Consider the following 1135014-nt stretch of genomic DNA (forward strand, 5'->3'; position numbering starts at 1 on the left):
AAATAAAAACAAAAATAAGCAAATGGGATTTAATTAAATTTAAAAGCTTTTGTACAGCAAAGGAAACCATCAGCAATACAAAAAGACAACATACAGAATGGGAGAAAATATTTGCAAATGCCATGACCAATCAGGTATTAATATCTAACATATATAAACAGCTTGTAAAACTCAACATCAAAAAAATAAAAAAACCTGATTAAAAAATAGAAGAACTGACATTTTTTCCAAAGAGGAAATGCAGGTGACCAACAGGCATGGGGGGAAAAAAAGGATGCTCAACAGCACTAATCATCAGGGAGATGCAAATGAAAACCAAAATGAGATATCACCACACACCTGTAAGAATGGCTATCATCAAAAAGACCACAAATTACAAATATTTATAAGTATGTGAAGAGAAGGGAACCCTTGTACCCTATTGCAGGGAATGTAAATTGGTACAGCCATTGTGGAAAACAGTATGGAGGCTTCTCAAAAAACTAAAACTACACTTAAAAAAAATGATTTATTTATTTTGGCTGTGCAGGGTCTTCACTTCTACACGGGCTTTTCTTTAGTTGCAGCGAGCTGGCGCTGCTCTTCATTGCAGTGAGTGGGGTTCTCATTGTGGCGGCTTCTCTTGTTGTGGTGCACAGGTTCTAGAGTGTGGGCTTCAGTAGTTGCATCCTGTGGGCTCAGTAGTTGCAGTTTCTCGGCTCTAGGGCACAGGCTCAGTAGTTGTGGTGCTTGGGCTTTTGCTCCAAAGCATGTGGGATCTTCCTGGACCAAGGATCGAACCAGTGTCTCCTGCGTTGGCAGGGAGATTCTTTACCACTGAACCACCAGGGAAGCCCTAGAACTACTTTCAATCTACTTTGAATGAGGTTTTAAGTAGAATTGAATGTACAGTACTAGGTCAAAATATTATAATTCATATTTGGTCTCAAATTATTCATTGAAAAAACCTGATCCTCTATAGTTTTGGAATTTAAAAAGCCCATGAATTTGTCTAGATTATATTTATCCTTACTCCATAGATGTTTTTGACAATTTTTTTATAGATTTAAAAAATTTTTTTTCTATTTTTAATGTTTCTTTTATTTCCTATTTTTAAATTTCAATTTTTTTTCATATTTTAGAATCTTAGCAATTAAACAGTATCATTTTATAGATAGAGCTATAGAAATTACACAAAAAATAATTGTATTTTATGATTAGTCTGTGGGCTTAATTTCTATTATGCCATTATTTCTTCTGCAGATTACATGTTTATGTGTGGCAATTACTAAAAACTTACATTTTAATATCTTTTTCTTCAAAAATACTTTAAAAAGCATACATAATTGACATTAAGCTTGTGTATTGGCCATGTAACTGACTTTTAATAGTTTTCTGTATAGTATTGGTCCTATAATATTTTGGAAACTTTTTATTACTACATTTATTTTCATGCAGGTTTAGAAAATTAATTTTATTTATTTATTCTCAGCTGTGTGGGGTCCTTGCTGCTGCACAGGCTTTTCTCCAGTTGCAGAGAGTGGTGGCCACTCTCTAGTTGTGGTGCATAGACTTCTTATTACAGTGGCCTTCTCATTGCTGAGCATGGGCGCATGGGCTTCAGGGCGCATGGGCTTCAGCAGCTGTTGCATGTGGTCTCAGTACTTGCGGCTCTCAGGCTTTAGAGTGTGGGTTCAGTAATTGTGCCACATGGGCCCAGTTGCCCCAAGGTAAGTGGGATCTCCAGGATCAGGAATTGAACCCGGTGTCTCCTGTGTTGGCAGGTAGACTCATTACCACTGAGTCACCAGGGAAGCCCCTATTTCCATACAGTTTAATGGTATGATTTAATTAATTCCTCCTAAGTAAAATATAAAATAGTATTTCTAAGTTTTTCTGTTTTCAGAGTGTTTTAACAGTTTTGTCTTGAATTATACTTTGTTCCTTTCAGATCTATGCTGTTCTAACTTATACATTTTTCTTTTTAACGTAGTCTTTTAAGTTACATTGACCTTTGAACAATGTGGGAGTGAGGGTTTCAACCCTCTCTATTCAGTTTAAAAAATCCATGTATACCTTATAACTGACCCTCCATTTTGATGTTTTCTTTACATACTTGGTTCTTCCATATCAGCAGTCTGCATTCTCAGATTCAACCAGCCGTGGGTCGTGCAGCACCAGAATATTTAGTATTTTTAAAAATCAGTGCACAATCAGACCCACACCTGGGTCAGACTTGTATTGTTCAAGATCAACTGAATAGAGATAAAACACACTTTTTCAAAAAAAAGTTTCCTACCTTGTAAATCTTTAATTTTCTGACCTTTAATACTACTTTGTAGGATAAAATGTTCCCACATTCATTGCCAATAAAATATTTAGTGATTAATGATTTAGAGAATACATTTTGAAAGTCCTTAGCTTATTAATAAGTAGTGCTATGACTTCCCCATTATTTATAAAATGGATAAATTCAACAAATAATCTGACATAATTTTATAGATTTGTAAGAAATGTTAACTTTATTAGCTGAAATTATTTCCCCCATTATTTTCTTGATCTCCTGTTTTCTTAAAGTTTGTGAGATGCTATTAAGTATAGTTTGAAAAAATTTTAAACCCTGTAAAGCCAATTCAAAGATCATATTATCAAATCTGAAGAAGTAATAGACTAGTCCGAGGCTGTGGTCCTCAAAATTGTTCTGCTCATTGCATTTCTTAAGTCATTAGGATGGATTATCATTATTTGTGTTGAATATCTAGTCTTTTTAAAAAAAATATTTAAAAACTGTAACTTTGAGACATTTACTCCTAGCCATGAGGGACTAATAGGTACTGAATTTCCTGTATATACACAACTAGGGAAAAATATGAACAACTGGGGAAAATGTGAACATGCTATTTTAAGACACTAGATAATAGTGCCTGAGAAAAAAAGCTTGTCTTGAGAAAGAAGAAACACACTCGTTGGTGCCAGTGATTGAACCAGCTTTCTGCTGGAGACAGTTTATGAACTGCAGGGCAGGCAGAGAAGACCCTAGCGAAGCTCAGCAGTCCCACTGAACTGCAGGATAAATATCAGTTTGGGGAGGCAACTTGAATTTGCAAAGCACAGTACTGGCGAAGACTGATTTTGAGGTATAAGCCTCCAGGAATCTATTTGTGGATCCATTTTTATTTTTGACTGACTATCAAGTTTCTCCAGGAAATTTGAAATTCTATGAAACCACGTGAAGAATTACATGGAAGAATTCCAGATACGGAGGAACCGTGTATATAAATTTGAAGTTGAACGTACAAGATTGGAAGACTGTCAGTCTCCTGGCTGTAACTGTCATTTCTAGCCAGTTACAGTGGAGAGGTATTACAGTTGTATAATCCTGCATCTACCTTAGAGGAGTCATGCATTAATAGAAGAGCTAAACTAGAGCTAAAGTGAAGGCTACTGTATTTATATCCTTAAAAAAATCTTAACAACTAACATCAAAATGAAAGGATCATTTTGATCCACAAAACACTTAATCTTAGCCAAAAGGCCAAGAAGTGATTAATATACAAAACAAAAAACATAATATTTGAAATGAAGAAATCAAAGTCCAGACACTTAACAACATAAAATTTATAATACTTCATCATTTTAGCAATCAGTCAGTAATTAATGGACACACAAAGAAGTAGAAAAGATTATAGAAGAAATTGCTTAAATTTTCCAAAATTTTATGAAAACTCCAAGCTCACAGTTTCATAAAATTTTGGAAAATTTAAGCAACTTTCTTCTATAATCTTTTATGTCCTTCCCCACCATCCCCCCTGCCTGCCTCTACTTCTGAGGTCAATTCTCATTCTGTTCATTTTTTTTAAAATTATTTTTTCTCTTTGTGCTTCAGTTTGGTTACTGTCTATTGTTGTATCTATGTGTCTTTGTTTGGACTGCTATAACAAGTTATCATACATTTAGCGCCTTATAAACAACAGAAATTTATTTCTCAGAGTTCTAGAGGCTAGAAAGTCCAAGATCAAGAGCTTGGCAGATTCTGTGTAAGGTCAGAGTTGACTTCTTGGTTCATAGACCATATGACAGATGGGTAGTTGAGCTCTCAGGGGTCTCTCTTGTAAAAGCACTAATTTCACCCATGAGGTCTCTATTCTCATGACTTAGTCACCTCCCAAAGGCACCACCTCCAAATTCCATTACATTAGAAAAAAGGTTTTATCATATGATTTTTGGAAGGACATAAACATTTAGTCTATAGCACTATGCATTATCTTTTCTTTGTAGCATCTGTTTTCAAGCCCCTTTACAGTACCTTTTTTTATGTTTTATATTGCATTTGCATTTTTTTTAGTTAGATTCTGTAAATTTTAATTTTATGATTTCCTTTTCCTGTAAGCAGAATCTTACAGGATTTTGGTCATTTTATAACATACCCACAGATTTTTTATATTCTTCCTTCAGAAGGTGGAGGTTAATTCTTTATTCCTTGAGTGTGATCTATACTTACTTATCCTGTTTTTAATGATTAAAATTTGACAGAAGAGATGGTATGTAACTTCTGGAACTAGATAATAAATAGTATTGTAGATTCCTCCTTCCTTTCTCCCTTTCAGATCATGTGCTTGAGGGGAAGTAGATTACATCACATGAGGCAAGGAGCTAAAGCCTCCTGCCAAAAACCACTTTAGAAGTGGATCCTTCAGTCCCATTATAGCCTGCTGGTGACTATGCATGCATGCATGCTCAGTTGCTCAGTTGCAATTCCCTGGACTGTAGCCCTCCAGGTTCCTTTTGTCCATGGAATTTTCCCAACAAGAATACTGGAGCAAGTTGCCATTTTTTCCTCCAGGGGATCTTCCCAACCCAGGGATCAATCCCTGTCTCCTGCATTGGCAGAGGGATTCTTTACCACTGAGGCTATAGCCCTGACTAATGTCTTAACTGCAGTCAAGAGACCTACCCAAGTGAAGAAAACACCCAAATAATGGGTTCTGAATTCTTGATCCACAATAACTTTGAGATAATAAATGTTTATTTTTTATGCTTCTAAATGTGGGGGTAATTTGTTATGAAACAATAGATAACTAATTTAAGACTGGAAAAGTTAAATAGAAATACCATTAATTACAGTGGAGATTTAAATATTTATCTCATAGTAATGGATAAAACAAATAAACAACAAGTGAATATGCATTAAAAAAACCACTCGATCAACCAATTTGATTTAATTAACCTTTTCAGAACTCTCCAGCTCAGAACAGCAGAACACCATTTTCTTCAACTGAATATGGAACATTCACTTAGACTGTGTGCTACAATAAAGAACAAGTCTTAATAAATTTTTAAGTATTTAAATGTATTCTCTGACCATAAGAGCCTGAAGCTAGAAATTAATGACAATAAAATATCTAAAAAGACCTCAAAAAAATTGGATATTAACAACTGTCTTAATCCATTTCTAGCTGCTATAGCAAAATATCAGACTGGGTAGCTTATAAAGAACGGACATTTATCTCTCAGTTTTGGAGACTGAAAAGCACAAGATTAAGTAAGATGTCAGAAAATTTGGTACCTGTGTTGAAGTCTATTTGTTGTGTCCTCATATGGTGGAAGAGGACAAAGAAACTTTCAAGTCTATTTATAAGAGTACTAACACTATTCATGAATCACCATCCTCATGACCACATCATGTCCCAAGGGCCTCACCTCCTAATACCATCATTGTAGGCTTTAGAATGTCAACGTATAACACATATATGTATCTGTATCTTGGGGAGATACAGACATTGAGACCACAGCAACAACACACTTCAAAATAACACATGTCAAAGAAGAAATCAGAAGAAATTTTTAATAAGATTTTGAATTGAACTTTTCAATCAAAAAAACAGATTTGGAATTAAAAATTTTTTTAATTCCAAATTTGTTAGTTGTAGCTCAGGCTCTGCTTAGAAAATATGCTGAAGTTTAAAGTCTTTTAATAAATCTTAACATAAGGTTATAATAGTGATTCATTATATAAGAAGAGGAGGAGGGCATGGCAACCCACCCCAGTATTGTTGCCTGGAGAATCCCATGGACAGAGGAACCTGGCTGACTACAGTCCATAGGGTGGCAAAGAGTTGGACACACTGAAGTGACTTAGGACACGTGTATACATTTAAGAGGGCTTCCCAGGTGGTGCCAGTGGTAAAGAATCCACCTGCCAATGCAGGAGATGCAAGAGATGCAAGTTCAATCCCTGGGTCAGGAAGATCCCTTGGAGTAGGAAATAACAACCTACTCCAGTATTCTTGCTTGGAAAATTCCATGGACAGAGGATCCTAGTGGGCTACAGTCCCTGGGATTTCAGAGTCGGACATGATTGAGCATGCACACACACGTATAAGAAGAAATGTCTATAATCAGTGATCTAAGCTTCTACCAGAAGATGCTAAAAAGAACAGTGAAATAAACTAAAATAAGTAGAAGGAAGGAGAATTTAAAGATACAATGGGAAACCAATGAAACAGAAAATTGAAAATAAATAAACCAAAAGTTGGTTCTTTGAAAAAATAAATGAAACTAACAATGCTCTAAAAAAGGCTGATTTGTTAGAAAAATAGAGGAGACCCAAATTACCAATATTGGGGAAAAATATCATTTACTACAGATGCCATAGACATTAAAAGGATAATAAAAATATTAAGAATAACTTTATGCCAATAAGCTTGACAACTCAGCCAAAAAGATACTTTCCTTGAAAGATACAAATTATCAAAACTGATACAAGAAAGATATTTGAGTCATATAAGAAGATTTGAATCATTCTATATCTACTTAAAACATAAAATGTGTAACAAAAAAATTTCAAAAAAACCCCCAAACTGTGGGCCCAGATGATTTCACTAGTATGCTCAATAAAACACTAAGGGAAGAAATTGTATAAATTCTATACAAACACATGCAGGGAGGACCATATTCCAACTAATTATATAAGGCCAGCATTACTCCAATACCAAAACTAGATAAAAATTCTACAAGAAAATTACAATAAACTAATAGCCCTTATGAACATAGACATAAAAATACTTATTGAAATATTTAGTAAATCAAAATCAGCAACATATAATATGTATAATCTATAATTAGGGATAATGGGGATACTCTACCATGACAAATTGAGATTTTATGCCAGGACTGTGAGTTTGATTAACACTGAAAACTCAGTTACTGTAATTCACCAAATAGATAATAATCAAATAGAGAAAATGTATATTTATTTAAATAGATGAAGAAAAAGCATTGCCCCAATTTGATACACTTTTGTCACAAAAACTTCCAGCAGAAGAGTGGAACTTCCTCAACTTTAGAACAAGCACCTGTTGAAAACCAATAGAAAGTGAAAGTCACTTAGTCGTGTCCAACTCTTTGCAACCCCATGGACTATACAGTCCATGGAATTCTCCAGGCCAGAATACTGGAGTGGGTAGCCTTTCCCTTCTCCAGGGGATCTTCCCAACCCAGGGATCGAACCTAGGTCTCCCGCATTGCAGGTGGATTCTTTACCAGCTGAGCCACAAGGGAAGCCCTAAAAACCAATAACCATCACTTTAATGGTGAATGAGTGACTGATTTCCCCTCTGATCAGAAATAAGGTGAAAATGTCCACTCTCACTACTTTATTCAACTTTTTTATTGGAGGTCACATATTTCCTGGAATATGGCAAAGGAAAAATATGAAAGTCATATAAATTGAAAAGGAAGAAGTCAAATAGCTTTTATTTATAGATGGCATGATCTTGTACAGGAGATATACTAACACATCCTACATATAAGCTACTTGAAGACATTTTAATAATTTTGCTAGGTCCAATGTATATATAACCAAAATCACTTGTATTATACTATTAGTATGAAAATTAAATTTTAAAATACTGTTTATGATACTATCCAATATCATGAAACATTAAGAGGTAAATTTTACAAAGTATGTTAAAACATATAAATTGAAAACTACAAAGGACTCCTTATAATACTTATTATATTATATACTTAGAATGAAGATGTGAATAAATGGAAACATATTTTTGTGGATTGGAAGGCATGGTACTGCTAAACTATCAATTTCCTCCCATATTTATCTATATATTTATTCCAATTGCATTCAAACTCCCTACTACACTATTTTTGGGGGGTAGAAATTGAAAAGCTGACGTTAATATTAGGTTGGTGCAAAAGTAATTGTGGTTTTGCATTGTTGAACTTTGCCATTTGATATTGAAACAGATTAAATGGGCCTCCCTGCTAGCTCAGCTGGTAAAGAATCCGCCTGCAATGCCTGAGACCCCAGTTCTATTCCTGGGTCAGCAAGTTCCCCTTCAGAAGGAATAGGCTACCTACTCTAGTATTCTTGGGCTACCCTGGTGGCTCAGACGGTAAAGAATCCACCTGCAAAGTGGGAGACCTGGGTTTGATTCCTGGTTGGAAAGATCCCCTGGAGGAGGGCATGGCAACCTACTCCAGTATTCTTGCTTGGAGAATCCCCATGGACAGAGGAGTCTGGTGGGCTATAGTCCATGGGGCTGCAAATGGAGTTGCAAAGAGTCAGACATGACTGAGTGACTGAGCACAGCACAAACACAATGAGCATTTCTTGCTTAATGATTTTTTGCTAATGACTTATTACTTGCTGTGTATTTTATATTTATTGTAGACTATGGAAATGATGTTAGACAAAAAGAAAATTCAAGTGATTTTCTTATTAGAGCTCAAAATGGGTTGTAAAGCAGTGGAGACAACTTGCAACATCAACAACACATTTGGCCCAGGAACTGCTAACAAATGTACAGTGCAGTGGTGGTTGAAGAAGTTTTGCAAAGAAGAAAAGAGCCTTGAAAATGATGAACGTAGTGGCCAGCCAGCAGAAGGGGACAACAACCAATTGAGAGCAATCATCGAAGCTGATCCTCTTACAACTACATTAGAAGAAGTTGCCAAAGAACTGAACACCGACCATTCTGTGGGGGTTAGGTATTTGGAGAAAATTGGGAAAGTGAAAAAGCTCAGTAAGTGGGTGCCTTGTGAGCTGACCAAAAATCAAAAAAATTGTCATTTTGAAGTATTCTCTTATTCTATGCAACAACAATGAACCATTTCTTGATTGGACTCTGACATACTACGAAAAGTGGATTTTATACAACTACTGGCAATGACCAGTTCAGTGGTTGGACTGAGAAGAAGCTCCAAAGCACTTCTCAAACTTGTACCAAAAAAAGGTCATTATCACTGTTTGGTGGTCTGCTGCTGGTCTGATCCACTACGGCTTTCTGAATCCCAGCAAAATCATTACATCTGAGAAGTATGCTCAGCAAATTGATGAGCAGCACCAAAAGCTGCAACACCTCCAGCAAACATTGGTCAACAGAAAGGGCCCAATTCTTCTCCACAATGACCAACTGCACATTGTTGTACAACCAGTGTTTCAGAAGTTGGTTGAATTGGGCTACAAAATTATGCCTCATCCACCATATTCACCTGACCTCTCGCCAACCAACTGCCACTTCTTCAAGCATCTCAACAACTTTTTGCAGGGAAAATGCTTCCACAACCAGCAGGAGGCAGAAAATGCTTTCCATGAGACTGAATCCCAAGGCATGGATTTTTATGCTACAGAAATAAACTTATTTCTTGTTGGCAAAAATGTGTTGATTGTAATGGTTCCTACTTTGATTAATAAAGATGTGTTTCAGCCTAGTTATAGTGATTTAAAATTCAGAGTCCAAAGCCACAATTACATTTGCACCAACTCAATAATTGTATGGAAGTGCAAAGGACCTAGAATAGAAAAAAAGAGTTTTGTCTGTAAAACAAAATTTTAGGATTCACATTACTTAACTTTGAGGTTACTATAAATCTGTAGTAATACAGACTATGATATTGGCAAACTATCAAATTTATTTATATACATATGTGTGTGTATATATATATATATATATATTTGGATACATGAAAACAGAGTCTAAAAGTAGACCCACATATTTTCAACTGACTTCTGGAAAAAGGGCCAAGGTAATCAGATGAGAAGATAATAATTCTCTCAACAAATGGTACTAAAATGAATGGATATCTGCATTAAAGGAAAAAAAAGTCCTTACCTAAGGCCTTTACAGCAAACACCAGTAAATCATAAACCCAAGGTTATAAAGTTTCTAGGGAAAAACAGAAGAATATTCACAAATTTGGGGTAAGCGAAGAATTCTGAAATGGGATTAAAAAAAACAATTAAGCATAAAAGAAAAGGCTTAATAAATTCAATTTAGAGTTAAGAATTGCTCCTAAGTAGTTATAGCATCACAAACTTGTCTCAGTACATGGGGTAACACCCACTCAGTCACATGGGTGTTTACATTTTTAAACATACCAAGTGGATGTACTTATTTTGTGTAAATTGTATTTCAGTTAGGTTTATCTGAAAAATATATAGCTCTGATAATATTTTTTTATCTTAATTTTGGTTAAATCATCTTGTATTTCTTTTATCCCTGTGTTGACAAACAAGTTGAGAGATGAGATCAGTCTTATTCTCAAGGTTTGGGCCATTTTCCATTTTGCTTCTACAATAAAGAAAAAATGATTTTAAAGTTTCCTAGTACTAATATTAATAAAACTTGGAAACATGGGTAACATTGAAGGATATCCATTCACTTTAGCACCATTTGGCCAATGTGTGTGTAGTCGCTTCAGTCATGTCCGACTTTGTGCGACATGATGGACTGTAGCCTTCCAGGTTCCTCTTCCATGGGATTCTCCAGGCAGGAATACTAGAGTGGGCTGTCATGCCCTCCTTCAGAGGATCTTCCCAACTCAGGGATCAAACCCACGTCTCTGATGTCTCCTGCACTGGCAGGCTGGTTCTTTACCACTAGTGCCACCTGGGAAGCACATTTGGCCAAGGTGTCTCAATCAATCCTATTAGGAACAACACCTCCTTTATTTTATTGGCAGGAGATCCATAGATATTATCACTTAACTTCATAATATTTAAAAAATATATATAAAATCAAGTATAAAATAAAGAGGAAACATTTATCTGTATAAAAGAACATGTAGTTCAATGTGTAAATGCTTGGGTAAAACTAGCAGGCAAAATGAAACAGAAGCCTGAACCTACTTGGAGTCATCGTCAGTGTGACAGACGGGGTGTAGATATTGTACTGGTGTCAATACCACCAGCAGAGCTGTTTTCAGTTATGAGATTTTTCTGGAATAAACAAATCTTGATAAGTTTAAAAAATACAGATATATTCTTTCTTCAATTTATATAGTAGATACATCCAGGGGAAAAAAAAATTATGCAAAAACTTCTGCTTGTGTGCAAAATAGACTTAAATTAGGCTTCAAATATAATGTGAGGGTTTTTATCTAAATGAATGCCCAATGGCCCTTACAGACCTGCGTGAGGGGGCAATTTACGGTGTGGGACTGACCCACCCATAGCACTCTGACCTCACTGTGTACTGATGCCAGTAGTCCCCCTCCTCACTGGGTCCACCAAAAAGCACCCTGGATGTCTCATAAAAATCCAGTAAGGAGCTGCTCCAAATCTTATGAGAGCCAGAGACCATAAAAAACAAACACACTCACCAACAAAAGAACTAGTAAGGAACTGTCATCTGAACACGGGGTGGCAGAAAACCTTGCAGAAATTCTGCTGAGTTACAGGGAAGAAATGGGGACTGGAAGCAAGACGTTTTGAGTCTGAAGAGAAACGAAAAGACCCTTTATCCTCTGTGAATGCATGTTACCTGACTGAATGGAAAACCTTCATTGTTACCTTCACATTCGTCAGAAACACCGCAGTGGATAAAGGGGGCTTGTTTTATTTTGCGATCCCCTCTCCCCACCCCCTCCACCCCCTCCACCCCCCCGTTTCTGCTTAGCCAGCGGTGAGTCTCCTGGCCTGACTGCCTCATCCGGTTCACCCTCTGCCTCCTAGTAACCTGGCAGTCATCTGCACCTTTGGGACAGTCTTGTCCCCAGCGTGGATCACCTGGATACCCAGTGCTCTCGCACAGCTTTGCCAGGCCTTTCTCAGGAGGGCCATCTTCTGAGCTGCGCTAAAGATCCTAGCTGTGCTGATTTCCCACAAAATTGAATGCTTTCCACGTGGAGGGATTTTACAGATCACAAAGTGGTCTCTTATCAATGACTTCCTTTAACTTGAAGTTCAGCTAACAGATGAAGCCAACCTTTTCTCGCAGTGAAGGACCTAGGCTATAGGAAAAGGCCTCTTTCACCGAGGACCCTTTAAGGGCCTGGGCCGGGACGTCGGTGGGGCGAGGGCCAGGGAAAGGGGCGGGTGGGGGAGTGTCTTCTTTCTCCCCCCACCCTCCGGCGGCGACCGAGCCCGGGTGGGTGGGGGCTGGCTCCTTCCTTTAGCCAGCAGCTGCTGCACACTCAGCTTATTAGCCCGGGCCAGGAGACCGGGCGGCAGCGACTCCAATTCCCAAAAAGTGAATCCGCTCGGGGGGCTACCGCAATGCCCCGAGCCTTCGGGGTGCTCCTGGCCCTGCTGCTCAGCGGAGGCCTCGGGGGCGGCCAGGCGCAGCGCCCGGAGCAGCAGCAGCAGCAGCATCGGAGGCAGCCACCCGCGCATCAGCAAAGAGGTACAGTCGAGGCACGGGCTCTGGCTCACACGCTCTGCCGGGGCCCGCGGCCCTTCTCTAGTCCCTTCGTCCTACGCTTGCTGGAGAGGGACCGCTTTCTTGCTTTGCCTTTGGGGAAGCGCACTTTGGGGCGAGAGGGTCTAAGTTTGATGCAAGTTCACTTTTAGCTCCCCGAGTTCACCCACCGTCTGCCTACCTCCCCTCAAAGAAAACGGAGCGTTTTCCTCTTCCATGCGTTTCTGGGTCGACTTGCTATCACTGAACATCCTGCAAGTTAATTTCCTAAGTCTTTCTAAGAGGCAAACTTTCAACCAATTAAAAAACTTTAGAAAGTTTCCCCAAATCCGTTTCCATCCTCGCAGAGAAAGATTTCCCAAGCTGTGGTTCGTCTTGGAGCTTTATGGAGGACAGCTGATACATCTTTATTTTTAGAGACTTTGTTTCTAACTTTTTGAACAGGACGTGTAAAGGCGTTTTTTGTTGTTCAGTCGCTAAGTCGTTAAGTATGTGGATTTTCTTCTTTCTTGGTTGTGGTGCCCCCAGACTCAGCTTTTCTTTACCGACATCCTATTTTGGGTATGCTATTTTATTATAGTGAAATGCCTCCCCTTGCTTAAACACGGATGAAACCTCTATGTCATTTGTGGTTTAATTAAGACCACAGTGCTCAGATAATACTCTTCACCTGACTTTGGAAAACAGTTCTACTTAATATAACTCAAATTACTCTCCTCAGAGCGCCTAAATGTTTATATGCATATGATTTCTGAAACTCTGGGGAGACTTTGCAGGGTTAGTTTTGGTCATGAATTTTAAAAGAAGTGCACGTGCAGCATTTAACACAATAATTTATAATACAACATTTGAGCAGACTTTTCTGTAAGTTGGAAAACATGTATCAAAGTAAAAAAAAAGTTTAAGAAATATTTAAGGTTGGTTTCAAACATCAAAATGTTTACCCTAAGAGTACAAAATGTGGAGATTAGTAGCTTTTGAAAGTTTTGATGAGACCGAATCTGCCAGAATTTTTAAGAATACTTATCCCTCTTTTAGTTAACTGGAATAAGCTATGTCAACAGTTCTGATAGTTTTTCTGCTTGCAATCTAGCATTTCTAGCATTGCTACTTTATTTTAAAGGGAGAAAAAAAAATGTACTCTAAGCTCCTAGCTATAATAATAACCCCCTGATTAAAATTCCTAGAATAAAAATGACCTTACATTCACTATATAACATTTTTTTTCCTTCTATTTTGGCTTTTGCTTTTCTAAGAAGTCAAATGGGGTCAATGTGGCTTAATTAATAGAATTTATGAGAATGATTTTGAGAATATTTTTGGCAACTGATTTAAAAAAATACTACTTTTAAATATTAACTTTACTCAGTTATGTGATGTTTTAACAAAACATAGTACTCTAATACTATTAGGCAGCTGAGAGTGAAGACACCAAGATCACCAACCCTCTGTTCACCTGAAGCTCAAAGCATGCAGAGTAGGGATCAAGGGGGTTCCTGACAGGTTTCCATGGCATGCCCCCTCCTTTTTTTATTTGAGGTAAAATTAACTCTGATTTCTATGGTCCAGGCACAAGATGAAATGAATTCAGAACGGAGAATTTATACTGCCATTCTGTTGAGACATCATTTGAACATTATGCACAATAAGGAATTCTGTGCAAAATAACCATATCATAGAGTCCACTATACACTGCTATATTTTGCATTCTAGCATCAGTTATTGTGTATTTTATAGATTATTTGCAGTATATTTAGAGACTGGCTCATGGATAAGTGGTTAAAGCTTGTTAATATTTAAGTCTATGTAAAATATATTTCATAATGCCTTAAATTTGTATAGTGCTTTATATTTTTAAAATACCTTATGTATCTGAGATTATTTTTACCTTTAGTCATTATTTATTGTTGGATAAATTTAAAACCTGAGGCTTGGAGTAGCTGTGACTTAAGTTCATGCAACTGATAATAACTTAATTCTTAACAGCCAAGAGCACTTCTAGTATTGTTTTATGCTCAAGTTCCCATTTTATAGTACAAAAGTTTTTTTTCCATTTAATTTTTTGAGGCTGTTTCGTTTTCAGTGCTGCTCTGTCAAAGCAAGGTCTCAGTGAAAATTATTGGATATGAGTTTGATTGAAGAGGTGTTTTCTTGGCTATCATCAATTTTCTCTTTTCAATTATACTAGCACTGACCTTCCTGACCAAGAATTAATTGTTTAGAATGAGTTCTGTTTTCCCTTATAGTATGGTACCAGTTTACTAAGAATGTTGACATGAAGAAACATTTTTAGATATTGTAACTAAGTTAGAAACTTAATCAGTTTTTTTTTTTTGTTTTTTTTTTCTTTGAAATCTTGTGTAGTTTCTAGAACACAGTGAATTGTGGTATGAATAGTATTGACTCAGCAGGAAAGATATTCTCAGGAAATTCCTTAACTAAATTTAAGATTGACAGAATAGGAAAATGATGCAGAGTGGGTCTGTATTTCAGCAAGGCAGTAGATAAAATCTTATCCTGATATCTGTGTAAATAATGTGTGGAAATGGAAATGTAATAGTAGGTAAATTGCAACTGAGTGAAAATAATTTCCAAAGACTATTGCATAGTATATCAAGATCGATCCAGGAAAAAGTCTTTAGGGCTGTGACAGAGGTTTTCTTATGTTCATTTGTCTTGGTAGTGGCTTAATGGAAAATATAACATCCAAGTTTATGACAACTGCTGGTGTTCCAAAATTGATTCAGATGGCTAAGCTGGTGACTATCAGATTCAAGAATCTATAAAGGTCTCTATAGGCTGATCCATGAACAGAACCTGTGTGGACTTGGTTTTGTTATTTGTATCCAGATGTTAAGTAATTTCATGTTGCCCTCTTCTAGACATTTGTTGTGTATTTTATATGTACAAGAATGAGTACAAACACAGGAAGAGAAAGGCAGTCTGAACTGCAGCCCGTTCAATATGAACATACAGTGTGATATGGTGACAGAATAGTTAACTCATAAAAAACTTAGAAGCAGGGTGGTTGGTTGGTTTAGTACACATTTGAGTGCAGCATTGACAAATGGATGCAAATCCAGAGGAGGAAGAGCAGAAAGGTTAAAAGTCTGAAAAGATTTTTAAAGGAGTATTATTCCAAGTAAAGACTGTTAATTTGGAGAAAGAAAGACTTAGGAAATCATAAGAGATATCCTTGAATTTTTGGAAGGGTTGTTATTTGGAAGAGAGACTAAAATATTCTTTATAAAGACTGAATTTGAATGCATAGAAGAGTGTGACAAAGAGGAAGGTTTAAGTTAAATAAAATGGGAGGAAACCTATCTTCCCTCCTTTCCCTTCCCTGTTCTGAGCTGTTCAGAAATAACTGGATTGTGCTGGAACACCCAGCTTCTGGAAATGTCCATGCAGTGATCAAATGTGCAACATGTCAGAGATGATTTAGGATGGAATGCCTCTGCAGAAAGGAAGTTAAGACTCAAGTCTCCACTCCTTAACCAAGTCCAAGATTCTAGTATTACATTCTATTGTTTTGAGAATGCATACTTGTATTTGAACTTCTGAATTCTTAAAAAATGTCAAGAAAATATTCAATGAATATAAATGTTTTTAGATGTCTTCTGAGATTTAAAATCATGTTTGAGATGATTGTCACTCATGTTTGGCAAGAATACTTAAAAATTTAATATGTAATTTCCACATCACCATAAATTGCACAGTTCTAAAACATCCTGCACTATAAAATGTGAGAACACTTTATAAATTACCTGAGAACTTTTCAGGGGATTTATTGTGGCTGTAAAACTGTAATTGATTTTTTTTGTTGTTATTTCCTTTTGTTACATATGTAACTTGTTGGCTTGTTCACTACACATTGGCCTACTAGTTTGGTAAAAATGATTTATAACCTATCAAGTGTATGAGTGAGAATATGAACATATTCACCATTGACTGTTTTATTATGGATGTGTTAGAATTTATTTAAATAACATACTTTATATATTCGTAAAATCTCACATATCAGTGTATGCAAACTGCTGATATATCTTATTTCTAAAATTTTTTTTTATTCTAAGATTTCCTGCAAAGTAATGAACTGAATCTGTATCAAGAGTTGCTTGGGATTATGAAAACCTTGCACATGCTTTGCCAATTCTGTCTCTTTGTTTTTTATATTTAACATTTTATTGTGTAAACAAATAGGATCTTATTCTATGTACACTGTAATATGCACGAGAAAGATATAGGACCTTTATTGCAAAAGTTGGAATAAGTTTTGGTTATAATTCTAGTTAATATTTATTAATATGCGTCATACTCTTTTTATGATATATTAGCTGGGTCTCTTATTAATTTTAATTTTTTATTTGAAGTATTATTGCTTTACAATGTTGTGTCAATTTTTGCTGTACAGTGAAGTGAATCAGCTATATGTATACATACATCCCCTCTCCCTTGAACATCCCTCTCACCCCCTACATCTCACCCTTCTAGGTCATCTCAGAGCACCTAGCTAAGTCCCTGTGCTATATAGCAGCTTCCTGCTGCTGCTAAGTCGCTTCAGTCGTGTCCGACTCTGTGCGACCCCATAGACGGCAGACCAGAGGCTCTGCCATCCCTGGGATTCTCCAGGCAAGAACACTGGAGTGGGTTGCCATTTCCTTCTCCAATGCATGAAAGTGAAACGTGAAAGTGAAGTCACTCAGTTGTGTCCGACTCTTCACGACCACATGGACTGCAGCCTACCAGGCTCCTCTGTCCATGGGATTTTCCAGGCAAGAGTACTGGAGTGGGGTGCCATTGCCTTCTCCATAGCAGCTTCCTACTAGCTATCTATTTTACACATGGTAGTGTATGTATCTTAGTCATACTCTCCTTGTTCATCTCACCTTCTTCCCCTTCCCACCTGTGTCCACATATTTGTTCTCTATGTCTGTGTCTCTATTCTTGGCTTGCAAACAGGCTCATCTATACCATCTTTCTATATTCCATGCATATGAGTTAATATACAATGTTTGTTTTTCTCTTTTTGATTTATTTAACTCAGTTTTACAGACTCTAGGTCCATCCACATCACTATAAATGACCCAGTTTCTTTCCTTTTCATGGCTAAATAATATTTCATTGTATATATATTTCACATCTTCTTTATCTGTTCATCTGTTGATGGACATTTAGGTTGCTTTTATGTCCTTGCTTTTGTAAATAGTGCTGCAGTGAACATTAGTGCACGTGTGTCTTTTTGAATTATGGTTTTCTCAGAGTATATGCCCAGTAGTGGGGATTGCTGGCTCATATGGTAGTTTAATTTTTAGTGATTTAAGGAACCTCCATACTGTTCTCAATAGTACTTGTATCAATTTACATTCCCACTAACAGTGCAGGAGTGTTTCCCTTTTTCCACATCCTTTTCAGCATCTATAGTTGTAGATGTTTTGATGATGACCAATCTGGTTGATAGGAGGTGATACCTCATTGTAGTTTTGATTTACATTTCTCTAACAATTAGTGATGTTGAGCATTTTTTCATGGATTTGTTGGCCATCTGTATGTCGTCTTTGGAGAAATGTCTATTTAGGTCTTTCACTCATTTTTGGATTGAATTTTTTTTTTTTGGATATTTAGCTGCTTGTATATTTGGAGATTAATCCTTTGTCAGATACTTGGTTTGCAAATATTTTCTCCCATTCTGAGGGTTGTCTTTTTGTCTTGTTTATGGTTTCCCTTTGCTGTGTAAAAGCTTTTAACTTTAATTAAGTCGCATTTGTTTATTTTGTCTAATTGTTTCTTAATTCACTTCAGTTACTCTAGCTCCTGAAAGATGAGATGTCACCTCACTGTAATGACTACACTTTTCACCTTCTTTAGATGTAATTATTTAACAACTTAAATAGATACCCCAAGAGTTCTACCCAGATATGATTGCTGTAAGAAAAACATGGATTTTTTTTTTTTTCCCATGGGTGGGTTTTAGTAAATAAGAAGGATTTCTGAAGTAGTAGAATTTGGAATTTTTACACCTTTCAGTTATACTGTAATAGCTGCTACTCAAAAAAGTTTCCTTTTTTGGTAGATTTCCCAGTATTTTCTCCAGCCCCATTTATCTAAAGTAGATCATTGCCACTCTTTTTCTATTCATATATTTAATAAATACTGATTATTCATGGAAATGACTAATGTGCTAGACTTTGCAATGTGGACCTCTGAGAATGAATCATTGTTCTTTCTTCTAGTCCAAATAGATTTAGCAGTGACCTATAAAAAGAAATTCATTTAAGCTTTATACAGGGTCTGACATCTCCTTTCATAATCTACTTTAGAATTTTGGAACTACAATGGTGGGCCACAATGGAAAAGGAGGAATCGAGGCCTAGTGGATCCAGAACAGGGAATACTAATTTCAGTTTAGCCTGTGCATAACAAGATTAGTGGGGTGGTTATCTGTTCTTATAGAGTCTAAAGGATTTATAAAATGCACACCTGAGTCCAGCCAGCATTAGCTGTCAAGTAGGATTTTATCCTGTGGGTAGAACATGTCTAGAAGAGTTTCCAAGAGAATACTTAAATAAAATAGGTGACTCCAGGTCATCTGTCCAATTTGTTTTATGTCCTTATTTAGCACCTGGAGACCCTGTGGAAAAGATGAGGAAGAAAACGTTGTCAGTGGCCAAATTGTCTAGTTTCTAATCTGGAAGACTGGAGTTCAGGAGTCTTAGTCACAACTTTGAAATGGGTAGCTAAGCAGGAACTAAGGCAGAAGCCCACTGAGGTGAATGGGAAAAGAAGGTGGGGGTTAGAGAAGAACAGTGTTAGATAGGCACATGATTCTCCAAGACTCATGCCAGGCTCAGGGTATACCAGGTAGCCAGGAAGAAGATGGATTCTGGGCTGAACCCATGGGTAAAACTGAATTCCAAGGCCAGAATTTGTGCAAGAAATTGGTGGGTTGGGCCTATGTGTATTGGAATGTGGTTAAAGAATGATTGTATTCAGTGAGCATAAGAGAGCTCCCCCTCCCCAACAAAAAAAAACAAAATTCAACATATCCCTGCTCTTATGGAGTTTATATTCCAGTTGAGACAAATATGATGAATATATAATGAATAAGTAATATCATGAATACCTGTATTGTGTAGAATGTAGCCAGTGATGGATTTATGGACAAATATAACAAAGAGTAGTCAGGAGTTCTAAGAATGAAGGATGGTTTCTCTTTTTAAATAGTGATAAAGGTTGACCTCACTGAGAAGGTCACCCTTGAGTGAACACTTGCCGGGGTTGTGGGACTGATTAATACAGATATTAGCTGGAAGAGTACTCTGAACACAGGGAACAGGCTTACAAAGGTCTAAAGCACAATTTGAAGGGCTAGAGAAGTACTGGGGGCTTGATCAGTGTAAAGATTTTGCTTTTTAGTCTAACTCGGGTGGGTGGTACTGAAGAGTTTTGAGCAGAATAAAATTAATGAATTGAATAAATTAATATTTTTCACTTCAAGCAAGCGCTAATCCATTGGGCTAGACCCATAGGATTATTTTAAATTCATCTCCTGGCCCTAACCTTTCATTTGTAGGGCATGTTTAAGAGAATCCATTCCAGAGTATTCCACTTCAACAATCTTACCATCAGGAGGCTCAGAGGCATCTTTGTAAAACTTTTTTTTTGCTTTTGGTATCTCACTTCCATTCTACTCTTAAAGAATATGAATAGCTCAAAACTACTCAAGTTCAAGGAGCTTCTACATATCCTTTTATTTTGTCCCAGTGTTCCTCGAAATATGCCTTAGGTTTCTCGGAGCATTTTTAGCTAATGTACTTGTTAAAACAAAAATTATCTATAATCCCACATGGATATGTATGTACCTTGGAATTCTCTTTTTTTTATCATTCATTTAAGTATCAGAGCTAAATTTAGGTACTATTATTACAAATGACACAGTGATGTATTGATCTGATGACTTCTTTTATGAAAGGAACTTTGAAATGTTATCAACTTTTTTACAGTTAGAAGCACTCAATGCTCTGCTTCGATTTTTATAACTTCTTTAAGATCTCTGTAAGTCTTGCAGTAATCTTTGGAATAACATAACTCAGTTTTGGCCTGACCTAATTTTATCATTTAAAACAAACCATCTCTGTCTTCTTTCCTCCTCACTCCCTCCCCTTTCTCACTACCTCTGCTGCTTTCCTTCCCTCATTCCTTTCCTCCCTCCCTCCCTTTTTCCTTTAATATCCTGATTCTGAATACAATATGGTTTTCAAAGATGATTCTAACAAATTTAACTTTTTAGAAAGTTGAAAGGATAAATTTCACCTAAATATTTCTTCTTATTAAAAGTCACAGATAATTATCATCTAAAGATAGTTTTGAGACATAATCTAAAATTACATTGCAAGTTAAAGCTAGGGGATTGCCTGCCAAAGATGTTTAATATGAATAAAAAAATAGTATTTTTTCAGTCATGATGAATGTGGATTTTAATATTGGAGCTTTATCCTGTTTGGCACATGACATTTAGAAGAAGATTGTAGAGGCTAGTCTATTTGTGGTTTATTACTCATAATGCTGGATTTCTGTAGCAGGCCTAATCTAGTACAAATAGCAAGTTAATCTGTGTAAATTCTGAATGATGAACACCTGAGCAGCTATTTTGTGCCTGGCTCTTGGGAGAGGCACCTTGTGGGAAGTTAACGACATCTCTCCTCTTATGGTCCTCTCAATTGACTACTGGGCTGTGTGATTTCCCAAGGCTCTTTGTTCAACTAGGTCTGAGTGCCAGATGCTTTAGATTGGTTTAATAGTATCTAGTGCATTGTGAGTGTTAACACATTCATTTACACAGCAAAAGTTTCCAACAGGTTAATATAATTATCCTCATTTTAGAGAAGGAGAAATTTGTCAAGGACAAACACATGTTCCACTGTTAGTTTTAGAAATTAGACTATGTTCCTGTTGTTGGTTTTGTGGACCCTAAGTTGTCATCTCTTTTGGAGCTTTAGATCCTTCCTGATCTTTTATAAAATATCTTAAAAATCATATTATCATTTCTGAATTATGTTAGTAGTCTAGTCTTAAATTGAAGATTCACTAGGTCTTATGGAAGAACAAGAAAAATAGAACATATAGTCTTCAAAACTCATTTAAACACACACACTACTTAAAACTATGCAGAAATAAATACACGTGCATAATACTCAAAGCTATGCATAAATTTCAAAGTATCAATCAAATTTTAGTCTTTAAATTTTAGGATTTGTATTATTGGGTGCTTGACTATAACAAAATATTAACTGATTATTTCTGTAAGTCACCTTACAGAAATTACTTCAGTAGGCTAGAAGCAATTGTCTTTATAACAGATTCTTTAAAAAATAGTTACTGTATATGTCTGTGAATGAAAAGAGCAAGAGTCAAATGATATACGTAAGAGCAGAGTTAATCTCAAAATTCCTTCTGAAAAGTGCAGAACCCTGGCATCTTCATAAAAAGATTTAAAGAGTTCTGTTTGAAGGTGAACTTCTCAGTTAAGACAGAAAACTGTGCAAACATCCTAGATTTTGAGAGGATTTGTATGTTTATCCATGTACCCTTTACAGTTTAATGCTCTCACAGTACTTAATATATTTAATATATTATTTGATTGTTTAATCATTAGATTTTCAGTTTTATAAGCAAAAATATAGAATAAAGGAATCCAAAAATTTCCAGGATTCTGAATTTTCAAAAAAACCTAGTTGCCTTGATAAATGCTTCTAGACCACAGAATAAACTGTAAATGGGATCATTATAGTTTTCAGTCTTGTAGCTATACTATTAAAACTCTAAAGTATAATTCTTTTTAAGTTGCTTGTAACATATAAGGTCCTATTCTAAAGAGGAAATAAGGTTAGTCGAGTTTGCCACATCAAATATATTTTTTCAAAAGCCTGTAGTAGCTACCCCAATTTTCTGGCTTATTGCCTGCTATGCCTTTTTCAATTACCGAATGAGGCTGAGTGTGAAGACCACAAAGTAGTGCAATTGTCACTTCAGGTAGCGACTTCGTCTCATTGGTTTATTGTGAGGAGCATATAAAATAATGAATACAAAGCATGGTGCATCCATTAGGGGCTCAAAAAATGTGAATTTTCAAAGTGCCTCAAGAAAAATGAATGAAGTCTAAAAGTTGTCTTGGTGTCTCTGGCTTGAAGCAGCTTTTTTTTCCTCCAGCACTGTGGTGTACCAAATTCAGCTGAGGCTGTTTATGAAAGTATTTGCTCATATACTTGAAAACACAAATGTATGAATTCAATTTTAAGTGGAATTTATGTTGTAGTATTTTACTATTGTGAACTTCATAGTTTAACTTACAAAAAAAACTTATTAACATAGACTTCTTTTTTAAAGGTGTAGTTGATTTACAATGTTGGGTTAATTTCTGCTGTTCAGCAGTGGTTCAGTTATATACACATGTATACATTCTTTTTATAGTCTTTTCCATTACAGTTTATCACAGGCTGTTGAATATAGTTCCCTGTGTTACACACTAGGACCTTGTTGTTTATCCATTCTATATATACTAGTTTGCATCTGCTAATCCCAAACTGCCACTCCATCCCTCTCGAACCCTTCTGCCCCTTGGCAACCACAAGTCTGTTCTTTACAACATGTATTTCTTTATGTCTTCAATTTCCATATATATTCCTCTGCTTTGGAGATAACTTGGAATAGCAGAAAAAGTATAGACTTGGGAGATGGAAAGAATTGGATTCATAGCCATGTTGCCATTTTTCTTACTGAGACCAAAAACCTGAGTCAACAGAGTTTAAATTTTCCATTAGTAAAATAGAATTACGCTAGATAATATTTGTGAAAATTGTGTTGTTGTTCAGTCACTAATTCATGTCCACCTCTTTGTGATGCCATGGACTGCAGCATACCAGTCCTCCCTGTCCCTTACCATCTCCTGGAATTCACCCAAGTTTATGTCCATTGAATCGGTGATGCCATCCAACCATCTCATCCTCATTTGTGAGAATACTTGGTAGTTAATCAGTAAATGTTAGCCAGTTTCTTCTTTCTTTTATTATCTGATCACAAAGCTCAAAATGATATTTGCAGTGCATATAACACCCCTTTTGCTTTGTGAAAGTCACTCAGTCGTGTCCAACTCTTTGCAACCCTATGGACTGTAGCCTGCCAGGCTTCTCTGTCCATGGAATTCTCCAGGCAAGAATACTGGAGTGGGTAGCCATTCCTTCTCTAGGGGATCTTCCCAACCCAAGGATTGAACCTAGTTCTCCCACACTGCAGACGGATTCTTTACCGTCTGAATTCTTCACCATCTGAGCCACCAGGGAAGCCCCAAGAAACACACCTTCCCTAACCGGTGACTGGTGAAAGGATCAAATCATAGCCACTAGACCACCAGGACCTTTTGCTTTAGAAGAGCAAAATATTCTACAAGTAGATCCTAAGAGATTATAGATGACAGACCATGCAGAGCAATAGCAGACTATCACTGCAGAGCAATTGAAGAATTCTATCAAGGTCACCCAAGTCAGTAATAGAGATAGGAAGAAACACAAAGTCCTATGATTAGCTAATGATTACGCTAGTAGCCCAATATGAGAACTTATTTAAGCAGGCAACAGAATGGAAATTTTAGCAGTACTTTGTGGCTATTTATATTTCAATTATGATACAATAAACTTTTTGAGGAATTTCTCATTTTTGACATGAATTTATTAGGGATTGATAAACTACTTTTTAAAGAACTCAATGTATGGCACGTGATAAGTGCTTCATAAAGATTAGTTATTAGTTTCAACCTATAAAGCGTCTGTCTTCATTAACATCTTCTTGGGTAGAGGTGACAATTCAGGATGTTTGACACACAATGGGAATTAATTTTAGGATGGTCTTCAATGAAAAGTCTAGTTGGATTGTTGAAAAGCTCTCAATATAGACTCTCTTTATTTGGACTCTCTCTATTCACTAAGGTGAAAAAACAGTCTGAGTAGAGAGAAGCTTTAGTTTGTCTACCTGTGCAGTAAGTCTAATGGTAAATTTCTGAAACAAACAAAAACTACCTCAGGAAATCATGTAACCCAAACAGATCTCTAGGAAAACCTGCTTTTTTAAACTTGGGGACATCAGATTTTGAAGAAAGAAAAAAGTCAGACAAAACACTTCCTAGGGCTCGGCCGTAAAGAAACCGCCGGCAATGCAAGAGACCTGGGTTTGATCCCTGAGTCAGGAAGATCCCTTGGAGAAAGAAATGGTAACCCATTCTGGTATTTTTGCCTGGGAAATCCCACGTACAGAGGAGCCTGGCAGTCTATGATTCAGGGGGCCGTAAAGAGTCGGACACAATTTAGTGACTAAACAACAGACTTGCTATAGTATCCTTCCCTGTTTAAAAAGTTTCAATCATGTTTAACATGTAATGTACAACTAGTTAATTTTTCACTGTGGTAAATTGGAAAAAAATGATTGTATTTGTAATTGGAACTCCAGGATACAAGTTTTACCTCTAGTCCTTGCTAAAACTGTGACCTTAAACAATAGTTTAGATTCATTTAACTATTCTGAAATTCAATTGCCATGTATTAATAAAGAAAATTGAGAACATAATGCCCAAATCTATCTCATGGGGTTGTTGTAGGGGTTAAATAAAATATGTCATACAAATAGTATTGTTAATAATACTACTCTGTATTATGATAAATGATAGTTTTGGTCAAAGGCATTGTTGCCATATAAAGTTTTTCTTCACCCCTTTCCTTGATTTTTTTCCCCTAGTGACTCTTAATATACTTAGTTCTTCTGTATTGAAAACCTTGGCACATCCTCTTTTTATTTTTATTTACTTATTTATTTTTCGCCATGTACCTCCCAGTAACACAGAAAAAGTAAGTTGGTGTGGAAAGGAAATATTTAAAATGCATATCCTATCTTCATTGTTTTTGCAAATAGTTACAGATACACTTTGTATGTAGACATGATATGTTGTAAAATTCTTCAAAATACTTTTTATTTCTCTTTACTATCTTTCTCAAGTTTATCCAAAATATTTTCCAGTCAACTTTCAAGGGCAGATTTTATCCACAGGCTTCCTAGTATGTGCTACTTAAGATATTCTGAGAAAGCAAAACTGTCCTAAGTTTCCATATTCATCCAGGAGTCCATAGATTAAGGTCAAATTTGACTCATGTATATAATGAGTCTAACCTGTTGATGATTTTCATTTATGTAATAAGTTGAATGACGAATCCAATCTTGTACAAACTTCAAGAGCTATTGTTATTTCAGAAAGCTAGAAGGGCACATAATTAACTAGTTACTCTTTCAAGATCTTCAGTTGTGTAATGGTTAGAAATTAATATGGTAAGTTTCATAATAATAGGACTTTTAAAATTTACTGCTCTATTTCTTGTCCTGAGACTGGCATCTGGTAGGCACACAGAAAAAATTGTAAAATGAAGCTACTCTTTTCGGACAGACTAAAAGAATTGCCTTTAAAAATTGCTGTACATGTACTAGAGTTCCTAATGCTTTGATTGTTAGAATGAGTATTTTTATAAGATATGCATTTCAAGCAATACTGAAACACAGTATGTGCAATTATGAGGTGTTGTTATCAATGCCACTAATGTGATGCATAAAAAGCATTCAAAAATATTTTATTTTTTTGAGGCATACTTTCTTAGGATATTACAGTAAAAGCTGAGCAGTTTTTAAGCTTTGGATGAGGAATGTATATTTCTTTGCTTAGAACTTTTCTGTGTGTGAAGTCTTTTTTGGATGAGGATTATAATACATAAGATTAAAATGTTTACCAGCTATCATTTAAAATATATATTAGACACTAACATTTCAGGTTCTCCACCAGTTTTGTCCCTAACACTTCAACATTTTCTAAGCTCATCATTTGGAAAGGATTTTCTTTTTTACCTTTTCCAAATTAATCTGTTTTCACCCATTTTTTCCAAAACGGTAATCCTCACCCTTTATGCCTTTACTGAGCTCTTTGAGCCATCAAGAAATCTTTCCTTTTCTTCAGCACACCTTACTTTTGAACATGCTTCTTTCTCTTGTATTTTTAAAATGGAGTTAAAAGCTCATTTCCTCCAGGTCCTCAGGTATGAATACACCTCTCTCTGATCACTTCTGTAACTTTAGCCCCACTTATCATTATGTATAGTGTAAAAATATTCATCCTATTATATATGTAAATTTTTCTTAGGTTTCTTGATTGATTTCTGTGTTTATGAGCTGAGAGGGTGGGAGGGAGGAGTAGGAACTTCTGTTGCAATTAGGTATGTTTTCTTCCTTTTAATACCAGATGAAGCCCTAGTCTACAAGAACTCATTGGGCCATGGCAATATTTTCAATTGAGAATTTACTTAAAGGAAATAGAAAAGTGACATGCTACTCCAATCTTTATTCTCTTGGTGTGCATTATTCATAGATGAAGAAATAGTAAAGTAATTGAAATGACAATATAAATCAAATAATAAAAATACTCTGCACTCAACTATTTTTTTTCAACACTATAGAATAATTAGCATACTGGCAAATTTCTTTCAAGTTAAATATTGCACTATAACTGGGAATGAATATTAAACACTTTTAAAATTTCTGTTCAGCATTTAGTATAAATTTAACAGAGCAGATCCTAAAAACTAAATTTAAGTAAGCACATAACATGGTTATGATTTCTATAGAGAGTTACGGGTGAGTGTGGACTGCCACAGGGGCAGGGGCTCTGGGTGCCGCAGACCTGGGTATGGCATAAACCCTCTTAGAAGAGGTCACCATTAACCCCACCAAAGAGCTGCTAGAACTTACATAGGACTGGGAAACAAACTCTTGGCGGGCACAAACAGAACCTTGTGTGTACCAGGACCCAGGAGAAAGGAGCAGTGATCCCAGAAGAGACTGACCCAGACTTGCCCATGAGGGTCCAGGAGTCTCCGTCGGAGGCATGGGTCAGAGGTGGCCTGCTGCAGGGTTGGGGGCACTGAGTGCAGCAGTGCATACATGGGACCTTTTGAAGGAGGTTGCCATTATCTTCATTACCTCCACCATAGTTTTGCCCCAGGTAAATAACAGGGAGGGAACACAGCCCCACTCATCAACAGAAAATTGTATTAAAGATTTACTGAACAGAGCCCCACCAATCAGAACAAGACCCAATTTCCCCCTCAGTCTCTAAACCTCTTATCCTTCTCCATCAGAGGGCAGACAGACTGAAAACCACTATCACAGGAAACTAACCAATCTGATCACATGGACCACAGCCTTGTCTAACTCAATGAAACTATGAGCCATGCCCTATAGGGCCATCCAAGATGAACGGGTCATGGTGGAGAGTTCTGACAAAACGTGGACCACTGGAGAAGGGAATAGCAAACCACTTCAGTATTCTTTCCTTGAGAACCCCATGAACTGTATGAAAAGGCAAAAAGATAGGACACTGAAAGATGAATTCCCCAGGTCGGTAGGTGCCCAATATGCTACTGGAAATCAGTGGAGAAATAACTCCAGAAAGAATGAAGGGATGCAGCCAAAGCAAAAACAGCACCTAGTTGTGGATGTGACTGGTGATGGAAGTAAAGTCTGATGTTGTAAAGAACAATATTACATAGGAACCTGAAATGTTAGGTCCATGAATCAAGGCAAATTGGAAGTGGTCAAACAGGAAATGGCAAGAGTGAACATCGACATTTTAGGAATCAGCGAGCTAAAATGGACTGGAATGGGTGAATTTAACTCAGATGACATTATGTCTACTACTGTGGGCAAGAATCCCTTAGAAGAAATGGAGTAGCCATCATAGTCAACAGGAGTCCGAAAGGCAGTACTTGGATGCAATCTTAAAAATGATAGAATGACCTCTGTTCGTTTCCAAGGCAAACCATTCAATATCATAGTAATCTAAGTCTATACCCCGACCAGTAATGCTGAAGAAGCTGAAGTTGAAAGGTTCTATGAAGACCTACAAGACCTTCTAGAACTAACAGCCAAAAAAGATGTCCTTTTCATTATAGGGAACAGGAATGCAAAAGTAGGAAGTCAATAAACACCTGGAGTAACAGGCAAATTTGACCTTGGAGTACAGAATGAAGCAGGGCAAAGGCTAATAGAGTTCTGCCAAGAGAATGCACTGGTCACAGCAAACACCTTCTTCCAACAACACAAGAGAAGACTCTACACATGGACATCACCACAAGGTCGACACCAAAATCAGATTGATTATATTCTTTGCAGCCAAAGATGGAGAAGCTCTATACAGTCAGAAAAAACAAGGCCAGTAGCTGACTGTGGCTCAGATCATGAACTCCTTATTGCCAAATTCAGACTTATATTGAAGAAAGTAGGGAAAACCACTAGACCATTCAGGTATGACCTAAATCAAATCCCTTATGATTATACAGTGGAAGTGAGAAATGGATTCAAGGGATTAGATTTGATAGAGTGCCTGAACTATGGACAGAGGTTCCTGACATTGTACAGGAGGCAGCGTTCAAGCTCATCCCCAAGGAAAAGAAATGCAAAAATACAAAATGGTTTTCTGAGGAGAATTTACAAATAGCTGTGAATAGAAGAGAAGCAAAAGACAAAGGAAAAAAGGAAAGATATACCCATGTGAATGCAGAGTTCCAAAGAATAGCAAGGAGAGATAAGAAAGCCTTCCTCAGTGATCAGTGCAAAGAAATAGAGGACAACAATAAAATAGGAAAGTCTAGAGATCTCGTCAAGAAAATTAGAGATACAAAGGGAATATTTCATGCAGAGATGGGCACAGTCAAGGACAGAAATGGTATAGACCTAACAGAAGCAGAAGACATTAATAAGAGGTGGCAACAGTACACAGAAGAACTGTACAAAAAAGACCTTCATGACCCAGATAATCACGACGATGTGATTACCAACCTAGAGCCAGTCTTCCTGGAATGTGAAGTCAAGTGGGCCTTAGGAAGCATCACTATGAAGAAAGTAGTAGAGGTGATGGAACTCCAGTTGAGCTATTTCAAATCCTGAAAGATGATGCTATGAAAGTGCTGCACTCAATATGCCAGCAAATTTGGAAAACTCAGCAGTGGCCACAGGACTGGAAAAGGTCAGTTTTCATTCCAATCTCAAAAAAAGGTAATGCCAAACTACTGCCCAGTTGCACTCATCTCACATGCTAGTAAAGTAATGCTCAAAATTTTCTAAGCCAGGCTTCAACAGTATGTGAGCTGTGAACTTCCAGATGTTCAAGCTGGTTTTAGAAAAGGCAGAGGAACCAGAGAACAAATTGCCAACATCTGTTGGATTATCGAAAAAGCAAGAGAGTTCCAGAAAACATCTATTTCTGCTTTATTGACTATGCCAAAGCCTTTGATTGTGTGGACCACAACAAACTCTGGAAAATTCTGAAAGAGATAGGAATATCGGACCACCTGACCTGCATCCTGAGAAATCTGTATGAAGTTCAAGAAGCAACAGTTAGAATTTGACATGGAAAAACAGACTGGTTCCAAATAGGAAAAGGAGTACGTAAAGGCTGTATATTGTCACCCTGCTTATTTAACTTATATGCAGAGTACATCATGAGAAACACTGGGCTGGATGCAGCACAAGCTGGAATCAAGATTGCTGGGAGAAATATCAATAATTTCAGATATGCATATGACACCACCCTTATGGCAGAAAGTGAAGAAGAACTAAAGAGCCTCTTGATGAAAGTGAAAGAGAATGAAAAAGGTGGCTTAAAACTAAACATTCAGAAAACTGAGATCATGGCATTTGGTCCCATCACTTCATGGGAAATAGATGGGGAAACAGTGGAAACAGTGTCAGACTTTATTTTTTGGGGCTCCAAAATCACTGCAGATGGTGACTGCAGCCAGGAAATTGAAAGATGCCTGCTTCTTGGAAGAAAAGTTATGACCAACCTAGACAACATATTAAAAAGCCGAGACATTACTCTTCCAACAAAGGTCTGTCTAGTCAAGGCTGTGGTTTTCCAGTGGTCATGTATGGATGTGAGAGTTGGAATATAAAGAAATCTGAGTGCCAAAGAATTGATGCTTTTAAACTGTGGTGTTGGAGAAGACTCTTGAGAGTGCTGTAGACTGCAAGGAGATCCATCCAGTCCATCGTAAAGGAAATCAGTCCTGAATATTCATTGGAAGGACTGATGCTGAAGCTAAAACTCCAATACTTTGGCCACCTGATGTGAGAACTGACTCATTTTGCAAGACCCTGATGCTGGGAAAGATTGAAGGCAAGGGGAGAAGGGGACGACAGAGGATGATGAGATTGTTGGATGGCGTTACCGACTCGATGGACATGAGTTTGAGTAAACTTTGGAAGTTGGCGATGGACAGGGAGGCCATGGTGTGCTGCAGTCCATGGGGTCACAAAGAGTCGACACAACTGAGCAACTGAACTGAACTGACTGACAGAGAAAATTAAATTCTTTCTGATGAACTTAATTATAGCCTCCTGTTCCACTGTGGTGCTCTCATATGCTTTACATTTGTGTAGCATCTGGTATCTAGGATGTTTTATTTTTCCACCACCATTTCTGTGCCTCCACACAAAGCTTTTGAGTCTTTTATATAGCAGTGTACTCCTAGATTTGGAGTAACATGGGTGTCAGTACTTAAAATGAATGACTTAACTTGATAAAAGTAAGAATGAATAGAAATAGGATCCCAGACTTTGTAAATCCCAGACATGCATTTCAGTTTTGTATAAAGCTTCTCTCTAATATGGAAGGTAGCAGTTTTTAAATGGAGAAAGCTAATATAAAAACTGAAGCTTTATAACAGTTTAGGGAGGGTAGGGTTAAACAGCGACTCTATAGATAATCTGGAGAAGGCAATGGCAACCCACTGCAATACTCGTGCCTGGAAAATCCTGTGGATGGAGGAGCCTGGTAGGCTGCAGTACATGGGGTCGCTAAGAGTTGGACATGACTGAGCGACTTCACTTTCACTTTTCACTTTCAAGCATTGGAGGAGGAACTGGCAACCCACTCCAGTGTTCTTGCCTGGAGAATCCCAGGGACAGCAGAGCCTGGTGGGCTGCCGTCTATGGGGTCGCACAGAGTCGGAGAAGGCAATGGTACCCCACTCCAGTACTCTTGCCTGGAAAATCCCATGGACGGAGGAGCCTGGTAGGCTACAGTCCATGGGGTCGCTAAGAGTCGGACACGACTGAGCGACTTCACTTTCACTTTTCCCTTTCATGCACTGGAGAAAGAAATGGCAACCCACTGCAGTATTCTTGCCTGGAGAATCCTAGGGACGGCAGAGCCTGGTGAGCTGCTGTCTATGGGGTCGCACAGAGTCGGACACGACTGAAGCGACTTAGCATAGCATAGCATAGCATAGAGTCGGACACGACTGAAGCGACTTAGCAGCAGCAGTAGCAGCTATAGATAATCTATAAAAAGTTTTTTTGATTCAGTCAAAAAAATGATGCTTTCTTATGTTTTCCAGGGAGAAACATTCATCATTTTTTCTGTGTGTTTAATTTTTACTTCTTCTGTCACTTTATTGTTTAATTGATTTTTTTAACATTCTATTCATAAATATGATCAGATGCAGCTTAGGATATATATGCCAAATTGTTTCATATTAATATATATGCCTTTTTATCTTTCCAGTAGACTTGTGTATAGTTTCATATATTAAGGAATTATAAACTGAATTTATTATAATTCACTGAGTAAAATATTGATTTTAAAATCTAATGTTTTTTTGAATATCCCCTTTGAGAGACATTGGAGACTTATAGTGAAGTCATCATTTCACTAAGATTTCTTTCTAATAAGACATTCACATTACTGGAATTATATTTTATGCATTACATTCCATTGACATAATTTTAAATTTTCATTCTACTTCACTATAAATGGAATTTCATTATATGTGACTCCACAATAAGTGGGTTACAGTATCGTTGACATTTAGTAGGATTACAGATCTTAGTGTCTTTGTACACTCTGCATGAAAATGCATTATGTGTGTTTTCAATTCTGTTTCAAAAAAACTACTATTGATTTACATAGTTGTTGTATAGAAGAATTCTGTTAAACTCCATTGCTTAATTTCATGATGGTTTTACTTTTTTCCTTTCTAAAACTATTTGAAATATTTCTTAGTGTATTTTGCAGCTATTGGATAAAAATGAGATAAAACTTATGGCTTATAAATATATTTGTCGGAGTTTTCTCTAACAGTAGGTCTTTATAAAGTTTTTGTAGATCTTAAGCTGTAATTGTAGCTTTCTCTTGTTAACTGTCTTTTAGTCAATATTTTATTATGAAAGTTCTTGTAGAAAATGAAGTATTTTACATAGTGCTGAGAAAGCCTTTCTCTTCTAAAGAGTGAAATTAAAATATTTCTTTTGTTTCAAGCTCAGGGGAGAGATCTTAGTGAGAATAGACTCTTTTATCTGGAGATCTGTTTCAAGGATTTGAAAGCAGAGCTATTGCTGTGGAGGCAGAAGAATGGGTGGGCTAAGTTGAAGAAAGTGACAAAGACAATGGACTTTGGTTCTAAGAGGCCTGGTGTTGAGACCTCCTTATCTGTTACCATAGATAATAATCTTGGATGTAGGTATCCAGTTGCAGATAATCCTTTTTATTTTTTTGGTAAGGAGTGTTAGACTCAAAGGGGAAATTGCCCTAGAACAGTCTAAAAGCCATTCTAGAACCATTTCCTCAAGGATGTGGGACCCAGGGATGACCAAGGCCTGGGACACATCAACTCAGTTCACTTTGAGGGGAGGAACATTTTAAATTCAACCAGGTCAAACATTTTAAATTCAACCAAGACTTCCTCGGTAACTCAGCTAGTAAAGGATCAGCCTGCAATGCAGGAGAGACTAGTTCAATTCCTGGATTGGGAAGATCCACTGGAGAAGGGATAGGCTACCCACTCTAGTATTCTTGGGTTTCTCTGGTGGCTCAGACAGTAAAGAATCTGCCTGCAATGCAGGAGACCTGGGTTCGATCTCTGGGTTGGGAAGATCCTCTGGAGGAGGGCATGGAAACCCACTCCAGTATTCTTGCCTGGAGAATCCCCATGGAAGAGGAGCCTGGCAGGCTACCGTCTATGGGGTCATAGAGTTGGACACGACTGAACGACTAAGCACATAGGTCAAGATCACTTGCTACAGCTGCTTTTAAACTTTCCCACACCTCTTTATACTCTTTTTCTGGGGAGTGTTAGTAACCACCTTGAAAGAGAGCTTTGTATTTAATCATTATGCCACCCATGGTCTTAGTTTTCCAGCTTGGTTTGAATGTATCTGGTTTGTAACTTATGGTAACAAACCTTGTTGTTGTTCAGCCACTAAGTCATGTCTGACTCTTTGCTACCCCATGGACTGCAATACACCAGGCTTCCCTGTCCTTCATTACCTTCCAGAGTTTGCTCAAACTCATGTCCATTGAGTCAGAGATGCCATCCAACCATCTCATCCTCTGTACCCCCATCTCCTCATTCCCCTAATCTTTCCCAGAATCAGAGTTTTTTTCCAGTGGGTAGACTTCACATCAGGTGGTCAGATTATTGGAGCTTCAGCATCCATCCTTCAAAAGAATATTCAGGGTTGGTTTCCTTTAGGATTGACTGGTTTGAACTCCTTGCAGTCTGTTGAGACTCTCAAGTGTCTCCTCCAGCACCACAGTTCAAAAGCATCAGTTCTTTGGTACTCAGCCTTCTTTATGGTTCAGCTCTCACATCTGTACATGACTACTGGAAAAACCATATCTCTGACTATGCAGACCTTTGTCAACAAAGTGATGTTTCTGCTTTGAATACACCATCTATCTTTGTCATATCTTTCTTTCTAAGGAGCAAGTATCTTTCAATTTCATGGCTGCAGTCACTGTCTGCAGTGATTTTGGAGCTCAGGAAAATAAAATCTGTTCGCTTTTTCCCATTTTTCCCCACTGCTTCCATTTTTCCCCTTATATTTGCCACGAAGTCATGGGACCAGATGCCATGATCTTATTGTTTTGAATGTTGAGTTTTAAGCCAGCTTTTTCACTCTCGTCTTTCACCCTCATCAGGAGGCAAGATAGTTCCTCTTCACTTTCTCCCATTAGAGTGGTATCATCTGTATATCTGAGGTTGTTGATATTTCTCCTGGCAAACTTGATTCCAGCTTGTGATTCATCTAGCCTGGCATTTCACATGATGTACTCTTCATGGTGGTGGTGGTGGTTTTAGTCACTGAGTTGTGTCCAACTCTTGCGACCCCATGGACTGTAGCCTGCCAGGTTCCTCTGTCCATAGGATTCTCCAGGCAAGAATGGAGTGGGTTGCCATTTCCTTCTCCAGGGGATCTTCCCAACCCAGGAATTGAACCCAGGTCTCCTGCATTGCAGGCAGATTCTTTACCACCTGAATTAGGAGGGAAATCCCGTGTAAGTTAAATAAGCAGAGTGACAGTGTACAGCCTTGTCATACTCCTTTCCCAATTTTGAACCAGTCTGTTGTTCATGTCTGATTCTAACTGTTGTCTCTTGATCTGCATACAGGTCTTAAGAGACAGGAAAGGTAGTCTGGTATTCCCATCTCTTTAAGAATTTTCCACAGTTTGTGGTGATCCACACATTCAAAGCTTTAGCATAGTCAGTGAAACAGAAGTAGATGTTTTCTGTAATCCCCTTGCTTTCTCTGTGATCCAGCAAATGTTGACAATTTGATCTCTGGTTCCTCTGCCTTATCTAAACTCAGCTTGTACAACTGGAAGTTCGTAGTTCATGTACTGCTGAAACCTGGCTTGAAGGATTTGGGGCATATCCTTGCCAGCATGTGAAATGAGCGCAACTGTACAGTATTTTGAACATTCTTTGGCATTGCCCTTCTTTAGGAGTGGACTAAAAACTGTTTTCCAGTTCTGTGGTTACTGCTGAGTTTTCCAAATTTGCTGACATACTGAGTGCAACACTTTTAACAGCATCATCTTTTAGAATTTTAATAGCTCAGCTGGGATTCCACCACCTCCACTAGCTTTGTCCATATTAATGCTTCCTAAGGCCCACTTGACTTTACACTCCAGGATGTCTGGTTCTAGGTGAGTGACCACACCATCATGGTTATCTGGTTCATTAAGACCTTTTTGTACCGTTATTCTGTGTATTCTTGCCACCTTGTCTTAATTTCTTATGCTTTTGTTAGATCCTTCTGATTTCTGTCCTTTACCATGCCTGTCCTTGCATGAAATGTTCCCTTGATGTCTCCAACTTTCTTGAAGCAATTTCTAATCTTTCTCTTACCATTGTTTTCCTCTATTTATTTGCACAGAAAGAGATGCCCTTGACAACATTTTAATGAGCACTTAAAATTTCACCATAAAGTGATTCAGAGAATTGTATTCCTTTGTCTCTATCTCCCAAGATAAGAGTGTCTGGAGGCCAGAATTCCACCTGAGTTCCTTAGCATTATTGCCAGGTCAGAAACTAGGCCTGTTAACATGAAACATGTCGTTCTGCATCTGGAAGCCAGAATATAATAAGCATTGTTAATTTAGTTAGAAAAAGACAGCTGTGTAAGTTTAGCCTTTTGTGTGTGTGTGTAAGTTAACAGAATAACATCTCTTTCCCAAGATATGCATGCTTTTCTTTTGCTTGTATGCAGATTTAATTGATGAAGGTATTAATGAGCTAAATGAAATAATCAACTATTTTATAATGTTAATTGGAAATTGATTGACAGATACTCATCTGAATGATGTTATATAGTTTTAGAAACCATATCGCTTCCAGTGGTCATGTATTGTGGTCATGGCTTCCTACAATGCAACTATTAAGCCAGATAAAGAGGCTCTATTTCTAGAACCAACCTTCATCATAACCATTATTTAGAATCCTGGCCTCAATGACATCTGTCAGTTAAAACACTGCTGTTTTCTGGTGATGTATTTTGATAATTATCTACATTAAACACATTTATGTAGATGTGTGTAATGAGATTTCTTTGGAAAATATAGTTTGTATGTTGAGTTTAAACCTGTTTCCATTTAACTTTCATAAGCTTTAACTATTTTCCTGTTCTACAGAAGGGATAGTACCAATTATATATCAGACATTTTATTCTCTCTGTTTCTACTATTTCTGAGATCCCTGAGGACTGGTATTATGGTTACCATTCTAGAGAATGAGGCTGAGAAAATGAAGTTCATATGACTATAAAATATTTACAGTATGATATAAAGCCACAACCTCTTTTTTTAACAACTTTTTTTTTTTTTTGCAATATAATTTACATAGAAAATAAAATTCACACAAAACTATACCTTTTGGGTGACAACTGACAAACGTACACACCTGTGTAACTACCATCCTAGTCAAGAGATAGAACATTCCACTTTCCCAGAAAGGTCCTGCTTGCTCTTTTGCGTCTCCTCCCACTCCCCCAACCTCTTGTCTGCTTAGTTTCATCTGTTCTAGAATTTCCTTTATATGAATCACTAACTATGTTCTTTTTTGTGTCTGCCTTCCTTTGTTCAGCCCAATGTCTGTAAAAGTCATCCATATTTTGTGTTCATCAGTATTTGATCCTTTTAATTCCTGAGCATTTGCAGTGTATCAGTATATATCAGTTTAAGATTTAAAACCTGTTGACGACTTTTAGATTTCAGTTTTTAGCTATTATGAATAAATTTGCTATATACGCATGCATGCATGCTCAGTCGCTTCAGGTGTGTCCAACTCTTTGTGACCCTTTGGACTGTAGCCCACCAGGCTCCTCTGTCCATGGGATTCTCCAGGCAAGAATACTAGATTGGGTTGCCACGCCCTCCTCCAGGGGGATCTTCCCAACCCAGGGATCCAACTTGTATCTCTTATGTCTCCTGCATTGGCAGGCGAGTTCTTTACCACCAATACCACCTGGGAAGCCCCTGCTGTATATGAGTCATGTACAAGTCTTTCTACAGGCATATGTTTTCATTTTTCATATTTATCTAGGAGTAGAATTCCTGGGCTGCATGGTCAATATACATTTAATCTTATAAGACGTGGGAAAATTGTTTTCCAGAGTGATTGTATTGCTTTACTTTTCCAAAATAAAGACATGGTCTTCTAGTGATGTTTACTTACATAAAGCAACGTAAATGTTTGGTAAGCTAAATTTTGAGATAAGGAATGACATGACAATTGATCATTTTTCTCTCCTTTCTCTTTTTTAAAGAAAATTAAAAAAAAATAAGGATTAAAATCTTGCCTTATTTGGGGGGATCTTATTAAGTCTTTCTGATAAATTTAAGATTTAAAATTTTATAGGCAGAGAAAGCAGAATAAATATTCTTTGTTTGACTTTTAAAGTAGTTTATTGTTTGTCTTATCTATTTTGCATGTACTATGATCATGGGTAAAGCAATAATAATATTAATGGGAGAAGTAAAATCCCAATTTATTTATTGAACAAGAGTGTATTGAGCATGTACTATAAGTTTCCTCTACTGTAAGATGAGAGAGACATAATCTTTTCCTCTAAGAATTGTCTAAGTAGAGAAAAATAGTAAATGTATATATACAATGATATTAATACAGGCAGTATGTATGTGGAAAGGCAGTTACTAAAACTATTTAAAATGCTTAAAAATTCTTAGTGAAACAAAGATTTTCAGCTCGTAGGAGTAGAGACAGTTTCACAGAGGAGATGGAATTTGGCTGAGCCTAACAGAAGAGAAGAATTTTAATGGGCAGATCAGGAAAAGAACATTTCAGGAGAGGGAAGGGTAGGTCATGGGGTGTAACTGATCAGAGAGGCAAGTAAGTTACAGCATTGTGGAACTGAGAGAACAAAGGATGAAGTTTAGGCGTCATCTTCTAAGGAAAGAGGTTAGTTTGTGATGCGAGAAAGAGAAGCTCAAAGTGAAATTTTGAAAAGGTACTCACTTGGAGAGATTATAAAAATGAACAGTGAGGTCTCCTTCTGTGTTATTAAAATGAAATGCAGACATACCAGTTGTTGGCTTTGATAATATCTGGGAGGTGTGAGAAAGGTCATCACTATGTCAGCATTTCTAAGTGGCTGGAGACTTAAACTTTCAAGTTTCACATTTTGACTACCTTTTCAAATTTGATTACTCTAGCCAAAGAAAAAGGCATGCCATCATTGATTTAACCACTTGTTATAATGGTTTATTTTACTGGTGTACTTTTTCTTTACATGACACATTCTTATGAAGAAAAAAAATCAGTTTTACTCTATTCAGGCTTCTTTTCACACTGAATAAACAACCACAGGAACCTAAGCTATTTCTTTATCCCAGTTGTTTAGATGCCTTTAATAATATGGTTTTTCACTTACTGCTATTAACTAGAGGTATTTTAATAGAAAATTCCTTTAAAAATTGTGTACTTGTAGTTTATTGCAGCATACCTTGTATTTTAAAGCTGCAGTAATAAAGCAATCAGAGTTACGCTCTCATAGAAGATTAGACATGCTTATTAACAATAAAATATAGTCAGAATATACCAGGCATAAACATATTTTTATGTGGTGGAATTACCTCAGCACATAGTTAATCTAAATTAAATGAGTTTATAATTGAGATCTGTGTGCAGAAAAAGGGAAAATTTATCTGTTCTGTAGACTATATATGTTTTTAATATCACAGCCAAAGTTTTAGGTATCCTTTGAGAGTAAGTGTGGATGCTATTAAATGCAGCTGTGCTCTTTGGCTGTTGGTATGGATATATGGCAAACCTGGAACAAAACTAGAAAAATTAAAAAGGTATTGTGGGGAAATGGGAAACAAAATTAGCAGAGAAAAACTAGCTTCCTTATTCTTTTCTCAAGGTTGCTGGCCTAAATAATTTCCAACCTTAAGAGTTATGGAAAAAATAGAAAAAAATAGACCTATTTTTATTTAGAAAATGGGTCTATATAGCTCATATTTTTTCAGTTGTTTAACTGTCACAGTTCCCAAAAGCCACATGTTTTGGGCATGTTATATTAGATACTTCAAACCAATGGTTTATGCTCATTGCCTTCCTGGTGTAAATAGGGAGACAAATGCTGTTTAAGGAGCCTTTAGGTGCTTTTGATTTTACACTTTAGAAACTATGTGTGTGTTTATTCGAAAGGTAAATGTTGAACTTATCAAACATGTGAAGTGAGTGACAAAGAAGTACTACTGATGATAAGAGCTGACCTTTTAAATTTAGCTGTGTAATCCTCCATAACATAAGTATGTAATGCTTGCTTCAATTCACCATAGCTTCTGGGCCCTGTACATCCTAGTCTGGTCTCGAATGTGTCTAATTTTGAAATAGCTATGCTCACTTCAAAAGAAGAACTTGCTTTATTTTTATTTTATTTGTTTTAGTTTTAAAGATGTACCATCTACCTAGGTAACAAAGTCAGCTTTCATGGACACCTCTGTTTAGAAGCAACTAGTTGTTGTTCGGTTGCTAAGTCATGTCCAACTCTTCATGACTCCTTGGAGTCATGATTGCAACCCCAAGTGTGCCAAGCTTCCCTGTTCTTCACTATGTTCCTGAGTTTACTCAAACTCATGTCCATTGAATCGGTGATGCCATCCAACACTCTCATCCTCTGTTACCCGCTTCTCCTCTTGCCCTCAGTCTTTCCCAGAATCAGGGTTTTTTCCAATGAATTGGCTTTTTGCATCAGGTGGCCAAATATTGGAGCTTCAGCTTCAGCATCAGTCCTTCCAATGAATATTCAGGACTGATTTCGTTAAGGATGGACTGGTTGGATTTCCTTGCAGTCCAAGGGACTCTCAAGAGTCTTCTCCAACACCACAGTTCAAAAGTATCAATTCTTCTGTGCTAAGCCTTCTTTATGGTCCAACTCTTATAACCATACATGACTACTGGAAAATACCATAGCTTTGACTATACTGGCATTTTTCAGCAAAGTGATGTCTCTGCTTTTTAATATGCTATCTAAGTTAGTTACAGCTTTCCTTCCAAGGAGCAAGCATCTTTTAATTCCATGGTTATAGTCTCTGTCTGCAGTGATTTGGAGCCCAAGAAAACAAAATCTGTCGCTGTTTACACTTTTTTTCCTTCTATTAGCCATGAAGTGATGGGACTGGATGCCATAATCTTAGTATTTTGAATGTTGAGTTTTAAGCCAGCTTTTTCACTCTCCTCTTTCACCTTCATCAAGAGGCTGTTTAGTTCCTCTTTACTTTCTGCCATTAAAGTGGTATCATCTGCATATCTGAGGTTGTTGATATTTCTCCCAGCAGTCTTGATTCCAGCTTGTGATTCATCCAGAATGGCATTTTGCATGATGTACTCTGCATATAAGTTAAATAAGCAGGGTGACAATATACAGCCTTGACGTAGTCCTTTCCCAGTTTGGAACCAGTGTGTTGTTCCATGTCTGGTTCTGACTGTTGCTTCTTGACCTGCTTTGCATCTGACTTTTTGGAACCCCATGGACAGTAGCCCACCAGGATCCTCTGTCCATGAGAATTCTCCAGGCAAGAATACTGGAGTGGATAGCCATTCCCTTCTCCAGAGGATCTTCCTGACCCAGGGATTGAACCTGGGTCTCCTGCAATGCAGGCAGATTCTTTACCATCTGAGCCACCAGGGAAGCCACAAAAGAGTCTTAAGAGAATTCCTTTACCTGAGCCTTAGGGTTAAGATAGCATATTCTTTAAAACAGACTGATAATTGAACATGAGTTAGTCATTCTTGAGTCCATTACTATTGAATCTAAGTATGTTCTAATTTTTAGTATCTAAAATGTTTTCTTAAATTTGGTAGGATATTCTCATAGTTTAGTCTTTTACAAATTTCCAAATTCAACAGGATATTCATAATAGATGGTACTTGTGAATTAGTTTCTCTTCTACAAATAGTAATAAAAACATTAATGTTTTTATACTTCTATACATTATTGATTTTTTATAACAGTAAAAATACTTAAGGGATTCCCTTGTGGCTCAGTGGTAAAGAACTCACCTGCCAATGCAAGAGATGTGGGTTTGACCCTGGGTTGTGAAGATCCTCCAGAGAAGGAATTGGCAACACACTCCAGTATACTTGCCTGGGAAATCCCATGGACAGAGGAGCCTGGCGGGCTATGGTCCACAGAGTCACAGAGTTGGACGTGACTTAGCAACTGACCATGCATACAAGAACACTTAAAACAAATGGCTAGATCCATTTGTGAATAGTTTACTTGGAGTGGTTTGTTACTCAACCCTATTAGGTGATAGAGATAAGGTTGAAATGGGAAAAAGTTGATCTAATTCAAAATACTTTGCCACACATGGAACTTTGCCTTAGTGCCATTGCTATATATTCAATATTTGGGCAACAGCTGAAAATCAGCATATATTTTCCTCTGTCAAAACAGAAGCATTCTACTTAGACACTCACATGAAAATGAAAGAAAGGATAATGGAAAAGTGTAGTTATTTTCTTAGAAAAATGATTACAGATTCATACATACTCAGATAAATATTTTCCCCTTTTAATTGCTAATCTGTTTTTCAGAATAGTCTGTGGTTGACTTTGAAGAGTTGTGGGAGCACAGGGTAAGAGCTAAGGAAGACATTTTACCGAAACCCTTTCTGTTCCCCTTAGTACTTTGTGGAACAGCATGAGAGATCCTTTCCAATTGTGTAGGATAAGTACAGCCCACTGACTAGTTCTTAACAGCAGTTTACCACAAGCCAGTTATAATGTCAAAAACATCAGAACCTTTTCTTTTCTTCTGTATTTAAATAACGATAAATGCCTTCATGCTGTGTGAGAACTATTGAAGTGTGTTTCTCAGCAGGTAAACTTGGCAGTGTCTTATATAACTCCACTCAATGGGAGTATTACTTAAACAGTGTGAAATACAATGTCTGACTAGAATTGTCTCTCGATTTGGAGTGATGTTTATGCAAGTGGATAGTATGCCTATTATTTGTAGCTTCAAAAACAGACCTCTGAGGCCACAATATAAAACCTAAGTCTTTATTTGTAGTGAAAGCTATAATTGTTCCTTGTGGGTAAATATTGTAAACTCAATCATTTAGCCATAGTCCATCAAGTACGTGTGATGAGAGAGAACTTCCCTGTTCTTTACTTCTAAAATAAGGTGTATAATATAATTAATAAGTCACTGTTTTTTTTTTCAAGTGTCTAAATATAACTTTGATGAAGTTGAAGCATTTAATTGCATGTGTATCTAATACCTGGTTATCTACCTTTTGCTTGCTGTTATTTGTGATCTAACTGCTGTGCCATTTTTTGCTGCTGGTTTGTCACCATCCATCTCCCTGGGTGATGATAGTCCTGCTGCTTATGGCAAATTTCAATAGTGATTTCGTCACCCTAGCTGGGCAGAATAATAGTCAGGTAACTAAAAAGTGTGTTTGGCTAGTTGAGATATGAGAATGGAGGCCAAGATTCTCAAAGTCCTTGGCAAATTTTTTGAAAGACTTCAATTCTGTTAATTCATGTTCTATTCATTGAGTCTGTAGGCACTCCAGAATAAATGCAATGATCAGAAAGAATGCTGAGTGTTGATACCAACTTTAGCAACTGAAATAGTTGGTATTAGAATCACTGAGTTTCTGATATATGAATAACTCACTAGTTATATGACTACTTGTGAAATGGTGTGTGCAATGCTCTTATAACTGGGCATGGCAATCGAGCAATATAATCTGAAAAGTCTCATCACTATGATCATGCTTCAGTAAAATAACTGGCACTTTAATTCTTCTTTCCTTGTGATTACTTTGTCTTTATTCAATGACTGCTTTTTGTGTTAGAGTTTGGTTTGCATACAGCTCCAAGATCCATCCCTTATAGGGTGGGGTTACTCCAATAGTGTGAAGATTGAGAAGTTTAGGGGGCATCACACAACTCGGAGAAGCTGTTGTGTCCTGTCAACAGTGGCTGTGAGGCCAGCCCATGACTTAGGGCTGGAGGTGATGCAAAGTCTTCCCACCCAACTTCTTTCCCATCTGATCAATCAAGTAAAATTGGAAACACGTTGGTTCTCAAGCTGGATCTTTTCTCTGTTTCAAAAGAAATGATTTGAGTAAGTCACTTTGACTGTGATAAGTGGATCTGAAGGGGTGGAGATTTGGGAAGTAGAACGTTTAAGCATTAGGTTTAAGACAGGTGAGGAGTCTTGACCACTCTTCCCCTTATCCCATTATCTTTACATTTATGTCTATTATTTCCCCTTCTCTAGCTCAACCCCCTTCTTGTTCTCTTTCATTCCTGTGTTGGATTCTTTCCATTTCCTCTATATCTTGATATCTCATTGCCTCTCCTTGTCCTCCCCCTTCCACAATAGAACATGAAACTGAATCTCCCTCTTAAAAATAAAAAACCTGATAATAAAAGTAATGTATGGTTTTTTACTTACTCACTACAGTTAGAAACTATAAGCAAAAAGGAGAAAAATTTTCATCTTTCCAAACTAGAAATTAATCAAAAGCTTTGAAGCATGTAATTTTATATAGAGAAGTATAATTTACCTTGTTTTCTTAGCTATTTAAGGTTTTATTCTATGTTCACAATTTAAAACTTTATTTTGTCTTTAAATTTGTGTTCATCTTCCTCCTTTTCCATGCCGCAAAATCTAAATTAAATTTTGTTTGCTTTGTAAAAAGCCTGTCAACCTCAGTGGTAAAAAGAAGCTCCTCTTGCTTGCTTCAGGATTTATGATTTTGTATTTAGTTTTGGAGGTGAGGAAAATAAGAGGTTGACATCAGCACTAGTTCTTCCCCCTGGAATTTTAATTTCACTACAACCCATTTACTGAATGTGCACAATGGTGAATTGATTTCATTTTCTTACATCTATTTTTCTCTCTGTTTTAGACATCCTTAGATCTGTCTTCCTTTCATCTTAATATCCCTTATCTGTCCTCTTTATTCCCTTTCATTTAACCTCATTTTTATAGAGTGGTATGAGTCAACCTAGTGTGATAGAAAGGTGAGTTTTGTTATTTTCTTATGAATGAAAGGTTGGGAACAAAAGTAATTTCCCAAGATTGATGATGTTTACCAAACTAGTATCATTACTGTATTTTTCTAAACTTATAATTCAGTTTAGTGAAGTAGGAATTCTGTACTTGATTTTAGATATATTGGAAACATACATTTTAGGATCTAAATCAGCTTGCTAGAATGAAGGTACATATATTTGCATTCCAATCTGATTGTGTTTGAAACCATAAAAATCTACATAATGCTGAGTTATCTGAAGAGAGCTAGGAGTTAATGAAAAGAAATAGAAAAATGTTGGAAGTTGAATTTGCACATTGATCATCTTCTCTTCCAGCTGTCCACCAAGCACTAGAAAAGCACTATCAACCAAACTGTTGTCCAGCTGGAAACCTTATAGTCTTCCTAATGTTCACTTTCTTCATCCCCTCCGTTATACCCAGCTTTTCCTTGTAACAGGAATAATCTTCATAGTGTTGTGCAAAAAATGTATGAATACATTTCATGTTTCTAGTATAGAATTTATTTGTAACTCTGAGCTTTCAGGGTACTTAGGCTAAGCAATTTAATTTAGGTGTTTTCAGGTAATTTCAATCCAAGCTAATACTTTTGGGGGAGGGGTCACTTTTCAGTTTAAAACTGGGTCTTTACAAGAGTCAGCCTTTTGCTGTTTCTCCTGATATAAGATCTGGGTGACCATATATAGATAGCATCCATGGTGTCAGAAGAGGGAAGTGTGCATTTTGGATCCTGATTAAATGTATCAACATAGTATATTGTGATTGCCTTAGCTTGTGGAGATTGGGAATGCCTTCTCTCTCTCTTTTTTTTTCAAATTTATTTATTTTTTAATTGAAGGATAATTGCTTTACAGAATTTTGTTGTTTTCTGTCAAACCTCAACATGAATCAGTCATAGATATACATATGTCCCCTCCCTATTGAACCTCCTTCCCATCTCCCTCCCCATCCCATCCCTCTAGGTTGATACAGAGCCCCTGTTTGAGTTCCCTGAGACATACATCAAATTCTGATTGGGTATCTATTTTACATATGGTAATGTAAGTTTCCATGTTACTCTCCCCATGTCCATAAGTCTGTTCTCTATGTCTGTTTCTCCATTGCTGCTCTGCAAATTCCTCGGTACCATCTTTCTAGATTCCGTACATATGCTTTAGTGTGTGATATATATCTTTCTCTTTCTGACTTACTTCACTCTGTATAGTAGGCTCTAGGTTCATCCACCACATTAGAACTGATTCAAATGTGTTCCCTTTTATGGCTGAGGAATAAGGAATGCCTTCTCTTAAAGTAACTTCACTATTTGCTTCAGCTACACATCTCATCTGGCACATGGTTTTCTCCTGCACTGGTCACTTTGCACTGCACTCTGGTCATCTCTAGCAAATGAACTGACGCCCCTCTGTTTCCTCAGTGATTGGCCCATGAGAGTGTTGGGAGTTTTCTTCTCCCTCCTGCTTTGAGAACTGTGGAGCACTCAGGGGGATGGTCGTTTGGATTGGTTCCCTGCTTGTGCCTGCGTGTAGTATCAACTCTTCTCCCATTATCTGAGTGTTGTCGGTATTGTTGATCCTAATAATACTACTCATACTGCTACTATTACTATTGCAATCATCTAACAATTGAACAGTGATTAAAATTTGCCGCATACTATTGTAAGTGCTGAAAGTATATTAACTCATTTAATTCTCAAAACAGTGTAATAAAGTAGATAGTAGTATTCTTTTAATTTTGTAGAAGAGAAATTTGGGGCATAAGGTTAAATAACTTATTAAGTAACAGGAGGTAATCTGACACTAGGGTCTGCCCTTTTAATTCCTAACTTCGATGCAGAACACCCATATGTTTGACTTTTTTCCTCACCTCTGCCGGTTATTTTATCCTCAGTGGTTCAGGGGCTGATCGAGCCCAGGGGATGGTGGTGGTGGGTTGTGGAGGAACTTGTTCAGGGAAGAGAAAATGTCATTTGCTTTCAACACTACTCCACTAATTCTCACCTGAATTCTGACCTTTTCCATTCAGAAACCAGGTTGGAGATCTTTATTTGTTTTTTTCCTCCTCTTACTGCCAGTCTCTGACTCCTTCCAGTAAAAGGATGCCCTTACAGTCTAAGATTCAGCCAGTATTGGTCACATGGGAGGAAAACCAGAATGTATTAATGTTTCAAATTTTTAATTTGTCTAGCTCACACTCACCGGAGAAGTCCAATCTATCTGACTTCCTGCAAATCTATTAGTTGAAATGTATGGAACTGCCACTTTTGTACATTAAAAATGGTGAGTGGCAGCAATTTCATGTGCTTCAGCTTAATACTTCATCAATTTCCTTACAGGACTCACAGTTATTACAATGATTCAGGCCACCGTCACCTCATAACTAAATGTATCATGGCAATCTTTTAATGCATTTTCCTGCTTCTCATTTCACTCTCTCACATTTGTTTGTTATACTTCAGCTAGAGTAAGATTTATCAAATATATTGAATATTGAGCCACTTCTCTGTATAAAATTCTGTCATGTCATCTGATTGACCTTAGTATAAAATCCAAGCTCAGTTAATGTGGCTTATAAGTCATGTAGCCACACATCCCAGTTAGTCTCTGACAGCCCTGGTTCATCCTCCTGCCCCAACTCAATTATTAAAGGTGCCCCTTTTAGTCTCACACATGGTCTGGTTTGGATGATGAATTATATGATCATCTTATTTATAAGGTACCTTATGATCTGGCCTCTGCATCTCTTTCCAGCCTCATCTTTCACTACTTTTTAGATTATAATTTGAGCTGGAGCTGTTCTGAACTCCACTGGATTTATAGAACAAGTCACGCCCTCTCTCAGTTCTGAATGAAGGCCCATGATGGTATTGCTGCCTACAATACCCCTCTGTTAGCCTAATTCGTGCCAATTCATCGTCACAATTGCATTTACATACTTACCACTAGAAGCACGTCCTGATCTCTAGACCTGCTTGAATTCCCTGGTTTTCTGTACTCATATTTGCTCTGTACTCCCAAGTCAAATCTTCTTCCCATTTAACCAGGTTTGTATCTGATTTCTGTGCTTCATTTTAGAGTGTTAGTTCTGGCACGACAAAGCTCTCAGTTTATTCACTACTGTATCTCCCAGGTTTAATAAGCGCTTATTATTTCATGGCCGTGGTGTGGTGGTAGGTGGTAGATGCTACTAAAAATATGCTTATATGTGTTTAATGAATTTATGAGACAAAAACAATTTTAGGGAGCCTTTGTACTTTGACATTTGCTCCTGACTCTCTATGTTATGAGAGAGGTTTGAGAGACCATACACGATAACAAGGCAGAATAAGAGAAAGAGAGGCCAGGAGAGGGACCAAGTGTTGAATATCAAGAGAAAAACAAATGGAAAAAAACTGAAAGGCTTTGAACTGACAATTTGGAGGGACACCTACATTCCATTTCTGATCATCTGATCCTGTCTTTGCCCTGCTGCTCCCACTTATCTTAGCAGGGGCACTTAAAAAGCCTGAAACCCAGGATATTTTGCTTGCAGTGTGCAGACTTATTAGAGCATCATATATAGTAACATAATTTTCGGTAAGTGCAGAGAAGTAATTATGTTTGAATTTGAGGAAGTATGGAACTCTGATAATCTCTCCTTTTAAAAGTTGGTAACAGTTATGTCAAACAAAAACAAAACAATTTCTGAAATGGTGGCTACAAGTAAGAGCTGTTTAAATCCAATTTATAGCATTCACTTCCAGAAAATGAAAGTGGGAAGCTGTTTGTAAGCTATTGTTGAAAGCTATGGTTTGCAAGCTATTCTTGTGAGTTGAATTGTACCTTCCAAAAAGAAATGTTGAAGCTTTAACCCCTAGTCTCTGGGAATGTGACTGTATCTGGATTAGGGGCTTTGCAGATGTAATAAACTGAGATGGGATCATACTGGGTTAGGGTGAGCCCTAATCCAGTATGATTGGTGCCATTATCAGAGGAGGATGAGAGGCACCAAGATACCAGGAGAAGGCCATGTGAAGATGGAGATAGAGATGGGAATTAGGCACCTACGAGACAACCAATGCCAAAGATTGTTAGCCACCACCGGTAGCTAGGAAAGAGGCATGGAATAGATTCCTCTACCTCGATTTCAGATTTCTGGCCTCCAGAACTACCAGAGACACAATTTTTATTGTTTTAAGCCACTTAGTTTGTGGTAATTTGTTATGATAGTGCCAGGAAACTAATACAGCTATTTTAAAAAGAAAAGTATATCCAATATATTTGACATGGAAAAGATGGAGAGAGAAATAGTAGAATGATCAGAGAAATACTTACTTAGGACTTAAATTATGTACTGTGCTTTCTTATTGCTCTCAATCCCGCTCCTAATTCTTTAAATAACCAGTTTCAGCATAGTAGTCTGATTAAGGTCAGGACATGCTATAGGAACAACCCCAAAATTGTAATAGCTGAACATGACAGAGGTTTAGTTCTCAGTCATGCAGTGTCCGAGACAGATCCATCCAAAGACTCAGGGTCCCTGTGCTCCTCCTCTTGTGATGTGTCTAATTCAGCTAATGGTTCAGGGGAGAGGATGGGGAATGGGGGAACCAGAATTCCAGTTCTTCAGTGCTTCAGCTAAGAAGTCATACATATTTCTCTGATCCACATTTTATTATCAAGAAATAGTCATGTGCCCTTCCTAACTGCGAGGGGCTGGAAAGTGTAGGGGCTACAAGGAATATTTGGTGAGAAAAACTATCTCTGTTTAATCATAATGGCAAAGGAAAATAGTTTTCAACATATATGAATATCACACTGTCTTCTCAAAGATTCCAGTTACTCCCTAATTTTGGTTTATTTTTAGTAAGATTCTAGTAAGAATCTTTTAAAAGCGTTTCACATGCATACAACTATTACACATCCTTCCATTGCCATCAGTTTTATATTTGTCTATGCTAGGACTATTGACAACATTGATAAAAATTCTTTTCCATCTGAAATCATTCCTCATTTAATATTCATTAATGTTCAATTTTAATATGTCTGAAATGTTTATGATGGAGGAAGATGAGGAAGGGGGAGGAGGAGATGAGAAGTGAAAATAAAGAAGAAAAAGGAAAAGAAGTGAGGGTGAAGAGGAAGCATCCACTAAAAATGTTTAGGGTGAAAGAAACATCCTGATGTTTTACTTGTATTATTTTGTCTATCAATTGAATGATCAGTTATTGGAATTTCATGAAAAAATTCCCTTATATAACAAACTGAAACTTTACCCAGCACTCTTCTTATACTCATAAAAATTTTACACTCCACCGTTAGATTACTGTAAGAGTTCACACAAGTCTAGGGTTCCCTTAACTCCCCCCTAGATTTGTAGGTGCAGTGTATTCCAATGGGTTATTATCCAGCATGTAGATGCTTCATCTGACTCCACCACAAGCCAAACCACCCTTTCATATCAAGGTGGTTGCAATTACTCTTTACAGGATTACATCTATTTTAGGGAAAAAACTCATTTAATGAGTTAACATTAAAAAGCCTTTTACAGCATATATATGCTTATGTCTCTCAGCAAAATTAAGATATGTGCTTGCAAAAGTCAAATAGGAATATATTTTGCTTGTAAAAATTCAAATGTAACCTCACACACGGTAGAATGGCTATCTTAAAAAAAAGTGTTGGTGAGGATGTGGAGAAATTAGGACCTTTGTACACTGTTGATAGGACTATAAAATGGTGCAGCCAGTTTGGGAAAAAAGTATGGCAGTTTCTCAAAAAACTAAAAACAATGAGATATTCCATATCTAATCCTTTTTTGATTATAATATTGTCTTGATTAATAAACTATATTACTGATAATATTTTGAATATTTATGCTCCTTTTAAAAATTGGTAATCTTTTTCTAAGTTCAGGAAATTTGACCTTTCTTCTGAACCTCTCACTCCTTTTGAAGTAGATGGAGACTACTTTGGCAATTAGAAATATTTAGTATAGTAGGAAATTTCAGGGTCAATAAGGTGCTTTAGTATTCAACAGAAATAACGTAGTATTATTGGTAAGATTGTGAAACAAATCCCAGTACACTTAAGCTCTGCCAACAAAGATGAAATGGAGAATGAAGTATTTATATGCTGAATCCGATTAAGGTTGACATCCAGTTTGAATACGTTCATTCTCTAAGGTATAGTTTTGGGTATAAATCATCAACCAAGCGGAAAATGGTGAAGTTGAAAGCTGCAGAACACAAAGACCTGGTGGATTTTAAAAGACAGAATATTCTATGGCTGTTGAAGTGTTAGCCATAGGTGATATTTTCCTGTAACTAATGAGGTGACCAAAGCATTTCCTGATTAACATAGCAGTCTTTCTCCTTTGTCCTCACTCCAGCAGAGCAGTGGTTTTCAAACTCTTTTCTAGTGAAAAAACAAAAAACATTTCAATTATGACCAGTTCTCTCTAACAGATGCACACATACACACACATACACAATGAAAATGTCATAATGTGTCTTCAAGCAATACTTAGACTTATTGGATTCAGTGCACTCTAGTATTTTAACTCTATATTCTTATTTTAATACTGGTTTTGGCCTACTAACTTGATTTAAATAATCCCCTCACAGATCGTAAAGTCAATTTGAGAAATCTTCCCCAGAGTGTTTCATTGTATATATTTGACTTCACTATGAGAGTAATTGAATGTGTATTGACTGAGTAATAGATTGCTTCATATTTACCTGCACAGACAAGTAGAATATTGAGCTGGAAGCTGTGTTCAGGAAATTTGCTTGAAATTCTTTATAAAGGATTTACCTTGTTCCTTCTCTACTAAAAGTTTATGCCTGTACATGCTAAGGAAAAAGGAAAGGGAAGCCTAATTTTAAAAATTGCAAAACTGTTACAGTGCCATCCAGAGGATTATCTTAAATATGGGCTTATTAATTATCCCAGTGGAGATTAGCAGTCTTCATTTTTATTTGCATGATGACCTTCTAAGAATGCGATATAAAAGCTGTAAGATTATATTAAAGAAAGACTCCTGAAGGATTTGAAATTCATAACTCTTACCAATTTTATTACTTAAAATAGAAGTGTATCTTCCTCCAGAACACCTACAAATTTTTCCTGTCTGCATTATTTTTTTTTATCATTGGTAGTTTATTCTCTCTGGGACTATGAAGTCAGTAAAATAAAATCAACATTCTCCATTGGCTCAAGAATGTGGTAAGGTCAGTCTAACAAAGCAAAATTTATAGCCTCATCTGAGCCCATAGATTTAAACATTACACATTACTTCTATGTCATTGAATATAAAATCCTTATTTCCACATTTGAACTCTTCTTTTAACTTCCATTCCTAATTTTCAACTGTCCTTTGGATATCCTTATTTACATATCCCTGGCAGGGCTTATAACTTCATGGAGTCTGAACTTACTAACTAAACATTCTCTGTTTGAAGTTCCCCATCCTCTACACCACTCCCCACCCCTCAGATCAACTCTTCTTATTTCCTAATTTCTACTAAAGACACCATTAGTTTTCTAGGTTTTAAGCCCTTAGAGTCATTCTAGATCCCTTGTTTTCCCTCCTGTATCAGTTAGCAAGGCTTGATTCTAGTTCTAGAGTATTTGTTTTACTCTTCTACTTCTTTCGATTCCCACTGCCTACATCCTTATTACCTTTTATATGAATTGTTGCAGTCGCCTCTTGATACAGTCACTGGTACTGTTCATGGATATTTCCCGTTCTTCTCCTGGATTCATAGTAGGATTGTACTCGTCCATCCCCTGAAGGTAGGCATAGCTATATGCAATGTGAACCGAAGGGGCATGTGTTACTCCTAGACTGAGTCCTTTAAAATCCAGTGCACAGTTCACCATACTATAGAGACAAATGATCATACAAATGGATATGTGAGTGGAGAAGATATGAATGCTACCTACTCCCAACTCCATGGCCCCCCACATCACATGGAGCAGGAGAAAGGAATAAGTCTCTGTTAATTTAATCCACTGAAATTTGGGAATCTCTGTTTATACAATATCCTAACCTGTCCTGAGAGAGAGGATACCTTAACTGATTTTGCAGAATCTCTTCCCCTTCCACTTATTCTCTATCACTGTCAAATTAATCTTTCCAAAATATGTCTACTTATATAAATTCTTCCTAAAATCTTTCAGTATTTCTTGTTGTCTTCACATCACATATGTGTCTTAACTTCCTTTTAAACAACCCTGCTGCTTTTCTATATGCCACACACACTGAACACTTTCTACATCATTTGCTTTTCTGTTCCTCTGATCCAGGATGCCATTCCCATCTAGTGCTGTCCAAGTGCTACCGATTCTTAAGTAACAATGCAAATGCCATCACTGCTGTGAGGGCTTTTCTGGACTCTTGTACAAAAAGAACAAGAGATAATTCCCTCGTTTCCCAAAGGACTTTGAATTTCCATTATAGCTATGGCACTTTGTACTTAGTAGGTTTCTAGTTATTTTCAGGTTGGGAATGGTCTTCTATCACTTCCATATTATTGCAGATTCTCTTTCATGATACCAGTAAATATATTAAAATTTAATATATGAATAAATAGATTAAAGTTACATTTTAAAGCTTCTACTTTGCTCTAAAGAAACTTTGTGATATTGGCAAAAATGAGACAAGTGCTACAATGACTGTTTCTTAAGTTAGAAAAATATAAATCCCACTCTAGTCATTGCCTTTCCAATGATCTTTTTAAAAATTCTTCTTTCCTAAGATCTGCTTTGACATTTACTCTTTCACCTGACTTATTTAACTTTTAAGTATTTTTTTTATGACTCCAGTTTTTAAACAATTTGAGCATAACAATTATTTCAGAGGACTGTTATTTTCAAGCTGTTACTTTCTAAATAGTGCACTTGGATGGTTACTATAAAATCTGTTCTTATTCATTTTAGATCTATTACTTTGTTTTAAAAAAACAGAGTTTGCTTGTAATTTTTTTTTTCTCAAGCTGCTTTAAATGCACCAACATTTTTTTCTGAGTACTGTAACGACCTATGCCAATGAACAGTCTTCTATTGATACATTGTCCTAATTGTAATTATTAAAAGATAAAAATCTAAAAAATTTTATTCTGTAAAATCATCCTTAAATATGCCTCTATATTAGACTGTAAAAGTAATCTTCACAGTAATAGACAAAAGAACAAGATTAAGTCATTCTTCATCACAAATTACAAGAGCTTTGCCTCTTCTCTATGAATGCTTTGGCGATATTTTCACAAGTGGATCTCTGTGTCATTGACTGCATATTTGTTAATGTGAAATCTTTAGTATGAATGACCAGGCCTTATGCAAATCTCTCCAGTTGTTTCTTCCAGAAGTGATGCCTTGGAGCCTGACAATCGCTCTAACAAGTATTCACTGAGAGCTTACTGATATTCAGACCTTAAGCTATCAATAGAATACCAAGTATGGGATATAACCCCTGCCTTAAGGGCTTATGTTCAAGACAAGATTCACATATATTTCAGAGAAATGTAGAAGTAAATGGTTAAATTGTAAATTGTACTGTACAGCCTATAAGTGGGATGAACTAAGAAAAATGAGAACTCAGTATGGAGCATGAATCATATAGGAGAGAAATCCTTCTTAGAGGCCAGGTGTCTGTAGGTGAGCACTTGCAGAAAGCTTACGGGAACAAGCAAGAATCTGCTTAGAACCTTGTGGGAACTTTAGGATGTCTTGGAGTTAATATTTCTGACTCCAAAGTATGTTCAAATGATGGCTTCAGCATCTGCAAGCTGTGTAAGATTAATCCAGTCACTAGAACTCTGTGCCTCAATTCCTTTACCTGTTAAAATGGATGTGATTGTAATAATAATAGTAATATGAATACCTATCTCAGTGAGTTGTTATGGGAATCAAATGAACTAGTAGGAAGAAAGTAGTTGGAACAGCACACAATATATAGTGTTCATTATTATTCCTTAAAACTAATGCTTTATTAGTCCTTTACAGTGCTGGGCACTGTTTACATGGATTATTCACTTGATCTCCACCACATTTATCCGAAGAAAGTTTTATTGTCCCATGTTTGTGTTGCAGAAACACTTGGAAAGTTTAAGTCAGTTAGCATATGGAGGAGCTGGTATGCAAACCTCAGGTTTTTTAGTCTAGCACAGGAATCTGAGCACTTCACCACCTCATCTGCCTCCCCAGAGAAGTATGAGTTTAGTGCCTGAATTCCATGGAAATAAGAAAGGACTAAGGCACTGGGTATTAAAATTTACAACTCAAACTTGGCAGCATATGTCCTTTTCAGAAGTATTCCTCCTCCTATTTATTTGTGTTTTGTTTGTTTTTGTTTGTTTCTTTATTTGTAAACATCTGTTGGTGCTTTATAAGATACCACAAGGAAGTCCCTGGGAGTACCAACATTTGAGAGTAAGCAAGAGAAGAGCCAGCACAGAGACTCGAGTTCTGCTAGCTTGGCTCCCAAAGCTGTCCATGTCCAGTGGTCTTACTCTCAGTTAATGACCCCTGGTGCCTGATTCAGAAACCTCGGAATGACTTTCCTCTCTTCTCTCCATCTGCACAGCTTGTTACATCTTTACAGTCCAGACTTCAGTATTTTCTCCTTGTACTTTCACTACAGACTTTGAACTCATCTTCCTGCTGTTAGCCTTTTTTTTTTTTTTTTTTTTTTTAGCAATCCTCTACCCTCCCCTAGGTCCACAGTTATTTATTTATTTATTTGTTCTAAAAACCGAAGTTTCTGCAACTTTTAACTTCTCATTTCCCACTCAGATCTTTCACACGCTCATCTCCCGGTCTAGAAAGGCCTTACTCCCCAGTTAGCTTTGGGAAACGCTTTCCTCTTTTATGACTCAACAAAAGTGTTACTTTTTCATGAAAATGGACACTCCTCTATCCTTTTGATATTTAGCAGTTTTCTTTTTTGTTCCTGTCTCTATAACAGCCCTTATCACAATGTGTTACAATATACCTTCCTTATGGCAGGAAAGAAGTCATCAGGTACTGTCTCGTTTTCCTTCTGTATCCGTATGCTTGGTACATGGTAGCTATTCAATAAATGGGTGTTGAGTGAAAGCATGAATCTAATTATAATACCTTCTTCACTTGACTTTGAGTTTTTTTAAGATTTGCAACCGCTTCTAATTCATCTAATTAGAAGAGTACCTGAGACACAGTACAAAACTCAAACATATTGAATAAACAAAGGTTAAATCCCCAATTATTCTGGAGGGAGGCAGAAAAGAAGATTTCAGTATCCAGGAAGTCCACTCAGAGATGAAAGAGCAGATGGTTATCATGGTTACCGGTGGGAAAGCAGAGTCCAAAGGGTAGGGTCATAATCCAAAGGAGAGAGGAGCAGGAAGGTCAAAAGAAAGAAATGATCTGTCTGGTTGAGTAGACTAAAATATGCACCCCTCCCTTATCTTAGTGACCACCTCCTACTTCTCATAAGATCATTAACTCAAGCACACCTCATCTGAGAAACAAGTGTCTCTCCTATGCAGTTGCAGCTGCCCTTCCTGGTTTTCTCTAAAGGCTCTGAGCAAGCCCCCATCATTGCCTTCTATAAAAAGACCACCCATTCTTGCCCACTTCAGTCTGTTCTCTTCACAGTAGCCAGAGTTGTTTGCACCTTTACTGCTGTAAGACACATCAAAAAAGTCTCCACCGTTCTTGCCGTAGTGGGTTTTGCCATTATTTTTCAAGTAATGCTTGTTCATATTAGACTCTTTTGATCTCTTAATATGTTCTGTTCTCTCTGAGTTAAAAAGTCCTTATCTATGAGCCTTCTTACTGCTTCAGAAGATCACTCTCACCTAACTTACTTATTTTTCAGACTTCCTTGGAAAAGTCTCTTTAGATTGCCTCCTACCTCCCAACTGGGTTATATTCCCTTATTAGGGGTGCTGTTTTTTCCTATGATTTTCCTTCTGTGCACTTTTCATAGATTTTAATTATTGACTTTTTTCTTTTTAAATTTATTTTTAATTGGAGGATAATTGTTTTATAATGTTGTGTTGGTTTCTGCCATACATCAACATGAATCAGCCATGGGTATACATGTGTAATTTGTTCATCTTTTTGAATGAGTTTATCACTGTCCCTTCTTTCTCTATTATAAGTTTTAAGAGGGAAAGAACTATTTCTGTTTTCCTTATCATCTCTCTAGTGCTTAGCACATTGTTTGGCACTGGTAGTCACCCAACAAATATTTGTTGGAATGAATCAACATTGAATGAGGTAATAAACAGATAATGCATTCATGAATACATAAAGAATGTATCACAATTTTGTGCTAAATATTTTACCTCCATGGCTAAACCTAAAAGTTGCCTTATCCTGAAATATGACCTAGAATCCATGGAAAACACAGGGAGTATGTTAGATATGGAGAATGTTATTTTAAATCTTAATGAAAGCTGTGTAGTATTTACCAAGTTGCAGAACCATATATTCTATAGAGGAAGACGTCAAGAGCAATGGCATGGAATTAAGACTGGGGCTTGTAAGATAAGGTGCTAGAAAGAAGGTTTTCTTTGGGGATGGTGGAAAATAAGGCTTGAAGTATAAAGCACGTAAGTGGAAAAATTTCAGTCAGGAAGAGAAATATAGATGGAATGAATTTATCTTAAACTTTCCGTAAATACTGACTTAATGTCTACTCATTTCCAGTCATTTAATATTAGATGCTGGGGAAATTGAGAAAAATAGAATGATGTGGGAGAGATTTATTATAAGCTCTTGAAAAGTAAAGTACACAATCAAAATTTGTGTTAGGAGATTAATCTGAAAGCTTTTGAAAGACAGATCAGGAATAGGGAGGAAGTTTGTTGAATGAATGAATCAAATCAAATTAAGTAAATGAGTCATGCTTTTCATGAGTACTGTCTGCATGCTCATTTAGTTTGATTTTCTTTACTGTAAAATTAGGCTTCGTATTTCACTAATTCTTTGGGTTTCTTTGTTTTAAGCAATTTTCAAGATATGGTTTATAAGATCCAAAACAAGAACAAATAAATGACATTATGAACAAACAAATCAGCTCACAACTAAAAGAAAAGTAATTATATGATAAATATATAAGTGAGAAACACGATAATGAATTTCATTATCAAGATACACCATTAAATGCAAACATATTCTCATGTGGATAGTAGTCTTATGCTCCGTGCTCAGTATGCTGTAATCTACTGACGGTGATTTTTCAAATACACCATGTAGCTAGGGGTCATCACACAACCTATATATACCTCTGTCACTGAGCATTTTGGAGGTAGAAGATAAAGGGGGGCATTCTTGGCCTCTGTTAATCTTAGCTTGAAAAGAGCATCTCTAGAGAACACTGTCCAAACGTAGCTGTGTTGAAAGTTTTCCACCACAAAAGAGCAGGAAAAAACAATCTCATTAAAACAAGCTCAGAAAAGAACTCCAAGATGTATGGTTAAGAGCAAGCCAAACAACTGAAACACAAATAGTATGACCTTCCCTTGACTTCTACTTTCACAGCTCTACTTATTCAAGTTCTCTTTTGGACATTAAGCTTTGTTCATAGCCATAACTTTTGCAGTTATTCACCCATCCCATCTATGATGTTTCCCCTTTGATTTTTATAGAGTTCTTTGAGGAGAAACTTGAAAAAAAAATTTTATCAACAAAGGTTTTAACTCACGTGCTTTCAAAATAACATATGTCTACAGTATCATTTAAAAATGTCTATTCTATTGTCATTTAAGTTACTGTTTGAAACTTCTCTGAAGACTAAAGAAATCCTTTACTTTGAGCTCAGTTTAAAAGAAAAAAGTAATGAAAGATGAACAACAGCCAGAAACACTGAATAAATTATTCTCCTTTTTATTTAATTTTTAAAGCTATGCATTGACTCATTTAAATGGGTTATAAAAGTTTTTTTTTCTGTGTGTGTGTCTGAACACGGTTGTCATGGAGATTAAAATATTTATTTTTCAATTGTTTATACTGAGAATGGCATACTACTTCTTCTGTTTTTCCACCCATTGATGGCAGTTTTCTTCTAGTTGATGCCTCTGTGGAATAAAAAAAAAAATTGGTGTCTGTAGAATTCTGTAGATTAAACCATCTAGTTGATCATTTATAGAATTTTTAAAAAGCTTGAGCTTCCCAGGTGGTGCAGTGGTAAAGAATCCACCTGCCAATGCGGGAGACATGGATTTGATCCTGGGTTGGAAAGATCACCTGTAGTAGGAAATGGCTTGGAGAAGGCAATGGCTCCCCACTCCAGTACTCTTGCCTGGAAAATCCCATGGACAGAGGAGCCTGGTGGGCTGCAGTCCATGGGGTTGCTAAGAGTCAGACATGACTGTGCGACTTCACTTTCACTTTTCCCTTTCATGCATTGGAGAAGGAAATGGCAACCCACTCCAGTGTTCTTGCCTGGAGAATCCCAGGGACGGGGGAGCCTGGTGGGCTGCCGTCTATGGGGTCGCACAAAGTCGGACATGACTGAAGCGACTTAGCAGCAGCAGCAGCAGCAGGAAATGGCTACCTACTCCAGTATTCTTGCCTGGGGAATCCCATGGACAGAGGAGCCTGGTAGGCTACAGTTCATGGGGCCATCTTAGTTAATGGGGATATGTCAATGGAATTGTTAACATGTAGTCTTATTTGGTGGAGAAGGCAATGGCAACCCACTCCAGTACTCTTGCCTGGAAAACCCCATGGATGGAGGAGTCTGGCAGACTGCAGTCCATGGGGTCGCTAAGAGTCGGACACGACTGAGTGACTTCACTTTCACTTTTCACTTTCATTTTTCACTTTCATGCATTGGAGAAGGAAATGTTAACCCACTCCAGTGTTCTTGCCTGGAGAATCCCAGGGATAGGGGAGCCTGCTTCGTGGGCTGCCGTCTATGGGGTTGTACAGGGTTGGACACAACTGAAGCGACTTAGCAGCAACAGCAGCAGTATTATTTGGATAACTTTTTTTTTTTAAATCACATTTTTATACTGTGTATTATGGAACATATTGAACAGATACCAGTTCCATTGGTAACTGCTTTGGTTGCAATTAAGCCCAAATACTTTTCAGAGGGGACTCACTTGGGGTGGCAGGACTGACTGCAAGGTTGGCTGAAAGACTTATAGAGACCTGTGGCCAATGTCCTTACTGGCTGGATTCTACACTTGATTAGGAAGAGTGCCATATGTGCAAGCTCCTCAGTTGGGCTCTCGTTGTCCTGAATTTCTACATAGTATTTTTTTAAAACACAAACTATTTTTAAGACATCTAGTTTTCATTTCAGGGTAATCAGAGAATGTGTCTTGAGCAATTTCTACTTCCTGAAAGTAACTATGGTTTTCACTGTGGGCTTGTACATGATACATTTTCCATATGACTAGGGAACAATGAGAGTTTCATTAAGTTTTTGTTTACTCACTTGCTTATCAGAGAAAATTAGTGGAAATAACATTAAAAAGAAATCACCCAATACTTCTCATGAATAATGCAGAAAACAGTTCTATGGTATAGATAAAGAAGAGGAGGAGAAACATACTTGTGAGAGTACCATATGTCAAATGAGAGGCTCTTTGGGTAGGAGGCCCTTGTGAAGAAAGAGCCACAATTTAATAAAGATTTAGAGGGGCCACTTATAAAATATATTTATGTGACAAGTTCATTAGGTATATACATAATATGATGAAATCAAGATCTCAGAAAATCATCAAAGGTTAGAATGAGACATCTATTATAAGGCACTTCTGTAGTACTATGTCAAAGCCTTTGTGATTTGTCCCTCAAACTGATAGTTTCATATTGCCTGGTAACTCATATTTACAATCTTAGGGGATTTAGTGAACAGGAAGTTCATTAGGTGTCAGTCCATTAATAGGATTACACAGTAGCTAATGGAATCTTACATGATTTCAAGAGAGAAATTTTCTCAAATAGTGGCCTATGGCTCACCTGAGTTGAAATTGCCAGTGGTTCGAAGATGCACTTTCAAGGGACCCTACCCAGATTAAATAATCATCATCTCCAGTAATTTGCATGGGTACCAAAATCCTTACAGGTGCCCCCAAGTTTGGTTTAAAATAAAGAACATGATAGCTCTGATCTATCTTTTGTTTGCTGAGTTAAATCTGGAGGACATAAACTTCAGATAACATACCTCTGAGGAGGCATGTAGATGTGGAAACGAAGGGTTGTTTGAGTAATGCTGGGGAGATGGCCAGTATTTAGCATATATCAGACAAGGCTAAGGAAAGGTACACTAGTTGTCTTTAAACATTTGGGAGAATGTAGGGGTTTCCCCAGTGGATCAGATTGTAAAGAATCCACCTGCAGTGGTAAAGGATCCCCTAGAGGAGGACATGACAACCCACAAGAGTATTCTTGCCTGGAGAATCCCATGGACAGAGGAGCGTGGTGGGTTACAGTTCATGGGGTCTCAAAGAGTCAGACAGGACTGAGTGATTGACCACACATGCAGTAAGAAGTGTATTCATAATTCAGTTCAGTCTCTCAGTTGTATCCGACTCTTTGTGACCCCATGAACCCCAGCACGCCAGGCCTCCCTGTCCATCACCAACTCCCGGAGTCTACCCAAACCCATGTCCATTGAGTCGGTGATGCCATCCAACCATTTCATCCTCTGTCATCCCCTTCTCCTCCTGCCTTTACTCTTCCCCAATATCAGGTGCTTTTCAAATGTGTCAGCTCTTCGCATCAGGTGGCCAAAGGATTGGAGTTTCAGCTTCAACATCAGTCCTTCCAATAAACACCCAGGACTGATCTCCTTTAGGATGGACTGGTTGGATCTCCTTGCAGTCCAAGGGAGTCTCAAGATTCTTCCCCAACGCCACAGTTCAAAAGCATCAATTCTTTGGTGCTCAGCTTTCTTTATGGTCCAACTCTCACATCCATACATGACTACTGGAAAAATCATAGCCTTGACTAGATGGACCTTTGTTGACAAAGTAATGTCTCTGCTTTTTAATATGAGGTCTAGGTTGGTCATAACTTTCCTTCCAAGGAGTAAGTGTCTTTTACTTTCATGGTTGCAGTCCCCATCTGCAGTCATTTTGGAGCCCAGAAAAATAAAGTCAGCCAGTGTTTCCACTGTTTGCCCATCTATTTGCCATGAAGAGATGGGACTGGATGCCAGGATCTTAGTTTTCTGAATGTTGAGCTTTAAGACAACTTTTTCACTCTCCTCTTTCACTTTCATCAAGAGGCTCGTTAGTTCTTCTTCACTTTCTGCTATAAAGGTGTGTCATCTGCATATCTGAGATTATTGACATTTCTCCTGGTAACCTCAATTTCAGCTTGTGCTTCTTCCAGCCTGGTGTTTCTCATGATGTACTCTGCATATAAGTTAAATAAGCAGGGTGACAATATACAGTCTTGACGTACTCCTTTTCCTATTTGGAACCAGTCTGTTGTTCCATGTCCAGTTCTAACTGTTGCTTCCTGACCTGCATACAGGTTTCTCAAGAGGCAGGTCAGGTGGTCTGGTATTCCCATCTCTGTCAGAATTTTCGACAGTTTATTGTGATCCACATAGACAAAGGCTTTGACATAGTCAATAAAGCAGAAATAGATGTTTTTCTGAAACTCTCTTGCTTTTTCAATGATCCAGCAGATGTTGGTAATTTGATCTCTGGTTCCTCTGCCATTTCGAAAACCAGCTTGAACATCTGGAAGTTCACGGTTCACATATTGCTGAAGCCTGGCTTGGCGAATTTTGAGCATTACTTTACTTGCATGTGAGATGAGTGCAATTGTGAAGTAGTTTGAGCATTCTTTGGCATTGCCTTTCATTGTGATTGGAATGAAAATTGACCTTTTCCAGTCCTGTGGCCACTGCTGAGTTTTCCAAATTGCTGACATATTGAGTGTAGCACTTTCACAGCATCATCTTTGAGGATTTGAAATAGCTCAACTGGAATTCCATCACCTCCACTAGCTTTATTCGTAGTGATGCTTCCTAAGGCCCACTTGACTTCACATTCCAGAATGTCTGGCTCTAGGTGAGTGAACACACCATCATGATTATCTGGGTCGTGAAGGTCTTTTTTGTGCAGTTCTTTTGTGTATTCTTGCCACCTCTTCTTAATATCTTCTGCTTCTGTTAGGTCCATACCATTTCTGTCCTTTATCGAGCCCATCTTTGCATGAAATGTTCCCTTGATATCTCCAATTTTCTTGAAGAGATCTCTAGTCTTTCCCATTCTATTGTTTTCCTCTATTTCTTTGTGTTGATCACTGAGGAAGGCTTTCTTATCTCTCCTTGTTATTCTTTGGTTCTCTGCATTCACACGGGTATATCTTTCCTTTTCTCCTTTGCTTTTTGCTTTTCTTCTTTTCACAGCTATTTGTAGGGCCTCCTCAGACAGCTGTTTTGCTTTTTCGCATTTCTTTTTCTTGAGGATGGTCTTGATCCCTGTCTCCTGTACAATGTCAGAAACATCCATCCATAGTTCATCAGGCACTCTGTCTATCAGATCTTGTCCCTTAAATCTATTTCTCACTTCCACTGTATAGTCATAAGGGATTTGATTTAGGTCATACCTGAATGGTCTACTGGTTTTCCCCACTTTCTTCAATTTCTCAATAAGGAGTTCATGATCTGAGCCACAGTCAGCTACAGGTTTTGGTTTTGCTGACTGTATAGAGCTTCTCCATCTTTGGCTACAAAGAATATAATCAATCTGATTTCTGTGTTGGCCATCTGGTGATGTCCATGTGTAGTGTCTTCTCTGTGTTGTTGGAAGAGAGTGTTTGCTATGATCAGTGCATTCTCTTGGCAAAACTCTATTAGCCTTTGCCCTGCTTCATTCTGTACTCCAAGGCCAAATTTGCCTGTTACTCCAGGTGTTTCTTGACTTCCTACTTTTGTATTCCAGTCCCCTGTAATGAAAAGGACATCTTTTTTGGGTGTTCGTTCTAGAAGGTCTTGTAGGTCTTCATAGAACTGTTCAACTTCAGCTTCTTCAGCGTTACTGGTCGGGGCATAGACTTGGATTACTGTGGTATTGAATGGTTTGCCTTGGAAACAAACAGAGATCATTCTATTGTTTTTGAGATTGCATCCAAGTACTGCCTTTCGGACTCTTGTTGACCATGATGGCTACTCCATTTCTTCTAAGGGATTCTTGCCCACAGTAGTAGATATAATGGTCATCTGAGTTAAATTCACCCATTCCAGTCCATCTTAGTTCGCTGATTCCTAGAATGTCGACATTCACTCTTGCCATCTCCTGTTTGATCACTTCCAATTTGCCTTGATTCATGGACCTAACATTCCAGGTTCCTTTGACATATTGCTCTTTACAACATCAGACCTTGGTTCCATCACCAGTCCCATCCACAACTGGGTGTTGTTTTTGCTTTGTCTCTGTCTCCTCATTCTTTCTGGAGTTATTTCTCCACTGATCTCCATTAGCATATTGGGCACCTACTGACCTGGGGAGTTCCTCTTTCAGTGTCCTATCTTTTTGCCTTTTCATACTGTTCATAGGGTTCTCAAGGCAAGAATACTGAAGTGGTTTGCCATTCCCTTCTCCGGTGGACCACGTTCTTTCAGACCTCTCCACCATGACCTGGCCATCTTGGGTGGCCCCACTCGGCATAGCTTAGTTTCATTGAGTTAGACAAGGCTGTTGTCCATGTTATCAGATTGGCTAGTTTTCTGTGATTGTAGTTTCAGTATGTCTGCCCTCTTAATGCCCTCTCTTAGCACCTACCGTCTTACTTGGGTTTCTCTTAGCTTGGACATGGGGTATCTCTGCATGGCTGCTCCAGCAAAGCGCAGCTGCCGCTCCTTACCTTGGACGTAGGGTATCTCCTGTCGTCCACTGCTCCTGACCTTGGACTTGGGGTATTTCCTCTCCGCAGCTGCTCCTGACCTTAGACGTGGGGCATCTCCTCTCAGCCGCTTTGCTCCTGCGCCGTGCAGCCATGCACAGCCAGGTGTGCCTCATTTACTTACAAATTTTTATTAACTGTGAGATGACTCAGAGCCTTAAAAAATCCCTTTCAACCTGTATCTTTTCATTGAAAACTTTAGGGAGGTGGTATGACTTTATAATGTATTTGTGGTGATCTAGGAATGCTCTCAACAAACACTCATGGGATAAAAAACAATTATTAAAAGTGCTTTTTAGTAGATGTAATTGTGCCTTTTCCCTCTAATGACCACCTGCTTGAATTTTAAATGCCTCAACCTATGAAAAACTTGATGTCAGTAAGATGCGTTAGTTACAGCAAGCTTTTCACTTCTGAAAGTTTTAACCAGCATCACTACCATCAGACTGACCAACCAGCTTGCCTGCTAATCCATTTGATCCACGTCACACTAATTCAGCAGCAGGTAGAAAAGAGCTGCTGTTCTAATTTCGTTTCTCCTTCTATCTGTCATAGCATCCATGTGCCAATAACCAGCAATAGGCATGTTACCAAAAAGAGTTTTTACAATATCTGGAACTCAAATCCAGACTCATTTCCCACAGAAGAAAGGTAAAGGTAAAATGAAAGTGAAAGTCGCTCAGTCGTCTCTTTGCGACCCCATGGACTATACGGTCGATGGAATTCTCTAGACCAGAATACTGGAGTGGGTAGCCTTTCCCTTCTCCAGGGGATCTTCCCAACGCAGGGATAGAACCCAGTTCTCCCACAATTCAGGCAGATTCTTTACCAGCTGAGCCACAAGGGAAGCCCAAGAATACTGGAGTAGGTAACCTATCCCTTTTCCAGCAGATCTTCCCAACCCAGGAATTGAACCGGGATCTGCTGCATTGCAGGTGGATTCTTTACCAACTGAGCTATGAGGGAAGCCCCAAACTTGAGTGTCAGTTTCAATAGTGAAAAACAGATTTAATATTTGGAGTTGAAATTTAAATCTTTTAAATGACTGGTCTGGATGTCTGAGGATTCTGTTTGGGACAATTAGGTTATTTGGCATGATGAGCACCCAGCGGTTACATGTGCTATAAAATACTTCCTTTTGAGTGTGAGTGACACCTGCGAATATGATGAGATATCAATTTCATAATCAAGTCCCATCTTATGAAAAAGAAGAAAAGGCAATTTCAGACATGGTTCAGATCTCTAATTGCTGCTGCTGCTGCTGCTAAGTCGCTTCAGTCGTGTCCGACTCTGTGCGACCCCATAGACGGCAGCCCACCAGGCTCCGTCGTCCCTGGGATTCTCCAAGGCAAGAATACTGGAGTGGGTTGCCATTTCCTTCTCCAATGCATGAAAGGGAAAAGTGAAAGTGAAGTCGCTCAGTCGTGTCCGACTCTTCGCGACCCCATGGACTGTAGCCTACCAGGCTTCTCCGTCCATGGGATTTTCCAGGCAAGAGTACTGGAGTGGGGTGCCATTGCCTTCTCCGAGATCTCTAATTAGGTTATTTTAAATTAATCAAAGGAGGGATTATCCTTAAAAGGCTTGACTTGATCAAATGAATGCTTAAAAGAACATCTAGAGGTCAGAAAGATTCCTGTGCTGGCCTTGAAGAAGCAAATAGCCAGGTTGTAAGAGGGTCACATAATGGGGAAATTTGGAGGCCTGTGGGAGCTAAGAACAGCCCCTGAATGACACGCAGCAGGAAACCCCAGCTGAGTCAAGACCTGGATTGCCAGTTTGTGAGACATTGAGCAGAGGACCAAGTTAAGCAATGTCAAATTCTGTCCCACAGAAATCGTGTGATACTAGATGAATGTTGTTTTAAGTGATGAGGATTTTGGTAATTACTATAGAGTAATAGAAACCAAATATATCAAGATTAAGAAAACAATACTACAAATCAACAATCCAATACTCAAACACTGAATATTTTCTTTATAATATTGAATATATATAGGTTCTATTTATTTATTCTATGATTGTGAATTTTAGAGAATTCAGTGACAATAGAATGGAAAAGTTTGAATAATTATGTGTGTGTGTGTGTGTATATATTGTTTCTTTTGCTTTACAAGTTACCACATTTTGATATTGCCTAGTTTTAATTCTCAGGTTGTAAACTGCTGAAACTTTAGATTTTCCTATTGATAATTCTGTTAACATTTGATAAATATGTCTCATTGAGTACAAAAATTAAACTATTTGAGAAGAATGAGAGATTTGCGGTTTAACCAAGGAAAAGCAAAGTAGCTTAGTCATGTCCAACTCTTTGCGACCCTATAGACTGTAGCCTGCCAGGCTCCTCCGTCCAGGGGATTTTCCAGGCAAGAATATTGGAGTGGGTTGCCATTTCCTTCTCCAGCCAAGGAAAATAGAATTATAATTTGTATGACCCCTCTACTTCAAGAACATTAAATACTAATTTAATAGTCTTCACCTTCTATGGCTTGTTAAATTATTTGCTATTATATTGAGCTGGAAAATAAAACATTATACCACAGATAGCTTTTCCAAATGCAAACCCATCAACTTTGTTTATTCATTTGCTCATCAGCCTTTGATTAGGTATCTATCCTGTATTAGGGAGATGTTTATAGGTGTTGAATTTTATAATGCAAAACCAGGGCACATCCTTTGTGAAAAAATTACTTTATATTAATAGTAATAATAGTATTTAACATACTCAGATACCTTCAGTTTACTGTCTTAGATTATTCATTACTAGACTTATATAAGATTTATAATATAGGTAGTTTCTCTGATTAGTCTTCAGTTCCAGGTGACAGAAATCACAATTTGGCCTCTGTTGACAACTTGTGGTATTTTGTCCAGAGGAAGCAAAGGAGACCTGATTTAACCATGTGTTGACTAGGGTTTACAGTCACTTCACTGGGACTCTCCTCTCTCTCTTCTCAGCTTTCCTTTTTGTTGTTTTTAATTTCATTCAGGCTCTCTTCACAAGGTGCCTAAGTTACAGGATTAGGTGATCTTCAGCACTTTAAATCTTAGAAAGAGAAAGTCTTTCTGCTTCCGGGCTCTGATGGGCTTACGTAGATCCTGTGTCCAACCATCTGTTCACAAGGGCCAAGATACTTGGCCAGCTTAGGTCATATTTCCCTGAGCATCAGATAGGTGAAAGTGCCTGATATTATTCCACAGCTGGTCAATATTAACTGGGATTAGAATCAGTACTCCTTCCAAAAGATCACTCTGTCTGTTCTTTAATTTTGTGTGAAAACCTATTATTCTGAATTCTATGTAAAAGCAATAAAAAAAGCCCCATAATATTTTCTTCTGACAAAGAAACTAGCTTTTACATAGAGTGGATTTCACTAGTAGAGCTTATATTTAAGGAAGAAAAACATAGTTTTTATAAAATATGAGAACACCCTTTAATATTTAATGCCTCCTGGAGTCTAACATAATTGACAGCCTAATATGATCCATTTCCCAACCTCTAAATATGCCTCTTGTTAGGAAAAACACAACAGTTTGTCTGTAGTATATATACTCATGTGTATGAATGTGTATGCGTATGGATATGTGTGTGTGTCAGTATATGTGTATGCACTGTGTGTGTGAGGGTCAGGGAAAAGAAGGAAAGAGAGCATGATATTACCTTATTGAGCTACTTTGATCGTTTTGTTGAATATGTCTTTGTTCTCTTCCAAACTGAGAAAAAGACAATTTGGAGAGTGCTGTTTAAAGGAGCTAAATTTGTTCCCACCCTTTTCTGAGGGCAATTTTAAAAGAAGTTCATTTCCTAGATGTTTCTAGTCAAAATGACAAACCTACATTTTCATCATTCTGGGTATATTTTTTTGGCAATATCCTTTAAATGTTGAATCCCAGCTGATAATTCTTGATCTTTAAAAAGTTCAGGGACCAAATTATATCTTGCAGATTTTTTGTAATTGTTGTTCTAAATTCCATGTTTCATCTCTTCTGCTTTTGTTCTATGGAATGTTAGATCAAGATACTTTGAAGGTAGACTTGACTCCTGAAATTTGTCTCCTAGACAAGTGGATTATTTCCTAATTTCTAAAAATGTAGTCTGCATGTTAAAGAAGATGCTTATTTTGAGTATCAGTGTGTTGTCATTTTTAGGAGCAGAACACGTTTTTCAAAGAAGAAAATATGAACCTCATAATGATGACTTATAATATTACTCTTGAAGGTGGCTCTTATTTTAGCTGTTATAAACAGGAAGTAACATCATGGAACATTAAAATATAATATCTGTAGCCACAGTAGCATACCATTAAATAAAGTGAAGACATGAATATTTAAATTAGGCTGTGTTTTTTTATACTATATTATTTCAGGAAGAAATTGCAAGCTCTGGAAATTCTTTATGTTTGAGAGAGAGAAGATTCTGGTTTTTATATCTCTTTTAAAGGACTATCTGTATCAGCAAAAGATTACTAACAGACATCATATTTGATTTTATTTAATATTTCTTAAACACATACAGTTTTTTTTTTTTTTTATGAAAGGGGGGTTTGTTTTCATTTTACATTACCAGTTCCTTGATTTAATTTTTACTCTCAGTGCTGACCTGTCATATGAGATAAATCTACACAGCAAAGCTCTGTTGTTCTCAAGCACATTGCCAGATTTAATACATTTGAATGAAGAAAATTATAAAATCATAGAAGGGGATCTATTTAAGAGCTTTTTCAAACAATCCTTTGGTTTAAAGCAGAGAAGTATTCTACCATCAAACATTAGATTGCATGAGATGAGTCTGTGCATGTTCCAACTTAATTTTCTTTATCGTTCTAAGTACTCTCCACATTAATTTAAATTTCAGCAGTATTAATAAGCATTCTTCAGTGTGTCAGAAGAAGATTATGATTTATGAGCTAGATAAACCTGTAAGAAACAGATGGAAGCAAGGGAAGTACCAAAAGTAAGGATTTCTCTTCACAGGGAAATAATAAATGATAAAATTATTTAGTAAAACATAAATGAGGCACAATGCTAGTGGAAGGAAAATCCTAGTGGAAGTAGAGTTATGGCAAACTCTGACAGCATATTAAAAAGCGAAGATATCACTTTGCCAACAAAGGTCCCTATAGTCAAAGCTATGGTTTATCTGATAGTCATGTGTGAATGTGAGAGTTGGACCATATAAAAAGGCTGAGTGCCAAAGAATTGATGCTTTCAAATTGTGGTGCTGGAGAAGATTCTTGAGAGTCCCTTGGACAGCAAGGAGATCAAACAAGTCAATCCTAAAGAAAATCAACTCTGTATTCATTGGAAGGACTGATGCTTGGGCTGAAGCGCCAATACTTTGGCCACCTAATGAGAAGAGCCAACTCATTGGAAAAGACCCTGATGCTGGGAAAGATTGAAGGCAAAAGGAGAGAAGGATGACAGAGGAATGAGATGGTTATATAGCATCACCAACTCAATGGACATGAATCTGAGCAAACTTCGGTAGATAGTGGACAGGGAAGCCTGGTGTGCTGCAGTCCATGGGGTCCCAAAGAGTCGGACACAACTTAGTGACTGAACCTAATCCTAGTGGGCAAGATTGGTAAAAGAGAACACTGAATTGGAAACAGGATCCTGAGTGCTGCTGGAGATAAGCACAGATTGCTGAGAAAACGAAGTGGTGGGATGACCAAGTGGGCATGGAGTTCAGAGAAAAGTCATGGTGAAGACCTTGCACAAGGTCACGGATCTCATCATTGATGGGGTCCATATTCTAACTCAAGCTGTGCTAGCTTCAAGGCCTCTACTCCTAGTCACTAGCTGTGAATTTTAGATGGAAAAATCTTCATTCATATTATGAGATTGGAGGAGGAGCTTAATTTGGATGTATTTATACTTCAGTAATATGTGATTATTTCATAAAAGACCTTATGGAATCCCAATGCCTAAACTGCATTATGTTTCTAATATATATCTCAGTTCCTCTCCTGATAACAGTGCAGGAATATAGTGAGAATGTCTAAGTATATATTTCTTTCAATTTTTTAATAGAAAATTTTACTTGGACAATTGTAGATTCATATGTGATTCCTGGGTCAGGAAGGTCCCCTGGAGAAGGAATGGGCTACCCACTGTAGTATTCATGGGCTTCCTTGGTAAAGAATCTGCCTGCAGCGCGGGAGACCTGGGTTTAGACCCCGGGTTGGGAAGATCCCCTGGAGGAGGGCATGGCAACCTATTCCAGTATTCTTGCCTGGAGAATCCCCATGGACAGAGGAGCCTGAAAGGCTACAGTCCATGGGGTCACAAAAAGTGGACACAAATGAGCGACTAAGCACAGCACAGATTCATATGCAGTTGTAAGTAATAACACGTAGAGAGTCTACCTTAACCTGGTGTTCCACAAAGACCATTTTATAACACAAAGAATGGCACCCAACTCCAGTATTCTTGCCTGGAGAATTCTGTGGACAGAGGAGCCTGGCAGGCTCCAGTTCATGGGGTCACAGAGAGTTGTACACAACTGACCTATTAATACCCACAAGCACATATTATCAAAAATATCAAGTTGTAGGTTTTAAATATATGCTATTTTTATTTGTTGATTATACCTAATAGAGTTAAAAAATTCCAAATTGATAAAGTTGTTTGAGTGTATTTTGATGTTTTATTTATTCCAATGTTGCATTATAAAAGCAATATACAAAGAAAAATTATTGAAAAGCTTCATACAATGTTTTCCACGCTTATAGGAACTATACTGTTTTTAGAAAGATAAAAAGTTCAATCTGATTATTAATGCAATTATTCTAAGGTAGTGATAAATCTTGTGTTTACAGATGATTTATTAATTTTCTCACTAACTGTGATAAGAAATGTTGTTATTCCTGTTACAGATGAAGTCATAGAGATAGAGGTTAAATAACTTGAGTGAGTCCACACAGCTATTAAGTGGCACATCCAGGATTTGGGCACATATAAAAAGGTGGTGTAATCTCAGTTACTTAACCACTAGACTATTTGACCACAGTAACTGAGTTAGAGAGATGACAAGTTTTAGCTTTATCAGAACTCAAAAAAAAAGAAAGAAATATGTGAAAGCACTCAAAATTGGAAATACAATAACAATAGAATAAAATGCATAGAAAAAGCCACATTTAATAGTTTCATTCTTATGTTACTTTTGTTGTTCAATCGCTAAGGTGAGTTCAACTTTTTGTTACCCCGTGCACTGCAGCATGCCAGGCTTCTGTGTCCTCCATCATCTCCCAGAGTTTGCTCAAATTCATGTCCATTGAATGCTTCCTAACCATCTCATCCTCTGTTGCCCTCTTCTCCTTTTACCTTCAATCTTTCCCAGCATCAGGGTCTTTTCCAATGAGTTAGCTCTCTGCATCAGGTGGCCAAAATATTGGAGCTTCAGCTTCAGCATCAATCCTTCAAATGAATATTCAGGGTTGATTTTCTTTAAGACTGACTAGTTCGATCTCCTTGCTGTCCAAGGGACTCTCAAAAGTCTTCTCTAGCACTTCAACTCAAAAGCATTAATTCTTCGCCGCTCAGCCTACTTTACGGTCCAACTCTCACATCAGTACATGACTACTGGAGAAAGCATAGCTTTGACTAGACGGACCTTTGTTAGCAAAGTGATGTTTCCGCTTTTTAATATGCTGTCTAGGTTTGTCATAGCTTTCCTTCCAAGGAGCAAGTGTCTTAATTTCATGGCTGCAGTCACTGTTTGCAGTGATTTTGGAGCACAAGGGAATAAAACGTCACTACTTCCACTGTTTCTCCTTCTGTTTGCTATGAAGTGATGGGTCCAGATGCCATGATCGTAGTTTTTTGAATGTTGAGTTTTAAGCCAGCTTTTTCACTCTTCTTTTTCAACTTCATCAGGAGGCTCTTTAGTCCCTCTTCACTTTCTGCCATTAGTGTGGTATATTCTGCATATTTGAGGTTGTTGATATTTCTCCCTGCAATCTTGATTCCAGCTTATGATTCATCCATCTGGCATATATGACTTTTACCATTCCAATTATGAGCATTTTTATCCAGTTTGAATTTCTTTATTTGGTTTTTATTAAAATAAATAAATCTGTCATCTACCGATTTATCTCCTTTTGCAAGTTTTGTCTAAGGAGGGGCAAAAATAGAGCTACCCATACAAAGTTTTAACATTAGATAGAGCCATTGATTAATCATTTCAGAAACATTTAAAATGCTTCTATTTCTCATTTGAGAGTAGGTAGTGTGGTTGATTAGTATATCTAAATAAACTCTAGTGTGTAAAAAATTCAGTAAAAAATATTTGGGGCAAAAGGAAAAAATAAAAGCTCATCTGAATAAAATATATGAATTCATTTGAGTTAATAATTCTTATATTATCACAAATTTCACTATCACTTTTAGAGAAAAAAATTCACACAGTTTGCAATGTGGAGAGGAATAAAAGGTACCCATGACTCAGTGATATGCCTTGAGTTCATAAAGCCACAACAATAACGTGGCATATCTTTTTGGGCCATTGATTTTTTTCAAGGGCAGTTTTAAATAATATTTTTATTTAAAGAAAACACATTATATAAGAGTAGATCAGAGTTTATTGAATTTTTGCAAGATGCAGTCAGACTCTTCCAAAAAAATTTCAGAATTGTTGCTGTTAAATTGGGGCTAAGCCACCAGACCCCAGGGTATATCCAATTTATTTTTTACCTTGAGGGAAATTTTGAAAAAAAAAGTTTGAGATGTGCTCAGATAATGCAGCTTTCCATAGTTACTCTGTTTATGGATTGCTAATAAATTTTTGATACTTATTATGAAGCTGAGAATGAAGGTGAAACACAGTGCTGAAAATTTTTATGTACCTTGTATGTACTGATCTATGTTACTCAAATAGGATGGATAGATGAAAAGTTTATTTAGTGAAAGAAAATAAAGAGAAACTCATATATAATAAACACAGATTAAAGTTATGTGATATTTTTATTATATAGAATTGAAATGTATGTATTTCTGGTAATTTTTTTCACCTTATAATTATTGCCTTTTAAAATATCAGTGCATTTTTACTGTTTTTCTCTGTCTGTAAAGATATCATGGCCCATTCTGATACTATCATCTACTGCTTTCATTTTATTTGCCATGTCATACAAATTCATGTTCACTTCTCAAATACTACTATTTTGGAAGACCACAGATAGAACTTTTTTGAAAAGTAAGAGACACTGAAATTGAATGATGGTGTGAATGAATTTTATGTATGACTGAGTGTATGTGGAGTGAAGAGAAATTCAAACTAAAATGCTCTATAAGACACACTGCATGGAAAGAGCAAAACAGTGTAATTCTTCCATAAATTAAAGGTTATACTTTCATTCAGAAGGTAACATTTTGATGGCAGTGGCCTCTCTTCTGTTTAAGATTGTGACACCAAAAGACTTTGCAGGAAGAGAAATGATTTGCCTTCATAGTGTCTATCTCATCAAATTAGGAATGTTTTCCCAAACATTCATTCAAGTTATTAATTATTATTTTTTAATTTTATTTTTGGCTGCACTGGTCTTCATTGCTTCGTGGGCTTTCTCCAGCTGTGAAGATCAGGAGGCTGGTCTGTAGTTGTGGTGTGTGGGCTTCTAATTGTGGTGGTTTCTCTTGTTGTGGAGCACGGGTGCCAGATGTGCGGCTTTAGTATTTGCTGCACTTGGCTCAGTAGTTGTGGTGCCTGGGCTTAGATGTGGAATCTTCCTGGATGAGGGATAGAACCTGTGTCCCCTAAATTGCCAGGTGGATTCTTATCCACTGGACAACTGGGGAAATCCAGTAAGTGTCTGTTATGGACAATGCACCAGGCTAATTGCTGGTTAGATATAAAGGTATTTGGATTCCAGTACTATTATCGAGCATGTATTTTTTTTCTTTGTTAAGTCATAATATTTTTTTTTTCATTGAGGTATAATTGACAAGTAAAATTATGTCAGTTTCAGGTTTATGATATAAGGATTTGATATTTGTATACATTGTGAAATGATCACCACAAATTATATGTAGTTAACATCCTTCACATCACATAGTTATAAATTTTTTTTCTTGTGATAAAATCCTTAGATCTAGTCTCTTAGCAACTTTAAAATATTCCATACAGTATTGTCAACCGTAGTCACCATGCTGTACATTACATCCCTAAGACTTATTTATTTTATAATTGGAAGCTTGTACTTTTTGACCTCTTCACCCATTTTTTGGCTTCCCAAGTGGTGCTAGTGGTAAAGAACCTGCCTGCCAATGAAGGAGACATAAGAGACATGGGTTCGATCCCTGCGTCAGGAAAATTCCCCTGGAGAAGGAAATGGCAACCCACTCCAGTGTTCTTGCCTGGAAAATCCCATGGACAGAGGAGCATGGCAGGCTATAGTCCATGGGGTTGCAAAGAGTTGGACAAGACTGAAGTGATTTAGCCCTTAGCCCATCCATTTTTGTTACCCACTTCCCCCATTGGCAACCTTTTGAGGCGATTTTTAGTGTCAATTTATAAACCACCAAATCCTAGAGATTTATACTTGGAATTCCTTTTTTTTCTTTAGTTTACCTGCCCCACAGTTTAAGGGGTTATTTCAAGTACACCTTGGAGATATGGTGGGTTCAGTTCCAGACCACTTCACTAAAGCAAACATCACAATAAAGCAAGTCACACAGTTTTCTGTGTCTCAGTGCATATAAAAGTTATGTTTATACTGTAGTCTAAGTGTGCAATAGCATTATGCCTAGAAAACAAATCAGCATAATTTAAAATGCTTTGTTGCTAAAAAATTTTAGCCATCACCTGAGGCTTAAGTGAGTCGTTTTTTTACGCTAGTAGCATCAAGGATCCCTGATCACAATCTCCATAACACATAAAGTAAGTAGTAATGAAAAAGTTTGAAATATTACGAGAATTATGAAAATATGTCACAAACATCAGTGAGCAAATGCTGTTGGAAAAGTGGCGCCAATAGACTTACTCGAAGCAGAGTTGCCACAAACCTTCAATTTGTTAAAAAAAAAAAAAAAAAGCAAAACAACAAAAACCACTATCTACAAAGTGAAAAAAATTGAAGCATGCCTGTACGCAGCTGGAGTTTGATACACTGTGTCTTTTGTATTTACATCATTAATTGTCTTCTAAAATCTGTTCTATAGCAACTCCTGATAATTGCTTTTGTCTTTTTTCTGGACCTTCTGTTAGGTCAATGTCCTCTCAAATTTGTGGTTACTTACAGATATGTGAGGGGCACTTTTTGGGGCAACAAATGTAGAATAATAGTTTCCCTTTGGTTTGTAATATCCTTCTTGAGGATGCCTGGTGTTTCATTGATCCTATTGGCTGTCTCAGTGGCTTAGATGTGTTATCTTTGAGCAGCAGTTGACACTGTGTGCATGAGGTCCCTGAGAGCTCAGAGCTCAGTTTTTATTAAGTAGAGTTTGAAGTATTTTTCCTAGGGTGTACTATTTCATACCAATTTTCTGCCTATTTTATTGAGAGTTTTTCCTGAAATGTGTTTTTCTCTTTGTATTTGGCTATCAAGAAAAGCTGTGTCATCTGCAAATATAAGGTTTCACTTGAAAAGCCTCTTGGCTCATACAGATGATAATTCAGTTCATCTTGAGTTGGTTCTCTTTTTCCCTTTTCTGTTTCCTATTTCTAATCTATTTATTGCTTTTTAAAATTACCATGTTTTCCTTTTCCTAATGACAATATATTGCATATTTACATTAAAATTTGTATAATTCATAAAAGCAGAAATAAGTAATCTCAACAGTCAAAAATAATGTCTGCTAGCCTTTAGCATATGTTGTAATATTTCTTTTTGCAAATATACATTTTGCACATTTGTTATCACCTATACTTACCTTAAGGGCTTCCCTGGTATTTCAGCTGGTAAAGAATCCACCTGCAATGCAGGAGATCCCCTGGAGAAGGGATAGATTGCCCACTTTAGTATTCATAGGCTTCCCTGGGTGGCTCAGACGGTAAAGAATCCTCCTGCAACGCAGACCTGCGTTCGATCCCTGGGTTGGAAAGATCCCCTGGGGGAGGGCATGGCAACCCACTCTAGTATTCTTGACTGGAGAATCCCCATGGACAGAGGAGCCTGGAGGGCTACAGTCCATGGGGTCACAAAGAGTCGGACACGACTGAGTGCTAAGATGTATTCCTGAATATCTGGCAACATGTCTGGTGCATGTAGGAATGAAAAGGATATTTGTTGAATGAATGATTTTCTGGTTTTCCACGTTGAAGCTGAGGATTTGCCAATTTTCCCCATTCCATATTTGTGATCATATTTTTCCTTCTGTAAGTCTTAAGATTATTTATGGATCCCATTGTTCTGCAATTTGATGGTGATAGGTATGAATGTTTTGACACTGGAAACTCATACTTTTTATTCTCAGATTTTAATTTGTATTATGAATTATTTAATGATGTATTATCTATCTTATGGATCTCATAGGTGGATATTAGATTGGTCCTCTAAATTTCTATCTTTTCTCTAATATTTTTTATTTCTTTTTACTTTTTTTTTTTTTACTACTTGAGATACTTCCTCATCTTTCTCTTGCAAGATTATTGTAACTTTTATTTTTAATAAATCAATTGTACTTTACCCTTTTAAAAATTAATATATCATCCTGTTCTTGTTTCATGCACAAAATGTAGTTTCCTAGTGTTCTGATGGTATTGAAGAGTTTTTACAGTTTGTTTTTTTTTCTTTTGCTTTGTTTTCTGAGTTCCTTTCCTCTTCTCTGTTTTGTTTCTTGTCTTTGATAGATATAAAATGTCTGGGGAAGTATGACTGTCCAAAAATATTTGAGACACAAAATTGTTAGATCTGTGGGCATCAGAAAATCTTGTTAACTCACTAGAGTATGATCAAGATGTAATTTAATTGGGAGGCTCCAAAATTCCTTGGGCTTCCCAGGTGGCCAAGTGGGTAAGGAATCTGCCGGCAATGCAGGAAACACAGCTTTGATCCCTGGGTTGGGAGGGTCCCCTGGAGGAAGGCATGGCAACCCACTCCAATATTTTTGCCTGGAGAGTCCCATGGACAGAGGAGCCTGGTGGGCGACAGTCCATAGGGTCGCAAGGAGTTAGACAGGACTAAAGTAACTGAAGTGACTGAACACACATAAAATTCCTCATCTGAAGGCTCTTTTGTTTTGCACAAATATTTGTTTTTTCCACTTTTGTCTGCTAGCATTCCTGTTGGGAATAGAGTAAGGACTAAGGGTTAGGATGATCACAATCATACTATTCAGTGTGTTGATTCTTCCTTTTTTTTTTTTTTTTAATATACATCCTACCTTCATCCCTATCCTCCACTATGTGGGGAATTGAGACTTTCTATTTTAATTTCTCTGGGGACTAAATCCCCTATACCCTGCTGGGTCAGCAATGGGGTGGTAGCTAGACTTAATGGGGTTAGTGAGAGCACCTGGTGACCTAGCTTGTTTTTAAAGACAGATTTTGCAACCTCATTTCTTACTGTTGTCTTATAAATTATTTGATGCTTCACATTTCAGAGACTTTCGAGGGATCAAGCTATCCTTCTTTCTGTCTCCTTGTCCTGGCAGACACATCCTCACCCCAGCTGTCTCTGCTGTGAGTTAGGACCATTCACTCAATCCACTTACTTTCCATTCTCTATTAATTTCTCCTCTGCTGTTATCTTCTGTCTAGTTATCTTAAAGTGGCTGTATATCTTTTTTTTTATTTATTACTTTACCTCTTACTTTAGAAGGTCTTGTAGGATGTGTGTGTGTGTGTGTGTGTGTGTGTGTGTGTTAGTTGCTCAGTTGTGTCTCTGCGACCCCATGGACTGTAGCCCACCAGGCTCCTCTGTCCATGGGATTTTCCAGGCAAGAATACTGGAATGGATTGCTATCCCCTTCTCCAGGGGATCTTCCTGACCCTAGGATCAAACCTGGGTTTCCTGCATTGCAGACAGATTCCTTACTGTCTGAGCCACCAGGGAAGCCTCTTACTTTAGAAGGTTTTGTAGGTTATATAGGATTTGAATGTGTTTGTGTTTGTGTTCTTTAACCAAACTCCCAGGTATGGGTTTTTGATGTGAAGCACAGATAAAATACGTTTTTGTTTTTTTTTTCCCTGTCCTGTTACTTGTGAGAGTCTGTGATTCTGAACCCTATGTTTTCAATCAAGTTATGTACAGATAGTGTTACACTGCCTAATTCTGTGTGCATTTCATTAGTGCAGAGAATTCACAGATTTTTCAGTTGTGTGACTGTGGTGAGGAGGAAGTTGATGAGTTTTTCTTCATCTCCATGGAGACAAGGGCAATGAAAATTTAGTATAACTACATTAAAGTCTTCATTAGAAGTTAGGTAGTGGTTTAAATTATTAAACAACAAAGTAAAATTTCTTTTTAGCCCATGTTTGTAAAGACAAGGAGCCCTGAGTGATTTAGTTCAGGACTTCATCATCCATGTGATGTGGACCTCTTGGTCCTAAAGAGGCCTATAAATACAAACTATATCTAGATTTAACTTAAAGAATTCTGTATGTATGTGTTTAGCCAATGGCAGAGAGAATCAATTAACACTATTTCAAGTTTAATGGCTCTCTTTCTTTGACAACTGAATCTTCTGGAATGGCAAAGAGAAAGTTTGTCATCTACCTTCCTTATTAATGAAAGAGCAACAAATACCCATAGTTTTCTTCCTACCAAATAAAGCAAACTAATGATGAGAGATTATGCTAATTATTTTAGTGTCTATATATTTTTTTAAGAAAACATCATTCTGTTAGGGGAAGAATATTGGCCTGAGAAATAGCTGGCCATTTCAAGGATAGTTCTTTCACCAGCTGATGTATTTAGTCCCTGATGTGTGACCGCAGATAACTGTAGGACTAGATGACCTGTAAGGCCCCTTTCTTTCCATTTTCCCTCCCTTTCTGTGTTTTTGCCTCTCTTCTCTTTTTGATTTTATGATATGACTCTTGCTGTCAACTGGCTTGCATCCTAGGGATAAAATTGTTGGTACACATTATTGACAAATATGAAATAGATAATATCATATGACCACATTATTACTATAAAAATGTATGTAGAAAATTCTGCGGTGATAAGTACTATTTTTTTTTTAACAAAATCTTGTTTCTTACCCTGCTGCTGCTGCTGCTGCTAAGTCGCTTCAGTCGTGTCCGACTCTGTGCGACCCCATAGACGGCAGCCCACCAGGCTCTGCCATCCCTGGGATTCTCCAGGCAAGAATACTGGAGTGGGTTGCCATTTCCTTCTCCAGTGCATGAAAGGGAAAAGTGAAAGTGAAGTCGCTCAGTCGTGTCCGACTCTTCGCGACCCCATGGACTGTAGCCTACCAGGCTCCTCCATCCATGGGATTTTCCAGGCAAGAGTACTGGAGTGGGGTGCCATTGCCTTCTCCGTTTCTTACCCTAGAAGGCAGTTATTACTTCCAGTTATGAAAATGTAATTAAAATAGGGTCTCATATGACTGAGATCTTTCACATATGGCTATCTTTAGATCCTATGTTACGTAAAATTCACTGAGTATTTTTCACCAAGTGCTTTGTTTACTTTTAAAAGATCTTAAAATGTTACATCAAAGGAAAACTTTCATCAAAAGAACCTCAATGAAACCTGAAAACAACCAAACACTCTATTCATCTGTTTAAAGCTTTAGCAAAGACGACCCTATTATCCTAGCTTATAAGCTAACTAGACTCATCACTTTAGTCCTTTCATGTACGCTTTTCCCATGGCCAAAATTCTGCAAATTACTAATAAACACTGGCAAGGAAAGAGGTTAAAAACAGACAAACCATTTCATTTTAGCTGAGAAAATATTTATTGAAATGTTATCCATGTGAAGTACTGGGAAATTCATCATCTGAACAGTCTGAATCAAAGTCCCTGAAGAATGTAACCTACTTGATGAAAAATTTACCTTAACCATTCTCCTTCTAGGTTAATTTAAGCCAACATGTAGATGTTTTATATGCTGCCTGTGTGGTATCCCAGAAGGCTGTGGTTTTTCCCTTTGAGTTTTGAATATGGTAATCACCTCTTACTAACAGTGCCATTCAATGCACTTAAAAAAACAGTCTTTGTCTTTTGTTGTAAGTAGTGGGAAAGAACAGTCATTCAAGGCTGGAGTGTAGAATTGTTGTTGACTCAAAGTATATCAAGTGAGTTGAATGCCCTGTGTTTTTAAAATGGGAACGATCTCTCCTGTTATTCAGAGAATCTGCATTTACGTGATACCCAACATAGAAAAGGAATGCTTGATGAGTAGCCAATGATGTTGAACTTGCTGTATTTTCCAACTGACTTGTTTTTCCTACGAAGGCGGCATTTTGTGAAATTGTGTTTGTTTTTCTTTCTGATAGGTTCTAATTGAAGTTTGAAGGTTCATTACACAGTGCCTGGGAATATGTTGTCAAATACAATTCACCTCTCCCATAGTGAATGTTGGCATAATTTTATAGGACAGGGGACTGCAGAGTACTCTGCTGTCATCATATTTAGCTCCAATTTTCTTCATCATGGACAGAATTTCTAGTGTTTAGAGTATCTACTTTCAAATATCAGTACACTGAAGCAAATATTAAAGAACAGATTTGAATCTGAGTAGATGAACATTGGCATTCAAACAACACTTCGTAGGATAAATCTTATGTCTCTTTCAATTATGTTGAAAAAATACAACCTTGAGTCACAGATGTATCACCTGAAATTCAAAAAACATGCTACTTCATCAAAGTCATCTTCATTTAAGTTTAATAAGAAAAATAAAAATTAAGAAAAATGTTTGCTCTTACTACACACACTTCTCATGTAGCAGAACATTTCTGATCTTATTTGGGAAATTGAATATTTGTTGATTAGGCTTGGGTTGCTCGGTAAATGAGTCTGCTTTAGTGTGAGCACTATTTTTATCAACAGATTTTATAAACTGGCTTGGTAGTTTCCAGTTCTGTGGCAAGAACAATCTATCATAATAAACCTGTAACATAAATGTACAAGATACATTCTTGTTTCAAGAGTCTATAAGAGGAAGTCCCCTCATGAACAATTTATATGAGAGGATCATAAAGTGAGGTTCAGCAATAGCACAAGCAACTGCATTGACTAGTGTGTTGTTAAGGTCCTTTAAATCATGAAAAAATATATATATATACTTTCAAGGATTTATTAATCTTACTCCAAGTATGTGTATATATGTGTGTATATATATATATATATATATATACACATACATTTTGTAAATAACAGTTGGAAAAAAGAGTTTATATATTTTTTAGAAGTACTGAGTGGACCATATGTTAGAAAAAAAAAGCGGGCAGTGATCTCTTTTTTGAGTGAGATACTTTGCTGTGTTTGACATTTGGATGTCATATGGCTGTGCCAGTATCATTTTATTTTTCTCTTGTGCCAGTTTGATAAAATTAATTTATATTTTGGAAAACACAAACTCTGTTGTATTTCGAGGAACATTTGCCTCAAGATATGAATCAGATTTAATAATGTGGTCATCAACCAAACTATTCTAGTTATTTAATTATTTGAAATATTAATAGATAACGCTGTGAAAGAAAGTTGGGATATGCCAAATTTTATTTTACTCCTATCTTCATTCTTATTTTATTTGAATCATTCATTTATTCTTTCAGCTCAGAGGGACTGAGTTCTCTAAAGGAAATGAGAAGTAATTTAAAGTATATAGGTTTCTGATTGTATATGCTGCTGCTACTGCTGCTAAGTCGCTTCAGTCGTGTCTGGCTCTGTGCGACCCCATAGATGGCAGCCCACCAGGCTCCCCCGTCCCTGGGATTCTCCAGGCAAGAACACCGGAGTGGATTGCCATTTCCTTCTCCAGTGCATGAAAGTGCAAAGTGAAAGTGAAGTCGCTCAGTCCAGTTCGACTCTTCGTGAACCCATGGACTGCAGCCTACCAGGCTCCTCCATCCATGGGATTTTCCAGGCAAGAGTACTGGAGTGGGGTGCCATCACCTTCTCCACTGATTGTATATATTTGCATACAAACAAACAGTAGCAATGGCATTATTACTTGTGGCAAGGACTTCACATTGGGTTCAACCTGGTGTCTGAAATGCAAATGTTTTGATTTGCCTTTTTGCTAAATAATGATAAGAAATTGTTCATAGATTTTAGAATGTGACTGTCATTATGTTCTCTATTAGTACAGTTGACCCTTGAACAACATCGACTTGAACTGTATGGATTCACTTGTACATGGATTTTGTTTTCAATAACTATAGTACGTATATTTTCATTTTAACTATCTTTGCTGCTGCTGCTAAGTCACTTCAGTCGTGTCCGACTCTGTGTGACCCCATAGACAGCAGCCCACCAGGCTCCCCCGTCCCTGGGATTCTCCAGGCAAGAACACTGGAGTGGGTTGCCATTTCCTTCTCCAATGCATGAAAGTGAAAAGTGAAAGTGAAGTTGCACAGTCATGTCCGACTCTTCACGACCCCATGGACTGTAGCCTACCAGGCTCCTCTGTCCATGGGATTTTCCAGGCAAGAGTACTGGAGTGGGGTGCCATTGCCTTCTCCGTATCTTTAAGTGTAGTAAAATCTTTTCAATTAGAGATCACAATATGTAGATCCAAAGAACTAGAGTTTGAGTCATGATTCTATTCAAATTGTTTCAGCTTCCTGCCTCTGGGAGTCATTTATCAATTCTTTTGTTTCTGAGGCAAAGACAGCAGTAGGCAAATATTTTACTGTGTGGGGGGTCAGTGCCCCTTTGCTCTTTACCCCCGAATTATTCAAGGGTCAGTTGTATAAGTTTAGACATTAGACACTTGTTTAAGAGCAACTGAATATCTGAGTTAAATTCTTTTTAGAAAATACAGGTCTCCTCTGTTATTTTTACCTTCTGCGGACAACTTCTGGAGGTCTCTCCTGTTGTTCCTGATTAGCACACAGGCCATTCAATTCAGATAAATAAACTAAAACAATGCATGAGAACAAAGACTGAAAATAAAAGAAAACTAATTTGAACTCAAGGGATTTTCTTGGGCAAGGCCTCAGAGAATGTGCCAACTCTTATTAAGAAAGGCATTGTATTTAAAGGCCGCAGTTAGCTGAATAGATTGAAAAATCCTTATTATTTTGATTAATGGTTCAATTGTTGTCTCAATGCTAAATATTCATAAAAAGTATCTATTCACTCACATTTTAAAAAGGAGATAAATTAAGGAAAAAGTAGGTCAATGTGCTGAGAAATGAGCTTTTCTTTATCAAATGGTTAATTCTGTGCTCTTTCGAAAGAGCAAAGATCAGTTTGGCAAATAAGGTACTTGGAATAATGAAAGTACTGTACACAGGGAAACTGTCCTTTTGTTTTAAATCTAGAACTGATTAATTAAATTTCATTGTAGAAGCATTGCGTAAAACGCATTTCATGGGCAAAATTCTTCCTCATTACACAAGCTAGTGAAGATCCAAATTTCAATGACTAACTCAAGTGTAGGTGGGAAAATGTGCTCCCAAACTTTATGCGGATTGTTAGAGAAACTTACATAAGGTCACTGCAAATAGGGACCAGGGATGTAGCTAGGAGTCAGCAGTCTCCATTCACTCTTGATGCTGCAGAGCTTTGAGGGCTAGGCTCTTTGCACTGAGATAGACAGCAGCATGAGGAAAGCTTTCCTTACCATGTGTGCCCAGTGGGATTTTTGTGTCTGACTGTTAATGAGCATAGATTGAAGCTCTCTACCACTCCCCAGAACAAACATGATCAAACAGTAATAAAAAGAGAAATATTAATGAAATCAATTTTAAAAGGAAAAGAAAAGAATTGTTTTTAAAGTTACCAAAGAACAACACAAGCAACAGTCAATATCTGTTTTTTTATTCATTGATTGAGCCAGGTATCTGTATGGGCACTATTAGATTGACCTCCTGTGCTTTGCATGAATACCCACTTGCTATAAGTCAAACTTGGAGACATACTGCTGACTAGTTTTCATGGTACATGTGACTCCTGTCTGATACTGTACTGAGGAGACCGGAAGAATCTATACTGAACAATACCTGATGAATGTATTTGCCAGGCATTAAAAAACTCTCCCTCCTGCTCAAGAATGTAGAGTGACCCCTGCCAGTCAAGAGCACAAGGTTTGCAGAGGTTTCTAGCAAGAAGACTCGATTCTTTACCCAGGAAAGCAAACATATTACTGCTCAGTGGATGATGCAAATTTGAGTCTAAACTTTGCATCTCAGGTTGTTTCTAAGTTACTCAGTCTCCAAAGAGCATTAAGAGTCTCAGCCTCAGGTCTAGCATTGCTCAAGGATAAGATTGCAGAGCTTGTTTTCCTCCAGCCCAAATTATGAAGATCAGTTTTGCTACTTAAGGATTTACATTAAAGAAATCATTCATTTTATTTTCTTTCTCCAGATGAAATGAGTTTATGCAATCAAAAAAAAAAAAAAGAACTATGAAGGAAGGGCTTTTCCTTCAGTCTGGTGAGCAGCTGCCTTGCTGAGTGCCCTGGGAGGTCTTTACAATGACTGAAATGAAGTTATAGCAGCCCTAATATCCCGGGCTTACCTGTCTACTCTGGCTGAATATGTATGAATAAGCATATTGGAATATAAAGCATATTCATTCATTCACTAGCTCATTCATTAATTGTTCAGTAAATACTTTTGAGCTTATGTACCAGCCACTGTTCTAAGCAGTGGGAAAAGAGGAATGGACAAGTCTTTGGTCTTGTGACATTTTCATTTTTGAATGGATAGGGACCAGGGAACAAGTCAAAGAGCAAGGACACAAATAAATCCACAAAATAATTTTGTAGTGATAAGGAGTGGGAAGAAAAGAACACAGGTGTTGTGACAGTTCATGCGGTGGGAGTCAGTTTGGGTGGCCAAGAAAGGCTTTGCTGAAAGAGGCAATAGATTAGCTGAGGCTCAGTTAAAGGACTTTCCAGCTATGAGAAATCTAAAGTGTAGGTGGTTTTACATGAACAGAAGATTCAGAGATCCTAAGATGTGAAAGAATTTCTCATGTGGGAGGAACAGAAACAAAGCCATAAAAGCTATAATACTAAGAGTCAGGGCAAGGGTGGTTAAGAGGTAGAATCATAAGACATGCAGGGATCAGATAGATATTGTAGGATCTTTTAAATGGTGGGGCTTTGAGTCTTGTTATAAGTACATGGAAAACCAATAGAAGGTTTTGAAACTGTACTTGTTTAATACTGTGTCACTTTGCCTGCTCTCTGGAAATCATGTTATACAGAGACAAAAGAGTTAGAAGCAGACAATACTTGTAGTTAAAGACTCCATGGGAGACTTTGCCAAGTTCAGTTTCTGCTATTCCCACTCGGACGGAGACCACTAGGGCTTCTTCCTTCATTATCGTCATTTGTTACAGGCCAAGATAACTGAGCAGACAAAATTTGGGATCAACTACAACTGTTAGTTCTGGCTCACACCTTGGACAGTTGAACAGTGCTGTGTGTGCTTAGTCGGTCAGTCGTGTCCAACTCTTGCAACCCCATAGTCTGTAGCCTGCTAGGCTCCTTTGTCCATGGGATTCTCCAGGCAAGAATACTGGAGTGGGTTGCCATTTCCTTCTCCAGGGATCTTCCCGACCCAGGGATTGAACCCAGGTCTCCTGCATTGCAGTCAGACTCTTTCCTGACTGAGCTAGTTGAACAGGGTTAATGCAACTATAGGGAAAATGACAAAGGAAGATCTTTTATTTATTTTTAAAAAAACAACTTTGTCTTTTGTCTCTACAATATGCAATAACTTTTTAAAATAATTGCATTTGTGCAATTTAACAGAACTTTTGAAATCTTAGTTTATCATTGGTATTCCAATTTCTAAAATGAGTTCTTTGAGAATATATTTTAGTTATTATATTACAGCTTACTGTGTAGTTTTGAATACTTGGGTTACTATTTTTTATTTTAATGAAAATTAACATTTTACTAACAGAAGCCATTGCAACAATGTTATTATTTGTATAGATGAGGAAAATCACAAGTGCTCTGTAAGTGGAAGTTATCACGTTGGTGTTCCCACAGAGGTGGGCTCAGGTCTAAAGCTGGATGAAGATCAACACCAAATATGATTACAACTGGTATGCAGTTATTTTGAGGTCCAGAAAGAGATAATAAACAAGAATCTGGATAAAGAATTACTATAAATAATTTTTATTTCAGAATTGAATACCTTGAGTGAAATAAAGAATCTGGTTTTTTTGGGAAAAGTATGATGCCATTTTCTTTAAAATGTATAAGTTATAAGCTGCAAATCACTGGTATTATTATGGTTGAAAATTACCAAGTTTAATTCTTAGGAAAATTGAAATAATATTCTAGTCCCATATCATATTTTAGTCACAAGTATTTTTGTTTAATAATCAGTTCTTGAAAGAATGCAAACTTACGGTGACTTTCATTATGCTACAAGGTATTTTTAAAAATTTCCTTCTGGATAGAATATCATAGAGTTTGAATTCGGGAAGTAAAGGTGGAAATTCAAGTGTGAAGAGCCTTCAAATATACGGTCACTTTAAATAGTTCTCTTCTACATTGCATGACCTACCAGTCTTAAGAGTCTGTATGAGTTTTTGCAGCTGCATTTGATTTTACCAACCGCCTGTGGGTACAGTTAAGAAGATGGCTTATTTAGGGCTTATAACTGAAATTGGATAAGGTTCAAAGGTTCAACTGATGTAAACATACTTTAATTAAGAAAAATAGTATATTAAAAATTACTCAAACAGCTTTTCTCTAAAATTCATTCCTGAACATTAACAAAAAAACTTGCATTCATAATAGAAAATTCAGTTGTTAGAAATCATATTCTGATAATTTTTTTCTCTTTACTTGTTAGGATACTTGTTCTTAAAATATGATCGATGATGAATGATAATTGTCATCACTAAGTTGATCATTCCATGTGGTTTTATCTATACTAGCTAGCTATCTTTTGGTGAAATGAATTAAGTTGTAATTTAGAATGACTGTAGCCAGGTGGCTTAGTGGTAAAGAATTCACCTGCCAAAGCAGGAGACACGGGAGATTTGGATCTGATTCCTTGGTCAGAAAGATCCCCTGGGGGAGAAAATGGCAACCCACTCACGTATTCTTTCCTGGGAAGTTCCATGGACAGAGGAGCCTGGTAGACTACAGTCAGTGGGGTCACAAAGAGTCAGACGTGATCACATAACTATGAAATGTTATGATCAGCTATGAAACAGGTAGCTAAGTGTCTCTTGACTATGAAAACAGGTAGATAAAGTGTTTCTTGTGAGAGGTGCTAGCTTTCTTTTGCATGTCACTTGAAGCAGGATTCGTTTGCTGAAGGACTGGTTTTATTAATGACTGTGTGGGAAGGTCTGAATAGGAGTCCAAATTACTCCTGTCATTTCCTAGCAGTGGTATCCTCTCTTCTAGTCTTCCCATTGACTCAGGACAGTTTGGGTACCCAAGCCTTTTGCAATCAGGAGGAGCCCATCTCCTTTGCCCTCCTTCACCTGGTACTGGAAAGGCATAGTGAAGACTAAAAGAAAAAAATACTTAACTTTCTTGTATGGAGAAAGCATTTTACAGCATTTTGTTTCTTGTATGTAAGATTTAACATGATACTTCTATTGTTAACTTAAAATTCAACACGTTATATTTTAGCAGGCATTTATTAATATATTTTATGCACTTAGAGTTGTTGTAGGTATAAATGAAGTAGGTTACCTACCCTTAAGAAAGTGTACAGTTGACTCTTGAACGACATGGATATGAACTGTGTGGGTCCAGTTATACTCCCATTTTTTTTCAATAAGTACATGCTATTGTTGATCCTTGAACAATGAGTTGGTGGGGTTAGGGGTACAGATCTCCAAAACAGTTGAAAATCCACATATAACTTATAGTTAGCCCTCCTTATCTGAGGGTCCTCTGCATCATTGGATTCAGTCAACCCATGGACTGTGTAGTACTGTAGTATTTACTGCTGAAAAAGAAACTCCTCCTGTAAGTGGACCCTCACTGCTCACACACCTGTTTTCAAGGATCAGTCATATAGTAGTGCATGATCCTTGGCTGGTTGAATCCACAGGTGCAGCACTGAAGATAGCTAGGAACTGTGGCAATGGAGGGACAACTATAAAGTTATACATGGATTTTTGGTGCCCCTAACTGTGGTGTTCAAAGTTCAGCTGCATAATTATATTATGGGTAGGAAAATAAATGAGTGTTCACAGGACACTCAGCCTCAGCCTATCCCACGGTGTGGTCTGGAGAGAGAATTGCATCACAGAAAGGGTTTCCTTATTAAGGAATGGGATGTCAGGGTTTCATACTCCATATCAGTCAGCCACTGGCTGCAAGCCAGGGGATGGGGTTTATGCAAGTGATGTACCTCTCTGGGTGTCGCAGGCCAGGTGACTCTCGCCCACAGAGGGCAGGTCTCTGGAATGGGCACAGCCTCAAGCCACTGGCAGCCAACCCTGGCTGCAGCTAGGAGAGGAGTGCTTAGGCCTGGCTAAGTGTTCTGGGCATGGCATCAACGGAATTTCCTATGCTGGGGAAATTCATGTTGGGAACATAGAGTATTAGGTGTAAGAGATAAGTCCAGCCTGCTGGGCAGTATCCATTAATGCAGGTTTGTCAAGGCTTCTAGTTGATAATACTATAATACTATATTAAACATTAGTTACTGTTCCTTTATGCATTTTGAAGAAATGCGAGTTTAAAAAAATTTACTTTGTAAAAGATCTATATCATTCCCCTCCTTATAGGTCGGATGGCTTATTGATTAAGAACATTTTACTTAGACCCTGGCTTATCTCTTGCTGTATAAAGGACTTTATGTGAGCTACTGAACTATGCTGAACCTCAGATTCCATCTGTAATGTGTGGGTTATTATGTCTGCCTCCAGTTTGTTGTATTAAAGCAGTAATCCATGTGAAGTATTCAAGAGAGTGCCTGGTACATAGTAAATGTTCAATGAATGCCATTTATTACTTTAAGTGAACAAAAACTTCATTCTTTCAATACTGGGTATTTGGAGCCACTGTTGATTCTTTCTGGGGCTTTATTGGCAAAGACTGTGATGAAGGTGAGATGGATGAGATGCCTCAGGCATCTGCCTTCTTAAATTTTGTGTCATAGGGCACTTCCCTCACCTCATCATTGAAAAGTAAATCTTTATGCTGAATTAGAAAAGATTACATTGAAAAAGATGGTTTATTGATATGCTAAAGCATCCATAAAATTCATTGCAAAGGTAAAAATATTAATACTGAGATGATTTTAATGATACTTCAAGAATATCTGAAGTATCTGATACCAAATGATCTCCATGCCTCTTGTCTATGTCTCTGTGTCTTTTGTAATGGTCTCTTTAGTATTAATATACTTTCATTGTGGAGATACAAACTTTCAACTGAGTACAAGAGTTGAGAATACATAGAAAAATAATGGATACAATGTAATCAGCTAGCTTATTAGTTTAAAGGTAGTTACTAGTAAGTTACTATATTACAGTAGAAAAAAAATTAAGACTGGTGATTCAACAATTGCTGCCCTAATAGCTGAAGTCATTTTTATGTGCGGCAATCCTAAATCAAAGTCCTTATAAGACGTTACAGATCTCTTAATAGCTTGGCTCTTGTGCTAATGAGCCCAGGACATTAGAGCTCATTTGAGAGCAGAATTCATGATTTCTTTATTGTACAGTGCTCCTACCTCTGGCTTTGGCTCAAAGACATAACCGTACAGAGAAGGACACTGATAATAATAGAACTTGACATTTTTATAATTTTTCTTCTCTCAGCAGTACTTTATAATTCTTGAGTCAAAAATAACAATGAAGTTATTTAAAAAATAGAAGCTTAATTTGAAATACAGTATTTTGTGCCTTTTTCTTTCTTTCAGAACACCTTTAAAAACTATTCTGGTGACTACAAATATTGAAACCACAATAGTATTTATGGCATGATTTTAAAATCCTCCATCTCACTATATGCTTCTCTAGCTAAATGATTTAATATTTGCTTAATTGTCTCTAGATACTATTAATTATAAGAGTTTGCTGGATTGCTTCATGAAAATTAGAAGCTGAAGGAGGGAGAATGGAGAGTTGGATGGAGGAAGAATGGAAACCGCCTTTTTGACCCATGAAAGAAGTTTCAAATGACAAGAGTTAAAAGGGTCTCTGAGACAAAGGACCCTTTAAGTATATAGTTGGGGCTTCCCAGGTGGCACTAGTGGTAAAGAACCCTCCTGCCAATGCAGGAGACGTAAAAACTGAATTCTATCCCTGAGTGGGGAAGATCCCCTGGAGGAGGGCATGGCAACCCACTCCAGTATTCTTGCCTGGAGAATCCCATGGACAGAGGAGCCTGGAGGGCTATAGTCCATAAGGTTGCAAAGAGTCAGACATGACTGAAGCGAATTAGCATGCATGCATGGGGTAAGAAAAGTCAAAAATTTTTATATTAGGCTATGTTCAAACATATTATGGTATATAATTCTATTGCAATTTTCAGATAACTCTCCAACTTAATAAATTTTCTGAGGTACTAATTCAGACTCTTCTGCCTATAGTATTAATGCAGAAATGTTTGAGAAGCGTTGTGCTGGACATCATTGATTTTCAGAGAAATATTTGCAGAATAAGTCAATTGGAGCTACTAGAGATGAACCTATGGATTCACTGATGCATTTATTCATCCATTGATCCATTCCATCCATCTATCCATCTATTTATCCATTCATTCACACAGTATATATTTATCAAGTCACTCTTATGGGCTAAATCTTTTTTTTTATTAACTTAGAATATCAAAATTAATCAAATAGGAATTCTGTCTGCTCCATGATGCAATCTATTGAGAAACAATTTTTAAAGTAAACAGCATATGGTGAGCAAAGTACAGCCATAAATGAAACAAGATGTTGTAGAAACATATGACAGGAAAATAATACGTTTTTAGAAGAGTTAGAGAAGATTTCCCAGAGGAAGTACAACTAATCTGAGATTTTTAAGGATGAACAGGAGAATTCCAAGTAAGCAGAATTTGCAGTGGGCTTGGGGGTGGGAGGATGGGGCAGAATGTTTCAGGAAATCATTTAGCACTCTATCTTGTGAGGAGAGCCCTTGGTGAGAAAGTGTGTAACTTTTCCTAGAACAGAGAGTAGTTTGGAATGGTTGAAATTTAAGTGTGGGGCCAATGATGGGGAAGAAGGAGGAACAGGGATCAGAGGGGAAGAAGTAGAATTATATGGAAGAATCTGATCATGAGCTACTTTGTAAAACTCTTAATAAAGAGATTCAGGAAATCCCTCTGATGGTAGTGAGGAAAATGAGTCAGAGGAGTCAGGACGGGACAATCCATTAAGAGGTTATTGAGGTAATTGAGGGAATTTGGTGATAGTGACCTGAACTATGAAGGTGGTGATGGAGGAGATAGGCAGGCGTGGATGGACTGGCAGATTGTTTTTTAGTAGTTTGACTCAAAGAAACTTGGTAACTGATTAGATGTAGAGTATGAGGAAGAAGGGGTTAAGCATGACACTCAGATGTCTAAGTTGGTTAAAAGAAACACAGAAAGATTTCAAGAGGAAAAAAGAGTTTCCACTTGGGATTTTTTCTTTTTTATTTCCAGTGCCTGATAGATACTCACAGGCAAGTATTTAAGTGTTAGTTGAACAAAGTCAAAGCTCAGGGGAGAACTCTAACTGGTGATAATGATTTGGGAAATTTCAACATATAGTCATTGGAACCCAGGGGAATGGGAGATGTTGCCCAGGACAAATTTGTAGGGTGAAAGAAGGCATGATAGGAGCACTGTGAAAGATATCAACATGGAAGAGGAAGATGCTTTGCTTGAGGATATAATCTGCATCTTGATTTTTCTCTTTGAGAGAAGCATCATAACAAAAGAAATTATTTTGCTTCCATATTTCAGGCTATTTTACAGCAGTATCTCACTGATGAAGAATATATAATGTGAATGCTGTTAGCATTCATGAGAAATGTGTTGTGGGGCCTTCAAATCTGTAAGTCATTTTGGTATATATGAATCCCAAGAAATTCTAAGTTTTAGGTTCATGGTTGTATTACAAGATATTCTTCCAATATATAACTTATGAAACTAATCCATACAGTAGCCTGTGATCCAGTGCCAATATAAGGACATGTTATTATTTCTATAACCCCAAACTGGGATTCCCAGTATAATAGAGCAAAACTACTATGTGGTACCAAGTAGAAGACATAATTTGGTTATTTCTCCTCTTTGGATATGTTCAGAGATGTATTTTATTCTGGTGATATCTGTGATGAATGCCTTTTTTGGCCTATAACCTTTTCCTATATGATCACCTTTGGTTAGAAAAAAACTTCGCGAGTCTACATGATCACGTTTCAGCCTCTCTTCTTATTTTGTTTTTCTTTTTTTGAGAAAGAAAGATCCTCAAACTATGTGAACTAAATTTTATTAATACTTACAATAGGCAGTGGTTCATTGGCTTCAATATTACTTTCAGCTTCTGTTGCTTCAGAGGAATGATTGTGTATACTTTACATTTCACCTGATTTAGGTTTCCACTGAGACAACCATTTTCTGACTGTGTCCTCACTTCTCACAATTAATTTATTTTCAATCTCTCTCTAGTTTACCACTATTTAGATAAATAGTCTTATAGCAGAGGAAAACATGTTGAAACAATTTCAATACTTTAAAAAATTTTTCTTGTTTGCCTCAGAGAATATGTTTTATTTACTCCCTCTCCAGACTGGAAATACTATAAAATCAATGTTTTACTTTTACATAAATCCCAAATGTATCTATTCTAGTTAAGAACCTTTATCAGTTGACTTTCTTCTAAGGGGAACTTCTCTTTTAAAAAGAACCCATTAAAAATTATTTCCTGATTTACTCTGTGAGGGAAGATAAGTATGGAGTAGCAAGTCTGCAATAGAAAAAGTGTCCTGGGTACCAGCAGCTTTACTGACTAGCTAATAAACTCACACATTAACCAAACAATTTTGAGATTCAAAGTAGGGCCTGAGAGGAACTGCCAGTGAATATTTGTAATAGATTACTGGAATTGCTTGTAGATAGTTGAAACTTCAAATATCAAGTCTGTGTATGCCAAGAATACAAGTATTCTTTCAGCATTGACTTTTTGGAGCACCTACTCTGTGTCTTAAGCACAGACATTGAACTAAAACCAGACCTCTTCTTTCTTTAAAGACCTTTGCAGCCTATGGGAGAAACAGACTATATCCAAGTACTCAAGCTAACAGAAGTATAATTCAACATGAGATACGATGAGAACTGGGGTTCTCCAGAGTGTGTCACCAAAGAATATGATCTTCAGGACAGGCAACAGTCATGAGTCACTTCTCTGAGAAAGTGACTCTTGAGTGTGAGTAGAAACTAGGGAAGCAAATTGGGACAGTGGGTTGGGGAAGGGAGAGTGTTTAGAGAGAGACGTTTTAAAGATTATGTTAAGGATTTCATTCATTATCCTAATTAAATAATTGTTGACCATTTAGGTCAGGGTTGGCAACCCACTCCAGTACTCTTGCCTGGAAAACCCCATGGACGGAGGAGCCCTATGGGCTACAGTCCATGGGGTCTCGAAGAGTCGGACACGGCTGAGCGACTTTTACTTTTCACTTTCATGCATTGGAGAAGGAAATGGCAACCCACTCCAGTATTCTTGCCTGGAGAATCCCAGGGACAGAGGAGCCTGGTGGGCTGCCATCAATGGGGTTGCACAGAGTCGGACACGACTGAAGTGACTTAGCAGCAGCAGACAAGCTTACTTTGTGTAGAGTCAGATAATAGACATTGTTGCAGTTATTCAACTTTGTTCTTGTAAGGGAGAAGCAGCCATAGACAACAGGTGTGTGAGTCAGTGTGGCTGTGTTCCAATAAAACTTCAAGGGCAGTATCTTGCATACTCCCTAACTGGGTAAAGTTCCTGCCGTATTTCCAAGTTTCTCCACTGAAACTGGCCCAGGGATATTTGGGGGGACATTAATAGTGCATAGTCAGCAAGCATAAATGCACTTTAAATGTGGAAAATTGGGTTAAGAAAAAAAAGTTGGACTCCTTTGATTTTCCTTTGAACTCATCTCGCAAGAAGAAGTGGCAACCTGATTCATCTGTCAAGAGAAAGAGCATAAGAGACAAAGTGAAATGCCAGAAACTGGATTACTAGAGGGAATGAATACTAAGAAAATGTTAAAAAGTTTTCTTGAAAAGCAAAAATCACTTGGGAGGTGAACTTGTTCAAAGCATGCATTAACTTGCCTCTCACAAGAACAAACTATGTTACGAGGCTGTGCTCTAGCTTGTCTGTTATACAGCACCTGTGGTCTCCATAGATAGCAGACTTTGTACTTGAAAAGTATTGAGTTTAGTGCTCATGCTGTAGAGAATGATGTAGTGTTCAGATGAAATCTGGTAAAACTAAAAAGACTTTTAAGAAGTGAGTTTGAGTTGCCCTTATAATTATAGTACTAACTTTTTAGAGTAATTTCATAAAACTTTTTATGCTCAAGTGTCCAGTTCATAAAATGATTGTCAAAATCACATAGTATAATAAAGATATTTTGGAGTTATAACACTGGGTACAATGCAGAGAAGATATTTATTACTCAGGATGGCCTAGGTTATGCTGCAAAAACAAACAAACCTAAAATCTCAGTGGCTGTAAGCAACCAACTTTTTTTTTTTTTTTTGTCCCTCACAATATATGTTCACTGTAGTCAGCATGGGGCTCTATTAATCTTAGTCACTGGTGGAGCTGTCATCATCTCAGTGTTGCGGGTGGCCATGGTGAAAGACAGAGCTGGCTCTGGAGCAATTAAACGTTTAGCCAGGAAGTGACTCATATTGCTTCTCACAATGCATTGGCCAGAACTAGTTAAATGGCCCCTACTTACCCATAGTGAGCCAGGATATACAGCCTTACTATGCATATGCCCAGAAAGTTGAAAGCTGGGAATATTTGGCAAACAAGACTCTAGGCCATGACAGTTTTATAGTTGCCTGTACAACTGTTTTATTTATGCTTATCTCTTGAGCTTGATGGGGAATAACATAAGAGCAGGGGCTGTAGTTTATTTTGCTCAGTTTCCTCTATGTGGTGTATTAAAACAGTGCCTGGCACAATAAGGGGCTCAAAAATAGCCATTAAGTGGTTGAAACTATTTATCTAGTTTAGCCCTTTGATAATAGATCATGCAAGATAATGTGCCCTTTCTTGTCATCAAATTCTCCAGAAATGGGAGTTCTGTGTAATATTATTCTCAAACGAGATGTAAAGTGACTATTGAAAATTAAAGCCCTATAGTTTCTCTTCAAAACAGATGTTTTTTAGAAGGATTTGAGGTTAATTTTTTTAAATATCCACATTTTTCCCATGATAACAAGGGAAACAGTTGAGATGGTGGCACATTTGACCTTAGGGGGTTTGCTCTATTTGTTCATGCTAATCAAGGTTATTCTACTAAAATAAGCAATCCCTCAATTTTAGTTACTGAATACAGCAAGGGTTTTATCTCTGTCTCTCTTTCATTACTGGTACAACTTGGATTACTAGGGAGGTAGGAAGAGGAGTTCTGCCCAGTATGGCCACATTAGGCCTGAAACTAATGGGTGTTCCACTGAATGGACAACTGCTGGACACCTTGACTGATGTAGGGACACTTGGAGGGTCCCATGCATGTCCTCCTTTCTTGGCCAGGATGACAAGTATCACTTACACCTGTAGGTCACTGGCCAGAATCCCATCACATGGCCTCACCTAATTCAAGGTATCTGAGTGACATGGAAGAGCAGATGGGATGTTTGGAGAGCACCACTTTTTCTACCACATAGATAATCTCTACAGAGATAGTTGAAAGGTCTGAATATTTACATGTAGATATGTGGAGGATTCCCTTTGGAACTGTGAGGGTTTTATTTTGGATATGGAATGCCCTAGAAAGCAAACACATGTTCAGATCATAAGGGATAGAGTAGCTCAGTCATGGTTTGCAAAAACTATCAATATAGCTGATATGATAATAAAATGATAGGAAGAGTATCAAAGAGGAAATGAATTGGATTTTTAGAGTCATGGCTGGTCCTAATAAACACAGGCTGTCACTGCTGTTATAGAACAAAACAGTGAAAGGTCTATCTGCTATTAGGGAAAATGTTTTATGAATTGATATCAAATAGTCATTTTTGATATCATATATTAGAATAGTGCAAGGGAAAAATGGTTATTTTTCTTTCCTAGATTGGTGTCATACACAGTAACATTTGTTGTATGTTTTAAAATGTTTTGTTGTTTGACTTGTAGATCCACAGACTTCCTGTACGGTAGCCTGCTTGAAATGACAATACTTCACGTACGTGAATAATATGCCAGGTTCTAGACTTTCATATTGATTGAAGAGGTTCTCTTTAGTATTTCATTTTCTTTGTAACCAAAAAAGTCCATTCACTTTTTTGTTTGAGGGACATTTCTCATGGAATAATGGGTCATATTAGGTTAAGTTTAGGAAATTTGTGTTTATCAAGCTGTCCACATATCTGTTAAAAGAATTTCACATCTATAAATAAGTAAGCTTATTTTTCCATGGTGCCAGAGAGATAATGAAACTTTTATATAAAAATATTTCTACCAGCTGAAATATCATGATTGTTATTCTAATATTTCCTCTGCAAATAGTGAACTGTGTGTCTGTTTTAGAAAGTTGGAGTATATTTTTTTTTTCTTGCTTCTTGAGGACTTTCAACAACAACAAAAGCAGATTTAATTTTAATATGTATATCTTAAGATTTCTTTGGACCAGGACTAATAATGTGAAAAGAAATCTGGGATACCAATCATTGAACAAATGTAGGATTGGACAAAAGATAGTATTCAGATAGTCTTAGTTCTTATTCTTCCACTTTACAGTTGTGATCAACACTTTCCCCAAACCAAGCTACATACTCTTTCCCATATTCCATGTTTGGTGAAGGAAATCTCATTCATTCAGATGCCTAAGCCAGATCCTGGCGTCATCTTTTCTTTCTTTCTGCCCCATCCAGTCACGTGTAATTTAGTTCTGTAGTTTTCAGTTCCTAAATACTTCTTGATTCCCCTCCCTTTGCCCTGTTGTTTCTCTGCCAGTGCAGGTCATGTTCAGTCTCCCTGCAGTGGTCTTTCTATCATCTACACCTAGTGTTATCATTCCTCTGATTAAAAGGCTTTGGCTGCTCTCCATTTGTCAGGATAGAGTTCAGATTCCTGAGAGTTGGATATATTTCCTTTCAGGATCTCATGCTTGTTTGCTTTTCTAGCCTCAACTCTCTTTACCTGTCTACACACTGTCTGAACCTAAGCCATTAAAAATGACTTCTGGTTCCTCCGAAATATCCTGTTCTTTCTTGCATCCTTTCCTTTATAAGTGCTATTTGTACTGCCTTCGGTGCAGAAACACAATCCCCAGCTTCCAGTTCTTCAACTTCTATTCATCTTATCTTTAAATTTGTAGTGACTTGTCTGGAAGCTGTCCTGTAATTCTTGGTCAATTAGATAGCTACCTTCTCTGTTCTCTCAGCTCCGTCCAGCCCTCTAGCCTAGCATTAGTCACACTTTTTCAGAATTGTGCTTTTCCTTGCTTGTGTTCTTCACTGCCTTGCTCTTTAAGGATATTCACTGTGTTGTTTTTTTTTGTTTGTTTATTCATTTTTTATATGGAGAAAATTTAACAATACAGAAAAAAGAAATACATTCTTCTTATAAATAAGAACTCGTGACATGTCATGTTTCTTTTCTTCTTACAAAAGCATCAAAACACACCTAATCTCTATCTCTATCCTAAATCCAACTCCTTTTCTGCCTCCCTTACAGAAAAGCCCCATCATGAGTTTGTGGAGATTTCCCATTGCACTAAAGATACCTTTACATATGTCTTATGTAAACATAGTAAATATTGTACATTTATATTTTTACAGTTTTTAAAATGATTTTGTACATTCCACAAGATACCATTTACAATTTTATTTCAATATTATGCACATATGTTGTTGTTGTTCAGTCGCTCAGTCGTGTCCCACTCTTTGCGACCCTACAGACTGCAGCACTCCAGGCTTCCCTGGCCTTCACCATCTCCTGGAGCTTGCTCAGACTCATGGCCATTGAGTCAGTGATGCCATCCAGCCATCTCAACCTCTGTCACCCACTTCTCCTCCTGCCCTCAGTCTTTCCCAACATCAGAGTCATTTCCAGTGAGTCAGCTCTTTGCATCAGGTGGACAAAGTACTGAAGCTTCAGCTTCAGCATCAGTCCTTCCAATGAATATTCAGGGTTGATTTCTTTTAGGATTGATTGGATTGATCTTGCTGTCCATGGGACTCTCAAGAGTCTTCTCCAGCCATGAAGTGATGGGACTGAATGCTGTGATCTTAGTTTTTTGCATGTTGACTTTTAAGCCAGCTTTTTCACTCTCCTCTTTCAGTTTCATCAAGAGGCTCTTTAATTCCTCTTTGCTTTCTGCTATGAGGGTGGTGTCAATTGCATATCTGAGGTTATTGATATTTCTCCCAGAAATCTTATTTCCAGCTTGTGCTTCATCCAGTCCGGCATTCCCATGATACACTCTGCATATAAGTTAAACAAGCAGGGTGACAGTATACAGCCTTGATTACTCCTTTCTCAATTTTGAACTAGTCCATTGTTCCATGTCTGGTTCTAACTGTTGCTTCTTGACCTGCATGTAGGTTTCTCAGGAGGCAGGTAAAGTGGTTTGGTATTCCCATCTCTTTAAGAATTTTCCGCAGTTTATTGTGATCCACATGGTCAAAGGCTTTATAGTACTCAATAAAGCAGAATTAGATATTTTTCTGGAATTCCCTTGCTTTTTCTATGATCCAGTGGATGTTGGCAATTTGATCTCTGGTTCCTCTGCCTTTTCTAAATCCAGCTTGTACCTCTGGAAGTTCTTGGTTCGTATACTGTTGAAGCCTAACTTGAAGGATTTTGAGCATGACCTTGCTAGCTTGTGAAATGAGTGCAATTGCTCAGTAGCTTGATCATGCTTTGGCATTGTCCTTCTTTAGGACTGAAATGAATATTGGCCTTTTCCAGTCCTGTGGCCACTGCTGAGTTTTCCAAATATGCTGGCATATTGAATGTAGCACTTTCACTGAATCATCTTTTAGTATTTCAAATAGCTCACCCGGAATCTGTCACCCCACTAGCTTTGTCCATATTAATGCTTCCTAAGGCCCACTTGACTTCACATTTAGGATGTCTGGCTCTAGTTGAGTGATTACACCAATGTGGTTGTCCAGGTTGTGAAGACCTCTTTTGTACGTTCTGTGTGTTCTTGCCCCCTCTTCTTAATATCTTCTGCTTCTGTTATGTATCATTCTCAAAAATATAATATTGAGTGAACATGTCAAGAAGTAGAATGTTGCATACATTTTAATTTTTGTCAATTTTATCAGTGAAAATGTTATATCATTGTGGTCTTCATTTACCTTTTGGATTAGTAATGGATTGAGCATTTTCCCATTGATCTGTCAGTTGCTGCTGGCTCTGTGTTTCCTGCAAATTCATGTGCTTTTCCTAGAGAATGAAAAAGTGAATGTTTGCAGGTTTGAGGAGTGGGAGTATTCTAATATGCATAGGCAGGCAGTGTGGTCAGTAATCACTTTATTGTGAAAGAATGATAGAAGGAGAGGATGGTGAGGAGGATGGAAGAGCATGATGCTAAGAAGCTTGGATTTTATTATCTGGTGATGGAAATTTATTGATGGACTCTAACTTGGAGAGCAACAGCTTCAGAGCTGAGTTTTAAAAATGAGTTTTGAAGGATACTTTGAAGGTCAAGGCAATAGGGAAGCAAGAAAAGGGCTTAGGAAAACATTGTAGTGGACCAGACGAGAAATGATAATGGTCTGCAATGAGCAGAGGGAGTGGAGACAAATGGTTGCACTTGCCAATTATTTAAGAAATTGATTTTCAGGGATTTGGGTTTGGTCAAGTACACAGGTAAGTATTTTGTGCACATAATACAAATATTAATTGTGACATTTATTTAATATGTACCACTGACAGTTATTTTTCCTTCGTTAAACTGAAAATTAGGGTAATCAGACCATATTAAACATTGTCCTCTATTAATCATTTTATATCCAGTGCTAATATAGAAAAAGTATACAATGAATTAATATAATAGACACATGGCACAACTACCTGCATTTTGTAAATTGAGGTTATCCTTGCAATTTCCACCTTTTCCTTTCTTCTCAGTCCTTCTCATTTCCCCATGCTCCAGATATGGTTCAACAAACACATGGTTCTGTTTTGTTTTCTTTCTTTCCTGCTGTGATGCTGGGACAATTCAGAACTACTAGCAAATTCTCATATTTAGTCTGACATGATCTTTTCCTGTTCACCAGCTGCTCAGGCTCTTTCTGTGCTATAGTTATTATGTATCAGTATTAAAAACTTACCTCTCTTCTTAAGGACATATTCATATGTGTTTAAACATGAAGATCATTATAAACGGGTGTCGGGATGTGAACTCCCTCTTCTGCTTTCCTTTTCTCCAAGCTTCTCATTTTCTCTGTTCAAAACATGGCCATCTTTCAACTTTCTGGATACCTCTAAAGGAAAAATGCTGTGCCTTACAAATTCTGCAGGATCAAATTACAAATTTCTCATGGTGAAAAGCATTTTTCTGTGGAAGAAATAAAGTACCTTTGTAGAGATGAAAAAGTTAATGAAGTTTTTGCAATGAGAAAGACATTTCTCACGAATCTTGCTGGTTTCCCTCTGAATTTCATGGTAATTTAATTTTCATAGTCACTTTAGATGATCACAGACATGGCTTAGTTACATTTTATTCGATTCCTTAGTTTTCTAGGGAAGTGCCTGGGCTGTGTTTGTATTACAAAACAACATAAGTTGCCTATATACACCTTGGGCATCACTTGACTGCATTGGATCGGGATGGAGAATAAAGACTCATGAATATTTCAAAACTTTACTATAAACCATCATTTTCCTGCTCTTCTGTGTAGATCTTCTACAAATTAATTAGTAGGTCTGAAATTCATGATTTTTATTATGCATTCAAAGACTGTATCACTTTTTATTCATTTGATATAAATCATAATGTAGTGTCTTGTAAGTACAGCTTTTAAAAAACTCTTGTTCATAGCCTGATTCATTCCTTTTAGATTTATATCCATGACATGTATGGTCCTGAATGTGGAATGGGTCTCTCTGAAGAAAAGTGAGTCAGACGGTTGCTTGTGCAGATTGAGGAGAAACTGATAGCTTCCCAGGCTCTTTTGAAGGGTGCTGTTTTATAATATGGATTAGTCAAGGCTTATAGTGCAGTTACCAGCCTGAACACTTCAAACCACTAAGCAATTTTAAACTATTCCATGCTTATGGCAAAATTCTGACCTTTTGATGTTGGGAAAGGGGTAGACGTTGTATTGGAAAATGAGGCGAAAATAAAGACAAAAACATTGGATGGTTTTGAGGAAGGAGATTGATTTTAATAAGAAATTTTGACCCTTAAGATCTTGAAATGTCAACAAATGGCACACAAAAGCAAAGCAAAACCACTTTGGAGCCCACGGAAGAAGCTGATTTAATCCTCCAATATTTAAAAAATGTTTTATCATGGAAAATTTCAAACATTAAAAATAATGAATATATATACAGAACTCCCCAAGTATACATTGTGTTAGTCACTTAGTCATGCCTGACTGTTAGTGACTCCATAGACTGTATCCCACCAGGCTCTTCTATCTATGGAATTCTCCAGGCAAGAATACTGGAGTGGGTAGCCATTCCCTTCTCCGGGGAATCTTCCTGACCCAGGGATTGAACCCTGAGTCTCCTGCATTGTAGGTTGATTCATATTAGTAAACATCAGTCACTTAAATAAGTACTACTCATCACCTAGTTTTTTTTCAGTCTGAAACCTTACTGACTATCCTCTTTCCTTACTGGATTCTCTTGAAAGAAATCCCGAATAGCATATCATATATAGTCTATAATCTGCAAATATATAAGAATGTCTGTAATCTGTAAATACGTAAGAATCCTAAAAGACAAGGATTATTTTTAAAAATATAATCCAAATATCATTACAAACTAAAAAGTAAACAATAATTATTTTGTATCATCAAGTAGTCAGTGAAAATCTAATGTTCCTTTTTAATGTATTTTGCTGGAATACTGATATTAAAAAAAAAGCTTTTCATCAGTAACTATTTTTTTAAACCAGGTGGGGTTCACACAGGAAAACCATTTAAATACTTGACATTTTCTTTTTATTTTACAAATTTCTGGAAAAATCAGTTAGTTGGTTCATTAATAACCTTAAATGGTGGGCAGTTTGCTTTATGTATTTTTTGAAAATTTTTATTGGATCATAGTTGATTTACAATGTTGTGTTATTTATAGTTTTAGATGTACAGCAAAGTGAATCAGTTTTATATATATACATATATATTCTCTTTTTCTCATATAGACCATTAGAGAGTATTGAGTGGAGTTCCTTGTGCTGTACATAGGTCCTCGCATGCATGTGTGCTAAGTTGCTTCAATTGTGTCTGACTTTTCGCCACCCTATGGATGGTAACCCAATAGGCTCCTCTCTCCATGGGATTCTCTAAGCAAGAATACTGGAGTGGGTTGCCATGCCCTCCTCCAGGAGATCTTCTTGACCTAGGGATTGAACCTGTGTCTCTGATGTCTACCTGAGTTGGCATATGGGTTCTTTACTACTAGTGCCGCCGTTGCTGGTTATCTATTTTATGTACAGTACTGTATATATGTCAATCCCCTGGTAACCATAAGTTTGTTTTTTGCATCTGTAACTCCATTTCTGTCTTGTAAATATGTTCATTTGTACCTCTTTTTTAGATTCCAGATATCTTTTTGAACTCATGGATTTTGAACATATTTGATGTCTTTCAGTTTATTGTAATTATCCTTTTCAATGTTTAAGTTACGCCTTCCTTGTCTAGTGGGACTTCCCTAGTGGCTCAGACGGTAAAGAGTCTGCCTACAATGCAGGAGACTTGGGTTCAATCCCTGGGTCGAGAAGATCTCCTGGAGAAGGAAATGACAACCCACTCCAGTGTTCTTGCCTGAAAAATCCCATGGATGGAGGAGCCTGGTAGGCTACAGTGCAAGGGGTCGCAAAGAGTCGGACAAGACTGAGCGACTTGACTTTCACTTCCTGTCTAGTGGGAGTTTCTTTGGCTTAGCTTTTTAGTCTTTTCAGCTCAATTTCCTTTGCTATTTTCTGTGCTTTCTGGCATCTGAAGATGTTGCAGAATTGTCTTGCTGATTTCCTGCCCTACGCTTGGAAACAGGCATTTCACTGAAGAACTCTGGTCCTTAGGGAATGATGTTTAGAGGCCACATCAGGCCTATGGACCTCCCCACGTGATGCAGTGGTAAAGAATCCACCTGCCAGTGCAGGAGACACAAAAGATGTGGATTTGATCCCTGGGTCAGGAAGATCCCCTGGAGTAGGAAATGGCATCCACAACAGTGCATTCTTACCTGGAGAATTCCATGGACAGAAGAGCCTTGTGGGCTATAGTCTGAGGTGTTGCAAAGAGTTGGACACAACTGAGTGACTGGGCATGTGCACGCACACACTCTAGACCTGGAGGGCAATTCACTGTTAATAAGTTGGTAGATTTTAGGTCTTGTAGTGGACCATGTGAAGAAGGCAATGGTACCCCATTCCAGTACTCTTGCCTGGAAAATCCCATGGACTGAGGAGCCTGGTAGGCTCCTCAGTCCATGAGGTCTCTAAGAGTCGGACACGACTGAGCAACTTCACTTTCACTTTTCCCTTTCATGCACTGGAGAAGGAAATGGCAACCCACTCCAGTATTCTTGCTTGGAGAATGCCAGGGACGGGGGAGCCTGGTGGGCTGCCGTCTGTGGGGCCTCACAGAGTTGGACACGACTGAAGCGACTTAGCAGCAGCAGCAGTGGACCATGTGGGAAATATGTATTTTTTGATAGAGAAAATACATCATGAGTTCATGCTGGTTTGTCCATTTAGGATTATGAGGCTGTGTTTAGCCTTTTATATTTTATATTGTATTTGTTTTCTCATCTACTGAAAGTTTTCATTCCTAATAACTTATTTGCTCTGTCATGCTCTCTGTCTGTATATGTGGTTTCAGAATAATACTAATATTATCATATACAACATAGTTACTGAAATTATTTTTTAAAAATTCCTGGTCATTATTTTGTATTTTTTAAACATCTAACTAGGCATTTACAGTCAAAGTAAATTTTTTAAAAAAAAGATTCACTTGAAAAAATTCTTCTGTAGTTAAGCTACCAACTCTATAATCACAGCTTCATTTGTTTTATGTGATTTTTTTTTCTTTAAGGCATTACAATTTTTAAAGTTTTATTTCATAAACGTTTTAATGGTTCCAAAGTCAGAGAAATCTAGACTCCATCTCTCTCCATCCATCTTGTTTGTTCCCTCCCTGATGTGTAACCATTTTCTTTTAGATTATCTTTCCAGTTTGGGGGATTATCTCAAAATAGATATACAAAGAGTCCACTTAAGGGTATGTTTTCCAGTCTTGTGCTCCTACAAGTAGGCTGCAAGCAATTGTTTAGTGTATGTCTCTCTCATCTGTTTCTCAGTATCTCTTTAGGTAGATTCCTAAAAATGTGACTAGTCAAAGGATAAATGTGGATATAAATTAGATACTGTCAAATTCCTTTCTATGTGTGTAGAACCACTTTCCAAGGTCAAGATCAGCATGTGATAGTGAACTTTCTCCTGCAGATTATCTAACAAATCACGTGTCTAAACTCTAGTCCCAAAGGTTCTCAGAGTATGTCTGATGGTGAGGGAAGAGGAAAAAGGGAAAACTCAATTTGAAAGAAATGACTTCAAGTTAAAAGACCCAGGTTCAATTCCTGGCCAGTCAATGTTTTCGACCTTAGACAGATTAGTTATCTTTTTTCATTTGTCCCATTGATAATGTGGTGAAGATTGTGCTGACTGAAAAAAAAAAAAAAAGCACAATGTGAGAGTTGTGAGTTAAGCTTTATTTGGGACAAATGAGGACTGTAGCCCGGGGAAATAGCATTTCAGATAGCTCTGAGAAACTGCTCCAGAGAGGCAAGTGGGAAGGTCAGTATGTATGTGCTTTTGGTGAATGGGGAGCACATGCAATAAACACACATTTTGCAGAAGGTTGCTATTAGTCTCATGAAGACTACTGCTAGTCACAAGAAACAGACGTCACCATGAAGAATTTTAGTGCTTTTCTAGATAGGAGGAGATACAAGCAAGAATTGGGCTTATAAAATCTTCTCCTGAAGATATCTGACTATCTGAAGACTTGTTCTATCAGTTTTCCCCAGAGCTCAGAGGCCCTCCTTCCTGATATCCACCCTGAACTCCTTTCAGGGGGTGTTGAAGGTCAGTAGCTGCAGCAGCTCATAATTTAATTCTTATAGAGGTAAATGGCAAGTGCCAATTTGTATGTGACAATTGAATGGGGCAATAGTATCAAATATATGACAGAATACCTTATCATAGTAGGTACTCAGCATGCAGTTTTTAAAATGTAAAGCTATTGAGACTTTTTTTTTTTTAACTATCTGGAATTTTACAAAGTCTTTTGATGAGAACAGACAAGGTAATGTCTATTACTGATCAGTGATTTTAGGATCACCACTATCCTGGGTGTTATGTTAATCTCTAGTGCCACCTCAAAAGGCCAAAGTCCATGTTGAACAATAATTAAAGTAATTATTTTAAATAAATAAAGTTTAAATATTATTTGTGCATTTTAAAAGTAATACATGTTTGATTAAAATAATAATAAATATGTATTACTTGTAAAACTTACAGGCCAAACACTTTCCTGAATTAAAAATTATATAATTATAATTATCACAGAACTCTGTCATATAGAGGGTTTTATTAACCACATTTGACAGATAGGTAAACCAGGATAAGAAAGGCTTAGTAATTGCACAGATTCATATAACTACCATGGTTGAATCCATTTTTGAAATTGACAGTCTGCAAGTGTACATACATGAGTGAGTGTGTGTGTGTGTGTGTTTGGGTTTAAGGGAAGAAAAAAGTTCATTTCAACAAATCAAAACCAATTTAGTGCCTTATAAGTAGTATGACTGTTATGTCCTTGTTTGCCCAGGACCATGCTTGTAAAAGCTTGATAACCTGATACAACTGCTAGTAGCACCAGCTCTCATTCTTAGAAATGACCCTACTTATGAGCGAAAAGAGACTATAACCCTGTAGACAGTTTGTGAACTGGTTTAATGTTATAGTTGTTCAAAGTGTTTAGTCTTGTAAAGTAATTAGCCCCCAACTAAAATAAATAAATTAATTAAAAAAAAGAAAAAAAAAAGTGTTTAGTGGAAGAATCTTCTCTCCTAAATTAAAGGAAGACCTTTGAATACATCACCCTCCTGGTGGGTGGTCTGTTAACTTCTTTATAGTAGCTGGGGGTTAATTCAGCCTGCAACTGTGATAAACATCCCCTTAGAGTTTGGGTCCCTGGTGGGGCTCAGTCTGAAGTAGAGAAGAAACAAAGCACGCTGCTCTGCATACTGGTCAATGATTCCTCACGTTTTAACAGTTTATATATTCCCAGGGCTTGGATTAGTGCTTGGAGTGCTTGGCACAAACTGATCACTTAATGTTTTTTGAATGAATGAATGAGACTCTTAATTGGTCTCTTGCTGCTTTGATGAAGATAAAAATTTACTTAACCAGAGTGCACACTTAAGTTGAATACTCACCTAAATAGTTACATTCACATCAATTCACCCTCTTCTTTCAGAGAAAAATGTCACCATTTTTACATGTATATATCAGTTCAGTTCAGTTGTGTCCGACTCTTTGTGACCCCAGCACGCCAGGCCTCCCTGCCCATCAACAACTTCTGGAGCCTACTCAAACTCATGTCCATTGAGTTGGTGATGCCATCCAACCATCTCATCCTCTGTCGTCCCCTTCTCTTCCTGCCTTCAATCTTTCCCAGCATCAGGGTCTTTTCCAATGAGTCAGTTCTTCGCATCAGGTGGCCAAAGTATTGGAGTTTCAGCTTCAACATCAGTCCTTCCAATTAATATTCCAAGGAATATCTCCTTTAGGATGGACTGGTTGGATCTCCTTGCAGTCCAAGGGACTCTCAAAAGTCTTCTCCAACACCACAGTTTAAAAGCATCAATTTTTCAGTGCTCAGCTGTCTTTATAGTCCAACTCTCACATCCATACATGACTACTGGAAAAACCATAACCTTGACTAGACAGACCTTTGTTGGCAAAGTAATGTCTCTGCTTTTTAATATGCTGTCTATATATATAAATGTATATATACACACACACATACACACACACTGTTTTTCATATTCTTTTCCATTATGGTTTTTCATGGTCTATTGAAAACAGTTCCCTGTGTTGTGACAGTAGGACCTTGTTGTTTAGTCATAGCTTCATTTTATTTTCTTTGTTACTTTCAATTTGTGCAAGTTCTGCTGAACATTTGATCTGGTAATTAACACTTGAAATGTTAGTCTATTTAGAGAGTGCACCATGAAAGGACATGCGAAGGAGTTTTAAGAGGGTGCATGTCCAATGCAAATTTAGTGGGGAAAAAAATAAAATGTTCACTTTTGTAACACAATAGGCTTGCTAATGCCAGACCCATGCATAGGCTATGAAAATGTGATCCTGGGCAAGTAACATTTTATTTTCCCCATCAGATGCATTTTTCGATAAAAAATAAAACACATGAAGTAAAGATTACTCATGGCCATATGTTTTACTAGAGAAGTTTTAGTTATTAAACGAAATCTGCTAGGCCAGCCTAAGACTAAGGCACTAGAATAACATACATGACATCTGGTGCTGTGGGCCCAAGAAGGACTCGAGAGGCCTGAATACCTAAGGATTGAATACTGAGCAGAAGCCTGAATACTGCCTAAGCATTGCCTGGACAAGTAAGTAGGATTGGTATTTTCACAATTTATCAGAATTTAAACTCAATTAGAAATTTTTCTTTAAATCTCTGAAATCACAAGACTTTAAGAGAAATTTGCTTTTCCACGTTTGTTTTTGATATTGATGGAGAATAAATTTCATCTGAGATGAGCCAAATAGATGAAAACTGAAGCATTTGATTTAGAAAACTCAGATTTCTTTAGGCTAAGTTTGTCTAAATGATGTCTATTAGATTCAATTAAAATTAATAGGATATGGAATTAAAGTTATCCTTTCCTAGACAAAATTAAATGAAAAAAAGATAAAATTATTCTGTAAAGTAATACATATTTAGTTTCTAGAGCAGAAAGTATTGTCTTCACACAGAAAAAAAAGCATTTTATAAAGAATGGTGGTGGTAGTGACGTATGGATGTAGGCTGCTGAAGAATAATGATTATGTAGAAGACATTACGACTATGTTTGAGTCTGGCTTTTTGAATTCTGTAGTATTTAGTTAAACAGGTTTGTTGACACTTTATATGTATTTTTATTTATTTTAATGGCTGAAATAGGGTCCATCAAAATTCTAACAATTGAATTGTTCAGTTCAGTTGAGTTGCTCAGTCGTGTCCGACTCTGACACCATGGACTGCAGTACGCGAGGCTTCAGGTGGCCAAAGTATTGGAGTTTCGGCTTCAACATCAGTCCTTCCAATGAATATTCAGGACTGATTTCCTTTAGGGTGGACTGGTTGGATCTCCTTGCTGTGCAAGGGACTCTCAAAAGTCTTCTCCAACACCACAGTTCAAAAGCATCAATTCTTCAGTGCTCAGCTTTCTTTGTAATCCAACTCCCATATCCATACATGACTACTAGAAAACCAAAGCTTTGACTAGACGGATATTTGTTGGCAAAGTAATATCTCTGCTTTTTAATATGCTGTCTAGGTTGGTCATAACTTTTCTTCCAAGGAGCAAGTGTCTTTTAATTTCATGGCTGCAGTCACCATCTGTAGGGATTTTTTAGCTCCAGTACTCTTGCCTGGAAAATCCCATGGATGGAGGAGCGTCGTAGGCTGCATGCAGTCCATGGGGTCACAAAGAGTCAGACAAGACTGAGCGACTTCACTTTCACTTTTCACTTTCATGCTTTGGAGAAGGAAATAGCAACCCACTCCAGTGTTCTTGCCTGGAGAATCCCAGGGACAGCGGAGCCTGGTGGGCTGCTGTCTGTGGGGTCGCACAGAGTCAGACACAACTGAAGCAACTTAGTAGCAAAATAAAGTCTGTCAGTTTAAAGTCTGTCTGTTTCCACTGTTTCCCCACCGATTTGCCATGAAGTGATGGGGCGAGATGCCATGATCTTAGTTCTCTGAATGTTGAGTTTTAAGCCAATTTTTTCACTATCATCTTTCACTTTCATCAAGAGGCTCTTTAGTTTTTCTTCACTTTCTGCCATAAGGGTGATGTCATCTGCATATCTGAGGTTATTGATATTTCTCCCAGCAATATTGATTCCAGCTTGTGTTTCTTCCAGCCCAGCGTTTCTCATGATGTACTCTGCATATAAGTTAAATAAGCAGGGTGACAATATACAGCCTTGACATACTTCTTTCCCTATTCGGAACCAGTCTGTTATTCCATGTCCAGGTCTAACTGTTGCTTCCTGACCTACATACAGGTTTCTCAAGAGGCAGGTAAAGTTGTCTGGTATTCCCATCTCTTTCAGAATTTTCCACAGTTTATTGTGATGCACACAGTCAAAGGCTTTGACATAGTCAATAAAGCAGAAGTAGATGTTTTTCTGGCACTCTCTTGCTTTTTCGATGATCCAACAAGTGTTGGTAATTTGATCTCTGGCTCCTCTGCCTTTTCTAAATCCAGCTTGAACATCTGGAAGTTCACAGTTCATGTATTGTTGAAGCCTGGCTTGGAGAATTTTGAGCATTACTTTGTCATCTGAGTTAAATTCACCCATTCCAGTCCATTTTAGTTTAGTCCAAGTGAATTATAATTAAGAATATACATGTGAAACATTTGTTGTTAATTTAAGAATTATAAAAATCAAGTATAAATTATGCGAATGGAGTAATGCATAGAAGGATCATGTGAATTTTAGTTTTGTTTTTTTGAGTGAATGAAAATCATGTATGATGCTCATATATGCTCAGGTTATAAAATGTCAGTTTACAAAATAGCATTCAATTTGCCTGAATAGGCTATGTAGGCATAGACCTTTGAATTTGTGTTAAAATTTGTGGTGTATCTTTCTTAGCTGGGCTACTAGAAAGCAGTACACTTTCCTCTCATGCCTCAGGTTCTCTTTCTATGAAATCTCTGCCTCACAGTTCTGTCCCGAGGATTACAGATAATACATATAAGGACCTGGAACATAGTAAGGGCTTATACAGTATAACTTAACTATGTTTCACTTATTTCACTTGTTTCCCTTGTGGCTCAGCTGGTAAAGAATCCGCCTGCAATGCGGGAGGCCTGGGTTCGATCCCTGCATTGGGACGATCCCCTGGAGAAGGGAAAGGCTACCTATTCTAGTATTCTGGCCTGGAGAATTCCATGGACTGCAAAGAGTCAGACACGATTGAATGACTTTTATATTATGTATATATATGTTTCACCTCACATCAGCTTCATTGATATTTATAAAAGCCAGCTTTCTTTATAATTTGCTGAATAGAACTCAAAGTTCTTATAAATATTTATTATTTTAAAATGCTTTCTATTTATTATGGTTCCTGCTAAAATATTACTAAGCTCAAAGTTGTAGCACCAGTCAGGATATCTTATATAGCCATGTTTCTGAGGAGTTTTTATCACAGTGTAAAATATGTAGGTAGCTTTTTTTAGTTCTCAGCTCCTCCTCAGCCTGTGCTGTTTTGTAAAAAAAATATTCTCTTTTGTATTTCCTATTGGTTCCCTGAAGGGTGCAATTATTGATTATTTATGGTTTAATGGGGGAACATTTTATTGTAACTCATAGGAATGAAACAACAACAAAAGAGATGCATGTGAAACATCTCAGAAATGTGTATCTAACAATGAAAACATACATCTTCAAATATGAATATGCATTTAGAGCCTGGCTGGCTGCCCAAGCTCCTAACAAGTTGTTCTGTGCTTCAATTTCCTATTATAATAGATTCTGCTAATGGAAGATTTGGGTCTGCAGCTAGAGGTAATAACACTCGCTAGAGTTTTGTGTTTGGGAATAAGTGGACTTCTTTGTGGTGAGGTATTAAATATTTATCAGTTTGCCTTAAGCCAAGCACATGGTAAAAGACTAGTTTGTATTTGTGTTTTGTTTTCAAGCAGACCACTTTTATTTATCTTGCTTAATCAGAGAGTTCATTGTTGAAAACTTTAGTCTAAAATACTTTCATTGTGTTGTATGTTTGCTACCTAAAACAAATAGCTAAAAATAGTTTTTAATTGAGCTGTAAGTGAAGACTTGTCAGTACATAAATCACACAATATCATATACTCCTATATAAGCATAAAGATATTTTAATTAGCATGTGTTCCAATATTTAAAGATGGAAAGAATTACTCTACAGAGTTAAGAATGTAGGTGTTAAAAATGTTTTGCAATCATTATAAAATGAACAGTTTCAATGTTGTTTCTTTATTATTGGGTAGAAGGTTGTGATTCAATCAGTTTAAACAAGTATAAATATAGAGATGATCATTTAGGTTGAATTTTGATTCACAGAGTAAGTTCTTGACATTTGGGCTATTGTGCTATCTGTCCCATACAAGGGGAAAATCATTTTCTTGTGATTTTTTTTTTTTTTTTTTCATGAGAGCAGCATCCTGCTGGGAAGCTTATTTTTTATTCTCCTAGGTTTGCTTCCTTCTGCTTCCCCCCACCTAATAATGATTCCTGGTTTGCAAATAGAGATTTGTATTAATTGACACAGTCCTTTTTCCTTCTGCTGCCCTGAAATCTGAAACAGTATGCTATAGTACTCCCCAAAATGTAAATGGATGAAAATGCTACAATCTATTATGGAAGCAAAAACATCTTCATATTTGCTGTACAAATGTTTCTAAGTCAAATACAGTCATGTTTGTATCATCACATAAAATTCATTTTAGAATTTGTCACAATAAATTAAAGAAGATAAAGCAATCTGCTTCTTATATTAGTGAAGCAAAAGGCTTGATTTTAAAAAACTCTTCTTGTGTGGTTAGGTACAAAAGTCTGTGACAGTTGCTGACTTCTTTAAGAGGCCTTTCAGGAGAATCTTATGGTTGGCTATGAAATTTATTTTAGGACAAAATAAAATGATATTGGTATTACATTTCTAACTAAGTGGTGAAATATTTGAGCAAATTGACCATTTAAGTCTTAATTTTCATAAGTATCTCCTATGTGCTCTTGATATCTGTACATGTGCTTAATTTCCAATGAATGCAAAATCCTGGAATTAGGCTTATTTGAGTATTAACTTGAGAAATTCATTCATAGTCTGTAATATTCTTTTATGTCCATATTATTTTAATCACAGCATAAATTTGCCACTGTGTTTTATGTCCAGAGCACATTTATTTGTGAACTATTTAACCCTGTTTATGTTATAGCTTATAGTATAGAACAATCGACATAATCAACTTAAAAAGTTTTAATGCAGTGATAGAGCCTTGGCATTTATAGATTTATCCTTTACAGTTGTAAATCTTTTAGTTTCAGATATTTGTGAGAAATCTGCATGGTATGTAAAACAGTTTGAAATTTTCTAGGACTGTAATTTGTGCTCGGACTTCAGTCACTAAGAGCCTGTAAGTGAGACCAGCTGACTACCCAATATCAGTATTGCAGTGTGGTTATGAAGTAATTGGAACCTTACATTAACTTTTAAAAAGTAATAAAAACTTTGTTTTATAGCAGGAAGTGATACTGAAAAAGAAGTTCAACTACTAGTTATTTAATGTTTTATGTGTTATGAGATTTGTGATCTCAAGATATACCCCTCAAGAATGTTACGGTTTTACTAAAGTTAGTGGTGGTGGTTTAGTCGCTAAGTTGTGTCTAAATCTGTCCGTGGAATTCTCCAGGCAATAATACTGGAGTTAGTTGCCATTTCCTTCTCCAGGGTATCTTTCCCACCTAGGAATCGAACCCCAGTCTCCTGCATTGCAGGCAGATTCTTTACCCACTGAGCTACTGGAGTTTGAGACATTTCTTATTCTGTGATCAGATTATTTTAGTAGTTGGAATGTAGCTCTCCATTAAATTAGAAAAATTGTAAATTAGAAATTGTTTGCAACTACAAAGCATTGAAGTACTTATCATCTTTGATAAAAATTTTAGAGTATCTGTATATGAGGCCCAGGAAATGGCATTTAAGGAGAACCACACACATGCATGGGGTTTCCCTGGTAGCTCAGTAGTAAAGAATCCACCTGTAATGCAGGAGATGCAGGTTTATGCCCTGGGTTGGGAAGATCCCCTGGAGGATCAAATGGCAACATAATCCAGTATTCTTGCCTTGGAAATCCCACAGACAGTAGAGCCTGGCGGGCTACAGTCCAGGGAGTCACAGTCAGACACGACTGAGCAGCTACATGAAAACAACAATATATGCATATACACACACATCATGCTTTCACATTTAAATGTAAATAAAATGGCTATATTCTACAGTATCCAATTACATTTATGTTTTGTGAAGAGAATAATGAATATAATTCTTGCCTGGCAAGAATTAGAGGAAGAAACCAACTGTATATTTTTTGCAGTAACATTTCAGTGTTTCCTCATGGCCTTTGTCCTTTTTGTCTTCACTTTTTATTGATGGTTTTGTTGTAGGTACTTCATGTACATCACCTCATTGAATGTACTGCTGTGAAGAAAAAACTATAACTAAAGTTGAGACAATGTCATAGTAAGGTCCAGCTCTCAGTTATATATAGGGCTATCCAAAAGGAGAATGGATATTTCATTTAGGATAGCATAATGTTTTATCTTAAGTAAAGATAGTTTGGGTTTCATATGCCAGATATGTCACTGGTACTATTTAATTTCTCTACCTGTCAATGAGAACCATCCCTGAGATACATTGCAAAATCTTTCTGTGGATCAAATCACTTAACCCCAGCAGTGAGTGCCACAGATTATTTATTTTAAATGACAACAGCAACATTTTTATGCACATATATTGATCATGCCAAAAACATCTTGACTGGAAAGCTGCAAAGAAAATGAAAAAGCACTCTCTTTTCTATATGAAAACATTACTAGCAGCAGAAACTGAAAGACTATCCACCAAGAATTTAGATTTAATGTAAATAGGTCTTGACTTAACGATGAGTGAATAGTTCTCCCAAATACTTCTCACAAATTTCAGTAACATTATCTTGACAGTGGTTCTGGGTGCCTTCATGTTGCTAGGCAACTCAAAAGGGGATGAGAGATTTACACTCAAATTTACTTATATATGTTAGATTTTATATATTAATATATTACACTGAGAATGTATTACATCATTACAGGCTAGCTGTACATTTCTATTCTCTTTCCTGTGAGTTTCTCAGGACTTCCATCCTGAGATGTACTCTTATTTGCATCCTTGCTCCCCTCTCTTTGTTTTTGAAAATTAACATAGGCCTAATATACACATTGTTATGGTTGAGTCTCCTGGCTACATGAAAGAAAATATGTAGACTTTTTTGATGCAGAATAATTATTTAAAGAAAAACATAAACTTTACAATGTGTCTGTGTGTGTGTGTAATGTGTCTGTGTCTGTGCGTACATGAGACAGAGATTCTTAAGCAAGAAATCTATGAGAGAAAGCTGTCTCTTTATTCCAAGTGCTCTTTTCATTTAATTAATGTCATTTAGAGACTCAGAAGAAAAATTAATAGAATGTTTAAATCCAGTGAGATATTAAAGGTCCAAATTGTGGATATTTGAATTAAATCCAAAACTAATCAGCTTGGATTTTTTGAACCATATTCTTTGGCATTTAATAAACTGATAGCATAATTTCTAGCAGGAATATTATGCTTGAGAAATGCAGCAGTTTTGTGAATCAGATTTTAAGGGTTTATGCTATGTCAGTGCTATGAACCAGAGAATTAGATATTTATGACAGTACAGCTTTAAGGAATGGTGCATAATGGATTGTGATAGCTGAAACTGCTGCAAATTGATGGTCCCAATCAAAAAGATAGATATGGAATCTTTGTGGTATGACTACATACCTATAACTCTGTGAGAAATACAGGTGAGAAAAACAAGGAATATGAAAGATTTTTCTTTGAAGAACTCCCAGGATTTGGGATACTCGTTATTTTATTAGTTTAGTCAGTTTCCCACTAGTTGAATGGTCCAAATTTGTGAATGAAGATGTTTTTAGTGTATCACACCAAGGTTATGGAACCATTCCGGGACTGGAGGCCAGAGTTTGTAATATGAATGCTAAAGGAATACTAAAGGGATTGAATCTGAGCTATTTAGAGCCTGCTATACTTTGAGTTCCTTATGGTAGTTTGAATCAGTGTTTAGTTGAGTGCTTTTTGTTTATTGATTTGTATTATTCCCATTTGATTGAACCTACGTGGTTTTATCTTTGAAACTGAAGATTAAATTGAATGTAGGTTCTACTGTATATTTTGCCAAGGTTACTTTTATCAATAACACTTATACAAATACTGATCATGTATATAGTGTAATCTACTCTGTAGAAATTTAAAAATAGTTAAAAATTATCATTATAGGAATAGTTTTTTGGCAGAGGAAATAAAGAGCATGTAAATGTTTATCATACTGAATTATATATAGAGCAAGTAGGAATCATTTTATGAGTGAAAATTCTCATAGCTATTATATGTCAGATGATGTATGTATTTCACATACTTTTATTATACTTAGCATAATATTGTATTAACCTGGGTAGTTGAAGATTTCTGTAGGACAAGTTTGAGAGGTGTTGGTAAGGACCCAGTATTTAATAAAGAAATCCCATGATTCTTTAGATTTGTGACTCATAAATGATATGTTCAGTTACTTAGTATTTGTGAATCGCAGCACTTTATGGAAACATGATTTAGCATATCTTTGTTATTTAATAATTTAAATCTTATTCTCTTATAGGTGAATTTATGACTGCTATCTATATATTTTTCATACTACTTTGATTTCAGTTTTCAAAAATTAAATTTAGATATCGCTTCCTTATTATATGCTATGAAACAACACCCATTTGACTGATTTTTCTCTTTTCTATTAGTGAAATTTTATGTCCGTTATACCCAGTTTTTGCATAAAAATACATTTATATGGCTTAATTTCTTCTTTATAGCAATCAAAATAAAAGTGTAATTAGTAGACTTGGTGTGTATAGTAATTTTTTGAGAGTATTGTTGGGTAAATAAATATTGAAACCTTTTTAAACTATTTTTAGTTTTTCTTTCTAAATCAGTTTTTGTTCACTTATTTTTCTTCCAGTTATATTGAGATTTAATTGATATAAAGCACTGTATAAGTTTAACGTGTACAGCATAATAATTTGACTCACATACATCATGAAATGATTATAATAACAAGTTTAGTGGATATCCATGAGATAAAAAGTTAAATAAAAAAATTTGTGAAGAGAACTAACAACTTTTAAGTTTAATATACTGCCTTATTAATTATATTTTTCATGTTGTTACATTCCTAGTACTTAGCTTATCACTGGAAGTTTTTATTATGTTTTGGTTGCCTTTATCCAATTTCCTCCCCCCTCCCTTTTTTTCTTTTTTCTTTTTTACTAGTTTTAGATTTTTGAGAGGTATGTAATAAAACCTTACCCTCATCTTACTTCCCTTTTATTCATTCTGTTAATTGTATATGAATTTAATATCTGTTAATATGTAGTATTAAAGTGAACAAAATAAGGCCCTTGTCTTTATGGAATTTTTAAGTCAAGTACAGGAGATAGCCAGTAAATAATTAAACAATATAGCTATATATTCAGTATGTGCTATGAAGGAAATAAAGCAGTGTAATGGAAAGTCATTGTGTCAAGTTATTTTAGATGAAATGGTTGGAGAAGACTATGTGTAGCGGTGACATTGCAACCGACACAAAAAAGAATGAGAAAGAGGCTAGCAATTCAAGAGTTAGAGAGATAAGCTCATAAGGCAGAATGATGAAAAAGTGGATAGGCATAATAGTAAGAAAGGGTTTGATGGGTTCCAGAAATGGCCAGTGTGGCTAGAGTAAAGTATTAATAAGTGAGGGGAAGAATAATGATTGAAGCTGTAGACACAAGCTGGCTATTCGAGAGTCCATACCTATAATAAGATGTTGAGGATTTCCCATGAGTTTTACGTAAATGAATAAAGTAGATTTCTTAGAAGAGAAATAGAAGTGGGGAGGTTTGTAATGCAGTGATTTTAATGATGGATCTTGGAATCATTAAGCCACAGGAGGGAATGATAGCAGGAAGGAGGAGATGGAGAATAGAAAGGAATGACTTGTAATGGGGTACAAGAGTGAGTGAGCTGAAAGGATGAGGTGGTGTGGTGAATGCCAGGTCTAGGGAGGAGCCCTGAGAAATGGGTACCAGGGATGGATAATAGTAAAACAGTTCGAGGAAGTCAGGGACCTCAATACTGGGTGAGTCACATGTGTAGATTTTGTGGCAGAGGCGGGAAGGAAGGTGAACCAAAAGATGTATCTTTGAAATGCCTGAAAGGGTGGTTTTTTTGAAAGAAAATGGGGGATGTACTAGGTGGGAGAGTTTGATTATAGAAGATTCAAATAAAGTGAGATTTGTGGAGGGAAAGAGAACATTGATTTGGTAGTAGCAGTAAAGAGGAACAAGATGGACATGTAAACTACTGCTAGGTCTTGAAATATCTTTTAGAAAAATCAGTTTCCAAACCAGGCGTATGATGATGATGATCATTTTCAGTCAAATAAACTCATGTCTCAGTACTCACTGATTCACACCCATATGTATTTCTGAACAATTTAGCATGAAGCATTCTGTGAGAGCAGGGATCATGTTTGTTTTGTGGACTGTTGAATTCTTAGAACCTGACATACTGTCTTTTTAATAAATACAGTTTGACCTAAATTAATTAACTAAATTATAGGCTGAGTTTCTTATTTTTATTTTAATATGAAAATTAAGAACAATGTACTTTTCCTATTTTCTAGCTTTATTTCTAAATTTTTTATATCCTGTTACAGTATATGCTCATGTTTTGACACATTCTAATTATTGTCAAATTATAAATAATACTAATATCTTTGATGGTTCATAACCTATTATTTGAAATTTAACACATTTCCCACTAAATACATTTTGGGACATACTCAAATTAGTGCTTATTGACATAATTTCATCGTGATTTCAATTTATGTGATCCAAATTTTAAGTAAAACCTTAAGGGATTATCAAATTCCTCAATAACATTTAGAAACTTCTATAAAATATCTGCTGAATTTTCAGAAATTTATTTTGAAAAAAACAAATATAATGGAAATAAAATTCTATTTAATGTGTCTTATTTTGGATAAAAACTTCTGTAAGTTATGTATTTATTGTTCTTTTTGTGTAAAAACACTAAAGTTTCTTTCCCAGAGTTTATTCACAGTGTTAATGTTGGCCACTGTGTTTATGTTGATTAGATTTGTATAATGGAGTGAGTTTAAATTCTCCTTCATTTTCCTCTCCATCCATCCTTCTTTCTTTGTTTTCTTCCTTCTTCATTAATTTTTAAAGATATACATCTCACACATTTTTCTTGGAGGAGTGGATAGTGACTGCTTCATTCTTAGCCCACTCAGATAGCTCAGCCTTGAAATTTAAAACAATGATTTAGTAACATTATCTATTTTTTTTTTTTTTACATAATAACAATATACAGAAAACTTGCTTTTTTCATATTTTAATACTGGTGTTTTACCACATTTTGGGGTAATCAATACCTTGCTGATTTCTCATTACTTTAAAATATTTTCAGTAATAGTAACTATACAATTTTAATTCCAGCTCCTGTGCTAAATACACAGAGACTAATAAATTGTTCTTGAAGGAATAGTTGCAATAGTTTCATTCTGGATAAGATTTCCAGTCATTCTAAAGTTTTATAGATTGACCCAAAGATGCCTCAATGAAAGGAAAGAATATATGTAAACAAACATATGTATGCTCAGTCGCTCAGTTGTGTTCCGACTCTTTGCAACCCCATGGACTATAGCCCACCAGGCTCCTCTGTCCATGGAATTTTCCAGGCAAGAATACTTTAGCTTGTTGCCATTTCCTACTCTAGGGGATCTTCCCAACTCAGAAATCGAACTCATGTCTCTTGTCTCCTGCATTGGCAGGCAGATTCTTTACTACTGTGCCACCTAGGTATTGTGATCTCTTATTTCTTCTTCTGTATTCCTGATCTAGGTGAATGGCCCCGTTCACCCATTATGCACACCACAAGCCACACTATGGAGGTGGTTTATACAGCTGCCATCCACTCAGCTAAAAAATGCTGTGGGTATTGCCTTTAACGTCTTTCTAAAATCCATCTGCTTCAGATGGATTTTACCTTCATTCAGTACCTTCATTCAGAATCTATATTTCTTCCTTTGATTTCTGTACAGCCTCTTAAGTTAGTTATCTGCCACCCTCTCTTCCTTCTCCCATTATCATATCTCTCTTGCTTAGTATTCTGTGGATACCATGATCTTCAATATAAAATTTATATTTGGACTTTTAATAAGACATGCATCCCCTTTATAATCTGGTCCTTCGTTCATCAGCCCAAGCTAATCTTTGGCACGCCTCCCATTGACACATTGAGCTCTTGTCATGCTGAGCCCTTGGTAGTTATTGTACAATCAACTTGTGTGTTCTTTCTCAAAGGCTGCTCCTTCTGCCTCCCTTCTCCTAAATTTCCTCTTATTTTCATGGGTAATGTGTCCTCACCCTTTAAGAATTTCCTGAATTATCCCCTGACATCCTAATCCCTTACCAGTCATCACTCTGGGCTACAGTGGTCTTCATAATTATGTCATTTATCCCATGATATTGCCACTGAAAGTTTATGTCTGTTTCCCATCATGGGCTTAAGTGACTCTGCAGAGGGCTTAGGGGAAGTAATCTGGTAGAAGGGGGCCAAGGAGACTTGTCTCTAAGATACATTGGCAGAGCAGTGTTTTATTTAGATCATATTTATTTGAGATGGTTTTAAGGAAGCTCAGAGAGAATACTGGGGAAAGGTGAAGTATGAGGATCCTAAGCAACTCTTGGCACCACTGCTGATGTTTCCTCTATTGTAGATGATCTCCTGGAAAACAGAGACTGTGCCTGTCATCTCTTTGTCCCCTGAGCATCGCATAGTGTTGGGCAAATAGACTGGTACATAGTAGGTTCCTAACTGTTAAGTGAATTTGGGATTCTAGATGCTATACATGAAACTTACTCAGTTGCTTTCAGAATGTAATTTCCCTGTAGCATTGGAATCTATTGAAAATACATCCTTTTTTGCTAGTGAAATATCTGATCACCACTATTTGATTAAGGTATGTAGACTCAAACAGGATTATCAAAATGTTGCCATATGTATGTAAATCACACATGAAAACTAGTCTAACATTCTGTTTACTAATGGAGATTTAGTGAAAGGAATCTCTTTGGCCAATGCTTTTCTGGTGGAGGAATACATCAAAAACATTAACAGCCAGCTTTCTCCATTTTAGGCTGCCATTTTTTCCTAAGAGCTGCTACACATCAAGTATACCTAAATTGCCTTTCTGAAATACGGGAACACAAGAGTATTGTCAGTAAAATGGTCTGTGTTGATTAGTTTGTCTTTGGGGTGCAGTTGATTCATCAGATGATGGAGATACTGCTGGCGTTTCATGCAACCTGCCATGGTGCGCTGGCTTTATTGGCTTCCCAGCAGCATCGCTGACACAAATTGTCAGATTTTATGGGCAGTTTTAAACCTAATGAAATAGATCCTCAAGAAACTTCCCTTACTGTTTTAGTAGCTGTACTGTTTGAAAGAAAGGAACCAATTTATACAACACAGGATAGTTCAGGACTGAAATAATGGAAGATGGTGACAACATGCTTATTTTGTTCATGCACATACTGTCATTAACTGCGCGATGGGATGCTGATCTTGCCTTAGAGGCTGGTATAAATCTTTGTGGCAGAGCTTGCAGAAACCCTGCATGCCTTCACTGACATAAGTGTTGCTGTCCATCTTTTTGATCTTAAGATTACTCCTTTAGGATACAAGGTAATATAAGGCTGCCAACCTTTAAAAAAACATTCAAAGTTAGTAAAGGTAAAAGACGTTCGTTTTCTTCCAGTACTGAAAATTGACTACAAAGTCACATAAGAATTGACATCCATCATCCAATTTCATCAGAACTTTGGGAGAATGGAAATATTGTTAGTCCTATTATATCCATGAGAACTATAAGTTTTGCTTGTATTTGATCCTAGGTCTATAAGAATCCTAAGATGTTGCTTTAATTTGTACTGTATGGAATCTGCTAACAAAGCAGTTGTTTACTAAATTCTTGCTTTTTGTTGAACCTAGATACAAAAAAAAAAAAAAAAATTCTATTTCCACAAGTAAAGGAATGCTGACAAAAATCTACATTAAAAGATAGCTGATCTTTTCATTTTTTTTTTTCCTACCTTTAAAATGTTCCCTAAATAGTGATAGAGTCAAGGTCTGTATATTGCCAGAATCTTTGTAAGGGAATGATTACATTTTGGATAGAATCACTTGTAGGAATTTTCCAAATGATTCACACAGAATCAACTTAATCTTCTGGAAAACATTGTAGGTACTACAAATACACACTATACCCAGGATGTAGAGTGCTTACTGCAGTGTGGTCTGTGAGTTTTCTTCTGGCATGCATAACCTAAAGACCTAGATAAAAATCGCTGATTTTATCACTTCTAATGTAAAACAGTTTCCTATAGGAGAATAACTTCATTCTTATTAAACATACCAGTATCTGCTGCTGCTAAGTCGCTTCAGTCGTGTCCGACTCTGTGCGACCCCATAGACGGCAGCCCACCGGGCTCCACCATCCCTGGGATTCTCCAGGCAAGAATACTGGAGTGGGTTGCCATTTCCTTCTCCAGTGCATGAAAGGGAAAAGTGAAAGTGAAGTTACTCAGTCGTCTCCGACTCTTAGTGACCCCATGGGCTGTAGCCTACCAGGCTCCTCTGTCCATGGGATTTTCCAGGCAAGAGTACTGGAGTGGGGGTGCCATTGCCTTCTCCGATACCAGCATCTACCAACTACAATTAATTAAGAAAAACATGCCATTGAAATCTCACCTGGTGGTGTTGAGGAAACTATCTTCTCCCTTGGATGTCTTTGGAGAGTATAGATGTTAACTCTTTAGTAAAATAAAGACTCATTTACTATAAAAATTGCTTATAAAATACTTGAGTCAGTGTAGAAATAAGTTAACTATCTTCCTACCCAGACCAAAATCTCAGAAGTATTAGGAATTCTCTTTTTGCTTCCAAGCACTTTGGAGATAGTGAAAGTTTTTAAACACTAAAAATGGAATTTATTTTTAAAATTAGGGTATAAAAAGATTCTTCACTTGTCAGAAGGATTTATCTTGAGGGTTTTTTAAAATATTGACTTTTTCCCCCTAATATATTCAGAGCTTGTAATTTTATTTTTCAAATTTCAGTTCACACAAATTTTCAAGGGTACCACAATTGCAGAAGATAAAGCATGCTGTTGTTACTTCTGTGTCATAGATAGTAGAAACTGAGTCACCAAGTCTTGCTGAGAATCACAAAAACTCAATAATAGAGTCCCCAAATTTTGACTAATATTCCACAATTTCCTGTAATTGGGATAATTATTTTAAAAGTCACAATGTACTTATTCCAAAAACCCAGACTGGAGATAGACATTAAAATGAGTCTTCAGAAAAATGAAGAAATTTTTTGAAAAGCAGAGTCATTAATTAAATATTTGACCTTTTGTGGCTTCTCAAATGTCCATTTTCAAAAAGGCAGAAGCAGTTAGAAGGAAAAGATATGAATGTAGATTTGGGGCCAGAGGACAAAAATAGTTTAAATTGCCTTAATATATGTTCACAGATTACAAATGAGCACTTCTTAAAATTTAAACCCTTGAATATGATATCTCAGGCACTGAGTTTTATATATATACAATGTGATTCTTACTGCCTTCCAGCTGCGTTCCGATGTCAGAAAACGACCTTCCCTATAAGTTTTATATGTAACTCATAAAATGCATGGCTCTGGAGAACAATTATCAATGACAGGGAGTATGCTTTCTTGATTATACGGTGGGGTCCTGTTTCCCACCTCTGTTTTTGAAGGATATTAAGGTAAGATTAAAAATGCTCCAGTTGTTCTGCTTGCTTGATTGTAACAGTGAAGGAGACAAAATTTATTCTAGATTATGGCTCAGTGTTTCAATGTTACTCGGCTGCACCTGTTAGCCAGCAGCTGTTGGGGATTATTGCAAGTTTCTTTGTCAGGAACAATGTGGCAACAGTAATAAATCAGATTTAAACTGGTTACTGAATTGGTTTGTTTAAAAGGTTTAAACATTTTATAATCAAAGATGTTAATTCTAAATGGTGAACTCTAATGAACCTGCATATATCTTGGGGCCAAGTTATATTTTCTAAATCTGGGTAATGACAGACCATACATGTACTAAAGCCAGGACAATTTTCTCCCAGAAATATAGCAATATTGAAAGTATCCCTATCAAACACTCCTGAAAAGATGGAAAATGTACAATATTTCTTTAATTTTTTTTTTTTCTTTTTGGTTCAGGTGAAATGGAGGATACAGCTCTGATAATTAGAATTTTTATATGCCAAATGCTCACATACATAGTGGATTTGAGGAAATCAATTTTCACCAATCTAGAAAATTCTCTCAAGAGAGAAGAGATTTAAAAAACTTTCATGATCTATTTAAATTCAACATACCTTTCTCCTATTTCAAACAGGGAAAAGTGACTCTAAGGTCATAATGTGGAATTGACTTCTCCCTTCCTAGTATATTATGACATTTCACATTAAAGCAAAATAGGAAAAAACATTCATGGGTGAAGATGGAGGAGACAAATGTAGTTTCTTTATTTTTCATGGTGATAGATATTTTATGCAATCCATCATTCCTGGTTCTCTAAATGTGTTGTCCCTAAGGTAGAGTCTCAAAACTTTCAGATGTTTTAGTAGTTCTGCTAGGAAGGTGAATGGTCTAGAGCTAAAGCAAGTGTCATATGACTTTTTATTTAATGTATTTGTTTCCTAGTCTATGACTTTATCTCTGCATACATGTACATCCATATGCCAAAAATTCATGTTTTTTTTTTCATATTCAAATTTTATTCACGAGAAAAGCAGATTTATTCCTAATTTCATTTATCTGTGTGGACAATAGCCCACCTCGCTCATTTTACTTGATAAACCCACTTGCTTTTCTTCTTACCCCTCCTTCTCTTTCTTTTCATCCTTCACTAATAGACCCTTCAGCTTCTAAGGCCAGACATCCAGGACTACTTTCCTAGGAGTAACTGAAATTAAACACATACATCATTTTGGTGGCAAACTTGGCAGTCACCAGTCATTTATAAAATCAGGTCCCTGCTCTTTTGGTAACTGGTGTTAAGAAATGCTCCACCAGCTTCTCCTGTGGAGAAAAGAAATCTGCTGATTGTTCTGTTTGCAAGCCTTAGCCCACCCCTACATCTTTGTACATTTATGAAATTACTGTGAGTTGTCTTTTATGTCTTTTCAAGTATTTATGTAATTAGGTTAGGCTCCACCTAACAGAGACAAGTTGCTCTTATTCTGTGCCCAGGTGGTTCATCCATCTCTGTGTCTTCCCGAGCATCAAAGGTGGCACTAATGTGCCTGGTATCAAGACTGAGCAAAGAAAAGCCCTTCACGAAGATATACTTTTGAAATCTGTTCTGAGAACACCTGTTTTTCCTACCATTGTTTACTTCAGGACTTTCAGGGTCAGGAGGAAAGCTTTTCAACAAACCTGGTTCATTTACAAAACTATTTTTGGTAGTTTTGTTTTTTTTTTTAAACATGTGACTGGTAATTCATTTTAAATGGTAAAGGGAGGGAGATAATGAGTAGATAGAATTCTAAAGGCATGGAGGCTCTTTTATCATTCTGTTTTTTTTTTTTTTCCTGTAAATTTTATCTAACATGCAAAAGTTGTAAAAGTGAGTAGGTTTAATGTTGAATACAGAAAATTTATTGAATGAGGACAAGCCAGTACTAAGCTCCTAGACTGTGGCTTATGTTCTCCCTTTACTTCCTCTAACCCAGGATCCAACTGTAGACTTTCATGGTTAATTTTAGACATTTCATGCAATACCATACCGTACCTTGTCTTTCTGCAAGGCAAAGATAATATTGTAGCTCAAAACTCAGCCATCCACAACCCTTAGGTAATGTGTTTTTATTATTTCTTGGTAGGAGACATTTAAAATCTCTTTACCTACATTTTGCTCTTTGAAATTCTCAAACACAGAATGTAGATGATAAATCTACTGATTTTTGTAACTCATTTACTATTAGTATAGTTATAACTCTGATTTAAATACAATAACATCATGCACTGTTAATTTATTTAAAACTATCTCTATCAGCAAATAACTCCAGTCTCCAGTACTATTGTCCCCCTTAAATTGTTTCCTTAAAACTGCTGTAATTTGGAATTAAAATGATTAAAATTGTTATAATTATTTTTGAAGAAAAGAATTTATCCATTTTCCTATAGATAAAATGCATACTTATTTTAGATATTAATAATATTTTGTTCATTTTTGGAATACTTCCTTCTTCTTATATAATCACTGGAAATAGTTATCATTTTTACATGTCTCTCAAGATTACTTCAGTTTCATTAATGATAATGGGTTTTTGTCATAGTGAAAAGATACTGTGAAAATGATGCTTGCTCACTGAAGGACAAGAATAATACTGTATTTTTTTTTCCTGGTTCATCAAGGTGATGGTTCATAAAGATTAAATAATGTTCCATTGACAATGCTAGTTATGTATTTTAGTTTATTAAATAAATTAAAGCACAATGGAAATAAGATCATTTTCAAACCTGCTGTGCTTGGCTCAAAAACTAATTATGTTTTTGTCTGTGGGATATAGATTTAAAAGGCTTTACTTAGAGTCAGTGACAAATGTACCACTCATATGTGATAAAATATAAAATGTTTACCTTAAGTAGGAAGGAGCTGTAATGTCCCCTTCTCCTTCAACATAATCATATTACAAATTTCCATCTCTTCTTGAAGTATTATCTATAGCTATCAGACTATGGTATGAAACTCACTTTTAAAAATGAAGCCAAATATGTCCAAATATCACTAGTCTTTCAACCTTTTTGTATGTTCTTAGTTTTATTAAGTTTCTAAATATGTAGACTGATAGGATAACAAATGACCAAATAGTTTTTAAGGTGATCAGGGAAGACCTAGTAAAATAATCCCGAGTTGCAAGTTATAGGAAGCGGTAGAAAGCTGGTATGACTGGAGCGTTGAAGGTATGGGTTAGAGAAATAGGATGTTCCTATTCTAGAAAGAAATGTCCAGAGAAGTGAAGAGGCCTAGAGTACATAGGGCTTTGTAAGCCAGGAAAGACATTTGCATTTTATTCTAAATAGATTATAAGTAGAGATGTGTATTATTTCTGACATAGTTTAGAAATATTTCTGTTGCTGCCATATGGAGAACGTATTATTAGGATGCAAAAACTGAAGTAGGGAGACCAGCTAGGACTCTGAAGGAACCCAGATGTGAGGGTGGCTTATATAGGGTGGATTTCATGGAAATGAGAAAAAACAGATGTGTATGGGATACTTTAGCAGGCAGAATAAACAGTACTTACTACTGAATTGGATGTAGGTGATAAGAGGAAAAGGGTAAAGTTTAATTTAAGGTAGTTAGGGAAGGAAAATGAAGGATAGATCCTGATTTTCATCTTGAGCAATTACACAGGTAAGGATGCCATTGAAAGTGCTGGAATAGATTGGGAGGAGAGTAAGATTTTAGGGAGGAAAGGCTGGGGAATAAAGAGTTGAATTTGAGACATCTTTGAGACATCAAAATAGAGCTAGATTTCCTTGAGAAAATGGGAGAGGCTGTAATACAGACTTTACAGACCACACGTAGAGAGGTTGGTCTTTGATAAGAGTATTGTTTCCTCTGTAGCAACAGTGGTACGAACATGGGAGGACTGTCTCATTGCTTCTTATTTCTTGAAGGGATATGAGGCAAGGCCAACATTGGAAACTAAGTCAGAGGAGAATGGAGTCTGGCACACTTGAGGAGAAAGACGATATGGATCCCTCAGCTATGCCTTTTCTGGAGGCAAAAGAGGACGTTTCCAAAGTCCTCTTACTTTGTAACCAGTGCTTCCCTTGTGGCTCAGCTGGTGAAGAATCTACCTGGAATGCGGTAGACCTGGGTTTGATCCCTGGGTTGGGAAGATCCCCTGGAGAAGGGAAAGGCTATCCACCCAGTATTCTGGCCTGGAGAATTCCATGGACTGTATAGTCCTTGGGGTCGCAAAGAGTCAGACATGACTGAACGATTTTCAGCTTCACTTTACTTTGTATCCTATGTACTTTTCACATTTGTCTGAGCTACCTAGCAAAATCTGGAGCTAGATGTGTCCCCTTTGCACTTTTACTACTTCAATGGGCAGGTTTGATTTTAGATTCTACATCTTTTGGTTCATTATTCATTCATACACAAACATTTATTGTTTCAACTTATTGAGTACCAGACACCACATTTAATCATTCCAACTTCAAGTTTTTTCATCATTACATCATCTAGATTTCAGTTGCATCAGAAGAATTCATATAAAATCTGCCTTCAGATGGCTCGTGTTACTAAGATTCCCTGAAGTTTTCTGAGTACAAAGCAGAAGAAATACACCATTCATCCTGTGCACGCTTTCTAGATATTTGACTATGGCATAATTATTTAACTTCCCATATTTAAAACAAGCAATATAAAATCTAGCTAATAAGCAATAACATAAATATGAACGAGTAAGGACATAAGGATACTATGAAATAATGTGTGTGTGTGTGCGTGCTGAGACATGTCCGACTCTTTGCAACTCCGTGAACTGTAACCCACCATACTCCTTTGTCCATGGGATTCTCCAGGCAAGGATACTGGAGTGGGTTTCCCATTTCTTTCCCCAATATGAAATAATAAGCATTCAATATTGTCATTAGAGTCTAATCAATAATGAATATATCAGGTATTATATTCTGTCAGGAAGAATTATCAAGCCTTAATGCTTTGAAACATAACTAAGGAATCTCTTAAAAGGATAAATTAACTAGAATTTACTCCAAGGTAACTGATTAATGCTTTTCAAAATAGCTGAGAACACTCTTGTCTGAGATTGAACTCAGTATAGATCATTTATCATTAAAAATGTAAACATAGTAACTAAATGATACCAATTTAGAGGTTAAAAACTGAGTATAATCTTATTTGGAGACACAGGTCAAGTACAGATATTAAGGAGAAGTTATCTTAATTAAGCACATCACATCTCCGGAGTTTCCCCCCTTTCCCTTAAAAACACGTGTATAAGTTTAGGCTGATCAGGATTGTCATTGTCTTTACTATGAGACCATGAATGTCATGTGTAAATGTATGAAGCATTGGTGACAAATGAGAGGCAGAAAGGGGGAGGAGGCTTGTGAACCCCTAAAGAAAAGGAAACATACAGCGTCCCAGCCACTTTTGCTTCTCCCTACAGTTTTTCTTTATTATGGATTGTAAAGATACTTTCAAAAATGTATTTTGTTAAGTGTAATATTGTTCACAAGTATTTCACCATGAAAAGTACTAAATATTTTAAATGTATAATGTGAAACACACCATCTTTGATAATTATTTTTATTGACCATATTCTTGTCAACTCTGACTTTAATAAGAAATTTAATACCCTAACACTCAGAATTTTAAACTTGTTCTAGTTTTAAAAATTTTTGTATGACTATGAAAGGAAGGTATTTCTTTAAATAAATATACTTTTCCTCATTGTTCCTAATCAAAAGATCTTTTTTTATGTAGTCTGCACAAGAAAATGGAAATGATGCACAAAAATACAGCTTTTTATCTTGCAAGTTGTTTATGCATCTTGGGTTTGCTTATTTTTGCAATAGTATGCATTTTAAAAATCACCATTTGTATTTTGTATTCTAGCTTTTGACTGTAGTGGAAATTTGGATTGAAGACAATGGGAACTAGATGTACAATATATAAGCTTGCTTCCAACTGAGAAAAACCACCACTCTTGTCTGTACTTCAATCAGCAGGAGATTTTCTTTGTTTGTTTAGAAGAACCAGGTCCTGTCATCTGCATAGAATACAATATTTGACAGAAAAACTTTCTTTTACCCTTTCTGGCTTAAATGCTGAATGCCATAGAAGCTTCTGTCTAGCTGAAGAACAGTTTAAACTATCATCTATGATGATGGGTAACAATAAAACCAAGTAAAATTTTAAATTACTATGTATAATAGACCAAGAACTATTATCTGAATACCAAACAGAGCCAAAATTTCTCTAAGATTCAGATTAGACATAAAAACATTTAAAAAACAGGTAAGCAGGCATGTAGCATAAACCATTTTGGAAAACTCACTGACATTATTTATTGAAGGTAATAAATAATACTCTGTGAAGCTATAATTCAACCTGTAGGCAAGTAATCAAGAGAAATGTGTACTCCAAACATGCATTCCAAAATGCTTATAACAGTGCTATTAATAATGTCTAACGCTAGAACTAACCAATGATGTAAATATTAGTATGCATAAATATTTTTGGCGTAATTATGTAAGGAATGCATCCCTTGTGGCTCAGCTGGTAAAGAATCTGCCTGCAATGTGGAAGACCTGGGTTTGATTCCTGGGTCGGGAAGATCCCCTGGAAAAGGGAAAGGCCACCCACTCCAGTTATTCTGGCCTGGAGAATTCCATGGACTCTATAGTCCATGGGGCGGCAAAGAGTCAGACACAACTGAGCGACTTTCACTCACACACATGTAAGGAATACTATTCATGTCGGTTCAGTTGGTGAGGCACGTCTGACTCTTTGCGACCCCGTGGACTTCAGCACGCCAGGTCTCCCTGTCCATCACCAACTCCTGGAGTTTACTCAGACTCATGTCCATCGAGTCAGAGATACCATCCAACCATCTCACCCTCTGTCTTCCCCTTTTCTTCCTGCCTTCAATCTTTCCCAGCATCAGGGTCTTTTCAGATGAGTCAGTTCTTCGTACCAGGTGGCCAAAGTATTGGAGTTTCAACTTCAACATCAGTCCTTCCAATGAATATTCAGGACTGATTTCCTTTAGGATGGACTGGTTGGATCTCCTTGCTGTCCAAAGGACCCTCAAGAGTGTTCTCCAACACCACAGTTCAAAAGCATCAGTTCTTCAGTGCTCAGCTTTCTTTATAGTCCAACTCTCACATCCATACATGACTCCTGGAAAAACCATAGCTTTGACTAGACAAGTCAGGTGGTCTGGTATTCCCATCTCTTTCAGAATTTTCCATAGTTTATTGTGATCCACACAGTCGATAAAGCAGAAATAGATGTTTTTCTGGAACTCTCTTGCTTTTTCAATGATCCAGCAAATGTTGGCAATTTGATCTCGGGTTCCTTTGCCTTTTCTAAAACCAGCTTGAACATCTGAAAGTTCACAGTTCACATATTGCTGAAGCCTGGCTTCGAGTATTTTGAGCATTACTTTACTAGCGTGTGAGATGAGTGCAGTTGTGCAGTAGTTTGAGCATTCTTTGGCATTGACTTTCTTTGGGACTGGAATGAAAACTGACCTTTTCCAGTCCTGTGGCCACTGCTGAGTTTTCCAAATTTGCTGGCATATCGAGTGCGGCACTTTCACAGCATCACCTTTGAGGATTTGAAATAGCTCAACTGGAATTCCATCACCTCCACTAGCTTTGTTCATAGTGATGCTTCCTAAGGCCCACTTGACTTCACATTCCAGGATGTCTGGCTCTAAGTGAGTGATCACACAATCATGATTATCTGGGTTGTGGAGATCTTTTTTGTATAGTTCTTCTGTGTATTCTTGCCATCTCTTCTTAATATCTTCAGCTTCTGATAGGTCCCTACCATTTCTGTCCTTTATTGAGCCCATCTTTGCATGAAATGTTCCCTTGGTATCTTTAATTTCTTGAAGAGATCTCTAGTCTTTCCCATTCTATTGTTTTCCTCTATTTCTTTGCATTGATCGCTGAGGAAGGCTTTCTTATCTCTCCTTGCTATTCTTTGGAACTCTGCATTCAAATGGTTATATTTTTCCTTTTCTTCTTTGCTTTTCGCTTCTCTTCTTTTCACAGCTATTTGTAAGGCCTCCTCAGACAGCCATTTTGCTTTTTTGCATTTCTTTTTCTTGAGGATTATAATATATAATATGTTGGTATGTTGTTGTTGTTGTTCAGTCATTAAGTCATGTCTGACTCTTTACAACCCCATGTGTTGCAGCACACTAAAGTTCCCTGTCCTTCACTATCTCTGGAGATTACTCAAACTCATGTCCATTGAATTGATGATGCCATCCAGTCATCTCATCCTCTATCATTCCCTTTTCTTCCTGTCCTCGATCTTCCCAGCATCAGGGTCTTTTCCAATGAGTTGACTCTCAAAATGTTGGTTTGTAGCATATACCAATTTTAACAATGCTTTAAAAAGAAAAAAAAATGCAGGATATAGAAAAAGTACTTCGTTTTCTCTTTCATTGGAGATATTTCAATTATGTACAAGTTGTGTATATAGTAGGTATATATAGTAGGTGTATAGTAGGTGTATTTGTGTAAATAAGCAATTCAACAACCCAGTTTAGATTTTATGATGGATCACAAAATAGAACTTAGTTACATTTCTTTTAATCACTGAGAATTAAAGTGAAAACTGTTTTTTTCTTAACAGTTTTCAAGTATTTTAACTGTAAACAAATTTAACATGATTTAATGTTAGTTTAAAAATTTATAACTCAGAATCTGTTAAATTAATCTCAATTTTCATTAAGTTCAACAATTCACTTCAGTTTTAACTAAAACATTTTATTTTGTTCCTACTCTATGTGAGGCTCTATGGTTTTTATATAATAAATGTTCCTATTGTGGCATTCCAGTTGGAAAATTTTGTACATAAGAGTACTCTTGATTTCAGCTAGTGAGTATATATATGTGAATCGATCGATTTGTCACCTACTGTTCAAAAAGTACACTATGCAAAGTAGAAGATCTGTGTAAACATGCCTGGCATCTGGCAGCTGGACTTGGTAACATAAAGTATAAGAAAATTTTATTATTCAAATGTATAATGGATTACTAAAAATACATTCATAATCCCTTGGGGTGCATTATGTAAGAGGATGATAAAGGTGGTACTAAGCTGCTATTTTCTAGGCATATGTCATGTGCCAGGCACTTAGTGCTGTGGTTGATAATATACATGATACCTATATTCCCAGAGAGAATTAATTTAAGCAAGGATTTTTTTTTTTTTCTGTTTTCCAAATTTGTCAAGTGGTTTTCCTAAAACCATTATTTCATTTATCTTTGAAAGAGAAAATTGACCATTTTTAAAGAAGAATGCCATCCTTGGATAGTTATCATCCTGAATCTTTAAAAAATTATTTTAAAAAGTTAGCATTAAGGGAGGACAAAAGCAAATGCAGTTATCTTACTTTAGATCTTATAGATCTAATACATGTACAGAAATACCTAATATCCTGATACTAGCAGTTTTATTAACTGATAACATCTTTTTCCATTGCATGATTTGAAAAATTTAGAGGGATGTTCCTGTCTACTTTGAATGGAAAAAAAATAGATTGAGAATATTTCTTTGTCAAATCTATATGCCTTGAAACAGGAATGAATGAGTGTGTTGGACACTGTAAAGTGTTTTTGTTATTTCAAGTTAGAGTTGATTGTGAAATAATAGTGTCACACTGAAAGACAGATTTTCTTTTAAGAAACAATAAATATTTTGGAAAAGGACCTACTCAGAGAAAGCACGTGATGATCTTTTATGTAGCTTTAAGAAGCATATTTATTGTTATTATTGTTCAGTAGCTAAATCATGTCCTAATCTTTGTGGCAACCCCACGGACTGTAGCACGCCTGGCTTCCCTGTCCTTCATTGTCTCCTGGAGTTTGCTCAAACTCATGTCCATTGAGTCTTTGATGCTGTCTAACCATATTATCCTTTTATGCAGTATCTCTAAGAAGGTTGCAAGTGTCAGAAAATAAATCTGAATGCAAACCTACATACATGAGAAAATCAGGAATGATAACTAAGGTCTTAAGTTCGAAAGAAGAATTAATGGAATGTGTTAAAAGTGATATAAAATTCCAACGAAAATATTAATGAGATTTACTGTTATAAAATTTTTGAGTTTTTTTAAATAAAAATGTAAATACAAAGATGTTGAATAATATTAATGTTGAGAGTAAGCAAAGCACATTTACCAATCTCTCTCCAATTATATTTCTCTTAGGTGTCTAATGTTAAAAATTTGTATTATTTTGTCTAATATTTTTTTATAAACTTCTATTCATATTTTTCAGTTTGTCAACTTTATATCCTATCAATTGATATTCTGTTTTTATAAGTCACAACTTAGCTTTCTTACACACGATCTTTCTGGCCCATTTGTTGTTGTTTAGTCACTAAGTCGTTGCCGACTCTACGATCCCATGGACTGTAGCTAGCCAGACTTCCTGTCCTTCACTATCTCCCGGTGGTGGTTTAGTCATTGAATCATGTCCGACTCTTGCGACCCCACGGACTGTAGCCCTCCAGGCTCCTCTGTCCATGGGGTTCCCCAGGCAAGAATACTGGAGTAGGTTGTCATGTCCTTCTCCAGGGAATCTTTCCTACCCAGGGATCAAACTCGGGTCTCCTGCATTGCAGGCAGATTCTTTACCCACTGAGCTACAAGGGAAGCTAGTCTCTCCCGGAGTTGGCTCCAATTCATGTCCATTGAGTCAGTAATACTGTCTAACCATCTCATCCTCTGCTGCCCCCTTCTTTTGCATTCAGTCTTTCCCAGCATCAGAGTCTTTTCTACTGAGTCCTCTCTTCACATCAGGTGGCCAAAGTATTGGAGCTTCAGCTCCAGTCTTTCCAATGAATATTCACAGTTGATTTCCTTTAAGACTGACTGGTTTGATCTCCTTGCTCTCTGAGGGACTGTCAAGAGTCTTCCCCAGCACCACAATTCAAAAGCATCAATTCTTTGGCACTCAGCCTTCTTTATGGTCCAACTCTCCCATCCATACATAGCTTTGACTATACGAACCTTTGTTGGCAAAGTGATGACTCTCTTTTTAATACACTGTCTATGTTTGTCATAGCTTTTCTCCAAAGGAGCAAGCATCTTTTAATTTCATGGCTGCAGTTACCATCCACAGTTACCTCACTATTTTATTTAATATCTTTTTATGACATATCTTAAATAGCTTTTATGATGTAAATATGGTTCAGTTTTAAAATATCTATAATTCTGTTTACATGTCTGATCTTGGGAGTTATTTTGTATTTGTTTATGTTTCCTGGGTTTCTAATTCTTCTACTTCTTGTACTATTTGCAGTTATATTGTTCTATCTCTCAAAAATATGTAATACATTAATTGTTTCTAAATATTCCGACTTTTGTTTAGATCTCTTTGCCCAGAGTCCTCTGTATTTTGCCTGAACTTGAATTCATTACTCCCTAGTGTACTGTAATGTTTTCCTATATTGAATCCACTTTGTCTAGGAATTCACACCTTCCTCTTTCTTGGTTTATTTTCTCATTTTGCTGCAGTACATCTTCAAATAGTTTCTGAAGAAATGTTGCATGGACACTAAACTTTCTGAGTCCTTCTAATAAAGTTTAAATCATTGTATTATATAAAATTTCAAGTTTGGGTAATTTATCTATCTTTTCTTAATAGAATTTCTTCCATCTAGTTTCTTCATTGTATCTTTTTGAAGTTCCTTTTCTTCAAATTTTACCTTTTTGTATTGATTTTCTATTTCATCTTTCTCCTATTTTTAATCTATTTTTCTTTTTTCTTTTATAGGCAGTATATTCATATCTGTCTTCAAAAGTTGTATTGAAACTTTATTTTAGAAATAATTGTCATATTCCTTTTTTACCTTATTCTTTTTCTCCTCTCAAATTTCTCCAAGAATATTTAGATGTTTCTTTTTTTAAAAAAATAGTATTATCAGTCCTTTGTATAATCCACCTGCCTTCCAATTTTTTTCCTGCTTAATTTTGGTTCTTCTTTTCTATGAAGTACTCTTTACTAAAAATCTGCATGTCTTTATTCCTTATTAATATTTTGCTGTAAGATGATCTGCTTGAGGAGCTGATTGAGAGGGCTGAGGCCCCAGGCTCGGAGGGCAGGCCATCAGGGTGATTAAACAAGGTGTCAGTTCTTCTCCAGGGGGCGTGTCAAATGCAAGCATGTGCTTGTTTTCCTCTGGGATGGTATCATTTCCCCAGGAGGTGCCCTTCATTCTTTTTCCTGGGGGGAAAGTGCCTACAGTTATTTGGAGTCACAGCTGTTCTTGGCCGAAAGTAGAAGTGTTCACCTATAGAGAAATGCTTTCATTACTTTTGTCCCATTACACCTCTTAATAGAATCACATCTTTTGAATAACTTTTATTTCACATAACTGATTCATCGAAGAGCACTTCATAACTTGAATTCCCCAGTAACTCTTTGAAGTTTCTCCCTTTTGGATTCACACTTCAGTGTGTAGTAGGCTTAAATCTTAGTGTTTGCAAAAAATCCCAGTTTTTGAACTATCGTCCACTTAATGATGTGGTGCCCTGGTTGCTAAATTATAGTATCTCATGCACTGAAAAAATATTGAGTTGTTTAGCACATTATATCACTTATTCCAAAATATTTTATCTATAAGTTGACTGCTCTTTTATGTTGACTTTTCTTCATACAAAAATTGACAAAGGCAAATTATTCTGAAATTGCTGAAATTGCATTTTCATTGATTTCAAGTAAATTATAAACTGAGAATTAGATGCTTGCTATATGTAACATAGCTTATTTCTTAAAATTATAAAGTAAGTGCACATAATTCTGGAAATAAAAATGTTCAAGTGCTAGTTGGTATAAAGGGATGAAATGGGAGTCCCACTGGAATACCAGCAGCTTTTAACATGGGACCTGTGGTCCCCAGCCTTCCTGTCACTGTCAGTGCTTACCTTTTGGCTAGCTTTCTGTGGTGTTTTCTCTTTCTTTCTTGAGTTTATAAACTGGTTATTAAAGTTATTATTGCGTTATAATATGCTTTCAGAAAAACACATGTGTTGTAAGTGTATCTTTTGCAAACTGAAGACATCCATGGAGCTTGTACTTGCACAAAGAAATAGAATATACAGCAGGGCAGCATGCCCCTTGTATCCCCTCAGAATCAATGTTCAAGTGCTAAGATACTCTCTCCTGTTATTTTGTCATTTTTCTTCCATTTGCTACACACACAGACACACACATATATAGTATATTTAGTTCTGTAGCCATAAGAATTAGCAGCAGTTTGGGAGAGAAAAGGTAAGAGAAAGAGTGCCCTGAGCATCCTTTTGAATATCTCAGGCAAGAACAAGTGGTATTATCCCAGGAGGAAGCTGGGAGTGACTTTTTTGTAATTGCAAGTGTGTCCTGCCCTGATAAGAACTTGTGGATCTGGAAACAAGAGGCTGGTAAATAGCCAAAGGGAAGAAAGCCAGAAGAGCTTGCTGTGTTCCTCCACTTAAATATATGTCATTTCTTTAGAGACTGCAGGTTTTACAAAAAGATAGGGACTAATTTGGGATGCTACTTACCTCTGTTTCCAAAAGGAAAAGACTCTCTAAAATATGATTTTAAGTAGGCCATGGATCAAAAGTAGGCCATAAGGCTTGTCAGGCAGCTTTATGAACTTCAAGGTTCTAGGAAATTTCCTCCATTGGAGAGTTCCCTCAGTGTTTTAAGTAACATTAGAAAGAAAAGCAGCAGTGAGAAGTCAGCCATGCTAGTAAAAACCTCTCCAACAAGAAATTACGGGTGGTAGAACCAAAGCAGTCTCATGCTGCTTTGTTGTTGTTGAGGTGGTTAGATGGTTTGTTCCGGATATTTGCTTAATTCTTGGCTTGTTGATTTTCCATATTTAAATAAAACTTTGCAAGGCCAGGAAGCTTTAAGATACCATACATTTTTGAGGTTTTTGATGCTGAGATCCTACTGGTATTTTACTTTACCTAAAAGGAATGTTATACCGCTGCACATTTTCACTTATTCTATATTTTTGCTTATTCTTGAAACGCGAAAGAAATTCTGCCTATTGACAAACTCTCATTGTGTATTAATCAGGACAAGAAACCCTCATTTATTCCCAAGTGTTCAGTGCTGTGCATGTTATAAATTCACTCTCAGTGGCAAAATTTTCTTGGTGCTTAAGATATTGTATTATTATCACTTTTAGCCAAAACATTTAGCAAAAATAGTACTTTGACATCAATGTCAGCATGTTCTTAGATTTTGATAAATGCAGACAAAATTGATAGATATAAGAAGAGTGCCCATAAAGAAGCATCATACTTCAAAAACTTCCTAGGCTAACTCAACAGTTGTAGACTTTTCCCTTCAGTAATAAAAAAAAAAAGTGTTGATAACTAAAAAAACAAAAACCAAAAAAAAAAAAAAAAAAACTACAAACTACTCTTGTACTTAAAAGTATTGTGAGTTTTAAAATTGTTTAGAGTTTCCAGTAGATATTTAGAAACACTATTTGCATCTCTATGCCAACATTGAATAACACCTTGGATTTGAATATTCTCCATAATCTGATCCCATTCCTTTTTTTCTTCTCTCTTAGTTATACTTTTATAACTGTATTACCCTGCTATTTCTTTTCCTTCAGCATTTCATTTGCTTAAATGTTTCCCTTTTAAAAGATAAAAAAAATTATACACTGTCCCTTGCATCTGTCTCCACACTTGCTCTCTCATATCCATCCACTCTTTGACTGATGTAGTCTACATTCTTTCCATCTCTCTATAAAGCAGTTCTCATTAAACTTACCAGTAAGGGCATTAGTATCTGAAGAGTGAAGTTTTCTTATTTTCCCTGAATTCTTTGTGACATTTAACATGTCTAAGCACTCCCTCTTTCTTGGAGAACTCGCTTCCATTGACTTCAGAGATGACAGTTCTTTCACCTCTGTAGGGTCCTCTGTGTAATCCTTACATACAACTGTTTTTCTGAATTCCATGTTTGTTTTGTTTTTTCAGTTCCACAGAATTTCTCTGTGTATCTGCAAACATTTTCTTGGCTTCCATTACAAGTGTATATTGGAGATTCTCAGGTGTAGACCCTCAACCTTATCTGTCATTCTTTCATGGATGCCAGCAAAGAAACTTGGGGATCACCCTTGAGCCCCTTCTCAAGGGGAAGGAAAGGGAATCAGTTCTCTTATACCCCTAGTTAAGCAATTACCAACCTCATACATGTTACTTTCTTAACATCTCTTGAATTGTTGGTTTTTTTCTCAACATACTATTGTCAGTATCCTTCAGACATGATTATATTCCACCTGCATTGCTAGAATAGCATTCCAGTTTGCTGTCTTGTCCCCAGTCTTGCCAACCCCGTTCGGTCTATTGCTTTCATCTCTCTTTTAACATTTATCATATCACTTATCAATTTTTAGTATATATTTGATTTTACTTATTCACTTATAAGTCATGTTCTTTGTTAGCTTACTAGGTATCAATTTTATATCAATATTATTTTTGTCTTTGTCATCCATTCTATATCACAGTACTTGCTATGCTGCTGCTGCTGCTGCTGCTGCTAAGTCGCTTCAGTCGTGTCCGACTCTGTCCGACCCCATAGACGGCAGCCCACCAGGCTCCGCCGTCCCTAGGATTCTCCAGGCAAGAATACTGGAGTGGGTTGCCATTTCCTTCTCCAGTGCATGAAAGGGAAAAGTGAAAGTGAAGTCGCTTAGTCGTGTCCGACTCTTAGCGACCCCATGGACTGTAGCCTACCAGGCTCCTCCGTCCATGGGATTTTCCAGGCAAGAGTACTGGAGTGGAGTGCCATTGCCTTCTCCAGTACTTGCTATAAGTACTTAAAAATACATTTTTTGGTAAATAGTTAGGTGAATGGAGCTTCCCAGGTGACACAGTAGTAAAGAATCTGCTTGCCAATGCAGGAATGCAGGAGACACAAGAGATGCGAGTTCGATCCCTGGGTCATGAAGATTTCATGGAGTAGAGAATGACAACCTGCTCCAGTATTCTTCCCTGGAAAATCCCATGTACAGAGGAGCCTGGTGGGCTACAGTTCATGGGGTCAAAAGAGTTGGACACAACTGAGTGACCAAGCACACACACACACAGATGGTGAATAAATACAGTCTCACTGCCCCAAAGCTAGTTGATAATGAACATGTAAGTAGTGGGGCATGGATAAGAGCTAGTCACTGAAATTGGAAACATCATTCAGTAGCTGTTTTGCAACAATCTGGGAGAAGTTCTTTATCTCCTCCTTGCATCTGTGAAAGTTGACTGTGATAGAAGCAGGGTTATTCATACATTTAATATAGAACTTAAATATAATTCAATGCTAAATCTATGTAAGTATTTATTATATAGAGAGTATATAAATGAAATCATGTGAAAAAATTTAGGAAGTATGATTAACTTATTTTCTAATTTCTAAAATAGTATGCCCAAGGAATGGGTTCAATCCAATTATTGTATAGATATAAATTTATTTAACTAAATTCACATTATGTCATGATGTTAGTGGTATGTCCAAATGTCTTTCCATTTCTTGATTAGGCAAAAGTGTGCTTAAAGTCAGTCAAGATAAAAGGTTAAGTGCCACAAGAAATAATTTCTTTTAACTTTAGAAAATTTAAAAATTAATTTAGTACTAAATATTTTGGGGATCACAGTGTATAGAAAATAATTTTGCAGTGACAAAAATTACATGTAGTATGTCCATATCTGACAGAATCTATTAAATCTATTAGTTTGAGTCATTGGGAAAAGAGAGAATTGAGGTATTATAAAATGTAAAAAATTAGATGAATTGTATATATTTCCACTATTTTTGCATGAATTAGACTTTTCTGGTGCCAATTAGGAACACGCCCCCCAGTACCTTGTTATCTTTAGCAAGTAAATTTCTGAGAAAAGTGTAAATATTCATATGCATTGTCTTTACATTTAAAAGAACATGTAGTCAGACAATGCTGTCATTTAAAAACTTAAATGCTTAAATCATGAATTTTGTTTTATTAAAGTTTTTTTTTTTTAAAAAGTGATCTGACAATAGTTATTGCTCTTGTATAAAGGTAGAAATCTCACATTTAGCTTTAATATAGCCACAGTTACTCTTTTCATCAGTAGCTTTGTTAGTAGGTCAAGGAGAAATCATACTTAAGAAGAGGGGTCCATGGAGTAAAGAGATAAACCATATCAGAATTAAAATTAAATTGAAAAAATTTAAATCAAGGAAACCATTTTTGCTTCTTTCAATATGATGTGCAAATTCATGCATTTTAAATGGGAAATGGGAAATTTCATAGCCGCTGAGCAGCCGTGATGTTAGAATGTGAGCTCTGTGATCAGGGTGGAGACAGGGTACAGTGTACCTGTGGCAGCTTTTGCTCATTTAAGAAAATTACATTTGAAACGTTCTGACTACTTTATGGAGCCACAAGAAAATTTACAGTGATTTCTTTTTAGTGAAACAAAGTACTTGCTCTTTTCATCTCAGAATCATTTTCCAGTCTTGCTACTCCTAAAGGGGAGTGCAGATTCAGTCATAGATATATTTACTATACACATACCTGCACACACAGTCATGTGTCAAAGTTTACCAACTGTCTATATATTATTTGTGTGTGTCAAATTTAGCCATCAATTCAAACTTATGTTTTATTTTGAATATTAATTTATCTCATCAGCAAAATGCTCTTCACTTTCTTTCTAGGCTGTCTTATCTAAGATGTATTTGTGATTTTTATTTAATAAAATTTGGAATAGAATGGAAGGTTGTGGAAAATTAAAATCATGGTATCGATTATCTTTCTATCATGCAGAAGGAAATAAGTATTTTGACTAGATATAAAATGTACCTATGACAATTCAATACATTTACACTATAGCAACTGAGTTTGTAGAATATTGATTTCTCTGCTAAGTTATATAACTTTTAACTGGGCTATTTGCAACTTGATAGTGCAAGTAGGCCCAGTGGCAAAATTTGCATTAAGACAGTTGCATAAATGTGCACTAAAATTGAATCTAACAGCGAAGATGAGTACAGTGTTGACAAATTTAAAAAGAGATCCAAAAATAAAGCTGTTTAGAAGCAATTAGTATATATGTACTTTGTGAATAGGTATGTAGTAATTCTTTCAGATGTAAAAATTCTGTTTCCCAAGTAACTCCATTCATGTAAGCAATACGCTTCATGTGAGACAGGTTTCAGCTTCCAGCTGTTTTCTGATATTGGAAAGTAAAGCACTAGGACTTGAAATGGTTCTGGGGACACAGCCTTTCCTGTCAGGGATTCTGGCAGATGCTGATATAATTTAATATTCATGGAAGACAGAGCAAATATAGAATAGCATCAAATTGATTTTGCAGTTTTCAAGCCAGATGTCCCTTGGCATTTACATGGAAAAAGTCTACAGTGTACCAAGTTGCATATTTTTGTGTGCAAGTTCTCAGCCATGGTATGTAGTCACTGGTGTTTTGACAGCCATCTGCTCAGGCCCTACTTTTCTATTCAGCCATAGCTAAAATTGAACATTTTTCAAAGTGGAAAATTCCAGGTAGTTTTCATTATAAGACAACATAAACTATTATTCAATATGAAAAAAATAAAAACAATATATATCTTTTGCCTGGCACTAACCCTTATATTAAGGAGAATGTCATAATTAGCTGTGAAAAATAAACAAGCTCTTTAATAGAGCGGTTATCTTCTTATTGATTGAGTTTGTTTTAATTGTGAGTAAGGCTGTAGAGAGACACTAAGTTATAGAAATGAATAATTCCACAATGATTTAGGCCAAGGCCAACCTTGTCTTGCATACAAGACCTCCATAAATATTTGCTGAGTGAATGAATGAATGAACATGTTAGAAACCATATGTAGTAACCAGTTTATTTGTAGAAACTTTCACCCAGTAACTTACAGGTTTTAATATGTGGAGATGTGTGCCTGCACACTCATACACGTGTGTGTGTGTGTGTGTGATAAGTGTGTTTGTATACTGTAAGTGAATGAAGGAGAATTTAATAAGAACTTTTGAGCACTGTACCAATAAGCTAGGTGATTCTGGTGATTTAAAACAAGTATGTAAAATTTTTTGTCTAATTTTGAAGTATATTTCTGTAAAAAGTATAAAATAAAGAACATTTATTTAAAATGATAAATTGTATAATGATTTTTTTTTATTCTAAAAGATTGAGAAAGGATGGATATATTTTTTTATCAAGATTTTGAAGGAAATGTTAAATTTAGACCCATGGAGAATAAGTCAGAGAGGGAAATTAATACAACCTAGGCAAATGGGTAATGAGATAGTGTTTTCAGAGTAAGATACAGAAATTACTTGAACATGAAATTTTCATTGAGAATAATAGAAAATTTTAGAAAAATTAGGGAAGGTGGATTAGAGCAAGATGATGGAATACTTGAAATACCTAGATGAAACAATTATATTTAATCTTAGAGTCAAGTGAGAGTTATTAGAGGATCCGAAGTTGAGCAAGAACTTGAATAAAGTGGACTTCTGTGAAGGTTATTTTAACAATAATGCACAGGAATCTGACACATTATTATAGTCTCTGCTTTTAACAAAAATTGAATTTAGGTTGCATCAGTGCAGATGGAGGATAATGTAAATTTTGCTTATATTTTGAAAAATAAGTACAAGACCTGATGATTTAAAGATAAAAGAGAAGACTTTGTCTTAGATCACTCTAAAACAATGTGAATACAGACACACGGTTTAAATTGTAAGCTTAATCTCTCAGATGTAAGTTTATCTACTTCATATTGGAAACCAGCCTTTTAGGTTGAATTCATACATTACTTGATTTATTTATCGACTGTTTTACTGAATATTTTCTTGGGTGCTGCATTGCATTAAGGAAATGGCAACCCACTCCAGTATTCGTGCCTGGAGAATCCTGTGGACGGAGGAGCCTGGTGGGCTGCTGTCCATCGGGTCGCACAGAGTCGGGCATGACTGATCCGACTTAGCATGCGTGCATGCATTGGAGAAGGAAATGGCAAGCCACTCCAGCACTCTTGCCTGGAGAATCCCAGGGACGAGGAGCCTGGTGGGTTGCTGTGTGTGGGGTCACACAGAGCTGGACACGACTGAAGCGACTTAGCAGCAGCAGCAGCATTACATTAAGCACTTATGTTATTAAACAAGTTTTCAGTTTAGTTCAGAAGAATGGAGACAGTAAGCAACTATTGTTATAAATATCTAGCAATCCCTAAAATCCCTAAATCCATCTATCAGTTTCATGAACATGATTTACAAGCCTACTTCATTCCTCAAAAGGTTGACAAAGTATATATCTCTGAAGAATAACATTTTACAGACATTTTGTTATAGCCAAGCAAATATATAGTATTCTGAAAGTGTTGTTTAAATCTGTTGTTTCAATATGCTTGGGACCAGTTAATGTTTACAGTTTTGTGAGTGAATACATCTATATACTGAAATATTTCATTCAACAAGTTACTTCTTGAGGTTTTAATACATTTTGAAGCCTTAAGTTTAATTTTTTATATGTGTCTGCATTTAATCTCTTTGTATTGCTAACTCTTTATTATTAATATTTTAAGTAAAATAATTACCTTTTGGAATATTTTACTCTGACCAGTAACTTCTGGCCATAAGCCAGTCTGGTGGCAATGATGAGATTCAGTATGAACAAGAAAAAATAACCAAAAATGACCAACCCTTGGCTGTCTTGACATGACTGAATCCAGTGATACATATACATACATACATACATACATACATACATACATACATATATATGCTGCTGCTGCTAAGTCGCATCAGTCGTGTCCGACTCTATGCGACCCCATAGACGGCAGCCCACCAGGCTCCGCCGTCCCTGGGATTCTCCAGGCAAGAATACTGGAGTGGGTTGCCATTTCCTTCTCCAGTGCATGAAAGGGTAAAGTGAAAGTGAAGTCGCTCAGTCGTGTCCGACTCTTCGCGACCCCATGGACTGTAGCCCACTAGGCTCCTCCGTCCATGGGATTTTCCAGGCAAGAGGACTAGAGTGGGGTGCCATTGCCTTCTCCTGAGCTGTATGAGCTACCTGTATATGTCGGAAATTAACCCCTTGTTGGTTGCATTATTTACAAATATTTTCTCCCATTCTATAGCTTATCTTTTAATTTTGCTGATGGTTTACTTTGATGTGCAGAGTTTTTTGATTCCCTTTAGGTCCTATTTATTTTTGCTTTTATTTCTTTTGCCTTGGGATATTGCTACAACTTATGTCAGAGACTGTTTTGCCTATGTTCTCTTCTAGTAGTTTTATGGTGTCATGTCTTACATTTAAGTCTTTAAACCATTTTTAGTTTATTTTTGTATATAGTGTAAAGAGTATCCTAATTTCATTCATTTAAATGAGGCTGTCCAGCTTTCCCAAACCACTTATTGAAGAGACTGTCTTTTCTCCATTGCATATTCTTATGTATATATATATATGTATGTATGTATCACTTCTAAAATGTTTCAAGACATATTATCTAGATATGATTTTAGATGTAGTGTATTATTAATCAACAGTGCAAAAATAGATTAAAAATATTAAAGATATAAGGAGAGAAGTTAAAGAAATGGACAGACAGAAATCATAAGTTTCTTATATAAAACTGAAGAGCAGTTTACTTTGGAAGCAAAAATCTCATGACACTAAAACAAGATGAGGGAGAAATTACTGTGCGTGCAAGTGTGGAGAAAAAAAAAATAGCTTGTGATACCATAGTGATGTGAGAGCTCATTATATATCAGCAATGAAGAGCTCTAACTACCATGCAATTAAAATACTAGAGAGTATAAATAAGAGTGCATCATGTGTGGTGGCATATAAAAATTCAGAAGTGGATGGAACTTTAGTAGAATGATACTCTTGAAAAGCAAGACTGATTAGGAATATTTAATTAGAGAACAGTTACACAGACAGCTTCTGTAATATTTTTCAAGCAAGAATGTCTCATTTGGGATATCATACTTATAGTAAGAATGATACACCAAAGATGCATCATTCCTGGAATGCTGATAGCAATGTTCTTGTTCATGGCCAGTAGTGTATATCCTAGAATCCATTAACATCACTCGGTCACTTGACTGCCAAACAAGATTGAGAACTGAGTAAGTTTCAATGTGGATAACCAGTAACTACTGCAAATTATACAGAATCCTATTCCTCTCTTCTCTGTGACCCAAACTTATGGATTCTAGTGACAATAAAACACTTTTTAAAGATATTTGAAATACATATAATGGTATTTATTTGGGGGCAGGGGCAGACTCTAAAGAAAATTAAAACATTTAAAGGTGACTGAAATTATTAAAGAACATAAAGTTGGTGAGGGTGATGTCTTAATGTCTACTAATAATTGAAGAAAAAAGACGTGCTTCCACATAATTGTGAGAAAAACTGGGGAAAAGCCCCCACAAGACCAAAGGGAAGTTTTGAAAATGTTTATAACCTGCAAGACTAAGCTATTTTGTATCATATTTTGACAGTAGCTTTTCAGAAATTTTCGAATTTTGAAAAAGGTAAGTGGATTTTTAGGAATGGGATGGTTACTTTTTCCTCAGGTTTCTAGAGCAACTAATTATAGAGCTTTTTTGCCTTTACGCATTGCAAAGGCTCCCTCTAGAGCAAAAAATACAGTTTTTCTCTGGGCTTGTATCCACATTTACCTTGGGACACCCTCTAGGATTGACCTCTGGCCACACTTATTTTGAGTATCTCTGAAATTCTTTCCTTGCTACCAACTGTCACCCCCTCCTCCAGTCCTTCATTTATTGTTTCCAAGGTGAAGATTTTTCTAATATAACTTATATAAAAATTCTATTATATGATTCTCTTGTACTAGTCTGAAGCTCTGTGAAGGTGAGAGGGCTACCTTGTAGTTCATTCTTAAATTAGCTGCTTCGCTGAATGCCTGGACAGTTGGAGAAATTCAATGAATATGTTACATGTAGTCAAAGAGATGGAGAAGGCAATGGCACCCCACTCCAGTACTCTTGCCTGGAAAATCCCATGCATGGAGGAGCCTGGTAGGCTGCAGTCCATGGTGTCGCTAAGAGTTGGACACGAATGAGCGACTTCACTTTCACTTTTCACTCTCATGCATTGGGAAGGAAATGGGAACCCACTCCAGTGTTCTTGCCTGGAGAATCCCAGGGATTGGGGAGCCTGGTGGGCTGCTGTCTGTGGGGTCGCACAGAGTCGGACACGACTGAAGCGACTTAGCAGCAGCAGCAGCAGTCAAAGAGAAATCGGGATTGGATTTGAAAAATACAAGTTCCATATTTAGGAAATGGTCTATCATTACTGATGTTCTATTATTTTATCTATATATTCAAGCAAATAATACCTATGCTATCTATTTTATAGTTTTGTTGTGAGAGTTAAGAGATAAAATATTTTATAAAATTCAGTGCTACACTTTTAAAAAAATGTATTTATTTTTGTCTTTTGTGGGAATGTAAATTGATACAGCCACTATGGAGAAGAGTATGGAGATTCCTTAGAAACCTAAGACTAGAACTACCATATTACTCAACAATCCACTACTGGGTACATACCCTGAGAAAACCATAATTGGGAGAGACCCATGTACCCCAATGTCCATTGCTGTGCTACACTTTTATTATGATCAATGAATTGCATTACTCAAACATTAACAGTACATACTATGCAACAAAGGAAAGTTCATGGTTCTTAGTTTTGTTTTTGTTTTAGATCAAACTAGAACAAATATACTTCAAAATTTTAAAAAAGAAATTAGAACTGATACGATGAAATCAATTCAGAAATGTCATTCATTAATCAGATTCATTAATATGTGAATCTTAACTGAACATTTGTTTGAAGTCACTTTCACCAATCGTCTCTTACAATAAAAAGTTTTGTGAATTTTTGTCTCGGCCCTCAAGGAACTTGGAATTTAGTGGTTAAAGAATGCTGGTAAAAAGGCAAAAGCAAAATTGATAAAACCTCATTATATCTGAGTTTATATGTGCTTGGTAAATGGAAAGTATTATTAGCAACACTATGCTAAATGACTGCAAAATGCTGATTTTTTCGCTTCAAGTATTTACAAGAGCAAACAGAATATTTGTGAGTTTTCTTGCATATTTATGTGTGTGTTCAAACAGCTGCTGGAGAACAAAGTGTTTTGCTATAAACACTGTCAAATCTCACTTTGAAAAAAATTGTCTATAAAACAAGTATTTCCATAGATATACTGAAGCTGCATAGAATTTGCTTTTAAAGCATAAAACTGAATTAGATGCTTGAGTCAGCTGTGAAGTGTTTTTTCATGCAACTCTCATTCTAAATCTTCACCCTATGGATCAGGCTAAGAGCCTGTACAATTTGGAAGGGAGGAGACAGCATAGAGTTCCAGCAAAGAGCATAACTTTGTACTTATTAGAACATTTATATTCTTCTAAAGGGTTTATTTTTATAGGGAAACTTTTGGAGGAGGATGGACATGGACTGGGATATTTGCAAATACATCATTCAATAAATGCAACTTCTGATTTATCAACCAAACTGATCGAATCCCAGAGAGAATTCACAGTGGCTCACACAAAACACAAAAGATAGTTTGTTTATTTTCCAAGACAGAAAATAAGAACCTACCCAGAGCTTAGGGACGTGGATTTAAGAAGACAGTTAACTCAATGAACTTTAAGAAAATAATGGTTTTAGCCCTGGATGCTAACATTATTTATCTTGTGAAGTCACTAAAACAATAAAAGAGGGGTATCCATTTTTTGTATGTTGTTTTTGTTGTGTTTTGCTTTTTCCATGTTTTATACTTTTGTATTTTGACAAAAGGAAGTTTTCCACTTCTTCAGACTATGACTATACCCTAAGTTCTAAGATGAGTCTCCTTCGAGAATATTTTGAGCACCTTTGTGTGTCCAGCCAAGGCTGGGCTCAGAGAATACAGTGGCACAAAGTAAACCAATAAACAGGTTTCTTCCATCGTGGAGCTTCAGTTCCAGTAAGGGAGATAGACCTTGGGAAAATAATGATCATGTAAAATTACACATGGGAAAAATATGGCATAATTAGGAATTATAATGGGGAGTTGTTTAGAAACTGTTAGGAAAGATATCAGAAACTTTAAGATATAAGGAAGAAAGATTTGTGAAAGAGAGGAAGGTATGAAGAGTGGAGGAAAATTAAGGGACAGGGATTTCTAGGCAAAATCCTGAGGAAAGGAAAAGCGGAGCCTTGTTTTAGAAGCCGACTGAAGACAATAGTCTTTGAATATGATGAAAGAATATTATATAAAATAGGATAATTTAAAATTTTAACCTAAGTGCAATGGTATTCCCATGAAAGATTTTAAGAGGAGTGACTTGATCAGATTTGCATTGTAGGAAAATCCATCTCATTGAAAATGGATTGAAGAAAGGCAAAGGGTAATCAGGAGCTATTTAAGAAGCCATTGAAGAAGCTATTGCAAAGGTCTAGACATTAAAAATGCCTGTGGCTTGGTATTGGCACTAGGGAGAAACATATGGATCTGAGATTAATTTTGGAGTTAGAATGGTGTTTGGTGATGGAATGCATCAACAATGACTCCTAGCTTTCTGGATGAGACGCTGAGTGAGTAAAATAAAATGTGTTGAGCTAGAGAGAACTCAGGAGTAGCTAACTCAGGATGGCTGTTAGCGGGATGGTGGTGGTGCTTGGACCCTGGAAATCACAAGCTCTTCTTTGGGTGAATTAAGTTTGAGATGCTAGTGAGAGACATCTAAGTGGAGGTGCCAATATGGTATTTGGATAATTAAACCTGGACCTTCAAAAAGTATCTGGCCTAATGATATAACTTCGGTATTGTTGACTATGCAGATGGTATGTAAATATCTTAGAAGTAGATGAGATTACTGGGGATTATTTAGAGATTATTTGAGGATGAGAATGAAGTAAGAACAGGATTTAAGATCAAGCCCTAAGGAATTCTAATACCTACTGATAAAAACAAATGAAAAAAGAGCAAAGTAAATGAATGTGACTTTTTCTTTTGGCTAGATCTTCTAAGCCAAAGGAAGCACAGTGTAGAACAGGACTTTTTTTTTTAAACTATCTGTTTCATCATTAGAAATAAGAAATTGTGTAGCAGTTCTTAAGGAGCTGGACCCATGGGGAACAGCATCTTTCCTACTGTCATTATGTGCATCAAAGCATACATGAGTCCCTTCTGATATTTTTGTTTGAGGGCCATAAATACAAGCTCATGCTCTTTGCATAGCAATTAATTTAGAGATTTGTTATACTTTTATACTTTGGATTGTCAACAGCAGACACAGAGGTTTTTAAATTTGTTTTCTATATTATAAACACCTCTGTTTGGGGGTAGTTGGCAATTTAAGGCTCTAAATTTAATTTTCAGTGACTTAAAAGCGTTTTGCATTTCCTCTCCTTTACTTCTCATTTTGAATTTGCATACAGGCCTGCCAAAGAGACATCTAGTTTATAGGCTTGGTTTTGGAAGCCAGGCAGGAGAGAAGAGAGGAGATAATGAACATGTGCTCTGCTGATATTGATGAAGTGAGGTTGGAGGAAGCAGGGAAACAGTCTATTTTTCCCCAACTGCCACCCCCTCAGTGATTATTTTGGGCACCCTTATGTTAGTATATACTAAATAAATGCCCTAACTATAATAATTATTTTTATCATGTGATTTTGAAAACCTCTAGGATGATTCCAGATTTTTCTACAAGTGGAGCATAAAAAAAATTAAAGCAGCTTGTGGATACTAATTTTAAATGGATAATGGGTGATATTTCTATGCAGATTGAAAGGACTAGACATTCTGTGACCAGGGCAGTGTCCACCAGGTCCTCAAAAAATAATTGAAATGCCAATAGTGGGGACCTGTATTTTGGGGATATAAACTTAAAGTTAGATAAAGAATCTATTCATACTAGCCCTACAGATGATATTTTGCTGAACAAAGATCATCTAGTCAAAGCTATGGTTTTTCTAGTAGTCATGCCTGGATGTGAGAGTTGGACTATAAAGAAAGCTGAGCACTGAAGAGTTGATGCTTTTGAACTGTGGTGTTGGAGAGGACGCTTGAGAGTCCCTTGGACTGCAAGGAGATCCAACCAGTCCATCCTAAAGGAAATCAGTCCTGAATATTCATTGGAAGGACTGATGCTGAAGCTGAAAATCCAACATTTGGCCACCTGATGTGAAGAATGGACTCATTGGAAAAGACCCTGATGCTGGGAAAGATTAAAGGCAGGAGAAGAAGGGGACGACAGAGGATGAGATGGTTGGATGGCATCACTGACTCAATGGACATGTGTTTGGGTAAACTTTGGGAGTTGGTGATGGACAGGGAGGCCTGGCGTGCTGCGGTCCATGGGGTTGTAAAGAGTTGGACATGACTGAGCAACTGAACTGACTGAATGAATTTATCCATTTCAAGAAGTCTTTCTTGCTCAGATACAGTGTGGTCAACTTCAATTTACTGTGCATATAGTAGTTAGAGATTTGGTTTAAAAAATATATTTGGGGGCGTTTGAGAAACTTTGAATGCAAATGCCTTACTTTGAGTCATTGTGGTAGAAATGTCATGTCCTCCCTGATGTATCTGTTAGTGTCCTTAACAGAAATCCATGTCATAGTGGCAGTTATTTTCTTATGTATATTGTTTTAGATTATTGAGAATTGATGATGTAATCATACCTTAATAAGGTCAATGATTATCCTTTGTCTGAAATTCAATAAAATCCTATAGTGCTAAGATGGCACTTGTTCACTATGGCTCGTGGAGTCCTTATTTTAGCCAGAATATCTGCACACAGAGTTGATATTCTAAAAGCAAAACTTGCTAAAGACCCATTGGAGTATGTGCATTTGCTGCTAAGTCACCTCAGTCGTGTCCGACTCTGTGCGACCCCATAGATGGCAGCCCAGCAGGCTCTGCCGTCCCTGAGATTCTCCAGGCAAGAACACTGGAGTGGGTTGCCATTTCCTTCTCCAATGCATGACAGTGAAAAGTGAAAGTGAAGTCGCTCAGTCGTGTCCGACTCTTAGTGACCCCATGGACTGCAGCCGACCAGGCTCCTCCCTCCATGGGATTTTCCAGGCAAGAGTACTGGAGTGGGGTGCCATTGCCTTCTCCGATGTGCATTTGCATCTGGTTTATTCTGTTTCCTGTGATATTCAAAATACTTAAATGTTCATCTTAGTCTGTTTAGAATGAACAAAGTAAACAATTTTTAACATGAGCTAAGTAGAAAATGTACTTTTTCTGATTAAAAAAGTAGAAAGGAAACTAAACCAACCCTTAAGCCTCCAAAAATATCCATTTATTTTTGGAGAACCAAGCTGAAAAGAGGAAAACTAAGCAACAGTATAAGACACATTTGAAAAGCTGGGTAGGACTAGAATAAGTGCCCCCCCCCTTTTTTATTCTGAAAACTGGATTTAGCATTCTTTTTTCCCCCAGTTTACAAACATTGTTTTGTCTAGATGGCTATTAATTCAAATTGGACTGATTTTCTAGTTCTATAAAACTCTTCATCTGCATCATGGATCAAGAGCATTAAGTTGCTTCCTGCAGTGCACAGCTGGAAATCATTCTCTTCAGCAACAATTTGTTTTGTCCCATTTTTGTTTTATACCAATGTGTTCCTACACACCCACATAGCTCAGGATTTCCATCAAGTATCTTCCTTTCTTCCTTGACAAGTCTTAGAACATTTTAGATTGGCAGGTTCTCTTTTGTCTTTCAAATGCTGAATTACTTGCAAACGTCTCTGTTTGCCTGCATGAAATTTTAAAAAAATGCTCCACAGACCTAGAGACTGAAATGGAAAGTTAGAAACACTCAAACAGACAGTTTTCTCTTATTCTTTTGAGAAGAGAGAGATGCTTAGCATAAGCAAGCAAGAGAAATATTGTGAACCAAGACTAGGATGACAGAGAAGTAGAGAGAAGGAGAAATGTGTATGGTATTATTGTAAAAAATATGTGATGATTTTTAAAAGTTATTTATAAATTGAATATATTGGAGAGAATTCATTGATGGGATGATTTTCCCATAGCCAACTCTAGGTACTGTCTGTAATCAATTACATTAATGACGACTGTTGTGAGCTGGACTGTAGATGTTAACAAGAAACATTTGAGAATTCAAAATACATATATTAATATATAAATATGTTTATCAATATCTCTGAATGTTAGTTAAAAAAATATTGTAATATGCTAGGCACAGGCAGTGAAGACAGCTACTCGACAATATTCATTTAGTTTAAACTGATGAAACAAGAAAATGTATTTAGGATTTCTTTTAGCCAAACTACATTAGGAAGATTTTAAGATATGAATTAGATCACTGTCATTTTAAAATGCTGGTTTACCAAACTTCACACAAACGTAATCAAAATAAAGAGCATGTTGGAAACAAAACAACTTGGAAGGAAAGTTTCACCAGGAAACATTTAAAGTGACACTGTGGCCCCTTTTGGACATGACCATTAATCCTCCTTGGGTCTTTGGGTAAAAGTTGATTATTTTCACTACTATTGTTTTACAATTTATCCTAAAGATGTTTAGATGGAGTAACTATATATATGTATATATATATTTATCTATACTGTTACTTTTAATAAAGTTGTTTTCTCAATCTTCCTATCTTCACTGTATGTGTGTGTATGTGTATGTGGAGACATAATATATGATCTTTATATCCCTCTGACTTCTTGATCACAAGCAACAGAAATCACCAAAACTGTTTAACTTAAGCAGAAATATATTTGAAATCTATCACAGAACTGGCACAACTGCTGGAAAGATTTGAAAACCACGCTTAGAAGATGATGAACCTCAAGGTGATTCCTACGTTTCACTGCTTGAAGAGTCTAGTCAGGGTCCCTTTGTAGACATTCCTGTCATCACTTCCTTTCCTACTCATACTGGTTCTATCTTCTCTTGCACTATTATGATCTTATTTTCCTTTTCTCCCCAACTCTATGCGTCAGGTACTCCAGAGTTGGAGCCCAAGGCCAAAATCATGTGCACAAATTGCCCAAACTGCTAGAGGGAGGGGAAAAGAAAGATCTCCTTGACTTCCAGATCCTTGGCAAATGGTAGAGTACTTCATACCTTTTGAGTACAGTGCCGGTTAGCTAAGTATAATGAGAACATTGTACAATGTACTGAGTACAATGAGTACTGAGTACAATGCCAGTTAGCTAAGAACAGAAATGGAGGCTGGGTGTTGGACAAACAAGAGTGATAGAGGTCTACTGCATTTTTAAAATAGCTTGGGTTTCTTGAATTATTTTACTGAGCTAGGGTACCAAAACAGAGTTCTGTATTTTTACTAAATCAAGGATCTGATTAGTTTAATAGTTTGTTTTGTTTTTTTTTTTTTGCCAGATTTCTCTCCAGGAAGATTGTAAAAATGCATAAGCACATGAATTTATTCTCATTAAATAAATTTAAATTTGAGTGCTATTATATGCTAGGTAGCGCTATCCCTGTATTCAATAATGTTATAGACTAGAGATCCACTGTAAAAGATATTAAAAGTTTCAGTGTGATAAGGGTTATAATAAAATATAAACTAAGAACTATGTAGACACCGGGAAGGAAATAACAAATTCTGTGTTGCAAAGTCAGGAAACACTTTCACAGAAAAGTGGATATTTGTGGGGGGTCATGCAAGATGAGTAGATGACCATGTATGCAAAAAAGGGAAACATTCTATGCAGGATGGACAACATAATGTCATGACAAAGAATTTTCAAAACATCTGATATATCTGTAAACAGTAAGATGTCAGTACTCTGAACATGTAGGGAGATATTAAAGAGGATGGAAACAGTTGAATTTCCTAGAGCGGTAGATAGTGGCCTGATTACAAACATTCAGATTATCAAGAAATTTGGCTGCTTATCTTATTAGGCAACCAGCAACTCACAGAGGTTTAAACAAGAAAATGATGTGAGCAGACTTAATTTTAGGAACATAATTTCCCTAGAAGTTTGGTAGATGAATGGAGGTGGAGTCATGAAGGAAGGCTAGTGTGAGTGATGTTGCATTGGATGTATGGTGAGGTAGTATTAATATATGCTTATCTGAAAGTAAGGATAGATAACATTAAGCTGGAGACAAAATAATTCATTGGAAGCAGAAATCTTAGAATTAAGGTTAGAAGTAAGACATATTTATTCTTAACTACCATATTAATATTTTCTGGTTTCTATGCAATAACATTTTATTATTTTGTGTTCATTTATTTAGTAAGAATGACAGATTTGGAGGATAAAGATTATTGTGAATCAGTTATCAATGTTTTTGGTGATGGTCTTCATGAAGTCAGTTAATAGGGAGGAGCACTTGGAAAAGTTGGATGATTTGACTTTTTAAAAAGTTATGAGTGACGGTGAGAGGAGCCAATTTATAAGTAGCGTTTAGAAGCCAGAAGGAGGCTGTTTTTCCTCTCCCAGTGATTCTAGGGATCCACTGGGGAGATTTATGGAAGTGTGATTGTCAGAGGCAATCAAGACTTCAATTACAATAAGAAGGTTGAAGGAGTGCTTTCTTAAAATGGAAAATTTGAAGTAGATTATGGACTTGTAAAACTGTGATGGAAGTTGGCTTGTGGTGTGCATATAGAAGAGAAAAGGAGAACTAGATGATGCAAATCTCAGGAGTGACATAGGAGGAGAAAAGGATTTTCATTTAGATAAGGAAGGGGAATGAGACAGGGTGGATCTTTAATACTGAAATTAGTTCTAACTTATTTGGGTTTGCAATAATTGTGTTTGAAAACCACCTGTGCCACTTAGGTTCTGGGAATTATTTTCCTCATTGGTAAAATTCACATTTGAGATAGACTTCTTTTTCCTACTGGGTAACAGCATTCTAGATCATCACCTAAAGAAACATTGCCTAAATCCTAAGGAATGAGTCTGAGTTGTGCCACACCATAGATCACTTACTGATACATTAATTGCATTTCTCTCTGACTCACTTGTAGTTCTTCAAAAGACAACACTTACATATTAAACATGATGCTAAGTCAAAGTTCTTCATTTTTATGAAATAAAAACTGGAAGGACTGTAAAGCTGTATAAGGAAAATAAATTAACCTCCTAATTGCCAGCCAGTAAGTGTCTTGGAGAGACATTCTACTGTTTGGCTAATCCAGTGCTTGCTTTCGCTCAGTTTTTCTGATTCTGAACAAAACTGAAAAGACTATTTCCCTTTATACTATCTAATCAGATTTTCTGCATTTGATTTGAGAAATGTCAAATTGAAATTTTATTGTTACTGGTATTGATAACTTATAAAACCCAAATAATGACATAAATCATATATATAGAAATGTATATATATGTGTGTATGTGTATATATAGTTATCACAGATATAAACTTATATGTGTGTGTATATATAGTATTTTTATATATGGCCAAATTTTAAGAAAAATTTTCCCCACGTAGAAAAGTTGTAAGAATCATACAATAAACATCCATATACTTAGCCTCTAGATTCTAAAATTAGTATCTCTGTATATGCTTTATCATACTTTTGTTCATTCATATATAAGTATCCATCTTTATACTTTGATCTGTTGCACACTTTGTGCCAAGCACTTCATCATGAATATCATAAATTAAGTTTAATATTGGTTTACTTTTTTATGGTAGAATTTACACACAGTAAAATGCACAAGTGAGTGCAACACTTATTCATCGGTTTTAACACTGAGTTTTAAAATACATATATATATCTGTATAATACAAACTTAAGAATATTTCCATAAGCCCAGAGATTTCTTTTATGCCTCTTCCCAGCCTCTTCCCTTAAAGTCAGCCATTTTTAACATTCTGTTTTATTTTCACAATATGTTTGCCTGTTCTAAAAGATCACATAAATGAATAACAACATATGAACTGTTTTGTAAACTGTTTTGTCTTTTATTTGGCATAATGCTTTTGAGATTCATCTTGTTGTGGCATATATCAATAGTTTGATCCTTTTTAATGCTGAATAATATTCCATTGTATACCACAATGAATTTCTGTATGAATTCCATTGTATACCACAATGAATTTCAGTATGCATTCTCCCATGGATGGAAACCTGAGCTGTTTCTATATTTGGCTATTATGATGAAAGCTTTTATGGACATTCTTGTATAGGCCTTTTCATGGTCATATACCATTATTTCTCCTGAATATTTTCTTAGGAGTGGGATTTGAGGGTCATGAGGAAGATCTGGGTTTAGATTTACTTAAAAATGCCTGCTTTCTAAAGTGGTTGTACTAATTTATACTCCTAACAACAATGGAGTGGAATTCCAGTTGAACCCCAAAACATTTAAACATTTGGTACGGTCAGTCATTTAAATAATGTACTGCTTAATGTAAAGCATAAGAGCCTTTCTGATTTGTGTGTCCATTTGCTGTGATCCCTTCACCCACTATTGCTTTGCTCTAATTGTCATGTCTTACATTGTACCTCCCGTAGGGTCGCAAAGAGTCAGATACAACTGTACAACTGAGCATGCACACATGCAACATTACAATGTTTCTTAACATTAATATATATTTAAACTTGGGAAAAATCTGTTAAATTATATTCAAGTTTAGTTATTTGATTCTGACATTTTTTGCTAATCTCATGTAACGATTTTTTTTTTATTCTAGATATTGCATTTTTTGGTTTTAAAATGTATATTTGGTATTTTTGTAGTTTCTGTTGACTTCATTTTTTATTATAAGCATTTGTGTGTATATGTCTGTGATCATAGTTATGAAAGCTGCTTAAAGTTGTTTGTATACTAATTTCAACATCTGGTTGATACCAGTGTTGTTTTCCATTCACTGCCTTTCTGATAAGTATGGGTGGCATTTTGTTGTTTCATTGTATATCTGATATCTCTTTTACACAGTTGCATTCTGAATGTTATAAACAGTCCATGGTAGAAAACTCGGGATTCTGTTATGTTCTTTTGAAGAATAGTCATCAGTCTTTTAGTTTTGTGTTATATTAGTTACTTATCTCAGAGAAGGCAATGGCACCCCACTCCAGGACTCTTGCCTGGAAAATCCCATGGACGGAGGAGCCTGGTGGGCTACAGTCCATGGAGTCGCTAAGAGTCGGACACAACTGAACAACTTCACTTTCACTTTTCCCTTTCATGCACTGGAGAAGGAAATGGCAACCCACTCCAGTATTCTTGCCTGGAGAAGCCCAGGGACGGTGGAGCCTGGTGGGCTGCCGTCTATGGGGTCACACAGAGGTGGACATGACTGAAGCAACTTAGCAGCAGCAGCAGCAGTTACTTATCTGGACTCCAACTCCAAACTTTTGGCATGCCTATGGAATGCAGCAACTATGATCACTTGTTCTGATCATTTGTTCATTTATTCCCAACCAGTGAACTTGGAGCCTGCCTAGGGCATATATGTATATCTGGTACTGATAAGAGACTTGGGAAGAATTTATATGCATATTTTGAGGTTCCTGTGGCTTTCTATTTTCTAGTATTTCTTCCTCACTTTATAGCAGCTGTAATTGTTCTTAGTTCTGTTTCTGGTTCTTCAAGACAGTAAAGTTAAAAAGAAAGTGAAATGTGGGTTTGAGTTTTAGTCACCTTGCATGTGCAGTCTGAGACATCCATTATCTTCCTTCTAAGCATATACATCCCTCCTGGTTTACTTACCTGTTTTGGGTTGCTCTTCAATGTCTTCAAGTATGAAATTTTAAACCATGTTTTTTGTTTAGAATTCATAGCTGTTATCTGTGAACAGTTTAACAGTAGCTACTCCACGATTGGTCTTCCCTGGTGGCTCAGCAGTAAAGAATCCGCCTATAATACAGGAGACGCAGGTTTCATCCCTGGATCTGGAAGATCCCCTGGAGAAGGATATGGCAACCCACTCCAGAATTCATGCCTGGAAAATCCCATGGATGGAGAAGCCTGGCAGGCTACTGTCTGAGGGGTTGCAAAAGAGTCAGACAGTGAGTGACAAAACAACAACTCCACATTAATAAAGTAGAATCTCCATATGCAGGTTTTAAAGATGTCTCTGCCATTTGAAACCAACATGTGGGATTTTAAGTTAGATCATCAAGATCATGCAAAATTGCATGAATATAGCACAGTGTTTGAGCAAGCAAATATAGCCTAAAAACATTCAAATAAAAACAGTGAAAATTTGGCACATTTCTAAATGTTTACCATATGATAGCAGAATTTCTATTTTTCACATTACATAAACTTAGCCTTTTTCTAGATTATTTACTAAATGTATATATTACAGAACAGTATGTTTTTTATTCTCTAGTGTACATATTCTAATCTCTAATGAAATATACATTATAGTGAAAATAAATATTATTTGTTTTTTGTTTAGATTTGGTTTTTTAAGCTACAAATCCATCTACATTTACTTAGTCTAGATACTATTCAGAAGAAAAATGTCAGTCATAATTGTGTGCATAATGATGACTGGCTTTTATGTCATTAACATTACATGACCTCAATTTGAATTGAGGTTGTAAGTCAATACTCTATAAAGGTTCACCATTTACTTGTAGTTCATTTACACTTGCAATGTTTATATAATCTTTAAGTAACCCATATTGCATATAGCAATAAATATTACTCTGCTGCTTTTGAGTGGAAATAAATAGGTACAGTCTAACAGATTTAACTTATAATGAAGTGGGCTGCATTCTATAATACAACCTGTTGAAGATTCAATAAACGCTCAGATATCAACTGACTATTCAAATTGGTCATTAGCAACTAATTGGAGACTTTCCTTGACCAGTACACTTTACTGATTTTTAAAAATAAACAACAAAGTAGCTAATAAAATTTCAAAAGGCCACTGTTCCTTGACCACAAAGCAAGGCAAGTACATTATGAAGAGGTTAATTTCGAGCTCATGATCAATAAATGTAACAGAAACAAGTCAATGGAAAGAACTGAAAGATAGCAAATGTAAATTTTATTGATGTCTTTAGTTTATGATTGGAAAACTCTATGAAACAACAAAGGGGTGGAGGCTGGATAAGTTATTTCTTTTAACAAGTATGTAAATTGATAAGCTCTGCTGAGAACCAGGTTTTGGCTCTTATTTAAGCCCCAGTGAGAATTAGCCTTCTGAGTTAAAGAGCTAAGTTCAAAAATTAGTTATTGGTCTTGCTAATTCACAACTTGATGCATATTGTTTGTCTTCTTTGAGCTGCATTTTCTTCACTTATAAAGTGGGACTAATAAAAAGTACACAATGGGGTTAGTGTGGATTAAATCATATTATTTAATGAATATGAAATAGCTTCTTAATGTTACCTCTATACCCATAATCCTTTCATAACCATGTAATTTTGCTCACATTTTATATATTTCATATGTGAGAAATTTAGGATATAATTCAGTTCTATATTTTAGAACATAACAATGTATAGAAAAATAATTTTCACCAGTCACCATCTCCTTTTGGCTTCCTCCCATGATTCCTCAGATCTGAAAAACTCCAGGCCTAACCAACTCCAATTAAGTCTCACAGTTCAGTTCAGTGGCTCAGTCGTGTCTGACTCTTTGGGACCCCATGGACTGATGCACACCAGGCCTCCCTATCCATCACCAACTCCCGGAGTTTACTCACACTCATGTCGATTGAGTCGGTGATGCCATCCAACCATCTCATACTCTGTCATCCCCTTCTTCTTCTGCCTTCAATTTTTCCCAGCATCAGGGTCTTCTCAAATGAGTCAGTTCTTTGCATCAGGTGGCCAAAGTATTGGTTTCAGCTTCAGCATTATTCCCATAGGGCTGCACCAAAGCAGGGCATGGGGAGTCTCACCCATACCTTCAAAATGGAATCCAAAGTCAGGGTCAAGGTCAGGACTAGTCAGAGGTGAGGGAGACAAAAATCACAGAGTAAACCTGACAGTGTCCTGGGGCCATTTTAGAGTTATTGGCTCCTGCCTGAGATGAATTGTATATAAATAAAGTGGTTTTGTTTGTAGAAGCTTGTTGTTCAGTTGCTCAGTCATGTCCAACTCTTTGTGATCGCATGGACTGCAGCACACCAGGCTTCCCTGTTCTTCAGTATCTCCCGGAGTTTGCTCAAACTCATGTTCATTGAGTTGGTGATCCCATCCAACCATCTTGTCGTCTGTCCTCCCCTTCTCTTCCTGACTTCAATCTTTCCAGCATCAGGGTATTTTCCAATGAGTCGGTTCTTTGCATCTGGTGGCGAAAGTATTAGAGCTTCAGTCTCAGCATAAGTCCCACCAATGAATATTCAGGATTGATTTCCTTTAGGCTTGACTAGTCTGATCTCCTTACTGTCCAAGTTACTCTCAAGAGTCTCCTCAGCACCACAGTTTGAAAGCATCAGTTCTTTGGTGCTCAGCCTTCTTTATGGTCCAACTCTCATATCTATACACACGATTACTGGAAGAACCATAGCTTTGACTATACAGATGTCTCTGCTTTTTAATATGCTGTCTAGGTTTGTCATAACTTATATGTGTATCTGTGTCTATATATGATCACATAATCTAATAGATTAGAACAGTTACAAACTCAGTCCTCTGTCAGTCACTCAGCATCCACATAAACTTTCAGAATAAAGTCCATACTCATATAATATTCCCTCTGCCTGGCATGTTTGCTTTTTTCCCTTCATTTTCTATACCAAATACATTTCTATTTTTCCTCCAAGATACAGTTCAGGATCACTTCCCACAGTAAGCCCATCTTAATGGTATTTTCATTCTCAAATCTTTTATGGTATCTGATGTTGTGTGTGCTCAACATGTATTTTATAAAATAATAATTGTACAGCTAGACACAAAACTGGAGTAGGAAATGGCAACCCTCTCCAGTATTCTTGCCTGGGGGATCCCATGGACAGAGGAGCCTGGCTGGCTACAGTCCATGAGGTCGCAATTGAGTCTAAGCAAAATAAACAGATGCAAAATAGTGATGAAAAACAGAAGAGAAACCTTGTTTATTTAATCACATATCATTTACTAGCATAGAGAATTTAGTGTGTAAAGGTAGATAGAGTATGTTCTGGGATGAGCCAATTATTTTAAAAATTGTAACCTAACTAATTTCACAAAACAGCTGAAATGCAGGATGGAAATTTCAGTAAGACTTGTGCCAATAACATAAGCAGACTTTTAAAAAGTGTGTTTTAGAGACAGGACTTTGTGATTAAGTAGTAGAGGTTAAAAATTAAGAAGATAGCTTTAGAATTCATATTTAAGACCCAGAAAAAAAAAAAAGAAATGTTAGTTGGATAACACATGCTATTTATGTAGTATACTTAAGTCAGATATTTAATTATCACTGATTATTGTATTTTCATTTAATGCTCTGGAAAGCATCCTATCTTAGTTTCATTTTAAAATGCAGTAAAATCACACGCCTTCATTTGTTCGTCTTTTTCAGGTTTATTCCCTGCTGTCCTGAATCTTGCTTCCAATGCCCTCATCACCACAAATGCAACATGTGGAGAGAAAGGACCCGAAATGTATTGCAAATTGGTAGAGCATGTCCCTGGGCAGCCGGTGAGGAACCCTCAATGTCGAGTCTGCAATCAAAACAGCAGCAATCCATACCGTATGTATTTAGGATTAACTTGTATAGAATTGGGTGGAAGCTATCACTGAGAATGTTGAGGCCAAAGTGCATTAAAGTCAAAGGGCTTGTCTTCTCAATTTCTAGATCTTTTCTTCCACTGTGAGCTTTATAGCCCTTCTCTGTCACTTGACAAACATTAGAATTCCCTATGTGTAGCGGGTATGGTGCTTAAGGAGAGTTTTCTAGCTGAAGACCTGTGGCAGTCATTGACTTTACTGCCTGCAGAAAAGTATCTGAGGGTGTGGTTGTTAATAAAGGCTTTAGTAGATCAGTGGTCACTATGTCCAGGTACTGTGCTAGGAATACAGTAGGAATAAGATGTGGTCTCTGGCTCAGTTGAAGTGGCAAGAAGCAGATTATTACTGTAGAGTGTGGTAGGTATCAAGGAAAGAATGAGCATAGGGGCTTTAGGGAGAAGGAGGAGAGTCACGGATTCAGTCCTGGTATAGCTAGAGGCTTGCCAGAAGGGCATCTGAACTGAGATCCAAGGGCAAATATGAGCTGAGAATGTAAAGAGGAGACAGGGAAGAGAAGGAATGCCAGGAGGAGGGGCTCAGAATAAGATAGGAAACATACTTGGTGGGAGAACTACAAGTAGTTAGAAATGGCTGCAAATGAAAGTGTCAGAGGGCGGAACCAGTCTGTATGCTTAAATACCACAGGAATAGTGTTTTAAGGAGAAGTGTCATACAAAGCTCTCTAGAAACCACACTGATATCTCAGACTCATTCATGCATTTATTCAGCAAGCATTTGAAGACAGACTCCAGGTAATGCATTGTTCGAAACAGAGTGTTGAATCATACAAAGCCCTTGACTTAAAGACTTAGGAAGGGAAATAGGGGAGACAGAAAAGTAAATTGCGTGCTAAGGAAACACCTAGGGACTCCTGGGGAAAAAAAATGACCTATATGCTTAGAAAATAAGGGTTAGTAAGATGAAAAGGGGAAAATTAATGTGTATAAAAAAGCATACAGAAATTTGAAGACAAGAAATATCATGATATATCCAGAGAATTATAAGGAATTAGGTTCAGTCAGTAAAGTATTTATATGGATAAGGGGAAAATGGTGTGAGATAATTCTAGATATGGGAGTTGATTTGTAGACATACATTGAGAAATCATCAAATATTGGAGATATTAATGCAGTGAATACTTACTATCAGTGAGGTGAATTACAATAGAGATACAGTTTCACAATTATATTATTTTAAAAATTAGTTTTTCCTCTCTTTTGGTTTAAAGTTGAGGTGCTTATAAAGTGAAAAAGCTTTTTCTCAGAATTTATATTTTTTATGTTGAAAGAAAGCTGGGAGGTACCCTGCCTTCTTTCTTGGAGCTGGTTAAAGGGAAGATTGCATAGTCCTGTCTCTATTATACAGTTTAGAGATGCTGAAAACTTTAATATTGTTATGTTTGAAGAACTGGGACTTTTGTGAATACGATTGCTCGTCTTATATATCACAGAATGTTTTTAAGAAAAAATTAAGAAACCAAAGATGCCAAGCTTCAGAAACCTTTCTTATCTTTTAAATGACTCTCATTATTTTCTAAGATGTAGATTGTTATTTGTGTAGGAGGGGGGATATTAGAACACATCCTATCTATTTGCTATTCTTTTTATATAGAATAGTATGGGCAAAAGCTGAGGTCAGAGTAAGGGGAAACATCAGGACAAGAAAATTGAGGTAAAGGCTAGAAAATAAATGAAATGATGGATTATGAGCTGTAGGTTCATTAGGGAAGAAGATGAAGCTTCGTGGGAAGGAAATTGCCTTTGGTGCCAGAATCGGTGGCCTTGATTTCATTGAATGTGAGAAAGCCTGGAGACATGAAATGATTGGGAGGGGATTATAGGGGTGGTTGAGGGTGTTTTGAGGATGGGTTGAGCAGAGAGAGTTAGATAAAGTTCGTAAAATCATATATATGTGTATTTGTGTGTGCATATATACATGCATGTTTTGTATATATGTTGAGCTATCTAGATATGTATGTATATAAATATAAATATTTATAGTTCCTGTCTACAAGTACAATGTTAGGATAAACAGCACTTGGGTATAAAAGGCAATTGAACAAATATTCAAGGATCTATACCTTAGGGTAAACTCAGGTCTATACCTTAGGGTACATGTCATCGATGATGTAGAATTTTGAAGAAAGAAAACATCAGTGGAACCCGAGGTAACAAAAGAGTTCCAAGAAGGTTGTCAGACTCAGAAAGGCTTTAAAAACCTGAATTATCTGTGAGAAGAGGGAAAGACATTCCAGAAAAGGAGAAACTGAAGGAAATGTGTATACAGATACAGATGGAAGGAAGGTACAAAGATTCAGGTAGACAGTAATTGAGTAGACCTTTTGTTGGGAAAATGAGTGAGATGTATTCACCAAGTTAAGTCCTTGAGTGAATGTCACTCTGCTCTTCAGAGTTCCATATTTAGGGTCTCTTGTGTCCCAATGGAACACATCTATATTTCAGCAAGAAAAAAGTGAGTAATTGTTTTAGCAAAGCAAGGCAAATACGAGTTGCATTTCGCATTTCCCATTTTATTTACTTGTGGTAAGTTTTTAAAACTTATCACAGCCTAAATTTACTTCATGTGATTAATTTTGAATGAAATGTAATGCTTCATTACTTTTCAAAATAATGTTTTTGGAATCAGAAATTTAGAAAGAATAATACCCCACAAGAATAAAAAAAATTTAGCAGTAATCCACATGGATATAGTTTAGTAAAAGTTGGAGCAACAGATGATAAAATTCCACAAATTGACTGAACAGCTAGAATGAATCTGGAAGGTCTGTACTTAATTACCACACAAAGAAAGGGAAATTTGAACCTCCTGGCTATTAATGGACTGTGCTTTCCAATTAAAATAGCGGTTTGAAAGTTTTACTTCATCAACGATTCCCTTGCCAATTTTCAGTTGCAGTTAGCCTTTGGATTGACTTGAGCAACTATGAGAATGTTATAAGTTTCTGTCTCTTTTTAAATAAAGGGAATATGCCAACAGTTAATCAGTATTTGCAAATTAATTATGATTAAACTTTCATAATAGGGATTATGGTTAACTGTTGATTCATCTCCCAGTCTTCCTTTTCATGACTAATTTTCATATCAATTTAACCTGAGGTGGTAGATTTCAAAATTTCCAATTACATAGCTCCTCTCACAATTACCTACAAGCCACAGGTGTGATTTGGAAATGTGATTGTGTGTGTATTTTTCTATCACGTGTTAAACCCACAATCTGGAAAGAAGGTTCCGGAGGATGTTTAGGGAACATATGCTCTGATATTTATTTTTCTTCATAAGCAATGCAAGTTATATTTCATTTATGGTTCTGATTTCTAATGTGCCGATTTCAGCACCCACTCATACCACCAAGGGCATTTATTTGATATTTTGTTATCTTCAGGTATTTGTTGTTATTATAAAGACCTAACACTTTCCCTGTCTTCAGCAGAATGAGTTAACTAGTGCTAAATTATTAAATTTATTCAGCAATTTTGCTTTTCATTAATGAGATAAGGTCTCTCATCTCAGTGGACTGCTATTATAAGACGTGATAGAAAACAAAGTCCATCAAGCTGTTCATTTGAATTAAATAATTTACCAGCATAAATAAATTATTTTTGTCTTGTCCTGTAAACTCATATTACCATAAGTAAATCAAAGGTAAAAACCTTTGTATTTTCAGTTAAAGTTATAGCAGACTATGTTAATAAAATTAATAAGTAATAAAAATGTTCACAATCTGAAAATGGCAAATTTAATAAATATTCTGTTTTTATAAATTTTTTGAAAGATGATTTTATTTTACCCTCAGATTTCTTTTGCATTGAGGCCTGCTTGGTTTTTATTTAAAAAAAAATATATTAAATATAATTTATCCCCAGTAAAGATTCAGAATCCTGCATATTTTGAACAGATATATAATTCATTCTATGTATATGCTCCAGTATTCTTTCCTGAAGAATTCAATGGACAAAGGAGCCTGGTGGGCTACAGCCCTTCGGGTTGCAAAGAGTCAGATACTGCTAAATGACTTTCACTTTTCACATATACATAATAATGGTAAGAATATTAATGACTATAATGTTCTTCTGGTAGCTCTGTGAGTTGAGAGTTCCCATCCAAAATATTTTTACTGGTCCATGGCAAAATGAGAAAATGAGAACAAAATTCCAATTTTTTAATGAAGATAAAATGAATACCTGTTGAAGAATTTTCTTTCATTTTAATATTATGATTTTTTAAAACTGTTGTTTTTAAACATCCTCCATTTTATGAAACAAGTGATGATATCTTAAGTAGTAGTAGTAGCAAGACTAGACTGGACAGTACTATTACTTGAAGAAATAAAGAGCTGTAACTCTGATTTGAGTTATACCACAAATTGTGATATAATTCCACAGTTGGTATATATTTTGAAGTCATATCAATTCCACAAATCTCTTTCACATACATTTTTTTTTAACTTTTTCTGAAAGTTAAGATTTTGGGAACTTGTACCATGAATAGAGTTTTATTATCCTCACTTCAATAATGACACAGCATTTAAGTGACTTGTCCATGGGCAGTTAAATGCTAAATGGTGGATCCAGGTGGACTATCCAGCTTCTCATTCTCCAGAGCTTCATGGTTCAAATCTTATGTGCTTTCATCACCAGTATCTTTAAAACACCTGGCTATATTACTGCATTATGTCCACAGATTGAGAGTCCACGATTGTTCCTCATAGTGATATGGTTTGTTCATTATTTGAAATATTCCTTCAATTTGCAAAAAAGATTATGTTCTAATAAAAGAATATTCTTAAGCCATTCATTTGAGACAGCCTTCCAAAGGATTAGTGTTATAAAAGTTCTCAGGACTGACACTCCAAATAATTAATCTATATTTACCAGAGAGTAGCAGGGAAGCTAACCTCTTCCCTGTTTATATTTCTGCACGCAAATAGGCTGACTTCCAAGTAGGGTGGTAGGGAGTTAAGAACTCTTACTGCAGCCCTGGGAATAGAAATAGGAACATCCTCAATAGCCTTTCACTCCTGCCATCCTCACCCATTCCTGAGCTGGGCAAGATTAGGGGCAGAACTTGTATTACTTGGGAAATAAGAAGCATAGATACAAGAATGAATGACTGTAAACCAAAAAGGAACAAGAATTTTGGCATTCCAGAGGCAGTGGTTGCTGTTGCGAGATGCATGGAACTAAGTGGGAGAAGACAAGGAATCCGTGAGTTTTGAGGATTATAAGAAGAAAGGAACTGTAAGAAAGGACTGTCTAGGGAGGTAGCAACAATTATCCATACTTCTCTTTTCTGTCTCCAGACTTGCTTTAATTCTCACAATAGGTCCTGTTCTCATCTATTTGGAGTAAAGGCAAGGGAAGACCCATGCTTTATTGGTAGGATGGGGTTCATGTGCTGTCCTATCCTTGTCTTTATTGTCCGGAACCCCACTGTTAGTGATTATGGGGATGAGTGGGTATCATCCTGAATGGGAGATTTGGAGTATCTTTCATTTTATTTTTAAATAATGGTTTAAATACAAAGTTGGCAGATTGAGGACTGACTGCAAAAAGCTTCATAGGATGGATTTGACAGCATTTTATATTAAAACCAGATACATCTTGAATTGCTCAAGTCTTGGTAATAATGTATGTGTCAGAAGGGCAAATCTTCAAGTACCTTTCAACCACAATTCAGGATTTTATGTTTCTGTTCACAAAGTTGATGGCATACTACAGCCAGCTCAAACAGTAGAGTTTTTGCTTCTGTGAATGACTGACACATCAATTAGATTTCAATATTATTTTTTCACACTTAATTTCTGTAGTTATCTTTAAAGTTGCCCATTTTAGTTGATAGCCAGAGTGCTGAACAGCATCTTCTCATAGTTTAAGTATTTAACCATTTCATACTACCTTGCAGAGTGCTGTGAAAAAGTCTACATTAAACCAATTCTTTTAGAGATACAAATTGCTCTGTTTCTATTATTTTAATGTTTGACATTAAAACTTAGCAGAAAACTTAGTTTTGCTTTTTGCTTGTAAAAACAGCTATACATTCTTTATATGATCTTTTCTTCTTTCATATGTTGCTGCTGATTCAATAGAGAGGCACCCGATTACAAATGCTATTGATGGCAAGAACACTTGGTGGCAGAGTCCCAGTATTAAGAATGGAATTGAATACCATTATGTTACAATTACGCTGGATTTACAGCAGGTATAGTGCCTCTTTTTGTTTATTGATTTTATCATTTTCTTCTTTGAAATTGTATTTGCATTTACTAGTTGTATACTTACTAGTTCTTGGGTGAAAGGGTACTCTTTTATTACCTTCCATTATTTTCTTGACACAGTGACAAAAGGATTTATTCATTTAGTATATTGTTATTTAATAATATTTGGCATTTATTTCTAAAGCACAATTAAAATGAATTCACATGAGGAATGTAAAACTGAATTAGGAGCTGACTCTAACTAATGAGGGTTAATGATAAGAATATTGATCAACAAAATTTTACATAAAATATAATAGTACCATTTAAATTTTATTTTTGTTGGTCACCCACATGTCTTGCAGAATCTTAGTTCCCCAACCAGGGATGAAACCTGCGCCCTCAGCAATGGATGTGTGGAGTCCTAACCATTGGACCACCAGGGAATTCTCATGTTTTAATTTTTAAATTAGCAGAGTGCTGCTACTCTGTTCATGGTGTGTATACTAAAAGTTCTTGGATAACAAGGCTCTTGAGTAAATTGCCTCTCATTACTGAGAGTTAAACAAGCTGTGGCAGTTGATTCTTAACTTAAACTTGGGCCAGTAAATGAGGTAACAAGCGTTGTAGTTGTATAAAAGTTGATATTGGAGTCTGTTAGTGTTGGTGGCACACAGGTCTAGGTGCCTTCTATGCTTAATTTCTTTCTCCTTTCTGTTCACCATATTCAGCTCAGGTTGAAATGTTTAGTCAAGAATAACCATCACCCCAAATTATTTAGGGTTGCAAATAGGGTGGAATCTGGAAGAATGGTCCTATATTTAACTGTTTTTCCAAATACAAATTTTCTTTGACTGGCTGAAGGCTCAGACTGGAAATTTTGAGCCTAGATGACTTCTTTAACTCAGCCTATTCCATCCTCACTCTCTGCAGTCAGCATAGGAAAGACTCTAAGCCAGTCCCCCTGACACTGTGGACACAGAGCAGCAGAGGAGTTTGGGGTTAGTGGCGAAGATGTAGTTAAAATAGCTAATGACAGACACTGTAGAGGTTGTGTTTTCACGTGTGGTCACAGTGGGGAAAAGCACCAGCCAATGGGAGTTAGTTACGTTCTCAGGAGGCCAGATGGACTCCAGGCATCTCCCTAATGGATGCTGTTTGTCATCAACAGGAGTACAGACTGTCCCCCTTAGGTTCAGGGCCCATTTTGGTCAGGGTGCACAGATTCAGGAATTGCAAAGAGCTGGTTGGTGGGCCTCAAGGCAGACACTCTTTCCACCTATCTGGAACTCCTTTTGACCTGAGCAGCAGGGTAGTGGCAGGGACTCAGTACTGTAGCAATTGCCCACAGGTGTGGATTTATTTCTACTCATTGTGCTAAGTCGCTTCAGTTGTATCAGACTCTGCGACCCCATGGAGTGTAGCCCGCCAGACTTCTCTATCCTTGGGATTCTCCAGGCAATAATAAGGGAGTGGGTTACCATGCCCTCCTCGAGGGGATCTTCTTGCATTGCAGCTGGGTTCTTTATCTCTAGAGCCATCTGGGAAGCCCTTACTGATTTTCTACTCATATGGGCAACTGAATATCAGCTTCGAGTTAATAGTATTTGTCAGGAAGTCTCAGAGTACAATCTGGGAAGGCAGGCAAACTAATGCACTGATGAATTATGCTTTAGTGAAATCTTGTACATGAATTCCCTTAACATCCTAGCCTCAAAATGGACTTCATCCCTCTCTGGATAAAGACAGCTTCATCCTTTGCCAGTCACAGCAGTTGTCCCCTGTCATATGGTCACTAAAAGTTGCAGTCTAACTTTCCAGTCAGGAATGAGTCTGCTGTCTATTGTCTTGGGTCATCTCCTGGGATAGAGAAGTAATAAATAGTGATGTTTCATTGCTCAGGTTTACTCTCCACCTATGCTTTTAGATCACACACAGAGCAAGACACTCAACTATTAATATAATTTGCTCAAATAATGTATACTATTCTTTGCGCTCAACCACAGTAATGTTAACAGGCAGAGCTCGTTTGACTGTGATTCATTTTATTGTGTTTCGCAGGTACTGCATTTTTTTTTTTTTCTTTTTTTACAAATTGGAGGATTGTGACAACTCTGTGGCCAACAAGTCTCTTGGCACCATTTTTTCACTGTCTCTGATCACTTCATGTCTCTGTGTCATATTTTGGTAATTCTTACAGTATTTCAAACTATTTCATTATTATTATATTTGATATGTAATCTGTGATTGGTGAGCTTTTATGTTGCTATTACAACTTTTATTTTTTTGATGAGTAAAAAATGAGTAAGGGCTTCCAAGATGGCGCTAGTGGTAAAGAACCCACATGCAGTGAGCTTGTTTAGATGAGGCGTCCTGCACAGGGTGGTTAGGTGATGCCAGGTCTTGTATTCAAGTGGTTTCCTTTGTGTGAGTCCTCACTGTTTGATACTTCTTAGGGTTAGTTCTCTGGTAGTCTAGGGTCTTGGAGTCAGCGCTCCTACTCCAAAGGCTCAGGGCTTGATCTCACAAAGGATTTTTTCTCACTCTTGCAACGTGATTGTAAGAGTCAGCTGTGGCTTTCGTCTGCATCATCTTCATTCTGTGACCCAGGTGGAAGAAGCAATACCCTTGTGACCCTGGCTTGTGCCAAGTTAAGACTGCAGCCCAGATGATGAGACTTCTCATTCAGTGTCCTTTCCTCCATTCCATTTCCCCAAAGGTGGCTGCTTGTAAAGGTGCTTACGAGGTGGCTGGCACTCTGCCCAAGCCAGACGTGGAGGCCTGGGCTCTGGTACCCTAGGGCAGGGAATATGAAGGTGAAGGAAGCCGGCAGCCTTCCTTCCGTGGAACTCACCCTCAGAAATGTGGCAACAGCAGGGATGCTCGCTACCCCAGAGGCAGAGGGTACAGCAGAGCACACGACACAGTGGCAAGAGGTCTTGTGTTCCAGGTGCCAAAGCCACACTCCCCAAAGACGCCAACCTGGTGCTGCAAGTAGTGGGGAGAAACCTCTTCACCCAGACCTCACGAGATGAGCCAGGTCAGGTGGGAGGGGGCGGACCAGCAAGGTCTATTACAATTGTTTAGGGTCCATGAACCATGGACCTATGGACCTATATAAGAAGATGAACTTAGTAACTGTTGCACGTGTTCTGACTGCTCACAAATCAGTCATTTCCTCATCTCTCTTCCTCTCTTTGGGCCTTTCTATTGCCTGAGACTTGCAACATTGAAATTACTAACACTGCAGTTAACAACCTTGCAATAGCTTCTGAGTGTTCAAATGAAAGGAAGAGTTGCATATCTTTCACTTTATAATCAAAAGCTAGAATTAAATAAGCTTAGTGAGAAAGGCGTGTCAAAAGCCAAGATAGGCGGAAGGCTAGTCCTCTTGCAACAGTTAGTCAGGTTTTGAATGCAAAGGAAGAGTTCTTAAAGGAAACTAAAAGTGCCGCTGCAATGAATTAGGAACCAAGGTAGCGTTATTGCTGACCTGTGAACATTTTATTGGTCTTGAAAGGAGATCAAACTAGCTATAGCCTTCCCTTAAGCCAAAGCCTAATCCAGAGCTAGGCCCTAACTCTATTCGATTGTGCAGAGGCTGAGAGAGGTGAGGAAGCTGCAGAAGAAAACTGTGAAGCCAGTAGAGAATGATTTATGAGGTTTAAAGAAAGAAGCCATCTCCATAACATATAAGTGTCAGGTAAAGCAGCAAGTGCTGATGTAGATGAGATGCAAGCTGCAGCAAGTTATCCAGAGGATAATCATGAAAGTAGGGACAACAGATTTTCAATAGTCTTCTATTGGAAGAAGATGCCATCTAGGACTTCTATAGCTAGAGGCAAGAAGTCAATACATGGCTTTAAAATCTTTAAAGGACAGGCTGACTTTCTCTTTGCCTGTAAGGGCTAATGTAGCCAGTGACTTGAAGGTAAGGCCAATGCTCACTTACCATTCCAGAAATCCCAGGGCCCATGTGACTCATGCTTAATCTATTAATACTATACCTGTGCTCTATAAATGGAACAACAAAGCCTAGATGATTGCAAGCTGTTTTCAAGGTGGTTTACTGAATATTTTAAGCCTACTATTGAGAACTATTGCTCAAAAAAAAAAAAGATTCTTTCATAATATTACTGCTCATTGACAACACATCTCGTCACCTAAGAGCTCTGATAGAGATGTACAGTAAGATTTAAGTGGTTTTCATGCTTGCTAACACAAGATCCATTATATGCAATCCATGAATCAAGGAATAATTTCAACAGCTATGTATTATTATTTAAGAAACATATTTTGTAAGACTACAGCTGTCATAGATAGTAATTCTTCTGATGAGTCAGGGCAAAATAAATTGAAAATTTTTGGAAAGGATTCAACATGCTAGATGGCATTGAGAAATTAGTGATGCATAGGAAGAGCTCAAAATATCAACATTGATAGGAGTTTGGAAGAAGTTGATTTTTAACCCTAATGGATGACTTGGGAGCAGTTCAAGACTTTAGTAGAGAAAGTAACTACAGATGGGGTGGAAATAGCAAGAGAACTGGAATTAGAACCAGGGCTTGAGATATGACTGAATTCCTGCAACCTCACGATTAACAGATGGGGAGTTGCTTCTTATGGATGACCAAGGAAACTGGAGTCTACTCTTGGTGACAATGTTGTGTGGAGTATTGACATGACAAAAAAAGGAATTAGAATATTACATATGTTAGTTGACAAAGTAGCAGCAGTGTTTGAAAGGATTGACTCCAATTTTGAAAGCATTTGGGTGAAATGCTATCAAATAGCATTACATGCCACAGAGAAACTGTTCATGAAAGGAAGAGTAAATCAATGCAGCAATGTTGTCTTATTTTAAGAAATTGCCACAACCGCCCCAACCTTTAGCAACCACTACCTTGATATTCAGCAGCCATTAACTTCCAGTCGAGACTCAATACCAGCAAAAAGATGGTGACTCCTTGAAGGATCAGATATATTTAGCATTTTTTTTAGCAATAAAGTATTTTAAAGTTGAGATATGGTATTTTGTTTTTTTTAGACTCAGTATTGTTGCTCACTTAGTAGGCTTCAGTATAGTGTGAACTTTTAAATTCTCTGGGAAACCAAAAAAATTCATATGACTCACTTTATTGAGATATTCACCTTATTGCAGTGGTCTGGAATTGAACCTGCAGCATCTCCAAAGTATGCCTGTATTTGTTATTAAAAATAGCAGCATTTTTTCCTTCTAATTCATAACTGAATGATGCAATCACAAGTTTTTACTAAATCATTTTCATTCAACATACCAATCGTTATTAATTCCGCAGGTCAAAGTGTGCATCTGAAAACCCATTTTTCAATAAAGTTATTTATATTTTCCCATTTTCTTTACATCTCCCCTCATATATTCTCACATGGTATCTCAAGAGGTATTGTGGACTTGTTTTCCTGTTCTCTCATTTACCTCTTTTGTTTAATGGCCTTAAGATGAGTGAATACTCAGACATCTTTTATAGTTCAGTCTTCATAACAAGTGGCAGAAATATGTTTATAAGATCGATTTACCTGTCTCTAAAGTCTGAAATACGCCTAGTGGGAGTGGTATAGAGATGTGTCCTCATATGGTCTCATAACCCAAGATGGCGCCCACCCATGTTCTTATTCACTTCAGCCCTTCTTACCGCCTGTAAATCAACTTATCATGTGTTCAAGAGAAGGGGAAAGCAATCTACAAAATAAAACAAATCCTTATTTATGCTTGTCTCAAGATTTTAATTTAGTCAATGATTTAATGATCTAAAAAGCTAAACAGGTTTTGTTACCAGATTTTATACGGGAATTCCACAGACAGGAAAGGGCTTTAGACCTCTTGTTTGGCTTCAGGCTTTGGAGTAACAAACTGTGAATAGGTTCTTATAACCTATTCAATTAAGGAGCAAAGCTGAAGGAAGGCATATTATAATGCATTGACAACATAGAAAATGTGGACATCTTTATTACTTCATTTATTTCTCACAGTTAGCCTATAAGGTAGCTAGTATTATTATCCCTCTTAATAGTTGAAGAAGGCTGAGACTTTAAAAAGTTAAGTGACTTGGCCTTTTAATAAAGTCTGTTACAGGCAGGACTGGAATTTCGTCCTGAATTGTCTGAATTCAGACTCCAAACTATGCCAGTATTTACTAAACTGTTATCTGAAGACCTACTTTAGGGAAAATTTTTGGTATATGGTTTCAAGGGGTGCATACCTTGTTTGGATTCAAGAAATACCAGATTATCCTCTCACTTACATCGGAGAGTATAGCCAACATCTCTTTTGTCATAAAACAGATCTCATTTTCTACTACACTTGAGTATGTCTCCAAAACAGCATAACTTCAGTCTTTTTCACCTACAGCATGAAGGATTAAGAGGTTATTCATCATTATATGGCTATTATTCAGCTAGGAGACAAGGGCATCAGTTTTATAATGAATAGGTAAATATCACTAACTGTTTATTTGCCATTGATTTGGCAAGAGGTTTGACCATTTATTAGTTCTCCTTTTTATTTTGAAATGCATGAATTTCAACAAGTGCCAGTTGTTTTTTTTGTGTGTGTGTCATTGATATATAGTTGGCTTCTCTGTGGAATACTTTTGATAAATTACTATTTTAAATAGCAGTCACCATCACAATTCCTTGATTACATCATTACAGATTACACTGGGGAATTTCCCTGGTATTTTAACATTCAAGGTAAGTACTAGAAAAATATACTACTTACTGAGAAGAAAGTAGGTACTTATTTTACGAATTGTTTTAGGTTTTTACTACTACGGAATTATTAATTTTTCCCAATTCTACTATTTACTCATATCACATATTGAGCAAATAATTTAATCATGCTGGTACCCCGAGTTCTATATTAGCAAAATAAATATTATAACATCACGGCAATAAATTGAAATAAGGACAATAGCAATGTAACAACTAAATTCCATCTGACAATTACAGTTATTGTAAATGACCTAGTATCAGCATAAACTTGAAAAAAAAAAATCCCCAGTATAATGGCAAAGAAAAATATACATCAATTTAAATGATAGTAATAAGGAAGTGAAGATTAATAAGATGGCTATCCAACCAGATTTTCACTATATGTGTTATAATATCTGATCTCATTTTGTGACTTTTAAAAATCTGGCCAGTTTCTTAGACCTGCACTTTGGTTTGTTTAGGAAGAGAGTTGATTGGCAAGTAGGTTAAAACATAGAGGGGCAGATTTTTAAAAGACTTTTAAAAAACATATTTATATTCATTCCTGTATAATCCAGGTACGCCACAGAATCAGTTATGTGTGAATCTCCATTATTTCAATAAGTAATTCCCTTCTCTTCCTGGTTTATCCCCCAAAACTAAAATTACATTTGTCAAGAAAGATTGTCTTCCAACTGCAGAGGTCAACTCTATATCTCATTGACCTGAATATTTTATTCATTGACCTTATAGAATCATATCTAGTGAGACTGGTTAACAGTTTAAAAAGACAGCTATGTTTTAGAGGAGATTGAATTAGTATTTCTATATAAATATTACTATAGTTTTGAAATCTGTGTGAATAGTATGTTGTTGTTTAGTCAGTCATGTCTAACTCTGGCCTACCAGGCTTCACTGTCCTTGGGATTTCCCAGACAATAATACTGGAGTGGGTTGCCATTTCCTTCTCCAGGGGATCTTCCTGACTCAGGGATTGAACCCATGTCTCCTGCATTGGCATTCAGATTCTTTACCACAGAACCATCAGGGACTCTTGTGAATTACATAGAACCATTTTTTCTTGAACTGTTAATGTAATTAATCCCTTATGTAATAATAAAGCATGAAAAGCATAGGATAGGTATAGTTAAGAGGTAGAAAGGGGTTGTAAATGATATTCCTGCATTTAGTATCCCATTATATAAATAAAAGGGCTTCTTATATGGCTCAGTGGTGAAGAATCTTCTACCAATGCAGGAGATGGAGGAGAAGCGTGTTCAATCCCTGGGCTGAGAAGATCTCCTGAAGTAGGAAATGGCAACCCACTCCAGTTTTCTTGCCTGGGAAATTCCATGGACAGAGGAACCTGGCAGGCTACAGTCCATGGGATCTCAAAGAGGCAAGCGCAACTGAGCACACACACATCTATAAATAAGGAAGACACACATGTGATATATTAAAAAGTCAGGCAAGATTTACATAGTCCTGTTTGAATATGATTCTCTTCAACAAAGTCTATTTAATCTGTCTCTTGGAGACCTGCTGGATTGAACATTCTTGAAGACAGAGTTCACAGACTGTTTCTATACCTCACGGCACTCAGCATCTGTCAGAAACTCAGCAGATGTGATGAAAGTATGGTTCATGATTGCTCTTCAAATCACTGAATTTTTTTCTTGGTATTATTTGTGTCACTGCTAAATTGATGAATATAGAACTATAGTGGAGATTATAATCTACATATTCAAAATGTCCTATATGACATGTCTTGTTTAGTATAGCAGAATATAATTAAATTCGCAGTTCCTTTAGTTTAAGATCATTGATTCAGTGTCACAAGTAGGATATGTGGTTAATTAGAAAGCATATTCTCTCTCTAAATGAATTTGTGCTGACCTTTTAATCACTGCTTTCCTGTGTAGCTCAGTTGGCAAAGCATCTGACTGCAATGCGGGAGACCTGGGTTCAATTCCTGGGTTAGGAAATTCCCCTGGAGAGGAAATGGCAACCCACTCCAGTATTCTTGCCTGGAGAACCCCATGGACAGAGGAGCCTGGCAGGCTACAGTTCATGGGATCGCAGGAGTCAGACACGGCTTAGTGCTATATTTCTTTTCTTTCTTTTTAGTCACTAATAAAGGTGACTACCAGCTTTAGTGTCTGTATTGTGCAGAACATTAGTTCTGGTTGTCTCCCCTTCGCTTTACTTTCAGAACTGCACTCACATTGATCTTAGCACAAAATCAGATCAGATCTTACAAAATCAGATCAGATCACTCCTTCCATGAAAGCTTTAATGGCACTTGATGGAAAAAACACAATTACCCACAAGGATTTATAGGCTCTTTACCTCACCTGCTTTTATCTCAGATCTTAACCTCCCCTTTTCAGTTACTCCATTGGCTACTTTACTGGCTCTTGAAATCCTTTGCACTTGCTGTTTCTTCTGTCTGGAATCATTTTCCTCTATTTTCATATAGTCTGTTTCCCTATTTCCTTTGGATTTTTACACAAATATCCTATTTTTTGCATGAATTTCCTTGATAATCCTATTTAAACTTGCAAACCCCTCCCTACTTCCTAACCCATTTATTTCCCTGCTTTATTTTTCTGCATAATATTCATGGCTCTTGTTCATTTGCCCAGTCATGTCCAACTCTTTGTGACCCCATGGACTGCAGCACACCAGGCTTCCCTCTCCTTCACTATCTCCCAGAGCTTGCTCAAACTCATGTCCACTGAGTCGGTGATGCCATACAACCATCTCATCCTCTATTGCCCCCTTCTCCTCTTGCCCTCAATCTTTCCCAACATTAGGGTCTTTTCTAGTTGGTCAGTTCTTCACATCAAGTGGCCAAAGTATTGGAGCCTCAGCTTCCAATGACTATCCAGCATTGATTTCCTTTAGGATTGACTGATTTGATCTCCTTGCTGTCCAGGGAACTCTCAAGAGTCTTCTCCAGCACCACAGTTCATAAGCATCAATTCTTTGGCACTCGGCCTTCTTTGTGGTCTAAAGCTTACATCTGTACATGACTACTAGAAAAACCATAGCTTTGACTATATGGACCTTTGCTGGCAAAGTGCTGTCTCAGCTTTTTAATACACACTCTTGTTTTGTCATAGCTTTTCTTCCAAGGAGCAAGCATCTTTTAGTTTCATGGCTGCAGTCACCATCCCCAGTGATTTTGGAGCCCAGGAAAATAAAGTCTGTCACTGTTTCTACTTTTTCCCCGCCTATTTCCTATGGGATGATGGCTGTCTAAACTTGCTAACGTGGATGTCTAACTTACTGCCGTGGATGTCTAACTTACTGCATATATTTTTTTATAGCTCTTCCTCAACTTATGATGGGATCACATTCCAATAAACCAATAACAAATGGAAAATATTATAGACTGAAAATGCATTTAACACACCTAACTTACCAAACATCATAGCTCAGCTGAGCCTGCCTTAAACATGCTCAGAAAACACACTGGAAAAGTCACCTAACAGGCATTCCTTATAATAAAGTGTTAAATATTTCACCAGTAATTTATTGAATGCTGTATTGAAAATGAAAAAGAGAATGGTTGTGTGCGTACAGAGTGTGGTTATAAGTGTGTACCAGTTTCTTACTCTCCTGATCCCGTGACTGACTTGGGACTTGCTGCTCATGGCCCTGTTCAGCATCATAAGAGAGCATCATTCCACTTATATCAAGGCTGGAAAAGTTCCAAATTCAAACTCTGAAGTGAAGCATAGTAAGTCCAGGACCATCTGTATTTATGTTGAATGTTGTTTATATTGCCTTTTAAAATTTTCATGAGAGTGGAGATAATGTTTTGTTTTGTTTTTTTTAATTGCCACATGGAGAAGGCAATGGCACCCCACTCCAGTACTCTTGCCTGGAAAATCCCATGGACGGAGGAGCCTGGTAGGCTACAGTCCATGGGGTCGCTAAGAGTCGGACACAACTGAGCGACTTCACTTTCACTTTTCCCTTTCATGCACTGGAGAAGGAAATGGCAACCTACTCCAGTATTCTTGCCTGGAGAATCCTAGGAACAGTGGAGCCTGGTCGGCTGCTGTCTATGGGGTCGCACAGAATCAGACACGACTGAAGCGACTTAGCAGCAGCAACAGCAAACACTTGGAATAGTAGTCAACATATAAGAGATAGTCCATAGATTTATATTATATTTTTATAGGTTTATATTAAATGAATAAATGATTGAATGAATAAACAGTTAAAACATCAATTCATAGTGTAAGAATTTTATTAAAGCTGAAACTTAAAGGAAGAAATATTCTTACCATGTTTCTTATGATAAAACATGCTATGCATTTTTAAATATATGTTTTTTCCTTTAAGTCTCAGGTTAAACAGCATGAAGTAAGTTTTCTTACTAATCCTTTTACTAAACATGTTCTAAATTTCAGTCATATTTGTCATAATCTATGTGACTTTCCCACATTTATAGCTTTATTGGGGTAAAGCAGATTTTAATAAATTTGTCTTCCTTTGTAACAGAGAAGTCTAGAACTGTAATTTTGTAATTGACATTTTAAAATTTTCTAGTGGAAAAATGTATATAAGGGGGAAAATGCCATCAGAGTGCTGTTTAAGCAAGATTCTAGACAAAGGATATTTGTGTTTTGATGTAAATAGCTAATAAACTAAATTCTTGCAACATCATGAAAATGTAAATTTTTTGGAGATTCAGGCCCTCTTTCAAATAGTGTCAAGATGACTGCCCTAGGAAATGATTCTTGAAACCAGGAAGTAACTTAGAGAATTGTTTATTTAAAAATAGAGATAGTAATACATGATGAAAAGATCTGTTAAATATCTGTGGGAAAATATCTGTTAAAATTTTTAAATCATACTGATTCTGTTATGAAAAGTCTGAACAAGACTGCCTAAAATAGACTGAATGTGGGCAATATTTCACAACTGTCTGATGACTTCCATACATGAAATATAACTATTTCCTCATGTTGGTGGAATATTGTGTATTCTTCCACTATATTCTTAGAGTCTAAGTTTTCACTTACTATAATAATTATATATGGTTATACATTATATGCTGTGCTTAGTTGTTCAGTCGTGTCCAACTCTTTGCAATCCCATAGACTGTAGCCCACCAAGCTCCTCTGTCCATGGAATTCTCCAGGCAAGAATACTGGAGTCGGTTGTCATGCCCTTCTCCAGGGAATCTTCCCAACCAAGGGATTGAACCCAGGTCTCTGCATTGCAGGTGGATTCTTTGCTATCTGAGCCACCAGGGAAGCCCAGTTATACACCATATGCACATATAAATTAGAGGATTTTTTCTAGAAGTTGACTATATATTTAAGTTACCTGATGGCATGTGTGTTTTAATTTATAGATAATACCTGTTTTCAGTATGATCCTGAGTCTTAAAAACCCATGGTGGATTCATGTCAATGTATGGCAAAACCAATACAATATTGTAAAGTAAAAAAATAGATAAATAAATTTTAAAAAATACAAAAATGGCAAGAAGGATGAGTATGAGGCTAAGAAGAAGAAAGGAGTAGATATAATTTTGCCCACTTCCATTTCCTGATCTATCACTTGTCAGTTCATCTACGTTTGGTAAATTGTCCTACTTTTTTTACTCCTAAATTTGGTCATATGGAAAATAGAATTAATAGCACCACTTCTTTCCGAAGAAGACTGTTATAAGAATGAAGTGAAGTAATATAGGCAAGTAGCCAGTATGCTGCCACACAGTAGTTGATAGTAAGTAATACTTCCTGGCCTTCTACACTGGTAATAATGCTGAGCAGAGAACAAATGGGCTTCCCTGGTAACTCAGCTTGTAAAGAATCCACCTATAATGCAGGTGACCCTGGTTCAATTCCTGGGTCTGGAAGATCCTGTGGGAAAGGGATAGGCTATCCATTTCAGTAAACATGGGCTTCCCTGGTCGTTCAGATGGTAAAGAATTCTCCCACAATGGGGGAAACCTGGGTTCGATCCCTGGGTTGGGAAGATTCCCCTGGAGGCGGGAATGGCAACACACTCCAGTATTCTACCCTGGAGAATCCCCATGGACAGAGGAGCCTGGCGGATTACAGTCCATGGGGTCACAAATAGTTGGACACAGCTAAGTGACTATGAACAGCACAGAGAACAAATAGGCTAGAATTGTAATGAGCATGACTTAAAAAAGCAAAAGGAAAGCTGGCTTAACAGTTCAAAAACAGTTAATTGTTGGGATATTTGAAGGCTACCTATAAATTTCATGTGGCATGCAACTTGAAGAAGTTATTGATTCTCTATATATTTAGGATTATATGAAAATTAATATTTATATAGTTCAGTTCGGTCATTCAGTCATGTCCAACTCTTTCCGACCCCATGAACCGTAGCACACCAGGCCTCCCTGTCCATCACCAACTCCCAGAATCCACCCAAACCCATGTCCATAGAGTTGATGATGCCATCCAGCCATCTCATCCTCCATCGTCCCCTTCTTCTCCTGCCCTCAATCTCTCCCAGCATCAGGGTCTTTTCCAATGAGTCAGCTCTTCGCATCAGGTGGCCAAAGTATTGGAGTTTCAGCTTCAACATCAGTCCTTCCAATGAACACCCAGGACTGATCTTTAGGATGGACTGGTTGGATCTCCTTGTAGTCCAAGGGACTCTCAAGAGTCTTCTCCAACACCACAGTTCAAAAGCATCAATTCTTCGGCGCTCCGCTTTCTTCACCATCCAACTCTCATATCCATACATGACCACTGGAAAAAACATAGCCTTGACTATACAACCTTTGTTGGCAAAGTAATGTCTCTGCTTTTTAATATGCTGTCTAGGTTGGTCATAACTTTCCTTCCAAGGAGTAAGCGTCTTTTAATTTCATTGCTGTAATCACCATCAGCAGTGATTTTGGAGCCCAGAAAAATAAAGTCAGCCACTGTTTCCACTGTTTCACCATCTCTCTGCCATGAAGTGATGGGACCAGATGCCATGATCTTAGTTTTCTGAATGTTGAGCTTTAAGCCAACTTTTTCACTCTCCTCTTTCACTTTCATCAAGAGTCTCTTTAGTTCTTCTTCACTTTCTGCCATAAGGGTAGTGTCATCTGCATATCTGAGGTTATTGATATTTCTCCCAGCAATCTTGATTCCAGCTTGTGCTTCCTACAGCCCAGCATTCCTCATGATGTACTCTGCATATAAGTTAAATAAGCAGGATGACAATATACAGCCTTGACATACTCCTTTTCCTGTTTGGAACCAGTCTGTTGTTCCATGTCCAGTTCTAACTGTTGCTTCCTTACCTGTATACAGGTTTCTCAAGAGTCAGGTCAGGTGATCTGGTATTCCCATCTCTTTCAGAATTTTCCACAGTTTATTGTGATCCACACAGTCAAAGGCTTTGGTGTAGTCAATAAAGCAGAAATAGATGTTTTTCAGGAACTCTCTTGCTTTTTCGATGATCCAGCGGATGTTGGCAATTTGATCTCTGGTTCCTCAACCCCAAAAAGGTGTCATTTGAGTGTTGAAACTTTTATAAAACCTTCTGTACTATTTTGTTGTTATTATTATATCCTCCTGAATACTTGAATTTTTAATTGTTAAGAAGTAATCTTATTCATTACTAGTATGTCCTTTACTTAAAACCTTTTTCTGTCTGGTATTATTTCATTTGGGCTTCCCAGGTGGGCAGCAGTGGTTAAGAATCTGCCTGCCAGTGCAGGACACGCAGGAGATGCGAGTTTGATTCCTGGATTGTTAAGATCCCCTGGAGGAGGAAATGGCATCCCAGTCCAGTATTCTTATCTGGAAAATTTCGTGGACAGAGGAGCCTGGCAGGCTACAGTACATGAGATTGGAAAGAGAAGGACACAACTGAACACAATCTACATTATAATTTCCCATAATACGTGATTTATTTGGAAGCAACATACTCCATTCCCAAACTGTTAGGTGTTTTTCTCATCCCTTTGTTTTTGTTATTTTTTCTCATTTAACTTCATTGTGGTCACTATATTTTACATTCTTTGAAATTCTATTTTTAGAGACTTTTTTTTTTTATCATTTGGCCAGTGCAATTTTTGCACTTAAAAAGAATATGGATTCTGTAATCATTGGTTGCAGTTTTATAAATATATCAGTAAGTTTTTATTTATATATATTGAAACTATTTTAGGGTCATACAAATTTAGGATTTGAGTTGTATTAACCCTTTTCAGTACTATTGCTATTTATAATTCTGTCTTTAAGATTTACAGTTTTTAAAATTTATTTATTTTTTTGTGATAATGTAGACATGTGCCTGCTTTATTAGTGCAGTGACTATATCTCCAATCTTGTTAGGGTTATGGCATTTTATAGTTTTTATCATCCTTTTCCATATTAATGAATTAGCTTTTAAAATTTTACTACGTTTAAAATTTTGCTTTGTTCATCGTTTTTAATAGTCTTATACATTCTCTTTTATTTTTTTATTTTTTATTTTTTTAAATTTATCTATTTTTTTACTTTACAATATTGTATTAGTTTTGCCATACACTGACATGAATCCACCATGGGTGTACATGTGTTCCCCTTCCAGAACCCCCCTCCCACCTCCCTCCCTATCCCATCCCTCCGGGTCATCCTGGTGCACCAGCCTGGAGCACCCTGTATCATGCATCAAACCTGGACTGGCGATTCGTTTCACATATGATAATTTACATGCGTCAATGCCATTCTCCCATATCATCCTGCCCTCACCCTCTCCCATAGAGTCCAAGATACAGTTCTATACATCTGTGTCTCTTTTGCTGTCTCGCATACAGGGCTATCTTTACCGATTTACTGAATTCCATATATATGCATTAGTATACTGTATTGGTGTTTTTCTTTCTGGGTTACTTTACTCTGTATAATAGGCTCCAGTTTCATCCACCTTATTAGAATTGATTCGAATGTATTCTTTTTAATGGCTGGGTAACAGTCCATTGTGTATATGTACCACAGTTTCCTTATCCATTCGTCTGCTGATGGACATCTAGGCTGCTTCCATGTCCTGCCTATTATAAAGAGTGCTGCAATGAACATTGGGGTACACGTGTCTCTTTCAATTCTGGTTTCCTTGGTGTGTATGCCCAGCAGTGGGATTGCTGGGTCAAATGGCAGTTCTATTTCCAGTTTTTTGAGGAATCTCCATACTCTTCTCCATAGTGGCTGTACTAGTTTGCATTCCCACCAACAGTGTAAGAGGGTTCCCTTTTCTCTACACCCTCTCCAGCATTTATTGCTTGTAGACTTTCGGATAGCAGCCATTATGACTAGTGTGAAGTGGTACCTCATTGTGGTTTTGATTTGCATTTCTCTGATAATGAGTGATGTTGAGCATCTTTTCATGTGTTTGTTAGCCATCTGTATGTCTTCTTTGGAGAAATGTCTGTTTAGTTTTTTGGCCCACTTTTTGATTGGGTCGTTTGTTTTTCTGAAATTGAGCTGCAGGAGTTGCTTGTATATTTTTGAGATTAATTCTTTGTCCATTGCTTCGTTTGCTGTTATTTTCTCCCATTCTGAAGGCTGTCTTTTCACTTTGCTTATAGTTTCCTTTGTTGTGCAGAAGCTTTTAATTTTCATTAGGTCCCATTTGTTTATCTTTTAATTGCTTTATAACATTCTGTTGGCTTTTACCATACAACATCATGAGTGAGCCATAAGTATACATATGTCCCCTCCCTCTTGAACCTCCCCTTACCCGCACCCATTCCTGTCCCTCTAGGTTGTCGCAGTGCACTGGTTGGCCTCCCTGTGTTATACAGCAACTTCCCTGGATAAATAAACAATTCAACTATATACCACTCACAACATATACTCCTTCAGTATAAAGACCTCAGAATAAACCAAAAAAACTATATTATTTAAACACTAACAAAAAGGAAGCTAGTGAAGCTACGAAAGTAAATTTTCCATAGAGAGTGTAGGATTGAAACATATACATTACCATATGTAAGGCTTACTTTTGTAGCTTTGCTAGCTTCCTTTGTTAGTGTTTACACAATATAGATTTTTTGGTTTACTCTGGGGTCTTAATATTTAAGAAAAGTCTGTTGTGAGAAGTATGTAGTTGAATTGTTTATTTAACCAGTCTAGTGGTCACTGCCTTTAAACTGGATATTTAATTATTTGCATTCAATATCAATCACTATTAATATTTGGGTTCAAAATGCCATATTCCCATTTGTTTTCTATTTGTCTTATTTTTGTTATATTTTTCCATATGACTTTAGTTTTTTTGGATATTGAAGATTTTTTTCCCATTTACTCTATTTCTCCTTTCATTAATATGTGTCCTATGCAATCTTTTCCTAAAAGATTCTAAAATCCATCCTAAAAGAGATCAATCCTGGGTGATCATTGGAAGGTCTGATGTTGAAGCTGAAACTCCAATACTTTGGCCACCTCATGCGAAGGGTTGACTCATTGGAAAAGACCCTAATGCTGGGTAGGATTGGGGGCGGGAGGAGAAGGGGACGACAGAGGATGAGATGGTTGGGTGGCATCACCGACTCAATGGACATGGGTTTGGGTAGACTCCGGGAGTTGGTGATGGACAGAGAGGCCTGGCGTGCTACAGTTCATGGGGTCGCAAAGAGTCGGACACGACTGAGCGACTGAACTGAACTGAACTGAACTATGCAATCTTTTATTACTTGCATTAATTACCGTAAATCTTACAGCATGATTTTTGATTTCAGAACTTGCTGTAAATTGGTACTTTTACCACTTCCCAGACGAAGCAAAAGACCTTATGACATTTTAACTCTATATTCTCCGCTCTCTCCCCATTCTCCCTCACTCCAGTTAGATTTTGACCTATAGTTCTGGTGTGTTTAATCCTATCTGTATATTAAGCTCCCGAAGTAGTCATTATTTCTATCATAAACAGGCCATATTCATTTAATTTTAAACACATGTTTAACTTTTTCTGTTGCTCTTTGTTAATTCTTTTGTTAGTATACTTTGGTATAAGGTCATTTTCTTCTTTTTATTTTTTAATGATTATGGATTCTCTCAATTTTTCCCCAAAAGTGTTTATTTTCCCTTTAATTTTGATTTATATATTTCATTAGGAATAAAATTATAATTTAGAAGTTTTTCCCAACACTTTTACAATTTTGCATCATCGTTGCCTGACTTTGATAATTTATGTGGTGAAGTCAGTAAGCATTTTATTGCTTTTTCTTTGAAAGGAAGATGTCTTTTTTTGACTTTGAAGGTTTTATTTCTTTGTCTTTGATTTTCCAAGTTTTACTACAGTGTGTTTAGGAGTGATTTCATTTGTATAAATTAATTGGTTGGGATTCAAAACCTTCTAGATTCTATGGTTTATGTATGTCTCTGGTTTGGAAATCTCCCAGCCAGTATTTCTTCAAGTGGTGTTCCTGTCCACTTTTTCTCTTCTGTTTCTGGGACTTCAGATACACATATGTTAAATGTTTCCTAATTTTCATTATATATTTTATACTTGTCTCAATTTTCTTCTTTTCTCTCTCTCGGGCTTTCTTTATATATTTTCTGGTGCCCTATTTTTTCAGTATATTAATGTTTTCTTTTGTTTGATCTAGTCTTCTATTAAATGCATTTACTGAATTCTTAATTTCAATAAATCTATTCTCCCGTTCTAGAGTTTCCATTTGACACTTTAAGAATCGATTCCAGACTACTTTTTGATTTTGTCATCTGGAACACATTAATTATAGTTATTTTTCATTACATGTCTGATAACTAACATTTGAAACATCTGTGAGTGTGTTTCTGTTTTCTTTTTCTCCCTTGGTTTACTGATTCATGGAAAGCTTGGTAGTTTTTTTTTTTTTTAATTAAGTAATATATATTGTGTCTGAAAATTTCTAAAAATTCTCTTAAATGACTTTATTTTCATTCTGGCAAGAGTTAGAGTTGGATCAGATTGCCTTGCTTGAATCAGCTATTTAGATTTTTGTGGCTTGATCAGGAATTCTGATGGCTATTTCTGATTTTCCCTTATTTCTAGGGGTAGAACTTCAGGGCTCATAATTGAAAGGTTTTTCTTTTTTTATTGACAGACTCTGAGCTTTAACTTTTGTCTTCTCAGCACTGTGAAACTAACCAACGATCTGCTTAGCTTTTCACCTCTTGTGAGTTAATTTTTGCATGGTGTTTATCTTCTGGCTCCTTTACACTTAACTTGTCAAATCTCTTGAAGACAAAAGCTGAACAGAATGTGAGGTTTATTTCTCTGTGGCTCATGGCTCTTCACATTCTAGCCGACTTCATAACCTTGATCTTCGGTGTTCATCTTTTCATCCTGTGAGACTGAAGAAACTTCTAAGATGTAACTTTGTAGAGCTTTGTAGATGTAGAAGAAAATGCCCAGCTCATCTTGATTTGTGTCTCTTTAATCAAGTCTGGCTGCTCTGTTTGCGCTGTGATGCCTTAAAACAGCTGTTTTTATTTTTATTTTTTTAAATAAATTTATTTATTTTAGTTGGGGGCTAATTACTTTACAATATTGTAGTAGTTTTTGCCATACATTGACATGAATCAGCCATGGGTTTACATGTGTTCCCCATCCTGAACCCCTCTCCCACCTCCCTCCCCATCCCATCCCTCTGGATCATCCCATTGCCCCAGCCCTGAGCATTTGTCTCATGCATCGAACATGGAATGGTGTTCAAAACAGGTGTTTTTAGTATTTTATTCAGCTCTTACAGTTTTTCTATTAGAAAGAAAATATGTATTTGTTTTGTTTATAGTTAAAAACCAGAGAATATTATCTGATAATTTTTCAGGGTTTTTGGGTGAACTTAAGGGGCAGTTTCAATTATTGCTTCAATATTTAAATATACTGATTATTGGAATATTGTGATGGATTATGAAAAAAGTAAGAAAGCATATTTAAAACAGGGATCATCCTGAAAAATCTTAGAGGCATAAACTTATCATCTGAAGCAATCTTAATCAGAGTAGGGGTGTGATCCTCGGTAGGAAGCACCATGCCCCCCTATGGTATCTGCCCTAAATAATACTTAAAGAAAATAATTTAACAGTAATACACTTGAAAAATATTTATTGAGTACTACATGATGGGCACTTTCTAAGCCTGAAAGTCTGATTATGAAGGAGACAGAGATTCTTGTTTTCCAAGATTTTATATTCCAATTGTGGGGGTTGTTAGGAAGAGGGAAGAGACATGGAAAATTAAGTAAATAGTTTACAGTAGTGAAAATGGCATGGAAAAAACAAAACAGGACAGTATAATAGAAATACAAGTGGCTGATTTATTTGTATGGTCTATCTATGCATTATTTTAAAAAGTGATATTTGAGGTAAGAATTACATAACAGAAACTGTCAATCATGAAAAACGCCAAGTAAAGTTTATCCCATGCAGGAATAAACTTGATAGGCTGAGGAATGAAAAGAAAATCAGTGTGGCTAGAGCATGGTGATGAATAGCAGAAGTTATATGAGACGATGTCTGGGAAGTATCCAGGTCTACTTACAGTAGGAGGGAGTTGTCTATCACGATAAGGAGGTAGACTTAATTCTAAGTGTAATGAGAAAACCGCAGTGGGATTTAAGAAAGAGGTACTATGATTTCATTAGAAATATTATTATGCCTGCTAAATAGAGAATGTTTACAGTGAAATAGCAGTGAAAACTCGGTGACAGATAGGAAACCATTGAAATGTTCTAGCCAAGAGGTGATGATGACTTGGACTGTAGTGGTAGGATCACAAATGGACGGAAGTGGTGGGTTGGGATTTACTGTGGAGGATGATGTGACTAGATCTAATGGTGCAGTGGAGAAAGGAGTGGGGCAAAGATGTTAACTCCTAGGACATTAGCCTGAAGAAATATAACTTAATGAAACAATTATAGACTCAAAGAGTAACAGGATAGGGATGGTAGGTAGTAAAAAAGGGCTCTGTTTTAATGCGTTATGTTTGAAAAGCATATTAACCATCCAAGTGGAAACATTAAAGGCATGATTGAAATTAGGAACACTGTATTTAACACTAAGGCCCTATTTAAGATCACCTAGAAAGAAAGTACAGAGTTAAAAGGAGGAACTGGAAATGAATCCTAGGCACTTCAGATTCAGTGGTGAGTGGAGTAGGGAGGAGAGAAAGGTGAACTCAGAGAAGCTAAAATAAAGTCTATCAAGAAAGAGGCAATGGTCAACTGTGCCAATGTAGCTGCTAAGAGGGATGAGTTCAACCTCTCAGGTATTGGAAATATCAGAATATAGGGTGAAAAAAGCCCCATATTAAATTTCAGTGAGTGACAGCATTTCTTTATTAGATTGAATAGAAGTTGCATGGCTCCAAATACCAAGATTTAATTTGAAAACTTTCACCACAGCACCACCTATCAATGTTCAGTTTATTTAATCACACCTGTGTTGATTGTGTAATTTTCAAATTAAGGTGATAGCTGATAAGACAGTACAGAAAAAATAGATTACAGCATCTTTTACTTATTAGCCAGCTTGTGTCTAAATATTAAAAGTAATACATGTCCTGTCAAAATACTTCAGTTGTCTTTGTTTTTACAAATATTTTAATGTGATATTTCAGCCAAGTTTGCTGTTGGAAGGTCATGGTAGATTAATCTCAAATTAGCTGAAACAATGAACTCAACTAAAAGAAAAATCAGCACTGTAATGTAGTATAACCAAGGAAATCAGTCCCAAACCCTAATGAGCAGTTGCCTCTCTGCACTGGGTCATTATGATTATATTAATTTAACAAGCCAGGTGGGGAAGCACAGATGAATAATCTTCCAAATGCACAGTAAATACTTAATTTATAGCAATCTGCCCTCATAGTATTGACTGTTTCTGAAATAAAATCTTGCATTCAAGGGATGGAATATGTTATCTTCTCAGTAATAATATATAAACACAGTTTCCATGTTTGCTTCATCATCATCATCACTGCCACTTTCCTCAGTTAATTCATTTCAGATGATAAGCTTTTCCATCCATCAGTGCTAAGAATGATTTATTTAATGATTCTGGAAGTATTGCACTGTTTATAAAATAAATTAGGAAACGGAATAAGACATTAAAAAGATATTTTCCACAGCTTTTAGAATATACTCAGGAAACTTTGTACCCGTTAAATAGTAACACTGCCAGTTCCAGCCCTGGCAACCACTCTTCTACTTTCTGTCTGTATAAATTTAACTATTCATATAAATGGAATTATACAGTATTTGTCTTTGGGGCTAGTTTATTTCCTGGCAACCAATGTTCTACTTCCTGTTTCAATGACTATTCTAGGTACATTATATAAGTGGAAATATTCAATATTTGCCTTTTGGTTTATTTCATATAGCATAATGTCCTCCAGGGCTATCCATGTCAGAATGTTGTAGCATGTCAGAATTTTCATCCTTTTAAGGCTGGAAAAGGTCCATTGTACGTATAGACCACAATTTGCTTGTCTGTCCTTCTATCCGTTCATGAAGACTTTGGTTGCTTCCTTCTTTTGGCTATTGCTAATAAGGCTGATATAACATAGATGTACAAAAATCTTTTTGAATCCATGCTTTTGATTCTTTTTTGAGTATATACCCAGAAGTGCAATTACTAGATCATGTGCTAATTCTGTTTTTAACTTTGTGAGGAGCCATCCTCGTTTTCCATAGCAGCTACACCAATTTATATTCCCAACAGTGCGTGAAGTTTCTCATTTTGCATACCCTTGCCAACCCTTGTTATTTTCTGCGTTTTTCTTGAGAGTTGCCATCCCAGTGATGTGAAGTGATAATTGTTCAGATTTTCTTTCACAATTTTTAATCTTTCTTGTGATAATTCAGAGAGAGAGATAACTTTTAGACCATATGCTGTTGGAAAGAATAGCTGTAAAGAGTGCCCATGTAAAATTTGAGACTCTTGAAAATTGACAGATAAAAGAATTACATGAAATGAAGTTAATCCCGGACAATTTTGTTCATCTTGCTGAAATGTGTCATCAATAAGAGACCTATGATAAATCTGAGTCAGTTAGGAAATCAACTGTTTTGCTTATCATAATGTATTCGTATAAATTATGCTTTTTATAATATAAATAATTTGATAATATAATATGTAGAGTACCTGTGTTTAGAAATACAACAGAGGCATTTTTATCTAGGGAGTTACTACTGGTACTTTTTGCCAACCTGTTTTGTCTAAGACATGGGGCAAGATGTTTTACATGGGTCATCTTCAACTTTATAAGACACTATTACAGATGAGAGATTTAGTAGCTTGATCAAAATTTCACAATTGGCAAGAATAGAGCCAAAGTCCAAACACAGTTCTCTCTGCTTTCAGACCTGCCCTCTTTACTCCCAACAGACATTCATGTAACTTAATTTCTTACCTGAATCTTAGAGTAATTAAAAGCGTAGAACTTCTCTGTATACCATATACATTTGCATGTAAAATGGCATGTGTATGGCAGTTATTGCATTATTAAATGCTACTCATTGCTCAATTTAAATATGTTTCATTTAAGGAATCATGCGGAATTCATGGACCTCTCTATATATGTTCTTTGGGCAGTTAAAACTGTAATAGACTAAATCCTGTGCTAGAAGATTTGAAAAATATTATTGTTGATTCAGTTTGGTTAAAATGAGTTCCAGAAGTTTAAATCCTTATTTCTTCATTTTTAGTGTTCTTCATTGATTTTCCTAAGGAAGGGCTTTTAAACTTCTCTCCTATAATCACAATGAAAGCCTACCTGAATATTTGCCTATCAGCATAGTTTTTAAATTTCTTAGTGCTTCCCTGGTGGCTCAGACAGTAAAATAATCTGCCTGCAGTGCCTGGAGACCTGGGTTCAATCCCTAGGTTGCGAAGATCCCCTGGAGGAGGGCTTGGCAACCCAAGCCCAGTATTCTTGCCTGGAAAATCGTCATGGACAGAGGTGCCTGGTGGGCCTCAGTCCATGAGGTTGCAAAGAGTTGGACATGACTAAGTGACTAAACACATAGCACAGTACTTACATTAAATAGAATTCCATACTCTTGAATTTTATAGAAGTATCTCCGAAGGTACATAAAGTAAGTATAATTTTTTAAACAGAAAAAATGACTTGCTTTGTTGTATCATTGTTAAATATAGAAAATGAAGGTTAATGTGCTAAAACAACTTGCTAGGAAACAATGATCTATTATAAATATTTTTTAACCTGTATATAAAATAGCTGGGGGTTTTAAAAGTCACGCATATCAATCAAAATATTTCTAGAAACATAGTGATGCCTTTGACAAATCCCAACATCTATGGAAAATGCTTAAAGAGATGGTGCTTAATACCAGACCACCTTACCTGCCTCCTGTGGCACCTCTGTGCAGGTCAAGAAGCAACACTTAGAACCAGACATGGAACAACGGACGGGTTCCAAATTGGGAAAGGAGTACTTCAAGGTTGTATATTGTCGCTCTGCTTATTTACTTATGTGCAGAGTACATCATGAGAAACACTGGGCTGGATGAAGCACAAGCTGGAATCAAGGTTGCCAGGAGAAATATCAATAACTTCAGATATGCAGATGACACCGCCTTTATGGCAGAAAGTGAAGAGAAACTAAAGAGCCTCTCGATGAAAGTGAAAGAGGAGAGTGAAAAAGCTGGCTTAAAACTCAACATTCAAACAACAAAGATCATGGTATCTGTTTCCCATCACTTCATGGCAAATAGATGGGGAAACAATGGAAACAGTGAGAGACTTTATTTTCTTGGGCTCCAAAATCACTGCAGGTGGTGACCGCACCCATAAAATTAAAAGATGCTTGCTCCTTGGTAGAAACACTATGACAAACGTAGAGAGTGTATTAAAAAGCAAAGACATTACTTTGCCAACGGAGGTCCATCTAGTCAAAGCTATGGTTATTGCAGTAGTCATGTGTGGATGTGAGAGTTGGACCATAAAGAAGGTTGAGTACTGAAGAATTGATGCTTTTGAACTGTGGTGTTGGAGAAGACTCATGAGAGTCCCTTGGACTGCAGGAGATCCAACCAGTCAATCCTAAAGGAAATCAGTCCTGAATATTCATTGGAAGAACTGATGCTGAAGCTGCCATACTTTGGCCACCTGATGCGAAGAGCTGACTCATTGGAAAAGACCCTCATGCTGGGAAAGATTGAGGGCAGGAGAAGGGAGCAACAGAGGATGAGATGGTTGGATGGCATTACAGATTCAATAGCCATGAGTTTGAGCAAGCCCTGGGCATTGATGAAGGGCAGAGAAGCCTGGTGTACTGCAGTTCATGGGGTTGCAAAGAATCGGATATGACTGAGTGAACAACAACAACCTTTGACAAAATAATATTTTATACTTGAAATAAAATGTATACTGAATGATTGGGTTAAAAGTCATAATTGCATATGGCACTCTTTAAATATAGAAATATGTAAGAGTTTTTGGTAATTCCTTTACAAATTTTCATTACTCTCTAGGATCTGTGGATATTGGTGACTGACAATAATAGTTGCCTAATAAATAGCTGATGAGTAAACTGATGGCTTTGCTGAATCCTTCTGTTTCTCTGATAACTCAATTGCTAAAGAATCTGCCTGCAATGCAGGAGACTCCAGTTTGATTCCTGGGTTGAGAAGCTCTGCTGGAGAAGGGATAGGCTATCCACTCCAGTATTCTTGGGCTTCCCTCATGGTTCAGCTGGTAAAGAATCCACCTGAAGCGCAGGAGACCTGGGTTCGATTTCTGTGTTGGGAAGATCCCCTGGAGAAGGGAAAGGCTACCCACTCCAGTATTCTAGCCTGGAGAATCCCATGGACTATACAGTTCATGGGTTGCAAAGAGCTGAACACGACTGAGTGACTTTCACTTTCTGTCTCTGAGCTTTCTTCTTTGTGTTGCTATGTCATTACCTTCTATCACTCCTTTATAATAAGATTATATAAATTATTCCTTGCTCGGGATTAATATAAATTGCTAATCCAGCTTCTTAGACTTAACACTGGTTTTCAGTAGTCTAAGTCTCTTAAACACCCAATAAAGTTAGGATATCATGTGTGACATCTGTAGTAGGTACCTACTTTCAAGTTTCCAAAAGAAGTTCAATTTCAACAAGAAATACTTAAACATCCATATCTATTGATTATGTAATGTCAGAATTCTGTTTTAGGAACACAAAGGAGATGATATTTTAAATTGCAAAATATAGGATTCATATACAATCCTTTCTAAATGAGTCTATTTTTAGTTTCCTAGGAATAGCTTTTTTTATTCCCTATCTGAATACTGACTGTATTGACTGTCTTTAATTCTTTTGATTTTCATTAAAATTCTGCACTCCAGATTAATTCGTAAACTACATGACAACATAAAAGTATACTTCATCAAACATCTTTTTCTTTATCTCTTCAAAATCATTTCATTTTACTATTTCCAGTATGGTTTAAATGAACAATTTAAAATTTTATTTTTGAAACATTTTATTTTTTCCATCGCTACTTTCCTGTTGATTGTTTCTCTCTTGTACATATTAGGATTTTTTACCTAGCTTTCATAGCAAGCTTAGCTATACTTACAGATTTTTTTTTCTCATGAACTAACTTCTTGATATGTATATTCTACTTTATCAATAAGAAAAGTTAACAGCAATAACATTCAGTTTTATTTTCTTTCAGTTCTCTTCTACGCACATGTACATACTCACACATATACCAATACATGCATACACAAGTATATATATTTTTTAAATTGATAGCCTACTGTAGATAAGTTTTATCTTCTTTTCAACTATTTTTTTTTCAACTGGATATTATGAGCATCTTCCTCAATTATATATTCTTGGAAATCTAGTTATTTAAAAATTAAATAGTAAATATACAGTCTCATAGACTACCTTTTTCCAGACTTCTTAGAAGTTGTGGACTCAGTGAAGTACAGGGGTAATATTAGTGTCACAGAACCCCTAGCTAGATCACAGGAAAACCATAGACTTTATGGTACCTGCAGTATCATGGGAGCAAACAATATGACCTTTCAAAACAGGTAATAAATCTCAATAGTAAATCAGTTTAAAAGTGTTTTCTACCTTTGCATTATTTACAATCTCTTTTCTTCATTTTTTATTTCTTATAATAGTAATAACAAAAAAATAACAAAAAAGTGAAAATGTTAGTCACTCAGTTGTGTCTGACTCTTTGTGATCACATGGACTGTAGCCTGCCAGGCTCCTCTGTCCGGGTAAGAATAACTGAAGTGGATAGCCATTTCCTTCTCCAGGGGATCTTCCTGAGCCAAGGATCAAACCTGGGTCTCCTGCATTACAGGCAGATTCTTTACCATCTGAGCCACCAGGGAAGCCCCTGAATACATACATATTCTATGTATTGGCTAGGAAAAGGGTGAAAGTATGGCTACCTAATATTTAATGAGTTTGTACTATGGGCTGGACAGTGCTGTAAAACTTTATGTGTATTGGACTTTGTAATTTTCACATCTTTGTGATGGAAATGTACTATTATTTCCATTGTCCATATGAAAAAAATGAGGCCCAAGAAGGATATGAAATTTTCCAGGTGGCAGTAACCCGTTTAACACTACTCTGTCTTGGTCTCTCAACCAGTGACTCCACTTGAATCTCTAGTGGAACACCACATATCTTATAGTTCAAAACAGAGATCTTGATAATTTACTTTCTCCAAACATATACCTTCTCTGGAATAGCACCCATTTTAATCCTGTTTCTCAGGCAAATAAATAAATACAAACAAAAACCTTTGGGATTATTTTTGATTATCCCTTTTCCTTCATCCCCCTTATCCATGTTCTGGAAACTCAACCAGTATTATTCACAATAATCAATATATGGAAAATATTGCAAAATGTATCCTGAATTTGGCCACTTCTCTTCTGTACCACTTCCACCCTAACCTAAGCCACCATAATCTCTCACTTGGACTACTAGACCAGTCCCCTGACTAGTCTGCCTGCTTTCCCATTCCCTATTTATAACCTCCTCACCAAGCAGCAGTCACAGTAATCTTTTAAAAATGTATGTTGGATGTTATCGTCTCATTGCTCAAAATTCTACAATGATTTTCTGACATACAGAAAACAGAATCCACACTTCTTGCCACACCCTGTAGAACCTGCAAGACCAAGCTCTTGTGTGCTTCTCCAACATCATAGCTGACAAGAATCTGTTGCTGCTATTTTAGTCTAGCCGCACTGGCCTTCTTGAGATAAATCAAGTTCATTTCTGCATCAGGCTCTTTATATGTGCTTATTCCTTTGCCTTGTATTCTCTCTCTCCAGATCTTGACATGGCTTCATCTGTCATGTCCCTGGTTTCTGCTAAGTTCAAACTTCTTCTCTGATTATCATCTATTCTAGAAATCCCTACCTGAAATTGCATTATTGATTCATTTATCTTGTCTGTTGCATTGGAGTCCTGGCAGATGTTGAACAGGATTCTTGGGGGGTACAAAAAAGCCGTGATTTGTAGTGTTGGCCAATGTTCATGGTGTAAATATTCACATCGGGACTGATTTCAAGCTACCAACATGATTTCAGTACACAAGGAATTAGGAAGAGATAAACACAAATGGCTTTTTAAAAAAATGAAATATATTTGACAGACAACATTGTGTAAATTTGATATGTACATGTTAATTTCATACATGTATATATAAAGATATGAGTGCCATTATGGCAATAATTAATATCTCTATCATATTATATAACTATCACTTATTTTGATTGGTTGTAATAATTCTAGTTTCTTTGTAAGTTTGTTGATTATAATGCTTTATTGTCTGCATTCACCATACTGTACGTTAGATCTGTAGGACTTAATTTGCCACACAATGGAAGTTTGTACCTTAAACCACATCTGTCCTATTCCCTTACTCCCCATCCCCTAGTAACCACCATTTTACTTTCTGTTTTTACTAGATGGGCTCTTTTAGATTCTATATATAAGCAATATCATATAGTACTTGTCTTTTTCTGTATGACTTTTCTAACTTAGCATAATATATGTACTCAAGGTCATCCATGTTGTTGCAAATGGCAGGACGTCCTTCCTTCTCATGGAGAAATAATAGTCCATTGTGTGTTATGTGTATGTATGTATATGTATATATATAATCTCTTCTTTATATATTTATCCATCAATGGGCACTTAGGTTGTTTCCATATATCGATTACTGTGAATAATTCTGCAGTAAAGACAGGAGTGCATATATCTCTTCATTACTCTGTTTTCAGTTCCTTTGGGTATATACTCAGATATGGAATTGCTAGATCATATGCTAGATGTGTTTTTAATTTTTGAGGAATCTCCATGTTGTTTATCCAATTTATATTTCCACCACCAGAGCATAAGAGTTCCCTTTTCTCCACATCCTTACCAAAACTGACTTTTGAAAGTCAGTGCAGGCTGGCTCCAGCAGGCTACTGGTGTGTTGTCTGTTTTTCTGAGCCACCAGAGAATCCCCATATAATCCCCATGAGAGAACAATTTTGCTATCCTCATTGCTGTATTTCAACTCTCAGGTTAAGGGCTGGCGCAACAAATAATGTTTGTCTTAATGATATTTGTAGAATAAATGAATCAGTGAACTAATTTATATATCATTATGTGAGCTTTTAAAATATGTATGGAAGTATAGAATTTTAGAATCTATAATAGGAATCTTGGAACAAAAAGGTGAGAGTAACACTAGCACAAGTGAATTTGACTGTAGGTATAACTGTCTTTCCCATCCTTCTTAATCAAATCATCCCAGTTCCCATTTGAATATATTCTTTTAAGCCTCTCTAAATAGATTACTGAGAATGTGGACATTGAAATGTATTCTGTCTATATTTAAATAATTTCATGTATGTTTAGTCTGCAAAAATTTACCTGAAGTTATTCCAGTATGTTGTGTTCTTTAAGCACTTGATGTATTTTTAAAGTGTTGTCCATGTCAACAATATATACAATTCAAATCATGACCTTCTTTTGGTTTGTACTATTATTTTAAAGTGACCTAGACACCCAAAGGGTTAGACTAAAAATTGTTAGTAGTCATACAGCTATTCTTCATTTCTTTCACTTCTCGATACTTGGTAGTGTGCTATGCTGAAAAGGCAAACAATGGAAAAAGGCTCTCCTTCACACACAATATGGTAAAATCTGCTTTCAATAAGTAACTGTATCTACTACCTGCTGTTCATGGTCACTATTTGTAATACCATATTTATACTCACTGTAACATGAAGCCTAGAAAAGAAGTCTTCATACTTCTTATAATGCTTTGCTAATAGCTGCAGTTATTTTGCAATAATCCACAGTAGAGTGTGACAGTTGCTCAGTCATGTCTGACTCTGCGACCCCAAGGACTGTAGCCTGCCAGTCTCCTCTGTCCATGGAATTCTCCGGGAAGGAATACTGGAGTGAGTTGCCATTTCTCCAAATCCACAGTATGTTTAGGTTTAATGGAATCTTGGCTTAGTAATGAAGCACTTCATTAAAGTATTGTTTGTAGTGTTTCTATTCACAGTGTTTCTATTCCATTTATGCTTATGGTAGAATTGTATGGATGTTCTGCTGTCATCCATTCTCTGCTGTTTAATCAGATTCAGTTTATAGTGTCGGATTTTACTCTTGATGATTTTGCAGCTTTATCATTTGACGTTGAGTAATTGTAGTCAGTCAAACTGTGTAAGAAGCTGTATGGATTCTGTTTTATGCCTTGGGTATCATAAATGAGATAGAGTTTGATTCCGTATTGATGAAATACTACTTCTGTTTCTCCAAGATATATTGTTCTTTACAATTTGTTTCCAGACATTGTGATTAAATGTTCTATTGGATAGCAATTTCAGTATCAGAGTACAATGACATTTTGTCATGCTTTAAATGGAAATGTGTGTAGACTTTTTCTAGTGAAGGTTTTTATATAAATTAATCATGTTCAGGGCTGATAGAATGTTCACAGCAGGACATGTAGTATTACAGAAAATGTCCAAAGCCATTTGCTCTTTTTCAGGACAAGTATAACCATGACTTTTTGTGACATTCATAATCTGCTTAATTGGATGAATTTCAGTGTCAGAAAATTGTTCTATGTCACTTTTTAAACTTTTTCCCTCCCTCCTGTGCTGAGTCCTAATTTGATTAGACTTGATTTTCCTCTAGGGGGTGAGAGTTTAAAAAAAAATAAAAACTTTTTACTTTGGTGCAACCAGTTAATTAGTCCTGCATGGAGAGGTTTGGAAAAATCAATGAGCAGTCAAACTTGCTGACAGAGTAAAACACACGTTTGTGAAGGCAGCATAAAGGAGACAGTGGAATTCCTGAAGTGTTAACTGGGCCCCATAGATCCTTTCAGAGCTTTGGAAATCCAGCTCAGCACTTCATAAATCATTTTTGCCTTGACATCACCAAAGTTCTATGATGATTTGGTGCATATCTAACTCGTAAAATATCAAGGACTATCTAAGTAGGATAAAAAGAGCAAAGAATTTGCAGGGTGGGCTTTGTAAGAACTTTGTCTGGGTCCTCTTGGAATGGTACCCTTTCATACATATTTGTCATAACTGTTGGCATTCAGTCTTTAGAAAATGTCCATACTGTTAAATGAGTGGAATCTCCTATCCTTATTTTTAAATCTTAGGCAAAAGGATACCAGGCTCTGCAGATCTCTCATTTTTTATTTCATTTACACTCTTCATACTTCACTGCAAGTAGTCACCTGTTTAAAATCTGGGGTAAAGACCACTTGACAAACCTCAACAGAATTCTCTTTTTTGCAGATTTTCATTTCAGAGGGAAAATATGTGAGTTAGACATATATAAGATTGTTATCTTGGTAGCAGTTTCCAAGGAAATTGGGAATGATGAAGGATATGTCATCTGTACTTATTAATACTGAATGGTGCTAGATAAGTTCACTCTTTAGATGCTTGTAGAAATCACTCTTGAGTTTCCTTAAATTATTTCAGAGGTGGCATTCCATTTTTGATCACCTATTCTGTTGAACTTTAAAAATAATTGATAATCTACTATGTGTAAGGCATTAAAAGACATCTGTAGAATATTCTACAGTTTCTACTGTTAGCAGCCTATATCTTAGTTTTGATGTTAAAACAAGGGCAAAATTAATTTTTTACAAAGCAAAATTGTTATCAAAGATGTTCAGTTGTTTGAAATATAAAATGGGACATGAGAATGTGGTTAGATTAGAAATTGATATATGGGAAATATCTGTGTGAAGGAGTTACTCGAAATAGTCATAGACATGGAATGTATTATTGTACAAAAGCAAAATTTGACAAAACTAGATTTCTAAAATTCATCCATAATTTACTAGTCATGTGAAATGGAACAAGTTACCTAGTGTACTGGTTTTCCATTGCTGTTATAGCAGATTGCCGCACATTTAGTGGCTTAACACAAATTTATTATCTTACATTATAATAGGTTAGAAATCTTACATGAGCTTCACTGTCCTAAAGCCAGATGTGGGCAAGGTCATATTCCCTTTTGAAGGTCCTAGGAGGAAATTCATTTCCTTGATTTTTCCACCTTCTGAAGATCGCCTGTAGGCCTTGGCTTTTGTCCTCTACCTTCGTCTTCAAAACCAGAAATGGGTTGGAGGTTTATCATGTTCTATCACTCTGCCTACCTCTTTCACTTCCCTCATTTATTTTTAAGGATCCTTGTGATTATTTTGGGCTCACTCATATAATTAAGAATTATCATTACATCTCAAGGTCTTTAACTAAATCATATCTACAAAAGTTCCTTGACATATAGGATAATGTATACAAAGGTTCCAAGGATTAAGACATAGACATTGTTGAGGGGTCGTTATTCTTTGCCACACAAATTAGCGTTAACTCTCTCATTTCAATTTCTAGACAAACTTCTGCAGGCTGAAGTGCTTGGCAAAAACTAGGCACTAAATAAAATGCTACTTTCCCCAAGAAAAGATTATTAGGATATAGAATACTGGGATACAACTTAATGAAAGAAATTCAAACGGAAAGAACCCACAGCAGGCACCACCCCCCCGCCACAGTGTTCTCTTCTGAATATTCATTTGTCTTCTCTCTCTTCTCTCCTATTGTTTACTTTCCATTTTAGGAAAAATGTCATCTTAGGAAAACATGTTTTTCTTTAAAAAAAAATCCATGAATTACAAATAAATATCATTTTTCATAAGATAAAGGGAATTTCCAATGGGGGAGAGCAGGATAGTCAAAGGCTATTGAGATTTCAAAGAAGATGAGGATGGAGAAACAAATCATGTATTTTCTGACCAGGTAACTCTTTTGAAAATAATTCAAGTAGGGTGGTGAGTGGTGCATGCGTTGCAGAGGGTTAAATAGAGAAGAGGTGCTAAGGTGATAAACAATGGAGGTTTCAGACTACCGTTTAGAAAGTCCCTAGAGAAGGACAAGGAAGCTGGGCAGTAGATAAGCATGAATATAGCTGATGCTATTTCATTTGTAATAGCTAAAATTGAATAAGTGTTAAGTGACTCTGATCTGTTGAAAGAATTCATGAGCCAAGATCAGAAAGTTTCATCTGTCTTTGATTTGTTATTCTCTGCTGTTAACATTATATTTCCAACTCTTCTCATTACTACAAATCTTAGCTATTATTCCCTAAATGCTTTGAACTAGAGTGATTCATTCATGTCTGCAATACCATAAATTGAAGAAGGCTAGGTTCTTCTTACCCTGATAACTATAGAAGCGCAAAAACAAAGGCGATGCTGGGTATTTCTCCAGGGTGAATAATTTTTAGAAAGGAGGCTTTAAACTGTCACATTTCTGATTGTCTGTGATTCACACCAATATTGTGCTCTGTGATGGCTTCATTGAAAGGACTGTCATGTTCTATGGGGGACTCAGCCTACCTGCTCTTTTACCAGTGGCTGGTGTGAAAGCCATGCTGTGCCAATGGCTTGTTCACAGGAGGCAGGTCAATCTTTTGAAACCATGGATTGTTTCAGATGAGAGAGAAATATGTGAGGAGAGAATAGATGTCAAGGGCAGTGCTGAAGAGAAGGAAAATGCTTGTCTGAGTTTTACCTGCAGCTGACATTGTTAAAAATGATAGCAACTTAATGAAGCATGGAGCACTAAATGCATTAATAAGCTGAGGGAGGACCTTGCTCATTGCAATTTGGATTCTATTTATTGGTGTTCCTAGTTTTTTAAGACAGGACTAAAATTTGGGGCCAGCAATGCCCTTTAGAGTTGATAATTAATTTGAAAGAATTAAGATACATCTCTTAAGCTCTGAATGCAATGTAGTTGCAGTATGAATCAGAATTAATCATTTATCAAGACAGTAAACACATTAAATATTTGCTTTTTAAGAGCAAGCACTGAATTGCCAATGGTGTAAAATCATTATGTAAGACAGTCATTTGTTTATTAAAATGAAATGTATTAGTAATCTTTTTAAAAGCTCTGATTATGATAATTTCCCAACATACACAGAGGTATAGAGAAGAATACTCTAGGCCCACATAACCGATACCCACCTGAGAAAAATTAACTCATGGCCCTTCCTGTTTCAATTCTACATTTATCCACAGCCCATCCCACCCACCAGATTATTTGGAAGCAAATTCCATACGTATTATATCCTCTACATCCTCTATAATTCAGTATATATCACTGAACTTTACAGCTCTTTTGTAAACAAAATCATTGTCATACCTAAAAATACTATTATTCTTCTTTAATACTAACAAATATTTAGTCAGTATTAAAATACATCATATTTACCTCCAAGCTTTAAACAGTTGATTGAATCAGGATGTACCTAAAGTCACATACTGCGTTTATCTGATATATCTCTTAAGGTCTCTTAATCTATAACCTCATTATTTTTTATTGTATTGTAATTTATTTTTTGAAGAAGCCATACTGTTTGGGTAGTAAAGGTTCTCACATCCTGAGTTTTGCTAATTGTATCCCTGTGGTGCTGTTTTCATGGTCCTTAGATACCTTATTTCCTGTAAACTGATAGTTAAATGTAGAGACTCACTCTGATTTGGGTTCACATTTTTGGCAAATTACTTTATAGGTGGTGCTGTATCCTACCATTACATTGCAGAAAATATCCAAGTGTCTCTCTTTTGGGGATGTTAGTGGCCATTTTGACCGTTAGTGGTCACCACAGATTCATCATTTCAAAAAAGGTCCTCTTAGTAAACTGCGGCATCCTGTATAATCGAATTTTCTCCAGGTTGATTTTTTTTTCATTTAATAATGTATTCCTGGATCCATTGTTCTTTCTTCTGAAGTTCTCTTGGCTATTCTTGCTTGTTAATTTTTTCAAATCAGCTTTACAATAAACTTATCTAGTTCTAGGGACTAATAATAAAAATTATATTGATTTAGGTTTGTATATTAACTTAGAGCTGAAAAGTAACTCATGTTATTTTTCAGAACTAGAGGTTGAGATTTTCTTTATTACATAATGAAGTGGAACAGTCCTTCAAATACTTTCCCATGGATAGTTTAGGCATTGATTAAAACTCTTTTCAAAAAACAAATTCAGCAAATGAACATTTTATCTTCAGAAGATTATCTTTAGTCATCCAGTTAGATTATTATTTCTTAGAAATTAGAGAATGATAGAATAATTCATTTTCAAATGTATAAACTTTAAATGAGCTTAATGTGAGTATAAAAATCTGTTTTAATTGAGGGCAGACTATTTCTGTTTCTTTGAAAACAGAGGAGCCACATACCCTGAGGTGAAATGGCACATTCGCTTACCTGCAACTCATTAAATTCATGGTCAGCAATTGTAGTGTACACTGAGGGGAGAGGAATAAGTGCTCTATACATTATAACTGAGTGACAATTACAAATCATTTCAGTCTGTGAAATTATTGTCAGTAAACTTGTCTGAAAGGACAGGCAGACAAGGGGGTTGTCCATATGAACTCCCCACTAATTCTAGGTTTATTGAAGTAAGTGTAAATTTGCAAGGGATATAAAACTCACCCTGCTGCTGCTGCTGCGTCACTTCAGTCGTGTCTGACTCTGTGCGACCCCATGGACTGTAGCCTACCAAGCTCCTCCATCCATGGGATTTTCCAGGCAAGAGTACTGGAGTGGGGTGCCATTGCCTTCTCCGAAAACTCACCCAAAAACTAATAATTGAAGTCATTTGTAGGTTAATTGCTTTAAGTTTTAAATTTAAAGCATCATTTAAAAGCTTCTATTGTTCAGTTCAGTTCATTCGCTCAGTCGTGTCCAACTCTTTGCCACCCCGTGGACTGCAGCATGCCAGGCCTCCCTGTCCATTACCAACTCCCAGAGTTTACTCAAACTCATGTCCATCAAGTCAGTGATGCCATCCAACCATCTCATCCTCTGTTGTCCCCTTCTCCTCCTACTTTCGATCTTTCCCAGCATCAGGGTCTTTTCAAATGAGTCAATTCTTCTCATCAGGTGGCTAAAGTATTGGAGTTTCAGCTTCAGCATCAGTCCTTCCAATGAATATTCAGGACTATTTCCTTTAGGATGGAATGATTGGATCTCCTTGCAGTCCAAGGGACTCGCAAGATTCTTCTCCAACACCACAGTTCGAAAGCATCAGTTCTTCAGTGCTCAGCTTTCTTTATAGTCCAACTCTCACATCTATTGTTTAACCTTGATCCAATAGGTCCAGTAATAGTATTTTCAAAATCTGTATAGTGATCTCTTCAGGTAATTTTTAAGATTATAGTGAGTCACTTGTTTCCTGTGATTGCTTAGAAATTTTTGCTGGGAAGTAAAAATTTGGTTAAGCTTCCCAGGTGGCACAATCGTAAAGAATGTGCCTGCCAATGCAAAATACATAGGAGACAGAGGTTCGATCCGTGGGTTGGGAAGATCCCTTGGAGTAGGAAATAGCAACTCATTCCAATTTTCTTGCCTGGAAAATTCCATAGAAATAGGAGCCTGGTGGGGTCACAGAGAGTCAAACATGATTGAGCATGCACGTGTGCGCACATGTACACACACACACACACACACACACACAAACACACACACACACACAGAAGAATTTGGTTAGGGCTTCCCTGGTTGCTCTGCCAATGCAAGAGACACAGGTTCGATCCCTGGAGAAAGAAATGGCACCCCATTCCAGTATTCTTGCCTGGGAAACCCCATGGACAGAGGAGTCTGGCGGGCTACAGTCTATGGGGTTGCAAAGAGTTGGACAGGACTTAGCGGCTAAACAACAACAGAAGAATTTGGTTACATGTGTTTTGGTGTGGTGGGTCTTTGGATGAAGCCTCTATTAAACTCAGACTTTAGGTGAATTTCCTGCATTCAGTCCCACTTCTCACCCCTGCTTCTGGTCAGACCTGTTTCATGAGTTTCTGCTGGTCTTGACCCAGGGCAACAGCCACTCTGAGTACTTTAGGCCATGACCTCTGCTCTCGCTCTACAGCTGACTCTTACGGACCTTCTAGAAAAAATAGGGAACCCACCTCATCCTCTTTGTTGTTATTGGTTTTTGTTTTTTTTCTTTTTAGTTTATTTATCCTTCTTTTAGGTCTCAGGTGAAAGATCAGCTAATTATATGAACTATCAACTCAAACACAGAGAGGTGTGTGTGTTTCTATAAGGCTTTCCAGATTATTCTAGTGGGTACAAAGCTTGAAACTCTTGATTCCAAGGATCCTTTTTGGTTCTGATATTAAATAGTTCTCATTGCTTTCTGAAAGCCAGCATACCTGTATAAATGAATGAGTATCTGACATAACATATTGCTAGAACTAATAATACACAGAAGTGTCCAAAATATGTCAGAGATGGCATTGAAGTTTGTGGAAATGTTTAAATTCATGACATTGGCAAGAGCAGGCATTAGAATATTGCAAAGCCTCTTTCACAATTAAGTAGTTTTGTTATGTGGACAGCTATTTGCTATAGGGAGTTCACAGATAGCAATAGGGGGACAAAGGCAGAGCTTATCAGTGGCAGAAGTTAGATGGCCGTGTGTTTTTTCTCTTGACAAATTAGAAAACAGAAATGGAAGAGAGTAATTCAGGTTAAGTTCATTGAGAAAGATGAAGTACCATCTTCCACAGAGAGTGAAAGTGAAAAAGTCATTTAGTCGTGTCCGACTCTATGCGACCCCGTGGCCTACACAGTCAAGGGAATTCTCCAGGCCAGAATACTGGAGCTGGTAGCCTTTCCCTTCTCCAGGGAATCTTCCCAACCCAGGTGTCCCGCATTGCAGGTGGATTCTTTACCAGCTGAGCCACAAGGGAAGCCCTATTTATAATTAAACACACACACACGCACACGCACACGCACACGCACACGCACACGCACACACACACACACACACACACACCCCAGGAACAGAAAGCAGAACAAAGGGCAGGGAAGGAATGACATGAAGCTTGTTTTTCATGTTTGAAAAATGTGGCAATTTCATTTATCATGACAGACCATTTTAAAGTTTTCCCTCTCCACGGCTGGTGATAGAGGTTGCAAATAGTGCTGGCCATGTATGCCCAGTTTGTTTGATTGTTTTTAGTCTCAGAGATGTGACCGACTCTGCTGTCCCATGGACTGTAGCCCTCTAGGCTCCTCTGTCCTTGGGATTCTCCAGGCAAGAATACTGGAGTGGGTTGCCATTTCTTCTTCCAGGGAGTGATTTTCATTTCCTCGCAGAGTGTGGTTTTCATTAATAGTTTTATGGCTTTCATGGGGGTTCAGCCTATAGGAAACGGAGGCCCTCTGTCCTTTGTACATCTTTGAGGATTCCTCCTGTGGCCTAGCTCTCTTAACTGTGTTCCAGTGACACTCAGAAGTATCAGTAAAATCTCCAAAACACAATACTTTTTGGTAGCATTTTTCTAGATCCATGATTCTTCCGAGGACAAACAAACTGGGATAAAGTAGGTTCCTGAGAGTCATAACAGAGAGTATTTAAAAAAAATACATTTGAATCGGTTCTATTGAGATGGATGAAACTGGAGCCCATTATACAGAGTGAAGTAAGCCAGAAAGAAAAACACCAATACAGTACACTAATGCATATATATGGAATTTGAAAGATGGTAACGATAACCCTATATGCGAGACAGAATAAGAGACACAGATGCATAGAACAGTCTTATGGACTCTGAGGGAGAAGGTGAGGGTGGGACGTTCTGGGAGAATAGCATTGAAACATGTATATTATCATATGTGAAACACAACACCATTCCACGTTCGATGCATGAGACAAATGCTCAGGGCCGGGGCAGTGGGATGACCCAGAGGGATGGGATAGGGAGGGAGGTGGGTGGAGGGTCCAGGAAGGGGAACACATGTAAACCCATGGCTGATTCATGTCAATGTATGGCAAAAACTAGTACAATATTGTAAAGTAATTAGCCCCCAACTGAAATAAATAAATTTATTAAAAAAAAAAAAATTGCAGACCCAGCAATGCATGTGCTAGAAATTGATCCTGGAGATCAGACTTACACACATGGGTTATGAGTGAGTCAGTATATATTCTGCCCTAGGACAGTGTGAGAGTGGCCAAAGTTCCTAGGCTGTTCATTCCAGGCTGTGAGGTCTCCTCCGATGATGTGAAAAAGATGGGAAAACATCACCATATATGATGGTCATTGTAGTTGCTTGTTATTTTGGGACTGAAGGATTCTTCAGAAAGACTATTCTCCATTTCCACCTTAAATGAGTTCAAGTTCTTAAACACTCTAGGAACATCTAATTTAATGCTACATTAGTGACATATGATTGTGATTACATGATATTTTATTATGTGATGCACAAATGGAATATGAAATAGGAAGTTCCCTATGTTACTGTACAGTGTTAAACATTTGGCCTTATTATAAAAGTTATTTGGAATTTTTTAGCCACCAATTTGTAAAAAGTACCCTCCTACAACAAAAAATTGGATATAGTGTATTCAGATCTATGATTCATAGAAGCCTAGCCGTCTTAGTATTTTTATGCTAATCATAAGATATTTGCTTGCCTTGCTGCATCCCATACAGATTGTTTTTTTTTTTTCAATCTGGAAATAAGATTTTATAACTAGTGATTTTGAAGAGTCTTTATGCTGAAAACACAAGACAGAATTAATTAAAGTAACATAGGTACACTAGAGAGTTATTCTGTTGGAATCATTAAAAATGTGGCATACTTAGAAATTCAGTTAGAATTTTCACAATCTTTCTGACACCTTCAAAGAATACTTCTATTCATTGTGTTTTTCAATAATGCTGTCTACCACATTTTAAAAAGTTTATTCAAAATACTACATGCCAACTAATTTAATTAATTTTGCATGAAATGTGAAGGAATCCATAGAAAATAAATGAAAGAAGGATATTGTTTTGAAATGAGGTGACTTTAATATTCTTGAAGGCAATGACTGCTTTTCCATGTCACTTAATGCTGGCTGTTATATTGAATTATAGAAAGAGTCTGTGCTGTTTCTAGTACAACTTCTTTTTCAGAGCCAACACAGAAGCTCTGAAGTCATAAATCCATGCTGTAGCTCCAAGACAATTTGGCCTTTTCCTATCTTTGCTTGCTGAGTTGTTTCTAAACAAAGTTCTTTATCCATACATCTTTATTTTTCTTATTGGTACCTGCAATCTCTAACTATGCTTTGATATTTCTCTTTTGGTTTTCCAATTAAAAAAAAAAATCTCTGTAGCCTTTTTTTTCCTGGATGGAAATTTGCTAATTTAAAACATTTATAGAGATTCTTTTTTCCAAAGAGCACATAGTACTTTATTATCTCTTCTATGGTTCTTACTTTGAAAAAGATACACTATGAAACAGAGGATAAAAGAGTTTAAGAAATTTGCTCAACTCATAGAGATATTAATTGAATGAACATGCAAGAAATGTATGTCTTAGTTCCTGCAAGTGACAAAATATGCTGGTTGACTGGAATTCAAGTTCTAACAAACAGAAAGAATAGTATTAATCTAGTAAGAAGTCATATGGAAGTGTGTATGCTGGTTTTGTTTATTCAATTAAAACTAATAAATGTTAAATATACATTATTTCAAAAGAATTTTAATAAAGATTATAGCACCTCTGCCCTTTAGGAGCTCACAATTTAGTTATTTATATTCTTTACCAATTTACAGATTTTTGTCATGAATAATTTAGAATTATCAGAAATTAGGAGCAAAGTGTTTCAGATTTTCATAGAAACAAGTATCTTTCTGTGTTCTCTCATATTACTCAGTAGGGTTTGTCTTTTAGTGAATTCATTTTTTAAAGAGGTTCCATGTGTATGTATTGAATACAGAGTGTCTAAGAGAAATAATCCCTAATGAATAGCACCTAAAAATGCAGAAATAGAAAATACTCTAGATTATGTTTGGTTGGCTTCTGTGCATCTTTTTTTGCCCACATAACCTGCATTGGGGGCTTCCCAGGTGGTACAGTGGCAAAGAATCTGCCTTCAATGCAAGAGACGGGAGTTCCATCCCTGGGTCTGGGTTGGGAAGATTCCCTGGATGAGGAAATGACAACCTGCTTCAGTATTCTTGCCTGGGAAATCCCATGGACAGAGGAGCCTGGCGGGCTACAGTCCGTGGGGTTGCAAAGAGTCAGACATGGCTGAGTGACTGAGCATGCATGCAGGCACGTGATTGATAGAGTATGTGCCATCTTCCTCCCACTCTTGTCCTTTCTTTGATGCTTATTTTTAGAAATATTTCCTCACTTTAAAAATAATTTTATTAAAACATGAGACATTTATGTTAATGCAATTAGTATAGCAGGATAGTAGAAGAATTTAAAAGCTCTTTTTCTCTCCTTGACTCCTTATCCCCAAACCCCATAGGTCACATCTTAAATATGTCCATGTCTGCCCTTCCCCAAAATGTCTAAGTATATTCCAATAATTACAAATTCATACATATATATATATACATGTCTGTCTACACTTATCTGTATACCTTTGTAAATAAAAATTCATAATATTTCCCATATAGAGTGATAATACGTAAAATATAATGGTCAAAGCCCAGACTAATCAGAGTAGGTGTCTTAGCTGTTCCTTGCAATCCCTAGGTTACCCAGATGTTCTCTGGAAAAAGAATGCATTTGGGAGTCTTGGACAGCAGTGATTTACCAAATGCAGAGTGTTTCAGTATTTTAACTACCAGTATTTCCTTAACTGTGCCTAAGAGGCAAATGGTATCCCTACTTTTGTTCATTTAATGGCTCATGATTTTCCCTTCAGTGCACACAGATAGAAATGCTCACATTCCGGTAAGGATCTCAAAAGACCAGCATCTGAGTCACCTCTTTCATCTTAAATACCAACTTTTCATATTTTTAAATTCAGTCCCTTAGAGTTTATCATAGACAGTGTGCATGTATTCCTGAAAGTTTCATGTCAAAACTATGAAACAGATAAGGTATATTTTCAGAACATTACTTTCAAGCTCCCCTCTAAACAGACCCATTAATCATCTTTTAACAGGTTTGTCCTCCAATTGTATCTTTTCAGTGACCCCAGTCACCCAGAAGTTAGGGTTGGCAAATTCCTGGTGTCTCACTGAATGTCCTAAAAAGACCATATACTATTGCTTTCTTACTAGCATACTTTTAGTGTATCTCATTATTGCAATTTATTATCAACTCATAGGTGGTGGGACTATACCTTGAAAGAAAGTTGCTCAGTTGTGTCTGATTCTTTACAATCCCATGGAATGTAGCCTGCCAGGCTCCTCTGTCCTTGGAATTCTCCAGGCAAGAATACTGGAGTGGGTTGTCATTTCCTTCTCCAGGGGATCTTCCCGACCCAGGAAGGACATATACTATGCTTTATTACTAGTGTACTTTTCATATATCTCATTATTGCAATATATTATTAACTCATAGATGGTGGGACTATATAAACTAGCTTATATTTACCTTTCTACCCAGGACATGGCAAAAAATGTCACTCAGTAATGTTTATGCATTTTTCTTTTGGGCTTTTGGATTGTGTTGGTAAAGATGCACATATGGACGATCACAAAATATCTAGAATATTTATTTTGTATGTGTTCAGATATTATGTAGATTTAAAAGCCGAGGATTGCCATATTCCCCTCAGTGGTCACTCTGTTGACGTACAGTAACTTGATGCCTTTATTTTCCTTTTCTTTAACACATGTTTACCTCTTATACAGAAGATACGGAAACCTTCATTTACTATATTCCAATTTCAAACAGAAAAACATCTATTTCTGCTTTATTGACTATGCCAAAGCCTTTGACTGTGTGGATCACAGTAAACTGTGGAAAATTCTGAAAGAGATGGGAATACCAGACCATCTGACCTGTCTCTTGAGAAACCTGTATGCAGGTCAGGAAGCAACAGTTAGAATTGGACATGGAACAACAAACTGGTTCCAAATAGGAAAAGGAGTACATCAAGGCTGTATATTGTCACCCTGCTTATTTAACTTATATGCAGAGTACATCATGAGAAACGCTGGGCTGGAAGAAACACAAGCTGGAATCAAGATTGCCAGGAAAAATATCAATAACCTCAGATATGCAGATGATACCACCCTTATGGCAGAGAGTGAAGAAGAACTAAAGAGCCTCTTGATGAAGGTGAAGGAGGAGAGTGAAAAAGTTGGCTTAAAGCTCAAAGTTCAGAAAACTAAGATCATGGCATCTGGTCCCTTCACTCCATGGGAAATAGATGGGGAAACAGTGGAAACAGTGTCAGACTTTATTTTTTTGGGCTCCAGAATCACTGCTGATGGTGACTGCAGCCATGAAATTAAAAGACGCTTACTCCTTGGAAGGAAGGTTATGGCCAACCTAGACAGCATATTTAAAAGCAGAGACATTACTTTGCCAACAAAAGTCTGTCTAGTCAAGGCTATGGTTTTTCCAGTGGTCATGTATGGATGTGAGAGTTGGACGGTGAAGAAAGCTGAGTGCTGCAGAATTGATGCTTTTGAACTGTGGTGTTGGAGAAGACTTTTGAGAGTCCCTTGGACTGCAAGGAGATCCAATCAATCCACCCTAAAAGAGATCAATCCTGGGTGTTCATTGGAAGGTCTGATGTTGAAGCTGAAACTCCAATACTTTGGGCACCTCATGCGAAGGGTTGACTCATTGGAAAAGACCCTAATGCTGGGTAGGATTGGGGGCGGGAGGAGAAGGGGACAACAGAGGATGAGATGGTTGGATGGCATCACCAACTCGATGAACATGGGTTTGGGTAGACTCCGGGAGTTGGTGATGGACAGGGAGGCTTGGCGTGCTGCGATTCGTGGGGTCGCAGAGAGTCAGACACGGCTGAGCGACTGAACTGAACTGAACTGAACTGAATTTCAAACAGCTGCTGCGTGTACTAGAATTTCTTCTCCATTATTTTCTATTTGGGAGTGTGGAGGGATTGACACTTACTGAGTATTTGCAGCCAAGTCCTTTGCTAGGTACTTTGCATACATTATTTCATTTAGTCTAAACTGTCTCTCAGTTGTGTACTTGGTATTCTTATTATTGACACTAGTTAACAGAAATGGAATTGAGTGTTGACAAAGTAAAATAATCTGCCTAAGGTCACATAAATGCTGGGATCACAATTTAAATACAGAACTGTGCCTTCAAAGTGCTTTGTTTTGTTTTTTTTTTTTTTCTTGCACCACAGTAATGCCATCTAAATGGTACTTGTCTGAGGATTAGGTGATACAAGTAACTGTTTTCTAAACTATCAAGCACTGTTCACACATGGAATTTCTAACTCATAATCTCCAACAGAGTAATATGAGTAAATTGGTATGTACCAAATAATAAGTGATTGTGATTACAATGCAACTTCAAAAATTAGATAAAATGATGTTAATGAGTTGTTGTGGAACTAAAATCCAATTTTAACCCATTTCTTTTAAAGTCATGGGTGTCAAAATGGAACATATAATTTTAGTAAAAAGGTATTAAATATAGACATGTAACTGTAAAAATATTTTTAGAGAATACAATTTTGTGGTTGTTTAGTTGCTAAGTAGTTTCCAACTCTTTGCAGCCTATGGACTGCAGCATGCCAGGCTCCTCTGTCTATGGGAATTCCCAGGCAAGAATACTGGAGGGGGGTCCCATTTCCTTCTCCAGGAAATCTTCCTGACCCAGGAATCAAACTGTGTCTTCTGCATTGGCAGGTGGATTCTTTACCACTGAGCCACCTGGGAAGTCCAGAAAATATAATAAGGTTATGGAATAATATCCAAAGTAAAATTATTGTAGCCTTAGGCCTAATATTTGATATGCAGTAGTGAGAAACTTTGGAATTCAGAGTTACATATTTTTGTTGTCACACTTCTCCAGGTGTTCCAGATCGCATATGTGATTGTGAAAGCAGCTAACTCCCCTCGGCCTGGAAACTGGATTTTGGAACGCTCACTGGATGATGTTGATTACAAGCCCTGGCAGTATCATGCTGTGACGGACACAGAGTGCCTAGCCCTCTATAATATTTATCCCCGCACTGGACCACCGTCATATGCCAAAGATGATGAGGTCATCTGCACTTCGTTTTATTCCAAGATACACCCCTTAGAAAATGGAGAGGTAAGATGAGAAAATTCATCCTCAATACATTTAAGATGGCAAAATCGGCCTTTCAGAAAGACTTGAATATATCAGTCACTGATGTCAGGGAGATTTTAAAATAGGATTTAGCAGAAGTACATTTCAATAAGTTATTAAAGAAAAAGGAAAAACTGAAAGGTATTAGAATTTTCACTGCCTTCATCTAGTATGTATCTTGTGTGTCCAATAAAGATCAGAGAAGAGGAAATGGGCTTAAGTTGGAAAGTCAGTGATTAATTTTAAAGAAACTTTTCTGACAGTGAGGCTTGCTAATTATTGAAAGATTGAGACCTTAAAATAAACCTTAAATCTGTGTGTGTTCTAGTCTGAAGATAGGGACAAAAGAGAGAAATTCTGGAGGACATAATTCACATGAGGGGCCTAAAGAGAATGAAATTTTTTCAGTTTTTATGTGTTTTTCTACTGTTGCCACATAGGGCTGCAGTGGGCTTTAGTTCCTTTGTTCAAGCTTTGCTTATTATATGCTTAAATCAAATCTGTTCAACTTCTCCATAGCATCTTTTTTCCTGTGGTTAAGATTTTAAATTCATTCATTGTTTTTCAGCCACAGATCCAAACCATGACTTCACCTTTATCAACTGTGTGATCTTGAATCAGTGCCTTAAGTTGTCTGCGCCTCAGTTTCATCTCTCATAAACTAGAAACAATAACAGTAGTTCTTATTTCTTTTGATTGTCAGGATTAAATGAAAATGTTCAAAACATTATAATAGTACTGACAAATATATGTACTGTCGCTTTGTAAGCATTAACTATTTTTGTTGCTGTTATAATAACAATAACCATTGAGATTGGTGGTGGTGGTAGTGATTGTAGCCCCCTCTCAAATACCCAAACCTAAACCTAGTGACTCTTGGATATCTAGTTTTATTTCCCTAATCAGTCTCCCTTCAGTATACAAGGCCTAGCTCTTTTTGTCCTACTTTCTTATGTCCATTTCTGTTTATGCTCATGGCTAATAGTCTCTCCTCACCAGTTCACATGCTTGAAGCTAGTGTCATTTTTTACATTTATATTTTCAGAAAATCCATATTCATACACTATCATGCCCACCTCAACCAATCTGAGATTATTTCTTTAAACACTTCTGGGAGTAAGTTAGATTTTTGACATATATTGATCACACTCTCTTTTGGCGCTACTATTCTATGAATGTATCCCAGTGCCTCACTATATTTCAATTTCATGTTCAAAAATACCAGTTTTGGGTGAAGAAAATTCCAAATGGTGCTCTCAGCAGAGATCTCAATCTGCCAAACAATAGTCAAAAGCAGTGAGTCAAACAGCTATTCAACCTGCTTTGTGCCCAGAGGCATCCAAGTCCTGGCCAGACTGACCTGAGGGTATGGGACTAGGGAGGGAGGGCAAGGAGAATATGTTTGAGTTGAATTTGTATTATTTTTTTCTTGGATACAGTGTTTACCCAGAACTAATAATTATGTAATATTTATAAAGCTATTCTTTAAAAAATGAGCCAATTCAGAAATTTGTTTAACAATATAAAATGTTCCATATATGTAACACACAAGTTGCATGCATACTCCAAACCATGCTAACACTACATAGATGGTGGTTCTCCAGTCTTTAGACTTTGTCAACTTACCGACATGGAACAGATATTCTATTTGTTTGTGTTTAACTGGCTACGGTGTTTTAGACACTCACTATAAACTAATCATTACTGCTGACTTTTAAGAACAACTTATTCAACAGTCTCTGTGACATGCTTTTTAAAGTCTATTTCTCTCTCATTGGAAAGTGAATGAGGTGAGGAATGGAAAGTAATTCAAAGTATTTGAAGTAGATTGATAGTATTTAAAAATATGAATGAAATCCAGACCTCTCCTGGAATATCTGTTTTATTTTATATCTTACTCTGTGAAACATGGTACTTTTTGGAATGGACGGGTTCAGCAAAGGTAGGGGATGGTCTCCCAAGACTGTCAGATCAACTGGTGACAAAGTTGAGATAAGAATACAGATCCCCTGAGTCCTACATTAGTGTTTCTTTCATACTCTAGTAAAGACTGAAAGTTGATTTTTTTTAAATCTTGGTAATTGCTAAACTCAGAAATGATTTAGAAGAGATATTGACCTGCTGGATCCATTAAAATAGAAAGATTTCTAATCCTGAGATATGGTGATATAGAAGAATGGGATTAGAAGACTGGGTTCTGCTTCTGCTACTAGTTTTTATGGGACATTGAACAGGTCAGTTAATCTCTGAGTTTGAATTTCTTTAATATATGAATTAGTTTGATATATAAATTATCCTAAGGCATCTTTCAGTTCTAAAGTAGTACAGTTTCGGATATCACCTACAATATAACATTGGCAATATTTTACATTTTTTGTATGCTTGTCTCCAATATTTCCCAGACAAATGATTGTGAAATAAATCTTAGTATCATTAACTTTTAGTTTTAAAAGCATTCACATTTAAGAACCATCTGAAATCTAATTATTAGGTGCTTATATTCAAAACTTCCCAGAGAAGTGACATTCAAGTAAGAAAAACAAACATATAAACGAGTAAATGCAAAATGATAGTATAAATGCCACAACAGAATTGTTTACAGAAAGTGGTAAAGTTCCTCTGGATGAGTCAAAGGAACCATGCTGAGAAGATGAATTCTCAGAGTACAGAGAAACATACAAAATTTCTTAGTATCTCCAAAGTTTTGAAGACAATTGCAAATTTATTGCCAATATGCTTTAGACATATAACAGAATTCACTCCATTATTGAAGGATATTTTTATTTGGTTTGAATTATAGGCTTGTTATTATTTTAAATGTACATAAATATAAGAAGAGGACAGAGAATCCCTGTGTCCCTTTTACCCAGCTCCCACTAAGGATAATATCTTTCACAATCAACATTCATTTGTCAAACTAAGAAATTATTATTATTATTTATAAATTATAAATTACAATTATTATTGATACTCTATTACCTAAACCACAGATTTATTCAGATTTCATTCAGATTATTATTAACGATTTTTTTTTCTTCTGGGATCCGGTTTGGAATAGGACGTTGCATTTATTGCATCATTGTGTCTCTTAGTCTCCCCTAATCCATGACAGTCTTAATCTTCTTTTGTTTTCCTTGACCTTGATCACTTTTTAAAATTGCTCTTTGTTGTAATGTTTTTATTTATTTGACTGCACTATGTCTTTGCTGTAGCCTGTGGAATTTTTAGGTACGGCATGCGAACTCTAAATTGTAGTCTGTGGGGTCTAATTCCCTGACTAGGGATCAAAACCAGGTCCCCTGCATTGGGAGCATGGGGCCGTAGCCACTGGACCACCAGCGAGTCCCAAGCCTGATCAGTATTAAGAGTACTGGTCAGATATTTTGGTAGCATATTACTCATTTTGAGTTTGCCTGCTGTTTTTTAATGATTAGACTGGGCTTCTGGGTTTAGGGGAAAAATACCACAGAGGTGAAACAACTTTCTCATTTCATCATTCCTGTTTATTTTTATATCCGCATCTCCTGTCTATTTCCTTTTTATTGGTTTATTAGTCTTACTGTTTTCTAGATAGGATTTTATTTTAGACAACACTATCTAGATATTTACCATGATTTGAAATGTATGTTCTTAACTAAGCATCAAATGATCATTTGCTTCCAGATCTTCAAAATACTCTTGAAATATGAATTTAAGTCAGAGAGTAAGAAAAATAACAGCAGAGTATTTTTAAGACTTTGAAGACTTGAGTTGGGAAGATCTCCTGGAGAAGGGAAAGGCTACCCACTCTAGTATTCTGGCCTGGAGAATTCCATGAACTGTATATAGTCCTTGGGGTCACAAAGAGGCAGACCTGACTGAGCGACTTTCACTTCACTTCACTTCACTGTGAATAAGGCATTAAGAAATAAACATACGTCAATTATAACACACTAAGCAATAATGTTTGTGTTATAGGTACAGAAAATTAATAGAAAATAGTCTCCTGTGACTAATATCAGATCTGTTGAGTCTAAGGTTTATTACATTGTCACTTGTCTGCAGAATTTTGGAGACGTGCCAAAATGTTTAGAACATTCCAGTATATCATGTTTCAGGTGAAAAGGGCATCATTTAGAGCCGAACAATACTTTGGATGAGTTCCTCGTCAATATATTAAAGGATGTCATAGCCTTGACTTCAGCATCTGTATCCAAACTTCAATACTATCCTCTGTCCATATTATCATTGAAGGCTATTTAGCCTTTCCTTCTGGCCTCTTGAGTCTTAGCAGCAGCATCTCTGCTTATTTCTTCAGTATTGTTTGTTGCTCCAGCCACCCTGACTCTTCTGCCCCCACCCTCTAGCTTAGTCCATTCTCTGCCCTCTACCTCACATTGCCTGCAAGAGATCAACGAATGTTGATCATGTGGATTCACTGGAAAGGTAGGACAGGGCACATAGCCAGCCTTCTGGATGACTAGGTTCACCTGCATCCAAGAAAGAGCGTAGCCCTTCAGGTTCCATCCTGGGCTTGCACCCAAAGGGAGAAAAGGAATTTACTGAGCTGTGAGATCAGCACATCTCAGGGCTGGCAGAGAAAAAAATAATACAAGGCAATGAAGATAATGGTAGACCCAGTATGTTGTTATCCAGGCTGTAAACAGAAAGAGACTTTGAGCAAAAGCCTTCCAAGAGCTTCATTTGAGAAAGGCAGTTTGGTGTCTATCAGTACCAAGAGAGGGCTCAGCAGGAGCCCTGCTTGCCTTGCTTTGTAAGAATGGTCCTGAGCTCCAGAGTAGGAGTTGTGTGGTGTAAAGTAACAGATGGCAGTGGGCCTCCATCATGTTGAGGCCAGCCAGAGAGAAAAACTCTGGTTGGGACAGCTGCATGGACATGCATCACCAGCAGTGCCATCGGGTGTCAGCTCTGTCCAGAGCTGCTCTCTGCCTAAGTGCTGCCTCTGCTGAAAGCGCTTGCCCCTGGGTGCTATTAAGAACTGCTAACAAGGACCCCCATGTGAAGGTGCCACTGTGTGAAATATGATTGCACCCCTGCGTGGGTACTAAGTTGCTTCAGTCATGTATGTCTGTTTGCTACCCTTTGGACTGTAGCCCACCTGGCTTCTCTGTCCACGGAATTCTCCAGGCAAGAATGCTGCTGCGGCTGCTAAGTCACTTCAGTCGTGTCTGACACAGTGCAACCCCATAGATGGCAGCCCACCAGGCTCCTCTGTCCCTGGGATTCTCCAGGCAAGAATACTGGAGTGGGTTGCCATTTCCTTCTCCAATGCATGCATGCATGCTAAGTTGCTTCAGTCATGTCCAACTCTGTGCGACCCTGTGGACAGGAGCCCACCAGGCTCTTCTGTCCACAGGATTCTGTGGGCAAGAATACCGGAGTGGGTTGCCATTTCCTTCTCCACCAGGCAAGAATACTAGAGTGGATTACTATGCCCTCCTCTAGGGGATCTCCCCAACCCAGGGATAGAACCTGTGTTTCTGATGTGTCCTGAATCATTGGGGCCATTTGAAAGAGCTATTTCTGGGACCAGGGTTTTTAATTCAGTAGTTTGGGAAAGGCTCAGGAAGCTCTGTGTATATGTTAAATAAGTACTCATGAAGACTTTGATGCTCCTTGCCTTAGCTCATTGTTCAGATATTTCTAGCTTTTCCAAACCCTAGAGATAATAGATCGTTAATTATTTAGAGAAAGAGTATCAGACATGCTAACTCCTCCTAACTGAGGAAAGAAACTGATATTTTCCATCAAGAAACATCATTGCCTTTGGTGGACTGAATCTGTGGGTGGGTTCGAGTTGAGTAAATCAGCATTGAGCTGTCCCTAAGTTATAGATGATTGAGGGAACAGCTGGGAGAGGATAATCACATTGATAATATTGACAAGAATGGGGCTGAAGAAATGGCACTACTTTAGGGTTCCTAGAATTAAAATTGTAGTGAATCTGTTTCTGTTATATGAGGCTCCTCTTTTTGTGACTGGGATTATTACTTTTAATTTCTTTGGATTGCCACTAGACTGATAACTAAATATTCATGGTTACCATAGTAATTTTTGCTTCAGCTTCCTCATACAGACACCTTTAAGTTATTTACATATGATTTCCTCTCATTTTTACCACAATCCTTCCCAGCTCTTAGGATTGCAACTCAATTGGAACTTAGATTCGCTTTGATTCTGCTTTTGAAAGATGGCAGGCTTGTATAGAAATTCCCTAGAGAAACCATCATTAATTCTTGAAGATACCTTTTTTCCCTGTAAACTGTGTGTAGAGCTTTGATATTATTTTGATTTCCTATGTGACAGAGTTTTATATATACAGACAGAATATCTTCTCTCCTCTTTTCATCACCTGACATTATGGTGATCCTTAGAATTGCAAATACTGGAGAATGAAGAAACAAACCCAACACTGTGTAAAAAACTTTTTCTGAGACTCTTCTTTGATGTGATATTGTTCAGGGTATGGCATGATTGCATGGGTGAGTTTTTGTGGAACTGCAGGAATGGAAATGAGGAATCAACCTTTCTCAATTACCCTTGGAGTTGCTTCCTTACGGAGAAGCAGCAGGGTGTCACTAATTTATATTGGTTATGAATAGAGATTTGGGGAAATAATGATTGGGGGTTTCAGACTTCCTTCCTCTAAAAATAGTTCTTGCATTAACCAACATGGAGTCAATTAGTACCTGGAGCAGCAATGTGAAAGTGCCTCATTACAATGAGTTTACATGGCTTCCTTCAAAACCCCGCTGCGTATTTCAACTCCAGTTGAAATATACAAAGCACTTGAAATGTTTTGGAATTACAAACACAACTCATTTTAGGTAACTGTATTGCAAAAACATGCCTTTGACATTAAGATGAAATTAAAAGATTGTATTCCTCCTTTCTATTAGTCAGTTTATAGACTCTTGCCAACAATTTGGTGCCTAGAAAATATCAGTAAATCCTTGTTAAATTAATACAGTGTTGCTGAAAAATCAAAGCCCAGAGAAATCAAACAAGAATGGAATCTTGAGGAGATAACACCAATTTTTTAAAAAACTCTTTATTTTGTATTGGGGTATATAGCCTATTAGCAATGTTGTTAGTTTCAGGTGAACAGTGAAGGGACTCAACTATGCATATACATGTATCCATTTATCCCCCAAATCTTGAGGAGATAACACCAATTTTTAAGACCTGATTATCTCAGTGTTATAAAATAGGATCTTCCATGATCCACTACAATGGAACAGAATAGGCTCATGTTAGGCTGGGTAGGAAAGTTCAGGGTTGTGGTAGAAGACGCAGAGAAACTCTCAGATATAGCTCTGCCACTGATTGGCCAGAGGGCTTGGAGAGATAGGAGTCAGCAGTCCAGTGTGTGCCCCAGCTAGATCACATGACTATAAAGTGTTAGTTGCTTAGTTGTGTCTGACTCTTTGTGACTCCGTGGACTGTAGCCTGCCAGGCTACTCTGTCTATGGAATTCTCCAGGCAAGAATGCTGGAGTAGGTAACCATTCGCTTCTTTAGGGGATTTTCCTGACCCATAAGTCGAACCTAGGTCTCCTTCATTGCAGGCAGATACTGGAGTAGGTAGTCATTCCCTTCTCCAGGGGATCTTCCTGACTCAGGGATCTAACCTAGATCTCCTGCACTGCAGGCAAATTCTTTACTATGTGAGCTACCAGGGAAGCCTTCATTATGACTATAGTGAAGATCAAGTTAAGTCACTTATGGTAATGCCTCCTTGTTATCTATATAATAGGATAGTAAATACTCTTGCTTAGTAGCTAACATTGGCTTAAGCTGCTCCCCCCTCCCCCGCCACAATGGTGAGATGTCTGGTCAGTCAGTGCTAATATCACTGTCATATAAGGAAATCTGCAAAGGGCAAAATAAAATTTAATTCCCCGATGTGTCAGGGCTTCCCCGATGGCTCAGCAGGTAAAGAATACGCCTGCAGTGCAGGAGACACAAGTTTGATCCCTGGGTCAAGAAGATCCTATGGAGGAGGAAATGGCAACATGCTCCAGTATTCTTGCCTGGAAAACCCCAGGGGCAGAGAAGCCTGGCAGGCTACAGTCCAAACGGTTGCTAAGAGTTGGACACGACCAAGCACACTGACGTGTTGATGCAGCTTATACATTTAATAATTTTTTACCACATAAATATTGTAGACACATGTGCACAAGTTTTAAGTTTTGTGAGCACCTTGTAGAGGAATTTCAAGGAAGCTGGATAACCCAAATTCCACTTGTTGTACTCATTGCAACTTGTAATAGTGAAACCTATGTTAAAGTTCTCTATATTGGAAATTATATTGTTAGTATTTTGAATTCTAATTCTAAAGCACATTGAAATTATAAAATTATGAAACAGGAATTTGTTTTGTTGTGTACATAAGAGGAAAAAGAACTATTAAATGTACAGGACATTATAAGAAGCATCTGAAACCACTGAAACTTATCTTGGGGCTTTTAAAATCAAGTCCGAAGTCCTGAGCAAACATTCCATAATAGAATGGCAGATCATACTAGACTTAATGTTGTCATCATTTTTTTTCACATTACCAAGGTAGGGAGTCTTTCAGTTAAAATATAAACCCCATGGGAAAGAAGAGGATTTGTGGGTACTATTGTTATTGTTATCAATAATGTTGGCAATGACCATTTTGGGTATGGTGCTTCATTGATTACAAACTGCTTGTCATAAACTCTTCCATCTGAACTTTACCAAAACCTTGAAGACGCTTGAAATCAAAATATTTATCATTCTCATTTTATTGATGGAGGTTAAATAACTTGTGTGGTCACATGATGATAAAAGTTCAACATTAATCTCTGATCTAGGTCTGGTTCAAATTTTCTGATGGCAAATCTCATAATCTTTCTACTTCATAAACTGAACTGTTTGGTCCCAATCAGCCATCTTCTAAATGTGTGTTTATTTACCATTTGTCACCAGGGCTGTGTGACACTGTGTGGTATTTAAGTGCCACGTACCATCTCTACTGGGAAAAACCTGAAGACCTGAGTGGGTCAGTTAATTGGTTTCACATAGTAAAGATAATATACTGTTATCTTTATTGCGGAAGTATACTTGAAAATACAACAAAGGATCTTGAAACTATTAAAATAAACTTCTGATCCTTAGGGAGACTATTTCAATACTAGAGCTATCATCAAAAGTCCTTGAGACAAGTAACCCAGGAGTGGAATAGTTATGATAATACTTTATAAGCAAACTTAAAAAGATATCAGGAGCTGCTTTACCAGGTTCCCTGCTATGAAATGAAACTGGAGAAAAATCTACTGCAAAGCATTTTAGCCTGAGGATGTGTACTGTTTTGCACTGTGGTGGACTGATGGCAGTCAAATATTTTCATTGGAAATACCTAAATGAGTAACTGCTGAATTCTGCTACCTGTGAATCACATTAGACATACAATTTAAACTCTAATCATGGGTAGCAAAAATCTTATGATATTCATTTTGCAATGGAGAATGGCAACCCTGGCAAGATTACAAGTTAGAAAATTATATTCCTCTTGTATAAATTTGTTCTTCAGGTTCATTCAATAATAATTATTTATTCTCTTACTCAGCAGATAAGTGCCTTATAAAAGCAAGCTTACTTTTAGGTTGAGCCATATGAAATTGCCAATATTTGACTGGTTTTAGACAATAAATATGCAGTTTCATATGATTTTAGCTAATGTACACTAAAGCATGAATTGAAATATTTGCAGAGATTTAAATTGTCCTCAACATAACCTCAGTTGAACACATTATTTTAGCAAAGTATTAAAAGGAAATCAAGTCCCTTCACTGAAACAATAATTTATAGTAACTTATATTAGTTATTTTGTGACAGTTTTTTTTTTTAAATGTTATATGGTAAATAGTAAGTTAAAATGAACCATACTGCATTTATTTCTTGATTTTGAGTGTGGGGGAGAACAGCAAATAGCACTTTGATATGAATAATGAAGCATTACATCAGGTACCATGGGGAGCCATGTGGGAGTTGAAGATATATTGGTTACTAGGAATAGGTTTGGGAGCTGAGTAGTTTTGGCTCATAGAATGTAAAACATGGTTGTGTATATCTGTGTTTCTACACAAACACATTCCAATGCCCATATATGTGCAGCATAATCGTGCGAGTTGATGTTAGTTGTGTCAAGAGTGAGAGCTACCACCTTCTCAGAGGCATTTCAGATATTTTTAAACCTGGCATCTGTCTTATAGCAGTTATCCACTATTCTCTTCAGAGCTTCCATGATGGCTCAGTTGGTAAAGAATCTGTCTGCAATGCAGGAGATGAGAGTTCAATCCCTGGGTCGGAAGGATACCCGAAGAAGGAAATGACAGCCCACTCCAGTATTCTTGCCTGAGAAATCCCATGGACAGAGGAGCCTGGTGGGCTCACAGTCCATGGGGTCACAAGAGTCAGACATTACTTAGCACCTAAACCACCACTATTCTCTTCATATCATAAGATTATTGGTGACAATTCTTAAAGATTATGTTGTGGGGGGGGTGTCATAGCAGCGATTCCATTTTACTTTCTTATCTCTACATTTGTTCTTTTTGTCAGTGGATGAAAAAACATTTTGTTCTTCCTCCTTATGATTTCTTATGTTGCAACCATTTATCTCATAAAGATAGAATTTAGTATTGAATTAGCTGCAGTAGAGAAGGTTACACATAAATCACTACAAAGCCAATGCATTACCAAAAAAGATAGGGCATAAAAAATATGTCCAGGATACAGTTTCAACCACCAAATGATTTGATATTATGAATAAATGTTGCAGGTAAATATAGCCTGTGACTAGTCCTTAACCTTTAGCTTTTTTTTATTCGATTAACAAATACTGATCACCAAATATGTTATAAAAAGTCTCTTAGGTTCGAGGGATAAAAGACATATTTGAGAGGGAAAGATAAGAGATTCAGTAAATCAGGGTGGTAAAGGCATATGTAGCACAGAAAAAATCTTGGTTACAGAGGAAGTCGGGGGGAAAAGAATGAGAATGAATGGCAGTGACCTGTCACTCTAGGGAATGAATGGTGCCGCATAGAAAGTGTGGGAGGGGGTGATGGAGACAGGGTCATGCTCATAGCAGTTGCTTTGACTCACGATGATTACTTCAGCTACTGAATATCTGAATAAATTGAGTAGAGAGACTGTCTATATTGAACTGCAAAACAGTTTCAGAATGAGAAAATTCAATTTTAAAGTTATACCCAGAAAAAAAAAAACAAAACACCTGCCTTGCAGAAACATATCACAGAAACAGATTTTAGGGCAGCAGAATTCTTTCCTGTACAATAATTATGGCTAAGTGCTTGTTAAAAATAAAAAGAAAAGGATGTTTATCAGCCTAAGGAATGAGAGCATTTTACTTTTATGCTTTCATTTATAAAATGTATACTGTTTTGTAATTCTTTTCCAATAAGACTAATGTACTCTGGGGTTTACCCTTTAGCATGAGGGACCTTTTACTCCAGTTGTGATGTCTGAGTCCATTTTTTCTGTGTTCTGATCAGCCTTTTCATCAGGAGGTAACGTTTTAATAATTTCCCAAAATGAGTACAGAATAATTAACCTCTAAGTTACTGCCAGAAAAGAAGCAGTCCACTTGGTAAAATATCCATGTACTCTTTGTTAGCAAGCCTCTACACTAAGGAAAGCATCTACATTTTTCTTGAGGCAATAGCTAACTGAAAACATCAGAGAACTGAGAAAGATAGAACTAATACAACTGTAGGACGAAAAGCCACAATCAAAGTACTACGCTTGTTGTTCCATATACGTGGGCTCCGACTATCCTGTGTCATTGTATAAGGGACTTGAGTATCTGCTAAGATGCTAAGATCATGGCATCCTGTCCCCCCCATCACTCTATGGCAAATAGATGGAGAAACAATGGAAACAGTGACAGACTTTATTTTCTTGGGCTCCAGAATCACTGAAGATGGTGATTTGCAGCCATGAAATTAAAATACACTTGCTCTTTGGAAGAAAAGCTATGACCAGCCTAGACAACATATTAAAAAGCAGAGACATTACTTTGCCGACAAAGGTCTGTCTATTGAAAGTTATAGTTTTTCCAGTAGTCATGTATGGATGTGAGAGCTGGACTATAAAGAAAGCTGAACGCCAAAGAATTGATGCTTTTGAATTGTGGTGTTGGAGACGACTTTTGAGAGTCCCTTGGACTGCAAGGAGATCCAACCAGTCCATCCTAAAGGAAATCAGTCCTGAGTATTCAGTGGAAGGACTGATGCTGAAGCTGAAGCTCCAATACTTTGGCCACCTGATGCGAAGAACTGACTCATTGGGAAAAACTCTGATACTGGGAAAGATTGGAGGCGGGAGGAGAAGGGGACGACAGAGGATGAGATGGCTGGATGGCATCACCAACTCGATGGACATGAGGTTGAGCAAGCTCTGGGAGTTGATGATGGGCAGGGAGGCCTGGCGTGCTATAGTCCATGGGGTCACATAGTCCATGGGGTCACAAAGAGTCAGACACGACTGAGCAACTGAGCTGAGCTGACAGGACATCTGCAGATTTTTGTAGGTAGTCCTGGAACCAGTGCCTCGTAGATTTCAAGGACCATTGTAACCCATTTGTCAGCACTTATATTGTGTTGTCTAGGTGCTGTGACAAAGTCTCTTCTAGTTAGTTCCAGGCCTCTGATGTGTACTGAACTACTAACACAGATCATGTTAAATACAGGCAAACAGACAAATAAAAGCACCTCTCTGTGACCACCTAACGAATATCTAAATTTGGACTGAGGATCCTGAACAGTGTTCTCAGGAAGCCAGATCATTAGGGCAGTAGCAAAATAAAGGGAAATGGTATCCAGGGAATGCCCGCAGAGCCATTCTCTGAAACTGACCAAGGCTCACTGGTGTCTTCAAGGTCCTGAGGGGAGGGGAGCCCAGGATATCAGGCACCCTCAGCCTGGCCCTGATTAAGGCTCTGCATTAGTACTGCGAGGAGAGATGGTTCAGGGCATTTTATGTCTATCAGTGGAAAAACAGCACAGTTGGTGCCTCACTTTCATTTCTGAAAATAGCACAGGTGATTTTTCAGCCAAATGAATTTTTATCAAAAGAGGAAACAAAGGCAGAATGTGGAGAGATGCTGATATCAACTTAAAATATACTAAGAGTTTTTTTTAAATAATAAGAGAAACAGTATCCCCAAGCACTTTAGAGTCTAAAATTGGAGGTAGATCAAATAATGACATATAATAGGATATTCATCCTTTAAAAAGAGGAGATGCATAAAGCATAAGGTAAATGCAAATCAAAGTCAAAAAGATATAAAATAATTAGGGCAAGAGCAATCAGTAAAATGTATGCCAAATCAAACAATACTTTGATATTCTGGTCTGGAATGAGGATTTGGGGTTATTTTGAAAAATAACGTCACTACGACTCTGTCCAGAACTCAACAGCTGCAGAGACAGAAGTAAACAAGTCATCCTATTAGAAGACGGGAAGGTTAAAGAACAACCGAAGACTCAAAACTCAATGAAATTCTTCTTGGTGCTCAGTGATATCGTTACCACGTGTACAATTCCCTGTACGAAAACTACAAAAGGATGTTTCTAGAGATAGGAATGCAAATACCACTTGTTCATCTGTTTGTTTTTAAATCAGATAACAAGAATGAAGATGAGGTAAAAGATGTTTTCTGTATTTGCTTTTAAAAAGTATCTCCATATTTTATATTCCATCATTTAACATAAAATCTTTTCCCACTGTCATAGGTCATTAAGTAAATGACAGATACTGCTGTTGTCCAAGCATTGCTAAAAGCTATTGAATTCCATGAGGGAGGGAAATAGGAGTTACTCCTTTTTGCATTTTCCCACTCCATAGTTTATATCATGTAGACATATGTGTAAGGTCTTCCATGACAACAGCCAAATTGATTTATTTGTGCCTGGGAGTAGAATGTGGAACTTGACTTATCTAGTTTGACTGTCTTGAACAATAAACCCGATAACCTTCAAATGTGTAACAGGAAAGTAACACTTTAGAATTTTTTAGTATTTGCATGTGTCATTCATTTATGTGCTAAAGTGACACTGAATTCCCAGGAAAATCAAGAACAAATTCTTAATTTGAATTTAAACATTCACATGGGAATATTAATGTTGGTCACTCAATCATGTCCGACTCTTTGTAATCTCATGGACTGTAGCCTGCCAGGCTCCTCTGTCCATACAATTCTTCAGGCAAGAATTCTGAATTGGGTAGCCATTCCCTTCTCGAAGGGATCTTCCCAACCCAGGGATGGAACCCAGGTCTCCTGCATTGCAGGCGTATTCTTTACTGTCTAAGCCACCAGAATAGATAAAATATATTTGTATATTTGTATGATAGTATTTATTTTGTGTCTCATGTCTTTTGGGGGTACCTAAGAGACCTATACTTTTTCTATCTGAAAGAAACACATAAGCAAAATGCTACAGAGACCCCAGAATGTTATCTTGAAGACTGTGTATTAATTACTCATCAAGAAGCTTGATTTTGCAACCCAATTCTATCATTTAAGAGAATAATTTCTAAAAAGTAGAGAAATACCCAGTCTCCTGTAACTTAGAAAAAAGTAAAATTGGTATCTTCACTTTGATTTCTCTTTTGAAATTAATTTCCACTTTGGTTTTCTTTTGCCTCTAGTGCTCTGAATGATCATTTTGTAGCATCTGGATAATTTTATGTTAACATCTGGAATTGAGAGGGTTTTTTTTTTTTCACTTATCTGCCACATATAGAATACTTCTGTAAGAAATGTATTTTCCCAGCTGCTGTTTATTCATTTCAAAAAGACATGGTTAAGTGAGTGTAACAGCCTCTAAAATTCCTGAGGAAACACAAAGCATGTTTAATACAAAGTCCTGCCAGTTGACTGTCTCTCCTACCAGCTTTTCCCATGGCAGAAATGGTTGAGAACTGTATAGGAGGAGAGTTTTGAAAGGTAACAGGTGGTGTCCTTGAACACATGGGCTTTGAAATCAGGCTTGGTTTGAAATTTTGGTTTGGTGGCCAAGAGCTCTGTAACCTTGGGCAACTCTTTGAAGTTCAGTTGCCTTATCTCAAAATGGAGATGTATAAATACATGTCTTCTAATGTTGTTCATATTAAATGAGACAATTTATATAAATTATCTGGATCAAGGTGGGGACTTAAAAGGTGGCAACTGTTATTAATATTACCATTTAGTTGTGTGCATTATGGAGTGCACCTTAGAATTTCTTCTTTTTTGACCTCCTAGGGCTTTTATGTGTCTAATCAGCAGTTTGGCAATTTGTACAGGTTTTTGAGAACTGTGATGGAATCTTTTCTTTTAAAAAATTGCTCTTTGAGTGGAAAGAAAAGGAAGGAATCAAGCAAGGTAAAGGCATTATTGAGGAAATCAGAGAACATTTCTTTCTGAGCTTCTGTAGCACAGGCTATGTATGATGTGTGCTTGCAAAGGAACTTGAATTTTTAAGCAATTCTTTGGGATTCACATACCAAAATAAAATCTATTAATTTACTATCTAGTGTACTGTGAGGTAGAAAAGAGTTTTACATTCATAATCATGAGTGAAATGTTGTTTAAAATGTTTTAGAACTCTTATTGGAGTCTACTATTTTTATATTGACGACTTCATTATCCACTCTTCACTCTAAATGGTATTTCTTCATTCCCCTGCCCCTAAATATTCACTTTCAAAGATGAAATTTTGTAATCTTGAGTTAGTTAAAGGAATGTACTGATGGTTCTGAACATAGCCCTGAGGAGTTAAAAAGTCTCTTGAGTGCTATTGGGATATGTGTAGAACCAAGGCAATTAATGTAAAATCTTTTTCATTCATTTCGTTGTAAGATTTTTTGATCTCTTTGTTAAAAAATTAGCTTCATTTTTCATTCACAGAAAGCAGTTTTCAAAGGAGCATGAGTTAACAGAGGTTCAGAGAAATGATTTTAATAACATGGGTTTCACACATTGATCTGAAAAACCAATGCTTTTCTTCAACATTTCCTTCCTCATGCTCCTATGCTATGGGTTTACAGACTTAATTTTTCATTCTTTCCCAGATACTTAGCAGCGTTGGTGCTCAATAATACTAGGTAATAAAGATGAGCGAATGAATGAAGAAATGATGAAATAAATGAATATATAACCATTATTTTTAAAGCCATATCCCTTCTAATACCATCACTTATTTCCAAGAAAAGTTTGTTGTGTTATGGCATACATAACACAACACCACTTTAAACTGACAAAAAGAAAACTTAACTGAACAACAAAAATTTCAAGGGCATGTTTACTGTTCATCTGGAATGAGTTAGTTATTGCAGTTGACCTCTTAATTCAGAATTTTCAGATAATTAGGGCAAAAAAAGAGAAAAATGTTAAATTGTATAGTTTCCTTGTCTGACAAAGGACAGCTTCCAAATATTCAAGATGAACATTTTCTTGGCAATGAATTCTCAGAGAACATTTTAATGCAATCCTTATATAAAGACTTCAGATAGCAGAAAGTGCAAGATCGTCAAGCATAACGAGTACTATTACTTTCACATAAGAAAGGTAAGAATATAGTCTTAAATTTTTCACTCAATAATGATGTATGTGTCTCTGAAGAATTAATATGATTCAATTTCATAACTTTCTGACGTGTGTGCTTGTCCTCAGTTGTGTCCTACTATTTGTGACCCCATGGACTCTAACCTACCAGGCTTCTCTGTTCATGGGATTTCCCAGGAAATCCCATGGGTTGACATTTCCCTGGATTGGGTTGACATTTCCTTCTCCAGGGGATCTTCCCAACCCAGGAGTCAAGCCCACGTCTCCTGTGTCTCCTCCATTGCAGGCAGATTCTTTACCCGCTGAGCCACCTGTGAAGCGCTTATAACTTTCTGACAGTCTAACTTAACCCAGGAAGGAATTCTAGGGTTGGATGTGTGCTGTGTTCATCTTGATGTCACTCTCAGATGTCAAATGCACAAGCAAAGCTTCAGGGTTGAATTACTTGACAGAGACTTAAGCTTCCATGTTCTTAATGAATGTTGTTCTGGGCAGTCTTCTCAGTGGTTAACATAAAGAAGGAACTCCTAGCCAAATGGAGAGCCAGCCTCCTACTACCCAGAAGTGCATTGTCAGGTGGCCTGTGGTTAGAACCAATCTATTTCCCCAAGCGTTACATTTTGAGTGAGAGTTACTAATGTTTATTGATTACTTGGCAGATGCCAGATACCATTCTAAGTCCTTTGCATCTCTTGACTCATAAAGCTTCCATAGTAACCTCATGCCAATGCCATAGACGTTGTCATCATTCCCACTTTATGAATGAGGAAATTGATGGACAGCATCACCTTGCCAAGCTTATACTGCTAATAAAGGACAGAGCCAGGATTTGAACCCAGGATGATATGACAGCCTGGGTGCTTAACCATAGTCATGAACTTAACCTAACTATCTGTGAATTTGTATTAACATGTAGGCTGAACAAAAGAGAGACTTTAGACTCTCATAATATAGAGTATGGACATGAGCAGTGACTGATAAAGGAAGTAATAGCTAAACTTTTGTTGCCTGAATCATGAAAGAACATCACCGTGACTCCCTGGCTAGTATCTGGTTATGAAGAGAATTGTATTATTAGCAGGTTGAGATGAAGAAAGCAAGAAATGTATCCTGAAATAGCCAAATGAATGGATCAACTTATTGCATGGCCTCAGACTCAAAAAGAGTGCTCATCTTATGAAAATGGTTGTGGTCTAATTGACAGTGCATTGGATTTGAAGTAGAAGCTAAATATAAACACTGTTTAATTTCCAGTTCTACCACTCATGGTCTCTTTAATCTCCTAGTCTTTACTTTTTCTGGGGCCTTTGATGTACCTTCTTATAAGCTCCATTTTATTATCTGTAAATTGGATAAAAATACCTGCTCTTTCTACTCTCAAACTTTGTTGTGATACCAAGCAAAATACTGTATATGCATACCTTTGTGGATTCTAAATCAATCTACAAGTGCACAACATTCAAACATTCTTACAATAGGTGAAAGGCATGCATCCAAGTAATCTACAAGCTGTACTAGAATGGCAACCCATTCCAGTATTCTTGCTTGGAGAATTCATTGCCATGGACAGAGCAGCCTGACAAAGCTACAGTCCACAGGGTCACAAAGAGTCGGACACGACTGAGCAACTAACACACACAAAGCAATCTAAAGTGTACAACATTCAAAATACTTATCATAGGTGAAAGGCATGCATCTAAGTAATGTACAAGCTGTACCAAGATATTTTAGTTCAGTTAAAAAGACAAGTAGCCTATCGATAGGCCAATTTCATGGTATTTAAAGTTGGAATTTCATCATTGTAAATTTGTTCTTAACTACTCTGATTCTGTCTTTGAGGAAGGTTTAATAGACTGGAATATATGCTGAGAGAGTATAGAGTCAGAATCTCTCTAAGAATCGAAAGCTGATGAGAAACTTTGCAAAACTGTGGAAAGCATGTTATCATTTTGAACTACTTCCCCCAAGAATGGAAGAAGAGAAGCAGGACTAGTAGAGCCACTGATATGCTCCTTATGGGTAATGCTTAGGAGTGAGGGATCCAGTCTAAAAATTCCTTTAAAGAGGCAAAACTTTTTATAGCATGCATCAAGTTTTGTTTTAATGCTTTTTAAATGCCAATTTAAAAATAAACAGTACAAAATTATAGAACGTAATTATGTGAAGAGAACTGCACTATAATTAAGACGAGAGGGAGAGTCCTCACTGATCTGCCCCTGCTCTTTCCACTACTAACAACTGTTAACTGTTTGGTGTGTATCCTCCTAGATATCACTTGTAATGCATATATGAAAATGTGTAGAAAATGTATTGCTGTGTTTAGTCGCTCGGTCGTGTCCAACTCTTTGCGACCCCATGGATTGTAGTCCACCAGGCTCCTCTGTCCATGGGATTCCCCAGGCAAGAATACTGGAGTCGGTTGCCATGCCCTCCTCCAGGGGACCATCCCAACCCACGGATTGAACCCAGGTCTCCGACATGGCAGGCGGATTCTTTACTGTCTAAACCACACGTATTCTTTTTTTTTTTCCCCACAAATGTAATTATCCTCTACATATTGTTTATGATTTGCTTTTTCACTCATGATTCTATAGACAGGTTTTTTTTTTTTCCATTTCAGCATTGGTAAATTTACATTTTTTATTTTTATTGTGATGCAGTACTTCTTGGAAAATAGGAGCCCTGCAACTTATTTAATTATATCTTCATTAATGGTTCTTTATTTCCAACTTTTAATGAGTATAAACAATGCAGTAATAGACATATTGTACAAGTATGGTTATATTTGTCCATAAATATATCTGTAAATAAATCTGATAAGATAAATCACTAGACAAAGGATACACACACTTTTATTTTTATATGCACTGGCATATTGAGTGAATAATCAATAAAAAGATATTTCTAGGGGAAAAAAGTTATAAATTATTATAAATTATCACTTATATTAGTTCTAATTATGATGCGATCAACTTAAAAAACTTTATGACATTAGTATACAAGTACTGGAAATTGTATTTTAAAGGTATTCTATTTATAACCAGAAACTTCCAGATCCACAGGAAAATCAAATATGTCAAAAGCCTTTTTAAAGTTGTCAGAGCAGATTTCAGGATGTACTAGCCTGAGTCCTTCAGATACATATTTTTGTACATTCAAAATAGTCAAAAGAATTTATTTAAATACCCAAAATTTCATTCTCTTCCTTTTCTCTTTTCTTCTCAAGAGTCTTTGTAAGTGAGACATTATTGACATGGTAATGTAAAGCTCAAAATTAAGTTTTAATGTTTTGGAATTTCTGAACCTAATTAGTGAAAATCTGTAAATGGGCTAGCATTTTTTAAGTTTTAAAAGTTTATTTTCCAAAAAATGAAAAAAGAGTCAAACTCAAATAAAACCATAGGCTTTTTTCTGTGAAACAGCATCACACATAAAAATTGATATTAGACTAATAAAATTTTGAACTGACAAGATTTTATGAGAATCATACTGAGTAAAAATGTGTAATTATTTTGCAAATAATAATGTTAATGATATTTCAGATTAAATCAAGAAAAGTGAAAGAGTTTATTACAAGATAACGGTTACTATACCATGGATTTTAGATATGAGTTATGTGACATTACAAGTCAGACCTTTCTCCACAGATTACTTTTGTCTCCTAGTGTTGTTTTGTTTAAAGACTTATTTATCCTCCATCAAGTGGTCTTTCTAAGGCTTTTCAGCATGTCTTTTCCAATTGATTGAGAAATCTTCTTCAAGTAAATTAGTATCCTCAGCAGTCTCCATTGTCTTTGGCTATTGTATTTTCTGTGACTTAGAACAAAGGCAGAATATCATATACAGGGAAATGTGGAAGTGAACACTCTAGAAGAATCCAAATGTACCTAATGTCTTCTCATGCTGCTGCCTTATTGCCTTTAATAAAAAAAAATAGCTTTTGAACTGCAAGGATATTTTTAAGCCACGTGAATCAGTATGCTCCTTTAGGCTGGACTTTTCAAGGAGACTTTTTGAGTGCTGAAATGATTAACAGTATCTGAAGTGAAATTGCGCAAACTGTGTTGTAGTAATAGTGGGTGGGAATACATATGAGCCTAGAGGCCCTTGCTGAGCACAAGACGAAAACCTCCTTCCCCATTGTCCCTCACTGATGGTGGGCCTGGGATTTCAGAAATAATTACTTACAGAGCACTTATAAAAACAAATGACTCAGCCTCTTCACGGTGTGCTTGTTCTGTTTGGGGAAGTTTGTCAACTAGACTGTTAAATTGGGAGAATTACCAATTTAATAAAAATATTTGGTATCTTTTTGAAGACCTCAGAGTCTTCTGCAAATACAGTTTTAGTTTTTTATTACCAACCTCCTTGATACTGTTGTTTTCCATATATTTTTACTTACTCTGGATATTTTAATTTAGCGTGAGTCATTCCTGTAGTGACTTTTCATCCTAGCTCTGTCGAACATTATCTTCTATGTGTTTTCAGCAGTATGTCTGCTATTCCAAAATTCTTCCTCAACTTTTCACATTAGACTTGCAGAGCCTCATGACACCTGGAGTAAAAGCTGAAAACTCTGGAAGGAGGTGCTAACAAATAACCTCAATTCTGGAAATAGTATGCTTCAGAAAAATGAAATCATCTTGTTGGTGAAATTCTTGATTAAATCTTCTAAAAACCAATGTAAATCAATTTTAAGAAAATTGTATCCGGAGCCTCTAAAAACCATAGAAAAAGCTGTGGAGCAAAGAAATTAGAAGGCAGTAGCAAATTGTAAATAATATATTTTGAAATTATAATTAAAATTTACCAGGGTTAATTTTCTGAGGCATTGAGCTATTAAAGATTTATAAGTTACCTGAATTTCAAATCTCTCTGAGGTAATCGCTTCAGTTGAGATAAAGGGAAGTTAACTTATTTGCTGCTTCACTGCTTAAAGCAGTATGAAAAAAATCAAATTTATGATTATTACCAGCTACTATGTTTATTTGAAAATTATAGTTAACTGTTAACATGAAAAAAAAAGATTACTAAATGTTGTTTTAGTCTTCGTTAAAACTTATAAACAGAACTTAACAAGTTTCCTATAACAATTAATCTCTACTTGAATATCCTGCTCAATGTCCTATGAAAACTTTAGGTTTAACTCTATGTAATACTTTCATCATATCAGATGAAAATTTTAAATGGTTAACAGAATATTGAAGGAAATGTATTTTTTTCTCCTCATCACATTTATACAGTCACCATTTATAATGTGATATTGAAAAGAATCTTGTATCAGAATTGCTTCCCTGTTTGTCAAATATTCCTTCCTGAGATTGCACCGATACAGACAACAGAATTTCATTCTGGGGCACTTCACTGGGAAAATGTGCTCATTATTGGAAACACAGCCTTATTAATACTTGTGGCCCAAAGTGACAATTCAAAGAAATGGGACTCAGAATGCCTTCATGCTATTCTTTGCTTCATGCCTTTGGAAATCTTTGGGAGGCCTAATAGCACTAGACAGAACATGGGAAAGCAGGCTGATATATGAAGTTTACAACCTGAGTTTTGTAAATGGTGCTTATGTGAACGTTTTGCAACTTGTGTTTTTGTGGGGATTGAACAACGTCTGGGTTTGTGGAACAGGAGTTGTGCAGAGGAGTTGTCTGTGGCAGGTACATTCCACTTGGGTTGCCTGCCCCAGCTTACTTGCACAGCTCCACAACACATCCTCACAGTTGGACTGTGCTAATTCTGTCACTTCCAACTTGTTTACTCTTGGGCAGGTTATTTAACCACTCTGAGCCTGTTTCCTCATCAGCAAAGGTGAGGAACATAGTGAAAGTGAAAATGTTAGTTGATCAGTCGTGTCCAACTCTTTGTGACCCCATGGACTGTAGGCTCCTCAGTCCATAGAGTTCTCCGGGCAAGAAAACTGGAGTGGATTGTCATTTCCTTCTCTGGGGGATCTTCCTGACCCATGGATTGAACCTAGGTCTTCCTCCTCGCAGGCAGATTCTTTACTGTCTGAGCCACAAGGGAAGCCCTCTGAGGTAAAATTAAATGATAAAATTAGTATATCAATGCCCATTTAAAAATTATTACAACTTAAAACCACCTAATTCATGTGATGTTTTCTTGAAATAATAGTTGTGATTCGAAGCTTACACCTAAATTCAGATGACACACCTTGATAAAGTGGTTATAAATTTTGATACCAGAAGCATTGATCTTTCTTTGGGACTATCTTTTCAAGACCATGTATAGAGTGAACATTCCTAGAAAATAGTGATAGTGCCCCCCTGTGACGTCAAGGGCAGGTTTGCTTACAGCCTTGGAAGATGTAAGTGGTATCTCCCTCCAGAGTAAAAGATTGGGGTTCCTTCTGCTCAGAATTCTTCACCTGTAATAGAACCTGCTGGAGCGCCAGTATCAGCTGGTTCTCACTATATCTCTCTGTGTGGCAAAGTGAGGCTCAGGGACTGGCCTCAATTATGCTGATGCTCTTGATACCTCCTGTACTCAGAGTGATAAAAGACCCTTTTCCTGTTGTTGGAGTCTGATAGGTTCTGCCAACATCCAGAGAGCTGTGTCAGTCTAACTTGTTATCTGACAGGTAAGGTAAAACTGGAAAATCTTGACAGTTTATTTAGATATAATTCACATACCACAAAATTCAGAAATTGAAAGTGTACATGTTGGTTATATTTAGTATCTTCACCAAATTGTGCCACCGTCATCACAATCTATTTGTAGAACATTCTCAACACCTCAAAAAAGAAACCCAATACACTCTAACAGTCCTTCCCCTTTCCTGCGCTTCTCCCCCTCCCCCTGTCTGTCTTGGGTTGGTTAGCACATAGGTGGGGTAGAAGCAGGAGAGCAGTTAAGAGACATTTGCAGTACTTCAGGGGTTAATGGTAGGAATTTAGAGCATGGTGGCAGGAGCAAAAGGTGCTGAGAATTGTCTGAATGGAAGATGTATTTTTAAAGTAGTGCCAATAGGATTTCCTGACCAATTGCATCTGCCAGGAGGATTTGCAGATGAGTTTTCCATTAGGTGTGTGAGAATGAGATGAGTAAAGAATGAGTCTACAGTTTTTGGCTAGGGTGACTGGAAGGATTGAGTTGCATTAAGCTTCTTGGGGAGGACTGTGAGTATAGCAAGTTTTGATGGGCAAGAACAGGAGTTCAGTGTTGGACATGTTAAACTTGAAATGTCTATTAGACATTATGGTGAGGTTGAATAGGTGGCATATAGTATTCTAGAGTTCAGTTGATAAATACTGTTGAAATATATGAATTTGAGAATTTAAAGCTGTAAGACTGCATGAGATCACCCAGGAAGTACATGAAAACCAAGAAGAGAAACAGCCCTAGGACTGAGCCCTGAGGCATTTCCACCTTTAGAGGTCAAAGAGATGAGGTAGAACTAGCAAAACCAAAGAGCAAACACACAGTTTTGGACAGAAAAATTTCCCACAAGAACATTGCAAGCATTACATATTCTCTTTGTTGCAGGATGTGAAAATAATCTTTTGGGAAATGTGCACTCAGACCTTGGTGTGATTTATATAATAAGCAATGGACTATTTGATAATTCCCATTTGAGTCCTAAGAAAACGAAAATGTTATTTGTTATTAAAAAAAAAAATCAGGGGAAGGGGCTCCAACTTGATTAGGGTTTTCCAGAAAGGTGTAGAAACCCCAAATGTTGTTATATATTATACAAAAGCAAACTAGTATATACTGTTTTTATGTCCTTCAATCTCCACATTCCAAATTGTTATATCAAATCTTATATATCATATATTCAAAGGTGTATCACAGTGGTACATTCTTAAATTAAGATCTAAAAGATGAACTCTGAATTTAGAGACTTGCATGGAAAAACTGTTATGATATAAATAATTTAAGTAATTTTGATCTGGCTCTTGGCTGTATTGGTAAAACTTTGAAAGACATTTATTTCTAAGTGCAGTTTCATTTCTCTATCTTCAAAGCCTTTCCGGTCAAATTTTACACATTAAGAAAAAAATAAAGCACCCATCGCATCATTCATATTAGTTTCTCCTCCACCTTAAAGTGCCAGAATTAAAAAAAAAAAAAAATTGGTAAGACTAAGTTGATGTCTTCTGTATGCCAAACATCTGGGTGAAACAGAAAAATATAGTTAGTCATCAATGTTTATTACCACCTTGATATTTTGTGTCATGGAAATGATAAATCATAATTAGCATTTCCATTTGTCAAACAGATGTTCATTGAAATACAAACACAACCTATTCCACAAGCTGGAAGGACATTTTAGATGACCCATAATTGTTCCTCGGCTTCTCAAAGTTAAAGAGAAAAATATTAACATCATTCATCCAATGACGTGTAAAGATTATTTTATAAAATGAGAATATACACTAAAATGATAATGTGTTGAAATTAATTTAACTCATTGTGTTTTAATTACATTAATGACTGAAAACAGCAGACGGAATTATATATTATATTTAAGGTTCAAGCACAGTGTATATTTTTGTCAGCTTTTCTTCTTTTAACTCTGTCTGTTTTTAAATAAGTGACATTGACATAGTAAACCTCTTTCCATCAAAAATGATTATTTGTTTTCAATGGGCTAACAAGTATTTGATTTGACAAGTGAAAAGATTTCTCAAGTAAATTCTCTTTGCTTGCCAGTTTCTTTCTTAAATGTTTAATATTTCCCAAAGGCTTTCTGTTGTTGATTCTTTAAGAATACTAAAACTGTAAGGAGTTCTGTAATTCTGGGTAGTGGAGGGAAAATGTAGGCAGGCTTTGCTAGCTGTATCTTTCTCTATTTCCAATTTGAATTTTTTTATTTCTATCCTCACCTTTAATTTTTGTGACTCAGTTTTCTTTTCCCCAATAACCTTTGTTTTTGAAGTAGTTGTCCTCCTACCACTTAAAGAAAAGCTTCAGGAATAGAGAAAAATGCAAGGAGTGTTAAAATGATTAACGAAAAGACACTATTGTTATAAATAGAACAATGAAAATAATTATTTTGGAAGAGCAACATTCATTTGGGTGTATAAACTCTGTAATGCTTGGTTTTTTCACTAGTTTGTTGACCTATATACGTATTATATTTTTACTTAAAGGAGGAATGGCATTGCTGGTGGTATATGTGCACTTCTGTAGAGATTATAAACTGATGATTTATATAATTCATGATGGTGTTTATAAGAGAATGTTTTCTCTTTGTCAATGCCATTTTTCCTAAATGGACTACAGGAAGGGAATAGGGATTTACAATTGTGAAGGAAGAGATTCTGGTAAAAACAAGATGGTCATTTAAAATTGAGGGTAATTTTTATTTAAAATATGACATACTTTTGAGTCCCATTTAGAGGGACTTTAAAGAAGCTGGGGTATAGATGTGGCAGTTGAGAGAGAAGGCTATTTCTGCTACAGTGAATTACTGGAAGATGGAAAGGTCGTGAGATAAACCAGTGAAAGAGCTCAATTATGATAGAGAAGAAAAAGAAGGGGAAGAGAAGGTGGATTGTTAGGAAAGAAGGAATGAATATTGATCAGATTTTCAGAAAAATCTATAAATAAACAGCAGCCCATACTAATGCCACTCATAGGCCTGAGATTTTTGAAAACTAGCTCTATTTCATTGTGAATAAAGGTGTTCTTTGAAGCATGGCCTTTGTGGTTTCTGGGCCTGGGCTTTGGAGTGTGATGACTGGATAAGAGAAGTCTATATGTCTTCTTTCCACATAGGTAATCAGCCTAACAGGGATGCCTATAGATAAGATTTCAGAAATTCTTCTTTGTGTCTCTCAAAAGGCTGCCATAACTAGTCATGTAATAAGGAATCACATCTCCTATTAATGAGTCTATATTTTAATAAGCACCTCATCAGACTTAGAGATACTGAAGATGGCAGGGTTGCTGATAGTGGTGGGACACGGAAAACCTAGAGAAAAGATACAGAGAAGTCTGTGATGAGAGAGAAAAGGTAATTTTGGAATGGAGAGATTGGAAACATTGCATTCTGGTCTTGTGAATATTCACTAGACTTACAGTGTTCTTTTATTTCAAGGAACCAAGTTCACAGCTGTTAGAACTACAAAAGCAACATAATCATGACATATGCCTATTTTTAATATGTTAGACATCATTAGGTATCTTCAGTTCAGTTACTCAGTCGTGTCTGACTCTGCGACCCCATGAGCTGCAGCACGCCAGGCCTCCCTGTCCATCACCAACTCCCGGAGCCCACCCAAACTCATGTCCATTAAGTCAGTGATGCCATCCAACCATCTCATCCTCTCTCGTCCTCTTCTCCTCCTGCTCTCAATCTTTCCCAGCATCGGGGTCTTTTCAAATGAGTCAGTTCTCTTAGGTATCATTGTTATAAACTATCTCAAAAAAGAGATTTAATGTTAACTTTTTATTTTGGAAATATGCATAATAAGAGCAAAGAAGAAATGAAATAGTCTGGTTGCCATTTCTCATTGGAGCCAGTTTAGAAAGAAAACAAACCAAAAAAATTCTTAAGCCCAACAGCGACATTTATAACAATTTTCCTAATTTAACTCCTTTTCTCTTTTGCTAAGGAGGAACAGTTGTATTTTTGTCATTAATAGAAAAGGGAACAGTGCCTAAACAGCCTATTATAAATTCTTCTGGGAAAGCATATTACAAATAATTGAAAACAAACCTGATTCTGTGAACTTGGCAGCAAATGTGTAACAGAAAGCAATTCAGCCCTGGCCCTTAGATGATTGATTAAATGTTTTATTCCCTTTACCTTTCATTCATGCTGTGTTTGTCAGAGGAAAGAGAAAAGAGAGTGTTGCAAAACAAAATGCACTTTAAACAAATAACTTAGGATAATGATCAATGACCTCCAATCAGCCATTTATTTTTCTCAAGTTTTAATGTCTCTGAATATTTGTCATTATGTGTAGGTTCCTGCAGAAACTGAGTCCCTGAATTTTAGCATCCTTCCCTCCACACCCCGCCCCCCCCACCCTCGGCTAACCAACAGCACAAGCTGTATTTGAGCTTCTTTGAGGGCAAGGCCCTGCAGCTTCCTGTGGTCAGTTATTAGTGTTAGTCCAGGAAAGGAACAAGAACACTGTGTACTCGGTAAATCTGCAGAAAACCTCCTCTTCCGGTTGTGTAGGAGGAGAGGTCCCTTGGTGCATTCTGTTTCTTTGAAGGGACTAGAGATCTGTTGGTGCTATGCAGATGTCAGGGGTGCACAGAGCCAACATTTTACAAACCTAGTAAATAAATGATTATGATCCAGTTCTGTACAGAATAATGGTAAGAACCTAAACTTAGGCTACTGTTGACATGGATCATATTTGTTGTTCAATAAACAGTGTAAAATTAATACCAAACCTCTTCAATGAAACATTCCCTTAACACCTTGATATTTTCAAATGATATCTAGTCATCTATGTACATCACAGTACTGCGTTGCAAACCTGATGACTCCAACAAAATTTTAAGTATGATGGCACATTTATAGAGTCTCTTCCTATATCAAATCCTCTTCTTTTCATCCTTCTCTTCTCAAAAACTACTGCTCAGATGTTGGTAATTCTGCAGCCTCCTCTTCCCACAGCCATTGTGTTGGCACTTGGTTACCTGCTCTGTCCTCAGCCCCAAAAGCTGTCACATCAAGGGATGGGAATGTATGCCATCCCCAAAGCAGCAGTCCCAGCACTGAGCTGGAGGGGGTAGGAACTAGAAAGTCTTCTGATCATTCTTTCTCTTAATTGCTTATCTGAAATTGGTGATGAACTAGGAGGCAAAACACAGGCAGAGGTCCTGCTCTTTCTTCTTGATGCATAGTTTCCCACTGAAGTTCAATATTCTCAGCACTTCCAGAATCACCTCTCCATTGTGAGTGGGGACTTTGTCAATACTACCTCGTTTGTCTGAGATTATTCCCAGGTGGCGCTAGTGGTAAAGAAACCGCCTACCAATGCAGGAGACATAAGACATGCTGGTTTGATCCCTGAGTAGGGAAGATCCCCTGGAGGAGGGCATGGCAACCCACTCCAGTATTCTTGTTTGGAGAATCCCATAGACAGAGGAACCTTGTGGGCTACATATAGCCCATGGGATTGCAAAGTCAGACATGACTGAAGCGACTTAGCCCTCATGCAGATTGCTGATAGGTAATTACTGCAAAGGGGGCAGCACATCCTGCTTAGCAGAGACACAACCATTTGTGTTATTTTCCTTACTCTTTTGAAAGTAACAACAACTAACAATAGTTTTTCCTGTGTACCAGGCATTTGCCATTTAGGTTGCATGAATTATCTTCTTTAATCTAGCAAACAACATAATAAGTAGATATTATTATTATTATTATTATGTGCCTTTTACAGGGGAAACTGAGGCATAGAGCGATTAGGTCAATTGCCTAAATTGCATACACAAAAGTTAGGGATGTTAGACATAGGGCTAAACTAGGAGGCGTGCTCAATCTTGAAGACCTTGTGCTATGTTCGGTCTCATCTCTAAGTATTAGTATGTTTCTGTCCTTTAAAGTCTCTGACATCTTGTGGTTTGACATCAAAACTTTCTGAACATTAAGTTAGTTGAAATTGCCAGTGACCATCCCCACGTGCCGGAGAGGGCAATGGCACCCCACTCCAGTACTCTCGCCTGGAAAATCCCATGGACGGAGGAGCCTGGTAGGCTATTAGTCCATGGGGTCGCTGAGAGTCGGACATGACTGAGCAACTTCACTTTCACTTTTCCCTTTTATGCACTGGAGAAGGAAATGGCAACCCACTCCAGTATTCTTGCCTGGAGAATCCTAGGGACAGCGGAGCCTGGTGGGCTGCCGTCTATGGGGTCGCACAGAGTCGGACACAACTGAAGTGACTTAGCAGCAGCAGCATCCCCACGTGCTCTTCTATGTAAGCGGAAAAAGAAAATGAAATAATGTATCTTTACATACTTCATTTATATACTTGCAACACACACACACACTTCTCTGAGGAACCCTTGAGCCAGAGAAAGAATGAGAGGCTGCATTTCTTTTTCAAGTACATGTCTAGGTTTTGTTCCAATCTGATGACGCAGGATCTGGCTTTGTATCTAGACTTCTTGCTCCAAGATTTTATTTTAATTTTAAGCAAGTGTTCCCACACAGGGACTGAAAACAAAACAGGAAAATGTTGCTTAAGTTTTCCTTTGTGCTGTTATTATAAGTCTTTCAAGTGTACTGATTGTTCTGTCCCACTAATGTAGGTCATTGTACTCTCAGTTGCTTTTTTTTTTATTTGGAACTGTCTCTAACAGTCCTGCACAGTAAGGAAGAGCATGTTAGTTTCACAGATACTTAGTTTTGATATTAACACATTATTTTGCCCTTCTCTCTATAACTTGAAATTTTAGTACTCCCTCCTTAGTAGAAATTGCCATAAAGTATAAATTAATTTCTTTTGCATACCAATGTGTGGTTTTTATTTACAAAGATGCTTAAGTACTAAACCTGTCATAATATGTTAATAAGACCTTAAGTGTTGGTTCTTTGAAGAACAATTAATACTTTAGCCTTCAATTCTTGACAGGCTTTGCTTCCATTTACCAGAAGGTTCGTACTGCTGTGAATCAATGCCAGGAGACCTGATCTGGATCCCAGGTCTGGGACTGTCCCTCTGTTTAGTGATCCTCTGTGCTTTATTATACTTCATTCTTTCCCCTTTGCAGGAGCCTAGACATCATCTGACTTGGGGGTGGGTCCTGAGTGGTGACCTGGGGCATGATAAACCGTTTACCCAAAGAACTCTAGAATGGATAAAACTAGTAGGATAAACCTGGTGCAACTTCATGAAAAAAAAAATCAAGAGCTGGGGAAAGTGAACAAGCTAGATAATTCCAGAGGAGGAGGAGCAGGATAATAGAGAGAAAATGAAGTTAAAATACTGGTGTCAGTCACAGACAGGTTTAGAATGGAAGTGAGGCAAATAAATAATGGAGGGAGTGCATGGAGAAGATTGTGTTACCAGTGGTAAGCTTAATGTTGCTGCAAGTCTTCAAATAGTGCCTGGATAGCCAGCTGTTACTCATTCAACAAATGCTTATTAAAGCCCTCCTCTGTGAGATAGTGATATAGTGAGCTGAGGAGCTCAGCCAATGAGGTTGGACTAGAATCAGAACACATCTTGGCTATATGAGCTTAGCTGTGCTTGTTAACATTTCAATGTCAGTTTTCTCTTAAAAAAAAAAGAGATCATAATAACACCAATCTCATGAGCTTGTTGTAAGCATTAAGTGAGTTAATACTTTATGAGTTAGTACACACAGATGACCTGCAAGAGTCTCTGCATGTTAAATCACTTCAGTTGTATCCGACTCTTTGCAACCCCATGGACTATAGCCCGCCCAGCTCCTCTGTCCATGGGACTCTCAAGGCAAGAATACTGGAGTGGGTGGCAATGCCCTCCTCCAGTTTCTGACCCAGGGATTGAACCCCTGTCTCTTTTATCTCCTCCATTGGCAAGCGGGTTATTTACAGCTAGCACCATCTGGGAAACCCACTAGAGTGTCTGATATCCAGTAAATACACAATCTAACCACCATTGTTTTCATATGTAAGCTCCTGGATATTGCAGAGCAATTTCTTAAATAGCTATGAGGTGGGAATAGATGCCTAATGATTTATTCTCTCAGTCTATCTTTGGTTGAGGCACACCCAGAACAAAATTTGGAGCAATGCAAATGTTTGAGGAGAATCAAAGAATTTTTCTTCTTGTGGTTTTCCCCTCATGCTCTTCTGTGAAGCTACTTCTCTTAGACTCTTTCCATTTGTGAATTTCAGATGATGTCTCTATACCTGTATAGTCTTAGTTTGACAGCATAAGGATTTAGTAATGACATCTGCATTTGATACAATTTAAATGAGATGTTCCCAAAACAGACTGAGGAAACACATTTTGACAATTTTTCTCTTATCCATGCAAATATTGTATACTTTAACTGGAGGAAGAAAAACACAAATGATAAATGAAAAGTTCACAATTTGGAGTACTTATATAAGCTGTTATTTGAAAATATTTATTAATTTTAAAATAAATGTAAAATGAGCTCATGTGAGTCAGAGTTCTTTTAGAGGAAAAAAAAGGTGTTATTTACATTTAGTAATTATCTCCTTTTTTTTTTTTTTTTTGAATGCTTCAGGATCTTAATTGTCACTGTTTCTTTTATACATCATGACCAGTGGGGTATTTTATTCAATTATGATGGATTACATGTCACCCATCTGGACGTTTCAGATGTAACTAATCTAAGATCAAAGTACTTAGAATTAAATGCTTTACTGGATTGTTTTGACTTGAACAAAGCAAGAAGACCATCAGAAGCTTTTTGAAGGAAGGACCGTACCAATTTTGAAACTTTAAGAAAATTGAAATTCCTAAACTAACTAAGAATTTGCTTCTGTTTTTGATCTTTCCAAACCACTTAGCCCTTCTACATGTTAATCCCATGGGAGTAAGAAACTACTACCACATGAAATCTGGTATTGCTATAAAAACAAATAACTCTAAATAACTCTTGATACAGAGAGATAGAGATATATAGAGAGACAGAGAGAGGTGCTTTTCTTTGACCAACAGAGAAGCTCTACAACCTTTAGAGCACAATGTTTTAACTAGTTTCACTAGGGTAGGAAAAAAATAAAAACAAGATGACCAATACACTGAAGGAAACTGATTTTCTTAATCTACTGCCATTTGTTAACAACCGTTGCTTTGGCAGTGATGAATCTGAATAAATATTTCTTGGATGGAAAGGAAAAGCTTTCATCCAGAAATAACAATTTCAAGAGTTCTAATTCCAAAGAAGAGAAGGAAAGCAATTTAAGTTTAACTGAACTGGAACCAGTTCAGTTCAGTTGCTCAGTTGTGTCCAACTCTTTGCGACCTCATGGATTGCAACATGCCAGGCTTCCCTGTCCATCACCAACTCCCAGAGTTTACTCAAACTCATGTCCATTGAGTTGGTGATGCCAACCAACCATCTCATCCTCTGTTGTCCACTTCTCCTCCCACCTTCAATCTTGCCCAGCATCAGGGTCTTTTCAAATGAGTCAGTTCTTCGCATCAGATGGCCAAAATATTGGAGTTTCAGCTTCAGCATCAGTCCTTCCAATGAATACTCAGGACTGATCTCCTTTAGGATGGACTGGTTGGATCTCCTTGCAGTCCAACGCACTCTCAAGAGTCTTCCTTCACCAACACCACAGTTCAAAAGCATCAATTCTTCAGCACTCAGCTTTCTTTGTAGTCCAACTCTCACATCCATATATGACTACTGGAAAAAGCATAGCCTTGATTAGATGGACCTTTGTTGGCAAAGTAATGTCTCTACTTTTTAATATGCTGTCTAGGTTGGTCATAACTTTCCTTCCAAGGAGTAAGTGTCTTTTAATTTCATGGCTGCAGTCACCATCTGTAGTGATTTTGAAGCCCCCCCCCCCAAATAAATTCAGCCACTGTTTCCAATGTTTCTCCATCTATTTGCCATGAAGTGATGGGACTGGATGCCATGGTCTTAGTTTTCTGAATGTTGAGCTTTAAGCCAACTTTTTCACTCTCCTCTTTCACCTTCATCAAGAGGCTCTTTAGTTCTTCGCTTTCTGCCATAAGGGTGGTATCATCTGCATATCTGAGGTTATTGATATTTCTCCTGGCTTCCAGCACAAGCTGGAATTGGAACCAAGTAGGTGTCAAAAGGCAAATATCTTATGGGAGAGTGAAAGACTGTTAAGACTTAGCTCAGGGTACATTTGTCAGTGATTCAGTCATATTTCTTAAATATTTCATTAAGCTGACATTTCCTTAGATTTTTGGAATAAGTTAGTTAAGGGAGTTAATATCATGCACAGTCTTCAACATTTTATATATTAAACTATTACTTTCCAACAGCATAGTAGTCATCAACCATGGAAGTGTAGTTGTTTTTGTTGGGCTTATAAACTTCTAACGATATTGTGATTTTTATTAAGGACTTTTCAAAATAATTCAGTACATTGTACATAGAAAGAAAATCTTTCCAATTCTGATAAGTAGGAATATTGAGGCATCTAAGGATATACAGATATATTACATTATTATTATATTAGAAAATGTCTCTATTAGTGACTTAAATGATATTTTTGATGATTCATCCAAATGTTGGGACTACAGGAATCCCTATGTAATGTTTTTTAGGTACTTGAATTATTATACCTGTAGTGAGATTTATCGAAGTATGGCAAATAAAATACGTACTAAAATTCTTGATGTAAATCTAATAAATCCAATTAAAAAGATGTGTGAAGTATATACAAAGTCAAAATTTAAATAATATACACAATGCAACAGTTGTGAATGTTTGAAGAGTTAATTCATTGGAAATTCTATCACAATCTATAATATTTAGGCACTGATGATTACTCATTCAAATTATTGAATCTATTATGCACTATTCATTAGTTTAATCAGTAAAACTGTACTGTAAATAAGACAAAGTTCTTATTCTTGGCAGACAGAATAAAGTAAATGGGCAGTGATAATAGTGGAGCTTGGAAAATTCATAGGAAAAGTCCTAGATAGCCATGGAACTATGCATGGGAGAGAGAGAATTGACATCTTAGCTGAGACCAGAAGGATGTGTAAAGTACATCTGTGCTAATGGGAGCAGTAGGGAGACATAAAACATGTTTGAAAAAGGCTCAGAAATGAGATTTATGACACAGAAGGGAAAGTGAAAATAATTCAGTGACCTGGAATGTATTAATAGTAAGCATCTAATAAATATTTCTGAATGAATGAGAGACTGACTGACTAAATGAATGAGTGAGAAATATTGAAGTATGAAGTGTAGACCAGAGATAAAGTTTTGTAAGCATGTGTGTTCGGCCTTCAGAGAATTTCATTTTCTGGATATACAAATGAACAGTATTTGAGTGAATAAAAATAACCATTAAACAACAACCATTAGTTGGAGGAAATAAAATATGGGGGAAAAAAATGAAAAAAGACTTCAATAAGCTGTGCCTGATAGAACTGGAAATAATGGCCTGAAAAATGGTTACAATACCCATTTTCTCACTAAGATCTTAAAGATTCTTTCAAAATATTATTTATTTACTTTTGGCTGTCCTGGGTCTTTGTTGCTGCATGGGCTTTTTCTCTGGTTGTGGTGAACAGGCGGTACTCTCCAGCTGCAATGTGCAGACTTCTCACTGGGGTGGCTTCTCTTGTTGCAGAGTGTAGGCTTTAAGGCTCTTGGGCTTCAGTAGTTGCAGCACGTGGGTTCAGTAATTGTGGTTCCCAGGGTCTAGAGCACAGACTCAATAGTTGTGGTCCACAGGCTTAGTTGCTCCATAGCATGTAGGATCTTCCTAGATGAGGGATCGAACCCCTGTCACCAGCATTGGCAGGTGGATTCTTTACCAGTGAGCCACCAGGGAAGCCCCAAGAGCCTAAAGATTCTTGATAGAGAAATCTCTAGTCTGAAATGTTTAAATATTTTATTAACTGGTTTTATACATGACATTTTGTAAGTTGTATTATTTATCCAGTGTATTTTTATTACCCATGCATTAGTTAGTTAGTTCAGTTGCTCATTCATGTCCGACTCTTTGCAATCCCATGAACCGCAGCACGCCAGGCCTCCCTGTCCATCACCAGTTCCTGGAGTCTACCCAAACCCATGTCCATCGAGTCGGTGATGCCATCCAGCCATATCTTCCTCTGTCGTCCTTTTCTCCTCCTGCCCCCAATCCTTCCCAGCATTAGGGTCTTTTCCAATGAGTCAGCTCTTCGCATGAGGTGGCCAAAGTATTGGAGTTTCAGCTTCAACATCAGTCCTTCCAATGAACACCCAGGACTGATCTCCTTTAGGATGGACTGGTTGGATCTCCTTGCAGTCCAAGGGACTCTCAAGAGTCTTCTCCAACACCACAGTTCAAAAGCATCAGTTCTTCGGCGCTCAGCTTTCTTCACCATCCAGCTCTCACATCCATACATGACTACTGGAAGAAGCATAGCCTTGACTAGACAAACCTTTGCTGGCAAAGTAACGTCTCTGCTTTTAAATATGCTATCTAGGTTGGTCATAACCTTCCTTCCAAGGAGTAAGCGTCTTTTAATTTCATGGCTGCAATCACCATCAGCAGTGATTTTAGAGCCCCCCAAAATAAAGTCTGACACTGTTTTCACTGTTTCCCCATCTATTTGCCATGAAGTAATGGGACCAGATGCCATGATCTTAGTTTTTTGAATGTTGAGTTTTAAGCCAACTTTTTCAGTCTCCTCTTTCACTTTCATCAAGAGCCTCTTTAGTTCTTCTTCACTTTCTGCCATAAGGGTGGTGTCATCCCCATATCTGAGGTTATTGATATTTCTCCCGGCAATCTTGATTCCAGCTTGTGTTTCTTCCAGCCCAGCGTTTCTCATGATGTACTCTGCATAGAAGTTAAATAGGCAGGGTGACAATATACAGCCTTGATGTACTCCTTTTCCTATTTGGAACCAGTCTGTTGTTCCATGTCCAGTTCTAACTGTTGCTTCCTGACCTGCATACAGGTTTCTCAAGAGACAGGTCAGATGATCTGGTATTCCCATCTCTTGAAGAGTTTTCCACAGTTTATTGTGATCCACACAGTCAAAGGCTTTGGCATAGTCAATAAAGTAGAAATAGATGTTTTTCTGGAACTCTCTTGCTTTTCGGATGTTGGCAATTTGATCTCTGGTTCCTCTGCCTTTTCTAAAACCAGCTTGAACATCTGGAAGTTCACGGTTCACATATTGCTGAAGCCTGGCTTGGAGAATTTTGAGCATTACTTTACTAGAGTGTGAGATGAGTGCAATTTATATATTCATATATTTTCATATTTTTAAGACACTAAAAGTATTGCATTGATTTGAAAGAGTTTTAAAAACAAACCGCACTGAAACTTTTCTGGTGAGATAAGAAAGGTTATTTTTCAATAATTATTTAGTTGCATATAATAAAAATAATGATAAACTATAAAGATAATACATTTACTAATAAAATTTCCTTCTAGAGACAAGGTAGTATTTAACTGTTAATTAACTTTATTGATAGCTATTGCATGTTCATAGGGCTTAAAGAATCTGTAATTTATATATACTGTTGTATTTTCATTTTCGCTAGTGTAACTGACAGCACATCAGTTTATAGTTTGGACTATGAAATAGAATATCAATGAATAGATTTACTTTTCTTGTGTTAAAATTAAGTTGAAATACAATGTCTTATGACATTTGTGTGTCTTTCTCGGCTGAAAATAGCCTATTGAAATAAAACTTAAAGTTAACTAATTTTTAACTAACATTAGCAAATATAGTAGACCTTGATGTAAGTAAGTTGCGGATCAAAGCTGTTAATTCCTAATTATCTCTAAATCAACTTAAAATGCTTTGGCAGAAAATTATATAAAGGATTACTGACTTTAATTTCATACTATGGAAATACCATACTCAAAGATTTACTCATATAAAAATGGAAAAATTGATTAATTATGCTATGAAATTGATCTTCAAGTAGGAGGCTTGTTAAATATTTAGAATTTATGTTTCTTTATCCAAATATTTTTACTTAGCACTTATTTTTTTAAGGTGCTGCACTGTTTTCTGGGGATATATCAGTTAACAAAGTAGATTAAAAATCTCGAAATGCTTGGGACTTGTGCTCTAGAGAGTGGTGAAAAATAATCAACAAAGTAAAGAGGTAAATCATATTCATGGTATGTTAAGAGGAAACGTACTGCGGAGAAAAATGAAGCAGGTAGAGGAAAATAGTGAGTGCCAGGATGAAGTTTGCACTGTAATTAGATAATCTTGGAAGGACTTACTGAAAAGGCCTAATCTAAACAAGATTTGAAATGAGAAAGTGAGCATTCCAATATCTGGAAGAATAACATTCCAGGCAAGGGACCCAAGTTTAAAAGCCCTGAGGTAAGATCCTATCTGGCATGACTGAACAAAATTGGCAGCCTGGTGGGAGCAGTGTGGATGAGGGAGAAAGTAGGAAAAGAGCTCCAGAAAGTCATTGTTTTCTTCTTTGCCAGTTTTAGTGGGTAGGGATGGGGCACTGACATTGCAGACAGTATAGGATCTCTCAGTTCATTGTAAAAAGTTTGGCTTTTATTGACAGTAAAATAGAGAAGCACTGGAAAGTCTTACAGAAAAGCATGACATGACCAGAGTTATATTTTGTAATGAATATTTAGAGAGCTCCCTGAAACAGATGCTGACCTCAACACAGTTTGAAAGCCCATTTTTGAGGCACCAAATGATGAGGAGAGAATAAAAGCTTTTGCTCTCATTCAGGAAATAATGACTTTTGGGCAGTTTGATGGTGATGAATGTGGTTATGGCATGAGCCTTGAGATGAGAATGGACCTCTTTTGCTATGGTTTACACCATTTTCATAAAGTTGATGACCAGCTTTTAGCTCTTGCATGAACCTATTGAAGGGGAATTTCTTTGCAGAAGTTATTGAAGATCATCTGGCAAACAGAAGGAAAGAAATCATAGACCAACTTGCAGTGTGACTAAGAGCTGGCCTTGTTTGGACTACAGTATTTTAAATTATTAATGTTAAACTTGTGGTTTTTGTTTTTAAGAAATACAGAGAATAAATTGATGGAAACATTTACCAAAAACTTAGGGGAAGAAAAAAAAAAGCAAACAAAAAAATATCTGCTGTGTTGCCAAAAAACTCCTAAGGAGCTAAGAGCTGTAGCAGGGAGACCTGTTCATATCATTATTGTTGTACACAAGTTCAAGATGATGAAAGCCTGGACCAAGGTAGCTTTAGGGGAGGTGGTGAGAAGTGTTTAAATGCTGGATATGTTTTGAAGGTCAAGTCAACAAGATTTACAGAAAAACTGGTTGTAGGAAGAAGGAAAACAAAAGCAGGTGAGCATGACTCCAAGTTGTGAGTCCTGGGTAGTTGAAAGGATAAAATTATTGAATGAGATTGGAAACACTGGGAGATGAAGAATAGAACTCAATTTGCGATACAAGTTTGAGGTACCTATTAGACAGTCACATAAAGGGAGTAAGAAGGCAGCTGGAGTCTGCATTTGGACCTCAAGAGGAGAGAGCAAGCCTAGAGATAAGTGTGGGAGGCATCAGTCAGTATAGGTGACATTTAAATATGCAAGCTTTGATGAGATCACTGTGAGTAAGTGTGGATCGAACAGAAGACAAGGCCAAGGACTGGGCACTGTGGTATTCCAATTTTAGAAAGTTAGGGAGGAGAATATGTAGTAAGTTTTGAGTGGGATTGAGAAGAGGTAGCTGAAGACGTAAGAGGAGAAAAAGACAGTGTGGTGTCCTGGAAATCAGTGGAGCAATCAATTGTTTCAAATGCTGCTATTAGATCAAGTATGGTGGAGACTGAAAGTTGATCATTTGGGAGTTTCTGTTGACCACCTAGAGCCCAAGTCAGAACCTTTGTTTGCTTTGCGCTGGAAACACAGTGACACAGTGTCACCTTTTCTTAACCTTCATATCGCTCACTCCCTTTCTCCAGATATGCTTTCTTTCTTTTTTCCCTCCCACTGGATAAAATACAAGTGATTAAGTTCATTTTTCAGAGTTTTTATTGTGATCCTATTCTCCTTCTCTGAACTAATATATTAATTATGATTAGATCTAAGAGGTTCCTCACGTCTTAGCCACTCATTTACATACACATTCTTTGACCACACCTATAGATAGTTGATCTCATCCTACACATAGGAAAATTATTGTTACATCTCCTGATGTTATCTTACTCTCAAACTGTTGTACCAGTTTCTTTGGCACACCTAGAAATTGATGAATCAAAGGGGATTTCAAAATGTTCATCAAGTTGTCAGTTTCATCTACTTCCATTTCTCATTTCAAAGATTCTTATCGTTATTAATGATCCTTAAGTAGCCTTCATTCTTGCACCTATCCATTTACTCAACAAACTTGTATTATTGGGAGGGGTATTAGGAGTGTAGCTCTTCCAGTAATTTAAAGCAGATGTAATAATATAATAGAAAAACATAATAATAATAATATGAACATAATTACCTAGACTAAAAATTGGATTACTTGCTTCATAAATCATTTTTAGTTATATTCTAATAATTAAGGTAAAAATACCCATAGAAGCCCCCAAATCTTATCCATCTGCAGGTAAATGTGATTTATGTGGTATCCTTATACTAAAAAAAGATAATGGTTTCGATGGGTAGAGCATAATATTAATTTGATCATTAGGTCATAAAAAGAGATACCTCTTATAAGTTTTTTTTTCTCTTTATCTATAAAAACTAATTTCAGAGGAGAGTAATTTTTAAATCTAAAAACCAGTTGTTTAATCATGCTGATATTTGCAGTTGGAATGAATTCCGCTGACAGCTTGAACATATATCCACCGACATGTCTGTAATGGAAGTCATTTCAGAAGACGCTAGACTGACACAAACTTCCCACAGCCTCACAGCAAGACAGTGGTAGTCTTGAGGAATGATACTTTTCATCTTTTTGAAGATAGACACTCTCCAGTTGTCACCCCACAGGAAATCAGGAAGCATGCTAAACTCCAGTGGACTTGGAATTACACAGCCAAGTGCCAGTGGAAATAGCCTATCCAATATTATGATTTATTTTGAAGGAGAGTTTAAAAAAAAAAAAACGGAAAAGGGAAAAAATGGAAGTAAGCTGCACACAACATGGCCAAACAGCTGTCTGGTTTTCTGTCTCAGAAACAGCTTGGAACTAGCTATTCTCACAAGATCTCTTGGCAGAGTAGCTTGATGAAAATACCAAAGCTGTGAGGAGAAGTGTTCTTTTGCTGAATCCTTTCTGTAGCTATCATATGGTGTATTAACCTAAATTTGAACATGTGCACCATTTTTTTTAAAGTTCATTTATGTTTAGATGAGGCACTTATTAATTCCATGTACAGCGCAAGTGCAGTTCACTGTAGCATTAACACCAAATAAGCCTTAATAGTTTTTAGAAACATTAATCCTAGAATGTTCTGATTTCCTTTCTTCAAATGGCTTTATTAGAAGCAGTCGAGGAAGAGCTTGATAAGACAGAAATTTAAGTGTGAATTCAAAGACACTGGTGATTTTTTGGGTGCCAAAATTAATCTCTAAGGGGAACTCATTTTAGCTGCTGTTTACATCTATTTATTCATTCTTTAACATTTAATGGATACCGTCTTGATAAACACTACTTGATTTTACACACATTTCTGGCTCACCTGCTAGATGCCAGAACTGTGAAATATACAAGATCTATGTTACTCTTCAAATGTTCAGTGTCAGAGGGAGGACATTCAGCATTTCGAGATTCATTATTTTAGGAGACCTTGAATTTTATCATCCTCAGATGTTGATTAAGTGAATTTATTTTTTATTAAGTATTCAAGGTAGACTCAATTAGCTGGGACATTTCATATTTTTATCACAAGGCATTTTGAGTCTGTCCTTTGTGACATCAGAATTAGTTTCTCATCTCAGAGTTTGCTGTGTTTATTCCTCTAGTGACTCAGTAGTTTATTGGCAGTCAGTTTGTAAAATGCTCTCGGGGATTAGCTAAATGCAGAATGTTAGGAATGGAAACACATATTGCCTCTCCTGTCAAAAAAATGTAATTAACACACATGATATATCATCTTGCAAAAGTGGATGAAAATTCCAGTGGGTGACCTCAAGTCACAGATCCCAGTGCACTTATAGACTGTCATGTTTCTGAATAGCTCCCAGCACAGGACTCCCTTCTTCTTGTAATCCTGTCTCTTTAGCCTCCTGTGTGTGCAGACACCCAGTATGTGCACGTGTTCAGCCCAAAACCCACCACTCAATTTCAGTTTCTTTAACAAGTTTAATTTGATTTGGTTTATTGCATAGGTAAGAATGCATTTACAAAGTACAAAAAATTAAATGCACTTTTTCCTATCTTTATTTTGAGAGTTTCCTCATTCTTTTATGTGGTACACATAATTCACTGTATAGATATATAATTTATTTAACCTGTCTCTTATTGATGGATGTTAGGTTCTTACCAGTCTTTTGCTATTATCAAAAAATATAGAAATTGAGTGCATTTTTACATATTATTAATTACATGTTAATTGTATACACACACACACATATATATATATATATATTAATAAAACATCTGTGTAGTGTAATTTCCCAGAAGTGGAATTTCTAAGTAAAAAATTCTGTGCATTTGTAATTTTGACAGTTATTGCTAAATTCACCTTTATAAGGATTTATGCCATTTTACATTCAACCTGTAAATGTGTAACAATTGCTGTACCCCCTTTATTCTTGTCATCAAGGAGTATTATTAATATTTTAGGATTCGACAACTTGAAAATGGAGAAAGCTTTTAGAGTGGATTTAATTAACAGTTCTGTTATAAATGAGGTTCACTATCTTATCAGAAGTTTAATAGCCATTTATATTTCTGTTTCTTTAAATAGTTATATCTTTTATCTATTTTTGTGTTATGTCATTGGTATTTTTTCTTGTTGATTTATAGAAGTTCTTTAGGCATTAGAAAAAGAATTCCTTTATATGTGATAGAAGTACTTCTTATTTTATATAATGGTTTACCCCCCCACCCCCCACCCCCATTAGAATTCTCTGCTCTCGAAATCCCTGTGAGAGCATGGGCCTCAATGCACCTTTGAAGGATAATCATTTCTCTGATTTTTCATGGAAAATGGTATGGTTAGATTTGATTTCTTCTTGTGTCAATTTTGCAAAATTATTTTCCTAAAAAATATTCCATTCTACTCAAGTTTTAATATATTTTCATAGAGCATATTTTTCATAGAATGTGTTAAAGCCTTGGTAAATTTTGCCTTCTTAAGCTATCAATTACTAAAACAGAAATAACAAAAGCCCCCTTATTGAAATGTCTCACTGTGATTGGAGATTTGTGTAATTTTTCTGGTAATGTGTTGATTTTTACTCTCTTTATATATTTTAAGACAATATAATTAGATACTTTCAAGCTCAGAATAAAAAGAAATTTGAGTTCCTGATGGTTTCTTGTTTTGTCTGATATTTTGTTTTCTGGTTTCCCACCAGAAAATATATGGGAATATATGCCAGAATCTTAAATAATTTTTTGGCTGCAATAATTTTCAAAAAAAGAATGACTGATATAAGAATTTTTGGAAATCCTAGGAAGTTCAAGTAGATCCACTGACTTGGAACATAGAAATATAAGTAATTGCAGTATATAGAAAACACTGGAAATATAAACAAATAGATTGCAGGTACATGTACATTCATAATATTCCTCAATTACTTCACTACATCCTAGTAAATATTAACCTATATCTGCCTAACTGAGAGAAGGAGAACTTAACTATTTTTCTAAGAAAAGTTAAATAAAACCAGATATGTAAGTCTTGGTAACCTTAGTTGTTAAATTATTTCCCAAATTGTGTAGATTCATATCTCTTTGATCAATGGGAGACCGAGTGCTGATGATCCTTCTCCTGAACTGCTAGAATTTACCTCTGCTCGATATATTCGCCTGAGGTTTCAAAGGATCCGCACCTTGAATGCCGATTTGATGATGTTCGCTCACAAAGACCCAAGAGAAATTGACCCCATTGTCACACGAAGAGTAAGTTATGATGAATTATATTGGAATCTGTGAATAATATTGGGCCTATTGTTTTAATTGTCTGTGAAATAGTTTTATTTTTTTAATTTTTAAAAAATGATTTTATCTATTTACGGTTGTGCAGGGTCTTCATGCTGCTTGGGCTTTTCTCTATAGCGGCGCGCAGGGGCTACTCTCTAGTGGTGGGGCGTAGGCTTCTCACCGCTGTGGCTGCTCTTGTTCCAGAGCACGGGCTCTGGTGCCCACAGACCTCAGTAGTTGCGGCTCCCAGGCTCTAGAGCACTGGCCCAGTGGTTGTGATGCACGGGCTCAGCTACTCTGCCACATGGGGTCTTCCCAGACCGGGGATTCTTTACCACTGAGCCGCCAGGAAAGCCCTCAGGCATATTTTAGATTCTAGTTTTCCACGCTCGTATCTGGTGAGAGAGGCCTGGGAGCTGGGAGTCCTCAGCCACAGTCCTGGCTCTGCCACCAAAAGCTCTGGGGTCTCTGGGGAGCGTCTGCTCCTCCCTCAGTCGTGTCTGACTCTTTGCTACCCAGCGGACTGTAGCCCGCCAGGCTCCTCTGTCCATGGGATTTCCCAGTCAAGAATATTGGAGTGGGTTGCCATTTCCTTCTCCCTAATTTTCTGTTAAACAGTTTTAAAAAATAGTTTTCAGTGGAGGAATGGAAGACTTTAAAATTTCATGGACCTTCCTTTGTTTAAATCCAAGCTCTGGGCCACTTATTAGATGTGTAACAAATATGAAACTTTTTAATATTTCTAAGCTTTAGTTTCCTCTTGGTACAGTGGTGCTCATACTGCCTATTTTATTCTCTTGATTTTGAGGACAAAGTTAGTTTTTCCACACTTTGGGTGATCTGTTGCTGCTGCTACTAAGTCGCTTCAGTTGTGTCCGACTCTGTGCGACCCCATAGACGGCAGCCCACCAGGCTCCCCCATCCCTGGGATTCTCCAGGCAAGAATACTGGAGTGGCTTGCCAATTCCTTCTCCAATGCACGAAAGTGAAAAGTGAAAGTGAAGTTGCTCAGTCGTGTCCGACTCTTAGCGACCCCATGGACTGCAGCCTACCATGCTCCTCCGTCCATGGGATTTTCCAGGCAACAGTACTGTACTACTATCATAATTGGCCTTGTGGGCTTGTAACCCACACTAAGAAATGCATTTTATATCATGACTCAGTACACACACACACACACACACACACACACACACACACACACACACACACACACACACACACACACACACGCCGACGCTCACACCACATCACATCCTGATAAACTTTAATATGCATGGAGTCAACTGGTGATGTTGTGGAAATGCAGATTTGAATTCAGTAGATCTAGGACAGAACTGAGAAACTGCAATTCTAACAATTTTGCAGGTGATATGGATGCCGCTGGTCCATGGACCATTTTATCTAAATAAATAATTTAGTTTCATGCTTCTTTAATGAATCACAATGCACTTCTAGTTCAAAATAATACAGATATTAGGAAAAAAACTGATTCTATACACTTTTATTTTCCTTTATGAATTGAATATCAGGAAAAAAATGGTTATAGCATCCTTTAAACATATCAGTGGAAACAGAAGCTAGTGGAGGTGTTGTTTTCAGCAGGAATTTGAGAGATTATGGCATAGATGATCTGCCCAGGTTCAGTCGGTTCAGTTATGTCCGACTCTTTGCGACCTCATGGACTGCAGCACGCCAGGCCTCCCTGTCCATCGCCAACTCCTGGAGTTTACTCAAACTCATGTCCATTGAGTCGATGATGCCATCCAACCATCTAATCCTCTGCCATCCCCTTCTCCTCCTGCCTTCAATCTTTCCCAGCATCAGAATCTTTTCAAATAAGTCAGTTCTCATCAGGTGGCCAAAGTATTGGAGTTTCAGCTTCAACATCAATCCTTCCAATGAATATTCAGGACTGATTTCCTTTAGGATGAACTGGTTGGATCTCCTTGCAGTCCAAAGGACTCTCAAGAGTCTTCACCAACACCACAGTTCAAAAGCATCAATTTTTTGGTGCTCAGCTTTCTTTATAGCCCAGGTTGCTATGAGTCGTAACTATGCTTCCTCCTATCCATGTCCCGCCAGGTTCTCTGGTTTATGTCATCTCCCTTATATGCATGTATACAACCAAGACAGTATTACCTAGAGACTCAGTTCAGTAGTAAATCCATAAATCAAATACAGGCAAACAGAATATCTACTGTATGACTAGAAGCAAAGGAGAAAAGAGGATTGTAGGGAGAAACTGAGATTGTGAGACAAAACATTGTTCTACAATGACCCTACTGGGGTTCAACTGTTGCCACCAATTAGCAAAGTGCTGAGCCTACAGACTGAATATTGAAAGGCAGTACTTTTTGCAAATATGTGAGGACTCCTCATACATTTTCTCATTGCTTAACTTCCTCACACCTAACTTCTCCATCATTACAAAATAACTTTTAAAGTCTTATTGTCCTCATACAACACATGTTGGATATTTTAGTGCCCTTTCCAAACCTGAAATAATTTTGCCTTGTGTTATATTTCAGTCTATTGTAAATTGTCTTCTGCAAAAGTAATCATTATTTTACAGCAAAGTTTAGATTCTTCACTTATTAAAAAATCACTTTTAATTATAATTTTGGCATGACCTTAAAATACACACCAAGGAAGACTGAATAATTTTGAAGTGAAATTTAATCTTTCCTGACAGTATATCTATAAAAGAAAAAAATCAATGGAAGTAAACATGTTCCTTTTATCATCTTTTGCTGAAGGCAGAGAGGATGTTGGGGTGCACATCTATTATTTATAGCTTCATTGTATATGAACCTTTAAAATAGAGCAGTAAAATTCAGCATATAAATATGTTTTTGAAAGTACTCAAGTTCTGTAAACACTACATATAAATTTAAATATATAAAAATAGAATATTGAATTTTAACTCTTCTTCATGACTTAGAAATGAAGCATTACACATTTATATTTAAAGCAAATGTTGCAGTTTTAAAAATGTCTACAAAACTTCTGTATCAGCTTTCTGAGCAACTATGCTTTTTTGTATCTGTATTATTAGATGATGAAGTTAGTGAAAAGCAGAGTTTAACGTCTAAATTAAATCTAAACTTCCTTGCAAGTTACAATAGTGTGAGGTATAAGTATATCAAGTAAGTTAAATTAAGAAAAATATTATAAAAGATACTGTATATAAAACAGCAAAAACCAAAGGAAAAAATTTTTAAAAAGAAGTAAATTAGAAAAGAGAATTTGTAGTCAGGGAACTCAGATTTGTATCTATCTATTTATTCTCACTAAGTATGTGTATGTGTGTTTAGTGTAAATAATTGGAATAATAGAACTATCTACCACTGTGGTGGCTATTTGGATTCCACAAGATAATATGAAGTACTTTCACAACTGTAACTTGTGATATACAAATTAAATTTTTTAAATTGTCCAGTTGTGTAAATTATGAATAACCTTTCAAAAATAGCTAGGTAGATGAAAATAATTTGAGGCAGTCCTATGTTAACCCAAACAGGAAGGTAATTGCATGGACATTTTAGCATAATAATGAAGAAACAGTGTTCTGCACATCTAGTTTACTCCTTGCATTATATTAAACCAATCTTGTAGTTAATTACTTTTCATGTGCTTCTTGATATGCTTAAGAAATGTGTCATCATGAGCACCATTTCCCTTACATTTGTTGATTCTTTTCAAATTCAATAAGTAGAACAGTCTGCATCTGATTCGTGAACACTGGCATTCCTAAAATAATGATAAAAGAGGTTTTCTGTCTTTCAACTTTTATGAAGAATTATTGTCCTTGCTTCCCCCCACCCCATAACAATTTGCTTTCAGTAATAAATGCTCCAGCATGGAGTTTGTGTACTGTGCAGCACTTTGTACTGTTGTGGCAAATCAATTTCTAAAATGCCCACCTAACATAAACTATAGAGGCATTCTGCCCCCGGGCCATGATTTCAGTGTGAGGAGTTACTGAATACTCTTCAGTTGTTCTCTAGAGCTTCCAACTAAGGGTAGAAGCATAAAGCCAAGTTTTTAACTGAATGCTCCTTTCACCTCGAAGTAGTCTTAACAGGATTTCTCTCTGGATTGCTTTTTGCAGTATTACTACTCGGTCAAGGATATTTCTGTTGGAGGGATGTGCATCTGCTACGGTCATGCCAGGGCTTGTCCACTTGATCCAGTGACAAATGTATGTATATTTTTAGGCTGCTTAGGTAAAATGAAGCTCTGAACTGTAAAATGCTTCATGAGAAGCTTTGCTGACAGGGACGCTGTGAATGGGTGTCAGGTCCCCACTTAGACGGTGTAACAGAAAACCTTGCCAGGGTGAAATAGAGCTGGCAGTTAGGATGATAGACTTTGAAGGGAGCCATTACAGTATCAGAAGACAGATTAGTTTTTTCCCAAAAAGGCTCCAACCAGTCTATCTATTTTGAAACCTCTCTAGCTATGACAGCCTGCTGTATGATTTAGCTTTAGAGAATGCCTGTCATCAATCAACTTGTTTCTTTTATGAATTTTCATCAAAAAAAATTAATGCAAACAAATGAAAAATGTACCTGGAAGTAAATATAAATGACCATGGAAGCAGAGACCGAGGTAAGATGGGGCAGTAAGGAGTAGAGTGAAGGAGAGTATTCAAGAGAGCTTGAAATCGCCAGGTCAGAAAACGCTGGAGTGGTTTTGGGTTGCATTTTTCATTAATGACAATGTATTAAGTGAACATAACCTAAGCAAAGAAGATGAATGAGCGTCTGTTTTTCTCAGGCATAAACAATCTGGTGAAATACAGAATCATCTACTTTATGTATGGAAGAAATATTTTGGATAGTGAGATCAGTGAATGTAGCTACCTACGTAAACACTTTTTCCTACTACAACTGTAATACAAATGATATTTCTTTCAAAGCTAGTTTTCTGAGTAATGCATCATAGTATTACCTCCTAGGCAAGATTCAAATCCCTGGCATAGTTTTCTTCACAAGGTGTGGTCTTGCTCTCTGCAGGGTGTGGGCCCTGTCTATCAGATGTACTGATGAGCAGTATTTCCCGAGATTTGAGAACCTGCACAGAGCCTTGGAAGGACAGTTCCATGCAGTGAAAAAAGACTGTACTCAAAACACTTGCAGACAGGAGATTCAGGCTTGGAGTATTAGATTTCTGCTGTATCCCTGCCTCTCCATGCCTAGCCATCTACCCTCTCCCCTCTTCCTATGCTAAATGCTAATAGTTCACTTCAGTTGCTCACTCGTGCCTGACTCTTTGTAACACCATGGACGGCAGCACTCCAGGCTTCCCTGTCCATCAACAATTCCCAGAGATTGCTCAAACTCATGTCCGTCGAGTCAGTGATACCATCCAACCATCTCGTCCTCTGTCATACCCTTTCCTGCCTTCAGTCTTTCCCAGCATCGGGGTCTTTTCCAATGAGTTAACTCTTCGGATCAGGTGGCCAAAGGATCGGAGCTTCCACTTCAGCATCAGTCCTTCCAATGTTAATAGTACTTTGATGGAAACCTTAAAATGAATACATCCAACCCAGAAAACCTATGGATCTCAGGAATTAGAGAAGTGATTCTAGTCTTCAAGACCACTCCTGATTGGGTCTTCATTCTCTGCTCATCTGAGCCCAGGGATTCCAGTACCAGCCTGAGCCTCCCTCCCAAAGCTGGTGTTGATCAAATATATTCACTCCCGCTGCTGGCACCTCCTCCTTCCCAGACTTACAGGAGTTTTAGATTTTGGTACAGAGGCTCCATGTTTTCTCTTGTCTTCATTCTACCTTTCAGGAGAAACCCCTCATTTATGGTTCCAAAGAATGCTGAAAGTATGCTTCCCCTGCTCCCCGCTTTTTTTTTTTTTTTTTAATAGAAATCCCACTGTGAATGTGAGCATAACACATGTGGTGATAGCTGTGACCAGTGCTGTCCTGGATTCCATCAGAAGCCTTGGAGAGCAGGCACTTTTCTGACCAAAACTGAATGTGAAGGTATGTTCCAGACAGGCCAACACCATGTATAAGTCTTCCTTTCCTGGGGCACAGGTGATGTAAACACATGCTGATTTCAGGTGAACTCATATGTCAAATTCATATGCATTTTATCCAAGACAGTAGCAGTAAGCTCTTTTACTCTTCTGTTTTAGAGTTTTCAAGATTTTATTTTTTTGACAAATATTTACAAAACACTCATTTACCACTGTGTGAGAAGTATGAGAAGTAGATAAAAGCATAATATACACTTACTGTTATCAGGGATGACTCTGAAGCTTATAGCATAACATATATGAACTTCTGAAAGTGTTAGTCACTCAGTCCTGTCCAACTCTTTTGTGACCCCATGAACTGTAGCCCACCAGACTCCTATGTCCATGGGATTTCCCAGGCAAGAATATGGGAGTGGGGTGCCACTTGACTTTCCCGGTGATCTTTCTAACCCAGGGATTGAACCCCAGTCTCCTGAATTGCAGTCGGATTCTTTACTGTCTAAGCCACCATGGAAGCCCCCATATGAACTTCGGCTGAACTATAAATCCAAACTAGCCAGAAAGCCCAATTTAACTGAATTCAAATATTACCATTTTAGTGAATCACATTTGGTGAATCACCCAATCACATGTTTTTTCAGTTCAGGAGGTGTATGTGGCCTCCAACATAGGCTTGGCAGACATTTTAAACTAATAGTAATAAATATTACTATTTTAGTAATAGTACACACACACAACACATAGAAATGTAAATAAACATACAGTAAAACCTACTGGATATAGAGATTACCCTTCTAAATAGGTATGTTTATAAAATGGTTCTCAAACCAGTATAGCTGCAGATTCTCTGCCTGTTCCCCTTTTATATAGTTCCTCCCCTAGTAAATAGCTTTTGAATACCTGTTTATCTAATAAATGGAGAAAACCAGAGGGGAGAGATCATACCCTAAAGCTTAGACTCATTTCATTATCTAGGAAGAAGAAGACCCCTGATTCATTAGTTATACTTATTAAAGGGTAGTGTTTGGGGACAGTAGTTGTGAAGAATAGGAGAGAAGGTAACTGGGAGAGGGCGAGAAATCAAATGTGTGGAGAAAGAATATTTATTTTAGTAATATCCATTAATATTTTCAATGTGTGGTTTCACATTAATAATAATATAAAATTCTAATATTAGAAATGATATCAGTGACAATCATTAGCATAAACTATGCTATAGTAATTATTGGACAGTGGCAACCAAGAAAGAGCCAGTAATGAGAAATCATAAAAACAACTGGCTATGTAAATATGTGCCAACAAGCACTCATTTATACTTTAATATTGAATGCTATCATTTTTGAAAACAACCCATATGTCCAGTTTTTCCTGAAGGGAAATACCCAAGAAGCATAACAGATGACTTATATTGTCAACTGTAGCCTCCTATTGCCAACTGTCCCATAATGGTGACAGGGAAGCTAAAGAAACCTGTGTTTCTGGAGATCTATTCAGGCCAAGATGAGACCTAAAAACAAAAACTTCTGCTGAACTGTAAATCCCAACTAGCCAGAAATCCTGATTCAGTTGAATTCAAATGTTAGTATTTTAGCGAATGAGTCCCAGTCACATTTTTTCAATTCAAGAGGTGTCTATGGCCTCCTAAACAGGCCTGGTAGACATTTTAAACTAATGCCAACTTTATATATGAATTGAATAAAATATGTTTGTCGTGTATCATGTATCAGACATGATAGGTCCTTAAAATTATTGAATTATAACAGACTTTAATCATAAAATATTTCCTAACTATACATTATCTTTTCAGCCTAAGATTCTGCATATACTATCAATGTCTTGAGTCTCTTCATTTTCTGCCCTTACCTCTTTTGCTTTTTGATTTGTGTCTGTGTGTTTGTGAAGATATGTTGGGTTAGAAATCAGTCATTGTTCTGAGAGGTATCTGGAGGAATGAGGCCCCACTACACAGTGGTGGAAAGGGATAAACCTTAATAGCACTGGATGCCCAACCTTTGTTTTTTTTCCTCTACTCCCAACTCCATTCCTGATGATCCCTCAGGATCTCCACAACTTCTCCCAATTGAGAGCAGACTTTCATTCCTAAGGCTGAGTTTAAGTTGAATGACACCATGAATATCTCTTCTCAAATTTCCTTAAATTTAATAAATTTCTCTTCTGCTTGTGGAATATCAGCAGTTACAGGTGGGAGTATCATTTGAGGTTAGGGATTCCTCCTGTTGTCTCTGACCTTCTGTCACACAGTTATCATAATGCAATGTTAAGTGGATCTGCAAAGCCCTTTACCACTATCCACTAATATCTATCTGTTTAAACAAAGAAACGGAAAGGATAGATCAAACTTATTAGCCATAGGGATAGACAAGGCAACACAGAAGGAAATTTCCACTTGGCGCTCTATACATTTTTAAAAATACTGTTATTATAAAACAATTTTATCTTTCTTTGTGGGAGAGATGGGAAGTTCGATTCCCAAACTGAAAAAAAAAGTAATTTAAAAAAATCTACAAAATAAAGATAGGGTTTTTAACCATAAAACCTTGTATATATAGTGCTTTTGGTGATATATATATTCATAAGAGTTTATATGAAAATTTTAGCTTCCAAGCTGAGTGGTGTTCCAGTCACCTCTGACGATTTAGGAACATCTTTCTGAAACATGATAAATCCCTCTATAAAATGAATTGTTGTTGTTTAGTCACAACTTACAACGATTGTATTAAGTTATGTCTAACTCTATGTGACCCCATGGGCTGTAGCCCGCTAGGTTCTTCTGACCATGGGATTTTCCAGGCAAGAATACTGGAGTGGGTTGCCATTTCCTTCTCCAGGGGATCTTCCCAATCCAAGGATTGAACCTGTGTCTTCTGCATTTGGAGGCAAATTCTTTATGGCTGAGCCACCAGGGAAGCCCAACCTCCCATCTCTCCTGCAAAGAAAAATAAAATGAATAATTTCCTTCTAATTCACTTGAATTTAATTTGGATTTTATCAATCTAGCTTATTTGAGGCAGGGTGTATCTATAAAGTGCAAAGGATATGTATTCCATTGCTATGCCTGTACTAACAGACAGTTTCTATCATGTTTCATGAACATTCAATGAAATAACAAACTGCTGATGGCAGAGTGTAAAATGGTTGTTTGTGAGTAGGTACTCTCTGTGTCCTCTGAGGCTTTAGATGGAAGATGTGCAGGTCCAGGACCTTGAAACAGCAACCAGAGCTGTAGGCAGAGGGCCCTCATACATGGAGTGTATGCTTCTCAAGCATCAGTCTTTACCTGCTTTAGCTCATGGTTATAAGTACAGTCAGCAATACGAGTTCTAAATAGTGTGAGAATAAATTTGTATTCCTCTGTGTTTCTCTCTAGTTATACTGGTAGCAGAAATCTTGACGGTTTCTTGCAATATATTTTTACAATAAGATTTTTAAGAATTCTTGTGCATTGTCCTAAAGATATAAAACTGCATATCATGCCTAGTGATTTATATTTGTGATTATATACTTCCCTAGAATAAAGTTTGAAAACTCAGCAACAGTGCTATATCCTAAATCAAAAGCCAACAAATGGAAGAAGCTATTTGCAACAAACCGGACAAGGGGGAAAATATCTTTACTGTATTAAGAGATCTTCCATAACATTAAGAAAAATATTTTCAAAAACTTAGAAATGAGAAAAGATTGAAACAGGCATTTCTCAGGAAAAAACTATGACATAACCATATAAAGAAATTGTCACACTTATTTATGATTAAAGAAGTATCCATTAAAACGATAAAAGTACTTTTTAAAAACTTACCAAGATGTTCTTTTATTCACTCAACATATGTTTGAATGCTTACTATGTCTCAGTTCAATTCAGGCTTTCCAGGTGGCACTAGTGGTAAAGAATCCATCTGCCAATGAAGGGGACATTAAGAGTCACAGGTTCGCTCTCTGGGTCAGAAAGATCCCCTGGAGGAGGACACGGTAACCCACTCCAGTGTTCTTGCCTGAAGAATCCCATGGACCGAGGAGCCTGGTGGGCTATAGTACATAGAGTCACAAAGAGTTGGACACGAATGAAAAGAGGATACCCAAATCCAAGACTGGCACAAAATAGCATGATCTCATCACTGAACAAATCAGCTCTCCTCTTGTCCTGATTACTTTGCACTAATTGTACATCTTTTCTCTCTTATTAGATAACTTGAAGGGATTGTGGTAGAGATTGACCCTAAGACTCTGGAGCCTAACTTTAGAGTCTGGCTTACAGTTCTGATTTGGTGACTTTTTACAAGTTATGGTTTAGTTGGTAAGTCACGTCCGAGTCTTGAGACCCCATGGACTGTAGCCTGCCAGGCCTCTCTGTCCATGGGATTTTCCAGGCAAGAATACTGGAGAGGGTTGCCATTTCCTTCTCCAGGGGATCTTCCCGACACAGGGATTGAACCTGGGTCTCCTGCATTGCAGGCAGATTCTTTACTGACTGTACTATATCTAAGCCTGCTTTTCAAGTTATAGATGGGTTTTTTTTTTTTTTTTCGCTAAATGCAGACAACAGAGCTGCAGTACTACACAATCTTCAGTTGGTCAAATTGGGGGATGGGAAACCAAGGACAGGAAGGGCTAACTGCAAAGTTATATTCCAGTTTTAAATTGTGCAGAGGGTTGACACCCTTAATCCCTGTGATATTCAAAGATCAAATGTATACACATTAAACATCCTTCTTTACCCATAGAATCTAATACAGAGATTCACGTATAGTAATTATTCATCACAGATTACACAAATGTTAATTATTCAGTGTCATACTTCAGTAATAATCTGTTTGTTGTAATAGGAAGCTATAGGTTGAATTATGTGAAATATTAGTTTTGTAAGATAAAATCAGTCAAATATTGGCAATTTCATACTATTGAGTTTAATCTATATGTTTTAAGTTCCATTAATATATATTTACTAATCTAATAGATTCATGTACTTTCTAGGCATATTTGTATTGGCTTTGTATGTATATACATATAATGTAATATAATTTGCTATATGGTATAGAAATCTCTTATGTAACAAAAATTATTTTCATATATATCTGAAATCTGAAAGTTTATGAATTTATTTTTCCCTAATGCAGCCTGCAATTGTCATGGGAAAGCTGAAGAATGCTATTATGATGAAAATGTTGCCAGAAGAAATCTGAGTTTAAATATACATGGAAAGTACATTGGAGGGGGTGTGTGCATTAATTGTACTCGAAACACTGCTGGTATAAACTGTGAGACATGCATTGATGGTTTCTTCAGACCCAAAGGGGTAAAGTATGCTTTTTCTTTCATGAAATATTATTTTGGATTTTTCAGACTGAGATGTATTACAGGGAAAAATAATTTTGATCGCTTCTTTAAATAGTTGGACTTGAAATCTCAAAGGTGACTAGAAATATTTCATAATAGAAGCTGATATAAGTCATTGAGGATGTGATATAAAATATTTCCATCTCTCCAGAAAGTCCCATGGTGACTCATTCCAGTCAATCATTACCCCCAGGCAAACTTTGTTCTGATTTTTAGAGCATAAATTAGTTTTGCCTATTAGTGAATTTTCTAAAAACGAAATCGTAAGTTCACAAAATTTTTGGTCTTCCTTTCACTCAATGTAACAGGTTTAGATTTACCCATATTGTACACACTGATAGTTATTTATTTAAAAAAAAATGCTAAAGAGTAGTCCTCTGCATGAATGTATCTTAATTTTTAATCCATTCTCCTATATATTTGGGTCATTTCCCGTTTTTGGTTAGTTCCTGCAAATCAATTTTATATGAGTCTTTTTGTGGTCATGTGTTATTAACCTTGTGTAAATGTCTAGGAGTATAATAGTTGTTTCATAGAATAGATGTGTGTTTGACTTTATGAGATACTGCCAATGTTTCATCAAGTTAATGATACTGTTTTACATGTTCACCAAAAATATATGTGAGTTCTACTTCTTCCATCTCTCTCTAACATTTGGTCTTGACTATCTATTTGAAATAGTCATCCTAGTGGATGTGGGTGTAATGGATCTGGCAAGTCAGTACTAGGCAATCAGTAAGTCAGTCCTATCAATGCTTAGTGCTACAGCACGTCTTCTGTTATGAATTTACAGCAGTTTTTTTGGACTAAATTTCTTTTAAGTGCCTGCTAGCTATTCCTGTATCCTCTCTTGTGAAGTGTTTCTTCAAAATTTTTCTTTTTAATTCTAGAAGTGGTAATTTTAAGTTTTAGGGCTGTAGCCCATCTCAAGTAAATCTTTGTGTGGAGTTTGAAGTAATGATTGAGATCTACATGTTTCACCTGTTGTTCCAGCACCATTTTTTGAAAAATACTTTATTTCCCTTTCAAATTGTTTTGAGCCATTTTTTGAAAATAAATTGATCACTTGGGTTAATATCTGGAGCCCCAGTTCTGTTCCATGGATTTATTTTTCCTTCCTTGTGCTAACAGCACACTGTCTTCATGACTAGCTGTTTCCCATGACTTCAGACATACTTTATGTGCATCATTATAATTTATTTAAAAATTTTTTTAATCTACATTGTGATTTGTTCTCTATTGTTTAGTTTCTATGTATTTGGGCTTTATTAAGTAAGTCCAGTGGTTAGTGTTAGTCACTCAGTTGTGTCCAACTCTTTGTGAGCCCATGGACTATATCCCTCCAGGCTCCTCTGTCCATGGAATTCCCCAGGCAAGCATACTGGAGTGGGTTGCCATTCCCTTCTCCAGGGGATCTTCCTGACACAGGGATCAAAGCCAAGTCTCCCGAATTGCAGGCAGATTCTTTACCATCTGAACCACCACGAAAGTCCCATGTATTAATATTACTTATTATTACAATGGAAAATGCATATTTTGTTTTCATTTTTATAGAAGTCATCACTAAGAAACACAGTGCAGCTAAATAAGTAGAGAGAACTGGGAGGGAATTTGTTATAGCCCTGTACTCAATGTCAGTTCAGCTCAGTTCAGTCGCTCAGTTGTGTCCAGCTCTTTGCGACCCCGTGAATCGCAGCACGCCAGGTCTCCCTGTCCATCACCAACTCCTGGAGTCTACCCAAACCCATGTCAATCGAGTCGGTGATGCCATCCAGCCATCTCATCCTCTGTCGTCCCCTTTTCCTCCTGCCCCCAATCCTTCCCAGCATTAGGGTCTTTTCCAATGAGTCAACCCTTCGCATGAGGTGGCCAAAGTATTGGAGTTTCAGCTTCAACATCAGTCCTTCCAATGAACACCCAGGACTGATCTCCTTTAGGATGGACTGGTTGGATCTCCTTGCAGTCCAAGAGACTCTCAAGAATCTTCTCCAACACCACAGTTCAAAAGCATCAATTCTTTGGCACTCAGCTTTCATCACCGCCCAACTCTCACATCCATACTTGACTACTGGAAAAACCATAACCTTGACTAGACAGACCTTTGTTGGCAAAGAAATGCCTCTGCTTTTAAATATGCTATCTAGGTTGGTCCTAACTTTCCTTCCAAGGAGTAAGCGTCTTTTAATTTCATGGCTGCAATCACCATCTGCAGTGATTTTGGAGCCCAAAAAAATAAAGTCTGACACTGTTTCCACTGTTTCCCCGTCTATTTGCCATGAAGTGATGAGACCAGATGTCATGATCTTAGTTTTCTGAATGTTAAGCTTTAAGCCAACTTTTTCACTCTCCTCTTTCACTTTCATCAAGAGGCTCTTTAGTACTTCTTCGCTTTCTGCCATAAGGGTGGTGTCATCTGCATATCTGAGGTTATTGATATTTCTCCCGGCAATCTTGATTCCAGCTTGTGTTTCTTCCAGCCCAGTGTTTCTCATGATGTACTCTGCATATAAGTTAAATAAGCAGTGTGACAATATACAGCCTTGACGTACTCCTTTTCCTATTTGGAACCAGTCTGTTGTTCCATGTCCAGTTCTAACTGTTGCATCCTGACCTGCATAGGCGTTTCTCAAGAGACAGGTCAGATGATCTGGTATTCCCATCTCTTTCAGAATTTTCCACAGTTTATGGTGATGCACACAGTCAAAGGCTTTGGCATAGTCAATAAAGCAGAAACAGATGTTTTTCTGGAACTCTCTTGCTTTTTCGATGATGCAGCGGATGTTGGCAATTTGATCTCTGGTTCCTCTGCCTTTTCTAAAACCAGCTTGAACATCTGGAAGTTCACAGTTCACATATTGCTGAAGCCTGGCTTGGAGAATTTTGAGCATTACTTTGCTAGCGTGTGAGATGAGTGCAATTGTGCGGTAGTTTGAGCATTCTTTGGCATTGCCTTTCTTTGAGATTGGAATGCAAACTGACCTTTTCCAGTCCTGTGACCACTGCTGAGTTTTCCATATTTGCTGGCATACTGAGTGCAGCACCTTTCACAGCATCATCTTTTAGGATTTGAAATAGCTCAACTGGAATTCCATCACCTCCACTAGCTTTGTTCATAGTGATGCTTTCTAAGGCCCACTTGACTTCACATTCCAGGATGTCTGGCTCTAGGTGAGTGATCACACCGTCGTGATTATCTGGGTCGTGAAGATCTTTTTTGTACAGTTCTTCTGTGTATTCTTGCCACCTTTTTGGATTTCATTTATTCTTATGAGAAGGCAGCCATCATTTGTATTTTTGTTCTATATGTAAGATGTCTATCTTCTCTAACTGATTTCAAGATATACTCTTTATATTTATCTTTTAGCAACCAAACCATGTATTGGGAAACTATGGCCCCTAGATAACATTTGACCCATGGCCTATACTTGTATGCCCTGCAAAGAAAAAAAAATTTTTTTCGTTATATTTGTAAAAACTTATTTTAAAAAGAGGAGGAGGAGGAGGGAAGGAGGAAATGAAGGGAAAGGGAAAGGAGATGGAGGGAGAAGAAAAAGAACAACCCAATTAAGAAAACGAGCAAGAATAAGATGAAATAAAAGCTAGGAGGAAGAGGAGGAGGTGAGGAAAGGGAGAAAAAGAAGAAACAGACCTTAGGTGACTTACAAAACCTACAATGTTGCTACCTAATTTTACAGAAAAAGTTTTCCAGTCTTGGTTAGACCATGTTTGTCTAAATGTGGCTTTCTTTGTGCTTATATTCTTGGTTACTAAACTTCTTGTAATTATAAATTGAGATTGCTGCATTTTGGAAATTTTAGGCCATTATTTCTTTACATATTTTTTTTTGAACTGTGCTCTCATCCTTTTGTGACTCCAGCCAGATACAGGCCAGTGTTCTGGGCTGTGCCTATAGGTTACTGAGGCTGTGGTAATTTTTTTTTTTTTTCTTTTTGCTTCAGATTAGATAATTTCTATTTATCTGTAATTAGCTATACTACTTTTCTGCCTGCCATCAGTTATCTGTTGCTAAGCATATCCAGTTAGTTTTTCAACTTTATAGAGTGCTTATTTTTTTTATAGTTTCCTCCACTCTGCTGAAAAAAATCCAGGTATTCACTCATTATAAACCTTATTACCTTTATGCTCTTCAGCATATCTAGAGACCTATACAAGTCCTTGTCTGTTAATACTTGGGGCACGTCACTGTTTTTGTTGACCTGTTTTTTTCTTGAACAAGGACCATGCCTTAGTTTTTCTCCTCATGTCTAGTAATTCATGATTATCAACACAGGAAATTTTGGTTGATACATTGTAGTGACAAAAGATTCTGTTATAGATTTTTGGATTTTGTTTCAATTTGTGGTCAGCTTACTGACTAATAACTATGAAACTGGAGGCTTGCTTTTATACTTTTCTAGAGCAGATTAATAGAAAACTAAAGGTATGTATCTAACCTTTCTTGGCTGATAAACTCTAATTTCTCTTTAGGTTATATCATGTGGACTAGAAAGTCTATTCAGATCATTCATCTTTCCTGCTGTTGCTTTCCAGTGGCCCCTTGGAGTCCCCAGAATTAATGTGAAATTAAGGAATCAGTTAAGAATGGAGGGGTATTGATATGTAGATTTTGTTGTTACCCTTATACAAACATGAATCTCATCTAGCGTGTTTTTTCTTTCAAATCTCAAATGCTTCTAATTTTTGCATGCTTTTGATTATTCTCCCAAGCCCTCAAATATTTGACTTTTTATATTTGTCCAGAATTCATCATTGTCATTTTAGGATGTGTTGGACCAATTAAAGACACTCTGCCATTATTCAAACTGGAAGCTTGATCAAGTTTTTAGTACAACTTGTTAAGTGAATCTGAATCTAGAATTTGATAAAAAAAATATGTAAAAATATACATAAAAATATGTATGCTATATTTTGTGCTAAAAATTCAAGTATTTCAAGTGTTTAGTATTTGGGTGAAAATTTCGTATGTTTTTATGAAGATATAGAAATAAAATTTTTGTACACTGTAAATTTTATATCTTAAAAACATAATATATCTGCCTTTAAAAATTGTTACCCTAAAATATAATTTTAGGTATATCTACTAAGTACATATATTTAAAAATTAAAACATATATGTATATATATGCTTATGGCCATGTTTACTTTGAGAATTAATTAGTAATCTTATTATTTTTGTAAAATTAAAGATAAAATATAAAGTAGATATATTTATAGAATATCTTATGTTAGAAGGTTTCCTTTGTATCATTTCTTTTTAGATTCCACATATAAGGGATGTCGTACAATGTTTCTTGTTCTTCTGTCAGACTTACTTCATTCAGTATGACACTCTCAAGGTCCATCCATGTTGCTGCAAATGGCATTATTTCAATCTTTTTAATGATTGAGTAGTATTCCATTGTATATATATGTACCACATTTTCTTTATCCATCCCTCTGTTGATGGAAATTTAGGTTGCTTCCGTTGTCTTGGCTCTTGTTAGCGGTCCTGCAATAAATATCCAGGTACATGTATCCCTTCAGAGCACGTTTTTCTCTGGAAGTAGGCCCAGGAATGGAATTTCAGGGTCATATGGTAGCTCTAATTTTAGTTTTTTAAGGAACCTCCATACCGTTCTCCATAGTGGCTGTACCAATTTACATTCCCACCAACAGTGTAGGAGGGTTCGCTGGAAGTTCTCCTGATCAGCAGTCCGATTCAATCAGAATTTCCCAATTACTGTAAGGAAGGATAATAAATTAAGAGGCTTTGGTTTACTCAAGCTCATCATTGGAATCATAAATCACATTCATAAAAGCTAAGAATTTATCCTAAAGAAATTTATTGCTATATGCCCCCAAAGAGGTGTTTCTTGTTTGTTTTTTGGTGTTGCGGTTTTCTCTTGGTTAGAAGTCCTTCTCCCAGTTCTGCCCTGAAATTGCTACTCACGTCAAGTTCTAGTCTAAATGTCACTTTTTCTGTGAAACGTTGCTTGTCTTCATTGTGTTCTTACTCCCTCCTCTTTTGCTCCAGAACACTCTTCTCTGTGTCTATTTTATCACTTGGCACATTCTATTTAATCCATATCTTTCAAGTCTGCTTTTCCGGTAAGCTTCTTTAGCGCAGAAAGCAGGCCTTACCTATCTGGGCTTTGCACGATCCTTTCTTCACAATAGAAAGTAAATGAATGGGTCTTAAATAATGATTTTGAAACTGATCTATGGACTTAGAAGATTGAATTGTATCAGACATGTAAATGTTTTTCTGCTTATGACACTTTGACTTATTAACAATCAAGTTTTCATTATAAATTAAATCTATCTATCTATCTATATATATGTAAACTATATTTGGGGACTTCCATGGTGGTTCAGTGGTTAAGACTTTGCTGCCCGGCCCTGTAGAGGTTGCAAGTTCAATCCCTGATCAGGGAGCTAGGATTCCACATGGCTTCTGGCCAAAAAACCAAAACACGAAACAAAAGTAATACTATAACAAATTTTAAAAAGACTTTAAAGATGGTCTACATCAAAAAAGAAAAAAAAAAAAAGCCATATTTTATGGGAAATAGCTTATGTACTTAATTATATATATATTCAGCAGTATTTTAGTATTTCCTAGGCAAAGAATTTAGTTGCTTTTTTATTCTTATCCTGTTGCATCTAGAAAATAAATGTTTTATGTATGGTACATTGGCACAGTCTAGGTTTATTTAATTAAAATATTCTAATGTTAAAAGCTACTTGTTGTATTGAGTATTTGATATATGTGAGAAATCTTATGAGATGGTTTCTGTTATTCCTCTTAATTTTAATTTAATAACATCACTATGGTTGCTATTATTAACTCATATTACCAGAAAGTAAGGTGCAGGAGACTACATAGCCAGTAAGTGGCCACAATGGAATGTGAGCTCAAGGCTTCCTACTTACAGAACCTACATTCCTCATCCCACATTATGCTCCCTCCTGAGAAAATCAAAATTTTAACATAAATATTTAAGATTATCATTTCTCAACCACCAAATTTAATTAGTTGTATTGTGATCAATGTGAAAAAGGTCTTGAAAATTAAAAATTTGGGGGAAAATCACTAATTTTGAACTACATTGTAATAAAACAAAACAGTAAGGAAGATTTTATCATGGAATGTGTATTTCTCTTACATTTTCTATGTAAGCAAACATTGCTATTTTATTTCTTATGATGATAATTATGATTATAAAATAAAGAGGTACATTCTAAAATACATAGAGATTAAAAGACTATTTGGGATTTTCTTTAAAAACTTTAGCAAAGAATAAAGCATGATGAAAGTTATATGGTAAAATCCTGATAATCATTGAATCTAGGTAACAGTTACATAGGCACTTATTATTCTCTTTACTTCTGTATGTCCACTTAAAGAAATGGATTCTAGCAATTTTGAAAATTTAGTAAAGAAATTTTCTTTTTTTTATTTTAAATTAGTTTATTTATCTATTTTTTAACTTTACAATATTGTATTTGTTTTGCCATACATTGACATGAATCCACCATGGGTGTACATGTTTTTCTCCTTCCAGAAATTTTCTTATGTTATTATTTTCTCAATATAGTTTCTTATTGCATATCATCAAGTTGTGAAAATAAAGAATTTTCTTATATTATCATTTTCTCAATATAATGTCTTACTATATATCATTAAAATGATCTCTAAGGCTTACTGGATCAAAAAATATTAGTGTTTTTATTACAGTTGACCTAAAGCAATTTAATATTTTTGTTAGGTATCTCCAAATTATCCAAGACCATGCCAGCCATGCCATTGTGATCCAGTTGGTTCCTTAAATGAAGTCTGTGTCAAGGATGAAAAACATGCTCGACGAGGTGAGAATTTGGTAGAGGGCCATTGTTCTGATTAAAAGTGAAAAAGTGTTAGTTGCTCAGTCATATCCAACTCTTACATCTCAGTAATTACGTTTATGTTCAATTATTCTTTAAAAGCAAGAAGAGTTGAATTGTTTTACATTAGTTATACATGTATATGCATATATATTTACATATCTATGTGTATATATATACATATATACATACACCTTCTAGTCAATTATAGATCTGTGGTGTATATATCTTTTGATGTTTTGTTATTAGATTACTTTGTAGCTGGTATGGTTTCTGGGGTGAAATGCCAGTGCTCCTTGAGGGATGTGTGGACTACAAAGGAGGAACAAATAGATGAGATCACAGACTGAGCTGTAGTTAATAATACAGAAAGCAAGAAGTGTGCATAAAGGACTATAAAAGGCAGTAGGAATGAGTTAATGAAGGAAAAGAGGCTGACATTAATTTAAGCTAATACCTGCTTTGAGGATTGAAATTCATGGTGAACTCCAAACATTAAGGAATCAAATGCCAAAATAACTCCTGGATGTAAAAATGTTTACAAGCTACTTCCAGAAAAGTTGCTTGCCAAGGTTAAGTAAAAAATTCATAGAATGTATGTGGAACTGTTTCTTTATATTTCAAAGACTGGATTCTTCTCTCCTGTGCAAAGACTAGAATAAATCATGGTTATGATATAAGCTTTTCCCCCCAAAGATTTTTGAATTAAAAGGCCGGCAACATTTCTTTGGCAGTCTAACTTACCTGCTTTCTTTACAAAGCTATATGATTATGTATTTAGGCCTTAGAGTCTTACATCTTAAAAGATTAAAAAATTATTATTTAAAAACTTGAATGGTGAATTATTGGTATCATTTCTGATTTTATGGTTCCTTATCTTTTTATGATAATAACCAAATCACATTATTTTTAACGTAATTTAATTTTAATCCCTGAGGTTAAACAGTAAGTATTTTGCTGTTGAAAAAGTGATTTAAAAAAGTAGAAAAGTAGAAAAATGGATATTCAATGCAGTGGTAATTCAAATACTATTATTAACATTTGTGTGTTAACTTTAGATTGTGACTTTTTCCCCATATCTGTTCATATTTCTCTGAAATCTGGTTTTAGCTCCTAAATAACAGTCCTCAACTCTGAAAGATATCAAGATTGTTTCCAAATTTTGTATATTTTAACCAATCTATAATGAAGATCTTTGTATATAAAATATTTTTCAATTATTTTTTCCCTCTGAGATATAAATTCTTTTCTTTTCAAATTGAGGTATAGTTGATGTACAATATTATATATGTTACAGTTGTAGAATACAGTGATTTTTCAGTTACTAGGAAAACAACACATGGTCAACTAAAATTTTAACAGTATGAACGGAGTAAAATAGATAGCAAATACTGTCCTCTTTAACCTATTCAACCCTAGTCTCATTTCCAAATGTAATCACAATTTAAAAAATTTTATATACTAATGTACCAAAATTCAGAAAACTCACTTTCACTATAATAATGACATTATGTTAAAATCACTGTACATATTAATTTTTTATTGGATTTCTTATATGCCTTTATAATCTTCAAATTCTTATCTACTCCAAGATAAGCAAATTATTTATTTCTTTAGCTCTTATTTCTTTCTATTCTTCCAGTTTTATTGCAATATAATTGACATACAGCACTGTGTAAGCTTGGGCTTCCCTTATGGCTCAGCTGGTAAAGAATCCACCTGCAACGGGAGACCTTTGGGAAGCTCCCCTGGAGAAGGGAAAGGCTACCCACTCCAGTATTCTGGCCTGGAGAACTCCATGGACTGTATATTCCATGGAGTCGCAAAGAGTTGGACACAACTGAGTGACTTTCACTTTCACTGTGTGAGTTTAAAGTATTCAACATGATGATTTGACTCTCACGCTTCATGAAATTATTACCATGATAAGTTTAGTGAACATCCATCATCTCAAGGATTACTTGAACACAAGCACTGCAATACCTTGACAGTCAATCTGAGAAACAAGATGGCTTTCTAAGTGATCAGTGGGATGGGATCTACTGGAAAAAGCGATGACTCATGTCCTGGGCAAGACAGAGTGGGACGATGCAAGATTTCATCACTTACTCAGAATGCAAAGATAATGAATTGTTTATTTCTGGAATTTTCCATGTGATATTTTTCAACTGTGGTTGACCACAGGTTAACTGAAACCATGAAAAGCGAAACCACAGATAAGAGAGGAAAGATGTATGTTTATTTTATAATTTGTATATGTAAGTAGTACTTTCTGCTATCTATTTGATTCTGCAGTTTGATTTTTTTTGGTGTTTATCTGGGCCTTGTTTTCTTGTGTTTTTCCTAACTCTGTGTGTGTGTGTGTGTGTGTGTGTGTGTGTGTGTGTGTGTGTGTGTGCGCGCGCGCACATACTTGTGTATTTCCTAGTTTACTGTTTCAGGAGTCTTGAGTTTATCTGTAAAGTTCTCTGATATGTCATCCTACCTTGAGTAGTACCTAGAATTTGTCTTTTGTTCAATAAAAGTGCTCCACACTCTAGTAAATCAGAGTTAATCGACTTTAGGAAAGACACTGGTTTAAGAAATGGCTTACTAATCTAGAAAGTATGTATAGTTTCTGATCTCCAAGGGATTTCTCTGCTTCATAACAGCACACAGCAGCAGCAGTCTGCCAATTTCATCCTGCACAGTCAAGTGTTCTGAACAAGACATTTAGTTTGTAGTACTTTCAGAGACAAACATTGAAATAGACATTTTTTATTACATAGAGTATTTCTCTGTTTAGTCTTGAGGTCTAGAGATTTTAATATCAGAAATAAATATTAATTGAGGGGAGTGTTTCTGTGGTCTTTATTGAAGTGGACAGATTTCTTTTTCATTTAACTTCTACATATGATTAAGAAAATAAATTTATTAATGTTCAACAATGCAGACATAACTCAAAGATATTACAAGTTCAGTTCCAAACCACTGTAATAAAGCAAGTTCCACAAATTTTTGGCTGCCCAGTGCATATTAAAGTTATGTTTATTAAGTATGTAATAGCATTATGTCTAAAAATACAATAGCTTAATTCAAAAAGACTTCCTCGCTAAAAAGTGCTAAACATTATCTGACCCTGTAGTGAGTTGCAATTTTTTTTGCTGACGCAGGATTTTCCCTTTAGGTCGATGGCTACAGGGTGGTGGTTGCTGAAGGTTGGGATGGCTGTGGCAATTTCTTACTATAACTAAACAATGATGTTTGCTACATTGACTGACTCTTCCTTTCATGAACAGTTTCTCTGTAGCATGTAATGCTGTTTGATAGCATTTTATCCACAATAAGACATCTTTTAAAATTGGAATCAGTCTTCTCAAACTCTGCTGCTTTATCAACTCAGTTCAGTCAGCTCAGTCACTCAGTCATGCCCAACTCTTTGCAACCCCTTGGACTGCAGCACACCAGGCCTCCCTGTCCATCACCAAATCCCGGAGTTTACTCAAACTCATGTCCATTGAGTCAGTGATGCCATCCAACCATGTCATCCTCTGTCATCCCCTTCTCCTCCTGCCCTCAATCTTTCCCAACATCAGGGTCTTTTCTAATGAGTCAGCTCTTCGCATCAGGTGGCCAATGTATTGGAGTTTCAGCTTTAGCATCAGTCCTTCCAATGAACATTCAGGACTGATTTCCTTTAGGATGGATTGTTGGATCTCCTTGCAGTCCAAGGGACTCTCAAGAGTCTTCTCCAACACCACAGTTCAAAAGCATCAATTCTTCGGTGCTCCAATTTCTTTATAGTCCAACTCTCACATCCATCCATACATGACTACTGGAAAAAGCATAGCTTTGACTAGACGGACCTTTGTTGGCAAAGTCATGTCTCTGCTTTTTAATATCCTGTCTAGGTTGGTCATAAATTTTCTTCCAAGGAGTAAGCATCCTTTAATTTCATGGCTGCAATCACCATCTTCAGTGATTATTGAGCCCCCCAAAATAAAGTCTGCCACTGTTTCCACTGTTTCCCCATCTATTTGCCATGAAGTGATGGGACCAGATGCCGTGATCTTAGTTTTCTGAATGTTGAGCTTTAAGCCAACTTTTTCACTCTCCTCTTTCACTTTCATCAAGAGGCTCTTTAGTTCTTCACTTTCTGCCAAAAGGGTGGTGACATCTGCATATCTGAGGTTATTGATATTTCTCCCAGCAATCTTGATTCCAGCTTGTGCTTCCTCCAGCCCAGTGTTTCTCATGATGTACTCTGCATATAAGTTAAATAAGCAGTGTGACAATATACAGCCTTGACGTACTCCTTTTCCTTTTTGGAACCAGTCTGTTTTCCATGTCCAGTTCTAACTGTTGCTTCCTGACCTGCATACAGATTTCTCAGGAGGCAGGTCAGGTGGTCTGGTATTCCCATCTCTTTCAGAATTTTCCACAGTTTGTTGTGATCCACACAGTCAAAGGCTTTGGCATAGTCAATAAGGCAGAAATAGATGTTTTTCTGGAACTTTCTTGCTTTTTCGATGATCCAGCAGATGATGGCATTTGATCTCTGGTTCCTCTGCCTTTTCTAAAACCATCTTGAATATCTGGAAGTTCATGGTTCATGTATTGTTGAACCTTGGCTTGGAGAATTTTGAGCATTACTTTGCTAGCGTGTGAGATGAGTACAATTGTGCGGTAGTTTGAGCATTCTTTGGCATTGCCTTTCTTAGGGATTGGAGTGAAAACTGACCTTTTCCAGTCCTGTAGCCTCTGCTGCGTTTTCCAAATATGCTGGCATATTGAGTGCAGCACTTTCACAGCATCATCTTTTAGGATTTGAAATAGCTCAGCTGGAATTCCATCACCTCCACTAGCTGTGTTCATAGTGATGTTTCCTAAGGGCCTCTTGCTTCACATTTCAGGATGTCTGGCTCAAGGTGAGTGATCACACCATTGTGGTTATCTGTGTCATGAAGATCTTTTTTTGTACAGTTCTTCTGTGTATTCTTGCCACTTCTTCTTAATATCAACTAAGTTTATCAACTAAGTTTACATTATTTGTTTTCAGTTCAATAGTCTTCACAGCACCTTCACTGGGAGTAGAATCTATGCCAAGGAATCACTTTCTTTCTTTTTCCAGGAGAGGCAACTCTGCATTTGTTAAAATTTATCATCATATTGTGGCAATTAAGTCCCATTTTCAGGGTCTACTTAGTTTGCTATTTCCACCACATCTGCAGTGACTTTTGGCACAGAAGTTGAATCCTCCATAGTTATCCAGAAAGGCTGGAATCAACTTCTTCTCAACTTCTGTTAATGTTGATACTTTGACCTCTTCCCATTGTCGGGGGAGTTTGTAGTTTCCTCAGTTCTGTCTTGTTGCAATGAAAATTTGAAGCAACGGATGGACCAGCATTACAGCCCTTGGGCGGACCACTGTTACAGCTCTTGGATGGACCACTGTTACAGCTCCATGTTACAGCTCAGTTTTATTTAGAAAGTAAAGGAAAATACATCCCTGAGGTGTGAGGGCACGCTGACCCAAAAGACATGAAGAGAAGAGAGGCCCCCCCAGCCCAATTTTGGCTCCTCTTTTTATGTTTTTTCTCCTCCCCCTGGCTGGCCCTGCCCTATGTAAATTGGGCTAGCCAGGAGTGCTGTTTATTTTACTTGAGGTCCTCACTCCGGTGCTTGGACCTTCCTTTGTTCTAATTTTGCAGGGTTTTTTCTTACTTGTCTTTTAGCCACCAGCATTCTGGACTCCTTTTACCTAACACCATTAACCTCTAATGTCTTAATTGCATTTAGAATGGTGACTCCTTTCTAGAAGGTTTTCAATTGACTTTGCCCAGATCTATCAATGGAATCACTATCTAAGGCAGCTGTAGCCTTAGAATATATATATATATGTATTAATAATAGGACTTGAAAAATAGAAAATCAGAATTACTTCTTGATCCATGGGCTGCAGAATAGATGTGTTAACAGGCTTGGAAATCATGTGAATCTCACCGTACATCTCCATCGGAGCTCTTGGATGACCAGGTTCATCATCAAAATGTTCATTAATATTTTGAAAGTTTTTTTTTTTTTTTGAGCAGTAGATCTCAACACTGGGCTTAAAATATTCAGTAAACTGTGTTTTAAAGAGATGTACAATCATCCAGGCAGAGTTGATTTAGTAGAGAGTCCTGGGATTTCTGGAATGGTAAATGAGCATCAGCTTCAACTTCAAGTCATCAGCTGCATTAACTCCCAGTATGAGAGTCAGCCTGTCCTTTGAAGATTTGAGGCCAGGCCTCGACCTCCCCTCTCTAGCTATGAAAGTCCTACATGTCATCTTTTCCCAATAGAAGCCTATTAAATCTACACTGAAAATCTGTTGTTGAGTGTCCTCACCTTCATCTTAGTTACATCTTCTGGATAACTTGCTGCAGCTTGCATCTGATCTGCATCAGCATTTGTTGCCTCATCTGGCGCATTTATGTTATGGAAATGGCTTCTTTCCTTAAGCCTTGTGAACCAATTTCTGCTAGCTTCAGACTTTTCTTCTGTGACTTACTCATTTCTCTCAACCTTTATAGAATTGAAGAGAGTTAGGGCTACCTCTGGATTAGGTTTTGGCTTAAGTAAATGTTGAGACTGGTTTGCTCTTCTATCCAGACCAATAAAACTTTCTCCAAATCAGCCATAAGGCTATTTCACTTTCTTAACATTTATGTGTTCACTGGAGGAGCACTTCTAATTTCTTTCAAGAACTTTTCCTTTGCATTTACAACTTGGCTAACTGTTTAGTTAAAGAAGATGAGCTTTAGGCCTTATTTCAGCTTTCAAAATTCCTTTCTCTATCAATTTAATTACTTCTAGCTTTTGATTTAAAGGGCTTCCCTAGTGGCTCAGTGGTAAAGAATCCACATGCAGGAGACCTGAGTTTGATCCCTGGGTTGGGAAGATCCCCTGGAGTGGAAAATGGCAACTCACTGCAGTATACTTAACCTGGGAAATTCCATGGATAGAGGAGCTATAGTTCATGGGGTTGCAAAAGAGTCGGCCATGTTTATTTTGGGTTATCTCTGTTAGATTTTGATGTCATATATTCATGAGCTTCATAAACTGAATTACATACCTGTCTGTTTTTAGATATGTTCCATACAAGTTTCAAACATTGAGAATACTATAAAAATTAACCAATACTGAAATATTTTTGGGGAATTCTTTCATCATTTGTTTTCCTTTGATATCCTTAATTAGCCTTGTCTAAGGTTCCTTTTTATTTGCTTCCTTTTTGATTATTTTTGTTTATGTTTCAAATATCCCTTGCTTCCTATGGTATTCATTTTGTTTTACATTTTTTATAATTACATAAATTAAGTTTTAATTTGTTTACATTTTTTAATAATGGAAGTATTTAAGCCTAAAAGTTTGGCTTCAGTTTTTCTACATCCAATTGAATATAGCTCTCTGTGCTATACAATAGGACCTTGTTGTTTATCCATTCTCTATGTAAATAGTTTGCATCTGCTAATTCCAAACTCCCAATTCATCCTTCCCACAATCTTCTCTTCTTTGGCAATCACAAATCCGTTCTCTATATCTGTGAGTCTGTTTCTGCTTGGTAGATAAGTTCATTTGTGTCATATTTTAGAATCTACATGGAAGTGATACCATATGGTATCTGTCTCTTTCTGACTTATTACTTTACTTAGTATGATAATCTCTAGATCCATCCATGTTGCTGCAAATGGCATTATTTCATTCTTTGTTATGTCTGAATATTATTCCATTGTATATATGTACCATATCTTCTTTATCTATTCATTTGTTGATGGACATTTAGTTTGAATACCCTTAGTCTTTTTCTTTGTTTTACTTAGATGATTGTCATTAGGTTTTTATTTTAAAGTAGTATATTTTTATCCCCAAGCCACTTTTCCATCTTGTGATAGTCTCAGAAGGTTTATGAGTTAATTTGAAGATACTGATATGTGTTTCATCTTTTATTAGGTCTGGCACCTGGGTCCTGTCATTGTAAACCTGGCTTCAGAGGGGTGAGCTGTGATCGCTGTGCCAGAGGTTACACTGGCTACCCGGACTGCAAACCCTGTAACTGCAGTGGTGCAGGGAGCACAAATGAGGACCCTTGTTTTGGACCCTGTAACTGCAAGGTACCTTGTTTACTCAAACAATGTCCCATTGTTTAGAGCAAAGGTTATTTTCCTTAGTATCTCTCTTATGTTTGTGCACATCAAGCGATTGGAGCTTCTGTAAATATCCAGTCTCTATTCTATGGTAGCACTCCTATAAGTGTCTTTAGAATCAGGTTTGGTTCAGCAAGACACATGCCTTTTGTCTAAAAACTTAGAAATACAGAAGAGAAGTCATCTTAAGAATGTGTTATTTTATAACAGAAACACATTTGCCCCCTTACCAATCTAGTCTGTTAATTTTAAAATATACAACACTAAAGCTAGCAATCCTTTAAAATTACTATACACTCAAAACAACTTTAGCTTCATATCTTATCTAATTCTGAAAAGAATTCTCTCAAAGCTTTCATTCTAGATTTTTAAATAATCTTCTGAAATTTGAACCCAGATAGGTCTGAAAATATGTTCAAAATCTTCTATTTAATTACCAAAAAATGTGAGAAACCCTAGTGGAATTGGTTACATGCTCAGTAATTCCTCCCAAGAGTACTTTCAGAAATCCAACTTTATTTATTGTACACACTCAGATAATAGGACAGCATGCTATCACCAAGGGACACACTGTACCTGCAGCTTATACATAGAGGAAACATAGAAGCAAGTACATATTTGAAATTACAAAACTGGTTTGCATGCATGCATCGCTTCAGTCGTGTCTGACTCTGTGCAACCCCATGGACAGCAGCCCACCAGGCACCCCTGTCCACCGGATTCTCCAGGCAAGAATCCTGGAGTGGGTTGCCATTTCCTCCTCCATAAAACTGCTTTACTTTACAGCAATCAGTTCCAAAACATTCGGATCAGACCATGTTAGCTATATTAGCTGAGAGAATCAACACTCCATTGAAAAAGTTAGAATCCCATACAAACATAAAAATAAATGTTACTTTTTAAAAGAAAAAGCATAGATGAAATTTTGTTAAGAATATTTCCTTTATTAATTCATTAGTCTTATCTGTTGCTGCTGCTTAGTCACTTAACTTGTGTCTGACTCTTTGCGACCCCATAGACTCTAGCCCGCCAGGCTCCTCTGTCCATGGGGATTCTCCAGACAAGAATACTGGAGTGGGTTGCCATGCCCTCCTCCAGGCTCCAGGGGGATCTTCCCAACCCAGGGGTCGAACCCAAGTCTCCTGCATTGCAGGTGGATTCTTTACAATATGAGCCTCTAGTGAAGCAGTCTTATCTAGACAACTATAAATTATATACTGATAGTTTTTGTTTAAGTGTACATATGTATACAAACATTAAACCATTAAATAAGTAAACATTAGTATCCATGTTGAGCATACATTTGTTGGGACAAGAAGCTAAACATTGTAATCGTTATATAATTAAATATATGTTGTATAGGGCTATTTAGATACCTATCTTGGAACACTGAAACAATAAAACTCCTATCTACATAAACATGCAGAAAGTCTACAGTCCATGGTAAAGAGTTGCCATGTGTTGAAAAATAGTAAATTAACTACATCTAGTACCTTTTAGTCTAATATTATCTGAGATGAAGACTTACTTGTAGATCAATACCAGAGTGGTCTGTGAGTGATCACTTGCTAACGGACACCACTTCTCTTGTGATGTATATCTTTTGGAGTAATCTTAGAAGCATCTCTAATATTTATGAAATATATTTCCTGTATGTGCTTTATTCCTTGCCCCAAACTCCACAGAAATCTCTTAGCTTTATCACTTGTTCAAATAAAGGACAGGCACAGCTGAGCTTAAAATGAAAGAGAAACCTTCTGAGTCTCTAGAATAGAGGAAATAAAACTGGAGAAAAAGGGAATGTTGTCATACACATACTATTCATAGAGGGAAGATGCCTAGTATTTGCAAAGAAAGAGTAACAAATGAATGAATGAGGCAGGTCCCATTCATTTTCTTTGATAAATATATCAGAAAGGCTAGAACAGGAGAGTTGTCATCATTAGCAGAGCTCCAAGGGAGAATTGCTCAAGCCACTGGCTGATCTCTGCCTGCCTCAGAGAGTGATTCCAATCCTAATAAGAAAAATGCCTCTTACAAAGTCACTTGAAGCTCTACATAGACAAATAGAACACAACAATATACAGTAATTAAGAAATCATAAAAGAGAATGAAAATTTAAGTAAGTAGCATCATTCAAAGAGTTCCCTTCAACTATGTGATATTTTAAATAGATGACTATAAGCTCTTATAAACTAGAATGCTTTATAGGATATAAACTTGCAGAAAGCAAATCTCATTAGATATTTAAATAATTTTAGAAGTGTTGAATTTTATGCATGTTTCACAAAACATCATTTGACATAGGATTGTCAGCTGATTACTCAAAACAACATGGATCAGAATGCTGTTTAACAGATGAAATGTTATTTAGAAACTAAGTGGAGACTTAAATTCAAATAAGATGATACCTATAAAAGCATTCATCTCCAAAATGTGTATTAACCAGTAAACATTTGCACATTTATTCTTTTTCACTGTAATATATATCAGTTGTCCAAAATTTTCATTAAAAAATATCTTAAGTTTGTAAACATTTTAAGAAATCACCTTGTTGTAAAATCTTGGGCCTAAATTTATTTCTAGTGTAAATTGTAAATGACTAATGTTCTATTTAAATGCAGTACTGAGAAAAGTGGACACCTTATTCCCATTTCTTCCATTTCTCATACAAGTATTCTGGATAAAACAGAGCAAAGAAATTTGCAATCATGTAGATTCAGGAAAGAAAGGGAATTTCCTAGATATCAGACCAAAGAAGGAAGTCTGAGTTAAGCATGGTGCTGTTTAGTCGCTAAGTTGTGTTTGATTCTTTGTGACCCCGTGGACCGTAGCCCGTCAGCCTCCTCTGTCAGTGGGATTTCCCATGGCAAATACTGGAGTGGTTGTCATTTCCTTCACTTAAGCATGTGAAGTGAAGAGAAAGCATTAGTCACTCAGTGGTGTTTGACTCTTTGTGACTATAGCAGCCAAGCTCCTCTGTCCATGGGGAACTCTCCAGGCAAGAATACTGGAGTGGGTAGCCATTTCTTTATCCAGGGGATCTTCTTTACCCAGCCATTGCACTCAGGTTTCTTCATTTCAGACAGATTCTTTTCCATCTGAGCCACCAGGAAAGCCCAGTCACTCAGTGGTGTTTGACTCTTTGTGACTATAGCAGCCAAGCTCCTCTGTCCATGGGGAACTCTCCAGGCAAGAATACTGGAGTGGGTAGCCATTTCTTTATCCAGGGGATCTTCTTTACCCAGCCATTGCACCCAGGTTTCTTCATTTCAGACAGATTCTTTTCCATCTGAGCCACCAGGAAAGCCCATAACTTCAAACAAAACTATGCAACTAAGGTCATGGCATTGGATATAGGAGGCTCATCTTAATGCTAAGATAGGGGTTCAAGTTTAGAGTTTTAATGGCTTCTCTAAAGCTTGACACTAAGATTGGGACTCACCAAGGGAAACAGGAACTGAATTCATTCAAACTTGGACTCTATAAATGCTCCCTAGCAGTCAACAAGCAGGCACTAGAAAATTACACTCAGAGGCTAGGTATGTCAACCAGAAAACATTTTCTTTCCTTTGGGGCTCTAGGTAGGTAAAAATTAGTACACTGTCAAAACCCCAAATCTGTGTGCCACATGGGAATGGGGTCAGTTTTAATCTCCCTTTATGTGCTAGAATTCTTCAACATTTCAAGCAAATGGTATTTCCACAGGAAGAAAGTATAGCCTTAATTGACAGTGAACTCACCATAAAGTAATATATTGCACAATAGAAAAATAACTGCAAGAGGAAATTGGAAGTCAGAATATTCATAAACTAAAAACAAGAATCAGATAACCAGAAAAAAATTGTACACACAAAAATATTTAAACAACTTAACAATATAAATCACAGAAATAAAATACGTAGAAAATGAATAGTCATAAAAGTATGAGTAGAAAATAAAAGCACAAAGGAAAATAGGGGAAAAACAAAAAATAGAGTACTATGTTAAAAGAATAAGCAGGTTTGGAAAAAAGTTAATGTAATTTCTTTCTAGAAATGAACAAAAAAAATCAGATGTAGTCATTGAAATTTAAAATTCAGTGAATGGGTTGAACAAGAGGTTAGAAACTGTTGGATAGAGGATCAGAAATACAGAATGGAGTAAAATACTTATACATTGTCATAGGGAGGTAAAGAAATAAAAACATGAGATGCCAAGTGGCATGGTTGGTAGAATGATACAATTCAACTTAAGTTTAGTAGAAGTGGCCAAAGAAGATATTAGATGAAATTGGGGAGAAACAGTATTCAAAAATAATGGAGTAAAGAATTATGAAGAATTAAAGAAAATTATACATGCTCCATTTGAAGAAGATAAAAAAAGTCCACCACCAGGGTTTATAGTATAATCCCTGCCCACCAGTCAAGGAAAAATATTAAAACCAGAGACAAATATCAGTTTATTGTGAATGTTCACCACCAGCAGTTCAACTTCACTGAAAAAGCTTCTCAGTGACATATGTACTTTAGTCAAAGAATATTGAACCCAGAAGCGTTTCAGTGGGTTGAAGACTGTAAGAATCAGTCTATGGAAAGCAGTAGAATTTCTGTACACCAGCGACAACCAATTAGGAAATGTAATAATATTTAGAATGGCAACAAAACGATGTGGTACTTAGGAATAAATGTTCTTAAGTAGAGTATTTTTAAAAAGGTTATTGAAGATCATAAAGCAGTATTTAAAATGGGGAGATAGCTGCTAATTTTAAGTACTGGTAAAAATCTGGGGAAATGGAAGTGTTCACCATTGCTCTTATTAAAATGAATTAGGGACTTCCCTGGTAGTCCAGTGGCTAAGACTCCGCACTCCCAATGCAGGGGGCCCAGATTTATTCCATGAGAAGGGCATGGCAACCCACTCCGGTATTCTTGCCTGGACAATCCCTATGGGCAGAGGAGCTTTGCGGCCAGGAGTCCATGGGGTCGCAAAGAGTCGGACATCACTGAGCAACTAAGCATAGCACAGCAAGGAACTAGGTCCCCCATGCTGCAGTGAAGATGAGGAAAATCCCACATGGCACAACTTAGACCCAGTACAGCCAAATAAATAAATAAATATTTAAAAAAATTAGGATGAAGTAGTATCAAAACTTAGGCCAATATGGCACTATCTAGTATTATCATTAAAGGTACTTAAAACCTGTCAGCCAGCAACTCAGTATCTAGACATTTACCCTAAAGAACCTTATGCTACATGTACAAAGAAGTATATGAAAGATGTTCAGCACACTCCTGCTTGTTATTATGAAAATTAGGGAAAATCTAAATATCCATAGATAAGAAAAATAAATTGTGATATATTCATATAATCTGATACAAGAAACGAGTGAGTGAAATAGGTCTTACATGTAAAAACATTGATAAATTTCCGGATGAAGTGAAGGAAACAAATGCTGTTATCATTCATGTAAAGATGTAAAACATAAAAAAAAAATATGAATACACAAATAGAAATTTTAAAATTTAAATGCACTGATATGATTTGTACTAATTTCAGCAAGACAAGGCTCAAAGCTTTTCCTTCTGCCCTCTTACTGTATCCTCCTCCTCTCCTAGTGTCTTCCCCTCCCAAAATTTGCTTCATCTCTCATATCCTAGCCTGTCTCTTATTCTTTCAGAGTATATTACTTAACTTGGGCTCTTGTTGGATTTGATTTGATATTTTGTTGACTGTATTTGCATCCACATTCCTCAGAGAAAGTGGTCTGTAATTTTCTTTTTTTGTAGTATCTTTGTCTGGTTTTGGTCTCAGAGTGATGGTGGCTTCATAGAATAAATTTGGAAGTGTTTACTCCTCTTCAACTTTTTGGAACAGTTTGAGAAGGATACATTCTTTATTGTACATTTGGTAGGATTTCTCAATGAGGCTGTCCAATTCTGAACTCTTGTTTGGAGAGAGGTGTTTTGTTTTTGTTTTTTACAGATTCTATTCCACTTCTAGTGATGATCTGTTCAAGTTAACTATTTCTTCTTGATTCAGTTTTGACAAGCTGTGTGTTTCAAAAACTTGTCCATTTCTGCAATTTGTTAGCATAAAACTGTTCAAACTGGAGAAGGAAATGACAACCCACTCCAGTATTCTTGCCTGGAGAATTCCATAGACAGAGGAGCCTGCTGGGCTACAGTCCATGGAGCCGCAGTCAGTCATGACTGAGTGACTAACACTTTCACAGCTGTTCATAGTTATTCTCTTATGATTTTTTGTTGAGCACTTTTTGTGTCTATGTTCATCAGTAACATTTGCCTGTAACTTTCTTTTTGTGGTATCTTTACCTGGTTTTGGTATTGGGGTGATTGTGGGGCTGGGGTTTGGGAACTGTAACTGCAGGAAATGAGGTAGCTGTGCTGCTGCCTAGGTTCTGGGCTGCCTCTGTGATAGACTTCTTCTGGGATCTGTCTACTCCAGATCTAGTGCTAAACTGTGGTGTGGAGTGAGCAGAGCTCATGTATTCTTGCTGGAAAACCAGTCACGGAATACTCCTGCTCAGAGCCTCTCTGCCCATATTTAGCACTTGACCACTGTGTGTTCCTATGGCACTAGCTGGTGCATGCATTGACAATGGTCATCTCAGCTCTGCCCAGATCACACCCCAGGTGCCCTGGTCTGTCTCTGTATAAGTAGACTGAATCGTTGCCTTGTTCTTGCACCAGGCTATAGTGTGGAGTTGAGTGGAGCTGGGGTATTCAGCCCTTCAGATTGGAAAGTGCAGCAAAGTGGCAGCCGCCATTGCAAGGCTCTCTCTGCTCTAACTGTTAGCAAGCCAACACTCCTCACCAATAGAGTCAAGACTTCCACAGCCCATCTGTCTTAGCAGATTTTCCAGCAGGGAAGGGGGCTTGTATCCTGCATTCAGGAACCCAGGACTGAGATGCACAGAATGAATCAATCTGCTCTCTCCCCAAGGTGAGAGCCACCAGTGTGGCCCTTCTCTTTCTTCCAGATCTCTCCAAGAGGAGCAGGTTCTGACCTGATGCCTTTTTTTTCCCCACCGTAACATGATTATGTGTAGGTCTTTCTTACAGTTTTGGTTGTATAAGAGATCTTCTGCCAATTTCCCATTAGTTTTCTGTGAGAATTGTTCTGGACATAGGTATATTTTTGATGAGTTTGTAGTGAGCTGCATGTCCACCTGCTCTACCACTTTGATCCCATTTCAGATCTAGATATTTAAATTACTGGTTTTTGAGGGGTGGATGGGGCATTCATCTATACTTTTTTTTCTATTGTCTGGTTTTCTAGTTTTCAACTATTCTAGAGTTCCTAGAATAAACAGTAGGTGATCTTATGCTTGGAAAAAAAAAAACAAAAAACAAAAAAACTTGCTCTCTTTAACTACCAATAATAGTCATTAGCTTTTAGGGTTACATACAGTCTTGCCTGGAAAATCTCATGGACAGAGGAGCCTAGCAGGCTGCAGTCCATGGGGTCACAAAGAGTTGGACACAACTGAGCAACTACACTTTCACTTTTCCCTTTCATGCACTGGAGAAGGAAATGGCAACCCACTCCAGTATATTCTTGCCTGGAGAATCCCAGGGATGGGGGAGCCTGGTGGGCTGCCATCTATGGGGTCACACAGAGTCGGACACGACTGAAGCAACTTAGCAGCAGCAGCAGCAGAGCGACTGAACATAGCTGAAACACACATGGAAAAATATTCATATTTTTAACCTCTAGGTTGTGGGTAATGGATAGTTATCATATGTATTTTTCTAATGCTTTGAAGTAATTCTAGATTTAAAGTTTCTCTAATTGAAGGAACAAAAAGGATTTCCTAATTTAAAAAGATATAAAAGCAATTTTTAGCTTACTACAATATCAACTACTGTAATGTCTACACATAAGATTTTCTGTTATATCCTTGTTTAGACAATGATATTACTGAACACCATCCTAATTATATTTCAAAGTATGAAAGCAATACAACTCAAGACACAAAAATATTTACTAATTTTATGTATTATTAATATGTTTAAAATGTCTCTCCTGGTAAATTACAAGAGACAAGCTAATTTCAGATATATGACAAGTCAATTAAATTTAAATGCTCTTCTGATTCTTGGCATTTATTTTAAGTACTGCATGCTAAAATTTGGCTCTTTTGAAGTTTAGTATCATATTCTCTATTCAAAGGGAATTGAATTGCAGGCTCTGATAAATAATATAAATGAACCTTGATCTAGAAAGGTAGAAACGTGCTTTTATTTTTATCAAAGTCATAATAGACAAATAGTGAAGTAAAAGACTGAAAAGTCTATATTTTTATCTTGTTTTGCCCCCCCCCTTTTTTTGACTGCACTTTTTGTTAACTTCTTATTGGCACACAAAATGATGTGATCTGACCTTGGTTTACCTCTCCAGAATATTCTTGAGCTTCAGCTTCTGTCTTCTAGCCTTGCTTAAGTTTCTTGAGTCACCAAGCTCTTTTTAACTCTGGAATTTTACAGATTCTATTCAGACTGCTTGGAAAACCTCACTCTGACCTTTTCCCTTTGCTTACCTAGGCAGTTTTCAAGCCTCAGTTCTATTTCTCAGTAAACTATCCATTATCCCCCAGTGAAAATTATTCTTCTGCCATAGTCACTTGTCATCTTTTTCATTGATTATCTTTTCACAATTTGCAATCCATTTAACGTCTATTACACCTCTGTGATGACATCAATTCTATGTATTTTCTTCATCATTAAAAAATAAGATAACACAGTGGCTCACACATAAAAAAGAAGGAAAGGAGAAAACTAAAAAGAAGTGTGAAGCTTTGACAGTTGCTTAAATGATTCATATTTCTTAATCCATAAAATGATATTGAATCTTTCTTGCCTAATTTTCTATAGTTGCAACATTGAAACCCTGTACAAAATATAAAGTATAATCATAAATGCCTGCTGGTTTATCTCTTGTTTATATATTTTTATAAGTAGAGATACGTTTCCATTCTTTTCCCCAATGGGATTTTTAAAGTGTATGCTAATATTTTTATTGGTCTGGGTTTCCCACCTCTTTTCCATTTATGTATAGGAATGTTTATCTTACTTTCTTGTTAGGTTCAAACCCAGGGCATTTTTACAAACGGCATTCAATTTATATGTTTGATCCCAAATCGAAATAACAAATGTAAAATTTTTAGCATAAAAAGTCTATGCCATAATTTGTCTTCTGTGACAGTTACAGTTCAAAACTATTATGTTAATTGTTTTTTTTATATTGAAAGTTAAGCTTGTAAAAAGTTGAGAACTAATTTTCATTGATTTTCTTCTCTTTTTCTAACCCACCAAGTATTATTTAGCCTTAGAACAGTGTATTTAAAGAGTAAACACTCAACAAATACTGCTAATTATCTAATTATCCTTCTTTTGTTAACTTGTTTTAATACTAGGATGCGTTAAAATGAAGGCCATAACAGAGGGATAGCTTTAATTGAATACAGACACCCTAACAATCAGTCATGGCTGCAAATTTTTTGAAAAAAATGTTCACAAAAAAATAACTTAAATGTCACGGGAAATATTCCTAGTAACTTCGTCAGTAGAATTCCCAGTTGGCTAACAATCACAGATAAGCATGTACTGTTGAAGTTGTCCCTAATTTGTAAGAAGGTAACTTCATGAGAAAGAATACAAGGAAACTATTATGACTCTATTTCTCCAGAGAGAAACTGTGCTGAGGAAACTATAGCAAAAAGAAAACTGAGGTCAACCCAACAGTCTCTAACTTCAAGAAAAAAGGATCTAGTCATATTTTTCTAATTCAACTTTAGGAAAAAAAGAGTACTAATAAAAAAGGACAGTTATTACATAATTTTTGTAGGGTAGGTCACAAAATATCTAATTAGATACTCAGCTAAATATGTTCAACAGAAATATGTATGTAAAGCACATATTTCTCCCTAGGGAGATGAAAATTTGTTCTTGAGGGGCAAAAATATATCCATTTTATGTATAAGGCAAACATATTCATGCAGTGCATTAACACATACAGTATATCTGTAGAATTAAAATTTCATTGTGGTGATGATTAGAAAAAAATGACTAAGAGGTTCCTTAGGGACAAGATAATGAAAACTAGCTTGAGAATCATGGGTCTGAAGTGACACTTTTTATTATAAAAATATGTAAGAGAATAAAAATATATGCTATGTGGATTAATTTTTGACAGTGACAAAATAATTGACTATTATTAGTTCTTGTTTTATTTTTGTTAATATAACCAACTGGAATAATGCTTTAGAAATGAAAAAGCTAGAATATTTGCTTTTAGGAAAATAAGATGATATAAGGAAATGTTAATCTCTAGAGTGAAAATCTGGAGCACTCTGAAAATTAAGTGTGGAGCATTTTGGAAAATTCCTATTTCATGGGCCTATGTGTAAAAAAATTGCCATTAAGTTTCAAAATTAGAAAGAATACTATTGAACTCTAAATAAATAAAATATTAAAATTACTGGATTGATGAGAGCTGCACATTTGAAATGCCAAGAGACTAGATTTGACCCCATTTTGTTTAGATAAACAGTTAAAAAGACTTTTAACATTTTTATTAAATTATATGCTATAACTCGTTTTAAAGTTGATCAGTGTAGAGAGTTAAAAGAGAGAAATCTCATAATGACTAAATTAGTATTTGGGCTAAAAGTCATAGACTCTTACCATCATTATCAGGTATTTAGGATTAGTTATTTTCACATCCATGCTTTAGAGACTGAGTTGGATGGTGACACATGAGAAGATAAGGTATTTGTCCTTGAATATCTCAATAATATAAGTGGCAAAAAAAAGAACATAAATGATGGTTTTATTGTTTGGATTGATTGATTGACTTAAAAAAGAAAACCTACGTAGACATTCTTATATCTGTAAACATTCTAATTAAAGAGAACAGTGCTGAAGTGGCCCGTTTTAATTTGATGATGCAAACCTTAGGGTATATTACATTTTTTTCTTTCAAACTTGTGGCTTTTCTGTCTTATTTTGCCTTCAGTAGGTTGGAAAACTTTGGTCATAAATCCAGTGTCAGATCCAGAGCATGTACTCAATACCCCTCTTAAGACAGAAATTCCCTTGTGCTTTGTATTATACTTACTGGTCCACGTTCTTACTTCCTTTGCTGTAATTCTCTTGAGGACATTTTTTATATTCTCTTTGGCATTTCATATAATGCCTTGTATGTAGTATGTCAGCTATGATTTGATGAATGAGTGAGTAATAACAGAGAATAAAGGAACAGTGAGAAGTGATATACAGATCATTTATTAATAATTTAATATTGATAGCAAAGGAAATTAAAATGCTCAAAGAACCTACCCATAAAGCAGATAGTTCATTCTCAAGTTGAAAATGAATTAGGAATACACTCAGGGGTTGCTTCATGGATGATAGTTGTTGATGACTCCTAGAGAAATTTTGAAAAAGCAATTACGTACCTGGGAACCCATAAAAAGAATTGAGACCCAAGCTTCCAAGATCACCTGTATTAGAAAACTACTAAGAAGTGGAGAACCTCTGTCTCTGTGAGGTGTAATAAAAGTCCTGGAGCACCATGCTTCTATGTTTGAATTGTGCCACTTTAACATAGCAAACTGTAATGTTCTCTAGTAAGCACTGTTTTAAAACTAGTATCTTTTTAAAGAAAATTCTGGAGTCCTTAAATAAGAAATTACTTAGATATGCACTCTCTAAGGGAGATTAGAAAGCTAAAAAGGAAGTAGACTCTGATGTAATAATTAAGTCTATACATATCAGAAAGCAGAGTGCTAGTGAGGGTTAAAAAGATGTTCTCCCTGATTCATTATTTTCTTAGCAGCATCAAGAGGCTCTTTAACCAGTCCATAAGAACACACATATAAGAATTATATCCATCAATGGATCAAATTGCCAACATCCATTGGATCATAGAAAAAGAAGGAGATTTCCAGAAAAGCATTTACTTCTGCTTTATTGACTATGCCAAAGCCTTGACTGTGTGGATCACAACAAACTGAAAAATTCTTAAAGAGATGGGAATACCAGACACCTGACCTGCCTCCTAAGAAATCTGTATGCAGGTCAAGAAGCAACAGTTAGAACCAGACATGGAACAATGGACTGGTTCCAAATTGGGAAAGGAGTATGTCAAGGCTGTATATTGTCACCCTGTTTATTTAACTTATATGCATAGTACATCATGCAAAATGCTGGGCTGGATGAAGCACAAGCTGGGTTCAAGATTGCCAGGAGAAGTATCAATAACCTAAGATATGCAGATGACACCACCCTTATGGTAGAAAGCGAAGAAAAACTAAAGAGCTTCTTGATGAAAGTGAAAAAGGAGAGTTAAAAAGCCGTCTTAAAACTCAACATTCAGAAAACTAAGATCATGGCACCCGATCCTATCACGTCATGGCAAATAGATGGGGAAACAATGGAAACAGTGAAAGGTTTTATTTTCTTGGGCTCCAAAATCACTGCAGATGGTGACTGCAGCCATGAAATTAAAAGACGCTTCCTCCTTGGAAGAAAAGCTATGACCAGCCTAGACAGCAATATTAAAAAGCAGAGACATTACTTTGCTGCCAAAGTCCTTCTAGTCAAAGCTATAGTTTTTTCCAGTAGTCATGTATGGATGTGAGAGTTGGACCATAAAGAAAGCTGAGCTCTGAAGAATTGATGGTTTTGAACTGTGATGTTGGAGAAGACTCTTGAGAGTCCCTTGGACTGCAAGGATATCCAACCAGTCCATCCTAAAGGAAATCAGTCCTGAGTATTCAGTGGAAGGACTGATGCTGAAACTGAAACTCCAATACTTTGGCCATGTGATGTGGAGAACTGACTCACTGGAAAAGATCCTGATGCTGGGAAAGATTGAAGGCAGGAGGAGAAGGGGCCGACAGAGAATGAGATGGTTGGATGGCATCATGGTGTCAATGGACATGAGTTTGAACAAGCTCTGGGAGTTGGTGAAGGACAAAGAAGCCTGGCATGCTGCAGTCCATGGGGTTGCCAAGAGTCTGACATGACTGAGAGACTCAACTGAACTGATATTTACCATATTTAGTGTTGACTTAATATTCAACTGTAGTAGAGGTTGAGAAAAATCAGAACCAAGGACTATTCTGTTGAGTGATTCTAACTCAATCAATTAGGAACTACTCAATAAAGAAAAAGTATGGGATAGACTCAGGACTAAAAATGAAGGAGTCTAGAAACTTAAAGTTGTGGTTTCAAGCTGGGATACTATGCAATATTATATAAGGTACATGCAGACTTAGAGCTGATAATTGTTTTGAAATGAATTGAGTGTAGGATTCACTGAAGTGAATTAGTGTACAGATTTAGAAACTGTAGCAGGATCTAAAATATTTTGCCTCAAGATTTGTCACAATAATCAAAGTAAAGCTAACAGTTGATTAAACTGTTTTTATAGGTATTGATATCCTACTATCCTTACCATGTTGTGTTGGTAAAGACCACACTCATTTTGAATGATTCACTAGAAAGATTCATAACTTTGAAAAGCTGTTATACTCATGGTTTATTAAAGTATAAAAGGGGATTAGTGGTCCAGTGGTTAAGACTCCACACTTTCAATTCAGCAGGCACAGGTTCAATCCCTGGTTGGGAAACTAAGATCTCAGCTGTGCACAATGCAGACAAAAAAATATAAAAGATAAAGTAAGAAGGATCCAGTATCCTTTTGTATGCAACAAATTTTGTATGCAACAAAAGGTGCATAGGAGAGAATCAAGGAGAGACCAAGCACAAACTTCCAGTTATCCTCTCCCAGTAGAATCATATAGAGAGTGGTTAATTCTCCTAACAACACTGCTTTACAACACATATGAGTTATTATCAACCAGGAAAATTCGTTGAAGTCTTAGAGTTCAGGGTTTGTATTGGGGGTCAAATTAAGTAGATATGGAGTACTCATATGACTGACTTTGTCTCCTCAGTATAAACCACTCCCAGGTCAAACTGATACATAATAGCAAGGACCCCAGATAAACAAAACTAGGCATTTACCATAAATCATATCATTAGCATAAAATATCTCATATGACTCCTGGTTTCGGTTATACAGAAGCATTGTTATTAGGCAAGATATTCTAAGCGTTTAGTGGTTATGTCCCAGGAGCTGGTCAAAGAACAGTCTTTTCAATTTAGAATGTGCAGGGTTTGAATACTCTAAGGCCATTGAATAAATCCTTTACTGAATCTTATGATATTAAAAATATTCTTTGTTCTAGTGTCTCATGTTATGGATACTTTACTTACTATTGCCAGGTTAAACACCTCAAGTATAGTTGTGTTGATTTATCTCCTACTGAATAACTTTTAATGACTTTTCATCAATTCCTATGGGATAAGATCTGATCTCTTAAAGGTTTATTTGCATGAAGTTAGGAATCCTGGAACCCAAGCACCAAATTAAGATCCTAGCATAAGGGAAATATTCAATATAGTTTTTTAAAGAGTAAATACTGAATGAAACTTCTGAGCTTTGAATTATTTCTTATTCCTATTATCTTTGTTAACGAGGTCTCTCTTCTATCCCCTCCATCAGGATGAATTTTTAAACCATGCTCGAAGGCTTAGGTCAAATTCCACTCTTGTCATAAAGCCTCCTCAAGCCTTCATAGCAGAAACCAGCCCTTTATCCTCTGTGTTCTTATAATTTATTTCTGATATCTTCTTTTCATGTTCCACCTGCATTACGTTGATTGTAAATGTATCTTTTTACTCAACTCTAGATGTTGGCTTTTAAAGACAGAGATCTTGACTCACTCGTCTTTATCATACCTAGAATTTCTACCATAATGTGATGCTTTGGTTTATTAAATTGAATATTGCAATTATTTAATCATTAGTTTTCAAGGTCATATTGCCAGGCTAAAATGTAACTAACAAAAATGTAACTAATGTCTGAAAGTTTCTAACTGTAAGGCTCAGTATGAATCTCAGAAAACTGGTGTTACAAGCTTTCAAATTAGAGTAAATGAAAGTAAATTAGATCAAGCACATACCTCAGTGTACAGAACAGCTGTACTGTGTCCTTAACGGGATAAGCTAAATTATCATTATTGATATGTTTCATCTTTCCTGCCTGTGTCCTCTTCTGAAGATGCTCTCAGGTTCAGGATTTTGAGGTTCAGGATTTTGGGGATATATTTGCCTTCTTAGGTCTGAAATTAGTTTGATTAGTTTTGTTGGCCTATATCATCTCAAAATATCTGAAATTTACCTTAGAAATAGTGAGAATACTAGCAGGAATATCAGTGCAATAATTAAATTTGTGTGCATATTGGGAGGCTGAAGTTTGACATGTGAAACATGTCTAGAGACACTCTTTTGTTTAGGCTCCTGGCAATGTATAAATGGTTGAGGTGGAAAGTAACACATAGAAATCAAGCCCAAAACTTAGTTTCAAATATGTTATTCTCTTGGATATCAGGAGAATATCTTTATTTGTTTATTTTTATAAATTTCTCTATTTTTCATGCTGTTGTTCTTCTTTTACCTTTCCCCCTATATTCTCACATTTTTATTGCCCTATCTTCTGCCCAATCTTTATTCAAACATTTTTATGAAACATCTACTAGGTGCACAACACTTCACTGTGCATGAAAAATGTGACCACCAAGAGATTTATTTAAGCTTCATCAAGGCTATATATTGTCATCCTGCTTATTTAACTTATATGCAGAGTACATCATGAGAAATGCTGGGCTGGAAGAAGCACAAGCTGGAATCAAGATTGCCGGGAGAAATATCAATAACCTCAGATATGCAAATGACACCACCCTTGTGGCAGAAAGTGAAGAGGAACTAAAGAGCCTCTTGATGAAAGTGAAAGAGGAGAGTGAAAAAGTTGGCTTAAAGCTCAACATTCAGAAAACTAAGATCATGGCATCTGATCCCATCACTTCATGGCAAATAGATGGGGAAACAGTGGAAACAGTGTCAGACTTTATTTTTCTGGGCTCCAAAGTCACTGCAGATGGTGATTGCAGCCATGAAATTAAAAGACGCTTACTCCTTGGAAGTAAAGTTATGACCAACCTAGATAGCATATTAAAAGGCAGAGACATTACTTTACCAACAAAGGTCCATCTAGTCAAGGCTATGGTTTTTCCAGTAATCATGTATGGATGTGAGAGTTGGACTGTGAAGAAAGCTGAGTGCCGAAGAATTGATGCTTTTGAACTGTGGTGTTGGAGAAGACTCTTGAGAGTCCCTTGAACTGCAAGGAGATCCAACCAGTCCATCCTAAAAGAGATCAGTCTTGGGTGTTCATTGGAAGGACTGATGTTGAAGCTGAAACTCCAATACTTTGGCCACCTCATGCGAAGAGTTGACTCATTAGAAAAGACTCTAATGCTGGGAAAGATTGAGGGCAGGAGGAGAAGGGGACGACAGAGGATGAGATGGTTGGATGGCATCACCGACTCGATAGACATGAGTTTGGGTAAACTCCGGGAGTTGGTGATGGACAGGGAGGCCTGGTGTGCTGTGATTCATGGGGTCACAAAGAGTTGGACACAACTGAGCGACTGAACTGAACTGAATAAAGTTTTATTAAGCTAGTGTTCAATGTTGTACCAGAAACACTTCCATTTGGGGGTATAATAAAGGCAGGTAAGACAGGGTTCGACGTCTGAATAGATTATGGTATGGCTGGAGTGAATGATCTTAGATGTAGCAGTACTTTTCTGTGGTTATAACAGAAGAATGACAGAAGGCTATGGGTACACATTTGAGAAGGGAAGTTTTCTAAGGGAAAGGGAAATTTCAGAATTGAAGTAACAAGAGAATTCAAGGAAAAGGGAAAATGTGGGGCAAATTCATACATGGGGACTACTATGAATCTATCTCCTGAAAAGCAGGGAACTTTCATTTAGAAGACATTAGTCAAGATTAACCGTTCTTTAACTGAGAGATTATAGCCTTCCCAGTTTTTCATCATATAGTCAGCTTTGTCCGGCTCGATTCCCATCTATAAAGAAATAATTTTTCAGGATACTGGATCTAGGATTAATGAAGCCAATCTAGACGGCAGTCACCGAATGAGAATTGTTTTTTCCCCATATGTTACTCTATGATTAACTCTCTACCAGTGTGTTAAAGGAAACACTGTGAAAATTAACTAGGGAAAACTTTCTTTCTTTCCTACTGTATCTCATCAGGGAAATAGTGTGACTGTTTGCCCAGTTTCTTTACTGTCTCATTCTTACGCTTGCTTCAAGGATTTGTATTTTTCATATGTGGTGTGAAAAATATTTTACCATCTGTATAATATCAATGTTCTATTCTACATCCATGTATCAGCTTAATATCTTTTATTTTATCATGTATCATGTTCTAAGAGGAAGCAGTTCAACATCATAGAATGGTAAACACTGAACCAAATGTCTAAGTTATTACTGGATTTATCATGACAGTTACTCTACTCTGGACAAAGATGAAGATCAAATTGTTACTTGGTGCAGTAGATTAGAATCAAACATTATTTCCTATTAGTGTGGTTAGGACAACATATAGTTAATAAGAAGTTTTTGAGAAGATTTTAAAAAATATGATTATACATTAAATAAAGTTGAGAAGTAACATGAAGAATATACAAATTATATTTTTCTTAAACAGAAATAATGACAGTGTTCTATTTTGAAGGGCACCTGTGTTAATAACCTACTTCTTTGTTTATAGGAAAATGTTGAAGGAGGAGACTGTAGTCGCTGCAAATTTGGCTTCTTCAATTTGCACGAGGATAATCATAAAGGTTGTGATGAGTGCTTCTGTTCAGGAGTTTCAAACAGATGTCAAAGCTCCTACTGGACCTATGGCAATGTAAGCAATAGCCTTTGAATTCTGCATGCTGCTCCATTGGGCTTCTTGCTTCTTGTCCTTCTGTAAGAGATTAACTTTTTTTTCTTGTAGTGAGCTTCTACTTAAACTCCACTTCTACTTAAACTCATCGTGGAGAAGTGGTGGGATTTTCTTTCAAATACTGGCTGTGTCTCTTTGACCAAAGCCTTTAAGGTTTTGTACCAGTGTGTAAACTGGAACCTCTTATAATAAGTCAACACTAGCCTTTTCAGTGTCCATGATTAGTATGTGAAGCAATGATGGGAATTAATGCTGCTTTTGCCTCAAGGGCAGACAATTCAACAGAGAAGACATCTGACTGTGATAGGAAGGATTATGAATTGCATTCACCAGAAACTCCTTTAACAGCTATGTACATAATACCTATTACCCACCAGTCTTTAGTTGTGATTTGATGTTGCCATAGCTCTTTCTTTGTTAAAAGGAGAAACTAAATTTGAATAATATCTTCATTCTTAATTGATTTGAAAAAGTTCAAGTTATTACATGTTTAGTGGTGGTGATGGTGGTTTAGTCCAATTTTTGTTACTCCATGGACTGTAGCCTGCCAGGGTTCTCTGTCCATGGAAAGAATAGTGGAGTGGGTTGCCATTTCATTCTCCAGAGGATCTTCCCGACCAGGGATTAAACCTAGGTCTCCTGCATTGCAGGCAGATTCTTTACCACTGAGCCACCAGGGAAGCCCTGGAATATTCTTCCTCTACCATAAACATAAACATAAACATAAACATGTTTCTCTCCTACCTCCTTTGCCTGTCATACACTCATTGATTTTTCATCCCTTCACAGACAGCAGTTTGTCTCCTTATGAAAGAGGACCTTCAGGGAATTTCAAATAGTTTGTGTGGCAACACTTATGAGTACAGAATACCAGGAAACGGGCTGGAGAAAGGAGAAACCTGCAGAGGGAATGAGAAACTAGACATACTTTGTTGAGTTTACTAAGAAACTGAGCTCTTATCCTTGGAGAGTAACTGAAGGATTTTAGCAGGGGGGTGTTGTGATGAGAGTTGGATTTTCCAAAGATTACTATTTTAATAAAACTGAATTCCAAACACTACTGCCTTTCAGCTTTAATCAGATAACTTATCCTCAGTACAGCTATGAAAATTTTCTCTACTTGTGTTGCTTTTAAGTCTGAAATATTATGAGTAGTTTCTGATTGTACTCTTCATACCTAAATGAACCTGTGCATACTTTATCAAGTATTGCTTGTGGAACAGATTATGTAGAACCAACGGCAAATGAACAGCTAGTCTAACTTCACCCTCTAGACTGTTCCATTAATGTACAAAAGTTTTATGGTTAGCAGAGGAGCAGAAGTAGCATTCAGCTTTGTACTTCAGAAACTAGGTTCACTGATATTTGCATTTCAGGAGTTTTTCTGGAAAGAACTTTCTCTGAATCTCACTGGACTGTCCTTGGAGGTCTAATGAATGATGTTGGAAAGGGAAGAGTAGTAGTATGTATCTTGCTGCTTTTCTGTCCAATAAACTTTCACTGACTCTCTCTCTTTTGACAAGGGCAGTCCCAGCAGTTCCACAGCTTTAGGAGATACAGAATCAAATGACCTCTACGTGAAGAAATTTTAATAATATTTCATCCATATGTGATCACCATCATCATTCTGCTTCCCATTACCCACAACGCCAAGCAGCTCACACATGACTAGTGGGTCCCTGGTAGCCGCAAACCTTAGTATCCAGTGTTATGTCCTGACTAGGTAGGATGGTTTAAATTTAGAATTGTAGCCATGTGCCACACATAGCTGGAGAATAAACATATAAAACAAAGTCATCTTTCCCTAATTCCTCCTTAAATGTTCCTTCCTTTTCTGTGCCAGGAATCAACACTAGGAGTTCTTATAGCACTTCTGACCCCATGGGAAGGAATAGGAACAGCATTGTGAGTTGGTGTTTTCGACTATCCTGGAGCCTCAAGTTGAAATTTAAATATATGAAAAGGAAGGAACTAGTAAATGAAAATCTACCTTTCATATCTTATCTCTTTTCTTCCTCTGCTTTACAAATGCATAGATAATACCTTTTGAAATAATTGTTTCCATAAGAAACAGGAAAGCACTAGTGGAGTGAAAAATGCAAAATTCAAACTTCAACTATTTGATAATTTATACAAAATTATGTGTGATTTTAAATGACTTTTTAAGAAAGTAATATTTGAAATCATAATTTTTAAGAATCACACTGGATTAATAAAAACAGATTACACTATAATATCATCCAAACTCCTAGAAACATCAAGAAAAAAAAATAATGATGAGAACATATGAGACATTTAATGATATACACAACTTTAATATTTTCCTAAATGTTCATAGTTTTGTGTTTTTAATTTCCAAAATATGAACACTACAGAAATAGGAAAGAGAAGTGTCTGAGTTCTTTTCCTAAGTGACAATGATTGTGTGTTTTCTTTAAGATACAAGACATGAGTGGCTGGTATCTGACTGACATTTCTGGCCATATTCGAGTGACCCCCCAGCTGGATGACTTAGACCCACCTCAGCAGATCAGCATCAGCACCATGGAGGCCCGACGAGCCCTGCCCCAGAGCTACTACTGGAGTGCGCCAGCACCTTACCTGGGAAACAAGGTGAGTCCATACAGTGCTTGCTTCTTGCTACATTGCTTCAATTGATCAATAAGGAGAATGGGTTTTATATAGTCTTTCTTTAAAGGAAGATGAGATCAAATATATACTGATTGGATTGTTGGAACCAACTGAATCAGATTAAGTTGGACTTTTCCACCCTGCTCCGTGGGTGGTTGCATCCTCAGGTCACAGTTCTATATAGTTGCTATCCTGTGTCAACATTTTGAAAGAACAAATAATGCAATGACACCTTTAGATAATTTTTTTTTGCAAAACAGATTGTAGATATTGGAAGAAACTGTGTCATGTTTACTTGAAATAGCTGTTTTTCTAGAATTGTCTTTGGTGGAATACTTACTGAAGTCTTTCTCATCTGTTTCTATTTCATTTCAAAACTGGTATTCAAGAGAGCTGCTTTCTCTACCTTGTCAGAATGTTAATTAGAAATGAAATTTATTACATAACTAATTTAATACTTGCCATGAAGCTTATAACAAAAACCATATTTCCTGCAGCTCAGGAAGAGAACTACCATAAAAGAAGAGCCAGATTAAAGCACATGTTTATTTTCAAGCCCACTGACACACATATAAAAACACACACACAAATAAACAAATGTAGCACTTTCAGAGATGAAGGTGCTTCTTTCTTCCCCTCTGTTGTGAGTTAACTCTAACTAGATAGGTTCCTTGGCTTTTATCATTTTATTTTACTTTGCTTAACAATTCATTGGAAGCAAAATTTGATAGAGAAATTCTAACTAAGAATACTTGCTTGGTCTATGGAGCTTAATACCTTGTCAGCTCATAATTAAATGACCTGATTACACCAGAAATTGTGACAGTCCCAGAAAAATCCTTTAGCAAATTGATGCTATTTAAGACTAGTTTTCAACTATAAGAATATAGTTTACTTTGGAAAAAATCTTCATGATTAAATAAAACATTTTAATAATTAGTGGTGTGTGAGCATTAAGACAGAAAACCTTGCTAGTTCATATGAATAGAAACTAGTGGTTTTATCTGATTGAAAACATTATAACTTTTGGCCTGTTTCTTATTTTTACAGGCCTCTAAATACCATTAGGAAAAATGTGTAAATGAGTAAAACACATTTTTCAATGAATATGTATTTTTAAAGAGAGAATGTATGTTGCATAAAATTTTCTGGCTGTAATAAAAATCTAATTAAACTTTTACTTCAAAGCCCTTTCCAACAAAAGGTCATTCTATCCTGTTCTATTTAGGAATTTCCTGAATGCCCGACAAGAATAAAATAGCACATAGGACTCAAATGTCTATAGCTTAAAATTGCCAAAAAAAAACCCCAGAAACTGTCTTTTTTTCCAACTGCTCTGAGGAATATAGAGAAGAACCATGGATCAAAATTGGATGAGTTTCAGAAGTCTTACTTTTCTTACCACAGTGAAGTTTACTTATAGGTAGTTTTTTAAAATAGAATACTCTTTGCCATATTTTCCAGAATTTCTTCTTTGCTCATATGCTTTTTCTTTCTGTTGGCTGAAAATCAAACTGACAGAAGGAAGGCAAACAAATGAGACATGAAATAGCATCAGAGCAAAGCATTTGGACATCCTGTTCGTAGTGTTGGTTCCCAAAGATAACTTTCCTTATCCTGTCTGGACTGCTCCTTGTAACCACCCACAGTGAAGTACTTCATATCCCGCACAGATCATGTTCACATCAAAAAGCTGTGTTTGCCTGTGCTTCAGTTTGCATTCAGTGAACAAAGTACTGGTAACAGGGTGTGCAAATTGTTTGAATATGGAAGACATTTTTTAATGTAATGTGGAAGCCCTCGGTGGTTTACTGTCAGACATCTCGGTATGAATGAAACAATTTGCTTTAATAACTGAACCATATAAATTTTTGATACGACAGTAATACTGCAAGCTTTCACAAATTACCACAGTACATCTTAACTGTCATGTCACATCACGTAAATTACAGTCATGATGACATGCTTAGCTTGGTTGATATAATATCTTGCTAAGGAAATGGAAAATTGTAGGGCCTTGTTTGTAAATCTAGTAAAGTCACTTTTCTAAATAGTTGAGGCTAAATTCTTTCCCAGTAATTGCTGTTGGAATCAGAGCCATTGCCAGAATCTGACAGAAATAATATGTCAAGAAACTAGTATATCTGCTTAGATACTGAATTTGATTTACATCCATGACCAGGAAGCTCTGGATATATAATCCTTCCTTTGCCTTTTTGGTGTTAATTTCTAAGTTGAAAGAAGTATTTATAAGATGCTATTAGGTTTTCCTAAATATTTGTATAACCAATTTTCAAACATTTTCCAAGTTCCTTGGTGATAAATTCACTTATAACAGATGGGAGATGTGTTGTACATATTTTATTTTAATGAAGATGCCACATGCCAATCTTCCTGTGTTTTGGTAACCTAACCCCAAATAATAAAACTGCTCTCACTTGAGATACACTTTGCTAACATAGAAACCTTCCTGGTCATAATTAAACTCAAGAGCACTAGCCAATTTAGCAAAGGAATACTTTTCATATTAAGAAACATTTTTATTGACTACAGTCCCTCTTTGGAATAATGAGGAATACATAGGTGGATATAGTTGTGTATGTACATAGTAGATGAGGCCTGGAAAAGTTAGCGCATTTTTATACTACTCATTTAAAAAATTTCCATAATCTTGTTATCTATGGCAAGTTTGTGTGCTAAACCCGCAGTGAGGCCAAACAAACTGAAACATCGGAGTTTTGAGCTGAAAAGGGTTTATTGCAGGGCCAAGCAAAGAGAGTGAGGCAGCCCTTGATGCTCAAAGGACCCAAACTCCTCAAAGCATTTTTAGAGGCAAAGTGATGGGGGTTGGGGGGGGTATGTCACATGGTGTGTGATCAGCTTGTGCACAGTTCTCTGATTGGTTGATGGTGAGATAACAGGGCAGTGTTACAGGGTTTAACATTATCAGTCCTCAGGTTTCAGTAGGGGGCTATGTGCTCATGGTAATCAAGTAGCTAGCTTCTTCGATTTGATGGAGGTTTTAGTAACTGTAAAACAACTCAGGGAATGTGCATTAGTTTACTGTTATCTAGGTGCTTCAGGGAGGAACTAAATATTCTATGGCTGTCATATGTAAGATTTATTGTTTAAATTCTCACCAGTTCTGCTGGACCAACTGCTATTATTGTCACTACATGTTCAATTCCTTCAATCATTAATTTCTTTTTTGTTTTATTTCCTTTTTTTTGTTCTGGGCTCTATTATTAGTTCTTGAGCCAGGCTTTTATGACCCAGGAGGCCTGGGAGACTGCAGGTTTCCTAGAAATAAAAGACCAGCAGATGACATGGGGAAGGACTCTGTCCTGAGAAGGTCCCATGGAGTCCCGCTGGGTTACAATCTCAACTAAGAGTTAAACCCTCAACAGCAACCTCAAAAATGATTTTTTCCCATATATGTGTGAGCATTCAGCACAGTGGTCACAACTGAGTGTTAATTCCCTGCCCCTTCCATTGTAGACATTCAAAGAATATTAAGTCAGGCACCAACAGGGCTCTACTTGGTAGCATCTTATTTTCTCCAAATACTTGACAGAGGTTAATGCTTGGTTTTAGGGCATTCGTGTAAGCATGGAACCAGGCATGAATGTAAAGTGCTAGAGCACAGAGTCCTGCTGACTTGCTACAGGCCACAGCTATTGAGAAACATTTTGGATATTTCAGAGTTGAAATAATTTACTGCTTTAGTAAACTAAGTGCTATTGGAACACTGAAATAGCCATTTCTTTACGGTTACCCTAGTGGTCTGAAATAGATAGTGCAGCCTCCAAAACCAGTTCTCTTCCTGTTTGTCAAGAGCTCTGAGAATCTGACTTGGCCTATCAACTGTTCCCCCATTACCAGTAAGGTTTGCAAATCTGTCTCTGAGTGCTATTAAATTAACCTTGTGTGATTTGGTCTTTATAAAACAGTACTTATTTTCTACAACATATATACTGTCTTTTTCTGTGTCTAGCTTAGAGGAACTTTTAAATTGTTTCGTTGTAGTTGCCAAGAATACCTATAGTTTAGCATAAGCTGCATATTATGAGTCAGCTGACAAAATAGCATCTGGTTCTAAAAGTAATCTCTGGTATTTCTTTGCTGTGCTTGCTTGATTTACAGTTCTACCTCTAAGATCCCTAATTAAAGCTGTGGATTTGAAGGAGATTGATATTTGAGATTTATATGACATGGTAGTTCTTGTCACTTGAAACTTCACAAATATTTTGTGATCAATGCTACATTTTTAACAACAACAACAGAACGGTTTTGATTAGATTTCTCAGAAATGACTCTTGAGTTGAGATTTAAGTTAGAATTGAAAGATGATTTCCATCTTAGTTAAAAAATTAAAACCTCACTAATCAGCATGAGTTGCTCTCCTTTTAGCAACCTAATTTATATTTCTGAATTCTTTGCTCTATATTCCTCAGAATTATTCAAAGTAAAGGTCAGACTCTCTCCCTCATCCTTAATGTCCTCCAAATTAAGTCTCAGATTAAATGGATTAATTAAGGCTGTATTATATATGTGGAGAATGGCATGGCTGTAAAGGTAAATAAGATAAATCAACTGTGATTGAATTTTTATTCCATAAATCAGATCATATAAAAATGATTTGGTAATAAAATAATACCAGAAGAATATCTGTTGTCAAGAATAAACCAAATATATTGTTAGGGGCAAAGGTTTATGAAAAAACAAACAAAAATAATAAGAACTCATTTATTGCATGTAGTTCTGGTAATGTCTACTCTGCAAAGTTAGCCCAACTATGAGGACTCACAGTCAAATTTCTAGAATAATAAAAATTAATAAAACTGACTGAAGGGGAAAATGTTAAAAATCATATGAACATTAAAGCAAGTGAATCAGTAGCCAAAAAATTATTCCCATAAGGAAAACAATGGTTTTATTTATTTCTGTTTAATTTGTTAAATCAAATTTTGAACCTTAAAAACTTTTTTCAATCTTACACAGCTTTACAGAGAACAAAATAACAGGGACTGCTCCTCAAGTAATTTTATGTGGCTTAATATGCTTGATATCAGGGAGGCATGAAACAGGAAATTTCTGCCCAAACTCACTCATGAAAATCAATGGAAGTATCCTAATCAAAACATGAATAATCAGAATCCATAATCTATAAAAATGGTAAAATTAGCTTTTATCATAGGAGTTCAGTGTTGATTTAATATAAAAAAACAGTGTAATTGACAGTATTGATTATATAAAGGAGAGAAACTGTTTCAATAGATGCAGAAAAAATAGATAAAATTTAATGATGATTCATGATGTTTAAAAAATGTGTAAAGTAAGATTAGAAATGTGCTTCTTCATCTGATGAATAGCTACATAAAAATGAATAACATATCTACTTTATTATAAAATATGGAAAGAATTCTTTAAGATCACAAACAATTTTCACTCTGACCACTTTTATTTAACATGGTACTAGCAGATTGGGACAGTGCATTAAGATTTAAAAAAAGAAATTAAAAGATACAGAAGTTAAAATGGAAGAAATACAATTGCATTTATATATGATATGATTATTTGCTTGATATGATTATGAACTCCGAAGATAAATTATTAATAGGTGAATCAAGAAGGGAACTGTATACAAAGTTAATATGTAAAAGCCTTTTGACTAAAAAATTAGTCACAACCAAGAAGGTAGAGAGTTATTTTATTTGGTGGGAATGTTAACAACTCTGAGCCCTGGAGGCAGCATCTCAGTTGTTGTTGTTCAGTTGCTAAGTAATGTTCTACTCTTTGCAACACCATGAACTGCAGCACGCCGGGTTTCCCTGTTCACCATCTCTCTGAGTTAACTCAAACTCATGTCCACTGAGTCAGTGATACCATCCAATCATCTCATCCTCTGTTCCCCCTTTTTCCTCCTACCCTCAATATTTCCCAGCATCAGAGTCTTTTCCAATGAGTTGACTCGTTGTATCAGGTGGCAAAAGTATTGGAGCTTCAGCTTTAGCATCAGTCCTTCCAATGAATAATCAGGGTTGATTTCCTTTAGAATTGACTGGTTTGATTTCCTTGCAGTCCAAGGGACTCTTGAGTCTTCTCCAGAACCACAGTTCAAAAGCATCAATTCTTTGGCACTCAGCCTGATTTATGGTCCAACTCTCACATCCATGCATGACTACTGGGAAAACCATAGTTTTGACTCTACAGACTTTTGTTGGCAAAATGATGTCTCTGCTTTTCAACACACTGTCTAGGTTTGTCATAGCTTTTCTTCCAAGGGGCAAGCATCTTTTAATTTCATGGCTGTGGTCATCATCCGCAGTGATTTTGGAGCTCAAGAAAATAAAATCTGACACTGTTTCCACTTTTCCCCCAACTATTTGGCATGAAGTGATAGGACTAGATGCCATGATCTTCATTTTTTGAATGTTGAATTTTAAGCCAGCTTTTTCACTCTCCTCTTTCACCTTCATCAAGAGGCTCTTTAGTCTCTCTTCACTTTCTGTCATTAGAGTAGAATCATCTGATCATCTGAGGTTGTTGATAAGTCTCCCACAATCTTGATTCCAGCTTGTGATTCATCCAGCCTGGTATTTCTCATGATGTAATCTGCACATAAATTAAGTAAGCAGGGTGACAATATACAGCCTTGCCTTACTCCTTTTGCAATTTTGAACCAGTCCATTGTCCCATGTCCAATTCAAACTGTTGCTTCTTGACCTGCATACAGGTTTCTCAGGAGACAGGTCAGGTGGTCTGGTATTCTCATCTCTTGAAGAATTTTCCACAGTTTGTTGTGATCCACACAGTCAAAGGCTTTAGCATTGTCAATGAAGACAAAGTAGATATTTTTCTGGAATTCTCTTGCTTTTTCTATGATCCAATGGGTGTTTGCAATTTTATCTCTGGTTCCTCTGCCTTTTCTAAATACAGCTTGAACATCTGGAAGTTCTCAGTTCACGTACTGTTGAAACCTGGCTTGAAGGATTTTGAACATTACTTTGCTAGCATGTGAAATGAGCACAGTTGTGTGGTAGTTTGAACATTCTTTGCCATTGTCCTTCTTTGGGATGGGAATGAAAACGGATCTTTTCCAGTCCTTTGGCCACTGCTGAGTTTTCCAAATTTGCTGGCATATTGAGTGCTGTACTTTAACAGTATCATATTTTTTAGGATTTGAAATAGCTCAGCTGGAATTCCATGACCTCCACTAGCTTTGTTCATAGTAATGTTTCCTAAGGCCCACTTGACTTCATACTCCAGGATGTCTGGCTCTAGGTGAGTGACCACACCATTGTGGTTATCCAGGTCATTAAGACCTTTTTTTGTTTAGTTTTCCTGTGTATTCTTGCCACCTCTTCTTAAACTGCTGTAGGAGGCCAGAGAGAGGGAGTCAAGCTATATACAACTTTCCAACAAAGAGGGCAGGCAGTCTGCATGTCAAAGATTATTGTTAAGTAAGGAAACCAGATATCAAGCTAGGAATTTAGCATTCTTCTATGGGAATCTGCAAGCTTCTGAGCTCACTGAATTCTTTACTTTCATATGTACTGCAGCTATCTGGGACCACTTCCTGTTTCTTGAATGTTTACATCCTTAATTCCTCCTTCACCATGAGGAGTGGCAGAGGATAGTTGCTTCTTGCATTCCTCTGAGCTCCTTTGCAATCATTGCAGAGGTGGCAGCATTTGCTGGGTCACAGGTATTGTGTTCCCTTTTGGGAGCCCTCATTCACATTTGGAGGCCTAAAATCACTGATGTGCCCACTGTTATGGCAGGAAATATTTCATTTCACAAGTTAATTGTGTTTCTTTACATCAGCAAAAACCAATTAAAATAGCACTTTAAAAATAAGGCCTGGGCTTTCCTGGTAGTCCAGTGGTTAAGGATCCATCTCGCAATGTAGGGGACACTGGTTTCATGCCTAGTCCAGGAAGAGCCCACATTCCTCAGGGTAACTAAGCCCCTGAACCACGACTATCGAGTCCACGTGCAGCAACTACTAAAGCTGGTAACCCTAGAGCCCAGGGCTACACAGCAAGACAAGCCATAACAGTGAGAAGCCTGAGCACCACAACCAGAAAGAAGCCCCTGCTTTCTGCAAGTGAAGGAGGCCCGCTCACAGTAAGGAAGACCCAGCGCAGCCAAAGATAAAAAAAAAATAAAAATAAATAAATATTAAAAAATAAGTCCTTTACAATAGCAACAAGTAACAAAATACTAAGGATAGAATCTATATAGAAAAGCAAAGAGCTTTTCAAATAATAAAAGGAAATCCTAAAGAGAGAAAGAGATGGGGTTTTAATCAAAACTTACCTGATAAAAAGACTTAGGACTCATTTTAAAAAAAGAAATAATGATTGAGACAAAGTGCTATTGGTGTGAAAAAAGATTAGAAATGATCAATGGAGTTGAAAAAATAGCCCAGAAATATCCCATGCATATTTGGATACTTGATTATTAAGAAAATAGAAGTTGCAGATCAAAGACAATAGAATAGACCATATAATAAATGCTATCGGTACCATTGAGTATCTAAAAAGAAAAAAAATGACCATACCTGCATCCCATCTCATATTATACATAAAAATAAACTCTAGTTGAAACAAAGGCTACAGGTTTCAAAAAGCATACTATAAAGCATGGAATTTTTACTTCTGGCCATGATTGAACAAATCTTTCTTAGACAACAAGATAATTTCAGAAAAAAATGTGAAACAAGTTTTTAGACAATTTACAGCAGATGTTGTAGAACTTTGATCCCTAAGAGAAAAAAAAGAACCAGATGAATTGAGGCTTAACACCTGTCATGGTTGTTGCCTGGGTGTTTCCAAGGTAAAGTGCATTGAGGGAAAACTCCAAATACCATTGTTTGAAAGACTGAGAGATGGAGATGGGAGTTCAGGGAAGCCCAGGAAACTAGAATTTGTGGGACAGAATATTAAGGAAGAGGGAGCTGGAGAGAAAAGTAACGAGAGAGTGAGAAAGAGAATCAATCCAGGTATCTGTAAAGATGTAAAGGGAGCTTCCTCCCTGGCTGTGTTGAACCGGAAAACTTGCCTGTCTAAGGATGGTGGAAGAGTTACCAAAAAGTAGCACGAGTAACAATTCCTAGCTCATTTCCCACCACCTAATAATAGCACCATAATAGAGAGGACTTCAGGTAAAGTTTATTTAGTATTGTTAGCAAAGGGGCTAAATTAGCCCCAGATTACAGGCTGTTCTATGTTCACCTTTACAAATCTTAAAAGCAAATCTTAAAAAAATTATTCCAAAACTGCATGCCAGAACGAAATCCAATAATAGTTATAACAAAATTGAGCACCCAACAATGTGACATCCACCATGTCTGGCATCAAACACAAAATGAAAAGACATGTAAACCAGCAGGGGCATATGAACCATAACCAGGAGGAAAAGTAGTCAGTGGAAACAGACCAAAAATGACAAGGAAATAATGCAAAGTATGTCAGAATCAAATTATTATAAAAAACAAAACAGTGGTAGAGATAAAGAGAAAATCTTAAAAGCATCTAGAGGATAAAAGACACAACATGTAAAGAGGAATAAAGATAGAAGAGTCTTGTTAAACATCACAAGGACCAGAATACCGTACAGAGATATGTTAAAGTATTGGGGAGAAAAGAAACAACGACGGCAACAAACAAAAATACTTAATCTAGAATTTTTATAAGGCCAAAATATCTTTGAAAAAGGAAGGCAAGACAGAGACATTCCAGAAATAAAGGCTGAAATACTTTTTCACCAACACATCTGTACGAGAAAAAACTGTAGAAACTTCTTCTGATAAAAGGAATATAATAGCAGATGGAAATTTGTCCCTGTAAAAAGAAATTAAGAATAACAAGACAAGTAAATAATAAAGCTTTTTCCATGGATTACCACCTACCACAGGACCTCACGCTGGTCACCCTTGAGCTTTAAGGAGCATAATGGTTATTGAATAAACAATAAAACACAGTGAAAATAGAAATTTGGGTACTCTCTATAATTTTTTATTTGAAATCATAAAATGGAAGACCACGCAACCCCCATTCCTTATCACACAAGTAAAGAAAGCAAAACTACCATCATTTTAATAGAGTTTCAATCAAATCTTAGATTTTTGTGATATTCTTTTCAATAACACTTTTATACTCTTGTTTCTTGTGCAGCTCAGTGGAGAATTATAGGGAACCAGTGGAGTGCTGGTTCTGATGTACTAGCCCAAGTCCAAGTCCTTGTAAGACGAATCCCCAATGTGCTGGCCTCTGCCACTTGCAATAGATCAGACCCATCAACTGTTGTTATAGTTTAGTGGAACAGTGTTATACCCTTTCTGAGCCTATCATGGCCAGAGAATGTTTTATGTACTGAGTTTTCGTATTTAACCCAGTGTATATATAGTGTTTAATTGTTGATGGTAGTGGGAGAAGCACAAGATGGTGGGACTGGATGGGACACAGATATGTATAAAGGAAGAGGTCTTTCTACAAGCCAAGAAGAGAGGCCTGGGGCAGCTCCTTCTCTCATAGTCCTCAGAGAAGACCAGTCCTACTGATATCTTGATTATGGACTAGAAAAGGAATATATTGGGCACCTCAGGTGGTGCTAGTGGTAAAGAACCTGCCTGCCAATGCAGGAAACATAAGAGACTTGGGTTCAATCCCAGAGTTGGGACGATCACCTGGAGGAGGGCGTGGCAACCCACTCCAGTATTCTTGCCTGGAGAATCCCATGGACAGAGGAGCCTGGTGGGTTACAGTCCATAAAGTCACAAAGAGTTGGACATGACTGAAGCAACTTAGCATGCATGCAAAGGAATACTTTATTTCTTCCTTTAATTTTCTATGCATATCTGTGTCCCATCCTTCCCCATCATTCTACTCTTGACTCAAAGCTATTATTTATGCAAGGGAAACTCTGGTCAGTTATTTCAGTGTTTTGATCCCTATGCTTTTCACAGATCTGATTCAAATGCTGCATCTCTTCCTTATTATTTCTGTAGTCTTGGACACATCCCATTATTTAGTTGACACTTACTTTCAATATCTGCAAATTGAGAGTTCCAGCACCTCCTTAGAGTTATGCAAAACCCTCAAAAATGCCTTTAGCACACAAGCTGTTCAATAAATGCTAGTTGCTTTGAGAACTTCTGTAGTTGTATGGTGCAGCAGTTTATATCAGAGGTAGATCTTTATATCAATAAAGCACTCTTGTTAGAGAACACTTTGTCCCTTGCTTATTTTTTCTATCTGATTGAGCATCTGGTGGTGGTAAAGACAAGATAGTATTAAAAATAAAAACAGACAATCACAGAGAGTTAACTTTAGAAAGTAAGTCAATTATGTGACTTAAACAGCAGCTTGTGAAAATGTGAAAAAATTAAGTCAGTTATCTAGCTTTTGGAGAAACCTGCAGAGTGTTTTGTACTTTATCTTGAAGATACCAAAATAAAGACTTTAGAAAGTAAGTCAATTATGTGACTTAAACAGCAGCTTGTGAAAATGTGAAAAAATTAAGTCAGTTATCTAGCTTTTGGAGAAACCTGCAGAGTGTTTTGTACTTTATCTTGAAGATACCAAAATAAAGCAAACGAGCATTGTGTCACATCTTTCTAAGCAAATGATGTGATAAGTAACTATTTCTGCCTTACAGAAGTATTTAAAGGGATTTAAGATTTCTTCCCATCAATAACTGATTAGGGAAGTAAATTTTATTGGCATTATAAGCAGCATCAATACCTTGAGGTTATAATGGGGAGGTCAAGTTAAAACAAGGGCATTGAAGTAGACCCAAACTCAATATGACTGTTGTTTAGGTGCTAAGTTGTGTACTACTCTTTTGTGACCCCATGGACTGCAGCCCCCCAGGCTCCTCTGTCCATGGGATTTCCCATTGGAATGGGTTGCCATTTCCTTCTCCAGGGAATCTTCCTGACCCAGGGATCAAACCCATGTCCCCTGCATTGGCAGGAAGATTCTTTACCACTCAGCCACCAGGGAAGCCCCAATATAATTTATATCCTTATAAAAAGGGAAAACTTGGAGACAGATACTCATACAAGGAGAATGCCATGTGAACATGAAGACAGCCATCTGCAAGCCAAAGAGAGAGATCTGAAACAGATCCTTTTCTTACAGTCTTCAGGAGGAGCCAACTCTGCTCCTTTGGTTTTGGGCTTGTATCCTTTAGAGCTGTGACACAATGAATTTCTGTTTTTTGAGATATGTAAGTTATGGTTTTGTTGTGGCAGCCTTAGTAAACAAATCAAGTAAAATATCAGTTATTTAAAATATTCAAAGATTTTCATTTTGGTTTAATTTGTTGCAAACAAAAGCCTAATCTAATAGCTAAAGAAATTATAGAAATTGATAACAAAGACCAACAGTTCAACAAAATGGGCAACACATATGAATGAACAGTTCGTAGAAAAGGAATACAAATGGCTCTTAGGTATAAGAAACAATGTACAACCTGACTCATAATACAACTAGCCTGAGAAATTGTCATTTATCTTAGAAGAGACAACAAAGTGTTAAAATGGATAGCATGCTATTTAAAAATTTTTTTTTATTTTTGGCTGTGCTGGGTCCTCATTGCTGCACAGGCTTTCTCTAGTTGTGGCAAGCAGTGGCTACTCTCTAGTTGCAGTGTGCAGGCTTCTCATTGCCTTGGCTTCTTTTGTTGCAGCGAATAGAGTCTAGGGCATGGGGGTTCAGTAGTTGAAATTCCCAGGCTCTAGAGCACAGGCTTAACAATTGAGGTGTGTGGGCTTAGCTGCTTCGTGGCATCTTTCCCAACCAGGGAATGAACCCGTGTGTCTCCTGCACTGGCAGGCAGATGCTTTACTGTTGAGTCACCAGGAAAGCCTGGATAGCATGCTATTACTGAGATTTAAAAGAACAAAGATTCTTATAATATTGGTAGTGAGGATATGTATTAGTGCAATCTAAGAAAACTAACTTAGAAATTTTTACCAAAGTTACAAATGCACATGTGTTCATATATTTCTCTTCTGGAAATTTTTCCTATAGGGAGATATAAAGTGTGAAATACAAACTTATTCATTCACAAATGTTTGTGATAAATACCAAAATGTTACTGATAGAATGATTAAATGCATTTTGGTACATACACACAAACACTATAATAATGTGGAATGATCTGAGGTATATGGTTAAGTAGTTAAACCTAGAAATAGAACAGTGTATATGAGCACCATTTGTGTAAAAAAAAAAAAAAAAAAAATAGTGGAAAAAAAGAATTGGCATGTAATTATAAGGTAGCCTTAAAATAGCTGTTTAAAGTCATAGCCAGCATTTGATTGGAGGTGAAATTGCCTCAGAGACTGTCTGCTGCCCCACTCAAGAACATAATATTGTTAAAGTCATAAAATAAGGTATTTTAAGTATATGGCAAAAACCAACCCAACATTGTGAAGCAGTTATCCTCCACTTAAAATAAGTTTTATAAAGATATTTTATGTAGAACAATATTTTTGTTTTGCTCTGTTATAAGCTATTAATTTTCTAGTCTAGACTTCATTGTGAAGATTATTGTTTTGATGAGGATCACTTAAGATGTGCCTCAATTCTCTAAACTGAAAGTTGGTTGTCATGCTTAATTAATCACAGGGGTTCCAATAACACTCTTATCTTTCCAGATAATTTCAGCAAATTCTGTTAATATCAGCAGGGCCTGTTTGGGAAGCATAAAGCTTACATTTCTAGGACCGCGGTCTTCCCATGACTTCCAACAGTAGTAGTTGAGTAGACACCCTCCCACCTTACTTTTTTCTGAAGTTCTCCTTGTATTACTTGGGTCTGAGATTCCAAGTAGTTAAAATTCAACATTTGCCACATGGGAAAAGGAGCTATGTGATAAGACCCCGATCTGAAATGTGATGAATTATTAAACAGGTAGTTTGTTGGGTGATTGAAAATTACCTGTGAAAAAGTGCTTATCTCCTTGAAGCACGTCGAACACTGACGGAATGGAGCCAATTAGACTGACTGTCTCTTCAATGAGTTGTGACCTCTCGATGGTAATAGCTTATTATGATGATAAATGAACCCATCTCTTCAACTGAAGCCTGAGTACACACTTCAGCAGTTTCCCTGAATCATGAGACCATTACCTCTCAACTTCAGATCGACAGCAGTGACAGCCCCAGGAGCAGACGGCATGCATGGCTAGACACAGATGATTGTTTTACGCCTATGAATATATTTACAGCTATTTCCAAAGAAATGGAACCTCCTTGTGAATTGTGTGTTCACACCTGAAATATTTACCATATGACGTCTCCTTTAACAGGAAGAAGGCTGCATCATTTTGAGATAACTAGGTGTTTTTTTGTTTTTAGTTTTTGTTTGTTGTTTTCAGTGTTTAAATTGCCCAGTCTTGGTCTCCTGATGGAGTAAAATTTCAGAATAAAAAATATACTTTTTACAATAAATATGTTTGTAGTATACAGACAGGTTTCTTTTAATTAATTAATTTAATCTTATTAAATCTCACAATTTGTATTTGATGTGAATTAGGGAAACTACTCAGAGACTTCTTTTATTTGTAGAGAACTTTTGTAAAGATCTTTGTTTTTAAGAATCACACAAGCATAAATACTTTAGTTTTTCTATTCCCATATTAAGGAAATATCAGAAGTTCTTTTTTTAAGTAGTTACTGAAACTTCATAATCAGTTTCTTTATTCTGCTATAGTAATATCTCTGGATTGAGGAGAATTAGAGGCCAACAAGTTATTTGTTATGTTTATATCAAAATACAATCTTCTAATTCCTGTTAATTATTAGACAGATGTAAGTTGCCACTTCTCAAATATAGGCCTGAAAAAACCCTATTAACCAAGCAAAACTAAGTTTATGAAGTTACTGCAATAAGGGGAAACATCAACCACCTTGACAAAGTCTAGTAGTGTCTCAGAAGAAGAGGAAAGATCAGAGGAGGATTGTCGTTGTTCAGTCGCTAAGTCATGGCCAACTCTTTGTGACCCCATAAACTGCAGCAGGCCAGGCTCCTCTGTCCTCTACTATCTCCCAGAGTTTGCTCAAACTCATGTCCATTGAGTCAGTAATGCTATCCAACCATGTCATGCTCTGTCACCCCCTTCTCCTCCTGGTCTCAATCTTTCCCAGCATCAGGGTCTTATCCAATAAGTTGGCTCTTTGCATCAGGTGGCCAAAGTACTGGAGCTTCAGCTTCAGCATCAGTCTTTCCAATGAATATTCAAGGTTGGTTTCCTTTGGGACTGACTGGTTAGATCTATTCACAATTCAAGGGAGGATACTCATGGGTTTTAGGGGAAAGGTTGGATGATTTCAAAGCAAATCTTGCATTGCAGGTAATTGGGCAGAATTTGTACCATAGCTTTTGTTTGTTTTTTTCTTTTTCTTTTTCAAATTTATTTATTTATCTATCTTTTTACTTTACAATATTGTATTGGTTTTGCCATACATTGACGTGAATCTGCAATGGGTGTACATGTGTACCATAGCTTTTGATTTGTCACAAGAGTCTTGAAGTGGTGAAGAGCTTGTTGATAGTATATAAATAAGCTAGTTGAGACAGGTAAGGTTTTTTCAGAGCTTGTTTGCAGAATTTTTTAAAATAAGAATAGGAAATTATACTCGTTCCCAACCTTACCATAGGAATAGGGAATTATGCTGACTTAAGTTCTTACAGACAATAGCTGTGGGATCAGAGTAAAGTTACTTAGTTTTCTTATGCCACTGTTTCCTCATGTTTAAAGTGGAGATAATACTAGTGCCCATTTCAACAGAATCATTTTGAGGATTTAATACATACACAGCACTTAAGATACTGCTTATAAAAAATAAGCACTCAGTGTTAGCTATTATTTTTTAAATTTCTTTTTAATTGAAGGATGATTGCCTTACAATTTTGTGTTGGTTTCTGCCATACATCAACATGAATCAGCCATAACTATTATTTTTAATTCCATCTGGGCCTATTTTGAGGTCAGACATAATTCCATTGAAGAAAGGCTACCCATGAAGAAAGGGAAGGAAGGAAGGAAAGAAAGAAAGAAGAAAGGAAGGAACAGAGCAGAAAAGAAGAATCTGTTCATATATATTTCATTTTTAGGGTATTTTATAGGTTAGAAAATAACTATCTATTGGGACCTACTTCTTTTAGCCCAGCTCTATCAAGAAGTGGTTTGGTCTTTGAGTAAAACACTTTTTTGTTTTCCAGTTTTCTTCTGGGGCTGAGTTTGACATGATTATCAGCCTCAGTGTTCCTGAAATAAGTCCTTTATAATGAAATGGAACTGGAACTGAAAGAAGCTTTGGCAGGCCATTGAAGGTCTCCAAGACTGTTTACTGCATTAAGCTTATTTTTACTTACCATCACAGGAGAGAAAATGAGTAGAGGCATTGTTTTATAGCAAACAGTTTTAAATTAAGATGAGATTTTTAAAATAAGAGTCAAAATGCTTTATTTTGCTTTTTCTTTCAAAACAAGTATAGAGATAAAATTTGATTATGTTAATGTCTAATCTTAATTCTGCTCTTGAGAAACTTGAAACTTTACACAGGAAACAACACAGCCATTTAATGGATCTCACTGTGTAGCAAATTTTTGGAGGATGAAGGATAGAATAAGTGTTTGGAAAAATGAGTAACTTTCTGTTGTGCCAAACACATGAACTTTGTGCTTTGTGAAAGATATTTAGGCTAAGGAAAATATAAACTATGCTGGGAATGAACCCCATGACCACTTGATCATGTAAGATTTAGCAGGGATTGGGTTTGTTTGCGTGTCCCTGACTTATGTGGTGCAATAATTTTACTTAAAAGAGACAAGCCAGGTTAAGCAGTTCAGCAAAACCATTTAGATCAGCCCTTTCTTTAAAAATCTAGTTAGAGTTACAGCAGTCTCTCAAGTGTGGCACTCAGACCCACAGTAGAGTCATCTGGAGTCTTTATTGAAAATGGATATTTTTGGCCTCTATCTTGGATTCACTCAGTCAAGAGATCTGGGGGAAATATGTAGAAATCTACGTTTTTAAGCAATATCCCCCAAGTGATTGTTTACTCGTAAAATTTTGAGTAACTCTTGTGTGATTATTTTTTTAAAATTACCAATGATCAGATAAATAGATATCCTTAGATGGTTCCTGAGACTAAAACTTCCCAAAGCTTAAAAAAATTAAAAAGTCCCACAGCATGTTTTAATATGAATTTCAAAGTTAACTTTTTTACCTGATGGTAATAGTTTTGCCTTTGCCAGGGAACCCTCAAATAATATGTTGTTAGCTACCACTAAGTGTGTAAATCCAAATCTATATATCTATCTCATTACAGACAGATACACACACACACGCACACACACACACACACACACACATACACAATACACACAAAAACACATATTCACATGGGAAGAAAACGAATCTTAGAAAGAAGCTGTTTTTTTAATGGAAAGTCTAAAATGTACTGCCATTGCTATCTGGAATGAGGAAATTGAGCAAGACAAGAATAAGACTTGGGGATTAGAGACAGTTTCAGATTCTAGTAGAGTTTCCAACTCTTCCTGAATGTGTATGAACAGTTTTGCTACTTGAGCTCACCGACTCAATGGACATGAGTTTGGGTAAATTCCAGGAGTTGGCGATGGACAGGGAGGCCTGGCGTGCTGCAGTCCATGGGGTTGCAAAGAGTAGGACACGACTGAGCAACTGAACTGAAACACAAGCAAGATCCTCAACTTCACTGTGTTTAAAATTTATATTAGTGAAGTTAGGAGGTTATAATTTTAGTAACAGGACCTGTTTTACAAGCAAAATCTTTATCAGAACACACAAAATCAAGAAAAATCATTCAAGTGGGTGACAGGGCTGGTGCTGGTTACCTGGGGAGACAGGAATGGTGCCGGTTACGATGACTGGCAGGGTGGGCTCTGGTTCTACTGGGTGACAAGGACAGGAGCTCTGTGTGCATTTTTTTCCAGAACCTTTGTAGTTTCCCCAAGAAACACCAATGTTTTGGGGGAAAACCTAGCATGAATACAAACAGACCAAATGAATGAGGAAGTCTCTTACAGATTTAAAAATTTTATGATTTAACACCAAACAGAATCATACAATCAGCTGACTACTAACAGTGAAATAACAACTGTGAAAAGTATGGTAAAGAGGCTACTTGATAGCAATTGAAAAAATAAATGTTTCTCAGCCAAGCTATTGTCCATATCCAGATGCCTTGATGATACATACGCCCAGTCATAGAAAACGTGGGATGTTATCACAGCAAAGCAACTAAAATGATTTAAGACACTGAATAGTCAGTGTTGAGCCCACATCATTTCTTACCTAAATTACAGAAAAAGACATTTTTCTGCCTCCAGCCTCTGCATTCTAATGCTTTATTCACATACTTGATGAAAGAAGATCTTTATAAAACTCAAATTTTATTGCCTTGGCACCCCGTTGAAAAACCCTCTGTCTTAAGAATATGAGAGGTCTCTGAGACCATTCTGGACTTGTACTCAGGAAGGAACTCTGTGGACATTCAAATGTCCGTATGTATTCCATGTGCCCTCAGACTTTCACATTGCAGTTTCCTTTTGTCTGAGATTCTCTTGTACCAGTTTCCTGAGTGACTAACTTGTGTTCATCCTTCAAAATGCAGTTCAAGTATTGACTACTACAGGAAACTTTTCTGACCCCATCTCCCAGAACAGGCCGAGGTAGCCCTTCTCTGTGCACTTCCACTGAGACTTCCCACCACCCAGCATTCAGAAATCTTCCCCCTAAACTGTGAGTTCCTGGATGCAACTGGATTCTGTTCACCTTTGTACTTCTAGCACATTGCTTAAAGTTGTCTAGGAGCTTAATAATCCCCTGTCAAATAAATAAATAGATGTTCTGTGTGAATTGTTATTATTTCTTTTTCTATAGAAGATGAACAAGAAGAAATATATGTTGAATTGTCCTAAAAAAAATTTTTTTTTTGAAGCCATAGAAAAAAGAACTTGGTTGGAGCTTCTTTGGAAGTTCCTGTCTGGATTTTATAAATATTTTAAAAAATAATTCTGGGATCATTTAAGGCCGCATCCATTCAGAGCCAGGCAGATGACCTAAATCATCTGCCAAATTCTTTTCTAGCCCTCAGATTTTATGAGCCTGAGCAGCATTGTTTGAGTAAAAGTCTTGTTCTCTGTGGGTCAGAAGGAAGTTATGATGTTGTGAATGTTTACAGAGAAACAAAGAATTGCAGAATTGGGAATCATTTGAGCCATATTCTATCAAATGGTTTTTGCACTGTGTTCTGTGTGGTCTTCCTCTGCTGGGACAGGAGGCAGGATGGAGCGGGCAGGAAGCCCCCTTCCCTCTTTGACCAGGGTGTCTTCATCTGTTTTGGATGCTGAGAGTACGTGGAATGGGATGGGGAAAACAAGACTGTGCGAGTTTAAGTCACTTGAACAAAGATATACGGTTTCTCCAGAGACCAGGCTGACATTAGAGTTATGATTCCCTGACTTTCCCTGCAGGTCTCTTTCCATTTTTCTATGCAGTACATGGTTAAATGAGAGCAGATTATTTACTTTATGGTCAAAGGTGAGTTAAAATCATAACATTGTCTTGAAACATCAATTTAGAGTTCATGCCATCAAATTAAGTTTGTTAACTAAGTTTAATTTGCTTTCACTTACAAAGCAGCTGTCTTTCAAGATAAAAAAATTAACAGATACAATAATATTTGGTCAGCTGCAGTTTTTTAATTTAAATGTTTGACTAGGTACTGTTTAGTCTGCTGGATTCCAGAACTTGTGGAGAGAGGTGTATGCATTTAAAAGTATTTTAAATGTTTCTTATGATGTTCTAGGTCTGGCTGTCTTTCTGTTGCTCTTCTTCACTTAAGCAGACTTGGCATTGCTTTGGAAGCACATATTTTACAATATACATGTTATTTTCATAATCTATATATTTTTAGGAGATGTAGCAAATGGCACCCCACTCCAGTACTCTTGCCTGGAAAATCCCATGGATGAAGGAGCCTGGTAGGCTACAGTCCATGGGGTCGCTAAGAGTCGGACATGACTGAGCGACTTCACTTTCACTTTTCACTTTCATGCATTGGAGAAGGAAATGGCAACCCACTCCAGTGTTCTTGCCTGGAGAATCCCAGGGACGGGAGAGCCTGATGGGCTGCTGTCTATGGGGTCGCACAGAGTCAGACACGACTAAAGTGACTTAGCAGCAAATATGAAACAGGCCATTTTCTTCTTTACTGTCTCCATAGTTTTCTCTTTCACAGTGTTATGTAGTTGGATTCATAAGTATATAGTATTTCCTGGTGGGTTTATTTCAGTTAATAGAATGCATTTAAAGTTTATCCATGCCTTTTGATTAATTGGTGGTTCATTGCTTTTTAGCACTGAGAAATATTCCATTTGGCGAGTATACTGCAGTTTAGTTATCCATTCACCTGTATCTTTGTTGTTTCTATGCATGTTCAGTCACTCAGTTGCATCCAACTCTTTGCAACCCCATAGACTGTAGCTCAGCAGCCTCTGTTCATGGAGTTTTCCAGGCAAGAGTACTGGAGTGGGTTGCTATTTCCTACTCCATGGTTGTTCCGAGTTTAGGCAAAAATGAATAAAGCTTCTACAGACATTTATAGGTAGGTCTTCCTGTGGGCATAGAATGTTTTATGGGCTTAAGTTTTCAACCTCTTTAGGTTATGGTAAGAGAATGTTTAGTTATATAAGTAACTGCCAGTGTCTTTTCAACGCAGTTGTATCATTTTGCAGTACCACCAACAATGAATGAGTGTTCCTGTTACTCGACATCGTTGCCAGTATTTGGTGTTGTCAGGTTGTGAATATTAGGTGTCCTAACAGATGTGTTGTTGTTTAGTTACTAAGTTGTGTCCAGCTCTTTTGAAACCCCATGGAATGTGGCCCACCAGGCTCCACTGTCCATGGGATTTCTCAGGCAAGAACACTGGAGTGGTAATAGGTGTATAGTGGCATCTCATTTTTTAAATTCATAATTCTTTAATGATGTATGATGCTGAGCATCATTTTATGTTTCTTTGCTATCAGTATAAAATCTCTGGTGAGTAGTGTGTTTATTTTTGACCATTTTTTAAGCTGGATTGTTGATTTTTTATTGCTAAGGTTTAAATATTCTTTGTGTGTTTTGTAGATAAGTTCTCTATCGGATTCATCTTTTGAAAATATTTTGTCTCAAACTGTGACTGTCCTCTCATTCTCTTGACAGTGTCTTTTGCAGAGCAGATCATTTTTCATTTTAATAAGTCCAACTTATTAGTTTTTCTTCCATACTTTTGATACTATATCTAAAAACTCATTACCAAACTTCGGATTATCTAGATTTTCTCATATGTTATCTTCCAGGAATTAAAGACTGAATAGAGCCCCGAGGGATTATTCAAATTAGAGATTTTTATTCCCAATAGAGTCATAAAGAATTGTGTACAGTATACTAGTTGCAAATATAACCCAATATCAAAGCTTCTGATTTAGAACACTCCCCCATAACTATAAGTCTTTTTCTTCTCATCAGTAAGAAGCAACTAGAAATACTGCTTTGCCATTCCATGCCACAATGCTGTATTTCTGGAGAATGCTAGGATACCCACCTCGTATATACTTCTCAAGGCTATGTAGCATTGGATTGGCTAAAGAAGTTTGCTTGGGGTTTTTTCTGTAAGATGGTATGGGAAAACCTGAACAAACTTTTTGGCCAACCCAATATAAAATCAAAAACAATGGAGGCAAACAGACATGATTTTGTTTTTAAACATAAGATTTACTAGCTGTGAGATTTAAAAAAAATTCTTTCACTTCATGTGCTTCATTACTTCAGTTATAAAATGGAGATTGCAAATGCTACCTCATAGAATTAAGATGATTTCATTTAATAATACATAAAACATCTCGTATGTAATAGGAACTGGATTATTATTTACTCCTTTGGTTTTCCTTGTTAGTCCCATAAAAAATAACTTGATTCTTTATGCAAACTTATATGATAGATTCTAGTTGAGTAACTGAATCTGGGGAAAGAAGTTTACTACTTATTTTTCTCTTTGGGTTTTAAAAAGTATCTGTGGAAGAAATAGGATCAGTGACTACTAAAAAATTGCTGCCTACTGATTCAATATGAACAGGAACAGTACTGGTTGTCTGTGCCCTACTGTGCAGGCAAAAATGAACTCACTAAATGACAGAAATCATGAGTGAGAAAGCAAATTCTGTTTTACAAATGATGGATAGCTACAAATCATCTAGGAAATGCAGTCTCTGGTTATACAACTATGGTAACCTGCAGCTACAGTCTAGGAATAAACACAATTGTAGAGATGGAAACTTTATTGTTTATATTTTATGAAATGATTCTTCTTTGTTATCATGTGTATTTGAGGATAGGAAAATATCCTTTAGGGCAATACATGCCTTTCATATTTTAGGGCTACCTAGAGCACATTCTGGCACATTATATAAATATTAAGTAATTTCTATAATTAAAATGATGTTCCTTGAAATGAGGAGGAAGACACATGATTACCTAAATAGCCTTGAGGTAGCTCTGCAATAAGTAGTCTTTTGCTTTTCTAGAATGTGTAATGAATAATGCTATGTTACAAGTAGGTATTAATTGATGGTTGAAATACAAAAGACATTTACTTGGGATTATATAATTATATTACAACTACAGGTATTTATCATGATAAATGCCAGTTAGTATTGAATCGTGGAGAGATATAGGAGATCCATTTTCCTTCTTAATGGAAACTATTATTGTATTTTATTAATATAATATTAATAAAACTTAAAATTATTAAGCTTTATTGACTTAATAAATAATAAAAGAACATTAAAGTACCATTCTTAATATTATATTTATTATGCATGATTTTTGTTGCAAAATTATAAAAACTTTAAAGTTATTGAGAATACTTGAGATAAATTGTGATTATTGGAAACACATACCATATTTTAAACATGGGTTAAGGCCTTTGTTTTGAAATTAGATTTTGGATCAGGAAAATCAGCTGTATAATTATGCTTAAAATGCAGATAAATAAAAAGGGTGTGTTTTGAATACAAAATACATGTTTTTAGAATCTTAAATCAGTAAGTTACTTCTTTTCATATATAAGTCCCAGTATCTGGCTTTTATACTCAGTTTATGTCTATTAGGCTTGTAATGATGTTAGTTATGTGAATATCAATTCACTGGATCAGTTTTAGAAATCTTTTCAGCGATCTAATCTTGGAGTTGAATTCAGCCTTCCCTTTAAACTAGAGCAAAGAGTGTTAACAGACTACCTTCAATAAGACCACCGTAGTAATATGGAGAACTGTACCTTAGTTTACCTCAACAATTTTTCTCCTATAAATGTTTCCATTGGAATTTCCATGGAGTTCATCAGTTACAAATTTGTAAATAAATTCAGATATTTCCTCTTTTAAAATACTTTGTTCATATTAAAACATGAAATGTTTCTTACTTTGAAATAAGATTGTTAAAAGATCTGATTGATACCCTTTTGAATATTTTTCATAGAGAAAAAAATGAAGACAAGTTTAAACAAATGTCAGAGTTTCTGAAAACTCCAGTATGTAATCTATTCTAGACTGTCATTCACAAACAAAGACAGCTTCCTATTTATGGACTTGGGGCAGTTCAGCCTCTATAACTTGAAGAATTAGTTCCAAGCTCAGATATAAAGAAATCTTGTCAGATTTTGCAAAATGTTTCTAAAAGTCCCTTGAGAAAAATAAATTTGGGCCAGTAACCAGTAGTTTGTGTTCCAGAAAATTCTGTGTAAACCTAATAAAGTCAAGAAGTGTCTTTCTCTCTTTTTAGAAATGTACAGAGCAGAAGATAATTGTCACTTGTATGGCAACCACAATTCTAGTGCCAAAAGCTCTTGGGCACATCACCAAAATTCACCAGAATTCATAGTTTTTTTTTCCCCAAATATTAGAAACATCAATTTTTTTTTGCCATAGAATTCACAACATAGTTTCATGTAAGTGCAAAAACTATGAGTGATGAATCAAGGCTTAAACCGCTGAAGTGTACAGTGTAAACTACATTAAGACAGATAATATCCCCAAATTCATTACTGCAGATGACATTAAAAGCAGTCTTGCTATTACCACAGATGGCATGGCAATGAACCCTTAATATATCACAAATACAAGTGCACTCATATAATCGGTAGTATTATTATGACATTCCAATTGAAATGTCATATTGTATCATGAAAAAGTATCATTTGTATGATGTTTTCCCTCCTCTCAACTTTAAACTTCTTCAAGGGAGGAGCAGTATTTTATTCATCTTAAAGTAACTCTTTTCAGGCTGTCTTAAAGCTAAAGCTGTTCAACCCTAGTGTGTGTATGTGTGTGTGTGTGTTCAGTTGCTTCAGTTGTGCCCAATTCTTTCCGACCCCATTGACTGTAGCCTGCCAGGCTCCTCTGTCTATGGGATTCTCCAGGCAAGAATGCTGAAGTGGGATGCCATTTCCTACTCCAATTCAACACTGTTAACTGTATTCAATTGAATTGAATAAATCTCAGTTAAAGTTGCTTGATATACATTCAACCTACTAGTGCAAATTTTAAAGTGTTTCTTAGAAACTGGCTAAAGGATATTTAGTTGTCACAATTCTAGGGAAAAAAAAACTGATTAGATGTGAACTACCTTCACATTATAAAATAGCAATAGGCTATGAGTTAAAATAATGATTTTTCAATCTTTCAGTAACATTTATTAAATGCCTATTACAATTCTGTACTTTTTGAAAATTTATCATGAGGAAGAGATCCTGGCCATTATAAAATTGTCATCTAGCCACAGATAAAATAAATGAGAGAATTACAGTGATTCAACTACAGAACCATTTAAATTGAAGAAAAGATGAATTTTATACTTTTAAATATCTTAGTGTTCATTTTTGAATTTTATGTTGAATAAAATAATATGGAAATATGTTTTCATTTATAGGTGCTTAAATTTAGATACATATTTAAAATTAATCATTTTAATTAAACAGCAGTGTCATTTATTATTAAATATTTACATATAAGGCCTTAAACTGATACATACTTTAATGGTGGCATTGTCATTAAAGTACTTGTGTATAGTAGAGATTTGCCAGTTATTCCTTCAAGCATTTTTGGCAGTTTGCTAGTTTTCATGAGTTAGGTTAAGAAGAATGCCCTAAATGTAATGGCTTAAAGCTTGTCAAAATATATGGGTGAAAAAGTCACTCTAAATCAGTAGCCTTCAAGAACTTAGGAGGTGTTCGATCTATAGATGTGTATGTAGGAGGAACATTAGGACTTATATATTCATATTTTATTTAATAATTAAGAAAAAATAAAGGCTTTTCTAACGTTCAGTGTATGAATTGACACTAGCCCATGCACTTGGCTGGGTACCATGCTCAAGATATTCTGAGACAAAAATTAGCATTTAAGGTCAGAGGATTTAGAGTGGTAAAGCAACTTGTTCATTAACTGACATATTGTTGTGCTGTGCTTGGTCGCTCAATTGTGTCGACTCTGCATCCCCATGGACTGTAGCCCACCAGGCTCCCCTGTTCATGGGGATTCTCCAGGCAATAATACTGGAGTGAGTTGCCATGCCCTCCTCTAGGAGATTGGAGAAGGCACTGGCAACCCGCTCCAGTACTCTTGCCTGGAAAATCCCATGGACAGAGGAGCCTGGTAGGCTGCAGTCCCTGGGGTCGCTAAGAGTCGGACACAACTGAATGACTTCACTTTCACTTTTCACTTTCATGCATTGGAGAAGGAAATGGCAACCCAATCCAGTGTTCTTGCCTGGAGAATCCCAGGGACGGAGGTGCCTGATGGGCTGCTGTCTGTGGGGCTGCACAGAGTCAGTCACGACCGACGCAACTTAGCAGTAGCAGCCTCTAGGGGATCCTCCTAGCCCAGGGATCAAACCCATGTCTCACACAGTGCAGGAGGATTCTTTACCATCTGAGCCAGAAGGGAAGCTCAAGAATACTGGAGTGGGTAGCCTATTCCTTCTCCAGGGGATCTTCCTGACCCAGAAATTGAACCAGGGTCTGCTGCATTGCAGGCAGATTTTTTATCAGCTGAGCTACCAGGGAAGCCTAACTGATGTGAAATATTATACTTTAATTTTGTTCAGCTAAGCTGTTTTATGAGTTATATTACCTAGTTTTTTTAACTAATATAAACCCACCAAAAAAAAAAAATGCATGAGTGTACTATATCCCTTAAAAGGGTTACAGTGAAGATAGTATTGACAATGCACACAGAAGAGAATAAGAAAATATTAATATTTACTATTAGTTTATGTAAGAGCATTTCACAATCATTAAAGTGGAAGTAAAGACATCAAACATGAAAAATGTTGATCAATGTGTAAGAAATTTTTTTTCAAAACCAGCTGTTATTATAGAGAAATAATTTTGAAAACAACTGTCCAGAAATTTTGTCTTTTTGTGGCTCAAACTAATGATACCCTACAATGATAGCCTAAATATTTTAAAGTAGTATTTATTTTTTCTCATACTTTTAAATCCTTATCTTTGTTCTTATATAAATATACAATATGTCATAGCATATTATTTAAAATATAAATAAATATATGCAATGAGTGTATAGATATATGTGAGCCTGTATGTACACATGTCTCTCTGTATATTTGTTGTTGTTCAGTCACTAAGTCATGTCCGACTATTTGCGATCCCATGGACTGCAGCATGCCAGGCTTCCATGTCCTTCACTATCTCCCAGAGTTTACTCAAATTAATGTCCATTGAGTCAGTGATGCCATCCAACCACCTCATCCACTATCATCCTGTTCTCCTTTTGCCTTCAATCTTTCACAGCTGCTGCTGCTGCTGCTAAGTCGCTTCAGTCATGTCCAGGGTCTTTTCCAGTGAGTCAGCTCTTCACATCAGGTGGCCACAGAACTGGAGCTTCAGCTTCAGCTTCAGCATCAGTCCTTCCAATGAATATTCAGGGTTAATTTCCTTTAGGATTGACTGGTTCAGTAAACTGATGTCTCTTCTGTTTAATATACTGTCTAGGTTTGTCATAGCTTTTCTTCCTAGAAGCAAGTGTCTTTTAATTTCGTGATTGCAGTCACCATCAGCAGTGATTTTGGAGCCCATGAAAGTAAAATCTGTCACTGTTGACACTTTCCCCACAGCTATTTGCCATGAAGTGATGGGACTATATCACTTCTTGGTGATGATCACTTCTTGCCATGATCTTGGTTTTTTGAATGTTGAGTTTTAAGCCAGCTCTTTCATTCTCCTCTTTCACCTTCATCAAGCGGCTCTTTAGTTCCTCTTCGCTTTCTGCCATAAGGTGGTGTCATCTGCATATCTGAGGTTATTGATATTTCTCCCAACAATCTTGATTCCAACTTGTCCTTCATCCAGCCCAGCATTATGCATGATGTACTTTGCATATAAGTTCAATAAGCAGGGTGACATACAGCCTTGACATATTCCTTTCCCATTTTGGAACCAGTCCATTGTCCTATGTCTAGTTCTAACTGTTGCTTCTTGACCTGCATACAGATTTCCCAGGAGGCAGATAAGGTGGACTGGTATTGCCATCTCTTGAAGAATTTTCCACAGTTTGTTGTGATCCACACAAAGGCTTTAGTGTAGTCAGTGAAGCAGAAGTAGATATTTTTCTGGAATTCCTTGCTTTTTCTATGATCCAATGGATATTGACAATTTGATCTCTATTCCTCTTCCTTTTCTAAATCCAGCATTTACATCTCAAATTTCTTAGTTCATGTAATGTTGAAGCCTAGCTTGAAGGATTTTAGCATTAGCTTGCTAGCATGTGAAATGAGCTCAATTGTACAGTAGTTTGAATATTCTTTGGCATTGTCTTCCATTGGGACTGGAATGAAAACTAACTTTTTCTAGTCCCATAGCCATTGTTGAGTTTTCCAAATTTGCTGGCATTTTGAGTGCAGCACTTTAACAGCATTATCTTTTAGGATTTGAAATAGCTCAGCTGGAATTCCATCACCTCCACTAACTTTGTTTGTGTTAATGCTTCCTAAGGAAGGCCCACTTGACTTCACACTCGAGGATGTCTGGTTCTAGGTTAGTGACCACACCATTATCTGGGTCATTAAGACCTTTTTTGTATAGTTGTCCTATGTATACTTGCCACCTCTTCAATCTCTTCTGCTTCTGTTATGTCCTTGCCATTTCTGTCCTTTATTATGCTCATCTTCGCATGAAATGTTTTGTACATGTCTCCAATTTTCTTAAAGAGATCTCTAATCTTTTCCATTCTGTTGTTTTCCTCTATTTCTTTGCATTGTTCACTTAAGAAGGTTTTCTTATCTCTCCTTGATCTTCTCTGGAACTCTGAATTCAGTTGGATATATCGTTCCCTTTCTCCTTTACCTTTCACGTCTCTTATTTTCTCAACTATTTGTAAGGCCTCCTCAGACAACCATTTTGCCTTCTTGAATTTCTTTTTCTTAGTGAATGTGGTTTTTGTTCTGGAAGCTATGGACAAAAACCACAATCACAGAATGCTAACCAAAATGATCACATGGATCATAGCCTTGTGTAACTCAATGAAGCTATGAACCACATGTTGTCAGAACTCTCCACCATGACCTGTCCATCTTGGGTGTCCCTAAACATCAGAGCTGTATGTATATATGTACTCTCATATATAAATGTATATGTGATGTGCTCAGTTGTGTCCAACTCTTTGAGACCCTGTGGACTGTAGCCCACCAGGCTCCTCTGTCCATGGAATTTTCTAGGCAAGAATATTGGAATGAGTTGCCATTTCCTCTTCCAGGGAACTTTCCTGTTCAAGTCCTTGTCTCTTGAGTCTCCTGCATTGGCATGCAGATTCTTTACCACTATGCCTGGGAAGCCCATATATGTGTATATAAATGCTAAAAAAGCATTTTTGTTGATAAAATTGTAAAACCAGTTCTGGCCACCCGCTACTGTAGGTAACTGCATAGTGCCGTAAATCCAGCCCTAAGAAAAATCTATGGAATAGATGAAGCATATCTTCCATGTACAATTAATACCCTTCCATCTGTGGCCTTCATTCTCCAGATGATTATCTTGGATTCTTCTATTCATCTTTCTATTGATGGGTGGGGCTGTGTTGCCTCCCTTTTATTTGACCTGAGGCCAAACTATGGTGGAGGTAATGAAGATAATGGTGACCTCCTTCAAAAGGTCCCAGGTACGAACTTCTGCACTCAGTGCCCCCAACCCTGCAGCAGGCCACCACCAACTCACGAACAAGACCCAGTTTCCCCCTCAGTCAGTCTCTCCCATCAGGAAGCTTCCATAAGACTATTATCCTTCCCCATCAGAAGTGAAAGTGAAAGTGAAGTCACCCAGTCGTGTCTGACCCTGTGCGACCCCGTGGACTGTAACCTACCAGGCTCCTCTGTCCATGGGATTTTCCAGGCAAGAGAAGACAGACACAATGAAAACCACAATCACAGAAAACTAACCAATCTGATCACATGGACCACAGCCTTGTCTAACTCAATGAAACTATGAGCCATGCCGTGTAGGGCCACCCAAGATGAACAGGTCATGGTGGAGAGTTCTGACAAAATGTGGTCCACTGGAGAAGGGAATGGCAGATGACTTCAGTATTCTTGCCTTGAGAACCCCATGAACAGTATGAAAAGGCATAAAGATATGACACTGAAAGATGAACTCCTTAGGTCAGTAGGTGCCCAGTATGCTACTGGAGATCAGTGGAGAAATAACTCCAAAAGAATGAAGAGACGGAGCCAAAGCAAAAACAACATCCAGTTGTGGATGTGACTGGTGATGGAAGTAAACTCCAATGCTGTAAAGACTAGGGGAGGTGATGGAATTCCAGTTGAGCTATTTCAAATCCTGAAAGATGATGCTGTGAAAGTGCTACAATCAATATGCCAGCAAATTTGGAAAACTCAGCAGTGGCCACAGGACTAGAAAAGGTCAGTTTTCATTCCAATCCCAAAGAAAGGCAATGCCAACGAATGCTCAAACTGCCACACAATTGCACTCATCTCACATGCTCTCAAATGCTCAAAATACTCTACGCCAGACTTCAACAGTACATGAACCGTGAAACTCCAGAGGTTCAAGCTGGATTTAGAAAAGGCAAAGGAACCAGAGATCAAAATTGCCAACACCTGTTGGATCACCGAAAAGGCTAGAAAGTTCCAGGAAAACATCTGCTTTATTGACTATGCCGAAGCCTTTGACTGTGTGGATCACAACAAACTGTGGAAAATTCTTCAAGAGGTGAGAATACCAGACCACCTGACCTGCCTCTTGAGAAATCTGTTTGCAGGTCAAGAAGCAACAGTTAGAACTGGATGTGGAAAAACAGACTGATTCCAGATTGGGAAAGGAGAACATCAAGGCTGAATATTGTCACTCTGCTTATTTAACTTATGTGCAGGGTACATCATGAGATATGCTGGACTGGATGAAGCACAAGCTGGAATCAAGCCTGCCAGGAGAAATATCAATAACCTCAGATATACAGATGACACCACCCTTATGGCAGAAAGAGAAGAAGAACTAAAGAGTCTCTTGATGAAAGTGAAAGAGGAGAGTGTGAAAAAGTTGACTTAAAACTCAACATTCAGAAAACTAAGATCATGGCATCTGTTTCCTCACTTCATGGCAAATAGATGGGGAAACAGTGGAAACAGTGATAGACTTTATTTTGTGGAGCTCCAAAATCACTGCAGATTGTTACTGCAGCCATGAAATTCAAAGACAATTGCTCCTTGAAAGAAAAGTTATGACCAACCTATACAGCATATTAAAAAGCAGAGACATTATTTTGCCAACAAATGTCCATCTTGTCAAGGCTATGGTCTTTCCAGTAGTCATGCATGGATGTGAGAGTTGGACTATATAGAAATCTGAGCACCGAAGAATTGATGCTTTTGAACTGTGGTGTTGGAAAAGACTCTTGAGAGTCCCTTGGACAGCAAGGAAATCCAACCAGTCCATTCTAAACAAAATCAGTCCTGAATATTAATTGGAAGGACTGATACTGAGGCTGAAACTCCAATACTTTGACCACCTGATGCAAAGAGCTGACTCATTTGAAAAGACCCTGACGCTGGGAAAGATTGAAGGTGGGAGGATAAGGGGATGACAGTGGATGAGATGGTTGATTGGCATCACAGACTAAATGGACATGAGTTTTGTAAGCTCCAGAACTTGGTGATGGACAGGGAAACCTGGTGAGCTGTAGTCCATGGGGTTGCAAAGATAGGACACGACTGAGCAACTGAACTGAACTGATTCATCTTAATTATACTATTAAGTGTTCAAGATAATTCACTTAAGAGAATTATCATTGCAAATTACCATCTGATTACCAGTGCATTATTCATTTATCAGGAACTTTCTAATCTCTCAGCAGTGAATACAACAGTCAAAACTCTGCCATCCTATAGCTTGAAAGTGAAAATGAATGTGAAAGTCACTCAGTTGTGTCCAACTCTTTGCGACCCTGTGCACCATGCAGTCCATGGAATTGTTCAGGCCAGAATACTGAAGTGGGTAGCCTTTCCCTTCTCCAGGGGCTCTTCTGAACCCAGGGATGGAACCCAGGTCTCTCGCATTGCAGGCAGATTCTTTAGTAGAAAGCCCCACCCCCACCCCCGCAAAAAAAGACAAAATTAATAAAGTATGTAAGCAATATGTTAGGAAATTATAAATGCTTAGGAGAAAAATAGAGCAAGGAAATGGTAGGAAGACCAATGGTAGGTATAGACGGTGCTAAAATTTTAGATAGAATATTTAGTCAAAGAACTAAAGATGATACAGGAGCAAGCTATGTGGATACCTTGGGAAAGAGGGTCTTAGGAAAAGAGAAAAGCAATTGCAAATGCCCTAAAACATGACTAAGTCTGGAATGTTAAAACATATTCAGAATGGGATGAGTGAGAGTGAATATAAAAGTAGATGGGGATAAGGATACTATTGCAGGAATTTAGATCATTATAATGTCTTTGAATTTTTCTCACAATGAAGTGGGAAGCCTTCAGAGTGCTTTGAACACTAAAGTGTAATTATCTGATATATCTTTCATTGGGATTGTTGAAGGGTCAATGTGATTGTTACATTGAAAATGGAATGAAAAGGACAAGGACAGAAATAGAGAGACCAGAGGCTTTGCAATCAGTGTGTCAGTAGATATGATGGCCTGGACCAGAGTGGTAGCAATGGAGTTATGAAGAGTAATTTGATTCATTTGATTATGGATATCTTGTGAAGGTAAAGCCAAAAAGATATGCTGGCAGTTTATTTGTGGAACATTTTAGAAAAAGGGAATCGAGAATGACTTCAGTTATGTTATGAGTCTGAACAGCTGAAAGAATAAAGTTACCATTTACTTCAGTGAGGAAGATTAGTAGCTCAATCTAGCTGGTCCTTTTAAGTTAGAAAAACCTTTTGGATATCCAAGGAGAAATGTTAAGGTGATCATTGTCATACATGTCAAAAGTGCAGTGTGCGTGTTTGTATGTCTGTAGGGAAGGGAGGGCATCTGGACTTAATTTTTAAAATGTTTTAGTCTTCTGTATGGATGTTATTTAAGCCCCGAAACTAGATATGATAACCAAGAAGATGAGAAAAGAGATGTAAGAGAAAAGGGCTGAAGATTGAGCCTTGGGTACCCCAAAACTTAAATGTTAGTAAAGTGAAGTGTTATTCAGTCATGTCCGACCCTTTGTGACCCCATGGACTGGGGCTTGCCAGGTTCTTCTGTCCATGGGATTCTCCAAGAAAGAACACTGGAGCAGGTTGTCATTTCATTCTCCAGGAGATCGTCCCAACCCAGGGATTGAACCCAGGTCTCCTACATTGCAGGCAGACTACCACCTGAGCCACCAGGGAAGTTCTAGTAAAGTGAGGAGAAACCAAAAAAGATGACTAAGAAGGACTGGCCTTAAAGAAAACTAGGAGGGAGGAGTATTGAAAGCCAATAGAGTTAATCAAGAGTGCACACCTCTGTCAAATACTACTGGTGGGTCAAATAAGGTACAGAATGAGAATTAACCATTGGATTTAGCAATGGGTGCTACTGGTGACCTTGGAAATGAACTTTCTATAGAGTGATAGGTATGAAAAATTGACTGCGATGGATTTATGAGAGAATGAGGAGAAAGGATTTGGAGACAGCAAGCATAGACTTCTCTTTCTAGGGAGAAAATAAAGACATATTATATATGCTTGGATATGAATTGAAGTGGTTCTGGAAGGATTGAAGTTTTCTTCTATTGGCCTTCATATTCTTAGAAAAATAGAAAATAGTTGAGCATGAAGATATGGGAGGAGGAGTTCGGAGTTTTGAGAAGAAAGGAGAAAATATGAAATAGCAACCAAGGAAAATGGACCAGGCAGTACCAAAGAGTCATATGAGTTTAGTGATCATAAATTTGAGGCATGTTCAGTCAACAAGGTGGTATGTGTTTCTTCAGATAAGTCCTGCTCAACAGTTGCAGATACAAAGAAGATGGAGAGTTGGTTTTAACTAAGGTGGAATTAGCCAAGAGAATACAATGAAACTAGAGAGGGGCAAGGGAGTTGAGATTGTATGCAACAGAGAGATTAAAATTTTTGACCGTGGAGTTCAAGATGGTGATAAAAAAGTCTCAAGCCATACACTTTCTCATTTTCCCCTCCTTCTATAATATTATTGGTGTTTTAGTTAAGACAAAACCTAAAATAAATAAACCTTAGTTTTATGGGACTATATAAGGCAATATAAAATATTTAGTATCCTTGATCCCCCCAGACACTAAATATCAGTATCTCTTCACCCAAATAAAAGAAACAGTAAGTAATTGTGAACAGTTTTTTAACCTCATTCACTTTTCTTCTTTTTTGAAATGGATTTTTTTTTTTTCTACATTCTCCCTCAAAACAAAGCTACTTTGGAGTAAGTGAAAAGAAAGTGTCAGTCACTCAGTCGTGTCTGATTCTATGTGACCCCATGAACTGTAGCCCACCCAGGTTCCTCTATCCGTGGAATTCTCCAGGCAAGAATACTGGAGTGGGTAGCCATACAGGAACCAAGTCAATCATCTATTCGTTGTATCCAGGACAAAATATGGCATCAAGGAAAATACAGGTGACTGTTTTAAAATTATACACACAAGAATGTTTACCAAATATTTAAGCAATTGTCTTATTTGATAGATACACTAATAATAGTAATAACTAGAATTTATTAAGTAGTCATATCTGAAATTCATTGTGTTCACATGTGTATATTGCATAGTGCCAATTGTTTTACCTACATTTTCTTATTTTATCTTCACGTAATCCTCTGAAGTATGTATTATCATTATTCTTATTATATAGCAGATGATTTTAAAATGTGCTTATTACTTGGAGGATGGAGGAATGGTTTGCAAAGTTATGTACAGTTGCTCACTTTTCATTCATATATGTTGACACTGAATAATTTCAGGCTGATAAAGCAGTATTTATCCCGGGTAGACTCCGGGAGTTGGTGATGGACAGAGAGGCCTGGCGTGCTGCAATTCATGGGGTCGCAGAGAGTCGGACACGACTGAGCAACTGAACTGAACTGAACTGAAAGCAGTATTGGAGAGTACACTCTTTTTTCCAGGAATAGACACACTTTATCCTTTGTCTTTTTTTCCTCAAACTGCTCATGTACTTCCTTCCTCTTTCTTTTTTACATTGGTGATTAAAATGGAGAGCTTAAACTTTTTTAACAAAAAGCCAGCCAATGGGAACCTATGCCCTCCAGAGTGTTTAGAGCATCTTAAACATAAAATGATTTAACTACCTAAAGAAAATGTTCAGCTGCTGGAGTAGCATTCCATTAGATATTAGTGACATTTACTTGTAAATGAATACATGTGTTCTGCCTCACTATAATTGCCATCACTATATCAACAGTATATATATATATATATATATATATATAATATGTATGTATTATATATATATAGAGAGAGAGACTTCCAAATACATTGCAGAAAAATGATATAAAAATAATAGTGGTCACTAAGGTGCCCTTGATTGAACCTGCATTCTACAATGTTCTTTCTTTTTAAGCTCAATAATGTGAAAAATATAGCTGTCTATTTAAAAAAGGCATTTCCTCGTTTGGCAGAATATTGTCATCACACAGTTTATGTATAGTATGGTCCTAATTTGTGTCTATATGTGCTAGGCTTAGAAAAGTCACTTTAAGTTTTACTAAATTTATTTTGGAGTTGAAGTCTTACTTTTGACATGATTTATATTCGAAGGAGATCTCATCTTATTCCTGCTTGAAACTCAGCAAAATGTCATTAGATACACAGGGAAAGTATATGGTCTTATTATAGCTGTGTCTGCTATGGCTGTTGTCCTATGTGAGAAGCCTGTCAGAATTTTCAGTGTAAGCCTTCCTTTCCTGGGTGTTATGATTTAATCTGTTAGCTCCTATTGCTCCCTGAAAATTGTGCAGCCATTCTGTATCTTAGAATGAAATCTGTAATTGCAAGTTCCTTTTTCTTTCTCCACATCACCCTTCTCCCATGTTTTATTTTTATTATTTCAGTATTACAGTGCTTGATTCCAAATTGGAATTCTAAGTCTGTTTGCAGAGCTGGTGTGTAATAGGCCGAAAATGACCCCTTCAAATATGTCCTCATTCTAATCCCCAGAACCTATGAAATTTACTTCACATGGCAAAAGGTTCTTTGCAAATGTGATTAAATTTAAGGACTTTGGATGGGGAGATTATCCTGAATTATCTAGGTGGGCCCAGTCTAATCACATGAGGCCTTAGAAGTAGAAGAGGAAGGCAAAAAAGCAGGTCAGATTGATGTGACAATAGAGGAAGAGGAAGGAGATATTCTAAACATGAATGAGGTCCTGTCCCTTATTGCTGGCTTTGAAGAAGGATGGGTACATGGGCAAAGTAATGTAGATAACATCTAGAAACTGAAAATAGGTTTTGTTAACTTCTAGTAAAGAAATGGGGACCTTAGTTCTATAACCACAAGAACTGAATTCTGCCAATACTGATGAGTAAGGATGTAGATTTTCCCCTAGAACCTCCAGAAATGAATACAGTCTGGCTGACACCATGATTTAGCCATTTTAGCTCAGTGAGGCCCATATTGGAATTCTCACCTAGAGAACTGTGAGATGATAATTTTGTGTTGCTTCTAGCTGCTAAGTTTTTTATGACAGCAATTGGAAACTAACATAAGATATATGTTTGCTTGTATTTTTAGACAGGAGGGGGTGGAAGTAATTTTGTGCAAAAAACCAGGAAGAAATAATGGGATGAAAAAAAATCAATAGCAAAGATGTCACAGTTTTTGTCCCTTTTTCTCCTCTCACCTTCTTGGAGGGCCATGAGAAACTGGTGTTTGAATCCTCATTACAATAGAGAAGAAGGTAGAGGACCGAAAATAAGGAAGATACTTTCTTGTGAAAAATGTTGTGAGACAAATTGTGAAACAGAGCAGAGGAAAAGCCCATTTTCTCCAAATCTGACCAAGAGCAGGTTTGATATCCAGAGTTAACAGCAGCTTTGCATGAATCTTGGTTTCTGCTATGGGCATGAGCAGCCACATAAGGGATGTCATAATGAGGGTCTAGAACAGATTTCCTTTGAAAAGGAAAGAGGCCTAAGATTATCTTTATTGAACACCAATGTCAGTGAGACCTCATTACTATCCATAGGTTCGTGAGGCCTGGGAATATGAAGGTTATGTAAAAATGGCTATCTTTATCATTAGAAAAGCCTGAAGTAATTAATGTCCAAATATTCAGCCATTTTAGATGATGTTTACACACATATAGGGGAAAACCCAAAAGATGAATCTGCTGCTGCTGCTGCTGCTAAGTTGCTTCAGTTGTGTCCGACTCTGTTCGACCCCATAGATGGCAGCCTACCAGGCTCCCCCCGTCCCTGGGATTCTCCAGGCAAGAACACTGGAGTGGGTTGCCATTTCCTTCTCCAATGCATGAAAGTGAAAAGTGAAAGTGAAATCGCTCAGTCGTGTCCGACTCTTAGCGACCCCATGGACTGCAGCCTACCAGGCTCCTCTGTCCATGGGATTTTCCAGGCAAGAGTACTGGAGTGGGGTGCCATTTACCTTCTCCCAAAAGATGAATCATTCATCATCATAATCCTACCAATCTGTTTGTTTTAATGTAGAGGCTTCTCAGAGGGCACCTCTTGCTGACTTTTGTGTTTTCACTTATATCACAGAGTAAGGATATTCAAAGTGTAACAAAAATGGGAGATAAATTGAAAAAATAATTCAGTAATGGTATTTCTGCTCTTACACATGTTGTATTAGAGCTATTTTTGTGATTAGAAATCCATTAACATGAATATAGTTTGAATTGAATAATGTGTTTTATTAAAGCAGCAAAATGTTTTTTTTGGAGAGTACATTTAAGAACAGTTGAGAAATCAAAACTGCATTTTTTTAAATTAAACCATATTGATGTGAAGAAGTCAGTTGATCTGTTCACTATTAACTATGTATATACTTTCATGCTATATAGGAAATCAGTTACATGAAATGTGTTTTAAGCATTCAAGTGTTAAGTCACCTAGGCATTTACTAGGAGGCATAAAACTGATCATTGACTCTATGTCTTTATGAAATTATATAAATAAAAGAAAAACCAGTCAGTGTACTCAAGTGAGTTCATCTCTAAATTTACCTACTGCAAATTGTGTCCTGTGTGTTTGAGTGAATGAAATGCAGTAAATTAAATTAATCTTAACTTATTCTAGTTTATTTTAGATAAAATATATGACTTAAAAGCTGGAAGTAAAATTTTAAACACATCTCTGAAATGTTAAAAAAAAAATAATTTCATAATTCCAGGCTTTACAAGAACGTACTGACTCAGCTGAGTATGTTTTATATTCACAATTGAATGCTCACATTGACAAGCAAGAAAATTCCATTGTCTGGGAAACTTAGAACCAATTGAACTGGAAGAATATAAGCGTTAGGTTTCAATATACCTAATATAATGAACAGAGTTTGTAGACAAAAAAAAAAAAAAAGGATAATGGATTCTTCTGAATTATTATGCTCCTAGAGTATCCAGAGTTTGGGATTGTTTTGTTTTACTTTTATCAAGTCATGGTGAGGAACCAATGAGCTTTAAGAGGATGACTCAAAGACCCCCGGTGCTCTTCTGTTTTCCTTCATGTGCTGTGCACAATGAGCACCCCTCCAAATGAGCAAGCTTTGCTTCACTCTACCTTTTTCATCCTTGACAAAGCCATTAGGCTTTTCTATCCTCCTACCTTGATATTAAAAAAGATTCTCATTTTATAAATCACACCAAAATAGAAATACATGATTCTTTTTTGCTATATCCTTAGAGTTACACATACTTTTGCATAAGGCCAGGCCATACGTAAAAATAGATTTATTGAATTACCCAATAATAACTAAAGTTGTAATGTACTTTTATTTTTTCCAGAAAAATGATCAAATTTTCTTGAATGTCAGATGTATAAAATAAGATAGAAAAAGTTAATGAAATGATGAACGTGCTGTCCTGCCTGATGATTATGATACACATTAACATTTCTTCAGTTATCATTAACTAAATGTAAAGTAATTCTAAAAATGTCTATTATGGCATTAATTTGTTAAAAATATTATGTAAATCACTTTGCATAAAAAATATTTTGCCTGGATGTTCTTTTTCCTCTCATTTTTAAGCTTAATATGTTTAAAGTATACTGTCAGATTTGATAACATTTTTAGAAATAGTGAAATTTCTTGTTTTATGTTTAATTACTTGATTTTTAAATTTACAATTTTAAATAAATGGTTAGTGTATTTTCTTATAATTAGTTGATACTTAGAAATGCTCTAAATGTTGTCTTACAGATATGAAACCATACATACTATTAGTTTACCCCAGGCTTGCTTTGTTATAATTAAAACTATGCCAGTAGTTTTAGGAATTTCTTCTTGTGTTTGAAGAAGACTCACCATGTGCTCCTTGATACTTCTTAATTGATATGTAAGCAAACAATTGTAGTAATAATAGACTTTAATACATGACAATTCTTGAAAGGTAAGGAGAGAAAATGTAAACATTTAGCAAATAAATCTTATTAAAGATTTAAAAATAAATGATAGTATCTCTGAAACCTGTGGAGAAACAGAACTGAAACCAAAAGCCAGCATCACTGCCATTATTTACAGTTTGGTCTTGGGCAGATCACATATCTTCTCTGGCCCATTTTTATGACAAAATAAGTGTTTGAGGGCTAAAAGACATATCAAGTCTTTTTGTTGGTGAGGAATAAATGAGGTCAGTAAGATTTTCATCAAGTTCTTATGTGATTCAGTTCAGTTCAGTTCAGTTGCTCAGTCGTGTCCGACTCTTTGCGACCCCATGAATCGCAGCACGCCAGGCCTCCCTGTCCATCACCAACTCCCAGAGTCCACCCAAACCCATGTCCATTGAGTCAGTGATGCCATCCACCCATCTCATCCTCTGTCGTTCCCTTCTCCTCCTGCCCTCAATCCTTCCCAGCATCAGGGTCTTTTGAAATGAGTCAGCTCTTCGCATCAGGTAGCCAAAGTATTGCAGTTTCAGCTTCAGTATCAGTCCTTCCAATGAACACCCAGCACTGATCTCCTTTAGGGTGGACTGGTTGGATCTCCTTGCAGTCCAAGGGACTCTCAAGAGTCTTCTCCAACACAGTTCAAAAGCATCAATTCTTTGGCGCTCAGCTTTCTTTGTAGTCCAACTCTCCCATCCATACATGACCACTGGAAAAACCACAGCCTTGACTAGACGGACCTTTGTTGGCAAAGCATATGTGATTCCTTTCAGAAATACTGCTGTAGACTTAAGTGATGGGAGGTTCTTCATGTTATCAAACTTCTCCTTACTCATAATTGGATAAATGAGTGCTGGAGATCAGACAGTGATGCATATAGCTTTTCTTTTTACCTACTTTTAAGTGAATTTCTAAGAAACACATAATATGTTAAAATTCAGTCTGTCACTGTCAAGAATTACATAAGTGGCCTAAATGATCTGATTTTGGAGAGAAAGGTCCGCATTTTTATGTCTCAGCAGTTCAGGGATAGATTAATTCAAAGAGGTGTTTTTCTTCTTCTCCCTCAAGGGGAATAGAAGTTGCTGGTTAAATGGACCAGAAAGCTTATGAAGTTTTGCTGTTGCCATTTACAAAGTATATAGGGTACTATACGTTTAATTGGAAATGTTTTATATTAGTCATTAGTAGCTGGAGGTAGCCTTCTGTTTTAACTGATAATACAAGTCCCATGCTTTTCTGCATACTATGATATAAATGGTAGCTCACTGAGAAAAACTGATGAGGAGCCTAAAAATTAATGAGACATAAAAACTTTTGACTCTGACCTTGAGATGCAGTTTGGTATTTATGATGTTAAATCACTTGCCTTCTTCAGAGTAGAGAAACAGCTGGTCTGTGTGGGAGGGATGTTCAGTTATGATTGAGAAGAAAGAACAGAGATGTTGAAACCTTCAGAAATAGTATAAAAAAAGAAGTATTACAAAATTCAATGCAGTATGCTAAAGTTCAAAGACTGCATAAATGTTGCCCCTCACCCAAAAAAGTGTACATTTGCTGCGCTGATGTGAATTTGTGTGAGGAAAATGAGTGTCCAAAGCTGCATAAATATTTGTACCCCTGTGAGAGTGTGAGAAAGTGTGTGTTTCATGTTGTGATTGATGGGACTGCTTTTATGCCCCTCTTTGAACTCTGAGCAGAAATTTTGGAGTGTCCTGAGGGTCTGTCTGCCTTTGTATGGCAGGAACTCTGTTTTCTTAGAAAATAGTAAGGAACACTCTTTGTACTCCCTTTCTTATAAAAGGGTACCTACAGTTTATGGGAATTGGGGAACTTGTAGAAAAATCACAAACTTCTATATCTTACAAGGAATACTAAGCTTTATTTTGAAATTTTGGCTATTGTGTTTCTCTGTCTTTTGGAGTTTTTTTGGTTTTGTTTTGAGTTGAGGAGTCCATAGTTTGACATACTTTTGATATATGTGTGATGAAATTTGTGGATTCAGGTGGGGGTAGTTTAATGATTTATCTACTAAAACAAAAAGAAATAAGGGCAAGGCAGATCTAAATATTGTGTGATATATTTACTTGAATGCAATCATTTCTGCATATTAGAGGCTTTCACTACTGAAGCAAGAAGTCTGATATATCAGATTTGTGTGGTCATTTAAGTCAGAATTTTATAACTAAAAGTATCAAATAATAAAAGTGTTACATATATGTAGTCTCCAAAATATACTAATAACTATTACTTCATAGAAATCTCAAAATAATATGATAAAATAGGAAAACCATTAAAATTTGCACAGGAAAAATGATTCTAAAGCTCTTTCAGATAAATATTTGTGAAGTCATACTTCTGTGAAATACTCATGAGCTGACACATTGTGTCAGCTCTTCTTGCTTCCATATTCAGAGTGTAGTTTTGTTCCTCAGAAACAAATGTTTTTAAATTGTACATCTGGTTGGAGCAGGGCTAGCTAACACTCAAGTCTCCTGACGTCTTTCCTTTGTATTTTCTGTGTTATTCTTCCAGAAACCCCTCTAAATATATTTTCAAAGCAGTCTTAATAAAACACACTTTCTACTTGGTTACCACAGCCATTTTGCAGGTACTTAAATCACAAATATTTGACCTCTGTCAGATATTTCAGCTAGTGATGATGAGACTGTTAGTTATGTCATCTGATAAATTAAGAATAAATAGTATCAAAATAGTAATCGCCATGTATTTTGGGGTAACACCTACCTTCCCTATTTCTACATTTCTTTTTATGTATATATGTTATAAATGCATAGATACATAATTTTTCTCATTTTATACAAGTGGTAGTATGACATACCTATTATAAAAGCACATTATAGTTTTATTTAATATAATAAAGATAATTCTATGTTAATGAATAAAGATTTTTCTCCTCCATGTATAGAAATATATATATGTACATACTTATATGTAATTTTTAGTTAATTTTATTTTGTTGAACAGATGCATGCAAATTTGTTCAGCAATCATAAGAGGTTAAATTTTGACTCTAGTGCCAGATCGTGAGGTTCAAATCCTGGTTTACCACCTACCAACTTTATAACCTTGAGGAATTTATGTAATCACTCAGTGCTTCAGTGTTCTCATCTTTAAAGTAAATGTACCGATGATCACAATATGCCTATCTCATATGGCTGTATGAATATTATTTTGAGAATTAAATTAGTTAATATATGTAAAGCCACATTGCAGAGTATTTGCCATCTCCATTATTATCATTATTACTATGTCTATTAATGATCACTATTGATGGACATGAGTCCATTTTTGATATTTTTCTAGTATAAACATTGTTGCAATGAATAATCATATGCTTAGCTATATCTTACTTGTGCAAGTATAACTGTTGGATTAATTTCCAGAGGTAAAATTGCATATCAAATTGTATATGCATTTGTACTTTTGCTATTACAAATTGATCCCATAGATGGTAGACATACACCACCAATGCATGAAAATGCTTGTTTCCCTAAGCTCTTCACTACTAGAATATGTTATTAAACATTTGGATATTCAATGAGTGAAAATTCTATTTTAGAAAAAGTTTTGCTTTATTTTCTTCTCATTATTAATGAAGATAATATATGTTCATCTTTAAGTATAATAATATTTTCTTTCCTACACAAGCATTTAGACTCCAAGTAATAAACTTATTTTAAACTTCCTTAATTTCCAGAATAATTATTAGAGAAAATGAGACTCTGTTTGAATAAATTCAATATGCCCGATATAGAATACTAAGAATAGGATTTACATAGTTTCTGGCATGAATTCTTTATAAAAACCCTTCAAGGTAGGTAGTTTCATTCTCTTTGAGACTAACACTATGTATGCTACAGAATTAATCTGTCCAAAGTCACACAGTAAATGCATGGACTAAGATTGGAGAGTGGGTCAGTCTTATTCTGGAGCAAAAGATCTTTGTGTTATACATACCATGCACACTGAGTGTGTCTGTGTGTGTGTGTGTGAGAGTGAGAGAGAGAGACAGGTGGGAGAGGTAGAGTCTTGAATTGAAAAAGGTAAGCATAAATCAAGGCTGCATCTCAGTATCACTAAAGGATGACTTTGAATAGGTTAACCTCTTGGAGCCTTAATTTCCTGCTGTATATCATATACTAACAACAATACACAATATTTCTTTTTCTCTTTCTGACTTCACTCTGGGTGGGGGGAGGCGCGGATGGGGAGAGAGTAGGATGAATGGAGAAATAAATGCTACAATGTGTAAAATAGATAGCTGGTGAGTAGTTGCTATATAACATAGGGAGCCCAGCCTGGTGCTCTGTGATGATGTGAAGGGAGGGGTGAAGGAGGAGGGAGGTTCAAGCAGGAGGTTATATCTGTATAATTATGGTTGTATTGTTGTACGGCAGAAACCAATGCAATATTGTAAAGCAGCTTTCCTCCAATTAAAAAGTTATTTTACAATAAGATAAATAACAACAACAATAATACAAGATTTTTCAAGAGTAAACAAAATGATGCCAGAAGTGTTACTGAAATTCCAGAGATTCATATAAATATTTGTTTGATTATAATAGGCTTAGTAATTGAGTCCCTTAATTTTTGAGACCTACCATAATTTTATGTTCTATATACCTTGCTCAGAGCTCGCAGGGTAGCTGAGTGGTAAAGAATTTGCCTGCCAATACAGGAGACGTGGGTTTGATCCTTGGGTCAGGAAGATCCTATGGAGAAGGAAATGGCAGTCCACTCCTGTATTCTTGCCTGTGAAATCCCATGGACAGAGGAGCCTAGCAAGCTACAGTCCATGGGGTCCCAAAAGAGGAGTACATGCTATAGCGTTTAAACAGCAGTGTAGTATCTTGCTTAAAAATGTGGCAAATGTTTGATTTCAAACTTAAAAATATCAAGATCATACTGATTTGTTGTAGTGATGTTGTAGTCAGAGAATGTTCCTCTCAGTTCAGTTCAGTTCAGTCACCCAGTCCTGTCTGACTCTTTGCAATCCATGGACCACAGCACGCCAGGCCTCTCTGTCCATCACCAACTGCCAGAATCTACTCAAACTCATCTCCATTGAGTCAGTGATGCCATCCAACCATCTTATCCTCTGTCGTCCCCTTCTCCTCTTGCCCCCAATCCTTCCCAGCATTAGGGTCTTTTCCAATGAGTCAACTCTTCGCACGAGGTAGCCAAAGTATTGAAGTTTCAGCTTCAACATCAGTCCTTCCAATGAACACCCAGGACTGATCTCCTTTAGGGTGGACTGGTTGGATCTCCTTGCAGTCCAAGGGACTCTCAAGAGTCTTCTCCAACACCACAGTTCAAAAGCATCAATTCTGTGGCACTCAGCTTTCTTCAACATCCAACTCTCACATCCATACATGACCACTGGAAAAACCATAGCATTGACTAGACGGACCTTTGTTGGCAAGAAGGCAATAGCACCCCACTCCGGTACTCTTGCCTGGAAAATCCCATGGATGGAGGAGCGTGGTAGGCTACGGTCCATGGGGTCGCTAGGAGTCGGACACGGCTGAGCGACTTCACTTTCACTTTTAACTTTCATGCATTGGAGAAGGAAATGGCAACCCACTCCAGTATTCTTGCCTGGAGAATCCCAGGGACGAGGGAGCCTGGTGGGCTGCTGTCTATGGGGTCGCACAGATTCGGACACGACTGAAGCGACTTAGCAGAAGCAGCAGGTTGGTCATAACCTTCCTTGCAAGGAGTAAGCGTCTTTTAATTTCATGGCTGCAATCACCATCAGCAGCGATTTGGAGCCCCCAAAAATAAAGTCTGACACTTTTTCCACTGTTTCCCCATCTATTTCCCATGAAATGATGGGATCAGATGCCAGGATCTTAGTTTTCTGAACGTTGAGCTTTAAGCCAACCTTTTCACTGTCCTCTTTCACTTTCATCAAGAGTCTCTTTAGTTCTTCTTCACTTTCTGCCATAAGGGTGGTGTCATCTGCATATCTGAGGTTATTGATATTTCTCCCAGCAATCTTGATTCCAGCTTGTGTTTCTTCCTGCCCAGCGTTTCTCATGATGTACTCTGCATATAAGTTAAATAAGCAGGATGACAATAAAAAGCCTTGACATACTCCTTTTCCTATTTGGAACTAGTCTGTTGCTCCATGTCCAGTTCTAACTCTTGCTTCCTGACCTGCATACAGGTTTCTCAAGAGGCAGGTCAGATTGTCTGGTATTCCCATCTCTTTCAGAATGTTCCACAGTTTATTGTGATCCACACAGTCAAAGGCTTTGGCATAGTCAATAAAGCAGAAATAGATGTTTTTCTGGAACTCTCTTGCTTTTGTGATGATCCAGCAGATGTTGGCAATTTGATCTCTGGTTCCTCTGCCTTTTCTAAAACCAGCTTTAACATCTCGAAGTTCACAGTTCACATACTGCTGAAGCCTGGCTTGGAGAATTTTAAGCATTACTTTACTAGCGTGTGAGATGAGTACAATTGTGAAGTAGTTTGAGCAATCTTTGGCATTGCCTTTCTTTGGGATTGGAATGAAAACGGATCTTTTCCAGTCCTGTGGCCACTGTTGAGTTTTCCAGATTTGCTGTCATATTGAGTGCAGCACTTTCACAACATCATCTTTGAGAATTTGAAATGGCTCAACTGGAATTCCATCATCTCCACTAGCTTTGTTTGTAGTGATGCTTTCTAAGGCCCACCTGACTTCACATTCCAGGATGTCTGGCTCTAGGTGAGTGCTCACACCATCGTGATCATCTGGGTCGTGAAGATCTTTTTTGTACAGTTCCTCTGTGTATTCTTGCCACCTCTTCTTAATATCTTCTGCTTCTGTTAGGTCCATACCATTTGTGTCCTTTATCGAGCCCATCTTTGCATGAAATGTTCCCTTCGTATCTCTAACATATCTTCAGTGCTATGAATACCCTACAAGGTAGTTCTTCCCATTTTCAATAAGGTAGTTCATTTTCTAGATATTATAAGTTAATTTTTACACATAGCCAAGCAGTACTCCTTCCCCTCCCTCCCTTATATAGGCTCAAGTTCCATGCTACAAACAGAGCAAGTTTTCTATCTGTTGTACACACTAGACCTTCAGCCATTTGTGAAAACAATCATGTTTTCCCTAAGTATTCTAAACCTTTTGCTCAGCTTTTAGAGCCATCAACATCCCAGTCATTCCTCTTTGAATGAACTCTAAATTTGTCGACTACTGTCTTAAACGGTGATGTCAAGAATGTGCTCTGACTGGCTATGATCGCAGTTGGATCATTGCTTCCTTTAATCTGTATGCTAGGTATCTTCTTAACACGGAGAGTACATTGTTTGCCAATTTATCAGAGCATATTGAAAATGTGTTTGTGGCTTATAAAATATGTATTTGTGGGCACTGGAAATTGCACTATTATCCTAGCATATAGAAGCTAATGAGAAGTAATGTCATATAGTTGCTTCATGTGTGTAAATGTCTAAATGACTTAAATATTGATTTTTCCCTTCAACTGCAGATCAAACTTCTCATTGCTAAAGGTTCCTTATTTTAAAACAAATGCACGTATAGTTTGCCAGTCAGCAGTACAGTAAGTTCCTGTGGCATATCTACTTTGGTTTGTTTTTTAGGACTGATTGAGATAATAGACCACTAAAGACCTACTTTAATAACAACTGAAAGTTATCTCATGGGGTAGTACAAATTTTCCAAGTTTTTTTTATAACTTCTCCATCTATAAAACATTGAAATGATATATGACATAGAATTTGATTAAAATTCACAGATATTTATGTACCATCTACTGTCTGTGAGATACATATGCAGAATACCGGAGGGAAACATTAAAGTGTGAATAAGACCTGAATCCTGTCATCACTGTGACTCTTCCAAAAATCCTCAGATTTTAAAGTGCATGTAAAATCATGAAATAAATATTATTAGATTTTTTAGTGTGAAGTGTGTATGTATTTAATTTTGAAAAGATATTAAAACAGTATAACATATAACATTTATTAAAATATATTATGTGCTAAGTGCTAGATAAGAAATTTAATGTGAATTTTCTCATTTCATCCTCAGACAAAATTCTGAGGTAGGTGTAATTCAGCTCATTTAAGTGAAAATTAACTGAGACTCTGAAGGCATAAATAACTTTCCCAAAGGCCATACAGCAATTTAAAGGCAGAACCAGAATCTAAAATAAGATATGGAAAATCTCCAGGAATGGGTTTGATCTTTTGTGTGATTCAGAACTGACTCCTGTATTAATAGACATGTCAGATAACTAACACAGACCTTTATCTGTTCTTTATGGAAGAAGATACTTAAAGGTATTTTATTAGCCTGTTGATTCTTCTCTGGGGTGTGACTTAGTTTCCACTGCACATTTGGGAATTTTTTCTTCTAAAATTCATAATCAGCTTCTGCTGGTAATAAAGAATCACCTGCAGAGATCACGAATGAAAGAAGAAAGAAAAGGAGATAGTGGTAGATCAATTTAGCCTCAAATCAAAATAGTATTCCAAGATGTGTTCCGGCTTCTGCTTTTGGGGAAGTAAATTGACAACTATCTCAAAATAACCTCTTTTTAAATAATATAACCTAAAATTAATTGAACTTATTTAAACACACAGCACTTACAACCATAGTGTTGCTAAACATACAAACTGTTAGAATTGTCTATGAGCAAAAGGAAGGCTCTGTTTATTACAATTGTTTCTATTTTTGCAATAAGAAAGGAAAAGATTATACAATAGTAGTATACTATCCAAAGTAATGAATATACTTATAAGACAAAATACTTAAGCAGTAAGAGAAAGATGAACTAAAATTCTCATTCACATAGGAAATAGCAATGTTGATAACTCCTTTTTACAGTGTTTTCATAAATTTTCCACAAGGATTGTATGTTTTGTTTTCATTTATTTGTCATTTATATGCAAAGAGTAAGTCTGTTTCTCTTTAACTTAATGGAACTTGGATTAAAATGGGTTCTGTTATTTTAATCACATCAATGTTGTATATCGTGAGGAAACAGTTTTCTGTTTCCTTGGCAGAGAACTTTAAAGAAAAAAAATTAAGCCCTAGTCAATAAGAAACTTATGTTTATATAAAACCATAATTTATGGTTTATTTGTTTAGATCAATGTTTAATTATGTATTACATGTATTTTTTGTACTGAATATTTACTCATAAATTAATCCAACCCACAGCAGGAGTACTAATAGAAGCTTCTACCCAAACATAATAAGTAAACAGAAGACAAACAGCTGTTGCAAACATCCTATTTTTGAGTCTGGGCCTGATAACAAAAAATAGTTTGGAGAATTGGCTGCTACCATAGACTCACATCTGTTGAGACTGTACTATTTCAACTCAATACTTAATCACTGCATGTCACAAGGTAGCAAGTAGTTCTCTTAAGTCAGAGAATGCTAATTTATGTTTGGGATGTTGTACTTGTAAGCTCTTCATCTTCTATGTAATGTTTAGTGAATTTATTCATGAGATGTTTATATTTGTAAGTGTCCTCAAATGGATCTAGGTGTTTGTCAAAATATATTAAATAGAAAAGATTTAACCCATTTAATTGTAGTATTTAGAAATTTGACCTGGGGGGCTTCCCTGGTGATCCAGTAGTTAAGACTCTGCGCTTCCACTGCAGGCAGCACCGATTCTATCCCTGGTCAGAGGACTAAGATCCTGCATGCCACGCGGTGCAGCCAAAAATACATTTTTTTTTTTTTTGATCCTGGAACTTTTAGTGTTCTTCTTCTAGGAAAACCACTAAGTCTCTGCTTTTCTGTTACAACCAGAAATATTCTTACCTGATCAAACTCTTATAATTACTTTTGCTTTGAACTTTGAATCATAACTGAATATAGGGAAAATGTAATTGGGCCTTGTTTTGTTACACAGGAGACAGAAAGCTTATGCTAAAGATAGGTAGGCATTGTTCAAGCGAATAAATAATTAAACAAAAGTTCATATGGGAGTCTCATATTGACTTCTTAATTCCTCTGGATGTATCTCTCACAATTACTTTGTCTTTCCTCTGCCAATGAGAACACTGTAAAGAATATCTCTTGGCAGTATTAATGGGAAACATTGTATATGAATACTGGCTAGGAGGTAGGTTGTGAGAATTTGGAAAGCATGGTGAAAGTTTGGAAGAATAAATGAGTTTAGGTAGTTCCATACAGAGTTGAAGGACTGTGCTGCAGGGACACTGATTGGTCAATTAGTGAGTCTTACACTGAGGGATGGGCTTCCTTGGTGGCTCAGATGTCAAAGAATCTACCTGCAATGCGGGAGACCTGGGTTCGATTCCTGGGTCAAGAAGATCCTCTGGAGAAGGGATAGGCTACCCACTCCTGTATTCTTGCTTGTGAATCCTCTGGGCAGAGGAGGCTACAGTCCATGGGGTCATAAAGAGTTGGACATGACTGAGTGAATAAGCACGCACGCACACTGAGGGAGTGAGTCTTGTGGCTGCCACAAAACTCTGTCCTTGGCCCTGTCACATTCATGGTTTTTGTCACTGCTTTGGATACGTATGAACTTTATTTTATTTTTGAATTAATTTTTATTGGCATATAGTTGATTTATAATGCTGTGCTAGTTTCTGCTGTATAGCAAAGTGAATCCATCATACATATACATATATCCACTCTTTTTTAGATTCTATTCCCATGTAGGTCATTACAGAGTATTGAGTAGAGCAGGGATGGGGGAGCCTGGTGGGCTGCCGTCTCTGGGGTCGCACAGAGTCGGACACGACTGAAGCGACTTAGCAGCAGCAGCAGCTCTGTGCTTTATAGTAGGTTCTTATTGTCTATTTATATGTAATAGCATGTATATGTCAATCCCAATCTCACAATTTACACCCCCCCTTACACCCAGATAACCATAAGTTTGTTTCTACACCTGTGACCCTATTTCTGTTTTGTAAATAGTTCATTTGTACCATTTTTTCTTAGATTCCACATATAAGCAATATCACATGATGTTAATTTTTCTCTGTCTTACTTCATGGATGAACTTTAGATGATACCAAGTACAAAGGAATGCAAAATTATCTTATCAGGTTGGAAGTGACCAAGTCTAAAAGGAAAAAAATCAGAAGAAAGATGAGAGAGACATGGGTAGGGGAGATTATAAAATGAGGAAAGAGGGCAGGAAAAGCAAGCAGAGAGGGGAAAAAATAAAAAAAGAAAGGGAGAAATAAGGCAGGCAAAAAGTAAAATTCCTCGAGGTTGTTTTTTTTTTTTTTTTCCTATGTGTCTCCTGGAATACATAAAGAAGGTTCTTCCCTTCCAAAGCAACGTTTCTAGAATGCGTTATCTCCATCTGATGCCCACCACTCCAAGTCCACTTTCTATGCATTAAAGATGATGTAACTTTATGATCTCCCACGTAAATTCTGTTTTCTAATTTAGCATCCTCTTGCATCTGTTCTATTCTAATAATTATCATACTTTGAAAGGAGAGAATGCACTCTTATTGCAATGTTCTAAATGTATGGAAGAACAGAACAAGTCCTGAAGTGGGACACTTCTATTTTGAAAGAGATCTCCGTGAATGAATGAAGTAGTAAACACTTAAATGGGAGGTCCCTTTTCCGAGTTTAAAGCTCTGGGGCTTGGAATCTAGAAAGATAAATCACCTGCCCACTTTATGATACTAAATTGAAATTGACAGGTATGTTTCATTTATCTTGCTCAATATTGCAAAGCCTTTCCCTCCTTTGCTTTTAGTATATCCCTCCTGAAATATTTGCTCTGGTAAGAAAAGCAAATGTTGGGATTTACGCCCCACTTCGTGAAGTAAGAATGATGATATTCTAACATCAGAGAACCAGATATTCCAAGCTTTTTTTTCTGAGAAAAAAATTTTCTTGCAGATATATTGTTTTCCATTGATCATCCATTCTCCACCCCTCAATTCATTCATATTTCTTGAATTGGGGGAAAAAGAGAACACACAAAACTTAATACAAAATACTTTCATAAAGCTTAGCTTTATGAATTAACTTCAGCCTTTTCCACTCATGAGGGAAAACTTTCCTGCCTCATTAAGTTTTTAATGCAATGTGCTGCCTGCATACTACATTATTATGTGTGACATTAGGTTATATATTGCATAGTAACTGTAATGTTACTTGCAATCAAGATGTTTCTTTCCCCTGAAGGTAGAATTAAAACAGGTACTCGTGGGAAACAGCTACTTGTGTTGCTCTATTCTTAATGGGGTGAAATTGAGGATCAGGAGAGTGAAGGCTTAGCACTGAACCATCTCCAGGAAGGGATGGTTGCTACTCCTTTGTCTTGCAGTGCCTTTGCAACTTGATATCTGAATCTCCCCAAAGAGAATTTTACTTAGTAGATAAGTGAAAAAGTGAAAATGTTAGTTGCTCAGTCATGTCCGACACTCGGCGACCCCATGGGCTGTGGTCCACCAGGCTCCTCTGTCCACAGAATTTTCCAGGTAAGTATACTGAAGTGGGTAGCCATTCCCTTCTCCAGGGGATCTTCCCCACCTAGGGAGGGATTGAACTGGGGTCTCCTGCATTGCAGGCATATTCTTTACCCTCTAAGCCACCAGGAAAGCATAATTAAGGGGAAAAGTAAAAGGCTAGGTCTTTGGGGACTCCTATAGAATCAAATATCTTCATTAAATTCACTTCCTCTTTGTATTGAAAAGGGATACAGTTTTCATCTCTGGTAAATATAGTCTAATCCATTCAGTAAATATAACAATTGTCCTAAAGCAAACTGAAATTTCACTTATTTCTACCTTTGGAAAAGCAAATATTTCTAGCCAATAGATGATGACAACTTGGTTTCTAATAGCCAGAGAAAATGAAATCTTCTCTTCTCTTGTACATGGAGTGCTTCATAAAATTAGAGAAATCAACGTTGTCCCCAAGATGAACTAATGTGAAAATGTCAAATATAAAACTGATAATTAAGTCTACAAAGTCCAAAATTGTGGAAAGCTTAAGTTATACACAGTACACATAACTTAACAATGTCATGTGATGTATTGTTAGAGTTCTTCATTGCTGTGGGATGAGTTGGTTTACACAGAGTTCTGTTTTGTTTTTTTTTTAATCCTTTAGCTCTTTTACCAGTTGTGGTTGCTGCTGACTTCTCAGTAGATTTTAAGAACATCAGTAAAAGAGCTTTTTTTTCCTAGTCTTCTGTCCAGTGGGATAGCATCCAGGCAAAGAAAGAAAAGTAGCATTTCAATGGTCAGAGAGCTGTAAGAATGAGAATTTCAGCAGAAAAAGTACCTTAAGCAAATATAAGTAGCAGGATGGATACCAAAAAAAGACTAAATTTGGAATTTCAAAACTTTTTCAACTTGTGGTTCTCTTCAGTTCAGTCGTTCAGTTGTGTCTGACTCTTTGCAACCCCATGGACTGCAGCACGCCAGGCTTCCCTGTCCATCACCAACTCCCGGAGCTTACTCAAACACATGTCTATTGAGTCGGTGATGCCATCCAACCATCTCATTCTCTGTCATCCTCTTCTCCTCCCGCCTTCAATCTTTCCCAGCATCAGGGTCTTTTCCAGTGAGTCAGCTCTCTTAGCATCTCCATATTTTTTTCACATTGCCTTCTAGATCAACTGAAATGTGCCACAGTAGTTAGGGCTGAACAACAATAAATATTTGTAATCTAGCAACTCAGCAATCATTAAAAAATAATGCACATAAATTTAAACAATATAATAATTTCTTTTCTTCATAAATTACTACAGTTACTTACTAATGGGATCTTGCTTGAGGAGTAATATTCAAATTCTCAAAACTTAGAATCAGATAAGACCCTACTGCCCTTATTTTCTGTTACACATTAATTTTTGCACAACACTTGGTTTTTAATCACAACATTCACTGAAAACTTTCCTTAACAAAGTTATGACATGACTGAAAATGCAAGTAAACAAAAACATAGCTCAAAATTTTGAGAATATCCCCTAGAGGAATATGGTATTATCTGTTAAAATTGTGAACTACCCAGAACTAGTTGTTTGTGTGGTGTCCAATAGCTACACAGTATTTCTTTGTTTCCTTCAAACATTTACAGCATCCCACTCTGCCTTTGTGAGTTTACTGCAGTGCTCTGGGGCATCTGTGCACAGAGCTAGTGTACAGGGAGCTAAATATATCCTACAGAGTATTGAAACTGCACAGAAACTTTAATGATACTATAGATCTCAGGGCCACTGCAGGTTCTTCATTAAGGAAGTGCAACAGCAGAAGTAATTGTTGATAAAACTTTCCCCAACAAGAAGACTAAAGTCAGAGAATTGAATTCAAATGCTTGATGAGGACCTAGTGAGTATGATATAGCAATGGGAACAGAAAGTTAGACAAGAAACATCTCAAGGAATAGGATTGAGGCACTAATCTGATACAAGTAATAGAGTGAAAACAATATTATGTAGTATCTATAGTTTCCACTTTACAACAGAGAAATGAAGCAATGGCTTGACTCATGTAACTTATGGAACTTGGCAAAATAGTTGTTTGTTTCCTGGGAAGAGCCAGATAATAAATTTTGGATATTCTGAATGTTTGATATGTTATTAAACAGTCATTCAGTACAGAACTGTTATAGGCTGAACTGTCCCCCCAAAATTCACATGTTGAAGTCCTAACTCCCAGAATCTCAAAATGAGACTGAATTTGAAGAAAGGATCCTTTATTTTGATTAAGCTAAAATGGGGCAATTAATGTGGTCCCTAATACACTATGACTCTTCCTTATAAGAAGAGGAAATTAGGACACAGACAAACACAGAAGGAAGACCATGGGAGAACATAGGAAAAAGATGACCATCTACAAGCCAAGGTGAGGGGCCTAAGAAGAAACCAGTCTTGCTGACATCTTTTTTCTTTTTTTTGATAGGCAAGAAGTAGATTTGTTAATATAGAATGCTAGTGTTAGATGCAAGTGGGCAGGTAAGGGGGGTTCTCCCAGCTGACCCCTTGATCTCAGGTTTCTGTTGTTCACCCAGTTTCTGGACCTTTGTTATGGCACCATGACCAAATTCATACAGGAACATGGGACAGGATAGAAGATACAGATTGAGAAACCAGGACTGAACACAGTTCAATCCATGAGAGAGGAATGGAAAGTCAGTAAGAAAGGATAACCAAAAAAGGATAAGAATCATAGAAACATCCATATACTGAGTATAGAATGAAAGAAAAATGTATTTATAATGGAGACAGAGGTACCTCTGTCATACTCCAGAGAAAGAAGTATCAGAAATGTTTAATGCAGTAGAAAACCAAGGAGTCGAGAATCTCAAGAATTATTACACATCACATGGAACTGAACAAAAGCCCATTCGTGGTTGCTAGATAGAGCTGATAAATGACCTTTCAAGACATACTGTTAGTGAAGTTCTAAGTGTGGAAAGCAGGCTGCAGTAGATGAAATAAGTAAGGTTAGATGAGTAGAAGTAAAGAAAATGAAGTGGTAATACCCCATACCTCAGAGTTTGACAGCAAAACTAACAAATGCCCAGAGATAATAGCTAGTGGAGACAATAAAGTCAATTGATGACTTGCAGCTCTGTGCACATTTGATTTGATGGAGTGAAGACTGGGACATGGAAAGAATTATTGGAGAGTGGAGAAGCAAGCAGGTGAAGGAGCCATTTGGATTATGGAGCAGAATATAGATGGAGAAGAGACAGAAGCCTTCATCCAAAGCTATATATATAAAGACAACTTATATTTCAAGTATTTCCACAGCTTTTTCCCCAGAAAACAAATATTCCATAGAAAAGAAGTTTTTATAACTTTATTTTATTGAGCTTCAAAATCACTGCATTTGGTGACTGCAGCCATGAAATTAAAAGACACTTGCTCCTTGGAAGAAAAACTATGATGAGCATAGACAGCCTATTAAAAAGCAGAGACATTACTTTGCCAACAAAGATCCATCTTATCAAAGCTATGTTTTTTTTAGTAGTCATGTATGGATGTGAGAGTTGGACCATAAAGAAAGCTGAGTGCCAAAGAATGGATTCTTGTGAACTGTGGTGTTGGAGAAGACTCCTGAGAGTCCCAGGACTGCAAGGAGATCAAACCAATCAATCCTAAAGGAAATCAGGCCTGAATATTCATTTGAGGAACTGATGCTAAGCCTGAAGCTCCAATATTTTGGCCACCTGATGCAAAGAGCTGACTCATTGGAAAAGACCCTGATTCCGTGAAAGATTGAAGGCAGGAGGAGAAGGGGACGACCGAGGACAAGGTGGTTGGATGGCATCATGGACTCAATGGACATGAATTTGAGCAATACTCCAGGATATGGTGAGGGACAGGGAAGCATTGTGTGCTGCAGTCCACGGGGATGCAAAGAGACATGACTGAGTGACTGAACAACAAATAACTGACTTGTTACAAAGACTCTCTCCAGTGATATGTACCCTTTGGGGAAGACACATTAGCTGGAAACAATACCAATAAATGCTTGGTTTCATTTCTTATAAGGAGATTATTTGATGCAGTTGATGGATAAATAGAAGCAAAGGAGTTTTGTTGTTGTTCAGTCGCTTAGTCTTGGCCAACTGTTTGCAACTCCGTGGACTGCAGCACGCCAACCTTCCCTGTCCTTCACCATCTCCCAGAGCTTGCTCAAACTCGTGTCCATTGAGTCAGTGCTGCCATCCAACCATATCATCCTCTGTCATCCTCTTCTCCTCCTGCCTTCAATCTTTCCCAGCATCAGGGTCTTTTCTTTCTTTTCTTTTTTTTTTTTTTTAATAAATTTATTTATTTTAGTTGGGGGCTAATTACTTTACAGTATTGTAGTAGTTTTTGCCATACATTGACATGAATCAGCCATGGGTTTACGTGTGTTCCCCTTCCTGGACCCCCCTCCCACCTCCCTCCCCATCCCATCCCTCCAGGGCATCCCATTGCCCCAGCCCTGAGCATTTGTCTCATGCATCGAACATGGAATGGTGTTCTGTTTCACATATGATAATATACATGTTTCAAAGCTATTCTCCCAGAAGGTCTTTTCTAATGAGTTGGCTCTTCCCATCAGGTGGCCAAAGTATTGGAGCTTCAGCTTTAGCAGAGAATAAATAATTAACCCTGGGAGGTGTGCTTAGTCATTCAATGTGTCGGACTCTTTGCAACCCTGGTGGACTGTAGCCTGCCAGGCTTCTCTGTCCATGGGATTTTCCCAGCAAGAATACTGAAGTGGGTTGCCATTTCCTCCTGCAGGGTATCTTCCTGACCCAGTGATCGACACAAGTCTCCTGTATTGCAGTCAGGTTCTTTGCCACTAAGCTACCCAGGAAGCCCTGTTCCTAGGAGATGCAGTTTCTCAATTAAAGGATGATATTAAAACAACCTTTTTAAAAAATTACTTGAATAAGTACTCGACTAAGTAATTATATAGAGATATATCATCAGTATATACGTTAGGGTGAATGAAATAGACAATGATTTTAATATTATGGAAATGAACACTTGTAGCTTGGGGAAAAAACATCTGGTAACAGTATCATGCATCTATTTAAAATTGCCTATTATTTCACAACCTAGGTGGAAGCAAAAAGGATTCACTCATGAAAACCATTAAATGACCCAAAAACCAGTTCTAATGATACCTAAGCATGAATATCAGAGATGCATGAAAGAGTATAGAAAAAAGTTGTTTTATTAAATGTGAATGAGAAAGCAATTTCTCATTAGTATTACTACTATTACTATAAGCCCTCAGGAGAACAGGTTGAATGAATTCTGCTCCATTGTTTGTGTTATATATTATTGACCCATAAAAGGCCTCTCTCTTTTTCTATGTAGTTATTTGTTGTTTTCCCTCCATTTCCACCCTCATTACTCTCTCATATTATATTACTTCATATATTATATGACTTTATTATAAGTAGGTATGGAAAATACATTGACAAATCAAATATTGTAACAAATCAAACATTTTTCTTTTCATCTTGAGTCTCAACATCTGGGATATTCAAATTACATTTTGGCTCTTTTCTTTGGCAAAATGGGAGTTACCTTTAATTCTAAGTTTCTTAAATTGATTTAAGGAAATTAAGAATTAATTTACCTTGATCTTTTTCTTTTTTTTAGGAAACCTGTTTTAGAAGGATAATAGCATGTAATCTAAATTTTAATAATCAAAATACATTTAGAAGCTCAAAAGTTTGCGATATTATAGATCTATATCCCAATGTCCTTTCCAAACTCAGTCCCTACCTCCTATTAAATATTTGTATTAATTTAGGAAATTCTGAATAATTAAGTCCTTTGAAATATATGAAACATTCTTTGCTGCTGCCTTTCTGGACTCCCATCATTAAGAAAATGTCTGGTTGATTTTTGAAAAAGCATGTTTTGTGTAATTTTGAAAGCTTATCTTAATAGAACCAAAAACCTTTTACATAGATTCACCCCTCATTACTCACAATAATGCCGAGTGCTATAGTCCAGGCAGATATTTATTATTTTAGATATGAAATACATTAGAATAGGGCTATTTTTCAGTGGAGCAAGGGAATAAAAGTTTTCTGAATTTTAGTTCCTTATAGAGCTCCCTGTAATGAGCTCTTAGAAGACATTGAGAAGCTGTGATTTAAAAACCTTGTTTAATCAGCCATGGCGAGCTGTGTTCCATTCCCAATGGAACAACTCTGAAAGGAATCTGGGTTCCTCCTTCTCCACCCAGAGCATCACCAGGAGTTGCTTTGTGGTCAGGGTCTGCCATGAGAGGCCACAGAGAGCCCAGGGCTGCGAAGCTAGGTCTCTGCTTGTCAGTATGAAGGAAACGGCAGAATACAAATCATCAGCTTTGTTTTATGAGTGTCTATTTACAATGCTGGGGTGGAACTTTTAGAAGAGCACTGCAGCATTTGCATCATCTGTCATTCAAGTTCCAGTGTTGATTCCTGTCCTGTAAATGATCTCGCTTTCCTATTTTTTTTTTTATCCTTTGTACAAGGTTACCGTCAATTTCAGCAAATGTAAACCTCAAGCATACATTGTATGGGGTTCAGCATGCATGTTGGAAGAAAAGAATTTTGTTTAATGAAAAAGGATAACAGCATTCATTCACTCTAAGCATATTTGATTGCACAAGGGAAAGTGTATCTTCTTTGGAAATTTTGATTAAATTTTATCATGATATAAAATTTGCTGCTTTATTTCTTTTTCTTTGACCACCAAGATTGTCCAGCATTGCTTATAGTCTAGGTAAAGTGCCTGTGAAATGGAGTGATATCTTTGTTGAAAGCATTCAGACTCACAGAAAGTGAGTGACCCTCGGTGATGAGTAGAAATCTCCCAATTTGAACAAAGATCCTTCTCTGTTTGGGAATTGTAAAGCTCAAGCTACACACTAGGAAAAACTACAGGAGGGGCTGTGTTTGGTTCCCTGGAAGTTAACCTCTTTCAGCAAGCCTGCAATACCAGGAAAAAGAATTCATGAATTTATATGTGTGTCAGGCTTGCCATTGATAGGTAAGGTTCATATAAAGGTTACTCCTAAAGAAATGTCTGTCATTCTCAATCTGCACGCTCATGATTTCTGTTTCTTCCAAATCCTTCCCTCTAGAACAATAAAATAATTTAAAAATAATAAGCAAAGCAAAGATAATAGCCTATCTCCTGTCCTGTAATGATGATGCATCTTCTCTCTTGTAGCTCACAGCAGCTGGAGGACAGTTGATGTTTACCATATCATATGACCTTGAAGAAGCAAACGAAGATGCAGAACACACACTCCAGCTTATGGTTATCTTAGAGGTAGAGTATGGGAAGTGCTGTTTATGTTTAACTGCTTTACACTCATGTAATCTGAGGTTATCCTTACCTAACTAGTTTAACATTCATTTATATACTACTAGAGAAAAAGATTGTATCTTGGGTTTTTTTTTTTTTTTTTTTTTGCCATTCACTCTGAGACATATCTAGAAGACTGAACATAGGTCTTGGGTTCCAATGGTAAAGGGGATTTTTAGAGCAGACTTGAAATTTAAATTTGAAACCTAATGACCATGTTCCCCAAAATATAAGGATACTGAAAGTGTTTGAGCAAATGGCTGATTTATGTAGTTGTAGTTTTTCCATCTCTGCTTGCTTCCAGGTAGATTTTATTGTTTATTCCTTTGTTTATATTAGGTAGAAGTCAATGGAAAAGGGAAACTTATCTATTTAGATATAGCTGAATCTTGATTTCAAAACTCTCTTAATTTAACTAAGAAAAATATAGGAGAAACTGCTTTGAGCATTTGGAGGGACACAAGCGGTTCCCAAAGGCTAGAAGCCTAAAGTTATCACATAAAAGCCACCTTCCTTTCTCATATTCTTGCTTTCTTCTCCTCTGCTCACACAAAGGCACACATTTCATGCATATTTATAGGTCCAAAGGGATCTATGTTGATTTATCATGGGGCTCTGTTGTTGTTTTGGTCTGGAAATGTTCATGCATGAGAATCAATTTAAAAAAGTCTTCCCCCAAAATGAATGTTTCCAGTATTAGGTGAAGTGATCTGAGTGATATATATCATTACATATGTGTGTGTATATGAGAATAGAAGTATGTCATGGAATTCCTTTGAGATAAAAGGGGTTCTCTAAATGTAAAATGTTGAGATTATATATTATTAATATGAATGAACTAAGATAAAAGGTTAACCCAAATGATGATGATACCATTATCTGATTGTAATCATGAAACTGTAGGATTTTTTCTTGTTTCTTTTTTCCCCAGATTGAAGAGTCCTTTAAAACAATAGCTTCATACACTGTTTTAACTTTTCTTCCCCATTTTCCTATATAACCCACATTCACTATAAAATAGTATATCTGAAATATTCAGTTTTGTGCACTTCTGTAAAATTGATGTATTTGTAATCATATATATATAGACTTACTAAGTATTAATTATTTTAGTTAATAGAGGAAGCAGAGTCATGTATAACCAAGAAGCTTATACGTTGTGGTACATCGAGTTAAGACTAACATTTAAATTGTTTTCTCTGCCTTTTATACATACTAGAAATATGCTGACAGGGAAAGCTAACCTGAAATAACTGAGGATAACCTGCAAAGAGGAGAATCCCTTTTTTCACAGTTTTATCCTTTTATCCTCTCTTTCCCCCTTTAGGGAAATGACTTGAGAATCAGCTCAGCCCAAGATGAGGTGTATCTGCAACCATCTGAAGAACATATTAATGTGTTGTCACTTAAAGAAGAATCATTTACCACACATGGCACAAATTTCCCAGTCAGTAGAAAGGAGTTCATGACAGTGCTTGTGAATTTGCAGAGAGTCCTCATACAAATCACATACAGCCTTGGGATGGATGCCATCTTCAGGTAAACTCAGGAATTGCATCTCGCAGCTCTTAGACATTTGCCTTGGGGCGGACACACGTGCTAAGTGACTGAAGATCCCTAAGGTTTGCCATCTTCAAATAATAGTTAATGATGGAGCACTGGTTTTCTGAAAAGTGTTTCTATTGATCTTTAAAATTTTACCTACCCAGGATGAATTTGTCTTAGTTCTTTTTCAGTATTGATGATTCTCAGTTCTGCCAGAACATGCAATAAAAATGATCCCTATACTGAGAAATGCTGTACTGGAAAGCACAGTCTCCTTTATGATGACTCAAATAGTGGAAAAGTAAAGTGATATAATTCCAGAATACCCATATTCAGAAAGTGGTCTGTAAAGTATTTTCTTCCACTAATTCATTTTAGTAGATTCTGACTTAATAGTATATGGTTGATAATGAGAGATATAAGCACCTTAATTTGAATAACCACAAGTTTTTTTGTGAAACACTGTAATACTATAATGGCTGCATGATATCAAGGAAAGTAAGACTAAGGATTCAGTTAGTTCTATTGCTTATTATATGTGTGACCTTTGGCAGGTGGTTGGTCCTTATGGAAACTGGATTTCTTCAAATGTGAAGTGGAGATAATAGTGCCTACCTTTCAGGGTCATTGTGAAAATTATATGTGATAATTATGTAAAGTGCTCATTACCTCGAACACTTTCAAGGGATTATTCCTTTCTACTCTCTGTTTTGTTTCCTTAAAGAGAGAACTCCTCAACTTGAGCTAAACATGTCCACAAGAGGCATCCTAAAGGCTGCCTTCCATTTAAAAAAAAAAAAAAAAAAAGACTTACAAACTTCATGGCAGTTTTTTCCTACATGTGTGCATTCTAAGTTGCTTCAGTTGTGTCTGTCTCTTTGCAACCCTGTGGACTGTAGCCCGCCAGGCTTCTGTGTCCATGGGATTCTCAAGCAAGGATACTATAGTGGGTTGCCATGCCCTCCCCCAGGGGATCTTCCAGACCCAGGGATCAAACCCAGCATCTCTATGTTTCCTGCATTGGCAGGCAAGTTCTTTACTGCAAGTGCCACCTAGCAAGCCCAATTTTGTCCTAAAGCAGCTTAAATTAGATGATCAAATGTGACCCCAAACCGACAGCTTGGCATACCCATCAGCACAGCAATGTCTCCAATGCTGGTTTATCTACAAGAGGGTTTTTTAATTGCTGATGCTCCACCACCCCCCTTCATCTGCTTGTGCTGTCTAGTTTGTCTTTCACTTGTAGTATTTCAACTAAGTATAATCATCATTACCATCTCCCTAAGGAGAGAATCACAGATTCAGAAACAGAACCACTGCCAAACAATGTACCTCTTTTGCATAGTCAATGCTGCTAGAAGCTGGGTTAAAATGCCATGAGGATGAGAAGCAGCACTTCGGAATTAATTATGTTTTTTCACATTTAGTAAATAGAGACTGTCATGATGTTTAAAGAGTACAAAGAGATGAGTCCTCTGGATTTCAAAATAAATGACAAGCAAATTGACAAAAAGTGGCTGAGGAGTTTGTTTATTTTTGCCAGCCTTGCTTCTCAGACTAGTTAATCCAAAGCATTTCTCCCTGATTCATGTGAGATAATTTTAGTGTCTACTCACCTTAAAATCACTAGTTTCATCTGAGCCCTCTGAGCTTTTCCCATACATGAACAACGTGTTCACAGAGCATGGCTATGGGATCCAACACAGAAACTAATCCATGTAGGTGATGCTCTCTGCAGCCTACATTACATAAGGCATTGTAGTTCTAGAAGTTAAAGCCATGTTGTATGTGAAACTCCTACCCACTTCAGGTGAGCCACAAGCCAGCATGAATCTTGAGTCAGTAAGCTTGTTATATTTTATTTATCTCTGATCTATGAGTGGATTGAGTCCTATTTGTAAAACATCACTTGAATTGATTTCAACTTGTCTTGCACAGTAGGCTTCCAACTTGGTATTCGGCTTGTGTGTAAGCACAAGTAAATTGAAGCTATCACAACAGAAATTCATGTTTAGAATTATTTAAGGAGGATTTACTTCCATGGTAGTTCTCTCAGCAAGCGGGCTTATGTTCCACCCGATACAGAGGAACTAGAATCGGATAGTGGAAGGAGAATGGGGCAGCAGGTTAGAATTTTGACTTCTGTTTTCAAGTTAGCTGTTTAATAGTTGTGAACATAAGTATTGTTTTAGATCTCTTTGGGTTTCAGTCACCTCATCTGTAAAATGAGGAGGACAATTGCTTGTCAGTGTCAAAAAGTCACTATGAGAGTGGAATTAAAGCAAAAGTGCTTTGCTCATAGCCAGTCAGCACACAAATCTGAAGCGTTTCCATCTGACCTGCACATTCTAGGAAGTACCATTTTCTCCAACTACCATTAAGACTTGAAGATGTCTAGAATAAAGAATGGACTGGTATTTCCAAATTGAGACCATTTTTGCTGTCATTCTTTTCCACAGTGCTGAGGAGCCCATGTGATAAAATTAATTGATTTCCTTCTCATTTAACTCATTAATAAATGAAGATAAAAATGGAAAACTTTTCATTCTTCCTTTAAGAATGTAAGAGAAATCAACTTAAGTGTGAATCTTTCTCCTTTAAATTCTCCAAACCTTAGTTTCAGTAGCAATCCTTGATATTTAACTTGATATTTTTCTTATCACCTGTGAAAGTGAAAGTGTTAGTCGCTCAGTCGTGTCTGACTCTTTGTGACCCCATGGACTGTAAACTGCCTGGTTCCTCTGTCCACAAAATTCTCCAATCAAGAATACTGGGGTGGGTAGCCATTTCCTTCTCCAGGGGATCTTCCCGACCCAGGGATTGAACCGGATCTCTTGCATTGCAGGCAGATTCTTTATCATCTGAGCCACCAGGGAAGACCTTATACCCTATAGTAGACATTAGTACAGTTCATCAAATATTTAATCTCCTGCTTTTGAAATATTGCGTTTCATAGGTCTTGGTTTGGCCAATGAAATGTGAGCTGAAGTGATGTATTATTCCTGTTCTACTATCCCCACTCTCAAACCTAGAAAAGCATTGAATTACCTGTAGGAGACTCTATGGAGCTTACACAGTTACCAGAACATAAAAACAGTCTGAAATATTGACAGCATATGGAGGGCAGCTGCCCTGAAAGGTTACCCAGAACCGTAGAGGATTTTCCATGAGTAAACTTTTGTTTTCTGATAAGCCACTGAGAATTCAGTTGTTTGTTAGCCCAGCGTAACTGAGCCCATTGTGACTTTGTTGTGATACAACCCATATATCGTTATTGTTTGAAAATAAATTTCTCCAAGGCTAGACATTTTCACATGACTTTTAAAGTGGGTTTTTTTTTTTTTTGGTATCAAAAACATTACACAGAATTTATGTAATAAATTATCTAATAAATAATCTAGAAAAATCCATATAAACAAAGGAGTGTTTTGATGATTATAGAAATAGTGCTGATAGTATACTTCTACCTTTTGAAAGTAATAACCCAGGTAATCACATTTGAAGAAATTATTACAATGAGGGCTCTAACGATCTTAAAAAGATTTCTGTAACTTGCTCTTGGGAAGAGGTTCAGCCAGGTTTTATACCAACATGTGTTTTTTTCCCCATTGCCTTTCACTACCTCCCAAATCTATTCTGTAATATTGGATTTATTCAGTCTGCCAGCATTTACTGAGTGCCTTCCCTGTGTATTTGAATCTCAGCTTCCTGTTTTGTAAAATGGCAGAAACGTACCTAACTTTCAAGATTGAATGCTCAGTGAGAAAATGATGTATCTGAGACACCTGACCTTCTGTCTAGTGTACAGTGAGAGATAATGTCGGGTAACAAGCTAGCCGTTGGTTTTTGGTTTCAGTCTGTGCTGCACAATATTTGCAGACAGTATTATACAGACAAGGCACTTTACTTCTCTGAGCTTCAGGTTATTCCTTTGTAAATGTGGACAGAAACATGATTACTGCATTGGTTTCATTGATCTTTTAAAATATAATTTTATTTATTGATTTATTTTGGCTGTGCTGGGCCTTCGTTGCTGCGCTGGCTTTTCTCTAGTTGCAGAGAGCAGGGGCTACTCTCTAGTTGCAGTGCATGGGCTTCTCATTGCGGTGGCTACACTCGTTGTGGAGCACAGGCTAAGGGAGCACTGACTTCAGTAGTTGCAGCATGTGGGCTCGGTAGTGGTGGTTCTTGGGCTTTAGAGCACGGGCTCAATAGTTGTGTCACACGGACCTAGTTGCTCCACGGAATGTGGGATCTACCCAGACCAAGAGATCGTACCTGTGTCTCCTGTATTGGCAGGCATATTCTTCACCACTAAGCCGGCAGGGAAGCCCAGTTTCATTGAGGCTTAAGGGTGATATGTCTCAAGTTCCCATTACAATGCACAGAAGTTATAATTATTATAATGCACACTCAGTACGCAGTAATTATTATGATGTGGTAGTTCTAGGCTAAGGAAAGAGGATACAAAGACGGATAAATGATCAGTGAATTCAAACAAGGTATAGTCCATTATCAAAGTTAGACGTATGTTTGTGTTATATAATAAAGAGTGCAGTGGAAGTGAGCACAATGCATATTGGTAGGACTAAGGAGAAAGAAATATGAATTCTCATATTAGCATTTAGTACATTTTTGATGAATGGTTTGCAACAGTGGTAGATTCTGTTCGTTATTTCCCTTAGTTGGCATAGAACTGAAAATGTTTGGGGAAAATATCTAGCTCATACCAAGATAGCTCACTCAGACACTGACTGAGTTTGTAAATGATTCTGTTGCCTTTTTACGTATGAGATAAAAAATGATTAGACTTCATTAATTGAGTAGTACTTTGTAGAACTTTCACAAGACAGAGGCTAAAGGAAATTCTAAGTCATCATCTTATGTTGCATCAAAAATGAAATAGAACAAAGCCCCTGAACAATAATAAAATCCTTATCTATGGTAACAAACCCAAAGTAACATTTATTTAAGTAGAATTAAATGGAGGTCTTCTATATTTTTAAAAAAAGTGAATTTAAAAAATAATTATTTAAAAGAGTTTTAATATCAAATGTCCTGTTGTTTAAAGAATAACTTGGATTTTTTTCCCTTTTTTGTGAAGCATGATGTATCTAACTCCGGTTGAAAATATAGTAAAAAATATACAGAGCAGTCTTTAAGTCAGTACCAGGGCAATGTTTCTTATATGATTCCAATATTTTCAGTAATAGCTTATATAATTATGCCTTTGCTCTTCATCCATCATCTTATCTGTATTTCCCTTTCATAATAATTAGAAAGAATCAGCTAGAGCATTTGACAAATCTATGACAGTTCATGCATCTCCAACAATACTTTATTACTACCAGCATTATGTATTTTAATGAATACAGCCTGTATCAAGAAAATAAAATGGCCATATTGAAAAGGGAAAAATAATAAACTACAGACTTCTTCATGAGTAACGCTAAAAACTATTAAACACATTAAAATCCCATTTAACAAATATCAGAACCTAATGAACATTGGGACTGCTCGGCGAATACTAATGTGGAATATTGCTGGGAAAGATGTTTGAGTGTTGAAATTTCTCATAGCTCAAAATGGTTACATAGATTAAGGAGAGGAACATCTGTTGTTTCAAAGACAAATGAAAGTTGGTAGTTCATTGAAAATATTTTTGTTTTGTTCCATTTTAAATTGTTTTTTAATGTAGTCATTTACTTTCTTTCTATTTTAAAATGTTCCTATACTACAGTCCACGCTTAGTTGCTTCAGTCGTGTCCAACTCTGCAGCCCCATTTATTGTAGTCTGCCAGGCTTCTCTGTCCATGAGATTTCCTAGGCAAGAATACTGGTGTGTGTTGCCTTTTCATTCTCCTTGGATACTACAGTCCATAGGATCGCAAAGAGTCAGACATGACTGAAGCAACTTCAGTTCAGTTCAGTTCAGTCACTCAGTCATGACTGACTCTTTGCAACCCCGTGGACTGCAGCACTCCAGGCTTACCTGTCCATCACCAACTCCCAGAGCTTACTCAAACTCATGTCCATTGAGTCAGTGATGCCATCCAACCATCTCATCCTCTGTTGTATCCTTCTCCTCCCACCTTCAATCTTTCCCAGCATCAGGGTCTTTTCAAATGAGTCAGTTCTTCACATGAGGTGGTCAGAGTATCGGAGTTTCAGCTTCAGCATCAGTCCTTCCAATGAATATTCGGGACTGATTTCCTTTAGGATGGACTGGTTGTATCTCCTTGCTCTCCAAGGGACTCTCAAGAGTCTTTTCCAACACCACAGTTCAAAAGCACCAATTCTTTGGCACTCAGCTTTCTTTATAGTCCAACTCTCACATCCATACATGACCACTGGAAAAACCAATGCTTTGACCAGACGGTTGGCACCACTTTGTTAGCAAAGTGATATCTCTGCTTAATATGCTGCCTAGGTTGGTCATAACTTTTCTTCCAAGGAGCAAGCGTCTTTGAATTTCATGGCTGTAGTCACCATCCGCAGTGATTTTGGAGCCCCCCAAAATAAGGTCTGTCACTGTTTCCATTGTTTCCTCATCTGTTTGCCATGAAGTGATGGAACCAGATGCCATGATCTTAGTTTTCTGAATGCTGAGTTTTAAGCCAGCATTTCACTCTCCTCCTTCACTTTTATCAAAAGGCTCTTTAGTTCTTCTTCGCTTTCTGCCAAAAGTGTGGTGTCATCTGCATATCTGAGGTTGTTGATATTCCTCCCAGCAATCTTGATTCCAGCTTGTGCTTCATCTAGTCCAGCATTTCTCATTATGTACTCTGCAAATAAGTTAAATAAGCAGGGTGACAATATATAACCTTAACATACTCCTTTCCTGATTTGGAACCAGTCTGTTGTTACATGTCCAGTTCTAACTGCTGCTTCCTGACCTGCACACAGATTTCTCAGGAGACAGGTCAGGTGGTATGGTATTCCCATCTCTTGAAGAATTTGCACAGTTTGTTGTGATTCACACAGTCATAGGCTTTGGCATAGTCAATAAAGCAGAAATAGATGTTTTTCTGGAATTCTGTCGCTTTTTCGATGATCCAGTGGATGTTGACAATTTTGATCTCTGGTTCCTCTACCTTTTATAAATCCAGCTTGAACATATGGAAGTTCACGATTCATGTACTGTTGAAGCCTGGCTTGGAGAATTTTGAGCATTACTTTGCTAGTGTGTGAGATGAGTGCAACTGTGTGGTAGTTTGAGCATTCTTTGGCATTGCCTTTTTTGGGATTGGAATGAAAACTGACCTTTTCCAGTCCTGTGGCCACTGCTGAGTTTTCCAAATTTGCTGGCATATTGAGTGCAACACTTTCATAGCATCATTTTTTAGGATTCAAAATAGTTCAACTTAGCATGCATGAATACTCTTTCTTAATTTTTTGTTTATTAATCTTATATTGATTGTCCTGGGACTATATCTATAGACAGTTGACCAGGCTCCTGGTTAGTAAGCTATGCTAGTCTTTTATATGATAATAAACTAGTATGCATGCATGCTAAGTCTCTTCAGTTGTGTCCTCTTTGCAACCCCATGGACTGTAGCCCACCAGGCTCCTCTGTCCATGGGATTCTCCAGGCAGTAATACTGGAGTGCATTGGCAAGCCCTCCTCCAGGGGATCTTCTATTTGTCTCTGGCATTGGCAAGCGGGTTCTTTGCACCACCTGGAAAGCCCAATCAGCTAGTATTGTTGTTCAGCCACTAAGTCGTGTCTGACTCTGCGACTCCATGAACTGCGGCATGCCAGGCGTCCCTGTCCTTCACTATCAACTAGTATAGTAATCATGAAATCATCTAATTCTGAAATTAAAGTGATCAGAAATACAAGTTTGTCATGTCATTAGTTGCAGACAAATAGATGTCACAATAAATTCAGATGAGTTCTGGCCTTTGGCTTCAAGTCCTAATGCTAACAGTTTTCAATTTATCTTTTTTGTTAGATCAGATAAGTAATTTTTCTTTCATTTGTCTGATATTATTCATCTAAATGTGGACGTTAAACTTCAGTGTATTGTTTTGGAGTATGTTACTCACTACTCGTAATATAATTTCATTCCATTCCTGTATCCATTTATTCATTTATGGTGTGTTTTTAGTCTTGTATCCAGCCATTTATCCATCTGTCTCTTTGTCTACCCACTATTCATCTATCCTTCTATCCATCTATAGATCCATCCATCCAATAAAAATGTGTTGAATGTGTATTGGGGTGATCAGGCTAGGTTTAGAGATGACACATCAGAATCTCTTTTTTTAAGAACTAGCTTATAAACTTATGTTAACATAAACAAGTAGTATCTTTATTTTAGTAACTCTTGCAAACCTTATGTTGTATTAAGAATTGCCACATTTAGAAATTCCACTCTTGGTAATATACCCCTAAGAATTAAAAATGGATACTCAAAAAGACTTATACACAAATGTTTATAGCAGTATATTTACAATAGTCAAAGAGTAAAAATGCCAGACATCCATCAACAGATGAATGGATAAAGAAAACGTGGTATATTCATACCGCAGTAATAGAATATTGGGTTTCCCTGGTAGCTCAGACAGTAAAGTGTCTGCCTGCAATGCGGGAGACACAGGTTTGACCCCTAGGTTGGGAAGATCCCCTGGAGAAGGAAATGACAACCCACTCCAATACTCTTTCCTGGAAAATCGCATGGACAGAGGAGCCTGGTAGGCTACAGTCCATGGGGTCACAAAGAGTCAGACACGACTGAGCAACTTTAGAATATTACTACCATAAAAATAAATGAAATATTGATATGTGCTACAACCTTGAAAACACTATGCTAACAGAGAGAAGTCAGACACAAAAAGTTGTATATTATATATGTCCATTTGTATGAAATATCCAGAATAGGTAAATCCATGGAGACAGAAGCAGATTCATGGTTGACAGGAATTGAGGAAGTGGTGGAATAGAGTGTGACTGCTTGATAGACACAGGGTTTTATTGTGGAGGGGAGAAGTGGGGGCTAATGAAAATGTCTGGAACCAGAGATGGTGGTTGTACAACTCTGTGAATGTATTAAATGACACCTTAAAGTGATTATGTTATGTGAAATTCATCTCAATTAAAAAATAGTGCCAGTGACACTTTATATACAAGTTTATTTGGTGGGAGAAAAATGACTGTTGGAAAATTTGTTTAAACCCCTATGTAACCCGAATGCTGTAAAACAGTGATTTTTAATGCTTGCCAGTTTAGGACCTTATGCCAAGTTGTCTAAACTGTGCCCCCAGAGAAGAAAGCATCCAAAAAAATGGTGTCAAATGAGTCAATCTGTAGGTAAATATAATTCGCTTGTCTTTAGAGAATGCCAGCTAGCACCCAGCACCTACAGCATTCCCATCCAAATGTCTGTTTTCTACGATTTCAAGACGATTTTCCTTTTCTGCTTTTCAATTATATATGAACTTATACATGTTCCAAGGTATTGTCAAGTCTTGTTGTTGTTAGTGGTTCAGTTTTGTCCAACTCTTTATGACTTCATGGATTGTAGTCCACCGGGCTCCGCTGTCCATGGAATTCTCCAGGCAATAATACTGGAAGTGGATTGTCATTTCCTTTTCCAGGGGATCTTGCTGTTGATTATTCATGTAGTCATTTTGATTCGATTTCAACAGTCAATGTATGTTAATAAAATGCCTAGCATTTTATGACCACATACATGAGTTAGGTACTATATCAAGAATTTTGCATTCATTATTTTATTTAATCCTTTAATGAATTCATTATGTATGGACTCTTGTATTATCTCTGTTACATAGATGACAGTGTTGAGGCCTAGAGATATTAAGTCATTTCTTCCATGCTATGGGACTGGTAAGATCTCCAGAGGATCCCTTCCAGGGATCAAACCCGGGTCTCCCTCATTGCAGGCACATTCTTTACCACCTGAACCACCAGGGAAGCCCCTATCAAGCTTCTAGGGTTAGGAAAATCAGGATGAAAGCAGAGATTTTGGAAACTTGTTGCCAGAAAACTTATAGCTTAAAGATTGCCACTTTTGAAGATACATTTAATGAGCCTATTAACTTTGTTCTCTGGCCTGATTACAACATAGATTCACAAACTGGCAAGGTCTTCGATAATTGTGAATCACCAATCAATAAAAATCTACCACCACTCTTAAGGAAGCAACTAAAAATGCATGTCCTAGCAAGAGTCATTGTATCTTTTTTATAGTTAAATAATGGCATATTAGATGTTGTGGAGAGCCATCAATTATTTTATAAAGCAATACTTATCTATGAATCAAGAGCAGTCATTTAATTTGTGCTCTTAGAGTTTATTTAAAACTTATTTTAATACATTAAAATGACAAAAATCTAGTTTAGATCATAGAAATTTTATTTTTTTGTATTTTGATTCTATTTCAACAGTCAATATATATTAATAAAATCCCTAGCATTTTATAACCACATACATGAGTTAGGTACTACATCAAGAACTTTGCATTCATTCTTTCCTTTAATCCTTTAATCAATTCATTATGTATGGACTCTTGTATTATCTCTGATACATAGATGACAATTGAGACCTAGAGATGTTAAGTCATTTCTCCCAGACTATGGGACTGGTAAATGTCAGAGACAGCATGTGAATCTTGATCTCTCTGGCTCTTGAGCTTGTGTTCTTAACAATGAAGATTTTGTATTTTCTTTAAAAAAAAAAAAGTGAAAAGCCAATAAGACATCGATGACATTTATTTAAATTGTGAATGTATATCGGTTGCATATTTTGGAAGAAATACATACACACAACGTACATATATACCATTTTATGTAATGGCAGTTTCAATTTGGCCAAATCAGCTTTTTCTCAAAATAACAAGTGATACCAAATCTCTGCTAAAATCACCAGATCTGTACAGAAGTACCGATAAAATGAAACTCATAAATACAGGAAGCAGTGAATTTAATTTAGGCCTAAAACAATTTAGGAAAATAGATCTAACTAATATAACTGAACATTTGATTAAGTTTCACTTTTACCTATTAATATGCAGATTTATTTCTGAGAAAAGGCAACAAAAATAATTTCCTTCTTTCTTTTCCTTTGCTTCCATTTTTGTTTGAATTTAAAAGATTGGACTGAATATTGTGTCCCTCTGCTTTTCTAGTTTAATTATTAAAAATAAATCAGTCATATGAATATTTCCTGTTTTAAAAAATCCTTCAACTATAATTTTAAACTATCTCCAAAAAAAAAAAAAAATAAGAAAAACATATAGCCAAAAACCAAGAAATGAGCAAGAATGGTCTTATACCTTTTCAGCATTTGATTATGGTACTGGTTGTGAGCACTTTTAACTGGGCTGACTTTGCCTAATATGATGAATGACCAGAACTTCAAGTTATATTCATTTGCCTTCTTTCTCATCATAAGCATGTGCTTATGTTTACATCATTGTTCCTATACTATTCCTCAAGAGATGTAACACCTAGAAGCTTGTTTACTTATTTACCATCTCTTTTTCCTTCTGCTCAGGCTGAGCTCTGTTGACCTTGAATCTGCAGTCCCCTATCCTACTGACGGAAGCTTTGCAACAGCTGTAGAAGTTTGTCAATGTCCACCAGGGTATACTGGCTCCTCCTGTGAAGTAAGTTTACAAGAATATAGCTTCAGTGCGTTCTAAGTTCTTTCAGCATTAACTATTAAACTATTCTAAAATGAATTTAGTTTTTTCATCAAGGATTGCCCAAATGATAGTGTCTTATTACTTGAAGAACTTCAATGTCTGCCAAAAGTCATGACTCTCAAACAGAGTGTTACTCATATGATGTCATCCTGAAATCATAGTTCTCCTTATGACATAATAGCTAAAAATCTGATGTTTTTGTAAGTTTTTGTTTTCTCTTTAATCTGTTGATAAAATGGGATGAATGATGATGGAAACTGTTTCAATATATTTCTCCTTCAGTTCCACCTGAGTACTTGAGAGGAATTTAGCACTATTTCTTTTCTTTTTCACTTTCTCCATTTTTTAATCCTGTGTACTACATTCTTTCTCTACTTTATCCTAAGAATACAACCAATTCACAATCATCTGAAGGACTCAATCTTTAAAGTGTCAAGAACATAATATATGGAAGAAATGCCTTGATTCAGAAAATTTTGTACAGGTCTTTGATTTGTTTAGTGCCTAAAGTTTGAGATATTTATTGTTGTCTCAGTATTCTAGATTAATGTTCCTTACTTAATATTGCAATGTGTCCTTCTAAGATAATAATTTTTATTTACTTTTATATATGTTTTAGGTAGTTTGAAAATTGATTTTACTTGAAATCTGCTCAAAAAATATAAGTGCCATTTCCCTGATAGAGGGCATGACTTGTGTATAAATAGGAGCTTAAATTCTTTAAAAATGGTGCCTTTAAGGAAGAGAGAGATGTCACAGAAAATGTCCTGGGGTGGAAAAATCTGAACTTGGAAACTAAATAATGGTAACAATTAGGTAGGAAGAAAAAAGCAAGTGGGTGTGGAAGAGTCAGAACAAAGAAACAAAAGAAGGATAAGAAAAAAGCTTCCTGTGCTTCTCACACAATAATGGTTAGATAAAGTTACCTTGGAATCCATAAAAGAAATTAATCAAATCAGAAGACAAGGAACTCTGAAACTCTGGAGTTTCTCTCAGGCTTCTTCACTTCTTCTACTCTCTAATAATCCTTTCTTTTCTTTATTGAAGCTTCCTGTCCCTTAGCTCACTATTATCTATCCATATCTTTTCCTGATTTCATTTGCTTTTTTACTGAGTTTGCAAGGGCAGACCTTCTAGTTTTGTTACCATTGATATCCCCAGATCCTTTAAAAGCTGAGTAAACTCCAAACACCATTGTTGTTGTTCTTGTCCAGTCCCCAAGTTATGTCTGACTCTTTGCGACCCCATGGACTGCAGCACACCAGGCTTCCCTTCACTGTCTCCTGGAATTTGCTCAGATTCATGTCTATTGAGTCCGTGATACCATCCAACCATCTCAGCCTCTGTTGCCCCCTTCTCCTCTTGCCCTCAATTTTCCCCAGCCTCAGGGTCTTTTCCAGTGAGTTGGCTCTTCGCATCAGGTGGCCTAAGTATTAACATCTTAATTCTAGCTTGCCTAAAACAGATTATATGATTCCATGATAAATCATTCTTTTCTGTTTTCTTTGGGGCCATAAATGTTGATTCAGAATATTTTTAATCATTTCTACTTTTTATAAATCCCTACACATTTTATTTTTCAAATATTTTCATACTTTCCTAGAACTGTCATAGTTCATTTCACTTAACAAGTGGAGCAGATGAGGAAGTGAAAGCAAAGTTAGGTAGTAAAAAAAGTGTTTTAATTAAAATCTCAGTTTCCTCTTCTACATGATGGAAATATTAACTACTTCATGGAAGTATTCATATTTTCATTTTAGCTAACAGGTATTGATGACCATTCATTTTGATAAGATCAAAACTCTTGATATGGATGGTAATGTGATGAACAATACACATACAGTCTATGGCCTCAAGGACATTACATTTGATGATAGACTAGACAATATGCCAGAGAGAAAATGTAAATAAACGTGGTAGATTTCATGAAGACAACAAGCAGGGAGCCTTGATAGAGGTTCTGAGAACAGGTGTAGGAAGATTAGATGGAAGGGACTACATTATAGGTTGTTGGGAAGACTGTCTAAGGTAGTAGCATCTAAACTGAGCTCTAGGGTCTTCTTAGGTAAAGGGAACCAATGAGGAAGTGAAACAGAGTTTGGAATCTGCAAGGACCTGAAAGAAGGCACGTATGGCTGGAACTTAATAAGCAAGGGGAGCATAACACAAGACGTGCCTGGAGGAGCCAAACCATTCAGAGCTTTGCATGCATGATTAAATACTTATAGTAGTATTCTAAATGCAATGAAAAGAAAACTTTGCTGCTCCTGCTGCCCAGTCATGTCTGACTCTCTGCAACCCCTTGAGCTAGGCCAATAGGCTCCTCTGGCCATGAAGTTTTCCAAGCAAGAAGACTGGAGTGGGTTGCCATTTGATATGATACCATGATCTGAGTTAATTTTTTTGAAAAAAAGTCATAACTACAGTGTGTAGAACATACTGTACGTGGCAGGGATGGTGGGAAGTAAAATGGTCAATATGCTATTTTGTTAGAATGTAATGATGATACAGGTTTGTTAGGATAATGGCAGAGGATGTGAAAAGACATGTTGTTTATTTTAAATAGATTTTGGTAGTAGAACCAATCAGTCTTACTGATAGACATGCCACAGGAACATTGAAAGTAATAATGATTTTGAAAATGAGTCAGATGTCGAGTTTGAGCAGTAGAATGTGGTGCCATTTACTTAGCTGAGGAAAACTGAGGGAAGGAACACCTGTGGTGGGGATGATAAAATCAACAATCCATTTTGGAAAGATTAGGCTTGAAAGAGCTATGAAGTATGTTGTCAAAGTCCAGTTAGAATATGTAGGTCTTGACCTCAGAATATCTGTCTGGTCTAGAGATATGTATTTGGAAGAAATCATCAACTAGACGACTGAATAAAATTACCTGGGAGCAAGTGTGGGGAGAAAAAGAGAAAATGACTAAGCCCCCAAGAGCTCCTGACCATAAGTGAGTTGAAGCAGAGGAGACAGCAAAGAGATGGGCAGAAACCTGGGACTGTGGTATCATGAAAGCTGTGAGAAGAGGGCTTTTGAGGGAGATAGAAATCAGCTAAACCATAGGTTGATGAGAGATCAAATAAAATGTTAATTGTAGAATTGTTCATTTGATTTGGTTCCCTGGAATTTGGTGGCATGGACAAGAGCAGTTTTAATCCAGTGATTATGACACAAGACAGATTAGGATGGAGTGAACCATTGAAGGGAAGTGAGAAAGAAAAGATATTTTAGAGCAGTCTTACCTAAAAGAAAAAATAGGTAGGTAACTGAAAGTTATGGAATATTAAGAGAGCATTTTTGTCTTTTTTTCTGTTAGCTAATTTTTCACAGAGATACAAGTCATATTTTTGAGCTGATAGTAATGATCTAACAGAAAGGAAAGCTATTATTGATGCAGCACAGAGTGGGTATATTGGGAAAACAATTACAAGTGGTGTGATAATCCTTTGAGAGTATGAGGAATTCTGCATGCCTCATCCCCATTGTTCTAGAGGGAAATATGACTAATGGAAATATGGGCTTATGCTTGTGTACTTGGTAATAGAAAGATAGTTTCCACTGCCTTCAATATTCTTTGTGACTAATGAGATGAAATCACTGGCTAAGAGAGAGGTGTAAAGAGTGGGAAAGGCTAAGAGAGAGGTGTAAAGAGTGGGAAATTTAAAGAGGATGTAGGATAAGTAATATATTTGCAGATATATATGTGTGTGTGTGTATATATATGTGTGTGTATATATATATATACATCTTATATATTGTATATGCCTGTATATAAATATGTATATCTTATTAATGACAATTCTATGAATATTTTTCCTCAAAACAGTAAATCAGTTCTTTCCCTATTATCAACACCCTTAATTTCTACTCCCTTCTGAATATATAGCTTCACCAGTTTTTAGAAATATACATTACATTACAAAATCTATTCTATAATGAGTCTAGGGTGACAACATTTTTAATGAGGAAAAATTATTAGAAAGGGTTAGAAACTTGACACCTTCTTTTCTATACTGCCCAAATTAAGAAGAAAGTTGCTTTTGTTTTCCTTTAGGATATGAAGTATCAGATCATCCTTTTTTTATGTCTTTGCTATTGATGTTCAAATTTAAGAATCCTCATATCCTGAGGCAGAAGGAACATTTCCAGCAATACACAGCACAATTCTATATTCTTTATTACCTCAGTGGTTTCTCTCCTGTTTCCACTCTTAGCTAGGAAAAAAAGGCCTTTTCATGATATATTGTGTTATAGTTAACCATCCAGAAATATAGTAAATAACTCACAAAATGCAGTTTTAACTTGAGGGAGGTCATAAGCTCCTACAAGGCAGCAGTGTTTGCCCCCTTTATTTTGTACCCTGTCCAGTTGATAGTGACCCCCACAGAAGGGATACTTAACCATGACAATGAGCTGAAAGCCAGCACTGATACTCAGATGCTCTGTGACCCAAATATCCTTTTTCTAATCAGAATTCTTTTTTTGTATGAGAAAGTATTTTACACTTTAAAAAGGAGTGATGGATGTAACTAGAGTTCTAGTAGAATAAAACCAAAAAATAAAATATCTAAGGAATGTGTGGTAAATAAATCATAAACTATTTTGTGTAAATTTGAGAAAGTATAATAGGATGGAGGAAATTGAGAATGAGAACTATAGATTATATATGTGTAGAAGTCAGCCATGTAGATGATCAAATATAAGAGTGAGTGCTACCTTCTTTCCAGATGATTGCAAAGATTTTCTGAAAGTGACAGAGTTAAGAGCAGGTTGCATGTGAGAAAGGGAAAACTATTCCAGAGAATCTACAATCCTTGGACAGAACATTAAATACTCTAGTAGGCTAAGGTTCTGAAGAGTCCATTTATGTTGGCTGCTTTTTTTCAATACTTTTTCTTCCGTTTTCTTGTCTGTGCTTTTTACTTTGAGACTGTCATGGTTCAGTTCTTTATATCTCTGCTTTATTTTGCTATTTCAGAAGAGTCATCAAGTTAATGCTTCCTCTAATCTCATACCTGCCAATAACACTAAGGTCAGTACAAAGCCCCCATGTCAGGAGGAATAGCTCTACAGCCATATTTGCATAATGGCAACGCTTTGACATGTACATTTGCTGGGTTTGCTACCTGAATATGTTTCTTTATCTGCTAAAGACAAAACTAAGCTTTAAAAAAAATCCCTGAGACTAACTTGAGACCATATTTTCCTTTCAGTCTTGTTGGCCTAGGCACAGACGAGTTAATGGCACTATTTTTGGTGGCATCTGTGAACCCTGTCAGTGCTTTGGTCATGCGGAATCCTGTGATGATACCACCGGAGAATGCCTGGTAAGTGCTTTCTCCATTGGGGATGTTGATTGACAGGGCTGAAATCAGCTCAATAAGCCCTGCAACTCAATAACTACCTTTGGGACCTTAAACACTTTGAGTCAAGAAGGGATTTGATGGCCATCTTTATATTAAACTGAATTGGAAGCTGAGAAGGTTCTTTCATACGTGGTCTCCCTGACTAACAAGCATTAGGAAGTGTTTACTCACGTTAGTCTAAGGATTGAATTAAGATCAGATATATCATAATAAAACATAACTAATGACTGGGATACATATCTGCCACAAATATATATGGTTTCAATCCCTTATGTAATTCTACCCCAAAATTGACTGCATTTCTGTAACAGGAAATGATTTGTATCCCCATAATATGAAAAGTATAAAATATAACCTCTGTAATAAGCATAATTATACTTTTTTTTCACTTTGAAAATGAGGGCATACTACATTCTTTTTTATTGGAAAATTTCAGCATTGAACTAAATTCAAAACATTGTGTGTAGGTTAAAAATAATAAATATGTGCAATACATATTCACCAGAGCTGCTTACTCCTTCTACTATTAAGTCAATACTGTAACCAAAAAAAAAAGGCCTGCAGAGGGTGAAGCACTTTCCATTCTGCCAAGAAGCTTTTGGATTTGAGATTACGCTGAATAGACCATTCTGATTAACTCAAGGGCATGTTAGTCTTATATTGTCTGACATGACATGAAGCTTGAAACAACACTTCTCATTTCATTAATCTTGCAGAAACACAATTTGAAATGGTGCCAATTTAGGAGGATATCATATTCCTATTTCCCTGTAGAATTTAAGGCAGCCTCTGTTATCTGTATTTCTTAATGTTCTCTCTTTCTCTTGCTCATTCTCCCCCCTCCCCTACCCTTTTTCTTCCATTTAAAAGCTTCTGGGAAAAATCCAGAATGAAAATTCAGGGCTTTTGTTTCAATGTAATTTGGCATTTAGTTTTATTGATGCTCTTTCTGTTTTCTTTATAGAAGATTTTGTTTAATTGCATTGCAGGATAAAGCATGATAGCCTTAATTTGTGGATCAGTAGATTTTTCAAATGGCATTGTTATGAACAGAAAGACTAAGTGATTTTCATTATACAATAAGTCTTTTAAAATGTACCTTGGGAAAAATATTGAGGTACCTTTAAACTCTTTACTAAAGTGCAAGAGGAAATACTCAGCCCAAAACAGATATAGATTTGTTTTACTTAAACATAAAAAGACAAAAATTAATATTCCATGATAGCAGACTCATAATGCTTCCAATAGCAATATTTCATGCTGCATTCATTAAGATTAAGTCTAAAATCATGCTGTTAGTCCATTTGGTTATAGGATATTTCTAAAAATGAAAGCCCATTGTTTTAGAGTAAAATAGTTTTATCCAGCATAATTTTGGGGGGAAGAAGTGAGGGAAATCAATGATTATCTGAGGCCTTCTACTAATGAACTCTATTGACTTTGTTTCATGGACAAGGAGATAGGAGGCTACTTCAAATAAGCAAGGAATCTTAGGGAAGCAACAGAGACCTTAATGATTGACCTTAATGACTTTAATCTCCAGATATTTTCTGGAGACTTCCAAATACTCTTTATCTGAAATGGTACTGATAACTAAATGCTGCTGTCCCATTTTGAGCATATTAATTCTAACATGATCCACAAAGATAAAAATATATATAAGTGCTGCACATCAAAAGCAATCTTACAGTTCAGTTGCTCTGCATTTTAGCTTCTTTTTAAAAAATTATTTATGCTTTCCCTCCTAGCATTAAACAGAAAATTTTTGAAACTTTTCCAGATAAGCTACATTTTAGTTAGTTTGGCTTTGAAATCTAATTAGAAATAAATTGAAATATTTTTTGATATCAGACCAAAATCCAGACCTCTTTTATAGTGTGGACCTATATTGAAAGGTCAGTTTGACTCGCAGTACTTTTGAAGTGACCTAAGAAACAGTCAAGTCACATGGGAAGATTGCATACTTGCTCCTTGTCATTGTTCTTGTGATAAGTGATGTGAACAGACATTTGCAGAGCGCTTTGGAGCAGGATACCTGTAAAAATCACCAGCGAAACTTTCATCTTTTTTTCAGTTTGAGTTTCCATTGTATTGTTGTCTTATTACTGTTTTATGGTTTCAATTACAAAAACAGTTGAGTTTTAAGATTAATTTTATTATTTCCATTCAGTGACATATGACATTAGGAAATGCAAGAAATGTGTTATTTTTCTTCCAAATTAGTAAAGCAAAGCAGGGTCTCTGGGTTGTACAAGATTTTCAGTTGAGTTTTAGAAAAACCATTTTCAACATGGTTAAAACATAATCAGTTTTATGATCTTGTTTTTTATTTTTTTTATTTTTATTTTTTTTTAATAAATTTATTTATTTTAGTTGGGGGCTAATTACTTTACAATATTGTAATAGTTTTTGCCATACATTGACATGAATCAGCCATGAGTTTACATGTGTTCCCCTTCCTGGACCCCCCACCCACCTCCCTCCCCATCCCATCCCTCTGGGTCATCCCGTTGCCCCGGCCCTGAGCCTTTGTCTCATGCATCGAACATGGAATGGTGTTCTGTTTCACATATGATAATATACATGTTTCAATGCTATTCTCCCAGAACGTCCCACCCTCACCTTCTCCCTCAGAGTCCATAAAATTGTTCTATGCATCTGTGTCTCTTATTCTGTCTCGCATATAGGGTTATCGTTACCATCTTTCAAATTCCATATATATGCATTAGTATACTGTATTGTTGTTTTTCTTTCTGGCTTACTTCACTCTGTATAATGGGCTCCAGTTTCATCCATCTCAGTAGAACCGATTTGAATCGGTTCTACTGAGATGATCTTGTTTTTTAAAGCCCTAAATCTTTGAAGATATAATTTTGATTGTGTCAGTATAACAATATACAAAGAATATTGCAACAAACATACTATTTTTTTTTTAGTAAGAGCCAACTTTAGTTAAACTTGAAAACTGAAAGGAACTAATATGAAGATGAAATCAAAGAGGAAAGCCTTTCATCAGATTGATCCATGTCTGACAACTTCCAACCAGATGTGCTGTTACTTAGACAAGTGTTGATAATAAAGTTAACATCTTTGCTACTTTGATAGAAGGTTGATAGATAAATTTGAGAATTTTAAATACCTTAAGGAAAAACCTATTTTCAAGTATTAACAGATACTAAAAAATCACCTATTCACTTGTAGTTCAAACTGTCATAGGATTTCAGAACTTGAAAGCTTCATATATTATGGGCTTCAGCTCTCACATTTTACAGAATATAAGCAATTGATTCAGAGTTAAATTATTGGATTTTCATTTCATATCTTCTATTCAGTAAAGAATCTGTCCCTCTCCCCAAGGAATTTGACCAACTATTTTCTGAAATGTTATTTATATGGTTTTAAATTAAATATATTTATTAAATATAATTAAAATAGAACTTAAAATATACTGGAATAAATAATAACTCAGAACTTTCATTAAATCAAACTGGCTCTCCCATTGGTCATCAAGGTTAATAAATTTTTACTTTATGCTTAAAATGAATTTATATTTTGGCTGTTAGCTATTTCCTCTACATATTTGGTTGTTGATTATAAAATTAAAGGTTTTACACTCCCAACTCTGATGAACTCTTTTGAAATGAGAAAAAATAGAATTTTATATGCTTGTAAAATTAAAAATATATTTCAGTCACAATAAATCTATGTTGTGTGACACTTAATAGGCATTATATAGACTTTATTGTATTATAGGAGTTTGAAGAAGTTACATCTACACAATGCCAAAACATATAAATTGATCAAATTGTGCTATTGAAAACTTTATAGACAATTTCATTCATTAATTGATTGTTCACCCTTACCAGTCTTGATGAATTTTGTGAATACTAAGTTGATAAATCTACTTTAATTAATATGAAGAAATCAAATATAAATTACTTTATTTTAATTTTCTTTAGTTTTAAAAAGTACATGGTTCCAGAAAATGCTAATTGATGGAAAATGCTGTATTATTTTAAAAACCAATGTCTGAGGGAAATTGTCATATGCCTTGTGGTTTTATTATTTATTAGTATACATTTAAAAATTTCTCATTCCTCCCATCCTTTAATCATGAGTCAAGCAAGGCACTCACAACTGTAATACATTAGTGCATCCTCCACATCATCAGACCATACTGAGGTCCAAATTAATCTCGGATGTAAGAGGGCTATAGTCTCAGAGGACTTGTATGATTAGCCACAGTTCTCATTAAATCAGCAGTTTTAAGTTGAACAATTAATTTTTACCTAAACCAGGTACAATTTCCATTAAACATATGTCATTTAGACTGTGTAGAGTCTAAATGTATGTTACTACACATACACATATTTCTTTAAGAAAAAAATAAAAACCAAAAAAAAAGAAAATATGATTTACATAATGAAAAAACTTTATAGTGAATTTCAGTCATCTTTTTGTTAAGTATGCATATGCTGAAAATAGCATGTAGTTTTTAAGCTAGATATTAAATTAATTTTCAATGCTATTTCGCAGCTGTAAAATTGACCATTTTATGTGGGAAATTACTCTTCCTGGCGGGAACAGACTAATGATTCTGTAGACCTATTTTTGGTAATGCATTGATGCTAGAGACTGGAATAATAAACTCCGATGTGCACTTCTTCCTCAGAATTGTAAGGATCACACTGATGGCCCATATTGCAATAAATGTCTTCCTGGTTTCTATGGTGATGCTACTAAAGGAACCTCTGAGGACTGTCAGCCCTGTTCCTGTCCACTCAATAGCCCATCCAATAAGTGAGTAACAAACTTACCTCTTTCCAGAGTTGGGAATCTGGTTCTGCAAGTGTATTTTTGATATAGAATTTAACCTTTCTCTTGTCACACATAAATAAATAATAACGATGTGCATAAATTTCTCAGGAAGATAATATGAATTTTTCTAAATGTAAAATATTTAAAGTTATGGCTGTTTATTCCATGAATTTTTTTAATACTTTTAGCTCTAGTTTTGGGGATTTAGTATCTAAGATACAGAACTCAAATAGAATTTCTAAACCAACTACAAAGAACAGACATATATTATACAAACTTAGACACGTACTCACAGACACACACACACACACACACACACACACACACACACACACACACACACACACACACACACACACACACACCTACCTTCATACTGTATTAAAAAATACTACTAATAAAATACTGCATATTTGGGTCCCAGTCACACACTGTTTGTAAGTCTTAGGCAAGTCGTAAATCCCTCAAAAAGGTAAAATAAGAAATAAATCTAGTTGACCTTTAAGCAACAGTTTTATCCCTTAGTTATTGAATGGTTTATCATATTATCATGTAATATCATATTGTATATATATTTTTATCTTATTGAAATAGTTTAATGATATTATAAATTACAAAATATTGAAATATGGGTGATAGCACTTTAGTTTGCATAAACCACATCATGAAAAGTTTAATGCAAACTTCATACAATTTTTCTATTCATCCAGATATCTTTGTTTTTTAAAAAATTTTCTGCTTGTTCATCTGAAACAATAACTTTGTGTAGCAGACTTTTTAAAGTATATATTTTGTCTGATCTATCCTTTACCTTTTAGGGGAACACTTATTCCAGATGCTGTAATTCACTTTCCCCTCAGGGGCAACCATCTCATAAGCAAGACCCTGAAACCAAAAATCTCTTTTTATTTTAATTAAGCATATTAATTACAATAATAATCAACACCTTTTATTAGTAAAAATTGTAACTGTAGTTTTAAATCAAATTTTTAAAAATTTTCTTAAAGGTTAGCTTAGTGCTTAATAAAATTCATATTTTTGTATGTAATTTTCATCTATTTCTGAATGCTGTAGTAATCCTTGAAGTGCAAAAATTTTTCATGATTTTTAATAAAATCCATCAGTTACAACTTTTTAATGTGAAGGTGTTACCAAGTTGGTCATATTTTGCAGTCTTATCCAAGGTATTTCTAATGAAAATGGTCTTTTATTGCTAGAGTCCATGAATACTACAAGTTAAAGATTTTGAGATTAATTCTGTCACTGAATTTAAAAGTTATCTTAGGAACTACGCTTCCTGCACTTCAGCCCACATGAAATCCTTTTCCTCTTCCCTGACAATATCCCTCCATCAGAATTTCCATCTTAGTCATTGGAAAAGAAAAGAAGAACTAAGATTTAATGAAAGCAGACTACTACATTCTAGGCATTATACTTGGCATTATTTTACACTCACTTATTAAACTGTTTCTGAAGGTTAAATAATGCCAAATATAATACCTGACCCTATACCTAGAATGTAGTAGTCTGCTTTCATTAAATATTAAGACAGGAGTTTTCAAGTGGGAAAAGAGCATGATAGTGCCAATTTCTGGAACTGGAATTCCTTGATTTAAATGCTGAATTTCATTCTTTCTAGCCGTATTACTCTGGGAAAGTTACTTACACTCTCTGTGCCTCAATTCTGTCATCATAATTAGAACCCTCTCAGAGGGCTGTTGTGAGAATTGAAATGCACCAAGCACCTAAAACCATGATTGAACATGGTGAGCCTAATACAGAGACTGATCATTTATTAAGTAATTTGCTCAGTCATAAAATATTAAAGTATCAGAGTTGAAATTTTAAGTTTAAAGTCCATATGCTTTCCATCCCCCTACAGTCTTACATTAAGGGCTTCTTTAAAAAACACTGCATTTTAAGCGATAGCATTAAGAGACTTAAATTGGAAATGGGGTAATGTATATTAGTGATCAGAATATTTTCAGAATTAAGGGCATGTGCCTGGATGGTTACCAAACTGAAGATCTTTTTGCAACCAGGGATGTCAGAGAAGAGGAAGAAAGCTAAAAGGAAATCTGGAAAATAATGAGTACGTTGGACATCCATGACACAAATCTTGCTCTCTGGTGTACTTGTGAAGGGTTAGATCAAGCGATGGAGAACCTACTCACTCACTTCAGTGAAATTCTCCAGAACCATCCAATTTACAAAAAACATTGAGGAAAACAAAGGGATGGCATCTGGTTACTCATCTACATTGCACTCGTTCTCAACCAAAATATCAGTGGCATTAACATAGCTGTCAGTCCAGCAGAGCTGGCCATTCATAGTACCACATGAATCCTAGCCTAAAACATTTGCAGAATTATATAATCGAGTGAATATATAGAACTTATGAATTTATCCTCAAATTGGACTGGTATTATTATAAATATGGATGAGCCATTAGGGAGAGAACTTTGCTTGGGTAACTATAGACATTCATGACCCATCCTTCTCTGTTCACTGTGCTTCTACTTTAAAATGGATTCAAATTGTGCTCCTAAAAGAAGAAAGTCAGCAAGCATTAAAACACCATCCATCATCTGTCAATGATAAAAAGAATTGAGGTTCCAGTATCCAGTGATAAAATGTTCCTAAGTATGGTATTGCAGTTTGATACATTGTGCAGATCTTGATTCTTTAAGGAAAGCTCAATAATAACAGTAATGAAATATTTAAAGATCCTTTCATTTAAGGTGCTTTCATTTACATTAAATAATTGTTAAATTATTAGGTTACAATTTTATCCTTACAAGTAGAATTGGCAGTAGAGTGCAAAAACCTATTTTATGCCAGCTTTAAATGTAGCATTTTTAAAGGGAATTATACCCAATACTTGTAATAACTTAGAGTAGAATATAATCTGCAAAAAAACCTGAATCACTTTTCTGTACACCTGAAACTAACAACAATATTGAAAATCAACTACAATAGAAAGGTGGCATTTTTGTTTAAGTAAAAAGAAGCAACAGTGACAATTCACTTTGTTTAAAAATTTATGTTTAAAGGTATTAGGTTTTTAAGTTTGCCACAATTTTGAAAATTAACGTAATTCATAAAATGAACAACTGTGATGAGACAAAATTTTATTTTAATCTAATAACCTGAATTTGTATTCACTAAATAATGGGATATTTAATGACTTAGAGAAACTCTCCTTCTAAAAATGTTTTTGAAAAATCATTATTCTTATAATCTGAGTTAGAAACGCTGAGGAATAAATTGACTAGTCACATATTATCCAGGAGATGTGATTTGAATGTTCACAGACTATTTAGGAAAAAAAAAAATCAACTAAAGGTTGCTGCAACCTTCATCTAGAAGTGTGAGGCTTAGTGATAGTTTTGCCTTGTGATTTATCTATTTAATCCCTGGTCATAAATCTTATAGATCACAAGCATTTTGGCTCCAAATTTCTTAGATAATATTGCAAAATAAATCAAATGTGTAGGGAGATAGAGATAGATTGGTATAATTATTATGATGTATGAATACAGACAAGCATATAATATTTAAATTATACATATATATCACTTTATCAACTATTTACAGTGTCCACTGTTTGCTTACCCATCTCATCTTGGTGATGTATATATTCCAGCTATAGATTGTAACTAGGTAGTGAAATTTATCTCTAGAGAAGCAAATATTTGTAAACACTTCAAATGTTTATATTCTTTAAATGCTGAGATCACATAACTTATAGATTAAATATGATATGAAAGAGACACATGACTGTCCTTGAACACTTAGGATATGTGTGTTATATAATAAAATTAGAGATATTCTTGGCTCAAAGCTGAACAGAGAGTAGGCTCTTAGTAAGTTTTGTTAACTAATCATGAATACTACTTCTTTGTGTGCATCAGAAGTACTAAACTTTAAATTTTTGAAAGAATTGACCACTTTTAGAGTTGACTTTGGGGCTCATCCTAGAGGTCACATTGAATGATAGTTGTTAAGTTCAGTTCACTTCAGTCGCTCAGTTGTGTCCAACTCTTTGCGACCCCATGAACTGCAGCATGCCAGGCCTCCCTGGCCATCACCAACTCCCGGAGTTTACACAAACTCATGTCCAGTGAGTCGGTGATGCCATTCAACCATCTCATCCTCTGTCGTCCCCGTCTCCTCCTGCCCTCAATCTTTCCCAGCATCAGGGTCTTTTCCAATGAGTCAGCTCTTCACATCAGGTAGCCAAAGTGTTGGAGTGTCAGCTTCAACATCAGTCCTTCCAATGAACACCCAGGACTGATCTCCTTTAGGTTGGATCTCCTTGCAGTCCAGGGACTCTCAAGAGTCTTCTCCAACACCACAGTTCAAAAGCATCAATTCTTCAGTGCTCAGCTTTCTTTATAATCCAACTCTCACATCCATACATGACTACTGGAAAAACCATAACCTTGACTAGGTGGACATTTGTTGACAAAGTAATGTCTCTGCCTTTTAATATGCTGTCTAGGTTGGTCATAACTTTCATTCCAAGGAGTAAATGTCTTTTAATTTCATGGTTTCAATCACCATCTGCAGTGATTTTGGAGCCCAAAAAAATAAAGCCAGTCACTGTTTCCACTGTTTCCCCATCTATTTGCCATGAAGTGATGAGACCGGATGCCATGATGTTAGTTTTCTGAATGTTGAGCTTTAAGCCAACTTTTTCACTCTCCTCTTTCACTTTCATCAAGAGGCTCTTTAGTTCTTCTTCACTTTCTGCCATAAGCGTGGTGTCATCTGCATATCTGAGGTTATTGATATTTCTCCCGGCAATCTTGATTCCAGCTTGTGCTTCTTCCAGCCCAGCATTTCTCATGACATACCCTGCATATAAGTTAAATAAGCAGGGTGACAATATACAGCCTTGACGTACTCCTTTTCCTATTTGGAACCATTCTGTTGTTCATGTCCAGTTCTAACTGTTGCTTCCTGACCTGCATACAGGTTTCTCAAGAGGCAGGTCAGGTGGTCTGATATTCCCATCTCTTGAAGAATTTTCCACAGTTTATTGTGATCCACATAGTCAAAGGCTTTGGTGTAGTCAATAAAGCAGAAATAGATGTTTTTCTGGAACTCTGTTGCTTTTTCGATGATCCAGTGGATGTTAGCAATTTGATCTCTGGTTCCTCTGCCTTTTCTAAAACCAGCTTGAATATCTGGAAGTTCACAGTTCATGTATTGCTGAAGCCTGGCTTGGAGAATTTTGAGCATTACTTTACTAGAGTGTGAGATGAGTGCAATTGTGCAGTAGTTTGAGCATTCTTTGGCATCACCTTTCTTTGGGATTGGTATGAAAACTGACCTTTTCCAGTCCTGTGGCCACTGCTGAGTTTTCCAAATTTGCTGGCATATCGAGTGCAGCACTTTCACAACATCATCTTTTAGGATTTGAAATAGCTCAACTGGAATTCCATCACCTCCACTAGCTTTGTTCGTAGTGATGCTTCGTAAAGCCCACTTAACTTCACATTCCAGGATGTCGGGCTCTAGTTGAGTGATCACACTGTTGTGATTATTTGGATCATGGAGATCTTTTTTGTACAGTTCTGTGTATTCTTGCCACCTCTTCTTAATATCTTCTGCTTCTGTTAGGTCCATACCACATTCTATTGTTTTCCTCTATTTCTTTGCATTGATCCCTGAGGAAGGCTTTCTTATCTCTCCTTGCTATTCTTTGGAACTCTGCATTCAAATGGGTTTATCTTTCCTTTTTTCCTTTGTTTTTTGCTTCTCTTCTTTTCACAGCTATTTTTAAGGCCTCCTCAGACAGCCGTTTTGCTTTTTTGCATTCCTTTTTCTTCGGGATGGTCTTGATCCCTGTCTCCTGTACAATGTCACAAACCTCTGTCCATAGTTTATCAGGCACTCTATCAGATTAGTCCCTTAAATCTATTTCTCACTTCCACTGTATAATCAGAAGGGATTTGATTTAGGTCATACTTGAATGGTCTAGTGGTTTTCCCCAATAGTTGTTAAAGTTAGTACTTATTCCAAGATGAAAGGAAAGTTAAGGAAATGTTCAATTCAGCCACATTATTCAGAAATTTTAGAATGTTAGGCATTTTAGACAATTTGCCACACATTATTTTGTGTCCACATATGAGATTATCATGTATCTTACTAGTCCCATCTATCATAAGGAAAAAGTAAACTCCAGAGAAATTAAATGCCTTGATTGAATATATAGCTTGCTTGCTTATGGCAGAATAGATATTAGAACCCATATATTCTGATTCACCTCTCTGTGCTTCTTCCAGTGGGGCTATAGAAATAGAAACAATTATAGAGACATTGAAGAGAGGAAACAAATTTAATAGAACTTAATGTCAGAAAAACTGTGAATGTCCATTGTAAAAAATGACTGCTGTTTGGTGATAGCTATTCTAACTCAAACTTAAGAGACTGAAGCAGGATGAAAAACTGCAGATTTAATTATTAATACCTAATAAGTAACTAGGGCTTCCTTTATGGCTCAAACAGTAAAGAATCTGCCTACAATTCAGGAAACCTGGGTTCTACCCCTCATTTAGAAAGATCCCCTGGAGAAGGGAATGGCAACCCACTCCAGTATTCTTGTCTGGAGATTTCCAGACAAGAGGAGCCTGGCAGTGTCCATGGTGTCGCAAAGAGCTGGACACGACTGAGCAGCTAAGACTTCCCACTGAAATGGGTAACTAAATGCCTTCAGCATTGAACAAACCAACATATGTTGGCAAAATTTTTAAACTGTTCTTAAATTATAACTATAACTTATTGTGGTACTATGCGAAGTATTTGCTTTCATACTTTATCAGCGTGCAGACTTTACTCAGATCATGTTCCTCTTTTGCTGAATGGGAAGCTCATGTTTAGAGAGACACAGAAAGTATGCAATTCTAATTACAAAATCCAATTATGGATATTCCATCAGATTCCACACTATTTGGAGACAATTAAAGAAATATGCTTGCTTAATGAGTCTCATGAGAATAAGTGGAACAGAGGTCATTGAACTGAAATAAGGAAAAGCCTGTGGACAAATTTCAAAAATTCATGTGACCCAAACCATAGTCATGAAGTAAGATGAGTTTTCCCTTCATTTTTCTCCTCTTCCTCTCAGTCTTCCACTCCTTCAGCAGTTATGCATGGACCGTCTCACCATCTTAACCCTGGTTTCCTCACTCACTGACACACTGCAGCATCTTATCCCATTTTATCTTTCTTCCCCTGTGTAAGAATTCCAGGCAACAATTAGTTAATAGGAATACTGCTCCACTACTATACATGCAAACATAGAACATGTCCTGATTGTCTAACCCTCAATGCTGAAAACTTCATGCTAGTGATGAAAGAACTCATTATTTCCTATTACATCACAGGAACCAAGAGGTTTCTGGGTTCCCTTTTGCATTGGCTGTGAGAAAGTTCAAAGCCACATGTTGATCTGTCACTATCCAATGAACATATTGTATAGTATATACATATACCCATATAAATGCATTTTTATATGAATTCTGCACTCTAAATATACCCTTAATTTTTATGTTAATTTTTAGTTTTGTTCTCTTTTATTGCATCATTTTATCTTAATGTACATACTTTGATAGTTAGGATTAAAAACTTTCTGAAACAAAGTGGATTGTATCCATGTTTTTACCTTGACATATGTAAATACACACATGTGCTCACATACATATTCATTTATATGTACATATATACACTTACTTATAAATGGATCAATATAAATATAAAAATCTATATTCAGTCATTTAAAAAGACTGTTTCTTTGTGTAGATCCTTACTATTTATTCTGGCAATAGCTTCTCTTGCTCCCTTTTTGTGAAAAATGCCTGCTATTCTTGATCTCTTGTGTCTTCTGTGGAGTGACTAAGCCAGGAAGCAGAACAGTGCCTCTGCTGGCATGGAGCTGGCCAGTTAGAGTTAGATGACATAATCTTGGAATCTCTTGAAGTTAGCAAAGATCTTCCAGTTCCCTCTTTCTTTCATAGAACAGTTAGCTTCATGTATTTGCCAAAATCAGTGTCAAGTTGCTGCATTTGCCAATCCAATTCTGTAGTCATTTCTTGATGTACATGTTTATTTCTCATTCTAATTTTATGTTTGTGGCTGAATACCATCATCTCTATAGTTATAACTACAGTTACAGCAGTAAGGGAATGAACCCTGTTTACATTGTTTAAAGGGTATTGAAGCACAAATACAAACATATTTTATGAGGAGCTTTTATTTAGACTCATTGTGTCAAGTAGTTACACCACTAGAAGTTTGTGTGCTAAGTCACTTCAGTCAAAGTTTAAATTTACTTAATTCCGAATTAAGAAGGTGTGAAGGACATGACCTTGTCACTAAACAGCAACAAATAGGGAAAAGAGAATATCAAGTTAGAAACAAAGTTTTGGATTCCGTGCTAAATTCTCCTGGAAATTAGTATATGGCTTTGGACAGGAAAAATTATGTCCACCCCAACCAGCTCGTAGGACTATGTGAAAATTTGATAGAATTATTCGTAAGAGCTCACTAAAAATGTAAAGAGCTAGTCAAATCTGATATATTGTTATTGCTTAATTTTTTCTGAAAAAGCATCGTTTTTTTGTCAGAGTGCATTTTACTTTACTTCTGTCATTCTGGGGCTTCCCTGGTGACTCAGAGGTTAAAGCGTCTGCCTGCAATGCGGGAGACCTGGGTTCAATCCCTGGGTCAGGAAGATCCCCTGGAGAAGGAAATGGCAATCCACTCCAGTATTCTTGCCTGGAGAATCCCATGGACAGAGGAGCCTGGTGTGCTACAGTCTACGGGGTCGCAAAGAGTTGGACACGACTGAGTGACTTCACTTTCACTTTCTGTCATTCTAACTGAGGCAAGAGTATATTTAAGAATTTGAAATCTATTTTATGAATAGTTTTAAGTGTCAGAAGCCTTGTGGAGCTCCTTTGACATGAATTATAGTAAACTAATTTAGGATTAAAAAATAATCGATGTGGTTTCCTTTCTTTTTTATTTATTTTAATTAATTTATTTATTATAATTGGAGGCTAATTACTTTACAATATTGTGGGTTTTGACATACATTGACTTGAATCAGCCACGGGTGTACATGTGTCCCCCATCCCGAAGCCCCTCCCACCTCACTTCTCATCCCATCCCTCTGGATTGTCCTAGTGCACCAGCTTTGCGTGCCCTGTTTCATGCATTGAACTTGGACTGGTCACCTATTTCACATATAGTAATATACATGTTTCAATGCTATTCTCTCAAATCATCCCACCCTCAACTTCTCCCACAGAGTCCAAAATTCTGTTCTTTGTATCTGTGTCTCTTTTGCTGTCTCATATATAGGGTCGTCGTTTCCATCTTTCTAAATTCCATATATATGCCTTAATATACTGTAATGGCATTTTTCTTTCTGCCTTACTTGACTGTGTATAATAGGCTCCAGGTTCATCCACCTCATTAGAACTGATTCAAATATGTTCTTTTTAATAGCTGAGTAATATTCCATTGTGTGTATGTACTACAACTTTCTTACCCATTCATCTGCTGATGGACAGCTAGGTTGCTTCCATGTCCTAGCTATTGTAAACAGTACTGTGATGAACATTGGGATACACATGTCTCTTTCATTTCTGGTTTCCTCAGTGTGTATGCCCATCAGTGTGATTGCTGGGTTGTATGGCAGTTCTGTTTCCAGTTTTTTAAGGCGTCTCTACACCATTCACCGTACTGGCTATACTAGTTTGCGTTCCCGCCAACAGTGTAAGAGGGTTCCCTTTTCTCCACACTCTCTCCAGCATTTATTCTTTCTAGACTTTTTGATAGCAGCCATTCTGACACGTGTGAGATAGTACCTCATTGTGGTTTTGATTTGCATTTCTCTGATAATGAGTGATGCTGAGCGTCTTTTCATGTGTTTGTTAGCCATATATATGTCTTCTTTGGAGAAATGTCCGTTTAGTTCTTTGGCCCATTTTTTTGATTCGGTCATTTATTTTTCTGGTATTGAGCTGCAGGAGCTGCTTGTATATTTTTGAGATTAATTCTTTTAATTAAGCCCATTTGTTTATTTTTGCTTTTATTTCCATTACTCTGGGAGGTGGGTCATAGAGGATCATGCTGTGATTTATGTCAGAGAGTGTTCTGCCTATGTGTTCCTCTAGGAGTTTTATAGTTTCTGGTCTTATATTTAGCTTTTAAATCCATTTTGAGTTTTTTTGTGTGTGTATGGTGTTAGTGTTCTACTTTCATTCTTTTACAGGTGGTTGACCAGTTTCCCAGTGTCATTTGTTAAAGAGATTGTGTTTTCTCCATTGTATATTCTTGCCTCCTTTATCAAAGATAAGGTGTCCATAGGTGCATGGATTTATCTCTGGGCTTTCTATTTTGATCCATTGATCTGTATTTCTGTCTTTGTGCCAGTACCATACTGTCTTGATGACTGTAGCTTTGCAGTATACTCTGAGGTCAGGCAGGTTAATTCCTCTAGCTCCATTCTTCTTTCTCAAGATTGCTTGGCTGTTCGAGGTTTTTTGTAGTTCCATACAAATTGTGAAATTATCTGTTCTTGTTCTCTGAAAAATACCATTGGTAGCTTGATAGGGATTGTGTTGAATCTATAGATTGCTTTGGGTAGTATACTCATTTTCACTATATTGATTCTTCCAATCCATGAACATGGTGTACTTCTCCATCAATTTGTGTCATCTTTGATTTCTTTCATCAGTGTTTTATAGTTTTCTATATATAGGTCTTTTGTTTCTTTAGGTAAACTTATTCCTAAGTATTTTATTCTTTTCGTCGCAGTGGTGAATGGGATTGTTTCTTTCACTTCTCTTTGTGTTTTCTCATTCTTAGTGTATAGAAATGTATGGGATTTCTGTGTATTAATTATATATCCTGCAACTTTACTATATTCATTGATCAGCTCTAGTAATTTTCTGGTGTTGTCTTTAGGGTTTTCTATGTAGAGGATCATGTCATCTGCAAACAGTGAGAGTTTTACTTCTTCTTTTCCAACTTGGACTTCTTTTATTTCTTTATTTTCTCTGATTACTTTGGCTAAAAATTCCAAAACAATGTGAATAGTAGTAGTGAGAATGGGCACCCTTGTCTTGTTCCTGACTTTAGAGGAAATGCTTTCAATTTTTTGCCATTGAGAATAATGTTTGCTGTGCGTTTATCATATATGGCTTTTGTTATGTTGAGGTATGTTCCTTCTATGCCTGCTTTCTGGAGAGTTCTTATAATAATTTTGTCAAAGGCTTTCTCTGCATCTATTGAGATAATCATGTTTTTTCTCTTTCAATTTGTTAATGTGGTGTGTCACATTGATTAATTTGCAAATATTGAAGAATCTTTGCATCCCTGCGATAAAGCTCACTTGATCATGATGTATGAACTTTTTAATATGTTGTTGGATTCTGTTTGCTAGAATTTTGTTGAGGATTTTTGCATCAATGTTCATCAGTGATATTGGCCTGTAGTTTTCTTTTTTTGTGGCATCTTTGTCTGGTTTTGGAATTAGGGTGATGGTGGCCTCATAGTATGAATTTGGGAGTTTCCCTTCCTCTGCAATTTTCTGGAAGAGTTTGAGTAGGATAGGTGTTCACACTTCTCTAAATTTTTGGTAGAATTCACCTGTGAAGCCATCTGGTCCTGGGCTTTGTTGGAAGATTTTTGATTACAGTTTCGATTTCCATGCTTGTGATTGGTCTGTTAAAATTTTCAATTTCTTCCTGGTTCTGTTTTGGAAGACTATACTTTTCTAAGAATTTGTCCATTTCTTCCAAGTTGTCCATTGTATTGGCATATAGTTGCTGATAGTAGTCTCTTATGATCCTTTGTATTTCTGTGTTGTCTTTTGTGATTTATCCATTTTCATTTCTAATTTTGTTGATTTGATTCTTCTCCCTTTATTTCATGATGAGTCTAGCTAATGGTTTGTCTATTTTATTTATCTTCTCAAAGAACCAGCTTTTAGTTTTCTTGATTTTTGCTATAGTCTCCTTTCTTTCCTTTTCATTTATTTCTGCTCTAATTTTCATTATTTCTTTCCTTGTACTAACCCTGGGTTTCTTTATTTCTTCTTTCTCTGGTTGCTTTAGGTGTAAAGTTAGGTCATTTATTTTATTTTTCTCTTGTTTCTTGAGGTAAGCTTGTATTGTTATGAACCTTCATCTTAGCACTGCTTTTACTGAATCCCATAGGTTTTGGGTTGTCGTGTTTTCATTTTCTTTTATTTCTATGCATATTTTGATTTACTTTTTGATTTCTTCCATGATTTGTCAGTTATTCAGAAGCATATTGCTTAACCTCCATCTGTTTGTATTTTTAATAGTTTTTTTTCCTGTAGTTGACATCAATCTTACAGCATTGTGATCAGGAAAAATGCTTGAAATGATTTCAACCTTTTTGAATTTACCAAGGCTAGATTTATGGTCCAGGATGTGATCTATCCTGGAGAATGTTCCGTGCATACTTTAGAAAAAGGTAAAATTCGTTGTTTGGGGGTGAAATGTCCTATAGATATCAATTAGGTCTAACTGATCCATTGTATCATTTAAAGCTTGTGTACCCTTGCTAATTTTCTGTTTCGTTGATCTATTCATAGGTGTGAGTGGGGTATTAAAGTCTCCTACTATTACTGTGTTACTGTTAATTTCCCCTTTCATACTTTTTATCATTTGCCTTACATATTGAGGTGCTCCTATGTTGGGTGCATATATATTTATAATTGTTATATCTTCTTCTCGGATTGATCCTTTGAGCATTATGTAATGTCCTTCTTTGTCTCTTTTCATGGTGTTTATTTCAAAGTCTATTTTATCTTATATGAGTATTGCTACTCCTGCTTTCTTTTGGTCTCCATTTGCATGAAATATTTTTTTCCAGCACTTCACTTTCACTCTGTATATGTCCCTAGGTTTGATGTGGGTCTCCTGTAGACAGCATATATAGGGGTCTTTTTTTGTATCCATTCAGCCGGTCTTTGTCTTTTGGTTGGGGCATTCAACCCATTTACATTTAAGGTAAATATTGGTAAGTGTGGTCGCATTGCCATATGCTTTGTTGTTTTGGTTTCGAGTTTATAAACCTTTTCTGTGTTTCCTGTCTAGAGAAGATCTGTGTTGAAGAGCTGGTTTGGTGGTGCTGAATTCTCTCAGCTTTTGCTTGTCTATAAAGCTTTTGATTTCTTCTTCATATCTGAATGAGATCTTTTCTGGGTATAGTAATCTAGGTTGTAGGTTTTTCTCTTTTATCACTCTAAGTATGTCCTGCCATTCCCTTCTGGCCTGAAGAGTTTCTACTGAAAGATCAGCTGTTACCCTTATAGGGATCCCCTTGTGTATAATTTGTTGCTTTTCCCTTGCTGCTTTTGATATTTGCTCTTTGTGTTTGATCTTCGTTAGTTTGGTTAATATATGTCTTGGGGTGTTTCAACTTGGGTTTACCCTGTTTGGGACTCTCTGGGTTTCTTGGACTTGGGAGGCTATTTCCTTCCCCATTTTAGGGAAGTATTCAACTATTATCTCCTCAAGTATTTTCTCATGCCCTTTCTTTTTGTCTTCTTCTTCTGGGACTCCTATGATTTGAACGTTGGGGCATTTAACATTGTCCCAGAGGTCCCTGAGATTGTCCTCATTTCTTTTAATTCTTTTTTCCCCTCTGCTTCATTTGTTTCTACCATTCTATCTTCCACCTCACTTATTCTCTCTTCTGCCTCAGTTTTCCACTGTTTATTCCCTCCAGGGTGCTTTTGATCTCAGTTATTACATTATTCATTATTGATTGACTCTTCTTTATTTCTTCTAGGTCCTTGTTAAACATTTCTTGCATTTTCTCAATCCCTGTTTCTAGTCTATTTATCTGTAACTTCATTTTATTTTCAAGATTTTGGATCATCTGTACTATCATTATTTTGAATTCTTTTTCAGGTAGACTCCCTATCTCCTCCTCTTTTGTTTGGTTTACTGGGCATTTATCATGTTCCTTTATCTGCTGAATATTTGTCTGCCTTTTCCTTTTGTTTAGATTGCTCTGTTTGGGGTGCCCTCTCTGTAGGCTGAAAGTTCTTGGTTCCTCTTTATTGTGGAGCTTGCTCCCTGTGAGTGGGGTTGGACTAGTGGTTGTCAAGGTTTTCTGGTTAGGGGGGCTTGCGTTTGTGTTCTGGTGGGTGGAGCTGGATCTCTTCTTTCAGAAGTGTAATGAAGTGTCCAGTAGTGAGTTTTGGGCTGCCTAGGGGTTTGGCATGGCTTTAGAAAGCCTGTCTTTTAATGCTCAGGGCTGTGTTCCTGCTTTGCTGGAGATTTAGCATAGTATGTCTTGCTCTGGATCTTGTTGCTTCTTGGGTGATCTTGGTTTCAGTGTAGGTATAGAGGCCTTTGATTGAGCTCTTGTCTATTAATGTTACCTGGAATCAGAAGTTTTCTGATGTTCTCAAGTTCTGGAGTTAATTCTCCTGTCTGGCTTTCAGTCTTATTCTTATAGTAGCCTCAAGACTTCTCCATCCATACAGTGCAGATCATAAAACATCTAGGTTAATGGTGAAACAATTCTCCACAGCGAGGGACACCAGAGATGTCCACAGAGTTTCATGGAGAAGAGAAGAGGGAGGAGGGAGATAGATGTGACCAGGAAAAGAGGGGGAATCAAAAGGGAAGAGAGAGATCTAGCCGGTAATCAGTTTCCTAAGTGTTCCTCAGAACACTAAGTGTTCAGCCCAGAACGCCCAGAGAGATTCACAGAGTTAAGTAGAGAAGAGAAGGGGGAGGGAGGATATAGAGGTGACCTGGGAGAGAAAAGGGAGAGTCAAAAGGGGAGAGAGCAATCAAGCCAGTAATCACACCCCTAAGTGAAAATGGATACTGAAGATTAGATTCTTAAAGGTACAAAATTGATAACAAATACCAAAAACAAAGATTAAAAATCTAGAGTAGAGGTTAGACTCTCAAAAAAACAATATTAAAAATACAAAACAAAATCAATCACAAAAATTATGAAAAATACATATATGAAATTTGCTTTAAAATAGGGTATTTTTTTGCAAGGTAATAGTAGGTTATAAAAATAAAAATTAAAGGAGTAATAAAGAACTTAAAAGAAAAAATTTTAAGTGATAATAGTAAAAATATATCTATGGATTTCTCTGGAGCTGTTGTGGGCAGTGTGGGGTCAGTTCAGTTTCAGATAGTTCCTTGTTCCAGCTTGTACTTGTTCTCAAGGTCTGTAGGCCCCCTCCAATGCTTAGTCAGTGTTAACTACAGGGTTTTAATCTGTTGCACCTGTCACTTCCGGAGCAGTTCCCTCTTTGTTTATTTTGGCTTCCTCTGTTTGCATGTCTCTTCAGTGTCTAATTTTCACCCTTACACAAGGGATTGAAGGTGGTCACTTATTTAGGCTCACTTGTTCAGTTGTGTTGTGGCGAGGGAGGGACCCTGAAAATAAATATCGCTGGCGTGTGTGGGGAGTGCTCGCAGTATATGGACCACACTGGGTTTGCCCCAGATCACGGTGGTGTGTTCTTCCTGGGTCTACACTGCTCGGGCTCCAGGGTGCTCTGCAGGGGCACTGTCCAAAGCAAACCCTGCATTTCATGCACTACCCAGGTCTAAGCCGCACAGGTTCTCGGGTACTCCACAAGGGCACAGACTCAGCTGGGTGTGTGTTTTGTGCCCTTCCCAGATCCGAGCAGCTTAGGTGACCAGGTACTTGGCAAGTGCACTGTCCCAGGTGGGCTGTGCATATTAATCACCTCCCCTGTCCCGGCTACTCAGTTTCCTGGGTGCACCATGAGAGCACCATCTCTGGGAAGTTGATCTCAGGCTGCGACCTTCCTGGGAAATGTCAACTGTCCAGAATCCCAGGAAGACGTGGTTAGCAACTGGAAGCCTGCTCACAGTTTGGTGGAGGATGCCAGTCTCTGGCGCGAAGATTGCCCCTTGCCTTCTGTCTCTGGCTGTCGCACACCTACCTCTCTGCCTTTGGGAGAGGCCTGTACACAGCCGGCTAGCTCTCCTTTGGTATTCATGCACTCCTTTGTTCTGTGAGCAAGCCAGGCTACACCTTAGAGCCTTTTGTAGGAAAGTTTTCTTTTTTTTTTTCCTCTCTGGTGATCCCACGGTTTGGGTTGCTATCTCACATTAGTTCCCTTGGATTGTCCCCAGGGCATTCAGGCCCAGTCCTTACCCTAAGCATCAATTTTGCAGCCTGGCCCCTCCTTGTCCAGCCCCCACTTGCTGGTGGCGGACACGAGCGTCTGAGCTACTTCACTGGCAGTGTGGTTAGGTACATATTCTGTTTGTTTTTTTTTTTTCTCTTGGTTATGTTGCCCTCTGAGATTCTAAACCCCCCCCTCAGACTCACCTGTGAGAGGGTTTCCTACTGTTTGGAAACTTCTCTTCCTTCATGACTCCCTCCCCAGGACAGGTCTCCATCTGTAACTCTTGTCTCTCTTTTTGTCTTTATATTTTGTCCTACCTCCTTTCAAAGAGAATGGGCTTCCTTTCTGGTTGCCTGGTGTCCTCCACCAGCATTCAGGAGTTGTTTTGTGGAAGTTGCTTAGCATTCAAATGATCTTTTGATGAATTTGTTGGGGAGAAAGTGGTCTCCCCATCCTATTCCTTCACCATCTTTGGACAGGAGAGCATGGTTTCCTTTCAGTCATTGTAGTCCCACATGGGTGGGAAACCTAGGGGTTTTTTTTTAGTTAAGAATTACTTTCTCTGTAGATGATAAGGCAATTAAATAATGCCAATTTTAAAAGAAGGCAGACATGCATTCTAGAGGTTTGTCAAAATCCAGTCCTCCTTTTATGTCTGAAAACAATAGTAAATCACGGAGTGAGGAGTTAAAAAAAATGTTTCTTTCCATTTTTACATGCACCTCTTCTCTTCCAAGCAGTCATACTCTCACCAAGAAAATCCCCCTTGGTGTACTCTCTTTAGGTCACAAGCCACAGGCCACAGGCTGCACTCTGAAAGGTGAGTCTCTTCTCATAGATTGCAGGCTGAGGATGGCTTGTTCTTCTGCTTGTAGCAGCCACCTTAATGTGAAATCTTTAATTTGAGTAAAATTTGTATACTCAAGATGTATCAGACCAGATTTTTCCCCACTTACCTCAACAGATTCTTATAAAATGCTTCACTGAATTGAAAATAATAATATTAATTTTTGTTGGGATGTAGTTGATTTACACTGTTGTGTTAGTTTTAGGTGTACAGCAAAGTGAATCAGTTATGCATATTAATATATCCACTTTTTTTTTTTTTAAGATTTCTTTCCCATGTAGGCCTTTACAGAGTACTGAATAGAGTTCCCTGTGCTATACAGTAGGTTCCTATTCCCAGGTGGCTCTAGTGGTAAAGAATCCACCTGCTGATGCAAGGGATACAAGAAATATGGGTCTATCCCTGGTTCGGGAAGACCCTCTGGAGGTGGGCATGGCAATACATTCCAGTAGTCTTGCCTGGAAAATTCCATGGACAGAGGAGCCTGGCTGGCTCATGGGCCCACAAAGAGTTGGACACAACTGAGCACGCATAGATCCATGTTGTAGAATTTATATACAGTAGTGTGTATATGTAACCCTAATCTTCCAATTTATCCCTCCCACTTACACCCTGGTAAACAGAAGTTTATTTTCTACATCTGTGACTGTACTTCTGTGGGGTTTTTTTAATGTTAAAACTGTTTGGTTCTAATATCTTGCTACTATCAACAAATAAGAATTATTAAATCTTTAAAAATAACCCAATCAAAAAATGGGCAGGTCTAAATAGACATTTCTGTGAAGAAGATATACAGGTGACCAGTAAGCACCTGAAAAGATGTTCATTGCTAATTATTCGAGAAGTGAAAAGCAAAACCACAGTGAGTTATTGCTTCACACTGGTCGGAATAACTATCATCAAAAAGTCTACAAATAATAAATGCTGGAGAATGTATAGAGAAAAGGGGAAATCTTCTTACACTACTGGTGGGAATCTAAATTGGTGCATCCACTACAGAAAATAGTATGGAGGTTCCTTAAAAAACCGAAAATAGAGCTACCACGTGATCCAGCAATCCTACTCTTGGACATATATCCAGAAAAAACCAAAACCTCTTAATTTGAAAAGACACATGTACCCCAGTGCTATAGCAGCACTATTTGCAATAGCCAAGACATAGAAACAACCCAAGTGCACATCAACAGACAATTGCTTTAAGAAGATGTGGGGGCTTCCCAATGGTAAAGAATCTGCCTGCCAATGCAGGAGACATGGGTTCAATCTCTGGGTTGGGAAGATCCCCTGGAGTAGGAAACGGCAACCCTTTCCAGTATTCTTGCCTGGAAAATTCCATAAACAAAGAAGCCACATATGGTGTGTGTGTGTGTATATATATACACATGTATATATATTTCTCAGCTACAAAAAGAATGAAATACTGCCATTTTCAGCACCATAGATAGACCTAGAGAATATCATACTAAATGACGTAGGTCAGACAGAGAAAGACAAGTATTCGATCACTTATATGTGGAATCCAAAAAAATAATACAAGTGAATGTATATATAGAATAAAAATAGACTCACAGATGTAAAATCAAATTTATGGTTACCAAAAGGGAAAGTGAGTAGGGGAAGGATAAATTAGTAATATGGGATTAACAGACACAAACTACTATACATAAAATAGATAGGCAACAAGGACTTACTGTGTAACACAGGGAACTCTTCAATATCTTGTTATAACCTATAATAGAGAATAATCTGAAAGATATATACATATAACAGAATCATTTTGCTGTATACCCAAAATTAAAACAATATTTTAAATCAAGTATAGTTCAATTAAAAATAAAGAAATTATTAAATCTTTACAGGACTACCATGAGTTAAGCCACAGGGATAATATTCAACAATACTACCCGTGATCTGATCTGCACAAAAGTTAAGAAATTATTTCAAAGTCATGCAAGTGTCAAGAGTAAAATGAACTCAAGACTTGCAGTTAAATTTGTTGTTCTTTCTTTAATTAATTTAACCATCAAGCAAGATTCTACTGAATTGTCCTGTCATATATAATAGAAAATAAATCTACTTAAGGAAAGCATGATGGGAGAAAGATTAATTGGGGGCATATCCTTTTAAAATGGTTAAGTAGCAGAACTCACAGAATTCAAAACAGTTGATGGCTCTTCAGAGAACCATTGTGTCACTCTTGGGGTAAGGGTCTATGCATGAAAGGTGTCTCTCACAAGACAAAGAAGTATGGCCAGAGTTGAGCATGTTGGTGAAGGCTAAAGCTAGCACATAATCACTCTGCTGATTCCTGACTTGGTATTCAACTCTGTTATTTCAGACCCCAAATAGAAATACATGCAGAGAGGCAAACTTTGGAACATAGCAGAAATATGAAATGGCAACATGGTTTTGGTTTGTTTGGATTTGTTAGGAGTTTAGGCAGAATATGCTTGATCTTATCTGAAAGCTTTTCCTAGAGTTCCATCTGTGTAAACAGCTGACCCATGAGTACACATGGGCAGTGGCCTGAACACACACACACACACACACACGCACGCACGCACCCAGCCACCCATGACAGCAGTACTGGGCAGAGGAACCCCATCATCACCACCACCACTACCACTGCTTCCATGACCACATTCTGAGTTTTCCAAAATCTATAACAGGTTCCTTTGGGTTGCTTCTAATTCATCAGGATTTGGCTGGAGAGAAAACATGTAAGACTATGTTTTGCCAGGCCTGAGGAATCCCTCAAGAGCAGCTGTAGGATCCCATTTGTTCCTGATGTTTGGGGATGCAGAACAGTCAAATATCAATTACTAACATGTTACAGGGACACTTTTCCACTGGACTGTATTCACATCTGCAGAAATAGGTGTGTCATTTCATCCTTGACTTCCCAGACCCTAATCTCCATCTGTGAGATGAGAATGACTACCCTGTACCCTTTTGTCACAGCAATACTGAAAGAAGAGAAATGAAAATATTCTACTAATGACTTTGTGTATGTGTTTCTTCCTTGTCCCTGTTGTTCTCCAATGACATCAACATAGCTTTAGCCCAACATGCCATTTGGATCGAAGTCTTGGCTTGATCTGTGATGAATGCCCTGTTGGGTACTCAGGACAACGCTGTGAGAGGTAAGCACATACTCAACTGTCTTTCACTGTGATTTCCACCATGGGAGTTATAAAACCACAGGCATCATCATCTTTTGCACTGCCCCAGAAAAGCCACCACACTTGGTGAGTTGAAATAAAGTTTCTTACCACACTTGTCAAACAAATGCATTAAATTCTTATAGTTTATTTATTCTCTGGAAATTGCTCCATAAATCTCCATTCACTCAGAGTATGTTTGATTAATGTTTTAATCTTAAAGGTTAAGCATTAACCTGCAATCTTTCTGGAAAGTATTGCTCAAGTGGTAAGTCATGCACTTAAGATTTATCTTGCTGTCTACATTGACAACATTTATTTTTCATAATTAGCTTTTTGTCCTTAAAATGTAGCTTAAGTGTGTAGTTCATAGTTCAGCAAGTGGTCCATAATTCACTTTAAATATATTTGAAAATTGAAATCAAATGTAATTTATTATCATGATTTATATGCCCATCTAATTGTTTCTAAATCAGTATTTTAATTCCTGTTGATTTTACTAGGTTGTTTTGCATTGGAGCCAGGATATTATTTTATGTAACTTGTGTGATTATTTTTTCTTCTAAAATCTTTCTGAGGAAAAGGTTCTTCCATATTTCAGGCTCACTGAAAATGGTACAAAGTTCTCCCATGATATCATTGACCAACACAACTCTCTGATTGTAGCATTGAAAACAGTCCCTTTTGCTGCCATTACTAGAGAGTGGGCTAGGGTGGAAGTAGAGGGAGGGGCAGAGGAAATGACCTGCTTTCACCTAGCGTTACCAAGGTGAACACCACAGAAGGCTGCTTCTGCCTATCCTTTTCTGTCCTCTTGGCAGCCATCAGGCCTATTTCAACCAGACTGCATAAAGTTAATGAAGCAAGGGCCAATCACCCAGAGAGAATTTAGCCAGCAGCTAGCAGTCTGTGGACAAAGTGCCAATGACAGCTCTGAGCAGCAACAAGTACTGTTTGTGAGTATGGCAGCGTTTGTAAATTCGTAATGGAAGAACAGAGCTGAAATAAAGAAGATTCAGTTTTAATCGAGAAACTAGAAGTCTTTGATTGTGCTTATTTTTTTTTTAAAGGAGGGCACGTGCATATTACTTACTGTAATAGCAGAGCATACCGTTGCCTGGACAGATGTACATCAAATGCCTAACCCCTCTGGCTCACTACAGGCAACCTTTTTTTTTTTTTTTAGCAATTGGAAAATGACAGCTGTGCTGTCATATAAGGCCATTTAATCCACTAATCTAGGTGAGCTTAGTCTCTGATGTATTTGTACTGCTCTGCTCCATAATATGTATTTTCCACACATTAGACAGTAGTTTCTGCTGCTGCTGCTGCTGCTAAGACGCTTCAGTCGTGTCCGACTCTGTGCGACCCCATAGACGGCAGCCCTCCAGGCTCCACCATCCCTGGGGTTCTCCAGGCAAGGATACTGGAGTGGGTTGCCATTTCCTTCTCCAGTGCATGAAAGGGAAAAGTGAAAGTAAATTCACTCAGTCGTGTGCGACTCTTAGCGACCCCATGGACTGTAGCCTACCAGGCTCCTCCATCCATGGGATTTTCCAGGCAAGAGTACTGGAGTGGGGTGCCATTGCCTTCTCTGAGTAGTTTCTGAGCCACTTACAATTTAAACTCCTACATTTTATTTAATAAACATTTGTTTATCAGCTATTATGTGCTGAGCACAGAGCTAAACTAAACATAGGCTATACGCAGATGTATCCTATCATCCTTGCCCTCAAGCAGCTCACATTTTTAATGTGAGTGAGAATAGTTGAATGTATTCTGGAAAACGTTCTAGTCTGAATAATAAAATTAACCTAGGAAAGAGATACTTGAAAGAAAGGATGATTTCCTGTCTAAAGTCTTTATTAATTTGATTCAAAAGAAGGTAGAAACATGCATAGGCAGCTTATCATATGGCATATCTTGCCTCTAACTCAAGTTTTTCAAATATAATCTTAAACTATTATTATATGAAATATGTGCTATTGTATTTTTCTAGCCAAAATTTGGATTAGGGCTTTCCAGGAATATTTAGTCTATCATTTCTCTGTATGAGCCAAAAAGTACATTTGTGTGCATTGCATGCTCAGTCGTGTCCAACTCTTTGTGACCCATGGACTGTAGCCCACCAGGCTCCTCTGTCCTGGGATTTTTCTGGCAAGAATACTAGAGTTGGTTGCCAATTCCTCCTCCAGGGGCTCTTCCTGACCCAGGGGACTTAGGGATCAAACCTGTGTCTCCTGCTTCTCCTCTATTGACAGGCAGATTCTTTACCTCTGAGCCACCTAGGGGATCCAAAATATTAAGAGAAACATTTTTGCAGATGTGCCGGCTGAAGTAGATGTGAGAGAGAATAAGGGTCAGGGAAGGAAAGAGATGTGGGTTGTGCTGAAAATTTTGTAATCAAAACTATTCTGGGAGTGATTAAAGTAATCAGTTACGCACATCATTTACACGAAATCAGCATTGAAAAACTGAAGCTGTGTTTCACAAGCTATAGATGTTCTTGGAATAGAGTTCTATGATCATGTAAGTCTGGGAAGCATCTATTAGCTTGTCAAAAGCTCTGACCAGTCCTGAAGTGAAAAACATCTCTTCAGTTTGTTTAACTCAGCATTTTCTAATCTTACGTGACCATAAATCCCCTAGTTTTATTATATAGCTAGAATGCATCTCAGACTATAGCTCAGATAGATGGGAATTATAACTTTATATTTTTATCTCAGTTTAATTTCTACTTTGAGATCAAATTCTTTATATGTAAGAGCTGTGAGAACTTGGACTATAATTTTAGTCAAGATTCCTTTAAACTTAAACCCAATGCTACATGTCACTTATGTTCAAATTTTAAAAATTTGTTTTAACCTTTTTTTCTCTTCTCTCCTACTTTCCAGCTCTAGCTTTGGTTAGAACCAAAGTCTAACAAGCTTACTTAGTACAAAGAGGCTTGAAAGCTTGAGTGTGTGTGTGTGTGTGTGTGTGTGTGTGTGTGTGTGTGTGTGTGTGTGTATGTATGAGACTGGATTTTGGGCAATGGACATGCAGTGGAGTCGGTCTGTCCTGAGTAATTCATCTAAGCACATTTCTGCTGACCTCTTTCTGTTTACTGTCCACCTGATTACCTCTCCCCCCAGGTCCAGTAACTCTCTCCACTACTTTCCTATCAGCAGGACATATACTGCTGTTTACTTTCTACACTGGGACCCACCAACATTTCTGCTCTCATCATTTCTCCTCCATTTGCCTTTCTAACTCCATCCCTTTCCTGTTTGGGCATGCATTGCAGAAAGAGTTTCCACACTCATAGAAATGGTGATTTGTTAAAGCCAAAGTCCAAAAGATTCCGATATTTCTGCTTTCCTTCCCGTCAGATCCCTTTACTCAGTCATGCAGCCCAGGTGGCCTTGCTGCTTGAATTGAGGGAATGGAGAAAAATTGTGACCAAGAGGATGGCAAGCAAAATATGACAAAATATGACCTGATAGTCTGTCACATGTAAGGCACTAGTTACAGTTTTCAGAAACTTTTGCTTGGGGCCAGAGCACTCGTACTTTGAGTTATTACTGCCTTCCTCTGACTAGGGAATGTTTTAAACAAAATTAAAAGAAGAGAACCAAGGGTGAAGGAACTGGGTATTCATCATGACACTTTGCTGAGATTCTAGGCTTTTATTGTCTGGACAAGAGGAGAAATACAGAAAATCAAGGAGACAGTGTTTTGATGGTCAAAAAAGATGACTGTCAGAGCATCAAGAGGAGTTAAAAAGAACATGGAGGGGAAAAAAAAGTTAGCTAAATGCTGATGACACTGGCTCTACTTTTTAATTTATATTGAAACATTTCTGTAAATCTCTGAAGAATACTATTCTATGTATAAAAATGCACACACACACACATGCATAATAAAATCTGAATGCTCACTTTCAGTGAAGTGGCATATGAAATGAAGTATTGTGTATATTCAGTAAGTCTCCTTACATGTCCTACAACAAAAAGAAAAATGTTTCTTCAGTGATTCTATTTAATTGTAGTTATTTTCTTGTGGATTGAGTTGGTTTTATAAGTTATTGTTGTGGGAGAATTTCATACTGATTAATTGGTGTCTGTTTAAAAAAATTTCCAGATCTTGTTATATAATGCCATCTCTCCTGAGGCAGCAAGTCAGAAAAGTGAGCTGAAAATAATGGGGTTTTGTTGTCTGTGATAATGATCATTGTATATTGCTATTCTAGCAGAGCAAAGTCACTCTCTTAATGGTAAACAAAATGAGATGTGAATGAGATGTGATCATGAGCTCTGAATATCAAGTAACACAAGAAGAACTGGGTTAAAATTTAAAAGGATTTTCTTGTTATCTTTACTGAATACCACTTCTTAAGGGATTGGTGGGGGTGGGTGGATTTTATGCACTGAAATATTAGTTCATATTTTACAATAGAGAATTAATAAGCAATTGTATTTGGACGTGGCAGTATTCTTCCAAGCAATATTTATAACATGACTTTCACAATTCATAAAATATTTTGTTAAAACTAGTAATCTTATTAAAAATTATGATAAATGTTTAATTCTACAAGCTTATTATGGCACCTGTAAATTTTCTAGAAAACTTTGAATAATCAATATATCTTACTCACAAAATTAATAACTTTCCCCCACAATCATATTATTAAAGTGTCGTTATATGATGTACTGGACTTAAACCATTTTTGTTTCTATAGTAGAGAGCATTTTTCTCTACACAGTGACTTTTATATCTGTAAGTAAGTGAGCATAAACACATTGTATTATTGAAATATATTCTCCCATGTTGTTTTTATTCCCCTTCAATTTTGACCCTTGCTGTAAAGGACTTTCTGTTTTGCTAAGATGGCACAGATAACAGAGCTAGCTTGACCATAAAAGTTCAGATGCACTGTTTCATGTCTCCTCTGGCAAGTAAAACTTAATATGCAGCATGAGCAAATAAGTGCTTCCTATAAAGGTGTATCTGTGCATCTGTAACATTAAGTAATATTTTAAAACAGAACACATGGTTAAAAGGAAATCTGATACAAAATTTAAAACAATCTCTCCCATGCCTCCCAAATAAATGAATTTTTATCTTTCCAATAATATGTAAAGTAGTATTTAGTCCTTTTAAAAAAAAAAAAAAGAACTAGAGTTTGCTAATGAGAGATGTGGGCACAATTAAGCCTCACATTATGGCATTTTACCTTAATATGCAGCATGCCTGCTTCTCCTTAGTAAAGACTCTTCAATGGAAATCTGCTTCTGTATGGATATGCAAATATATAAAAGCCTATGCAGAGATACAGCCCCCACACAAATAATGAGACTCTTTCGATTTTCTACTTAATACATTCTGAATTCTCACTACTGTACTTCCTTGTGAGCCTGTTTGCTCATAACAAGCTCTTGCTGCAACAACAACAAAAAAATGTGAACCTTACATATTTGTACAGAAAACAACCAATTGGAGTAGATACATATGATGTATTGTACTACAAAGGCTTTCCAACGTGGACCTGGATCCCTCCGGAGTGCCAGCAGCAGATTTCTTATTACGCTTTGGTCTCGTCTTCAGTGCCAATGACAAGGTTTTTTTTTTTTTTCCCTCTGGCTGAAATCTAATTACTAGTGAAGCTGGCAGGATTTCATCTTGTATCTACACTGCAGTAACAGAGAAAACATTCTTTTAATCACCTTGCATTTGAGAAAAGGAGCACTTAAAGGGAAAACATATCCAGGGAGAGAAATAGAATAAAAAAAATACATAAACATTGCCCCCAGTGGGTTTCATGGGTTCCTCCCAAATACTCACTGATGAAATTTTTTGCCTTAGGTGTGCGGAAGGCTATTTTGGACAACCTTCTGTACCTGGAGGATCGTGTCAGCCATGCCAATGCAATGACAACCTTGACTTCTCCATTCCTGGCAGCTGCGACAGCTTGTCTGGCTCCTGTCTGATATGTAAGCCAGGTACAACAGGCCGGTACTGTGAGCTCTGTGCTGGTGGATATTTTGGAGACGCTGTTGATGCAAAGAACTGTCAGCGTAAGTCGTGAACTATTGATGCCCCTGACAGAATTGATGCATTGCTCCTCAAAGTAGCTGATGAGTTCCTGAGTGGGGATCGGAGAGTAGGAAATTACCTGTAATACATGTAAGATAAATATCCAGCCTATACACAGAGTCTGAATATTCTAATACATTTCCTTTGTACCAATAGATTAAATCCTCTCAAAATTGCTGCGCTTTTGAAGTATCATTGTTTTTCAAATGATACACATGTTTCTGTTTACACGTGGGGTAAAGACTTTTAAGTAAATTTTTGTCCATGACAGGAAAGAAGAATTTGAAAATTAGGCCCTATTTATGCTTATTGTTTATCTCAATTCTCATCATTTTCTTGAAATACATTGATCTGCCCATGTTATTTCATTAGTATCTGTCAGTAGGTTTTAATCTGTTATGCTTTCATATGTAAACTTTACTTCTTGTGTTTCACAATAGGTGAAATATTCTTTACATTATTCTTACACACCAGCATTTGTAATTGTTGAGTGATTAACCATCAGCTTAAGACGACTCATAGAATGCCATTTCTGTATGTTACGTCCACAAAATTAGCTATTGTAGGACTTTGTTAATATTAGTCAGTACATTCCTACCCTCATCTTGAATTTCTCAACTATGTTATTTGGTATTGCATAGAATATTAGTGGTAACATGCAAGAGAGATCTCATTGTGGAGAGTCAAATGGAAGGAGCATCCTTGTTAGACCACCTTAGTGCTGGACACTGCCAACTTCACCTATTTTGATAATCCTCAGGAAGAGCACGTTATGATACCAGCTTAACAATTCACTTCTGCTGACTTTATTATATAAGAAGGGATTTTTCTAGCCATTCAGTTGGGTCCCGGGACCTGCAACTTGACAGAAACCACTGGCAATGTTGTGCCTGTTAGCGTCTCTGCTATAAATACCAGTGACCTGCCAGGGTCCCCCACTTCAAGAAAAAATGTGTCTTTCTCCTCACAGGTTTGGAAGATGAGTGCCAACCTTTTGTCATTTAAACACGACAATTTGTTAAATCAAAAACAAACCACTCTCTGGAATAGTCAACAGCTATTAATATCAACTGTAAATTGTCAAGTTTTTTCAGCAAAATTTCCAACAGGCTCAGAATCACCTTTAAACACTGGGTTTATGGCATCTGTGTAAAATCATAAGGAGCTCAAGAAACTTTCCAGTTCAAGCATATCATCTAGGATCTATACTTTCTATCAATATGACTCTGGGCAAGACATTTGAGCTCACTGAGATTCAGTTTCCTCATTTACATAAAGCATTCTAATTTTCTATGGAAATTAAAGGATCTAACACATGAAACTGTCTAGTGAGCTGCCTGGGGTATTCTCACCTGTTGGCTCCTTTGTAGAGATGCTGACAGTAGTTGTCAATATTTATGGCTCACAAATTCTAGAGCTGTGTTATTCACTAAATGACCTCATTTTCTATCTTCCACTAACCCCTTCTATAAAGTTGAAGAGACAGTTCTACTCTTTATTGTGGTGAATTCAGAATCTGCAGCATGAAGTCTTAAGAACACATAGAAGAATATAGTGTAAAAGCATTTTTGAATCATCACCAATTTTTTTATCACTTGCCATGAAGTATAGACATGATTATGTTTTTAATGCTCTGTAGCATATAAAAATATCAGAAACTTATTTATTATCTATTTTATGGCTTTTCATAGAAACAATAACTCTTCTATGCATTATTAGTAAACCTTTACAAAAAGAAAATTCATAATAAACTGTTATTTTAGTTGCCTCTGGATCTGTTCATAAAAAGTACACCTCTACCAATTTACCCTTTAAATTTACGTATATTGTTTGTGTCATACATTTTATTTAAAAATTGCACTAAAATTCTTCATTGCTTTATTTTTTAAAATTATTTTGATTGGAGGATAATTACTTTACAGTATTGTGGTGGTTTTTGCCATTCATCAGCATGAATTGGCCATAGGTATACATGTGTCCCCCCATCCTGAATCCCCCTCCCCACTCTATCCCTCTAGGTTGTCCCAGAGCACCAGCTTTATTGCTTTATTTTTAAAATGACTTTATAGTAAATTTAATCATTAAGTGTTCCCCACTCTAATAAAAAAGTGACTTTTAAATTATAAGGTATTTGATTTTTAAAATTGATATATTATATATATATATATATGAAACATATAAAGAAATTAGAAGTATATGTAATAATTCTCGGGATTACCCTTGTAGCTCAGACAGTAAAGAATCTGCCTTCAATGCAGGAGACCCGAGTTTGATCCCTGGGTCAGGAAGATCCCCTGGAGGAGGGCATGGCAACCCACTCCAGTATTCTTGCCTGGAGAATCCCCATGGACAGAGGAGCCTGGGGGGCTACAGTCCATGGAGTTGCAGAGTTAGACACAACTGAGCAACTTCATCTTTCTTTCTTTCTATGATAATTCTAGTAGTCAAATGAAATGGATATTTAAAGAAAATATATTCTTCAGGCTCTTCTCACATGCTAGCTATACACTGTGCTGTGCTTAGTTACCCAGTCATGTCCAACTCTTTATGACCCATGGACTGTAACCCGCCTGGATCCTCTGTCCATGGGGATTCTCCAGGCAAGAAGACTGGAATGGGTTGCCATGCCCTCCTCTGGAGGATCTTCCAAGCCCAGAGATTGAACCGAGCTCTCCTGCATTTCAGGCCAATTCTGTACCATCTGAGCCAGCAGGGAAGCCCATAGACTATCCTTACGCTACTACCTGAGGAAGATAACTGGCTGGGGACAGTTTTTTAATGGCCACCCAGCTAGAATCAGGTTAGCAGACACTGAAGGCCAAGCTCTTGGAAGAATAATCAAGCAATTTTTAAGAAAGCACTAAAACTAAGTAGCACCTCCAGTCAGAGGAATAGGAAAATAGCATAGGCTGATGGAGTAGCTATTTATAATGTATTTATAAGTTGTACTCAAATTGAAGTATTCAGAGATAAGAAATACTGTACAAAATTTACCAAAACTATCTATGAATAATCTATATGCCTGTGACATCTCCCACTCACATTTTTATTCTGGTATCAGTGCAATTATATGTACTGTTAAAAATACACTTGCAGAGTACAGAGTGAACCATTAATTGCCATTCTATTTGTGAAAAAGCCTCTTAATTTTTAGACTGATTTATTATATGTTTCAGAATAACGTCAGACAACTTCATAACAGAAAATGATAAAAGATTACTGAAATCAAATACATTTTCTATTGTTGGGGATAGTATATAAGTTGTAAAACAAATGTGATTTTTAAAAATTATAATGCTATACTGCTAATACTTTTGAAAAAATTTTGTCTTATATACATTTTTTTTTTAATAAATTTATTTATTTTAGTTGGGGGCTAATTACTTTACAATATTGTAATAGTTTTTGCCATACATTGACATGAATCAGCCATGGGTTTACATGTGTTCCCCTTCCTGGACCCCCCACCCACCTCCCTCCAATATGTTTTTGTAAATTTATACATTGTAATGCGGTTGCCATTGTAGCAATATTTACCCTGTTATTATAGTACAATATTTTTTTCTATGTTCATTGCAGCTGTGCATTAGATCACTATATCTTATTTACTACTTGTTGCAAGTTTGTACCCTTAACATCAATTTTACCCCTCCACCCCCCCATCCAATGGTAACCATCATTTCACGCTGTTTTTTATGAGTCTGACTTATTTAGATTCCACATATAAGTGATATCATGTAATACTTATCTTTCTCTTTATGACTTATCTCACTTAGACTAATATGCTCAAGGCTTATCCAAATAGCAGGATAGCCTCCTTTTTTGTGGCTGAATAATATTCCTGTGTGTGTGTGTGTGTGTGAGTTGTGTGTGTGTGTGTACACATGAACACATGGATGTGCATGCACATGCTTTGTCATTTAGTCACATCTGACTCTTATGACTCTTTGAACTATAGCCCGCCAGGCTCCTCTGTCCATGAGATTTTTTCCAGGCTAGACCAATAAAGTGGATTGCCATTTCCTTCTCCAGGAGATCTTCCCGACTCAGGGGTTGTAGCTGTTCTCCTGAATTGGCTGGTGGATTCTTTACCACTGAGCCACCTGGGAATCCCTCCACTGTGTATACACCACATCTTTTTATCCACTTATCTATTGATGAGCATTTGGGTAGTTTTCATACCTTAGCTATTGTGAATAATGTTGCAATAAACATGAAAGTGCATGTGTCTGTTCAAAATACTGTTTACATTTCCTTTATGTATATATCCTGAAATAAGATCACTGGAATGTGTATAGTAGTTCTATTTTTAATTTTTAGAGGAACATCTGTATTGTTTTCCATAGTGGTTGGACCCATTTACGTTCCCACCAGTGGTGTATAAGGGCTGCCTTTTTCACCACATTCTCACCAACACTTACTGTTTCTTGTCTTCTTGATGGCAGCCATTTTAACAGATGTAAGGTAGTTCATTGTGGTTTTGATTTACAATTCCCTAATGATTAGTGATATTGAGCATCTTTTCATGGCCTGTTTGTCACTTTGATGTCCTCTTTGGAAACATGTCTACTTAGTTCTTCTGCCTTATATACTTTTCTAATCTTAAATACTTTTCAGATTATATTTATTTTATATTTCATCTTAAGCTAATTTTTTGAAATTAACACAAAAACTGGCATATAGTAAATAATCATTTGGAAATAACAATGTTGCTTCATTAATGGTAACATTAATATTATTCCATGGGTGCTATTAATTTTGATAATTTCTCAAAATTATTTCAGCTCTAGAGTCAGTATGATCTAGAGTCAGTATTACTTATATGGAGATTATAGTATTTTCTGTGTTACCCCAGTGCGTCTATGAAGAGGCAAAACAGCTGGAGGAGTGATGGAAAGAACATTTTACCTGAAATCTGCTAGATCACCTACTAATCATGTGCCCTTGTCCGACTTTGAATTTCAGTGTCCATTCTTACAACTGGAATAATAATGGTGACAATAATATTTTTACAACATATGGTGTGCCAGGAACTATGCTGTTGCTTTACGTAATTCCTCTCTACAGCTTATAGAGTTGTTGTAAAGATCAGATGATATAATGCCTAAGAGAACACTCAGCAATCAGAAAGCATTCTATTCTAAAACTTTGTGACCAGTGTTACATTATTTAATAAACCTATGAAGACTATTAGAATACATTTCCCAACCACAGATCTCTCCTCTCTTTGCAGCTTGTCACTGTAATGCCAACGGCTCCTTCTCTGAGGTTTGCCATGCTCAGACGGGACAGTGTGAATGCAAACCTAACGTGCAGGGGCGGCGGTGTGATGAATGTAAGGTAAGAAGTCGGAGCTGACCAGTGAATTACTTCTTCCTTCAAACTTTTCATTGACTTTCAGAAATGACCTATACCCGAGTATATTAAAAGACAAGTTCAAGAATATCTCATTCTACATGTAGAATTACTGTGACCATTGAAATTGAAAAGAAAATAGAACAACATTTGCCATACACTCACATTTGATCCTCAATCTATTGACATATTTCCTTGGTAGTGAATTTATGTAGTATTTACTCTAATTTAAATGTTTCTGAAACCACATACAAATTTAATCCCTGTCTATGGTGAGTCAGATACTCTTTCCTTTGCCTTTATGTTTTTTGCAGGAGAAAAAAATGTCATACCCTTTGCTTTTATCAGGCACTTTGTTCTAATTCCATCATTTAAAGTTCCAGTTAGCATTCTACTCAACAGAATTTTTCAGTGCAGAAGCAAATCAAAGGAGTTTTTGGATACCATTTTGCTAAAATGAAACAAAAATCAAAATACATTGCTCTCTTTTCCTGGAATCATTACCCTGCCTTCAGTATGCCGAGCGCCTTGCGATTCCTCCATGAGAGTACATGGATTTGCACTATTTCTTTCACATAAATAGGTGATTTCTCATGATAAACATTGTTAAGCAGAACCAAGCTTTCTCAGATGCCAAATTGGCCGTTCTGTAGGAGGTTTAAAAATACTATTTGCTTCTATCTCTTGAATAACGTGTATGCTCTCTTTTTTGTTTTTTATTTTTCCATTGGCTTTTAAAGCCCACTATGTGGTGGGACCCAAAGAAGCGATTCTGTGTGTCCTGTGGATGCAGTCCCGTGGGCTCTGTGACACCGCGGTGTGATGTTACAGGAAGATGTGTCTGTAAATCAGGCTTCGTAGGGAAACGATGCAACCTCAGCAGGCAGGTGCACCAACAGGAGGAACAGCCACAGAGAGCGCAGTGGGTGCTGGGGTCTCCCCAGAGGTGGGGCGCCAGCAGCTCCAGCGGATGCCCTCGGGGAGCCTATCGGCCTGCAGCTCCGGTAATTTGAGAGGTGCTGCATGGCTCTTGCCTCAGCATGCTGTGTTCCATGTGCTGCTGCTGACCTGTCCTGGTGCCATTTTACCAAATAATGGTTGCTAAGTGTGTGAATTGGAAATGCGAAAACTTGGCAATTCCTGATTGAAGTCTTGCATTTAAAAAATAGCTACTGATATGTTTTTTTAAAGCTTGTTCAAGTTCATAGGTTCATAAAAGTTTCAAGTGATCATTGATATGTAGAAAACAAAGAAAAAATTATCTGTAGCAAACTAACATCTTAAAAGAGGAAGGAACCCCAGGCATCATTTTAGAGCAAATGAAGGGAACAAACGAATGAATGAAAGGAAAGCTGGCAAAGAAAGTGACTTGCCTAAGAAAATCCAGCCCACTGATCTGACCTTTGACTGACCTCTCATCATAATTAGTGACTGTTACATTACCACATTATAATTTTGTCCATGTATACAACAAACACAAGACACACATTTTCACACATTGGAAATCTACAACATGCACAAAAGAAGGTAGCATGTCTTCTACTATAAAAGTTTGATCCCCCTTCTCACAGGGTAAGACAAAACAAATGGTGGAAGGAAGGAACTTGGGAAGGGAGAGAGAGGAAGAGAGGAGCAGGGAGAGAGGAATAGGACCGAGGCCAAGATGCTGAGTACCAGGAGACAGGACTTGTCAGTGGAGAATCAGAGTTTATGTGAGAATTAAGGGTAGGGAATAGAAGAAGGAGATGGAGAAGGAATAGGAAAAGAAGAGGTAAAAGAAGGAAGAAGGGGGATGGGAAAGGGAGGAAGAGGAGGGAGGAAGGCAGAAGAACAAATTTATAGTTTTATTTCTTGCCTCTTTATTGACATTTTAAAAGAACTAGCTTTGATATCAGACTGCCTGAGGACAAATCCCATCTCCAACACTTCTGGTCCACTGTAAAACTGTTTCTTAGATCTTTTTGTAATTCAGCTTCTTCATCTGTAGTAGGACCTACATCATAGAGTTTGTGTGTTGGCTCAGATCCTCCAAGGAACAAATGCCAAGAGATTTACCGGAGGAGGCTCCAGTGAAGGGTGATGGGGATGGAGCATCACGTGCAGGGAGACTTCTGCTGAAATGTGGGTCTGCCTATGTGGAAGGAGAGAGGGAAAAAATGGATAGAAAAGACTCACTGAATGCATTCTGCCCAAATCTCAAGTTCTTGGCCAGGTCAGTTGGGAGTGCCCAAGCAAAATTTACCCATTGGAGGAGTCTTGGATGGGGCAGGAAGATTCTAGTACTGCAGTGTACCAGTAATTGACTAGGAGAAGCGTAACTTGGTATGAGCTCCTCCACTAGATTCAAGAGAATGGAAGCTGGGGCTTGTCAATTAGTGACACTCCCACTGCAGGCTCTCTTGAAGGGAGGTCTGCCCAGGCACCTCTATGGCTGTCTCCAGGTTACTATGAGAAGAGTGTATAAAACAGACATCTGGAGAGTTTTTATTAATGATAGATAGTGTTACTGTTATTACTACTATTGTTATTAAATGGAGAAATCTTTAAAAGAGATTATGTTTTTCAGAAATAAATGCATACACTTAGAGTAAAAGAAAGGGACAATAACTGATCACTATGTCTCCAAAATAGGCTTTCCCACGTGGTTCAAGTGGTAAATAATCCTCCTGCCAATGCAGGAGACTCAAGAGATGTGGGTTCAATCCCTGGGTCAGGAAGATTCCCTGGAGGAGGAACTCGCAACCGACTCCAATATTGCCTGAAAATTTCCATGGACAGAGGAGCCTAATGGGCTGCAGTCCATGGGATTGTAAAGAGTCAGACATGACTGAGCATGGGCATGCAAAAATGTCTCCAAAACATAAATTTAGCAGCATTATTAGCCCTTATCCATGCCCTCTTCCTACACATCCTATAGCACTGATGTATGGAGTGGTGTTTTGTCCTGAGACCACTTTTCCTCTGAGACAGTATATGTGACAGCTAAGAGCACAGACTCTGAAGCCAGCCTGGCTGATTTGGAATCCTGACTCCATAACTGGCTAGCTGCTGACCAAATTACTTGACCCTTTGTGCTTCAGTTTTACCACTCTAAAAAGTTGATGATAATAGCTATCTTCCAGGATTGTCTTGAGAATTTAAATGAGTTCATATTTGTAAAGGGCTTTAGAAATGTTGCTTGGCACATGGCAAGAACAGTATGTAAGTGCTAGTTTCTATTATTATCCCAAATGAGAATAAATTATATGAGCTCATCAAACTTCCCACTGAGACTAGGCAGGCACTCGCTTCTCTATATGTTTTACCTCATTAATCTCAATTACTGACTAAGAATGTTCTTTAAAATTTGTTTACTACAGCATTTTCCCTGGACTGTGAAATAAATTTTTGAACAATTTATTAAAATTTTATTACTGAAATTTGGTAATATTTGTTTTGGTATAACTGTAGCTCAGCTGGTAAAGAATCCACCTTCAATGCAGGAGAACCCAGTTCGATTCCTGGGTTGGGAAGATTCACTGGAGAAGGGATAGGCCACCCACTCCAGTATTCTTGGGCTTCCCTAGTGGCTCAGCTGGTAAAGAATCCACCTGCAATGCAGAAGACCTGGATTCGATCCCTGGGTTGGGAAGATCCCCTGGAGAAGGGAACAGCTATCCTCTCCAGTATTCTGGCCTGGAAAATTCCATGGGCTGTATAGTCCATGGGGTCACAAAGAGTCGGACATGACTGAGCCACTTTGACTTTCAGGTTTTAAAACTGCACTAGGTAAATATTAGAAAAGTATAATAAAGACATTACTTCTCGTATATTTCTTTACATAATCAACTTTGGAATTTTTAAAATAAGTAATAATTTGAAAGTTTACTATTTTATTGGTCTTTCCATTAAAGATATTTGTATAGATATAGATAGATATGCAAACTTACAAGGTAAAGATGAAGGTTAAGTATTATCTCTACAATACACATTCTAAATCAATAAAATTTAGGAAATAAAAACAAATGCAAAATATTAATTTTTTTAAAAAGTTTTACTATGTAATGCTCTAGTCTTTTTTTCTATGTATATAAGTTTCTATTTGTTTGTGTCTGAGTGGTATGTGTGCCTTTGTGGGTATGTAATTAGAATCATAGTGTATATATAATTTTGTATTCTGCTTTTTGAAATTTTACTTAATGCTATATTCTACCCATATTCATATCATTATAACTGCTTCAAAACAGGATTTTAATGATGTTATATATTTCATAACATGAATGCCTCATAATTTATTCAGCTTTTTCCCTAACACTGAACATTTAAGTGCCTCTACAGTTGCTCATTATTATGATAAATAATACCATAATAAGCATGCATGCATTTTCTCAATTTCTGACTATTTCTCTAGGCTTGGTATTTAGAATTGTACACTGAATTGCTTTTTATAAATAAAAATATTATATGTTTTCTTTTTTTTCTTATAATTAATTTTAAAATCAAGTATTAGGTTACAAGTGTCACACAATTTCTTTAATTATGCAGTGAATCTGAATTAGAACTAAAAATAAAGTCAAGAACTAAAATAAAATAAAGAGCTATTTATTTTATTTATTTTATAAAAACAAATAACTAAAAATAAAGGCAAGAACAAATGTAAAGATTAAAATGATTATCAACTATAATCAACCCATTTTATATTTAAAAAGAAAACTATTCTTAGCAACAGTCATTTTAAGAGACTAACTTTCATATGATTTTGTTTTATAGGACTTATTTTTAATATTGTTAACAATAATGGCAAAATTACATAACGAGGCTTAATCATTTCTCTTTGGGTGGCTCAGATTAAATAGCAAGATTTATTTTTACCAAGAAGTAATTATTAAGTCTAATTTTCCAAAATAAGAATTAGTTTTACAAAGAAGTAATTACTGAGACTAATTTTCCAGATTAAAATATCATAATAATGTGACAAACTTCTGCTTACAAGACAGCCCTGGCATACTTTAAGTAGGATATGGGCTTTTCACTTTTCTGGTAGGAATGATTTTTAATCCATCAGCATTTTCTAAAGTAGTCATTCTAGGTCTGATAACATGCATTTCCAGAAAGTCAGCCAAAGCTAGTAATGCTGGACCATGGAAGGTCATTTGTTACAAATAGATAAGAGATATGCATATGAATAACTCATCAGAGATGAAAGTTTCCCTTCATCTACCTAATTTGGTGCTTTGATATGTGTTCTCACAAATCAACTTTGATTGTTAGGATGAAACCCAAGAAACTAGATGTTAGTTACACCAATTATTTTGTCAGTATAGACATAACCTAAGAGTTACATTTATAATGTGAGCCCCATAATGATGATTAGAAGTATTCATGGATATATGACAAAAATTAGACCCAATATAAGAGAAAAAAGATTTATTTTAACTTTAGGCTACTGCCTAATAATATTTAAAGCATTTTTACCAAGTAAAAGGACTTAAAATATCTGAAAATAATTAATTCCGATTATTAGAAATGAAACCAAAATTTTCTTTAAGTAGAATTGCCATCCTCAGTTATTTCCACATTGCCATTAGAATCTTGAGACATATAGAGAAGGGCTGGTGAAAATATCACAGACTGAATGATACCACCCTAATTCCACCAATAATCTTGATGAAATTTCAAAGTAATTGGACTTTTCTCTTGAACATTGTAGAAAAAGTCCACTAGATTAAGTGACAGTCCAATTGTCATAACATCACTGAAGAAACTTTATAACCCACAGGCTCCTCTTTTCCCACCTGATCTTACAGTGCATCTAGTGCCATTGTGAATTAATTGATTTAAATTGAATTTTTCTCATTCTGTTTCTATGCCAGCCTGAGACCTTTGGCCTCCAATCGGCAAGGGGGTGTGTCCCCTGCAACTGCAATTCCTTTGGGTCCAAATCATTTGACTGTGAAGAGAGTGGTCAATGTTGGTGCCAGCCAGGAGTAACAGGAAAGAAATGTGATCGCTGTGCTCATGGCTATTTCAACTTCCAAGAAGGCGGATGCACAGGTCTGTAAATGAGACTAAGCTCAATTCATTTATTACCTGGTTTTGATATTTAGGCGTCTGTAGCAGTTTGTTCTACAAGGTTCCCAGAGATTAAAGGAAATACACCTTGACAACAGGCAAACATATAATACTAAAAAATGCTTAACCTAATGCTTTACATATGTTTTTAATAAGTTAAAGGAAATACATTGTAATTTGAAACACTGCCTTATAAATAGCTGTGCCTATAATAAAAATCCATCAACAGATCCCAGTTCTGCTGTCTCCCTCCCTGTCTATGACCTCTTTACAGCCAGTCACTCAAAGACTACTGCAGCTTGAAAGTCAGATGTTCAATTTTTCTGGTGCCAATGTTACCTTAGTTTAAACTTTATTCCCAAGCTAATACTGTTCAACTTTCCCTTTTCCTGTTGCAAAATTGATATAATGATCAGGGAAGTTAATATCTTTTTCTGGTATGTTAAAAAAAAAAAGTTTTCATCCACTTTCAGGTGCCTTGAAAACTGTAATGTTCTGAGAGAGAAATAGATTGGCTGTAGATGTTTGTTAGTTCCAGAGAAAATGTAAGCCAGGGTTGTTAACCATGGCTCCCTCAAGCAGGGTTCTCATGTGTCCAGCCACAGCCTTCCTACAGATCCTGAATTAAGAAAATAGGAATTAACACTATGGATGAAAGTAAAATTTGAGCATTTGCCTTGATTTTATGCTACTAAGTTGTAATCAACCTCTATTCCAACAGTCACTTGGTTGAGTATTACTCTTGTTTACTAAACTCAGTGGTACAACATTGATGATACTTGTACGCTTTCAGAACATGATAAATACATGGCAAGATTTTAAGACATGATTATTGACCACTGAAGCAAATTGTGTTAGGGGTGGAAAGAATAATATTAAAAACCAATTTGAATATGTTAAAAAAGTGCTGCTGGCTTTTCTTAAGATGGGTGCTTGAACCTGTCAGTTTATTTTAAATAAATACAGTAGTTGAAAAAAATAAAAAATAAAAACCAATACCTTTAAGATATTCTCAACCACTTCTGATGAACAGTTTTTATCATAAATTAAGCCATTATAAGTTACTCTGAATATTATCATTGTAGATCTTCTAAGAATCTATGTACAATCTCTAAGACAATATCTGTATTGTCTGGGCAGAAGAGTCTGGTGGGCTATGGTCTATAGGGTCTCAAAGAGTCAGACATGACTGAAGCAACTTATCACTGCATACCACTAGCAATTAGTTATATGACCTAGACTGAGTGACCTCACCTCACTGTACTCTGAAAATTTCATCTATTAAATTAGGAAAATAATAGTATCTGCCTCACTTGGGTTTTGTAAGAATTGGGTGAGTTAATGGCCATCTACTACTATGGGCAAGAATCCCTTAGAAGTAATGGAGAAGCCCTCATAGTCAACAAGAGTCTGAAATGCCGTACTTTGGACACAATCTCAAAAATGACAGAATGATCTCTGTTCATTTCCAAGGCAAACCATTCAATATCACAGTAATCCAAGTCTATGCCCCAACTAGTAGTGCTGAAGAAGCTAAAGCTGAACAGTTCTATGAAGACCTACAAGACCTCCTAGAAATAACACCCCAAAAATGAAAAAATCCTTTTCATTATAGGGGACTGGAATGAAAAAGTACGAAGTCAAGAGATACCTGGAGTAACAGGCAAATTTGGCCTTGAAATACAAAATGAAGCAGGTCAAAGGCTAATGGAGTTATGCCAAGAGAACTCATTGGTCATAACAAACACCCTCTTCCGACAACACAAGAGAATAGTCTACACATAGACATCGCATGATGGTCAATACCGAAATCAGATAGATTATTATATACTTTGCAGCTGAAGATGGAGAAGCTCTAACTGGTCAGCAAAAACAAGACCGGGAGCTGACTGTGGCTCACATGATGAACACCTTATTGCCAAATTCAGACTGAAATTGAAGAAAGTAGGGAAAACCACTAGACCATACAGGTATGACTAAAATCAAATCCCTTACAACTATACAGTGGAAGTGACAAATAGATTCAAAGAATTAGATGTGATAGAGTGGCTGAAGAACTATGGATGGAGGTTGGTGACATTGTAGAGGAGGCAGTGATCAAAACCATGCCCAAGAAAAAGAAATGCAAAAAGACAAAATGGTTTTCTGAGGAGGCCTTACAAATAGCTGAGAAAAGAAGAGAAACTAAAGGCATTGGAGAAAAGGAAAGATATACCCATTTGAATGCAGAGTTCCAAAGAATAGCAAGGAGAGATAAGAAAGCCTTCCTTGGTGAGCAATGCAAAGAATAGAGGAAAACAATAGAATGGGAAAGACTAGAGATCTCTTCAAGAAAATTAGAGATACCAAGGGAACATTTCATGCAAAGATGGGCTCAATAAAGGACAGAAATGGTATGGACCTAACAGAAACAGAGCATATTAAGAAGAGGTGGCAAGAATACACAGAACAACAATACAAAAAAGATCTTCATGACCGAGATAACCATGATGATGTGATTACTCACCTAGAGCCAGACATCATGGAATGTGAAGCCAAGTGGGCCTTAGGAACAAAGCTAGTGGAGGTGATGGAATTCCAGTTGAGCTATTTCAAATCCTAAAAGATGATGCTGTGAAAATGCTGCACTCAATATGTCAGCAAATTTGGAAAACTCAGCAGTGGCCACAGGACTGGAAAAGGTCAGTTTTCATTCCAACCCCAAATAAAGGCAATACCAAGGAATGCTCAAACTACTGCACAATTGCACTTATCTCACACAATAGCAAAGTAATGCCTAAAATTGTCCAAGTCAGGTTTCAACAGTGCATGAACTGCAAATTTCCAGATGTTCAAGCTGGATCTAGAAAAGGCAGAGGAACCAGAGATCAAGTTGCCAACATCCGCTGGATCACTGAAAAAGCAAGAGAGTTCCAGGAAAACATCTACCTCTGCTTTATGACTACGTCAAAGCCTTTGACTGTGTGGATCACAACAAGCTGTGGAAAATTCTTAAAGAGATGGAAATACAGAACCACCTGACCTGCTTCCTAAGAAGTCTATATGCAGCTCAGGAAGCAACAGTTAGAACTGGACATGAAATAACAGACTGATTCCAAATTGGGCAGGGAGTATGTCAAGGCTGTATATTGTCACCCTGCTTATTTAACTTTTATACAGTGTGCATCATGTGAAATGCTGGACTGGATGAAGCACAAGCTGGAATCAAGATTGCCGGGAGAAATATCAATAACCTCAGATATGCAGATGACACCACCCTTATGGCAGAAAGTGAAGAAGAACTAAAGAGCCTCTTGATGAAAGTGAAAGAGGAGAGTGAAAAAGTTGGCTTAAAGCTCAACATTCAGAACACTAAGATCATGACATCCGGTTCCATCACTTCATGGCAAATAGATGGGGAGAGAATGGAAATAGACAGACTTTATTTTGGGGGCTCCCAAATCACTGCAGATGGTGACTGCAGCCATGAAATTTAAGACACTTGTTCTTTGGAAGAAAAACTATGTCCAACCTAGAGAGAGTATTAAAAAGCAGAGACATTACATTGCCAACAAGGTCTGTCTAGTCAAAGCCATGGATTTTTCAATAGTCATGTACGGATGTGAGAGTTGGACTATAACGAAAACTGAGCACTGAAGAACTGATGCTTTTGAATTGTCGTGTTGGAGAAAACTCTTGAGAGTCTCTTGGACTTTAAGGAGATCCAACCAGTCCATCCTAAAGGAAATCAGTCCTGAGTATTCATTGGAAGGACTGATGCTGAAGCTGAAACTCCAATACTTTGGCCACCTGATGGGAAGAAATGACTCATTGGAAAAGAACCTGATGCTGGGGAAGATTGAAGGTGGGAGGAGAAGGGGACGACAGAGGATGAGATGGTTGGATGGCATCACTGACTCAATGGACATGAGTCTGAGTAAGCTCTGGGAGTTGGTGACGGACAAGAAAGCTTGACTTGCTGCAGTCCATGGGGTCACAAAGAGTCAAACGTGACTGAGCAACTGAACTGAACTGAATGGCCATAAAGTATTGCTTTAAATATAGCAGTGTATACATGTCCATCTCAAACTCCCTAACTGAATGGTTAATTTCTATTTACAAGTAATGATTCAAACTGTCCCAAGACATTGTTTAGCACATAAATTTAAGCATATTGTGAAACATTTTTTTCTTAGTAAGTGGCACATATAAAGTAAGTCCTTTGGCTTAAAATCAGCTACAATAATAATAATAATAATAATAAAAACAATGGCTAACATTTATGGCAAGTGTTGTGCTAAACATTTTTCACAGCTGGGATAGAATCCTGTGAGCAATGATAAGTGTGATCCCTTGAAAAGTGAATTTAAATATCCTAAATGTATTTTAAAAGGATATAATCATCATGTAACTAACTAAAAGATTTCTTATAACATTAGTCTTCTATTTGAATCTGAGTATTTGATGGCATTTGTCTTTCTTTCACTTCTTTGGTTTGAAATGGTGCAGTAAAAAGTACTCAGCAACTGAGTCAACTATAGCTAATAAGTGGCATGCCTTCCTTGTCTTGGATGACTTTGAAGATCTTCTCAAATCTTTTTGTTTTTCTTCAGATCTTGTTTTTGCATTCTTTGAGAATGTGTAATGACAAGGATGTTTGCACTCTTCACAGGAAGGAAATATTAATCTATAGATCATGGAAAAATTAGTTATGAACTTGGTGGTTTAGTCGCTAAGTTGTATCTGACTCTTGCAACTCCATGGGCTCCTCTGTCCATGGAATTCTCCAGGCCAAAATACTAGAGTGAGTTGCCATGTCCTTCTCCAGGGGATCTTCCCGACTCAGAAATTGAACCCTGATCTCCTGCATTGCAGGCAAATTCTTTACCAACTGAACTATGAGGGAAGCCCATAGTTATGTTTAGTTATGAACTTAAATATAAAAAGTTTAACCTGGATAGTATTTAGATATAGAGGAATACAGTTAACAGGAAATCTGATACATCAGTCCTTTTTATCCTTAATCAAAAAGCTAAAAGTGTTTGATATTTTTAAATTAGTAGTGAAACTCAGTATATATTTACTGAACAACCACTCTGATGTATACTGTGCTTGTGTGCATGTGTGCTCAGTTGCTTCAGTCATGTCTGACTCCTTGCGACCCTGTAGACCATAGCCCAGGCTCCTCCGTCCATGGGATTTTCCAGGCCAAAATACTGGAGTGGGTTGCCATGCCCTCCTCCTGGGGAATTATACTGTACTATGATATGAAAAATGAATGAGGTGAGTTGTCATTTTCAAGGATCTTTAACTATAGTATGGAAAATAAAACAGCATAAATCACAAAGAAACCCACAAACATAAAACTCAACACTTTATATCAATTTTTTTTCTTTTTTAATGCTTTCACCTATGAAGCTTGTGACTGTTCCCATCTGGGTAACAACTGTGACTCAAAGACTGGTCGATGCATTTGCCCACCCAATACTATTGGAGAGAAATGTTCTAAATGTGCACCTCGTAGCTGGGGCCACAGCATCACCACTGGTTGTAAGGTGAGTTAATTGCTTTATTTCATCTCATAAGTCATTTAAGGATTTATCTTTTGGTAGAACTCTGTAGTTGGGCATTTCAAGAGTCAATATTACAAAAAGATACAGATCTATTGCTATAGCATGATTGCAGGAATCAATCACTATCTTACATCTTAGTTGTAGGAAATATGATTAAAGTAAGTACACATTTATACAGCTTCATCCATGATACTTTCAAAAAAGGAGGACAAAGAGCCAAAAATTCTAAAATAAAACTAGAAACATCTCTAACTTCATACCTACACACAATGAAATGTTAATGCATCTCCAAAGTACAAGGAAATTAAGAATGAACTTTTTAAAAATCCACAAGAATTCCCCCCAAATTTTACCTGAATATCAGTTTTCAAGAGCTAGTTGACAGGATTCTGAAGTCATTTAAACAACCTTTAGCTTACAAAATTCCCCATTTTTTTCCATGAGGGAACCGTAGAAAGTGATGTGACCAGACTCACATTTAGAGAAATCTATACAGCTTCAGGGTAGAGGGTTGCTTATAAGGCTGTTGCAAAAATGTTGATGAGAGTTGATAGAAGCGTGTGTGTGTGTTAAGTCATTTCAGTCATGTCCTACTCTTTGGGACCCCATGAACTGTAGCCTGTGAGGCCCCTCTGTCCATGTGATTCTCCAGACAAGAACATTGGAGTCGGTTGCCATGCCCTCCTCCGGGATATCTTCCCAACCCAGTAATCGAACCTGTATATCCTGTGGCTCCTGCATTGCAGGCAGATACTTTACCACTGAGCTACCAGGGAAGCCCCATAGCAGCTTGGCCTCAATTGTCCACTAGTGTTTCGAGGGCAGACTAAGTTACAACGCTTATGACTGAATAAGATATGGCTGAATTCATTTATTTAAGGAATAAGAAAGCGAAGGCTTAGGGATGACTGCCAGGTTTTGCTTTGCAACAGATGATGGACAAATGCAGACCAAGTAAGGTTTTCTCAATAATTTTATTTATTTATGTTATTTTAGCTATTTTTGGCTATGCTGGGTCTTCGTTGCTGTGGGCGGGCTTTCTCTAGTTGCAGCAAGTGAGGGCTGCTCACTCATTGCAGAATGCGGGTTTCTCATTGCAGTGGCTTCTCTTGTGGAACACAGTCTCTAGGGTGCACAGGCTTCAGCAGTTGCTGTACCTGAGCTCAGTAGTTGCCACTCAAGGGCTCTAGAGTGCAGGCTCAGTAGTTGTGGTGCACAGGCTTAGTCACTCCACAGCATGTGGGATCTTCCTGGACCAGGGAATCTAACCTACATCCCATGCATTGCAAAGCAAACTCTTAACCACTGGACTACCAGGGAAGACGCTAGGCCAAGTTTTTTTTTTCTTTAATATTTATGTTTTATATCATTACATTTACTGATCATTGAGTAAATACTATATTGACTGAAGTTGATTGAAATGTTTTAATTACTTTGAACCACTGTTACAAATCTAAATTTCTGAATAGCTAGACACTTCATCATTATGAACAATTACAAACAATTCCTAGAGCCCTCACAGTTATTTATGAGGATGTATTCTACTATTTAAAACCTTGTATGACTATAATCTAAATGAACAGTGATTTTTGAGATTTATAGCTTTCCTTTCTTTGTGTCATGGATAATTTCTCTGTGCTGAGGTGTGAGCACACACATCATTTGAGGCTTTACTGAAGTAGAATATAAAGCCTGCCATCTTTCACTAGCAGGGGAACAGTTCATAAATCCTCTATTGCTAAACAAACATTACAGCTAATTATGATTTAAGTTTCATGTTGGCTATAGTGTCATCTAAACATATGGTTAATGGTTATTTATTCTCTACTATAACTTCCTGAATAAACTTCCCAATTTGAAAAGGTCCCAGTTGTTTTGACTGGTTTTTAAGAATCAATGCTTTCATTTTATATAATAAATTGAGAAACAGACATTTCATATTTTAAAATCTAAAGACAGTTATTTTAGTTAATAAAGTCTAATACATTTATTTTAGTTAAATATATCATAAGACAATTTTAAAATTTATTACGTGATTATAGTTTCCATAACATATCATAGGTTTATATTTCTGATTATGGCCAATTTTATTTAAATAAGTAAGGAAAAATCACTTAAGTGGATAAGTCAATCATCCTTATTTTGAATTCTCATTCTACATCTGATGTTCTATGAGAACAAGTTACTTGGTGTGATTACAGTGCTTTGTTCTATGTTGAAACTATGGCAATGTTTGTAGTGTAATGAATAATCACTTTTAGTCTTTTGAGTTTAAAATAACTTTTAGCAGCATCCCATACTGCAGGCCTTTTTACTAGAGAACAGTGAAGACAGAAAAATACTGAGTCGTAAAGATACCAAAAATAAGGCCAGGTGATATTTTAACATCAGAATCTGAGAAGATATTTTACCAAACATTTGGACAGGAAAGAGATAATAGATGGGACGCTGGTGATTGTACGTCACATCCTGGAAAGAGGTGTCCCATAACTCAGTTGTTGGCAGGAGCAGAAGCAGGAATTGCTTTAGTAGCGGTGGATGTAAGAATTGAGCTGAGCAATGAAAGTATGAGAAATGCCAAGTGAGATCCAGCCAGACTTGGATCTGGAAATCTGGCAAGTTGCTATGTGATGAGTCTTCCATAGAGCTGTAGTTCTGCAGAGGAAGATTAATAGGAAAGCACCAAAAAGAGCCAGGTGATAGACTAAGTACAAACCCTGATGGCGGTAAACTCAGACATAGAGAGAGGTGATACCCTCTAGGGAGACAGAAACCACACCAAGGAAACTTAAACAGGGAAAGAAAGAAAGAAAGCGAAGTCGCTCAGTCGTGTCCGACTCTTTGCGACCCCATGGACCATAGCTTACCAGGCTCCTATGTCCATGGGATTTTCCAGGCAAGAGTACTGGAGTGGGTTGCCATTTTCTTCTCCAGGGAAATCTTCCCAACCCAGGGATCAAACCCAGGTCTCCTGCATTGCAGGCAGATGCTTTACCATCTGAGCCACCAGGGAAGTCCAATATAAACAGGGAAAGTAGAATATAAAGAATTGTTAACTGGTAAAAATTAGTCACAAAAAGGATAAAAAAGGGATATAAAAGGTCCTGAAGTGGTAGGTACAAAAGAATAGCTACTACTTCCAGAGTGAGGGGAAAGTGAGAGTGTTAGTCACTCAATTGTGTCCTACTCTTTGTGACCCCTTGGACCCGCCAGAATCCTCTGTCCGTGGGATTCTCCAGGCAAGAATACTGGAGTGAGTAGCCATTCCCTTCAGGGGAAACTTCCTGACCCAAGGATCAAACCCGAGTCTCCTGCATTGCGAGCAGGTTTACCTGAGCCATCAGGGAAGCCCCAAGGGTAAGGGAGGTGGACTGTAAAGGAAGCAAGGTCTTCCCCCATCCCCACTCCCAACAATGCTTGGGTTTGGACATCTTTGAAGAGAGTGTGGCAACCACAGGGATACACAGCCTGCTGGTGGTACAATGACAGCAACAACAACAACGATAATAAACAACTTGCTAGAGTTTGTGGGCAAGTGCTCGCCTATTGACGCTGCCCATCATTACTGGAGGATGCGGACTTGCTGGAGCTACTACTGAGAAGCAGCCTGTAATAGTCAATGCAGACCTAAACAGCAGCAGAGAGAGTGGCCTGATGGCACAGCTTGGAATTCTTTATGGGCCTCTGGGCTCCCATGCTGAATAAGTAAATAATAGTGATGACGATAGTAATGAAGAACCACAACCCAGAAGAGAAATGTCTTTCATCACCATGGCCTTATTTGGATCTCTCCTGGACCCTCTTATGACTAATTTTAACATTCTGTTACTGGCCAGGGGGAAATGTCCATAGGGGTCTAACTATAATGTCATAAAACAAGGCAAAGAGGAGTGAGTTTAGAGCTCAGAGACAGCAGAGAGATCCTTGGCACAGCTGATCTCTGAAAATGGTGTATTCCAAGATCTTAAATAACATTTTAGTAATTCACTTAAATTTTCATTTAAATTCAAGGAGCTTTGAGCTCTAAATCAGAAGCAGAAAGCCTTAAGGAATAGAAGATGAGACACGTGGATGAGCAGCAAATTGAAAATTGCTGCTGAGATGAAACAAAAAAATTATTGAAAAGAAGCTAAAAATGCAATGCTGTAATTAAAATAAGCATTGATTACATATACATACAACAAAATTTTCACTGTGTAGAATAGCAAGGACAAAAGGAGAACAAATTTGAGAGGCAAATAGGGAGGTGACTACAGAAGACATTAGTATATTATAGATTTGACAGACAGAAATTATGTACTTTAAGAATTATAGGTGATCCTGAAGAAGAAAATTGATAAATTAGAACAGAAGTAAAAATCAAAAACAAAGTTGAAGAAATAGTACTGAATTAAAAAAACAATTGTATTCTCAAACTGAAAGAGCTCACCATGTCCCAGTAAATTAATTTTTTAAAAGACTCAAACTTGTATACATTCTAGCAAGATATCATATTACATAAATTAAGGAAAAATCCTGTGTATATCTAGGAAGAAGAAAAAAGGGTTACCAGCAAGGCACCTCAAATCAGGCTTGTCTGCAAAACTTAACTCTAAAAAAAATCCTAGTATCATTTTTCCTCTAAATTCTCTCTGGCTTCCCTACATCTGGTTTGATGCTTTTTATATACTCTCATAGGATTTTGCACTTCACCTATTATATCATGCTTATTCCATTGTGTTATATTTATATATTCTCTCCCTTGATTAAACTGTAATATATGTCTCTAAACAATAAATGCTGTAAAATGAAATGATAAGGTAAAATGGCTTTGTCAGAAGTTCACTCTTTGAAACAAGAGGTGTTTGAAGAAACTCTATACCTAACTCCTTCTCACCACAAAGAGAGAAAATGCAGTTTCTTTCTTATTCAATAGCTTTATGGTTTCTGGACACTCATATATTTTAGTAAGTGCAGGAAGCAATTTTAGCATTATGTTCACCAATGTTTCCCAAGCGACTCAACTAGAACAGTACAAAGCATATAACAGACACATGATTAATATGTAGTTAATGGAAGCATAGAAGCATTAGAATTAAAATTTAAAGATATTGCCTGTGAAACGGTGTTAATTGTTGCTGTTTTTATCTCCTCCATAGGCTTGTAACTGCAGCTCAGTAGGCTCCTTGGATTTCCAGTGCGATATAAACACAGGCCAATGCAAGTGTCATCCAAAATTCTCTGGTGCAAAATGTACAGAGTGCACTCGAGGTCACTGGAACTACCCTCACTGCAGTCCCTGTGACTGCTTCCTGCCAGGGACTGATGACTCAACCTGCGATTTAGAGACTAAAAAATGCTCCTGCATCGATCAGACTGGGCAGTGTACTTGTAAGGTATGTGCTGCTGAAATTCAGGAAGGAAAACAAAAACACCTTACTCAGTTCTAGTTCCATTGCTGTTTTAACTTCAGTTATTTATTCCTGCATCATTAAGCCAAAAAGAATGACATACAAAAATTTGTTGCCAGACACAGACTTTTCCTGACATACAGATAAGTACTGCTTTTTAAGAACTTATTTTCAACCAGAACCCAATTTTTTTCCCTAGCTCAAATGAATGATGTATTTTCAAAAGTAAAGTTTAGTTTCTCTTTACATATTCACTTTTCTTAAACAAGAGTAACCTGGAAGGGAAAAGAAGTCAATTCTCTTAAGCATCACTAGAGAAAACCACAGCTAAATGGTAAAGTTTATTTTTTAAAAAAATTACTCTTCAAATTAATCGGCAATCACTGTACACTGAAAAATATATTTACTGCTGTGGAAGTTCAGTAAAATTTCATCAAGTATAAACACTGACATTACAAACAGTGACTATATGCAAATTTCAGCCCTCATTAATATTGTTAAATGATGTAGAAAAACAGTTGATTAAAAATGATAAGGATTTTTCCCCCTAAGATATTTCTGGAAAATCAATCCCAGGATAAATGCAGTAAAGTCTGGGTCAGAAATATTAGTGTATTTTCAAGAAAAGTCTATGCAAAGATGATCCAAGGAAACAGGAAGGTGAAATCTGGAGAGGTTGTGAAGAGTCTTGAGAATATAGGAAAATGGAAGCTTCTGCCATTAAAAGTCCTAGACAAAACAAAAAGTATGATGGTGCATTATTACATATTATGGTTATATATTATACTTAATACATGCTATATGTGTATATATTCAATATTCCAAAATAACTATATGAATCTATATTTTAACATCTTTCTTGCTTTTCACAACTTTGCATCACATCACTGTCTATGAATCAGTGGAATTTCATTTCACTTTCAAAATTCTAATAACTCTTTCATAATCCTCACAGTGGAATAGTAGAAAATGTGCTGCTTAAATTTAAAAGAAAATAATATATAATATTCTTAATAATGTATGTAGTTATATAGAAAGTGTTTTTTTAGACCAATGACTTGCTAACAAAGAGATTACCTACTCTGCTATTTGAGATGTGAATCTAATATTCAGTGCTCTTTTGTTTATTTTTTGTTTCATTTTCTTTAAAATATTCTCCTGTTATTTATTCTTGAGTTTATTTCTCTCACAACTTCCCCATACGGACTCTGAAGAACTCTCCTGTTTCTTCAGGTGAACGTGGAAGGGATCCACTGTGACAGGTGCCGGCCTGGCAAATTCGGACTTGAGGCCAAGAACCCACTTGGTTGCAGCAGCTGCTATTGCTTTGGCGCCACTACTCAGTGCTCTGAAGCAAAAGGACTGATCCGTACGTGGGTGAGTAAGGACCTGCTGAGCCATGTAATGGTACAACGTTAGCTCCTGCTGGTGTCTTTTAGGCAGGCACCAAGGGGCAGGAGGAAATGGCAAAACATTTAAGTAATCTTTTCCCCTGTGCACATTTAGAACTGGTAGAGGGGCCATGTGCCATTAGATGATTGGAGTAGATATCTTTTTTATTCTTTCTTTACCAGTGTTCATTTACTGTGGATAAGGAAATAGATGCCAAGTGAGCAAGGAAAACATTATAAGGGAAATGTTATGTCTGGGAATGGGAAGAAGCTGCCTTCTGCAGAGTGAGAGCATTAGAGCAAGAAAGTAGATGTGTGCTCATGTAGTAATGAAAATCTGAACTAGTTGCTCATTTATTCCAACCAGCCTTAGAAAATTGTCACTCTTTAGGGTGGAAAAATGTTCATTTTTAACCTTAGTCTTCGTTTAACCCTTCCTACTTTTCAACTCTAATTTTTGTTAGTGTGAAAGACCAGTTTCACAGATGTTGTAGATTTCACTAGGCAAACAAGTCCAAAGGGTTTATTGCCTCCCCTGTCTTCATTGCCCATGAGTTATGTTTCTCATGATAACACTGCATCATAAGGGGATGGGGCCACAGATAGACACGCAGTCCTTTTAGAGGAGGCCTCCAAAGACTTTCACTCAACCCCCTGGTGTGTTTTGATCCCACACAGGTGACACTGAAGGCTGAGCAGACCATCCTGCCGCTGGTGGATGAGGCCCTGCAGCACACAACTACAAAAGGCATCATTTTTCAACATCCAGAGATCGTCGCACACATGGATCTGGTGAGACAAGAGCTCCATTTAGAACCTTTTTATTGGAAACTTCCAGAACAATTTGAAGGAAAGAAGGTAAGGACAAGAATGTTGAAGTCACATGAGAGCAAAATAAAACATGTTTTTAGAATAATGCTATTCGGAGATTTATCTAACTCATCATTTCTCATTTTATTTTGTCAGTTGATGGCCTATGGCGGTAAACTCAAGTACGCCATCTATTTCGAGGCTAGGGAAGAGACAGGTTTCTCTACATATAACCCACAAATTATCATTCGAGGTGGAACTCCTGCTCATGCAAGGATTATCATCAGGCATATGCCTGCTCCTCTGATTGGCCAATTGACAAGGCATGAAATTGAAATGACAGAGGTAAGGTGGTTAGGTGTTGGGTGCCATGTTGCCAATGGATTTGCACAGAGTTTCTTCACAGTGGTTTCTTTTCTTGTTAACAGAAAGAATGGAAATATTATGGTGATGATCCTCGAATCAGCAGAACTGTGACCCGCGAAGACTTCTTGGATGTACTATATGATATCCATTATATTCTTATCAAGGCTACGTATGGAAATATCATGAGACAAAGCAGGTAAACTATAATAAATATCCAAGTTAGTTTCTTCTTCTCGAGTCTATAAGAAAGATCAGTGAGATATCAGACAAGAAAGATTTAGAAGTTGGGTTGCTAGTGTGATGATAGAAGACTAGTCAAGAATGACGTCCAGGTCACCTGGTGTGAGTTATCACCACCATTTCCCAAACAGGAGAAACAGAACCAGAAGCGAGATTAAGGGGGCAAATATTGAAGTGATCCTCGACATGGCGAATTTCAGATGCTAAGCAGAAATTCAAGAGAAGATGTCCTGCAAGCTAGAGAGAGTTTGCTGCTGGGCTATAAATACATTGCGAGATGGCTGAGAAAGTGTCCTCCTTCAACCCTCAGGGGAACTGGGCAGAGCCAAGTTGGTCCTTCTCTTCCAACCATATGCGTTCACACCTGTTCACTCCAGTGTGTCACACGATATAGCCATCTTCCCTCTGCCTTATGATGTGAAAAGATTAGCGATCACATTGAATAAGAAAGTACACAGAAGAAGAGCAAAAATGACTGTCATGAAAAACAAAGGATGAGAATACTATAAAGGTGTGGGTATGGTTTTTTAATGACCCAAAGAGGACAATTAAAATGAGGCTCTTTGAAAGTTAGAATCACCAGTAACAATTACAATACCAGTTTTAGTGAAGTTCTAGGGCAGAGAGAGCCTCAAAGTTTTGAGGAATGAATGGGAAACGATGAATCTAATATTATGAGTGTAAACTATTGTTGTCTGTGAATAAAATTGTAAAAGGGAAGAAAGAGGTCATGTCAAAGGTCAAGGGATGATTGTTTAATCTGAGAGACAAGTAAGCATGTTTATATATCATGAGACCAAGGAGGGGGAAGAATTAGCAACAAGATATACATAAAAATGATAGAATAAAGAGAAAATAAATAATGGGGAAGTTGAGGTACTTCAACATTGTGAGTACACGTGTTTACTTGAGGTCACGTGCCTCAAGTATAAGGGAAAACTTATCTAATGAGATACAATGAGGAACTGTACAGATGTAGCTAAATGTTTACTGTGGAGGCAGAAAGTTGAGTTTATACACATAGTCTCAGTTTCTCTGGCGTGTTAGTGTCTCTATTATATCTGTAAGAATATGAAATCAATAGATGTTTAAAAATAATCTTATGTAACAGGATAGTAGATCAGTGCAGGAAAGCAAAAGAAAACAAAATTATGAACCCTCTCAGTGACAAACCAATGAATCTAAAAATACCATGTTTCAAATGTTTCCGTTATGAAGCATGTGGCAGAAAATCCTTTCTTTATTGCAGAAGATCCATGTTGCTCTTCTGATTATACCAGGAGAGACCAAATCAAGGACCAAAATTCACTTTCAAGTCTGTATTGCTTTGATTTCTTTTTCATATTTCTTATTTATGACAGGAGATTCTTTTTTTAATCGTAGGTCCTTGTTGGTTACCTATTGATATTTTAAATATAAAAATGTGTATATGTCAATCCCAAGCAGGAGATTCTTTCCATGAAATAATTTTAAAAAGCATGAACCAAAATATTGTGTCAGTTATATTGTTAATTATTTTAGAATATCAAATATAAATTAGGTGACAGAAGCCAAACAGGTTTACATGTTGTAGAAGACAGCAGGTAACCTTGTGAGTGTGCAAATATGTTATTTTGAAAATTGTTCCCTGCTTTAGTAAAAATGTTTGCTAGCACACAGAACATTTTGTTAGTAGATCTGATAGAAACGATGTTGTCCTGCATTTTTCATCATGCTTTCTTCACCTCTCACATTGATCCCACCTTTCTGCACCATAAGGCTGCTTTTTCCCATAAGTCCCTTTCTCTTATCACTTTATTTCATATAACTCACTAAATAATATCCTTTGGCTTAGAATTTCCTTTTTAAAAACATTAAAATAAGTAAATAGTTCACCTTTTCTAGAGTCAATAAAAACTAGAGTGAACACCTAGTAACGATAAAAATAAATAAACCAGTGGATCAGCACTTGATTTTGTAAGACAGGGAATTTTGACAAAGATCAAAATATGTTTGAGTCTTCCCCTCAACATAGTTAAGACAGAACCCCACTTCTTTATTCAGTTACAAATTTAAACAGTCTCAGAAGCAAAGAGTTTTTTATACATGTGGTTTGAGATTCCAACTTCATACAAGTTAATGCTGAAATTTCCTTTTTTCTTTGCTTTTGTACTCTCTTACAAAAACTTATTTGAAGATCTTAACAACTTTGTTTTTTAGTATTCATTTGCATAGAAGTCTGAGCTTGGCTAAATCCCTGACTCAGGCAAAACAGTCAGTCTCTTATTCCCCAGGGGAAATAAAAAGATAATGTGTTGCAGAAATGTCTATTGCTAACACCATTCAGGTTCCATTTGATTTTTAAATACTCACTAGTCTGTTGTGTATGTGTATATGCCAGAGAAGGAGGTTATAGAATACCATGAAATACCAGCAGAGATGATTTCTCAACAAACACCAGGTTACCTTCTTACTCCTTCAGAGAACCTATAGTCCTCCTTAAAGAAGGAGAGTGGTTCATTTACATATCACAAATGCTGTGCATCTACAAGAAGAGGAGAATGAAATCTGAATTTTAACTGAACATGTGTTTCATAAAGACTGTCTGGTCTTCAGATTGCAGATTACAATAGGAGCCAAATCAGAATGTGCATTCGTAATTTAGTACCAATAAAACCTACCTATGCTTGTTATAAAGTTTATGATTCAGGCTCCTTAAGCTTTTAGAGGTGACTTTTATTGAAGAAAAACTATTCATTGTCTCATTTAAAAGTTTATTTGCAGAACATTTCATGTTACCAGTTAGTCAGTCATGAAATAGTCTGAGTTTATGGACTGCATATATTTTTAATGTATAATTTCAAATTACTGCACAAGGTATCAGTATTTTCACTGTGAATATTTTTTTTCAATTACAAGGACCTTTCCACCAATAGGAAAGATGGGTTAAGTTAGTTGAAGGAAAGACTAATTTGAGAGGTTCTTTATTTTCAGAAAGAGATCAGTATTGCTATATTATGCCCAAACATTGTTTCTAGGTGGTTTTCTAAAGTTCTTGAAAGAATGTTCAGAGATTCAAGAGCAAGAAATTGGGACCAGTTGCAAAGTAAAAGCAATTTCACTAGTAATGGCAGGAGATTTGCCAACAGAGAATGACCTTGGGTTGTCTCTTTGAAAGAATGAAAATGTCTAATTAATTGGCCATGTCTACCTGAAGCCACTCACATTTTTAGAAGTGGAGAGAAAACTCTTTATAATAACTTCTCAACAGGACATCAGACATCTAATTTCCTAAACACTTTATGATTTATGTGAATATTTTGCTAATGTGGAATCTCACCCTTTGAGGAAGCAAAAATGCAGAAGTAAGATGTGGAACATGGAGCCCCTAGAATTTAGCAGCTTCAAAACAATAGAATGAGTTTGTGGTTATTAACAAAACCTTGGGAAGACCCTTCTTGCAGGATTGAGTGTTCGCTAGGTGAGCTTAACTTACTGGTACTGCCATTTAAGTATTTGCTCGCTGTTTGCAGGATTTCTGAAATCTCAATGGAGGTAGCTGAACAAGGACGCATCACAGCAGTGAGTCCTCCAGCTCACTTGATAGAAAAATGTAATTGTCCCCCCGGCTATTCTGGCTTGTCCTGTGAGGTAAGCTGGCTCCAACTAACCTGCTTAAGCCCAATATACTTAACCAGCTGAATGGAAATACTCCCAGGACCACCTTTAGTGCAATCAGTTTTACTTTCAGGCATACCCTCAACCTGTTTTATTTGATCTTCCACTCACAGTATGTGATTGCAGTAAGAAGAAGATGATGTTATTGTTCCCTTGAAGTAAGAATCATAACTCAAGGGAAATATTTAATAAAAATTAAAAGATTTGTAAAAATGTGAAACAGGAAATAGTGTTTTCTTAAGGCCCATTTACTGCATCTGATCTGTTTTCTTGGCACTTTTTTATGAACAGTTAGAGACATTGAAACTTCAGTGATTATGAGATAAGATTATATTGGGATTTGAGAGAATTTGAGAGACTGTTTTTAAATACAGTATATCAGAACTTAGGCAATAAATGTCAGACTGTTCCCTTCGACATAGGCTTCCCGAAGGACATATATTGTTCCAGCAGTGCCACTCTCCTTCAGTCATTACATTTTTAAAACTGCATTTGTTACTTTCTGAGATATTCCTCTGACTATCTTTAGAACTGGTGAATTTTCTAGATCTTTACTTTGTGGGTGGTTTAGCTGCTAAGTTGTGTTCAACTCTGGCAATGGACTGTAGCCCACCAGGCTCCTCTGTCCATGGGATTTCCCAGGCAAGAATACTGGAGTGGGCTGCCATTTCCTCTCCAGGGGATCTTCCTGACTCAGAGGTGGAACCTGGTCTCCTGCATTACAGGCCAATTCTTTACCAACTGAACCAATTTAACTTTTACAAATATTAAATATTAATAGTGCTGTACTAAGTCACTTCCATGAAATTAAAAGACGTTTGCTCCTTGGAAAAAAAGCTGTGACCAACCTAGACAGCATATTAAAAATCAGAGACATTACTTTGCCGACAAAGGTCCATCTAGTCAAGGCTATGATTTTTCCAGTAGTCATGTATGGATGTGAGAGTTGGACTACAAAGAAAGCTGAGTGCTGAAGAATTGATGCTTTTGAACTGTGGTGCTGGAGAAGACTCTTGAAAGTTCCTTGGACTGCAAGGAGATGCAACCAGTCAATCCTAAAGGAAATCAGTCCTGAATATTCATTGGAAGGACTGATGCTAAAGCTGAAACTCCAGTACTTTGGCCACGTGATGCAAAGAACTGACTCCTTGGAAAAGACCCTGATGCTGGGAAAGATTGAAGGCAAGAGGAGAAGGGGATGACAGACGATGAGATGGTTGGATGGTACGGACATGAGGAAGCTCTTGGAGTTGGTGAAGGACAGGCAAGCCTGGCATACTGTGACTGAACTGAAGTCACTTCAGTCACGTCCAACTCTTTGCAACCCTATGGACTGTAGCCTGCCAGGCTCCTCTGCCCATGGAATTCTCCAGGCAAGAACACTGTAGTGGGTTGCCATCTCCTTCTACAGGAGGATCTTCCTGACCCAGGAATCGAACCCAGGTCTCCTGGGTACTCCTGCATTGCAGGCAGATTCAGGGTATGATCTAGGGAAAGCTGGAATTGCTGAAAACCTGGCCTGGGTTTGAATCTCTACTTCATTATATGCTAAGAATGAGACCTTGTGCAGCTTATAAACCTGCTTTGGCTTCAGCTGGTAAATTCCCAAGACCCTGAGTAACTGCCACCACACCCGGTCCCTCTCCTTCAGACCCCTCAGTGCAGCAACCGGCTGGCCTGGGAGGGGCCTCCAGGGCTTGCTCCAGCTCTACAGCACAAATTCTTTCCTCTTCGATTGGTTGGTGGCCGCCACATACACCAGTTAGATATTTTTAACGTCTCTCCCATCTACTGCCCAAGAATCACAGAAAGTCTAAATGAACTAGAACTTAAGCACTTATCACAGTGCCTGGTGGAGTCATTTAGTTAATGTGGTTAATAGTATTATTACTGGAATAAATAGTTATACATCTGTGTATTTATTTATAAATATAGTGGACCCTTGAACAACTTTGAACTGCCTGGATCTACTTATGTGTGAATTTTTTTCAGTAAATATACAATGGGCCCTCCACCAGTTTCCATTCCATGGATCCAGCCAACTGCAGTCAAAAATTCCATCCGTAGTTGTTTGAATCCACTAGTGCTGAATCCATGGATATGAGAGAACCGAGTCAGATTTAAGGATCGATGGAGACTCCTGGAACTAATCTCCTGGCAGATAATGAGGGAGGACTATAATTTTGTATAGCTTTTGTAAATAGGATTTGAGAAGTTCTATTAAGTATGGCTTGCAAGGCAGGTGAAATGCAACTTTAAAACAATGAATATGACTCTCCTGAGAGGTGGCATGGTATAATGAAAAGAGAAAGGCATTTGGTTTGGGTGAATTCTCCCTAACTCCTCCAGTTGAACAGAGCATTTGCTTTTTGTTACTGGACTTTGGGTTTTTTTTTCAATCTGTACAATCATCATGTGGATTAATGTAAATGAAAATATACATATAAAATCTCCACTGTAAATTGAAATGCCATTCAACTTAGCTATCATCATATGAATTTCACATAGTCAGAAAACCATTTTATAAGAATAACTGTAAATATCTGTGAAATATTTTTGGAATAGATTTATAGCTCTGTGACTGCTCTAAACAGCAATATTTATTTGAATGAACAAATAATCCATCTCCTTATTGTCATATCTGCTTCATACACATATATACTTTTGCACATACACCAGTAACTATCCCTGGAATAGGAAATGGCAACCTGCTCCGGTATTCTTGCCTGAAAAATTCCATGGACAGAGGAGCTTGCTGGGCTACAGACCATAGGGTCACAAATAGTTAGACGCAACTGAGTGACTGAGCACAATAAGTATGTATATTGTACTTAAAATCACAACCCCATATGTATGGAATATACATATGTGCACACAGTGGAGATGTGAAAAAATGAGAGAGTGAAAAAGGCACATACAGAATATGCTACCTTTCCAGTGAGCATGAAAAAAGATAAAAGATAGAAAGAATTTGAGATTTTTCTAGACAAAAGGTGGAATTTTATTTATCCCAAGGAATGTTGGCTGCACTGCTGTCTCACTGTGTGACCTTGGTCAATCCCTTAATTGCTATCAGCCTTAGTTATTATATAGTTATCCAATCTATAAAATTACAGGTTGGTTTTGCAGTTCCAACATTCTCTGGTTCTACAATATTATTTTTCTATACAAGATATTGAGTAAGTAATCAAGATTGACCTTTAGATATCTTGAAGAGAAACTTACTACAGCTATATTTTCTGCATTTATTTAAAAGAATACTCTTCCCTTTGAAGAAAAATATTAGCAAAGAAGCAAATGATTTTAATGCAATCTACTTTCACTCACACACACACACACCTTCCATTCCAGATTTTAAATGTTAAAACTCATCTTATTATAATCAACAGGCTTTTAAATAGTATATTCTAAAATGCACTTTTTCATTAATTTTAGTAACTTTCCATCATTATATGAAAATATAAATTAGCACAAATAAAGCAAATGTTATATGAAAAAAAATCAAGAAAAACTAGACATACATACAAACTATGGTCTGCATTGGTGGCTTCACCTATATCCTGTGAGTTTCACTTAAACTCCTATGGACAGACAATAATTTACAGTAATATCTTTAGTGGCAAGATTAGGGGATAAAAACCTATCTCTTATAATAAGGTACCTGAGGTTTTCTCCACAACCCATTGCCTCTAATCCATTATGCATCTCATTTATAATTCATCTTGATTCTAAAGTGTAATTACTCAGGCGTAAAATCTCATCATCAAAGCAAGAACTAAGGACAGGTTTAAAATAATACATCCCATTCTAGTAGCATATGCTTTGGGTCATGAATACACAAAGCAATTCCTTTACAATATTTTCACCAAATGTAAAGTATTCTAGAGACATCTGCATTTACAAGCTACTCATTTCATGTTTTTATACAGAAATGTGGTTGCAAATAAACAAAATTAAGTGTTAGTTACCATGGTAAATACAGCCAGTTGTGAGGACCTAGCATTGTCTATTACCTATAAGATTATAATACTATAGCAGTGTTCATTGAAAATGTCAGTTCTAAAAATGATTACTTTTTATAATTTATCATTAGAAGTAGAGACTGGGTTACCTTTAGATATCAAATAAAAAACACAATTTCCTTATCACATTTGCTGTTGTGGGAGCCATTTAGATTACCATACTTTACCTAAGCTGCTCCTCACTATTATCTCAGTTAACATTGTTTTCTCAACTGAGCTAATCTCAGGTTAGGGTGTATGCAGAGACTGAAACTATTCAACATTGAATATGTGGTTCTCTGCAATAAGATCATGGAAATCATATATTCACAGATGATCTATTGATGATGCTTTGTTCATTTTGTCTTCTTTCCCCTTCCATCGTGTTTTAATAATGCTTCTGACTCATGGTTGAATGGCTAGTATATACTGGATCACCTCTCACAAACTGTCAGGTGACTGCCAAAAATAATTTTTTAAATCCTCAATGTATACCTACTACCAGCTCATAAAATTCAAAAGACAAAATAGTAAGACCAGACTTCTTTTCTTGTACATACATACTTCTGGGGATGTCCTTTACCACTTTCATTGTACATGGAAGACCCAAAGACTCTTTTCATATTCATTAAATATTAAGGAACATGGTATGGGTAAGTGGCATACATTGTAAGTGTGTTTCCAATGCAGTAAAAAACAATCACCGTTGCCTTTTTTTTTTTAGTATATTCTCTATGACTATATCTAAAAAAGTTATCTGGAATAGAAACAACTCATATTGATTTATTAAATTTCAAGCACTGCACACACACATCATCTCATTTATTCCTCACAGCAAACCTGTTAAAAAACACACATACAACTGACCATTTATTGAGTGCTTACTGTATCCTTCACAATGTTAAGTGCGTTCCCTAATACACTTACACCAATACTGAGTGTATTCTCATTTTATGGGTGAGGAAATGAAAGCCCAGGCAGGTTAGGAAACCTGCCCTTTATCACACAGTTAGAAGACAGTGAACAGCTATTTGAACCTTGCTCAAAAAACCTAGATACATGAATGTGTGCATGCATGCTAAGTCACATCAGTCATGTCCAGCTTTCTGTGACCCTATGGACTATAGCCTGCCAGCCTTCTCTGTCCATTGGATTCTCCAGACAAGAATACTGAAGTGGGGTGTCATGTCCTCCTCCAGGGGATCTTCCCAACCCAAGGATCAAACCCACGTCTCTTAGGTCTCCTGCATTGGCAGGTGGGTTCTTTACCACTAGTGCCACCTGGGAAGCCCCAGATACATTAATATTCAGCCACTAAGTTCTGCAACATCCTTACATTCCAGGTGAGGAAACTTCAGTCCACAGTGTTTAAAATCTATACAAGTCATCTGTAATAAGTGGTAGAACAGGATGTAAACCCAGGATTGCCTGATTGTAAAACCCATGTAAAGATACAAGAGAGTGTTCTTACTAGCAACAGCACAAGTGTCTATTTTTATGATCAAACTCTGAGGAGGATAGAGGGGTGTTGTGTAACCTCACACCTGGAGCGTGTTGGCTTTCTACTCCCTTTGTCTCAATTCCCTTTTTTCCTCCCTCCCACATTTTTGTACAGTTCAGTTCTAACATTTTGATGGGATACCATATTATGAAGACAAACATGGAAGAAGAGCAGAAGAAAATTGAACTCTGAATAATTTCTGCACAAGAGAAGAAGAGAACTTGGGAAAAGTTTGAGTTAGGAAAAAAAGGGATAAGATTAGGACCATGTTTATTCACTTGCCTTTCAATAATTCTTTATTTTGTTCCCGAATGGATTTTTAAACAGGACTTTAAAAAGTAGCTATTATCTTTTCTCCTTTGTTCCCAACTCAAACATAATGAATTTTGCCCTAGTTGACTGAGAAGAAAAACATCTGATTTTAAAAAGCATCCTCAGCAATGTGAAAAACAGAAAAAATAAATACAAATAGGATCCACAAGAGTAGGAGATTAAAGAGGAATAAATGCATTTACATTGCCTTACAAAGTGTTTTAAATTTCTCCTGTATTGTGGAGTAGTTTTTTGTTTTTTGTGGGTTTTTTTGCTAACTCTTAGAAATTTGATCTATAAAGACACACAATTAATCTGGAGTGTTAGAACTGTAGAAACTTCAGAAATCAACTGAGTTAATACATATGCTCATTTGTGGGATGAGTAAACCACATCTCAATGACACCAAGTGATTTGCCTGTATCCCTCAGGCAAAACAAACTTGGAAAATCAAGGCTTCTATATTCATTGATGTCACAGTGCCAGAGTCTGTATGCCCTTCAAAGACACACATTTCCAGCAGAGTGAGAAGTGTGCCAGTGATTCTCAATCCTGGATGCTTATTAGACCCTCCTGTGAGTTTTACAACAAACTCTGGCCCATCTTTCCACCAATTATATGAGAATCTTTGGGGGTAGAGCCAGGTATCCGTATTTAAAGCTCCTCAGACAATTCTATGTGCAGCCAGGGTTGAGAATCACAGAGACAGGCCTAGAAGCTTTCACATAGAGCTTGAGTTGAAGCCCAGACTTGTACTCCCCCTGGGGTGCTTTGCTACTTTGTACTGCTCTTTCCAGAGAAGAGCCATAGCAATAAGAGAAATTGGGTGTATTACAGCAAATTTCACCTGCCAGGGCTCCTTTAGATTTCAGTCCATAACATTGAATTGCATATGATTCCTCAACGAAAATGACCATCTCTTAATGTTATTCTTCTTGTAAGACTTGTTTAAAACTTCTGTTTGATTTAAAAAATAGAGCTAGGAACTCTCAATTTGTGTGATTTTTAAACACACCCCCTCCCCAAGCAAATGTACCAGTAAAATAACAATAATTATATAGGTATCCAAGGATGAAATCTATACAAAGAAAATCCAATTTTATTCTACAGTCAGCATGCACCAGAGTTGGAACAACCTACACTGTGTAACATTTTTAAATTAGATTGTTGCCTCAATTATGTGTAAATGAATTCCTGAGCCATAATTTCCAGACCTTACTTGGTAACAATAGCAAAAATGAACCTTGATTTTGAATAATATGAATAAACTTATTCAAGTATCTGATTCTTCCACCATAAGATAAATAGGACTCCAAATATTTTGAATACTAATCCTGGTTTTATCAGCTTGCTCAAATCCAGGACATTATTATATCTCATTAGAATTTCCTACAGGCCAAGATAAAAGCAGAGAGAATCTTAAGTGCTTAATTGAAGTACTCGCACATTGTCCAAATCAAAACAAGCAAGAGAGTGCAGATTATTGATTGTTTCCTTTTTCTAAGGAACCTCTACCTACTCCACCCTGGTTTGGTTCTTTTGGTGCAGAACCAAAAGAATGCAAAGGCATTAAGAAGTTCTTAATTTAATATTTTCCCCTGCTTATTCAGCAGTCACTTATCTCATCAGTGGGAGCAAGATATCCTATGGAAAAAAGTTGACATGGATAACATCCCTTCATAATCTATAGTGGAATCTGAAAAACTAGCTCCTACCTCTTACTCATAAATCAACAATGGCTGATAAATCCAGCAGCTTTGCATACTAAGAGATCTGAGCCCAGAACATAGGACTGTTCTCATTTCCTCTTTAGAGCGATGGGCTTTCTTCCAAAGAGCCAGTGATATTTCTTGATAAATTTACATAATAAACCCGAATGAAGATGGAAGCCTTGATTTTGCGTATGTCAGCTTTGTTAGCAGTTTCCTGTTTGCTCTCAGATTTTTATTGCAAGATGAAAAAAACTACATCAAGAAAAGATACATTTTATTGGTTGCCTAATATTCCCAAGACATGTAAAGCTCTTATTATCTTGAATTTCTTACCTTTATAGTCTTTAAATTATACCTATATAAATAATGCAACTGCAATACTTTTTATTTAATTTTTTGCTGAATCTCATTGGACATTTGCTAGCTACCCATCAAGCACAGCGGAGACAGCTTTTAGGTCGTCAAGGATATTGGGATTCTCTCTTTAGTCCATATGACAATTTTATTTAAAAACAAACTTCTTCCTCAAGAAAAAAGACTATGTGAAGTTTGTTCAGGCTGAGTGGTATTTGCAAATGACAACTTTCCTTTGCTAACATCTGACAACACAGATGCTGCCTGTATACTTGATGGACCAAGCAGAAATACACATTAGGAATCAAAAGTGACATTCACTGTTTGTAAGTGGTGTTGCCTTTACCGCTGATGGGACAAAAAATATCTTTCTTTGTAACTACTGAAGAGCCCCAAGTTTTGCTAAAGAAAGCTTTCTAAGTTGGCTCTCCTAATTGGCTCCATTTTCTTTCAGACATGCATGCCAGGATTTTATCGACTGCGTTCTGAACCAGGTAGCCGTACCCCTGGACCAACCCTGGGAACCTGTGTTCCTTGTCAGTGTCATGGACATAGCAACCTGTGTGACCCTGAAACCTCCATATGCCAGGTATTTACCTGAGCCTTTCTTGAATAAAGCCCATGTTCTCGTTTCTCCTTACACATATTCATAAATTGAGTGCAGAGATCAGCTAACCTGTGGGGAACTTAATTGTATACATATGTGTGTGAATGTGTGTGTGTAAGAAACATTTGAAGAAAAGACATCATACTATGCATTTTTAAAAATAATTTAAAAATTATAACTGGAAAAATCATTGCTCATATCAAGAAATAGTATATTAATACCAACAGCATCTTAGACAAGTACCAGAATAACAAGGGTTTTTTTTCTGATTATAATTAAAAATAAACTCTTTGTAAGAAATTCAGAAATTATAGAAAAATATTAAGGAAAAAAGTCATCCAAAATTCAAGATAGACATTTATTTATGTGTTTCCCACCAATTTTATGTATTTGCTTATAAAGAAGATTTATATGATACCATAGGTATAGTTTTATGTCCTGCATTTTTAAAAAAGGTACATTTCACGAGGATATTATGTTGCTAGTCTTTACAATCTTTACACTCTTTGATTTGATATCCCATAATTTAACTATTTTTTAAGAATTTTTAACTGCTCTTTTTTTTTTTTTTTTAATTGTTGTGATATTCCTGCTAAAACCCCATTTTCTCATCCCTGGAACAATCAGGACTGTGGAGAAATTCAGGTTTTCCATAACACCACTTGGGGCCCTCCAAATCTAATCCCCACACAGCTCTGGGTGTCTCTGCTGAACTTCTTCACCACCTCTCCTAGTCTTCTGAAACCCCCATGGAGCCTTGTGGAACTCATGACCAGAAATCAGCAAAATCCCTACATACTCTCCCTCTTCCCTCGATTTCCTCTTCATTTGCTCAAAGTGAAATGTGGTTTCCCAACACACTGCTCCCCCAGCCGCGCTCTCAAGTGAAAGCCACTGTTTTTTCTCACACTCTTCCTTCCCCTGACCCTGAAGGTGGGCCACTTTCATATCACCCTTTTCTCCTCTGTAACAGCCCCCAGCTTTGAATCTCATGTCTCCATTCATTTGCCCACTATACCTGCTTGTTGAAACCATCTTCTAACCCTCAGGTCACCTACCACATTCCTGGAAGATTTTTCATTTGCATCATTGCCATTCATTGTAGCACCACTTCTGTTATAATTCCTGCTGATACTGATGCCCATAAAATGGACTCTTCCACACCCTTAACTTTAGTGTCTTGTCCTCACTCCACGAGCCTTTCTGAGAACTTGTTATCAGGAACTGAGAGCCTCTATAGCCTCAAGGTAAACCATCCTCTCTTTTGACTGGGAATGGCTACCCAGTCATTATTATTATACCAATTATTATACCATTATTCTGCCCTGGAGAATTCCATGGACTATATAGTCCATGGAGTCGCAAAGAGTTGAACATAACTGAACAACTTCACTTTTCATTTCTTAATACTTCAGTGTCAACATTTTTAGTCTCATCATTGACATTCGCATCTTTTATCATTACTTGTGTCTCCCATGCCCTCACTTTCTTAACCAGCTTAATATCCATGACCCTTCTTTATTATTGCTGCTTTGTAATGTTCATTTCTCTTATTACTACTCATTTACTAGCATTTACTCAGTGAATTCTAACTCTGGCTAAATCCTACTCGGATACCTGTGCCTTCTAAGCTGAATGTGGCTGTTGATAAACACATGATTATGCTGACTAGTCTCACCATACATTCACTATCACTTACTTCAAATGGAACCTCTCTGCTGCAATTCCATCATGCCACATCTCTCCAGTCCAGCATCTTGATCACTTTCCTGGATGATAATTTCATACCTTCTCTTCCCTCTTCAAGCCCTTCCCAGACTCATTTCCATCTTGACTTTCAGCTGATGGCCTTGCTTCTTCTTATTTCACTGGAAATTAGAAACAATCAGAAGAGAACTAACCCAAGCTCCCACTAACACATGCACCTGTTTTTCTGCATCTGTATGCAATTTCTCTCGTTCTTCCATAAGTTTGGATGAACTGTTCTTGTTTCTAGAAAAAACCAAGCGTGCCACTTATGCCCTCTCCCCCACTCAGGAGTGTCACTCTGCCCACCATTATTCTCCTCTCCCTTCTGAATCACATTTTGATTCTTCTATCTAGATAATAAATAAATAAGTAAATCTCTCTTGACTCCACTTTCCCTCTTGACTTCTACTACTTCATCCATCTCCTTTAATATAGAAAAGAGGTTATATTCCATCTACAATTTCTCTCCTACCATTCTCCCTTGAACTACTAAAATCAGGCTTTCCCTCTACCATTATACACATACCAACAATTAGTGTTCAGGTCTTCATTGTATTTGATTTATCAGCAGCATTTGCTACTCTGAATCACCCATTCCTCTTGAAGCTTTTGTTCAGTTTGATTTTCTGGACATAGTATTCTTGGGATTTTCTTGGTAAAGTCTGCTCTTTGATAGTTTTCTTTGCTGTTTTCTCCTCATTACCTGAAATCAATATATTGGTATTCTTAGGACCGAATCCTTGGAGAAATTTGCTTCTCTAACAATATTCATTCTTATGGTGATCTCCCCTAGGCAATGACTTTCAATATCTATACTGAGATTGCATAATATTTACCATTATTTCTATGACTGCATTTTAGATCCAACTTTTTAATCTTTCCAGAATTTATTATAATGTGGGGAGATAATTTTTATTCAAATATGTTACTTTAAAGAAACATTTACTTAATAATATTTCCTTTTCTCCTTGACACATCATGGTGTCTGAATATATACGTATTTCTTTTGCTCATGTTAAGATATGTTTTAAAGAGCATCTATTCTTTTCTCCTTACAATTTAGTTCCCATTATAATGCCCTGATTACCTTCATTTTATGGTAAATTATAAATTCTAGTAAAGCAAGGCCCTTTGCTACACTATTTTTTCTAATTTTCTTAGCTTGTTGTACTTATATTTTCTTTCAAATGACATTTTTTTTTTTTTTTTTTTTGTTATACTATATGTTGCAATTTTTTTTTTTTTTTTTATAAATTTATTTATTTACTTGGGGGCTAATTACTTTACAATATTGTAATAGTTTTTGCCATACATTGACAAGAATCAGCCATGGGTTTACATGTGTTCCCCTTCCCGAACCCCCCACCCACCTCCCTCCCCATCCCATCCTTCTGGATCATCCCATTGCCCCGGCCCTGAGCCCTTGTCACATGCATCGAACATGGAATGGTGCTCTGTTTCACATATGACAATACACATGTCTCAATGCCATTCTCCCAGAACGTCCCACCCTCACCTTCTCCCTCAGAGTCCATAAAATTGTTCCATGCATCTGTGTCTCTCATTCTGTCCCGCATATAGGGTTATCGTTACCATCTTTCAGATTCCATATATATGCATTAGTATACTGTATTGTTGTTTTTCTTTCTGGCTTACTTCACTCTGTATAATGGGCTCCAGTTTCATCCATCTCAGTAGAACCGGTTCAAATGTATTTTTTTTAATGGCTGAGTAATATTCCATTGTGTATATGTACCACAGCTTCCTTATCCATTCATCTGCTGATGGACATCTAGGTTGCTTCCATGTCCTGGCTATTGTAAACAGTGCTGCGATGAACATTGGGGTACACGCGTCTCTTTCAATTCTGGTTTCCTCGGTGTATATGCCCAGCAGTGGGATTGCTGGGTCATATGGCAGTTCTATTCCCAGTTTTTTAAGGAATCTCCACACTGTTCTCCATAGTGGCTGTACTAGTTTGCATTCCCACCAACAGTGTAAGAGGGTTCCCTTTTCTCCACACCCTCTCCAGCATTTATTGCTTGTAGACTTTTGGATAGCAGCCATTCTGACTGGTGTGAAATGATACCTCATTGTGGTTTTGATTTGCATTTCTCTAATAATGAGTGATGTTGAGCATCTTTTCATGTGTTTGTTAGCCATCTGTATGTCTTCTTTGGAGAAATGTCTGTTTAGTTCTTTGGCCCATTTTTTGATTGGGTCATTTATTTTTCGGGAATTCAGCTGCAGAAGTTGCTTGTATATTTTTGAGATTAATTGTTTGTCTGTTGCTTCATTTGCTATTATTTTCTCCCATTCTGAAGGCTGTCTTTTCACCTTGTTTATAGTTTCCTTTGTTGTGCAAAAGCTTTTAATTTTAATTAGGTCCCATTTGTTTATTTTTGCTTTTATTTCCAATATTCTGGGAGGTGGGTCATGGAGGATCCTGCTGTGATTTATGTCGGAGAGTGTTTTGCCTATGTTTTCCTCTAGGAGTTTTATTGTTTCTGGTCTTACGTTTAGATCTTTAATCCATTTTGAGTTTATTTTTGTGTACGGTGTTAGGAAGTGTTCTAGTTTCATTCTTTTACAAGTGGTTGACCAGTTTTCCCAGCACCACTTGTTAAAGAGGTTGTCTTTTCTCCATTGTATATTCTTGCCTCCTTTGTCGAAGATAAGGTGTCCATATGTGCGTGGGTTTATCTCTGGGCTTTCTATTTTGTTCCATTGATCTATATTTCTATCTTTGTGCCAGTACCATACTGTCTTGATGACTGTGGCTTTGTAGTAGAGTCTGAAGTCAGGCAGGTTGATTCCTCCAGTTCCATTCTTCTTCCTCAAGATTGCTTTGGCTATTCGAGGTTTCTTATATTTCCATACAAATTGTGAGATGATTTGTTCTAGTTCTGTGAAAAATACCATTGGTAGCTTGATAGGGATTGCATTGAATCTGTAGATTGCTTTGGGTAGAATACTCATTTTCACTATATTAATTCTTCCAATCCATGAACACGGTATATTTCTCCATCTGTTTGTGTCCTCTTTGATTTCTTTCATCAGTGTTTTATAGTTTTCTATATATAAGTCTTTTGTTTCTTTAGGTAGATATATTCCTAAGTATTTTATTCTTTTTGATGCAATGGTGAATGGTATTGTTTCCTTAATTTCTCTTTCTGTTTTCTCATTATTGGAGTATAGGAATGCAAGGGATTTCTGTGTGTTAATTTTATATCCTGCAACTTTACTATATTCATTGATCAACTCTAGTAATTTTCTAGTAGAGTCTTTAGGGTTTTCTACGTAGAGGATCATGTCATCTGCAAACAGTGAGAGTTTTACTTCTTCTTTTCCTATCTGTATTCCTTTTATTTCTTTTTCAGCTCTGATTGCTGTGGCCAAAACTTCCAAAACTATGTTGAATAGTAGTGGTGAAAGTGGGCATCCTTGCCTTGTTCCTGACTTTAGGGGAAATGCTTTCAATTTTTCACCATTGAGGATAATGTTTGCTGTGGGTTTGTCATATATAGCTTTTATTATGTTGAGATATCCCAGGAATGCAAGGTTTTTTTAACATCCGCAAATCAATCAATGTAATACACCACATTAACAAATTGAAAGAAAAAAACCATATGGTTATCTCAATAGATGCAGAAAAAGCCTTTGACAAAATTCAGCATCCATTTATGATTAAAACCCTCCAGAAAGCAGGAATAGAAGGAACATATCTCAAATGACATTTTGATTCACTATTTCCTCTCTTCCCCAAAAAATAGTACTAGAATTTTTATTTGAATTGTATTAAACTATTCATAAATAATCATTGTCTTTATACTATTGAATTATCCTCCCTAAACCTAAGAATATGATACTCTTCACTTTCAAACATTTTATGTCTCATAGGTTTTTTTTTAGTATTACCTATATGGGCTATGCATTTCTTATGTTAAAATTATTGCCACATATCTTACATTTTCTTCTTAATGGTAAGCATTATATTTTTTTGTTTCAATGTATTTATTAACTGGTCATTACTGGTAAATATTGACAAAATAGATTTTTTACATGTTTTTTAATATCCAACCACTTTCTTTCTAGGTCTAGACATTTCTTGTTGATTCAGTTATTTTTATATTTACAATATTTTAAAAAAACTGTACATGTGTCTTCCTTGCCAGAGCTATCTCTCATTTAATAATTTCATAGTTTTGCTTTGATTAAGTCTCAAAAAAATGTTATATAGGAGGGTGGTCAGCTTCCTATCTTATTAAAGATTTTAATAAGAATGACTCATATCTTTTATCACAAAGTAAAATTCTGGTGATTAAGGTAAATATTTTTCATCCTATTAAGACAACTTTTTATTCATGACTTCTTAAAGGTTATCTTCTTTCAATCAAGACAGAATATGAAAATTTATAATATGCTCATTTGTGAGGACTGGAGTGGATGTGAAGATACTAACCATCCTTGAATTCTTGAAATAATTGTCATTTGGTTTAAGGGTAATATTTTTTACCAACCTCTGGCTTGTAAAATTCAATAGATAATTTCAGAGAAGGTGGTTAACATACATTCTTAAGTGAGAATTAAATGCATTTTTCTTTCTTATGCTACCTTCACTGAAAATTATAATAATGTCCCTCCATATGATGCTGGGAAAGATTGAAGGCAGGAGGAGAAGGTGGGCGACAGAGGATGAGATAGTTGGCTAGCTTCACTGACTCAATGGACATGAGTTTGAGCAAACTCCAGAAGATAGTCAAGGACAGGGAAGCCTGGTGTCCTGCAGTTCATAGGGTCACAAAGAATCAGACACAACTTAGCGACTGAACAATGAATAATTTAGAAGTCCTCATAAAAGATACAGTTTAATTTCATTTTTATTTCAGATAAAAGTTGTTATATTTATACTGTCTGTACTCTTTTGACCAGCTGGTTATTACAACTAATTTTGTGCCAACAACTCTTACTATAGCTCTATTTTCTGAGATATCCCCATGTGAAATAAAAATAAATACATAGGTGCATCAGACATGCACAGCTAGTATAAATTGTTGTGCTTTGAATTTTTATATTTTCCTTCAGGGAGCTTACCACTTTTGAGTTTAGGCAACATTGTTCATCTTTGAAACAGCTTCATGAGGCAAATAGGAAATAACTATGATTGCTCCAATGCTATAACGGAAGCAACTGAAGCATACTGATTTCTTTACTATTTTTACTGTGTTTCTCAGTTAAATATCATATCCACTACACAGTGCAATGCCCTCTATGTTGACATGGTGGTTATAAACATAACTCTGTGGTCAGACTGCCTTGATTCAAATTCTGGCTTCATCCATTATGGGCTGTGTAAGCTTAGTCAACTTATTTAACCTCAATGGTGTTTTAATTTCCTCATTTCTAAAATGAAGATAATAGTACAGAATCATAGAGTTTTTCTATGGATTCAATGAAATGCTAGATAAAAGGCTTAGAACATTACTTGGCACATGATAAGCTCTATAGTAGAAGTGATAGCTAGGATGATTAATGACAATAAAGGTGATAATTACCATACATATTATCCACCATTTATAGTCTAAGAACCGATCAGAAGATAATTAATCAAAAATTATTGTAAAAAGCATTGCTATATGTAGTGCTATGCTAGATTTTCTCTTGTTTTTTCTTTTCCTTTATTCCTTTCTTCAAAAATAAAGACTAAAAAAAGCTATAGAAAATTTCACAAGCTAAGCATTTCCACTGTAAAATAAAACTCACATCACTTTGTAACTACTCTCATAATAATTCCTAATGACACTTAACAAGAGAGCTGTTGCTTCTTCGTAGATGCTAATAAATCCTACACATAGGCATGTTATTACCAATATCTAAGCTACCATTGCCTCTTAAGGAAAATTTTCTTCAAAATGAAGTAGTAAAACCTACAAGATATTGAACCTCATGCCAGAAGAGGAAGAAGAGGTAGGTGAATTAATACTAATCCATACACACACACACACACACACACACACAATCATAAAAATAGATAAGATAGAATTTTAAGAGTTTATATAATGCACATCTATAGCTTTGTCTCTTTATACACATATATATTCTCATTTAATTATCACTACACCTATAGTCAATATTGGGCTTCCAGGTGCCACTAGTGATAAAGAACCCACCTACCAGTGCAGGAAACATAAGAAACACTGATTTGATCCCTGGGTTGGAAAGATCCCCTGGAGGAGGAAATGGCAACCCACTCCAGTATTCTTGCCTGGGAAATCCCACAGACAGAGAGCCTGGCGGGCTACAGTCCATAGGGTCACAAAGAGTAGGACATGACTGAGTGACTTACATAGTCAATATTATTTCTCCTATATTTTACATGGGAATATTGAAATCAGCGAGCACAAATAACTTTCTCAAGCCTAAACAATTTGTTAAAATGTTATTTTTACTCTATCACAATTCTTATTTTAAAACGAAAGGATAAAATAAATCTCTATCATTTATCTGCTCTGTTGTCTATAACACTGTCAGCCTCCATGGTTAAGCAATTAGCTCCATCTTCAGTAAACTCATAACTAGAATCTACTATGTTTAAGGTCTTTTTAAAAATAAACCTTATCTTGTTTAATCTATCTTACTAAGATAGAAATTATTAGCATTTTATTAGAACTCTGAAAATTAATCCTAAAAAATATTAAGTAACTTACAGAGCCTTGGGTAAAAAGTATTAGAATCAGGTTTCAAATCCAGTAGAAAATGATACTTGCTGATTGTGGGTGAGAGTGATCATAATTTTAGCTGATGGAATGAGTGTGATTTTGAAGGTCCAGGTGAATTTTACCCCAGTGTATTAATAGAATCTGCAATGTCATTAAGAGCCGTATATGAAAAAAAAATTGCAAAATCATGAAAATGTGAGATTTGTCACAGGATGGAAAACAGTGAAGTGTCATACCAGGTTTTAAAAAGGAAAGTAGAATGTAAGAGATGAATTGAGTTTGATCTCCAGTGAAACATAAATAATGTTTATTAGCAATCAGAATAGATTCCCTTAAAATAAGATGTACCAGGCTAATTGCTTGAGTTACGATGTATAGAACATCTGAGACCATAGTTCCATGATTCTCAGTATAATTTAAAATTCATCAGAGAATGTGATAAATCATGTCAAATTTAGCAAAAAAGATTAACAGCTACCATGTGTCCAACCTTATGTATATACCAGAACCAGGGCTTGCTACTGTAGATAATCTTTTCTCATTTATTCTTACAATAAATTGATGAAAAAGGATTATTCCTTCTAATACAGCTGATAAAATGATGCTGAGATAAATTAAATAATTTGCATAAGTCATAAGCCTAAGAGTCAGATCTATGGTTCAAATTCTGGTTTGTTCAAATAGGCATTTGGTAGAACATTTCATTATATGCTCACAAACAGGGCTGAAAATATGGGCCAAATAGTAATCAGTTAACAGGTTCAGTGGGTGTAGAAGCTGCTAAACAGCATAACCTAGAATATGCTCTAGAGATGTCTCCATTGATTAGGCATAGGATTTGTGTTTGACCCTGTCATGTTCAAAATCTTTATTAGTGATTTGGATGAAATCTATCAAATATTCAGATGATGTAAAGCTGGAATTGTTACCTACAGTGTTGGATGGTGTCAGTAATCAGAAAGAGACTGGCAGGTAGAATTATGAGCCACAATGAACAAGGTTAAATTAATAGAGTAGGTTTTTAACTTAGGCTCACTTGTTCATTCTTGAGGCATTTGTTAATAAATATTCCCATGTTCAGGCATCGTGGTGGGTTCTGGGAATATAAAGATGAGGAATGTGTGGGCATTGCCCTCTAGAAGTTTATATACTAGTGTTTAAGGGAAAAAACAGAGGGAATGACACATAATAGCAATTTCTATGAAATAGGAGTTCTTACTTTACTACAGATTCACTTGTATAAGATCAAGATAAAGGATGGAAGTATGTTAAATGTATTTGTGAGATTTATAATCTCTATTTTAAGAGAAATTCTGAAAAATCAGGGTTGTTAACTGTTTAGCTTGAAAAAAAGATTTAGGAAGTAATAATGTTCCTAAGATATTTGAAGACTTTGCCTGGGAAATGGAAATTAGACTTAATCTGCATAGCTTCCAGAGAAGGCAGTGGCACCCCACTCCAGTACTCTTGCCTGGAAAATCCCATGGATGGAGGAGCCTGGTAGGCTGCAGTCCATGGGGTTGCGAAGAGTCGGACATGACTGAGCGACTTCACTTTCCTGCATTGGAGAAGGAAATGGCAACCCACTCCAGTGTTCTTGCCTGGAGAATCCCAGGGACAGAGGAGCCTGGTAGGCTGCCGTCTATGGGGTCGCACAGAGTCGGACATGACTGAAGCGACTTAGCAGCAGCAGCAGCAGCATAGCTTCAGTAGGCAGAGCTTGAGAAGCTAATTGAAATTAGAGTGAAACAAGTTTTCAATCAGTATAAGGAAAAGCTTTGTGAAAGTAAAAGTGTTAGTCCCTCAGCCGTGTCTGACTCTGTGATCCCATGGACTGTAGCCCATGAGTCTTCTCTGTCCATGAAATTCTCCAGGCAAGAGTACTGGAATGGGTAGCCATTCACTTCTCCAGGGAATCTTCCCAACCCAGGGATCCAACCCAGGTCTCTTGCACTGCAGGCAGAGTCTTTACCTTCTGAGCTACCAGAGAAGATTCAATCTGCTTTAATCTGCGTAGCTTCCAAGGGCAGAACTTGGGTTCAGTTCAGTTCAGTTCAGTCGCTCAGTCGTGTCCGACTCTTTGCAACCCCATGAATTGTAGCACGCCAGGCCTCCCTGTCCATCACCAACTCCCGGAGTTTACCCAAACCCATGTCCATCGAGTCAGTGACGCCATCCAACCATCTCATCTTCTGTTGTCCCCTTCTCCTCCTGCCCCCAATCTTTCCCAGCATTAGGGTCTTTTCCAACTCTTCACATGAGGTGGCCAAAGTATTGGATTTTCAGCTTCAACATCAGTCCTTCCAATGTATACCCAGGACTGATCTCCTTTAGGATGGATTGATTGGATCTCCTTGCAGTCCAAGGGACTCTCAAGAGTCTTCTCCAACACCACAGTTCAAAAGCACCAATTCTGTGGTACTCAGCTTTCTTCACCATCCAACTCTCACATCCATACATGACAACTGGAAAAACCATAGCCTTGACTAGATGGACTTTTGTTGGCAAAGTAATGTCTCTGCTTTTAAATATGCTATCTAAGTTGGCCATAACCTTCCTTCCAAGGAGTAAGCGTCTTTTGATTTCATGGCTGCAATCACCATCAGCAGTGATTTTGGAGCCCCAAAATATAAAGTCTGACACTGTTTCCACTGTTTCCCCATTTATTTCCCATGACGTGATGGGACCAGATGCCATGATCTTAGTTTTCTGAACGTTGAGCTTTAAGCCAACTTTTTCACTCTCCTCTTTCACTTTCATCAAGAGGCTCTTTAGTTCTTCACTTTCTGCCATAAGGGTGGTGTCATCTCATATCTGAGGTTATTGATATTTCTCCCAGCAATCTTGATTCCAGCTTGTGTTTCTTCCAGCCCAGCGTTTCTCATGATGTACTCTGCATATAAGTTAAATAAGCAGGGTGACAATATACAGCCTTGACGTACTCCTTTTCCTATTTGGAACCAGTCTGTTGTTCCATGTCCAGTTCTAACTATTGCTTCCTGACCTGCGTACAGGTTTCTCAAGAGACAGGTCAGATGGTCTGATATTCCCATCTCTTTCAGAATTTTCCACAGTTTATTGTGATGCACACAGTCAAAGGCTTTGGCATAGTCAATAAAGTAGAAGTAGATTTTTTCTGGAACTCTCTTGCTTTTTCAATGATCCAGTGGATATTGGCAATTTGATCTCTGGTTCCTCTGCCTTTTCTGAAACCAACTTGAACATCTGGAAGTTCACAGTTCACGTATTGCTAAAGCCTGGCTTGGAGAATTTTGAGCATTACTTTGTTAGAGTGTGAGATGAGGGCAATTGTGCAGTAGTTTGAGCATTCTTTGGCATTGCCTTTGGGTTACTAACTGAAAATTAAAGTGAAACAAGTTTTCATTCGGCATAAGGAAAAACTATGTAGCTTATGGTTATACAAGATGAAAAGGGCTGCCTTTTAAGAATCCATGCATTTAATAATATGTCAAGGAATGTGAAGAGGCATCCTTATAAAGAAAATAAGTAACTTCTCACCTTAGTTCAAAGATACCAAATATTAATAAAATATTCATTTGATTTAGTGAAAGAAATGTATACCACCAGTTTTCCCATGTACAAAAACAAAAACGATGCTATATATTGTAATCTACTATTGAAATGATACTGGCATATATTAATCTCCAGATCATTAAACTTCTCTTTAGGTATCTAACACATAAATTTTTTTCTAAAGATTAATTTCTGTACAAGAGAAATATTATGTCCTCTATTTCAAAGCAAACAGGAAAGTCATATGAAAGATTGATGTCAAAAGTTTCAAAACTAGCATCATGATTTGTGTGCTGTGTTTGTGGAGCTAAGTAGGACATTTGATTCAGTTAACCAAGTTGAGTATGTCAGCAACCCTGTGAAAGATTGACTGTCCAGAGGAAGTTCAAATATTTGCTTTCTCTGTGTAGAAATTATACAGAGTGTAGAATAAAAGAAGCAAACCATATTTTTTAATATATATTTTTAGTAATGATCAGCATTTTTTTGTGTGTTGACTCACTTATCAGTGTTATAGTAGGTTATATAAATAATTTATTACACAGGGGTTTTTTTTATTACAAAGACAAATGTTAACAATTATTGTTTAAGATCCCATGTACTTTGGGGCACCTGCTCATCTCTATAACTATAAGGTATGCTCTTAAAGCGCTCTCCAGTTAACACTCTTTCATCATTTGGCAACTTGCTGAATGATTTGAGACTGGAATTCACAGATAATTATTTTATCTTGGAACCATTATCTCTCACCATGCTACTGTTAAATATGAAATGGCTATTTTCTTGCTAAAATACAGTGGCTCCTTTGGATGATTGAATAAGAGAGGATTATGGTACTTAAATCAGTATCCAAATATGACAAATCCTCTTTCCCTGCTAGCCACATGACTGTAAATCCTTTAGACTTGAAACTTGACCTTTTTCATCTTAAGAAGCCTAACGAGTTTTCATCTATAATACCTAGAAAGTACATTCATTTATGCAGTCATTCAAAATAGTCATTGAATGTCAACACATTTCAGTCACTGTGTTGAGCGAGCAGGAGAATTTAGCCCAGACTTCAGGCATCAGGGAATGTTTATCAGAGAAAGTGACAGTGAAAATGAGAGCTGAATGAATATGTGTTAGCCAACTAAGAGGAGGAAAAACATCCCAGAACAAGATATTTGCATATGAAAACTCCCAGAGGTAAAAGGAAGCACTGCATAATTTGAGAATTTCAGATAGTCCCATATAGCTTTAGCATACAGTGTGAAGGTTATAGTGGCTACAGAAGACTGGAGGAGTAAGCAGAGGCTGAATTATAAAGATCTTTCTTGCTATGCCAGAGAGATGATAGTGACCCCAAATTAAATGGGAAATACAGGAGTATTAGGAGGTTTTGAAAGAGATGAGCTTAATTTTTGAGATTTCTCATTCAAATACTTTTATGTTATAAAAGGAGATCTATCTAAGAAGCAATTAGAAACTTAAGTATGGAACTCATTAGATATAGATATTAGGCAGAATATATAAAATTTAGAGTTTGGGACAGATAGATGATAGCTGCTATGCTATGCTACCTGCTGTCACATCAGTCGTGTCTGACTCTCTGTGACCCCATGGACTGTAGCCCACCAGGCTCCTCTGTCCATGGGATTCTCCAGGCAAGAGTACTGGAGCGGGTTGCCCTTTCCTCTTCCAGGGGATCTTCCCGACTCAGGGATTGAAATTACATCTCTATGTCTCCTGAATTGGCAGGCAGATTCTTTACCACTGGCACCATCTGGGAAGCCCTGATAGCTGATTCTAGTAATGGTCGAAATGACCAAGGTAGAAAATGTAGGAAAGAGAAAGAAAAGAAATGAGAGCCAAAGTTGGAAAGGACCAATCTTACTCAACAAAAGGGGGGAAAAATCCATGAAGGAAGATAAGAAAGAGTAACTATAGAGGGAGGAAATCAATCAGTACACTGTACTATTAGAGAAACCATTTTGTTATTCAATCACTAAGTCATGTCCAGATCTGTGACCTCATGCACTGAAGCACACCAGGCTTCCTATCCTTCACTATTTCCCAGAGTTTGCTCAAACTCATGTCCATTGAGTTGATGATGCCATCCAACCATCTCATCCTCTATCATCCTTTTTTCCTCTTGCCCTTAATCTTTCCCGGCATTAGGGCCTTTTGCAATGAGTGAGCTCTTTGCATCAAGTGGCCAAAGTATTGGAGCTTCACCATCAGTCCTTCCAATGAATATTCAGTATTGATTTCCTTTAGGATTGACTGGTTTGATCTCTTTGCAGTCCAAGGGACTCTCAAGAGTCTTCTCCAAAACCACAGTTCGAAAGCATCAATTCTTTGGCATTCAGCCTTCTTTATGGTTCACCTCTCACAGCTGTACATTACTACTGGAAAAACCATAGCTTTGACAACGTGGACCTTTGTCAGCAAAGTGATGTCTCTACTTTTTTAATATACTATCAAGATTTGTCATAGCTTTTTTCCCAGGAGCAAGCATCTTTTAATTTCATTGCTGCAGTCACCATTCACAGTGATTTTGGAGCCCAAGAAAATAAAGTCTGTCACTATTTTCACTTTTTCCCTCATCTATTTGCCATGAAGTGATGGGACTGGATGCCATGATCTTGGTTTTTTGAATGTTGAGTTTTAAGCCAGCTTTTTTGTTCTCCTCTTTCACCTTCATCAAGAGGCTCTTTAGTTCCTCTTCACTGGTTCCTCTGCCTCTTGTAAATCCAGCTTGTACATTCGGAAGTTCTTGGTTCATGTACTGTTGTAGAAAGAGAAAATTTCAACCTAAGGATGGCCAGGAATATCAGCTGCTGCAGATGGTTCACATATCATGAAGACAGATTATTGTCAGTAAATTTTGATTTAGCAAGAAAGATCATATTCATGAGCCTGTACGTATCTTTCAGTGGTGAAATCAGAAGCCTGTTTTTGGTCAGAGGGAAAGTAAATTAGGAATTTAGGGTTAATATATGCACACTACTATATATAAAATAAAATAAACAACATGGACGTACTATATAGCTTGTAATAGCCTATAATGGAAAAGAATCTGAAAAAGAATATATATATATATATATATATATATATATATATATATATATGTGCTTATATATATAAGTGTGTGAGTGTGTGTGTGTGTGTGTGTGTGTGTGTGTTTAAAGCCTGTTTAAAGAATGAAGAGGTGAAAAAGAGATGAGGAAGTATAGACTAGCAATGTGAATAGTGCTTTTTAATAAATCTATTAAAGATAAGATGGAAGTTGTCCAGAAACATGTGATGCCAGAGATTTTTTTTTTTTTAAGATATGAAAGGCTTAATCAACCTCAACTGTCAGTGGAAGTAAACCATCAAAGAAGGAGAAAATTCAGATGCTGGAGGTAATAGGAGACAAAGAAGGCCTTTTTTCTAAACGAAAGTTTAGGAGGAGAGCAGCTTTAGACAAAGAACAATGCACCACTTCTTGTGGACAGAACTAAACATTGAAAGGAAAGAAAGTGAGGCAGAAAAGATGGTCTGTTTGGCAGGAAGATGAGGGAACACCAAATGAGGACTTCCTTTTCCCTGAAAATAAGAAGCTAACATCTGCTAAGAGTGAGGTGGAGAATTAGAAGTTTTGATATTTGTATCCTGTTAGAAAAGTAGATCAATTTAACAGTGAATTATAAAATCTTATTTGTAACACAATGTATTTTCAACTGTAACACCAAAAAATGAAACAAAAGACAGGGTTCCAAAATTCATTGTGATAATGCCACGGTTTCACCCCAGAGAATAGCATAAACTCTCAAAAAGAGTCAGAGGAAGTGACTTAAGTTATTGTTTGTGGTGAAACAATATTCTAAAACTGTTCTTGTTTTCTTTTGGAAATGTCTTAAAGCATTTTACCAAAATACCTCTTATTATGCAAACATAAAAAGAAAATACTGACTTGAGATCCCTGGTTTCAGATTGGGTCCTCTCTGTCTATAGAGAACAATCAACACTTGGCAAGAATTAGATGAATAACATTCTTAATCTGGAAACAAGACTGACTTTTCTTTCTTTCTTTCTTTCTTTTGGATAATTGTTTTCTCTTAAGATATTTATGCTTTCCACCTTGGTTTGGTTTCAAAAAGCCCACTGATGGTCAGGCACCAAGACCTTAGGATTTTTAGCACTTTTTTAACACCTTGTAGAGAAGAAACATAAATAGCAAGATGATACAATAAATTTTAGAAATTTGTGAAGTCTATTCCCCAGATTAGAATAAGAGGAAAATTAATTCAGAGACTGATGTAAGGAAAAGAGAACAGAAACTCTTGCCATTATAGCTACAATAGCCCAGTATTAACTTCTCAAATGAAAGAGCTTCTTTAAAAAATATGTACATATACACAATGAAGTATTACTCAGCCATAAAAAGGAACACATTTGAGTCAGTTCTAATGAGGTGGATGAACCTAGAGCCTATTATACAGAGTGAAGTAAGTCAGGGAGAGAAAGATAAGTATCGTATACTAACACATATATGTGGAATCTAGAAAAATGGTTCTGATGAACTTGTTTGCAAGGCAGCAATGGGCAAACAGACATACAGAACAGACTTATGGACATAGGGAGAGGGGAAGAGAGGGTGAGACGTATAGAGAGAGTAACATGGAAACTTACATTACTATCTGTAAGATAGATAGCCAATGAGAATTTGCTGTATGTCTCAGGGAATGCAAACAGGGGCTCTGTAACAATCTAGAGGGGAAGGAGATGGGAGGGAGGTTCAAGAGGGAGAGGACATATGTACACCTATGACTGACTCATGTTGAGGTTTGACGGAAAACAACAGAATTCTGTAAAGCAATTATCCTTCAATTAAAAAATAAATAAATTTTCAAATATACGTAGGGTTAATAACTGAGTTCTGTCAATGGTGTGTGTGTGTGTGTGCATGTGTGTGTTCACAGGAGCACACAAACTCATAGGTGGGGAGCTCTATGATAAATTATATTCTTTCATTACTTTAAAAACAAACTCCTCTTCCTTTACAGAACTGTCAACATCACACTGCTGGTGACTTCTGTGAACGATGTGCTCTTGGTTATTATGGCATTGTCAAGGGATTGCCAAATGACTGTCAGCAATGTGCTTGCCCTCTAATTTCTTCCAGCAACAAGTAAGACTGAGAAATATTACCATATTTCCCAATCAGTAACACCATCTGTGTAGCACATGGACTTTTCTGTGATTTAGCTATTTTTTTCATGTAGACAAAAATCTCAATTTAAGATAGATTTTTTTTAACAATAGAAAAACATGACAAAAGTGAGCACTTAATACTCTATGGTTCCTTTTTCCTTTAAAACTCTGTCCCAAGTAAATAATGCTTAATAATTAAAATGTAAATACCAATGTTAACATATATTTATGAAATAAATGATTTATGTACAAATGTGTATAATCTTATAAGTTTTTAGAAAGACCTAGTGTATTCATATAATTCTTCAATAACTTCAGCTATGAGGGATTGTTTGATGCATATTATATAAATTTTATAGCTGTTTCCATTCATTTTCTTTGTTTAATTCATGACTGATAAAGAACTATCAGGTAGATAATTGAAAAATAATGTGGTTACAGCAAGATGACTTACTGTTATGCTCCAAAATAAGTCAGTATCTCCCAGAATCACAGCCCCCTTTCTGTTAGGATAATCCAAGCTTGGTACCATGGAAACACAGCCATAAGGGGAAATGATTGCAGGCATATGTTATTTCAGTGCTGTCAGAACGTTCTGCATTGGTTTATGTATTGATGAAACCACCTACCTTTTTGCTAAGACTATCTGCACTTGCTTCTAAATGATTTACAGAATTCAATCTCTACATGGTAGGGAAATTTTTTCTCTAAGAATTTGCTCTTGAAGGAATATAGGGCACTTTGTTCAGAATTAGAATCCTAGATGCCTTATCTTTAGTATATAAGAACCATAATGCAGCTCAGAGGAAGAGAGAGTTCTACCTAGTCCAAGTTTGTTTGTTTGTTTTCCATCTTTGGCTTTGTTTACATTTTGAAGACATTTTCATGTGATTATCTCCCTGTCTTCTACAAGCATCCCTTTTTGGTTGAACAGAACGTAAGTCTTGCATAGGATATCAAATGTGAATTTTTAGATAAATGGGATATTGATGAGGATAAAATACATGATCTTATCATTCATTGAGCAAAAGTGGTTGGTGTGTGAAAGATATTATTTTCATCCTCCTTTCCCTAATCTACCTCTGATGAACTGATCTGAACAAGAGAAAGGTATTTTTTTATGGTTTATTAAAATGAGAATTAATAATTAATTGATAATTTACTGTAGGGTGAACTATAACAAAAGCGACAGGATATATAAAAAAGAAGCAGAACATCTCTTGGAGAGGCTCACAGTTAAATGGGTGTTTTCAGAGAGGTCAACTTAGATTTAAAGAAAATCTGAAGGCACAAAGTACCACACTTGATTTTGGAAACTGAAAGACCATATTAAAAAATTAATAATATTAATAATAAATTTCTGGCTTCGTAGGTGGCACAGTGATAAAGAATCCACCTGCCAGTGAAGGAGCCATGGGAGGTGCAGGTTCGGTCCCTGGGTCAGGAAGATTCCCTGGAGGAGGAAATGGCAACCCACTCCAGTATTCTTGCCCAGAGAATCCCATGGACAGAGGAGCCTGGCAGGCTACAGTTCATGGGGTCACAAAAAGACACGACTGAGCACGCATAATAAATTTTAAATTTATTTAAATTATTAAATTTGCAATAGATTAAAGAGTTTTTACAGGCAGAGATTGTAGAAAATTTACAGAGTAAAAGCTTAGAAGCAGGAAACACAAATCACGTTTAAGTACCGGTAAGAGTTTGGAGCATGGGTTCAAATAGAATTTTATAATTACAGATGAATGAATAAGAGAATGGAGGCCATACTGTAGAAATCCTTGAATACAAGTCTAAGAAATTGCTATTTGATTTTCTATGTAATGAGGAAGCACTACAAATTTTTATTTAAAATAAAAGATTAATGTGATCAGAGCCACACTTTAGGAAGACTGTTATGATGGAATTGAGTATAATGAACTGAAACAGGAAAATAAGAAAAGCAAAGAGACTAATTAAAAAGCTATTGCACTAGCTTAAGCAAAAGATAATTAGAACCTGAAAATAGGTAATAGCAACAAAAATAGAGACAAGGGGATGGATGTGAGGAAAACACAAGGAGATAGATTGTTGAATGTGACCCTGTAGAACTGGTAACTAATTAGATATGACAGGTTTAGCCAAGGCAGGAGTTGAAGCCAGGGCTTTGTAGCCAAACTGACCTCCAAGGTAGTCATTAATGGAAATAGGGAAACCAGAGAGACCTGCTGTAAAAGAAAGACAATTTATGTTTCAAATAAGTTAAATTTATATGAAAGGTCTGTCTGAATGGAAATAGGCATATAGCCACAAGAAATGAAAATCTGAAAATTGGAAGGGCAGATGAAAAAGTGCATACATGCTCAGTTGTGTACAAGCCTTTGTGACCCTATGGTTTATAGCCCACCAGGCTCCTCTATCCATGGGATTTCCCAGGCAGGAATACTGGAGGGTGTTGTCACTTACTACTCTAGGGGATCTTTCCAACCCAGGGTTTGAACCCATGTCTCCTGTGTCTCCTGCATTGCAGGCAGATTCTTTATTGCTTGAAGCCATCAGAGAAGCCTAGATGAAGATAGAGAAATTTCCCAGGGTTGTGTTATTCAAAGGGAGCACATGAGAAGAAGATAGGAATTCATACCTTAGAGAAGTCAGAACAGAAAGAAAAGCCAAGAAAAGAGCTGTTAGGGAGGCTAGGAAACTGAGGCCAGGCCATTGCCAACATAGTGAGAGAAAAGAGCAGCAGAGGATGAACATGGATGCTGCTCTCCCAGGGGAGACTAAGTACATACCATGGCAATTAACCATGTGGGTCTGCAGTGTATTTGGGCAGTCAACAGTGGAAGCAGACATTAGGTTACAAGGGTGTGAGTAAACAGCTCCAAGAAATTTCAAGAAGGGAAGGAGGAGAGAGTACTACTTTGATGATCAGCAAGATCAATAAAAAATGTTTTCATATTTGTTTCATTTTTGCTTTATATGATTTATGCAATATATTTTTTGATGCAAAGGACACTGTTAAAATCAAATATGAAATCAAGGCAGCTAGTTTAATGGCTTTCCAACTTTACTGATTGCAACCACTCTAAGAAAACCTTTTTTTTTGCCTCATAAGCTAGGACACAAAAAAATGTGTGAATATCTATCTATCTATACATATGCACGTGTATGTGTGTGTGTTAGTCATGTCCAACTCTTTGCAACCCCACAGACTGTAGCCCAACAGGCTTCTCTATCAATGGGGATTCTCCAGGCAAGAGTACTGGAGTGGGTTGCCATGCTCTCCTCCAGGGGATCTTCCCAACCAGGGATGGAAACAAGGTCTCCCTCCTTGCAGGCAGATTCTTTACTGTTTGAGCCACCAGAGAAGCACAAGAATACTGGAGTAGGTAGTCTCTCCCTTCTCCAGGGGAACTTCCCGTCATAGGAATCATACGGGTGTCTCCTGCATTGCAGGTGGATTCTTTACCAGCTGAGCTACTCAGGAAGCCCATCTATATTATGTATCAAAATTTTTATTCAATTTTAGTTTCTTGCATTATTAGAAAAACTTTAGTCAAAACACATGAAATGATTTCATAACTCACTCAGGTCATCACATAAAGTTTGGAACATTAATTAACATAGCAAAGACTTTCATATGATGAGGAGAGGCACTTCTCCTTGAGATAAGAAAAACAGATTCTAAAATATAGATAGGCTGAGATACCTCTCTGCAGAGACTTTGGCAAGTGATTACCAACTCACCCACGTTATAAGTTCAAATATTCAATATCTCTTATCAGAACAAATAAACTTTTAACCATTGTGAGAGTATGACATTGCTCACATACCCTCAAGGGTTTCCCCTGCCTACCCACGGAAAAGTCAGATATTTTCACAGAGTATTAGAAACCCTCTGCATTCCAACCCCTTTATCCGGGCTCAATGCCATCTCCTCTCTCTAAAGTTAGGCCAAGTTTGAGTTTCTTGATATTCTCCAAACATGCTCAGCAATTTTTGCCAGAGAAAGAAAAAACTGCATGGTTTCACTTGGGGTGGAATCTAAAACAAACAAACTGGTAGAAACAGTGTACAACGATAGTTGCCACGGACTGGGGAATGGGAGAAATTGGGAGAAGGTGATTAAAGGGAGCAAATTTCAAGTTATGAAGTGAATAAGATCTAAGGATATAATATATAATGTAATGACCATAGTTGATAATACATTACTATATAATGGAAACTTACAAGGCTTCCCTGGTAGCCCAGATGGTAAAGAATGTGCTTGCAATGCAGGAGACCCAGGTTGAGTCACTGGGTCTCCAGTCATTCCCTGGAGAAGGGAATGGCTACCTACGCCAGTATTACTGCGTGGGAAATCCCATGGACAAAGGATCCTGTTGGGCTACAGTCCATGGGTTGCAAAGAGTCAGACACAACTGAGCAACTGAGCACTAGGAGAGTAGAACCTGTGTTCTCAGCCCCCCAAAAAGGTAAATATATGAAGTAATAGATGCGTTAATTATCTAGATGGTGGGAATCCTTTCACACCATACACATGTATCAAATCATCACATGTATACTTTAAATATAGTACAATTTTGTTTGCAGTTATATTTTAATAAACCTGAAAAAAAAAACACAAATTTATAATGTAATATCAGTTAGTGAAAGTGCCAGGAAAAAACTGAACAGCCTCAGTGAATTTGGAGAGAATAGGGTACCCTTCTCATTAGGGTGTTCGATGGAGATCTTCACAAACAGATGAGGCTTGTCCAGAGCCTTGAATAAGTCATGGAGAGAGTCACGTGACTATCTAAAGGAAGGGCCACCCAGCCAGAGGAAAAAGTAAGCACAATGGCCTGGAGATAGCCCACACTTGGCAGACAACAAGTGTCTATGGCAGCTAGAGCAGAGTGAATGGGGATGGGAAGGGTGACAGGAGGTGGAGGCAGGGGAGCTCCAGTGAGTTAGTAGATGTCATGAAGGCTAAACATCTTCCAATGGCAAGAGGTGGCTTAGAATAGGATAATGCAATGAATTAGTAATGGTAACACCAGAAGCATTTGCAGATAGAATACCTGTGGAATCTGAGAGAAAGAAGAAAAAGGTGATTCTGTGATATATGGCAGAGCAGATAGAAGCCACGTATGGCCATTGATTGAGATGGGAAAATGACAGAAAGGTCAGTGGTATTTGGGGGAGAACAGGAGCTCAGTTTTAGATCTGTTGGGATAGATTCAATATTTAGAGCCTTTAAAGACTGAGTGAGGTCATCTAGGGTAAAGAGGACAGGACAGGATAGGATAGAAAACACCTGAAGACTGAACCATGAAGCATATTTGGAAGTCAGGGACGTGACATAGATCCAGCAAAGGAGACTGGAAAGGAACAGTCAGTGAGCTGGGATAAGGGAGTGGAACCCAGGAAGCCACTTCATTTCAGTAGACTCCACAAGAGATGACACAGAATAGCAGGCTGTAAGTCCTAGAAGTTCTGTTGAGTAACTTAGGGATTAACATGCCTAAGGTAACATAAAATGGCCACAGAGAAGAAAAACTATAGGATTTCTAAGTGGCCCTGCAGACAATATGAAAATTGAGAGGAGATAAGGGATTTGGGACCATAAAGAATAAACACAAACCTCAAGTAAGATGTAATTCCTACATCCTCTTTCATAAGTCCATATATATGATGTAAGGAAAAGTTTCAGTCCACCATAATATCATAATTCAAAAAAGTTTACATCAACTATCCAAGGAAAGTTATGACATTCCGGAATCATAATTGAGACAGATACATTACTGTAAAGAAATATAATTTAATCATGTTGGCTCTATAGAATTTCACTTGAATGTGTCAAAATCTGTTTTCCAAGTGCCTATATATGTATATGACTTTGTATGTATGTGTGTTTGTGTGTGTGTATATGTACAGATGAACTCAGCATCAAGCTTTAAATTAAAGAGCTAGAAGCTTGACAGAATGTGTCACTTACATCTCGGTAGGTCTATTTTTGTGAAGGCAAAAAAGAAAAAACCATGGCCAGATAATGAGTTGTGAGTAGTAGATCCCATATTTTGCAAAGGTTAAAATTTATTACTCATTCATGTTCTACTTATTTAATGTATTAGTTGTTGTTCAGTCACTCAGTCGTGTCTTACTCTTTGTGACCCCATGGACTGCAGCATGCCAGGCTTCCCTGTCCTTCACCATTTCCCAGAGCTTGCTCAAGCTCATATCCTTTGAGTCTGTGATGCCATCCAACAATCTTGTCTTCTGTCGTCCCCTTCTCCTCCTGCCTTCAATCTTTACCAGCATCAGGGTCTTAGAATCTAATGTGTTGGCACTTCTAATCAGGTAGCCAAAGTATTGGACCTTCAGCTTCAGCATCAGTCCTTCCAGTGAATATGGAGGATTGATTTCCTTTAGGATTGACTGGTTTGATCTCCTTGCTGTCCAAGGGATGCTCAAGTATCTTCTCCAACACCACAGTTCAAAAGAATCAATCCTTCAGCCCTCAGCCTTCTTTATGGTCCAACTCTCACATCCATACGTGACTACTGGAAAAGCCATAGTTTTGACTAGAAGGACAATTGTCAGCAAAGTAATGTCTGTGCTTTTTAATAGGCTGTCTAGGATTGTCATAGCTTTTCTTCCAAAGAGCAAGCATCTTTTAATTTCATGGCTGCGGTCACCATCTGCAGTAATTTTGGAGCCCAAGAAAATAAAGTCTGTTACTGTTTCCATTGTTTCCCCATCTATTTGCTATGAAATGATGGGACCGGTTGCCATGATCTTAGTTTTTCTTAGTTTTTTGAATGTTGAGTTTTTAAGCTGGCTTTTTCACTCTCCTCTTTCACCTTCAAGAGACTCTTTAGTTCCTCTCCTCTTTCTGCCATAAGGGTGATGTAATCTGCATATCTGACTTTATTGATATTTCTCCCGGCAATCTTAATTCCAGCTCATGCTTCATCCAGTCCAGCATTTTGCATGATTTACTCTGCATATAAGTTAAATAAGCAGGATGACAATATACAGCCTGGACATACTCCTTTCCCAATTTGGAACTAGTTCATTGTTCCATGTCCAGTTCTAATTGTTGCTTTTTGACCTGCATGGAGGACAATTAAAATAGGGTCCTAATGGCACCTGAACAATAGGAGTTGCAACTCTGGTCTACATACTTTATTGCTTTTTCAGCATCAGCTGGCTTAGCAGACCAACAACAGGCAAAACGGTGTTTGCAGCATTGCTGTTTTGCAACATTACCATTGTTTTTCTTTCTAAATTTCCAGAGCACCATGCATTTTGTCCAGTGTAAATGAAGCACTGTTTGTATTTGAAAGAAGTTTGTTACAACCCAAAACTACGTTTTGGCATAGTTTTGTTTTCAAATCTTCTCCAGTCTTTCCTTTGTGGGGTAAGGTGATCAAGAATCCTGGAGCAAGGCTCACTGGCTACAGTCTATCAGTGTTGTCAAAACCAGGCATGTTATACCAGACTGACTTATTAGAAGGGCTTCCCTGGTGGCTCAGTGGTAAAGAATCTGCCAGTGCAGGAGATGTGGGTTTGATCCCTGGGTTTGGAAGATCCTCTGGATAAGGAAATGGCAACTCACTCGATTATTCTTGCCTGGGAAATCCCATAGACAGAGGAACCTGGTGGACTACAGTCCATGGAATCACAAAGTTGGACAGTACTTAGCAACTAAACAACAGCAACAACAACTTAGAAGAGATTATAAAATTGTTAGAAAATCTTACTAATTTTCATGCAGAAAGATTTCCCATCTTATTTCCTTACACTAGATCACATTATTTTGTATTTAAAGTAAAATGTAGTTTGAAATCTATATGTAAATTACAAAGACAGTCTTTATTTTAAGTGAAACATCTATTCACACTTAATGCATTGAAATGCCAGTGGCAATTTGAGCTAAGTTTTAAAAAAAATTAAATTGCTTTTATGTCCCCATTTTTTTTAACCTGAAAGATATTCAGTAATACTTATTCTACTGTCTGACAAATGTGCAAGAATTCTCAACATGGTTTTCTTTTAATTCATGAAAAATAGCACCCTTCCTCTGGATGTTTGATATTTTCATGACTGTCATATAATTATTAAAACTTCACAGTTTTAACATGGTCAGTGTCATACATTGTTAATTCATCAAAAAAACAACCATCTTTATTTGTTAACTATGATATCCTACCCTTGAATGTTGCTCAATCATTAAGTCATGTCTGACTCATTGCAACCCCATGGACTATAGCCTGCCAAGCCCCTCTGTTCAAGGGATTTTTCCAGACAAGGATACTGGAGTGAGTTGCCATTTCCTTCTCTAGGGGATCTTTCTGTCCCAGGGATCAAACTCACATCTTTTTACAGACAGAATCTTTACCACAGAGCCACCAGGGAAGCCCATTACCCTTGAATATGAACTTGTAATTACAAATATGACATTTGTAACCATCAAAAAACAGTTCCAATCATCTAGATATTAGATAGAAGAGATTAAAATTTATAAAAATAAATAAGTCAAATGATTATTTCAATCTTTATTTTTTTTTTTGATTCAGTTTCAGCCCATCTTGTGTCATGGAAGGCCTGGATGATTACCGCTGCACAGCTTGCCCACAGGGATATGAAGGACTGTACTGTGAAAGGTACGAATAGTCATGAGACATAGAGAGCAATGACGCATAGAGGTCATATAACAAAGGATCATAGTAGAAAAGTATTTGTTATTTTTACAATGTCATTTTCATGTTCTCTCATAGTTTATAAGCTTTCAAAAGTATTTTTCTATCTTTAGAGATTATCCAAAGAAAGTTTATATTTTAGCACATATGTGTATACATACACACCCTAATATAGATTAGAAGAGAGAGCATTTTACAAGAACAAATAAATCAATTTCCAAATGTTATGTGTACTTAACAATAACAAAAGCCTGGCAACATATAATTCTAATTTTAGTTCATTGGGAAATATTGGTGGGCACTTACTGCACACACGTTACTATTCTGAGAACTCTAGCACTACATCAGGAAGTGTATACATAATTCAGAATATAAATTGTATCAAGCATTTTTAACTAGCACAATCCAAACATTAAAGTGTTAATTGATTCTCCTTTTCAACATACATACAAAAAATTATTTAAAGGCTTCCTCTCACCATATTTTTTACAAATTCTAATAATGCATGTACGTAGTTATCAGTTGAGCCTAAAGATTGATGCTGTGAAAGTGCTGCAATCAGTATGCCAGCAAATTTGGAAAACTCAGCAGTGGCAACAAGACTGGAAAAGGTCAGTTTTCATTCCAATCCCAAAGAAAGGCAATGCCAAAGAATGCTCAAACTACCGCACTATTGCACTCATCTCACACTCTAGTAAAGTAATTCTCAAAATTCTCCAAGCCAGGCTTCAACAATACGTGAACCATGAACTTCCAGATGGCCAAGCTGATTTTAGAAAAGGCAGAGGAACCAGAGATCAAATTTCCAACATCTGCTGTATCATCAAAAATACAAGAGAGTCCCAGAAAAACATCTGTTTCTGCTTTATTGACTATGCCAAAGCCTTTGAGTGTGTGGATCACAATAAACTGTGGAAAATTCTGAAAGAGATGGGAATACCAGACCACCTGACCTGCCTCTTGAGGAATCTGTATGCAGGTCAGGAAGCAACAGTTAGAACTGGACATGGAACAACAGACTGGTTCCAAATAGGAAAAGGAGTACATCAAGGCTATATATTGTCACCCTGCTTATTTAACTTATATGAAGAGCACATCATGAGAAACGCTGAGCTGGATGAAGCACAAGCTGGAATCAAGATTGCTGGGAGAAATGTCAATAACCTCAGATATGCAGATGACACCACCGTTATGGCAGAAAGTGAAGAAGATCTAAAAAGCCTCTTGATGAACGTGAAAACTTTGCTTAAAGCTCAACATTCAGAAAACAAAGATCATGGCATCCAGTCCCATCATTTCATGGCAAATAGATGTGGAAACAGTGGCAGACTTTATATTTTTTTGGCTCTAAATCACTGCAAATGGTGATTGCAGCCATGAAATTAAAAGATGCTTCCTCCTTGGGAGAAAAGTTATCATCAACCTAGACAGCATACTAAAAAGCAGAAACATTATTTTGCCAACAAAGGTCCGTCTAGTCAAAGCTGTGGTTTTTCCAGTAGTCATGTATGGATGTGAGAGTTGGACTATAAAGAAATCTGAGCACCAAAGAATTGATTCTTTTGAACTGTGTTGTTGGAGTAGACCCTTGGGAGTCCCTTGGACTGCAAAGAGATCCAACCAGTCCATCCTAAAGGAGATCAGTCCTGAGTGTTCAATGGAAGGACTGATGTTGAAGCTGAAACTCCAATACTTGGCCACCTGATGCAAAGAGCTGACTTATTGGAAAAGACCCTGATGCTGGGAAAGATTGAAAGCAGGAGGAGAAGGGGATTACAGAGGATGAGATGGTTGGATGGCATTACTGACTCAATGGGCATGAGTTTGAGTAAATTCCAGGAGTTGGTGATGGACAGGGAGGCCTGGCTTGCTGCAGTCCATGGGGTCACAAAGAGTTGAACACAGCTGAGTGACTGAACTGCACTGAACTGTAGTTATTAAATGGAATGCTAACTGTAATAGAAATGTGAAGTTAAGAAAACAGTTCTACATCAAAGAACTGATTCCAGGGAACGTTAATAGAAAAGAGCTCCCCCAAAAATCTCTATACCTGCACTGAAACCAAGCTCTACGCAAGAGCTAACAAGTTCCAGTGCAAGCCATAACCACAATAATTCTCCAGCAAAGCGGGAACACAGCCCTCAGCATTTAAAGACAGGCTGCCCAAAGCCATGCCAAACCCATAGATACCCAACAACTCACTACTGGACACTTCATTGCACTCCAGAGAGAAGGGCTCCACCCACCAGAACAAAGACAGAAGATCCCATGACCAGGAAACCTTGATAAGCCCCTAGTCCAACCCCACCCACAGGGATCAGGCTCCACAATAAAGAGGAACCACAAACTTCCAGGCTACAAAAGGGCACCCCAAACACAGCAATCTAAACAAAATGAAAAGCAGAGAAATATTCAGCAGGTAAAGGAATGTGATAAATGCCCAGTAAACCAAACAAAAGAAGAGGAGATAGGGAGTCTACCTGAAAAAGAATTCAGAATAATGATAGTACAGATGATCCAAAATATTGAAAACAAAATGGAGTTACAGATAAATAGACTAGAGACAAGGATTGAGAAGCTGCAAGAAATGTTTAGTAAGGACCTAGAATAAATATAGAAGTGTCAATCAATAAAGAATAATGTAATAACTGAGATCAAAAGCACTCTGGAGGGAACCAACAGTAAAATAAATGAGGCAGAAGAGAGGATAAGTGAGGTGGAAGATAGAATGGTGGAAATAAATGAAGCAGAGAGAAAAAAAGAAAAACAAATTAAAAGAAATGAGGACAACCTCAGAGACCTCTGGGACAACGTTCAATGCCACCAACAAATGAATCATAGGTGTCCCAGAAGAAGAAGACGAAAAGAAAGAGCACGAGAAAATACTTGAGGAGATAATAGTTGAATACTTCCCTAACATGGGGAAGGAAATAGCCACCCAAGTCCAAGAAACCCAGAGAGTCCCAAACAGGGTAAACCCAAGTCGAAACACCCCAAGACGCATATTGATCAAACTAATGAAGATCAAACACAAAGAGCAAATATCAAAAGCAGCAAGGGAAAAGCAACAAATTATACACAAGGGGATCCCCATAAGGGTAACAGCTGATCTTTCAATAGAAACTCTTCAGGCCAGAAGGGAATGGCAGGACATACTTAAAGTGATAAAAGAGAAAGACCTACAACCCAGATTACTGTACTTAGTAAGGATCTCATTCAGAAATGAAGGATAAATCAAAAGCTTTATAGAAAAGCAAAAGCTGAGAGAATTCAGCACCACCAAACCAGCTCTTCAACACATGCTAAAGGATCTTCTTCAAGACAGGAAGCACAGTAAAGATTTATAAACTCGAACCTAAAACAACAATAATTACCTTAAATATAAATGGGTTGAATGCCCCAACTAAGAGACAAAGACTGGCTGAATGGATACAAAAACAAGGCCCCTGTACAACAGACCACCTCAAACCAAGGGACACGTACAGACTGAAATTGAAGGGCTGGAAAGTGATATTTCATGCAAATAGAGACCAAATGAAAGCAGGAGTAGAAATACTCATATCAAGTAAAATAGACTTTGAAATAAAGGCCATGAAAAGAGACAAAGAAGGTCACTACATAATAATCAAAGGGTCAATCCAAAAAGAAGATATAAAAATTATATATGAACCCAACATAGGAGTATCTCAATACATAAGGCAAATGTTAACAAATGTGAAAGGGGAAATTAACAGTAACACAATTATAGTGGCAAACTTTAATACCCCACTCACACCTATGGATAGATCAACCAAACAGAAAATTAGCAAAGAAACACAAGCTTTAAATGATACAATGGATCAGTTAAACCTAATTGATATCTATAGGACATTTCACCCCAAAACAATGAATTTCACCTTTTTCTCAAGCGCACACAGAACATTCTCCAGGATGGATCACATCCTGGGGCATAAATCTAGCCTTGGTAAATTCAAAAAAACTGAATCATTTCAAGTATCTTTTCTGATAACAATGCAGTAAGATTAGATGTCAACTACAAGAAAAAATACTGTTAACAATACAAACAGATGGAGGCTAAGCAATATGCTTCTGAATAACCCACAAATCATAGAAGAAATCAAAAAGTAAATCAAAATATGCATAGAAAGAAATAAAAATGAAAACATGACAACCCAAAACCTATGGGATTCAGTAAAAGCAGTGCTAAGGGGAAGTTTCATAGCAATACAAGCTTACCTCAAGAAGCAAGGGAAAAATCAAATAAATAACTTTACACCTAAAGCAACTAGAAAAAGAAGAAATGAAGAAACCCAAGGTTAATAGAAGGAAAGAAATCATAAAAATCAGAGCAGAAATAAATGAAAAAGAGACAAAAGAGACTATAGCAAGAATCAACAAAACTAAAAGCTGGTTCTTTGAGAAGATATATAAAATAGACAAACCATTAGCCAGATTCATCGAGAAAAAAAGTGTGAAGAATCAAATCAACAAAATTAGAAATGAAAATGAAGAAATTACAAAAGACAACACAGAAATACAAAGGATCTTGAGACTACTATCAGCAATGATGTGCCAATAAAATGGACAACTTGGAAGAAATGGACAAATTCTTAGAAAAGTATAACCTTCCAAAACGGAACCAGGAAGAAATAGAAAATCTTAACAGACCCATCACAAGCATGGAAATCGAAACTGTAATCAAAAACCTTCCAACAAACAAAAGCCCAGGACCAGATGACTTCACAGGTGAATTCTACCAAAAATTTAGAGAAGAGCTAACAACAATCCTACTGAAACTCTTCCAGAAAATTGCAGAGAAGGGTAAACTCCCAAACTCATTTTATGAGGCCACCATTACCCTAATACCAAAACCAGACGAAGATGCTACAGGAAAAGAAAACTACAGGCCAATATCAGTGATGAACATAGATGCAAAAATCCTTAACAAAAACGAGCAAACAGAATCCAACAACATATTAAAAAGCTCATACATCATGACCAAGTGGGCTTAATCCCAGGGATGCAAGGATTCTTCAATATTTGCAAATCAATCAATGTATACACCATGTCAACAAATTGAAAGATAAAAACTATATGATTATCTCAATAGATGCAGAGAAAGCCTTTGACAAAATTCAATGCCAATTTATGATAAAAATTCTCCAGAAAGCAGGCATAGAAGGAACATACCTCAACATAATAAAAGCCATACATGATAAATGCACAGCAAACATTATCCTTAATGGCAGAAAATTGAAAAAGTTTCCCCTAAAGTCAGGAACAAGACAAGAATGCCCACTCTCACCACTACTATTCAAATAGCTTTGGAAGTTTTAGCCACAGCAATCAAAGAAGAAAAAGAAATAAAAGTTATCCAGACTGGAAAAGAAGTAAAACTCTCACTGTTTGCAGATGACATGATCCTCTACATAGAAAACCCTAAATACACCACCAGAAAATTACTAGAGCTAGCTGATCAATGAATATAGTAAAGTTGCAGGATATAAAATGAATACATAGAAATCCCATACATTCCTATACACTAACAATGAGAAAGCAGAAAGAGAATTTAAGGAAACAATCTCATTCACCATTGCAATGAAAAGAATAAAATATTAGGAATAAATCTACCTAAAGAAACAAAAGATCTATATATAGAAAACTATAAAACACTAATGAAAGAAATCAAAAATGACACAAATAGATGGAGAAATATACCATGTTCATGGATCGGAAGAACCAAAATAGTGAAAATGAATATACTACCCAAAGCAATCTGTAGATTCAGTGGAATCCCTATCAAGCTACCAATGGTATTTTTCATAGAACTAGAACAAATAATTTCACAATTTGTATGGAAATACAAAAAGCCTCAAATCACCAAAGCAATCTTGAGAAAGAAGAATGGAATTGGAGGAATCAACCTGCCTGACTTCAGACTATACTACAAACCTGCAGTCCTCCAAAAGTATGGTACTGGCACAAAGACAGAAATATAGGCAAATGGAACAAAATAGAAAGCCCAGAGATATATCCACACACCTATGGACACCTTATCTTTGGAGGCAAAGGAGGCAAAAATATACAATGGCGAAAAGATAAACCCTTTAACAAGTGGTGCTGGTGAAACTGGTCAACCACCTGTAAACGAATGAAACTAGAACACTTTCTAACACTGCACACAAAAATAAACTCAAAATGGATTAGAAATCTAAATGTAAGACTAGAAACTATAAAACTCCTAGCGGAAAACATAGGCAGAACACTCTCTCACATAAATTACCTCAAGATCCTCTATGACCCACCTCCAGAGTAATGAAAATAAAAGCAAAAATAAACAAATGAGACCTTATTAAGCTTAAAAACTTTTGCACAATGAAGGAAACTATAAGCAAGGTGAAAAGACAGCTTTCAGAATGGGAGAAAATAATAGCAAATGAAGCAACTGACAAAGAATTAATCTCAAAAATATACAAACAGTTCATGCAGCTCAATACCAGAAAAATAAACAACCCAATCAAAAACTGGGCCAAAGGACTAAAGAGACATTTCTCCAAAGAAGACATACAGATGGCTAACAAACACATGAAAAGATGCTCAACATCACTCATTATCAGAGAAATGCAAAACAAAACCACAGTGAGGTACCATCCCACACCAGTCAGAATGGCTGCTGTCAAAAAGTCTACAAACAATAAATTCTGGAGAGGGTGTGGAGAAAAGGGAACCCTCTTACATTGTTGGTGGGATTGCAAACTAGGACAGCCAGTATGGAGAACAGCATGGAGATTCCTTAAAAAACTGGAAATAGAACTACCATACGACCCAGCAGTCCCACTGCTGGGCATACACACTGAGGAAACCAGAAATGAAAGAGACACATGTATCCCAGTGTTCATCACAGCACTGTTTACAATAGCCAGGACATGGAAGCAACCTAGATGTCCATCTGCAGACAAATTGATAAGAAAATTGTGGTACATATACACAATGTAATATTACTCAGCTATTAAAAAGAACTCATTTGAGTCAGTTCTAATTATGTGGATGAAACTGGAGCCTGTTATACAGAGTGAAGTAAATCATAAAGAAAAACACCAATACAGGATATTAACACATTTATATGGAATTTAGAAAGATGGTAACGACCACCCTATATATGAGACAGCAGAAAAGACACAGATAAGAGAACAGACTTTTGGACTCTGTGGGAGAAGGCATGGATGGGATGATTTGAGAGAATAGCACTGAAACATGTGTATTACCATATGTGAAATAGATCACCAGTCCAAGTCTGATGCATGAAATAGGGTGCTCAAAGCCAGTGAGCTGGGACAACCCAGAGGGATGTGATGGGGAGGGAGGTGAAAGGGAGGTTCGAGACTGGGGGATACATGTACACCTGTGGCTGATTCATGTCAATATATGGCAAAAACCACCACAATATTGTAAATTAATTAGCCTCCAATTAAAATAAATTAATTTTTAAAAAAGAAATAAAGGTTAAGTGGGGAAAAAAAGAAACAGTTTTAGACTGACTGTCTAGGAAGAGTGTAATTTATATTTTCTGAATCCGTTATTTTCTATAAGGTCAATACTATCTTGGATACTCAAACTTATCACCACCATTTTAGTAGGCCTTATTATTCATAAAGTAACAGAGAGCAACTAATATTAGCTATTAACTTTAAACACATGACAATTGTAGTATAATCGATAGCAATATAAAGTTTTATAAAGAATCGTGGACATAACTGAGCTCCACAGACTTTTCTGGGTCCCATTTTTCTTGTGTATAATATCAGAATAGTTCATGTTGTACCTACTTTACAATGACATTGTGACAATCAGGTATGTAGAGGATACCTTTTCTGAGCACCTACATAGTCTCCTCTCCCATAGGAGAGGCAAAAAGGCCTGAGATTTACCCCTAACCCCTTCCTCTAGTGGTCCAGTAACTCACTAGTGTGTGAGTACAAAAGTCCAGCTCCTTTCCCCCAAAGCTGAACAAATCTTGAGATGTTATTTATGTTCCAGAGCTTTCCCTGGATGAGGCTAAGACTGGAACTTACCTGGAATCACACCATTGCTTGAATCCTTTCTTCTCAATTTCTTGCTTTACCCACTCCTTTGCTGAATTCTTCTATGAGCTTTCTTAAATTATGAATCTCTTTGCAAATATAAACCAATATTAATTTTATCATCACCCATTTAAGAATCTTCTTTTAGTATAACCAGCAATGATATGTTAATAATGGAAGTAAATGCGCTTAGTATCTCAGTGGCGTCTGACTCTTTACCACCCCATGAACTGTAGCCTGCCAGCCTCCTCTGTCCATGGGAATTCTCCAGGCAAGAATACTGGAGAGGGTTGTTATGCCCTCCTTTAGGCGATCTTCCCAACCCGGGGATCAAATCCAGGTCTCCCACATTGCAGGTGGTTTCTTTACCATCGGAGCCACCAGGGAAGCCCAAGAATACTGGAGTGTGTAGCCTATCCCTTCTCTAGGGGAACTTTCCAACCCAGGAATCGAAGTGGGGTCTCCTGCATTGTAAGATAATTCTTTACCAACTGAGCTACCTGGGAAGCCCATGGAAATAAATAGATAACTAAATAGTTAAACGTTATGTTTATAAAGTCCAGTGCAGTTTCTATAAGTTTGCAAAATGTATTTCTCAATAATTCTGTATGTGGTAACTCTAAACACAGAAAATATTCACTACTTGCATATATATATATTGTATATGTATAAAACATTCACAATTTTCTTGCCAACAGAAATTAGTAACAATGAAATAACTAAAAGCAGGAAAAATCCAAAATATTGCTATTTGTTGTGGAGATATATACATCATTTGAATATATATATATATTTTTTCATGTCCACCAATGTGCTGTAGTATTCATGGTTAGCCTAATATCCATTTCATGCCCCTGTAAACACCAGTAGGATGACAACTAAAAGCATCCCTGGACACCAAGAGGATTATCTGGCATAATTTATGAAAAAAGTTTGATACTATAGCTACATTTATAAATTGGAGTTTTCACTATCTATAAAAGCACGTATATAGAAGAGATTGGAAGGGTACGCTGAAATGACAATTATTGTCCTAAGCTAGAGTGATTATAGAAAATTTATATTTTCATTATCCATAAATGTTTAATCAATAAGAGTTGACAGTTTGCATAGCATAGAGATGAGCGGGGTCATATGCTATCAAATGGGAATGGCTTGAATAGTTTTTGCAGTTCTCAAATGTTGTTATAGCTCCACATTCATCATCTCTAACATATAAATGATCAGGCTATATTTCCCTGAAAAATTACTTTTATTCAGCTAAATTAAACTAAAGGTCTTGCTTAAATTTTTATTGTAACCTTCCAAATAAATTTGTTTCACTTCTGAGAACATCTTAAATCATTTAAATCACCTTATGACCTGCCCAAAGTCATCAGGTCTAAAGCTGCTTAAATGTCTTGAGTGTCCCTATATCATAGAAACCGCTACCCATGCTTTATCTCTGCTACCCTTACAATAAACTCTTTGAACACTTAACCAATCTGAACCTGTTTGGAACTGAATTCTTTCACCAGCAAATGTTAAGAAACTATTTAAGTGGACTTATTTAATGATACTTTATTGAGCATTTTACGAGTACATTGGAAATAAAATATTAAAATGATAAATGTATAAAAACCTATGTTACAGATAATTTTCATCTCGCTTTGCTTTTTCTAACCAGCACAGGAAGAATTAACATTCACAGTCAGCTGTGCAAATTTCTACAGTCCTAGGCCACTAAAGATGGCCCAGGATTATTTGGCTAGTGTTTACAACTTTTGGATTAAATCTCCTACTGTCTCTCATCTTCCTTCTCTGTTTCCCTCTTCAAAAAACATCCTTCAGTTCAGTTCAGTTGCTCAGTTGTGTCCGACTCTTTGTAACCCCATGGACTGCAGCAAGCCAGTCCTCCCTGTCCAACACCAACTCCCAGAGTTTACACAAACTCATGCCCATTGAGTCGGTGATACCATCCAGCCATCTCATCCTCTGTCATCCCCTTCTCCTCCTGCCTTCAATCTTTCCCAGCATCAGGGTCTTTTCCGATGAGTCAGATCTTTGCATCAGGTGGCTCAAGTATTGGAGTTTCAGCTTCAGCATCAGTCCTTCCAGTGAGTATTCAGGACTGATTTCCTTTAGGATGAACTATTTGGATCTCCTTGCAGTCCAAGGGACTTTCAAGAGTCTTCTCCAACACCAAAGTTCAAAAGCATCAATTCTTCAGCACTCAGCTTTCTTTATAGTCCAACTCTCACGTCCATACATGACCACTGGAAAAACCATAGCTTTGACTAGATGGACCTTTGTTGGTTAAGTAATGTCTCTGCTTTTTAATATTCTGTCTAGGTTGGTCATAACTTTTCTTCCAAGGAGCAAGCGTCTTTTAATTTCATGGCTGCGGTCACCATCTGCAGTGATTTTGGAGCCAAAAAAATTAAAGTCTGTCACTGTTTCCACTGTTTCCCCATCTATTTGCCATGAAGTGATGGGACCAGATGCCATGATCTTAGCTTTCTGAATGTTGAGTTTTAAACCAACTGTTTCACTCTCCTCTTTCACTTTCACCAAGAGGCTCTTTAGTTCTTTGCTTTCGTCCATAAGGGTGGTGTCATCTGCATATCTGAGGTTATTGATATTTCTCCCAGCAATCCTGATTCCAGCTTGTGCTTCATTCAATCCAGCATTTCCCGTGATGTACTCTGCATATAAGTTAAATAAGCAGAGTAACAATATACAGCCTTGACATACTCCCTTCCCAATTTGGAACCAGTCTGTTGTTCCATGTCCAGTTCTAACTGTTGCTTCTTGACTAGCATACAGATTTCTCAGGAGGCAGGTCAGGTGGTCTGGTATTCCCATCTCTTTCAGAATTTTCCACAGTTTGTTGTGATCCACACAGTCAAAAGCCTTGGCATAGTCAATAAAGCAGAAGTAGATGTTTTTCTGGAACTTTCTTGCTTTTTCGATGAACCAGCAGATGTTGGCAATTTGATCTCTGGCTCCTCTGCCTTTTCTAAATCCAGCTTGAACATCTGGAAGTTCATGGTTCATGTACTGTTGAAGCCTGGCTTGGAGAATTTTGAGCATTACTTTGCTAGCTGTTGATTATATTTAGGCTGAACTACATGTATATCATTTATCGTGCTATCCAGGAAACTGAGATACTCTGTGTTTTTAACACTTGAGCCAGGACAACAGGCAATCTGGGACCATCCTGGGTAAATCAAAGCATATGCTCTTGGCAGCATCTCTTAAAAGTTACCCAACTTACTTGGGCTTCCCAGGTGGTGCTAGTGGTAAAGACCCTGCCTGCCAGTGCTGGAGCCTTAAGAGATGTGGGTTTGATCTCTGGGTCGGGAAGATCCCCTGGAGAAGGGCATGGCAACCCACTCCAGTATTCTTGCCTGGAGAATCCCATGGACCGAGGAATCTGGTGGGCTATAGTCCATGGGGTCGCAAACAGTCAGACACAACTGAAGCAACTTAGCACACAAACTTACAGTAACATAACCAGCATACACTTAAGTGAGTTGTTTCACTGAAGGGTAGAAGATCGGTGAACAGTTGGCATTTGGGGTTCATTCAGTTGGATTTCTTTTAGAATTTCTCAAGTTGGTGTTACATATTTTATTTACATCAAATAATCCACTTCCAGAGAGACACGATAAAAAAATCTATCTTGAAAAAGATGTGATTGAAAGGAAAGAATTAAATAGAAAATGTAGCCATTTATTGCCACTTGCTTCCTCTTTCTCATTAGTAAAATTAATAAGTTGAATTATTTGGTCATTTTTATCCCTAAAATGAATGCATCTAGGTAAGCCCAGGAGTCAATGTAAACTTTTATGCATTTCTAATTTAAAAATGAAGACTTCAAAAAAATTTTCTGTAATCTAGAGCAATAGTGGGCAAAATGGACCACACAGTTTGGCCCATTGCCTATTTCTGTATGGCACTCAAGCTGCAAATGCTTGTTACAGGCAGACTTAGCTAATAGAGAACACTAAATATTTATCCCCCGTTATGTAAATTTGTGGAGAAGGAAATGGCAACCCACTCCAGTATTCTTGCCTGAAGAATTCCATGGACAGAGGAGCCTGGTGGTCTACAGTCCATGGGGTCACACACAGTTGGACATGACTGAAGTGACTTGGCACCCATGCATGTAAATATGATACCTCAACAAGAGTCCCATTCATCTCATTATTATATTGGTTTTCCATTAGTAGATTATTATAAAACAATTTATACTAGATTAATATTCTGATTTGAATTCCTTCAGCCAAAAATGTTTGAAAATTTCTCTCTTTCACTGCGTGAGTTTGATTTTGCCTGTTGACCTACAAAGCCTGCAATGTTTACTATCTAGCTCTTTGCAGGAAAAATTTGTTAACCCCTGATCTATTGACTTTTGCTATCAATCTTGTTTCATTCAGAACAACACACACACAACAGCAACAATTTCGAGACATGACTTACTATTTATCTCCTTTGCATTGTCACTGTTTAAATTCAGGTGTGCCCCCGGCTATACCGGCAGCCCAAGCAGCCCTGGAGGCTCCTGCCAAGAATGTGAGTGTGACCCCCATGGCTCACTGCCTGTCCCCTGTGACCCTGTCATGGGGATCTGCACGTGCCGACCCGGAGCCACGGGGCCGAAGTGTGACGGCTGTGAACAGGGGCATGCGCGCGAGGGCATGGAATGTGTTTGTACGTATACTAACTTGATTATTGGTTCTGGGGGCTTGGTTCCATTTCTATCTTATTTCCAATGAGAAAGACTGACTTTTTTTTTTTTCTTATTTTTCGATAGCTAGTGTTTCCCTTGTTTTTAATAGCTACTGCTACTCTTCATTCTCCCTGTCACTGTCTGTCCACCTTCTGCTGTTTGCCTGCTGTTTTTGTCTCCATCCCACTGAGCCAATAACAGCTGAGAAAATCCTCAGCATGCTTTAGTCAGTTCATTGAAGACCTACAGCAAAGTTCCTGGAGGCAGATTCTATTTTGCCCATCTAAGAGTCTGCAGTTTTACCTAAAGCTGACATTGCCTTTGTGACAGATTAAAGGTCTGGGTTTGTTAAATTTTTTTAAAATCCTCTTGAATTTATAATCAACTGGACAGGCACCGTAAGCCTTGAAATACAACTGGCTTTTCTGAGTTTACAGAAATCCATGGGCATCCTTCTTCTTAACTTTCTCTTGCACTACAGAACCTGGAAGCAGTGACAATGAACTCAAGGGTTTCTACTCACATGTTTTCCTTTGTTTTAATAACTGCTCTGGATTCAGTAATGCCATCCTGAGTGTACATAGACCATCAGTATTAAATAGAATTATTAGATCTTATATAATCTAAAAAGGTTATTTATAAGTATAGGGAGGACTGTTATACTGTGGTATTCTTTTCCTTGAGGAAATTTACAATAGTGGTCTTAATTCTTTATAACAAATATAAGTAGAAATTATTTAAGTACTTTTTATTTCAGTATTTACATATTTTAGTATATTTACATATGCTTGTATTTCTGGTTTTAACATCTTGTGTGTGTCTAAAGCTTAATAACATTTTCACTAGAATTTTTGTTTGTGCTCAAAAGCTAAGCCTGGCTTTTTAGATCTGCCAAAAAGTAAAGACTGGGTTTATTTGGGAATATAATTTTTAAACTTCTTCTTTTCTGTGTATTTCAACAACCTTTGATGAAAATGTATTGCATTTAAAATAAAAATAAATGTCAAGTTTGATGGGAGGAGAGAGATGAAGTGTAATATGTAATATACATTTATATCATCATATTCAGTTATTGGTATATACATATTCACTCTTCTCAAGCACAATGGCATATTTTAATGGTAATTGCATGGACTTACAGTATAATACAACTAGTTTTAATATTGTTATTAAAGCTAAACTATTAACATGGAAATATTCAACTAGATAATATATATTCATAATCTAAATGCTAATCTAACAGACCTTGAATTTTAAATTAATTAATTTTCTAGGGGTGAGATCAGAAAAATCTGATCTCTTTTTCTATGAGTTCATGGTTTGTTTGCTTTCTATCTTGTTCCATTGATTTATATGTACGTTTATGTACCAGTACCATATTCTTTTGATAAATGTAGCTCTGAAGTATAGTCTAAAGTCAGGGAGCATGATCTCTCCAGCTCTGTTCTTTCACAAAATGGTATTAGCCCTTTGGAGTCTTTTGTTTTCCCATACAAATTTTAGAATTATTTGTTCTAATTCTGTGGAAAATACCGTTGTATTCTGATAGGGATTGCATTGAATCTGTAGATTGCCTTATGTAGTATGGTCATTTAAGCAATATTTATTCTTCCAATCCATAAGCACAGTATATCTTTCCATTTTTTGTGTGTTTTCTTCAATTTTTTTTAATCAATGTCTTATAGTTTTACAAATAGAATCCTTTTATCTCTTTAGATTTATTCTTTTTGGTGCATTTGTAAATGGGATTGTTTTCTTAATTTCTCTTCTCATAGTTTATCTTTAGTGTACAGAAACACAACAGATTTCTGTATATTAATTTTGCATCCTGCCACTTTACTGAATTCGTTGATGAGTTCAAATAGTTTTTTGGCACTGCCTTTAGGATTTTCTATATAAAGCATCATGTCATTTGCAAACAGTGACAGTTTTACTTCTTCCTTTCCTTTTTTCTAAATCCTTAAGCTAACTTAGAGCAAGAAACCAAAGAATGGATTCACCTAGTACATTGATCTGCTGGTCCTGTTTTGTCACATGTGACTATAGTAGAATCTTATAATGCCATGAGTGAGAGTGGATGAAGTAGCATGATTCTGGCAAGAGAATATTTATGTAGTAAGAAAAGTGTCCTCTGATACAAATAAAACCTTCTCAGAGCCTGGAGCCCATGCTATTTCAATGAAGAAAAGAGATAAAATAGTGCTGTTAATCTGTGCTGACTATAAAAATAAGATGTTTGTCACATTTCATAGAAATAAGTTAAAACTCAAATCATCAGTAGCATGTATCGTATCGTTAGTTCTTCTCTCTTTGGTGGATTCCTTAGAAAACACAGTTTAATTTGGCCCACATCATGGATGTGTATATTTAAAAACAAAAAATGCACCGGGGAATGATCATTGCAGTATCTCAGGTGAGCCACATATTCGTAGAAAGAATTTATGTACTCCCTGTAGAGTTTAGGCTCTTCAGTCAGTCAGTGAGTTCAATTGCTTAGTCGTGTCCAACTCTGTGTCCCCATGGACTGCAGCATGCCAGGATTCCCTGTCCTTCACCAACTCCAAGAGCTCCCTCAAACTCATGTCCATCGAGTCGGTGATGCCATCCAGCCACCTCATCCTCTGTCTTCCCCTTCTACCCCACCTTCAGTCTTTCCTAGCATCGGGGTCTTTTCCAATGAGTCAGATCTTCACATCAGGTGGCCAAAGTATTGGAGTTTCAGCTTCAACATCAGTCCTTCCAATGAGTATTCAGGACTGATTTCCTTTAGGATAGACTGATTGGATCTCCTTGCAGTCCAAGGGACTCTCAAGAGTCTTCTCCAACACCATATTTCAGAAGCATCAATTCTTCGGTGCTCAGCTTTCTTTATGATTCAACTCTCACATCCATACATGACTACTGGAAAAACCATGGCTTTGACTAGACAGACCTTTGTCGGCATAATAATGTCTCTGCTTTTTAATATTCTGTCTAGGTTTGTCATAGCTATGCTTCCAAGGAGCAAGCATCTTCTAATTTCATGGCTGCAATCACCATCTGCAATGATTTTTGAGCCCAAAAAAAGAAAGTCTGTCACTGTTTCCATTGTTTCCCCATCTATTTGCCATGAAGTGATGGGACCAGATGTCATAATCTTAGTTTTTTGATGTTGAGTTTTAAACCAACTTTTTCACTGTCCTGTTTCACTTTCATCAAGAGACTCTTTAGTTCTTCATCTCTTTCTGCCATAAGGGTGGTGCCATCTGCATATCTAAGGTTATTGACATTCCTCCCAGCAATCTTGATTCCATATTGTGCTTCATCCAGCCTGACATTTCACCTGATGTACTCTGCATGTAAGTTAAATTTAAGCAGGGTGACAACATGCAGCCTTGACATACTCCTTTCCCAATTTGGAATCAGTCTGTTGTTCCATGTCTGGTTCTAACTATTGCTTATGCTCTTAATTTATTTAACAAATAAATTACCTAGGCATGACCTATGCATGATCATTGTAGTATCTCAGGTGAGTCACATATTTTTGGAAAGAATTTATATATTCCCTGTATAGTTTATGCTCTTTATTTAGCAAATAATTTTAAATTGTGCTGTAAAGAACACAGAGAAAATGCAGAAATCGTGAAAGAGCTTTTCTTGACCACCTACTTTTCCAAAAAATCTAGCAGCTGGCACAGATCATTCCCAGTGAGCAAGCTAGGGTTTCAGAGTTTTCTGATGACTCAGTGGTAAAGAATCCACCTGCCAATGTAGAAGTCATAGGTTCGATCCCTGGGTCAGGAAGATTCCCTCGAGAGGGAAATGGCAACCCACTCCAGTATTCCTGCCTGGGAAATCCAACAAAGGAGCCTGGCAGGCTACAGTCCATGGGGTCACAAAAGAGTCAGATGTGACTTACCAACTAAACAACTACAAGAAAGCTAGGGTTTTATTGGATCCAAAATATAGTAGTGAATTTCTTGCAGGACACACATTTTTTATGTATAGACATTCCATTACTATCATGAAGAATTTACACAAATAATCTGTGCCCTTATTAGGAGATACCAGAATTTCTCATAATTATCCAGATTCAACCTACCAACATTATCAACCCCACCAAGCCAACTAATACTCAGGCATACCTAACCATTGTGTCTGTCTTCAATCTCAGGCATCCCCTAAAGACCCTTTCACCACACATGGTTCATTACAGTAGTAATTCTTTAGCAGTTCACCCATATTGAGAGACTACCATTTGTTAGAAATGACGCTAAGCACTTAATTCTTGCAACATCCCCACATGTTATTTTGTCCACAGTGTGATTTTTTAAAAAACCTGAATTTAGATGATTTAAGTCACCTTTCCAAGGTTCACCCTGACCTTTCAACAGAGCTGTGATTTGAACCTAGGTCTGTCTTGCAAATATTACTTTCTTAACCTCTCTGCTGACTGTTAATCCGAGACACAAAGAGCAAATGTGGTTTTCCCAATATAGTCAACATTAGTTAATTCAGTTCATTATTCATTACTTCTTCTGGGCTTAAAGCCCATGTTCCCTCAACAAAGAATAAAGATAAGATGGGCTAAAAAATCAAAATGAAAAAAAATTAATATATGCAAAGTCAATAGTTACATACATTTTTTTTTCCCTCTGCTAACCATTGAGACTCTAAGATTTAAAACATTGTGGTAGTTATGGTAGATTCTTATTCATCAGATTGCCAAGTGAAGTCCTTGCAGTCCCTCCATGCAGGTGAAAAGACACATTAACTGGCACTCAGATTTCTTCAAGGCCTTTGCATTTTTTTCCTAATGAGACTAATTGGAGACAGCTCTGCAATGTGTTCTTCCTTTTAGATGCTGATGAGTTCTGAGTAGATCTTATTGGACTTCCCAAATGAGAGCCTCTCCTTAGTGAGTTAGGTTAATACAAATCCAACCTCTTTCAGCCTCATTCATAATTTACATGTCATTTTATAAAATGAGACCAACCATCTGCCTTTCTGAAACTTGAGACTGAGCAAGAAAACTGTTGTTTGTTTATTTGATAGTAAAGTTTTATATTTGGAAACAGAAAATTTGGATCTGTTTATGTCCTATTTGGGGCTTCCCTGGTGGCTCAGGTAGTAAAGAGTCAGCAGTGCAGGAGACCCAGGTTCGATTCCTGGGGTGGGAAGATCCCCTGAAGAAGGGAATGACAACCCACTCCAGTATTCTTGCCTAGGAAATTCCATGGACAGAGGAGCCTGATGGACTACAGGCCATGGGGTCACAAGAATCTAGACAAGTAGTTAACACTGAACAACTCATGTGATGTTCAAAATAGATTATGAGTGGTGTAGTAAAATATATTACTCTCCTAAAGAACAGAAATTAAAATTAGTAGTTGACAAGATGTCATTCCATAAAGAGCACCTGAAATATTTTATAAATATCAAATTGATGCTTTCTATTTGTATTCAATATGTATGAAATATTAGGAATATATCAGCACTTATTTATAGTCACAAATTATCTAAAATATAAAATTTAAGATGATGCTTTGCTTGCTAACATTGCAAAAGCAATCATAAACTATGTTTTTACCCCATAAGGTAAGCCTAGATAAATATTATAATACACTAACTCTAAAATACGCACTTTCCAGACCCTTGGTAAAACCCAAGGTTTGAAGTTTTATCTTACCTTAGTCTTGTTGTTGTTGTTCAGTCATTCAGTAGTGTCAGACTCTTTGTGACCCCATGGACAGCAGCACACCAGACTTCCCTGTCCTTCACCGACTCTCAGAGCTTGCTCAACTCATCTCTGTTGAGTCAGTGATGCCATCCAACCGTCTGGTCCTCTGTCGTCCCCCTCTCCTCCTGCCTTCAATCTTGACTGATATCAGAGTCTTTTCCAATGAATCGGCTCTTCGCATCAGGTGGCCAAAGTATTGGAACTTCAGCTTCAGCATCAGTACTTCAAAGAATATTCAGGGTTGATTTCCTTTAGGACTGACTGGTTTGATCTCCTTGCAGTCCAAGGGACTCTCAAGAGTCTTCTCCAGCACCACAGTTTGAAAGCATCAATTCTTTGGCACTCAGTCTTCTTTATGGTCCAGCTCTCACATCCATACATGGCTACTGGAAAAACCATAGCTTTGACTAGACAGACCTTTGTTGGCAAAGTGATGTCTTTATATAGATTATTGTCTTTAATTTATTTATTTTATTGAAGTGTTGTTGATTTGCAATGTCAAGTTAGTTTCAGGTGTACAGCACAGTGCTTCAGTTTATTGTTGTTGTTTAGACACTAAGTCATGTCCAGCTCTTTTGAGACACCATGGACTGTAGTCCACCAAGCCTCTCTGTCCATAGGATTTCCCAGACAAGAATACTAGAGTGGGTTGCCATTTCCTTCTCCAGAGGATCTTCCCAACCCAGGGATTGAACCTGCATCTCCTGCTTTGCAGGAAGATTCTTTACTACTGAACCACCGTGGAAGCCCATGATTCAGTTTATATATATGTATAAAATACATATAAAATATGAATCTTGTTTATTCTTTTCCCTTACAGGTTATTGTTGAGTATAATTCCCTGTGGTATACAATAGGTCTTTGTGTCAGTTATTTTATTTAGACTATTACTTTTATTTTTTTTTTTTGAAGTTTTCTTTTTTTTTAATTAGTTTATTTATTTATTTTTTAACTTTACAATATTGTATTTGTTTTGCCATACATTGACATGAATCCACCGTGGGTGTACATGTGTTCCCCTTCAGAACCCCTCTCCCACCTCCCTCCCCATCCCATCCCTCCGGGTCATCCTGGTGCACCAGCCCCGAACACCCTGTATCATGCATCGAACCTGGGCTGGCGATTCGTTTCACATATGATAATTTACATGCTTCAGTGCCATTCTCCCATATCATCCCGCCCTCGCCCTCGTCCTCTCCCAGAGAGTCTATAATACTGTCGTATATATCTGTGTCTCTTTTGCTGTCTCACATACAGGGTTATCTTTACCGATTTACTAAATTCCATATATATGTGTTAGTATACTGTATTGGTGTTTTTCTTTCTGGCTTACTTCACTCGGTATAATAGGCTCCAGTTTCATCCACCTCATTAGAACTGATTCAAATGTATTCTTTTTAATGGCTGAGTAATATTCCATTGGGGCTTCCCTGGTAGCTCAGATGGTAAAGCATCTGCCTACAATGCAGGAGACCCGGGTTCGATCCCTGGGTTGGGAAGATCCCCTGGAGAAGGAAATGGCAACCCACTCCACTATTCTTGCCTGGAGAATTCCATGGACCGAGGAGCCTGGTGGGCTACAGTCCATGGGGTCGCAAAGAGTCGGACACGACTGTGCAACTTCACTTCACTTCAATATTCCATTGTGTATATGTACCACAGCTTCCTTATCCATTCATCTGCTGATGGGCATCTAGGCTGCTTCCATGTCCTAGCTATTATAAACAGTGCTGTGATGAACATTGGGGTACACGTGTCTCTTTCAATTCTGGTATCCTCAGTGTGTATGCCCAGCAGTGGGATTGCTGGGTCATATGGCAGTTCTATTTCCAGTTTTTTGAGGAATCTCCACACTGTTCTCCATAGTGGCTATACTAGTTTGCATTCCCACCAACAGTGTAAGAGGGTGCCCTTTTCTCCACACCCTCTCCAGCATTTATTGCTTGTAGACTTTTGGATAGCAGCCATTCTGATGGGCGTGAAATGGTACCTCATTGTGGTTTTGATTTGCATTTCTCTGATAATGAGTGATGTTGAGCATCTTTTCATGTGTTTGTTAGCCATCTGTATGTCTTCTTTGGAGAAATGTCTGTTTAGTTCTTTGGCCCACTTTTTGATTGGGTCGTTTATTTTTCTGAAATTGAGCTGCAGGAGTTGCTTGTATATTTTTGAGGTTAATTCTTTGCCCGTTGCTTCATTTGCTATTCTTTTCTCACATTCTGAAAGCTGTCTCTTCACCTTGCTTATAGTTTCCTTTGTTGTGCAAAAGCTTTTAATTTTAATTATGTCCTATTTGTTTATTTTTGTTTTTATTTCCAATATTCTGGGAGGTGGGTCATAGAGGATCCTGCTGTGGTTTATGTCAGAGACTGTTTATTGCCTATGCTTTCCTCTAGGAGTTTTATAGTTTCTGGTCTTACATTTAGATCTTTAATCCATTTTGAGTTTATTTTTGTGTATGGTGTTAGAAAGTGTTCTGGTTTCATTGTTTTACAAGTGGTTGACCAGTTTTCCCAGCACCACTTGTTAAAGACATTGTCTCTTCTCCATTGTATATTCTTGCCTCCTTTGTCAAAGATAAGGTGTCCGTAGGTGCGTGGATTTATCTCTGGGCTTTCTATTTTGTTCCATTGATCTGTATTTCTGTCCTTGTGCCAGTACCATACTGTATTTAGACTATTACTTTTAATAGCCAGTTGTTAGCAAGAATCTATCACAATAATGCAGAGGCCTTTATATATTATCACTAGAACACTGCAGTACTCTTATAATCAAAGATGATTACTAGTGCCAGTTAGTATATATGTTCCCTGACATATATATGAGAGCAGGAACAAAATAGTGGAAGTGGTTGATCACTGTAAAGAACATGTGACTTTCTGTAATGAAAGATGATGAAAAACCATCAGTTGACCTTCATTTGCTATTTAATGAATGAGGTGTTTTTTGTTTCTATAATGAAAGATGATGAAAAACCATCAGTTGACCTTCATTTGCTATTTAATGAATGAGGTTTTTTTTGTTAGACTTGTGGTCCCCCTCCATCCTAGCCTTTTAAATGCCATCCTCCCTCTATCTCTATTTAATCCCCAAGTCCTAGCTCCTATTCAAAGGCCAGTATGGCACAGTGGCAAAGAATCTGCCTGCCAATGCAGGAAACACAAGAGACATGGGTTTGATCCCTGGGTTGGGAAGGTCCCCTAGAGTAGGAAATGGCCACCCACTCTATTATTCTTGTCTGGGAAATTCCATGGACCGAGGAGCCTGGTGGATTACAGTCCATGGGGTTGCAAAGAGTGGAACATGACTGATCACACACATACATGTCTACTGTAGTTTTCTGTAATTCTAAACCAGGGCATGTTATTCAAATCCAGGCATCAGAGTAGCTATAAAAGTAATTTCTGTTCACCCTCCTTTCACCTTTTTCACACCCATTTTGTTTGAGAAACATGTTTTGAGTCTCTTGTTGCCAGTGTCCTTGACCTACGTTCAGTCTAAAAATGTAGAACAGCAACTATCACTGATTCCAGATGATTTTCTTACTGGCTGTCAAGTCTCAGTGGTTTGTGTATCACATTGAGAAAGCCATTTCATTAATAGATTAAGGAGTTGTTCCGTTGAACTGTCATATAGAAGAGGTGGATCACTATTTAATTTTCAGTCATGCTTTGTGAGTAAATGCTATTTGATTACAATTTTCACTCTGCAAGATCCAGGAAATTTATTAAACTTGAAGAAAAATTGATCACATTACCTTAAAGTTAGAAGTCTCATAAAGGAGAGTCTAGTCATCTTCTCCTATTTTATGGTCTCTGAAACAGACCATCTCCTAATGCAAGGAAGCATGCTATTATGAAGTGCTTATAGAAGCTTTGAATTCTGACTGGCCACATGAAAGTTGTGTGACATTCGATTTGTTAACTTTTCTAAGCCTCATTTCACTATCCATAAAATCCTTGTGCATTAGGTGACAAGTTTAAGCATAATAGATGTTCAGTAAATTCTAGCTATTCTTATCATCATGATTATCATTTGACCATTTTTTTCAAAAGCATGATGTTTTATGCAGCTCCTCCATTTCTGATGAGATATGCTAAATTCTGGGGTTTTAAATAATTAATTCTAGGCTCTTCAAGTCACAGAAAACCCCTTTTATAATCACCTTATATTTTATCTTCTCTTTAAGTCCTTCAAATACATTATTTATGGATTTGTAAACACTGTGACTGGAACTATTTTTCTCATCTTTAAAATTAGGGCATTAAGAGTCCTCACTTCATAGAATTTCTGTGAACACTGGATGAGATAATGAAGTCAAGACACAACATATTGTCTGCCAATATGTCTGTGTAGATAAAAGCTATTGTCCCATTATTACTTGTAGTAGTTTCAAAGCTTCCCTTTGTTTTTTGAAGAGCTGCACCATACTTGGACCATACTGAAAGTGAAAGTCGCTCAGTCATGTCTGACTCTTTGCGACCCCATGGACTATACAGACCGTGGAATTCTCCAGGCCAGAATACTGGAGTGGGTAGCTGTTCCCTTCTCCAGGGGATCTTCCCAACTCAGGGATCGAACCCAGGTCTCCTGCATTGCAGGTGGATTCTTTGCCAACTGAACTATCAGGGAAGCCCAAGAACCATATTGAACTTATTTTAAATATATATTTATGTACATAATTTTATTTAATATTTATATACATCACAACTTGTCACATGAATAAATTATCGGCCTCATCCAAAATCTACAGAAAATCTTTCCCTCTACGCAAAGAACTAACAGGCAAAAGAAAAGGCCTTTTTAATGGATCTGAAGCCACATTTTTCTTTTAGAAGATATTTATCTGTAAATAATATAGAATAACTGAATTCATTTAATAAGTCTCAAATAAATGCTAATCTAAAACTTTCTTCTTGAAGAGGAAAGAGAGAAACATAAAATCCAGAAACTTTCCTGGTGGTCCAGTGTCTAAGACTCTTTGCTCCCAAGTTAGGGGGCCTGAGTTCAGTCCCTGGTCAGGGAACGAGCCCCCACATGCACAAAGCTACATGCTGCAACTGAAAGATCCCACGTGCTGCAACTAAGACCCAGCACAGCCAAATAAATAAATTAAAAAAATTTTTTAACCCATATACAAGAAACAATCAATGGCCTTAATGTAGAAGAATTAAATTAAAACACCCATTAACACACAAATCTTTTCTTTTGTTAGAAATGTGTATTTACTCATTTTATCCCTATTTGCATAGAGTGGGCAATTTGTGTATCTTTACCTAAAATTGGTTAATAGGTTTGGCCTTTTTAAAAATATGCAGTGCTCTCATTTCAGCTTCAGATTATTTGGTTTGGATGTGGTGGGTGAATTTTTTGTGACAGTAAGCTGGTGCTTATTATGCGTGGAGGACTCTAGTAGAAATGCAATATTTTGTACTAATTGCTAACAGAACGATCTGTAATTTCAGCTGCATGATTTGCCCCTTACATGTGCCCAGCTATAACAATCTGAATTTAGTACTGCATTTGTTAATATTAGACACAAATTTATCCTGACACTTTCATAGGCAAAGCCTCAGAAACATTTAGTCATGTAAAATATAATCATAGTCTTAAAATATTTGCTTTTTGCTCCCATGCATTTCAGGCAGAATCTCATTTTATAACCTTTTCTCTGTTGCTGAATAGGAGAATGGTTTGGAGAGGTTCCTTGGGGATCTTGATTATATGATAGGTGTTATGAGTAGTTACTGCACCCTTATCAAGGAACAATGATTATGTAATGTGAATATCCCTTGTCTCCATACACACTTCAGATCTTCCCTATCACACTAAATTAAATGTGGCTTTAATTTGCATCCCATTTCCAGTGTTTGTTGCCAGACATTTCAGACTTTTTGAGGACAAATGAAAGTAGCTTGTGGTGTAAGTTAAATATTTTGTGTCAGGATAAAATTAGCAAACCATTATGTAAAGGGCACATTTCCTCATGTGTTGATCTTATAACTGCGTGAACTAGACTTGTACAGAAGCTTTGAAAAAACACCGTGGCTGTCATATTCATAAGTCTTTCTGACCCATTTGGATATGTGTTAGTATATTACTTGGAGCATACTATAAAACTTAGCCTTCACTTATGGAAATGTGCTTGTACTTTGTTCCCCCAAAAGCAAATACAGAGACCATAAGACATAGTATAATAATAGACCTTTGGACACAGAGACATAAAATGGAATTATGAGTCCTTGAAAGAGCAATTAAATACATTTTCATTTCAACAGCTGAAGATGAGGAACCAAAACAGATGGACAGGGGGTAGAATAAATGAGAGCAAAATCCGTATTCATCATGCCTCTTTGGCATTCTAGCTCACCAATTTACTCTGCAGTGTTTTACAGTAAATCAGATCTAGTTCTGCATTCCAGCCTCTGATTTATGCTTGTATGAAGTAGAAGCTGAAATTACTGAGAAAACTTCCCTGGAAGTCTCTGGAACCATCAGTGAGGAGCCTCAAGCCATACCATTATCAATGAGCTGACTCAATTCCTCTTAGAAATGGGTAGGTTATAAATTCTAAATAAGTTAGAGAAAGAACTAGCAATGTATTCTGAAGAACACCCAACCCTAAAAAGCATAGTGAGATGTCATATTATCAAGTATCTTTCAAGATCTTGAAAGTGAAAAAGAGCACACTGCTTGCTTCTATCCTGAGAACATCTGCCCAAAATACATGTTCGCTAGAGGTTGAATGGAACTTTTAAAATGGTGATAACTCTGTGATCTTTTCCAAAATACTTTTTGCTCTCCTTTCATAAATATAGTAATAAACAAATATTTGTTGATTGCTTGCTATGTGCAAGACATTTCTTAGGCACTGTGACCAAAGCTGATTAAGGTCCCTTCTCTGGTGATAGAGAAACAATATATAAATGCCTAAAATGAAAAGATAGCTTATATATGCATGAGTGTTAAGATAACAAGACAAAGGGACTACAATAGTGATGTGTGAGGACAGTAATTTCAGAGTCATCAGGGCCGACTCCTCCAAGGAAGTAACACTTGAGCCCTGGCCCTGATTCTCCAGGAGGCACATAGGTGAAGATGAAGAAAGAAGTGTTCTCAGCAGAGGAGACAGCTAGTAAAATGACCTCTTTCTTCCAAACCCTATCTCCCTTTAGGATAGAGAATCTGTAAAGTTTATCATCTGTCCCAGTGGTTCTAAACTCTGCTATATGATAGAATCATCTGGTAATCTTTTAAATGTACTGATGCCTGGGCCTTATCACAAACCCATCAAATCAGAGTCTCTGGAGGTGGCTAGGGGAAACACTAGACATCTGTATTTTTGTAAATGGCCATGATTTGAATATGCAGCAAGATGGAGAGCCGCTGACCCACAGCAGTGCATCTCAAACATTAACATGCAGAGATCACATGGGAATCTTTCCGAAATGCAGATTCTGATTCACTGGATCTAGGATGGGGCCCAAGATCCTAATAAACTCCCAGGTGATGTGATTGCTGCTGATATAGTAGCTATCCAAAGTGTGGTGCCCAGGACCAAAGAATTAATATTCACCTGGGAGCTTGTTAGAAAAGCACATGCTCAGTCAGAGAATCAGAAACCAGACCATTCAATCACCTCTCAAATCAGAAATGCTAGGGGTATGGCCCAGCCTTCTGTGATTTAAGAAAGCCCTTCAGATGACTCTGAAACCCATTCAAGTTTGAGGACTAAACTGGGTCTTGGTGTTTAGACAACGTCAATTTGGTACCTAATTATGTTCCAGGTTGTGTGTTCCATGATTGTTTCATGTTTACAGGTCTGTTGAAACTTCTCAAGCACTTAACTTTGAGCTGAGGGTTTGAGGCCACAGCCTTCTCTTCCTTTTACTTAGTTTCCATTTAAAACAAATCCTCTCTCATTTTGGACAGAAGAAAAAGAGACCCAGCTCTGGTTTGTCAGACCTCACTTCTTGGTTCCAAAGCCTCTTTGTTCACTCAGCTTGCAAAGCACCAGGAGCTTAGAGCACCCCTGCAGGTGGAGATCCACACTTACCTACCCGTGTCACCTGCAAGGAGCTGATACATTATAGCCCTACTAGGGCAGTTTAGTCCCTGTGAAGGGATATTGTAACTCATGTCTAACTGCCATCCTATCAAAAAATCACTCTCTGTCCTACTTCTTTGTTTACAAGCATCAGTTAATGGTTTTCTCTCCATTGGGCAGCTCAAGGGAGTTTAGTTTAGAGAACTAATTGAATCTTTGCCAGTTTGGGGCATGAGGCAAAGCTGCTCCAGATCTCAGTATTTTTCATGGTATGTATTTTCCTCTCTTTTAACATGTGTATAGTTTTGATACCTCCATATGAAGAATGTAAGCTAGAAATTATATCTATATGCTCATTGCTTATGGTGAACAGTGTCATATTCGTGATCTCCAAAGAAGATGTAACTTCATGACCAGGGACCAGGCTTGATCACTCAAGAAATTTTGTGTAGCAGAGTTTTATTAAAGTATAAAAAGGGACAGAGCAAGCTTCTGACATAGACATCAGAAGGGATATGGAGAATGCCCCACTCGCTAGTCTTAGCAAGAGAGCTATATACTTTTTTAGTTGGTTATTACAGTACATCAAAAGAATGTCTCAGGGTCGTAAGGGTCTTACCAGACCCACTCCAACAATATACATTTTAAAATAACAGGATTAGAACTAACAATAGAAAGATATTCCCAGACCCATTCCCACAATTTACATTTTAAGATGACAGCGTTAGTCAGAAGGTTCTCAAGAAGGAAAAACATGTTGTCAAGCAGGATACATTGTTGTTATAGAATCACTGGTACAAAGTTTAAGGAAAAACATATCCTTGAGCAAGATGAGTTGTTTTGTTGTATAATCATCAGCTCTGGGCTTAAAGAAAAAACATTTGTCATTTTCTCCTCCTCAAGATCCCCAGACTCCTTTCTCTTCAGGGACCCTGGACTTCTTATCAACCTACCTGAGAATTGACTCTCTCAATACATGGATTCCTATCATAATAAATATGGAGCACATGCTTCTTGGCATGGAGAAGCTACACCTCATTTCTCTGATGGGCAAAGAGTGAAAAAAAATTTTTGAACTAAAAATCCAAACTAAATAGGTATATTTTATAAAGTGTCCAAAAGAATCAACATATTTTAATTTTAGAAATTGTACTATTTATAAGATTAGTGTGATAGTGGTGAAGAAACCTTTTTTTTCTACTACCATCCAGACCCCTTCTACCACTGCCAACTTTGAATAGTCCCTCTTTCTAATCATTGAAAATATATATAGGTAGAACACTAGCACTCTTTGCTACTTCAAGAACAAAGTTTTCCTGACTTTTGGCAGTTATTTATCCACAAGACAGGGTTAGGTTAATCATCAAAGTAGAAGTCTGTGGGACTGCATCTAATCGTGAGTGATAATGCACCAAGTGACTAAAGAGGAAGAGTTGGCAAATACATAAGTAAGTAAGTGAATAAGTAAGTAAATAAATAAATTTCATCAGGAGGGGAAAAATAAAAACACAAATTATAAAGAGAAGAGTTCTTTTGACTTGTAAAAAAACTACTAAGGTAAGCTGAAGAGTCATACAGTTTTTGCATATTTAATACATAAAGCATGTGGAGACCCAATTGCTACAGACACTCCACAGCTCTATCTAAGGGACCAATGTATACATTTTTAGATTCCAAAGCATATTTTATTCCCAGTTGTGGATTTTCTATACACTGCTCAGGTGGCATTTCTGGGGTATTTATAAATGCTGTATTCCACGTCTTACGTCTCCTTTAATACTTAGGCAATGCACTCATTTCCTCTCAAAATCCATTGTCTCCTCTTCTCTGGTTCCTCAGTTTATATCATCATCCATATCTCAGGTTCTAGGCAACAGGCATGTCTGCTCTTTTGTTGTTCTTTTCATCTTTTTTGTACTGTCATCCATTCAGAAGTGTTAATTATCTGAGATGAGAAACATCATCTTTCTCAGAAGGATGCTTAGCCCATAAAATATTTCATAGCTAAAATCTTTGCACATCTGCCCGGGATGCTTAGCAGAAGTCAATGTTCTTTTCCATTTCCCTTTCACAGTTTGTGGAGATGAATGCACCGGCCTTCTTCTCGGTGACTTGGCTCGCCTGGAGCAGATGGCCACGAGCATCAACCTCACTGGCCCGCTGCCCGCTCCATATAAAATTCTGTATGGTCTTGAAAATATGACTCAGGAACTCAAGGTAGGTTGGAGCAGTAACAGCAAAAGTTGGATAAAAGATGACAGAAGCTTCCCCAGGGGGAATTGCCCTAATTGGTAAATGCGCTTTCCATTGTCCCAAATTAAGGCTGTTAGGGAAATTCAGAAGCTTTCTAAACCACTGTTTTTCAGACTTGAGAACTACAATTTACTGCTTGCTCTTAAGGGAAAAGAGGCTCATGTACCCCCAGTGTTTGGCCTAAATCAATTTTATTATGTTCGTGAAATATGTGCAAACATAAAATCAGATATGAACTCCTTATACTTAATAGCTCTATAAAGTCAAAACAAATTAATTCTTACAAAAGTCTTAAAAACCAATAAAATTCAAATTAAAAACATTAATATAAAGTAACATGATTTTTGCTGAATGCAAATTGCTACTTACAACAAGAGTATGATACCGACTACTTCCACACAGGTTCTTTCATCAGCATGTGACATGTGGTAGGTAACTCAATTCTACCTTTCCACAATTTGAACTAGAGAACTCCTTATGAGAGGACCTGAAATGACATTTGGCATCCTTTGACAAGTTTGCATGATTTATATGCTAAGTCTGCCCTGTGATGGAGAAGGAAATGGCAACCCACTCCAGTACTCTTGCCTGGGAAACCTCATGGACGGAGGAGCCTGGTAGGCTGCAGCCATGAGGTCGCGAAGAGTCAGACACGACTGAGCGACTTCACTTTCACTTTTCCCTTTCATGCACTGGAGAAGGAAATGGCAACCCACTCCAATATTCTTGCCTGAAGAATCCCAGGGACGAAGGAGCCTGGTGGGCTGCCGTCCATGGGGTCGCACAGAGTCGGACACGACTGAAGCGACTTAGCAGCAGCAGCAGCAGATGCCCTGTGATCAAACAGGCATGCAAATGTAGGCGCTGAGATCAGGTGGTTGTGTGAATCTCTCAGGTTCCCAGCCTGGGTTCCAGAAATGCTTGCATTAACATTTAAGTTTACTATCAAAATGAAAACACAAGGTGAAAATTTTGTACTGGAGAATGAGGAGACATTGGAAAGTACTTCAACAAGAACTATTTTTGTTGCGGGGGAAACCCCATTCTAAAACATTGTTACAGCTTTCAGTAGTTAAAGGGATAAGACAGAAATGTTAAGGAAATTGAGGTTGTTTCATCTGATTTAAAAAAAAAGATGAAAAGTGACAACTTATATACTATCAGTCAATTACCGAATATTTATTGAGAAAGTCTGGAATGCCCGGTATTGTACTTGGTTCTCTGAGGGTTTCACAACCCTTAATGCATGCTGTCACTATCTTTAGGAAGGTTAGGGTCTATATGGTTTAAAAAATAATTAAACAATTAGCAAAACTATATAATTACCACGAGCTTTATAGGCATTTGACGTACAGTAACGTTCAAGATCGGAGAAATAGATAAGATCCAGAGTAAGCAGGGAATACTTGAAATTAATGAATACTTGAATTAATGAAAGTGTAATTTGTGTTAGAACTTGAAAGATAGAAACAGTTTCAACACGCAGAAAATTATTGGTAAGACTGGAGGAGAAAGCCTGAGATTTATTTATTAGGCACTGGCAGACACTCTTCTAGGAAATACATTCTTTAATTCAGACCACAGCTTTTAAAGTAAGTATTATTATCCCTATTTACTAGAAGAAGAAACTGATCATAATGATAGCAGGAATAGGTAGCATGTATTGATGAGTATATCTGTGCTAGGCAATTGACTAAAGTCTTACATGAATTATCACACATAGACTGCCAAAAATCCAGGAAGTAGGAAAGGAGTATTGTATTATCTACATTTTTTCTCACATAGTCAGGCAGGGACACTGAGTCATAGGGAAGTTTCAAGTGCGACAAAAGGTCACATGGTTGCTAGGTACAGAGCTGAGATTTGAAAAGAGTCAGTGTAACTGTCGGGCCTGAGACAGTGACACCACCTTGACACAGCGCAGAAGGGAAACGGCTCAGTTCACCAGTGGTGAGATCTCTTTGACCCCCAGCCCATCCATACATACTCTTGCCACTGAATCTACGAGAGCCATGTGCGCAGAGGCAGAGGTGTGAATGAGCAAGTCCTGTCTTGGAGACATTAGAAGTCAGGTCTGCTAGTGAAAGATCAGACTGGAGGCTTCAGTGGGGCTGGGTGGTATGAAGGACAATCTTGAAAGCCAGGCAGAGGAATCTGAGTTTTTGTTAGAGGCCTAGCATTTAGGAATGCAAAGAGTTCTAACAAAGAAAATGCTGACCAGTTATTATACATGGAAAGAACACAAAGACAAAAAATTGAGCTAGAGAAGCAAATGCTTCAGTGGGACATAAAAAAATTTAAAGTAATAACTTACACAATGAATGAATTTCTGAAGGGCCCTCTGAAAGACATTCCAATCTGTGGACCTCAACCAAGCCAGAGGGTTCAATTACCTATTTCCTTATGGCTGGGTGTTGGTCAGAATGATTTGATTTTCCTTAAATTCCAATTCTTCTCGATTCCGTTTGTGTTCCTCTTCAATTGTTTAATATCTGGAATCCCATTTTAATATTATAAATCATTAAGCAAGTTAGATATGCCCGTTGTTCGGCTCCTTTAACTGTGTCAGTGCTCCCTGGTTCCAGGTCACAGATGACCTGGAACCTACATGTGATAGAACAAAGCTGGATTCATTAACTTGATGCCACAAAGGACACTGCACAGCATGTGGGGTTTGGGTGTGTCTCAGTAACAGGGCATTAAGAATCACTTAGAGTATTGGGCTTTATGCTAAGGAATTGGGGAGCAGTTTCAAGGAAGCAGAGGTTTGTATTGGATTGGGTGCTCTTAGGAAGTGGAAATAATTCTGTAATTAAGTATTCTAATGAATCTTATCTAGAAGGAGGGAAGAAAAAGAGAAGTTAAGGCTACAGTTAGTAAGGAGGCAGTGGTCACTCATATTAGACAGAAAATGGGATTCAGAGTATTTTTGTGACCTGCACAGAGACCATGATTTTATCTGCGTTTAGACAAGATTATGGAGTGGTCTCGTCTTTTGTTTCATTCATCACTGTCACAGAGTGATCCCATCTACTGTTAGTGTTGTGAGATTGCTAATGTTCAATAGGAGGGGAAAATGTACCGGCTGTGAGTACCAGGCCAGCTCCTACAACACTGACACCATGCAGTTAGTTAGCGCCCAGCCAGGTCCCTCTGTCAGGGCTCCTGTCCTCAAAGAAAGAAGTGATAAACCTATAAACTGTATCTCTGGTGACTAATGTAGGGGCCTTAAAGATTCAGACACAATTCATCTTGACTCTGCTTCTTACTGGCTATGCAATCTTGTATACGCTTTTAGGTCTCTTCAAGCCAGTTTTTTATCTACAAAATGAAGTAACATTTTTATCTCATAGAGCTATTGTAAGAACTAAATGAAACAAAGCAAAACTAAAAGACCTGGCACGTAGTAATGTCTTAATAAACTGCAGCAATTTGTGTTATTTGCCAGATTATTCTGCACGGTGTTTTGTGTGTAAGTTCCCAGTTGAAATAGTTCCTCTCTTCTTTGAAGGTGAGAAGGCTAAGTTCTTTGTATATAAAGGAAAAATGTGTTCTGTTAAATGTTCAACCTATGATCGCTGCAAGACCATTTACTCAAAGACATATGGAATGAAATCTCTTTCAGCATTTGCTCTCACCTCAGCGGGCTCCAGAGAGGCTCATTCAGTTGGCAGAAGGCAATCTGAACACGCTTGTGACAGAAATGAATGAACTTCTGACCAGGGTAAGTTGGCAAAATCACGCTTCTTCTTAAAGCAGACAGATTATATATAATTAAGGAAAATTACTTCAAATTTCTGAAATGCAAATCTTGTTCTTCCTAAATCCAAATTTGGTGCATGAAATCGATGTATTTTTGACTTGCTACTTCTGCCTCAGATAAAATCTGGGAACCCAGTACCACAAGAAAAGATTGGGATACAGACTTGGGAAGTATCAAGGCCAATAGTTAGAAATACAAGAATGACAATATATTTTGAGAACTCTATCCACTAGCTTCCATAGATTCTGGATTCCCAAACCCCTGTCTCTGACTATATAAGGAAAAAGATAAGCAAATAAAAATACTCGTAGTCTCTTTGATTTTATCATGGGATATTGCATTTGTGTATTAATAGAAATACAGTCTAAATCCGCATTGCCCCGCAAAAGAGGAAATCTTCTTTATCAAGAAAATGCAAGGCACTTAAGACACTTTTTAGAGTCAGAATGTAAATCCATGTTCTGTTTATCAGATTTTTTAAGATATTGGGAGTTTTAAATTTTCAAAACTACAGGAGGGTTAAGGTTCTTTTCCCTTGTAGAGAATGAAGAAAACAGCATAAAGTTCGCCATCTTGTGGCCAGAAAAATGCATGAACTGGAAAACTGGCCTGGAATTTAGGGGTCCAGTTTGATTCTCAAAGAACTTTAAATGACAAAAAATATTGGAGCTAGAGGGTTCTGGCAGATTATCTAGTCCATTTTTTAAAGAAGGAATCCCTCAGGCCATAATACCAAAATGACTTAGGAATGGCCTTGAATTCACCAAATTCAAGGACCTCAGGAGGACCTAGTTTATGGATTCCCACGGTTGCAATACCATTTCCACCTAACCTGCTGCTGGCCTATTAGAATTTCCACAGGGAAATCAAATGGAATTCTCAGCACATGATGCTGAACAATGGCCCTCAGGTTACAAATAGCCTATTAAACACTCTTTCAGGATTTCCTCCCAGTGATATGGAATGTACAAATATAGAATTTCTTGCCAAATGTAGTTAGATATTAGATTAGTGAGTCCATTTATCTCATATCAATTTAATATTTAGCAATTTTATGTTTGTTCTGTGAATACACTAAATAAGAACTTTTAAGTGGATCATGCGAAAGTAATCTCAGTTCAACAGGTACAAACGAATGTTCCCCACATACAAAGCCCAAGCTAAGTGTTGGCAGGTGACAGATAAAAACGAGGCCCAGTCTGTCTTCAAGGAGCTTGTAGTCTCGTGTGTGTGTGTATACATAAGCATTTAAGTGTGTGGAGACAAGTGCAAGTAAATATATAATACAGCATGAAATAAAAGAATGTAACTGAGAAGTACATATACATGGGTTAATTTAATCTTGTTAAGGGTTATTAGGAAAGAATTCCATGGAACAGTGGCATTCCATTCATTGATTCATTTAATTAATCCTTCCTAAGGATTGAACATGTTCTAGATACTATAACAGAATGACAGACACTGGGAAAAAAGATATAAGCAAAACTGACACTGTTGTTGCTGTCATTGAGCTGATTATAGCCAAATGATCTGAGCCTTTATGATTATCATTACTTTGTTATTTCTTAACCTACATCCTTTCATCTTCCCAGAAGGCTCTCCCATACTAAATTTCTTAAAATGGACTTAGTATTTTTGATTAGTGTAAACCCAAATAGACTGGAAAATACTGAGATTTCCCATATACTCCCCTAGCCCAAGACAGGAATAGCCTCCCCCATTATCAACTCCCCCCCCCTCCACTGAGTGATACGTTTGTTACAACAGATAAATCTACACTGACAAATCATTGTCACTCAAAATTATAGCTTACTTTAGGGTTCACTCTTGGTGTTGTACACTCTATAGATTTTGACAAATGTTTAATGACATGCTCCACCTTTATAGTATCATTTAGAGTACTTTTACAGCTCTAAAAGTCCTACCTGCTCTGCCTTTTCACCTCTCCCTCCTCCTTAACCCCCGGCAACCACTGATCTTTTTACTGTCTCTGTATATCATATAGTTAGAATTATACAGTATGTAACTTTTCCATGAAGAGATACCCCACGTCTAAGGTAAGAGAAACCCAAGTAAGACAGTAGGCACTGAGAGAGGGCATCAGAGGGCAGACAGACTGAAAGCTCAATCACAGACAACTAGCCGACGTGATCACATGGACCACAGCCTTGTCTAACTCAGTGAAACTAAGCCATGCCGAGTGGGGCCAGCCAAGACGACCGGGTCATGGTGGAGAGGCCTGACAGAACATGGTCCACGGGAGAAGGGAATGGCAAACCACTTCAGTATTCTTGCCTTGAGAACTCCATGAACAGTATGAATAGGCAAAAAGATAGGACACTGAAAGATGAACTCCCCAGGTCGGTAGGTGCCCAATATGCTACTGGAGATCAGTGGAGAAATAACTCCAGAAAGAATGAGGAGACAGAGACAAAGCAAAAACAACACCCAGTTGTGGATGTGACTGGTGATAGAAGCAAGGTCTTATGCTGAAAAAAGCAATATTGCATAGGAACCTGGAATGTTAGGTCCATGAATCAAGACAAATTGGAAGTGATCAAAAAGGAGATGGCAAGAGTGAACATTAACATTCTAGAATCAGCGAATTAAGATGGACTGGAATGGGTGAATTTAACTCAGATGACCATTATGTCTACTACTGTGGGCAGGAATCCCTTAGAAGAAATGGAGTAGCCATCATAGTCGCCAGAAGAGTCCGAAATGCAGTACTTGGATGCAATCTCAAAAACGACAGAATGATCTCTGTTCATTTCCAAGGCAAACCATTCAATATCACGGTAATCCAAGTCTATGCCCCAACCAGTAACACTGAAAAAGCTGAAGCTGAACGGTTCTATGAAGACCTACAAGACCTTCTAGTACTAACACCCAAAAAAGATGTCCTTTTCATTGTAGGGGACTGGAATGCAAAAGTAGGAAGTCAAAAAATACCTGGAGTAACAGGCAAATTTGGCCTTGGAGTTCAGAATGAAGCAGAGCAAAGGCTAATAGTTCTGCCAAGAGAACGCACTGGTCATAACAAACACCCTCTTCCAACAACACAAGAAAAGATTCTACACATGGACATCACCAGATGGTCAACAGTGAAATCAGATTGATATATTCTTTGCAGCCAAAGATGGAGAAGCTCTATAAGTCAGCAAAAACAAAACTGGGAGCTGATTGTGGCTCAGATCATGAACTCTTTATTGCCAAGTTCAGACTGAAATTGAAAGTGGAGAAAACCACTAGACCATTCAGGTATAACCTGAATCAAATCCCTTATGACTATACAGTGAAAGTGAGAAATAGATTAAAGGGACTAGATCTGATAGACAGAGTGCCTGATGAACTATGGACAGAGGTTTGTGACATTGTATAGGAGACAGGAATCAAGACCATCCCCAAGAAAAAGAAATGCAAAAAAGCAAAATGGCCATCTGAGGAGGCCTTACAAATAGCTGTGAAAAGAAGAGAAGCAAAAAGCAAAGGAGAAAAGGAAAGATATACCCATGTGAATGCAGAGTTCCAAAGAATAGCAAGGAGAGATAAGAAAGCCTTCCTCAGCGATCAATGCAAAGAAATAGAGGAAAACAATAGAATGGGAAAGACTAGAGATCTCTTCAAGAAAATTAGAGATACCAAGGGAACATTTCATGCAAAGATGGGCACAATGAAGGACAGAAATGGTATGGACCTAACAGAAGCAGAAGATATTAAGAAGAGGTGGCAAGAATACACAGAAGAACTGTATAAAAAAGATATTCACGATCCAGATAATCATGATGGTGTGATCACTCACCTAGAGCCAGACATCCTGGAATGTGAGGTCAAGTGGGCCTTAGGAAGCATCACTACGAACAAAGCTAGTGGAGGTGATAGAATTCCAGTTGAGCTATTTCAAATCCTACAAGATGATGCTGTGAAAGTGCTGCACTCAAAATGTCAGCAAATTCAGAAAACTCAGCAGTGGCGACAGGACTGGAAAAGGTCAGTTTTCATTCCAGTCGCAAAGAAAGGCAATGCCAAAGAATGCTCAAACTACCGCACAATCGCACTCATCTCACACTCTAGTAAAGTAACGCTCAAAATTCTCCAAGCCAGGCTTCAACAATATGTGAACTGTGAACTTCCAGATGTTCAAGCTGGTTTTAGAAAAGGCAGAGGAACCAGAGATCAAACTGCCAACATCTGCTGGTCATTGCAAAAGCAAGAGAGTTCCAGAAAAATATCTATTTCTGCTTTATTGACTATGCCAAAAACCTTTGACTGTGTGGATCACAATAAACTGGTAAATTCTGAAAGAGTTGGGAATATCATACCACCTGACTTGCCTCTTGAGAAACCTTTATGCAGGTCAGGAAGCAACTGTTAGAACTGGACATGGAACAACAGACTGGTTCCAAATAGGAAAGGGAGTACATCCAGGCTGTATATTGTCACCCTGCTTATTTAACTTATATGCAGAGTACATCATGAGAAATGCTGGGCTGAAAGAAGCACAGGCTGGAATCAAGATTACCAAGAGAAATATCAATAACCTCAGATATGCAGATGAGACCACCCTTATGGCAGAAAGTGAAGAAGAACTAAAGTGCCTCTTGATGAAAGTGAAAGAGGAGAGTGAAAAAGTTGGCTTAAAGCTCAACATTCAGAAAACAAAGATCATGGCATCCAGTCCCATCATTTCATGGCAAATTGATGGGGAAACAGTGGCTGAATTTATTTTTCTGGGCTCCATAATCACTGCAGATGGTGATTGCAGCCATGAAATTAAAAGATGCTTACTCCTTAGAAGGAAAGTTATGACCAACCTAGACAGCATATGAAAAAGCAGAAGCATTATTTTGTCAACAAAATCCTTCTAGTCAAAGCTATGGTTTTTCCAGTGGTCATGTGTGGATGTGAGAGTTGGACTATAAAGAAAGCTGAGCACTGAAGAATTGACGCTTTTGAACTGTGGTGTTGGAGAAACTCTTGAGAGTCCCTTGGACTGCAAGGTGATCCAACCAGTCCATCCTAAAGGAGATCAGTCCTGGTGTTCATTGGAAGGACTGATGTTGAAGCTGAAACTCCAAGAGTTTGGCCACCTGATGCGAAGAGCTGACTCATTGGAAAAGACCCTGATGCTGGGAAACATTGAGGGCAGGAGGAGAAGGGGATGACAGAGGATGAGATGATTGGATGGCTTCACCGACTCGATGGACATAGATTTGGGTGGACTCCAGGAGTTGGTGATGGACAGAGAGGCCTGGTGTGCTGCAGTTCATGGGGTGGCAAAGAGTCGATCACGACTGAGCAAATGAACTGAACTGAACCTTTCCGAATTGGCTTCTTTCACTTAGTAATATACATTGAAGTTTCATTGTTGTCTTTTGGTGTCTTGATAGCTCATTTCTTTTTAGTGGTGAGTAGTGTTCCATTTTCTGGGTGTACCAAGTTTATTTATCCGTTCACCTACTGAAGGACACCTTGGTTGCTTCTAAGCTTTGGCAATGTTTGAGTAAAGCTGCTATTAGCACCCAAATATATGTTTTCAATTTATTTGTGTAAAAACCAAAGAATGCAGTTGCTCTATCATATGGTAAGAGTATGTTTAGTTTTTTAAGAAATCACCAAACTGTCTTCCAGAGTGGCTGTATCAGTTTGCCTTTCCCAGCAGCGATGAGTAAGAGTTCCTATTGCTCTATATCCTCACCAGCATTCGGTGTTGTCAGTGTTTTGAATTTTGGCCATTCTAATAGGTGTATTCTGGGAAAGTCTGAGGGCAGGAGAGAAGGGGTTGACCAAGGATGGATGGTTGGATAGCATCACCAATGCAATGGACATGAGTTAGAGCGTATTCCGGGAAACAGTGAAAGACAGGGAAGCCTGGCGAGCCACAGTCCGCCAAAGAGTCAGATACTACTTCGCAACTAAACAACAACAACAGTAGGTGTATAGTAGTATCTCAGTCTTACATTAATTTACAATTCCCTAAGGACAGACGATGTTGAGCACTTTTATATGCTTACTTGCCGTCTGTATAGCTTCTTTGGTGTGATGTCTATTCAGGTCTTGCTGTGGATTGAATGCATGTATCTTCTCCAAAATTCCTATGTTGAAATCCTAACCCCCCCACACAAGGTAATGACATTAGGAAGTGAGACTTTTGGAAAGTACTTAGTTCATTAAGGCAGAGCCCTCATGAAGGGAATTAGTGCCAATATAAAAGGGGCCCCAAAGAGATCCTTTGCCCTTTCCTGACCATGTAAGCACAAAGTGAAAAGACACTACCTATGAACCAGGAAGCAGACCCTCACCAGACACCAAATTGGCCTGAGATGTTATTTTGTACTTCTTGATCTCTAGAACTGTGAGAAAAAACTGTCATTTACAAGCCACCTAATGTGAGGTATTTTGTTATAGCAGCAGACTCTACCATCTGGGCTTCCCTGGTCATTCAGATGGTAAACAGTCTGCTTGCAATGTGGGAGACCCAGGTTCGATTCTTGGATTGGGAGGATCCCCTAGAGAAGGGAATAGCTACCCACTCCAGTATTCCTGCCTGGAGAATTCCATGGACAGGGCAGCCTGGTGGGCTACAGTCCATGGAGTCACAAAGAGTTGGCCATGACTAAGCGACTAACATTTCACTGAAATGACAGACAAAATTTTTCTAATTTTTTAATCAAGGTTTGTTATCATTGTCAAGTGTTCTTTGTGTATTTTGGACAAGTCTTTTGGACAACAGGTCTGTGACTTGCCTTCTCATTCTCTAGACAATATCCATCACAGTGAAAAGTTTTTAATTTTAATGAAGCCCAGGTTATCAGTTATTTATTTGACTGATTGCTTTGGTATTATCTAAAATGTCATCACCATACCTAAAGTTATCCAAATTTTATACTGTGTTATCTTGGAGTTTTATAATTTGCATTTTATATTTAGATCTATTATCTAATTTGAGTTAATTCTTATACTATTTTAAAAGGAACTTTTTATTTTAAGATAGTTTTAGATTTACAGAAAAGTTATTGCAAAGATAGTACAGAGATTTCCCATATACTCCATACCCAGTTTCCTCTACTGTTAACATCTTAGTATGATGTATCTTTCACAACCAGTGAACTAATATTGATTGATTATTATTATTAACTAAAGACTCTACTTTATTCAGATTTCTTCACTTTTACCTAATGTCTTTGTATATTTCAGGATCCTATCCAGGATACTACATTACATTTAATCATCATGTCATCTTAGACTGTATCCTCTAGACTGTGACCTTTTCTTAGACTTTTCTGATTTGTTGATAATTTTGACAGTTTTGACAAGTTCATGTATTTTGTATGATGTCCCTCTGTTGGGGTTTGCCTTATGTTTTTCTCATGATTAGAATAGAGATATAGGTCTGTATGGGAAAGACCGCAGAGATAATGTGTCATTTTATCATGTCATATTAAGAACCCATGTAATCAGTATGTCTTACTACTATTGGTGTTTATCTTGATCACCTGGCTGAGGTCATGTTTGCCAGATTTCTCCACTGGAAAGTACTGTTTTCCCCATTTCCACACTTCAATACCATTTTTATCTGTCCATTTTTCAAATTTTGTAACTTGAAAAGCCTAGAAATAAGACTTCTGTAAGTAAATATCTCCATGATGAAGTTAGGATGGGGAAGAAATAAAAGGAAATCCTCACTTATTAATTAACCTTGTCCCCACCAGAAAATCATGGAGACCTTCAATATTCAAGTCAAAATGATCAATTCTTTCTTTTTCTGTGGTCAAGCTGCACGATAATTAAAAGTTGTATTGATACCCATGGAATCATAACTAGAGGACTAAATGATGCAAATGTCCAATGTGCATGCTGTGTTGTGCTTAACCGCTTAGTTGTGTCCAACTCTTTGTGACCCCATGGACTGTAGCCCACCAGGCTCCTCTGTCCATGGGGATTCTCCAGGCAAAAATACTGGAGGGGGTTGCCATGCCCTCCTCCAGGGGATCTTCCCAACAGCTGAATCCACCAATACCTTTATCTCACAGCCATGAATGATTCAGCAGTTGAGGTCAGCATGTGAGAAGTACAGGGGTCATGACTTCCTAGTATCTGTGGCTGTGTTAGAGGAGGCAGTGCCTTAAACTAGAACTGCATCTTGGAATTACCTGGTGCCAAGTCTAACCCCCAAATGTGATGTAATCAGTCTGATGCACAATATAAAGGTGGCTCAGCAGTAAAAGGATCCACCTGCAATGCAGGAGATGCATGTTCGATTCCTGGGTTGGGAAGATCCCCTGGAGAAGGAAAGGGCAGCCCATTCTAGTACTCTTGCCTGGGAAATCCCATAGACAGAGGAGCCTGGTGAGTTACTGTCCATGTGATTTCAAAGAGTTGAATACGACTTAGTGACTAAACAATAGTATGAACATCGGGACTTTCATGACCTTCCAGATGATTCTGATGCCAGTCAAGGTTGAAAACTGTTGTCAACCTAGAGTTATGTGGTGCTTACAGCTCCCTGTCCTATGGAAAGTGCTTTCATTGGTATAGCCAATCTTTTTGACAATACTTCTCTATGCTTTGTTAGCTGACCAGGCGCTTTATGATTGCACTTTAATTGTTAAAATATCTGGCAAGTCTGATCCTGCATAGCTGGTATGAGCTGCCCTCTCTCCCTCAGGTGCTTATATATTTTGTGCTTATCTTTTTCAGGATGCAATAAGTTCTCTAATGAGGGGTGGGGGGTTTAGTCACTTAAGTCATGTCCGACTCTTGCAACCTCCCATGGACTGTAGCCTGCCTGGCTCCTCTGTCCATGGGATTCTTCAGGCAAGAATACTGGAGTGGGTTGCCATTTCCTTCTCCAGGGGATCTTTCTAACCCAGGAATTGAACCTAGGTCTCCTGCTTTTCAGGCAGATTCTTTACCCACGGAGCTACGAGGGAAGCCATTGCTAAAGAAAATAATGTTCCTCCCCAGAATTAATATGTTAAACACTTATTGTATATAATGTGCAAATATTATATAAGCAAAATATTATATATCTTTTCAACGTATTTTAATTTATTATCATTTTATTTCCCACTTGGAATGTAAGTTGCTTGAATATGGGAATCATATGTAACATATTCATAACGTCAGACACTGTGATCAGTATGAAATATTGAGATGCTTTTTGATGATAACTCTGTATGTACCTCTATAGCTACTGTCCTGACCTCCATCTTTCATTTCATAGCCAAGTTTTTTGAAAGACTTGGAGATAGCTCTGCTTTATGTCCTCACTTCCTGTAGTCTAGAATTCCATTCCCAGCTTGCTCCCAAAACCGTTTTGACAAGATAATCAATGGCAAGCTGGTCACTAAATCCAGTGGAAGTTTTATTTTACTTGAACTTCCTACAGCAATTGCCACATTTGACCCTACATTCCTTCTTAACTCTCTCCTCTCTCTGCCTTTATTTTAATTCTCAGACATTTCATTCTACCAGAGAGCTTTTCTGCACGGGTTTTCTTTTGTTGTTTAGTGTTTAAGTCATGTCCAACTCTGAGACCCCATGGACTGTAGCCTGCCAGGCTCCTCTGTCCATGCGATTTCCCAGGCAAGAATACTTGGAGTGGGTTGCAATTTCCTTCTCCAGGGGATCTGCCCAACCCAGGGATCGAACCTGCTTCTCCTGCTTTGGCAGGCAGATTCTTTACCTCTAAGCCACCAGGGAAGCTATGTTTTCTTTAACCTTGAACTAAACCTCAGCTCATCAAAGTCTACAGTAAGCCTTCTGTGATATTCCAGGTGTGATGGGATTCCTCTTATAATTGTGTTATACCACTGTGCTTTTTCTTCAGTTTGTGATTATAAATTTATTTTCATGATCATTAAACAAATAACTCTCTACCCCACCAGCTCCAAAAGGTTTAAGTTGCCAACGTTTTTTTATTTCTACTATTATATTTAAAAGAGAGAGAGAGAGAACATATAACAAATCATACTTATTTGGAACTTTCAAAACTGACACCTGAAATATTTAAGGGGAAATTTCATGTAGAACTGACTTATTTTTCCCCAGAGTCAGTTGACTGTCTCTGTCCTTGGGCACTGTCTGTCCTAGTAGCTTGTCCTAGCACTTTACTGACCCTTGGATATACAGAACTAGTAGTATCTGAAGATGACCCTTGAGAATATCATGTGAATGATTAGATCTGAAATTTAATTTCAGCAGGAAACTGTGTAAGTCTGCAACTGCAAAGGAGGATGGCAACTAAGCAATGTTGTCTATTCAGTAGTTAGATTTGCTTCATTAGATTCTAGTTTTAACATAAAGAAGGCAGAAAATGAAAGGCGCTAGTAATATCCAACCAAGAAAATTATGTGCAGGTTTCAAGAGGCGCAGTGAGAACTGCTTGAGCTAAAGCAAGAAAGTAACAGCTACATTGTTCAGAAGTAAATGAATGTGTGTCTAATGGTAATGTGTGCTGCCTGGATATAAATACTCTTAAAAAAACACATGAAACAACCACAAAGAAAATAGAAGAAAAATAAAAGGAAAAAATACCTAGTTGAATAAACTTGAATGTAAAAAGATAATCAAAGGAAAGAGAAATACTTGCAAAGTAGTGTATAAGGCATCATTTACAAAGGAACACTGGAAAAATTGTAGAACAGAGGTAAGAGAATGTAAAAATAAGAAAGTCTAACGTAGAGAATGAAAGGAAGATTGTACATATTAGGTTAAATGAGAAGACATTTGTCAGATACTCAGGAACAAGATAATAGTGAGTAAGGAGGAAGCTGACTAAGGGATGGGGATGATAATTTAATAAAATGCAAGAAGACCCAAATGGAATCAGACAGATAGCCCCTATCATGTGGTAGTTAGCATTCATCTGTCACATTATCAATGGCCTGTCCTGGATGAAACTGATTTTTGTGAATTTCACTTTTACAGTCTAGCACCACTACCCATAGATGGTAATATATTTGTCATTGGCTTCCTTTACGGAGTCTCTCCTGGGTGGGTTTTGACAAGGTGACTCTTCAACTTAATTACTGGGTAATGAAACATGATTTTTAAAAGTGTATCTACATGGTGTTCTGATATGGATTTTCAAATATGTTAATTTACTAAAGCCTAAAGCTTCCTAGGTGGCACTAGTAGTAAGGAACACGCCAGCCAGCGCAGGAGACATAAGAGACACGGGTTCGATTCCTGAGTCGGGAAGATGCCCTGGAGTAGGAAATTGCAACCCACTCCAGTATTCTTGCCTAGAAAATCCCATGGGCAGAGGAGCCTGGTGGGCTAGTCTATGGGGTTGCAGAGTCGGACACAACTGAGTGACTAAACACACACAAAGCTTATGCACTGAAAGTACTGCGAAAGCTGGAGCCGTGTCCCTCCTCCCACCCAGAACACTTAACTGCTGCATCTGTCTTCTCTGTCCTCCTGGATGTTAGCCAAACAGAAGTTAACGTTTGATACTGACCCAATGCACGCCTATAAGACAGAAAATGCATGTCTCATCCCCAGTTCCCTGCGTATGTGTGAGTTCAGATAAGTCACTTAACCTCTTCATAACCTTCGTCCTCACCAGTGTGAAAATAAGGATCATGCCCTCTAATGGGAGGCTTCCCAGGTGGCACTAGTGGTAAAGAACCTGCCTGCCAATCCAGGAGACATAAGAGATGTGGGTTCAATCCCTGGGTCAGGAAGATCCCCTGAAGGAGGGCATGGCAACCCACTCCAGTATTCTTGCCTAGAGAACCCCAAGGACAGAGGAGCCTGGTGGGCTACAGTCCATAGAGTTGCACAGAGTCAGATATGACTAAAGCAACTTAGCATGTACCCCCTCTAAGGATCTCTAAAGGCAGGAAGAGTAAACGACATGCAAGAGAGTACTGTCAGTCCTTCTGAACATGCCTATCAACATGGGGTACAGCTGAGCCTGGCTGTGGAACCCACCTCTTAGATGCCATAAGTCAGTGCCTTTTGGTGCCAGGAATCTCAAATCCCCTCCTCTCCTGGAATACAGCCAAGAGGGAAGCCTGTCTTCTTCCTTATAAATACTGTGCTGGCCATAAAGATTTCTGCCCACCTCCAAGCTCTACCTTCACTAGCATGGTATTTGGTGTGCAGTCACCTAATTGCAGTAGTTTTGGATTACCAGGAGACCAGTGACTAGAACGTAGTGTCATTGCGACCACAGGCTCTCAGGCTTGGCTCTCCTCCTAAGCACTCAGCAGTAGCTCTTCAGCAGCGGCATCCTATGAAGCTCTGAAAAACATCCAGAAAAAAGCGCCCAGCCATCCATATTCACTGGCAAGCATGACACCAGGCACATGGCCAGTTTGAATGGTATCAGGAAGGCATATGGAAGGATTTTTTTTTTTTCCTCCAACAGGCTTTAGAACTTCAAAGGGATAGTTTGTTTCATTATCATTACATCAGTCAATCACCCAACATCTTTGACCCCCTACAATTTGCCAGGCATTGTGCCTGGCTCTCGGAGGAATAAAAGGAAATAAGACATAGTCCTCACCTCCAAGGATTGAAATTCAACAGATATGACAAAATACCTAACAGAATAATTACCCAATAGCAGTCATGCATAGTGGTAATGATGGCTGTTTTTGAAAATCTAAGAAAGGAGAGTATGGGTCAAAATCATCAAGGATGTCTTCACAAGGAAGATGAGGTTGGAACAGGATCATCTTGGGGTCTGGATTTATTTTGAGAAGGAAATTAGGGAGCAATTGTATGAACAAAGCTTTTTCTGGGAATATTCCTAGAAAAGTGGGCAATAAGAATGGCAATAAGATATATTTGACAGCATTCATTTATATTTGCTATCAGTGAGGCATCTGACTAGAAGCTGGATATCAAGCAATGAACAAACAGACCAGGTTTTTGTCCTCTTAGAGCTTACCCTTTAGAGAGGAAGCCAATGCATAGAGATGTCAACACATAAACAGTAATTCCAAAATGCATGGTGCTATGAAGGCAATATTCTTCTATAGGAATTTGAGGAACCTAACCTAGGTGCCCTGGGGATGACCACACCAAGAAGAGATACTTATTAAACTGAAAGCTGATGGATAACAAGGATGCAGCCACTAAAAGTGTTGAGTAGAAGCTCATTCCAAGCAAAGACAATAGGATACAAGAAGGCCAGAGGAAGGCAAGAGTATGGCATATTACACATAAAAGGAAACCAGTGAAGCTGATTGCATGGGGTCTTAGTGATAACATTTTTGACTTACTTCTTATCATGGGTTATGTAGAATTCTTGACATCTTAATATTGGAGTGTTCATGTAATTGGTAATTAGTTTGTGAATGATGATTCTTACATATTTTTATAAATTAATTTGATAAGAAGTCAAGACAATGAATACTGTCTTGATCATCCAGAATTTTAAAAAGTGTTATCAGTATACATTTATTTTCAAAAAATTAGATGCTTTGCACATAGAAGAGTTGGAAAACTTGATGATATCAATATTTATGGGAATTATTACCTTTGGGTAATATAAATAAGATATTGATGAAGCAAAAAATAAGTTTTAGTTCAAATTATAATATACACTTTCTGTGTAATAAGAGATACTAGTGCTAGTGATATATTAATTCTTAAGATATTGAAAGATGATCATAATATAGATGAAATCTGTTATTATAATAGTGTTCTGTGATATGTGGAAATAGTAGTGATATTGCACAATACAGTAAATTCCAGACTAGGCAAACATCTAAAGCGTTTAGATGGCCAACATCTTAAGCAGCTGACCTTAGGAATACAAAAGCAACATTTTAAAAATTGTGTGAGTGTACGTTTGTGTAGTGTGTATGTGTAAAGAGTTTCTTGACTCAACCTCAAATCTAAAAGTTAAAATAATGTCAATATTAATGTTTTGGAAGAATTAACCCAGAACATTCTAATTTATTAACACCCTCCAAATTATTTTGTATATATGCTAAAGCTATTAATATAAAGAGGAATTTTTTTAAACTTTCATTGGATTCTTACCCTTTCATTCTTTTATTTGTGATGATAATACTTGAAGGTTAAGAAATTAGATGATAATAGTTGGACTTTATACTCTATCTTTTATTTAAAATGTTGAAAACTTTCATGAATTAAACCTCTTACTGCCCCTGGGAAATCATAAAATGCACTCCAATTCCTGCAGCACCTCCTGCCACGTTCTATGCTGGCCAGACATTTAGTTCTATTTTAAGTCTTATTTAAAATCCATTTATGTATAAAACAATTTAGATTCTCTGGGCATGTCTAAAATGAAAGCACTCTGGTACAAGATTGTGGAGTATTAATACCCTGCCAGCTTGGGTCTTATTCAAATTATATTGAATCAGTTTGTGATTCTTTGATTCATTATCTATAGTTAGATTATCCCTATTTTTTTTTAAATAGGAAGTCACATTTATTAGCGTATGCATACACATAGAAAAATGAAGTGTAAACCTATGACAAGGTGCTCTAACAATTGTAGTATCTGAAACTTTTAATGTTATACTTGCCATTTTTATTTGACTCCATATGGTTTATCTTAACCATGAACACATTAAATGGATTCCATTGTGTCAAGTGGTATTTTCAGTGTGGATAAGGGTGGAACTGTATGAGGACATTCTTTGGGAGGTGGGGCTGTTGTAGGGTTCTGTTTTATTTTGTCGACAGTAATATATGGTCCTGTGATTACCAGAATCTTTTTTGGTGATGTCATATGGGAAAGTTAACATTTATTCTTCTTTAACATTTTACTAGATCTTTAGAGTGTTATAAAACAAGCATTTACTACTTAGTAGTTAAGCATTCTCTGTCTTTGTTTGGTTAATTAATGTATTGATTGGTACCAAATCTATAGGATCAAGCTTATTGAGACAGACTATCTGTGCCTCTTTCAAAAGATCGCTGCTACACTCCACACTTTTCAGTAAATAAAATATGGACAAAACGGCAACATGTGGAGACTGAAGCATCCATTAAAGACTTTTGGCAATAGTACCTTAAAGATATTTCAAAAATAATTCCGCTTTATTACTTCTTCTGTGCCATTGCATATAATGAGGGTTTTAAAAAGACCAAATACAGCTCTCTGATTTCCATTTAATGGAAGAAGTAATAAAGTTTAATTGTATACTTGAGCATGGGCGTCATTTCCAGTACATCTGATCAATAATTCATCGATTGCCTTTGGCTCAAAGTAATATTTGAAAGAAAATTCAGCCAGTGGGAGCTTATCTAGCTGTAGCTTCATCATCTCTATTAATTATGCTTTTCCCGAATTTGGATCATTAGGCTACCAAAGTGACAGCAGATGGAGAGCAAACTGGACAGGATGCTGAGAGGACCAACACGAGAGCCAACTCCTTAGGAGAATTCATTAAGGACCTGGCCCAGGATGCAGAAGGTATTAGAAAAGTCATAATTTAATCATTATTTCTCCCAATAGGAAAATAGAAAAAGAAGGATCAATGAAGACTGGAATTTCTCTAGTAAGAGCTGGCCTTTCTAAATTTGAGGGTTGGGTTTTTAAAAAGTATTTTAATCAAGATATTCTAGGGCATTATCAGTTGAGAATCTATGGCTTTCAGTGTTCAACTTGTAACAACAGTCAGTGAATTAGTAATTATGAGTACAAACCAGCAATACATTGAATGCATTCCTTTGGGAATGCTCTGATTCGTGAGGAATATTGTGATCAAATATGATTAAGTCAGTTAATGGGCAACTTCTCCTCTGCTATGGTGCTGTTTTTGTATTCAAAACTATTTAAAAATTCTTGATTTAAAAAAAAATAATTTAATCATTCTGCTCAGTACCTTACAGCAGTACTTTAATTTCTCAAAATGACTTTTAAATACTTGGTTCTGGTTTTTAATGAACATCTGTTGCTTGGGATTTGAATGTGCTGACTTACCAGAAGCTGTACTGCATTTAGTCCACAATTCTGTAGGAATTAGCCGTAGGCATCCACCAATTTGATTTGAGAATCAAAGTGGAAGCCATTTTGGGGCCAAAGCCCAAATTAAGAAACTCAAAGAAAAGAGATAATACCAAAAAAAAAAACGTCCTCAAAAAAACCCAAAACAACAGTAGTTCTTAAATATCTATTAATATATCATAAACATACATGCATGTTGAGAAAAATAGGAAAAAAATGTTTTTTTCTTTAAAAAAATAAAACAATTTAATTCCTCCACAATGTTATACATTTTAGACGTTTTGCTTTCTAAAGCCAAATAAATCAGGACATGAGAACCTTCAAGGCTTTCAATATCCTGACAAGTCATTCTTAGGAATCACAGGCTAAGAAGAGGCAGGAACTTCCAGTGATCCCCCACAGCAAGAAACTGCAGTTTTAATCTGAGGCGCCATCTCAGGGCAAACCTATCAGGATCTGGAACAGAAATTACTCCTACCAAAATGAGTTAACTCGTTCACGTGGTTTCTCCTCAGCTAGATGAAGTTGTTGGGATTTCCTTGATTTCATTTTCCATTAACGTTGTTTTTATTTGCATGTGTTCACCCCCACCCCCAGGGGAAAAAAAATAAAAATCGCATTGCAGACCGAGCGCATTCACTCTATCTGAATACCTGAAGATGTTAGTACTCCAGGAGCTTTCCTTTTGCTTCCATCTTATCTCAAACATTAAGCAGCCTATTCTGGGACCTCAATCTTCATTGTTTCAATCAAACATTACGTAAGAATAAATCCTAATAATACATGTTTTCAATAGACACCAGTATCAGCACTGCCTACCTCTCTAGGCTGCGCCCTCCATCTCCCAGTGTGTGCATACCCCAGATACACCAGCAGGGGGCAGAGTGGAGATAGTATTTAACCCCGGCTTGGCTCACCATCCAGTCTATCAAAGAAAAGGGTTCTATATCATGGAAGATGTCTCCCACTCCCTAAATTTGTGTATCAGTCAGGTGATCTTATTGTGTCTGTCCAAATGAGACACCTTTTCCTCATCCTGTAACGTGCCATGTGGATGGCTGTGATCCTGTACCTGAGGACAATGTGACCGTTCCTCTCTTCTTCCAGCAGGTCCTAATGAAGATAATAACAAAAATGATAATCACAGCTCTTTATAAAACAGAGTCCAGCTGTTAAAATTTCATGAAAATTCAAATTTGTATATGTCATAGTTAAGCTAAATCATTTCTGTTATATATATATATATATTTCTGTTACGTATATATATATATATATATATAAAACAGGCTTGGGCATTTAGGGGATTTAAAAAAGAAGAAAACTCACTAAAAGCTTTAAATGAGTTATATACAACATACCTATACCTTTTTTCCCTCTAGAAACCATAATAACAGTGGATAATCATCAGTGGTTTTAGTTTTTATTAGTGGTAATAAATTGCTATGGGAAAAGTGAATACTTCAGCCTGGCATTTGTCTATTTCAGTTTTCTTTTTAGATAGGTGAAATACTTTACTCATCCTATATTCCATTATAAGTCTATATAGAAATCAACTTCTATTAATCTAAGGCATTCTTATCTCACTACAGTTTTATAAAGTCTACTTTGTGCTGACTTCTGACTCAATCAATAAAATGAATAAACTACATTTTATTCCACACACTATTAGAATTAACGAGTGAAGTATATAAAACCATTAGCATATGTTCTGATATATAATAGGACTTAAGAAATGCTGGACAGCCTTCTTTCCTGTTCCTCAGGTCGCAATAGTATTAGCCATTCATGATAAATTTACCCATTACAGGTTATTTTTCTCAGGTTCAGCATGAAAAATAGCTTTGTTTCTCCTGAGGAATTATTTTATTTGGTTTGTATGTTACAGGTACTGTATACCTCTTAAATACTCCTTTTGATCCTGATGCTTTGGCTACTAAGATGCTTAACACTAGATTTAGGATCCACTGCAGTGGACATTACAGCATGCCTTTCTGTCTAGTCACTCTTTGCCTGACTTACATTAACATTTTTATCTTTGCCCCATCTCCTTTTATATTTATCTTGTTTTAAAGATATTTTAACCTAAATTCTCTTTGTAATAAGGTAGAAAAGATAATGAAATTTAAAATATGTGTTTATATTGCAAGCATTTTTAATACCGTTGAAAATATACTGAAGTGATAGTGAATATCTTGGAATAATAGACTACATAACACATTTATCTTAAACATAAAAGTACTTGTAAAAGTTCCAAATTCCATATATAGAAGTAATGGAGCAATGAGACATCTATAAAAATAATACTTGCTTTCTTAATATAACATCATTTTGCTAAAGCAGTATTTGTGTACCCTAATGATTTCTTCTGGTTGCTTGCACATTGCTTTAATTTAAAAGAAATTATATAATCCATATTTTCCTTTTCTCCATCATTCTTTTTGCACCACATTCTTCTCTGTAGAAATTTAGCTTTGAGATTAGACTAGAAGAGAAGTAGTGTGATTGTATCTCACATTCTGTGCTTGCTTGGTAACACCTAGGACCAGGATCTAAATTCAAATTTCCAAAAACATCTTTAAGCAAAACTCATTTATATGTTCATTTAATAATGAAAAAAATATACAGCCTTGTCAGGTTTAGAAATGGGGAATTTTCCATTTCACTTAAGGAAATAATGTGAATGCAAAGGATGTCAGTGGTTACTCACATGCTACAAGTGATTAAAATCAACTGTACATATAGGTGTGCACTCAGACCATACAGTGGGGCTGTATTATTGGTAGAGTGAAGTCTACTACCATCTTTCTTGAAATCTAAAAATAGGAACCTTCTTACATTTAATCATCCAATATTTTGGCTTGACTCCCACATAGTCTGCTGGACCAAGGTGCATTCTAATCAATAGTCCATGGTCATCATGATTCCTTAAAAATTACATGTTCAAGGTGATGTTCTACTAATCACAGTGGTAGAATCTTGAGAAGGTTCTCTGTCATACATCAAGGGATGACTATGAAGCAGCCAGCCAGAAAGAGGCCCCCTCATTAACTTCTAGGAACAACTCCTGAGCAATAATTTCTACCACAGGGCTAAGAATGGCCATATTTGCTCTTTAAAACACTTGATTCAGATTGTTCTGTAGATTTTAAACTATGACTATCGGAAATAACAGGTTGATTGCAGCAACTTTTTAACCAAGGACATTTATCATTGAAAAAGAATTAGAAAGATGCATTTTGGAAAGAGTAGAGACTGAAACTCAGTTTCTTCCACTAACCCAAGATACTCATACTCGAGATGCATCAAAAAATCCTGGAGGGCTTGTTAAAACACAAATTGTTGGACCACACCCTAGAATTTTGGACTCAATAGATCTGTGATGGGACCTGAGAATCTACGTTTCTAATGATCCCAGGTGATGGATCTGATGTTGTTCATTTGAGGACCCCATTTCAGAAGCACAGTACTAACCCACCATGTCACACTCCTGCTGCTGGTCTGCTTGGCCTAACTATGCGCACTTATTTCAGAAGGTCTGTTCATACTATCTTTGAACAACTCTGACCAGTGTTAATCAGAAAAGTTTCTCCAAGAATAGAGAAGAGATTTGAAAATTCTTTAGATCTTGAAGAGGTCTTAGGATACAGTCTTGAATGGTAGAAAATGGTCTCTTGGTCAGCGCATAGCCTTTATTCTGGGGATTGTCTTTGGGAATATTATAGAAATAAGGGCTCAGCAGACCAGAGTTAAAAAAAAAAAAAAAAACTGTCTTCAATTTGCTAAATTAATGCTCCATAGAACACACTTCAGGAAAAGTTGGTCTAAAACTAAGGTAGTACTGTGTACATGTTTCAATGCACCAATTTTTCAAACTTTTATTTGACAGAGAATTCTTTTTTCAAATGAGATCTTGCCCAGAACATCAACCTATAAAATAGATTCTTGGCAGAATAGACATCATTTGTAGAATGCCTGAAGTGCCTGGAGAATCCTAAGATTCCAAAGAGCACAGTTTGAAACCCCATTTAGTGCATAGTAAACACAGATTCACAGAATGGCTGTTATTGCTGAAAGGTATCTCTGAGCCCTAATGTATAATACCTGTCCCTAGGCTGGGGTTCCTTTCCTCATTCCTTTGCATGAATCAACACAGAGCTGTGTGGAAGTGCAAGGGCAGTTTCATTTTCAGAGATCTCATCACAGATGAGTATTTCTCTACTCAGGGTTTTAAAATTGCAATTGATCGTGTCTTATCAGCAATGCAGACTTTGTATTTTCAGCTTCCAAGTGTTAATGCTGCATGTCTCATTTTTTACTGTCTTACCTGAAGACAGTTTGAGCCACTTATTTTTTTCTTCCTTTTAAGTAGAAACACTGTGTTTTAATTACTGTGTCCCCTTAAAAGCAACATAATATGGAGAAATATGCCACATTTCCTTGTTTCTTATGGATTGGTGTAGCAACTGCCTCTCTTTCTCAGCAGGAACACCCATGACAAACAGCGTTTCTCTTGGAGATGGTTGAGAAGAGCAGATGTTGGCTGCCACTTTTACATGCAGCATTTTGTTTGCTAATTTGCAAAATTTGTTTTACCCCCTGCAGCTGTAAATGAAAAAGCTGTAAAACTAAATGAAACTCTAGGAGCTGAAGACAAGGCCTTTGACAGAAATTTGCAAGAGCTTCAGAATGAGATTGATCAGATGATGACAGAACTGAGGAGGAAAAATCTAGACACACAAAAGGAAGTTGCTGAAGATGAGTTGGTGTGAGTAGAAACTCTATTACTTTTTCATTTGATAAACTGAACTTTCCAAATTGTTGGTTAGAGTTTTCTAAATTTTCCATCACACATATCAGTAGGAGATACTTTTTATGCTCTTTATTTTTCATCTACTTAGTTATAATTTATCTTGCTCTAAAATGGATCAAAGGCATGTTTATTCCTATATATAAATAATCAAGTAAATTATCTTTTTTTTTGATGTTGTCCTTTCTGCAATTGGGCTTTCGAGGTGGCACTAATGGTAACGAACCCACCTGCCAATGCAGGAGACATAAGAAACGTGGGTTTGATCCCTATGTCAGAGGTCCACTGGAGAAGGGAATGGCAACACACTCCAGTATTTTACCTGGAGATCCCATGAACAGAGGAGCCTGGTGGGCTACAGTAGTCCATAGGGTCACAGAATCAGACACCACTGCAGTGACTTAGGACGCACACTTCTTCAATTAGGCTGGTGGGCTTGCTTTATTAATTTCCTGTATTAGGAGCTTTAAAGCTGTTGTTTTTGTTTTAATGAAAATATTTTTGGATAAATAAAGTTATGAATTTAGCAGGTCTTCCTGTACATTTTGTCATCTTGGGAAATATTGAATAGAAGAACTGTCGAATAATACATACTAATACTATGAAATAAAGGTTGGGGATTTGAGGTTATGAATAATGATAGTGATTTTACTAATGCCAATGAATACCAATGGTTGTATACTCAATAAAAAGTACAGCTTTACATTTACAATCAACTACAAAGTGATGGTTATTAATAATCAAATAATATCTACTAAACTAGCAACATTAGCAATACCTGAAAATTTGTCAGAAATGCAAATTATCCAACCCCATCCTAGTCCTACTCAATTAGAAACTTTTGGGATGGGGCCCAGCAATTTGTTTGACAAGTGCTTCAGGGGATTATCATGCCTGCTAGTTTGAGAACTACTGTTTTTCAAGTATTTAGCCTTTCTTAAAGGGCTCAAACAGTATCACTTTAGAAAAACCACTAAGTTGAATCCAGGAAACTTCTAGAACTCAGTTCAAAGGAAAAGAAAAGTAGATCAAAATTATACTAGTATGTCAACAGGATGGCATTATATTGTTTCTAACCAAACATATCAATATTCACATCTTGTATTCAAAGTAACAGAGAAAATATCTCACCATATTTTATTTTTGGTATATAATATACATGATAAAACTGATTTCATCAGCCAGATTTTGAGAATAGCATGAGTTCCTTTCCAAATGATAATGTTATGTTATTAATAAATGTACAATGTGTGATTTTTTTGTGCTTTAATTTTAAATGTTCTTGCCACTTTTCAGCTATTAGTTTTCAACTTGGTTTAGCACACAGTCTGCTTTAAATATTGTCATGTTTTTTCCATACTTCTAATGTTAGTATCTCTTTGTAACACTGTTTAATACCAATCAACTCTGAGTTAGTGACGGGGGTTTATTGTCTCTTATTGGGGTGGGGTGTTTATAGAGCTGCAGAAAGCCTTCTGAAGAAAGTGAAGAAGTTGTTTGGAGAGTCCCGGGGAAAAAACGAAGAGATGGAGAAGGATCTCCGGGAGAAATTGGCAGACTATAAAAGTAAGGTTGATGATGCTTGGGACCTACTGAGAGAAGCCACAGATAAAATCAGAGAAGCTAATCTCTTATCTGCAGAAAACCAGAAAAACATGACTGCTTTGGAGGTGAGTCCTAGAGTTCTTTCATCTGAATCTTAGAGTGTGGTGTAGGGATCTGACCATGGCCAGGTAAGTCAAGCGGATACGAGTTGATACATGTTTATGAGATCAAGTTTGACAACTCTGAAAGAGGACTTCTAAGAAGTAGGACAGAGAATGATCCGTCTTTTGTTTTTTAAATTAATCATCACTGCCCATATAATCAAGTAAAATTTAGATAACTTAAACTATTTAAAAATTTTAAGAACAGTGTGATACAGTAGAATGAGATTTTTGTTGGAAGTCAGGGGTCTTTGGTCTTAATGACAACTGTGCCACTAACTAAAATACAAGCCTGAGCAAGTCAAAGTCCCAAAGCACCAGTCTCTCAACCAGACAGTGAGTGCATTGTACTAGAGTATATCTAGGGTTTCTTCAAATTACTGCTACCTTGATTTTACAATCCACCCAACCTAATCCATGAGCCATGGTTTAGACATGGGCTGCCATAAGTCACAAAAGTGTCAAGAATTTTCTAATGGAAAGTGTAGTGAAAGTAAAAGTGTTAGTCACTCAGTTGTGTCTGACTCTTTGTGACCCCCATGGACTGTAGCCCACCAGGTTCCTCTGTCCAAGGAATTCTCCAGGCAAGAATACTGGAGTTGGTAGCCATTCCTTTCTCCAGGGGATTTTCCTGACCCAGATATCGAACCCAGGTCTCCTGCATTGCAGGAACATTCTTTATCATCTGAGCCACAAGGAAATCTGAGCATAAAAGAAACAGCTAAGAGACCAGAACTTGGGAACATGTAGGTTCTCTTCTTTGCAACATGTTCTATGAAAAAGATACTTTACAATCAGTTCAAGTCTGAGTTCTTTTCTCTCCTTTTCCTCAGCCAAGAGATAGTTCTCTCCTCATGTCGATATATGGCAAGAACCATCACAATATTGCCAAGTAATTATCCTCCAATTAAAATAAATTAATTAAAAAAAAAGAAATGATAGGCAGTTTCTGCCTTTTTTAGAGCACTAATGAAGCTGGAACTGAAACATCCCTCCAGTCATTCCTTCCTCTCTCCCTTCCTTCTTTCCTCCCTTCCTTCCTAGTTCCCTTCCTTTTTTAGCTCATTCCTCTCTCTCTTTCTCATTTATTTCTTAATAATTAACACAAACTGATCACTTCCCAGGAGTGAATTCAGTACTTATGCTGACACAACCTGTGTGTGTGTGTGTGTGTGTGTATGTGTGTGTGTGTGCTAAGTTACTTCAGTTGTGTCCTACTCTGTGCGATCCTATGGAGTGTAGCCTTCCAGACTCCTCTGTCCATGGGATTCCCCAAGTAAGAATACTGGAGTGGGTTGCCATTTCCTATTCCAGCAGATCTTCCTGAACCAGGGATCGAACCTGCATCTCTTATGTCTCCTGCATTGGCAGGAGGGTTCTTTACCACTAGCACCACCTGGGAAGCACAGACCTGTACTTGGCATTTAAAAAAATAACTTCCTCACCAGAAACAAACTTATCTTTGTTCTTTTCAAAATATTTGACCCCAATAGATCTGAAGACAGTGGCAGACCTTTTTCTCTTCTAACATAAACTTTTACCTTCAACTCGGAGTACTCTGTGGCATCTGTTATACTCTTAAAACTGTTTGTGGAATGACAGTTGAATAAAGAAAATAGTCCGCATTTTTTATCCATTTTTCTCCATTTTCCTTTGGATTAAGAAGTAACAGGATGAATTAATTTTTAAAAGAATTTTTTTTTCTGGGTCCCTCTCCTGGGACTTAGCCTTGTCATTTTGATGGAGGATTGAGAAGACTTACTGATGTATCTAATCTTAACCAATTTGGAGTCTACTGACATGCTGGCAGTATTAAAGAAAAAGCACCGTCTTGTTGGCAGGTTGCTGGGCCGCCTTTCTAACACAGGTTCCTGCATGATTCATCTTCCTCGGTGACATACCAGTGATGTAACTTACCCGGAGGTACACCGCTCCATTTTATGGAAACAGTTTAAGAAATTAAAATTACCTATGTGGAAAGTATAATAAGCATTTGGGAAGTATTTCAAGAAGAGTTATAGTGGCACAGTAAATGGTGCTTTTAGCTATTCCTTCATTTTAGTGATGTTTAAAACCAAGAGCCATCATTCTTGGGTACCTCTGGAGATGCCTGGAGCTTATGTAGTCAGTATTTAAGTGTAAGTGGTCCTTTTTGTATTTTCATTTTATATGCCATGCTTAACTAAAGGCTTGTTTAAAACTTACTAGAGTAAATAGATAAAGTGACTAAATTAATATGAGTAAGACAAAACTTATTTAAAACTGCTTGCCAAAGCTGATTAAGGTTGATTGCCAAGGTTGATACTAGACTGGCAATAAAGAATCACTTGGATATTTTACTAAAGAGATGGGTGCCCTGAGCATCCACCCAGAATCTGAGTTAGCTGGTCTGGGGTGTGGTCCAGAGTCCATATTCTAGAACATTCCCTGTGTTAATTCAATTTGCAATAGGTTTAAGAAGAGTTGATATGTTGTATCCATTTGATTGAGTAATTAGTTGTAATTTAAATAAATGACTTCATTGGGACTATGCCCACAAAAAGGTGATGCAATTAAGACCCAAGGCATTTTTTATTATAAGAAAGTAAGCATTTAATTTGTACTATGTAAAAACATTTGCCAAGCCCCTACTAAGTTCAAGGAATGTACTAAACAAAAACTGAGTGTATCAAACACTGATACGCTCATGGTGTGGTCCTTGGAACAGCTGCATTAGCATCACCTAGACACTTGTTAATAATATAGGTTCTCAGTCAGTTCAGTTCAGTCGCTCAGTCGTGTCCGACTCTTTGCAACCCCATGAATCGCAGCACGCCAGGCCTCCCTGTCCATCACCAACTCCTGGAGTTTACCCAAACTCTCTCAGGTCCCCACAAACCTATCAACTCAGAAACTGGGAGTTGGAGCCCAGCACCTGGGTTTTTTAAACCCTACCAATAATGCAGATGCAGCCTTAAGCTTGAAAGTCACTGATGTTTACATGAAGAATAAAACACCATCTCTGATGACTTCCAGTGACTTCTACTTAGCGCACAATCCACCCAATTAAACTAGTCTGTGCCCTGCAGAAGTTCTGTTGGAGGTTTGTGAAGGAAGAGCATCAAAATCACACCTGGGTTTAGGAAGGGCTTCATAGAGGACCTGACACATGTGCTAAGTCCTGAAGCATAAGCTCTAATTGGTCAAAGTAGAAGAGGAACATTCCAGATATAGGAAAATAAATGCAAACACACAGAGAGGAAAAAGGGGAGACACTTGGAGAAATGTCAGTGATGTGATAGGATTAGAAAGACTGCCTGTGAACTAGTGAGTGGATAGAAAGCTGACAAAGACAGAGGGTCCAGAGCTTGAGTTATAAGAGAACTGCATTCTGAGACTAAGCTAAGGAATTTGGTTTTGTTCTGAAAGCTATCAGAAGCAATTGAAATATTGGAGTCACGGGTTAAAATTTTATTTTGAGGACTTTCTGAGTAGTTCATGTAAACTCAAAGATTGGTTTTGTATTGAAAATATTGCGATATAAGACTAGGAAAGCAGGCAGGAATAATATACAACTGTCTGTTAGATGCCTATCATTATCAAGGTGCTGTTGGTAACCAGAGTGTTTGAGACTAAATAGAAATGATTCCTGGCCTCAGAGAACTTACAAATTCCTAAAATTCAGGCATTTTAACCTTTCATTGGGCTTCCCTGGTAGCTCAGGTGGTAAAGAATCTGCCCGCAATTCAAGAGACTCAGGTTCAATCCCTGAGTCGGGAAGATCTCCTGGAGAAGGGAATGGCAACCTACTCCCAGTATTCTTGCCTGGAGAATCCCATGGATAGTGGAGCCTGGGTTACAGTCCATGGGGTCTCAAAGAGTCAGACAGGACACACTGTGATTAGTATGAGCTGAAGGAATCAAACACTAAAATGAGGGCATCATAAAAGTTAATAGAAATGATGATACAGCATGAGCAGAAACACAGAGCTCCCAAAGTGTGATCTTAGGAAATGTCAAATAGAGCAATAACAGTCATTTGTAAACAATAACAGTCACTTGTAAGCTTCATAAAATCTGTAGCAGAAGATGGTTCTGAAAATGGCCCAGTTCATAGAAGACTTTGAATGCAGCCTTCTAGAAAAGCACAGGGTTAGAAGGCCATTTTCAGCAAAGGAAAAAGGGTGGAGGAGACTGTGGGCTGAGGGGCAAAGAGAAGATGAGCAATTCAGTTCAGCAAAGTAACATGTATTGAGCATTCTGTCCCCAAATGTACCATTATAACCTGGAACAGGAAGGATTTTGAGGGAAGTAAAGAATGAGTTGCTAGATAAAAATAGACAGGGAGATAGCTTTTGTAGCTTCTAATCCACCCCTCAAAAAACCCCAGCAAAACAAAAAAAGTTTTGAACTTAACAAAGCTCTGGACTGAATTAAGATCTAATTAGAAGTTAAAAGTAGAAATATAACAACTTTGTTGTCTAATGAGAGTCACTTAACAATTACACTTGTGGTATATCCTGGGAGAATGTTCTTGTGAAGTTGCTCTCCCGCGTCCAACTCTTTGCAACCCCGTAGACTGCAGACTGCCAGGCTCCTCCGTCCATGAGATTCTCTAAGCAAGAATTCTGGAGTGGGTTGCCATTTCCTTCTCCAGGGGATCTTTCCGACCCAGGGATCGAACCCAGGTCTCCCACACTGTAGGCAGACTCTACCATCTGAGCCACCAAGGAAGCCTGGGAGAATAATTCTCTCTAATCACAAGCCCTGTATTTGCTCCTCAAATGTTCAAAGCTTCCTATCTTAAGTATTTTATATCCTACATCCTTTTCTATCTATTCCCTTTCTTTATTTATTTATACAGCACTCATCATTAAAAATATATTATACATTAACTTATTCATCTTTTCCCTCCAGCCAAGCCATGAGGAACGTGTTTTCTGGCCTGCTGTATCTCCAGGGCTGAGAACAGTGTTGGGCACAAAGACAGAATAGAAATGTTCTCGCTCAATGAATAAAGTATCATAAAGCAAACAAATAAATGTTATATCAATACTTTTATCAATATTTAGGCGCTCCAGATAGATCCATCTTTCCTTGATGCAAAACTAGATTTCATTATTGTCTAATCTGAAATTAGCCACCACTGAAATTGCCTTAATCCCTAGATCATTCCTGCTTCAGTGTGGTTAAAAATACATTGTGATCTTTGCAGAACAATGGGTTCCCTAAAGTAACTCAAATAGAGCTTTTATAATGGATTCTTTACCAGCTAAGCTACCAGGGAAGCCCAGAAAGATTCTAATTCACTGCTTAATTGAAAACAAGATGAATGTAGCTCTTCACCTCACATATGGGTGGAAATATTCTCCCTTCTATCGATATAGCATTTTAAGTTACCTTGATTCGTAAATACAAACAAACCATGCTGAAGAAAGATTCCTGAGTGTCTGCCCATGGTCAACTTTAAATCGGTTTATATAAAAGCTAAGGGCTAGAATTGATAATTGTGGAAAAGAATGTCAGAACTTGAAAAATAAGATATGACTTATAACCAGGGGCATCAGCACTACCTCTCTATTTGTTGTTCATGAAGGGAAACTGAAATTTCTCTGATTTAGCCAGGGTGGGGTGTAGTTGAGTGAAATAGGAGTCACAAGTGCAAACAGAACTATTTATTGAGGAAACTCTTCTAGGTACTGGAGATAGAGTGATACAAAGACTGTTTAAAGAAATTTATATTATAGTGAGAAAGTCACTAAACCAATAAATAAGTATATAATATGATTATAAACTGGAGCATGGGCTAATATACATAGTAAGTGACATGTTCTCAGCATATTGCTTGATGAATTCAATGTTACCCTTCGTCCACTAGGTACAGCTTAAGAGACTATACATTTCATCCCATTCTTATGCATGCATGTTGTGATGAATTGGTATTAATGATTGTCATTAAATAATTTGTACTTTAAGCAGCTCTTAGAAGAAGCAATCAAGATGATTCAAGCTATATAAAAAATATGATTATTTATGTTTCTATCATTTATGGCCACTCTATAAATATAATTCAGATAAATGAGTGCTAGGAAAAAGAAAATAAGGTAATTATAATAGTTAACAATTCTGTAGTGTTTACTATGTGCTAGGCTGTATTCCGAGCCAATTTCTCTCAAATTTTATTGTGTATATCAATCACCTGCGGTTCTTGTTAAATACAGATTCCAAGTTGGTAGTTCCCAAAAAGGCACTAAGATTGTGCATTTCTAAGAAGCTTCCAGGTGATGCCAGTTCTGCTGGTCAGTGGGCCATTTTGAGTATTGAGGGAATATACATTTTACATGAGGCTAAATGAAGGCGGTTTCCTCCAAGGCAGGGAACTGAGGAAGGGCAAATGGTGAAGGAAACAGTGACTGTAAAGGCTCAGAGGCAGAAATAAGATGTGTGTACTGGCAGCAAATTGAAGTGATTAGTGAAGAGGTGGAGAAAGCAGGATGTGAAATTTGTACTGTCCCAGTACAAATAAATGTGGTTTCCACAATTGGAAAGTCAGTGCTGTCACAGCTGAAGACCCAGACTCTACCTTAGGTAGTTGTTGTTGTTGTTTAGTTGCTACATCCTGTCTGACTCTTTGGCAACCCCATGGACTATAGCCTGCCAGGTCCCTCTGTCCATGGGACTTCCCAGGCAAGAATACTGGAGTAAACCGTTTCCTACTCCAGGGCATCTTACCCCACCAGGAATCGAACCCATGTCTCCTGAGTTGGCAGGCAGATTCACCGGGGAAGCCCATCCTTAGGCAGACTGGGATTCACATCTTAACTATACTATGTGACCTTGGTAAATTGCTTCACTTGTAGAATTTTCTATTCAGTTAAAAGATGAGAAGCATAGGACCCGTAGAGCTAATGTAGAATTAAGTGAGAAAAGCTTATAAACTACCTGGCCCATATTGGGAAATTTAAATGAATATATAAATTAGCATTATGATTTATCTCAAAAGTCATAAATGGCAAAGGCTTAAATTTATAATTGATGCAGTTAAATCCACAGGTAGAAAAAGGTGATTGAAAAATGAGTCATAAACAGAAAGAAAAAGAAAGCAAAATTATACTCCAAATGGAGAAATAGCACCATTTCTTTCTCATTGATTTTACTCTTCTAGACTAGGAATGAGTTTCAGGTGGTTTCAAGACAAGCTATAAGTTTCAAAGAAAAATTACAGTCTGCTCTCTTTTTATAGAACAGTCCATTAAGTTTATTCTTCCATGTGAGAATTTCTCTTTTTTTTTTTTGAAAAGTACATCCCCTCAGTTCCTTTTAAAATCCCACTTCTTCCAGTTTTTACAGAACTCCCATAGAATAAATCTGCTCACATTTATGCTCACAAAATATTCATTTGGACACAGATTCTGGAATTTAATGTCTAGTTCCAATGTAGTTCAGCATACTTCCACATGCTTGGTAATGCATATTCAGCACTTACATTTCAGGTAAAATGGATGTCCATCTTGCTTTAAAAATCTTTTTTCATTGCTCAGCCACCATCACATCAGCCACCATTCTCTTGTATGACTTTCTCACAATAGGAGAAAGAAAGTACCTGTACAGATATTTAAAGTAACGCTCGAAGGGTTGGCTGGGTAGTTTTTATCATTCTCATGTAATCTCATAGTCAAGATGACATATCTTGATTGCAAAGCCTTGATCAGACAGCTCAGGAAAGCCAGGAATACAGAGCTAGATACGGTTTTCCCAAAAGGGCATTTTGATGTTTTGTTTATACTGTTTTGCAGAAAAAGAGGGAGGCTATAGAAAGTGGAAAACGACAAACTGAGAACACTTTAAAAGAAGGCAATGACATACTTGATGAAGCCAGTCGTCTTGTAGATGAAATCAACTCGGTCATAGTCGTGAGTATTTTATGAAACCCAGAGTTAAACAATGATAATGATGCAAGTCCTCTTGAATGGGAACCAGAAGTTCAGTAGTATAAGCAAATATTATTACTTTCTTTTGAGTGTAAAGTTGTTTTTGTCTCATTCTATTGTGACTATGGCCACCCATTGGTAACAATTAGAACTTCACATTATTCTCTCAGTAATGAGGGTACCTGCACACTCACACCAACCTGTGTTTTTTTTCACAGTGATGAAGGGCATTTGTCATTCCTAATACAGAACTTACAATCTGCTTCAATATTCATATAACATTAGTTCAACGAGAAATGTAAAGCTACAGACTTTCAACATGCTGTCTCATTCAGTAGATGCTGATGTATGATGACATATGGTAACAGAAGTGCAAATAGTCTAAAAGATCCTAATGACTATCATTTATGCATTTAGACCTATGAAGTAGCATTTTTTAAAAAAAGATTGTTAGGTTCTTCTTGGTATAAATTCCCTTCACATATTTTCTAATCTCTTTCTTTAAATAATAGCTTTTTTTCTCTATTATTTTTTTTTGGTAGGTTAGTAAATTTTAAGTGTTCTAAAAACCTAAGCATGTGTAATTACATCTCCAAGAGACACTAATAAATGAGAGGAAGCTGGATTCACTTATTTAAAATGCCTTCTTTTCTCTACATATCAGTACGTTGAAGACATTCAAACTAAATTGCCACCCATGTCCAAGGATCTGAACGATAAAATAGATGACCTCTCCCAAGAAATAAAGGACAGAAAGCTGGCTGAGAAGGTGTCCCAGGCTGAGAGCCATGCAGCTCAGTTAAATGATTCGTCTGCTGTCCTTGATGGGTATGTCATTTGTAGTTGGAAATGTCTATATATCTTGACACTTGTCCAAAAGTTTTGACTAGCAGAAATGGTTGAGAGTTTCTTTCAAATCTTGATTTTTGTAATTATTAACATACAAACTGCATGGCCTTTCTGTGGAAAAGCCTAATTAGAAGGGTCTGGACAAAGCTCTACTGGAGCAGCATCAAAAGTCTGAGTTAAAAGTGAATTCAAATATTGCATGGTGGGGAGCGAACATTGCCTTAGGCTACACTTAGAAAAAATATTTTGTTCTTTATTAGAAAGCACAGCAGTTGCCTTATTAGCATTTTAAATAGTAATGTATAAACACAACATTCTGCTCCAAATTTCAGTTTTATAATTTTAATGAAATCAAAACTATTTATTGTTAAAGGGCTAGCTTTTGAAAATGTGGTTCCATCGGTTCAGTTCATTTCAGTCGCTCAGTCGTGTCCGACTCTCTGCAACCCCATGGACTGCAACACACCAGGCCTCCCTGTCCATTACCAACTCCCAGAGTTTACTCAAATTCCTGTCCGTTGAATCAGTGATGCCATCCAACCATCTCATCCGCTGTTGTCCCCATCTCCTCCCGCCTTCAATCTTACCCAGAATCAGGGTCTTTTCAAATGAGTCAGTTCTTCACATCAGGTGGCCAAAGTATTGGAGTTTCAGCTTCAGCATCAGTCCTTCCAATAAATATTCAGGACTGATTTCCTTTAGGATGGACTGGTTGGATCTCTTTGCAATCCAAGGGACTCTCAAGAGTCTTCTCCAACACCACAGTTCAAAAGCATCAGTTCTTTGGTGCTCAGCTTTCTTTATAGTCCAACTCTCACATCCATCAGAGAAGGCAATGGCACCCCACTCTAGACTCTTGCCTGGAAAATCCCATGGATGGAGGAGCCTGGTAGGCTACAGTCCATGGGGTCGCTAAGAGTCGGACACGACTGAGAGACTTCACTTTCACTTTTCCCTTTCATGCACTGGAAAAGGAAATGGCAACCCACCCCAGTATTCTTGCCTGGAGAATCCTAGGGACGGCGGAGCCTGGTGAGCTGCCGTCTATGGGGTCGCACAGAGTCGGACACGACTGAAGCGACTTAGCAGCAGCAGCAGCAGCAGCTCACATCCATACATGACTACTGGAAAAACTATAGATGGACCTTTGTTGGCAAAGTAATGTCTCTGCTTTTTAATATGCTGTCTAAGTTGGTCATAGCTTTTTTTCCAAGGAGCAAGCGTCTTTGAATTTCATGGCTGCAGTCACCATCTACATTGATTTTGAAGCCCCCCAAAATAAAGTCTCTCACTGTTTCCACTGTTTCCCCATCTATTTTCCATGAAGTGATAGGACCAAATGCCATGATCTTAGTTTTCTGAATGTTGAGCTTTAAGCCAACTTTTTCACTCTCCTCTTTCTCTTTCATCAAGAGGCTCTTTAGTTCTTCTTCGCCTTCTGCCATAAGTGTGGTGTCATCTGCATATCTGAGGTTATTGATATTTCTCCCAGCAATCTTGATTCCAGCTTGTGCTTCTTCCAGCCTAGCATTTCTCATGATGTACCCTGCATATAAGTTAAATAAACAGGGTGACAATATACACCCTTGATGCTCTCCTTTACCGATTTGGAACCAGTCTGTTGTTCCATGTCCAGTTCTAACTGTTGCTTCTTGACCTGCATACAGATTTCTCAGAAGGCAGGTCAGGTGGTCTGCTATTCCCATCTCTTGCAGAATTTTCCACAGTTTGTTGTGATCCACACAGTTAAAGGCTTTGGCATAGTCAATAAAGCAGAAGTAGATTTTTTTTTCTGGAATTCTCTTGCTTTTTCAATGATCCAACGGATGTTGGCAATTTGATCTCTGGTTCCTCTGCCTTTTCTAAATCCAGCTTGAACATCTGGAAGTTCACAGTTCACATACTGTTGAAGCCTGGCTTGGAGAATTTTGAGCATTACTTTGCTAGTGTGTGAGATCAGTGCAGTTGTGCAGTAGTTTGAGCATTCTTTGGCATTGCCTTTCTTTCGGATTGGAATGAAAACTTGTGGTTCCATACATAGCCTTTAAGTCTTTTTTTTCCCCCCTTTCAAACTCCATGAAGACACTACTATTTCAGTACTGCCCTGTGAAACAATACCTCATTATAACTGGTATTCTTATATGAGTCAGTGGGGGAGGGGCCACTAGTGAGATGTGTTTGACTAGTAAACAGCCTTCTCAATATAACTGGTTTGCTTCCCCTATAATTTGGGGATTGTTGTAATAAAATAGGTGTATTAACCCCAAGAATAATTTTCATAAATAAATCTGGATTTAATATACTCCATGTGAAAGGTTCTGTTTCAAAACTTAATACTCTTGATACAAAGGAAAATATTAATGTTTGAAGACCCTGGGAAAAATTTGTATATAATTCATTTTATTATAACAGTTCTAGCTTGATTATTGAGGAATATGAGTTTAAACTGAAAGCTACAATATAATACAATTAGTAGATACCTCACTATGATTTGGGATTTTCATTATTATATTGGCCATGACCATTTGGAAACCATTTTTGTTATAAGTTCTTCAAATATTCTTCATTTGAGTACCAACTGCTCTGATACTCTTTTTTTGGGTAATCCCTACAGAATCCTTGATGAGGCTAAAAACATCTCCTTCAATGCCACTGCAGCCTTCAAAGCTTACAGCAATATTAAGGACTATATTGACGAAGCTGAGAAAATTGCCAAAGAAGCCAAAGTTCTTGCACATGAAGCCACAGAACTGGTAAGAAACAAATGGTGCTATGTGCTGAGGTCAACCTTTTCAAATAAGTATCTAAACTAAATTTCTCAGATTTAAATAAGCTCTGGAGAATCCTGGTAAATTAGAATATTAGTTTTAAACTATTTTCAAAGGCTCCTTTTAAATTTTATCCAAAGTTCTCAATGTGCTGTAATCATAGCAGAACTCTTCTCAGTTACATACTACTTTCCACCACTAATAAGAGTCATATTATTATCCCAGATGACAAATAGGTTTGTGCCACCAACTTATAAAGGAAAATGGCCAAACATAAGACTCTGAAGAGGGAAATTTATCACAATTGTTCCATATGTCTTCAATAAGAAAGTGCTTTGAATATTAACACAATTGCTTATAGTCCCATATAAGTTGATTCTATATAAAGTTTAATAATTAGGTGCACATTTTACAAAACATGCCAAAGCATATACTTCTAAACTATTATACTATTTTTATCAATTGAAATATTTACCTTCAAAGCTACTTTTGGCTTCTGTCATTGTTCAAAATAAATTTTCAATTAATATTTTAGAGTTTAGGGGGTTCTAGGTATAGCACATTATCTGAGTATCTTCAACAGTGACAAATTTTTTTCCTTTACATGTAGAGCAACATTTTGTAAACAGATTGTTTGGTAAACCTTGGCAATACTATTTTAGGTCAACTTTCATTTCATAGGAATCACACAGTGAGTTAAAATGTTCAGAACCATCACTTATTCCTTTGGCTTCACACAGAATCCTGCAAATACATCACAATTTCAGGAGAAAAAAAACTTGCCTGAACATTTGACTGAATGAAATATGCATGAATAGTGGGTGTTGAAGAAACAAATCAGTATTTGCATTGGTATTTAGTACAAATGTTTTCTTGGATTTCAGAGATAGTAGAGGTATTTGCCACATACTTAGATGGTTTATTTTATGGTCATAGTGAAAACATCAGATTCCATCAGCAATTACTACTGTTTGGTTTCTCTGGAATGAACTTTACTAATACCGTGTGTTCTGTTTATTTCTTATTCAAAGTCATGACACAGTTATTACAAAAACTTACCTATATTCAGTTATCCTTTCAAAATGAACCATTTTTCATATCTATTTGAAGATCCTAATCTTCAGTTTCACCATTTTCATCTGACCTAAGTCTTATTGGATGGCCATTTTCAGCATGTAGCACAGTGCCTGACAAATCATAGGCCTGCATGAGTGAATGCACGTCATCCTAATTGACATTTTTCATGTCTGTTCACAACATTTTGTACAAAAAAAAATCTCAATATTGTCATTGGTTCATTTTTATAAACTTCTTGCATTTTATGTTAAAGAGCTGTTTATTTTCACCAAAATTTAAGCTTATGGCGAAAGGTGTCAGATTCTTGATCTCTGAAGAAGATTTAGCTTCCAGGAACCAGGGACCAAGCTTGATCACTCAAGAGCTTTTGTGTAGCAGAGTTTTATTAAAGTATGAAAAGAGACAGAGAAAGCTTGTGACATAGACATCAGAAGGGGGACAGAGAGTGCCCCCCTCACTAGTGTTAGCAAGGGTGTTATATACTTTTTAAATTAGTTATTACAATAAATCAAAAGAATGTCTCAAGGTTGTAAAAATTTTACCAGACCCACTTCCACAATTTACATTTTAGGATAGCATGATTAGAACTTAACAATAGAAAGATCCTACCAGACCCGCTCCCATAATATACATTCTACAGATATCAGGATTAGTCAGAAGTTTTCAGGAAGGAGAAACTGTCCTCAAGGAGGATACATTGTTGTTATATAATCCTTAGTACAGAGTTTAAACTGAGTTGTTTGTTGTGTAATCATCAGTTCCAGGCTTAAAGAAATTTATGTGACTAAGGAATGTAGGGGGTTGGGGGGGGAGGATGTTTGTTCTTTCCTCCTCCCTGAGAATTCCAGACACCTATCTCTGTTTCAAGAGCCCCAGACCCCTTTCTCCTCATCAGGGACCCCGGACTTCTTATCAACCTGCCTAGGAATTGACTCTCTCATTCCCCCTTCTTGTTTTTATTTTTTAAATAAATTTATTTATTTTAGTTGGGGGCTAATTACTTTACAATATTGTAATAGTTTTTTGCCATACATTGACATGAATCAGCCATGGGTTTACATGTGTTCCCCTTCCTGGACCCCCCACCCACCTCCCTCCCCATCCGATCCCTCTGGGTCATCCCATTGCCCCGGCCCTGAGCATTTGTCTCATGCATCGAACATGGAATGGTGTTCTGTTTCACATATGATAATATACATGTTTCAATGCTATTCTCCCAGAACGTCCCACCCTCACCTTCTCCCTCAGAGTCCATAAGACTGTTCTATGCATCTGTGTCTCTTATTCTGTCTCGCATGTAGGGTTATCGTTACCATCTTTCAAATTCCATATATATGCATTAGTATACTGTATTGGTGTTTTTCTTTCTGGCTTACTTCACTCTGTATAATGGGCTCCAGTTTCATCCATCTCAATAGAACTGATTCAAATGTATTTTTTTTAATGGCTGAGTAATATTCCATTATGTATATGTACCACAGCTTCCTTATCCATTCGTCTGCTGATGGACATCTAGGTTGCTTCCATGTCCTGGCTATTGTAAACAGTGCTGCGATGAACATTGGGGTACATGCATCTCTTTCAATTCTGGTTTCCTTGGTGTGTATGCCCAGCAGTGGGATTGCTGGGTCATATGGCAGTTCTATTCCCAGTTTTTTAAGGAATCTCCACACTGTTCTCCATAGTGGCTGTACTAGTTTGCATTCCCGCTAACAGTGTAAGAGGGTTCCCTTTTCTCCACACCCTCTCCAGCATTTATTGCTTGTAGACTTTTGGATAGCAGCCATTCTGACTGGTGTGAAATGATACCTCATTGTGGTTTTGATTTGCATTTCTCTAATAATGAGTGATGTTGAGCATCTTTTCATGTGTTTGTTAGCCATCTGTATGTCTTCTTTGGAGAAATGTCTGTTTAGTTCTTTGGCCCATTTTTTGATTGGGTCGTTTATTTTTCTGGAATTCAGCTGCAGAAGTTGCTTGTATATTTTTGAGATTAATTGTTTGTCTGTTGCTTCGTTTGCTCTTATTTTCTCCCATTCTGAAGGCTGTCTTTTCACCTTGCTTATAGTTTCCTTTGTTGTGCAAAAGCTTTTAATTTTAATTAGGTCCCATTTGTTTATTTTTGCTTTTATTTCCAATATTCTGGGAGGTGGGTCATGGAGGATCCTGCTGTGATTTATGTCGGAGAGTGTTTTGCCTATGTTTTCCTCTAGGAGTTTTATAGTTTCTGGTCTTAAGTTTAGATCTTTAATCCATTTTGAGTTTATTTTTGTGTATGGTGTTAGGAAGTGTTCTAGTTTCATTCTTTTACAAGTGGTTGACCAGTTTTCCCAGCACCACTTGTTAAAGAGATTGTCTTTTCTCCATTGTATATTCTTGCCTCCTTTGTCGAAGATAAGGTGTCCATAGGTGCGTGGGTTTATCTCTGGGCTTTCTATTTTGTTCCATTGATCTATATTTCTATCTTTGTGCCAGTACCATACTGTCTTGATGACTGTGGCTTTGTAGTAGAGCCTGAAGTCAGGCAGGTTGATTCCTCCAGTTCCGTTCTTCTTCCTCAAGATTGCTTTGGCTATTCGAGGTTTCTTATATTTCCATACAAATTGTGAGATGATTTGTTCTAGTTCTGTGAAAAATACCATTGGTAGCTCGATAGGGATTGCATTGAATCTATAGATTGCTTTAGGTAGTATACTCATTTTCACTATATTAATTCTTCCAATCCATGAACACGGTATATTTCTCCATCTGTTTGTGTCCTCTTTGATTTCTTTCATCAGTGTTTTATAGTTTTCTATATATAAGTCTTTTGTTTCTCTAGGTAGATATATTCCTAAGTATTTTATTCTTTTTGTTGCAATGGTGAATGGTATTGTTTCCTTAATTTCTCTTTCTGTTTTCTCATTATTGGAGTATAGGAATGCAAGGGATTTCTGTGTGTTAATTTTATATCCTGCAACTTTACTATATTCATTGATTAGCTCTAGTAATTTTCTAGTAGAGTCTTTAGGGTTTTCTATGTAGAGGATCATGTCATCTGCAAACAGTGAGAGTTTTACTTCTTCTTTTCCTATCTGTATTCCTTTTTCAGCTCTGATTGCTGTGGCCAAAACTTCCAAAACTATGTTGAACAGTAGTGGTGAAAGTGGGCATCCTTGCCTTGTTCCTGACTTTAGGGGAAATGCTTTCAATTTTTCACCATTGAGGATAATGTTTGCTGTGGGTTTGTCATATATAGCTTTTATTATGTTGAGGTATGTTCCTTCTATTCCTGCTTTCTGGAGGGTTTTTATCATAAATGATAAAAACCCCTTTTGTTTTAGGAGAATTATGTTGCCAAGGGAAAGGGGCATCGCTTTCATTCCATAATTACTTCCTGCTGTTGAGGGGCATGGTCCCTAAATTGTTGAGGCAACGTATTCTCCTAATCCTCATATTGAGGGTCTCTGATCCAAGGGCCCCAAGTAGTAGTTGGAGGAGGTTGTGGTGCTGGTAGGAGCCTGGACAACCATATGTAACTTAAAAGCTTTCAAACGGTTAGAAATAAACCTAGTTACACAGTTACAGATGAAGGGAGCAAAGAGTAAAAACAGAACAATTAGAATTATTATGATTAAGATTTTCCACCATGGAGAGCTAGTTAACGTTTCCCAAAGTGAGGTGACTGAGGCTTCAGGGGAATCCATAGCCTGAATCACCTTGTTCATGTGTTTAGTAAAGTGAGTAATGTTAGTACTCATATCTGGTATATATGTACAACATAGGGTATGAATAATGGCACAAGTTCCTCCTTGTGCAGCTGTTAGAATATCGAAGGCCAATCTGTTTTGTAAAACCACCTTTCTAATTTGTATTTGTTCAGCATTAATGGCTGAAAGTTGGAGCATCAACTCATAGCTTAACATCTAATCTGTAGTTTCCAGAGAGGGAACGAATATTGTAGCCAGACAGTCACACCAGTGAAATACAGATCTTACCCAGTGAGTTTTAAGGTGTGGCAGATGAGGCTTCTCTGGAAGCTCTGAAAATATGAAGCCATGAGTAAAAGTTAGACCTAGGGTGCATCTTCCCATCCAGCCAGGGGGAAGCCACGCCCATAAGTATGAGCCATATATCTAGTAGATCCCATTTGGAACAGACCAGCATGACTGAGGGATCCAATCCCAATCAGTTCCTGGCCAGGCAAAAGGAGGACCTACACTGGGATTGGAAAACACAGGAATGATTGTATTGTATATTTCTTGAGGCAAAAATCCTCAACAATTGGTTGTTTCCAATCATTGTAACTAAGTTGTTGGCTAACTTCTGGGGATGGCTCTATTTTTTCCCCAGCATATGGAAGCATTAGATAGTAGGCATCCCTTTTTAGGAGTTAGCCATATGACCTCATCCTATATTTGATAAACATCAGGTACCTCAGGTGGTTTATCAGAAAACCACCAGATCTAGACCCATTTACCTTCTTATGTGCAGCAAAATAGTCATTACACCAAGTTAAAACATAATCAAAAAAGTTTCATTATGTCCATAGTTACATCACTCCATCTTTAGGATTGTTAGATGTCATCAGATCAAAAAGAGGTGTCACATATGATTGTTGTTGGTGAAAGTATTCTCAGAATTGAAGCAAGTCCCTTCCATGAAGTGGAGAAACTCACCATGGGATGTCTTCAATTGATGAGGAGGGGAGTGCTCTGCAGATCCAGCAATTAGACTGATTGTGGAATGCAGCGTAGGAATGAGTCCAGGACAGGAAGGTGCTGTCTTGAGGGTCAAACGGCAGACTCAGGACTTTTGGAGTCAGCAGAAGCAAGCCCATCTAGATTCTCAGTCCCATCTCGGTTCCTGGCTCAAACAGCAGCTAGTTTGACTCAAAGTCTGGGCCAGGAGTTAACCTCCTGGTAATGTCTGTTGAAAAGCTAAAAGCTGAGTCACATAGTTAATTTTAAGGCTCTATGGCAATATCTGTGTACAAAAACAGTCTGTCATAGAGACGGTCCCTTCTTCTTAGGGGCGGTTTGAGCCCTCATTAAAGCTATGGGTAGAACTTTAAGCCAACTGTCTTGTGTTTCCTGAGTTAGCTTACACAGGTGTCTTTTAATAATGTCATTAGCCTTTTTCTAAAGATTGGGGTCTCCAGGAGGAGTGAAAGTGATACTCTGATCCTAGAGCTTTCGACACCCCTTGAGTTATAGCAGCTTTAAAGATGGAGCACTGCTGCTCTGAACTTAAGAGTTTAAGATCCCACTCACATCATGAGAAATCAGTACAGTAAGATTTTGTCCATTCATGAACCTCTGGCTTTAGTTAATACTGCTTTTGATGTGAAAATAGGTGAGGGTCATTGAGCTTGATAACCACAGGTACAGCATTTTATGCTCGACCCATAGTTTTTCCATCAGCCCACACTGTAGGATTTACATTTTGTTCCATTAAAAAGAACTGGTTCCATATTCATGAAAAGAGAGGCCTGGACCTTGTTCAGTATATCCCTCCCCAGAAGGGATGAGGAAGACTCTGGCATGATTAGAAACTCGTGAGAAAACAGCATAGAGTCCCAGTTTCCACTTCAAGGATGACTGACATAATAATGTTTGGCTCATCCAGACAGTCCCATTATGGTAGTGGATTGGGAGCAAAGTGGGCCAGGGGCTTCAGTGAGCACAGAGAAAGTTGCTCTAGTGTCCAAAAGAAATCGACTGATTGGCCCTCCACAGTTATTAATACCCAGGGTTCCTCAGGTGTAACTAGAATGGGAGTTTGTGTGGGGACCCCCGGGCACCTTCAGTCCAGATTGTCTTGAGAGTCCGCCCCTGGGGCCTACACCTTGGAGGGCAGTCTCTTCTCCATTATGGTCCTTTGGAGACTGTACATGGAGCAGGGGACGGCTTAGAAGCCTGAGGGCAATCCCGCTTGAGATGCCCCTCCTTTCCACAGTAATAGCAAGCCCATCCCTTTTTACCTGGGTCCCTCTGGGCATTTTTCTCAGGCCGTTTCAGAGCAGGTCTAACAGCCATTGTTGGGGCGTCAGTCTTTCGCCTGGTTCTTTTTTTTGCCTCTTATTTTCCTCCTCATATTCTCTACCATAATATACCGTCTGAGCCAGCTGCAACAGTTTTTTAAAGACTGATTTGTTCCAAACGCCTGTTTTCATAACTTACAGCAGATATCTGGAGCTGACTGAGTGAGAAATCTATCTTTTAAGATCCTTTCTCCCTCTGTAATTTCAAGATCAACGTCAGTAAACTGGTGGAGAGCCTCCCATAATCTATCTAGGAATTTATCAGGAGTTTCCTTCTCTCCCTATTCTATGTCAGCCAGCTTAGCATAGTTTAAAGTCTTAGTTTGAGCTTGCTTAAGTCCTTCAAGAATACATCTGGCAAAGTGACTCTGTTATGGGAACCATTTGGCTCCCAGTAGGAAAGAGGGTTATTTCGTGTTCGCTCTTTCCCCTTGTCTCACGTTCACGCCATTCATCTCCAAAAGTAGTAGCTTCCCCCAAAACTCAAGCTCTCAAGTCAGGAGTTAGCGTCTGTCCCAAGACATCTCTCCAAGTAAGGTCATAAAGTAAAGTTAGTCCCGTAAAGGATTCTGTGTACCTTTTGGATCCTCTAGATAGTCTTAACTGCAGTTACTGCTTGAATTTCTACTGAAACTGAGGCAGCCCCTCCTGAAAGGGTGCCCTAACTCGCAGCCTGTTCAGTTGGGAGCCCCAGATAAAGGGATAAAGGGGCAAAGTAAGAGAACAAAAGGCAGCTGAAGCTTTCATACCCAAATCTGCACCCTTAGGACATAAGTCTGGCATGTCTCGCAGAGAGATAAAGAACAAGACATAAGGCACTTCTACCTATTTCCCTTATTTTCTATGGAACCAGTCTAGTTGTAAAAACTGTACCATAATTGAGAGACCCCTTAATAGGCCAGTGTTCCCCATCTTCAAAGGATACCGTGGCCATTCACTATCACAGAAAAAGATCAGGCATGTCTTTTTAAATTCTGGGGATCAAACTTGTCCCAACTTTTTTTAAAATACATTTTAAAGAAGTGGTTCTGGAACTGCTAGCTCTAACCTGTAAGAGAGAAAAAAGCAGCATCCACAGCCTTGGCTTTTTTCCACCAGAAACATCCTTCCCTGCTCTAGATGGGGGTGTAGCAGACTATCCACCAAAGCTTTCTTTCCCTGGTCAGACTTAGTCTGTCCCTTACCCACACAGGCATCTTAGTCGTCCCTCCCAGTTCTACCACCGAGGTAGGGTGGAGATGCACCAGGGGTAGACCTGATGGCATCCCAGATTGATTTAGTTCCATACCACCAAGACCTTTGTTTGATTTGCCAGAGTAATTTCCCAGAATGTTTCCCAAGCTAGGACTACTAGAGAAAGCATCCATCTTACGTGTGCCTGTACACATTCCTGAGTATAGTCCTGATCGCATTAGAAAGGGTGAGTCATAAAGAGACAAATAACAACCAAGCTGCCCCTCCTGAGTGTCACCACGCCAGTATATGTGATAGCAAAAGAGGTGATGGAGGGTTGGCCAGCAAGGAAAAAGTGATTTTTGTTTTCAAGCTATTAGGGTCAGTCCTTCCAGCTCATTTCTACAGATTCCACAAAAGGAATATCTAAGAAGTTGAGACAAAAGCCATCAGAGAGCCTCCTCTGGTCCACTAAGAGCTAGCGCTACCAAAGGAAGAAGCCCATTGCATTTCCAATCTGACCAGATTCCACAATTACCGATCTGTGTCCTCAAAAACCTCACGGTCACCAGCAGTGCTTCTGTCCATATAGATAGGAGGCACAGCATGACAAAGACTCACTTTCATGTTGCTGGCCCCTGAAATAGGCAGCCAAGAGAGTAACTTCTAGCCTGAGAGATGTTCCTGGAGCTAGAGTTCCACCTCACTCCATACGTGATTCTAGTAACTTTCGGCTCCTAGCAAGGCTAGGCGCTTCCGTTAGGAGCTTCCGTACTTGGGGTCTAAGTAAAAGTACATAGTAACAGCATAGATCACTAGTCCCTTGAAAGTCTATGATCCAAAAGATTAGGTTAGTAGTTCTAATTTCCCACACAATTATGAAATGGTCAAGGAGACTAGGAAAAGCTGACCAAGAGAGGAAAGCTCGGTCCACGCACTTTGCCCATTTCTGGTTGCTCCCCTCGCAGGGACTTTGGGTGTCTCTTGGCATTGGCAGAGACAAGGCTCCCCTTTGTGGAGCTGCCTTTAGTCATTATGAGGCACCGCAAAACCACAGAGCAGGGCTCAATGCTTGCTTCGCACAGGGCCTGTCATTCATTCACACAAGCACACAGTAGAGTTAGTAAAGTAAAGCAGAAAACGTGTGTACTGAGAAAGCAGAGTCTAGAGCTCTGAGTGTTCTTACCTTGTCCTGAAGATCCTGGACGAGCCCCCAGGATGATAGCTTACAGTGAACAGTGTCCGATTCACGGTCTCCGAAGAAGAAGATTTAGCTTCCAGGGACCAGGGACCAGGCTTGATCACTCAAGAGCTTTTGTGTAGCAGAGTTTTATTAAAGTATGAAAATGGACAGAGACAGCTTCTGACACAGACATCAGAAGGGGGACAGAGAGTGCCCCCCTCACTAGTGTTAGCAAGGGAGTTATATATTTTTTAAATTAGTTATTACAATAAATCAAAAGAATGTCTCAAGGTTGTAAAAATTTTACCAGACCCACTCCCACAATTTACATTTTAGGATAACAGGATTAGAACTTAACAATAGAAAGATCCTACCAGACCCATTCCCATAATATACATTCTACAGATATCAGGATTAGTCAGAAGGTTTTCAGGAAGGAGAAACTGTCCTCAAGGAGGATACATTGTTGTTATATAATCATTAGTACAGAGTTTAAACTGAGTTGTTTGTTGTGTAGTCATCAGTTCCAGGCTTAAAGAAAAAAACGTCTTATGTGACTAAGACTAAGGAATGTAGAGGGAAAAAAAAGTGTTTGTCCTTTCCTCCTCCTTGAGAATTCCAGACCTCTGATCTCTGATTTGAGAGCCCCAGACCCCTATTGCCGCCTCAGGGACCCCAGCCTTCCTACCAACCTGCCTAGGAATTGACTCTCTCACTTCACACTTAGGAAACTCATTTTCATGCCAACATGAAATATTCACTTTTCCTCAGCACTGATGCTTATACATGATAGGCTAGCCAAACGCAAACATAGAGCTAGGAGAAGTTTTAATGCATACAGCATGTCTACTTGTTATTGTTATTCCGGCCCTATAAGCCGTGTAAAAATAATTAAATGTCTGAAAAATTGCTAAGTAAAGGCTAAAGAGAATCATTGATTTATTAAACGGCTATCAGCAAACACACAGAAGACTGATTTGGTCAGAAAGATTGTTAGACTGTGTTTCGGGAACAGAATAAATAAATTTTTAATTTTAATAATTCATTATAATGTAGTTCTACTGTACTAGAAAAGAAATATATTTGCCATTAAATTGAAAAATTACCTAGACAGAACTAGCATTTCATAAATGTAAGAGCCAGTATTATTGCTACAGCTATAGATAAACATAGAAGAGTAAGATTATTATTTATGTATGAAAGAGTCATTTGAATCTAGGCCTACAAAGAAGGAAGAATGTCTTTAATGAATTAGAAACAAAGTACAAAGAAGCAAAGGAGGAATTTATACAAGGAGAGAAAAAGACCTGTTAGACAAGCAATAAAACAACCAATTATTACTGTGAAGAAAATGGATGTGAGATAATATGAGAAGGAAAAAAAGCATTGAAAATAACATAGGGAAAAAAATCCCCAAATAAATGATGGAATAATCTTAAAGCATAATTGACAACATTTTTAGAGCCACTTCACTTTTAAAAATCTGCTTAAGTCTACCTATTTGTAATGCACACATAATCAACAATGTAATTGAAAGGAAAATATGAGTGAGAAGAAAGTTGATACTTTAATTAAATAGTGAGCAGGTGGAGTCTATAAACAACTAAATATTGTAGTATAGTTGCTATGTAAACAGCAACAACCTCTTATCTTGCATATGTAATTTATTTAAATCTTGAAATATTATTTTAGGAACATGTTGTTGTTTTTCAGTCGCCCAGTCATGTCTGACTCTTTGCAACCCCTTGGACCGCAGGATGCCAGGCCTCCCTGTCCCTCACCATCTCCCGAATTTTGCCCAAGTTCATGTTCATTACATCGGTGTTGCCATCCAGCCATCTCATCCTCTGATGCCCTCTTCTTCTGCCTTCAATCTTTCCCAGCATCAGGAACTTTCCTAGTGGGTCAACTGTTCACATCAAGTGACCAAAATACTGGAACTTCAGCTTTAGCATCTATCCTTCCAATGAGTATTCAGGATTGATTTCCCTTAAGATTGACTGGTTGATCTCCTTGCTGTCCAGGGACCTCTCAGGAGTCTTCTCCAGCACCACAGTTCGAAGGCATCAATTCTTTGACACTCTGCCTTCTTTACAGTCCACCTCTCACAACCATACTGGGAAGACCATAACCTTGACTATACAGACCTTTTAGGCAGAGTGATGTCTCTGCTTTTCAACACACTGTCTAGCTTGGTCATAGGAACATAAACTTTATGAAAAGACAAACACTACTACTTTTCTAATGGGCTTCCCTTATGACTCAGATGGTAAAGAATCTGCCTACAGTCAAGAGACCCAGATCCATCCCTGGGACAGGAAGATCCCCTGGAGAAGGGAATGGCAACTCACAGTATCCTTGCCTGAAGAATCCCATGAACAGAGGAGCCTGATTGGCTACAGTCTATGGGATCACAGAGTCAGACACAACTGAGTGACTAACACTTTCACACTTCCAATTTTCTGTTACTGTTGGGTGGGAAAATTACTATTATTGTATTATTGGTATAAAATTATTGTTTTCCCTACTCACAGTCTCAGAGATAACATCTCATTTTGTACGTCTCATTGGTGGGCACAAGGAAAAAGAGAAGGGAAATATATCACTCTTTCAAAAATAGAATATGAAGATCCAGTAATTTCTTTCTAATCTCAATTGCTTTGATGCTATAAAAAGTCCTCAGACTCTAAAACAACAGAGAATTAAATCTTGAAAAAACATTTCCAGATCATAGGTGAACTTAAAACCTGTATTATCAACCAGATCTGATTTTAAAAGTAGATGAAGAATAGATTTTATATGCTGCTGGAGCCTTGGGATGACAATAGTCATGGTTTCAGTGGCACTGGGAGATGAGACCCTCTGCCCTTTTCCACTGGGAAGTTCTTAGATGATGTACACTTGAATCTGGTATATCCAAACAGCAAGCAACAACGACAAAACAGAAGCTAATGTAGAATGGATTCTATTGTTCTTTTCTTTAAGATCATGAAGAGTCATCACATAATAACCACACAATCTCCATCAACCCTGAAATGTTGTCCCCCTTCCTTTCTTAATTTCCTCCCTCCCTCCCTCTTTTTCTCAGAGGGAATGGAATGTGTTTTGTGATATACACTTCAGTGTAGAAAACGTAGGCAGTCCACACCTCCCCTAGGTATCTTACATAAAGAGAATCACTTTTTCATGTCCCATGGCAACTGAAGATTTCTCTTTTTTCTTCTGCACCCTCTTCTTTACACTACAATCACTGTTATCGTCTAAAGCTCTCTCCCTCTCTCTCTCACATACACACTCTCTATCCAGAATCCTCTTTCTCAGTTATTAATAGTCTCAGATTCAGTGTTTAGTCTGATCTTCTCTAAGAATCAGCATTAGAAATTGAGAAGTTATACTGGCTTTCAACTCCAGTGCACAATGCGGTCTTCCTCTTTATTCTCCAAATCCGTGTTCTGTCAGTTGATGCAATTATGCATCATTCCTGGGAGCCATGAGTCTAAATATCTGCAGCATGATCTTTCCCAAACGTATCTAGGAGAAAATAATGTAAAATACAGAAGAAGGTGAGGGTAATTTGTAAGTAATTCTTTTTCTCATAAAAAAATAATTGTGGGACAGTTAGTAAAGAACAGTGCTGTGTAAGTGTTATGTAGACTTTACAGGAACTAAAGGGGGGGAAGGGAATCTGGAAAAAGTATCCAAGAGAAAAAATATTCCTAAAATTAAGTAGGTTTAAAGCCTTGGACACCTGTTTCAAATAAATACGAGAACTGCTGTTGTGACTTCCCACTGTTAATTCCTTAATATAAGGAGAGTAAAAATCCATAGAAACTTCAAAAGGAGTTTTTTCTTGCTTTTGGGTCAAGAGTCTAGAGAATAAATTGAATTTTTGTAAATTTACTCTTATGTAGCAGGTCAATGGAGAGAAAAACCCTGTTAGAAAATAAGGATACTAGAAAGGAATGTCAGGGAGCTCTGATAACATAGCAGCCTAAGTTAATTCAGATTCCTCCTAATGTGAGAAATTCACAGAAATGTTAGATAAACGCTAACTCCCAAAACTTAACACACACTTTATTTTGGAAATAGGAGACAAAAGGGTAATCCAAAAATAAAAACAAGAGAAACATAATATCACATCCTAAAGCTGGCACCTTAGTGACTCAATGAATTTGGAACATAAGTATAGATCATATGTCTAGAGACTGGATTTTAAAAGCCCAAGCAGGGAGAGAAAACATCAGAAACATCATCCCAAACCTATAAACAAAGGAGTCTTTTTTGACTAATTGAAAGTATGCAAAATTGTGAGACTTCCAAACAATTTTCTCATCAGTGAGCACTCCCTCTAGACCCAAACATGCCAAGGAATCTTGTTTCTTTTCATGCCCCAGTTGTGAAAAATGTCTCTCATAAGCTGTTAAAACCACAAGCTTATGGATTGAAGTCCAAATTATACCATATATTTTTATATATGGATTGAAGTTCACATGGTACAAGACTTTCCAAGCTAAAATTTTAACGGAGGAGAGGAGAGGAATTGGTTCTTGCAACCCTTAGAATATCTAGAAGGACACAGAAAAGTAGTCTGTTTAGGTACACTGTAAATAATCAACTAGGAAAGAGGGTAAGCAGGCAAAGTATGTAACATGATCCTGAAGTTATTCAAACATCTGAAAGAGGATATACAATAAAAGTGTTTAAAATTATTGCACTGTTAAAAAAGAATAGAAAAGAGTGATAAAAAGAAAAACTACAGAAGATTATGGAAATGTATAATAGAAGCAAATAAAATTTCTAAAAATAAAAAATATATAGTAAGTATAACTAAAAATTGAATGGGAAAGCTAAACAAAGGAGAAAGAGAATGAATTAATTGAAAGAGTTGAATACATTACCCAGAATGCAACAAGCATGGTAAAATATAAAAGAAGTGTAAAAGACAAGGAATATACCTTGTAAAAATGCAATGTAAATCTATTAGGGGTTCAGAAGTTGATAAGAGTGAGAACAGGGAAGTAGTAATAGTAAAAGAAATACTGAAAATTTTCAAGGGCTGGTGAAAGATAATTTCTCAAAGAAAGCCCTTCACGATAAATGAGCTTTCCCGGTGGCTCAGACAGTAAAGAATCCACCTGCAATGCCGGAGACCTGGGTTTGATCCCCTGGAGGAGAGCATGGCAACCCACTCCAGTATTCTTGCCTGGAGAATCCCCGTGGACAAAGGATCCTGGTGGGCTACATACTACAGGGTCACAAAGAGTCAGACACAACTGTGTGACTAAGCACACGCACTTCACGATAAATAAAATTAAATCTATACCTGGAAAGATCATTGTTAGACTATGGAAGTCAAAGAGAAAGAGAAAACAATATCTTAAAATAATCTAGAGAAAAAAGACTTTGGGTCAGACACTGAGTGCAGAGCTACAGCGTCAGGAGCTTTAAAAGATACTGCATCTCTGCTTGCTTTCTGCTCTACGCTTTCAGTTCTTGGTGACCATGGCGTTCTGTTTAACTCCTACTTCCTTTTCCCAGAGAAGAATGTCTCCAGAATTAAAAGTTAAGCTAAAAATAACCCTCATGAGGACAGAAACGCTAATAACTCTGTGAGAATTTCACTTTCACTAGATTCTGTGATTTTCATATAGGTCATACTTGCTATTCAGTAGCTGATCACTAAATGTCAGTTGCTCCCTCCCATCTCCAAACACTGATGCTAAGAATCTAGAAAGGCTAGGATGCTCCAGATTTTCAGAATAGATGAGATATTTATACTGCCACAAGGGATAGGAAAGTTGAATAGAGAAGAAAATTTCATAGGAAATATAAAATTTCTTTCCCTACTTAGATTGAAATCATCTATGAATATTTATTTGAATGTAGTTGTAAGATTTTTTTTTTTAGTGATTAGAATTAAGTTCAAGGGTTATGCTGAAATTTCCTATTCAGGATGTGGGAAGAAGATAGAAGTTCAGAATTTGAAGATTAGAAGATCTGTCTCCTAGTTGGATGCATATTGTCCATGTACTGAGCTGTGTCAGCTGAAGTATAGCTTTTTAAGAAACTTCACATTCTCTTCTGATCTCTCTCTTGGTTTAATGCCAATAGTTAATAATCCCCAAAGCTTAAAATTTATTTTTTAACCTGGTTTAATATTCAGTCTCCAATTATCCTTCTTTGATGCAATTGTGGTGCTTGTAATAGGTAACTTCTGAACTGTTTATTAACATGAGGTATTAAGCGTGTCCACATTTTCGATTTTTTCTTTGTTTTTAAACCTTTTTTTAAGCCACATATTTATTGTACTTAATGTATAGAGGCATTATGAAACACATAGGAGTAAAGATAAATAGAATTCTGGCCTGTCCTCAAACCATAAATTATCATTTAAGTTTTTATTATTTGTCATGTTAGTAAAAACAATGCTTTCCAACTTTTACTACATTATTTATTCTTTTCCTTTATTATATTTTTTGATTTTCTTATTATTTTTATTATTCTTTCTTTTAATATTAGTAGTATTATTCCTAGTAATCTCTTCTTTTTTATTAGTTTTTGAATCCTTATGCAGGTAGATTCTTTTGATACCACTGCTACTGGTCAATAAATCATATAGTCAAATACTGTGAATTTTGCAATAGTATGATTAAACATGAAGGTATTTCTAATGAATATTTGTTTAGAAATGTGGTCATATCTTCTCTTCAGTCTGTTTTATTTAATATTTGCTTTGTGTAATTGGATGAACCAAAATACATAAAGAATACTTGCAAGGTCATTTTTGAGTTTTTATTTCCTACATAAAGAACTGAAAATATTAGCAGAATACACATTGCAATCAAAAGGCCCAATAAAATATAGTGTCAGTCAAGTTTTAAACTTTAACTCACATATACCTTGTATTTTATTCTGTCAGCCATTACTTAGAAGTTATTCAAACAGTGATTTTGACTTCTTATTAATATCTATAATCATTGGAATTTAAATTCTATACCAGTGTAGTGTTAATGGAAAAAATTGTGTAATACATAATAGGTTTGACAATTGAATCTGTCAGTAAAACTGGTGAGCATTTTTTCTTCATCAGCAATTCAGCAACTTATCTAAGAACTGACTGATTTGTGCAAGACCAAATATGAAAACGTCAGTGAGGGTCTAAGTTACACAGAAAAATATTGAATCTGTGTGTGAAAATGGTATTCCTTAAGCCAGCTAACATGATATACTCATTTGAGTAAATAACTTTAAAAATCTATTGGAAGCAGAGAAACAAGCTTCTGTTTTATTATCCAGAATTTGACATATTTAAAAATTCAGGGCATAAATTGTTAGAAATGAAATCAAAAAGTTTGATTAGTCAGCAACATAGAAACTCTTTGGGGTGATGCTATAATGCAATGTAAATTTAAACTAATTTTATTCAAGACAGCAGTGCTCTCAGATCTGCTACTTGAGATTTCCACCAACAGGAATAAATACAAGAATAAATATAGGACTAATCAAGAAGTGAAATTGCCATCTTGAGTTTGATTCTGGACATAAGCCCTCTCAAGATGTTCTCTAAATCAATAGACATTTCTCCATTGTCTTTACTCAGAATCAAGACTCCTTGTGGCACCCACCAATGCTACCCTCAATAGCTTGTCTAGTCCCTACCTCATGGCAACAAGTCAGTGGCACCGAGAGATGCTGGAGCAATGGTTCTCATGCTGTGATTGGTGAAAACCTGTTTTCACTTAGTTACTATACATGTTGTTGTTTTTCAGTCCTTAAGTCATGTTTGACTCTTGGCAACCCCATGAACTGCAGTATTCCAGACTTCCCTGTTCTTCACTATCCCCCAGAATTTGCCAAACTCATGTCCATTGAATTGGTGATGCCATCCAACCATCTCACCCTCTGTCGTCCCCTTCTCCTCCTGCCCTCAATCTTTCCCAGCATCAGGGTCTTTTCCAATGAGTTGGCTCTTTGCATCAGCTGGCAAAAGTATTGGAGCTTCAGCTTCAGCATTAGTCCTTCCAGTGAATATTCAAGGGTGAATTCCTTTAGGATTGACTGGTTTGAACTCCTTGCAGTCCAAGGGACTCTCAAGAGTCTTCTCCAACACCAAGGTTCAAAAGCATCAATTCTTCGGTGCTCAGCCTTCTTTATGGTAACTCTCACATCCATACATGACTACTGAAAAAACCATACCTTTGACTATATGGATCTTTGTAGGCAAACTCATGTGTCTGTCTTTTCATGCTCTGTCTAGGTTGGTCATAGCTTTTCTTCCAAGGAGTACACGTCTTTTAATTTCATTGCTGCAGTCACTGTCTGCAGTGATTTTGGAGCCCAGGAAAATAAAATCTGTCATTGTTTCCACTTTTTCCCCATTTATTTACCATGAAGTGATGAGACCGGATTTCATGATCTTAGTTTTTTGAATGCTGAGTTTTAAGCCAGGTTTACTCTATATACTATTTTTTTTTTAAGATCTATTTATTTAGTTTTGACTGTGCTGGGTCTTCATTGCTGCAGCCTTTCTCTAGTTGCTGAGAGCAGGGGGCTACTCTTCGCTGTTGCAGAGCAGGGGTTCTAGGCATGCTCTAGGCGTATGGGCTTCAGTAGTTGGGGCTCACAGGCTTAATTGCCCCCCTGCATGTGGGATCTTTCCAGACAAGGGATCCAGCTTGTGTCCCCTGCATTGGCAGGTGGATTCTTAACCACTGGATGATCAGAGAAGCCTGAATATACTTTTAAATCCTCTCTTGATTGTCTTCCTCGGTGTTATCAAACTGCAAATTCGCAGTCATGAATTCCAAATTCTTATGAGTAATTTTTGGAGATTTTCTATTCCATCATTTAATCTCCTTTCTCAGTTGCCTTCAGTCCTCCAGAGGCTCATCTAACCCCTGTCCCATCTTAGGATATTATGTGATGCCAGGATCTACAGCCTTTCACCAGATTTCTGACCAGAGTCATTCCTTTGGGTTGTTTCTGAACTCGTTTTTGATTTAGTGTTTCATTTTAGTATCCTTCAGATTTTTGAAATATAGGTTATTTTAAAATACATTTAAAATCAATACATGGTGATTTTCTTATTTCAGAATTGAAGGTGATCTTTTATGACAAAAGCAGTTCATATCCATTATACAAAAATAGGAAATACAATCAAAAGGAAGAAAGTCTAAAATGTGTATAATCTCACTAACTACAAATAATCACTTTTATAATATTGTTTATCTGTCCATATCGTTTCCTGTACAAATGGTTTTTGTACAAATGGATAACTTTTGCATAACTGTTTTTATAGCTTAATATATCTAATTAACATCACATACATTTTTTCAATATTCTCAAGTTATATCTTTTAAAATGTATACAGGACTAGACTCCACCATTTTTTCTAAGAACTTGTTTTATTATAGTACGAAATCTCTCCCCAATTTTTAACAACAGTCTAACATGCCCAAATATAAATTTCTTCTGACATATATTTTACATAAACACATTGCAGCTAATTACTGGTCCTTACATATACCTCTGAACATTTTGGACAGCTTTCTTTATCAAAAAGATTTTAAGTTTATAATCATCTAAGTCACATATTACCTTGACAAATTATCCCCTTTGGAAATGTGCAAGACTTGTCTTCTAAAATGAATTATTTCATAACAAAATAAGTTATAAACCATGCTGATAAATTTTCAGCTAGTACTTTCTTTAGAAAACATAAACAAACAACAATTATACATTTCTCCTCAGTGCCAACTTTTTCAATGAATTCAGTAAATATATCTCTAATAAAGAAGTTATTTGAAGGCCACTTAGAAAAATAATAAGAATATAGAAATAAATATAAACAATAACTTCTAAATTTGCTTATTTAAATAATAAATCAGTCACGTGTGGGTTTACCATCCTGATAAACTTAACTTCAGGTCTCACCTTCACATCTTCTTCCCCTAAGAGCGCCTCCTCTGACAACAAACACCTAGATATTTCCATGCTCCACTGTGGCAGTAATCATTTTCTGTATAAGGAATTTTTCTACTGCACTGCACCACTCCACTGCACTTCTGTTAGAGAAGGCAGAGTCATTCTGTCTTTGAATATCAGAGCTTACTCCAGTGCTTGAAAGAGCTGCTGCTGCTGCTGCTGCTGCTGCTGCTGCTGCTGCTGCTGCTGCTGCTAAGTCGCTTCAGTCGTGCCTGACTCTGTGCAAACCTATAGACGGCAGCTCACCAGGCTCCTCTGTCCCTGGGATTCTCCAGGCAAGAATACTGGAATGGGTTGCCACTTCCTTCTCCAATGTATGAAAGTGAAAAGTGAAAGTGAAGTCACTTAGTTGTGTCCGACTCTTCGCGACCCCATGGACTGTAGCCTACCAGGCTCCTCCGTCCATCGGATTTTCCAGGCGAGAGTACTGGAGTGGGTTGCCATTTCCTTCTCCTTAAACGAGCTATAAACTTTTATTGGGTAAATCAATCAATTCATTCATCTATTAATCAATGACATGGTGCCTTAACAAGTCACCATGAATATTTAATAAATAGTAGAAAGAAGAAAACTAACATATATTAAAAGCCAATTAAGTGCCAAGCCTCTGTTAAATCTTTGTAGACTTTATCGTTTTGTTTTTTCTTTTATTTTTCCTTCTCTAATGATTTAAATTATCTCACATTTTCCATAAATGATTTATTAGCTAACAAAACATGTAGCAACCTACATATACTACTAGATCCTATTTTGTGTGATATAATAAAAGATTTTAGATAATTTATATATACATATATTTATATATACACAGACAGAGAAGAACTTATTTATAAAAATACAATCTCTAAAAAGCAGGAAACAAAATATCTTGCAACTCTAAGAACCTCATTTATATTTCACATATGCCGTAGACAACGGCTCAGAAACTCAGATGTGGTGCTTATAAATATGTATGAAGTATAATTAGCTTGGAAAATGCTGCTTCATCAACAGTCCTGATATTGTTGATGTGCTTCAGTGACTTACTAAGTAGTGTTAGAAAAGGAACTCTCCAGATTCCAACAAATTGAAACAGTTCTCTTCATCCATACCATGTTAGTGTTTGCCATTCTGTCATCATATGAAAGATTTGTCTTTTAAACCTAGACTGTTGGTATGTTGCTGTATGCCATCAGCTCTTTACTGTTTTGGAGTTCTTTGCCCTGTACTTATTAAAGAATTAAATTTGTATTTTAAAACCCTTACATACATGTGCACATGCACGTGCGCACACACACACACACACACACACAAACACCACACACAATTCAGTTCCAAATGATTTCACTGGTGAATCTACGAAACATTTAAGAAAGAAGTAATAAATTCTTCAGAGAATTGAAGAGGAGGAAATATGTCCCAGTCATTCCATAATGCCAGTATTACTATGGTACAAACCAAAGACATTATGAAAAAAAAAGAAAATTATAGACCAATATCCCTCATAAACCTAGATGGAAAAATTCTGACAATGTTAAAACATAGAATCCAAGCATTTATTAAGATAATCTACAAATTAGAAGAATGTATTTGCAAATTACATGTCTGATGAAGGATTTGTATCCATATTATACGTAAATATCTCTCAAAACTCACTAAGAACAAATAACCCAATAAAAACTTGTACATAAAATTTTAACAGACACAGCCAAAGAAGATGGTGAAGAGCACATGAAAAGACACTCAGCATAATTAGTTGCAAGGAAAATGCAAATTAAAACCCAAATGTTGTACACACCATTAGAATGTTTAAAATCTTAAAAGACCGACTATATCAAGTAGTGACAAGGATATAGTTACATTTGTCACTCTCACCCACTGCTAGTGAGAATTTAAAACAGTACAAATAATTTGTAAAACATGTTGATTGTTTCTTAAAAGCTTAAACATATATCCACCAGATATAGTCTAGCCACGCCACTTAAAGGTCATTCCAAGAGAAATCATCATATGTTCATACAAAGATTTGTATACAAATGTTAATAGTGACTCTATTTAGAATAGCCAAAGCTGATATAATCCAAATGTCCATCAAGAAGTGAATGAATAAATAGATTGGGGCATATCCATGTGGGACTTCCCAGGTGGCACAGTGGTAAAGAATCCTTCTGCCAGTGTGGGAAATGCAAGACACGCCAGCTCGAACCCTGGGTCGGGAAGAACCCCTGGAGTGGGAGATGGCAACCTACTCCAGTATTCTTGCCTGGGAAAAATTCCACGAACAGAGGAGCCTGGCAGGCTACAGTCCATAGGGTCACAAAGAGTTGGACATGACTGAGCAACTGAACACACACACGTATCTGTGTAAATAAAAAAGAGATCACATCTTGATACACACGCAACATGGATAAATGTCAAAATAATTACACTGAATGAAAGAAGCCAAACAAGAAAAAAGAGTACTACATACTGGATGATTCTATTATATAAAAGTCCATAAAATACAAACTGAAAGTGTTGGAAACCAGAGCAGTGCTTATGTGGAGATAGGGAAGGATGAGGAGTGGAAGGGAGGGTATGAAAAGAAATGATGGTTATGTTCTCTACCTCAATTGATGGTTTCATGGGTGTATAAATATCAAAGCTTATCAAATTGTAAAATTAAAATATGATAAGTTTATTTATACCTCACTAAAACAGTTGAAAAGTGTTAAGAAAGTAGAAAAAATAAATATTGCCCATCACTCTTCCTAGTCCCTCCGAATTTCCACAGCTCAGACTTTAGCCTTTTTCCACGTTGTCTGGCCCTTCTTTTCTCTCTTGCCTCATTTCATTAACTTTCTTATGCACAGCAAGTCAACTCTCTCTCCCTCCTTTACCCCCTTGCCTCCTTTGCATATCCAAGATCAGCTGTAAAATGTTAGTTGTTAGATTCTTACCAGACCATGTTTCTGTAGAAAGGAATTCATACCTTAAGACTCTGGGGAAAGCTTGCTCCCTTGCTTGCTTGCTTTGTCAAGCTCCATCTAGTATTATGAATGAGCTGTGTTATCCTGATGGCTCAGGATCATCATTGTCAATATTGGCATCTACTGAAACCTGTTTCATCCTTATCCAAATAGATTTGGATTGCTGAGATTTAAAGTTTCTCCAAGTTGGTTTTCTTTCCTCATTGTCAGTTTGTCAGCTGTCACTTTGGCTGCTTTCATGTGCTTATTTAGAGAATCTTCATTTTTCTTTCTTTGTAATTTCCTTTCTCTAATCTGTTTTGATTCAGGAAACCTGTAACTAAGGGAGTAAGAATGGCATATAAATTTGGAACAAATATAGAAGCTGAGTGGGTAATGGAGGCTTATTTTTTTGAGTAAGGTACATTGGATTTGTGCCATTGATATTGACACTCTTACCTTCTTTTCAAAATAAATGACACTTACATGACGTTACTGTATCTAATTCCCCACAGACACCATAGGACCAAGAATTTCTGTATTCTCAATTGAAGAGAGTGTCCATTTCCCAAATTATAATTTGTCAGAGTTGTCAGGCAGCTCTTTTTGCAAAGGCTAGATATAAATGCACAGATTCTTTTTGTTTATGTAGATGTTTACAGTATGTCCTTTTGTAGATACCATAGTATTATTTAATCAATCTGTTTTATGAGCAATAGATTATTTAAGTGAAAGCTGTTGGAATAACACCTTAAAATAAATTTTACCACAACAGTAGCAATCTGTAATCTCTCCTAGTTTAATGTTCAAATAGTATGATAAAAAATGCTATTTAAGCACTGGAAATGTAGTTGAAGAATATTATGTCTGAACTAACCTGAGTTCAGATTTATAACTTCAACAGTAAGTATTTAGCATTCTCTAGCTTTTCTTACACCCTGAAATACTCTTCCAATTTAGAACTTACAAGATCTAAATTTGTAAGATTCTATTTGATTTATCTTTTGTTGTGTAATGATTCTTGAAGTGCAAAGATTATTAAAATGGATAACTAAACCTTTATTTTAAGCAATCCTTTTCCCATATCACTCTATGATCTTTGTTTCACCTCTCTTACTTCAAGCCTCAACCAATCCATCTTTGCTAGGAGATGATTGTGGCTCAGAGACTGTCATTTAGAAGGTTTTATTTTGCCCTAATACTTGGAGATGCCTTCAGAAAAGGAACACTGTTCTTCCTCATTTCAACACCTAGGGGACAGGAAATGCTTCCTCCACTTACCCCACAGCTTGAAAGACATGTGCTTAGGGATAAAGTCAAGGATGTGCTTAGTTCTTAATTTGCTTGACCATTTGACAGCACGTGATAGTACTGACCAGTTATGACCTTGCAACACTGCCAGTCATCACACTCTGAGCCACTTCCGAATCTCTTGATTTCCATGATATCATGCTCTCCTAGGTTCTCTTTGTCCTTTCTGGAATCTCAATCATCTTGCCAGCCCCACTTTCTGGACCTGCCTTTAAATAAATGTTGGGATTCCCAAGGGTTCTCTTCTAGACTTTCTTCTCATCTCCTCACTTTAATCACAAATACATGCTGATAATGTATTATTCTGCATACATAGTTCAGAATGCTTTCCTAAGGGTAAACGGTGTACCAACTGCCTGCAAGATAGCTCTACTCCTTCATTCTTTGGTTTTAGAAATGTGACACTTCTTTTTCTGCCCACAGGCAACAGGTCCTCAGGGTTCATTAAAGGAAGGTGCCAAAGGTTCTCTTCAGAAAAGCTTTGGGATTCTTAATGAAGCCAAGAAGTTAGCAAATGATGTAAAAGGTTAGTGTGATCTCTTTTTATTATTATTTTCAGTGTAATTGTAGTTGTAATTGGTAGGATATTTTATCAGATTATTGGAAAAATATAGTTGTTTTACCATGGTTGCTATGATTATTTTTGCTATCTAGATTTAGTGCAAGTAAACTATCTTATCAGTTTTACTGTATTTTGCCTTCACACGTCATTTTGTACTGGGCGTTACTTCAGAATTTTTAAACCTAATTTCTGTAACATCATTTCATCTGTATCTAAAGCATAGGAACTTTTAATTTTTAAAGTATGGTAAATTTTAAAGAGCATCAAATGCCACCTTTTTTGACTTTAGAAATTATAGTCACAAATGAATGAATAAGGCAGATGTAGTATAAATGCCTTTGTGCAGCTTTCGATTTAGTGGGGCACATGTCTCACAAAGCTTTTGCCTCTTAAATACACTTTTGTGTATTTTATTCCTAATTCAAAGATCAAAGTGCATAGAATATCTGCCTTGATATTGTATGGGTTTTGCATTAAAAATTCAATACAGCTCACATTCTAGATAAATTATTATATTTATTATTTCATTCAGATATCTCCTGTTCTCATGTAATTGCCTCCTGTTTCTGTCTTCGATCTCATTCCTTCCCCTTTTCTGGCTTGCATCCAGCTCCCCAGCCTTACTGAGATATTCATGTGCTCTGAAAACTTGCTGCCATTTCAAACCTGCACGTGTTGCAGTGTTCATTCTTCTCTTTGGAACTCCTCACCATCCCTTTTTTCCAACCAACTACCTTCTACTAGACCTTCAAGATTTAGCCCAAATGTTATCATCTCTGGAAGGCCTGGCACCCCATCTGAATTACATGCCTCCTCTCTGCGCACCCCTTTCTCATAGACTTGTCAAATCATCACAGCCATGGACTTAGCATCCATCTGCTAGAGGACAGTAGCAGGATCTTCTTTTTAGCTTTGTATTTTGGTGTATAGTATCACAGTGACTATCTCAATCCAGGAAATAAGCATATTTTTAAAATAAAGGAATAATGTTGGTCTTTACTAACCTTAGAAAGAAAAGAGATTTTTATCATTTATATTTGCCAATGCTCTCAATGAATAGTCTTTTATTTCCAATAGAGACTGGTATGGAATTACACGTTTTGTCTCCATTATAGATAGCACTCTGACAGTAAATGTTTTGGATTGTGTATCATAGGTAAAATATGACCCCTTATATGTATAATCCTATGCAGGAAATTGCATTTATTACAACCTGGAAAACAGCTGTAGAGTCAACCCTGTTTTCTAATTTGGCAAGTTGGGTTATCTCATTACTTGGTCATCACGCCTTTCTCTCCAGCGCGCTTGCCCAGAGCTGCGATCAGGGTGAGGTGAGAGAGGTTCAGCCACACAAGTGCAGAGTTAGATTCTGTTTCTATTTAAAATTTTTCATATTTTTCTCATATTGATCTTTTTTGAATTAAATGTGATTTTTAAAAAAGTACTGCATGAAAACGTTTTAACTTGAACACTGAGTTTTGGGGGGCCCCTTTGAATTTCACACCTGAGATGAATTGCCTGAGTCTCCTCGCCCTGCTCCCAGCCCTGTCCTTGACTCTATTTCCCCAGAAACACTGGTGTTATAAAAATGGAAAAAGAACTTTTTTTAGAGTTTTTTCTCCAAGAGAAAAAGAAATCTAAGGACAGGTATGGTAGCCAGGGTTAGGTGACAGAAAGGTTCATTAGTTTAAATGTCCTTTTTTGTACTTCAGGTAGTACATTATTTGAAGGAATGAAAACCCACAAACTACTCAGGTAATAATTCCTGAAATTATATTTATTATAAACCCAAGCCAAGGTTCTGACGGAGATGGGAATGTTTTCCTGCTACATTATGACATTCCCCTGATTTGTGGCCAATTACGCAAGTTATAAAATGGCTCTTAATCAGGGAAATGCCATATATTACCAACAGGAACTGCTGAAATAGGCCCTACAGAGCAAAATACTTGACAGCAGCTATTAAAATAGAGATTTAGTCATTTCTCTCTCTACGGGGCCTGGAGTTAGAAGGAATAAAAATGGTGAGGCAGTATACCCTCCATATTTCTAATGTGTTACTTGGTTCTAGTCAGTACAATCCAGTTAGTTCATGAGCTTTAGTCATGAATAACTTAGAGCTGCTCCCTGCCATCTTTATGCTGTCTTTGCCTTCAGAGAACCTGAACTTGCCAGGAGCAGTTTGTTTTGCCTTTTAAGTTTTGAGTATACATTTATTAAAAGTAAATTTGCCCTTGTGCACATTTGCCATTTGAGACCAGTCTGTATCAAATTGATTGAATGTCCATAGAGATAAAAAATTGTTTTGTTGATGGATATGGGGCTTGATACAAATTTATGACCAAAGAAGCTAGAAGATAAATCGATGTCACGGGGTTAACTAATACTACTTTGCAGATTGACAAAGGATTTTGTCAAAAAATAAAAATAAAAATAGCCAGGTGAGGCTCTCATGAAATGTGTACAGGGCAAGGATTGAAGTTGAGGATGATATATTAGAAGTCTGAAAATACTAAAATTCTATAATTATATACCTTATCTTATATAGAGTAACTTTTTAACTTTATTTACCTCTTAATTTAACCCTACGTTTCAACTTTGCTCACAATAAGTGAAATTATATTTTAATTACTTAGGAACAAATAGATAACATCTCTATAAAATGAATGACATGCACATTGAATAAAAAGATCTATTCTCAAGCCCAAGGATATGGAGTCAATGAACTGTATGACATATGATGTTGTCCAAAACACAGAACAGTGCCAGAATTACCCCAAACATTAATTTTAATCAAATTAATCCATATCTTCCTCTGTACCTCCAGACAGGAGCCTCCAGACACTGAGTCATTAAGACCAGACAAGTGTATCAAAATGGTTTTGCAATCATGAATATAACACACTTGCAATTACTAACCTGTTAAGAGTCTGTGTTATTATTTCAGATTAGATACAAACAGAATAAACAGGAATATTGTAGTGATAGTAAACTGAAGTATGATTTAGGAATTGAAATTTGCAGGACACTAATCTTCTCAGTCTGCTGGCTTTCTGAATAAAGTAGCTATTCCTCTCTCCCAATAATAAATAAATAAAAGTATTTTTATATTATTAAAAATAGACTTCTCTTGGGAATTCCCTGGCAGTCCAGTGGTGAGGACTCCATGCTTTCATTGCCAAGGGTGAGGGTTCAATCCCTGGTCAGGCAACCAAATCCCACAAGCCTCATAGGACAGCCAAAATATTATACATATACATACGTGTGTATATATATATATATATAGTGGTTTAGTCGCTAAGTCGTATATGACTCTTGCAACCCATGGACTACATATAGCCCGCCAGGCTCTTCTGACCATGAGATTCTCCAGGCAAGAATACTAGAGTGGACTGCCATTTCCTTCTCCAAGGGATTTTCCCAACCTAGGGATCAAACCGGGGTCTCCTGCACTGCAGACAGATTCTTTACCAACTGAGCTACCAGAGAAGTCCCAGTATGCATGTGTATGTATATGTGTGTATATATATATATATATATAAAATATATAATATATATTACAATATTTATATTATCTTGTATGTATATATATATATTTTAGTTTGCATACTACCATTTGCTAGAATCTGCCTTCCCAAAAGTATGCAAGTGAAAGACAAACAAACCATTCCATTGGCAAAAAAATAATTTTGGATTAAATGGATAAAGCCAACCCTGGATCCCCTAGCCTATTGTAGTCTGGAGAACAAGCTAATCTTTTCCTGTATAAATTACTGATTCCTCATGCAGAGTTTTAGTTCCTCCTTAGGTGTGTGAATAGAGAAAATTGAGAAATTAAAAGAGTTGGACTCGGTTTCAGAGTTTAAATGAGAAGTGGCAAAATAAGGGCCAAACATGGAAGGACAGAAACTATTAGAACCAGAGAGTACTTGTCTCACTTAAAGGTATTTAAATTACCTTTGTTTTAGAATACCTTGCTGGCCAAAACAAAAGGAGCTTGCAAACCCACACTCAGGCTTTGGAGCTTGTCCTAGAGGAACCACATGGAGTTTTTGATGTCTGGTTATTTTGGTTTCTCATTCAACTGGCTGAAGAGAGGACTGTCCTCCATCCTGATATCTTAAGACTTTGGAGATGATAGTGAAAGTGAAGTTGCTCAGTTGTGTCCGACTCTTTGCAACCGCATGGACTGTAGCCTACCAGGCTCCTCTGTCCATGGGATTTTCTAGGCAAGAGTACTGGAGTGAGTTGCCATTTCCTTCTGCAGGGGATCTTCCTGACCCAGAGATTGAACCCAGGTCTCCTGCATTGCAGGCAGATTCTTTACCATCTGAGCCACCAGGGAAGCCGCAACAGAATCATTTAAGTCAAAGAAATTGTTTGAATACACTGCATACATCTAGTAGAGCCAACACCTTAACTAGCCCAAGTTAATATGGTTCCAAAGATGATGCTTTTAAGCATTGCTGAATAAAAACACTGGCCTTTTGCCATGGTGTAGAGGTGACACATTAACATTCATGGCCCTAACAAAAGTTTGATAAATGAGTGAATGGATGAGCATTGCAGGAATCTCTCATTACCAGAAAGGTCAAAATCAAGGTTCACGTCACCTCATGCAGATCCCTTACCTCTTCCAAATTCTCTGCTTCAGAACTATGGATAAAAGCACTGCAGAAGTTAACCTGCTCTCTAATTCAGAAGGAATGCTGGGCTGGACGAATTACAAGCTAGAATCAAGATAGGCGAGAGAAATATCAACAACCTCAGATGTGCAGATTATACCACTCTAATGGTAGAAAGCAAAGAGGAACTAAAACGTCTCTTGATGAGGGTGAAGGAGGAGAGTGAAACAGCCAGCTAAAAACTAAATATTAAAAAAAATAAAGATCATGACATCTAGCCCCATTACTTCATGGAAAATAGAGGGGGAAAAGATGAAAGTAGTGACAAATTTCCTCTTCTTGGGCTCTAAAATCATTGTGGATGATGACTGCAACCATGAAATCAGAAGACATTTGCTTCTTGACAGGAAAGTTATGACAAACCTAGACAGTGTGTTGAAAAGTAGAGACATTACTCTGCCTACAAAGGTCCATATAGTCAAGGTTATGGTCTTCCTAGTGGTCACTTACTGTTGTGAGAGCTGTACTATAAAGAAGGCAGAGTGCCGAAGAACTGATGCCTTGGAATTGTGGTGCTGGAGGAGATTCCTGAGAGTCCCTTGTACAGCAAGGAGATCAAATCAGTCAATCTTAAGGGTAATTAACCTTGAATAATCATTGGAAGGACTGATCCTGAAGCTGAAAGTCCAGTATCTTGGTCATCTGATGTGAACCGCTGACTCATTGGAAAAGTCTCTGATGCTGGTAAAGATTGAAGACAGAGGAGAAGAGGCCATCAGAGGATGAGATGGCTGGATGGCATCACCAATGCAATGGACATGAATTTGGGCAAACTTCAGGAGATGGTAAGGGACAGAGAGGCCTAGTGTGCTGCAGTCGGTGGAGTTGCAAAGGGTCAGACACAACTGAGTTACTGCTGCTGCTGCTGCTAAGTCGCGTCAGTTGTGTCCGACTCTGTGCGACCCCATAGACGGCAGCCCACCAGGCTCCTCTGTCCCTGGGATTCTGCAGGCAAGAACACTGGAGTGGGCTGCCATTTCCTTCTCCAATGCATAAAAGTGAAAAGTGAAAGTGAAGTCACTCAGTCATGTTCGACTCTTTGCCACCCCATGGACTGTAACCTACCAGGCTCCTCCGTCCATGGGATTTCCCAGGCAAGAGTACTGGAGTGGGGTGCCATTGCCTTCTCCTAAATAGCAAAAATTCAGAAGGAGCCTCTACACCAAAAGATGAAATATGTTTGTTACTTTGTAAAATATTTGTATAAAAAAATCTTAAAAGAGAAGCCGTTCCTCCATTTTTTGATCAAGAAGCAAATCAAAAGTGATACTGAGTTTAAGTAGTAGCTCATAAGACAAATTTCATGATAATGAAAATTTCATTTGCAAATTGTTATCTATATGATAATTTGCAGTAGTTCAGTTTAACTAGACCCCTTCAATATTGAAAACAATTCTACAAACTTCACCCTTATGAATGAGAGATTCTCTCAAGGTATTTATTTGTGCTTTTTTATCCACTCCAGTATTCTCACCTGGAAAATTCCACGGACTGTATAGTCCATGGGGTCACAAAGAGTCAGACACAACTGAGCGACTTTCACTTTCATGTGAATAAAAAGTTAAAAATTGCATTTGAGGAACTTAATTAGATGTGTTTGAATAGTCAAAATAGAACATTCCCATTAAAATATATAAAATCATTTTATATTTAGTTGAAAATGGGGACTATATATTAAGAAAATATAAAAGGAAAATAAACAACTTTAGGTTCTAGATGATGCACTTTAAACACAGAAGAAAGTAAATCATAAATAACATTACTGAAAACTGGCAAAAATACCAAAGCAGTTCTCAACCCAATGTGAATTACCAAACTAATGTGAATTACCAAACCAATGTGAATTATTTTGTTACCTTTTAATAACTGCATAATAAATCCAATACTTTCTCATGCATCCTTCAACTGATTTCTTGTGTCAGTCATATGAAGTTATCTTCATTTTACACATGTAAAAATGGATAGAAATGACATTTGAACCCACATCTTCCAACTCTTAAGTCCTATAATTATTTCATTGCACTATACTACCTTCTCTAATGGCTAGAATATGTAAAAGAATGCATCATCAGTGATCAAAGAAATACTTGTAAAAGCTTTATTTTGAATTATTGCATAGTTCAGTATTACCAGTTCTAAGCAAGCTAAACGCTAATACATTTAGCACAGTAACAGGAACATGGTCAACATGAGTAAATTAGTATTATTATTAATGCAAGTAACTTGCAACTCTGTCTAGTGATTTTCATTCTGAATCCGTCTACCTCATTCAGTGTTATACAACAAAGGGAAATGATATTGTCAGGCGCGTTCACAGTCCAACCTGGCTGCTCTGCTTCTTTTCTCTCAGTTGATGAGCTCTGTCTCTGCCAAACTCATTCCTGGACATTTGTCTTCTAATGTGTAGGGAGTGGATGAGAAAGGGAGAGCCAAAATTAGAGCATGTGTATGTAGCCTTTAAGGTTCACTGGATGTTATCTGGAGAGAGCTTAGATGACTTAGCTATAGCTAATGGGTATGAAAAGTGAGGAAATAAGGAGAGGAAGGTGTGCAAGGTAGCACTGTGGATTATAATTTGGCTACTTTTCTTGTTCATCAAAAATTATGAGTTGGATTGGATTTATCTTAACTACCAATAATTCTCTCTTTGTCCATGTTACCATTCAAACTGCAACACACGCGTTCTTCCTTTCATTTTGATTATAGAAACCTCTGCCTCAGGTATCTTCATTTAAAGGCAGCCTTGGATCATTTATTTTCCTAGTTTTGCATGGCTGACATTTTGTAAGTTTTCCACTTTAAAATCTGCAATTATTTTCTGCACACAGCTTCTGTTTATCTGAAGAAATAGACTGACACAGTGATAAAGTGTTTAGACTTGGTTTGAGAAATTCCAAAAGGTACTTCAGAGAAAAATGATCAGGGTATAAGAAAGGATAAACTAAGAAGAAAATAGAGTCAAATCCTGAAAAAAAGAAATCAGAACAGGCTCAGAATATTCCCATTTTGACTTTCTAGTACAGAAAGCAGGGGAACAAAATTACTGCTTTGAAACTTGAGGAATGGCAGTAACAGTGTTCCTCAAATCAGTCTTTGTTCTGAATAATTGGCCTGATTGTTCAGCCAGTATTTGTTATCAGGATTCATAAAATAGTATAAACCAAGTGATGTCCTTTAAATTAATGGTTTTCTCAGTTGTACATGAATATCTTGCTTGCCAGCACATTTTAAATGTTTCATGGTTTAAAAAGTCAAATCCAATCAAGAAACTAAGAAATGAAATTTGTACTGTTCCATTTCCTTAATTGATGAAGACTCCTAAATTAATATCAAAAGAATAGCCTTTAACTATTCTCAGGGAATTTGTATAGATATCACAGTCATAGTGAGATTGTCTTTATTTCAAAAAATATTCTTTCCATAACCTATTTAAATATTTTATTTTAGTACAGTGACAATAACAGAAGTATTAAAAGAAAGATAAATTGTGATTGACAGAGGAGAAAATCTAATTACTTGGAAAGTATATTTTGAAGGACTAGCATTGAAAATAATATCTCAGTTACTGAAATGGACATATTGATGTTTTAGAACCATGTTTTTATGGAATATTTTATGCTTTATTTTTCTATGATGTTAGGTCTTTGACTTGGAACCTAAAAGCAGATGCCTCCAACAATATTATGTGCTTATATTACTGTGGTATAACAGTGGTGTAATTCATCTGCCTATAAAACCCTGATATGAAATGGAATGGATCATTAATTAATATGTTCAGTACTCTTTATCACATCCAGAACAGTGATAGTTAAGAATCTTCCATCTATCTTCCCTTCCCTTTGCTAGTCTTCATAGATGAAAGCCAATAAAAACAAAGATTGTTCCCTAAGCTGCCCGTGGCTTGTTTTGTTCCTCCAAGAAGCCAGATGCACTACCTTTACAAGGGGTGGACACACAATCCAATCAAAACTGCTCTGCTCTGCTCAGTGAGATGTAGTCTCTCCTGGTCTGCCCACTCTGGGTACCAGGAGAGTGATGAGAGCAACAATCAGTGTTGGTAGGTAATGGTCTTCAGCATTTCAAGTTACATTTTTTCTTTAACTTCTTTAAATGAAAAAACAAAAATATTTGCACAGAGAAAACAAATTAACCAGCACAACCAGGTATAAAATGCAAGTGCATTATTTAGTACATCATCCTTCACACCATCGTTATCTGTCTTTCTTGTGTCATTCCTGGTTTTTATCTGCTATAAAATACAATATTATATACAAACTAACTTAACATTTGAACATGTTAAAAAATTAGTGGAGAGAAGCTGGACAATTTATACTAGTAATATTACATTATCTGACTTCCCCTGTGGATGAGATGGTAAAGAATCTGCCTGCAATGCATGAGATCCAAGTTCGATCCCTGGGTCAGGAAGATCCCCTGGAGAAGGGAATGGCAACTCACTCCAGTATTCTTTCCTGGAGAATTCCATGGACAGAGAAGTCTGGCAGACTACAGTCCATCAGGTTGCAAAGAGTCAGACACAACTGAGCGATTGACACTTCCACTTTCACAGTAAATGATATATTTTAATGTTAAAGAAAACATGCTAAAGTAGCAAGAAAAAACCTATATAAAGTCTACTTAAAGTAATTTGTAAAATGTTATTTTCTCTATAAAAAAACCAAAAATGTGCCAGAGGCTGTTTTTTCATTCCTTTGATTTTTATTTTTTTCAAATATTACTAAGTGATGTTTAGTAAAGTTGGGAGATTCTACTTAACAGTCATATCTATTTGAGATTTTTAAAAGCTAATTCAGTGATCCATTTTGATGATAAAGTTTTAAAAATAATGACATTAATTTGAGTGATATCAAGAAGGTGTCATTATAAATGCAATAAAAGACCAAATCTTTCAAAATTTTTATCCATAGAAAACCATCAAATTAAGTCAAATAAATATAAGATACCAGAGAAAATATAATTGTTGAATATATTTGTGTGTCACATGATCATATAAATATATATTTTATAATCTGATCTGAAATATATTTGTATACAGATGCCAATAAGTTAAAATAAATTTTTGTATTATTAAATACTTTTATATTAAAGTAACCTGAAATTGTATAATATTGCTTTATGTGGAATCTAGAAAAATGATGCACTCATTTTTGATGAATGCATGAAATGAACTCATTTGCAAGGCTAAAATAGAGACACAGACAAGAATAACAGATGTATTGATACCAAGAGAGGAAGCAGGAGTGGGATGAATTGGGAGATTGGGATTGACGTATATACACTACTATTATAAAATAGATAACTAGTGAGAATCTGCCGTATAGCGCAATGAACTCTACCCAACACTCTGCAGTGACCTAAATGGGAAAGAAATCCAAAAAATAGGGGGTATATGTGAACATGTAACTGATTCACTTTGCTGTACTACAGAAACTAATACAACATTGTAAAGAAACTATGCTTCAATAAAAATTGATTTTATAAAATAAAATAACCTGAAATTGTATATCCATCTCTAAGTTCAGAGATGATTAAAATTGTTTCATCCCTTTTTGTTTTCTGTTCACAGAAAATGATGACCAATTGAACGGCTTGACAGCCAGATTAGACAATGCCAATATCAGAAACGGGGATCTCCTGAGAGCTTTGAATGACACTTTGGACAAGCTCGCAGCAATTCCAAATGGTAAGAATTCCAGACACTTCAAACTACCCTAATGGAAATGAACTTTTTAAAAATGTTCCAACTTCTGCCTGTATCTCCTAGCACTATATCTGTACCATTGTCAGGCTATCAGATAATGGTTTTCTTACTTATGAATTCTTTGTAAGAATGAGAAACTAAGAAACACTTTTCACCGTGACGTTTATCATTTGTTAACTGACATTTGTAGGAATAAATTACAAAAAAGAAATTAATAGACATCTTGTTATTGTATTGTTCTTCCACATCCCAGCCCAGGAAATTTTACATTGGTGGGAAAGAATAACATCATACAGACACTATCCTCTAAAATCTTGATTTACTACCACAAAATTACAGTTTATTATAGTACCTACAGGGCTTCCCAGGTGGCCTAGTGGTAAAGAACCCACCTGCTAATGCAGGAGACATAAAAGATTCATGTTTGATCCCTGGGTCAGGAAGATCCCCTGGAGAAGGGCATGGCAACCCACTCTAGTATTCTTGCCTGGAGAATCCCATGGACAGAGGAGCCTGACGGGCTATAGTCCATGGGGCCACAAAGAGTCGGGCACAACTGAAGCAATTTAGCACACACACAGTACCTACAGTAATAGGTGAGAACCAGCTGCCTTTCAACACATTTTTCTTGGCAAAAACGTTAAGATTGAACCATGTCTATAATATCTTTTTACGCATTACCTGTTATTTGGAGTTAATGTTTGTTACTAGTTACTGAAAGCACTATTGTTTGGGGGATACTATTTTTGTATTTTAATAGCATGATACAACAGTAGCAAGAGTTGCTAACATTTATTGAGCAAGGCTTATTCAGCATGCTTATGTTAAGTGTATGTTACCCTCTTACTAATCCTACAAGGTAAACAGCATTATTATCTCCACTTTACAACAGACAAACTTAGATGGGACACTGAGGGCCATTGTTAAAAGAGACATATAATATTCCAACCTCACAGTTTAACTTCAGGGGCTGTGATCCTAACCACTAATCTACAGCATATTAGTAGGCACATAAATATATGTACAATGTACATTTTTTATAAAAATTATGATGAAGGAAACACATCTATACCAAACAGGAACTATTAAAACCTTAATGATTTTTTTTACTTTTTTAACATTAAAAAGCCTAAGTAACTTTATTAATTTTTCATGTCACTTCTTCAGTAGTAAATATGTTCATAGAAAACATCCAATGCTGATAACAAATATAAATTATTTTCACAAACATATGGTCTAATATATCTGAAAAAGTCTCTCTCTACTAAAATTGAAATATATTCGTTCCCTCCCCCCAACCCTGGAAGTGCAGATTAAATGTTAAAACTACTTTCGATGAGGCTATATGATTCAGATGGATAAACTTCTCTCTTTAATATGTTCAGCAGCAAGTCACAATATCGCCTTCCACAATGAACTTTTAGAATAATCACGTTGCTATTTTTTAAGGGCTAATCAGGTATTCATAGCAAAGGTCCCTGAGAAAATTCAGTTTCACTGAAATGTACTTCATCTGCTATAGCTGAATGAGACAAAGTTCAGCCTTTCCCTCGTGCCTGAGTCCCTGAGGTCGGCCAGGCGCAGCCTCTCTTTGACAAGCATGGATTAAGCCACTAACTCCAGACCCTTTGTTTTGTTTCTCGTACCGTCTTCTGCTTACAGACACAGCCACTAAGCTGCAAGCCGTTAAAGACAAAGCAAGACAAGCCAACGACACAGCTAAAGATGTACTGGCGCAGATTAAAGATCTTCACCAGAACCTTGATGGCCTGAAGAAAAATTACAATCAACTAGCAGACAGCGTAGCCAAAACAAATGCTGTGGTAAAAGATCCTTCGAAGAACAGTAAGATCTCCTTTTTCACTTTGATTATTGCATTTATTTCTTCACACTCTGAAAGTATCCTAGACTCATAACTGCTAGAGCAGGAAGGGGCCCTCATAGTGATGCAGTCTGCCCTCCTCCCTTCGTAGACTGGCTTCAGGAATTGAATGCCTATGGCTCCAGAACTGGAATACAAGACGCCCAGCTCCTCACTCGAGCTTATCTTATTCAAATTTCATCCGTTAAGAGGAAATTAAGAATTCTCAAAGCCTGCATGGTATTTGGCATAGGCATGCCAAATACTTTTTATTCCTTCAGTGTAATTGAAAATGCAGTTATACTTGGGAAATTCCATGGAACCTAGAGGTCAAGGAGCACTCTAATGAGCAGGCCTGTTAGAAAAGAATACTAAACGGGATCAACTTGAATGCATTCAAATTTGGAAAATACTGGTCTTTTATTACTTAAGATTCTAGTTAGTTAACATTATCAGGAAATTAAAATATTTATCTAGTTTATCAGGAATATTTCTTCATGTCTTTTGTATGTTGCATTAAACTATATTGAGTTAAATATGGATTTACTGAGAAAATGTGGGAGAACTAAATATAGTAATTTAAATTATTAAGTAGTCATTATAATTTTTAATATTGTTTTATTCTTTCAAGTGATAAAATGCTATCTTCATATGTGCTTATACCAAAGGAGATGCTTGATTCTTTGTACTTTACAATCTCAAGAGATTAGCCTTCTTTATATAGAACCAGTGTATTTATTGGGAATTAAAACATTTGTAGAGTGTAATAACAAAAACACAGTTATTGACGTTATACACTGTATAATCCAGATTACAAATGCTGTTTGACTGGGGAGTGGAGCCTGATTTTTCAGCATCTTTGCCTCAGATCAAAGGCTAATGATACTTTGAAATAATAGATACTACTAACCTAACTCCTTCCTGGGCAAGGAGGAGTGCAAACATAGCTAAGTGCACTTCAGAGTTAGGGAAAAGGATTTCACTCCTCATTATTTCTTCAGGAAAGGAAAAGAGAAGACATAGAGTTTTTCAGTTTTTATTGTGTAAACCCAGAGTTAGGTTCCCCCGGTGGTTCGGATTCCATCTGAGTAACTGGTTCACAGGCATGCCAAATCACAATATCCAACCCCCCCAGAAAAAAGAATGAAGAGAAGTTTTAAAGTAAATATCACTCTTTTATGTTATCATTTCATTCATTTTCAGACTGATTCTCAAATGAGAGTGGCCTTATATAATATTTATCTCCCTTTTATGATTCTATCATCTATGAAAAGAAATAGTTAATATCTATAAATTCTAATTACATTGGGTCTGTTTCTATCTTATTAGAACATGATAATAAACCCCTTTTAATATGAACAGTGGCCTGCTAAGTGACATGTTTTGTGAATTTTTATTTGATAACTCTTGTTTGATTTAAAATGGAGTGAATTTGTAATTAGCATCTGTTGTGAAAAGTACTGTTTTTCTTGACAGTCACTACTTTATAATATCTATGAAAAATATTTTCTCATGAATTTTTCTGTTTTTTCTGTTTTACTTCCATATGAAATTACCTGCAGAAATCAGTATGTATATATTTACTTGCATACCTTTTAGTAACTTTTATGCTTGATTGCTTACTGCAAAAGGCTTCAGCTTTGCATGTTTCCATGTTTTAGTATGGCTTTAAACATTGGATAGCTCTTCTTTCCAGTGTCACGGTATGAATGCTAGATACAGAAAAGGAATTAGTGTGTGAATGTGTGTTTAAAAAATTAGTGAAATATGTTATCCATATAAAAGTAGAAAATTGAATTCTTCCGTAGATTTAACTGAATTATGATGCTTCTGATAATACAAATGCAGTCACTGAAGTCTAAATGACTTCTTTCTAGCAGAATTAAAGTAGATCAAATCTACATTGTTGTTGTTGCTTTTCCCCTGAAGCTTACTCCCCACTCCTTACAAGCAATTATTCTCAACTTCAAGAGAATTATACTTGGAGAAGCATAAAATAGAATTAATAAAATTAGATCTTACCAAATGAGCAATCACTGAGATATAAAAATTTTCTGTCTTAAATACCTCATAGTTTAAATTCTAAGTCAAAAATAAAACTACAGAGTAGAAAATAATAAAAATAAAACTGAACATATCTAAACCTGAGAAATATGACCAACTCTATCCTCAGTGGAAAATGAGTGCAATTATATTACTAAAAAGCTTTGCAATAAACAAGTTAGGCAGTCAACTCTAAGGGTCAGACAGAATAACTAACTAAAAGACAGAAAATGAAAAAGAGTTAATAAATTAGAAGACAGAAAATAATAGATGTGATAAATTCAAGAGATGTATCTTTAGAAATATAAAGATAAAATATTTTAGATGCTTGACCTGCTTAAATCAAGGAAAATGAAGAATAAATAGGCAAAGTTCTGCACAAGATATAACTAGATAAGGGAAGAAATTTAGCATATAAGAGAGGGCTTGGCAAAACTCCAGGCTAATAAATTTTAAACTCTAAAAGAGATAGTTTTCTAGTAAAACATTTTTGTAAAAATCTATCTTCAGAAGTAATTTTAAAATCTACACAAATAATCTTAGGAAAAAGTGAGAAGTTTCCAAATACCACAGCATAAGAGAACATCAGACTCAAAATCACAGGTGATTTATTTTTAAAAACTTTCAAGAAGATAATTTCTATATTACTTTGACTGTTCCAGAAGATAGAGGGGGAAAAATAGCAAGGGATAAGGGGACTTCCAGGTTCCATTCTGAAACATTTGGTAAAAACTTCTGGGAGCTTTAAAAGAAAGGGATCTATTACTTGTCTAAGCCTAAGTAGTCCCTGCATAACAATTTTTTTCATTTCCATGAATCTAAGTCTAAGTCACTTTTTCTCACTTTTAGAATGATTTGAAGAATATCAGAGTAATATTGGGGAATTAAAGGAAAGGAGAAAATGGACAAATGGTTTATTTAAAGTGTAAAATTTAAGGGGTAACTATCTTTATCCTGATTCCCTACACAATTAGGTAACAAGAGCTTTGAACTCAATAACCCTCATTTCAGGAGAAAATAGTTCTTGATCTAGCAACTCTATTAGTTAAGGTTAATAATAGATCTATGTTCTTTTTAAACATCACTAACAATATAACTCATATTTATGAGCATGAATTCAAAATACTTCAAAATATTACTTCCTTCCTTCCTTTTGTGCTCATTTGATTTATTCCTAAAGATTCAATCTCAGATCACTCCTAGTTCATCAGGGCCAATAACCTTGGACCTTAAGCAGTTTCACTTTTTCATCAGAGTCACAATGACAGAAAACAGAACAGTATATGCTCAGTCAGATAATAAATGACATAGTTTGGATAAGACTGCCAGCATCCTAGGGACAGAATAATTGATTTTCCATGTGTCATGTGCCCCACTATGAAAAGTACAAGCTGGAAATCTAAGGATCAGTAATAACCTTCAATTGTTTTAGGGTTAAGCACAATCGCAGTCATCTCACATGTAATGCTTAAAATTCTCCAAGCCAGGCTTCAGCAATATGTGAACCATGAACTTCCAGATGTTCAAGCTGGTTTTAGAAAAGGCATAGGAACCAGAAATCAAATGGCCAACATCCGCTGGATCATCGAAAAAGCAAGAGAGTTCCAGAAAAACATCTATTTCTGCTTTATTGACTATGCCAAAGCCTTTGACTGTGTGCATCACAATAAACTGTGGAAAATTCTGAAAGAGATGGGAATACCAGACCACCTGACCTGCCTCTTGAGAAACCTGTATGCAGGTCAAGAAGCAACAGTTAGAAATGGACATGGAACAACAGACTGGTTCCAAAGAGGAAAAGGAGTTCGTCAAGGCTGTATATTGTCACCCTGCTTATTTAATTTATATGCAGAGTACATCATGAGAAACACTGGGCTGGAGGAAGCACAAGCTGGAATCAAGATTGCTGGGAGAAATATCAATAACCTCAGATATGCAGATGACACCACCCTTATGGCAGAAAGTGAAGAACTAAAGAGCCTCTTGATGAAAGTGAAAGAGGAGAGTGAAAAAGTTGGCTTAAAGCTCAACATTCAGAAAACTAAGATCATGGCATCCAGTCCCTTCACTTCATGGCAGATAGATGGGGAAACAGTGGAAACAGTGGCTGACTTTATTTTTCTGGGCTCCAAAATCACTGCAGATGGTGATTGCAGCCATGAAATTAAAAGACATTTACTCCTTGGAAGGAAAGTTATGACCAACCTAGACAGCATATTAAAAAGCAGAGACATTACTTTGCCAACAAAGGTCCGTCTAGTCAAGGCTATGGTTTTTCCAGTGGTCATGTATGGATGTGAGAGTTGGACTAAAAAGAAAGCTGAGTGCTTAAAAATTGATTCTTTTGAGCTGTGGTGTTGGAGAAGACTCTTGAAAGTCCCTTGGACTGCAAGGAGATCCAACTAGTTCATCCTAAAGGAAATCAGTCCTGAATAGTCACTGGAAGGAGTGATGCTGAAGCTGAAACTCCAATACTTTGGCCACCTGATGCAAAGATCTGACTCACTGGAAAAGACCCTGATGCTGGGAAAGATTGAGGGCAGGAGGAGAAGGGGACGACAGAGGATGAGATGGCTGGATGGCATCACCGACTCAGTGGACATGGGTTTGGGTAGACTCAGGGAGTTGGTGATGGACAGGGAGGCCTGGCGTGCTGCGATTCTTGGGGTCGCAAAGAGTCGAACACAACTGAGCGACTGAATTAAACTAAACCCCTTTCTAATTTATCAATATTCAACATCCTTTAAATTTTAGCTACAAAAGTGACAGTTTAATGTGGTTCAACCTAATGTAGAGAGCAGGAGAATCAACTATTTTTCAAAATGAAAATAACCTGCAGCATGAAAGATTTAAAGTATAATGTAGGCCTTCAGTCTGAGGGTTGCTCAACATTGAAATGTTTTTCAAAAGATATTTTAATAGCTTTTCTCTTTAAGATATACAAAGAAAGTGAGAAAAAGAAAAAAAAAACTAATTTTGTGTGAAAACCCTGACTTAAGTACAGTTCTGGCTTAGTCAGACTCAGTGACATTTTAAAGATGCTTCCAATTCCTTGATTCTTTGACTAAATTTCTTTGCTATAAAGGTTAGTTTGGGGTCTGAAGCTAAAAATTAAGCATTGAATTAAGCTAATCATATTATCCATCTGTAATGCAGACTTGCACATTAATCCCAAAGCCAAAGTTGTCAGCCCTCTTTCTCTAACATCATCTCCTCTGGCTTGCTTGGGTCCCAACTAAAATATTTCCATTTGCTACCACAAAACTGCTTCAACTGCCATGACCTTGCCTTTGCCTTGTGGATAAGATGAAATCCTTTCAATTATTTAGTTAAGCATATTGCTATTTTCATTTCTGTGTGAGCGTGTCTGAGTGTGCAGCATGTGTGTGTGTATCTGTATGCATGTTTGTGCACATGTGTGTGTCTGGGTGTGTATAACGTGTGTGTATGTGTTTGTGCATGTGCGTGTGTCTGGGTATGTGTATATGTGTGTGTGCGCATATGTGTGTGCCTGGGTGTGTATATACATGTGTCTGTGCAGGTGTCTGGGTATGTGTATACGTGTGTGTGTGTGAGATATGCACTCATCTTGTTCTGTGCAGTTGCAGATGCAGATGCCACTGTGAAAAATCTAGAACAAGAAGCCGATCGACTGATAGACAAACTTAAACCCATTAAGGAGCTTGAGGATAACCTGAAGAAAAATATCTCTGAGATAAAAGAACTGATAAACCAAGCCCGAAAACAAGCTAATTCCGTAAGTTCCTTCTGTTTTCAGTATTAATAAATGATTGTAATGTTTGTATTATTCCCAGAAAGAATACTTTCCCCAGTGTGTCTTGTTGAATGAGCTTTGGTCCTTTTCCTTTAATTTGAAGCTATTTGTGGGGGAGGTGGGGAACGGAAGATTAGATTTTTTTCCCATATATTTCAAAAGACATTTCTTGAGAATAATCACCACTTACTGTTTTGGAAATGAAAGTTTTGATATATTTTATTATAATTTGAATAGAGTTAATACAGATTGCAAGAATGGAAGCCTTATTTTTGTATACTAAAAAGGCATGGATGAGAACTCCTTACTCTTGATGAAAGCAAAAAAGGCCAAGCAATGGGGTTGAAGAAAGAATGAACAGACAAGCTTATAAGGAATACTAGCAAAGATGAGCGCTTGTTTTCTATATATTTTTTGGTTTGAGTCCAAGCAACCAAAAATTAATTTGGTTACAATTTCTGCACTTTTTTGGAATAAAAATAGGAAGCACTTTACTTGTCTCAAAATTTTGCTCTTTATTAACCCAGTTATAAGACTATAAGGATTGAGGCAAAACTTTCGGGAAGATAACAGCTTAATGAGCCAGACAGAATTGTAAATGTCAATATGAAACTTTAGTCTAGTGAAGTCATCTTATGATTCTTCTAGAAATAGAATGAATATCAGTTTTCATGTTATCATGCTTAAACTGAAATCTGAAATCTTTGTAGATAACCAAACCTTCCATCTCCAAATTAAGCTTCCTCTAGGATTAGTTTGATCTTTCAGTCCAAGGTACTCTCAAGAGTCTTCTCCATCACTGCAGTTCAAAAGCATCAATTCTTCAGGTGCTGAGTCTTCTTTATGCAATTCTATGTCCATACGTGACTACTGGAAAAGCCATAGCTTTGACTATATGGATCTTTGTCGGCAAAGTGATGTCTCTGTTTTTTAATATGCTGTCTAGGTTTGTCATAGCTTTCCTTCCAAGGAGCAAGAGTCTTTTAATTTCATGGCTGCAGTCACTGTCCACAGTGATTTTGGAGCCCAAGAAAGTAAAATATGTCACTGTTTCCACTTTTTCCCCTTCTATTTGCCATGAAGTGATGGGACTGGATGCCATAATCTTATATGTTTGAATGTTGAGTTTTAAGCCAGCTTTTTAACTCTCCTCTTTCTCCCTTACCAGGAAGCTATTTAGTTTCTCTTCACTTTCTTCCATAAGAGTGGTATTATCTGCATATCTGAGGTTGTTGGTATTCCTCCAGACAATCTTGATTCCAGCTTGTGAATCACATTTTTAGCCACAGTTTTTTACTTAGTTACCAAGTGGAAAGATATGGACATTTTTATTATTTCTTCATTGTAAAGGAATTTAAAAATATGCCTATATATTCTTCAATTATATATGCTTCCTCATCCCATCCCCACCCACTGGGAAGAAAGATAAAATTCTGGCATATAAATGTATAAAACCTGTCCCAAAATACAAAATTACTTGCTTCACTTAGTATGTTATCTCCAGGTCCATCCATATTGCTGCAAATGACATTGTTTCATTCTTTTTAGTGGCTGAGTAATATTCCATTGTATATGTGTGCCGCTTCTTCTTTATCCATTCCTGTGTCAAATTTAGGTTGCTTCCATGTCTTGGCTGTTGTAAATAATGCTGCAGTGAACTTTGGGTGCCTGTGTCCTTTTGAACCATGTTTTTCTCAGAATATATGCCCAAGAGTGAGATTGCTGGATCATATGGTAGTTCTATTTTTAGGTTGTTTTTTTTTTTTTTTAATTGGAGGATAATTTCTTTACAATATTGCGTTGGTCTCTGCCATACATCTACATGAATCACTCATAGGCATACTTATGTCCTCTCCCTCTTGAACCTGTCTCTCGCCTTCCACCCCTTTAGGTAGTCCATCCCACCCCCCTAGGTAGTCACAGAGCACCAGGTTTGGGCTCCCTGCATCATTAATGGAATATCACTCAGCCATAAAAAGGACCACATTTGAGTTTGTTCTAATGAAGTGGATGAACCTATTTTTAGTTTTTTAAGGAACCTCTCTACAAAGTGGCAGTACCAATTTACATTCCCAACTGTGTAGGAGGATTCCCTTTCTCCATACCCTTTACTTCATTAAAAAAATGAAAGAAAGGTATAAAAGTAATGCTTGAAAAAAATCCATTTTCCATGCCTTTTAAGGAAACTTTCAACTACTTTTTGAAACTGAAGTTAACAACAAAGACCCTTATTTTTTTACAATGTTAGAAATTTGTAAGCAACCAAATTTTTTTCCAGTGGGTTTTGTACTCATTGAAGATTACATTTTCCTAGTTTAGAAATATATTTGTAATCTGACATGAGTGTCTGGATGTGGCCCTAACACATACTCAGTATGACCAAGAAATTAAAGATATTTATTTTTTAAGTGGAAATCCCATGGGTGGAGGAGCCTGGTAGGCTGCAGACCCACGGGGTCGCTAGGAGTCGGACATGACTGAGCGACTTCACTTTCACTTTTCCCTTTCATGCACTGGAGAAGGAAATGGCAACCCACTCCAGTATTCTTGCCTGGAGAATCCCAGGGATGGCGGAGCCTGGTGGGCTGCCGTCTATGGGGTCGCACAGAGTCGGACACGACTGAAGCGACTTAGCAGCAGCAGCATTTTTTAAGTAGATTTCTTTTGGTTTGTTGGCTCTGAAACTGAGCGGCTGACATTCTTTTTAAATGAATGGCCTAGTTAACTGGATGAAAGAATGGCCTAGTTAACTGGATGAAAGAATGCAGTGAAAATCCAATAGATATAATAATGAAATTCTCAATAATGTTTAATTGACTTCATGATGATGAATTGGTAAACACTGTTGTATGAGAAATGCCTTAGAGATACCTACTTCTTGCTGATTTTTGTTTAGAAGCCTTATTAAGGGTCAACTTTAGAAATAATAGTTGATACAGGACTTTCCTGGCAGTCCAGTGGTTAAGACTGCACTTCCAATACAGGGTACTTGGGTTCAATCCCTGGTCAGGAAACTAGGATCCTATATGCTCCCTGATGCAGCCAAAAAAAAAAAAAAAAATTAAGAAATAATAATTGATAGAAAAAAGTAACTGAGGATATTTGTGTTTCAAAAGTCTTTCCCCTCTTATGAGAGAGATTATATGTCAGAGATTTCTTCTAGAGAAATGTATAGATACTGCCGTTTGATTTGCTTGTTTTAAGATGGATAAAAGAAATTTATAATTAGAAAACAAAACATAAGGTATTTAAATGGGGAAATAAGTAGCTATCAATGGGTTACCAACATTTTTGAGCAGATACTGAGGATATATTAAAAATTGTAAGCCAGAGAACAGAAAGTCCAGAGAGTTTCTGTAAAACTGTGTAAGAGTTGAGCAATAAATAACTTTATAAGATTAATTCCTGGTGTATTGGGTATAACAACGCCATTTTGTTCAGAGAACCATATATTTTCGATAAGTAAAGTTGCCATAAAGCAGATGAATTGTAACTCCTTGAGACGTTAAACGCCCTTAGTTCTAAAATGGCTGCTCTCTCAGACGTTCAATCCTCAGATGAAGTTTCATCAGTTGGATTAGGCTTCTGTACTGGGCTCTGTCTAATACACTTTGAGAACCCCCTTTTCAACATTCCAGTCATGTAATACCCCTGTCGTTTTTACCAAGTATACCCAAGCAAGGACAGAAACTCATCGTAAGCAGTCATGCATTTCACCCATATCCAGTCATATCTTCTCTAAACAGTAACTGAGGAATACTACTATTAATATGTTGTGTTCTTTATAACACACATGCATGCATGCATGTGTGCCCAGTCCCTCAGTCGTGTCCAACTCTTCACAACCCTGTGGACTGCCAGGCTTCTCTGTCCATGGGATTTTTCAAGCAAGAATACTGGAGTGGCTTGCCATTTCCTCCTTCATGGGATCTTCCTGACCCAGGGATTGAACCTGCATCTATGTCTCCTCCATTGCAGGCAGATTCTCTACCTGCTGACCCACTGTTTGGGTGGGCTCCGGGAGTTGGTGTTGGACAGGGAGGCCTGGCGTGCTGCGGCTCATGGGGTCACAAAGAGTTGGACACAACTGAGCGACTGAACTGAATAACACATATTAGTTATTTGAAATAACAAAAGAAATAACCAAAATAACATACTATAGCTACTTTAATCCAAATGACAAAAGTGAGTTATTTGTGATTATACTAGACATAGTATACCTCTATAGTCATTGAGTAGTCACTAAGTCATATCCTCCTTAGTTTTTGTGACCCCCATGGACTGTAACCCACCAGGCTCCTCTGTCTATGGGATTTCTGAGGCAAGAATACTGGAGTGGGTTGCCATTTCCTTCTCCAGGGGATCTTCTCAACCCAGGGATCAAACCTGCCTGCATCTCCTGCATTGCAGGTGGATTGTTTATCATTGAACCACCAGGGAAGCCCTGTATAAGCTCTATGGCCAACCCTATAAGTCATTATGAAATAAAGATAAGACAAATTACACAAATAGTTACTTTTGATGCCTAATCCAGCCCCATCAGGAATTTGGATATGATTTCCTGCCAGAGATAGTTCAATCTGTTACTCAGTTTGACTCATGAGTTCCCATCAGACCTTGATTTCTTTCCTTTGATCTTTTTATGATGTCGCTGGCACTTAGAACCCACTTCAGATATATTAAATTTGCTCAGTGACAAGATCTTCTCTGCTGATGGTTTTGGTTCAGTTGCTGCAGATTCCTAAAAACTCACTGTATCCTATACCTCTTCCTGAACATCAAAAACATCTGAGAACTGCATTTTCCCTGCCTGCCCTTCACTCGATTACCTTTCTCTTGCTTCGCTTTATCCTGTTTTTAATCTCTAAGCCCCTGGATAACCCTTCGTGTAGCTGCTACTTATCATGTAACACCCTTTGCCAACCTCTACTGCACATCTGCTTTATAGTATTAACTTCAGAGTAAAAGTTATCCATTTTCTGGTTCTGTTTCTCTGTAACTTATTTTGATTCATGTGCTCTTAGCATTTTATGTAGAAGGGAAATCCTGTCATTTGTGAAACAAAGAACTAACCTCTTAACTGAAAACCATATAAGCAGGAAGACAAAATCTCCAGGACTTTAAGGCAAATACTCTGGTAACCAGAGTGGACCTCAGTACTGGGCTCCTCAGTTAGCAGTCTGGGTTCCATCCTTAGGGGAAAGGTAAGGGCAGGCAGAGCTGTCTAAGCAGCAGGCTTCCTAGATGCTTCCAGCCCAGGCCTCACACAGAGCTCCACTAGGGTGAGCCCCTGTTTCTTCTCAGCACACTCTTTCCTTTACTTGGGGGTACACTTTGGAAAGCAGATTAGGGGAAGAAACAGTACAAATATATGACTTACACTGGATCTGTAGGACATTCAAGAGATCTGCTATATCCCCAAGAGTTCGCGTATTTTTTGGAACCAAAAATCTCTGCTTAGCGTTCTCTCTTGAATCTAACCAATTTTGAATCCAGCGCATCCTCTGTGTGGTCTGCACCACCCTTGGGAGGTGTCCTGGTGCTGTCTTACACCATCCCTTCTTAGACTTTTCAGGACACCTCCTTGTCTCACCAGAAGGAGACTGGTTTGGTGTCCTAGGCTATTTATTTCCTTTGGAGTCTGCACAGCCCTTTTATGGAGGTAACAGTGATACATACCCCTTGGCTTTCTCCCAAGTGTGAAAAGTGCTGTAAGGAATGAAAAAATGAAAATTTACCCCCAGTGAGGACTAAGAGCCTTCTGGAAGCCAGGAATTTAAATCAGTGGTGTAGAGAGGTATTATATGTGTCTCTACCTCCTACTTTGAACACTGACACTAATAAAGTAACAGAATCTCTCTCTGAGTCCAAGCAACTACATTGCTGTCCTAAAAGTACCCTTTTGATGGTACACAGGAATGAAAGAAAATTAAATGGAATAATCAACTAGTGTTATTTGTGATTGAGGAAAGCTCCCTAAATGTAAGTAAAACTGGTATGAACAGTGTCAGCTCTATTCATATAGGAATTTCTTTCTTAGCAATTATAGTAATTTTTGAAGTACCAGTCAAAAAAAAAGGAGCTGTTAAATACATTAGTGATGATAGCCACTGGAAATTATTTCCATCCCATTTCCTGACAACTTAATAAAAAGGTATAATTTATTCTGAAATGTATGTTCAGAGTGGAATGATTAGATCCTTCTTATTGTTAGAACATCTAGAACAAAATCTAGTTGGCCTCTTTCAACTGTAACAATATGGGAAGGTCGGTTATTTCCTCTCAAAAATTAAAAGAAAAATGACTTCCTATTTTAAGTGATACCAAAATCACTGAAATTTGAATTGTAAAATTTCATTAAACAACCTGAATGAAGATTTATATCATTAGCTTCATGTAAAATCATCTTTTGAGAATGTTCTGCTATTCATAAATGAGTAAGGTATGAAGGTAAGAATTTGTTAGTTGTGTGCTTCCAAAAATAGTGATGGGCTAGCAAGCCATGGGACTGTGAACAGCTCATTGTCAAGATGCTGGTGGAAAGGTGCTTTTCTGGGCCCTCATTAATGAGTATAATGGTGTCTGCACATGGGCATTTAGTGATACTATTCGATGATGGAAAATAACTTCAAAAAAGAGATGATGACGGCTCTGTGGTTGTTTGGAGCTACTTCAAAGTTTCTGAGAGATTTAGTCTCGGTTCTTTGTACGTTGTTTTTCTTGAAGATCAAAGTATCTGTGTCTTCGGGAGGTGACTGCATTCGAACATACAAGCCAGAAATCAAGAAAGGAAGCTACAATAATATCATTGTCAATGTAAAGACAGCTGTTGCAGACAACCTCCTTTTTTATCTTGGAAGTGCCAAATTTGTAAGTCTAACATTCAACTTTTCTTTGGCCCACTGTGTATGTGTATAGTCAGGTTAATCCTGGTAATGTGGAAAATGTATAGAATCTAATGACATTGTCCCAAAATTGAATAAGGTAGCCTTTCAGATTTGAAAACCTCAGACTCTTACCTCACAAAATTCTGACGTGTCAAGTTAGAAAGCAATTGGAATGAAAACTTTTTACAGTGCTGAGGCACATCTGCTTTCATGTGTAATTACACCAACATTTATTTTTGAACTATATTTTAAGATCCAACTATTCAAGAATAAAGATTAATAGGGATAAGGCTTTAAAAAAAAAACAACTTTAAGAAATTACAATGAACGTTCATGTGAAATGAAATGGAAAATTGTATACTACTTTCTTATCAGTGAAAACTCTTCTGATTTGTGTTGAATTTATGACTCAAATTGAAATAACAGAAATTACATCTAGACAAGCTCACCCCAAACTTCTAGTTCCTTTCAATTGACCCATGTGACTTTATATGCATGGAGCCTTTCCAAAATGAATGACTTTTCAACAGAACACTTATCACATAAATCAATACTTGGAATTTAGGTGAGAAATTCTGGATTACCTTGGGTGAAAAATCATATCTGGCCCCTCAAAAACGTCAGCACCCTTGGTGAAAATGATGAATTCTGAACCCAAATATTTGCTTTTATCTCCAAGATCAGTGTGAGAAAAGGCATTTGTCTCAATGTTAGACCTAACTAGAATTGGTTGAATTAACACATTTGCCTCAGCACTGTATCATACATTTCTATGGACATTGCATTATTAAGATACAGTAATAAAGTTATTTATTGTTTAATAGTAAATCATATTATTTGGGGACTTTTATTGTGATGCTTCTAATTATTTCACCCATTGAAAAGACTGCTGGCCTCCTTTTTCATGGTGCCTTGTATCTGATACCTATTGTTTTGTTTCTGTGCACTAGATTGACTTTCTGGCTATAGAAATGCGTAAAGGCAAAGTAAGCTTCCTCTGGGATGTTGGATCTGGAGTTGGGCGTGTCGAATACCCAGATTTAACTATTGATGACTCATACTGGTACCGTATTGAGGCATCGAGGTAACTATCTCAATAGAGATTAAGATCATTGACAGAATTTTGAGGTAGTTTCCTAGATTATATGAAAATTTTTATTTGTTTCAAGAGGGTAGTTGTGTAGGTATGTAACAAATATTTTACACTGTATACAGATATCTTATACTGTATATGTGTGTTAAGTGTGTGCGATGGTATCTTTGTAGATACCAAACTTTCAAGATACTGAACAGAATGACCAGTCTTTTGTGGCCCCCTCATTTGACTGTCCCATAGAAACATTCAGGTTAGGTTGTTTTCTGTCACCTGAAGAAGTACGGAGACTTGCCCTCATCAATACAATCCACAGCATAAGAGCTGCCTTTTTTCATTTTGAGCTGTACGGGCTGTTGTGTACTTGGGAGAGTAATCCCTTGTCTGATGTTTTAACATATATACTCTACTATGTAAAAAATAGGTAATTAATGAGAACCTATTGGACAGCACAGGAAACTCTACTCAGTGCTGTGTGATGACCTAAATGGAAAGGAAATCTAAAAAAGAGGGGATATCTGTATATGCATAACTGATTAACTTTGCTGTACAGCAGAAACTAACACAACATTGCAAGCAACTGTACTCTAATAAAAAGTTTTTATAAAATAAAAAGAGGAGCTACCATTGGTGCCTATCTTTGGTGCAAAGCTCCTCTTCTAGTCTACATAGCAGCCTTGGCTTACTGTGTAGTTACCTAAATGCTGGCGTGAATATATAATATCAGGTCAACACTATTTAAAATGGAAGAAATAGGAAATTGATTAATTCTATCTTTGATGCTTTAATTAATTAACTTCTAACAGTGTGCAGATCACTTGTAGAATCCATTCTTGTCCTTGATACTTGCTCTTCATTTCTAATCTTCTTTTTCTAATTTTCAACTGCCTACTAAATACAAAGCAGCTGAGAGGTTTTGTTAAAGGCCAAGGGAAGTTGATCAGAGTTGGGTAAAGAGGACTTAAAGATCTGGTGATTGCTGAATCTAGGTTATGGATATTTCATTCTATGTGTGTATATGTTTAATTTTTCATAATTAAAACTTTCTTGAAGAAACTTAATAAGAAGAAATGTCTTTAATTCCTTTTAAGATCTTAAATAAAGCTGTATGAGAGAGAGAGAGAGAGAGACAAAAAAAGGGAGGAGAGAGCAATAGATAAAATGCTTGCATTTGTGATGGTAGGGAGGCTTAAGTACTTCACAGGACTTAAGAATGCTTATATTTGCAAAGTACAATTCTTCTATTAGAAGAGAAGTATTCTGTTAAACAAGAACCTTTTCTGATAAATTCATTCTATTTTTCCATGTATTTCAGTTAATGCTGCACCCTCAAAGATAAAAAGCTTACCAAACTAAGAAGGCAGGGAGAGAAAAATGACAAAGTTTTGTTATAACTGCTTGTCTCAGAAAAGAGTTCAGATTTTCATGTTTAACAACTCATGGGAACCAATCAGTTTAAAAAAAAGAATGAAATACAATAATAATAGCTTCTGAAATTCTGTTAATTGAATCTAAATGTGAAGTTCTTCTATGCAATTTTTATGCACAACTCTGAAGCCTGGATGTTACAGTGTACGCATTAAGATGGTTTGCCAAACAGTGAATGATGCACGATTCCAGGAACAACTACAGCAAATTTGAATCCAAGATACAGTCAGGGATTTTTTCGGAGAAATTATGCAGCTTGTAATGCAGAAGGGTGGCTTATTCAGAGTTCACTTGCTGAATTAAATTAGGCAAAATGCTAAATGAAGTGATATAGCATTATTTAAACAGTCCATGTATGTAAATAGCACAATGTTTTGTAAAGCAAAAGGGAAAAGACTCTGCATCTAACCATCAGCCATTCCATCAGCTAGTTGCTACATATCATTTCCTATCAATGGCTCAATCAGCATCAGACTATATTGCTCAGTGGTCCTGGTTGAATTTGATGGTAAATATACAGCAGAGATCAGACTCTGGGTTTTGATTTGCAGTTTATGAATCTGGAATATTTGAAGATAAATTCCAAAACAAGTCTCTACATTTTATATCTTTTAAATCTGAAATGATCAGAAATGTGATACATACTTCATTTTTCTCTATTTTCTTTCATTTCATTACAACACGTACCCTGGAAGAACTGGGAGAAATGGAACTATTTCCGTGAGAGCTCTGGATGGACCCAAAGCCAGCATTATGCCCAGTACATACCATTCAGCATCACCTCCTGGGTACACTATTCTAGATGTGGATGCAAATGCGATGCTGTTTGTTGGTGGCTTGACTGGGAAATTGAAGGTAATGTGTTTCTCCCCATCCATCTCTGTAGACAATTCCTGGCATGATGACTTTGGGCAAAGACATGACACAACACTGCAAAAACTTGACAGCTTTTTACTTAATTTGTTTTTATGAAAACATGGATATATTGTGAGTAAGAATTTTCTTCCTCAAATATCCAATCTTAAAACATAATCTTTTTAAACCTATGTGTATTTACTTACAGAGTTATTGTTTTGCCCTAATCTGTGGCATCAATTTTTTGATATTCTTATTTTAGTTACCTCAAGAGCAAAGTGTTTTTAATGATACCTCATTTTCTGAATCAATTTATGATTTATTGATATGAAGTGCCATAAAGTTCAAACTCACATCTAATTAAAAGATTTATGAATACCTTGGGAAATATCACAGGAGCCATAAGCCTTCAAATCATGATCTGATTTTTAAAGTTTTCAAGTTGCTCTTCTCATTCTTATCGAGTAATGCACTTAATATTCATAATTGCTTAGTGACAGGTCCTTGTGCATTTTAAATTGTAAAGTGCCTGCATTTTAAAGAAGCTCATGTTGATTAGATGGAATTAGGTGTTGGAAAACGACCTGTGGGTGAGATGTAAGAGCACAACCAAATATAATGGGTAGTCCTGGGCTTGTCAGAATCATCGTGGGATAAGATTAGTCAGAAAATGTGAAAAGCCAGGGTGACCCCAAATTTATGAGAAGTCAACCTTCATATAGAGTGAGGTTGTTTTGTTTGCTTTGTGGGTGAGATGTGATTCTAAAGTATTGGAATGGATTCCATAACTACACACTAAAATCACCCTCTTTTCTTAGAGCTGCATATAAATGTATATGGTACATAGTAATATACAGTCATATTGCCAATTTCTCTCCTCCTCAGAAAGATAAATACAGGGGTAGCACCGAGTTATATTCACCTGCAATGTAGGAGACACAGGAGATATGCATTCCATCCCTGGGTTGGAAAGATCCCCTGAAGGAGGAAATGGCAACCCACTCTAGTATTCTTGCCAGGAAAAGCCCACGGATAGAGGAGCCTGGTGGACTACAGTCCATGGGGTCACAAGGAGTCAGACACAACTGAGCAACTGAGCATGTACAAAAAAAAAAAAAACAGAAAAAAAGAAAGAAATTTTGAAATTAAATCCAGGCTGAATTCTATGCTCTATCACTTGCTAAAATATGACCTTAGGCAAGTCACTTAACCCCTTGGGCTTCAGTTTCCTCAACTAGAAAAGTAAGATAAAAATATCTACACTGCTTGCATACTGTAGGACAATATGCAGTAATAAACTCTTATAACATTTATATAATCCTTACTATGTGCTAAGTAATGTTCTAAGTAATTTACATGAATTAACATTTTCATAACAACCCCAAAATGTAGATAGAAGCCTCATTTTATACTTAAGAAATCTATGTAAGAAATAAATTAAATGATTCACCCAAGATCACATGGCAGTTAGTGGTGGAACTGGGATCTGAACGCTTGTTACCAGGCATAGGAATCTCTATTCTTAACCACCATCCCTTAGTACCACAATGAATAGTGAGATTATATGCATAAAATTTGTAACAAATGCCTAAGCTTTGGTGCTATGTGCTGTCACTTCAGTCATGTCTGACTCTTTGCAACCCTATGGGCTGTAGCACACCGGAATCTTCTGTCCATGGGATTCTCCAAGCAAGAATACTGTAGTGGGTTGCCATGCCCTCCTCCAGGGGATCTTCTCAACCCAGGGATCAAACCCAGGTGTCCTGCATTGTAAGAGGATTCTTTACCATCTGGTAGTCACACCTTAAATTGCACCTTAAATAATTCTTCTTATTCAAATGTCACTAGGCATAAAGAAACTGACTTATGCCAGTATGAGGGGCAAAAAGTAAAGCAAATGCAATCTATAGAAAATCTTAATCATTTTGACCAAGAGTTTCAAGGTTCTTACCATACCATTACATGAACCAAAAACTGAAACAAGTAACTAAATCAACATGTTACTGAAAATTCATAGGAGCAGGAAAATATCCCAGGTATGGTTTTTATAATGCAAGAGGAAACACAAAAAGCAAGTAAAATTCACAAGTAGGATAATCAGCCTTTGGAAAATTAAGGGAAGCTTCCACAGATAACAGAGAATCCCAAGGACTGTCCTTGACTCGTAAATGTCAGTGTCTGACCACTATTTCTATGCCATGGCAATGCCCCACTTGATCATAGCAGTAGCAAGATGTACATGTTCATGAGTTTAACCTAAATTATAACTACAAATGTTTAACTGCTCCATGACTATCTTCTTATATTTGTTCTAAAACCCAAACATATCAATTCACTTTTTCCTTCCAGGTTACTCAGATAAATGTGGATTCACTTTGGCAGAGTGTTGTAGAATTGTAACATTATCAATGCCAAAACGAGCAGTTGTTTAAATTACACCAAGTTTCTCTACAGAGAATTGGACCATTCTCCTCCTTCTTGACCGTTATATACCAAGAATTGACATGTACACACTGCTGTATTTAAAACAGATAACCAACAAGGACCTACTCTGTAGCACAGGGAGCTCAGCTGAATATTCTGCAATAACCTAAATGGGAAAAGAATTTGAAAAGGAATAGATGTATATGTATAACTGAATCACCTTGTTGTACATCTGAAACTAACACAATATTGTTCATCAACTATAGTGTATGTGCTCAGTCATGTCTGACTCTTCGTGATCCGAGGACTGTAGTCTGCCAGGCTCCTCTCTCCATGAAATTCTCCAGGCAATAATACTGGAGTGGGTTGCCATTCCCTTCTCCAGAGGATGTTCCCAACCCAGGAATCGAACCCACATCTCTTGCTTCTCCTGCATTGGCAGACGGGTACGCTCCAATATAAAATAAAAATTTTAAAAAGATCTTTCCCTGTAAGAATGACACTAAGGTTGTCATTCAACACATATTTATTGTGCCCTTATTAGCTGTCAGGCTCTCTGCTGTGTACGCCCCCAAGCAACAACCACAGGGTCCCTTCTCTTACAGATTGACTCTGTCCCTTCATTCGCCTGCACTAGAAACCTACTTGAATGTAAAAGGAAATGAAAAACTGGGAACAGCAGTATCATAGGGTAATCTATGTGCAAGCATTTTTTTCTCCTTTGTCAGTATCTACCATTTCTCACATGGAGAAGTAAGTGGCAACTCACTCCAGCAAGCTTGCCTGAGAAATCCCATGGACGAAAGAGTCAGACACAAGTTAGCAACTCAACAACAACAACTCTTTCTCATAATCTCTGGAGAGAAATCATCTTAGTGGTGTAGGAGCACTAGCATTTATTACACACCATCTCTGTGCTGGGCATTAAATGTGGAACCATAAATAAATTCTCTTATATAATTGTCCTAATAATCCTATGTTACAGACCAAGAAGAAAACAGAATCTCAAAGAGAATAAGCAGTTCATTTAAAGTCAGAAGCATGGAGTGTTTATTTACTAATGGTGATAAACTGGTATAGCACAGAATAACCAGGATCTGAGAATATATTATTATACAGTTAAAAAATGAATATGTACACAACCAAGATTTTTACAAAGAGTGGATAATAACTACTCAAGATTCTTCTGCTCAGATAACAACTCTCATGAATACTATAGGACTTCCCTGGTAGCTCAGTGGTAAAGAGTCCACCTGCCAACGCAGGAGATGCAGATTCGATCCCTGGGTTGGGAACTTCTGCTGGAGAAGAAAACGGCAACCCACTCCAGTATTCTTGCCTGGGAAATCTCATAGAGGAGCTTGGTGGGCTATAGTCCATGGGATCTCAAAGAGTTGCACACAACTAAATGACTAAACCCCGGGTTCAATCCTTGGGTCAGGAAGGTTCCCTGGAGAAGGGGATGGCAACCCACTCCAGTAGTCTTGCCTGGAGGATCCCATGAACAAAGGAGCCTGGCAGGCTACAGTCCATGGGGTCGCAAAGGGTCGGACACGACTGAGCGACTAACACTTACTTACTTACTTAAGCAACTAAACAACACCAGCATGGATTCTCTAAGACTTTTTTGTGAAATTCTAACAAATGTGTTTCTCTCTGCAGAAGGCTGATGCTGTACGTGTGATCACATTCACTGGCTGTATGGGAGAAGCATACTTTGACAGCAAACCTATAGGATTGTGGAATTTCCGAGAAATAGAAGGTGACTGCAAAGGATGTACCGTCAGGTTAGTTAAGAGGAGGACTCTCCTAACGTCTGTCTGGCCTATGCATCACAAAAGCTTTAATTTTATTGTGTAGTGTTCCATTATCATGTAGATGATAAGCAACAAGTTTGAAGTGATTGTGTTCAGAGGTGGATTTACCAGGAAGCGAAGTAACCTCAAGTCCTCTCCCCAGTTTGCGTAGGCGCTTTCCAAGGCCTTGGGAAGTACTCTAGTACTTTGACATGGTCATACGTTTTTATAAAATTTGCAAAGGTGAGATATTTCAGGGCTTCACAGGTGGCTTAGTGGTAAAGAATCCACCTGCCAAGCATGAGATGAGGATTCGATCCCTGAGTTGGGAAGATTCCCTGGAGAAGGAAATGGTAACCCACACCATTATTCTTGTCTGGGAAATCCCATGGACAGGGGAGCCTGGCAGGCTACAGTCCATGGGGTTGCAAAGAGTTGGACGTGACTTAGTGACTAAACAACAACAGCAAGGTATTTTAGCCTCAATCAGTTAAGACTACTGTCTCTTTCCACTCCAACTTACCTTTGTGTTCAGAAAGTGTTGGGTGTCTATGGCTCTTTTATAGGCATATTTCAGTTTTACTTAAAGAAAGCTCTCCCTAACTGATTAAACTGCAGACCCCTCAGAGCCTGGATTCACTCTGTTTATGTTTACAAGAAAATATAGAACTATACTGCAGGTTTTGTCTCCTACAGGATTTATGAAATGACACATAGCATCCTATAAGTGTTTCCAGTGGAAACCCATGGGACTTGAAGATTTTAAGTGGGAAAGGAAAAACAGAGGTCAAGATAGGCCAGGAGAAAGTTTCATAATAACCATCGTTAATTATAAGATAGATGTTAGAATGTTGAAATTCAAAAATATTTATCAACCATATAAAGCATATATAAATATTCTTATATAAACCTGAATAGAGTACATAAAACAATTAAGTAGAAGTAGAGGATTTCTCTGCATAAAAAACTTGAAGGCCACTGATCACCTGAGGCTACAACAATTTTAATTATATTTAGTTAAAGCTATAAAATGTAAAAAACCTGGAAGCTTAATCAGCACATATAGTAACTCTAAAATAATTAGGTACTAAGGAGTTTATATTTCTTATTTCTAGTATAAAGAGAACATGTACATTGCTAGTACCTAAATTCTCCATTAGCATAGCAGAGAGTACTTCACATTTTCTTCTCAATGTCTCTAGAGTTTTATAGAAGAAAGTAGCCTCAAAATAATCTCTCCCCAAAAGTTTTAACTTTCATCTTTCTATTTTTTTTGTCATCATGAACTTTTCAACTTGGCATTGAAGACAGTTTGAAAGTCTGATCCATTCATGGTTTATAGTGGTTTTGTTCATAATCTTCGATAAAATCTAATATAGAATGTTGTCTGTAAAATGATTTCAGTACAAGGACAATGAGGTCTACATTATTATTCTGCTACTCACAAATCAACACCAACTTTTCCCTAAACATTTCTTCAGTAAATTTATAAGTAGAATTTTCAAAAGTTTATTGTCAACCAAACGCCAAAAGCATTTAAATGTCCTTTCAGCCGTGCGTATTATGTAAGACTATAGCATCGCTAATTTATCAATTCTGCAAAGATCTCAGGCCTTCATGTCCTCCTTTCCCAATTTGGAACCAGTCTTGTTCTATGTCTAGTTCTAACTATTGCTTCTTGACCTGCATACAGGTTTCTCAAGAGGTAGGTAAGGTGGTCTGGTATTCCTATCTCTTTAAGAATTTTCTACAGTTTATTGTAATCCGCACAGTCAAAGGCTTTTTAGCATAGTCAATAAAGCAGAATGAGATGTTTTTCTGGAATTCTCTTGCTTTTTCTATGACCCAACAGATTTGATCTCTGGTTCATCTGCCCTTTCTAAATCTAGCTTGAATATCTGGAAGTTCTCAGTTCAAGTACTGATAAAGCCTAGCTTGAAGGATTTTGAGAATTACCTTGCCAGCATGTGAAATCAGTGCAACTGTGCGGTAGTTTGAACATTCTTTGGTGCTGCCTTTTTTAGGGTTTGAAGGAAAACTGACCTTTTCCAGTCCTATGGCCACTGCTGAGTTTTCCAATTTGCTGACATACTGAGTGCAGCACTTTAACAGCATCATTTTTTAGGATTTTAAGTGGCTCAGCTGGAATTCCATCACCTCTAGTAGCTTTGTTCATAGTAATTCTTCCTATGGCTTGACTTCACACTCCAGGATGTCTGGTTCTAGATGAGTGATCACACCATCATGGTTATCTGGTTCATGAAGATCTTTTTTGTATGGTTCTTCTGTGTATTCTAGCCACCTCTTCTTAATATCTTATGCTTCTGTTAGGTCCACACCATTTCTGTCCTCTATTGTGCCCATCTTTTTATGAAATGTTCCCTTGGTATCTCTTGAAGAGATCTAGTCTTTACCATTCTATTGTTTTCCTCTGTTTCTTTGCATTGCTCACTGAGGAAGGCTTTCTTATCTCTCCTTGCTATTCTTGGAACTCTGAATTCAAATGAGTATATCTTTCCTTTTCTCCTTTGCCTATAGCTTCTCTTCTTTTCTCAGCTATTTGTACGGCCTCCTCAGACAACAATTTCACCTTTTGCATTTCTTTTTCTTGGGCTTGGTCTTGATCCCTGCTTCCTATATAGTGTTACAAACCTCTGTCCATAGTTCTTCAGGCACGCTGTCTACCAGATCTAATCCCTTGAATCTATTGTCACTTCCATTGTATAATCATAAGGAATTTGATTTAGGTCATACCTGAATGACTTAATGGTTTTCTCTGTTTTCCTCAGTTTAAGCCTGAATTTTGCCATAAGGAGCTGATGATCTGAGCCCCAGTCAGCTCCAGGTCTTTTTACTGACTGTATAGAGCTTCTCCATCTTTGGCTGCAAAAAATATAATCACTCTGATTTTGGTATTGACTATCTGGGGGTGTCCATGTATAGAGTCATCTCTTGTGTTGTTGGAAGAGGGTACTTGCTATGACCAGTGTGTTCTTTTGGCAAAATTCTGTTAGCCTTTGTCCTGTGTCATTTTATAATCCAAGGCCAAACTTTCCTGTTACTCCAGGTATCTCTTGACTTCCTACTTTTGCATTCCAATCCCCTGTGATGAGTAGGACATTTTTATTTCTTTGGTGTTAGTTCTAGAAGGTCTTATAGGTCTTCATAGAACCATTCAACTTCAGCTTCTTTGACATTAGTGGTTGGGATTTAGACTTGGATTACTGTGATGTTGAATGGTTTTCCTTGGAAATGAACTGAGTTCATTCTGTCGTTTTTGATATTATACCTGAGTACTGTATTTCCAACTCTTTTGTTGACTATGAGGGCTACTCCATTACTTCTAAGGGATTCTTGCCAACAGTAGTAATCTGAAATAAATTCTCCCATTCCTGTCCATTTTAGTTCACTGATACCTAAAATGCCAGTGTTCACTCTTGCCATCTCCTGTTTGACCACTTCCAGTTTACCTTGATTCATGGACCTAACATTCCAGGTTCCTATGTAATATTGTTCTTTACAACACTGGACCCTAGTTTCACCACCAGATATGTCCACAACTGGACATTGTTTCTGCTTTGGCTCAGCCTCTTCATTCATCCTGAAGCTCTTTCTCTGCTCTTCCCCAGTAGCATATTGGATACCTACCAACCCAGGAGGCTCATCTTCCAGTTTCATATCTCTTTGCCTTTTCATACTGTTCATGGAGTTCTCAAGGCAAGAATACTGAAGTGATTTGCCATTCCCGTCTCAAGTAGACCATGTTTTTCAGAACTCTCCACCATGACCTGCCCATTTTGGGTGGCCCTGCACAGCTTGGCTCCTAGCTTCACTGAGTTGTACACAGCTGTGATCCATGTGACCATTTTGGTTAGCTTTCTGTGGTTGTGGTTTTCTTTCTGGAGGCTGTGAGATTATCATTTATTAATTATAAAAGAATAGTCACTCTTCCTAGTAAATATATTGAAAATGAATAGGAAAACTCTAGTATAATGTTAGCTGTTGAAATTTTATGGACTATGATTGGAAAGATTCATTTTTCCCCAACCTCAAAGTCACCAATTTGAAGCCAGGTTTACCTGGTTTTTGGTTAATGAATTAAACAAAATAGCCTGATCTACAACTGTATGTTTTGCTGCTCTTGTACAAAACCCCTGCTTGCAGATTTGCCTGTTGCTTGAACATAAGAATCTCTTACAGGGTTGAAATGGGAATAGGCTTTAGAAATGTCCACTGATCTAAACCTCTCATCTCAGAGTGGAAACACTGAGACCTGAGGTGTTACGTGACTTCTGAGATTCTACATCAGACTCCAGGTTACCTGCCATCTACTCTGCTGTTTTTTCCATTATGTGTTGAGGAAATTAATAGATTAAGGCCATAATAACATCAGGATACAAATGTGACATGTTTTTTATTCCAGTGCATATTCTGACATTATGCAATGAAGTTTTATGTTTTTTTCTTTTTGAGTTGTAACAATGCTTTGGGCCAAAGCATTTGGGAAATGGTCAGTGGTGATCCCCACACCCTTTCTGGGGTTGTTGTTGATAGCGTGGTGGTACATAATGCAAAATCCAAGTATTTGAGACCCTCACGGACCTTCTACTTAGTAGAGTCTAAATTACATTTTCTTATCTCTAACATCGTGATATTCCAGATTTTAATGGATTTTTAAGAATGATGAAAGAAGACCAAATTCATCATTTATTCACTGAATTTATTCACTATAAATTATATTGTTAATAGGCTGATTTAGTCCCTCTAACCTTTCAGTTAACAATTTTCATGAATATTGAAAAAGCATCTTTTAAGCTTTAAGCTACATTATACAAAAATATATCAATCTGATTTTATACCTATTTAGATATAACTTACAATTACATGATTGTGAAGAACACAGATAAGATTCTTCCCTTCCTTTTGTCTTCAGAGTTTTATTTCTCTCTTTTCCAGAAACAGAGAGGAAGCCAATTTGTCTAAAATGCAAAAACAGTTATTCCTCCACAAGCCCATTAATGTTTGTACACTATTATTTTTCTCATTAGCCAAGATTTCATACAAATAACAGTCTAAGTTATTGTTATTTTACATTACTGCATTTCTCAATAGCTCCTTTCTACTCTCAAGTTAATACAACAGTCCAGTTTCACAGATTCAAATATAAACTAAGATGCAGATATTTAAAGTTTAAAAATATCTCCACAGTCAAAACTTAATGCTGTTTGGAACAATTTTATGGACTCTGAGGGAGAAGGTGAGGGTGGGACGTTCTGGGAGGATAGCATTGAAACATGTATATTATCATATGTGAAACAGAACACCATTCCATGTTCGATGCATGAGACAAGGGCTCAGGGCCGGGGCAATGGGATGACCCAGAGGGATGGGATGGGGGGGGTGGGTGGGGGGTCCAGGAAGGGGAACACATGTAAACCCATGGCTGATTCATGTCAATGTATGGCAAAAACTATTACAATATTGTAAAGTAATTAGCCCCCAACTAAAATAAATAAATTTATAAAATTAAAAAAAAAACTTAATGCTGTTAACATCAGTTAGGTAAGATAGATAGACGATAACTTTTCTTTTGAAAAAGAAATCTTTTTAAACGTTATATTTACAAGACCTATCTTAGATATTCATTAATTATTCAACCAGTATTGATTGAACATGTATTCTCTGTGAGGCAATTTGATTCACTAATATCCCCCTCATTCCACAAATATTTACCAGCTTCTGCTGTGAGCCCAGTATTGCACTGGATGCTGGGCTTGTGCCTGACGTGGAGCCTGACTGGGGAAGAAGACAGATCAACAAACACACAGTTACAGGAACCCTTCATTGTCTGAATCTAATGTGTCCCAGAAAATCCAACTGGATAGCCAGAGTTCAGAGAATAGCAGTCTATATTCCATCATAGCTTTTCTTCTTACAACTGTTAAGTTAGCACCTTTTGACCACCTTCACCCTTTTCATTCAGCCCCTACTCCCTGCTATGTTATGTATTTGGTAAATGTAATAATGCATTCTCAGCATGTTCCAAAATCCCACTAGTTCACACCACTAAGATACACTTAAACACCAACATAACTATCCATTAGGCACCTCAGCAAAAGGATTTAAAACCTTGACCTAGTTATTGAGCACCTAATGAAGTCCAGGTGAGAGATGGTGGTTACCTGGGCCGATGGTGGCACTGGAGAGAAGGGGAAGGATGGAGGATGTATCTGGGATTGTTCCTGCCCTGCCACAGCCTACAACCCACACTCACAAGATAGAGTATGATGTGTTGAAAATGGATGGACCATGCAGACATGGTCTGATTCATGTGAAATGTCTCTCTTCAGTCCACAGGTGGAAGACAGTGAGGGGACCATTCAGTTTGATGGAGAAGGCTATGCGTTGGTCAGTCGCCCCATTCGTTGGTACCCCAACATCTCCACTGTCATGTTCAAGTTCAGGACATTTTCTTCAAGCGCTCTCCTAATGTATCTTGCGACACGAGACCTGGTAAAGATTTGCACAGTTGGTCTTTCACAATTGAAGATACGGTTTGCTTCTTTTTTTTCAGGGTTCCAATGCAGTTATCAGTTATTGTTGAATTATCAGTTATTGTTCAGAGGAGTCTGGGATGAGTGTGCATAGCCAAAAGTGGTGCATAGTAGTTATGTATTTCCATCAATAACTTTAATTACATATATAATTTAATTATCATTTATTTTCAGAATAACTGCCTTATAATTCTTTAAAAGAAACACACAGTAAAGAGTCCCTCTATATGGAAACATGCAGCAGAAAAACACACTTCCTTAGCCTTCTTCTAAAGACCTTAGTGAAAAGGTGGTTCTAAATATCCTTATTATTTTTTCCAGGTCAATGTTTCTTAGTAACTTCTTTCTGGGAACATCCTGTTTAGTTTGCTTAATACATTTTCAAAGGAACCCACTTTTTACTCCTGTCATAAAAGGTTACATCCTAGTAATTCATCTTTGACCATCTGCACCATAACATCACACCCACAAACATTCATAAAATACTAACGCCAATTCTATTTCCAAAAATGGATTTCACTTACGGATCAACACACTCAGTAATTTAACCATAAAGCCCTATTACAAACCCCACAAAGTGAATACCCAGATATTTCTCTGTGTATCTAATCACTGGTGTATTTTTCCTCTATTAATAGAAGGATTTCATGAGTGTAGAGCTCACTGATGGACACATAAAAGTCAGCTATGATCTGGGTTCAGGAATGGCTTCTGTTGTCAGCAATCAAAACCATAATGACGGGAAATGGAAATCATTCACCTTGTCAAGAATTCAAAAACAAGGTGAGTTTTTATAGTAATAATGCACTCTGAGCCTTAATCATGCTATCCAAAGCTCCCACGTATCTAATCATGAAGAAGACCCTGTCTGTCATTTTAGGTACTCACAAATTCTGTGAAAAATTGATGCAGTCATTTCTTTGGCTTAGATTACAGGTGGTTTGGGTTAGACATGACTGATTGAAGAGCCAAATGGTACTCTGTCATTTTCTTTTGAAAGTGAGAGCTTAATTTGAAAGCATAAAACTAGCTTACAACTTGTAAAATTATATCCTGTAGTAGATTTGAAAAGCTTGTATGCTTTCCTTGCCTTCCTGTTTTGCCAGGATGTTTCCTTTAGAATGACCCACAGGTAGAATTCGTACAAGCAATAGAGCACAGCTGCCAATTCTTAGCTTTTTGAAAGTGCCAAAAATGTGTATGTAGGCAAGCTAATAATTGATTAATAATAATGTAACATTTTTATGGTTCTAGGACATTTTCAAAACACTTCCCAAACATTGTTTCATTTGCTCATGTATTTTGTTCTGGTTTAGAGAAAAGAAAATGTAGACTCAAGCTTATATGTGTCCCAAACATTTATACATAAAATCTTACAACCAAGACAGAAATCCAAGACTATTAGCTGTCAGTGTGCTGCTATTGTTATCTTGGTATAATTCCCCTAATTCTGGATACTATGGCATTGCTCGTATCTGCAAATGAAGCTTTGATTCTTCTGTTTATATAATTAGACTTAATTCATTTTGAATATGCCAGTGTGACATTTCACAAAAATTTAGATATAACCTTGCACTGTCTTTCATTCCTATATTTAACACATATCTGCCAAACACCTAGTAAGTACTGTGCTGTGCTTACTAGATGTTTGGCAGATACAACTACAGTCGTGTCATGGACTGTAGCCTGTTAGGCTACTCTGTCCATAAAGATTCTCCAAGCAAGAAATACTGAAATGGGTAGCCATTCCCTTCTCCAGGGGATCTTCCCAACCCAGGTCTCCCTCATTGCAGGCAGATTCTTTATCATCTGGGCCACCAGGGAAGCCCAAGCATATTGGAGTGGGTAGCCTATCCCTTCTCCAGGGGAACTTCCCAACCCAGGAATTGAACCAGGGTCTCCTGCATTGCAGGGGGGATTCTTTACCAGCTGAGCTACTAGGGAAGCCCAGTAATTATTAGGCAAGAACAAAGTGAAGTCTGTGATAAGCTCGTGTCTTTAAGGAACTTACAGTCTAAAGGGGAAGACAGACAAGTCAATCAGCAGTTGGAGAGTAGAAAGCTAATTACCATATGGAGATATGTACAACAGGCTACAAATCTCAGAAGAGAGAAACACTCAAGTCAGATCCAGAGGCCAGCCCTCAGGGGAGTGCCCTGATGCACAGGCAGGAGCTGAGGAGTTCTGTGGGTGAAAAACTCCTTTGGACAATTCAGAAAATTGAATGTTCTGTGAAAGCCTTGAGGTGTCGGGGAGCATAATATTAATACAACATCATATATCATTCTCCAACTGCTTTTCCTTGGAACAGGAAACCCTGAAGAAACTCCTCAGTTTGGACAAAAACTGGTTTTGCATTTGTATAATTAATTGGAACAGCGTCTGTATACATTTTTCCCAAGCAAGAGAGGCACAGGGCACATTTATAGACCCTGGACAGTAGCTCAGAAAAATGTTTAACTCTAATCTGACGTTTCTGCAACTTCTCTGATCACCAGAATCCTTCCATACCATATCAGCATTTGGCTGAACACACTTTGGGAAATGCTGTGGGAACTATAAGTAAGTCCATAGGCTAAGAGGGTGAATGGTGGCAGAGAATGATCAGATAAGCCTGGAGATAACAAAGCCATTTATAAAAGGCCTTATGAGCTAAACTGGGCTTCCCAGGTGGCGCTAGTGGTAAAGAACCTGCCTGCCAATGCAGGAGACAAATTAAGACCCGTGGGTTCCATCCCTGGGTAGGCAAGATCCCCTGGAGGAGGGCATGGAAATTCACTCTAGCATTCTTTCTTTTTTTTTAATTTATTTTTGTATTGAAGGATAATTGCTTTACAGAATTTTGTTGTTTTCTGTCAAATCTCAGCATGAATCAGCCATAGGTATACATATATCCGCTCCCTTTTGAACCTCCCTCCCATCTCCCTCCCCATCCCACCCCTCTAGGTTGATACACAGCCCCTGTTTGAGTTTTCTGAGCCATACAGCAAATTCCCATTGGCTATCTATTTTATATATGGAAAGTTATGACCAAACTAGACAGTATATTAAAAAGCGGAGACATTACTTTGTCAACAAAGGTCCATCTAGTCAAGGCTATGGTTTTTTCAGTGGTAATGTATGGATGTGAGAGTTGGACTAAAAAGAAAGCTGAGCACCGAAGAATTGATGGTTTTGAACTGTGGTGTTGGAGAAGACTCTTGAGAGTTCCTTGGACTGTAAGGAGATCCAATCAGTCCATCCTAAAGATCGGTCCTGGGTGTTCATTGGAAGGACTAATGTTGAAGCTGAAACTCCAATACTTTGGCCACTTGATGCAAAGAGCTGACTCATTGGAAAAGACCCTGATTCTTGGAAAGATTGAGGTCAGGAGGAGAAGGGGACGACAGAGTATTAGATGGTTGGATGGCATCACCGACTCAATGGACATGGGTTTGAGTAAACTCCGGGAGTTGGTGATGGTCAGGGAAGCCTGGCGTGCTGCGGTTCATGGGGTCGCAAAGAGTCGGACATGACTGAGCGACTGAACTGAGCTGATTCTGACCGATGTAAGGTGATATCTCATTGTAGTTTTGATTTGCATTTCTCTAATAATGAGCAGTGTTGAGCATCTTTTCATGTGTTTGTTAGCCATCTGTATATCTTCTTTGGAGAAATGTCTGTTTATGTCTTTTTCCCACTTTTTGATTGTGTTGTTCGTTTTTCTGGCATTTAGTTGTATGAGCTGCTTGTATATTTTGGAAATGAATCCTTTGTCAGTTGTTTCACTTGCTATTATTTTCTCCCATTCTGAGGGCTGTCTTTTCATCTTGCTTATAGTTTCCTTTGCTGTGCAAAGCTTTTAAGTTTAATCAGGTCCCACTTGTTTACTTTTGTTTTTATTTCCATTACTCTAGGAGGTGGGTCATAGAGGATCTTGCTTTGGTTTATGTTATCGAGTGTTCTGCCTGTGTTTCCTCTAAGAGTTTTATAGTTTCTGGTCTTACATTTAGGTCTTTAATCCATTCTGAGTTTATCTTTGTGTGTGGTGTTAGGAACTGTTCTAATTTCATTCTTTTACATGTAGCTGTCCAGTTTTCCCAGCACCATTTATTGAATAGATTGTCTTTGCCCCATGTATATCCTTGCCTCCTTTGTCAAAAATAAGGTACCCATGGGTACTTGGGTTTATTTCTGGACTTTCTATCTTGTTCCACTGGTCTATATGTCTGTTTTTGTGCCAGTATCGTATTGTCTTGATGACCGTAGCTTTGTAGTATAATCTGAAGTCAGGAAGGTTGATTCCTCCAGCTCCATTCTTCTTTCTCAAGACTGCTTTGGCTATTTGGGGCCTTTTGTGTTTCCATATGAATTGTGAAATTTTTTGTTCTAGTTGTGTGAAAAATGCCGTTGGTAATTTGATAAGGGTCGCGTTGAATCTGTAGATTGCATTTGGTAGTATAGTCATTTTCACAATATTGATTCTTCCTACCCAGGAACATGGAATATCTCATCATCTTTTTATGTCATCTTTGATTTCTTTCATTAGTGTCTTGTAATTTTCTGTGTACAGTTCTTTTGTCTTCTTAGGTAATTTTATTCCTAGATATTTAATTCTTTTTGTTGCAGTGGTGAATGGTATTGATTCCTTAATTTCTCTTTCTGATTTTTCATTGTCAGTTTATAGAAATGCAAGTGATATCTGTGTATTGATATTGTATCCTGCAACTTTGCTAAATTCACTGATTAGCTCTAGTAATTATCTGATACTATCTTTAGGGTTTTCTATGTACAGTATCATGTCATCTGCAAACAGTGAGAGCTTTATTTCTTTTCTGATATGGATTCCTTTTACTTCTTTTTCTTCTTTGATTGCTGTAGCTAGGCTTTCCAAAACTAAGTTGAATAATAGTGGTGAAAGTGGACACCCTTGTCTTGTTCCTGATCTTAGGGGGAATGCTATCAGTTTTCACCACTGAAAATAATGTTTGCTGTAGGTTTATCATATATGGCCTTTACTATGTTAAGGTAGGTTCCTTCTGTGCCCATTTTTTGAAGAGTTTTACTCATAAATGCATGCTGAAGTTTTTCAAAGGCTTTTTCTGTATCTATTGAGGTGATCATATGATTTTTATCTTTCAATTTGTTAATATGATGTATCACATTGATTGATTTGTGTATATTGAAGAATCCTTGCATTCCTGGAATAAACCCAACTTGATCATGGTGTATGAGCTTTTTGATGTGTTGCTGAATTCTGTTTGCTAAAATCTTGTCGAGGATTTTTACATCTATGTTCATCAGTGATATTGGCCTCTAGTTTTCTTTTGTTTGTGTTCTCTTTGCTTGATTTTGGTATCAGGGTGATGGTGGCCTCATAGAATGAGTTTGGAAGTGTTCCTTCCTCTGCAGTTTTTTGAGGTATTAGCTCTTCTCTAAATGTTTGATAGAATTCTCCTATGAAGCCATCTGGTCCTGGGCTTTTGTTTTTTGGGAGATTTTTGATCATAGCTTCAATTTCAGTGCTTGTAATTGGGTTGTTCATAATTTCTATTTCTTCCTGGTTCAGTCTTGAAAGATTGAACTTTTCTAAGAATCTGTCCATTTCTTCCAGGTTATCCATTTTATTGCCATATAGTTGTTCAGAATAGTCTCTTATAATCCTTTGCATTTCTGCATTGTCTGTTGTAACCTCTCCTTTTTCATTTCTAATTTTGTTGATTTGATTCTTCTCTCTTTTTTTCTTGATGAGTCTGGCTAAAGGTTTGTCAATTTGTTTATCTTCTCAAAGAACCAGCTTTTAGTTTTATTAATCTTTACTGTTGTTTCCTTAATTTCTTTTTCATTTATTTCTACTCAGATCTTTATGATTTATTTCCTTCAAGTAATTTTGGGGTGTTTTTGTTCTCCTTTTTCCAGTTGTTTTAGGTGTGAAGTTAGGTTGTCTTTATGATGTTTTACTTGTTTCTTGAGGTAGGATTGTATTGCTATAAACTTCCCTCTTAGAACTGCTTTTGCTGCATTCCATAGGTTTTGAGTTGTCATGTTTTCATTGTCATTTGTTTCTAGAAGTTTTTTGATTTCCCTTTTGATTTCTTCAGTAACCTGTTGGTTATTTAGAAATGTGTTGTTTAATCTCCATATATTTGTGTTTTTTACAGTTTTTTTCTTGTAATTGATATCTAGTCTCATGGTGTTGTGGTTGGAGAATATGCTTGATATGATTTCAATTTTCATAAATTTACTGAGGTTTGATTTATGACCCAAGATGTGGTCTATCCTGGAGAATGTTCCATGTGCACTTGAGAAGAAGGTGTAGTCTTCTGCATTTGGATAGAATGTCCTGATGATATCAATGAGATCCATCTCATCTAATGTATCATTTAAGACGTGTTTCCTCATTAATTTTCTGTTTTGATGATCTGTCCATTGGTGTGAGTGGGGTGTTAAAGTCTCCTACCATTGTTGTGTTAATATCAGTTTCTCCTTTTATGTCTGTTAGTGTTTGTCTTATGTATTGAAATGCTCCTATGTTGGGTGCATGCTGCTGATGCTGCTAAGTCGCTTCAGTCGTGTCCAACTCTGTGCGACCCCAGAGACGGCAGCCCACCAGGCTCCTCTCTCCATGGGATTCTCCAGGCAAGAACACTGAAGTGGGTTGCCATTTCCTTCTCCAATGCAGGAAAGTGAAAAGTGAAAGTTAAGCCACTCAGTGGCCGACTCCTAGCGACCCCATGGACTGTAGCCTACCAGGCTCCTCCATCCATGGGATTCTCCAGGCGAGAGTACCGGAGCGGGTTGCCATTGGGTGCATAGATATTTACAATTTTTATGTCTTCCTCTTGGATTGATCCCTTGATCATTATGTAGTGTCCTTCCTTATCTCTTGTGATTACAAGAGATATTTTATTTTATTTTAAGGTCTATTTTGTCTGATATGAGGACTGCTACTCCAGCTTTCTTTTGCTTCCCATTTGCATGGAATATATTTCTCCATCCTCTCATTTTCAGTCCATATGTGTCTTTAGGTCTGAGGTGGGTTTCTTGTAGAGAGCATATATATGGGTCTTGTTTTTGTATCCACTCAGCCAGTCTGTGTCTTTTGGTTGGAGCATTTAATCCAGGTAATTATTGATATACATGTTTCTATTGCCATTTTCTTTATTGTTTTGGGTTGATTTTGTAGATCTTTTTTCTTCTCTTGTATATCTTGACTATATAAGTTCCTTTAACATTTGTTGTAAAGCTGGGTTGGTGGTACTGAATTATCTTGAATTTTGCTTTTCTGAATAGCTTTTTATTTCTCCATCAGTTATGAATGAAATCCTTGCTGGGTACAATAATGTTGGTTGTAGATTTTTCCCTTTCAGTACTTTAAATATATACTGCCATTCACTTCTTGCCTGCAGAGTTTCTGCTGAAAGATTAGCTGTTAAGCATATGGGGTTTCCTTTGTATATTACTTGTTGCTTCTCCCATGTTGCTTTTAATATTCTTTCCTTGTGTTTAGTCTTTGTTAGTTTGACTAGTATGTGTCTTATTGTATTTCTCCTTGGGTTTATCCTGTATGGGACTCTTTGTGCCTCTTGGACTTGATTGACTATTTCCTTTTCCATGTTGGGGAAATTTTCAACTATAATCTCTTCAAAAATTTTCTCATACCCTTTCTTTTTCTCTTCTTCTTCTGCGACCCCTATAATTCGAATGTTGGTGCATTTGATATTGTCCCAGAGACTATCCTTAGTTCTTTTCATTCTTTTTACTTTATTCTGCTCATCAGAAGTTATTTCCACCATTTTATCTTTCAGCTCACTGATTCATTCTTCTGCTTCAGATATTCTGCTATTGATTCCTTCTAGACTATTTTTAATTTCAGTAATTGTGTTGTTTGTCTCTGTATGTTCATTCTTTAATTCTTCTAGGTCTTTGTTAATTGATTCTTGCATTTTCTCCATTTTGTTTTCAAGGTTTTTGATCATCTTTACTATTATTATTCTGAATTCTTTTTCAGGTAGTTTGCCTATTTCCTCTTCATTTATTTGGACTTCCGTGTTTCTAGTTTGTTCCTTCATTTGTGTAGTGTTTCTCTGCCTTTTCATTACTTTTGTTTAAATTTATTGTATTTGAGGTCTCCTTTTCCCAGACTTCAAGGTTGAATTCTTTCTTCCTTTTGGTTTCTGCCCTCCTAAGATTGGTCCACTGGTTTGTGTAAGCTTTGTATAGGGTGAGATATGTGCTGAGTTTTTGTTTTTCCTCTGATGGGCAAGGCTGAGTGAGTTGGTAATCCTGTCTGCCGATGATTGGGTTTGTATTTTTGTTTTGCTTTTTGTTTAGATGAGGTGTCCTTCACAGGGTGCTCTTGGTGGTTGGATGATGCTGGGTCTTGTATTCAAGTGGTTTCCTTTGTGTGAGTTCTCAGGATTTGATACTCCCTAGGGTTAGTTCTCCGGTAGTCTAGGGTCTTGGAGTCAGTGCTCCCACTCCAAAGGCTCAGGGCTTGATCTCAAGTTTTGCATGGTTCAATATATTCTTTTCCCCTGGTCAGGTACTCTTGTCCACTTTCAGCTTCTTCATGCACTTTTGTGTCTGAAGTGTATTCCTGGTGTATCCTTGGAGAGAGATGTACTCCATGTCCACCTACTCCTCTGCCATCTTGTTCTCTCCACTCTAGTATTCTTGCCTGGGGAATCCCATGGACAGAGACAGCTGGCATATTATGGTCCATAGGGTCGCAAAGAGTAGGACATGACTGAAGCAACCAGGCACTGGCCTGAGCTGAACTATAGTAATTCTCCTACATACAAACAAGTTCTCTTCCAAGAGCGCATTTGTAAGTCCAATTTGTTTGTAAGTCCAAAAAAGTTAGCCTAGATACCCATCCAACACAATTGGCTATGTAGTGCTGTACTGTAATTAGTTTATGTTACTTTTCACACAAATAGTACATAAAACACACACACACACACACACACACAAATAAAATATTTTTAACCTTACAGTACAGAACCTTGAAAAGTACAGTGGTACAGTACAACAGCTGGCATACAGGGGCTGGCATCAAGTGAACAGGCAGGAAGATTTATTGACTGGAGGGAAAAGAGGTAGGAGATGGTAGAGCTGAAGTGTTGTCAACAATCAGAGACAGGGGAGAGGGCAAGCTGCAATTTCATTCACACCTGACGCTGATGGCACATGTTCAGAGCTTGAAATAAAGAAACTGTACTACTGTACTCTCTATACAGTACTGTACAGTAAAGTACACAAGACCACAACTACTTGCAGTGGATGCACACACATGACAATGTACACTATACACATGAATTAACTTACATGATTGGACACGCAAACACACATTTGCATCTTTGAAAGTTCACTACTTGAAGGTTTGTATGTATGGGACTTACTGTAAGGAGTTTCAATTCTTCCTGAAAGCTCTAGGGAAAGAACTACTGAGAGTTTTAATCAAGAGTGTGATACTACCAGATTTGTGTTTTAGTGAAGTTTCTTTAGCAGCAACTTGGAGGGTAGATTGGTGACAATTTCAGATCCTATTGCAGTCTGCAAGAAAACCAGGGGAAGAGCAAGGAGAATGAAACTGTGAGAATGAGTAGGAAAGAATGAAGTTGAAAGATATTAAGCATTTTTAAGTTGAGGAGCTTTATGAAATACTCAATGTGGAGAATAAGTTTTTTTTAATAATTCCTTTATTTTTCTTAAAATAACAAAAAAATATATCAGTGCCATTTACCAAGCAATTGGATGCAAGAAGAAACATAGTTTTTAGAAAAGAAGCTGAGCTTTATTTAGACATGTTGTATTAAAGGAACTCATAGTATCTTTAGCAACCTGAGGAAGCCCTGTAATTGACAGGCAATTCATTATGCGTATCTGAGGATTAACAGAGTTCTAGGGGAGAGATGGATGGCTGCAAAGCATTATGTTTTAAATAGTTGTAGCTTAGTAGAGATGAGAAAAACCAGTCATATCTAGAATAAGATTATCCAAAGCCCTGGAGCAAACAGCAATATCGAAGCAGTATAGTAAAGGAAGACCCCACAAAGGGAGCTCTAAGGAAATAATCAGAGAGAGGAGAAATAAGAAAAGTAAATTTTCAGAAGATTAAACTGGAGGCAGAGTGACCAATTAAGAACAATCATAGTTCAGACAGGAGATAAATGATGGCTTGAAATAAGAGTTGCAGTGGGATTTGACAGCAGAAAAATGCAAAATGAATCCACAGTGTGATACCACTATACAGTTACTAGAATGTCTATAATTAAAAAGACTGAACATACCCAGGGCTGGCAAGGATGTCAAGCAAGTGGAATTCTTATGCACTGCTGACAAGGATGTAAAAATGGTACAGCCACATTGGAAAACAGGTTGGCAGTTTCTTAAAAGGTTTAATATAGACATGTCATATGAAACAACCATTCCACTCCTAAATATTCACCCAAGAGTTGTGAAAGTATATATCCATAGAGAGACTTGTACCAGAAACTTTATAGCACCTTTATTTGTGATACTCAAAAAAACAAAAAACAGTGCAAACATTCATCTGCAGTTGAATGGATATACAAATGGAATATTGTTTAGTGGTAAAAGAAAATAATGAACTATTAATATACACACAAAATAGATTAATAGCAAAGTAACTCTTCTGAGTAAAAGAAGTCAGACAAAAAAGTACATTTATGTAAAAATTATATAGAAAACACAAACTAACATATAGTCACAGTAAGTAGCTAGAGGATATTTGTGGATAGGGTTTCATAGGGAGGGACAGTGGAAGGAAGGATGACAAAGAGACTTAAGGAAACTACTGGAGTGATTGACATGCTCAATTTTTTGACTGTGATCATTTCATGGATGTATAGAGATCTCAAAACTTGTCAAATTGTACATTTTAAACATGGACAAATTATACCATGTCAGTTTTACGTTTATAAAAGCATTTTAAAAAATAGGACAGAATGAGTTCCCTGGGGGCCTAATAGTTAGGATTCCTGGCTTTCACTGCTATGGCTGGGTTCAGTCCCAGGTCAGGGAACTGAGTTCCTAGAGGCATGCATGGGTGTGTGCTCAGTCACTCAGTCCTGTTTGACTCTTTGCCACCCCTGGACTATAGCCCCCAGGCTCCTCTGTCCTTGGGATTTTCCAGGCAAGAATAGTAGAGTGGGTTTCCATTTCTTTCTCCAGGGGATCTTCCTGACCCGGGGATCGAATCCCCATCTCCTGCTTCTCCTTCATTGGCAGATGGATTCTTTACTGCTGAGCCACCAGGGAAGCTCATAAAGCCATGCAACACATTGAAAAATAAAATAAATAATTGTTTAAAGAGGACAGATAATAGAGTTATTTAGGAGATGAAATTAGTAGGGCTGTTGATTGGTAAGATATAGAATGGTGAGGAGAAAAGATGACTGTCTATTTAGGAGATTGGGTAGGGGTCTTAGTGCTACCAGATAAAATAAATAATACAGATCTGGGAGTAAAAAGATAACCATTTTAATTCAGAATATCAGCTGGGGAGATATATAATGAATCACCTGCTGAATGTGGATTTTTAAGCAAAATCAGACCCAGGCATGTATATTTCTGAGTGGTCAACATATAGTAAGTAGATATAAACTTGAGGCTACCCAAATAGCTGCAACCTGACAAATAGCCAAATGAAAACACTCTGGTGACTGTCAACATTTCAGAAGTGTTCAGAAAAATAGGGTCCCAGGGAAGGAGACTGAGAATGAGGTGGGAAAGGCAAGAGAAGCTAGAGAAGTTGGTATTATGGAAGTCAAAGGAGGAAAATTCTAGAAAGATGGAAATTTTAACCTCACATACTGCACAGATTTGGATTAAGGTAAGGACCAAAGGACCCCATAGGGTTTGGATGTAGGGAGGACACTGTGGGTTTTATCAAGGTCAGAATCAATGGAGTAGTGAGATAGCAATTCAAGTAAGGCTATTGCTCCTTTTCAGATACCTGATTATTTGTTTTACACAAGTTATTCTCAGCTAGTTTGTAAAAGCACTGTCCCTTGAAGTTGAAACTGTCTTTTTCAGGAAGCACTCCCACCTTCTGAGTCAGTTAGTAGAACCACAGTCACTAATGGAGGTGCTCCATGTCCCCACAAGTGCATTGATATGGACGCAAAATTTATCATTTAGATTTTCAATGGACTAAGAGAAGAAAAGAACTGCCAAAGTGAAAACAACTCCTTTATAACAACTCAGTATTGATTATAAAATAGTTGTTAAGCTCCTACTCTGTGTCTAGTATTGAATAAAACCCTTAATTCCCTGTTTACCCATAAATGATGTCTGAACTCATCAACTCTAAAATTTTATGTTAATTGCTATTCTGTAAGGGAAAGAAATAGGGCAAGGAATAAAAGCAAGTGTCAGCATTCCATAGCAGAACCCACTCCATAGCTGTCACTCATGAAGGACAGAGTAGAACCCTTTCTTTAAATCAGTAAAAATATGCCATCCTACATCTCAATACCGAAGCTAATACTTCAGTGGGCCAGTGAATTTCACTTCAATTGTGTTTCTGCTTTTTAATCAGTTTTTCTTAGAATGATTTCTAAAAATGCATATATTCACTCAGGAAAAAGGAGGAAAACTAACTCCAGTCACTGGCTTGCCTATGATAGACAGACAACATCTCATTTTCACAGACTTTATTAAAATATATACCAGCTCTACAGAAAAAAGTCTATTTTCACATTCCAGTCAACAGCCCTATGTGAAAACTTCTTTGCTGATCTGGATGTTTTAAAAAAAAGAATATGTATGAAAAAGTTTTGAAAACATTTTTATAAATCTTTTTTATTTTAGCCACCAGTCTGGTCAAAAAGATATGTGAGTATGAAATTGATATGTGCTAGAAAGTAATAAACTTTTTAAATCTTAACTTGCGTAATAATTTTTAATTAGGCAGTTATTTTTGAAGTAATTTTTTTTGTTTATCTTTATCAAATTCGTCTTTGAGGATCTGAGGCATCAATAGGTTTGAGTATTTTATTTTGGATATTTTCTAAGGTAGTTATGTTTGGTTTTACTGAAGATACTTCCTTTTGAAATGGAAGAGCTATAGATTACAATGGAATTTTGGAGTTTGATATTTCTCTTTATTTTTCAAAGAACACTTTTAAAAAATGGTGAGTTGGGAGAAAATAATAATATTTCAAAGTCAAACAAACTTGAGAAATACTTCTTGTTCTGTGTCCCTTTTTTGGAGCATTGCTTTTCATATTAGTGTGTTGCAAGATCTGAGCAGCCATAAAATTAAGATCTATGTTTAAATTTGCTTAGTCTAGTGTTTGTCATATTTATTTGATCCAGCAATATCCAAGAAACTAATGCTCCAAAGAATAAACACTTTGAAATGCCATTAAGACCCATTGGTTTAAGTGGCCATTTTTAGACCCTTGCTAATTCAGATGTTATATCAGGCAAAGATTTAGAGGCCAAATTTGTCTTGTTAATGAACCGATGCCTCAATATGCATCAAGGATCCAAAATATATGAAGCGGTTAAAGGTTGGGCCTAGGCAAATATTATGGTGAGATAGCACTTAATTCAGAGAGAACCTAGCCTGACTCTTAAGAATGAAGAGAGTAAAAATCAGTGAGATAAAGTGTTCGCATCTGCTCTCTGAGCAAAGCAGTTTAAATAGAGTCTCTCTTTTTTCCTTTTTACTTTCTATTTCTAAATTCTTATCCTCATCATATTGGAAAAATTTAGAGACCTGAGAGAAAAGCAATAAGCAATGAAAACTGTACCTCTCTTGAAACACTCAGCAGCCTCCATCTAAAGTGTAATTTACAATGGATGTGGATCCTATCATCTTGGAAAATCAAACATTCCCATCTCTCCACTTCCAGGCACAACCACCTCATCCTCATTCCTCCAGGGATGAGCCTCAGCCCCAGCACTTCTGTGGATACTGAAATGTACAGACAGAATCACAAATTTTGTTTATTTCTAATTCATAGTCTGATTTCTAGTTAGATATTTATCTTATCATTAATTATTTTTATTTTCTAACTACTTGTATTATGGAAAACTATGTCAATGAGTTCTCTGTTGTCCATCTAAATTTTATCTTGACTGGTTTGTGTTCAGGCTACTATTTTCTTGCTTTCTTTGTGGATTGTATAACAATGTATTTTATTGATGTTGTATTGATGATGTATTAAATAGCTGTATATAGTTACAGTGTGAATTTGAGAATTAAAGTAAAAGTATCTTGAAGAAACAGGAATGATATAGATGTGGTTGGTATTGCTCAAATAAAACGTGAAACTTTCTCCTTCCTTTGCAGCCAACATATCAATTGTAGATATTGATACTAACCAGGAGGAGAACATAGCAACTTCATCTCCTGGAAACAACTTCGGTCTTGACTTGAAAGCAGATGACAAAATATATTTTGGTGGTCTGCCAACACTGAGAAACTTGAGGTAATTTGATGTATATTTAGGGCTAAGGATTAAGTTTTAATTAAATGGTCACTATGCTCACTAGAGTTCTGAAGTTTAATTATAACAGGAATATCATATAACCTTTAGTTGCAGAAAAGGCCAAATCTAAAAAATTGTGCTACATGTTAAAATAATACTAGGATTTAAAAACCAGAGATTAATTTGATATCTTTATCGAAGAGGTGGATGGCAATCACTGTTACCTTTACATTCAGTCACCAGATAAAAAGAATTATAAAAGTTGTTAAAGGTGGAAACTGGAGTTGAATCTAATTTCCTTTCTGCTGTACATTCACCAGAGATAAAGGTGCACTGACTTTGCTGAGTGTTCTGAAAATTAGTCAGTGTTCCAGGATACTGTGAGTGTAACCTACTTTATAGCTAAGCACGAGCATGATAATAGTGTAGTGGAACTTTCCCGTGTACTGGATGCTAAAGTAGTATTACTTATTCTTGCCCATGTCAATATTTTTCAAAACTTCACATATATTTTTTAGATAGCAGGATGGGGGAATGTATTTAGTTTAATAGTTTAATTAATTCCAAAATAAATGGAAGTAATTAAAAAATGTCAGAAAATATTTCATGTGATATTTTATTAATCTGCTTGTTACAAAACAGCCTATAAGAAATAAAAGTTATAGAGTACTTGGTACTCAGTAAAAGTTAATTGAATCTAATTTGGATGGGATGAATTGGTTTGTCTAAACCATAAGAGTTTACTATAAATATAGACCACCATATTTTTAAGTTTTATTTTTTTTTAGTTTGCTAGTTTTTCATGATTACAAAAGTCCTGCCTAGGTGTTTCTACACTAAAAAGACACATTACAATTGGAATAGTCTCAGAATAACTGAAAAGTATGATGGTCAGTTCTTTTCATATTTCTCAAATGAGCAGTTGAACTTCAGTCTCATTTATGATATTGAGCATGCAAACTGAGGTTTGTGTTTCTTTCTGTATCTAAATTCATAAACCAGACACCTGTTCAGTTTATCAAGTATATAATTTGATAAGCTTAATGCAGATAAACTGGCTCTGCGTTCATCCACATGATATTGTATTTGTGTTAGGAACATAGATTTTAAATGTCTGGTCAGAAAAATTATTGCAGATCAAATGTACTTGAATAGTGGCATAGTTACTATTCCAAAATCCGTTTATTCATTCAACAGGTGTTTGATAAGCATCTACTATGTTCCAGATACTATTTAAATACTGGGGATCTAGCAAACTGTTCAAGTCTAAGATTTACTTTGCTAGTTTTCTAACCAAATTTTCTATGAGTGAATTCAATGTAGCCAAAATCAGGCTATCCAAAGATGGCTTCCTCTATTCTGGTGATAATGTAGTTTTAATTACCATAAAGTGATTTTTAGGAATTATCTACAAAAGTATATATGTTAATTTAACTGAGATGGTTTTATGTATTATTAAATAGTTTGCAGACTACATACCTAGTGAGTCTTTATTGACACATTTTTTTTTACTTCCACAGTATAGTATTTCATAATTATAATATTTCTATGGTATGACATATTATTTCAAAACAATCTTTAGACATTTATCTGTGAGACATATATTTGTGACTATTCAAGGAGCCATGCATTCATAGCTGTAATTTGTCCACAGACAAGATCTTTATATGATAAAGTGCAAAAGATGTGATGGACATGAATTATTTTATATATATTAAGTTCAAGCTAAGTTCAAAGAGGCAATAAGCTCTCCTTATAAGCTACTCATGAATATTACAGCACAGGAACATTTGTTCATTTTCCATTCATAAAAATGATAAACATGAGTGCTTTAAGTTCAATTCCAAAATAAAAATTTTCTAAGAGAATAGTGTGGGAGATGGTCACCATTGGATTCTATTTTCGTTACCGTCAAGAGTATATGCCTGTTTTCCTTTCTTTTGGTATTTTACTTTCCTTTGTAGATCTCTGTGAAATGCTTTCTGTTTTAAAATATTTATGATTATAGTTTACTGTTTTACTAAATGAAAATGCAATTATAAGTAAATCATTTTTTTCTCTTCCCTTTGACCTAGTATGAAAGCAAGGTAAAATTTATATTTATGCATGCCTTCTTCAAGTGCATGGGTTGGGTCAATGTGGCTTCTTAGATAAAGCAGTGATGCAGAAGCAGAGTGACACCTATCCAGCTTTATTCATAGTACATTTCACCAGCAAGTAATGCATTCTGAGATGATTCTCATGCTGCCCTTTGCTTACAAAAATGCTGCTGCTTACCCACCATCACAGAGCTGCAGTTTGACTTGTTTCACCAGCTGTGATGATGAATTTGCTCTGCTTATTTGTTCAACAGCCCACGCACAGTGCCCTCTAGTGCACACTTGCAGCAGCACAGGCCAAGGGCAGCTGGTCAGGTTTATGGGCACAAATCTAGTTCTGGGAACAAAGGGATCTTCTGGGTTGAACCTCAGGCTCTGGTCTCCCAGGTACTGTACTATCTGCTGAACAAGCAACTGTGCTCCCAAATGCTTACTACTGCCTGATTGCTTTTTGCAAGCCTGCAAAGATGCACATGTTTACACAGCCCTTGCACCTCCTGGCAAAGCTGCTTCTTAATTGCCTTGTTTATTTAGAATTTAGGTATGGAGTCAGATAAAAGGAGCCTCTAGAAATACTGTATGTAAAACAAGTGTTTGCATTAACGATGAGAAAGTTTGCAGACAGTCATCCTAGCTTCTCAGGAGCATTTCAATTCCGATTTGCAGGCGGGCGGTATTAGCCTGGAAGTTTTAAGCATCAGGCCCTTGTAAGTGGCTGATCAAACCCCAAAGATGTGTGCAAGGCTGGCGCAGTCTAGCTAGAGTTACAGCTGAGTGTTTTGGTATTTCAAAACCTAACAGTGCCAAATTTCCCAAAAGAATATAATGAAGCTGAGCTGATCAAAGAAATTTTTAAAGCAAAAGCTAGATTCTTAATACCAGAAACTAGACTATATAGAACTGAAAGTGTGGAAAAAATAATCTAAGTTGTTTCATCACAGACCAGTCAAGTGCTGTTTGCTGAGATGGCTAAAAGGCAAAGGCTGGCTTTCAATGAAAGTATATGCTAATAAGGCTCTGGAATGACACTGGGTAGCTTTGTAATTTTGCCTCGGAGGCAAACAGAGGAAACAGAGGCCTGTGGTTACCATTAGGAGTCTGATCACCATATGTGATTACTTATCCCCTGTGATTTTCATAATGTCAAGCTTGCTGAATCATTGTGTTTTGAAATGGTTCTTTGTATTTCCCTGAAACAGTGAAGTTTGTAACTTGTAGGAGTGATTTATTTTATTGATAAGACCTCTGAGAAACTGATAAATCAGACCTCCTCTCAACAAACATGGAAGCAAATGAGTGCTGAGAATGAAGTTCACTGGCTTCCTTCACTTTATACAGGAAGAATATAAGCAAGATTCTCACTGTCCAGCTGGCATGTTTTTGTAATAACCAGCTGACTGAACAGAAGGGGAAGACCTTGGGAACAAGTGGAAATGATCAAAGGAAATAAAACAGTCCCAGAGAGAAAGAAACAGAACAAATCCCCGGCATGAGCTAAATTACCAGATACACACTGCCAGGAGTCTGATTTGCTGGCCTCCCTGTTAGTCCTCATGTCATGTGTTTTTCATTAAGGCAAAAAAAGGAATCCTGCCACCATGGGACAGTGAGGAGAGAGTTAATCATTATCCAACTAAGTATAATATCTTGGTTGATTGGACACTTTTTAGAGTTGCTTGCTTGCGTGCGTGCTAAGTCACTTCAGTTGTGTCCAACTCTTTGTGACCCTGTGGACTGTAGTCCACCAGGCTCCTTGTCCATGGGATTCTCCAGGCAAGAATACTGGAGTGGGTTGCCATGCCCTCCTCCAGAGGATCTTCCCCACCCAGGGATCAAACCTGCGTCTCCTGCAGCTTCTGCATTGCAGGTGGATTCTTTACCACTGAGCCACCGAGGAAGCCCTTTGAGTTGCTTATTAATATTAAAAATAAAAGTATTACTTTTTCTATTTCTGTTGATCTGCACCATTCAATATGGTAGCCACTAGCCACGGTGGCTATTTAGCTTTAAGTTAAGAAATTTTTTTTTAAAAAAATGGTATTTCCCTGGCTGTCCAGTGTGTAAGATTATGCCGTCCCACTTCAGGGGGCATGAGTTTGATCCCTAGTTGGGGAACTAAGATCCTATATGCCATGCAGTGTTACCAAAAAAAAGAAAAAGAAAGAAAATTAAATAGCAATAAAAATCCAGTTTCTCATTGGCACGAGCTACTTTTCAAGTGTCAGCAGCCATATATGGCTACTCATTACTGATTTGGACAGTGCAGGAAAGAATATTTCTATCATCACAGAAAGTTCTACTGGACAGTGCTGCCATGGATGAAAAAAGTGTCACTGTTAACATCCTGTTAGCTTGTGTTTATCAAGCACTTACTGCATGCTAGCATGTTTATCCTTTTTTAAGAAGTAGTAAGCAAAAAGTAAATATTCAAGTGTCTTTTGGGTGTTAAAGCCATTTTCAACTTTATTGGAAAAATTAAATGTTTTGTCCTTTGGTTGCTTTATTTTGTTACTGCTCCAATACAGAATAAGTACCTTAGGGTCAATTTGTAAACTTAAAGTATCTTTTTTGAAACTGTAATCCAAAAGAATGTTTCTCAGGTTTTATTTGACTTAAAATTTTTAAAGAGAAATATGACATTATCTTATTCTCAGCTAAACCCCCCCCAAAAAAGTCTCAATGGCAGAAATATTATCTTTTCAAAATAAATTTTTCCAGATTTTTAAATTTTGAGCAAGATTTTATTTAATGTTTTTTGTTATATAGTGTGATTATGCTGTCCTGTACAAGTATCTGCTCTTGGGTGGAAAAAAACAAACACATTTCATTATGTATATGAAGCACTTCAAAAGCAGTCAGTTAATTTCTATACCTTGTATTTAAATGCAACAGTTGAGATTATTTTTTAAAAGGAGAGAAAGAAGAGCTACATAAAGACTCCTTGTGCAAATTGGTGCTTATATCCACTTATCCAACCAGTAGCTAATGGAAGCATAGTTTTCTGGGTCCCTGTGTGCACCTGTGCACAATTTGAGAGACATACGCCTACCTGTGCATCAGTTTGCTCCATATGGCTTGCATCCAGTAGTCACAGACACTATACTGCCATTGTCCTAATGATATTGCTTTTGTTTTTCCATTTAACTTTTCAACAGGCCAGAAGTAAATGTGAAAAAATATTCTGGTTGCCTCAAAGATATTGAAATTTCAAGAACTCCGTATAATATACTTAGCAGCCCTGATTATGTTGGTGTTACCAAAGGATGTTCACTGGAGGTTGGTCTCTTCTACATGGTTTCCCAAATACCTTCATATCAGATTTCACTTTCTTAGTTTGGGTCTATTACAGGGACCAGTCCTTGTTAATCTGTTTTAAATTCCTACTGACCCTAGTCTTGTTCTTTAGTCGCTAAGTCGTGTCCAACTCTTTTGTGACCCCTTGAACTGTATCCCAGCAGGGTCCTCTGCCCATGGAATTTCCCAGGCAAGAATACTGGAGTGGACTGCTATTTCTTACTCCAGGGGATCTTCCTGACCCAAGAATTGAACCCATATCTCCTGCATCTCCTGCACTGGCAGGCAGATTCTTTTTTTTTTTTCAATTTATTTATTTTAATTGGAAGCTAATTACTTTACAATATCGTGGTGGTTTTTTGCCATACATTGACATGAATCAGCCATGGGTGTACATGTGTTCCCCCTCCTGAACCCCTCTCCCACTTCCCTCCCCATCCCATCCCTCAGGGTCATCCCAGTGCACCAGCCCTGAGCACCTTGTCTCATGCATCGAACCTGGACTGGCGATCTGTTTCACATATGATAATATACATGTTTCAATGCTATTCTCTCAAATCATCCCACCCTCGCCTTCTTCCACAGAGTCCAAAAGTCTGTTCTTTACATCTCTGTCTCTTTTGCTGTCTCGCATATAGAGTCATCGTTACCATCTTTCTAAATTCCATATATATGTGTTAATATACTGTATTGGTGTTTTTCTTTCTGACTTACTTCACTCTGTATACTAGGCTCCAGTTTCATCCACCTCATTCGAACTGATTCAAATGCATTCTTTTTAATAGCTGCATAATATTCCATTGTGTATATGTACCACAGCTTTCATATCCATTCGTCTGCTGATGGGCATCTAGGTGGCTTCCATGTCCTGGCTATTGTAAACAGTGCTAGCAGGCAGACTCTTTACCACTGAGCCACCAGGAAGCCCCAGCCCTAGCCTTAGCTCTGCATAAATGATCAAGCAAGATTTAAGTACTTCTAAAAATTATCATGATCAACTAAACTTAGGAAAACAGTATTATAAAAGATTCCAAACTACCTTTCCACATGTATAGCCCTTCATAGTATGTACTTTTTAATATTAATCTCTTGTCTAGTTCTTTCTTCTTTTCCAACATTACTTTTGTCTTTTCCTCATTATCATGTCATCTGTATTAGATTTAGTTTATCCTCCTGTCTTTTATATAGCTTTATTATCAACCTTAATTTTTTTCTGGAATGTGTTAGGAGTTTACTCAACTAACAAGTAATAGTTTATACCATGATCATTAATATTTAACATCTTGTCCACAGCTTAGAAGTCAGGCCTCCTTTTCTTTGAAAATGGCATGTAGTGAGAACCATCTGCAAAGACCTGGCTTTGATGGGACTGCAAAGTCCCCTGTTTTCAAGTATCTTTAGTATCTTTTCTTTATGGCTGCAGTAGCCTAGCAGCCCCTGATTCCACTTGACTATTCTGCACCGACTCTTCAAAGGCACTATACCCATAAGAGAGAGAAACGCAAGTCACAGCTCTTCTCTCTTATATTGGTTGGCCAGAAATTTTGTTTAGGTTTTTCCATCAGGTGTTACAAAAAAACCTGAGCAAACTTATTGATCAACCCAATAAAATCTGGTAATAATCATCATCAAATATTAGTAAATTTTTCACTTCAGTTCAGTCACTCAGTTATGTCCGACTCTTTGCAACCCCATGGACTGCAGCACACCAGGCTTCCCTGTCCATCACCAACTTCCAGAGCTTGCTCAAACTCATGTCCATCGAGTTGGTGATGCCATCCAACTATCTCATCCTCTGTCGTCCCCTTCTCCTCCTGCCTTCAATCTTCCCCAGCACCAGGGTCTTTTCAAATGAGTCAGTTCTTCGCATCAGGTGGCCAAAGTATTGGAGTTTCAGCTTCAGCATCAGTCCTTACAATGAATATTCAGGACTGATTTCCTTTAGGATGGACTGGTTCGATCTTCTCGCAGTCCAAGGGACTCTCAAGAGTCTTCCCCAGCACCACAGTTCAAAAGTATCAATTCTTCTGCGCTCAGCTTTCTTTATAGTCCAACTCTCACATTCATACATGACTACTGGAAAAACCATAGCTTTGACTAGACGGACCTTTGTTGGCAAAGTAACATCTCTGCTTCTTAATATGGTGTCTGGGTTGGTCATAGCTTTTCTTCCAAGGAGCAAGCATCTTTTAATTTCATGACTGCAATCACCATCTGGAATTCTAAAAGTATTGAATCTGTTTTTTAAAAAGAAAATGCCAGACTTCCATGGTGGTCCAGTGGTTAAGAATCTGCTGGCCAATGCAGGGGACACAGGTTCCATCCCTGGTCCAGGAAGGTCCCACATGCTTCAGAGCATAAGCCCATGCACCACAACTACTGAACCTGTACCGTAGAGTACATGTTCCACAACAAGAGAAGCCACTACAATGAGAAGCCCACACACAGCAACTCGAGAGTAGCCCCAGCTTACTGCAACTAGAGGAAGTGTGCACGCAGCAGCAAAGACCCAGAGCAGCCAAAAATAAATAAATAAGTAATTCTTTAAACATAAATAAAAATAAAATGGTATATATAGCATACTTACAAATTTTTAATTATCTTTGTATGACACAATTATTCATTTTAGCTGCTTCCTCCAGTTAAAATTATTTTAAAGCATTGTGATGGGAGATGAAGGGATTTGGGAAAAAAGAGAAAATCACCACTGAGCTATGAGGTTTAAAGACTGAAACAGAACTTGTGGGGTCTTCATTGTGCCTAGTTACAGTCTCTGACTTGCAAGTAGCCATAGACACCCACCCTGAGAAGCTTGGGAATAGGAAAAAGGAAAGTACATACAGAATTTAATCTCTAAGAATCCATATTGACCTCTTTTTGCTCAGAGTTTTAATCTTCCAAAGCCTGACTCTCATCCACATGCAAAAGATAAATATATGAGAATGGAAAACTGTCCAGGAAATGAATAGCCTATATACGTGGAAATGATGGTTCTGTAAAGGTACTTTTCAGTAACCAGGAATTATTTGCAACTAAAATATGAAGCAGAAATTGAAATATTTGATAAATATTAAAAAGTCTGCACAGTAGTTTTATTTGAACTGTCCAAGACTCTATGATTTGAAAATTGGAATCGAAAACAGATTATACATTTGACAACATTTATGTCACTTAACTTGGCCTGGAACACTGTGGGGGAAAAGAGCCTGTATTAAAAGATTCCTTGTTTTCACTCCAGCAAAATCCAGGACTTTTCAAATGGACATTTTAAGCACTATAAATGCCCAACTACAGGGGGTTGCTTAAATAAATCCTTGCACACTCCTACAATGGAATGACCTGCTACTAAAAGTGAGATTGAAATCTAAATTTACTGTTAGAGATATCCCCCTCATATAAAGTGAGAAAAAGAAGTTACAAATGAATGTACCTGTCATGATTCAGTATAAATATAGAGAGGAGTAGAGAGGAAAGGGGCAAGGTTGTAAAAGATAAAACAAGTGAATGACTTCATGGCTGCATGAATACATGAATGAATAGATTATATCAATAGAAAGTTATATGCTTCTACACAGCTTTGGGATGGGAGTGATTTTTATACTCTTACCTTTTGTACTTTGTTACTGTCTACAATGTTACTGTTTCAATTTTATCAGCAAAGACTGATACTGTTTTCATTTTAAGAAAATTAAACTATGAAATATTTGGTTTATTCTTAAAATTTAAATTGTATCTGATTTTTAAAAGGTTCCTCCAGAGTGTCTTTATACATTTAGTAGTAATGAACATCTTTACCCTCAACTGATAACTGAGAAAGAATGCAGACAGAGACCATGGTCAGACTCAGCTATAAAATGTAAGCAATTAGTTGGTAGAAGGATTCAAGGGATCAATGACAGTGTTTTCAAGGAAGGTTTAGCAAGATAGATTTAAATCAGAAGAGAATGTTACCTATTAGTGATAATCAGTAATAGTCTTTTATATTTCAAATCAAAAGTTCTAGAATAAAAGCAGAACCCCAAAGCTTTATTTTAACTTTAACTGTTCAGAAAATTCAAAGTTACAATTTGGAATAATATACCTTCAGTTGCTCTTAAGCATAACTGAGTTTTCATGCATTCTAAGTGACAATGTGTTTCATAGTAACTTTGAGTGTATTGAGGAGGGTGAGTGAAATGGAAAAACTAAGTGTTCATTCATTTCTAATTCTTTCTTCCCTTCTTTCCTTTTACCCGAAGAACGTTTACACAGTTAGCTTCCCCAAGCCTGGTTTTGTAGAGCTGTCTCCTGTGCCTATTGATGTAGGAACAGAAATCAATCTGTCCTTCAGCACCAAGAATGAGTCTGGGATCATTCTCTTGGGAAGTGGAGGGACACCCATTCCACCTAGGAGAAAACGACGGCAAACTGGACAGGTACCCTCACACCTAATTAATAATGCATTTTCCCTAATGCTTATATAAAACAATTATTTTACAAAGAGACTCAGGCATTTGGGATTTATAAATTGTCATTGTATTTTTTTAATTTGTATCATATATTTCTATTATCATCTTCTTAGGACAATTATCTCCCCAAGGATTTTTCTGTTGGTCAATTTTAGGTGCAGGAGCACTTGTATTTACATCCGTATATCATATGGGTTTGAACATATAAAGAGAGAAAGCTTAAAATATATTCAAATTGTATTAGTATTCTCTTCTAAGTCCAGTTTCCTACCAACTCTGTAGATATCCAGATGGGGGACCCTTAAATTTAAATTCCCTTTGGATCAGTTTCACTAGCTAACATAATGTAGTCTGTTGGTGCCTAACTGCTCCATCTTCTCTGGACACCAAGAAAACAAAGAATGGACCTGGATAGGAGAAGACAAAGAGAATGCAACCAACACAGGTGTGGACAATGGTGACATCAAAATAAAGCCTACACAGAGTCTGCTTTGTGAACTTCTGTTTTCATACCCCCTAGCCATTCAATTCTGTTAAAAGCTATCTCTTAGTTGTCCACATCTAGGCACCATAAATCTTTACTGCATGGATATTCCTCCAATACTTTCAATCATACTTTTACAGATAACACATTTTTTCCATTTAATCTAGTTTTTCTCAGTGAAAGGGTTCTTAGGAATTACCTAGTCTTCCATGGCCAAAGCATAGAGAACTTTACAAATATGTCCTTTATAAATATGCATGCATCCCTGTAAATCAGGTTGTATTGTTTGTGATTATAGGATTTTTAAAATCACTTTTAGCATTTAAAGTTTAATAATTTAAACTACTATTTAATAATAGTATGTAATAATATTATTTTCTCCCCACCACCAAAAAAAGAAAATAACAAAATACAGTTGACCCTTGAAAATATGAGTTTGATCACACAGGTCCACTTGTATGTGAATTTTTTCTTCAATAGTAAATACAACTGTATTACATGGTCCAAGGTTGATTGAAACTGAGGATGCAGAATATCTGATATGGAGGAACTGAGTAAAGGGAAGGCTGACTATAAGTTATGCTCTGATTTTTGACTGTGTGGAGAGTCAGTGCTCATGTCATTCACCTGGACTGACAAATAAAATCCAAAAATGTACAACCATGAGTAACTTGTATTATCTACAGAACACAAAGGTGTTTTGATATTAGAAAGTCTGAAAATCATATAGTCATCTTGATAGGTGTAGAGAACCCTTGTAGCTAAACAACCATTCCTGATCAAAAATAACAGTAACAAAACACTTAGTAAATTAAAAAGAGGATGATAGGAAAACATAAACATTTCCTATAAAATCAAGTCCAAGAAAAGATAAATATTACTGCTATACTGGTCTTCACTGATACAATAGGAAAAGGATAAGTAAATGTAGTACAAGAAAAAAATATATAATTTAACAAGAAATATAACAAAACAAACATAAGACCTATATAAAATTTATTGAAAATGTATAACAGACTACTTAATAAAGTCATTATGTTAATGGAAAGACTCTTTTAAAAATATTCAGTTCTCCATAAAATGAGATGTAGGTTTGCCTTCAATGAAAATACCACCTTATCTTTTTGTAAATCAGAACAAATTAACTCTAAAATTTATATCAAAAGTCCAAGAAAGTTATGAAATAGAATAAGTTGGAGGACTGTTCTAGTAGTTTTGAATCATGGTTGTGTAGCATTAATACATGGATAACTCTGTGTCAGTGGAACATAAGAGAGAGCCAAGTATAGATGGAAATGACATTTGGCAGTAGGTGGCATTGCACATCATCAGGGAAAAAAGTGAACCTTTCAGTGAATGATTCTGGGGCACTTCGTTATCCATTTAGAAAAAAAAAGGAAGTAATTTCTATTTCATGTTAAACAGAAAAATTAATTCCCAATGAATTAAAGTCTTAAATATGAAAGGAAAAAACTTTAAAATGTTCAGAAGAAAATGTAAAAGGATAACCTATGACCGTAAGGAAGAAAAGAATTTCTTTGGGAAGAAAAAAACAAAAAACTTTTTTTTTAAGATTAGAGGGAGAAGAAGTAGTGTTTTATCTCATTTTATATTGTGCATAACAAGTACAGAATAAGTATAATAAAAATAAATGTTCTCCTAAAGTCTTTGCCTTTTAATCCAAAAAACAAAAAATTTATTTTCTCACTGTTACAAATAATAAGCCAGTTATTATAATAAAAGGACCAGATCAAACATTCTTAGATTTTCACTAAAGGATATCTGTGCCCTGGGTCACAGTCAAGTACTTAAATACCACCTCTCAGTTTCAGATTTCTCCTCATCAGAACCAAATAAATGGGCTTGAATCATCAGTTGTCAGGATAGTTCTTAAAACATTTTCATTAAAACAATTAAAATGAGAAAATATTAAGTGCTATAGTACAAATTAGAAATAACGTGTTAATGCTTCAACATTTTAATGAATATCTGTTTTAAAATCTCACTGTTATTGCTGTCTGAAAGAGGAAACTATTAAATAATTCGTTTCTGTTGTAGAATCAAGCTGGTTAAATGACATACTTTATTTTTCAAAGCTACCGGTTTTGATACCCCCAGGGTCATTTGTGATTATGTTCTGCTAAAGGGGTTTGAGACCTCAATGAGCTAAAAAAAACTTTAATTGAGTGCTTAGATGGCAGTTGCCCCTTTCTGATGGATGGCGACACTAATCCAGGTCCTCTGGCCATTTTGCATTGGATACACAGCAGCACAGCTGATTTTGTAAACTGTTGCAGACATTGTGATGCTTGACTGAAACCATCTCCACCACCTTGTGGTGACTCGTGGAGGACCGTGTGTAGCAAGTGACCCCGTGCTCCACTAGAAAATGATCACACAGTGGTGTCAGCTTTGGGGATGAAGACTGCATTCAGGCTCCCTGGGGTTCATAAACTGATCTCAAAAACCACACTGTTGCTATGGGAACAGTGGCAAGAAGAAAGCAGTCATGTTTGTGGATGAAAAATTGTCTGCCTTCTTTCTAAATGTGGGAGACAAGTTACGTGTTGGTGATAGCAATCCAGTCCCCCAGCCTGGAGAAGGAATTGAAATCTAAACACTCAAAGTGCCCTGAGGTTGGGAGTGAGACCTGATTTCCAGAAGCTAGCTGTCCATCTGCGAATGCAAGGGCGAGGGGTTAACTCCCTTTGTTTCCTGATGGGTTTTGTGAATTAGAAGCCCAATGCGAGCACAGCTGTTGCTTTCAGCATCGCAAATCTGCTTTGCAGAGATGGCTCTCTTACTATCTCCCTTTCCACATCACCTAACAAGCACAAATGGTAAGTGATTGTTAAGCTATTTCCAGCTGCTTTAAATACTCTGGTAGAAAATATTGAGTCTTAACTTCTCAGGTAAGCTCTCAGAGCAGATGAATCTGCCGTTCTTTCAGGTAACTAAGCTAAGTCGTAGATGAGACTCCTTTCATCTTCAATAACCATTTGCTGTTGCAGGTCTATTATGCGATCTTCCTGAACAAGGGCCGTCTGGAAGTGCATCTCTCCACAGGGGTGCGCACAATGAGGAAAATTGTCGTCAAACCGGAACCGAGTCTGTTTCATGACGGGAGAGAGCATTCTGTTCATGTAGAGAGAACTAGAGGGTAACAATAGTTCTGGCGACTGACTGTACTGTCCTAACTAACACGAACTTTTTTGTTCGCCTTAGTCCTTAACTGGACCTTTGTGTGTGTGGACAGATGACACATTGCTGAAGTGTCAAGTAGCTTAATTTTATCTTCTTTATATTTCATACTTTGGGAACTTCATTTACCTTGACCCTTAGGAGTTTTATGCTTAACGTTTTTTCTGCTGAGCAGCTCTCCTCTCCACCTCTGGAAAACCAAATACATCTTCTGAAGCCATAGCTAAGAAAAATCTCTCCCTCTGCACCTCTCAAATACTCTCTTCTCAAATAAGGCATATGTGGGTGGTGAAACGCACAGAGCAGCTCAGCTGGGGCCCGCAGCCTTTGGCAGCTGCCATTTCATTCGGGTTCCAAAGCAGTTATGGCAGCTGCTCAGAAATCTGTCAGAAATACAGAGCAGGTCAGCAGCTGCAGGACCCACGGAGCGCTGTTCTGTGCGGGCCTCATGCCTGGCCCCTGCCAAGGTGTGCAGGGTCCCTGCACCACAGCTCTGTGAGGGACCAGAGTTGAGAGAGGGCAGAGGCTGCTGTCTTGCCATCAGTGCACAGCTCTGCTGATCCACCAGAGCACTTGCTTCCCAGCCCTGAGTCAGGGAGTTGGCTGTTAGTGTTATGAGCTGATATCTTATTTTTCAGAATGCTGAAGTACTTTATACTTATCTTATTGAGAAAGTCATTTGTCATTTGATTTTTTTTTTTTTCCGTCAAAGTGTATGACAGCTCAGGTAAGGGGCTTCCCTGATGGTTCAGCAGGTAAAGAATCCACCTGTAATGCAGGAGACACAGGAGATGCACATTCTATCACTGGGTGGGTAAGATCCCCTGGAGAAGGAAATGGCAACCCACCCCTATTCTTGCCTGAAAAATCCCATGGGCAGAGGAGCCTGGTGGGCTATAGTTCACCGGTCACAAAGAGTCAGACACGACTGAGCAACTAAACACACGAGCACAGTGAGTTTAGAAAGACAATTAGAGAAAAACAAAAGCCCAGAGACTTGAGACTTGAGACTTCCAAACCAACGATCCATTTATTAGACTGAAAACATAGAAGAAATCAAAGTTGATGAAACCTCAAAACATAGAGAATACTTTTAAATATAACAGTGTGAAGGTGTAGCAAAAGTTCAAGCAAGCAGAAAAGACCACCATTTTCTAATCATCTTCTTGTGTGGACAATAGTTTAAATAAGTAATAAGAATGTCTGTAAGTAAAGAAACTTTCCTTGCTTTGCATTTTTCTGTTATATAGAGCATTATCTCTTGGCTGAATAAATGCTCAGTCAATTACGGAGTATCTACTAATGAAATGTTTAGAAACCATGATTAAGACAAATGAGGGATCAATATTTGGACAAACTAACAACATTTACTAATCTAGGCACATATTGCAGTCAGGGTGTCTGAAGAGAAATGCAAACTGAATTTTCTCATTTGAACCTTAAGGAGTGCTCTAGAATACTGATTTTACAAGTCTTCTAGACTTCAGGTCCTCTGCCAAATGTTAGTCCTTCTCATTGTAGGAAAAACTTTTTAAGGTTTTTAAATAATTTCAAGAAGCAAATGCAGATCTGAGAAATATAATTGGCCAAAAAATCATCCAAAATATGTTATTTTGTAGAGGAAGGATTCTGACATTCCCAAGTGCATTTTGATGTTATGCTAAGCTGTCCTTTTAACAGGTGTCTCTTCAAGAAGGGTATTTTAGTATGCCAGCTTCACAGCTGTTGGCCATCAATCCAACCTTTATTTGATTAAGCTCGGTACAGTACATCCCTGAAAATTGGTCATTCAGTTAATTGGCCATATAAACAAACTGTTATGCCATTCGCTATTAATTAAAGGATAATGTATTGGACATATTAGTGTATTGTCACTACACTCTGTGGCAAAGCAAGAGCTCATTTGCCACCATAATGTCTCATTCAGCACTCTGAGGTCAAAAAACAATTATCACCTATCCTTTAAGCAGGTGCTTCAATTAACTGATTAACCAGAGACCACTAATGACCCTAAGAACATCACCTAGAAACATATTTTAATGCTTCATATAAATTTTATGGCATGCCCTGTGTCTTGTGTCCTTTAGTTATTCTAAATATATATGAGATACGTATTAATATCCTTTCATCACAGATGAGGAAATACTAACTAATTTGCCCCAAATCACATAGCTAGTAAATAACAGGCAGGATTTAAACCAAGATATACTTGACTTTAACACCTCCATCTGTGCTTGCTAGGTATTTATTCTTACCCTGTTTATGACCTCAGAGGTTTGTATTACTTGATGTTGATGATATACTCTTGTTAACTTGAAATACTTGCTTTCTTCCAACACTATTTAGACTGTAGATGTCAATTGTTTCCTTTCTTCAAACTTTAGATAAGACGGTAATTTTAATACCTTTAATACTGCCTCATAAAATTAGTAGATTTTTGCCAAATTGAGAGGCAAGCTTTTCAGTATTTACTCTCTTTACGCTTGCTTTCTCATTTTCTTTCCTTCTCTACTCCTTCCTCTGCAAAAATTTCACCTCCTTCACTTTGGTGTCTAATTCCCTAGTACCCCAGTGATCCTCTGCCTTTTATAACTGCTTGGCCCTCTGATTTTCCTCCTGGAGTCCACCTAAGTGGCCAGTAGTTCTAACTGGATGAAAGCAGTAAACCCTAAGAGCCTGGAGTAGAAGCTTAGGCACATAGGTATTCTCCATGAAAGCGTTCTTCACACAGATACAGAATTAGGCTAAAGAACACAAAGTTGGAGCAAATATTTCAGGAGTAATTTGAGGTTTCCAGAATGGGACCAAGATTTGAATACTGCAACCCAATTATCTCTTTCTAACCATCCAAAATATGTTCAATTTAAAAATTTCAGATTTTGTTTCTCACGTAAATTGTAAATTTCAGGGCATGTCTCTTAATATCTTTTACCATGTATGCAGTTCATTTGATGGTGATTTGAAAAAAAAAAATCTTAGATCAATATTTCATACAAATAAACTGAATATAAGTAATAAAATATTATAAAACTTCAAGATTCAACTATTGAAATTTTAAGGAAATACAGCTGACATATCACAATACTAATAGTATTATAATGATTCTTATAATGCTTTTTGGGCATAGTAGGTCCACATTAAAGAATTTTTGAATAAATACTTTTTAAAAAGAAAACACACCAGAAGCATAAAGGACATGTAATATCCCTCTTTACAAAGTGCTTAATAAATGACCTAGATTTGATGCTCCTAGGATGTAAAATACAAATTGGATTCAACTATAGTCTTTTAACAGTGTCCTTATTAAGTAATACAACCTCAGTGCAATGCCTTAGTTAATGTTTTCCATGGTTCAGAGTAGGGGTTCTTATCCTCATTTTATAAAAGAAACAAATGAGACTGAGCAAGATTAAATAACTCACCCAAGGTCACACAGCTAGTAAGCTTTCATGCATGCTAAGTCGCTTCAGTTGTGTCAGACTCTGTGACTCTATGCACTGTAGCCTGCCAGGCTCCTCTGTTCATGAGGATTCTCCAGGCAAGAATACTGGAGTGGGTTGCCATTTCCTCCTCCAGGAGATCTTCCTAGGGATGGAACCTGTGTCTCTGATGTCTCCTGCATTGGCAGGTAGTTCATACTAGTGCTTAAGTCCAGTCTGTTTCTTCTGAAAGTTCATGCTCACTCTACATCTCCACCCTGTGATCCAGTAAGAAAGGGCCATTGTTGTGGTCTTTAGGGGCAGAACCAGACTAGAGAGAGTCCACATGAGACAGAGGAGAGCCTCTGGATCTTTAAAACGTCTAATCAGAAGCAGAGATTTGCTCTCCTCGGACAGTATTTAATAGTGGCTTAAACCCTTCATTCAAACCCTGAGGAACACTGGCATGTAGGAGATTACTTTTAGCAAATGGAAAAAAAAAAAAAAAGAGGGAGTATGAGGGGTACTTCTCAATGAGTCACACATATCCAGAAGTGAGTGGTTTTCTAAAAGTCTCATAAAACCACCCACATTCTTAGCAATAAGTTTGAACTCTTGAATTTTGCCAACACAATCTTCCAGAGTCTGGCAAAACATCAATATATCGTTCCCCCTATTGTGCTTTTGAAACTAAATCCAATCTGCTCCCTCCATACCTCCTGAACAATGATATTTTAGGCCACAACAATATCTGTTCTTTGTCCTATTCTCTTACATTTGAATTGTCCCAACATGGGCCAGTTGTTCAGAGCCATTTCAGAGCATCTTTGCCCTGATTTATTGTTTCTAACTCTATGTGTGGTTTTTCTTCTTTATAAAATCAAGTAACATAACATTTTAGAACTGAGTTTGCTGCTCAAATATTTCAGATTTTCTCTCCAGATATGAATTAGTTTGTAGTAATCCCCATTCATGATCCTCGGGCTATTGACTGACACTTATGACTAAGAGCCCCATGCTGACTTTTGGGACTGAAGTTTAAAACCTGCTTCTAAAACAAAAGAGAAAATGCCTTTGGTCATTTTCATCAACAGAATTCTTTGCTTCCTGATTCTCTTCCCCAGGATCCACAGAGTGAATAAGTAGCATGAGGTTCTCAAATAGTAATGTGTAAGTTATCTCTCATAGGCAAATTAAGGACATTAATGAAACAGCCACTAAAGAAAATCATTGCAGAGAACAATTAGCATGGCGTTCTAGCCTGCCTCTTCCATTCAAAAGCCAGCAGCTACATTCTTTATAAAACATCCTGTAAGCGTATGCTGTTGATTCCTACAATCTAAGCTCTCAGGAGTACAGTTTGTCCCCTAGCAAGAAGATAATAGCTAGCACAAACCAAGAAATAAAGAGCCAAACAAAACGTGCCCCCATGCTGTGCTAAACCGACAGAGCTTCATATGATTAGACGATTAGACGTTACAACCCCATACAGAAGCCTCCACTCCACCGGCTCATGTGTAGGACCACTGGTTGTCAACACCACCAGAGGCTAATGCTGTAGCCACACCACTGCCTTGTTTCAAGAAACTCTCTAGGAGTGTTAACAAGGGAGGCGAAGGGACAAGATCCTGAGAAACAATATCATTTGCTAAGTGTCAAATTCCTAATCATCAAATTTGGCTCTCTTAAAAGCTACTGGAAGAAGGGGTGCAGGGTGGCGGGAGAGTTCGATTTCTGGTTGTACAGGACGTTGTGTGTTTTACACTTGTTTACTTTCAATATTTTCTCAGCATGTTTACTGTTCAAGTGGATGAAGACAGAAGGCATATGCAAAATCTGACAGTAGAACAGGCAATAGAAGTTAAAAAGCTTTTCATTGGGGGCGCCCCACCTGAATTTCAGCCTTCCCCACTCAGAAATATTCCTCCCTTTGAAGGCTGTATCTGGAATCTTGTTATAAACTCTGTGTAAGTGAGTCTCCTTGTTACTTTCTTTTTTTCATAGGAGGATCACTATTGCATCTACGTTATCCAAGACCATGGGGTGGGGGAGAGGGGAAACAATGAAGATCTTCAAGTTAATTTTTTTTTTATTGCACTGATGACCTTTAAAAGGGGAAAGGGGAAGTGTGATGTAACAGTAGGGAAGCAGGACAATGAAAAATAAGAGAAAGTATTGAATTTTTATTATGTTCCCTTAGCCCTATGGACTTTGCACAGCCTGTATCCTTCAAAAACGCGGACATTGGTCGCTGTGCCCATCAGAAACCCCCTGAGGAGGAAGATGGAGCAGTTACAGCTGAAACGGTTATCCAGCCAGAGCCAGTTCTCACCCCAGCTGTTCCTGCACCCACCCCATTTCTGACACACGTAAGTGTTTATGTCCCATTGCTTTCTCATTTTACCCCTGTGTTTGTAGTCACTTTCTGAAGGAAAGTTACTCAGGATGTCTAGTATACTCTACTGCTAGAATTAGGAGGAAGGGTCACCTATGAAAACCTACTCTCCTTACGTCTTCCTTGAATTACTTTCATTTATATTTCTGGTCTCCTTTAATCTTCTTGTTTACAAAGTGGCACGTGTTTTCAGTTGAAAAGTTAGCATAGAAATGTCTGCGGAATCAAGAATAAAATCCACCTATACTAGCACCACCCAGAGGTAATCATATCAATTTTCAGCCCCTTTTATTTGCATTTTACACAGTAGATCTCATATCACATATACAACTTGGTATTCTGCTTTTGAAAACCAGTTTTACATAGGTAAAACTGTTTCTAAACATCTTGAAAATGTGCATGTCTAATATGATGTATATGTATGTTTGTGTGAGAGAAACATAAAAAATACTTGATAGCATGGAAGGTAGTGAGTCTATCCTTGATTAGAGCATGCATCCAGAGTCAGAATGTCTGGGTTCAAATCCCAGCACATCTGTATCAATTAGGAAAGCTGCTTAGCCAATCTGTTCCCTTCAGTTAACTCATCTGTACAGCGAGTATAGAGGTTTTTAAAAGATGTTTATTAAACGCCTAGCATTATACTAAACATTTAATAAATGGCATAATTACCATATACTAATGATCATAGTGACGGCTTTTAAACAATTTCTATTCAATATTATAAGTAATTTTCCTAACAGCTGTCTAAAATATATACATATATATCATCACCCCATTTTTAGCTGAGTTAATTAAGAATTAGTTAGCCTGAGTAATAAACCCAGACACAGTCAGTAAATAGCAGGATAAGAATTTTAATCCAGTGGGTCTGACTATACAATCTGATTCCTTATCACGGCGACACTTTGCCTTTACAGTTTGTTCTATGTCTTCCTCATTGAGCAGTTACCATTTAGAGCATTTCCAGTTTTTCACTACTAGAAACTGTATTCTAATCAGTACTTCTGCACATCAGACTTTCTCATTGTTTCTAATGATGTTCTTAAAATAGATTTTTCAATGGGTAATTATGAGGCCAAGTGAAGAATATACCCAAGATTCTCAACACATATACAGGAATTGCTTTTTCCAAAGGTTATACTAATTTTCATTCTCACCACCAAAGATCTCACACTGCTCTTGACAGCGCGTGCACTGTACTTGTAATATTTGCCAGTTGACAGGAGGAACATGTTACCTTGAGTGCCAGTTTTGAAACTCTCCAACATTTTGTTCTTTTTGTTAGTTTCCATGATGAAACTAGTTGTTCCGTAGAGTGGTGTGCTCATTGTCACTAGAAATATTTATTAAATGAGAAGCCAGATAATCATGTTATAGGAAAACTGGCCATTTATTCCAAGCATCATTTCCTCCTCTGTAAAATGTGGGTATTATACCTACATTGCCTAATGATGGGATTATTATAAGAATCAAATGAGAAAATATATGTGGAAGTTCTTTGAAAAGTGGAAAAGGTATGCACGCATAGATACTGAAGGTAGGTTCTTTCTTGTGGGCTTTTCTCTAGCTGCAGCGAAAGGGGGCTACTCCCTAGTTGCAGTGCATGAGTTTCTTATTGCGGTGGCTTGTCTAGTTGTGGAGCATGGGCTCCAGAGCGTTTGGGCTTCAGTTGTTGCAGCACGTGGGCTCACTAGTTGTGACTCCTGGGCTCTAGAGCACAGGCTTAGTAGTTGTGACTCACGGGCTTAATTGTCCTGCAGCATATAGGATCTTACCAGACCAGGGATTGAGCCCTTGTCTCCTGCATTGACAGGTGGATTCTTTACCACTGAGCCACCAGGGAAGCCCCAGATACTATGAGAAATCTCTGCATTTACTAAGTAACTAGTATGTGTCCAGTACTCTCCAGGCATAGTATATCCATTATTTCATTTGATTTCCACAAGTTGTTAATCATTTCTTGTTTATTTATATTGTTGGAAGTATTATTAGCCCCATTTCACAGAAGAAAATACCTCTGATCACACAGCACAGCTAGAAAGTGAAAGGCTATCAGTCATTTGGGGATTAGTTCAAGGACTTGCTTTTCTCCTAAAACATGACTGAGGTCTGCCACATGGATTTTAGAATGTTTCCTTAGTGCTTCCATACTATGCCTTTATGCTAGACTTCTCCCAGCAAAGGGAAGGTGAATGATCCCTACCCCTTCTCCCTCATATACTGCTCTCTGAAATGTTATCCTTCATATCTGTTCCTTGGTCTCAAGTCAATTAAAGGGTTAAAAACACTGTGGGTAAAATAAGCTTTTTAGACATTGGATACAAATATCCATTTGGATTCTATAGGAAAGTGGATCCTAAATTCTGAACAACTAACTTAGAATTTTAATAAGCAGAAGCCCTAGAGACCAGCTGGTCCAATTGCCATCTTAATACATGAATCTTTTTATGTGATACTTTATGTGGACTTAGAGACTTTGCTTGAACATTCCACTGACAAGGCTCTTCCAGTGTTACAACAGGGAAGGCTCTAGTTGTTAGAAAGCCATTAGTTATGATGAAGTAAAACTGCATCCCTATAACCTCCATGTAATGATTGTGTTTCTGTAGCCAAACACATTAAGTTTTTATCTTCTCTAACATCCCTTCAAGCATTTGAAAACAGCTGTGCTCTCCTTTCCCAGACTAAATATTGCATTATCGCAAGCATTTTTCTTAATTTCTAATTTTGTTATTCCCACCGATGGTATTCTTATATTTGAAATATCTCTTTCAAAATATGGCACCTAGAATAGACCATACTACTCAAAATGGAGTACACAGTTCAGAGGATACCAGAGTTCCTCCTTCCACTGGTCTGTCATCATATTCTACTAATACACCTGAGAACGTTTTAATATTTTAAACGGATGTCTCATGCCATTAGTTCCTCATTAGGTACTATATTTGGTCAAGCAAAACCTTGAGGGCCTTTGAACTTCTCTTGAGTTGGGTCTCTCAGCCAGTACACATTGAATTGGTCTGGTTTATTCGTGAATAACCCTGCTGGACCTACCAGTCACCCTTCTTTTTCTCTTTTTAGTGATCACCTTTCTTAGTTGTGTTTCTAAAACATAACCTTTTAGGAGATCTCAAGCATATCCTTCTGTGGTTTCTAGAGATCACATTTTCCCCCTTTTTCTGGAAACAAAGATCCTTTCGCATCTGGACTAGAGGTTTTAACTCATTTAAGTTTTCTTATAACCTTCTGTTCTAATTCCAGTTTCCATTTTCTCTCAGCAGTGTATGTTTAACGTCTACAAAAAAGAGCAACCCACTTAATAGATAAGACAAAAGCAAAAGAGAGGTTGAGTAACAGTCCTGTGGGTTGGTGTAGAAAGACTCATAGAACATCAGACTTGCACGTTGTAATACTTATGACTATGTGGTCAAATTTGTGTATTTTAGAATCTTTCATCTCTGTTGGGTTGTACCAAATTTTCAGATCATGGAACCATACATATTTCCTCTTTTAATTTGATTTCTTTCATTTTCATTCGTTATTATTTTGTGTGTGGAGAGAAGTATCTACTTTTTAAAGGCTGTTTAAAGGTTTGACAATGTTTTATGATAAATATTTACTATGCTATGCTATGCTAAGTCGCTTCAGTCGCGTCCGACTCTGTGCGACCCCATAGACGGCAGCTCACCAGGCTCTGCCGTCCCTAAGATTCTCCAGGCAAGAATACTGGAGTGGGTTGCCATTTCTTTCTCCAGTGCATGAAAGGGAAAAGTGAAAGTGAAGTCGCTCAGTCGTGTCCGACTCTTAGCGACCCCGTGGACTGTAGCCTACCAGGCTCCTCCGTCCATGGGATTTTCCAGGCAAGAGTACTGGAGTGGGGTGCCATTGCCTTCTCCAAGCCTACAAAATGCAAAGATGAATAAGATATCATCATTTATTTTATGACATTTATTTCGACTATGTATTAAAAGCCTACTAGAGAAACAAGACTTCCCTGGTGGCTCAGACGGTAAAGCGTCTGCCTACAATGTGGGAGACCCGGGTTCGTAGGAGACCCGGGTTCAAACCCTGGGTCGAGAAGATCTCCTGGAGAAGGAAATGGCACCCCACTCCAGTACTCTCGCCTGGAAAATCCCATGGATGGAGGAGCCTGGTAGGCTACAGTCCATGGGGTCGCAAAGAGTCGGACATGACTGAGCGACTTCACTTCAGAGAAACTAAGAGACATATTTGAGAAACTACAGAAACTAAGAGACATATTTGAGAAAGTAGGCATTAACATAAATAGCACAGTAACCAAATATGCAAGGAGGTCAGTCAGGATACATGCCAAGTATGGACTGCAAACACAACTGGCTAGCTTCCAAGATGGAAAATGAGAAGCGTGGCAGGGGACACCATTAACCTCCATCCAGGTTAGTGGTCCTAGAAGTGTGAAAACAGATCCATGAAACACAAGTTTTAATATGTCACCATACTCTTGTACTTAAAATCTTTCAATTGAAACAATATAAAATGACATATTTATGACACTATGTTAAATGGGGAAAACAGGATATAAGACTCTGTATTCTGCATCATCATATCTATATCAGTTAGTTAGAAAAACACATAAGAAAAACCTTTTCAAAAGATGCATCAGATGCTAACAGCAGATGATGGATATGGTCCAGAGATGATTTCCATCCTTTCAAAAAATATTCTTAAATGTGTTTTGCTTTCATAAATGTTTTAAAAGATAAATTGGAAAGCAATGGTTTTTCAGCATTTATTTCTCCAGAACCACCAGTTGTACAGATGATTTCCTCACTGCAGAAGAGAAACATGCTGCGTGAGCCCCTCTCAGCTCAACCACATTGAGAGTCACTGAGGAAACAAGCTAAGTCTGTAATCCAAGTGATGCATGATAGAGGTCTGCCTGCCCATCTGCTGTAGCCCACCTACCTTTCCTCAGTGAACTCAGGGGGCTTACTGAATAACTGTCTTGCCCTCTCTAAATGGAGGAAACCCTACTGAAAAAGAGGATAATGTTTACTCTGAGGATTGTTGTTATTGTTGTTCAGTTGCCAAGTTGTGTCCAACTCTTCATGACCCCATGTACTGCAGCACACCAGCTTTCCCTATCTGTCACCATCTCCCGGGGTTTGCCCAAGTTCATGTCCATTGAATCGGTGATGCCATCCAACCATCTCATCCTCTGTTGCCTGCTTCTCCTTCTGCCTTCAGTCTTTCCCAGCATCAGGGCATTTTCCAATGAGTCTTTGCATCAAGTGGCCAAAGTATTGGAGCTTCAGCTTCAGCATCAGCCCCTCCAATGAGTATTCAGGGTTGATTTCCTTTAAGATTGACTGGTTTGATCTCCTTGCAGTCCAAGGGACTCTCAAGAGTCTTCTCCAACTCCACAGTTCAAAAGCATCAATCTTCAGTGCTCAGCTTTTCTTATGGTCCAACTCTCACATCCATACATGACTACTGGAAAAACCATAGCTTTGACTGGACAGACCTTTGTTGGTAATGTCTCTGCTGTTTAATATGCTGTCTAGGTCTGTCATAACTTTTCTTCCAAGGAGCAAATGTCTTTTGATTTCATGGCTGCAGTCACCATCTGCAGTGATTTTAGAGCCCAAGAAGAGGAAATCTGTCACTGTTTCCAACTTTCCCCCTTCTATTTGCCATGAAGTGATCTGACCGGATGCCATGATCTTAGTTTCTTTAATATTTAGTTTTAAGCCAGGTTTTTCACTCTCCTCCTTCACCTTCATCAAGAGGTTCTTTAGTTCCTCTTCACTTTCTGCCGTTAGAGTGATATCATACACATATCTGAGGTTTTTGATATTTCTCCAGGCAATCTTGATTCCAGCTTGTAACTCATCCAACCCTACATTTCTCATGACATGCTCTGCATATAAGTTAAATAAATCAGTGAGAATAAACAGCCATACAAGGTTCTAACCATTGCTTCTTGATCGGCATACAGGTTTCTTGGGAGACAGGTAAGATGGTCTGGTATTCCCATCTCTTTAAGAGTTCTCCACAGTTTGTTGATCCACAAGGTCAAAAGCTTTAGTGTAGTCAGTGAATCAGACGTAGATGTTTTCCTGGGATTCCCTTGCCTTCTCTATGATCAAGCGAATGTTGGCAATTTGATCTCTGGTTCCTCTGCCTTTTCTAAACACAGATTAGACATATGGAAGTTCTTGGTTCATGTAATACTGAAGCCTAGCATGCAGGATTTTGAGCATAACCTTGCTGGCATGGGAGATGAGTGCAATCATCCAGTGGTTTGAACATTCTTTAGTACTGCCTTTCTTGGGAACTGGGATAAGGATAGACCTTTTCCAGTCCTGTGGCCACTGCTGGATTTTTCAAATTTGCTGATATAATTGACATAAGTGCAGCACCTTGATAGCATCATCTTTTAAGATTTTAAATAGCTCTGCTGGAATTCCATCACCTCCACTAGCTTTATTGACAGAAGTGCTTCCTAAGGCCCACTTGACTTCACACTCCAGAATTCCTGGCTCAGGGTGAGTGACCACACTATCGTGGTTATCCAGGTCATTAAGATCTTTTTTGTACAGTTCTTCTGTGTATTCTTTCTATCTCTTCTACTTCTGTTAGGTTTTTTACCATTTCTGTCCTTTATTGTGCCCATCTTGGGATGAAAGTTTCCTTTGGTATTTCTAATTTTCTTGAAGAGATCTCTAATCTTTTCCCCTTCTGTTTTCCTCTATGTCTTTGCATTGTTCATAGAAGAAGGCCTTCTTGTCTTTCCTTGCTGTCCTCTGGAGCTCTGTGTTTAGTTGGGTGTACCTTTCCCTTTCTCCTTTGCTTTTTGCTTCTCTTCTTTCTTAAGCTACTTGTGAAACCTCCTCAGACAACCACTTTGCCTTCTTGCTTTTCTTTTTCTTTGGGATGGTTTTGTTTGCTGCCTCCTGTACAATATTACAGACCCCTGTCCATAGTTCTTCAGGCAATCTGTTTACTAGATCTAATCCCTTGAATCTATTTGTCACCTCTGCTGTGTATCCACGGGGATTTTAATCGTACCTGGCTGGCCTAGTGGTTTTTCCCCTTTCTTTAATGTAAGCCTGAATTTTCTATAAGAAGCAGATGGTCTGACCCACATTCAGCTCCTGGTCTTGTTTTTGCTGACTATATACAGCTTCTCCAGCTTCAGCTACAGAGAATATAATCAATCTGATTTCAGTATTGACCATTTGATGGTTGATGTCCAGGTGTACAGTTGTCTGTTGTGTTGTTGAAAAAGAGTGTTTTCTATGACCAGTGCATTCTCTTGGCATAACAAGGATTATTATGGCCTAAATTATACACTGTGTGCAAAGTACCTGCTCACAGTAACACTCCACCCATCTTCTAAGAGAACTAGTTACTTTAACCTTTCACACTTCTAAGGTGAGAGCAAGGGTTAGGGAAAGGGGGTGAGCATTCCGTTTTTAAACAAACTCCAGTATGATATGGTTATTATCTCTCAAGTCTCCTATCAGTTTCAATTCCCACCATTTTCTCTTTTTAAATCAAAATTCAGAAGTTTAGGAATTTATTTAAGAATTAAGACTTACGTGTTAATTCCAGAAGTGGCAACTACCTATCTACGTGTCCCTTATTTGTTCCAGCACAGTTGACAGCATCCTCTCCTTTTCTCAGTTTCCTTCATTTCCTGCTTTACGACGGCACACCTGTCCCCACCAGCAACAAACAGCACAAGAACAACGTTCACTCTCCTCCAGGGCAATTTAAGAGTATTTTGAGAAAGCCCTGCCCTGTGCAATGGATTATGTCAATCCTATTATTAATACATGCCAGAACATCATAGATCAGAGCGCATGTTTTCCGCATATTATCTCATTTGATAGTGTGGTAGCTATCTTCTCTTCATACTGCTCTCTTATTCTTTAGCCCATTTAGTGCTGGATAAAAAACCATTTCTGCATATTCTATTTGTGGCTGTTTCTCATGGAGGACAGCAGGGATAAGAGTAGATAAGGGTGTGGACTTCTAGTACTAAAGAAAATTGTCAAAATATGACAAGTTCTCTGCAGATATATATGCTGTTTACACCAAGTCTTTCCAACCAATGTGGCCTGTGTGGATTTTTATACAATGAGCTGGCTGCATGGTTATTCTTTTTTGTTTGTTTAAACTTGAAGTTTATTGGAATGTTGAACTTTGAATTTCAAAGTCTAAAATGCAAATACTAAGAGAGTGGATAAATAGCCATGAGGAGTCCCTGCAGTTCAGGGCTCTTGGGGGAGGTGTGAAAAAGAAGTAGAAAAGAATAGAGCAAAAGAAAGCTATTTCTCCTGCATATTTAATGCTATGACTTTAAAAGCTAAGTACAGTCTTGGCCAATAAATCGATTGGATACTGATATGTATTTAAAGGGGAAACATACATTTCCCATACCACAAAGAATTACTCTTCAGACATTAGTGTGTAAATGGAACTGCAAATGCCCACTGTTTACCAAAAGAGCTTATATTCAGAGAGTTAACATAACTCAGTTTTTCAGTAAACAACTTGAACAGGGGTTTTGTATTTCAGAATATTGAACTCTGTACCATAAAAATTATCTTCCGCTTAGTATTCCTGCCAAAAGAACATCACAAAGACACATCCGACTTTGAAGATGTCATTTTAAACCTCATTTGTTAAGAATTTTTGACTCATGAAAGAAGAAAATGATGCTACTTTTTGAATTAATTTTTATTAAAGTATAGTTGATTTACAATATTACATCATTTTCAGGTACACAGCATAGTGAATCAGTATTTTTGCAGATTATACTTCAGTTATGCAATTTTTAAATCATTTATCATTTGGTGCTTTGAAGAACAGAGATGCCAGTTTCGGTCAATACAATTAAAGTCTCTACTCTGCACCAATCTAAAGTCAAGCAACGCTTATCCACCACTCATATGAATCCAATAATTGGATTCATTCTGAATCCAATAACTCATTTCCAAATGTCACCTAACAGTCAGCAGTTGGAAGTGACCCCTGCTTTATTCTGATCTGAAATTAATTGAGTAACAGGATGAAGGTGAAAATGTTAAGCTCCATTGCCAATCCGAGGCTCTACCCACTCGCCTAAACGTGGCTACGTGAAGCACGGCTTCCTTCAGAGTCCTCTCCAGCCGCATCACTACCCCCCACCAACAGGTGCATGGCCGTGTTTAGACTCCCCACCCAAGTCCTGTCTGCCTACATTTTGTCACCTGCCAAGCAGAGACATCCATGGAGCAAGCACATCCTATCCCTTCATATGTTCCCCATATGTACTTTAAAGAGTCACCACAAGGTGGCAGGATTGTCACATGCTGAGATTGATGATCCCCTGATATTTGTATTATTGTTGTTTTAACACATTTCAGAGATCAGTGTTTCCAGAATAACACAAGTCACGTCCATAAAGATGATGCCTCCCCTCGAGTTCACACTTGCTTGAAGGAAGATAATTCATCTTGCAACAACTATTCTTTAAAGGTTACTTAAAATTATCTCACTAGAAGACCCTTAGCTTAAATTTCTTTGGGAAGCAGGGTTGAAAATGTCTTTAATGACAAAATCATTTTAGTCTTGTGCAAACCTCGGGGCACTTTCTATCCCATCTCACGTGGTCCCTCTTCAAAATGTGATTAGAAAGAAAAGAGCCTCTTGAGTGGCCAGGTGAGCACTCTACATTCCGAGGGGTTTGAGGGAAGAGGAAGAAGAGATACGACAGGTAACCTTCTGGGAATGTCAGGCCTGGGTTCAGATCTTCCCATAGGAAAGCAGTTTAGACACAGTCCATCCCATCTCCCTTTAACCAAGTGAGAGGAGGCGTTGAGGCTCGCAGCAGAAACATTACCAGACTAGAGACTGTTGGAGAATTGTCTTCTCGTTTAAATCCTAAAGCAGATACACAGAAAATTCTCTTACACTGGTACTTCTCTGTCTCTTTCAACTGCCAATTTTATAAAAGAAGATGATAGTTTATTTAAGCTGTTTCCATATCCATCCCATTGCAAATTGATGATAGTAAACAGCAACTGAGCTATCCTTAAAGAAAAATGAACTTACGTACTGGCTTTCTACTTTGAGTTTACCAGAGTGATGAACTTCCCTGGTGGCTCAGGGGTGAAGAGCCCACCTGCCAATGCAGAAATACAGGTTCAGTCCCTGGGCTGAGAAGATCCCCTGGAGAAGGAAATGGCAACCCACTCCAGTATTCTTGCCTAGGAAATCCCATGGACAGAGGAGCCTAGAGGGCTACAGTTCATGGGGTCGCAAAAGAGACAGACACAACTTAGCGACTAAACAACAGCAACAGTGGAGTAATGCATTTGCTATCAGTGTCTTCTATAAAACTTAACAGTCAAAGAACGCTTTTATTAGCCACTGTTTCCACCTGCTTCTCAGGATCCACCTGTTGCAAAAGTGAAGCAGGAGCCTCTTCAAGTAACACTGTTCTTCCTAATTTTCAAGTGGTTGTATCATGTAACCCTTCTTAACAGGACTCTTACAAAGTCAAAGGTTTTTCTAAAAATAATGTAAGCAAGAAAATCTAGAAAATCTGGTAACATGTAGCAGAGCTGTTCAGCTCAAGACCAGTGTCAAAATCACATCCAGTCTAGCAGTCAACAAGGTTACATTGTGTTCCAGCCATGGTGCTCAGAACATGTCAAGACAAAAGCTCTTGACCACACATAGCTGCACCAATAAAAGACCTAATCTTTACAGTTGCCACTTTGATCATTTAAAAAATTGCATTAGAAAAGTTATTTTATATTAACATATATATGTAGCCACTATGTTAACAATAACAGGGAAATAACCTACTGGTGGTTTCCTTTTAAGGCTACACATTGAAAGTTGAAAGTGAAAGTTGCTCAGTCCTGTCTGACTCTTTGCAACCCCATGGACTATATATTCACCAGGCCAATACTGGAGCAGGTAGCTGTTCCCTTCTCTAGGGGATCTTCCCTACCGAGGGATCAAACCCAGGTCTCCCACATTGCAGGCGGATTCTTTACCAGCTGAGCCACAAGGGGAGCCCAAGAGTACTAGAGTGGGTAGCCTATCCCTTCTCTAGGGGATCTTCCTGACCCAGGGATCGAACCGGGGTCTCCCACATTGCAGGCGGATTCTTTACCAACTGAGCTATGAGGGAAGCCCTTAGGGCTACACATTATAGTTCCCTAATTCCTCCACATAAAGTTTCGTTTTCAAGACCTCAGTTTTCAGAGCTGAGGGTTTAGAGGTGTTTTAGCTAAATTCTGCCCCTTGATGGACTCCCAGAAGGTTAGATTCTCTTCAAGATTTCTAAGGAGGGCTGCAGGCTACTTACGTGTGTTGTGATGGTCGTCTCTACAGAAAATATTGAGAGGCTGATAAATGATCCAGTTCTATTAAGAGCATCATTGAAGGCTGAGACATTAAGCTACCAAGATCTTTCCATGTGGGCTCTTTTTTGCAGGCAGTGTAATAAGAAAGGTGCCATGTGTTAATTCCAAGAGAGGCCCAGTCAGCTGCATGAATAGATAGCATTTTTCTGTTCTACCCGCTGAGTTTTTGCATATCTGTGTGAATTTGAGCCACAGTCTGTTCTTTGTAACTGACCATCTCCTGGGAAGCTAGGTAGGGGAAATACTTCCATAAAGGCCAATTTTACAGCATTTCAAAACACTTAAAGCCTTTTACCTGCTGTAGCAGAGTGCTCCATTTGACTAAGCTCAAGAGAAAAGAGGGCGACGCTTTTCCTCATCAAGGAAAACTTTTCTGTGCACTGATGAGTCATCTCCAAGGTACAGTCTCTGGGAAGAGGTTTCTGTATCCAGAGCCCACCTTGGGCTGTTTGAGAATCTCTGCTGACTCAGCACACCCTGGGGCAGTGGCCTGTCCAGTGCTATTAAGTGCAGATCTTTAAAAATGGATGTGCTGTTGAGAGCATGCGGGTTATTTATTTTCTCGTGTACTTTGTGTTCTAAAAGACTTCTTAAGCAGCTTGTACTTGGAATTATTTTGTGAAAATAGAGACCAGGGAAAGGTGGCTTTGGTAACTTGAGAAGCCTTGATTATCTATTGAGCTGAGGGTTACTGTAGCCAAGTAAGTCCACCCAGCCAGGTCCAGCTACATAATTGGCAGAGCCCAGAGTCAAGTGAAAATACTAGGCACCTTGTTCAAAAATTATTAAGAATTTCAAAATGGTGACAGCAGGGCATTAAGCTCAGTGACTGCACAGGTAGCCTGCCTCTGAAGCTAGCCCTGCAGCGAGATCTCCCTTGTAAGCACCCTAGGAAGCTGATCTTTGAACAGTGGCAGTTGAAATGGTATATGGTGGGTTACATTAAAAACTGTGCTGGGTTGCCTAGCAACAGGCTAAGGGCCTGAATGGCTGACTTGCAAGTTGAGAAACACCAACTTGAAAGTCTAAATTCACAGAAATCTTCTAGCACTGATAATTTTCAAGAAAAAGTAAGACAGTGGGAGACAGAAACAGGAAGGGGAAGAAAGAACATATTTTTCCACTCTTATAACTGGCAGCGGCTAGCTTGTCACTTTCCCTGTTCAATCTTCTAAGCAGATAACTCTTCATAAGTGAAGTAGAAGTGAGAAGGAAATTCCAGTTTTCTCAGAAGTATAAATAATAGTTTTCCTTAAGGGAGAAAGAAATGGCAACCCACTCCAATATTCTTGCCTAGATAATACCATGAATCCCATGGACAGATTAGCCTGGCAGGCTACAATCCATGGGGTCACAAAGAGTTGGACACGACTGAGCAACTAACACTTTAAAGGATGGTAGAAACATGAATTAATCAATGCATATTTTTGAGCACATTCCTTTGGCCGCTCAAGGGTACAGTATAAGAAAACGGATTCACATTTATGGAACATTTAATAGTAAGTACCTCCTATGCAGTAGATTACAGAGATGAATCAGAGACCGCTTTTATTTCTAAGAAACTTAAGCGAGATTATGTGAGAACATGAAACTGAAATATAAGAAACCATTAGACAGCAGCATTACATTTTAAAGAGTGGAGTCCATAATCTCTGCTTCTTCTCTCCTTGGTATTTTACAGGGTCCTTGTGCAGCAGAATCAGAACCAGCTCTCCTGATAGGGAGCAAACAGTTTGGGCTTTCGAGAAATAGTCACATTGCAATTGCATTCGATGACACCAAAGTTAAAAACCGGTATGATTTATTCTGAGATATTAGATGAGAACTGATAAATGGAAGTACTAAGCATTTGTTTATTCAAGTTTAACTAGATTTATTAATATATGAGGTGATATTTTTTAATTCACTGAGTACAGTAAATAATAGAAATATATTTATCTGAGCCCAAGAAGCCCAGTTTAGAAACTCAGCAGACCTGGAAAGTCCTCACCTCTGAAAAGGTTTTGCTATGTTTTATGAAATGGCTTCCCTGGTGGCTCAGCTGGTAAAGAATCTGCCTGCAATGCAGGAGACTTGGGTTTGATCCCTGAATTGGAAAAATCCCCTGGAGAAGGGAATGGCTACCCACTCCAGTATTCTTGTCTGGAGAATTCCATGGACGGAGGAGCCTGGTGGACTCCAGTCCATGGGGTTGCAGAGTTGGATACGACTGAGTGACTAAGCGTGTGTGCATCCTTTATGAAAAGGCACCATGATCCAGTGCCACCCAATGCTAGAGTAAGAACACTCTTCTGCCTGTTTTATTTTGCATACTTTTATTTCACAGTCTCACTATTGAATTCGAAGTACGAACGGAAGCTGAATCAGGCTTGCTCTTCTACATGGCTCGGATCAACCATGCTGATTTTGCTACAGTTCAGTTGAAAAATGGATTGCCCTACTTCAGTTATGACTTGGGAAGTGGTGACACCAGCACTATGATCCCCACCAAAATCAATGATGGCCAGTGGCACAAGGTAATAGTCCCAGGATGTCAGCAGTGCCCTACAACAGGGTTACTGGGGGGCAACCATCAGCATTCCCCTGGTCCCAGTACTGTTTTACCAGTGCAGACACTGACTCTGGTGCTACTGAAATGTGGCAGGGGCTAAAAATAAAGCAAGTGCCATATACAGCTGCCCAACCTAGGAAAATGGGGTCAGACCTGGATAGGTCTATAGTTGAACACTTACATGCCTCATCATGGTACCACAAGATTCCATCATTGCCATACAGCTGTGGTTCCCAAACATCTGTCCACAAACTAGGGCCAGGCAATTGAAGACATTTCCAATACGCTAAGTATTAGCACTTAGAGAAGGAAATGGCAACCCAATCCAGTATTCTTGCCTGGAAAATTCCATGGACAGAGGAGCCTGGCGGGATCTAGTCCATGGGGTCACAAAGAGTCAGACAGGACTGAGCAGGCATGCATGCAAGTATTATTATGGGACAATGGAATGTATTGATCATGAAGCTCTATGCATTCAATGTAAAGGAATAATATTTATTCTGAAATTCTATTTTCCCATTTTTAAGGGGCTAAAATGGCCTCTCTTTTATAAATAACTCAAAAGCTGGCAACACTAAAATGGGCCTTAAAGCTCCCTTCTCCCGCTCTCCCACCCCCTACAGGTCTGAGCACACGAAGAGTCTGAGAATCCGCTATACCGTGTTTAAAGTCCTCTAGGGTATCATTTCCACCAACAGTCATTTGGAACAACTTTTTAAATGTTGGCCTTACACCCAGAAGCTGGTACTGTTATGGGCACAGAAGGCTCATTTGCCAGCTTACTGTCCTCTTTGGCATGACTGCAAGTAGATAATATACTGCCTGATTAAAACAAAACTCACTCAGAATTTGTCTCTGCACCTGTTGTAGCCTATTAAGTAAAGCTTCCCTAGGTGGACCAATTAAATTTTTAGAGTAAGATATTATTAGCTATTGGATTTTACATATTAACATACGTGTCATATCATATAGAAAGCCAAGGAACCTGAAAAAAAAATGATATAAACTCAAAGTCAACTAATTTGTTATCTGGAAATAAGAAATTTTCTAGGGAGCTTATGACTAGCAAATATTTTATGCAGGAGCTCTATTACAGTTTACTCTAATCTTTGGCTAATAGAATAATAAATATGATACTTGAGAAAGAGACATATTGTCGGGCCACAATGAGGCTGGGATTAAGAAAGATAGTTTAAATAAGTAGCCAAATGAAGGAGGGGTTTTATCCTTGAGGGTTTTTTAAAAATCATTTCTGATGCCAGCATAGATAAGTGTAAAATAAGGTCTTCAATTACTGTAATCCTGATGTAGATTTGTTTTTAAACCATTGTTGTCCTCCAGCGTTTCACAGGGTTACATACTCCTTTTCCTAAATTCAGACTCAGGGATTTTATGCTCAAGCTAGTCTTCACACCATTTGCTTCACTCTGCCCCAGAAGATAAATCACTCCACTGCTATAATTTCAGCCCCAGTCAGCTTTCCATCTTTCTCCCGACTTTGCACTAATCAGCTGCTGCAGAAACATCAGTGCAACCTGGACACACTGCCCTTCCTCCAATTCTGCACAAGAAGTGCCTAGTAAGCAGAGGGATGTAGCATATCATCTGAAATTGTGCTGGGGAGACCAGGCTTTGCTCAATCAAACTAATGCACTTTTGAAATGGGACATGAATTTTGCAGCCCACTTAATTCTTGACAGGGCTCTCCACTGGCAAGTTTCCTTACAACAAGCATACCTCTTGATGCATATGCTCACCCAGCAGCTGTGGAAGAGTCTTCAATCTAAAACTCACCCAGAAAGACTGTGTACTCTTTTGGAGATGGTACTAATGGAAAACACAGTCTTTGAGATATTCTTTTTTTTTTTAATAAATTTATTTATTTTAGTTGGGGGCTAATTACCTTACAATATTGTAGTGGTCCTTATTATTATGGGTTTAGCACATATTAGGCACTCAGTAAATTACTTCATTTTTTTCCTAAGGAATATCCTGAAAGTTCTTATGTCTTATACTCTGCATATCTGAAATTATCTGGTTGAAATTAATGAATCCTCTTCTTTTGGTAGATTAAGATTATGCGAGTTAAGCAAGAAGGAACTATTTACGTAGATGATGCCTCCAACAGAACCATCAGTCCTAAGAAAGCTGATATTCTGGATGTTGTGGGAATGCTGTATGTTGGTGGGCTACCCATTAACTACACTACTCGAAGAATTGGTCCAGTAAGTGTCTAATTGGTTTCCTTTGTTGCCTAAATAGATGCCTGAGTCATGAATGTATTTTGAATTATTAGGTCACATTGACCCAATTATAGTTGAGTAGAAAGTCATCTTTCCTGAGAAGTGACAATTTTTCTAGATAGATCTATGAGAGACAATATTAAAAAACAGTGTGGACCCCGGAGCCAGACTCCCTCGGTTTGATTATGTGCTTAACTGTTAAGTAGCTGTGTGCTCTTGAGCAAGTTACTTAATTTTTCTTTGACAAAGTCCCCTTTTATGTAAAATAGTATAATAATAATACCAAACAAACAAGGTCGCTGGAAAGATTAAATGAGGTAGTATATTAAAAGTGCTTAGAAGAATACCAAGTGTCTAGAAGGTACTAAGACAACAAAAAAGATGATAATATTGATGGTACTCTTTCAGGGAATAGAGATTTAGCAAATACGGAGAGATGCTGTATCTATCTTGTTCAATACTGGGTTCAGGATTTAAAGTTCTCAATTTTGTAAATCAATATTCACAATAATTTTTTGTCAGACCACACATCCTGGTTTGCTTTGGAAAGCATTCTTTTCTTTAAAAAAGGGATTAGTGTTTTTTAAAAATGCACCACACACACATGTGGCTCATTTCTTTGCTCAGATTAGAACATGTGATGATGTGTGGTGGTTCTTCATCAAAGACAATTGTTCATGATGGTTACAATTCTCCATGTTTATTCCTTTCCTTTCATAGCTACTGGCTATGATACCCAGGCTAATCAAAATGAGATTTTCTGAACACTCTCTCCTGAATGAGAGTGGCAAGAGTGGTTAACTTGCCTCCCTTAACCCAGATAAACTATAATGAAGCAGAGTATGACTGATTTATTTCTAAAGTCCCTAAACTTTGAACGTTTCATGCAAGCTTTCAAGTTTCATGTATATGTGCATTTTCTTAGGAAAGTGTCCACTGCTTTCATTAGATTTTCATAAGGGAGAAGCACTGATCCAAACCTAATTATCTTTTCAAGTAGAATCTGAACACAGATTGTGAAAAAAAAATGTATATATAGTAAGGTTAATAAACTGTCACTCGAAACATGAAATAGAAACATACTAATTACAAGTTACACTATCCAGAGGGGGCCCAGAGCTTTATCAAACCAGGGGTCCCACTAGGGATATAGTGTGCAGTATTTTAGAATATCAAAACAGTCATATTCCCCAGCTAGATGCAGCCTAGTTGAGAAGGAGGACACGAGATTCTCTGCAGCCGTGCCCTGAAGCCTTGGGTGACAGGGCTGATCCAGGGAGTCTGGGGGATGCCTCAGGTCAATCAGCTGATGATTACTAACACAGAGCACCCTACCAGTGATTGCATTCCACATAAAGGCAAACTTCTGCTAAAACCTGGTATGTGTTCTTCTGACCTGAACATTTAGGTGACCTATAGCATCGATGGCTGCATTAGAAATTTTCACATGGCGGAAGCACCTGCTGATCTTGAACAGCCAACCTCCAGCTACCAAGTTGGGACGTGTTTCGCAAATGCTCAGAAAGGGACATACTTTGATGGAACAGGTTTTGCCAAAGCAGGTGAGGTGCTTCCATCTCCTTTCTGTTGAATATTAACTAGGTGCAAATATTGACTTCTGGTTTGCGTGGGAAGATAAAAGTCCCTGGGTTCCTAAACTAGCATCCTTTATTTAAACCAGAAATAAAAACTTGTAGGAGTAATTTTTAAAAATGCCTCTTAAAGATTAATGCATCTGATTCTAACAAAAACTAGCAGAAGAAGTAAAGTAAAAGGCTATTTGGAGAGTTTATTCTATCTCCTTCCCTGGAAATCAATAATAGCAAAAAAAGAAAAAAATGTAATTTTACAAGAAGGGTCATATGTCTCTATTGTATAATGTATTTACTTTCCAGTTTTCCCCACCTGCCTTTCTTTCTGGAGATGAGATAGTATTTTTCTTTCTTCCTCTCTTCAATTCCTTGCATGGCTCCATTTCATGTTCTCCCCTTACACACAGGAAAAGAAACCTTTTTCTTTCTTTTAGTATCTCCCTCTTTCCAGTGAGCATTTCCAGTCCAGATTTGGATCACTGACAGTGAATATACAATTTGGAAAGAAAAATATGAAATAACTTGTACATAATAACAAAAAAATCTGATATTAACATACTTTGAGATACATTCAGTCCTATAGTTACCATAGGAACATGCATTTGTTAGAAAAAAAATGCGTATGTAATATGTAGCAGTTAACATGGGAACAGAAGTAATTAAGATGTCATTTCTTTCAAGAATATACGATTAAGATTCTTCATGCTCAGAAATCACAAGAAAACAAGCAAAAAAAACCCAAAATAACTAGAAACTGTAGAAGACATACAAGCAAGGTTCTGGGGATATTTTAAAAAATGATTAAGTTGGGTTGGGAAAATCAGGAAAGGTTTTATGGAGGAATTGACATTTGAGGTTGGGTTTAAAAGGTGAGTTGAAGAGACATGCAAAGGTTGGAGATAGAAGAGCAGAGCTCTCCAGTAAGCGGGAAACTTCCCCTCTGCAAAGCAGAAAACAGAGAAACACAGGATGTGTTAAATATTGAAATGTTGGAGGTTACGTTAAACCCCAAGTTGCATGTTCTGTGAAAGCCCAAAGCTTTTCCCAAGTTTTCTGCAAATTCAGATATCTGGCATTAGCTCGGTCAGATTAGATTCAGCTTCAGCCTCTGCAGTTAACATCCACAGATTGACTTGCCATCTTGTGTGGGCTCTTTGGGTTCCAGATCAGACTGGACTGGAAATTTGCCACATCCCCAGTTTCTAATAACTCCTGCCATCACCTCAACACGTAGTGTAATACAAGTTGTATAAGACTTGGGTGGTCAGAGGAGGTTACGTCACTGGAAAACATACAAGTTCAATTTAAACCCTTGACATCTTTGTCCTTAAAAGCTCTCCAGTTGCCAGTATCTGGGGCTTTCACGGCTTCTTCACTCTCCCTGTCCTCTGCTGAATTGCTTCATGTCACTCTTCTCTTTTCCTTATTTCTTCTTTTCTAGAACAGAAACAAAATTGTTCTGTTTTTCAGAATAATTCAGCTTCTTCTACCTTTTATTCTCAAAATCTGCTCTGAATCCACTTTTATTCATCCAAATCTATCAAGTTTCTCAGTAGGCAAAAAAAGTATTTCATATAACAGGTGCCTCCCTTCATTGAAGATAGCTGTGGTTACACATAGCCTTTATTTTTCGCTTAATAAATATGAGACCTGAAAAAAATGTCATGAGTTTTTCCCTAATATTTCATGCAGGTGATATAGTCTAGCCTGATCTTAATAAATCACTTTGTTTCTAAGAAGCATGTCTTAAATACTTGCTAAAAGATGAAATAAACCAATGAATCAAATATGGAAAATCATAGAGAAAAGGCTTAACTTGATAAACTAGAAAAGCCTATTTATGTCCCAGAATCTTCTCCTTCAAAATTGCAATTGCTTTCTTTATAAATAAAATGTTTGGGGATATTTGAGCCTTTTCAGATCATTGTGGAACCATTTAGAGTGCTGTAGTAAAACTTTAGTGAAAAATCATTGAAATGCTTGATTTCATCCAATAGCACGACTTCCATCAGTCACACCTGGCTCTGAGATTTTCTGAGTCAATCTGAGTGTATATTCATTCACTGATTCAACAAATACATATTAAACCTCCACTCTGTGCCAGATACTTTAAGCATAGGAATAAAATGGTGAGCATTATAGACAAAGTCCTTGCCCTCACAGAATTTATAGTCTAGGAAGGAAGGCAGCCAAGAAAACAAGTATGAGGTGTCGGCCATGTGAAAGTCTAGAACTTATAATTGTCTAACACATGAATTGAAAGCTAGTAAAACCAATGAACGGTATGAATTTGAATTAGCAATTCCTAAACTCTAATACACAACATTTTTTTTAATCTTCATTTTACAGTTGATGGATTCAAAGTGGGAATGGACCTTCTTGTAGAATTTGAATTCCGCACAACTAGAACCACTGGAGTTCTTCTGGGAATCAGCAGCCAAGAAATGGATGGAATGGGTATTGAAATGATTGATGAGAAGGTGAGCATCATGTCGGCATATTTCTGCTTCTTCATGGTATTGTTTACAAGTAGAAAGCTCTGTTTTGAAGCATTGCTCTGTTCTTTGTTGAGAGAAGGTTAATTTTATTCTTCTCATCCTTCTGGATTATCTCAAGTGTTCTACATTTCAACATACTTATTCTGTGTTGTGGTTGTTCAGTCAAAAGTTGTGTCTTCACAACCCCATGGACTGCAACACACCAGGATTCCCTGTCCCTCACGCTCTCTCAGAGTTTGCTCAAGTTTATGTCCATTGCATTGGTGATGCTGTCACAACCATCTCATCCTCTGTCACCCTCCTCTCCTTCTGCCTGCAGTCTTTCCCAGCATCAGGGTCTTTTCCTGAGCTACTTGCATCAGGTGGCCAAAGTATTGGAGCTTCGGCGTCAGTCCTTCCAATGAATAGTCAGGGTTGATTTCCTGTAAGATTGACTGGTTTGATCTTCTTGCTGTCCAAGGGACTCTCAGGAGTCTTCTCCAACACCATAGTTCAAAAGCATCAGTTCTTTGGTGCTCCGCCTTCTTTATGGTCCAGCTCTCACATTCATACATGACTACTGGAAAGACCATAGCCTTGACTATACAGACCTTTGTCAGCAAAGTGATGTCTTGGCTTTTTAACACACTGTCTAGGTTTGTCATAGCTTTCCTGCCAAGAGGAGGAAATCTGTCACTGCTTCCACCTTTTCCCCTTCTATTCGCCATGAAGTGATGGGACCAGATGCCATGATCTTAGTTGGGTTTTTTTTTTTTAATACTTATTTTTAAGTCGGCTTTTCCACTCTTCTTCACCATCAAGAGGCTCTTGAATTCCTCTTCCCTTTCTGCCATTAGCATGGTATCATCTGCATATCTGGGGTTGTTGAAATTTCTCCTGGCAATCTTGATTCCAGCTTGTAACTCACCCAGCCTGGCATTTCTCATGATGCGTTCTGTGTATAAGTTAAATAGGGTGACAATAAACAGCCTTGTCATCCTTTCTCAATCTAGAACCAGTCAGTTGTTCCATACAAGTTTCTGATTCTTGACCCACATACAGGTTTCTCAGGAGACAGGTAAGATGGTCTGGTATTCCCATCTCTTTAAGAGTTTTCCACAATTTCTTATGATCCACATAGCCGAAGGTTTTAGCTTAGTCAGTGAAACACTCAGGAGGCAGGTAAGATGGTATGGTATTCCTGTCTTTTAGGAGTTTTCTACAGTTTGTGTCAGTTTGCTCACCATGGATAATCTAATTCTAAATACCTTTTCTTTCCTTGACTGCCTATGACCAGCAACCTGCAGTGAGATGACAAGTTTACATGTACTTGGTGCTGTAGTGCTTAGGTGAAAAGAGGAAGGCAAAGTGAGAAATTTCACAAGTTTCCTATTTGATTCCTCAGCAGGAATCAAACTTCATCTGTGTTCACATTTCCACTCGTAGGGTGCCATCACTTCCCAAAAAGAAAAATCACATATTTACCTGAAATACGCTTTTCTTTGCCTCTTCCCTCCTCCTCCTCAGTCTTCAAACCATCCTCAACGCAGTAAAGCAAAAAGATGCAGGAGCACAGAGACAAAAGGGGGGAAAAAATAAGCAACACGTAATAGTTTTGCCAGATTTTCAAAACACAGTTTCACTACATCTTGTTGGAGTAAGTCTCACTTCTTCACCTGCTTACCATAGAACCATGGTTCCCTTCAGCTCGTCAGGGTATCAGGTCCCATCACAATCCACATGGATTTCTCACCAAGCTCTCTTTGTATGCAGAATTCTATTATTACACATTCCACCGAATATAGTAAAATCTTAACTAATATCTACATCATTGTATAGTTGGCAAACTTTTTACCTATTTACTTGCACTTTTAATCTTGTTTTTAAAGCCCTTGTTTCTTTTCTTGTACCTTGTCAAATGTTTTGCCAAATTGGCTGTTTTTAATGTTTCAGTGTGTTTCTTTTCTACATCAGCTTCAAAAGAATTCTGCCCTCTCAAGTTTCAGGGACCATTCCATGTTACTAAAAACAGATTTTTCTCATTTAGACAAGAACTCCAGTCTAAGTTCTTAATTGTTAGGAATTTAACTGGCCTTCTGGCTCAAAGTCTTTGGTACCTACAACATGGATCTTGCCCCAAAATGTAATTTATGTAACTCTCAATCCTGTACATAAACTAGATTCTGTGAAGGAAAAAAATATACAATTAAAATATGAAAATCTTAAAAAAATCCTTTCAAATTAATTTATAAGTCATCTTCCTAAGAACTCCCACCCTCTAAAGAGATCTGCGGTAGGATTTACCCCTGTGTATACCGTGTCTTTTTTGTTACCTGGCCTCAAATTGTATTTCACATTTTCAGAAAGCTGAGTTATTATCTGCTTCACACATCTTGCCTATTGCTCCCAACAATATCCATAAGCAAACAGCGTAATTTGTGACTCCTGCTCATAAATTTGTATTTTAATTTCTGTCAAGTTTTTTTTTTAATTTAATATGCCATTGATGTCAAACTATTGCAGCTAATGACTTTCCTAGAGATCATTTTTACTTTGTGAATCACCATGATACCCTTCTAATGACGCCATCTGTGACTGTTCAATGTCCTACTTTCCAGCTCATGTTTCATGTGGACAATGGTGCCGGTCGATTCACAGCCATCTATGATGCTGGGATCCCAGGGCATTTGTGTGATGGACAGTGGCATAAAGTCACAGCCAACAAGATCAAACACAGCATCGAGCTGACAGTTGATGGGAACCAGGTGGAAGCCCAGAGCCCAAATCGAGCATCTACATCTGCTGATACAAATGACCCTGTCTTTGTTGGCGGGTTCCCTGGTAAGTGTTGCGTACCCTAGCAAGAATTTCTTTGCTCTATTTCGTTAGTAGTTTTGAACACATTTATATTCTAAAAGTATGTCCAAGAATGTGTGCTTAAGTCTACTTGCATCCAAACTTTAGAATCTGCTCCAATAAATAACACCTTATCTGACATTTCCAGCATGTAAAATGAGCATTTTCCTTACATAAACCACATGGGACTGGACTTCTCATGATAGCCTCCAAACTTTCATTTGTGGGAAGTCGAGGTTAGAGGAAATGAATTTGGTTTATGAACAATATGAGACATTTAACAGCGATCAGGGCCAGAAATGGTATTCTGATTTTTTAAAAATTAATATACCAGAGGAATCATAAAATGTTATGGAACTTATTTCCTTAAGTTCTGGAAATCATTGGGTTAAACATAGCTAATTTCCCCCTTAGGCTATTATAGAGTTTATATTACAAAGAAACCCAAGCAATAAATCTGCATTCAAAACTACCTCTCCAGCACATTAAATATAGCATTTGAACCAGAGTTACCTAAAGTGCCCATAAACAAGAGTGCTCAACTTGATGAGAAATAAGCCAAGAGCCTCTTAATAAAATACTGTAAAAACACAGACTCCTGGAATGGTCTTTCAGTATTTTGGCAAGAGGAAACTTTGTCCCCAGTTATATAGAGCTCCTCTCCTTAACAAACCAGCCAAAATGTATATTCAGCAGCAGTTGATGAAGGAATGATATAGAAGTCATGGGGACCAATACTGAGCTCCTCTTTCCAAAGTTTCTCCTGGCTTTTTGAAGATATCACCTTCTGGGACTTCTCTGGCAGTTTAGTTGTTAGGACTCCATACTTGCATTACAGAGGGCACAGGTTTGATCCCTGCCCAGTTGGGGATCTAAGATCCCATATGTCATATGGTACAGCCAAACAAAAATAAATTTTTTTTTTTTGGAGGGGAAGAAAGGAAATATCTCCTTCTGCTTCGGTAAGGATAAACTCCACAGTATTATGAAAGACATAATATACTTCTCCATTTACAGTCTACGAAATGGGATTTTAGTTAGCACCTAGAAGGCCTGCTAAAAGAAGGGACTGTCTCCTTAATAAGAGAAAGATTTTGTGTGCACTTACAACTAACTTAACCTTTGGGGATTTATTTTTATATTTTTATAATAGAAATAATAAAGTCACTATTAAAAGTCCATGTCCTAATTCAATATTTAAGCTATTTCATCAGTTACTTTAGTTCATTAAATAAAATTTAATAATTTTAAGTCACTCCTGTAAATTTGTTCCTTCAAAACCAAGTTTTTTGTTTGATGTCTTCAAATGCATCATTAATTGTAGATGTCCCCATATTTCAAGGGCTTCCCAGGTGGCGCTAGTGGTAAAGAACCCACTTGCCATGAGTTCTATCCCTAGATCGGGAATATTCCCTGGAGGAGGAAACAGCAACCCACTCTAGTGTTCTGGAAAAATTCCACAGACAGAGGAGCCTGACAGGCTACGGTCCATGGGGTCTCAAAGAGTCGGACAAGACTGAGCAAACACACTGTATTTCATAATACATAACTATAAAAAAGTTAATGTTTCTCTACCAGTTTAACTGTTAGTAAAGCTAAGAACAAAACCACATAACATTCTCATTGCACCTTAAGCTAAAAGCTGACTAATATATGCTCTTCATATGTGCTAAGTCGCTTTAGTTATGTCCTACTCTTTGCAAACCCATGGACTGTAGCCCACCAGGCTCCTCTGTCCATGGACTTCTCCAGGCAAGAATACTAGAGTGGGTTGCCATGCCCTCTTCCAGGGGATCTTCCTGACCCAGGGATTGAACCCAAGTCTTTTATGTCTCCTGCATTGGCAGGCAGGTTCTTTACCACCAGTGCCACCTGGGAAGCCCCACTCTTATCATAGTACCTGCATTTCAAAACTGAGCTCTCTATGCTTGGTTTTTCAGATGGCCTCAACCAGTTTGGCCTGACAACAAACATTCCTTTCCGAGGTTGCATCCGATCCCTGAAGCTTACCAAAGGCACAGGAAAGCCACTGGAGGTGAATTTTGCCAAGGCCCTGGAACTAAGGGGCGTTCAACCTGTATCATGCCCAGCCAACTAATACAGATAAGTTCAACTCCAACAAGGGTCCTCCAAAACAACCATTATCAAGTAAAACAAATACACTTTACTTATGTATGCTATCAAAACTAATTTGTGCATGCATGTTGAATGCTTTTTATATTCCAACGGTGCTGATTCAGATCCCAGACTGAATTTTAATTCAAGTTCTTTCTTAAGTCCATAAATATTAAACCATTTATTGCATTCTAAATAATTGCTTGTTTGTGTGATTTTGAGGATAAAAGGCAACTGATCATAACTTACTGTATTTGCAACATGCCCTGGAGTCATCTCAAGAAGAGTTCAGATGTAATTTGTGAAGGCAACAATTTTTTTTTTTAATTCTATTTTGAATTTCCCTGGTGGCTCAGTGGTAAAGAATCCACCTGCCAATGCAGGAGACCTGGGTTCAATCCTTGTGTTGGGAAGATCCCCTGGAGAAAGAAATGGCAACCCACTCCAGTATTCTTGCCTAGAAAATCCATGGACAGAGGAGCCTGGTGGCTACAGTTCATGGGGTTGCAAAGAGTTGGACACAACTTAGCAACTGAACAACAACAACAAATTAATACCTTTATCATCCTTTTCCCACATATGTAGCTTTAGCTTCTGTAGAAGCTACTAAAAACACCAGTGGATTTGGCGTGTGTGATTGGAGGGAATCAGCTCCCTACTACCTATGTTTGCAGAAGCATTAGCAAATAATTTCCCCGATCCAGGTTCATTATTAGAGTTTAACTAGCCATATGAATGAATACCTTTTTATGCTGAAGGTAGAGAGTATAGATCAGATACAGGCCAGAGAGCTTAATTACTTGATTTTCTTGTTTGATGGTGATTTATAGGCTTTGGGGAGACACTAGAACCAAGCTCCAGAATGAAAATTAAGCACACATTTGATCCTACAGTATTGAGGCTCTCAGCTCTTTAGGTTTCCAGTGATTATCACCATCTATACAATCACAGGAATAATGGGAAAATGCATTTTACTTATGAGGAAACAATATACCAGACACCTAAAAGGCATACATCATTGAGTCTTTTTTGAGTTGCAATTTAACCTCACAAATTCATTTCCTACAAAAAAATTCCATGTTCTTTTTTTTTTTTTTAACTATTTCAATCATCTTCAAAGGGATCTATGAGAAGACAGGCCTAGATTTTACTCCTCAACTTAAGGAAATGATTCATTTGCCATCCTCAATAGAAACAGAGATGAAATTGCTCAGTCGTGTCCGACTCTTTGAGACCCTATGGACTGTATGTAGCCTGCCAGGCTCCTCTCTCCATGGTATTTCCCAGGCAAGAATACCTGAGTGGGTTGCCATTTCCTTCTCCAGGGGATCTTCCCAACCCAGGGATCAAACTCAGGTCTCTGGCATTGAAGGCAGACTCTTTTTACCGTCTGAGCCACGAGGGAAAATAGTTGTAGTCTAATAATGCTGAACATTTAAAAGAATGGGTTTTCCGCACAGTGGGAATTTTAGCAAAGGAAGAATAATCCTCTCTGACAATGTTATCCACAGGGAAAAGGGGGGGGGGGTGCTGTTTCTAATCAAGGAGATGGCTAATACACTCTTAGCATTTCATCACTCGCTGGCTGCTTGACACAATTTGTCCACACAACTTCATTATAGAGCAATTCTCAGCCCTAGCTGTATTTTGGAATTACCAGTCAAGCTTCAAAGAATTGGTACCTGGTCCAGCGATTCTGATAGCCTTGAGCATGAGAATTTTTCAGAAGCTTCTCAGACAATTCTGAAGTGCCATCAGGATTGAAAGCCACTGTTTTAAAGAGAAAAGTTATCAACTATGCCAACTAAGAGTTGTGGAGTCATTTGATAAACCTGCTATTAACTTTGTGTTGGCCATTTTCACACACACATAAAAATATATAATATTGAATCTAGAGACTACTCTGGTGGTCCAGTGGTTGAGAATCCACCTGCCAATTCAGGGGAGATGGGTTTGATCCCTGGTTCAGAAACTAAGATCCCACATGCCCCAGGGCAACTAAGCCTGAGCATCTAGAGCCCATGCTCTGCAACAGGAAAAGCCACCACAATGAGAAGCCTGAGCACCACAACTAGAGAGTAGTCCCCACTGCTGCAAGTAGGGAAAGCCTGCACATGGCAACAAAGAACCTATACACCACACCAAAGACCCAGCACAGCCATGAATAAATAATTTTTAAAAACACCAACTCTCGTTAATGCCTTTGATCAACCTCTAAGCAATAAAATTATTTGAAAACCAATGTGTTTTGAAAGTGAAGATATTACTTCTGTACTGAACACTGACATGACTTTAGGCTGATTCTGGATTATCAGTGGATAAGCAGGAATAAAGATGCTAGGCTACTGTATTAACAGCTAATGCCTTTCTTGAATCTTGAAACAAAAGATAGATAAATTTGAAAGCAAAGGTACTTAATTGGCACTTCTACTGGAGTCAAGCCCTGCCAGAGTCAACTTGTAGGTAAGTGCCATAGAAATGGGAGTTGGAAGGACCCTTTGAGAGCAATAAATACAGTGATCCTTAACTCTAGCTATAAACATTAAAATTGCAATGGGTACTTGAAAAGAACTTCCTTGATGGTACAGTGGATAAGAATCTGCCTTCCAATGTAGGATACACGGGTTCTGTTCCTAGTCCTGGAAGATTCCACATGTCACGGAGCAACTAAGCTTGTGCACCACAACTATTGAGCCTGCATGCTGCAACTACTGAAACCCATGTGCTCTGCCACAAAAGAAGCCACTGCAATGAGAAGCCTGTGCATTGCAACAAAGAGTAGCTCCCACTCACTGCAACTAGAAAAAACCCACTCACAGCAATAAAGACCCAGTGCAACCAAAAAAAAAAATAAATGGGAAAAAAAAATCTGTTTAAAACAAAACTTACATCTGAGTATCACCTAGATCTTACATGATAATCTCTGGGTTAGACCCTAGTACTGCAGTTTTGAAACATCTCCACTTGTTTCTAATGTGATTCTAAGGCTGACAACTCCTGGGCTTCTACTGCCTCCATATTTTATGGGGAGGGACTGGAAGGAACCCTAGGAGACTTAATGGTGTGCTCAAAATCCCACATTAGTTAAGTTTCCCAAAGTAGTCCCAAGAAAATCCATCAGGACCCAAGGAGCTTACACTGAATCAAGTGAAAAAGTGAAAGTGTTAGTCACTCGGTTGTGTCCTACTCTTTGTAACCCCATGGACTGTAGGCCACCAGGCTCTTCTGTCCATGGAATTCTTCAGGCAAGAATACTGGAGTGGGTAGCCACTCCCTTCTCCAGGGAATCTTCCCCCACCCAGGGATAGAACCTGCAATGCTGGGGATCAGATATTAGATAAATTTGTCCACGCAAAATCCACATTCCAAAGCGGCTCATGAATTTGTATGTACAAATCTAGTCCAAATACTAAGATGAGAAACAAGGAAATGTTATGAAAGGGACAAGTGTCTCTACCATATTTTAAACTAATTTTCTACCTCAAAAACAATTTTTATTCCAAAACAAGGTAAAATATATTTTTCACCCAACTTTATACCCTTAAAAATTTTCTGCCACCTACAGCAATCATGAAGAAAGCAGAATCCTTTTCATTTGATTTCTTTTCCAAACACCCATTCCTACCGGGTTGTCAGCCTTCTTTAAAAAGGTGCTTTGCACTTTAGAAGAAAAACATTTGTGAGGGGAGTTTTATTGAAGTTGCCATGGTGAACACCACTGACAAAGGAAAGTAAAGAACAGAGCAGATTTCAACCCCAAATCACCAGAACACTGGAAGACACTTAAAGCTTCAATTAATGGTTTTAAAAATCATAACTATTTTCTTCTTTTTTGGTTTAGCCTATTGTCTCCAACTACAGAACTCTTCTAGATTTTCCACTTAACAACAGAGAAAAACACTACTTTCACAAATTGAAAAGGCCCTTGATTTTATGTGCATTTACTGAATTATTTTGTATAGCAAATTCGTATCTACAATTAATGTGAAAACAAAACACAATAGCCAGTCTTAGCGAGTACAGAGTGCTGTCTTCTTTTCCACTACCACTGACAAAGGACAGGACTTGTTACTGATGCAACTTGTTTATCTGTTTTTCAATCTTTTCATCTGTGTTGAGTCAAGAGAGAAAGATACAAACCTAGGTACTGTACTCATTTGCTGGACTAGCATTAGCAGATGCCTCAGACCGAAGGGCACATGCAGGTAAGGGGTGCCCCAGGCTGGGCCCTGAATTCCATTATTTTGGAATTTTTGACACACAAGTTGGTGACTCAGATCACTGTTTGGCACTCGTGCCTGTTTTCTAAGTGAACATGAAATTTGTGCCCATTACTGAAGTGAAAGTATGGCAAGAATGATCTCCTTCAAAATTCATGTGCTGAAGTTCTAACCCCCATTACCTCAGGATATGACTGTATTGGGAAATAGGTTCTTTTAAGAGGGAATTAAGGTAAAACGAAGTCAAATGGTGGCCCATGATCTAACATGACTGACATCCTTAAGAAGAAGAAGACAATAGGACGGAGATAGGAATAGAGGGAAGACCGTGTAAAGACAGAGAGAAGAGGGCCATCTACAAGCCAAGGGAAGAGACCTCTAGGGAGAAAACAGCACTGCTGACATCTTCAACTCAGGCTTCTAGGTTCTAGGATTGTGAGAAAATTAATATCTGTTGTTTAAACCAACCAGTCTGTGGTACTTTGCTATGGTAGTCCTAGCAAGCTATCACAGAGCCTTTCTATACACACACATACATACATACATGCATCAGGGCATTTCAGGGTCCCTGAAGAATGACATGTGCATCAGAAAAATCAATTATTTTGAACAGTGACTATTATCACTTATGTAAGTGAACAGAAAAAAATTAAGACTGAAAAAAATAAAGGAATATTCACAGATGTCTCTGGAGGTACGGTGGATAAGAATTTGCCTGCCAGTGCAGGGGACACAGGTTTGATCCCTGGTCCTGGAAGATTCCACATGACACGGAACAACTAAGCCCGTGCACCACAATTGCTGAAGCCTGCACACTCTAGGGCCCATGAGCTACAACTAATGGCCCCTGCACCACAACTACTGAAGCCCACGCACCTAGAGCCTCTGCTCCACAACAAAAGAAGCCATCGCAGTGAGAAGCCCTGTACCACAAGCAGAAAGTAGCCTCTGCTCGCCACAGCTAGAGAAAGCCCATGCACAGCAATGAAGACCCAACACAACCAAAAATAAAATAAATTTTGAGAACTTGTATCTAAAAGACAAAATATCCACAACATACTTCAATAGAGGAAGCTGGGTTATACACTCTTGGGGAATATTAGGATTAGCTACATAGTAATTATATAGCTATGTAGCTAATTTATAATTCTATAAATGAAAGAAATAATGTTCTACTCAATAAATTACTGAGCTTTTCAGGAGAATAGGTTTTCTGGAGAGCCAGTTTGTCTATTCAGATTTAGAGAACTATTCCATTACCCTCGAACAAATCAAAGCTCTGCTTTATTTGGGAAAGTTATCTGCCTGAAGCTCACTCCTTCTGCACTGACATAGCTAATGATGAAAGAGGTGGTGCCAGTGGAGATGATAAGAAGTAGATTCTGGTATATGGAAGTCATCAAAATGTTTATATAATTTATAACTGCAAGACTGACTAAAATCACTAAGGGAGTGAGTACAGAGAATTATGGACAGTACAACATTAAAAAATATTAATATATGTCAGAAAAATTATTCAGAATTTGAAAATAGGCAAAAGAAACTGTAAAGTGTTCTTTCAATGCAAAACTGGAGTTGGTTTTCTCTTGACTGGGCTATTTTACAGCTTTATCGGATCAAAGATTTCTTGTAGATTTTTGTCTAGTAGAGATGTAAATAATTTCTTTTGGTGGAAGAGACAACCCCAAAGGTAACAATTTTGTATCTAACTGAAAAATCTTATCCTTATATTGCTTTGTGCATGTGGGTGTTTGTAGATTCTCAAATGTTCTTTAGACCAGTTTTAGTATCTTACTGGTGTCCTCATTAATCAATGAGTTAAATGAAATCTTTGACATGGGTTCACATTATACTTGCCAGAGGGTGATAAACATCTAACCTTTTGAAAAGTATACTGTAGCAGGGGAGAATGAGGAACCAGCTAAACTGCTCAGCTTAATTAAAAAATAAAATCCAGGTTGCACAATTTGTTCATGTATGATTGAATTTTCTTAATTCTGTAGCCCTGTCTCCATTGCTACATTTCTTGTGAAGTAACAAATGATGGCAAGGATGTGGAGAAAAGGAAACCCTTGCACACTGTTGGTAGGAATAGTGCAGCCACTGTGGAACACAGCATCGAATTTTCTCAAAAAACCAAAAACAGAACTATCATATGACCCAGTAATTCCACTCCTGGGTCTATATGTGAAAAAAAAAAAAAAAACACTAATTCAAAAAGATACAAACACCCCAACACTCATAGCAGCTTTATTTACAGTTGCCAAGATGTGGAAGCAACCTAAATGTCCATCAATAGATGAATTGATAAAGAAGATGTAGTGTATGTGTGTCCACACACATACAGTGGAATACTGCTCAGCCACAAAAAAGAATGAAGTTTTGTCATTTGTAACAACATGGATGGACTTGGACGGTATTTTGCTAAGTGAAATAAGTCAGACAGAGACAAATACTATGTGATATATATGTAGAATCTAAAAAAATATAACCCAGTGAACAGACAATAAATATATAAGTAACAGAAAATCTGTTGATAAGTACCTTCTGTTTGGTCTCAGTATACAGAATGTACACTAATACTTTGAGATTTTAGTAATGTGTTTAGCACCAAAAATGGGTCAAAACTGTGATTTGATATCTGTAATTCTTATATTTTTGTGGTTTAAAATATCATTTGGTTCAGTTTGATATTTTTTATTGTTTCTCAGTGACAATCAAAAGAGGAATTTTTACACTACTACACGTAGGCACTTCTCAAAAATAACTCGTTGCTCCTGTGATTAGGTTAGTCCCAGTGAATAAAAAGTAAATGATATAATTTAACAATTTATTTTCACTTATAAATTGGTTTCTAGTGTATCAGAGATAGTTACGTATCATATAAAAATTTTTATCAGATGAATATAAATTATACAACTCATGATGCAGATTTGCAGAAATTAATTGCATAACAGTCAAAACATCAAGGTACCCAGAATTGCTCCGTTGGGTAGTAAACCAACTGAACAGCTGAATCATGATGATATTTATCTGGTTCTTATTTACTGTCACGTACTGTCACTTGATGTGCTCCAGTGGGCTTTCAACTATATAATTAAGAGAAATTAAGAGAAATGTTTTAATAATAATTTTATTTTGTATAATGTCCTTTTAAGTGGAAGCAGAAATATTTGCTATTTTGCTTTAGCGAAGACAAAACTCTTTTGAGTTCAATCATAAAACTGTGGGACTAAAAAACTCCTAGTGTGGAAGTACCACTTTAGCAATAATTTTCAAGTTATATTATTGAGACTCATCAGTGGATCATGAGGTCAAGTTACAGGATTATAAAGGAGCAACTTATATAATAAAGTTGAATAGAACAAAACAGAACTGACAACATCCAGTTGAATTGTACAGGTAAGTGTTGTTTTGTAAAACTTGTTTTACATACGTGTGTATGTATATATGCTGGGTAATAATGTAAAGTATATTGTGTCGTGCTTAGTCGCTCAGTCATGTCCAACTCTTTGTGACCCCATGAACTATATAGCCCACCAGGCTCCTCTGTCCATGGGGATTCTCCAGGCAAGAATACTGGAGTGGGTTGCCATGCCCTCCTCCAGGGGATCTTCCCGACTTAGGGATAGAACCCAGGTCTCGCGCTTTGCAGGCAGATTCTTTACCATCTGAGCCACAAGGGAAGCCTGTATATGGTATTAACATATGTAAAATGTAGCTATTTCTGTAGGTTACAAGCTTAAAAATTTTAAGTAGTGATTATCAGAAATAATAAAATGAGAGAATAAAATGGGGAAAGAAGAATGGGGATAATTAAGGAATTATTTTCAGGAAGATTAGAATAACAAATTTGTAAAAATTGCTAATCTAAAAATACTGGTTTAAGCCAACATAATGTACACCATTAAACTGAATTCTTAAACTGCATTAGAACATATTTAAAAGTGAGGCTTAATAAATAGCTTCCCAGATGTGATTCTCTGCTTCTACCAGATGCCAAGAGGTTCAATTGTATCCATAAGCTCATCTCTGAAAAGATGTGGTAACAAAAAGTAAGGGTCATGGGAGAACAAAGCTCTTGAAGGAGTAATTGAACAGGAAAATTTTACAGGAACCAAAGACATTAGGATCCATCACATTAAGATGAAGAGTTATTTTTTTTAATTAAAACATTGCAAAAGTCCCATTTCCTTAGAAGATCTGAAAAGTAAAAATCTATTGAAATTTTTTAAAAAGGCATAATAATAAGTTGTTCAGATCAACCTTTCAATTAAGAATATTTCTTAGTATCCCTTTCTAAAACACCACATTGAGGTACAAACTAATGAAAGTTATACAACTGTGAGAGCTCATATGTAATAAAATATTGGGGAAGATAGTATAGTCTATTGTATAGGCTTTTTAAATTCTTCTGAAGGTACATTTGCTGAATTCATTGGGTTGAAGAAGACATCTGTATCAAATCTATCCCCTTCACTTCTGGGGACCAATCCTTCCCACGATCCCTACTGAAGAAATGGGTGCTGGTTTGGGGCAATTCATCAGTTAATCCCATCCCATTCTCCTATGTTGACTGGGGTAATAAGGAAATCCAGTGAGAATGAACTGGCCCATTTGAAAACATACATCTCTCTCCTGAGCTGAGGCATAAGGCTGCGACAGCTGGGACCATTGCATCCAATTTGCCACCACGTAGGGAGAACCCAGATCTGCCGAGAGACCATAGGGCAGAATTTAAGGATGAGGCTGATATTGCAAAAAGCAGAATGGAGAAACCGTATCATCAATGAGTAAAACCTCATCTGAAGGCTGCCATAACTCTCGTCTTTTCAACTACATATAGCAGAATAGTTTTATGTTGTTTAGCCAACTATCAGAGTTTTCTCTCACTTGCAACAATCAGCGCTAACAGACATGCCAACTACATGCTGGGCCCAACACAGTCTCCAAATTAATTTTCTCAACAGCCCCTCATGGCAGTGCTGTCATCATCCCCATTTTAGGTATTAAAAAAAAAAAGAGGCTTAAAAAATAATTAAGTGACTTGTCCGAAGTCACCCAGCCAGGAAGTCTTGGAGCTATCAATTTTAAATTGAAAATATTCACATTAGGTTTAATACTTTTTGAAAGCCAAGTCCTAGATTATTATTTTTCTTATATTACTTTAAAAAAAATAGAACTTGCAGAATTAAATTTGAGTTCAAATGTAGTTATTGTGAGCCTGGGGGTGTTCTCACTGAGAAGAGAGATAAAAGCTATCATTCCTGATCTTTCCACAAATATTTTCATCTCCTAAAATATGCAGGCACTGTTGAGATGAGAAGCATATATCTTATCCAAGTTTCTTCAGTGTATAAGTATATCCATCAAACCAGCCAAATCAACACAAGGGTGTATGTTATCAGAATATAAGGGGGTTTTGTTGAGCCCAGGAAAGGAACAGAAACCTGCCAAGGACTGAAAACCCCCAGGTTCCTCATCAGCTCTTCTGCCCTCATCTCTACTCCCCACTATGTGGTGGCTTCATTCTTACCTCTCTCCAGATGGGATACCTTGCAGTGGCTGCCTGTAAACAGACAACTTCTGATGACAGATGTCATTTTCAAGGACCCCCACAGGAAGGACTAGCTGCTCTTGATCCAAATTTTAAATTTCCTCAACAGAAAGTGTGATTGGCTGAGCATGAATCCAGTGTTGAATACTTAGGATCAAATCAGTGTGGTTGTGGGAAGAATCAGAACAAATATACCTGTATAACCCTCCCCAGTGGCAGAGAGGTGGGGGTGGTCCCAGAGAAAAGGAATGTTGACTCATAGAAACTCAAAAGACTGGCTAGAGCATAGCAGCAAGACAAAACAAGTCAAAGCCAGTGCTAACTTTAGAGTACGTACAAATTCAGGTGCTGTGGGGCCACTATGAGAGGTTTTGAGCCCCTGGTGAAATTCTGACTCTGATGCAACTTCTGATCACTAACTCAGCACCCAATTCCAGGGTGTGGGGTTTTCCCCCATATCACCAGCTGGGTGACCTACAACTGAATCAATTCTAACACTATCTACCTGGACATAGTGTCAGATCCCACAGGTTAATGGCTCAGCCATACAAGACTACTCCTACCCCCTTAAAATGTCAGTCACAAGTCCAGGCCCTCACCTATGACTCAGAGGTTCCAACCACCTCCTCCTTGGATTCAATTAATTTGCTAGAGCAACTCACAGAACTCAGATAAATATTTTACTTACTAGATTATCAGTTTATTATAAGAGGATATAATTCAGGAACAGACAGATGGAAGAGATGCATAGGACAATGGATGGGATAAGAGTTATGAAGCCTCCATGCTCTCTGAACATGCCACACTCCCCAAATCTCCTAGGCTTCACCAACCTGGAAGCTCTGAATCCCCATGAACCCTATCATTTTACATTTTTAATGGAGGCTTCATTACATAGTCATGATTGATTAAATCGCTGGCCATTGGCTAGTGACTCAGTCTCAGGCAAGGATGGTGGATATGAGACTGAAGTTTCATCTACGGTCATACCACCCTGAACATGCCCTATCTCGTCTGATCTCGGAAGCTAAGCAGGGTTGGGTGGTTAGTACTTAGATGGGAGACTGGAGCTTCTCCAGGGAACCTGCTCCAGTCTCTATCCCAAACTGCTCCCCATCCTCAACCCCCTCCAAAGTCATCTCATTAACAAAAGACTTTTTTATTGCTCTCACAACTGAGACATTCCAAGGGTTTTAGGAGCTCTGTGCCAGAAATGGACAAAGACCAAATATGTATTATATTTCTTATCATAAATCACTGTATCCCAGACTTGAATTTGGCCTTAAGGGACTTCTGGAAAAGAAAAGGTAATCCAACAGGGAGATCTGAAACCTGGACTCCTATAGAAAGTGACCTGATGAATGACAGTATCATATTTTGATAAACTATGTAACAACAGACATTGGAAAAAAAAAAGAATTGGCATGTTGAAACTACAGCTTTTTTGATATTCCCAAAGAAAATTTTACAATGTCTCTTAGAATCCATCAAAAAGTCAGATGAGAAATGAATTTCTAAACCAAGTACTTGCTTTGAAAGTTTTATTACCACAACCAAAAACTATTTAGTCATCGATTAAATGTTTTTAAAATTCTTCTTTTTCTCCCTGCCTTTAAAGAACTTCACCTGCCTAATAAATCTAAATGACTCTGTAATTTAAAGGTTTACTCAAAATGTTCATGTTTATTGCAGTCTACATAGTGCAAATATGAAAAAAATCTAATTATCTTAATGAAGATCTATAATTGATTCAATCTAATGTATTTCTGAAAGATTAATAAAGTACTTTTCTCATGGCAATAAGTTCAGTGTCTGACTGTTTGTGACCCCATGGACAGCAACATGCCAGGCTTCCCTGTCCATCACCAACTCCTGGAGCATAAGACAGATATTAAAAACCTGTCTCAAGGGTGAATAGTAATCCCGTGACCTCTTTCTCATTTTGAGAAAATGCTTGATGAACACATACAAGTGGATATGGTCACTGGACCCACAGCCATCTCTACTGAATTAGCTTGTTTTCCCAGTCAAATGGAATAAAAATGGTCAGACTTGTATACTGACCTTCATTTATGATTTCTAGATCAAACGTTCTAAAAATGAGGTAGTTAGATTCATAGTGTGACGAATTATTAAATGGCTCTTCCACCCTTTCCCTTTTCTCTTACTCTGCTTGCTTTCCATTTCTCTGCCTTTCCACTATGTCACCCTTTCTTTTAAAAAGTCTCATCTTGATGAATGCCAGTTTAAGGTCAATAGACAAGACTATTAAAAATAAGAAAAAGAAAAGCTCATCACTCCTCTCATCCAGAACCTGTTACTGAGTGCCTTCTCTATGCAACACATTGGCTAAGCGCTGGAGACCCTATGTTGAATAAAATGGATGGAATCCCCCATCTCTTCCAATCTTTCTGTAAACCTGAAGTTGCTCTAAAAATTGTCCATTAAAACAAAATGTGGGTTCTGCCAGTAAGAAACATGAGACAGAGTTGTATAAGTGGCTAATAGTATCTTTAACTAGTGAGGGACATAACTATGTTCCTTTTTGAACATACTGAATTTAAGATACGAAGCAGCACATGAACATGTCACGTTGGCAGTTAGAGGTGTGAATCTGACACTTTAAAAAAAATAATAATAAAATCTCCTAAGGAGAGAGGAGAGAAAGAAAGAGAAACAGAGAGACTCAGGCCCAGGCTTGAACCACCACATTTATAGGTTGGACATGGAGGAGGTGATGTCAACAAAGCAGAATGAGAAGGAACAGAAAAAGAATTCAGGAAAATGTGATGTCAGAGGAAACTCCAGGGCAGTCCAGTGGTTAGGATACCGTGCTCTCACTGCCGAGGGCCTGGGTTCAACTCCTGGTTGGGGAACTAAAATCCCACAAGCTGCATAGAGCAGCCAAATTTTTTTTTTTTTTTTCAGTTAAAAAATGTGAGGTCAAAAAGACAAGAGAATATTTCAAGATGCAGCTACTGTTGAATGTGTTTTTTGAAAGACAGAAGATATCTTTAGGTAGACAACATGGGCTTCCCTGGTGGCTCAGACGGTAAAGAGTCTGCCTGCAGTGCGGGAGACCCGGGTTCAATCCCTGGGTCAGGAAGATCCCCTGGAGAAGGCAATGGCACCCCACTCCAGTACTCTTGCCTGGAAAATCCCATGGACGGAGGAGCCTGGTAGGCTACAGTCCATGGGGTCGCTAAGAGTCGGACACGACTGAGCGACTTCACTTTCACTTTTCCCTTTCATGCACTGGAGGAGGAAATGGCAACCCACTCCAGTATTCTTGCCTGGAGAATCCCAGGGACGGCGGAGCCTGGTGGGCTGCCGTCTATGCGGTCGCACAGAGTCGGACACGACTGAAGCGACTTAGCAGCAGCAGCAGCAGAAGGAAGAAGTAGTTTAAACAGTGAATGGAAAACAAGAATTAAAGAGAGCTTTTATGGACATTAAATATTTATTTTTCTGTAAAGTGATTATTTTGTGTCAGCCCAATTATTTGCATATAATTTTGTCTCACACCAAAGAAGTGAAAGAACATTAAACTATTTGAACACATGTGTGCCAACACAATTCTGATAAAAGATACCAGTTCATTAAACAAGCTTTTATGACTCCAAAAAAGGCACTGTATCTCAGAGAGATAGGCTTCCCAGGTGGCACAGTGGTAAAGAATCTGCCTGTCAATACAGAAGATTCAGATTTGATCCCTGGGTTGGGAAGATCCCCTGGAGAAGGAAATGGTAAACCCACTCCAGTGTTCTTGCTGGGAAAATGTTATGGACAGAGGAGCCTGGTGGGCTACAGTCCACAGTATTGCAGAGTCAGACACGACTCAGCACGCACGCACAGAATGCTTCCAAGATTCTAGAGCTTAAGTAATTCAGTTAAATCACTCTCCAGCCACTCTATTATATACGTAACAGAGTAGAATAAAAGCAAACAAGATAAAACATCAAAATACAAGATAAAACTCTAGGTAATGTAATAGAATCTAGCAGACACAAGGATCGAGTTGAATAAACTGCAAGCACAGCTAACCACAACCTCCTTGCCATCTCTCCCCTCTCCCCCACACACCACACACACAAAGTTCAACAGGACCATTTAAGATGAGGCTGCTGCAAAAAGCAGAAAGGCCACTGACACCATTTTGCAAGCTGAGCTTCTACTGGAAAGAACACTTGGTAGTTAACTTCTAAACTCTAATAGGACCACAAAATCTAACAAAAATTTCTTTGGATAAATCCAGAAACCATAAATAAAATGGACTTTATAAGCAAAGGCCTTACCTGACATCATTTCAATTCCTTCTTGTTTCACTTCAATAGTACGGTAATTTCCTAAGGTCAGGAGATGAGAGTGGATGCAGGGGGCAGGTTAGGGTCCAGGGACAATTGGCAAAGTTCCTGCTTCGTGGGCAGCATTCAGAAGGCTGTGTCAACCAAAACCAGCAAATGTGAGATGAGATGACAGAGTGGAAAGGAAATATTTGATGGCAACGTTTACTCTGAGGGCTATTTTGGAAGTATTCAAATATAACTAATATGTGTCAGATATTACAGACTCAGAAGCGAAGGAGAGACATTAAAACTTAGTAGAACCATAATCTACCTAAAAGGCAGAAGATGAGAGTTTGGTTCCTACCACTTAGGTGTCTGATTTTAGATAAATCACTTAAACAATCTGAGCCTCATTTGTCTCAATTGTAAATAAAAATAATAATACTTACCGGACCCTCAGGCTTTGGTTTTGTGTCTCTCCCTCCTTTTGTCCTGCATAATATTGAATAAATAATTCTCTTATTTCTTCCTGGTTATGCAGTTATACTTTTTAATTTATCTTCTTAATTTTCAAAAGTAAGGTTAATTCTTTAACCTTAAAATATTCAACTCAAACTCTAAAGTTGATTTAGAAAAAAGAATAGTCTGAAAGAACTTGGAATGTTCCATCTTCATCCTTTCCACTTTTCCAGTTACTTTTGTATAGTGTTTTATTTCCACCTTGCTTTTAAATTCACCAAAATAGGCTGCTACTGTTTTTCTGTTGTTGTTTTGGCTTGTTTTCTTAGATAGATACTTCAGTTTAAAAACTTTTCTTTGTTTACACTTCGTGGCTTTCACCTCTTCCTTCTGGATTCTTTTGTCTGGTTTTCTTACTAAGGAATATTATTTAATTACTTCAGTAAAAGTAGACTTCTTAATTTTTAAATATCTGGAAATTTTTTTGTTTCTTAATATTGAATGACAGTTTGGGGTATAGAATTCTATGTTAACATTTTCCCTCAGCACTTTGAGGATACAATTTCATTGTCCTTCATCAGTTATCACTGACGGGAAGTCCATTTTTATTCTTATTGACATCTCTCTAAGTTTTCTGTTTTCTCTAATAGTTTTTAAGATATTCTGTAGTTTCACTGTAATGTACTTAGGTGAAGATTTGGTTTCTTTATGCTGTTCAGAACTTAATGTACTTTTTAATATACAACTAGTTTTCTTGCAATTCAAGCAAATTCTCTAACATATCTCTTTAAATACCGCCTCTTCCAAATTCTATTCTCTCCATTTGAATCCTACTTAAATTGGAATTTCTCTTTTCATCTTCCACAGCTCAACCAGTCTTTCATACTTCCAGGTTTTGGGAACCTGCAATTTCCACAATCTGGGAGTCTTTAAGGAAAAAAAATACAAAGTATAAATAGAAAATTAAACACAAATTGAATATTTATGATGAAAAAAATAAATCACACTAATTATAAATCAAAACAGACAAATACTACAAACCCAATAAACTCTAGAAAAATATATTTGTATATGAACTTCTAGAATATCTCCATAATAATTATCCTTCATTTTTGGTTGCACATTCTTTTATGACAATAATTATGTAATATCTTTTTCAGGTGAAGGAATAGAAGGATATTTTGGCTTGTTGTTCTCTAGTTTGTTTATTTGTTTTTAAAAAGGTTCCTTTTAGGGCCACAACTCATCACTAGTAATATCTGGGTTTAGGATTGTTGTCACATATGGGGAAAACAGCTAGCACATTTCCTTCATATGTAAACTGGAAGACCACCTTCTGACTCTACATATAGCAAGTCTTGTTTCTTCTTCATTATCCTTACTGTTTTAGTGCCATGGGCTAGAGGATATTTTTTCTATCATAAAATCATCTCTGGTTCTGTTTTTCAGTGACATGATGCTAGGTATTTTGTCACATCAGTGGTAGAAGTAATCCTAGAATGAGAGATGCCTGCAGTAACTCAGCTATGAAGAGTGGTTACTGCCAACTACACAAATGTATCCTATCAAACAGAAACCAAATATTCCCAAGTCAGCTTTCCCCAAAATGTACGTAACTACCCAACATGAGGAAAGTGTGACAGAGGTCTGATTGGAATGGAAAGACATAGCAGTATTAACCAACTGCAGTTTAAAATCATACTTTTTCAGACTTCCCCAGTGATACAGTGGATAATAATCTGCCTGCCAATGCAAGGGACATGGGTTTGATCCCTGGTCCAGGACAATTCCACATGCTACGGAGCAACTAATTCTGTGCACCACATCTACTGAGCCACCATGCCTCAACTACAGAAGCCTGAGCCCCAAGAGCCTGTAACAAGACGATCCACCACAATGAGAAGCCCACACACTGCAACCGACAGCAGCCCCCACTCAACACAGCTAGAGAAAAACCCTGGGCAGCAACGAAGACCCAGCACAACCTAAATAAATTTTTTTTCAAATCTCACTTTTTCAAATTTTACTGAAGTATATAATAAAATGAACACATTACTGAGGAGAGGCATATTGCTGGAAGGGGCAAGAGAAGGGCCTAGACATAAGTATCATCATTTCATTTACAATGAATTTTCATTTCATTGTAAATCCAGTAAATCTGTCTCTATACCTTCTCCTTTTCTTTCTCTCTTTCCCACCGTATTCCGGTTCCTTCAGGTTCTATTTTGCATTTCACGAATTTCCTTTTCAATGAAGTTAGTCTACCATGTATCCCATCTGCTCATTTTTCATTTCAATGACTTATTTCTGAAATTTTTGTTGTTCATTTCACCTTCCTGTAATTAAAAATAATATCCAATTCTGGTCTTATGTATTCAACAACTTCTTCTCAATCTGTAAGCATGTTAAAGATACTTGTATTTTTATTCTAAATATATATAATTTCTTGAGAGGAACGCTCCCAATTTATGTTCCAGGGAGCATTGGGAATGCTCCCAATTTATGATTAATGCTCCCAATAATCTCAGGGTGGTAGAGTGCCTTGTGTGTTTTTTAGTTTCTGATTGATTGTTTATCATGATGAGAGTCTTAGGTGCCCTGGTTTAGGAAGTCATCCCTATGGGGCAGTTTCCCATTTACCTTTATGACTAGAGCCCAGGTCTGGTGCTCTGCCACGTAGGAGGCCTACAACCTCAACATCATATCTGCTACTGGTATTAAAACCCCATCCCATTGTTGCAAAAAGATGTGGGTCAATTTGCTCATCAGCAAATGGCAGATTTTGGAGGTAAATGCTATCTTCCTGTAGCTTGAAGTAGGTAGCAGCTGATACCACACAAACATACATATGCCACACAGGTATAACCTCAATAACAGACGATGTATCACAAAGCAAGCAAGTCATGAGCCAAATGCTGCTCACCAGGCTCCTGAAAAAGAGAAGGCACACATTTATCAGCACCAAGTACAAAAATAATTACATGCTGTGGTCTTTGCCTTACAGCACTTCGCATGAGAACCTTGCTCCAATACAAAAATAATCTTCTCATGGAAGAACTACCTAGACTTATAGTCAGTTCAGGTATGGATCCCCCCCTGAACTGGAGGAACATAGGGCCAGTGATGCTATAGACCTCAAGCACCACAGTAACTGTATAAGTCTTCTGAGATACCTGGACTTTTACACCTTCAATTTATACAATGTTTCTAACCAAACATCTATCTTGAACATGACTCATTTCACCAAGAAATGCTTCTAATGTCCCTTAAACTAAGAACAATCTCTCTGATGAAGATTTTGAGAATAACTGAAATGCTAAGCAACCAGTTTTAACAGTGTGGATTCCTGGTGAATGTACTTCAAAGACTAACCATATCTATCTCTGTATTTATCAGCTTCAGTCTTTCATGTTGCAGAAAAGTATCTTCATAAACTGGAAAGATAGCTACCAGCAGCTCCCAGTATCACATCCCAACAAATTTCTGACTGATTTCAGTTTGAGAATTCCAGTGTACAATGCCCCTCTTAAATATGATTTTCAGAACCAAATGACCTAATGTAAATCAAACATCATCAGGGAAAACATGACTCCAACCACTTTCCAGGTGGCATTAGTGGTAAAGAAGCGGCTTGCCAAAGCAGGAGAAGAAAGACGCAGGTTCAATCCCTGACTGGTTTGATCTCCTTTCAGTCCAAGGAATTCTCAAGAGTCATCTCCAGCACCACAATTCAAAAGCATCAATTCTTCAGCACTCAGTCTTTTTTATGGCCCAACTCTCACATCTGTACATTACTACTGGCAAAAACATAGCTTTGACTATATAGATCTTTGTTGGTGAAGTGACGTCTTTGCTTTTTAATATGCTTTGCAGGTTTTTCATAGCTTCCTTCCAAGGAGAATTTTCCAGGCAAGACTACTAGAGTGGGTAGCCATTCCCTTCTCTGTGGGATCTTCCTCACCCAGGAATCAAACCCAGGTCTCCTGCATTGTAGAGTGTGTGTGTGTGTGTGCATTGTAGGGTGTGTGTGTGTGCGCATTGTAGGGTGTGTGTGTGTGTGTGTGTGTGTGTGTGTGTGTATCCCTTTTTACATTTAATCTTACAACTTTCCCTCCACAATGTCCAATGTTTTTTTTAGACTATTTATTCTGCCATCTGGGTGAACAGATGGATGGATGGATAAAAGATCCAACATTACTCCACTCAGTAGACCGTATTTTACAGTCAGCAAACTATGCTGTCCTAAAACTATTTCAAGCTCTGGATCCTGCTTCTATTATTTCCCTATCATTGCCCCACTTTCTCTCTTTTTTTGGATACTGGAAGCAGTCACCACTAGCAGCCCCGGAAATTGCAACCAAAAGAAAAGCTTACCATGAAGAAATAGTAATTTATGAAGTAGTACCCTGGTGGCCTGGATTATACAGGTTCCCAATGAGTCTAACTCCCTTTGGGGGAGCAGTTTATGCAGTAGTGGAAGCTGATTCAACACATTTCTGATTCTGCCTCCTCTCCTGGTACTGAGCATGCTATAACCAACTCTGCTAAGTGATCAAGTTTCATGGCACATGTAATGATAGCACAGCAGGACTCTAGCAAAACAACAAAAATTAGAGGTAGCTAGGGAAAGCAAACAATTATGGAAAAGTTAAGGATCAGAGAGAGGCACTTCCTAAGGCAGAAAATTCTTCCTGTTTCAGGGTGGAGTCTAGGGGAACCAAATGGGATGGTCTATTGTACAAATGTCCGATTTTTTCTGTTTTTTTTTAAAGTTATTTTTTTAACTTTTTATTTTGTATTGCAGTATAGTCAACTAACAATGTTGTGATCAGTTGTCCAATAGCAATGGGCTTTGGTCAATACCAGCCTGGGAATGTGGTACCAGACAACTAATTAGTTATTCATCTTTAAGCAGTCCTATCATTCTCTGACAAATGATCATAGCGATAATAATTATTATAAAAGTCTTATAGCAATGAGATTTTAAATATCAGCACACTTTAATTCCTAGCAAAATAAGACATGATAAGAGATATAATAACAGATTACTTATCTCTCAAAAGTTCTTGAAGGATACTGTTATTCAGTTGGATATCTGAGATGATAGTATCTATTAAATGAATTATCTCCCTAGAGATGAGTTTAAGATGCTTAAGACTTGATTCTTCTATTCAACTTTTTTCTCCAAATGTTACACACAGGTTTCCTGTGTGTATATTTAAATACTAGAATTTGTTATATTCCCCTTTATATCAAAAATCAAATCAAATCAAAAATGGATATAAAACCTACCAGACTTCTCTTTTGATTGTCTTCACTCTTGTTTATGTCCCTTCAATGTCTCCAAAACCTCCGTCATTCCAAACTTTCATTTTATTTTCACTTTATATTCATTTATTCGTATAAGGAAGATCTGTTTCTTAGTTTCCTGGTGGTGTTTAATCCATAGTTTCTCTTAATAAAGTGAATATTTAGAATAAGAAATCATTGTAGAATAAAAAATGCTGACAAGACCACAAACATCAGAGTCCAGAAAAATTACCATTATGAACTGCCTGGAAATCATCATGATCCTTTTTTCTTTTTTTAGCTGCCTACATTTTGATCGCTTTCTTGGTAAAATATATATAACATCTAATTTACCATGTTGTTAGATGCAAAAGACTACCATTTGTCCAATGCCATGCGCTGATAATTTTGAACAGCTCTCTTATGGGTCCAATTTCATGTTTGAAAGGTGCTAGCCAAATGGCTCACTAAACAAAGAAGAAATTGCTTCTTCATCTCCAGCTCTGATCTCCAGCTCTGATTGCCTCCTTGTTATCCTTTCTGAGCACTGAACTATGCAGTCTGCTTGTGCAAATGTCTCATCGGGGTAGTTACTACTCGGGGCTTCCCTGATAGCTCAGTTGGAAAAGAATCTGTCTGCAATGCAGGAGATGCCAGTTCAATTCCTGGGTTGGGAAGACCCACTGGAGAAGGGATGGGCTTTAGCTGTACTGGCTCCAGCTGTAGTGCTTTGTGAGCACATGAGTATGTTGGAGCAGGGTGCATAGAGGGGGAACCTTTAGCTCAGAAAATAACAAACCAGCAAATCTACTCAAATCTGCTGAAGAAGTGATCTCTTCCCCAAGTAGGTGAAGAAGTATAGGTTCTGATTTGATTTCAATTGCTGAGAATCCTATTAAAAAGACTAGATTTCAGTTTTTCTGTGTTAAGACAAAGTGCCTTTTCTTTTGTGTTAAGAAATATACACAGAAAATAAATACAAAAACTATGTTGACCTAAATAACTTATTTGCCTTGTGGTCTATAGATGTGACTTGAAGGAGCTGATAAAGAAACTAGAGCTCCTTAGAGACTTCCATGTAATTACAAAGGAAACACTCTAGAAAACTAAAATGGCAAATATATTTAAGGTAATTCCCTGTAAATAGACTTTGGCTGCCACCGTCCATTTTATTATTGCTTTTCTAAATTGCTTTCTTGCTGCTCTCTACCAGAGCCTCAGATCAATCTCTAGGTATTGTTGTGAGGACTTGCCCAAAGTAATGACACTTGGCACAGAGCTGGAATTGTTTTATGTGCAAGGCATGTTATGCTGTGTACTAAGTCTTTTTCTTCATTGAGAGACTTTGAATCTCATACTATAGGCTTTAAGCACAAAAAAGAGCACCTTGCAGCAAATGTTTTAGTTTAAATAGAATTCCCCCAGAAGGCAAAGAGCACAGGGTCACCCTCATTCAGGGAATGGGAGGTGGTGGGGAGACATCTAGAGTGAGGTGTATTATCAATTTATTACCTCTTGGCTCCAGATTCACTTTTCTTTCCATTCTGCAATAGTGGAGCTGAATTCTATGCACCTCCCTCCACTGATAGTTGTCCCAGTGTTCAACGCTATGGGGGGGAGGGATGCTGGAGAAAGAAGAGGTTTCTCAGCTTGGTCCCCTATGTTCAGCTTTGTTAGGCTCCTGCAGAAAGAGTGATTTTTTTTCAGCAAGGCCTAGCAGCCAGCAGCATGTGGCCTCTATCTACAGCAGCTTCCCCAGCATACTCTGTCCAGGAGATATCACAGCCGAGGGTCCAAGATGGTGCATCTCAGCCATCATCTCAGAAACTGGCTTCTCAGCACACTAAGCCCTGACCTCCAGGAGTTTCCTAGGGGAGGGCCACTAACCAGCACCTTTCTGTGAACTGTTGATGGGCCTGGCATCTCCCTTTAACAGCATCCCCAGCCCCCTACAGCCTGCAGAGTTCTGAGGCCCTGCATCTCCTGAGGAGGCCCATCTCAGCACCTGGGCTGATGGCTTCTCCTATATTCGCTATTCTTGGATTTGTTAGCATTCTCGTGGCTTGAATTAGCAATGGCTCATTCTCGAAATGGCTCATTCCTGGTAATTCTTTATGTTAAGCTTCCTCAATTTTTTGGTGTGTTTTCTGTCTCCTGTTGGATGAATCCCTGACACGGCCTCTCAGTGGGAAGAAAGAGAGCATTTTGTCAGTGCTGCACATACAGAAGAGTTGCTTCATCCCTGACTTTTCTCCTGTCTTCCTAACAACATCCTCGCCCCCACTGGCTGCTCTCTGCATATGGTGATATTGGCTTAAATCTACCAAACGCTGGCCCTCTAAAGGCTCCCCTTCCCTCACTCCCAGAGTTTCCCCTAATCTCTGCCCATCTTAGACACCTCTAAGGGATGTGAATAAGAAGAATCACTTTAATTTCTACACAAATTGTACTGTGGTAATAGCCGTAACCTGACCTTTAAACAAAATTCACAAGTTGATATTTTGAAGCAAATACTTGAATAAAATTCTGACTTGATCAATACTGCAAACTGCCAAGTTAGGGAAAGTCTTGGAAAATCATGATGAGAAATAGCATGAATTTGTTCATGATGTGAAAGTCAGTCAGGAATTTCTGAATGCACTGGACAGTATCACAACCACAGTAGCTTGATTTTGACACTATAATCCATCTCCACTATGGCACACAGAAAATTAGTGTTCATTAAATAATTTCGCAGTGCATGACCACAGCAGTGACAAATTGACTTCCCATGATGACTGTAAATAAAGGAAATGCACTCTAAGACTCTAGTCTAGTGTACTGTAGTAGTCTATAGGTAAGTTAGACATTAAAGTTAGAGGATCTGAAATAAGCACTAGCTATTTTTTTGATCTGATTTTTCTACTGACCTTTAATCTCTTGGCCCCAATAGAAACAGGCTCCAAGTATTCCTCTAGTTGTAGGTTACTTTAATCTCAGCAAGTGATTCATCTGAAAAATAAAAATCTGAGCATAAAATATGAAAGAAATTATGGATTCATGGCCAGATTTTATTCCACAAGTACCCTGCAAAAGGTGCAACGTCACATTTTTCTATTTGAGACACTGTCACTTCATAAGAGTATGGCATAAAATCCAGTTCCTGAAGTCAGTACTGATATTATACTGAGGCTCAGTTTTGACAGTACACAGGCCCAAAGTACAGGGTCCAACCTGATATAATGGCAAAATACACCATTTACAGAGGACACACACAAGAGCCCATGGAGTTGCAGAAGGACTATGATAGTCTCACAGAGGGGATGATGGTAACTGAAGCAAAAGGCACAGGCTAGGACTGAGAGGGAGGAGGTGCTGTGGCCTGAAACAGGGGCACAGAACAGGAAGAAGCAGCTGCAGCTGAGAAAGGTAAGGATAGAGGAGGTTCTGCCGTGGTTCCTCATGTCAATTCACTGAAAAAATGAAGACTGGTTATTCCCCAATTTTTTGGCCCTCTGGATAATCTCATTCACGCTCAGATTTCCAGTGGACGGGTATATGGTCCTCCTCCCATGAATCATTCCATTTTCTCCACTCAAGACTTCATTTCCACAAGAGCCTCTGGACAGATTTGTTCAGTTAGCTTGTCTAACCCCACCCCCTTCCTGGGAGAGTTGCACAAAGCAGCCACTCGATGTCCTCTCAACAAATGACCTTTCTCCAGCATGGAGAATGGAATGTGGTAGGAACAGATATAGCAGCTCAACAGAATCACAGCCTCTGATCAAAGAGGCACTTCTTCCTGAGGTCTGGTTGATTCTTGCCCTGTCTTCTCAAAAATCTACTCTCTCTTATCACAACTTCCCTGTCTTTGGTTCAGCTGACCTAGTATCTGTTCTCATTAAATAATAATTCCCCATTTCCCCCTTTTCCCCAGCCCCTGGCAATCACCATTCTACTTTCTGATCACACTGTATTTCCCAGTCCATTCACTCTCTACTCCCCTGAATGACTTTTTCACACCTACTCACCTCTTAAACCTCTAATACATCCTCATTCTCAACTAATAATCTTGATTTCTACTTTCCATTGGGAAAATAGAAGCATCCAGGAAAGAACTTCTCAGTGTCCTACTGCCACCACTTACAGTTGCCAGTGTCAGCCCTCAACATCCTTTGAGGTCTCTCCTAGTACTACAAAGGAACCCCACGTGCACAGCCATATACCTCCCAAAAGCCAGTCCCTTGTTTTGTGAACTATATCCTTTTCCTTCTGCAAAAACAAAAGAAAAACAACCTTTCCTTGGCCCCACATCTCCTATCAGCCATTAACCCATGTCTCTGCTCTTCTTTATAAGCAAAACTCTCTGAATGTGTTTTCATATTTTTTTTTCCAATTCTCTTCCCCATCTCTCTTAAACCTTCTTCAACCCTACTCTTCCCCTGCCATTCTATCAAATCCACTTTCCCCGATCACCAAGGATAGCCATGTTGCTAAATTCAATGATCAACTCTCAGTTGTCCTCTTCCTTGTTAACATTTGCTAGGTTCCATCTGAAACCCAACATTCAAAAAACGAAGACCATGGCATCTGGTCCTATCACTCCATGGCAAATAGATGAGGAAAATGTGGAAACAGTGTCACATTTCATTTTCTTGGGTTCCAAAATCAATACAGATGGTGACTTCAGCCATGAAATTAAAAGACGCTTGCTCCTTGGAAGAATACCTATGACAAACCTAGATAGTGTATTAAAAAGCAGAGACATCACTTTGCTAGCAAAGGTTCATATAGTCAAAACTATGGTTTTTCCAGTAGTCGTGTATGGATGTGAGAGGTGGACCATAAAGAAGGCTGAGTGCTGTAGAATTGATGCTTTTAAACTGTGGTGCTGGAGAAGACTCTTGAGAATCCCTTGGACTGCAAGGATATCAAACCCGTCAATCCTAAAGGAAATCTACCCTGAATATTCATTGGAAGGGCTGGTGCCGAAGCTCCTATACTTTGGCCACCTATGCAAAGAGCTGACTCACTAGAAAAGATCCTGATGCTGGGAAAAATTGAGGGCAAGAGGAGGAGTGGGCAACAGATGACAAGATTGTTCGATGGCATCACTGACTCAATGGACATGAGTTTGAGCAACCTGAAGGAGATAGTGAAGGACAGGGAAGCCTGGTGCACTACAGTTCATGGGGTCACCAAGAGTCGGACATGACTTAGCAACTGAACAACAACAATAAAATCTGATACAGTGATATAACTGGTGATTCTCTCTTACCTGATACAATTTTTTCACTTAGCTGGTTTGTTTTTATTTTTTTTTTCACTTCGCTTTTGGATTCCACACTCTCTGGGTTTCCCTGCTATCTCTTGGCTCCATTTTCCTTGACTTCTTAAAAGCTGAAGTGCACTGGCTGTGTTTCTGGCTCTCATCTCTTTTAAATACAAATTTTATGCTGATACTTTCTATGATCACACACAGTCTCCTGCCTCTAAAGATGGTGATGACTCTCAAGTTTACCCTCCAACCCAGACCTCTCTCCTAAACTTCAGATGCACTTTTCTTAACTGTCTAACTAATATCTCCCCTTGGAAGCCAATAGATATCTCAAATGTAACACAACCCAGAGTAAAACATACGATATCTACTACTCTCTATTCCCAGCCTTCTCTTCCTGAAGTCTTCCCCATCTTAAATGATGGCAAACATATCCGTCTACATTCTCAAGCCAAAATCTTTGGAACCATTAGTGAATCTTGTAATTCCCTCATACTCCACAGCCAACCCATTAGAAAATCCTATTTGTTCTACCTTCAAAATAAACTCAGAGTTGCATTTTGTCTGTGAATTTCTGCTACTGTGTATGTGACAGCTGCGATGCTTGCCTAGAGCTTCCTCCTCACAGTTTCTCTCCTTCAACCTCGGTATTCTCAAAATAATAGAAAGAGAGAGAAAGCTAATGAATAAAAGGGCATGGTGTGGGTGTGAAACTGTAATTGCTTTTTAGAAAGTCTTTGTTTTCAAGGAAGTCGTGCTTAGAAACACAAACACTTAAGAAGAGAAATTAGAAACAAAGATCTCATATAAAGGTTTAACATTACGTTCTGAACATGATCTATCACGTTTCGTGGTTAATGAAGGCTCATTGACACAAATACTACTATCTTATAATACTAAAATAGTAATACTACTATTTACTCTTTACAGCAATCCTATCATTCAATCCATCTTGACACCCTTGTAGGCGGAGACTGCTCTGTATCCCCAAAAGCTAGCACATACTGCTTGCCAAGGAGATGTTTGTTGAACTGGTTGACTCACTGGCATAGGCTTATTATCCTCATTTTATAGATAACAAAGTAAGACTCAATGATTTGGTCAATATCATCAAATCAATAATTGGGAGTAGGCTGTTTTCTAATGTCTAAGTTAGTGTTCTCCCAAATATTACATCTAAGGCTTAAGATTAGGTTTCTTGTTTCTTTCAATAGAACAAATTTTTATGGAAATTTTGATTGCTACTGTTAGGTAGGTAGAATAGGAAACAAGAGTCCAGAATGGCAGTGGCTAAAAGACAAAGAAGGCAAAATCCCATGAAAATAGAGCAAAGGAAGGTCAAAGGAAGGTCCGAGGAGCGGAGTGAGGACTTCAGGTAGAACAAACAGCACTCCTGGCTAGCCCAGTTTACATAGGGCAGGCCCAAGAGGGAGGAAAAAACATGTAAAAACAGGAGCCAAAAGGCCGGACTCTCTCTTCTCTTCGCATCTTTGGGTTGGCATGCCCTCACGCCTCAAGGATGTATTTTCCTGCTATTTTCTAAATAAAACTGAGCTGTAACACGGAGCTGCAACACTGATCTGTCTAAGAGCTATAACATGGTCTGTTCAAGACCCAAGAGCTATAACACAGTCTGTCCAAGAGCTGTGACATGCCGAGGGCTTTAATGTCCGTTGCTTCAAATTTTTGTTGAGACAAGACAGAACCAAGGAGATTACACTTGCCTGACACTACCATTATCTTCTTCCACTGTCTTTCAACTTAACCTAAGAAACATTAGTTTTCTATTATTTTCAGTTGGAGACAAACCTAGGAAATACAGTAAAATAGGTGTGGACTTCTTGGTGACTGTAAGTGCCATGAAATGCCCACTTCATTATTTTAGGAATATTCTACTTTAAGTAGAATAAGTAGTAGCTTGCTACTGAGTCTTAGTTTCTTCTCTGTAACATGAAGCTCATATTATCAGCCTCATCTGGCTATTGCATTGAATCAATGAGAATACACATAAAGTACTGTGTTGAGCATATAAATTGTGCCGGCTACTGGCATTGTAACTCTGAATTGGATTTTAGCTATCCAGTGCTAACACAAGATTACAAAAATGCTTCTTAAAAGGAAATAAGGTTTTGATTACATCTAACACAAGGTGTTTAAAAACCAATAAAATGTTGACATAAACATTGACATAATCACACTGGGACAAGGACCTGGCCTCTGCACTGTCAGATTAGGTAAAGAAAACATGTCTGTAAATACCTTCTGGTAAAGGAAGTAAGAGATGACCATGAGCTCAGAGAGAACTTGGATCTCAGATTTCAATAATAGCGAAACAAGGAGAAACAAGACCACCACTGGGAATTTTGGCTGCCAAAGACAAAATATTTTGAAAATGAACAATGCTGTGGGTTCTCAGAAATGCTTTCTTTGTGTCACCAAGCAATGAGTTTTAATAGTATTGTGTATAGAAGCATAAACTTAGGCAAGACTAGTGGGTTCAAGTCCTGGCTCTGTCACTTACTAGGTTTACAATTGGGAAAGTTATTTTAACTCTGAGTCTAGGCTACTTTTTCTGAAAGTCGAGATAATTATAGAAATATCTCTCACATGAGTCTTAAGAATTTAATGAGAAAAGGTTTACAAAGTGCTAACACAGTGCATGGCACAAATTAAGTACCCAAATGTTTGTTGTTGTTATTATTAATTGTTATACCCTTTTTTTTTTCTTATATGTTTATCAGTCCAATATCTCTCAAGGAATTACAAATAGCATCCTGAAAGGTGAGGGAAACAGGAAAGAGGCCAGCAAGGAAACAGCACAGGGAATGTGAGGGTCAATACCAAGTCATCTTTACCAAAGACATATTCACCTATGACTCAAGCAAGGATTGACCTGGGTGAGCAATGAGCAGGCTAAGAGCAGGACAAGGAAGAAGTAGGCAGGAGCCAAGGGGAGAGAGAATGACAGTGTTGCTGCACCAGGAGAAGCTCATCTGGAACGCCAGGCTCACTATCAGCAGGAATAAATGAAAACACTACTCTCTGGGCTGCAGCTGCCCTCTAAGCAAAAACACAGGCACATTAACCCTTTTTACATGAAAGGTGGTAAAAAGCTGTTTGCAGCCTTCTCCAGAAGGCATTGTCAGAGTATGAAAAAGAAGCACTTAAAAATAACAAGACTGCTCTTGTCAATAAATACAACTCTGAAGACAATCTCAGATATTACCAAGACAGCCTATGTTGCTGAGCCCTCCCAGTGGATTTGGACGGCCAGAGTTTGTAAGTTGCATATGATCAAGAAAAAAAATAGAAAGATAATACAGTTTTCCAAAAGCCAAAGGGTAAGCTCAGATCCAGGATAGGCAAATGAAGAGGCTGGGGGTGGCACTGAAAGTCGCCAATCACTATTTACCATTGCTTCTCCTGGCAACCAGCCCTGTCCCTTGCTGAGTTTCAAATCACCTCATTAACATAACAAAAGATACCTTTATTGCTCTCATTTTTAGGGAATTCCAAGGTTTTTAGGGGCTCTGTGCCAGAAATGGAAATGAAGACAAGATTCATATTTTCTTACCATAAATCACAATATCACAACCATATTGCTGAATTAACAGTTGACAAAGCAATTAAGCCTCATACATATTGTCACAGAAAGGCAAGCAGTCATGAGCTACAGGGCCTGCAGGTACTAAGCATGACAGGCTTTGCATGGCCACCTGCTGACCCCACTCAGGGCCATCTCATGAGATCTCCGTTAAGACACCACCAACCAGAAGCACTTAGGAAAGGTCAAAGGGAGACACCATGTGTCTGACCACCTCCCAGGATCCTTCTTGCTGGCATCTATCTTGGCTGAGCAACGTGTGCACCACCAGAAAGGACCTCAAGTCAGAATGATTGGCCAGAGATAACCCGGAAACTATTCCCATCACCATAAAACCCACGACTGCGAGCCACAAGACAGAGTAGTTCTCCTGGTTTCCCTTTTCCCACTGCTCTCCACCCAGGCGCCCTTTCCAATAAAGTCTCTTGCTTTGCCAGCAAATGTCTCCTCGGACAATTCTTTTCCGAGTGTTAGACAAGAGCCCACTCTTGGGGCCCTGGAAGGGGTCCTCCTTCCTACAACTTTCTTGCCTGGAGAATCCCATGGACAGAGGAGCCTGGCAGGCTACAGTCCACAAGGTCACAAAGAGTTGGACATGACTGAAGCGACATGGCATGCACACACGCTAGGCCACCAGAAGGGGAGCTCTCACACTGAGGACAATAGCAGAGCCCACCAAGACGACTTCCTTTTCTTGCTGGCAAGAGCTCAGCTAATGAGAAACTGTCAAAACATAGCCAAAAAAAGCCACTGTACTTCCAAATCTCAGTTCCTCAATGGACTCTTTGCTGTAACCCTCTCAACTTATTCTTCCCTCTCTTTAAAAGAGTTCTCCTCTCCATTTTCATTGGGAACTCGTTTGGGGTTCACCAGGATTGAAAATCCTGAATTCCTTTTTTTTTTTTTAATATTAATTTATTTATCTGGCTATGACCGGTCTTGGATACCTTACGTGGAGTCTTTTTTATCTTTGTTGCAGCACACAGGAGCTTTAGTTGCAGCATATGGGATCTGAATTACAATGCTTTGTTGATCCCAAATAAAATCCATTTTTGCTGGAGAAACAACTGGCAGTCTTTTGGGTTTTTTTAGGTCAACAATAACCAACGTTCAATGGGTACCTACCATATGTGAATTACAATATTAAACACTGCAGATATCAGATGAAAAAAGACTCTATTCTCAATGTACAGACAATTTCATTCTTAGACACATTACCTACTGTAACAGTTTGATGCTCACTTCATGTTCAGATCTATGACTTATGATTTCAGCTCTCGGTCTTCACATTCACATTGAAGAATCATGATCTTTTCCAGCTGACAGCATCCCACAGGCCATCACGGCAAGTCTTACTCTGGACTTGCTCTGGTTCCATTAAAACAGCATTATCACCACTGCCATCATCATAACTAATGTTCATAAATTGATGGGTACACCTTGAAGAGTTTATTTACATAACTTACCTCATTTACTTGTATGCAAACTTCTCATGCGGATTTGTTTACCAAAGCTCTCCAGGGTGTTGTCTCTGTTGTTTTTCAGTATCTCTTTTGGTAAGTCTAAATGCTTAGTACCTTTTAGTCACAACAGGTCACAGGGTCTTTGTCTCCATGGAACAACCTACAAAATGTCTAACCAAGCTTCTAATATAGGTTCATCTTAGCAATATATTTTATGTCTTAAATTTGAATTTAATGCTTCCTTCAAGTCCTTGACTTTGTACTTATCATCCTTAAAAAGTACCTGCCACCTTTGCACCCATTCAGAGATTTGCAAGTTTGTCTTACAGTCTGAGATCAGATGCCAAAAGATCCTTCTAGGCTAAGTGTATGTTGTCCTGGGACTGAAAGGTGCTTTTTTCTTTAATTTTTATTCACCAACCACAAGATCTCTGGAATCTTAGTCATGGTATTTCTCTACCTATATAGGTTTATTTTTCTTACTCTTTATTATTGCCTTCACATGTAGTTTCCTAGCCAAATGACTAACAGTTACATCAAAATTACACTTACAAGAATCTTGTACTTACATACATTTGGTATAAAAGTTTGAGAAACCACTTTTACATCTCAAATACATATACAAGTTTACCTCTACCCAAATGCCTCTTCATCTCAACTTTGACAATACGTGCAAGGAAAGCTTTAAATATTCTTACACTCTTTGAGTCAGTAATAATTTTTCTGGCATACTTCTTAGAAACTGACAAAATGAATTACCAAAACAGTTGGGTGACAAATCCATATACAAGTCAGATTGTTTCAAATTGTTTGCTTTCAATAAATGTAAAGAAGGACCTATTAGTTGGTAGATCATTACAAATAATCTGTTAATAGACCATTATAATTTTTGGCATGTGATACCCCTGGGAAAGGGAGTGGCTACCCACTCCAGTATTCTTGCCTAGAGAATTCCATGGACAGAGGAACCTGCGGGGCTACAGTCCATAGTGTCGCAAAGAGTTGGACTAAGCGACTAACACTTTTCAACAAACTTTTAAAGGAGTTAAAAAACTATCACTATTATAACTAGTTTTTTAAATTCCAATTTATATTTGTATGTAAACAAGCTTCTCAGTGCATATATATATTTTTTTTTTGAAAAATAGAAGATGCTAAATTTATTAGGGATAAGCAATATCTACACATATATGATTAAGCTGAGAAAAAGTTAAATCTCCTTTTCTCATTAAGAGTCTCACTTTCAATAAAACAAATTTTGTATTTATTATCAAATTTTATGATATATTTTTGTTGTTGGATCAGCTATAACTTCAGTATATATAATTTTTTGTTGCAGAGAAATGGATTAATCTGTACCATTGACTAGATTACTTTAGGATAAATTTGTAAGGAGAAAGTACAATGGAAATAGAAGTTCAAAGGAAAAACAGAACACTTTAAAGTATCTTACCATTAATGTAGACTTTTTAAGCAGTTCTTAAAATAGGTAACAGGGTATCAAGTCACTATGGTATTAAAATTCCTCTTGAAACATTTTAAAGTATTATAATGTCTTTTGCAATTATTTACACTTATGAAAGATTTTGCATTTTAATTAAAAATATGCAAGATATTTTTAATTTCATAGTATTTCAAATAAATACACAGTTTGTAAAAGTTATTTTAGAGGTGTGCAAATAAAAAAATTTGGAGAATTACAAGCACTTCAGTACATGCTGTTTACTTCTCCATAATCAGAATTTGGAAACAAATCTTATAACATTTGTCCTAAGTCTTGTCTTACATAGCATTGTATTTTCTACTTTATCTAATATATATTCCTAAGCTTTTGCTAGATACATTATAGTGGGGAAAGCAATGACTCTTATTATACACAGCAATGCAGAAAGGCAGGAAGAGACTCTGAATCAAGGGTACTTTTGACAGAGCTGCTAATGTGGAACAAGCTTTACTGTATCAGTGTTATCAGCCCCTTTAACACGAGCTTCCACACACACTTACTTTAACAGCATTTGGTTTTCAACTTGGGAAAGAATCTTAAATTTAAGAATCACAAAATTAAACAAAATTAATAATCTCTCTCAAGGACTGGCAAAATCCTTGGGGAATTTTTCATCTTTCATTCAGTTTTCTTTTTATTTAACTTTTTAAACATATAGCGTTTTAAAGTTTTAAACTACTAATTCTATTCACCTGTATGTAGTATTTCCTTTTTAAAATTTTTTTATTGAAGGATAATTGCTTTACAGAATTTTGTTGTTTTCTGTCAAACCTCAACATGAATAGGTATACATGTATCCCTTCCCTTTTGAACCTCCCTTCCATCTCCTGCCCCATCCCACCCCGGTAGATTGATAGAACCCATCTGAGTTTCCTGAGCCATATAGCAAATTCCCGTTGGCTATCTATTTTACATATGGTAATGTAAGTTTCCATGTTACTCTTTCCATACATCTCACCCTCTCCTCCCCTCTCCCCATGTCCATAAGTCTATTCTCTACGTCTGTTTCTCCATTGCCGCCCTGTAAATAAGTTCTTCAGTACCATTCTTCTAGATTCCGTACATATGGGTTAGAAAACAATATTCATCTTTCTCTTTCTGACTCACTTCATTCTGTATAATAGGTTCTAGGTTCATCCACTTCATCAGAACTGACTCAAATGTGTTCCCTTTTATGGCTCCATATGGAATATTATGGAGTAATATTCCATTATGTATATGTACCACAATTTCATTATCCATTCATCTGTCGATGGACATCTAGGTTGCTTCCACGTTCTAGCTATTGTAAATAGTGCTGCAGTGAACAATGGGATACATGTTTCTTTTTCAATTTTGGTTTCCTCAGGGTATATGCCTAGGAGTGGGATTGCTGGGTCATATGGTGGTTTTATTCATAGTTTTTTAAGGAATCTCCATACCATCTTCCATAGTGGCTGTATCAATTTACATTCCCACCCAACAGTGCAAGAGTGTTCCCTTTTCTCCACACCCTCTCCAGCATTTATTGTCTGTAGACTTTTTGATGATGGCCATTCTGACTGGTGTGAGGTGATATATCTCATTGTAGTTTTGACTTGCATTTCTCTAATAATGAGCAATATTGAGCATCTTTTCATGTGTTTGTTAGCCATCTGTATATCTTTGGAGAAATGTCTGTTTAAGTCTTTTTCCCACTTTTTGATTGGGTTGTTTGTTTTTCTGGCATTGAGTTATATGAGCTGCTTGTATATTTTGGAAATGAATTGTTTCATTTGCTATTATTTTCTCCCATTCTGAGGGTTGTCTTTTCACCTTGCTTATAGTTTCCTTTGCTGTGCAAAAGCTTTTAAGTTTAATCAGGTCCCACTTGTTTACTTTTGTTTTTATTTCCATTACTCTAGGAGGTGGGTCATAGAGGATCTTGCTTTGGTTTATGTCATCAAATGTTCTGCCTACGTTTTCCTCTAAGAGTTTTATAGTTTCCGGTCCTACATTTAGGCCTTTAATCCATTTTGAGTTTATCTTTGTGTGTGGTGTTAGGAAGTGTTCTAACTTCATTCTTTTACATGTAGATGTCCCGTTTTTCCAGCACCATTTATTGAAGAGGCTGTCTTTGCCCCATTGTATATTTTTGCATCCTTGGTCAAAAATAAGGTAACCATAGGTGCATGAGTTTATTTCTGGACTTTCTACCTTGTTCCACTGGTCTATATTTCTGTTTTTGTGCCACTACCATACTGTCTTGATGACTGTAGCTTTGTAGTATAATCTGAAGTCAGGAAGGTTGATTCCTCCAGCTCCATTCTTCTTTCTCAAGACTGCTTTGGCTATTTGTGGCCTTTTGTGTTTCCGTATAAATTGTGAAAATTTTTGTTGTAGTTCTGTGAAAAATGCCACTGGTAATTTGATAAGGGTCGCATTGAATCTGTAGATTGCATTTGGTAGTATAGTCATTTTCACAATATTGATTCTTCCTACCCAGGAACATGTAATATCTCTCCATCTGTTTATGTCATCTTTGATTTCTTTCATTAGTGTCTTATAATTTTCTGTGTACAGTTCTTTAGTCTCGTTCAGTTTTCTTCAAAAGTCACTCAATTATTTTTGAGTAATATTTTAGATAACAAGGATCAAGAAGCTCTTGAACTAAGTATAGAAATATAGATAATATCAGATATTAGAAAATTATATGTGAAACTATTTTATGATCAAGTTTTCTCTGTAAAATATGAAAGAAAAAGAAAACTTTGATTAAATATCTTCCTTTTCCCCCTTGCCTCAACAGTCCCAACTAAATCCAGCAGCTTCCAAGAGCTGGTAGTAGTGGTGATTTATTTGTTAAGTCATGTCTAACTCTTGTGACCCCACAGACTGTAGCCCACCAGGCTCCTCTGTCCATGGGATTCCCCAGGCAAGAACACTGGAGTGGGTTGCCATTTCTTTCTCCAGGGGATCTTTCCTGACCCAGGGATCGAACTGGTGTCTCCTGCATTGCAGGTGGATTCTTTACTGACTGAGCCACCAGGGTAGCCAGCTTCCAAGTCCTATTTACATCCAATCTTGGTCTCAGGGCTTCCCTGGTGGCTCAGCAGTAAAGAATCTACCACCTGCAATGCAGGAGGTGCCAGTTCGATCCCTGGGTCAAGGAAGATACCCTGACAAGGAAATGGCACCCACTCCAGTATTCTTGCCTGGGAAATCCCATGGAGAAAGGAGCCTGGTGGGCTATAGTCCGTGGGGTCACAAAAGATTCAGACAGGACTTAGCAATTAAACAACAACAATTTGGTTTCTATGAATCCATCTGGTTTACTTCTCTCAATTATTTGACACAGTTGACCATTCCCTCCTTACGAGACCAGCTGCATTCCCTGATGTCAGTGACTTCCCCCTCTGACACTACTACTATGGTTTGAATGCTCTTCCCTTAAGATCCTTTAAGTGGGAGATATACTCCAAAGCAGCCTTCTCTTGTCCCTATACCCTCAGGGACTGTATATTCCTATGGTTTTACTATCACCTTCATAAACATTTTCTAAATATACACCTTTTAAATGTGTTTAGACTCTTCACACACCTCAGCATTTCCTCATTTTCTCTCCCTTCAACACCCATAATACACACCTCTCTCTTGTCCCAACCCCTTCATCCAAAATCAGTACTTACCTTGTTCTAGGACCCAATATAAAGTACCACCATCTCCTCCTAAGGATCTTTCAGAGACCTCTCTCCTCCCCATCCAATGGAATCAGCAAGTCCTCTTGACCCCAACTCTGCAACAACAATATAACCCATTCTCATCCACTGTCATTGCCATAGGGCTAACTCTGAATCTTATCCTTTCCAGCCTGGATCAATCCGTGGTATCCTAACAGAGCTTTCAGCTTAGATACCCTTTTCTCTACACCCCCCAGTATATTTTATCTACAAATAAAGTATTTAGTAACATCCATTTCTGCCTCCCTCAAATCAGAGTCATTTTCTGAGACTACCTCCCCTAACACCAGCCTGTATTAACGCTACCCACAAATCTAATCTCCTGTGGAAATGCATCATACTCTATGATTGGTTTTTACATCACCACAATAAAATCCATGCTGTGGTAAGAGCAAGCGCTAAAATGCTTGGAAAGCAAAGGAAAGAAGAAGAAAGAGTAACAAATAGTTACATTTCTTACTGAACCTTTAAAGTATTCCTTATCATAATAACATCTTCACTGAATTCATAGTATGCTTTAAGGCATTATCTACTAACATCTAATGATTTCTTAATGATGAAGGATGTGAATTCTTTCCCTCTCAACATGAAGAATGAAGATGAATGAAGCATGTTCATAGAATGTGTCTCAAGATGCCTGGACAAAAGTGATACACAATCTCTCAATAGTTAATTCTTCTCTTTCTCAGTAGAGTTCTTAGAAGAATTGCTGAATACAAACTGTGCGACACAAGCAATCAAAGGTAAGATGTGCCAAGACTTCTCCCACAGAAATGAGAATTTTAAAGCCACAAGTAATGATAAAATCACTTCCCTTAAAAAAAAAAAAAAAAAACTTGTAACAAGGCTAGCTGTCAGGTGAAAAAAAGAACACTTTAACTGATTGTTCAGAATTGTGCCATTCTTCATAACTCTCCTTACGAAATTCCCTTCCTGGGAAATTCCTTGTTCACTTTGGCCCTGGCTAGAGGCGATCATGACTTAGGCAGAGATGATATGAAAACTGTCATTTTGTAAAGGAGATGCAACAGAAGACAGAACTGAGCTGCCTCAGGGCAATGAGGGGTGAATAAGCACAGCAGAGTGGGACTGCTTTTTCTGAAAGCTTACCCGAGCTCCTTTGGTTGGGAAATCAAGACTTGAAATCTCAAGGTAAAAAGTCAGCTTGTGACAAAGCCAGAGTGTCTTGGCTTTAGTGGGAAAGCCCATAGGAGAAGCTTTTCTTGCAACCAACCTGGTTCTCTTACACAGTATGCAGGTATGTGTGAAAAAGCCAATGGAACCTCTCAAAGACGTCTTAAGTCTTAAGGAGTTTTAAAAAATAATTAAATGGAGGGAAGAGGGTTCTAGTGTTTCACATGAAACCCTTTCTAGCAGATCCAAGTTATCCCATGCAATACTTTAGGCCAGAAGTGGAGAAAAACAAACAAAAACCAAGCAACAACAAAACCACCCCCTCCCCCCCAAAAAACCTAAGTGCTAAATCCAGATTTTAAGATATGAGACTAACTGCAATGGAAGGAAAATTCTTATTGCTATATCTATTAAATATAAAATTTGGGAAATCACAGACTCCAAAAGTAAAGACAATGTAGTGGGACCTCTGTCTGCTAGACCAGTGACTGCCAACTGAAGATGCCCATGACCATCCCAGGAGTGAAAAAGGAGACAAGTATGGAAAATAAATTGAAAAAGTGTTGGCTTTCTTCCTGGGCCTGCTGGCCTGAGATGCAGGGAGAGAATTCTGTCCCTTATGTCAGTTTGTTTTTAAAGTTAAGCTGACCTTACTTGAAGTATGGAAAAGATGTTCTGGAATTATTTCTGTGCTCTTTACAGTGCTCCATATGCCCTGAGGAAGAGTTACTGCTACTGATTTTTTTTTTTTTGCCACACCACACCGCTTGCAAAGATCTTAGTTCCCAACCAGAGATTGAAAGCACTGAGTCCTGTGCTTAGTTGCTCAGCTGTGTCCGACTGTTTGTGCACCCGTGTATTGTAGCCTGCCAGGCTCCCCTCTCCATGGGGATTCTCCAGGCAAGAATACGGGAGTGGGTTGTCGTGCCCTCCTCCAGGGGATCTTCCCAACCCAGGAAGACCAACCACTAGGAATTCCCTAACCACTGAGAACCATCAGGGAATTCCCTCCTGCTATCTTTTCAGTTTTCAGTTCAGAGCTCAGTCATGTCCAACTCTTTGCAACCCCATGGACTGCAGCACGCCAGGCTTGCCTATCCATCATCAACTCCCAGAGCTTACTCAAATTCATGCCCATCGAGTCAGTGATGTCATCGAACCATCTCATTTTCTGTCATCCCCTTCTTCTCCCAGCTTCAATCTTTCCCAGCATCAGGGTCTTTTCAAATTAGTCCGTTCTTAACATCAGGTGGCCAAAGTACTGGAGTCTCAGCTTCAGCATCAGTCCTTCCAAAGAATATTCAGGACTGATTTCCTTTAGAATGGACTGGTTGGATTTCCTTGCAGTCCAAGGGATTCTCACGAGTCTTTTCCAACACCACAGTTCAAAAGCATAAATTCTTCAGTGCTCAGCTTTCTTTATAGTCCAACTCTCACATCCGTACATGACTATTGGAAAAACCATCACTTTGACTAGATGGACTTTGTTGGCAAAGTTGTCTCTGCTTTTTAATATCCTGCCTAGGTTGGTCATAACTTTTCTTCCAAGGAGCAAGTGTCTTTTAATTTCATGGCTGAAGTCACCATCTGCAGTGATTTTTGAGCCCAAGAAAATAAACTCTCTCACTGTTTTCATTGTTTCCCCATCTATTTACCATGAAATGATGGGACCAGATGCCATGATCTTAGTTTTCTGAATGTTGAGCTTTAAGTCAACTTTTTCACTCTCCTCTTGCATCAAGAGGCTCTTTAGTTCTTCTTCGCTTTCTGCCATAAGGGAGGTGTCATCTGCATATCTGAGGTTATTGATATTTCTCCCAGCAATCTTGATTCCAGCTTGTGCTTCATCCAGCCCAGCGTTTCTCATGATGTATTCTGCATATAAGTTAAATAAGCAGGGTAAAAATATACAACCTTGACATACTTCTTTCCTGATTTGAAACCAGTCTGTTGTTCCATGTCCAGTTCTAACTGTTGCTTCTTGACCTGCAAACAGATTTCTCAGGAGGCAGGTCAGGTGTTCTGGTATTCCCATGTCTTAAGGAATTTTCCATAATTTGTTGTGATCCACACAGTCAAAGACTTTGGCATAGTCAATAAAGCAGAAGTAGATGTTTTTTTGGAACTCTTGTGCTTTTTGGATGGTCCAACAGATGTTGGCAATTTGATCTCTGGTTCCTCTGCCTTTTCTAAATCCAGCTTGAACATCTGGAAGTTCACACTTCACGTACTGTTGAAGCCTGGCTTGGAGAATTTTGAGCATTACTCCACTAGTGTGTGAGTTGAGTGCAATTGTGTGGTAGTTTGAACATCCTTTGGCATTGCCTTTGGGATTGGAATGAAAACTGACCTTTTCCAGTCCTATGGCCACTGCTGGCATATTGAGTGCAGCACTTTCACAGCATCATCTTTTAGGATTTGAAATAGCTCAACTGGAATCCCATCACCTCCACTAGCTTTTGTCAATGTTCCCTCTTGCCATCTCCTGTTTGACCACTTCCAATTTGCCTTGATTCATGGACCGAACATTCCAGGTTCCTATGCAATATTGTTCTTTACAGCATCAGACTTTACTTCCATCATCAGTCACATCCACAACTAGGTGTTGTTTTTGCCTTGGCTCCTTCTCTTCATTCTTTCTAGAGTTATTTCTCCACTGATCTCCAGTAGCATATTGGGCACCTACCGACTTGGGGAGTTCATCTTTCAGTGTCCTATCTTTTTGCCTTTTCATACTGTTCATGGGGTTCTCAAGGCAAGAATACTGAAGTGGTTTTCCATTCCCTTCTCTAGTGGACCACATTTCGTTGGAACTCTCCACCATGATCCATTCATCTTGGGTGGCCCTACACAGCATGGCTCATAGTATCATTGAGTTAGACAAGGCTGTGGTCCATGTGATCAGGTACATCATAATCTCTTGAAAATTCAATGGTTCCTTCTTTTCAGTCTTTTTCCTGTTTCCTCCTTTTTCTCACCTCTAATGTTGGGTAGCTCCAAGGCTCACCTCTTGGTGATTTTGTCTACTACATGCACTCATTCCCTTGGCAATCTCATGCAAGTTCATGGTTCAATCCCATTTACAAGCCAGTAACTCCAACCCAGACCCTTCTCCTGAACTTCAGCAGATAACTGCCTACTTGACATTGCCACTTGGATGTCCAAAAGGCACCTCACATTCCATCCACAGTGGACTCCTGAATCCTTCCTCCTTCGAAATGCCTGACTTCATCTTCCCTATTGATGTTGTTGGAAACTGCATTCTTCCTACTGCTCACATTAAAAGTCTTGTGCTTATTCTTGATTGAAAATGCACTCTCTCATACTAGAAACCCTGTAGGCTCTACCTTCACAAATATATGCAGAATCTGATCACTTCTCCTCATTCCACAGCTACTGCCCTCACCAACAGTGCCCTGATTCACTCTCAAAAATGTTTTGATCTGAATGAATTATGGTCACCCTAATATAAGGCCCTCCAATTGTCCCCAGCCTACCCCAGTGTTCCCTCCATTACTTTCAGGGGCTCTCATTACATTCCAGCCATGATGGCATCCTTGCTAATCTTTGGTGAATTAGGCACATTTCTGCCTTTGGACCTTTGTCCTGGTTATTCCCTGTCTGGAATGCTTACTTCCAGATATCCATGTGGCAAGTTCCTCACATCTTTTAAGTCTTTGCTCAGTTTTCAAATGTTCAGTGACACCCCTTGTTTACTATTGGAATGAGCCTATTCCTCCATTAATTGTCATATTTACCCTATTGTACTTACAATCTTTCAACATACTATGTAATTTTATTTATAATCGTCCCTTTGATCAGCAGAGGGTAGGTTCCAGGACTCTGGAAGATAGCAAAATTCATAAATGCTCAAGTATTATACATTATATAAAACAGTATTTTCATATAACCTATGTATAGTCTCCCATATATCAAGTTGTCTCTACAACACATAATACCTTCTACAATGTAAATGCTATGTAAATATCAACAGCTGCCAGAGCATAGCAAATTTTCAAGTTTTGCTTTTTGAAACTTTCTGGATTCTTTTTTTCCCAAATATTTTTGACCCACAGAACCTCTGGATTTGGAGGGCTACTGCAGTTATTAATTCATTTGTCTCCTTTCATTAGAATGGAAGCACCTCGAGAGCAGAGCTCAGCTCCTCACTGACGCACCTCAAGGGTAGACCCTGCCTGGCACATATATGTAGGTACTCAGCAAATACCTGAGTGTTGTTGAATGAAGAAACAAACATGTATATGCTAAAGACAGAGGTCATTATGTCCCTCTTTATAATTTCCCGGTTCATTGTCTTCCTCTTATTATGATCCTTCCGCTTGAAACAGACATTGACAAAACATTTAACTGTGGCTCAGAAACCACCCCACCCCTCCACTCAACAAGGATAAAAGCAGACTAACAGACTGAACATAAAAACCCTGGCATTAATCACTATTTACAATTTTCACAGTGATCCGAGAGATCCATGCTGTTCTTACCTAATTGTCTTGCAGATACCTGGCACTGAGTCTTAACCTCTTACCGTGAACTCAGGTTCACTTTCAAAACTTCCCGTAGTTCAGCTGCAAAGGAATTCCTGACCAAGAGCGCCACCTACTGATCAATAGGTGAGAAATCAGGACAATGAGGTAAAAAGTACAATCCAGTCTAACTTGAAAAGTAGGAAAAGATAGGAATGAAAAATCCTATCAAGTCACTAAAATAAAATGCTTTTCCTAAAGAGTGCTAGCCAGGAGTTTACTCTGAATTCTACAGCAGGAGTAAGTAAATATTGTTCAATTGTAAAGAATCATAATAACCTCTTCAGAGAAAAGGAAACATCTACAGAATATTAACAGGGCAACTAGTTTTCTACAAATAACAGCAAATTTTCACCAGTAACTTAAGAGTAATGATATTTGAGATGCAAAACAAATACATCTGTTGCTTTAATTTCCCCTCACATACAAATAAAAGTTAATCTAAGGAATTTTCTGTGGTGCAGTAGTTAAGAGTCTGCCTTCCAATGCAGGGCGTGTGGGTTCAATCCCTGGTTGGGCAGCTAAGGTCCCACATGCCTTGGGGCCAAAGAACCAACACATAAAACAGAAGAAATATTGTAACAAATTCAAGAAAGACTTAAAAAAAAGAAAACCTAATTGAACTTGAGATTTAAAATTCACTAGAAAAAAATTATAGAAAAAGCATTTGAGATGATGCCACAGCAGTTATATTTGAGGCTATACACTACACTTATCTTTTGGAGGGGGGAGGTCTTAGTTCCCTGGCCCGAGATCGAAACTGTGACCTCTGCACTGGAAGTGCAAAGTCTTAATGACTAGACCACGGAGGGAAGTTCCTGAGGCTATACATTATAAAGTTTCTCCTCTTTAGAAGTGTAGATAGTTTCTTGGTTATTTAAATGCAATATTGTTCAGTGTCAGTGAACACGGGTCATGAATTCTAAGAAGGGCTCAAAAAATAAAATGGCATTTTCATGTTTATTTGCCAGTATCTGGTACTTCTTCAATATCAAAAGCCTCTTCTGTCTCCTAGTTTCCTGCCACGAGTAGTATTTGTGATGACAATTGGCTGACATACGCTTTAGGAAGCCATTTATTTAAATCCTTTATTCACTCCTAACTTACACTCTAAGCACCTGATTTTGCTTTTATATTGTCTTTATTAAACAAAAATGTTAATAAAACATTTCACTGAGAAATTAATATTTGTTCTTGTTGTTCAGTCGCTAAGTCGTATCTGACTCTTTTGCAACCCCACGGACTACATCATACCAGGCTCCGCTCCCCTGTCCTCCACCATCTCCTGGAGTCTGCTCAAATTCATGTCCACTGAGTCAGTGAAGCTATCTAACTATCTCATTCTCTGCCACTCACTTCTCCTTTTGCCTTCAATCTTTCCCAGCGTCAGGGTCTTTTCCAATGAATCAGCTCTTTGCACCAAGTAGCCAAACTGTTGGAGCTTCAGCTTCAGCGTCAGTCCTTCCAATGAATATTCAGGGTTGATTTCCTTTAGGACTGACTGGTTTGATCTTGCAGTCCAATGGACTCTCAAGAGTCTCCTTCAGCACCACAGTTCAAGAACATCAATTCTTTGACACTCAGTCTTCTTAGGGACCAACTCCCACATCCGTACGTGATTACTGGAAAAACCATAGCTTTGACTATAAGAACCTTTGTCAACAAAGTGATGTCTTTGCTTTTTAATACACTGTACAGGTTTACATTGTCAAAAACCAGAAAGAGAATAATACAATGTGTTTTGAAAAACCCTAAAGAATAGAAATTTCATAAGGAAAAATCTAAGGGAGGAAACAAGTTTATACCTCCCATATGTCTTCCCACTTTAAAAATTACACAGGAGCAGTAAATAGGAGAAATAAGAGAGTACAAGTGGCTTTTAACAAAAACAAAAATAGCCCATTATTATACTCATGAACAGATCAGGTTAAACATAATAAATTCCAAGAGAAGATAATTTAGAAAAATGCATTTAATTATAAAAATTTTTTTAAATAAAAAAGCAATGGCACAAATCATCACAAAGGTATTTAAGTGATCATATCCACAGGCTGCTCTTAATTAAGAATTTCTGACTGTTCTCATTAGCAGCATTTTCCCCTCCTAATTAGAGTGACATGAAGAGCTTCTGAGAATGCGCAATGTTTCCTAAAGTCCTACTAAAAAGTATCATAAACACAGTTTGTGCAACATTCATGTACATCACTTTTATTCACTACACTCTAAACTCATAAAATGTGGAACATTTCTCTCTCATTTCATTCCTCTTATTTACAGTATGGAGACTCATCTCTTATCATAATATGGTTTGTGCATTAAAATCTCTGGGAATGGTCTTTCCACAGCATTTTAATAAATTTGCTCTGATTAAAATAAGTACACAAACAAAAGCTTGTTCATATGATGGTGGTGTCATACTCAGAAGAATAATTCTTCCTGCCACTCATTTATGAGTTAAAAAAAAAAATCCTCTTTCAGCAGAATACATTCTCAACAATGATTGGATCACACTACTGCACGTATTTGTACTGCTAATACGACAATAGGTAAAGCCAGCTATGACTTTTTAAATTTCATTTAGGAGACTACAGCATACACGACGTGATCTTTCACTCTCTCATTATCCATAATCCAGTTATTCCACATGGATATATTTTATTTATTCTGAGTATGTAAGTCTTAAACAGTGCAGTAATAATTGGCAGTTTTCTGACAGTTCTATTTTCTTGATATTAGATACAGTTCTGAGCACATATGTCAGCTGAACTGAAAAAAAAATGCAAGTCTCTTCATGTGATACAGCAGTAAGAAGTGGGATGCCATTGTCTGAACAAATGACTCAAAGAGATGAATATTAATGTACGATAGAGACAGAAATATTGCTGAACTCAGTCTGTTTCCAGAGGTACTATCTTCACATCTTGCCATACCTGATCCTGGTTACCCTTCCGGTTGAAAAACAAACCCATCTTGGGGAAGGCAGGTGTCAGGAGGAGAGAAAAGTGAAAATGCACATTATTACTGTATACATCATTTTAGAACAGAAAAAGAGGGGGAAGAGAGTATATTTTCAAATGAAAAATGGCTGTCACATCTGGACACATTCCACGGAGTGGATGAAAATAGCCTACAAGCTAATTAAGCTCCTTTCTTCTCACTACAGAGATGTTTTCTAATATGAATAATAGTAATTAACATAATCTGGCAGCAGCACAAATCTAGAACTTTTTAAGGCTCAGTGTGTCACTATTCACGAGTAGGGTATATTTGGATAATAAGAGTCCCACCATTTATTTTATTTATACTCTTGACCCAGCAAGTATGACTAAGGGAGTCCTTATGGCTATCTTCAGCATAAATCTTCTATGACGGCTTTGACTTTATAACCCACTCAGCACTGGGGTTGAGTTGATACAAGTCCTTCATGTAAGTGTCGTCATCGAGGAAGCGTTCCCCTAGGAAAGCGATGTTACATCAGTTTAATACAGTGAGTGGGGAGAGAGAGAGGCAATTTTAAATTTAGGCCTCGTGGTTTAACTCTGGAGTCTTACACTTTGAAACAGTTATCATTTTTTCCCACCTCCTGTAATATTATAAGGCTTGGGCCAATAATGGAAAAATTAATTGAGTAGTCCTTCTCCAAATGCACAGGTTTCAAATGAACTTCGGAAGTTGAAAATACTGTCTGTGATGGGTTTTTAGATGGTTCCTTAAAAGTTTATTCACCTTTATTAAGTAAGAAACCATGCCTAATTCCTAATATCTAATAGCAAAATGCACAATTAAATATACTAATACTTGATTAACAGAGTTAATAATCCAGATTTCTAGTGGAATTGTAATTTATTTAAATTTTTGAAGGAAACTTTATATTCTTGTATTCAAGTTTCAGTATTTACTAAAATTTTTTAAGTCCTAGAAAAAAATTCTTCAAAACTTATCTTAAGGTATTTTCAATGACTATTTTGAATTTATTTGTTGACAATTTCACTGTTACTATTTTAAGGATCAAAAAGAGAAGGAAGGTTTATTTTAAATTTTAATAAGGAGATGAGCACAACCCATTGATAGTTATAAGTGGGCAAATAAAATATGAGACATGGTCAAAACTAACCCATTTATCCTATTTATATTTTATAAGGTACCAATGTATGTATGTATACATATGTGTATTATGTAGTAGGCAGTCAATAATGGCAAAATAACTTCTGCTTTCACTAAAAAATACCCAATACTATACCATAATAAAAGTATCATCTTGGTCTTAAATAAGCTCACTCCCTTTATTAAGATGTGCTATCAGCATATAAAAAAGAAAGAAGTTTTGAAAAAATTCATTAACCATTTTAGAAGTTATTCCTATTTTAGGGAACTTGCCTTTGGCTCAGGGTCCACACAGAAGGAGCTCTAAAAGAGCCAGAACAGAAAGGCCAGACCATAAAAAAAAAAAAAAATAAAACTCATCAACTATAATACTCATTAACTGTCTACAGAGTGTTATATTTTACTTCAAATTTCCTTTTCTTTCCCAAAGATATAAAAAATAACCACTGGCAATGTCAAATAAGCATATAGAATAAAAGATTTTTTTTAAAAATGTGCTTACCAATATTTCCTCCAATTTCATACAAAAAAACTTCCCCATTCTTGAGAGTCTGGGCAACTCCACTAGTAGGGACAAAACAAACTGATTAGTTGCATCATCAGACAGCTTGCAAGTAAATCACTTTAATGTGCTTGGGGAATTCTAGCTTGTATGGAAAATTCATAACTTAGACATACTGTAATTATCTACACGTTTGTATTTTCCCATCTGTTAAATGTGTTGAACAGTAATAAAAATGTCACACCTGTAAATTAAAATAAACAAATGGAATCGTACATCCAAAGGTGAAATAATAAATCAGTACCAAAGTTTGTAAAGTTAAAAAGAAAAGTAACATTTTAGCTGTCCATAAAATTATTAACATGGTCATCTATTTTGCATAGGGGCCAAAAAGGCCCTCATGAAACTCTAAGAAGAAATGTTTGCACATTGCATTTATTCAATAGTATTTCTCACAGGTTTGCTGTGCTGACCACTCTAATAGTGTACAAGATGAATATAAAGAATACAGCACAGTTCATAAGCCTCCCTGTGCTAACTGTCCCAATATGGGAGGTAAATGTTCTCAAAATAGAACCAAATACTCATTACGATGACTTTACAAGTAGAATGCATCTACAGGTTTACACTCTTCAAAGAATAAAGTCTCCAGAACAGTAGGTTTAAACAGTGGCAAAATTAAGCGCTTTACAAAAATCTCTATTATCTGGAAAACTTGCCAAAAATCAGATTCAGAGCTCCAGAAAATCTGATTTAATATGCCTAGATCAAGCCCTAGAATCTGGTTTTTAAACCCTCTCTGGTAGACTCTGATGCACAGAAGCGTTTGTGAACCACTGACAGACACACTGAGGACAAACTCCCTGGTACTGACAAGAGAAAACCAGGGCTGAGAAAGATGTGATCCAGTGGAAGCTTTCCTAACCAACCATTGAATGGCTCCTCTAGTTACCCAGCTCCATCTACTCTGCTGGCCACAGCACCCTGACCACTCAGGGCTATGGGAGTTCTCACGCTTACCATCCTCCCTGCTGAGTCATATCCTGACCAAAAGACAACTCACTTTGCTTCCAAACTGGTGTCTGCTTATTTTTGAAATTAAATAATAATTATATTTTCATTTTTAATATAGCATATAACCTGATAAACTATAAGAAGAGTCATTATTTTTATGAAAACCAAATGGAATGTTTTGGGAGACTAGGAAAAAAATCTAGTCAGGTTATTGTTCTCAGATTGCTTCTCCAATATTTATATTCTTATTTTACTTTAAAGAAACCTAAACTAGATTTCCTGGTATGCATTAGCTTTCACTTAATACTAATCAACAAATCCATAATTAAAGAAAAGGCAACAGCTATTACCAAAGACTGGTGAATGAATGTGTAATTTATTTCACATTTATTTTATGTCATTTGTGTGTTCTTGGCTTCAGTAAGAAAGCAGGCGAGGAGAAGGATGGAAGGAAGTGGGGTTTCCCATTGTCCCTACACAAGTGGAAGCCAAAGAAGGAGGGCAAAGTCATGGAAGAAAAGATACATGTAAGTATTTATTGAAAACATCACTTATTAGATGGCCCAGACAGATCATGCTATGTACTTCACGGTCATTTTCCTATTTAATTATCACACGGCTATAACGTAGGTCCACTTTTACAATGAGGAGCCTGAGACTTACAGAGATGATAAAAATTAGCCTAACATAAAACAGGAAAATCTGGTATTTGGATCCATATTATCTGGTTCCAGCATCCCCAAGCATAAAAGAAAGGGCTGAGGACTGGGAGGAGAAAAGGCAAATGGACCAAGAAGTTTGCTAGACTTCCCTTTGGGTGGAGCAGGATGGGGAGATGTGAGGGGGTAGAAAAAAGGATTCTGCTTTAGTGGGTAGCAAATGTTTGCTTAATAAAAGCACCACAAGCAATAAATCCAAATAGACAAAGGGCAATTGTCACAAAACTGGTACTTTCTTATAATAATATGTCTACCATTATCCTACTCTAACTATAAAAGTCACAGTGGAGTGTATCATACAACTTCAGAGTCACACCTTGTATTACCTACAAGTAGAGGAGCACAACTGCGGACTAAGTTGAGCATCTGGGTCCTGCAAGTAAACACTGCATAAATTGAACTAAGTCTAGCTTGGAAGAGTTGCTTATATCTGAAGTCTGGCCAGATCTTCAGGTACACACTTTGGGAGAGGATGGGAAGCCATTCCCGGTGGGAGGAATGGCATCTACTTGGTCAGCTCAGGGAATAGAGAGGAAGTGGATTGATTTCCTCGAGGCAGAGAGACCTTTTAGGGAGCAAAGACATCCAAGAAATTCCAGCTGCTCCCAGAACCTAATCCCCAGAAGTTTAAGCCCAGAATTACCAATAAGCCTCTCTTCTATTTCATCACCATCTGTTAACTACACAGGCTCATGTCTTCTTCCAATTTACAAATTGTAAGGGAAGACACTTTAAAATATTTTTTATACCCTTTACAACATCTAGCAGAGGGCCACAGACAGAGCAAAGACATATTAAATACATGCAGTTCTGTATTAAAACTGGAGAAGTTTTGACAGAAAACTTGAATGAAAGAATGAAGAGATTAAATTCTATGGGAGATGAAATCAGTATAAAGAAGCTAAACAGCTAATGCCTCTGAGGTCTCTTCTTTAAAAAAAAAAAAAGTTAGATTTGTTTATTTCAATAAGTGGAAATGACAAAGGAAAGCATTAAAATATAATTTTAGCTAAAAATAAGAATTTGAACACTGAAACATCCATACCCTGTTCGAACCTCCAAAATTCAAGAGAAGATATCTCAAGCATGTCTCAAAAAATGTGTATCGGGGAGGTGGGAGGCAGGTTCAAGAGGGAGGGGACATATGTATGCTTATGGCTGATTCACATGGTTTGTTGTATGGTAGAAACCAATACAACATTGTAAAGCAATTATCCTCCAGCTTAAAGAGGATGCCAATGGCTTTCAAAAGACTCCTCCTGCCTCATCAGCCCCACAACAGAGGGGAAGACTTAGTGGTCTTTACTGAGGATGGTGTGCCTTGTCCTGTGACTTCAGAACTCCATGGGCCAGTTGTCCCCTCTGAATTCTTTATACCTTCTGTCTTAAAATTTAAGCATTTCTTTGTATTCATTATATTTCATTGAAAAAGTTGTATCTTTTGTTTTAATCCCACTGTATCCTCATTAGTGATTTTCCTAACAGACTACACATAGTAATTAACCTCCAATCACCATATTCTAGAAAGAATACTAAGTAGTGTCATGTGCCAAGTCCATTGCAGACACAGTGAAGGAATGCTCAGACCTCCTGCCTGCAACAGGCTCAACTTGAACACAAACTACACGCAATGAACTCGACTCATTTCAAGTATTATTTTTAAGTCTCCTTTTCTCTTCTGCCAACATTTTAAGCCCTTCACACCAGCCATCATTTAAAAAAAAAAAAGGAAGAAAAAAGAGGGGAGGGAGAGAGAGCAAGTGAGTGATACCATGGAATAATTAAGACAAAACAGGCCTCTACCTTTCTTGGCTGAGAAACCTGGCAAGTACATCACTGGCTTTGAGTTCTTCAGTTAGCTGTATTGCCATGGAAACTTTCGAAAGATGGGGAGCTTGTACTCGAATCACTCCCTGAGGAACGTCAGCCTGCAAAGCAATAATGACACTGGAACAAAGCTGGCAGCAGCTGGAACGTGTAACTCTGTACAATGCATTATACGGTAAGTGTGCTTAACTACTATGCATTTTACTTCACTACATAAAAACCTTAACTACTGTATAATGTAATTTACTAAATTACATCAAACTTCAAATATCCTTTTAATGGTGATAGGGGAACTTTATAATGCCTGTGCAGTGATGCTTAATTATTTTTAAAGATGTAAAGAATGACAGCAATAACCATTACTGCCATATTAAGTGCTGATTTCTGAGTATTATCTACTGGAGGGTGCTTCTTCATGTAGCAATTTATGAAATTGAATCAGAATGAAGTTACTTTGTGGGCTATTGCAATGTATGCACTAAAAAAAAATCTTCCTGCACATTCACAAAACTTCAGAAAAATTTTGCCCCTGAGAATATTAAAATAAATGAAACATACTTTTCCAATACATTTGTATTGTGTCAGCTCCTCACTCGGTTGATAAGCACACACTGTGACTGCACACTTTGAACGTGAGATGACTCATTCTAAATCTTGCACCCACAGATGTTAAGAACATTTTATGTATTTGGGAGGCTATCAGAGAAAGATTTTGAGGATTATAATATTAAAACATCAACTATGGCATTCAAAATATTAGGCTTAATTAAGTCCTAATGGTTTTGCTAAAATAAATATTAACTTATTATTTATAACCGTATGTTCTTGAACAGACCTTAGACCAAACAGCATGCACAAATTATGTTTAAACCTAATGCTTTAAACACTACAAATACCTTGTTTAATTCAACCGGAATTTACTAAGCATCTACTGAGTACTGCATTGTGCTACTGATGTTTAGCAAATTTATTTAAATAAGACACAAGTCCTTTGGTGCACAATATAATTTTTGCACTCACAGCATCATTTTTTAATGTATATGGTCTTGAATTTTTTTTAACAAAGTATAAATATACCATACTTGGAATTAATGTGATGCTTTTCAACATGTAACAAAAATAAGATGATTTTTAGATCAGGTTGCATAAAAACATAGGTGTCCTCAAAAGATATAAGATTGCTTCTCAGTAACATCTGAGATGTAGTATGGGAATAACAAAGAAAAGTGATTCTGCACAGGACTATCAAAGGAGCAAAGGATTGTGTATGACAACAATGGTATTGTTCTCCCAAACGAATCCCAAACACCTGTTTCACCTATAGAGACAGCCTGCACCCTCATCTGACCACTCAGTGAAGCCCTAAAGGGTGCATGCCCCTCCAAGCCACGCAAAGACAAATCACGTGGGGCTGCCCACTGGCCATCCAGCTGGGGATGGACTGCATTCCCAGCACCCTGGCCTGAGTCCTCTCTCTGGGGATACTGTGCTCAATCCATCCCTGATCCCAGCCTGTGCCCTGACCGCTCAACTCTTGTTCCATTTCTCCCATCCAGCCTGGACCCTTGCCTTGGTTTGTTGACTTCCAGTTTCTGGGGCTGGTAGTTTAGCCTGATACCTTACCTAGTCTCTGACCTCCACCTCATCTCTAATTTACAAGGCTAATTTGCCGTTTTCCTTGATTCTAAGACACATTTTATTTTCATCTGTAATATTTTGGAAAATGAGCAGGTTGTTGCAATGACTGGGGCATTTCATGTGATACTGTTGTCATCCTTTTCCAAAGCAGTTATTCAGTCAATGAAGCATCTTATAACTCAAGGATTATGCTACATGTTCTTCTCCTTTGGGGTTCATCTCTAGCTTCTATCCTGCTATGGTGATTTTGCCTGCTGGCCTGGCCTCAACTGTTTCCTCATAGGAGGTGAAAAACAATAAGTTATGCCTGATCCAATAATTTTTTATCAGTTCAGTTCAGGCCTGATAACTTGAACGTTGGAGTGATAATTGTAATAGCAACAGTGGAAGTACTGAGTCTGTGTTCACAAAATCCAATCTACCTTGTCTACTCAGTGAAAAAAAATTATTGGTATTTTGGTTTCTGTTAGTTGATTATCAGCGACTTCACTTTCACTTTTCACTTTCATGCATTGGAGAAGGAAATGGCAACCCACTCCAGTGTTCTCGCCTGGAGAATCCCAGGGACGGTGGAGCCTGGTGGGCTGCCATCTATTGGGTCGCACAGAGTCGGACATGACTGAAGCGACTTAGCAGCAGCAGTCGATTATTACCGTACTATAGGAGGGTCCTAAATAGCAGGTTAAGGTTTATAGATCAGCACCTACTTTACACTGATTTAAAAGTTAGGAGATTCTGCTCAAGTCATAGTGCCAACTATCCTGACAAAGAGGGTTTCTTTGGTGAAAGTCACAGTCACAGAAATTATTTCCATAATTACATCTTCTACAACCTAGACTATCAAAAAGGCAAGAAAACCTATACTGACATTTAAAGTGAAGTAAGATGATATAAGTTTTTAAATATAGAAGGTCCTACAATAAATGAGTTATAAAATCAAAATGACCCAGAAAAATAATAAATTTGCCATAGAGAATTCAGGAATATAGCAACTTTCCTCTGCTCCCTGCCTCTCCCCACTATTCCTTGTGGCACATTCCATTCTTTGGATAAGAAAAATGACAGTCAAAATTTGCTGAAAATACCCACGCTTTCCTGTATTTATTTACATTCTCCTTCCCTTTTGAAATATCCCCTGGTATCCATCCATTTTTCAAGGCAAAGCTCACATACCTCAAACCCCATGGAACACTCCATAGATGGTTTTTGACTCCACAGAATCAAAAGGAATTTCCTCTTTCCATTGAAATTCCCACTGAATCTCTTATATAACGGAGATCCTAATTTATGACACTTGTATTCTAATTACATGCCACATATCTGAGTCACATCTGTAGCCATCTATCAATGTTTATTGATTAAATGAGTCACTCAAAAATATTTTTCACTAGGGACTTCCCTTGTGGGGCCAGTGGTTAAAACTCTATGTTCCCAATTCAGGGAGCATGGGTTTGATCCCACATCAGGGAATTAAGATCCTGTATGCATGTAGTGTAGAAAAAGTTTCACTCAAAATCATATGCTAATAAAAGTAACATTTCTCCAGTATAAAACTATAGCAATGAGCACTTTCCTTAATAACAAAAATAGTTTTAGAAATACTGTCTAAAAGAAAAAAGTTGCTTCTGTCTACCATATGATACTACTATTTCCCTCGCTACTGAGAAAAGACAGGGAGGGGAAGAGAACAGAGGAAAGGAGTTAAAGATGCTACAAGGGATAATTCAGTTATCTGGTCCTACAGACAGTAACCAACACTAGCATGAGCCTGCCTGGGGATGCAGTCACTTTCCCCCCAAGGCATCTCATGAACAGCTGAAGACCCCTAATAATAGGACCACAGCTACACCTCCCAAATGAGTTCAGGGATCATACTGTGGAGAGTATGGCCAAGCTTTCTTGCAAAACACAACAGTGAGATCAGGATGGTGTGAGGAGTTGTACCCGACAGACAGCACCACACCTCTCTCAGGCATCCAGACTCTCTCTGATTGTTAGTTTAGAAGGAAGAGGCCCAGGTACCAGCATCTGAAGGCACTTGAGAGTTCTCAAGTGTATGTGAAAAGTCAGGTAATTGCTGTATTTTGGCTTTTGCCAGTAAGTGGGGAGTAGCTTGTGTACAGGTTGCTTATGGATATGAAATTAAACAGTTCATACACTTTCCCTCAGTGTGTGTGTATGTGTATGTGTGGGTGTTCATGGGAGGGAGGGAGGGAGAGGGAATTCTCAAGAGTGCTTATTTCCATGGTAATATATCTCATCCAAATTCTCACTACACTACAATAAAGATTGTGAGCCACACTCAATTTGAATCTATTCTGCTCTTTACTGTTGGAAGAGAAATGAACTTAACTGATACATGTAATAGTTAAAGATGAAGCATTTAAAAGTTGTTTCTAGAAAGTTTTCCCTGGTATCTTGACAAGGATAGAAAAATGGTATTTACTAAAGATGACAAACAGTAAATGATGTCAAAGTTCTCATTTAAATAGTGTACGACAATTACTACCAAGCTCCAGCATCACGGTGTATCCAATACTAACGATGTTAGTATACTAATTACACTGAGCTGCCAAGCTTTGAATAGACACAACATGCCTGATCATTAAGCCGAACTGTTTTTGCTGCTGCTGCTGCTAAGTCGCTTCAGTCGTGGCCGACTCTGTGCGACCCCATAGATGGCAGCCCACCAGGCTCCCCCGTCCCTGGGATTCTCCAGGCAAGAACACTGGAGTGGGTTGCCATTTCCTCCTCCAATGTGTGAAAGTGACAAGTGAAAGTGAAGTCGCTCAGTTGCGTCCGACTCTCAGTGACCCCATGAACTACAGCCCACCAGGCTCCTCTGTCCATGGGATTTTCCAGGCAAGAGTACTGGAGTGGGTCACCATTGCCTTCTGCGTCTGTTCTTAGCTCAAGCCATGATAATAACTCAACCTGGGAGCAGTAGAATCTTTGTAACCTTCCTAGTTCACATTTTGTCTGTCTTAGCAGCTGACTCTGCCCCTTACTTCTTAGAATTCTTTTGGTGTGCTTGTGAGCTGAAGTTTTATAATGTACAGCAAGACTGGAAAAGAGAATTATTTGACTAACATGTGATTAAAAATTAGTCACAAAGGATTTTACAACTTACAAAATGTTAGTTAATTTCTTACGTATGCAAAGACTGTTAAAATAGAGAAAATAATCTCATATGGTCCTCACATGTTTCACATACTGAAGTCAAGTATATTTTTAAAAACAGGATTTTATTTCTTACTATTTGATAAAATAAACAATGATTTTAGCATTTTTTTCAAAAGGTGTAGACAAATACTGTGTTGCTCATATTTTTATACCCTAGAGATTAGAAATTTAATGTCAGACCCTTAGAAGAAACATTGATTTCCTTTTTTAAATTAAAAGATAATTTAAATGTAAAGCTGACATCTTTTAATACTACCCCCCACCAAAAAAAAAAAAAAACAACACCTCTGTCCTCAAAAGGGCAAATTGGAAATACAATCTTCTCAAAACAAGGCCAGATATAATAGGTATTTTGGAAAATTTAACAAGGACATTTTAGCAGGGTATCTTCAACTAAAATGGCATGTTCATCACTTTAGTCTGATTGGAGATGGAGATACAAAAATCATTCTCTGGTGTCTTGAACTGTCTAATTTTAATGGGCTTTTGTAACCCAAATACTTAAACTTTTATCCACCTTACAGACACAGAGAATTTTAAAGAAAGGTCTGAAATAAGTTCTATTATTAATAAGCACTTAATTGACAATGAAATAAATTTTGATATTTTTCACTTCTAATATGGTATTTTTTAGGCACTATGAAAAATCAGAGAACATCTGAATGAAATAAGATTTTATGCTTGATATTGTGATTTGATTTTCCATATGGGTCCCCAAGTAGAGGCAGACACTATTTCTAGACCCAGAGCGGATGCTTGAAACAATACCTGTGACAATGCTCTGGGTCTGAGCTGTTCCATGAAACCACAGATGGGATTCTACACAGAGTTGTGACTAGACACACAACCTCGGCCACAAATGACCCAGAGTCTACACCACACGGCTGCCTACTCCAGGATTCTTCTGAAATGGCAGAAGATGAGAGTAACAGATTTCTTTTTCAGGTCTCCAAAACCCCCCAAATGTCACAAGATCATTTTGGAACTTTTAGCAAGTCATGTAAACTCTCTAAAGCTCAAGTTCCTCAACTGTTAATTAAGGGTGTGACCAGCAGATCATCCTTAGTTAACACTGAAATTCAACCTCAGGGAAGAAAATTTTTTTTCCTCTATAATGACGGCAGATGGAATGAGCAGCTTGCCTTATTTCACAGAATCTCACAGAGCCCTGCTCTGTGCTCAGGCTCTCTCATAAGCACAGAGTTCCCTTTTACTTTTAGAGGTATACTTGACTGACAGAAGAAAAGTCACACAGATCTAAGTCCACAGTGGACTTGAAGTCTGTGCGATTCAGCAATTCATAACCAGATGAGCATCAAAGCTGCCCAAGATCCTTTTTAAACAGAGATGCAAAATGAGGTAATTATGGGTGAAATGATGAAAGGTCTATGATTTCCCTAAAAATACTAAAAGGAAAAACGGTGTGGAAGACAACATGGAACAAGATATAAAAATGTGTTTGATGGTTGGTGATAGATTTATGGAAGCTCACATACTATTCTATTTTTGTGTACGTTAGAAAAATCCCATAATAAAAATTAAATATATATGCACACAAACACATGTGCACCAAATGGGGGAAAATTACCCTGACAGTTTTTAATACAAGACACATGTGCATGTCCTGTGCTGAGAGATTTTGATTCACAGGGTCCAGGAAGTGGCCTAGTCATGATTTTTTGCTATTTACTTTTTAAAAAAAATAATCCTACAGAGGCCCCTACTGCATACTTCTGGCTAAGCATCATTAAGCTACTCTTAAATAGAAGAAACTGAGACCCAGAGAGAGAAGAAGTGATTTGCCATTAATGTCTCATTAGTGGCAAAGCTAGTGGCAAAGCTAGGGCTATATCAAGTCATATGACTTCTGGTGTTTGATGCAGTGTATTTATATATATATGTGTGTGTGTGTGTGTGTATGATATCAATCCTAACTCAAGTTGAAGGTAATCAGAAAACAGTTCTTTTCAAGTGGTCGATAATTATGTTATTTTTCACCAAGTGTCTCCTCTTGTTGTAATTAATAGATAAGTCTCATTAGTACTTGGAAATTCACATTTGTACCAAACAATTAATATGCTGCAGCCATTATCAACATTGGTCTTGCTAAGTAGATTGAGTGTTTCCCTTACAATCGGGTTCAAACTATTAATCCACCTAGTCCAGCATGTCTTAATAACAGGAATACCTTGTTATATACAGTTAGCATTAACAGCATACAGAGGGCTTTAAAAAAAAAAAATTACCTGATGAATTCTCATTGTCTACAATCTCTCATCTTTCACTTTCCAGTCCCTAGCAATCATGGATTCTTCTATCAATAGTCAATGAACTTCAATCAACTGACAATGCTTTGGGAAAAGTCACAACTAACCTTTCAAATGCAAAATCCAGAGGATCTGTTATCCAAGGCTAACCTTACTCAACCTCTCTGTAGCATCTGGTACTATGACCAAACTCCATCACTCTACTCTTCTCCCCAGGGCAGCTACAACACCACCTTCAACTTTCTCCTACTTCCTATTACTTCCTGGCCTCTTCTACCAGTTCCTTTTCCATGGCCCACTATTTAAATATTTGCATTTTTGCTTTTTTTTTTTCCTTTTTCATTTCTTACCCCATGTACCCACTTGCGTAATAAGAATCACTCTGTGGCTTCAAGTACAGTCTCTATGTTGGTCCCAAATGCATGTCTCCAGCTCTGTCCAACCCCTTGAGCTTCAGGCCCATGTAGACAACTTTTACATAGACATGTCAACCCCAAATGCTAAAAACTGACTACCCCAAAGTCTGTTCCTTTTGTTGGATGTTTTATCTTGATGACAAAGTCTCCCAAGGTAAAATCAGCAAGTCATTCTAGATTCCTTCTTCTTCCACATTCCTCATATCCAATCAGTTTTACCATCTCACTGATAAGGGTCTTACAGGCTACAGTCAACACTCTTTCCATTCCCATAGCTGGGACTTAGCTCAGCCCAAGCCTGTTTTTAAAGCTATATATTAAACATATGTAATAATGGCAGTAAAACATGTTAATTTTATTACTACACCTAAGCCCAGGATTTGGGATACATACATATATATATGTGTGTGTATATATATAAAAACCCTTTCAGAATTTTTCTGTGTTCTGTGGGTAAGAGAGGCTAACAGTAAAGAGACCTGGATTTAAAGTCCTATAGACTTGGTTTCAAATTCCAGCGCCACAACTTCCTATCTAGATAACCTTAAGTAAATTATTTACGATTGCTAAGCCTCACTTTCCTCATCTGTGAAAAAAAAAAAAACGAGACTATTTTAAGAGTAAACTCCAACTAAACAGCAGCAGCAAACTGCAAGGAATACTAAACAAAATGTGGGAAAAATGTTTAGCAGCATACCTAACCTCTGGTAAGCATTCAAAATAATGATAATTATCATCCCTTACAAATACAGCAATAAACGATTCACTGATTTGTAATTTCTTCCTTCAACATATTACAAATATCTTCCAATGTCATATACACACTTTTCCACTTTCATGGTATTTCATTAAGTAGATACATCATAACATATTTAACTGATCACCTCTCTCCTTTTGGATTATTTCTAATTTTGACCCATACAAAGAAAATGGCAATGAACTTAAACATAATTATTTGCATGATTTTGAGGATTTTGCCACATGCTCTCCAGAGAGACTTGACCAATTTATTTATATATACTCCAATTAACAATGAAATTAGCTGGCATCTCCTACCTAACCTTCTCTCACATTCTTACAACATATCCTTCACCTGCCAAGGATAACTGCTCTAAAATGCAAATACAATCATGTTACCTCCTGGGGGGGGTCACAACTTTCAGCAGTTCCCCATCATATACACAATAGAAGCCTGGCTCCCCCTGGAGCCCCATTTATACCTTATTTCTGTCCCTGCCCCTCCATGCACCTCACTGGCCAGGATGACTTAATTTTCCCTCCAAACACCCTCAGTCATCCTCACTTAGATATCTAACACACACCTTCCACTCAACAGGCCCTAAATTGAAATTGTGATCTTCCCTAAGTGCAATCCCATTCTTCCAATTTCTTAGGCCAGAAACTTCTGAATCATTCTTGACTTTTTTCTTTTATTTTTTTACAACTCATCATTTCAACATCAAAGGATCCCAATGGCAGAACTCCCTGGCAGGCAGAGTCTTAACTCTGTGCTTCTACGGCAAGGGGCACAGGTTTGACCTTTGGTTAGGGAACTAAGGTCCCGCATGATGTGTGGTGTGGCCAAAAAAAGAAAAAAAATAAATAAATAAGTAAAAATCCCAATGGTCTAACTTCAAAAAATATCCAGAATTTTACCACCTCTCAACCTCTTGGTCTGTGACTCAGATTATGACATGAACCTCTTAGACGGTCTCCCTATTCTATCTTCACTTGCCTAGAGTCTTGTTTTCAAAACAAGAGACCAATGGGATCATTTTAAAATATAGATTTTCAAGCCTTTCTTCAAAAGCCTGAAATGATCGTGCTTCACCCAGGGCAAATCCAGATTCCTAACAATGGCCTACAAGGCCCTGCATAATCTGGTCCCACTATCCCACTGACTTCATTTCATACGCTGTCCCCCTTGCTGGCTCCATTCCAATCACAATCACTTCTTTCCAGTCCTCAAGTGCCTTAAGGCTTTCGTACAGTCTATTCCCTCCACGTGTAAAGTGCTGCCTAAAATACAGACCCAGCTTAGTTCCCTGCCCTCCTGCACATCATCCCCGGAATGCACACTACCCAGACCACCCAACTTAACACTGCAAGACACACACCCTTCCCGATTCCTCTTTTTCTGCCCTACTATTTTTTTATTATTATTATTTTAGGTGCATTTACCCACATACTAACACACTACATAATTTATTTATTATATTTTAATTTTAAAATTCAAGCTGCATAAGAGCAGCGAGCTTTATCTGTTTTGTCCATATAATGTATTTTGAGTGCCTAGAACAGTGTCTGGCACATAACAGGCACACATCCAAGAAGTGTTTAACAAATAAAACACCCCAGGCAGCTTTATTCAGATGATTTGGGTGGAGAGTCAAGACACACAAACCAACAAGAAAAATCTGGGGTGGGCAAGGGGGGGATAGTTTATGGAAACATAGATGGCCCATGTTCCTGGTGTCTCAGATGGTAAAGAATCTGCCTGCAATGCATAAAACCCAGGTTTGGTTCCTGGGTTGGGAAGATCCCCTGGAGAAGAGAATGGCTACTCACTCCAGTATTCTTGCCTGCAGAATTCCATGGACAGAGGAGCCTGACAGGCCCTACCGTCATGGGGTTGTTAAGAGTCGGATATGACTGAGTCACCAACACACACATGTTCCACCCAAATGAGGAGCTGCTACTCAGATCCAGGCAATTGCTACTCTGCAGGAAACAGATTCCCCTACAGCAAGGAAACATGAGGATGCTCCCACTTCCACCATGTCCAGTTAAGATGGACGTTCAGCTTTTAAGGTTAAAATGTTTTAAAATGCTGGCAATTGATGGGACTTAGGTAGAAAACTGACTAATTGATGACTCACCACATAACCATAGTACTTGACATTATCTTGTACTTTGTTGTTGTTCTGTAATTGTTTCCCAATATTTTTTCTCCTTAATAAAATGATAGTAGCTTGAAAAAAAAATTCTTGCAATTGATGAAATTGTTTCAACCAAAATGACAAGCTAAATGACCTCCAATGTGGGTCATGATCACCTATGGACAACCACTCTGCCCCTCTGATGTCCACTTCCTGCTTGTAGCCCAGGGTCCTCTGGTCAGGCTCCATCACACATTTCTAGCATCTCTTGAGCTCCACCCTCCTGCATCCTTCTCTTGCTCTCTGTGAGAGAGCACCAGCCCCATCTCCCCCTGAAGACCTAACAGGGAATGGAGCTTGGCACCAAGGAGGCATTTACTAGTATTTTGTCAGAAGAATTGCTGAATTTCTCAGAAGACAAAATCAAAACTCAAAGATTAAGTGACAGCTAATGCATGATGAACCAGAGATCAAATTGCCAATATCCGCTGGATCATCGAAAAAGCAAGAGAGTTCCAGAAAAACATCTATTTCTGCTTTATTGACTATGCCAAAGCCTTTGACTGTGTGGATCACAATAAACTGTGGAAAATTCTGAAAGAGATGGGAATACCAGACCATCTGACCTGTCTCTTGAGAAACCTGTATGCAGGTCAGGAAGCAACAGTTAGAACTGGACATGGAACAACAGACTGGTTCCAAATAGGAAAAGGAGTACGTCAAGGCTGTATATTGTCACCCTGCTTATTTAACTTATATGCAGAGTACATCATGAGAAACGCTGGGCTGGAAGAAACACAAGCTGGAATCAAGATTGCCGGGAGAAATATCAATAACCTCAGATATGCAGATGACACCTCCTTATGGCAGAAAGTGAAGAACAACTAAAGAGCCTCTTGATGAAGGTGAAAGAGGAGAGTGAAAAAGTTGGCTTAAAGCTCAACGTTCAGAAAACTAAGATCATGGCATCTGGACCCATCACTTCATGGGAAATAGATGGGGAAACAGTGTCAGAGTTTATTTTTGGGGGCTCCAAAATCACTGCTGATGGTGATTGCAGCCATGAAATTAAAAGACGCTTACTCCTTGGAAGGAAGGTTATGGTCAACCTAGACAGCATATTTAAAAGTAGAGACATTAGTTTGCCAACAAAAGTCCGTCTAGTCAAGGCTATGGTTTTTCCAGTGGTCATGTATGGATGTGAGAGTTGGACGGTGAAGAAAGCTGAGCGCCGAAGAATTGATGCTTTTGAACTGTGGTGTTGGAGAAGACTCTTGAGAGTCCCTTGGACTGCAAGGAGATCCAATCAATCCATCCTAAAAGAGATTAATCCTGGGTGTTCATTGGAAGGTCTGATGTTGAAGCTGAAACTCCAATACTTTGGGCACCTCATGCGAAGGGTTGACTCATTGGAAAAGACCCTAATGCTGGGTAGGATTGGGGGCGGGAGAAGAAGGGGACGACAGAGGATGAGATGGTTGGATGGCATCACCGACTCGATGGACATGGGTTTGGGTAGACTCCGGGAGTTGATGATGGACAGAGAGGCCTGGCGTACTGCAATTCATGGGGTCGCAAAGAGTCGGACATGACTGAGCGACTGAACTGAACTGAATGCATGATGAAACTGAGAGTTAAATCCAGGCTTAAATCCCACGCCTTAAACTGACAATATAACTTTTAACTAGTACAGACATAATTCCCAGACCAGCTCTTATCTATTTAACCCAAAGGTGTCCCCTGGTGGCTCAGCCAGAAAAGAATCTGTCTACAATGCAGGAGACCCAGGTTCAATCCCTGGGTTGGGAAGATCTTCTGGAGAAGGGAATGGTTACCTACTCCAGTATTCTTGCCTGGAGAATTCCATGAATAGAGGATCCTGGCAGGCTATAATCCACGGGGTCTCAAAGAGTTGGACATGACTGAGTGACTAACACTTTCACACTTCACACAACTAAAAGAAATCCAAGTCAATGTTATTTTTCTATAAATGATGAAATAATTTAAACATTTTATCTCCAAAAAATTTTAATTTCTGTCTAAAAGACTTACTAAAAAGGTACAGCACCAAGTCTGTTTTCTTAAACTGCTCCTCAGAGTATGCCATTATAACTGTCTCATTAAATATTAGAAAGACAAGAGTATAAAGTCACCTAAATTAATGTGAATAAGCAGGACTACAAAAAAAAAAAAAGGTTCACGTATCATGACGTCCTTAGAAGTAACAAAACATTCTAAGTTAAATAAGAATGATATCTTAAAAATCCTTTCTAACCTGTATCATTTCTCAAAAAATACCACACTATGTACAATTCCCATTTATTAAATTTTACATTTTTAAGATACTACAAATTGACCAAAAAAAGTTTAACGTCAAGAAAATGCTATTTTTTAAGACTGAGAGCCATAAATCAATAAAGGAGAAAAAACATTTTTTTTGTGATTACTGGATCCCTAAGTAGGCCAAAGCAGGAAAATCAGACAAAGGGTGGTAAGTGCATTTCCGTATTATTCCACAAGATGTCAGCACGTAACTGAGGAACCTCAATGGTGGAGCTGGTGGTGGAAGGGTGTCTTCACCGTAAATAGAACAATACAAACCCTTGCATTTCATGTCCTTAAGTTAGAGCTTTCATAACTCATTTCTAAATGTGTCATCATGTACATTTCATTATTTTAGACCGGTTCTTAAGATATTCTTACAGAAGTTTATGATTACTAATATTTAGATATCCCTTTTAAAAATATTTTAATTTTCTGTGCTCCAACAAAACTCTTTCCAAATTTTTATGACCCCATTAAGACCCTTTGAAGACTTACCAAAGTCCAGGGAGGATCTTAGGCACAACACCAATACTGACCTATTTGTTTTTCAGGGTTAGTTATTTTTCCCCATTTTACAGATGAGAAAAATGAAGAGAAGGTCAGTGGTTCACACAAGGGACTCTTTAGCTACTAAACATTACAGCTGGTGGGCAACTGCTATCTCCACAGTGTCCTCTGTGTGTGTACACGTGGGTGGGTGAGGGTGAGTGTGTGATGAGACATTCCTTTCTTATCTTCCTTTGTTCTTTAACAAACTCACATGCTAAGTCACCAAGACCTGTGCAACTATTCCTACTTATTATTAGTACTAATGAGCATAGTTACCCTTATTAATGCCTTTAACTTATAAACAGTACCAGAGCTTAGCAAATATGTAGAAAGTCATCCTATAAAACATTTAAAACTCTTTGTTGTATATATGATATAAAAAACAGTACTGAAACCTGCATATATACATATATCTTCAAATTGTTTCTTACATCATTTGCACTCTTATCTTGCTTTTCATATTTTTCTCGATCATAAGCCATTTTCTTCAGCAATTTTTTCATGGCTTTTTTATCTTTTCTATGATTTTCAGTATTTTGCTTCCTCACTTGGTTGACAATAAACTTGGGAATCTATGGAGAAACGAAATTAAGTTTGGGGAGGAAAAAGAAGTAGCAACATTTTCAACTATTGAAATAATTATCTTTATTTCTTATATTTGGAGAGAAGTAAAGGTTTTATCTATTTGATAAGACTATGCAATTCATTAAATCTATGGGGGAAAAAGTGTATTGGATTACTCACCATGTGTTCAAAGCCTCCAGGTGATGCAAGTCACCACCCACTGTGTAAGGTTCAAAGAGAGGCCTGGTGAAGTTCAAGGACATAGTGGCCATTTCCAATGCCAAGACTGGAGACTGCCTGAGGTAACTGACCTCAACAGATGGCCCCTTCGTGTGTGGGCTTCCCTGGTGGCTCAGATGGTAAAGAATCTACCTGCAATGCAGGAGACCTGCGTTCGGTCCCTGGGTTGGGAAGACCCCCTGGAGAAGGGAATGCCTGAGGTAACTGGCATTAGGGGTCACCACCTCAATGGTTGGCCCCTTTAGGGGCTACCTATCTATAACCTTGCCTCTTTAACCTATAGACCTCTTCTAAAAGCTAACCAGCTAGCCTCTCCTGTCAGAAGAGAAAGAAAACTCACCAAGAGCTGATGGATGCTTAACAATAATCCAGGAAAAAATAATCCTCAGAAATTCCATTAGCAAAAATATTTTAGAAGTTACCAAATTGAAACAATAAAATCATGTTGGCAATTTAAGAAATGAGATTTAAAACATTGTTTGTTTTTTTTTAACTGCATTTGAAATCACCTATATTGGTTACTTTTTTGCAGAGACTATAACAATATAAAAATAATAAAGACTTCAAGATCTAGATATTATCACTCATTAACAGAGCTTGAAAATATATACTTACGGTCCACAGGAGTTTTTGATACTTAATCAGTAAGTGCATGATATTAGCTATCCCGGCTGCCATTACAAATTCTCGCTGTTCGCCGGACTTCAAACCCAATGTGTGATACATGAAGAGATTTGGGGCCATGACCATTGCTACATTCATGATTGTCATTTTATTTTTCTCTTTATTGTCTATGACTCTTTGGAGAAATTCAAGCAGGGCCTGAAACAGAAATGACTCTTTGAGATCTGTGTCATACATGAAGATAAGAGATTAAAGCACTGTAGCACATGAGATTTTTATTTACTTAAAAAAAAAAAAAAAAACTAAGTTGAACATAACCACAGTCAGCTGGCCACATCCAGCGGGCCTTGTCCTCAAACCTGCTCTGTTGGTTAACACACCCTGAGGTGGTGCTGTGTGTCTGCTAAGGACTATGGCCCTGGGGCACGATGCAAGAGACACACATCTGAGCTGCCGGTGGGGAGAGGAATGGAGAAGCATCAGTCTGCATGCCTACCAAGCCGTGGAGCACTGAAACATAGTTCAACTATCAAACAAATATTCACTTGCTGCAGGAAGTGCTGTACTTTATCTCTGGGAATTAAAATTTAAAAAAAGAAAAGAAAAACCTTAAAAGGATTCATTCAATCTCAGTTGCATTTGTTTTAAGGGATTCAGTAGCTGGCTGATATGAAATCCAAAAAGAATGGAGACTCTGATGGGGAGGAGGGGGAATAACTAGAGACAAAAAGAAGAGAATAAAAAAAAAAAAAAAGAATGAAAAGAAGCTTTTCACCAGACCAAGCTAGTTTATGCTCAGTTTGATGCCACCCACTCCCCACCTCTATCACCAACAGTGAAGTCTCTTCCGAGCCCCTCCTCCACAACAGCCACAGGCAGCTTAGACTACCCTTCTGCCAGGACAGAAAACTTCCAGTTCTTCTTCTGCAAATCAGTTTTGGTCTAAACCATTAACCACAATAATTGCACAGGTAGTCAATGATATCTATGAGCAAGGCATTGTTTTAAGAACTTCATAGACATCATTTCACTTAATCCGGGTTGGAAATCAAAGCTGTAATGATTCCCATCATATAGATGAGAAAATAGCATCTAAGAGAATGGATGTAACTTACCCGATGTCATAGAGTGAGCAAATGGTGGAGAAGTAACTTAACTGCCTAACTATCTGGCTTTGTTTCCGAACTCTTAACTATTAAAAGAAGCATGTTTTCATATTTAGCCTAAAATTCCTACCTAAAAAAGGTCAAATAAACTATGCCAAAATGGAAAAACAACAACAAAAAAAAAAAAACTGTTCTTCTCTCAAAAGATTTTTAGGGGAAAAAAATTCCTATAAGCTCTAAAAGCTTGATCTTGAATCCAGTTTAGTTGTTATATAGACTCTCAAAGTTTGAAACAAACTAAAGGCATAGCCTTACTATCTAACAATGAGATTCATGTATCTAATTTTTGATGCAGTGGTCAGAAAGTTAAACGGTAATCCAAGAATAAGGTTATGTAGAAACAATACCGTCTCAAATGAGGACAAAAGATTAATTGGTAAGGTTTGGAAAAAATATTTAGTTTTGTTCCAGAGACCAGAATAATTATTCAGTGACCAGTGTATTTCTTTCTTTACAAGCATAAATTACAGAGTTTAAGTAATTGACCACTTAAAGGTGGTGTGCATAATGCAATAAAGTTAATCAAAATACTACTATCAGGATATTAGAATGTTATGTGTGTAGATATAAAACTAATAAAATGTTAGCCTAGGCTTTGCTGAAAGAACTTCATCTTCGGATGTATTGTCTCTACATCTGATCTGTAAGAGCTGCCTTTTCTTAAAAGTATCTATGACCAGGACTTCTCTGGGTCCAGTGGTTAAGACTCCATGCTTCCAATGCAGGGGGTACAGGTGCAATTCCTAGTCAGAGAACTAAGATCCCACATGTGGCACAGTACAACCAAAAAAAAAGTATCTATCACCAGTCTGGTGTTATATAAATGTCACTGGACCCACTCTCTGAAAACTCAGTTTGAGTCTCAGTACAGTTGGTTACTAATTAGCTTTGTGCAATCTTAGGGTAAACCTTCTGGCATCCCGTTCCTTAAAATCTTCTCATTCATAAAACAGGAATGCTAATTTCCTAGCCTGCCAAGATTAAGCAACAAAATATATACAATGAATTTGCTGAAACTACAAAAAAGATAAATGCTTGTCAATAATAATATTAACATGGATTCCCCATTGTTAACATTAGTCTTTGTTATTCCTCCAAGTCAAAGGTAGGTTTGATCACTAGTCCAAATGCACATAATCCAAGGTTAAAAAAAAAATCCTGGTCAACAAGTTGCCTAAAGACATCTGTTGCCTTAAACTAGGACATAGGGTTTAATATGGTCCCTGCAAACCGTTAGATGTGCTGTAGAAACAGTCTATACAAGTCATGTACATGATCCTATCCCTCCAAATGACAATAGAAAGAGTGGCAAAATTGGAAAAATTGAGGAAGTTTGCATTAAGCTTCCTAAAATCATCTTGTGATGAAGTTTCCCTTCTCTTTTAGAGAACTAAATTTAAATGGTTTATTCTCTTGTATGCATGCTATACTTGTTTCAGCATTTCTGTTATTAGAAATGTTGTTGAAACCTTATCAGATCTGGCTAATTAAACTACTAAATCTTAAGTAAATTAGTAAAATTGTTTGGCAATTTCCAATTTTTTACCCCAAGAAAGTATTTTCCACTTACTTATACAATTGTGCTCCAGTAACTTTATGTCCTAAAAGTAAAACTAAAACTTAAAAACAAAAAAAATACACTCTCAAACAGATTTTGTCTTAAAAGAATGTGCCTAGGGTTTAAAGGCAAAATCCAAGAATGAGTTCTGGGCCAACCTTGCCCAATAGTAACCTTATTGGAATAAGTATTTCCTCCACTACTAGTTGAAGTCTTTTGAAAGTAGGCATATTTTAAGTAACTCATGTGTCTTTCGATTTCCATTTTATATTGGCCATTCACAGGGCCATCACACAGATAGGCACTTTTATGTGAATCAGAAAAAAGATGGACTAAATTCCTCTTTCTGGGTAGTTGATGTCCTGTGACAAGGGCATGGCTGACAAGCAGAGAACAGACTGAAAATCAGTCCCCACTTCGTCCTGGGCCCAATGTCCCTATTTTAGCCACAGTCTACCCACCCATACACAGCAGCCCTGGTCACATGATGCTTGAATACAACCCTTCCTGGAACTTGCCTCTGTCTCCAAAACCAAACCAAACCTAACCTAACCAGCCTTCTAAGCTACTCACAAAGTTAATCAGTGAAGTGAAAGATTATTTTCTGACTTAGTAAAGGGAATAACTCATTGGAAGTTCTCTTGCAGTGATGTAATGTTTTATTCCAGCAATCCTCATCAACTGTTTCAGCCGGAAAAGTTGCGTATTAACATTTATTCCAAGGGCATGGAATCTGCTCACCTGGTTTCAGTTCAAGGAGTCTTAATGAGGTACAGAAAAACATTTCCAAGGTTTACCAACTGGTGGTTTTGTTTTCTCGACAGGAAATTTTTTGACGTGATTCTTTTTCATTTTAAATATAAGGAACTATGGGGGCAAATGGGCAAAGGTTGTACCCTTACTTGTATAAAAAAACTTTTTTAAGGTAACAGTAAAACATAAGGTAGATGTGCTTTCTAAATTACATTAAAAATTTTTTTTTCTATGAGTTTATAATGAAACCTTTTCTAACTACTCTAAAATTTTTTGCCATTAAGGAAAACTAATCAATGTGGAACAATCCACTGATTATTATGAAAGCCTCTGATGATACATAATAAATGGTATTTAATCATATGACTATCAGACCAAATCACTGTGAAATGATGATATAGATCAGAAACTCAGGGTAGCCCCTTAGAGAAATGACTAGAACTTGAGTTGGTTTATCTTTTGGCTAATCAAACATTTCAAGTTCATCATTATGACTTATTTCAAACTCTACTGCTTGGAACTACAAACACATGTAACATCTTTAGGCAGCAATGGGCTATATTTGTTGAGCTTTAGGAGTTCCTTTTTAAACATTCAATTTTTACCTTACTAGTACATGCTAACTAAATAAAACTGGAAAATACAGGAATAACAGAAAGAAGAAAAAAATAAAATACATTCATGTTTTTATTAACAAATGAACTTTAATCACCTGTAGAAGAAATGTAATAGTTGAAAAAAAGACAAAAAAAATTTTTTTTTAAATACCCACCTATGAAACTATTAACATTAATAAAGAGTTAAAGACTTTCACCATCTCTGCTTAAAAATAGGTCTTCACACTTTATAGACAACTACTAACATTTCCACAATAACATTATTTTGTTCTGCCACAAATAATGAAAAATGACTCAGTTCTGAGGGATATTTAGCGTAAATGAAACCAGCTGACCTTGAGTGTGTCTCTGTTTGCATCAGGCAGGAGGATGACAAGAAGGTTCAAAGCCTGTAGTTGTTGCTTCCTGGTTGGAAGATCTGCAGACAGATTAAATACATCTGAATGCTTGTCTTTACCAAATACTTCTCTTTACTTTCTTTTTCTGTTTTGCAAGAAAAAAGTTATTTGGCATAAACATCACTGTGAAATGTGAGACACAATGAGTGAGCAGTAAGCCTGGTTTGAGCGTGTGTAGGGGGGATCGGGAGAAGCAGCTGTTAAAGTAGAGCTTTCTCTCTCTCGGAATGCTCACTTCCAACTGTGAGCGTATGACGGCGGCCTTATGTTTGCAGACACACAACAGTGCTTTGGAAATAATTTTAACTTCCGTGTGATAATTATTCCCCAATGAAAAGACAGAGGAGATTGGACCTTTTATAATACAGTGTCAGAGTGCACCTGTAACAGTGAAGCTTCTTCTCATGGTGCGTGAACAAATTACGTGGTGTAAATGGTTAAAAGCCTATCAATTCCAACAGTAATATGTAAAACAAAGCCTGGAACACAATAAATGTTCGAAAAATGTTTGTGGAATGAATAAGAAAACCAATCAGCAATGAGAGAGCTGAAGAGGTACATTATTATTATCGATATTTCCTATTTTCAGTACTCCCATCCCAATAAGTAATACTCGTGGATATCTGGAATCATTCTTGCCTTTACTTCTCAGGGATAAATTTGGTCCTTTAATCCATATCCAAGGACTATACATGCAAAATAGCAAAACTTAACCATTAAAAAAATATTTTAAATGACAATTTCAGTCATATTTCCCTAAAAATTCTGAATAAATGTTATGAGATAAGCCATGGGAAACATCTCAATATGACATGCTTTAAGAATAGCTTGGAACATAATGGAATATATTCAGTCATAAAAAAAGATCTGGCCATTTTCAACAACATGGATGAACCTTGAGTGCATTCTGCTAAGTGAAATAAGATGGAGAAAGACAAATATCTTATGATCTCACTTATATATAGAACCTAAAACAAAAACAAAACAGCTCACATATATACAGAGAACAGATTGGTGGAACAATCTGAACCACCATAGGTATCGGGAAAGGCAGATAAGAGGTACAAACTTCCAATTACAAAATAAGTAAGTCTCAGAGAAATAATCGGAGAAGGCAATGGCACCCCCCTCCAGTCCTCTTGCCTGGAAAACCCCATGGACGGAGGAGCCTAGTGGGCTACAGTCCATGGGGTCGCTAAGAGTCGGACATGACTGAGTGACTTCACTTTCACTTTACCCTTTCATGCACTGGAGAAGGAAATGGCAACCCACTCCAGTATTCTTGCAGTATTCTTCCAGAATCCCAGGGACGGCGGAGCCTGGTGGGCTGCCGTCTATGGGGTCGCACAGAGTCGGACACGACTGAAGCGACTTAGCAGCAGCAGCAGTAGCAGCAGGGAAATAATGCAAGCATGGCAACTACAGTTTTCCGGGTGGCTCAGTGATAAACAATTCACCTGCCAATGCAGGAGCTGCGGGAGACACGGGTTTGTTCCCTGGGTCAGGAAGAGCCCCTGGAGGAGGGCATGGCAATCCACTCCTTGTATTCTTGCCTGGAGAATCTCTTGGACAGAGGAGTCTGGTGGACCACAGTCCATAGCGTAGCAAAGAGTAAGACACACCTGAGTGACTATGCATCAGACTATGTGTGGCAACTCTAGTTAATAATACTATATTACATACTTTAAAGTTACTAAGAGTAGATCTTTAAAGTTCTCATTACAAGAAAACATTTTTCTATAATTATGAATGGTTACAGATGTTAAGTAGACATGATGATGATCACTTTGCAATGCATACAAATAACAAATATTGTACATGTGAAACTATTATGTCAATATACTTCAATTAAAAATAAGAATAGCCTGGAAAAGTTCTGGTTGACACAGCAGTTCAGCATAATCATTAATAGTGCTTCTTTTTCACTCTCAAAAAATGTGTCCCAATTTGGAACTTAAAGTATGGCTTGGTCACTAGAATGTGGTGACAGCATTTTTCCTTTTTTGATGGTCTCTGTGACTAAAAGGGATCATTATGCCAGTACGTGAACCTCATCAGATCTCTCTGTTCACTGGAAAGGAATCGAGAACTATTCAAGATGTTAATTTGGAGCCTGCCCAAGACCACAAAATGGAAAGACATAAGAAATCTGTTGCCCCCCAACCAATGAAGCAGTCAAATGATTTGTTCCATGTTTCTGCATGACAATTTCAGAAGTTAATTTTTCAGGAAATAATCACAGACTCTGTCACATCTCCTTGTGCTTTTATGATAACTGTTAATCTACAGCTTCTCCAGTAAGTGTTGCTTTTAACACTTGGCAAGAAAAATGTATCAGAGAGCTTACGTGATTCATTCTATTAAAAAAGAAATGTGAAGTTTCCAGCTTTTAATATGAAAATACGTACACTGTATTGCTTAAAGGCCATTAATCCACACCTGAAGAGATATGGATAGATCTGTTATCTATTTACTCCTAGATGTATATTTATAAAGGAAAAGAAAACATCGAGTGGCATTTCATTACTCACTGACATCAATGAATCAGAGTGTCTACCCAAATATATCTGGTTATATTCTTCACAAAGCAAAATGTCATTAAAGCAATTAATATGGATGGCACTGACACAAGCATTGCTTCAAAGAGGGGTGGCACTTACTCTGGACAGCCTGGAAAGCTTTGAGATATTCTACACTGAGCAGTGGCTGGGGCAGCTCCCGGATAAAGAGCTTCAGCAGGCTGGCGGCATCATGCTGCTTGACACTTTCCCAATTAAAAGTCCCTTCATAGAACTTTGCTTCTAGTTCTTGGCAAAGATTCTGAAAGGCAGAAGAGAGAAAGGGGGAAAAAAAAAAGCTACCAGTAAGTTGATTTTTTTTATCCTTGCTGAGACTGATATACTTCCCACTTCAGAAGAGATTCTACCTTTTGTGGCTTTTTATTATTTGCTTTTTTAATATTTATTTATTAATTAGGTTGCATCAGGTCTTTCGTTGGGGTGTGCAGGCTCTCTAGTTGTGGCCAGCAAGCTTAGTCGCCCACGACATGGGGGATCTTAGTTCCCCAACCTGTGTCATCTGCATTGCAAGGCTTTCTTAACCACCAGGCCACCAGAAGGGTCCCAAGATGTTACTTTTTTGAAAAGACATCTGAAACTACTAAAGGCCAACACTTCTCTATTACTCAAAAGAATATTCCTTCTCCTACCCCAAGTGTGATTCCATCAATGAAAATGATACCTAAGGTCAAGAATTCCAAAACTTTACACATTTTTCAGGATAGGCAACAAACCTTAAGCAGGAGAGGCTGAAATACAAGAACAGTTAAAACAGACTTTACACTTGGGGGCCTTAGATACTACAATTTTTCACCAACTTTAAAAAAATCATTTAAAGAAAAAGCCTGTGCTTTACTTAGAAGTACATCATATAACAAAATACATAATCAACCTATGGACCTGAAGCAAAAGGCCACCTCTGATTAGTCACCTCTGGGAAATGGAAAACCAAATTCCATAGCAAATGAGGTACGAAAAACACATCAGTATACCCTGTCTTAAATGCATAGGCTGTCAGTGACCTAGCCACTCTGCTGCCAGCTGCAAAAAACAGCTGGAGTCCTTGTGGAATTAGAAGTACCTAATTCATTTACCTCAAGGACTCCACAAAATGTGCCAGACAAATTATTAATAATAAATCAATTTTGTTTCATAATTACTATTTTCTATATGCTTTTTCACTGCGGCATGAATCGTATTATGTTAGAAACCTTTCCAAGTTTCTGGCACTCCCTTCTAATATTTGAAACTGTTCTCCCAAGAAACGTTCTTTGTTTTTCCTGTAAGGTGAACTTATTTTATTACACTTTCTCTTCCCAATACAATTCCATCCTCTACCCTAATTGTTTTTCGTAATTGGTGAAATACACAAAGGCAAACCTAGAAATGGGGGGAAAGAAAGGTGGAAGGAGAGAGGAATGAAAGAAGGGAGGTGGGAAGGAGATGGGGCGGGAGGGGGGAAGGAGATGGGGAGGAAGGGAGGGAAGGGAAAAAGGCCTGCAGAAGAGGGAGAAAGGGGGCAAGAGAACAAAGAAGACGGAAAAGAGAGGAAAGAGGAATGGAGGAGGAGGGAGAGTCCAAGAAATTTGTTGGGGAAGGGAGTAGAATGACAACCCTAAATTTTGCATGTCACCTTTACATTACGTACAAAACAGAGACTAGCCGCCGTATCATTCAGTCTGTGATAACAGGCTGTGTTGAGCCAGTTGAATCTACTTCACTGACCTTCTAAGAAGTTACATAGAGTTGAATTCACTCCTCTGCCAGCAATCTGGTCAAAATGTGAAATCCACATTACATCCATCCTTGTGTACTAAAGTAAACATGCTTATGACTCTCCTGAGTTTGCCATCACATTTTGCTAACGCAGGACATGAACTGTGACCTGGGAACCAGTGTTCTTGCTAAGATGGGTAGAATGGAGTCATGTAACTGGCTTCTGAGGGACAGTTTCTCTGCTAGAGAATGTGTTTCTCAACAGGACTCATCTCCCAATCACACACACTGTCCCTGATTGACTGGTGGTGAAACTGCTGCAGGTGTCAGCAAATGAAGTGAGACAGTGGCCACGTATCAAAATTACAAGAGCACCTGAACAATTTCGGGGACCTCTGTACATCAGACATCAGACCCAGGGGATGCAAGTTGAATGACATTTGTGAGCAGGGTATATATCAGTTCAGTTCAATCACTCAGTAGTATCTGACTCTTTGCAACCCCATGGACTGCAGATGCCAGGCCTCCCTGTCCATCACCAACTCCCAGAGTTTACCCAAACTCATGCCCACTGAGTCGGTGATGCCATCCAACCATCTCATCCTCTGTCGTCCCCTTCTTCTCCCACCTTCAATCTTTCCCAGCATCAGGGTCTTTTCAAATGAGTCAGCTCCTTGCATCAGGTAGCCAAAATATTGGAGTTTCAGCTTCACCATCAGTCCTTCCAGTGAACACTTAGGACTGATCTCCTTTAGGATGTACTGGTTGGATCTCCTTGCAGTCCAAAGGACTCTCAAGAGTCTTCTCCAACACCACAGTTCAAAAGCATCAATTCTTCGGTGCTCAGCTTTCTTTATAGTCCAACTCTCACATCCATACATGACTACTGGAAAAACCATAGCCTTGACTAGACGGACCTTTGTTGGCAAAGTAATGTCTGCTTTTTAATATGCTGTCTAGGTTGGTCATAACTTTCCTTCCAAGGAGTAAGCATCTTTTAATTTCATGGCTGCAGTCACCATCTGCAGTGATTTTGGAGCCCAAAAAAATAAAGTCTGACATTGTTTCCACTGTTTCCCCATCTACTTGCCATGAAGTGATGGGACCAGATGCCATGATCTTAGTTTTCTGAATGTTGAGCTTTAAGCCAACTTTTTCACTCTCCTCTTTCACCTTCATCAAGAGGCTCTTTAGTTCTTCTTCACTTTCTGCCATAAGGGTGGTGTCATCTGCATATCTGAGCTAGAGCTGAATTTTGAGGGTAAGGGTTAAGGAGGTTGTTAATGATTGATAATCAAAAAATTCCCTAGATGAGTTTTCCAGATAGAGCTACAATTCCAAGTATGAAGTCCCCATAAAATGCAAATCCCTGGAGATGCACATTCCATCCACATCATTTGCAGGGTAATTCTACTTAGACCAAGCATTCATTGGATACTGGATTCCCCAGAGCAGGAGTCAGGAACAGAGAAAGGAGGAGGACACACAGTATCCTAGGAAAGTGGGAAGGAAATGTCATCTTGAGAAAAAAGAAAGAAGGGGAGAAAGGGGGTTTCAACTGAAAGCTGGGAATCCCCTTGACTCTTTCATAAGCCAGACTCAGGCTACCCTTGGATCCTGTGAGCCAAGGAACTGGGACAGCCAGGAGTGGTTAAGACAATCTCATTTTGCCAGCTCACTAAGACTGATAATGTGCAGAGACTAATGTCAAGTCCCCTACTCTGCCCACCTGGTGGAGTTTACCATCCTGCCCTTTAAAAAAGAAAAAGAAGTAAATCTCACGCTGTTACTCATGCAGACTGTCAGCAGTCCCCTCTTAGAATTTTGACTCATCATGTTCTCTTTCCATCAGCAGGACAGAACTGTTCTTGTCTTCTGCTTGTTTACTTTTGTTCCTATTTTATATCTGCACAGTTGGAGAGTAAAATCATTTGCCTCTTGATTTATCACAGTATTGTTACTGGTAATAGAGTGATTTTGGAAAAAAAAAGTCAAAACTTACAATCAGAAGAGACTGTAGAAAAGCTAATATAAACTGAATGTTGAGATGTTTTTGTGTTTTTTCATCTTCTAAAATGGGAAGAAAGATTGGGGAGGACAACTGAGCTTTGCAGATGCAAAAAGTTTAATTAAACAAAGTTATTTACGTGAGTAGAACCAAGAAATCACCTTGATTCGAACAGCAGCTCCAGGGATTCTTAAGAGACCTTCAGTTTCCAAACCTCCCTCTTCAATGCGAGAAATCAGCTGTGTATAAACAGAAGGACATTCTGATTTTGGCATTCTTAATAGGTACAGTCTCAAATTTAACATCTCCTTCATACATAAATAAATAAAAACTGAATACAGTGACATGTTAACTGGATTTCACTAAGTTTTTAATGCTATGGCACAATCACTACTCATCTTTAAGCCAATATATCCTAAAACTTTAGTTGTAATTTGGAAAAAGTTGGGTCCTTTGGAACAAAAGTATATAACTTCACACAACACCTGCAATATCCCAGATAGAGACTGACCCATGTTCACTGTTTCAAAGCAACTAAGACGATCCATTTCTTCTGCTTTTTCAGAAACACACATTCTGCAATCAAATACATCTTATGAAATTATAGTATTTGCATATTTACACCTCCTTTTCAGTTTGTTCAAAGAAAAAATTGTTTATGATATGAAGAAAAAAAACTGCTTGTAAATATTCATTTTTAGGCTTTAAGCTTTGGGGGTAAACTTAAATACCTGATGAATACACACAGATCTCTAAGTTTTTGTTTTTTTTTTTTTTTTTAATAAGGCAGAAACCCACAAGAATAAGAAAATGGAGAAATTTCAATGATATAACACCGGAAGCTAGGAAGTGGTTAGTTTCTTGGCAGAGACTTTCAATTGGAATATGCATTCCCTGGGCAGTACACAAAGGCTTTTTAGGGGGTACTTGACTATTTTAGCTTCCCTTGTGGCTCAGCTGGTAAAGAATCCGCCTGCAATGTGGGAGACCTGGGTTCAATCCCTGGGTTGGGAAGATACCCTGGAGAAAGGAAAGGCTACCCACTCTAGTATTCTGGCCTGGAGAACTCCATGGACTGTATAGTCCATGGGGTCGCAAAGAGTCAGACACAACTGAGCAACTTTCACTTGACTATTTTAAAGGCTTCCCTGGTGGCTCAGACAGTAAAAAATCCACCTGCAATGTGGGAGACTTGGGTTTGATCCCTGGATTGGGAAGATTCCCCAGAAAAGGGAATGGCTACCTACTCCAGTATTCTTGCCTGGAAAATTCCATGGACCGAAGAGCCTGGTGGACTACAGTCCATGGGGTTGCATGATTGAGCAATTTTCACTTTTCACTGGCTATTTTAAAGAAATCAGTTTCCTTGTTCGCAATTTAAATATAAGGCAATTGCTAGCATCATATAGGTTTTCCTTACCATCCATTCCCCTCCTTTCACAATAGCCTTCTTCTAAAAGACAAACCTACTTTTCTCTCAGCCCCAAACTTACTATAATACCCTCTGCATACCCTGAGGCACAACATCTTCCATAGTGCCAAAACAGTATAAAATTTTAATTTTTTTTTTTTTCAGAGAAACCTCCTTAATGATTTACCAAGGCTTTATAAATAACATAAAGCTTACTATTTTCCCCATGCTTATAAAAATGTCTATTAGGAGCAAAGCATGGCATCATGAATGAAGTCTTTTGACTTTTATCTAGATGTTCTGAAGTAAGATTTATTGTAGCATATAGACACTGGAAGAGGGGACAACTGTTCCTCTATGACCCCACCTCTTGTATCCCTGGATTATGGCCAAAGTCTGTGCTAATTTTGAGATAGTCAGGTAAGAACAAAGCAAAGAGTAGTCTCCCAAGTATTTATTACTGACTGAAAATAGAAGCACTGAATTTCAAAAATTCAACCGGAATGATTTTCAAGACATTTTTCAAGTTACACTGGATAAAAACTCATGGGAAAAAAATCTTTAAATGAATTATTTTAGATTAGATGAACATTATTCAATAAAGTATTTAAAACTAAATATATCAAATAATACCCATGTGACATTTATTCAACCTACAAGCAATTTGTTTTATTTCATATTATAAAATGTTTAAAATATTCTATTAACAAAAAATAAAATTGCATGCCAGTAGCTGGATCAAATTAGTTTTTAGCAGTAAGACAAATTTTGCTTTTATTAAATACACAGGCAAAACTGATGATTTCTAAATAACTGAATGAGAATAATTTTTACATTTTAATGCTTTCTATTATTCTCTAATGCTTAATACTAGCGTTCAAAAGAGAATGTATATATACACTGTCATTTTTCTCATTATTTCTCACTTTGAAAATAACATATTTTAGCTACATTCTATTGTCATTGTTAAAATACAAACAATACTTTATTATGAAAATATGATTTACTAATTTGCCAGAATTTTGCCATAGATAAAAGTTAAGAATATTTCTATTTCTCCAGTGCTTTTGGGAATATGGTTTAAACAGTGTGTTTCTAAGGTGTGGGGTGGGGGGGTAGAGTGGCATGGGGAACCAGATACAATTTATAGATATTAGATAAGCTTTGTTAAAGCCTGTTTGAGGTATATTTCTCAATAACTGAGAAAATATAATCTGTTAAGGCTGATAATAAAATCTCTGCAAATCAGTGGTTTTCAATTCTTTCCTTTCAATAAAATTAAGGGAATACCTAATTGCATTGTCAGCTGATAAAATAAAAAAATACTTTTCAGGATAGATCACAGTGATTTTTTTTTTGCTTATCATTCAGCAGGGATACAAACAGATGAGTGTTATCTAATAGAAAGCTCTTTATATTCTCTTTTATTTTTTATATGAACCCAAAATCTTTAAGGCTCTTATCCAAAGACTTCAAACTGGTGGGTAGTCTGAGTCTCTAAAAAGTCTGAAGAGACCAAAAATGTACACTAACTAAATACGAAAACAATGTCAAGAGAAAATGATAGGGGACTGGATGCAATCCTGAGTCTGACCAGGAGGCAACACTGACTTCTTTTGGGACCAACCCTTGCTCTTTGCTGATGTGATAGTGAATCTCATGTGTCAACTGGGCTGGGCTACAGTACCCAGCTATTTAGTCAAACACCAGTCTAGATGTTGCTGTGAAGGTGTTTTTTAGATGCGATTAACATTTAACCTGTAGAATTTGAGTAAAGCAAACTACTTTCCATAATGTGGGTGGGCCTCATCCAGTCAGCTAAAGGCTGTAAGAACCCAGACTGAGGTTCCCCAAAGCAGCACAATTCTGCCTCAAGACTGCAACACAGAAACCCCACAGGAGTTTCCGCCTGCAGAGTTTGGACTCGACCCTGAAATGTTAACCCTTGCCTGTGTTTCCAGCTTGCTGTACATAATTCAGACTTGACAGGCCCCACAGTTGCAGAAGCCAATTCTTTAACATATAATAAATCTCTCTCTCTCCCCGCCCCTGATCCCGAGAGAGAGACAGATGCTCAATAAATACTATTAAATAAGTGAATGAAGGAAAGCACGTGTGTGTGTATATGTGGCTGCATGTGTCTCTTTCTCTCTCCCCCTCCCCAACACACACTCAGTCCTTCCTTCACTTAATAATATTTTTGAGCATCTCTCTCCGAGAGAGAGAGAGAAAGAGAAATCTCCTATTGGTGCTGTTTCTCTGAATAGCCCCAATACACTGGGAAAGGGTTCTGCTGAGATCCATGCTTTGTTCATCTGCATAAGTAACTCACACCACTTACTGCCATTAAAAGAACTTGAAACTATGGTCTCCATTTATAAGCATCTCTCTGGTTATCACAGACACCATGAACAACCATCCACACAGACAAAAGTTCTGCAGGCAATGACTAGAAGAAGCTGGTGAGTAGAACAAGCTGCCTACAACAAAGTCCATCAGGAGAAACACTGAGACACAGGTTTGGATGTAATGGTGACTATGAGGAATGAAGAAATCAGAGCTTAGTATTAATAGGTAAGATAGTAAATGACTGGCTTAGAATAATGGAAGAATCGGTGCCAAGTAGACTAAGCTTAACTATTAAGTGGCTTTGTTGAGACAAACAACTGAGAACATTACTACTGCCATTCTTGCTACCCATGAATTTTCAGAAACTGAGATGCCTGAGCTGTTGCAAAATCTGCATCTTGGGTAGCCCACAACTGATGCAACTAGCCTTCCTCAGGGGTATTCCCTGTCTTTTATCCAATGTAATCTGTGTTTCTGAACAATGATGGCTCAGAGGTTAGACAGAAATTTTTATATTGTCATAGATAATCCCCTTATGAATAATTGAGTGTTGACTACACAAGTGACTTTGTAGTTTAGCAATCATTTTCTAATTCTACTTTATGGTTTCTTTGCCTACTTTGGAAGAAGGCACGAGTAAATTAAATTGGACATCCTCACTATAAATAGGAAAGCTTGGAAAATACATACAGGCATAAAATATTCATGAGGATTCAATTCCCTAGAAATTTACCAGCAGTCCCCACTCCTAAGTATTATAGAATTGAAATCTCAATTATACAAAGCCAGCTAATATAAGACAGGAAAATGATGCCAGGTAATCACGGTTACATGAAATAACACTGAAAGCATCACCATGAAATAAAAATTATGAGCCCTTGAAACAAATCTGTTTCTTGAATAGAAAAACCAAAGCATAAAATAAAAGAGCATATCAATTGGAAAACTATATTATAATAGTATGAATGCAAAAACAAAACACCATTATCTCAAGTATGCTGTCTCTATGCTGACCCATTTGGGCCTACTTACTTTTTGAAATATCAAGGGTATTCGAGTTCCTGGTACTTTCTTCTGATCTTGTTCTAACAATACTGTCAATGGGACACAAAAAAGGCCAGAATCTGCAAAAACAACAACAAAATCTCTTCACTTTCATCAACCTATGAAATATTAATGCAAAAATGTTAAGGCACCAGATTCTTGATATTGTCATTCAATCAGACAACTATATCAAGCATCTAAGTGGGTAACACTGTCTACCAATTAGGTAAACACAACTTAATTGGAAAATTCTAGCTCCACCTTATAGAGCAATCTAGCAAACAAAGACAACTAAACTAATGACTATAAATCATCACCAAAATAATTAGAAAACTATAAACTGTTACAAAAGAGAAATAGAGTGCTGTGGGAATAGGCAAAATATGCAAGTAATTTACTAAATGTAATCAAGTTAAAAGTTCTCGCTTAAAGCAAATATCACTCATCTCTTCCATACTTAACTGACAGTCAACATTCTATAATATAGCAAAGTATAAATATTTGCTTTTTGGAAAATCAGCCAAGATTATGAGCTTGTTCTACAAATGTTCTTCTTTAGAGAACATAGTAGATACTTGCTCTTTGTGAATTTAAATTTGTTGTTTTATATATTTGGGAATAACTCCAGAAGACATGACAGGTAATAATTTATAATTTTTCTAAATTAAAATTATATGCTTTCAGTCTGATGTAAGAATAGCTTCTACACAGCACCTCCTACCCCACGCCCATCACTGAGTGAACAGTTACAACAAAAAAGTGTAACACACATCATTGGGGAGATATAAATCATTTGTGAACATTGGAAACTGTGACATTCAGAAGAATGTCAGTAACCTAGTAAATAACTTTTAGTTTAGGAATTAAAAAAAGCATATCTTTAAGCATGTCAAATTCTAGTTTATAACATAAATAACTTAGATAAGATACAAAAATATAAAAAAGGTGGAAAGAAAATCTATTACATTAATAGTGGTACTTTTAATGAGAATGGCTTAATACTTCTCTGTCTGGTAGGAGGCAATTCTGAGATAAAATTAAAAGGCCTCTCTAAGTCACTCGGAAAGTCTTGAACACTGAGTCACAACTATTTTTTTTTCCCACAATTATTTAAATTAAATTTTTATTTTGTATCTGGAGAAGACTTTGTGATGAGCTTTTGAAAAAGCATCTGAAGTCTTTTTCCATAATGGACTTGTGGAAAACCAGAACTGTTTGACTCAGAAATTCACCATCACAAGCCTTAAGCTAAAATACTCACTCAAAGGAACTAAACACAGAATGGGGTCTTCTGGGGCCCAGCATGACAGAGAGGACTTGAGGGAAGGTACACTTCAGTCCTACAGAGAAATTGCCTTTAAAACTTACATCAGGTGAATACTTGTCTTTGCTAACGTTACCATAGCAACTCAATAATCCCCATTCTTGGTTTTTCTTTAAGAGATATCTTTAAAGTTAAATGAGATGTCAGAGATTCCTAAATAGTAAAGCTTTATCAACAGAAAATTATCCAGATTTTCAGATGAATAAAATCTTGGAAAAAAACATGAACTGAGGAGGTGTTTGTTTTCTATCATATTATAAAAAAAACAGTCTATTTATATAATGGGGCGAGCAAGCTGATTACAAAGAAAAAAAACTATGTATACCCAAGAGATGCACAATTTAGGGATATTATATGCCAAAATCATGTTATTGTCTTCAAAGAGGGAAGAATATTTTTTGCAAAAGAGTTAAAAGTAGATTGTAAATGAACAAAGGGACATACTACTAACTGCCTGTGCATTTGCTATCAAATAAAGTAAAAATAATTGATCAGGATTAACCATATTAAAGTCAGTTGTCAAGACCCAGTCTTAGAAATAAGTATATGTACCAAATGCTGTTTTTAAATACAGCTTTCAAAGGAGAGAGCATTTAAGAATCCTTGATCAGAATTTCCCATTCTTTCCATGGTAATTAAATATTTGATTATGCCTTTATCTTCTATAATCTAGGTGACAGATTTATCAAATTACAAAAATTTTGGAGAGAATTGTTTTAGAATCTGAACTTCAGATGTATTCATGTGCGGATTATAGGCAATTTGTTATGTATGCATTTCCCACACTCCAAAAAGGATACTTCTAAAGAGCCAAGCTCATTCTTACTAGCTCAGGAATAAATCCAACTGCTTTTTGTTTCAAAATTACCTTTTGTTTTGATTTTCACAGCTTTCTGTTGTTTCATTTCAACACCCAAGACATCATAGAGGGCAGTCAGCTCAATCAGGGCTAAATGGCAAACTTTCTTCATGTCCTGGGGTGCTAGGTCACCAATCCTGGTGGTGCCTGTTTTGTCTTTTGGCACTCTGTAAGTCTAAAATAAACACCATTAATACAGTAAAGGTTTACAGGACCTAACCCCTTTTTAATGAAAGATGACAAAATTATAACTATGAATTCATTCTCAGAGTGGTGACAATGAAAGCTATGGAAGAATTTCTCCAGCCAGAATGAAGACCAATCCTGTCTTAATAATGATCCCAAACATGCAGGGAGTCAATATGTGAAGTATGACAGACAGCAGAACCAGACCAGGTACTAGGAGTGTGAATATCAGTGGCCAAGAGGACAAGAGAGACAGTAAAACCAAAGGAGAAAACAAACAAGTTAACTGACCTTTAAGAGTCAAGAAAAATTACAAGTCAAGATAAACTGTGAGGAGGAAGACACAGGAGGTGAGAGAAGAGTAGGAGTAACCACTAGTGCGTGCCAGGTACCGTTTATCTACACTGTTATTAGTTGTCATATATATATAGTATGGCACTGTATTGATATATATAATATCATATACTCAGATATATGATACCCAAATAAGGCAGGTACAAAAGGACTGTGCAGCACTGAGGAGAAGGGGAGAGCAGAGGGGAAACCAAAAGGAGGGACTTTACAGCCACCACCTATCAGTCATCTAACTGCCAACTCGCTGTGTGTGACTTCTGGCAATTCTTTAACTGCTCATTTTTGTAAAATGGACATGCAAAAGCCATATCCTGAAGTAGCAGTTCTCAAAGTGTGGTCCAAGGAACCATATAGGTACCCAATACTCTTTTCAAGGAATCTAAAGAGGTCAACTTCCACTTCCAGATGTTCAAGCTGGATTTAGAAAAGGCAGAGGAACCAGAGATCAAATTGCCAATATTCACTGGATCACCGAAAAAGCAAGAGAGTTCTAGAAAAACATCTACTTCTGCTTCATTGATTATGCCAAAGCCTTGACTGTGTAGATCACAACATACTGTGGAAAATTCTTCAAGAGATGGGAATACCAGACCATCTGACCTGCCTCCTGAGAAATCTGTACACAGGTCAAGAAACAACAGTTAGAACCGGACATGGAACAACAGACTGGTTCCAAATTGGGAAAGAAGTAGGTCAGGGCTGTATATTGTCACCCTGCTTATTTAACTGATATGCAGAGTACATCATGTTAAATGCAGGGCTGGATGAAGCACAAGCTGGAATCAAGATTGCTGGAAGAAATATCAATAACCTCAGATATGCAGATGACAGTACCCTTATGGCAGAAAGCAAAGGAGAACTAAAGAGCCTCATGATGAAAGTGGAAGAGGAGAGTGAAAAAGTTGACTTAAAACTCAACATTCAGAAAACGAAGATCATGGCATCCAGTCCCATCCCTTCATGGCAAATAAATGGGGAAACAATGGAAACAGTGACAGACTTTAATTTCTTGGGCTCCAAAATCACTGCAGATGGTGACTGCAGCCATGAAATTAAAAGATGCTTGCTCCTTGGAAGAAAAGCTATGACCAACCTAGAGAGCATATTAAGAAGCAGAGACATTACTTTGCCAACAAAGGTCCATCTAGTCAAAGTTATGGTTTTTCCAGTAGTCATGTATAGATGTGAGAGTTAGACTATAAAGAAAGCTTAGTGATGAAGAACTGATGCTTTTGAACTGTGGTGTTAGAGAAGACTCGAGAGTCCCTTGGACTGCAAGGAGACCGAATCAGTCAATCCTAAAGGAAATCAGCCCTGAATATTCATTGGAAGGACTGATGCTGAAGCTGAAACTCCAATACTTCAGCCACCTGATGTGAAGAACTGACTCATTGGAAAAGTCCCTGGGAAAGACTGAAGCCAGGAGGAGAAGGGGATGACAGAGATGAGATGGTTGGATGGCATCACCAACTCAATGGACATGTGTTTGAGTAAACTCCGGGCGTTGGTGATGGACAGGGAGGCCAGGTGTGCTGCAGTCCATGGGGTTGCAAAGAGTTGAACATGACTGAGCAACTGAACTGACTGACTGAAGAGGTCAACACTATTTTAATAACAGTAAGACATTATCTGCCTTTTTCATTCTTATTCTCTTATGGTGTACAGTGGAGTTTTTCAGAATTTTTACAAGAAATGTAGTATTGCCAACAGACTGAACACAGAAGCAAATATGAGAATCCAAACGACATCAACTCAAGCCAGACATTAGAAAATTGCTAAAATGTAAAACACCGATACAGTATATTAATGTATATATATATGGAATTTAGAAAGACGTTAACAATGACCCCTATATGTGAGACAGCAAAAGAGACACAGATATAAAGAACAGACTTTTGGACTCTGTGGGAGAAGCAAGGGTGGGATGATTTGAGAGAACATCATTGAAACATGTATATTACCATATGTGAAACAGATCACCAGTCCAAGTTTGATACATGAAACAGGGCACTCAAAGCCAGGGCACTGGGACAACTCTGAGGGATGGGATGGGGAGGGAGGTGGGAGGGGGGTTCAGGATGGGGGACACATGTACACACGTGACTGGTTCATGTCAATGTATGGCAAAAACCACCACAATATTGTAAAGTAATTAGCCTCCAATTAAAATAAATTAATTAATTAAAAACAAACAAAAATTTGTTTTGGAAAAATGACTATTTTTAATAAAGACATTATTTATGTTCCCCATAATATTATATTTTAAATGGATTAATAGTTTAAATTTTTTTCAATTTTCATTTATAATATGGGCTCCCTTGATGGCTCAGAGGGTAAAGAATCTGACTGCAGTTTGTTTTAGAAAATACGACTTTTTCATAAAAATGTTATTTATGTTTACCATAATAATAAATTTTAAATGGATAGTTTAAATTTTTTATTTTAATTTATATCATGGTAAATATCCGTAGATATAACTGACATAAAGAAAGGCACCCCCTGCTCCTCCCCACTACACAGACAGTATTTTTAATTATTCATCAAGAGAAACTATTCCTTAGACTACTTATTTATATTTCAGAGCTCAAGAGCACAGTCAGTGACCAACTTCCACAGAACTCAATCCAAAGAAATTCTTTACATTCCAAAATCACTTTGTACCAGCCTTCTTCATCTTCTCAGAGTCTTCCAAGGAATCATAGCTTCTGTAGAAATCTGTTTATGCCTTCTTTCTTAGGCCAGCCAGAGCAAACAGAGAGCTGAAACCTACAGGGAGACAGTGAATGCTCCAACAATAGGAAATCACAGATTCCTGGCCAGAGGGCCATGCATCTGAGGTTTCACCAAAGCACTGCAAGGTGTGGTAGTTATTCTCCTCAACACCAACATCTGTCCTGACTGATTAGACAAAAGCTTTTTGAGGTTCTCAATAATTTTTTTAAGAGTCTAAAGGGGTTATAGGACAAAAATGTTTGAGAGTTACCAACCTAGAACATTTCCTAAAACCGACAACTTTTGGCAATTAAGCAGCTAATTCCTTTCAAGCAAACTCAACTCCAAGAGAGAATCTTCTAGAGTTCATTGTAGAACCTTTGACAGAACCTTCTTTATAATCTGCTATATTCTCAAGAGAGTCCACTATGGGAGAAAAGAGATAATTCTTCTATTTTTGTGATACATTTCCCCCATAAAAACATTAAAAGAACAACAGTAGATATTATTCATATGCAGCCTTAGTGAATTTTCAGCATAATTTCCAAAGTCAATAGTACAATAGTACAGTGCATAGGAGTTGAGAACATGAAGACGGATATCACGGTTTTTCTTTTAACTATTACTGCAAGGTAAGACAAAAATGGTAATACTTATTCTGATAAATCGTTTTTCATTTATCCTGCAAAAGTTCCAAAAAGACAAGTATTATTACAGCATATTCTACGTGGGGAAACTGAGGCTCATTAAGAGACTCTAGAGTGAAGTGAAAGTGTTAGTGCTTAGTTGTTCCGATTCTGTGAAACCCCATGGACTGCAGCCCTCCAGGCTGCTCTGTCCATGGGATTTCCCAGGCAAGAATACTGCAGTGGGTTGCTATTCCCTTCTCCAGGAGACCTTCCTGAGCCAGGGATCAAACCAAGGTCCCCAGCATTGCAGGCAGATTTCTTTACTGTCTGAGCCAATGTCCACATAGCCAGTGACATAAGCAGGCAAATTCAGATCTTTTAAATCCTAAATTCAGTAGTCATTCTGTTCTGCTCCACTTTCCTCATGCCCCGCAATAGGCAGGGAGGAATCTAGGTTGATCAGTATTGATGTAGGACAGGAAACCCTCAAGGACAGGACCATGTCTTAATCACCTCCGTATGCCCACTATCCCACAGCCCTGACACACTGCAGGTGTTCTGTCTCCGTGTATACAGTGAATAAAGACACACACCCAACAGGCAGAGGAGCACAGAATCAAGCTCAGTGAGGGGTGGGGTCACTGGCTTGATGCTCCCCCAATTTCCTGTGATTTGTACCGAGCTTCATTTTCAAATTACACAAAACTCTCCCCATTTTCTTCTCTCCCGGTCCAGAGTTCTGCTAATTGCTTTGTTTTCTGAAGGACTGAACCAATACTATTTACCAACCATTTATTTTAAACAAGAAAAAAAAAGTCCTACATGCTTCATTAAAATCAGTTGTATCTGGTCTAATAAGCCAAATACATGTAATATAATTATTTAAAGCATTACCCAAGGTAAATGTTTAAAGAAACCTGAAATATAATTCGTTCAAACATTTGATTTACTTAGCAATATGTCATGAGCTTTATTTATTTATTTATTTAACAATGTACTTAATGAAAGGAGTTAGTTCTTTATCCCAATGTTTAATTCATAGCAGGAGTTTTAAATATTTATGAAGTTTCATGTCATTTTTGTTTAGTTAATAGACTGGATGGTTCAGTTCGTTGGCTAAGAGAAGGCAGTGCAATTTCAGCAAAAGGAAAGCTCTTTACCTTTTGAAAAATGTGCTTTTAAAAGGGGAGTAAAATAGAATTTTTCAAAACATATAAGGTCATCGGCTCCCATGTGTCACCATAAATTAATCAGGCAGCTCTCCCTGGGTGCACCCCTCTTCTGTAAGCTTTGAAATATGAGGGGCCCGTTAGAAACCTTACCAGTAATGACACACTTGACTTGTTCACTCATCAAGTCACTCTAGCCTCAACTCGGAAAGCAAGAGAATCTACTCTTACTTGGTCAATTTCCACAGATGACTTCTTATCACCTGCTAGGAAATGCATTTCTTACCTAAGATTTTTCCATGTGTAAAATGTGATTTTATTATAGTATTTCACTCACTGTTAACCTAGAGAACCTAGAACTGTTCTAGATAAATGAAATTTTAGGAAACTTTCAAATTTACAGTTTTTAAAAAAGAATTTTTAATGTCAAGGAATAATCATAATTTAAACTTTTCTTGACAATTCAGGATCATCATCCTACAGTTATCTCACACATGTGTGCACAAACATGTGTCTGTCTTAGGTTCTCATTCTCCTTACTCTATCCCCAACTAACATTTCTTTTACTGTCCTCCTTCTGCTTCTTCCAGAGATGTTTCATTTTCTAGCAAACTCCCAACTTATGCCTCTACACAAGCCTGCGGCCTTCAGTATGCATAGAGCTTTGTTACAAGACAAGCAAAGTTGCCATAAAACATGAATTTACTTGAATTAAACATAATTCAGTAAGAATCCAAAATACACTGAATAAAGACAAGAACTAATACAAGCTTCACCACAGTTATCATTTCAATACTATGATCTTAAAAATTCCTAAATAAACTCTTATTGTTTTTAGTCTGTCAAGATAGAATAAAAGAGTGCTATTAAATTTCTACCGTATAGATGTACTCGACATACCAGAATCTTATTCATGTAAGCTCTCAAGCTATCCTGAAGTTGTCAGTAGCACCGAAACAAGGACACTTAAACTCACATCTAAGTTAAATGAACATGTACCTTTAGGGCACGTGTCATCAGGATCTTCCAGAAAAAACTCCAGCTTCAAAAGATTAGGCAGTGAAGCCAAGACTTACCATGCACCTCCTAATCTCTCTAACTCGCTTCTTTGTATAAAAGGAGAATCATAATATCTATCTCACAGAGATCACTTGATAAATGAGGAAAGTAATTACACAGCATACTTTCTAAGATATTATGGGTACACGAAACACAATATGTAATAGCTAAATTTTCATCCTAACACACATGAAAGTTATAAAACCTGATCTCCAAATTTAAGAGGAGAAATTTGAATCTGCTGTGAGAGATCATAAAGAATTAACAAAGACTGCTCAATGCTGTAAAAAAGAGAAGCAAATACAAAATGAGGTCAACAAAGAACAATGTATTACATAAAACCCACTGCTTATTCACAGAAGCAGGAGACCATGGAGTAGAAATCAAAATTAAGGTTTTATCTGCTTAGACTCTCACCTCAGAGTGAGGAATATAAATATTTACCTCACCAACCATATTTATGACTTGTAGAAAGCTTACAGTATGCACATGCTTTTCAGAAGATATACAAATAAGTAAATGGTTGTATAGATAAACTGATGCATATATACATAAATAAATGCATGAATACATTGACAAATAATTATCAAAAGCATGGCATCTTAACAGTTTAAAAGACGATTTTATACATTTTATTAATGTAAGTTTGAAAATAGGAAAGTGCTAACAGTAAAGCTAGATATTGAGCTAGACCCCAACATAAACACAGAACAGAGGGGTAGAAATGGGAAGGTCACTTTAAGCTTGAGGCAAAACGTGAATAAAATCTAGAAAGTAGGTGAGCAAAAATCAGTTTGTTAGGCAGAGAATAAAGTGAGAGAGGAAGTTTTGTCTTTAAGTTTCTGAAGTAGAAATGAATTCCTTTTATATTCCACTGCTTGAATCAACAACTTAAAAGTCAACAGTGTCTTTATCTTGTTTAATTAGACTACTTTCACTTAAACTCCCTTCCATCTGTTGAGATATAGAAGACCATCACTGTCATTTATTTATCTATTACACAGTGTGGCATGTGGGATCTTAGTTCCCAGATCAGTGATCAAACCCACACTTCCTGCAGTGGAGAAGGCTATCACTTGTAAAAGATACTTTTGCTAAGGATAGTCTGGGAGCCTGATTTATCTCTTTAGGCCACATGACACATAGTCCTTTACTTTTCCCACTAGGCATGAAAATAGATCCGTAAAAATTTTTGATAAAGCCTGACAACAACCTAGGAGCCCATTGTCAGATGACTGGTTGAATAAATTGTGATAGAGCTTCATAACACGGTGCAACATATAAATAAAAGAGAATGAACGATAGTTCTCTATACTACTATGGAGTGATCTCCAAGACATACTGCTACATAAATAATCAAGAGTGTATCTATCTAAAAATGGAAGGATAAACCATTAAGTTAAAACAAAAAGAAACTGACCTGTAAGGTAAATTAACCTGTAAAGGGGAGGGAGAGAAGAGGGTGATGACTCAAGAATGGAAGTGAGACTTCTACACCTTGTTTTTAATTATGACCTTTGGATCACTTACATAATTCACATGTTTACAAAACACAATTAAGTTTCAACAAAGCAATCCCTAAACATTCAATATAAAATGAAATTAACCAACCCGGTATGCAGTGAGTGGCATAACCATATGGAGAATAACTATCCTAAACAATCTGAAGCAGACTAATTTGATTATTACAGTCCTTTTGGGATAAAACCCTAAGGATACAACCAACTGAGGAAAAGAAAACAAGTTTAAACTATTTTTGGTTATCATATTGTTGATAGCAGTGTTACTATTTCTATTCTGAGAATGCTGTGCAGTAATGAAGGATAAAACACATAAGTAATTATGTGATATTCTAATTATATTATCTGCTGTATCCTCAGAACCACTATTCTCAGAATGGAAGAAAGAAGATACAAATGTACTTCTGTCTTCTGTAAAGGCTTTAAGCAATAACCAACTCAGAGAAGGGAGCATTCCTAGTGTCCTGAACACAGTAACAAAAGTATATTTCTACTAAGTAGAATCAGGGTTTCTTGAGGAAATAGATAATTCTAGGTTTGGATCTATGAAGTGATGAGACGAGATGCCATGATCTTAGTTTTTTGAATGTTGAGTTTCAAGCAAGGTTTTTCTCTCTCCTCTTTTCACCCCCATCAAGAGGCTCATCAGTTCCTCTTCACTTTCTGCCATTAGAGTAGTATCATCTGCATATCTGAGGTTGTTGACCTTCCTCCCAGAAATCTTGATGCTACATTTTGATTCATCCAGCCTGGCATTTCGCATGTTGAACTCTGCATAGACGCTAAATAAGCAGGATGACAATATACAGCCTTGTCATCCTCTTTTCCCAATTTGGAACCAGTCAGTTGTTCTGTGTTCAATTCTAATTGCTGTTTCTTGACCTGCATACAGGTTTCTCAGGAGACAGGTAAGGTGTTCTGGTATTCCCATCTCTTAGTCAATGAAACAGAAGTAGATGCTTTTCTAGAATTTTCTTGCTTTTTCCATGATCCAACAAATGTTGGCAATTTGATCTCTGATTCCTCTGCCTGTTCAAAACCCAGCTGGTATATCTGGGAGTTCTCAGTTCACATGCTGCTGAAGCCAAGCTAGAAGGATTTTGAGCATTACTTTGCTAGCATGTGAAATGAGTGCAAGTGACAGAACATACTTTGGCATTGTCCTTCTTTGGGATTGGAATGAAAATTGACCTTTTCCAGTACTGTGTCTACTTGTGACACATTTGTTAACGTATTGAGTACAGCACTTTAACAGCATCATCTTTTAAAATTTTAAATAGCTCAGCTGGAATTCTGTCACCTCCACTAATTTTGTCCATAGTAATGCTTCCTAAGGCCCACCTGACTTCAACTGTAAGATGTCTGGCTCTAGGTAAGTGATGGCATCATCATGGTTATCGAGGTCAGTAAGACCTTCCTTATATAGTTCCTCTGTGTGTTCTTCTCTTCTGCTGGGTCCTTACCATTTCTGTTCTTTATCATGTCCATCCTTGCATGAAATGTTCCCTTTATATCTCCAATTTTCTTGAAGAGATCTCTAGTCATATCCATTCTACTGTTTTCCTCTATTTCTTTGCTTTGTTCATTTAAGAAGGCCTTCTTATTTCTCCTTGCTATTGTCTGGAACTCTGCATTCAGTTGGGTAGATCTTTCCCTTTTTCCCATGCCTTTCACTTGTCTTCTTTTCTCAGCTATTTGTAAAGCCTCCTCAGACAACCACATTAAAAACAAAACAAAACTAAGATCATGGCATCCAGTCCCATCACTTCATGGCAAAACAGATGGGGAGAAATGGAAGCAATAACAGATTTTCTTTTCTTGGCTCCATAATCACTGTGGACAGTGACTGCAGCCATGAAATTAAAAGGTACTTGCTCCTTGGAAGGAAAGCTAGGTCAAGCCCTATACAGCATATTAAAAAGCAGAGACAGCACTCTGCCAACAATGATCAATATAGTCAAAGCTATAGTTTTTCCAGTAGTCATGTACAGATGTGAGAGTTGAACCATAAAGAAGGCTGAGCACTGAAGAATTGGTGCTTTCGAGCTGTGGTGCTAGAGAAGATTCCTGAGTCCCTTGGACTGCAAAGAGATCAAACCAGTCAATCCTAAAAGAAATCAACCCTGAATATTCATTGGAAGGACTGATGCTGAAGCTTCAATACTTTGACCACCTGGTGCGAAGAGCTGACTCACTGGAAAAGACCCTGACATGCCAGTAAAGATTGGAGATGAAAGAAGAAGGGGCGGCAGAGGAGGAGATGGTTAGATGGTATCACCAACTCAGTGCACATGAATTTGAGCTAACAGTGGAGGACAGAGGAGCCTGGTGTGCCATAGTCCATGAGGTCACAAAGAGCTGGACACAATTTTGTGACTGAACAACAAGAACAACAACATGTCTGCAGCAAAAAATATGCTGAAACACATGAGAAATTATCTCTAGGGTCATGTCATATATGTATATCCATGAGTTAAGATACTATTTTTATAAGAAAATTAAAATAAAACAACACTAGTTGGTCATTAATGAAAGGTACTAGGGAATCTAAGAAAAGAAGAAAAAAAGAAAACTGGTAAATGAAAATAAGAAGTAACCTTTGAGAAAGTTAAGTTTTTCTTAAGAGAGATATTCAAATTAATAAATGAAAAGAAATTAGAACATGATTTTATAACCATTAATAAATGGATATAAGTAGTGACCAGCAGCAGCTGCTAATTTCACAAATGAGAAGGACAGATACTTTGTATCTCTTGCTACATGATCACAAGAAGTAATCTTGATCAAAAAAAAAAAAAAAGAGCATGAATCTGATAAATCTAGAGTCAACCAATCTAACAAGAAAGAGAAGGACATAGGAACAGAATTAGAAGCTTAATAAGCAGGTTTCTTCAACAAACAAATTCTGAGAGAAGGAGAATGGGAGGAAAGAAGTAGAAAAGGATAGAGGAAAAGATCTTAATGAAGAGAGAGAGGGAGGCAGAGACAGAGACACACAGACAGGAGGAGGAAGGAAGGGAGGGATTAAAAGCTTCTTGAAAGGCACTTTCAACCAACTCAACCAACTGCAATGCATGAACCTTATCTGGATTCTGATTCAAACAAACTGTAAAAAAAAAAAAAATATGAAATTTGCAATACAATATGAAATTTAATATTTAGATATTTGAAATTAAGAATTGTTAGCATTTTAAATATGTACAATAATAGTAATATGAATTAAAAAATAACCTTTTATCTTGTAGGGAACCGCTTGGGGGTGTGCATAGGACAGAACTAGTCATGGGTTAGTGAATGTTGGGGCTTGGTGGGGGGTTCATTATACTATGCTTATTAGCTTTTATGTGTGTGAAATCTTACAAAATAAGTAAGTCTATTTTTAAAAAATATAAGACATTCGGTATCAATGAGAAGACTCAGTACACAGAGGTTGGTTTCTAAATACAACATGCTTCGAAAAAACAAGGGTTCCTTGAAGAATTAGATTCTTCCTCATCTGAGGGGAGAAAAGTACAAGGGGAACTTATAACATCTTATACCAGAAAGCAAAGGAGTAAAATGAGGAGTACATGTTAAAACGGCATAGGAACCAGCTTGAAGGGTTGCCTTTTGTCAAACTTGGGTAAACTTAAATGTCAAAGAAAAATAGTAATGATTTATAAAACACTGAATGAAAAAAGGAAACTTCTACACAGTGACATTCAAAAACAGAGAAAAGGGAGGAAAAGCAACTATCACAGAAGATTGCCAGCCAGTCAATATAGAAGGAATAATAAAATGAGAAAAATCACCATTTCTCTAACACTAGACTATTTTTTCAGGTAAGGATTACAAATGCATGGTAAAGCCACTGGATGATAGGTTATTACCGGCAGATAGGCTATTCATTCGGTTTCAAGGGTCACAAATTAGTATTAGTTACCAATAGGAAAAGGTATTTTTATAATGAGGACAGAAGGCGATACTTCCATTCCCAATAAGGGGGCTATCGGACATCACACACCTCTTCTGATGATGCAATGAGAGGCATAAACAATCTAGGCATCTAGGTTTGCCAAAACTGTTCAACTTGAATTAAGTCATCAAAAACAGACAAAATCAGAAATTTGATTTGGACTCTTTAAAATATTACAGAAAAATCAGAGGATCTAATCTAAATTTAAGAAACCAAAAAAGATATGACATCAAACGCAACACATAACCCCTATATGAATCCCAGGTAGAGTGAGGGAGAAGCCATTAGGACAATATTGGGACAACTGGGAAATTTTTAATATGGTCAAATATAATTGTTTTAATGTTCAAGTTCTTAAGCATTACAACTGTTTTGTTTAGTATGGCCTTGTTAGGCTTAAAAAAAAAAAGTGAGTGTATATGGCACAACCTATACATAGATAGATACAGAAAGAGTAGTGAAAAGTGAAAGTGGTAGTTGCTCAGCTGTGTCTGACTCTTTGCAACCCCATGGACTGCAGCCAGCCAGGCTCCTCTGTCCATGGAATTCTCCAGACAAGAATACTGGAGTGGGTTGCCATGCCCATCTCCAGGGGATCTTTCCGACCCAGGGATCGAACCCAGGTCTCCCACATTGCAGGCTGATTCTTTACCGTTTGAGCTATCCGGGAAGCCCAAGAAAGAGTAAAAGTTGTACAATGTTATAATAACTGGTGAATGGGATCTACAGGGAGGCTGTAGGGGTGTATTCTATACTATTCTTTCAACTCTTCTAGGGACTTAAATTTTTCAAAATAAACAGCTGATGAAAAATGTACTCTGATAGTGACATCTGAATAGTGTACTACGTACCGGTAACGCTGCATCGTCACCTTTGATCCTCTGGATCTTCTCTCTGGAGCTCTCTTTCTGACTGACAGCTTGCTCTGCAAATGATACCTCCAGGTTGATGTCTGTTTCAGAGGCAGGTGCCTCCTCAGGCACCAGTGGGGTCAGCTCCTTTCCACCAACACCTAGATGAGATGCCTGGTCTGGGAACAAAATAAAAGACTTAATTCCTGTGCTTTGGTTACTTCTTTTAAAAAAAAAAAAAAAGCTTCTAACACATCAACTATATAAACCTTTAGTAAAAGTACTACTTACTATAAGCAATAATTAAGCCTTGTTTTCATAATAAAATATATACTAAAGGAATCCTAACAATGGCACATGGGGGACGGAGGAGGCAAGATGGTAACCAAAAAGCCAGAGCTGAATTGTGGAATCTGTCTCTGAGGCCACAGTTCCTAGATTGAGCCCAGTTCTAAAACATTCCTGGATGATCTCAAGCTCTGAATGAAAAACTCATAACAACTTACTAAACTTAATTGTTGTTTTATATTATACTGGGAGATTAAAATTTAGTAAACTTAATCATTGTTTTACTTTATACTCAGAAATGAGAAGAGAAGGAGGTTAGTTTTACTCTCTTAAAACCCTGGGGGCTCAGATGGTGAAGAATCCACCTGACAATGCAGGAGACCGAGGTTCAAGTCCTGGGTTGGGAAGATCCCCTGGAGAAGGGGATGGCAACCCATTCTTGCCTGGAGAATCCCATGGACAGAGGAGCCTGGCAGTGGAGAGTCCACAGGGTCACACAGAATTGGACAGAACTGAACAAAGGTTTTTAAAACTATGATATACCATTTAATTTCCTCACAGTGGAACAGATTCCTGAATAAGATTCCTTTCACGCCCTGCATGTCCTTTCTGGAATGCTATCTACCTATCATAGCAAAAATTCCAGCACCAAGAATGTTCACCGTGGGAGTCAGTTCTGGAGGTACCTGGTTCAGGAATCAGATTATTACAGGAATTATAACAGTTCTTACAACTATAAATCTAGTCAAATGAGTTCCAGGTATTTACATCAATAGTTTATAATAAATTATTTTTTTTCTTGCTTTATTTGCTGTTAATCCTCCAGGGGGAAAAAAAATTAACCCTTGAAAACTTCTTTGCTGAAAACATCAGGTTTAAGCTTGGAAGAAAATATTCCAAATTTGGCTATTAGATAAGTTTTTGGTTTTAACACAACTCACACTAGAAAAACACCTGGCATCAATGACAGGATTACTGTCATTTTCTCACTGTGACCTTTAATTCATGGTGAAGGGCTCTAGATTACATCAGTAAGCTTATGTGCTACATTCAAATGCTTATATACTAACACAACAAGGTGATGGAAGGTAAGTTAACTTTTAAATTTAATAAATATGTTATATATACACATTTACTATTAAAAGTCTGAAGCCTTCAGGAAACATATTTGTATTACCTTCTATATATTTTCTATATTTATAGTCATTTAAATAAAAAACAAACACAAAAATTATTTTATCAAAAGAAAATAAGAATAAATCTAAGTCTAGCCTTTTTCACTCCCACTCAATAAGCACGGCGCGCTTCATGGGCGTAGGACTTTCGAAGAGCTTGGTACGGGCCCCACGCTGGGTTTAATGCTCTGCTGTGTTGCCTTCTTGAAATTTGAATGAGAAGCTCTACATTTTCAGTTTGCACTGAGCCTCACAAATTATATAGCTGGCCCTGGTCACATCTCACAGTTAATAAAGTAAGAAAGAACTGACCTATGTCAAGTCCAAAAATAAGAATAAATTTGGAGCTCTGATTGCATTTATCTGTTCCTAACTATGCTACATTATGCTTTTTCAACAGCCTGTGACAATTTTGTTTAAAACTAAGGATAACTAGACTTCTCTCTGATTAATTTTTAAAGTATTAACTTACATGTCAAAGCACAATTTGAGTTGTATTTTCCTACTGGTTTACACTACTTTATGTTTTACTGTGAATACGTATGTTGGTTTCCTAGGAAACCATTCTGAGAGGAAAAAACTGATTAGCCATTTTCTTAAACTAGAAGCTACCTTTCCAAAACCTGAGTGTTTATGAACAAACATGTTAAATGGACTCCCTGTTCTTAACAGCCCCACATCAGAGCTACAATAAACACTACCTCCCCTACCACACACAAATAAATGTTCTGTGCTGAATTCAAAACTGAGGAGAAAAATTATAATTAAGTTAGAATATGTTTAAAACATATAAATTTCCCCCAAATATTAGCAAAAACAAAAAGCACAATATAAAGAAGGATTAAGGATTAAATGATAACTCCAGTTAAGGCAGATAGCAGGAAAAAGAGTTTCAGGATGATATAAGAAATGGATGGTTAATTCGCTAATAAAAGTATTTATGAATTAATCATTTACTCTCCCTGGTGGCTCAGAGGGTAAAGCATCTGCCTGTGATGTGGGAGACCTGGGTTCAATCCCTGGGTCAGGAAGATCCCCTGGAGAAGGAAATGGCAACCCAGTCCAGTATTCTTGCCTGGAGAATACCATGGATGGAGGAGCCTGGAAGGCTACAGTCCACAGGGTTGCAAAGAGTCGGACACGACTGAGCGACTTCACTTTCACTTTCTCAAGGAGAAACATTAATAGAGAATGCTGAGATAAACCTTTTGGCTCTTCAAGCCCTTAAGTGTAAATAATACAGTTTTAATCTATTTTCTCCTTTGGCTTTTAAAGTGGACAATAGCACCAAGTTACAAATATTTTAAAAAACTCAAAGTTTTTCAATTGTCCAAAATAATCCACGTCTTTATTCAAAAAAATAATTTCATTTCCTCCATGGAACTCAAAAAAAGAAAATATATATTACATGAAAGTTTTAAAAATTATTTGGGCATTATTAACACTTCTAAATGTATGTATTAAACACTGGTCTTTCAAATACATAATGCTGTACAATTTGGTAAGAAGATTGATACTTAGCAGTAGATTAATGAATTTGAAATGCAACAACCCTGGCAACAATAAAATGTTATAATTTTCATTTAGAATAAGTAACTTTCATAGAACACACATAGAAGCCCAAGTGTAGAGAAAACATTTAAAATAGACTATGTAGCTCAGGCTTTCATATTTCAAGTGGAAAGAGCTCCACTTTTGAACTCCAGACAATATTTTCCATGCATTTCATTCAAAATCTTTCAACGTTTGCATAACACTGGGGAATTCACTGGCTAGCAAAAGAGCACAGCATTGCCCAGAACAGGTGCAGTAGTAAATCCTCAATGACTTGGATGGCGTCATACACATTATCTTATTATTCTCACTGGAGGCTCTCTGCCCACTTCATAGTATTCCAGCAAAAGCAGATGTAAATCAGGCAGCAAGCTTGTCACATTCCACTTGGATGCCGCAAGCTAGGCTGGAAAAAGCTGCTACAATGAGCTTGTCTTCCAGAACTTCTGTTTATATAGGCTATATCACCATCTCTGGCAAAGGAGGAAAACACCAAGAAAAGACAATGTTTTCCTCAGCATTCATTTAGCAATTGCCAGTCGCTCTTCCCCAAAGCTCAAAACATATTGACACTGGCACAAAAGGTTCATCTGTCTCTCTTGCAACCCAGTTCTCTACCCAGCCAACAAGGGCTATTCCAGCCTGCCTGCCATTCCAGTGTCAGCAGGCACACAGGCCTGGGGAAACACCCAGTCATTTTAATCTGATATACTTATGTAACTGCAGAAATTTCCACAGAATAGTAAAAAGCAAGTGCTTTTATGAATACAAATATAAATATATAGACTCATGTGTCTATACACACACATGCACACACATATATACATATGCACATATATACACACACACACACACACACACACACACACATACATATATATATACACACATACCTATTATGTGTGTGTATCTATTTGAAGGCAGGGGTACAGGGGAGAAGTTCTGAGATAAAAGCATGGAAGGAAAGACAAAAATATTAGATGCTCCAAGACTCCAAAATGTTCCAAAGGGACAAATTTTCTTTTTGTGGCCTCCAAAGTCACTGCAAATGGTGACTTTGTAGCCATGAAATTAAAAGACGCTTGCTCTTTGGAAGGAGAGCTATGACAAAGCTAGACAGTGTATTAAAAAGCAGAGACATCACTTTGCCAACAAAGGTCCATCTAGTCAAAGCTATGGTTTTTCCAGTAGTCACGTACACATGTGACAGTTGGATCATATGGAAGGCTGCGTGCCAAAGAATTGATGCTTTTGAACTGTGGTGATGGAGAAGACTCTTGAGAGTCCCTTGGACTGCAAGGAGATCAAACCAGTCAATCCTAAAGAAAATCAACCCTGAATATTCTTTGTAAGGACTGATGCTGAAGTTCCAATACTTTGGCCACCTTATGTAAAGAGCCAACTTGTTGGAAAAGACCCTGATGCTGGGAAAGATTGAAGGCAGGAGGAGAAGGAGGCAACGGAAGACAAGATGATTAGATAGCATCACCGACTTAATGGGCAAAAATCTGAGCTAACTCTGGGAGATAATTAAGGACAGAGGAGCCTGGGGTGCTGCAGTCCGTGGGGTCACAAAGAGTTGACATGACTTACCAAATGAACAACAACAGTAATTTTGGACAAACCTCTGATTTTTATAGGAAGGTTGGGAACACTTCCCAGGCCTCCGCAGTCTACCTGACACTTTTCCTTCACTACTTCCAATCCAAACATGACACTGATAATGTGCCATGAACACCCCAGGTGCTGGGTATTGAGAACATAAACAAAAGCAAAGTCCCAATCGGGACTCAGGCAGCCACTGACCATCTTTGTTATATTATTTAAGTAGCAACACATTAAGGATTAACCTGTGACCTTAATTTAGAACATTTTTTCCTTTTTGTAAATCCATGAAATAGCTTTAAATTCTTTAACTACTAATAAATCCTTACTATTTATTTTCATCCATGCCTTGAATTTCTAATCCGTTTCTGAAATAACAGATACAGAAAAAGGAATGAAATGAAGAATTATAATCAACTTCCACCCCCCACCCCCAGATCTTAATTTAAATGTCTTTTTAAACTTTCTTAAAAGCAAGCCATTTATGAGCTAAGAATTTAAGATTTGAAAACGAAGTTTCAAATTCACTTGCTCCCCTTACTAGCCGTATGGCCTTGGGAAAGCGACTTTATATCTCAAAACCTTACTTCTCTCATCTGTCGAATGGGTTAAGAATAATATTTACTACAGAGCGTTCTTGAGTATATTAAATTAGGTAAATGTCTCTGCCTAGCACCTGGCACATGGTACGCATTCAAGAAAACTGACTATGTATAGAGATGTTAGAATAGATAAAGACAAGTATTTTTAAAAACTCAAAAGCCAACTATATATGCTCAGTCTTATGTAATTATCTACTTGGGTACTTGATATGAGTATTTTAATTGAATTTGCTTACTAGAATTGAAGACGAATGTTTTAAATGGTCTTATCTATTTGTTATACTAATAAATGAGAAAATACAAGAGAACAGGTCCAACTTACCATCTTTTCCTCTGTATTTGTTTTCATCTGTTCCGACTGATTGTGATTCTGTGCCATCTGGAGCCTAAAGATAGAAAATGGGCCATTTAGTCATTTCCCACTCACAACCAGAGAAATGGTATTGTAAATAACTCTATTACTAACCTGTAGAGCACAAGAAATGTATTCAGACTTATACCACAGAAATAAAAGGACTACGGTTATAATTAACAAGCAACCAGCCAACAAATACGTGATCACCCACAACATACAAGACATACTACTAAGCTTTGTGGAAATACAGGCCATGTCAAGTGTCCCTACCATCAGGAACACTATCAAGACAACATCTCAAAAGGTTAATATCCATTAACAAATGAGTAGATAAATAAAATGTGAGCCATCCACACAATGGAATGTTATTTGACAATAAAAAGAAACAAAGTAGAGAAAGTACAGATGCGTGGGACAACATGGTTGAACCTTCAAAACATGATATGAAGTGAAAGTCACAAGGACCACATCCTGAGTGATTCCACTTCTACGAAATCTTCAGAACAGGCAAGTCACAGAGACAAAGATTAGTGGTCACCTAGGGGTAAGGAGGGAAAAACAAGGAATGACTGCTATGGGTATGGGGTTTCTTTGGCAGATGATGAAAATGTGCTAAAATGACTGTGGTGATGGTTGCATATATATGACTACGCTAAAAACCTCTGCATTGTAAACTGTAAATGAGTGAACTGGATGGTATGTGAATTCCCTCTCAATGACATGGCTATAAAATAAAATTATAAACTGACATATAGGTAAAAAATAGAATACTTCACTCTTTTTAAAAAAAAAGCTAGTAATAAATGTGAGAGAAATTAAAACTAATTTGCCAAGCAGGTAATAAGAGCTTAGATAGTCAAAGGAACTTCTCTTTCAAGGGGTTGGACAGTGACATCCAAAGAAATGAAGGCCTCCAAGGGGTTATGGACACAGTGAAATGCAGCTGGCTCCTCTCACCAGCAAGCGTGTCCAGGCAATACCTCCTCCTTTCCAAGTAAGGCTCCAGGAGGAATCAGGAAGGGGAGCCTAGGTCAATCACACACAGAGGTCTATCTGAATGAATTGTTTTTAAAATACTCACTCCAGTGGATTTTCATTTCAATACAAAAGAAGAGAGCCTCTGCAGTCCCTCCCCACACATCGCGGCTCAAGTGTTAGCAGAGAAGGAGTCCCTTCTCCACCTGCAATCTAAGAAGAGCAGGACAAGCACCAGGGCAGGCACGTGGAGGTGCTCTCCTTAGATGATGCAGGATAGTACACAGTGACTACCAATCACAGAGGGATACTACTTCAATCCCACTCAGGCAGAGCAATACCACCTTCCTCCCTCCACCCATGAGCCTGCAGAAGGCTGGCCCTCCATGGCACAGTGAACACAGTGAGTAACGCTAATCTTACATATGAACACATATTTTGGAGCACGTGGTTGCAATTGTTTTCCTAAGCAATTGAAGAAGACAGTGCAGATGGTATTCATTTCTGTATTTTATTTCCTAGTGTCAGCAAGGGCTTTGTGAGGAAGCATTTAACATGGAAGAGCTGAACATGGACAGTGATCGCTCAGTATCTGTGGGAGATTGGTTAAAGGACAGCCCCACCCCCATGAATACCAACACTGGAGGATGCTCCAGTCCCTTATAAAGAATGGCAGAGCACAGTCAGCCCTCCCTATCCACAGGTGCAGCAGCCAGGGACATTAAGGACATACTGCATTTACTTGAGAATAGAAGAAATGCAAGTAAAGATGGCTGGCCCAGGTTTACTTGAGGGTTGGAGGACATATTTCTAACGGGTGGTCATATTTCAATTAAAGGCAGAAAGTGTAAGTTAACATTATTTTAATTCACTTGTGCTGTTTCTCGCTTCTTCACTCCATCAGCTGATACAGTCCACCAATTACCTTGAATTCAAACCACGTGATTCAGACATTAGCAAGGATTTGCTGAAAAATGTTGCTTCTAGCACTGACAAGCAACATCCTCTTCAAGACTGGCAGGAATCCCACAGAGTATGGTTTGCTGAGGCTCAGTTCTCTGTCCCCTCCCGCTTTTGGCTTCCTCTTAACTCCCTCAGGGAGGGCTCTATAATTGGGAAGGAAATGCCAATAATACTAGATTTCCTTATTATTCATTTTTTTACTGCTGTAAAAAAAGCAGTCTAGTCCTTCCAAATAACAAATGGGTGGCATGCAAGTGTGTAACTGCCTCACAGCAGCAACAGATCTATCTGGAGCAATCCTGTGACCCCAAAACTCCCATAAAATGGACTGGATTTGATCTACAATTGACCATACAAACAGAGTAGCAATCTGCAACTAAGCAGGCTTTCTTAGAAGAATGAAATGTTTACAAAAAGCCAAAAACCTCTATATGACAGAAAGATACCTTAAATATGTCTTATTTCCAAATTTTTAAAAAACATTTTTGTTACCCTTTATTTATAGTGTAAATACAATCTCGTGTATTTACTGGGATTACTTAATATCAGAATTATATATGTAAACCCAAATGTAGTAGGATGTACAGTGGTTAAAAGCACATATTTAGAGTCTGACAAATTTGGGTTTACTATCTATGGGACCATTGAGCAAGTTACTTAAAGTCTATGAGCCTCAGCGGTAGAATAGAAATGATGAAACCTCACTCATAGGACAGCTCTAAGGATGAAACGAAATAAGGCATGGAAAGTAGTTGGCACAGTAAGTGTTCAGTGGTGGTGGCTACTGCTATAACAATTGCTATTATCATCACTAAAATCCTCATTTAAGAGCCCTTTGGTTTGTTCTTGCTCCATCCAGCCAACTGGGTCTTCTAGACCAGAACTACACTGTCATCTGAGAACAGTTCAATGTGTAAACCAACTTTGACCCTAAGAACACCATTAAGTTCAGCTCACCTTTTTTTCTCTTTGTAGCATGACTGTTTCTCGCCGGAGCAGGTATTAATTTTCATTTTGGGCAAGCTCTTTAGGTCCTCATGGGCACTCCATGAACAACCTACCAAATGGCTATCCTGAGTAGCACTGTTCTAGGCTATTCAGGTCTCCGAGTGGTACCATGCTTTCTCAGATGGCCATCAGCCCCAGAGTTTCCACCAGACTCCAACAGCTTCCACTAATAAATTCATCATTGTGGCAAATATCTATTTCAACCCTCTACGTGCTAGGCACTAGACACAAAGGGGAAGTTATTTCATGTGCAGGGTTCCTGTTTTATCATTCAGCTGCAATTAGCTTCCTTGCATTCCACTTCCATTCATCCCCTTGTGAGTCTTAAAAAAAAGCGCAAATTTTCCTACAAGAGTAAATGTGGAAAAAAGAACCTCCTGCCTCTGACTTTTTCTCTAAGTAACAACTAGCAGTCACATGGTCCAGGGGGTTGGGGCACTCCCAAAGCTCCAAGGACACCGAATGCAGGGACTGTCAGAGAATTTTAACTTGTTTCATTTTCTGCCTCATCAGCAGGTAACTTCTAGAAGGACAGGGATTGAATCCCTCTTGATCACGACCAGCATGGAGCTTCGGTGCCTTATATATGAAAAGTGAAAGTGAAAGTCGCTCAGTCGTGTCCAACTCTGTGCGACCTCCATCGACTATACAGTCCATGGAATTCTCCAGGCCAGAATACTGGAGTGGGTAGCCTTTCCCTTCTCCAGGGAATCTTCCAAACCCAGGGATCAAACCCAGGTCTCCCGCATTGCAGGCAGATTCTTTACCAGCTGAGTCACCAGGGAAGTCCAAGAATACTGGAGTGGGTATCCTATCCTTTCTCCAGTGGATCTTCCTGACTCAGGAATTGAACCGGGGTCTCCTGCATTGCAGGAAGATTCTTTACCAACTGAACTATGGTGGCCTTACATACACATGCCCATTAAGTTTTTAATGATATGAATTTAACTGGATGGGTTCAACTGAGTCTAAGCCATTATTCATCTATGTTACTGAAAAAGAAAACCTACCTCCTTTTCTTTTGACCCTGTCTGTTGAGCAAATATGTCTCTGACGTCAGGAACCTGGTACTGTTTGTTTTTTTTCCTCAAGGTCTGGGAGACAGTCTCTACTCGTTTCTGCACAGCTGCCGCCTGCGTCCGGGTCAGTGTTGATAAAAACACCATGCTCTCTTGGGGATCTCCAGCAGCCTCTCCAAAGAGATTGGACAAACCAGCCTCCTTAAGCCACTCTTCTTCCAATTCTCCCTCTGAGACAGTAAAGAAAAAATGGTATTTAAATCACAAAATATGAGAACGTCTACATTTTTAAAAACTGTTTTAAAAACTCTTACTGAAACTCTTGTACCATAACCCAACCACAGTGCTAAGAATCATTATCTGAAACTTGGACCACTGCCATAAACTCCAGTCATAAAGATATCAAATTTTAGATCCATTTCATATATACTCAATTAAAATTTTTAAATGACTTCACATGTGATTAACCTCTATAACTTCCCTGCAGATTAACTAGGGGAAGATAATACTGTTCCCTTTCCAGAGATGAGCAAGCAATGAAAAGATAACTTACTTCCATCAAGTTATAGAAGGAAGTCGATGCTGGGGATGGCCATTAAAGCCCTGTTTCTTGGCTTACACTCAGCACTATCCCAGAGTCCGGCCCTAATTGATGGGAAAGCTTATTTTCTCTGCTCACTGTAGCTGACAGGGTGGCAAAGAAGTAAAAAGCATCTGGACATCAGGAACTAATCAATTTCAAATTAATTTTTTAACCCCCCAGTCAGCATACCAGAGTCCTGTTTTTCTTTACAAATTTTTTTAAAAAGCAAACTATTTTCAGAAAAAAAGTAGATTATAGGAAACTAATTTAAAAACTGAATCAATTCAAAACACTGAAAGGGAGTGAACAGTAAAGCAAATATTGTGTAAGATCTATTGACAATTCAAGACTTTCCCGATGGTCCAGTGGTTAAGACTCTATGCTCCTACTGCAGAGGGCAAGGGTTCAGTCCCTGGTCAGGGAACTAAGATCCCACTTGCTATGAGGCATGGCCAAAAAAAAATTTATTGATGATTGTAGAAAAACTGAATGACAACTAGAACAGATTTACTCCAAGCTCCACATTTATAGAGGTCATCAAAAAACCAAGGACTTGGGACACAAAAGATCTGTCCATACTCCATTCCTGCCCCTTGATGGCCACGTCACTTTGGTCAAGTCACTCAGCCTCAAGCTGACTCTGTTTTCTCATCTGTAAACTAAAGCACAACTGCCTTGGTTGCCTCATAACCAAATGTGAGCATGTCACATGGAAAGAACTTTGCAGAGCTCCATTATAGCCCGCAGCACAAGACGGAGCACTGAGCAGTGTGCCTGTCTATAGCTTCTCTGCTAACTAGACTCCATGAGGGCAGAAATAAAGTATCAATAACCTTGACTTCAAGAAACATAAAGCAGTGCAGGGCATTCTGCCTGCCAGGCAACAAAAACTGTTTACTGACATAAAAACTCACCATGATTATTAAAGATATTAAAGTAGAACTCAGTATAAATGGTCAGAAAAAGCTGATACCGCCATAAGGGAAGTAAACAAGATTACAATACAGAGTGGCTTGTTCCATTAAAAAGTAGAGGTAAAATTCAAACAATTTAAAGTCAAAGAAAAGGCACGGGTGTGTAGAAACACTCCCAACTCTTGATAATCATATCATGAACAACATTTTATGAATCCATTTTAGCCTTGGAGAGTTATGACATAGCTTAGGACACACGGCTATGTATCAGGCTTGAGTGCTTCTTTCCACAGAATGTTTTCTCCTTACTCAGCAGGCCACCGGTATGCTGCTGCCATCTTGAAACATTGATCAGAAAGGTTGAAAGATACTATTATTACAAATAAGCTCAACTGGATTGGTAAAGTGAGAAAGAATGAAAATAAAATGAAAGAGAATCCAAATAAAAGAATGAGCTGGCTATCATTTTCTTTTACAAATCAAGGTTAAATTAAGGAAAATCTCCAACTTTCCTCTTTCAAGTATTAATGTTTGCTTTTTTTTTTCTCAATCAATGTTATAGCAAAGGGGAAAAACCTATGTAGATTTCAGTACTAAACAACTTGATGCTAAGTCATTTAGCATCGGTAAGAAGTCTTCTGTTGAAAAACAGGTCACTGCTAGCAGTGGGTCCCAAGGTACTGACTGTGGCTCTTTTGTGGAATCTGTATCAGCCTATACACCAAAGATATGCTTACAAACTTATGGTCAGCACAAGGCATGGGAAGAAAGCTAACATAATAGATATCAGAGTTAGACATGAGAAACCTAGTGTCTACTTGAATTTAATGTTAATTTTTTTTAAAAAAGCATGAAATTTAAGAGGGGGAGAAAAAAGTAAATTTTTCCATGCTTCTTCCAGAATATCAAGTACAATAGTGGAGACTTGGAAACGCAGATAGAGATGACAGCAATTATGATGCAAATATGAGAAGTAAATAGGGAGGCTAAAAATGCTAATGCCATCTTTCACTTTCACTGTCAAAATCTCTACACTGAGGTTAGCTGGCTAAACTGTGGCACTGTTGCCAATCTAGAAGACAACAGTTTGAAAGATAAGATGACCAAGACTAGGATAGGTCTGCAATCCACCACCAAGGACTGATTTATGTGAATCTTTTTCCTTCTAGAAAAAAGTTATTTGTCTAGTAACAAGATAACTATCCTCAATCATTTGAAAAGCTGTCATGCAAACAACGAGCAGATTTGTTCTACTCTTCCAGAAGGTAGATTGACAATAAGTAAGTCAAAGGTAGTGTGGAACAGATTGTAAATCAATAAAATAAAGAACATCAAAACAGCTCAAGCTGACTGAACAATGGAAAAACATCAACATCATCAGCATCTATACTCACTTGGGGCCAAAAACCGTGGGGCTAGAATACCACAGATGGAATTTAAAGAGAGGTTAGATGATTTCAAAGATCAAGTCAAGCCCTAAGAGTCTATAATACACATAAGCTTAGCCAATCAGAGTCTAGCCATATCCAAAACTCAGTGAATTTACTTATATCATTTATATTTGGCAACTGCGTCTATAATCTGCCACAATTAAGTCATTTTTAAGTTGAAAGGCAACTACCATTTTTTTATGGTTTTCCTCATTTTAATTTCTTTCTTCCTATGTATTCATTTCTCATCAATACATACAAAATAAATTAAGAAAAAGTTGTATTAATTTCATCATTACCATCAGGCTCTTTGACAACCACCACCTCTTGATCATCTTGTCTGTTCTCATGAGATTTCTTGATATTTTCTAGTTCAGTCCAATAAGCTTCCATAGATAGTTCATCCAAAGAATCCTGGGAACTTGATCGATCAAATGGAGGTCTTTCTGTAACTTTGGTGACTTCCTGGTTCATAGTATACTGGCCATATCGTCTACTGTAAAGTCAAAAGAAAACATGGTTCATTTTAGTACATGAGGAAGTAGTACTATTTCTACAATATCATAATACTAAGCTGGAGAACTTGAAAACTCAAGTTCTCCTTAACAAAACCAAAGAGATGTTTGCTTTGAAACTGTTTACCTTGAGAGGCTATTGATTATAACATGCTTGTAGAATGAAAAGTTTTATCCTCTACAGAAAACTTTGGCAATGAACAAACAGCTATGTGATAAATATTTTTCCATTTCCATTTCAATTAAACTATTTTAAGGCTCCTTTAAACCTGAAAGTTTGTTCTTAGAAAGCAACAGGCTAAATCTTGATTAAAGGCTAATAAAATTGAGATTGAATTTTACACAGTATTTCATATTTATCATTGATAATTATAAATCAAACTCAGTCAACCCTTACACAGCAAATATCTGCAAACAATGAATGAGGTACTGCTTGAATTTTCCTTTTATTTTTTGGAACCAAAACATAAATAGACAGATAGTATATTAAGTTTACTGTTACACCCTATTTTAGAAAGCAACATTTAATCTTTACACTTATAAATGTACCTATTACTTACATATATTTTAAAATGTGGTAAAATGCATTTATTGGAAATTCTGAATAAGTTGAGAATTACCTCTTAAACATTTAGTTTATAAATATAATCTATGAAAAAAGGATATGTGAATAGGGTGGGTTTTTAAATAATTTCAACTATATTTTTCTTTATACATCATATCCTATGCTATGCTATGCTAAGTTGCTTCAGTCGTGTCCGACTCTGTGCAACCCCATAGATGGCAGCCCACCAGGCTCCGCCGTCCCTAGGATTCTCCAGGCAAGAATACTGGAGTGAGTTGCCATTTCTTTCTCCAGTGCATGAAAGGGAAAAGTGAAAGTGAAGTCGCTCAGTCGTGTCCGACCCTTAGCAACCCCATGGACTGTAGCCTACCAGGCTCCTCAGTCCATGGGATTTTCCAGGCAAGAGTACTGGAGTGGGGTGCCATTGCCCTCTCCGACATCATATCCTACCTACTACCAAAATTGAATTAAAAGGCCTAATAATAAAAACCCATATAGAAGAGAAATATTGAATTGCTTCATGATTGTTTATATTGAGATAGAAGAGGAAAAGCCTTATTACTTGAAGGAGGACATTTTTCAGCTATGTTTTTCCCCTTTATATTCAATAATTTTTTAGAAATATAATTTGAGTAGAGATAATAATTGGTGAACAAGTATTTTGTTATTCTAGTTTCAAATCACTTTTTTAATCTCTCAAAAGGAAATTAGGAAGCGATACACTCTTGCTAGGCTGGTTTTAATTACCGCACATAGAGAAAATAAAAAGAAATGCAATAAAACAAAATTCTTTAATAGTGTGTGAACATTTTCACATTGAAACTGGCCTCTCCCATAATTATTTAAAATAGTAGGATTTAATATGGCATAAGGAAGAAGGTCACTAAACTCTGGTGGAATATACCCCGTAGTTTAATTCCAATTGATTTCTCAGAAAAAGTCAAAGAAGTTAATTACCTATTGCTGCAAATAAATGCAATATGACTTAACTGTAACATGCTAATTGGCCAGTTTTATCCCTGTAAAAATGGTTCTGTCTTGATTACACATTTTATTAATGGAACAATTCCTATCATCTCGCTCCAGTAGCAGTCCTGGGGTGGTGATGGCAGGGTGGGGGGGCGAGGAGGGCAGTGTTAGATGAGGGCCAACAGGAGGAAGTCTAGATGTGTTTGTGTGAATCTCTTTCCTCTAGTCTCCATTGTGCATTGTTTGCCTCCCCATCCCTTAATTCAGAGACACTTCCTCCCTCCCTGCCCCAACTCCTGTTCACATCCTTATATCCCATTCTGGTCCCTTCTGTTCCCCAGTGGCCATGATACCATCAGTGTCCTCCATTTAGGGTTCACACTTCTGATTCTTAAATTAAAATGTAAATGAAAATGCTCTCTTTCTCTTAGAAATGAAAAGTAAACTATATTTTTTATTTCTGTGATCACCAGCTCAACTGATCTATGGTTCATAATCCTTAATCCTGCTTTATCAGGACTAGCTCAAACTAATTTTATAGAGTATCTGCCAAATTCACTTTTGATTTCATGTCAGATATATGGATGCCCTTCCTTGCTTTTGTTTTACCTCTCACTTTAAGATTGTCTACTATATTCCTATTTTCAACAACCTTAGCCCCACGATGAGAACTGCGGAATGTGTGAAGTATAATGACTAATGCCAAATAATGTGTTTTATCTGCTCACATGAAAGAGGTGCCGTTGAACGAAAAGTACATTACGCCTTTCGCTCCTGAAGGAACGTGTTTATTCTGGCAAGAATTTTCCAGTAAATTTCCATTAAGATAGCATGTGCATAAAAATGCAAGGGCATTGAGCAACAGCACTGTTACGTAAATAAACCCTCTATATCAAGGCCTGCTTTCCAAACATGCATAAAGCAAAAATCTAATCATTTATTGCTGGTGAACAGACTCAATATTTTGACTCTATTAAGATTCAAAAGCTGAAAAGGTTTGTTGTAATAACCTGAAGATACTGGGTCATGGGAAGGGAAGATTATTATTATTTTTTTTGGATCACTGGCAAATTTTGCAAGAAAACAATTTCTTTTTTTAAATATTAGGGGATGGGGTGTAGGAAGGAGGCAAACCATCCAGGGAGAGTTCCCTCCTTGATTAGCTGCTGAATATATTTTTTCTAAAAATGTGACTGAACATTCTTTATTTACAGTTTACATCAATAAACATGTCATGTCACTGGTTTTCTTCTTAGATTATTCTCACTTTTGTAGTTCAGACAGGCCACAGCTAAAAACCTGTCCCTTCTTAAAACTGTCCTGGTAACAGGCCAATTAACTGCTTTCCTCTCTTCTGTTTTTAGGAGTATGCTTTTACGACACCATGTTCATTCTGCAAATTGAACTCAAACACATAAAAGCAACATCTGCTAGACATAATGAAGTATGGAGCAAATATTCTGTATTTCCAAAAGATCCCAGCCAACACATGGTGCTCAGATTAGAGGAACACACAGTTTGCCCCACCACAGCAACTACCAATTACCTCCACCTGACTCACTGCCAATGCTGATTCTCTTTTAGTTCTTCCTCATTCCCACCCAGAATCCTATGTGCTAAATATCCCATGAACACTCTTCCCCAACTCCCCCACTTCTCACCTTTTTACAACTAGAACTACAGAACTAGACACTCCTCTAAAAGAAGCTGCTTCCTAGTCTGCTGGACAAGGCATTACATCACAGTATTATCACTTGGGCTCTTTTTCCCTGGGCACTAACATACTAGCAAATACTCAACTTTACAGGCCCCCATTGTCCCCTGGGCCTTCATGGTGTGTTATCCTTTTGCAGCATGTCCTCAGGCTGTATTGATAAAAATTGGGGCCCTGTTTCCTTGTATTTTCCCCAGGTGTATTTTCTCCCATTTTTCTATAATTTCTTTTTTTTTCTACTCGGTGAGTGAATTTCAAATGTACTGACATCATTCAGGATATTAGCGATACCTGTTATTTATTTTGTCGTAGAGAATCTTAAACTGATCTGACAGAAGTTGTCCTCCAGAAGGAGGCAGACTTTACCATGCACTTCGCTGTGATCCGCTGAAAGAACACTCATGATTCGTCCTAGTACCACTGCAGTGAGTGAAATGATGGGGAAACATACAGGACTGGGAGTCCTAAGCACCAAATGATTCCAGCTTTACTTAACTTTCTTTCATGATCCCTGGAGGAAATCACTCCTCTGATTCTAACTTGCCCCTATCTATAAAATGGAAAGAATGCCAATAGCCTTGATGATTTTGTTGTAAGTCATCAAATAAGAGTTTCCCTGGTGGCTCAGCAGTAAAGAATCCGCCTGCCAATGTAGGCGATGTGGGTTCGCTTCCTGGGTAGGAAAGATCCCCTGAAGAAGGAAATGGCAACCCACTCCAGCTTTCTTGCCTGGAAAGTCCCATGGACAGAGGAGCCTGGCAGGCTACAGTCCATGGGATCACAAATGCACTGGATATGACCTAGCAACTAAACAAAACAAAACAAAACAAAAAGAATTCCTACTGAGGAATGACCTTAGAGGTAACCAAGGAGAAGGCACTCAAGTTAATATCATTGCTAACATCTGTGTAACTGCTAACTACAGATAACTGCCTCTACCACAGTTTAATAAAGTCACCTTTGCCCTCTTCTAAGGCTCAGAGAAATTGCTTATCCTCTAAGGATGGTCATTCTTAAACCTTAGGTCTCAGGACTCCTTTATACATTTCCTAATTTTCAAGGGCTTCCAAAGAGTTTTTGAGATAGATTATATTCATTGATATGTACACTATTAGATCTTAAAACTGAAAAAAAACTTTAAATATTAATTCATTTAAGAAGAAGAAATAATCTTATATTTAAGATGTTATTTAAGAAAACATCTTAAATAACATTGGGGGGGAGAGGTGGGGAGAAGCCCTATATTTTCAAAAAATAATAGATAAGTAGCACTGTTTTACATTTTTGAAACTCTTTTTAATGTTTAGTTTAATAGAAGACATATGGATTCTCCCATCTCCCTCTGCATTTACTCTTGTGCGATATTCCTAAGTCATGCAGTTTCTGGGAAATGCCACTGTATTCTCAGGAGAGCATCAGAATGAACAAGGCCAGTTAACAGCTAGGGTTATTATGATAACAGTTCTGATCTCCGAGACCCTTTGAAGGGTCTCGAGAGCCTCAGGGGTTCCATGGCCACACTTTGAAAACCGCCGCTCCAGCATTTCTCAAAAACACCTAATGGATCTGAGGAAGCACTTTTCAATTCTGTGGGCAATGCTCCAGAAAGCGTTACTGAAAGAAATAGACATGCTTTCCTAGTGACTCTTGACCTTCTTCTTTGTTTATTTTAGTTTAGTTTTACGGCCTTTCATCAAAACTGGGACTTACTCCAATGATAAATCCACATTTAATTCATACTGCAATGACAAAGAATAAAAGCATATTTAAAAACCCCTGTCTCACCAATGTATTCCATCATCCACTTTTATCCATTATGCACAATGGGCAGAAACTCTAAGCTTCCTCTTTTGGCCAGTGTATTTGAAAATGGTTATTTTCTTTAATGCCCCTTTGCCATCTGTACCTCTTCCTATAATCATCTCAGGGCATTTATTTAGAACTAGGACACTTCTTTGAGCTCATGATCCAATCTCTACTTGGTGCGCTCCACCCCATCAACAGTCACACTGCTAAACTTCACATCCAGTCTGTCTCTCGGTCCTGCTCCTTCTAGAAGCATTTTTATGGCTCAAAGGCTGCTTTCTTGAAGTCCTTTGATGCTGCTGCTGCTGCTGCTGCTGCTGCTGCTGCTAAGTCACTTCAGTCGTGTCCGACTCTGTGCGACCCCATAGATGGCAGCCCACCAGGCTCCGCCATCCCTGGGATTCTCTAGGCAAGAATACTGGAGTGGGTTGCCATTTCCTTCTCCAGTGCATGAAAGGGAAAAGTGAAAGTGAAGTCGCTCAGTCGTGTCCGACTCTTAGCGACCCCATGGACTGTAGCCTACCAGGCTCCTCCGTCCATGGGATTTTCCAGGCAAGAGTACTGGAGTGGGGTGCCATTGCCTTCTCTGCCTTTGGTGCTAGGATTTTGTTTTATATTCTTACAAGATCCTTTCTAAAAGAAGTATACTCTCTTTCACGCTTCTTATTCTACTTTCACTTCTAACACAGGAAAAGAAGGGACTGAGTTGAGAGATATGAGGATAAGGCTATTTTTGTTTTGTTTTTTTTGTTCTGTTTTTAATGTGCCCCCCAAAAAAGTTCTTATTGAGATCACGACTTATCAACCATAATGACCAAGTATATTTTACATAAAGCCATATTTATTGAAGTGTAAGCTTTAGAATGTTATTGGACCTGAGAGATTTAAACCTATCCCATCATTTTCTAGATGAGGTAATGAGTTGCCAGGGCTAAATCTTCTTCAAAATCTCAGCAAAGTGATGGTGGAACTAAAATTGGTGTCCTCATTTCTTCTTCTGCAGTCATTATACCAAATAGACTGGGAAAGGGTACAATTTACTATTTTTCACATCCAACGTTCCAGTCTTTGTGAGTTTGTATTGCACACAGCAAGACCGTAAGTGATCTTGTTGACACAGCCTATAATTAATGTTTTAAAATGACCATTACACTTATCTGGAGAAAAATACATTTAACAATCATACCTCTTTAAAATGCATGAGAAACCTTTTCCAATGCATTTTCTAAAATGTGATTTGTGCCATGCTGGGGCACAACTTCAAATATACTTTGTTGTTTTTTTTTTAAAAAAAGCTTTGTTTCAAAGATGTTTAAATGTTTTAAACATTCACTCTGGATATACAATACCTCTAGGCTGGGGGAGACAAAGTGCTTCTGATGTGTAGATTTTTCTCTTTCATTTTATCAGTGATATTAAAGAAGTAATCACTGCCATCTGAGATGGTGAAGCTATTAATACTCCGTAATGGCCTTGTCCATCAGATTACATTGAATTTGAGTGACTACGAAGAACTGCAGCCTATGAATGACCCATGTCATTTCTTTTTCCCTGTGAACTGAATGCCTACTATTGTTTAGTTGAAAGCAGTAATTATTAGAAGTGGCTCTGACACCAGGAAGAAAGAACACTGACAATGCCTTAAGGCAGGAAGAAGTTGATTAGGAAGCAATCCCTCTCTGGCCTTTCTTTCCCCACTCCCAGGCAGCCTTCAGAGCCCAGGAGAAAAGTTCCTCACATCTTATTCCTGACCCAACTGCTACAGTTTTAGAAACACACTAATTTTCACAATCCAAATAAGCTTACTTTTATCCTTTGCACATTTTAACCCTTTGATTTGGGGCGGGGTGGCGGAAGCGGTAGTAGTTGTGTTAGTCCTAGTGTTAATCACTCAGTTGAGTCCAACTCTTTGCGATCCCATGGACTGTAGCACCCACTCTGTCCATGGGGTTCTCCAGGCAAGAATACTGGAGTGGGTTGCCATTCCCTTCTCCAGGGGATCTTCCTGACCCAGGGATTGAATCCAGGTCTTTTGCATTGCAGGCAGATTTTTAACCATCAGGGAAGCCCATGGGGTGGAGGGGTGGAGATGATAAAGCTTACTCATTATTTCTTTCAGCTTTTTCTTTAAAATAAAAATCACTTAACATCTGCATAGCACACTGCTATAGTCATCACAGAGCGTCCACCCAACTTTGACACACAGCAAAACAATGAACAAATGAGCTGATGATGCACCATTTACCCAACACTGCCCAAGTCAAGCTGGGAAGAGAAGCACATTAGTAAGGTTACTGAGAGAGAGCTTTGAAAACTTGGCTTTATCACTTTTACAAAAAATCTATGGTAGAACCAACCCATATGTGAATATCACTAACAGAACAAGGCTATAGGCAGCAGCCACAACCACCAGGTCTAGTAGAAAGGAAGGAGAAAAGGTACAAGACAGAAAGGCATGTGGAAGCATCATGAGGCAACCAGAGTAAGTTGGATAAATTCCCTTCCCTTTTAAGTAGAGACACAGTTTATGTAAAAGGGAAATCGTGGGATAACACTAACCACCAGACATAGGACTTTCCTATTTTCAAGGGCTTCTTCTCAGTAGATGTGAATCCTCTTTGTTCTGAGCTTCCCCAATCTCTCTCAAGAGGCAGTTTTTCCTTCCTCAACTGGAGACACGACTCAACAAGTAGCCAAATGGGAGCCAGGGATCTTAAGGTCAAAGTCATTTTCCAAGAGGAGGCTAAAGAGATCTGAAGTGGGACTTTAAGGTGAAATGTCAAGATCTTGGAAGACTGGTTCAAAGCACACGGGACTGAGTTTGCATATGCACTCCACTCAATCTCAATTTTCCATCACCAGGACGTGTATCTTACCTGACACTGGGATACACCTGACACAGCTCGGATCCAGAACCCTGGCCTTTCCTTGTTCTGGTTAGTTGTGAAACATCTGGAGGTACAACACCAGCAGCCACTCGGCATTTGCTGGCTCTCCAGTTGGATCTGTTTTCCAGCTGTCGTATCTTGGCACCTTTCTCCACAGGGGTTGGAATAAAGAAAGACATTTTCTTGCTCCTTCAGTCTCCCCACAGCCCTGACCACAACTGTGTTACCCACACTTGTATTTCTACCACTATGCTGTGTGTTCCTTGGGGCAAGTATCTACAAAGTTCTTTCTGGTTTGTTTGTTTGTTTGTTTGCTTGCTGCTGTTGTTTTTTCATCTGGGTGTCCCTGGGTTTAGCCATCCATTTACCATAGCAGATGCTTGGGATTTGTTTGATTATTAATTACTGAATTATCGTTGCCTCTGAAACAACATCCTCCTTTTAATTTCTAAGGTGTTTCTTATTTAATTGCACAAAACTACAAAGGAATAAAATAGGGACATGAAAAGTAGACAATAAAGAAATTAGTCATCAGGAAACCCTAAGGTAATTAATAGGTAATTATTCTAAGCCTCTGTAACTCTTGAGTATTTAATTTGAAAGTAGGCTTCCTTGTATGAAACATATAAAACAGCCAGTGTCCTATCAGACTGTACCTAATATTAAGTCACAATCAAGCACTGGCATACAGTTTTTTAAGCACACATTCCCTGGTTCCATCCTGTCAACTTAATCGCTAAAACAAATGGAAATATTTGTTGAATGCCTGCAGTGTGTTGGGCACCTTATCAGAGATGTCTGTTCAACCAACCTACTCAAGTCTGTGTTGTCAGAAAGATTAGAAATGATACTGACACTAGGCAAAGATGGAATTTTCCAGTTCCTCACCAAGCCAGCAGCCCAGACAACTCTCAAAAAGGGCCTCCGGTTCATGACCTCTGCTTTACCATTGTCCCTAACACGCTTCAGGCCCTGCTGTGGTTCACCTTTCCTTCCTCAGAATTTCACTTCCTCTCAAACTGCCACTATCCACTCACCTCCACTTCCACCTCTGCCCAAATAACCACTTCCGCAAATTCAGATCAATAGGTTACCTCCACAGCCCATCCTGGGACCCCTCCCTCACCCCGGCACTATTTGCCACAGTCCTCCTAGATTTGCCTGAAGCCCACTCACACGGGTCCCTAGGCTCCATAGGCTACTCTTTCCTGAGCCGGATTCTGGTTTTCTCACAACTGTCTAATGCCTGATTCTTTTTTCACAAAAGTTGTGAGGCTTCAAAGGTAGCTATTAGCACCCAAAACCGTCATCAAGCTTACACCTATTTATTTTTTATTGCTCTTGAAATATCAAATTTTTGCCTTTTGGGTTTCAAAGCTCTGCTTTTTTTCTTTCTGAAGAGTCTATCAAATTCTCAACATGTTTTCAGAGGTAAAAGACCAAAAGTCTTCCCATCTTCTCTAATATGCTTGAACTCCTCATTCAAAAGTCCCCTATCATGCCCTTCATTAGCTTAGAATCTCAACATTACACTTAACTACATGCTTTAAAAATACATTAATGCAGGGGGGACCAGGAAGGGGAACACATGTAAACCCATGGCTGATTCATGTCAATGTATGGCAAAAACTATTACAATATTGTAAAGTAATTAGCCCCCAACTAAAATAAATAAATTTATTAAAAAAAAAAAAATACATTAATGCAGGGTGGACCAGGAAGGGGAACACATGTAAACCCATGGCTGATTCATGTCAATGTATGGCAAAAACTATTACAATATTGTAAAGTAATTAGCCCCCAACTAAAATAAATAAATTTATTTTTAAAAAAAAAGAAAAAAGAAAAAAAAATACATTAATGCAAATGGATAAATTTTCACCAATGTGCAACTCTCTCACATACAAAACTTAACAATATACTTCAAGATCTAGGATCCAGGATAGATGTTTAACTGCTGGCCAGGACACTCATTCTGGGCATTGACTGACTACAGACTGACAAATTACAATTTTCTGATATCCCCCTCCAATTCATAAAGTAAGCTCCTATTGATTCATAAAGCCTACCATCATACATTGTTGCTGTTGTAGTCACCCAGTCATGTCTGACTCTTTTGTGACCCCATGGACTGTAGCAGGCCAGGCTCTTCTGCCCATGGTATTTTCGAAGAATACTGGAGTGGGTTGTTATTTCCTTCTCCAGGGGGTCTTCCTGACCCAGGGAGCAAACCTTCATCTCCTTCACTGGCAGGTGGACTCTTTACCATGAGCCACCTGGGAAGCCCACACCATCACATAGGTACTAACAAAATATTTGTTGATGTAACACAAAACTATGAACACTAATATTTTAGAATACTGTTGGATAATGGTTTCACTTATTTCTATGGGCCACTCTCTTGCCTTTCTATAAGACTTTATATACATATTAACATCAATTTTCCTATGCCAATAAAAACGTGGACACAAGGCAAGATTGGATTTAAAAAAAAAACCTTTTGATAATAACTGAAGCTAAATGCACGGGCATATACTATGGAAAAGATGGGGGCACTATTATTAAACTCTTTTCAGCCCTTTGTGATTGTTTGTTACAATAAGGTTGGGAAATCATTTATCTCAGTGGGGCCACAGTGGCATAAAACCAAGCTTCCACCAGTCAGCATAAGAACCACTATAGACAAAGACTGAAAAAAAGGTTCAAAGTGTAAGGATGTCTGTGTTTATGTTTCACAATAAAAAGGGAGAAGACACATACCCCTACATCATTGCAAAGTAATGCTGGTGAGTAGTGACAGCAGAACAATTTAAAACAGCAGTAACTGTGTGACCAACACCTGGGTAGGAAAAAGAAAGCTGCTTCACTTAGGCTGCAAAGTATAATTTTATGGATAGCTCCAAATAACCTTCAGAGACTATAATGTTCCACCGGTAAGTTCTGAAGGCCAGGAAGTATTCTCATAAGCCAGGTACTAAAAGTCAGCTGTACTGAGGAGATGGAAGGGGGTGGTGAAGAAATAATTTCCAGCTCTTGAAATAATTTAGCCAAGCTTAAAAATAATTCATCTGTAACATTTTCCACTAAATGTCTTCAGAAGTCAGTTACAAAGTAGACTATGTGAATATTAGAGGATATATTTTTCTTCCTTTTTCAATGAGATTATCTGAGACCACTTTTTTCTTAGTATCCTTTAGAATCTAAGCTGACTCGACATAAGACAGATATGAATGCAAGTAGCCTCAAAAGAGACATGAAATATAAAATACAACATGGAAACTAATGACAATTTCTAATAGTAAAATGCTGCCTGGGGGTGGGGGCTTTAAACCTAATTTTTGAAGGAAAAAACAGAACAAACCAAAAATCTCACAGAAACAAATGTTTTTAGTCAAAGTCGCTGAGCTCTGTTTAGAGGACAGGAACAGGGTCCAAAAGACAGAGAGACCTAAGGTGACCATGAGGAATGGGCAAGGGCTTTATGGGAAACATGATGGGAGCCTGGAGAAGGGAAGGAAAAAATACAAATAAGAAAAAGAAAACATAACTAGGACTTCCCTGGTGGTCCAGTGGTTAAGAATGCACCTGCCAATGCAGAGGGTGCAGATTTGATCCCTGATCAGGGAGATTCCACGTGGCGCTGGGTACCGAAGCCCGTGTACCACAACTATTGAGCCCACGCCCTGGAGCCTGGGTCTGCACATGAGAAACCACAGCATGAGAGGCCCACGCACCACAACTAGAGAGTAGCCCCTGCTCACTGCAACTAGGGAAAACCCACGCGCAGCAACAAAGACCCAGCAAAGCCAAAAATAAGTGAAGAAATTAAAGAGAGAAAAAGAAAACCTAACTAATGCGATTCCCACATCATCTAGCACAGTTATGGGCACACAGAGCTCTGGTAAATCTAATTCTGGGAAGACTAAATCAAATCAAATTCTGCCACATCAAATTCTGGGAGGATTAAATCCTCCACGCTGGACGATTATGCACCTGTCCTGGTTGAATTCCTCTCCTGGTCCTCTTAGGAAGTCTGAGAGTCGCTAGCTCATCATCAGGCTTATGCAAGCCTACCGTCAACCTGTTACTTACACGTGAAAGTTAAAGTGCAGTCGCTCAGCCGTGTCCGACTCTTCGCGACCCCATGGACTGTAGCCTACCACACTCCTCTGTCCATGGGATTTTCCAGGCAAGAGTACTGGAGTGGGTTGCCATTTCCTTCTCCAGAGGATCTTCCCAACCCAGGGATCAAACCTGGGTCTCCCGCATTGTAGGCAGATGCTTTACCATCTGAGCCACCAGGGAAGTCTATTCCAACTTCACCAAAAGTAATACCATCTGGTTCCAAAATGCCATTCCTTGTGGGAATTTGAAACAAGCCAAGAAATTCACAAGAGTTCCCTCCCTAGCTATGGCCAAAGCCGTTGGCATTCTATAAAATGCTGATGATAAATCAAGGTCCAGCTCAAGGACTCCAGTCTCCCATTGCCATTCCTCTTGCTCTCTACTGCTGACCCCACTACTCCATACATGGATTCTCCTTTCTGCCCAGTCCCTACAAAGAAACAATCCAGACTGAGTGATAGCTCTTTCCTAAAGGTCATCTGCTGAGTTGCCGTCTCGAATGATTCCCATATTCTGCACAGGTCAAGGCTCCCAGGAATTCACATCCTAGCCAGGTGTGCCACCCATGCCCCTTCTTGTCAGGAAAGAGAGGTGGAAGAAAGAACTATCATTTCAGGAAGCTAACACTGCAGAAGAGATTAGCAAGAGGGTCACTGACTAGAGAATGAGCCTCTTAAGACAGAACAGGATCTGAGTAACTTCTACAAGAAGAAGGAGCCCATTATACAGAGTGAAGTAAGCCAGAAAGAAAAACAACAATACAGTATACTAATGCATATATATGGAATTTGAAAGATGGTAACGATAACCCTATATGCGAGACAGAATAAGAGACACAGATGCATAGAACAATTTTATGGACTCTGAGGGAGAAGGTGAGGGTGGGACGTTCTGGGAGAATAGCATTGAAACATGTATATTATCATATGTGAAAGAGAACACCATTCCATGTTCGATGCACGAGACAAGGGCTCAGGGCCGGGGCAATGGGATGACCCAGAGGGATGGGATGGGGAGGGAGGTGGGTGGGGGGTCCAGGAAGGGGAACACATGTAAACCCATGGCTGATTCATGTCAATGTATGGCAAAAACTATTACAATATTGTAAAGTAATTAGCCGCCAACTAAAATAAATAAATTTATAAAAAATAAATAAATAAATAAATAAATAAAAGGATGCAGTGCCCCTAAGGCAGAAGGTGGTATTTATACAGGGCACCAAGGGCATGGCAGCCAGGGAGGATGATGGGATCAAAGATAAACTTCCTTTACTATCTTGTCGGAGTAAGTTAGAAAGATCTAGGCCACCAGACACTGCACAGTAAACATCAAGATTCAGAATTTTTCTAGTTCTTTTTCAACTTAGATGTTTGAGGGCCAACTATTAAGTGTCCTCACCTCATAAAGGACTTTAGTTATTTGCTGAAGATGGTTTTATAAAGTAAATACACAACTCTTAATAGAAATACTTGTGAAACTCTAAGCATATGCCAACCAATCTAACACAGGAATGTAAATTTCTTAATCCAATAGCTTTGTGAATAGAAAGTTTCACTGAAGAACCCACATTCAATCTCTGGTCTTCATTATGCTATTGCCTGCCTGCTAAGTTACTTTAGCTGGGTCTAACTCCGTGAAACCCCATGAACTGTAGCCTGCCAGGCTCCTCTATCCATGGAATTTTCCACGCAAGAATACTGGAGTGGGTTGCCATTTCCTCCTCCAGGGGATCTTCCCCACCCAGGGATCGAACCCGAGTCTCTTAATGTCTCCTGCACTGGCAAGTGGGTTCTTTAACACTGTGGCATCAGGGAAGGCTACTTAATCTACATAATTAACTATATTCTCTATTCAAGTAATGAAGTGGACACTGGAAAGAACAGCGGAATTGGAATTGGGTCAACACTTCAATGTTTTGGTGGAATGATGCTATAGAACTTGAGTTCTCACTTGATAATAAACAAATAACCAAGTTGTGATTCACACATTCATTCAACAAATACTGGCTCCTCATTAGCTGCAAGGTACTATACAAGTTGAGGGTTTCCCAGGTGGTGCTAGCGGTAAAGAACCCACCTACCAATGTAGGAGACATAAGAGACATGGGCTCAACCCCTGGGTCAGGAAGACCCCCTGGAGGAGGACATGGCAACCCACTCCAGTATTCTTGCATGGATAACCCCACGAGAACCCCTCCTTCACAGAGGAGCCTGGGGGGCTATAGTCCATAGGGTCACAAAGAGTTGGACACAACTGAAGCGATTTGGCATGCACATATACAAGTTGAAGTACAAAGCAGTACAGGGCCTCACCTCTGATCCCTAAGAGTTTACATGGTATTAGAATAGATAAAACACATAGGAAAATAATAGTCCAGGGAATACTGACTCCATGCAAATGAGCAGTGCAGACAGCAGGTGCTGCAGAGCTCAGTCCAGTTAGAGGCAGACACAGATGCAGGGAAGTATACACAATGCTTGTATCACAAGAGGCAATAAGAAGGGAGATTCCAGGCTCTTGCTCTACCTCATTCTAATTTTATAAAGCTCTCCCTAGAGCCAACAGTGTTTTCCTGTTATTTGATTCAACTTTACTTGCCTCCAATTTAAGCCCATTTCCTCCAAGCAAATAAAGAATTAATCAGTGTCCTCTTTATATTAACCCCTTTGCTGGGAATAGTTTTAAGTCAGTCTTTTACTATACCTTGAATTGTCCAATGAATAACATTCATTTACCTTTTCCTCCCATATTTTAAAAAGCAGTGTCTTAGAAATATACGCTATAGTACGCATTTTTAGTGGTATCTGAATCATGATACAGGTACCTGCATATAACCTTTCTATCTGCATATAACCTTTGGGCCTTTTCCCGATTGATTCTTGATCTGCAAGTGAAACCTCCAAGGTGTTGCTGATTTTAGAAGCAAGTACCAAAAAGGGCCCAGTAGGGTGGTCCTTGGCACAGATACCAAAGTAAGAAATGTAGTCATAAATGTTTCTCCTTCCTAACTGAGGACATAAACACTGCTTTGAATTGCTTTCCATGGATGGTTCTGCTTTCCTTCTTAAAAAGTCTTTGCTAACGATTTGCATTAATATTATGCTAATAAAAGTAAGGAGATGCTAACTAATTCAGTCTCTTCAGTGGTAACTAAAGATCAGAAAAAGATGTAATTTGCATATCTTCATGAATTGGCATTTAAATACTTGTCGCCATTTCTGAAGAAAAATAATAATGTTGGGCCGGCCTGGGCAGAAGTAATTCCTCCAGTAGAACCATCTCAAACCCAAGCATTTCAAGAGATGTTTGGCTTGAATCTCAGATGACATGGATGAGCATTCAAACACAGGGCAACCATCTGCATATAAATACATTTCAGTTCCTCTCTGCAGAAGGAACTCATTTACTGTTGAAGGCCATTCACTTCCACTTCTGAGTGCTTATTCCTCAAAAAGCTTCCAAGTGTTATGGGAACAATGATTAAAAGAGGATCTTTCCATCTGTGCATTAGGCTGCAAGACAGCTCCTGCTGCAGAAATAGCTTTTGCATAATTCATTGTGCCATTTTCAACTCTAATCAGTGAATTGCAAGAAGCTATGGAGTGAGTACAGAGAGAAGAGAGACTGGCATTTTACTGACTACCTCCTAAGCGGTCACCCCATCCCTACTTTGGGTTACTACTCTATGAGTCATGGTACAAATGCTCTCACTTTATCTCCAACAGCTTACTACCGCATCTTCCCATCTCAAGTGCTGTCATCATTGTTTGCCCATACTTATGTCCCAGGAAAGAGTATTTTTTAGGCTATTATTACAGGAAAGTGTATGGGAAGAAAGATTCTACTGGAAGGCAGAAGAAATCAGCCTTTCTCCAGCCCTATCGTTCACTGCGTAAGCAAGCATGACATAAAATTCACCCTACAACAAGAATACCTCAATTCTATCCTTCAGTTAACAATAAATAAATTTTAAAAAAATAAAAATAAAGAATACCTCAAGTCTTTCTAAATCTAAAAATTATGTAAGTCTAATCTGTTCACCTTGATGTTTTCATGTATAAAGTCTGAATTTAACCAGTCACTTTGCCTTAGAGTTGCTCCCCTTACCCCACAACCCACCTACACACACTGAGCAATTTGTGAGATCTCAATTCCCTGACCAGGGATTGAACCTAAGTGAAAGCACCAAATCCTAACCACTAGACCACCAGGGAACTTCCTGAGTTGCATTTTTTAAGGAAGGAGAAAATCAGGTGATGGAAACGAACCTGTGTTCCCCACTTATCCCTCCCCCTCAACTATAGAAACTTTGATAAATAAAGTTACCTGGCAATTCATTTAAGAATGTACTGGAAAAGGATTCTATGGTTATAGAAAATTAGAAAAACAAGTGCTTTAGACATCTCAAGTTAAAAAGAAAAAAAACACTTTCATAGAATCCTTAAGCTTTAAACACAATAATGAAGCATAAGATTTTTATGATGGTAAGGACTGTATGTGATTTTAAACCAGCAAAATTTTCAAGAAACCATGCCTGGTGATAGGGTTAAAGATGTGGATTTTATAGCACAAATTTTATAGTAAACTTTCTAATTTTCTAATTTCTCTATTTCTTACTACTCCATATATCATGGTAAATAAAGAAATATTCTGAGTTTTTATTGATAGCTGACGTATAGTAAAGTTACTGAGATTTAGTTTGGTAGTTCAGTAAGAGTTGAAAGAATCATCTCAAAAGACACTACAAATTGGAAAACTGAATTCAGTGGTAGTATTTTCATATAAATGTTTTATTTTTTTAAATCAACAACTCATAATTGACAACTTAACCCTAAACATTAAATACTTGACAGAATATTAAAAAGCATAATTAGAGGGAGGGAGTGGCAGGAAACTTTTCTGAGTTGTTCTGAATGTGACAATAAATTGTTATTTTATAGTAGTGCTGTCTAATTGAAATAAAAGGCAAGCCACAGTAGTAATTTAAAATTATCTAGTGGTCACATTAAAAAACAGAAAACAAACAGGTAAAATTAATTTTGATGGTTTACTTTAGCCCAATATACCCAAAGTATTATTGCAATGTGTAATTAACATAAAAATTGTTAAGGAAATATTTTACTTTTTTTTTTTTCCATTTTGAATCTTCAAAATCCTGTAACTTATGCCTGTGTCCCAGCACAGTTTGGACCAACTGCATTTCAAGTGCTCGGTCACCACAGATAGCTGGTGGCTATTGTATGGACAGCGCAGCTGCAGAAAGGATGAGGTTTTCCTCAAACACCTGAATATATACAAGTGAAATAATTCCTTCCTACTCCCAACACGCAAAATTTCATGTCTGTCTGACTACAGAACATTTGCTTTTTCAGTGACTCAGCAAACACTTAGGGAAAACCTACTTTTATTGCACACTATGCTAAATGATGGGATGTAGGTGCATTTCAGACAAGACAAGCCTAAAATTTGGTAGACAGCAAAGATCCATGCAATGAACTCCAAAACAATAGTGCAAGGGGTGACTGCCATGGGAGTAGAGATCAGAATAAGTCACAAGCTTTAAGGAAGAGACTTGGCCAAGGAGTTCAGAGAAGAGCGATATGAGCTGGAGTGTGCAGCTTGAGCAATATTCTTAGGCATTCAAGGCAGTGGCCACCATAAAAGCAAAGACACACTGTGAACTTGGGGGACTGGATTGATATAGACAGACTATACTGGCTTCCAGGGAAGTGAAACCAGTTGTGAGGCAAGGGGAAGGTGTTAGGCATTGGGGGGAAGAAAGGGCCACAGCCAAACTGTACTGAACCTTGACTGTCATACTTGGAATGTGACAGGGGAAGGTCTTTAAACAAGCAAATGTCACTCCAAATTAATGTTTAAGAAACATACTTTTAAGAAAAATAAATAGTGAGACAGCCTGGAGCTGTTACGCTCTGGAATAAGGGGATTTCCGAGAGATTAAGGATCTGAACCCAGAGGGCACTGCTAGAAACAAAAGTCAAAGGACAAATTCAGGAAGCTTTCTTCAGGTGGACTCAAATGACCTTGGTGACCAGTTAGATGAAGAGGATGGAGGACACAGAAGAAAGCAAAATGACTGCAGTGTGTTCTTGGCCCCGGGCAAACAGATAACATCATTAACTGGGAGCAAAAATGTAGAACACAGAACAGGGTGGACAGAGAATGTGATGGGTTCACTTTGGACCTGCTAAATTTGAGTTAGAGACCCTTGGGTGACATCATATACCTACTGCTCATACCCATCTTATGCAAGATCCATTTGTCTTTACCTCTGTGCCTTAATTAATGACCCTCTGGGTATGAAGTGTGTTTCCAGGACTAGCAGCACTAGCATCAAGTTTGTCAGAAAAGCACAAGCTCAAACCGTACCCCAGTGTGAATCCCAATGTGCATTTTACCAAGATTCCCAGGTGACTTTTACAGACATTCAAATTAGAAAAGAATTGCTGCAAGGATTTGAAAATCTAGATTAGGAGCTCCTAAAAGAGGTACTGACTGAAGGCAGGATAATTTTAGAAGTCATCAGCATATAGATGAGAGTTAAAACTACAGGAGTGCAAGAGAGCTTATTCACTGAAAACAAAGAACTTTAAACAGGGTAGACAAGTCTGTGTGCTGAGGAGGGCGCTGTATGTTTCTAATTAAAGAATCAGCTTGAAGGTACACAGTGGCTCTCTCTTGCTAAGTACATTAAATAAAAACTGAACAAGAGGAGGGAGAAAAGAAAAAGGAAACAAAACCTTTAAAACAGTGAAAGAACCACAAAGGTGAATCTGCATTAAGGCAGTAAAGAACTTCTATTTATGATTAAGATACACACACATTAATGTTCCTTAATGTTCAGGGATCTTTATGCTATGCTAAGTCGCTTCAGTCGTGTCCGACTCTGTGCGACCCCATAGATGGCAGCCCACCAGGCTCCGCCATCCCTGGGATTCTCCAGGCAAGAATACTGGAGTGGGTTGCCATTTCCTTCTCCAGTGCATGAAAGGGAAAAGTGAAAGTGAAGTCGCTCAGTCGTGTCCGACTCTTAGCGACCCCATGGACTGTAGCCTACCAGGCTCCTCCGTCCATGGGATTTTCCAGGCAAGAGTACTGGAGTGGGGTGCCATTGCCTTCTCCGATGTTTGTTGAGCAACAAATTGGTTGAAAAACAAATGTGATGTGAGTGGAGGCAGAATTCACTGGGACCTTTGGGGCCACTGCTTCCTGGAGAAGGACTGAGAGCCTGGGGCAGAATCAGAAGGCCTGGATGCTAGGTTGGCTTCACCTCAGGCTGGCATCTGCCCTCTACGCACCACTCGACTATGTAATGTGGGGGCTTGAGAACAAGATACTCTCTTTCAAGATTTCCAGCTGCGACTGGCTATGTGGGGAGGTGAGGTTCATCTGTCGCCTCCAGAGACTCCCTGACAACAGTATGAGGAATGTTCTGTTTCCCACCCTCGGCCCATCCCCACCACCTCATCCCATCAGCTCACCCAGTTAAACAACTTTGCTGACGTTTCGATCAAACAGCTGTTTAGAGCTGGTTTCATGTCCACCAAGCGGATCTTCTGTGTACTCTGTTTCCCAGGCAACGCTGACGTTGCTGCCCGCTGTTGCCACAGACAGGATCAGCACACCCAGGCCTGCAACCAGGAGAGTCCCTCTCAAGCCCCGTGCAGACTGCTGCTCCCTGAGGCAGAAGACGCTCTGAAGGCTTCTTGCTAGATGCCAAGCCATTGAAAATCAGTGTGCATAATCACCACTCCATGTAAAAGCCTTACCATATATACTTTCTAAATTTGGTTTTACTGCAGGTCACAGAAGCAAAGCTGGGAATACAAGCTGGGCTTTTATGTGGGGGACTGTGCATCTGAATACAAATATGGCAGAAGACGAAAGTGCAGAAGATAAGGACTGGATGCTCTTTCACTAGCCAATGCAGCCCAGTATGAAAAGCCATCATGGCATGATGCCTGCTTCTTGGCTCCTTGAACAAATACTCAGTGTGAACCCGCATTCTCCTTTTAAAGTGGAGGCAATTTGTCTATTGTCATCCTCCTGCCTTAATTAGACTCCAAGGGATCTGGAGAGACATCTTTGTTCTCCCAGTGCAGAGGCCCTTCACAGTAGCCCATGAAAGCTACCGAAACATCATCTGTAATAAACTCTTCCCTCCACTGCAAAGTGGCATCGGATGATATTTGAGTTGGATACCAAGTCCACATATGCAAGTGATCTTTCCGTTTCACTCTGCAAGGGGTTCCAGGCATGTCTACCCAGCCACATGTCCAAAAGTTAGCTCTTCTGTTAACATCAGGTCCTATAGCTCACACCCATCTCACACAAGATTCATCCGTCTTTACCTCTGTGCTGTAATCAGTTGGTACTAATCAAACACTGAGAGTTCACACCCACACTGTCCCTCACATCAAGGTTCAAATAACCTTGCCAGTTTTTAATTACAACACATCTCAGTTCCTACCAAGAAATTTAAAAGCCCTAAATCTGCTGGGAAAGGGGGGAAATTCACATGCTGTGTTTCAAATGTAAATGTTAACAAAATTTGATTTTCATTATCTATGCCACATGGTACATAGATATTTGTATACGACAAATATTCTTGCTACACGATTCTTGCTACACGACAAGAATAGAAGAAGAAAAAAAAAAGAATAGAAAGAGTATTTAATAATTTGCCAGAACAATGATCACAACAGCAAGACTATAAGACAGTGGCCATTATTATCCCCATTTTAAGGATGAGGAAACTGAGGATTGAAGAAATAAATCAAAATGAGAAGGAAAGCCAGCATGCAGTCTATGCCATGTGGCTCCAGAATCCATGCTCTACATGGCAGAAGCCTTTGAAACCTGTCCTCAGAAACAGTAATTCAAGTTACGATGGAGTCTGGAGCAGAAATGACCCTACAGATCGTTAAGCAAATCATTCTCAACCTGCCTCAGCTTCCCAGCTGGCACGTGAGAGGGACCACAGCAAATCCCCGGCTATTATCAACATGCTTAAAGACATAAGTGATAAATACAAACCATCCAAGTCTTCTCTGCCTCTCTTCTCTCTGACAACACTGTTTTTTTTGTCGTCATTGTTGGTTTGTTTTAGAGACAAAGATAAAGAGCTGGGTTTAAGTCCTGCATGAAATCCTCAGAATTCTTTGTTTCCCTAGGCCTTATAAATGCCAGTCCTTAATTATTCAAACATGAATACAGCAGAGTAGAAAACCAGGTGATTTGCCCAGTGACATAGAGGTACAGTAACTACAGGTACACAGTCCTGCCAAATCGCCAAGAAGATTTCCTGATTCTCAGTCAGTAAACAGCATAACCAAGTACTTTGCATAAGGACAGATGGTATTATGACAGAGAAAACACATTACTCTTTAACTTTATCAGCAGGATAATAAAGATGGGCAATAAATACTCCTTTTATTGATAATTATTTTCCCCCTGTGAACTTTGACAGCCCAACCCACTGATCCTTGGGCTAGTCTAAAGAACAATTAACCACAGTGACACCACTTTGCATATTCTCCTACACAGCCCCACTTACTGAAACTTACTCCTTTGGAAAGAAAAGAGCTATTAACACTAAAACTTCAGCAGTCACAAACTGGGAGCCTGCAGGCAAGATCTGGCTGACAGAAATGTTTCGTTTGGCCAGCAGGGTATTTCAAACATTTTTAGATTGGTTTACCACCTTTTTCTCTTGTAACATGTTTCTCTGGGCAGGCAGTTTGCCAGAGTTCCCACCGGCAGTTTGACTGTTATGCTATCTGCTGGTCCCTGTGGGCATCTGGTTTGCAGTCTCTGCTTTACTGCATTAATATTATGGCATTAAAATAACAGGACCCACTATTTCACACCCATCACCTATGACCGATACCTGAATGCTGCATCAAAATCGGGCTCACTTTATAAAGAAAAAAGTGAATGCAGAAGGGTACAGAGGGCTAGGACTGAACTGGGAGATTGGGTACCCTGATTCTGGTCCTTTCTCCATCAGTAAATAGTGGAATTACTTTGATCATGTCACCTATTCTCAATGGATCACAGTCATTTCCTCATTCGTAAAACAGGGAAGTTGGCTAGCTACTTAAGATTTTTTTGCTAACTAAAAAAACCTGTGCGCCGTCTCTTTCCTCAATCACGTACAAATACAGGAATCTTCCCAGATTAGCAAAGGTCTTTAGCAAAGGGGGGATTTTAGGAGTCACATAGACTAGAATTTATATGTGGTTCCATCAATTTCCATGAGATTTTAGGCCAGTTACATAAAACCCTGAGAGCCTCAGTGTGAGCACTTACTATGTACTTACACTCTCAAGCACCTTCTAAATTCTGAAGATCCATGAGTGAGCAAAACAAAGACCCTGTTCTCATGAAGCCTACATTCTAATGGTGAGGAAAGAGAAAACAAAAATTTGTATAATCTGTCAGGTGATAAGAAGGGCTATGAAAATAAACTAAGTGGGTTAGGAGGATGAGGGAAGAGAGGTCAAATGATTAGAGATGGGAGGAGAAGATATGACAAGACACTTAAACAGCGACCTGAAAGAAGTCGGGGATAGGGATGCTTTAGCCATGTAGACACCTGGGTATAGGTTGCTCCAGGCAGAATACCCAAGAGTCGTAAAAATTAAAAGATGTGACAAGCAGAACTCCTGACAGAATCTTTGTGATAAGCTGCTTTCCTCCCTACCCTCTCCCTCACCATGTCCCTCCTAAAAAACTTGTGTATGGTCTTCAGGATCTCCTGTCTGCCTTGATATCAGTCCCAAATGTCTCAAAGCAAAGCAGACCAGGGGTAAGAAAAACCTTACCTCTAACCAACATTCTAACCAGTGACAACCCATATCTGTCAAATCCTATTTTGGATACTCAGGTAAGACGGGCAAACCCTTCCTCAACTGTGCTTTGAGGGAAATCTTTTCATAACCAAGTACTCCAAAATATATTGTTTTTGTTCAGTCGCTAAGTTGTGTCTGACTCATGGTGACCCCATGGACTGCAGCACACCAGGCTTCCCTGTCCTTCACTAACTCCCGAAGTTTGCTCCAACTCATGTCCATTGAGTCGGTGATGCCATCCAACCATCTGTACAGGAAGTTAATGATAATGATCTGCATTCCTCAGAGGGTGGGAGACAGAGCACAGAAGTTAAAACCACAGTCTCTGTGTAGGAAAGCCTGGATCACACTCCAGCTCTCTGCTTATTGCCCGTGTGATCTTGGTCAAGTTACTTAGCCTCTCTGAATCTCAAGTTTTTCAGCTGTATTTGGGGACCAACATCATCTCCATCCTCAGTCGTGTGAGACCCAAATGTCCATAAAACACCTGAAATTCTCTTGGCACAAAGAAAGGTGCCCGATGATATGTGTATTTCTATCAGGGCTTCCAACAGCAAATTATAAGACATCAGCTCTGACTACACAGAAGAGAATGCTATTAAACGTCACCCAGTGGGTGGCTCCCAAAGTGTCTGACACCCAAGTGTTATGCCCCCAGTCGTGCGGCAGAGTGGCCCAGCGACACTGCGCAGGAGCACACCACACAGCTCACAGCACCGAGCCCTGCAGCACTAGGCACTGCCCTACTGTTCAGTGAGAGGAGGGCTGTGTCCCCCAGCAAAGCTCAGACAGTAAAGAGTTTCCCAAACCAGACAGAAGCTCAGATGCCAGCAGCCAAAAGAGTGACAGGTGTTTTACTACAGCACCACTATTACTACAGCAGGGGTTAGGGGTGCCGAGCCTCCGACCCTCTGTGCAACAAAAGATCTGCTTCTAACTTATAGTCAGCCCTCCACATCTGTGGTTCCTCTGTATCCATGGTTCTGTTTCTTCGGATTCAACCAACTGCAGACCGGGCAGTATTTACCATTGAAAAACATGTATAAATGGGCCCAATTCAAACCCATGTTGTTCAAGGGTTGCCTGTACAAATAGCCTTTGGAGCATCTACCAGTTTGCTCGTGCTTCTTCTTCCCTCCTGGAGGCTCCCTGCCCTGGGAAACCTTCTCCCCAACTCCAAAGCCTGCTTCCTCCTTTCTCCCGCTAATTCTCTTACAAGGCACCTCATTACAAATTGATTTACACACCCTAACTATACATACTCATATACAAACAGACACAAATCCTTTGGAGCATACACAGGGTAGAGATTAAAAACAAATACATATATGGTTATAAATAACCCTGCTTGGTTCACTAATCATTTTATGTGTGTATATCTCAACCCGCAAATGAGGTTATAATTCCTTCTTGACAGGGAGCACCATCCTTTTCTCTCCTGTTAAAGCCTGTTTCCTGTTCTATGCCAATGCTTAATACCTCTTCCTTTAAAGCTGGGATGATGCATAGTTTTTATATTGGGGGTCAAATATCTAATTCATCTACAAATATTTCTTTCTTAAGAAAAACAAATACAAACTCTCATATAAAATGGGGACAGTTACCAGTGTCAACAAATTTCACAAAATATTGAAACATGTACAAATTAATTATTTTATAAAATCATTTTTACTCATTTTCAGATTAAAAAAGAAACACTATCTTCCTACTTCAAAAATTGGGGAATCCCACACTGCCCCAATTTTACAAAAAAAAAAAAAAGTAGGTTTCCCCACCCCCCACCTTTGAATAACATCCCCATCTTAAGGGCACTATTGCTCAATGTTGTCAAAAACCATGGTGACATTTTCAGAACTGTGATATCTCTTAATACTGCTCAGGGATAGACAGACTTGAACTACAACTCCTATTTGGCCCATAAGCCAAAAGTCTTAATATGTCTTTAATAAATGCTTTCTATACACAGTATGTGTAAATTTAAAATAATTATAAACCTACAATATTGAGTCAGGAATCTACCAAATCTACAGAAAAAATATATATATATATATACACACACACATATATATATATACACATATATATATCTGGAGAAGGAAATGGCAACCCACTCTGGTATTCTTGCCCAAAGAATCCCATGGACAGATGAGCCTCGTGGGCTATAGTCCATGGGGTCGAAAAGAGTCAGACATGACTGAGAGACTTATATATGGCATATAATATATATATTAGATACCTAAAGAGGAAGTTCTCCCATGAAGAGTTCTCTTCTCCCAATGAGTAATGAACTCCTTCAGGAAACATTTACTGAGATCCAAAGTGTCTATGCTACGGGCTATTATCCCCTAGTCAGAATCTGCCAAGCCAGAAGGAAATACATATGTGAAGGGCAAAGAGAAACTGACAAGAACCTTAGTGGTTCCCAGCAGGCTCCTGGCGAAGCGGGGCAGCTGATAATGCTACCTGGGCTCTCGGCCAAGAGGAGGAAGGTTAACAGGCAGTCGGAAAAGTGCATGTGTGGAAGAGCTGGAAACAAGAAGGGAGAGGAGCGTGGTGAGACAATGGAACAACAGAAAAGTCAGAGGAGGAAACATTGGAGGTATCTTTTTCATCAAGAAGGAAGGGCAGGTACATCTATCAAAAAGAAGTAAAAAACAAAATATGAGAAAAGAGGCTCAGAATAGTGCCCATCTCTCTTCTCCAATGTGCTTCAAACACACCCTGGGCATTCAAGCAAGTCTGCAACTTGCAGATACCACAGATATTTAAAGTTCCCTCGTCACTACCTTCCTTCCTTATGGAATTGTCATCATGTGACAAGCTTATTTGGTCTTGCTTCTGTTCATTTTCCCACATTCAAAGTCTTTTCCTAGAAACAGAGAGAATCATGCTTCCCAAGCCAGGACATGATGTCAAGCCCACTGTTTTCAGTGCTCATTTATTTCAGAATCACCTCTTCTGTAGAAGGTTATCACTGCAATGCAGATCATGTGTGCAGTGTAAATGTAGTGTCATCTTTAACTGTTAGTTCCCAACCATCAGTTTATCCAAATACTCACCAATAAATATGCAAAAGGCTCTGTGAATCCAGCAGGTTTCATCATCTCCAAATTCTCTGTTACATCTCTTTGTAAACCATAAAGTCAGTCAGTACCGGAGTGGCCTGGTTCATTAGGTCCCCAGGACCTTCAGTCTGCCATTCAAGACACTTGGAGCTTGGCCCCAGCTACTTTCCCCATCAGGCCTCAGGTCCATTCCCCACTTCTGTCATCAAGGACCCATCCTACACAAACAGTACTGACTTGCCAAGCCCAGCTCTACCCAGGTCCCTTTCCTGACCCAAGAACTTCTTCTGCATAGTCCTCCCCAACTTTATGCCCTCCCGACCCTCTCCAATGCCCACCAGCAAATGAGGCAATTCTTGCTTCTGATGGGATCCCTGTCCTGAGAGTCCAGAGCTTCAGGGACAAAGGAAGGCTTTGGAGTCTAAACCCTGCCACTCACTGCACATGGAGCCTTAGCCAAACCACCTAACCTCTTTCAACATCCCTTTCCATATCTGTAAAATGAAATTAACACCACCTACCTTGCAGGACTATTATGAGGACTGGAAACAACTTACAGAAAGGGCCAAATATTATTAATACATAGTAGATACTCAAGAAAGGAGGATTATGAGTCCATCAAGAGCAACAAGAACAACACTGTGAATGTCTTAAGTCCAGAGAAATAAAGTACTCACACACAGGGCTGTAGTAACAGCTGTTGGCTCCTGGAGAGCAGGGCCCAGTCCTTCCCTCTCCAGAAACTCAGTGCTCCATCCACTCATCTTTATGTTTAACGGGCATTTTATAAATAGCAACAGGGGAAAAAAAACTAAAATAATTTGCACCTAATATTAACATAACTATCTTCAGGCACTGGTTTTATAGGAGATTTGAGGCTTTTTAATGTGTGCCTTTTGATATTAACTACCTTTTCCAGAGGGAACAGATATTATAAAAGTCTTGCCAAATGTCTTCAACATCTCATCAAAATTTTAGGGTCTCAATCCCCATTATGAACCCCAAATAGAAGTTACATTAACAACTTGATTTGCACTTGGTTTAACCTCTATCTTTCAAACTTGTCTAATTTTTCTCCTGAATCAATAATCAAGTGTGGAAGTCGCTCAGTCATGTCTGACTCTTTGCGACCCCATGAACTGCAGCCTGCCAGGAATTTTCCAAGCAAGAATACTGGAGTGGGTTTCCATTCCCTTCTCCAAGGGATCTTCCCGACCCAGGGATAGAACCCAGTTCTCCTGCATTGGCAGGCAGATTCTTTACCATCTGAACCACCAGGGAAGCTCAAGCAATAATACCTCCAGTAAAGCACCATTTTCTAGACTGAAACAAAGACAGCTTTTATGACAAGTCCCCTTTGATTTAACTCCAAAATATGCCCTCAGAATTTGACTTGTGATCATAGTGAGCATTAATATTGGAGGTCAAGTTCAAACTTTTTCTGGTCTAAAAACCAACTAAACAACAGCAAAACAGGAAGTAAGCCTAAAAATGGAGAAGGAAATGGCAACCACTCCAGTATTCTTGTCTGGGAAATTCCATGGACAGAGGAGCCTGGCAGGTTACATTCCATGGGGTCTCAAACAGTCAGACATGACTTAGCAACTACACTACCACCACCACCACCACATCTAACAAATCTCATATTCTATTTTAAAAGGATGTCTTATTATTTTGACATTCACACTTTTTCATACAGCAGGTGGCTGTAATCGCTTGTTTTCATATTTTCAATATGCTTTAATATATTAGATAAGCTAACAAGTAGAAGATAGAACTGCTTTCCAATTAGAAACTCAAGAGGCAACAGTGCGCCTATTGAAATAAAAAGAAAGGTCACATATCGTGGGTCACTTCTCTCTTGTACTCTGAGAGAGGACTTCCACGCAAATGATGGATGATGGCACTGAGTCATAATTTAAAAACAAAATAAGCTTCCAGAAGAGAGGGACACATTGGTGGGTAGCTAAATCGTTTGAAAAGCCTCTTCTACCACCTACTTTCCATCAAAAAGAGGATCACCTAGATGCAGCTTCAAAAAACGGTGGTAATTCCCCCTGCCCTCCTCACAGCTGCCCTCCTCTGTGGACTGCATGGACAGTGCGCCCTCCCATCTGCCTGCATCCACACTCCCCGGCAAGGACCCGTCATGGGCCTTTCCTTCAGGGAGATTTCAGCTTCTCAGGCTTTCACAAGAAGTGGCTGATTTCCACCGATTCCCAAGCTAATGCTGTCAGTTTTTAACACTTCCCAGTACAGAAAACCTGCCTCTTCAAGTGGAGCTGTAGTATTTTAGAGATGTTAGGAGTGAAAAACCTGGGGAATCATTTAGGGAAGCAGTTCTTGACCTTAACAGACTTGCTCTTAACATAATATTTTATCATCTCCACCGTTAACTATCCTGAAGTGAAATTCTGATCATTTATCTCTACACCATTTTAAGATATATGTGTCTGCCTAAGATCTTTATCATAATATTGAGGAACAAAGGAAAATAATTTTCAAAATTATGCATTTCAATAAGCGGATTAATGCTCAGACACTATAAGACACAAGGAAGTGGTCAACTGCTTACTTCTACTTATTACTTCTAATGAGTGACTTTAAACTTGGAGAAAAACAAGATCAGAAAACATGCCTCCTAAGAAAAACAGAAAACAAGAGAACAAAGGGACAGGTGGTACATGGAAGTAAAAGCTTGAGTTAAGATAAGCAGAGATGAGACGTTTATATGACATCCTTCAGGAATGCCCACTGGGTCATTCTAAAGACATGAAGGACACCACATAATTCTTTGTTTGGCACTACTGTCCTAAAACTGCAGGGTGTCTGATACAACTGGAACGTACCTGGCAAACAATGAAAAAGCATAAAACACTCCCATGAATTTCCAAAACGCCCTCTGGAGAGCAATACTGCCCCCACTGAGAAGTACTGACACAGTTCAACTGTTCCCCTCATTCTGGCTTTGAGAACACAGAGGCCCTGAGAGGTGAAGTGATTACACTCCCAGCAGGTTCCTGACAATGACACAGCTGGTTTCAGAATGAGACTTATAATCCACACACACACATCCCATCCCTACTCCTAAATCAGATTTTTCACTCCCGCCCTCTGCAATCATCATCACCCTTAAAATTGAAACACCTGTGTCACGCTGATCCCACACCTCCTGTATTCTTTCCTAATCATGTATGCTGACTTGTTCCCGTTGCACATCAAGTCCCATTAGCATGGTCACAGTCTGAGCCTTATTAACTCACATCACACAGAAACACGCTTTGTGTTCCCCTTCTTGAACCATAACCAACATCCTGACTGTCTTTGGGACCTTCCAGTTCCCAACCAGCCCATTATATCAGTCCCTCCCTCCCCACACCTCATTCTCTCAGCATCCAGAATGCTTCCCACACTGCTCCCTTGGCACTGCCCATCATACGTCTGCTAAATCTTGGTTTATTGCTACACTGTCAGCTTTTTCCTTAATCCTTGCTGCACAGAAGTGTAGGTGTGTTAAATTTCATATCTAAGCAGACCTGTGTTATTTCATATTCATCAGCTACAATATAATTCTATTCAACGTAGTTTCTTCCAGCTACTTAAGTTCTTTCAATGGCTGTTCCAAATCTGCTGAGTCAATCCCTGATTCAATCCACATATTCTGCTTTTATAATGATTGGGCAATAAATTATGAGGATGCCCCCTTCCAGTGACATCTCTGTTCATGCTGTAGGTCCAAGCAGACTGTCCTCGTTTTGAAAAAGTAATTTTTATCCTTCCTCCAAAATCTGGCTCCTGTTAAAATCCTCAACAAAGCTTTCAAGCTCCTGGCCCATATTGATCTCTGAATTCTCAAATTATTAAACAGAAATGAAAGTAATTTTTAGATGACCTAGCCAAATCATTTTACTTTACACATGAAGGAACTGAGATTCAGAGAAGCAAAGAAATAGTCTCTGGGCATATAACTGGCTACAAACAAGGCTACAACTCAGGTCTCCCCCTTCCTGCCCTGTGAGTTAATTTGCTAATATTTACAGATGTTTCCAAAATATCAGTTAAAAAAAAAGAAAAAAAAAAAACCTCCTCTTAAAAAACACACTTTTGTATATTTGTTAGGATAATTCTACTATTCTTCATATTGTCATTCACTCAGTACGTGAAAATGGAAATGTTTTATTTGCAATGTATTTTCACACTCAATGGAAATTTAATCCAAATATTCAGTTCCTATTTTGCTTGTTCATTTCAGGTTTATTTCAGTTAATAACCATCTCCAGTTTGCTTTCTAGGCAACACAACCTTGCCAAAAATTCCTAAATGGGGCCACAAAATAATCATCTCAAATGAAGCTTTTTAACTTTTATAGCCTATTTCCGTTTCAAACCAGGTTTACTTCACAAGTGGTTTTCGTTTTTATTTTATGACTATATAAAAGGACAAAGTAAAATTACAATATTTAGTCTGAAATCATTTCCTAAACTTCTAAAGAGTGCCTTGCATGCCTCAACTACCGTTAATTAGTCAGCAATGATTCACACACTCTTTAAGCTCATGCTGTCTTCTTGCAATTTCTCAGTCCTCAATCATTTAGGTGGTGAATCCACTGTGAGGTGACTAATGTATTAAATCACTAAATTAGATTATTTCTATTCTTTTCATAAACTTATTTTTACTACCGGCTTCTTTTACATTAATCTACCATCAGTTGACTCTTTTTAATGTTATCTCTCTTTTTAATGGTATCTGAAGAGACCAAAGTCAATATCCAAAAAACCAACTCCTTTCACACCTGCAGGTACACATTACTGTACTGAATGCACTTCACCAGGCTTGAAAATCTGATGTTTCTATCCTTTGAAGAAACTCTCTCCTTTGAAGTTATTTTATGCTCTATTTTAAACACAATCAAAATGTGGAAAAGAAAAGTGGATATTCTCCCAAAGCCACTCAACTGAATGACAAAATAGGGAAAGGTTTCAAAAATACTGGCTCATATTTCATTTTCTTAATCTCTAGACCCATAGAGTAACTTACACACACACACACACAGAGCTGCCTCTTTGAGAAAACTGTTAGTCACCAATCTGTTTTTAGCTAGTTCCCCACTCTGCCTCAAGCTTTTAATCTCTCCTTCATCATTAAGAAGATATACCTTAAGTATTTTATAAACTGTCTAAAAATTTCAATTAGCTATTTTTATCTCTATGAAAATTGTTCAGTAAAATTCTCATTAATACGACCATTCAACATTGAAGGAAACAAGTGTAAGATGTTAGCTAGGCAGCTGACACACAGAAGATCTGTAACATATGTCTGTAACTTAAAAGAGAGGGGGCAGAGACTGCCTGCCTGCCTGCATAATTAACTATCTAATCTTGAAGATGGCACTTCTATCTGTGGCCTACCTTCTTCCGTGTGAATCAGGGAGTAAAGAATGCAAATACAGTATCTGTTTAAGTTTTTACTATTTATGATCCTAGGAAATTACAAAAAATATACTGACATCTTTCTATAACATGATTAAATGAAGAAAATATGCTTCTTTAAACATATGTATTTATCCTGTTTATTTAACTTAGAAGCAGAGTACCTCATGTGAAATGCTGGGCTGGATGAAGCACAAGCTGGAATCAAGATAGTCCAGAGAAATAGCAACAACCTCAGATATGCAGATGATACCACCCTAAGGGCAGAGAGTGAAGAGGAACTAAAGGGCCTCTTGATAAGGGTGAAGGAGGACAGTGAAAAAGTTGGCTTAAAACTCAACATTCAAAAACAAAGATCATGGCATCAGGTCCCATCACATCATGGCAAGTGGAGGGGAAAAAGTGGAAGCAGGGATAGATTTTATTTTCTTGTGCTCCAAAATCACTGCAGGCAGTGACTCAGCCATGGAATTAAAAGACACCTGCTCCTTGGAGGGAAGGCTATGATAAACCTAGACAGAGTATTAAAAAGCAAGGACATCACTTTGCCAACAAAGGTCTGTATAGCTAAAGCCACGGTTTTTCCTGTGGTCATGTATGGGTGTGAGAGTTGGACCATAAAGAAGGCTTAATGCCAAAGAATTGATGCTTCTGAACTGTGGTGCTTGAAAAGGCTCTTGAGAGTCCCTTGGACAGCAAGGAGATCAAACCAGTCAATCCTAAAGGAAATCAACCCTAAATATTCATTGGAAGGACTGATGCTGAAGCTGCAATACTTGACCACCTGATGCAAATAGCTGACTCACTGGAAAAGACCCTGATGCTGGGAGAGACTGAAGGAAAAAAGAGAAGAGGGCAGCAGAGGATGAGATGGTTGGATGGCATCATCAATACCATGGACAAGAATTTGAGCAAACTCTGGGAGCTAGTGAAGGACAGAGCAGCCTGGTGAGCTGCAGTCCATGGGGTTGCAAAGAGTCAGACACGACTGAGCTACTTCACTTCACTAAGAGCCAAACTATGAATTCCTTTTGTTTATAACATCAGCTCACTATCACATATTGTTTGGCCAACTGAATCTATAAATAATTTATGTTTTATTTTCATAAGGTGTTGCTTCTACTTTTCATTTTTAAAATGTTGACAAAATGCTAGTAAGAGTAAAATAGCCAAGAAAGAATAACAATCACAATGATACCAGTAGCTTGTACTCACTGAGCCATCACCATCAGTCAGGAACTCATTTAAAACACTTGTACAGGTGCTTTTGCATTTACTCCTCATTACAACTTTATCTACTGATTTGTCAGTTGAGAAACAGAGGGACAGAGTGGTTAAGTAACTTGACAAGGTTACATCATAGGTTGGAGAGCTGGATCTGGATGCCGGACAAGGCAACTTCAGCTTAATTGGGTGGTTAACGCCTTCACTTTACTGCCTCTTGATAAGAGGCTGAGTGACAAGATGAAGGTTAGTTCAGTTCAACACTAACCAGATACATTCCGCTGGAACTCACTTTCCGTATCTATTAATACTATGAGAATACTATTCATAGTATGAGATTTGGCATTCCCATATCTGGTGCTAGGGCTTCCCTTGTGGCTCGGCTGGTAAAGAATCTGCCTGCAATGCGGGAGACCTGGGTTCGATCCCTGGGTTGGGAAGATCCCCTGGAGAAGGGAACGGCTACCCACTCCAGTGGGCCTGGGGAATTCCATGGGGTCGCAAAGAGTCGGACATGACTGAGGGGCTTTCACAATCTGGTGCTATAATCTAGAAAATCCATATAAATATTTACACAGACATCTAAAAAGATTGGTATTTCTCTCTGGAGCATCTCCTACAGCATAGCCACCTGCCTTCTGCCCTACTTCTCAGAAATGAATCTATGACCAAGCAAATAGCCTTGATTCCCAGCCATAAGAGATATGAGAAGGTATTTCAGAAAGAAAAGAAACAGAGGCTTAATTGCTCTTCCCCACCCCTTGCTCCTTGGACAAGGTGTGTCATCAAATCTCCTCCCTCTGTCCCTTGTCTACCTGTGCTGCCAATCAAACAGCCCTCAATTCCAGACCAACACCCACTCCAACTTTAATCAAGAGCCACCTCATCCCACCCTACTCCACCCCACTCTGACAACTGAAGGCGCAACTGTGTCCTCTGGAAGGACTGACTAATAAGTGGCCAGGGATCATTTTAAATGCCAGCTCTTATTTCTGCAGAAAGTGCAAAGCCGATGCACTGAAAAAACCCTGTTTAGAGTCACTGGATTTGGGCTCTTGACCTAGCACATCAAGTGCTTGACTCTGATTCTTGTCTGGCTATCTTCTAGAAGAGGCCGCAGATGGGTGAGAAAAGTGGGAGAGAATGGGGAGAGCAGGTGCGGCTAAGCTTCTTCACATCTGATGCAGTTGGTCAGTGTTCCGGGTTAGAAGGGAAAATAATAAATCTATGGCAAACACCGTCAATGTCTTCTTCCAAGTGAAAGTGGTAAGGACTGCTGCTTTTGTTTTCTGACCACTCCTAAAGGTTAAATGCCCCCCAGGAGCTGCAGAGGGGGCAACAGGTCAAATACCACCACTAGCACCTTCATCACTCAGTAATCCTTTAAATACAGCTAAAGGTATTAATCACTGAATCTTCACAGCTACCTGAAACCACCACACTCCAAAACCAACCACTCACTGTCTAAGAAAGGTGTGAGTGCCATGCACATGGTTTATGAGCTTCCATGTTCTTAGCATCACTACAGTTAGAACTCAGGCTAAAAACATCCCTTTTCCATTCTTGTTCATGAAGATGGAATGAAAACATTCTACTCAGCCATATACAAATACTACACTTTGTAGAACTTCAACATTAGATTGTTGCAGTATTACTCTTGTAGCAGGCACTTAACAAAGTTCATCAGGGATTACAGGCTCTGTTCTTCCCACCACCAGCTGGATATGAGAAACCTTCAACAGCCACTAAACACCCCTCAGTGACTCTGTTCTTGGTGCCATCACCAGCTAGCTGTGGGTTTACCTCTCCTAATTTCCATCTCCTCACATTGTAAAAGAAAGAGTTCAGACCAAATGACACTTGGATTCCCTTAACCACAAAAATCTGTGATTACAAGGTGCAAGTATTATCCTTGACAGTGACCTAAGAATCAGTGATTTAATCTGAAAAAAAATGAAGAGTTGCTTATCCATTTTGCGAAAAAAAAAAAAAAAAAAGAGGAAAAAAGGATATTTGGGGAGAATAACACCACTGAATTTTTATATCGTTGAACCTAAGTAAGCAAATCACAAGGCCTGATCTAAACCTGCAAATTAACAGTGTCAGGGACCTAGCGCCAAAGGTCAATTTAAATAAAAAATTACTTTTGTTGACATATAATCTTCACAGATTTTTTTTGTTGTTCATAAAAACATACTTGCTGATGATTATGAGTAGCTAGTTTTAAGCAGCTTGAGAACTCTTACTTTCACGAAGTATGAAAACTTAGAATTCTGGCTCTGAAAGAAATAAGGCACCGCATTCAAGCCAGTTAGACTCTACCTCTCGGTTAGATTAGACTTTGGTGTGCTGTTAAACTCCTGGAGCTGTCCTAAACCTGAACGTTGATACTTGGGGAATATTCAATGGCAGACATTAAATAACACTGATTAAAATATTTCTCAGAATTTTGTTACCACTGATTCCCTTGTTCTTGCAAAAACCTAGGCTCTCAAATTTTACCACTCTTACCATCAGCCAGAATTTAAACTTTCCACACAGTACTACTACTACCATCAAAGCTATTAAGTAATCTTAATATGTGAAAGGAAAGGGGGATGCAAGACAGAATAGCTGAAATGTCAAAAATATAACTTATGCAAATAGCACAATTTCATTCTTTTTTTTACAGCTGAGTAATATTCCATTGTTTATATTGTAGAAAAAACTTTTGACACAGTTAGGCATACAATCACAATTTTTTTTAATATTCAGCAAGAAATGAACTCCTAGAATCTGCCTGCAATGCATGAGACTCAGCTTTAGTCCCTAGGTCAGGAAAATCCCCTGGAGAAAGGAATGGCAACCCACTCCAGTATTCTTGCCTAAAGAATTCCATGGACAGAGGAGACTGGTGGACTACAGTCCACGGAGTCGCAAAGAGTTGGTCACAACTGAGTGACTAACACACACACACACACCAAAAAAATCTAGAAAATGTTATTTTTCATGGTGAAATATTAAAAAGTTTTTTCTGAGAAAAAATTAAAAATTAATAAATAAGTGAAACTTATGTATTGAATGCCATCCATGTTTTCTTTACTGTGTTTGCTTCAGGCTTTCACAAAGTATAATTAAACCCACTGGTACAAAAAAAAAAAAGGTGATTATGTGCCTATAGGAGTATGAACTCACCCTGAGGGCCGCCTTCAAACTGGGGTTTTTTCCAACTGTGTCCTGCTGAAGCCCAGGGACCCAGACAGGTAAACCTCTTTGGGTTTCTGAGCAATGTGTACACAAATCACATAATGAAACTTTACTTTACATCTTTGCACATATTTGAACCTAAATGTACCATTGATTAGGAAGGTGTAGTTCTCCATTAATCTTTTTCTAAATCCAGGGTGACACATTTTTGCTCAAGCAAAGACACCGGTCAATCATATCCAACACACCTGGCCCCACCAAACACAAGAGCCACGGATTAAGTTCATGCAACCTACAAATATTTCTCAATGACCTACTCAGCCTAGCCTCTCTAGACACTGGGGATACAGTGAGCAGAACAGGCAAAAATCCCTGTCCTTGCAGAGACATTACAATCAAATAAATACATAGTTTAGAAACAAAAACAGATATAAAAGGTAGCCAGGGAAACTCTGTGAAAACCTTAATATGGATCATATACTAGACTATAATTATCTTTGGTGTGATAATAGTATATTATAGTGGTTTTCAAACTTGTCTGCATACTGGAATTGCCTGAGAACTTAAAAAAAAAAAAAAAACACTGATGCCTATGACCCATCCAGGAATTAAGATTTAATTAGTCTGGTGTATAGTCTGAGCTTTGGAATTTTAAACTTTTTTTAAATTAAAACTTTGAATCCAGACATAAGATTTATGTGTATCCATTATCCATTTTAAAACAGTCCTAAGTATTTAACTTTTTTAGTAGTAAAAGCTGAGGAAACAAAATCAATCATCTAGTTCACTTGATTATCTTAGGATGTTGTCCTGAGTATGAAATTCAACAATTTACAAGCAGGAAACTACTTTCAGATGATGGGCAATGTTTCAGAATTCACCAAGTGAATTTTTAATTTCAGCTTGATATAATTGTTTTACTACAAACTTTTTGTTTCAATGTTTATTTCTCAATGTTTTAAAACCATTCTATCTTTAAAAGAGCAGTGCCTCACTGACAATGTTTTGAATATTCATTGCTTCTAAAGAATGCTGCAGGCATGGGATACGTTAGGGTTTTATCTATACTGATCCTAAAAACATGAAGTACATTTTAAAAATAAATCCTTAATATACACTTGATTTGTCCCAATTTGTCTCTCTTTCCTAAAGATGTAACAAAACGTTTCAATTAATATTATACAGTCTATTCCAATGCCATCTGTCATCTGGACAGTTATTATTCATAAGGGAAACCATAGTTACTATTCATTATTTGTATCTCCCCAGCTTGGGTTTTCTTTTCTTCTTTTTCGCCTAACAAGAATACACATACATACACAAACAGGGAGATAATATGAAAGAGAGAAGGCAGGAGGGGCGGAGGGGAGCGCAGCAGATATAGCTGGAAAAGAAGACTGGAGCCCTAATGAGAAAGATACTCATACTTAAGCATGTTCTCATCTAGAAAATATTTACTAAGAACCTACTATGTGGCAAGCAATGTGGAAACAATTATAAACAAGCCAAACAGAATTCCAAATTGATAGTCACGTTGGGAACATGGACAAGAAAACATGACACAATTAGAGCACTGCTTTCGCAAAGTTAATCTGATGAGGAGGATTAAAACCAACTAGACCAGGTTTGCATTCAAAGTGTATATTATACGTAAGTAATAAAAGGAGATTCTTTCTAAAAACTAAATCTGATGGTATAGTCCTGACCGAGCTGCTTTCCACTTGCATTTCTTCTCTTTCACGTGCTTGCTAATTACTACAAACTTGGTGGCTTAAAGTAACAGCAATTTACTCTCTCAGAATTCTGCAGACCAGACACTCAAAATCAAGACTGCTGGGGTCAAGGTGTCAATGGAGACAAACTCCCACCAGAGCCTCTAAGGGATCTATTCCTCGCTCTTCCAGCTTGGGACAAGCATCTTTTGCTCATGATCTCATTGACTCCAATCTCTGCCTCCATTTTCACTTGGGTGTGGGGGTGGGGGTGTGGAGCGGGGTGGGGTGTGATCTCCCTCTTTCATAAGGACCATTATGATTGCATTCGGGGCCCAACTTAATAAACTGGGATAAACTCCTACCCCAAGATCCTTCACTTAACTGCGTCTCCAAGACCCTTTTTCTAAATAGGATTCACATATTAAGATTCACAGATTCCAGAGATTAAGACTTAAACCTGAGGTAACAGAAGATGGCGGAGGAATAGGACGGGGAGACCACTCTCTCCTCCACAAATTTATCGAAAGAACATCTGAACGCTGACCAAACTTCACAAAACTACTTCTGAAGGCTGGCAGAGGACGTCAGGCTTCCACAAAGACAGCCCATTATCTTCAAAAGAGGTAGGAGAAATTATAAAAGATAAAAAGAGAGACAAAAGAGTTAGGGACGGAGACCGGTCCCGGGGAGGGAGTCGTAAAAGAGGAGGAATTTCCAAGCACCAGGAAACCCTCTCACCGGCGGGTGTGGGGGAAGATTTCTTATCTCGGAGGGCAACGTAACTGGGAGGAAAAAATAAATAAAATCCACAGATTACGTGCCTAAAGCAACTCCCAGCAAAGAACCCCAGACGCTCGCATCATCCGCCACCAGCAAGTGGGGGCTGAACGGAGAGGAGCGGGCGGCACTGCCTAGGGTAAGGACCGGGCCCGAGTGCCCCGAGGGCAATCTGAGGGAGCTAACGTGAGATAGTAACCTAAACTGTGGGACAGCCAGAGAGAGAGAACTATCCCGCGAAAAGCCCAACTCTAAGGCACTGCCGGCCCGCTCACAGAACAAAGGACTGAGCGATACCAGAGGAGAGCTAGCCGGCTGCGGACTGCCCCATCCCCCGCCGGACACAGCGGGCAGGCGGGGCCCGCCAGAGTAGGAAAGGGGCAAACTCGGCCCCAGAGAGGGCACCCCCTACCAAACTGCAAACAGGCTCCCAGTTTCTAAGCAAAGACTGCCTGAGATCCCGGAGGGTCGACAGCCGCCGGGAGGGTCGCAGCCAGAGACCAGCTCCCCAGAACCGACACAAAGCACACCGGAGCCGGGCGCGCCCCTAAACTGAGGCGGGGACCAGGGAGGTGATAAGCCGCACCGCCCCAACAGGGGGGAGCGCGCTCGCCAAACTCCTGGCCGCCTGAGCAGCTCCAACCGGGAACGGCACAAGCCGTGGGCGAAACCGAGTCTGCGCCTTTGTGGAGTAACCGAGAGCCTGAACCTGAGCGGCTTAGACCTGGGAAGTGCACGCATCTCAGGGCCCACTCCCCGGCCCACTCCCGGGTGGAGTAACCTGAAGCATGAGCAGGGTAGACGGGGAAAGCACACACGCCGTGAGCGGGGGCGAAACCAGTGCGGCCGAGGCACTGCGAGCTCACCACACACACGCCAGATTTGCAGTGTTCCTTCCTCCCCACAGCACGATTGAACAAGCGAACCTAAAGAGATCACCTCCACCGCTTTGTTGCAGGGCGGAAATTAGATACTGAAGAGATCTCCAAACAGAAGCCAAATAAACAGAGGAAAGCGCTTTGGAAGGGACAGGCCAACAGATTAAATTCCCTGTAGTTAATACCGACTGCATTGAAAAGGACCTATAGATCTTGAAAAGTATAAGCAGGAATAAGGATCTATCTGAAACTGAGCAGATCCCACACTGCTCACAACAGCTCCAGAGAAAGTCCGGGATATATATTTTTTTACTATTATTATTTTTTTTTTAATTTTTTTTTTAATTAAAAATTTTTTTTTCTCTTCTTTCCTTTTTCTTCAAGTCCTCTATTACACCTTTAACTTTCATTTTCATCACCCACTATTAACTTGCAAAAAAAAAAAACAACCCTATTTTTGAAGCAAACTACATACATATATCTTATACCTTTTGTGTTTTCTTTTTTTTAATGTTTTTTCCTGTTTTACTTTTTTTTACTGTTTTACTTTTTTTTTCTTTTTACACTGTTTCCTTTTTTCTTTTTTTTTATATTGTAAGTTTTATAAGAGTCTAACCTCTACTCTAGATTTTTAATCTTTGTTTTACATATTTGATATCAATTTTGTACATTTAAGAACCCAATCTTTAGGACCCATTTTTACTCAGGAGTGTGATCACTGGCCTGATTACTCTCTCCCCCTATTGATGCTCTTTCTTCTCCCCCAGGGAACCTCTATCTCCCACCCTCCTCCTTCTCTTCTCAACCCAATTCTGTGAATCTCTGAGGGTGATCTGGGTACCGGAGAACACTTCAGGAACAGGATACTGCCCAGATCTCTCTCTCCCCTCTTGATTCCTCCCTTTCTACTCATGCTCACCTCTATTACCTTCCTCCCCCCTCTCTATGTATCTCTGTGAACCACTCTGAGGGTTCCAAACTGTGGAAAGCACAGAGGGAAGTGCTTACTGGCTAGATTGCTCTCTCTACATTTGAATTCCCCTCTTCCCCTCCTGGTCACCTCAACCCCCCCCCATCTCTCCATGTAACTCAGTGAACCTTTCTGGGTATCCCTCACTGCGGAGAATCTTTTCACCATTAACCTAAAAGTTTTATTATTGAGGCTGTATGGAAGGAGAAGTCTTGAGGCTACTGCAAGAATAAGACTGAAAGCCAGGGGAAACATTAATTAATAAGAGACCATCCAATAGCCTCCATATATACACTGAAACCAAGCTCCACCCAAGAGCCAATAAGTTCCAGAGCAAGACATACCACGCAAATTCTCCAGCAACACAGGAACACAGACCTGAGCATCTGTATACAGGCTGCCCAGAGGCACACCAAATCCATAGACATCTCAAAAATTAATACTGGTCACTCCATTGCACTCTAGAGAGCAGAAATTCAGCTCCACCCACCAGAACACCGACACAAGCTCCCCCAACCAGGAAGCCTTGACAAGCCACCTGTCCAACCCCAACCACAGTGAGGAACCTCCACAATAAAGAGGAACTTCATACTACCAGAATACAGAAGGGCCACGCCTAACACAGCAATCTAAACAAGATGAAAAGGCAGAGAAATACTCAGCAAGTAAAGGAAAATGAGAAATGCCCACAAAACCAAACAAAAGAGGAGGAGATAGGGAATCTATCTGAAAAAGAATTTAGAATAATGATAATAAAAATGATCCAAAATCTTGAAAGCAAAATGGAGTTACAGATAAATAGCCTGGAGACAAAGATTGAGAACATGCAAGAAATGTTTATCAAGGACTTAGAAGAAATAAAAAGGAGTCAATATAGAATGAATAATGAAATAAAGGAGATAAAAGACACTCTGGAGGGAACCAACAGTAGAATAACGGAGGCAGAAGATAGGATAAGTGAGGTAGAAGATAGAATGATGGAAATAAACGAAGCAGAGAGGAAAAAAGAAAAAAGAATTAAAAGAAATGAGGAAAACCTCCGGGACCTCTGGGACAATATGAAACGCCCCAACATTCGAATCATAGGAGTCCCAGAAGAAGAAGATAAAAGGAAAGGCCATGAAAAAATACTCGAGGAGATAATAGTTGAAAATTTCCCTAAAATGAGGAAAGAAATAGTCACAGAAGTCCAAGAAACCCAGAGAGTTCCAAACAGGATAAACCCAAGGCGAAACACCCCAAGACACATATTAATCAAATTAACAAAGATCAAACACAAAGAACAAATATTAAAAGCAGCAAGGGAAAAACAACAAATAACACACAAGGGGATCCCCATAAGGATAACAGCTGATCTTTCAATAGAAACCCTTCAGGCTAGAAGGGAATGGCAGGACATACTTAAAGTAATGAAAGAGAATAATCTACAACCCAGATTACTGTACCCAGCAAGGATCTCATTCAGATATGAAGGAGAATTCAAAAGCTTTACAGACAAGCAAGAGCTGAGGGAATTCAGCACCACCAAACCAGCTCTCCAACAAATGCTAAAGGATCTTCTCTAAACAGGAAACACAGAAAGGATGTTTCAACACGAACTCAAAACAACAAAGTAAATGGCAACGGGATCATACTTATCAATAATTACCTTAAATGTAAATGGGTTGAATGCCCCAACCAAAAGACAAAGGCTTGCTGAATGGATACAAAAACAAGACCCCTATATATGCTGTCTACAAGAGACCCACCTCAAAACTAGGGACATACACAGGCTGAAAGTGAAGGGATGGAAAAACATATTTCATGCAAACGGAGACCAAAAGAAAGCAGGAGTCGCAATACTCATTTCAGATAAAATAGACTTTAAAATAAAGGATGTGAAAAGGGACAAAGAAGGACACTACATAAAGATCAAAGGATCAATCCAAGAAGAAGACGTAACAATCATAAATATATATGCACCCAACGTAGGAGCACTACAATATATAAGGCAAATACTAACAAGTATGAAAGGGGAAATTAACAATAACACAATAATAGTGGGAGACTTTAATACTCCACTCACGCATATGGATAGATCAACTAAACAGAAAATTAACAAGGAAACACAAACTTTAAATGATACAATAGACAAATTAGATTTAATTGATATTTACAGGACTTTCCACCCCAAAACAATCAATTTTACCTTTTTCTCAAGTGCACATGGAACTTTCTCCAGGACAGATCACATCCTGGGCCATAAATCTAGCCTTGGTAAATTCAAAAAAATTGAAATCATCCCAGCCATCTTCTCTGACCACAATGCAGTAAGATTAGACCTTAATTACAGGAAAAAAGCTATTAAAAATTCCAACATATGGAGGCTAAACAACACGCTTCTGAATAACCAACAAATCACAGAAGAAATCAAAAAAGAAATCAAATTATGCATAGAAACGAATGAAAATGAAAACACAACAACCCAAAACCTATGGGACAGTGTAAAAGCAATACTAAGGGGAAGGTTCATAGCAATACAGGCGCACCTCAAGAAACAAGAAAAAAATCAAATAAATCAACTAACTCTACACCTAAAGCAACTAGAGAAGGAAGAAATGAAGAACCCCAGGGTCAGTAGAAGGAAAGAAATCTTAAAAATTAGGGCAGAAATAAATGCAAAAGAAACAAAAGAGACCATAGCAAAAATCAACAAAACTAAAAGCTGGTTTTTCGAGAAGATAAACAAAATTGACAAGCCATTAGCCAGACTCATCAAGAAACAAAGGGAGAAGAATCAGATCAACAAAATTAGAAATGAAAATGGAGAGATCACAACAGACTCCACAGAAATACAAAGGATCATAAGAGACTACTACCAACAGCTATATGCCAATAAAATGGACAACTTGGAAGAAATGGACAAATTCTTAGAAAAGTATAACTTTCCAAAACTGAACCAGGAAGAAATAGAAGATCTTAACAGACCCATCACAAGCACGGAAATCGAAACTGTAATCAGAAATCTTCCAGCAAACAAAAGCCCAGGACCAGACGGCTTCACAGCGGAATTCTATCAAAAATTTAGAGAAGAGCTAACACCCATCCTACTCAAACTCTTCCAGAAAATTGCAGAAGATGGTAAACTTCCAAACTCATTCTATGAGGCCACCATCACCCTAATTCCAAAACCAGACAAAGATGTCACAAAAAAGGAAAACTACAGGCCAATATCACTGATGAACATAGATGCAAAAATCCTTAATAAAATTCTAGCAAACAGAATCCAACATCATATTAAAAAGATCATACATCATGACCAAGTGGGCTTTATCCCAGGAATGCAAGGTTTTTTTAACATCCGCAAATCAATCAATGTAATACACCACATTAACAAATTGAAAGAAAAAAACCATATGGTTATCTCAATAGATGCAGAAAAAGCCTTTGACAAAATTCAGCATCCATTTATGATAAAAACCCTCCAGAAAGCAGGAACAGAAGGAACATATCTCAACATAATAAAAGCTATATATGACAAACCCACAGCAAACATTATCCTCGTGAAAAATTGAAAGCATTTCCCCTAAAGTCAGGAACAAGGCAAGGATGCCCACTTTCACCACTACTATTCAACATAGTTTTGGAAGTTTTGGCCACAGCAATCAGAGCTGAAAAAGAAATGAATACAGATAGGAAAAGAAGAAGTAAAACTCTCACTGTTTGCAGATGACATGATCCTCTACATAGAAAACACTAAAGACTCTACTAGAAAATTACTCGAGTTAATCAATGAATATAGTAAAGTTGCAGGATATAAAATTAACACACAGAAATCCCTTGCATTCCTATACTCCAATAATGAGAAAACAGAAAGAGAAATTAAGAAACAATACCATTCACCATTGCAACAAAAAGAATAAAATACTTAGGAATATATCTACCTAAAGAAACAAAAGACTTATATATAGAAAACTATAAAACACTGATGAAAGAAATCAAAGAGGACACAAACAGATGGAGAAATATACCGTGTTCATGGATTGGAAGAATTAATATAGTGAAAATGAGTATACTACCCAAAGCAATCTATAGATTCAATGCAATCCCTATCAAGCTACCAATGGTATTTTTCACAGAACTACAACAAATCATCTCACAATTTGTATGGAAATATAAGAAACCTCGAATAGCCAAAGCAATCTTGAGGAAGAAGAATGGAACTGGAGGAATCAACCTGCCTGACTTCAGGCTCTACTACAAAGCCACAGTCATCAAGACAGTATGGTACTGGCACAAAGATAGAAACATAGATCAATGGAACAAAATAGAAAGCCCAGAGATAAACCCACGCACCTATGGACACCTTATCTTCGACAAAGGAGGCAAGAATATACAATGGAGAAAAGACAATCTCTTTAACAAGTGGTGCTGGGAAAACTGGTCAACCACTTGTAAAAGAATGAAACTAGAACACTTCCTAACACCATACACAAAAATAAACTCAAGATGGATTAAAGATCTAAACGTAAGACCAGAAACTATAAAACTCCTAGAGGAAAACATAGGCAAAACACTCTCCGACATAAATCACAGCAGGATCCTCCATGTCCCACCTCCCAGAATATTGGAAATAAAAGCAAAAATAAACAAATGGGACCTAATTAAAATTAAAAGCTTTTGCACAACAAAGGAAACTATAAGCAAGGTGAAAAGACAGCCTTCAGAATGGGAGAAAATAATAGCAAACGAAGCAACAGACAAACAATTAATCTCAAAAATATACAAGCAACTTCTGCAGCTGAATTCCAGAAAAATAAACGACCCAATCAAAAAATGGGCCAAAGAACTAAACAGACATTTCTCCAAAGAAGACATACAGATGGCTAACAAACACATGAAAAGATGCTCAACATCACTCATTATTAGAGAAATGCAAATCAAAACCACAATGAGATACCATTTCACACCAGTCAGAATGGCTGCTATCCAAAAGTCTACAAGCAATAAATGCTGGAGAGGGTGTGGAGAAAAGGGAACCCTCTTACACTGTTGGTGGGAATACAAACTAGTACAGCCACTATGGAGAACAGAGTGGAGATTCCTTAAAAAACTGGGAATAGAACTGCCATATGACCCAGCAATCCCACTGCTGGGCATATACACCGAGGAAACCAGAATTGAAAGAGACGTGTGTACCCCAATGTTCATTGCAGCACTGTTTACAATAGCCAGGACATGGAAGCAACCTAGATGTCCATCAGCAGACGGATGGATAAGGAAGCTGTGGTACATATACACAATGGAATATTACTCAGCCATTAAAAAAAATACATTTGAATCGGTTCTACTGAGATGGATGAAACTGGAGCCCATTATACAGAGTGAAGTAAGCCAGAAAGAAAAACAACAATACAGTATACTAATGCATATATATGGAATTTGAAAGATGGTAACGATAACCCTATATGCGAGACAGAATAAGAGACACAGATGCATAGAACAATTTTATGGACTCTGAGGGAGAAGGTGAGGGTGGGACGTCCTGGGAGAATAGCATTGAAACATGTATATTATCATATGTGAAACAGAACACCATTCCATGTTCGATGCATGAGACAAGGGCTCAGGGTCGGGGCAATGGGATGACCCAGAGGGATGGGATGCGGAGGGAGGTGGCTGGGGGGTCCGGGAAGGGGAACACATGTAAACCCATGGCTGATTCATGTCAATGTATGGCAAAAACTATTACAATATTGTAAAGTAATTAGTCCCCAACTAAAATAAATAAATTTATAAAAAAAAAAAAAAAGACTTAAACCTTTGGAAGCCATCACCAAAGTACCACACCTACCGAGAAACCCTAAGAGCAGCAACGCACAACAGGAAAACCTTGACTAAACCAGAGCATTTACAGATCTGCTCCAAACACATCTGTCTGACAAACTGACCTGCTTCTGTACAGACTCCTCAGTGCAAGGTGCTTTACTCCTCGGCTACATTTATGTGTTTATGGTGATAATTTAATTAAATGAGATTAGAAGGCACCATGCAGACTGAAAGTAATATTAGCTTTTTCCCTCTCTCTTCTGCTTCCTCAGCTATAACCTCAAACACCCTTACGAAACAACTTCTGTGATTTTCACTTACCCATTTTGGAACCCTGACTTGACTTCTCGATATATTGAATCTGCAAAGAAAGAGCTCAAAAAAGTTCAGTAAGCTAGGCCAACATGGCACCAGTTCTCAGGAGTCTTCAGGACCAGGGGCAAACCTGGGCAAAGCTAAAGCCTGGTCTGGTGGAACTCTGGAGCTGGAACCTCTCTGATCCCTAGAACAGGAAAAGGGACATGACATTTACCCTGGGGTCACTCCATGTGCGTGAGTACACGCACGCTCATTCAGTTGTGTTTGACTCTTCGTGACCCCACGGACTGTAGCCTGCCAGACTCCTCCGTCCATGGGATTTCCCAGGCAAGAACACTGCAGTGGGTTGCCCTTCCCTTCTCCAGGGGATCTTCCCAATCTGAGAATGAACCCCTGTCTCCTGCTTGGCAGGCAGATTCCTTACCACTCAGCCACCAGGGAAGCCCTGGGGTCACTCTACTCACTCATTTTTCCCTAATTACAAAAGTAATTAGATTAGAGATGCTAAGAAATCTAAGACCAAAACTGCATGAATAAGAAGGATGGTACAGAGAAACTGAAAATTTCCAGTCAAATCACTGAGGAGCCATTCTGCCTTCTGAGCGTCAGCGATTGCTATAACTGAGGCTAGGCCAAGTCACTGCTTTCCTGACCAAGCTCTGTGAGTAGAATCAGAATCCTGACTTGTCTCATTCTCTAGTGACCCTGATATGGAGAATGTCCACTTTTCCAGAATCCACTAAGAAGTGATCCCTAGCTGAAATTCTTACTCGGAAGTATTTTTTTTAATGTATTTTCTGTTTTGTTTTGTTTGGGTTGTTTTCTTCAGTATTTCTTAATACTGTTAATATATAGGGGTATCCTCTAAAAATGAAAACCTCCTAATGTAGAAAATTTAAGTAAACCAACAACTGCTTATATACAAGCTCCATCTACTTTCTTCTCACTCCAGACCTGAAACTAGTGTGTAAATACTATCCTTAGCCTCTCGAGGAAGAATGAAAATAGCACCTCATATGCTATGATGCCATTACAAATATATTTCCATTTTATTTGAGCTATTAACATTGTTTGCTTTTATAAACAGAATAAATAAAACAATTCAGGATTTCCCTGGCAGCTCAGTAGTAAAGAATCCCCCTGCCAATATAGGAGACACAGGTTCGATCCTTGATTCAAGAACATCCCACATACCACAGGGCAACTAAGCCTGTGCACCACAACTATTGAGCCTGTGCTCTAGAGCCTGGGGGCCACATCTATGGAGCCCATGTGCTGTAATTACTGAAGCCCTCTTCGCCTAGAGCTCATGCTCTGCAACAAGAGAAGCCACCACAATGAGAAGCCCCACACACTACAACCTCAGAGGGGCCCCCGCTCGACCCAACTAGAGAAAAGCCCACAAACCAATGAAGACCCAGCATAGCCAAATATAAATAAAATTATTTAAAAATATATAATAAATATATATATAATAAAACAATTCATTTCATTATTGCCTTGGCTTAAAATACAACATGAAGGCAAATGTCAAATGAATAACAAACTAAAATTCACAGGATATTAGTCAAAGGCTGTCTGATGAGGGCAAGCACTGTGGCACAATCCATAGACATAAAACACTGAATTTCACCTTCTTGTTTTCCAAGAGCATGGTAAGCAAGCCTACAGGAAGGCAGTCTATTATCTCCTCTTCCTCATTCATGGCTTGCCTTTGGTAGCAAATATTCCAGACAGCTACATAGTACACCTATTGTTTCTTCTCCACTGTCTTACCATTCAACCTCCTTCTACTATAGAGAAAAACCTGTATTCTCCTGCAGAAATGATTTTAACCTACACAATGTAAAATCCGACAATTGCACCAATGGACTGCATCATAATTATACAATCATAGAATATTTTAAAGATTCGGTATTTGAAAGCAGACACTGCCTCACTCCCATCATACTTTCTGAACAAAAGTCCTATCACCCCTCTCCTTCAGTTCAGTTCAGTCACTCACTCGCATCTGACTATTTGAGACCGCACGGACTGCAGCACACCAAGGTTCCCTGTCCATCTCCGGAAGCCTACACAAACTCATGTCCATCGAGTCAGTGATGCCATCCAACCATCTCAACCTCTGTCATCCCCTTCTCCTCCCACCTTTAATCTTTCCCAGCATCAGGGTCTTTTCCAATGAGTCAGCTCTTCACATCAGGTGGCCAAAGTATTGGAGTTTCAGTTTCAGCATCAGTCTTTCCAACGAATATTCAGGACTGATTTCCTTTAGGATGGGCTGCTTGGATCTCCTTGCAGTCCAAGGGACTCTCAAGAGTCTTCTCCAACACCACAGTTCAAAACCATCAATTCTTCAGCACTCAGCTTTCTTTATAGTCCAACCCTCACACCCATACATGACTACTGGTAAAACCATAGCCTTGACTAGACAGACCTTTGTTGGCAAAGTAACATTGCTGCTTTTTAATATGCTGTCTAGGTTGGTCATAACTTTTCTTCCAAGGAGCAAGCGTCTTTTAATTTCATGGCTGCAGTCACCATATGCAGTGATTTTGGAACCCCCCAAAATAGTCACTGTTTCTATTGTTTTCCATCTACTTGCCATGAAGTGATGGGACCAGATGCCATGATCTTACTTTTCTGAATGTTGAGTTTTAAGCCAACTTTTTCACTCTCTTTCACTTTCACCAAGAGGCTCTTTAGTTCTTCTTTGCTTTCTGCCATAAGGGAGGTGTCATCTGCATATCTGAGGTTATGGATGTTTCTCCTGGCAATCTTGATTCCAGCTTGTGCTTCATCCAGCCCAGCATTTCGCATGATGTACCCTGCATATAAGTTAAATAAGCAGGGTGACAATATACAGCCTTGATGTACTCCTTTCCTGATTTGGAACCAGTCTGTTGTTCCAAGTCCTGTTCTAACTGTTGCTTTTTAACATACATACAGATTTCTCAGGAGGCAGGTAAGGGGGTCTGGTATTCCTATCTCTTTAAGAATTTTCCACAGCTTGTAGTGATCCACACAGTTAAAGGCTTTGGCATAGTCAATAAAGCAGAAGTAGATGTTTTTCTGGAACTCGCTTGCTTTCTCGATGACCCAGCGGATGTTTGCAATTTGATCTCTGGTTCCTCTGCCTTTTCTAAAACCAGCTTGAACATATGGAAGTTCACGGTTCATATACTGTTGAAGCCTGGCTTGGAGAATTTTGAGCATTACTTTGCTAGTGTGTGAGATGAGTGCAATTGTGCGGTAGTTTGAACATTCTTTGGCGTTGCCTTTCTTTGAAACTAGAATGAAAACTGACCTTTTCCAGTCCTGTGGCCACTGCTGAGTTTTCTAAATTGGCTGGCATATTGAGTGTACCACTTGCACAGCATCAACTTTTAGGATGTGAAATAGCTCAACTGGAATTCCATCACCTCCACTAGCTTTGTTCATAGTGATGCTTTCTAAGGCCACTTGACTTTGCATTCCAGGATGTCTGGCTCTAGGTGAGTGATCACACCATCATGGTTATCTGGGTCACGAAGATCTTTTTTGTACAGTTCTTCTTTGTATCCTTGCCACCTCTTCTTAATATCTTCTGCTTCTGTTAGGTCCATATCATTCCTGTCCTTTATTGTGCCCATCTTTGCATGAAATGTCCCCTTGGTATCTCTAATTTTCTTGAAGGGATCTCTAGTCTCTCTACAACCCGTTTTGGCTGAAGCAAGGTAAGGACAAGATTAGTGTCTGTGAGTATGAAGTCATACTAGGACACAGAAGAGATACTTCCACCTTTAGAATATAAGGGCTTCCCTTGTGGCTCAATGGTAAAGAATCTGCCTGCAATGCAGGAGACCGGGTTTGATCTTCAGGTTGGGAAGATACCCTGGAGAAGCAAACCGCAACCCAACTCCACTATTCTTGCCTGGGAAATCAAATGGACAGAGAAGCCTAGAGGGCTACAGTCCATGGGGTCACAATGAGTTGGGCATGACTGAGCAACTAACACACACCTTGGAATATAAAACCACCCATGCAAGCTCTCTTTGCCAGGCCAACACATACTGACATGGTCACTGAAGCACATTTCATGTGGTCTCAGGCTAGCTCTCTTTTTTAGCTCAGTCCCCAAAGCAAAAGAAGAGGTCTTTAAAGCCAAGTATCAGCACGAGAGGAATCTACCCTGTGCTGTCATCAACATGGGTTGCAAATGAAATCTTGTGAACAACTGGATGCCATTTTCTATAGCTGTTGAAACATAGATTTCTGATACTGGTGTCAGAGAGTCAAATTCTTCATTCTGTTGGGTAAAAATAAACTAAAACCCTGGAAATGTAAAAAAGACCACCCTGTTCCTAAACACTGTCATATAATCAGCAATCATTTGTTGACTATGCACAGCATGCCAGGCACTAACTATATGTTGAGATTCAAGGATAAAGAAAATAACAGGCTCAATGCTTTCATGTTTATTATTCTAAGATGGATACAATACCATAGAATATTATTAATTTTCTTCTCATCTGTAGCTAACAAGAAGGGACTACACAATAAAACACAAATAGAAAGTATTTTTTCCCTAAATTAGCACACATTTTTATCAAAGAAAAACATACTCATAATAATGCACTCTTATCAAAGGACACAGCTTGCTGATATTACTATCTCTAACTGGCTATCCTATTCTTTCTCTCTCCCCTTCCTGCTACGTCTTCTCTTTTTCACTGCTACAGCTTTAAGTAGTTATTCCCAGACTTACATATTAGGGGAAAAATTTTTTTTTTAATTTGTGGTGGAGAGTATCAATACAGAGTTGCAAATTTTTATTAGCCAACTAAGAGCAATTGTTAAAAAAAAAAACAAACCTATATTTGCACTAACTTTATTTCATTAAAGACACTTGATCACATAAAACAATATGCGATCCTCTCAGATCCTTTCACATCTGACTGGAAATGTGAATTATAGAGCAAGAACTCCAAATGACAAATGGGAGGAAAGAAGAACCCTTGTGGTTAAAAAAACATAACGGAGGATAGAGGATGGAAATGGCAAAGACTTTGCTTACTTCACAATTTTCACTAGGGCCAGTCCAGTTTACCTTGAACAATGCAATAAAAAGGGACCAAGGTGTGTCTTTGCCTGGCATGAAGGGGATGAGGTGAAAGAGGATGTATGGAGAATCTGAAACCATTGTAGAGACAAACAGAAAGTAATAGAGGGGTGGTATCATCATGGGGGGAGTCTTGCTAAGATTAGGATGCTGAGAAAACACTTAAGAGAAAATTACTTTTTAAAGTGTGGATTGAACACAGAAGAAGCTCAAGGCCCAGAAACAGACACTGGACAACTGGACAGCAGGAGATGGCTGATGGGGGGGGGGGGCGGCAGGCAGCAGTTGAAAAAGTACAGATCTGAGAAATTTCAAGAAGAAAAATAACCAAGCTCAGTAACAGGCTCCGTGAGGAAGTCTGGGGACAGCGATGTCAGTGATGACTCAGATGTCACGGGTGGAGAGCAGACGGGCCAGTAGTAGCACTGCCAGTGACACCGAGGAAGTAAGGGAGGAAATGATGCATGAGATAGCGAAGAAACACTATAAATAGTTACATAGCTGTGGTTTCTCCAGCAAAAAATGCATGTGCAAAATATCCTGTGTTCCACACCTTGGTTAAATTTTAACTCAGAGAATCACCACACATTAATGACCCACACTATTGCTGTAAGAGAGCATGTCTAGGAATGTGTGTGTAAGGAAAAAAAAAAGTAGAGGGAAAGTAAATTTCAATGGCTCTGGAGGAGTAGTAGACGTGACCTTTATTTCCTTCTTTGCACTCTTAATTTATTTTTCCAAATTTCCTCTAAGGAGAATGCTATTTTGTTGATCAAATTTGGGGGATTTCATAATTGAGCATGTTAGCATGTTGTGTTAGTTTGTAGGTTTCATGAACCCACAGGCAACCCACACAAAACATGTACACCTACTTTAAGAATTATGGAAACTTTAGCACACCAAGGGGGACTCCAAATCAGGGTTCACATACCCATTGAAGTCAACATGAATCGTCCTGGTCTGCCATCTGGGGACTTTTCACATTTAACATGTATCAGAAGCACATAGATTGGTCTCACTTCAGCTAAAGTTAATCATGAAAGCCAAGAAATGTCAGCCCAGTATTCAACCTAAAGCCTCCCAATGCCAAGAACTACTATTGCAAGGAATTTTTCACTAAGGTCTGTAAAAAGTACTTCTTAGAAGTACAAAGTACACTTCTTAGAAGTGTAGAGGACATATGCATGAAGATTTTCTAGTATTAAATAAGGTACTTTATTAGAGAAGTAGAAATGGGTACTTTTTTTTTTTTTTTATAAATTTATTTATTTTAGTTGGGGGCTAATTACTTTACAATGTTGTAATAGTTTTTGCCATACATTGACATGAATCAGCCATGGCTTTACATGTGTTCCCCTTCCTGGACCCCCCACCCACCTCCCTCCGCATCCCATCCCTCTGGGTCATCCCATTGCCCCGGCCCTGAGCCCTTGTCTCATGCATCGAACATGGAATGGTGTTCTGTTTCACATATGATAATATACATGTTTCAATGCTATTCTCCCAGAACGTCCCACCCTCACCTTCTCCCTCAGAGTCCATAAAATTGTTCTATGCATCTGTGTCTCTTATTCTGTCTCGCATATAGGGTTATCGTTACCACCTTTCAAATTCCATATATATGCATTAGTATACTGTATTGTTGTTTTTCTTTCTGGCTTACTTCACTCTGTATAATGGGCTCCAGTTTCATCCATCTCAGTAGAACCGATTCAAATGTATTTTTTTTAATGGCTGAGTAATATTCCATTGTGTATATGTACCACAGCTTCCTTATCCATTCGTCTGCTGATGGACATCTAGGTTGCTTCCATGTCCTGGCTATTGTAAACAGTGCTGCAATGAACATTGGGGTACACGCGTCTCTTTCAATTCTGGTTTCCTCGGTGTATATGCCCAGCAGTGGGATTGCTGGGTCATATGGCAGTTCTATTCCCAGTTTTTTAAGGAATCTCCACACTGTTCTCCATAGTGGCTGTACTAGTTTGCATTAGTACCTGGGCAAATCCAATGTGCAAGGAACTAGAGAACAGTCACCATTCCTGCGTCTAACTCAGGCTGTGGACAGTGGACATGGTGCAGCCATTAAGAGAACAAACTCTGGAAACCAGGCTGCCAGGATTTTGAATACAGCTCTGTTCTAGTGCCTTCCTAGCATATCATTTTGAGCAAGTTTCTGAGCCTCAGTTTCTTCCATCATAAAATAGAGACAAAATTATACCCATCCTCACAGTATTGTGAAGTACAGAGGAGTTAAAATTCACATATAGAATACTGTAAAACAGTAGAACAGCACTAGGCAAATACAGGGTACTATTATTTTTTTATTTATAATAAATACTGTTGGAAAAGCTCAGACTTCTCAAACACCATACTTAAACGCAACCGTAAACTGTGCTAATCATGCTGGTGATCATTTGTAGTTCTGCCATATTCAAAAATACAAAGTTGCTTTTTTCCTTCCCACTTCCTCTTATTCCCTCCTGACCTACATTCAAAGATTAACAGAACAGATACTAGAGCTCCTCAAAAATAATAACATCCCAAAATTGAGAAGCCTGGATGTTTTCCTTCTGTGTCATGCTCTTCCCTGCTCAATACCTCTCCTAGGAAACCAAGGAAACATCTTTACTCAACAATCCAGTGTGTTGTCAACACTTTCAAAATCAAGAAACAAGTTGGCTCACTGTTAAAAAAAAGTCTGTGCTGAAGAAAAATTAAGTAAATCTATTTTTGCAAAAAGGTCTAATAACTAACTCTCCTGTGGAGCAATGCAGCCTCAGAGAATGCAACTCTTCAGTACTTCCTTAAGTCACCTCTCGAGATAATGAATCTTCCCCAGCAGGACCATCCATTTGTGTACCAAGTGCAAGCACAAACTGAAATACTAACTCCCACTAGAGCCAACCCCACTACTAGCGGTTGGCTCTGTCATTTATACTTGCCCTCTGCAGGCTGGCCTGTTCATCTCCTAGTGAGCTTATCTCTTCTCAGCCACTCACATGAGGCTCCCTGAGCACTCCATGTGTGATTATTAGGGAGCCCTAGAAAGCCCACCCCATCCCCAAATCCGGCCAATGACAGTAGCTTCTCTGCCAATAAGACGCCAGGCCAAAGGTTCCCTGTTAGGTAAGTTGACAAGTGCCAAAGGCTTACCCAGAGTTCCCTTGGCTCCTCACAGGGAGCTAAGTGTGTTCCAAGCTGAGTCTCTTTCCTGGGATATTAAGAAAACCAAACACCTGGAAACGGGCTGAGAGTTTCCACAATCCTCAGAATTGCAACCACAGAAGTATTTTTACAGACTTGTGGTTTTCTCCAAATTTACGTTTCTCTCAGAAGTCAAGGCAGTAACCATGTCCACTTTCACCAAATTGTCTCCCTAAAACACTATTCTTTATAAGCACAGAGACTCATCACTTCAGGACTATCAGCTGCAGGTGCCGGGCAGGTATTCCCTGCTCTTGTCAGAGCGTGGTTTCTACATATCGTATCTTTAGGACTTGTGATTCTGGTTCAGAAACTGTAAACAACCACAGTTTCCAACTGTCCAAGTTACTGCAAACAATAGACAATTCAAATGTTAGTTCTGGAAATACTAGGGTTCTGAAGACCTACTGACAGAGCTTGTTGCTGTTGTTTAGTCACGTGACTTAATGTTGTTAAGTCATGTCCGACTCTTTGTGACCCCATGGACTGTAGTCCACCAGGTTCCTCTCACCATGGGATTTCCCAGGCAAGAATACTAGACTGGGTAGCCATTTCCAACTCCAAAAGATCTTTCGCACCCAAGGATCAAACCTGTGTCTCCTGCACTATAGGCCAATTCTTTACCGCTGAAGGATCAAACCTGTGTCTCCTGCACTATAGGTCAATTCTTTACCGCTGAGCCAGCGGGGAAGATAATTAGCTGAACGTTATCCCACAAAGTGTTTTTTGACTGCCTGGGGCTGACAAGCCGTTACTTCTTTCCTCTCCTCTGGGACCAAGTAGGACTTATGGGGACACTCAAGCTCAGGCTCAAAGCCCACCAAAGCAGCTAGAGCCTGAGACTATTTCTTTCCTTCTCTTTTCTGAATATGGGAAACAGATGGGCAAGAACCTTTGTTCAAGGAAGTCAGACTTAACGATAGGAAATAAACCTACAGGTAATTATTCACGCAAAAGGCCATACTTTCTTCTTCCCTACACCTTACCTCTGTTGACCATCTCCTCATCGCACTTTGTCTATCTCTGGATTCATTCACGGGCCTCTCTGGTGGCCCAAATGGTAAAGAATCCGCCTGCAATGTGGGACCTGGGTTCAATCCCTGGGTTGGGAAGATCCCCTGCAGGAGGGCACGGCAACCCACTCCAGTGTTCTTGCCTAGAGAATCCCATGGACAGAGGAGCCTGGCGGGCTACACTCCATGGGGTCACAAAGAGTCGGAGCTAAGCTCCTAATGGGACAGAAAGAGGAGGAGACTGTCTAAGATGGCATAACAAGTTCAGTAGCAAGCAAACTTTTTTTTTTCCAGTTATTTTCAATGCTCCTGTGTGCTTTATGTGGTTTACCACATTTAATCCTCATACCACCACTGAAACACAGAAAGGTTTAGTAACTTATCCAAGGTCACATAACTAGTGAGCCTTGGGTCCAACATATGAAACCATGCTGTCTCCTAAGCCAGAGCTCCCTCTTTTCCCCACAGCACTATTCCATCACTCCAGTTGCAGTTCAGGGGACCTACGGGTCTATGACACAGCTGTCAGCTATTCTGAAAAGGGGGCAGATCACACGCAGCTGAAAGAACTCCCAACTCTTCAGTCAAGGCTGACCTTTAAAGCTTGCCACGAAGTGACCTCAACCTCCCCTTCTTGCCTTGCCTTCCGCATCTCCTCAAGCGTCCTGTCCTCTAATGAAATGAGAATCCTCATAGAATGAACCCCCATCTGAACCTGCCTCTCCTCAAAATGCATCTGCCTTCTTCCCCTAAAGCCGAATCCTACCCAATCACTCCAACAAGATGAAACCTTGTTAGGGAAGTTGACAAGTGCCAGAGGCTTACCCAGAGTTCCCCTGACTCCTCGCAGGGAGTGAGGAGTGCTCTCCTCACTAAGCACTTTGACTAAGAAGTGCTCTCCCATTCTTAGTCAAAAAGAGGATGTCCTTCCTCTACAGACATTCGGAGCAGGGTTATTGGTTCGTTTGTTTGTTTTAACCTCTGTTAAAGTGATTGTAACTTTCTCTAGTGATTACAACACATGACACAGCTCAGCGTCCTCAGAAGAAACTTGAAAACCCCTCACAGGGGTTTATCTCGGAATAGCACAGTGCACCCAGCAGAGGAGAGAACACAGTTTCTGTTCAACAAACTTCACAGCAGAGTTAACATAGTACAGCTTTTTGGTGTTTGTTTTTAAAGACGTCTCAACACTGGCAGCTGCTACACTGGGTAATGAAAACAAATAGAGCTGCTACTAGTGACAATAATTCCATCTTCTGGAGATTCAGTAAACTGATTCTACGTGTGCTCCATCTGAGTACTGTCTAACATAAAAATCTGTATTTTCTTATCTCCTTGAGGATCTCAATGTCACAAGGTCAAGAAGAGGAAGATTCTAAGTTAATTCTTCAACCTCCAAAAATGTTTTTGCTGTTACTCTTCTTTGTCTGGAATTTATTAAACAAACACAACCAAGGGGGCTAATTTTAAATTTCTAGAGGAACTAATAGTGTGTTATCACTAATGATGGCTCCCCAGTCAGGCCTCTGAGGCCTCATCAGCAGCTTAAGAACAAATTTATCAATCTCTAGCACAAAAGACTAGGAGAAACCTGACAGTGAAAGGCAATAATTCTCCTCTCAGATGTAGAAGGGAACTCCCCACCCCATCCCACCTCTGGCCCCCTTCTCCCCACCCCACCCAGGAAGGACAAAGGTGCAGCTATTATTTTTGCATTTGAAAATGTCACCAGAGTACTTTCCATGAAAGATATAGGAATAACAATCCACTTACATATTATTTTGCATTAAGATGTCCTTTTGGATTAACTTCAAAAATCATTGCAAGTGTGAAGGCAAAATACATGCACATAAATCTTTTTCTATTTCTCTTTCTCATCGCTTGGAAAAAGTATACATTTTTCCATTTGCTTTTCATGAGGACCTGAGAAAACAGCATCACTGGAAAAACAAGTATTTCTCGACCTTCCTCACTCCTGTCATCCCAGCCTTCAAATTTTCATTCTGAATTCTGAAACTACACAGGTTTGACCATTTAAGTCAACTTGCCATTCAATTTTAAAAGGGAGCTAGTTAATTTGTTTTTAAAAGAATTACATAAATTTAAATTATTACTCTAATGCTAATAACAAGCAAACACATCAGATTGCTTTGGCTAAAAAGTTAAATTAATAACATTTTATTAATCACAAAAGCAATACAAAACTTCCTCCCCATGTAAACCCATATGTGTATATGGAATTATTTATGTGGACATTATACGTAAAAATTGACCAAATGGCTAATTCTTAAAGTACTAATATTACCTTCCTATACATGCAATGTAAAAATGCATAAAATCACAGCTGAACTGAATACATGCTTATCAGATATATTGCTATAAATGCTATACTTAAAATGGAAAACTCTTAAATATATGACATAGATTTAGCAAAAGTGTTAGATTTTAACTCATCTCAAATCATCAGCTCAAATCATCTGTCATTACATACAACATATAAAATTGTCTGGGTATAAAAATATTTATGTTCTAAATATAATAAGATGACAATTTAGATAGTAAAGAAATAGTTGATTGTTTATGTTACTCACAAGTATAATTCTGGAATCTAGATCATCATTTATGCAATACAAACTACTTGAGTGATTAAAAAAGATGCTAGTGGTACATGAAAACAGTGTAACAGTGCATTATATCTTCATTTATAGATGGGGACTCAATTTAAGCTGTTCTTCGATGAACAACATAAGGCATGTTATAGCAGTGCATAAAATCCTCGCAATTTAACAGGTTGTTCGATTCTTAATTTAGTTCATTAATAACAATGAGATGGGGGAAGAAGCAGCAGGTCTGTGAGGCAGGGAGGAAGGAGTGACTAACCCAGAAATGGTCACCTGCAACACACATACACCAAAACTTTCCCTAACTCGGTCCTCAATAAAGGATGACACAGGCTTCCACCACATCTCTTTTCAACATGGTGCCCTTAGAACCCTGAGGAACTCCTCTTAAAGAGCAAGATGACAAGGATGGGGAGAGGGAGGAGAAGACACTGAATCAGACAGACCCTTTGCTTCAGCCATCTCCATGGGAAGATCGATCTAACCTGCAATGAATTTTGTGTACTTGCACATTTTGCTTAGGAAGCTACTTCTTCCTAATGAAATTCACTCTTTTGAACATGTCTTCAAAATACTTGGATTATCAGCATTTCAGGTGGAAATCTAAAGGCCAATTCTCCCCCAAGCTTTAAAATTCACTGGCCAAGTTTTCACAGAACACAATTTTATTAGGGATATTTTTAAATTTCAGTACTATTAGTTAAAAAATAAAAGGTATGCCTGACGAGGCGCTTCCCTGGCCACCTCCCCAGGAAGCATAATTGAGGGCATGTGAACTACCCCATCACAACGGTGCAAAGAAATGGTCTCTGGTTCCCAAAAGGCTGCTGAGAGGCTGCATTCACACCTCCCCACGTCCAAGAGCTCTAGTGACCATGCTCCACTCCTGGTCAGCCCACAGCGCCTTCGGGGCTCTTGACTCCTTGGAAAAGACCCCGATGCTGGGGAAAATTGAGGGCAAGAGGAAAAGGGGGTGACAGTGGAAGAGATGGTTGAATGGCATCACTGACTCAATAGACATGAGTTTGAGCAAACTCCGGGAGATGGAGAAGGATAGGGAAGCCTGGCGTGCTGCAGTTCATGGGGTCACAAAGAGTCAGACCTGATTTAGCAACTGAACAATAGGCTACCTTGCTATGGGTGCTCCCCAGGCTGCCTCCGTACTGACACTGCCAACACCTCTGTAAGGTGACTGCAGCAATCATCCAATTGTCCCTTACTTCCATCACTGCTCTTCTCCTCCTCCAGGCCTAGGCCCATTTTTCTGTTCTTGATCCTGAAGCCCAGGGACCACATCGTTCCCTTGACTGAGACCTCTGGAACCACTGGCCTGAGACAACGATTGGGCAGCCTGGGCCTTCTTTGTTAAATGTTTACATTGTGAAGCGTTTAATTTTTTGCAAAACATGTCCTCCCATCCTTCCTTCTCCCCAAAGAGGCAGACTGTCCATGGAGCTAAGCCTGCCTGAGCAGGCTCCTTTATCAAGACCATCCCATTACCCGTGGGTAACCCGACAGCACAGGGTTCATATTTTCCTTCTCCACTCCTTGTCCTTCCTGCACTGGGACTGCAGACTTGGCTGCTTGGGAAGATAGCTCCATGCAAACCATGTGCTTGGGTCCAGAGAAAGGATATCAAGTCAAACAGCTTAAAAAGGCAGAGAATCTTGGGAGACAAGTAGATTTCTCTGGGTGATGTCTGTACGCCTTCCTGTGTGGCAAAGCAGCACAGGGATGGCATCCTAGGAAAGCAGGACAGCTCTGGGCGGACAGAGAATTCTATTTTGGCCAAGATTAGCAGTTTGTGGCAGCAGGACATTTACGGGAACATGTCATACAGGGACAGCTTGGCCTGCAATACAACTATTTATAAGACAGGTCTAGGTCTAGGACCAAGAATAAGGTAATCCCCAACCTCTGGCTTTTGGACCAGTTTCAAATTACTTTGCCTAAAAGCAAGGAAGCTCCAGAAAGAGCTATGGTGGAGAAGATCACTTGGTAAATAGAAAGTAAGAAAATCTATTGATATTTTCTGTGAAAAATCTCCATGGCTAGAAGATAATTCTAAGTATATGCTGTCCAGTCAGCCCGTCCTCACTCACCACCTTCTTAAATATTTTCAGTAATTTAATCAAAAGCGCTTTTGACACACCAAATAAGTCATTTTATTTTGAGACTTTTGGGTCTGTGGTAGGCCAAGATTTTAATGGCCCTGCCTCCCCGTGAAGTGTTTGGATGACTTTAATAAGTGAAACAGAGATGTTCAGTAGTGACTGCGACATGCCCACACTTTCACAGCTGAAGAGAACAGCTCATTTGGATTTCAGAGGAAAGTTCTCAGGCGACAGAAAGGGTATTGAGACCACCTAGATGGCTGGGGAAGACAGAGACGATATGGCTTCACAGTTGTCTTACTGTCCTATTTTTCTAGGACTAAGGAAAATCTGATTATCGAGGCTTTATTGAAAAATACAACCACCTAATGGCAAAGACAGTGGTGATGATGGCAGTATTTTAAATACACATCTTACTAGTGTGTCATGCTGGTTAGGGGAGACAGTTTCCAGTTTACAAAGACCTACTGATGGAGAGAGAAGAGAGGCCCCAGCCTGGGGCTTTCTCCTGTACTTTACCTACAGGAACCTCTACTTCACCACGGCTCCCACAGCCTCCACCACAGCATGGTAAGCTCGACCACTGTTCTGAACAACCCAGATCTGGGGCTGCCACAGAAGACATCTTGCCCTTTGAACTGAGTCTCCAGTGTCATTTAGACACATGTGCTTGGAAGAGAGAAAAACAATAATGGCCCTTATTCTACATCAGTTAGTAGAATGAAAATGACCAAGGTTCCAATCAGAACTGATCTATATACAAGGTGTACGATCTCAGACCAGTTATTTCATGTATTTATGTGAACTTTCTCTGTCTTAGGATGTGTATGGTTATTCTCACTTTATGAAGATTAAACAAAGTCCGTTTTAAAGGGCTCTGAACACAGAGTGTACTCAATAAATATTTGTTTTTCTTTTCCTCTGTGATACAATTTGCCCCAGTTACGTGAAGAGCTGACCACAAGAGGCCAGGAGACACCTCAAGGAAGGCCACACAAAATTACTTGCTTAAATGGTAGAATTTACTAAAGCTATTTACTACTTCATTGCAGTAAATGGTATCACAGGGTTTTGAAAGCAGCTAAGGTTATCTTCCAAAGTGCCTATTTTACTACCAAGTGAATTGCTGAGAATTCAGATTCACATAAGCTTCTCTCAATACCAAAGAGAACAAGAGTTTTATTATAAACACACAAACCACCAGACAACCAAACGTTCTGTTGTAATTTAACTTGCTTTGCATATACTTCCAGAAACCATATTCGGTTTACAAAAGTTGGAAACTAATCATTTCTATGAACAGCACAGCGATGAAGACCCTGACGGCAGATTACTTGGGTTCAAATCCTAGTCCTGCCAAACTTAGCTCTAGGTCCGCAAGTGAGGTTTGTCGCTCCCTGCCTCTATTTCTCCTTGTGTAAATTAGGAGTGATATCACCTGCGTGCTTGGGTTGTTAACCTCTCTAAAGTAGTGGCAGCAATCCTTACCTTAAAAAAAAAAAAAAAAACTGACATTGTCCTCTTCTTTCTAATAGAGAAAACGTGTAACACATCTACCCCAGACCCTCAACCCGTTTGCAAAAACAAAACACACAGCAAAACTCCCATATGTAACTAACAACTATCATGTTGAATGTAAAATGCTGAAAGTGCGGTTTACTGAAGACCAAAGCATCAGTAAGACTAAGTGCTGTTTCTAGTTGGTGACGTGACCTCTTGGCTGACAATGAATGTGGTTTTCAAGATGTCCATGTCATACTAAAAATGTAAGTAACTCGAGCTATTTCCCCCACATTTGGGTTTAATATGTCATTATTGGGTTTGGAGGCACACATATAAATTTTCCCTATAAAAACATGAGCTAAAAATACTGTATTAAAAGATGTGCATGCTATAAAGCTTGGGTATTAAAAAAGCAATAAACATTCTTACTGTGGAAATATGTTCACCAAGAGGAGCTTTAAAAGGGCATACTTTTATTGATAAAACAGTGCCTACAGAAGGGTAATTTTTAAAAATCCATTATACTACTACCAATACCAGTACTACCACCACAATAAATAAAGCCCAAAATATGTTCCTAACTCCAAACTATACAATTTTTCAACATGTTTCCACTTATAAAGAAACAATAATATTTGGGGATTTTACAAACTGTGTTCCCTGGAACACCGGTAACAGTGGCTTTTTTTTTTTTTTGAAGTCTCCTTGGTGCAATAAATTTAGAATATGATTCTTGCTACCAGGTTTTTTTTTCTAGAAATTCACAATACTAACTAAAATATATGCTATAAGGCATCTTGCATAAACTTGACTTACAGGTGTATTAGACCTAAGTATTAGACCACACAATGCTTTCTTCTTTCTTAACGGAACACCTAGTAATAATATTCCACAAAATTTGGGAAACAGAAATCTATCACTTTGACTTATTTATTGAAGGAATTTTGTTTTAAGCAAATTAACCAAGTATTGGTTTTTCCTGAAATGTGTAAAAAACCTATTAGAATAAGCCTTTCATTTTAAGGACACATAGCCTGGCCTTGGCTTCCAAGATTCAGGCTACCAACTAAGCTCAAAAGGGGTTAGTCTCTTTTCTTTGCCTGCAAAACAGAGATGATATGATTCCAATCTATAGTATGCACACGTGCTCAGCCACTAAGTCGTGTCTGATTCTTCGCAACCCCATCGACTGTAGCCTGCCAGGCTCCTCTGTCTATGGGATTTCCCAGGCAAGATTACTGGAGTGGGTTGCCATTTCCATCTCCAGGTATTGGAACAGGAAAAATGATGTATTTCTCCAATGACCCTAAAATCTTAAGAACTAAGTGAGCTGATAAAACATTACCATCATTGCTATAGACAAATAACTAAAATTTATGCAGCAAGTTCTCACAAAACAGTGGCAGCTCTAAGCTAGGGATGCAAAGTATTTTAAAGAAATGCTTCCTTGGTGGCTCAGACGGTAAAGAATCTGCCTGCAATGCAGAGACTCAGGTTCAATCCCTGGAGAAGGATCCCACTCCAGTATTCTTGCCTAGAGAATTTCATGGACAGAGGAGCCTGGTGGGCTGTAATCCATGGGATCACAAAGAGTCGGACATGACTGAGCAAACGTTTCAGTTCAGTTTCATACATATTCTAATCTTCAAGCACTGTTTTAAAAAACTTCCCCTATATAAGGGAAAAACACCCTCTGCCCTCCAGATTTCAGAGGGTGTTCTAGCCACTAATTTTCCTCTTTGCTTTGAAGGACACCTTGGAGAAGGAAGTGGCAACCCACTCCAGTATTCTTGCCTGGAAAATCCCATGGACAGAGGAGCCCAGAGGGCTACAGTCTGTGGGATCAGAGTCTGACATGACTGAGCAACTAACACTCTGAAGGAAGTGTGGTGAGAGGCAAACACGGTGTAATAATTGGTATAGTAAAGCAACGTTTCTGAACAAGAAAGGAAATTCTACAGTGATGCTATTTAGGTATGCTGACAAGCAGTGATAAGAATTACTGGACGACTGCTAAATTTAACTAATGTTCTGGGAGGAGAAAAAGCAAGCAACTCAAATACTGGCAATTAATTTTTATACAGCCTCTGGGATATTTTCCATATGTACTATGTGATCTCAAAAATATTATGTACTCCAAAATACTACATCTGTATCCAATAGTCCCTTAGAGTAAATATCACTGGATATAAACAAACAAGGGCCTTTGGCAACTCTGCTGCTATCAAATAGAGGGAACATGTTCTTCACAAGGAAGAAGATCTCATTTCTTAGGACTCTTCTTTCCAAATTCAAATCCACTTGTGCCTAAAATCAAATTTAGAACCTTCTGTGAAAAACGTTTTTGAGAATCAATTTTTTTTTTTTTGGTGGAAAGGAGAAAAGTCTCTATATTAAATTTTTTGCAAACATAAAACTCAGCCTTTCCAAAATATAAAATATCAACCAATGCACAAATACAGTTGAATTCCTAGGATATACAGGGTACAGAATCCATCTAGCACTTAGGATAAAGAAAAATTAGGCCTAAGGTTAAGGCATTTATGCTCTTGATGAGTAGGAAAATTTTTCCAACATAAATTTACCTAATAAAGCAAGGCAGAACGATAAATGTACATAGGATGTGCATGTACTAGTGGAAAATTTTAAAATCAAGCTCCGGGGAACAGAGGTTTCTGTCTACAAAAGCAGTTGGCCTAAGGCCAGAAAAGGCAGGTAGGAGATGCAGAGAGACTGGAATGATAACTGAGTAGCTTATTGCCAAAGATGACCTTGTTACCCAGCTAAGTAAGCCTCTCCTTCACTGAGAGGAGGTGAAGTCTGTTCCTCCATGCTCTTAAATTTGAGATGGGCTATAATTCATTGGCCCACAGAATATGAGCAAGTGGCATTGAGTAACTTCTGAGGCTAGGCCCTAAGAAGCCTGGCAGGTTCCACCTAAGACGTCTTAGAATGCTCACTCTGGGGTAAGCCAACAAGAGTGTAGGAAGTCTGACTCCTCTGATTCTGCCATGCTATGAGGAAGCCCAAGCCAGTCATTCAGGGAAGCTGCAAAAGGAGAAAGAAGACCCAGCAGCGCAGGTGTCAAAGCTGTGCACAAAGAAGCCTCTGATGACCCCCATGCCTCAGCCCACCTTGCTTGATGGATCCCAAGAACGAACTTGACTGTGATCCTCCAGAATCAAGAGAGAAAACTGATAAGTCACTAAGTTTTGGGTAATATGTTACACAGCAACAGACAACTGAAACAACCACCTTGATCATCAGGATAGGGGTCACATACAGTGGTACCTGGGTCAGATCCAAACTGTAGATCAGATTTTGAGGGGGCCTTACTCAGTATTTTTAAAATTCTAGCTAACATTTTCTACTAAAACCTATATTTTTCTGCCTGCATTTTCCAATCATCTGCTTCACTTATTATTTAATCTTCCAGGCCACTATTGATTCTTAAGTATATAAACCTTTTTCTAAAAACTGGGGAGCAAAGGATTAATAGGGCTTCCCTGATGGTTCAGACAGTAAAGAATCTGCCTGCAATGCAGGAGTCCCAGGTTCAATCCCTGGGTCAGGAAGATCCCCTGGATAAGGGGATGGCTGGCTACCCACTCCAGTATTCTTGCCTGGAAAATTCCATGGATAGAGGAGTCTGTCAGGCTATAGTCTATGGGGTCGCAAAGAGTCAGACATGACTGAGCAACTAACAATGAAGGATTAATACACTTATGCTGCTGCTGCTGCTGCTGCTAAGTCGCTTCAGTCGTGTCCGACTCTGTGCGACCCCATAGACGGCAGCCCACCAGGCTCCGCCATCCCTGGGATTCTCCAGGCAAGAATACTGGAGTGGGTTGCCATTTCCTTCTCCAGTGCATGAAAGGGAAAAGTGAAAGTGAAGTCGCTCAGTCGTGTCCGACTCTTAGCGACCCCATGGACTGTAGCCTACCAGGCTCCTCCATCCATGGGATTTTCCAGGCAAGAGTACTGGAGTGGGGTGCCATTGCCTTCTCCATTTACCTAAATATATCCAGTCTGATGACATTATATAATTACACTATATTCCAGAATGATTCAAAAATGCTATAATTAAAAACATTTTAGCTTGGAGATATTAAAGCATATATATCCCCATTTTAACAATCAATGATTTACTAACAAAAAAAAAAAGACATCATACAAACTTACTTCTACTTTGACCTAAATAACTTCTATCAGATGATGGACCATAGCTTTGACAGCATTATTTAGACCAGAAAGAAATGAAAAGACACACACTTAGTAACTCTAGTCTAAACATTAATTATAGAATAAGTTGATCGAGTTACATGTTTCTATACCACCTATAAATAGACAAAGTTCCTTTCAACTTTCAGCTCCCAACTCACCTTTTCTTACTCAAACCAACTCTTAATTATTCAATAACAATTTTTGTAAAGTTTTATACCTCAAAAGAGAGAACCACACCATGGCTTCCTAAATATGATACTGAAAACGTTGTTTCAGAATCCATCTGAACTATATTGCAAGCTCCCTCAGAGTAGGAATTCTTACATTCATTTTATTCTAGGCTTATCACATATACTCAGTAAAGATCTTCACAGTTGTTTATTAACATACATATTAAGATTTTTTGAATAATGTAAATTTTAAGACATTCTACCTTTACATATTTTTAATGTCTCTCTGAATTACCCAAATCTTGTTCTAGGTAGGATTTCAATTTTATGCTGTTCATCAACAATAAATAATTCTTGCTATTTTTTTCAAAATATATAGATGATATCTGAGACACATTAGCATTCAGAGATAAACCAGATCTCTACAGCCAAACCATCCAAACTTCAAAAATTCTTGTTAGTGTGGACTCCATTAATTTTCTACACAGCTTCACTTTTACAGCAGCATGCTATTAAAGCATTTCCCATTTTAAGTTAATTACATTTTACAGTTCTAATCTGATTCAACTAGAGACACAACAACATATATCAATTTCCACATTTCTAAATCTTCCAAAGAAATGACAAATTTTGGCTAGTGCCTGTTCCCTAATGTAGGACAGGCACATGTTCAGGACCTGTGGAAAGACACATCAGGGTATGCAGCGCTGCCGTGTACCTTGAGAAGTGCACTGTACTAGAGAAAGACAAAACTAAAGGCAGCAGAAAAAACCTCACGTCTCAGCTAACAGAGATCCTAAAAAAGCAGCAAAGATCATCATCCCCAACTTACTCGAAGATTTTACTTAGGTTTGAAACATGTTATTGGGAACTCAGGACACATTCTCCCATAGCAACAATACCACAAATATACGGTGTTTTGAGTTTTCCAACTGGCGAAAAGAACTCTATCAATCCAGAAAATGGCGCAACTGGAGCTCTATGGGATTTGATTACCATGTATGATGCTACTTTTCTGCCTATGGAAAATGGCTTCTGCATAACTCAGTAGATTACACCTCCCTCCTGTCTCCAGCTCATCTCTTTCCTTCCTCCAGGTTCTGCTACCCAACCACTAAAGTCCCCAGTCTGTTGGAGGTGGAAGCAGAACAGCCTACTCTGTGAGCCACTCATAAGCAGGAGCTATCAAGTTTATAGCAACTTGGAAGGCAGGTATGAGAGGGATTTGAGAAGAACTGGCTAAGGGGGCAGAGTTTCCTAGGCTAGGCCCAGTGCACAGTAAGCATTTAAAGTAATGTATTATGTATGATACCGAGGAAGAGAAAAATCAACAGATAGTCTTTAAATGTGTGCACTAAATGGGAAACTAGATGCAGCTCAGGGGTAACTGGGTGAGGATCTGGGCTGCGGATATCACACCCTCAGTTTAGCTCTGCTCCATGAAATATCACTGCTTGGTTATAAGATCAAGAGTTGTTCAGAAAGTACACAGGTACATTTTAAGGGGGAAAAGTGTAAACGTTATCCTATCTTCAAATATTTTAGCTACGGTGATATATTGGGGCTTTTACCTACAAGTATTCAAATAACCTAAAGTCAATCTGGTCTTTGAGGAACATGAGCAAGTAACTGTTCCTTGCTCTGCATGAGATGATTTTCCACATTATTAAGAGTGACAAATGATTTAGAAATTTATATCCACCCAAACTACAAAAAGTTGTTTGAAACAGTCACCTGGGCCTAACAAGGGTTCAGTGCCCTTTAAGCCCTTTTTTAAGATAGGTATTCTTAGTATTTCTTAAAATTAATATAATCTGAGATATCTTTATAAATATCTTAAACTTATTCCAAAATACTATTTCTCAAATTAAGAAATTATACTGCATATGAATTAAAGCAAACATTCTTTTCCCAAACCACTTACAACTCAGCTTCAAAGACGCTTTCTAGCAGTATTTCCAGATTAATTCACCAACATCTGCGACTGAAAGTAAAAATGTTATTCCCTCAGTCATGTCGGACTCTTTGTGACCCCATGGACTGTAGCCGCCAGGCTCCTCTGTCCCCTGCATCATCATAGTCGGTCACTGTGCTTTAGAACAAACACTCTTAAGAATGTTACATATACTAACACAGTCAACCCTCATAACTCTTGAATTAAGTATTAATATGCCCAGTTTGCAGAAGGAAAAGAAAAAACTGAGGCTCTATGACATTAAATAACTTGCCCAAGATCACACAGCTATTAAATGACAGAACCAGGATTCTGACCAAAACAGTCTAGTTCCAAAGTCTATGCATGTAATCACTACACCCTACTCCCTCTTACACTCATTCAAATTTTTATTACCTTCCTACAGTAGGTCAAGCTCTTTTGCTAAACCCAAGTAAAGAGACAAAATGAGGCAAGACCTCCATAATCAAGGAACTTACATTTTAATTTAATACACAGCAAAAAAGGAAAGTGCAAATTAAAGCAAAAAGTTCAGTATGACAATTCTGGTTAAGTGAACTGTCCTGGGAAAAGTTAGAGTATTGAAAATGATTCAGCAATAATATTCCTGATGTGTACATTTTTTTGAATGCTTTCAAAAGCTACACAGTTGGTCTTTATAATTACCCTTGTGAAGCAGAACATTATCACACTCATTTCATAGATGAGAAATAAAATCAAGTGCTAAACAGCTTAGCAAAGATGCCAAGTTACCTTTGGAGGGAAGCTGCCCCATTGACAGAATCTGCTTCTCTAAAAAGACCCCCGATGGTCAAATCATAGGCTTCCCGGGACAGCTCAAAAAAATCAACTGGGCAAAACTGATCCCCATTCAAAAATTTGAAATTAGCTCGTATGCTATGACATGTAAGATCTTAGAGGGCTACACAAGTGGGGCATCCATTAAGAGACAAACTCAAGCTCGAAATGCGATTATAAAGCCAGTGGACAGAAAAGAATAGAGTCCCAAAAAGAGAGCAACTTATCATGTGACCAGTCCTGAGGGAAGAAGACATGGTCTTTTCCTTATGACCCAGATGCCTGCAATAAACCTCATTTTCCCTAGAGACACAAGTGTTCTTTGCAAAAGTGACTACCGAAAGAGCATGTGTCAAAGGGATGATGTGTCACATTTTTTTTCCAACACAAAAATTCAGATGTTTGGTGGACTTGAGTAAGGACTCCAGATGCAATAACTGACCATGCAGATCTCTATGGTTTCTGTTTACTTCTTCAAAAAAGGCAATAAACTTGGCCAGTTCCCAGCAACAAACACAGAAGTCAAAAGAATGTGTCTTCAGAATTATCCACACATCATCCCATCTGCTCCCTCTGCCCTAATCCACCCAACACCTTGACTTGTCCCTATCTGTGCTTTGTGCTCAGTCACCTCAGACTCTCTTGTGACCCCATGGACTATAGCCCACTAGGCTCCTCTACTTATGGGATTTTTCAAGCAAGAAGACAGTGAGTTGCCATTTCCTCCTCCAGGGCATCTTCCCCACCCAGGGATTTAACTATCGCCTCCTGCATCTCCTGCATTGAATGTAGGTTCTTCACTGAAGACACTGGGAAAGCCCAGTCTCCTCCTGTAAGAAAACATCCTACTTTCTGTCTCCTCTTATCAAAAGTAAACCAAAGTCATTAAATATCAGCACTGACTAAAACTTTGACAACAAGCCATTTTATCTCAGAGTATTTGCATGAAATGAAAGGTTTAGGTCAGGAAAGAAGTTACCCAGAGGGGAGAGTTCAGGAAGGGACTGGCATCACACCTGGTCTAGGACACCTTCCTCCCCAAACCAAGATTGGAGGCTATGCTGCTAACCCTTCCTATGCCCACCCTCCACTGCACCACCACCGAAGCAACAGCCTGGAGGCCTCAAGTTTCTGCTGTTGCAAGCTTTCTCACAGGGCCACCACTGGGTAACAAGTAGAGAGGTTTCTCCGGACTTCTGGGTAGTATTCAAATAACATGTAGGAGAGCAGAGGCTGCCAAAGAGAGAGACCTTACAGATACACAACCGTGGGACACAGGGAACTTCGCCTGGCACAAGTGTAGCCTTGGCCTCTAGGATGCCAGGTCCTTTTTCTAACCTGTAAACGATACCCAGGTGTACAGATAGTGAGGAATTTTAAAACACGAGAGAGAAGTAATGCATTTTGGTGGGCCAATTATTAAAAACTCTTTAGGTCTAATTGCCAGGTGATCCGGAAGCCATCACGAGCACTGTTAAATGCATCCATCTTTGTGAGTTCGTTTTGCTGCAACACTCTCAAAAACATGACAAAGATTAAGAACGTAAAAGAGCAACCGTAAACCTTAAAAAGCACTAGCCTCACTCAGAAAAGAGAGATGAGGGTAAACAGTGAAAAACCTAAGTGTGCCATGGAAGTCGAGGAAAGTTTTCAGCAGGTTCCTTTCATTTCGCATTTTTTTTTTTTAAAGGTGGGGTTCTGGAGATTTAGAAATCCTTATACTTGAAAGGCATACACCTAATATAAGTCCCATGAAGACACTTGGAAGAGGCCCACAAAAATCAGAGACCTCACAGATGAGGGTGGTTAGAAGGCAAACACCACACAATTCTAAACGAAGGTTAAGACCTACCTAGTTAGAATACTGGGTGTGTCTTTTAACAACTCAAGAGAAAATTACGAGTAGGACTTTTAAATGACACAGTAAAGAAAATCAGTTTTTAGAAAGCACTCTTACGCCAGGAAATGGAGGACTAGATTGATCTAGAAAACAATTATCCATATGGGCAGGTTAAAAATGCATTTGGTCACTAACTCCTGCAAAATCAGAATGACAAATCACCCTTAAACACCAAGGTCGAGGAAAATAGTCCACATATTACATAATTTCATTATAAAAACTCTTCACCATTCCTTCTGTCACCAAAAATATATAATTTCAAATAATACATAAATTCAAAAGGAAAGAACTCTATTTGTGGTATCAGATTTTTTTGAGTGTGTTATAAATTCAACTTGAAAGACATAAGAAGGTGGCAGCCCTCTTTAATTTGGCACACTGGAAGCAGTAATTCTTAAAGAAGGAGGACAGAAGCATGGAGGCAGCAATTAGTCCAGCTGCCAAAAGAGGACCCACCCACATTCCAGCCTGCCATAAAAGTCAATGTTTGCAGACCTCAGCGTGGCCCATCAATGCCCCAAGGCAGGCCTGCTATAAGTGGCTGTCACTAGTTCAAATTGTAAACGTTGCTTTGGATCAAAAGGACGTCTCCAAGGTCTTTTAAACTTCCAAGGCCTGAACTTTTACATCATGGTTAATTGCTGGTTATGTCATCTTTAGTTAGGCATATGGATCATGCCCACCCATGTTTCTTAACATGTGACAAAATATTATTTGTAAAAATATTTCTGAAATGAAAAAGAATATATTATATGCACAAAGCTCAATAAGTTCTTTTTCTATATCTTCTGTGAAAGAAAGCAGAGGCTAGCCATAAAGTCTTCCCTGTTCTATGGGCTTTACAGGGATCTTCCCACTTTAATCCTCCCTGTGAAGTGAGTACTAACATGAAGTTCAAGTTACAAGAGAGTTAAATAATCTTTCTAAGGACACGCTGCTAATGACTGGCAGAATTGGGATTCGACCCCATGCAGCCTGGCCCCCACACCCAGAGTTTCAGGATTTATGTCACTGTGAACTAGTGCCTCTTGGTTCGGCCTGCCCAACTCCAATGGCAAACGGCTTCAACAAAACAAAATCTTTCATGACAAACACCATACATGCACTCATGGAAGACATAAAAATATCTCATATGATAACTAGAGTCAGAGGTTCAGTAAGAAGAAAAATACTATTGACATTAATATTTATCAAATATCGGCAAAAACTGATAGGAAGCAAGCAGAACAAACAGCTCTTCTTAAAATGACAGGAAAGTCAAGGGAGAATAGATAGCCAAAATGCAGTATTTTTTGAAAAACTGCTTTGCAAAAGTAAACATAAAAAAATCTACTTGCAAATTAACAAGTAAATAAAGTCTTATAAATATAGCTACTCATAAAAAGTGGTTTCCTCTGGACATATTTGACTATGTACAGCTCAGTAGAACAACTAGCATTAGCATATTTCTTCAAATTCTAATTTTTTCAAGAAGAAACATAAAAAAAAAAAATTGAAAGCAGGATTCTGTAACTATTTGAGACTCTAACCAGGACTGGGCTTCCCAGGTGGTGCAGTGGTAAAGAATCACCCGCCAATGCAGGAGACACAAGAGATATGGGTTTGATCCCTGCGTCGGGAAGATCCTCTGGAGTAGGAAATGGCAACCCACTCCAGTATTCTTGTCTGGAAAATTCCATGGACAGAGGAGCCTAGCGGACTACAGCCCATGAGGTTGCAAAGAGTCGGACTGAGCACACACACACAGCAAAAACAAGAGTAGCAAGAATTCCTTAATCAAATAAACAATGACTATGTCCTGATAAAGAGGGATAATGGAATGGAATGGAGGGAATTTTAGACTAACAGATAACTTACAAAATAAAATTAGCTCCTTACTATCTCAGCTTTCCCCAAGACCAAAAGAATTAACAACAACAACAAAAAAGATTTGGTAACAAAGGTCTAAAACTCACTTTCTATAAATATCCTAAATCATATACATAATCCTTTATACTTATAAATGGCATATAATGAGTTCATCTGATTTAACTTTTGAATAAGTAGTTCATCAAAGTGCATACTATTTAGAAGAGACAACGTGTTACAAAAAGCCAAATTAGACTTCTGTGCTGCCTTCAACAACTGTTAAATAGGTGGCTGGGAACAGAGTCTAACTTCTGCCTCTTTTTCAGAGGTGTTTGTTTTATTTTGGTATGGCTTGATTTTTGAAGTGCTTTTTAAAATAGGCATCTACCTTGCACCTTGGGGCAGCTTGCCACAGCTTAAAGTACAAGGTGAGCACCCTAGCCAGAGCCAAAGCCCTGTATACTGCCTCTCCCTCACCCTCATCTTTAATGGATCACTCCTGATGTCATTCCTCCCTCAAATCCCTCCTCCCACCCCCTACCCCAACTGCAATATCTCAACCCTTCCAAACTAAAGAAGGTGCCTCCCAAAGAAACACTGAGCTTATCTGATAAATTAGTTCATGTGCTTAAGGGTAAAAGCAAAAAAAGGACTGTCCCTTTTCTCGCCTTTCCTCCCAGCCCTAAAACAAAGGCTCCCATCTTCTCCAGCAGAGAACTCTGATTCAGTGGTGGGAACTGGCGCCAGTATGGGCAAGCAATATGGCAGCAGTGGGGTGGGAGGGGGGACCTGAAAAACAGATCAGGTGCTGCCACCCCATAGAGAGCACTCACTCTGAGCTGCTCACCCTGCAGCCTCTTGACTTTGCTTTAACCTAAGCTGAAAATCACTGCTGATGGTGATTGCAGCCATGAAATTAAAAGACGCTTACTCCTTGGAAGGAAGGTTATGACCAACCTAGATAGCATATTTAAAAGCAGAGACATTACTTTGCCAACAAAGGTCCGTCTAGTCAAGGCTATGGTTTTTCCAGTGGTCGTGTATGGATGTGAGAGTTGGATGGTGAAGAAAGCTGAGCGCCGAAGAATTGATGCTTTTGAACTGTGGTGTTGGAGAAAACTCTTGAGAGTCCCTTGGACTGCAAGGAGATCCAACCAGTCCATCCTAAAGGAGATCAGTCCTGGGTGTTCATTGGAAGGACTGATGCTGAAGCTGAAACTCCAATACATTGGCCACCTCATGTGAAGAGTTGACTCATTGGAAAAGACCCTGATGCTGGGAAGGATTGGGGGCAGGAGGAGAAGGGGACGACAGAGGATGAGATGGTTGGATGGCATCACTGACTCAATGGACATGGGTTTGGGTAAACTCCAAGAGTTGGTGATGGAATGGGAGGCCTGGAGTGCTGTGATTCATGGGGTCGTAAAGAGTTGGACACGACTGAGCGACTGAACTGAACTGAAGCTGAAAATGGGGGTTTCCCTAGTGGCTGAGTGGTAAAGAATCCACCTGTCAAAGCAGGAGCTGCAGGTTCCATCCTTGGGTCGGGAAGATGCCCTGGAGAAGGAAATGGCAACCCACTCCAGTAGTCTTGCCTGGAGAATCCCATGGACAGAGGAGCCTGGCAGGCTACGGTCCATGGGGTCTCAGAATTCGGACACAACTGAGTGACAACAAGGCTGAGAATGACCCATCCGTTCGTCTCTTTTGTCCCCTCAACCCACTCAAGTATAGGTCACTCGAGTATAGGTCACCCACAACAGGCAGCTAAGCTCCAAACACAGGATAAAGTCTCCGTATCTCAATACATAAGTCCTAGAAAAGACCTTGCAAAAGCCTAATTCCTAGGGTTTGAGTCAAGGTAAAAATGAGAGGTCAGGCCTCAATGTCCCTAAGGTTCTTTTCACTCAAGATCCAAAATTCAGTTCACATCCTCAGGCCATCCCAGAGTAAAGTCTCTAGAGAATGTGCTAAGTCTGCACAATTCTGGCAATTTGAACTGTCAAGCAGAGTCCAAGTTACGGACAATAAGGGGTTGGCATTGCTGTCTGCTTACTGCTGAAAGGTTACTATCCCCTTAGTGTACTACAAAAAAAAAACAAAGGTTGAAAACACGTTATGAGCTCTCAGACAAAATACTTTAAAAGACAGAAAATAAGATAACACACCCAAAGCAAAAGCAGCAAATCCCTTTTATCTCTGGAAATGAATTAATTCAACAGAATACATATGGTGGTTGCTATGTAAGGAAAAATTCTGGTCAGCCTGGGAATCTAAGGCAGAGTATTACAGCCATTCCTTTGATTTTTATTCCCCTCCCCCGTATCTGGGGATTTTAAAACAAATAAAAGAAGGCATTATTCCAGCTTAAGGCCTAAGCATAAGTCACAAAAGAACAAAGGTTTTATTATCACGTTAAATATCAAGGAGGAAATGTGCTTACTGATAATTAGTGTCCTACACTATTAGGTTAGCATTTGCTGTTTGCAAGCTTCTGGGCCAATATTTACAATTTATATCTAAAACGGAGGTAAAAATGTTCAGCTAGTGAGAAGGTCATTAAGGAAAGGTAAGGGGAAAAAAAAAACCTTGAAAAAACAGAACAAAGTACACAGAGAGAAAGGTAGTCTTTGCACCTCAGTGGTCTATAGAATATTCGCCCCCTCTACCTGTGAAGTGAGTTAACATTAACCACAGGTCACTCTGGTAGCAGAGCACTACTTCCCGACAAAACCTTTCTGAAAGCTCCCCCCAATAACAACAACAAAAAATCTACATACACCAAAGAATGTGAAACATACTGCCACAGGCCAGTGTCTTGGGCTTTCTGCCTAAGAAGTTTGCTTTCAGCCAGAAGAGAGGGGGGAAAAAAAACATACTGTAACAACAACAGATTGTACAGTGAACAGCCCTCCTGGTTGTTGGCACTGTTCCCAAGCAGCAGTTTCAGTGTCTGGGCTTGGGCCCATTCAAGAATTCCACCTCACAGGAAGTGTTTCAAATATAGTTATTTGATCTTTCAGCATTTGCAAATGCACCTGCTGAGCGAGGAGCCTGACAGCCGTCGCCCCAGTTCCTTCCTATCCGTCTTCACCAGTCATGGTAGAGGCGGTTTCGGACTAGAAGTAGGTGAGATGTAAAGTACAGAAAGCCCCAAACATTTCTTCTGCTGCACGAGGTTAGGCGCGACCTGCGGCTGTCGCTTACTTTCTACCCACACCAACTTCCCTGTCACTTTCTTCCCAGAGGAGCAGGTAAGAGCGTTTTGTTTTGTTCTCTGGCTTACCTCGAGGCGGCTTCCTCCCCGCCCTTGCCATGGCTCCCCCCCAGGGCCTGGTCCTTGCCGCTGGGGTGGTAGGCAGTGAGCACAACTGCCTGGGAATTGGAGAGCCAGCTCATGGTGAGAGAAGGGGCATAATTTCTGCGATCCTGACACAGAGGAGGGAATGAAGTTCTTGGCTCGCCGGGCAACTCGGCTCATTAGCATCCGCCGGCCCCGCCCACCGAGGCCGGCAATTCACACTGGAGGGGCGGGGCCTCTCGGCGCGGGGCCGCGCCTCTCGGAGGCCGGTGACTCAGAACCTTGTCCCAGCCCGGGACCAACCCAATCCGAGAGGCCGCAAGTTAAAGGGTGGGCATGTAGGGGTTACTTGTTGCCCCCTCCCCCAAGTTATTCTGACCTGATTAAACTGCCAGGTTGTAGTCGCCTCTCATTCTTGTAAGCACAAGTCGTCTTGGTTAGGAAACAATGAATTGTCGCAGAGCCTTTTTTTTTTTTTTCTTTCTTAATTCCTGTTTCCATCTGATAATTTCTGCTACTTTATGTAACACGAGTAAGGGCGTTTCTTAACCCCTTCACATCAGCGTTAAAATGAACCCTAGCAAAACCCAATGAACCTGCCCAGCAAAACAATGCCATACACGTGACATGAGAGGCTACCTCTTGTGTCCGGTTAAAAATGTCCTCATTAAAAAGATGTGTACCCGGAATGTCACCTTCTTTCACATAAAAGCCAATGCCAAGTTTACCTTTTGCTTTTAATAAAATACCCTTCAGTACCAAAAAGAGATGCATCTACCAAAAGTGTTAAATGGCATTGTTGAGAATTAAAAAAAAAAAAAAAGTACTATTTGTTGAGTACCTACTATATGCAAGGCTCTCTCTGTGACAGGTGTTGTACATGTACCATCTCATTCAATTCAGTTAAATTCTCTCTCTTCCTCCTCCCCCTCTTTCTCTCACACACATCTTATAACACTGGTATCATCTGCAGGAAAGTGAGTCTGAAGGGCTGATTAAGTACCTTGTCTCTCCACCAGTTGGCCCCTGCTTCCCTGGTGGCTCAGTGGTAAAGAATCTGCCTGCCAATGCAGGAGACACAAGTAGAATCACTGGGTCAGGAAGATCCCCCAGAGAAGGAAATGGCACCCACTTCAGTATTCTTGCCTGGGAAATCCCATGGACAGAGAGGAGCCTGGGGTCCATGGGGCCGCAAAGAGGTGGACACGACTGAGCGAGTATACAACAACTAAGGTAACAATTATTCTACGCCAGAGCTAGATCTGCACAGAATTCTAGGCTAAAATCCATTCTTTTTAACCACTATCCAGTTCTTTGTCCTGTAGATAAGAAAACAAATGCAAAAGTTATGAAAATTGTAAGATTTTTTTTGTCCTTTATCCTCTAAAAAAATATATATATTCTCTTCTATATATCTAGTAGTCTGAATTGAAGTGGGTTTTGTTGTTGTTCATTTTCATGTCTATTAGTATTTGTATTCAAATTTTCTTATAAATAAGTTGTCAGCTTCATCATTCCATAAAAATACTGTTTATACTTTTTATTATTTAAAATGATCATGAGAAATAAGTACTTTATTCATACTTACACATCTTAAAGCACCAAAAATTTTTTATTATTTTTTTAAATCCTCTTTGGTAACTACTGTGAACTCCCATTTATAAGTCTTCCTAAAAAAGTTTATTATAGCTTCCTCCCTCCCTTCTCTCCATAACTAGTTGGTCAATCTTTGCACCAATGCCTCCATCAGGCTCTACCTATTGTCTTGCTTCCTCCTCGAAATTATTTAGCACATTATTATCACACCCAAGCACAAGCCCTAATGATGTTGCTCCACACTTAAACACTTCCACTGGTTCCCCTTGTTAACAGAACCAGTTCCAAACTTTTGAGAAGAGTACTGTATGTTCTTGCTCCCTTACTCACACAAGTTTTGCCATGGCTTCTGCCAGACACCACTTCTCTCTGGTCCCACTGTCATTCCTTTCTGTCCCTTCTATATCTAACTTAATCCTTCCACATAGTGGTTCTTCAGTGACTGCTGACTGGTAAAGAACTGAATGAATTTAGTATGTCCTTAGAAAGTACACTAGTTTTTTGTTGTTGTTGTTAAAATTGTTAAATTAGACAAACGATCCTCATGCTTAGAGCGGTATGAACCTATGATGCCATGTTTACTAGTTCAGGCAAGAAAAATACAGGAAGGCAGAAGGGAAATTGATTGTATGAGTTCCTTTTAATTCTTTACGTGGAAAAATGAGTAATGTTCCCACATTCACCCTTCTTTCTTATGTAGCTGCTCTGAGATGCAAGAAAAATCCAGAAATCCCTACCTTCTGCATTATTGGTAGGCCATACATTCTAGAGGGCTTCCCAGATGGTGCTAGTGGTAAAGAACCCTCCTGCCAATGCAGGAGACATAAGAGATGTGGGTTCAATCCCTGGGTCTAGAAGATCCCCTCGAGGAGGACACAGCAACCCACTCTAGTATTCCTGCCTGGAGAATCCCATGGATAGAGGAGCCTGGTGGGCTACAGTCCATGGGGTCTCAAAGAGTTGGACGTGACTGAAGAGACTTGGCCCACAAGCATTGTTGTTGTTGTTCTTCGGTCTCTCAGTCATGTTCGACTCTTTGTGACCCCAGCGTGGACTGAGGCACACTAGGCTTGCCTGTCCTTCGCTATCTCCCAGAGTTTGCTCAAACTCATGTCCATTGAGTCAGTGATGCCATCCAACCATTTCATCTTCTGTTACCCACTACTCCTCCCACCTTCAATCTTTCCCAGCATCGGGGTCTTTTCCAATGAGTTGGCTCTTGCCAGCAGGTATTAGAGCTTCAGCATCAGTCCTTCTGATGAATATTCACAGTTGATTTCCTTTAGGATTGACTGGTTTGATTCCTTGCTGTTCAAGGGTCTCTCAAGAGTCTTCTCCAGTACCATAGTTTGAAAGTTTGCTTCTCTATTTTTCTCTCCATCACTCCATCCTTTCTTTCCCTTCCTTCCCTGGACTTTTTTTTTTTTTAACATATGTTTCTATTTTTCCTTCTTCTTTCACTGTCTCCTCAGTCTGTCAGTGTAACACATGCCCATTGAGAGCCCTGAACACTACCAACTCTCACGAGACCATTTATGATAAAGGGACCTTTCGTCTGGTTTTAACCAAAATGATGATTAAGTTACATCTTTACCTAATTATAGGCTCTCCATTTGTTTAATAACAAGTAAATCACAATGTGTAAATCAGAACATAACTACTAGCTCAAAATAATACTTGGGTTCATAGGGTATGTGTGTGCTCAGTCATCCAGTCCAGTCTGACTCTTTGTGACCCCATGGACTATATAGACCACCAGCCTCCTCTGTCCATGGGATTTTCCAGGCAAGAATGCTGGAGTGGATTGCCATTTCCTCATCCAGGCAATCTTTCCAACTCAGGGATCGAACTCTCACCTCCTGTATCTCCTGCTTGGAGACAGATTTTTTGCCACTGAGCAAGCCAAAATAACATTTGGGTTCACAGTAGCCAAGTTTCTTAACTTTTGTGAGGCATAAAATAAAATGTGGTACAAACTGATTTACATAGTTTGGGTACATAAAATCTGAATCCTCTTAACTTTCAGGTACATGGAAATCTTCTGGACTCCTGCTTTCCTCCTAATAAGTCCTGTTGTTACTGATCTGAGAATGTTTCCTGTAACAGGGAGACAGTTTGTGCCCTGGTGTACTTAACTTCAAATATAGGCTCAAGTAGATGAAGAACAGTTTTCAGAATTTTCTTATGACCATCACAGAAGCAAATTTTACTACCAAGATGCTCTCTTGAAAGGCTTTTTGTTTTATACCTAAAGCCTACCAAGAATTAGCTAGTCTATCCCTTATACCCTTCCTCATAGAGGAAAAAAAATAAAAGTTTATTTTGTTCTCTTCTTTAACCACTTTTAAATAAACGCTAAGAACCTAACATCCTTGAAGACGTTACTATTCCAAGCTATTGATTGCATGCCAAAGTCTTTCCTGTTATGAAACATCTCACAAAGTAATTAACAACATCAAGATGGTTGAAACATTCATTTCATTCATTCCCTTCAAATGGGATGTACTAGATGACTTAGGGAGGAAAAAGAAAGCTGTAATTTATGTACCCTAATCGGTTGTGAAAAATAGGGTGGAGATAGTACTGCAGCCTGAGATAATTTGACAGTCATGTTCAAAAATAATGAAAAAAAATACTTAGCTTCAATGCTAGTAGTATCAAGGAATTTATTAACAGGTTTTCATATTCTGATTTAGGAGCCTCGTTAGCAGTATGGAGTTATATTTGCAGGGTACCAAAACTGCAACAGATCAACATATTTATATAATTTTTCCTTAATTGGTTTCTGTCATTTTAAATGGAATTAACTAAGGAGAATGTTTATATTCAAACAAACACTGTAAGATAATTGGAAGCCTTCTTTATGGTCCAATTCTCATATCCGTACATGATTATCAGAAAAACCATTGCTTTGACTATACAGACCTTTGTTAGCAAAGTGATATCTCTGCTTTTTAATACGCTGTCTAGGTTTGTCATGGCTCTTCTTCCAAGGAGCAAGCGTCTTTCAATTTCATGGCTGCAGTCACCATCTGCAGTGATTTTGAAGCCCCCCAAAACAAAGAGTTTACTACCAATAAATAACAAAAAATAACACAGGGTGATATGAAAACTGACCTCTCAATAGGTAAAGCTAAACTCAATTTCCAATAATATAACAAGAACTTGGATAACTTAATCATCAACTGAAGTTAAAGTTTTACATAGGTGATAAAACCTAGATTCCTACAACAGAATTAACTAATGAAGAGGGAGTGTTCGAATACCTCCCGCCTTATGTCTTATCAAGCTTTTGTATGAATAACTCTGTGAGCTTGCAAGTGAGCCAGTTCTTACTGAGGAGCTGTGACTGAAAATTATTCCATACAGAGAATCAAAACCTACTCTCTTGAAAACTGCCTTCATTATTACTAATTCTGTTGCTGGAGTAACAAGGAAAAAGCCTTTTCTCTCTTTCTGGACAGTTCTAAAAAGTTCTCATTATTCTCAAAGGTATTTTCTTAAGGATCCCTCCAGGGAAAAAATACTAGTCATGCCTGGGATGATTTCTAACTGCTTTTGCCAGAGGCTACTTTAGGTTTCCTGGCAAACACCTGGAAAAAAATCCTACAGCTAAAAGCTTACTACCAATAAATGATGTTGTGGTTCAGTCACTAAGTCATGGATTTGCGACCCCATGGACTGCAGCATGCCAGGCCTCCCTGTCCATCACCAACTCCCAGAGCTTACCCAAAACTCATGTCCATTGAGTCAGTGATGTCATCCAACCATCTTATTCTCTGTCGTCCCCTTCTCCTCCTGCCTTCAATCTTTCCAGCATCAGGGTCTTTTCAAATGAGTCAGTTCTTTGCATCAGGTGGCCAAAGTACTGGAGTTTCAGCTTCAGCATGAGTCCTTCCAATGAATATCTAGGACTGATTTCCTTTAGGGTGGACTGGTTGGATCGCCTTGCAGTCCAAGGGACTCTAAAGCATATAGAATTTCTTAAATATGGGGCTTTGGAAGGAGCTTGGCAAGAGCAAGACTGGAGAGTTAACTTCATTCAGCTTCATGGTAAATCCACCTCCAGGGCTTCCCAGATGGCTCAATGGTAAAGAATCCTCCTGCCAGTGTAGGAGATGTGGGTTCAATCCCTGATTTGGGAAGTGTCCCTGAAGAAGGAAATGGTAACCCACTCTAGTATCCATGCCTGGGAAATTGCATGGACAGAGGAGCCTGGCAGGCTACAGTCCATGGGGTGCAAAGAGTTGGACACAATTTAGCAACAAAGAAGCTCCACCTCCTGCCAAAACTAGTCTAAATTGGAAATTACCTGCATTAAGTAAAAGCACTGATCTTAAACTTTCCTTTGGTTTTCTCTTCATTGCTAAATACATTTGAGACCTGTGTTGCAAAACACTTGCATTTAAAAGCACCAAGTCAGGGAGACTGAAGTGTATTTTGGAGGTAGGTACATTCTGGAAAGGTGGTATTTTGCTTATGAACCAAGATTCAACTTGAAATATCTAAAAGTATAGCAGTACTTAGGTTTGCCCTAGTGCAAAAGCCTCGTTCTGAAGTAGACTGCAAAGAATGCTTATCTCCTTGTCGAGTAAAAGAAGCCATGATGATTGGGAAAGATTTGGGAAGCTGAATATTGAAGGAAAGCACTATAGTTCTATTAAAGTTCAGTTTTTATTTTAAGTAAAATAACTAAGTTTTCATTTTATTTATCAAAGTTTTAGAGAGATCCTGGAGTAGTGATACTATTTTTATTGACCAAAATACTTGCTAAAACTGTGCAGATACTATCAAAGAAGAATTTCTATTTTATAAGCACTTTGGGAAATATCTAAGGTTAGAAATGTCTCCAAAGAGAAGGGAGCCTCCTGCAGTGTTGGTGGGAATGTAAACTGGTGCAACCACTATGGAGAACAGTATAGAGGTTCCTTAAAAAACTAAAAACAGAGCTACCGTATGACCCTGCAATCCCACTCCTGGGTATATATCTGAAGAAAAACATGATCCAAAAGGATACAGACACCCCAATGTTCATTGAAGCACTGTTTACAGGAGCCAAGACATGGGAACAACCTAAATGTCCATCAACAGACGAATGGATAAAGAAGATGCGGTACATTTATACAATGGAATATTACGCAGCTATTCAAAAGACTGAAATCAGGCCATCTGTAGTAATGTGGAAAGATCTATAGATTGTCACACTGAGTGAAGTAAATCAGACAGACAAGGAGAAATATTGTATGGCATCCCTTTTATGTGGAATCTAAAAAGAAATGACAGAAATGAACTTACAAAATAGAAAGAGACTCATAGACTTAGAAACTGAACTAAGTGGGGAAGGGATAGTTAGGGAATTTGGGATGGTCATGTACACACTGCTATATTGAAAATGGATAACCAACAAGGACATATTGCATACCACATGGAACTCTGCTCCATGTTATGTGGCAGCCTGGATGGGAGGAGGGTTTGGGGATAGTGGATATGTATATGTATGACTGAGTCCCTTCAATGTTCACCTGAAACTGTAACAACATTGTTAACTGGCTATACCGCAGTACAAAATAAAAAGTTCAAAAAAAAAAAAAAAAAAAGAAAGAAAGAAATGTCTCCAAAATGGTATAAAATAATTTTACTGGTGGAAAATAAGTCTTATTAATCAGCTTATAGAAGGAGCACCTAGAATGTAGGGCAATAGCTCTGGTTTTGCTTTCTGGTATGAAGAAATTAGACTCGTATGTAATCATGGATCAGGGCTCTCTACACATGCACACACTGGCAGCAAGAATTATTCTAGAACCATGCAAATTGTCAACATCATCAGACCATGGACTCTGACCACTAACTTTTCCAAAGGGGAGTGTCAATAAATAATAGAAAAATATTAGCTTTCCTTTGATACACAGGACTTCACTAGTTTTCTAAAGAATGTCTAGCTATGTTTCGACTATTTCATGGAGAAGATTTTGTTTTGTTTTGTTTTTGTTTTCTATTTTTAAAGAGAAAAGGGAAATCTTCAAGATAATCTCACAGAGGAATTTAATCAGGGAGTTTGGCTCATTTAAAAGTAATTATTTCTGGTCAGCTGAATGAGTAAATCTTTTCATTTTCAAGTTGTAGAACAAGCAGAGTTGCTTTGGCCCAGCAGCCATCATGTTCACAGAGGTCAGAAACTGAAATACTAGATACATTTCTGAATGCCATAATTGAATGCTAATATAGAGAAAGACAACTACCTCTCAATTTCTCGGCAAGCAAACATCTCAGGAGAACTCTTTTTCAAGTTTGCTTCTACTCAGATGAATGAGAGAGTAATAGTTCTTGACTTTCTAACAGGACTTCAACTCAGGGTCTCCTAGGATTCTTGATGGGCCTGTCTTGCCATAGCCTGTGTCTAGCAGAGCAAGTCATATGAATTTAGATTTTCTACACTTCTACTCGGAGAAGGCAATGGCACCCCACTCCAGTACTCTTGCCTGGAAAATCCCATGGACGGAGGAGCCTGGGGGGCTGCAGTCCATGGGGACGCTATCGGTCGGACACGACTGAGCAACTTCACTTTCACTTTTCCGTTTCATGCACTGGAGAAGGAAATGGCAACCCGCTCCAGTACTCTTGCCTGGAGAATCCCAAGGACAGCGGAGCCTGGTGGGCTGCTGCCTGCGGGGTCGCACAGAGTCGGACACGACTGAAGCGACTTAGCAGCAGCAGCAGCACCCTTCTACTACACGGCTTTGAGAAATAGTGTTTTCAGGAATTGTTATCAAAATAAAATCAAAGGAATTATATATAAAAAATATATGTTCATTACTTGGTAGAAAAGCAGTCTTTGTATTAAAATTTATTTGGGAAAGAATTTGCTTTGTTTCTTGATTGACCAGTTAGGATTTTGTTTTTGCTTTTAAGAAATAATTTTTTTTTTTCAAATAAGTGAGCCATAGTTCTTGGTTTAAAAAAAGTTTATACCATATTCTCTCAATTTTAAGAAACAGATTTTAACATTTTTAAAGCTACCTTAAATAAGATTTTTACGGTGACAATACTTTTATTTAAAAAAAAAAACTAACTTGATTTGTTTGACATTTAATATAATCTATAATCATTGAAATATTCTGTCTTTGCAAAATTATGGTATAATATACAGACTTCATTGGATATTATGAATTTTCTTCATTGGCTATAATTTACTTATTTCATTGGAAATTTATTTCACTGTGAAAGAATATATCTCCAATGAAATAAGAAATTATTTTAAAAAATTTCAGCATAATTGTTTATAATAATTTTGTTTTGAACCAGCACCCATATGCTTTTAGGATTCTCAATAAGCTTCCAAAAAGGATGAAGAACCATTGCTCTACACATGACTAACAAGGATTTCCACCCAAATGTTAATTGAGAAAGTTTTCCTCACATAATATCCTAGCCCTAAAATTGTCTGTGCTCCTGAAATATTGCTCTGAAAAGATCTTAAAAAGCTATTTGTCTTCATTCTATTTAATAATTTGGCTAGCTGGCTTGTTACAAAGGCTCAAAGAACATAGCTATAATCATGAGGATTTTGGCTTTCCGAAATTTTAAAGCAGACTCAAAATGAGTCTGTTTTGAGGTTAGCCAGAGGTTAACTATATCTACTCCAAACTACTTCCGTTACAGAAGCAGCTACTAAGGAATAAAAGGTTAGACAAAAGCTGGCAGGCAGATGGTTACAGACTCAGGACTCTTAACAGTTGAGGAAAACACCATATCCTGCCTCCAGAATATGTACTTCCTTACAGTGTAAGCTGCTCAGGTTCAAGGATTGATTGCCTCAACACGCAGTTCCTGGATCAATCAAAAGGTCGATTATAAGAATGGACATCTGGTTCTTGTGAATCACTCCTAAACAATGTCTTTAAAATTTCTATTCCCCCTCCACACCCTCCCTGAAATCCAAATCTCTACAATTCAAAGGGTGAAAGAATTTGAATTATACTACATAAAGGAAAAAAATACATTATTTTCCATTATCAACCTATCTTCCTGCTAACTATATTTCAGTTTTGCATTTTTCTGTAAAAGTCTGTAAGATACATATTTTTTCTTTCCCAATAATGAAATTATGTGTTTAATATTAAATATGTCACATTCCTGCAGGTAAAGATTAATAAGTAACAATAAATATAATAAAATTTCTTCTAGTCATCATTCTTCCAAGCATGTCACAATTCATTTTACATATACATCCAATATCCACAAACACTGTAAAGTAGATATATTCATAAAGAACAGCTTTTATCACAAAGTGGCATGACAAAAGAAAAGCAGGAATGACAGAAGAAAAGCAGGAAGAGAGTATGACAAAGGTAGATTGTTCTTTCGGTTTCCAAACACACTTTATATCACATTGCCTCTTCCTCTTAAGTAATTTTTAAAAAATTTTTTCCAGAAAGTGAATATAACCTTCAAAGTCTTGAATTTAAATCACACTCTGTGATGTTCTGGGAAATTTATACCACTGTAGTTATCAAGTATTCAAATCAAGGCAGCAGAGCCACAATTTTTTATAACATTTTTTATTTTTTATAACAAAACTGAGACATGTATCAGAATTCTCCTTCCTGCCAGTCTGCCCCTCTCAAAAGTAATACTTGCAACGGTCATCAAAATAAAGCTGTGATGAACATGTAAATGTATCACTTAGAGAAAACAAAGTGAAGTTGTTAGAGTCCTCTAGGGCCACACAGTCTATTATAAGCATTCATATATTAGAAGGCAATCAAAAGAAACCAGCAGAGGCGTCATCAAACACGTCAAAAGACTTTTTCAAAGGTGTCAGTCCAGAGCAGATGTTCTACCACCTCCATGTGAACTAGAGGCACAAAACAAGCCCAACAGAGACTCCTCAAATGTTCCAAAAACAGTTACTAGACACCAGCAATAGCCTGCTGGAGCACGCTGAGAAAGACTAGCAGGACTGCCTCTAAAAGAAATATAGTTCTCCAACAGCCCATGGTTTCACCACTGAAGTCACATGCAGGGTTATATTGCATAGCCACTGGCCCCCTTCAGATAGATAAGCTAAGGGAGTCAGACACAACCCAGTTCCAGTTCACTTTTAGGTAGGGCGGACAAATGTGTATGTATTTACAATATCAAGCATTGTACAGTAAATAAAAAAATAAACAAAAGCATACCCAAATGCTAAGAGAACAACTCACAGGAGGTAAATAATTCCAAGATCTATTCAGGTTGTGAGGAAGAAGGCACCATTACTGTGCACGTGTACTTTTTCCCCAAGCTTTCTGCCTTAAACATTGATTATTTTACAATCAAAGAAAATGCTATTAACATACATCAAGTCATAACAGCCCATTAGGGCTCCAAGTAGGGTGGGCAAAGCATGGCTTTTTACAAGGAAAGAGAACAAAAGAGGCAAAGGTTCTGGATGACTGCTTATACAAAGTCAAGGCGTGTTCACAGCCAAATCACTTTAAAGAATGCAAACGGGAAAAGGGAGACAGGAGAGGAAGACTAAACATAAAAGTATATAAATGCCTACCAGATATTTAGGGACTTCCAGTACCTTGCAAATAGTCCACATTCCATAGGCAATGGGGAATAATCAAAGGTTATTGAAAGAATGACATAATCACCTGTGCTAGAAGGAAGGCCATTATGATAGCTGTAAATAGCATGGATGAGAGGAAAAAGATGGAAAGAGATCCAGTGGGTCATTACAGTAGAGCTTATCAGTTAGGAGAGTGCAGTAGTATTACAACAGGGGCAGACCTGTCTGTTCTTCTTGTTGGTTCTCAATCCATGCCACCTACAGCAGTGGCAATGCACAGACTGCAGCAGTTGACTCTTTTAGGAACCGGTAGATATGTGGAAATGGGAAGAGAAGAGAAAGGGGTTCTAACCTAGATGAATGGAGATCAGATTTTAGACACAAACGGTTAAAAACAAAGTTGTTTTAGAGGACAGCTGACATTTCCCCACAGCAGGAAGGCCTCAGGCAACACACGGTTATGAAACACCTGGTGACAGCTAGTAGGTGAGGAAAAGCTTTGGGTCTCAATCCAGCTCTCCCACAAGAGAACTGGTCACCCAAAGGGTTTATCCTTGTGCCTGCCTCATTGGTGAGGAGGAGCATTTACCCATTTCTTAAAGATGCTTCATTTCTACACTGGAAGTCCACTTAGATCCATTAAACTTCAAAACTATTTCAGACAATGAGAGTTTTTTATTTTTATTTGTTTAATTTTAGGCTGCACCAGGTCTTTGTTGCTGCATGCAGGCTTTCTCGTTGTGGTGGCTTCTCTCGTGGCAGAGTATGGGCTCTGGGTGAGCAGACTTCAGTAGTTGTGGTGCACAGGCTTTGCCCCACAGCATGCGGAATCTTCCTGGAACAGGGATCAAACCAGTGTTCCCTGCATTGGCAGGCAGATTCTTATCCACTAGGCCACCAGAGAGGTCCCCAGACAATGAAACTTTTCAATCAAGAGTGAGGGATTAAAAAGGAAGAGAATAGGACTTCCCGGGCTGTCCAGGGGTTAAGACTCCCAGCTTCCGAAACAGAAGACTCAGGTTTGATCCCTAGTCAGGGAACTAAGATCCCACATGCCCTGCAGTGCAGCATAAAAATAAAATGAATTTTTTTAAAAAAGAGTCTTGCTTGCATTGCAGCCTAACTTAAAAAGAAAAAGAAGAAAGATGGGAAAGGTGAATTTTCTGACAACTACCAAGTTTCAGGTACTTGCTAGGCCCTTTCAAATATTTTTTCTCTTAATCTGCCATCTACAGGGGCACTAAAGCTTTAACATGCATCAGTGCTGTGTCCCTAATCATAGAGCTAGCCCTTGCTGAAGCGGGTTAGGCTCACTCAGAAACCTGATTGCCATTTCAAATGAAAAGCACATCATTTTCATTTAATTTTGGTAAAGTTTTATTATTAAACCAAGTCAATTTCCTTGTTATTTGATTCATTTGCAGCTTAATTTAAAAAATGTGATTACCAAATAGAAAAAAAATGCTGAGACTAAATTTAAAAAAAAAACCTTATAATTGAAAATTTTCAGGCCGAACTGAGAAAACATAAAAGCAATTTCCACAGCATCTACCAGTGATTCCACCCTGGATCTTTAAGGCCTGAAGGTCTAATATCCACTGGCTATTAGTCTATTGGTCTATCACAGTAGAATCCTGGTAACTTGTTTTGGGTTTTGCACTAAGCCCCAAGGTCCTAGTGCTGATCTTTAATTTTAGTCTAACCTCATAGGTTTGCTCTATCCAAATAAAAGAATAGTGTGAATTGATTTATGAATCACAGTGTTTTTGAACATGTGGTTTATACCATCTTGAACTAATTTTCTGGTGAACAATGAGATGAGGAAAACATCTGGCTCAAAAATTGCTAGGCCAGGTGATACAATATCCTTCTCCCTCTTCCTTTTCCTCCTCTTTAAATAAAGGCCCATCCTTGTTTACAGGATGAGGGCAAGAGCTAAAATCCTTTCCAGAAAGGATATAGTGTGTGATATTGTTATTAAGGTATTGTGTAAAACTGTTACACAGGCTGCCTAAGGAAATTTATCAACAAAAAACTAGCTAAGCTCTCACCAAAGTCGACAGTTACCTGTGAGAAGTTGAATGGAGCACCGGGGGATGGAAAATCAAAAACTCCAGGGAGGTCTCTCTCTTAACTCACCTGTGCTGCTAAGCCTGTCTCTCTGAACCAGTAAAATGGAAGTTACATGTTCTTACCTGACAGGGCTGGTCTAAAGCACACGTAAGCTGGTGAAGGAGGCTGAGAGAAAAAAGGAGGAATTCGCTGAATTTGCTCACTAAATTATTAATTTATTATTAATAAATTTAAAAATGAGCAAAATAAATTTTTATTTTGCTCATTAAATTATCTATTTAGCACAGATCCCTAATATGAATGCTTTATTCCCATCGCATAGGTGAGAGCACTGTGGCTCAAAGACTAACGACAGGGCAAGCTCTTTGCTCAGATTTTCAAAAAAAGGCAGAACCAGGATTCACAATAAAATTCCTTTGATATAAAATCCATGCTCTTTCCATTATTCCATTATTCTATCCTATACACATGGCAGCACATGCATTATCAAGGTGAGCTTGTATATTATTTTTATAGCTTACTGAACCTAAGAAACATATCTCTTTTTAGACTTGCCATTCATTATTTGCAAACCAATAGTAAAGAAAAATACTGCTGATATTATGAAAAGCACCAACTCTAAGCTGCATCAGAGTTTCAGTGATATTCAAATGTGAATGAAACAAATACGCATCTTAGAGAAAATACAGAAATAGAATGACCAAGTAGAACCAATTTTTTAATTTCACCAAAAAGTCAGAAATTTGATTTTTTTTTATTAAATAAATTTATTTATTTTAGTTGGGGGCTAATTACTTTACAATATTGTAGTAGTTTTTGCCATACATTGACATGAATCAGCCATGGGTTTACATGTGTTTCCCCTCCTGGACCCCCCTCCCACCTCCCTCCCCATCCCATCCCTCTGGGTCATCCCATTGCCCCAGTCCTGAGCATTTGTCTCATGCATCGAACATGGAATGGTGTTCTGTTTCACATATAATATACATGTTTCAATGCTATTCTCCCAGAACGTCCCACCCTCACCTTCTCCCTCAGAGTCCATAAGACTGTTCTATGCATCTGTGTCTCTTATTCTGTCTCGCATATAGGGTTATCGTTACCATCTTTCAAATTCCATATATATGCATTAGTATACTGTATTGGTGTTTTTCTTTGTGGCTTACGTCACTCTGTATAATGGGCACCAGTTTCATCCATCTCAATAGAACCTATCCAAATGTATTTTTTTAATGGCTGAGTAATATTCCATTGTGTATATGTACCACAGCTTCCTTATCCATTCGTCTGCTGATGGACATCTAGGTTGCTTCCATGTCCTGGCTATTGTAAACAGTGCTGCGATGAACATTGGGGTACATGCGTCTCTTTCAATTCTGGTTTCCTCGGTGTGTATGCCCAGCAATGGGATTGCTGGGTCATATGGCAGTTCTATTCCCAGTCTTTTAAGGAATCTCCACACTGTTCTCCATAGTGGCTGTACGAGTTTGCATTCCCACCAACAGTGTAAGAGGGTTCCCTTTTCTCCACACCCTCTCTAGCATTTATTGCTTGTAGACTTTTGGATAGCAGCCATTCTGACTGGTGTGAAATGGTACCTCATTGTGGTTTTGATTTGCATTTCTCTAATAATGAGTGATGTTGAGCATCTTTTCATGTGTTTGTTAGCCATCTGTATGTCTTCTTTGGAGAAATTTCTGTTTAGTTCTTTGGCCCATTTTTTGATTGGGTCGTTTATTTTTCTGGAATTCAGCTGCAGGAGTTGCTTGTATATTTTTGAGATTAATTGTTTGTCTGTTGCTTCGTTTGCTATTATTGCTCCCATTCTGAAGGCTGTCTTTTCACCTTGCTTATAGTTTCCTTTGTTGTGCAAAAGCTTTTAATTTTAATTAGATCCCATTTGTTTATTTTTGCTTTTATTTCCAATATTCTGGGAGGTGGGTCATGGAGGATCCTGCTGTGATTTATGTCGGAGAGTGTTTTGCCTATGTTTTCCTCTAGGAGTTTTATAGTTTCTGGTCTTACGTTTAGATCTTTAATCCATTTTGAGTTTATTTTTGTGTATGGTGTTAGGAAGTGTTCTAGTTTCATTCTTTTACAAGTGGTTGACCAGTTTTCCCAGCACCACTTGTTAAAGAGATTGTCTTTTCTCCATTGTATATTCTTGCCTCCTTTGTCGAAGAAAAGGTGTCCATAGGTGCGTGGGTTTATCTCTGGGCTTTCTATTTTGTTCTATTGATCTATATGTCTATCTTTGTGCCAGTACCATACTGTCTTGATGACTGTGGCTTTGTAGTAGAGCCTGAAGTCAGGCAGGTTGATTCCTCCAGTTCCATTCTTCTTTCTCAAGATTGCTTTGGCTATTCGAGGTTTCTTATATTTCCATCCAAATTGTGAAATGATTTGTTCTAGTTCTGTGAAAAATACCATTGGTAGCTTGATAGGGATTGCATTGAATCTGTAGATTGCTTTGGGTAGTATACTCATTTTCACTATATTAATTCTTCCAATCCATGAACACGGTATATTTCTCCATCTGTTTGTGTCCTCTTTGATTTCTTTCATCAGTAGAAATTTGATTCTTGTAAGAGGCCTGGTGTGCTGCAGCTCATGGGGTCGCAAAGAGTCAGACATGACTGAGCGACTGAACTGAACTGAAGATGTGCCAAGTATTTCAAAACTTCAATACATGATTGCTGTTTAATCACTAAGTCATGTCCGATTCCATCTGTGACCCCATGGACTATATAGCCCTTCAGGCTCCTCTGTCCATGGGATTTCCCAGGCAAGAATACTGAGGTGGGCTGCCATTTCCTTCTCCAGGGGATCTTCCTGATCCTGGGATTGAACCCTCGTCTCCTGCAGTGGCAGGTGGATTCTTTACCACTGAGCCACCAGGGTAGCCCTCAATACATGATACTGATACATTTATTCAGTCAATAAATTACACATTCATTTAACTACTGTGTACTTAGCACTGCCTCATCCCTCAAGTGGAGAAGGCAATGACACCCCATTCCAGTACTCTTGCCTGGAAAATCCCATGGACGGAGGAGCCTGGTAGACTGCAGTCCATGGGGTCGCTAAGAGTCGGACACAACTGAGCAACTTCACTTTCAGTTTTCCCTTTTGTGCATTGGAGAAGGAAATGGCAACCCACTCCAGTGTTCTTGCCTGGTGAATCCCAGGGATGGTGGAGCCTGGTGGGCTGCCGTCTATGGGGTCGTACAGAGTCGGACACGACTGAAGTGACTTAGCAGCAGCAGCAACCCTCAAGACCATGTTATCAAAAAAACAAGAATCAAGTTGCCAAACATGTTACTAGAAAACAACAATGTTAACAACAACAATATCAATCAAGTAAGTGCTCTGGGCATGACGGAAGACTGCAAAGAGGGCACAAAAAGCACTACTAGTCAGTTCTTCCCCTAATTACCTCTCTGTCTCTCTTAGAAATGACTGGCTTCAAATGCAAAGCTCCCATCTTTAAGATGAAAATATCTATTCCAGATTTCTTCATTTGGTTATCTGTTTATCCTTCTTCATCTTTAAAAAGAAGGCTGTGGCCTTTCAGAGTAGCACAAAAGTCCTTACAAGAGGGCACAGTTTAACTGGAACCTGTCCCCGCCTGGCCTAGAGTTGTCCAGATTTTGCATGTCACCTCCTGGTGTCAGGTGACCCGTCACATTCCCGGCCTGGTTTTTGGGCTCCTGGAATCATCTCTTGGTTGACCCACACACCCCAGCATTGTCATGAACCAGTCCTGTTGGAATGAGATTCCATGTTCTCTAGGAGTACATATGAGTATACACTTCCCACCCAGGGAAGTCCTAGAAACCATCTGATGTGCCCTGGGTAACTTGGCAAAGACATAGACTTACTCATTTTTTTTTTTTTTTGGCCACATCATGCAGCTTGCAAATCTTAGTTCCCAGACCAATGATTGCACCTGGGCCACCAAAGTAAAAGCACTGAGTCCTAACCACTGGACCACCTGTGAACTCCTGGACACGGCTTACTTCCTTTCAGATTTCTGTTCTTTGCACCAACCAGTGAACAATGACAGATTTCAGGTAGAAATACAGCCATTCCTTTTTAACATCAAAGCAAATTACCCGTTCTATTGATATAGCAAGCTTTAAATTAATTAATACAAGAAAATTCCTAGCTACCTTTTTTTAACTGAAGTATAGCTGACTTACAACATTATATTAGTTTCAGGTATACAACATAGTGATCCAACATTTTGATAAATTACACAAAGTTATGATAAAATATTGGCTATATTTCCTATGCTCTACATTAGTCTTGTGATTCACTTATTTTATAACTAGCAGTTTTTTCCTCTTAATCCCCTTCACCTATTTTACTCTTCCCTCTACCCCCACTATCCTCTGGCCCCACTATTTCATTCTCTGCATCCGTAGCCTATTTCTGTTTCACTGTATTTAGTTTTTTTTAGATTTCACATATAAATGATAACACACAGTATTTGTCTTTTTCTGTCTGACTTATTTCACTAAGCATAATACTTTACAGGTCCATCCATGCTGCTGCAAATGGAAAGGTTTGTTTTCCTTTTAATCTAACTAAATACCTTTTGATAGTCGTGGAATTCTTAACTATCCATTTCCTGAATTAATGTGAAGGTCACTAGATTGGCCTGAAAATATCATTCACGGCATAATTATTGTGAGTTCATTGGTTTCTTTTTCTATGAGAATACGTTCCTTGGCCATTCATCAATTTATTCATTTGGCAAATACTTGTGCCTTGCACTTACTAGTGCCAGGCACTATATTAGCTGATGGTAATAAATTGATATATAAGAATGAAATAAAGAACTTACTAAAAGCTATTGGGCCCAAATTCTTCGATTCCCCCCATTAAAAATAAGTGAATTTAGTAGACGCCAATTACATGCTACTCTGTGCTATTTTACTTCTTCTCAATCAATCCTCATTTCTTTGTCTCTGACAAATGAGGGAACTGAAAGATTAGTTAGAAAGAGTAAGCAATTTACAAGAAAGAGGACCACCGGGGCTCACATTTGAACTCACATCCCCTGACTTTAAATCAATCATACGTCTTTTTACTAAGGCATATTGCTTATGCCATTTGCCAAAAGGAATACTATGGTGCAGTTAGAAGTTCCAATCTCAAGCAGATTTGTGTTCAGTTTGAGCTCTGTTGTGTCCTTAATGGAAACTTGGAGCAAAAATTACTAGCAGCTGAGCACAGTACCAGAGCTTTAGTCCTCTGAACACTATTATGTTTTATGATTAAATATACAATTTCACTTTTATTTTCAATTGACAGAGAAATACCATGTTCCCATAAATTAACCATACAAATGCTCTACACACTTCCTCTGTAGTGAGCATGTCTTATTTTTTCAAGGGAAAAGGTAAGCTACTAATATTTCTCAGCCCTTGTATGTGTTCAAGTTAACTCACTGGAATCTCATTATAACAAATTCTAGGTTCATAAAGGATTGTTCCAAAGGTGACTTCATCTTCCACCAAGATAATACTTGTTGCCAACAAGTAAATCCCCCTTGGCCAGAGTCAGCTGTGTAGCAAAGCATATGCCATACTTGCTCACTTTCCTTCTCTCTCTGTATCCTGCGCCATGATAAGAGGGATTTGAGGCTGTTTTTTTCTACCTCCCACACATTTTAGTTAAAAGTATACTTCTAAGACATGTACTTTGCCTAGCATTTTAAAGAGTGAGAGCCTTCATGTCTCTCAGTGAAATTCTAGGCATACACTTAGATCTCCCTTGGACATTCATTCTAAAGAAAGGCTGAATTACTGAAGTATGAACAACACGCCAATGTGTGATCACTCCACCAACAACATGTTCCCATAGTATATGAAAAAGTGAAACGTGAAAGTGTTAGTTGCTCAGTTGTATCCGACTCTTTGCGACCCCATGGACTGTAGCCCACCAGGCTTCTCTGTCCATGGGGATTCTCCAGGCAAGCATACTGGATTGGGTTGCCATGGCCTCCTCCAGGGGATCTTCCCAACCCAGGGATTGAACCCAGGTCTACCGCATTGCAGGCATATTCTTTACCATCTGAGCCATCGGGAAAGCCCAGGCCTGGTCCTCTATTCTACCTCTCAACTTATTACATTGAAGTTATTTCTGGTAACTCAACCCCCAACCCCCAACACACATACACACACGAAGACTCTGTAGGATTATATAGTCCTTAAGGTCTCTATACTCTGAATATAATGTCTGGACATAGTCACTCTTCAGTATTTATTGACTGAATATGCCGAAGTATCCATGTTAAAGCCACTGGGTCTGGCCAAGGACACAAGCGAAAGCCTCAAGATTCCTTCCCCACAGGTGAGGGTAGGTAGGTCAGTGAACACCCTAAGAATAGCATAATCAAAAAAGGCAGATTTGAATCCCTGCTAGAATAGTTTCTTGGCTGATAAGATAAACGTTGTGGTAAGAATAAGCTACTCCACTGAATCAATCATTGTTAATACAGCCCTATATCACCTGAGAAGCAATGTCAGCTATGCATTCTGAAATAGGAAGGAAAAAATATCGTTTTCACTCTATTCTTTTACCTCCCCTTTCCTAAAGAAACCAGAATCACTATCACACTAGAATTGACCAATTTTTCAACCTGCCTTTATTTTATGGAGCATCAGGATATGCATGAGAAAAATGCACCAAGAGAAGAGCACAAAGTCTGTAATTCTCCCCACAGCACAGCATTAAACTACCACTGGCATCACTAATCAACAACTATAATTAAGCCTAATTATAAATTACAAGTATCTAATTTTAGAAGACCTTTGCTTTATAAAGCCTAGACATTGGAGATGTTATTAACTTAGCTACTTCAAATTATTCCAGAGCCAGAAACATCCTTTATTCATTGGTGCCTCATGAATCCGGCCTGAAAACATTCCAATGGTCAGAATCCTTTCCTCAGGTCTATAAGGACCAGGGGCAGCAGTCCACTTGCTATTGTTAAGTTGAGCATTTCTGAGAAGGCAGCTGCATGGTACCCACTCAAATCTCTCTTCTACTTACACCTGTAACATCCCTGCAGGTTTCCGATTTTCTTTTACTTGCTCCCCTGTGGTCTTGTTGTGACTTTTGATGTGAATAGTCTCAGGACAATTTAACAAAGACTTGAGTGAGGGAGAGCCCTGAATGGGAAAAGTGTCTGAAAAGGAAGAAATAAGTCTAGCATAGCATACATAAAGATCCAGGTGTTGCTAGTGGTAAAGAACCTGCCTGCCAATGCAGGAGACATAAGAGAATGTGGGTTCGATCCCTGGGTTGGGAAGATCCCCTGGAGGAAGAAATGGCAATCTACTCCGGTATTCTTTTTTTGTTGTTTTTTCTTTTGTACTGGGGTATAGTCAATTTACAACGTTGTGATAGTTTCAGGTGAACAGCGAAGGGATTCAGCCATACATATACATGTACCTACTTCAGTATTCTTGCCTGGAAAATTCCATGGACAGGGGAGCCTAGTGGGCTACAGTCCATAGGGTTGCAAAGAGTTGGATGCGACTGAGTAACACTTTCACTTTTCATAGAATACATACTAGCTCATGGCAAAGTACTTAAGCCCCTTGCGGCCAGCCTTAAAGCACTATCAGTTAAATTTTGGTTGGGCTTTGAACATTTCCAAGTATAATTAAGATGACCAAAGTATTATCTTTGCTAGGTATAAGGACCGGCACAAAAGAAAGCCATTGAAGTCATGAGGGATGCCAGGCCCAATGAAGTTCTGCTGGGTTTTCTGATTTGTAAAATGATGGGCTGCACAGCACATGGGAACTTGTGCTCCCTCTAGCCACAACGTGGTCTATGGCACATCATGTTGTAAACGTCCCTGACAGTGTGATGGACCAGACTTCCCACATTGGCAGGTTATATGGATAGGATGGTAACAGCTCCCACCTGATTCAAGGCCCAGTGTCCCCAAATCCCTGACCTCTCGAGATATTAGATGGCTAAGAGTGGCAAGCAGCAAGCCAAATAACGGCGGGGGAAGTTTGCCCCTCTGTCTAGCACTTCAAAGGCCTTTCCTAGGAAACTGAAGACCATTAAGGGGAGCCACAGATCAGCAGCTTTAGCCATGAGGGTTGCGAATTCTTTCTCTTAGAACACAGCTGGCAGTGGTGACACTGAGCCATTCCTGACAATCCCAGGATGCTGAACATGGATCAAGGACAATGGCCAGTAGGTCTGGTCTTCCTGTTGAGAGAAAGGAGACACAGCAGGAACTTGCTTTGGAAAAGGAAGCTGGTAGTAGGGGGTTATCTTACTGTTTAGACTTTATCTCAAAGGATATCAGAGGCATGTATCATGTGACAGTGCTTTGATCTTGACCTGCCTCTTAAAGACAGTTCTCAGACCATCTGCTACACCCACTACCCTGCCCACAGTCCTGAGAAAAAGAATAGCTGTCCCTTAACATGGACAGCCGTGCTCTACAGCATCCACGTCGGGGTGGAGTGAGCTAATGACTCACCCCAGTATCGGTGTTAGAAAAGAACCATGGCTTCGGGAGATCTGGTTTCCAGAACAGATGTTGATGCTTAATTAACGGTGCTTTTGTGAACAGTACCTTTTCTATAGCTCAGTTTCCTCACCGTATAAAGAAATGCAGGAGACCTGGGTTCAATCCCGGGGTCTGGAAGATCCCTTAGAGAAGGAAATGACAACCCACTTCAGTATTCTTTCCTGAAAAATTCCATGGACAGAGGAGCCTGGCGGACTACAGTCCATGGGGTCACAAAGAATCTGACACAACTGAGTGACTAAATCACAACCAACACCAAAGGAAAGGTTAATTAGATCACAGGGACCCTCAGATCTCCTCTAGTGATTCTATGATAATGATATAAATCATCTACATATTATAATTTTTTTTTTTTGGCCATGTGCCTTGCAGGATCTTAGTTCCCTGACCAGGAATCAAACCAGGGCCCCTAAGTCCTAACCAGTGAACTGCCAAGGAATTCCTGATAGTAGGGTGCACGGCATAATAAATGGTACTAAGTGTTTTTCCTACATCCTCTACCTTAATTCTTCCAATAATATGTGATGACAATTTTACTCACGCTTTATAGGTAAAATACAACAAAACAAACTAAGGTGCAAAGATAGGATTTGCCAACGGTTCTATCCTGCTTATACCTTTTTATGTATTTTTAGTCAAAAGTTGTGCTTTGTTTAAAAAAATATATATCACACAAATTCGCAGTGGGCAAATCTTCCAAAATTCACATAAAACCAGATTAAAAATAAAATGAAATAGAATTTTTACAGCTGTTCTATTTTATAATTGATGACTTTGCTTTATACTCTTGTTTCTTAAAATGCCAAATCAAGTGAATAGATTCATTATTTTCAACACAATATTGCATAAATCTGAATGATTTCTCTGACGAGTCTCTGGGAAGATGGATGACCATCATCCTCTGGTACTCAAATCAAAAGCAGCTTTAAGAAAACGGTTCTTCTAGGTCTGGGGCCTCGTGTTAAAAATGCCTTCACCAGGAGTGACTCCAGAGCCAAATGTTTTCCATCCACAAGTCACTTCCATCAGGCATTAATACAGAGAGGCAATATTCTTACCAGTTGTCAAAATGAGGTGAACTTTTAGCTTTAATTTGGTTGCCACCTGCTGGCTAAAAAGACAAAAATCTTCTCTCTGCAGCAAAGGCAGCCTGGGAACCCAGGACAAATGGAAACAAATGAATTCTCTATTATGAGTAAAGCAAGTTTGGGTGATATCAGATTATCTTCTAAACCAGAAGGGAGTGAGTATTTAATATCTCTATTATTTTCCAGGTACTGTGTTAGGTCTTCAGATACATTGCTGCTGCTGCTAAGTCACTTCAGTCGTGGCCAACTCTGTGCAACCCCATAGACGGCAGCCCACCAGGCTTCGCCATCCCTGGGATTCTCCAGGCAAGAACACTGGAGTGGGTTGCCATTTCCTTCTCCAGTGCATGAAAGTGAAAAGTGAAAGTGAAGTCACTCAGTCGTGTCTGAATCTTAGTGACCCCATGGACTGCAGCTTACCAGGCTCCTCCGTCCACAGGATTTGCCAGGCAAGAGTACTGGTGTGGGGTGCCACTGCCTTCTCCGTCAGATACACTATTACATGTAATCAGCTCCAAGTGATTGACTGGCATAAGTATCAGTAACACCATTTTAAGTGGCTTCAGGCTTCACAACCAAAAAGCAGCCATGAATTCAAAACCAGTTCTCACCCAGACATCAGCTTTCCTTCATTAATATATACTCTTCATTAACCATGATTCTTCTCACCCGTGTCTGAATAATCTTTATTTGTGCTAAGTTGCTTCAGTAGTGTCCGACTCATTAAAATAAGAAAATAAGTATCTTAATTTAACAGCTCTCCTATTTTGTTTCATCCTCCTGTTGCTGTTCAGTCACTCAGTTGTATCCGACTCTGAGACCCCATGGACTGTAGCCCGCCAGGCTCCATTATGGGATTCTCCAGACAAGAATACTGGAGTGGGTTGCCATTTCCTTCTCCAGGGGATCTTCCCGATCCAAGAATTGAGCTCCCTCTCTTATGTCTCCTGTATTGGCAGGTGGGTTCTTTACCACTAACACCATCTGGGAAGCTCTCAATCTTTATTATTTATTTATTTTTGGTTACTCTGGGTCTCCACTGCTGCGCACAGGCTTTCTCTAATTGCGGCAAGTGGGGGCTACTCTTCATCGTGGTGCCCAGGCTTCTCACTGTGGCGGCTTCTCTCATTGCAGAGCACAGGCTCAGTAGCTGTGGTGCACAGGCTTAGTTGCTCTGCAGCGTGTGGAGTCTTCCCTGACCAGGGATTACCCGTGTCCCCTGCATTTGCAGGTAGAGTCTTATCCACTGTTCTACCAGGGAAGTCCTTTCCAAGTAATCTTACACTGCAGAGAAGAGGCTTAGGAACAGAGCTACAACTCACCACGGGGAGTCACAAAGCTTTCGTGACAGTTCATAAGTTAAGCAGAGACAAGTCAGATAAATACTTCATAAATTTGGCAGGAAGGGCACCAATGATTAGCAAGAAGGAGAATACTCGGCGAGTCATCAATAAAAGCAATTTCAGGTGCTCAGAAAAAATAATGCATTTTACAGTAAAATTCAGGGCTTCTCTGGTGGCTCAGTGGCAAAGAATCCACCTGCCAATGTAGGAGACATGGGTTCAATCCCTGATCTCGGAAGATCCCACATGCCACAGAGCAACTAAGCCAGTACGCCACAACCACTGAGCCTGTGCTCTAGAGCCGCAACTACTAAAGCCCATGCTCCCTGGGGTCCATGCTCTGCAACAAGAGAAGCCACCACGAGAAGCCTATGCACCACAATGAAGAGTAGCCCCTGCTCACAGCAACTAGAGAAAGCCCGCTCGCAACAACCAAGATCCAGCACAACTGAATCTCAAACCTTTAGGAAACACTCACCAGCACACCATCCCTTCATGGTGTACTGCATGCCCACGTGGTACTGCATGCCCACGTGGCACAGACACAGCCCAGATCCTGGTATCAAGAAGCTCACAATCTAGTTGGCCAGACACCAATATAAAAGCAAGCTTCAATACTCAGAGCCCCTTTCTCTTGTCTCTAAGAGGCACTACCATTGAAAAGAACAATGGCTGGTGTTTGAGTTATAACTGTGTACTAGACACTGTTCTAAGTTAATTAATATACGTAAAGTGCTTAATCTTCATATAATGGTATGAGATAACTAGGATACTTAAATCTCCCTATTATCCATCACACAAGGGTAAACAAGTTGCCTAAAACCACACTGATCTCTTAAGTGACTGAACTGGTGGTGTTCAAACCCACACACTTGGCTCCACAGCTCAGATACATAAAGACCAGGCTATGCAGCCTGTAAGAGAAGAAGCATCACTGACACAATGGACATGATTATGAGCAAACTCTAGGAGATAGTAAAGGCCAGGAAAGCTTCGCAGGCTACAGTCCACTGGATTGCAAAGAGTCAGACGTGACTGAGTGACAACAACAAGAGAAGTATGAGTGCCCTGGTGTCAAAGAAGAGGAACTGAAAGGTCAGGTAACTTATCAGATGTTGCACAGTCAAGTAGCCAGAAGTGGAACCTGTTCTCTAACCATTAGTCCAATTCTCAACTACTACCATTATGTTGCTTCTGAAAATAACAAAAATGATACAAGAAGCATGAAAAATACTCATCTATATCACTTAAGGAAGTTGAAGTTCAGATTATCAGCAACAGAACCTTTAGCAGTGATGACTACAGAGTAGGCTTATTCCAAGTGAGGCTGCTTGGAGGCTCTGAGTTACTTCCAGACCCATCCACCTGTGAACTAACTCCTCTTTTACCTTGGATGCTCAGCTTCCAAAAGAGGCCTGGCATAAAACACCAATTCTGCAGGTGAGGAGAGTGACTAACTCAACATCTCAGCCCCTATACCCTGAGGGGCCATGTGAACTTCCATCTATAGGATGCACACGGTTGATGAAGTTAGAATGATCATCAGTTTCTGAGGCAAATTCAAAGGGCAGTTTTACATTCTGTAGCCAATCGGAAAGAAATGAGAATTAGAATCCACTCTGTACACCCTGTGGAATTAACACCGACACAAAATCATTATCCCCAGATGAAGTTTTACCTAGAAGTTTTAGGAGGAATCACCATTATTATTTAATAACCACATCTCACATTCATCTAAAACAGTTATAATTGGAAGATACAACTACTATTTACCACAAATCAAACAAAATATTGACACTAAATAGTGTGTGAATAATGAGATAAACAGACCTGGAAATCAGCCTGTCAAAAATGAGAAAGACACAAAATCATAGCTAATAGTCACCCATGAGTAGATGTAAAAATTTGACAGAATTTTTTTTCTTTGATTCTTTTTATTCCATTTAATAGGACATTAATGCCTATATAGCTCAATGCTTTTCTTTTTTTTTCACCATAGAATGATGTGACTGTTTTCCTTTATGAGGGCTCCGAAAAGAAGAAAAAGAAAAATGTAAGTGGAGAAAGGAAAAGCACACACTGTGAAATGTAGGTGAATCCACAGAGAACTTTACAAGTGAGTTATAATTTTCATTGTCCTAAAATACTTTATAATCATTGCTAGTAGCTTAAAGATAGATACATCATGCTGTGTCCCTGAGCTAAATAAACTATTTGTTTTAAGCTCTAATATCACATTTCAAGAAAAATGTGCATCTAGAGAGATTCAGGATGGTATGAAACTCCCAAAATATATCATATGAGAAAAAAATAGAAGGAAATAGGGATGCTTGTCTTCAGAAGGACAAAAACATTCAGAAATAATAAAAGCAATCATTGTGCTGTAACCTTAAGTTTACACAATGCTATATGTCAATTTTGTCCCAATAAAACTAAAAAATGATAATGGCATTTACTGAATCTGTATTACACACCAGGCATTGTGCTAAATAATTTATGTGCATTATCTCATTTAATCTTTACCTACCACCATATGAGGTAAGTAATATCTTTTATAGACAAAGAAACAAAGATTGGAAATACTCCCCGAAGATCATTAGTTGACAAATGGGGTAGGTAAAACCATTCTGAAGGTATGCCTTGCATCCAAAGCCTAACATCTTAATCTGCTACAGTGGCCTCCACGTAAGAGACAGCAAGCAGCCCAGCCTCTACTGTGGAGGCTAGGGTTCTGATACCAACTGCTGCCACCATCTGGGAATATGACTTTAGGTAAAATGTCATCTCAGTGCCTCATTCTTCAATCACGTACAAAACCACTTAATATGCTTATAGCTCAAATTACATAATTTCAAATATTTGAAAGTTTATTTAACAGAGAAATCTTTCATTGCTCTAGATGACAGAACTAGAATGAATATGATTACTCAGAGACTGATTGTCTATAATACATGGATTATTTTGGCACTGCTCAAGAATAAGGCGGAGATTTGAAGAAAAAGAGAATATGTGAATGAAAATATGGATCTCAAAATTATGGTCTATAATACATGAATTTTTCTGGCATTGCTCAAGAATAAAATGGAGATTTGCAGAGGAAAAGAATATATGAATGAAAATATCGATCTCAAACTCACTCATTCAATGTTGAATACATATACATTTTAGCAGTATTTTGATATAATCCTAATGGTGGAATGGAGCCAAAAGTAGACTCAGAATTTAACTTTTATAATAAAATTCTAAAATTATACTCTGTGTACCTTTGGTCATTTTCCCACCTATATTCAGGGCTGCTACTGCTACTGCTGCTAAGTCGCTTCAGTCATGTCTGACTCTGTGTGACCCCATAGACGGCAGCCCACCAGGCTCCCCTGTCCCTGGGATTCTCCAGGCAAGAACACTGGAGTGGGTTGCCATTTCCTTCTCCAATGCATGAAAGTGAAAAGTGAAAGTGAAGTCGCTCAGTTGTGTCCAACTCTTCGCGACCCCATGGACTGCAGCCTACCAGGCTCCTCCGTCCATGGGATCTTCCAGGCAAGGGTACTGGAGTGGGTTGCCATTGCCTTCTCCATATTCAGGGCAGTGTCTTTCAAAAGAAAACTAGTCAAATTCTGAGTCCTCTAAACACTAAAATAATTTTAGTGACGTCAAATGGTTTAGACTATAACTTGACAGTGCTAATGAACAGCGTTTTGAAACATCTGCAGCCAACAAAAATTTTCATGGTAACATTGTCAGAACAAGTTTTAGATGGCAAATTTAATTATTTTTCTACAAAACTAAGATTGTGATTTTACAAAGTTATAGACATTGATAGAAAACTTATGTTGCAGCCATTCTACTCTAAAAACTAAATCATCACACTTATAGAGATGACGTGCATGCAGTCTTGATTTTTAGTCTCAGTTTCTCTCCAGTTTTAATATGCCAGCCTTGCATTTCTGGCTACCTGTTGGATATCTATCTTTATTGGGCATTCCTTCAACATCTTAACTCCATGTGCCCATGCTGCTAGTCTGTAGAGATTATAGAAAAGTGCCTCAAAGGACTTTTAAAAATGACAGCAACAAGCAGTCTTCAGTCTACTGATCCACAAGAACCGAAAGGACAGATCAGCTCTCAAGACAGCAGGACCCTGCCAGTGGGACAAGTTTACAATCCTATTAACATATCTAAAGAATTATCAAAGGAGTGAGGGAAGAGAGGCTGGAGCAGAGCAGGTGGAGCAGACAGATGCATAGGAAATGGCAGTTTCTATCCAAATGATATTCAGGAGGCCAAGAGCGAGCCTTATCATGTGGGGTCACGGAGGTTGGCTAGTCCTTTTCCATGCAACAGACATCCCAAACCTAATGCATCTTCCAACACCTCTTGTTTTTGTTGACAAGCATTTTGGCCTAGCTTGCATGTTGGCCTGCCCAGGAGATATTGTGTTAATCAGACAAATTTTTAAGAACTTCCTATTTCTGTGTCACTGGTCCCTAAAAATGTGCCAGTAAAACAGTTTCAGTTGACTTTACAGAGTATGAATTGATCATATCTACTAAATACTCAAGTTCCTGTGACAAGTCAAATACAACACACACAAAGAAAAATATACAAAACAAAACTCCATACCTCTATGATTTAGGGCTTCCCAGGGTCCTGGGTAACTCAGCTGGTAAAGAATCTGCCTGCAAGGCAAGAGACCCCGGGGTTGATCCCTGGGTTGGGAAGATCCCTTGGAGGAGGGCAGGGCAACCCACTCCAGTATTCCTGCCTGGAGAATCCCCACAGACAGAAGAGCCTGGTGGGCTACAGTCCATAGGGTCGCAAAGAGTCAGATGTGACCGATCGACTAAGCACGGCACAGGTGGCACTAGCGATAAGGAACCCACCTGCCAATGCAGGAGACATGAGGGACTCAGGTTCGATCCCTGGGTTAGGAAGATCCCCTGGAGAAGGAAATGGCAACCCACTCCAATATTGTTGCCTGGGGAATCCTACGGACAGAGAAGCCTGGCAGGCTACAGTTCATGAGGTCACAAAGAATCAGACACAACTGAAGTTACTTAGCATGCACGTGATTTATCACAATGCAAACATTCAAGTAAACAGTTAAGAAACAGGATGCTGCTAGCCCTCAGAAATCTTGCACCCTTTCCTTCTCAATCACCAATCTCTACTTCTTGAATCTATATGATGACCAGTTCATTGGTTTTTTGGGTAGAATGACCACCTAAATACACATTCTTAAAACCGTGGCTCAGCTTTACCTTATTTCTGAATTTTATGTGAACATAAATTCACATAATACATATATTCTCTACTGCCTGGCATTCTTTCCTTATAATTTATGCTCACAAGTTTCATCCACATTGTTCAGATAAGTGTAATTTATTCATTTTCATTGATGGGTAGTGTTCCATTTTATGGAGAAACATAATTTATCCACTCTACTATAAATAAAAGTTAGGGCTGTTTTCAATTTTTATCCACACAAAAAAGGCCTACAAATATTCTTGTATGTCTCCTGTCTCACTTGTGAACACATTTTGACTGAGTATATACCCAACAGTGGAAGGCTAGCTGGGACTTAAACTTTGTGCCCTTGTACCTCTTTGTCACTCTGGTAAAATCTCTGAACACTGTATTAGGATAACATTTTTAAATACACATAAAATAAACAGGATAATAAAGGAAATCAATCTCCTCAAAATACAGTTATCAGAATGTTACAAACAATTGTGATGTTTTAACAATTGTTTCTTTACCAGTACATTCAATAGCAATATCTAATGATGGTTCCTACAACCTCCATAATTTAAAAGCAATGATAAGCACAAAGAGCTTTCCAAAGTATTTTCAACAATGGTTATATGATATGAAAATATCTTCCATATCTATTGGTGACAAAGTAACAGGTTCTTCTAACACTACTGTAATTTATTGCCTACATTCTTAATTATAATCATTCATTTCAGCGAGACCTTAATGAAAATAAGTTTGTCATTTTTTTTCTGCCCAAGTTCAAAGACACAGTCAACTCCACCCATTAAAGTATTCATGTTTCTGGACCATATACTAAGAACCTCTGCTTCAGAGTGCCAAATCAGAGATCAACCTGAATTTCAGAAAGTGCTAGGGTGGTGTTCTCACCTCCAGCTATCTCCTGTTCACTTCTCATGGTTTCTTCTCCCCTTCTGGTTACTTTTGCTCTTTCTCATCCGGTTGTTACTGTTTAGTCACTAAGTTGTGTCCAACTCTTTGTGACCCCATGGACTGTAGCCCACCAGGCTCATAGGATTTCACAGGCAAGAACACTGGAGTGCGTTGCCATTTTCTCCTCCATGGAATCTTCCAACCCAGGGATTCAACCTACACTTCTTGCGCTGGCAGGCAGATTTTTTATCACTGAGTCATGAAGGAAGCCCCTTTCTCACTCTCTTTCGTAACAAATTAATAATCATCTTGCTATTCCCCAAGCACTTTGTCACCGAACTTTACTATCTTAGTAAATGATATAACCATTTTGTTAAGAAATATGACTGTTTCCTTCTCTAAATCCTTAATGGCATATGTTTCTCTTATGGCATTTATCATGCCTTTTACATTATGGATGTTTGGTATACTAGCCTTATCTACATTACTAGACATAAATTTGTATAAAGCTTTCATGCAGTATGAAAACACTTTCTCAAAAACTATTTGTTGAGATTATATAATTCCCTTTGTATCTGAAAAACTTTATCCTCTAAAATTATATTCGTCCTTGAGAAATCAGCAGAGTGAATGAAAAAAGGTTTGCCTCTCATAGTTTCTTTTTATTATCTTACTCTGTCTTGAATAATCTAAACTTAGGTGAGACCCTTCATTTTATTTATATCAGCCAAAACCTGGAAACCATCAAATGCCCATTTACAGAAAAATGGACAAAGTGTGCTGTTTCCATAATCAACAGCAAAAAAAGAAAAATTAGCTTTTGATACATGAACCAATACAGGTGAATCTCAAAAGAAACACATTATGAAAAAAGTCACATACAAAAACTCAGCCAGACACAAAAGCACACATGTATTTCATTTTAAACAGACAAAAATAATGTATGGTGATATAAGTCAGAATAGTGGGACTATGGGAGCAGGATCTAAAAAAAGCGCAGGAGAACTTTCCGGGATGATGGGTATATAGTTTATCTTGATCCAGATTGATGGGTACACAGGTGTATACATGAGTATACATTCAAACTGTGAACTTAACAAGTTTACATTTTGCCATAGGTCAATTATGCCTCAAAAAGTTAAAGGAAAAAAAGCAGCATTTTAGTTAAATAGTCTACTGCCATGTACTGAAGATAAAACAGTAAATGAAACACTGAGATAAAGAGCTAAGTGAATAACATATTGCAACTGCAATCTTCTTTTGACTAGAGTAAAATATATGGCTAAGTGACATAATTTGAATGGCAACCTTACAGAAACACTACTTGTTGACTTTCAGTTTTTATTACCCAGTTTCATGTCTGGTGGTGCTAGTGGTAAAGAGCCCGCTTGCCAATGCAGGAGACTAAGAGACACGGGTTTGATCCCTGAGATAGGAAGATCCACTGGAGTAGGAAATGGCAAACCACCCCAGTATTCTTGCCTGGGAAATCCCATGGACAGAAGAACCTGGCGAGTTCCATCAGACACGACTGAAGTGACTTAGCAGATGTCTTTATTAATACACATGCAGTAAGCGTTCATTGTAGAAGATAGAAACTCCAATAAGCACACAAAAAAAATTATCTATAATCCAATCACAGAGAATATTTTCTTTTCATATTGGCCAAATAAATTATTTGTTCTATTACTGAGCTGTGTCCAAGTTTTAACAAGGAGTTTCTAAACATAAATTCCAGGATCCCTTTAACATTGAAAATATTCCATTCTAATCAATTCATCTTTCATTCGAAAAACAAAATGAACAACAAAACAAGAAACTCAACTGAGATATGTTTTATTGATGATTCAAGAAATAAAAGGAATATGGATCTATGCAATAATTACAAACTACACTTCAATCACATTAAAAATATAACTAAGTTTTATGGGGCTCTTTAGCCTTGAGGATCCCTTATTCTGTTACTCATTCAGTCTTGTCTGACTCTTTGTGACCCCATGAACTGCAGCACACCAGGCTTCTCTGTCCTTTACTATCTCCCAGAGTTTGCTCAAACTCATGTCCACTGAGTCAGTGATGCCATCCAACCATCTCATCCTCTGTCGCAACCTTCTTCTCCTGCCCTCAATCTCTCCCAGCATCAGGGTTTTTTCCAATGAGTCAGCTCTTCATATCATATGGCCAAAGTATTGAAGCTTCAGCTTCAGCACCAGTCCCTGATTTTAGTCTGGTTTTGGAAATGGACATACATAAAGGATCCATAGACTTATAGGGAAAGTGAGGTGGAAACAGATTCAGTCTAAATAACAAAGTATTCTAATGGGTTCCTAAGGATTATAGCAACATCTCCCACTGAAGGGTGGGGGAGAGGCCAGTTGTTCTACGATCAGTATATGTAGGAAACAGGCCATGTCATTTCTCACCCTAGGAAAATCAGAATTTGCACAGTAAAGTAATGATCTCAGAAGTCCTACCACAGAAAACACAAAACCTTGTTTTTTTACTGGACAATTCCCTTTCCTCCCACTCTCTGCTCAAGGAACAACTAAGAAAAACTCAAACTAAGACCAGTCTTTGGAAACATCAGCAGATAGCTGATGAGGGCCCTTCAGGAGGGTCTCCATCAGCCCCATAACCCCACCTCTACGTTCTTCCACAGACACACTTGTCTGCCACCACAGCAAGCGCACCGCCATCCCCATAGACACCTGGTGGCTCACACGCTCCACATCTTGGCACACGCTGTCTCCTTAGCATAAACACCCTGCTGTCCTTTGGCCTCCCTACTTATCCTTTACGTGGTCTGCTGCTGCTGCTGCTGCTGCTGCTGCTGCTAAGTCGCTTCAGTCGTGTCCAACTCTGTGCGACCCCATAGACGGCAGCCCACCAGGCTCTGCCGTCCCTGGGGTTCTCCAGGCAAGAATACTGGAGTGGGTTGCCATTTCCTTCTCCAGTGCATGAAAGGGAAAAGTGAAAGTGAAGTTGCTCAGTCATGTCCTACTCTTAGCGACCCCATGGACTGCAGCCCACCAGGCTCCTCCGTCCATGGGATTTTCCAGGCAAGAATACTGGAGTGGGGTGCATGGTCAGTGCCTACTTATCCTTTACGTTGAGTAAAACACGCTCTGCTGGAGAAACTTGAGCAAACCTGCCTCCAGGGCTTCAATTTACATTCCAATCTTCTTCATTCTAGACATTTCCTCAATATATTATAATTGTCTTCTTCTGTGGCTCCCTACACACGGGTCTAAGTGAGATCCCCAGAGGGTTTTTCCTTTGGGTCTTTTACAAAGGTAGACTGGCAGATGGGAGAGTCTTAACAAATAATGATTAAATGAATGAATAAGGTGGCTCAGTGATAAAGAAACCGCCTGCAACGTGGGAGACCTAGGTTCAGTCCCTTGGTGGGCAAGATCCCCTGGAGAAGGGAATGGCACCCCATCCAGTATTCTTACCTGGGAAACCCCATGGACAGAGGAGCCTGGTGGGCTACAGTTCATGGGGTCACAAAGAGTGGAATGCTACTGAGCGACTAAACAACAACAGGAAGATGAACCAAAACAGAAGAGCCGTTAAATTAAGATACCCATTTTCTTATTTTATCCATAAATTTGTGGTGTTAGAATTCTTACTAAAAGTGTATTTCTGAATGACTCCAGATTTCTCCATTTGTTACCAGGTGAAAAAGCAAACGGACTTAATGTCCCTGAATTGTATACTTAAAAATGACTAAAATTGATAAATTTTACAGTCCATGGGGTCGCAAAGAGTCGGACATGACTAAGCGACTGAACTGAACTGATGTATATTTTGCCACAATTTAAAAAAGCAAATGGAAACAAATATTTAGAAGGTTTTTTCTTTCTTTTCTGGGGGGGTTGGGGGACATAGTAGAATAATATAATACCTATAATCTTTTTTAACCAATTTTCTTGAATAAACCAGCAATTTTAAAATATGCTGAGCTGAAACTGAAAACAAAACTGACGATAAAAAAAAGTAAACAAGTGAAAAAAGTTATAAAAGACACGTTTTTATTATGAAATTAAAACACAAAGAGGCCTTTAATTAGAGAAAATAGAGAAGCATTGCTACAAATGACATCCCCATTATTACCACTTAAATTGCAAGGGACAGCTTACAGCTCACAAGTGACTATAAAGTTAGTTAACTGGTTTTACAATAAAACACATTTAAATACCACATAAGAACTGTCTGTGAGAGAGCTTTTTATGTGGCTCATAAGCCTATTCCAAAAGATATCCCAGTAGAGGGGTTCCTGGAGGACTTTGATCCATGAGAGATGCTTGTAATTACAGATCCCTAAGGCGTTTACTCTCCATAAATTTTCTTCAAAGGGGATAACATCTCTGGTTTGTTTTAGAATAATCTGTAGTTGTAACTTTATAGGCAAGCTGCTTCTTTTTTCTAGATACTCAATCAAAAGCTCTAGTATTTATAAGATAGGAAGAAAAATCAACTACATTTAAACTTGATCCATCATTCACATGACTTACAAATACATAGACCAGTACATTTTGGTACTTTTATTTTGTTACCCTATTAAAAAAAAGAATTTTTTAAATGAACTTAACTAAGGTTTTCCAGGTTTCCTTTATAAGTAAAGCAACATGTAACTAGGATGAAAAATAATCAATGAAGAAGATATTGATATCTAAAACAGAAAAGGGCTTCCCTGGTGGTTCAAACAGTAAAGAATCTGCCTGCAATGTGGGAGACCCCGGGTTGATTCCTGGGTATGGACGATCCTCTGGAGAAGGGAATGGCAACCCACTCCAATATTCTTGCCTGGAGAATTCCATGGACAGAGGAGCCTGGCAGGCTACAGTCCACGGAGTTGCAAAGAGTTGGACATGATTGAGCAACTAAGACTTTCACTTAAAATAGAAAAGACACTTTTCTAGAAATAGTTACAGCATAGCAGGTAAACAGCATTAATAACTTTCTAAAACAAACACAAAACATTATCCTATATTTTTTCTCTGTTCATATCTTATAGCTGCTGTTTCTGTTAATAAAATGTGAAAATATAAAGAAAAAACTATTATCCATTTACTTGCAAGAGTATGATTTGGCAAGTCAATAAATTTAGTACTTCCTATCACTTTGCTCTTATTGAAACTAAGGCCAGGAATTTTTGTACTTTTAATCTTTACACCACAATCTGTTATAGGCTGCATCGAGTCAATGGATCTTTTTTTTTTTTCTGTACTTTTTGTAGACAGTTAATCCAGGATCATAAATTTGAAGAAGCCAGTTCATCTAAGAGTGAGTGAGTAGAGCCAAGTAGCCATCAGCTGCTGCTTCTTCACCCCACTGAGCAATTACTAAACAGCTGAGCTGCACAGACATTAACTGAACATCAATACACCTCTCACTTCCGTTTCTTGCTTCCTACTCCTTTAAAGATTTGAACCAAATAGATAAATTTTGCTGGTAACTAAATGACTAAGGAGAGGAGTACAAAGTAAAATCTATTTAAACAATTCTGCATGACTTGCCATGCCCTGTCATCGATTATGAAGGCATAATTTCCCCCAAATGAATAAAGCACAAAATGTCATTCTTTCACTGCAACCTGATCTACTGCTAAGGTGGAGTGTTTAAATTCTGATGCATGGACTCATTAAAATGATCTTCCAGCCTTCTCACTGGGCAGTTTTCTCTGCTTGGGCCCATGACTACCCTCTACAGGATACTAAACTTGAATTTCTGACTCACTGATCTGTTGATTTCTTGGAGTTGACAGTGTCCCAGCTTCTCCCCAGCCCAATTCCTCCAAACTTGACTTCTGACATGCCAGATTTAGACACCAACCAGTCTACCTTCTGCTGCTGCTGCTGCTAAGTCACTTCAGTCGTGTCCGACTCTGTGCGACCCCATAGACGGCAGCCCACCAGGCTCCGCCGTCCCTGGGATTCTCCAGGCAAGAATACTGGAGTGGGTTGCCATTTCCTTCTCCACTGCATGAAAGGCAAAAGTGAAAGTGAAGTCGCTCAGTCGTGTCTGACTCTTAGCAACCCCATGGACTGCAGCCTACCAGGCTCCTCTGTCCATGGGATTTTCCAGGCAAGAGTACTGGAGTGGGGTGCCATTGCCTCCTCCAAGTCCACCTTCTAGCTGACCTAAATTTGGACATTGACACCCCAAGCCTGCCACTCTGATTGTAATTTCTAGACTGGATAATCCACAAAATATGAAGTTACTCTACAGTAATGCTTCAAGGTAATTTGGGAGGTAGGAGAAGAGATCCATTTGCCACATCCAAAGACAAAGACTAGATCATGAGGACTCTGATTCAGAAAGTGACATACACCAAGGGAACGATTGGATCTTGTTAGCAAATCATGAAACATGCAAGAGATTAAACAGAACTATAATATATGCTCCACTGAGTAAGGTTTATCATCGAAACATAAGTGAGGAGAAATTGGTTCCTGGTATCAGATTATTATATGTTATTTAAAGAACACTGTATATTAATTAAAGTATGCAAAGTAAGTGTGTTTGGTTGTTCTCAACAAACCTTGCTCATATAATCACAAATTTAAAACAATCTCTGGATAATATCACAGGGGTGAGGGTGATGGAGGAAGACACAACAGCATGAATGGTCTCTATAATTTCAGCAAAAATCAAACTTGCTGAGAGAATAGTTCTCCCAGCCCTGCATATAATCCACTGGTAAAAACAGTGTTTGAAACCTGCAGGCTTCTGTCTGGACAATGGGAGCTCTTCTCTCACCATTTGAATTATATATGTTTACTAAGAATTAGGAAGCTATTCAGACTAATTGGTCCTATTATCTTCATTAAGTAATTTAATTACATATCATTCAAACTAATAAAATACAAGTTCAGAAAGAATTGTGTCTATGAAAACTAAATGGAATGCCCTGGGAATATTTTATAAATGCAACCTGCCAAGAAAAATGCTGTTGAACTGGGTTCAAGTAGGAAATGTATAAAAATCTAGCTTTTTATGCTCATCTCCAAAGAGGTTTCTAGCTCTAGGATTATAAGATTTTTAGATTTTTATCTTTTATAAAAGAATACACCTCAAAATACTTTATGCCCATATGTTTTTATATGATTATATAAGCACAAAGACAGACATGGAAAGGTACACACAAGGTGATAAATATGGGTTTCCTGTTTTCGTATCATTTTGTTTCGAAAGCAGTTATGGCCTGGGGGAGAAGTGAGGGAAGAAATGACTGTACATGAGAAAAAAAGTTACACAGCGAATAACATCGTGGATAAAGAGAATCATGAAAGGATCTCACTGAAACAACAGTGGTGGTTATTTTGAAGCAATTTTAGTTTTCATACACTTCTTTCATATATGAATATTTTACAGTGAGCAGGATTTTACATAACCACAAGAAAAATGCAACTTTTTTTTTCATTTTGGATTTTTTTTTTTTTTACTATTAAAGAGAGACCATGGGGCTAATTTTAAGGAAAAATCAATGACTAGACATTGTAGGAAAATGACTTCTGATCCTTGATGATCTGGTCTTAACCAGAGAGGAGAGACTGTAATGAACCACCCATGTCCCACCCAATTTCTATAATCAAAAGTTTTATTCTTCAGGGAGCCAAATGATCTGCTGATTTCAAACCTCTTAAACTCTCACTTGGCAATACTTGACCTTAACTCTACATTTTCTTCTCCATATTTGTTTGCATTATTTTAATAGAAAGTTAGAATTACTTTTTATATATCTACACCCCATAGGCCTACTTATAATTCCAAGTCAGTCTGCCTACTGGAGGATTTTCAGTACTTATCTCTGGGCCAGTGCTTCATTCAAGCAGTGTTTGTCACAGGTTATAGTTTATTTGTATGTGCGATGAATTAGCCTTTGGCTTCGCAATAGATAGGGAGCATCAGATCAGAAAGTGTTAATTGCAAGGGTTAGCAGACTTTAAATTCCAATGATATAGTCTCAACTGTACAAGGGAAAAAATCCTAAAGAAATATTGATTTTTTTTTAAAGTCTGCTTAACAGGAAGAACTTCATGGGGAACAAATTCTTTAAAAAGAAATAATTACCCTGCTATAACGCAAACTAATAATTCAACAAGATCTGGAACCTGAGACTTCCCTGATGGCTCAGTAGGTAAGGATATCTGCCTGCAATGCAGGAGACACAGGAGACTCAGGTTCAATCCCTGAGTCGGCATGAGCCCTGGAGGAGGAAATGGCAACTCACTCCAGTATTCCTGCTGGAAAATACCATGGACAGAGGAGCCTGGCAGGTTGCAGTCCATGGGGTCCCAAAGAGTCAGACACAACTGAGTGACTAAGCATGAAACCAGAGAACAAACTGCCACCATACACTGGATCACAAAAAAAGCAAGAGAATACCAGACAAACATCTACTTCTGCTTCGTTGACTACACTAAAGCCTTTGACCGTGTGGAAAATTCTTCAAGAGGACTACCTTACCTGCCTCCTGAGAAATCTGTATGCAGGTCAAGAAGCAACAGTTAGAACTAGACATGGAACAACAGACTGGTTTCAAATTGGGAAAGGAGTATGTCAAGGCAGTATACTGTCAGTTCAGTTTGGTCGCTCAGTCGTGTCCAACTCTTTGGGGCCCCATGGACTGCAGCACGTCAGGCCTCCCTATCTATCACCAACTCCCAGAGTTTACTCAAACTCATGTCCATTGAGTTGGTGATGCCACCTAACCATCTTATCCCTCTGAGTCCCCTTTCTCCTCCAACCTTCAATCTTTCCAGCATCAGGGGCTTTTCAAATGAGTCAGTTCTTCGAATCAGGTGTCCAAAGTATTGGAGTTTCAGCTTCAGCATTCGTCCTTCCAATGAATATTCAGCATTGATTTCCTTTAGGATAGACTGGTTGGATCTCCCTGCAGTCCAAGGGACTCTCAAGCATCTTCTCCAACACCACAGTTCAAAAGCATCAATTCTTCAGTGCTCAGCTTTCTTTTTAGTCCAACTCTCACATCCATACATGACTACTGGAAAAACCATAGCTTTGACTAGACAGACCTCTGTTGGCAAAGTTATGTCTCTGCTTTTTAGTATGCTGTCTAGGTTGGTCGTAGCTTTTCCTCAAAGGAGCAAGTATCTTTTAATTTCATGGCTGCACTCACCATCTGCAGGGATTTTGGAGCCCCCAAAATAAAGTCTGTCACTGTTTCCACTGTTTCCGCATCTATTTGTCATGAAGTGATGGGACCAGATGCCATGATCTTAGTTTTCTGAATGTTGAGTTTTAAGCCAACTTTTTCACTCTCCTCTTTCATTTTCATCAAGAGGCTCTTTAGTTCTTCTTCACTTTCTGCCATAAGGGTGGTGTCATCTGCATATCTGAGGTTATTGATATTTCTCCCAACAGTCTTGATTCCAGCTTGTGCGTCTTCCAGCTCAGCGTTTCTCATGATGTACTCTGCATATAAGTTAAAAAAGCAGGGTTACAATATATAGCCTTGACGTACTCCTTTCCTGATTTGGAACTAGTCTGTTGTTCCATGTCCAGTTCTAACTGTTGCTTCTTGACCTACATACAGATTTCTCAGGAGACAGGTAAGGTGGTCTGGTATTCCTGTCTCTTTAAGAATTTTCCACAGTTTGTTGTGATCCACACAAAGGTTTTGGCATAGTCAATAAAACAGAAGTATATGTTTTTCTGGAACTCTCTTGCTTTTTCGATGATCCAGTGGATGTTTGCAATTTGATCTCTGGTTCCTCTGCCTTTTCTAAATCCACCTTGAACATCTGGAATTTCACGGTTCATGTACTGTTGAAGCCTGGCTTGAAGAATTTGGGAGATTACTTTGCTAGCATGGGAGGTGAGTGCAATTGTGCTGTACTTTGAACATTCTTTGGCATTGCCTTTCTTTGGGATTGGAACGAAAACTGACCTTCTCCAGTCCTGTGGACACTGCTGAGTTTTCCAAATTTGCTGACATATTGAGTGCAGCACTTTCACAGCATCATCTTTTAGGATCTGAAATAGCTCAACTGGAATTCCATCACTGCCACTAGCTTTGTTCATAGTGATGCTTCCTAAGGCCCACTTGACTTTGCATTCCAGGACATCTGGCTCTAGGTGAGTGATCACACCATGGTGATTATCTGGGTCATGAAGATCTTTTTTGTATAGTTTTCTGTGTATTCTTGCCAGATATTCTTAATATCTTCTGCTTCTGTTAGGTCCATACCATTTCTGTCCTTTATTGAGCCCATCTTTGTATGAAATGTTCCCTTGGTATCTCTAATTTTCTTGAAGAGATATCTAGTCTTTCCCATTCTATTTTTGCCTCTATTTCTTTGGATTGATCACTAAGGAAAGCTTTCTTATCTCTACTTGCTATTCTTTGGAACTCTGCATTCAAATGGGTATATCTTTCCTTTTCTCCTTTGCTTTTCACTTCTCTTTTCACAGCTATTTGTAAGGCCTCCTCAGACAGCCAATTTGCCTTTTTGCATTTCTGTTTCTTGGGGATGGTCTTGATCCCTACCTCCTGTACAATGTCACGAACCTCTGTCCATAGTTCTTCGGGCACTCTACCAGATCTAATCCCTTAAATCTATTTGTCACTTCTACTGTATACTCATAAGGGAGTTGATCTAGGTCATACCCGAATGGTCTAGTGGTTTTTCCTACTTTCTTCAATTTAAGTCTGAATTTGGCAATAAGAAGTTCATGGTCTGTACCAGTCAGCTCCCAGTCTTGTTTTTGCTGACTGTATAGAGCTTCTCCATCTTTGGCTGCAAAGAATATAATCAACCTGATTTCAGTGTTGACCATCTGGTGATGTCCATGTGTAGAGTCTTCTCTTGTGTTGTTGGAAGAGGGTGTTTGCTATGACCAGTGCGTTCTCTTGGCAAAACTCTATCAGCCTTTGCCCTGGTTCATTCTGTACTCCAAGGCCAAATTTGCCTGTTACTCCAGGTACTTCCTGACTTCCTACTTTTCCATTCCAGTCCCCTATAATGAAAAGGACATCTTTTTGGGGTGTTAGTTCTAGAAGGTCTTGTAGGTCTTCATAGAACCATTCAACTTCAGCTTCTTCAGCATTACTGGTCATAGACTTGAATTACTGTGCTATTGAATGGTTTGCCTTGGAAACAAACAGATCATTCTGTCATTTTTGAGATTGCATCTAAGTACTGCATTTCAGACTCTTTTGTTGACTCTGAGGACTACTCTATTTCTTCTAAGGGATTCTTGCCCACAGTAGTAGATATAATGGTCATCTGAGTTAAATTCACCCATTCCAGTCCATTTTAGTTCACTGACGCCTAAAATATGGACGTTCACTCTTGCCATCTCCTGCTTGACCACGTTCAATTTGCCTTGATTCATGGACCTAACATTCCAGGTTCGTATGCAATATTGCTCTTTACAGCATCAGACTTTACTTCCATCACCAGTCACATCCACAACTGAGTGTTGTTGTTGCTTTGGCTCCGTCTCTTCATTCTTTCTGGAGCTATTTCTCCACTGATCTCCAGTAGCATATTGGGCACCTACTGACCTGGGGAGTTCATCTTTCAGTGTCCTATCTTTTTGCCTTTTCATACTATTCATGAGGCTCTCAAGGCAAGAATACTGAAGTGGTTTGCCATTTCCTTCTCTAGTGTATATTGTCACTGGCTTATTTAACTTCTATGTAGAGTACATCATGCAAAACCGGGCTGGATCGAAGCACAAGCTGGAATGAAGACTGTTGAGAGAAATACCAATAACCTTAGATATGCAGATGATACCACCCTTATGGCAGAAAGTGAAGAGCCTCTTGATGAAGGTGAAGATGAGAGTGAAAAAACTGGCTTAAAACTCAACATTCAAAAAATGAAGATTATGGCATCTGGTCCAATCACTTCATGGCAAACAGATGGGGAAACAATGGAAACAGTGACAGACTATTTTCTTGGGCTCCAAAATCCCTGCAGATGGTGACTGCAGCCATGAAATTAAAAGATGCCTGCTCTTTGGAAGAAAAGCTATGACCAACCTAGACAGCATATTAAAAAGCAGAGATGTTACTTTGCATCTAGTCAAAGGTATGGTTTTTCTAGTAGTCATGTATGGATGTGAGAGTTGGACCATAAAGAAAGCTGAGCACTGAAGAATTGATGCTTTTGAACTGTGGTGTTGGAGAAGACGCTTGAGAGTCCCTTGGACTGCAGGGAGATCCAACCAGTCCATCCTAAAGGAAATCAACTCTGAATATTCATTGAAAGAGCTGGTGCTGAGCTCCAATAATTTGGCCACCTGATGCGAAGAGATGACTCATGGGAAATGGCCCTGATGTTGGGAAATATTGAACGCGGGAGGAGGGGGGAACGACAGAGGATGAGATGGTTGGATGGCATCACCGACTCAATGTCCTCAGCAAGCTCTGGGAGATGGTGAAGGACAGAGAAGCCTGGTGTGCTGCAATCTTTGGGGTCACAAAGTGTTGGACAAGACTGAACGACTGAAGAACAAGTGAAGAACCCAGCTCTTCTTACTATGTTCCAGCAAATTCTCTGAAGATCCTGAGAAGTGAACACTCACATATTCTTGAACACTTTCTTCTAGTATTTTACCTTTTCCAATAAATCTCATTCCTTAGACTCCAATACTGCTAAAAAAAAAAAAAAAAAATGGCTGCTCTCTACACAGTCTATTCTTTCTTCTCCACTAATCCAATTATTTATTAGATGCGTTTACATTTATGGTGTGCCTCAACTACTTTACCTAATATCTAACTCGTGTGTGTGTGTGTTAGTCGCTCAGTCATGTCTGACTCTTTGCCACTCCATGGACTGTAGCCCACCAGGCTCCCCTGTCCATGAAATTCTCCAGGCAAGAATGTTGGAGTGGGTTGTAAGTTCCTGGCAATTCAGGCCTACAGAAGTTACTGAACTTGTCTGTGTTTCTATATGGAGAGTAAGTGGTAAAACTGGAATTCAGACACATCTAAAGCCCCCTGGATTCCAGGTGAGAGCAGGTACAACATGTCCAAGACAACGACATGAATTTTCCAACCCTCCATTTTTGCTAATAGCTCAGTTAATGAAAATCTACCTTTAGAGTAGATTCCATACAATTAGGTGTACCTCGCAGTGGTTCCATCACCTTGGTTGGGATCTAGAAATGTCTGTCTATAAATGTCCCCGGATGATTTGAGAAATAAAAATAGAGCATTCTTATGCTATTGCAGACTGACACCAACTTACAGGTCCACTGCAAAAACTCATTCCATCTACTCAAGTTAAAAGAATGGTGACCAAGAAGAAACGTTCCTCATGAAGTCTTATAGTTCATACCAGACTATAATGAAGCCACTTTCCATTTTATTAAAAGTCACTTGGAGTTAGAAATCAGGAGTGCCTCTCAGTGCTGCTGCCTTTGGCTTGTGCAAGAGTCCTGATACTGATCTGGCCTGTCTCACTTCATGACTGTCCTCATCCTGTCTTAATTATTCACTTGGTTTTACTTTCACTTATACACAAACACACATATACCACACAAATACATCACTGGAAGTTATTACTATATTTAATATTAATGTTAATATCAATTATTCTAAATCTAACCAAAAACACAATTATGTTTCACGAGGAAGAAAATACGGTTAATTCCATACATCTTTTTTCTTAAAAGCAATAATTAGATTATTCAGATGATATACACACCGTAATGCACAAAACCAGATTTGTAAATATCATGGTTTTGAAAGCAGTAATCAAACATGGTATCATCTAGTTTGCACATGATCTGCTTTCCAGTTCTCTTCTCTATATCTAGTTGCTGCAAAGACAGACAACATGGTGTGGAAGTGGACTTATCAACTCGTGTGTCAGGAACCCCAGGTTCTTGTTCTGGCTCTAACACTAACCCGTCCTGTGACCAGAAACAAATGCCTAACTTCTCTGGTCTTAGTCTCCTTATACGTAAAAAGAAATAAAGATGAACAAATAACTTCTAAGACCCCTTCCAATCTAACCCCTCTCATTCTAGTCTCCACTTTGGACCCACTGACCCAGCCTATGACAATGCCTCTCTAAACTTTTACTAGCACTAAGAAGTTGGTCATTGTCCAGCACCATTCCATTAGAAAGAGAAGATCACATTGTTATAAGACTGAGCAAACATCTGCGCTAATTCTTCCCCAATTTTATTGAGATGGAACTGACATGTGTTGTATTAGAGGAACACAACAAAGTTATGTGATATATATATACACACACACACACACATAATAAATGATCACCACAATTAGTTAACAATAGCATCCACTGCCTCACATCATTATAGTTTTTTTATTTTTTCTTAAGATGAGAACCTTTAAGACCTACTCTGTTGGCAACTTTAAGATATACAATACAATATTAAGTATCAGGCTGCACACTACAGCTCTAGGACTTTTTAATCTTATACCCGGAAATGTGTACCTTTTGACCCCCTTCACCCATTTCCCTCGCCTCCAGCAACCACCAATATGGTCTGTTTCTATGAGTTCCATCTTTTTCAGATTCCACATAAAAGTGAGATCATACAGACGCAATAAATAAAGAACTGAGGAAGTAGGAGAGATGGAGTACTACCAAATTCTCTGTGAAATGAAATTTGTGGTTATTTGACACTGTTGACAAAGGATGTTATTAGACTGTTCAGAATTACAAATGAGGTTAGAAGGACTGTTAGATATTAAGCAGATTCTATTTCACAATAATTAACAAGGATAGAAGACTACGCAAGCTAAATTACATCAGAAATTTCCTTTGGCTCTTTTCGGCATGCCAGGAAGAATTTGAGTCACTTTTATTGCTTATCCTATTCCTGTGCCCCTGAAGGGCGAAGAAGAGCGTTAGTCATCTGCAATTAATTACTCATTGAATTTGTTAAGCCATGATCGTCTTTCCTTTTTAGCTTTCATCTAAGGATCTCTAAGAACTTTTGAATATTAATTATAACAACACTGTCCTGAAATAATTTTTGGCTTTGATTAAAATTGCATGCCCTACTTTTGATTACTCTCTTCAGGTGTGGAGCCTAAAAAAAAATCCTAGACAGTTAAAGCTTAGCAAGATATTAAGCACATCAAACCCCCCACCTCACCTGTTACAGATGAGGTTCTGAGACTACAGAGGTTGAGAGACTTGCTCGATTTCACCAAGCTCATCACAAAGCAGATTTAGCATACAATGAACCACATCCTATTCTCCAAGGCTCTTTTGAGCTTGTGCCAAAATAACATATTTCATTATAATCTTCCACTCATTCAGCCCCTAAATTACTAAAAAACTTTAATTTTATGGATAACTTTCTTAGACACAAGTCTAGCATGTTGGTGGGCATGCCTCTGCTGCCATATCATGGGTGATCTGGGAGCCTAAACAAAATATATTTTCCTTCCTGAGATTTTTTATATTTCTGTCATCCTCTCAAAATTAATCAAGATTAGTTAATCGCCAATACATGAGAGTTGCATACAACTGTGGAGCTGAATAAAATGAACTGTGTTCAAATCTAAGAAAGCAGCCCCTAAATATAAAAAAACAAATTTGTTTTTCACACTATCTGGCTTAGTAACAGTAGAATCTGAATTCAAGCATCATGTTACCTGCAAGGGATCACAATCACTGGTGAAACAGCTTTTTTTTTTTTTGTAAGTAACCTATGGCTTCCCTAGTGGCTCAGACGGTAAAGAATCTGCCTGCAATTCTGGAGACCTGGGTTCAATTCCTGGGTCAGGAAGATTCCCTGGAGAGGGGAATAGCAACCCACTCCACTATTCTTGCCTGGAAAATTCCATGGACAGAGGAGCTTGGGAGGCTACAGTCCATGGGATGGCAAAGAGTCAGACACCACTGAGTGACTTACACTTTCACTTCACTTTCATGGTAACTTACCAGGTGGCGCGAGTGGTAAAGACCCTGCTGGCCAATGCAGGAGACATAAGAGACGCAGGTTTGATCCCTAGGTCAGAAAGATTCACTGAATGAGGGCATGGCAACCCACTCCAGTATTCTTGCTGGGAAAATCCCATGGACAGAAGAACCTGGTGGGCTGCAGCCCATAGGGTTGCAAAGAGTTGAACATGACCGAAGCGACTTAGCACACACACAGGCAGGCATGGTGCTTCAACCTCTCTGGGAAAGAGGTGGGAAGTGAGGAAGAGCAGCAAGCAGGTGAGGACCCTGGAGTATGACTGAGAGAGAAGAGAACATTGAGAAGATATCTAAAGAATATTTCAATTAATTCACCATATGGCATAGGTCTGCCTTTCATGCCACACTTTTCTCAAGGGAAGACCATACTAACACAGTTCAAAGAATTAGACCAGGCTCCTCCCATCAGTAGTTACAAGACCCTAAGCTTATTACTTTACTCCCTTAAGTCTCAGTTTTTCCATCCATAAAATGAGGGTAATAAATGAACCCCTTCCCTGACAAAACTGTTGGGAAAATTAAAAGAGATAACAAACAAGCGAATGTTGAGCACACAGTAAGCACACAATAAACTAACTCTTTGACTTGTTTCAAAACAAGTGACCTGTCTCTACATCAACTGGTTAGCTCCTAATAGTTTATATAGTTGTGAAGAGCAAAGACACTCATGAGGCATTTCCTTAAGAATGCTATTTTTCTTCTCTCCTGAAAAGCTGTTTTTAAAAATTAACATAGGCTAGTGTGGCCCTTTTACTTTTGGTTTTAATTTGAAAGTACAGGGCTTAAAACTAATCTACCCACCATTATTTTTTATTTTTCAGAAACATTCAGAAAATTATATTAAATTACATGGCCCTGGGTTGCATTAGAGCTTCTCATCTGAATACATCATCCTTTATCTCCACCCTTGTAATTTCTTTCCTTTGTTTTCTACCTTTTGCTTTACTCTGTCTCACTAGGCTCTGTAATTCCTCAAAACACAGATGATCAAAAAAGAAATGAAAAAAAAAAAATTGAAGTGATAGTTGAAGATACAAACAGAGTTAATAGAGCCCAAAACTATGGAAGTTTCATGACCTAAAGACAAATACTTCTAGAGAATAACTGTGCACCCTTTTGGGCTATTTTTTTTGTGCATTGAATAATGTCACAAACACACATTCCTGATAACACATACTGCAATGTCCAAGAAAGCACAGAAATTCATTTTATATAGCTCCTAGGAATATCCCATGGCTATATCATCTCTTTCAGATACTCAGTTTAATTTTGCCGTGGTAGGGCCAGAATTACTTTATAGAAATGATGCCAGGACATCTGTTTGGTTAATGTTCTGCTGAAAATAAAGAATTGGCTTTGGGTTTAGATTTATCCTGGTTCTACTCCAAATTGGAGACAAGGTAGAGTTTTATATCAGCAGAATATCAAGTCCAGTGTTCCTTAGGTTAGTTATCGGTTGCCTGAAATCAATGATTCACTTCAGAAAATAAATTCTATTCTAATTCAAAATAAGGGTTGCATGCATCCTATAAATGGCTCCCAACTCTTTTGTTCTCATGCGCCATCTAGTGTTACTTCAGGGAATATTTAGCTAAATTCACATCCTGGCTGGAAAGATGAAAGGCTTATTCTGGAAAGAGATCATCCAGTCCAAAGGCCTGGCCTCATTTTTCATATGAAGCAGAATTACTGCTTTCTGGAGGTAAAGCACAGATAATTAATGTATTTCCTTATATATGGGATTATATATTATTCTGGAATGGGGGGGGTACATTCTCCATAACACCCTGTTGACACTATTTACTGCTCGTGTGTGTGTGTGTGAAAGTCCCTCAGTCATGTCCGACTCTTTGCCAACCCCATGGACTATACTGCTCATGAAATTCTCCAGGCCAGAATACTGGAGTGGGTGGCCTTTCCCTTCTCCAGAGGATCTTCCCAACCCAGGGATCGAATCCAGGTCTCCCACATTGCAGGTGGATTCTTTACCAGCTGAGCCACAAGGGAAGCCCCTTACTGCTCATAATCATCATCATTTACTAACAGTATTAAGGGCATAGAACTAAGGTATGCACAATATTCATTACAGAAACTTAAGTATTCAGTGGCTTTGGAGTCAGACAAATAGCTGTAATTTGGAAAAAGTTACATACTTCATTCAGACTGTTTCATCATCTATAAAATGGGCATCATAATATGTATCATCATCACTGTATCTCAGAGGGATGTTATGTTTTTTAAGAAAAGAAATACGTAAGGTCCCTATTATTAGAGTTTATGATCCATGTAAGCAGTCAATTAATGGCAGCTAGTTTTAATACTGCTGCCAGGAGAAATATCGATAACCTCAGATATGCATATGACACCACCCTTATGGCAGAAAGCGAAGAAGAACTAAAGAGCCTCTTGATGAAAGTGAAAGAGGAGAGTGAAAAAGTTGGCTTAAAGCTCAACATTCAGAAAACTAAGATTATGGCATCTGGTCCAATCACTTCATGGGAAATAGATGGGGAAACAGTGGAAACAGTGTCAGACTTTATTTTGGGGGGCTCCAGAATCACTGCAGATGGTGAATGCAGCCATGAAATTAAAAGACGCTTACTCCTTGGAAGGAAGGTTATGACCAACCTAGATAGCATGTTAAAAAGCAGAGACACTATTCTGCCAACAAAGGTCCGTCTAGTCAAGGCTATGGTTTTTCCAGTAGTCATGTATGGATGTGAGAGTTGGACAGTGAAGAGAGCTGAGCGCCGAAGAATTGATGCTTTTGAACTATGGTGTTGGAGAAGACTCTTGAGAGTCCCTTGGACTGCAAGGAGATCCAACCAGTCCATCCTAAAGGAGATCAGTCCTGGGTGTTCATTGGAAGGACTAATGTTGAAGCTGAAACTCCAATACTTGGGCCACCTCATACGAAGAGTTGACTCATTGGAAAAGACCCTAATGCTGGGAAGGATTGGGGGCAGGAGGAGAAGGGGACGACAGAGGATGAGATGGCTGGATGGCATCACCGACTCGATGGACATGGGTTTGGGTAGACTCCGGGAGTTGGTGATGGACAGGGAGGCCTGGCGTGCTGCGATTCATGGGGTCGCAAAGAGTCAGACACGACTGAGCGACTGAACTGAACTGAAACATTCCTATACAATGGAATTCTCAGGAGTCAATACTTGGTTGACTGAAAGGAGATCCAACCAGTCCATCCTAAAGGAAATCAGTCCTGACTATTCATTGGAAGGACTGATACTGAAACTGAAGCTCCAATACTTTGGCCACCTGATGCAAAGGGCTGACTCATTGGAAGAGACCCTGATGCTAGATTTACCAACAAGATTCATGAAGTGAAAATATTTGTTTTAAGTTATAGAGTTTTCAGTATTTTAGACCACCTGCTCTGATCACTCTCATTTTTTTAAAACTTTTAATTTTGTATTGGAGTATAGCCAGTCAACAATGTTATGGTAGTTTCAGGTAGACAAAAAGAGACTCAGCCATACACATCATTGGAAAAGATCCTGATGCTGGGAAAGACTGAAGGCAGGAGGAGAAGGGGGAAACAGAGGATGAGATGATTGGATGGCATCACCGACTCGATGCACGTGAATTTGAGCAAACTCCAGGAAATGGTGAAGGACAGGGAAGCCTGGCATGCGGCAGTCCATGGTATAAAATAGAGTCAGACACAACTTAGCTACTGAATGACAACAATTCTTGGTTGGATCAGCACCTATTTGTGCCAAACAAATACAGATTTGTACAGTAACTGGAGTACCCTTGCTTTCTACTTACTAGCAACTCTCCTGTGATGCGCGTACCATGTGAAGGCTGAGAGTAGTGACTCCAGTCCCAGTAGGTGGGGCTCAAACCCCAGCTTCTCCACACAGACCCCAGGGACCTCAGACTTCCCACTCGATTTCTCTGTGGTGAAGTTTCAACATCTGTCATACAGGGATCATGATAATATCTATCTCACTGGGGTTTTTCTTTTATGGGGATTAAATGCATTGATATATGTACTTGGCACAAAGCAAATACTATATAATTTATCTGTTTAAGTATTAGCTGTAGTTTAAAGCAAAATAAAAGTCATCTATTTGGTCTAAGTACTCATAACACTTATAGAACTACTAATTGATATTTAAATAAACCTAAATTTTCAAGAAAGATTGCTACAATATAACAGTTGATTTTCGTAATCAGAAAGAACTAGGAAAGCATCTATGTGTTAAGTGCTTCTAATATATATTGTCTAAAAATGCCAACTTTTGGAAAGATCCTTTTTCATAGAAGTATTTGTTTTAGTTTAGACAATAAGAACAATTCCACCTGATTTCTTTCCCTATGTTCCATACATTATAAAACTCACATGTTTAATTCTACACATCCTTCTCTTAGCTTATTATAATGAAATATTTAACATTAAAAATGTCATCACTTTAACCATTTACTCATTAGCCAGTCTTGATTTCTGTATTTCAGTAAATATAAAATAAGGGGGAAAACTGCCAAAAGTCAACCTAAATATTAGCAGACAAAGAACATCACCTGCTTAGCATTTTGTTTTTATCTTTCTCAAGCCAGCCAGACATATTTATTAGGAAAACGAAGACAATAATGTTAGTTTAACCTCTCACAGTTAGCATTCAATTAACACATCTAACAACTGGAAAGGAGCTACTTGCTATTATAGTACTGACAGAATAGCACTAAAGTCAGTCTAAACCCTCCAAAACCATCCTGTACAACCAAACTGTTCAATGGCCTGGCCAAGAAGGCGAATTCCACCTTGGCTTCTAAGGCTAAGAGAACTGAGTTCTTGACAAGTTAACACATTAGTGTAGCATCTACATTTGGTATGCAAAGAAGAGAAGTAAACATCCCTCACCCACTGTGAGGTCCATAACCTTTCACACACTATCACATTCTCTTCACAACACTCATAACTCTGACATGTTTTGTAAAGGTCTCTCTTACCTCATCAGAATTCAGTTTCCATGACATAAAGAATTAACCCTTTTTGTCACCTCTGTAGCCTAGTGCCTGACATAGTATCTGACACACAATAGATGCTGGGAAAATATATTTACTAAGTAATAAGATCAATGCAAAGAAATAGAGGAAAACAATAGAATGGGAAAGACTAGAGATCTCTTCAAGAAAATTAGAGATACCAAGGGAATATTTCATGCAAAGATGGGCTCAATCAAGGACAGAAATGGTATGGACCTGACAGAAGCAGAAGATATTAAGAAGAGGTGGCAAGAATACACAGAAGAACTGTACAAAAAAGATCTTCACGACCCAGTTAATCATGATGGTGTGATCACTCACCTAGAGCCAGACAACCTGGAATGTGAGGTCAAGTGGGCCTTAGGAAGCACCACTATGAACAAAGCTAGTGGAGGTGATGGAATTCCAGTTGAGCTATTTCAAATCCTCAAAGGTGATGCTGTGAAAGTGCTGCACTCAGTATGTCAGCAAATTTGGAAAACTCAGCAGTGGCCACAGGACTGGAAAAGGTCAGTTTTCATTCCAGTTTCAATGAAAGGCAATGCCAAAGAATGCTCAAACTACCACACAATTGCACTCATCTCACACGCTAGTAAAGGAATGCTCCAAATTCTCCAAGCCAGGCTTCAGCAATACGTGAACCGTGAACTTCCAGATATTCAAGCTGGTTTTAGAAAAGGCAGAGGAACCAGAGATCAAATTGCCAACATCTGTTGGATCATCAAAAATGCAAGAGAGTTCCAGAAAAACATCTACTTCTGCTTTATTGACTATGCCCAAGACTTTGACTGTGTGGATCACAATAAACTGGAAAATTCTGAAAGAGATGGGAATACCAGACCATCTGACCTGCCTCTTGAGAAACCTGTATGCAGGTCAGGAAGCAACAGTTAGTACTGGAATGGAACAACAGACTGGTTCCAAATAGGCAAAGGAGTACATCAAGGGTGTATATTGTCACCCTGCTTATTTAACTTATATGCAGAGTACATCATGAGAAACACTGGGCTGGATGAAGCACAAGCTGGAATCAAGATTGCCGGGAGAAATATCAATAACCTCAGATATGCAGATGACACCACCCTTATGGCAGAAACTGAAGAACTAAAGAGCCTCTTGATGAAAGTAAAAGAAGAGAGTGAAAAAGTTGGCTTAAAGCTCAACATTCAGAAAACTAAGATCATGGCATCCGGTCCCATCACTTCATGGCAAATAGATGGGGAAACAGTGGCTGACTTTATTTTTGGGGGCTCCAATATTACTACAGATGGTGATTGCAGCCATGAAATTAAAAGACGCTCACTCCTTGGAAGGAAAGTTATAATCAACCTAGACAGCATATTAAAAAGCAGAGACATTACTTTGCCATCAAAGGTCCGTCTAGTCAAAGCTATGGTTTTTCCAGTAGTCACGTATGGATGTGAGAGTTGGACTATAAAGAAAGCTGAGTGCCAAAGAATTGATGCTTTTGAACTGTGGTGTTGGAGAAGACTCTTGAGAGTCCCTTGGACTGCAAGGAGATCCATCCATTCCATCCTAAAGGAGATCAGTCCTGGGTGTTCATTGGAAGGACTGATGTTGAAGCTGAAACTCCAATCCTTTGGCCACCTGATGCGAACAGCTGACTCATCTGAAAAGACCCTGATGCTGAGAAAGATTGAAGGCAGGAGGAGAAGGATGACAGAGGATGAGATGTTTGGATGGCATCACTGACTCAATGGACATGAGTTTGGCTAGGCTCCAGGAGTTGGTGATGGACAGGGAGGCCTGGCATGCTCCAATTCATGGGGTTGCAAAGTCGGACATGACTGAGTGAGTGAACTGAACTGACATAATAAAAATAAATCATGCAGGTAGTTGAAAAGTTACTTTCTATTTCTGGATAATTTTTATCCCTTACTGTTAGTTGTTGTCTCATCTACCTTCCGCCCACTACTTAGAAGTAAATCTCAACTTCCCAGCAGGCTGTAGCAGGTTGGTCCTTTATGCTACAGCATGGTTTGTAATGCCAACCTTCACCTCATGCTTTGGGAGCATAAACTTCATAGACTCTTATACTCCTTCCAACAGGTGTAGAAGTGATGGGACAAATGGTAGCCCCATAGCTAGCACACAGGATCATCTTGGGCTTGGGAGTGTTGTGCTAATTCTTAGCCTGGTTATACCCCACTGTCCTCTAAATTATACTTGATGTCCTTGAAACAGGCTTTTTTCTTGACAGCCTTGACAAGCCAGAAACCCACATCCACAGACCTACAGGCCTTGCACAGCTCAAGAGAAGATCGTAGTCCTTGCCATGTATGAGAGGACCTGAGGAGTTTTTTTTAAAGGCACAGATTCCTGGTCTTTATTCTCAGGGAATTTTGATACAGGAAGATGAAGAGAATCTGTGTTCATTAAAAGTTTAAAGAATTTTATTCACTGCCACTTCTACCCACCACTCAACCATCCACCTCACCATATCTGTAGTAGATTCACTTTGGGAACCCATTCATCTAAACCATATTCCTCTCAGCAATGCAGAAAGCAACAAAAACTACTTTGTTTTGTTCTCTGAATAAAGGGGGCACTCATTCATTCATTTACTCATCTGTGCATCCAGCACAATGCTGAAAATTTGCAGGGAAACAAAAGATGATTAAGATACTGTTCCTGTTGCCAGGACTGACTGTGTTCGTTATGGGATCTAGTGCAAAATAAAAACATGGGGCCCCTTGTTCAGAAAGTATTTATTAAGCGCTTCAAGACAGCGACAGCAGAGCATTAAACCAGCACAAGGCCCATCTGAGCGTGGGCAAAGCATGTTCATTTTGGGAACCCACTGACCTAAACAACATTCCTATGAGCAAGACAAAAAGCAACAAGAAGTACTTTGTTTTGCTCTCAAAACAAGGAGAGCCCTCAGCAATGCTCACAACACTGGCCCTGCTTATGTACAAAAGAGAAATCTAGAATGCTCCCACTTGAGAAATGAAATTCAAAAAAATTAAGAAAGAGTCTCTATTTCAATCAATTTTTCTAGTTGAATAACTAGTCCTGACTCTTCCAATGATCATGCTCAAATAAGAACAACATAGAGTAATGAACTATCATCCTCTATTACTTTGGGTTTTTCCTGGGGTAACTCACAATAGCTCCTAAGTACTTCCTCATCTCCTCATGAAATGCAAAAAAAAAAAAAAAAAAGTGAGAATTTTCACTCAAGACAGCTGACTTCAAACTTGAATTAATTCAAATTCCTTTAACAAATGAGTTCTTCCATACATTAGTACATGATTTTTATAAAGCTATTTGTCAAACTCATATTCTGACACTTCATGTTAGTAATCATCATGGTTCCATATGCAGAATTATGTAGTTGAAGTTGATGGCTATTTTGTTGTATGGATTTGGGGATCCATAAACTCAAATCTTTGTATTTATTCCTACCTTTTTAAGGTCAAAAAAAATTTTTTTTAACTGCAGACCAAAAACATGACTGCAATGCTTACCCTTCCTAAATACAGGGCTTAGAAGTTCTTTGTGTGGCTCCCAATTGTTGAGGCAACTACATTAGCAGCCAAAGTGCCAAAGAATTGTTTCTTAGACATTTATTATTTCACGATTGTTTTGCTTTATTTGTATTCTGACATAGTACTCAGCTTCAGAACATTACAAATAGCAATCAACGAAATTAAAATGAATTCAGCGATACAGTATGCAGAAATGGCAGAAGAGGGGAAACAAAGTCTCTAAACAAAGCATGTACAGAGCAACAGGATTTTGTCTAAAAAAAATACCTACCCAGATGGTAAGGGATGCTTTCCCTCTGAAAATAGAGGAGGAAAAGCCGGAAAGAAGACCTCTTGGGCTATTTCTAGCCATTTCTAGAAGGCACTTGAACATTTAAACCCGCTACAGTGAAACCACGGAACGATGGCATCATGTGAGCTGTTCATGACTCCCCCACCCAGTATTGAAGTATAGCTAGTTTACAACGTTGTGTTACTTTCAGGTGTACAGCAAAGTGATTCAGATAAACAGACAGATAGCAGCTATACAGATATACTCTTTCAGAATCTGTTCCCTCATAGGTTATTATAAAATATTGAGAATAGTTCCCTGTGCTACATAGTGGGTCCTTGTTGGTTATCCTCACTCACTTTAAGGGAAATTATCAAGTATAGAATCACAACTACTTTTACACAGTGAAAAAACAAAATTTACAAACAAAGTTAGTAAGAAAAAAGGAACTCTGCTGAATTGAGTGCACTTTTTAGACTATAATTTTTCTGCAGTCCACTGACAAATGCAATATACATACAATATTCCAGTTTAGTTTTACTTAAAACTAAGAAAGGAATGATATTTGGATGTAATTTTTTAGAACTTACTGTAAACAGAGTTTGTTTTCATCAAAACAGCTCATGTACACCTTAGCCAGAAAAGTCCACATGACAGTTCTAAAAGCAAGATGATTCTTCTTCAGAATTACTCTTTTTAAAATACAAACTCTGGGGATTGATTTGTAAGTTTGGGATGAGGCAGAGTATGTTTTATTTTTAAAATGAAAAATTTTAAACTCCCTAGATGGTTCTGAGATGCAACTGAGGCTCAGAATCATAGCTCTGAACTAATGATTCTCAAAGTGTGGTCCCCAGACCAGCAGCATCAGCAACATCCAGGAACCTGTCTCAATGCAGCTTCTGGAGCATCACCCAAGGCTATTGAATTAGGAGTTCACTTAGGGGAGGGAAAACATTCTGCAGTTGAACAAGCCCTTCAGGTGATTCTGATTAATGTTAAAGTTTTAAAATTGGCTTGGGTCAAAAGCATCTGTCTTGTGATTAGTAAAACAAAGCTACCAGATCTTTCACCAGATTTGTTTTTATAGTTTCTACCTGCAACACTAATCAAAATAAATCTCAGAAACGTATTACTCCATATAAGGATCTAACATGGTCCCATCACTTCATGGCAAATAAATGGAGGAACAGTGGCAGACTTTATATTTTTGGGCTCCAAAATCACTGCAGATGGTGACTGCAGCAATGAAATTAAAAGATGCTTACTCCTTGGAAGGAAAGTTATGACCAATCTAGACAGCGTATTAAAAAGCAGAGATGTTACTTTGCCAACAAAGGTCCGTCTAGTCAAAGCTGTGGTTTTTCCAGTAGTCATGTATGTATGTGAGAGTTGGACTATAAAGAAAGCTGAGCACCGAAGAATTGATGCTTTTGAACTGTGGTGCTGGAGAAGACTCTTGAGAGTCCCTTGGACTGCAAGGAGATCCAACCAGTCCATCCTAAAGGAAATCAGTCCTGAATATTCATTGGAAGGACTGATGTTGAAGCTGAAACTCCAATACTTTGGCCACCTCATGGGAAGAGCTGACTCATTGGAAAAGACCCTGATGCTGGGAAAGATTCAGGGCAGGAGGAGAAGGGGATGACAGAGGATGAGATAGTTGGATGGCATCACCAACTCAATGGACATGAGTTTGAGTAAACTCCGGGAGTTGGTGATGGACAGGGAGGCCTGGTATGCTGCAGTCCACGGGGTTGCAAAGAGTCGGACACGACTGAGTGACTGAACTGAACTGAAGGATCTAACAGCTGATACTTTGGAAAAGTCCCTTTAAGCACTCATTTCTCTCACCCTGATCTCAGACTCTAGCTTCTTCCCCATTTAGAGCAGGGGTCAGAAATCTTTTGCTGTAAAGGCCAAACGAATATTTAGCACAATAGGTCATATGGTCTCTCTCTTAGTCACTCAAGTCTGCCAGTCACATTACACAAATGAATGGGCATGGTTGTGTACCATTAAAACTTTATTTATGAAAATGAGTATCAGGGGAGATTTGGCTCAAGAGCTGTACTTTACTGACCACTGGGTTTAAGAAATGATGGCAGGCTAATAGAGAAAAAGGAAAATAAAATGCACACTCTTCCATAAGCACTAACTTATCCAGTCTGGAAGCTGCTTCCAGATGAAGGACAGACTACAAGAAAAATTATGTATCTCATATATTCACCTATGACTTATTCACACAACAACCATTAATTAGGTGCATACTATAATATGTGCCTGGAACCAAACAAAGCCTTGACCCCCTAAAGACCCAAGTCCAACAGAAGAAGAAAACACAAATAATTAGAAAGAATGCACTGTGGTATAGCCAAAGACAATGCAATATTATTCATCACTAAAAAGAATGAGCTAGTAGGTTACGAAAAGACAATGGGAAAATAAATGCATATTACTAAATGAAAGCCAATCTGAATAGACTACATACTGCGTGATTCCAACTATATGACATTCTGCAAGAGGCAAAACTCTGCAAACAATAAAAACATCAGTGGTTCCCAGGGGTTGAGGGTAGGGAAGGGAAGAAAGGGATGAATAAGCAGAACACAGAGTGCTTTTAGGGCAGTGAAAATACTCTGTATGATATGAACGATAGATACACGTCATCATGTGTTTTGTGTGCTCAGCCGCTAAGTCACGTCCAACTCTGCGAGCCCATGGATTGTAGCCCCCCAGGCTCCTCTGTCCATGGAATTCTCCAGGCAAGAATACTTTAGTGGGTTGTCATTTCCTTCTCCAGGGGAGCTTCTCGACTCAGGGGTCGAACCATGTCTCCTGAATTGACAGGCAGATTCTTTACCAACGAGCCACCTGGGAAGCCTGTGTGTTATCATACATTTATCCAAACCCATAGAAAGCATAATACCAAGAGTGAACCTTGTTGTAAAGTATGAACTCTGGGTGATTATGAGGTGTCACTGTAGGTTCATCAGTTGTAACAAATGTTATCATTCTGGTGGGAGATGTTGATAATGGGGAAGGCTAGGTATGTAATAAATGGCTGTATCATCATCTCAATTTTGCTATGAACCTAACAGTACTCTAAAAGAAGGTCTATCTAAAACAAATAAAATAAAAACAATATATGCAGGGAATGAGAAAAGAGATCTGTTAGGACTATTGGTTGAAAAAACTTAAAAAGTAAAAATGCCAGTTAGACATCTGATACTATATTTTTGTTCCAATCATGATGGTTCTATTCCAATAAGTCACACTCTCTGGCCCTTTAATTCAGTTTCAGGATTAAGTAGACTAGTTGCCTAAGTGAACCCACAGGGCTGAAGAAAGAAGCCTAGTCTAAAGAAGGACCAAACTCTGTAATAACAATAGTAATAATGACATCAAACAGCATCCTGCTTTGACCCTGTCGAGTCTCTCACTTTGGAGGTGTCCTGCCACTAGACATTCATGGAGAGAGCAAGACCGCATATTTTCATTCCTGTATCTTCAGGAACTAAACGCAGTATCTGGCAAGCAAAAGGCACATAATCAATATTAAGTATTAACATGAAGTGAATAAACTACCAATAATTTTAGTGACTACAGAAAAAAAGAAAAATTGAAAATGTTAGTCGCTCAGTCGTGTCTGATTCTTTGCAACCCCATGGACTATAGGCCACCAGGGAAGCAACTGCTTTAATATTAATTAGGTTGTTTCAGGAGAAGCTAATAAACAGATCAATTAGGTCTGGATCTCCAGGAAATGAATAAAATACACCATTTGGAGAAGATGGAGAAAGATATTACAGTAGAAGACACAGGAGATACAGGCGCAAGATTAATACATTGAAGAAACAAAAGATCAACACAGCTAGATTATGGGGTAAAACAGTGAGAAAAGGAAGGAGATCAATTTAGAAAGTGAAGGCAAATTGAGATGTACCTTGTACATCTGAGAAATTCATAGATGATCTGGATGTGTGGCATTTTATCATGTAATCTGGAAACCATCATGGTCAGGCACCTAAATTTTTTGAAAGCCCAAATAGACCTCTCTGGCTGTAGCACAAACAGAAGACCAAAGAGCGGAGTATTACAGGATGCTCAACAGAGCTGGTGAAAGATGGAAGGAGCTGACTCAACCAAAATAGTAGCCAGCAGAATGGATGGGAGGAAAAGATTGGGTAGGCTTTTCCAAACTTGAGTAGACATTATTTCCTATCAGATGGAGAAGAAAGAGCTCAAAGAGATTCTCCCCTTTCCTACCTGGGAGCCTTTAAAACAGATAGTGTCAGGAGTGACAGCCAGAGAAGCAAGCTTGGAACACAAAGATAAACCTCAGTCTCTTGGGTCTATGTTGAATTTCAGGCATTTGGGGAAAGATAGGGAAGTGTAGGTCTCAAATGTTTATTTAATGGAGTAACCTACATGAAAACACTCAGTGTAAAAATACAACGCAAACAAGTACTAATATTTTTAATAAGTTTATGACGTGCTTGAGGAAGTGATTATGATTGTGCATTTTCCTTCTCAGCATGCCCTGCCATTATCACTGCCCATTTGTGTGATAAATGTTAGTAGAAGCAGAGAATGAGCATTTAGTTTGGACTCTTTTTGAATGCTTTTACCAGGTGACTTAGAATTGAAGGTTTCTAAGAGATTCATCAGTTTAACTCTGCAATGACTTACAACTCTTTTAAAATTGATATAAGATATTCAAACATAATAAGCAACTTAAAGATGTAGAAAGAGGTGGGCTTCCCTGGTGGTCCAATGGTTAAGAATCTGCCTTGCAGTGCAAGGGACACCAGTTCAGTCCCTGGTCCAGGAAGATTCCACATGCAGAGCAACTAAGCTTCACACTACAACTACTGAAGCCCACATGCCCTGAAGCCACTGCAATGAGAAGCCCGTGCACAACTAGACAAAGCCTGCACACAACAAGAAAGACTCAGCACAGCCAAAAATAAGTAAATTTTTAAAATAGTTTTTAAAAAAGGATGTAGATCAACACTGTTATTTTTATTTTCCCTTGTGAGTGGAATGCTTTTATCTTTTATTCTAAAGTAATGTTGAATTACTTTGTATTTCTGGTTTTTTAAAATCAAAACAAGGAGATTAGATTACATAAAACAAATGATTTTCCAGAAAAAAAAAAAAAAAAAAAAAGGATGTAGAAGGAGGGAATGAAAAATTGATGATTTGTTCCAAGAAATGCAGACTAGGCTTGCATCTTCAAAAAGACATCAGCATGACCTCCACTTCCCCATTCCCTACTCCCCACCTCCCCCACCCACATTGCTGAACTATTCCACAGAAAAGAATGTCACAGAGAAACAATACTATCCTAAAACCTTAGGATGTATCTATATTCCCAGGTTGAATTTCTAGAAATGACAACGTGAAAACTGCTGGCTGGGCTAAAAACTAACTATGCCCTTGATGATGACAGACTCCCTGGGTTTTTTGGACACAAATATATCAACCCTAGAACTAGTTTGATATTGCTGGCTTCTTGCCCAGACTCCAGTTAATGTTTGAGTATTTCTAGTTCTGTATAGGTACAATGTTCCTTTCCTCAAGTTGCTAAAACCAAAGCTAGGAGTCAGCCTAATTAATGGAAAATTCATTTATTAATCAAAAGTAACCAGGGACAAGGATGAACATCTTTCAGGCTACACAAGATAGTTGATTAGCTCTTTTCAGACTACTACAAAAAAAAAAATCTGATGAAGGATAGATGAAAATGTTATATATTATTAAAATACATATAGTCCCTCTATAAAAAAAATACTTGGGGGTATATACTGATCTAGGTTTTGAGAATGAACAAAACAATAGCTGTGTGCATGCTCAGTCGTGTCTGACTGAGACCCCACTGACCATAGCCTGCCAGAGTCCTCTGTCCGTGGGATTTCCCCAGGTGAGAATAACTGGAGTGGGTTGTCATTTCCTCCAGTGCATCTTCCTAACCCAGGGATCAAAATCCCATCTCCTGTGGCTCCTGCATTGGCACCATTCTTTACTACTGAGCCACTTGGGAAACACAAACTACAGCTGAGCCTTATTCGAATCCTAAACAATAGTTGCTGCTGCTGCTATTTAGTCACGGAGTTGTGTCTGACATTTTGCGACCCTATGGACTGTAGCCCACCAGGCTCCTCTGTCCATTGGATTTTCCAGGCAAGAATACTGGAGTGGGGCCATTTCTTTCTCTGGGGGATCTTCCTGACCCAGGGATTGAACCCAAGGTCTCCTGCTTGGCAGGCAGATTCTTTACCACTGAGCTACCTGGGAAGCCCCAAACACTAGTTGAGTCTACCTCAAAATTTGTGGTAGAAATAAAGGGGCAGATATAAGTTCTTCCTCAATAAAGGAAGAGACAAGGAAAACATACACATTCGGACTGAAGTTCTAGTACTGCTGCTGCTGCTGCTAAGTCGCTTCAGTCGTGTCTGACTCTCTGCGACCCCATAGATGGCAGCCCACCAGGCTCCCCCGTGCCTGGGATTCTCCAGGCAAGAATACTGGAGTGGGTTGCCATTGCCTTCTCCGGTTCTAGTACTATTCACTGTTAGAAGGGAAAATTAAATTTCAAGCATTGGCTTCAACCACTGTAAGGCAGTCCAAAAATTACATTTTCTTTTTTCTGTCTCACATGGAAGAGACACCAGCAGCGGACAGTGGGGCTGGGGAAGGACACTGACAGAGGTCGCAGCACCGTCCCCACTTTGCACCTGAAGAGTTTTACTCCTTCGTCATTGGACAAGAGGAGAAAGAAGCAGTGAAACAAACAGAACTGTCTCTCTCTCAAAACCCAAATGATGGAACGACTTTTTTCTCCTGTTTTCTTCAGATTGATCAATCGTTAAGGTATAATTCTAGGCAACTGCTGATTGGAGTTCTTAGCATTAGAACAAACTTAATACCTAACTAGAACCAGAATGATCATTGCTGATAATGGGGGGAGGGGGGAACCTCCCAGAAACTGATAGAGACCAAGAACAGTGGCAGGCCTTAGAGACAGTTTTTCCTCAGTAAAACCATAGGTCCTTGGGAGCTATAAAAATGATGCTTAAGTTAATTCCACTGAGGGCCTCCTGGGTTGGGGATCTGAAAACTCAGCTGACATGAATAGCTAAAGAGATCAGACTATTCCCATCAGCGTTCCCAGGTAGCTTTTGTCTTGGTACAGGTCAGCTGAAAACACAAAACTTGGGGTGCTAAAATGCATGGAGTTGGGATATTTACACCAAAACAGGAGGAAGGAATGGATTTCTCTCAGCTCCCAGACTAATAATGAGACTTTAAAGAACTTTGTTCCTTCTGTAGAACCAAGTCTTGAGTGAATGGAGCTGGCTTCCAATACCTCCAGAATAAGATAGAAATAAACATTTAGGGCTTCCCAGGTGGAGCTGGGGTAATGAATCCGCCTTTCAAAGCAGGAGACGCAAGAGATGAGGGCTTGATCCCTGGGTCAGGAGTACCTGGAGTAGGAAGTGGCAACCCACTCCAGTACGCTTGCCTGGAAAATTCCACGGACAAAGGAGCCTGGTGGGAGTCCATGGGGGCAGCAAAGAGTTAGACATGACTGAGCACAACAACATTTTAGCTCTGCACAAGCTTGAATCCTCACCCTTTCTTCCTAGAATCTGTTTACTTGTTCATAGTTCAATGGGTCCACAAGAGAATGTATCACAAACACTGAACTATATTAAAAAAGACTTTATAAGCAACAATCTATTCAGAGACTAACTTGATTTTTCAGTGAAGCACTTACCACACAATATCAAGTATTTACTTGTCTTTTCTTCTTTTATCACTGCAAGATTTGTAATTTGAAGGTTTTAGTTTTGATAAGAAAAAGACATCAAAGGATATCTCAGAAAAAACAGCACACAGTTACTGTTTTAAATGATTATTAAAAAGGATAAGATTAGGCCAGAAACAAACAAATTAATACTAGACTATAAAGAAAACATTTTTCTAACCCATTTGATTATAATTGCTAAGTGTTAAGCAACACTTGTGGACCTACTACTAACTTGTTAATTTAGGATTTACCTGGAAAAGTGATGCTTTCTCGCAAAACCTCCAGCCAAATTAATAGTAACTGAAACTGTAGTTAATATTACATGGCATATTGGGTTTTTTTCACTAGCACAGAGTTAAATAGTTATTTGAATGCTCTTGGTTTATATTGGAAAACCTCCTCTATTTTTTTCTTTTCATGAAGAGTCAGCTAAAGATGTTGACTCCACAGTTTTCATCAACAATGTTAATTTGCAACCACAAAGCTACACTTTGACAGTGTTTCTTTACTTTTGAACTGACAATGCTGTGGAGACTCTCTCTTGATCAACACCCAAAGGACAAAAGGAATGCTAATTTTTTGTTTTTCTTTAAATTTGTGGGCTCCTATTTCTCAAGAGTAAACCCCCACCACTTGTTTTTGTTTTCACAAATAACCAGGTAACTGCATACAGTATGCACATGTCCTCTAGGCAACTTAAGTTCAATGCTGCTCAAAACTGATGTTCAACTTTAATATTATTAATTATCCTCTCAGCTGTAATTGAAATCATAACCATCCCGAAAAGACTACCAATTAAAATACTGTTTGCCTATATGGAAAGTAGCTCCCCTAGAATAACCCAGAAATCTTAAAAAAAAAAAAAAAAAGTACCTTAACCTCATCTTGCAAACAGAGGCTGAAATTTTACCAAGCAGGTCAGGGACAGGGTCAAGAATAACAGAGATCAAGAAAGAACACTAAAGCTTACTTTTAACCTCAACCCGAAAGGATTTTTTAAATCACACAAAAATTCTTTTTTCTCAGTCTTCGTTAAAAAACAAACTTTAGCAGTTAAAATACCTTTCCCAGTGTGGGTTTCGGAGCTAACAAATGCACAGAACAGAGAAAAGCACGCAAAGCCGCTCTCCTTACCTGAGATGAAAGCAGTGCACCAGCTTTGTTACTATTATAACCATCTTTCCCAGGTCAAGAGCGCGGAACGCCCGGGTGACAAGAAGTGAAGAAACAGCGACGAGGTTGAGCCGCCGCGGCGAGAACCTTCTCAGGACGCTGCTTCCCCAACACACCTCCTCTCTCTAGCTCGGAAGAGCAGTGGCTCGCACTCTCCTTTCACCGGGAACCGCGGCTTGTCATTTCCGCTGGATCACCCAGCAGCTGCTACGAGCCTCGGGTTGAAGCGCGGGCGCGAGGACCAGGAGCACGAGACTGCGCTGCGGGGCCGGGAGAGCGGCTGCAGCTGAGGCTCCGGCAGCCTCACGTTACTGGGCAGGGAAGGTCAGCTTTCCAGGAACCAGGTTCAGCTGCCGCACGAGCCCCTCGCCTCCCCGAGCTCCGTGTGAGCCAAAGACGGCTGCGAGGGGGGAGCGGCCCCAGCTATGGAGCGTGCTCGGCTCCGACGAGGGTCTTGCACGCGGTGACTTTTTGCCTGATCTGAGAACCAAGAGGTAGGCCAAAGGTGAGATTTAGTGGAGGTAATTTCTCCAGTAGGGAGATGAACTCCTCATCCTCCTTTGAAAGAAAGAAAGAAGGGAGGAAGGGAGGGAGGCCTCCTAAGATGTTCTTGGCCAAGATGAGCCAAATCAAGGGTGGGAGGGAGAGAGGGAGGGAATGGGGGTGGGTGGGAGGGAGGGAGTGGGGGTGGGTGGGTGGGAGGGAGTGGGGACTCTCCTAAGATGTTCTTTGCCAAAATGAGCCAAATCCAGAGTGAGGGGGGTGGGGGGAAGGGAGGTAGGTTGGGGGTATGGAAGTAGGAGGGAGGGGGGTGGGGAGATGAACGCACTGCACTGCACTTAGCACGTATTTTTGATTAGTAGGTTGATGGAGATGTTTGGATGCTATCAGTGATGTTTAGTCTTTAATGCTCTTCCTGCACCATTAGGTTGCCTCTGGGGTCAAGTACGTGGTCTAGGGAGTGAAGGGGTTTTAATCCTAGCAAATCACTGATTATCTCAAGGATTAGGTGTGGAATTGCCTATGTTTGAAAATCTAGACAGCTGTGCTATGAATTAATTGATCTCTACACAAGTGAAATCTGCCTACAGATAATTACTTTAAAAACAAGCGTTTTATAAATGTGCAATTTTAAAATTTAAATGTTAACCCGTATTATAATAACATTTTGAAATTTCAGTCTTTCAGATGGCAAGCTCAGTGAAAGCAGGGAATGTTGCTTATTCGTGAATCCTTTTACCTGGGCTTGGTGAATGGCAAACGCTCATAACTGCATGTGTGTGACAATGAACTGTGGGTTTGTTAGTTAATTTACAGATTAACTTTCAGGAAGCCTGAAGTTCTTGAATTTGGTGTGAATTTTATTCTAACGCAACCTCAACTTTGCGTTTTTAGTCCAATGACACTAATTTTTGTCATAAGTGTCCAAATGCATAAGCAAATTGGCTTTTAACTAGGATTTTCCTTTTGTGTTGCTGGGTGTTCTGTTTTCCTCTCTTTCAGGCCAAGAGGAGTCAAATCCAGAGCATATTCTCTCGGCTACTATTGATATCAGGGACATTGACTCTCTATGTTTGCAAATCACACCATTATTTAATTTTGAAAAACTACTAGCCAGTCAGTTCTGGCTAATAGACTAGCCAGTGGAGGGTGGAGGGTGAATCCAAAAGGATTTCATGGCTCAAGTGGAGCTATAACGTGAAAGCTGGGCCTGTGAGAGTCTGGACAGGAAATAGGGCTGAGCTGGGAGTCAGATGTTTCTTGAATCCTTGGTGCAGCCTTGACCTATTGATCCAATCCCTTAGGTCAGGAAAATTCTTTCTCCCCCTCTTCATCTCCCCCATATCTGTCTCTCTTCTCCATCTCTCTCTCTCCTTCTCTTCCTCTCTTTTCCCAGTCCTCCATTTTCTGACTACTTCCCACACTCCCTTTAAGACTCAGGTGCTGTTGGACTCTAGAGCCCGACCCCCTCACCCCTTCGATCCCCTCACCCCTCCAACCCCCTCACCCCACCCTCAGCCCCCTCATGCCCCATCCCCGACTTCCCCCACCCCCACCTCTCCAAAGCATATTTTTATCTCACACTTTCTGGATTGTCTTTAACTAAATCAGGCCCTACCTACCACCAGCTGTGAATTCCTAAAGATTAGGGACAACACTGGCAGTTCCCATCTATACAATTATATACAATTACTGGTCTTCACTTGTTTTCCGTTTAGATTAAGGCACAGGTGGGAGTCCTAATTGTGGTGACCAATTAGAAAACTGGTGGAGTTAATTTAGGGACATTTTCTAGTAGAAGTGATTCTAGTTGGATAAATTAAAATTTCAGTGTAACCAAATCAAATATTTCATAACTGGGAGGGAAGACACAGAACTTTTTGTGCAGACCTGATACATACAAATAATCAGGGTAGGGATGTTAATTTAATCCCTGCTTTGGCCACCTGATGCAAAGAGTCAACTCACTGGAAAAGACCCTGGTGCTGGGAAAGACTGAGGGCAGGAGGAGAAGGAGGCAACAGAGGATGAGATAGTTGGATGGCATCACTGACTCAATGGACATGAGTTTGAGCAAACTCCAGGAGATGGTGAAGGACAGGGAAGCCTGGTGTGCTGCAGTCCATGGGGTTGCAAAGAGTCAGACACAACTGAGCGACTGAACAGCAACAAATCCCTGCTTCTTGTTCCCAAATAGAAACAGAAGGGGAAGCAATTCTTCTCTTATCATGGGCCCTCTGGACCCACTCATTTTATTTCATAGCAAAGATTCCTTATACCGCCATCCTCATTCATCTCCTACAAATTTTTGCTATTCATTAATTTCAGTAAAGCTGATTCTCAAAGGTTACCTGGAGTATCCAAATCACCTGAGCCATGAATTTGTTTTGATGACAAAATCATAGCCATTGTTTCTTTGGCACTTTATGCTCTTCCAGGCACAGCTAAACTCTTTACAAAGATCGCATCGCATTGTCACACGAAGCATCTTTTAACGGTGCTTACCACAATCTCATATTTTGAACTTACAGTGTATAATAATATGTTTGCTGAGGAACAAAAGAAAACAGGCACAAACAAAAATTGGTCGTGGATATGGATAGAATATTATCACCTCTGATGATGAGACCAAGGCTTTGAGAGCTCAAGAAATAGAGTTATAGGTGGAACCAGATTTGAAGTCCATGTTGTCAAGTGTCAGAGTCCATCAGAGCTTCACCAGTGGAGACTGCAACCAGTCTTCCAGAACCCTGGGCCTTGCCATGATAGAGGAACCCAAAAGGAAGCAGAAAAGATTCCACCTTGAGAAGCTCAGAGTTGTAAAGAAGCCGAAACTGTACAAAGTGAAGAGTGGGGATGGAAAACGTGGGTCTTTAGTGAGTATCATTGAACTGACCTATTTACCCAATGCCTACCTTTACCTCACCTATTGGAATGTGAGCTAGTGAAATATGTTTGAAGTCACTTTATTGTTTTTGATTATTTAAAGGATACTGGAGTGGGTTGCCATTTCCTTCTCCACCACCAGGCCACCAGGGAAGCCCATGTCATATACAAAAGTCTCTTCCTTACTGAATGATAAACTCCTTAAAGGCAGGAATTGGGTTCATCTTTGTGTTTCACCGTATGTTTCTTGTTGTAGGATCTAAGTGGAGATTTGTCATGTTACTGAGCTGAATTCTACAATGTGCGACCTCAAACTTTTGTATTAGTAACTCCTTACCCAGGTAGCTCAGGCTTCCCCAGTGTCTCAATGGTAAAGGATCCATCTGCCAATGCAGGAGATGCGGGTTTGATCCCTGGGTTGGGGTTGGGAAGATCCCCTGGATATGGAAATGGCAACCCACTCCAGTATTCTTGCCTGGGAAATCCCATGGACAGAGGAACCTGATGGGCTACAGTCCATGTGGTCACAAAAGAGACACAACTTAGTGACTAAACAACAACAAACTCCTTATAAAATAATAAGGATAATGCCCTCCTCAATTCCATGAGAACTTGCTCTTGGAAGATGTAAAATGCTATTCCATGATTCATATTTTTTTAATTTTTAATAATTTTAAAAAGAATTAACTTAACCTCACTCCTGTGGGCCTATGTGTTTCCACACAGAGGTTCTATTCCATAACTTCAGAGTCCAGTGTCAGGCAATAAAGTTGAACATTGGCTGTTTAACACTCCCATTTTCCTCAAACTTAAGCGCCACAGACAATGAATTATCAAACTTTTGAGTTAAATTTTATAATATACTTCAATTCTTGACTGGGAAAATAATTTTCTCTTGCATGATATATGATTTCCTCAACATTCATTTTTAGGAGAGATGTGTTGACCTAAAACAAACAGACTGCCAGATATTTCTCCAGGAAAGATGGAATTTATTCAGTATCAGCAAGAATTGTTATGTATCATTGTTAATTTAGAGTCAATAATTATGGATAAGATCTAATAATAGCATTTATAAATTAGAGCCCGGCAAGGAGACGGAAAACCCAGAGTAATTTGAAAAGGGAAAGCTTAATATGAAGGATTATTCACTGTTTTCAGAGAAAACTGGTGAAAAGGGATCAAAAGAGTTCTAAAGAATACCCCACAGCTGAAGAAGTATCCAAGGAAGGAGACTCTTTCCAAGACTGTGACTCATTTCTCTGTGAGGTAGTTGCTGCCCAATGGATAATGGAGAGGTTTCCTGAGTGCTCAGGCCAGAACTGGTCCATCCTCAGCAAGCTGAGGTCATGAACAGTGGGGGCTGGGACTCCCGAGCTAGAAAGCTTCTGCAGTGATGCTAGTAGGCTGAGGCTACCTCGTAGGACACTGCCTGCTGGGGTACCCTGCTGGGAGGCTACCTGGGGAAGCTGCTGTTGAACTGGCTGGGCAGCTAGTTGAATACCGGCTGGACTTCCCAGAAAATTGCCAGGAAGTCACCTGTGAGAGGTATTGAACTCTCTGGGCACCCACAGAACCCCGCTGAATCCAGCCGTGAGGATGTGCCAATGAACTTGCAGATGTGTAGGTAGCCGGAGAGACTATAGAACACTCCAGAAGTTGCTTCCTGGAGACGGTAAGATGCCAGTTAACTCAGCTAGGATGACTCCAGAACTCACCTACAAATGGCTTTGGGAGGTACTGCTGCAGTTACTGCTGGAAATGCTATTGGGCCGAAAAGACTTCTACAGGAGTGCTGCTGAAACTCACTGAAGGTGAGTTCCACTGGATGTCCTGCATGTTAGCCCAACATTGCAGGAGAAAGAAGGCTGGAATGCACACAGGAACCAGGAAGAGGCAGCCCCACCTCCTGCAGTGTCCCTCTAGCGCCCTCTATTGACCAACTTTAATAGCATACCATCTGGAAAGAAATACTTCAGTGTCACAAGCAGGCAAAGAAGGATGGATTTGGAGTTGAGAATCAATAAATTAATAACTGGCACTGTGCTTTTGTCAAAATCACTACTTTATATTAAAATTATCTCTTTACTCATTTGTCTCTTCCACTAGCCGATGATATGCAAGGGTTTCAAAGGTAAGGAAAATCTTTATATTTGATGCATGGCATAGACTTCGGCACATATTATGTATTTAGTAAACATTTATCAAAATGTGGTACTACATTACATAAATATTGCATCCTGCACTGAAAGGCTCACTTGGTCTGACAAGCCCCAGGTATGCCCAAGTTTAGTTGGCATGAAGGGAGTTATTTCTGTTATTGTCATCATTTACACAAAGAAGGAAAATTGCCTTAGTGGCAGTTGACACATTGGATATCTGTAAAGTCACTATTTTCTAAAAATGAACTTATTTTAGTTCCTTGAAATTTTGCTTGAGGTTGACTGACAAAATCCTCCATGAATCACTAGGATTAAAAAAAAATCCCCCTTTTTTGAGAGGAAGAATATTCTACTCAGAAATATATTGAGGGAAAAAAAGCAAATGTACTAGTAAGCTGAAAGATGCCCGTTTCACAGATTTTAGTAAAATAGAAAAAATAGGAACGACTCATATATAACAGAAGTTGTGTGCTTCAGTATGCGTCAACAAGATGCATTTCTGTGACATTCTGACTTAAAGACTGAATTTCATCTCATGTCGAAGATATCTGCACTGAATGAGTTTGGAAGTTGAATAAAGAGATGGATTTATTTAGTTGATAATCAAGTATCAAGTCAATGCTTTGTATAGGATAGAAATCAAAGTATAGTTAAAATATAGACCTAGCTACTACAACAATGAGACCCCAAAAAAGATAGAAATCAATTTCTTTCTCATGCTACACCTGTGAGGTGGGCTCTGCTTCATAAAGTCTTTTGGGAAGGAACTCAGGTTTCTGCTTTTTTGTTGCTCGGCCATTACTTGAGATGTCATCTTGCCCCATAGTAGAAGACAGCTCACTGGCAAAAATTTAGCCCAAATTCTCCTGTAGCATTGGTTAGGGACAAGAGGAAGAAACAGCAGTTTTGGCCGTGGGTTTGTCCAAAGGTATGAATCATCTGTCCAAAGTGACTGTTTTTATCAAATCCAGTGGCAAAGCAAGGACATCTTTATTTTCCTGGAGCAGCCATCGTTTAAAATTTCGGTAAAGACACTCTATGCTAGTTTTGCCTTGAGCAGCACCTCTCAGTTCCAGCCCATAGAGAAGAGAGTGAAGGCAGAGGGTAATTCCTTCTGAAGGAAATGATGTTGAGGTTGTGCTTGCACTGAGACCCACTGACTGGAACATAGTCATGTAGTCACAACTTTCTGCAAGGTAAAGTGGGAAATATAGCCGCTAACTAGAAGGGGTTTTTGCTATCAAAAACAAGGAAGAATAGATACTGAAAGTTAGCAGTCTACTACACTAAGATACTCTATTCTGAGACAATTAAAATGTTTACTCAGTTTTAAGTACCTTTTATTTAGGACTATGTTGAATGTTCTGTAATAACATTGATTAATATTAGCTATAAAATAGTGTTAACTATCCTGAATATATTAAGTGCTTAGATAGAGGATCAATGTCAGCTCTCAGTTACCTTGCTTTATTAAATTTATATATAGGCTGCTAAAAAGATGATCATTCACCTTTAATAAATTGGTAGCTAATGTGCCAAGAAACAAGCAAACGCATGAAAAAATGGGGAGAGGAAAATGAAGTAAAGGAAATTTCTGGAGAAATATAGCAGAGTAGGAGCAGAGGTACAAAACTTAATTGAAAAGGCAAAAATTATTAAACAACAGCAAAAAGAATACCGATAGCCTTGGAGGAAGGACAGTAACATCATTAATGTTTGAAAATGTCATCTGGGATAAACCAGAGATATGAAGAGCAGGAGCAGAGATGCAAGTTGAAATCACACCGTGATGCACTCACTGAAGAGTGAAGTAATGACAGGAATAACCACAATTGAGAAGAAAGCATAAGATACTATATGACAATATTTTACAATACAGTACATATCGTGGGTTTGATCCCTGGATCAGGAAGATTCTCTCGAGGAGGAAATGGCAACCCACTCCAGTATTGTTGCCTAGAAAATTCTGTGGATATAGGATCATGGTGGGTGACAAGTCCATGGTGTTGCAAAGAGCCGGACACAACTGAGCACATGGGTATGTACGTTTTACAGTACTATGCAAACAAATTTGAAAAACTGAGTAAAATAGATGATCTTACAGAAATTTAAAAATAATTGACCCCAGAAGAGATATAAAACCTAAACAGATGAGCAACCTCATAAGAAACACAGGAAGTAATCAGAGAAACCTCAAATAAAAAGTTGTTTTGTGGATGACTTTTTTCAAATTTTCCTAGTATAGGGAATGTCAATGTAAATTGTTTCAGAGAGAAGAAGGAAGGTATCTGTATCAGTCAAGGTTCTCCAGAGAAACAGAACCAATAGTATGTGTACATTAGTCAGCTCAAGCTGCCATACCAGAATATCATAGACAGAACGGCCTAACCAATGGGAGGCTGGAAGGCAGAGACCAGGCTGCCAACAGGATCAGGTCTCGGTGAGGGCTCTCTTCTTAGTTTGCAGACAGCCCCCTTCTCACTGTGTTCTCACACCATAAAGAGAGCGAGTTCTCTGGTGTCTCTTCTTATAAGGGCACTAATCTCATCATGAGGGCTCCACCATCATGACCTCATCTAAACCTAATTACTTTCCAAAGGCCTCATCTTCAAATACCATCATATTGAGAGTTGGTGCTTAAACATACGAATTTGGGGGCTGCAATTTCAATCCACAGCGATTTGTGTGTGCATATTGAGAGAGAAAATATTAATCAAAAAATCCTAAAGAAAATATTAACATGTTGAATTTAACAGAGGTCAATATTAGGAAATAAGTTTAATTCCAAGAGTAGATTGAAGGACAAAAAAATAAACGTGCTTATTATGGTAGAGCCTAGTAGAACCATCTTTTCTGGTGAAAGGAACTGAGAGAAGAGGACCTTAGCCTGAGAACATGGGAGAAATCCCTGAACTAAGGGATCTGGAGAAGAGGACTCCTTAATTATATGTGTGACCAGACGCAAATCAAGATTACACCTGACCTGTGCATGTACAGAACAGACAAAAAGAAGTACAGCAGAGGCTTCGGGAACTGTATTATGATATAAAACAGTACCCAGTTCCCAGACTGGCACACAAAGGGTGCATGTGCAGGGCAGACACACATGGCATAGCAAAGCTTTGAAAACTGAACTGACAATGGAACCACAGCCCACAGATTGCAAGATAGAACTTTCAGTTTGAATGTTGACTGATTGCTAACATCAGTCAACATTATCCACGGGATTTTAACAGGATCCAGAGTCTCTAAACACAATATTCAAATGCCCATGGTACATTTGAATTTACAAAAATTTACCAGAAAAATATGACCACAACTTAAAGGAAAAGCTAATCAACAGATGCCAACCCTGAATCAACCAGATGTTGGAGTTATCAAAACTACTACTCAAGAGTCAAAGACTGGAATAGTGATGTATGCAACAAAGTGGATGAATCTCAGTTTTATATGTTACATATAAAATAGGGTATGTTTTCTGCGATTCCATTTATATGGCAGTCTAGAAGAGGCAAGACTACAGAGATGGTGAACAGAGCAGTGGTTGGCAGTGGTCAGGAGTATGGGAAAGGACGGACTGTAAAGGAGGGGCAGGATGGAATTTTTTGAGTGATGGAACTCTTCTGTTCCACCTTGATGGCAGTTTGACTCCACGTGTTTGTCAGTAACTAGAATGAACTTCTTGTGTAAATTAAAAGTAAATATTAAAAATACTCTAAAAACTTATTGAAAGAATAAGATTCTGAAGAATGATCTAACTACAACAATCCACCTATCTTACATAATAATATTGCCCAGTATTTTCATATCACCTTGGTTTTATAGCTATGAATTGGTCATCATATTTCTTATTCTTTTTTATATTCAACTTTTTTAAGATTTACCAATATGTAAAACGGTTTTTTTCCTTCTTGGCTTTCCTTCCTTTCTGCAATTACTCTTCTCCCTGAAATAGCGATACTTCCCTTAGTAGTTCATTCAGCAACATTTAACTAAATTTACTCGTTATTATCCTAATAACCCTTTAAATTGGCCTCATATTTGAATGATAGCTTATCTGGATATAATATCTAGATTCTCAGTTATTTTCTTATGAATATTATAACTACATTATTTCATTGTCTTCTTGCAGCTATTGATGCTATTTATGGTGAGAGTTGGACCATAAAGAAGGCTGAGCACTGAAGAATTGATGCTTTTGAACTGTGGTGATGGAGAAGACTCTCGAAAGTCCCTTGGACAGCAAAGAGATCAAACCAATCAATCCTAAAGGAAATCAACCCTGAATATTCATTGGAAGGACTGATACTGAAACTGAAGCTCCAATACTTTGGCCACCTGATGTGAAGAGCCAACTCACTGGAAAAGACCCTGATGCTAGGAGAAACTGAGGGCAGGAGGAGACGGGGGCGACAGAGGATGAGATGCTTGGATGGCATCACCAACTCAATGGACATGAATTTGAGCAAACTCCCGGAGATGGTGAAGTACAGGGAAACCTGGCATGCTGCAGTCCATGGGGTCTCAAAGAGTCAGACATAACTGAGCAACTGAACAACAGCAACAAATGCTACTTATAAGTCTGTATTTTTTTGTGCCTCATTGCTTAATATCTCCTTTTTATTTCTGAGATTCAGTAGTTTAAGCATGTATCTTTGCTATCTTCCAGACTTACTTGTTTTGACTTTGAATCTTAGATTCCTAACTTAATTAAGTTCTGGAGAGTTCTTTGTTTATGCATGCGTGCTCAGTTGCTTCAGTCATGCCTGACTCTTTGCAACCCTATGGACTGTAGCTCACCAGGATCTTCTGTCCATGGGATTTTCCAGGCAAGAATACTGAAGTTACCATTTCCTTCTCCAGAGGATCTTCCTGACCTAGAGATCGAACCCATGTCTTATGTGTCTCTTGTATTGGAAAGCAGGTTTTTAACCACTAGCGCCACCTGGGAAGCCCTCTTCTATGTTCATATCATTTACAAAATTTGCCTCTCTTCTATTCTCGCTAATGTCTACTCATGGTGTACCAGTTACACATATGTTGAACCTTCTCATTCTATCCTGCATGTCTGTTCATTTCTTTTTCACATTGTTTTTTTTTTTTTTTATCATATTGCCCATAGTTTTCTCAGTAAAATCTACCAATTCACTAACACTCTTTCTATATTCATATAATCTTAAGTTTAACATATTCAATAATTGTTAAATTATAGTGACTTTATTTCTTTTGGAGAAAGAAATGGCAGCCTACTCCAGTATTCTTGCCTGGAGAATCCCCATGGATAGAAGAGTCTGGCAGGCTACAGTCCACGGGGTCGCCAAGAGTCAGACACAACTTAGCAACTAAACCGCCAACCACCATATTCAATAACTGTTAAATTCTAGTGGCTGTATTTCTGTTCTACAAATTTCTTTTTTTCTTTTTAAAATTTGCTTGGCAATTTTCATAGTAACATATCTTTCTCATGTTCTTGTTTGTTTAGTTTATAGACTTTAATTATTTAACATGTTTATTTCATTGTGTCTGATAATCTTGTTCTTGGAGGTGGGGTCTGATCATACTTTTTTTCTCTGCTGATCTTTTTCATGGTAGATTTTTTTCCATGTATGTCTTAAAACTTTAGAATCTGAGCTTATCTTCCCAGGATTTATGTGTGGTAATCCTATGTGGTTTGATATAAGGTATCCTAGGATTGTAACTAGTCTAGGTCCATATTTATGTTAATTTATTGGTATGTAGTTTGCAGACTTACAGTGATGATGTCAATTCAAACCTCAAAATTGTGTGATCAGGTCTATGATCATAAATTTACAACAAATTACTAACTTTTTTTAACAAAAGCCTTGGCTGAGACCAAAAGTTTTCCTTGTCACTTCCTATGTTAGGGACAGATAACTTTTAGTTTACCTTTTCCATATGTGTAAATAATTTCTGACTGCCTATCTTTTTGTAGGCTCAGTTCCCTACATGCCATTTCAGCATGGATTTATGCTCAGTTAATTTCCAAGCTTCTGGTTCATCAGGATTCACAAACCCCTCTTTGAAAGACATTCTTTTTTTATTCAGTTTCCTTTCTTTTCTTTTTGTCCCCTGGAGACTTCCCCCACTTTCTTGTGAGTGTAGCTGTGTATGTTAAAATGATGTTTGCTTTCATTTATAATTTCTGTAATTTTGCATTGAAAAGCTTTTAGTTACTGTCCTATTTTCAGAAAACCTTTTCTTTTTTAAGATGATATTAAACCACATTAATTTGTCCACAGCTTTACAAACTCTTTAAAATATTTTGGTATTAATTTTGAAGGTATTTTAATAACTTCAAATCAGGACAAAATTATACAACATGGCCAATAAATGGTTCATGTGAAAAGACCAAAACCCTCGATTAATAAACAATGTAGCAATCTAGGATTTTTGCAACCAGTTTCTTTTAAAGAAAACTGAATATGGAAATAGAGTGATATGATTGTGTAAATAACTTGAATTCTTCTCAGGCGAAATCCTCTATTATGAGATCTTAGTTCTAACAAGGTAACTGGCATAGAAATTCGAAGGTCTAGTGTGCAAATTAATGGTTCTGGATGTTTGCTGTTCATCAGTTCTTAGAGACATAAAAATGATTTAGCTCAGTGTTGGCAGGGCTGCAAGGAAAAGGGTAAATGCGTTTATGGCTGATGGTAATATAAATGGGTGCCATTTTTCTAACGATCAAGAATGTAATATGTAACAAGATCTTAAAAATACATTTATATTATGTGGCAAAAGAATGCTACTCCTGACTATATGTCTTTCTCCTATTTTCTTAGAAGTGTTCAGTGGTGTCTATGTGTAAAAATCAGAAATCTATATGCATTAAAAACATAAAATTCAGTAGAACCTAATTACTTTTATTAATAAAATTGATGTAATTTTTAAATGAGTAAAACTTATTATATCAATTTTATTAATAAAAATAATTAGGTTCTACTGAATTTCATAGAAATTCTACTGAATTTTTTAGTGCATTTATTATACATTGCTGATTTGTCCACACAGATACCACTGAACACTTCTATGAAAATAGAAGAAAGATATATAATTCAGGAGTAGGATTCTTTGGTCAGATGATATAAATGTATTTTTAAGATCTTGTTACATGTTACCTTATTGATGGTTAGAAAAATGGCACCCATTTATATTACCATCAGTCATAAAAGCATTTATTAATAAAATTGATGTAACTTTTAAATGAGTAGAACTTAAAAACATGACAATTGCAGATAAAGTAAAAAAGGGAGATAGTTTACTGGCCCTCATTATCATGACCTGGCCTTTTCCCTTTCTTAAAAAAATATGTAATCTGATTTCTATGATTTTTGTTTGACTGAAATGATAAGTATTATAGCTCATTTACTGAACACTTACAAGATTAGCACATATCTCTAATTATTCATTAACAGATGTTAAAATAAACTCTAAAGTAGGTGAAATGAGATAACCATTTATTAAGGCATCATGTGCTAAACAGTAAACAAGGCAAGATAGTCATGATAAAGTAATAGATTATAACAGCAACTGATATTTTATTGTTATGATTCCAAAGACAAATTGTCCTCAAACTGAGGTGACCTGTGGTCCTATGTCAAGAATTGCCCTGCACCTACAGGTGAGAGTTTTCTGGTACCTCCGAGTGTCCTTCAAGTTACAATTTCTTTCCATCTAAATTCATGTGTAACAACAGGGAAAGAGAATGAGTTTCACAAAGATATTTAGGGCACATTTCCTTCAGGCTCTTGAGAACTAGTACCTAGAATATAACTTGCAAATAAAGCACAGAAACACTGACTTGAGATGACTCAGAGTTTCTTGTAGTAATTAAGAGAATTCCCATCCAAAAGAAAACACAGTTGTAGCACTTTCTTTTCCCGTACACATTGTATCGATGCTACCTTTTTAGGTGTGAATCCTTGTATGGAGCAGTAGGGTACATATTATGATTACTATTAACACAACTGAACACACACACACACACGTGATTACTATCACTATTACTACTACTATGTGCTGCGCCGTGCTGTCGCTTCAGTTGTGTCCAACTGTGTGCGATCCCATGAACTGCAGCCCGCCAGGCTCCTCTGTCCATGGGATTCTCCAGGCAAGAATACTGGAGTGGGTTGCCATGCCCTTCTCCAGGGGATCTTCCCGACCCTGGGATCCAACCCACGTCTCTTACCTCTCCTGCATTGGCAGGCAAGTTCTTTGCCACTAGTGCCACCTGGAAAGCCCTACTATACTACAACAACAACTACTATTATTACTGTTATTGTTATAGTTATTGAGGTGTGCACTGAAATCCAAACTAGGCTTTCCCTGTCTGGAGTTTGGATCTGCAGTGGCGCTATAACACATAGGAAAGGAAGCCCTATGAGTCATTTCAGATACAGATGTCCCTGAATTCCCACTAAAATGCATTATTAGTATCTGTTTCCAGGAGCACATATCTTCCTTCATAAATACTTTCCAGATGTGTTCCTCTTATTTGTAATATAAAAATACACTCATTTCCAAAAAAAAAAAACTATAAATAGTGTAACATTTTAACTAAAAATGATCTAGTACTACAATTTATTAAAAACTCAAAATGTAAAACCAGCTATAGACACAATCTGTAACTATCACACACCCCTCCAAATTAGATGTATGACCCTTTTTGCAACGGAATGCAAATACTTAACCCATTCTGCAACTTGAGTCTCAGCACATTCTCTCTCCCCATCTAACAAGCTTGCCATACATCCTGTAACTTTGTCCCTGTGTTTCTCAATCAGTTTCATCTCTCCTGACTCAGAACTTTGGCACACCTTTATATTTTTGTGTCATAACCTTGTATTGATTTATTATGTTCTCCTTAGAGTTACTCCTCCAAGTTCAGGCTAGCCCTCTACTATACTTTTCCTAACCACAAGTGGCATTTGTCATTCAGTAAACTGAAGGACTAATCTAATATCTACATAAGAAGCCATCAAATGCACTGCTACGTTCCACATAGCTGGGCAACTGTTTCTTACCCACACAGGAAAAGACAGCAGGCTTGCTTCCATACCCAGGTGTGGAAGTCTGGAAGAAGGTGTGACCTCTGAAAAATGGGCCAGTTAGAAGATGTAGGTGGACTGGGTACTGAAGCCTGAAGATTTTATTCTCCACTCCTAGGATTCTGAAAGCCATTTTTCAAAACCAATGAAGATCATTTATTATAAAACCTTGGAACTTTCCTTATAAGGTAGAATGTGCAATCACTTAACAGGACAGAATAAGAACAGGTGCCTCCACCCCTATCCTCATCTTTCATGGCACAAGCAAAACTGGATGGAGCCTTAGCCTCCCAACCTCCAGCACTCCTGTAAGCCATGCCAGCCCCATCTTGGGTTTGCCCAGAGCAGTCATCTGGATCAGGGATTCTGACCCGCCCCAGCCTTGAATGGAGTGCCTCCAGGCCCACGCGGAATTTAGCGGTGGTCCAGTCCCAGCTCTGGCTTGACTTCTTGATTTCCTTTCTTCCTAAAGCAGGAAAGTGGAATGGTTTTCTTTAGGAAATTTCTGAGGCCCGGGGAAAATCCTAGAAATACCAACATCAGAGGTCCAACAATTAAGTGGCCTAGTCAGATCACCTGGTGATGAATCTCACAGTTAACACACTTCACTCATGGACCCAGAGCTTCCAATCACCCCTCCCTCTTCAGTACACACAGAAAAGCAGGTATTAACAGGCATCTCAGAAGGCCCTCTAATATGAAAGATATAGACCCTAAAAAAGTAAGAAAGAAAGAAAAACAGAAAGAAGCCACTTAGGAGAGAAATATATTAAATAGGAAGAAAGAAAAAAAAGTCTGCCATTAATATCTTCAACTGTGAATAGTTTTATATAGTTTTAATAATGTATAACATTGAATGCCAATCCAACATATCAAGCCAAAATTATGATACAACTATATTGGGAAAAGGGTGGTACACACACACACACACACACACACACACACACACACACACACACAGAAGGAAAGGGAGTTAGGTCCTCACCCTTTCCAGTGGAAAGTCAATAGAAAATGCTTAACATTGAAAAAATATAATAATACAGCTTATTATTTAGTAGCTAAATACCTAGGCTTCCCTGGTGGTTCAGTGGTAAAGAATCTGCCTGCCAGTGCAGGTGATACAGGTTCAATCCCTGGGTCAGGAAGACCCCCTGGAGACAGAAATGGCAACCCACTCCAGTATTGGAGAATCCCCATGGAGAGAAAGCCTCACGGGCTACAGTCCATGGGGTTCCAAAAAGTCAGACACACTTAGCGTCTGAGCACAAGCACCTAAATTATCAGCTAAAATTGCTGATGATTGCTCCCTCTAGGGAAATGAAGGAAGGATCAGTAGGAGACTAGTGTTGTTTTTCTTAACAAATTTTGTGAAATCTTTTGCTATTTTATGTAGATGTATAACCTCAACATTTTTTTTTTAATTTAAAAAGGGAAAGAGATAAAAAGGAGCCCAAAATGGGCATATCATTTAGAAAACTTTTTTGAAGTCTATGCAAAAATGATGATGTCTTGAATTAGGATCATGGTAGAGGAAATTAAAAGACCTGGACAGATGAACTATTTAATTGATTTCTGGCATTGTGGTCAGAAAAGATGCTTTGATATGCTTTCAACAGATAAACTGTGAAGTCACTGGATCTGAAAATAACTTAGAAGTGGATATCTAGTTGGAGAAGGCAATGGCACCCCACTCCAGTACTCTTGCCTGGAAAATCCCATGGACGGAGGAGCCTGGTAGGCTACAGTCCATGGGGTCGCTAAGAGTCGGACACGACTGAGCGACTTCACTTTCACTTTTCCCTTTCATGCACTGGAGAAGGAACTGGCAACCCACTCCAGTATTCTCGCCTGGAGAATCCCAGGGACGGCGGAGCCTGGTGGGCTGCCGTCTATGGGGTCGCACAGAGTCAGACACGACTGAAGCGACTTAGCAACAGCAGCAGCAGCAGAATATCTAGTTGGAGAGCATGAGGCATCCAGGATAACCACTAGGTATCTAGCTCGAGCTAGTGGCTAGATGGTGGTGCCATTTGCTGAAGGAGAGAATCAAGGGGGCGGAGCAAGTTTTAGGGGAGAAAATACTGAGTTCATTTTATTTATTTATTGGTCATGCCATGTGGCATATGGGATCTTAGTTCCCCAACCGGTTATCCAACCCATGCCCCTATACTGGAAGCATGAAGTCTTAACCACTGTCCCAAGGGAGTCCTGAGTTCACTTTTAGGACTGTTTCATTTAATTTGCTTATGTGCGTGCTTAGTCACTCAGTCGTGTCCAACTCTTTGTGACCCTTTGGGCTGTAACTCACCAGCCTCCTCTGTCCATGGGATCCTCTAGGCAGGAATACTGAAGTGGGTTACTATTCCCTTCTCCAGGGGATCTTCCCGACCCAGGGATCAAACCTGGGTCTCCTGTATTGCAGGTGGATTCTTTACTGTCTAAGCCACCAGGGAAGCCCCTATACATTTCTCCAAAAGAGGTAGGGCTGAAAAGTTATTTATATGATCTTCTAGAGCTCAAGACACATAGTTAAGTTAGAAATTATAGACAAAAAATTGACAAAAAGCGATAAAGAAGGCCATGGATATGTATTCTGGTTCCTTGCCCAGTAACTCTTTCCCCTCCGCAGAGTTCTTGTGAAGACACGCGTGTGTGTTGGCTGGCACTCACTCTGCTCTACTCCTACTGCAAGCCTAGGACCCAGACTGGCCCTCTAAGTAGCCTTTCACTATGGCCACAGTGCTTTGGTTCAGGAAGAGCATGTAAACGGAGGTGAGTTTATCAGAACCCTTTTAGAAAAAGTGGAAATGGATATGAATAAATGGATATTAATGAATATTAATTTCTTTCCTTCTAGAATTCTGAGCCAGGAAAGTCTGGAGCTGCCTGTGGCTCTCCTTGTCTATTCAGGGAGTCTGGCTGTGGATGAAGACAACATTGTGTAAATCAGGACAGATTCTTACTATGATTAGTCACCTTCTTGGACCGAGCCAAGTTTCATTCTCTGAATTCTCCACTTATGTGAGCCAGTAGTTTCCCTTCCTAAGATGGTCTGGGTTGCCCTGACAGTGTCCTGTCTTGTGAGTGGACGTGGATAAAGTTGTCATGTGAGAGTGTGAGGGGTAAATAGAGAAAGTATCTGGATCTTACAAGCCTTACAAGCCTATGAGGAGATGAGGAGCTGGCAGGAGAGACAAAGAAGAAACTGTTGAGTAGATAGAGGGGGGGAAAAAAAAAGGAAAGGAAAAGCCATGGCAGTCATGAGAAGACAGTTTTCCAGAGCAAAAAGGAGTCAACAATATTAACGTTGCCCAAGGTCAATCAACACCTTGAAAAACTGGCTGATCTTGAAGATGTTGGTGAGAGCAGTTTTGGGAAGTGAAACTTGGTGGAAATGGCTTGGGGGAATGTGTGGGAGTTGAAGAGATTGAGATAATAAATGCGGACAACTCATTCAAAAGTAGACTTTGTTGAAGAAGAAAGATCACGTAGAAATTACCAGGGGACAGCTCTAGGGAACATTTCTTTTTTCTTTTTCAGGTTTTTTGTTTTAAGAAAAGAGAGGCATGAGTATAATTAAATCCTGATGAAAAGGACCTAGTGAAAAGAGAGAAACTGAAGTAGCAAAGTCTAATAATTTATCATGGGGAATCTATAAGACATTGGGGGAAACGTAGTCAGGAGCAAAGTAGGAGGATAAACTTAGGTAGAGAGAAGGTGGTGATGTTGATGGGTAAGATGAAATTGACTTTATAAGCTTGGTTGAGAGAATTCCTATCATATGAATTTATTTTCGCTGTGAAATAAGAAGCACAGTTATCTGCTAAGAATGAGGAGATGTGGAAGATTTGACTGAGGCAGGTAAGACCTGGAATAGTCACTGGGCCAACACGTGAGATAATACTGGACTGTTGGGTAGAGTTGAGGGCCTACATAGATTGTGTCCAGAAATTTAAAGAGGCACAACCTGCAGAACTGAAGGAGTTTGTCAACCAGTGAGGGGGTGGTGTGGGTGTAATCGGGGAGGGAAAGCTGGGTTTGTCTAGGATTTACATAGAATGGCAGTTCAGTCACTGTTTCCTATAGAGTTTGGGAGAAACAGTGATTTTGGCGGGGAGGGCATAAAATTTCTGTCTTTACAGAACAACCCATCTATTTTTCTTACCTGAGGGTGTTTCAGGGAGAGTTGATGGAGCCTATTAATTTAACAGTGGGGTGGAGAGTGGAGGGATTCATTTTATATCAGGAATAATAAAAATAGACATTTATCAGGCAGGCTCAGTGGTAAAGAACCCACCTGCCAATGCAGGAAATGCAGGAGATGAGGGTTCAATCCCTGGGTTGGGAAGATCCCTGGAGTAGGAAATGGCAACCCAGTCCAGTATTCTTGCCTAGGAAATGCCATGGACAGAGGAGCCTGGTAGGCTATAGTCCATGTGGCTGCAAACCACTTAGTGACTGAACAACAGCAAAAAAAATTAGGCAACGAGTAATTAATTATTCATCAACTAATCGAATCTTCATAAAACTCTAGGATGTAGTTTTACTGAACCCATTTTATAGCTGAAGAAGCCAAGACTTGGAGGATTACTAACCTGTCTGAGGTGTCTCAGCAGGAAATGGCAGACAGACTGCTATTGTAATAGAAAAAGCAAGATTTCTGGTGTGTCAGAGACATACAAAAACCCAGTCAAGCTAGCTACACATGTCATCATCTCTGGTCCTAAATACTCTGTGTGATGAGTGGTATATCTCTGGGGACAGCAGCCCTCAGGGCAGTGATGGCAGGGTCCAGACATTCCCCTAGGACTTGGGCCAGAAAAGCCCCTGTCCTGGGCCTGGCACTTCAGAGGGCCACGAGTATCACAAACTTCTGTGACCGAGTGTGTGGGTACTTCTCTCAACTTGCCATCTATGTGGTGCTTGGTGCTGACATGGCAGAACCCACGATCCTAAACATCTGCTCTCGGAAGTAACACTTTTCATCCTCAGAGAAACACTGCACATTTCTCTTCCTGTCTCCTCCAGACAAATGCTGGCCGCTGCTGAATGCTGTCAGGATTTGGGGGTTGTGTCGCTGACAGTGCTTCTGAGTGCAGGGAGGATTCTTGATGTGGAAGCAGGTAGAAAACAGAAAAAGCAAATTAACCTATTGTCAAATCGTTCCTCTCAAATAAGATTATTGCATTAGACTCTGGCAGAATAAAATTGCCCTTCCCAGTGGCATCAAGCACCCGTGTTCTTACTCTCCTCGTCTTCTACATTCACTATTGCATGTGGCACCCAGAGAGCATTTTGTAGTATTAAACAGTATCACCCTCATATTTTTTTGTTTACATATCTATATCTCCATATACATAAAGCTAGACAGAATATGAGTAAAGCATAATCTAAATTTTGTAATGACTAGATGAACATTAAAATCTGCAATTGCAAATAGTTTAGTTTTTGTGAAAGTATTTAATGAGATTTTATTAACTTGCCCCCAGATAAATAATTTCAGGCTCATTTAAATAATTTTATGTTAAAATTTTAATTAATCATTATAATTTTTTATTGTATTTTACTTTATATACCATTTTGAATATTTTAGAACAGAACATTTTTGAAAACATGTAGATAAAATTTTAATTTCCACTTTTGATGAAAAAGGTCAAACTGAGTTTAATCTGAATATAATGACATTTTATTTCTTAGTCCTTTAGGTTAGTGAGAATGAATTCATATTTCTAGTATGCTAGAAATAGAAAATACAAAAGTAGAGCTTAGGGAGAAAAAGGTGAAAAGCATCAAGAAATAGGAAAGGTTCAAAGAGGCAACTTGCTTAAGTTTTTAAAAACTCAAAACAATAAAAGTGAGATTTTATTGGCCATAACCCACATAAAATTTACAAACAGGATATTATAAATACTTTATTAAATAAGGATTTAATTACTGACCAAAACACTGAAAATGAAATGAAATTATTTTATTAGATTCACTTTAAACAAATCAAATCCCAGCAATAAATTAAGATTTAATGAAAACATTACTATAAGAGATGGTGAATATCATTGCATAAGTAACATGATGAAAATAAAATATTTCATATATTTTCTTTAATAATGTTTAAATTTTGTAATATTTTTGTTTCATTCCCAAGAATGTGTATTGCAAATTTTAATTGTTTTTCTGTTTTTCAGCTGGGTAGTTTCTCCAAATTTACATTAATTAAATGTAGTTTAGGACCTACAGTGACGCAGTTAGACATTACTGTTAATAGAACACAAATTATAAGAAAATCCTGATTTTAACAACCTAATTGGCATTTTGCTTCCTGAAATAAAGGCATGAAAAATAAATTGTATGGAATAATTATACAGTGATGTATAATTATGGAGCATTTCCATTTTATTACTTACTCAAACATCATCACCTCAATCAACAAATCACCCGAACTTGTACAATAATAATAAAATCACATTTTCTTGAAATCTTGTTCTCTTCATGTACATCAAAGCTTGTTTTACACAATCTATACAAATTTTATTGTTATTAAGATATCTTTGTCAAGATGGGGTAAACATTTTATTTACCAGTTTGATAGGTTTTACTATTTAAATATTGACATGTGGTATGTGGGTCTCCATTTGTATTCTTCCCACAGACCATTTAGTAATTAACCATGGACTAGAGACTGGTCAACACTTGTTAAATCAGAACCGATTAACTTAACCACCTGTAGATTTAATTTAACCAAGGGATTCCAGAGAACTACCTGACAACCACCCTTAAAACCCCACTGGGATGGTTTGGAAAGCAACAATGCAACCAAATTAACCTAAGAGATTCAGCTGTGGTAGAAGAAATCAGAAAGGAAGGGCACATGTAAGTAAAATGATCTCTAAGTCACTGGCTCACACCAGAACCTTCATGAAACATTGTATAGAATGGGAAGAGATAGTTAAAAATTTCACCTAGAAAAGGTTTCAGCAAATTATTTTTGATTGTATGAAAATCTAGTTTTTATTATTATTTTCCCTAAAAAATGATAATGGTGCTAGTGTGTAGAAGCAATTGAATAAAGGATGCTCTATGTGACTTAGCAGCAACATCTTCTCATTGAAAAATACCCCAGACTTATTCTATCTGTAATGGAAATAGACTATTTCTTTAGTGCATATAATGGAAAAAAATTACAGCTGTCAGAAATGATAGCCTAGACTACTCTTATAAAGCATTTCCTTAAAGCTGTAAATCACCAGTGTTAGTACAATCTTAAATTTTCTTCTCATTCTTTTCTGTTCTTCCTGTTTACATTTCTCCCCTCATTTATTTCTTTATATTATCCTTCTCATAAGTGTTTATCCATGCTGTCATTCTGAGTAATGCTTCTCATTAAAAATTTTCACTTATTTTTCACATTTTGAACATATTAAGCCTCAAAAATCTGGGTCTTTGTGATACAGTGACTTCTGTTTAGATGTTCAACTTGTTAGAGAAAAGGATACTTTTAAGTTTTGACATTTGAGAAAGTTCTTACTTGTATTAAAACATATATGATAATACTTCATAGGATTTTTATTTTAACACAAACATATATAAGCAGGAAAGCGAAAACAGCGACAACAGTTGTGAGCACTGGTTTAGGTCACATAGACCTCAATTAAGTCTGAAATCTCCCTTTACTAGCTATGTGACATTGAACAATTTTCTTAATCTGCATTAGCCTGAATTTCCTCATCTGCCAAGTGGGTATAATAATAGTTTCTATCTCATAGAGGTGTGAGAATAAAATGATCTATGTACTGTGCTTATAACTGTGTGAAGTAAATAGGCAAGTTTGTCAACATTATTACTGATTCCACTGTTATACTCATTTATCGTTATTAACTGCCTCTGACCTTCTTTTATTGGAGAAGGAAATGGCAATCCACTCCAGTACTCTTGCCTGGAGAATCCCATACACAGGGAGGCTGGTGGGCTACAGTCTGTGGGGTCCCAAAGAGTCAGACACAACTGAGCACGCAGAGGGCCTTCTTTTATAAAATAAAGTAAGACTTACCCACAGTAGAAAATTTAGATGGTGGAGAAGCATAAATTGAAGAGCCTTCTTTTCTTGTGTCTGTTATTCCCCACCCCCGCCTCTATTAATGATTTTTCTTGTGTTCTGCCCCAAAATTAGGTCGGAAGCCAGCATACATACAGTCCTTTCTGAAACTACACAGGCAGATCAGACTTTGCACCCCATTTTGCTCTCTTGTCATTTAATTTATCTTGTGTGTCTTTCTCTATGCACACCTATCTATCACCCTCAGTCTTCATAATAACTGTGTCATGTCTCATCATATAAATGTACTATGAGTCATAAAACTAATCTTTTGCAGTTTTTTATCTTTACTATTATGTCTGTAATAGTAAGTAGAATAACAGTAGAATTTCTCAATCGAAGCATGCAGGTGTTTTCTACTTTGATACATTTTGCCAAAATTACCCTCCCAAAAGTTTACACTAATTTACTTTAGTGGTATGGATGCATTTGGATATGGTCCTAAAAACATATATATAAATAAGTTATATGAAATAGATTTTTTAAATTAACTAGAGATGTGACTTATGTTATAGCAGGGCCCATGACTTTCTTTGATCATTTTTGAAAGATGTAGACTTTCATATTTCTAACAATGTACAATCCAGAAGATGCATGTGTGCATATCCATTTAGAGGAAGTCCACCTATGATAGACTGGACAATGCCCGCCCCCCAAAGATGTCCGGTGAGACTCATCTCAGACTTCTCACCTCCAGAACCAAGATACTGAATTTGTGTTGTTTTAAACAACTAAGTGTGTGGTAATTTGTTACAGCAGTTAAGAGGAAACTAATACATCAACCATATATCCCAAGTGAGGATTCAGCAATTTGGGCAGATACCCTGTGTTGGAATATATGAGAGCACAGCTTTAGAAAGCCAAAAATCCTTTGGTACACAAAGCAGTAAAGAGTGGAGCTGGCCAGTCCACCTGCCCTGTCTTCCCACTGTCATAGTCCTGAAAGCATCTTTGTGGAACCTTCAGTGTTCCAAGAAGTAAACTGAAAACTACTCCTTTAGAAAATTAAATAAGCTTTCCTCTGTGATTTGGGAATGTGTTCATAAATTGGATCTTTTAAAAATGTACTTTCAATTAGTAAGTAATTATCGGTATCTATTTAAAGTCGCTACTGTACTAGACTCCAAGATACAGCTATAAACTAGGCAGACTTATTCCTATCCTCACAGGCTACAGTATAGTAAAGAAAATAGCCAATTCCAATAGAATGTGACAAATGCTTTGATGGGAAAAGACCAGGGAGATGTGTGGATGCACAGAAGGGATACTGTCAGTGATCTGATAAAGGCATAATAGAAATCTTCCTGAGGGAACATCCAAGCTGAGATTAAGCAGATTAAGAATGAGCCTGTGCAGCTGCCTAAGAAGAGGTGGGGTAAAGATAAGGGGTGTGGCATGCTGAGAGTCACTCTGGTAGAAAGAACATGATTTTTAAAGACCTAGTAGAGATAGATGAGGGTACATTTGGGAAGCTAGCATGGATAAAGCACAAAATACAATGGAAAAAATGGAAGGAAATGAGGCTGAAGTTCTTAAGGGATCTTGGTATTCCTCCAAGGCATTTCCTCTTTATTCTCCTGTCCAAGCAGAGACAGCCCAGTAGGTCTGGAATGGAGCCCCATTCACATTTAGAACAATTGCTCTGTACACAAAGTGGAAGACTAATGAGAAGAAGTTACGCTGGAGGCTATTGCAGAAATCAAAGCTAGAGCCGTAACATTATGGAATGGCCTAACAAGATCTTTAGGTCTCATGCTTGACAGGGCTGGTGATGAGTGGATCTGTGGAGTGGGGGCTGGCAAGAAGAGACAGGAATCCAGAATGACACCTGGATTCCTGCCTTGATGAGGAATACAGGAGGCTTTCATCCTGCAAGTGTTGAGTTTGAGCACTTGTAGGGCATTCTTTTGTGTGCTTAGTCACTCAGTTGTTTCCAACTCTGTGACCCCGTGGATGGTAGTCTGCCAGACTCCTCTGTCTATGGGAATTTTTCCAGGCAAGTATATTGGAGTTGGTTGCCATTTCTTCTTCCAGGGGATCTTCCCAACCCAGGGATTGAATCTGTATGTCCTGCATCTCCTGCTAAGTAGGTGGATTCTTTATTACTGAGCCACCTGGGAAGCCCATGGAGAGGTCTGAAAAATAGGTGCATAGTTATGGAGCCCCAGAAAGTAATTTGTAATAGAGATGGAGATTTATGAGCTATTAGCTTATCAGTCAGTTCAGTCACTTACTCGTGTCCAACTCTTTGTGACCCCATGGACTGCAGCACATCAGGCTTCCCTGTCCATCACCAGCTCCCAGAGCTTATTCAAACTCATGTCCATCAAGTTGGTGATGCCATCCAGCCATCTTATCCTCTGTTGTCCCCTTCTCCTTCTCCCTTCAATCCTTCCCAGCATCAGGGTCTTTTCCAATGAGTCAGTTCTTTGCATCAGGTGGCCAAAGTATTGGAGTTTCAGCTTCAGCCTCAGTCCTTGCAATGAATATTCAGGACTCATTTCCTTTAGGATTGACTGGTTTGATCTCCTTGCAGTCCAAGGGACTCTTCAAGAGTCTTCTCCAACACCACAGTTCCACAGCATCAATTCTTCGGCGCTCAGCTTTCTTTATAGTCCAACACTTACATCCCTACATGACTACTGGAAAAACCATAGCTTTGCCTATATGCACATTTGCTGGCAAAGTAACGTCTCTGGTTTTTAATATGCTGTCTAGGTTGGTCGTAGCTTTTCTTCCAAGGAGCAAGCATCTTTTAATTTCATGGCTGCAGTCACCATCTGCAGAGATTTTGGAGCCCAAGAAAATAAAGTCAGCCACTGTTTCCATTGTTTCCCCATCTATTTGCCATGAAGTGATGGGTCCAGATGCCATGATCTTAGTTTTCTGAACGTTGAGCTTTAAGCCAGCTTTTTCACTCTCCTCTTTCACTTTCATCGAAAGGCTCTTTAGTTCTTCTTTGCTTTTTGCCATAAGGGTGGTGTCATCTGCATATCTGAGGTTATTGATATTTCTCCGGGCAGTCTTGATTCCAGCTTATGCTTCATCCAGCCCAGCGTTTCACATGATGTACTCTGCATGTAAGTTAAATAAGCAGGGTGACAATACACAGCCTTGACGTACTCCTTTCCCAATTTGGAACCACTCTGTTGTTCCATGTCCAGTTCTAACTGTTGCTTCTTGACCTGCACACAGATTTCTCAAGAGACAGGTCAGGTGGTCTAGTATTCCCATCTCTTTCAGAATTTTCCACAGTTTGTTGTGATCCACACAGTCAAAGGTTTTGGCATAGTCAATAAAGCAGAAGTAGATGTTTTTCTGGAACTCTCTTGCTTTTTTGATGATCCAACAGATGTTGGCGATTTGATCTCTGGTTCCTCTGCCTTTTCTAAATCCAGCTTAAACGTCTGGAAGTTCACGGTTCATGTACTGTTGAAGCCTGGCTAGGAGAATTTTGAGCATTACTTTGCTAGTGTGTGAGATGAGTGAAATTGTGTGGTAGTCTGAAGATTCTTTGGCATTGTCTTTCTTTGGGATTGGAATGAAAACTGACCTTTTCCAGTCCTGTGGCCACTGCTGAGTTTTCCAAATTTGCTGGCATATTGGTTGTAGCATTTGCACAGCATGATCTTTTAGGATTTAAAACAGCTCAACTGGAATTCCATCACTTCCATGAGCTTTGTTCATAGTGATGCTTCCTAAGGCCCACTTGACTTCACATTCCAGGATGTCTGGCTCTAGGTGGGTGATCACACCATCATGGTTATTAGCTTATACTTGGGTATAAAGCAGTGACGTGTGTGAATAAAATCCCCCAGGCAGAGAATGTAGAGTGGGATAAGCATTTAGGACGGGACCACAAGAAAGTCAGTACTTATTCAAGGAATAACAGAAGAGGTGCCCACCATGACACTGATGAGGAACTGTTGGGGAAGGAACAGGCAAGGCTGCCAAGTATAAGGAATTTGTTGGTAGGGCCCCTGCCAGGCCAGGCCCCATGGAGGGCTGAAATAAAATCATTGCTAAAAATGTCTCTTGAGTATTCCACTGGAGGGCTCAAGTTTCTCTAGAATAGTTTCAAGAGTGTGATGGGGGCAGAAGCGTGACCTGAATAGGCTGGAAAGTAACTGGGAACTGAGTCTCAGTGAGAGGGAATGAAATTCAGAGCATAAGTGAAAGAATGAACTGCAGAGGTGGGAAAGAAAATTTGCTCCATTGCAGTAGAAGGAAAGGAGAAAGAATGAGTGCACTTAAGTTTTCATAAAGAAAAATTAGTCTCATCTTCAGCTATTAGAGAATGATTTTCTGATATCTAAATTATAAGAAAAAGCAATTAGAAATCTTGAGTTGTCTCAAAGGTCAGAAACAGGACCAATGAGGAAACTAGAAAAAGATCAAGTTTGGCTTGACTTCAGGAAGAATTTGTTAATGATGACAGTTCCCCAGAATGGAATGCTCTTGTTAGTAAACTGTGAGTTCCCTGTCATGGGTATGATTGAAATGAACACAGTCACTATTGCAAGGAAGAGTAAAAAATGTAATGGGAGAGGGGATGGAGGAGAGAAGGATTGACTACATGTTTTTGAAAATCCCCTCCTGTTTTTCACATTCAGTTCTATAAACCACAGCAAGCAAGCCTCTTATGTATTGAGTACTGTCTCTCAATTCCTGTTTCTTGGACTCTGCCCAATTACTGGTGGTAAAAATTTCAGCCTTTAGACATTCAGCTTCCAGATTCAGAGACAGTTACAAGTATATCAGACCCAGAAACTGCATCACCTCCAGAATGGGGACTGGAATTAGTCTTCTGACCTATGTCTACTTTCCAGGGTGTCTGAGTTGAGATCCATAGGTCCCTAAAGGCCCGTGACGCTAATCACCACAACTGTTCATTATAACTGAACATCTTATTTATTACTAAACACTTACTATGTTCCAGGCACTAGTCTAGGTGATGAATAGGTGAGGTTGAAAGTACATTTAATAAGGATGCAGATATTTGTCTGAAAACAGTTCACTGATGTATTATTCCCACACCTAAAGCAATGCCTGGCACAGTGCAGGTCTCAATAAATTTTTGTCCAGTGAATGACACAAACTCTGCCTGTAAGTTGCTTGAATCTAGTGTACATGACAAGCAGCTTCATTGCCTCCTGTGATGCAATGTGACAAGTACAGCTATGAGAAGTGACACAGAAAGCACAGAAGGGAGACACCTTCCCCAGCCCAGGGTTCTTGATTTGTATTCCAGTTCCCAAATAGCACGGGGGCCTAGTCTGAACTGCTTGCCAACATGTCAGTCTTTGCTATTCCTCCAGACCTAAAGATGAACCATGTCATTCTACCCCAAACCATTTCTGGTACTCCTCTTTAATCAAGCCAGAGACATTATGATGAGCATGAGTGGATATTGCTCCTGATCAGAGGTGGGAACTTACATCTAGCAGATGAGTTCTTGGTGGGAAGCCTGACAGTCCTAACTGTTCCTTGTTAGTCAGTCAGTCATGTCTGACTCTTTGCAATTCCGTGGACTGTAGCCCACCATGCTCCTCTGTTCACAGAATTCTCCAGGCAAGAATACTGGAGTGGGTAGCTATTCCTTTCTCCAGGAGGTCTTCTGGACCCAGGGATTGAACCCCGGTCTCCTACACTGTCGGCAGATTCTTTACCATCTGAGCCACCAGGGAAGCCCATTGTTCCTTACTAGACATCATACCTTGGACAGCTATACAAGTTCTTAGAGGCCAAGGCATGCTGCAAACAGTGTCTCTAGTGCAGGCCACTCTACTGGCTCCTGTGCTGGTTACCTTAGAATCCCAGTATGACTCATACAAGTGTTCAAGCAAATTCTCTAGGAATCTTTGCCTCTGCTAACGTACTACTACAATGCAAAATGTAGTCACAGGGAGAAGGAGGTGTGGTGAAAACAGCAGGAGTTTGAGCCCTTGACAGCTGCTTCGCCTCTTTCGTATGACTTTGGAAAAGTTGCATAAATCCTCTGATTCTCCATCTCTCTCTCTCTCTATTTTTAAATAACTTTTCTCTATTTTGACATATCAGACATAGAAAAATGGCTGGTTGTGGGTCTCTATTGTTCCAGAACTGGTACCCACTCACAGTTGGGTGAGGCTGGGTTCTGGGCCTAGTATCAGCCTACAGGTGAGGGGATCTGAGTCCTGGGGTCTCTGGTTGTAAGCCCTGGAATTCCAGGAGCTGGCTTCAGCCTGATGGTGGCTAGGGTTGGATCCCAAATGCTGGCAGCAGGATCCCAGGGCTAATGCCAGCCCACAAGTAGGTGGGACTGATTCCTGGGCCCTATGGTGGGTGGGGCCATGTCCTAGGATGGTTGGGGGCTTAGGAAATAATAGGGCAGCTGGTCTGCTAATAAGTGGGCTGTGTCCCCATCCAGCTGGCTGCTTGGCCTGGCACATTCCCAAACTGTTGCTGACTGGCTGGTGGGCAGAGCCAGAACCTGGTGCTAATAAGCTAGAAGGAGGATTCCGAAATTACATTTACCAGCCTCAGTGTTCTTGTGGCAGAACAAGCTCCCCCAAATGGCTGCCACCATTGTTTCTGTCCCCAGAGTGAGCTCCAGTTGCCTCCTGCCTCTTCAAGTGGGTCTCCAATATCAACAAGTGGGTCTAACCCAGCCTCCTTCTAAATTATCGCATCTGCCCTAGGTCTTAGAATGTGTGAGATTATTGTGTGAGTCCTTTAAAAGTAGAGTCTCCATTTCTTACACCCCTCTGGTTCTCCTGAAAGTAGGCCCCACTGGCCTTCAAAGCCAAATGCTCTGGGGGTTCATCTTTCCAGTGCAGGACTCCCAGGGTGGGGAACTTGATGTGAGGCTCTGACTCCTTGTTCCTTGGGGAGAAACTCTACAATTGTAATTATTTTGGGTCAGCCATCTGGGGATATGGGTCTTGACTTGATATACATCTCTGCCCCTCATACCTATGTCATTGTAGTTTCTTCTTTATATCTTTAGCTGTAGAAGACATTTTCTGCTAGTCTTCAGGTTGTTCTCATCAATAGTTGCTCTGTACATAGTTGTAGTTTTGGTGTGCCTGGGAGGAGGAGATGAGCTCAGTGTCTCCCTACTCGGCTATCACGGCCACTCCTTTATCTTCTTTGCTGTTAATGCAAATGGGGTTTTCTATACATCGTGTTCTCTGTTATCATTTTGTAAGTAACTGCCATTGATTTCTATGTTAGTTTTATGGCCTGCTACAATAGTAACTTCTCCGATTGTTTGAGTCTTATCGTTGATTCTCTAGGGTTTTCCAGGTATAAGATCATAACATCTGCACATAGAGATAATTCTATTTATTCTTTTCCACTGATTATGCCTCTAGTTTCTTCTGTTTAATTGCTTGGTTGACATTGCCAGTACAATGTTGATGGTAATGGAAATGATGGTCGACTTTGCTGTAGTGTCTTGCCATTAAGTAAGATATTAGCTTTAGAACGAAGGAATGTATATTTGTCATGTTAAGAAAGTACCAGTTATTATAATCTTAAGTATTTTTATTAGGAAGGGGTGTTGATCTTTTTCAAGGACATTTTCCAGCATTTATGGAGATAATCATGTATACAGTTTTTCTTCTTACCGTTTTTAACATGACATAATATAGTAATGAGGGCTTCCCAGGCAGCACAGTGGTAATGAATCTGCCTGCCAATGCAGGAGATAAAAGAGACATGTGTTTGGTCCTTGGGTCAGGAAGATCCCCTGGAGTAGGAAATGGCAACCCACTTCAGTATTCTTGCCTGGGATATCCTATAGGCAGAGGAGCCTGGGCTACAGTCGATGGGGTGGCAAAGGAGCTGAATTTTTCTACTTTTGAAATAACCTTGCATTCTGGAAATAAATCTTACTCGGTCATGCTGTATTTTATAAAAAATGGAATAGATTGCTCTTGCTAATATTTACAACTTTGTATCAGTACTCATAAGTGACATTGAGTTGCAGTTTTCTCTTTTTGTACTGTCTTTATCAGGACTATTGTTATGCTTGCTTCATAAACTATTACAATGTTTTCCTTCATTTTCAGTGCTCTATAACATGTTAACTGTGGAGCACTGGGGACATGTGATATCTGGAGCTTAGATAGTAATTTTCAGCTCTCTAGCATAAAATGGAATAGTTATAATATGTCCTTCCCAGGAAGTTTTGCAATCAATTGAGTAGATGTATTTGAAAATGCTTTACAAACGGCACATCACTAGTTATATGTTAATTATTATAATTTAGATATAAACAAGGGCTTCCCTGGTAGCTCAGCTGGTAAAGAATCTGCCTGCAATGCAGGAGACCCTGGTTTGGTTCCTTGGTCAGGAAGATCCCCTGGAGAAGGGATAGGCTACTCATTCCAGTATTCTTGGGCTTCCCTGGTGGCTCGGACAGTAATGAATCCACCTGCAACGGGGGAGACCTGGGTTCAATCCCTGGATTGGGAAGATCCCCTGGAGAAGGGCATGGCAACCTACTCCCAGTATTCTTGCCTGGAGAAACCCCATGGACAGAGGAGCCTAGCGGGCTGCAGATCATGGGATCACAAAGACTTGGACAGGACTGAGTGACTAAGCACAGCACACAGGTAAGAACAAAATGTGGGGCAGAATGGGCAAATAAATCATCCTGTATTGGGAAAAGGATAGATACATAAGAAGGTTTCATAGAAATTATCGTTTAGTTTCAAATAAGGAATAGGATTTTACTGAAAATGTACTGAAGTAAATATTTCAGATAAAGAAAAGAGCATAAGTTAAGATTTAAAGCTTATGATTTTAAAATTTACTAATTTTGTGATATACATTCATGACACACAGTTGACACTTTTAGTTGTTAATCTGATTTTTTGGAGAATATAGATGGGTGTTATTTGTATCTTAAGGTCAGGGAGGGTAGTGACGTCATAAGAAGTGACAGAGCCCAGCATAGGACCTGGAACAGTTGCAAAATAATAGGGGCATTTTCTGATGATATAAAGCCACAATAAATTTTTGTTTCTTTTGCACTTTCTCTGTTCTTATATTATTTTTGTGTATTATATAATTAAACAATTATTACCACTGTATAGTGTTGCTTTGTATACCATATTGTCCATTCACTATTTCATTTATGTTTTCTTTATCTGTACAAACAAATAGTAGCTCCTTTTAATGTGTAGAGGACACATTTGCAGTCTTGACTTCTTCCTGACAGAATTTCACTCTTATGTTCTGCTTCCTTCAAGAAGCTCATGAGTTTCAAGAGAAGCTGGCACTCTCTTCCCGCCCTCCTACCCTCTAGACAGGAAGTGCTCAGATTTCCTTAAGCAAATCAGTGCATCCCATTGCCCTGACCACAGGGACTGGCTCAGGACTCAGAGTGAGCTAATAAGATTGGAGGCTTCTGGGAAAGAAACATCCTTGCTCTTTCCCACTGGATCTAACAAGGAATATGAGCAATCAAACAAGAAACACCAAAGGTGAAACCTGCCAAGAATGAACCTATACAAGGGGACAGATTGGAAAATAGAAACAAACAAAATCTTCAGCTGTCATTTCATACCTCACTTGAAGTCACATTATCTTGGATTTTTCAAACACATAAATCAATAAATGTCTTTATTTTTAAGATCAGTTTCTATCATTTTCAATCAAAGGTTCTCACTGATATAATTTATATAGTGCTTTATATATCTGATGTTCTTCATTGGTAGTAAAGAGGTAGGCTACAAATCATTAACTGAACTTTTGTGAAAACTATAATCATATTACAGTGTATCCATTCATTTATTCATTAGGTACTCATTGAGCATCTACAATGCCACTGATACTCAGTTATTCATACAGAAATATTATAGAATTGGATTACCATTAATATGGTCTTGGATTTATTTTTCTAGTAGTTTTCTACAAGTGACAATTCATTCACTCATTCACTCAACTGAAAAAATTCCTTTTGAGCATCCATTATGTGTTAGTCCAGTATTTCTCAGAGACCATTTCCCTGTGATTAGCAGGATTCATTTGTAGGAAACACACCAGTTAATAAAGGTAAAACTACGGCTGATTCATGTTGATGTTTGGTAGAAAACAACACAATACTGTAGAACAATTATCCTTCAATTAAAAGTAAATAATTTAAAAAAAACAACTACAAAATGAATTCACTTTACCAGTCCAAATGACAAAATCAAAACTTGGCACCACTTTCTCAGTCTTTTTCCCTATATAAATAAAAGCACAAAAAAGAAAAATGAACATAATGAGTTCAGCTTTCATATAATTACCAAATCAGATTGTTTGGATTTTATAAGCAGTGTGAAAAACAGCGGAGTCTAAAAATTATTACAACTCCTTATTATACAAAAATGTTGTATAAAAATTGGAAGTGTGTTTGAAACTGACTTCATAGAAAAAAAGTACATTGGTCAACAGCTCATTAATCTTCACAGCAATAAAGAATTGTGTGATGATGATCACATTTCAGAAAATAAATCTCAGCTATGTTTATTTTAAACTATATTATATATAATTTATCTTATTTATACGACGATATTTTCTACATTTAGAACTGAAAAACCTAAGAATTATAATCTTCAATGACTTGATAACTTTTGTAAGTTTTCACATTATGATAGACATCTGCAAATTGTCTTTTTATTATAATAGTTTGATCAGTCATTAACTTTAGGTTCACAAACATGTTAGCCGATTTCCAAAGGGATATTTCCACTTGAAAATCCTGCCTTTAGCTCAAAATCAACATGCTGAACACTTAAACTGATTTTCCTCTTTGTATTTCACTCCTAGACACCATAACCATATGTCCAGGCAATTGGTATCAAGAATTTAATATGAATCACAGCACCATTCCTGCCATATATATATGCACCCATACATAATATGCAGCAATATTTGTGTGCATGTTAAAAATCTACACAAGAGAATCAACATGTACTTTTATTATTTCCACAAACATTTTTGAGATCTATCATGTTCACTTATCAAATTCCTATTAGTTTTTTTAAAGTGCTACACAGTATTTCACCTAATAACAATTTTAAAAAAATCAATGGTCATTGATGGACATTGATGTTTCTTCAATTTACCTTACTATAAACAATGTTGCAGTTCACATTTTGTCCTTGGGCAGGAGTTTCTCTAGGGTACCCATGTGCAAGCTGACGTGTGGGGCTCCTGTATCTTCCACAGGCATACGTCATAGATCCTGCTTTCCAAAGAGGTTGTACCTACTTAATTCCTATCAGCAGTGTTTGAACAATCTCTTTTCCCTTCATCCTTGACAACATTTAGTATTGTCATATGCACTTTCAATTGGAAATTTTCTAATCTCAAAGCACCTTTGACAAGTCCCCAAAATATAGTATCTGCAATATAATCATCTGTCTTGCCACTAGTTGCCTCAGTGTTCCTCTATTAGCTCATTTGTTATTTGTTAGTCGCTCAGTCGTGTCTGACTCGTTGTGATACCACTGTCTGTAGCACACCAGTCTCCTCTGTCCATGGGATTTCCTAGGCAAGAATACTGGAGTGGGTTGCATTCCCTTCTCCAGACACCAACACATTGTACAAGTGAAAGTGAAAGTTGCTCAGTTGTGTCCGACTCTTCGTGACCCCATGGATTATCCAGTCCATGGAATTCTCCAGGCCAGAATAATGGAGTGGTTAGCCTTTTCCTTCTCCAGGGGATCTTCCTAACCCAGGGATGGAACCCAGGTCTCCCGCATTGCAGGTGGATTCTTTACCCGCTGAGCCACAAGGGAAGCCCCACATTGTACATTACTAGACAATGTACACACGGTCTTTATGTATCATAGCTGGCATGAGAATCTCTGGGTTTTCTATGCACTTTTTCCTTTCCTTAAGTAACTCAGCCTGATGGGTTGAGTTAAAATACCTGCAGGTGAAACCATTTTTTCCTTCGTAAATGAGGAGATGCTCCCATCTTGTCTAATACAGTAGCCACTAGTTTTAAATTTAAACTAATTAAATTAAATTAAAACTCAGTTCCTCAGTCATGGTATCTACCTTCCAAGAGTACAGTAGGCATATGTAGCTAGTGGCTACTGTACAGGGCAGTACAGATAAATGGAACACTTCCGCCACTGCAGAAAGTTCTATTGGATAGAGATAATCCAGAACACACAAAAAAGTATTTCCATTTCAGAAGCAAAATTTGGCCCTGAGAAGAGACTAGATTTCTTTTGGTGGAGTAAATATTTTGGAAAATCATTTGGGATAGGTTAAGGTGATACCCTGAAGTGACATAATTGGAAAACAAAGAATGGTTTTTCTTCAGGCAATGATAACTATTTTTACATAGTTTTTTAAAAGATTTTTTTGATATGGACCAGTTTTAAAGACTGTATTGAATTTGCTACAATACTGGTTCTATTTTATGTTTTGCTATTTTGGCCCTGAGGCATGTGGGATCTCAGCTTTCCGAACAGGGATCAAACCTGCACCCCCTCCATTGGAAGGCAAAGTCTTAACCACTTCAAATCATCAGGGAAGTCCCAGTGATGAGAATTTTATTTATATTACTAGTATATATTAGTTGCAGTCAGAATCTGATTTGTTGGGAACATACAGTGTTTTTAGAGGTTGTGTAGAGACAAAGTGAGGAAGGGAACAGAGACTTGGCCATTGACAGCAGCTAAAGAAGGAAGCCAGGGTGTCTAGTGAGGAGACAAGTAAATGTGCTTTAGTGAGTGTAATGCAACCCTCTTCTCATCTCCTCCAAAAATCTTGTATAAAATATGCATTACTCACAGTGCTTTAAGAGGTGAAAATGTTTTTCTTTTTTTTTTTCCTCTGAGTCCACTCTCAACATGAGTACAATGAAGGCACAGTGTGTCCACTTATATTCAGTTTAACATTTTACTCCCTTGTTATTGGGTAGCTTCTTTATTCAGAGAGCAATCTACGCTTCTCTTTTCCTTTTGACTGGATCAGTAAAACAATCGATACCTTCCCAGATGTGCCAGGGGAGTTTTCCAATGTGCAACTAATTTGAAGGATTGTTAGCCAACTGCTCTGAAGCAAGAAAAAAATGTATTTGCTTTTCCTCCCCATTTAATTGTGCCTCTGATATGTATGATACAACCCAGACACTGTTCTAAGAGCTAGTTATATAGCATTGAACAAAACCATATCCCTGCCTTCAAATAGCTTAAAGTTCTCCTTTAATACCCTACCATCTACCCAACAATAGCTGGTTAAAGATCAAAAGCTACTAGGTATGAACATCCCTAGTGCCTAGGAGTTGATATGCATCATAAAATTATCATTTTATTAGGTGCATGTTAATAGTGTAAAAACGACAGTTCCTAATGTGAGAGGGGTATGGTAAAATTGGTACTCATACTTTTGTTGGGTGAACACATTGGTTCAAACATTGTAAACAGCAATTTGGAAATATTTTTCAATAATTAAAAGATATTCATGCCATATGGTCTAATAATTTCACTTCTGGTGATCCATTTTATCTGAGAATTCGAGGAGCTGTCTAATGTCTATCTACTTAATGTGAGAAAAAATTATACAAAACTTAAGCATCAGTAAAAAGGAAATGGCTAAATAAGTTGCACTGTATTTATATTATAGAGATATATACAGCCATTAAGAACACAGTTAAATATATTATTGTGATGATCAAATATGATACCAGCTCCATGAATACGGGCTAGGTTAATAAGCTGATACTTTTTGCAGTTGTCATTTGAGATAGTTATTGGATAATATTTTCAGTTCCTTCCTGTTTGAAGTATTGAGCATATGCGGCAGGGTGAATATTCTTCACCAAGAAGAAAGTCGGATGGTAATTAACTCTGTTTTTAAAGATGATTTGGTTAGAGACCATTTTACTAAACCATCGGGAAAATTTAGATAGAATAAAGGCACATTGAAAATGAAGAGCTAAGGTAAGTGAGGCATAATACTTGGAAATACTTTATTGTCCTCTATTCAAAATCTGGGAATACTCCCAGATTTTTACATATTTTATGAGACCTTTTCTGCAGTAGAAATCTATAGAACATATTATCTTCATGTGAACCAAGTTGCATTTCCTCCTTTTCCTGACAATTTTTACTAAAAGGATCTATGTATGCTTTTGTTATATATTATTTTACCTGGCAATTGAGGTATACAAAGTTTATAAAGCAACAACTTTAGGAAGTGCCTTTATTTTTCCTTGAGATTTGCTATAAAATCCTCTGTCACAAAGTATATGTCTTCTCACTTCTATAGGATGATCTCTGCAGCTTTAGAGGGATACCAAACAACTTTTGAATTTATCAATTCAGCTAGTAAAGTAAATCAGTTGAGCAAAACCCATAACATTTTGGATAGAAGTTTAATCTTTAGACTACAAATGTGAAAATAGTCCTCTTATATATTTCAGGATCACAATCAACATAAGTAGAGACAGGTTCATTCACTTAAGAAATAATTCTTTTAAGTAAAATGTTATTTTAAAATGTGAGAATTAATTTATAAGATAACCCTGTGGGGTATAATAACTTCAAAGCATATTTAGGAAATCGTTATACATAATACAAAAATATTATAATTCTTTAAACTATGAAAATAGTATCAATCTTGCCTTAAAAATATACATCAAAATATAAGATAGGATTCTACCAACTTATGATTCTATATGGAATACTGGAAAAGTAAATTAAATGGGCATGACTCTTGACCTTTGATAAATTTATATATATATATATAATTAAGTTATATATATATATACAGCAGTAAAAACCAAAGTGAATATATAGTTGATATGTCAGATGTATAGTATTTTTAAACTAAAATATGCATCCCAATGGTGTTTTAAATTTTTGTATATTAAGTGGTGTCATCTAATAGACAATAATAATTATTTTAATGAGTAAAAGAAGAAAACCAAAAAAAGAAGAAACTTGTGATCAGGAGGAAAAAAAAGAGAAAGATTAACGTAATGGTAATTACCTGAGCAGATGGATTCCTAATCCTAGAAATAAACATGCTAATTAAGCTATACTACAGAATGACAAGATTTTAAGGTCCTCTGAGTCTAGAGAGATTCTTATTCTAATTTACTAGTGTAACTTAATTCTCATTATATTAAAAAGTACTTAATCAACCAAATGTTTTTTAATTGTCAAATTTACTTAGGCAGTTTTAATGTTTCTGTAAATTTCTTCCAAGAGTGAGTTAACATAGGGGCAGTCTTTTTCATCAGTGTATTTATGGTTTGTTTGATATTTGCATTTTTCACAGAGCAAGATTCAGTTTTATGTGTCACTGACAATACACTTTTCTTTGTGCTGTCAATGGGGTTTTAACCAAGGAATCAAAGATCATAATGCTTACCCTTTCCTAGCTACTGTATCCTACCTTCCTTTAAGGATGAAATTTACAGCCCTTTGACTGATTTAAATGAGTTACAGATTTTGATACTTTTATAACCAAACATTTTGAAGGAAATTAACAGGAAGAATGGGAATAATGGATGCAAAACAAAAATTTGTGTGAGTCAGTAAATGTGAGACAGAAGAAAGGGAGACAGTATCATTATTTTCATACTTACATGAGTACAAGAAGTTTAAATTATTTAACAAGTAACTGATCAACACAATCATGAGAAATGCAGGCTGGATAAAGCACAAGCTGGAATCAAGATTGCTGGGAGAAATATCAATAACCTCAGATATGCAGATGATACCACCCTTATGGCAGAAAGTGAAGAAGAACTAAAGAGCCTCTTCATGAAAGTGAAAGTGGAGAGTGAAAAAGTTGACTTAAAGCTCAACATTCAGAAAACTAAGATCATGGCATCCGGTCCCATCACTTCATGGCAGATAGATGGGGAAACGGTGGAAACAGTGGCTGACTTTATATTTCTGGGCTCCAAAATCACTGCAGATGGTGATTGCAGCCATGAAATTAAAAGACACTTACTCCTTGGAAGGAAAGTTATGATCAACCTAGATAGCATATTAAAAAGCAGAGACATTACTTTGCCAACAAAGGTCTGTCTAGTCAAGGCTATGGTTTTTCCAGTGGTCATGTATGGATGTGGGAGTTGGACTATAAAGAAAGCTGAGCGCCGCAGAATTGATGCTTTTGAACTGTGGTGTTGGAGAAGACTCTTGAGAGTCCCTTGGACTGCAAGGAGATCCATCCATTCCATCCTAAAGGAGATCAGTCCTGGGTGTTCATTGGAAGGACTGATGTTGAAGCTGAAACTCCAATCCTTTGGCCACCTGATGCGAAGAGCTGACTCATTGGAAAAGACCCTGATGCTGAGAAAGAGTGAAGGCAGGAGGAGAAGGGGATGACAGAGGATGAGATGTTTGGATGGCATCACCGACTCAATGGACATGAGTTTGGCTAGGCTCCAGGAGTTGGTGATGGACAGGGAGGCCTGGCGTGCTGCGGTTCATGGGGTCGCAAAGAGTTGGACATGACTGAGCGACTGAACTGAACTAAACTGATCAACACAAAGTAGTTTTTGTAAGTTTTGTACCTGGAATATATACAATTAGCATGACGTTTCTAGAGGTTGAATTCATGTCTTTAAGGAAGAAACAGACTTTTAGGATAAAAAGATCCACTTTGGAAAAAATTCTAGAGATAGCTTCTAATTGTTTCCCAAGATGTTTTTGTGGGGGTGTGTGTGTGTTGGGTGTGGGGGTTAGGGGACAAGGAGAATTGTCACTTTCCTATCATTTTTCCTATGCTTACATTTTAGTTGTAACCATGCTATGCATTTCTTTTGTATATGGACATCTTTAGCTGTACTAAAAAGTGGGAAATATTTGACATATAAATGTCTTAAATATATAAATTTTAGATACATAAATTTAACTCAGCTCAGTTTTAATACAATTCAACAAGCATTTATTGAATAGCCGTGATATAAAAACCATAGGATGACAGTACAGAGCTAGACAACCTTAAAAAATACATCGTTCAAACCACTGAGACCTTACTTCTTAAAGTGAGGTCTGTGGACCGGCAGCACAGGCATTTCCCAGTAATTGTTAGGAATACAGAATTTCATGCTCCACTCCAGCCATTCTAAACCAAAATCCACACTGTAACAAGATCTCCAGGTGATTCAGATACACATTAAATTTTGAGAAGTATTATGTTAAAACACCATAATCTAAAGAAAGATGTTGGCACTAACATTTTTTAAAAGGCAATACTCTCATAAGAACTGCTCTAACAGATACTGTGGGACAATAATAAAAATCTAATTCTGGTTACAGGGATTTGCAGTAATTTCAAATCTGCCTTTTTCTATGTTATAGTTTCCACATGACATATCAGCATTTTCTAAACTGTGTCTCTGGTCAAATATGTTTGAGAAACAGCACATGAGGTTATCAACTACTACTTAGTGATGCTGTGTTCACAATAGCATATTAAAGATTCTAAGAGGTCCAAAATAAATAAGTCTGTTTTACTAAAATACTTAAACATGCAACTTTTCTTTACAAGGCATTATTAACATTGTTTGGAACTACAGTTCTATGGAATATACTTTGGGAAACACTGTATTTATGACTTTGCATATTTTGCTCATGAATTCTTTACTAGGATTCTTTTGCTCTCCATTAATTTCTCTTGTTTCTTTTTACAGTTAAAAAGCATCTAGTCTTTTTACAGTTAAAAAGTATCTAGAATAAATTCAACCTTGAATACAGGTATGAATAAAAAATACAATCTAGCTTGGATACCATGTATGTAATAACACAGAATTGGCTGTTCTGTTAGAAATCATCCAGATCTGGATAGATAAAATTATCTTTAAACAAACAGTATGCTAAAGTCTGGCCTCCACATATCATTGAAATTAAGCCGAATCCTGCAAGTAATGAAAGGGAAGTTTTGGTTAACTACTAATAATGAATAATTCATTGGTGAGATTATGAATAAGAACAATCATCATGACTAAAATAATGTTCCTGAAACTGACACAGCATTAGCAATAGAGGAGTTTATAGATTCAGCTAAAAGAGAGTAGGTATGTATTCTGTGCTGGTAAATTATTGAAATTCAAAACTTCCTTCAGGGAATAGGTGCGTGGTTCTGTCAAATTAATGGTAAGGAGCTCTTAAAACTCAGAAATTCAAAGGCAACAGAGTCAAAGCACATGCCAAGGAATTTACAATTCTCAATTCTTTTAGCTCATGTGACCTGCAATTTGTTTGTGTTGTTGCTATTTTAAAATATTCTTTATAAGGTATTTTTCCCCTCTAATTATAAAAGAAAAATGTGCTTACTAATGTGGAAACTATTTTTGAGTATAGAAAAGATTTTGAATACAAGAATTCCACCTACCTGAGCTATTTGGTTTTATGAAAATGCCTTTAGCTCTGATTTCACTGGCCTGATGATTCTTGTTTGTTTTAAAATATTAATCTAGCCTTACAGGGCTTCCATAAATCTGTTGTTCCTTGCAAGGCAGTAACTCCATAACTCCCATGAAAAGTGAAAGTCCCTGAGGTAAGAGCCCTTTGTGAATCAGAGGCCTGGCAGGACCACACAACTTCCCCACACAAAGACGCACATCCAGTGTGAGACCACGAGATAGAATTTCCAAGATGTTTAGCCACTATTCTCTTACTTTTAAATTGTTAATGCAAAGATAAACCGAAGAAGGTTGCCTTGGACATCATTGGGCAACTGTCCTCTGAGGAATCCAAACTTGATTATTGAAACTGAAATCATTACCCAATTATTTTAGCAAATTCTATTAGTTCTTTCATTATGCCAAAGTTGACTTTTCTTGTCATCGGGGTTGCATTTAATATGTGACTAAGTTGGCTAGGCCTCAATAAATTTTGTAGTATTGTAAATAAAATCCCAAGAGAGAAGTTCTTGTTTTCCATAGAGACAAGACGATTTCCGCTTGGGCTCATTAAAGTATTTCTTTCAGTATCATATTTTCTGATTTATTAAAAATTGACATCTTGGGAAGGTTTATGCAAAATAAAACATCCACTTTCTACAAGTGTTTTCTGTATGCAGTAAACAATATTGGGGAATTATGGATATGCAAGGTAAGTAGAGAATTAAACTTGAGGGAAGGGGGTTAGTAAATAATATAAATAATATTGGTGCTAAAAGTAGATAAGTTTAGGAGAAAGAATGTGGTAAAGTGCTGCATTTCCATTTCTCATTTATAAACATGACAATAATTAGATAACAACTACTGCAAAGCTTACTGAAAAGAGAAAATCTAAAAATATTTTGAGGCCAGTGTCTGGCTTAATCTAAAGAAAAAGCTTTAGAGAAGTCTACTTTTACTTGGCTAATTTTCTTACTACATATGTGACTGATGAATTCAGTTGTTCAATTGGTGGATAAAAAAATTAATGAGATAAAATAGTTTCCCTTCTTCTGTACTACTATAAAGACTATATTATCATTCATGGAGAAAGATAACTAAAAGAATATGTCACAAATATATATCTAATGTTTTATCCTCTATAATTTTAGAATGATAAAACCATTGAGTAATCTTCTGGTCCAATTATCTGACCCTCATAAAAATATTTTTATGCCACTAGTTTATTTATAAATATATATTTATATTAAATAAGTACCATATATATGTATATAATATATATATCTATAGCTAATCTCTATGTATATACCTAAAGCAGCCCACCAATGTGATGTCAAGGGGAATTCCAACATAACTGCAATAGAAAAGAAAAAGGCCTTGTTCATTTCTGAAATACACATTATTGTTTTACTCATGAAGAAATACTTGTTTGGTCAAATCATATCTCCATAACAAACAGAAATCTTGTCTATATTCATGAAATCAAGTAGCACCAAAGTGGTACTTAAGTCATTGTCTAAAAAGGTCATTTGTTAAGTCAAGTATTTGAAACTCCCCTCCTAGGAATGATGTCATGATCTGTCAGATTCTCAGGTCAAATTCACACAGTCGACTTGAAGTAATATGCAACAGAAATGATCCTAAAACTGTTCTGAATCCTCAGTACCTGGCTCTCTGGAGTTCTGGGTGACTTTCTTTCTGAAAGATCTATTGAGCAATATTTTTAAAGTGTTTTCTATGTGCCATGTGTTGGATAATTAACTTGTAACTTTTCTGGATCCAGAAAACCTATTGTCTGAAGGCTGAGACCCTGAAGACTGAGCCACCGTATGCTCCAAAATCTTTTTTGCAAATATGCTATGACGGTCTTCCAGGAATACTTATGCCCTAGAGTAAAATAGAGAATTTGAGATGGGCTTCACTGGTCCTCCAAGTTACTAAAAGAGTTTGTGTCTGAGGAAACTGATGCTAGCAGATTGATGTACTGGCATTTTCTAATAGCACTGAGGCTGAGACATAGCAATTCATTTTGAAATTGTGTGTTCTTAAGTCAGAGACTGATTATACCCATCGATAGATCAGAGCACTGAAAATATGAGTGATATTTAAGTAGTTACATAGTAGTTAAACCGAATCTCCTGTAGCAAGAGGACAGCCTATGGATTCCAGAGAAAACAAGAGCTGACTCCTAAGTCCTATTGGGACCTGTGGGAATTCCAGTGCTCTCTTCCTTCAACATGAAGGCCTGTTGAATCAGGAGCATGGAGTCAAGCATCCTTCAGTGCATCTTTTCTTCTGGATTTAGGCAACAGTTTGAGGGATTTCAGTGAGGATAACTTCACATCAAAACTGGTTATTCTCATGTAATTAGAGTTGGGAATGACTTCCCTGGTGTCTCAGATGGTAAAGCATCTGCCTACAATGCGGCAGACCTGGGTTCGATCCCTGGGTTGGGAAGATCCTCTGGAGAAGGAAATGGCAACCCACTCCAGTACTCTTGCCTGGAAAATCTCGTGGATGGAGGAGCATGGTAGCTTACATACAGTCCATGGGGTAGCAAAGAGTCGGACAAGACTGAGCGACTTCACTTTTTTTTCTTTTTATGTGGCTCAGTGGTAAAAATAATCCACCTTCAGTGAAGGATGCATGGGTTTGATCCCTGGGCCAGGAAGATAACTTGGAGAAAGAAATGGCAACCCACTCCGGTATTCTTGCCTGAGAAATTCCATGGACAGAGGAGCCTGGTGGACTACAGTTGATGGGATCACAAAGAGTCAGTCATGAGTAAGCAACTAAACATAAGTAGTTAATAAATAATGATAACATTGAATTATAACTTGTGGTTGATTACCACTCATGTTTTCACTAATGTGTTTCTCTTTAATAATAGAAGGCAGTAAGAAATAAAAAGTTACAATGGAAGAGTAAACCTTGAATAAATGGATGAAAGAAAGGATAAAATTACCTTTACTCAGTAATTATAGGCCAAACACCATGTCAGACAACTTCTCTCACACAAGCTTCACAAGGTATCACCCATTTTGTAGATGAGGCAATTATGTCTAACAATATAAGTGATGTTATATCTTGCCTCAGACAAACATCTGACAGAAAGTTAGAACTGGAATTTGAATCTGTTTTATTCAAACTCCAAAGCTCACAAGTAGAAATGAAAACGCTTTAGTTTTAGAACCTGATGGTGGTAGTGGTTTAGTCACTAAGTTGTGTTTGACTCTTGAGACCCGGTGGACTGTAGCCCACCAGGCTCCTTTGCCCTTGGGATTTCCAAGGCAAGAATACTGGAGCAGGTTGCCATTTCCTTCTCCAGGAGATCTTCCCTGCCTAGGGACTGAACCTGCGTCTCCTGCATTGACAAGCAGATTCTATACTATTGAGCCACAAGGAAAGCCATATTTTTGTTAAAATAATTATTAGGAAGTTTGCAAGCCTTCAAGCACAGATTTCCTCAGGCCGAAGCTCCCAGTCTTTGGCCAATATCTGCTTCAAGAAAGGATTTGGAGGGAAAGAATTCTAACAGAGGCAAACCCTTTACAACTGATAACAAGTTGAATGGGAGCAACTGATAAAAAGTAGAATGGAAGAGAATAGGAAACTGCTGCATTTCAATACCGTTTTGAATTGGACAATGTAGCTAATCAAAACCTCTCTGAGGAAATGGTAGAGGAACTTGATGGGGGAAAAGGTGTGAGGAGGTGATGAAGAACTTTTATCATCAGTTTTTATTATTTCTCCATCAAAGGACACTATGCATACAACAAAGTTTTACTCTTATGTATCGATTTAGGTACACTATCCAGATTGAATACATTTTGATTCCTTTATTTTAGTTTGCTTACCAGTTGAAGTGATGGCAACATGAAGAATAGTTACTGAAATACCATAATCCCAAACCCACTCTTCCACTACCAGAACAAAAAGTAATCCGCAAACAAGGTAGGTGACCTCTGTTGAGACTAAAACAACTGCAAATAAAAGGAAGAATAGAATTATTGGGGATTAGCGCAATTAATAATTCTAAAACACAATTAGTAACAGGACCACCACAACTTATTCTGCAAAAATTTTTGTAAACTTTTAACGTTTCATCTCTTAACATTCCTCAATTTGAATAAGAACTTTAAAAATATTCCATCTCTTAATAATTGTTGGACTTATAGAGAAATAACAGTACATAATTTCTGTTTTATATTCTTTATATTTAGCATTTTAGAAGGTAAAATACAATAAAGAAAAGTTACAATGTAACCGATGCATGCTGATCTGTAACTAGATTTCAAATCTCATTTGAAGATATATTAAAAACTAATGAAAAATTCAGCTCTGGGTTCTCAGGAAAAAAAATGTTAATAGTTTATTGAACAATAATGTTTCTTTAGTACCAGTTATTGCCTAACTTGGAAATGAGTTCCTTTGTGTCTTTGTAATAAAAGGGTATGTTCAGATAGTCATCTGGGAAACATAATGGATAACCATGGATGAAAGAACGTCTCATAAATGACTCGTGTGGACGGAGGTACTTTTCTAAATCCAGAATGCTTTTTCAGAGTGCTTTCTCTGAACATATACAAAGAGCTAGTTATTCCTAGGTCAGTACCATAAATCTCTAAAAGCCTTGAACATGTGAAGAGTCAACCTTTGCCTTTTTCCTTGATATAGATCTTAAGAGTGTGGTGGTTCCAAAGATGAGATTCATCAAACTTTAAAATGAAAATACATGTGACATACCACCCAGGTTGCTTCATAATGATATCAATTTCCATAAAAGTTACGTTTCTTTTAAAACACAGAAATGATAGGTATGCTCATAAAAATAATTAACGAATTGATCAGTCTAGGCAGGCAAATTGTGTATTTTTCAAAGCTAAAAGTAGAATAGTCACATGATCTGTTATTGTGCAGAAATAATTTATTAACAGACATGCCAGCCATTGCTTAGTGGGTTAGCAAGACATGAAATAAGTAAGCAAGTCTCAGGTGCCAGCCTTTTAAAAGACCTCACACTTATTCCTCTTCAATTCTACTTCATTCAACTCAACAGATTTCTAAAATTGAATGGAGAACTCCTACTAGCTCCTTTTCTATTGTATGGAATTACAATTATAGCATGTCCTGACCTCTAAACTCAAGGCTGTGGAGGGAGCTATACGGTGGTATCGTATTGCCATTAGCTCTTCCCATCACATCTCCAATTCTGCCTTCACCAGTGGCTCATGGAGCCTCCATGTTACTATAAGGAAATAGAAACGCCTCTTTTATCAGTATTTACAGATTTTACAAGTTAACTTGCAGTTGCTTAGAGACAGTGATTTCAGTCTTGAACAAACTGTATTTACATATATTGATAGAGGAGGATTGTGCTTTGTCTATGATATGAGACAGCATGATTTAAAGGAAGTCATACAAAATTTGAAGTCAGGATACTAGTGTTCTAGTCTCACCTTATAGCTTAAGATTGCTATGACCTTGAGTAGGATTATAACCTCTAGGTCAGTCTAATTATTCCTTGATAAATTGGGAAATGGGTTACTATCATATCTACCTCAAAAACTGTTGAGAGGATTTTATTTTAAAACAAAAACAGTTTGTAATCCAGTCTCTGTGATGCAAGGGAAAGATGTTAGTAGTCAAAATATCTCAATTGGACTCACACTTTTCAGTGTCCTTGCTAAGCCTGATCTCCTAGGTAACAAAACTGTTGAAACAGACAAGAGCCTGACCCTCAATACATGCTCAAGGCTCTGAGATTACTCTTACATTTTATCTCCAAGATTAAACAAGTCTGGATTCTCAAAGCAATAACTTTGAAGAGTTATGACACTTATCTCTCCAAGCCCAAAACTAAAGATCTAATAGGCTAAGGGTTTATTGATATCTTTGTACAAATGTTAGTTGTTTTTTGAGAGAGGAAAGAACAATGTTGACTCTGAGTGGCATTCTTAGGATTTTCACTAATCTCTGCTATGTCAAAACACAGCTTTCTCCAATAAGTCTGTGTCATTGTCCTATCTATCACTAACCATCTCAAATGCAAGAATTAAATAACAGTTGGATTTTAAATCTCTCTCTCTACCCCAAACACACAACCCATATGTAACTCTTTCTTGTGACTATTTCTTTATCATTTGTGGATCAGCTTGGAAGAAAAAGTTAATTCAATCTTCAACAGGGAAATGTGTGAAGTGGAAGTTAAGATAGAACGTTAGAACTCGTATCTCATTAGAATGAAAGTTTCTTGTCCTAAGATATCTTTGTCTATCCCAAATTGAATCAATAATGGCATGAAAAAAGGTTACTCATTTGAAGAGGCTGTTCTGAAACTTTTAGTTCAAATTCAGTAGTTCTAGCTGGCCAAGTTTCCTATATAAGTCACATTTGGCTTCAGGCAATTTTTGTATATTTGCATATTTGTTCCAAAAAAAGATGTCCAGTGGTTTTCTAAAGAACTGCACTGTTTGAAGAATCCACAATTCATTTTTTTTTAAATGTGGGAAGAAATTTAACAGAATGGTAAGAATAATTATTTCTTCAACAAAAATAGCAAGTTTAAAAGAGATAAAAAATTTTCCTACTATATTCTTTCTTATCATTTTTCCTTTGCAACAAGTTTTACACTATTTTGGGGAAGGAAAAAAATCAAACTAAGCAGAAATGTACAAAGCAGAAAATGAAAGTCCTCTGTCATTCCAGCTGGGAGATAACAGTTTGTTGCATAATTCTCCAGATTTCTTACCACTGACATGATGTATTTTACTCTATTCTACAAAAATGAATAATTATACTATACAAATTCTTTTGTAGTCTTTATTTTCCATTTCATATGTCATAAATATTTTTCTACATCATTCCATTAAGCCATTTTTCTGCCTTTTCTTTGAAAAATATTTAATGCACAAAAAATTTATCCATAATATCACTAAAATAAAAATTCATTTAGGAAAACTTTCTTCTTATTTCATCCTATTCCATCTTTCAGCAATAGTCATTTAAAAAAAATTTGATGGCACTTTTCCACATTTTCAGAGTCAGATATAGGATACAGATGGCTGAGAAGAAGGCTTGATATTTTTAAAATTTTTCTAAAACAAAAACTATTTTGATTTTTGGAGGCATTTAGTTCACTAATTAACAAAGATTGGAAACTAAAACCAGTTACCTTTATAATTTGTGTTGAGCCATGAAGGATTTGTTTTGAAATCAAACGGTGCCAGTACATCCAACTCATACACCCTGAGAACGTTACAAATGAAAATAGTTTACTCTGGAGGAGGTAGTTCATAAGGTTTCACATTAACATTTTGCACCTCAAGTGTTCCTATACAAGGACAAGTCAGCTTTGTGGCACATTTAAAAACTAGCTGACTTGAATGGAAGCCAAATATCTTCTTTATCCACACTGTCTTCTTTGTCCAATGAAGTCTGTTTTCCAAGTGGACTTCATTGTATTTGAGGTCTCAGCTGTAATCTTGGAGGTCCCTTCCATCAAATGTGGGTGCAAAACCTAATACTGTGATGAGGGCATATACTGGGAAGCAAAAGAGCCCAGCTCTAATTCTGATGATGCTGTTAACTGTGAACTTGGGCAGTTGCTTAACCTCTCTGAGCTTTCATTTCCTACCTGTACTGCTACTGCTGCTACTACTAAGTCACCTCAGTCGTGTCCGACTCTGTGTGACCCCATAGATGGCAGCCCAGCAGGCTCCGCCGTCCCTGGGATTCTCCAGGCAAGAACACTGGTGTGGGTTGCCATTTCCTTCTCCAATGCTTGAAAGTGAAAAGTGAAAGTGAATTCGCTCAGTCGTGTCCGACTCTTAGTGACCCCATGGACTGCAGCCTACCAGGCTCCTCCATCCATGGGATTTTCCAGGTAAGAGTACTGGAGTGATTGAAGCAATTAATCTCTGAGGTCCCTTCGTGTTCTAAAATCTGAGTCTACACTCATATTAGACATAATATGAGTCTACATTTTCATAGTAGACATAGAAAACAAAGTTACAGTTACTGAAGGGGAAAGGGTTGGAGAAAGATAAATTAGGAGCTTGGGATTAACAGATACATGCTACTACATATAAAATAAACAACAAGGACCTACTGTTTAGCACAGGGAACTATATTCAATATCTTGTAATTATCTATATGGGAAAAAAATCTGAATCACTTTGTTATATACCAGAAATTAAACAACATTGTAAACCAACTATATATCAATACAAAAGTAAAACGATTTAAAATGAAAAAAAAAAAAAAAAGAAAATTAAATCTGACTATAAACTCTGCATCTCCTACCATGCCCAAGTTTGTAGTTGTGTGTAGCTGGTCAATCAGTTATCTGCCTCCTGGGGCTTTAAGGCCTGATTACTTCAAATTCCTCACCTCTGATTCACATTACCTACAAACCCTTGGAATCTCATGCTCAGAGAACTCTGACTATTCTGAGACCTTCACTGCTCTAGGCACTGCCTCACCATCTCCAGTCCCAGGCAATAGCTGAAACTGTGTGTGAAAACACCAGACGCCTCCTCAGTGGGCTTGACTGCAAGCAAGCTATATAGCATCATTCCCACTGCAAAAGTCAATATAATCATTTCTGGGCATTGATTTGCACACTGAAATTGAAAAGTCCCAATTCCCTGCTTACACAATAAAATTCAATTGTATAAACAATCAATTTCTAGGAAATTCTTTGTAGCTATACATAATGTATTTCGAGGAAATCAATGCATTGACAAGCTAAATCTATAAAGATAAAATTCAACCCTAGCAAGACAAAGAAAAATTACCCAAAAAAATGCCTCACACTTAAAAATATCTTTAAAAATACATGTATTACTTGGTCCTCATGATAACTCTCTTTTGGATTATTACCTTCACTTGACAAATGAAGATAATTGAAGTAAGAGAAGTTCTCTAGCTTAGTCAGGATGATTCAGGAAGTTAGTAAGAACCTGGGCTGGAATGCAGATCTCCTGACTCTAGTCTAAAGCTATTTCCAGTATGTAACAGAAAATATTTAAATTGGATGTAGATTATATCTAAATTCCCTTCTAGTTCAAATGCCCTCTGATCTCTGATACAACACCAGCCCAGGGAGTAATAGCTTCACTTTCTTTCTATGATCATCCTCATAAGAGGAACAATCCTGCCTGGTTCTATTCATTTCATGATTGCTACTTGTATCATTTTCAAAGGTGACACATTTGCTAATTTTCACTTTTAAAAAAAATGAAGAAAGTATACCATGGGAAAAAATCTGCACCCTTTATTCCATGAAGATACGTTGAGTATTCTATGTGAGCTTCTTTCATGTTGGATCTGAACTTTTGAATTGTTTGAAGGTGATGTTATACTTACTTGAGCATCACACAGCACATGCCCAGAACCACGTAGTACACAGTGTAGAAAAGGATGACACATATGAGAAGGTTCTGCCAAACGACCTGCGGAGAACACAGAGGTGAGCTCTAAGAGCCTGGGCTTTTTCACATGGTTGTTGGTAAGGAGTCTGACAAACAAAAGACAATGAATGACTGCTAGATCATGTTGGCCAGCCTTGTTTTGCCTGGAGACCTATGGGGTGGGAAGGACTTCAAAGTACACAATAAAAGTGTTGCCGACTAGAGAAGTTGGCATAGTATATGTCTGCAGCAAGGATTAATGCAGTACATAAATCCATACTACCTATCCATCATCTACCACAACAATATTTATGTTTTTACATAATTACATAAATTTTACAAAATTTATGTTTTACAATATTGTGTCAATATTTATGTTTTTACCTGATGAAATGATTCTAAATCTCAGCTGCCATGATAGTAAAATACGAGAAAGGCTAAGAAATTTTGAAAAGTATAAACAAAAAATTTATACAACACTAGTTAAATTCCTGTGCTAGAATTTACAGAGCAATTGGCTAAAACACAGTAGATGGTCCTGAGAAGGATTTTACCACCTGTGAGACTTAAGAAGGAAGCACTGCAGATGAATGAGGAACAGATGTATTATTCAACAAATAGTGTTGTGAAAATTGTCTAACTTCTAGATTAAAAAAAAAAAATCTCATTAGATTGCAGTCTTGTATGAAACACCAAAATAAACTTCAGATGGATTTAAGGTTTAAATGTCAAGAACTAGAACAGGAGAAAACATTTGCAACATATATCACAGGTAAAGGATTGATATCTGCAATATTTAAACACATTTGGATATAAAAGAGACAGACCAATGAAAAAGGGACAAGGTATATAAATAGGCAGCTCATATGAATAAACATTTGAAAAGCCAATGAGCAATTGAAAATGTTTAGAAGACCTCATTATTGATCTTTTAAAATATATTCTTGTGAATATAGTAAAAATGTTAGCATTTCATGTGGGATTTTTTTGGTTTGTTCTTTTCCTTTGGAATCTTTTAAGAAGTCATCTTGTTTAGTCAACACTTTAACACTTTAGGATGGCTCTTTTCTCTGAATAACCGATCCACCAGCTTGACCAAGTCTTTTAATTGGCCTGGGTACAGAAGGAGCCCTCCTCTGTAGAGGCAAGAAGAGAAGACGGTAGCACAGAGCTCATCACAACCAACTGGCTCAATGGATTAAATTTATAGATTTACTAACAACTCACTTCTTTCATGGGCTAGGAGGGCCGTAAGAAACCCAGACTCCAGGGTTTTGAGACCTTTAGAACCCTACCTCTCTCTCTCCCCACCCCATGTCATTCTTGGCCTCTCATACCCTTTGCATGTAGACTTCCCTTTGCTCATCAAATCCCTTCTATTTCTGCCCATTGTTCTCAACCTCCCTTTGCTCTTCAATATTTCCCATGCTTTGTCTCCTGTTCTTTTTTCCTTCATGACCCTTCTTTTGTGTGTATTCAATCACTAATTCGTGTCTGACTCTTTGTGACTCCATGGACTGCAGCAGGCCAGGCTTCCCTGTCCTTCACTCTCTCCTTGAGTTTGCTCAAACTCATGTCCATTGAGTCAGTGATGCCATCCAACCATTTCATCCTCTGTTGCCCCCTTCTCTTCCTGCCCTCAATCTTTCCCAGCATCAGGGTCTTTTCCAATGAGTGAGCTTTTTGGATTAGGTGGCTAAAGTATTGAAGCTTCAGCATCAGTCCTTCCAGTGAATATTCAGGTTGATTCCTGGGTTGATCTTCTTGCAGACCAAGGAACTCTCAAGAGTATTCTTCAGCATCACTGTTCAAAAGCATCAATTCTTTAGTGCTCAGCCTTCTTTATGGTCCAGCTCTCACATTGGTACATGATTAATGGAAAAACCATATCTCTGATTATATGGACCCTTGTTGGCAAAGTGATGAGTGTCTCTGCTTTTTCTCATTTGTAGAGAAGATGACTTAGAGGTCAAGAGAAAATATGAAAGCTTCACCTGAGTTGAAGGTCCAGATACTGTTCCCATATTTAAGTTGGATCAATTTCTGCCCAGGTGTTGGGATGAGAATCTGCTGATGAAATATGAGTATTAGGATAGGGAGAAACTTTGGGGCTTCTGCAGTCTTAAAATCTTATGGAAGGTCATACATCTTTGGATTTGCTTTGCTCTTTATTCTATACATTAATATAAATTTGCTTTTCTTTTAATTTGAACATTAATAACCTCTATTTGAAATATTTCCAGATGATTGTTTACTCAATTTCCATCCAAAAAAGATAAATAATATGTAGTCTCTATACTAATATGTAGTCAAACATGAAACTTCTCTTATTTCTATGTTAATACTGAAATTTAAGTAACATTTTAATTTTTAAATATACTCATTTGCTATAGAATTTTGCTTTCATAATCCAAACAGAGGATTGTGCTTCACACTTTGAAAACCCACAAATGCTAAAAATGTGTAAGCTATCTGGAACTACTTTTTAATGAAATCATAATTTGTGAGAGAACACATTTATTGACAAATTTATAACATATAGGTATACCTACTTTCCCCAACAAATTTATAAAACACTACTTATCAATAGAATGGTATAATACACATTTTAAAACTGTTTTGAATGGAATATATTGGAAAAACAAGGCACTCTTTTTGTAAATAACTATTTTTCCTGCCTGCATAATAAATCTAGATTTTCAAATCATAATTTTCCTATAAGCAAATTCAGTTGCCTCTAGCAATTTCTGCCTGAAATCTTTTCTCTATACAGCCTACAAAAGTAACTTTCTAAAAGGCAATCAGACCATGACATTCCCCTACTGACTATCCTTCAACAGCCCCACACTGTCATCAGGATTCATTCATTCATTTTTTTCATTTGACAAATAGTCACTGGGCTGGGTGGCATTGCAAGATGAATTGGATGTGGTCCCAGGCATAAATACCCAGTGTAGCAGTGTTCATCAAATGTATAAATATCAGAACTCATACTGAGGCCCTGTTAAAACAGATTTCTGGGCCCTAGCCCCAGAGTTTTTTATTCAGTAGTTCTAGGGTGGGCTCCAGGAATTTGCATTTCTAACAAGTTTCCAGGGGATGCTAGCACTGTTGCTTCTGAGACCAAGCTTTGAAGACTACTGATCTAAAGGCAAGACCGGTGGACGGCTATAATACGGACAAAAAAGCTGGGATTGAGGAGGGTACAGAGTGCTATGGGGCTTCCCTTGTGGCTCAGCGGTAAGGAAGCCACATGAATGCCGGAAATGTGGTTCAGCCCCTGGGTCAGGAGGATCCCCTGGAGGAGGGCATGCCAACTCATTCCAGAATTCTTGCCTAGAGAATCCCATGGACAGAGGCGGCTGACAGGCTACAGTCTACAGTGTTGCAAAGAGTCCAACACAACTGAAGCGACTCAGCACGCATACACACACAGAGTGCTATGGAAACCCGAGTGAGAGACAGGGGTTTGTGGAGGGTGGGGTGACAAGGAACATTTTTCCAGGGGGAAACATTCAACACTAACATTTATTGTAGGTTAACTGTGTACTTCCCTCATAGCTCAGTTACTAAAAAATCCGCCTGTAATGCAGGAGACCCCGGTTCGATTCCTGGGTCGGGAAGATCTCTTGGAGAAGGGAAAGGCTACCCACTCCAGTATTCTGGCCTGGAGAATTCCATGAACTATGCAGTCCATGGGGGTCGCAAAGAGTCGGACATGACTAAGGGACTTTAAAAAAAAAAACAAAAAAACTGTGTACTTGGCACCATCTATGCATTATCTCAGGCTTCCCAGGTGGCACTAGTGGTAAAGAACCCACCTGCCCAATGCAGGAGATGCAAGAGACATGGGATTTGATTCCTGGGTTGGGAAGATTCCCTGGAGGAGGGCATGGCAACCCACTCCAGTATTCTTGCCTGGAGAATCGCACAGACAGAGGTGTGGGGCCAGCTACAGTCCATTAGGTTGCAAAGAGTTGGACATGACTGAGCAACTGAGCAGCACACATGCATTATCTCATTTAATCCTCATAAAAATTCTGAAAGATAAGTCTATTCATTTAGTCCAAGTCTATATTATTATTTTTTTTTTTTAGAGAGAAGAATAATGAGGCTCAGAGAGGTTTAGTTAGTTTTTCAAAGCTTGTCAGTAAATTGCAGAGCTGGGATTCAAATTCTGCTAACTCTTAACCATTACGCTAGGGTGGAGGTCAGGGTTCGGCTCAAGGCAAAAGAAGTACCTGCAAAGATGTGCTGGGTGCTGGGGGGCAGAGGTAGTAAGAGAGTTTAAAGAGGATGGGGAACACAGGTACACCCATGGCTGATTCACGTCAATGTATGGCAAAAACCACTACAATATTGTGAAGTAATTAGCCTCCAATTAAAATAAATAAATTTAAAAAAAGATCATGAAGGGAATTTTATGCTTTGATAAAATTTCCAATGTCTCTGAAGGGAAGACTGTGAAAGATTTAAGAATAGTAGACTGGAAATGGCAACCCACTCCAGTATTCTTGCCTGGGAAATCCCATGGACAGAGGTGCCTGGTGGGCTACACAGTCCATGGGGTCACAAAGAGTCAGACATGACTTAGCAACTGAGCACAGTGTAGACTGGAGAGGGGCTATTAAGTAAGGAAAGCATTGAAAGAAATGCTAACTTTGTGACATGATAGAGGTGTTAGCTAATGTGCTAGTTGTAATCATACTGCAGTATATAAATATATCAAATCAACTTTCTGTGCACCTTAAACTAACACAATGTTATATGCCAATTATATCTTGATTAAAAATGCAAAGAATAAAATAAAGGGGTTTTTAATACTCTTGACCAGCAGTGGAGATGGAGAAGAGAAATGTAAGGGCCAGTGAAGAAATAGAATCTATAAGTTGTGGGAGCTTAAAGGAGAGGGTCATTTGATTCAACCCAATTCTGTCCAATAAATTTCTATAAATAAGTAATATATAGTCTATAAATAGATATTTATAATGCAAGCCACATGTATGTCATCTAAATTTCTTTATGAATCACTTTCATAAAAGTAAAGAAAGAAAAACTAATTTTGATAATATTTTATTTAACTCAATATATCCAACATAATTTCAACATATAGTAAATATTAGAAGTTATTACTGTGGTATTTCTTGCTTGTTCACAGTACATCTTAGAATCACAGGGTGAATTTTACTAATAACACATCTCAACTTGGCCTACTCACATTTCAAGTGCTCATAGCCTTGTGTAGCCAGCGGGTACTGTATTAGACAATACAGCTCTAACCACTCCCTTTCCTTCCAGCCTCATCCTCTCAACCCTGCCCCAAACGCTTGAGAGTCTAACTACACTCACTATTTATTGTGGGATTACTATGTGCCAGGCACTGTACCTGTATATTCTCATGTTATCCACCCTCCCCATATCACTCCATCATGCATCTGGGTAACTATCAACTGTACTTCACAGATTTAGAAACTGAGGCAGAGAGAGGTTAAACTTATCCCAGCTTACACAGCCTGTATGTGGCAGGGCTCCAGTCCAGATCTGCTGGATGTCTGAACTCTCTTCACCCTGGGCTATCCTGCTTTCCACCTGGTAGGCTTGGAAGAAAAGCATGCTGAATAATCAATCCTAGTTCAACAGTTTCTTTTTAAAATTATAGAAACTGAGATTTGGATAGGTTAAGTGAATGGCCCAAGGTCAAACCTTTATTTAGTGGCAGAGGTGAGTTAGAAACAAAAAAAATGGTATAGAATTACCAAAGGAAAGGCACTTAAAAATGCTGTCCGAATGACTGAACACCAAATTTCATTCTGATACAAATATTATTACTGTACTTTAGGAAAATTCAATATATAAGAGTCAGAATTTGTAGCAGTCTCAGTACATAGCTAGCACCAAAATGTTAATTTATTCTTAAAAATATATATTTGGATCCTGAATCAAACTATGAAATATGAGATATTTATGAGAGTTTTGGCTATTTGAACTTGACTGGATATTTGATAATGCTAAAGAATTCTTGTTAATATTTTAAGGTATTGTGGTGGTATGATGACTATTTTTTTATTTTTAAAGATACATATGGAAATACTTGCAGATGAAATAATAAGATTTCTGAGTTAGCCTCAAAGTAAAAATGTGGGAGAATAAGTATCGATATATATGTAACAAGATTGAACTGAGTTGATAATTGCGAAGTTAGGTCATGGATAAATGAAATTCATTCTATTTTTCTATTTGCATTACTATATGCTTATTTTTCCATAATAATTTTGTAAAAAGTTCTCAATAAGTTTATGTAATCAGTGAACATCTTTACAAACTGTAAAAATATAATTTTATTAATAAAAATTTGAGAAACATCCCTGTTTCCTAGGGGTGGGGAACCCTTGTTTAATACCTACATGTTCCAGGGCTGAGCTAGCAACTTTGCGAACACCTCATTTTCTTTAATCCTCACAACACTGCCCAATGGGATGTCTTATCCATATTTTATAAGAAAACAAATGCTGCCACTTTGCCTTGTGTGTCCCTCTGGGATCAAGGATACCACGGTTTCAGGGAGGTTATGAACATGTAATATGGACCATTGAGATGGAGGAAGAGGGTCACTGGGCAGTTCCATAGACTCAGCAAAGCCTCAGGGACTGGAGGGTAAATTGTTCTGCTGGACTCTCCAAGGCAATGAGGAGGCATTTAGCTAAAAACATTGTTATGTTCCTTTGGGGTGCATTCCTGGGGCAGCAAGCCTACTTCTTCAGGTTTTCTCTCTCTCTCTCACACACACACATGTTTCTCAATATTACCTTGTACCTATGCAAAGGACACCCTTTTAGATTCTGCTATTTCCTTGGTGTTTGCCTCCTCTTTGGCACTCTAGCCATCCTTAAGTACTTTCTATTCCTAGGAACGTTCAGTGATATCCCCTAATATAAAATTAACTCCTTCTCTCTTTGGAAAGCTAACTCTCACTCATTTTGTCAGGTAGCATCTGAGACCTCACTTCCTCCAAGAAGTTTTCCCTGGCTTATTATCCTTTGTTGGGTGCTCTCTAACACTCTCTTTTGTCCCTAACATAACCGTCATTAGTGTGAATGTGGGTAGTAATTGACTGTAACTGGAGATTAATCATGTTCACATACAGGTTAATAATGCAATTTTTTCATTAAAAAACATCTCCCCTTTTGTGTTTGTGAAAAATTGCAAAATTATTTTGAGAGTGGAATATAAGTTCACAAGTCTTTAAAGTGTGAAAATGTAGGATATGATAAATATATTTTTTTAAAAAAAACTGTCTGCTACAACTAGTCTTTATCATCTTAATGGCACCCCACTCCAGTACTCTTGCCTGGAAAATCCCATGGATGGAGGAGCCTGGTAGGCTACAGTCCATGGGGTCGCTAAGAGTCGGACGACTGAGCGACTTCACTTTCACTTTTCCCTTTCATGCACTGGAGAAGGAAACGGCAACCCACTCCAGTATTCTTGCCTGGAGAATTCCAGGGACAGCAGAGCCTGGTGGGCTGCCGTCTATAGGATCGCACAGAGTCGGACACGACTGAAGCGACTTAGCAGCAGCAGCAGCATGATTAAGATATTTGGATGCCAGACTTCCTTCCTCTGTCCTAAACAATAAAACATTTTTTTAATGAGTTGAAATTAAGGAATAACTGTGCTCACTATAAAAGAATAGAGGAAAGTTCTAGTCATTCGAGGTTTCTGCATCTGGCCAAACCAGGACCATTTCCTTTGTAAAGACTAGACTGGATCTAAGACAGAGTATGAGTTTGCGCAGGTGGCTCCCTGAGGCCTCAGAGCTTCAGTGGAGCCTGAGAGCTTCAACTGCATAACTCACTCTACTGTCTTGCCAGATCCTATCCTGGTTTGACTAGGCATAATTTAAAAAGGAAAAGCTCCTACTAATTCTATCCTTCTGGAATTGATAGCTACATTTCACTCTTTTTGTCTGTTGAATTTCTCTTATTGTCTGATAACAGTCTGATGGGATGTCTTCCACATGTATGGAATTTCTTCAAGGAATTGCTAAAAGATATCATGTATAATTGCTCTATGATACCCATTTCATCTAGAAGGGACTGAGAGGGAAGGGATTTGCCCATTGTGCTCACTAATGTACTTTTAGTGTCTGCTGTGGTTCCTGGCACATAGTAGGTACTCAGTGAAATGAACTGAATGACTCATTACAGTCTTAGGGTTAATCAAAGTATGGCTGACTTTCAGTCTGCACAGGGATTGTTTAAGGAGTATCCATTATGATTAGTCAGAACCCAGACCACAATGAACACTACCTCATATTAAAGCAGTCTTTGATGTACCTCGAGATGGTAATCAATCAGTAGATAATATCGACTGTTGATACTGTGCCCAAAGCTGTTTCAGACTTCCTGGCATTACAGAGGAAGTGATGCAGCCAAAATTACCATACGATAAACTATTAGAACAAGAAAATATACCCAACATTTATATGACCATTTACAGTATACTTGTGTAGATTAGCTCACACTTCAAAATAAACACATGAGCTAGGATTATAATCACCTCTTTATAGATAAAGAGAAGTTCATAGAAATTAAGGATATTTACAAAGCTGGTCACTGGTAGATCTGTACTTTTATACCAAGTTTATTAACCCTGAGGTAGAAATTAAACTTCATAAAGGCAAAATTACCTCACAGAAGAGAGATAACCTGGGTTTCATAAAGATAGAGACTTTCAGTAAGATGTATAATGGTACACACACTTTATATTTAATATCAGCCTACTTGTCCTTTAAGTAGTCCTCAAATTGTATTATTCTTAAGAAATTTGGAGTATTTGCATGTATGAATTTCCCACACCCCATGCCTAGATATTTGGATTCTGTAGACAGTGGGTAGGACCCAGGTATTTACATTTTAACAAACCTCTCAGACGATTGCAAAGCAAAGATCTACTGAGAATGTAAGAACAAATCCAGGAGATAAACAGAAGCTCCTATAGTTTTCTCCTGAGGTAGGATTTCTTAACAGGATTGGATAGACAGCTAAGAAAACTGGGTTCTTGATGTAAATGGACAAGACAGACAAGAGACATATTTCCAACAGAAATAAAAAAATAAATAAAATCTTTTACTTCACTAATAATATACACAAACTATGAGACACTATTGAACTCTTATCAAGTTAGTCAAAATCTTTTCTTTTTTTAAAAAAGAATAACTTGTTCTGGTGATAAAATATTCACTATTCTAGATTGCTGATGTGGGTGGAATTTAGTGCAAGTCTATTAGAAAGCAATATATCAATATGTACTTTCAAAGGTGTTATTCTGAACCCAAACATATACTACTGGTAAGAAATAAAAAATTCTTAATGGTGTTTGTCCTTACATGTTAAAAGCATTTCTTCTTTTTCTTTTTTACTGTATTTTATAAATTTTTAATGAAAGAATGAAAGAAACCTAGTCTCTAGTAGTTACAGATTGCTAGATACTTCTATCTGTAAAATTAGGCAGTGAGGTTTTTACTCCTTTTGTACTTAACTGTCTTGTGGAATAGCTAATGTAAACTATCGACTAGGCGGAAAAATAGATAGGCTCAAGTATACACATACCAAAAAATGTGTGAAAATTCAGTATTGTCCAGAATCTCAGAAGCCCACTGTGGATCCCAGATCAAGAATTCCTAATCTTGAAGGATAATTCCAACTCTACCAGTCAATCCTAAAGGAAATCAACCCTGAATATTCACTGGAAGGTCTGAGGCTCCAGTACTTTGGCCATCTGGTGCAAAGAGCTGATTTACTGGAAAAGACTGATCCTGGGAAAGATTGAGGGCAGGAGGAGAAGGGGGAGACAGAGGACGAGATGGTTGGATGGCATCACAGACTCAATGCACATGAATTTGAGCAAGCTCTGGGAATGGTAATGAACAAGGGAAGCTCAGCGTGCTGCAGTCTGTGGGGTCAAAAAGAGTCAACACGACTTAGAGACTGAATGATAACAATTATACTGGTGACATGTAAGAGCATTTAAAATTCTGTAGATAAGTGATTATCTCCATCCCCACTAGAAGAGCTAAAAAAAGCATCAACCTACTCATCTTGTCAACAACTATAGCAGATACTACAAGCTGTATAAATATTATTTGTAGGACTAGTATTGGAGAAGGCAATGGCACCCCACTCCAGTCCTCTTGCCTGGAAAATCCCGTGGACGGAGGAGCCTGGTAGGCTACAGTCCACGGGGTCGCATAGAGTCGAACACGACTGAAGTGACTTAGCAGTAGCAGGACTAGTATTTTAAATTATATTTCAAATTTCAATATGTTCATTAGGCTCTTTTCCTAGTTGTAGGGAACAGAACTATCATGGTGATAACTGAAAAAATTTCAGAATCAAAAAAACCACTGTAATAGTTGCTTGACTATACTTTGTTACCATTTAGGACCAGCAGCAACTCAGAAGATAAGCACACAATGACACTGCAAACCCACTCTATGTTTAGGACTAAACTTTTCTGGTCTCTGTTTCTCTCTGTTCCTTCTTTTAACTCTTCTCTCAACTAATCAACTCCTTTCCATGCAAGAAAAAAAAAAAAGAGAGAGAGACAGAGTGAAAGTGAGAATCTGATTAGATAAGCCAATCACTATCTGGTATATGGCACTCTGGTTGGATAGAGTATTATCAGCAGGTGCTGATGAACAGCTGGCTGGGCTGTGAATGGCTGTCTTTGCAGAAAATGAACTTCTCTAAATCAAATAGGGGTGTCCAGTTACAGAGTTCACCTCATATGATGCATGGCAACCTATGTAAAAGGTACTCCACAAATAGGGACCAGTGCATTTTCTTGGCAAAATTCTATTAGTCTTTGCCCTGCTTCATTCTGTACTCCAAGGCCAAACTTGCCTGTTACTCCAGGTGTTTCTTGACTTCCTATTTCTGCATTCCAGTCCCCTACAGTGAAAAGGAAATCTTTTTTGGGTGTTAGTTCCAAATGGTCTTGTAGGTCTTCATAGAACCATTCAACTTCAGCTTCTTCAGCATTACTGGTCAGGGCATAGATTTGTATTACCGTGATATTGAATGGCAAGCCTTGGAAATGAACAGAGATCATTCTGTTGTTTTTAAGACTGCATCCAAGTACTGCATTCTGGACTCTTTTGTTGACTATGATGGTTACTCCATTTCTTCTAAGGGATTCCTGCCCACAGTAGTAGATATAATGGTCATCTGAGTTGAATTCACCCATTCCAGTCCATTTGAGTTTGCTGATTCCTAAAATGTCAATGTTCAGTCTTGCCATCTCCTGTTTGACCACTTCCAATTTGCCTTGATTCATGGGCCTAACATTCCAGGTTCCTATGCAACATTGCTCTTTACAGCATTGGACCTTGCTTCTATCACCAGTCATACCCACAAATGGGTGTTGTTTTTGCTTTGGCTCTGCCTCTTCATTCTTTCTGGAGTTATTTCTCCACTGATCTCCAGTAATACGTGAACCGTGAACTTCCAGATGTTCAAGCTGGATTTAGAAAAGGCAGAGGAACTAGAGATCAAATTGCCAGAATCTGTTGGATCATTGAAAAAAGCAAGAGAGTTCCAGAAAAACATCTACTTCTGCTTTATTGACTATGTCAAAGCTTTTGACAGGGGGATCATAATAAACTGCAGAAAATTCTGAAAGAGATGGGGATACCAGACCACCTGACCTGCCTCTTGAGAAACCTGTATGTAGGTCAGGAAGTAACAGTTAGAACTGGACATGGAACAACAGACTCGTTCAAAATCAGGAAAGGAGTATGTCAAGGCTGTATTTAACTTATATGCAGAGTACATATGCACCCTGCTTATTTAACTTATATGCAGAGTACATCATGAGAAGTGCTGTGCTGTATGAAGCACAAATTGGAATCAAGATTACCGAGAGAAACACTAATAACCTCAGATATGCAGATGACACCACCCTATGGCAGAAAGTGAAGAAGAACTAAAGAGCCTCTTGATGAAAGTGAAGAGGAGAGTGAAAAAGTTGGCTTAAAACTCAACATTCAGAAAAGTAAGATCATGGCATCTGATCCCATCACTTCATGGCAAATAGATGGGGAAACAGTGACTGACTTTAATTTTTGGGGCTCCAAAATCACTGCAGATGGTGACTGCAGCCATGAAATTAAAAGACACTTACTCCTTGGAAGGAAAGTTATGACCAACCTAGACAGCATATTAAAAAGCAGAGACATTACTTTCCCAACAAAGGTCCATCTAGTCAAGGCTATGGTTTTTCCAGTGGTCATGTACGGATGTGAGAGTTGGACTATAAAGAAAGCTGAGCGCCGAAGAATTGATGCTTTTGAACTGTGGTGTTGGAGAAGTCTCTTGAGAGTCCCTTGGACTGCAAGGAGATCCAACCAGCCCATCCTAAAGGAGATCAGTCCTGAGTGTTCACTGGCAGGACAGATGTTGAAGCTGAAACTCCAATACTTTGGCCACCTGATACGAAGAAGTGACTCACTGGAAAAGACCCTGATGCTGGGAAGAATTGAAGGCAGGAGGAGAAGGGGAGGACAGTGGATGAGATGGTTGGATGGTATCACCGACTCAATGGAGATGAGTTTGAGTAAACTCCAGGATTTGGTGATGGACAGGGAGGCCTGGTGTGCTGCAGTCCATGGGGTCGCAAAGAGTCAGACATGACTGAGCCACTGAACTGAACTGAACTGAATAGGGACAGTACCTAGAATACTTACCAGAAAGTGGCAGAATAACCAGCAGGTCTGTGTGTTTGTATTTAACAGCAAATAGAGATTTGTTTTTGTACTTAACAGCAAATAACAGACCTGTATTTAATAGGAGGTCTGCTGTTAAACTATTAGTAAGACAAACATCTGGAAAACAGGGCTGTATATAGACTTTTAAAAAACACTATGATAGTGGGGGGCTTCCCTGGTAGCTCAGGTGGTAAAGCATCTGCCTACAATGCGGGAGACCTAGGCTCGATCCCTGGGTCAGGAAGATCCCCTGGAGAAGGAAATGGCAACCCACTCCAGTATTCTTGCCTGGAAAACCCCATGGACTGAGGATCCTGGTAAGCTATAGTCCATGGGGCCCGCAAAGAGTGGGACACAACTGAGTGACTTCACTTTCACTTTCACTTTCATGACAGTGTTGGTTATAAGATTGAGGTAGTTCCAGGGGGTAGGGGAAGACAAAATAAATTCTCTTGTTTTCCTGTACTGGTTAGTAGTTTTCAGTCAATTCAGGTCTTCTCAATTTCTTTCCTAGCTTCTAAAGTTCAAAAATTTCTAATGTGCTAAAGAGGCCCCAGTTGACTCTTTGATTTTCTAAATTCTAGAGATTTAAATAATATGCATTCATTAATTCAGTCCCCAACATACTTACTTAGTACAAAAGATAAAACTGTAAACAAATCTGACTGTCAACCTAATGGTCATTGTGGAAACCTTGGAAAACAAAAGCATGAAGCAAAAAAATGAAAATCACCCATAATTCATAAATCAAACAAACCTAAGTTAAACTGCTATTCAACAACAATTTAATTGCTATCAATTCCTTTAGTCAACATCTGTAGCTTACAGAGATTGGAAGTCAGTGGGGGCTTTAGGTCTCTATATTATATCCTCAATTCAGTACCTACAAATTATAAATCTGATAGAAAACATGAATGTCTTAATGGTGTTTGTCTATAGATATGGAAATCATGGGTATTCTGTTCTCCCTTTTCTGTATTTCATAAATTTCTAATGAAGGAAACAGGCCAGATTTCTGTATGTTACAATAATAGCAACTCAATAGCAAATCCTACTGTGCCAAATATACTGACATTTATTAGCAAACAAAAAAATATTTATACAACCTGTTTCGAAAACTTGGAGAAGTTCCACTCTCTCTTAGCACTTTAAACAAACACTTTGAGTTTGTCGTGTTGACTCTGAGGCAGTCACAGTGACATCCTGAAGCCAGATTACCCCCCACCCCGGACAGATTTGTCAACAATTGTCAAATTCCTCCAGGAAGTGGGGGTACAACACAAGAACATGGAGTTCTAGATCTTGGGTGCTTCTCTGATGGTATTAGGTTACTGAGCTTCCCAGATTCTGATAAGGCAAGGATTTTGAGGCCTGCTCAATCTTGCATATTTTGACAACACTCATCAGTAGAAAAAATATCTTGTACTTACATTCATTAACAAAGTCTTTGGTATTGGTTTCAATAGCAATTTTTGAGCTGCATGACAACCTCTTCAAGTGAGGATTCCTCATAGGGATATTTCACATACTAAACAACATCGACTGGGATGTAGAGTAACATTGATTTATGCATACAGATCTCAAACTGTATTATACCAAAGTATTTTGTGTTTCACACAAAACATATTTTTTAAAACAAATTTTTTTATATTAATATTCACATTTTCCCCCTTTAAATGACTTAAAACTTAACTATAAAAAACTTTGCAAAAAAGATGACTAGGTTTAATATGCAAGGTTAAATGAAATTGTAACATTTATTTCTCAATGGAAGAAAGTGGAAATAACATTTTCAAAGAATTTAAGTGTTTTTCCCCCAAACTCTCACAAGAGCAAGGACACTTTCTAATAATATATAAACACAAAACTATTATCATACACTGACACTGTGGAAACAGTGTCAGACTTTATTTTTTGAGGCTCCAAAATCACTGCAGATGGTGACTGCAGCCATGAAATTAAAAGACACTTACCCTTGGAAGGAAAGTTATGACCAACCTAGATAGCATGTCAAAAAGCAGAGACATTACTTTGCCAACAAAGGTCCGTCTAGTCAAGGCTATGGTTTTTCCAGTGGTCATGTATGGATGTGAGAGTTGGACTGTGAAGAAAGCTGAGTGCTGAAGAATTGATGCTTTTGAAGTGTGGTGTTGGAAAGACTCTTGAGAGTCCCTTGGACTGCAAGGAGATCCAACCAGTCCATCCTAAAGGAGATCAGTCCTGGGTGTTCTTTGGAAGGACTGATGTTGAAGCTGAAACTCCAATACTTTGGCCACCTCATGTGAACAGTTGACTCACTGGAAAAGACCTTGATGCTGGGAAGGATTGGGGGCAGGAGGAGAAGTGGACGACAGAGGATGAGATGGTTGGATGACATCACCGACTCAATGGACATGAGTTTGGGTAGACTCCGGGAGTTGGTGATGGACAGGGAGGCCTGGCGTGCTGCGATTCATGGGGTCACAAAGAGTCAGACACTACTGAGCAACTGAACTGAACTGAGCTGATTATCATACACAAGAAATTTTACACAGATATAAAGTATTATTCATATAGAGTCCACACTGAAACTTTTCCAATTGTCCTTAAAATCTTCAGAAACTAGAATCAATTAAATTTACACATTACAGTTGGTTGTCATATCTCTTTAGTGTCATATTCTAAATTTGCCTGATAGTTTCCTCATGATTAGAGTTTGGGGGAAGAATTCTACACAGGTAACATTGTGCATTTCCCTGAGTATCTCATGAGGAGATATATAATATCTTGTTTCATTATCAGCAGTGGTCAATTTAATCACTTGGTAAAGGTAATGTCTACCAGATCTCCTTATTTTAACTGCACTGTTTATCTTTTGTAGTTGATAAGTAATCTGTGAGGTGGTACTTAAGATTATGTGAATGTCCTGTTCCCTCAAAACTTTTTACCCACTAGCTTTTCACAACCACTGATGCGCCTTGTCTGAATCAATTATTGACACTGGTGTTACAAAAAGGTGATTTTCTCATCTTATTTTTTCTTCTACATATTAGTATGTGCTCATCTATAAAGAGGTTTCCCTTCTTACCACTGAACTTCTGTATATATTATTTATTTGTCCATTGTTGATAACATGTTCTTTTTTATATTCAATATGCGAAAATACATTAATACCATGATTTTTTGTTGATGCTAAAATTGTCCCAAATATGAGCACCTACAAGATATCTCCTATGTTCATCTTATGTATCCCCATCATTTTCTTTGTACTGCTTTGCTTTCCCTCACAATCTGACATTCTAATGAGATATTATCTTTTTCATTACTATATTTTCATATGATTTTTCATCTACTTGTGAGCTTTCTATTCTCTCCCACTATTTTCTCTTTCTATCTATTCAAGAATCAATATCACACTGTTTTAATTACAGAAGTCTTACAATATGTTTTAAAAGTTGTCCTTCATTGCTCATTTTTTAGAAGTCTCATGGCTATTTTTATGTTTCTTTTTCCATATAAACTTCAAAAATCTACTTGAACAGCTCCATAAAGTAAATTTGTGTTATTCTTATTATAATCATGCTAAATTTATTAGTAAGATGGGAATAATGTTCACTCATACTATTTAAAAACAAGAAAAATCTCCAAATTAATTCAGATTTTCCTTTCAAAATTCTTTAATTTTTCCTCACATCAGATTTTATACATTTCCTGTTTAGGTATTTTTAAATGAATTCTTTTTTTGCTAATAATGTAACTGAAGTTTTATCTTCTGTTACATTGTGTCATCAGCTATTGTTTGTGTATAAAAAGTCTTATGATTTGTTTTCAGCTTAATATTCTATTACTTAACTGAATTTTAAAAATGATATTAGTGTTTTCATTAGCTGTCTAGTGTTTTCATTAGCTGTCTTGGATTTTTCCAAATATACTACAATACCACCTGTAAACAGAGATAGTTTCACTTCTATTCCAATTCTTGGAGCTCTGTTGTTTATTCTGGATTGACTAGTGTCTCCACTATATTTTTATTTTTTATTATTATTTATTTATTTACTGATAGAAAATTTTAATGAGTACAAAAAATAGTAATTATATTGGAGTGGGTGTGTTAGTTGCTCAGTTGTGCCAGACTCTCTGCATCCTCATGGACTGCAGCCCACCAGGCTCCTCTGTCCATGGGATTCTCCAGGCAAGGATACTGGAGTGGGTTACCATTTCCTTTTTCGGGGAATCATCCCAATCCAGGGATCTAACCTGAGTTTCCTGCATCACACTCAGATTCTTACCGTCTGAGCCACCAGGAAATACTGGGGGTTTCCCAGGTGGTGTTAATGGTAAAGAACACACCTGTCAATGCAGGAGAGGTAAGAGACAGGGGGTTTGATTCCTGGGTCCGGAAGATCCCCTGGAGTAGCAAATGGCAATCCACTCCAGTATTCTTGCCTCGAGAATCCTGTGGACAGAGGAGCCTGGCGGGCTACAAACCATAGGGTTGCAAAGAGTGGACAGGACTGAAGCGACTTAGCACACAGGTATGAAAAATAGATACCCAGCGGAAAGCTACAGTATAACATAGGGAACCCAGCTCAGTGCTCCGTGATGACCTAGAGGGGTGAAATGGGGGAATGGGAGAGACTCATGAGGGAGGGGACATACGCATACATATGGTTGATTCATGTTGTTGTACAGCAAGAATACAGCATTGTTAAGCAACTATATTTCAATTATTAATAAAAAACATAACTTCCCTAGTTCATTGCCACATCCAAGCATGTGTACATGCTAGTTCTTGGGCCTGGAAACCCTTCCTTACCTCACCCTACTAGGTTCCAGAAATTAGAAGTGCTCCAAACAATCCCTGGTCTGGATGACGGACGATGCTCCAAGAATGACTCACCTCTGGGCACCCCGAACTCTAGGGCAGAGAGAGCAAAAGGATAAAAGCCCCAGGGCGACAGCATCCTGTACACCCAGCCCTGAGGCTAATTGGACTACCGTCCCAGTGGCTGGCTGCCTGAAGCCCACCCACTCACTGGTGTCCAGCTCCCTATAGCCCAATGACCCTGTGAACTGGGCGGGACCAGGGCGGGGCCTTCAAGCTTTTTGGACTCCTCCTTCTTTCAGGCGTGACCTCGGCTGACCCGTGTTCCAGAGACTCAGTTTCCCGCGTGTAAGACAGGCTCAGGGCGCCGCCTCCAGGCACCCGGAGGAAGGAGGGTTGGTGCCGAGCAGAAAGAGCAGGCAATCAAGCAGGGGTCGCAGCTTGCTTAAAGGCGCAGAGGTAGGTACTATTTTCTTCTCCCTGCTTGCTTGCCTGAAGAGACGCAGAAAGCAGTCCCGGCCCAGGGCTCGGGTCACTAGCAACACAGTGCACTGACCCCTCCGCCTTCGCCCCCCCCTGCCCGCCATTCCCGCTTCCTCAGACACCGTTAATATATTTTTAAATAATAGTGAAGTTAGTGGGTATCCCTGTCTTGTTCTTGACCTTAATACGAATGCCTCTAGTATTCTCCTAACATACTGGGTCTGCATTTTGCGTGTGTGTATGTCTAGTTATAATCCTATATGAACATCAAAGAAGAATTAGTTCAGTTCCTATATTATTCAGTGTTTTGATAATTATAAATGGTTGTTAACTTTTGTCAAAGGCCACTTTAACATCTGTGAAGATGATCGTATGATATTCCTCTTAGATTTTGGGAATAAGTATCACTTGGACATGCTGTTTAACTTTTATGATGAGTTCTTGGATTCTGTTTGCTCGTATGTTATTTAGATTTTTACTTCCATATTTGTAAGTGAGATTGATCTATAGTTTATTTTTTTGCTATCTTTATAAGGTTTGGGCTTCCCAGGTGGCTCAGATGGTAAAGTGTCTGCCTGCTTTGCACGAGACCCGGGTTTGATCCCTGGGTCGGGAAGATCCCCTGGAGAAGGAAATGGCAACCCACTGGAAAATTCCATGGATGGAGGAGCCTTGTAGGACTGTCCATGGGGTCGCAAAGAGTCAGACACGACTGAGCAACTTCACTTTCACTTTCTTTATAAGGTTTAGATGACAATATAATTCTTGTTTCATAAAAATATCTTGCGGCTTTTCATCATTTTCTATACTCAGAAATAATTTAAGTAAATTGAAAGTATTATTATTTCTGCAGATTTAGGAGGGTTCCTTTGTGAAAACTGGGCCTAGTCCTTTTATAATAATCTTCTCCATTTATTCTATGGAAACTGGAAGACATTATATGATTCTACAAAGCGGAATATTCCAAGCAACTAACAGCTTTTCAGAGCGAGTATCTATATGTTCTTCCAGTCTCACTCACATATTATATTCACACTTCACCCTCCACTCAAGGACAGAATTGATCCCTCCTTATTTCTTTACATCCACAGTATTATGCATATGTCTTACAGACTTGATCACATCTGTTGTAGCATACTTATTTATGGAGGTGACGGTTTTCTCTAGACTCTCAAAGACAGAGACACTAATTTAACCACATTTGATTCTTCAGCCACAAAATATTGCTTAGCCCTTGGTAAGTGTTCAAGAAATATATTTTGAATAATAATGAATGAAGAGAAGGGAAAAAAACACCAATGAATGCCCAGTTCAGTGGGAAGTGTCTATTTCTTAAAAATGTGGACTCTAGGATCAAATATGCCAGGTTCTTTTCTGGTTTCTCACTGGCAAGTACGTAACCTTGGTCAGTTGCTGTCTGTGTTTTGTCCTACTCATATGTAAAAGGTGACATCTCGTGGGGGGTTTGTATTCCAAACACAAGTAAGATTCCTAGCATTAGGTTCTATATATGCTCACAAGGTAACCTGTTGTTCCCATGTGAAAGCCTGTTGTTTGGTTCTTTGGAAAATTCCTAGAGAAGTCATGAAATTTCTCTCTTGCCTGTGGTATTATTACAAAGGAACCAGACCCTTCTGATGCTGGTTCCCTCTGAAAATGTCTGTAGGGATGAAATTCTCCAGTTGAGGTCAACAGCCATAATGAAATGCAGAGATGTGTTGTGCCTCTGAGATTTTTACATGCAGTATTTGTTTTAGAATGGTAATTTTACATTAGTTGAATATAGTTTTGAAATGAGTCTTCCACTGGAGTTCTAAAAAACAATGCACTGTATCCTGAACAACAACTTAGCAGTTTTCATACCTGGGCTTTCTTCCCAGTTCCTGTGCTGTTTCCCCAGACAGCAAATTAATTAAATGGCCTTTGGCCATAACTCTTTCCCTTGAGTCAGCTTTTCTCTCATTTAAAGTGTAGAGATAGGGGGGATTTAATTAGCCCAATGCCTGGCACATTACATGCACTCCATAAATGTCTGTTGAGTTTTGGAATTCTCTTTAGAAAGAAGGTCACTTTTGCTATTACTATTAATTTATGAGCATATCAATAATTCCTGTGCTGATAATATTGACAATGAGCAAGGACTTAAGAAAAGTTAACTTATAATTTATAGGAATGTATCATGAGAATTCAGATTTTCAACAACTCTCCCTTGAACATATTCACTACTGGTTTAATGTTCTAAGACGGTATTCTACATATAAAGCTCTGGGATTCTATAAAGCTCCTCCTCCTGGCAGGAGTTACCTAGATATTTCCACTGGAAAGAGTGTGTGTGTGTGTGTGTGTAAGACCAGACTAAATATAGAGTCTTCATTCTTTAAGCTACTTAAGGGAAGGATATTGTCTTTTAATTTTCATTTCTCAAGTGAAGTTGTAACTGCTAGTTCAAACCCAAAACTATACACAAATTATGAACAGTTTAAAATCTTCTTTAAAATGTTTTTTAAAAATATTTCGCCTAAAATACTGTTTTTACTGACCTAGAAAATTTTTCTTAGTTGCCATGCTTAACATTTCTTACTGATGATCTATGTTGTGATGATGGCAGTAAGCAGAAAAAACTTAAGGAAGTACATACAGCACTGATATTTTACTAAAATGAATGTAGCACTAATTCATAATCATAATTTAAATTTTAAGTAAAAATCAGACTTTCCAGAGTGTCATTCCTGTAAGGCTGAATGTTTATAGCCCTGAAGCCTACGTGAATTTACACAGCTGTTTTGAGGCTTTGCATATTTCCTTGTTTTAGGTACTTTGATTTTTTAAAAAGGGATATTTTTATACTGAAATAAAACACAGCTATTAACACCAGCCTCAAGGGAAAAAGAAACTAACAAACCTACAGCTTAAAAATGTTTCAGTACTTTGCCTTTAAAATCTTGTACATCCTTTAGAAGTTGGAAAAATAAAAACCACTCCCGGCCAAAAAAAGACTGAGGACAAACTGTCATGATTTCAGAAGATGATAACAGAAGTGCAGGTGTTAATACTAGAAAGTCTGCCTGTGAGTAAAATGATCCCTCTGAAACAACCACTATTTAGAGGTTTTTTTGGAATCTTGTCTTGGGCCCTGGTGCCTCTGTATTGCCACCATTAGCACACAATGCGAGGAGTACTGCAGAATGTTTTCTGCATGGTACCCAGCCAAAAGTGAAACAAGTTGCCTACAGACAGAGAGGCCATTTATAGAACATATTTGCTTATCCCCGGGCTAGGCAGTAACTCAGAGGCAATGCAAAGAAGTCATTTCTCTTTACCTTGCTGGGTGCCACTCTGACCTGGAGAGCCATGTACACATCGTATGGCAAAGCAGTGGTGAAAGCCACCCTCCTTACGTCCTTGACATCTGGAAGAAGAGACAATTGTCACAGCGAGCTTTGCAAATTACTCCTGAAGATGTGAGACGCAGTAGTGCAGGATGATTGGATTACACAGAACGAGACAGAAGCCATCTGTGAGCCATGCATAAGCTGCTGAGAGCCAAAATGAACATCCTTATTAGGCGACCGAGTTCTTATACCATTTGTAGTTTGGTCAAGTTTGGAAGATGAGCCGATTGTTTTTAGACAGGGCTACAAATAGGCAGGAACTTAACATTCTCCCTGGCTGGAAGAGTAATTACTGTCTCCTACTTAAATTAGAGACTTGGCTTTTCAGTTAGGATGTCCTGAGGTTGTCTCTAAAGGAGGCTGCTCCATTCATGTTAAAGCATGACCTCCTCTCTGTTTCATTTGCAGAGATCAGAGACAAATGGAGAAAGAAATCATTAGTCCCTTTCATCATAACAAAGCAGTGTAAAAATTCTGACTTTCTGTTTGGAGTGGAAGGAGTCTCATGTCCTAAAATAATGGCTTTTATACAATGAAATGTTTTCAAGAACTGCCAAGATGCCATCAGGATGGGAACTCTGTGTCTCTCTAGAACCAATGCTGCATTTATCATATTTCTTCCCCCCATCTTTTGATTGGAGCTCACTTGTAGATGGCAATTCAACTGTGTTCTGTAATTTTTTTTCCCATTACAACATCTTCTCAGCTTCTATATAGATCACATTATGCAATACATATCCCCGGGACTTCCCTAGTGGTCCAGTGGCTAAGATTTCGAGCTCCCAAAAGAGGGGACCCAAGTTCAATCCCTCGTCAGGGAATTAGATCCCAAATGCTGCAACTAAAGATCCTGCAACTAAGATATATATATATATATATGTATATATATATATCCCCATACGTTAAAGTATGTCTCTAGTAAAGGTGAAAAGAGTGTTTTTAGCAATCCCAGCACTTGATATTTTTCTTCTCAAAATGTTTTAAGCTTGATTTTCATAATGGGTTTTAATGACACTATCAATGCTCTTTTATTAATATGCCTTAGATAATTCCTTTAATATGTGTTTGCCCTGCATCTCTAATTATATTGTGAGTTCTTCTGAAAAAAGCTCTTTTGCTGGCTGGTAATTTTGCAACAGCTCCCAGTGTCTGCTTCAGATTTTGACACGTGGTGGACCTTCAGTAAATGTTGATTCACTGTTTGAATCCTGAGCTTTGCCTTGTTTGTAATAGTAACTGGCCAGCCTTTCTCCCTAAAGAGGGCAGGAAGTCATAGCCCAGTGAAGAACAAAGTGCTCACTTGCTGTACTCCCAACACATTCAGTGTTTTGTGTACAACTCAGACTCCATTGGAATTATTTAGTTCAATAGTATCTACCCCAAATCCTCAGGAAGTTGGCACTATACATTGGGAGCCAATTCTAATTTTATTACAACCATCCCACTGGATAAAACATTGAAAAGTACTAACTTTGTATAATTATGCTAGAAAAATTAAGTGGCCCATAGAGTACATTGAATGGAGTGTGTGTATGTGTGTGTGTGGTTGGTTGCATTTACAACAATAGGTATCTTTTATTTGAACTGCTAATGTGATCTATTGTAAGAATTTAACATTACGTACACATTCAATAGCTCTAATTCTGTTTTTCATGTTTGCCTCTAGATTGGTAAAATATATGCATGTGTACCTATTATATGTGTGTGTGTGTGTGTGTTTATTGTCATTGTTGTTTAGTTGCTAAGTCACGTCTGATTCTTTTGCAACTTCATGGACTACAGTCTGCCAGACTCCTCTGTCCATGGGATTTCCCAGTCAAGAATACTAGAGTGGGTTGCCATTTCCTTCTCCAGGGACTCTTCCCAAATCAGGGATCGAACCCACATCTCCTGTATTGCAGGCAGAAGTTTTAGCACTGAGCCACCTGGGAAGCCCCGTGTATATATGTACACATATAGTTATTTCTTTTTATTCAGCACCCACATATGGAAGTTAAGACATAAAATATGAAAAACCTCACACTCTTGGATTCTAAAATTATGCCGCTTGACATGCAATCATATTTTTAAAATTTATTTATTTTTAATTGGATGATAATTGCTTTACAGAATTTTGTTGTTTTCTGCCAAATATCAACATGAATCAGCCGTAGTATACATGTGTCTCCTCACTCTTGAACTTTCCTTGCAATCATATTTTAAAATGTTCTAAGTCCTTTTGTATAACTTGAGTCCAACATTCTTCTTTGTTAAAACCTAATTTAGCTACTTCCTTCATAGTGGAGACATTAAAAAAACAAGGTATTAAAGAGATATTCTCAAGATAATAGTAAATAATTTCCAACCTCTTCCTGAGAAAACCAGAAGAGAAAATCAGAAGAGAAAATGAGTTCAGGTCCACAATCACCAATCCTAAATCTCTGGAGCCAGATTGTTTCCAAATTTAGAAAATTTGAATTTTAGACAGATAATAGGATCCATATAATATATTACATCACACTCCCAAGAGGACTGGAACTTCATTCTGTATTCAGATGCATTGTTTGAGCAGCAAAATGTATGAATATTCACTGCAAGGAAGATACATAAAAATGGTAAATAATTTTATGTCAGTTCCGGTAAGGTTTTGCCACCAAATTAATTTAGGTCAGGTGGCTCAGGCAGTCAAGAATCTGCCTGCAATTCAGGAGATCTGGGCTCAATCCCTGAGTTGGGAAGATCCCCTGGAGAAGGAAAAGACAATCCACTCCAATAATTTTGCCTGGAGAATTCCATGGACAGAGGAGCTTGGCAGTCTACAGTCCATGGGGTCACAAAGAGTTGGACTGAGTGACTAACACACACATAAGAGTTAGAAAAATAATTAACCTTCAGAACATTTTAGATTTTGGGATTCATAGCTGACAAATTGTGGGCATGTACAAATGGAATCATAAGAATCTGAAGATTGGTATTGATGATAGAACTCAATAAAATTTAAAATGATGTGATGAAGATAAAGATGCTTCTTTTACAAAGTCAAATTATCTGTAAGAAGTAAAAAAGTAAAATTCTTTGCCTCCTGTGCCAGGACTGAATGAAACTAGTTCCCACTAGTGCTTTCTATTCCTCTTTTACAGTTGGCTTTGCTTTGGGAGCTCAATGCTGTATATTTTTAGTTTTAACTGATTTTTTTAAACCCATTTCTCCTTTTCATGGCCTTCTACCACATCTGTTGTTCACTGCCTTTTTGAAATTAAAATAAAGTACTCTACAGGATATCACTAAACCATAAAATATATTAAGAACAAGCAGGCTCTATTTTATTTCAGGGAGCCATGGAAATACCAATCAAAATTGAGGTGAATTTTTTTCTGTTTATAGCCTTAATGGAGTTTTCTTTAGGTTTGGGTCCATATTAAAGAGAAGATATATGTCTACACTTATACGTACACACTGATTTCACTGTTTCAGATTTATGAAGTAATAAATTGTGTCTTGAAAGATAAAATCACAATAAGGGACAGTATGTCTAAATAGTAATGGCACAGAATCAGAAACAGTTGGCTTAAGTGAGTAGTTATGTATATTTAAACCCTTATTAGATGGCAACTTTCTTATTCCTTCCCATGAGCTTAAGCCACAGCTACTAATAACTGCAAATGTGGACACTTGAGTTTTAGTATATCACTTTAGTTCTCCCTGGTGGCTCAGATTGTAAAGAATCTTCCTGCAGTGGGGGAAGACCCAGGTTTGATCCCTGGGTTGGGAAGATCCTCTGGAGAAGGGAATGGCTACCCACTCTAGTATTCTTGCCTGGAGAATTCCATAGACAGAGGAGCCTGGTGGGCTATAGTCCCTGGGGTTGCAAAGAGTTGGACATGACTGAGCAACTCTTTCGCTTTAACTACCTACTTGTAAGTCAGTTGACCACAGTTCTGGGGCTGAAATGGGCCTTACAGAGTGGAAGAAGTTGAAGAGGTTATAGGAAAGAATGGAGAGTATATCCATTGTATCAGCTTGAAATAGTACCTGGAAAAGAAATGTACAAGTTAGGGCAAATTTAATACAATGATCACAGGGTGAAAATGAATACTGAATGATTAAGTTGGAGTCCTGATTCAAAGAATGCAAATTGGATTTCCAATAGGAAGAGAACACGGAGTGGAAAGAGAGGAGAGGCATTCCAGGTAAGAGAAATGTAAAATACAAGGCAGTGAGAACAAGCCAGTGAGATCTGCTTTGCTAGAAACTAATGAATGAGACTAAGGCAATGGAAGGCCACTTATTGGTGGATGCCTGAAAAGACAGATAAAATAACATTGTTCTTGAGTAGTGGTTTAACAGATGAAATCATCATGTAAGGAAAATCATTTTAAGAGCAGGATAGAATAAAAGACCACAGAGAGGGTATCGGTTGGCTTGTTAGAGAAGGCTTGGGATTTGATTTTTATGGGCTTAGAATAAGTGAGAGGAATAGATTTTTAAAAATATCTTGGGTACAAAATGGGCTGTTTTCACGATAAAGGACTGAAAAAGAAGGCAAAATGAAAAAGTAAAAATGACTTCCAAGATGTTGATGGCAGCAAATGAAGGTGATTGTGATGCTATTAGTAAAAATGGTGAGGTTAAGAAAACAGGAAATGAGAAGCAAACTGTTGGGTTTAACACATTAAGTTTCAGGGCCAGTTCAAACTTCAGTAAGCATCAGAACCATCTGGCAGTCTTGCTAACAGAACACAAATTGCTGGGACCCAGTCTCAGAGTTTCTGATTCCACAGGTTGCGGATGAGTCCAGGGGTTTCTGGGTACTAAACTTTGAGAACCATTTATGTAAGTCATGTCCCTGAATGACAATTAATGATGATGGAGTAAGGGGGTCTGAGGCCAACAACATAAGTGTGGGAATTATCCATACCTAGGTCATGGTTGAAATTGTGTTGTGGAAATTTCTGATTTATAACACTTTCCATCATTTTTATACTCTCTATCACCTGTTTCCTTAATTATATTGCTGACATTAAAGCGAAATAAATGTTCAGTCTCTGGCAGCTGGGGAAAAGGGACTGATAGTTTAAGAAATAAAAACACTGATTCTGAAAATAGATGGGTGTATAAGGGAAGATCAGGCATAGCTTTCGATGGATGCAGCAGAAAGAGATGTAGGAACAAGTTGCATGTGGTAGTAGGAATAAAGGACCTCTAGGTACTTGGCAGTCTACCCTAGAAACTTCCTTTCGCTCTCCATGAAGAAGCAAAAGGTAGAAAGGTAAAAGGAAAACTTAATAAGTCTACTCTGTATTTTAATTATTGTCAAGTACCCAGGTGCTTCAGTGAAGAGTTTCATGTACATATAAATTACTTCTGTGCCCTTGCATATTTGCAGAAATCTAAATGAGATGTTGTTCCATTTAAAATTTAAATAACTCTCTTGAGAAAATGCCAACCAGATTGCTTCAACAAGAAGCCAATGCATAAACATGTGTTTGTTATTTACTTGTTAATGTGTTTGTCATCTTGACATATTTTGATATTTTTCATATGAAACCTGAAGTCCTCTATAATGTGACTTGATGCCCCTACAATGGTGTGTAAAGAAGTAAACAAACAATACTGTGGTAGACACAGAGTACATGATTCACAGAAAGACTTTTTCCTTTTCTACTTCCAGAGATAATGGTTACCAAGTGTGATGCTCCATTGTTCCCAAAGGGTTCAGATGTGCCTAAACTCACACTTTTTACAAAATGGCAGGTTCAGACCCACAAGTGCAGCTCTTTAAGGGGTGACTCAGCAGAGGGAAGTTTGCCTGAGACTTAAGGGGTGAACTTGGCTTTGTTCAGCAGGCTCTGGCTGATTGAGTCAGCCTCAGTTCTGGCAAGGAAGCTGCTGGCAGAAATGTGCACTCATTTCACATTCTCTGTATTCTGATTGGAACTTACCTCCTATAAGAATAATTTGAAGTTAACATAGGGGTGGGGGCAAGTTCAAGTTCAATGCCTAATACTTGAAAATGCACAACTTCCATGCTCCAACAGGGGAAAAATTTGACCAAAAACAGATTATTAAAAAAAAAAAAAAATGCCCCTAGGGTTTCTTGGACATGAAATTGTTTTTTGAAAACAACGTTATGATGAGTTAAGAGTGAATGAATCAGAAACATACGGATTAAATTTTCCCTGAAATTTACATGGATTTGGAAGTCATGGAGAAAAGGGCACTTGGCAAGATACCTTTGAGATTTTATCCAACCAAAAACATTTGAGAAATAATCTGAGGTGCTTTGGTGGACACAAAACAGTGCCAAATTCTTTCACTTTTATAAACTGCACTACAATAAAAATGAAAAAGAAAATGACCTAATTGTAATTTAATGAAGACATGAAATACTGCTTATACAGCAGCTAGCAAGTTCTGCAGATAAGCACCAGCTTTTTAAGAGATCAAGATATGGGTGGTGGTGGTTTAGTCGCTAAGTCGTGTCCAACTCTTGGGTGTTTGAGAACAAATTTCAATCAAGCGGGAGCAATAGTTTTGCAAGCTACAAACGCTATAGGCCTACAGATACAGCCTGAACACAAGCTGAGGCTAGGAGGGAACATTTTATTTGCCGGCCATTTTTCTTCCTCACCTAAAGGAAATTAAGATCAACAACAACAATAACTAAAATATAATTTTAAGAAGAACACATAGTGGTGCCTATTTATATTACATTTCTAGCTTTTGGTTTGTTTCTTTGTTTGTTTTGGTATTTTTCTTACACAGCATGTCAGTAAGATGAAAGTCTGGGGCTGAGACTACTGTAAGTGCCTCTGGAGCTTCTAGATAGTATCAGATAAGACAGAGCCAGATCTGTACAGACATTGGCCCTTTAACAAGTCAAAACAAGCTTTGAGTTACTTTATAAGCATTTACAAAGTCATTAACAAAATGTTTATGAGGAAAATACATAAAAAATCTCAGTTTTATGGTTTTCATTGTGCTAAGTATTTTTTCAGCCTCAGAAAAGTTCTTCATGTCACATTTTTTTCCCCATGCCTTTTTCTGGAGGATCAAATATTAACGTCCCATTCATACAGGACTCATATGAGATCCTATTCAATAACTACATTCGTGTAATAGCTTAGAAAGTAACTACTATATGAAGATGGACATTTTCTAAATGTTCACTGTTTGGTTGTAAAGAGAGGTAAAGAAGGGGAAGCATTTATGGATGTGGAGATCAGAAAGGATGTAGCATTTGATCCATGGACTTAAAATTTTAACTTACCCTATTGAAATAAGCAAGGACATTAGAAACCTTGACTTTCTTCAGACTTGCTCTTGACCCCAGGTAAGTAAACTCACTTTTTCTTACCTTGCAGATAGGTGCTAGCTCCTCAGAAGAAAGGCTCCTGTGAGCATAATAAGATCTATCATAAGCACTTCACTTTCTGACTAATGAGCTAGTAATAAGGGCAGTTTTCAAGTGGAAACCAAGGTGAACTGGGGAGTCATTTACAGAGCAGATCCTGCTAAGTGTGTGCATTATTACTTAGGCAGACTAAACTAGTTGTATAAATAACACTTGAAATACTTGAAACTTAGTTCCTCTGGCTTTTTAACTCCAGTAATATCATGTCATATGTAGGAAAGGAGAACTTGGAAAAGACACACAATGCAAAAGTTAGCTCAGAAGATGGTAACAGAGACCCAAGATACAAATTCTGGGTTTCTGTAAGTCTTTCTTTAGAGAAAATATTGTATCCAGCTGAAGGGGATAAAGCCCTTTTGTTCCCAAAGAGGAAGGCCTGAGCCCTTCATGAATGTCAAAATATGCAAAGTTCATCATAATATACTGTTCATATTTTCTCACAAAACAAAAGCAAAACCACAAATGGACATCAGTGTACCTCTTCAGACACACAGTGTCTCTCTCACCTAATAAGTACATTTTACTACTTCTGGCACTTGCTGAGTCTGTTTTACAGTCAGCTTTTGTGTGTTTCCATGTAGAACTCAACAGGGGAGCTCAGCTGCCTTATAGAGTAGAACCTTTGTGAACCCCAACATGCCACTTTTCAATACATCAGAGATTTCTATGTCTTGGCTAAAAGCCTTGGATATTTTATACCAGTTTGCTTCATCTGCACCTCCATCTTTGGCCTTGACAACTGACTTTCTTTTCAGGGCCTGTTTTTAAAAATGAATACAATTTTTGTCTCTTTATCGTGTTAGAACATTTCTGGCATGTTCCACATTTGGAGAAGAAAAGATGCTACATTGAGGTGTGACTGCTGAATGAATGACCGGGCTCATTCTTAGGAAATTGACCAGTTCTTACCAAAAAGTTTCATAGCATATGCAACTCAAACTGGGGTTTCAGCCTGGAAGTCACCTCCTCTAGCGAGATTTTCCAATACTATCTCTCACCCCAAGTTGCCCACCTTCTTATTAGTTTGTGCTTATACCTGTGTGTTCCTATGGCAACCTGAACATTGCCCATCACAGTTCTTGTCACTTTCCATTGAGATTGTCTGTTTACTTATGTTTATATCATATAGATTGTAAGCTTCATGAAGGCAAGTACTATATTTGACCTAGTTTATTCATTTCTGTAACTGAAGCACATAGAAAGGTGTCTGGGACAAGGCAAAAACTCAATATGTTTTAATATTTGAATAAATGTATCTGGGTGACAGTATATATAATGTGATAGTAAATAAGATGTGATATTTATTAAAAAGCTGTATACATTTAAAAGTATGGAAACATGACTGGTATCAAAGTGAAGTGAAGCCGCTCAGTCGTTTCCGACTCTTTGTGACCCCATGGACTGTAGCCTACCAGGCTCCTCCATCCATGGGATTCTCCAGACAAGAATACTGGAGTGGTTGCCATTTCCTTCTCCAGGGGGTTTTCCTGACCCAGAGATCAAACCTGTGCCTCTGGCATCTCCTACAGGTGGATTACCACCGAGCCACCTGGGAAGCTGTGTACCTTTTCTTTTAGAAGCAATATTCAACAATACATTAACCCATTTTCTTCAATCTTTAATTTTCTTGTATTCCTCAGTGTTGAATACACCATTGACTGCTTTAGAGTTCATTGAGAAACCACTGAGGCTAAAGCTTATTGCTTTCAGCATGCCAAATGATATCCATCTCTGTCTCAAGATGTCACGTTAAAGAGATCCATGCCTTTTATCACTAACACCAACATTTTTCATTTTTTCCAATTTTTATTTTATAAGATAATAAGGTAAAGGTTAGTGAAGATTTAAATGATTGTACAAGCAGTGCTGTACGGGCCAGAAAGGTGACTGTGCCAGAACAGCTAAGGTTTGGCAGGCAGCAGTAGACCCCCACATGCAATCCATCAGCAAGTTCCCGTGATCTTCTTCCAAAGCATGCCTTGTATATATCCACTTCTTTTCCACTCTGTTACAGCCTCCATAGTCAAGGCACCATCACCCCTCCCTATCCTGCTGTATTAGTCTTCTAACAACCCTTGCTTTGAGTTATGCCCCCACAGAGTATCCCATATACCACAGAGCGGCCAGAAGGATCCTTTAGACATATGTCATTGGCTTAAAATCCTCATGGGCTTTTCATTGTTTTTTAGAAAAAAAGACTGATTTCTTACTCTGTTGCACAAAGGCCTCACTGATTGGGCCAGTCTGCCTCCCTGACCTCATCCTGCACCATCTTTGTGTACTTTTCTCCTGGTCTTCATTTTGTCCCCAAAATGCCAAGGGGACACCTTAATGCTCTGCTCCTGCTACCTGTAATGTTTTCCTTTTCTCTTCACCACCCCCTCCTTTTTATTTTTCAGATCTCAGGCTATCTGTCCTCTAAAGCAGCCATCTCTTTTATTTTGCATCTTGCGTGGAAGTCATTGCTCTGTACTAATTTTCCTTTTGGTTGTTGATTGTTAAGTTTCTCATAAGCATGAAGCTCTTTGAGAGCAGGAACCTGTCTATGTCTCTTTGGGAAGTGGAAGCCATTGGTTAATGGGTAGTTCTCAGATTTTCTTTCTGCAAACCAAAAGCTGATTACATCCTTAAAAAGTAAATCATGTCAAAGAGATTCTAAATGCTGACAAACTCCCTTTGTTCATGATTGTCCCTCCCCCCCACCCCCAAATACGTTGGATTGTTCGAAAGGTAAATTCAGTTCAGTCGCTCAGTCGTGTCCGACTCTTTGCGACCCCGTGAATCGCAGCACGCCAGGCCTCCCTGTCCATCACCAACTGCCGGAGTCTACCCAAACCCATGTCCATCAAATCAGTGATGCCATCCAACCATCTCATCCTCTGTCATCTCCTTCTCCTCCTGTCCCCAGTCCTTCCCAGCATTAGGGTCTTTTCCAATGAGTCAACTCTTCACATCAGGTGGCCAAAGTATTGGAGTTTCAGCTTCAACATCAGTCCTTCCAATGAACAACCAGGACTGATCTCGTTTAGGATGGACTGGTTGGATCTCCTTGCAGTCCAAGGGACTCTCAAGAGTCTTCTCCAACACCACACTTCAAAAGCATCAATTCTTCGGTGCTCAGCTTTCTTCACCATCCAACTCTCACATCCATACATGACTACTGGAAAAACCATAGCCTTGACTAGACAGACCTTTATTGTTAGAAAGGTAAAGTGTGTGTGAAATACTATGAAAAGGACTGCACATATACAAAGGGGTAATGAGAGTGGAAACCTGGAACGTAATATGTGAAACATTTAACACAGTGCCTGACACGTATTAGGAACCAAAATCTGCTCATAGGTTTGCATATTCATCACACGTTATTCACTAATAGCTTTATACATTCACTCAGTAGATGTTGTCCACCAAACCCAGGGACACCAGTAGATATTGATAGTAAAAGGGGCAGGTCTTCAAAGAGGAATATGATGTAAATCCAACAAGCAGTTAAAGGCCAGAAAAGCCAGCCCAGAATTTCAGTGGTCCAGAATTGAATATACTTAATATACAAACTTTTCTAAGATGAGAAATTTGATAGAAGATTATTGAAAGATTTAAATATGTGCTTGATCTTAGAATTTCTATTGATTTTCTATACTCTTAAAAGTGAGAACTAAATCTGCAAAGTTGCTGCATATTTAAATATTATTCCAGTTACTACAACAGTATAACAGGTAACCACAAAATTTAATGGCATAAAATAATGAGTTATTATGCTCACAAATTCTAGGTCAGTAATTCAAGAAAGGCACAGTTGGTTAGTTCTCACTTAGGACTCTTTTGTAATGGGAATCAGATTAGGGTGACAGTCATCTGAAAGTTTGACTATGGCTTGAGGACCTACTTCTAAAGTGGCTCCCTCACAGGTGTGACAAGTTGATCAGGTCCTTCAGTTCTCTCTATATGGGCCTCTTCAAAGTACGGCTTTGGTGTCCTCATAATATGTGCCTAGCTTCCCCCAGAGTGAGTGATTCAAGAGATCAGACAACCTTGAGAGTCATACGCTGTTGCTCCTATACTCTGTTGGTGACACACAACCAGTCTGAATTCATAAGTGAAAATGACACAAGGATGTGGATAACAGGGGATGTGGATCGTTGTGGGCCATTTGGGAGGCTTGCTAATGCAAATTTCATTAAATATTTGCTTTTGGGGTAGATAATATGCTTAGAGGGTGCCCAGGGACCATAAAAGAATTTTCCTGTAACTAAAGTTAGGGAAAATGAATCACTTATAGCCATCAGTATTGTAATTTTAAAAATATTTCATATATTTTTATATTTTTTAAATAAAATCTGATTTTTAAAATGAAAGTACATAATTATACAAAAGAATACAAAATTGTACGAATCATAAAAATTCCAGATATCTTTTAGAGAGCATCTTTAATTCATTCATTTAGCCAAACATTCATTTTACTAAAATTTCTTGAATAACTGCTCTATACATAGTCCTGTGAAAGCAGCTGTGAAAATATGATTTTTATCATCCTCTTTTCTAAAAGAACTTAGGCCAATAAACGTATTGATGCTTTGACCAAGAAATTACAGAAAGGAATGACTCTGCATAGATTGCTGCCTTAAAAAAAATTAGTTCCAAAAAAAGTTTTGGAACATTTAGATCTATTTCCTGACAGTTTTCCACTGTTCCTTCCAGTGCAAACCCACAGTTAGGGAGGAGGGGTAGGAGCCTTAAAACTTGATTTGAATAATCACTAGTTTTAATGTATAGTGTAATTTTGATCTAAAGGCACATACTAGCATACACACACAAACATGCATGCACACACATGCCCCACATGCATACACACAACTTATAAAGCGTTGGGTTGACAAAAGTTGTGCAGCTGCATTTTGATCTCCAGGTTCTTCTCTGAAAATCAAGTCCAGATGACTGTGAACCAAGCTGACTGTAGGAAGGAGAGAACAGGTTTGAGCAAATGTAGACCCACTCTGAAACTTCATGGAATCTGTTTGGAATAAACCAAATTTTCCAGATCTCTCCAGATTTTTCTTTGCCTAACACCAGGGAGATCATCTTTCCAATAATTTGAAAGAAGAATAGGAGGAGAAACAGCAGCAGCAGTTTGAGAAATAACTTCTGCAGCTTCTCAAAACTTAAGCAGTGAAGATAAAGCAACACTCGGATAACTCGCTTAAAATCTTAGCATCTGTAGAAGGATTTCATTACCCTTCAAGGTATGAATAGCTCCAGATGGGTGAGAGTAAGGGGATGTTTGGTGAAGTTTTTTTTAATTTTACCAAACCGGAAGCAGTTGAAAACTACCTGGAAATAAATGAGCCCAAACTACTACTGGATTTATAATAGATACTATGTTACAGAATTGAGCATATTCAAAATTTATGAAAAGAACCATTCAATAATAATAGCATTGGAGACTGCCACATTGCAGACAGGTGTTCCATAAATAAGTCCATAAGCTCTGTATTTGCATTTCCAGCATGGTGTTCTTGTGAAATTCAATCAGAATGGCTTTTGAGCACAGTTAAATATATACAAACTTACATCGAAAGTTTTGTGCCTACACAAGATATTTATGTTTGCACATAGCAATGACATTCCTGGATGATCTGAAGTTATTTTTAACCCAATTATTAATTAAAGTCGGCTAGCTTGAACAAATTGCTATGATATAAACTGACATAGCTTCTTCATCATGGGTTAAAAAAAAAGCAATCTATTACAGGAAGTGAAACCTGACTGCATGAAACTGAACACACACAAAACTTAAGCTGTTCAGATAAACAGTTTCCTCCAGGAAAGCTCTCCTATACCCTTCTATAGACATTGAATGTTTAGTACAAATGTGAGACAAACTTTTCAGTCGGAAACTTTACAAATAGAATATTTGTCTTATAAGAAAATTTTGTTTCTTATTCTTTCAACTACAAGGTCACATTTTTTTCTTTGTGCCTGCTTACTTTGGAGACACATTTATTATGTAAGAAAGAGAATTTGGAGAATTTCATCATATTATACACACCATTCTGTTTGTCAGTGTTTATATAAATATTCATTCACAGGCCTGATCATCCTTGTGACATAATGTACTCTGACATACATAACATTAGTAAAATTGATTTGAGAAAGATTTCTCCTCTTTTCTGTTACACCAGAGTTTTGCTTTGAATAAATTATTAATCATTTAACTCACAGCAGTGAATAAGATGCTCAAAAATGACTGAAAGGAAAAAGGTTTACTCCTATCAGGCCTTCCCCTTGACCTTACCAAGAGAACATTGACAAAACAATGGCAACAAAAACCAACCCCCAAAAAACAGGCCAAACTGAGACCAGGAAATAGTGATGGGTCACCATTACCTATGACAGATGTCATGGCAACAGCACCTGGCCAGGATGGGAATGTAGACAAGAAATGAATCAAATTTAGTGGTAACTCAAGAGTTAATACTTAGAGATGAGACTGGGGGAATATGTCAAATTCATTTAGGAAAATTAAGGGAATATGAAAATTCACAAAGAAGAAAGTAAAATCTACCAGTAATTGCACCTCTCAACTATAATCTTTATTAAATTTCAGAGTATTAATATAACATTTAAAAAAATAGAGATCATATTTTGTGAACTCTTTATTGCCATTTTCACGTACCAACAGTTATTCTGTGTTTAGAATGGCTATAAAATATTTCATGGCATGAAAATATTTTACTTAACAAATCCTTTATTGCTAGACTTTTACCATATACAGATTTGGTTGTACTGTATATAATTTGGAATTGTTGCTTTTTCACTATTTTAAGTGATGCTGTGATTTGAATTCTTTTATGATTGTGAATAAATCTTTGTATATGGTGAATTGTTGTGTTGTTATTGTTGTTTAGTCACTGAGTCATGTCCAACTCTTTTGCAGCCCCATGGATTGTAGCCCACCACGCTCCTCTGTCTATAGGATTTCCCAGGCAAGAATACTGGAGTAGGTCTCCATTTCCTTCTTCAGGGGATCTTCCTGACCTGGTGATCGAACCCCTGTCTCCTCTGGATTCTTTACCACTGAGACACCAGGGTGAGTTGCTAAAAGTGCAATTGCTAGGCTTGTGGGTTTGCACATTATTTTTTGTGCATCTGTAGAGTATTGAAAGTGTTCTTCTAGGAAGATTATATAACTGATAACCAGCAGTGTAGTCATGTGGGTCTCTTTCCAAGGCCTCAGCCCCATTCCTTGTAACTGTGCCTCAGTGGTTCTTACAGGGATAGTACCCAAGGCTTAGCATTTAGGAAAGAAAGGGGAAAGCCCAGCCAGACTTGAATGCAATCACACCTCCTCAGATTTCTCTGCTTATCGCATATCATCTGATAAGATACAGATAGGAGAACTACTGGACAGTGTTAAGTGGCAGAAAGCAGGATGAAATTAACCTTCATAATTTTTATCTTAAGTCTGGGAGAAATTTATTGACTTTCTGAAGGTTATGTAAGCAACCCAAGCCTTGATCTGAGAATAAAATGCAAGCTGGTGACTATTCAGATAATTACCAAACCAATTTTTCTTTCTAATGAAAGTAACTCCCTTTAATTTCTAGGTTAATTTAAAATTAATAAAAGATGTTAGGTGAGTAGCTCAGAAGGCTCCTACCTTCTTAATCTGTGATCCAAACAGTAGCAAGCTTCTAATAAAACAATGCATGAGTGAGCTAGAACTGTGTCTTCTTCATGGCCATAACTCAGGATGGCAGAATTTCACATGTCTAAGAAATTCAGTCAGATCACTATCTTGCAACTTTTTAAAACGCCCTGATGAATAGAAAACTGGAGGGTGGGAGTGGGGTTAGGAGGAAGCACCTAGACAGGCTCTGTAAATTGAAACGATTGAATCACTTTGATGATGTTTAATTATTCTGTGGTCATCTTACCACAGATTATCTTTCTAAATTTACTTTCTGGCTTTCTTCACATATTATATAACTGGGAGGCAGCACACTTTTGAGAAACACACTCAATAGGGAAACCAGGATTCTTGGCTTTGCTACCAGCTAACCCAAAGACTTGGGATAATTCCCTTAACCTTTCTAGTCCACTGTTACTTAGCTTGTCATGTAGTAACTTATGTTTATAACAAGCAAATACCACTAATTAATATAGATAGGAGCCAGGTTAGCCTATATGGTGATTACGATATTTGACAATGATGCCTAATTATAGGTTCAAATCCTGGCTGTATACCACTTAATAACCATGTAACTTTGGGAAATTTGCTTAACCTCTCTGTATGTCAGTCTCCTCACTTATAAAACACAATTATAATAGAATCTACCTCTAAGAGTTCATGTGAGAATTCAATGAGATTGTTCTAGTGTGTCATCTGACAAGCACCCACTAACTGTTAGCTGTCGATACTGTATACTCATCATAGTGTGGTAGAAATTTATTACATAAGACCCTTTAATTCATCTAGTGTAGAAATTATTTGGACAAATGTTCTTATTGCATCTATTTGAGCACTATTTAGTCTAGCTAGGTATCTTTACTAGCAGTAATGATTTGTTTATGTCATTAAATTTGCTTCATTTTCTGAATAACTTTTTCTACTTAGAGCATCATTTTGTCTTTGTCTTCTTGTTTCAAAGCTGCTCTCAGAAAAACACTGAAAAAACTGCTTATATTAACAATATAACTATTCAATTAGCTTTTAAAATATGCTTCAAATTTCACGAGAGCCTAAAATTTGTAACTTAGTCTTGAAAAATTACTTTGATTCATATTATTTTGTTAATAATAGTTTAGATTACACACTCTACTACAGTGAAATTTATCTTTATGTGACTACATTTGGTTTAGCCTCTAAGGGAGATTAGTTATCAGAAAAGAAGAGAAGCCTCATTACAGCATGATTCGCCCCAAAAGGGTCCTTCAGTTGTTCTCAGAGGGCACTTAGACCAAGAAGCAAGGCTTTTCACAAATGTAAAAAGAATATGAATTAGTATTCAAAAGTTAATGCTATATCTTACATTGTTTCAGTTTTCATGTGATAAAAGTCAAATTAAATAATAATCTCCCAAGATAAATTCAGATAGGGCCCTGCAAAGTTTTTAGTATTTTGATAGTGGAATAGCCTTCCACGTCAAGAAGAAATATGTTAAAACAATACAAGTTACTAATGAACCTAATAAGAGTTTACTAGGTATAGTACATTGCTGTAACTTTCTTTCTTAATCTTAGAAGCAGATTAAAGACCAATTGGGAAAAAAGAAAACCGTAGTATAAGCCGTTAAAAAACTCCATTATTTGAGTTGATGAAAGAGTGGCAACTAATAAAATAGACACAAAAGAAATCTGTTTTCTTTCTTTCCTTCTTTTTATCTATCTACCTATCTTCTATCATTATCTATCTATACAAGCAATTAAAAAGATAAATCTGTCACTCTCCCACATTTGTGATCTTTTAGTTTTTCTTCGATTTATATCAACAAGGTAAAGAAACAAAACCATTTCTGGAAAAAAAACCCATCCTCCTTACCCCAACTTGGTTAGTTAGGAATAGATTTTTCTTCAGAATACAGTAATGTTCATTTTTTAAGTGAGTTACTGAAATAGTTGTAATTTATGATTATTTGCTTCAAACTGCATGTAAAATGGGATGATTTTGTGTATTTTTATCTCTCTTTTTATCATACCTAAGTAAACTTGGGGATTATTTTAAATTTCATATTTAAAACACACAATGCAGGGAAATCAGAGCAATAACTAAATTTGAACATCAAGCATTCTGATGAGGATAGCACCTCATCAATTTGAAGTGTTTTCTAAATATGCAAAGTGATTAAAACATATAAGTTAAAGGAGCATTTCAATCCCATTTTTAAATTTTTTTTGCCAAGAAATATTTTATTGAGAATCAGGGACACAGCCATAAGAGAGGGAAGCACACAGGACTGCAAACTAAAAGCCAATAGCCAGCAAGGGCCCTTTGGGCCAGGAATACTGCTTCCTGGGGTCCTCACAGTCTCCCACCAACAGACACACAAGACTGGGCATCCAAGGGAGGGGGCAGTGGCTCTGGTGTCCCACAGAGTGAGAGGGTATATGATGCCTCATTATAAGTGACAGGGCAAGGAGGTAAAATGGAGCAGGGCCCATCACTGCCGAAGACCACCCCATCCTCTCAGAGCCAGTACCAGATGGAGGACTGAACCATTTGATATCTTGTAATCCGCTGATGTCTTCTCAACGTTCATCTGTTTACCACTGTAGGTGAGCCACTGCTGCTCTGGGGGATTCCCTCTTCCTCCTCCACACGCTGCTTGATTGGTTCCACTTTGTCTGCGGGTTCAGTGTCAATCTCAGTCTCCTTTCTGGTCAGCGTCTTCACTTTAATTAGCATCTTCCTCTCAGTTTGGGGCTGCACATAGATAAATTGCTGCTTCTACCGCTGCGGTCACCAATGCTTCTCTCAGTCCCAATTTTTGATAGTAAAACATTTCTGAATTTCATACAATAAAAGGACCTTACTTGTAACATTTTCTCATAAAACTTTATGTGATTCAAACCACCAAATTGATTTTATCCAAAGTAAATTTAAAAGTAAGTTGTGTTTGAGATTCATATATCAACAGCTAAAGGTGAAATGTGAATGTGAAGTCGCTCAGTCGTGTCCGACTCTTTGCGACCCCATGGACTGTAGCCTACCAGGCTTCTCTGTCCATGGGATTTTCCAGGCAAGAGTACTGGAGTGGGTTGCCATTTAAAGGAATGTATATATGACGTTGGGTCAAAGCAGTTAGTGAGTTATAAATGCCAAGTGTATTAGGTGTGGTGTAACAAAACAAAAGTAGAAAACATAATTTAGTTCCCAAGATAATTCATACACGTATAAAATCTATGGTTCAAGCCAATATCTCAACAAAAGAAAGATGCACACAATATGGTGAAAGTGTTGCAAAATGCTCATTACGTGGGTTTCTTTGAAGGACAAGCAATGTCTCCATGTCACTATGTAGTCTAATTCTAATCATTTCTGACTTTCCAAAAACCATGTTTTGGGACCATGCTATTTTACTGACTTGCACAATTGTCTTGTTGTTCAGCCCCTAAGTCATGTCTGATTCTTTTGCCACCCCACGGACTGTAGCCCACCAGACTCCTCTGTCCATGGAATTTCCCAAGCAAGATTGCTGGAGTGGCCATTTTCTCCTCCAGGGGATGTTCCTGACCCAACAATCAAACCCACATCTCCTGCATTGGAGGCAGATTCTTTACCGCTGAGCCATCGGATAAGTCCCCAAATTGTCTTAACTGAGTTTTATTGTTACCTTACTTCTCACTGAGAGACATTTCAAGAAATACTAGTATGAGCTGACATTTCTGAAAATATTGCCTTCTTTATCTCCTACTGCCTCTTCAACTAGAAAAGTTCCCTGGGGAACTTTTTTCTTCTCTAAAGGAAATGAGATCTTTTTTTTTTCCCTTCCTTTTTTTGCTTTGTCTTCCTGGAAGCTCAGAGCCAAAGTTGTTCTCAAAATATAACAGCTCTGTTGGATCTTAGGACCTACTTACATGTATTTTCCATTGTGTTCTCTTTTTTCCTCCCCTGGACCTGTTTTCACTTTAGAATGTAATGAATTCTTTGTAGAAAGGTCGTGGCTGGAGAGCTAGCTAGCTAGCTAGATGTGATTGATAGATCTGAGGAACATGGTAGGAATCAGAGTTAGTTGAGGTTAATAAACAAAGTCTACTGGGAGAGAACAGGTTATTAAAAGTAATATTTTATGTCAATGGTAAAAGTATATGTTTGTTCGTTAATGAAAATGCAGACAAATGAGAAAAATATAGAATTTCCACAATCCTACCAGCCAGGTGGATCAGATGGTAAAGAATCTGCTGCAATGTGGGAGACCCAGGTTTGATCCCTGAGTTGGGAAGATCCCCTGGAGGAAGAAATGGCAAGCCACTCCAGTATTCTTGCCCGGGGAATTCCATGGACAGAGGAGCCTGGTGGGCTACAGTCCATAGGGTTGCAAAGAGTCAGACACAACTGAATGACTAACACTTTCATTTTTCACCAGCCAGAGATATCTGCTGTTAATTTTTTGGTGTCATTCTCCTTAATATCTTGTCTCCATGAAAAATATGCATCAGATAGACCTCTTGGCCTCCCCTGTTGCCATCTTCAGAGCTGTCCTTTACTCAACACTCCTGAGGTACAGGCCCTGCCCTGGGCAGTTCCCATACACTATCATATCATTCTCACACCTAGGCGGGGAGTACTACCCTCTGCCCACCAACCATGAGTGAGGAAACTGAGACACAGAGAGACTATATAATTGGCCTAGAGCTAATAATACTTAAACTCTGGTTTCAGTCTAGGCAGACTGACTTGAAAGTATATGCCTTGCCCTGAGCTACCATTGAGAACAAGTATTACATTTATTGAAAATACTTCTAAGTTCAATGAACTTAAACTTCTTTCAATGTACCTGACTAATTGGAAGCTCAATCTTTTCCTGAGATGAATCTTGTGACACTACCCTTCTGGAAACTTCTGGGAGGGTTGGGCATGATGCCTTGCTGCACATATTCAGAGCCCCTGCCTTTGACTCTGCACTTTCACATGCTAGGGGACACCATGACTTATTCATTGTGTCATTCACTACTGCACATCTTGATACCGTGTTGCTGGAAGTGTCCAGGGTACTGATTCCACAATGTTCACTTAGCTGACACTGATTTCCTCCAACCTGGGGAAATACATATGTATTACATATGACAGAAAAAGGCTAACATCTTTCAAAAACAAAAAGCACTTGATAATCAATAAGAAAAAACCTCACTGGAGAAACCACAAAGGATAAAATGCATAAAAGGCAGTTCATAGAAGGAAAAATATTATCTGTTCAATAAATGTATAAAAATGTGTCCAACCTCATTTTTAATTTTTAAGATGCAGGTACAAATAGAAACCAGTCTCAGCTTCCTCCCTTCCCTGTTGATAAATTGGCACGCCAGAGCATCTGGGTGTGAAGAAAATAAGCATTCTCATAAACTGTTAATAAGAGAAAGGTTGATAGCAAGTTTTTCTGAGATAATTTGGCATTATTTATCAAATGTTTAAAGAATTGGCCTTTTGATTTTGCAACATCACTGCCAAGCATTTATCCTGAGGCTATCTTGCATGTTTATACAGAGATAGATGATAAATACAATTTTTTGTAACTTTTTTATAATATAAAACTGAAAACAACCAAAGTACTTATAAATAGTAGATTAGATTTATAGATTTATTGGATCATGGTTTTTCATGAAGTGAAATATCACTCAGTTATTAAGAAAGATGATGTCTATGTATACACTGGTGGTGGTTTAGTGGACTGCTAAGTCGTGTCCAACTCTTGCGACCCCATGAACTGCAGCCCGCCAGGCTCCTCTGTCCATAGGATTTTCTAGGCAAGAATACTGGAGTGAGTTGCCATTTCCTTCTCCAGGGAATCTTCCCGACCCAGGGATCAAACCTGGGTCTCCTGCACTGCAGGCAGATTCTTTACTGACTGAGCTACCAGGGAAGCCCATGTATGTACTAAGATTTATATATACTGTCTGTACATACCAAACAGAGGCTCAGCTTAGTGATTAGAAGTAGATTTTGAAACCTCAGTGCAGACTCTGGAGCCATACCTTCATTCAAAACCTGACCCCACCGCTATAACATGTATTATAATCTCTGTGTGCCTCACTTTACTTGTCTGTGAGGTGGACACAAGAACAGTACCCATCTCATAGGTTTTTATGAGGATTAAAGGATTCAGTGTTTGCAAAGTGCTAGATGATGGCTTGACACATAGAAAGCAGTACATAAAATTTTATGAAATAAAAGAAATACTGATACGAAAAGTTAAAGTACATGGAGTATAAGGTAAAATGATGCAGAAGACTAATTCCATGTATCTAAAAAAACGGTAAGGGTGAGATCCATACTTGCATGAGAATACATTTCTGGAAGCCACCACAAGAAATGTTGCATTTACCCCCGGGATATGGGAAGGAGATAGATGGTCTCAGAACCCTTTCATCTTCACCCTTCTTACCGTTTGGAGTTCTTTTGTTTCTATTTCATCAGCAACAGCTCCTGGTTTTGACAGATTTTATGACAGACAGAAGACTGGTTTGCCCCAAACTCACAGAGGACTTTTGCCAGGTTGTGGTGGATTGAATGCCGCAGGCCAAGCTCACATAATCTCATCTCTGACTCAGCCAAAATATCAGTACTGACACACACACACACACACACACACACACACACACATTCACATACACTCACATGCATACTCACATATATGCATACATATACACATATGATACAAAATTACAATCATGTAGTCAACACAATTTTTTGTCACTGTTTTTTTCAGTTAATGATTCTTTAGGAGTATTCTACCATTTCATTAAATTTTCTTTGAAAATATAATTTTCACAATTGCACGATATTCTACCATGTACTTGTACATGTACAAAACAGCCCTAGTTGAACAGAGAATCAAGTCAGGGTGTTGTGTGAGGAAGCCCTGCACAGTGTTTCCACAGCCTCCCTTTTCCTTTTTTACTGGCCTGTGACATTCCTTGCTTGTCACTATAAAAATGCAGCCAAGCTAATTCACTTTAAGGCACAGATTACTGATATGGTGGGGGAAAAAATAGATACTAATAGATACTGATATGGAAAAATATGTCTGTATTTTAACAGAGAGCTAACCATTCATCTAAAGTGTAATTCCAGTGGTAGATTTCCAGTCATTGGGAAAAAGAGTAAGGGAGCATTGAGTAGAATGGACGAAACAATGAGAGTTAACATTTGCCATTTAGGCTCAGGAAATGCTGGTTGAATTGAAACATTTAGAGGTTGGCACAGATAGGCCTTCAATTTATCTTGCTTGGATTGTTGCAAATCGCTGCAGCATACAAACCATAGGAAGTAAACGAGTCACAACAATAACAGGAAGTCACAGAGAGTTCTGGAATATAAAGCACTAGCTTTCCAGTTTTGTCCACTCATGCTTTCTAGCTTTGTTATAACCTTGGGCAAGATTACTTGATTTCTCTGTGCTCACTTTTATCATCTACACAATATGATCTACCCTCAAAGATACTGTGAGACATCAAGGCTCAAAGTGCTTCTTGATTTCAGGCTTTCCTCGCAGGGAAGGCTGAATGTCAGAGCAGACAACACAGAAAACCCTTGACAATAAATATGAATTCAACACAGACCATCTAAGTGGGCAACTGATCTTAGCTTCACTTCAGTAATCAGTATGTAAATTCATGGTTTAACTTAATTGAATGTCAATGACTAATTCCTGACACTTTTTAAAACTTGGAGTCACCCTTTTCTAAAATTTTTATTTATTTATTTATTTTGGCCATGCCACAAGACATATGGGATCTTAGTTCCCCAACCAGGGATCAAATCTGTGCCCCCTGCATTGGAAGTGCAGAGTCTTAACACCTTGACCACCAGGGAAGTCACCCACTCCCTTACACTTCTATTGTCATTGAGAGGAGAAGCAGAAGGATGGAAGTATTTCTAACATTTGGGAGCAAAATATGGTTTTTTGTTTGATTACCTCCTTTAATCCTCAAAGTGGCTGTTTTAAGGTAGATTCTTTACACAGAGAGAGATGAAAGCTTAGCACTTTCCCAAATGCACATACTTCAGAAGGAGTATAGCTGGAATTAAAATTTGAAAGCCTCTATTTGCGGCTCCACACTGCCTAGGTGATTTTCAGAGGTCTGTAGAGGCACATACAAATTAAGCATTACTATTATCATATTACTCAAAAGGTTATAAAACCAAAGTAGCATGAGTCACCAAAATGAGAGTGACTCACCAACATCTCTATTGTGAGAACTTTTTGTTCTCACTTTTTGTTCAGGAAATCTTCCCTCAACATGGAAGGGACTAATTTATGATGAAGTGTTTCATAAAATAAAACCACGATATGTCAGTGACTATAACTGTATATACCAGCAAGGGCTGGATTTTTCTATACAGATAACTAAGCTTCTTAGGGGCCTATAAAGTATATTTGATATAGATATTTATATATAGTTATTACATTTGTAAGATAAAATTGTATATGTATTTTGTATGTGTAGACATGTACAAATATGTCTGTTGTTGTTGTTTAGTTGCTAAGTTATGTCTAACTTTTGTGTGACCCTATAGACTGTAGCCTGTCAGGCTTCTCTGTCCATGGAATTTCCCAGGCAAGAATACTGGAGTGGATTGCTATTCCCTTTTCCAGGGGATCTTCCCAACCCAAGGATCGAACCTGGGTCTCCTGCATTGCAGGCAGATTCTTTACCATTTGAGCCACCAGGGAAGCCCACATATATGTATATGTGTGTGTATATATATATAAAGGGTATATGGTTGCACTTTTACTTTATACCTGATCTATTGATAGTTAACATTGAGTAAAACATTTGAAAGTAGAAAATTCTAATTATTTTTCTTCCTCTTTGTAAAGTGAGCTGCGCATGTTCCAGCTCCTTTCCTGGAGAATCATCTTAGCATTATGTCCATTCATATCATTTTGCCTTTCCCACTCATGTCATTCCCATGGAAACCAAGGAAGTGCATCTTATACACCTGTCTCCTCTTCCCTGTTGAATGTGGCCAGTTGTCTTCCCATCCATTCAACAATCATTTCTGAGTCCCTGCCTTTGTGCCCCTTGCTGTGCCAGGCCAAGCAGGGTGAAGCAATAAACTCATGTGCAGATGTAGGTCACTCTTTATCCTCTCCAGAAACTCTCAGTTTAATGACATGAAGACGTGCTGGGGTATACTGAGGGTGCAGCTGAGAGAGCTCCATGAGATGGGAAGCTGAAGAAGGGAAGTCCTTCCTGAAGGTAGAGGGCCAGTGACTATTTTTTGAGGAAGTGTGAGAAGCTGGTCAGGAAATGTAGAGAAGACCCCAGAAGGATGTGTGCTTAAAGAGTTTCAAGCCACATGGTTTTATAACATTGTTCAGCTGATTTTGAAAGGAAAGAGATGAGAAAACAACCTCTATATTCAGGAAAATAAGCCTTGAGGCATTTTTTTCCCACCTTGATATTGACACCCCCGCCCCCATCACCTGTGCCATCAAAAACGTCACCAAGCATAAATGGCTGGTCCTGAGCCATGGCGCCAACACCCCCCTCCTCACCCCCCCACCAAGTAAGAACAGTCACAGCCTTTCTCCCTTAGTACATGCTGACTTGTGAAGTGATGACTGGGGTCCTGCCTCATTCAAGTCAGAAGGACGGGGAGTCAACTCAGCCTGTCATTTAGTAGCATTGTGACCTTCACCAACTTGCTTGAATTTTTGAATTCTCAGTTTCCTTCCAGGTATGATGGAGGTATTAAAACCTGTCTCACACAATTTTGAGAGAGGAGTGCTGAAGATTGAAGAAAAATATATATCTAAAGCACCCAGCCTAGTACCTAGTATATTGCAAATATTTTAAACTATATTTAATGTTGTTTTGATTCTATACATATATCATTTTCCTCCCTACTCTAATCTTAATATCCATGGTTTCTCAGTTTACAGCCTTTTTTTACAGCATTATCCCCCCTCCACTGCCTCCTGTTTAAAAGTGCCTCTTGACTTCCTCACTCTGTCCAGAGCCAATGTTCCTTGGCCTGATGCAGCCTTCACTGGGTCCCTCCCTTAAAGGACTATCTGTGTCCTTTGGGTTTGTCCCCTTCCTCCATCCTGGTACTAAAACCTGCCCTTGGTCACTGACATTCCTATTCTGGAATATTCTGTGGTTGTTAAAAAAGCACAGTATATGTGATGTGAATATACTGAAAAAGATCTACTAATGAAAAAGGGAAATACAGCTCTGGATGTATGGTATGATCTCATTTTTGAGACAAAATCTACTTCTCTTGTTGTTTAAAATTTTTCAAGAAGCATGTACTTTTACCATTGTGTGTGTGTATATTTTTAAGGGAACTGGTATAAGTTATAGGCATTGCAAAGATAGGTGAAGTGGAAAATATAGGTTAAAATGAAGGGATGATGGTAGGCAGTTCACTAAAGCTGGTGTTTTCCCAAGCGGCTGTGAAAGGCATGCTTGGCAGATATTAATGGCTTTCTTTGTAGAAACAGAGGTGGCTTAATCAAGTAAGTCTGCGAAGAACCAAGTTAGGTGAAGTCAACAAGTGTATTTGCTTAACATGGGTTGTCTCTATAGCTTTAAGGTGCTCCCGTTCCCTGGGAATCTGCAAAGTGAAGGAAAAGGTGGTCTGATTGCTTCCCAGGTGGTGCTAGTGGTTAACAACCTGCCCGCCAATGCAGGAGACATAAGAGATGTGGGTTCGATCCCTGGGTTGGGAAGATCCCATGGAGGAGGGTATGGCAACCCACTCCAGTACTCTTGCCTGGAGAATTCCATGAACAGAGGAGCCTGGAGGACTGTGGTTCCTAGGGTCACACAGGTTTGGACATGACTGAAGCAACTAAGCACACAGCACACAAGCCCAGCATTGTTTTCCCACTTGAGATAGGACTCTCAGATTTTGAGAAATGCTGACCACAACTGTTTCTCCCCTTAAATATCTCTATTTTTATCTTGTTCCCTTTTATCCACTTCCCATCTATATTCCACCAAGTGTTTGTATCAGACTGTTACCTTTAAGCTCAAAACTTTGTCCATTTAATAACTATATAAAAAAAACTCACATAACATCCCTACAGTGATTCCAATTGGCTGAACTATTTCTCTGTTACTGGATGTTTACCTGGCTTTCATTTTTTTTCTCTGTAATAAATAAGAGTGTAGTAAGCAAAATAAATAAATAAATAAAATAAAAAAATAAAAAAAACTCAATGACCACTTAACATATAAATAACTTCTACAATTAGCCCCAAATAAAAATCATCCAGCTAAAAAAATTGTCTCTTCTATTTGAGAGAAAATTTCCTTTGCTTAGGAAAGAAAATTTTGTTTTTAAAACAACTGCTTTTTAATTTGATCTTAAATTTGACACAACCATCATTATTTTGACCTCATGTTCAGAAACTGAGTTGATCTTCATCATCACTGGGTCTCAGTTTAAGGCCCATTATCACCATGGATCCCTGTGAGGTCCTTTCATATTAGCCGAGTTATTCATCCGTTCACTCGTTCCTTTTTATATCCATTTCCCAATTCCATGTCCTTTTCCCAGTTATTCTAATCTGTTTAAATAGATTAAATATATGTGCTGTACAGTAGGATCTTGTTTGTCTGTTTTATATATAGTAGTCTGTATCTACTAATCCCAAACTCCTAATTTATTCCTCCTCCACCCCCTTTCCCCTTTGGTAACCATAAATTTGTTTTTCATGTCTATGAGTCTGTTTCTGTTTTGCAAATAAGTTCACTTGTATCATATTCTAGATTCTACATTTAAGTGGTATCATATGATATTTATTTGTCTTTTTCTATCTAACTGACTTTACTTAGTATTATAATGTCTAGGTCCCTCCATGTTGCTGCAAATAACATTATTTCATTCTTTTTTATTGCTAAGTAGTATTTCATTGTATATATATGCTACATCTTCTTTATCCATTCATCTGTCAGTGGACATTTAGGTTGCTTCCATATCTTGACTATTGTAAATAGTGCTGCTATCAACATTGGGGCATATGTATCATTTTGAATTAGAGTTTTCTCCAGATATATGCCCAGGAGTTGTATTGCTGGATCACATGGTAACTCAATTTTTAGGTTTTTAAGGAACTTCCATGGTGGCTCAGTGGTAAAGAATTCCACCAGCAATGTAGGAGATGCAGGAGATACTGGTTTGATTCCTGGGTCAGGAAGATCCCCTGGAGGAGGACATGGAAACTCATTCCAGTATTCTTGCTGGGAAAATCCCATGGACAGAAGAGCCTAGTGGGCTACAGTCCACAGGGTCATAAAGAGTTGGACACTACTGAAGCTACTGAGCGCACACACATACACAGCAAAAGGAACCTCCATACTCTTTTTCATAATGTGTGCTAAGTCCTTTCATTCCTGTCTGAGTCTATGTGACCCTATAGACTGTAGCCCACCATGTTTCTCTGACCATGGGATTCTCCAGGCAAGAATACTGAGTGGATTGCCATGCCCTCTCCCAGGGGATCTTCCTGACCCAGAGATCGAACCCTTGTTTCTATGTCTCTTGCATTGGCAAGCGGGTTCTTTACCACCATCACCACTTGGGAAGCCCTTTTTTCACAGTGGCTTCATCAATTTACATGTCCACCAACAGTGTAGAAGGGTTCCCTTTTCTCCACATCCTGTCCACCATTTATTGTTTGCAAACTTTTTAATAATGGTCATTTTGACCAGTATGAGGTGATGCTTCATTGTCATTTTGATTTGCAGTTCTGTGATAATAAGTAACATTGAGCATCTTTTCATGTGCTTATTGGCCATTTGGATGTCTTCTTTGGAGAAATGTCTATTTAGGTCTTCTGCCCATTTTTTGAGTGAGTTGTTTTCTCTTTGTTATTGAGTGGTATGTGCTGTTTGTATATTTTGGAAATCCCTTGTCAGTCATATCATTTACAAATATTTTATCCCAGTCTGTAGGTTTTCTTTTCATTTTGTTTATAATTTCCTTTGCTGTGCAAAAGCTAGAATAAGCATATACTTAAGTGTTGTCATATTGCTGGCTTACATGGCGGCACTGACCTATATTTCTACCAGCATTGCACAAATTTTTCACCAGCCAGATTATAATTTTTGCTAGTCTGATTGATATGAATTACTATCTTATTTTTATTTGCAATACTTAAGAATTTTCTTCTAACTTTGCTGCCTAGTATTTTATATTTTGACTCCATAATAACTTTTAATAAGATATTAAAAGTATAAACATGACCACCAGGAACAGTGCCTAAATCCTCAGAGTCACATAGGCCAAACAAAAAGTGCTTGTGATAAATCAGTGAGTTTTGCAACTCTGTATGTGTATTTTGCTAGGCAATATTGAAAGCAAAACAGAAAACCACCACATCCAAAGAACATCTTAGTATTATTTACTAAAAATTAAAATGTTCATTTTATCATTCTCTACATTCTTCTTGCAACAGGAAATGACTTCTGAATACACTGCCTCATCTGTCATTGTCAAGGATTAAATATAAACCAAATTTGCAAGGTATTTTTTTTAAAGATTGCTAGAGCAGAATAATGTCATTGTCAACATTTTTAAGCGTTTTATGACTTTGGGATCTTTCCTTAAAAAAACTAATTAAAATTGGTCATGAATATTAATGTTTGAATTGAAAACAACTGCCACTAGGTGGCAAACAATCTACACACAGAATTATACAAAAGAGAAAATTATAAGTAAACTGTATCATGTATGCATATATGACAATGCAAAATATATGTTTAATACAATATCATCTGTGTATTAAGGAAATGTAAGCCTAATGATACAAAGAGTGACAAATGGACTCGGTGAGAAATTGAGCTTTATTTTGTCTTAAATGAAATCTTTATTTTTTTAAAAAACAATGCAGATAGCAGATATTTGGCCTTAAAATCAAACATTTGTCATTATCTGGAACTGGAATATGGACATATATTGTTATGTTTGATCTCATCTGTGCTTTACAAGTAAGGTATCTCTCTATGATTGGAGATACATCGATGATAAAATACTGTAGCCCTGAGTGACCTTGAATTTGTCCTAGGGCTTCTTGTCTGGTTTCATGTATTCTATATGGTTATCAATTTTTATACCATGTTGAATATAGGAGAAAAGTGCCGCTGGGATTTTATTTCTCCATTTGATTCATCCCTCTGGAAAAAAGAAATATGATGTTATGCTGAAGAATGCACACTCTGGTGCTAGACTGCCAGATTTGGATATTAACACAGTTACCTACAAGTTGTATAATTGTGATAGACTGCATTATTCTTCCCAAATAATAATTTCCCCTTCTTGTAAGAGGATAATACATTCCTCACACTATTGATCTTGGGCTTGATCATGTATGTGCCCTGGCCAGTGGTATGTGAAGAAACATGATGTATACTATATCTAGCAAGCAGCTTTAAGAGCTGTTGTATGTTTCCACCATTTCTCTTTATCTTTCCCTCTACCAAGAAAATGATGTGTCCTCAGTTGGAACTGGCTACTCTTTCAACCTGGGGTCTGCATTGAGAAGACCCATAAAAAGAGCTGAGGAAAGTGGCAGGCAGCTACCAGAATATAACTTCAGTGAGAAGTAAGTGTGTACTATTTAAGCTACTGAAAATTTGGGGTTATTTGTTGTTACAACAAAACCTAGTGAAAACTGATAATTACAATGACCTTGGGCCTCAGTCTCTTTACCTATAAAATGAAGCTGATAATTTTACCCTTCTCATAGGGCTTGGGGGATAAGTTAATATAAAGAATATAGAACAGTATATTGCATCACATTGGTTAGATATCATTATTAAAATAGTCTATATGTATGTACAAAAAGAGATTTCATCTATTGAATGACTACTATAGTCTAGGGTGATTTTACTTATGATTTTATTTAGTCACACAATAAATTTCTAAAGTTTTGAGGTTCTTATTTCATACAGAGGAGACTGAGACTCAGAAAAATCTCTTACTTCAGTGATTCTCAAATCATTTGTGGCTAAGGACCTTTTTATTCCCCCTAATAAGTCATGGGCTAATACTTTGAGGAAATACAGTAAAAATGAGTGATAAAACTCAGTAACAAAAACCAAACAACCCAATCTAAAATGGGCAGAAGACCTAAATAGACATTTCTACAAATAGGCTTTTAGTATATTTTTAATTTCCATTTCCCTTAAATACTGATATGTGTGAGGTCTTATCTGCATTACCACTAAGAGTAATTTAAAGTGTGGACATATTTGTAGTATTAAATGTTTTCAGCCTAGAATAATAGAGTAGATTTAAAGAATGTATTGACCATCTTTTTGTTTCTGAGTCACAGAAATAAACACATACTGTAAACTGTATTTGAGTTCAACGTTGTTGAAAAAGCAATTCCCTCGACCTTCCTGTCTGTTTCCTCCAGTAGCTGATACTCAATATAAAGACAAGCAGAAGCACTTTATCTTATTCATGAAAGAGTCTTCAGATGTTAAAAAGGTGAGAACTGTATATAGCATCTAGGTTCAGTACCTGGAAAGCTTAACTTTTTCCAGGTGAAGCAGGGACCATGTCAGGAGGCATCCTTTAGTCCAGGAAATTCAGTTTTTGCTCATGGACTTTCTTAACCAATTTTGAAAATATTTCTATCCTTTCAAATATATATATTTATTTAGCCAGTAAGTTTTTGTTTAGTTTTCTTTTTAGCATCTTTTATGGAGATACAATTGAATACAATAAACTGCATGTGCTTAAATTATCCATTTTGATAAGTTTCCCCATGTGCATATCCTGCTAAAAAACCGTAAACAGTATCAGAAGAGTGAATGTTTCCATCACTCCCAGACATTTTCTCCTTCCTCTCTTTTTTTTCAATTTTTCTTCTGCTTTATTTTTATTTTCATTTTTTGTTGAGATAAAAATGACATCCAGCATTATAGTTTCGGGTGTACAACATAATGATTCAATATTTGCATATATGGTGATATGATCATCACAGCAAGTCTAGTTAATATCTATTAACACACATTGTTATAATTTTTTTTTCTTGTGACAAGAACTTTTGAGATCTACTGTCTTAGCTACTTTCAAATATACAAGACAGTATTATTAACTATAATCACCATGCTGTACCTTACCTTTTCAAATATTTTTAAATTATTGCATTATATTGAACATCAAAAGTTTTTAAAAAGTTCAGAAGATAAGAGAACATTGGCCTTTTAAAATATAACAGAACATTGGGAACACTGGCCTTTTAAACTAAAAGCTATGTTGCTCTTTTAATTGGAATATTTTTTACCAAAGCACTTTTATCTACCCATATACCTTTTAAATATGTAAACAAATTGTTCCTTAAATGTAAGAGATCTAATTTTTTTCCTTTTTATCTTCCAAAACATATTTGTAATTTACTCATGAGAACTGTAATATATATATATTTATGATGGATATTTATACTTAGGATCTTCTATTAGTCTATAACACTTTATGTGTATCATTTGCATTTAAAAATTTAGTGAACAGAGACTCTAAGTATTAAAAATTCCATCTGGATTGAGTTATTGTTCTGATTATTAATGTTCAAATGATCAAAACAATATTTATTATAAATATTGATAAAGATCCATTAAACACTACACATTTCTCAGAAATACATCTTTTAGTGAGATAAATGAGGTTATGTCTATATATGAATATTGAAAAAAAATGAAAGTGTTAGTTGCTCAGTCGTGTCCAACTCTTTGTGACCCCATGGACTGTAGCTTGCCAGGTTCCCCTGTCCATGGGATTCTCCAGGCAAGAATACTGCAGTGGGTAGCCATTCACTTCTCCAGGGGATCTTCCTGACCCAGGGATTGAACCCGGGTCTCCCACATTGCAGGCAGATTCTTTACCATCTGAACCACCAGGGAAGCCCCATATATGAATATTACTTATTATTAAAATGGAAAACTTACATTTTGTCTTCATTTTTGTAGACATAAGCACTAAGAAACACAGTGCAGCTAAATAAGTAGGCAGAACTGGGAGGGAATTTGTTATAGCCCTGTTACTCAATTCTTTGAACTCCTGAGTTACATAACAAATACTGTATCCATAGTGATCTATTACAAAAACTGCTTTTTAGTGATCTATTGATTAAGAACTTGTTAGATTCTCATTTAATTTTGATGAAAAAAAATTTGAAGGAAACTCCTACCTAGAAGGATTTGTTAACCAATCATCTGAATTACTCACTTTTTCACCACTATTTGAAATTGTCCTCTCCTTTTCTGCTGGTGAAATTTTTCAACCAAGAGAAATACAATAGAGCAAAATTCAATTCAGGAAAGGTGAAATCCTTTACTTTTCTTTCATAGAGTGTGAGAAGGAATTATAAAAGGAGGCATGGAAAATAGGAAAGTACAAAAGACAGTTTTAACAGAGTTTTGGGACAGCATACATGTGGAAGTTGAAGATCTGGAAACTGATTTCCTTAAAATCGCAGTTCTATTCCTGGGCCTTGAAAAGCTTCCAGATACTCCCAGGTGTACACAAACTCTAATTTGAAGATCAGTCCTCTGTTGTCAGCAGAGTAATTCTTTTTTGAGATAGATAGAGGAGACTTTGGTTTACAAGTTTATCAAAGTCCACTCTCCAGTCAATAGACCTAATAATATCATTATTTTACAAGTTGCTCTGTTGAGACAGGATGGACAACTCATTAGTTATTGTGTGTAAAAAAGAAAGCTCTTGGCTAAATTAAGTAATATAAATGATTATGTTCTTGCCAAAGGACAAAACCATCTTTAGTTCTAAAATTACCTTTCCTGCTGTCCAATGTAGTCAGAACAAACTCTTCTCTAAACTTCAGGGATATTGAACTGCACCAGACTTGGTGGATAGCTACTGAGAAAGTCTTCTCTGAAATCCCAAGCTTGGCTGATTTCCCCTCCCCTGATCATCCATATCTGTAGACCTTTATCGAACAGAAAGGTATTAAAATTATTTTCTTATCATCTGTCTTTCCCAGCAAACTTTGAAGTCCTGGAAGTGAAAGAATCATTTTGTATTCATCTTTAAACACCCTGTTCCCTGTGTGATACTTGTTATGTAGAGTTCTCAATAAATATATATCAAAATGAACTGTCCTGAATGAGGTAGAAACAATTACATTTGCATGGTATGATGTGAGAGAAAAACTTTTCTGATGTAAAACATTAGCTCTACCAATTATTCTTAATTTCTTTAATAAAAGCTTTTGCTTGTCCTGGAATCCTAATATTAAAAAAAAAGAAATATGATTAAGATTTAGCTGCAAAAATAAGAATAACAACAGAAATTGTTCCCTACCATGGGATCAGCCTCTGCAGTCTCACTGCAGACAATACAGGAGCACAGACCAGAGCAGAGCTTGCCAGGGAGAGGCTATTCCAGGAGGACAAGGAAGAGCTTGATCCCTCCGTGATCACCAGGGTCTGCTGTGGAATTTGGGGTTTGATCATAAACCTCATAAGCAGCCATTAGAGATTATTAAGCAGAATGGTGACATGATCTGGTTTGGTTATTAAAAGATCACTCTGACAGACTTCTCTTCCATAATTACACCTACTCTCCCACTAAAAACAGTCAAAACATCTACAAAAGAATATATTTTAAGATCTCTGTAAAGCACTGAAAGGACAATAACTGAATCAGAAATTTTCAGACCAAAATCAAATTAGAAAAATGGGAACCCTGAGAAGTCATTCAATAAATTCCAAGTAGGAGAAATCAAAAGGAACCCACAGTTAGATACAGCACAGTGAAGCTGCAGAACACCAAAGACAAAGAAAAATTATTCTTAAAGCAATCATAAAAACAATATTTGTTTCCTTGGGGCAACCATAATGCATTGCCACAAACTGGGTGGGTTAAAACAACAAAAATTTATTCCATCATAGTTCCAAAAGTTCTGGAGACCAGAATCTGAAATCAAGGTGTTGGTAGGGTTGATTCTCTTCTGAAGTACCAAGTGAGAATCTGTTTTGTGCCTCTCTGCTAGCTCCTGCAGGTAACTAACGATTTGTGGCATCCCTTGGCTTGTAGCTGCACCACTCCAGCCTTTATCTCCTGCTTTACATGGCATCTGCCTCTCTGTCTCTGTGTGTCCTCTCCTCTTCTTCTCAGGGCAAAAGTATTAGATTTAGGGCCAACACTAAATACAGGATGATTTTGTCATGAGATTCTAAGCTTATTAGTGCTACAAAGACCATCTTTCAACGTAAGGTCACATTCTGAGGTTCTGAACATCAACCTTAAAAGAACACCATTCACCACAATATGATTAGGTTATTTTAAAAAGAGAATAGTAGACTAATTTTCAATACTGTTAACAGAAGCTGAAAAATAGTGAGATGATAATTTAATATTTAAGAAATATTAAATATATTTAATAATTCTGCTTTATTGACTACACCAAAGCCTCTCACTGTGTTGATCACAACAAACTGGAAAATTCTTAAAGAGATGGGATTACCAGACCACCTTACCTGCCTCCTGAGAAATCCGTGTGCAGGTCAAGAAGCAACAGTTAGAACTGGACATGGAACAACAGACTGGTTCCAAATCGGGAAAGGAGTGCATCAAGGCTGTATATTGTCACTCTGCTTATATAACTTGTTGGAGAAGACTCTTGAGAGTCCCTTGGACTACAAGGAGATCCAATCAGTCCATCCTAAAGGCATTCAGTCCTGAGTATTCATTGGAAGGACTGATGCTGAAGCTGAAACTCCAATACTTTGGCCACCTAATGTGAAGAACTGACTAATTTAAAAAGAGCCTGATGCCAGGAAAGATTGAAGGTAGGAGGAGAAGGGTATGACAGAGGATGAGATGGCTGGATGGCATCACCAATTTGATGGAGATGGGTTTGGGTAGACTCCAGGAGTTGGTAATGGACAGGGAAGCCTGGCATGCTGCAGGCGGTGGAGTTGCAAAGAGTCGGACACGACTAAGTGACTGAACTGAACTGATTTTTAATATACTGAAAGTGACTTCCAAGTTAAATCCAGTGAGAATAGATTTTAAGAGCAAAGACAGAATAAATTTGTTTTCAGACAAATGCAGTGCAAGCTTGCTACAAGTAGAAATTTGTTAAAGAAAATCCTAAAGAATTTATTTTACCTTTGCTGTTAAAATCTATTTTCATTGGACTTAAGTTGGAAGTCACTTTCTTTCATTATATTAGAAATATAATTTCACTAGTTTTCAGCTAAAGGATATACTTCAGCATAAGGATAGTAGTCCTAGGTACTGAAAAGAATAAAGAATATAGATAATGGTAAGTATGTGAGTAAATCTACAGGAGCATTGAAAGTATAACTTGTAATGATAATGATAGTAGTGGAATTTTTTCAAGGTAAATGTAAAGAAAATGACAACAAAAATATGTGAATCAAGATAGAGTAAACTGAGTTCAAAATGTTCTAGGAATCTTATATTTTCTGTAAGGAAGGTAAAAGTAGTGATTAATTTTTTGCTGATTTTTGTTGTTCAGTCACTCTGTTGTGTCGGACTCTTTGCGACCCCATGGACTGCAGTACACAAGACTTCCCTGCCCTTCACCATCTCCTGGAGCTTGCTCAAACTCATGTCCAGTGAGTCAGTGATGCCATCCAACCATCTCATCCTCTCCCACCTCCTTCTCCTGCCCTCAGTCTTTCCCAGCATCGGGGTCTTTTCCAGTGAGTCAGCTCTTCAGATCAGGTGGCCAAAGTATTAGAGCTTCAGCTTCAGAATCAGTCCTTCCAGTGAATGTTCAGGACTGATTGCCTTTAGGATGGACTGGTTGGATCTCCTTGTAGTCCAAGGGACTCTCAAGAGTCTTCTCCAACACCACAGTTCAAAAGCATCAATTCTTCAGTGGTCAGCCTCCTTTATAGTCCAACTCTCACATCCATACATAACTAATGGAAAAAACATAGCTTTGACTATATGGACCTTTGTTGACAAAGTAATGTCTCTGCTTTTTAATACACTGTCTAGGTTGGCCATAGCTTTTCTTCCAAAGAGCAAGCATCTTTTAATTTCATGGCTGCAGTTAAAGTTTCTGGGATAAGCACTAAACAAAAGGAAAAGAGTGAATAAATCTCAAGTTACAAAAAAGAGTACAAAGTGATTTAAATACATACTCACATGCAATCAATTCAAGAAAACAGAGAAAAAGAAAACAGAATATGTAAGACAAATAGAAAGTACAAATAAAGTTGCTAAATTTGTACCATGTATATCTACAGTAATTATATTAAATGTAAGTAGACTAAATGGGCTGTTTAAATGACAGAGTTTGTCAGAAAGAAAAAAAACGCAACTGTTTGATGTTTGTGGAAAAAAATATATGTATACAAAAGATTGAAAATGAACAGATGCAAAAAGAAATACCATGGAAGCACACTTATAATATACATTTTACAGCAAAATATATATTAGAAAAAAGATCATTATTTCATATTTATTAAGAACATCACTTACCAGGATGATATAATAATTTTATATTTGTCTTCACTAATAATAGTGCTTCAAATTCTACTATTCAAAAACAGTAATTAAATGAAACAAAAAGAGAAATCAACAATTATACCCTATGATTTTAACACACTTCTCTCAGCAACTGATAAAAAATACAAACATGATTATATAAGATTTGAAAAATAAGACCTTAGGTCTTATTTTCAATCAAAACACTGACCTAAGGAACAAATTCTACCATTGTTTAATACATTCTTTTTAAGAACAGATGAAATATTTTAAAAATTGGCCATATATATTGGCCATAAATGAATTTCAGTGCATTTCAAAGAACTGAAATAATTGAAAGTACATTTTTCTAATCACATACAATTAAACTAAGAATAATTTTTTTTAAAGTATCTGAAATATTTCCATGCTTATAAATTAAGAACTATGCTTCAGACAAACCCATGGGTCGCTTCTAATTAATTCTTACAGAATATGAAATAGTTCTTAGAAGAAAAGTACAGCATTAAATGTGTATACTAGAAAAATAGGGGCTGAAATTTAATGGATTAAGAATCTATTACAAGAAGATAGACAAAATTCAGAAAAATAAATTTAAAAGCAGCAGAAGAAAATAATAAAGATAAGATCAGAAATTAGTTAAATAGAAAACACAATAAAAAGGACAAACTCCGCCAAAAGTGCGGTTTTCAGAAAGTTTGAACTATCAAAATTCTGTTATTATTGAATGTGAGTGCATGTGTGTATGTAAGAAAAAGAGAGAGAGGAAACTAAATTATTACTGTTAGGAATGAAGAGGGAGATATTACTAGATGCATTAAAAAGTTAATAAGAAAATATGAACAATGTTGTGCTGACAAATGTGAAATTTTAGAACAATTCAAAGCAAAAAATGCATCTTATTAAATTGACTAGAGAAGAAGTAGAAAACTAAAATAGTTCTCTTGTATAGTTCTTCTAATGAATTTGAATCACTAAAAACTTCCATACAAGAAAATCCCTGGGTTTGTATGTCTCCAAATGTGAGTTCTGTCAAATATTTGAAAATGTCTCTATCTTCTTAAACTTAATTTTACCTATAAGAAGATTCCCCAAATCATTTCAGTAGGCTAACATAACCTTCATAGTAAAACCATACCAGCTTACTATCAGAAAGGAAAATTAAAGGTCAATTCCTCTCACAAACATAATTACAAAATCTTTAAAAGTTAAGTAAGTTAGGATTTCAGCATCCTTTATATATATATATTTTAAATGTCCTGAAAAACTAATAATAAAAGTGAAAATCACTAATCCAATAGAGGATATCTACCAAACCTACAGCAAAAATTTCTAATCATGGAGGATTAATATCTTTCTCTTTCATATTGAGAATTTGATGAGAACGCCTGGTAGCACTTCTATTCAACATTTTATTAGAGATCTTAACTAGTATAAGTTAAGGTTTTCCCTGGTAGCTCAGCTGGTAAAGAATCCATCTGCAATGCAGGAGACCCCTGTTCAATCCTCGGGTCAGGAAGATCCCCTAGAGAAGGGATAGGCTATCCACTCCAGTTTTCTTGGGCTTCCCTGGTGGGTCAGTTGGTAAAGAATCTGCCTGCAATGCAGGAGAGGTGGGTTCTATCCCTGGGTTGGGAAGATCCCCTGGAGGAGGGTATGGCAACCTACACCAGTATTCTTGCCTGGAGAATTCCATGAACAAGGGAGCCTGGCAGGCTACAGTGCATGTGGTCACAAAGAGTTGGACATAACTAAGAGATTTTAACTTTCAACATCACTGTCATTTTCAGACAGTATGGTGGGGAAAACAGAAAGTCCAAAATAATCTGGATGCAGATGTTTCCCTGGTGGTCCAACGGTTAAGAATCCACCTTGTAATACAAGGAACACTGGTTCAATCTTTGGTCTGGGAAGATCCCACATGCCACAGTGCAGCTAAGCCCATGCGCCACAACTACGGAGCCTATGTACTGCATCTGCTGAAGCCCATGGGCCTAGAGCCTGTGCTCTGCAACAGGAAAAGCCACTATGATGAGAAACCCACAAACCACAATGAAGAGTAGCCCCTGCTCATGGCAACCAGAGAAAGCCCGCATATAGCAGCAAAGACCCACCACAGCCAAAATAATAAAATAAAATAAAATTCTTTTAAAATAATCTTAAATGCAAATTATTAAAATTAACAGTTGAATGTAGAATTATTGATGAATATATATACAAAATCATGTGCTATATAACTATATATCTGCAATAACCATGAAAGTGAAAGTTGTTCAGTTGTGTTCGACTCTTTGTGAACCAAAGGACTAAACAGTCCATGGAATTCTCCAGGCCACAATACTGGAGTGTGTAGACTTTTGCTTCTCCTGGAGATCTTCCCAACCCAGGAATCCAATAGGGGTCTCCTGCATTGCAGGCGGATTCTTTACCAATTGAGCTATAGGGAAGCCCGCAATAACCATACTGAAGTGAAATTTTAATTTCACTTTTGCAATAACCATACTGAAGTGAAATTAAAAGATACCACTTACATAATACAAAAATGGAAGTATTTAGAATTAAATATATTAAAAGATGTATACACTTTCTCCAAGAAATTTATAGAACATTATTGAACATAATTGCTTACTTGAAGGAACAATTAACTGGTTAAATTTTTTATAATTTGAGCACAAAATGAAAAATGACATAATGGACTACAATGGATGGCATTTTAAAAAAAGGATCCATGAGTTCATTCTAATAGCAAAAACATTAAAAGGGAAGATGGGGAGAATGGAAGGGTCTTCTTCACAAAAGAATGCCACTTAATAAAAAATGAATGATGGAATTTCAAATCACCATTTTGCAACCTTCATACTAATAACTGATCATCAATGGATGCTAAACTGATGAGATGAAAGATTACTAGGGAACCAGATGTGCATCCAACATTAAAATCTCATTTAGTAGGTTATGTATTAATTTCAAAGGAAAAAAGTACCTTTCAAAGGAAAAAAGGTGAAATCTGGCAGAGGTCAGTTTTGTGAAGAGATCAAACTTAAGATCAGTAATAATGAGACATCAGATCAAGTGTGTTCTGAGGTGAGCATGGAGCAGGGAATACTGCCTCTCATCCAGAACATCTTCCAAAATCTTTAACCAAAATCTAATCATGAGGAAAGAATAATCTATCCAAGTTAAAGATTTACAAAACAGTTGGCCCAGGTTCTTTAAAAATGTCAATGTCATGAAAGACCCCCCCAACACACACACACAAAGAGAGAGCTGGAGGACTGCTACTTTAGACAAATGGGACTAGAGATACATGTCAATGAAATACTTTGAATGATTGTTTCTGAATGTCTTTTTAATTCCCAAATGTATAGATATTTGTTTCTGGGCTTGATCAGCGAAGCAGAGCCACTTTGAATGATTTGTTATAGCAATTAGATCTTATGCAATTATGGAAGCTAGTGGAGCAGTCTATGCTGGCCATTGCCTCTGGTTCTAGTATTAAGCCCCCAAATTGCTTTAGGTTAGCTAGTCCAGAAATCAGGAAAGAAAGATATATATGGTAGCAAGCCAAAACCCAAGTCTGTTTCTCACTACCTCCAATCTCAGTATGATGGGGGACCAGCAATAGAAGCTAGCCCTTCCACCATGGAGCTGTGCATGCATTTGGCTAGGACTTGGAGATGATGAAGAAGGAGAGCTAGCAGGAGATGAAAGAGCATCCAGCCCAAGTGTTGTCACATACCAACAAGGTGAGCTAAGTGACAAGATATGGGAATTGCCACAAAATCTGGTACCCAGCCCCACTGACATTACATATAGCTGCAACTTCACATCTTCCTTCCATATCTCATGCAAGCTTCTCTTATGGCCAATGCTAAATCAGAACCAGACAGAAAAAGAAAATCTGAGAAACAGTTTAAAACGTGTACAAAGCCACCACAATTTACCCTTTACCAAAATGGCATCTGTAGCTACCTCATTTGATCATACTTATCTTACAAACAGGGCTTCCCTGGTGGCTCAGACAGTAAAGAATCTTCCTGCAGTGCAGGAGACCTGGGTTCACTCCCTGGGCTGGAAGATCCTCTGGAGAAGGGGATGGCAACCCACTCCAGTATTCTTGTCTGAGAAATTCCATGGACAAGAGGAGCCTGGCAGGCTACAGTCCATGGGGGTCACAAAGAGGAGGACATGACTGAGTGACTAACTTTCACTTTCATCTTACAAAAAAGGCAATAGCAAACCATGCTTCTGCCTAACTTGATGCAAATATTCTCCACGCAACAAAAAGACACGTGGGTGCTTTCTCCCAAAAGTTGATGTAAATCCCTTTCTCCCTCTTTCAGTGATATTCACACCTCTTCTAGCTGAACCACAATCTCCTGTCAAAATTCTATAATTTAATACTGAGATGTAAGGTTAATTACTATCAACACATCTTATTTTAGATGATAAGGGAATGCTGGAGGGAAAGAAAAATTAAAGTAAGGAAAACTTAAAACTACTCTAGTCCTTTTCTGCAACTGATCACATGGTCATGGCAGTCATGTTTAACTATCTTCTTCAGATATACTCTCTCTTCCTTTTGTCCTCAGGGAGCACCTCAGATGGGCATGGTTCCTTGCCTGGTGGGATGACTCAAATCTTCATTCCTAAAGGGTCTAGGCCAACAGTAGCCTGTATTGGGTCAGTGTAGCTTTCCGTTGACTTAATCACAGGATACAGGAGTACTAAGAGGCACCCCTAGAGGATCTCCTGCATTCTAGATCTACTCTTTCTATGCCTGTGATGTAGTAAAACAACCCTTGATAGCTGGGATCAGTCACCACTGTCAAACTGTAACCTCAAACCCTAAGATTAATGGGTGTCCTTGGCATTTATGACACAAAGATGTTAGCAAGAACAGTATTGACCAGTTTTATGGGTGGAAGCAGTAAAGAATGAGTGGTGGCAAAGGAAATGGAAACTGTGGATAAAGAATGTGTTTTTTGGAAGTTTGATGGGGAGGGGCAAAAAGAGACAGCCATAGCCGGAGAGAGGTGTGAAGCCCAGGGAAATGGGAGTGTGTGTTTATGTGACTGTGGAAACACTCCCTTCACTTCTAACGGTGCAGTGTTGCTAGTTGCTGGGTGCTCTAACATCTCTTATGTCTTTTAACTTTGCTGAAGTCTCTGTAAGTGGTCTCGTTAAGAGTCTTTTCATTAGAACCATATGAAACATGCTAGTTATCTTCTGCTTGTCCTTCGAGATCAACTCTCCACCTGTTTTGCTTCCCAGAAACATGCAAATAACATCAGGAAATCAAGGGTAGGAGACAAGGGAAATCATGGTATTTATTCCCTGTCTCTAGCTACCAGGTTGTCTCAAAGAAGTGCTTTTATTCCCCCAGAGGACTTAGGTCCTGTGAGGAAGTTCATGCTTACATCCAGAGTACTCGCTCCCCTTGTCCTTTTAGATCTGGACTGTAGAAGGCTCCTGATTTCTACAAGTTCCAGGGTGTTGTTCCGCCCCTTCCTGTTTTCTCTAAACCTTGTCCACATCTTTGCCTAGAGTCCCTTTATTAGCCCTCTGTGAATTACTCAGTTTGATTGTGCCATCTGTTACATGCCAGGGGACCCTGACGTAAACAATATGGTGGTGCTAGTGGTAAAGAACCCGTCTGCCAATGCAGAAGACACAAGAGATGCGGATTCAGTCCCTTGGTCAGGAAGAGCCCCTGGAGGAGAATGGCAACCCACACCAGTATTCTTGTCTGGAGAATTCCATGGACAGAAGAGTCCATGACACCCCAAATGACCTGAGGCTCCCCCATTACATCAGATGGTGCCTCTCCAGTTGAGCTGTCTGTGCAGGTTAATTTATTTCCGTGCAACAGATTGTGCTTGTTATTCTCATTCTTTCCTCTCTCACTAAAGAATAGTGACTGATCAAACTCAGAGAAGACACACCTGTGAGATGAAGGGGGATGGGGCAGCTCTGCCCTGTGAGATGTCTCCTAATGCAGGTTCTGGTCCTTTACTAACCACTCTGTGTGACCCCTTGATGTTCTGTCTGCTCTGCTGTGCTGAAGGGAGGGTATTCTGGGTCTCAGGTGTGTGTTGGATGGCCAGTTCCTGTTGCTGTGCTGACAGTTCTTCATCTCTTATCTACTACTGCTTAAGATTCACTCTTAGCCTAGTCAGCAGTTGAGGCTGAAGCCATGGTGTGTAGTGGTGACAGCATGAGAGTCAGATACACCTGGGAGTGAGTTCTAACTCACCATACAATTGCTCACAACCACCTCACACTCACACTAATGCTAACTCTGCTGAAACAGAAGGACGTCCCTCTGTGACTAATGGGTCACAGTTTTTTTATACTCAGGAATGACTCCTTTCTTTGGGGCTTTTCTTGTGCTGTCTCTCTTCTGTTACAGTGAGGGGAGGAGTTTTATAGACTAGTCTGAATTTGTAGGGGAAGGAGACAGCTTCCTGGCTTCCCTGGTGACTCAGTTGGTAAAGAATCCGCCTGCAGTGCAGGAGATGCGGATTCTATCCCTAGGTTGGGAAGATCCCCTGGAAAAGGGCGTGGCAACCCACTGCAGTATGCTTGCCTGGAGAATCCCATGGACTGAGGCGCCTGGTGGGCTATAGTACATAGGATCGCAAAGAGTCGGACACGACTGAAGTGACTGAGCACACACGCACGCACACAAGACTGCTTCCAGGTGGGATACTCCTTGAAAGTGTGTTATCCTGCTGGCAGAAATCACTGATCCTGTGAAACACCATTTTTTGCCTGAAGCAACCCAAGTAGTGCCTTATTAGCCTTCATACACACAATCCAAGGGCTGCAAGAGACCAAGACTCGGGGTGTTGAAGAGTGTCAACATATGGGTATTTCTAATGTATACTTTTCTACATTAAAAAAAGGTCACAAATATCGTGGGTCCTAGATGACATTGCAGAAACACAGCCCATACATATCTGAAAGACTGCATGGTGAAAAAAATATAGTCAGTGTTGCCTGTTTCAAGTCTCTTTTAAATTCTAAATTCTGACTCTGTCGTAAGTCACAGTTCAAAAGGGAGTGTCTTTCTCTCTGATCCATTTTAGGCATGGTTGGAAGTTCATGTGTAATAGTTAGGATTTGTTTGCTACAAAAAGCATGATATTTTCACAGTAGCTTTCACATTCAGGAACTCAGTTTTCTCTCCTAACGAGAAGACTTGTCCAGGAAGGTACAACTACTTGATGAGCCTGGCTGGGACCCAAACTTAAAACTTTTGGTCCTACCATACTCAGTTAGTAACTTTAATAAGCACATTAATAAGTAACTTTAATAAGCACAATGGCAAATGATGGCTGTGACCAGGCAACACATCTGTGTAGCTAGCAGGAAGGAGGAGGAAGGGACGCAAAGCCACAAGAGCAGGCCCACTAAGTCTCTCCAGTGATTCCTGATTATACTTCATTGTATAAGGTGGGTCCCATGGTCACCCATTGCTACAAGGGGATCCAGGAAAGTTTTTTTAACAGAGTACATTGCCATCGTGACAAACTTGGGGTTCTATCACTAAAGAAGAGAAGAGGTTAGTGAGGCAACTGGCAGTATCTGACACATAGTAATTTTTTTTTTCTTTTCTTTCTTCCTACTATATATTCCTTTGCATCTTCTGATACAGTAACTCTTTCCCCCTAGAAGTTTGTTTTATATACCCAAACCTAGAGAGTTTACTCTCAGTTGCAGTAGTATATGCAGGATATTTGTTTGGGGGATAGAGTGGGGATGGACACTCAATTATTAATATTACCTGAATTAAGGTATTGGATCGGCCAATTCAGGTTTTTCCAACTGAACTTTTTGGCTAATAGTATGTCTTTTCTGACAATTTATTATATTTATTTCTGCCCCCACAAAGTTTCTTATGTTTATTGTCACTATAGAGTTACAAAAGTATTAAAAAAAAAAAATTTAGGAAACAGAGAAAATAAAAGGGTAATTGTTAATAATTTTACTACCCCAATACTTATAACTGTTAATATGCTTGTATATCTCTTGATATTATTTTACTAGAGATTTTTAAAATCATCAGTTCAGTTCAGTCTCTCAGTTGTGTCCGACTCTGTGACCCCATGGACTGCAGCACGCCAGACTTCCCTGTCCACTCCTGGAGCTTACCCAAACTCATGTCCATCAAGTCGGTGATGCCATCCAACTATCTCGTCCTCTCTCATCCCCTGCTCCTCCTGCCTTCCATCTTTGCCAGCATCAGGGTCTTTTCGAACGAGTCAGTCTTCACATCAGGTGGCCAAAGTATTGGAGTTTCAGCTTCAGCATCAGTCCTTCCAATGAATATTCAGGACTGATTGCCTTTAGGATTGACTGGTTGGATCTCCTTGCAGTCCAAGGGACTCTCAAGAGTCTTCTCCAACACCACAGTTCAAAAGCATCAATTCTTCAGCGCTCAGCTTTCTTTATAGTCCAACTCTCACATCCATACATGACTACTGGAAAAACCATAGCTTTGACTAGACGTACCTTTGTTGTCTCTGCTTTTTAATATACTGTCTAGTTTGGTCATAGATTTTCTGCCAAAGAGCAAGCATCTTTTAATTTCATGGCTGCAGTCACTATCTGCAGTGATCTTGGAGCCCAAGAAAATAAAGTCTGTCACTGTTTCCACTGTTTCCCCATCTCTTTGCCATGAAGTGATGGGACTGGATGCCATGCTCTTTGTTTTCTGAATGTTGAGTTTTAAGCCAGCTTTTTCACTCTCATCTTCACCTTCAATAAGGGTCTCTTCACTTTCTGCCATAAGTGTGGTGTCATCTGCATATCTGAGGTTATTTCTCCCAACCATCTTGATTCCAGCTTGTGCTTCACCCAGCCCGGCACTTCACATGATGTACTCTGCATATAAGTTAAATAAGCAGGGTGACAATATACAGCCTTGATGTACTCCTTTCCCAATTTAGAGCCAGTCTGTGGTTCCATGTCTGGTTCTAACTGTTGCTTCTTGACCTGCATACAGATTTCTCAGGAGGCAGGTGAGGTGGGCTGCTATTCCCGTCTCTTTAGGAATTTTCCACAGTCTGTTGTGATCCACACAGTCAAAGGCTTTGGCGTAGTCAATAAAGCAGAAGTAGATGTTTTTCTGGAATTCTCTTGCTTTTTCTATGATCCAACAGATGTTGGCAATTTGATCTCTGATTCCTCTGCCTTTTCTAAAACCAGCTTGAACATCTGGAAGTTCATGGTTCACGAACTGTTGAAGCTTGGCTTGCAGACTTTTTAGCATTCCTTTGCTAGCATGTGAGATGAGTGCAATTGTGCGATAATTCGAACATTCTTTGGCATTGTCCTTCTTTGGGATTGAAATGAAAACTGACCTTTTCCAGTCCTGTGGCCACTGCTGAGTTTTCCAAATTTGCTGGCATACTGAGTGCGATACTTTCACAGCATCATCTTTTAGGATTTGAGATAGCTCAACTGTAATTCCATCACCTCCGCTAGCTTTGTTTGTAGTGATGCTTTCTAAGACCCACTTGACTTTGCATTCCAGGATGTCTGGCTCGAGGTGAGTGATCACACCATCATGGTTATCTGGGTCATTAAGATCTTTTTTATATAGTCTTCTGTGTATTCTTGCCACCTCTTCTTAATATCTTCTACTTCCGTTAGGTCCATACAATTTCTGTCCTTTATTGTGCCCATCTTTGCATGAAATGTTCCCTTGGTATCTCTAATTTTCTTGAAGAGATCTCTAGTCTTTCCCATTCTGTTGTTTTCCTCTATTTCTTTGCACTGATCACTGAGGAAGGCTTTCTTATCTCTCTGTGCTATTCTTTGGAACGCTGCATTCAAATGGGTATTCTACCCTTTTCTCCTTTGCCTTTGGCTTCTCTTCTTTTCTCAGCAATTTTAAGGCCTCCTCAGACAACCTTTTGGCCTTTTTGCCTTTCTTTTTCTTGGGGATGGTCTTAATCCCTGCCTCCTGTACAATGTCACGAACCTCTATCTATAGTTCTTCAGGCACTCTGTCTATCAAATCTAATCCCTTGAATCTATTTGTCACTTCCACTGTATAATCGTTAAGGATTTGATTTAGATCATACTTGAATGGTCTAGTAGTTTTCCCTACTTTCTTCCATTTATGTCTGAATTTTGCAATAAGGAGTTCATGATCTTAGCCACAGTCAGCTCCAAGTCTTCTTTTTGCTGATTGTATAGAGCTTCTCCATCTTCAGCTGCAAAGAATATAATCAGTCTTATTTTGGTATCGACCATCTGGTGGTGTAGAGTCGTCTCTTGTGTTGTTGGAAGAGGGTGTTTGCTATGACCAGTGCGTTCTCTTGGCAAAACTCTATTAGCCTTTGTCCTGCTTCATTCTGTACTCCAAGGCCAAATTTCCCTCTGACTCCAGGTATTCTTAACTTTCTACTTTTGCATTCCAGTTCCCTGTAATGAAAAGGACATCTTTTTTGGGTGTTAGTTCTAGAAGGTCTTATAGGTCTTCATAGAACTATTCAACTTTAGCTTTTTCAGCATTACTGGTCAGGGCATAGACTTGGATTACTGTGATATTGAATGATTTGCCTTGGGAATGAACAGAGCTCATTCTGTAATTTTTGAGATTGCATCCAAGTACTGCATTTCAGACTCTTTTGTTGACTATGATGACTACTCCATTTCTTCTAAGGGATTCTTGCCCACAGTAGTAGATATAATGGTCATCTGAGTTAAATTCACCCATCCCAGTCCATTTTAGTTCACTGATTCCTAAAATGTCAATGTTCACTTTTGCCATCTCCTGTTTGACCACTTCCAATTTGTCTTGTTCATCGACCTAACATTCCAAGTTCCTGTGCAGTATTGCTCTTTACAGCATCGGACTTCACTTCCATCACCAGTCACATCCACAACTGGGTGTTGTTTTTACTGGCTCCATCTCTTCATTCTTTCTGGAGTTATTTCTCCACTGATCTCCAGTAGCATATTGGGCACCTACTGACCTGGGGAATTCATCTTTTAGTGTCCTATCTTTCCGCCTTTTCATACTGTTCATGGGATTCTCAAGGCAAGAATCCTGAAGTGGTTTGCCATTCCCTTCTCCAGTGGACCACATTTTGTCAGAACTCTCCACCATGACCTGTCTGATTTGGGTGGCCCTACATGGCATGGCTCATAGTTTCATTGAGTTAGACAAGGCTGTGGTCCATATGATCAGTTTGATTAGTTTTCTGTGATTGTGGTTTTCATTATTTCTGCCCCCTGATGGATAAGGATAAGAGGCTTATGGAAGCTTCCTGATTGGAGAGACTGAGGGGGAAACTGGGTCTTATTCTGATGGGCGGGGCCATGCTCAGTAAATCTTTAATCCAATTTTCTATTAATGGGCAGGGCTGTGTTCCCTCCCTGTTGTTTGACCAGAGGTCAAACTGTGGTGGAGGTAATGGAGATAATGGCAACCTCTTTCAAAAAGTCCCGTGCATGCACTTTTAAATCATAGTATTCATTAAATTTCCTATTCTAGTTTTACAATTAGCAAATCATAAGCATTTTCTGTGTTATTATAACAGTAATGTCATGTCATAAATTATATATACATATATGTTTAGTTATACTGGAGTGGGTAGCCATTCCTTTCTCCAGGGTATCTTCCCAACCCAGGGATAGAACCTGGGTCTCCTGCATTGCAGGCAGATTCTTTACCATCTGAGCCACTAGGGAAGCCCCTCTTAGTTATGCATATATGTGACTAAATGGTAAAAACCAATACATGCCATGTTATAAGATTGTTGACATTCAAATAAGATCAAAACAATAGCCACCACTGAGTGAGCACTTACTGTATGCCAGACATGGTTTGAGCACAACTTCAAATACATTATTTCATTTATTCCTTACAACAACCCTATGAAAAGGCATTACTATCATCTTGTGAACAAATGAGGAAACTGAGGTTCAGAAATGGTTAAGTCACCTTCGTAAAATCACACAGCTAGTGTTCATTTCTTTTTTAAATTGGAATATAGTTGATTTACAATATTGTGTTACTTTCTGCTCTACAGCAAAGTGAATCAGTTATACATATATCTATATCCTCTTTTTAAGATTCTTTTCCCATATAGGTCACTCCATTTCATTTTTTAAAATAATAATAATATGATAATATATACTTCTGAAAGGATAAAATTAATACTATCTCTAGTTTTCATGTCTTGCTTCAATTTTATTATAGAAATCTTGCTTTGAAGCAGGACTCATAATTCTATTAGAAAGATCTTACCATGAGAGCTAAACATGTCAATGTGGTCACATGTAAGATGACAATTTGAAATTATCTTGTCAAGTTAATGAATTATGTCTGTTTTATCCAATTGAGCCATCCATTGTATTCAAATTGCTAATACTTTGATGCATAAATAAGCTTTAAAAAAACAAATTCTTATATATTTGACAATTCTCTGCCTCTCAGCTTAATCATGTTACAGTTTCCTGCTTATTTTGTGGCACTTATAAAAAAACAATTATCCATATCAAAGCTTAAATAATTTTTCCATCTCTTTTTGAGACAACATAGATGTATTTGGAGTAGGGAAGTTCATATGACCTATCACCCTTTTCAGAAAAGACTGGGTCAGAAAAGTGGAAAAGTCAGAGTTGCTTAGGATTTTCTTAGATTCTTAATGCCACAAAGTGGGAAACTAATAAATGATATTCATAGTAATTTATCAATACATTGATTTAATATTTTTTTTAACCTTTTTTCTTATACCAAGAAAGCTCATCTAAGATGTCTCAGTGTTCTAATTCAAAGTGATTAAACCAGAAAAAAGAATTAGAAGACTCTCATGATCTTGTAGTGAACTAAAACAATGAAACAAAAGATTTATTTATTTTTTGTTTTTAATAGGTAATACATTCAAATGAGCTTTTAAAAACTAAGAAAGAAGCATTTAACAAAGTACACATTGAGATTTTTTTTTACCACTTTCTAATCATCATCTACCTCACACTCTACTTCTTAAAGTCCATACCCCTCATAGTTAACTTAATTGCTGATATTGATTCTTCCATTTCCTATATAAAATGTGGCCCTCTTCTGCACCTTGACTTTTACCCTTAATAGTATCTCCTTGAGATCCTTCTCTACCAGTGCGTCTCATGCTTCCTCACCATTTTTTACAGATGCCTAATATTCCATTTGGAGAAGGAAATGGCAACCCACTCCAGTGTTCTTGCCTGGAGAATCCCAGGGACGGGGGAGCCTGGTGGGCTGCCGTCTATGGGGTCGCACAGAGTCGGACACGACTGAAGCGACTTAGCAGCAGCAATATTCCATTATGGTTATGTACCATAGTTTAATTAACCACTCCTCTGCTGATAGATAACTTGGGTTGTTGCCAATCTTTTGCTTTTACAAACAAAGCAATATTGAATAACCTTGGACATAAATCATTTTGATGTGTGCAGATATGTCAGTAAGATACATTCCCAGAAGTAAGATTTCTGGGTCAAAGAGTAAATACATTTGTAACTATTAAAAATATTGCCAAAATGTCCTTTATGGTGGTTGTATTTTGTGTGCTTCAGCTAGCAATGTATGAGAGTACCTATTACCCCATAGCCTTAGAAGCAGAATGTTGTTCAACTTTTTGATTATTGCGAAGCTGATAATGGAAAAATGATGTTGGTTAGCATACTTGGTTTTAATTCACAGAGATAATGTACTATTGTGAAGCACACAAAAGGGCTTTGGTGGTTTTTAATGTAATCTATGTCTTTGCCACACACAGTTGTCAGGTTTCATGTCACACAAGTGTTGTAAGAGGAACTGTGTTAATGAGGGCTTCCAGGATTTATATTGTTAGCTCCGTAGTATATAGAGGTATTGGTGTGGTAACAAGAGCCCTTGAACATAAGCCAGGAGAAAGATGCAGAGCAAGGAGTCAATCCCTGCATCTTCCAGGAACAGATCATGTGCTTTGATACAGTCATTGAATCACTAGAGGTTCAGTAGCCTCAGGTGATGGGAGTATCAGTAAGCAGAAGAATGGGAAGGAGAGACACAAAGTTTTGATGATTATGGCTGGGCACTGTTGGAGAAGACACCAATTTGAAACAGCAGAAACATGCCGGACTGAAGCCATCAATTGAAAACACAGACAAGTGATGGTCTGGAGGAGGAATAGACATATTCTATTGGAACTCCATTTCAGTTCCAGCATGGCGAGATGCTCATATGGACCCTGTGATACCAAATTCTGGTTACACTGAGACCAAGCCAGTGTTGAAGTTTAAAAGGGACTGGTGTTTATAAACACTTAACTTTACAACCTATGGTTAGATGCAAATAAAATTTATTTTATTTTGGAGATCATGCACATCTTCTGACAATATTTTGAGTTAAATTTCAGTTCCAAGATAGTCTGCTTAAAATTGCATGCTAGATTCCTGGACATTGATTCTTCAGTTCAGTTCAGTTGCTCAATCGTGTCTGACTCTTTGTGACCCCATAGACTGCAGCACGCCAGGCCTCTCTGTCCATCGCCAACTCCCAGAGTTGACTTAAACCCATGTCCATCGAGTCTGTGATGCCATCCAACCATCTCATCCTCTGTCATCCCCTTCTCCTCCTGCCCTCAGTCTTTCCCAGCATCAGGGTCTTTTCTAAGGAGTCAGCACTTTGCATCAGGTAGCCAAAGTATTGGAGCTTCAGCTTCAGCATTAGTCCTTCCAATGAATATTGAGGACTAATTTCCTTTAGGATTGACTGGTTTGATCTCCTTGCAGACTCTCAAGAGTCTTCTCCAACACCACAGTTCAAAAGCATCAAATATTTAAGTAATAATACATAAAGAGACTCAGTTCTGAAACATCTACTTGAATGTAGAGTATGCTGTTACTGCTAAGTCGCTTCAGTTGTGTCCAACTCTGTTCGACCCCATAGACGGCAGCCCACCAGGCTCTTCCATCCATGGGATTTTCCAGGCAAGAGTACTGGAGTGGGTTGCCATTTCCTTCCCCAGAATATAGAGTATAATCCTATTTTATTTGAACCTTGTTTGCTTATTTGTATATATTTATATGGAATAATGTTGACAAGACTATATGGAAAAAGCATATAAACTTCCAAACCCATTCTATCTAGGCTGTAAAGTTACAAGTAATTTTATTTTTTGCTTGCTTCTATGTATTTCTATAATTTTTCTACATCAAACATATGAATATTTGTTATCTTTGAAAATAATTTTATAAAGTCAAGGAAAAATACTTCTGAGGTTAAAAAATGGAGGCAGGTGAGAATCTCATTGTTGAAAGTTCAGAAAGTTCTCATATCTAGTCAATGCTCTTAAACTAACTAGAGGCATTTTGGATGAAGTAGGGTAACAATTGCTAAGTGCTTTTTCCCTTTATTAGGGGTCTATCTGAACACTTTCTGAAGTATAATTCTTTCTTTGTTTTACATTTTTTATTTGAAGTAAAAATAAAGAAAGTCATAGAGCTTGAAGGTGAAAAAGCCTTTCAGCATGCCTATTTGGCACATAAACATAGTATTTCAACCACTTTGTTTTATTCCTCTCATGATTTCCAACAGATATAATAAGTCTTAGTTCCATTTTCTATTGTATTGTAATATTAGGTTATTTTCACAGGACGCTGTTCATAGTATCTTTTTAACTGGTCTCTGGGCAATCCATCTGACATAGAACCAGATTAATATATTCCAAAAATACCATTTTTATTATGTAACTTTCCTGCTCAAAAATCCTCAACAATTTCTGTAATTTATAGTCAGGATTTTCAAGTCTTTAAATAGTAGAACACTTTTTTCCCAAAGGAAACCTTATGTGGAATCTCCATGTTTAAAAATGATGAAGATAGTATTTTATGAGAACTTATAATAAAGTCATTCAATAAAAACCATGAGACTATTTTGATGGGCACAAAAAGAAAGGCTAAGTGTTATGGTTGACCCTGAAAGTCTTCAGCTTTCAAAATATTCCTGAATTTTATTTTGGTTGCATTGATCCAAGAAAATTTTCAATTTATTTAAAATATGTAGATGCTGTTAATAAAAGGCCTTTTTAATAACAATGAATCACAAATTATGTAAAAAATTTGCTCCAAGCTTTACAGTGAAAACTATTGTGTTTAGAAGTTACTGGGTCAAAATGTGATATCACAACGTTTCAGTGTGGGTACTGTTTTGCTTGTCTGTTTCTTTGTGTCTTTCAACTATGGAATTTGAAATTCAGAAATTCTATTTTAAAAATATTTAATATCAGATTTGTTCTAAAAGGCATCTTAGTTCATGGAAGGATTTTCAACAAATTAGAGCCAGTTTGTTCTTTGTAGCCTGAAAGTAGCATTCTTTTTTCTTTCTTTACCGCATGCCTGCGAACAGAGAGCTTAATAAAGAAGAAAAAGAAAAAATCAGTCTTGAGTACCTTGGAAGTCTGCTTAAGTGGGAAATAGTTGATCTCTGCAAATGCTGATCTCTGAAAATGTAGGGAATTGTTTTTATGATGTTTACACCTTTTCTCACTTTGATACTGTGCATATTTCAGTAGAAATTTGCACCTATGGAAATATATCTTTCATCAAAAGTTTCAAGACCTTTTATTGTGGTTAGTTGGCCTTCAAATTTGCAAACTCTGAACGTCATCTCCAGAATACATGTTATATAGAAGGCTTTGAGATTGCCCGTTTAGTCTCACCTGTGGATTCTCATTGTGCCATTTTTACATTTTGTCTGTTGATTACTCCCAATCACAGAGCAAAGCACTTTTCATGTGTCTCAATATTTATTCTTAACTCTTCAGAAGACACCCTTCTAATGATTTGTCCCATATGCATAATAGCAAATACATTTTCATATCACTTTTCCTTTTAAAATTATTTTTATTTTTTTGTCATAAACATGTCACTTTTGTTACTTACAGTTTTAGCACACTTAACTGCTTATTTGCACTCATTGCTCATGATTGGGTAAATGCTGATTGAAAACACTTTAAACACACATTTGGCAAACACACAGTAACCTCCCAAGGATAGTACTCAAGACTGAAGGAAACAGCACAATGGTTGACTCCATCTGTTGGTGACAGACAAAACTGACTTATTACTGCTCCAAATAGTCACTATATGTGCACCTCAGGCAGTGTGAAAGTTGCAAGTTTGTCAGTTGGCCTTTCCTAAGGAGTTTTGTAGTTAACAAGTACATTTTAAAAAACAATTCAGGACTTCCTGGCATTGGGAAGGTTAAGAGTCCATGCAGGAGGCATGGGCTCAGTTCCTGGTTAGGGAACTAAGATCCCTTATGCCACACAGTGCTACCTAAAAAAAAAAAAAAAAAAATTCAAATCACACATTAGTAGTTAGCATATTTATCCTATGAAGGCCCAGATAGTAAATATCTCTGATTGTGAAGTTTCAGGGTCTTGATTTTGACTACTCAACTCTGTGGTTGTAGCACAAATACAGCCATGGGTAATATGGAAACAAGTGAGTGTGACTGTGTTCCAATAAAACTTTATTTATAAAAATAAGCAATGGTCCAGATTCGGCCCACAGGCTATAGTTTGTCAAACCCTATGTAGGAATATAAGCAGTTCTCATTTGTATTACTGAGTGTACATTAATACATAAATAATCACTGTGGTGGATTAAAGATGATGTAAAATTCTTTGCTACTTCTTCCTACGAGAAGTAGTCTAATTGCCCTTCCCTGGAATTGGAGTTGTCCTTAATGACTTGTTTGACAAACAGAATGAGCTTAAGTGTCATTCTGGGAATCCTGAGGCTAGGTCATAAGAAGCCTTCCTCCTGGGCCTCTTGGAATGCTTGTTTTAAGGAAGCCAACCACCATATAACAAGTAGCTCAGTCACTCAGTTCTGTTCAACTCTTTGAAACCCCATTGACTATAGCCCACCAGGCTCCTCTGTTCTTGGGATTTCCTAGTCAAGAACACCAGAGTGGGGCTGCCCTTTTTTCCTCCAGGGATTCTTCCCAACCCAGAGATCGAACCTGCATCTCTTGCATCTCCTGCACTGGCAGGTGGATTCTTTGGGTTCAATCCTTGGGTCGGGAAGATCCCCTGGAGGAAGAAATGGCAACCTGCTCCAATATTCTTGCTTGGAAAATTCAGCAGACAGAGGAACCTGGTGGGCTACAGTCCATGGGGTCACAAAGAGTCAGACATGACTGAGCGACTGAGCACAAACGTGGCAAAGCCCTAGAGATGAACTACAATATGGAGAGAAAGAGAAAGAAAGGAACAGAATCATATGAATTAAGAATCATCTTGAAAGGGGACCTATGGTTTCAGTCGCCAGTTGATGCCAAGTGTATCAGTGATAAGCCACCCATACTACACTCTATCCAAATTGCAAATAATTGAGTCAAATAAATGTTGTTCTTTTAAACCATTGTATTTTGAGGTAGTATAGTTAGTTCGAGAATTTCAGGGCTCGTCAAGAAAAAAACAAGACCATGTGGTGGCAGTAGCACATACCAGCTTTATCAGGGGGGAGGGGAGTGCTTTGACAAACTTAGGTGTAAGTCCCTCGGGGCAGGAGACCTTCCAGTGGCAGCTGGTAGGAAGCCACCACTTAGAAAGGGGAGAGGACACAGGAAATTCCACAGGACATGGAAATCAGAGAGCAAGCTTACACATTAAGTGATGTGAGCTGCTCAAAAGGGCAGTGACACCTTGGGATCTTTTATAGCCCCTTGCCTTAATATGTGACTATCAGATATTGGGTGCAGTTTATGGATTTTATGCCAAGCAGGCAGGCTCTCAATGGCTAAAAATAATGCTCTTTTGGGCTATATATTTTTAAAATTGGATGCGTAAAATTTGAGTTTAGTGCCAGCAGGCTTTGTGCTAACAGTCAGCCTACTGTGAAGATGTAAACAACATGGGGTCAATATACAAGGGTCATCTTTGGCTTATTCATGTGACAGGTGGCTTATTATGCAGTAATAGATAAATAGAACAATCATAGCTATGCTATAATGCAGTCTTTTCAGGTACCTATATTTAGTTTCCCCAATTAGACTCCACATTTCTTCAGCACACAGCAGATATCGTGAATGTTTTGTATTCTGCAGATGATCTAACCCAATTCTTTGTAAACAGTTGCTAGGTAATACATATTTTTTAAATGATGCAAATTTACATGTATTTCTGTGGCCAAGAAGTCAATATTCTGATTGGTGAGCACAAAAGAAAGGGGTCTGTTGTCACACAAAAGGCAAATATTCTGGAGTCAGTGAAAGAGCATTTTCTGCAAAGGTTTGAGAAGAGATGTGGAATTAATCTTTAGCTCTGTTGATCAGATCTTATTCTTTGAAATTTACTATATTCTTATTATCCGACTGTTACACATGCTTTGAAGAATATGATTAAATTTCAGTGGTAAGCCATATAATTTTTTTCTGTACTATTTGAAGTCTTGTCTATACTTCAGTTCAGTTCAGTTCAGTCGCTCAGTCGTGTCCGACTCTTTGCGACCCCATGAATTGCAGCACGCCAGGCCTCTCTGTCCATCACCAACTCCCGGAGTCTACCCAAACCCATGACCATCGAGTCTGTGATGCCGTCCAACCATCTCATCCTCTGTCGTCCCCTTCTCCTCCCGACCCCAATCCTACCCAGCATTAGGGTCTTTTCCAATGAGTCAACCCTTCGCATGAGGTGGCCAAAGTATTGGAGTTTCAGCTTCAACATCTTCAACACCTTCCAATGAACACCCAGGATTGATCTCCTTTAGGATGGACTGGTTGGATCTCCTTGCAGTCCAAGGGACTCTCAAGAGCCTTCTTCAACACCACAGTTCAAAAGCATCAATTCTTCGGCGCTCAGCTTTCTTCACCGTCCAACTCTCACATCCATACATGACCACTGGAAAAACCATAGCCTTGACTAGACGGACTTTTGTTGGCAAAGTAATGTCTCTGCTTTTAAATATGCTATCTAGGTTGGCCATAACCTTCCTTCCAAGAAGTAAGCGTCTTTTAATTTCATGGCTGCAGTCACCATCAGCGGTGATTCTGGAGCCCAAGAAAATAAAGTCTGACACTGTTTCCACTGTTTCCCCATCTATTTCCCATGGAGTGATGGGACCAGATGCCATGATCTTAGTTTTCTGAACGTTGAGCTTTAAGCCAACTTTTTCACTCTCCTCTTTCACCTTCATCAAGAGGCTCTTTAGTTCTTCTTCACTTTCTGCCATAAGGGTGGTGTCATCCACATATCTGAGGTTATTGATATTTCTCCCAGCAATCTTGATTCCAGCTTGTGTTTCTTCCAGCCCAGCGTTTCTCATGATGTACTCTGCATATAAGTTAAATAAGCAGGGTGACAATATACAGCCTTGACGTACTCCTTTTCCTATAAATCCCTTATGAGTATACAGTGGAAGTGACAAATAGGTTTAAGGGACTAGACCTGATAGACAGAGTGCCTGATGAACTATGGACAGAGGTTCGTGACATTGTACAGGATACAGGGATCAAGAAAATCCCCATGGAAAAGAAATGCGAAAAAGCAAAATGGCTGTCTGAGGAGGCCTTACAGGTAGCTCAGAAAAGAAGAGAAGCGAAAAGCAAAGGAGAAAAGGAAAGATATTCCCATCTGAATGCAGAGTTCCAAATAGCAAGGAGTGATAAGAAAGCCTTCCTCAGTGATCAGTGCGAAGAAATAGAGGCAAACAGCACATTGGGAAAGACTAGAGATCTCTTCAAGAAAATTAGAGATACCAAAGGAACATTTCATGCAAAGGTAGGCTCGATAAAGGACAGAAATGGTATGGACTTAACAGAAAGTGAAAGTGAAGTCGCTCAGTCGTGTCCGACTCTTTGCGACCCCATGGACGGTAGCCTACCAGGCTCTGCTGTCCATGGGATTTTCCAGGCAAGAATGCTGGAGTGGGCTGCCATTTCCTTCTCCAGGGGATCTTCCCAACCCAGGGATCGAACCTGGGTCTCCTGCATTGCAGACAGACGCTTTACCGTCTGAGCCACCAGGGAAGGTCGGACTTAACAGAAGCAGAAGATATCAAGAAGAGGTGGCAAGAATACACAGAAGAACTGTACAAAAAGGATCTTCACGACCCAGATAATCACAATGGTGTGATCACTCACCTAGAGCCAGACATCCTGGAATGTGAAGTCAAGTGGGCCTTAGAAAGCACCACTATGAACAAAGCTAGTGGAGGTGATGGAATTCCAGCTGAGCTATTTCAAATCCTCAAAGGTGATGCTGTGAAAGTGCTGCACTCGATATGCCAGCAAATTTGGAAAACTCAGCAGTGGCCACAGGACTGGAAAAGGTCAGTTTTCATTACAATCCCTAAGAAAGGCAATGCCAAAGAATGCTCAAACTACCGCACAATTGCACTCATCTCACATGCTACTAAAGTAATGCTCAAAATTCTCTAAGCCAGGCTTCAGCAATACGTGAACCGTGAACTTCCAGATGTTCAAGCTGCTTTTAGAAAATGCAGAGGAACCAGAGATCAAATTGCCAATATCTGCTGGATCATCGAAAAAGCAAAAGAGTTCCAGAAAAACATCTATTTCTGCTTTATTGACTATGTCTATACTTAGCACTGTGCTATAACTGACATTAGTTGGTGCATTTATTCTGTTAAGTAGTAGATTTTAATCACTAGAGATGTAGATATGTCAGCTTTGTTAACAATATATCCCTCAGACTCATATTTATTTGATCAATGTGAGTTTTAAAAAATTAAATCATTTATTGAGCTACTATTTTGGACAAAAACTATGTTAGGTACTTCAGGGACCATCAATATATGAATTAAACAAAAGGCCTGTCTTCAAAGAGATTACAGTCCAAGAAGAGAGCTAGAATGAGTGTGAAAATAAGCATATGGTAAGGAGGAATAAAAGTCATAAGAGATGAAGAAACATTGGGAAATAGAGAAATACAAGCTAATTTCATGAATTGGGAAAATCAAAGAAAAGGCAGATTTTAGGATGGATTTTACTGACAGATAACTTTCCGATAGCTAATCTATAAAAACTTGTATTATTTTCTAACCTAGTGTTATGCAAAGATTTTGGTCACTTCTCTTTAAGAGCAATGTCTTAGACAAAAGATCTATAAATATTTTTATGCTATTTGAAATCATGAAATACATCACTGTTCTCTTGAAAAACAGAGGATAATATGAGAAACTTCTGTAGGCCATGGAACACAATGAACATGTGTATCCTACCAAGCGGACCAGACCCACAGTAGTGTACTATGACATTTGTCCAGACACCTAAAGCAAATAAACAAATGAGGTCAGGAGAGAGTATTAACAACTAGTGGAAGATAAAACTGCAGATGAGATAGCAACGACAGTATTTTGTCCTTCATTGGCTAGATAGTGGGGAGTTGTAGATGGTTTCTGACCAAGAGAGTGATGGGTTTTTTGAAGATCAACCTCATGGGTTGGAAACAGGAAAATGAATGCAAGAAGTTTTGTAATACTTCTGGTGAAACGAAAGATCATGATGTCTTAAACTAGAGTGATAGCCATTCTAGGAAGTGTTGGGATGGCTGTGAAAGAAGCTTTCAATTAGGACTCTTTGGATTGCAGGAAGAAGAGAGCCACTTAAGCTAGCCAAAATGAAGGTGGGTGGGAGTATTTGAAGGCATATGAATCTTTGGTGAGTATTCAAGAAGAAAATTGTAATTAATTAAGACAATTCTTTTAGAAATTGGAGTTGGAAAGCCAACCTTGTCCCAAGGCTGCTCTGTGTCTGAAGAGATGTCTCATTGCTTGCTTCTGCATCTCTCTGTGGATCTGCCTCCTTCTCCAGTCCGTTTGATCATCTTCTTGTACTTGCCCAGAATTTTCTGGTTCATAACTTAAACTCGCCTCAGAATTTTAATGTATGCCTCAGAATTTTATAGCCCCGACATTGCCATGTGAGCCCTCAGCTGCCACTTCTCTAGCTAATTGGCAACAGTTTGTTGGCTTTCTAAAGTTCCTGCAAGTGACGGCTATTGGCTGAGATGATCTTTTCTCCCCAGATCACTGGTCATTCTATAGATGGGCTGTCCTTGGTAAGGGTGGACCACGTCTCTCTAAACAGCTGAGATCAGTGCTAGAGTGGACTCAGTGATCAGTAACAGGTACAGGAAATGGATCATGGTAGATGTGATGGATGGGTGGGGTGGGGGGGAGTCAGAGGCCTCAAAATATGTCTTATCAATTGTGGTTTATTGTCAACTTGACAGCTGACTATGTAGAAGTTCAGAGTTAAAGCCTGGACATCTGGGGAAGAAAGTGGTACCATTATCCAAAATAAGGAAAGTACATGGGAGAGTCAGTTTTATGAGATGATGAGTCTGGTTATTGATCTTTAGAGAATAATGTGGAGATATTCTGTCTGGATTTTCTTATAAATGGATAAAGATCATTGCTGAAGCATGACTAAATTATAAATGTATATTTTCAGGACATTCTACCTTTGTTACTGTAGCTAAACAGTGAATGAAAGATTATCAGACAATTTTCAAATGGGAATAAATTAAAAAAAAAATTATTGCTAATAACTAGGTAAATGATGCCCTGTCTTCTAAGCCTATTAACCTCAGGAAGTTTGGTCACAGCACAAAAATGACAAATAGTGCTGACCGCACCTTTGAACTTCTAGGGTGTCAATAATAGCATTATCCAGGCATTTTTTAGGTCAAAGGAGTAAATTAAAATTTACAAGAGATAGGCATTTGCTTCATTGCTGAACTGTCATAATTCTGGATACCTTGACTTGAAAGATGAAGCAATAGAATAAAAAACACCAGGCAGGGAGTGGACTTCTTTAAAAGGCTTGCTCAAAGACACAGTCGTATTGTGGACTGATGACACTGATAAAGAGCATTGGATTTCTTGCTATAATGCCGTCTGATTGAGCATTTCTAGCGAGGGAACACTCAAGTAACAATAAAAGAGCCCAGTAAGTTTTCAAAATGTTCTCATCACTGGAAATATCTTTCTTACAGTAAGTCAAATTCTGCTTCCTATAACTACTCTCACTGATCCCAGTTCTTTCCTCTGAAGCAGTACAGAAAAAAAAAAAGCCATTTTCTTCAATCATTTCTCATCTGACATGATTTTTAGATGCCCCACCAACTTCTTAACTTTCTGAGTCTACTGATGACTGGCTTTGCTGATGTCTTAATGTGGTCTGAGGAGTAAAATTCAATTAGTACTTACAAACACAGTGGCCTAGTATCAGGTAACTCAAGAGTTCAGAAAACATGGGAACAGATTTTCTTTTTTAAAGTTACAAAATAAAAGGTTAGTCGCTCAATGTCCGACTCTTTGTGACCTTGTGGACTGTAGGTTACCAGGCTCCTCTGTCCATGGAATTCTCCAGGCAAGAACATTGGAGTGGTTTGCCATTCCCTTCTACAGGGGATCATCATTACCCAGGAATTGAACCTGGATCTCCTGCACTGCAGGCAGATTCTTTGCCATCTGAGCCACCAGGGAAGCCCTACATATTCAGTTCAGTTCAGTCGCTCAGTCGTGTCCGACTCTTTGCGACCCCATGAACCGCAACGTGCCAGACCTCCCTGTCCATCACCAACTGCTGGAGTCTACCCAAACCCATGTCCATTGAGTCGGTGATGCCATCCAACCATCTCATCCTCTGTCATCCCCTTCTCCTCCTTCCCCCAATCTTTCTCAGCATCAGGGTCTTTTCAAATGAGTCAGCTCTTCACATCAGGTGGCCAAAGGATTGTAGTTTCAGCTTCAACATCAGTCCTTCCAATGAACACCCAGGACTGATCTCCTTTAGGATGGACTGGTTGGATCTCCTTGCAGTCCAGGGGACTCTCAAGAGTCTTCTCCAACACCACAGTTCAGAATCATCAATTCTTCAGCACTCAGCTTTCTTTATGGTCCAACTCTCACATCCATACATGACTACTGGAAAAACCATAGCCTTGACTAGACAGACCTTTGTTGACAAAGTAATGTCTCTGCTTTTTACTATGCTGTGTAGTTTGATCATAACTTTCCTTCCAAGGAGTAAGTGTCTTTTAATTTCATGGCTGCAGTCACCATCTGCAGTGATTTTGGAGCCCCCAGAAATAAAGTCAGCCACTGTTTCCACTGTTTCCCCATCTATTCACCATGAAGTGATGGGACTGAATGCCATGATCTTAGTTTTCTGAATGTTGAGCTTCATCAAGTATTTTATCAAAGAAGGCTAATGGTGATAATGACAGCTAACAATGTGTGGATCTCCAGAATTTCCGAAGTCCTTTCCTAGTTGACATTACTCCCTAGTTCCTATTTGTACTACAATTCTAGTCTTATTCCTCATACTAAGTCCTCAGGATCCAAATAAAGTAGGAAGTAACCATGCATGCTTTGATATAAAGAGAACAGAAAAAAACCCTGCTACTTATCGATACTAATCCTATCTGGTCTTGAAGATGTTGGAAACTCTACTGTTAATTTTTGAATATGTAATTCATACACATAGTACAGAACTCAAAAGGTAGCAAACTATATATAAAAGATAATAATTCTCCATCTGACAGAAACTCCCAGCCTCTCCAAATCCCCCCAAAGGCTATGACTGATACCAGTTCCTTTTGAAGACTTCCGTAGAGTCTAGGAATATGTAAACACATAACGCATTTTTTTACATATATGACTTAAACTGGGTTTGAACACAAATTGTACCAATATGTTTTGTGGACCATTTCATAACAGAGCACAGAGTCACCTCATTCTGTTAAAATATCCATTGTACTCTGGTATCACAATTTATTGAACAGACTATCTATGTTAGACATTTTGGCTGTTCCCAGACTTTTGCTGGTAAAAACCATGCTGCTGCGGTGAATATCTTTGTCCACATTTCATTGTCCCCATGTACAAGTATACCTGTAAAAATAATTATTGGAAATGAAAATGATGTACAGAGGAGCACGGACATTTTTTATTTTAATGGATACTATGGCATCCAGAGAGTCTGTGCAAGTGTATGGGCTTCTCCACACCCTCATCACAACTGTGTGTTATCAAGTTTGTTGATCTTGCACAGACAAAGGGTGAAGAAATATGGTGAGCTGCATCTGACTTTTATTTCAACTGGCAAGTTTCCTATAGTGATATTGAACTCCTTTTCAAATTTTAATAGTTGGAAGTAGTTTTCTTTGGGTTTCCCAGGTGGCTTTAGTGGTAAAGAACCTGCCTGCCAATGCAGAAGATGTAAGAGATGCAGGTTCAATCCCTGGGTTGGGAAGATCCCCTGGAGAAAGAAATGACAACCCACTTCAGTATTCTTTCCTGGAGAATCCCATGGACAGAAGAGCCTGGCAGGCTATGGTCCATGGGGTCGCACAGAATCAGACATGATTGAAATGACTTAGCACACAGCACATTTTTCATTATTGGACTGTTTCTGTTTTCTAATGTGTTTTACAGTCTTTAAAAGACTCATTTGTAGGAACTTTAAAAATGCGAAGCTATTAACATTTTGTCTGTAACATGACACAGTATTTTGTATGTATTTTTGTTTTTTGGCTAGAGAAATTTTGAGATGCAGATTTTTCTCTTTTCTGAGTTTACATGAAAGGTCTCCAATTTTCTTATAATAATGTTACTGTTTTATTGTAAGTTATGAATTTTTGACCCATCTGCAATTTATTTTGAGGTAAGAGGTGGGGTAAAAATTCAGCTTCATTTTTTTCAAACATCAATTATCCCAGAATTATTTATTGAACATTCTAATTTTCCCTAATGATGTGAAATCTGACCTTTATCACTTACTGAATCTTATTTGGAGATTCTATTAATAGATCCACTCTTCTATTTCATTGGTCTATTTGTGTGTACGTGTAGCAGTAAAACACTATTTCAATTACTATAATTGGTGAGTAATCTTGCCCCGTGGCTGAATTTTTTTTTCACAGAATTTTCCTAACTATTCTCATATACTTATCTTCACATATGATGTTTACAAGCTTGTTTAGTTAAGAAGATCTATTGAAATATTATTGAGATCATGAAAAAAATGATACATTACTTTAGATACAATAGATAAAATGTACCTTTCTCTGTAAAACTAGAGTACACCTTGTACATCTTTCTTTTTGGTCTTTTAGTAGCATTTTAAACTTGGCTTTACAGAATTTTACACGTTTTTTATTAAGTCTATTCTCAAGTATGCTTTTTGTTGTTATTGCATTTTATCTTTTACATTTTTAAACTAGTTATTGTTTGTATATAGAAAGGATATGCCCCAGGGACTTTGCTGAATTATCATATTATCAAGTAAAAAAATTAATGTATCTTGTTGTTGTTTAAGTAAATGTTAACATTTTATCATTTTTTCAGCATCTGTGAAGATGAGTATATTATTTTTCTCATTTAATTAATCAATATAGTGAAATATATTATTAGATTTGCTAATACTAAAACATTCTTATGTTTCTGATATGATTCTTATTTAGTCAAAATCTATTACTGTTTTTTAAAATGATCAATTTTTCTGACTATTAATTTTTAGAATTAAAAAAAATCACTTCTCATCAGTGAAATGGATCTGTTGCTTTCTGTTTGTATCTGTCAGATTTTGGTCATAATATTATTCTAGCTTCTTGTAAAGAATTTGGAAGTTTTCCCAATTTGTCTATATTCTGAAACAGTTTAGTTAGATTGGAGTTCTCTGTTCTTTAAAGTTTCAGAAAAATACTCTGATGAGATAGCTGGACCTTGTACATTTTGGGAGGAGGAGAGTGAGAACAAGATAGTTCTTCTTGCGATTTTTTTCTGTTTTTATTTACATTTTCTACCTCTTCTGTGGTTAGTTTTGATAATTTATATTTTCCCATAGATTTCTCTATCTCTCAGAGATTTTCAAGTTATTTTTCGTACAGCTGAGCAAAATAACTCCTTATAATTGAATTAGTTTCCCATTTTCTTTCCTAATGGTGTATTTCTCCCCTTATCTTAGTTGCATTAGCTAAATCTCTGTTTTATTGTTTTCTTGTTTCCAAATAATCAACTTTTAGATTTACTCAATATTTCTATTATTTTTTTCTATTTCTTAATGCATGTATTTCTAAAACTTTTTATCTTAAAGCTATGATTCATTTAAAGTGAAAAATATCTTGGGAAGAATCATCTTTAAAAATTAACAAGAACTATAAGAAGAAATAAAAAATAATAAAAATAGAACTACCACATAACCTGGCAATTCCAGTCCTGAGTATATATCTGAAAATACTAAAAAAAAAAATAATTAAAAAAGATACATACACCCCAGTGTTCATTGCAGCATTATTTACAGTTTTCAAGACATGGAAGCAACCTAATTGTTCATCAACAAATGAATGAATAAAGGAAATATATATAGTGGAATACTACTCAGGCATAAAAAGGAAAGAAATTTTTTCATTTGCAGCAACATGGATGGACTTGGAGGGCATTATGCTGAGTGAAATATGTCAGATAGAAAAAGACAAATACTATGTGATATCATGTATGTGTGGAATCTAAAAAATGGAACGAAGTAGTGAATATAACATAAAAGAAGCAGACTCACAGAGCGCAAGCTAGTGTTTCCCAGTGGTTGGGGGGACAGTATAAGGGTAGGGGAGTGGGAGGTACAAAGTGTTGGGCGTAAGATAGGCTCAGGGACATATTGTACAATACAGGGAAGACATCAGTATTTTTTAATATGGCTCAGCTGGTAAAGAATCTGCCTGCAATGTGGTAGACCTGGGTTCAATCCCTGGTTTGGGAAGATCCCCTGGAGAAGGGAAAGGCTACCCACTCCAGTTTCTGGCCTGGAGAATTCCACGGACTGTATAGTCCATGGCGTCGCAAAGAGTCGGACACAATTGAGTGATTTTCACTTTCACATATACTTTCACATAAATGGAAAAGTAACCTTCAAAATTGTATAAAAATGAATATTAGAAATTAAAAAATACATGAATATATTCCTCATTTTTTACTTCTTTTTAATTTATTGAATCATGGTATAGTTTTGCTTATTTGAAAGTTGATTTTACATCTTTTTACAACAAGCAGGTATTTAGCTTAATTAATTGGCTTTAAAATTCTGATGCTGAAGCCGAAGCTCCAATACTTTGTTCACCTGATGCAAAGAGCAGATTCACTGAAAAAGATCCTGATGCTGGGAAAGACTGAGGGCAGGAGGAGAAGGGGGTGACAGACGATGAGATGATTGGATGACATCACCGACCCAATGGGCATGAGTTTGAGCAAACTTTGGGAGATAGTGGAGGACAGGGAAGCCTGGCATTCACAGGGTCACAGAGAGTCAGTCACAACTTGGAGATTGAACAACAACAACAACAACAAAATTCTGATAGCAGGATCTCACTCAAATTGCTAAAGTTTATGTTTAAATCATTAAAGTTATAGTCCCTACCTCCTTCTGAGAGCAAGTTGAAAGTCTGTAGTTTTACTTAGGGATTCCTCCCTTGGGCCTGGGGCTTGCCAACCAGTACCATTTTTTAAGGAAACTTTCCTCTTTTGGTTACTCATTTACTCTAAATTAATTGAAGCCTTAGGCCTTGGGTATAAAACATCTGATGCAACTTCATTATAGTATTAAATGTTGAGTGCCAGTGCCGCCTTTGAAATGAAGCGATGAGTGGTGCCTCTTGTTTTTATTTTCATGTTTAATCTTTTTTTAAAAATTCTGTGCTTCTGAACCTTTTGAAGTTTCTTTGATGGTAATACACAGGTAAGATTCAAGATTCAAAACACAAATGGAAATATTGAAAAAAAAAAAATCCATCTCTCCTGTCTGTCTCCAAGCCTCAGCTCCAAGTAGTAGAGACACCAGTGTTACCAAAATGTTGATTACCAGAGAGGTGTTCTTTACCCACCCCCAACCCCCATAACTCTATCCCAGGCACTATTCTGTATCAGTGTATACAGCTGTTCCTCATTCTTTTCATCTTCTGTGTAATATCCTTTGTTTAGATGAATCATTTTTTTTTCTAACCAGCCTCTTCTGCAAGTTGTTTGGCTTGTTCCTAGGCATTTGCTATCACAGTGAGGCCAATGTGTTTCTCCTTGTGTACTCTTCCAAGAGTAAGTAAAGAGGACATTTCTAAAATGAATAAGCTAGCTCAAATGGTATATTGTCCAACTCCCTGTGACCCTGTGGACTGCAGCATGCCAGGCTATCCTGTCTACTATCTGCTGGAGTTTGTACGAGTTCATATCCATTGAGCTGGTAATGCTATCTAACCATCTCATCCTTTGCCACCCCCTTCTCCTTTACCTTCTGTCTTTCCCAGCATCAGGGTCTCTTCTAATGCGTTGGCTCTTCGCATCAGGTGGCCAAAGTGTTGGAGCTTCAGCTTCAGCATCAATCCTTCCAGTGAATATTCATGGTTGATATTCTTTAGGATTGACTTGTTTGATCTCCTTGTATGCACTTAATTTTGCTAAATATCACCAAATTGTCTCATAGATAGAAGTTCTACAAATGTATTCTCCCAACAACTCCTGAAAGTACTAGTGCCCTTGTACCCTTCCCAGAGCAATTTATTATCAAAATGCTTTTCTTTATTGTGATAAGTTTCTCACTGTCATCTTAATAAGTACTCTTTTTATGAGGGAGTTGAGTATCTTCTTAAAAATAATATAAAATAATATTAATAAGTAGTAGGAAAATTATTACTAAAATACTTATACACATAAGAAATGCAAATATAATGATAACAATAAAAAATAAGCACATCCCATTTGGCTTTAAAAAAAATATATCATCAATCAGATGAAGAACACTGGGTGCCTTTCTGTAGTTGAATTTCCTCATTTCTTCTTTTCAGAAGCATTTCCAGCCCTGAATTTAGTACTTTTTTTATGCCTTATAACTCACATATGTGCTCCCTAACTACATGTATGTCTATATAATTATTTTGCATGTTTTTAAATTTCATACAGTGTTACCTGCATGTATTATTCAGTGATGGTTTTTAATCCTCAACGTTATTTTATAAGAATGCATTCATGATATCTATATAGCTCAGATTTATTCATTTGTCTTAATGCTCAATATTCCATTGAATAAATACATCACAATTTATTTATTCTACTGTTGATGTTCATTTAGTTTTTTTCTCCAGTTGTTGTTCTTTCAGACAGTGCTGCTATGACCATTCTTGTAAATGTCTCTGCATCTTATAAATGTCTCTGTAATGGAATACTCAGGCCTGGGAGTGGATCTGCCATGGAATTTGGCATCTTCAACTTTACTGCATGTTGCCAAATTGCTTTGGAAGTAATTGCCCCAATTTATACTCCCATCAGCAGGGAAGAAGAGTTCCCATTGTTTTTCATCCTTGCCAGAATGTGGCATTAGGATGTATTAATTTTTTGCCAATATGATGAATTTGAAATGGAATTTTATTGTGGTTTTCATTTGCATTTCCCTGATTACAGATGGGAATAAGCATATTTACGTAAAAGCATTTGTATTTTTCTTTTATGTAAATAGCCTTCTTGTGGTTTTAGCTATTAGGTTATTAACTTTACTATTAGGCCATTGTTGTTTTATTTTTTGTTGCTTTCTAGGAGGTTTTTTTATGTTATTTTTAGGATATTAACTATCTTAGCTTAACTATTTTTATCACAAATAGTTTTTCTAAATTTTCATTTTTTTTGGTCCTTATTTAAAGTAATCTTTATTCTAAAGCAAAATGTTTGAATGTATACATTTATACATATTTTCACATAAATATAACTTTATATAAATGCATAAATGTGACCATATGTAGGAATTTTGTGCATAATTTTTTTCCTGTTTTTGTTTGGCTTTCTCTCCATTTTCTTCTACCTTCTCCTCACATGAATCTCCTTTCCCTGCAAAGATAGTTCATATTAAAGAATTTCTGTAACATCCATATTTTTCACTATATTCAGATAATTTTATATGACATAATTTACAGACATGTACATTTATATACATACCATATGAGGTATTTTAATTTTATCATTATTTGGTTTATAAAAGTAGGATTTGATCCTCAGGTCGGGAAGATCCCTAGAGAAAGGAATGGCAACACTGGAACACCGCAGTATTCTTGCCTGGGGAATTCCATGGACAGAGAAGCCTGGGCAAGTTACAGTCCACAGGGTCACAGAGAGTCGGACTCAACTGAGCAACTAACACTAAGCTAATATGATTTTTTAATTTTTCTATATTTTCACTTGATAACACTTTTTGAAAATCACTCCAAGTCAGTTTGTATAGTTCTAATTCATTCTTTTAGTGGCTCCTAAATTGCCTTGAATTAGTAAAATCTTTGCTAAGAAAAAGCCAGAGTGTAGAACCCTCCAGAAAGCTAAAGAAGGATAATGATACTTAGTCAAGATTTTAGTTAATATATTTTGGACATGTGTTTACATGCGTAAACTTTAGAGTGACATTAAGAAGTACATTTTGCCCACAAAATGTATAGATGGCACAGAACCAAGTAATGCAAAGTACATTCTATTCTATTCCCAACTCAGCAGTAGATGGCTGTGTAAACTTGGGGGGATAATTTACCTTTCTGGACTCCAGTTATCTCATTTATAAAATGAAGAACAGAATTAGATTATAGGCTGTGTTCCTGATGTAGTCATGTTATGAGAAACTCGGTTCAAGACGATTTCAGGGTTTGCCAAGGCTTTACACCAGCTGATGTGGCGCCACCATGTGGTAGTAGTGTGAACACAATTTAAAATGCATTCGATTCATCAACTTTCCAATTATGATTCTTCATCAATTTCTAATTTGAGGAATTGGCATCATTTCAAGTTTTGCACACGAATTGAGACCTCCTTAACATGCTTACTTTTCACTATTTCAAGCTTCTATAAAATGTGACCGCACTCGAAAATTAATTTTTATTGGAGTATAGTTGTTTTACAATGTTGTATTGGTTTATACTGTACAGCAAAATGAATCAGCCATACATAAACAAATGCCCCCTTCCTTCCAGATTTCCTTCCATACTTGATAGTCAGAGCAGTTTTGACCTCTAACGTTCTTTCAACACTGCAGCGTAGTAGTTAATCACGTGAGAAGACACGGAAAAAATATAATAATCAGAGAAAGTTATTCATACTATGAAAGTGAATTTTAGATAAAAGTATTCAATAGCTTTAGCAATTATGTGGCTAAAAAACTTATCAAAATGTCTGAAGTCCCTTAAATTGGGAAGTAAGGGGAACCATAAAAATTGGGGTCAGACTTAGATATAAAGACGCAAGTGACGGTATTAGAATTCTATATTATCAATTAGTTTTCAAAGTATTTGAGACATATGCTAAATTGAAGCACATTACACAATCCAGGAATGAGATGGTAAATAAAGGATAATGTCAGTTTTTATAATTTGTTCCACCACTTATGGATCTGTTACTGTTTCTTGAAAATCATTGTGTCAACTCTTTACTGACATTATATATTTGATTTTTGTTTATTTTAAAGTAAATATTAAATTTTAGAATAGTTTCAGATTCATATAAAAGCTTCAAAGATAAGACAGAGAGTTCCCACGTACCCTGTACTCAGCTTCCTCTTTTAATGTCTTGCTTCACTCTGGTACATTAGTCAGAACCTGAAAGCAAATGTTTGCTGTTGTTGTTCAGTCGCTCAGTCACGTCTGACTTTTTGTGACCCCATGGACTGCAGCACCCCAGGCTTGTCCATCACCCCTGCCCATCACCATCTTCCGGAGCTTGCTCAAATTCATGTCCATTGAGTCTTTGATGCCATCCAACAATCTCATGCTCTGTCATCCCTTTCTCCTCTTGCCTTCAATCTTTCCCAGCATCAGGGTCTTTTCAAATGAGTCAGCTCTTCACATCAGGTGGCCAAAGTATTGGAGCTTCAGCTTCAGCATCAGCCCTTCTAATGAATATTCATTTAGTAACTCATTAACCCCACTATAGAGCCACCAGACAGACGACCCACAAACTGCAGAACAATTATACTGAAGAAAGCAAGCCTTGGAACCTTATTATTACCTAAAGTTCATACTCTGTTCAGATTTCCTTAGTTTTCACCTAATGTCCTTTTGCTGTTCCAGGATCCCATACAGCTTTCCGTGTTACATTGAGGCATCGTGTCCGTTTGTGCTCCTCTTGGCTGCGACAGTTTCTCAGATTTCCCTTGTTTTTGAATATGTTGATGGTTTTGAAGAATACTGGTCAGGTGTTTTGTTAACTGTTCCTCAATTTGGGTTTGTCTGATGTTTTTCTCATGATTAAAATGAGGTTATGGTTTTTTTGTGAGGAAGACCACAAAGGGAAAGTACCATCCTCATAACTTCCGAACAAGGGTACATACTGTTCACATGGCTTATCACTGTTGACATGAATCTGCATCACAAGGCTAGTATTTGCTGGATTCCTGACCAAAATGGTGTTTGCCAGATTTTTCCACTGTAAAGTTGTATTTTCCCCCTCTTTCCATACAGTATTCTTTGGAAGGAAGTCACCATGCAAAGCCCACACTTAACAAGGTAAGGAGTTACACTTAGGCCATTTAAGTGGGAAGTATGCACACAAATTATTTGAAGTTCTTCTATATGAGATGTTTGTCTCTTTTCCTCCCTTTATTTACTTATTTCATAGGGACTTGTAGGTATTTACTTTGTACTTTGGGTTATAGCCCAGGACTTTGTTATCTATTCTGATACTCAAGTTGTTCCGGTTTTGGCCATTGCCAGTGCCTTCGAGTTAGCCTCTGTGTCCCTTTGACATGCTCCATCGTTTTGTTTTTGGAACACTTCCTTACTTTCTGTCACTGCAGTCTGCTCCAAGCTCATCTTGTGTGTTTCTAGCCCCAGAGTTCGAATCAGCCATCTCTCCAAAGAGCTCTGATTCTTCTTATTGGAGAATGTTATTAGAAACTAAGATCTGGGCACAAGATGTGATTTTTGTTAACTTTGAATCTTTCTTCTGTATGTTTTTACATATATAGTTCCCTCTCCATGCCTTAATCGTCTTAAAACTGAGATGAATTTTTAAAAGCTTTGGGACGATTTTGGTTAATCAGATTTGTTTCACTCTGGCTAACTGTTGTTTTGGATGATTTCTACAGTTATCACTACTCCATCACTATTTGTAGAGTTTGTTACTCACAGATATGAATTCAGGATGGAAGCTTTCTGGAGAAAAATTATAAATTATGTATGCAGTTTTTCTTGCTGCGTTACTTTTGACTAAATCAACAGCTGACAAATATGTTTCTGTAGTGAATAAACAGAACTACGTGTATATATGCATACAGGTGTTTCCCTTTAGGCTTCTTATTGGATCACATTTCGGGAAGAAAAGTGCCAAAATTATTTAGCCTGTGATTCGCTTGAAAGTACCACCTGTGTGTTCTCTCCCTCATCTTTATGTTTCCAGGGCTTAGCTTGTACTTGACACAATCCAGGGGTTTCCTAAATGTTGGCTGAATAAATTACAGAGACTCCTAGAACATGGTGAGGCCTACCATCAATAATACAAGTGTGTCTAAGGGTTTTTTGTTTTGTTTTTATTTTTGTTGTTTTTTTATTGGCCTGCTTTGTTTTGTGGGCTTCAGTGCCACTAACTAAAAGAATGGTGGTCACTATCTTTTTCAGGGAAAACTGTTTTCATCCCTCAGATTATGTTTCATCATGAGCCATGGTAAATTAATCAGTTTTAGGCTTCTTTTCCAGTGAGGAAATAAGTCTCAAACTGTTCATTTAAGAGAAAATGCTTGCCCATAGAAAGCCGATAAACCAGAGTGTGTTTTCCCTTGATTCACAGTAAAACATGAACCCTTGATTTGAGCTCTCTATTACAAGGAAAAGCATTTTGATGTATCGTGTTGAATAAGCTCTTCTTCTACTGGATGGTATTGAATTTAATTAGAAGAAAATATCTTCATGAAAATAAGGCTTAAATGATATACTGTTTCGTTTTAAGACCATAAGTCATCATATCCTCTAAATGGTAGGATAATGATACTGAAATAAAACCCTATAGCAGAAAAAGTATTCATTTGGTGCTCAGTCTTTCTGGGGAAAACATGTGCGTTTTTATTCTTTATCTCCCTTATATTCTTATTTCCAGTTTCCCATTTGAAAGAAGGTTCTCTTGTATGTTTCATTTTAATTCTATTCTAGATTCAGTGTAATCTTCATAAGATGAAATTCATTTAAATATACTTGAGGAACTGAGCAGTCTTGGATGAAAGTATTGGAGGCAGCACTCACATCTTCAGTATAAACACTAGCACCACCATCCGTCCGTCTATTTGTTCATCCACTTATCAACACTGCTGTGTTTCCATTGCTGTTGTGGTGCTGGGGAAACATGAATGGGAAAGATAGATTGTGCTTTCAGTGATTAGCAGGGGCGGTGTTAAAAGAAACTGGAAAATGTAGCAGGATGTTCTGGTTGAGCAGAGGAAAACATAAAACCTGGATCTGGCCTATTGTCTCATTACATAAGGTAGCCTTTAAGGACCATGTGTTGTGTGTAGCTGCACAATAACTGGGATAGAGGAGAACTGGGGTGGCCTGGCGTCTTGTCCCTGGCCATTAGCTTTTCTTTTTTTTTTCCTTTTTAAATAATAAGTCACATTTACTAAGTGTTAGCCCATGTCTAGACACTGCTCTAGGAACTCTGTGTGGTCTTAATTGGTTCATTTTTCACAAGAGCCCATCCCAACAACTAGCTTACTGAGATGACTCTGTGGTCTGGAATAGGCACTGTAACTCCTATTTCCATTTTGCAGATGAGGAAACAGAAGCGCTGAGAGTTTAATGAAGTTAACTAAGACCATGCAGCTCCCAGTGTCATAGTCAGGAAGTAAGCCCAGGCAGTGTGCTCCAGAGCCAATCTCTAACTGTAATGATTATCTGCACTCTTTCTGAAGTCTAAGGAAAAAGCAACAACAGTCAGAAGCTAAAGAAGCTGTTTTTCTAAAGGGCTCCATGAGTCAAGTAGAAGTAGTGAAGAGGGAAGGAGTGGGGAACACACACAGTGATTCCTTTGAGTGGCCAACAGTGACCTAGAGTCTGGGAGAGGGAACTCAGCACTGCCCCTTGAGACTGATGGAGTTGGGAGACCTGAAAGCTAGCATCTCAACATGGACACCATTGTTCTCACCTGGGGCACCAGCCACCCTGAGGTGAAACATCCTCTGTTAACTTCAGAAGCCAAGGACAATGACAGAGGGCAGAGGAATAGGGGAGTGGGCAGAGTGAAGCAAGAGAAGAGCCCAGAATCTTCAAGGGGACTGTTCGTGAAGCTGGATCTATTGATACAGCTTAAGTTGCTTTGATGTGGTGCACATTTTGGCTGACCCCATGAGAGCAGTGAAATCATGGTTTTGCTGTTTTGTTGTTTGTTTTCCCAGGCAGTGCATATAACATCCCTAAACCTTACTCTGCTCTGAGGCTCACTGAGATTATAAGAGATTTACGTTTTCCACTTCATTAAATATAATTTGAATGTTTATGGATTTGTATTACTTGTATAAATGAAAAAAAATTTTTCCCTATAATTTGATAGAATTGTGTTAACTTCTAAGGAAATTATAGTACAAATTTATTATTCAAAATAAATTTTTATAATAGCAATCATGCTTTATTAGTATTACTGAGAGAAATGTCAGAAATTTAATTGAGCATTATTGTGCCGTCCAGTGCTAAGAATGAGGATCAAATACGTGGACCAAATAGTCTCCTCCCTGCTGTCTTTAACTTTAAGGGAGAGATGTGAACATTTTATGCAGCTCATTCAAGATGCAAGGGAATTCTCAGAGATGAGCAGATGCAATGCTTAGAATGATTGATGGTCTTTTCTGAGATGAGCAGTACAGGAAAAAAGACTGTGAAACCATGTTTCTGCCAAGGGTTGCAGGCCAGTTCTCCTTTCATCTCTGGCCTCCCTCCATCATAGACTACCCCCTGTCATACAGGAGAACAATGGGATGAGTTTTCCCAAGGATAGGGTGAAGTGGTTTATTTTTATCATCACCTAGTAATACAAACTGTTAAACAGAAAAAACTGAGATAAGGTTTCATCCAAACATCTCATCAAAATGTCCCTGCTTTGGAACACGTTGCACCCGAGGGACTGTTTTAAAGACTCTGAAGTCAAAACAGCTGCATCTGAGTGACTGCCTCAAAATGAAAAACAGCCCCTTCGAAAGGTCAGGTACCCAGAGCCCATGGGAGATGCTCTCTTGACACTTCCAGGCATAACAGGACCAAGATCTTATAGTGTGTTCCCCCATGCCCACAGTCCCTTGGGGCTTTGAAATGTCTGTATTAAAAGTATCGCATGACCAAAGTGTCAGGGAAAAGTTAAGCTCAGTGTTTTAGAGGAGAGAACCTTGAAAAGGAGATTTCCTGGAGGGTAAAGAAGTGATCTAGGGGACTGGAGAAATGAGAGTAACTGGGAGGAGGGACAGGGGGAAGGAGAAGGTATTTCAGACTGAAGGGACACCGTGAACATAGACACAGGCAAAAGAAACTGAATGAATGGTCACCACAACCTATAGGCATTTCAGGTTGCTCACCATCCATCCTTTATTGAGCACCTACTGTGTGCTCACTACACTGTCCCCATCGTTTTAGAGAGGACATGACACATGGTTGACCTAGCACACGGTTCAGTCTTTTTTTCCTTCCTCTCAAAGGCAACAACAAAATATACTTGATCCCTAAACCGATTTCAAAAAAACAATTTGATTTTAACCATATATGGTTTCTCCTCAAATATGTTCTACTTAATTTTTAACCACATTAATATGAATTAAATAATTCAGAAAACATTATTTTTTTCTATTTATTTTTGAAATCACCTTAATCTGAATTAAACACAGATAAACTACTTGGTTTATTTTGAAAAATACAATTATGTTAGAAATACAAATACAAATTGCTGACCAATTAAGTTATTAAGCATCTACTTAGTATGCCATAACTTATGAAAATACCAGTAATTACTCAGTCTTAATAATAATACTTTGTATTCTGTAGAATAGCAAAGTATGCCCAAATATTTTAAATACCGTATGTCAGCCTTCTTAAAATATGAATCTTAACATGTGGATTAAGTTTTCTGTAACATTGCTATTAACCTGAATATTCCCATGGTAACAAAAGATATCTAACAGAATATAAAGCAGATAACTTTCAATATTTAATTCAAATTCATAAATAAAACCATATTTGTAGTTGTATTAAAGTTACACATTAATCCAATCTATCAGGTGTACAGAAATATTTAGAATCATATTTTAGAAAATTTTGTGTTGACTTTATAATTAATTTCTGATTACAAAAGTAAGACAGGCTTTCTGTAAAAAAAAATGAAAAAATCAAAAGGAGAATTAATCTCAGATTAATATTTGTTTGCAGACTATTTGCAATCTTTCTTGTATGTTGTTTTATTTATAAATGTTTTTAAAATTTTGTGTCAAATTATAAATTTAGTTTTGTATCTTTTATTTTTGACTTCTTCCTATGTTGTGAATTAGCTTTTACACTTTTTTTGATAAGTAACAAATTTGTGACATCCTCCACAATGTAATCATGTACTTCCTGTTTAAGGGATCTTTTTTGAAGTCTTAGCCACAATTAATCTAATACTAGCAATTATGAAGCCATACTCTGCCTCCTCAAAAGATAATGACTAAATAGTTAACTTCTTTATGTCCTTTTTTTACTGATTTTATCAGGTTATTTCTATAAGCATCTATAAGCACTGATTGACAGTGTTTCCGACTTACTCATCCTTACCAAAAATGTTTTGTGTGTATCTAAAATAGAGTAATTGAGAACACTTCTAGGAACTTGATCATAAAACAACTAACTTCTGAAGGAGAACTTAGAGGAGACATTGCCTTATATTTCAGCATTTCTAGTAATCTCCTAGAAAGGCCATAGTGTAAAATTTTAAGTATGGTTTACTACTTTGGTACACAAAGAAAAAATGATAGAAAATGCCCTACACTTGGACATTTTTCACTTTAAATATATCTCTGTTTCCATTATTTTAACTTTGAAATAATATCAAACAGCAGATTATATCTATAAAGATAGATACAACATAAGGACCATAAAATCTAACAGACCCAATTTACTGGAATATAAATGATCAGACAGGGAAATGATGACATTGCCTTCCTCTGGTTGCAAAGAGCAGCAGAAAGAGAAATTTACAAGTTAGAGAAGACCTCAACCCAAGAGGAGAAATGCAGTGGAAGACCAAGAACTTTGGAATCCAAGATTGGAAGATTTGGGGAAATCTAGGAAGTCCTCTTCTTTCCCAGAAGCCTCATTTCAGCATATCTGTGCCACTTGATTTGTGCTTCTTTCTCTGCCGAGCAGCCTCCTCTGCTCCTCAGTCACAGGTTGAGAAATGATGGATGATACCTGCAGCTCCAAGACTTGCAGGAAGTTACATACAGGTACAGCTACATGGAGAAATGGATTTTCTCTCAGTCCTATTCATTAGGTGCTAGAAACTGGATGTTTGTGTCCCTGTCCAAACTCTAATCCCCAATGTGATAGTATTTAGAGATGCGGCCTTTGCGAAGTAATTAGGTCATGAGGGTGGAGCCCTCATATGAGATTAGTGCCCTTATAAGAAGAGGCACCAGGCAGCTCTCCTGTCTTCTCTCAGCCTTGAGAGGATACAATGAGGAGATGGCTATCTGCAAACCAGGAAGTGGACTTGCACCAGACACAGGATCTGCTGGCATCTGGATCTCGGACTTCTCAGCCTCCAAAATTGAGGGAAAGAAATTATTGTTTAAACTGCCCAGACTATATTATTTTGTTATAACAGGCAAAGCTGACTAAATCACCAGGTAGTTGTCTCAGCTTGACTCACGTGCCTAATCCTGTGCCCATCAGCTGTGATCAGGGTCCAGAGTCAACTTGGAATAACCTCTGAATCCCCTCTGATTACTGCAGCAGGGGCCAGATGATGCTTATAATTTTTCCCACTGCAGGCAGTTATCTAAGCAATAGTTTCTGAATTTGTACAAAGTATGAGTTTCTTTTTACTATTTTTTTTCTTTTTTGAGAATTATGTTAATAGTACACAAATACATTTTCCTTGTATCTGGTCCGTAAACTTCCAGACTTTTTCCTTTGGAGAAATCTTACTGTAAATTTTGTTCTGCAATTTGTTTTTGTTTTGTCACTTAACAATATATCTTTGGTGTTGAAGTTATATATTTTAATGAATTAACTTTTGAAGGTATACAAGTAATACTTGAATTCATCTTTATTGTAAAAAAGTTCTAGTAATGCATATCATATGGATGAAGTCAAAGTTCTGTTTCACACAACTCCTGAATTATTTTTTTTAATTTTACTACTATCATGGTTATTATACATTGCTTTGCAACTTGAATTAATGCATAAATGTATATTCATTATTTTAAAAATACATTACTTAATTAAACATTATTTTAAAATATATGTGCACAGTGAAAAAAATAGAATACCTTTTCAACACCCTCCTGCTACCACAATCCACCTTGCTTTCTCAAAATTACCATTAACAACGTCTTTCTGGTTTTTATAAAACATTCATACAAAAATGTATAGGTTGGGATTTTTTCTTTTAATATTATTGGGATCAAAGTATAAGTACTAAACAGAACTTTACTCTTTTCAGTTTACAGATGTATTTTACAGATAGCTCCACATCAGTACATTGTTGTTGTTGTTGTTCAGTCACCCAGTCATGTTTGACTCTTGGTGACCTCATGGACTGCAGCATGCCAGGCCTCCCTGTCCCTCACCATCAGTACGTACAGACTTACTAAGTTCTGCCTAGCATTCCATATTATGAACGTGCTGAACTATTCCTCTACTGATAAATTTTTGTTTTCAATTTTCTCTGATAAACATTATGATGAATATATTTGTACATATTTCTCCATGCTCGTGTGAGAATATTTTTATATATTAAATAAACATAAATATTACAAAAGAGTCCTTCAGGAAAAGCTGCAATAATTTAACTCCATTTCACATGTAATGTTCATTTCCATACAACCTTGCCAACCCTGGATAGCAACAATCCTTTTTAATTTTTGCCAATGTGAATAGTAAAAAAATTTCTTTTTCTTGTTATAATTTGTGTTTCCTCCTCATTAGTGAGCCTGAGCATCTGTATTTGTTCATTGGTTATTTATATTTCTTTTTTTTTCTCTTGGAGTTTTTACCCTATTTTAAAAATCAATTTGTTGGAACAGTTTATTCGTCTGTCATTTGCGTTTTGCAAATAACTTCCAGATTTAACTTTATTCATGGTATCTTTATCATGTGAAGTTTTAATTTTTTTAAGCAGTCAACACCATTAGTCTTTTCCTTTATGGTTTCCAGATATTGTGCATTGACTTGGAAGTTCTTTACCACACCAAGACTATAAAAACATTCTCTGGTTTATAAATACATTGAAATATTTTTAAAATTTAACTTTTAAAACAATCTAGAATTATTTGAGTATGTCTGTGTTGTACATTGAGAGCTAACTCTGTTTTGAATAAGTGATTGTCTTATTGGTTATGTAATTGATTAATAACCACGCACTGATTTGAAAATCGACTTTTCTTATACATTGAATTCTTATACATAATTGTTCTGTTTTCAGATCTTGTTTTCTACTCACCCCTTTCTATTATTTTGATGGTGCTATACCGTTTCACCGAACACAATTTTATATTATGCTTTGATATGTGATTTTTCTTTTCTCAACTTTTCCTTTTTCAAATTTTCTCTTACAGATAAACTTAAATACCTTCCAATTAATTACATAAGGAGTCTTATTGGATGTTTTCCTAATTTTCTTCCAACCTTCTGTAGGACTTTTTATTGGAATTGTGTTAAATGTAGAGACAAATGTGAAAATAAAATGCCCATAGGATTGGAAAAACTCACCTGTAAACCCATCTCAGGGAGAAGGCAATGGCACCCCACTCCAGTACTCTTGCCTGGGAAACCCCATGGATGGAGGAGCCTGGTGGGCTGCAGTCCATGGGGTCGCGAAGAGTTGGACATGACTGAGCGACTTCACTTTCAGTTTTCACTTTCATGCGCTGGAGGAGGAAATGGCAACCCACCCCAGTATTCTTGCCTGGAGAATCCTAGGGACGGAGGAGCCTGGTGGGCTGCCGTCTATGGGGTCGCACAGAGTCGGACACGACTGACGCGACTTAGCAGCAGCAGCAAACCCATCTCAGACTGGTGCCTTTCTAAGACTGGTCTTTGACTCGTTCCAATCTCTTCTATGGTTATTGGTCTATCCTGGTCTTCTTCCTTTCCAGTCAAACATAATCATTTGTATTTTCTAGAAAACCTTCCCTTTCACCAAGATTTTCAAATTTACTTATATACAAATCTTCCTCACTCATTTCTTATATTGGTGACTTTGTCTTCTCACTTTTGTCTTAATCAGACATGACAAAGATCTGTTGACTAGTAACTAGGCAGCTGGCTAAGATCTCTTCTGAACTGTGTTACTTTGTTTCCCCAGCTAGCTTCTTCTCCTAGAGTGACACTTGTGTTCTGTGTGTAGTTGGCAGGGCGTTCCAACTGCCATGTTTCATTCTAGGCAGGAAGAAGCTAGGGAGGTTGATGAGCTCTGTTTTCCTATTGCCAAAATTAAGAGAGCTTTGATTTGGGGTGGGTCCCATGAGTGTCATTAGACACATGTTTCTTTTTTCTTTCTTCCCTTGTGTGTGTGGTAGAGATCCAGAGGAGCCCCGCAATCTCTACTGGGCTTCTCCAAGGCAGGCAGTTCTCTGAGGAACCTTGGTCCTCCTGTGGCAGATTATCCACCCTCCAGAGAGGGTTTTTCTGATTTTATCCAGGGACAAACACTGCTAATCCCTGCCACTCAGAATAAGTGGGAAGGGAGAGAAAAAGAAGGTGCCCAACTGGCCTAGCTATTTCAAGAATGTGTTGACGCTGAGTATGGAAAAATCACTGAAATTCTTTCAACACTGTAAAATGTTCTCTTCCCCGTGTTTTAGCCTGAGGTTTTCTCTAACCTTGTTTCTTCATCAACCTGATTCCATTTTGCTTCTATTTATCTTCCTAGAAACTTTAATTTTCTGGACATTCTCTCTCATTTTCCAGTGCCGAAACAGATTTATTCTTGAGAAACAAGCAAATGAAATATTTTCTGTCATTTCCTTCAGGGATTGGGAGTGAGGAAGAATGTATACATGTGCGCTCTTCCACTGTGATTCGCCTGTCTCTGTTTTTAAATCTGTTTACACAGAACTGAAGGGGATAGTCTCAATAATATATAACTTGAACAAAATAAGGAATGATTAGGCTCTTGTGTCACTCTGCATTTCCTCTATTGTTTTAGTAGTGAAACCTGTGCTACTGTTTGTCACTGTGAGGAAAATGATGGTGTCCCTCTCTGTGCTAGTCGTTTCTTGGTTCACAGCATTGCCTCCATCACACTAAACCTTCTGGAATCCAGTTAAATAGAGACCTGAATACATTATTCTAAATACAAACCAAAAATACAGAAATTCAAGAACAAGACCTCTGGAGGATTAGATGCAGGTGGATACAGACAAGTCTGAGACTAGGACCAGGATGATTTCTCTTGGAATGCTCTCATTTTAGTTGACAATGGCAGCAACTGTCACCCTGCCTCTCAGCTCACATGAGCATCACTTCTTATGTTACCACTTCAGGGCACCAGCTTGAATAGCTTCATCCTTTGCTCTCATGTCCCATATTAGAGTACTCAACTGAAGCTTAGGTACAATTATCTTGTAAACTTTATTAGCATTTCTGGTCTTTAGTGCTTTTCCAAAGGAAAAAGATGTTGATTAGACTCGTGTGTGTGGGTGTGTGGATTGGTGAGTGGGTAGGTGTAGGAGGCTTGTGTGTTTGTTGTTTTAAATCTTAAGCTCAGAGTTAAGGAGAACTGTGAATTGGTGAGCCACTGGTTTCTTAGAATAAGATTGTTTCTTTCCAGAGAAGGGTAAAATGGCCCTTTTCTGTTTTGTTCCAGCAACATAATAACCATGGGTCTTTGAACCTAATAGCTGAATCCACTTATTCACCAACATCTTGCCATAGGTAAATAGATGTTATTTGTCTTGTCAGGGATTGTTCCATTTATGTGCCTAATGTGGATGATAATCTGGATTTAGCAAAAATATTTTTGTTCACTTTTGTTGTAATTTATGTTTTATGACTTTTTTATAACATAAACAGTGCATATAAATATTGTGAGTTAGGGGTATGTGCCTAACTCTTTCTTTTTTTCAGATCCACAATATGTATTATGGATCATGGAAGGTGATTATTACTGCAGAATGGTAATTAATAGATTATTACCATATCACATGATATAGACCATACCTACTGAGATTGTTCATGAAAAGGTTAATTATCTTACAAATAAAATTTTAGTTGATATATATAGTAATTTCCTTTTACTATTATGAGAAATCTGGCATGTTTTCAGGTTGCAGGTTCTAACAGAATTGAATATGTCTACTTCATTTTAAGTAAAAAGCTGCCAATAACATTTTAAATTATTTTCAGAATTGGCTTTCACCAGTCTCTACATAGAATAGCTGTACCTAAAAAAAAAAAACAACTATTTTCTTAAAAATGGGATATGTAATTCCAACTTAACTGGAAAATACTACTGTAGAAAACAGAACAACCTAACACAATATCTCAGACTTGTCATAGCAATATAACATTATGAAATCAGGGGTTGTTTATAGATGAAAGTTACCTTGAAGATACATACGTGTATAATATGTATTATGGATTTGCTCCATGACCCTTGAATATAAGAAAAAATAAAATGTCTTAATTTTTCACGTCCAGTCAAATCTTTCTAGGCCTTCAACTTATAGGATTGTTGAAAATCTATTCTTTATTATTTGGAGTGCTGGCCTCTTCCTTGATTTAGGGTTGTACACAGACCAGGAAACACTGGGGGAGGACTTCTAGCTTTCCATCAGCTTCGTCCACACATGATGGTTAATTTGTCAGTTTTGCTAAGCTATGATGCCCAGTTGTTTTATCACGCACCAGTATAGAATGTTGGGCTTCCCTGGTGGCTCAGATAGTAAAGAAACTGCTTGCAATACAGGAGACTGGGTTTGAACCCTGGGTTGGAAGATCCCATGGAGAAGGGAATGGCAACCCACTCCAGTATTCTTGGCTGGAGAATCCCATGGTCAGAGGAGCCTGGTGGGCTACAGTGTGTGGGGTTGCAAAAGAATTCAACACAACTGAGCGACTCACACACACGCAGTATAGATGTTGCTGCAAAGGGTTTTTCTTTTAGATGTGATTAATATACAAAACAGTAGACTTCGAGTAAAGCAGATTACTTTCCAAAATGTTGGCGGCTTCATTCAATCAGGTGAATAAAAACTGAGGTTTCCCAAAGAAGCAGAAATTATGCCTATAAAGACTACAATGTAGGAATCCTGTCTGTTTCCAATCTGAAGATTCCTGACTCAATACTGCAGCACCAACTCTTTCCTGAATTTCCAGGTTGTTGGTTTGCTCTACAAATTTCAAACTTTCTAGCCATTATATTCACATGAGTGTGTTGTATGGTGTGTGTTACTCCTCTGCTCATGGGATTCTCCAGGCAGGAATACTGGAGTGGGTAGCTATTCCCTTCTGCAGGGGATCTTCCCAACCCAGGGATCAAACTCAGGTCTCCTGCATTGCAGGCAGATTCTTTACCATCTAAGCCACCAGGGAAGCCCTCTGCTCTGGAGAAATCTGATTAATAACTGATTGATTAATAATCCTTTAGGGCTTCCTAGATGGTGCTAGTGGTAAAGAATCGGCCTGCAAATGTAGGAGATGCAAGAGACATGGGTTAGATTCCTGGGTCAAAAAGATCCTTCGGAGAAGGGAATTACAACCCACTCTAGTATTCCTGCCTGGAAAATCCCACGGACAGAGGATCTTGGCAGGCTACAGTCCATAGCATCGTAAAGAGTCAGACACAACTGAGCGACTGAGCACACAATGCAGTAACCCCGTAAGATATTCACTGACAATGTGCTGTATCAAAGTCGAACCATTTTGCTGCTCTCCACATCCTCCCTTACGATTATACAGTGGAAGTGAGAAATAGATTCAACGGATTAGATCTCATAGACAGACTGCCTGAAGACCTATTGATGGAGGTTCATGACATTGTACAGGAGACAGGGATCAAGACCATCCCCAAGAAAAAGAAAGGCAAAAAGGCCAAATGGTTGTCTGAGGAGGTCTTACAAATAGCTGGGAAAAGACAGGAAGTGAAAAGCAAAAGGGAGAAGGAAAGATATACCCATTTTAATGCAGAGTTCCAAAAAATAGCAAGGAGAGATAAGAAAGCCTTCCTCAGTGACCAATCCAAGACATAGAGGAAAACAATAGAATAGGAAAGACTAGCGATCTCTTCAAGAAAATTAGAGATACCAAGGGAATATTTCATGCAAAGATGGGCAAATAAAGACAGAAATGGTATGGACATAACAGAAGCAGAAGATATTAAGAAGAGGTGGCAAGAATACACAGAATACACAAAGATCTTCACAACCCAGATAATCACGATAGTGTGAACACTCACCTAGAGCCAGACATCCTGGAATGTGAAGTCAAGTGGGCCTTAGGAAGCATCACTACGAACAAAGCTAGTGGAGGTGATGGAATTCCAGTTGAGCTGTTTCAAATCCTAAAAGATGATGCTGTGAAAGTGCTGCACTAAATATGCCAGCAAATCTGGAAAACTCAGCAGTGGCCACAGGACTGGAAAAGGTCGGTTTTTATTCCAATCCCAAAGAAGGTAATGCCAAAGAATGCTCAAACTACCGCACAATTGCACTCATCTCACACGCTAGTAAAGTAATGCTCAAAATTCTCCAAGCCAGGCTTCAACAGTATGTGAACTGTGAACTTCCAGATATTCAAGGTGGATTTAGAAAAGGTAGAGGAACCAGAGATCAAATTGGCAACATCCGCTGGATCATCAAAAAAGCAAGAGAGTTCCAGAAAAACGTCTACTTCTGCTTTATTGACTATGCCAAAGCCTTTGTGTGGATCATAACAAACTGTGGAAAATTCTGAAAGAGATAGGAATACCAGACCATCTGACCTGCCTCTTGAGAAACCTGTATGCAGGTCAGGAAGCAGCAGTTAGAACCAGACATGGAACAACAGACTGGTTCCAAATAAGGAAAGGTGTACGTCAAGGGTGTACATTGTCACCCTGCTTATTTAACTTATATGCAGAGTACATCATGAGAAACGCTGAGCTGTGTGAAGCACAAGATGGAGTCAAGATTGCTGGGAGAAATATCAATAACCTCAGATATGCAGATGACACCACCCTTATGGCAGAAAGCAAAGAAGAACTAAAGAGCCTCTTGATTAAAGAGAAAGAGGAGAGTGAAAAAGCTGGCTTAAAACTCAACATTCAGAAAACTAAGATCATGGCATCTGGACCCATCACTTCATGGCAAATAGATGGGGAAGCAATGAAACAGTGACAAACTTTATTTTCTTGGGCTCCAAAATCACTGCAGATGGTGACTGCAGCCATGAAATTAAAAGACGCTTGCTCCTTGGAAGAAAAGCTATTACCAAACTAGACAGCATATTAAGAAGCAGAGACATTACTTTGCCAACAAAGATCCAGCTAGTCAAACTATGGTTTTTCCCGTAGTCATGTATGGATGTGAGAGTTGGATTAAAAAGAAAACTGAGTGCTGAAGAATTGATGCTTTTGAACTCTGGTGTTGGAGAAGACTCTTGAGAGTCGCTTGGACTGCAAGGAGATCCAACCAATCTATCCTAAAGGAAATCAGTCCTGAATATTCACTGGAAGGACTGATGTTGAAGCTGAAACTCCAATAATTTGGCCACCTGATGTGAAGAGCTGACTCATTTGAAAAGACCCTGATGCTGGGAAAGAGTGAAGGCGGGAGAAGGGGACAACAAAGGATGAGATGGTTGGATGGCATCACCGACTCAATGGACATGAGTTTGAGTAAACTCCAGGAGTTGGTGATGGACAAGGAGGCCTGGTGTGCTGCAGTCCATGGGATTGCAAAGAGTCAGACATGACTGAGCAACTGAACTCAACTCAACACAACTCAACATCCTCTCTCTCCACACTGCCCATAACCATATGATGTTTGCTTCGGTCCTGAAGACATAGCCCTGAGTGTTCAGTCCTAAGAATCCACATGCTGGCCTTGCTATATCCTGGGCCAGGTAGCGACAGGATATTCATCTTCACCACACTGAAGTCTCACTACTCCTATATCTTCTCAACCACTGGGAATTCAACTCTGCCCCAGGGCTGAGTCTTTCCCTTAATCATCCATCACCCTCTTGTGCATGTGTTAGAACCCATCCTTTCCCACCCATCCCAACTCCCATACCTTGGGCAGAACCAACTCCTTCCCACCAAAGATTCAAATGCAGATACATTTAAGAAGACTTCTCAGACACAGAAAAGCTATTTATTTCTCCTTGGGCAACAAACTCAGAATACAAAATGTTGGCATTAAGTGCTCGGAAATTACCCATTTATTCCTTTGAAGTGAGAATAGACATGAATTAATGTCTCAATAAACTATCCTGCTTTGTGGGTAAGGAGTCAAGACCCAGAGAAATTCAGTGGTTTCCTCAAGTTTCCCAGAACATTCTTATACAAAGGATAAGCTGCTATTGGATGCCATATCCCTCCCCACTACCTTCACCTTTCATCTGGCTATAAGCTGCTGCCGACTTGTGCACAAATTTGGGGAAGCCCTGGTGTCGACACTACTTTGCTACCTTGATATGAAATGGCAGGTTGGAATTTGATGCTTAAATGTATCATAGTCTTTGTGGGTTTTGGCAGCCATGGCTTCCTCCAGCTAATTCAGCCATAGGCTTTGGAGGGAAGAGGGTCTTTACTGAAATGTGTGATTTAGTCAAGCATGAAATTCAGTGGGCATCCGTGGCATCCGTGGTTAGAACGTTGTACCAAGTGTAACTGCTTTCTTTCTGCTTTTGGTGAGCAATCTCTATAGTGTTTTTTTGTTTGTTTGTTTTTAAGTTTAGCAGCTCCATGAAAAGACAGTGCAAAATGCAGCTTTGGGCTGCAGTGTTATAACAGGCTCTTCCTATCGATCTCAAGGGCTCATTATGTAAGCTTATTTCTTCTACTGATACAGGAGCAAAGACAGCTGACTTGTGACTTTTTTCCTATTGCACTCAGTTGTCCAAACATACTCAGACATTTAACAGTACATGAGCAGCCAGCCATTTGGTCTTTCGACCAAAAAGGCTGTGGCTGAAGTTGCTTGAGAAAATAGCTGCTTTTGATCAAAATAAAATTCAAACTTCAAACAAATGTAGTTCATTGCCTGTAATAAACCTTGTACCTTAGGGGTTACAATAAAACCGTCAGCCTTACATGTCACTCTCTCTTCTCTTTCTCACTCACTCGTAGTCTCATTATTTAACTACTTGTGTAGCTAAAGTTCTCTATGTCTCTGATTGTTTTTCTTTAGAGAACTGCTTTCTATAGAGATGATAAAAGGTGTTCTTGAATTTATACACACACACACACACACACATATATATATGTGTGTATGTATGTATATATATATGGGCTTCCCAGGTGACTCAGTGGTAAAGAATCCACTGCCGATGCAGAAGATGCAAGAGACTTGGGTTCCATTCCTGTGTTGGGAAGATCCCCTGGCAGAGGAAATGGCAACCCACCCCAGTATTCTTGCCTGGAAAAATCCATGAACAGAGGAGCCTGACAGGCTACAGTCCCTGGGGTCACAAGGAGTTGGACACTGATGCTGGGAAAGGTTGAGGGCAGGAGGAAAAGGGGGCGACAGAGGATGAGATGGTTGGATGGCATCATTGACTCAATGGACATGAGTTTGAGCAAACTCTGGGAGACAGTGAAGGACAGGGAAGCCTGGCATGCTGCAGGCAATGGGGTCACAAAGAGTCAGACACGACTGAGCAACCGAACAATTCTGAAAGAATAGAGTGTGGGTGTAGACTGTTAGGCAGTTGGAAGACATAGCATTGTTTGGAGTCAGAATGATACCACTAAATACATCTGCCAGGCGTGGAGAACTCAAGATTGCTCCAAAGCCTATTTATGCCAGATTAGCACCTGTGACCACTGCCTTGGGACCACAGATTACAATTACTGTAAGAAGCAGGTTGTGCAGATTCTAAAACCAGGCTGCCAAAGTTCAAATCCTAGCTTTACTGCTTGTTATCTCTTTATAAAACTTGTATAATTTATTTATTTTCTCCATGTCTCAGTTCCCCACCTGTAAATTGGGGATTTCAAAGAAAGGCCACACATCACAGAGATACTGTGAGGCTTTGGTGAATCAGTGCATGTAAGGCTCTCAGAATAGTAGTTGGCACATTGTAAGCAGTGATTTAGGGTTAGTGTTATTCACTAGATTTTTGAGGGACTTTCGTACTGTTTTACCAAACTGTGGAATAGAAGGTATGTTTTTTATATTTGACTCTATTACAAACTCTGATCTAGAACACTGCAATATTCCTTCAGTTTTCTGGATGGAAAACTATATTCCTGTTCTGGAGAATAATGATTTCTTCTGGGTTGGTTTGTTAGTTGGTTCACCTCAAACAAGTTGCTCTTGAAATCCCTATAGCTGAGAAATTCTTCAGATCATTCAGACCCCCACCCATTTCTTTATGGTTTGGAAAGAAAAATAAGAGATAAGAGTAATGGACTTAGCGTAAGGTGGGGGAGGTTTAAATTCTAGGCTTTATTTGGTTGTGTAAAAAAATATCTGCGAGAGTCAGTTTCCTCATCTGAAAACTGAGGATGTCCCTAAAAGAAGCTATTTTGGAAATAGTCCTGTTGCAGCACTAATTCATAATATAATTTTAAGTTGTAAATATGGAAAAGAGTTAAATATAAAAACAAAAGTATTAAAATTAATCAGCACAAAATATAGATGAAAATCTGATCCTGGGATGAAAGGATCTTCGTAAGAAACATCTCAAAAAGGAAGAAGTTGAGTTGATCATCAAAATTTTTAAAATAACTTCTACAAATCAAAAACTTAAGGAAATGTAAAGGCAAACATCACAGTAGTATAAACCATGTAACAGGGAAATATGTATACTGTATGAGTAATTCTTAAAAATCAGTGAAAAAGACGAAAACATCAATATAGAAATGAATAAAAAATATGAAACCAATCACAATGTGTGGATTTGATTTTGATTCTGATAAAGAAACTTAACAAAAAAATGACATAGAAAACATGGGTGACATAGTATTATGTTTTAAAAAACATGGTAAAGACTGCATATAAACATGATCCCACTTTCATAAGCGACAAGTGGAATCTGAGTGTGAATGCGGTGGGAGAGCTGTCTCTGGGACTGTGTCACCTCCTGAGATGTAAGCAAGTCTGGGCAGGCTTAAGGGACTGGCAGGTGGCCTTCTGGGCTTCTTTCTGTTTGCTTAGGGGAATGAAGGAACCTCCTAGAAAATAATTCATTCTAAGGGAAAAGGGAGTTGTGAGAAACAAATTTGACTGTAAGACAAAACCTTAGGGTGAGAGGCTGCAGTAATTCTGAGCCCGAGGGTGTCATCCTGCATCTGTCCTGGCTCCATCTCCATGGACTTGGGGCTTGTCCTGGAAAACAGAGGACAGTATGCAAAGAGGGAGGATCTGCTCAAGTAAAGACTTTGCACAGCCTGTGGAGCACCCATGACACTTTCAGTGTGCCCACAACAAATGTAAGATAAATAGGACACTCTCTGGAAATCACAGAAACATGCTGGGAGCAGGGCAAGATTTTCCAAGGGGCTGAGGTCTGCAGTTCGCAGCAAAACAGTACTGCTAAAATGACACTATATTTAACTCCCTACCGGGGTGGTTGCATGTGTATGTGTGTGTGTGTGTGAGCACGTATCCCAAGAAAATAAACCCAGATATTATTGGTGCTTATTATTATAGCTGATCTCAATTTTTTTTTCTTTTGTGTGTAGATTGTGATAGTGTCAGTGTCAGATTAAATGTTTCTATCACTGAGGTTTAGATATGACTGAGCATGTCCAAAGAACATTGTAATGAATGCAGTGAAACTTCCACGTTTCTAGCTCAGGTAAGGCCTGAGGATCCCTCTAAAGATTTTGACTCTTAAGAAAAAGAGAGTGTATTTTCTTTACATTTCTGTTATCAGAAAAATATTGGATATATCTCCATTCTCTTCAAGGTCAAATACTCTATGATTTTATAATTCTTTGAAAACACATGTGGGCCCATGATTAAATATTTTTACTAAACTAGGAAAATGAAAGTATAATAAATAACTTCTGCTGCACATGTTATGTTTTACTTGTAAAATTCGATTTGTCTCCTGTGGAATTCATGAAAATAGTTATGGAGACCATTAGTTTAATTCTTTTTTTTTTTTTTAGTTGACAGCTAATTACTTTACAATATTGCAGTAGTTTTTGCCATCTTATGAGAGATCCAACAACTAAAATGTCTAGAGCAATGAAAAATAATGAGAAGTTGCTTAAACTGTGTTTTTATTTATACTTCAGTTCACTAGTTTTCTGAATCCTTTGCATATGTAATAGAGGCTGTGTACTTTAGCTATTAATATACTAAGCTGCTTTGTATTTCTCAATTAAGCTGGGATATGAAAATAATGCTTTTGCATATGTTAAGGGATAAAGTCTGACTCATATGTGATAACATATGATAAATGCCTACAGTTCCCAAGGGGCAGAGAAGGTGGACCTTATAAAGAGGAAATTTGAAAAGGCAATTTAAAGAGGATACAAATTATATATGTTCAAAAGGTATCAAGGTAATACATTTAGAATATATGAAGTATATATAGTCTTTGTCTTAGGGAGTACCACATTAAGAATCTTTACTGGTTGAGATTTTAACTTTTAGTGTATCTATTGTTTATGGAGGAACTGAGCCTTCACCCTACCTCAAGGCAGGAGACACTGGTTCGATCCCTGGGTCAGGAAGATCCCCTGGAGAAGGAAATGGCAACCCACTCCAGTATTCTTGCCCGAGAAATTCCATGGACAGAGGAGCCTGTTGGGCTACAGTCCATGGGATCACAAACAGTTGGACACGACTGAGCAACTAAACAGCCACAAATATTAAATATTATTAATACCAAAATTCCAGATGTTCAAGCTGGTTTTAGAAAAGGCAGAGGAACCAGAGATCAAATTGCCAACATCCGATGGATCATAGAAAAAGCAAGAGAGTTCCAGAAAAAACATCTATTTCTGCTTTAATGACTATGCCAAAGCCTTTGACTGTGTGGATCACAATAAACTGTGGAAAATTCTGAAAGAGATGGGAATACCAGACCACCTGACCTGCCTCTTGAGAAACCTGTATGCAGGTCAGGAAGCAACAGTTAGAACTGGACATGGAACAACAGACTGGTTCCAAATAAGAAAAGGAGTACGTCAAGGCTGTATATTGTCACCCTGCTTATTTAACTTATATGCAGAGTACATCATGAGAAACGCTGGGCTGGAGGAAGCACAAGCTGGAATCAAGATTGCCAGGAGAAATATCAATAACCTCAGATATGCAGATGACACCACACTTATGGCAGAAAGTGAAGAGGAACTAAAGAGTCTCTTGATAGACACAGATGCATAGAACAGTCTTATGGACTCTGAGGGAGAAGGTGAGGGTGGGACGTTCTGAGAGAATAGCATTGAAACATGTATATTATCATATGTGAAACAGAACACCATTCCATGTTCGATGCATGAGACAAATGCTCAGGACTGGGGCAATGGGATGACCCAGAGGGATGGGATGGGGAGGGAGGTGGGAGGGGGGTCCAGGAAGGGGAACACATGTAAACCCATGGCTGATTCATGTCAATGTATGGCAAAAACTACTATAATATTGTAAAGCAATTAGCCCCCAACTAAAATAAATAAATTAAAAAAAATAAAAATAAAATGATCAGAGGTGTTATCTCTGTTTACGGACGTTATCAATAAAGGCAGACATCATCTTTGCCCTAAGAGAGTTTGAAAAAATGAACTTAAAGTTAAAATCTGGGGTATAAATAAAAAATATTGGCTCCTTCAAAAAAATAAATAAATAAAGAGTCTCTTGATGAAAGTGAAAGAGGGGAGTGAAAAAGTTGGCTTAAAGCTCAACATTCAGAAAACTAAGATCATGGCATCTGGTCCCATCACTTCATGGGAAATAGATGAGGAAACAGTGGAAACAGTGTAAGACTTTATTTTTTGGGGCTCCAAAATCACTGCTGATGGTGATTGCAGCCATGAAATTAAAAGACGCTTACTCCTTAGAAGGAAAGTTATGGCCAACCTAGATAGTATATTGAAAAGCAGAGACATTACTTTGCCAACAAAGGTCCGTCTAGTCAAGGCTATGGTTTTTCCAGTAGTCATGTATGGATGTGAGAGTTGGACGGTGAAGAAAGCTGAGCACCGCAGAATTGATGCTTTTGAACTCTGGTGTTGGAGAAGACTCTTGAGAGTCCCTTGGACTGCAAGGAGATCCAACCAGTGCATCCTAAAGGAGATCAGTCCTGGGTGTTCATTGGAAGGACTGATGTTGAAGCTGAAACTCCAATACTTTGGCCACCTCATGCGAAGAGTTGACTCATTGGAAAAGACCCTGATGCTGGGAAGGATTGGGGGCAGGAGGAGAAGCGGACGACAGAGGATGAGATGGCTGGATGACATCACCAACTCAGTGGACATGAATTTGGGTAAACTCCGGGAGTTGGTGATGGACAGGGAGGCCTGGCGTGCTGCGATTCATGGGGTCACAAACAGTTAGACACGACTCAGCAACTGAACTGAACTGAACTGAATACCAAAATGAGTATATTAGTATTAAGACTAAATAATATTTGTTTTTCAAATGTTAGTTGAAAATCAAAATAGATCCGATGCTTTTTCAAATGGTCATCTTTCCAAATGCTTACAAGGGTTTTTTTTCTGTTCAAGTTTCTATTCTTCTTGGTCAAATATGGTAAATGTATTAGTCAGAACAGGTTATGCTACAGTGCAGTAACTAAACACTAAATTTTTGAAGCTTAATGCGGTAAGAGTTTATTCTGGCTCACATTATAATTTGAGATGGGTCAGGAGCCATCTCTGGCTCTCTACATAGCTAGTAGCTATGCTATATGTAATATGTGTCTTCTAAAAATCATCAGATGAAAGGACTAGTGGAACGAGCAGGATATTTTTAGGTGCCAGACCCTGAAAATGGCTTATATCACTTGTATCCTCACTCATTTGATGGGATCTCAGTCTAATGGTCTCAACCTAGTAGCAGGAAATCTGTGTCCATGAAGAAAATATAGGAAGTAAAATAGCATCTTTCTACCCTAGTAGTTTCATTTTTCCAGGAAATCATCTAGTTTCTCTTGATTTTCAAGTTCATTACCACAGAGTTGCACATAATGTTCTTTTATAATCATTTAAATTGTATCCCTATCTCTAATTATATCTGTTTTGTCGTTCTTAATTTTGCGCGTTTTATTTTATCCCTTTCGTCCTAGTTTGTGCTTATCTGCTATTTGATTGGTCTTTACAAAACACAAGCTTTTATTCTTATTTATCTTTCCATTGATATCACAAATAATTACTGAGTGCTATTCTAAGTAAGTGAACATTTTGTGACAATAGGTAAAAGAAAGTTCCTGCTCAGGAGGAAGTTGGACTCCTATTTCTTTCAGGTTATTTTGTTGTCCTCATAGCATAAGTTTCATGCTTGTCTCATTTATCTTTAATCTTTCTTTTTATTTTTAATAAAAGCCTCTACAGCTATAAAATTTGTTTTTTCTTAACTGTGTTCTATAGGTTTTGGTATCATGACTTCTCATTTTCCTTTCTTTTTAGCTCATTTTCTTTCCTTCAGTTAAGATTTCTATTTTGATTTAGGATTTTTTTTAATAGCACATTTTCATTTCCAAGGAGTTAAGGTTTTTGATGATGATTTATTTTTTCTCTCTGTGTTGAATTATTATCAGGGAATGTAAGTCTATAAAATCTCTGCTTTATAGAATTATTGTTTTCTTTGTGGCCAAGAACATGATTAATTTTTGTACATGTTCCATGGATTTAAGCAGAGAATATATGTTCTCTGATGTAAGACATAGTTTTTTATAGCTTGTTGATTGCATTATTAAAATAATCTATGTCTTTCCTTATTATTTGTTTGCTTGAGCTATCAAATTCCAGAAAAATTACATTAAATTCTTCCACTATATTTCTTTAAGGACCTAACTATACTTATAAACCTTTTTATGTATTGATGGATATGCTATTTTGTGCATAAATTATGGGACAACTTTCCTGAATCTAGGTGGATTGTATCTCTTGCCATTAAATAATGTCTCAGTTTAATGTTTTTGGTCTTGTTTATTGATATTTTCACATTTGCATTCTATTTGTATTTACCTGCTATATCTTTGCCCATATCTTCATTTTCAGTGTTTCTTTGCAACTTTGTTTCAGATGAATTTCATGTTTAAATTATTTTTAGTAATGGCCATGATAAAAAATTTAGTTAGCATTGATATTCTTAATTTTATGTTGTATGTTTTCTGGGTATTTTACCTTATTGTCATTGTTTCCTCTCTTCATTACCTAGTCTGTCAATGTCAAATTTTTCTTTATTGCCTTTTAAAATTTGATAATTTAGAATTTCTTCTCATATTTAAATTCTGCCTGTGATTAAGCCTATAGCTAAATCTATATTTACCTATTATGAGAATATAAAAGCTCTATTTAATCCTATGTATTTTGTTTTTTTACTTCTCTTTTTCTCATACCTGAGAATTAGAATATTTTTGTTTCCTCACTCTCCCACATGTTCTATTCTTATAATTGTTTATTCTCAAATTTCAGGAATTTCAACATGATAGTCGAACTGTATAAACAAGGATATTTGTAGAGTTCATATCATTTGTTTCTTTTTTCTCATTGATCATGGTTATTGCATATAATTGTCTGGTTTTCTCATTATTTAATGTGAGAGGGTAAACCTAGTTCCTCTAAATCCAACATGGTTAGAAGTGAAAGTGTGTCTCTATTATTACAGTAATCTTTCCTAAAATTTGGTAAACCTCGTTAATTCATACCTCCAGTCTCTTGCTACTCAGGGAAATTTCATCTCATAATTTAATTTCTACTTCCGCTTTGCCTCCTTCTGAGTTCCAGAAGTCCCAGATGTTGAATTAATCCCTTGTTGGGTTTCCTGAATCTGTCCTCATAATTTCCTTTCCCTCGTTGATTCCACCTCTTTGTATTTTGCTCTGTGTTCTGACTCGTTTATCCCCTGTAGATTTTCTGAACTACTAATTTGCTTCTCAACAGTAAACATACCCTACAGTAAGTTGTTTGCCTGGCTGTGGTTTTGGGTTTCCTCAGCACTTCACCTGGGTCAAGCTGTGGGGTCTAAGGAGCAGGAGAAACAGCCGAAGAGTATGAGACAGAGCAGAATCTTTCTGTCATTAAAACGTAGCAAAAAACTCCTTTCCACACAATGAGGAAAAAAAGGAATTTTGGATGGTTGTCATTGTGGATGCATTGACTTTTTTCTGAAATCCCATGGTGGACAGTCTTGGGAGAGAAGTAAAGCTTTGGATTTCTTACTCTGGGTAGGCTAAGAAAACATTGAAAGGTTCTGAATAAAGAACAAGTAAATGTCACATGGTGATAAGTATTCCAAAGTAAGCCCAGAGCTAGCCCAGTCATAGGCAGAGTATTCTTCCCTGGAGAATCCCATGGACAGAGCAGCCTGGAGGGCTAGTCCAGTTCAGTTCAGCTGCTCAGTCGTGTCCGACTCTTTGCAACCCCATGCACTGCAGGACGCCAGGCCTCCCTGTCCATCACCAACTCCCGGAGTTTACTCAGACTCATGTCCATTGAGTTGGGAGATGCCATCCAACCATCTCATCCTCTGTCGTCCCCTTCTCCTCCTGCCCCCAATCCTTCCCAGCATCAGGGTCTTTTCCAATGAGTCAGTTCTTCACATCAGGAGGCCAAAGGATTGGAGTTTCAGCTTCAGCATCAGTCCTTCCAATGAATATTCAGGACTGATTTCCTTTAAGATGGATTGGTTGGATCTCCTTGCAGTCCAAGAGACTTTCAAGAGTCTTCTCCAACACCACAGTTCAAAAGCATCAATTCTTTGGCCCTCAGCTTTCTTTATGGTCCAACTCTCACATCCATACACGACTAATGGAAAAACCATGACTTTGACTATATGGACTTTGCAGCAAGGTAATGCCACTGCTTTTTAATATACTATCTAGGTTGGTCTTAACTTTCCTTCCAAGGAGCAAACGTCTTTTAATTTCATGGCTGCAGTCACCATCTGCAGTGATTTTGGAGCCCCCCAAAATAAAGTCTGACACTGTTTCCACTGTTTACCCATCTATTTTCCATGAAGTGATGGGACCAGATGCCATGATCTTAGTTTTCTGAATGTTGAGTTTTAAGCTAATTTTTTCATTCTCCTCTTTCACTTTGATCATGAGGCTCTTTAGTTCTTCACTTTCTGCCATAAGGGTAGTGTCATCTGCATATCTGAGGTTATTGATATTTCTCCCGGCAATCTTGATTCCAGCTTGTGCTTCCTCCAGCCCAGTGTTTCTCATGATATACTCTTCACATAAGTTAAAAAAGCAGGGTGACAATATACAGCCTTGATGTACTCCTTTCCTTATTTGGAACCAGTCTGTTGTTCCATGTGCATTTCTAACTGTTGCTTCTTGACCTGCCTACAGATTTCTCAAGAGGCAGGTCAGGTGGTCTGGTATTCCCATCTCTTTCAGTTTTTTCCACAGTTTGTTGTGACCCACACAGTCAAAGGCTTTGGCATAGTCAATAGAGCAGAAGTAGATGTTTTTCTGGAACTCTCTTGCTTTTTCAATGATCCAGTGCATGTGGGCAGTTTGATCTCTGGTTCCTCTGCCTTTTCTAAATCCAGCTTTAACATCTGGAATTTCATGGTTCATGTATTGTTGAAGCCTGGCTTGGAGAATTTTGAGCATTACTTTACTAGCGTGTGAGATGAGTGCAATTGTGCAGTATTTTGAGCATTCTTTGGCATTGCCTTTCTTTGGGATTGGAATGAAAACTGACTGTTTCCAGTCCTGTGACCACTGCTGATTTTTCCAAATTTGCTGGCATATTGAGTCCAGCACTTGCACAGCATCATCTTTCAGGATTTGAAAAAGCTCAACTGGAATTCCATCACCTCCACTAGCTTTGTTCATAGTGATGCTTCCTAAGGCCCACTTGACTTCACATTCCTGGATGCCTGGCTCTACGTGAGTGATCACACCTAGGGTGTGATCGTGAAGATCTTTTTTGTATAGTTCTTCTGTGTATTCTTGCCACCTCTTCTTAATATCTTCTGCTTCTGTTAGGGCCATACCATTTCTGTCCTTTATCGAGCCCATCTTTGCATGAAATGTTCCCTTGGTATCTCTAATTTTCTTGAAGAGATCTCTAGTCTTTCCCATTCTATTGTTTCCTCTATGTGTTTGCCTTGATCACTGAGGAAGGCTTTCTTATCTCTCCTTGCTACTCTTTGGAATTCTGTATTCAAATAGGTGTATCTTTCCTTTTCCCCTTTGCCTTTCACTTCTCTTCTTTTCACAGCTATTTGTTAAGCCTCCTCAGACAACCATTTGGCCTTTTGCCTTTCTTTTTCTTGGGGATGGTCTTGATCTCTGCCTCTTGTACAATGTCATGAACCTCTGTATATAGTTCTTCAGGCACTCTGTCTATCAGATCTAATGCCTTGAATCTGTTTCTCACTTCCACTGTATAATCGTGAGGGATTTGATTTAGGTCATACCTGAATGGTCTAGTGGTTTTCCCTACTTTCTTCAATTTAAGTCTGAATTTTGCAGTAAGGAGTTCATGATCTGAGCCACAGTCAGCTCCCAGTCTTGTTTTTGCTGACTGTATATAGCTTCTCCATCTCTGGTTGCAAAGAATATAATCAATCTGATTTCATTATTGACCATCTGGTAGTGTCCATGTGTAGAGCCAAGAGGTAGAAATAACCCAAATGTCTACCGTTAGATGAATGGATAAATAAAATGTGATACATATACACAATGGTGTACTATTCAGCCTTAAAAGGGAAGTTTTGACACATGCTACAACATAGATGAATCTTGAAAATTTTATAGTAAGTGAAAAAGCCAGATGCAAAAGAGCAAATATCGTAATTCCACTTCCATAAAATACTTAGAGTAGTCAAATTGATAGGACAGAAAGTAGAATAATGTTTTCTGAAACTGATGGGGAATTCCTGTTTAATGGGCAGAGCTTCAGTTTAGGGTGATGACAAATTCTGGAGATGAATGATGGTGATAGTTGCCCGACAATGTGACTATACTTAATGCCACTGAACTGTATACCTGAAAATGCTTAAAATGATAACTTCTGTTATGTACACTTTACCACAATAAAAACAAATATAGTGGTAATGTATATGTAACAAAATTATATGTATAAATTAGGCATTATATATATAAAACAAAATTATATATGTATAATTCTCAGAGTTACAGTAACTTTGTTCAATTTTACTGTGACCCTAAAACTGCTCTAAAAAATAAAGTCTTTTTTAAAAACACAGTTTATCTAAATTTTAGGTTGTGGTGGCAAAGGGTATGCAGATGAGTACTACAAAAGACAGAAATATATGTAGGAAAAGACTTAAGCCTCCTAAAACAGTTAACTGGGGAAAAGAACAAAGGAAGGTAATTATACGGTTACATTGTCATTCAAGGCTATTTGACATTGTTTCCAGGAGATAATGTCAGATCCCTGGTATGAATGACAGGGAGAGATCGGGATTAGAATGTGACCTATTACCCTGCAGAGTTCACACTAAATATGCCTCTTTTTTAAAAAAAAAAATTAGTTTTATTGAGGTATAATTGATATACAAAACCCTGCACATATTTAATATATACAACTTGGTGTGTTTGGACATATACATATACCACAGTAAAGGTAATAAACATATTCATCATCTGAAAAAGTTTTCTCATCCCTTCCCACCCTTTGCGTGTGTGTGTGTGTGTTTGTGTGGTAAAAACACTTAGCATGAGATCTACCTACTTAGCATTAATTTTTAGTGCACAGTCCAGTACTGTTAGCTACAGGCAATATAGGTAAGCACATCTCTAGAATGCATTCATTTTGCATAACTGAAATCTTATACCCAGTGAACATCAACTCCCCATTTACCCCACCCTCTGCCCCTGGAAACCATCTTTCTACTCTCTGCTTCTATGAATTTGACTATTTTAGGTACTTCATACAAATGGAATCATGCAATATTTGTCATTAGATAGATAGATAGATAGATAGATATGGCTTATTTCACTTATCAGAATATTAGGATGGCTATTATAAAAACCAAAAATATTGTTGGTGAGAATGTGGGAAAATTAGAACTCTCATACACTTTGTTGGAAATGTAAACTGGTACAGCCACTACCACAACAGTATAGAGATTCCTCCTAAAATTAAAAATAGAACTACTATACCATATGATTCAACAATCTTTTGCCTGGGCATCTATCCAAAAGAATTGAAATCAGGATCTCAAAGAGATATCTGCAATTTCATGTTCATTGCAGCTCTATTCACCATAAGCAATTTGTGGAAACAATACAACTGTCCATTGACAGATGAAAGGATAAAGGGAAATGTGATATATATGATAGAATATTATTAAAAAATAATATTCTTAAAAAAGAGAGTAATTCTGCCATGTGCAACAACATGGGTGAACCTGACTAGGGAGCGATGAGGGGGTTTCTTTCATAAGGGCATTAATTCCACTCACGAACACTCCACCCTCATGTCTGAGCATCTCCCAAATGTCCCACCCTTTAATATAACCCTATTGGGCATAAGGATTTCAAAATATAAATTTTGAGGCAGGAGGATACAAACACGCAAACCATAACTTCTTCTAATGGGTAGATTTCCTAGATTTCTTGAAGGCACTTCTTACAGATGGCCTCCTGCTGTAGTCGCCCACATATAGGCAATGCCTGTTAATCCTGCAGGCTATATAGCCTTCATCCATTAGTCCCAGAGCATCACCAGAACTTCCCTTCAGGAAGTGCTATTGAACCTGATTCAACAAATATCTAAGCTAGGTCCACATAGCCTAACTGTAGTCCCCCAGAGCTACATACGAGTCCATGTCCACTATTGCTAAAAAAGCAGGAAATCCCCAGTATATCTCTTTCCCCCTCTTGCTCAGCCACCTTGGGCTGCTCCAGGTACAGCTTCTCCACCAGGCTTCATGCTCCTCACCTTCTGGAAGCATAGGTTAACTTCTCTAAGAGGTTCGCATACAGGCCCCTCTCCAGCTAGGCTTGAGGAAAAGAGGGAATGGCAAGACACCATTTTCCCCTCTGGACAAAGTGTAATCAGGGAAACCCCAAAGTTTGCAACAACCTTCTCCAAAGAAATTCTCTCTTTCTCTCTCTTTGCATCTTTAACTTCAATAAAGTTATGCCTTCAGGTGAACAATGAGATAGGGATTTAAGTAACCCGTTTTAATAGGGGCAGTCTAGTACCTCCCCTTAGAATATCAAAGATTTTAGAAACCACTGTTTTGCTGTTGGTATTTGTTACCTCAGCCAAAAACTCATACGAATTATCTCCACATGAAGTAGAGTGTTTTAGTTTATACTGTTTTAAAAATTATTGGCCCAGGTAATATATTTTAAAACATGTTACTACCATTGCCTGCCTCCCTTCTCCCCTCACAGTTTTGGTGCCTTAGAAATGTCTGAAAATTTAGAAAAGTAACAGGGAAATACTAATTACCTTGTTGTAAAACAAAAACAGAACATTTTTCCTCTCTAGCTTGACAAATCATTCAAGAATTCTCTCCACTGCATGATTAAGAACAAATGTTATATTGGTAAATACAAATATAAAATATAATTAAATCTTACTTAACTGGAACATTTTGAATGAACCACTCTGCTAAATTGAATTTCCAGGTTAGGCAGCAGCCCCTTTTTGTTTCAACGTTCATCATTAAATATCTTCCTTATATTCCTCAGCTGCCTTAAATTCCTCATGGAATCAGACTGTAGGCAAGTCCCTCCTCATCTGCTGATTTGCTTTCCACGATTTCATTTACCCACGGACAACTGCAATCTGAAAATGTTAAATGGAAAATTGCAGAAAGGAACAATTCATGAGTTTTAAATTGTGTGCCATTCTGAGTAGAGTGATGAAGTCTCACACGGTCTATGTCCCACCCAGGAAGTGAGTCACACCTTAGTTCAGGGTATTCCCTCTCACCCCACATTAGTCATTTAGTAGCCATCTCCGTTATCAGATCCACTGTCTTAGTATCATGGTGCTTATGTTCAAGTCACTCTTATTGTATTTAATGGCCTCAAAGCACAAGAGCAGTGATGCTGGCAATTTAGATATGTCTAAGTATTTCCTTTAAGTGAAAAAGTGACAGTTCTGGATTTCATAAGGAAAGATAAACACTCTTTTGCTGAGATTGCTAAATTCTACAGTAAGAATGAATCTTCTATCTACGAAATGGTGAAGACGGTAAAAGAAATTTGTGCTAGTTTTGCTGTTATACCTCAAACAGCAAAGAAATGGCCACACTGAGTGACAAGTGCTTATTTTGGATGGAAAAGACATTAAATTTGTACAATAAGATGTTTCAAGAGAGAGACCACACAACATTCACATACCTTTCAGCACATTATATTGCTATAATTGTTCTATTTTGAGTTATGGTTGTTAATCTTTTACTGTGCATTCATGCTGAGTTGCTTCAGTAGTGTCTGACTCTTTTGCAGCCCTATGGACTGTAGCCCATCAGGCAACTCTGTCCATGGGCCAGACAAGAATACTGGAGTGGGTTGCCATGCTTTCCTCCAGAGGATCTTCCTGACCCAAGGATCGAAACTGCGTCTCTTATGACTCCCGCATTGGAGTTCTTTACTTCTAGTGTCACCTGGGAAGCCCAGTCTCTTAATGTGACTAATTATAAATTAAATTTTATCATAGGTATGTATGTAAAGGAAAAAAAAAAAAAAACATAGTCTATGTAGAGTTTTCAGCAGGGCATCCACTGGGGGTCTTAGGATATATGCCCTGTGGAAAAGGCGAGGACTATTGTATATGAATGAAATGAAATTAAAATACATGTCATTGCCACCTTTATATGGCTTATAGTAACACAATTTAATGGTTGAGAATTATAGGCAATAACAGATAATCATCGTACCTCTGGCCTTCCTCTTTTGACATTATCTGGGCCTGGAGGTACCTACACTACACAGGAAAGTAAAGCAGCAGGATAGGGCAGGCATAGTTCCTGAGCAGCTAGGACTAAAATCAAGTGCTTAGTCTCAAGCCAGGTGCCACTTTGAACCTGACAATATGGAGAACCCAACTGGAACCTGGGTCCTGTCTTGGGAGACAACTGGATGAGAAGACTGGCAGAATGATATACTGCCAGTCATATGTGTTAATAATATAAAGCCAATAGACAGGTGTTCTTCTATATTCTCTTATATTCTATATTCTCTTATATTCCTGTATTCTCCTGTATTCCATTACACTATTGCATGCAAGTAGCCAGACTTAAATTCCTTGATCAACAATTTTGGGGAAAGATACCTGAGGTCAGCATTTTTTGGTAATGCCCATTGAAGGGATTTTGCAATGTGGCTATAGAGACAGTGAGGAAGAATGAGTCTAAGAGACTGACAAGAAGAAGAGGAAGTTCTACAGACTGGGAATGAGAAAGGGACCAAGGGTCCCTGGCAGTTTCTCAGGGGTGGTGAAGGTCTGAAGAAGGGTGATGGCTTGGAATACCTCAGCAGGAGGAATCTAGGCATGGGTTTCTAGCTTAGGCAAAGAGGCCTGTCCTTCCACCATGATGAGTTGTTATCAAACCTCACAGGTTTCTGAGAGCTGAATTTTCTTTCTTTTTCTAGGTTTTCCAATGGAAGCCATGGTTACTGTAAGCAAGGTTCTAAGGTGAGGGACGATGTCAAAGATGGCTGGCCACATGTGTGAATGACTAGATGGCTTGTCAGAGACCTAGGGAGATCTGCCTACAACTAGTTGTCTCCCCAGCAGGTGTAGCTTATACTGAATGGTAATTAAGTCAGTTGAACTTTTTGTCTTGGGGATTTTAAGTGTGAAATACTAGAGTTAATTATTAGTAGTAAAGGCAGAAGTTTATCTATTCATTTATTCAATAGACACTTCTTGAATTTCTACTATTTTTCACATACACTGCCAGATGATGAGAATATAGTCAGTGAACAAAACAAAACTATTTCCTGCCCTCCCAGTACTCATATTCTAGTGGTAGAGACAAACGTTATTATTTTTAATTGATTTGAAGACATGCATTTTTTCACATTTTAAATTTCTGGAAAAAAATGGAATGCATTTTACAGTCATTGGCCTCTTATAACCACAGTTGGACAGAGAGCCGTCAGAGTCATTTTCCTGTGTGAACTTAGTTATCTGTTTGTAACTATAAACACAATTGAATTACATGCATTGTTGGTACTGAATATGTGGACTTTAAATGCTGTTTAAAATATCTTCAAAATGTGGTATTCTGATATAGCTGAAAAAGAAAAGTTATTGGTAGACATCCAGGCTCAGAAATAGAGCAATGAGACATAAATTTGATATTAGAGAAGCAAGTAATATTATTTGAAGAATGACCACAATTCCATATCTCTTGCTTTATGAGTCCTAGGAAAGAAAGCCACTCACAAGTAGATGAAGCTGTGTTGCATTTTATTAGTGAGATAGTGTGTGGAAAAACAGTGATATTGAGTATGAGATGAAGAATATATCAGAATATTGAATTCCGACTGTAATGATGTCTTAGATATAATTTAATTGATTTATTTTGCTTATAGTTTCCTTTTTTGTGTGTGAAGGATATATGATTTGTTTTTTTTTTAAAAAGTATAAATAAGCCTAAAAGACCAATTCCAAAAATGAGTATAAAATAAAAATTCTAAGCGATAAGAAAGATGACATGATTTTATTTGTCAGAGTTTCTCTTTCTTGATGGGTATATAAAATAATGGCACATGTTTCAACTGATAACATCTTAGAGTCACTGAAATTCACTAGCTATATAATGTCAGTGCTAAGTGCCACAAGAGAAATAAAGTAGATAAGAGGATAGAGAGTAATGGACAGATTATGCTATTTTGGGATGTGGTGTTCAAGTAAGTTCTTTCTACTAAAGAGACATTTGAGCAGAAATCTGAAAGAAGTGAGAAAATGAATCATGCAGTTATCTAGGGGAGGGCTTTTCCACATGGAAGGAACTTCAAAAGCAAAGGTTCTGTGGGAAGAGCATGTGTGGAGTGTTTGAGGAATCAGGAAGAGTTTTCTGTGTTTGGAGCACAGTGAGGAAGTGGGAGAGTGAAGTCAGAGAGGTGGTGGAGCATGTACATTACGGGAGTCCTTGTAGACCATGGCAAGGACCTGGGATTTTGTATACATTGTGGAAGTCCTTATAGACCATAGCAAGGCACTAGGATTTTATTCTAAGTGTGATAGCAAGTCATTGAGGATTTTTAACACTCAGAATGCTGCATGGGGAATAGAATAGGGGGCAAGTTAGAAGACTGTTACAGTAAACCATGAAGACATGATGGCAGCTTGTAATGAAATGTTTGTGCAGATGGTGGCTTTTGAATACATTTAGTAGGTAAAATCCATAAGATTTATTGATGATTATTTATGAGGATGTCAGGAAAAGAAGGAATCAGAGAGAGTTCCATAGTTTTGGGTGTGAACGCCTTATTAACGGTGGTGACCTTATTGAAATAGGCAAGATTGTAGGATAATTAGGACCTATAGAGGGTTTCAGGGAGGGAATTAGTAGATTAAATCTTTGTTTTGGACTTGTTAAACTTAAGCATCTAAGAGAAAAAGTTAAGTGCACAGTCATATATAAGAATCTTTGTTTGGGGGAGGCTAAGGCAGTACAAATACATTCAGGAGTCATCAGAGTATGGATGGTATTTAAAGCCATCACATAGGATGAGATCACAATGGAAGTGAGTAAAGAAAACTAAAGAGAGGCACATAGGCAGTGATACAGGGAGTAAATTAGGAGGATTTGGAAGTCAGGTGAAGAAAGTGTTTCAAGAAGATGAGACTAATTAAATGTGTCGAATGTTGATGAGAGTCAGTTAAGATGAGGCTTCAGAACTGACCACTGGATTAAGCAATGTGGCGGTCATCAACAGCTTTGACAAAAACAGTTTAAGTGGAGAGGTGGGAATGGAACTTCACTAGGGTAGATTCAACATAAAATGAGAGGTGGAAGGTGAAGAAAATGAGACTGAGGAAAGAGAGTGCGTGTGAATTTTTGAGGGAGAAAAAAGAAACAAGTCAGACGTTGGAGGAAGACATGAGGTCAAGAGGTTTTTTTCTTTCTGCTCCTTTTAAAAATTATAGGAATTACTACAGTGTTTAGTTATGGTTGATGATATGAATGATCTAGTAGAGAAAAGAAATTGAAAGAGAGATATCAAAGAGTAGGCAAAAGAGATGGGATTCCCTCTATACAAGGAGAGTTTGTATAGGAGCCTTAGACAGAAAAATGACTGTGGTCCAGAGCCAAGTAATATTGGGAGACAATTCATGAGTTGCTCATGGTTTTGCACATTTTGAAAACAGAGGCACTGACTCTTTTGCTTCCAAATATCTTTTCAAGCATGTTAGTATAATGAACTGTCTTGGAAAACTGTGATTTTTGTCTCTCTCTGGAGAAAATGGTAGGCTAACTTGCTACCTATTATAAAAGACATGGGTCCCTAGTCTGAGGATTCCACTCCTATAACACAACCGATAGCATGTGTAAGCTTCCATCTGGGCTCACCTGTGAGGGGCACGGGACAAAGGGAACTGACAGTAAATATGCTGATGTATGTGTTGTCTGCCATGCTAGGAGTGACAAAGTCTTTGTCTCCTACCCAGGGCTCATGTGTCTCCTGTTGGCATTCATGGCTCTGTGATAAGCTAACTTGTTAGCTTATAAGTAGGGTAAAATCTCAGACCATCAACTCTCCTTGAAACATAGGTTGGTGAAAGGATAATGAGGACATCCTTGCTTGATAAAATATAAAGCAAAGTCATAGGCTAAGAATGAGAATGGGGAAGATATTTTGGAGTTTAAGAAACAGAAGAGAAGGCATGAAGTAGACATCTTAGGGAGTAAAAAGATCAAGGAGATGGAATAACATTGCAAAATTATATTGGGATAATATTTGAATATTTTGAGATATAATATAAAGTGCCATCAGTCTATATAGGTTTTATCCAAGGTGTGGATGCTGAAGGGAGGTCTTGGTGGGCTTGAAGAATTGTTGAAACAGACATACTGCAGGGTGTGATCTGGAAAGGTATCAGGGAGTGGTACAGATACCTGACACTGAAGTTTTGGAAGAAGTTACATTATGAGTAATTTGTTTCTGTTTGGGTATTGATATAGGAAGATGATGATGACTAAGGTAGTGGTAGAGAGAAAGGTAATAACGCAGGGATAAAACTTACAGTGAATGAAGGAAATACTGTAGATGACTACAATAATGAGATGAAGTGATCTCTCAGGGTGGCTGCTAGTCCATACAGTGGGTGCCTTCACAGAAATTAGGAAATCACCCTGTTGATAAATGCAGCTTTGCCTAAACTTGGCTTAGCAAATGGTCTGTCTCTGTGCAAATTAAAAATGGCGCCCTTCCTCTTGCCACGGCCATCATCCTCCTGCCTTCTGCAGGTTCTGGCTACACAACACTGTATTATAACCATGAATCAGATGGCATATGTCTCCTCCAAAATAGACTTTTGGGGGTATTTTTGCACATTTGTTTTAAGAAGTGGGTTTTTTTTCCCTCAGAAATGGCAGTGGGAAGCAAGGATGTGGACTTTCATCCTACCTCAAGGCCAAGCAGTTTGTGTAATATAGGAAAAGAAGCAATCATCACTTTTCAGGATTTCAGGGTAAGCTGAGTCCTCAAGGGAGAGTCAGGCTATAGTGAGAGAAAGAAGGTTCAGAGAAGAGTTCAAAGACGTAGAGTATTTAACTGATGACATATTATGAGTGGCTTCCCTGGTGGCTCAGATGGTAAAGAATCTTCCTGCAATGCAGGAGACCTTCCTGAGTCAGGAAGATCTGGAGAAGAGCACAGCAACCCACTCCAATATTCTTGCCTATAGAATTCTATGGATAGAGGAGCCTGGTGGGCTACAGTCCATAGGGTCACAAAGAGTCAGACAAGACTAAGCTATTAACAGTTTCATAGTATCAGTATTGAGGGGTAAAATTTCATCTTTTAATTTCACTGAGTATTGAACTGAACTGAGTCCTTATTTTATTCTTTTTATTTTATAATACACACTGTTTTCTATCCAATTCTACTCTTACTGAAAATACCTGCACTCCTCTAGGATTCTTCTTTGTTCAGTCACTCAATTGTGTCCCTCTCTTTGTGACCCCATGAATTGCAGCACGCCAGGCTTCCCTGTCCCTCACCAACTTCCGGAGCTTGCTCAAACTCATGTCCATTGAGTGAGCGATGCCATCCAACCATCTTGTCCTCTATAGTCCCCTTCTCTTCCCTCCTTCAATCTTTCCCAGCATCAGGGTCTTTTCTAATGAGTCAGTTCTTTGCATCAGGTGGCCAAAGTATTGGAGCTTCAGCTTCAACATCAGTCCTTCCAATGAATATTCAGGACTGATTTATTTTAGGATGGACTGGTTGGATCTCCTTGCAGGCCAAGGGACTCTCAAGTCTGCTCCAACACCACAGTTCAAAAGCATCAATTCTTCAGTGCTCAGCTTTCTTTATGGTCCAATTCTCACATCCATACATGACTACTGGAAAAACCAAGATGGACCTTTGTTAGCAAAGTAATGTCTCTGCTTTTGAATATGCTGTCTAGGTTGGTCATAGCTGTTCTTCCAAGGAACAAGCATCTTTTAATTTCATGACTGCAGTTATCATCTGCAGTGATTTTGGAGCCCAAGAAAATAAAGTCTGTCACTATTTCCATTGTTTCCCCATCTATTTGCCATGAAGTGATGGGACCAGATGCCATGATCTTTGTTTTTTGAATGTCAAGTTTTAAGCCAACTTTTTCACTCTCCTCTCTCACTTTCATCAAGAGGCTCTTTAGTTCTTCTTCACTTTCTCCCTTAAGGGTGGTGTCATCTGCATATCTGAGGTTATTGATATTTCTCCTGGCAATCTTGACTCCAGCTTGTGCTTCATCCAACCCAGCATTTTGCATGATGTACTCTGCATTTAAGTTAAATAAGCAGGGTGACAATATTCAGCCTTTCCCAATTTTGAACCAGTCCTTTGTTTCATGTATGGTCCTAACTATTGCTTCTTGACCTGAATACAGGTTTCATAGAGGGCAGGTAAGGTGGTCTGGTATTCCTATATCTTTAAGAATTTTCCACAGTTTGTTGTGATCCACACAGTCAAAGGCTTTAGCATAATCAATGAAGCAAAAGTAGATGTTTTTCTGGAATTCTCTTGCTTTTTCTATGATCCAACGATGTTGGCAGTTTGATCTCTGGTTCCTCTGCCTTTTCTAAATCCAGCTTGAACATCTAGAAGTTCTTGGTTCATGTACTATTGAAGCCTGGCTTGGAGAATTTTGAGCATTACTTTGCTAGCATATGAAATGAGTGCAATTATGCGATAGTTTGAACATTCTTTGTCATTGCCCTCCTTTGGGACTGGAATGAAAACTGACCTTTCCCAGTCCTGTGGCCACTGCTGAGTTTTCCAGATTTGCTGGCATACTGAGTGCAGCACTTTCACAGAATCATCTTTTAGGATCCTTGCAGATGGCCAAGAGTAAGAGATTGTAGAAATTCTGAGTAAGCAGAAACCCAGAGGTAGAGAGGGAGATGGAGTGGCTGAGGCTTAAGCACAATGTCAATCTATGACAGCTTTTCGATCACCAGAGCTTCTGGTGATCACAAGGGTGACCATTGGAACTTTTACTCTAGCAACTGCCTCTCACAGATCTCCCGGATCTGTGGACTATTATTTTGCTCTTCCTTCCTTCCTATTACAATAAACCTCTATTATCAAAGGTAGATTTAACATATTTGTGGCATTTGAAAATAGAAAAGAACCTAATTAACAATGACTGTGGTAGTTTTATTCCTAGTTTTTTAAGGTATCTCTATACTGTTCTCCATAGTGGCTGTATCAATTGACATTCACAACAGTGCAAGAGGGTTCCCTTTTCTCCAGCATTAATTGTTTGTAGATTTTTTGATGATGTCTATTTTATTGATGTGAAATGATATCTCCTTGTAGTTGTCATCTGCATTTCTCTAATAATGAGCTATGTTGAACATCTTTTCATGTGTTTATTAGCCATCTGCATGTCTTCTTTGGAGAAATGTTTGCAGGGCAGCAATGGAGACAGATAAAAAGAACAGACTAGTGGACACAGTGGGGGAAGGAGAGGGTGAGAGAATTGAGAGAGCAGCATTAAAACACATGCATTACCATATGCAAAATAGATAGCCAGGTGGGAGTTCACTGTATGACACAAGGATCTCAAATCCTGTGCTCTGTGACAACCTAGAGGGATGGGGTGGGCGGTGGGAGGAAGGTTTAAGAGAGAGGGTACATATGTATACCTATGGCTGATTCATGTTGATGCCTGGCAGAAACCAACACAATACTGTAAAGCAATTATCCTTCAATTAAATATAAATAAAATTTTTAAAATGACTATGAATCACAGTGCCTCAAACATACTGGTTAGTGATAAGCAAGCATGTGACAAAACAGGTCTTACCCCAGGATCAAATTTATCTTCTCCAAGGCAGTGCTTCTCTAACTTTAGCATGTCTTTGTATCACCTGGGGATCCTGTAAGAGTGTGGATTTCGACACAGTAGATCTGGAGTGAGGCCCGATAGTACGCATACTAGTTTTCATATCATACTTTGACCAGGGAGACTCTAGAGTTAGGTGTGGAAATTCTATAAACAACCAACTTTTAAATATTTAAGGCCTGGGGGGCCATACAGTGGCTGTCATAGCTACACAACTCTGCCGTTGTGGCATGAAAGCACAAAGCCACACGCAATACTTAAAGAAATGCACCCATGTTCCAATAAAACTTAACAGATATGTCTCAGAGATCTTGCAGGTTTGGTTCCAGACCACCCAGACCACTGCCATAAAGCAAATATCTCAATAAAATGAGTCACAAAATTTTTGATCTCCAAGTACATATAAAAGTTACATTTACGCTGTACCGTAGTGTATTAAGTGAGCGATAGCACTGTGTTTAAAAAAAAAAATCCTAACACCTTGATTAAAAAATGCTTTATTGCTAAAATGTGTTAACTGTCATCTTATAATGCAGGGTTGCTACAAACCTTCACATTCTTAGCTCACAGACCATACAAAAACATATGACAAACCTGCTTTGGCACGTAGGCTATAGTTTGCCAGCCTCTGCTCTAGAAGGGGCTGTTTTCACTACCCGGAATCACTACCCAGAAATCCCCCCATAGTGGGGAAACTTGCTCTTGGCCCTTCCAGTCCAATTTTAGTGGCACCATGAATATCATGATTCCCTGACTAAAGAGTAGGCACCTGACCCGAGCTAGGCTATTCTCTCCCCGGAATTTAGCTCTTGGGTGAAGTGATTTAAAGGACTTACCATGCTAGTTTCTCCTACAATGGGGCTCCAAAGAGACTGTCCTCTAGTTCCTGCTAACAAGACCCAGGAAGCAGATGAGATCATTCCTTGCTACAGAATTGTTTCCTAATAGTGTGATGTACACATATGAAACGTTTCTAGGTATAGCCTTGTCAGTTCATTTATTATCATGTAACTCCAAATTCATCTTTTTTTGCCGGCTCCATCCAGATAGAACCAGGTTCTTTAAATATTGATAGAAAAGTTATGACCAACCTAGATAGCATATTAAAAAGCAGAGACATTACTTTGTCAACAAAGATCCATCTAGTCAAGGCTATGGTTTTTCCAGTAGTCATGTATGGATGTGAGAGTTGGACTATAAAGAAAGCTGCTGCTGCTGCTAAGTCACTTGAGTAGTGTCCGACTCTGTGCAACCCCATAGACGGCAGTCACCAGGCTCCTCCATCCCTGGGATTCTCCAGGCAAGAATACTGGAGTGGGTTGCCATTTCTTTCTCCAGGGTATCTTCCCGACCCGGGGATTGAATCCGGGTTTCCCGCATCGCGGGCAGACGCTTTACCTTCTGAGCCACCAGGGAATCCCATAAAGAAAGCTGAGTGCTGAAGAATTGATGCTTTTGAACTGTGGTGTTGGAGAAGGCTCTTGAGAGTCCCTTGGACTGCAAGGAGATCCAACCAGTCCATCCTAAAGAAGATCAGTGTTCATTGGAAGGACTGATGTTGAAGCTGAAACTCCAATAATTTGGCCACCTGATATGAAGAGCTGACTCATTTGAAAAGACCCTGATGCTGGAAAAGATTGAGGGCAGGAGGAGAAGGGGACGACAAAGGATGAGATGGTTGGATGGCATCACCGACTCAATGGACATGGGTTTGGGTAGACTCTAGCAGTTGGTGATGGACAGGGAGGCCTGGCGTGCTGCGGTTCATGGGGTCGCAAAGAGTCGGACATGACTGAGCGACTGAATTGAACTGAACTGAACCTTTCCTATTCCAGTTGGTACAGTGTTAAGTTACACCAGAGGAGGAGGATGGAGAGGCACTGCAGGAGAAAAGGGTTTTGCTTCTTGGTTTTAGTGGACCAGCTTAGCCAGCTGCTACTGTTCCTAAAGCATGGACAACTTCCACAGCACAAGCCTTCTGCAGTATGCAGAGCTGCTCAGCACCAGACTCTTCCAATACACTGCAGCCAGCAGCACGTAGTGGCCAGCAGCTGCCCCTGGAAAACCCCTCAGATGGTTTTGCTGCAGAGTGCCTCTGGTGAGACACTTTCTTGTGAGCAGCTCTCCTCAGCACACCCAAGGGTGGATTTCTGGCAAATTCCAAAGGGCAAGTTTCCAGCAAGTTCCTCTGGTGTGTGTGTGTGCATACTCAGTCGCTTCAGTCGTGTCTGACTCTTCCCACCCAGAGATCAAACCCACGTCTCCTGCCGCTCCTGTATTGCAGGCTGATTCTTTACTGCTGAGCCACCAGAGAAGCCCCTCCACTGGTGTGGCATCACATGAATTCTCTTCCGAGTCAGCCTGCTCCAGTACTGTCTAGATCTCAGCTTTGAGGGATGAGAGCTCTTCCTTCAGTATCTGTTTCAGCCCCAAAGATAGTGGCTGCTTCTTACATCTGACCTGCCCCCATGTTCTTTAGAGTAACTTCTTACTACCAATCCCATTTTCATTCTAACAGGATTGGAGTAACAATTCTTTATATTAAACTTCCACTGTTCAAATAACTGTGTGGTTTCTGTATCCTGTTTGGACTCTGGATGAAATATATGATACAATAACCAATTTAATTTCCAAAGTGATTATACCAATTCGCCATTTTATGAGTTTTCATTTCCTCAGCCCTTTGAATTGGAAGATTTTTAATAATTGCGCATTTGATGAGTTTTGAAATTCTATCTCCTTGAAGATTGAATGTGTTTTTTGCCAGTCATAAGCCCCTTCACCAGTCTCTCTAAGTAGTTTCTGCACCATGTTTTTGTATACCAGCCAGAGGTGTGCCTCCTCTGGGCTCTACATGATCATCCCCTAGACGGTATACTAACAAAGTACATGGAAGCAGCAAGGCATTTTCTTCATAAACTAAAAATTCAAAGCCTAAATCTGATTGCCACACCAAATCCTCAGGTTCCTATGGCTACATTTTAAAAACTTCAGCTTTGCATTGTTAACATTTTCTCACATTTACTTTTGTAGATATGTGTATGAATTTTATGAATATACACATATATTGTTTTCACATTATATGAATATGCACATATATTATGTTTATTACTATGTTTAAAACCATTTGAGAGTAAGATGCAGATGTCATATCTCTTTATCCCAAAATATTAAAATTTGCATAATTTATAAATAGGAACAATATCTTCTATGGTCTTGGGTACAGTTCATTTATAAAATCAGAAAAATTTAACAGGAATAAATTTGATGACTGTAATATACAGTCAATATTTAAATAGTCCAAATTTTTTCCCTTACCTGGGATCTAATATAGGCTCATGAATGGCATTTAATTATCATGTCTCTTTCGTCTTTAATCTGGAGCAGGCTTTCTGTCTCTTTTATACTCTACAACATTGATGGTTTTGAAGAATACACAGTAGTTGTTTATACACTGTTCCTCAGTGTGAGTATGTCTGATGTTTCTTTATTATTAGATGAACGTTAGGCATTCTTGATTGAAATATCACAGAAATTATGTTCTTTCCACTGCTTTATATCACAGGGCACATGGTATCCATTTCTCCCAGTATTGGTGATGGAGACTTTCAGTGGTATCTGTCAGTTTCTCCATATAAAGTTATTATTCCTCTACTTTGTAATTAATAAGTAATCTATGGGGAAATACTCCGGGCCTATGTACTTATCCTGTTTCTCCCCTTCCCCATTGTAATTTTTTCTAGTCCCTCCTTCTACAGTGAGAACGCTAGTACTCCACTCATTTGCTCTATCTTATAAATACATGCAATTTAGTTTCATAATTACCACACTGATGCCACTAACAGCAACAAACTAGTTACTGAGTAAAATTCAAAAATTTTTTACAGTCCTTTTTTTTGATAGACTATGTCCTATGGAAGATGTAGTACTGAGTTCAAAGTTACTTGAATTATGTTTTTTTCTGTGTTTTTTATTATTTTGATGTACATTTAGGTTTATTCACTTCTGTTTACATACTGGTTAGTGATTTACTTTTTTGTCCTTTTAATTTTATGTTTTGAATATTTAAAATATTAAATGGTTTATTTCTATCAACCCCTAGAGAAAACCAGTTTGATAAGTTTATGGTTTATTCTTTCAGTGTTTCTCTTCACAAAAATAAACATATATATGTACATGTTTTTATTTCTCTTCTTATACAAAAGGTAATATACTATACAAACTCTTTTTTAGTTTGCATTTTTCATTTAACTATGTTTCACAGAATTTACATAGCTTCATAGGGATCTTCCTCACTCTTCTTTACAGCTTCACAGTTCTCCATTGTGGGATGTATGATAGTTTATTCAACCACTTTCCCTATACGATCATTTAGGTCATTTTAATACTTTCCAGTTATAGACAATATTGCAAAATGTAATACTGTACATATAAACTTTTTATTTTTTGAGGTATAACTTTGGGGTAAGCTCTAAGAAGTGGTATTTCTACATCAAAGCAGAAATGTGTAAGGCTTTTTTTGTTTCCCACTATTTTGCATTCCCATGAGGAATATATGAGAGTATCTTAGGCCAACTTTTGAGGGAAATGCTTTTCTATCACCTGAAAAATCTAATCTATTAGTTAAAGAAGGCCAATAAAGGAAGTTGAGATAGGAAGACACCTCTCTATGGTCTCCACTGGGAATAATGAGAAATGAATGGAGCAGAGAAAAGCGTCAGAAACAGACCAAAGTGTTTGTTGAGTAAAACATAAATGTGACAAGTTTGAAACCCGTGTGGAAAGGATATGTTTTCAACAAATGTTATTGTTAATCACTGGGAGAAAAATTTTTGCCAGATAGCAATCACAGAATGTGCTATTCAGATGAACCTGGATTAACCCCTGATGGAAATAACTAAAGAGCCTGGATAAAAGGTTAAAAAAAAAAAATCCTAAAAGCATAGAAGACATGATGAGAGAGTGAAAAAATTTCTAGACTCAAACCGAAAGAAAATAAGAACCAAGATTAATCCCATTGACTCAGAAGTGCCTTGGCCTTCAGAGCATTTTCTGATTCTTGAAAAGCAGAAGCTTAGTTTTGACAACTCATAGGGTAAGGGAAAAGGAAATCAAAACCTGTAGCTCATCCAAGAAAGGCATTCTCCCTGCGATAAACTGGCACTCCAAAGGGCTACACCATCAAGGTAAGGGTGAGCCAGAAGTTAAAATAAACAAAACTAAAGTATATTTAAAGCTCAAATTCAAATTACTCGAAGTGGTTGAATACAGCCCTAGTCTGGCAGTGCCCCCAAGTGTCTGATAGGAGCAAATGTAGATCCTCTAGAAGAAGGATCTATCACAGGTCTCAGATTGTTTCCACAAAGATTTTACAAGTATAATGTCCAACACATAATAAAGAATAAAGAGGAAAATAAGGAAATGAAGCTCTGTGACTGAAAACCAACAGAAAAAACAAACAACAGAAATAGATGCACAAAGACTTCAGATATTAGAATTATCAGATGCAATATAAAATAACAATGTTCACTATGCTTAAAGAAATTTTGAAAAGGCTTGAAAACATCAATAAAGAAGATGAAGTTGTAATAAATGATATTTCAGATTCAAAAAAGAACCATGTAGAATTTCTATAATTTAAAAATATAAGCAGAATTAAAACTAAATAGGCACCTAAATCACACCATATATAAAAATTAACTCAAGATGGATTATAAAAATCAAAACCATAATGCTTTCAGAGGAATACATATGACAATATCTTTGTGATTTGGTGGCACATAAAGTTTTCTTAGGTCATGAGAAAAAAAAAAATATTTAACACCAAAAGAAACTTATCTATAAAAGAAAGAAGAAAAATAGAAATTGTAAATATGCCAGTAAATATAAAAGACCTTATTTTCAGTGCTCTTAAATTATAAAGTCAAAGCAAAAATAATAACAACGTATTATGACATTTCTAATAGGCAAAATTAAATGTATGAAAATAATAAAAGGGAAAATGGAAGTGTACTGTTTTCAGTTTCTTATGTGAAAAGTGAAGTGGTATAATATTATTTGAAAAAATAATGAAAAAGATAAAGATGCATATAGTAATTCATAAATAACCACTTCAAAATAAAATGAAGAGGCAGAGATAATAAGCCAAAGGTATGGATAAAACAGAACAGTGAAAATGCAAAAGAAGACAGGAAAAGAGTAAAAAAGGCAAAGAACAGATAAAACAACAAAAATAAAATAATATCATTGTGTTGACCACATTAAATGTAAATGATCTAAGCACTGCAATTAAAAGGCAGAAAATGTCATACTGGATAGAAAAGTGAAAGAAAGTAAAGTCGCTCAGTCATGTCTGCCTCTTTGCGACCCCATGGACTGTAGCCTGCCAGGCTCCTCTGTCCATGGGATTTTCCAGGCAAGAATACTGGAGTGGGCTGCCATTTCCTTCTCCAAGGGATCTTCCCAACCCAGGGATCGAACCTTGGTCTCTTGCATTGTAGGCAGACCCTTTTACCGTCTGAGCCACCAGGGAAGTCCAGCAAGAGCCAATTACATACTGCCTGTAAAAGAAAACACTTATATGTAAACATACAGATAGATTAAAAAAAACACACAAACAACAACTTGCAGACACTAATCATGAGGATGGAGAAGCAGTACTAATATCAGAAAAATACATCACAGAATAAAGAATATTAGCAAAGATAGAGGGACATTTCAAAATGATAAAAGGAACAAGTTATCAAACATATGTTCAGATCTCAGGTGTGTATATACAGAGTAATAAGCTTAAAATATATAATATATTTTTGTATATTTTATATATATATAAAATATATAAAGCCAAAACTGACAGATATAGAAAGATAAATAGATAAAAACACATGAAAGTTGAAAACGTTAATACTCCTATCTCAGTAATTGATAGATTAAACAGAGATAAAACTAGTAGGAATATAGTGAAACTGAACATCACTATCAAACAGCTTGACCTAATTGGTATTTAGAAACACTATATCAACCAAAGGCAGAATATACATTCTTTTCCAGTATACAAGAAATGCTCATTAAGATACATGATATGCTAAAAAATTTTAGTGTATAAATGCATAATAGAAGTTTCTATATGTTTAAGTAGACTGAAAACATGCATAGTATGTTAGCTAACATTACAGTGGTAATTGCTTTGCAATATGTTTATTGCATTAACATGTTGTACACCTTAAGCTTACACAGTGTTATACGTCAATTTGTATCTCAATAAAAAAGTTTTTAAAAGCATACACAATAAGTTCTCTAACAGTAATGAAATTAAATTAGAAACTTGTAACAGAAATGTCTTGAAAATTCCAAATTTTTGGAAATAAACAACACACAAATAACTCATGATCAAAGATAAACCACAAGTGAAATTAAAATATATTTAAACTAAAATTTTAAAATATAAATAAAACAGACAAGATTTAAATGGTGCAGCTAAAGCAGTGCTTAGAAAAAGAGAAATAACTTTAAAAGCTCATGCCAGAAAAGAAAAAACTTTCAGTATTGATCATCTAAGCTTTTATCCTAAGAAATTAGAGTCAATTAAATCAAGAGTAAATTAGTAGGAAAGAAATAGTAATAAGAGCAGATATCAGTGAAGAAATAAAAGGTTCAAACAATAAAATTAATGAAAACAAAAGCTAGTACTTTAAAAAGTCCAATAAAATTTATAAGCAATTACTTAGACTGAATGAGAAAATAAGAGAAATCACAAGATAAATTAAAATTACCAAGATCAGAAATAAAAGAAAGACAGGCATGCAGATCCTATAGATAGTTTAAAAAATCATAAGGGAATATTATGAACAATCTTAGGAAAATAAGTTTGATAATTAGATACAATGAATGAACTCCATGAAAGATATAAATTACCAAATCTAATTCAAGAAGAAATAGAAATTTTAAATAGCTCTATATTTGTTAAAGATATTAAACAATAATTTTAAAATTTTCAACAAAAACTCTGGGCCAGATAACTTCACTGGTAAATTCTGTCAAACATTCACAAAGAAATAATATAATTGTAGACAAATTTATTCAAGAAACAAAAAGGACCACATCCCAAACCTTTCCCTGACACTGAGGCAAAACAACATCTTTAAAGTTCTGAAAGGAAAAAATTTATCAACTCAGAGCATTACATCTGCCAAAATATTCCTCAGAATTAAGGCAAGATAAGGGAAAACTAAAATAATTTGTTGCCAACCACCCTGCAATATAAAAAAAAAAAATGCTAAAAGAAGTCCTCAAGGCTGAAGCAAATGGTGATAGAAGGAAATTTTTATTTCAGATCAAATATCAAACATCAGAAATGATAAATATCTGAATAAATATGGGTCTATTTTCTCCAAGTGTTGTAAAATACATGACTTTTTAAAGCAAAATTATGATGTTCTCCTGTATTACTTTCAGTGTATATCGATATAGTGTGTATGTGTTAGTCACTCAGTTTTGTCCAACTCTGTGACCCCATGGATTGTAGTCCACCAGTCTCCTCCATCCGTGGAGTTCTCCAGGCAAGAATATTGGAGTGGATTGCTATTCACTTCTCCAGGGTATCTTCCCGACACAGGGATCAAACCTGGGTCTCCTGCATTGGCAGGCAGATTCTTTACTGTCTGAGCCACCAGGGAAACCCATATCAATATAATGATATCTATAACATAAGGATGGCAAGGGGAGAGTAAGCAGTCTATATTCTTAAAAGGCTTTTATATTTTGCATGAAATTGTTAGTATAATATTAGTTTTAGATAGACTGTGAAAGGTGATAGATAGATATAGCGAGTAATTCCGAGATCAATTTTTTAAAAAAATGCAAAAAGATATCTTAAAAACCAGTAGACAAAATGGAATACTGAAAAAAATAGTGAAATAATCCAAAATCAGGTAGGAATGGGGGAAGAGTGAGAGAAAATAACAGTGAGGGGGAAAAAAAAACCAACAGAAAACAATAAGCTGGCATACTAAATCCATCTCTGTCAATAATTGTATTAAATGTTAATTGGACCCTAAACATTCTCAATTAAAAGACATTGTCAGACTGGACAAAAAAAAATTATATCCTACCTTTAAGAAGTGAACTACTGATTACTGCAATATGTATGTATATATACACATATAAAACATATAAAAGCATTTTGCTGAGTGATAAAAGCCAAACACATACGATTATATGTCATTTATATAAAATTTTACACTAGGCAAAACTAAAATGACAGAAAGCATGTCAGTGGTTGCCTGGGGCCAGGAACTAAGAGGTGGTGAAATTTTATGTGTAATAGAAATGTATTTTTTTGATTTGGGTGATGACTAAAAGGCATATGCATTTGTCAGACTCATTAAAACTGTAAACTTAAGATGATGAATTTTATTTTATATAAATTATCTTCAATAAAGTTGAATCAAAACATTAAAACATAAGTTAGAATTTACTTACAAACCTTTAAGTTTTTTTATATGTGTATGTTTATGTATATTTTAGTTTCAGAAGAAACAAATTAGTTTAATTCTACTCCCCCCTTCTACCTTGTGCTACACAAAATTATTTTGAACTCAGTAGTCTAGTCCTTGGGAAAATAATACTTCTCACTGTTTTGGAAAACATAGCTCATCAGAGGGGGAAAAACTTATGCCATGGCTTCAGATTTGGATTTAATTCCCATCTGATATTTATTAGATAAGTCTAGATAAATCCCTTGTTCTTGTGGAGTTACTCTCCCCTGACATGTAAAATGGTCCTGCTGGGCTGCCAGAAGTAAACAAGAGAGGGTGTGTAAAGTACCTGGTCCAGATAGGAAACCTGAAAGAATGGTTGTCCCCTGTTTTAGAAGAACTACAGGTTCTAGATTTTTAAAAACAAGCCTAATTCCAAATGTTTCGTTGAATCTATAATCTCATGTACACTTTTCATACTATGCATTCTGGAATGTTTGTTTAAAAAAATAGATGACTATATTTTTGAAGCAAAAAAAGTTTATTTTAGTCATCGCTAAAAATAAAAGACTTAGTCAACAATCTATTGACTACCCATTATGGGTCAGGCACTTTTCTAGCCTATGGGGTTACTGTTGGAGGGAGTGCTGTGTGTGTGTGTGTGTGTGTGTGTGTGTGTGTGTGTGTCATATCCGACTCTTTGCGGCCCTGTACTGTAGCGCGCCAGGTTCCTCTGTCCATGGAATTTTCCAGGCAAAAATACTGGATCTGGTGGCCATTTCCTATTTCAGGGGCTCTTCCCCACCCAGGGATCAAAGCCGTGTCTCTTGTGTCTTCTACCCTGGCAGGTGAATTCTTTACCACTAGCACCACCTGGGAAGCCTATGTATACATGCACATACACACACACTAATTGTGTGAGTGTTTATACATACACACACCCAAATGTAATATAATGAACTTGTACAAATTTTGAAACATCTTGGAGTATCCCACATGGTGATAAGACTGTAAGATTCTGGTTTAGTTCTGTCAAAACTGATGTCATACTGGGCAAGTAAACTACATTAATTTCCTCATCTGTAGAACAAGAGATTTGAACTATTAAGACACATGTATAGAAAAATATCTGAAGTTTTTTTTTTTCTGATTTTCAAAATCATTCATTCATATATTGTTTTTTTCCACTCGTTCTGGGTGTACATTATTAATCAGTTATAGGTCTATAGATAAAGAAGTTTGGTTTCTGAATTATCTTAAACCAAAACAAAATTTTTGTTCATCCCCTCATTAAGTATCTTCTGAGCACCCTCTATGCATAAACAGCCATGCCAGATTCTAAGTATCAAGTAATGATCAAAACAATCCTGGTCCCTAACCTCATAGGACATAACAGGTGTAGAGGATAAGGAAGAGGTTCTCTGATTTGGGAAGAAAATAAATTCAATTTTGATAGGTTAATTTAGAGGTTAAGTTAGGGTGATATACATCCCAGTGGAGCTGGCAGGTAAGACAAATTAGGGAGATATTACCAGAGAGATAATATTTAAAACCACAAGACTGGATGTAATTAACTTGAGACAGTGTGTATACTGAGAAGAAAAGAAATCACAGGTCTACATTTTCAGGAAAGTTAATTTTAGAGATTAGGCATAGGAAGAGCTGCTAACAAAGAAGACTAAGAAGAGATGGATGAGTTAGAATGAAAGCCAGAGTATAGCATATCCCAAAAAGGGGATTGTTAACTGTATCAAATATAAATTAAGTGAAAGAAAGATCCATTGGATTTGGAAAAACTAATGTTACCACTATACTTGGTATGCATAGTTTCAGTGGGCTGGCTGAAGCAAGATTGGAATGTGCTGAGAAGTCACTGAGGGTGCAAAGTCAATCCTGGACCAGTTATTGTTGTTTGCTTGCTCCTTAGTGTGACTTTTTTATTTTTATTTTTTAGAATGAGTAATACCAGGGCTGAAGGGAGGTTGAAGATGCAAAAAGACAGAAGAGAACTAATGAATGAGACTTCTTGGATGGTGGAGAGTGATGTGATCCAAAGGAGAATGGGAGAGGTGGTCTTTGACAATTTTCAAAGACTGAAAGCAGTGGAGGATGAAGATGCAGAATGGTTTGTAGAAGGATGAAGGGAAAAGAGGCAGCATGGTGGAACGTTTAGGAGCCAGACTAAGAAGACGGGCTCAAATCCAGCTTCTTCTACTTACTAAGTTTGATAAAGTGCTGCTCTCTGAACGTCAATTTCTTCATCAGTGACATGGAAGCAAAGTGTTACCTATAACATAGATTTGTGAATTCTTAAATGAGTTAACATTTTATAAGATCACTTAAAAATATCTGGCACCTACCAAGTGCTGTATGGGTGGTGGTTGTTGTTCAGTTGCTCAGTGTATCCAACTCTGTGACCCCATGGACTAAAGCATGCCAGGCTTCCCTGCCCTTCACCATCTCCCAGAGTTTGTTCAAACTCACGTCCATTGAGTTGGGGATGCTATGTTTATGTTATTGTGAGACGATAAAGAAGGTCCTGTGTGATGGTTTCTACTTTATCCAAGAAACGGGATGAAGATGAAAAAGCTGTTAACCTTTCCAGAATGCAGAATCATGTAAACAACGAGAGCACCTTTTTGCTGTTAAATTGCTAATGATGTAAAAACTGTAATACCCACTGTGCCTGATGGTGAGGTGAATCAGGCCTACACCTCCACATCTGGTGAAAGCATAACGTGTACATCCTCTTCAGGAGGCAATTCGGTTCTATGAATCACAAGATTTTATTATGCCAATAACACAGAGGTCCTCAGAGGAGGGGGGGTGTGCTGTACAGAGGGGATGGAAAGCCCTGCCACTGAGAAAGCCAGCTACTTATATTTGACTCCATCCCCTTCCCTGTGGCTCCTGTTAATTCCCAGGCTTATGCTCTGTGGTGTAATTGGCCTCAGGCTACCGTGTTTGTATGCTGTCTTTGTTTCTCTTTCCAACAATTCGGCTTCTTCACAAGTCTCCAAAAGAAATCCACACAGAGGGAGGGGGTCATGTCCTTGGAGCCCGCAGTCTTATATTTTATTTCTCTCTCATATTCTCTGTCCCCACCCTCAATGCCTCCACCCTGTCTCCGTCCTGCCATTGCTGCTGGGGATTCAAAATTCTTCTCTGTTGTGCAGGGCACTTCAGCTCTTCCAAATTTCTAATTCCAAAATTGCACAGTAAGCCCTTCAGAACATCCTGGAGAGTATCGTCTAAGTCCAACTGTGTTCCTAGAAGGGTTATCAATGACAAAACTTTACTACTGCTTCAGCTATTCCATGTCCGGAACTAAGAATAATCAATTAACTACCAAAGCATAAACAGCTTAAATGTCAACTAAAAGGGTTAAAAATCATAATATATATTGTGTGATGGAATGCCACTCAACTATTAGAGTGTGACAAGCACTTAATATGGGGGAAATTTTTGCAATACATTTTTTAACATACACTGAAGTACAAAAAAATAAAACAACCAAAAAGGGGTAGGTCCTAACCTCCCTTTTCACAAACACTTTAATAAGGAATAATGCTTGTATGAGGTTATAACATTTAAACAGTGCTGAAAGTTCCAAAACGAAAAGCAAAAGGCCTCATTTCCGTCTTTCCCCTACCATCCTCTCCAAGTGAACAATTGCTTATTATACTTCCTAATTTTAAAAAGAATAAATCTACATAAATTCACATCTCTCTTTATTTTAATTTTACACAAAAGAGAGCATACAATTTACATAGTTTTATACCTTTTTAATGTTTATGATACATTTTAGAGATCTTTCAATAGCAGCAAATATGTATATGTATGGATACCCATTAATATAGCTTTAATAATATTTCACATTATTCCATTGTATCAATATACTCTACCTAGTATCCTATTTGTGGAAACTCTGGTTGCCATACTTTCTTCCAAACGATTGCTCCAATTTATACAGTTTTCCCATATTTTCATTGTATCTGTACCAAGTATCATTAAAATTTACGATACATATTTAAAAGAAAAAAAAGCCCAATATAAAATTGTCAGTAAAGTCATTCAGCTACCCGTGAATGACAGCATACTATGTGAATTTGAAAATTATGGCATGGTATTATACAACAATTACAGGGCTTAGTAAAATATAGTCCTTAATCTCTGTCCTCAATCTAATAATCTAGGGGGGAGGAGGAAGAGAAAGATATAAATAAGTAACAACAATACAGAAGAGAATAGAAAAGAGAAATAGTGCAAAAGAGAGAGAAATAATTGCCATACTAAAATTAAAACAAATAGCAGAGCATGGAGGAAGATATGATTTATTTCCACTGGGATTATAGATGCCTTCACAGTACAGGTACAATATACATGGTCATTATTAGAAACCATAAGAGTATCCATTTGTTGATGGTACCAGACACTGTGCTGATTTACCTTAAGTGCATTTTCTAATTTAATCTCCGTAACAATATGAGGTAGGTAAGATCTTCACAGGCATTTTACAGGTAACAAACCAGAATCTGAGCAAAATTAATCACTTAACGTCACTCAGCTGTTACCATACACCTTCCCTGTACAGCTCATTTCATTTCATCCTCATGATGTTCCTATGAAGTAAGAACTATTATTACCCCTGTTACAGGTGATAAAAATAAGGCACAGAGGGCTTAAGCTATTTGCTTAAGGTCACAGTGACAGGTAAGTGTCAGAGCAAGGACACAAACCAAGGCAATCTTAGAGCCCAAGTCCATCATTGGTTTGTTGTAGGAGGGAATAGGATGAGGAAGGTGCATGGGAATAGAAGAGAGCTGCATGAGTCTTGTGAGGGATGGGTTGGCTCAGCCATACTCTGGAAGCACAGTGACCAGTAAAGGAGCCATTTGCTGGGGACTGGATAAGGCCAATGGGAGTGAGGGAGTTAAGTTCATGAAAATGAGATACAGTGCAGAGGTAGAACAGAGAAGACTCTGATGACTAATCGGAGGCCTCAATCACAGCCCTCTCAGTCTTCACCTCTCTAAACTAAGCATTTTACTCCTTTTAGTCAATGCTCACAGGCTTGATTATGTTAGAGGCCTGTTTTGAGATGCTTCTGTTAGAACTGAGATCCATCTTGTGCAATGTGGGCTTGAGAAAGGATGATGCTAATGAGCTTTGTGATTGCAATAGTATTTCTCCCTCCCTCGCTCAAGAAGGCAGCAATCATGAGGTTAGGATGGTGGTTATTAATCAGGTTGCAAGAGAAAAGACATCGTACCCTCCAGTAGTTGCTAAGATGAATGAAGAGATATGTCCGATTGCCATTTTCCTCTTATCCTAACGCTTCTTTCTGTAGCATCAGATACTGTTGATTACCCCCTCCTTGAAGTCCTCTCTGCCATTAACTTCTGCATTATTACTCTTACTGATTTTTCTCCTACTTCTCTGACTTGCCTTCCCATTTCCCTTTAAATAGTACTATATGCTCCTTTGCCTCTTAAAGGACCATGTTCCTCAAAGTTTGCTCAAGGGTTTCTCCTTCTGTTGCTACCTAAAATCTCAAATAAATTTACTTAGAATCTTTCAACTGTCAGTTCACAGAAAGCAGAGGTCTCAGACCTCTTTGTTTCACTGCTTTTATTCAGAGAACCTCATGCTTATAACTAGGACTCCAACTCATTTCTGAGGTCACGTGGGTCAACTTTGCTTATCTTCTCTTTTCAGCAGCCTCAATGATTGGTCCTGATTCAGCTCTGGCCTGGACTCTGCTCCTTGACTACATTCATGCTACACCTATGACTGCCCTGCTTCCAGCTACTACATACAAACACTTTACTTGTTATCAGTTGTCTAGCTATCAGTAATCTACATCAGTAGTTCCCAGATTTTACAGCACATCAAATCACCTAGGGATCTTAAAAAATCTTGACACCTGTTTCCTGCACCAAACATGCTGACTTAATTGGTATGAGGGAAGGACTTTAAAAAGCTCACCACATTGTTCAAATGTGCAGTAAATTTGGAAACTACAGCCTATGTGGTAGTTCTCACATCCAGTTGTTTGTGGGACTCACTTGGGGAGCTTCTTTTAAAAAATACAGATTTGGGGGTTCTACCTTAGACCTCAGCCACAGGAACCTAGGAATCTACTTTTTATGTCTCCATTTGAATGGAATGTTGAGATTGATTCCCTGTTATGTGTACAACTTGAAGTGGCCCTTTATGGCCAGATTACCACTGCCTTCATTCCAGTTTTTTTTTTTTTTTTTAATGCCTCCATGATATAAAACTTCCATCTGTATCTGAAGGGAAGCCAGTCTGTAGCTTTTCTTCCTGTCCACATTCTGTGAGCCAGACTTGTGTATTTAAGATCCCAAACATATTTGGCTGTCATGCCACATGCACTTCAAACTCAACATGGCCAAAACTGAACTCACCAATTTTAATTTTTTGTCTCATCCAGGTGAACTTCACCCCTACCAGTACCAGTGTACATGTCCCAAGCCTAGTCACCATGTTTGTCTCTTAACCATAGCCAATAGCAACTAAGTCAGCTACACTAATTCTATCCTGTTGATTTTGTTTTGCAGATGACAGCCTTAGTTCAGATCCATATTATCGCTCTACCAGAGTACTTTTTAATAACCTAACTGGTCTTCCTGCCACTAATTTCCTGACTGCTAATCTCAGCTTTCTTCCAGTTCTTTGTGTGTTAGTCACTCAGTTGTGTCCGACTCTTAGTGACCCCATGGACTGTAGCCCACCAGGCTCGTCTTGTCTCTTGTCTCCTGTATTGGCAGGTGGGTTCTTTACCACTAGCACCACCTGGGAAGCCCCATTCCACTGTTTACAACCTCATTATTTTCTTATCTAGCTTCCCCATTAGAATTTGAATTCCTTGATGGTAAACATACTGTCTTGTTTTTCTTTTTCTTTTAATCCCCAGATTTCAGCACAATGTTGAACATAATGAATGATCGTTGAATGAATTACTAGAAAATGAAATCGGAGGAGGCCATTGTTAAGTAAACAGGGTTGGCAAAAGCCTGGGCAGGATTAGCAATACAGACAAGTATCTGGATTTGAATTTAAGTCTGAAGGTCCTATACCAATAATTTAAAATATAAGTACGTAGAATCATAGTTTAAGTACAGCATACATCAAAGTTTTTAATGCAAGTGATAGACACGGATGCAGGCTGATTGGAATAGAGAAGGAATTTATTGAAAGGTTGTTGGAAAGCCCACAGAATTTCCAGGAAGACTAAAATGCCAGGCTTTGAAAACAGGCAGGAACAAAGGATGGCTGAGCAGCTAGAATCACGGCCACGGCTAAACAATGGAGGCTGCAGCTCACCCACCTGTCTCCACCAGCACGGGGCACAAGGCTGCAGTTGGTGCTGCTTCTAGTGAAGTTGCTGTGGCTGCTGTTGCTAAAATGATTTCTCCACTGACTACTTCATTGCCTTATACACCCCACTGGAATTGCTATGCTATGCTATGCTCAGATGCTCAGTCATGTCTGTCTCTTTGTGACCCCATGGACTGTATAGCCTGTCAGGCTCCTCTGTCCATATGATTTTCCAGGCAAGAATACTGGAGTGGGTTGCCATTTCCTTCTCCAAGGGATCTTCCCCACCCAGGGATCAAACCTGGGTCTCCTGCATTGCAGGTGGATTCTTTACCAATTGAGCAATCAGGGAAGCCCACTGAAATCTCAGACTGGTTTAAATGACTGGACCAGCGTACACCTGGGTGTGTGTGAGATGGAGTTTCTGTGAGAGTGAGCTTCTGGACTTCTCAGCATCCACGTCCCATGCAGCAGAGGTTCATAGCTTGGAGAACTTCCCAAATAAAGGCAGGAGTTCACGTCCTGGATAGCCAATTTAAAATAAAAGTTTCCAATTTTATGTAGTGTTACAAAATGGTAAAATTAATTAAAATCCTAGGGTTCCCTTAATGTCTTGAGTAAAATAACATTCACTACATATTGTGATATCAGACTTGCAGAAATCTTTAGTCTTTAGGCAGAAAAAACTGCAGCCTACTTCCTCTAGGATACTTGGAGCATGGATAGGTATCCAGAGGAGAAAGTTAGGTTCCAAATAAGAAGGACAGAGAGGCTAGGGGATGAGCTCAAAATTGGGACTGCAAGGTCAAAAGTTTGTAGTTGGGGAGATCAAACTGAAGCAAGAGTGTGAAAACAAACATAGGTTCTGGATGATTGCCTATATAAGGGGAAGTATTCAAGGTTAATGGTTCACTTCAAATTGTATTTCTTTTTTTTTTAATTTAAAGAAAAATGTTCTTTGTAAAAAGATTAGATGCTTTAAAATTTCTCAGCAATATTGAAAAATGCAAAGGAAAATGCTGAAACAATCACTTCATATCCAACCCCCAAGAAATAACCATTAACACTAAGGCAACATCATTCTAACCATCATTCCACACTTGGTAGATGTGCAGAAAATATATACACATGTACACAGATAAAAGCATCTGGGCTGCCACATTGCACCACTCAAGTGGTCATCACTCATCCAGAATGTATGTGATAAGGATAGTCGATTGGATGGATGGATGAACTTTTGTTAAATGATCTCATTTTAAAAATAAAAGTAGCAGCTTTAATTTTTATTGAGAGAAAAAAATTAAAGGAATTGGTGGACTTCAAATATGGTTTTTTTAATCACAAAATACATTATTTCCTTTTTATAAAAAGTTAAAAATGAATTTGTTAAAAATAAGAGGTGAAATTGGTTTTTTTGTTTGTTTCAGTTAAATGCTTTGGACAGTGTCAGTTGGCTCACTGGTTGCTATGAAAGATGAGAACTGAAGCCCTCTTAAGCTTGTTATCTCATACCCTTCACGATTTTGCCATGTTTGTGAGTTGCTTTTTTATACTGTCAAGATTTATTACAGTTGTATTCTGTATTTTCCAGTATTCTATTTGGAAATGGATTAATTGCTCACATTTTTTTTTTTTTGCTACCATTTATCCATTTCCCAGTTTTTACTTTTGATTCATTTCTTAATCAGCTGGGTTTTTGTCATCAAATATATTTGACAAGGAAAGCTCAGTGTGTTATATTCCCTGAGGTCTTTCTTTTTCAAATATGTTTGTTTTTACTAACATGACGCCATGCCTGGGAAAATATTCTTTGGTTCTACTTTCTTTACTTCAGAACTCTGTTTCACTTTCTTCATCAGTTCTCTGGCACTGAGTACTGCTGTGGAGAAGAGTGTGATGCCAACCTTTCTCTTTTTTTCTTTTGTACATGATTTGGTCTTTTGCCTTTGAAAATATTTCAAGCTCAACAAGTGAATCAGAAGTTTCCTGGGGCTGAGACTTCCTTATCTAATTATTCTCATCAGAATTTGAGGTGTGATTATTACTCTCCTGTCTTTGGCAGTCCTGAGAAATAGTCTTCTAGCAAGTCTGTAGAGCCAGGGAGTATGAATGCATCAAGAAAAATCCCAGATGGTATCTCTGATTCTCATTTTGTCTTCCAGGTCCATTGCCTTTAGTTTTTGTTCCTTTTTGTGTTCAAGTGAGTCCTATAGGTTTTCTTGGGTAGCTTGGAGTGATTTCAGAAACTCAGCAGTTGCTGGAAAGGTAGTAAAGTAATAATAAGTAATAAGTAATATTAATAATAAGTAATTAATAATAAGTAAGTAATAGAAGTAGAAATTATTGAGAGTTCTTGGTGGAGAGTTGTAATGAATTCTGCATATAGGAAATGTGGTAGGTAGACCAGATACACTGTTAGGAAGATGAATTTTATAAGATTCCTTCTACCTGGCCAATGGTCTATGATTGACTGTAGATAGATACAAATGGATGGAAGGCTCTGAATAGAATTCTCTTTCTGGAATAAGTAGATGTAGTAGTTGACAGTCCACCGAGCTAAAATACTTCTGTACTATACTTCCTCTCATACAAAGATAATGCATGTTATTTTGGTGAGGGCGTGTACTTCCACCAAGATAATTTCGTACCTTAGTAAGGAAAAGGGGAGCAGCCAATGATAAAATACATGGTAATATTATCCCAGAGGTGCCTGGGTGGGGAAGGGTCAGAGGACTTGAAACATTATTCTGGACCATTAAATCTATCCTGCCTATATGTATGTGACATAGTTGTTTGTATTTTAGATGTCAATATGCCAAAGCCCAGGCTTCCTTGGTGGCTCAGACAGTAAAGAATCCGCCTGCAATGCAGGAGACCTGGGTTTGATCCCTGGGTTAGGAAGATCCCCTGGAGGAGAGCATGGCAACCCACTCCAGTATTCTTGCCTGAAGAATCCCATGGACAGAGGAGCCTGGCGGGCTACAGTCCATGGGGTCACAAAGAATTGGACATGACTGAGCGACTAAGCATAGCACAGCACATGCCAAAGACAGAGTTATCCGAAATTCCAGAGGATAATTTTAAATGTTTTTAGTGGGCCTCACTGACCCCAGATGCAGAAGCACAGAATTTGTGGTTATGCATTTCATGCCAAGACATATATCTAATTGGTTTAGTTAAGAAGTCTATCTCCTATCACTGAACCACACTACTGGGAGCTCTGGATACTGACCAAGCGCTGGGTCTCTAGGCATTGGTTGGCTTCTCTTGGATTGCTTTCCTTAACTCTGAGTGAGGCTGAAAGATCACAGAGTTTTTATACAGGAATATTCCTTGTGATGGGCTGGTATGGTGCTTATAGAGCCGTGTATACATGTGGTTGTTTGGGCTCCTGTTTATTGTTAGTGATGTGTATGTATGTGTGTGTTCAGTCGCATCCAACTCTTCGTGACCCCATGGACTGTAGCCCGCCAGGCTCCTCTGTCCATGAGACTTCCCAGGCAAGAATACTGGAGTGGGTTGCCATTCCCTCCTCCAGTAAATCTTCCCAACCCAGGAACTGAACCTGCTTCTCTTGCATCTCCTGCATTGGCAGGTGGATTCTTTACCACTGTACCACCTGGGAAGCCCCTTGTTAGCAATACAGATAGCAAAATGGAGCTCCCCTTCTCTGATACAAGTAGAGTTCTCAAGATCACAGTGCTACTCACAGCCATCAAATGAGATGTGAACCTATCAGGGTGTTTTAATTTAGTGTACTGCCAAACTGTCTTTGTCAGTAGTTTTTTGTTCGCCACACCTCCCCCCCCCCCCCCCGCCAATGGGGGGTTACCCTTGGCTAGAATGGGCTGTCCTGAAGAAGAGAAACAGGTCAGCTGCAATGGAATCCTCTTTGGGCCGCAAATGGCATTCACAAAGATATTAGAAAGTTAATTTAGATCAGAGATATCAAGCTATAAACCTATATTATGAAATCAGCCCATAGGCACTTTTTCTTTGGCCAAGATGCTCTTTGCCTGCACACAGTCATTAAAGGATTTTTCTTTCAATTAGTTGCCTATTTTCAAAACTTAGAAAATGTCCCATTTTAAAAAAAATCCAGATTTCTCTTTCTTCTTGTAAAATGGGAGATATTATAATCACACCGAGAGCACATGTCTGCTGGCAACACCAGATCCAAAGCCTCCAAGAAGACCTGAGGGGTAGGCATCCTCCTGACATTAGCCTGTGCTCACCACCTCCCCAAGGTCCCACCAGTTAGTATCCTCCTGACAGCGAGTCCAGCTGTCAGTTCCCATTTACTGTTACACCTGAACTTTTTGTTTTTCATGTGGTAGAATCAAGAGGAACATAACATATATCCTAACGTAAGTGGAAATATATAAGACAGAGGGCAATAGATTTCTTCTTCTTGGCCTGCTTTACTCATTACCTGCTGGTAACCTCTGAGCATCTGAATATATGACCGTTGCTTTAGATGATAGAAGGGTAAGGAGGGTCAGATAGGCCGAGATTAGGATACACGCAAACATGATTTATACAACAGGGCAGCCGGTTCCATGTGACCAGCACTTAGCTTCGTCATGGAGACTTATTGCTTAGCAGTAGGAAAGGGACTGCTGGGGAAAGAAAAGTCAATGGTGGGACTTCCCTGGCAGTCCAGTGATTAAGACTTCGCCTTCCAATGCAGGTATGCAGGTTCAATCCCTGGTCAGGGAGCTAAGATCCCAGGTGCCTTGCAGCCAAAAAGCCAAATAAAAGAGAAACAATATTGTAACAAATTGAATAAAGACTTAACAAAGAAAGAAAAATCATTGGTAATCAGGATGATTGAATATCCTCAATTGTTTGCAGTAACATATAGCTTTCTGACTTTTCCCCCTGAGTGTTACTATAAAATTATAATGTAATCTATTGCAAGTCCACTGTTGACTCTCCATGCCTGAACTACTGGGCCAATTAGCAGTTTGTGTGAGAACCTAACCAATGAATCTCAGCTAAGCCTCCTTGTGAGCCATCTGAGTTTTACACCAGCCAGCCACTTTGCAACTATGCAGCCATGCAGAATATTATCTTTGTATAAATACAAGCTGTCACCTTACTTTCCTTTGTCCAGCTATCAAGTTTCTTATGCTCTTTAAAATCATTTTTACATTTATCTTGGAATCACTAATACATTCCCTTGGTATAAATTCAGAAAGTAAAAAGGGTTTACAGTGAAACGTCTTCCACCCACACTTGTCCCCCAGTTATCCAGTGCTCCTCATTGAAGGAAAATAATGTTACCAGTTTCTAATTTATTACTCCAGAAATTGTTTATGCTAATATTTTTTCAAACTGTGATCTATGGGACCCCTGTGTGTTTCCAAGCTGCATTGAGGAGGTCTGTGAGGTCAGAACTATTTTTTTATGATAATAAGACATGTTTGCCATGTTTGCTGTTGATATTTTCCTTGGTGATGCAAAAGCAGTGGTGGATAAAACCACTAGTACCTTGACATGAGTCAAGACAGTGGCACTAAACTATACTAGGAGTCATTGTATTTTTCCCTACCACGTATTCACAATGAAAAACATTCAAATTTCACTGAAGAATGTCCTTGATGAAGTAGGAAAAGCTAATAATTTTGTTAAATTTTGACTCTAGTGTTTCTTTTTAATATTCTATCTGATGCAAAATGAAGTATGCATGAAGCACTTTTGCTGTATACCAAAGTACCAGGTTATCACAAGGGAATGCTCTTGCATGGTTGTTTGAGTTGCGAACCCAACTAGCTGCATTTTTCATGGAACACTATTTTTATTTGAGAAAATGATAGACAAACTATGGTTATTCATACAAGTGTTTGGAAAACATTTTCTTAAAACTGAGCGAAATGTGCCTGTTGATTCAAGAAAAACAAATGACAGTATGAGCTGCAAATTATAAAATTTGAACTTTCAAGTAAAAATTAGAATTTTGGAAAAACTTGTGTCCACCAGTGTGAACTCAATATCTTCACAGTATCTAATAACTTTTCTGATGAAACTGGTGCTAATATAACAAATGCAGTTTTTTGATGTTGTGAAATGAGATGTGTTAACCTTTAGAAGATATGTATAACTCAGTGGACCAATATTTCCCAAATGACCAACACATGATCCTAAAAATCATGCATGGGTAAAAGAACTATTCAAAGAGCAAAGCAGACCGGTGGGTATGAATAGTTCTTTGATAGTTTCAGGTACTATATTAACCTTTAAGAAACTATTAGTTGTCAAGTTTTGGTGTAATAGCAAAGAAGAATAGCTAGAAATCATATGAAAAGTATTTTAAAATACTTCTCTGTTTTCCAGCCTCTTATCTGAATGAAATCAAATTTCTTTCCTTATAATTCAATCAGAACAATGTATAACAATAGATTGAATATGGTAGCAGATATGAGAATCCAGATGTCTTCTATCAAGCCAGATATTTAAGAGATTTGCTAATATATGCCACTCAATATTTATTTTGAAAAAACCAGCTAATATTAATAAAATATATTATTTATGGCAACATGTAACTGGTTCATTATTTCTGTATTCTCACATAGTGGAAGGGGCAGGGGAGCTCCCTAGAGTCTCATTTATAAGGGCACTCATCGCTTCCCTAAGACCCCATCTCCTAATGCCATCAAATTGGGGACTAGATATCAATATATATATATATTTAGAGGGACAAAAACATGCTGTTGATAGCAACATATATTAAATATAAATATATATATATATATATATATATGTTCTTTATGTGGTCTTTTCTTATACAAAACATCCTACACTCACTGATCCTGCACCTTGCTTTCTGAACTTAACATGTCCTCAAGAGTTATTCCATTATCAGGACATATAGATATTCTTTTTATGGCTACATGTTATCTCCTTGTAAGAATTTGTATACTTTAAAAACTAGTCTTTTACTGATGAATTTTTAAAGTTATTTTTGTTCTTAGAGACATGCAACAATGAATAACCTGATACCTATCTCATGTCACACACGAGTGAGAAGGTATGTAGGAAAGAAGTAGAAATGCTAACCAAGTATTCAAGTGCATATGTAATTTTGATATATGTTCCAAAACATATAAGCTCATGGTTTTTAAAAAAAACAAGTAATCAAATTATAGCTTTATGAAAATTGCTATTGTTCAGTCACTAAGTTGTTGACTCTTTGTGACCCCATGGACTGCAGCATGCTAGGCTCCTCTGTCCTTCACTGTCTCCCAGAGTTCACTCAAATTCATGTCCATTGAGTCAGTGATGCTATCTAACCATTTCATACTCTGTTGCCCCCTTCTCCTGTTGCCTTCAGTCTTTCCCAGCATCAGTGTCTTAGCCTTTCCCAGCATCGGGGTCTTAGTCTTTCCCAGCATCAGGGTCTTTTCCAATGAGTCACCCTTTTGCATCAGGTGGCCAAATATTGGAGCTTCAGATTCAGCATAGCCCACCCAATGAATATTCAGGTTGATTTCCTTTAGGACTGACTGGTTTGATCTCCTTGCTGTCCAAGGGACTCTCAGGAGTCTTCTCCAGCACCACAGTTTGAAAGCATCAGTTCTTCAGTGCTCAGGCTTCTTTATGGTCCAACTCTCACATGCATACAAGACTACTGGAAAAACCATATGGAGCTTTGACTAGACAGACCTTTGTCAGCAAAATGACATCTCTACTTTTTAATATGCTGTCTAGGTTTGTCATAGCTTTCCTCCCTTCAAAGGACCAAGAGTCTTTTAATTTCATGGCTGCAGTCACTGTCCACAGTGATTTGAAGCCCAAGAAAATATAATCTGTCACTGACTCCACTTTTCCCCCATCTGTTTGGCATGAAGTGATGGGACTGGATGACATGATCTTAGTTTTAATGTTGAGTTTCAAGCTGTTGCTTCTTGACCTTCACACAGGATTCTCAGGAGACAGGTAAGGTGGTCTGGTATTCCTATCTCTAAGAATTTTCCACAGTTTGTTGTGATCCACACAAAGGCTTTCACATTGTCAATGAAGCAGAAATAGATGCTTTTCTGGAATTTCCTTGCTTTCTCTATGATTCAATGAATGTTGGCAATTTGATCTCTGGTTCCTCTGACTTTTCTAAATCCAGCTTGCACATCGGGAAGTTCTCAGTTCATGTACTGCTGAAGCCTAGCTTGATGGATTTTGAGCACAATCTTGCTAGCATGTGAAATGAGCACAATAAATAGTACAGTAGTTTGAACATTCTTTGGCATTGTCCTTTTTTGGGATTAGAGTGAAAACTGACCTTTTCCAGTCCTGTGGCCACTGCTGAGTTTTCCAAAGTTTCTGACATATTGAGTGCAGCACTTTAACAGCATCATCTTTTAGGATTTTAAATAGCTAAGCTGGAATTCCATCTCCTCCACTAACTTTGTTTCTAATAATGCTTCCTAAGGCCTACTTGACTTCATACTCCAGGATGTCTGGCTCTAGGTGAATGATCACACCATCATGGTTATCTTTTTTGTATAGTTCTTCTTTGTATTCTTCCCACCTCTTCTTAATCTCCTCTACTTCTGTTAGGTCATTACTCTCTCTGTCCTTTATCATGCCCATCCTTGCATGAAATATTCCCTTGATAGCTCCAATTTTCTGAAGAGATCTCTAGTCTTTCCTATTCCATTGTTTTCCTCTATTTCTTTGCACTGTTCATTTAAGAAGGCCTTCTTATTTCTCTTTGCTGCTCTCTGGAACTCTGTATTCAGTTGGGTATATCTTTCTCCCTTGCCTTTTGCTTCTCTCCTTTCCTCAGCTATTTGTAAACCCTCCTCAGACAACCACTCTGCCTTCTTGCATTTCTTTTTCTTGGGGATGGTTTTACTGCTTCCTATACAATGTTACGTCCATAGTTCTTCAGGTAGTCTGTCTACGAGATCTAATCCCTTGAATCTATTCATCAGCTACACTGTATAATCATGAGGGATTTGATTTAGCATCTTCAACTTAAGCCTGAATTTTGCAATAAAGAGCTCATGATCTGAGCCACAGTCAGCTGCCAGTCTTGTTTTTGCTAACTGTATAGTTTTTCCATCTTTGGCTTCAAAAATATAATCAATCTGATTTCAGCATTAACTATCTGGTGATGTCCATGTGTAGAGTCATCTCTTGGGTTGTTGGAAAAGGATATTTGGTATGACCAGCATGTTCTCTTGAAAAAACTCTGTTAGCCATTGCCCTGCTTCATTTTGTACTCCAGAGCCAAACTTGCCTGTTATTCTAGGTATCTCTTGACTTCCTACTTTGCATTCCCATTCCTTGCGATGAAAACGACATCTCCATAGAACTGGTAAACTTCAGCTTCTTCAGTATCAGTTGTTGGGGCGTAGACTTGGATTATTGTGATGAATGGTTTGCCTTGGAAATGAACCAAGATCATTTTTTCATTTTTGAGGTTGTACCCAAGTACTGCATTTTGGACTCTTTTGTTGACTATGAGGGCTATTCCATTTCTTCTAAGGGATTCTTGCCTATGGTAGCTGATATAATGGTCATCTGAATTAAATTTGCCCATTCTTATACATTTTAGTTCACTGATTCCTAAGATGTCGATGTTCATCTCCTGCTTGATGACATCCAATTTGCCTTGATTAACGGACCTAACATTCCAGGTTTCTATGCAATATTGTTATTTACAGTATCGGACTTTACTTTCACCACCAGACTCATCCACAACTGAGGACTGTTTCTGCTTTGGCCCAGCTGCTTCATTCTTTCTGAAATTATTAGTAATTATCCTCTCAGTTTTATATGTAAGTTGCGGTCAGGTGAGTATAACAGAGTTGAATGGTATATATATACATAGATATATGTAAATTACATGTTTGAGAGCAAAAATTGACTTTAAAAAATAAAAAGAAAGATGTAAAATCTGTTACATATATAAGGTAAATATTGTAGATTTTCCATAAATGTTCTGTATCATGGATGTAATTTTGGAGAAGTTGTAAGTTTTGCCATTTGGTCTGTAGTTGAAATGATTAGTTCTTTTGCTGGAGGCCCTGAAGCAGCTGGCACTGACTGCACCAATGAACACAAGGTCCCAGCATTTGTAAATTCCAAGTTCATAGTGGCCAGTGAAGGAGATAGTGCTTGTCTTTGCAGAAGCATGATTTCAGAGCCTAGTGGAGATGAATTCCAAGCAAAAACTGTTGCAGAGAAGCAAGATCAGTTCTTGAGTTCTTCACTAGCCATTACAGGTAAATGTAATGTGGGCTCACAGATGTGGGCTGGTAAGTGATATAATGAAGCATCTTTGTGTAGGAGGATGGTATTTTAAAAAATATTTTTAATTTTTTTCTTTTATTTATTTTTTAAATTTTTAATTGAAGGATAATTGCTTTACAATGTGATGTTGATTTCTGCCATACATCAATGTGAATCAGTTCCCTCCTTCTTGAACCTCCTTCCCATCTCCCACCCCATCCCACCCCTCTAGATTGTCACAGAGTAGGATTTTTTTTTAATCTTAACATTCTCAAGTAAATTTAAAGAAATGAAAGTCCTTAGTTACCTCCTCCCTGTCTCCAAATAAGCTTCACAATTTTTTTCATATTTATTGATCAAATTTTGCTCATTATATGGTGTCCCATATCTCCCATTTTATCTTCACATATCAACTTAAACACCATCTTTTTCAGAAAGCCTCACAAGTTTCCCTTAAACTCAACCAAATTATTTTCCTTCCTATTCCCATAGCATTTTGTACATTTTCTACCATATTTATTTTTGTACTTTTATCACCAATATTTTTCTAGTATATATTATGATGCAATATTATAATTGCCCATTTACTGATAACATCTCCACTATATTTTACATCTTAAGGAAAGTGATTTATGTAGTGTGTTTTTTTCTCAAACAGATATATAACCTAGTATATTGCCTGGCATGTAGGAGATACTCAATAAATATTTGTTGAAAAAATAGAAGGACAAATTTAGCTAAAATATGGGCTCTGGGTATCTGGAAATTTTAATTGAAAAGTCCACAGGGTCCTAGCAACTATTTTAAACCGCCCTATTTTCACATCATTTGTTTTACTGTTTCACATAACATTTCTAGCAAGACAAATATACATAAATATTTCTGGTATAGATATACTAGTGGTTTGATATAATTTAGAATGCTATTTACTCTGCTGTTTTCTGTACCTTCCCTAGTGATATTAGTGCTATTTGCCTTATTGACCATCAATGACACCTTGGGCCATCAATGACACCTTGGGCCTAAGAGGAAAAAAATGAATTTTCCTAGAAATAACAGGATAAATCATGTAAGAAAAGTACAGTCAGTACTCTGGTATAATATACACATCAATAGGCCAGTGAAAGCATGCTTTAGATGATGTTAAAGTGAAATTATTTTTCTATATTTTGATCAAAGTTGATTTATTTTCCTTGGTTTCTAAACTACCATAGGTCAACCAAAGGAAGCAGAATCTCAAGAGGTGGGGTAACATCAGTATCTTTTACTTGTGAAAAGGCTTCTTGTGTGTCAGCTTCCAAGAGGAAGAATCAAGGGAGGAGGAACACATGAGAGGTTGGAGCTCCAGGAAGCTTTTTCCCCGTGTTCCCTGTCACCTCCTCACTTTCCTGTAAAGCAAAGTCCTATTCATTTTCTTTGAGAAAACTTCTCTAATCCTTTCATTCCAGTTAGAAGTTATTATTCCCTCTTCTGTGCACTCCTTTACTATCTTCCCACATGTATACATACATTTTTGACTGATCTTGCGTATCTTCTGATAGAAAACGGGTTTCTTGGGGTCCACATCGGGTTGTCTCATGTCATCTACCAATGATGCTCTAAAGATGGCAAATGCCTTAGTATCTCTGCAGTGACCCTGCCGACAAGTGCCCCTCTTGTCTATACAGACATGTGATGTAGAGAACAGGAGTATTCAGAAAAGGTGGGGGAAAAAAGCTAGACTAACTTAAAAATACAGAAAACTTTCTGCAAGTATAAGTGGATTTAGATGAAGGAAATAAAAAATCATTTCAAGAATACCATGACTTAGCTTAAACACTGGCCATAGGCCTACTTCAAATCTTGATATTAACATTTAGAATTGTGTCATCTTGACCAATGACTTACCTCTCTATGCCACGGTTTATTCATCTCTCAAATGGGGATAAAAGAGTAGCTATCTGTGTTAGCTGACCCCCAAGTTTCCTCCCAGCTGGTGTGTACTCTCTATTTAATCATCTCCCTTTGACTGTGGGATGAATGTGATGGGATTCTACTATACTGATTAGATTATGTTATGTGACAAAAGAGAAGGGATTTTTTTAGATGTAATTAAGGTTTTAATCATCTGACTTTGAGTTAATCAAAAGGGTGATTATCCTGGGTCGACCTGAGTTAATCAGGTAAACCTTTTAAAGGAGGGTCGAGGGCCTCCCTAAAGGAGATGTTTCAAGTGAGAGAGATTTTTCTGCCAGGAACGAAGAAGCAAATTGTCATTTTGTGAGAGGCCCATAGTTGTGGAAAGAACTGTAGGGCCCTGTAGGAGCTGCCACCTGGCAGACAACCTGCAAGTAAAAAGGGACTTCAATCCTATGACCACAAGGAGTAGGACTCTGCTAACAACGCATGCACTCAGAAGAGACCTCCAGTCCTCAGATAAGACATTGGTCCTGGCTGACACCTTGACTCAGCCTTGTGAGTCCCTGGGCCAGGGACCCAATTTAACTGGGCCTGGAGCCCTGACCTCTCAACAATGTGAGATCATAAATGTGTGTGGTTTTCAGCAGCTACATGTGTGGTCATTTGTTACACAGTAATAGAAACAAATATACTACCTTATAGGGAAGATTTGCAGGTTACCAACAGCTCATTCTGGCTAAAATTAGATTGATTTTTTTCTTTTTAAAGCAGAAGTTATTGGAACAAAATTTAGGATGTCAAAAAGCTGAAGGAAAAGCTAAGTGATTAGGTCTTGGGGTAACAGACACCAGGGCTACTCTGAGGATATCATTTAGAAATTTGGGGAGTGCACTCTGAAATAACCTATCTACAGCCAGCTACTCTTGTCACTCAGCCCACGAATCAGTCGCTCCTGACAGAGTCAAAATGGCCTCACTTTCATCACCCACCCATTCCTTGATGTTAGGAAACTGTGCACTTGACAAGCCCCTAAAGCCACCTGGAATGAGTCTGCAAGCTCCCTAAAGGGAAAATTGGTGCTATCAGTGAAAGAAGAGGAAAAGAATCTAGGGTAGTCATGCACACAAACACAAAAATCCACTTTGCTGTTTCATAGGGTTGTCAAGAAGACATGAGATAATATAAGGAAAGTGCCCTGCACATTTCTTGGCACTCTGTAATCAGTTGTAAACTATTCAGTTCAGTCGCTCAGTCGTGTCCAACTCTTTGCGACCCCATGAATCGCAGCACGCCAAGCCTCCCTATCCATCACCAGCTCCCAGAGTCTACCCAAACCCATGTCTGTCGAGTCAGTGATGCCATCCAGCCATCTCATCCTCTGTCGTCCCCTTCTCCTCCTGCCCCTAATCCTTCCCAGCATTAGGGTCTTTTCCAATGAGTCAACTCTTCGCATGAGGTGGCCAAAGTATTGGAGTTTCAGCTTCAACATCAGTCCTTCCAATGAACACCCAGGATTGATCTCCTTTAGGATGGACTGGTTGGATCTCCTTGCAGTCCAAGGGACTCTCAAGAGTCTTCTCCAACACCACAGTTCAAAAGCATCAATTCTTCGGTGCTCAGCTTTCTTCACCGTCCAACTCTCACATCCATACATGACCACTGGAAAAACCATAGCATTGACTAGACGGACCTTTGTTGGCAAAGTAATGTCTCTGCTTTTTAATATGCTATCTAGGTTGGTCATAACCTTCCTTCCAAGGAGTAAGCGTCTTTTAATTTCATGGCTGCAATCACCATCAGCAGTGATTTTGGAGTTTGGAGCCCCAAAAAATAAAGTCTGACACTGTTTCCACTGTTTCTCCATCTATTTCCCATGAAGTGAGGCATAATTATTAAGCACCAAGGGACCTAAGTCTCATCTAGAAAGCAAAAGAGAGAATTCTACCCCTGAAGATGAAAAGAGAAATCCCATCTTGATGAAAGAAAGATTTTCCTAGCATTCAAGAAAATAGCCTTCAGTGTCGGATGCTACCTGGATGACTTATAATTAAAAGCTTATCAGAAGATAGAACACTGCAGGTTCCTCAGTGGTCTTTGTGCTAATTATCGCCATGTGCTCAAAAAGAAACCAGCTGTCATTTGGACCCCACTAAACTCCAGTGGGTCAAGAAGGGAAACCAACAGTTAATGGCTATACATTTTCTAACAAAACTCTTAATGGTTGGCTCACATTTCTGACAGTAAATATACCAAACTGTACCTAAGCCCATCCATCTATGTTTGAATCATGGCTTTACATTTGAAATTTTAGAAAATTCATTCAGATGTGAGATGACAGCCCACTTATTGAGGATCATAAATGGAATCTAGAACAGTACCCAGTATTGAGTGATGCTGTTGTGTTATAGAGGCAGGCTCTCCTTTGATCTTTGTGTTAGAGTATGTTACTGGCCAGTACGCCCCTCCTGAGGAAGACCTGTTTATGAGGTGGTATCATTTTTGGCCTGAAACATCATTGATGGCTGAATTTAACTTCCATTATGTTCTGTTCTACTCCACAAGTATTTATTGAGCCCCCCATTATGTGCAATGAACTGTATTAAGTGCTATGATAGATTAAAAAAATGAATAGATATGATAGAGCTCTTGACCTCGGGGTATTTTATTATCTCAGAAGAGAGACAAACGTTTACAGGGACCAGATACAATAGACAGCAGGATGTGACCAGCATGAAAACAGATGCAGAGAAAGAAGAAAGTTTTCAATTTCAAGTGTAATGACCTGGAGTTTTTCATGGTGAAGGCAGAGTTTGAGGCCTTCTCAATTATACGGCACTCTGGGACAGGTAGCACTTTTATTCATCTGCTTGTTTGTTCATTGTATTCCCAGGGTCTAACACAGTCCCTGGTATTTAATATATGTAACTTGAGTTAGGAAAAAAAATTAATTGCAATAAAACATACATATGTAAATATACATACACAGTGGGGCCTAATGTCCAAGTAAATTGGTGAATGAATGAGTAAAAGACACTTAACCTACTGTATAAAAGACTTTTTTTGCATCTAGATTTTGTCTTTGTTTCTAGTCATTAGTGGTGGTCTTGGCGTTATATAATCTGTTGGAATTTAATACGTGGATGCACAAACTTTTAGGCCCCAAATTAGAATAAGGATAAAATTTTAACTTCCCATTAAAATTTATTGATATAAAGGTCAGAGTAGGATATACTGGAGGGCCCTAAGGTGCCTTGGATAGGGAAATGGCAACCCACTCCAGTATTCTTGCCTGGAGAATCCCATGGGCCAGAGGAACCTGGCTAGCTAAAGTCCATGGGGTCGCAAGAGTCAGACATGATTTAATGACTAAACCACCACCATACATACATAAAATTGCCTACTTCAACCATTTTTTAAATGTTTGGTTATGTGACATTAAGTACGTTTGCATTGTTGCCCAAAAACTATCACCACTGTCCAACTCCAAAACTTTTTCCATCTTACAAAACTGAAACTCTGTACCCATTAAATAATGACTCCCAATTCCGCACCCCGCACCCCAGATAAGTGTAATCCTAGAAGATTTGTCTTTTCGTGACTGGCTAATTTCACTTAGCATAATGTTTTCAAGGTTCACCCATGTTAAAGCATGAGTCAGAATTTCCTTCCTTTTATAAGGCTAAATAATATTCCATTGTGTGTATATACCACATTTTGTTTATTTACTCATCTGATGGTCATTTGTGCTGTTTCCACCTTTTGGCTACTGTGAATATACAGCTATAAACATGGGTGTACAAATAACTTTGAGAGAGACAGAAATTTTGATAGGTCAGTGGGGGCAGAGAGAGGGTATTTCAAGCTTAGGAAATGGCAAGGACAAAAGCACAGACAGGTGGCAATGCACTGGGTTTACCTGGCATGGCTTACTCCTTGGTTTCTTGGGGTATACTGGCTGATGATAGAAAGGTCAATTTGTTTCAGGGTTTGAAAGGCACTAAATACTAGACCAAGAAGATACATTTTTTTTTTCTAAAGCTTTGAGGAGCCATTTAGGGATCTGGAGCAGGGGAGTAACATTACCAACTCTACACTCTGAAAGAGTGAATGTAACGGCAAAGATGTAGTTAGAAATGAAGGGTAATAAGCCTGGCAGGAGACCAGGCTGTTGAGTGGCAGAGGAAACAGTAAAATGGAGAGAGGGATTAGAAGATAGATATCACAGAGGAACAATCAATAGGATCTGGATGTGGGTAGCAGCAAGAGGAAGCTGTAGTTAGTAGCTGACTGAAAGCCCTGGGACATTATAAACTGAGATGGAGAATGCAGAAGGAAGAAGTAGCAGACAGAAACAATAGTTACTATTCATTAAACTCTTACATGTTAGGCAACTTACGTGAATTATCTCCTTTAATCTTGATAATGGCCAGTACAGGAGATAGTATTAGACACTAGAGGAAATGCAGTTTAGGTAGATTAAGTTACTAATACCTAGTTAAGTAGTGGAAATGGGACTCCAACACAGGTTTAACCCTAAAGTTTTTTGTTTGTTTTAAACCATCACATTATTCACAATCTTCTAACACATAGAATATCCACGTCAATTTATAGCTCAAGAAATTGGAAATGTAAGTCTGAAGCTCTGCAGAATGCTCATGGACAAAAATATAGTCCAGGAGTTCTATACACAAAGATGAATTCAAATGATACTGAGGAAGTACATGAGTTCACTCAAGAGAGAAAATAAAAACAGAAGACCAGAACTCCAGAAGCAATCATATTTATCAGGTGGGAGGAGAAAGAGGGACTAGGTCTGAGCCACAAGAGAACAACCAGGAAAGTAAATTGACAAAGACATTACGTGAGAAGACAGTTTCGAAGAAGGGATTAGTCAACACCATCAAATGCTCTAGAATCTTAAATAGGAAGTGGACTGTAGCCACTAGATTTGACATTTAGGAAGTCACTGGAGACTTTAAAAGAAGAAAGCATATTCAGTAAGTCTGTGGATTGAAGGATGAATCAGATGTATGGAAATGAAGACTGCTGAGTGAAAACTACTTGTTTAAGAAGTTTGGCAACAAAGGAGAAATTATGGCACAGTATTTGAAGGGACGCAGAACTGACAAAAAAGGTTTTCTTTTCTAGGACTGGGAAGATATGTGCATATTTGGGGGCTGTAAAAAAGCCAGTGGAGAATAGCAAACTGTAAATTTCAGGAGAATAATGAAAGTTTATGGAGGAATAGTGAGATGGTGTGAGTGATCAAGAACACATTTAGAGAGACAGCCTGGTGAAGAAGTAGGAATATTTCTCCCTGGGGATGGGAGACAAAAAGAGAGAGATTTGGAAGTTGAAGGGAAGAAGGAGTTTACATTGGGACAGGAGAAATCTGGGGTGAAATTTGACCTTGCAATCAGTACACAGCTGGTTGGTTTACGTAGATGAGGAAGTCAACTAGAGTCAAAGAAATAGACCATCCAGCTTTATTGAGGGCTCCTCTGAGTTAGGATTATTTTAATCTTTCGTGAAGCCAATCAGCTAGAATAGTGACCAAAACTCAGTCTCTCTTTTCTGTCCAATACATTTCCAGACTTTTCTGAAACTCCACAGAGACACCTGATTGGATTTGGGCATTTCCCAAGTCTCCTTAAACTAGATTACTCTTGACTGATTTCATCAACAGTGTACTGATTTTTACCCTTTCATTCTTCACTGTCTACAAATTCTAAGGGCATACATACAGAAACCCTCTAAACAGTGACAGGAGGCATGAACTACTTTCTTGGAGAGGTTTTCATAGAAAAAATTGGGAAATTACTAAGATATGGTGAAATGTTTCAATACTGAATTTCAAAATTTTATTCCTTAAAGTCTTCAAACCCATTGAGAAACCCCAGCTTAAAAACTTTCTATTGATTCTAGTTCCTGAAATAGAACCAAGTGAAAGGCAGAGCTAGTATAATTTAAAGTAACAGATTGTCTTCTTCTTGAATACTGACATTCCATTCGGCATTCTACACGAACAAAGTAATGTTCCAGATTTTTTTTAATATACAGTTACACTTACTGTATTTATGTGATGAATTTTCTTCCAGTTATAGGTATTAATGATTGGAACCATGCCTTAGTTACCTCCCTTATGAAAGATAACATAGGAATGTTATAACAAATATTTAGTTAAAAAACTGAAAAGGGGTTTGAAAATGTAAAAGTGTAATATAAATGCTAAATAAAGATAATATATTCTGAACAGCAGGCTCCTTTGAAATAGGGCCTATGAATTCCATTAGCACTCTCTGTTTACATGCTTTTAGGAACTTTTTGGAGAATGTTGTCCATGGGCATGCTTGTGACGTGACACCTCTGGCCTGGTCACCAGCAAGGAAAGAGGCAAATAAAAGAGTGGCCATAATAATTCACATAATAGTATTTTCTTAAATCATTCAATAAATACTTATTGCATTTTTAACTGTGTGCAGGTACAAGTCTGGGTGCTAAGAATACTGCTGGGAGCAACTCAAGCAAAAACCCTGACTTATAAGCTAACATTTATTGATTAGTAACTACACACCAAGGTTTAGTCTTGCATTACTCCATTAAATCCTCATAGCGGGGACTTCCCTGGTGGACCTGTGGCTAAGACTCTGGGTTCCCAATGCAGGGGGCCAGGGTTTGATCCTTGGTCAGGGAACTAGATCCGATGTGCTGCAACTAAAGATTGAAGATCTTTGTGCTGTAACTAAGACCTGGCACAGCCAAGTAAATAAATAAATAACTAAAAAAAAAAAAATCCTCCTAGCAGCCTCTGTGAGCTAGGTACTGTAAATATTCCCATTTTACAGATGTAGAATCTGAGGTAAGAGAGGTTCAGCAACTTGCCCAAGTGGTGAACTTGGGATTTGCTGCTCACCATTTGGCCCACATGTTCCAGTAACAGGCACAAGGTTATTGGGTGTTAGGCTGACTCAACTGACTTTCAGAGTTGGTCCCCTTTAAATCTGCAAAGCGAAAAAGAGCAGGCCATACAAATTGCTGGTGTTAGGGGTCTCTTGCTTATCTACTCAATTCAAAAAATGACTCAATTTTCCGTACGAGATGGGGAGCCCTAATGGTGATACTAGTGAAGATAGAAATTCTAGCCATGCAGGTGGCTTTCATGAGGTCCCAGAGTGGCCAGGCTTCTCTAAGACTAGAATGGTACTTGGGGAGTCAGGCGGCACCCTGGGCAGCTCTGGCCTTTATTTGGCTGGTTAACTTCTGCTCTGCTGTACCTTATGACTTCTGTTAATACTTATACATAGTTTCTCATGCCTAACAACTAAGGAAACTACACTCTACTTGCTTCTCTCTGTGAATCATTTAGTTTTTGTAATGCTTATCAACTAATTTTATCTCCAGTACTTCCAGTTCATATTGGCGAAGCATAAGTATAGATGAGTCCATTTCATCACTTTTATTTATATGGGGAAGCACTCCCTGCTGACTCATAGGCTATCCCTTACTTGATTTATTCCTTGGATTAAATGCCCACTCCTGGACCAATCAGCTGTGGCCAGGAGGCCATGTCATATGGAAATAACATTCTAGAACCAGGCTCTAAAGTTATCAGGGGCTACAATCACAGATATGTTGTGAAGTCTGGCTTGTTCCTCTAATACTGTTTAGTTATAAGGCTTTTGGATTTAGGCTTTAAGCAAGGAAATGTGTTCTGGAAAATTATTAACTTTTTAAATTTATAAGTCACTTTATAGTTCTATATTATTCCACTGTTTTAAATATGTCTGTCATATTTCTATCTTTACTTTTGCATCTAAATAAGATTGTAATAAATAAAATACTCTTTTATATTAATTTCCTTAAGATGTTGAGAATTTAAGATTTACATCATAATCTTTCCTTACCTAATGAGTAATACTAACAGATACTTTTTCTCTCATCCTTAGCATGTCAATTACATTTCAGCATCACAAGCTCTGTACTAAGAATGTATACAGATGTGTCACAAGAAAAATAAGCAGGACTCAAATTAGAGTACTACATGAACATTTCAGTGTTATCTAGAACGCTAACAAGAAAATCAAACTCAGCTTGTATAAATAACTATAAATAATAAGAATCTTGGCCAAATCAATGTCAATGTCATTTTTATACTTGGAAAAACATGGAGCACACAATTATATAGACTAAAAAAATCAATAACTTGACTCACACTTAAAAGTAAGATAATACATTGAAAGAATGATTTCAAGTATTGTACATTTTAGAAACTTTCTATGGAAAGATTCAATTTTACCTGGACACGTACAACCAATAGCACACATTACAACATGGGAAACGGGTTAGGAAAGCAGTTTGTGGCTATGAAACAGATCAAAACTAACTAGCCATTAGGGAATGGAATCCATGACCTTCATTTCATTAGTAACAGGCTTAAACCAACTGAATGAACTATAAACTGATAACATTCTGATACTTAGCGGATGGATGGATTTTTCACTCCTTACTTAAAATTCATTTCTTGGTTCCATATTATTTGTACTAAAATGTGTCAATGCTGCTGTTATATGGAAGGATGGAAAGGGACATGGCTTTCAACAAGATCTCAGAAATCAATTATTACTCTTCCTTTGTGTAACTAGTGAGAGAATTCAAATCCTGAAAGATGAGGTGACCTGCCTAATGGGTTCCCAGTGGGTGGTAGCAGAACTGTATTACAATAAAAATCTCTTGGACTTCACTCCTGATCACTTTCAATTTGTGAGGGGCTGGCTGGTGGAGCAGGTTGTCCTTGAATTGTTGAAGGAAGCGGGGAGTATGTCCTTTCAACGCAGAACAAACTTAGTGCTAAGAAAAGGGAGTGTAGGTTTCTAAATTGAATTCATACCGAATGGAGGTTACAGGATGGAATATAGTGAGAAAGGTTTTGAATGACCTTCATCTGGGAGGGGATGAGAAGCCTCAGAAAGTCTCCAGAGAGTGAGTACAGTGGTGGAAAATATTTTTCATGTAAAATGGCTTTAGCTTCAGTCCATGGGGTGGCAAAGAGTCAGACACAACTGAGCACACACACATACACATCAGGATATTTAGGAATGGAGTAACCTGAAGTCATGGGGCTGGGGGCACAAGTTTGGGTATAAACGAATACATATAAAGAAAAGTAAAGTAGTGGCTAATAATTTCACTTGGGAGGTCAGGGAAGTTACAGATCTGGTCTGAGGATAGGTTAGGTATGTAGGTGTGATAGGGTAGAGTGGGATGGCATGGGAACTGGGGAGAGTGGTGGAGACTGATGCCATGAAGGGATGCTGGAAAGAAGGGATTCATCATGGATTATTAACCAGTGACTGAACAGTGGAAGGGTGAAGAGCAACAAAAAGCTTCTACTAGTATATTACCATTTCAGGAACAGATGGAGAAAGATTCTGTAAATACTACCAATTTATATAAAGGTCCAGTGTTATTTAGATTCTAATATCATATACTGCCTCTGTCTCAGGTGGCCACACCAGTGGATTCTTTGTAGCAATATCTTTAGATGTGACTACCTTCAAAATATTTCCCATCTGGAACCACATCTTGGGAACAACTTACATTAAGTCTTTGAGCTTTTACTGATGACCTCTGAAGGAGACTGACCATGTATTGGAGAGAGCCTCAACTCATCCTTATTTTTGTTACTGTACCTCAGTATGTGCACAGGTCCCAGGCAAGCCTTGCTCTCCTGACCCTTGGGCCTTTACTCAGGCTTTCTCTGATTGGATCACCTTCCCACATACCCTGGACACTTGACCTTTATGAATCAGTTATCACCTTTTCTAGAAAGCCTTTCCTTATTGCCACAGTAGCTCCTCAATTATAATTGCTCTGCATACCCCCAGTACAACATCTTTCACATTGTAAAGCATTGCCCAGTGCACTAGACTGTCTTTACCAGACTGAATTCCTTGGGGCCTAGTTTTGATCGTTTGTTTCTTCCCAACACCTTGTAATGTGATTAGCACAAGGTAGGTCTTTAATATAAGTTTAAAGACTATGGAAATCTCTGAAAAAGCTTGTGAAATAGAAATATAGTCTAGAAATTATCTAGAGAGAACATGTCTAGAATGGATTTTTAGAAAGAGGAATCTAAAATTAAATTTTATTAGTTTCCTTGGGCACAAGGCCTTAGTTTTGCACATAGCTCCTGGCCTTGCTTCCCTTCTCCTCTTGTAGTCTGCCTTTGGCCATTTCACTGCTTATTATTCAAGGGCTAGGGAGAAAAGGAGAGAAACTGAAATTCAGATCAGTGAATTAGGCTGTTTGGGAACAGCTCAGAAAAAGGTTGGCTATTGTGGGTGAAATCAATATTATCTATAGCCCTCTCTAACCCAGCCTTCCTCATTTCACACTCCTAAACCAATGGTTGCCTGACACAGGAAACATATTTTATAAACTCTTTTCAGCTTCACAGGATTTTGTTCCCTTGTCTTGAGTACATGTCAAGCTGTATGACTTGGGTTTTGGTTTGGAGAATACGGTCACTACACCAGCAGAAGACACTGTGGGGTAGTCTGCCTCTCCAGGGTAATTTCATGGTCCTAAGGAAAGAATTTAGCAGTTTATTTTTCTGAAACTGGTTCAAGGAACATTCCCGAAGTGAAAAAATTCAATTGAGAATATTATTACTTACATTTTGGAGAAAGATTTTTAATACAGAATTTCCATCTGTGATATATTTAAATTCTAGGCATCAGGCAGCAATTTCGGAAAAGAGTCTCCTTTACCGTTTATTAGATGCAAACTAGTCCACTCTGAGGCGTAGGGGGCCTTACTTTATTTCCCCACCCCAGCAAAATGTGAAGACTTGCTTCCACTATTCCTGAAATTACCACCGCTCCTTTTTTTTTTCCTTGCACGGTGAACTCCGTTATTGACCTAAAATTGTTGATCACAACTTCAATTTCTTGAATTATTTTCTAAGTACTTGTATCTAGTAGAAAAGGAGAATGGTAAGCTGCCCAAAAGGAGGCCTACAGTCAATCAGTGGAAAGCTGTCAATACCAAAATCCAATACTCTCGCTTGATCTGGTTTTGATGCCCTAACAAAGACAGGTTTTGCTGTTTAGGACCGCTCAGCCATCTTGACTGAATACATGCAGAAGGTAGTCCTCGACCTGCTTACTGCCAGAGGACTTTAACACTGATTTGTAAGTTGACATATGTATCCCAACAGATTTCACAACAGAGGCCTAACACATTTAAGC

At 37.8% G+C, this 1135014-nt stretch overlaps 2 protein-coding genes, 7 long non-coding RNA genes, 2 other non-coding genes and 1 pseudogene across 30 annotated transcripts; 6 read left to right on the forward strand and 6 right to left on the reverse strand.

The window, feature by feature from the left end:
* The first annotated feature begins 12446 nt into the window (after positions 1 to 12446).
* LAMA2 (laminin subunit alpha 2) lies at positions 12447 to 666275 on the forward strand. Its single transcript, XM_081529101.1, has 66 exons — positions 12447 to 12620; positions 162356 to 162526; positions 168670 to 168782; positions 213828 to 214070; positions 257168 to 257347; positions 261483 to 261572; positions 263255 to 263372; positions 268501 to 268679; positions 276490 to 276589; positions 284579 to 284739; positions 302490 to 302630; positions 305109 to 305282; positions 364161 to 364262; positions 365626 to 365837; positions 377362 to 377473; positions 382497 to 382550; positions 382732 to 382845; positions 387557 to 387684; positions 407795 to 407881; positions 413744 to 413955; positions 419208 to 419314; positions 420070 to 420333; positions 425182 to 425362; positions 430778 to 430914; positions 436071 to 436307; positions 437556 to 437699; positions 438392 to 438571; positions 438680 to 438868; positions 438952 to 439085; positions 442642 to 442759; positions 451121 to 451255; positions 468309 to 468433; positions 477000 to 477086; positions 489705 to 489898; positions 505758 to 505900; positions 509562 to 509660; positions 525000 to 525111; positions 530248 to 530410; positions 531912 to 532122; positions 539934 to 540050; positions 540733 to 540896; positions 543532 to 543670; positions 567786 to 567888; positions 578197 to 578313; positions 579994 to 580176; positions 585838 to 585992; positions 592737 to 592880; positions 593848 to 593981; positions 596114 to 596273; positions 600360 to 600484; positions 606844 to 607006; positions 607686 to 607830; positions 621356 to 621494; positions 623570 to 623581; positions 626749 to 626869; positions 631126 to 631302; positions 634831 to 634979; positions 640230 to 640406; positions 640640 to 640808; positions 653927 to 654039; positions 654572 to 654761; positions 656866 to 657021; positions 658448 to 658601; positions 660981 to 661111; positions 663727 to 663949; positions 665905 to 666275. The coding sequence occupies exons 1-66, from the start codon at positions 12494 to 12496 to the stop codon at positions 666060 to 666062; spliced, it is 9696 nt and encodes a 3231-aa protein (XP_081385227.1). The 5' UTR covers positions 12447 to 12493; the 3' UTR covers positions 666063 to 666275.
* Positions 286151 to 288591, forward strand: LOC145521109 (uncharacterized). The gene is made up of 2 exons (XR_014065115.1): positions 286151 to 287711; positions 287904 to 288591. It is a non-coding gene; the product is annotated as an uncharacterized LOC145521109 (long non-coding RNA).
* Positions 312478 to 317742, forward strand: LOC145521107 (uncharacterized). Its single transcript, XR_014065113.1, has 2 exons — positions 312478 to 316642; positions 316773 to 317742. It is a non-coding gene; the product is annotated as an uncharacterized LOC145521107 (long non-coding RNA).
* Positions 376322 to 377613, reverse strand: LOC145521104 (uncharacterized). Its single transcript, XR_014065109.1, has 2 exons — positions 377141 to 377613; positions 376322 to 376531 (listed from the first exon to the last, which is right to left on the reverse strand). It is a non-coding gene; the product is annotated as an uncharacterized LOC145521104 (long non-coding RNA).
* On the reverse strand, positions 436924 to 508512 carry LOC145521105 (uncharacterized). Its single transcript, XR_014065110.1, has 5 exons — positions 506667 to 508512; positions 506306 to 506423; positions 453549 to 453725; positions 452973 to 453141; positions 436924 to 437051 (listed from the first exon to the last, which is right to left on the reverse strand). It is a non-coding gene; the product is annotated as an uncharacterized LOC145521105 (long non-coding RNA).
* TRNAC-ACA (transfer RNA cysteine (anticodon ACA)) lies at positions 497064 to 497135 on the forward strand. Its single transcript has one exon. It is a non-coding gene; the product is annotated as a tRNA-Cys (tRNA).
* On the reverse strand, positions 658806 to 692031 carry LOC145521106 (uncharacterized). Of its 2 annotated transcripts, none has more exons than XR_014065112.1 (9): positions 688800 to 692031; positions 687403 to 687571; positions 685894 to 686055; positions 683242 to 683531; positions 682772 to 682937; positions 680592 to 681528; positions 680152 to 680294; positions 662594 to 662636; positions 658806 to 659110 (listed from the first exon to the last, which is right to left on the reverse strand). It is a non-coding gene; the product is annotated as an uncharacterized LOC145521106 (long non-coding RNA). The 2 variants fall into 2 exon arrangements; XR_014065111.1 differs by having other exon boundaries at positions 658806 to 660068.
* Positions 678970 to 682612, forward strand: LOC145521108 (uncharacterized). The gene is made up of 2 exons (XR_014065114.1): positions 678970 to 682209; positions 682312 to 682612. It is a non-coding gene; the product is annotated as an uncharacterized LOC145521108 (long non-coding RNA).
* A 17020-nt stretch (positions 692032 to 709051) lies between the features above and the next one.
* Positions 709052 to 913422, reverse strand: ARHGAP18 (Rho GTPase activating protein 18). Of its 19 annotated transcripts, none has more exons than XM_081529121.1 (17): positions 879559 to 879604; positions 862540 to 862582; positions 772912 to 773108; positions 769677 to 769915; positions 765688 to 765751; positions 760142 to 760320; positions 747716 to 747881; positions 745512 to 745603; positions 740881 to 740958; positions 737098 to 737257; positions 734375 to 734457; positions 729937 to 730143; positions 728949 to 729089; positions 715237 to 715361; positions 711701 to 711762; positions 711472 to 711501; positions 709052 to 710549 (listed from the first exon to the last, which is right to left on the reverse strand). In XM_081529121.1, exons 3-16 carry the CDS (start codon positions 773084 to 773086, stop codon positions 711479 to 711481), a joined length of 1794 nt encoding a protein of 597 aa, XP_081385247.1. In that variant the 5' UTR covers positions 773087 to 773108; positions 862540 to 862582; positions 879559 to 879604; the 3' UTR covers positions 709052 to 710549; positions 711472 to 711478. The 19 variants fall into 19 exon arrangements, with proteins under 19 accessions (XP_081385247.1, XP_081385248.1, XP_081385242.1 ...); XM_081529122.1 differs by lacking the exon at positions 879559 to 879604 and adding an exon at positions 878298 to 878394; XM_081529116.1 differs by lacking the exons at positions 711472 to 711501; positions 879559 to 879604 and adding exons at positions 878038 to 878089; positions 878298 to 878394.
* LOC145521103 (uncharacterized) lies at positions 913121 to 925098 on the forward strand. The gene is made up of 2 exons (XR_014065108.1): positions 913121 to 913795; positions 922972 to 925098. It is a non-coding gene; the product is annotated as an uncharacterized LOC145521103 (long non-coding RNA).
* A 77667-nt stretch (positions 925099 to 1002765) lies between these two features.
* LOC145520400 (ubiquitin-like protein NEDD8 pseudogene) lies at positions 1002766 to 1003034 on the reverse strand (annotated as a pseudogene).
* Positions 1003035 to 1042722: 39688 nt separating this feature from the next.
* Positions 1042723 to 1042794, reverse strand: TRNAC-GCA (transfer RNA cysteine (anticodon GCA)). Its single transcript has one exon. It is a non-coding gene; the product is annotated as a tRNA-Cys (tRNA).
* Positions 1042795 to 1135014: the final 92220 nt, after the last annotated feature.

The sequence above is a fragment of the Giraffa tippelskirchi genome, chromosome 9 (genome assembly GCF_054371585.1).
Source record: "Giraffa tippelskirchi isolate mGirTip1 chromosome 9, T2T-mGirTip1v1.2.pri, whole genome shotgun sequence".
Lineage (NCBI taxonomy): Eukaryota > Metazoa > Chordata > Mammalia > Artiodactyla > Giraffidae > Giraffa > Giraffa tippelskirchi.

Excerpts from the sequence above, each read along its gene's own strand:
- LAMA2 (XM_081529101.1), top strand. The coding sequence starts at position 12,494 with ATGCCCCGAGCCTTCGGGGTGCTCCTGGCCCTGCTGCTCAGCGGAGGC. Across the intron at positions 505,901-509,561 it reads ATATGACTCAGGAACTCAAG|CATTTGCTCTCACCTCAGCG; the intron begins GTAGGTTGGAGC and ends AATCTCTTTCAG. Across the intron at positions 596,274-600,359 it reads GCTTGACTGGGAAATTGAAG|AAGGCTGATGCTGTACGTGT; the intron begins GTAATGTGTTTC and ends TTCTCTCTGCAG.
- ARHGAP18 (XM_081529102.1), bottom strand. The coding sequence starts at position 849,293 with ATGAGCTGGCTCTCCAATTCCCAGGCAGTTGTGCTCACTGCCTACCAC. Across the intron at positions 760,321-765,687 it reads CAAATACAGAGGAAAAGATG|ACCAGGCATCTCATCTAGGT; the intron begins GTAAGTTGGACC and ends TTTTGTTCCCAG. Across the intron at positions 740,959-745,511 it reads TACCCTTGATATTTCAAAAA|CTGATTTCTCGCATTGAAGA; the intron begins GTAAGTAGGCCC and ends GTTTATACACAG.